General features: G+C 40.2%; 9 protein-coding genes, 1 long non-coding RNA gene, 4 other non-coding genes and 1 pseudogene across 35 annotated transcripts; 5 read left to right on the top strand and 10 right to left on the bottom strand.

Moving 5' to 3' along the window:
- The first annotated feature begins 5,744 nt into the window (after positions 1-5,744).
- On the top strand, positions 5,745-63,125 carry RNF141 (ring finger protein 141). Of its 2 annotated transcripts, XM_073808609.1 has the most exons (7): positions 5,787-5,884; positions 11,790-11,933; positions 23,758-23,951; positions 26,867-26,975; positions 40,984-41,165; positions 46,059-46,166; positions 51,086-63,125. In XM_073808609.1, exons 3-7 carry the CDS (start codon positions 23,809-23,811, stop codon positions 51,234-51,236), a joined length of 693 nt encoding a protein of 230 aa, XP_073664710.1. In that variant the 5' UTR covers positions 5,787-5,884; positions 11,790-11,933; positions 23,758-23,808; the 3' UTR covers positions 51,237-63,125. The 2 variants fall into 2 exon arrangements, with proteins under 2 accessions (XP_019803911.1, XP_073664710.1); XM_019948352.3 differs by lacking the exon at positions 11,790-11,933 and having other exon boundaries at positions 5,745-5,884.
- Positions 35,531-35,637, bottom strand: LOC117313474 (U6 spliceosomal RNA). Its single transcript, XR_004527980.1, has one exon. It is a non-coding gene; the product is annotated as a U6 spliceosomal RNA (small nuclear RNA).
- Positions 61,919-103,422, bottom strand: AMPD3 (adenosine monophosphate deaminase 3). 7 transcript variants are annotated; one of them, XM_033862529.2, is made up of 16 exons: positions 97,492-97,779; positions 96,555-96,766; positions 93,953-94,178; positions 87,922-88,126; positions 84,509-84,671; positions 81,866-82,085; positions 79,891-80,020; positions 75,564-75,758; positions 73,403-73,534; positions 72,704-72,867; positions 71,861-71,987; positions 69,027-69,190; positions 67,872-67,992; positions 66,561-66,734; positions 64,849-64,959; positions 61,919-63,787 (listed from the first exon to the last, which is right to left on the bottom strand). In XM_033862529.2, exons 2-16 carry the CDS (start codon positions 96,577-96,579, stop codon positions 63,611-63,613), a joined length of 2,334 nt encoding a protein of 777 aa, XP_033718420.1. In that variant the 5' UTR covers positions 96,580-96,766; positions 97,492-97,779; the 3' UTR covers positions 61,919-63,610. The 7 variants fall into 7 exon arrangements, with proteins under 7 accessions (XP_033718420.1, XP_033718422.1, XP_033718423.1 ...); XM_033862531.2 differs by lacking the exons at positions 96,555-96,766; positions 97,492-97,779 and adding an exon at positions 103,284-103,422; XM_033862532.2 differs by lacking the exons at positions 96,555-96,766; positions 97,492-97,779 and adding an exon at positions 102,731-102,752.
- A 43,094-nt stretch (positions 103,423-146,516) lies between these two features.
- LOC117313432 (small nucleolar RNA SNORA57) lies at positions 146,517-146,651 on the top strand. Its single transcript, XR_004527941.1, has one exon. It is a non-coding gene; the product is annotated as a small nucleolar RNA SNORA57 (small nucleolar RNA).
- Positions 146,652-177,261: 30,610 nt separating this feature from the next.
- TRNAE-UUC (transfer RNA glutamic acid (anticodon UUC)) lies at positions 177,262-177,333 on the top strand. Its single transcript has one exon. It is a non-coding gene; the product is annotated as a tRNA-Glu (tRNA).
- A 45,072-nt stretch (positions 177,334-222,405) lies between these two features.
- Positions 222,406-224,776, bottom strand: ADM (adrenomedullin). 2 transcript variants are annotated; one of them, XM_033862527.2, is made up of 4 exons: positions 224,557-224,776; positions 224,002-224,120; positions 223,700-223,849; positions 222,406-223,490 (listed from the first exon to the last, which is right to left on the bottom strand). In XM_033862527.2, exons 2-4 carry the CDS (start codon positions 224,097-224,099, stop codon positions 223,175-223,177), a joined length of 564 nt encoding a protein of 187 aa, XP_033718418.1. In that variant the 5' UTR covers positions 224,100-224,120; positions 224,557-224,776; the 3' UTR covers positions 222,406-223,174. The 2 variants fall into 2 exon arrangements, with proteins under 2 accessions (XP_033718418.1, XP_004320994.1); XM_004320946.4 differs by having other exon boundaries at positions 222,406-223,493; positions 224,557-224,730.
- A 9,231-nt stretch (positions 224,777-234,007) lies between these two features.
- SBF2 (SET binding factor 2) lies at positions 234,008-699,916 on the top strand. Of its 8 annotated transcripts, XM_033862523.2 has the most exons (41): positions 234,024-234,216; positions 319,618-319,703; positions 446,340-446,477; positions 465,020-465,142; positions 466,450-466,560; positions 468,263-468,368; positions 489,375-489,507; positions 490,768-490,876; positions 501,778-501,891; positions 504,965-505,042; positions 506,169-506,282; positions 506,812-506,940; positions 510,016-510,114; positions 520,445-520,649; positions 526,125-526,234; positions 527,605-527,754; positions 579,880-579,948; positions 628,159-628,329; positions 630,715-630,977; positions 632,610-632,782; positions 633,621-633,694; positions 635,153-635,348; positions 638,441-638,568; positions 639,958-640,133; positions 642,576-642,721; positions 644,714-644,912; positions 649,893-650,089; positions 652,183-652,323; positions 653,214-653,309; positions 660,590-660,774; positions 665,363-665,539; positions 667,986-668,087; positions 668,811-668,996; positions 687,046-687,172; positions 689,308-689,435; positions 690,598-690,831; positions 691,914-692,018; positions 693,423-693,616; positions 694,315-694,402; positions 697,012-697,143; positions 698,160-699,916. In XM_033862523.2, the coding sequence occupies exons 1-41, from the start codon at positions 234,162-234,164 to the stop codon at positions 698,256-698,258; spliced, it is 5,646 nt and encodes a 1,881-aa protein (XP_033718414.1). In that variant the 5' UTR covers positions 234,024-234,161; the 3' UTR covers positions 698,259-699,916. The 8 variants fall into 8 exon arrangements, with proteins under 8 accessions (XP_019803708.2, XP_073664706.1, XP_033718416.1 ...); XM_073808603.1 differs by lacking the exon at positions 446,340-446,477 and having other exon boundaries at positions 234,009-234,216; XM_019948148.3 differs by lacking the exon at positions 501,778-501,891 and having other exon boundaries at positions 234,009-234,216.
- On the bottom strand, positions 430,533-433,832 carry LOC141279362 (uncharacterized). The gene is made up of 2 exons (XM_073808606.1): positions 430,831-433,832; positions 430,533-430,767 (listed from the first exon to the last, which is right to left on the bottom strand). Exon 1 carries the CDS (start codon positions 433,349-433,351, stop codon positions 431,573-431,575), a length of 1,779 nt encoding a protein of 592 aa, XP_073664707.1. The 5' UTR covers positions 433,352-433,832; the 3' UTR covers positions 430,533-430,767; positions 430,831-431,572.
- LOC117313272 (solute carrier family 35 member E1 pseudogene) lies at positions 499,908-501,642 on the bottom strand (annotated as a pseudogene).
- An 11,194-nt stretch (positions 699,917-711,110) lies between the features above and the next one.
- LOC117313424 (uncharacterized) lies at positions 711,111-718,408 on the top strand. Its single transcript, XR_004527920.2, has 3 exons — positions 711,111-711,810; positions 713,958-714,362; positions 714,747-718,408. It is a non-coding gene; the product is annotated as an uncharacterized lncRNA (long non-coding RNA).
- A 7,783-nt stretch (positions 718,409-726,191) lies between these two features.
- SWAP70 (switching B cell complex subunit SWAP70) lies at positions 726,192-805,311 on the bottom strand. Its single transcript, XM_019948258.2, has 12 exons — positions 805,124-805,311; positions 780,188-780,328; positions 763,593-763,766; positions 746,457-746,684; positions 744,010-744,156; positions 742,773-742,881; positions 740,876-741,057; positions 736,005-736,112; positions 734,253-734,419; positions 728,807-729,005; positions 727,758-727,854; positions 726,192-727,400 (listed from the first exon to the last, which is right to left on the bottom strand). The coding sequence occupies exons 1-12, from the start codon at positions 805,220-805,222 to the stop codon at positions 727,294-727,296; spliced, it is 1,758 nt and encodes a 585-aa protein (XP_019803817.1). The 5' UTR covers positions 805,223-805,311; the 3' UTR covers positions 726,192-727,293.
- Positions 805,312-869,293: 63,982 nt separating this feature from the next.
- WEE1 (WEE1 G2 checkpoint kinase) lies at positions 869,294-883,805 on the bottom strand. Of its 2 annotated transcripts, none has more exons than XM_019948462.3 (11): positions 882,962-883,805; positions 881,292-881,497; positions 880,769-880,832; positions 880,246-880,418; positions 879,643-879,764; positions 876,061-876,207; positions 873,101-873,196; positions 872,921-873,006; positions 871,616-871,786; positions 871,378-871,523; positions 869,294-870,616 (listed from the first exon to the last, which is right to left on the bottom strand). In XM_019948462.3, exons 1-11 carry the CDS (start codon positions 883,535-883,537, stop codon positions 870,463-870,465), a joined length of 1,941 nt encoding a protein of 646 aa, XP_019804021.1. In that variant the 5' UTR covers positions 883,538-883,805; the 3' UTR covers positions 869,294-870,462. The 2 variants fall into 2 exon arrangements, with proteins under 2 accessions (XP_019804021.1, XP_019804022.1); XM_019948463.3 differs by lacking the exon at positions 882,962-883,805 and adding an exon at positions 882,301-882,864.
- Positions 883,806-895,896: 12,091 nt separating this feature from the next.
- On the bottom strand, positions 895,897-950,679 carry ZNF143 (zinc finger protein 143). Of its 5 annotated transcripts, none has more exons than XM_033862518.2 (16): positions 950,595-950,679; positions 934,942-935,060; positions 934,523-934,615; positions 933,593-933,676; positions 932,977-933,060; positions 931,111-931,307; positions 930,197-930,271; positions 924,855-924,974; positions 923,223-923,298; positions 921,520-921,645; positions 919,917-920,096; positions 913,177-913,404; positions 910,520-910,668; positions 907,961-908,122; positions 897,736-897,882; positions 895,897-896,889 (listed from the first exon to the last, which is right to left on the bottom strand). In XM_033862518.2, the coding sequence occupies exons 2-16, from the start codon at positions 935,051-935,053 to the stop codon at positions 896,806-896,808; spliced, it is 1,917 nt and encodes a 638-aa protein (XP_033718409.1). In that variant the 5' UTR covers positions 935,054-935,060; positions 950,595-950,679; the 3' UTR covers positions 895,897-896,805. The 5 variants fall into 5 exon arrangements, with proteins under 5 accessions (XP_033718409.1, XP_033718407.1, XP_033718408.1 ...); XM_033862516.2 differs by having other exon boundaries at positions 934,942-935,056; positions 950,595-950,678; XM_033862517.2 differs by having other exon boundaries at positions 932,977-933,057; positions 934,942-935,056; positions 950,595-950,678.
- A 7,052-nt stretch (positions 950,680-957,731) lies between these two features.
- Positions 957,732-1,005,477, bottom strand: IPO7 (importin 7). Of its 2 annotated transcripts, none has more exons than XM_019948319.2 (25): positions 1,005,262-1,005,477; positions 991,156-991,237; positions 988,003-988,156; positions 986,718-986,876; positions 983,121-983,277; positions 981,248-981,337; positions 978,954-979,048; positions 978,748-978,832; positions 976,797-976,931; positions 976,049-976,148; positions 975,212-975,288; positions 974,709-974,825; positions 971,914-972,003; positions 971,337-971,502; positions 970,983-971,143; positions 969,773-969,901; positions 967,912-967,978; positions 967,703-967,828; positions 967,178-967,275; positions 965,929-966,024; positions 965,016-965,236; positions 964,714-964,919; positions 963,310-963,516; positions 961,819-961,935; positions 957,732-958,039 (listed from the first exon to the last, which is right to left on the bottom strand). In XM_019948319.2, the coding sequence occupies exons 1-25, from the start codon at positions 1,005,343-1,005,345 to the stop codon at positions 957,996-957,998; spliced, it is 3,063 nt and encodes a 1,020-aa protein (XP_019803878.1). In that variant the 5' UTR covers positions 1,005,346-1,005,477; the 3' UTR covers positions 957,732-957,995. The 2 variants fall into 2 exon arrangements, with proteins under 2 accessions (XP_019803878.1, XP_019803877.1); XM_019948318.3 differs by lacking the exon at positions 957,732-958,039 and adding an exon at positions 959,644-960,771 and having other exon boundaries at positions 1,005,262-1,005,475.
- LOC117313434 (small nucleolar RNA SNORA23) lies at positions 971,587-971,770 on the bottom strand. The gene has a single exon (XR_004527943.1). It is a non-coding gene; the product is annotated as a small nucleolar RNA SNORA23 (small nucleolar RNA).
- Positions 1,005,478-1,055,013: the final 49,536 nt, after the last annotated feature.

Raw genomic sequence — 1,055,013 nt, 5'->3', positions numbered from 1 at the left:
CTGTCTCTCTGACAACAAGGACCCAAAAAAACCAAGGTGAAAAGCTTCCAGGATTGGAGCAAGTAATCTCTATGTTGTTCTTGAACTTTCTCCCTTCATTTCCCCCAGCCCCGTCTGTATGCATTGGATTGATCCTTCCTTGGACTATACGTGATAATGGTAAGGTTTGAGGCTCACATTTGCACAAGGAGAAACATGACTTCTTTCATCTGTAGTATTATTAGGCCCAGCTGGTTTAGGAAAAAACAGACTTCGAGAGGGAAGAGCTTAAAGGAACAGAGACGACTAATTGCTGGAAGTAAAACATTGTTGTGAAAGGATCTGACAGCTAGGGAAGAGAATGTTAACTTGTCTCTTAGCCAAAAAAGGTTGTCAGGGAAGTGGATTCCTCTGGTTTCAGTACGTTAGAAAGTGTTCAAAGAAAAAGCAGAAAATGGCAGAGGAGTTGTTGGCAGGAAAACGGGAATTCCTAGGGTCAAACTGAGATGGCTGAGGCAGAGAAGAAGCTCGCTTAAGGTGAGGGATGAGTTATGACAAAGGTAGGTGGGCCATGAAGAGTTGTGTTAAGATCAGTGATCACAGAACATCATGATGAAGGATTGTTGGGGAGGGTGCTCGGAGGTGGCTTGGATTGACCGGATAACGCTGGGGGTAGATAGTATACAGAGCTGACTCTCCCCAAGGTCCAGATAGATCTTTGGGGCAATGGGGTGGTAAATTCATCCATTTAAAACAGTTCCCAAACACTAAGGCCCATTTTGTTGACCAGCTCTGGCTTAATATTGAGTACCAACACCTTAATGGTGTAGACTTAAAAGATAATATTTTAAGTTGCTTGGTCTGGCAGCAAGATACAAGATAGACTGAATAAATATGTTTCAGGATAGGTTGATCAGCTAAGGTATACTAATCTATCTGTGGATGTGGATCTAACATGGAACGTAGACTGAGATGATAGGAATAAACAAGAATGGGTTAAAACCAATAGTAAAATACAGTAGCTTAAACAGGAGGTTCTGAAATCAGACAGTGGGTTTGAATCCCTGCTCTGCCATGTATGCACTATATGAACTTGGGCAAGTTATTTCACCTCTCTAGGACTCTTTTCTCTTCTGTAAAATTGAGATGATCTTAGTAGCTTTAAAATCTGTCTTTTAGGACCATTGTGAGGCTTACAGGAGATAATATATAGAGAACACTAAGAACTCAAAAAAAAAGGATTAAAAAAATGAGAAGAAATTTTAAAGAATGTACAGGATACCATGACAGAATGCTTTAGGAGACAGAAAAAAATCTCTTCATATGATTGAGCCTGGGAGACCAGAAGGAATATTGAGGCCACTTTGATATAGAAATTGTTGAGTTCAGGTGCCATTACTGTGGTATTCATTCCTATGGGAGATACCCTATGTAATTAGGGAAGTACAGGATTGGTACACCAATGAAAGTTAACAATTGGCAATGTTGACTTGAGAATCATCTGTATACAGGTGATAATTGAAGCTAGGAGGGCATGAGCTCTCCAAATGTTTAACACATAAAAGCAGAGGGCTGAGGCCAGAACTTGAGAAGCAGCAGCCTGAGAGGAGGGATAAATCAGATGTAAAAACCTCAAAGTGCAGCATCCTGGAAGATGATGCTTTCATCTCAACTGTAGGTGACTCGTTTCCTCCGTATTCTACACTGATCTAATTAAAAGCAGTAATTAGAGTGAAAGCAGTACATTGTGAGGGAAAAGCACTAGACTAGTGGCCAGAAAATCTGGATTCTAACCCAGCTTAGTTAACTTGCTCTGTAGTCCTTTTTTGAATCATTTCCCACCTTTGGATCTCAGTTTCCTCATCTATAAAAAAAAATTTTAGTCCAGATGATTTATTAGACAGTTCTTTTGACTTTATGATTTTATGAATTACATACAGGAAGTTAAAAATGTTTACAATCCATAGCCACTGAAAGCCTTCCTCATATATTCCCACAGTCCTGTCACAGATGTTTAGTGACCTTACAAAAAGCAGGAGACATTGGACATACTTTCCTAGAAAAGTATTTCAAAAGTCTCTCAAATTTTCCTGCTCTTCACTACAAGACTGTGTTTACTACAATTTTATTGAAGCCTCTGTGCTTTAACTGGAAAATACCTATATAAACTATGACAATCTGAATACACATTACAAATTGCAAGATTCATTATAAAAGGATCCTTCTTATAAAAGGATTACCCTAGAGGTTTCTTCTCCCATAACTCTTCTTTAAAGTTTTTCTTAAAATTATAGTTGGGGCTTCCCTGGTGGCGCTGGGTTGAGAGTCCGCCTGCCGATGCAGGGGACACGGGATCGTGCACTGGTCCAGGAAGATCCCACATGCCGCGGAGCGGCTAGGCCCATGAGCCATGGCCGCTGAGCGTGTGCGTCCAGAGCCTGTGCTCCGCAACGGGAGAGGCCACCACAGTGAGAGGCCCGCGTACCGCAAAAAAAAAAAAAAAAAAAAATTATAGTTGATTTACAAGGTTGTGTTAGTTTCAGGTGTACAGCATAGTGATTCAGTGATATATATATTCAGATTCTTTTCCACTATAGGTTATTACAAGATATTGAATACAGTTGGACCTTGTTGTTTATCTATTTTATATTTAGTAGTGTGTATCTGTTAATCCCAAACTCCTAATTTCTCCCTCCCCCCATAACTGTTAATATTTATGGTTTCCTACAAACATTTTTCCTACATTTTTTCTATATATGAAAAAAAATAAAGGCTTCCTTATCTTGCTACAAAACAACTTCATTAAGTCCTATTCCAGAGAGAATCCTAACCTTTTCTAGTATGGTTTTTAAGATAATCCTTATTACTGTCCTATTGTTTTACATTCTAGCTAATTCATTATGCTTGTGCAAAGTTAAGAAAAAACTGTAGTGATGAGAAAGAACTATCTAGAGATGTCAATAATAACACTAATTTAATACTAATTTTTAAATATTTCAGTCTTGTAGTCTTGCCTATAGTCTAATCCTCACTATACTCTCCATGAGGTATAGAGGAGTATTGGCCCTGTTTTACAAAAAAAAATTTTTTTTTGGGACTTCCCTGGTGGCGCAGTGGTTAAGAATCCACCTGTCAGTGCAGGGATGATCCCTGATCCGGGTTTGATCCCTGGTCTGGGAAGATCCCACATGCTGCAGAGCAACTAACCCCTTGTGCCCAACTACTGAGCCCATGCACCACAACTACTGAAGCCCGTGCGTCCTAGAGCCCATGTGCCTCCACTACTGAGCCCATGCACCACAACTACTGAAGCCCATGCACTCTAGGGTCCACGTGCCGCAACTACTGAGCCCATGTGCTGCAACTACTGAAGCCCATGCTCCTAGAGCCCGTGCTCCACAACAAGAAAAGCCACTGCAATGAGAAGCCTGTGCACCACAATGAAGCGTAGCCCCCACTTGCCGCAACTAGAGAAAGCGCACGCGCAGCAATGAAGACCCAACGCAGCCAAAAAGAAACAAAAAATTTTTTTAATAAAATTAAATTAAAAACCTTTTTTCTTTTCAGTTGCACCAGGTCTTAGTTGCAGCAGGCAGCCTCCTTAGTTGCGGCTCACAGGCTCCTTTGTTGTGGCTTGTGGGCTCCTTCGTTGTGGCACATGTGCTCCTTAGTTGAGGCTGATGGGCTCCTTAGTTGCAGCTTGGGGGCTACTTAGTTGTGGCATGAGTGTGGGATCTAGTTCCCTGACCAGGACATGAACCCGTGTCCCCTGCATCGGCAGGCGGACTCTCAACCACTGCGCCACCAGGGAAGCCCCTAAACTGATTTTTATATACTGACTTGGTATCCTTCAAAACTCACTTCTAGTTCTAGTAGATTTTTTTTTGTAGTATTCTAAAGTATTTTTGTCTGCAAATACAGTGTTCTTTCCAATGTAATGCCTTTTAAAAATTTTCTTTGTCTGGTTTTATCACACTGACTAGAACCTCCAACACTACATTTAACTGAAAGCAATTTTTTTCAGAGAAATAGTCCTGACTCCTGGCGCAGATTAGTTTCAACTATAGGACCTTTTTGAATTTAATTAGATTTTTAAAAATCATTATGTATGGTTCATCATTAGGCTGTTAGTTTTTACCACATTCAAATATTCATCAAATGTTCAAATGTTGAACAATTACTGCATGCCAGGCTTTGTGCTGGTTGTCAGGGAGACAATCCTCAGTACACTCTCCATAAGGTATATAAAAGGAGTATACATAACACAACACTGTAAATCAACTATACTTCAATAAAAAAAAATTTTAAAGGGATACACAGACACATGGATCTGGCCCTAATGAAGTCTCACCACCTCACTGAGGCAGTTTAGAACAAGAGTTAAAAAACACAGGCTCAGGGTTTCCCTGGTGGCACAGTGGTTAAGAATCCCCCTGCCAATTCAGTGGACACGGGTTTGAGCCCTGGTCTGGGAAGATCCCACATGACGCGCAGCAACTAAACCTGTGTGCCACAACTACTGAGCCTGCGCTCTAGAGCCCGCAAGCCACAACAAGAGAAACCACGGCAGTGAGAAGCCCACAGACCGCAACGAAGAGTAGCCCCCGCTGACTGCAAATAGAGAAAGCCCATGCGCAGCAACGAAGACCCAATGCAGCCAAAAATAAACAAATTTAAAATATGTATTTTTTAAAAAGCACAGGCTCAGGGTTCAGTCAGCTTGGGTTTGAATCTGCCTCTGCTCCTTACTGATTGGTTGACCTTGGAAAACTTTCTTAAGCTTGTTTCTTCAACTGTAAAATGAGAGTATTAATAATACCTTCCTCATAGGACTGCTGTGCGGATTAAATGAATTAATACCTTTAAAGTACTCAGAACAGGCCTTGGCACATAGTAAATTGTCAACAAGTATTATCTGTTATTAGAGGGCAAGATTAGTTCTTGCAAGGTAAATCTACAAGTGACTGGGGAAGGATGAGTGTGGCAACATGTACAAGCATAAGAAGTAGTTTAATTTAGCTGCTAAGCATAAAGGCAATAGTGAGAGGCATACCTGGGTCTAAACCCTTGCTCTGCTGTTTATTGGCTGTGCAACTTCAAGCGAACTATTTAAACAAGAGCAATGCCTATAAAGTGCCTAGTATAGTATTTGGCACACAACAGATGCTTAATATACAGCAATTATCCACTACGGACGTTCTGAAAAGCCATGATCTCGCCAACATGTGTTCCTAATAATAATAGTTGCCATTTACTAGGGCTTATCATTTTGGACTCTGTGCTGGTTACTTCCTATATATTCTCTTTTATGCTTCTTAATCTAGCTAGGTGAGCATAATGGGCCCCTTTCATGATAAAGAAACGTGATGCTCTTTGTGTAGCTATAACCAGTGGGAGGTTGGAGGCCTAATAAGTAGTGGCTTGGAATCCAACCCTTGACCAAACCGGGGCTCGCAGTGCCTTTGCCACCCGCCGGGCTCTCGCTCAGGAAATGGGGCCAGGAGAGCCAGCACCCGCCAGGCCGCACCCACTGAGGCCCCACGGAGCCTTAGCCTCGAGGAGCCTGCCAGGCGAGGCCTGTTCCGCCGCCCCTAGGGCACGGCCTCCTCCTAGGCCTCCGCCGCCACACTTCCCTATCGGGCGGCCTCCGGGTCCGGGACCTCGCAGGTCCTCAGGAGAAGCTGAGCTAGCTAGCGGAAGTTCTGGGGAAGAAGGTTGAGCACCGTTTCTAAGCAACGCGCTGGGGCGGGGGTGGTGGTGCACGCCTTGTACGTCACTGAGGTGCGACCGGGTAACGGCCGGAGCCGCCGCCGCCGCCGCCGCCGCCGCCGCCGCCGCCTGCGGGTCTGAGAGGCTAGCTGAGGGTTCGCCGCTGCTGCCGGAAGCGCGATGCCTTGAACCTGGGGTGAGCTCCGTAGCGCTGGTCTGTCGCCGCTTCCCCTGCGCTGCCCCACAGCCCTCGGACAGGGAGGAGAGACGCGGGCCAGGCCTCGACTGCCGCGCCGGGCTTCCGTGGGGAGACAAGCCCCGACCCGCCGCCGCCGTCTCTAGGCCTCGGCTTAGGGTGTGGAGCTGGCTTGGGAGGCCCTTCCGTGGTCGTACTGTCTCTAAGCCAGTGGTTTCCAGTGACAGAGCGTGGAAGTGGCTTGTTCCGTTTTGGGCGGGCGGGGGGAGTGGTTCAGGGGGATCAGGAGACAGCTTTTCCTCCTCGAGCGCGGATCCGCTTTTGAATGTTGCCGCCGGCGCAGTCAGTCGGCCAGCAGACGTAGCTGTTGGTTCCGAGTGCAGGTGCGCTTGAGGCGGGGTGGTGGCGGAAGGGTGGTGGGTGTGTTGAGTTAACGCGCGAGTGAGGCTAGAAACCTGTGCGCGCGCCCCACCCTGGACACCCCACTTAGAAACCCTTGCCTGGGTGATGGCTCAGAAATGGCCAAGTCCGTCTACTTAACCCGTCCTCCCGTTCTAAATTAGCTTAGGCAGCTCCCCTTGCCAAAGGCCTGGCCTTGTCGAACCAGCCACCGTGAGACCCGGCAGAGACCAGAAGTTTTCTGGCTACTAATTGTAGTATTCATTCTTGGAAAGGAAACTTTCTGTGTCGCTTTTGAAATGATTTCTTTGTTATTTTTATCGTGTTACAGAATGTGAGTTTACTATTATTGTTCAAATTTATCCCCAGCCCCTTGAAAATTGCAGTGTACGTCCGTGTTCTGACCCTGTCCTATTTCACCGTGCCAGGTGATGCAGTTCTCATCTCTGGCGTATTTCTAAAGCGGCCGTGACACTTCCTATGGCTTATAACTCTTAGATCTTATGCATGAAGTGATTCTTTTCCACCTCCCCCCCTCCCCGCGCGCCCATTCTTCCTGCTATAAAATGAGCTCCATCCGTTCTGAATTTCATCTGGCACATGAGGTGCCCCGGACCAACGATCCTAAATTAGTCGCCTCTATATTGGAAAGCCCTCTAAGAAGTGATGCTTTCTGAATTAAGAACTCAAAAATAGTATGAATATTTCTCCTTTCCTCTGATGCTGCCTGGCTGCAGTTTCTAAATATTTCCCTCCAGGATATGCTTGTGTGTTTCCAAAATGTGTTCTTTGTCATTTGATAGAAGTGAGTTTTATATTTGATGTGTGTTGTCTGATCCTTCTAAGTTCACATTTAAGCACTTGACACACTTCCTTTCCCTTTCTCTTCCCCAAAGGCAGAGAATGTCCAGAGAAAATGCTTACAAGTCTAGTTAGTGCATTTTCCACATATGAAATGTATTTAGTAAACACCCTGGTGATATCAGAAACCCATGTTTTCAGCCTCCAAGTACTATCCTTTTGTAGTTTTTCTTTGCATAAAATTTTTGTCTGATTAAGGTCTTTGACCCCAGAACAGACATTCTAGACTCTACAGTGGCTCTGACTAGTCTGATAGTTTCACTATGGTCTGTAATAACTGCTGTTACTTTCTTGTCTTGCAGGACAGCTGATAATCTGTTTACAGATCTAGAGTTTGAGTAAACAATGAGTAATAAAATAGGGACCTAGTTTTTAGTACTTAGTTTTTTTCACTGATGCTAAAACGGAGTTAATAGTGAAAATAGTTGATGATTATTTCAACTATAAATATCTCTTCTGTAATTAAAGAAGTTGATACTAGATTTCATGGAGGTCTCAGAGAGGTTTTCTAAATACTGCAGTATTTGTGAGCTAGTCATCTTGTACTTCCAGGCTTTTCATCTTTGCTTTAATCCTTTTATGAATGGATATGGTTTAAATTTTCATGAAAGTTTTTTTTTTCCAGTTACCCATGATGTGATTTTTATAGCTTTACAAAGAATATTTGAACTACAGCAATTCATTTTGTTAGAAAAAGCAGTGATCAAGTGTTATGTTACCACCCACTAGGGAATGTGGCATTTTTGGAATCCTTGATATTCTTATGAGTTTCAAAATAACAATTATTCTTTATTTAGAAAATCCTTCAAATGTTTTTTTGAAAGCACATTGTTATCCTGCTTGAAAGGACTAAATTATAGGGGCACAATAGCATGAGAGCTGCCAGTTCTTTGAGAAGTCTTGACCAGAGATTTATCTTTTGCTGAATTCTATGCCAGTGGTTGGCAAATTAAGTTCCTGTTCAATACTACTGTTTCATGATCTAGAGGGAAGTATTTTGCTTCTACCAAATAATGAAAGTTTCTCAATTTACATAAACATTAATGATACATTTTTACAATTTTATATTTTTTCTTCCATGTATTTTTTTTTTAACTTCAGCTTCTCTGCAACTAGTAGATGACTGAACAAGTTAACAAAACTGAAAAGAATACTAAGTTAATAATAAAAAACCAGAAACTGTCAGCAATATTTACTGTATCCATTCATAAACATTTATTGTGTGCTTATGTATATGCCAGAAGAGAGAACACAGCTACTACCCTCAAGAAGCTCATAGAGGGGGATGGTCAAGTGACCTAACTGATGATATGTGCTGTGATAGAAGAATGTGCCTAGTCACCAAAGAGGAACATTGAAAAACCTGTGGCGGGTGACGAGAGGGTGGCCTCAGCAGATTGTTTCATGAACATGCATGCACCCTTGATTGTGGTTTTATTTTTATGCCCATGATGGACGTTGACATTTATCATTTTATGGTATTCAAAATGAATTGTAAATCCTGGGCCCTCTCCACTGAACCAGGTTGAGAACCAATTTTCCTTTTTTTTTTCGCGGTATGTGGGCCTCTCACTGTTGGGGCCTCCCCCATTGCGGAGTACAGGCTCCGGACGTGCAGGGTAAGCGGCCATGGCTCACGAGCCCAGCCACTCCGCGGCATGTGGAATCTTCCCGGACCGGGGCACGAACCCATGTCCCCTGCATCGGCAGGCGGACTCCCAACCACTGCGCCACCAGGGAAGCCCGAGAACCAATTTTCCATGCCCTTTCAGTAGTCTCTAGATAGTGTTCCCTTTTAATCTGAGGAGTTAATAATCAGGTTTCCCAGATACCTGATACCAAGTGGAATTATAAGATAACAAGTTAATATGCTGCCTCAAATTATAAATTTTATTCAAAGTTAGGACACCAGTTCAAAACAATGCAGAAACAAAAGGGACCATTTTCTTTTTTGTGGGGGGGGAGGTACTGTTTATTGAGGTATAATTGATGTTCAATATTATATGTTTCAGGTGTACAACATAATGATTTATAATTTTTAAAGGTTGTACTCCATTTATAGTTATTATAAAATATTGGCTATATTCCCTTTGTTGTACAATATATCCTCATAGCTTACCTATTTTATACACAATAGTTTGTATATCTTAATCCCCTATCCCTATCTTGCCCCTCCCCTTTTCCCCCTCCCCACTGGTAACCACCAATTTGTTCTCTGTTATATCTGTGAGTCTATTTCTTTTTTGTTATATTCACTAGTTTATTTTTTTAGATTCCATGTATTAGTGATGCATATGGTGTTTGTTTTTCTCTGTCTGACTTACTTCATTACTTCAATTTCAGGTGTACAGCAAAGTGAATCAGTTATTCATATACATATATCCACTCTTTCTTAGATTCTTTTCCCATATAGGCCATTACACTGTACTGAGTATTGTTCCCTGTGCTATACAGTAGGCCAATATTAACTATTTTATATATAGTAGTGTGTATATGTCAATCCCAATCTCCCAATTTATCCCTCTCTCCCTTTCCCCCTTGGTAACCATAAGTTTGTTTCCTACATCTGTGACTCTATTTCTATTTTGTAAATAAGTTCATTTGTACCATTTTTTTAGATTTCACATATAAGTGATATCATATGATATTTGTTTTTCTCTGTCTGACTTAATTCAGTCAGTATGACAAAATCTACGTCCATCCATGTTGCAGCAAATGGCATTATATTTCGTCCTTTTTATGGCTGAGTAATATTCCATTGTATATATGTACCACATTTTCTTTATCCATTCATCCATTGATGGAGATTTAGGTTGCTTCCATGTCCTGGCTATTGTAAATAGCACTGCAATGGATATTGGGGTGCACGTATGTTTTCAAATTATGGTTTTCTCTGCATATATGCCCGGGAGTGGGATTGTTGGATCATATGGTAGGTCTATTTTCAGTTTTTTAAGGAACCTTTATTTTGTTCTCCATAGTGGCTGTACCAATTTACATTCCCACCAAGAGTGTAGGAGGGTTTCCTTTTCTCCACACCCTCTCCTGCATTTATTGTTTGTAGATTTTTTGATGATGGCCATTCTGACCGGTGTGAGGTGTAGGTTTGATTTGCATTTTTCTAATAATTAGTGATGTTGAGCATCTTTTCTTGTGTTTGTTTGGCCATCTGTATGTCTTCTTTGGAGAAATGTCTGTTTAGGTCTAAACATTTTTTTTTTTTTTTTTTGCGGTACGCGGGCCTCTCACTGTTGTGGCCTCTCCCGTTGCGGAGCACAGGCTCTGGACACGCAGGCTCAGCGGCCTAGCCGCTCCGCAGCATGTGGGATCTGGACACACAGGCTCATGGGCCTAGCCGCTCCGCAGCATGTGGGATCTTCCCGGATCAGGGCACGAACCCATGTCCCCTGCATCAGCAGGCAGACTCTCAACCACTGCGCCACCAGGGGAGCCCAAGTCTGCACATTTTTTGATTGGGTTGTTTGTTTTTTGAAATAGAGCTACATGAACTGTTTGTATATTTTGGAGATTAATCCCTTGTCAGTTGCTTCCTTTGCAAATATTTTCTCCATTCTGTGGGTTGTCTTTTCGCGTTTATGGTTTCCTTTGCTGTGCAAAACCTTTTAAGTTTAATTAGGTCCCGTTTGTTTATTTTTGTTTTTCTTTTCATTACTCTAGGAGGTGGATCAAAAAAGATCTTGCTGCGATTTACATCAAAGAATGTTTTGCCTATGTTTTCCTCTACGAGTTTTATAGTGTCTGGCCTTACATTTAGGTCTTTAATCCATTTTGAGTTTATTTTTGTGCATGGTGTTAGAGAATGTTCTAATTTCATTCTTTTACATGTAGCTGTCCAGTTTTCCCAGCACCATTTATTGAAGAGACTGTCTTTTCTCCATTGTATATTCTTGCCTCCTTGGTTGTACATTAATTGACCATAGGTGCATGGGTTTATCTCTGGGTTTTCTATCCTGTTCCATTGATCTATATTTCTGTTTTTGCACCAGTACCATACTGTGTTGATTACTGTAGCTTTGTAGTTTAGTCTGAAGTCAGGGAGCCTGATTCCTCCAACTCCGTTTTTCTTTCTCAGGATTGTTTTCACTATTCGGTTTCTTTGTGTTTCCATACAAATTAAAAAATTTTTTTGTTCTAGTTTTGTGAAAAATGCCATTGGTAATTTGATAGGAATTGCATTGACTCTATAGATTGCCTTTGGTAGTATAGTCATTTTGACAATATTGATTCTTCCAATCCAAGAACATGGTATATCTTTCCATCTGTGTCATCTTCGGTTCCTTTCATGAGCATCTTATAGTTTTCAGAGTACAGGTCTTTTGCCTCCTTAGGTAGGTTTATTCCTACGTATTTTATTCTTTTTGATGCAATGGTAAATGGAATTGTTCCCTTAGTTTCTCTTTCTGATCTTTTGTTGTTAGTGTATAGGAATGCAAGAGATTTCTGTGTATGAATTTTGTATCCTGAAACTTTACCAAATTCATTGATGAGCTCTAGTAGTTTTCTAGTAGCATCTGTAGGATTTTTCTATGTATAGTATCTTGTCATCTTCAAACAGTGTCAGTTTTACTTCTTTTCTAATTTGGATTCCTTTTATTTCTTTTTCTTCTCTGATTGCCATGGCTAGGACTTCCAAAACTACGTTGAATGAAAGTGGTGACAGTGGACATCCTTATCTTGTTCCTGATCTTAGAGGGAATGCTTTCAGCCTTTCACCATTGAGAAAGATGTTAGCTGTGGGTTTGTCATATATGGCCTTTATTATGTTGAGGTAAGTTCCCTCTATGCCCACTTGCTGGAGAGTTTTTATCATAAATGGGTGTTGAATTTTGTCAAAAGTTTTTTCTGCATCTATTGAGACAATCATATGGGTTTTATTCTTCAGTTTGTTAGTGTGGTGTATCACTGACTGATTTGTGGATATTGAAGAATCCTTGCATCCCTGGGATAAATCCCACTTGATAATGGTGTATTATCCTTTTAATGTATTGTATTCAAATTGCTAGTATTTTGTTGAGGATTTTTGTGTCTATGTTCATCAATGATATTGGCCTGTAATTTTCTTTTTTTTGTGGTATCTTTGTCTGATTTTGGTATCAGGATGATTGTGGCCTCATAGAATGAGCTTGGGAGTGTTCCTTCCTCTGCAATTTTTAGGAAGAGTTTCAGGAGGATAGGTGTTAACTCTTCTCTAAATGTTTAATAGAATTTGCCTGTGAAGCCAGCTGGTCCTGGACTTTTCTTTGTTGGAAGTTTTTAAATTACTGTTTCATTTTCAGTACTTGTGAGTGGTTTGTTCATATTTTCTGTTTCTTTCTGGTTCAGTCTTGGAAGGTTGTTTCTTTCTGGTTCAGTCTTGGAAGGTTGTATCTTTCTAAGAATTTGTCCATTTCTTCTAGGTTGTCCATTTTATTGGCATGTAGTTGTTTGTAATAGTCTCTTATGATCCTTTGTATTTCTGTGGTGTCAGTTGTAACTTCTATTTCATTTCTAGTTTTATTGTTTTGAACCCTCTCCCTTTTTTTCTTGATGAGCCTTGCTAAAGGATTATCAATTTTATTTATCCTTTCAAAGAACCAGCTTTTAGGCTCATTGATTTTTTTCTGTTTTCTTCATATATTTCATTTATTTCTGCTCTGATCTTTATGATTTCTTTCCTTCTACTAACTTCGGGTTTTGTTTGTTCTTCTTTCTCTGGTTGCTTTAAGTGTAAGGTTAGGTTGTTTATTTGAGATTTTTCTTGTTTTCTGAGGTAAGATTATATTCCTATAAACGTCCCGCTTAGAACTGCTTTTGCTCTGTCCCATAGGTTTTGGATCTTTGTCTTTTGTTGCAATTGTCTCTAGGTATTTTTTTGATTTCCTCTTCGATTTCTTCAGTGATCCATTGGTCGTTTAGGAACATATTGTTTACCCTCCACATATTTGTGTTTTTTTACAGTTTTTTTCCTGTAATTGACTTCTAGTCTCATAACGTGGTCAGAAAAGATGCTTGATATGATTTCAGTTTTCTTAAATTTGCTGAGGCTTGATGTGTGGCCCAAGAGGTGATCTATCCTGGAGAATGTTTCATGTGCACTTGAGAAGAAATTGTATTCTGCTGCTTTCGGATGGAAGTGTATATTTATATATATTTATGCTGCTTTTGGATGGAAATATATATTTATATATATTATATAAATATAAATTAAGTCCATCTGATCTAATGTGTCATTTAAGGCCTGTGTTTCCTTATTGATTTTCTGTCTGGATCACCTGTCCATTGATGAAAGTGGGTTGTTAAAGTCCCCCACTATTATTGTGTTACTGTCAGTTTCTCCTTTTATGGTTCTTAGCATTTGCCTTATATATTGAGGTGCTCCTATGTTGGGTGCATATATATTTACGATTGTTATATCTTCTTGGATTGATCCCTTGATCATTATGTAATGTCCTTCTTTGTCTCTTGTAACAGTCTTTATTTTAAAGTCTATTTTGTCTGATATGTGTATTGCTACTCCAGCTTTCCTTTGATTTCCATTTGCATAGGATACCTTTTTCCAGTTCCCTCACTTTCAGTCTGTATGCGTCCCTAGATCTGAAATGGGTCTCTTATAGACAGCATACATACAGGTCTTGTTTTAGTATCCATGCAGCCAGTCTATGTCTTTTGGTTGGTGTATTTAATCCATTTACATTTAGGGTAATTATTGATATGTATGTTCTTAATGCCATTTTGTTAATTGTTTTGGATTTGTTTTTGTAGGTCTTTTTTCTTCATTCTCTTTTGTTCTCTTGTCTTGTGATTTGGTAACTAACTTTAGTGTTGTGTCTGGATAGCTTTCTCTTTTTTGTGTATGTATCTACTGTAGATTATTGGTTTGCAGTTCCCGTGAGGTTTTGATATAGCAGTCTATATATATATATGATTGTTTAAGTTTCTGGTCTCTTAATTTCTAATGCATTTCCAATATCCTGCATTTATACTCTCCTCTTCTCACAGTTGCTGGCTTTGATATCATATTTGTGTGTGGATGATTTCCTACCTTTACTTTATATTTGCCTTTACCAGTGAGCTTTCCCATTTGTAACTTTCTTGTTTCTAGTTGTGGCCTTTTCTTTTCGGCCTAGAGAAGCTCCTTTAGGATTGTTGTAAAGCTGGTTTGGTGGTGCTGAATTCGCTTAGGTTTTGCTTCTCTGTAAAGCTTTTGATTTCTCCATCAAATCTGAATGAAGCGCTTGCTGGGTAGACTATTCTTGGTTGTAGGTTTTTCCTTTTCATCATTTTAAATATATCATGCCACTCCCTTCTGGTCTGCAGAGTTTCTGCTGAAAAATCAGCTGATAACCTTATGGGGATTCCCTTGTATGTTATTTGTTGCTTTTCCCTTGTTGCTTTTAATATTTCTTCTTTGTCTTTAATTTTGTCAGTTTGATTAATATATGTCTTGGTGTGTTCCTCCTTGGGTTTATCTTATATGGGACTTTCTGCACTTCCTGGACTTGAGTGAGTGTTTTCCTTCTCATTTTAGGGAAGTTTCTGGCTATAATCTCTTCAAATATTTTCTCAGGCTCTTTCTGTCTCTCTTCTCCTTCTGGGACCCCTATAATGCGAATGTTGGTGCGTTTAATGTTGTCCCAGAGGTCTCTGAGACTGTCCTCATTTCTTTTCATTGTTTTTTCTTTATTCTGTTCTGCAGCAGTGATTTCCACGACAGTGTTCCAGCTTACTTCTTTGTTCTTCTGCCTCATTTATTCTGCTGTTGATTCCTTCTAGTGTGTTTTTCATTTCAGTTATTGTATTGTTCATCTCTGTTTGTTTGTTCTTTAAATCTTCTAGCTCTTTGTTAAACATTTCTTGTATCTTCTCGATCAGTGCCTCCATTCTTTTTCTCAGATCTTGGATCATCTTTACTATCCTTACTCTAAATTATTTTTCAGGTAGATTGCCTATCTCCACTTCACTTAGTTATTCTTTTGGGTTTTCATCTTGTTCCTTTGTCTGGAGCATATTTCTCTGTCTTCTCATTTTGTGAAACTTTCTGTGTGGATGGACTCCTTTCCACAGGCTGCAGGATCATAGCTCCTCTTGCTTCTGGTGTCTGGCCCCTGGTGTGTGAGATTGGTCCTGAGACTTGTTCAGGCTTCCTGGTGGGAGGGACTGGTGCCTGCCCACTGGTGGGTGGAGCTGGGTCTTGTCCCTCTGGTGGGCAGGGCCATGTCAAGGGGTGTGTTTAGGGGTGGCTGTGACCTCAGTACAGCTTTAGGCAGCCTGTCTGCTGATGGGTGGGGCTGTGTTCCTGTCTTGCTGGTTGTTTAGCCTGAGGCGTTCAGCACTGGAGCCTGTAGGCTGTTGCGTAGGGCTAGGTCTTTGTGCCAAAATGGGGACCTCCAGGAGAGCTCACAATTATCAGTATTCCCTGGGGCTTCTGCCACCAGTGACCTTACCCCCACAGTGAGCCACAGACAACCCCTGCCTCCACAGGAGACCCTCCAAACCCACAGGTAGGTCTAGCCCAGGCTCCTATGAAGTCAATTCTTTGTGCTGGGTCCCAGTACACATGAAATCTTGTGTGCGCCCTCAAGAGTGGAGTCTCTGTTTCCCTCAGTCCTGTGGAGCTCCTGCACTAAAGGCCCACTGGCCTTCTAAGCCAAATGCTCTGGGGGCTCCAATTCCAGACCCCTCAGGCTGGGGAGCCTGACATGGGGCCCAGAACTCTCACTCCTCTGTAATACAATTATTTTCCAGTTTGTGGGTCACCCATCCGACCGGTATGGGATTTGATTATATTGCAGAAGTGCCCCTCGTACAATCTAGTTGTGGCTTTTCCTTGTCTTTGGATGTAAAATATCTTTTTTTGTAAGTTCCAGTCTTTTTTTCCATGGTTGTTCAGCAGTTAGTTGTGATTTGGGTGTTTTCATGTGAGGAGGTGAGCTCAAGTCCTTCTACTCTGCCATCTTGTTGGGAATCAAGAGGTTGCTTTTGGTTTGGATGCTTGCTGCCTCTTTCCTCAGTGTGTGTTAGCTGTAATTCCTTTGATATGAGGTGTGTAGGTGCAGCAGGCCATGCTCACACCTGATACAGCAGGGACAGCAATTGACTTTTCCTCCCGTGTATCCCAGTGGCAACTATAGCCCACACACTCCCTGTACAGCAGGGGCAGTGCTTGACACCTGCTCGCTGCCTGTGCACACTCCCCAGATGGTGGGGGCAGCTATTGCCGCCTGCTCACAGGTTTCCCAACAGTAGCGATGGCCCACGCTCCCCCGGGACAGTGGGGGCAACACTTGGCACCCATTCATGGATCTTGCAGCGCCGGCCCTCGCCCTCCCAGGACAGCAGGGACAGCAACTAGATCCTGCTCGCAGGTCTCTTAGTGGTGGCGGCTACCTGTGCCCACTTCTGGAGCCCATCATGACAGTGGCGGTGGCCTGTGCCTGTCTCTGGAGCCCACAGTGGCAGTGGAAGCTCACACCTGCCCCCAGAGCTTGTGTAGGTGGTGTCCTGTTGCCTGAGACCATGCCTGCAGGGAAGGAAGCTCCTATAGTGGTCCCACCCCTCTCCTTGCACACACCCCCAGGAGTGGCGCCTTGCCTCTCTGGTTGGCCCAGGCTTCTTCTGAACACACCCTCAATTGCCACACTCTAGCCTCTTCGGGCTGTGTCCACACAGCCAACCCTGGTCCTTTCCCTGGGTCTGACCTCCGAAACCTGAGCTTCAGCACCCAGCCTCCGCCCACACCGGTGGACAAGCGTCTCAGCCTGGGGAGTACCAGGCTGAGGTGACGGTACCAACGTCTGTTCAGGTCACTCTCCATTTTGCCTTCCACAATCCGGTTTCTGCACTCCACTCAAGGCTCCAAAGCTCCCTTTCCATCCAGGCTGATCTCCCCGCCAGTGAGGGGACTTCCCCGGGTGCGGGAACCTTACCTCCTTCACAGCTCCCTCCCTAGGGTGTAGGTCCCATCCCAATTCTTTTCTCTCTCTTTTCTTTTTCTTTTGTCCTTCCTGGTTACATGGAGGTTTTCTTGCCCTTTAGGAAGTCTGAGGTCTTCAGCCAGTGTTTGGTAGATGTTTTGTGCAAGTCGTTCCACTTGTAGATGTGTTTTCGACGTATTTGTAGGAAGAGGTGAACTCCATGTCTTACTCATCCGCCATCTTGATTCCTCTCCCTCATGTAGTTTTGATTTGCATTTCTCTAATAATTAGTGATGCTGAGCATTTTTTCATGTGCCTATTGGCCATTTGTATGTCTTCTTTGGAGAAGTGTCTATTTAGGTCTTCTGACCATTTTTTGATTGGGTTTTTTCAAATTATTATTATTGAGTTGTATGAGTTGTTTGTATATTTTGGAAATTAAGCCCTTGTCAGTTGCATCATTTGCAAATATTTTCTCCCAGTCCGTAGGTTGTCTTTTTGTTTTGTTTATGGTTTCCTTTGCCTTGCAAAAGCTTATAATTTTGATTAGGTCCCATTTGTTTATTTTTACTTTTATTTCTGTTGCCTTGGGAGACTGACCTAAGAAAACATTACTACAGTTTATGTCAGAATGTTTTGCCTATGGTCTCTTCTAGGAGTTTTATGGTGTCATGTCTTATATTTAGGTCTTTAAGCCATCTTGAGTTTATTTTTGTATATGATGTGAGGGAGTGTTCTAACTTCATTGATTTACATGTGGCTGTCCTGCTTTCCCACCACCACTTACTGAAGAGACTGTCTTTTCTCCGTTGTATGTTCTTGCCTCTTTTTTCAAAGTTTAATTTACTGTAGGTGTGTGAATTTATTTCTAGGCTCTCTATTCTGTTCCATTGATCCATATGTCTGTTTTTGTGCCAGTACCACACTGTTTAGATTACTGTAGGTTTGTAGTTTTGTCTGAGTCTGGGAGGGTTATGCCTCCATCTTTGTTCTTTCTCCTCAGAATTGCTTTGGCAATTCTGGGTCTTTTATGGCTCCATACAAATTTTAGGATTATTTGTTTTAGTTCTGTGAAAAATGTCATGGGTAATTTGATAGGGATTGCATTAAATCTGTAGATTGCTTTGGGTAGTATGGTCGTTTTAACAATATTAATTCTTCCAATCCAAGAGCATAGAATATTTTTACATTTCTTTGAATCAGTTTCCTTTATCAAAGCTTTATAGTTCTCAGCATATAAGTTTTTCACCTCCTTGGTTGGGTTTATTCCTAAGTATTTTTTCGGGGGGGAGGGGGTGCAATTTTAAGAGGGATTTGTTTTTTTACTTTCCCTTTCTGGTATTTCATTGTTAGTGTAAAGAAATGCAACAGATTTCTGTGTGTTAATCTTGTATCCTGATACCTTGCTGAATTTATTTACCAGTACTAGTAGTTTTTGTGTGGAGTGTTTAGGGTTTTCTATATATATTATCATGTCATCTGCATATAATTACAATTTTACCTCTTAAAAGGGTCCATTTTGTAACTCAATAAACAAACAACTAAATCTCTTTAATATCTGTTTGGTGAGCATATTGATTAAATTATCATTAATATTTTACATGAAATCTTAAGACCATATATTTCAAAAGTTTAATTTTTCTTTGTTAAGAATTGTAGGTATAATTTAAAGTTTTCAGTCTGGTTGATTAGAATATTTTATTGCATTTTTATTAAATCAGTACAGGAATGCTAGAGGGAATTTAAGTTTCACTTTGGGAGCAAAATATTAGGTTAGAGGTTGCCTTCTCCACTTCTCATTAAAGCAAAAATTTTCTCTAAAACACTAATTAGATGAACTTCTTATTTTTGCTTAAACACCTCCACCTTTCCAGTGAATGCAGGCTCACATGCTTTGCAAGACAGCCCTTAACCCTTCTGGATAATTATGGATGATAGGAAATTCTTATATTGACCTGAAATCAGCCTAATTTATACTGGCCATTCTGGTCTCTGTAATTATATAAAGTAAATATTACTTCCTCTTCCACATGAAAGCTCTTCAGGTGTTTGAACAAACCTATCACCATGCTCCATGTTGTTACTGAACTATGATTATCTAGAATAAATTGCTTTGTTTCCTCTTCTAGATCCATAACATCTTGCATGCTTTCCCAAATATATTCAAATGATTAGTGCCCTTTAAAAGTGTCACTGCTTAGAGCTGATTAGAGAACTCTGGTGTGTTGGAACCATTACAGAGCACAGTGGAACTAGGCTCTTGCTCTGGACATCTGCTTCTAGCAAGAGTTTAGGATTATTTTAGCATCTTTCTTATCGCTAGTTACTGTTTACTTATTTTGACTGGAACATTCAGACCTTTTATATTTTATTTGCTTTTAAACATAACTTACCTATGTGCTTTATGTGCCTTTCAAAACATATTCAGGATTTAACTTTTAGTCATATTTGACATAAAAATTTATTCTATTTCAGAAAATCAGTATCCATTTTCAGTCTTGATTCTGGTATTCTGTGGACATTATTCATTCATTCCAGTTTCAGTCATCCACAGATTGGGCAGGCATGCAGTCTTGTCTTTGTGTCATAAACAAAAATGGTAAACATCCCATCTCTTGGTGCCAATCTCCCTCTCCTTCTGCCTAGGCTTTAGTCACTCTGGCTTTTTTTTTTTTTTTAACCTCAAAGTCACCATACTCCTTCCTATTTAGGCGCTTTCTATAACCTCTGCCTGGAATGTCCTCCCCTTGCCATGCCTCTATCCCTCTCTTCTCTGGCTAACTCTGACCGATAGCAAATCAAATGTTTGCCCAAGGACTTCTTCCCTGTCACAAGACCAGGTCAAGTCCCCCTTTTATAGGCTTTCAGTACCCTATACTTGTTTGGCTTAGCACTTATTATTTTGAAATTATGTATTTATTGGTGTGATTGTTGTCTCTTCCCCACTGAATCAGATGCTCCATGGTGGCAAGAACCCTGTTTCTTACACTCACTGTTGTATCCCCAGAACACAGCACAGTGCAGGCATATGGTGCTTGTTGAATTTAATTTTTTAAAAGGCCATGTAACAGTGGCTCCCTAACACCAGTGTACAGCCTTTGGCTCCTGATGATTTTTTCACACATCTGGATTAGAACAAGAAAAATAAGGACCATAGTGTTACTGTATGTAGTATAAGTCGGTGTGAAATTACTGCCTTCTTGGGAAGGACTTTTATTCTAGTATTATATCCTTCTATTTCCTAGGTTATAAGTTATTCTTTAAATTTTTGTTAAGTTTTAGAGATTTTTTTCATTTATTTTTGGAAAGTATCCTTACTTAGAATAGAAATAAATGTGCAACATCATGGTGCTTTGAGACTTTATATTAGACTATGAAATCCAGAAATTACTAATGTTGAGTACTCTAGAGACCTCCTCTAAGCTAAAATCTTTGTTTCTCTTTGAATACGATTGCTATGAATCCATTTGGCTATATTTAAAGTATATAATTTTGCCTTCAGAGATGTTTTCTTAGTGGCCTGGATCTTCCTCAACAACTTCCTTTCATTTATCTCTGTAATACATATTTATCATTGCCAAGTAGGCTCAGATTCAAAACAGTAATTGTTGAGTTTTTCTCTTTAGAACAGTTGTACTTTTCCTATATTTAATGTGACTAAAAGAATAAACCTCAAATATAACACATTAAATTTGAATACAAAGCAAAATTTGCATATTTATGGTTACTGAGAACTCTTATTGTAAATGATTTTATATTTTAGAGTTATAACTTCTCATTTTTTTGATTAAATGATAAAGCAGGTTTCCTGACAAAATTTTTACTATAAATTGTTACTGTTTCACCTGCTTTATATGGTATGAGTGTTAATTCAGGTGAAGTAAAATGATAGTCTTTGACATGTAAATAAAATGGAATTTCTTATAGGAGGGGGGAGGATCAGATTCTTTTTAATTTTAATGCTTTTTTCTTTTTCTAACTTTATTTTTTTTTTAAAAGTCTAATATTAGCTTTGTGGCTTTATTAATTTAACCTCTCTGTGCTTGTTTCCTTAGCTATCTTGTTTCTTCATCTGTGAAATGGTTATCATGAGGATTTAAATGACTAAATTCATGAATATACATAAAGTACTTAGAAGATTGTGTTACACAGTAGAAGTGGTGAACGAATATTAGTTGATTTTACTATTATTAGTAGTGGTATTCGTATTGAATTGGGATTTCCTTATTCAGCTGTAGAATATATCAGGATACATAAATACTAAAAATTTATCTTATTTTCTATTTTAACCGTATCTCCGTGCTTAATATTTTGATAAATCATTATTTACCAAAGGAGAAAAAACTGTCTAGAATAAACACATCCAACTCTTCTCTAGCCACAATACATAGAATTATATCCTTCAAGACTTTAGAGTGATTATTAAATAAATGTTTTGTGATTAAATTTTAAGTCAATTCAGTAACTTATTGATCTACCTTGATAGTAGATTATTAAAGTAGTGATCCAGCCTTTTAACTAAAATATCACCTTCATATTTAGAAAACAAGTTATATAAATTCGAAATTAAAAATACCTAGAGGAGGGACTTCCCTGGTGGCACAGTGGTTAAGAATCCACCTGCCAGTGTGGGGGACATGGGTTCAAGCCCTCGCCCGGGAAGATCCCACATGCCCTGGAGCACCTAAGCCCGTGTGCCACAGCTCTTGAACCTGCGCTCTAGAGCTCATGAGCCACAACTACTGAGCTTGCGTGCCACGACTGCTGAAGCCTGCGTGCCTAGAACCCGTGCTCCACAACAAGAGAGGCCACCGCAATGAGAAACCCATGCACTGCAACGAAGAGTAGCCCCCACTTGCCGCAACTAGAGAAAGCCTGCATGCAGCAACAAAGACCCAATGCAGCCAAAAATAATTAATTAATTAAAAAATAAATACCGGGCTTCCCTGGTAGCACAGTGGTTGACAGTCCGCCTGCCGATGCAGGGGACACGGGTTCGTGCCCCGGTCCAGGAAGATCCCACATGCTGCGGAGCGGCTAGGCCCGTGAGCCATGGCCACTGAGCCTGCGCGTCCGGAAACTGTGCTCCGCGACGGGAGAGGCCACAACAGTGAGAGGCCCGCGTACCGCAAAATAAATAAATAAATACCTAGAGGAGTTAAAAAGCAAAAGCACTTATTTTTCTAAGCAGAAAATGTAACATAGTTGAATTAGCTAAAAAGTCTGTTTAATTTACATATATTTTACAATTAAAATTAAGTTGTACATTTATAAATAAAGTAATTCTACAATAAATTTTTTAGCTGATCTATTTATATCATGATTATACATCACAGTATATCATAGCGTTAAAGAATATAAGCACTAGAATCTAAAAAACATGAGTTCAAATTTCACTTCAACCATTTACCAACTGTTTGTTTTTCATATAAATTTATTATTTAGTTTTGGCTGTGTTGGGTCTTCATTGCTGTGCGTGGGCTTTCCTTCTAGTTGCGGCGAGCAGGGGCTACTCTTTGTTGCGGTGCACAGGCTTCTCATTGCGGTGGCTTCTCTTGTTGCGGAGCACGGGCTCTAGGTGCATGGACTTCAGTAGTTGTGGCACGCAGGTCTCAGTAGTTGTGGCTTGCCAGCTCTAGAGCACAGGCTCAGTAGTTGTGGCATACAGGCTTAGTTGCTCCGCGGCATGTGGGATCTTCCCAGACCAGGGCTTCCTGCATTGGCAAGCGGATTCTTAACCACTGCGCCACCAGGGAAGTGCTACCAACTGTTTAATGTTTTTTGGGGGGCTGCGTTCGGTCTTCGTTGCTGCGCGTGGGCTTTCTCTAGTTGTGGCGAGCAGAGGTTACTCTTCGTCGTGGTGCGCGGTCTTCTCATCGCAGTGGCTTCTCTTGTTGCACAGTACGGGCTCTAGGCATGCAGACTTCAGTAGTTGCAGTCCCCGGCCCCTAGAGTGCGCAAGTTTCAGTAGTTGCAGTGCATGGACTCAGTAGTTGTGGCATGCAGGCTCAGTAGTTGTGGCGTACAGGCTTAGTTGCTCCTTGGCATGTGGGATCTTCCTGGACCAGGGATCGAACCCGTGTCTCCTGCATTGGCAGGCGGATTCTTAACCACTGCACCACCAGGGAAGTCCCCAGCTGTTTAACTTTAGATAAGTCACTCAACTCTATTTCCTTATCTGTCAACTAGGAATATAATAATGCCTACCTCTTAGGGTTATTGTAAGAGATAAATGAGATAATATATGAAAGCCCTTAGTTTGGAGCCTGACATGGTAAGCAGTCAGGAAATGTTCTTAGGAAAATTATATGAGGTAAACAAACTTCCTATTAAATACAATCACTTAAATGCCTCTGTGTGTGTGTGTAATGGTTTTTAACTTGGCAAAATTATAGGAATTCACCCTCCCAATAAGATAAATGAATCCTGTATTCTCATTTACCTGTATGATCTTTAAAAAATAGAACTGTAAATCTTTACTTTAAAATATAGTTGTTTAAATAAATTCCACCTTAGACTCATGTAAGTCTGTTGAGATCTCACTTAAAAGTATTCCTGTTTTGCTTTACTTTCTTGAAGGGATGGGTATGTTGCCATTTTTATATTACATATTAAAAGTATATATTACATATATATATATACACACAATATATATACCATATATTACATATAAAAGTAACTTTTATGTATATTTGACAGAAACGATGTGAAGCAACACTCTTTTTGGATTTCATAAGACATCATTTCATCATGGGACAGCAAATTTCGGATCAGACGCAGCTGGTTCTTAACAAGTTACCAGAAAAAGTAGCAAAACATGTCACATTGGTTCGAGAAAGTGGCTCCTTAACTTATGAAGAATTTCTTGGAAGAGTAGCAGAACTTAATGATGTGTAAGACTTGCTCTTTTTCATTTTATTTTCTCCCCTTGACATATTGCCCCAGTGTTACGACTGTCTGAGAGATAACCACACGTATTGGTTGGTAAGAGAATGTTTTCAGCAGCAGTTAGCAAATATTTATTGAGTACTATAAGACTTTCTATGTAGCTATCTAAAAATATGTCATAGGACTAAAAGAACAGAAGGAACTTAAAGCTGAATTTTGACCACAGGTGTGTAAATTGACCCTTGTTTGAAAGCACTGAAGGAGGTGCATAACAGAAGAGAATATACCAGTTAGTCATCTAGAGAAAGGCACCTAGGATAGTCAAAGGGCACTTCAGGTTTCTGAATATCAACCAATTCATCTAGTTAATAAATAAATCTTCTGTGTTTGTTCATTGAACCATTATTTTGCCAGAGAAATATATATATATGGTAATAATTCATTTGTCATCACTGAAGAATAAGATATTTTATTTATAAATATTTTCTAATTAGCTATCATGTTTACATCTCTACTTAACTCTTGAATAGGTTTCTAAGATGGAGTATAAACTTCTCTGCCTCCTTAGCACATGCAATAGAACAGCCTTCTCTTTGTGAATTATTCTTTATTAAATCAATTTTTATACTGATCTGTATAGAAGCTATTAAAATATACTGAGCTCTGTCCCTGAATGACCCCAGATTGTTACACTTTTAAAATATTCCATTTTTGTTTGTGTGTTCTCCCTTAGTGACAGGAGAGCAGATGTCACTTCTTTCTATTAAGTCTTCCTCTAGCAGCACCCATATCCAACTCTCTTTGTATATGTATCTTCTGTCTCCCTGGGGGTATAGTTATAACTTATTGGCATTGCCTTTTAAATGAGATCTTAAAGGTTCTTTCTTCAGTCTATCCAACTTAGCTAACGTTCATTGAGCCCATAGTATGTGCAAGGCACTCTGCTGACAGTCTGACATTTTAACTGAGGCCTAAAGTGATTACCTAAGTATCGATGGCAGATCCAGCTTTCCCCAAGTCTGAAGATCTTTCCACTATCCCATGTTACCTCTCCTTAAACCCCAAAAAGGCCAAACAAAATCACCAAGCAGTTTGGAACCACTTAGTATATATAAATTTATATTATAGTCACTATTAATAGTTTAGGGTAAAATACATGAATGTACTCCTTAAGCTTTGCAATAACTGTATTGGATAAGAGACATATTATACTTGGCCATTTAGAACACATTAGATAAAGAGAAGGAAATGCAGTGTTTTTATGGACATGGCTGGAGTGTCCTGTTATTAGCCAGTCATGAAGAATAAAGCATTCTTAACTCTTAAAAGTTATCTTAGAAGATCATTTCTTTTAAGAACACTGGATTTCACTCATTAAAAACAGACAAACCAAAAAGAAGCCCTGTATGGATATATGGATGGATCCTGTGTAGATATATATATATATATAAATGCATAGAAAATGAACTGGAAAGATATACACAGCTCTCTGGGGAGGTGATGGAAAAGGGGAGCAGAGAAGGGAGATTTTACCTTTTACTGTGTATATTTGTGTATTGTCTGATCTTTTATAATAAAAATGTAGTCATGGTTTTTAAAACTCTAGCATTTTACTTTGTTCTTTTTTTTTTTTTAAAGATCATCCAAATGGTAGCATTTGAGGCATTACTTCTGAGACTGTATTCTTAAGGAATAAAATTCAATTGAGAATTTAATAGTATCATAAGAGTGGAATTTTTATGTATATTGTGTCAACTTTTTTGAAGAGTAATCAATGACATTTGCCATCCCTTTAGAGTCTTAGAACTTACATACAAAAAAACCTAGTCTCTTATATGAAATTTTGTTTTTTGGCCTAAAGATACTGGATAAAATGTGTCCTATGAAAACATCCTCAAGCTAAGCTTACTGTGTAATATAGAGGTGATGGTAAAAGAGTATCTCCCTTTTATTTATTAGCACAGAATGTTTCTGACTGGATTTGCTTCTTAAAACCAATTCCCCTGGGTCAGAGTTGGAATTTCACAAGTTCAGTGCTGTCTGAGAACTATAAAGTTAAACCTACGCAAAAGACGCATGGCTTGATAGCTAGAAAACAGAACTGGGAACTGGCAGTACTACTTTCACTGGCAGACTTTGTTACCTAGGGCTAGTTACTTAATTTTCAATGGCCTCAATTTATTTAGCTGTAAGTTTCTTAGTTCTGACTGTGATATCCCCACTGGTGCTCAGAGAGAAATGTGAGTAATGATAAAAGGGAGCTGCAATACTTATGTCTTTGAACTGATTTAAATTGGCATTGTTGCACGATATTGTTATCCTAAAAAGTGTTATATTTTTTATGTTAGTATCCTGTTGCTTTCTAAATCAGAATTACTCTGCTAGGGGAGGACAGTAAAGTTACATAAGCGTCTCAAAATCATTTGCTTCATCCAGTTTCAAATTATCTGTAAAAATTGTCTTCAAAGAGGTATATAAGTGTTGTTGCTTAAGGAAGGACTCAACCAAGATCAACATTTTTTCACACTTTATATACATCTGAGGCACTAGTCAAAATATGGATAAATGAAACCAGCTAAATTTTTTCTTTAAGTACCTGATTCCTTGCACATGTTTTTCCTAGCTGTCTTTGTTAGAAATTTAAAGACCATTGAGATATAGATATGAAAAAAATAGATTTATAAATATCATTCCACTATGCTTTCCACCTTGAAAATTAAATTGTATGTTTATAGTCAAAACATTCTCTATCCCTGTATTTTAAAAATCTAATTATTACAATCACCATTATTGTTATTTGTCTTTCTGTGTTTTCTTCACATTTCCTCCTCTGTCTTAAACTTTCTTGAATCTGGTTTCGTAGCTCCATTATTTTACGTGACTTTTCATAAAATTAACGAATGTGTTTACCTCTTTTCAGAACTGCTAAAGTGGCTTCTGGCCAGGAAAAACATCTTCTCTTTGAGGTACAACCTGGGTCTGATTCCTCTGCCTTTTGGAAAGTGGTTGTACGAGTAGTCTGTACCAAGGTGAGAGTGATAGATATTTCCAACTCTGAGCTTAAACTATTTTGGTGGTTAGAACCACATTTAATAGTATAATATAATACAGTGGAAATAAATGTTTATAATTTGGTTGTTATTAACATTTATTTGTAAAACCATATAAAACAGTTTTGATACTATTTTTGCCTTCCAGGTTAACTGTTTGAATTTCACTGGTTGTATAATTGCCATATAGCAGAGATTTATTTTTTAATTTAATTTATTTATTTTTGGCTGTGTTGGGTCTTCGTAGCTGCATGCAGGCTTTCTCTAGTTGCGGCAAGCAGGGGCCACTCTTTGTTGCAGTGCAAGGGCTTCTAACTGCGGTGGCCTCTCCTGCTGTGGAGCACCGGCTCTAGGCACTCGGGCTTCAGCAGTTGCAGCATGCGGGCTCAGTAGTTGTGGCATACAGGCTGAGTTGCTTCATGGCATGTGGGATCTTCCCAGACCAGGTATTGAACCTGTGTCCCCTGCATTGGCAGGCGGATTCTTAACCATTGCACCACCAGGGAAGCCCCAGAAGAGGTTTTTATAATCAAGGAAAGTGGTAGTAAACGTTCATCCTTATCTTGTACCTCTCTTTTTGGAATTTAACTGACTGTGGAATCCTAAAGTAACACCCTACTTAGCTCTAAGATGACTTCTTAAAAATTAAGTGTCTCTTAGTTCATCTTTAAATTTTAGATAATAGAGTATATCAACTGTGCTAAAAAATATGGCAGCTGTCATAGAGTATTAGGAAGCCTCATCCACTAATGGGTAGATTAGAATATGTGGTTCTTAACCTTTTTGAGGCCATAGAACTTTTGGTGAAATTAAAGGCATGAATTTTATTAAGCTTCCTCCTATCCCAACCCTTGCTCTAAAACACAATAAAATCATCCATATGCATATAAACAATAAGTTGTGCATTCATGAATGCCTTTATTTCAACTCCTGATCAATCCATGAAGAACTCCTGGGTAAGGAGATTTTTTTCTTTTGTATCATGGACACTGGATGTTACCCAAATAATATGTCACATTTCCCCAGTGGGTTGATTGCCACTACTATGCTATAAGTGGAGTAGGATTGATTGTGTTTAGTTGATCGAATTTGAAGGTCTAATTATTTAAGTAATAAAAGAACTTTAAAAAGGATTAGAGGAACAAAGACAGAGAGATCTTAATTCCAGACTTGGCTAAGTGCCTGAAGTTGAATGGCACCTGTTAAAGTTTACAGTTGATTTAGAGAAAATATATAGTATAGTTTAATACCACTCAGCTGTGTCTATCAACACTGAACATTTGCTTATTGATTTTTTTTAAGTCCAAATGTTAAAAAGCACTTAACAGCTGCCAGAGAACCATCATTCAAAAATTTTTTGCATTATTCATGACAGAGGTAGTTAATGTGATACAGTGTGGTGTGGGTAGCAGTGTAACTTTATAGAGTGTATAATATGTCACAAATCATAGTAACAGAATACACACTGAAATACAGCTTGATCCAAGATCACATTTTGTTATTTATACTTAGATTACTGGGCTCAAAAACTGTATACCAGGGCTTCCCTGGTGGCGCAGTGATTAAGAACCCCCTGCCAGTGCAGGGGACATGGGTTCGAGCCCTGGTCCAGAAAGATCCCACATGCCGCAGAGCAGCTAAGCCCGTGCACCACAACTACTGAGCCTGTGCTCTACAGCCCGTACACCACAACTACTGAAGCCCACACGCCTAGAGCCCGTGCTCCACAATAAGAGAAGCCACCACAAGGAGAAGCCCACGCACCACAACGAAGAGTAGCCCCTGCTCACTGCAACTAGAGAAGGCCCGCACGCAGCAACAAAGACCCAACACAGCCAAAAATAAAAAACAAATAAATAAATAAATTTATTTTTTTTAAAACTGTATACCAAACACATATTTTTCCATTTTCTGTTTGTTTTGGGGTTTATATTATATTTATATTACGTTCATAAGCGGTTTTTTACAGTGTTATAAATATGCATACTCCCAAAAGAACTTTTGAATTTGCAAAGGAATAAGGTAAAGAAGAAATGAAGAACTGTGCTTAAAACATGTAAAACCATTCAAATAGACTAAGTAAATCCCATACAGTACTCCCATCATCTTTGAGTTTACACTGCACATAATCTTTCAGGACTATTTGAAAGTCAACTTCAGAGGACACATGGGTGAATTTATAAGAACTCTAGTGACAAAGGTCATTTCTGAGAACTGTGCATTCTTTCTCCTTTTCTTGCTCTCTCTTCCACAGTAACCATCCAGCTGATCTTTTCAGTTTTATCTCTACTAGGTTTCACTTGAGTTTACTTGTAACACAAAGTTCACACTCTCAAGGAGACTGTAACTAATGCTCAGGCCCCTCTTTCTTCTCATCCAGATTACTTTAGATTCAGTGATTAATCTCCACGCCTTCAGACTCTTCTCCTAATTCTAATTTATTTATTTATTATTTTTTAATAGCTCTTTATTGGAGTATAATTGCTTCACAATATTGTTAGTTTCTGTTGCACAACAAAGCAAATCAGCCATATACATACACATGTCCCCATATCCCCTTCCTCTTGAGCCTCCCTCCCATCCTCCCTATCCCACCCCCATAGGTCATCACAAAGCATCGAGCCAATCTCCCTGTGCTATGCTGCTGCTTCCCACCGGCCAACTATTTTACATTCAGTAGTGTATATATGTTGATGCTACTCTCTCTTCACCCCAGCTTCACTCTCCCACCCCATTTCCTCAAGTCCATATTCTACTTCTTTATTCCTGCCCTGCAACTAGGTTCATCAGTACCTTTTTTGTTTTAGATTCCATATATATGCGTAGCATATGGTATTTGTTTTTCTCTTTCTGACTTATTTCATTCTGTATGACAGACTCTAGGTCCATCCACCTCACTACAAATAACTCAATTTCATTTCTTTTTATGGCTGAGTAATATTCCATTGTATATATGTGCCACATCTTCTTTATCCGTTCATCTATCAATGGACATTTAGGTTGATTCCATGTCCTAGCTATTGTAAATAGAGCTGCAGTGAACATTATGGTACATGTCTCTTTTTTTTTTTTTTTTTTGCGGTACGCGGGCCTCTCACTGTTGTGGCCTCTCCCGTTGCGGAGCACAGCCTCCGGACGTGCAGGCTCAGCGGCCATGGCTCACAGGCCCAGCCGCTCCACGGCATGTGGGATCTTCCCGGACCGGGGCACGAACCTGCGTCCCCTGCATCAGCAGGCAGACTATCAACCACTGCGCCACCAGGGACGCCCCATGTCTCTTTTTTTTTTTTTTTTTTTTTTTTTTTTGGTATGCGGGCCTCTCACTGTTGTGGCTTCTCCGGTTGCGGAGCACAGGCTCCGGACGCGCAGGCTCAGCGGCCATGGCTCACGGGCCCAGCTGCTCCGCGGCACGTGGGATCTTACTGGACCAGGGCACGAACCCGTGTACCCTGTATCGGCAGGCGGACTCTCAACCACTGTGCCACCAGGGAAGCCCCCGTGTCTCTTTTTGAATTATGGTTTTCTCAGGGTACATGCTCAGTAGTGGGATTGCTGGGTCACATGGTAGTTCTATTTTTAGCTTTTTAAGGAACCTCCATACTGTTTTCCATAGTGGTTGTATCAATTTACATTCCCACCAACAGTGCAGGAAGGTTCCCTTTTCATCACACCCTTTTCAGCATTTATTGTTTCTAGATTTTTTGATAATGGCCATTCTGACCCGTGAGGTGATACCTCATTGTAGTTTTGATTTGCATTTCTCTAGTAATTAGTGATGTTGAGCATCTTTTCATGTGCCTCTTGGCTATCTGTATGTCTGCCTTGGTGAAATGTCTCTTTAGGTCTTCTGCCCATTTTTTAACTGGATTGTTTGTTTTTTTGATATTGAGCTCCATGAGCTGTTTGTATATTTTGGAGATTAATCCTTTGTCTGTTGTTTCATTGGCAAATATTTTCTCCCATTCTGAGTGTTGTCTTTTTGTCTTGTTTATGGTTTCCTTTGCTGTGCAAAAGCTTTAAGGTTAATTAAGTCCCATTTGTTTATTTTTGTTTTTATTTCCATTACTCTAGGAGGTGGGTCAAAAAAGATCTTGCTGTGGCTTATGTCAAAGAGTGTTTTTCCTATGTTTTCCTCCAAGAGGTTTATAGTGTCTGATCTTACACTTAAGGCTTTAATCCATTTGGAGTTTATTTTTGTGTATGGTGTTAGGTAGTATTCTAATTTCATTCTTTTTTTTTTTTCTTCTGTACGTGGGCCTCTCACTGTTGTGGCCTCTCCTGCTGCGGAGCACAGGCTCCGGATGCACAAGCTCAGCGGCCATGGCTCACGGACCCAGCCGCTCCGCGGCATGTGGGATCTTCCCAGACCGGGGCACGAACCCGCGTCCCCTGCATCAGCAGGCAGACTATCAACCACTGCGCCACCAGGGAAGCCCTCTAATTTCATTCTTTTACATGTAGCTGTCCAGTTTTCCCAGCACCACTTATTGAAGAGGCTGTCTTTTCTCCACTGTATGTTCTTGCCTCCTTGTCGTAAATTAGGTGCCCATATGTGCATGGGTTTATCTCTGGGCATTCTATCTTGTACCATTGATCTATATTTCTGGTTTTGTGCCACTGCCATACTGTCTTGATTACTGTAGCTTTGTAGTATAGTTTGAAGTCTGGAAGCCTCATTCCTCCAACTCCGTTTTTCTTTCTCAAGATTGCTTTGGCTATTTGGGGTCTTTTGTGTTTCCATACGAATTGTAAAATTTTTTGTTCTAATTCTGTGAAGAATGCCATTGGTAGTTTGTTAGGGATTGCATTGAATCTGTAGATTGCTTTGGGTAGTATAGCCATTTTCACATTATTGATTCTTCCAATCCAAGAACATGGTGTATTCCTCCATCTGTTTATGTCATCTTTGATTTCTTTCATCAGTGTTTTATAGTTTTCTGAGTACAAGTCTTTCACCTCCTTAGGCAGCTTTATTCCTAGGTATTTTATTTTTGTTGCAGTGGTAAATGGGAGTGTTTCCTTAATTTCTCTTTCTGATTTTTCATTGTCGGTGTATAAGAATGCCAGAGATGTCTGTGCATTGATTTTGTATCCTGCAACCTTAGCAAATTCATTGATTAATTCTAGTAGTTTTCTGGTGGCATCTTTAGGATTTTCTATGTATAGTATCATGTCATCTGCAAACAGTGACAGTTTTACTTCTTCTTTTCCAATTTGTATTCCTTTTATTTCTTTTTCTTCTCTGACTGCTGTGGCTAGGACTTCCTAAACGATGTTGAATAGTAGCAGTGAGAATGGGCAACTTTGTCTTGTTCCTGATCTTAGAGGAAATGGTTTCATTTTTTCACTTTTGGGAGCGATGTTGGCTGTGGGTTTGTCATATATGGCCTTTATTATGTTGAGGTAAGTTCCTTCTATGCTCATTTTCTGGAGGGTTTTTATCATAAATGGGTGTTGAATTTTGTTGAAAGCTTTTCCTGCATCTATTGAGATTATCATATGGTTTTTATTACTTAATCTGTTAATGTGGTGTATTACATTGATTGATTTGCATATATTGAAGAATCCTTGCATCCCTGGGATAAATCCCACTTGATCTTGGTGTAGGATCCTTATAATGTGTTGTTGGATTCTGTTTGCTAGTATTTTGTTGAGGATTTTTGCATCTATGTTCATCAGTGATATTGGCCTGTAGTTTTTTTTGTGACATCTTTGTCTAGTTTTGGTATTAGGGTGATGGTGGCCTCATAGAATGAGTTTGGGAGTGTTCCTCCTTCTGCTATATTTTGGAAGAGTTTAAGAAGGATAGGTGTTAGCTCTTCTCTAAGTGTCTGATAGAATTCACCTGTGAATCCCTCTGGTCCTGGGCTTTTGTTTATTGGAAGATTTGTGTGTGTGTGTGTGGTACGCAGGCCTCTCACTGCTGTGGCCTCTCCCGTCGCGGAGCACAGGCTCTGGACGCGCAGGCTCAGCGGCCATGGCTCACAGGCCCAGCCAGTCCGCGGCATGTGGGATCTTCCTGGACCAGGGCACAAACCCGTGTCCCCTGCATCAGTAGGCAGACTCTCAACCACTGCGCCACCAGGGAAGCCCTATTGGAAGATTTTTAATCGCAGTTTCAATTTCAGTGCTTGTGATTGGTCTGTTTATATTTTCTATTTCTTCCTGCTTCAGTCTTGGAAAATTGTACCTTTCCAAGAATTTGTCCATTTCTTCATGGTTGTCCATTTTATTGGCACATAGTTGTTCGTAGTAGTCTCTTATAGTCCTTTGAATTTCTGCAGTGTCAGTTGTGATTTTTCCTTTTTCATTTCTAATTTTATTGATTTGCGTCCTCTCCCTTTTTTTCTTGATGAGTCTAACTAAGGGTTTATCAATTTTGTTTATCTTCTCAAAAAACCAGCTTTTAGTTTTATTGATCTTTGCTATTGTTTTCTTCATTTTTATTTCATTTATTTCTGCTCTGATATTTATGATTTCTTTCCTTCTACTGACTTTGGGTTTTCTTTGTTATTCTTTCTCTAGTTGTTTTAAGTGTAGGGTTAGATTGTTTATTTGAGATTTTTCTTGTTTCTTGAGGTGAGATTGAATTGCTATAAACTTAGCAATTTCTTAGAACTGCTTTTGCTGCATCCCATAGGTTTTGGGGTGTCGTGTTTTCATTGTCATTTGTTTCTATGTATTTTTTAAATTTCTTCTTGGATTTCTTCAGTGACCTCTTGGTTATTTAGTATCTCACTGTTTAGCCTCCATGTATTTGTGTTTCTTACAGTTTTTTTCCTGTAATTGATTTCCAACCTCATAGTGTTGTGGTCAGAAAAGATGCTTGATATGATTTCAGTTTTCTTAAATTTTCTGAGGCTTGATTTGTGGCCCAAAATGTGATCTGTCCTGGAGAATGTTCCATGTGCACTTGGGAAGAAAGTGTATTCTGCCACTTGCAGATGGAATGTCCTATAAATATCAATTAAATCTATCTGGTCTATTGTGTCATTTAAAGCTTGTGTTTCCTTATTTATTTTCTGTTTAGATGATCTGTCCATTGGTGTAAGTGGGGTGTTAAAGTCCCCTACTGTTATTGTGTTACTGTTGATTTCCCCTTTTATGGTTGTTTTAGCATTTGCCTTATGTATTGAGGTACTCCTGTGCTGGGTGCATAAATATTTATAATTGTTACATTTTTTTCTTGGATTGATCCCTTGATCATTATGTAGTGTCCTTATCTCTTGTAACAGTCTTTATTTTAAAGTCTATTTTATCTGATACGAGTATTGCTACTCCAGCTTTCTTTTGATTTCCATTTGTATGGAATATCTTTTTCCATCCCTTCACTTTCAGTCTGTATGTATCCCTAGGTCTGAAGTGGGTCTCTTGTAGACAGCATATATATGGGTCTTGTTTTTGTATCCATTCAGCCAGTCTGTGTCTTTTGATTGGGGCATTTAATCCATTTACATTAAAGGTTATCGACATGCATGTTCCTATTACCATTTTCTTAATTGTTTTGGGTTTGTTTTTGTGAGTCTTTTTCTTCTCTTGTGTTTCCTGCTTAGAGAAGTTTCTTTAGCATTTGTTGTAAAGGTGGTTTGGTGATGCTGAATTCTCTTTAGCTTTTGCTTGTCTGAAAAAGCTTTTGATTTCTCCATCTAATCTGAATCAGATCCTTCTGGGTAGAGTAATCTTAACTGTAGGTGTTTCTCTTTCATCACTTTAAGTATATCCTTCCACTCCTTTCTGGCCTGCAAAGTTTCTGCTGAAAAATCAGCTGATAACCTTATGGGGACTCCTTTGTATGTTATTTTTTGTTTTTCCCTCGCTGCTTTTAATATTTTTTCTTTGAATTTAATTTTTGTTAGTTTGATTAATATGTGTCTTGGTGTGTTTTTCCTAGGGTTTATCCTGTATGGGACTCTCTGTGCTTCCTGGACTTGGATGACTATTTCCTTTCCCATGTTAGGGAAGTTTTCAACCATAATCTCTTCAAATATTTTCTCAGACCCTTTCTTTTTCTCTTCTTCTTCTGGGACCCCTATACTTCGAATGTTGGTGCATTTAGTGTTGTCCCAGAGGTCTCTGAGATTGCCTTCAATTCTTTTCATTCTTTTTCCTTTATTCTGCTCCTTGGCAGTTACTTCCACCATTTTGTCTTCCAGCTTACTTATTCGTTCTTCTCCCTCAGTTATTCTGTTATTGATTCCTTCTAGTATTTTTCATTTCAGTTATTGTGTTGTTCATCTGTGTTTGTTTGTTCTTTAATTCTTCTAGATCTTTGTTAAACATTTCTTGTATTTTCTCAATCCGTGCCTCCATTCTATTTCCAAGATTCTGGATCATCTTTATTATCATTACTGTGAATTCTTTTTCAGGTAAATTACCTATTTCCTGTTCATTTATTTGGTCTTGTAGCTTTTTTCCTTGCTCCTTCATCTGTGACATATTTTTTTTTAACATCTTTATTGGAGTGTCATTGCTTTACAATGGTGTGTTAGTTTCTGCTTTATAACAAAGTGAATCAGCTATACATATACATATGTAAAAATATGGAACGCTTTACGAATTTGCGTGTCATCCTTGTGCAGGGGCCATGCTAATGTTCTCTGTATCATTCCAATTTTAGTATATGTGCTGCCGAAACGAGCACTGTGACATGTTTTTTTGCCATCTCATTTTTTTTTTTTTTTAATGAGTGGGGTTGTATTCCTGTCTTACTGTTTGTTTGGCCTGAGTCTTCCAACACTGGGGTTTATAGGCTATTGGCTAGAGCTGGGTCTTGCTGCCGAGATGAGGAACTCCATGAGACCTCGCTCCGATGAATATTCCCTGGGGTCTGAGGTTCTCTGTTAGCCAGTGGTTCAGACTCGGAGTTCCCACCACAGGAGCTTCAGCCTGACCCCAGGCTCATGAACCAAGATCCTGCCAGCCACCTGGGGTGGCAAAATAAAAAAAGAACAATAACAAAGTAAAAAATAAAATTAGGAAACTAACAGATATGCTAGGAAGAATATAAAAATGAAAATATAGATGACTCAACAACCAGAAGGTACATCAGTACCACAATAGTAAAAAAGAGGAGGGAGGAAAAGAAAAAAAAAGGGTGGGGGGAGACCTTGGCTGTGGAGGGTGGGGCCTAAACATTGGTGAGGTTTGGGTGGTGGGCAGGGACAATGCTCAGGACCCACAGGGCTGGAAAAGGCCCTGTGGGCTGTGGGGGGGTGGAGCTTAGGCTCAAGGAACAGAAGGGGCCCAGGTGTGCCCCCCACCCCTGGTCTCAGAGGGCAGCAGACCTCACCTGGGAGCCCAGCAGGCTTCCTGGGCTCAAATGGGTGGGGCAAACGCCCTCTTCTCCTCTCCTCCGGTCTGGGAGGGCCCCTCCCACCTGCCTCTCCTGATCTCCTCTGGCCTCCCTCCTGTACCTCCAAGGACCCATGGGGCCTGGAGGGGATTTTGAGGGCAGGGGATCAGCCTGGGACCTCATCAGCCTCCCCGGGCCCAAATGGGCAGGGCAGTTGCCCCCCACTCCTTTCCCACTCTTCTCAGAGAGTCCCTCCCACCTGCCTCTCCTGATCTCCCTGGCCTCAGGGGCACCGATCCTGTCTGGCCTCCACTTGTCCTCCTGCCTCAGTCCCCCATACGTCCTACCAATTCACTTTGGGGTTCCTCACATCTCCTTGGGTGTCAGAGTCTCCCACCATTGGCTGGCAGTCGCCCTAGTTGTGGGGAGACGCTAACCCCACGTCTTCCTACACCGCCATCTTGACTCCACCTCAGTTCTAATTTATGATGCTGTGAGAATAACCTTTCTAAAGCACAGCTCTCATCAGATCACTTTTCTGTTTAAAATTCCTCAGCAGTTCTTCCATGGCTTCAAAATAGTCCCAACCCTTTGACCTGGCATTTGAGGCCCTCTACAATATGGCTCCAAGCTATCTTTTCTGTTTTACCACTATCCCCTTTTGCAGTCACCAGGCTTAACTAATTTAAGGCTGTATAGCTGTTACTTTCCTATCTCGATGCCTCTGCTCACTGAGTTCCCTCATCTAGAATGTCCATTCCTCTGTTGTTTAAATTGCCATCAGATACAAGTCACAAAAAAACCCTATTCCACCAGTTTAAACAAAAACAGTATTTATTTTCTCACTTATCAAGAAACCCTAATATAAAGTACCTCCTCGATTGGTTAATTCAAAGACCTAGCAGATCCCTCTTTCAAACTCATTGGGTCAATATTAACTCACATTCCCCTTCTTACACCTACACTGGCAGAGGGGATGTGATTACTGTGATTGATTTAGATGAGACTAACAAGGATTGACTCCTGAGTCATTTCAGGGAGTGGTAGTCACCAAAACAAAATTAGGGCACTACTGGCACAGTAAAAAGTGGGAATGGCATTTGGATAATCAGCCAGTAGTTTCTGCCACATCTTTTATTTCTGCATGTCTAAATTTGAGGTCTCCTTAAAGGTCCACCTCAAATACCATCTCATCCATAAAGTTAACCTAAAGAAATTCTTTTGGCTCTTCTAAACTCCAAAAGCACTTTATTTATACTTCATGATTAAATTTTACGTTATGACTAAAATTATTTGTTTAGGTTCTTAGTTTCCCTAGAAGATATTAAGCTCCTGAGAGCAGGAACTCTGTCTAGATTCATCCTTGTATCTCTTACAGCCTGTAATGCTTAGTACCTGGTAAGAACTCAATATATGTTGAGTGAACAAAAATCTGTTGAAGAAATATTCTCATTTTAAATGACTGGGATAGGTTGAAGCTTTCCTTGTGTATTGATATAGTATAGTACCTAAATTACATTCTCCATCTTTGTTTTATAAATTACTCAGCTCACATTGAAGGGCCCAGTAGAAATTGTAGAAAACTGTAGGAATATGAATGTAGCAGATTTCTGATCCCTTAGTTTTCTGTTGCTTTTCTTTGGCAAACACAGAATTAATGTTTGATTTTACTATTAGTCAAAAAAAATTTTTTTTGCCTCAGTATCTCTAACCATTATATCTTTATGGTGATTAAACATCATCCTTAAAATAAGATTCTAAGTTAGAAAAACAAAAGTATTAAAAACATAGGCAATCAGACCTTTCATTTGTATAATTTTTCTTGATTTTAGATCTAAAGAAATGTTTTATTTGCATTTCTTAGTTTCTTTTTGAAAGACTCTATGAGAAGTCAGTGTTAACATTAGAAAAAAAGAGTTAAAGTCCAGTATAAAAAGCTGATAGTAGGGCTTCCCTGGTGGCGTAGTGGTTGAGAGTCCGCCTGCCGATGCAGGGGACGCGGGTTCGTGCCCCCGTCCGGGAAGATCCCACATGCCGCGGAGTGGCTAGGCCCGTGAGCCATGGCCGCTGAGCCTGCGCGACCGGAGCCTGTGCTCCGCAACGGGAGAGGCCACAACAGTGAGAGTCCCGCGTACCGCAAAAAAAAAAAAAAAAAAAAAGCTGATAGTAGACTGAAATTTTATATTTCTTAATCTTAAGCAACTAAAAGCCAATTTACAGTAAGACCTTATCCTGAGTATCTGCTATCTGCTGTGGCGGTTATACTCAAACATTATAAAAAAATAATCTAAATAATGTTTAAATGGAATATTTTGTGGAAATAATATTAGAAAAATTAATGGGTTAAGTAAAATTATGGACTAAGGTGGCTGTTAAGAAGCTTCATGAATTATTTTATTTTCATCCATCTTTTTACTTAGACCAACACCTTGGAGTCATCCTTGACTTCTCTTTTTCTCTTAATACCCACCCCACAGTCAGTGTATGAGTGAATCCTGTCAGGTTTCTCTTCAAAATATATTCAGAATGTGACCAACTCTTACCATTGTCATTACTATCACCTTATTCCTAGCAACCATCATCTCTCACTGGGATTATTCCAATAGCCTTCTAACTCGTCTCCCTGCTTCTGCCCTTGTCCCCATTATGTCTAGTCTCAGCACAATAACCAGTCTGTTCCACTCATAATCTGAAATGAAATTAGATCTTATTACTCCTTGGCTCAAAACCCTCCAGTGACTTGCCATGCCCTTGGAGTAAAAACCAAAGTCATTACTATGAACAGCAAAGTTCTATACATTCTGTCCCCACCTCACTCCCTAACCCTATCTTCAACCACTCCTCTCTCTCTCATTCTGTTCCAGCCACGCTTGGCTCCTTGCCAGATTCACTTCTGCCTTTGCACTTGACTGTCATCCTGGAATGCTCTTTCCCCCAGATATCCATATGACTGATTCGTGCACCTCTTTAGTTCCTAAATGTCACCTACTCTGTGAGGCCTTCCCTGTAGCCTTTCAGCATTTTCTCTCCTCTGTTTAATATTCTCCATAGCACTTATTTCCATCTTATCTAATCTGTATTTTATTTGTCTGTCTCTCCTACCTATAGTGTAACCTCCATGAAGACAGGGATTTTTGTCTGGTTTTTACACACTATGTCACCAGTGCCTAGAGCAGTGCACATAGTACGTGTAACACCCACATAATGGGTACTTGATAAATATTATGTGAATTGTATGATTATAATAATAACAGTTTGTAGCGACTATAACAAAAAAGAAGACTCACGGATATAGAGAACAAACTAGTGGTTACCAGTGGCAGGGGTGGGTAGGTAGGGGCAATATAAAGGGAGGGGATTAAGAGGTACAAACTATGAGGTATAAAATAAGCTACAAGAATATATTGTACAACACAGGGAATATAGCTAATATAATAACTATAAATGGAGTATAACCTTTAAAATTGTGAATCACTATATTGTATACCTGTAATTTATATTGTACATCAACTATACTTCAATTTAAAAAATTGAAGTTTGATGAGCTTTGCTATTAAATACTAAGTTTATATGAATTATTCCCTAATTTCTGAACTGTGCAGTTCCAGAGGAAGACTGGCCCAGTTTCCTCAGCTCTGAAAGTCTTATTTTGTAAGCCTGTATAAATTCCTGTCACCTTTAATGCTATTTATTTGTTCTCTACCCCATGTATAGTCTTTTATTACAAAGAATCTTACATATTTGCATCTCTGTAGAGACCTTACCTTCCCCAAATTTAATGAATTTTCTGATTACTAGAGATGGTTCTACCATTTTCACAGTGGAATCTGATTCATACTTGATTCTGTTTTTTCTCTTACTGCCCTCTCAAGTAATAATTAATAAATGCTAGTTACAAATATTATTTTATTCAAAATATTGAAATGTTGCTATAATCATGTCTTTTTAATATAACCTAACTATTGTACTTCACTTCCTCATGTCTCCAGATTGTAAGTTTTGGTATATAATAGAACTTAAGATATTCAAGAAGGAAATCTGTTGTTTCAGTTATAGTAGAATGGCATGTGGTTGTTGGATTCAAATAAATCTTTAATTAAAAAATTCTATAGGGGCTTCCCTGGTGGTCCAGTGGGTAAGGCTCCGCACTCCCAATGCAGAGGGCCCGGGTTTGATCCCTGATCGGGGAACTAGATCCCACATGCATGCTGCAACTAAAGATCCCACATGCCACAACGAAGATCCTGTATACCGCAACTAAGACCCGGCACAGCCAAAATAAATGATAAATGAATAAATAAATAAATATTTTTAAAAACTGAACCTTAATTTAAAAAAAAAGAAATTCTTTAAATAAATTAAAATGAAAAGGATTGTCAATACTGATCTCTAAAATTAGTTTCTTAATTCTGGGAAAGTTGCCTGACCTCAACAACTAAACAGGATGATGGCTAATCAACCCTACAGGTTATTTTGAGTATCACATGATATAATATTGTATATTTTGAACCCCACAAATGTAGGGGACATGATATTATTCATTTGCTCAGACTCTTGCTCTCTTGTTAGGTAATTTGCAAACTTTGAAAACTTCTGTTTCCTAGGATGTTTGACTAAATATTTGTTCCCCTTTTTTGGGAAAAATCGATCAAAAAAATTATCAACTTTTTTTTTTCATTTTCTTTGTATTTTTAGATTAACAAAAGCAGTGGCATTGTGGAAGCATCACGGATCATGAATTTGTACCAGTTTATGCAGCTTTATAAAGACATCACAAGTCAAGCAGCAGGAGTATTGGCACAGAGCTCCACCTCTGAAGACCCTGATGAAAACTCATCATCTGTAACATCTTGTCAGGCTAGTCTTTGGATGGGAAGGTATACAGTTCATAAATACCATGTTTCTCTTATTTTCCAACATGCAAAGTACTGAAATCGCATTAATGTTTTTGCTGGTGTTCTCCATGACATCTTAAATCACATTACTTTTTGTCTTAGTTGATATTATATCCCAGATCTGCTTTTGGATTATTCTGTGTGTCAGGACATTGTTAGAGTGCCAAATAAAAGAAAAACTAAAGTGGCTCACACCAGGTAATGCTTCTGTCAATCTAGTTTCCATGAATCCACTCTTCGCTCTACCTGCTTGCATTTAATGACAAAGGATATAGTTAATACCCCTCTTATAATAGGCATTTAGGTTCTTAGACAATCAAAGCTCTTCAGGGAATTAGGTCCAAGAATCTGGCAAAACCATTCCAGTTTTTCTTAAAGATATCTGACTAATTGGAGCATTAACATTGTAAATACTGTCTCCAGGACTTGGCAGTCCATTCAGGAATTAACAAGTAGTTGGTACACATATTGCATGTACTGAGTTACCAGAAGGAAATGAAGTCAGACAGCATTTTCTGTGATGGTGCTTGTTTACTCAGGCCTACTATATTATTGTTCTATCTAAACTTTCTTTTCCTTCTCTGTAATGCTTTTGGCATGTGAAAACTCCCACCTGTTGCCACTTGACAACCATGACCATAATTTAACTTTATAAATGCCTCATTGGAAAAAGGCTTATGTGGGTCCAGACATGTTGACATCCTGTCTTATTGTCATACAGGGTAGACAGCACAAATCTGAATTGACAGTGTCTTTTAACTTGAAGTTAAGAATATGGTTAACAAGAACTTCTTTTTTATTGCTCCATTTACAGTTGCATTTTCCGATCCATTCTTAACCACCTGGTTTCCAAATACTATGTTGTAGTAAGATTGTATTTTAACTTATCATTTCCTGTTTATCTTTAATAGGATTGTTTGGTTTTCTACGTTTGGGCTGTACAAGTGTTGCTGATGAAATGCCAAATGAGTTTTAGAGTATTATACGCAGGATTTTGGCTTATCTTTCCTGTATTTTGTAAAGTTAATCTTTCAAAGACAGGCATCTGATTTCCTGCTTTTTGTCCTCTCCCTCTTCAGAATGGTGATTTTTTTTTTGAGTATTTTGAAAGTTGACAATAGTATTTATTAGTAAATAGTATTTACTAAGCTCGATGGTAGCAAATTAATTGAAAGTAATACTTTTTTCTTATTGCAGTCATTGTAATGAAGGAGGTAAGAGTGTTATTCCTTTTCATGTGCGCTTGAGACTGGGAAACTCAATGCCTGATTGGTAGGTTAGGGCTGCTTCTTGCCTTTGTATGATTTTTGGGTTTTTTTGTTACACCCTGATACACTTAGTTCATAGAAAAACAGACTTTTCAAGTTGAGAGGGATCTTAAGAGGTATTTATTTGGTTCAGCCTTACATCTGGTGCCTATTTCTATTAGTGGTTTATATTTATTAAGTACTTGTAGGGTATTAGGCATTGTGATGAGTGCTTTACACGTATAAACTCATTAAATCACAACAACCCCATAGGAATACAATTATTGGTTCATTACAGATGTAGAAACTGAGGTTTAGACAAATAAATGACACGGCTAGAAATTGGCCTAGCTGAGATTCACATTCTGGCCTGTCTGGCAATACAGCCATGCTCGCAACCTCTGCATTAGTACTCTCTGGTGCAGGAAGATCCTATATTAGAGTGCTTCTTAAACTATAATATTCACTGGTTTTGAGAAGGAGCTTGAGATTCTGTCAGGTTCCCAGGTGTTGTCACTACTGCTCATCCATGGATAGCACTTTGCATAGTGAGACTTAACCACATTTAGCCAAGTGGTAGTCCAGCTTGTACATGAACACCTGCAGCTGTAAGGGACTCACTGCCTCAGAAAGGCAAGCCTTTTGATTCACAAATAGCTTTAATCACTATGTAATTTTCCCTTTTGCTATTTTCCTCAGAGACAAAATCTGGCTCTCCTAAGGTGGCATAGCACAGATTCTAGAACCAAATTGCCTGTTTTCAAATCCTGGCTCTACTCCTTACTATGTCACTCTGGACAAGTTATTAAACTCTCTTTCCTCAGTTTCCTCATCTTTTAAAAGAGGATGACAATGATAAGATCTACTTCATAGGACTCTTGGGAGAGTTAAGTGAGTTAATATATGTAAAATGCTTAGGGGCTTCCCTGGTAGTGCAGTGGTTAAGAATCCACCTGCCAACTCAGGGGACATGGGTTGGAGCCCTGGTCTGGGAAGATCCCACATGCCACGGAGCAACTAAGCCCATGTGCCACAACTACTGAGCCTGCGCTCTAGAGCCCATGAGCCACAACTGAAGCCCGCACGCCTAGAGCCCGTGCTCCACAATAAGAGAAGCCACCGCAATGAGAAGCCCGCGCACCACAACTAAGAGTAGCCCCTGCTCGCCACAACTAGAGAAAGCCTGCGCACAGCGACAACGACCCAACGCAGCCAAAAATAAATAAATTAAATAAATAAAATGCTTGGAACAGTGCCTGGCCCATAAAAAAAAAAAAGTGTGTAAAAGTTAACTATCATTATTCTTAAATTATTACTGTATTCTACTTATTTCAGTGACACTGCCCTCTGGAAATCCACCAAACAAGTCTGTTCTCTCTTTCAGTCCTTCAAATACTTGAAAACAGAAATCAGATTCTCACTGAGCCTCTGTTCTCCAGGATAAGCCTCCCCAGTTCCTTCGGCCTTTGTTTGTATAGGTCTCTTCTATATCCCAGAGGCTTTCCTGGATAATCTTTTATTTGTCAATTTGTCTTTCAGGGTAGGGGGCAGAGGACTGAATTCTCCACTTTACAAGTGGTCTAATAAGGACAAACAGAGCAAGACTCTTCCTCCTTCCTTCTTCTGGTCACTGTATTGCTAGGAAGGTAGCAAGAAAAGTGAACATAGTACAGCTTCTACTGGCTGCTTCTGTGTCTCCTGTTCTTTCTTTCACCTCCAACCAGAATGCTGTTCTTTGTAACCCTCTACTCCTCAGTTTTAAACTCTAACTGTCAGGACTCTGTCACTGTTTATGGATTCAATTATATTCTCTGCTACTGACACCCAAGTTCATGTCCTTAGACATAAATTGTAAACTCCTCAAGAGCAGAGACCCTAGTTCTTCTGGGTCTGGCACAATACGTGGCACCTAAAAGGCATTTAAACATTTAAATGAATAGATATAGAAAAATTCAAATAACATTAGATCCACATCCATCTAGGGTTTCATTAAGTTTCCCCATTTCAATTCAGGGGCTGCCCTCTTTTATGCATTGCTAAAGCATAGCATTTAGTCTATTACCACATCCTGATGATTTGTCTTTTGTAATGCCACTTAGACCAGGCCCTAATTATCTCCCAGGTGAATTGCTGAAATAAGGATCTGATTGGTGTTCCTCCCTCTAGACTGTCCTCCATACTGCTCTCCCAATTAATCTCCTACAGCATTATTTCCAATGGGGGTTCACTTTCCCCTTGATTAAACTCTGTCAGAACAAGTTTAAACTTATTATTTTGACATACAAGGATCAGATTATCTCTGCTATACTTAAGCAATCTTTTCTCTTATTTTTCTCCCCGGAGCATGATGCTAGCCTCCTTGTTACACACATATACAGAGTTTTGGGGTTTTTTTTTCCTACCTCTGTAGCTTTGTTTATTCACATAGAACGTCCTCTGTCTGTCGAAATCCTATCATTTTTTTCTACCTCATCTTTCCGACAAGTTTGAAATATACTCATTTCTTCCTTCTTTACTTAGCACTTACTACATGTAATGCACATTTGACATTTGCTTATCTTCTATATACAAATTGACAGATTTTAAAGTACTATATAATGTCTTATATACAGTGGTATAAGCACAGCAGGGAATAAAAACATGTTAGAGATAGTTCCTACCCTCAAGAAGCTTATAGTCCAGTGGCTATACTTTGAAACATTTAATTTTTGTATAATTATAAAAGGTAGTACATGCTTGATGAAGTAAACCTAAAAATTACAGAATAGCACAAAGATTAAAAGCAAATTAAAATCACTTCAAGAAACATGTATTGAGAACCTAAGACAAACTCCTTGTATTCAAAGAGCTTACAGTGTATGGATAGACCAACCAATAAATAGCCAATTAAAATACAGTATTTAAGTCCTTTAACTGAGGAAAATGTTGGTTTTGAGAGCATAGAGAAGATGGTATCTTGAGCTGAGTAACTGAGGTTGGAGTTTACCAAACTCACAAGAGTATGCCAGGAAAGGAAAACACCACATACAAAGGTCCTTGGCCCATTCAGGGGCCTTCAGAATTGTGGCTGGAGTAGAAGGTTCAGTATCTCTTTTCTTCCCAAGATGAAAGAGCTCTTTGAGGACAAATAACTTTGCTTTCTAACTCTTTTTGTATTTCATATAGCAAGCACCTGATCCTTAAGACTAAGCTATTCTTTCACTTATATGCCCATTATCAGCAGTAGCATAACAAGACCCTGATGGCAGGATCCCTATTTTAGAAAGCTTTGTATCCTGCATGGTACATAAATCATATATTGGTTGAATTCATTTATAAAAATTCAATATGATTAAAATGGGCTAAGTTATTTTCCAGTTTTGGTCCATATTTTCCTTTTAACCATCTCAGGATTTATCTTTTATCCAGTCCTTCCTTTATGGAATTTGCCCCTCTAGTACTTCTTCCCTAATATATTAGCTGTCCCTAAAAGATAAGTTAATTTACTCTGATATTGCATGAGTCATATTGTGCTTTATGTTGGGGGCACATAGATGCTTGATAATGCTTTTTAAGGCAATGGAAACAAAGTTTACTGCACAGTGACAACAGAGAATATCATTGCTCCAGCTCAGTTTTCACATTGCAGGGTAAAGCAGCTGACTGACGAGGAGGAGTGCTGTATCTGTATGGATGGTCGAGCTGACCTCATCCTGCCTTGTGCTCACAGCTTTTGTCAGAAGTGCATTGACAAGTGGTAAGTAATCTGCTGCTTTCATGGGTTAGGCCAAGATCAAGAGGGAGAGTGTATATGAATAAACTTCAAAAAACGCAAAAATATTATAGTTAAGTATAAGAGATTTTGTTCTTTAGTACTTTGGATTTTATGACATGCCTCCTACTGGTTAAAATATTTTTATACCTAAAGTTTATAAAATGTGGGGATGTATCTTAGTTTTGACAATTTACTTTTGCTGTAAGGAGATTTGTGCCTGACTAGAGTCTAGAATCAAACATTCCGCCTTTTCTTCTATTTTCCTCCTCATTTCTACTTTTTTCCTCCATATATGATTAGAAAGAATAATATGAATCCTTGAATATTGAATATTGGACCTGGAGAGAACTTTAGAGAATAGCTAGTCAAGCTCATTATTTTACAAAATAAGAATCAAGTGTTCAGGAGAATTTATAATTGACATACAATATGTCAGTTATAACTACATATATTTAACGTACAATTTGATATATTTTGATATATATATATGCCCATAAAAATCATCATCACAATCTAGGTAATGAACAAATCTGTCACTCCCAAAAGTTACCTCATGCCCACTGTAAGGTCTCCTTCCCCCACCCCTTCTTTTAGTCCCCAGACAACCACTAATATGCTTTCAATCACTATAAAATAATTTGGATTTTCTATAATTTTTATAAATGGAATCATACAGTATGTACTCTTTTTTTGTCTGGCTTTTTTCATTCATTATAATTATTTCAAGATTTACTTATGTTGTAGTATGTATCAGTAGCTCCTTCCTTTTTATTACTGAGTAGTAGTCATTGTATGGATATACCACAGCTTATTTATTATCCATTCACCCATTGATGGACATCGGGTTGTTTTCAATTTTTGGCTATTACAAATAAAGCTGCCTTTATATATACTTTAAATGTACATTTGTGGACAACTGCTTTTATGGACATACATTTTGTTTTTTTCTTGGATAAATAACTAGAAGTGGAATGGCTAGATCATACGGTAGGTATATGTTTAACTTTGTAAGAAACTGCCCACTGTTTTCCAAAGTGGCTGTGACATTTTACACTCCTACCAGCAGTGTATGAGAGCTCCACTTGCCACACAACCTTGCCAGTACTTGGTATTTGTCAGTCCTTTTAATTGTAGCCATTCTAATAGATGTGTAGTGGTATCTCACTGTGGTTTTAATTTGCCTTTCCCTCCTGACTGATGATGCTGCGCATATTTTCTTATGCTAATTTTCCATCTGTATTTATTTCATCTTTGGTGAAGTATTCATTCAGATCTTTTGCCCATTTCTTTATTGGGTTGTTTTGTATTAAGTTTTGAGAGTTCTTTATGTATTATGGATACATGTCCTTTATCAGATATATGATTTGCAAATATTTTCTCCCACTCTGATTTATCTTTTCATTCTCTTAAGAATGTCTTTCAAAGAGTAGACGTTTTTAATTTTGATGAAGTCCAATTTCTCAGTTTGTGATTAATGGATAATGATTTTTTACTGTCATATCTAAGAAATCTTTGTGTAACCCAAGGTCACAAAGGTTTTCGTCCATTTTTTCTTCCAAAAGATTTATAGTTTTTAGGTTTTACATTTTGGTCTATGATCTATTTTGAGTTAATTTTTATATATGCTGTGACATGTGGATCAAAAAGTTTTTATTTTACGCTTACATGGCTTTCCAGTTGCTCCAGCACAATTTGTAGAAAAGACTATCTTTTCTTCACTAAATTGCCTCTTCACCTTTGTTAAAAATCAGTTGTTAAAGCACAGGTGAGTCTATTTCTGGACTCTATTCTGTTCCATTGACCTATTGTCTATTTCACACCAATACCACACTACATAGGTTAGTGTAGCTTTGTAAGTCTTAAAATCAGGGAGTGTTAATCCTCCAACTTTGTTCTTTTTCAAAGTTGTTTTGGCTTTTCTAGATCTTCTGCATTTCAGTGTGAACTGTATAATCAGCTTGTCAATTTCTACAAAAAAGCTATAAGAATTTTGATTGGGATTGCATTAAATAATTTTGAGAGTGTTAACTTCTTAACAATACTGAGTCTGCCAACGCACATCACAGTATATTTCTCGATTTATTTAGGTCTTCTTTAATTTCTGTCATCAATATTTGTAGTTTCCAGTGTTGCATATCCTTGACAGATTGATCCCTAAGTATTTTATAATTTTTATGCTACTTTAAATGGTATTTTTAAATTTCAGTTTCTGATTATTGTATTTCTATGTACTAGCAATAAACAGATTTTGTGTATCAATCTATCGTGCAACCTTACGGATTTATTTATTAGCTCTTATAGCTTTATTGTAGATTCCATAGGATTTTATCAAGTGTGTGAAAAACACTTTTGAAAGATATTTTTTCTGGATATAGAATTCTAGACTGATATTTTTTCTCTCAGTACTTTAATGATGTTGCTCCCCCCCCTTCTTGCTTACATCATTTCCTGTGAGAAATCTGCTCTCATCCTCATCATTTTTCCTCTGTAGGTAATGTGCCTTTTTTTCTCTGGCTGCTTTTAAGGTTTTTTCCCTTTATCACTGATTTTGAGCAATTTGATTGATGTGCGTTAGTTTTCTTCATGTTCCTTGCACTTAGGGTTCATTGAGCTCCTTGGATTTGTAGGTTTATAGTATCATCAGTTTTGGAAATTTTTCAGCCAGTATTTTCTCAAATATTTTTTTCTGTTTTCTTTTGTCCCCTCTCCTTCTGAGACTCCAGTTACTAATGTATTAGACCACTTTAGGTTGTCCCACAGTTCACTGATGCTATTTTCCTTTTTTTTTTTTTTTTTTTTTTTTTGCGGTACATGGGCCTCTCACTGCTGTGGCCTCTCCCGTTGCAGAGCACAGGCTCCGGACATGCAGGCCCAGCAGCCATGGCTCATGGGCGCAGCCGCTCCGCGGCATGTGGGATCCTCCCGGACCGGGGCACAAACCCGTGTCCCCTGCATCGGCAGGCGGACTCTCAACCGCTGCGCCACCAGGGAAGCCCTTTCCTTCTTTTTTGAGTCATTTTCTCTGTATTTCATTTTGGATATTGCTATATCTTTTCAAATTCACTAATCTTTTTTTCCTGCAATGTCTAACTTGCCATTAATCCCACCCAGTGTATTTTTTTCTTGAGATATCTTAGTTTTCATCCAGAAGTTTAAGTTTTTAATATCTTCCAATCTCTGCTTAATATGTTTGTCTTTCCTCTACTTTTTTAATATATGGAATATAATTATCATAACCTTTCATTTTCTTGCTGCTAATTCTAATATCTGTGTGAGTTCTGGATTACTTTTGATGGATTTTCCTCTTCATTTTGGGTTGTATTTTTATACTTCTTTGTATGACTGGTAGTTCTTAACTGGGTGCCAGACATTGTGATTTTTTTACCTTTTGGGGTACTGGATATTTTTGTATACGTATAAATATTCTTGAGCTTTGTTCTGGAATATAGTTACTTGGAAACAGTTTAATCCTTTTGAGTCTTGCTTTTATGGTTTGTTAGGCAGGACCAGAATGATGTTTAGTTTAGAAGCTAATTATGCCCCACTAATGAGACAAGACTTCAGAGTACTCTACCCAATGCTCCATAAATTATGAGGTTTTCCACGCTGGCTGGTGGGAACAGGCAATGTCCCAGGCCCTGTGTGAGCTTTGGTTACTGTTCCCTCAAATCCCTTTGGGTGATTCCACAGCCTCGAGTAGTTTCCTCACATGCACACACTGATTATTACTCTACTGAATATATCTACAGGGACCTTCAGTAGACTGTGGGATTCTCCCTTTGTGTAGCTTTCTCCTTTGCAGTACTCCACCCTATGAACTCTAGCTGCTTTGGCTTCCCGAGGTCCTCAGCTCTGACTTGTCAACTCAGGGAGTCTACCGGGCTCCATCTCAGTCTCCCCTGCTTGCTCTGTAGCCTGGAAACTCTCAAGGGCAGTAAGCTGGGCAATTATAGGGCTCACCTTCTTTTGCTTCCTATCTCTCCAGGGTTATAATCTTTTGTCATCTTATGCTTAGTGTTGAAAACCATTATTTCATGTATTTTGTCCAGTGTTTTAGTTGTTTCAAGTGGGAAGATAAATCTGTTCCCTACTGGCCAGAAACTGACTGTTTTAAAATTGTAACTTTGTGCACAGAAAAGCACACAATTATCTTGAAAAATATCTCTGAGGAACCAGAAATGAATCTGAATTATATATGCCAGCTCTACTTTCACATTGAGTTTTTGGAACAGATTTCTAAATTTTTGCACAGAAGCCAAGGAGCAATTGATATAATTTAATTACTTTGGTCTCAGACTTCACTGAGAGATGAAGAGAAAAATATTTTCCCTCTATGACATGTTTCTGGCTCAAATATGTTATTTTTGAAATTTCCAAAATAATGTTTGACAAGACAAAAAAATCCCTTTGGAAAACATAATCTGATTTAAGTGATTATATATAAGCTCTTTCCTCCCCCCAAAATTATTCTGCATGTAAAGTTCATTTATTATTTTAAACCTTGAATGCTTCCATTCCATTGTTTATAGCAGCAAAAGATAGGAGAAAACCTAAATGTCCTTCTATGGGAGATAAGTTAAATGAAGTATGGCCTATCCAAACAGTGTATGTTTATTTTGAATAGACAGCTCTAACAGGTGCTGATACTTGTAAAAAGAGCAGTGATGTATAGATACACACAAGCTTGGTCATGCCTGGTCTATCTCTAGAAGAATGTATAAGAAACTGGTAACAGTGGTTGCCTCTGGGGATAATAATTAAAGACTGGGATAGGAGGAAGAGATATATTTTTCACTATATACTTTTATGCTGTTTACTTTAAAAAAAATGTACTTGTATTGTTCCAAATCCATTTTTTAAACAGAAAAAGAAAACAAACTGTTATTTGACTTCTCTAATAGGAGTGATCGACACAGGAATTGCCCGATTTGCCGCCTACAGATGACTGGAGCAAATGAATCTTGGGTGGTGTCAGATGCACCCACTGAAGATGATATGGCTAACTATATTCTTAACATGGCTGATGAGGCAGGCCAGCCCCATAGGCCATGACCTTGGGGTGAAGTGTTCTGTTGCTAATGTGGGCTACAAACACTTTGGTCATGGCGGAAGAATGCAGGGATGTTGTAGGACAGACACAGAGAAGTCAATTTTCCCCACCCTCTTATTTTCACTATTCTGACAATTTGTCCATTTCCTTTGATAAACTTTCCATGTCTTCCATTTATGGTAAACTAAAACTTGCTACTGTTTTAGACCATATTTTCCTATTGTTTATCTGTTCTAATATATATTAGGACTAATAGCTCTTGACTCCTTTGCTGAGGTAACAGCAACATTTCCAGGGGCTTCTGAAATACTATTATTTTTCAGGGCAAGAGTATTCTGGAATCTATTTAGTTAGGTTTAAAATAAACCTTGAATGTTAAAAAGCTGTAGCCATCTGAGAGAAAATCTTAAATGACTGAAAATGTAGAATACATCAAAGTGCATGTTACTACTTAAATTAGTCTTACTGCTGGAATCTAAGGAGTATGTATGCCCCCTTGTGGTTAGCTATTGCTCCTTTTATAGTTTTTACTTGAAATAATCCGCAATTATTTCATAACTTTAAGTGTTTTGGAACTACATGCTTTTCACTTAAAAGTCTTCTCCCCCCTCCCCCATGCTGTATAATTTGGATTAGGACTATAAACTTGGGCAGGACTTTGCCTTGTAAATGGATTTCTGCTGGAGAATCTTCTTGGCTATTCTGGAAATGCTTTCCCACAGCTGGGAAACTGTTCTAAATAGCTTTTGATAATACGTATGTATCTTGCCGTTTCAGATGGAAATTTTTCTTCATCACAGACCCTAAATTTTATGTCCAAATTATGATAAATCATTCAATATTGGTTTATGGTGCTTTTATTTTCTTAATTTGAAGGCATCTTTCTGAGGTCCCAAAGTCTTCAAATTTCTTAGATTAAGAGAGAAGAAAATAGGGTGTAGCCTTTTAACCATACGTACATAAAACACCTCTGAAAGTTAGGAGATTAATTTGACTTACTGTTTCACTGCATTTTATTTGAAATACCCTGAAAGAGTATAGTTATGTTCAGTGGCATTTGAACCATTTTTTTAAAATTTTGCTTATAAAGTAAAATTTTTTATTTTATGCAAACACTAACATTTCAGCATATAATAAACTAGGGCCTGATGTCTTTAAAAAGTATTTTAACATTCCATGTAACTTTTCTGATTTATTATTGGTAAATTGCAAATGTTACTATTTTCCAGAGTACCAAAGTATACAATTTAAGTTGCTGCTTATTGACAGCAGAATTTTTGGATACTAGGGACTTTAATAGGCATGCAAATTAAGTAATTCATTTTTAGGAAAAATGTCTGACAAAAGGTAGCTTGATTTTACCCCAAAGATAGTGATAACTAATTGGTTGACATTCATGATGGGGGCAGCTCAGTACCAAATAGCTAAACACTTGCTATGGACGCTTATGCAAGTAGAGTACTGGGGGCTGTAGCATATCAACCTGGCAGTGTACTTGATGGCTGTGTGACCTAGAGAAAGCCCCTTCCTCTGGTTTGTAGGTTCTTACTTTAGAAACAGACTTTATCTGTGGTTTTCACACTTTATTTCAGCAATAGAACTTTTTTTTCAAGTAAAAATCTTACTCAGAACCCTTACACACACGTGCTGCACATGCATGAACACACACCCTACCCCACTAAATGTCATTTTATCATTATAAATTTCCTTATATAAACTTTATATACCATAATAACTAAATATTTATGAAGTCAACCAATGAAAACATGTATTAATGCACTGGTGATTACCAGTATATTGGAATCTGATGAGTAATACAGTTGTATGATGGGACTTGTTTTTAAAATTTTTTTTCAAACGAAAGAATTAAATAATTCAAGTCAAAATCCAGAACTCTGAATCTCCTCCATGGATTCTTAGTACTCCATGGAACCTATTTTGAAAACCTTGAGACAGAGAATCCTCTGAGGTGTTTTCCAGCTCTAAGATTTTAAATTGTCTTTATGGATTAGATTTTCTGAGTCTCATTCAGATTGCCCAATTTAAGAATGTTTCTGAAAATGAACAAAGTGGCTTTACTGATTTTTAGATCTTTCCAGGTATAGCCAATGATTTTATCCCCCAGAATCCTTCACCTTTCAAGGAATTATTTAACAGTGAGCCCAGTGACTTGATATTGCCCAAACCTTTTATTTATTTTCCAATATGAGCTCCAAGACACTAACTGATCTACTGTGAAATTAAACGTTTTTACTAGCCTTATCAAATAAAGGAGCACAGTTTTTTGCTCACTCCATTAAACTGGGTGATAATTCTTCAGATGTGAATGTTAGGTAGGTTCTACTGTAATAGCTAATCATAGAAGTTATAAATTTGTTTAATGGATGAAATGTATACTTTTTGTATTCTGTACAGCTTGTCTTTTTTAAATATGAAGTACTTAAACGCACTTACTATGATAGGAAATATGTGTGCCTTCTAGGATTTATGAAGTGGTTTCATGAACTCTTAAGAAATTTGTTTTATAAGTTATAAAGTTTCCCTATCTTAACCCAATAACAAAGGGTTTACTCATAATACTGTAGAACTTTAGTTTGAGAAAGTGGATTTGACTATGTACTGAATTTAGACGTTGAAAATAATAGTATCTGTTTTATTCTTAGGGCAAACTGACATATTGTGCAATAAATAATCTTTAGCAAGTAAATTTTAGCTAATTGAAGAGATTTTTTTTTCTTATCATGTAGTTTCACATTCTTATATACTGTGTTTATATTCCTTAGAGGACTATTTTGTATTGTGCTCTGGGGGATTGTAATGTTTTTGTGCTATGTTTTAAAACTCATTTCAAATTAGACTCAATTTCCTTATACCTAATATATGTATGGGTAATAAGGCTGCTTGAAAATATATTTTGGTTCAGTGATTTTTATCACTGGAAAGTTGGATTCATTAAAAGGTAGTCCAAAGAATTTGCACTTTTCACTGTTTTTTTCTTCATTAAGTAAGTCCAGCTTACTTTGTCTGTCTAGGAATAAGAAAACTACTTGGAGATTAGGGAAATCAGCTGTTCACCCACATTTAAAATGGGCAACACAATGACAATATAATATAAAGAGTTAGCAACAGACTTTCATTTGTTTTCATGGTCTTTTGTTACCCTACTGAATAGTAAAAATAATCGATAAAATACTTTATGGTGGTTTTGATGTTTACCTTATAAGATCATTTCTAAGATAAAAGAATGTAATTAGAGAAGCAGGCTAGAATCTTAGTGCTGAGAAGTGGAAAGCCATTTATAAGAAGGAGTAGCAGTTAATAATTAATGTATATTGTCATGGAGAAGTACACATTTTGGTATCAAAGACATAAACGTCCCCTCAGATATATTTTGATAATCTTGCAGCTGTTTATAGTCTTAATTCTTTGGCATCCTCTTTCTAATCACATATTCCTTTAGAGGTTGAAGGTATAAAAATTTTCAAGGAACTGTGTCTGATGAGTGTTCCTTTTATTGCAGTTATACTTTTTTTTGAGATTTTAATTCTTTTTAATTTTTTTATTGGAGCAAAATTGCTTTACAATGTTGTGTTAGTTTCTGCTCTACAGTGAAGTAAATCAGCAATATTTATACCAATATCCACTCCCTCTTGGACCTCCCTCCCCACCTTTGCCCTCCCCCCGCCCCCCCCCAATCTAGATCACAGAGCACCAAGCTGAGCTCCCTGTGCTATACAGCAGGTTCCCACTATCTATTTTACACACAGTAGTGTATTTATATCAAACCTAATCTCCCTATTCGTCCCACCCTCCCTGTCCCCCCCATGTCCACAAGTCTGTTCTCTATGTCTGTGTCTCTATTCCTATCCTACAAATAACTTCATCTGTACCATTTTTCTAGATTCCACATATATGCGTTAATATACGATATTTGTTTTTCTCTTTTTGGCTTACTTCACTCTGTATGATAGACTCTAGGTCCATCCACATCTCTACAAATGACCCACTTTCATTCCTTTTTATGACTAATATTCCATTGTATATACATACCACATCTTCTTTATCCATTCATCTATCGTTGGACATTTAGGTTGTTTCCGTGTCCTATTGTAAAGCGTGCTGCAATGAACATTGGGATACATGTGTCCTTTTGAATTATGGTTTTCTCAGGGTATATGCCCAGTAGTGGGATTGCTGGGTCATATGGTAGTTCTATTTGTAGTTTTTTAAGGAACCTCCATACTGTTCTCCATAGTGGCTGTATCAATTTACATTCCCACCAACAGTGCAAATGGGTTCGCTTTTCTCTACACCCTCTCCAGCATTTATTGTTTGTAGATTTTTTGACGATGGCCATTCTCACTGGTGCGAGGTGATACCTCATTGTAGTTTTGATTTGCATTTCTCCAATAATTAGTGATGTTGAGCAGCTTTTCATGTGCCTCTTGGCCATCTGTATGTCTTCTTTGGTAAAATTTAGGTCTTTTGCACATTTTTAAATTGGGTTGTTTTTTTGATATTGAGATCCATGAGCTGTTTGTATATTTTGGAGATTAATCCTTTGTCTGTTGCTTCATTGGCAAATATTTTCTCCCATTCTGAGTGTTGTCTTCTTGTCTTATTTATGGTTTCCTTCGCTGTGCAAAAGTTTTTAAGTTTCATTAGGACCCATTTGTTTATTTTTGTTTTTATTTTCATTACTCTAGGAGGTACGTCAAAAAAGATCTTGCTGTGGTTTATGTCAAAGAGTGATTTTCCTGTGTTTTCCTCTAAGAGTTTTATAGTGTCTGGTCTTACATTTAGGTCTTTAATCCATTTTGAGTTTATTTTTGGCTGTGGTGTTAGGGAATGTTCTAATTTCATTCTTTTACATGTAGCTGTCCAGTTTTCCCAGCACCACTTATTGAAGAGGCTGTCTTTTCTCCATTATATGTTCTTTCCTCCTTTGTCATAGATTAGGTGACCATATGTGCATGGGTTTGTCTCTGGGCTTTCTATCCTGTTCATTGATCTATATTTCTGTTTTTGTGCCAATACCATACTGTCTTCATTACTGTAGCTTTGTAGTATAGTCTGAAGTCGGGTACCTGATTCATCCAGCTCTGTTTTTCTTTTGGAAGAGTGCTTTGGCTATTCGGGGTCTTTTGTGTTTCCATACAAATTGTAAAATTTTTTGTTCTAATTCTGTGAAGAATGCCATTGGTAGTTTGATAGGAATTGCATCGAGTCTGTAGATTGCTTTGGTAGTATAGTCATTTTCACAATATTGATTCTTCCAATCCAAGAACATGGTATATTTCTCCATCTGTTTATGTCATCTTTGATTTCTTTCATCAGTGTTTTATAGTTTTCTGAGTACAAGTCTTTCACCTCCTTAGGCAGCTTTATTCCTAGGTATTTTATTCTTTTTGTTGCAGTGGTAAATGGGATTGTTTCCTTGATTTCTCTGATTTTTCGTTGTTACTGTATAGGAATGCCAGAGATTTCTGTGCATTAATTTTGTATCCTGCGACCTTACCAAATTCAGTGACTAGTTTAAGTAGTTTTCTGGTGGCATCTTTAGGATTTTCTATGTATAGTATCATGTCATCTGCAAACAGTGACAGTTTTACTTCTTTTCCAATTTGTATTTCTTTTCTTTTTTTTCTCTGATTGCTGTGGCTAGGACTTCCAAAATTATGTTGAGTAAGAGTGGCAGGAGTGGACATCCTTATTTCTGATCTTAGTGGAAATGCTTTCAGTTTTTCATCATTCAGTATGACGCTTGCTGTGGGTTTGTCATATATGGCCTTTATTATGTTGAGGTAGGTTCCCTCTATGCTCATTTTCTGGAGAGTTTTTATCATAAATGTGTGTGGAATTTTGTCAAAAGCTTTTTCTGCACCTATTGAGATGATCATATGGTTTTTATTACTTAATTTGTTAATGTGGTGTATCACATTGATTGATTTGTGTATATTGAAGAATCCTTGCATCCCTGGGATAAATCCCACTTGATCATGGTGTATGATCCTTTCAATGTGTTGTTGGATTCTGTTTGCTAGTATTTTGTTAAGGATTTTTGCATCTGTATTCATCAGTGATATTGGTCTGTAATTTTCTTTTTTTGTTGTATCTTTGTCTGGTTTTGGTATCAGGGTGATGGTGGCTTTGTAGAACAAATTTGGGAGTGTTCTTCCCTCTGCAATTTTTTGGAAGAGTTTGAGAAGGGTCAGTGTTAGCTCTTCTCTAAATGTTTGCTAGAATTCACCTGTGAAGCCATCTGATCCTAGACATTTTTTGGAAGATTTTTAATTACAGTTTCAATTTCATTGTGATAGGTCTGTTTATATTCTGTAATTCTTCCTGGTTCAGTCTTGGAAAATTGTACCTTTCCAAGAATTTGTCCATTTCTTTGAGGTTGTCCATTTTATTGGCACATAGTTGTTTGCAGTAGTCTCTTATAATCCTTTGTATTTCTGCAGTGTCAGTTGTGATTTCCCCTATTTCTGATTTTACTGATTTGCATCCTCTCTTTTTCTTGATGAGTCTGGCTAAAGGTTTATCCATTTTATCTTCTCAAAGAACCAACTTTTAGTTTTATTGGTCTTTGCTATTGTTTTATTTCTATTTCATTTATTTCTGCTCTGATCTTTATTATTTCTTTCCTTCTACTGACTTTGGGTTTTCTTTGTTCTTTCTCTAGTTGCTTTAGGTGTAAGGTTAGATTGTTTGAGATTTTTCTTGTCTCTTGAGGTGAGATTGAATTGCTATAAGCTTCCCTCTTAGAACTGCTTTTGCTGCATCCCATAATTTTTGGGTCATAGTGTTTTAATTATCATCTGTTTCTATGTATTTTTTAATTTCTTCTTTGATTTCTTCAGTGATCTCTTGGTTATTTAGTAGTGCACTGTTTAGCATCCATGTATTTGTGTTTTTTAGTTTTTTTCCTGTAATTGATTTCCAATCTCATCCCATTGTGGTCAGAAAAGATGCTGGATACGATTTCAATTTTCTTAAATTTTCCGAGGCTTGATTTGTGGCCCAAGGTGTGATCTGCCCTGGAGAATGTTCCATGTGCACTTGAGTAGAAAGTGTATTCTGCCACTTGCAGGTGGAATGTTCTATAAATATCAATTAAATCTGTCTGGTCTATTGTGTCATTTAAAGCTTGTGTTTCCTTATTTATTTTGTTTGGATGATCTGTCCATTGGTGTAAGTGGGGTGTTGAAAGTCCCCTACTGTTACTGTGTTACTGTCCGTTTCCCCTTTTATGGTTGTTTTAGCATTTGCCTTATGTATTGAGGTACTCCTCTGTTGGGTGCATATTTATAATTGTTATATTTTTTTCTTGGATTGATCCCTTGATCATTATGTAGTGTCCCTTATCTCTTGTAACAGTCTATTTTAAAGTCTATTTTATCTGATACGAGTATTGCTACTCCAGCTTTCTTTTGATTTCCATTTGCATGGAATATCTTTTTCCATCCCTTCACTTTCAGTCTGTATGTATCCCTAGGTCTGAAGTGGGTCTCTTGTAGACAGCATATATATGGGTCTTGTTTTTGTATCCATTCAGCCAGTCTGTGTCTTTTGATTGGGGCATTTAATCCATTTGCATTCAAGGTTATTATGAAGATGTATATTCCTATTACCATTTTAATTGTTTTGGGTTTGTTTTTGTGGGTCTTTTTCTTCTCTTGTGTTTCCCGCCAGGAGAAGTTCCTTTAGCATTTGTTGTAAAACTGGTTTGGTGGTGCTGAATTCTCTTAGGTTTTGCTTGTCTGAAAAAGCTTTTGATTTCTCCATCGAATCTGAATGAGATTCTTGCTGGGTAGATTAATCTTGGTTGTAGGTGTTTCTCTTTCATCACTTTAAGCATATCTTTCCACTCCTTTCTGGCCTGCAGTTTCTGCTGAAAAATCAGCTGATAACCTTATGGGGATTCCTTTGTATGTTATTTTTTGTTTTTCCCTTACTGCTCTTAATATTTTTTCATGAATTTTTGTTAGTTTGATTAATATGTGTCTTGGTCTGTTTTTCCTAGGGTTTATCCTGTATGGGACTCTCTGCACTTCCTGGACTTGGGTGACTATTTCCTTTCCCATGTTAGGGAAGTTTTCCACTATAATCTCTTCAAATATTTTCTCAGACCCTTTCTTTCTCTCTTCTTCTTCTGGGACCCCTATACTTCGAATGTTGGTGCATTTAGTGTTGTCCCAGAGGTCTCTGAGAGTGTCTTCTTTTCATTTTTTCTTTATTCTGCTCCTTGGCAGTTATTTCCACCATTCTGTCTTCCCACTCACTTATTCATTCTTCTCCCTCAGTTATTCTGTTATTGATTCCTTCTAGTCTATTTTTCATTTCAGTTATTGTGTTGTTCATCTCTGTTCGTTTGTTCTTTAGTTCTTCTAGATCTTTGTTAAACATTTCTTACATTTTCTTAATTCATGCCTCCATTCTGTTTCTGAGATTCTAGATCATCATCTTTACTATCATATCTCTGAATTTTTTTTCAGGTAGATTGCCTATTTCCTCTTAATTTATTTGCTCTTGTAGGTTTTTACCTTGCTCCTTCATCAGTAACATATTTTTTTGTCATCTCATTTTCTTTTTTTTTTGGATGGCTGGGATTGTGTTCCTGTTTTGCTGGTTGTTTCGCCTGAGGCTTCCAGCACTGGAGTTTGTAGGCTGTTGGGTAGAGCTGGGTCTTAGTGCCGAAATGAGGACCTCACTCTGATGAATATTCCCTGGGGTCTGGGAATATTCTCTGTCAGGCCAGTGGTTTGGACTCGGACCTCCCACCACAGGAGCTCTGACCCAGCCCCGGGCTCGTGAACCAAGATCCCACAAGCTGCATGGGGCAGCAAAAAAAGGAGAACAATAACGAAGTGTAAAAAATAAAATTAGATTAGAAAACTGACAGACATGTTAGAAAGAATAAAAAAATAAAAATATAGATGAAAACAACACCTGGATGGTAAAACAAAACCACAATAGTAAAAAAAAAAAAAAAAGGCTTGAAAAGGCCTTGGCTATGGGGGGCGGGGCTTAGGCAGCGGTGTTGTTTAGGTAGTAGGCAGGGCCTATGCTTAGGACCCACAGGGCAGGAAAAGGCCCTAGGGGTGGGGGAATGGAGGGGGGCTTAGGCTTAATGCAACAGGAGGGGCCCCAGCCCTGGAGGGCAGAGGAACAGGTCCAGGACCCGAGCAGGCTCACTGGGCCTGAGTGGGTGGGGGAAACACTAGGCACATCCCCCCAATCCTCTGATCCCACAGGGCCCCTCCCCATTGGACTCTCTTCTTCTACCTGCTCCTTCCCTCCTATGCCCTAGGACCCATGAGGCTGGAGGGGGCCTTGGAGAATGGAGGACCAGGCCCGGGAGCCCAGCAGGCTTCTCAGGCCCCAAGCGGGTGAGGGGGAAACACCTGCCACACCTCCCCTGATCCTCCCGTCCCAGAGGGCCCCTCCCATCCACCTCTCCTCATGTCCCCGCTTCCCTCCTATGCCCCAAGGACCCATGCAGCCCAGAGTGGGGTCTTGGAGGGCAAGGGACCTGGCCTGGGAGCCCAGCAGGCTTCCTGGGTCCCAATTGGTCAGGGGAGATGCTAGGCATGCTCCCCCTTGATCCTCCAAGCCCCAAGGGTCCCTCCAGGAGTGGAAACCCCTCCCCTCTCCCAACTACCCCTCAGGTGCATTGGTCCTGTCCAGCCTCCACTTCTCCCCCCTCACTGCCCCCTCATCCTACCCGGTCGCTCGGGGGTTCTTCCCGTCTCCTTAGGCATCGAGGTCCCCCACCAGTGTCCAGCAGGCACCCTAGTTGTGGGGAGACGTGAACTCTGCATCCTCCCGCGCCACCATCTTGACTCTGCCCCCTCTATACTTGTTCTTTATAACAGTCGTAGTTCAGGTAGAGAATACCTAGGTATATTACCAACATATCACCTTCAGTTGTATCTGCAAACCCAGAGAAAGGTTGTTTCACCAACACAGCACTCAAACAAGTAAAGAGAAAGCCATAGGGATGTGCTTTCAACTCAGCTTTATCCAAGGTAAGAGAAAGTAAAGGCCCAGGACAGGCCTTGGTAAATACCATCCCAGGAGCTTGATTGGTTTTTATGAGGCAAAGAACAATAATATTGATCATTTCAGCAATGCAGTTTGAAGTAACATATAATGTGAACTTGAGCCTTTTAGAGTAAGCAAGGGATAACATGCCTCAAAAACCATTCTTTTAGAAATGTGGGCTAGTATACAATTGGTTTTGAGTCCAGCTCTGATCACAAAAGAAAGTAGAGATCCACCCAAAAAGGCCAATTAGGTACAATGATGTAATAACAGTGCACAGTGCTATAGAAAAAGGTATCTGAAAAGCTTGCAGGACAGGTAAAATCCAACAGGTGTTGGCTGAACAGACTGAAGTTATATCCAAGGAAAAGGAAATGACCATGTGAGGCTTTGGTCATGAACTGTTACAGCAGAAGTTAGAGAAAAAAAAGCAAAGTTTTACCTTCTGGGTTTTGCTTTGTAAAGCTTACTTTGCAAGCTTCAGTTCAAAATTTCTGAGTTTTCCTAGTGAATGTCATCCATACCTGAACCTTAGTAAACAGATAAATTAGTAATTATTATTGATAGCTTTTCATGATGCCCATCTTTCTTAAAAACTTAAAGATATGCCTTAAATAGTTTAAAACTACTAGTTAGCCACAGTCCTAACAGACTTTAATAATAAAAACAAATACTTGATACAGATAAAATGACAATGAAAAACCGTACAATACTTGCTATGTTAGGGCAAAAGTATACAAATGGCTTTTCAAAAAATAGTGGATGCCTAACACAAATACTCGGTTTTCATTCAATTTCATGATTAGCTGTAAGATAGCACATGTCTGCCTAGTAAAAAGACTACATTTATTGTTTGTACTAAGTTGACCAGTAGAGGTGATAAGCATTATAAAGTAACAGGACAAAACAATCTAAAGTCAGGTAAGCATTTTCACAGGCAAAAATCGGGTTCTTCTAACTCTGTAATAATTCAGAAGGGCTTCCTGTAGTCTGCATTTGCCCACAGAGATAGACAGGAAGGTCCTTGAGCAGCTTGGTGAGTACCAGAAGCACACATCCTTAAAAAGTTGCTAAAAGAGGAAATTCATTCATTTATTTAATATACATATATTGAGCACCTACTATGTACCAGGCACTAGTAACACAGATGAAGAATACATTGGTAAAGCTTAAATTCAGACTAGTCTTTAAGAATGCTTTCTACCTAGCCCCAGGGACCACTTATATCTTCTGAAGAAGTCTGCATATTAGGTAAAGGTGAGATTTCACCTGGGGGGAGAATGCACCAGGTTACAGTGACAAAAAAAATCTACATTTGTGAGGTCTGATGGAATAGTGGGGAAAGGACTGGATTAGGATTAGGGAAACCTAGTTCTAGTCCTATTACTTATTAGAGCTGTGTGACCTTAAGCAAACTTTACTTCTGTGGCCCTAACTCTTCATAAGTAAAATGATAATTGGGCTACAATCATAGAATATTAAAGCCAAAAAGAACAGAGGTCATCTAGTCCTGTGCTTTTCAAAGTCCTTAGTTCAAATGTAAATACACAGAAGTCCCAATGTAAAACTGATGAAAGCAGAGTCACCTTGAAGAAGTAAAAGCAGCACCCCAGAACCTCATTCCCCCCTGCCCACCCCTGCCTTGAAGTGGTCCAGGAGGCGAACTCACAGACCACCACCTGAAAATCACTCATCTAGTACAAACTCTCACCTTTCAGATGAGGAAACCAAGACCCAAAATAGGAGTGATGGTTGTGATGTGAATATTTGGTTTCCTAAATAGAAAGGGAGGGAGGCTAAATAAAAGTTTTAAAAACTCATTAAAAAAAAAAAAAAGCAAAAAAGGAAGTTTTCTAATTCTCTCGAAGTAGCTCCTTTATGAAAGGGAGCTTTGAAACAGACTTTAAGGCAGCCAGCCCATCAGAGGCTGAAATGAACAAATACCAACTAGTCTGCAGGGCCTACAGAGAGGACTGTGGCAGAAAACCACACAGCCCTCATATATCAGTGGGCACTGGACCATGTAAGATCCTTGTCCCAACAATGCAAGCATTAGCACTTTCAAGAGAAACATCTGGAAAATTAGGAATGAATATAGACAAGTGTCTAGCTCCCAGATCCCCAAGGAGGATTCACCATCTATTACTCAAAAATATTAACAGAAGTGGGCATATTAGACCTTAAAGTGAACAGTGCAACCAAAAATCACTAGTTTGAAAGTTCTTCACAGGCATCCTCTCCGTGGAGGATAGTTTGGTATCTTGAACACTGTTAATCACAGCAGATTTGAAATTAAACCAGAAAGTTAAAATGCATGTCTAGTGCTCGACTACTTGGTCAGGGCTGTGATCTCTTCTGATTTCATGGCATCAGACAGGAAGCTGAGCTCATTGCATAAGGTCTCATATCGGAACGCCATCCGGATCTGAGCAACATTTGTCTTTCGAATATCATTTCCTTCAGGTCCCTCTTTATAATAATTTTGTCCCAGAAATTTTTGCTTTTCCTGTAGACCAAGAGAAATACAAATGAAACAATATACCTTAGAATCACTTTCTATATCCACGTGGCAGCTCTGACATTAACCACACCAAGTCAGGCTAGTCCTCCAAAGCAGGTCCTCCATCAAGACATCTTTCCCCACAGAGCTCTTACAAAATTCCTCCTGGCCTCCCTCTCCTCGAGCTTGTCACCCTGACAACCACATTCATTCCCGTCATTTCCAACTGTGCTTTCCTTGGTCAGAAAGGCAAAGAACTACAAGAGCTGCTGGCAATGAAGAAGGCAAGATGAAGGCGTGAAGACTCTAGCAAGGCTCTCCCGGGAGCTGACAAGAGCACAGGTGTGTCTGGGGACAGCCAGTCCAAGGAATCATGTCCCCACAAAATGAATCTTGAGCCTTAACTCTTGTCTACATCAGCATCCAACAAGAGCAAGATGCAGCCCTCTCCCTGTACCAGTGACACCACCCAGCGAAGGTACCCAGGGACCTAAGACACCATCTGGAGCAATGGTTCTCAACCCTGGCTCCATGTCAGAATCACCTAGGGAGCTACAAAAAATTTTTTTGTAATTACTGATGTCTGGGTCCCATCCCTAGAGTTTTCTATTCAATCTAGGTACTATTCATCTATTCAAGAAGTATTGAGTGCCCACTATGTGCCAGGGTCTATTCTAGGCCCCAGGGCTATAATGCTGAACTTACATTCTAGAAGGCAAGACAGAAAAACACATGACTACATATGGCAATGTCATATAGTAATAAATGTTATGATGGAGAATGAGGGCAAGTGTGTGGCTATTGTAGAGTGGGTAATCAGGGGAGGCCTCTCTGAGGAGGTGACATTTGAGCAGAGGTCTGAAAAAGGTGACAGAGCATCCATGAAAATTCAGGAGTCTCCACAGCGTTCTCCCCTAGAATATGAGTTTTCAGTGTGACAGAGACCCTGCTTGTTCTGTTCATCCCCAGTCCCAGGGCCAAGAAAGTGCCTGGCACACAGCAGGCATCCGATGTACACGTGTGTTGAAAGGACAGGAGGGATGGGGTGGTGCAATCACACGGCGTACCTGATGCGAGAGGCCGCTCTGCAGCACACTGTTCCTGGCGATCTCACACAGGTCACACGTGCTCAGCTTCCACACTTGAGCCGCAATTGCATATTCTTCCATAAGTGCTTCCTAGATTCCCCCAAAGTAAATGTGTTAGATGGGAGGCTATCCATTTCAACGCTTCACATATTTCCCAAGCTAGAAACATCAGACTGACATTGCAGATTTCATTTTTCTTTAAGGACTGGCACCTGAATAATAAAACAATATCCCCCCACCTTTAAATTACAAACTCCGGAGATCTTTGTGTGAAAGCTCAGGTTGCCAAAGCCAGATATATCAAAGAACACCTACAGATTTATCTGTTGACCAACACATGTTCCAAGCCCTGTGCCCATGACTGGGGATGCCAGCCTGCTCTCCTGTGCCTGTCTCCCTGTCGTGCACACTTTTAGTACCCATCCTATAGTCTTGCTTTGTATTTAACACATTTTCTTAGGATCATCCAAAATAAAAGTTAATCTGAGTAAAGAACAGAGGTGGAACATTAAATAGGAATGAGAAGCGATCAAGGATCATAGTGAGATAGTGTTAGCCCAGAAGCATTTGGGTTTGAGCTGTGCTTATACTTTGTCCTCTGGGATGTGAAACGTCTGACATTTATCACAAGCCCTTCCGTCACCTCTTTGCCACATCATTGCCTCTGTATTGTAGAGCAGTGGTTCTGAAAACATGGTCCCAGCATTCCTGAGGGTCCCCAAGGCCTCTGGAAGGTCCTCCCTTTTCCAACTATGGATTTTGTGAGGCAAGATTTTCTTCATACACCTTGATAAAAGTAATTTATCACAGCAGATTAACTGAAGAAGCAGAGATGAGAATCCAGCTGTCCTCTATCAAACTAGACATTAAAGAGATTTTCAAAACGCCATTCTTGCCATTCTCAGTATTTTGTTATTGTAGTTTGCAGAAATATGGTTATTCTCATAAAAATTGCTAAGTTTGTTAACATTTAATGATTTATTAGTGTTATTTTACATGAGTTAGTATTTTTCAATTTCACACAGTTAAGTATCACTAGATACAAGGCATGTCAACCACAGCTCTCTGAGGGCCTCAGTTCTTCATAATATAAAGGGGTCCTGAGACCAGAAGCTTGGAGCTTGGAGCCTGTCCTAGAAGACCCAGGCACCTCTATTTTTACTAATCCGTGGCTGGTCTTATCAGTACCACCCAAACGTGCTTGTACACTAAGTGATGCATGGCATCGCCTTTCCCTTCCTCTTCAGTTTCCCAGAGATCCACAGTGTGCTAGTAATAATAGTGGTAACAAAAATGGTAGCTAACATCTTTAATACATGCTGTACGCAGACACTACATTAGACACTGATTCATTATCTTAATGAATCCTTAGAATAAGGTAGAGGTGGACATAGGAACAATTTTATCCCTGTTTTACACATGAAGAAGGATAAAATACAGAGAGGTCAAGTAAGTAGCTCTACCAACATCACAGAGCTAGTGAATATCAAAGACGGAAAATGAAAGGCAAAGAAAAATCCTCAAAGATTCAAGAACCCCGAGGGCTCCTGGAAGGAGCACTTCGCTCACCAGAAAGTTACCTCTTGTCTTCAGTGGGCCACCAATGCCACCCCAAAGGCAGAGCTGAGCCATGTGCTCAGGTGCCAGCAGTGGGAGGCCCTACAGTCCTTATCTGCCCCTAAAGTCCTCACCTTCGTGTAGTGGAACTGCATGGGGTCATCGGTGGAGAGAGAAACATGCAGTCCCTTATGCAGGAATTCTCTCAGAGGGTTTTTGGAATATTCGAGGAACAGACTGTTGTTGCTAAGAGGAGACATGGCAATGGGGATCTGAGCAAGGTAGTAGAGATACTGCAACACCGGACTCTGCAAAAGAACCACCAAACTCAGGAAACAAGAGCCAGCGAGGGGAGGGAGGGATGGGAGAAGCATTCACCAGGGGAAACCAGGGGTCCGGGCAGTGTCTGCGGGAGCCCCCAGTCACCCCGAGCTCCACAACGCCAGGACCCCCAGGCCCACCCTCCGCATTTACCTCACTACTGCATCAGGGCCCATCCCTCCCTGGGACTGCTCTCCTGCCCACTAAGCGCTCCCTCTTGGCTCCAGACTGGAGGCACAGCTCAGGGCAGGAAGGGAAGGGCACCTACAAGGCCCCGGGCTGACCCCAACCTACGTCCTCAGCTGCCCTCCCCCAGGAGCTGACCCCAATAGGTCAGTCCTGGAGATGCCCACTTTTGTTGCTTTGCGCTCTGACCACAAACATTCAGGTTGAGACTGTAAACACTGCAGCTCCTCGGAGGTAGGAAGGGGCGGACCTGACCGGGCCAGAGTGGTTCTCTGATGTAGCAGCCACCCCACACAGAAATGTGAAACACGGTTCGACCTCCCCAGGACCAGGGAAGGAGAGGAGTTGGAACAAATATCCTTCCTATGGAAGTGAGTCAAAATACGGAGAAGACAATGCACAGAGTTCATGGTAGCATGATTTACACGAGCAAAAAGTTGGGTGGATTCTGTGCAACAGCTAGAGCCTGGCTGAATCAGGCACAGCCCAAGCAAGTGGCAGCCGTCCTTTCAGCAGCCTTTAGAATGAGCAGCGCAGAAAAACGCTTGTGACGATAAGGGATGAAGAAGGAACCAAAAATTTGTGTTCTTTATGATAATAAGCATATTAGAAATATGTTCTGGAAAAAGATGGGAATTGGAAATACTAAAAAGCTAATAATGCTGTTTCTATTAAAGTAATAGCAATAAGGACGTTTTTCCATTTCTCCATTTTTTTGAAAATCTAAATTGTGATGTATTTGGCTATGTTTTTTCATAATGAAATACGAAGCCAAGAGACTACAGACGGCACAGCCCAGAAAAAGGCCCGGCCTTCCTGCATCACTGGCCAGAGCCTCCCAGGGCGCAGGCAGGAGCCCAGGTGGTCCCACTCCTCCCCAGGGCAGCCCCGGGCGGGACTGTCACTGCAGGGCAGCCATCTGTCAGGGGCCCAGTTACCTTCTTGAGGAGCAGCCCATGGGAAATGTTGTCGGCAGTCAGGAAAGCAGATACCAAGTGAGTGATGGAGCCAGACTCCCCGCAGTGAGGCCGGAACAGGAACGTGCTCAGGCCCCGTTCCCTGCAGACGTGAGGCTTGTGGTGAGAAAGAACCCCTGGTCCACCTGCCCCGGGCCCCACAGGCCTGCACTGCTAGCTCAGGGCCCACTCCAGGGGAGACAGTCCCCCATGGCAGGGTCCGCACCGCTGAGGCAGGGCACCCTGGAAACCTCTCCCCAGGTGCTGAGGCCCAGGCCCAGAGCTCCTCAGAACCAAGAGACCTCATCTCTGGGAAGAGAGGGCCTAGTCCTCCATCCTCTCCTCCCCTTCCCCAGGGCCTGGTAGCCCAGATTCATAGACCTTCAGAGCAGGAAAGCCCACGAGAAACTGTGGAGTCCAGCCTCCTTGTTATAAAAAGGGGTAAACCCAGATGTCAGAAGCCACCGAGAGGGCAACAGCAGAGCTAGAACTAGAGCTCCTACCTCGGAGAGCTCAGCCCAGGGCTCCAACCCTAGCCGTCTCCTTTCAATCATGGTCCCCCTCAAAACTTCCACACCCACAAACTAGCGCTGGCTGAGGCTGAGCTCTGAGGCCCCGTGGCCCAGCAGGGGTGGGAGGATGCTAGACGTGTGGGGAGGGACTGGCTCAGCATCCTGCCTCGTGGGCCTCGCCTCCATGTGTGCGCTGTGGGGAGCCTGGGCGTGAGACCACTGGATGGAAGCTCCATGAGCACGTGGATGCAATGTTTTGTTCCCTATTATGTGTCCCGTGCCCAGGACCGTGCCTTAACATGGCAGGTGCTGTGATTCACTGAATGGATAGACGCACGTGTGAACACCACTGGCGTGGAGGTTAGTGAACGTGTATCAGCAGGTCCTGTGTCTCTATCATATCAGGGACAGACGTGCACACATGTAGGTGTTGGTGAGTGTGTGTATGGACGTGTGTCCAGGCATGGGGTCTGGCTGCCTTGTATGTGTGATCGTATCTGTGGCAGCAGGCACGCCTGCATGTGTGTGTAGCCCTATGGGTATGTGCCCTGTGGGTACGTGCCCTGTGGGGTGGGCCCAGGAGCATCCCCTGGTTTGAGGTGTGCACAGGGGCCAGCTCACCCACCTGCGGAGGTTGTTGAGCACCATGATGTTGGCATACATGTAGTACAGGTAGTAGCTGTAGGGCGGGTTCTGCTCGCTGGTCCAGACGTCCGGGCTGGGGCTCTTGTCTGAGAACATGTGATCGCTGTGCTTGGACTCATCATCCACGCTGTCAAACCCCGTCACCTGGGCAGGAGGAGGGGTCCTGGGTCAAGCCAGGGCAGACGAGCTGCCAAAGGCCTTGGCATATGTGCAGCTGAAGTGAGCCTGCTGAAGGCACTGGAGCCCAGGCCTCTCAGCTGTGAAACCTCAGCTGGGGGACCCCCTGGCCTGCCTGAGCCCCATTCTTTCCAGGGATAGTGAGTGGGCGCAGCGCCCCAGTCTGTCCCTCCGGGGCTTCCAGAGGTACCCGGGAAGTCAGTCTGGAGAGTGCCAAGCCCCTGTGTGGTGGCAACAGTGAAGGGGAGCTCAGGCCAGGTGAGCGGTGAGGCAGCTATACTCACCTCCCATCCTTAGGCTGTGCCAACAGCAGCGGTGACAACAGCTGTGAGGGGGAAGGGGACAGGCATTTCCCCTGCACCTACTGTATGTCAGGGCCTGCTTGAAGCACTCACCACACATCAGCTAACTTAATACTCAAGTGACCCTGTGAGGGAGGGCTTGGCTGACAGCAAAGCAGGGCCAGTTAAGGAGCTTTCCCACGTGAGACGACCAGCTCTGAGCCTAAACGGGCTCAGGGTCTGCACTGTTTGGGGCTGTAGGTGGAGGATGCCCTAGAGCGGCCATGATGTCCCAGGTGTGGCCAGCTGGGATGCCTCTCAAACAGGCCAACGTGTGTGCCATCCAAGAGGGCCCCTTGGCAGGCTGAGCCATGGCTCTTGGGGTCAGAGCAGCTCAGGAGATGCCCACCCTCCCCCTGCACTTACACCTCAGCTGGGGCCCACACTACACCTCCAGGGCCCCACCCGAGTCACAGGCTTCCCGTCACCTGCTCCCAGAGGTCAGGCCCTGATGAAGGATGTACCTGCAAGGACCCAGCTCTCAGCCAGCATGCAGAGCAGTTTTGCTCCTGTCCCTCAGCCACAGCTGTGCTTTGGGAAGGGGTCCCTGAAGGACCGGCTGAGTCTGCCTGTTCCGAAATGGCAGTAGGGGCCCAGAGGAGCAAGCGGCCACCAGGGGCTTGGCAGAATCTTCCCTGTCACAGTCATTATGTGTCAAAGGAAATGACAGGGTCCCACTGCAGCTCTCAGCACGGCCTGGACAGGTCTGGGTGCCAGGGCGGACCTCGAGTTCCGCTCTGCTCTGCGCTCACTAGCTCCATGCTGCACCTGAACTCTGGGGGCCCAGCATGGGGGCAGTGTCAGCCCCTCTCCTGGGCTCTGCTAATGCAGGGCCCCAAACTGGGCCTCCCATCGCCTCAAGCACAAAACATGTCCAAACCCCAACTCCTCCTCCCCAAGCCTGCTGTCCCCCCATAGTTGGCAGTGTCCTCTGAAAGGCACACCATCTGCTCCCCAACGAAGCCAGGCACCAGGAGGCCCCCCGTGACTCTTTCCCCTTGCTCACCTTCAGGGTGTGCCCAGGCCCCATCCATTCTCCACCCGTGCCCATGACCGCCCAGCGGCCCCGCCCACCGTCTGTATACGTCTCACTTTCCTTAATGTGGGGATGACAACACCTAGGCCAGGGACCTGGGTACGAATTCCACTTCTGCCCCTTTCTAGCTCTGTGATCTCTCAGTTTCCACTTCCTCATGTGTAAATCGGAGCTAGTAGCTTCACAGGACGGTCGTGAGGATTAAGTGAGATAATCCACAGTGTCTAACACACAGCAACACATAATCATGCTGCTTACTATTAACACCTACAAAATGATGTCAAGGGGGGCAACCGTGAGGCTGAAGCAAGATCACGTCATGGCGTGGATCACCAGAGCAGGGAGCGAATAATCAGTGTGAGCTGCGACTGCTGGTCCAAGGCCCCCGCACGTCTCCATTGCTGGAGCAGGCCCCTGACTCTCACCTTGCCCCCTTGCCCCCCACCTCCAGCTCCTTCTGTTCCAGGCCTTTCTTCACACAACAGCCTGCATGGTGTTTGTCTAAGACATAAATTCAGTGCCGTCCCTCAGCCCCTTCAAACTTTCCTGGCAACCCCCCAACTCCCCCAACTCCCACTACACACACACACACACTCACACACACACACTCACACACTCACACTCACTCAGTCACCCCTCCTTCCCCCACTCCCAGCCCTCTGGTATCTTCCCCACCTCCCTCACTGTCAGAAACCATCCCCATAAACTCTACCAGGCACTGAACTTGCTTCTCACCACCTGCAGCCAACTCTATTCTGGGCACCCAGGAGGCGGGACCAGCTCCTGTCCCCCTGATGCCCTTTCTGGTTAAGTCTCTCTTCCACGCTTCTCACACTCTCCCACAACTAACCAGATAAATATATTTTGTGGGGCTTGTGTGCTTAACCAAACAAGGTGGGAGGACCATTGGTTTCTAAGCAAAAGCAGGAGCCTGAAATGTCTGCATTTGTAACAACCTGAGGCTACAGCTGGGACAGAGGCCAGTCCTTCCAGCCCCACCTGGTCAGGAACTAACTCCTCAGTCTTTCTGCCTCACGGCTGCCTTCCCAGCACCCCACCCATGCCCGCAGGCCTGCCCCAGAGGAGCAGGCTCATTATTCTAGACATTCAGCTTCTTGGGCTGGCCACCTCATGCCTGGGGCACACCAGTGACAGGATCTTAGAAGGGAAGGCTGACCCTACCCACCACCCCCCCCCCCCCGGGGATTCCTCTCGTCCCTCCCTCACTGGGCACACTGCCTGGGCACCACCCACACTTACATATCTGAGGAAGAGGTGAAGCTCTCGGTGATCCTGAGGATTAATGGTGGCCTCAAAAAGGGGCAGGAAGATGTTCTCCAGCATCTTCCCAAAGCTTGGCAGCAGCTTCTTTGACCTAAATATGTCACTGGGGGAAAGCGGAGACTTGCTGATTAAGGTGGACCCAACAGCCCCCTTGGCCCATCAGAGACCAGCCTCCCCAGTCCCTTCCCTCAGGCAGCACAGATCCCCATTTAAACACCTAGGGTAGATTCAGAGGCAGGGCTCCAATACAGATCCTCCCCTCCTCGCCAAGTTCTGCAACACTAGGCATTGGTGGCACGCTCAACACCTACCCATACCCATCAGAGAGCTTTCTCCAGCTAGACGCCAATCTGGGAGTGGGGTGCCAGGATTCAGGCTGATCCAACTCTCTCCCCTCAGCTCAGTTCCCCTAAACCACGTGTCCCAGGCCCATCCAGGGGCCACATTGGCCAGACTGGAGAGGACAGTGGTGGTCTGAGTCATATCCAGGGAGAGGGCCAGCAGTGTAGGCCCCGCATCAGGTCATTCAGACCCTGGGCCTCACCCAAAAGGATAGCCCATCCTCAAACCACAGTGACAAGAAGATGGGCAGTAGTTCCCACCAGGCCTCTACACATGTATGTTCTTCAAAGAACAGAGTTGAAGTGTCACAAGGACGTCTTTGCCAACCACCCCGCCCTGTAGGAAAATCCCTGGGGCAGAGAGGCCTAGGCTGGCACTGGAACAGGCCCTGTCCCTCAGCAGCACAGACTCAGCAGCTCCTGTGGGACAGGCTGGTGACCCCAGAGGACACAGGTAGACAGCAGCTGCCTCACTTACTAGATCCGGGGCACCTGGATGATCCAGCGCATGTTGGGTGAGTAGACCTTGTGCTGGATGAACCAGCGGGCCAGGTTGGACCACTCCTCAGGACTGCAGCCGTAGATGGAGAGCCGTGGCTCTGAGTACTGGTACTTGCTCTCCTCCAGCTCCTGGGCCACCTCCTGGCACCAAGAAGAGCTCAGGTCAGCCCAGAGCACCCCAGCTGCTAGATCCTGCAGCTCCCTCAGCCACCTGCTCCTGGGCTCAGAAGGCCTGATCTACATCCCCTTGCTGCCCCGTCAGCACTAACTCCACCTTCCTAGGGAAGAAGGCCTTGGACCTGCACAGTCACACACATGACCAGGCCAGACAGCAGAAGCATCTCCAAATGGGGCTAACCTATACCCGGTGCAGGCTGCAAACACACAGAGCAGCAAGCCTGGATGCCGAGAGCTGGGCCAGCGGTGGACACCCTCCCCCCCCTCTTGCCTGCAGTCAGCACAGTCCACACACAGCACAGCCTGCGCACTCGGGAGTCAGCGGCCAGGGCCACAGCACTTGGCACCCAGGCACCTGCACCTCGCCTGAGCTGGATGGTGGATGGACGGGGATTCACGAAGGGGAAGAGGACAGGAGGCCCTGCGGGGGCCCCACCCCATGAACGCAGATGCTGTCAGGAATCCGAGGAGGGCTTGGAGAGGTCCAGGGCTCACCCACCTTGACCATCCGAGCAAAGTACTCTCCTCCCAGGTAGTTTTCAGTTTTCAAATACAGGTCTCGGAGCTCACTGGCCCCCACAGGGTTATATTTGGAGTTGAACTTGTCAAAGCGGTGGAACGTCTGCCGGCCCTGGGGAGAAGGGACACCAGCCAGATCACCATGCAGCCACCACACACATGACCCCTTCAGGCCTTTACAAGGTGGCCTCTGTGAGCCACACTGAAAGATACCTTCTGTGTCAGTTCTTGCATGAAAACCTGGGAAGTCCCAGGGCCAGGATCATGCATCCTCACTCAGCCAGCACTGGGGGCCTTTTGCGAGGCCCTCTGTAAAGGGGGATCGAGGGCCTCATGCCTCCAGGAGCAGGGCTGGCTGAGTAAGCCGGAAATACTGAACCATCAGTAATAATGTGTGTCCTATTACCGTTTAGACTTCATAAGGCACTTTTCTCCACGTTGCCTCATTCAGTGTCTGGTTTAAGATTTTTTTATTGTGGTGAAATGTACATAACACAAAATTTACCTTCTTAACCATTTTTAAGTACACAGTTCAGTGGCATAAAATACATCCACGTTGCCATGCAGCCGTCACCACCATCCATCCCCATAACTCCTTTCATGTTGCAAAACTGAAACTCTGTACCCACTAAACAATAGCTCCCCCAGCCCCTGGTAACCACCATTCTCCTTTCTGTCTCTATGAGTTTGCCTGTTCTAGAGGCCTCATACAAGTGGAATCATACAGTATTTGTCCTTTTGTGTCTGGCTTCTTTGACTTATCATAATGTTTTCAAGCTTCATCCATGGATGTAGCAGATATCAGTACTTTATTCCTTTTTAGGACTGAATAATATTCCAGTGTGTGTGTGTGCATTTTATTTATCCATTCATCTGTTGATGGACACTTGGTTTGCTTCCACTTTTTGGCCGCTGTGAATAATGCTGCTATAAGCATTAATGTGCAAGTAACAGTTTTAGTCCCTGCTTTCAATTCTTTTGGGTACATACCTAGGAGTGGAATGGCTAGAATGTATGGTAATTCTATATTTAACTTTCTGAGGAACTGCCATACTGTTTTCTATAGCAGCTGCAACATCAGTTAGTATTTTAATAACTTTGTAATGTCAATAAGGCACGTGGCAGTCACCATTTTATAAGCAAGGAAATAAAAGCTTAAATGAGTTGCTTAAGGGCATACAACTCCTAAGTGAAATTAGAACAGGGACCTCCCTGACCAAGTCACACACTCTTTTCCCCTGTCCCAGGGCTGCTCCCAGCCCTGTTACTTTCTGAGGACAAACTACCTCTCACAGTCCCCATGAAACAGGCTGGGACCTGGGACTCCTTGCTGCAGTGCTACAGTACTTGCACCTGGACAAACGTCTCCTCAAGCAGCAAAATGCAAAGAAACTATATGGGACTAAAAATAACATGCACAGTTGGGGCAAATTATGGACAAAAGATACAAAGAGGGCTTCCCTGGTGGCGCAGCGGTTGAGAGTCCACCTGCCGATGCATGGGACACGGGTTCGTGCCCCAGTCCGGGAAGATCCCACATGCCGCGGAGCGGCTGGGCCTGTGAGCCATGGCCGCTGAGCCTGCGCGTCCGGAGCTTGTGCTCCGCAACGGGAGAGGCCACAGCGGTGGGAGGCCCGCGTACCGCAAAAAAAAAAAAAAAAAGATACAAAGAGACCAAAAAACCCAACTGCCACTTCTGAAGAGCCTGGAGCAAAAACGGGGTGTTGGAAGCAAAAGCAGGGTACTGAGCATGCCCCCTGCACTCAACACCACCAGAGGGGTGGGCAAACCACCTAAGCCACCGCTCCCGCCCGACCCCGGGACACATCCCTACCCTTACCCCATATAAGGTACAAGCTCACTCCCCACTCAGGGAGCAAGCACGCAAGGGAACCTGTTTGTTCTCGCTCCCCCCTGCCGCAGCAGGATCCCCAATAAAGCCTTGCCTAAATTTCTTGTCTAGCCTCTAGTCAATTTCTATTGATCAGAAAGGCCAAGAACCCTGTTCCTTATCATCCACGGCTAGAAGAGAAAGAGATGCCTACGTGGCCAGCCTCTCTCCAAGCCCAATCCTGGCTCCTTTCCAGGGGGCTGAGTCCCCTGCCAGGACTGCACGAGGCCCTTTGGCCGAGCTCACTCACCGCATGGACATCCAGCGAGTCCACAGTGAGGTCGTACGGGTCCATGTGCAGGCTGTCGAACACCTGCCGCAGGGTGATCTTCCGGCCCCACTTCTCGGCAACTGTCCGGTCGGGCTCCGTCTGGTACGTATGCTTGATGAAGCGCAGCAGGTGCTTCTGGTTCATGCAGGCAGCTGCGTGGATGTGCGTGTCCACCTGCAACACAGTGGCCCCCAGCACGTGAGCTGGGCCACCTCCCGCCGGCAACAGGAGCCAGGACATCCAGGCTTCGGTGTGGAGCGCAGAGCCTCAGCACCTGCACTGACGCCAGATCCCCCGCCCCATTTCTCCTGTAGACTTTGGAACTGGTCTTCCTCCGTCTAGCCTTGCTGCCCAGTCCCCCTCCTTACAGCACCAAGAGATCTTTTTTAAATGTAGGTCAGATCCAGCCACTATCCCTGTTAACAAATCATCAGTGCCCCCAAGTGTTCAAGATAAAGCCCAAGCTCCTTAGCCTGAGATTCAAGGCTTACTTCAAGCCTTAAGTCTCACCTTGCCACTGCCCTGCTCTCTGCTCCAGCCAGGACACCCCCACTTACAGGTGCCCGAGGTGCCATGCTATTCACACCGCGTGTCCTCAGCCTGGCATGCCTTCCCTCCTCCCCACCGATCCATCCACCAAGAAATTTCCCACGACTTCCTCCACATGGCAGCCTGTCCTGATCCCGCAAGCACAGCGGATCATTTTTTCCCTTGCCCAACCTGGGACTCTAGCACAGACACTCCCGTCACTGTTTATGTCCTCCAATCTGATTTAATAATTTTCTGTCTACTTCATCACTAGACTGGGAGCTCAGTCCTCAAGGACAGGGACCATGTCTGATGCATCTAAGCCTCCAGCGCCTACCCCAGAGCCTGGTATGATGTTGAATCAATGGATGGATGAATGGACCAATGAACAGGTGTGCGAGGTTCCAATAGTTTCGATGATATCCACAACCTCCTAGAAACCTGAGGACCCACCTAATGCCCCACAAAATCCCACACTTGCCATTGACCTCTCTGGAGCCCTCAGAGCATTCCCCTCAGCCACTAGCCCTAAAGAAACGGAGGCCTGGCTAAGCTGAGAGATGGCCTGAAGTCACAGTGAACATCCTGACCCCCTTCCGTGAGCCCAAGGGGCCTGAGGGAGGTTCCCCCAGGAGGGTGGCAGCAGCCTCACTGACCAGGGTGCTGCCAGCTGCCAGCCCACACTCTGCAGTCCCTGCTGCAGCTGACTGGGCACGCTGCCAGGGCTGGGGTGAGGAGGCGGCTGACCTCAGGCCAAAGAATGCTGTTCACAGCTGGCCAGGCATCTCCAAGTCATGCCAAACCAGACATCTGATCCACTGAACCTCTGTGAGCTTTTTAATCAGCCAGCCCATATCACTGACCAACATCACTCACTCATCAGAGCCCTTCCTGCCCTTAATCCTGCCACTCCTACCAGAAAAACAGACCACTAGGCATCAGAGAAAGGAAGCACCAAAAGTTAAAACGTCACACAGCAGTACACAGGCTCAGGCACAACACGGATGGGCTGGGCTCATGTGGGACACACAAGCGGAGGTCAGCCGGAGTAATCTCATCTGGACACAGCTGGGCTCAACTACCTCAGCATGACTTAGCACATTCTGGGCTTTCTTGCTGTCCTCTAGCATAGCAATGACACACTGCAGGGGGTGCAGCCTGTCCTCATCCCCAGGAGTCACTAGAGGAGGGAGGAAAACAACTGGATAATCCAGGAAGCATCTGATCCAAACTTCAAACTTACCAAGGTGATTATTTTAGGAACAAGTAAAAGAGCCTGTCCTTGGAGGTCAGCATTTTCAACTCACCAGAAGACCCAAGAGCATTCCTTGCTTTCATCTAAGACCTGGGTCTAAACGAACAGTAGAGTTTCTAAGCAGGGCTGGCCAATACCCGGCCCCTAAGCCAACGCTGACTATTTCCACCCCTGTGGCAAACATCGGTGATCAATTACAGCACTCTTCACTAAGCTTCGGGAGTAGCCTCAGGTAGCCGCTCCCCGTTGGTCAAGTTTGGCACAGAAGACGAAACCTATCTGCTATCCCTGATATGACATTTAAACCGAAGTGGGTAAGGCCTAATCTTACCCAACTCCCAAGCAGCGAACACTCAGCCCCTCATTCTCAGCTCTGAGCAGAAAACAGTCATCTCAGTGACACAGTCCTGCTGGTTTGGCCTCACGGTGCCATAACCCATGACCTGATGTGACGTTGCAGGTAATTTCACAAGTACCGCCCACACTGACCCACAGCCAGGCACAGCTCCTGCCTCAGAGCAGGACCCTGGCCTGCCCCTGTGACACTGACAGCCACTTGGAAGTATGGAGGCCACCTCCCAGCCCGGCCTGAACTTCAGCAAGTCAGCTCTCCTCCCCTAGCACAGGCTTCCAGGGTAAGATGAAGCAGCCAGCACTCAGGAGGCAGGGAGGGGCGGGCACAGCCTGACCTGGACGTGCGTTTACGGATAGCTGTGGTGCCAGAGAACAGCCCACTGTGTCAGAGCACAGGGCTCAAGGCCACCTCTGTCCAGAGAGCACATGAGCCCCCAGACTGACAGGGAACGCGAGGATGGGCTCTGGTATGTAACCACAGCCCCTTCGCCCCCTGCCCCCTAGGACTCTCGCCCTCATGGTGGCCAGAGAGCGCAAACACCCACTGGGGCCCCGCCTTAGAAGCAGACAGTGTCGGAGCCAGTGCAGTCAGGCGCAGGCAGCAGGAAGCAGTCGGGCCCAGAGCGCGCACGTGGGCAGAGGGCAGGGCTGCGCAGGGCTGGGCAAGGAGTTTTCTTGGACACCCATCTGGGCGTTGTAGGGTTCCTTCGGGCAGGGCAGAGAGGAGCTGACCTAATGACTGAGGCACCCAGCTGTCTGAGCACCTGAGGATCACACAGAAGAAACAGATGGTGCTTGAAGGTGAATATGCCACGGAGGTGATGTCTAACACACATCCTTTCACCTCTGCCTGGAAATCCCCGAGACTCTTCCATGAGCCTCAGAGCCCAGGAGCAGAAGCCTAACTTGCACCCTGGGGGCTCTTGATCCCATCCAAGTGGGATGCAGCTTAGCAGAGGTGATCTCGGGGCCTCACTGGAGAAGGCCGTCCACGTAGTACTGCTGAGTGCTCCCAGGCAGGGGGTCAGGGAGGCCTGAGCTGGGCTCTCCAGAGGAGACACAACCTCCTCTGGCCTACCCTCCCTTGTCAAAGCTGACCCCAGGGAGAGGGTGGCACTGGGACAGAGGCCCCTGTGGCCATGACAACCCTGCTGTGACGCAGTTCAGATGTGGCCACCCCTCCTCCGGGCATAGCCTTACCCCACCCTTCTCCCGGAGCTTCTGTCCCAGAGCAGCGCCACACCCCCGCCCGCCTCCCTGCTGCCTCTGCCAAACCTGTGGGCCCTTGCGTGATCCAGAACCTCACCCACACCTGCAGGCTCACTCCCCACAGCCCGCCACGAGCCTCTGCCCCCACCCCCGAGCTCCAGCCACACTGCACCCCTTGCAGCTGTACCGGCACCCTCGCGCTCCCTCCTGTCTCAGGCCACTCTCCCCCTGCTGCTGCTTGTAGCCACAGCTCCCTCTACCTGCTGGGCCATCACTTCCACCCCCTGCCCTGCCCTCTGCCTGGCAAACTCCTACGCAAAGTCACCTCAGTCCTGGCCTCTCCCTGAAAGACACCCCGGTCACACACCTATCACACTAACAGTAACAGGCTGGGAGCTGCTTGTGGACAAGAAGTCCTCTCATTAGGCATCAAAGGCCCCACGCTTGGCACTGATCCCACACTCGCTGTATATTAGTCACACGGAATAAAATGGCAAAGCGGAAGTCCGTGATCATTTAACCTGCACGTCGGCCCCGACTGCGGCCCCTGCAGGCTCTCCACTCTAGGGGAAGGCCAGAGAGGGGGGCACATCGGATGCTATTCCTTAAATACGCCCCATGCAGAAGGAAGCAGGGCCACAAACTCCCAAGTCCAAAGAGGCCTTAATAGCTTTTCTCGATCCATGATAAATTTAATACGTTCTCTACTGTAAAAGTAGGCTGGTCTCCACTCTCATAACCACTTAATAGGCCATGCCCTATTTCTCAAGGAGGAGGGCACGTTCCAACAGATACACAACATGGACAAAGGTTTCCACCATGTCACACCAAGTACCACCTGAGGCGTGGCCTGCCGCACGGAAGGCAACTGGCCAGTCTTCCCTCTGTACATAGGAAGGCTACGCAGGGGGCCGAGCCCGGACGGGCTAGGGCACCGGCTCTGAACACCGGCTCACGCACCTTTCTCACGTTATAGAAGTCTCGGTGAGGGTTGCTCTTCAACTCTTTGAACTCGGCCATTTCATTTAGCATCTCGTGAAGGCTGAACTTGGATTCCAGAAAGTTCAGTCGCCGGTGACAATACGTTTTCCTGCAGATTGGGAAGGGGGAGAAACCACAGTTGAGAAGAAGGCACAGCAAGCTCTCTAGTCTGGAGACCTCCAGTGTCTGCGGCGACCGACCCCTGGGCGGAGGGTCAGGACGGAGCAGGGAGGGGTACGGAGGGGCCCGCTTTCTGCAGACCCAGCTGAAGTGTGGAACCACAGCCATGTGAGTCGATGGGGGCAGTAGAGAGCTGACTGCAACCTCACACGGGTTCCTTAACTTCTAGCCTTACAGGCTTAGGCAATTCATCCCAAGCTGCTGCCTCTCATGAACAGATATGGAGCCAGCAATGCCCAAGACTGAAACGAGGGTTAAACTGGCTTATGTGTGTGAAGGGCCCAACTCAGCAGAGTGGACACTCAAGGAAGATCTCCCTCCTTCAGCCCTTCCGTCTTTCCTTCCTCCCATCTATCCTCAGCCACCTTTCACTCCTTGAAAAGAGTGAAAAAGTGAAAAAGATTGATAATACAGTCAAACCTTAAGGCGTGACCTGCCCACCTTGGCAGCAGAGAACCACCCTGTGACCAAATGACATCCCCCAAGCCCTGAGACCTGAAGACTTCTCAACGCTGAGGCTTCAGGATGAGGGGAGGATGTTCTGCATCATGGGCCACTAGAAACGTAGGGGTTACCATCTCTGCAAGGACTGATGTCCCCACCGGCTGGCAAAGGCCACTGCAGGTGGGAGCACTCCCTATTCTCAGCCAACTGCCAGGTGCCTGTGCCCACAGCCACGCGGAACCTTCAATCACGAGCCAGGCCACCCTGCTTCCCTGTGGCCCCCAAACACACACTCTGGCGCCCCGTCTCTGAGACGTGCGTGAAGAGCAGCCGCCGGCCCCGCACCAGCACCATCAGCTGCATGAGCCCCAGAGCCAGGCACGGGACAGTCTGGGTCGGACGGGATTCCCAAGGCCGTATCACCCAGTCCCTTCCCCAGCGGGACTCACCCTGACGACAGCCACCGCTCACACACGTGGGGAGCAGTCCCATCCCCCAGGCTTGCCCTCAAAGCTCCTGCTCTTCCTGGCTGAGGCAAGCTCCCGGGAACTACCCTTTCCCCTCCCGGCTCTTACGTCTGCCCTCAGATCACCGAGGACCAAGACCCACTCTGTCCATCCCTTCGGGGCCCACCCTCCCACCTCAGACACGGCACCACCCCATTTCCAGCAAACCCCAAAAGGCAGGGCAAGAGATAAGTCCCTCAGCCGTGACCAGCTTCCTCCCCCTCCCCCGGACCCCCAGTGCTGGCTTGGTATTCACAGCACAGCCGCTGTCAGAGGGGCTCAGGGCCCGGGCGGGCTGAGCCTCCACTGCTGATTCGCTTAAGTGCTCACCAAGAAGCGAGGGCCCAGGAAGACAGCTCCCTGCCAGGTTAGCTCGAGCCAAGCCTACAGGCAACACGGGGGTCGTGGCTAAGTTCCCAGGCTCCCTGCACTCTCCCCTCCAGAAACACAGAAAAGCCAACAGAGGAAGCAACAGTCTTCATCACTCCCCCACCTGCAGTAATGCCCTAGGCTGGTAACTCTCTGCAAGGCTGCCGTCCTGCCTGGGGGGAGGAGTGACCGCCATTTTAAGGTGCACAGGTGGCCAGCGGCAAGCAGATGCCCCACACCTGCGCGTGCAGAAGGGACAGGTAGTAGCGACTTTAAGAATACGTCAGCCTGTGAAGGAAGATTGTGGCAGAAACCCACAAAGCACTGGGGAAAGGGGAAACCACTCTCTTTCTGGGGGTGGTTTAGCTGAGGAGAAGCCCACAGCAATAGGCCTCCCCCGGTCCCTTCCTACAGGATAGCACCCCTGCAAAGAGAGGCAGACTCGGGGGGCTTACGTGGGGCCATGGGTGATGAGAGCCAGGATGTGGCTCATGTCCACCGTGTAGGTCTCCAGGTCCGGGTAGGGCAGGCTGTGGGGCTCCTGGCATTCCAGCATCTTTGTGTTATCGTACACGTAGAGGATGCCCCCCTGCATGCGGACCAGGAAGCCCAGGTTTCGGGGAGCATCATCCAGGCAGTAAGGGTCTTCCTGGGGCAGTGGGGGAGGGTGGAAGTCTGCAAAACAGGATTGAGTGATGGCCAAGTGCCCTTCACCTCAGGAGCTCACAGGGGCTCAAAAGTCGCATTCCGGGCTTCCCTGGTGGTGCAGTGGTTGAGAGTCCGCCTGCCGATGCAGGGGACACGGGTTCGTGACCCGGTCCGGGAAGATCCCACATGCCGCGGAGCGGCTGGGCCCGTGAGCCATGGCCACTGAGCCTGTGCGTCCAGAGCCTGTGCTCCGCAGCGGGAGAGGCCACAACAGTGAGAGGCCCGCGTAACGCAAAAAAAAAAAAAAGTCACGTTCCCACCGAGGCCTGCCCTGCTTGTCTGATCTAAAACCTAACCACTCCCACTGCCCCCGACATCTCATATCCCCTTCCCTGCTTTATTTTGTCTCCTCAGCACTTGCCACTATGTAAAGTAATTTCTCTTCTTTATCTTGGGCAGTATATGTTCATTTTGTTCACTGCTGTGTCCCCATTCCCTAGCACGGGCCCTGGCACGCGGCTGGCCCTTCACTGCTTTAACTGAAACGAGCTTCAGCCTCCTGGGAACTTCAGGGACACGAGGCTTATGAAAAAGGGCAGCTGTGTCTTCCCCTAATAAGAGAACAGACAGAAGCTGGCACTGCCCGGTGGGAATAACCGTCCCTGCCCTTCCACATCTTCCTGAGCCCAGGGAGGCTAAGGGGCTAGAAGCCATCCCCTCCACAAATAAGCACAGAATAGGGAACGCGTCCCCCCCAGAGACAGAGCTGTCTGTCCCTACGGCTGCAGGCTGTTAGCCCACAGGAGCCAGAAAAGGCCTCTTGGCTATTTCCCAGCTACGACTTGGAGCAAACGACGTTACCTCCTGAACCTGTCTGCTCACCTGAGGATGACACCCTGCCTTAATGGGCTGTTGTGAGGGCTGCGCTAGCAGGTAGAGGAAAATGCTTTGTAAACAGTAATACATCGTAAGGCATTATTCTCATTGCTCTCATAGTGGGTTTTCCTGGCTCTCGATAAGCTCTGTTCTGGCCAAGGAACAGGTTATGCCGAGCGGCAGTAGAACTGGGGGCTTCAGCTCTGCACATCAGCCAACCCTGCACAGGGTCCAGCTGCCTGGCTGCCACCCCAGGCAGGAGGAAACCCTGGAATCTTCATCAATGGAAGGAATGAAGGCGGAGTAGCTGCCTGGGCAACCCCCATCAGTGCTTGGAACAGACTGCCCTAGAGCAGATGTGAGGCATCACAGGGGCGGGGAACTGATGCCCCCCACACACACTTCAGGCACGGCCACAGGCCAGCTCAGGAGTCCCTGATGTGTGCCAGTGCCTGTGAGACACACACAGTCCAAAGGCCTGGGGGGACCACTGCCTCCACGTCACCACACTCACACCCGGGCCCCCGGGGACTCTGTTCTGTATAAAGTACACCTTCAACAGTCAGTCCTGCCTGCCCTTGCCAGCACTGGAGCAGGTGGGATCAACTTCCCTCAGACAGACAGGGAAACGGGTTTGGGAGGGCTGAGACTTACCCAGGGCCCCAGGTAGTCACAGATGCCCAAAGTCGAGGTCTCAGAGCTTCAAGGAAAGCAAGAGACAGGAGACATCTTGGCACCAACTCCCCACCGAGGGGGCAGCCAGGGTCCTGGGTGCTGGCACAAGACCACCAGGCCCTCATCCGATCCCCCACCACCAACCTTCAAGATCAAGGTTTCCTGTTGTCTTCATTCATATTAGTTAACTTGCAGCCTCTACTGCTCCTGGGTCTTTCACAGGCCAAACAGACTCCACCAGAAACCATCCTGCCTTCTCTGATCCTTCCTTCCCCAAACTCCACAGCATCAACGTAACTCCTATTCACCAATCACTCCCCAGATGCCAGAACTGCACTAACCACTTCACGTGCGTTCTCTCGTTTCATCCTCACAACTGGCCCAAGAGATAGATATTATTAGTATTCCCATTTTACAGACTGAGAAACTGAGGTTTGGAGAAATACCTTCCTTGCCCAAGACAGTGGTGGAGCTTAGATCGGAATGCAGGTGTGTTGGATTCCAGAGCCAACTTCCCTGCCCTGGGAACACACCCTCTCTACTTACCCACACGCCACCCACCTCACCACCAATTTGGCATTTACTGTCTGATTGTGTTTAAATATCCAGCATGAGGCTGCCTGTCTCCCTGGAGGACCCCCAAGATCAGGGACTGTTTTCACCCCCTCCCCTGCCTTGTCTCTCTCAACTTGTACAGCTCAACCAAGGGCAAGGCACACAGTGCACGTGGAATCAATCCTTGGGGAAACCAGCAAAAAAAATCAGTGTAGGAGAAGCCAACACCAGGGCTCTGCCCTTAAAACACCATCTGGGGGAGATACACCCAACCAGTAAAACCTCCTGACCAACCCTCGGGCCATGCCCTGCTTGAAAGCCCACCTGCAGCCACAGCGCCGTACCTGGGAGGCCCTCTTCCAGAGGTGCAGCGTCTGCCCGCCAGTGACCCAGGTACTGGGCCGTGGTGCGTGGGAAGCGGTGGTAGGCGAGCCGGGCGTACTTCTCCCGGATCACCAGGGCCTTGGCCAGGCTCTTGGCGGCCTGTTCATAGTCCTCCACGGTGATCTGCAGAAAAGGGTTCACACAGCAGGCCTGAGACCACTGACCTAGCAAGACCTGCCGCAAGGTTAGCCCTTGACCAGCAGCAGGCAACTTGGGTTTGGGGAGCATTCCCACCACTGTGGGCCCAGTGGTTCCCTGTGCTTGAACGGTTTGTACAAATACCATGGTTAATGCCGGACACCCAAGTTCCTTCTGGGAGTCTGGACCCGAGGGATGTGCTCTGCAGATGTGTGGCCACAGCCCCAGTGAAAACCGTGGCTGCTGAGTCTCTAAGGAGCCTCCGTGGTAGATGACACTTCACACGTGCTGTCACAATTCAATGCTGAATGGATTAAGTGCGTTCTGGTGACTCCACTGGGTGGGGCTGCTGGGAAGCTTGCTGCTGGCCTCTTCCAGACTCTGCCCCATGTACCTCTTCCCTTTGCTGACTTTGCTCTGCAGTCTTTCCCTGTAATAAATCCTAGTCCTGAGTACAGCTCTGCGCTGAGTCCTAGGAGTCCTCCTGGCAAATCACTGAACCCAGCAGGGGTCTTGGGGGTCCCCTAACACAGGAGGAGATTTGGGGCTGTTGGAGAGAGTCAGGTACCCCAGCCTGCACACTGCAGGCCAGCCTCAGTGCGGCTGATTCAACCACAAGCCAGCTGCTGCTGCCCCCGGCCCAAGAAGAGGCACAGCCTGGACCGTATCCCCGATCAGGGTTAGCACCATCATTTTCAGTTGAGAAAATACATGGTTTCTTCGGAGGTAAAGATAAAAACTTCTGTGTGCTCAGTCTGCTGCTTTGCCAACCCCAGGCTTCTGATTCACCTGGTAATCACCCCCGTTCACCCCGTCAACAAGCACTTGTGTGTTATGGGACAGACCCTTTTCGTAGATTTCATTTTGGTCCTCACTGCAACCCATTTTACAACTGGGGAAACAGAGACCCAGAGAGGATAAGTCACAGGAAGTCACGAAGTCAAACTTCAGACCCTGATCTGACCGAGTCCCAAAGCCCAAGTATGCTCTGCTTTCCCAGAGCTGCCTCACGCTCAGAGATAAATAGATAAATTCCCACCTTCCAGAGGGCTCGTTAATCTTTGTCTCTTGGGAAGGACAGGTGTGGAAGAAATCTGAACGTGCTGGGGGAGACAGTCATTCATAAGAGAGGATATGAGATGCAGCAGAGGGAGGTACAAGAGGGAGCACAGAGCCGGAAGGCTGGGGCCTGGACCGTGACCCCTCTGCTTTAGTAAAAAAAAAAAATCATTTTTAGCTTTGAAATGTTGTAAACATACAGACAAGCACTGAAGATAATATGACAGACACCCATGTATCTACCTTCCAGAGCTAACAATTTTAATATTTTTTATTGTTGTTTCAGATGTCTTATATGTTTACATAAATAAATCATCTCAGATAACAGCTAAAACTCTGCCCTCCTCCACCCACTCCATCCTCAGAGGAAGGAAGTTGGTATACATCTTTCCCATGCACGTTTTTACACTTTTTTTTTTTTCCTTGCTTCTTGTTAAGGAAGGAGCTTCTCCTTTCCTGACTCCAGGTGTCCCCATGAGGGGGTGTTAATTCCATTTTACACTTTCTGATGGCTTAGGAGAGCAACAGGAATAGGTGAGCGGACAACACCATAGACACAAATATGTCCCTGCCAACAATAAAGCCAAATACTGTCTGCAGGACTGCGGGACTCAGCAGGGCAAGGGGCTCAGCCCGGCAAGGGGCTCAGCCCACGGCTGGAGGTATCAGAGACGTGCTCAGAGTCCCAGCAGACCAGCCAACCTGTAAGCACTGCAGGCCTCATGCCTGGCGGCTGACCCACTGGGGGCCAAGGCGACCTGCAAGGTCAGCCTGCCTCTCATAGACTGGTGGCTCTCTGGGGACCACTCACCAGTTCAGGGGCTCAATGCCCTACAATGTGCCAAGCAGGAGACTGACTGAAAGGAGCTAGTTAATGCACCAGGCCAACGTCCTCCCCCCCGTTCAGCTGGCTGTCAGCCCACCTCTAGTCTCCCCTTCCACTGTTCTGCCCACATGCCAGAGGCTGGGTGGACACCACGGACTCCTGGTCAGGATACTGTATCTCCAGGCAAGGCCTGTGTCGTTTCCAATCCAACCAAAATTCCCATGCACAGAAAGGAATTTAAATAAAGTATGGTTCATCCACACAGTGGAATACTATGCACTTGTAAAAAAGAAATAACAAGGAAGTTCTTGATGTATTGATATGGCATTATCTCCAAGATGCACTGTTACATGAAAAACCCAGGCTCAGTATAATGTATAGTAACCACCATTTGTGTAAAAATAAATAAATCAACTACCCGGGCACAGTAAACTGTAGGTACACAGGCCATCTATGTGAGAACACACCAGAAACCAAAACCAAGGATTGCCTCTGAGGAGGGGAATCGGGTGGCTAGAGGACTGATATAATTTTTGTACCTTTTAAATTTTAAGCCATGTGCAAGGATTTTCTATTGCTCAAAAAATAAATTTTTTTAAGCTAGAAGAAAACGTATAGAAGAGTAATAAGTCACTTTGCTTTCTCAGATACACTATATATTCTAAAACTACTGTTAAAAAAGAAGAGAGACAGAATAACAAGGCCAACTGAGGGTAGTAGGTTGAGGGCCAGGGAGATGGAACCAAACCTGGCACTAAGTGATACTTCTCTTCAAGAAACAAGCAATAAAAAGGCATCATCCAACCAGGTGAAAGGAGCACATTTGCAGTGACTGAGCTAACCGACTTGGTGCAAACCAAGCTTGTTTACTTTCTTGTCGAGACCTGCTCGTCCTGCCTGGCTGGTCTAGCCTGTATTTAAGGACATGAGTCCAAGCACAGAGGAGGAGCTGATTCAGCAATAACTGATTTCGCACAAACCAATCAACACCAGGACTTAATCCATTCAACATCTGGGAACACTAAAGAGCCCAAGCTGGAACCGTCCCCAATGGGCTACAGGGACAGAGGGCAGTGTTTCTGGGCCCACAGCACATATGGAACCTACGGGCCACACGGTGTACCAACCTGCAGCCCTAGGCCCTCCTCACAGGGAGAGCAGCGCCCTAGACACACACCCGCTACATCGCCTAGAAACCTCCTTCTCTCCAGGCTCCTGTGCCTCCTGCCTGCCACCTCCCAGACACCCACAGACCAGGCCAGGCTTCAGGGCTGGACGTGACCCCACGGGACCCCAGCTTTGGCACAAGGTATATACAACACTCACAGAGCCCCCGCAGAGACGCCTTACCCCAGCACAGTAGTCTCCGCTGATGGTGACCCGCTGGTACTCAGGCATGGCATAGGGCGCAGGTGCGGGCTGGGGAGGGGCTCCGGGGAGCACAGGAGCTGCTGCAGACACGGCTGGGCAGGCTGTCGGGGGGCCCTTCCAATCTTGCTGCGTCGGCATTTGCAGAGACAGGGACTGGGACCGAATCATCTTAAAACTTTTCTTTCTAAAAGTCGAGGACAAGGAAAAGTGAAAGAAAGCAGCGAACTGGGGCGAGTGATGAAGAGTCTCTGTTGTGGACATGGCAGGAGAATTTGGCTCTGATTAATCAGCGGTGCTGGTCCTACCGTGAAGAAGTTTCTAATCGTTCGTGGCGTCCTCTCACACTCGTCTCTCTGCATGCAATATCCCAGACACCCCTCCCTGCGGCCACTAAGAACTGCTGTGGCCTGCGCTTGCAGGGCGCGTGGAACATGCAAGTAGGCAAATGTCTCAGGAGACAGAGGGCAGACCACCCTGCAGGGGTCTAACACCAAGGGCAAGTGAGGTGAGCACGATGTCGAATCAACCACCATGCTGTCTTCAGATAAGCCAGACTCTGGGTCCCAGCATATGAACAGTCTCAATCACAGTGCACTTCACAAAGTTAATAGTTTGGGGCATTGGAGCCAGAAGAGATCATGACAGTCAAGCAGTCCCACCTCCTGTTTTCATAAAGGAAGAGTCAGGGGACCAGAGATGGGAAATGGCTTATACGAAGTCACGGCAAGGTGCAGCTAGCCCTTAGCTTCCCACCTCCCTGGTACCCTGTCACCCCAGCTGCTCCCTCCTCTAGCCTGGCACGTGCCCTCCTGGCCGCTGCTGGGGCAGGCACAGGTCTGTAGCTTTGTTATGGGAAAGGGACCAATCAGCATCAATTTCAGGTCTCTCTGGACCTGTCACCTTGGCACCAAAAGACGATTTCACAAACTCTTGGGGAAGTAAGAACAAGGTTGGTTTAAAACGCCACAAGCTCATGCTTATTTGCAATGCTGATTTGTGAACCCTCACCTTCCTCATTAACTAATCAGTAATGTTTCAAATGACACCACCCCAAGTCCTAGGATCTCCAGGCATAGAGTTAAGCAGCAGGGAGATGAGGCCATCAGCACTCCCCTCTCCCACGTCTCTCCCCAGCACTGCCACCCAGTGATGTCCAATGCCAGCAACCAGCTGACTACTTGCCCTCCTGTATCACAGGGCCCAGCAGCCTCCTGGGTACTATCCCAGCACAACCAGGGCCTACAGCCACCAGCGAAGGACTCAGTGACAACCGTGACCCACCAGAGCCCCTAGAACCCCTCCTTTTCTCCAGGCCCCCGCGACACCTACAGGGTGTAGAGAAATCAGCTGATCTCCAAACTGACCTTATGACTCACCCGGAGGCAGCTGTCTTCCTCCTGGCTCTTGGCCGGGTCTCTTCTCACAGACCCACGGCTGATTTTTCAGGAACCACCAGTCTTTCCCTGCCCTGTCTATACACCCACTGCTTGCCATGGCTCTCTGGTCCTTATCTGCCCACATGTGTTATCTCCTCTTTGGGGACAAGACTGTTTAGACCTGGAAAGTGGAGGCGGGCAGCCCTTTTTCAGAAGTCTGTCTTTGCCCTGACCCCAACCCTACCTAACAGATGCACTGAGTTGTTCAGGAAACCCAGGCTGGACTCCAGAAACCTCCAGCCTAGGCTTTCCCCAGCCCACCATCCATCCATCACACGGAGCTGAGTCAAGCATCCCATTCCAAGGAAGATACCAACTCATGTCTGTCAATCATTCCTCAGAGGCAGACTCACCTTGAGCAATGAGGCTCCCACTTTGACATCGTTTGGATGTTCGCACCTAGAGGAAGAGCCGTTACTTTGGGCTCCCTCTCCTGTTCTGACAGGGTCAGCCAGACCCTGGGAGACTCTGGCTTCTGTGTCACCCACACATCTGCCAGGTCACTGTTTTTATCCCTATGCCAACTATACCCCTGCAGGCCTCAGCCAATGCCGCCTGATGACCAGTCCTGCTAAGGAAAAGCAAGGTGACATCTAAGGTGAGAAACAGGTAAGAAAGTTTAAAAAAAAAAACAAAACCACAATCAGAAAGCTGTCTGAGCCAAAGCCCACCAGACTTGTGCAAGGAACGTCCATATTCCTCTGCCCCAGGGAGGAAGCCAGAACCCATCCATTACGGCTCCAACCTTGGTCTTCAGGTGAGCCCCAGACTGTCACACGTGAACATGGGCTGGGAGCTCGGACTCCACAGGGATAAGGGACAGGTTTAACAACAGATGGGGCAGCTCCTTAGGGCCCACACGCCATGGGCCAGGGCTTGGAACAACCAGAGCTAACCACTAAAGCTCGTCTCTAAGAAAACCGGAAAAGCTAAATGGAGCCCAAGGAGAGGGCCCACTTGCTGGCTCGCAGCTCTGTAGGTGAAACATCGGCGTGGGCTCGGCTGGGCTCTATGTCCGGGGTATTGAAAAGGCCAAACCCAGGCTGGCCACACTGGGCTCTTAGCTGGAGACCCTGGGAAAGAATCCACTTCCAAGCTCACGCAGGTGGTTGGCAGAATTCATCTCCATGTGGGCCTAGACTGAGGCCCAGGCTCCTCGCTGGCTATTGGGCAGGGGTCGCCCTCTGATTCTTGTATGTAGCGCCCTCCACCCTCAAAGCCCGGCACAGCGCCTGGCTCTGGCGGGAAGGCTCCACATGAGCATTTAGGCTCCAGAATGTCAGGGAGCAGCCAGAGACAAAGAGGAAGCTGCAGAGAGGTTCCTCCTCCGAACGATTCACATCTGAATATTTGCATAACGGTGCCTCTACTGAACAGCGAGGCTGAGAGATAAAGCTGGGGGTGCACAGCTCCAGAGGATGCTGGGACATCTGACAGGCAGTCTAGGGACCAAGCTGTCCTCTGGCAGAAAAGAAGCCAGTGGGCAGCAAGGAGCTACGGTCCAGCTTTTCCCTCTATTTCATTCAGAAGCTGGCAATTATACCCTGGGGAGCAGCCCCCAGTGTCATTCCAGTGTCTTCTCGTGGAAGCAAGGACCCCAGCCCTGACTGGAGATGGGACAGCCTCGTGGTTAAAGTGTGGGGTCCTACCTTCGAAAGACGTGGATTTGAGCCTCTGCCCTGTCACTTACTGGCAATGTGTCCTAATCAGCAAAATCGAGATAAGAATATCCACTTGATAAGCTTCATGTGGGGCTTAAAGAATGAAAGTAAACTGCACAGGGCAGCACTTAGCCCACAGGAAGCAGTAGCTGCTGTTGCTGCCCATCTCTGCCGCAGGAAGCTGGACAAATAGTTAACATCTCCGTGGGGCTTCCTGTGATCCAGGCACTGCCCTAAGCCTTTTGCGTATGTTAATTCCCTCATTCCTCACAACACCCCAAGAAAGTAGCTCTTTACCGTATCTACTTTACAGATGATGAAAAACTGGGGCACAGAAAGGTTTCCTAATGGGCCCAAGGTCACAGAGCGTACCAGGGAGTGGTAGAACACAGTGGCCCAGAGAGCCGTGGCCACCCCGAGGTAGCATCTGTGGCGGCAGTGGAGAAACAGGATGTCTTTCTTCTGCCACACGTCATCCACTGCTCACCAACACAGGTCGAGTCCTGGGCTAGATCCTGGGGATCCGGTGGGAGCCAGATAAAGTCCTCAAGGGGCTTCCAGTCAAAAGGGGCAGACAGGGCTTCCCTGGTGGCGCAGTGGTTGAGAGTCCGCCTACCGATGCAGGGGACACGGGTGCGTGCCCCGGTCCGGGAAGATCCCACATGCCACGGAGCGGCTGGGCCCGGGAGCCACGGCCGCTGAGCCTGCACGTCCGGAGCCTGTGCTCCGCAACGAGAGAGGCCACAACAGTGAGAGGCCCGCGTACCACAAAAAAAAAAAAAAAAGGGGGGGGGGCAGACAGATGCAAACCAAGACCATCACAACCTAACAAGTAGGGAAGGAGCAAAATTTCTGGAGATGGGCTTGCAGGGGAATTTCTGGAAACCACGGAGCATCGTTTAGACTTAGAGTAAGAAGGCTTCTATTTTGCCATTAGCCTGGGCATCGATAAGAAGAGAAGACTCTCTTTTGTAGACGTCAGGCCCAGTGTCGCTCTGTAATGGAAACTGGCCTCAGAAACCTATTTCTAGTAATATGAAATGCCAGGACTCCTTCTCATTATTAAGGGTCCAGAATGCTCAATTCTTAAGACACAGAACGCCGGCAGACCATTCAGTTCATGAAGTTAGCCCTCTGTTCAGTCAGTGTAGTGTGGACCAGGGTCTCCCCCATCAGCCTCTTCTTTACCCTCCAGGGATGACCTGTCCCCACCTCACTCAGCCCAAGGCTGGCACTCAGAGCTGGCCAATGGCACCAACGACCCCTTCACTTCACAGTCCCTCAGAGGAAAGAAAACACTTATTTTTTGGATGATGAACCTCTGTTCTTGCCTTCATACAAGTACTTGACATTTTACTACTTTCCAAAACAAGTTAAGGAAATACTGAAATTCTGTCCTACCAAGAAAGGAAAGGACTTGCCTTTTAAAATAAGGCGGTACCTTAGGAAGGACCTGATGATGGACTAGGTTGCAGAGAAAGCCCAAGTTCTACAACGTTAGCTGTTGGGGTCTGCAGTACGCCAGCCAGCCAGGCACCCAGCTACGGCCCTGCCAGACACGTTCTCAAAGCTTTATATTCTTGAATTCTGCTCTCCCAGGTGAGATAAGCTAAAAGGGTGAGGGCTTCCCAATGCACTTGGACAAAGATCCAAACTATTGGGTTGGATAAAAAGTTTATTTGGGTTTTTCCGTAACATCTCACAGACAAACCTGAACAAACTTTTTAGCCAGCCCGATACTTACCAGGGAGCACAGACCAATCTGATCTGGGCCCTGCCTACCGCTCCAGCCGGAGGTCATGGCTCTACCCCCTTAACCACACCTCTGCCCAACATGGGCCTCCTTAAAGATCCCTGAGGGCCTCTGTCCTGGCTGCTCCACCTATAAGACTCTCACCCAGCTCTACCCAGAGCTAGCTCCTTATGCCCTTGCATCAGCTACAACGTCACCTCCTAGGAAAGACCTTCCCTCAGAACCCAGTCTGAAAAAGGACTCTCCCTCTCCATGCGTCAGCTGGCTGCTGGCTAGGTTTGGCCAGTGGCAACCGGTGGGGAAAACTGGAACATGCCAGAAGGATTAAAGCCAGGTATCCCTGCCTCCATCTCTGCCTTGGGAGGCATCTCTGCAGCTGCTGCCTCTCCCCCTAGGCTACATTTTCCACTGACAAGGCCACCACAGTTCCAACTTCTCTACCCCAGGCTCCAGCAACACCACCTCTCTCCACTGTCTCTCTGCCTGGGGTAGTGGCTGCTTCCTACTGTGTCTAATCTCCGGGCTGCCTCTCTCCCCACTGCTTGCCTCCTCGGTTCTCTACCCCCTGTAACCAATTCCCCGCATGAAAATCCTATTTCCATTACTCAAGTAGTTTCTGCTTTTCTGGTTAGACCCTGACTAACACAGCACTTATCATAACTTGTCATTTTTCAATTGAGTGGTCCAGTCACTTAATTACTGTCTAGGCTGACTGTAAGCTCTACAGAGCAGGGACTATACCTATCTTGTTCACTAATGCATCCCCAGTGCCCAGCACAGCACCTGGCAAACAGTGAGCTGAGTTAATTAACAGTGCAAAGTACATATACATTGTTAATTAGCAATGAAAAGAAGTAGAACATGTTTCCCAAGAAATCCTCGAGTTTTCAGAAAGAAAATGGAAATGTCATTTGGAAACGGGTGTACTTGTGCACATGATTTGTTATTAAAACATCAGGAGAGAAAGTGGTTTTTGATCTTTTCAACCAAACAAAGGCACCAAGACACACTTCAGTGAATAAGCGGTGAGTTCAGTAGTCTTGGTTAAGAAATAAACTCAGTTCCCAGGACAGCCGAGTTCACACAAAGCGTCTCATCCAGGACACACGCCCACAGCCCGCCTGGGTCTGAACAGCCCCACCCAAGTCAGGGGGACAAACCTTTTCGCAGTCTCCACAGACTTCTGCTCCGCCAGTTCCTTCTGCAGCTCCCTCTCCTTGGCCTCCTTCTGCCCGATGGGGCAGTCCTCGGGGACGGTGAAGAGGGACAGGACATCTTTGCTGTCCTCTTCTCGGAGCACTTTAGCGAACACCTTCTCGGCCAGGAGCCGGACTTGCTCGTCCACCTCGGAGATGTTCAGCTTGGGGAACTGGCGCGGCATCTCGACTGGCAGAAAAAGAACCAGCGTGAGCCTATAAGAATTACTGGACCACCTGAGTCACTGGTGAGTGGCAGGAGAAGACACTGAAAAAAGGGCCAGGTGCCCTGGTGCTTGTGGTCAGCTGTCTACTTAGGAACTCCCCAGACCAAACCCTGCAGGCCAATTTTTAAAACTAGCTCCATAAGTGACTGGATGTGAAGGGCGTAGGTCCAGTTACATCTCACGAGAACGCAAATGTTCAGAAGTGAAAGAATGAACTGTCCAACCAAGTCTACTTCTGTCGTCCTGAACCCAGGGAATCCTTAGCGCGTGGGCGGCCCCGTCCTTCCCGCCTTGGTTTCCATGACAGAGCAGGAAGAGGAGAGTTCAGAAGCCCCTTCCTGCAGGCTATGAGGAGGCCGTGCCACGTACTACAACGTCCAGACTTGCTTCCCACTGCACATAGGGGAAGACCAAAGACCTAAGGGGTTAATGATTAGCATAAGGTCCCAGGAGATCCACAGCTACACTCCTCACCACATAAAATGAGGCCTTTTGCTGAAATGAAATCATAATTCCACCATCTCCCAAACCCTCTGGAACTTCTAACAAGACAGCAAATAAAATAAAGGTTTGGGGACAGGGAGACTCTTTACCTCTCACAACCCCACTGAAAACTCACTTCCTCAAAGAAGCTTGCCCTTATCCTCCTCTGCACACTGGGCTCCTGTCAGTAGCTGGTCTAAATCGCCTGGTTGGCTCCTTTCTTTACTGTCTTTCTGCCTGTCTTTCAACACTTACATAGCCCATAGTAAGTACACTCTGCGAAGCCCTGTACATTCACGAGCTCAGTTTATTCCCATTTTACAGATGAGAGAAGGAAGGCACAGAGAGCTAACTTGCCCAGGGTCACACCTCTGATAAGTGGGCAGAGACCTGAGCTGTTCTCAGTCTCTGGCTCGCCTGTCCCTTTCCTCGCTAAGCCTCTGCTGAGGGATTTGAATGCGGGCACCTGGCTCCTGCATCTGTCCTCTAAACCACTACGCTGTGCTGCTTCTCTCTGTCTATTTGGGGGTCAGGACAAGTGTCCACACTGTCCCTCACACTTATGGAACAGACCAATACGGCCTCCTCTCCACAAGCCACCTTCACCAGGAGCGGCTCTGCAAGAGGCGTTTCCTGTCCATCCAGTTTCTTTAAGGAGGGTTTTGAAGAGAGACGTGGCTTTGTCAGCCCGACAGAGGAGGACGAAGGTGAGACAGGGCCCAGTTGCTGCCTGGCAGGGAGAGGAAGCAATTACAAGGGAGGAGGGACTCACTGAACAACCCTGGGGCAGTCATTCTCTCGCCTCACAGTGTTCTCACCTGTGAGATAAGGGGATTAGACTAAGTGATCTCCAAGGCCCTCAGTTCTAGGTACCAGGGAGGTTTCTGGTGCCTGGGGAGCCTTGCTGCTCTGGTCTTCTCTGCGGTACATGGGTCTAATTCATGACACAGACAGGAGTGAAGCAAGCAGGCTGGTAACGGACAGGCACAGTACCCCTGTGGGCCCCTAGACTGTAAAACCAATTTCCTCCTTCCCCCCCACCCGGCCCCCAGGGCCAGGCCTTTCCTGGGCCTCCTTCACCCTCAGGGGCTTGAGTGGGAGGGAGCTGGGAGGTGAGAGGCAGCCCAGCACGCAACTGCTGGTCCGTGGCAGCAGAGACCAGGACTGCAAAGGCCTATCCTGCAGAGATGAACAGCTGACTGTGGAGATTTCCACATCCTGATAGCAGAGAGAAGGGGAAGCTGGAAACTATCAGAGCAGAGGCCAGAGAAGGTGACAGAAGAAAGAAATGGAGAGAAAGACAAACAGCTAAGACCCGGGAGGAGCTGTTAGGGGAGAGCAAAGCTGGGCCCCCAGCCCTCAACTCTAAGGCCCCGGGCAAGTGCAGCATTCCAAAACCTCACATCGCATCTCAGAAGCAGACCTCCAAAGGGCCCCAGGCAAGAGGCAGCAAATGCCATAAACCATTCAAGCATCTGACAGAGTAAACCCACTTCTAGAAATTGCTTCTAAGAAAAGAATCTGAAGGAAGGAAAAAGCACAAACATGTTTACCTTCACTCTTTATATAAATAGCTTTAAAATGTCCAAATGAGAGCATACTCGCTTGAAAAAAAAACATTAAGCAACCAAAATTATAACTATGAGGACAGTGCAATCACATAAAAAATACCTTGTGAGGACTTCCCTGGTGGCGCAGTGCTTAAGAATCCACCAATCTCAACAAACAGGAACGTTTTCATAGCACCATGACCCCTCCAGAAAGGGAGCACAGTGCCTCTTAAATCCCCTCCTTATACAAATGATGCTGTTTCTTGCTCTTGCCAGACTCCCACAGTTAGAACCCATGACACAGACCTGAGCCTGGCACTGGAGTCTCCATGGCCGATTCTGAGGATGCCACCCAGGTGACGCACTTGGGCCAAGGGCTGCGTGCTGCCGGGGAGGCTGAGCTGAGTCCGTGTAAGTGCAGCTAGCTCGCTTCTGTCTGCTGCTGGGGTGGGAGGTCTCTGCTTTGCATATCGGTGAGCACCCCTCAGTAAGAGCAGGAAAAGTCTGGGCTGGAAATTCTTCCGTGAATATGAAATGGAAGCGGAAAATTTCCAAGAGTCCTACGGGGCCCAGGTAATGCTAGTTATCATGGCTGCTGTGTCCGGAATGCAGCGTCCTGGCCCGGTTCACAGCCCTCTTCAGAGCAGGAAACTAAAGCAACTGCTGTCCAATGCAATAGTGCATTCAGCCTTCCTGACAAACCGCAGACGATAAGCCACAGCCTCCCTCTAACGTCCAGACCCCTCCTGAAAGCCGCGCACTAACCGCGATACCATCACCCCCGTGCTGCTTCCGTTTTGAACCCCGCCTCGGGCTTGGCCTGGGACCCGGTTCATCTTACCAAGGGAAGTCGTCTATACACACAGAGCCTGCCCTGGTCTCCTCAGAGGGCCCCCCAAACAGTCCTGAGGGCACCCCAGGGCTGGCGGGGGGAGCTCCGGGCCAGTTGCTAATATGAGCCTCTCCCCACCCCCTCTAAAAGAGGGAAGGGCCAGGAACTGGAAAGGACAGAGACTCAGGGGGAGGGGACATCTCAGCGCAGGAGCAGGCAAGGATGAAAAGACGGGCATGCCCTGTCTCATTCCTTCCTTTCTTCCCTGAAAAGAGCTGCACATCACAGGTGACAGGGCAGCCTGACCAGCTCTGCCGGAGCGCACGTGCCTGCCCACCCCTCCACACCCAGGGAAGAGGCGCCTCCCGCCTGACCCACCCAAGCCCACCTGCCCCAGCCTCCCCTTCTTACTGCCGCTCCCGGCTCCCATGTGGGCCTCCAGCTCGGAGGAGCCTCCTGAGCGCCGGCTGGACGCGGCCACCCAGCCACCACAGCTGCCGCTCTCCCTGCCTCAAGGGACCCGCAGAGCAGTCAGGGTGGATCACAGCAGCATCACAGGTCGCAAAGCTCCACTCTTCAACCGTCGTTTAGGAGAAGGATGGTCCTCTGTGGGGAAGCTCACAACAGACACACAGCTTCCCCGTGACTCAGACCAACAGCGTGGGTCTGGGAAATAACCATGAGCAAAAGGGCTATTTCTGTGGTGCTGTCGAAATCCTGGGGAGAAGCGCCCAGAAAGGATGGGGCCAGTTGTTTACCGGGAGGCTGGCTCCAGCCCTGACCTGGGCCTGAGTCACCTCCTCACGTCCAATCATGAGGTTGTGCCTTCCTGAGCCCACATAATAACTCCTGTGCGTACAGAGCAGGATTACAGGGTTGACACACGATCCTCAGGCCGCTGCCGGGCTTTAGCTACCAAGAGATTATGAACCCCCCGTCCTCACAGCTGTTTCATAAACAGTGCAACCAGCAGGCTACAAGCAACCTAGAGGGAGGGTAATGTGTATTCATTAAATAATTAAATGACCTTAAAACGGAAAAAAAAAAAAAAAAAAGAAATCCGAGCCCTTAGTACTATCCTGCCAGAGGGAGGAGAGGCAAACGATTCCTTCTGCTAGTGTGTTTGGGGGGCGAGGTTGGGGGCGGGTAGGACGGGGCTGCCATGGGAGCATCCTAGCCCATGCATCTGAGAACCGACTTAGACCCAGCACATCCAAGGAATCTTATTCTGCACCTTTAACCAGACCGTGGATACCCTTGGTCTAAACAAGCATTTTCCAAAGTGTAGTGTGTACAACATAAAAATGTCAGAAGGCTGAGACAGGACTGCATACCACAGTCTTTATGGGGATTCACACGCAATTCCTACTAGTAGGTCCTAAACATCTGAGAAGTCCTCCAGTCAAGAAAGCTGCTTAACTTTCTTTAACCCAACACACTTATTTGACCCTCCCACCACTGCCACCATAGGGAAAAACACCCATTAATATCCTGGGCATAGGCTTTGGAAAATGCCTTCCACTTTGAGCCTTCATTTTCCAACCTAGAGAAAGCTGCCTCCCTGGGCCCCAGTGACCAGTGTGAGATCTACTCCATCATGTCCATCATGTCCAGTGGGCAGCAGACCCACTAAGATGACACAGGTTGGGACAATGGCCAAGGGCCCCGCTGTAGGGATACAAGACCCTCCAGAGCAGTTTAGGAGGAAACTGTGGCTCTGTTTTGGGAGGGCAACCTTTGCTCAGGACCTAACAATTCCACCTTGAGCCTAACCTGTCTCTGCTCCCCGTGGCCCAGAAGTCCCCCTGGATGGAGGAACACTGGTCCCAACGCAAAGCCTTTTCCCTTTTGAAGGAACGTTAAGACAATCTATGATACTACTGAATGGAAGAAAATATTGCTAATGATATAACCGATAAGGGGCTAATATCCAAAATATCAATATAAACAGCTTATAAACTCAACATCAAAAACACAAACCACCTGATTAAAAAACGGCCAGAAGACCTGAATAGACATTTTTACAAAGAGGACATACAGATGGCCAACAGGCACATGAAAAGGTGCTCAGTATCATTAATCAGAGAAATGCAAATTAAAATCACAATGAGAGGGCTTCCCTGGTGGCGCAGTTGTTGAGAGTCAGCCTGACGATGCAGGGGACACGGGTTCGTGCCCCGGTCCAGGAAGATCCCACATGCCGTGGAGCCGCTGGGCCCGTAAGCCATGGCTGCTGAGCCTGCACGTCCAGAGCCTGTGCTCCGCAACGGGAGAGGCCACAACAGTGAGAGGCCCGCGTACCGCCAAAAAAAAAAAAAAAAAAAACAGGACTTCCCTGGTGGCACCGTGGTTAAGAATCCGCTTGCCCATGCAGGGGACACGGGTTCGAGCCCTGGTCCGGGAAGATCCCACATGCTGCGGAGCAACTAAGCCCGTGTGCCATAACTACTGAGCCTGCACTCTAGAGTCCACGAGCCACAACTACTGAAGCCCGCGCGCCTAGAGCCCATGCTCCGCAACCAGCGAAGCCACCGCAATGAGAAGCCCGCGCACTGCAAGTAAGACCCAAGACAGCCAAAAATAAAATATAAAAAAATTAAAAACAAACAAACAAAAAAAATCACAATGAGATATCACCTCACACCTGTCAGAACAGCTGTCATCAAAAAGACCACCACAAATAATAAATGCTGGCGAGGATGTGGAGAAAAGGGAACCCTCGTACACTGTTGGTGGGAATGTAAATTTGTGCAGCCACTGTGGAAAACGGTATGGCGGTTTCTCATAAAGCTAAACACAGAACTACCATATGACCCAGCAATTCCACTCCTGGGTACGTATCTGAAAAAATGAAAACACTAATTTGAAAAGATACATGCACCCCAACGTTCACAGCAGCATTATTTACAATTGCCAAGATATGGAAGCAACCCAAGTGTCCATCAACAGATGAATGGATAGAGAAGATGTGGCACATATATACAATGGAATACTACTCAGCCATAAGAAAAAATGAAATTTTGCCATTTGCAACAACATGGATGGACTTGGAGGGTATTATGCTAAGTGAAATAAGTCAGAAAAAGACAAATACTGTATATTATTTATATGTGGAATCTAAAAAATACGAATGAATATAACAAAAAGGAAACAGACTCACAGATATATAGGACAAACTAGTGGATACCAGTAGGGAGAGGGAAGTGGGAGGGGCAAGATAGGGGTAGGGGATTTAGAGGTACAAACTATTATGTATAAAATAAATAAGCTACAAGGACATATGGTACAACACAGGGAATACAGCCAATAACTTATAATAACTATAAATGGAGTATAACCTTTAAAAATTATGAATCACTATATTGCATACCTGTAACATATAATATTATACATCAACTATATCTCAATTTTTTTAAATAGACTTAAAAAAAAAAAGACAATCTATGATAACCAGACCCAGGCCTGCACCTCCCTCCCAGGAGACCAGACTGCATTCACTTTTTTTTTTCATTGCCATGAGATAAAGACCTACAATATTTATTAGGTTCAAGAACATAAAGTTATTGTGCCAAATCAGACTGCATTCACTGTTATCACTTAAGTGTCCCTTACAAAACCCCAACAAACAGGAAAGGCTGGAATCAAATTATGACTCATCCAAAAAGATACGACTCTCCCCTCCCCAAAAGGATGCTGTGGGGTTGCCTATAGGGGCCCATCTTCCTTCTCATTTCTGAGGTGTGCATGACTCAGAGAGGCGTTGGGCAAAGGGGCTTTGCCCACTATATATCACCTCCATGACAGACCTCGCCCACCTCATTCACTATTGTATCCCCATGCCTGGAATATAGCAGGTATCAAGAAATACTTGTTGAATGAATGAACGCATAACGTAATGAATGAGTCAATGAGCTAAGTGGTGCATCTATCTATGCCAGTGTCAAGAGTCAGCTCGGTGTGTGGTTAAGAATATGGATTCAAGCCAGACTACCCAGGTTGGACTCCTGTCCCACCACTAAGTTGCATGACCTTGGGCAGGTTATTAATTTCTCTGGCTCAGTTGTATTCCCTCTAAAATGGGGATAATAACAGTGCCAACCTCATAGGTTGCCATGACAATTAAATTAGTTAGCATGTGTGAAGTGCATAGAATAGTACCTGGCACAGAATATGTGCTTTATAAATGTTATCTCGACTCATTATCATCCTGATACCAGGTACGAGAAAGTCCAGCTGGGAAAATGAACATGACCTTTCATGTAGACACCGAATCCTTTCACTCAACATTATTTACTGAACACTATTATGTGACAAGTACTCTCTCAACCCCTATTTGGGTGCAAGGAGAAGGCAACCATGTTCAAATGTGAAACCCTATCAGGAAAAAGAGCCTTCTCCTCTATGAGTGATACTTCTTGCTGACTTTGCATGGCCAGCACCCCAGCCTTGAGCCCATCCTCTTGGGCCCTAGCCGCTCCTAGATCAGAGCCCAAAGCCATGACCTCCTGTCCTAGATATGCAGCAGCACACAGAAGAAATAAAGGATTAATATTTGGGGGGAAGAACCAGGGAGGCCAATGAGTAGCTTTCGGGGAGAGAAGATCTTCTCCCTGCTTAACCCTAAGGCTACATTTTATCTGCCCATGATATTTTCAAAACCAGGGATTGATTTCAAAGCCATTTGAAGAGTGATTCACCTAGTATGAGGACAAGGAAAACAGGCCTCATCTCTCCAAGAGCTTCCTGACCTTGCTGAGAGCCTTATTGAGGCTCTCCAAAGAGCCGAGGTTGGGCTGAGGGTGGGGCTCAGAGGTCCCAGAGTCTCCCAGCAAACCACTCACGTAAGTCTCATGATTCTTAGTGCAGCCCCGAACCGGCATCTTCAGAGTAAGCCGGTCCCTCAGAGCTGCCACCAGAGTTGCAGCCAGGTCAGGCTAACTACTCCAAACCTGCTAACACTCCAGAAGGTGAGTGCCGACAGGGGCTCTGTCTGCCTGGCCCTACGGCTTGACTACCACTCAACACTGATGCTTCACAGCCAGGGGAGGAATTTCTCCCATGAGGGTTCCAGCTGCAGCCAACTCCCCCCTAAAGATGGCCAAATGTTGGTCACCACATCCAGGGGGATAGCCAACAAGGGCTCGGGACCATGCTGAAATTCCTCCTAGTGCTTCCTGCTGTCTTCACTCAGCTCCTTTGCTAATTTGTCATGACCAAGCTTCCAGCCACATACAAGGACCCAACAGTTAGTGTAAGTGACACTCTAGTTAGCAAGTGTCTCCTACTCCAGGGCCTCTCAAAACTCACCCCAGAGGCCTCTGCCAGCCAAGGCAAGCAGTTCCACTGGCAAAGCAGCTACCAGGAAGTTCAAGGGCACAAAGCAGACTGCCAGATGCAGTACACCTACCTCCCTTGCCAGGAACGAGCCAAAGAGGTAAGGATGAAGGCCTCCAGTGACCCCATCACTCTGCCATCCTGCCCATCCCCCTGCCTCCAGGTGGAAATCCTCAGCCCTCGGTATCTGGCCAGTCCTCAAGCACTAGAAAGTGGTCCGGGCTCTTAAGTGGCGGCAAGTCCCGGGTCCCATGATTTCTCTAAACCTTTCGAATCCAATGTCGGTCGCCAGGGAGCTGAGGTATGGTGGGCTCACCTGAGGCCTCTGGAGCCCAGGCCACCGCAGGAACTGGGACAGGAGCACAGTCCAGGGCCCAGGCAGCGGATGAGCCCGGGATCGGAGCCGCCGCCTTAGCGGGCAGGGAAGCCCAGGGCCAAGATTCCGACCCGGGGGCGCTCCGACCCCCACTGTGGGCCGCCGGGGGCCGCGAGCCGTGGGTTCAAGGTCAGTAGCGCAGCGTCGCGCGCACTCACGGGCTTCAGGGGACAGGGTCATGCAGTGGGCCGAAGGGGGCGGCTCGCAGTCTGGAGAGCAGGTGGCGGCGCGGGTCAGGGCGAACAGCGAGCACCGCAGAAGGGCTGCCCCGCCCTGCCGCCGACCCGCGGAGCCCGGGCCGGGCCTCGCCCCACGGCGGGCGCTGGGCGGGAGCCGGCGGTGCGCCCCGCGGCAGGGACAGGGGCCGGCGGTCCCGGGGCGCGGTGCTGCGCCGCGCCAGCCCGGAGCTCCCGGGCCGCCGGGCGGGAGGAAAAGGGCCGCTTCCGCAGGGGAGAACCCCGGGGGTCTCGCGCCGCCCCAGCCGGTGACCTACCTGGGCGCGGAGCAGAGGAGAGGCGAGGAGCCAGCGGCAGAGGGGCGCGGGCCGAGCCGCCGCCGCGGAGGTCTGCCCTGTCCGCCGCCCGCCCACCCGGCCGGGCCGCTGCTACCTGAAGCGCAGGGCCGCGCGGCCAACAGGAAAGGAAACTTGAGAGAGCCCGGGGCGCGGCGGCCTCCGCCCTGTCCCTCGGCCGGAAAAGCGCCCGCCGCAGCCGGGGGTCAGGTCCAGCCCGGCTCGCCTCCGCGGTCACCCCCGGGCCCCAAAGCGTTCCTCACGATGTTCGGATCTTCCCAGACCTCCTCCCCTGCCGGGACTTGTCCCAAGGAGAGATTCTGGGGTCAGCGCCCCCAAACAGGTGACTTACTCCCTGGAGCTGAACTGACACACTCTCTCCTCCAACCCTGTGCTCTGGCTTACACACCCGCCCCTCTAAGTCCGGATTGACCTCTAGTTGCCAAAGCCAGTGGGTGCTTTATAGCCTCCCCTAGTCGCTTCTCCCCAGCCTTTGAACCTGCTGAGCACACCTTCCCTCCTGCAACCCCCTTGGAGTACAGTTTCCGGAGTCGGCACCTGCAACCACCACCCCTCTCTCTCTCCAGATTTTCTACACACCTTAATGACTGCAGCTTCTCAGCCTCCAGGGCCTGGCTTTTCATTGTGGTGGTGTTCTCTGGGGTTCCACTGCTCGGCTGCCTGCCCCTTCTGGGGATCTCACCCACTCCCATGTTAAAACCTCCTGCCTGCTAATGACTCTGGAACCTCCCCTCCAGCCCAGAATGGTCCAGAGCTGCAGATGGCATATCCAACCAACTGGACACATCTCCACTAGAGGTTCCTAGACCGGAGGAAACGTGTCCAAACTCAAACTCCTAATTTCCTTCCAGGAACGTGCCAGAACCCACTCCTGTTCCTGTGTTTCTGTAACCCAGCAGGACCCTATAAGGCCTTCTAGGGACAGACTCCTCCCACCCTCCCTGTCCTCCACCTGCCTCTTGTTTGTAGAAAAACTTTAGCATCCTAGGCCTTTCCTGAGTTCCACATTTAATCAGAGAAGTGAGAAAATGCAGAAGCAAAGGAAAACAGTCAAGTAAGACAAAAATAATAATAGTTTAGCTATAAAACAAAGTCAAGGACCTTTAGTTCCTCTTCGAGGGCTACAGATAATATTCTGAGCCATATGCTTGAGCTGTTTTGCAGAGACTGAAACCTCCACCAGGTGGAAGGCATTAACTGCATGCTGATCAACAAGCACATAGACCCCAGACAATTAGAACCAGAAGGTTGATGATGTTGACTCCCAATTATCTCACCACCCATCAGAAGAATGTCCAGGATCTGATCACCCACCCTGTTGCCCTCTCCCTGTCTTTAAAAACCCTTCCCTGAAATCCATCGAGGAGTCTTTTGAGCTTTACCCGCCAGTACTCCTTGCTTGGCCTTGCAACAAATGCTGCACTTTCCTTCACCACAACCCAGTGTCAGTAGTTTGTCAAGTGGACCCAAATTTCATTAGATAACATTTCCAGCCTTCTGGGTGACAGCACCACCACCCACTCCCCCAAGCCACTCTTGAGAGCGATCCTCGACTCCTTCTCCCTTTCATATCTCACACCGGTTAGTCACCAAGGGGGAAGCGAAACTATTCATTAGTGTCCTGATGGTGCTAACTGCTTTCACATTGTCACATTTGTGCACCAAGTTTTATTCCTTCTATGTCCTAGCCTGATATTTACAATTTATTTGTAAGCTATATGCACATGTAACTATATAAATACATTATGTATTACAAGGCATGCTAAAAGTCATTACAGGATTGGGTAAAGATGAAACAATAATCTTAAATTATTTCAATTTTAATGAATGGTACATTATACCCTTTTCCCTTCACTTTAAAGTTATTAGCAAAAATCTGTTTGAGAGCAACATGATTAAAAATGATTTCAATCAATCTTAGTTTAATATTTTATGAGACTAGAAAGTATGCTTTTAAGTTCAGTTAATGTCAATACTTAGTCCTAATGGCTGTTAATTGCAAAACAAAGCCAAAAACCTCACAAAGATAAATACACCCAAATAAAAAAGTTCTGGGTCTTCCCTGGCGGCCCAGTGGTGAAGACTTCGCCTTCCAATGCAGGGGGGGGGGGGGGGGGGGTGTGGGTTCCATCCCAGGTGTGGGAGCTAAGATCCCACATGCCTTCAGGCCAAAAAACCAAAACATAAAACAGAAGCAATATTGTAACAAATTCAATAAAGACTTCAAAAATGATCCACATCAAAAAAAAAAAAAAGTTCTTTCACTACACTTATTAAATCACAATTCTCACTGCTTAAATCCCATCTACCAATTTTGCAAATGTGAAATTCCCCCAGGAAACTCTTCTTTGTCCATGAAGCCCACACTCCCAATGATGTTTTTGTTATCAAGCAAAGGTTCACTGCCTGATGTGCATAGGAGCCAATAACATGGCACTGGTTTTGAGGGAGAAGAAGCTTTATTGCGAGGTTGACCAGCAAGGAGACAGGAGGCAAAGTTCTCAAATCTGTCTCCTTGATCCAGGGTTGGGGTGAAATTTAAGAGGTTAGGGGAACTTCAAACTTGGAAGCTGACTGGCTAGTCTTGAATCAGAACATATAAACTACTCGTGCTACTGGAAGATGTTCCTTATTGAAGGACTCCCTTTGCTTTGTTAAGAGTTCCAGTGGCAACCTTTTGATTCTTTGAGTGCTGTAGGCTGAAGATTCTCAGTTGGGGGTCATCCTGAAGAGATGGCTTCCCATCTTGCACTGCTGTTTCTGTAAAATAACTCAAGGTTTGATTAATCAACCTATTTAGGGAGGCAAAACCAGTTTAAGCTGGGGCTGTTTCAACAACCTATTTAAGGAGGCAAAACCAGTTTAAGCTGCTCAGTGTTTTATGAGCTGTTTCATTTTCATCAGTTGTTCCTGCAGATATTTTTAACAATGGGATTTTTTTAAACTCCAGAAACTCTTTATTTGAAAGAATGTAATATAGGTTTAAAAAGTATATTTCTTAATTTTGAAGACAGTGGCTATGACAGTCTATATAGTTGAAACTGACACACTTCATTTTGGCATTAAAATCACATGATAATGGAAACAGTTACAGCATCAATTTTCAAAGTGCTTTCCCCATAACATGATTATTTTAAAGCACAGTTACATTCATTGCTAAAATATCACCTATACCTGAAGGGATACCTTGTGTGACTCACATGGAGTCCCTCCCTGCCCAGCCCCAGTTTTGTATTCCAGTCTGGGCAGCCACTGCATTGATATTTACTCTTACACATAAAAACCACAGCATGTTATACTAGATATATCATTCACATTATAAACACATCTTTTCTTTAGTAGATCACAAGAAGTATTTCTTTATGAATGCCATCACTGAAAAGACTTAAAGTAAAACATATTAGCAACTGGCATCCAACCATAATCCAACTTCCACAACACATAATATGTTCTAAACCATTTTTCCAAATCTTCGACGACGTTTTCTGTGTGTCTTTCAACAGAATGCATTTTTACGTGTTGCCATCTTCTCTCTGTACCACTTCAGTCACTTTAATCATGGCAAATAGAACAGTGGGTTTTTTCCAATATACTGACTGACATTTTGCCTTTTACTATTAAATAAAAGAGATTTTACTCAAAAGAGATTTCTAAACATGTTTATTACATTTAATAATAGTTCACAAAAATACACGACTAAGTATCGCATGACGTGGAAAAAAATCATCGAGATTTGTCTTCATGCTCTGGGTGTATAGAATGTACATATCTCGCTGATCATGATGGCATATTTATGTAATTATTAGCTAATACCTCAAAGTGCAGTATCCCCCTAGGCTGGTTGTTAACTATAGCGATGTAAATCCGTATTTTGAGAGGTCTTTTTTTATACATTTGAACTTTTTTCTGATAGACTTCCGTATCAGAGATATCATCATAATGGATCTCATATGAATAGCAGGAAATTGTTAGCTCTACCATTTTTCTGAGTTTGCTTTTGCTTGTGCTATCCATATTACAGCGTCCCTTCCAAGACCCCTGCAGATACTAAAATCCATGGATACTCAAGTCCCTTATATAAAATGGCATAGTATTTGCATATAACCTACGTACATCCTCCCGTATACCTTAGATCATCTCTAGATTACTTATAACACCTAATACAATATATAAATAAATACTATGTAAATAGTTGCCAGGCACACTGCAAATTCAAGTTCTGCTTTTTGGAATGTTCTGGAATTTAAAAATATATATATTTTCCATCCTCAGTTGGTTGAATGTGCAGATGCAGAACCCATGGATACAGAGGGCCAACTGGATTTTCAATCTATGGATTTCTTTGCAGGAATCGTTTCAAGCTACTTGTCCCTTTTGTGAGAATTAGTTAAATGCTAGTTAGATGATATAATCTATCTACCACCTGGGCTACAAGTAATTCGTAATACCTTGCGATCCACTTGAAAGTAACTGGAACAGTGAGGGTGCCACTGTCACCCCTCCCCTATGTAGTAGAATTCCCTCTTCCCTGAGGACACTTCTTCTATGACACATGACATGGACACCTGACAAAAATGTCGAGTAAGGGTGACTTAATCCATACAGTAAATATTGCTAAATTTATTTTTACACTAAAACATAAATACAAAAAACATACCTCATTTTATTGTGCTTCGCTTTATTGCACTTAGCAAATATTGTGTTTTTGACAAGTTGAAGGTTTGCGGCAACCTTGCATCGAGCAAGTCGGTGAGAACACCAACTAGTAGCAACCAACACAACCGTCCCCCGCCCCACCTCCATCCCCCAGCAGCACCATCAGTCTCTTCTCCATTCTTCTGCCACCAGGGGCAGACATCCTGAGTCCTTTCTCCTCCTCTCCTCCAATCTGCCCTTCCCTCCAATCATTCAGACCTGAACGCTTTGGAGAGCACTGGGCCCCGAGCTGTGGGTTACCTCCAAGGGTGCTCTGACACTGGCAGATGGGGATTATCTGAGCATTTTTGGAAGCCCAGGGGTCTGCGCTTCATCCCCCCAACCCCTACTAACACCGTCCTCTGGATAGTTGTTCCACAATGCACACACGCACATCCAAGATGGGCATGGCAGCCTCCAAATAACCAATTCATCTGTCTCCTTTTACTGTCTCCTGAACTACAGAAGCAAAAAATCTCACCCAGGAGACGATAAGAAGGGGGTTCTGCTTCTGAGAGTGCTTTAGCAGAGTCTCAGCAAATACATTCAATTTTCAAACCAAAGTGCCCCCGGGCCTTCTACTAATTGAGTGAACTGAAATCATAGCATATGGTCTGGAAACGGGGCAGAAATAGGTCCATCAGGAGTATGTAGTGGCTGGAAAATGAGTGCTCCGGGCATGGAAGGGCATTGTGGCCCCCACTGGTGCTGTAGCATACAGCCTTCGCCCCACCTGCCTCCCCACTCCAGCTGGAGGTTCAATTCCACCACCCCCCCAGGAATTCTTTTTTTTTTTTTGGCACAATGCACGCCGGATGTCAGTTCCCTGACCAGAGATTGAACCGGGGCCGTGGCAGTGAAAGCCTGGAATCCTAACCATTAGGCCACCAGGGAACTCCCTCCTCCCCTACAGTTTTGAACTCCTGTGTGGTCAATCATCCCTAAGCAAGCTGGAGTCTGACAGCATGTCCCCTTACAGTTAACAGCTGGTTCCTTCTTTCTGAAATGGGTTTCTAGAAAGGAGAGAGACAAACCCGAGCACCTTGAGAGTTAGCGTGAGTGTGAGCTCGCCCCTAGACCCAGAGCACGTGCACTCAGGATTGGAAATGGAGCTGTTGTGACAGGAAGTGGGGAGATGTCTTGTCCTCATGCTCGGGCCCGGAGTGGGGCTAGTGTGGAGTCTTGGGGTGCCCGGAGATCTTGGGCTTAGAGTCCCCCAGTCACTCCTCTCTGGACTGGAGTGAAGAGGGTCAGTGAGTGGGGATTTGAGGCTTGGGGCCCACAGCACATGACCACAGAACACCCTCTCAGTAGGCAGGGGGCTGTTCCCCAGGACACACCTGTCTGCTTGTGGGCACACGGTCTCTGTATTTAAATTGAAGTCTGGGAATTAGCAACCCCCTTCCCCACCTAAGAATGGCCTGTTGTCTCTGCCTTCCCTTCAGGACTCTGCACAAGATAATGCTTGGCTGTAGCTCCAGCTCCACCCCCAGCTCATTCCCAGAACTTGAATTTGTGTGGTTTTCATATTCTCTGAACTCTACCATCAGCCTAATCGTTATACCATCTGGTGAGACTCTGTGGTGGGACTCCTATAGATGGGAATCACAGCCTCAAACAACTTGCACGTTTAACTCATTGTCTGAACACCCCAAATCACCTGCCCCAAACTCCCTTCATCTCTCGCTCTATACTTTGAAATTCAGGTGTCAATTTCTAGCATGAATATAGCCCTCCAGAATTACTTGGGAAGGGGGAGAAGGAGGTGGGTAGAGTACAGCCTCACATGAGGCAGTGACCTCTGTCTCCTGGGGATGCAGTCTTCCCCCATTGCCACCTACACACACACACACACACACACACACACACACAGGCACACACACATTCCCCTTAGGCCATACTCATTCCTAAGATCCCTCCTGGCTGCAGACACTGTCTGCTTCCCAGTTGAGTGTCAGACTCCAGAAGGCTGACCACCATCAGTGTGACAGTACCATCAACACCCAATCCATCCTCAGCTCTGTGGATTCTACCAGGGACATCTGGAGGAATGGGAGCAGCTTAAATTGTATCCAAGAGAAGCACAGGCATTTTTCCAGTTCCTGAATTTCTATTATTTAAGAATGAGCCTAACTATGATCTCACTGAGAATAATGACACCTCTGGGTGAGGGAGGAGGACTCTGCATAAGATTTTGATTTGGGAAATCAAAACTCAGAAAATTGTGATGATTGCACAACATTGTGAATGTAATTGATGCCACTGAATTGTACACGTAGAATTGTTCATGTTACAATAGCAAATGTTATGTTCTATATGTTTTACTACAATAAAACATTGTTAAAAGAACCAAAAATAATGAATTTTTAAAAAAACTGTTATTTCACAACTCCACTGTTTCTTTGCACCATTAACTGTGAAAAGACCCAGGGCAAATGGCTCTTTATCGACTATCCGACTATCCCCAAACCTTCAGGCAAAGTGGTTTCAGAGGTGCCCTGAAGGAAGAGTTATGTTCCATGCTGGAAAGACCCAGGAAAGAAAGGAGAGTGGCTGTCAGAGGAGAGGGGATCTGCACATAACAAGGAATGAGAACCCAAAGGTCACTATGCAGCAGAAGCTCCACCCAGAAACCCTCAGAAATCTTGGAGAGAACACTGGACGAACCCCAAACAGTTCAGGGTGGGCAAAAGTCCCTATGGCTCATGACTTGTCTAAAGGGTGAGTCTCTGAGAAAGAGAAACAAAGCAGTTGGAAGTCCCTGATAGCTATCACCTGTCAAATGTTCCCAAAAGGTAAGCCCCAGTCCTTGACCCATCTGCATAGTTCCTGTCTACAGTCACATTCTAGACAATCCCCACTTGAGCCGGATCAATTTCCAGTGACATATGGCAAAGTTCAGATCCTTTCTAAATAAACATTGCAAAAGCTTGTGGTTTATCAATAATTGAGTATTCTCAAATGTATTATTTGGAATTAGATTCAGCTGAGGATAATAGCGACCTAAAATAACAATGAGATAAATAAGAGAAATATTTTTTTCTCTTTCTTCCTGTAAATAGTCCAGAGTTGGGAATTATGGGCACTTCACAAATCCTCTGACTCTTTCCAGCCACCACTCTACCTGCCCTCAAGTGTGGTCTCATCCTTGTGGGAATTAGCAGTCCCCCTTCCTTTGCTAAGAAAAGCCTACAGATAGATCTTCAGCCATTACTTCCATGTTTCATGAAGCAAGAGGGAGGAAGGACCATATAGTGGTTCTATTTTTCATCTTTTGAGGAACCTCCATACTATTCTTACAGCAAATGCGCCATTTTGCATTACCACCAACAGTGTATACAAGGGTTCTAATTTCTCCACATCCTTACAACACCCATTGTCTTCTGTTTTCTTGATAATAGCTATCCTAACAGGTAGGAAGTACTATCTCATTGTGGTTTTTATTTGCATTTCCCTGATGGTTAATGATGTTGAGCATATTTTCATTTACCTGTTGGCCATCTGTCTGTCTTCTTCAAGGAAATGTTGATTCAAGTGTTTGGCCCATTTTTAAATTGGGTTATTAATTTTTTTGCTATTGAGTTGTATTACCATATGATCCAGCAACCCCACTTCTGCATAGTTATCCAAAAGAATTGAAATCAGGATCTCAAAGAGATATTAGCATTCCACATTCACTGCAGCACTATTCACAACAGCCAAGATGAAAATGCAACCTAAATGTCCATTGATGGATGAATGGACAAAGAGAATGTGGTATGTCCATACAATAAAGAATATTCAGCCTTAAGAAAGAAAGAAATCCTGCAATATGTGACAACATGGATGAATCTTAGGACATGATGCTAAGTGAAATATGCCAATCACTGAAAGACAATTACTGCATTGATTCCACTTATATGATTCTTTTCCATTATAGATCATTACAAGATATTGAATATAGTGCCCTGTGCTATACAGTAGGTCCCAAATGTCTTTTAATGAAGCCACCATATCATATTTCCACTTATCTTGCATTGGCCACACTGAGCAGTTCTGTAACATCCAAATATAACTCCCACAGATTTTGTGATTAACTTGATTACATCAGGCCTAAAATCTCACATCAGAGAAAGCAGGGAAAAATACAACACTATGCAGTTTAGATATCCTTGCCACCTTAGAACTTCTCCAAGTTGGTGTCAGTGCACCATGATATTTGCATAATCATAGCAACCACTCCGAGACCCAAGGATCTAAGTTAAGGATAAACGTTTTGGCAATTTCAGGGAAATCAAAGGAGTTGTCTTTCATGCTGTGAGGGCAGGACTCTATCTGACTGAAGGATTCTATCTGACTACCCTTCCACATGAAGTCCTAACGTCAGCAGTTACCATGCTGGTATATGGCGTTACATGCTCCCACCCTGCTAGTGTGGTGTCAGAAAAAGGTCTTTTCACGGAGCAATGCAGGGAATATAGGCCCAAGGTTAGCAGAACTATACACTGTGGTTCACCTGCTCTTTTTTTTTTTTAACATCTTTATTGGAGTATAATTTCTTTACAATGGTGTGTTAGTTTCTGCTGTATAACAAAGTGAATCAGCTATACATATACATATATCCCCATGTCTCCTCCCTCTTGCGTCTGCCTCCCACCCTCCCTATCCCACTCCTCTAGGTGGTCACAAAACACCGAGCTGATCTCCCTGTGCTATGCAGCTGCTTCCCACTAGCTATCTGTTTTACATTTGGTAGTATATATATGTCAATGCTACTCTCTCACTTCGTCCCAGCTTACCCCTCCCCCTCCCCATGTCCTCAAGTCCATTCTCTACGTCTGCGTCTTTATTGGTTCACCTGCTCTTACTTGGGAAGCCAGTCTTGACATGCTCTAAAAGTCCTTTGGGCAGTCATCCATGAAATATCTACTGAGTATCTAGCAGGTGTCAGGCTCTAGGTCCTAGAGCAACAATGGTCAGCAGAACACTTCTTGCCTTCATGGAGGTTACAGCTATTTAGCAAGACAGGACATTAATCAAATGACCGCCTGAACACATAACTTCAACAGTGATAGTGCTGGAAAGAAAAGTACAAGAGCTGTAACAGAGCATAACAAGAAAAACTGACCTCCTTCCAGGTTCCACACCTTGGAAACAGCATGTGCAAAGGCCCTGGGAGAATTTAGGGGAATAAATACCTGAGTCATTTTCCCACATTTTATTTCTGTCACATATTCATGATTGGAAAGTCTGTAAAGATTACACAATAAAAGCTCCATTTCCAACGTGTATAAATCTCTTATTTTACTAAAGGAAATATCACATGGTCTGGGTAAATAAAACCAGATTTAGTGCTCCAGGGTGGTGATGTTTTCAAATTAACTTTTCCAAATTCTGTCACTTTTCCAGCATTTATTAAGTTTATAATAAACCTGTTTTTAAATTCCTCATGCCCACCCTCCCCAACCCTTCATGTTTTCTGGATGTTTCCAGTTCTGTCTCTCTCAAACATTCCTTCCATGTGAGTATATCCTGGAAGTCAGTGGGGAAGAATGTCCTCCCATACTGTTTTGTGAGCATCTTTGTTCCTTCTGCCAAAGCTGTAGAGGGGCCCGACCCTGTGCCGGGACTCCAGGGCCAGGTCCCACCCCTCCCACCCTACTCCTGCTTCAGTGGGCTCTAGCTTTAATCACTCATTCCCCCCTCCAGGGTCTAGACTGCTGCTCAGCCCTTCTCCAGAGAGCAAGTGGAATAAGATCTGGGTGATATTAATGGTCCTGCTTCCTAATACCACCACCCCACCCACTGCTTCAAATCAGATCTGTCTGATCTCTACCCATCCCGATGAGTTAGGCATAAATGCATTGCCAAATTCCATTCCTACCAGGGATCTCTGGAGTATGTCAATGAAGTTACACTCTCTGTCCTTATCTTTTGTCCTTTCCCCTCCTGCAGGCATCTACTATTTAAAGCCCTGTCCCCAGACTCCATCTCCAGAGCTGGTCCAGAGGGCCTCCCCAGAGCCATCAACAGAATGGCTTCTATATCAGTAGGGTCCCAGAAGCAAACAGATGCTACCTTCATATTAGGATAATTGATTTAATAGATAATTTAATAGAGGGACTATTTACAAAGATGTGGCAAGGGTGTAGGGAACCATGAGGATTTGTATGATACTCAAGGGCTGGTAGCATCAGGGTGTCACCCTCCCTGGGCCTGAAGAGGGAAGGCGAAAGAGCATCTGCACTGATTCCATGGCAGGCTTCCAATAAAGCCAGATTCCCGGTGTTCTTACTTGTCTCATATTACCTGGCCCTTTGGTCCTGGTAGGCCTTTTTCCTCGCAGCTCTAGCCTACATCTTCAGACCCCTCCCTAAGCCCCATGCAGAGGTTACTCTTCAGTATAGGGTTTTCCTGTCTCTAACCTGGCCCACAGGCCTCCCTATGAACCCAGTGGCTGCAGGCACCTGGCTGAGTCCACCTGTCCCTGTAGCTTCTCTCTCTTCCTCAGTTGAGGATCTGAGAACAGTGCTAAGAGTCACCACATTAGCCCTCTGACCTCTGGCCTCTATGTTAGTTGGTGACTGGTACCCAATCAGGCTGAACGTTGAAGTCATGGCCAATTTTTGTGGCAGCCTGTTGTGGTGGTCTTGCAACCCTCCTTTTCCAGACCAACATAGTTCTGTCCACTCATGGCTCAGGCAGCTGTATCCAATCCGTTTCCAGGATTATCTACCATGAGAAGGAAGGATCCCTCCCACCATCCCCTCCCTGTCCTCCATGGGTCACTATTACAGAGAACACAAAGCAAGGTGGCCCAAAACTCCCACAGAAATCAGTGAAGCAGCCCTGTTTTTATTCACTTTCCATTATAGCCCCTCCCTCTGAGGATGGTCAGGGCAACACGAGCAATGTGCACAGGCTTGACCCTCTCCCAACAGGTTCCTAGATCCTTCTGAGAGCAGACTGCTGCCTCACCCCCTCCCCACAACTGCTCCAGACACACAGATGCATCTAACCTGGCAGTCCTCATTCCCAGCACACCAGGCTGTCCCACCAGGGCCATGGCTCGGTTACAGTTTGATGAGGGATAGCTCTGTCCAAGCAGTCACTCACAGACTTTCCGAATATTTTTCTTTCTGTTCAACTGTCAGAAGCTGAAGTCATGCAGCCCACTGTGTAAAATGCTCTCTGTCCAGTGGATGGGATTTCAGGGGGACAAGTTAACTTCAGTTAATTTGTCCTTCTTTACACCCTGGGATTGATCATTGTGTTTTTAAATAGGAAAAAAATGCAAATGTAAAAAGATGCTTACCAAAATCATATAGTAATGTAGTAAATGCTTATGATAGAACACTAAGTTATAAAAGTGCAACGCAAAGCATGATTTCAACTATGTGAAAAATAAAAGAAGTGAAATAAAATAAATAAAAACCCAAGCATAGAAAAAAAAAAGTGGCAGGAAATTTTTTTTAAATACAACTCTAGGTTCTGGGAAAAAACCTCTTAGCTTGGAAGGCCCACCCTGATTCTCCAACAGGCTGCCCACAGCCCCATTTCTGCCCCAGACCTCTGGGTGTGCTTTGGTCAGTAGAGAAGACACCATGACTAGGAATTTGATTTTATCCTAGGTAAGGAAAAGCTATATGTAAAAACTGGAGAGTTTTGAGGTGCCTTAGAATAGGAAGGATGGGAAGAGAAGAGAATACGAACTGTGAGGGAAAAGCTTAAATAGAGAAGAGAACTCAAAAACCTGGCAGGGCCAAACCAAAAAGAGAAATAAAGACAAATTTCATGTGCGATGAAGAGGAAGGCATATTCAATGTAAAGTTGTTTCCTATTGTGTGCTGTGCTGTAATACCCCTCCATTACCCCCACATATTCAGTAAAAACCTCTTATAACAACAATCTCATAATATTGATATTTGAGTAAATAAAGGAGAAGAGGTCTTCTGCAATGTGGACCAATACAGGAGCTGATGTAAGACAGGCCCTCTTATATTAGCCACGATAAGTTAGGTTATGGCAACCTATTCAAAACAAACAAACAAAACTCAGTAGTTCAACACATTAAAGTTATGTTTCTTGCTCATATCACAAGCCAACGCAGGTCAGGCAGCTGTCCCGCATGGCTTCCCTCCAAACAGTGACTCAGAAATTCACACAGTTTCCATCCTGCACTTTCACCATCTAAGAGTCTTTCACGACTTGATCAGTGGGAGAAGGGAGGTAGTGTGGTCAATAACACTACTGAAGCTGTAGCTAGAAGAAACCTATACCATTAAATGTATATATTAAGGAACTTCCCTGGTGGTGCAGTGGTTAAGAATCCGCCTGCCAATGCAGGGGACACAGGTTCGAGCCCTCATCTGGGAATATCCCACATGCCGCAGAGCAACTAGGCCCATGTGCCACAACTACTGAGCCTGTGCTCTAGAGCCCGCAAGCCACAACTACTGAGCCCGTGTGCCACAACTACTGAAGCCTGCGTGCCACAGCTACTGAAGGCTGTGCACCTAGAGCCTGTGCTCCACAACAAAAGAAGCCACCGCAATGAGAAGCCCACGAACTGCAACAAAGAGTAGCCCCCGCTCGCCGCAACTAGAGAAAGCCCATGCACAGCAACGAAGACCTCACACAGCCAAAAATAAATATAATTAATTAATTTTTTTAAATGTATATATTAAAACATAAGAAAAGTTGAACACCAGTGATCTAAGTGTCCAAATCAAAAACTTTTAGAAAAAACCCAGCAAATTAAACACCCCTCCAACAAATAGAAGGGAAAAATAAAGATAGAGCAAAAATCAATGAAATAGAGAAAAAGACATGCAATAGAGAAAATCAGCAGTCAAAAGTGTATTCTTTGAATAGACTAATACAATTAATAAATGCCTGGCAAGGCAGATCTAGAGAGAAAAAAAAAATGAGAGAGAGAATACAAATACCAAAATCAGGTATAAAAAATGGGATATCACTACAGAATTTACATACATTTAAGGACAATGAGAGGCTATTATAAGCAACTTGATGCCAATAAATTGGCGTTCTATATGTGCATATTTATGCCAATAAATTGGAAATTTTAGGTGAAATATTCAAGTTTGTTAAAATATAATTTACTGGGCTTCCCTGGTGGTGCAGTGGTTAAGAATCCGCCTGCCAATGCAGGGGACACGAGTTCAAGCCCTGGTCCGGGAAGATCCCACATGCCACGGAGCAGCTAACTCCATGCTCCACAACTACTGAGCCTGCGTGCGCTCTAGAGCCCACGAGCTACCACTACTGAAGCCTGCGTGCCTAGAGCCCGTGCTTTGCAACAAGAGAAGCCACCGCAGTGAGAAGTCCGTGCACCACAACAAAGAGTAGCCCCCGCTCACTGCAACTAGAGAAAGCCCGTGTGCAGCAACGAAGACCCAACGCAGCCAAAAATAAATAAATAAAATAAATAACTTTATTAAAAAAAAAATACAATTTACCAAAACTGCCACAAGAAGAAATAGAAAATGCCAATAGTCTTATAGCTATCAAAGAAATTGAATCTGGCATTAAAACTCTTCCACAAAGAAAACTGCAAGCCCAAATGGAGTCACAAAAATTTAAGGTATAAATAATACTGATCTAAACAGATGCATCAGAGAATAGAAGAGGAGAAACATTCAAACTCATTTGGTAAGTCTTGCAAAACCTTGATACCTTGATATCAGAGATACTTTACAAGAAAGAAAAATTACTGCCCAACATTGTAGGCTGAAAAATGTAGAGGAGCACATGGCAAGCCTCTGTGGTAAACAAATAACAGTCTCCACCACAGTGTCCTCTTCTGGTCATTAAATATCCCTTTGTTCCCTTCTTCCTACAAATAGAACACCTTCTACTGCTCTTCATGGAAAACAATCCAAAATCCAATCTGTCATTGCGTTTCTCAGTCCTCTCTGTCAGGAACAAATGTGACTTCTTTTAGACTGTGAACTAAAAGGGCAAGTTGTCTGTCTCATACCCATGCCAACATACAAATGTGCAGTGATGGAACAGGAAGAGGATAACTTCACTTAACACTCCCATTCGGAAAGGGGAAGACTGAGAGACCCACAGGGGTCACTGTTCCACAGCTACACTGGTATGACACTGCTGAATACATGGGTATTGCAATGCTGAAGTACCAACGGGCAGACGTTAGAACGGCTGCCTAGCCAGGGGTAGGAATTCAGCCCTTCACTGTTCTTTGTGATCCTAGGCACCACCATCTGAGAGGCTTCCTCTTGGACCCTTACTCTCTTTGGCCACATCTAAAGAGGGCACTGGAGAGAATGTTTTCTTAGGGGCTGTGCAACTTCCTGCACAGTTTTAAGGCTTAACTAAAGGACTCAAACTTTTTACACAGGCTTGTGGTTTCTTTAACAATACAGTTTCCTCAAAAATAACTTTCTAACCTATTTGCATCCAGACCATTCCATGTGCCAATACTCACACTCAGTGTTCCTTTTCTAAGATACAGTTTTCAAGTTTGCTTTATTCTTTTGCCTTCTTGCCCCCGCATACTCTCTTTCAATGTGAGAGTGATTTCGTTGAAGCTAGCAGGAACAAAGGAACACACCTTTTTTTCTTTCTTTTTGCAGTACGCGGGCCTCTCACTGTTGTGACCTCTCCCATTGCGAAGCACAGGCTCCGGACGCGCAGGCTCAGCGGCCATGGCTCACGGGCCCAGCCGCTCCGCGGCAAGTGGGATCTTCCCAGACCGGGGCACGAACCCGTGTCCCCTGCCTCGGCAGGCGGATTCTCAACCACTGCTCCACCAGGGAAGCCCGGAACACACCTTTAATCAGGTATTTTCCATGATTCACTTTAACCAGCTGAGATATTTCCTTGGGCCTTTGCCACGCAAAGCCTTTTAAATTCCCATCTCTTTCTATCTGGGAACTAGAAGCAGTCAGCTTTTCTAACTCTGCAGGCCTCAACATTCTGGACTTTGTCGATTCCATTTAATTTAATTGGCAAAACAGCCAATCCTATGCTTTTTTATTTTAAGTTGAGATATAATTGCGACCATAATACTCACCCTTTTAAGATGTACAATCCAGTGTTTTTTGCTATACTCACAAAGCTGTGCAACCATTCCCACTGTCTAATTTCAGAATATTTTCATCACCCAAAAAGAAACCTTGTAACCATTAGCAGTCACTCCCCATTTCCCATTCCCTCTATCCCCTAGATTCATCTGTTTTCTGACTCTATAGATCTGCTTATTCTAGGTATTTCAGATAAATGGAATATGTGGTCTTTTGTGTCTGGTTTCTTTCACTTAGCATAATGTTTTCAAGGTTCATCCACACTGTAATATGAATCAGTACTTCATTTCTTTTTATGGCGGAATAATATTCCATTGTGTAGATACACTATACAGTAAGTCCCCTACACATGAACCTTCACGTTGCAAACTTTCAAAGATGTGAACACGCATCTGGTTCCAGCAAGGAACTAGAACCTGTGCCATCACCGTCAGGCATGAGTGAAACTGCAGCTTGCCCTCCATCTCCTATTGCTGACGATCCTTCAGCTCTACCATCTCCCTCCTCCAGTCAGTAACTCTTCTTGCCTGTTCACTCGATGTGCCCCTGTATGCCAGCTGTTGTACTGTACTACTGTACTTTTCAAGGTACTGTACTGTAAGATTAAAAATGTTTTCTTTATTTTTTGTGTTTGTTTGTTTTTTATGTATTATTTGTGTGAAAAGTATTATAAAACTATTACATTATAGTACTATATAGTTGATTGTGTTAGTTGGGTACTTAGGCTAACTTTGTTGGACTTACAAACAACTTGGACTTACGAATGTGCTCTCAGAATGGAACTTGTTCGTACGTAGGGGACTTACTGTATTTTGTTTATTCATCTGTTTATGAACATGTGGACTGTTTCTACTTTGGAGCTATTATGAATAACGCTGCCAAGAACACTTGTGTACAAGTATTTGCGTGGGTGTATGTTTTCATTTCTCTCGGATAGATATCTAGGGGTGGAATTTGTGGGTCATATAAGAACTCTACGTTCAACATTTTGAGGAACTGTCAAACTCTTTTCCAGAAAGGCCATCCCATATGACGTTCTCACCAGCAACGTATGAGGGTTTCAATTTCTCCATATTCTCACCATCACTTGTCAGTGTCTCTATTTGACTATAGCCAGCTTAGTGGGTGGGCAGTTGTATCTCATAGTTTACTTTGCATTTCCCTAATGACTAATGATGTTGAACATCTTTTCATGTGTTTATTGGCCGTTTGTATATCTTATGTGGAGAAATGTCGATCAGATTCTTTGCCCAGTTTTTTCTTTCTTTCTTTTTTTTTTTTTGGCTATGCGGTACGGCATGTGAGATCTTAGTTCCCCAACCAGGGATCGAACCCTTGCCCCTGCAGTGGAAGCGCAGAGTCTTAACCACTGGACCACCAGGGAAGTCCCCATTTTTTTCATTTTCATTCATCTCAGAGTATTTTCTAATTTCCCTTGGGATTTCTTCTTTGATCCATTGATTATTCAGAAGAAATATGTTTAATTTCAACATGTTTGTGAATTTCCTTCTGTTATGGCTTTCAAATGTCGTTCTGCTGTGGTTGGGGAACATACATTATTACAAACTTTTAAAATTTATTGAGATTTGTTTTATGGCTTGACATATGGTCCATCCTAGAGAATGTTCCATGTGTACTTGAGAAGAATGTATATTCTGCTGTTGTTGAGTGCAGAGTTCTATTTCTCTGTTAGGTCTAGTCTGTTTATATTGTTGTTCAAGTCTCTACTTCCTTGTTGATTATCTGTCTATCCTTTATTATCTGTCTGTTCTATCCATTATTGAAAGTAAGGTACTGAAGTCTCCAACTATTATTGTAAAACTCTATTTCTCTCTTCAATTCTCATTTTTCACTTCATGTATTTTGGGGCTCTTTTGTAAGATGCAGAGATTTATCATTTTATAACTGCTTGCTGGATTGATTCTTTTATAACAATAAAAGAATTAAAATGTTCTTCTTTGTTTCTAGTAACAATTTTTGTCTTAAAGAGTACTTTGATAATAATATAGCCATTCCAGCTTTCTTTTGGTTACTATTTGCATGGTATATCTTTTTCCATCCTTTTACTTTCAATCTATTTCTGTCTTTGAATCTAACGTGTCTCTTGTAGACAGCATATAGTTGAGTCATGGATGTTTGTTAGTTTGTCTGTTTGTTTGATTTTTATTCATTCTGCCAGTCTCTGGCCAATTCTATTCTGAGCTCATCTTTTTTCTTGTAATACCTTGACAACTGCAGCCAACAGTAGTCAACACACATTACTAATGTTCTGTTTTTCAATCTCTTCTCCTAGAAATGTCATATAAATAAACATGGATTCTGCCTCCCAAGTTAGATCGAATTTTTTTTTTAAGATTTCCTTCAATTTTTTTTATTTATTTATTTTAATTTTTGGCCACACCCCACGGCACGTGGGATCTTAGCTCCTTGACCAGGGATTGAAGCTGCACCTCCCTCATTGGAAGGCAGAGTCTTAACCACTGGACCGTCGGGGAAATCCCTAGACCAATTATTGATGTTTCAGCATTAAAGCAGTGAGAGGGACTTCCCTGGTTGTCCAGTGGCTAAGACTCCGCGCTCCCAATGCAGGGGGCCAGGATTCGATCCCTAGTCAGGGAACTAGATCCCACATGCCGCACCTAAGAGTTCACATGCCGCAACTAAAGATCCCATATGCTGCAACCAAAAAAAAGATCCCACATGCCACAACTAAAGATCTCACATGCTGCAACAAAGGTCCTGCATGTGGCAACAAAGATCCCACCTGCCACAACTAAGACCTGGTGCAGCCAGAAGGATAGATAGATAGCTAGATAGATAGATAGACAGATATTAAAAATAAATAAATAAAGCAGTGAGATATTTCCAGTCTCCAACATTAGTTTTCCGCTCAGCATACCACCAGACCATTAAGCTGTTAGAGCAGTGCCCTACTTAGAGGTACCAGTATCTCTACGAGTAAGAAATTTATATTAGAGTACAATAAGCTATACTGTGGTAATAAAGAAACCCCAAACTCTAAGCGGTCTAACCCAACAAAGGTTTATTTCTCACTTATGTCACTATCCAATGCAGGTCAGGCAACTGTTCTGCGTTGCCCTCTCCACGCAGTAACAAGTTCCTTACAAATTGCAATTTAGTCATCTCAGAGTTCTTAACTTCTAGAACCATAGACAGGAAAGAGAGAGTGGCTGATAGTGCAGGGGGGTTATTGCCAGGCTTAAAATGGTATATATCACTCCTGCCTACATCTAATGGGCCAGACTTAGTCACATGTCTCTAACACAGCTGCAACAGAGATGGAAACTTTACATGAATACATTGATATTTGGTGATCACTAACAGTTTGCACCATACTCCTATTCCCTATATATATTAAAGTTTCACCTCTGAAGTGGAGGAAGATGGTTAAAGTTCACTCTTTTATGCATACAGGGCATCCAGAACAGGAGTCATCATGGCTTAAGTGCTGTGGGCTCTGGAGCCAGGCTGTCTGGCTTCAAATCTTGGATCCACTACTTAATAATAATTCTATCGCTTTACAGCTCCATACTTCACCCCTATAAATTTCAGTTCCTCATCTTAAAGTGGGGATTAAATAGTACCTAGCTAGCTCCTAGGCTTATTGTCAATATGAAATGAGACAGTTCATGTAAAAACAGCATAGTACCTAGCACACAGCAAGTATATCGTAGATGTTACCTATTATTAAATAGGTTAAAGAGCTATAAAATAATGGGAAAGGAAACCATACAGTGAATATTATTGCCATTAATGACATTTTCCTCTGCATGCCTGATTAGAAATGTGTTTGTCTGGGGAGCTCCAAGCAGTGGCAGGAAAGTGTAAGGCCAGACAGACAAGGTGCTAATGGGACTATTTATGTGAGAGGAATGGACATCTGATAATGGTATTAGCTCTCACAGGTACATGGTCCAAGCCTGAGAATGATCCCCTGAGTACTTAGAGAGGAGAGACTTAATTGGAGTGCAATTTAAATTTTGATCACACTCCTACCCACAGGAGAGCGGAGCTGCCTGCGTGGTGTCAAGAGGCTTGGACTCTACTTTGACTGCCTCCGATATTCCAAAGCATACAGCCCTGCAAAGCCCAGGAGGACGGGCTTTCCTGCTTGAAGGAAACCGGCAAGTGTACGTCTATCAGCACCACTGAGGGGGCGAGGGGGCTGGACTATGAGCTCTTGTTGCTGCTGCAGCTAAGAGGTGATGTTGCAAGGGGACCAGAGAGATAAAGTCCTCACCTGAGTTGTGCGTGGCGTGTCCAGTGTTTGAATCCAGAGTCTTCATCTGAGAGCACAGTGGTCAAAAGCACAGGTTCTGGAGTCAGACTGACTGAGTTCAAACCCTAACTCTGACCCTGAATTAACTGTGTGAATCTAAACCTGTCACTAACTCCTCCAAACCTGAGAGTCTTCATCCATGAACTGAAATTTATATTACTGTGTTGACTGTCTTCTATTTGCCCCTCCATATCCACTCTCCACTCTTCTCTACACAGAAGAGTAGAGGAGTCTGGGGAGGCTGGACTATAAGAACCGTATCAAGGGGGAATTCCCTGCTGGGGCAGTGGTTAAGAATCCGTCTGCCAGTGCAGGGGACACGGGTTCAAGCCCTGGTCCGGGAAGATCCTACATGCCGCAGAGCGACTAAGCCCGTGCGCCCCAACTACTGAGCCCATGAGCCACAACTACTGAAGACCGTACACCTAGAGCCCGTGCTCCACAACAAGAGAAGCCACTGCAATGAGAAGCCTGTGCACTGCATTGAAGAGTAGCCCCCACTCGCTGCAACTAGAGAAAGCCCACATGCAACAACGAAGACCGAACGCAGCCAAAAATAAATAAAATTTTAAAAAAGAACTTTATCGAGGGACTCCTTTGCTCTCTGGCTCTGGTTGTGTCCAAGAAATGGGCAGGTGGGAGGAGAGTGAAATCTTAATATTTATTTCCCTAGATCCCACACTGCTGGGTTGCTGAGAGTTGGTTGTGACCGTCTCCCCAAAACCACAGCTAATTTTCAGGCAGCCTTCTCCCTATAGCTTTCTCCACAGGTTTCAAAACCACTACTTCCTCCTTCCTCTTCAGGCCTAGCACGGAACAGCTCCCCACTGCCACGAGCCCCCGGATACTCTAACATACCTTGCCGCTTTCCCTAAACTCTTCCCTCCTAATCCCCTTATTAATGCACTTCAATGACCCACTTTTGAGTGCCAGGACCTTGACTGATACAACTATTTGCTTGCAGTAGATGCCCTTTTGGTGGCTGACTGGTTCACAGTGATTCCCTTTCTCTGAGAACAGCCCTGATACAAAGGCAAGGGACCCCAGTGGCCATGCCTGTAATGCAAGTCCCTTCAACCTGATTGGCCCAAGGATAGATACCTGACCCAATCAGATTCTCCTTCAAAGGAATGTGGTATTTGGAACAAAGAGATAGCAGGGGCTAGGAGCCAATAGGACTGCCCAGATTTATCCCCCAAACCCACATTCTAAAGAGCCTACAAAAGTAGGCAAGCGTGGGTTTCTACCCTTCCTAATTTTGATTGTTCAGCTCTGCTTCCTATCCCATGAGATACCCTACTATCCTTTCAGTACATTTCTTCTTTACTTAGCTAGCCAGAGTTGGTTTCTGCTACTTACAGTTTAGAGAACCTCAGTAAACACGGCATCTCATTGGAATTTTATGAGATAATATATGTAGGGTATTTAGCACAGTGCTTGTGTATGGTAAGCTCTCAATAATTTGTAGCATTTATTATCTACAAAAGTGGAGCTAATAAGAGAATGAGTAAACAAGCCCCAAACTAGGAGAAAATATTTGGAAAAGATACATCTGATAAAGGACTGTCATCCAAACTACACAAAGAACTCTTAAAACTCAACAATAAGAAAATGAACCAATTAAAAAATGAGCAAAAGACCCTAACCGACACCTCACCAAAGAAGATATACAGATGGCAAATAAGCATAGGAAAAGATGTTCAACATCATATGTCATTAGGGAAATACAAGTTAAAACGACAATGAGATACCACTACATGCCTATTAGAATGGCCAAAATTCAGAATACTGACAACACTAAATGCTGATGAGGTTGTGGAGCAAAAGGAACTCTAATTCACTGCTGATGAGAATGCAAAGTAGTATAGCCACTTTGGAAGACAGTTTGCAAATTCCTACAAAATTAAACACACTCTTACCACACAACCCAACAATTGTGCTCCTTGGTATTTTCCCACATGATCTGAAAACATGTCCACACAGAAACCTGCGTACAAATGTTTATAGCAGCTTTATTCATAAATGCCAAAACTTGGAAGCAACCAAGATGTCCTTCAGTAGCCTACTGGACAAATATACTGTGGTACATCTAGGCAATAGAATATTATTCAGCTCTAAAAAGAAATGAGCTTTCAAGCCATAGAAAGAATGGAAGAAATTAAGGCACAAGGACCCTGGGTGATTATGATGTGTCAGTGTAGTTTCGGCAAAAGAAAACAGAAAGAGGTATGGACATGAGACAATATATGTGACTATACTAAGGTACTCCTTTGACCATATGTCACTGAACAAATGTGAGGACTATTAATTACCAAAAGGGTGCTCTCAGGGGGGTAATGTAAATGTGTACCCCATGCATGTGGTCATGAAATGGTTAGACACCAAAACCCCAGTGGCTGCAGATGGAAGATGCTTAATGGTAGGAGACCAGAGGGTGGGAATCAATGACTGGGCAGTAAGGAGCCTTTGGCAGTCAGCATCCACCCTTATCAACAGCCCGTGCTGGTGGCCTGGCCCAGTGTGAGGCACAGAAGGAAGCTGACAGAGACGCTAAGATGCATCTAGATCCTGCTCTTCAACTGGGTGAGGCTGGCAGAAGCTCCCTGGAGGGATCTGAACCAGGGAACTTCGGAAGCAAGGCTGGAAAGAGAGCTTTTAGCCACGTGGCAATAACAGAGCAGAACCAGCAGCATGGACCAATTGTCAGATAGAAAAGGTAAAGTGAGGCCAAAGATGAAAAATGCCAGATTGAGAACAGGAGGGATCAGGAGCAAGCCAGAACACAGTGTGCGGGGCTGTCAGGGAAGGTTCAGATCCAAAGTTGTTAACCAGAGGGCATTAGGGGCCTGCTTTTTTTTTTTTTCAATTGCGGTATAGTTGATACACAACATTTTATAAGTTTCAGGTATACAACATAGTGATTCACAATTTTTAAAGGTTATATTCCATTTACAGTTATTATAAAATATTGGCTATATTCCCTGTGGTGTACAGTATATCCTTGTAGCTTATTTATTCTGTACACAGTAGTTTGTACCTCTTAATCCTCTACCCCTATCCTGCTCCTCCCCCTTCTCTCTCCCCACTGGTAATCACTAGTTTGTCTTTTATACCTATGAGTCTTTTTTTTGTTCTATTCACTGGTTTGTTTTCTTTTTTAGATTCCACATATAAGTGATATCATACTGTATTTGTCTTCCTCTGTCTGACTTATTTCACTAAGCATAATACCCTCCAAGTCTATCCATGTTGTTGCAAGTGGCAAAATTTCATTCTTTGTTATGATTGAGTAATATTCCATTGTATATATACACCATATCTTCTTTATCCATTCATCTGTTGATGGGCACTTAGGTTGCTTCCATATCTTGGCTGCTGTAAATAATGCTGTTATGAACAATGGGGTGCCTATATCTTTTTGAATTAGTGTTTTCACTTTTTTTTTTTTTTGGATAAATATAGGAGACTGGTTTGTTTTGTTTTGTTTTGTTTTGCAGTACGCGGGCCTCTCACTGTTGTGGCCTCTCCCATTGCGGAGCACAGGCTCCAGACGCGCAGGCTCAGTGACCATGGCTCACGGGCCCAGCCGCTCCACGGCATGTGGGATCTTCCCGGACTGGGGCATGAACCCGTGTCCCCTGCATCAGCAGGCGGACTCTCAACCACTGTGCCACCAGGGAAGCCCTAGGAGACTGTTTTCATGTCATGTTGACTCCGTGGCCCAAAGGCTGTCACTGGAATCTTGAGAAGTCCATGCAGAGCCAGACACACTGGATGAAATTATACCTCCTCAAAAGCATAGTCACTGAAGACTTGCTTCTTTACTGCGAACTTTGAGCAACTGCTGGTGGAAAGGCTGGGAATTTTCCACTCTTGACACTAAATCCCAGTTTCAGAAAGTAAATCATTTCAGGGTAGATAAAGCGGTATGCAGACAGCTTGAGACAAAAATGAGGATTGAGAACTAAAACCAGGGGCTTCCCTGGTGGCGCAGTGGTTAAGAACCTGCCTGCCAATGCAGGGGACATGGGTCCGGGAAGATCCCACATGCCGCAGAGCAACTAAGCCGATGCACCACAACTACTGAGCCTGCGCTCTAGAGTCCACAAGCCACAACTACTGAGCCCCCATGCTACAACTACTGAAGCCCACACACCTAGAGCCCGTGCTGTACAACAAGAGAAGCCGCTGCAATGAGGAGGCTGCGCACTGCAATGAAGAGTAGCCCCCGCTCGCCGCAACTAGAGAAAGCCCGCACACAGCAACAAAGACTCAAGGTAACCAAAAATAAATAATTAACTAATTAAAAAATAAAAAAGGAACTAAAACCAGGGTAAGACAACAGAAGGAGAGGATGTTAACAGAATCAGGACAGGGATGATTCCTCAGCCACAGCTGGCTGTTGTTGTCATAGTCCCCTAGTGAAGAGGAATTAGCATCAATAACTGAAGAACCCTTCATCTTCTGTGTGATTTCCTGTGTATATCCATTTGCTTCAGTCCACTTCCATAGTTCTCGTCCCCCAGTGTCAGCTCAGTCCTTCTAGACTAACCTTTGTGTTGTCATTGTCTTTCTAGGGTTCCAAGGAAAGCCATTTACTGGCTTTGGTGATAAGACACCTGCTGTTATAGAAAGACACCTTGGCTTGGTGGCTTCCAACAGGCAGTCACTTCATAGATCCTGGTGCCCAGATCGGGCAGACCCGGTAACAGCTCTCCCTGCCTCCCCAACCCACATCCTTAGAAACTCATAGAACAAGCCAGAAGGTAAGAGAATAAGGCCTGAACAGGCCTCATCACAATGTGGGTGTGCCACTTATTACACAAGCCCCTGAGTTAATTAAGAAGCAAGATCTGGACTAAGAACTGGGCCAGACATAAAGAGGCCCAAGAAACAGGTACACAGATCACTGAGACATGACCAAGGAACTTGCCAGCAGCTGTGCTTCTAAGACAATAAGAATGTGTTGCTGGGAGATGCCCAGTCTTGCAAGTTGACTGAGCATCCTTCTTCCCTGAATCACTGATGGGAGTGCGGTCACGGCCCCAGGACTGCAGGCAAGGCGGGAGGGGTGAGAGAGCTCTGCAAGGCCCCCTTTGGGCAGCTGCTGCTCCCCAGCTCACCTTAGGGTAGAGCCTTCCCTGGGCTATGAGCATCAGAAGAGGGGGCAGAGTTTCCAAAACTTGGTCCACCGCTTCCCTAGTTTTGTAAAAATTCTGCCGGAGCGCTGTGACCACCCTAGAGCCTCAAGTCACTCACGGAGGAAATGTGCTCAGGCGCCTGGCTTCCCACTTTGCCTTCTTCAAAAGGTGAACATTTTCTCTCTCCCTCTTTTTTTTATAAATATATTTGTAGCTATTTTTATGTTTGTTTTTTTCCCCAAATCAAAACCTTTAATAACCACACAACAACACAAAGGAAAGGAAACTGCTACATTGTCATTTCCCAAACTACAGCCCAAACTCCCAGGGAGAATCTGTGTCGCCACATCTTCTCTGAGCTGCAGACCACAGATTCCGGTTTTAACGTAGAGGCAAAATGAGCTTCCTTGAACCATTCCCTTTAAAAAGAGCCACGAAGGAACATCCTGTGTGTCACTCCTGGACTTTCCTACACAAAGGAGAGCAGGGAACTGGTTCCAGGTACAAACAACACACCACGCCACCCTTCGGATAGTCTCAGGACCATCCCAGACGTTCCACGGCCCACACTTGATGGAGCTGACTGACCACGTGGAAAACTACCCACAAAAAGCTGTGAGAGAAAGTTGCATGGAAAGTTACAGAATGTCACAAGGGAAAACTGCGCTGCTTGGGGCGGAGGAACAGAGCAAAACCTTTGCAGAGCTGTGCCACTGAGCCAGCCTCCCACCCCCAATCTTCTTGTCCTCCCCTTTACCCTTCAATTCTGCTTGCTGACTCTTTATAAAGGGCCAGATTTCATGTAATACCCTAGCCTAGAGTGAGGAAAGGAAGCAAAAGTTCAAAAGACAAATTTGGAGGTGACTGCGCTGCCTACATCCCCTTCTCCGGGATCTGTCCCTGTTCCTATTCCCTTTAACTTAACTGGTCATTCATTCATTTAATGCACAGATATTTATCCAGCACCTCCTGTATTTCAAGCACTGTGTAAGTGGAGACACACACACACAAAAAATGAACAAGACAGACAAGGACCCTTCCTTAGGGAGCTAATTTTTTAGTGGGAGAGTTAAATTATTTGCAAATAAACAAACAAAGAAGGTAAGTTTGGATAATGATACTTGTCATGAATTTTTTATTTTATTTTATTTTTTAATAAATTTATTGGGCTTCCCTGGTGGCGCAGTGGTTAAGAGTCCGCCTGCAGATGCAGGGGACACGGGTTTGTGCCCCGGTCCGGGAAGATCCCACATGCTGCGGAGCGGCTAGGCCCATGAGCCATGGCCGCTGAGCCTGCGCGTCCGGAGCCTGTGCTCCGCAACAGGAGCGGCCACAACAGTGAGAGGCCCACGTACCGCAACAAAAAAAAAAGAAAAAAAAATTATTTATTTTTGGCTGCGTTGGGTCTTTGTTGCGGCTCGCGGGCTTTCTCTAATTGTGGCAAGCAGGTGCTACTCTTCATTGCGGTGCTCGGGCTTCTCATTGCGGTGGCTTCTCTTGTTGTGGAGCATGGAGTCTAGGCGTGCAGGCTTCAGTAGTTGTGGCTCATGGGCTCTAGAGCGCAAGCTCAACAGTTGTGGCACTCAGGCTTAGATGCTCTGTGGCATGTGGGATCTTCCTGGACCAGGGATTGAACCTGTGATCCCTGCATTGGCAGGCGGATTCTTAACCACTGCGCCACCAGGGAAGTCCTACCATGAATTTTTTAAAACGCAAACAAAACAAAGTGATGTTCTAGAGAGTCATTTGGGAGAAAGGTTGCCTATTCTAGATAAAATAGACTAGGAAAACCTATCTGAAGAGGTAAGTATGAGCTTTCACATGAAAGAGAAGGAGCTGTGGCTGCAATGAACATTCTAGACAAAAGGAAGAGCGAGTATAAAGGTCCTGGGGCAGAAATGAGAGAGCAACAGAAAGGCCAGTGTGGCTGAAGCCTGTAAAACAAGGGAGGGTGGTAGAAGGAGTTTGTAGAAGAGCAGAGGCCATGGTAAAAAGCTTGGGTTTTATTTTAAAGGGAATAGGAAATCACTGGAGAATCTTAAGAGAGTGGCATAACCTGACAGACATTTTTTAGTACAAACTCTCTTCCATATTTTATTTGCTAATGGACAGCTGATTTCTAAATTAAGAACATGTTTACAAGACAGGTGGGGAAGTTATTCATCCCAATCCATTAGCAAGTCTTGTTTTGACTGAATTTTTAAATAACTTCTGATAATTAGTGCATCTTGGCTCTTAGATTTCAAATGAGATGAAAGAATCTGTTTTCTTTTTCATTTAGAATTATTGTATATTTAGCCCAATCCAAAGAGTTTCTCCCAATGAAACAAATGGTTTGAATAATTCCTTAATTCTCACAAGGAAAACACATGCTGTCCATACACTCCCATCACCAAATTTTAAATGATCAAAGTGTAGAACTCTATTTGTGATTAGGTCAGGAGTTAGTAAACTTTTTCTGTAAAGATCCAGATAGTAAATATTTGGGGTTTTGAGGCCATAAGGGCTCTATCACAGCCTCTCAACTCTGTCCTTGTAGTGCAAAAGCAGCCGTAGACAATACGTAAGTGACTGCCTATAGCTGTGCTCCAATACAACTTTATTTATAAACACTAAAATTTGAATTTCATATAACTTTCATGTGACATGAAATATTATTCTTTTGATTTTTTTGCAAGATGTTAGCACCATTCTTGGCTTAGGGCTCATATAAAAACAGGTAGCAAAAAAAAAAAAAAAAAAAAAACAGGTAGCAGGCAAGATTTAGACAGCAGGCTGTCATTTCCTGACTCCTGCTTTAGGTGAATTGGGGCCTAATAGATATTTTTAATGGAATCATTTTGGCTGCAGTGTGGAAGGTGGCTCATGGGACATGGGGAGCAATGGTGGAAGCAGGGAAATCAATCAGGGGGTAATTGGCATAGTCCAAGCAAGACATGATGGCGGCCTTGACGGGGTAGTTGCAGTGGAGCTGGAAAGAAGTGGACATAATAGTACATTGTGGAGGCACTGACAGGGCTTGCTGATGTAGTAAATGGGAGCAGAGAAGGAGAGGACAGAATGAAGCATGATCTTGTGTTTTGGTCTTGAACAACTGGATATGTGGGCATGTGATTTACTTAGATGGAGAACACCAGGAAGGAACAGGTTCAAGCGAAAATCAAGAGTTCTAGTTTGAGATGCTTGTTAGGTATCCAAATAGAGATGTCCAGTAAGCTGGAGTTCAGGGGGTATCGGGGCTGGAGATGGATATGTGGGGGTCACTGGCTTTTAGGAGGTATTTAAAGACCCAGGACTAGATCAGATCTACTGGGGAAAGTGTATAGGCAGAAAAGAGAAGAGGGCCAAGGAAAGAGTCCATGGGGATTCTCAGAAGAGGAAGAATTAGCAAAAGAGAGTGAAGGTAGCCAGTGGATGAAACAGACAAATCAGAAGAATGGGTCATCTTGAAGGTCAAAAGAAGCCAGTTGTTCACGAAGAAGGGAGGGGTCAAGTATGTGGAATGCTGCTGAGAGACAGTATTGCGAGCTCAGTGAAGTGACCTTTAGACTTGGCAACATGAAAATAATGTGTGTCCTTGACAAGAAGAGTTTCAAAGGACTGATGGAGACGTAAGAATGTCTTGAATGGTGACTGGGACTTCCACTTAAGCATAGGGGGGTTTAAACACATGTGTATCTCCATTCCCTCCTGACACCCACTAAAGTAAAAGTGATGACATGAAAAAGAATGAGTCCACAAGAGCAAAGAAATTGGCATGACGGTGACAGAGGACAACAGAAGTTAATAAACCCTTAGAAGAGGCAAGAGGCTGGATAATGTCAACTAAGCAAAGCAGAGAAAGCTGAAACCAAAGTGCCTGCAAAGGGGGAGGTGGGGATGCCCACAGAAGCAAGCTGTTTCCATTCAGTGAACCCCAGCAAGGCTCATGAATTGGAGCCAAGGTGAGAAATGGGGCTGAAAACAGGAGGATAGAGAGAAAGTCTTTACAAGGAAGAGTTGGCTCTCCCAGAGTCCTTCCCTAATCCTGCCCTGCCAGGAAACTATCGTGCTGGGAAATAAATGGTTTAGTCTCTGCAGAAACTCAAGGATAAGAGATCCCTGGCCCAGGGAAGGTAAAGGTGAGGCGCTGGAGTAAAAGCAGGAAAGTTGAATAAAGTTTACATACTGATTGGCGAGGCTCCTATCACCCTCCCTAGCTCAGCAGCCAGCCAAGCTTATAGCTCTCTCTGTAGCAGACAGAGAAGCTGTGGGCAACACCCTTCCTGGGCTGGCAGCCAGGTTGGCTGTGTGCAAGCAGAGGAAGCCAGTCAAGATGAGAGGAGAGAGAAAGCTGCGAAGATGGAAGATGCTGCTGCCCCGGGAAGTGGGGGCAGCTTTGGGTGCCAGGCTCAGGCAATTCTTCCTCCCCGAGGCTACGAGATTGCCCAGTGTATCCTCATACATGCACCCTTACGAGGACAGCTTGAGTGGCTCTGACCTTGACCTTGTAGCCTGATGATCCCCAACAAAAGCAGGAGGCATCCTGTAGAAGGCTGATTTTCCAGACCCTGTCCAAGCCCCATTTGCAGCCTTCCTTGGTCACTGCTATGCAGGAGGTGCCAACTGAGCTGCAAGCTGGCCCTCCCTCAGGGGCTCTAGAATGGCCAGGAGGAGCCCAGCTGCAGGTCTGGAGGGTCTGGGAAGGCAAGCATTGTCCCGCTGCGTAGAAGGCCAGCTTGTTAGTATCTTGTGTAGCCACCGCATTTTACAGATAAGGAAGGCCAAGCACAGGGAAGATGAGCAACTTGCCTAAAGTCACAGAACTTATTTACTGAAAGAACTGCTCAAGGATAAAATTCAGTCTCTTGACTTTCAGTCCCTGACCCTTCCACTGCCCTACCTTCCCTCCAACATGCTCAGAGTCTACTTTAACAGGTGGGATTTAGTTATTTCTATGGCACGACTGAAAACAAAATACTAAAACGTGGCACTTTGGATTCGCTTTTGGGTGGCAGACAACATGCTAAATGTGGAGTCCAGCCACGTGCATTCCAGTCACACACCCACCTCCCATTCTGCGGTATCACTTAGGTGAGTAACTAACTGACCCACCTCTCTGGACGTAGTTTTGGCATTTGTAAAAGGTGGAGAGAGGGACAATACTCAGAGCAGAGGAAAGAATGCAAATCCCAAGGGTCTGGGAGGAGAGCCTGAATTGCTTCTGAAACTCAAGGTTTCTGTCAGGGCTCCCCATTCTCTTAAACATTTATGCGAAGTTTGCATTCTATTCCTATATGTATATTTGTTTTAATAAACATAGGTGGGAGTGGTATTGCCCACAGATAATTTACATCAAATTGATGCTCCAGGAAGATGGTCCATATTTATCCTAACTTGGCACAGCGTTGCATATCCCGATTTGAGACGTCCAGGGCAAGAACTCTGAAGTATTTTCAGCTACTAACATTCTTTAAAACTTCTCAAGCTTCAATAAGTCCAGTCTCCATTCTGCCAACATGGGAGCCAACATCCCTAAATCATCCATTCCTGGAAGAAAAATCAAGTCTTGATGCTATTAAGCTCCTCCAACACCTGAATGGGGACCAAGTTTCCCAGGGGATATCCTGGTGAATACACTGGAAGCCATGAGACCGGAGCAGACTCGGGTGTTAAGTGGAAGCTGGAAAGAATGAAATATTGCCATTTGCAACATGGATGGACCTAGAGATTATCATGCTAAGTGAAGTAAGTCAGACAGAGAAAGACAAATACCATGTGATATCACTTCTATGTAGAATCTAAAAAAATGATACAAATGAACCTATTCACAAGACAGAGACAGACTCACAAACATAAAGAGAAAACTTACAGTTACCAAAGGGGAGAGGGGATGGGGAGGGATAAATCAGGAGCCTGGGATTTAACATATACACACTACTATATGTAAAATAGATAATAAACAAGGACCTACTGTACAGCACAGGGCACTCCATTCAATATTCTGTAATAACTTATGTGGGAAAAGAATCTGAAGAAGAATGGATATATGTATCTGTATAACTGAATCCCTTTGCTGTACACCTGAAACTAACAGAAGATTATAAATCAAGCATACTCCATATAAAATAAAAATTAATATAAATTTCATTTTTATATTAATTAAATAAATTATTTATCTAATAATAATTTAAAAAACAATAGATTGTGGGTATCTGGTGGGTCCACACCCACCAGACACCCACAATCTAACCCGGTGGCGGCCACTACCACGGCTGTCACACCCAGGGGCCTTGTTTTGAGCCTCAGTCTCATACTCCAAGGCTTTCTCTAGGGGCTGCAGTTGGGGCTGAGGGGAGGTAGAGGAAGGGGTGGGGGGACTGCAGAGCCCCCCCTAGACTGGAAGAATAGAATGCACACCCAGGGCTGGCAGCCAGCAGTCTCCTTCCTGGAAGCTTTAGTGGAGGCCAACAGTATTTAACTCTTTCAGACCCCACTCCAGGGCTGACCATACCCCTCATGGTGGACCCCTTAGGAGTTCCTAAAAGAACATCCTGGATTCCCCTCCCAAGCACTGTGGCAAAGCGTCCTGACTGCCTGAAGGGAAGGACGAGAGCTCTCTCTCACAGCCACTCCTTTGCAAATGCTGTTGAAAATGACCATCCTCCCACCTCCCCACCCACTTCTGCAAAAGTGCCATTTGCTCCCGGAAGGCGTCCCCACGAGCCCCACCTCCGGGCAGAGTTGGACGCTGCCTCCTGAGCCCCACCTCGTCGTTCTGTGCAGTTCCTTATTAAAACGTACATTACCTGACACGTCCATCCCCCTCCACGCTCTAGGCTGTGAGCTTCCTGTCAGTGTCTATGCAGAGCCTGATGCTAGAAGCTCTCCTTTTATTGTCCTTTGTGAAGGAAAGAACAAACACGTTAAAGATGAAAGCAGCAGCCGCAGCTCAGGCCAGCGCCACAGAGGGCCAAGCTGCGTGGTTCCACCCACCAATTTTCCAAAGCCTCCCAGGTGCCTCCACTCGATCCACAAAATACCGGGCCTCAGAGAAATCCCCTTCCTGCCGCCCAAAATTGCCCTTTCCCACAGCAGTTCTCCCCTAGAGCCCTCAGCAAAGGCAACCTGAGAGTTGAGACTCCCTCTCAACAGACCACAGCAGAGATAAGAACCTGGGTCCCCAGCTTCCATAATTAGATCCTGGGGATGCTGACGGAGCTCTTAAACCCCTGCCTGCGAGGCCTGATTCTCCCTGGGAGAGGCAACCAGCTTCTCTCTCCAGCAGGGCAGGGCCCCAGCAGGAAAAGCAGGACCAAGTGTGGGGCACAGATCTCACTCCCCCGATCTCTGCTTCCTCTCTCTCTGCCCCCACCCCATGGCAATGCTCCTGCCAAAGTCCCTTTCTGTAGTCTTGACCTTGTCCCGTCTGCATCCCTCCCTGCCCTGTGGTGTTACAGGGCTCCCTCCTAGGTCCCCAACCCTCCTCGCCCCTGGATGCCCAGTTAGTCGACACAGGAGAATGTTCTCGAGTAAGTGATGCACAGGCATCCTCCGTGACTGAGGTCCCTTGAGGACAGGCAGCAGGGGCTGGCTCAAGCTCCCAGGTTCCAGCCAGACTGGATAGGTCCCGCTAGCGGACTGCCAATTCAATTCCAGCCAACAAGTATTACCAAGGCCCACTCTGGGCCTGGCCCTGTTTTAGGTCCTGGAAGGACACACACAGCCCAGACCAGCCCCTGAGGGGAGGCAGGCCTGAGAACCCACAATTATAATCTATTAACTATACAGAGAAGATAATTAGTGACGCAAAGGACAGAGGGAGGGCGGGAAGAAGAGGTCAGGGCGGGAAGAAGAGGTCAGGGCGGCCAGCCCACCGATGGCCACACCGTCCTGGGAGCAGGACTCTGTAGGCTGACTTCCAACGGAGGAGCAAGTGAAGGGAGCCAGGGATGCTATCCAGCTTCACTATTCCTGAGCCAAACTGCCATTTTCTCTCACATAATTCACAAACAGTGGGCGCAGGAGACCCCCCCAAGGGACAGGGTGGGGGAGGGACAAGAGCTATGCCGCAGCACCGCCCTGGGGCACCAACTCCTGATGTCAGGAAAGGCCCGAGAACAAAACCCAAACGACCGTGCAAGTGACAAGGAGGAGGAAAAGGGAATAAGGAAAGAAAGGATCCAGGGGCGCAGAATGAGAGTAAGACGTGGGGCCCAGGAAGGAGGAGGCAGGAAGCAAAGCGGAGCTGGCTGAGGACGCCTGAGAATGCAAGCGGAGCTAAAGGCATGCAGGTGTTAAGTATCACGCATGCCCAGAAACAGGCCCTAACCTGGCCCTTCCCACAGGGACGCTGCTTACCTGGCCTGCCTACTCTAGGTGCGAGGGGCAGTGACTGCAGTGGACTCTTGGTCCAGTGTCGAATTAGTTCCCTATAATGGTACCTGAAGGGGCCCCCGCCCTGGACTTTATTCAGGGAGTAGCCCCACACACACCTTGGTATAGACCTCAAAACACAGAATTTGGTTCCTCATAACCTTTGGTTCCTAACACATTTCTATGTCAATTTATGGCCCTCTTTTATTTTAATTTGTCATGCCAGATGATTTCTGAAAACTTATTTGAAAGTCCAAATCAAATGACTGAAAGTCAAATAATAACATTTGTGTATTATCGTTGGGAAAAGTTCTTCAGGGGCTGAGAGAGAACTTCTGGTTTAGGTGCAAAACAAACAGGAGCTGAGAGAACATCCCAGGAAAGCTAAAGGTCATGGCCTCTTTAACTATGTTGAAAGCCAGAAATCCAAAAGCCATCCCTTTCCAGAAGCCCTGCACCCTCAGGATCCCCATACGAAACACACCTCTCCAGACCAGCAATTGGCAAGCTGTGCCCAGCCAGCCAATTCCAGCCCACCATCTGTTTTGTAAGGCCTGTAAGCTAAGAATGTTTTCTCCATTTTTAAATGGCTGGAAAAACTCAAAAGAAGAATTACATTTTGTGACACATAAAAATTACATGAATTCAAATTTCAGCGTCCATAAATAAAGTTGTATTGGAACACGACCACAGTCATTCACTTTCATGTTGTCCATGGCTGCTTTCAAACGACAGGGCAGAGTTTAGTGGTTGCAACAGAGATGGGACAACCCAAAAGCCTAAAACACGTGTCTAGCCCTTTACAGAAAAGTGTGCCGACACCCGCTCTAGACCAAAGTCCAGAAAGGGGATTTAAGACCCAAGTGTCTGACTGCTCTCTTGTCTCTCCTCCCTCCCCTTCTCATTCTTCTTCTTCTTCTTCCTGGGGCCAAGAAGTGGGCGTTGGTTTATTTCCTTTACACAGATCTTCCCCATTTCTGACTCCAGCCTCAGGAGTAAGCCTTAGGGACTGGCATAGGCACCCTCCCAAGGCCAAAGCTTTCTAGTAGGCGTGCCTCCAGTGGGCCACAGGTGTGCAGCAACGTGGTGTGATGTCCGCAGCCCCGGCGTGCTCGGGGACCTGGAGCACGTGGGCTGGTCACTCCTGGGGAGAGCCTGGCCTACAGCTCCTTGGAGGGCCGCCCCCTTCAAGCAAGCCCCCTTAGGCACAAGGACACTGATCTTCCCCCAGCCAGAGAACAGGGCCTCCACCCCCTGCACACGTCCCCCAGCCACCAGCTGCAGAGTGTGCCACTGCCTGCTGTGCACCACGAGGAGTGTGTCCCACGTGCCCAGGGACCACAGAGTGCCCACCAAGGGGGCAGGGGCGGAGGAGGGAGCTCCTGGCGGGCCCAGCATCAGATGGCAGCCCTGAATCTCTCTCTTCATGCATATGTACAGAAGCCATATAATTTATTGTCCAAACTGGTACACGTTCTTTTTTAAAATCCACTTAATAAGTATCATTTATATGCAGTAAAAGGCACCTATTTTTATTATACAGTACTATGAGTTTTGACAGATGTATAAGTAGGTGATCTACCAGGGTGACCACTGCCACAACTTAGATAGAAAACCTTGCCTACATTTCCTACCTAGCCCTTTGCAGTCATCTCCCACGTCACCCCCAGTGCTGCCCCAGACAACTATTCATCTGCTTTCCATCACTACAAATTTGTTGTGCCTGTTCTAGAATTTCAAATAAATGAAATCAATCATACAACATGCACTTTTCTGTGTCTGGCTTCTTTCACTCAGGTTAATGTTTCTGAGATTTGTCCATGTTATATGTATCAGCACCAAACTGATGCAGTTTTGTTTTTTGGTTTCGGTTTTTTTTGAGTGAAAGGAGGTGCTATGAATAGTCATGTCAGGTCAGAAGACATAAATCAGAACCCTTCAGGACTAATCAGGACAATGGTTACTCTATGTATATGGGCTGCTTCTTATCTTTTGCAGCAGCTGAACTTTTTTTAGTTACATCCGGGCTGGCTGCAAGGTGACATCTCTAAAAATGCATGTGTATTCCGCTAATTAATGCTTCAGCATTATTTCAGTACACTCAAATCCAAGAGATTTGATGGATGTTAAATCCAATGCCTTATTACAAGAAATTTCAACACTGCATTAGTCAACGGAAGGTGAGAAAAAGCTTAAAGTCTTTAAATGTAATTTCAACTTCTATAAATTTTTTAGTGGCTATAAAGTTGTTTTTAATGTTTTATCACCAGATTGTACACATGAATTTTCTTGTCAATGATGATTATCAAGAATTTAAAGAAATAATTAAAAATCTTGATCAGAAGTTTCATGTTTCCATTTCAGTTTAAAATTAGTTATAAAAAGAGATGTTAGTGGAAGCCAGCTCATGTTTAACCGTAAAATATTTGAAATAATTTTATTTAGAATTTTATACAAATTCAGTATTACTATTTTCCTTTACTTTGTATCTTACTATAATTTCAAAACATGAAAAAAATGATATGCATTAGTGGGATTTTCCCACTAAGCCCAAATATGTGTCCCCAAGTCCCCTTCAGTTTACCCCAGTGCGTCATACACATCCTCATTTTCTATATGAATGGGAAAGCTTTAGGCAGCTCAGCCCCCGTCTATGGGAGAAGTGGTGGCCCTGGCTGGAAGCCTGCTCTCTCACTGAAGTCTCTCCTGCCCTCTAGTGATAATCTTTGTAACTGGGTCTCCGCAGGAAAACAATAATGTAAGGGGTAATTAAACATATCAGTTTTACATGTGGAAAAAAATCACACGCATTATGCCTGCTTTGGGTCCTGGCAGGTGCAAGAAGCCTTCACGGGCATCCCCCCTGTTGCTCCATGGGGCCTGGAGAGGCCCAGGCTGTAGCTCCTATTCTGTGATTCCACCATCCCTCTCCACCCTCATCTTCTCCGCTACTACAGATGGGCAAAATCTCCACCATCTCCAGCCAGAAGACCACCTTTGCCATCACCTAGAACCACCAACCACTGAACTCCTTCCCCACCCCCACCAGATGCAAGGACCACGGGAGGGGAGAGGGGAGATGGAAGCACCCACCCTGTTCAACAGGCAAGCTCCAGGCCCCAGGTATCCAGGGAATTTGGGGTCCCCTTGGCACTTTGTGGGAAATGAGACCAACTCTGCCATACACATTTCCTGTACCTCCACCCCAAGGTAGAGACCCAGGCTTTCATCCCCTAGCAGCAGCAGGTAGCAAGTGGCCACCAAAAGGGAACACAAATCCCCCCAGCTGATAGATGAAGTACCAGTTTCAAGGTATCAACGTGTAGTTACACAATTGAAAGTTATATGAAAATTGGAACATATAAAAGTGAGGCTCATTTATGCAGGCAGCAAAAAAAATTGTTGAAGACAACATAGTTCTCCTCTGAATGGGAACTATAGACTATTTACTCTTGAGGTAGCTTAAATTTTGCTGAGTGTAAATGCAGAAAACTGAAAATTTTACATAGTCTGTTCTAGTATTCAGTTCTAGCCCATCTTCATGTGCACCTGCTACATTTGGAGACCTCTGCAGTCCAGAGGCCCTGGCTCCCTGTCTATGTCCCACTTTTCCAGGTCAAGACCCAGAAATCCATTTGGGGAGGAGCTGTCAGAAGATTAAGTCATAATGAAGGAGTGACAACTCCATGACTGCTGTGATGAAGGACATCAGAGGAACACAGAATTTCTCTCCCAGCCTGTGCTTCTAAGTGGGACCTTCAGAAGCACACAACCCCTCCCCAGGTGTGCCTGCCAGGAGATTAAGTCCCAGACTTTGTGTCTGATTAATCCCTTTTCCCTGGGACTATGTGAGCAGACTTACCTTGGGCTGTAGACAGTAGCCAGACAGTAATACAAGTGGCACAAGGCAGGTGCAATGGTGTCCAGGTGGACAGGCTCTGGGCCTGCCTCACTTGGACCTATAAAACAGCTCTCCCGAGGCCCCGAGGCTGCCGGTCTCTGGATCCGTGGGGCCTCACCTGACCCTGCACAAGTCAGCAGTCGTTAGCTGATGAGCGCCACTGAGTCACTGTGGGACTGAGTTCTAATGATCTCTTGAAGAATCATCCCCCATCACTTTGGTCTTTATAAAGATGAATTTTATCATGGGCTCTATATTGGGTAGGACTTTTTTGGTTGCAAGTGATTAAAACACACATACATACGCACACAGATCTATTTAGTTCAAGCAAAAAAAGGGCCCATGAAACTAAAAAGCCCCAGGGGTGGGCAGCTGTAGGCAAAGCATCGTAAGGGGCTCAAATGATGGCATCTGAGCTCTGCCTCTGCTCTGCTCCTCCTTGTTGCCTTCAATTTCAGATTTCACAGCTAAGGGAAAATGACTCCCAGCAACTTCAAGCCTTCATCTTCCCAGATGCAAGTCCAATGGGAACAGATCAAGTCTCTTCCCCAAAGCTCTTGTTCGTCACAGAGTTTACTCTGATAGATGTCTCTTGAGCGACATGCCATAACCTGAACTAAGCACTGCAGTCAAGTGAACGGAACAGGACACACACCCAACTTGTCCAGGCTGTCTCTCCCCTAAAGTCTGGCCACCAAGGCAGCAGCAAACTCAAGTCCCCAGTCCTGAGTCAAGTCAACCTGCCCATGACCACTTCCTGGTCTCTCCTGGTTTCGGCTCCTACAGAACTCCTTCTCCTCCCACCTTTCCTTTTCTTCCCTGGGCTGTCCATGCAGAGACCTACCCCACTGAGCCTCTCCAGGTCAGCTGGTTCTCATTATAACCTGCTTCTCTGTGCCCCTCCCCACCCCCAAGGTTAGACCTGAATTCAGGGACTGAGAGACCGTCCCCAAACCCTCAGGTCTTTTAGCACCAGGCAGCCAGAATTCCCAAGAAATGCTAGGAAAGACAGAGCTTCTCTGTACTCAGGTGCCCTGAGTGTGCCCCTGGCCCGGGAGACCAGCTGTGGCTCCAGGTGTGGTGTGTGAAGGACTGGGCAGTCAGGGCAGACTAGAGCAGTTCAGGAAGCAAAAGCTCTCGTCCAGCTCCCTCCTAGATGGCTCAGACGGTGAGGGGCCTTAAACGCCATCCCAAGGGGCTGAGACTTTAGCCAACAGTGCCAGGAGACAGCGAGTAGTCAAAAGGCTTATTGGATGGATGGATGAACAAACAAGTAACCTGAGCCCGGAGAAGAAAAGTGACTTACATTACACAGCAAACAAGTAGGTGCAGGGAGACAAGACTCCAGGCCTTTCTGTGCCATCCTGGGGCCTGGGCTGCCTCCACCCCAGCAGGGTGCTTTGGGGATCCCCAAAGATCATCAGCCATGGTTTCACTCCTCAGGTGCTCTAGACCTGGGCTCCTGAGCTCTGAGCAAAAGCGGGACCCTGGGGATTACAAACTTGGACACAGTCAGAGACAACCAGCAACTGGGAAATTTCAGGAAGGCTCAAGCTGGCGCCCAGGGTTGAGGCTGGGGAATTAGAGAGAGACTGAGTTCTCTGAGAGCGTGGTAGAGGAGGGGCAGAGGGAAGCAGCCCAAACTCAGCCACACTTTGCTCTGGCTGAGGCCAGCCAGACTCTGAGGACAACCCATGCCTGACAGAGCCCAGAGCTCACCATTCTTTATGAGGGTAAAAATCCCCGAGGAAGCTGTTGGGGGGAGATGGGCGGGAGGAGGTGTCACCTCTGGCCTTCAGAAGCCTTGGCATTGCTGAGCCTGACATTTTGCCCTGGGGAACAGAGCTCCTCTAAGGCTGTCATTAACAGAGGGCAGGGGCTGGGATTAAGGGTGGAGGGGCAGAGGCCTCTGGTCCCTGGTTTAGGCAAACCTGAAACTAATCTAGGGCAGGATTAGTCAAGACTTCAGAGGTAAATAAAGGTCCGGAACTTCCATGCTATCTGGCTCACCACTGTATCCCCAGTCCCTGGAACAGCCTGACAAATAATAGGTGCTCAATAAATACCTGTTGGGCTTCCCTGGTGGCGCAGTGGTTGAGAGTCCGCCTGCGGATGCAGGGGACACGGGTTTGTGCCCCGGTCCAGGAAGATCCCACATGCCGCGGAGCGGCTAGGCCCGTGAGCCATGGCCGCTGAGCCTGCGCGTCCGGAGCCTGTGCTCCGCAGGGGGAGAGGTCACAGCAGTGAGAGGCCCGCGTACCAAAAAATAAAAATAAATAAATAAATAAATACCTGTTGACTAAACAAAGGACTCTTGAGAAGGGTCAGGGGAGCAACTTTTCATTCCTTTTTGCTGCCCGCAATCCCCTCTCTACTGCACCGGCACCACGTAATAAAAAGCCCAGGCAGGAGTCAGGCCAACAGTGTTTACAGTAGTTGGTGGAGAACTTACTGTCCTCAGAGCAGCAGGCCACCCCAAGGAGAACTTTTCACCCTTAGCTCTGTCAAACATGTTTGATGGATGCAAAAGTTATTAGGCTGTAAATCGGGAAATATAAGTCTTAGGGACAGCCAGCCTCTAACAGTGACAGATGTGAAAGCGCTTTGAGAACACTTTCACATTTTATGGTCTTATACTATCCCCATTTTATAGCTATGAAAACTAAGATTGTAGGCAGCACTAGATTACACAGCCGGGGAGTGGCAGCGCAAGCCCCCCGCGTAAGCACCCCGTCTGCGATACTGCTCCAAACCCAGTCTGAAATCACCTGGGGGTGGAGGCTGGGAGGCGACGGTATACGCGCCCGGGCGACAGGCCTGGCGGCGCCCCCTGCCGTCCGTCGCTGGGGCTGCCGCTTCTCTGCGTGGCGCTGCCCTCCCTCGGCCACCTGGACGAGCCTTGGGCCCCGTGGCAGGCAGGTGTGAGCTTGAACGCGCTGGGGTGCTGGGGGCTGGAGGCTGCTCGGACCTTGTACGTTTGACCCTACTCTCCGGTCTGGATCGTTCTATCACTTTTCCCCAGAACAGAATATGGAAGAGCCGGGGTTAGGAAGGAGGAAAGAAAGAAGAGGGAATATGTATAAAATAGATAAGCAACAAGGATAGATTGTACAGCACAGGAATTATAGCCATTATCTTGTAATAACTTTAAACGGAGTATTATCTGTAAAAATACTGAATCACTACGCTGTACACCTGAAACGAATACAATATTGTAAAGCAACTATACTTCAAGTTTAAAAAGGAAGGAAGAAAAAAAAGAAAGGAAGGAAGGAAGGAAAGGAGGGAGGGAGGGAGAGAGGGAAGGAGGGAGGGAAGAAGGAAAGCAAAGGGTGAAGGAGAGGAGACATCCAGCCTCCCACCACGGCCCCTCCGCTTACTCTCACTTGGGGTCCTGGGCATAAACCGATAGTCAGGAGAGCCCCATTTCAGGACATAGTTATTTGAACAACCCCAGAGGGCTGTGACCAGCTGTGCCAGGCTCAGGGGCTCCACAAATGAGCAAGACTTAAGCCTGTCCCCTCAAGAAGTCACAGCCCCATGTTGGGGGATGTGGAGAATGGGAGGAGGAGATGGATAGGGTCACCTTCAATCCAGCCTGAAAAGTGCTGTGAGGAAGCAAGTCCAGGCGCTGGAAGTGCTGAGAAGGAGATGACTGTCTCCACCTGAGCGGTCAGGGAAAGAGGAGAGCCTGGGGCTGCCACTGCAAGGATACATCAGGGGCAGGGCTGTTCCAGACCAGGGACGAGCATCTACAAGGACCTGAAGACGTGGTCACCATGAGGAACCCCTGCCGCTTCCTCTGGCTGTGGACTCCCCGTTGGAGAGAGCAGCCTCCAGTCCAACCTCATATCTCCCTGTTTCTGCCCAGCCTGCCCTGGAGCTCCCAGATAACCTCCAGGCTCTGGACCTCTCCCAGGTCCCCCAGTGCACGTCAGCCAGCACCCTCTGGCTCTCTTGACTCCTGGTCCCCTGTTCCCTGATCCCCACACCCTTTGCCAACGAGGGCTGCAGGAGGCTTACTTACGGGGGAAGTTTGACCCCACTGTGAGTCACACTCTCCATCTACCAGGGAGCCTTCCTGTAGCTCTTCATTCAGCCCAGGAGTCTCCCCACTTCTCTGGCCAACAGGCTGCCCTTATCTTCTCCCTTCAAACCCTGCAAACTTCCTTTGCCAACCTCAGCATTTTCAGGATAGCCTCTGCATCTACTCTACTGAGGCAGGGGTCTTCAGCTGACACTCCTTCAATTTCTCTTTCTTCAAATCTATACCTCTCTCATCTCCCATTCTTTCCTCTTAACTGACTCCCCCTTTCCAGTCTTACCCATCTCCTGTCTGTGCTCCAAACAGCTTTCTGATACCTCTCGATATATAGATGATAGATAGATAGATAAATAGATAGATAGATAGATAGATAGATGATAGATAGATAAATAATATATAAACTTATGTGTGTGTGTGTGTCCTGTTGGTTCTGTTTCTCTGGAGAACCGTGACTAATACATCCCTTCCCTCCACTTCATCCACAGAGAGGGACATAGCCCAGGCTTCCTTCCGTGGAAATCCAAATAAGTGTGACATCATCATGAAAGTCCCAGGAGTGCTTTGGCCCTCTTCTCAGGCCTCAGGGGCCCAGCTCGAGCATCACCCTGCTGGCCTGTCCTGCAAATCTTTCCAGGAATAGCCTGGCTCTCGGCCCAACACTGAGGAGGTCTCTTGCACTGATGAGACAAGATTACTAGAAAATGGATTTAATTTGAAGAAAATGTTGATAACTGTGACAAACATTCACTGTGCAGATTACATGTCAATGCTAGCGAGTCACCCAAACCTCTACTTCCATCAGATTTAGTCATTCATTCACTCACCCAACAAATATTTATTGAATTCCTACATGTGCCAGATGCTGTCTTAGGCTTTGAGAATGCAGTAGTGAATAGTTACATTCATGCAGGGAAAGACAGACAAGAAACAAACAGAAAGATATGTAATATGTTACAGGATGATAAAGAGCTATGAAGAGAAATTAAGCATGGTAAGGGATGGAGAGGTGACTGAGGGAGGTGTCTGATTTAGGGAGGATGCCTGGAGAAAGCTTTTCTGTTAAGGTAGCATTTGAACAGCAGCCTGAATGAGGGAGTGAGCCACACAGGTCTCAGAAAAGCTTTCCAAGCTGAGGGAACAGCAAATGCAAAGACCCTGAGGCGTAACGTGCCGGCATCGTCAAGGAACAGCAAGGAGGCCAGTGTGGCTGGAATAGAGTGAACAGGGAGAACGTAGTAGGAGAAGCAGTGGGAGACCAAGTCACGAAGGGTCTTAGGTTAGTGATAAGAACTTTGGATTTTACTCTGAGAAAGATGAGAAGCCATTGGAGTGTTTGTCCAGGGTTGTTGTGCTAACTCCATAAAACTCATAAGGAGTGGAGAAAAAAGAAAGGGGGAGGCATCCAGAGCTCCTGTGTCCGCCACTCCTGGGCCACTAGGCGCCCCGAGAGACCTCTGTGACTGCATTTTCAACAGCCATTGCCTTGGCTCCCTACATTGTCTCATCCCCAGAGGGGGACAGCTTTTAACCTTAGGGAGAAGCACCTGGGGATGGGAGAGGGTAGTGAGGAAGAAGGACCGCCAGGGCCACATGTTGACTACCATCTCTCCTTGTTGATGCTTGTGCTTTCCACATTGCTTCCATTAATCTCTCTTCTTTATAATCCTGACAACTGTCCTGTCAACAGGCCACCTTAAAAGTGGTCTTACCCTCCTTTTCTTGGCGGGGATCGGGCGTGCGGTCCCGGTCCGCGTAATGTACGGAGGTAGAGGGAAAGGGCTCCAGCCCCCTTGGCGTCATGTCTTCGGTACCAGCAGGTTCTATCCTCAAGCGCCGGGACACAGGGGGAAAAAAAAAAAAGAAAGAAAGAAAGAAAGAAAAAGAAAAAAATGGAAAAAGAAAAATGTGGTCTTGTAGCAAATGTGCCCATGGAGACAGCTGCCCCTCTTCTCTTGGCCCACCAGAAGTTCATCTGCACCCTGTGCCTTCTCCTTGATTACTGAGGATTGCAACCTTGGAGCTTGGAGAGGTACCTTCTTGGGTCAAGGTGCACAGAAGCTTCTCTGCTCTTTCCTCACTTTCTGTTCCCACCATCAACATTCTACAGCTATGGTCAACCGCGTCAAGCCCTACACACCACTTCATTCCATTGTGAGGTAGAGCTGGGAAATAAAGATGTAAGAAAGGAGACCAGGGTGGGGGGGAAGTGGGGAGAAATAAATCAAAGAAATGAGGAGCAGAAGCAGGCATTTCATCCCTGGAGAAGTAGCTCAGGAAGCTCTGCATATGGGAACAGGGGCAGGACTCTGCTTCCCCAATTGTGTCCTATAAAGTCAAGAATGATAGCAGCAGGAACCTCCACTGGAGGGTCCCTGGGGTCAAGTCACAGTGTTCTATCCCAGAGAGCTCAGCCATGGGAGAGAATGGAGCCCTAGGCAGGAAAATTCCTCCTGGTGGGAGAAGCACACTGTGTTCTCCCGCTCCAGAGAAATAACATTTCTCCTCCTTGTCCAATTCTTCCCTTCCTGCCTTGGTTGTCAGACACATCTGAGTGCCCCCCCTCTGCCCTCCCTCCATATCACGTGAAGCTAGGTATGGTTTCTTAGGAGTGGAGAGTTGCAATGACTCAGCCTGGCCACCTGCATCCATTTTCCAGCTCTTTGGCCTCTGGCGCATCCTTGGGGACGGCCTCCACATCACAGAGCAAGATATGCCATCTCTGCCTTTGCTGAATCCATATCCAAGAGGATTTTTCCACGATTTGTCACTTTCTGAGAGGGCTTACATAAAAAGTGTTTCCAGGGCAAAGCAAAAAAATAATCAATGGAACTTAGAGCAATCCTAGGAAAGGCTTGTCCAGTGGAGAAGAGAAAGTTCCCTGCCCCAACTGAATCACTACTCCTGCACGGTCCTGATCCTGCAGGAACCCAAGAGCCCTCGCTCCTATGAGAAGGGCATCCTGGGACCCACACTCCAACCTCTTTCCTCAAGGCAGCATGGAAGTCCTTAGCTCTCGTGCAAAGCTGCCAGGGAAGCAGATAGAAAGTCTCCTCCTGTCTCATTATTCTCCAAGTGCTGATAGCGCTGATTAAACTGACTTCAGCCCAACCTCTTCTCCGAGCTCCAGCCTCATTTCTCCAACTGCCTACTTGACCCACTTGGATGTCTAATAGACATGCCCAAGTCTGGATTTCCTCCTTCAAACTCCAAAACTTCTCTGCTTGCAGTCTCCATCTCTCTGTTAATGGCACTGCTAGTCACACAGTTTCTCAAGCCAGAAACATGGAAGTCATACATGGAGTCTTCCTTGCCTACCACATCTGATCTTCCTGTTCTATATGCAAAATGCGTCTCCAGTGTCATGACATCAGATCTCTCAGCTGAAAGACTGCAATAGTTCTTACCTGGTCTCCCCGCTTCCACGGGGCCCTCTCCAATCTACTGTCCCCATAGCAGCTAGAGTCATCTTTCAAAAATATAAATCAGATCACATCAGCCCTTATCTAAGCCGTTTCCCTTTCTAACTTTTTTACCATGACCAAAAAGCCGTGCATTAATATGTCTCCCGCCTACCTCCCTAGTCTCATTTCATGCCACGTTCTCATTTGCAGTACTTCAGCCGTGCTGCTTTCCATTCCTGGAACACATTTTCTTTCCCATCTCAGGGCCTTAGCATATCTTATTTCCTGCTGCCTGCGCATTTTTGTCCCTCCACCCTATCCTTCAGATCTCAGCTTAAATGTCACTTCCTCGGAAAGCCTACTCCCAACATCCTTTCTAAAGAGGTCTCCCCTCTAATTCCTTGCTGTTCTCTTTTGCTGTCCCATTTATTTCCTATATAACACTTAGCCAGCTAGCGTTAATTATTGTTTACGTGTTTATCATCCATCTCCCCTGCTTTTTTCTGTCATCCCCACAAGAATGAGGCCAGGCCCAGAGGTGGACACATCAGTGACTCCTGCTAAGTGGTGCTGAGGGGACAGAGGCAGGGCACAAGGGTCCCTGAGGGAAGAAACCATGTCTGACTTGTTTATCACGGTGTTCTCATTGCACAGCACAGAAACTGGCAGAAGCATTAACTGAGTGACTGGACGGATGAGTGGGTGGGTGGGTAGGTGGATGAGGGAATTTCAGCCTTGGGCAAAATCTATAGGAACCATGTCCAAGGAAGAGGAAATGATTAGACAGAACGGACCCTGCATCTGCAGGAACCTTACAGACCCAAGTTCAGGGATGTAAACAATGTCATTTCGGTAGCTGGATTGAGAAAGGGACTGTGACAGGTCAGCCTAGAGTGTACTCAGGTGAAACCTGCCTGCATCATGGGAGGGAGAATTAAAGTCAAAAGAACGAAGAATAGAGTCTGCTTTTCTCCTTCTTCACCTTTGACAGAGCTGTTTAGATTCCGGTTAATCCTGTGGGTTGATGATTGTCCTGACCTAGGATGATCCGTAATATTCTGGGACATATTTACATGATAGACTTGACTCTAAAATGTCAGCATCCCTCACTGGTACACTAGGAGATCAGCTCCCTGGGGAAAGGGCTGCTGCACACTGACCCCCAGCAACCCTCACAACCAACAGAAGAGAAACCGAAGGAAAGGAGAGAAGACTCCAATAGAGGGTCTAGTGGGAAGCACAGCCCACGCTAAGCGTTACTAGAATGGGCACACAGAGGAACATGCAGGGCCAAGGAGAGGAGCAAGAGAAGATGGAGAGGGCTCCCTCATTAACCCCGAGCCATGGGTCCCAGCCCAGCTAAAAACGGCATTTCTGATTGGCATCAGTATTTAAGACAGCCAGTACAATAGGCAGAGATGACAGAGATGAGAGGCAAAGTAGACTCAAATGAAGCTAGATCATGGTGCCCAGGGTTTCCTGCATCAGTGGCTGGAGAAATGGACAGCAGTTCAAGGGTTGTAAGTGGATGTGGGGCCCCAGGCAGTCTGGGTTCAGGGAAGTATTACCAAGTGAACTAGGAAGAAGGGACCAAGGTAGGAGCCCAGTCTATGGATATCCCAACACAGCAAAGCAGGAAGAGCCCAACCAGAGGCCCAGCCTGGTGCTCCCCATGCTAGGCGTACCAGTAGGAAGATGATTCCAAGTCCCCTGGAATGGACTGAGGCTGCCATCAGGATTGCCTCAAGCCCTGGCCCGAGCTCAGCCTTGGAAGCGGCCACATCAATGATTGCCGTCATGAGGTGCTGGAGGGACAGAAGCCGGAGCAGCAAGGTGTACGCAACACTGACAGCATCCCAGAAAACATCAGCGTCACTTCTCACACCAAGATGGTGGAATGAAAGAAAAATGTCATTGTCAGGTGCTTTGGTTGACCAGGAGATACCCAATTTCCTTCCCCTGCGGGGTCCTTCAGGAGCTAGCTGTCTAGCCTGGTTTGGGGACTCTCCTCTCTAGCCTCAAGGAAAGGTCTCTCCACCAAAGGCCTTTTTTTTTTTTTCGCGGTACGCGGGTCTCTCACTGTTGTGGCCTCTCCCGTTGCAGAGCACAGGCTCCGGACACTCAGGCTCAGCGGCCATGGCTCACCGGCCCAGCTGCTCAGCGGCATGTGGGATCTTCCCAGACCGGGGCACAAACCCGTGTCCCCTGCATCGGCAGGCGGACTCTCAACCACTGCGCCACCAGTGAAGCCCCTCACCAAAGGCCATTTTATGGCTCGCTAGTTTGAGCCAGGACTCAGGAGAAAGAGGCACCTCCTCCCTGCCCTGCCCTGGCCTTCCCTTCATTCTGTCTTAAGAAGTAGCCTCCAGGTAAAGTAGACAAGAATAAGGGGCCATCCTTCCCCCAGGAGCCTCACAGCTCTGTGAGAGATCATCCTATCCGGGACCTATGACACACACCTTCTGGTAGCTTCCCCAAGGGTTGCAACTAGCCACACCACTGGTGTTTGGCTCCCAGCTCACTCCAAGGTCTGCCAACAAAATTCTCTCTAATCAACACTGCTCATTCTGGAGCTGCTCCCACGGGGAAACAGCATGGGCAGAGTCTATTTCACAATCATTGGCTTCGCATCAGGACCAAAGGAACAGGGTGTAGTGGAAAGAGCACTGGGTTGGGAGTTAGGAGTCTGGATTTAGCCCTGCTTCCGACACTCACAGGCGAGCCTCCCTGTCCTGTCTCACTCACAATGGTACAGTGGGTGGAGGAGAAGCTGTCTGTGATGTGCATCTTACTGTAAGCACTTTTCGTAAGAAGAGGCCCAAGCCAGGGTCGGCTCCCCTTCCCCCAATTTACACAGGTGACCCTGATCCCTGGCCATAGATGATTTTATCAAGAGTGAGCCTGTCCCCTACCAGGCCCAGTGAACACCTTTTCTCAAGGAATCTGGAATTGGGGAAGCAAGAGAGAGAAAAGGAGGCTCATGTGAACTCAGGAGCAGTGGGAAATCGTGTTTTCTCGCCATGCAGTCTGGAGAGCAGAGATATCCAACCTGCAGTGAGACCGGAAAATGAGAAAGATATGCAGGAACTGGCAGCCATGAGGGCAAGGAGAGCTGTGTGCACTTTTAGCTCTGGGTTTCAGGGCTCCCTGAAGCCCAGATGTATCTTTTTTTTTTTTTTAAGGTGGCCTTTAAAAATGGGTCCTGGGACTTCCCTGGCGGTCCAGTGGTTAAGACTCCACACTTCCACTGCAGGAGGCGAGGGTTCAATCCCTTGTCGGGGAACTAAGATCCCGCATGCTGCATGGCACGGCCAAAAAAATTAAATAAATAAAAATTAATTAATTAATTTTTTTAAAACCACTAAAAAAAAAAAAAAAATGTCCCTCCCAGATCCCAAGTTTCCAGACAGCTTCTGAGTGGTGAGTGCTGACAGGGGCTGTCATGGGTCCCGCTCATCACTGCCCTCCGGGAGGCCAGGGCAGGCGCTGGTTCACATTTGCATTTCACCCCCGCCCTGTGCTTTGGCCGCAGAAGATGCTCCATCAATTTTTGTCAGGTTAAGACAGATGGAATCCAAAGACATCCATTCCTCTGTGAGGGATGCTCCCTGGAGCCAGGCTGGCAGCTGTCCCTTCCTGTGCAAGGTTGTCTTTGGTGCCAGCCTCACGGCCAGTCCCATGGAATCCATGACCTGCCCGAGCCCTTCCGGCCCTGCAGCCCATGACCCTGTGTGAGCCCAGGACTCACCCCCAGTGCAGCTAGCCCACAGCTTCCCAGGTTTTATTTTCATCAACCCAACTGGAAAATTGGACTGCGTTCAGGATTGTGCTGAAAACCAGATGCTGGAGCTGGGCTCCGGTTTCCTAGATAAACACACTGGAATAATATGCATCTACCCATGAAATGCTCTCTGTGGCGGCACGTGGCAGCTCTCCAGAAGAAAGAAAAACAGTGTCAAAGCTCCATTTGAGGCTTCTCACTCCCCCTTCCTGGCCAGAGGCTGGTGAAAATAGCCAAGTTTTTTGTTGGCCCCATTGCCGGCCAGCTCCCTCTCTGCTGGCTCTCCTCACCCTCTCCCCATCTCTGGCCGGGAACATATCAGCTTCTAAAAAGAATGTCAAGCCTTCCCCAATTCCCCTGTCTGGATGAAGGCCCTTCTTCTGAGCTCCCAATGCACTCTGTGGACCCCCATCCTCCAGCAATGAGAGAGTCCTGTGATTGTGTGGCTCATCTGATTCCTCCAGAACCACTCAGAAGCTCCTTGACATGAGGGAGGGAGCCTTGTTCTCTCTGGCCCAGGGTTGGTGAAGATAGTTGTTAATGTTGCTGAATGAATGAATCAGAAGAAGTCACACCAGCCACGCGTGAAGGAGGCTTGGGTTCCGGAATGCTCTTGAGGTCTGCTTTTCTCTGCGTGAGTGTTTTCACTCATCCAGTGCTCACTGAGCTTTCACTTTGCAGCAGACCCCATGCTTGGTGTGGGCGTAGCAGGGATGATAGCAAATCCCTGCCCTCAAAGAGTCCACCATCTGCTAGAGGAGATGGACCCAAGGGATGTGGTAGCTGCATGAGGTTTTCTTTCCCCCTCGTCAACTTCTTTCCTACAGATAACCCTGCCTCCTCCTTTGGGGAAGGCTTGTCTCTAGATAGTCACAGTAGAGTGGTAGAAACTCTGTCAGCACAAAAAACCCAGGCTACAGGAGGCAATCAATATTAGAAAGAGGATGACTTATTTTATGGATGTTTCTCTCTGCTGATTTTTAAAGACATTAAGACCTGAAGACTTCAGGATATAATGCCACAGCTCTGGAATGGAGTTAGGACCCTGGGGGAGGCCAAGGAGTAGAGAAATGAAACAGGATCATAGGGAGGTGAAGAGAACAAAGGGAACACTCCCATTTGCCCATCTAAGGCTACTTCTGTAAGGACCGATGAATGATTTGATGAGACAATTAAATCTTTTGCTGAATCTCCTGGACTCTACAGGTGTACATGAACCCCTGAGAGTAAGAGGTACTTCTGGCGGTAGACTGTACCCACTCTACACTCCACCTGGGTGTTACAAGAATAGTCCAAGAGTTACAGAGATACTTCAATTCTGGCATAACTGGGAACGAACAAAGGCCTGTATGTAGGAGCAAAAAGAAGGGGGGCAGCTTTTTAGGGGAGTCATGCCCTCATTCAGGAATATGTATGGTCTGACATTTGGGTTCAAGTCCTACCGTTGTCCTCCTTGTCCCCTCTGGACCTTGGCCCCTCTGGACCTCAACTGCTCAGGTGAGCGGTAAACATCCTATCACACTGTGCACTGGGGAGCAATGTGTGAGAATGAGCACATGGTTTTGCAGGATTGCCAGGGGAAGCACAGTTACAAGCCCAGCTGTTGTTGTTGTCAGGGACATTTCCTTTTGACCCACGCACGTAACTGCAGTTCTGCTCCAGTCCACACGGTGTTTCTGTGTTCTGAGGACAGTCAGATCCCAAAGTGGCATTCAACCACTGCCCCCTGTCCTGGCCCTTGGCCCCTGTCATTAGCCAGGAAAGAGGTCAGATCTTCTTCCAGGAGAGTAGGGAGAGCAGAGCAGATTTCTCAGTAACCTCACCATTTGATATAAAAGCAAGTAAATAGCAAAAAAGACTTGATATAGACAATAAAATGTAATCACATAAATGCAAATTAGGTAATTCCCTTTTTTATGTGGAAAGGGAATTAAGTGTTTAAATTAAGAAGACTGGGACTTCCCTGGTGATCCAGTGGGTAAGACTCCGTGCTCCCAATGCAGGTGGCCAGGGGAACTAGATCCCATGTGCATGTCACAACTAAGAAGCCCGGGTGCCGCAACTAAAGATCCCACATGTTGCAATGGGGATCCTGTGTGCCGCAACTAAGACTCAGTGAAGCCAAAATAAATAAATATGTATATAATATATATTTTTTAAAAACGGTGTAAAAGGCAAAGGGAAATTCTCCTTTGCCTAAATAAATAAATAACACTGAAATCAGCACAATTATGGTGGCAGCTGTAAAGACCACTTTTATTTATAAATGACAATGACACCGTTTTTAGTGTACTTCAGACTTCTGTGTGACTGCTTTTCTAGGAACTACAGCATTTGCTTTTGTTCTAAATAAATGACAGCTTCTATAGTAGGACTCAGTTGAGAGCCAGGAGGCACTGAGACTCCCAGAATCTGGGAAATGGGTGTCCTGTTCTGATAGAGGGAAACAGAGGTACACAAGAGAACCACTAAGCCACTTCCATTTCAGCATCTTCCAATGGCCTGTGTATATCCTTTATCCAATTTTCTAATAGCACTTTTTTCTTTTATACAGGCTTATGTTTGCTATATATATTTTATGAATCTCAACATTTTGTTATATACTGATATATACTGCAAATTCTCCCCCAACTCTACCATTTTTTTTTTTTACTACCTTCTTGATCCATGTGTTCATGAGTTCACTGTTTGGACCTGTTGACTTTTCTCAAGGAGAGAAACTGTGAGACAAACCCAGAGACGAAAACTCAAAGAGGGAAAACTCAAAAGGGAAGAATTAGAGACTGAGAAAGGGAGAGCAGAGGCTCAGAAAGGTGGCCAGGGGCTGAGAAGAGGAGAGTCAGAGAAAGATAAGAACTAGAGAGTGGGGGACAGAGCTCCAGAGTTTCCTTTGTGTTTGTAATCTGTTTATGGTGTCTTAGCTTGCACAAAAGTTTTCAATATTATGTAGTCAAATTTGCCAGCCTCTTCCAGGTTCTAAATTTTTGTCTTACTTAGAATGGTCTTCCCCACCCCAAGATTTAAAAAATACTCCCATATATTTTGTTCTAAAATGTTTTAATTTTTGTTCTTTAGTATTACTTCCACAACTGAATTTTATTTCTGTATATGTGTGGGATAGGGATCTAACTTAATTCTTTTCTAAATGGATATCTAATAACACCACCTATTATATAATTGACCCTATTCCCCTCCCTTTATCCTCTTATCTGAAATATTCATCATATGCTAAACTCACACATATAGATGACTCTGTTTCTGGACTCTCTATTCTGTTCCATTGAATTACTTGTCTATTCCTATGCCAAAACCACAATGTTTTAATCATTGTAGCTTTATAGTATATTTTGATATTTGATAGGGCATATTCTTCGCCATTGTTCTTTTTCAAAATGTTCTTGGCTAGGCTTGTGTCTTTTCTCTTCCAGGTGAACGCAAGAGTCTGTGGTCAAATTTCATAAAAAGTTAAGAACACATCAAATACTCTGTTTCTTTTTTTTTTTTTTTTTCAAATACTCTGTTTCTAAATGTTCCTCCTTTTCCAGTTACTAATGTGTTTTTCCTCCACCCATCCCCACCTCCTGGAAGCAGTACACATGGTCATCAGCAAGACACTCCCCAAATTCTAAGAATTAAACTATTAAAATCTTCACATTCTCAATAAAATTAGAAACATGTAAAAAGCTATAATCATAGACTATTCCTGGGATCAGGAGTAGAAAGAGCAGAATCTAATTAAGTAGGTTTAACAAATTATTTTTTAAATAAAAAGAAGGAATCATCATAAAGGGTATTGGTCAGTGATACAAGTACAGTAAAAAAAAAAAATATGAGCATAAATGGAAACAGAAAGAGTACCCAATTTATGACTCGCTACAATACAGGGATGGAGAGGGTGTAGCATGTGCTACCTGTGCTCCACTTCTAACCCATTAACACCATCCATTTTGGTGCCCATCAAACCATCTTCTAACTGCCTCACCTGTGTCCTTTGACCTGAGGACTTTCTCTGGCCACCAGGCTGGAAAATAAGTGACATATCCATACACACAGTACGCTGGATATGTCAGCCAGTTAACTACTTAACTCCACTCTGTGGTCAGAAACATCACTCAACCAATGACTTATGATAGTTGATGGATAAAGAACCTGCATCTCTTGCCCCTGGGGTGGGTTAACAATGAGATGCACATTGTACACTGCTTCTCAGAGTCCCCAGTAAGATTAAGTTCCAGTTGCCCACCATGGTAACTTGTTTGATCACATGCTTGTACTGGCTTCCTTCCCTTCCCCATTTCATTTCCCCACTCTGCTACCACTGATTCTGGGACCACCTCCCAAATAAACTACTTGCACTCAAATCCTTGTTTCAGGGTTTGCTTTAAGAGGGACCCAAACAGAGAGGGTCAGCTTCTGAACCCAAGATTTTAACCTATCCAGCTTCAGTGGCAGTTTTCCCCCCATCCTAGACATGAGGGGAATGACTGGTCAGAACCTCTTGCCATGAAAACTCGCCATCATAAAACTATCTCCCCTTATTCTGAGTCCCAACTCACCAAGCAACCTTCTGATTATGATCTGGCTTCCAGATGGTTTTTCTATAGAAAAAGAAGGGATACTGACTGAAAGCAGCAAATGCCAGGCCCCCAAAGAGCTTTATTTTCTCATTGCCAATGAACACCTGGAAAGTAGGTGAAACTTACTTTCACCTACAGTGAAACCCTGTTCTGAGTGAGATGGACCACCCTCAGTATTGACAAAATTGCATTTCCAAGACTGCCAGGCTGAAAACCAGACTCGGGGCCAAGGTGACTTCCCCAAGTAAAGGCTGTTTTATGAAGAGCCTAATGGAAGCCAATCAGCCTCTCCTGCCAGTACCTGACCTGCCCATACACATTTTTACAGGCTTTAGTGGCAATGTTCCACGCCTATTGAGTGAAGCAATAGATGGAATCACATTTTTTCAAAGCTTTCTGTTCACTCCTGGCAGGAAAATCTCTGTACACCCTCAAGTATTTTAGTTTCCAGGGTGTTCACAGCTCCAGGACATCCATTTCCAGTTAGACTTCTCTCTTCTACCTGAGTCATTCTAGACTGCTGGTTATGGGCATGATAATCATAATTCTGAATGTTCTGGAACATCCCAGATTTCAAATATTCTGAACATTAGCTTTAAAACATTAGCATATCCTTGAAATGATAAGATTTCAGTGTCCAACTAACCTCTCCCATATTGCATTAGCACTGGGAAGTAGCCCAAAACAATTTTTGTAAGATGATGTATCCTTGATGTTGATTTCGATCTGAAAATCCTGTTATAGAAGATTCCTGAGCTATTACACACACGCAAATCCCTGAGCTGTTTCTAACTCAATCAGTCAGGCTCTTATAATTAGCCAAAGTAATACTTTATTCAGACTAATTTCATATTCCTTTTTATATATTGTTTTGTGTATCCTAAAGAATAAAACCTCTTGAATCGAATCTCCCTTACAACAAAGTGAATATCTTAAGAAAGAAAGAAGAAATAACAAGAGAAAGACAAGCCATCATTCACAGAACACCAGTGGCCCCGTGGCCCCGTTGAGATGGGGAGATCTGGTGGTTGCTGTGGAGCTGTCCACCAGGCAGGTGCTGACAAGAGTTGAACAGGGGCTGCCCTCCTCAAGAGTTGTGAAAGAGCCCCATCCTCACCCCAGCCATCACCCCACCCCCAAAGATATGTGAAAAACTATTAGAATGTAGGGAAACAGGCCATGTGCCCTGATTGGGGTAGAGAAGACAATAATTGGTTTGCAGAGTCTTCTGAATCTTCTCCACTCAACTCCAGACATAATATCTGTCCAGGATTCCTTTTCCCTGATTGTAAACATTCAGTGCAGTGGCTGCTGTAGATGCCTCCAGGGGGTCTTGTAGTCCCTACGTTGCTAATTCTGGCAAATTTAATAGGAAAATGGGACTACCTGCTGGAGACAGAGAGGTTGTGGCCCCAATCCCTATCTCACACCCTGACATTACCCTTCCTTCTCCAACTTCCAAATCAAGAATGAGGGCCTGAGGCCCTACCACCTCTCCTTATTTAATAGGGCTTGGAGAAAAATATTGCCTGCCTTTGAAGTGGTGCGTTGGATGTGTGCGACAGGCTGGCTGGCACTGAACAAGTCACTCTTCCCCTCTAGGCTTGGTCTCATCATATGTAAAATGGGGAAATGTCAGCGACTCAAAACTCTTTTCTTGTCTCCCTGTCCTTGGCCATGTTCCCTCAGTTACATGCCTCCCTGGCAGGCTATTCACAGCCTTTTTGCAAAAAGTTTCTGCAACTCAAGTTCTCCATCACTGAAGACTCCTGACATGAGCTCTGGGAGCAGGGGCCTAGTATAGGACCACCATGGGTATCAGATGAGCATGAAAGACTTGGTTCTGGAGTATATGGGGTGGGGGAGGGTGGTAAGGGCAAGGAAACCCCAAATGTTAGGGAACTCCAGAAGCTTGTCTCCTCTTCTTTAAGATAATCCTTCATTTTTAAAACAATGATACATTTAAGGGACTTCCCTGGTGGCACAGTGGTTAAGACTCTGTGCTCCCAATGCCAGGGGCCTGGGTTTGATCCCTGGTCAGGCAACTAGATCCCACAAGCATGCCGCAACTAAGAAGCCCACATGCTGCAACTAAGAGTTCGCATTCCACAACTAAGGAGCCCGCTTGGCACAACTAAGGAGCCAGCAAGCTGCAACTAAGGAGGCTGTGAGCTGCAACTAAGGAGGCTCTGAGCTGCAACTAAGATCCAGAGCAACCAAATAAATAAATACTTTTTTTAATGATACATTTTTTAAAATTTTATTATTGAATTATAGTTGATTTACAATGTTTCAGATGTACAGCAAAGCAAAGTGATTCATTTTATATATATATAATATATACTACATATGTATTACATATTCTTTTTCAGATTCTTTTCCATCATAGGTTATTATAAGATATTGAATATAGTCACCTGTGCAATACAGTAGGTCCTTTTTGGTTATCTATTTTATATATAGTAATATGTATCTGTTAATCCCAAATTCCGAATTTATCCCTCTTCCCCTTTCTTTTTGGTAACCATAAGTTTGTGTTCTTTTTTTTTTAATTTTAATTTTATTGGAGTATAGTCAATTTACAATGTTGTGTTAGTTTCAGGTGTACAGCAAAGTGATTCAGTTATACATATACATATATTCATTCTTTTTTAGATTATTTTCTCATATAGGTTATCCCAGAATATTAAGTAGAGTTCCATGTGCTATACAGTAGGTCCTTGTTGGTTATCTATCTTATATATCCCATAAGTTTGTTTTCTATGTCTGCGAGTCTATTTCTGTTTGGTAAATAAGTTCATTTGTATCATTTTTTTAGATTTCACATATAAGTGATATCACATGATATTTGTCTTTCTCTGTCTGACTTACTTCACTTAGTATGATAATTTCTAGGACCATTCATGTTGCTTCACTTAGTATGATAATCTCTAGGTCCATCCATGCTGGTGCAAATGGCAGATACATATTTATTATAACAAATTCAAATAATAGTGAAAAGCACAAAGAAGTTATTCAAAAATCTTCAAAATCCCTTCACCTCAAAATAATCAAAATAATCATAGCTAACATAAGTAAACATGATTGCAGATATTTCTTTCTATAGATGTACAGAGAGAAGGATAGATAGGCAGGTAACTAAGAAGGGAGAGTGGTTGGATGGATGGGTGGATGGATGGATGAATATTAATGAAATAGTCAGTTAAGGGAATCACCCTTCACATACTCTTTAGTAAAAGGTATAAAATGCTGAAGTAAAGCTAATGGAATTACCTACCTTCATTTATTCTCCACAGGAGATATTTCTCAAAGATACCTCTAAGGTTAAGAAAACACATTATGAAAAAAATTAAGAGACTTGAATCGCTATGCGTTTTTTTTTTAAACAAGCTTCAATTTTAAACAGTATCAATGGATTGGCTGCTATCAAAGGTAAGGAAATTAACACGCTTTTGTTTCATCTCATTTCCACACCCCCCACTTCCCGAATATTATGAGCAATACTGTTTTCTTTTTCTATTTTTGTCTCTTAATATGAGTCATTGTCAGTGCATATGATCAGGATTAAATGGTGCATGTAATAGAGAAATGTGATGACATGGATTTCTATTACAGACAACAAAAAATAACCAAAAAAGAGAAAAATTAATTTTTTATTTGCCTACGTCAGTGCAATAATAATTTCAACTATTGATGTGAACCACTGACCTTGTGTGTGCCTAATAACTATGTATCACAAGAGTAATTATATATGATTGTCTTCAGATGCCAGATTTTTAAAATAGTAATAAAATTAAATGAGTGGTCAAACTGGATTACCTCTAAGCCTTTTGCAGCGCTATGACTTTGCCCGGAGGGATCTTCATCTGAGTTCAGAAGAGACTTGCCCTGTCTCAGAGCAGAGCCAGACTTGAGAATAATAACAATCTCTAACATTACTCAGCACTTACTGACTGCCAAGCACAGGGTTATGAACTTCACATAGATTGGCTCATTTAATCTCCCAACATTCCAATGAGGGTCATGCTATATTCTTAATTTTAAAAGTGAGGGAACTGAGGCAGAGTGGTTAAGTAATGCTCAAGATCCCACAACTAGTAAGTAGGTAACCCTAGATTCAAATGCTCTTCAGGGTAAATAGCAGAGCTGGAATATGAAAACTCCCCCAATCTCAGTAACTCACTAGCTGTGTGGCCTTGGGCTAATCACTCATCCTCTCTGGGCTATAGTGTCTCCTATAAACTAGGGACTAATAAGGACTTCCCTGCCTGTCACCCAGGGCTTCACTGGGGATCAAATGAGCAGTGCCTGGAAAACAGCTTCCTAAAGCAGCATTACCACCTTCCTCCCTGCCAGAACTCAGCGTGGCACGCAGCCGGCGGCCTTGGTCAGGACTCAGGCAGGAATCAGCCTCTGCTGATGAGAAAAACATTACCCCGAGGCCACAAAAACAAAATAGTCCTCCTGCCAGAAGACAGTTACATGGGGTAGGCAAGGAGTTCCGATGGCCGTGAACACTTTACAAAGTTCATGTTCAGGGTGAATTCCAGCAGGACACTATTTGTACGTTGGGTTCATTGTCAAACTACTATTTGACAGGAGAAGGCATTGCATGGAAAGAATGTCAAGAGGGCTCCTGGCTATTGTCTCCACTCCCTTAGGCCAGATCTTTTTCCTCGGGTCCTGAGCATTCATCCTGCCCTGGAGCAGACACGCTTGTCCTGGCCCAGCCATCAACCTGCCTCTCCAGATGTGATGCCTAAAAGGTGAGGGCCAGAGGGAGGTCATTTCAAAACCTCAGTCCTCATGAAGAAAGAGGCCACCAGGCTGGCCTTCTGAGCCACAGAGGCCCCGGGAGGCAGGAGAGCTGACCTCTGGCCCTGACTCAAAACCATGACCTTGAGCAAGCCCCTTGTCCCCTCAGGAGTTTTGTTTTTCTATCCATAATACAAGGACGCACTCCCAGGGCCCTTCTAACTCTGCATTCTCATGCTGGTTATTCTGGGGAGAGGTGCAGCATGGATATGACTGGCTGTGATTTATCCGGGAGATTTCCAGACAAAGGAATTAAGCAAGAATCTGGAGACCAAAAAAACACTCAAGTTTTGCATCCTTAATCTAAAACTAGTTTTATCCCTGAAACATACTATTTGTTGTAGCCAATTTGCATTACTGTACACAAAACTTTTAGCATCTATCTTTCAGACTGGAAAGACCCACATGATATAAGTAAGCTCTATCCTGAGTTTTCAGAATGATAAAGCACAATTAATCATATTAAGAAGATACATTTGATAAGCAAGAATCTGGAGACCACAGACTACGATAAACTGCAGTTTAAGAACTCTGGCTGACACTGTAAAGTCATAAAGCCACAGCAGTTGGTCTATAGGGCAGAGGAGAAGACAGTACTGCTGAGGAGCATCTGGGGACAAGGGTCTTTAACAAATGGTCACTGGTACCCTGGATTATATATTATATGCAACGCACAAGGAGAGAGGGAGGGAAAGAGAAGCTACAGAAGCTTCCAACAGGAATGAGACATAAGCCCTCATAGGGCTTATAATGAAGGTAAGAGACAGCTGTGGACTGAGCCAGGAGAGGAATGAGGGGGTGTGGAGCCCCTCTTAGATCCTGTGCTAGGTGTGGCATCATCAAAGGTAACGGTCCTCCCTGGTGGTGGGGTGGGAAAGCTGGCTAGGCAGAGGGTTACTCTTAAATACCATCCCAGAGCCTTGGAAAAAAATATAGCGCTCAAAGGGCCTGGGAAGCAGGTGACACTTCAGTTTCACACCTCTCAGCCAGGCCTCGTATCTCTAAAGGACTTCTGCTTCTCAGTGTGCAAAACTCAGGAGCCACAGCTCCTTTCCCAACTGCCCACCCCCAGCACCCGGGGCCTCATACCTTTCAGAAGAAGCCAAGATTCCCAAACCCGTTTCCAGATCCGTCACTTACCTCATCAGCCACAGGGCTTCTCTCTGAGAGCCGGGGCAGGATCCCACCTCCCAAGGAGCCTGCAGGAGCAGAAGAGAGTCTGGATTCTCTCACCAGTTCATCAGGAGCACAGGCTGTTTCTGCCTTGCTGGCTTTCCGTGCTCTGCTGCAGGTCAGGTCTAACATGTAGCCCAGACAGACAGAAACAGGAGCTGCTCATCTGGAGCTCAGCCCTGGAACGATGGCTACAATGCTGCGGGACCACCTGTGCAGGCCTGCCTCCTGCACAAACCTGAAAGACCTCTGTGACCCAGGACTTTGTAAAGGTGGCAAAAGGATCATTTGAAAGACCCAAACCCATCCTATGTGATCAAACATATATTGCTGTTTACTAATTTTATATATATATATATATACACACACACACACACACACATATATATAAAACATAACTTGCATTACATAATGTAATATATATTACATTATTATACAATAACAATTGCAATTATATAATAGTTATATAAAATTACATTATATATAATAATATATATACAGTGTGTGTATATATATATACACACAGTGACTGTGACTAAGTGTGACTACAGTGTCATGGCCACAGTGGGGGCCTAGGATGAACTGACAAACCCTCCTCTCCAGTCCTGGCTCCAGGTAGAGTTTCTGTGATGGTCTGATTTCATCCTCCCTGCCATGACCCGACCATGTCTCACCTGCTCACTCACTTCCTCAACTTGTCAGTTCATATCCCACACAGACCCACATGAAACCTCATTAGAACGGTCATTTTTAAAAATATTTATTTGGCTGCTCCAGGTCTTAGTTGCAGCATGTGGGATCTTTAGTTGTGGCATGCGAACTCTTAGCTGCGGCATGCCTATGGGATCTAGTTCCCTGACCAGGGATCGAACCCAGCCCCCGCGGCATTGGGAGCATGGAATCTTAACCATTGGACCACCAGGGAAGTCCCTAGAACAGTCATTTCCTTCTATCAGATCCCATTTACTAATTGATGATAATTCCCCAAATCTCCTTTTTTAATTTTAATTTTTTTATGTTTTATTAATTGATTGAGTAAAAGAAACCATATCCTTATGACTCCAAAACCCAAGCCTCTTCCCCTTCACCATGTTGTGAAATATGATTCCTGTAGATGGCTTAAAAAGACGCAGAGGATATATACCATTTAGGATAGATTTCCCTCTCAAAATGTAAGCATTAAAAAGACACTCTTCTTGGATATACAGAGTGGACGACAGTTATTTAGCAAATCCTCTTGTGCAGATGTGCCCTCGCTGGTGCAGGTACATGGGGCTGTGTGTTGGGCTTAGAAGAGGCTGTGGGCACTGAAGATGTAAAGACTCAGCTCATGGACCCCACCTTGCCCCTGAGCCCTGGAGGCACTCAGCCATCCTTTCCCCAACAATGGAAACACCCCTGCCCCACTCTACACAGTCCCTGGGTCCCTGGAGACTCTGGAGGGTTGAACGGTGGAGAGGAGCATCTGTTTCTTTACAGACAGAGGTGTCCAGGAGGGCAGGGTTACCTAGGCCCGCAGGGAGCTGCGGAGGAAGGGAGAATCACAGACTTTGAGGACTGATCCCCAGATCCCAGTGTTGCTGGTAGGGTAACCTGTCTCCAAAGATGGCCTCATTCATTCCTTCCTTCCCTCTTGGACGTGGATGCTGGCCACCACAACAGGGGGTGGGGGAATCTGATTTCCCTCTCCTTAATCTTAGCTGGCCTTAGTGACTTTCCTGACCAAGACAATGCAGTGTGAGTGACATTCTGAGATTAGCTTGTAAAAAGCCTGCAGCTTCCACCTGGGACTTTTGGAATGCTTGCTCTGGAGGAAGCCTGCCATCATGCACGAGCCCTCCATATTATGAGAAGGGAATGAACATTTAAGGAACCTACTGCGTACTGGGTCAGAGCATGGAGTGAACAAGAGGGACAAGGAGCCCTGTTCACATGTTTCTAAGTTGTAACCCCCTGGAGAACAAGCATGACTGTAGCATAAGAGCTCGGTCTTATTTTTGTCTTGTATTGTCCTCCAGTGACTAGACTAAACCCAGTAGACCCCAAATGTTCAAATCTATATTTTTAATTGTGGTAAAAAACACATAACAAAAAATGTACTGTCTTAAAGCAGAAACTAACACACCATTGTAAAGCAATTATACTCCAATAAAGATGTTTTAAAAAAAAGTACTGTCTTAACCATTTTCTCAGCATATAGTTCAGCAACGTGCAGCACATTCGCAATGTTGTTCCCATCTCTCCTTTCACAATTGCCTAAAATTCAGTCTTAAAGTGACAGAGTCCTCATTTGCTGTGACTAGATTGTTCCAGGGATTTGACTCCTATTTGCTCCTGCACAGATCTTCACCTCAAATGCCCTCTGCCAATTGCCATTACGAGTTATCTGCACATTTTGTTGACTTGGTGGATAAAAGCACGTCAGTTCTCTGCAGCCAAGAGCCTTAGTCGGGCTGTGGCATGGTCTCTCTTCCAGGGGACCTGGTCTCACAAAGGAGCCAGATCTACATGTGCTTAGAACACAACCTGAGCTGGGTCCTCCACGTCAGATGCGGGACCAGAGGACTGTGCCTTTAAAAGTGGAAGGTGCCTGCCCGTGTGGCCCCTGCTTTGACTTTTGGAGGAAGCAAGTTATGCAATGTCAATTTCTTCATCTGTAAAATGGGAATAATATCCACGTTATAGATTATTTCAAAGCTTGAAAAATATGATGATGTACATGAACTATTTTACTTTGAAGTCAGACATAGCAAGTGCTTAATAAGTGGAAGAACAGTATTTGTTGTTGTTATTATTATTATTGGACCCCAAATTTTCCCAAGCCCTGCAAGGCTATAAGCACAAGTGAAGATGCTTTAACAGTAATAGGTCCAATTTCACCAGCTTATTGCTCCCCATCAGCAACCTAGTTCCTCACTCCTATGGAAGGTGTCACCCATCTCTGGGGTATCCAGTACTCTACAGGGTTCTACGGGTGTGCTGGAATCTTTGCAGGGTCACACTAGCTCTCTCTCTGTGTGTCACACTCAGCAAAGTTGTCCTAAAGTAATGTGGGTGGTGCACCAATGTTTTACATTCTTTGTAAAATGGGTTCAGTGTTTATCACAAGACAGGCTTGAGTGAGTCTCTTGGGACTAAGTCAAGCGATATTTCTAAGGGATAAGACACCAAGCTGTGTTCACATTTCCTGCCCCCTCCTCCCCTGCACTGAGTGCTGTCCAAAGAGGTCCCTCAGCAATGACGTGTAAATCCGTCCCAGAGCAAGGAACATGGCCTAAGCTAAGCTGAGATCTATCATCTTTATTGTACTCAGCTTTGACATCCCCAAAACAATCTCCCCAGTACCTGCCCTGTATTAGTTATTTATTGCTGCATAATGAGTTATTCCAAATTTAGTAGCTTAAGACAACAAACATGTATTATGGAGTCAGGAATTCAGGAGCGGCTTAGCAAGGTGGTTCTAGCAAAGAGTGTCTTGTGAGTTTGCAGTCAAGGTATCAGCCAGGGCTACAGTCACCTGAGACTTGATTGGAGCATCCACTTTCAAGCTCACTCACAGGGCTACTGGAGGCTTTAGTTCCTTGTCACAGGTCTCTCCATAGCATCTCATGACCGGGCTTCACCCAGACTGAATCATCAAGAGAGAGAGTGACCAAGACATAAACTGCAATCTTTTATAACCTAATCTGAGAAGTGACATACCACTACTTCTGCCATATTCTGTTGACGTCACAGACCTACACTGGTACCAGGTGAGAGAGAACTATACAAGGTGTGATACCAGGAGGTAAGGATCATGAGGGCCATCTTGGAAGCTACCACGCACCCTCTGCCCTCTCCCACTCCAGCCTCTGCAATTTTGCCTGAGGAGTGCCCACCTTTTTCATGGTCCAAGAGGGGACTTTGGGGGCCCCGAGGATGGAGCTAAGCAATGACAAGGTAACACTGAGACCCAAGGATATGTGTGCAAAGGACAAGAACTAGGAAAAGAAAGAGCAGGACCGAGAAGGACAAAAGTAAATCAGAGAGAGCAGAGTCTTGGGGGGAAAAAAAACAGGTCTTCCAATACTGTGAGAGAGTAGAACTTGGGAATATGCAGGGGACCCGGATCCTCCATGAAGCAGAAATAAGTGATTCATAATAACACAGGTTTATTTCCCTCTTATGCTACCTGTCCATGGCTGGGGGCTCTGCTCTACATCTCCTCCTTGGGAACCCAGGCTGAGAGATCAGCCATCATCTTGAACATTGCCCAAACCGTTGACAGAGAGAGAGCTCCAGAGGGTCTGGTATTGGCAACGAGATGCTCTGGACTAGAAGTGATGCACACCCCTTCCATTCCCAACCCATTGGCTTCAAGTGGTCACTTTGGCTCCAGCCACAAGGGTGCCAGGAAGTACAATCTTATCATGTGCCTGGAAGAGAGGAGAACTGGAGATATTTAGAAAACAGCACTAATATTCCTTAAAATCTAAGAGAGGACCAAACTTTTCAGCAAAATGCAAGGAAGAGGTTGGGGCTGGATCCTGGGGCCTAAGCTGGAGTATAGCAAAATGAGGCTTTTCCATGACTGTGCTCTAAAAAGCTCTCCATCACCCTGGGTCCAGTTTATCCTTTGCTGCCTCACGCAGCCGTTCAAAGGAGCAAACATCTCTCAAGTCCTCTGTGTCAGGCCTAGGTCATTCTCTGACCCTCCCCTTGACTGTACACCTCCTCGCCCAACCGTTTGATTCAGGGGGAGGATGCCTAGACACCAGGTCACGCACACCCCCAATTTCATACCCCAAAGCATGGCCAGACTGTTGAAATCCCTGGGGATAGCCGCCAACCCACTTCCCAGAGATGAATATACCTCTGCCCCTAGCCTGACCTCCTGCCCATGGTTCTTGGTAGACAGATACAGGCCAAGCGCCCATCAGACCCGAGAGGTCCCTGGAGAAGTAAGGTCCTTGCCTGCTGAGGCCCCAGTTCTCTCCCTTTTGACTAGTTCAACTACTGGGAATGTCAAGTTCTCACCCACACTAGCCAACCCAGCCCACCTAACCTAGGCAAAGGTCCCATCTCCCCAGCAGGCCTTTCACAAAGAGACCTGGAGGTGGATGGGCACAACACATGGTAACACTCTGGCTTCTCTCCACACTACCTCCTTGCAGGTTTGTTGACATTCTCTCCTTCAAGAACAGCCTATGTTAGAGCTGACTTAGTTATTGTCAAGGTCTAAGTACTCCATTCACTCACTCACAGATTAGGAAATATTCGTGGTTCATCAGTAGGACTAATGCTACCTGACTCCAACCTCTTACCACCCACCCCTAAGCATCCCTAACAAACATACATCACAGTGAAATCAGTGTGTTTCCCATGCACCTCTAGCTTCCCCTTCCACCAGATTGCCTCCCAGCCCTCTCCGTGGAGAAATTCTGGAGCCAACGGTGCCCTTAAAGCCTGAGGCATTCAGAGATCAACTCTCCAGGAGGGGCATATCCATGGAAATTCAGGACATTTGTCACATGAACTTTGACATTAAATTTCACTCTTAGGGGCCAATCTCATCGCCTGGTTCTTTATTGAAAACAGTTACAGTGGTAACACTCCAGGGGGAGGCAGACAGCCTCTGAATGGGGCAGCCAGGAACTCCTCATGGATCAGGTGGTATTTAACTTGGGCCTTGACAATTGGGAAGTTTCTCAGCAAATGATGATGAGATGGGACGAGGTCAGTTTAAGGCAACAGCATGAACAAAAGCAAGGAGGTGAAAATTTGGCTGTTAATGAGTATGTACAATGGGGCAGTGGAGATAAGGCTGGAAAGACAGATTGAACACTGGTTGTAGAGAGCCTTGAAATGTCAGCTAAGGAGTTACCTTGATTTCACAGGAGAAATAATAATCAGAGTAGTGAAGAACTTAACTAACATCTATAGAATGTATACGAGGTCAGGCATTGGGCCAAATAACTTTATATGCATTATTATCTCACAACAACCTAACAAGTTGTTATTTTCCTATTTTAAAGATGAGGAATGTTGTCACAGAGAGGTTAAGTTATTGGTCCACGATATGTAAGTGACACTCCCAGGGTTCAAACCCAAATCTGCCTGACTCTTCACCACTAGGTGAGATTAAATAGAGAGCAACAACATACTTAACAGAAGTGCCTCCCATGGCCTTGGCCTTAAATGGCCTCAGGGGAGATTGGCAAGGAAAGCGTCAGCCTGAGCCAGATGGTTCACGGAATAGCTCAGGCCTCACCATCTGGTGTCATTCACAGCTGACAGCTGAACAGAAAGCCTGAACAGACAAGTTGTCTCAGGTGGCAGGAAAGGACGCGAAAGCAGCATAGGGGGCGGAGGGTGTAGAGGTGTAAGTCATAGATACCTCTTGGGCCCCAGATGTCTCTGGGGACACCAGTTCATGTTGGACAAAGGTCCAGATGAAATGTGACCCTTCTGCACTCTGGGACTCCCAGAGTTGCCCTGCCAAACCACAGCAGGCCTTCTCAGAGGTGTCCTTTGTCAGAAATGTGATTCATGTTTCCCCTGTGAGGGCAGAGTCCACGTTCTGGATCTATTCTGGCACTGTCTTTCTTCAGAGACAGCCTGTTCTGTTCACTGCAGCATCCACTTCTAACCAGTTGCTCTGGAGAACTTCCTGGGGCTTCAAGACACCCACGAACACTGAACCTGTGGAAGTAAGCCCTGTTCTCAATGCCTCTGGCTACAGGAAACCATAAGGACACATATGGTGGCCAGAAGGCAGGTGAGGGCAGCAGAGAGCTGGAAACAGAAGCCCCGGAGAGAGCTAGTGACTGCAGCTGGGGGTGCTCCTGGAGGAAGTGGGAGGGGCACACCGAGAACCTCCAACTGCCAAGGAAGTCCCCTCCCCTGGGTTCACCCAGAGGCCAGCTCAAGTTGGAGCATAGATGCTAGGGGAGTGCACTGGGAAGTACGACCTAAGGAGAAGCAGAGAGATGCCAGAGACAATCGCACCGAGAGTCCAGAAGAGGGCGGGGAACATGCTGGAGGTCACCAGGGGTCCTGGAAAAGCTCTGAGCATGGGCCAGCCTTGTTCTCCCAAAGCCAGGAGAGCAGAGAGGCATAAAAGCAAAGAAAAGCTGCCCAGTTCATTTTATGAGGTCATCATAACCCTGACAACAAAACCTGTCAAGAACAGTATAAACACAAGAAGAAACAACAGACAGTCTCACTTTCGAATATGGACAGAAAATTTTTGAGAAAAACTTTAACGAATTGGATCAAAGCACATTAAAACAAAGATCCGTGATACTCAAGCAGGGTTTATTCTAGCGATGTAAGGATGGTTTGACATCAGGAAATGTATTTAAATTATACAGTTCATCAATAAGAAGAATAAATCACCCAAATCTAGATTCTGAAAATCATTTGTTAAAATTCCACATCCATTTCTGTTGGTTCTTTTTTTCTTTTTTAACAGTTAAAATTTTAGGAAGAGTAAGATTATCTCTTTTTTTATTTATTTATTTTTTTCTTTCTTGACTGTGCCAAGAGGCACGTGGGATCTGGTTCCCCAACCAGGGATGGAACCCGCGCCCCTGCATTGGGAGCACGGAGTCTTAGCCACCGCACCGCCACAGACGTCCCCTGATAATCTCTTACCATAATGAAGACCAGCAATATCTTACTTAAAATTGAAATACTATAGACTATTCCATTAAAATCAGTAACCAGAAAAGGATGTTCAGTCTCACCATTATTCTTTAGTATTGTTCTAGAAGTTAAGGTCAATGAAATAAAGGAAAACATAAAAGAGGAACAAGGGGTGCTAAGACAAAATTATCATTATTTATCAAATCTATACCTTAGTTATCAATGCTATATGTTAAAATTCCCAGATAATGTCCAGAAAAAAAATAGTAGTCAAGAAGAGTGATTTAAAAATCACTCAGAATAAAAGAAAAGTGTGTCATTCACAGCTGACAGCTGAACAGAAAGCCTGAACAGACAAGTTGTCTCAGGTGGCAGGAAAGGACGCGAAAGCAGCATAGGGGGCGGAGGGTGTAGAGGTGTAAGTCATAGATACCTCTTGGGCCCCAGATGTCTCTGGGGACACCAGTTCAATGGGCAATGTAAGTTTTCTTAACCCCCTAGAATGATAGCTATCAAAAAATTTGAAAACATGTCATTGGGCTTCCCTGGTGGCTCAGTGGTTGAGAATCCACCTGCCAATGCAGGGGACACGGGTTCGAGCCCTGGTCTGGGAAGATCCCACATGCTGCAGAGCAACTAAGCCCGTGCGCCACAACTACTGAGCCTGGGATCTAGAGCCCATGAGCCACAACTGCTGCAGCCCGCATGCCTAGAGCCCGTGCTCCTCAACGAGAGAGGCCACCACAGTGAGAGGCCCGCTCACCGCAATGAAGAGTAGGCCCTGCTCACCGCAGCTGGAGAGAGCCCATGCACAGCAGCGAAGACCCAACACGGCCAAAAAGAAAGAAAGAAAGAAAGAGAGAGAGAGAGAGAGAGAGAGAGAAAGAAAAAGAAAGAAAGAAAGAAAGAAAGAAAGAAAGAAAGAAAGAAAGAAAGAAAGAAAGAAAGAAAGAAAGAAAGAAAGAAAAAGAAAGAAAGAAAGAAAGAAAATATGTCTGATAAGGGTGTGAGTAAACAGACACTCTCATACATTGCTGATGGTACTGTATCTTGGTACAGCCTCTATGGAGAGCAATTTGTCAATAGTTAAAAATTATAAATGTACATGCCTTTTAATCCAAAAATTACTCTTCTAGGAATTTATCCTATGGGTATCCTTGTATATATGTACAATGTTATTCTTTTTTATTTGTTGTTATTATACGAAAATGGAAACAAATATGTATCAATGCTCAATAAACAATTATAGTGTCCATTCAATGGCATACTGTGCAGCTTAAAAAAGAACAAAGAAGCTTTTAATATATTGAAATGGAATGAACTCTGAGATAAAATGTTAAGTGAAAAAGCAAAGTACATAAGGCTGTGCTAGTTTGCTATCATTCGTACATGTATTTTTTAAATAGGAAAAATTATACTTACATATTTACTAGTTTATGCATAAAACATGGATGCATATAAAAATATGTGTAAATACACAAGAAACTAGTAACATCTGTTGCATCTGTATACCCTTTGCTATGATTCGATTTTTAAGCCAAGTAAATATATTACTTGTAATAAATACATTTAATTTTAGAAGAGCTGGGGAAAATGTTTATAAGAAGGGTATTGGAAATTCTTTGTTTTGTCAGATATGAAATATATTTTTAAACTACTCTTATTTTAAACATCACAAAACTATAAAACTGACAAGACTACTGACAAACATATAAATTAGTAACTTAAGCTATGATAAAGAAACATTGGAAATTAATAAGGAAATGCCAAATTATTCAAAAAATGGCATTGGAAAAAATAACTCTTTGGCAAAAAAAAAAAATCATATTCTCACCTGACACGAAGTAAATTCCAGATTGTTTAAAATTTTAAATGTGCAGAATAAAACTATATAGAAACTAGGTTGAAATATTTGAGTAGTTAACTGATCTCCAGATATTGATGGATTTTCAGTTTCAAACGTTAAGTCAACCCCTCATTCCTGGGATAAGCCCCACTAGGTCATGATCTATTATCTTTTTCATATACAGTTGGTTTCAATTTGCTGGAATATTAAGAACTTTTTAATCTGTTCAGAAGCGATATTGATCTTCAGTTTTCTTGTAGTATCTTTGTCTGGTTCTGGTATCGGGATAGTGCCAACGTCCTAAAATGAGTCAGCTAGTGCTCCTCTTCTCATTTTTAAAAGAGTTTCATAGAATTAGCATCATTTCATTCTAAATTTATGGTAGAATTTACTCATTAAGCATAAAGCTGTTCGTAATATTTTCTTACTGGTTTTTAATACCTACATGATCTATAATGATGTCTCCTCTTTCATTTCTGTTGCTGACAATTTGTATCTCAGTCTGGTTAGAGGTTTATCAATTTTACTGATCTTTTCAAAGAACAAGCTTTCAGTTTGATTGACTTTCTTTTACTTTTCTGTGTTCTATTTCATTGGGTTCCACTCAGTGATTTCCTTTCATCTACTTATTTTGTGTTCAATTTGCTCTTTTTCTGCTTTCTTTTAAGGTGAAACCTTAGACCATTGATTTTCAGACCTTTCGACTTTTCTAATAACATTTTTTTCTAATAACATTTAAAGCTAAAATTTCTCTGAAAACACTGCTTTAGCTACCTACCACCAATTTTGATTTGTTGTGTTTTTATTATCATTCAGTTCAAAATAGCTTATAATTTCCCTTCTTTGACATGAGGGTTATTTAGAAGAGTATCATTTAATTTCCAAATATTTGTGAATCTTCCAGTTATCTTTTTGTTATTGATTTCTAAGTTAATTCTTTCTTAGTCAGAGAATGTACTCTATGTGATTTTAATTCTTTTAAATTTATTGAGACATTTTATGACCCATTAAGTATTTGTTCCACCTTTGTGAATGTTCCACATGCACTTGAAAGAAATGTGTGTTCTGTTGTTCTTGGGCATTAAATGTTCTGTAAATGTCAATTAGGTCAAGTTGGTAGATGGTGCTCAAGCCTTTATTGGTACTGATTATCTGTGTTCTACCAATTACTGAGAATGAATGGAATGTTGATGTCTCCATCTATAATTGTGGATTTGTCCATTTCTCTGTTCACTTTTGTCTTTTTTTTCCCCCATATATTTTGAAGCTCCAATTGAGTGTATTCACATTTAGAATTATGCCTTCTTGATGAATTGACCCTTTTATCATTAGGAAATGTCTCACATTATCCTTGGTAATATTTCTTGTCCTGAAGTCTACTGTTTTATATTAACATAGCCTCTCCGGTGTTCTTACAAGTGTTTACAAGGTATATCTTTTTCTATCCTTTTAATTTTAACCCATCCGTGGCTTTATATTTAAGGTGAGTTTCTGTAGACAGCACAAAGTTGAGTCTCTGTTTTTAACTGGAGTGTCTGGAACATTTGTGCTTAATGTAATTATCTGTACGGTTGGATTTAAATGTATCATCTTATTTGTTTTCTACTTATCCCATTTGTTTTTTGTTATTTCTTTTTTTTTTTTTTTTCCTTTTACTGACTTCTTTTGGATTACTTTTTGATTGCTTTTTCAGTATGCCATTTTATCTCTACTTATTTGTAGTCTTTGGCTACACTTATTTAGAAGTACTTTCTTTTTGCCTCTTGTTTTGTTTTTAGTGATTGCTTCACATTTTATATACACATATTTATCCTATCACAGTCTACCTTCAAATAATATGCCACTTTATGTATAACATAGATCTTATAACAATACGCTTCTATTTCCCCTCCCATCCCTTGTGCTATTGTGGTCATACATTCTACTTCTACCTATGTTACAAGCATTATGAAACATTGTTATTATTTTTAAACTGTGAATTATCTTGTAATAAAATTTTTAAATGAGAGGAAATTCTTTTGTAAATACTCACATGTTTACCATTTCTTCCACTCTGCTTTCATTCATGTAGCTCCAAGTTTCCACATGGTGTCATATTTCTTTAGCCTTAAGAACTTCCTTTAACATTTTTGCAGTACAGGTGATAGTCACAGATTCTCTCAGCTTTTATTTATATGAAAAAGTATTTCTTTTATCTTCATTTTTAACGAATATTCTTCCTGAATAGAGAATTCTAGGTTGACAGAGTTTTCTTTTAGTACTTTAAAGATGTTGTTAGAAACAATGGCTTGTTTTTGTAATCATTCTTGTCTTTGTTCCCCCGTATGTAACGTATCTCTGAGTGTCTCTGGCTGAGTTTAAGTTTTGGAGGGTTTTTTGTTTTGTTTAGTTTTGTTTTGCTTGTCATTAGCTTTCAGCAATTTGATTATGTTATGCTTTGGTGTGGTTGGCTTTTTATTTTTCCTGCCTGGGATTTGTTGTACCTCTTGGGTCTGTGGATTTATAGTTTTTATTAAATATGAAAACTTTTTCTGCCATTATTTCTTTGCCCCACTCCACCTCAAATTTAGGACTCCAATTATAATGCACATATTATACCACCAGTTATTGTTCCATAGGTTATAGAGCCTCTGATCATCTTTTTACGCCTTTTCCCCCTCTCCTCTGTATTACAGTTTGGATAGTTTCTATTGCTTCTTCTAATTGAGTCTTCATTTCTAAAATGATTTTGTCTGTTATTTCTAATTCTATTCATTCTAATTCAATGCCCAAACACATTGTGGTTGCTGGTGCTTGTATTTTGTTACCTAGTTTTGTTACAAATGTTGACCCTAGGTCTTAAATTTTTTAACTAGTTGCTCTGTCTGTTTTATATGTGGTGATTCAAGAAGATTCAAAATCTATACTATCCTGCTCCTTCCATCTTCTCACAGTTCAAATATGTATCATTTTTTAAATCAGAGCAAGGGTGGGGAACATTAGATATTCTGAAGTACATTTTACATTCCTTTTGTAATTTAACCATGGCAATAGAAACTTAGAATAAATTGGGTGAGACAAGGAAGAACACCCAACACATTTGCACTGATAATGTATGTAGCATTTTGCATACTCCTTTTTTATGAAATAATTTAGTATGTGCTTTTCATGTTTGGTACATAATCTTCATAGTGATCTTTTTAATGCCTTCAGAATATTCCACTGAGTAGAGGTACCAAAATTAACTCAGCCTGGCCCTTATCATTGGACACATGGGCTGTTCCCATTTTTCTGCTGCCTCACATGATGTTATCATAAATACATTTGTGCACTTAGCTTTTTTGTTTTTGTTGAATTATTTCCTATGATAGAATCCCAAGAGTGGGATTACTGGGTCAAGGGTAGGAACATCTCCCTGACTCTGGCAATCTATAATTTGAAAATATGTTTTGAGAATTATTTTTCTCATTATAGGGGAAAGGTTAAGACTCAGTTGTTGATGGTAAGGATCACATAAAGGAAATAGGACAATTTTCCAGGATCACTGCTATTCTATCCTTTCTCCCAGCTGTCAGTCTTTCCTGTTTATTTTATTCAACTTTCATTTTTCATTGATTTAACCAACATTTATAGAGGGCTTACTATGTGTCAGACACTGTTGTCTCTCACCCACGCTAGAGTGAACTCACAAGTATGTGTGGCGCTCTGCTCAATGACTGGAAGAAAGGGGCCCAATCCAGGTATGCCCTGGTCTATACTCTCTACAGCGATGAAGGCTACTGTGGCTCATCCTCAGCTGACCTGTCCTGAATGTCTGAGATTGCTCAAGAAACCCTAGAATCTTTTGCTTAGAGAGCTCTGGTACCAACAATCCATCCTCCCCCATAGGCAGGTTTAGCCCCATTCTAGAGTAGCTTTGAGAAAAGGTTGGACCCAAGCAATTGTAATTGCATTAGCTGATATAGTTGCTGATATAAAATAATCTTGTTATTTTATCCCCCAAAAGCTTGTAAGCTAGGACTAACCCCCAAGGTCTCCTAGTCACAACCTGACAGCTCTACTGATTCAGTTCATACCCCTGACTTTCAGCCTCAGTTTCCCTGTCTTTCCATTGCCCCCTGAAAACTGAATTTTGCCCTGAACTCAAGTTTCCATGGCGTGGGTTCTGGTTGTTCTTCTGAGTCTCTATCTACCCTGGCCAGGTTTCCCTCATAGAGGGGCTGGACCCTACTCCACAACTCCCAGACACTGGTTGAGTTTGTGTTCAATGGCCTGAGTATTGAAAACCAAGATTCTGCATGTATCTCTACTTTACACTCCATGGCTGCCCCCAAACGCTTGATGGAGCCCTGCAGTCACAAGCCCTGACCCACATCTAGCCTGACTCCACCACACCTCTGTAGTCCCCGCCAGGACCAGTGGACTCCCAGGACCCATCCCATCTAGTCCCTGTGCTGAGGAGCCTATATAACTCATGTCCAACCCTGTTGAGTTAATAATCATCTTCCCATCCACGATGTTTTACAAGAGAGGAACCCAAGGGCCAGAGAGGGAAAGTGACTTTGCAAAAGTCAATAGAAATTTTGTATCAGATCTAGGCCCAGAGCCCAAGGTTCCTCACTCCTAAGAGGAAACGAGTAAATGGAAGACCAGAGAAGAAATTTAGGAATAGATTACACAGCAAAAGTCTAATTACAAGTCCTGAGGGCCTCAGGATGGGGAAAGAGAGGCAGCAAAATAGGGGTGTGAAGTCAGGAAAGTAGCTAAATTGACTTTATGTGCAGCCCTAGACCATCAGATCGGATCTAGTTAAATACCTCTTGCATCTCCAGAATGTCCCAGGGATCTGAAGCAGGGTTGGGCCTATAAGTGCAGGTCAGGGGCTCACATACATAGGCCAAGGAAAAAGCAAGGGTAGAAAACTGAGGAAGGACATAGGGGCCAGGAACCAGACAGGGCCTGACACATATAGATGTTCAGGTAGTCCCTCACATCAGCTGGGACCTCCTTGCATCATGAAGATTAGGCAACCTTTGCTCAAAATACACACCACCAGGGTCTTTGGAAGTCGAAAGCTTTCTCTAGGATTTCTGTAAATGCTCAGGACACATAGATTCTCATGTCCTGCTTCCTCAGGGTAATGTTCTTTGAGTACAGTCTTTGTTTAGCACCATATCAATCTAGACACAAAATTTAGCCCTTTCATGGAAAAAAATTCATATGTACCATACATAAGATTAATATTTGTTTGGGAATTCCCTGGTGGTCCAGTGGTTAGGACTCGGCGCTTTCACTGCCGTGGCCCAGGTTCAATCCCTGGCTGGGGAAGTAAGATCCTGCAAGCCATGTGGCGCGGCCAAAAAATTAATATTTGCTTCAAATGTTGAGGGGGAGTCACAGGGAGGGAGTCTCATCACTCACTGTACAACAGACCGCCTAGGAATCCTCATTGCACATTCCTGCTGTCCTCAGGCCCTGCAGCCACCCCCTGATGATGGTTTTCTCTATTAGCCCCAATACCACAGCTTCCCACACTGCACCCACCCTCACATACTCCTCTGGTTTCTCTGTCTTCCTTCTCCCTTCTCTGTCCTCTGCTCTTTCCTCTTCCTGCCATCTCTCCAAAGTCAGAAACAAATTCCCTTCCCTGTCTCACCCAGAGAGGCTGGCGTAGGAGGTCAGTTGGGGCATATTCTTGCACACCCACTGCTTCTTCACCAAATTCTTTTCTCAAAGTTACTTCCCTCCCATAGAGGAATTCAAGTGCCAGATGTTAACGTAATTCAAATTTTTTCCACCTCAATATACATGTGTAAACAAGAAGTATGTAGAACTATTCTGATGCATAGTTCATGCCTGACAAGCGCTATGATTGTCCTGTTCAAAATGGACTGATAAGAAAGTTTAGAACATCCTGTCTGATTCAGGAGTGTGCCCGTGGCCGTGAAAGCTCAGCTGAATCCCAGAACTGAGCCTGGGAAAATTGGATTTGTCTTGTGCCCCTTGTGAAGACAGTTTACAAACCGCTGATACAGGAAAGACACCAAGAGTAGGGTGCTACTTTTTTAAAATGAGCCAAAAAGTAAGTAGTGCCTATGACACTTTCATAGAATCGTTCAAGGTTTTTCAATCCTGCATGGACTCTTAGAATATTCTCAGGTTGCAAACTTTGGGTTGAAATGTGATATCAATCTAGTTCCAAAAAAATGTGCAACAGTATCTCATATGATCAAACCAGGTGACCAGGTAAGCAATAAAGCTTCAAGATATGTGGTTTGTTCTACCTAGTGGTGTAAAACAACAACCAATTTATTATTCTCAAGGATTATATGGGTCAAGAATTCAGAAAGGGCATAGCAAGGACAGTTTGTATTTGTTCCACAATGTCTGGAACCTCAGCTGGGAAGTCTGAAAGGCTGGAAGGTTACTCAATGACTAGGTATTAGAATTATCTGAAGGCTCTTTCACTCATGTCTGTAACACTGGAACATCTACATGTGACCTCTCCATCTGGGATTCCTCATAGCATGGTGGTTAGGTTTTATGGTAAGAGGTCCTAAGGTGACCCCCAATGATCCCTACCTCCTGGTATTCACAACTTTGTGTAATCTCATCCCCTTGAGTAACTTCCTTCTAGCCAACAGAATATGGTACATTGATGGAACATTCCATCCGTGATTAAGTTACAGAAGATTGAGAATCAGATTCTCTCTCTCTTGCTCGCTTTGATGAAGAAAGCTGCCATGTTGAAGAGGCCCACATGGCAAGGAATTAAGGGTTATCCTGGCCAACAGCCAGTGAGGAATCACAGACTTCAATCCGATAATCCTCAAAGAACTGAATCCTGCCAACAACCATATAAATGACCTTGGAAGTGGATCCTTCCTCGTTTTCACCTTCAGATGAGACCCCAGCCCTGGTTGAAACCTTGACTGTAGCCTTGGGAGAGATCCTGCAGCAGAGGAGCAAGCCAAGCTGTGGTCAAATTCCTTACTCAGAGAAACAGAGATAATAAATGTGTGTTGTTTTAAACTGCTAAGTTTGGGGGTGATTTTTTACACAGCAACAGGTATCTAATATAGGTTCCAGGACTGAGCATCCCACAAGGACCAGCCAGAAATTGTATCACTTTTTATGACCTGGGCTCAGTCACATAACATTACTTCCCCACAAAGTCACAAGCCTGTCCAGATTCAAGAAGATGGAACATAGATCCCGTCTCTCAAAAGGAGGAATGTCAAAGTATCATCATGGGAACAGCATGGGGGAGGAGACATGGTATTGTGGCCATCTCTGGAGAACACAGCCTGCCTGCCACATGACTCTTTGGCCTTGTCCCATAGCAGGGCTTGAAGTGCTCATGTGTAAATTTTAAGAAAGATTTATTTTTTTGGTGCTATCTTGAAATGGAGGTTTTGTTTGTGCTCCTCCTGAAATATCTCCTCTGCTTTTAAGAAATGCCTAAACAATATCTCAGCATGTCACAAGATGAATGGGAATTGGCCCTCCTGCAACCAGAGAGACCTCAGAAACATAATTTCCAAGAATGTGACCAAATATCTGAAGTACAAGCTTCTCTCCCCTTAAGAATGACTCCTAATGAATTACAACATTGCCCTGGCTACATGTTCTGAAACATTCCAGCATTGCCCCATACTCCATGCCAGCGGAACAGAATCAGGACAGTGAAGGAGGAGAATGCAGTGGGGAGAACCAATGGACACTCAAGCCAGGCTGACTCCACGGGTGCTTCCACACCCCACAGACTCAAAGAACTGCTGAGCAAGAAGGCATCTTAGAAGTCGATCAGCTCAACTTACGCTAGTAATGATAGTAGCGCAGTTAATAAAACCTTACTGTAACAGCAAGTCCTTTACCACAGGATGACGTAGATTTTAGTATCCTGATGTAACTCAGACATGTCAAATTTTCAGTTTGTAAATTCCTGCCTCTGCTTAATGCCCCAGGCACTGTAGCTTAAGCCCCATCCCACTTGTCTTCAAGAAATCCAAGCTTTTACCAAGTTCCCCTGGGAATGCCTATGTGGCTCACCCATTTCTCCTGTACTTTCCACCTCTCCCATACTTTGCCTAGCCCCACATGGAGGATCCTGGGTCTGAACATCTGCCTCCCTCAAGATACAACTTTCCTAAGCCCAGTCACTGCTCTGCCCCAGCATAAGCTATACAGACCCTTCCCCTATTTTCTCATTGTGATAACACAGACTTAGAAGAGAATTACAACAGAGAGAAACTTAAAACCCAATATTTTTGCTCCAATTTCCCAGGCTCCACACTGGACTTCTATACCCTACTGCCCTACTGCTGCCATGGGGCAAGGGCCAGCCTGCTTCCCACAACGTGATACTCTTCATTCCCCAACTCCTTACAATCCAGATAAAAGATGTGGTTATTTCCCCACACTCCAATCCAAGGCCCATCCCCTTTGTCTTTATTTCGTGCTTTAGGATTGACCTTATTCCAGGAGGCCAGAGAATTGAAATGTCCGTTTCAGGGAAAACTCCAACTTCTAAATGATGTTAGAAAAAGCATTCTGACCATAGAATACCATGTATATGACACTACAGGCTAGACAATCTTGAGCCCCATAACACCCAGTTAAGTTTTTTTTCACATTCTCTCCTCTGACAAGAGTTTATGACCAGGGTGATACAGCCTTCCAGACATCCTCAATGTCTGAGCAACTGAGTTTCTACTATTTACTAGTTGAAAATGGCTCATCCATTTTCTAAAAGCAATAATAAACAGGCAGATGGCAGTCTAAATAGATACTGAGGAAATAAACACTGCTCCAAAAGAAACCCTTTGGAGAGATTAACTCTGTCTAATACAATGAAAATGTTTGACACAATTTTACTAACCATTTTAGGTTATTGGAGCCACAGAATATCAGACCCTCCCCATTCCAGCGTAAGATCTTTGCTCTACATTTGCTTGGCCCATAGGATGCACTTCCTAGACTTTTCCTTTTTAGGAGACAAAACTGCTTGTGAATTTTAAATCACAGTTCTTTTTCAATCTCAACTTATAGGGGCAGGACAGGTATAAAGATGCAGACATAGAGAATGGATTTGAGGACACGGGGAGGGGGAAGGGTAAGCTGGGACAAAGTGAGAGAGTGGCATGGACTTATATACACTACCAAATATAAAATAGATCGCTAGTGGGAAGCAGCCGTATAGCACAGGGAGATCAGCTCTGTGCTTTGTGACCACCTAGAAGGGAGCGATAGGGAGGGTGGGAGGGAGACACAAGAGGGAGGAGATATGAGGATATATGTATATGTATGGCTAATTCACTTTGTTATAAAGCAGAAACTAACACACCATTGTAAAGCAATTATACGTCAATAAAGATGTTAAAAAAAAACAAAAATCCAAAAATCTTTGGGTCCAATCTCAGTGAATTTCACCTTGTTGCACCAACTTTATGGATGGAGGAAACTGAGGTTTCGTGAAATCCAATAACTTGCCTGAATGACACCATTAGAAAGTGGGAGAGCTGAAATTTAGAACATTAACAGCCCTAGGTGCACTGGGACTTGCCACTATACCAGGCCACACTTGGTCTGAAAGGAAATGGTACGTATCACAAAAACATGCTGTGTGAAGACCAGCCAAGCATGCAACAAATGGGTCCCATTCGGCTTGGGATTACGGGCAGAACAAACAATAGAGCAGGTTTCAAAACGAACTTCCGTTTCCAGGATGAGAAGGAAACAGAGGGACATGAGCTCTTAGGAGACACCTGCAGAGAGCAGGGACTCAAGCCAGAGAAAGGGCGTAAAGAGCCTGAAAACAAGAAGCTGAAAAGAGGACGCTACATTCATTCTTCCATCCCACGGATTTTCACCAAATGAGTCCTTTGTGCCTGGTTTTGTGCTAAGCCACAGGCACATAACAATGAACAAGTCAGAGTTCCTGCCCTCCTACACAGTCTGGTAGAAGGGGCAAACAAGTAAATACAGAACCTGCATCCCGCTGATTCAAATGAAAGGGACATCCTGATTAAAATATCTATGACAACTCTGAGACTATTTGTGCCCAAGGACAGCAGGAGCCTGAATGGGTTGTCATTTCCTTTGTCTACCAACTCCGTTGTACCTGGAGTAGAATCCCTGGGGCCAGCTCTGGCTGGGCACCCAACGGGATCCCTCTAGACCTCTGGGCGGCTCAGCCTCCTTGCAAGCGTTTTACCCTGGAAAGGTCTGGACTTTGAGGTACAATGCGTGACTATGACCACTGTCAACAGGCAATGACACAAAGCAACCGTCATTTTTGGCAACAGCCAGTTGAGCAAAGGCTTAATTCAAAAGCCTCTTATAGTTTTTGTGAAAACAAATTACATCACTTGCTTACCCAGGAGTCTCCCAACCAGGCTAAAGAGTGTTTTCTTTTGGGAGTGGGCATGCGGGAACTCTGCATAGAGTGAAGTGGCACAAAAGTCTCCATATCTCAGAGGTTTGTCATGCTCTCAAGCAGAGCCCTTGGAAAACCCGCTTGGCAGGGAGGCAGACATTCTGAGAAGTCTCTGCATGCCAAGCCCTGTGCTGTGTTCAGGGAGATGCAGGAGGTCAGCTGAGGTCAATAGGGAAATAGACTTTTACTGAGAGACTTCCATGTGCCAGCTGCAGGGCCAGAATATTCAAGTACCTTATCTCATTCAATCATAACACGTGTGTGCTCAGCTCCAAACATCACCCTGGACCCACCTCAAGGCCAATACTTAACAAATCCACCTCTAAAGTAGTGGTTAGTGATACAGTGTTCACCACAGATTCCATGGGGACAGAGCCAGAACATTTACATTGCAGACCACTAGTAAATCTTAATACAACACCTGCATTTGTCTTCTCCCTCCTCTCCTCCCCAGTCTCTGTAATTTTCCTGTAACAGGATTCTTCCTCTCTCCCTCTGTCTCTCTCCTTATATACACAGCTTCTTAAAAGTCCCCTCCATCTCTCTCCCTGTGACTTGCCTAACCCCATACACAGAAGCCTAATAGTTAGCCAAAAAGCAAGAATATCATATTCCTCAAGCAGGACCCTTGTGAGTTTCACTTTGTCTCATTCATTCACTTAACAAATAGTTATCAAGTGCCCAGCACTGTTTTGGGTCCAGGGGATTAGCAGTGAACATGATAGACAAAAATATCTGCCCTCATATAGTTTCCATAATCTTATAGCAACACATTTTTATCTATAAGAAAACTGAGGTTCGTGGTCAGTTGATCCCACAGAGTCAGACACCTGGAGCCCAGGGACAAAATCCAGCCCAGAAAAAGTAGCTCTCAGGACCTATGCAGGTTCTCAGGTGCCCAGCTAGCACCGTGGGGTTTGTGGTGAGACTGGGTGCCTAGAGCCTGGAGAACTAGGTATGGGTGTCATGTTACAAGAACAGCACTTGGAAACAAGTAAGTCTGGGTTCAAGTTCCAGCTCAACTACCTACTTGGACTAGTTACTTAATCCTCTTTAAGTCTCCTTATTCCCATCTGTAAAATGGGGATACAAATTAAACTTACCTTATAGACTGTGATACACACACACACACACACACACACACACACACACACACACACGGTATCTAGCACATAGTAAGCTCTATAAATATTTGTTATTGTTTATTTATTTATTCACTTACTTTCGTTATTATTATTAGGGGGGACAATGGACTACATCGTAGTAGACCCTCACAACTTGTCAACCCAGCATCCTTCTTTTTCTTCTGGGAACAGACTTTCTCATAATCACCTCCCCACATGTTCCTAACCTTCTGACCAACCAACTCTCCCCCTGAGGTTTTCATGGAAGCCATCATGTTAGTACAATATGACCCCTCCCTCAGACATTGAACAAAGCCGGACTAATCAGAATTCTTCCCCAGGAAGTTTGCAACCGGGACAGGAAAGAGGTATCAGTCTCCCTCCAGGGAGACTATTGCTATTGCTCTTAGCAGCCATGTTTTCAGCCACATGGACTGAAGAGCAGTAAGGACCAGTCTGCAATAAGAACATGGAATGAAACTTATGTGCAGAGAGAAGCAGAAATGAGATATGGGGAGCTGTTCCAGCATTTGAGAGCCTGGTTCCACTTTTTTCTTGAGGACCAACTGAGATCTTGTCTTTGAGTTCCAGGAGACAATTTTCTAAGTAAATTCCTTGTTTTTCTCAAGCTGCTTGGATGTGGGATTCTATTCTTTGCCATTAATAAGAACCCTAATTAAATACAGGTCTAATCCAGCAGACTTGGCCTTGATAATGGGTAACACAAGCCTCTTAAAGTCTTCTCTCTAGGAAAATCCAATTTCCCCTTAATAGTCAGGTCAAATATCCCCAGCCAGTTTAGTAACCCCCTTCTTTTCCTGTTGTTTCATTGGCATGAGGAGCTTGAAGTGGCCAGGTGGTAGTCTTCACTTCCAGTTTAATGGTACCATTGAGGTGTTCCCTGAAGGAAACATTCCTCCCTTGGGAGATAAGACTTCTAGACCAGCAGAGCCTAAAATGATAAAAATAGAAAGCAAAAATTTCACTAGTGGACCTCTAAATATGATAGTAAGAGGAACCTCTCCCACTTCCACAGCTTGATTCCTGGACCCATAAAAACTGGCTACAGGAGAAATAGCAACATAAGTTGGTCACTAATTTAGAGTATATATACATCCTGGAGGATATTGCCCCGGCTCTGCAAGATGTTTCCACCCAGCTGGCACTGTAATTAAGCCTTCAGAAGAACATACCACCACTTTATCAGGGCAGCTCCTTCAAGGTGATGGACAACGTTGCAAGACCAGTGAATTCCATGAATGTGAGCCCATTGCCACACATCATTTGCAGTGAGTTCCCTGGTCAGAAGCAATGCTTTGTGAAATACCATGTGAATAACACAATCTATAAATCCCTGGATAGTGGTTTTGGTAGAAACACTGTGAATAGGGAAGGCAAATCTGTAGCCAGGGTAAGTGTCTGTTTCACTGAGAGCAAAGTTCGGTCCCTTCCATGATGGAAGTGATATTTTGTAATCAAACTTCTACCACATGTGACTGGTGCTCCCAGGGAATGGTGCCATAATGAATGCTCAGTGTTGGTCTCTGCTATTAGCAGGTTGAACGTTCGCCAGTGATGATTGGAAATCCACGTTGCTCAGTCCATGAATAACCTCCATGGACCACTTTGTTTGGTTTCCACTGGACTAAGACAGGAGTGGCTGAGGAAAGAAGCTAACAGATGTCCACAGGCATGTTATCTCATCCACCTGCTTATTAAGATCCTCTTCTGATGAGGTTTCTGTTTGGTAAGCATTCACATGGGACAGAATATCTTAGCACTATGTTCATATTCAGAGAGTTCTAGCCACAGACCTCTTTCTCAGACCTTGTCATCAATTCTCCAATCACGATCCTTCTAAGTTTTGACCATCTAAGCAAACCATTAGCCCCAGAGTCAATATAAATCCATACTTTTGCCCACTGGGAGAATTTTCCTTCACTCCTACCTTTGGAAGCCATCCATCATGGCAGGCCTACAGTGTGGCAACCATCCACTTTTGGATAGCACCAGCATATTGTACAGACCCATCTTTAAACCAGGCTTGGAATTTTTCCTTGTCAGCCAACTTGTCATAGGAAACTCCCCAAGAAGCCACAGATTCGGGTTGAGAGGGAAAAGGCAATGTGATAAGAACACGGGCCATAGGCATCTGTGTCATTTTCTTACACAACTTATTTGTGCCTTCAGAACTTGCTTGAGCCTGATCTCATACATACCATTTCCATTTAATGATGGAATGCTGCTGTGAATGCCCAATTTTATGGCCTGGAGGGTCAGACAACATTCAGTTCATGATGGGCAACTTAGGTTGCATGGTAACTTGACTCGTGGTCAAGCATTCAGTCTCTACCAAGGCCCACTTACAACCTAGAAACTGTTTCTCCAGAGAATAGCTGTCTTCAGAAAATGGTAAGCTTGCTCCAGAATCTTAATAGTCTGGGCTATGATTCACCCACAGGAGACGCTAAAGTGTCCCTACCTGCCACAGGCACTTCAAGCACAACTGGATGCTGTGTTATACAGCCCAGGTGGTAGAGTGGTTTGCATGGCAGTCTAGATCTGAGGCAGAGTCTTCTCTTGTTTGGGGTCCCACTCCAAATTGGCAGCTTTTTGAGTTTTTCAGTAAATTAGTGAGAGTTGCATGTCCAAATGAGTTACATGTTGCCTCCAAAACCTAAAGAGACCCTAGAGGTATTGTACCTCTTTCTAAGTGGTGGAAGGGACCAGATACAGCAACTTTTTCTTTGCTTTGGTAAAGATAACTCACTGTGCTCCAGATCGCTGGACCTCTAGAAATTTTACCAAGATGGCAAGCCCCTGGATTTTTGTGGTGTTTATTCCCCATCCTGTGGTTGAATCTGTGTTTCCAGTGTATCTAGAGTAGTTCCTACTTCCTGCTTACCAGGAAGCAGGATAAAATCAGCATGATGTCATCCATCTGATGAACTGGGATGATTCAGAATGGAAAGGCAATCAAAATTTTGGAACAAAATTATGACATAGGGCTGGAGAGTTGATACATCCCTGAAGTAGGATAGTGAAGGGATATTGTTGGTCCTGCCAACTAAAGGCAAACTGCTTCTGATGGGCTTTCTTAACAAGTATAAAGAAAAAAACATTCAGATGAACAGCTGCATACCAAGTGTGTTAAATTTTTCCAGCAATGAAACTACATCTGTAACAAACACCTGATTAGATTTACAATAATTCACTGTCATTCTTCAAGATGCATCTGTCATGAAGTTGGTATTGTTATACACATTTACAGATGAAAAGATAAAACCACAAAGATGTTCAGACTCTATTAAGGTGAAGAGCCTAGATTTGAACGCAGCATCTATTCGGCTTTGTCATTATCCTATCACAGTCTTTATACCATGATTGCTCCCATTTGGGGCATGCAATCACCTTTGATCTAAGTCCTGTAAAGACCTACCAAACCCTGTAGAGACTATGAGAGAATTAGTTATCAGAAAAGAAATGCTGTTCCCAGAAGACTTAGAGGAAGTGCCTGATAGAGGTACTGATTACACAGTAGTTATTGATTACACAGACCTTGTCTTTATCAAGGTTTATCTGTGTCTCTCTGTAGTAGATGTTATAGATAAGTAAACAGATAATTACAGTGCAGTGTGGTTAAGTGCGATGATAAGAACAAGTTCTGTAGAACAAGTAGGAGGTGCCCTTGTGGAGTGTGGGAGTCAAGAGACGTTTTCTGAGAGGACACGATACTTGAACTGAGACGGATCAGGAGTTAGGCAGAAAAAGTGAGGCAGGGCAAAGGCTGGGACAAGGAGAAGAAACTAGTAGACGGGGCAGCAAATGCCAAGGCCCTGAGATGACAGCGAACACAATGGACTCATTCAGTAAGTCTGGACCTTAGAACGTAAAGGAGGGAAGGACAAGCAATGAGGCTGGGGGAATTCCCTGGCAGTCCAGTGGTTAGGACTTTGCGCTTTCACTGCTGAGGGGGAAGGCTCAATTCCGGGTTGGGGAACTAAGATCCAGGGGTGGCCAAAAAAAAAGACAGACGAGGCTGGAAGGCCAAGCACTGGCCAGATCATGACAGAACTTATAAGCTTTGTTAAAGAGCTTATATTTTATCCTGAGGATGATAGGGAGTCATTGAAGAGTTTTAAGCAGAGAGATAGCATGACAGTTTTACATTTTAGAGGTATTATTAAAGCTACAGAGTGAAGACAGGGGAATGGGAAGCTACTGCAGTAGTTGACAGAGAAGACAATGGCCTAAACTAGGAGGCAGCAAGGAGGATGGAGAGAAGTGGGTTGACTAGAGACACAGTTGATAGACTGTTTGACGGATGTGAAAGAGAGGAGCTGGGGATTACATTCAGCAATTAGGAGGGTTTGTGAGAATTATGGTGCCATTCTCTGCAATAGGGAATACAGTTTAGGGATAAAATGTTATGGAACATCCAAGTGGTAATGTCTGAAAGGCCATAGGAGTCTGGAGCATATGTAAAACAAATTTAGACTGAGCCTCAAATATGGGAGCCATTCAGCATATGGTGATAACTAGAGCTCAGGAAGAATGTGTAGAGTGAGACCATAAGAGGAAAATGAAATATTAATGGTGAAATCCCAACGGGAAATTCAGTAGAAATTGTTGGGAGGAGGAATCCATGCCAACTGAAGGTCTGGGGAAAAAATTCCACAGAAAGGGAATTCACTTTAGAGCATAGGTATTCAGGATTAAGTGTTCAAAGTATCACAGCTAACCATAATAGTTAATATTTATTGGACATTTACTATGTACTAGGCATATTTCTAATTGTTTTACATTTATTATCTCCTTTAATCCTCACAATAATATCACTATTTTATAGATGAGAAAACTGAGGCATAGAGATTTAGTAATATGCCCCAAGGCACATAAGATATTATTGACATATAACATTATATTTATTTCAGGTGTACAACATAATGATATGATATTTGTATATATTGTGAAATGATCTCCTCAATAAGTCTAGTTAACATGCATCACCATACATAGTTACAAAAAATTTTTTTCTTGTGATCAGAATTTTTAAGATCTACTCTCTTGGCAACTTTCAAATATACTATACAGTATTATTAACCATAGTCATCACGCTGTACATTACATCTCCATGACATTTATTTTATAGCCGGAAGTTTGTACTTTTTAACCCCCTTCACCCACTTCGCCCATTTCGCTCACACCAACCTTGCCTCTGGCAACCACTAATCTGTCCTCTGTACTCATGAGGGTGTGGGTTTTTTTGGATGCCTTGTATAAATAAAAGCATACGTGGTATTTGTTTTTCTCTGACTTATTTCACTAAGCATAATGCCTTCAAAGTCCATCCATGTTGTCACAAATGGCAAGATTTCATTCTTTCTTATTGGCAAATAATATTCCATTGTACATATATCCTACATCTTCTTTATCCACTCATCCATCCAAAGGGCTGTTTTCATTCCTTTGGATAAGTACCCAGAAGTGGAACTCATATGATATTCTATTTTTAATTGGTTCCACAGAGGCTGCACCAATTTACATTCCCACCAACAATGCACAAGGGTTCCCTTTTCTCCACATTCTCACTGAAACTTGTTGTTTCTAGTCTGCAGAGTTGGCATTTGAACCCATGCTTTCTCATTCTAGAACTTGTAATGCAATGCCTCCTCCCGTGAGAAACAAATTACTGTTTATTTTACAAGTCACGTTGTAAAGTCTCAACATTTAATACTCTGTGGCACAGGAGTCCTCACTCTGAAGCTAGGTCTTTTCAACAGAGGAATACTTTTATATACATTTTTTAGATATGCTATCAACTGTAGCAGGACTGCCGAAAATGTTATCGTGTGGCAATTTCAACCTCTCCTTGTTCTCAAAGCGATTTGCACCTTAAAAACATAAACCAAAAAAGATGATGGTTCTTCAAAAGACATGACCCTCGCAACTGAAACTTGAGGCAAGAACTCAGAGGGCTTTAGTACACAAAACATAAGGATTGCCTTACATTGATGCCCAGCGACATCATTGTCAACATTTTCTGTCTCATAGTTAAATGATTAATCATGGTCAAAAAGTTGTATGCAATTTTTAAACACCTGAAGTAGAAGATTAGACTGTATCAGTGAAATATGTTTTTCTAGAAGGGAGAAGTAGTTTGGATGCTAAAATATTGACATTCCGCAGATGTTCTAATGGTTTATGTAGAAAGGAAGTTAATTGACATTAGTACTGTCCTGATCTTTCCAGGCTCTCTGGCAATGTCACTTCTCAGGCCCCACTTGAACAGCCTCTAGAGGATTTTTATAATAAAAAACGAATATACATTGGTACATGCAGACAGGAAATTTGGGCCCCTTGCTGTTGTGGCCTGTTGCGGAGCACAGGCTCCAGACGCGCAGGCTCAGCGGCCATGGCTCACGGGCCCAGCCGCTCCACGGCATGCGGGATCTTCCCGGACCGGGGCATGAACCCGTGTCCCCTGCATCAGCAGGCAGACTCTCAACCACTGTGCCACCAGGGAAGCCCCAGACAGGAAATTTTGAAAGTGGCACAGCACCATGAGGATTGTGTTTGCCCTAGAGACAGCAGTAGCAATGGAGCTGATTGGAGATGGGGGAATTTATATGCTTCTATTATTTAAATATAGTTTTGACACGTGTATTGTAACAATAGCATCCACCTGTGAATAACAACAACAAAACAAAAACAAAAAAACAGTGGCTTAAAAAAACACTGGTTCTGGGCTTCCCTGGCGGCGCAGTGGTTGAGAGTCCGCCTGCCGATGCAGGGGACGCGGGTTCGTGCCCCGGTCCGGGAAGATCCCACATGCCGCGGAGCGGCTAGGTCCGTGAGCCATGGCCACTCAGCCTGCGCGTCCGGAGCCTGTGCTCTGCAACAGGAGAGGCCACAACAGTGAGAGGCCCGCGTACCGCAAAAAAAAAACAAAAAACACTGGTTCTCAAACTTGGCTGCACATTGGAATCCCCTGGGGAATTTTAAATATTACAGAATCTCAGGTCCCATCACCAGAAATTCCCATCCAACTGGTGGTATAAAGGGTCATGTAAACATTGGGTGAGTTAAGCCTCCACAGGTGATTCTAATGGGCAGCTAAGTTTGAGAGTCAGTTTACTGGTGTAAAGAAGTAAAGGATTTTTTTTCACATAACACAAAATCCAGAAGTGGGTGGACCAGAACCAGCCCAGTTGCTAAAGGATGTCATGATGAAATCAGGCTTCACCGTTCTCAGCTTACACTTCTCATTCTCTTCGTAACAAAAGGGCTGCTGTCTCCAGGCATTGTATCTAAGCTCCAGGCTAGAAGTCAGAAGGGCAAAAATCTTCTCCTCACGTATCTTTGCCTTTCTATTCAGAAATGGAACCCCACTGCAAGGACTTCTGGGAACTCCTCATGAACCCAGACTGTATTTCATGGCCACCTCCAGTTTTAATGAGATCTTGGAATTTATGTATTTTGCTTTCCAGCCTCTACAGTAAAGGAAAGGAGAAAGTGGTTTCAATGGTTATTAAGTGAACCAATCTACAGCATCTGCAAAGTATGGCTGTATCACTTTTGTAATTTTTATAAAATGTAAATATAGTAGTACAAAGACAGTAAGTATAATGGCATAATGACATACCTGGGAGCACTTTCATCATAACCTGACCTGTCCACCACTCTATTTTCCACTTATATAACTGTCTAAACCCCAAACCTCTCTACTACTTTTTCTGAGGCTATATTAATAAGTTAATATAGCAGCCTTTTCAAGTCCCAAAGTCTCATTCCGGTAGAAAAGAAGCAGTCATTAGCCTAAGCCCGGTGAGTGGAATGACCACAAAATCCTCCCCAAAGTCCTGGCCTCCTTTTGCTTGATAGTCTCCAAAATAAATTTCATTTCTCTACTGACCTGAAGTTCACATTAAACTCTTTGCTGCCAAGGGTTTGAATTACTGCAGATATGTCCCTTGGGTTTATCCCAGTTGAATTAATAACCAGCGTCCCCACCATAATCTCTTGTTTGGCAGTTGCTCTTATTCCACACAACCTCCCTCCTGAACTCAAGACTCATGATGTCCAACGCCTGCTGGACAAGAACATCTTAATGGCCCACAAGCAAATCAAACTTGGTATATCATCGTGATCTCATGATGTCCCCCCAGCCCAAGCTCCTGCATTCCCCTTCTCAGTGAATGGGCAAGTCCAGTGATCAAGTCGTTCAGACTACAAAGTCTCAGAACTGTGCCCAAATCCTCTTTTCTTTATTTCGTACATCCAATCAGTTAAATCCTTTCAGTTGTACCACATATATGCTCTCTGACCTGTCCCTTCTCCTCTAATTCAGGCCCAATTCCTCTTCTACCTGGATTATATAGCAAAAATCACTCAAATGTCCTGAGGGTAGCAAACCTTGCACCTTCAAGAAATGGAAACAAAAGCCAGTGGGGTTGAAGCATTAAGAGCAAAGAGGAGAGTGTCAGGAGATGAGGTCAGCAAGGCAGGCTGGGTCCAGATCCCAAAGGGCTGTGTAAGTCATATTAAAGAGTGTGATTTTTTTTCTTCCAGTTTTTTTGAGATATAATTGACATACAGCATTGTATAAGTTTTAGGGTGCACAGCATAAAGATTTGAAGTGCATACACCATGAAGTGATTACCACAACAAGTTCAGTAAACATCTATCATTTCATATGAAAAGAAAAGAAAAAGAAAAAATATTTTTCCCTTGGGGTGAGAACTTTTAGGATTTACTCTCTTAACAACTTTCAGATGTAACATACAGCTGTGTTAATCATATTTATCATGTTGTACAATACATCCTTAGTATTTATTTATCTTATAACTGGAGGTTTGTAACTTTTGACCACCTTCATCTAATTCCCCCTCCGCCATCCCCGCACCTCTGGTAACCATGAATCTGATCTCTTTTTCTACGAGTTTTGTCTGTTTGTTTTTGAAGTATAATTGACCTATAACACTATGTTAGTTACTGGTGCATGACATAGTGACTCCATATTTCTGTACATTACAAACTGTTCACCGTGATAAGTCTAGTTACCGTCTGTCACCATATGAAGATATCGTATTATTACTGACTATATTCCCCACACTGCACATTTTATCCCCATGACTCATTTATTTTATAACTGAAAGTTTGTACCTCTTAATTTCCCCATCTATTTCTTTCCTTCCTCCACTCCTCTCCCATCTGGCAACCACCTGTTTGTTCTCTGAATCTATGACTCTGCTTCTGTTTTGTTATGTTTGTTCATTTGTTTTGTTTTTCAGATTCCACATATAATTGAAATCATACAGTGTTTGTCTTTCTCTAGATTTTTTAATTCAATAATTGTGATGGTATATTACTCAGCCATAAAAAAGAATGAAATAATGCCATTTGTAGCAACATGGATGGACCTAGAGAATATCATACTAAGTGAAGTAAGTCAGACAAAGACAAATATCATATGATATCACTTATATGTGTAATCTTTAAAAAATGTTACAAATGAACTCGTTTACAGAACAGAAATAGACTCACAGACATTGAAAACAAACTTACGGTTACCTAAGGGGAAAGTCGGGGGGAGGATAAATTAGGAGTTTGAGACTAACAGATACATACTACTATATATAAAATAAGCAACAAGGACCTACTGTATAGCATAGGGAACTATATTCAATATCTTATAGTAACCTATAATGGAAAAGAATCTGTAAAAGAATACATAACTGAATCACTTTGCTGTACACCTGAAAATAACACAACACTGTAAATCAACTATACATTAATTTAAAAAATTAAAATTGAAATAATAATAATTGTGATGGTAAGCCATTGCAAGGCTTGCCAATGGAGTGGTGCCAATTTAATATACTCCATCTAACTCACCCTTCGCACTGGTCCCAAATCACTCTTGTAAAACATAGGTCAAATTATACTGAAAAATACATAGTACCCAGAATTCCAGTGTAATCATGAGAAAAACAACAGCCAGATTCCAATTGAAAAGCATCCTATAATATTCCTGACCAATACTCCTCAAATTGTCAAGGTTACTGAGAAGAAGAAAGTCTGAGAAACTGTCACAGACAAGAGGAGCCTAAGGAAGCATGACAATTAAATGTAATGTGGTGTTCTGGATGGGATCCTGGAACAGAAAAAAAGGACATTAAGTAAAAAGTAAGGAAACCTGAATAAACTATGAACTTTAGTTAATAATAATGTCAATATAAGATTCGTCAATTGTAACAAATGCCACTATGATATTATAAGATGTTAGTAATAGAAGAAACTGTGGGGCTATGTGGGAACTCTCTGTACTATCTGCTCTGTTTTTCTGCACATCTGAAATGTTCTAAAAATTAGTGTGTCTATTTAAAAGGAAAAAATCCTCTACAGTAATTGCCTAGTTCCTTAAGGACAAAGGCTAAGCTTGGAAGCACAACATGTACTTAGGGCATTTTCCCAAGCTATTTTTTTGTACTCCCTGCACCCCCAAATTATACCACAGCCACACTGAGCATTGAACTTTTCCTCGGACATTCCAGGCCCTTTGGTGCCTCTAAGGCTTTGCACATGCTGTTCCCTCTCCCTGGAATGCATACTCTGCCCTCCTCAGCTTAGCTAATTCTACACTGATTCAACTCAAATGCTTCCCTCAACTCTCCCAATTCACTTCTCCTGTGACATTCCATAGCTCTTGAAACACTCACACATTTTCTGCCCCAGCAAACTCTAGAAGAGCAAGCTGCCCAGATCAACTACCTCTCCTTCACTCCCAAGGTCTGAGCAGCTCACCTAACCATCTCTATCTTTTGCATTTTCCAAGGCAAAAGTCCAACAAAAGTCCAGTAGGAACGCTCCCATGACCAAATTTCAGGGGATCCACATCAAACTCCCAAAATGGTCCTAATGAATACCTTCTTACTCACCTGAAGTGATAGGAGAAGTGCTCAGCCCTATTGCTTAGGATAGGCGGAGATAAAACTGCACAACTTTTCCTAAGAAATCCTCTTTGAAAGTCCTCTCTTTTCCATGCTTTTTCTATCTTTGAGGTAAGTGAGCAGTTTAATTAATTCTGTTATCAGTTTCAGGGATCTATTGGGTTGGCCAAAAAGTTCATTCGGGTTTTTCCGTAAGATGGCATGGAAAAGCCCGAACAAACTTTTTGACCAACCCTATACTTCAAATGTCTTGGCACTTGCTTTGCTCTGCTGTTTAGCATATGGCGCTGGATATGTCTACAAGCTTCAGCATCCCTTCCCATACCCTTCTTCGTGCCTTCCTGTGCTACAGAGGCTGGAAAGTTAAAAACTACAGCTCCCTTGCAGCCAGGTTACTAAATGCAGTTAAGAAGCCTCAAGTGAGCCTGTCCATAGAGTAGCTCTTAACATTGGTGCTTGCTTCCCAGTTTCAGGGATAAAAGAGAGAGAGCTCAGAGGAAGAGAACAGAAACAAAGGGAAAGAGAAAGGGTTGGAACACAAGAGAGAATGTCACAGGGAAGTAATGGTCTTTTGTATTTAAAACTGAGGTGAACAGCAATGTCCTGCTGTATAGCACAGGGACCTATATTCAGTACCCTGTAATAAACCATGATGGAAAGGAATATGAAAAAGAATATACATATATATATACATATATAACTGAATCACTTTGCTGTACAGCAGAAATTGACACAACATTGTAAATCAACTATACTTTAATAAACAAATTTTTTAAAATAAAATAAACATAAATAAAACTGAGAAGTGACATCCCATTTTACTTTGGTTGTAATCTGTTGGTCAGAAGCCAGTTACTAACCATTTAGTAATTACGATAGGACGTGTGGAGCAACAGTGGGGATCACTGGGAGTCACTGTGGAATGAATATGGTGATATATTCACTGAAAGTCAATCAGGCCAAGAAACTAAGGTAAGACATAGAATTAACGGAATTATTGAGATTAAAGATTACCCCGTGCTCACTGGATGTCATAATCAGGGACTCATCAGGCTGAACATAAATCTACATTAAAGATGAATAAAAATGTTCAAGGGCAGGCTTCCCTGGTGGCACAGTGGTTGAGAGTCCACCTGCCGATGCAGGGGACACGGGTTCGTGCCCCGGTCCGGGAATATCCCACATGCCGCGGAGCGGCTGGGCCCGTGAGCCATGGCCGCTGAGCCTGCGCATCCGGAGCCTGTGCTCCGCAACGGAAGCAGCAGTGAGAGGCCCGCGTACCGCAAAAAACAACAACAACAACAAAAATGTTCAAGGGCAACAATAAAATATGTTAATATAGATGGAACAGTACCTGCCTCAGTATTTACATAAAAGGTAATATTGCATGCCATTTATACGTGTAAAACAATTTCACTCAAATAATTCATATTGGAGCTATACCTCTTTGGGTTTTGTGTTTTTTATATATAATTCTGTTTTTCATTTCTAATATCCTACTGGTCTTTTTTTTTTTTTTTTTTTGGCTGTGTTGGGTCTTCGTTGCTGCACGCAGGCTTTCTCTAGTTGTGGCGAGCAGGGGCTACTCTTTGTTGCGGTACACGGGCTTCTCATTGCGGTGGCTTCTCTTGTTGTGGAGCACAAGCTCTAGGCGTGCGGGCCTCAGTGGTTGTGGCTTGCAGGCTCTAGAACGCAGGCTCAGTAGTTGTGGCGTACGGGCTTAGTTGCTGCACGGCATGTGGGATCTTCCCGGACCAGGGTTCGAACCCGTGTCCCCTGCCTTGGTAGGTGGGTTCTTAACCACCGTGCCACCAGGGAGGCCCGCAGCAGTACATTCTTGAACACATTAGTTCTGGTGGCAGCCCCAACCCCAGCTACTCCAGCTCTTCCAGTGATTTTGAAATCTGTATTAAATCCTTCTGTGCTTAAAATATCTAGAGTAGTTTCTAAATCAGTATTAGTCTGCTTGGGCAGCCATAACAAAATACCACAGACTGGGTGGATAAAACAACAGAAATTTGTTTTCTCACAGTTCTGGAGGCTAGAAGTCCAAGATCAAAGTGTCGGCAGGGCTGATTTTCCTGCGGCCTCTCCCCTTGGCTTACATAAGGCTGCTCTCTTGCTGTCTCTTCACATCGTTACCACTCTGTGCATACACGCCTCTGATGTCTCTCTGTGTATCCTAATCTCCTCTTCTTATTAGGACACCAGTTAGATTTGATTGGGGCCCATCCTAATGAGCTCATTATTTAATTCAATTATCTCTTTAAAGTCCTTCTCTCCAAATACAATCACACCCTGAGGTACTGGAGTTTAGAGCTTCAGTTATGAATTTTAGGGGGACACAATTCAGTCTATAACAATATCCTTCCCGAAAGCTGACTGATACATATATCTTGATGTGTCTGTCCATACTTCCAATTTAACATCCTTTAACAAATGAATGGATAAGTGAATGAATGAGTGAATGAACATGGCAGAGCTTCACAGCAAAAGCCCATTCTCTAATCACTACCTTCTCCTCATAAAGTTGCTGAGTTTCCCTTCCAACCTCCTCCCTCTGCCTCTTCTTTATCCTGCAGTTCTTATGGTGGCAAAAGAGACCAACCAGTGGTATATTAGTCACCTATTGCTGCTTAACGACATTACCACAAATTCAACTGCTTACTATGACACATTTATTATCTCATAGTTTCTATGGTTCAAGAGTCCAGCCATTACTTAACTGAACCCTCTGCTTAGGGTTTCAGAAGGCTGCCATCAGGTATCAGCCAGGGCTATGCTCTCTTCTAAGGCCAGCCTAGAGAAAAGTCTGCTCCAAGCTCACTCAGAACTCAAGTGGCAGAATTCAGTTCCTTGTGGGTGTAGCATTCAGAGCTTCATTTTCATGGTGACTGTCAGCCAGTGGCCACCCTCAGCTCTTAGAGTCTGCTCACAGGTTCTTGGCACTTGGGGTTCCCCCATGGCTATTTGCTTCCGCAAAGCTAAAAGAGCCATTCAGCAAAATGGCACTAAGATTATATATGGAACCAAATCAATAATCATGCACATTCCATCACCTTTAATGTACTCTATTGGTTAGAAGGAAGTCACAGGCCACATCTGCACTCAAGAAGAGGGGAATAGGGACTTCCCTGGTGGCGCAGTGGTTAAGAATCCGCCTGCCAATGCAGGGGACACAGGTTCGAGCCCTGGTCCGGGAAGATCCCACATGCCGCAGAGCAACTAAGCCCATGAGCCACAACTACTGAGCCCGCGTGCCACAACTACTGAAGCCGGCGCGCCTGGAGCCTGTGCTCCGCAACAAGAGAAGCCACACGATGAGAAGCCTGCACACCGCAACAAAGAGTAGCCCCCACTCGCGCAAATAGAGAAAGCCAAAGACCCAACGCAGCCAAACATAAATTAAAAAATAAAATAAATTTAAAAAAAAAAAGAAGAGGGGAATATACAAAGGTATGAATGCCAGAGTTGAAGTTCAGGGAGGTCACCTTGAGAGTCTACTTACCACAACCGGCTTCTGCTTTCCTGGCTTCTTCCTCTTCCTCTCTCTGCTGTAGTCTCTGTGATCAGGACCCTGTGTCGATCTGATAACCAACAGATAGAGGGGAGCGGCATGGGACCCTCACCTCGATCAAGTACCTCTTTTCGCACAGCTGCCTGTGCAGGAGCTGTCTGAAGGCAGAGAGCCCATCAGCTTTAGCTGTCCTAAGAACAGCAGAAAAACTCAAGCTGAGCGTGTGGCACACTCCTCTGCAGCCCTTAACACATGGGCCCTTGTTCCATCATTATGTGCTTGTTTTATGACCCCTATCAGATTCCAAGCATCTGACCAACCAAGACCTTGCCCATTTTTTTCTTTTTAGTTCCTTGTCATTCTGAGCCAAGATCTGGCATATGGTAGATGCTGAATATACTTTAGGAAGAATTAATTAACTCCATAGTTTAAAGGCAAATGATTGTGATGTCAGAACCTGAAGCATTTAAACAGACAATCTAAACACTTCGAAAAGAATGAGATGCATACAAACGAGTTCTCCTCAGTAACAGAAAAGTAGCTAGAATAGATTAAATGAAAAATGATGTTTTCGTGATTATGTTTTTTAAAAGTAAAAAATTATAATAACGGATATGTATAATGATAATAAATGGCACAATGGTTATAGTCAGTCATAGTCTACATTTTATTTTTCTGTGATGTGTGACACTTACATTTTGATTTCAAACAATGAAAAGGCATGTAAAGAGCACTAGGAAACTAAGTATCTCATCAATTAATCATGCCTCATTTCCTTTTTATTTTGTTTTTAAATATGTGGTTATTAAGCAGATGATTCAGGGAATCCAATTTAATTCAGCAAACATTTATGAGACCCTACCACGTGCAAGATATTGAGTAAGTGCCAGACTTCTAGGGGTCAAAATGCCAGAGACAATGTAACTTGATTTCAGTGAAGCCTCAGACAAAACATCTCACGATTCACTGATAGATAAGGTTGGGAAGGTGAGTGGTATAAAAGTATTGTGACATGGTTTTGCAGCTGACTAAATAGCCATATCCACAGAGGACTGATAAATAACTGGTGTCCCAGGGAGATCAGCTTGGTGCTTTGTGACCGCCTGGAGGGGTAGGATAGGGAGGGTGGGAGGGAGGGAGACGCAAGCAGGAAGAGATATGGGAACATATGTATATATATAACTGATTCATTTTGTTGTGAAGCTGAAACTAACATACCATTGTAAAGCAATTATACTCCAATAAAGATGTTAAAATGAAAAATAAATAAATAAAAAATAAAAACAGCACTAAAAAAATAAATTAAATAAAATAAATAACTGGTGTCCATCAGCAGGAAGTTTTCCATCAGAGTCATCCTTCTTTTACCCTGCCTTAGTCAGCATTTGTATATATGAATTGAATGAAGAAGATAAGCACAAAGTTTAGAGTCATAGCTAAGAGATGAAAGAAACAAGATGTACAATAATCTGCACAGCACGAAATTCAGCAAGGATCATTATTCCGCTGTGTATTTTGTTTAAAAAAAAAAAAGTGACCGTACAAATTCATGGGGATTCCTGGCTTGGCAGCAGTTCATGTAAAAAGCAACTGGGTTTTTTTATTGACCACAGCTTCATTATGAGGCATTAATGGAATGTGGCTGATAAAAACAAAGGCGAGGGCAATTCTTGACCACAGTCATAAATCTCATGTCCAGATAAGAGGCTGGCAGGTCAGTCCTGTTCTAGTCGGATCTCGTAGGAGTTCTATTTTCACTTCTAGGCATCCATTCCGCTGTTGGAACATGGCACCCTTAACCCATTTTTATGAAGAAATGTTTTCTTACACTCCTTCTCCATCCTGTGTTCTAGCATATTCCAAAAGCAGTGTGCTAAATTGGGACAAACGAGCTCTATCTTCGTATGCGGCAAGATTGCAAAGCAGTGATGTCACGTGAACAAGGTCCCTTACAGAGCTTTCAGTCCTGCCAGCTTTGTGTCAACTTATTCTTTTATTGCAGTCTCCTCTCACTAGGGACGGAGGCCTAAATCTAGGGGTGATGAAATGACCAGAAATCTGACTTACAGCCCTCCTACCACAGTCACAACACAACCCTTTGTCCGTGAACCAGGCTGTCTTGCCCACATCCTTATCTTTCGTGCCAGGACTCCAAGACACCAGCCTTGCCAACCTCCTATAGGAGTCTAAATCCACCTTTTAGTCTGCAAACTGAGATCCCTGCTACACTTAAATAAGTCACTAGAGTGAGATAAGAGAAGTTCTCCTGTCCCCCTCCAGTAAAGACGTCCCCTCCCTCATCAGGAATTCCTCCCAACTCTGAGGTTCTCTTATTCCTCAGGCCTGGTGAGAACTGAGAGTAAGGAAAAGTGTAAGGAAGTGAGGAGGGAAATGAGGAAAGAGAGAAGGGAAGAGATTAACCCTGATCCCAAAGATAGGTCCTTTTGTTATTTCTCTAGCAAATCATGGTTCTCTCCTTTCTTCCCTCTTTTTCCCCCAACCCTCTTCAACACATATACCTGCCCAGGGTCTAGGGGAACCCCAGGCTTATAAAGCCCACTCCCTCCAAAGAGGTTGATCCTAAAACTAGAACCAGTCCAGCAAGGCCACCTCCCAGCCCAGGCAAGATGCCCAAACCTCTAAACAGGCTAAGGTCTAGTTGGGATCTGCTGAGTCACACCCTCTTCTTCCCTAGCCCCAACAAAGACTTGAGAAATGGTGGTCTGTCCCACTAATACCCTTGGTCTGGAAGGGTGGAAGTCATTTTTATAAGTTAGGCTCTGTGATAAATACTGTGAATGCATTATCCCATTTAATACCCATGATAAATCCTGTGCTGTGATGTATCAGTTAAAGATGTCTTGCATTACAAGAACAGAAAGCTCAACTCAAAATGGCACAAAGTAAAGAGGAGTATTGGTTCACACAGTTGAAACAACAGAAATAGAACAGGCTTCAGGATGGGTCGATTTAGGAGTCCAGAAACTTCATCAAGGTGTCCTGTGCTTTCCATCTCTCCACTCTGCCACGCACAGTGAGAGCTACCAACTAGAGCTGACCCCTGTTGCAGTCTCAGAGTGGGACCACACATAACCCCCATCCTTATCTAGCAGGAGAGAGGGAACATTTTTTTTTTCTGGGAGTAACCAGTAAACTTCAGCAAGCTCATTGGCCTGAATGAGGCCAGCACTGGGTCTATAATAATGACCTGGAAATGGAATTGCACTAGGCTGAGGCTTCGAGAGCAGAGGGGTCTGCTCCTGGGGAGAGATGTGAATATCCTAACAAAAGTCATGGTAGTTGCCAAGAGAAGGAGAACAGATGTCTGGGAGGCAACCCCATGGCTCTCTTAGGAATACATTACTGCAATTTTGCTGATGAGAAACTGTAGCTCAGAGAGGGTATGCAACTTGTGTAAGTGGAGAAGGCAGGATTCTCACCCAGGCTGTCTGGACCAACACCAGGATACCTTGAGAACCAAATTAAGAAAAGCCAGAATAAGGGCTTCCCTGGTGGCACAGTGGTTAAGAATCCACCTGCCAATGCAGGGGACACGGGTTCCAGCCGCGGTCCGGGAAGATCCCACATGCCACAGAGCCACTAATCCCGTGCGCCACAACTACTGAGCCCACACGCCTAGAGCCCATTCACCGCAACAAGAGAAGCCACCGCAGTGAGAAGCCCGTGCACCGCAATGAAGAGTAGCCCCCGCTTACCGCAACTGGAGAAAGCCTGCGCAGGGCAACAAAGACCCAACTCAGACAAAAATAAAGACAAAAAGCCAGAATAGTCATGTCTTCACCCTCAGCCTGAAGTGTGTGGGTGGGAAAGGGCAGCTGGGGGTTCATGAAGCTGGGAAAATCTCAGCCACCGTCTTGACACCTGGGAACCACTGAGTCAACCCACCCCCCAAATCTGAGGCAGTTTGGAATCCCTCATGAGCTGATACCATACCTAGCCCAGCAAATGTCTGTAAACTAAAGCGAAGAGACCACAGATCTATTACCCGCGAAGGTGAGTTCTAGAGCACTGCTTCCCAAGTCTGATCTGAGTGAAATCCAGGCTGTGGGCTAGCCTGCAAACCTAGCCACAATGTATAACATTGTTCCTCCTGGGGGATGTCTTCCGAGTTCCAAAGGACAGATTTGCAAATAGACTTCTGGAGCACAGCCCCATCCACTGCTGGGAATTGCCTTTCTTTGACTTGTTTATTCAGGAGAGCTGTTCTGGACTTTCACCCAGCAGCTGCCTGGCAGGAGGTGACCTGGCTTTGGCCAGCAGAGGGTGGGGACCACAGGATGGTAAAGCTGCTAGCTACTGCTCAGTGCTAGCTAGGCACCAAGCTATCCCATAGGAAGGGAGAAGGGCAGAACCTTCAGAGGCCAGAGTACAGCTGGTTTCTGACAAAGGACTTCACTTAAGGAGTACGAGTCTCCAGTCCCACACCACTTCCATTTGGAAAGGGAGAGACAATGCCTCATGCGCTCACGTGGCCCAAAAAGTTTTTGCAATGTTTGAGTGTCAGTGAGTGTAAATGTTCCTTTAAGCAGCTGCTGTTTCTCCTCCCAGTTGAGGTCTCTCACGAGGCAGCATCAGGTTTGAGCATCACAGCCTGCCACAGCCATACTGGCCTTGAAGATTTCTGTGGTCTATTTTGAGCGATTTTACTGTTCATGGTCCTGGCAAATTATCCACTTTCTGACAATATTTAGAGTCTGATGTAAGTGCAAACTAGATAATGACCTTTAAAGTCGTGGCATGATGTTCTGTTTAAAGCCTTAATTTCTTCCTCAGGTCATCTGCAAGTTCCTCTGACCCCTTTGCATGGCCCCTTGGAGACTTCCCTAAGTTTCTGTCCACTTGCTGGGGCAGGGCTGGTGTATGATAGGCAGAATTTTCACGTGTCTTAGGCCGTGAGGAGCTTCTGAGCCTGCAGAGACCATTCCTTACGTTTTGACGCTGTTACAGCCTGTTCTGAGATGCATAACACTGACCAACTCATCCGAGGCATGTCTGTCTCTCTGGACATTTTAGGATGTTCCCCAAAACACATGTGAGAGCATGTCACCAGCTCCCCCCAGTGAGTCGTTACTAGGACTTGGCTAATATTTCAAGCTTGACATGGCTAAAACAATACCATATCTGCAGCTTAACTTTAGGTGACTCATCAGAAGAGCTATTTTAAACAGAATTTGTAGCAACTAAGATTACATTTGTTCTAGGAAAAACAGACTGAAGGGACAAAAGGCTAATGCTAATGCAATATTTTGAAATGCTCTTTTTAAGCTCATAGGAGCCCTGCTGTATTTTCTTGACAGCATCTTAGTTACCAGGCACAACAGGAGGGGCAAGAACCAGTAACTAAAACACTCAAACTACCGTGTCCTGGCACCATCCGGCGGGAGTGTGTGTTTATCAGAGGACAGGTTTGCAGAAATAGTGATCTTGTTCATCTAGTCACTGGGGAGCCTCATATGTACCCTTGCAAAATAACATTTGCCGGGATAGCCTTATGATGGGCAGAGTTTAGCAGTCACCTGCTTACCTTATGGTCATCTTTTATTCACTTGGCAATCTCTACACTCTCTTCCCCACCCCAGAGTGCAGAACCAGATTGAGGACTCCGGCTCTGACATTTGGGCCAAGACAAGGTTTCTACAGGGAGCAAGGGATCAACAGATGCATGGGACGGTGGGGTCCCATGCTACTCAAATCAAACATGCAGGGAAACACCAGCCTCATTGTTTTCTTCAGAAGTTGCTTCCCTTCCCGAAAATTAAAAATTCAGGGCGGGCTTCCCTGGTGGCGCAGTGGTTGAGAGTCCGCCTGCCGATGCAGGGGACATGGGTTCGTGCACCGGTCCGGGAAGATCCCACATGCCGTGGAGCGGCTGGGCCCGTGAGCCATGGCCGCTGAGCCTGCGCATCCGGAGCCTGTGCTCCGCAACGGGAGAGGCCACAGCAGGGAGAGGCCCGCGTACCGCAAAAAAAAAAAAAATCCAGAACCTTCAAAGCCTGAGGCTGTCAAGATAAATACAGTGTACTACTCTATGATCTCACTCATATGTGGACACTTAAAAAAAATTGAACTCATAGAGCAAATGTATGGATACCAAGGTGGGGAAGGGTGGGTGGGATGAATTGAGAGATTGGGATTGACATATACACACTACTATGTATAACATAGAACCTACTGTATAGCACGGGGAACTCTACTCAATGCTCTCTGGTGACCTAAATGGGAAGGAAATCCAAAAAAGAGGGGATATATGTATACATATAGCTGCTTCACTTTGCTGTACAGCAGAAACTAATAACACAACATTGTAAAGCAACTATACTCCAATAAAAATTAATTTTAAAAAAATTGAACTCATAGAAACAGAATGTAGAGTGGTGGTGGCCAGGGACTAGGAGGAAGGGAAAATAGTAGATGTTGGCCAAACGGTACAAACCCTCACTTATAAGATGAATAAGTTCTGGGGACTTAATGCGCAGCATGATGACTACAGAAAACAATACTGTATTATATACTACTGAGAGGTTAGATCTTAAGCATTCTCACCGCACACACACACACAGGTATGCACACACACACACACACACACACAGAGTAACTATGTGAGGTGATGGATGTGTTCATTAACTTAATTGTGGTGATCATTTCACAATGTATACATATATCAAATCATCACAGTGAACACTCTAAATATATACAATTTTATTTGTCAATTATACCTCAGTAAAGCTGCGGGGAGAAAGAAAAAGAAAACCTAAATAATAGAGAATCTCCAGGAGGGGAGAACCTCCAATGGGAATCTCCACGACCCAATCCAGTCCACCTGAGTTTTCCTTCTCGCTTAGTGTCTCCCACTTTTACCTCCCATTGCGATCATCACATTAGCCCCCTCAGAGAGATGCTGATACTTCTTTAGTAGGATACAAACCCCTTCCCTGAACTCTTCTTTACATAGCTGAGACAGGCTGGAACTTTTCCAAAGCCTTTACAAAATTCTGAGAAAGAACGAGGATATAAACAAGAAAATACATGAAGCATAAGCACAGCCAGGCTTGCACAAGACATTAACAATGGTAATGTTTAGGGAATGAGACATGCAAGGAGGAATTTTATACGTTATACTCTTCTTGTTTGATTTTTTCCAAGAATTATATTTGATTTATAAGTAGTACACATACATACAGTATTAGTTGTGTTTTTTGTTTGTTTTTGTAAAGTTTTTTTACTGAGGTGTAGTTGATGTACAATATAAGTTTCAGGTGTACAATATAGTGATTCATGATTTTTAAAGGTTATACTCTATTTATAGCTATTATAATATATTCACTGTGTTACCTGTGCTGTACAATATGTCCTTATAGCTTATTTATCTTATACATAGTCATTTGTACCTCCTAATCCCCTACCATAGCATTCTAGACCCTATGATTCACTCTACCCACAAACTTTACCCCTTATTAAGTCTGAGACTCTTCCTTCTGTTCCTTTCTACTCCCAACCCTCTCTAACAGATCTCACAGACCTACTGGGGAAACAATGGGTGATGAGTCTGATCATTCCACAAACGTGTCACTACATGCCAACTATCGTGCCGCACACTAAATAATGGGCCATGGCTCACCTTCAAAGCTTATCAGTACAACTCAGATGCCTTTTCTCTTTGACCGGAGAAAGATCAAGTGTCATTTCCTTAAAACTTCATTCCTGCCCATCTATGAAGTCCCAGATCTTACTTTTTTTTTTTTTTTTTTTGCAGTACGCGGGCCTCTCACTGTTGTGGCCTCTCCCTTTGCGGATCACAGGCTCTGGACGCGCAGGCCCAGCGGCCATGGCTCACAGGCCCAGCCACTCCGCGGCATGTGGGATCTTCCCGGACCAGGGCACGAACCCGTGTCCCCTGCATCGGCAGGCAGACTCTCAACCACTGCGCCACCAGGGAAGCCCCCAGATCTTACATTTTTTAAAAAAGAGGAAGGATAGGCACTTAGAATTATATGAAAGCATACTTAATAGATTCATTAATTTCTGCCAACAAAAGGATCTTGGTTGAAAGAATTCTCAAAAGACAATGGAAAGGAACTCATTTACATATAAATGGATCTTCCGGGAGACTGCAAAGAAAAAAATCCCACTTTCTGATTTGGAGCAACAAAAAGCTACTAATATAGTCAAGACTAAGAGGTCCTGTCCTCTGGGTGCCTCCAGTAAGGTGACTAAGGGCCCTTATTAGGCCCATCTAAACTTGTAACTACTAACTCTTCCCCTGCTCTTTACCTATGCTTCGAGGAAATACCATTTCTCTCCTCCGTCTCATCATCTAACCTGGGCTCAAGAATTCTCACCTGGGAGTGATTCACATTGGGTTAACCTTCATTTTCCTGGGGACCCCTCTTCCTTAATCTGCCTCAGTTTCCTCAAGGATGACAAAGATAAAACATTTGGAGACATCACAAATGAACCTCATCCCAAGGTTTAAAGCCTCCTCTGCTGAGAAGAACACTTCAGAAAGGCACATCTGAGGAACAGTATCCACTGACACACCCAGGGGAGAACAGTCTGTGCCTGGGGAATTTGCCTTCAGTTATGGCTTTCATGACATCATTGGCCCATGATGAAAGGACATCCAAACCTAAACCCCATTGGCCATACCGCTGCGTGGACTTCCTTGGAAGCTTGCCAGGGGTCAGGGAGTCTGCCCTTCCCTTCTGCGCCCTAGCAAGTTTGTACCAAGGGGTGGGACAGACAGGACTTAATGGCCTGAAAGAAGGAAGCCACCCGTTTGGCCCAGCGATCCGTCCTAGGAAATGACAGGCCAGCTGGTACCCAACTCTACAAACATGTATTCTGAAATCCCCCAAATTCTTCAAGGCACTTTGCTAAAATAAATCAACACATAACCATTCTAGAATCATTTCAAGAATTTATTAGGAAGAAAACAGCAGGTGGCAGCAAAGTTTTACATTTTTTTACCCTTTGGGTGAGAATGAAAACAAAGCATCATGGAATTATCTCCTCATCTCTGAGTCAGCCAGCTGGCTCTGAAACTGGCACACTGCCATCTTGTAATGTGGAGAATATAGAGTCTTCTTGAGTGCGCTCTGTGCATTGTGACAAGAGAACCCAAAAAGATGTCACCCCAAACCAGAGACCTGCCTGGTTCTTTGCAAGCCAGGCAGGAAAGTGACCAGCACAGAATGGCCGGATCACAGAGCAAGAGGCTGTGGCTGTGAGTCTCGTGTTCTCTTGCTCAATGTCAAGGAGTTGCTCATTCACAATGGGAAGGCCGTCATAGAAACCCGAGTATGATTAAGTGGAAGTATGCCTAAAAATTGTGTGTACACTGCATAGCATTTTCACCATCTATTATGATGTAACCCACAAGGTGAAATGTGTGGAGAGAGAAAGATAGGGGAGACAAGGGGGATTTTAAAATCTGGTCTCTGGTGCAAGTAGAGATTTAGAGACCTCTGAAGGCTACATCACCACCCCACGGCTGCTGAAGCTCTGGGCTCAGGAGCAGGCAATGCCAAGATCACTGTCTGCTTTGGTCTCAAATGTCTTCCTTGCCTTAGTATTGTGCTTGGCTCCCAACTTCAAGTTGTGGCTGGAAAGTTTCCATTGCCCCAGCACAGCACTGGAGTTTGGAACCCAAGTTTTGGCTGAATTGTTTTGCAGAAAAATCCAGTTTTGCCTTTATGAATTGACTGGCCAGTTTATTTCATCCCAAAATGGTACATCAGAACTCTCTCAGACCCAGTTTAGATTGAGCTGCTTAATTTCCATCCAGGAGGAAATTCTCTTCCTGTTTAAAGTAGGGATGGAGAGAGGGGATGGGGCTGGAGGATTTTGCATAGTTGTTGTTTTTAAAGATACAGAACTTGTTATGAAAAAAAAAAGGACAAAATTGAAGACCCTGTTTTCAACATCCTAAGCAGATTTTATAAACAGATGTATTTGTGGGTTTTCTTTTGGGAAGTGGAATTGACAGAAAAGTGAGGAACTTTGGTCTTTTGTAAATTATATAACTATATCTGCGGCATTAGCAGCTTCTGGTGATCAAAGAGAACATTCCTGAAAGGTGCAGTGAAGGTAGGAGAAATCCATTTATTTACATAACATGAGGTTTCAGTCCCAAACACACAATATTTTTCTTTCCTGCAGAAAATGTGATCTTGTTCTGAGGGCTTAAGGACAAACTTCACAGCTCTCTGCACAGAAAGGGTACTTCAAAATTATCTACTAAAGAAAACATTTTATGATTCCTTTGAATGTAATAAACAATATCTTTTGAGGCAACTTGCAGTGAATGTTCCAAAATTTATATCAGCATTTAATTCCCTCTCTGTATGTTCTACACTCCCCAAATATGATGTTAAATCATTTAACACGGAGAATTGACAGCACCAGGAAAATATTTGGATAACTGTCTGGAGTTGCCATTATTGGCTTTAATTATGACCTACTGGCTCTTGGGTCCTGAAGCAGCCAGAAAATGAGATTTGTGTGCCAAAATATTCATTAGAATTCCCTTCTCAGTCATTGTTCAGAAAGAAAAAGTTTCCTTCTGGCTCCCATCTTCAGTGCTTTTAAGTGGAATCATTAAGATGCCAGATTTTTTAAAGGATCAGTCAGAAAACAAGATTATGAGCATACCTTGTATTTTGCATTTTAAAAAAATCTTGAAAAGGTCAAATGTCCCTTTGCTCTTTTTCTGTTACCTTGAAGAATTATTTTGCAGCCATGAAGTTAACAGGTACTCTCCCCCCAGGCCTCCTCCCCCTGCTTTCTTGAAAAAACATCATCCTATAAGCTTTGGAACTGGAAGTACTAGTGAAGCACAGCTTGAGCCTCCAGAGGAACTAGTCAGAAAAGATGATCTAATTTTTTTCTGCTCTTCAGTGTTCATTTCTCCCTGAATATAAGATCTTAGAATGTTGGAGCTAGAGGGGAGGAATCAGAGATCATTGAGTCCATCTCCCAGTTATTAAGATGACTAATCTAAGGTGACATGGTACACCTACTGTTTCAGCTCTGGGTTCTGGCATGGGGAAAGAGCAGGTGCTTTTTTTTTTTTTTTTTTAAATCAGGGCATCCTTAGTTGTTACTATTAAAAAGAGTTGCCATTTAATGAGCATTTACAACACTGCCAGGCAGCGGCTGATGCTTTCATATACGTTGCATCATTAATCCTCACAACAAGCCTGTAAGGTAAATATTATTATCCCCATCTTATAGCTAATGAAACTGAGAATCAGGTTAAGGGAATTGCCCACAATTACAGGGCTAGAAGAAGGAAGAATCCATGGGCAAAGTCAAGACTGCCTGACTTCAAAGCCTGTGTCCTCTACTCTTCCCCCATGCTGCCTGCCAAATGAAACAAGGCCAGAGTGCAAATCAAGTTGGGAGATCTTGGGCTCACACCACTTTAATTTTTCAAATAATGGGTGAGGAAAGAGTCCTCCACAGTGATAAAGTAGAGAAGGATGCCTGTGTCAAGCAGTCCCCGGTTACCAGAATTTGCGAAGAGATCAACAGGGACCGTATAGATGAAACTATTTCCCATTATCTACTCGTCGTGTTTAACAAGGCAGTTTACTCTGAAAGCTTTTGAAAGACTTCCCAGCTTTTCATAAAAGTTGGCTGATTCGATGTTGACAATTTGTCTTTCATTTAATAGAAAATTGGTGAGGGAAATTTGGGAGGGATGCTTATTTTGGGAAAAAATAATTTGGATTTTTTTTTTTTAATGCTCAGGGTCAAGAAGGGCTAGGAGAGCAGATGTGGTATAAATTAGGGAAGTTCAGCTGATGGTTGTCCACAGTGGCACAGATGATGGAGTTACTGCCTGGAAATGCTTGCATTTTCCATTGAAACATAGTTTGGGAAAGAAACTTTGACGTTTTAGAAAAACTAATAAAGTTAAGATAGAATTGGAATGTTACATGTTAAAAACCATGAGATGGAGACATTCAGGGGAAACATCCAAGTTTGTTAACTGAGATGCCAGTAAAACCTCTTTGTAAACTGAAACTTTACTGTCTCCCAAAGAGAAAAACCATATACCTGGATAAGTTATAAATAACCTGCCTGGTCCTTGCTCCTTCTCTCTGAAGAGGAGGTAACTCAAACCCCGCTGTAGGTAGGTAGGTAGGTAGGTAGGTATGTGCCTGGTCAGGGAGATTTAAGGAGCATCACTTCCATGTTGGGTTATTTCAGTGTCAAATCACCTGATCCACTGCTACCCTGCTAATCCAAGCCAACATCACCTCTCATCCAGACCAGTGCAGTCACTGTGTATCCAGTGCCTGGGACAGGGACCAGCACAGAGTTAGGAGCTTAATAAAATATTGTTGATTGATTGAATGAATGAGTTCCTGCTTGCCCTGAATTAGTGTCCCAGTCCTGGTTCCCTGACCCTTGATGTGTGCCTGGTACTGAGATCCAGCCATGATACCCTACCTCTAGGATTACATCCCTGCCCTGTTCTCTCCAGTCCCTTTGACAGCAGTGTGTTAGTTTACTCAGGCTGCCATAACGAAATGCCATATATTGAGTGGCTTAAACAACAGAATTTTTTTCTACAGTTCTGGAAGCTAGAAGTCCAAGATCAAAGTGCCACAGGTTTGGTTTCTTCTGAGGCCTTTCTCTTGCCTTGGAGATGGCCACTTTCTCTTTCTGTCCCCACACGGTCATCCCTCAGTCCCCGTGTTATCTCTGTCCTAATCTCCTCTTCTTATGAGGACACAAGTCAGATTGGATTAGAATCCACACATAAGACCTCAGTTTACCTTAATAAGTCCTCTTTAAAGGACTTATCTCCAAACACAGCCACATTCTGAGGTTCTGAGGGTTAGGACATCAACTATGAATTTGGGGAGGAGAGACACTATGCAGCCTATAACAAGCTGTCACAAGCAGAGTCCTCTCTCCGCCTCCTACAGCTGGACTTCCCTGGGGCCTGCCTGTAGTTTGCTCCTAGGATGCCCATTGCTGTGCTCTCTGACTTTTTTTTTTTTAATTTATTATTTTTTTGGCTGCATTTGGTCTTAGTTGTGGCATGTGGGCTCTCTAGTTGTGGCATGTGGGCTCAGTAGTTGTGGCACGGGCTTAGTTGTCTCACAGCATGTGGGATCTTAGTTCCCCAACTAGGGGTCCAACCTGCGTCCCCTGCATTGGAAGGCAGATTTGTTACCACTGGACCACCAGGGAAATCTCCTCTCTGCCATTCTTGATGCCCTGGTGCTTCCTGCTGTTCCTCTTTGCTGCCAACGCCTTACAGCACAACCACCTGTTGTCTGTTACGGCACCCTGGGCTGGCCTTCCTCCCATCACCTGCTGCTGGTCTTCTCTCCAAATGCTTGCCCCTCCTGGCTGCAATTAACCCTTCTATTTCTGGCTGTGTTAATGGGTACAACCCTAAATCTAAAACTACTGTTAGAGGGGTGGGATAGGGAGGGTGGGAGGGAGACACAAGAGGGAGAGGATATGGGGATATATGTATACGTATAGCTGATTCACTTTGTTATACAGCAGAAACTAGCACCATTGTAAAGTAATTATACTCCAATAAGGATGTTAATTAATAAATAAATAAAAGTACTGTTAAAAAAACAAAATTCAACTGAGTAAATTTGAAGAACTAATTGGTTCTATTCATCGATTCACAAATGGGGCAGCATCCCACCTAGCAACTAGAAGGGTGCTCCCAGGGGTTGCATAAAATGGAAGGTTTCTATAGGAAGAAGAATAGGGTGAGGGAACTATTAGCAAAAGAAAAGAAAGGATTACTTTTAGGCCAGGACATCTTTTGGGGTCGGGGGAGGGAATGGCAAGGGTTTTATCACACACATCCCCTCTGGGGGATGGAGAGGGCCTAGTGACAGATTACCTCATAGGTGCTGACCCAAAAATTCCAGCCTGGTTGATTAAGATTACATTTCTGGGGAAGGTCGAAACTGCAATTAGGTCAGGTAATAAGTCTAGGTTTGCTATCATGGGCTTTAGCACAGGTGAGGCCATTTGGGGCCTGTAGCTTTTTCTCTAGCACTACATACAAACATAAACTAACTCTTGGTCTCAGTCTGTTATGATCACTGGGGTGCATTTTTGAAATAGCTGAAGAGTGATAACGTCTGGGCTGAACAAAGTTAAGTGGCCTCACAAAGATAAAATTTTACTCACAAACACACAATGACATTATGGCCCACCCACAAGAGAATCTAGTTCAATTGGTTTGGGATGTGGTCCGGTGTCAGTACTTTTTTAAAAGCTCCCCCGCGTGGTTTTAACAGACGGAAAAGGTTAAGGAGGACTGCTCTAACTAGCAGAACAAACTCATCAAATTGAGACCAAAAACTAGCTAGAACACAAGAGTACAACTAGGCTGGGAAATCCTGACCCATTTGTGACTTGTGGATGTCCTGCAGGGTCCAGTCCCGCGCAAATACAGAGGTGGGTGGCCCTCCCTCCAGCTCACCATTCTTTTGGTGTAAAGTGCCCTGCCCTTTGATCTAAGAAGTTGGAGGTGGCTTAGTAGTGTCCTCTGCCACTCGGAGCAATCTGGATGGGGCTCAAAAATTACTCTGGACACAGACAAGTGTCACTTCTGCTTGGCCCTCTGGCTGTTGGTGATGAAAGACCCTTGGCAGTGGTGAGAAGAACAGCTAACATGGCCCTTTGACTCAGCAACGGTGGGACTCACTCAAGTGGCAGATGGGCTCCAGGCATGGATCAGCCTCCAAAGGCTTCCTGAGGCTAATCTGCAGTCTCTCCATGATGCTGTCCTCCTCTTGGTGGGACTCTTCCCCCAGCCCTCCCTCCAACCTCCTAAGTCCTTGCTTTCCCCCAGCCCAGAGAATGCTGGGGTGAAGGGGCTTAGTCAGGTTCTCCCTCTAGACTCTTTCCAATATGTTTAGGGCAAAGTCACTCCCTCATGCTTCCAGGCCTTCCCTTTTGATTCTCAAGGGCCTTTTCTTCTCTCTGCAAAACCTGGCACTCTGCAAATAAAAGGCTTTGGCTTTCAAAACTATTGTCTTTGACGTGGGCTTCAAGAGGCTGTTTTAAAAGTCAGAAAACTGAACATTGACTGCCTTATTCTGACTCTTTCTTTCTCTTCACATTCCGGTTTTACCAATCCTAATTCTCCTTGAGCAATGCCTCTGATTTACTAGGGGAAAGGTCAAGTGGAAAAAGTGTAGCAAAGAAAAGCACAAAGATTGACCTTTCAAGATACTCTCTCTGTGTAAGAAATACTGTGACATTGGTCACTCCAGTCCCCCACCCTGACCCCACCCTGACAAGTTAGCAGGTCAGGATGTTCTGGCTGAGTCTACACAGGGAGAGTGAAGTGGAGAATCAAGATTTATCTTGATGATAAAAGTTCTAAGTGACAATTATTAAAACCTTTTCTTCAACAAGTCAATGGCATGAAAATAAAAGGGGGGGCGGATTGCTCTAAATTAAAAGAAAACTTAGATATACAACAATCTTGTTTGGAGTCTGTTTTGAACTAACCACTGTTGAAAGACATTTCCAAGACAATAAGGCAAATTTGATTATGGACTGGGTATGAGAGGATACCACAAAATTATTGTTAACGTTAAGTGTAACAATAGCATTTGGTTATGTAAGAAAACATTCTTTTTTCATTCCTTTTTTCTTAACAGATGCATACTGAATTGTGTGAGTGAAATGATATGATGTCTGGGGAAAAGAGAAGAGAAAAAGGAAGGAAGGAAGGAAGGAGGAAGGAAGGGAGGGAGGGGCGGAGGGAAGGAGGGAGAGGAATAAAGGGCAGGGAAAACCAAACACTCTGGAAAGAAACAAAGCAAACAGAAAAGAAAAAGGGATAGATGAATTAAGTGTGAGAAAATCTTGATAATTGTTGATTTTAACAATAGGTATATGGGAGTTCATTATGTTATTATCTCTAATTTTTGTGTAAATTTGAAAAGTTTTATATTAATTTGTAGAATTGTTAACCTGGTACAGGAAAAGACAGACTGAGAATGGAAGAGAATAAAAGGGCCAGAAACAAATTCAAATATTTAGTGTTTAAGATTTATTGCGGAGGGGAGGGATAAACTGGGAGATTGGAATTGACATATACACACTACTATATATAAAATAGATAACTAATAAGAAACTACTGTACAGCACAGGGAACTCTACTCAATACTCTGTAATGAACTCTATGGGAATAGAATCTAAAAAAGAGTGGATATATGTATATGTATAATTGATTCACTTTTCTGTACAGCAGAAACTAACACAACATTTAAATCCGCTATACTCCAATAAAAATTAATTTAAAAAATAAAAAAATTAAAGAAATTTTAAAAAAGATTTATTGTATTACTGATTTGCAGGCAGATGAATTCTTTTTTTTTTTCCTAAAGTTTTTATTGTTGTTGTTTTGTTTTGTTTATTTGGCTGTACCAGGTGGTCTTAGTTGCAACACACGGGATCTTAAGTTGTGGCATGCAGGATCTAGTTCCCTGACCAGGGATGGAACCCGGGTCCCCTGTATTGGGAGCACGGAGTCTTAACCACTGGACCACCAGGGAATGAATTCTTTCTTCAAATAAACTCTGACATGGGACCTCAACATATAAAACAAAAAAGAGTAGAACTGCTCCACTTGAGGCTAGAGAGTCTACTTTTGCTTCCTCCTTGTCTCCCCAGGAATATGCAGAAGTAACTCAGGGAAATCCTGTGGCTCTATAGGACACAGTTTGAAAACCTCTGTAGTATATGATGAAGGAAACCTCCCAAGTACTGCAGAAAATGTGTGTTACTTAGTATATGTGTTAGACAACTGCTAACTATTTGGGAGAAAAAAATAAAGTTAAATCTCTACTTCACATCATATACCAAAATAAATTCCAGTTGCATTAAAATGTTTAAAGTACAAAATGAAATCAGAAGAGTAATAGAAAAATTGATGAATATTCTAAAATATTAAGACAGAGAAGGACTTCCTAAGCAAGCCAATAAAGCCAGAAAAATTAGTATCTTTGATTATATAAATATCTAAAGTTTTATAGGGCAAAAAATAAATCACACTTCACAAAAATGAAAAAAAGGAATGTGTGTATGTGACAAAACTTTAATATTCTTAATCATTAAGTAGAATTTCAAATCAATAAAAAAAAGACAAACACTCCAATAGAATAAAAGGATCAACAACAATAAAACAATATATATGAGGACATATAAATTATCGTAAAGATATGAGAAATATTTCATCTACTATTGATCAAAGAAATATTGTAAGTTGAAGTAATAATGAGAATAGTTGATACTGACTCCTATTTCTGGTGGTAATGGCAGACTAGATAAGCTGAAAATTCAGCTACTATAAAATATCTAGAATGCTAAGCAAAGCATACTTAACATCCTTTAAATGGATAACTGAACCCCCATGAAAATACAGAAAATCCACAGGAGACCAAACCAAAGTAACTAAAAACCAGAATGGAGAGCTTTAACTGAAAAGTAGTTGCCTGGACTTTAGGGAGGGCTTTCCTCTCCCTGGTAATAAAGAGACTTGCTTAGGGACAGAAGAAAAGGAATTGAGACACTCAGGTAAATCCAGGATCCTCCAAAGGCTACACCCCACTTCTCTAGCACAAATGCACACGTGCATGGTTTAGAAACACTGAATCAAGAAATTAGTATTAAAAATGGTCCCAGGTTGGTAATAACTCTGGGGCAATAAGAAAAAGCAAACACAAACCTCTCTGGAGCAATTCACCTCAACCCAGAATCACCATAGATTAAGCTTTAATAAGATGAGCTCAGAACCCAAAATTACAGAAATAGGAGGAAACAAATCATGATGACTAAGTCAGCTGATAAAGATTATAGAGTTATTAGAATGAAACTATAAACTAAATATGTTTAGAATTATTAATATATAAAATGAAGTCTAGAAACATGGGAAAAGAACAAAACTTTCTAATAAGAAATATCATTTAAAAAAAAAAGAAATATAATTTTTACCTATCAGATGACACAGTATTAAAAAAGAAGTATAATGCTCAGTGTTTCTAAGAATATAGGAAATTGACATTTATAGACTGTTAGTAGAAGTAAAAACAGATCATTCCAGAGGTCAATTTGGCAATATGTATCAAATATTTAACAAAAAACTACATACTTATTGGCTCAATAAATTTACTTGTTTTTTTTAATTGAAATATAGTTGACTTACAATACTATATTAGCTTCAGGTGTACAAAGAGTGATTTTTATAGATCATGCATCATGCAAAGTTATCACGATATTATTGACTATATTCCCTGTGTTGTGCATTATATCTCTGTGATTTATTTTATAACTGGTAGTTTGTACCTCTTAATCCCCTTCACCTATTTTACCCATCTCCCCATCTCCCTCCCCTCTGGCAACCACTAGTTTGTTCTCTGTATCTGTCTGTTTTGGTTTTGTTATATTTATTTGTTTATTTTGTTTTTTAGATTCTACCTGTAAGTAAAAACATACAGTATTTGTCCTTCTCTGTCTGATTTATTTTACTTAGCATAATACCCTCTAGGTCCATCCATGTTGTTGCAAAAGGCAAGATTTCGTTCTTATTTATGGCTGAATAATATTCCACTGTATATATATTCCATTGTTTATACAATGGAATATTGTGGTGGGGTATATATATATATATAAAATCTTACATCTTCCTTACCCATTCAACTGTATGGATACTTAGATTTCTTCCATAGCTTGGCTATTGTAAATAATGCTGCAATGAACATAGGGGTGCATATGTCTTTCCAAATTAGTGCTTTTGTTTTCTTCAAATAAATACCCAGGAGTGGAATTGTTGAATTGTCTGGTAGCTCCATTTTAATGTTTTTGAGGAACCTCCATACTGTTTTCCACAGTGGCTGTACCAATTTACATTCCCACCAACAGTGAAAAGGATTCCCTTTTCTCTACATCCTCTCCAACACTTATTTCTTGTCTTTTTGATGATAGCCATTCTGACCTATGTGAGGTGATATCTCATTGTGGTTTTGATTTTCATTTCCCTGATGATGAGTGCTGTTGGGTATCTTTTCAATGCGCTTAGTGGCCATCTTTGGAAATGATATCTTCTTTGGAAAAATACCTGTTCAGGTCCTCTGCTATTTTTTTAATTAGACTGTTTTTTTGATATTGAGTTGTATGAGTTCTTCATATATTTTGGATATTAACCCTTTATCAGATGTATAATTTGCAAATATCTTCTCCCACTCAGTAGGCTGCCTTTTTGTTATGTTGATAGTTTCCTTTGCTGTCCAAAAGCTTTTTAGTTTGATGTGGTCCCATTTGTTTATTTTTGCTTTTGCTGCCCTTGCCTGAGGAGACAGATCCAAAAAAAATTTTGCTAAGATCAACATCAAAGAACACCCTGCCTATGTTTTCTTCTAGAAGTTTTATGGTTTCAGAGCTTACATGTAAGTCTTTAATACATTTTGAGTTTATTTTTGCATGTGGAGTGAGAAAATGGTCTCAGTAATTTTACTTCTAAGAATTTATCTTTAAAACAATTCATAAAATTACCCTAAGATGAATACACAAGGATGTTTATTCAGGAAGTTTTCATGGCAAAAATGCAGGGGGTGGGGAGAAGTTTAATGTCCAATAACAGAGGAATGGTTAAACAAATTAGGATAATTTCATATGATGAAATATCATGCAGGTAATAAAAATGATATTGTACAGATTTATTTACTGACATGGAAAGATGCCACGAATATACTGATGAGTAAAAAAAAAAAAAAAAAAAAAAAAATCAGATTGCAGACCAACCTGATCCCACTTTTTAAAATTTGTGTGGCCCATTAGGGAAAGTCCAAATGACCAGTAAATAAATAAAATTCAGTAGTAATCAGTAATGGAAGTTAAAACAATAGTGCCATATTAGTTTATACCCTTTAGGATGGCAAACATGAATCCATACAGGGGTCGGCAAGGACACAGGGAGGTGGGGAACTCTCACGCACTGCTGGTGGGAATACACACTGGTACAGGCATTCTGGAGACTAATCTCACAGAACTTAGCATTGTCCGTAGAAGCTTTTGGATGCCATTTCTGGATATATAACCTCAAGAAATTCTCATTCAGATCCACAAGAGAACATGAAACAGGATGTTCATCTATACATTATTCGTGGCAAACAGGTGCTGGAGGCAAACCAAGAGTCCCTCATTAAGAGACAAGAGAAGTTAAATGTGGTAGATGCGTTATTACGCCATAATGTGCAGCTATGAGAAGAAACAATCTACTTGGATAATTATTTTTTTAAGTGTTTAGTGAGAAAAGTAGGAAATTTTTTAACACAATATATTTGTATGTTAAAAACACATAGTCACAAAACAACAAAACAGATTTTACAGGATTATATACATATAATAAGTACAGATATCAAACAGGTTAAAGACACTTCCTATGGAGGAGATGGGAAGGGGAATGGGAATTAAAGGAGAAAAAATAAAGTAATTAAAACAAGAGAGAAGGCTTGCACAGACCAATAATAACAACTTAAACTGAGAAGTATGCTTCATTCAGCTCTCTGCAGTTGAGTTCAATTTTTTAAAGTGCGTATGTATAATATGTAAAAATGTCTAAAAAGGTAAACTCAAAAATAATGGTAGTTATCTCTCTGGGAGTGGTATAAAAGGAAAATCTTTTCTTTTTTTCTACACTGGATAAATATTGTATAATAAGTAAAATGCATTTCTTAAGTCTCAAAAACTCATCTTAACACTCAGAACTACCTTCCTGCTTTTGGATAAAGTACAATAACCTACTAAATTCAGCTGCCTGTGTGGTCACAGTCATTTTATTATTTTACCAGAATTCAAAATAACTCTGGAACAAGACCAGTGGGACCACCAGATAGCTATCTAGCCTCACCCTTCTTCCCATGCCAATGAAGACCAAGCCTCCAATCCGGCTTTGGCAGAAACCTCTGTGGAACCCAGGATAACAAGGCCCTCGGCGTCCCCACTGGGGAAAGGAGGGGCAGCGCTCATAACTCTGTCAGCTCACTCAGCCTCTGAAAAGACGGCTTGGACAGCAGTTGCCAAAGACAAAGGTTCCACCTAAGGGTGGAAACTCTATTTGCAGCTTTGTAGACACAGGTGTCCTTCCAGGCGACTCAAGACCTGCAGTGTGGGACTGGGTTTGGCCAGGAATAGCTCAGAAGGCCTTCCTCTCAGAAGCCAGCTTTTGAGGCCTTCAGGTATATGTTCTAACTGTATTTGGCAACAAAAACCAAAGAGGTCAGCGGCTTAGCTCAGGGCGAAAAAACGACTATTTCTGATTATAATCCCCACTTCAAACCAGGTCAAAGAATTAAAAAACTCACTTCATTTATTTATTTTGCACTCACTAAGCATACTGCTGAAGCAGTTCTGGTTTCCAGTCCTACCAGTCTCATGTAAATCCTTCAGAACCACAGGTGTAAATCACCTACCCAAGCCATCCTCATAGTAGAGGACATCTGGGGACATCTGGCTTGAGAACCCAAATGTTAAAATTATTCCACCTTACTCTCTGTGTCTTCATAGCATCAAAATAGCCTGTGGCACTTGAGTGCAAATCCAGACTCCAGGCCTGATTACTCACTGTGTGACCTTGGCTAAGTTACTTTATGTCTCTGAGGTTCAATTTCTTTATCCACAGACAGAACAGAGATAATAACACCTACTCCACAAGGCTGCTGTAAGAATTAAATGAGCTAAGGTATATAAAGTGGCTAGGAGAATGTCTAATACAAAGAAGGTGCTAAGAAAAAGAAGCCGTTTCCATTCCTCGCCATCACTCCCTTCCACCCTTAGCTGTTCAGCTAAGGTGTGGGCATTTCAAGAAATTGCTTGGTACATTGTGTTTGATTACAAATGGATGGTACCATTCCCACAGCCAGCAACAGTAGCTAAAGATAAAAGCTGCGACTACTCCTCAGCCGTCGACAGGTCGGATCAGCCACAAATGACTCACCACTGTTGATAAATGATGTGTTCTTGGCATCAAGAGACCTTATCCTGACAGGCTTTGACACCTTATGAAAAAGAAACCAGAAGGAAGGTTGAATGGCTCACAGAGAAGGTCCTCAGGGTTTGATGGTGACCTTCAGTCAATTCTGAACTTGTACCAGACTGGTGTTAGGAGGGTCTCCTGTGTCTTCAGACATGTCTCCAAATCACAGATTTTTTAGTTGGGAAGGACTCCAGCTGAGCAGCTGCCTCTTCATCTCAGAGCTGAACCATCTCCTTCACTTGCCTTAGATTCCCTGAAGGGAGTCATAAGACTCCCTGGGCAGAAGGCAAATGCCTGTTCCCTGCTCGGAATAGCCCTAAGCTAGTGCCCAACCTGCCTTTGGCAGCTTTGTCTGCTGGTTGAAACTCTGCCAGGGTGAGGTTTGGCTGAAGGGCTCTGTGGCTATTGGACAAACCTTGGCTCAAGGAAAAGGGTGAGTATTTAATCCCAAGCCACTGTCTGCAAGGATGAAGTGTTTGCAGCTCTCCGGTTTTTGTAGCCCCTTCAGACCACCCAGAACCACTCACGGGCATGGGAATTCCCAAACTTGATTTTTTAGTCACTCTTTCATTCTTACATCCCCTGTACCTTGTGCAGTGCCTGTGGCACAGAGCTCCCGATAAGTGAATATTTACTAGAAGGACCTTAAGAAAAGCACGGTCTTTTGCTACTTTTGTAACCCCTTGAATTCTGATGAACCTCACTAAATTGTTAAGATCAACTAGGACAATGAACTGTATAAAGATTGACACTGTCAATAGCCAGGTGCTCAAAACTGAGGCCTCAGATGGTCTTAAGGAAATTCCATGTACTAGGATCTACTTTCTTTGAAACTGAAACTGCTTCAGGAGCAGGTTGTCTCTGGACTCCAGACCTATGACCCCTTTCAGTGTCATGGAGGCTTTTTCTGGAAGGAACTATTCTAGGCCCTCAGAAGGGACCTTGTGGAATGCAATTGATCCAAAAGTCCCAGGAGAAGGCAGGCTGCCCTGGAAACATTTCCATTATTCAAACTCACCCTCAGATTTTCTTCACCAAGAAGGTTTCTAAGATCACCTAGAAGCACCAACATTTCAGTCATGCTTTGAAGTGTAAAGGCCAGGGAGTCTTTCTGGAAAGGACAAGCAGTAGAACTCCATCCTGGGTCTTCAGGATATTGGTTGAGACAAATAGGGTAGAGACATCAATAGCAGGGTGCCTTCCCTTATCTTCTTCTTCTGTCCTAACTGTTTCCACGTCCCCTGCCCTTCTAGTCACTCACTGGGGCTTAGTGTCTGGCTTCTATCACCAGAACTGGGGGTCAACGGTCTAAGATGATAAGGTACAAATTTAAGCAAAGGGGAGGAAGGAAGAAAGAAGGGAGAGAAAGGAAGGCTGGAGAGAAGTGGAGAAAAAAATGAAAACGTCTTGGGAAGGAGGAAGGAAGAGGAGAGCGGCAAGGGGAGGCGGAACAATGAAGGTCTCAGGCCGTCGCAGGCGCACGGTTCCGGCGGCACGTCCGTCCAGCCCGCCTCCCGTCAGCAGCTGCACGCTGCGCCCCGTGTGGGCGCTGAGTCACGGTCCCAGAACAGGGAGCCGCCGTGCAGGTCTAGGGGGGGCCGGCCCTGGTTGGCATCTGCAAACTGTTTTTTTCTTTCCTCTTTCATTAAGGCTGTGTGCTGACTCCCACGTAGGAGGACTTATTAAACCGCACGTACTGCCTGAAGGCTCTCTGGCGCGTCGGAGGCGGCCGGCTGGGGGCGCCGCAGTATCGCTTATGAGCCAGCACACTCGCTGGGGCACTGGGCCGGGAGAGGACTGGGGTCACTGGCCCGGCTGCGGATTTCCCGGAGGAGCTCGCACTTTTTGCTGGAGTCGCTTCTAACTTTAGCCCCGCTGCAGTAGGGGGACACTCCTCAGCTGGAAGACCTCGGAGACCACCCCAACTCTCCGAGGTGCGCTTATTGCGCACGGTTCCGTGAGCAACTCCATAAAATCTGGGACTCTGTTGCGTAATCGGGAGAGTCCAGGCTCGCCTCCCCACTAAGGGTTCACCCTACCCCAACCGGCCCGGCCGCCACACGAGGCTGTGACCTGGAGCATCTCCTCGAAGCCCGGACCCGCACGCGAGACACGCTCTCCGCACGTCCCACCAGAGAGCGTTACTCCGACAGCTCAGCCAGCGCGGAGAGCAGCCAGCACGCGCCAGCGCAGCCGTCCTACCTTCCCACGCCAGGCGGCTGGACCCCAAGGCTCCTGGACCCCAGGGCTCCCGAGCGGACCAAGACTGGGGACACCCTCCCTCCCAAGACTCGTGACCCGAGAATGAATCAGCATTGAGACAGTTTATTGGTTTGCTACTTCGCATATCACCCATTTTATGTAAATAGATTATACAGACATGGTGTTTTCTTCTTCCACAAGAGGCAACCAGTCTCTCTTTCACGCATACACGCTCACATTCCACGCAGCACACAACGTTACACCTCTCTGAGACATTCACGTATTAAAATAGAGGGGAGGGGAACAATATAATTGCTTTAAAATGCCCTTAATACAATATATAACGTACAAAAATATCTCTATATTTGAAGTTACAAAAAAAATCTTGACACAACAAACTTAAATATTGATAATTACCTCTGTATATACAACACACATTGCACTTTTCCTCTCTAGGTTTTGGAAAGTTCAAGTAATAGTGAGGCTTGCGCCCCGATGGGGTGACACCCCGTCAGAAATCAGTTTGTGGGCGGGCACGGCAGTGGCTCAGACCCTTGCCCCTGGGGGTCTCAGCATTTATTTCGCAGTTTCTCCTCTCCATGAGCCTGGCAGAGGACACTCCTTTGGATTCCTCTGCACCCCCCTCCCCACCCGGGGCACCCGGGCCGAATTAGGGTGAAGAGAACACTGCCTCCGAGGTGGACGGGGTCCTGCAAAGCCAGGGCTCGCCGCCGGACGGTACCTCCCGGACTCTCGGTCTCTCAGGGCTGTCTCAGCCCGGGTCCCATAGGCTGAGAGGCTCGGCTAGGGGAAGTCCTCCGTCCCGGGAGGCGCCGGCGGGATGCATGTGCGACTGTTCGCTGCTGCCACAGGCGCCTAAATCCTAAGGAGGGTGGCGAACACTTGATGAGCCCGGGAGGCCGGGGCCCCGCGCGCCTGTGGCTCCTGGGAAGACAGAGTCCGTCCCAGGCCGGCCTCGGGGAGGGAGCGTCGGCGCCGGCGGCCGTAGCCCTGGGGGCTGATCTTGCTCCTGGGGGCGACGCCGTCCTTGTCCTTGTCCGTGAACTGGTAGATCTGGTGCGCCAGTTTCTGCACCGTGCACGTCCCGAAGCGACAGCCAAAGCTCCGCAGGCTCTGGAAGTTGTTCATACTCTGGCGGTAGCGCTTGACTCGGATGCGGGCGGCGTCCGGACTGCTGGAGAAGGGAAGGAAGGCCACATGAGACCCCCATCAAGCAGGTCTTTGGCCCCAGCCAGCGGGAACGGAGCCATTCTAAGACCAGAGGGAGCTGCTAACTGCTACCTCCATCTGAACTGCCATACAGCCCCGATGATCCCCCGGGCCAGGGCAACGGAGGAGAGCTCCCCTTGCCCACCCCGCGACGGCGCCCCGCATAGTTACCTTGCCTGGGGGCTGCGAGAGGCGCCCTTCACATCCTGCGGCCGAACGAGAGTCTGGGCAGGCCCTGCCTTCACATCGGCGAGCCCGGTGGGGTAGCTGCTGGACTCGCGAAGTTCTCTTTTTCCACGACTTAGAGCCCACTTATTCCATCTAAACAACACAAATAGACTCGATTCGCAATCGTCCAGGCGAGGTCTTGGCCCATCCCTGCTCCTGTTCACTTCTAACCCCTCGGGGACCAATGGTTAGTTTCCCTTGTCTTGCAGGTACCAGAACTGGGGCAGGCGCTGCCTGCGACTCACTTCTTTCGGAACTCTGCCGCCACGTCGAGCCGTGCGGTGTCCGCGCCTAGGAAGGCGAGCGAGCCCAGATACATGAGGGCGACGGGAACCAGCTTCATCCCAGCGTCGATGCGTAGACCCTGGGGAAGGAGAAAGAGGAGCCGAGCGTGAGCGCCCGGGTCTGCCCCACCGCCGGGCGGGGCACGGAGGCGGGCGGGGGGCCCCGGAGTGGGCAAGCTCAACCCGCGCTCTGCCGGACTCAGACGCTTATCTCCCCGGGGCGCAGAGAGGCGCCAGCGGCATTTGCACCCGCCAGGGGGGTGACAGGCCCCGCAGGGGAGGCCACTGACCCGCGCCAGGCTCCCAGAGGTTCCCCGCTCAATTTCTCGGATTGGCTGACGGAGCAGAGGGGACTGGGTCTCTGGAGTTCCAGCTGTGTCCACGAGCTGGGCCCGGGATGTGGGACGCACCCGGCAGAGGACCCTCCAAAGTGGATTGTACCCCTCACCCAGCGCTCCTAGTCTCCGGCCTGGGCAAGCCTCCCCACCTTTAACCCGCCCGGCCCGCGGTGCTTACCTGCTTGAGGGGGTGATCTGCCGAGATCTTTGGAGGATTAAGTCTGAGACGTCGCTCTGGCAGTGGCAAAACCCAGACGTCCAAGCTGCGGTGAGAAACCAGAGATGGCAAGGTTCGACCCGTTCCGCCTAATGTCACCAAGAAACCACTGAGTGGCCGGCTCTCGTTCCTCCGCTTTATAAGAGCGCAGGGGGCGGGGCGTAGGCTGCCCTGGCGCCCTCCCTTTCCTCCCTTGGGCGCGCGCTCTGCAATCGGGAGCGCGCATTGCTTGCCTGCGGGTGTGGGGTTTGGAGGTGATGTGGGGGGTCCCTCATGCCTAGAGGGCTCAGAGATGAGCTCCAGGAGATTGGTGCAGGAACTGCCTCAGCCCTGACTCACTGGGCACAGAGTTCAGACCTTCAGCCCGGACGAAGCAGAGCCGGTACAACCTCTTGGGGGTCCTTACCTAGGACTTATGCAGCCCAGAGTGTAACGTCTTCTGGCACACAACTGCGAGAGCCAGCGCGGGGTATCACGCGGATGACCCGAACTCCAGACCTCTGGAGCTGTGGCCTCGAGTGGACCGCGCCCCGTGCCGGCTCGGCGCCTGACCTGGCCGCGACCCCAGACTTCAGCGGAGCCTCAGGGGCAGAGCACAGAGCACAGCTGAGAGGAGGGGGGCTAGCCGAGACTCCGGGGTTCTGAGGATGGGCTAGTAAGATTTCGCAATAGGGGCAAGGCTCGGAAAGGCTGATGTGAGAATTGGGATTTAGAAGGGGGGACTTACCTGAAGTTTCAGAATTTGCATGCCTATTTGGAAATAAAGGAATAACCAAAATTAGGACGAAGAATACAGTTTCATTTTTTTTCCCCTTTTAATCCAAGTATGCCTTATAAGGTTACAACCTGAGAGTTTGCCTGGCTGCCCTCGGAGCCTTCATTCACCCCTGGTAAACGTGAGGATACTGCCAGGGAAGCACACTAATGCTTCACTTATGTTAATCCCTTTACAAAGCATGGCCACATTCTGATCTCCTTTGATCTTCACACCTACCCTTGAGTTAGACAAGGAAGGTAACATCAGCTTTCTACCTGGTGAAATGAGAAAACTAAAGTTCAGAGGGGTAAGCATTTGCCCAAAGTCACACCAAAGGTGGTAAACAGTAGTGTCCCAGCTCGGCCCCGCAAGCATGCACGGCCGACTGGACTGGGGTGCCGCGTGGATTTTTCTAGGCTAGTACCATCATCTTGTCAAGGGAGAGAGGAGAGTCCTAGCCCCCGCCCAAGGATTTATGCCTTTTCATGATGAATCACCCCCAAGCACGTTTGTCACCGTTTATGCTCTTCCATCACTGCTTCTTGACTTCACTTTCTTACTTAACTTCGGGAGGCCAAACTAGGGAGGGAACTTAGCCCCGCGGGGCTCCCTACTTCTTGCAGGAGGGCCTCTGGTATCCTATCACCCACTTCCCTGGATGCAGGTCCTGAAGCCGAGGGCCTAGACTGAGAGGCGGAGGGCGCGCGGGACCACTGGAACTCTGTGGTGCAGCTTCTCCTCTCACCCTACGGCAATTCTCTTTGTGAACCTGGGCAAGTTACACACCCCACCCTCTGGTTTCCCCATTTAAAACTTGCTCCCAGCGGATCTCTAAGCTTCCTACCTGCTCTGCCACACTGGTTCTGAGACCCAGTGCACAGGACCTTGCCTGCCCTGGGCCGCGCACTGCTGGCTCAGCCGCCTTTTCACTCCCAGGACTGACCGGTGGACATTGCACCTGGGAAGGAATGGCCGCGCCGAAGTTATTTATTCTGAGGACTCTTCTCCGAGGGAGTCACCTGAGCGGACCCGAGTTCCAGCTGAGGGTGGGGGACAGATTCCTGGCTCGGGCTCGGGGTTGGGCTGGGAACGCCGAGGGTCGGAGGAGTGCAGCGCAGCGCACTGGCTGGGTTCGGGCCGCCTGTCTGGCTTCAGGGCAGTTGCCGCAGTAGACCGGATCTGGCGGCTAGTCTGCCCGCACCGCAGACAGCAGGTATTACTGAGTGCCTGCTCTGTTTCCAGGAGCCTCCCCAGCCTAACTATTCTGTTTTGCTCGCTCGTCTCCCATTTCTCAATGCTTCCTTTCAGTTCGTCCCCTACGAGTCACGCTCTTCGCAGCGACCCTGTCCAGGACCGGCTGTCTGTCAGTCTTGTCTGAGGATGCGACCTACTCGTCGCCAGCTTCCAGCTGGGTCCGCGCCAAGACAGGTTTTTACTTTCATTTCCCCGGCTTGCGCCTCTGGCTGCCGGGGAGGTCAAGGACAGCTGGGCGCCGGCCCACAGCCAGGGAAGGTCCCGTGGTCTGGACTCGTTCCTTCCAGTTCCCACCAGCCCTGGGGGGTTTGGTCTGCAGAGGACTCTTCAGCTGTACCTCGTGGCCTCCCGGCTGTGGCCTTTAGGAGAGCCCTGGTTCCAGGAGAAAGGGAGGGTGGAGGGGATGGGGGAAGGGACCGGGGACGGAGCTCTTGGTGCAGACTTCGCTTTGAGCTGCTGGAGGCTTCAAAAAGCAAACCCAAGCCAGAAGTGGAGACTCCGCCGGGCTCCAGTGCCTACGCCAGCAGCATAGCGGCAGTGCCGGGGATTCCCACCTGAGAGCCTTGGCACAATGATATCAGCCCAGGTGTGCCTTATAGCTCTGGCACGTAGAGGTCTGACGTTTGAAAACTCCGTCAATTCTTTAAGCCCTGTGTTGGCAGCTCAGGGTTTTGCTAGAGCACCCGTATCTTCGAAAGCGTGTGTGTGTGTGTGTGTGTGTGTGTGTGTGTGTGTGTGTGTGTGTGTGTGTTTGCTTGGGTCGGCGACAAGGGCCGGAAGGTTCCCCAAAGTGTCATGGAGTATAAGTCGAAAAAAAGATATAAAGTTTTCCAAATGTTGGCATCTATTTTTTTCCCTTGGAACCTGAGGTTCGTTTACTTTAACAAAGGGGGAAAAATCATTAGAATGCATTCACGGTTAAACGTCGGACATAGAAGGAAACAACTTAAGGACGTCTGCTTCTGGCGATTTGTAAACGTGGAGTTTCATCCATTCAAGTTGCAGCGATTGTAGATTCACACAGAGTACAAGGAAGGAAGGAAGGAAGTGAAGGAAGAAACATCTTTAAAATCTCACTGGCAAGACAAGTGAAAGAAGCAGAAGAAAAGAAATTTTGGTTAATGAAGATCCACTTCTTTTGTGCCCAAGAATTTTCAAAAAATAACCCCCCAAAGCACTGTAATAATTGTGCGAATTCTGACATCATATATACAGACATACAAATATGCTGAAGCCTTGTTGTATAATGGTGTCTCAACTTCTTCACATTCCAACTGAATTATTTTTAGGCCCTAAATCCAAGCCTTATTCTTAGTAATGTAAGGAGTTTTAAAAAATTTTTGGTGGTGGTTTCTCAGTTAACACTGTGGACACAATCCCTAAAGCCAGTGTGACCACACTCAGGTCATGAAGAAAAGAAATGAGAAACAATAAATAATATTAAAAAGAATAACTAAACTTGAATAGCTAAGTGCATTGCATAATTATCTCTGATGCCTCTTTTTTCAAACAGGAAATTTTACAATGCATTTATTGTTCATATAGTTCAAAATGCCTCGGCTAAGCTGAGGGCTTGTTTACCAAGTCCATTTGAAAACAAGTTTCAAGAAGCATCCGGGAGTCATAACACCAAGTGGTTTAGAGAAAGGAGCCAATCAGCTACTCAGATTTAGTCACAGGAAAAAGTAAAGCAGGATACAAAGCTCAGGGCACTTTTTTTTTTTTTTTGAATCCCTGACTTCTCTAAACTAATAAGATATAGATCCTTTCCAGAGAAATGCACATGTACATAAACCAATTTAAGTATAAAATAAGCATACGATTTCAGGAGATTGACCAAGTAAAGAATGCTGGCACAGAGTAAAAAGCACTGTTTCTATAGCATTAATTTCTGTCTTGGAGTGGTAGAGGCAGGGAGGGCAGTTAACCTCTCTCTTTCTAGGGCATAGAATTTTCCAGAGCATCAGCACAAAGAAAAGTCAAGCTTTTGCTGCCTCATTTCTGTGCTCTTGCACAAAACATATGGACAGAAATAATCAGTCCTTGAATGTGATAAAGAAGACAAACCTCCCTGAAGCTTAGGGAATATAAGTTGCTATAGGACAGATGAAAGAGAACACAGAGAAGATGGTTAACATATAGAAGCTTCTTATACTAACAGCTATAACAGAATGAGGTGAAATGACTTAAAGAGAAATTTACTACTGATGGCACAATGAATGGCATTAATAAATGGAGTATAAAAGAGATGATTTGGGGCTTCCCTGGTGGCGCAGTGGTTGAGTCTGCCTGCGGATGCGGGGGACACGGGTTCATGCCCCGGGCCGGGAGGATCCCACATGCCGCGGAGCGTGTGGGCCCGTGAGCCATGGCCGCTGAGCCTGCGCGTCCAGAGCCTGTGCTCCGCAACAGGAGAGGCCGCAACAGTGAGAGGCCCACGTACGGGGTGGGGGGGGGGGGAAGAGATGATTCGATCATTTAGAGTTATCCCTAGCCAATGAGAATGGTGTTAACGAAAGCAACCATCATGCTACCTGCCTCCAGGTGGGGATACTGTATTATCAGATTAGAACTGTAGGAATGAGGCAATTCTAATGTATGGGCCTACATGAGTTGAATGTTCATTCATTCCTTCAACAAACATTTACCAAGTATGTATTATATGCCTAACTCTGTGTTAAATGCTGGGCATACAATAATCAACAACGTAAGCATCATTCTTGCCCTCAATGAGCTTACAGCATGGTAGGGTAGCCAAATATAAACAAATCCTCATAGGAATAAATACATGATTACAAACTGTGGTAAGTGTTCTGAAGGAAAAGCAAGATTAGGGGGACCTAATGTTCCAAATATAAGGAAGAGCATAGACAAATGCTTAGAGATGAGAAAGAGCTTGGAACACTAGGGAAGAAAAAAGAAGGCCAGTGTGATTGAAATGTATTGAGTGAGGGAGAAGAGAAGCATGAAATGAGATTAAGGAGGTCATCAAGGTTAGAGTAAATAGGACCCTTTGAGATATGATGAAGATTTTGCACTTTATTCATAGCAATTTGGGAAGCTTGACAGGTTTGAAGACTGGAGAGACATGATCTGATACACATTTATTTAAAAGATCATTGTGGCCATTGAATGTGATGACTGGATTAGGGAGGAGCAAGAAGGGGAGCAGTGAAGTGGTGGTGCCCTGGAGCAGCGGTCCCCAACCCCCGGGCCATGGATCAGTACCTGTCCGTGGCCTGTTAGGAACCCGGCCACACAGCAGGAGGTGAGCAGCATGCAAGCGACAGAACCTTCATCTGTATTTACAGCCACTCCCCATCTCTTGCTTTATTGCCTGAGCTCCACCTCCTGTCAGCATTATCTTGAGTTGTATAATTATTTCATTATATATTACAGCATAATAATAATACTAGAAATAAAGTGCACAATAAATATAATGCGCTTGACTCATCCCAAAACCATCCCCCCACCCTCGTCCATGGAAAAATTCTCTTCCACAAAGCCGGTCCCTGGTGCCAAAAGGGTTGGGGACCACTGCCCTGGAGAGATTGGAGAGGGCCTAGTCCCACCATAATCTCAATTAATCCACCACACACACACACACACACACACACACACACACACACACACTCCACTCTAAACTTCACCAACAGAGCTGGCTTCATGGACGTGCACCCTGTTCGGTCACACAGGACCCCACACTTTGTTTAATGCTCTGCTTGTTGCTGTTTTGAAATTCTTAATAATTTTTGAACAGAGAGGACCCTTTATTTTCATTTTGCTTTGGCCTCTGCACATAACATAGCCAGTCCCACTCACCAGATAGACATGCAATCTAAGTAAAAACAGTCTGCAACCTCTCACAGCACCTATCTATACTGCTAGTGTCAGGGATAGTTTACGTGAGTGTCAGGATTCAATTATTCATATAATCACACATGTGAAAGCATCTGTAGGACAATTTCTATTAGCCATCTCTGAAGCCTCCTTCCCGCACCCCAAACAGACACCCAAGGTAGAAACAGTATGTTTCCTATACAGATTTACTTTGAAGACAGGGTTCATAATCCACTTACTGTCCTGAAATTTTACCTACAGGGAAAGTCTGGGATCACCATTGAAGCAGGGAAACCAGTTAGGAAGCTCTTGCAATAGTCAAGGTGGAAGGTGATAGTGGCTCAGACTAGTGAGGTGGCAGTGAGGGGGGGAGAGAAGCTTACATATTTGGGAAGTAGGATCAATAGAACTGAGTGAGGAATGTGGGGCTGAGAGAGAGGCAGGTGTCAAGGGTAGCAATCATTCAGTTTCTTACTTGGGCAACCGAGTGGATGGAGATGTGGCAATGGATAAGGGAATTTTCTACCACAGCTGCTTAGTCTCCTTTGTTACTTGTTGGTAGAGATTGTTTGAAGAGGCCCCAGCCCTGCCTGCAGATGTTTGGTCAAGTCGAACTCTCATATTGCCTCTTTGAACTGTAGTGGCTAACCACAGGAAGCACTTGAAATGACTGTACAGATCAACCACTTACTCCACGACAGCCAAATGTAGGAGCAGCAGGTTGATAATTCTTGCTGACTAGTAATCAGCTCCTTTTTGACGTCTAAAGCACAAAGGAAAGGCATCTGCTATGTACACACCATCATTGTGTTGCATAGTCTTCCTCCCTCCCTGCCACCCTTCAGTAAAACCAATCTGAGTTTGCTTTACCCCTCACTCTTTGGTGAGAGGTGATGGTGGTTATCTCAGGGGATGGTCTGGCCTTCAGCCAACCTCAGTAATCAGGCTGCCTTGTCAGGGCTTATCAGTTTCAGCTGACTGGCAGCTGTTGGCTGAGAAGCAAAGCACAGTTCCAGTGTATGCTAAATATGTTCACATGTGTATTCAAATACATGATGCCTTTATATACATATACCTGGGGTATGTCAAAATCCCTATGCTACAAAACACCCATTTGCAAATGGTCTGGCAGCCTACCTATGACCTAACAGGTGAAACATGTCTAAATGCAAACAGCACTTGATTCGAGGCTTGAAAACAGCTAATCTTTGATTTAAAAAAAAAAAATTAAACCAACACTTGTGAATGAAATAAAAGCACATTTTAAAAGTAAAATGTGACATCCTACGTCATGTCATGTATAAAACTCAACTCAAAATGGGTCAATGGCCTAAAACAAGAGTAAACTATGAAACTCTTAGAGGAAAACATGATGCTGAGAAGTGATCTTGGATTTGGCAATGGATTGCAATGGAAGCCAGGCAATATGACACCAAAGCACAGGAAACAAAAGAAAAAAATAGATAAATTTGACTTCATATGGTATAATACATACAATGGAATATTATTCAGCAATGAAAAAGAATGAAGTACTGATACATGCTACAACATGGATGAACCTCGAAAACATTATACTAAATGAAAGAACCCAGACACAAAAGGTCACATATTGTATGATTGTATTTATATCAAATATCCATACTAGGTAAATCCATAGAGACAGAAAGCAAATTTGTAGTTGTCAGAGGCTGGGGGAGGGGAAAATGGGAGTGACTGCTTTACGGGTGTGGGCTTTTCTTTTGGGTGATGAAAATATTTCGGAACAAGATAGACGGGGTAGTTGCACAACATTGTGAATGTACTAAATACCACTGAATTGTACACTTTAAAATGGTTCATTTTATGATGTGTACATTTCACCTTAAAAAAAGTGAAATGGGGAAGGAACATGATAGCTGCCTTAAAAATCAGAAAGGCTATCATACAAAGATAGATTTTATTTTTTCTGGGTATTTCCATGGAGCAAAACTGGGGGAAGTTACAGAAAAACTCTAACATAACAAGGAAGAACTTTCTAACAATAGGGTTGTTAAACAGTGGAATGGGCTAGTTCCCAAGGAAGTTAAATTAGGCTTTTACTAAAAGTGATCAAGTTGGATGATGAGCTTTCAGGGAATTTATAGAGAGGATTCTTACTTGAGGTGTGACTGAAGCATTTTAGGTTTAATTGTTTTCAAGATCAATCTGTTATCTTCCCTCCACCTCTGCAACTAGGCTGATTCAGTTTGACCATGTGCAATTTGCAAATGAACTCCTTGAGTTACAGTATTCCTTCCTGGCAGTTTCAGTTCTAGAGCAGCCCAACCCTCCCAATCTCTGGGTGAAAAAAGCACCACACAGAAAGAGGAAATGATCAATGAGAGTAAACTTCCAGTAGCTGAGACACCAAATCTCTGAACTCACAGTTCAGAGTTCGAGCAGCTTCCTGCTGGTAGTTGGGGGAAATTGTATGCATTCACTCATTAAACATACTCGTTAAGCACTTAAGACACTTTGCTAAGAGCTCTTATATGTAAATGAAGGGTTAAATCATCAATTGATAATGAGTAGTGACAAGCAACCAGGAAGATAATCATATTTGCAAATCATGGAGATTCCCACAACTTCAGTCTACCACTTGTAATATATCCTGCTACTAAAACTTCAGGAGATGCTAACAGAGGACAAAGCAAGCTCATCTGGATGGATGCCTCACTTGCCAAATTCGGAACGATCAATAAGAGCTGCAGTAAAAGGAAAGCGATCTAGATAATTCCTAGATTGGATGATGAAATCCACTAATTCATTTTAATTGCATTGTTTGAACAGGGAACTTGGAAGTTCCCGCTCCTGCTGCAAGAGCCCTGGGACCGCTGCAAGGGGCGAAACCCTAGGCGAGAAGGGCTCCCTTGGGAGAGACAAGCCTCCTCCCTCGGATTCTGTTGTTCCGGGCAGTTCAGGAGGATCCCGGGGATGCCGCGTTCTTCGGAGGAATCCAGCCTCCCCAGGCGCTCCGGGGGAAGCCCAGGCCAACCGCCCCCAGCCCACCCAGCACTAAAGCACGAGGCGCCTCTGAGGATTGAGCAAAACCCTCTTCCTCCTCCGCCTACTCGGTGGCATGTTCCTAAAATTCCCATCTGCACAACATAAACAGGAAACGTGCAGCAAAAGCCCTGGCGGTGCAAATTCCATGCTTCCAGTCGAGGGCGGGAGAATCTCGTCTTGGGAGGGGGAGGGGGAGGGGAAGCAGCAAACTTTCCAGGGGACCCCTCAGCCATCCCTGTCTCTTCTTCCCAGACCCAGAAAGAAAGAGTGGAGAAAGCGGAAGGAAAGACACCCTGCTTTAGGAAAAATAGGGGAGTGGGAGGTGGGCCGCGGAGGAGCAGCCAGGCCTCAAAGTGAACCACCCCAAGCAGCTGCGGTGGCGGCGTGTGGTGGCAATACGCCCGGCAGCCCACTCCCCAAACCAGCTGTCCTAGCGGCGCCAAGAGGGTGGGGGTGGGCTCTCCGCCGGGGGGTCAGGTCAACCAGCCAGCGCGGGTGGGGGCGGGGGAGGAGCGGACGCTAAGCGCGGCGCAGGCGCAGAGCGCTCCTCGGTTGTCAAACATGGCTGAAGTGCCGCCGCTGCCGCTACTGCTGCTGCAGGGAAAATGCTGAGCCCTCCCGGAGCGGGTGGGCGGCGGCGGCGAAGGCGGCAACGGGCACCTGCTTCCCCGGCGCGGCGGCGGCGGCGGCCATGGCCCGGCTGGCCGACTACTTCATCGTAGTAGGCTACGACCACGAGAAGCCAGGTAAGGGTGTGGGACGGGCGCCGCCCCCGGGCCTCCCCGCCCCCGCCCCCCGGCTGCCGTCCAGTGGGCTCCTCGGGGCCGGGCGTCGCGGCCTGGAGGCGGGGAGGGCCGGGCTGGGCCCCGGCTGAGCGGCGCTCGGCGTCCGGCCTTCTTGGCCCCGCTGAGCCTCGCGGTGGGCGTGAGGGACCGGCACGAGGGGAGGGGGAGGAGGAGATCGCGTCCTCCGGGCCCGGGGCGGCCCAGCTGGGGCGAGTCTGGGTGCCGCGACCCTCGCTCTGGAGGGGGCTGGGTACCAGGGGCAGCGCCCCGGTGCCGGCGGGATTGGGCCAGGACCGCAGGGCTGGTAGGGCGGGAGCCAACTGTGCTAAGTTCCTCGGGGATAAACTTCTGCCCAGCATCCTGAGTGAGTAGCGAGTGACGCAGGGGGCTGTCCTCTCCGAAAGGAAGTGCTGAGAGTCCTGTGCTCCCTCACCCCTGAGCTGGTGGGGGCCTGTCTGGTCACCGCGCCAGTGGACGCGTGGTACCGGGGAAGGGGAAAGGATCCTTAAACTTCTAAACATTTCTAGGAAATGCTCCTCGTTCTTTCAGAACAAATGTGACGGTTATTTCAGAATGAGTCTGAACACTATTTTTTTTGTTGTTAACATCTTTATTGGAGTATAATTGCTTTACAGTGTTGTGATAGTTTCTGCTGTACAACAGAGTGAATCAGCTATACGTATACATATATCCCCATATCCCCTCCCTCTTGAGCCTCCCTCCCACCCTCCCTATCCCACCCCTCTAGGTGGTCACAAAGCCCCGAGCTGATCTCCCTGTGCTACGCAGCAGCTTCCAACTAGCTATAGCTGTTTTACATTTGGTAGTGTATGTTTGTTAATGCTACTCTCTCACTTCGTCCCAACTCCGCCCCCCTCCAAGTCGTGAACACTGTCTTTTTAGGTAAGGACCGTTAGCAGACCTCTGAAGGTGATCTTGTTTCACTTTAATGTGTGTTTTAATTCTTTTCATTTGTCACAAAATTTTCCTCATAAGGAACAATCTGGCAAATGCATTGCATTTTAATTTAATTGAGGGATTTCCACAACTGAAGAGAATTCAGGGTTTATGCCCGTTTATTTTTGTATTTGTATTCTTTTGTATTACTGTATAGCTACACATAATGTAATAACTTGAGCTGGGGAAGCACATCTATTTCAGGGTAATTCTGGTCGCACATTTGCAAGGAATTTTCGATCTCAGCTAGACAGTCCCTTCATTTTTCAGAGGAGATGCTGAGATTGTGTTTTGCTGATGGTTACAGCCATTTGTAGCATCAGAATACCATTGTTCTACCCACTATTGGTCTACTGCCCCTTTCACTATTCCTCTCCTGATAAGTTCCTTTAGCGGGGACCTTTTATATTCTTTAGTCCTTCATCACTCTTGACCTGACTGAGGTTAACAAAAGAAGGGCTTGGGCTATATTTAAAGTATTTTCTGGCTCCAAAATTTTATTTGTTATTTCCTAGTAATTTTGCATAATCTGTCTCTTTCTTATTACCAAGATTAACAATATGGAGAATCACAGTTTGTTTTTAACATTATTTCATTTTTAGCGACATTGGGGTTTTTCCCCCCTCACCTTTTAAAAAAATTTGAAACAATCACAAACTTGCAGAAAACTTGGAAGTATGGTACAAAGAACTCTTTACTCCCTGAACCATTTGAGAGGAAGCTGCTGACCTGATGTCCTCCCTTATCACCCCAGAATGCTTTAGTGTGTATTTTCTACAAACAAGGTTATTTCCCTACATAATCACAGTATAATCATCAAAATCAGGAAATTAACACTGGCATAGTACTCCATCTAGTTCTCACGTTTTGTTGATTATGCCATTAATCTCTTTACTGGCAAAAGGATCCGGTTCAGAATTATGTATTGCATTTATTTGTCACAGGCCCATCTCATCAGAGGTGAGGCAAGCTCTTGGATGGCTTTTGAGCTCAGCTGAGGAATCTTACTGATACTCAGGTGTTTGCTGCTTGCGTACTTATTCTCGATGGCGATGAATTTCGTTTTCATTTACTTTCAATACATTTTTGGCCATGTGCTGCATGACTTCTTCAATCTGAAACAATTCCTTCATCTTTTGATTTTCATAACCTTGACCCTAATGAAGATTATAGGGTCGTTATTTTGTAGAATACCTCTCATTTGGGATTATCTGTTCTCTTATGATTAGATACATACAGGTTATGTATTTGGGCAGGAATATCACAGAAGTGGTGCTCATTGCATCCTATCTGGTGTACAATTTCAGTTTGTCCTATTATTGGTGATTTTCACTTTGATTCCTTGATTACTTTGATTATAAGCAATGTCTGCTAGGGTTCTTCACTCTAAAGTTAATATTTAATAGTTAATTAATAAATGGTTTTTGTGAGGACTTCTTTGGAACTATGTGTCTTGTTCCTCATCAGACTTGTATTCCTTTATGCATTTATATCTATGGATACATGGTTTTCTGTTTTTTTGCTGAGTAATATTGTTACTGTTTATTTAGTTGTTCAAATTATTCCTCTTTTGGCCAACGAGAGCCCATTCAAGCTGGCTTCCGTGTCTTTATGACGTGTCCCCACCATTCTTTGAGTATGTCTTTACTTTTTGGTATAAGAAGATGTTCTGGGCTTATCTTGTACTGTCCCTCCTTTAGTCCTGGAATCAGCCATTTCTCTGGGGAGACCTGGATCCTTTTAATGGAGAATGGTATTTAGAAGCTAAGATCTCAGTGCTGTGTGTTTATTGCTGTTGTATTGTTACTGCTCTCAGGCTTTCTTAATGGACCGAGCCGGGGAATATATGTATGTGTACACACACACATATTTATGTCTATGTTTATTTGTTTATCCATATATATTGAAAACCGTGAGTTCCCACCAGTACCACTGATTTCACTTCAACACTCCAGGGTCCAGTCTAGTTTTTTCCTTTTTTATATTTGTAATATTCTTATCTGACAGTGAGAAATCTGGCTTCCGTTATCCTTAATATATTTACTTCTTTGTTCAGTCTCCCTGTATTTAACCAATCTTTCATCTTTGCTACCACCCTCTCCTCTCCTGGATGCCTTCCTCTCTCTGCTGGGCTCAGATTCTTCATTCTTTCTCTCCCAGCCCCCTGTCCCTGTCAGGACCTAACAGCCCATACCAGGATGCCCCAATACAGGGACACCCTTTTCAACCTGCCCTGGCTTCGGCTCCCCATGTCAGCTTCCCCACTGTTTGTGGATATACTTCTCACTCCCCTTAGGTTCTGCTTCCATGTGGAGCACGACGTCGTCCTCATTCCGTGCTCACCCAGTGCCCCATGCCAGGTTGCCCCTCTGCTTTGACAGCCTCCTTGCAGTGCTTGGACTCTGACTAAACTCATTTGGCCGTTCCTCCCCACATAGAGTACCTCCTTGGTTCACTTGGGCTCTGACAACCCTCACCCCACCCCAGGGCTATAATGACCACTCTCTATCCCACAGTAGGGAAAGGGAAGATTATTTTTTTAAGTACCATAATCCAGAAGCTTTTATAAATTGTAGAATCTTGATAGTGAGATTTATTCTTTCTTTTTTTAACTTGGGATAATTTTTCTTTCTTTTTTTTTTTACATCTTTATTGGAGTATAATTGCTTTACAATGGTGTGTTAGTTTCTGCTTTATAACAAAGTGAATCAGTTATACATATGTTCCCATATCTCTTCCCTCTTGTGTCTCCCTTCCTCCCTCCCACCCTCCCTAGGATAATTTTTCTTTAGTCATGTTTGTTGAAGTATAATTTACATGCAATAAAATTCACCTTTTTAACTAAACAGTTCAATGAGTTTTGACGGATGTACACATAAGTGTAGCCACTACCGCAATCAAGATATAGATAGAGAACACTTCTCTCCTAAAAGCTCTTCTGTGCCCCTTTGCAGTCAATTCCCTCCCTAGCCTCTGGCAATCGCTGATCTATTTTCTGTCCTTGCGTTTTTGTCTTTTCTAGAATGTCTTCTAAATGGAATTGTATAGTTTTTTATGTCTGGCTTTTTTCACTTAGAAAAATATGTTTGAGACTTATCCATCTTGTATGTATTGTCAGTTCCTTTTTATTGCTGAATATAATACAATTTGTTTATCCGTTCACCAGTTGGTGGACTTTTGAGTTTCTGGTTTTGGGCTATTATGAACAAAGTTATTCTAAACATTTGCAGACAGATCTTTGGCTGTTCATATGGTTTCATTTCTCTTGGGTAGATACTTAGGAGAAGAATTGCTGGGTCATATGATCAGTGTCTGTTTAACTTTATGTGAAACCACCAAACTGTGTTCCAAACTGGCCATGCCATTTTGCATACTTACCAGCAATGTAAGAGAGTTCCAGTTAGTCTTTTAAATTTTATTTATATTATTAAAAAAAATTTAACCATTCTAGTGGACATGTAGTGGTATCTTATTGTGGTTTCAATTTGAATTTTCCTGGTGGCTAATGATGTTGAGCACCTTCTCATGTGCCTATTGCATTGGAATATTTTTGTAAAGAGGCTGAGCAAATTTTTACCCTTTTTTATTGGATTGTTGTTTGGCTTCTTTTTAAAATTTATATATAGTTGATTTACAATGTGTTAGTTTCTGCTATACAGCAAAGTGATTCAGTTACACATATATACTTTTTTTTTTTTTTTTTTTTTTGTGTACGCGGGCCTCTCACTGTTGTGGCCTCTCCCGGTGCGGAGCACAGGCTCTGGACGCGCAGGCTCAGCCGCTCCGCGGCTTGTGGGATCTTCCCGGACCGGGGCACGAACCTGTGTCCCCTGCATCAGCAGGTGGACTCTCAACCACTGTGCCACCAGGGAAGCCCTATACTTTCTTTTTTTATATTCTTTTTCATTATGGTTTATCTCCCTGTGCTATACAGTAGGACCTTGTTGTTTATCCATTCTATATGTAATAGTTTGCATTTGTTGGCTTCTTATTATTGAATTTTTAAGTTCTAGATACAAGTTTTTTTTTTTAACATCTTTATTGGGGTATAATTGCTTTACAATGGTGTGTTAGTTTCTGCTTTATAACAAAGTGAATCAGTTATACATATACATATGTTCCCATATCTCTTCCCTCTTGCGTCTCCCTCCCTCCCACCCTCCCTATCCCACCCCTCTAGGTGGTCACAAAGCACCGAGCTGATCTCCCTGTGCTATGCGGCTGCTTCCCACTAGCTATCTATCTTACGTTTGGTAGTGTATGTATGTCTATGCCACTCTCTCGCTTTGTCACAGCTTACCCTTCCCCCTCCCCATATCCTCAAGTCCATTCTCTAGTAGGTCTGTGTCTTTATTCCTCTCTTACCCCTTGAGATACAAGTCTTTATCAGGTGTTTTGCAAATACTTTCTTCCAATCTGTGGCTTCCCCTTTCATTTTCTTAACAATAGCTTTTGAAAAGTAGGCGTTTTAATTTGAATCACTTTTTAGGCATTAGAATAGTTTTGTGTATCTTGAGTTGTATCCTTTGAATAGTCCTTTTTATGTAAAGCTCTCTGTAAAAATTTACTGGGAGAGGGCTTCCCTGGTGGCGCAGTTGTTAAGAGTCCGCCTGCCAGTGCAGGGGACACAGGTTCGAGCCCTGGTCTGGGAATATCCCACATGCCGCAGAGCAACTAAGCCCACGCGCCAAAACTACTGAGCTTGTGCTCTAGAGCCCGTGAGCCACGACTACGGAAGTCTGCGCGCCTAGAGCCCATGCTCTGCAGCAAGAGAAGCCACCACAATGAGAAGCCCGTGCACTGCAACAAAGAGTAGCCCTTGCTCGCCGCAGCTAGAGGAAGCCTGGGCGCAGCAATGAAGACCCCATACAGCCAAAAATAAATATATAAATAAATTTAAAAAAAAACTTTAATTAAAAAAAAAACTTACTGGGAGAAAATCCACCAAATCTATGTACTTGTTTGAATTGTAAGTAAAGGATAAACCTAATTGAGTCTGCAAACCTTTTTTATAAAGCTTTCTTCAGGAGTTAGTATGATTTTGTTACCTACATCTCTCTAAAAGCTAATCATACTATGATAATATGATACTGAAATGTTCTGTGTTTAATTCCAGAATGTTCCTGGAATTATTTGTTCAACATACTAAGCTATTTTTGTTCCTAAAGTATCTTTTCAATTAATAATACATTTTAGTTGATTTTTTTCATATTTCTATTTTAAAGTTGAGTTGAAAGAAAAAAACCTTGTCTTTTGAAAAATTACTTTTACAAACTGGAAAAAATAGTTAATACATGCTATTTGAATTATATGCAAAGAAGAGTGCTTGACACATAGTAGATGTTTAATAAAGATGTATTGAATGAATACCCAGTTGCTGCACATATGGAAAATACAAAAAACTATAAGGAAGGTGAGGGATGGGTGTAGTTATGAAAGGGTAACAGGAGGGATTTTGTGGTAGTAGAACTGTTTTGTATCTTGACTGGGTGATGGATACATAAGCCTACATATGAACTGCATAGAACTAAATACACACAAACACAAATGAGTACACAAATGAGTAAAACTGGGGGAATCTGAACAAGAAAGTACATTGTATTAATGTCAATATCCTAGTGTTGATATTGTTCTATAATTTTGTAACATGTTATCATTGAGGGAAACTGGGTACAGAGAAATGGGATTTCTGTATTCTTTCTTTCTGTAAATAATTAATTAATTAATTTTATTTTTGGCTGCGGGTCTTCGTTGCTGCATGCGGACTTTCCCTAGTTGTGGCAAGCAGGGGCTCCTCTTCATTGTGGCGTGCGGGCTTCTCATTGTGGTGGCTTCTCTTGTTGCGGAGCACCGGCTCTAGGCGTGCGGGCTTCTGTAGTTGTGGCTCGCAGGCTCTAGAGTGCAGGCTCAGTAGTTGTGGCACACGGGCTTAGTTGCTCCGTGGCATGTGGGATCGTCTCGGACCAGGGCTTGAACCTGTGTCCCCTGCATTGGCAGGCGGGTTCTTAACCACTGCGCCACCAGGGAAGCCCTGTATTATTTCTTATAGTTGTCTTAAAATAAAAGTTTAATTTAAAAAAAGCTATAAGGAAGATAAAAAGACACCCAGAGTAGCCTTTTTTTCCCCTTAACATCGATGACATAGGAAAAGGTTATTCTATTAAATTCCAGAAAAACATAATCTTCAGTGGCAAAATTATTACATCTTGTGGGTATATTAATAATGGGTATTATAATGGGTATAATAATGACTTCATTTACTTTATTATTGGATATTTAACTTGTTTCCAATTTTGTGCTCTTCTGAATACTACAGTAAGTCCCCTGCATATGAACGAATTCTGTTCTGAGAGCACGTTCATAAGTCCAATTTGTTTGTAAGTCAAACAAAGTTAGCCTAGGTACCCAACTAACACAATTGGCTATATAATACTGTACTGTAATAGGTTTATAATACTTTTCACACAAATAATACATAAAAAACAAACACAAAAAATAAAACTTTTTTTTTTTTTTTGCGGTACGCAGGCCTCTCACTGTTGTGGCCTCTCCCATTGCAGAGCACAGGCTACAGACGCGCAGGCTCAGCGGCCATGGCTCATGGGCCCAGCCGCTCCGCGGCACGTGGGATCTTCCCGGGCCGGGGCACGAACCCGTGTCCCCTGCATCGGCAGGTGGACTCTCAACCACTGTGCCACCAGGGAAGCCCATAAAACATTTTTAATCTTACAGTACAGTACCTTGAAAAGTACAGTAGTACAGTACAACAGCTGGCATACAGGGGCTGGCATCGAGTGAACAGGCAAGAGGAGTTACTGACTGGAGGAGGGAGAGGAGGTGGGAGATGGTAGAGCTGAAGGATCGTCAGCTATAGGAGATGGAGGGCAAGCTGCAGTTTCACTCACGCCTGACGTTGATGGCACAGGTTCTGGTTCCTTGCTGGATTCAATTCTATCTACCCTCTTGAAAAAATGATCCAGTGATGTCTGGGTAGTAGCTCTTTTTTTCTCATCATAGATGACACGGCAGCACTGGATTACATTCTGAACAACTGCTGCAACCTTCATGTTCCGTTTTACGTTTGGATCCTGTGCCTCAAAAACTAACAGTGCCTCCTCAAATAAAGAAAATCTCCTTGCCATTTCCTGTGTTTGTGAATCTCTTCAGTTCTTCACCTACTTCCTCTTTCCCTTGTCGCTCCACTGTCTCAATTATTTTCACTTTTGTTTCCATCGTTACTGCTTGGCATTTCTTAGCAGTACCAGTTACATCACCGCTGCTTTTACCCTTTCTTCCGGACATCCTGGGCTTGAAATAAAGATACTGTACTACTGTATTCTATACAGTACTGTATAGTAAAGTACACAAACGCACAACCACTCGTAGAAGATGCACGCGCTTGACAATGTACACCAGACGCGTGAACTAACTTGCCTGATTGGACATGCGAACGCCTGTTCGTATCTTTGAAAGTTTGCAACTTGAAGGTTCGTATGTAGGGGACTTACTGTACTGTCATGCTGAGGAGAACATAGCTTGAAAATCACTGATTTTTATGACAGTCTGATTTTGATAATTTGAAATTAAGAGTTTATTTTCCTGACTTTGCATATGTACTGTGGCACAATAATTAGCAAATTTCATTTGTTTCTAGTAGGTGAAGTTACTTAGCCAACAGTCTTTATTTTTCTTATAGTTTTTACTTTCTCGTACTTTGAGATTTGTGCAAGAAAAATTGTTAATGACCACATGGGTTAATTCCCTTATATGCCTTTACTTTTTTCTTTTTCTTTTTCTTTTCTTTTGCTGTCCGTTAATACACTTAGAATTTAATCCATTTATTTAGATGGTATTTAACCTGGAATGAAGTATTATAATCATTTGAGGTTCTTGCATTCTTTCATATCAACCTGCTTAAGTATATTAGAGAAAGCATTTGAAATATTTTATTTAAGCAGTATAAGTGAGATAAGGTAAAAGGTAAATTTATGCATAATACCTGAGGTGTCATAGTCTGAGACATTTAAAAAATTGATAATTGTTTATTATTGAACCATTGTAATTCATAGCCTGGATCCCCTCCCTTCCTCCATTCTGTATTGAAGTAGTTGGGATTTCTTGGTTGCTGTTTGTTGCCAGTTGTCAAGAACCGTTTGGGATTCATTGATTTGACAAGTATTTATTGCTTTCCAGGCATTGTGCTAATTGCTGGAACAAAAATAAATGAGTAAGGAGTAAGATTCTATCCCTAACTTAGTCATTAATGGAGACAGTCTTGAAATAAATAGTGATAAATGAAGAAGATGTGTCCACTTTACTGAGGGAGAGAGAAGGCTTCTTATGAAAGGTGATGTTTAAACCACGGTATGCAGGATGAATATGCATTTGCCAGGTAGAAAAAAAGGGTAGAGGAGGCTATAGGCAGAGAGAAAAACATGTAAATGTGTGAAATGGATTGTTCCAGGAATGGAGAGAAGTATAGTGTAAATGGGAATTGAGGTAAGCTTTGGTGCTGGAGTAGGTTGGGGTCAGATTGTGAAAAGCTTTGTGTACTAGGCTATGGAATTTATAGCTTTCACTCTGTAGACCATGGAGTCTGTTGAAAAGTGGGGATTCTTGAAAATCAAGGAACATCTTAGAAATGTGACTCAAATAGCAATGGACTGGAGGGAGAAAGAACAGTGTGAAAAAACTCAGGAGCTTTTACAGTGGGAATAGAAAGGAACGTATGGATTCTAGAGAAATTTTAAAGCTCATATTAGCAAAATTTAGTAGTGAGTGGATGTGAAGGGTAAAGGAGAAAGAGTAGTTGAGGGTAACAGTTTCTAGCTTGGGTAAGTGAGTGGGTGATGATGCTGTGAATGCAAATGGAGAATTTAGGGGAAGAAATGAATTTGGATGAGGGAAAGTAATGCTGAGGTTAGTTTTGATATGTTGAATTAAATGTGCCTGCCTATAACCAAGGTAGAGATGTCATTTAAGTGTTCAGCTGTATGGCTCAGGAGGTTAGGAGAGAAGTGAAGATTAGAGATATAGTTTGGCAATTACCAGTAGCCAGCTGATTGTCAGAAATAAAGAAAAAAATGAGATTGTTTAGGGAATGTGTATAGAGTGAAAAGAGGAGTGGCCTAAGAATTGAACCCAGGGAAAATTCGGTATTTAAGAGGTAGATAGAGAAGTAGCAGCCAGGAAACTGGATGGGAGTGGTTAGAGGTATTGCAAGAGAACCAAGATAGAGTGGTATCATGGAAATGCTGAGTGTGGAGAATTTTGAGGATGAGGAAATGATGAATAAATGTGAAATACTCTGAAGATGTCATGTATAATGAGGACTAAAAATAATATCTTTGTCTGGGCTGCTGTAACAAATTATCATAGACTAAGGGGCTTAAACAACAAAAATTTATTTCTTACAGTTCTGGAGGCTGGGAAATCCAAGATCAAGGCACAGGCAGGTTCGGATTCAGGGTCTCGTGAGAGCTCGCTTCCTGGCTCATAGATGGCCGTATCCTCACTTGGTAGAAGAGGCAAGGAAGCTCTCTGGGATCTCTTTGATAAGGGCACTAATCCCATTAATGAGAACTCTGTCCTCATGACTTAGTCACCTCCAAATACCATCACTTTGGTCCCATCTCCAAATGCTATCATATTGGGGATTAGGTTTCAACATATGTATTTTGTAGGGGGGGGGAACACAGACATTCTATATCTATGACCGATAGACTCACAGACTTGATAATTAGGATGGTGACTTTAGAACATTACAGTTGTAGGGGCCAAAGCCAGTTTGATAAACGCACATCCCAAGTCATATGCTATATAAACCTTATATAGTCCAATTTATTCCATTTCTTTTTATAAGTTCACTATGACCTGCAACCCATGGCTTGTGGAAAGAGTCAGAGGTGACTTCAAAATTCCAACCTTGAAGGTCTGGGATACTTGTGAATCCATGACTTAAATAAGAAGATTGAAAATGTTTTTCTTTTAAAATTACTTATTTGTCTTTGTTGGCTTGGAAGATAATGGGTTTTACTTTATAGTTATCCAAATGAAGCCTTCAGAAGATGGACAGGCAGGGGCTGAACACAAAGACTTGAGAGTCATTAGTGTAGATAGAGCTGTGACACTGTGTGAGTGCCCTCAGAAAGTCGGTGTAGAGACAGAAGTATAGAGGACCAAGGACTGATCTTTGGGGAATGCTCTTCCTAAGAGGATGGAAAGTAAAAGGAAGCATAGAAGAAAGAGAGAGTTTGAGAGAGACATTTAATTTTCCCCAATAGTTCTTCTTCTTCTTCTTCTTGATGTTGATAGAACCCCTGATTTTTTGGCTAGTCTTGTAGCCATACAGGAGAGATTGTTTTCAAGTTACTAATGGATAGAGACATGTGCATAAGTTCTGGCCAGTTGGATGTAAGTGGAAACGATGCATGCAGTATTCCAAAAAGTATTCTTAAAGGATGAGGGTACGTTTTTCTAGCTTTTTTCTTTCCTGAGACTGGCATCCTGATATAAAGACTGGGGAGCTCTAGCAACCATCTTGGACCATGTAGGTAAGGACCCACATCTTAGGGATGTCAGAGCAAAAAGCTGGAAAGAACCTGGGTCCCTAATGACTTATAGTGGAATTGTCATAGCTGCCTCTGGATTTTTTTTTTTTTTTTTTACATGCAAGACTATAACCTTGTATATTTAAACCACTATAAATTAGAGTTTTCTGTTGCATATAGCTAATCTTAATCTAGGCACAGAGGTGGAGGAGATCGGTATCCAGAGTCAAAGAAAGTGAGGGAATGTTTCTCAGCATCAGGGGTGGCAGATAGAGGTCAGTGAGATGTGAAATTAGTGAAGATCCTTGTGTTTCATAAAATTTTAAGAGTTGAAAGTTAACTGTACAGATCATATGATTCAACCCAATTTATGGATGAGGAACCAATGTGCCCATGCCCCCTCACCCCTTCCCTGCATGTTTTTTTTTTTTTTCTTTTTTTTTGCCGTACCGGGCCTCTCACTGTTGTGGCCTCTCCCATTGCGGAGCACAGGCTCTGGACGTGCAGGCTCAGCGGCCATGGCTCACAGGCCCAGCCGTTCCGCGGCATGTGGGATCTTCCCGGACTGGGGCACAAACCCGTGTCCCCAGCATCGGCAGGCGGACTCTCAACCACTGCCCCACCAGGGAAGCCCTGTTTTTATTTTTTTTTAATTATTTATTTACTTATTTATTGGCTGTGTTGGGTCTTCATTGCTGCGTATGGGCTTTCTGTAATTGTGGAGAGTGGCGGCTACTCTTTGTTGCGGTGCGTGGGCTTCTCAGGGCGCAGGCTCGGTAGTTGTGGCACACGGGCTTAGTTGCTCTGCGGCATGTGGGATCTTCCTGGACCAGGGATCAAATCCATGTCCCCTGCATTGGCAGGCAGATTCTTAACCACTGCGCCACCAGGGAAGTCCCTCAAAATAACTTTTTGAGCAGCAATTTTATTTCCCAGTTGTAGGTTAATTTATATATTGTAGGTTGTGCCCAATATGATGATAATCTTCATTAAAAACTATTATAACAGTGAAGCCATTGACTAAATCATTGTATTGTTAGACTAGTATTCCTTTTTTAAAAAAAATCAATTTATTTATTTATTTATTTATGGCTGCCTTGGGTCTTCATTGCTGCCCGTGGGCTTTCTCTAGTTTGGTGAGCAGGGGCTACTCTTCTTTGCGGTGCGCGGGCTTCTCATTGCAGTGGTTTCTCTTGTTGCGGAGCACAGGCTCTAAGCGCCTGGGCTTCAGTAGTTGTGGCCCGTGGGCTCAGTAGTTGTGGCTCGTGGGCTCTGGAGCGCAGGCTCAGTAGTTGTGGCACACAGGCTTAATTGCTCTGTGGCATGTGGGATCTCCCTGGACCAGGGCTCGAACCCGTGTCCCCTGCATTGGCAGGCGGATTCTTAACCACTGTGCCACCAGGGAAGTCCTCCCACTAGTATTTCTTAATTTTTTAAAAAAATTTATTTTTATTTATTTATTTTTGGCTGCGTTGGGTCTTTTTTGCTGCGTGCGGGCTTCCTCTAGTTGTGGCGATCAGGGTCTACTCTTTGTTGAGGTGTGCGTGCTTCTCATTGCGGTGGCTTCTCTTGTGGAGCATGGGCTCTAGGTGCGCGGGCTTCAGTAGTTGTGGCTCGCGGGCTCAGAGGCAGGCTCAGTAGTTGTTGTGCATGGGCTTAGATACTCCGTGGCATGTGTGATTTTCCCGGACCAGGGCTCGAACCCGTGTCCCCTGCATTGGCAGGCAGATTCTTAACTGTGCCACCAGGGAAGTCCCATTCCACTAGTATTCTTAATTTTAAAGATTTGCTATTGTCAAAGCTGAGATCATTAAATATCAAAAGATTTAATGTCCTGTTTTTAATTATTGCTGACTTTGAGTAATGATTTGGGTTATGCAGTTGTTTATAAAGTAAATGCTATTCATTTAACATTCTCATTTCTGTAAGCTACATTGAAGGAAAATATAACTTTATAATTTCATAATTATTTTACTTTCCCTTATACATATCAATGTCTTCATTGTAGAATTTTTCAGAAAAAATTTTTTAGTTATATCTGTAAGTTTTCCATTGTTTACTGAACAAAATGAATGAAAAATATTTTGCCTGTGGAAATATTTCATAAATTCCTGCTTAAATGTAAATGGTTTTCAAACAGGCTAGATTTTTAAAACCGTATGTACAGTTCTACAGATACTGATTTTTCTGGAGTATAGAACAAAAAGATTAAGAAAGGAAAAAAGCTTGTGTTTTAAGAGAGCATTAACACTATTATAGGGAAGTACCAGAGAAATAGTCCTCATTCTCTAAAATGTCTTAACGACAGTACGATTTATTGTGTAATAGCTACAGGTTAGTGCTCCAAAACCGTGTTAGTTTCCTAGGGCTGCCATAACAAATTATCACAAGCTTGGTGTCTTAAAAAAACAGACATCTATTCTCTCACAGTTCTGGAGGCTAGAAGTCTGAAATCTAGGTGCTGGAAGGGCAGTGTCCCATGAAGACTAGAGAAGAATTCTTCCTTGCTTCTTCCAGCTTCTGGTGGTCCTAGGCTTGCTTTATTTGTGGCAGCATAACTCTGATCTCTGCCTCATCTTCACATGGCCTTCTTTCCTGTGTCTCTGTGTCCAAATATCCTTTCTCTTATAAAGACACTAGTCGTTGGATTTAGGGCCCACCTTAAATCCAGGATGATTTCATCTCGAGATCCTTAACTAATTAATACTGCAAAGACCCTATATCCAAATAAAGTCACATTCTGGGGTTCTGGTGGATATGAATTTTGTGGGATACTATTCAGCCAACTACAAACACAGTGGTTCATGCAAGTTTTGTAATGGTAGGTGTTCATAAATATTAGGAAATTTATCTGGACAGAATGCTAAATCTAAGGCAATTTTTGGAAAATAATTTTGTGATAGAGTATACATTCAAAGGCCAAATGTATTTTAAGAAAATCATTCCCACAACATTACAAGTTAAAACATTTTAATGACCGAGGGCTTATGATGACCAACATCCAGCTGGGTGCCTGGGACCTTCTGAATGTATGGCAGGGGCAGGGGAAGAGAGGTTTGATGCATCTGGGACCTGAACTACATTTGTGGTCTCCTTGGCAACATGCTCTATCTAATGGAATTAAACAGAAATACTTGAGTCTCCCACTTGATAAAAAACAAACAAACAAAAAACAAAAAACAGCATTTGCTCTAAATACTTGGGTGAATAACATGCTACAAAAAATTCAGAATTTCTTGGAATATATATTATATACATATTTATATAGCTTTGCACATAGCTTTTAGAATGGTTTAGATTTATATATGTTCTTTGTTCTAACTTTTACTAGCGCCATCTGTTCTCTCCGTATTATTATGTTAGTAAAGTCTACAGCTAACTTTCTTTGGCTCTGTCACATAGCTTAAATTTATTTCTTTAGGCATTTGCTTCACATGCAGAGACTTATCTTCATTTTATCCGTTTAAAAAAATTAGAGTGTTTCCACATACATTATCTCAATAACTCTTCTTGGTAACACAGTGAGTTACCCTGTGGAGTCCATCAAAGTTAAATAATTAGCCCACTTTCACACAGATCATAAATGGAATTAAATAGGATTAAATGGGATTTGAACTTGATTTTCTGACTTTACATCAATTTTTTTTTAAAATAAAGAGTCTAAATCAAAACTTTTATTTATAAATGCATTGTAGGGACTGGGGGTGAAGAAGAGTGAGGGAAAGGAATAGGGAAGGGATTTTTAGGTGAGGGGACAGTAGTACAAAGGCACTGAAGTGATAAACCATGAATAGGTCTTTGATTTGGCTGAAATATGGGGACCAGAAGAGGAGAACTGATAAGTAATAGTATCAGAACTTGAGAAGGAGTGCTGATAGGTAATAAATGAAGATTATATTAGAGTAGCTAAGACAGTTTTTTTTTCCCCCCAGCTATTTTTGAGGCTTGTCACTGCATTGTTTTCTTGTCCTTCTGCACTTAATCTCTGGAGTTGAAATTCTTGATGTTTTGGAAAACAAAATTTAAAAACCTGTTGCACAAGAAGGTTTAAAAATGTTTCCATAGAACTTTGGCAGTCAGGAAGATAAACTTGCTTTTGAAAATATTTTTCTGTTGCAAAGTGTGGTTGCTATTTTTTGGTATAACAGGTAAGCCTGGACTCCTAATTGTGATGAGAAACATTTTCCCCTTAACTTATCAGCAGTGTCCTTCGTGGAAAGTTAAGTGTTAAACTATGCAAAGTGATCACTGTAAAAGATCATTAGCTATAATCTCAGAAAAAAATTGCTTCTTTTCAAGCTTCTTAAATTTAATGCTTTATTTGATTATAACTATGACCAAAAGTTGAAGAGGATTTTCAAGTTTTGAAAGCTAAACATGTTGTAATCTATAGTATTATGAATACCACATAAGTTCAGAGACAACAGTGAAATATCATATTGTTTTACATGCTCTTCTAAGAAGAAGAGTGTGTGCTTGTTGTAAGAAGACACTTAGTGGACCTTCACAGGTACATATAAGTAAAAATAGAGCCTACAGAATTTTATTTTATGTTAAAATATTATTTTGGAATAGTGAATTGTTAAAGTGTTATACGTTCCCCAAGAAGCAATTTTTGTTTTACTCCTTCTAGCATATTGATGTTTTGTTTTGTTTAAGATTCTTTTGCAGCCTTGGAACTGAGGAGGATTGGGAGACCTGTTTTTTTATGAAAGACTGTTCAGCCATAGAATAAAAGTTAAGGAAAAGTCACATAAGTGAAAGTAATTTTGGTCTGTAAGGTGTATATTTGGACTTAGAAATTAAGAGCATGAAATTAAAACAATGTTTAAAACATCCCACAAATAACTTAAAATATTTTAGTTTTACATCGCCTAAGTAGGATATCACAGAGAGATGGGTGTCATACCTACCAAGTTGTCCCAGAGAATTAGGTTCCTGAGGAGTAAAATATTTTTTTCTGGTCTTGGAATCAGGGTTATGACACTAAATTCTTTTAAAGCAGTGTTGTGCTTTCACAACTATAAGCACAAATGGGGTAACACAATTGCTTGCTTTTATAGGAAGCAGGTTAATTGCCTTTGATTTCAGACTGGTGGTTTGGTTTCCTTTCTCTACAGTCTGTGCACCCTGTTTTACTCACATCTTGACTTTACCTACTTGTTAGACCTACTTTCTGACCTTCTGATCTTTTCTGCTTGGCTCTTGAATTACTCTTCTGTCCAGGTGATTGGAAACTCTGCTCATCTATTTTTCTACCCAGTTTTGACTCATACTGTCATGGTTTGGTGCATCAGTATATCCTGCTTTGACCTGTCTATTGCTAATCTGTTTTATATTTTACTTATTGTAGTAACCTACTTGTTACAAATATTTCAAATAGTACAGAAAGTTGCTGACTCTTGACCATAGTACCTATCTCTTCAGACCTTGTCGCAGTTAATTTGGCAGCTAATTTGGTTCTGTGTACTTATACAGAAACTTTCTAGTTCTCTTAATAAAGTGAAAACTCCGGTCTTCCAAGGTTGGCAGTGGAAGGAGAGCCATCACATGGGAAGAGTTGGTTTGACCTCAGAGCCCCAATAGAGCCCCAGTTCTTCCGTGTCTCAAGTGTTCTCATGGAACACCACTATTTTCTTCACATTCTGCCTCAAATGACTCCCTCTCCACCCAGTCATTTCCCCTTTGTTTGCTAAGACACAGCTTAAACAAGGCTGGATTGTTGAAAAAAGAGTTTTCTAAAGGCTAAAAACAAAACAAAAGGGTAACAAAGCCAGAGAGTAACTTTTAAGTCAGTTATCTGGTTTGCGAAGTGTAGTTTACTCCTTTTCCATCTGTGGTCTCCTAAAGGGAAAACAGTCCTGCCTACTTTCTGGCCTCCTTTCATGTGATGGAGGTCATCTTTCCTATTAACATGTCTCCTTAAGTCTAGGCCCTAGGTGGGGGCCAAGCAGACAGTCCATTCCTGCCAGGTTTATATAGGGTCCACTTTCCTTGTTCTAGTTTTCTATCCCAAGGATCTGTCTCAGGACTGGGATTCAGGAGATATTCCATTCCTTACCCATTGGCCTATAGCACCAACTGGTCTGCTGTATTAGAATTCAGTGCAAGAAAAGGAGATATACAGAAACAGAAGTGTGGGAATAGGGCATCTTTGTGTTTGTACCTGTTTTCCGTCCATGGTCCCAGCATTGAAAAAACTTTGATGTTACCTAGAAATATGGTCATAACATTCATGATTCAAATCAAAGCACAGCTAAACAAGCATCATATTTTCTGTTACTTTTAAAAGAAAAATAAGTTTTGTAGAACTATGTAGAACTATGTGTTCATATTTATTTTTAATTGATGATTTGTAATCTTTCCTGTTTGATTTTAATCTGAACAAATAATGATACCATTTTTATTACTCAGTAAGCATGAATGTTAGTTGAAGCAGTTTTTAAAAGACAATACCTTAAGTCCAAAAACATCTAGATTCTGGACTGATTTAACTTGTACAGTTAATTTAATGATTTCTGAAAGCTGTCCCTATTGTTTTCTTTTTCTTCTCTAGTATAATGGAACTGTTTTCTTCTACTAATGATTAAACAGAATAATTAGTTACCAAAGCATCTAATTAAGAAAAACCAAACAAAACAGTATAACTCATCTTTTCTTCTATGTATGTATTACATAGAGACTTACAAGGGATTGTTTATTTTTAATGGATAATTTAAAAGAAATAGTATGGTGAAATCACCATGTTTGCCAAGAGTTATTTGTACTTGTGGGTCATGAGGTTTGAAGCTATTGAAGAAATTGTTGAAAGACTTAAGGAAATAATGTGAGTAGCTGATAATTGGCAAATAGATAAGCCTCAGCTATAGTGAGGCTTGCCATTCTCCTAAGGAATCAAGATTGTTCTTGACTTTGCAGTTGCTAGGTCTTTATTGTTATCTGTCTTTGTCTTTTCAATTATAGCCATCCTAGTGGGTGTGAAGTGGTATATTGCTGATATTTTAATTTAAGATATATTTCCAGAGATTTTTGTGTGCATCCATAGGCATCTGGATCTATCATTAGTTTTATTTTAATTCTTATAAAACAAGTTCATAACATCTGTTCATTTATGCAGTATGTGTTTTTAAAATTTAACTGTATATTAGTGGCAGCTTTCCATATTCTAAAATATATGTGTGTGTGTATATATAAATATATAGTAGCGTTAATTTTTATTAGCTAAAGTGTTTTATCATTTTAACATATAATTTAATGTACATGTAATTATAAATGTGATGAATTCGTCTAGCTGAATCTTTGCATTCATCTTTAATTTATTGTGATAAGTAGTTAAAGAGAGAGGCAGTAAAGTTAAGTAGTTAAAAGCATGGGATGGGGGCTTCCCTGGTGGCGCAGTGGTTGAGAGTCCGCCTGCCGATGCAGGAGACACGGGTTCGTGCCCCGGTCTGGGAAGATCCCACATGCCACGGAGCGGCTGGGCCCGTGAGCCATGGCCGCTGAGCCTGCGCGTCCGGAGCCTGTGCTCCGCAACGGGAGAGGCCACAACAGTGAGAGGCCCGCGTAATGCAAAAAAAAAAAAAAAAAAAGCATGGGATGGAGTCAGATGATCTGGGTTTGATTCCTGGTTTTGCCTCTTACAAGTTCTGACTTTAGACAAATTATTTAATTTTTCTGTGTCTGAGTTTCTGTATCTATAAATTGGGATGATAATAAATAGTAGTATCTACCTCACAGAGTTGTTTTGAAGATTACATGAGTTTATTCTTGTCATTTATTTATGTTTGGTACAGAATAATTGTATAAATTTTAATTCCTTGAAGTGCAATTGCTGGTCAAAGGATATGTACATTTATATGGACATATGTTAATTTTCTGCCTAGCATACCTTCCTTTGGGAATCATGTTATATTCCCTGTGGTTCCAGGGAAAGTGTCCTTGTTACTCCCACCCTGTACCTTAAGCTGGGCCATTAAGAGTCATTCATGGGTCTTTTCTTTTGGAAGGAAAAGAAAAATCTCTTTTTTTCTACTGGGATGACTAAGGTAGGATAATGTAACTAAGTTGGGGCTGTCAATGTATGTTTTCTCTACAGTGTATAGAGAGTATGTCTGAATATTGAAGAGAGGCAAAGATAGCCAAAAACTGAGGAGACAAAACTTTGGCAACATCATTTAAACTTCTGGTTCCAGCCATTCCTGAAAGCCAAAAGAACATTTTTAAAAGTAGTTTTGAGATATATTGCTCAATTGTCTTCCAGAAAGATTACATCAGTTTATACTCCCATTTCCTTCGGGGGAATTTTTTTTTTTAATTAATTAATTTATTTGTTACTGGCTTGTGGGATCTTAATTCCCCTGACCAGGGATTGAACCTGGGCCCTCAGCAGTGAAAGTGCGGAGTCCTAACCACTGGACTGCCAGAGAATTCCCTTCCTTCAGGGGAATTTTAGTTAGAAAAAAATAATTCACTCAACAAAAGTTATTGCTTAAGCAGCAACAGAGGAAACTGCATAGTTTCATGAAGGCGAGAATGCTAAGGGACAGGATCAGGGAGATCACACCTTACACCTAATTCAAATTCTGTCTCTGAAACATTACAAAGTATTACTTGTCTTTGGCCTTTATTATAACCTAAAAATATTTAAAACCAGGAATCTGAGTTTTTGAGATTCCAAGTTCTTCTCTTTTGTATTTGCCTGATTTATTCAGACTGAAAGAGTTCCTTGAGGGCTTGGTGCAAATAAATCCCAGTATTCTATGAGTAGAAAAGTCTTTGAAACTGGAAAAAAGTCTTTTCAGCAGACATACTTTTATTATTTTAGTAGACTACTTTATCTAATGGGAGCTGAACACTTATTTACTATTTATTTATCGGGTGGACAGATTTGTAGGGTTTTCTTTTTCAGTGATTTCCCTAATAGATTGAGTTAGGAGAAAGAATTTGTATCTTCCTTGGAAAGGCCCATTTCCACGGATGAGACCATTCTGTAGATGACTTCTTTTCCCTTGAGTGGTTGTAGCTCTTTGTGTGTACTTTATTAATTTAAAAGATCAATTAGTGCCATGATTTGAAGAAAAGTTAACTTGTTCGGAAATTTGACATCTCAAGTAATTTTTTTCCATCAAGCAAATATTCAATTGTTATAGTTTATTTAAATATAAGATTTGAAAACTTGAAATTGAAGATTCTTATTTAAAGAAAATAACTAGTTTTGGGACAAGTTTTTAAGTAAAAAAAAAAAAAATCTGTTTACAGTTAATGACATCTGCTTGTAGGTAAAAATATGTCTTTTGTTTTTCCAGCTTAATCTGAGTCTAGTTACATTTAGAGAGAGACATCAAGTGTCAGAACAAACTTTCAGTGGAAAGTAGTAGTTGGGACTGGAGTGAATTTTACAAATGCTTTATATAATTATCCCACATGGTTGTATGGAATTTGAAAAGAATGTTACTTGTTTTTCTTTTTAGACAGATATTTTACCAAATAATTTTAGCCTGAGTAAACCAAAATCCCCACAGGATTAGATTAATAAAACTCATTTTTTGGTTTTTCTGTAAGGAGGAAAGAAATGGGAGGGGACAACAATAAAGATTCATTTGGGATAGTAAATAACTGAAGGTTTTTGAAATTACAAGTTAGAGCATTTAGGGAAAAGATGGACTTGACTCTTCTCTTTAAAAGAAAAGTTAGTAGCCTTTTTATAAGTGGAGTACCAAGTGGCTTCCTTTTAGCCATTCAGCCAAGTGTCTGTTGAGTGATTGGAGAGCAGGTGAGGGATGTTGGCTTTGTTCTCAAGGAATTTATTTAATTTGCTAGGCTTGATCAATCTCATTAGCAGAGAAATGGAAAATTCTTCTTTTAAAAGGCTGACATCTACACCAGTATGGAATGTAATGACCAGGTAGTTTTGGACAGGTATATGGCATCAAGAAGATACTAGTAGGGGTTTGTAGGTATGCACTAGAAGGTGGAACTGCTTACAGGGAAGAAAAAAAAAAAATCCACCTAGATGTCTCATAGGAACTGGAAATTCAACATGTTCAAGTAAACATGTTCCTCTTCCAGACCTTTTCCTCTTGGTCATTTGCCCAAGTCAGAAACTTGTCACACTTTTCCCTTTCTTCCTCACTTTCACTTCACAGTGTTTTATTTTTCTTCTTAAATTTTTCTCACATTTCTCATTTTTTTGGTCTGTTCCCACAGTTAATGCCATCGTTCAGACCCTCCTTTCAGTTAAATTCTTCTCCAGCTAGTTCCATATTGCTACTAGAGTAATTTTTTTCAAAAAAATGTTTATGTCACTCTGTGTTTAACCTTTCAGTAGTTTGCCAGTGGCTTCAAATTTATACCCAGGATGCCTCAAGGTATCTAAGCAGTGGCAGTGGCAGAGGAAATCTGCATTACCTGTACAATGCAGTCACGGTGTCTTACATGACAGGGATGTTTCTTCTCTACCATGGTGAGTGGCATTTCCTAGTCGTTTACAGCCTCAGTGCTCTGTCGTTGGCTGAAAGGTCTCTGATTGTCCAAATAGTGTCCTTTCCTGCTCTGTACCTTTGCAGTGAGGCTCTGCATGAGACAGTATAACTCATTGGTTGGTCACAATTGAGCATAAATTTCATTCATTCATTCATTTGCACCGGGTCTTAGTTTTGGCATGCGGGATCTTCGTTGCGGGAGGCTTGGTCTTTTTTTAGTTGCAGCATGTGAGATCTTTAGTTATGGCATGTGAACTCTTAGTTGTGGCATGTGGGATCTAGTTCCCTGACCAGGGATCGAACCTGGGCCCCCTACACTGGGAGCATGGAGTCTTAGCCCCTGGACCACCAGGGAAGTCCTGAACAGAAATTTTTGGGTCAGACAACCTGAGTTTGAATTTCTGCTTAATCATCTACTGGAGTGTGACTGGACAAATCATGCAACTTACCACTGAGCTCAGTTTATCCTCTGTAAACTTGGGTTAATAGTAATAGTAGTACCTGATTCATAAGATTGTTAGGATTAAATGAGCCTATAAGGAGGATCTTCTGCCTAGAAGAAACAGCATTCAAAAATGGCACCTAGGGCTTCCCTGGTGGCGCAGTGGTTGAGTCCGCCTGCCGATGCAGGGGACACGGGTTCGTGCCCCGGTCTGGGAGGATCCCACATGCCGCAGAGTGGCCGCTGAGCCTGCGCGTCTGGAGCCTGTGCTCCGCAAAGGGAGAAGCCACAACAGTGAGAGGCCCGCGTACCGCAAAAAAAAAAAAAAAAGGCACCTATTATTTTTACATGTATGTATATATGTTCTTAATACACATATATAACATTTAGGCATGTATCACAAAATTTCAGTGGGGTATGTTATTTTTATTGAGTTCCCTGAATGTTTTCATATTAATTAGAAGGAGATACAGAAATTTTAACATATTTTAAAAAGAGATACCTTGTGTTGATTATTTTGCTGATTTCTATACTTGACTGTGAACTCTTTTAAGACAGGGACTATATCCTGTTCATTTTTAAAAAATTGAAGTATAGTTGATTTACAGTAATTGTGTTAGTTTCACGTATACAGCAAAGTGATTGTTTTATATATATATATATATATATATATATATATATATATATACTTTTTTCAGATTATTTTCCACTGTAGGTTTTGTTCCCTGTGTTATATAGTAAATCCTTATTCCTTATCTATTTTGTGTATAGTAGTGTGTATCTGCTAATCCCGTACTCCTAATTTATCCCTCCCCCTCCCTTCCCTTTTGGCAACTATAAGTTTGTTTTCTATGTCTTTGGGTTTGTTTCTGTTTTGTATATAGATTCATTCGTATTATTTTTAGGATTCCACATATAAGGGGTATCATATAATATTTGTCTTTTCTGTCTGACTTACTTCACTTAGTACGATATTCTCTAGGTCCATCCGTGTTGATGCAAATGGCAATATTTCATACTTTTTAAAAATGGCTGAGTAATATTCCATTGTGTGTGTGTATATATATGTGTGTGTGGTGTGTGTGTGTGTATATAAATATACATATATGTATATATATACACCACATATTTTTAAAATAAATTTATTTATTTTACATTCATAGTTTGTTCGAGAAGTTCCTGCATTTCTCCTGATAATATTAGTTAACATTTCTGCAGTTTGAATCAATCATAGTTATCATTAATGTTTTAAGAGTACAGTAATCATTCTCTTGGTTATTCATACATGGCAGTGAGGGCAACACCTCTAAACAGAAAGTAAATTGTAGTTTCTTCCAGAGTTATAACAATTGAGATGAATTTAGAAAAACTTGTTTGAGTATTTGCTATATCTGATACTTGCAGCTTCATGTTTTTTCTTTTGGGGACAAAAATGTGGAATTATTAAAATTACTATAAAATATGTGTAATGTATATGCTTATTTCCTTTTGCTCATACCTAAATGTTGATTTCTTATGCTGATACATCTTAAAAAGAGGATAACAGAAGATTCTTAAATGTTTTATTATTGTCCTTTAACAGGTATAGAGAAAAGGTATTTGTAAAGTGACAGGAAATTTAAGATCCTAAATGTAAATACTATGTATAATTTTTGAAACATGAAAGTAGCAAAACTTCTTTAAGATTAATTAAATGTTGTATTGAACAATGGGAAAATGTTGAACAATTTTAAAGAATGGCATCACTTTTTATGTAAATGTTTTTTCATCTTATGTGATCATAGAATTATAGACTCCATATAACTGCCTGAGGATACCTTTATCTTCAAATAAAGATGCTCAAATCTGGTGCCATAGCTCTTCACAGAGTATTTTCAGAAAGCACCAACCAGTTCTTGAATTCAGTAGGTGTAGTATATTTCATTAATAGCCAAGGACTCAAAAAAAAAATCATGGGCACTTGGTTAAAAGTTTAATGGTTTTTGGGTTTTTTTTGCTGTATGCGGGCCTCTCACTGTTGTGGCCTCTCCCGTTGCGGAGCACAGGCTCCGGACGCGCAGGCTCAGCAGCCATGGCTCACGGGCCCAGCCGCTCCGCGGCATGTGGGATATTCCCAGACTGGGGCATGAACCCGTGTCCCCTGCATCGGCAGGAGGACTCTCAACCACTGCGCCACCAGGGAAGCCCTAATGGTTTTTATTTTAGTTTTCAGACGCATGTATGTGTGTTGTATATGCATATATGTGTATATATTGATATTTAAGTTGACTGATAGGTTTAGCTGTCTTTTGGAAGTTATGGCTCATTAAAGAATTTATACTTACAAAGAAAGAGTAGTCAACAGATCACGACAGTCTTTCTTATTCCCACTCTCAAGAAGCAGCCCCCAAGAGGCTTACACTCTATTTTATAAATATAAGACAGTATGTGAAAAGATAACTAACATAAAATTGCCAAATGAGTGCTCTTGGCAGTAAAACTAGTGGTCAGAGGCTGAGGGTGATAGAAAAGGGCTCATAAATAATTGATTTTGAGTTGAATCTTGAGGGATTGGGCAAGTTTTTTTTCCTCACTACATTTGTATGAAAAATTTCAGGGAATTCCCTGGCACTGCAGTGGTTAGGACTCCACACTTTCACTGCTGGGGCCCGGGTTCGATCCCTGGTCGGGAGGACTAAGATTCCCTCAAGCTGTGTGGCCTGACCAAAAAAATAAATAAATAAAAAATCAAAGTTGAAAGAAATTTGTAGTGACCACCATAGCCTACTACTTACACTGTACAGTTAACACTTTACTATATCTATTTAAAAAAATAAATTTATTTTATTTTTGGCTGCGTTGGGTCTTTCTTACTGCGTGTAGGCTTTCTCTAGTTGGCGTCAAGTGGGGGCTACTTTTTGTTGTGGTGCACGGCCTTCTCATTGCAGTGGCTTCTCTTGTTGCGGAGCACGGGCTCTAGGCTCGCGGGCTTCAGTAGTTGTGGCTCGCGGGCTCTAGAGCGCAGGCTCTGTAATTGTGGCACATGGGCTTAGTTGCTCCGCGGCACGTGGGATCTTCCTGGTCCAGGGCTCGAACCCGTGTTTCCTGTATTGGCAGGCAGATTCTTAACCACTGTGCCACCAGGGAAGTCCTTACTATATCTATTTTATCACATATTAATTCATCTGTTCATTTCTCTATCATCCATCTTTCCATCTTTTTTGGGGATACATTTCAAAGTAAATTATTAATATCAGTGTACTCCCTCCTAACTAGTTTGGCTATCATGAACTAGAATGCAATATTTTTTGGACCTTTTTTCTTTTGATGTAAGATTTACATATAATGAGATAAATCTTAAGTTTACATTCTTGGAAATTTTACACATCTGTATAAACCAACCCCCGTCAAAATGTAGTATAGCACCATTACCCCAAAATATTCCCTTATGCCTCTTCCCAGTTCTTGTCCCCACCTTCCCAGAGGTAATCACTGTCACCGTTCTGATATTTTTTCACTTTAGATTAATTTTCCCCATTTTAGAACTTCCTGTAAATGGGGTTATACAGCATGCTCTCCTTTATATAAGGCGTCTTTTACTCAGCATAATGTTTTTGACCCATATTATGTCTATCAGAAGTTTATTCCTTTTTTTTTTTTTTGCTGAATAATATTCTGTTGTGTGAATATAAAACAGTCTATCCATTCTATTGATGGATACCTGGACTGTTTCCAGTTTTTGGCTATAATGGATAAAACTTCTGTGACTATTCCTTTGAGTGTTTTTGTGAAAATATTTTCCGTTTCTCTTGAGTAAATACTTAGCAGTTGAATTTCTGGGTCAGAGGTGGGTGTATGCTTAATTTTATAAGAAACTGCAACATTTTTTCCCAAAGTGGTTGTACCGTTTTGCATCCCTACCAACAGTGCCTGAGTGTTGCGGGTATTCCACAGTCTCATCAATATTTGGCGCTGCCGGTCTTGTAAATATTTGGCCATTCTGGTGTGTGCGTAGTAATATCTCATTGTGGTTTTAATTTCTCGATTTCTCCGATGATTAATATTGTTGATCATTTTTTTCTTATGCTGATTGATGAAGTGTCTGTTCAAATCATTTGCCCATGTCAGAGTTGGGTTGTTTTTCATTTTATTATTGAGTTGTTATTTTATATGTAGTAGTGCTCAAATATGAGCTCAAGTTGTGCCTTTAGTGAACACAGATTCAATTACTTGTGAAAGATAGTTAATCTTATTGAAGTAAAAATAATACAGACTTTTATTTTTATCAACACGTTGTGGGTGGTGGGGGCAGGTTAATAAAAAAAGTGGGCTTTTAAAATTTTGATATACTTTCTCAAGTTATTCTAACTAATTTCTTTGCTGTCAAACGGGGGAACTCTAACTGAATAGAGGAGGGTGATACAGATAAATAATTATTAAAATAACTATGAATTATTCCTAGGAAGTAAATAACTGTTTCAATGTACAAAGTGAATCTAGTATGATCTAGGCATTAATAGAGTTAAAAATACAGTTAGTAAATGGTAATGAGATCACTTGTCTTTGGATTTGAAATTGTTTGTTATTAAAATACCTCAATAGAAACTACTATGTATTTGTTTCCTTTGTATTTCTTGTTATTATAGTAGGTTTGTATATTGATACCAAATATAATAATCTTAGAATAAGAGAAATAACTTATTATTTTATAGAAATTTATTTTGTTGTCCTTTAAAAGTTGTTATGTTTTGGAATCATTTAAAATGTTGATGCTTTAGATAAGGTGTATCTGGCATTGATGTAACATTTTTACCCCATTGTGGAAAAAAAAATCATTTCATTAAGATAAAAAATATTTTCAGAGTATTTGATATTATTATTTCTGCAAAATGTACAAAGGGGTGAAAGATTCCCTAGAGTTAAGACATTGTGGTTAGTGTAGTAGTAAATTAAAAAAAAAAATTACCAGATTTTTTACATCCAGAATAAGATTTTCTTCCTCTCTTAGTTATGGTCTAAGGACAAGATTTTTATATTGAGTGAGAGAAAAATGGGACGTTTTTCTTCCAGGTAGCCATATACCCAGCTAAAAACCAAAGGTTCCATTACTGAGTAAGAGAGAAAAACAGATACTGGGGGAAAACTAGCAGCCAGGTTGACTCTAAGCCTAGGGAAGTACTGATTGAAAAACAAATCTACCTGTTTTGTCAAGTTCTTTAGAGGAAATGGTTATAAATATTTGAAATATAAATAAAGGATAAAAAACCAGAAACACATGGTAGCAAAAGTAGATAAGTTAATGTCACATCTGTGACGATATATTATCCCCCAGACATTCCTTTTTCATAAACAAAAGAGTGGAGAAATGCTGAAAACTGTTAGACTTTCCTAGTTAAGCTGCATCAATATTTTAATGTTTACTTAGTTTGACCACATTACTTCCTCTCATCTTTCAGATTTATTGCCATCTCTAACCGTTCCTAAATGCTCTGTGAACAATGACCAATTTAGAGCTAAAAGTCTCTTTTCTGGGCCCAAAAACCCCTGCTCGACTAATTCAAATTATAGAAAGAAAACTCTGGCCACAAAATTAAGAGAATTATCTAAGATCATACAAAGCTAGTGGACGGCAGAGCCATAAACCCAGGTCTCTTCACCCCAATACCGAGGCAACTATGTCAAAAAAAAGAAAGAAGCACAACTGCTGTGACAGTCTCTGATCAGTAATGGCACAAAGTCCCAGTTCCTCCCACCCAGCTAGTCAGTTGGTCTCACTGACACCAACTAAGTGAATTATTATGCTTTACTTAAAGGATGTGGGCGGTAGTATTAAGCAAGATGGACTCTTTCTGATTGTCAGAACTATATGCAGATTCAATTAAATTACTTCATATCGAGAGTTTAGTGTAAGAGTAGTGTGGAAGGACAAGGACAGTCTCCACAATCAGGCCTCAGTGAGAACTGGAACACTAGTCAGAATAAAATAAAATTGGTATCCCAACAGGAACTCTGACTGATCATTGTCATCATTCAGTTTCCTGATTCTGCCTCCACTGTATCTGTAGATATGTTTTACTCTTCACCATGATTGCTCTCTCTACCAAATGGTTTCTACTGTCCTGCAGCTTCTGCTTACTGCCTTCTTTGCTGTCTCATATTCAGATTCCCTAAGGAAGAGGATCAGACTGAGTTAGTTCATCATTTTGTAAGACAGAACTACTGGACAGTTCTCAGGTCATGCTAATTTATAAGCCAGAACTCGTGATAGAAAGCATAACAAGTGATGCAAGCCCTTAGAGCTGCTTTTTCCAGAAATGAGCTGTGGTTGTTGCTAACACTCAGAGCATTATGTTCGTTTATATACATTTGGTTTAAAAATCAAAACATCATTAGGTGAATTCATCCTAAAAGTCTGGCCCGCCCTCTCCAGAGCATAGTCTCTCACCATATTGTCACCCCCTACACACATACTCCTACATAGCAGATCTCGAACAATAACCTCACCTCACACCACACCCCCATAAATTTTACTCCTTGGTATAGAAAATTTAATAGCCTCTCTCCTATTGATATCGTTTCTGTGAATTGAGATTCTCCTTTGAACCCATATTTATTCCATATTTACCCTAAAATGAAGTCTGACACATGAATTATGCTAGATAAAACTATTCAGATATAAGATAACTTCCTATTATAGAAGAATGATTGCCCTAACTGGTGCACCCAAACATTTTCTAGTAGAAACACAGGTAATTTTACAGATCACCATTTATTAAGTATTTACCATGTTAGGCACTGGGCTAAGTACCTGATGGGATGTATCACAGATTAGCAAACTGAGGCCCAGAAAGGTTAAATTCTTATCCAAAATCACACCTAGTATATTGCAGAGCTAAAATTCAAATCCTATCTCTGTAACGTCAAAGCCTGTATTTTTTTTTTTTTTTTGGCGGTACGCGGGCCTCTCACTGTTGTGGCCTCTCCCGTTGCGGAGCACAGGCTCCGGACGCGCAGGCTCAGCGGCCATGGCTCACGGGCCCAGCCGCTCCGTGGTATGTGGGATCTTCCCGGCCCGGGGCACGAACCCGTGTCCCCTGCATCGTCAGGCGGACTCTCAACCACTGCGCCACCAGGGAAGCCCAAAAGCCTGTATTTTTAACAATCATACCCTACTGTCAATGACTGCTCAGTAGAATTACCAATAGTATTTTATTTATTTTATTTTATTTTTTGGAGGAAGGTTTATTTATTTATTTACTTACTTATTTTCATGCATTTTAAAGAATCTTTGTTTTGGACTTACAGTGACCCTGAACTTTATATAATTATGGAATCCCTCTCATCGTTTAGGAAGATCACATCACTGCATGGGCGATATCTCTATAAAACTGGTATTCAATAACACATGTTGACGATTATAACAAAGGTTAAGAAATATAGTGTGTGTATATAGGTATATATGTTTGCATTTATACAGATACATGTACATATACACATACACTCTTACACATATGCACATACACTCTTATTATACATATACATACATATATATAAATATTTCATAGACGATGCAGAGAACATTTGCTCTTATGAACAGCTTTATTGCTTAATTGGTAATTAGGTCCTGCTTGCTTGTCTGCGGCATTAACATAAATTGATAGAGAACCTCACCAGATGCATTCAATTTTAAAAGTTTTAAAGCAAGGTATCATGTTTACTACTTGGTTGCATTTTGAAAATATAATAGAATTACCGATAGTATTTTATAACACTAATCCTACCCCCCGAAAAAAAGAAAACCCCTACCGTACTCTAATGGAATGCTCCTTCCCCCTGTACTGCTCAGTAAGATAGCTATTACACAAACTAAGTGTGTGACAAACTCTGTGACAAGCTAAGTGTGGGAAATGTTATATTAAAGAGCTTGTCAAAGTTCCATATTGCAAGGATTCTCAGTTTTTTTCTTTTTTCCCCCCCTCTCTTTTTTTTCTTTGAGAATTTTTAAATATACCATTCCACACTGTGAATCTCCAGAAACTAAATACGTTTGGCAGTTTCCTATACATATTTAGTCAGAGTTACCACTCTTCACAGGCCATTGACTAAAACTTCTGTGAAAGGCACCTTAGAAAAATATTTATCTAGTAAAAGTTTCACATGACCATCTTTTTCTTCGATAGTTTCACCTAAACTAGGTCAGTTAGTTGTCAATAAATCTTATGATACCCTCTGACCCATATCCCACTTCTAGGTGAAATGTCATGGCCATGTTTAGGGCCAGTGGCCATGTTTTGGATCATGTAACTTTACCTCTCTTCAGAAATGACAGGATAGGAACTCAAACCCATCCACTTATATGGTCTGCCTCAGAAAGGTGAGATGGGCCCATACGATTTAGCTCCCAAAACGGGAAACAAACAATAAAGCAGAGGGGCTGGAAGAGCCACACAGCAGCAGTAGGACAGCTAGTGAAAATCACAAAGGTATAGGAAACTACTAGGGAGCAAAGGAACTGGGCAACAGAAAAAAAAAAGGGAGAGTAGTTACATAACAGAGAAGTTATGTAGAGATAAGCAAAATCCAGGCTGTGTGCCCACATTTTGGGGCTTGGTCTGGCTCCTGTGAACAAAGCCCTTGGATTTCTACGAGATCTTTGTTGAACCCTTATACTAACCTCCCTTTTGGTTGAACTTGCTTGAGTAGCTCTCTTTTCCTGCAACCAATCTCACTTATATTCAAATGAGGAAAGTTTGATAATTTTCACTGAAATGAGGCAGGACAACTCAGGTGTTAAAAAAGAGTGTAGATTGTAGAGTTGAGATTGAATGCTTGAGATTGAATCCCAGGTCCTGTACTGTAAGATGCAAAACTTTGGACAAGTTACCTAAAGCCTCCATTTCCTACCTGTAAAATGGAAATGATGAGAGTATCTCTATCAGACTGTAAGGATTAAATGAGATGTTTATAAAGTGCTTTGTATATATGGAAAACACTGAATAAATGTTAACTATTATTATTACTTTGCATGTACTTCTTTTCTCTGACTCAACATAAAAATCTTGTTCTTAGACCATAACTAAGAAGAAAAAAAAATCTTATTTGAGGATGTAAAAATCTGGTAAATATTGTTTTGGTTTTTTTTTTCAGTTTACTAGTACACTAACTACAGTGTCTTAACTCTAGGGAATTGCTCATCCTTCGTACATTTTGCAGAATTAATAACATAAAATACTCTGAAAATATCTTTGATCTTAATGAAATGATTTTTTCCACAACAGGGTAAAAATGTTAATTAATTAATAATTTTTATTGTAGCTAGTTGTGGTGATATGATTAAATACTAAACAGTAAATCACATTCAACTTCTGGGAGGTGTTTTTAAGAGAAAGGAACACAACCTTCATTATTACTTTTCTTTCCTGCTGATTAGAAGGTAGGTTATGGTTGGAACTTGAGCAGCCATCTTGGACAGGAACTAAAAGCTATATATTGAAGATTGTAGAATGAAAAGATAATTATGGCTCTTCCATACCAATCTTGGATTATTTCATTTGTGTGAAATAGAAATTTCCTGTTTTGTTTAAGCTACTCTTGCTTAAGGTTTCCATTCACTTGCAGCCCAACCTAACCCTAACTGATATACCTCCATGTCTCTAAATAAATCTTATATTACTGTTTTTGATTAAAAATATTAGACTGTATTTCTTGACTTCCTATCATGAAAATGGGGATTGACTTTCACCTAACTGATTTCACTTGCCTGCACAGACACACTTCCCACTCAACCTGGCATCTTCCCAAATGTTACATTGTAGTTTTGGCTAAGTCAGTGTTCAATGCTTTCATTTTGACTATGTAAATGAACTTAATAATTATCTCTTTTGTTGTTTGTTTACTTAGTTTTTGTTGCTTATTCTTAGTTCAAATGCAGCTAATTCTGCCAGTTATTTAAGTCTCTCCATCAGCTTTATCTTCTTGAAGAACTCTCTCCTTGGGCCTACTGAGGTGCTTTATGTATTAGTTCTATATGATGCACCAGTGATATCCGGGAATTTTTCTTCCCCATCATTCTGAAGATTCCCTTTTTTTCCTCTTCCTTGTGTTGGATCTCTTTATTCCCAAACCTCACCTCTTCTTTCTTGTTTTTTCTCTTAATTTTGTTGGAGCGTACCTTTCAGTGGCATCTTGAGAAAGAGTAAAAAGGAAGTAACATTCCTGGGGCCTTGCATGTCTGCAATGTTTATATTCTTGATTGATAATTTGAATTGGCTAGAAATCATTTCCCCTCAGAAATTTGAAGTTATTGATCCATTGTCTTTTCAATTTCAAGATTGCTGAGAATCCAGAGCTACTCTGATTCCTAATCCTTTATGTGGTGCTCAGTTTCCCCTCCCTCAAAGCTTTTGGGATTTTTCATTTATTTCTGATCTTTGAAATTTCATGTCTTGAAGTGGCTCTCTTTTGTATTCCTTATTATAGCTATTCAATAGCCTCTTCCAAACAGGTAACTTAGGGACTTAACATCCTTCCATTCTCCACTGTCTGTGTTCTTTCTCTCTGGAACTCCTGTTTTCACCTCTTTGGGCTTTAAAAAATTATGTCTTTTTTCTTCCACCTGTTTTTTTATTTCTACTGTCATTAAAAATATTTCTGCAGCTCTTTTTGTCTCTGAATATTCCTTTTCATAATGTTTTCTTGTTTTTTATGGATATGATAGCTTTTCCTGTGTCTCTAAAGATATTACTGATTTTAAAAACGTTTCTAAGTCCAAAAAGACTTTAAAAAGTCTTTTTCTTCTCGATTTTTTCCCCCACTGTTTGTTTTGGTTTTGATCTTCCATGTTAGAGGCTTTCCTTAGCTTCCTCATGATCTTGTGCCTCATGATCTTGTTTTGGACTACGGCCTTCACTATTGCACGATCTTGCTTTAATTGGGTTTGATAACCTCCCGGTCTTTTGGGTTTGTCACATTTCCCAGAGAAGGATCTTCCCATCTTCTGCCTGGGGGGTATAGGTTTGGTTGCCAGAATTTTAGGAGCCAGGAAGGAGAAGATTGTTGGGGGTTGCAACACTCACTATGTAAACTTTTAAACCATTTCTTCTCTTTTCAGTTTGAAATCCTTACTCTCAATTGCTAAATAGTCCCACAGCCGAGTTACCCGCTCTTTTATTTTTTCCTGATGTTAAGCCTCCACTCTTCAGCTAGGATGGAGCAAGGACAGTCACCTAGGTGTACAGAGAAGGGACGGTATCCGGGGATCTAACTGCTTCTTACCTAGGCTTTCGTACAGTTCGCACCCACCCTTCACTTCTAGAATTGTCTGGTAATGCCAGTTTTGCTTGGTATTGCCAGAGCTGTTGAGCACCCTGAAGTCTGAATTGGGTAGCTTCTTGTCATTTTCCCCATGGTTTAGGATTTAGTGTTCTGAGGGCGAGCTAATTCAGCTAAATTTATCCAGTTGCTTTTCAACTTCTAGACTTGTGTTTTATCCTCTCCTGTTTTTTCCTTTCTCTCTGTGGTTGCGTTGCTAATTATTGTATCTTTGGTAGCACCTCTCCTTTATTTTAAAACTTTGAAACAGAAAAAAAAATCGACTTCAAGTATAGTAATTTTATTTGCTATGGACTGTAATACCCAATCAAGTTTCTTCAAAATAATTTTAAAATTTCAGAATTCCCTGGATGTTAATTTATATAGAATAAAATGCACAGAACATAAGTGTACAATTTAAGTTTTAACAGACAGATACACCCTTGTAATGTAAATCCCAATCAAGACCTTGATGCTTAATTTGGACAGGCTTCTAGCATGGTTATTTCAATGTTCGTAATTCTAGGATCAAGCTAGGATTTAATGAAGCATTAATGAACTGCTGTTCTATTTCATGTGGGACCCTTACGTGTTTTTGAGATATCAACTCATGTAAAAAAAAAAGACTTTACAATTATATCTCAATAAAACTGGAAGAAAAAACCAACAACAACAACAAAAGACTTTAATTTTTAGAGCAGTTTTAGGTTTATGGCAAATTGAGGGGAAAGTACAGAGTTGCCATATACCCTCTACCCCAGTGTGTACAACCTTCCCCACTATCATCATCCTGCACCAGAGTGGGACATCTGTTACAGTTGATGAACCTACACTGACACATTATCATCACCCTAAATCTATAGTTTACATTAGGGTTCGCTCTTGGTGTTGTACATTCTGTGGGTTTTGACATTATGTCATTATAGCATCATACAGAATAGTTTCACTGCCCTGAAAATCCTTTATGTTCCACCTATTCATCCCTCCCTCTCTCCTGAACTCTTGGCAACCACTAATCTTTTTACTGTCTCCATAGTTTTGCCTTTTCCAGAATGTCATATAGTTGAAATCATACCATATGTATCCTTTTCAGATTGGTGTCTTTCACTTAGTAATATGCACATAAGGTACCTCCATGTCTCTTCCTGGCTTGATAGCTCATACTGTTTTAGCGCTGAATATTATTTGTCTGGATGTGCCACAGTTTATTAATCCCTTCACTTACTGAAGGACATACTGGTTGCTTCCGAGTTTTAGCAATTATGAATAAAGCTACTCCAAACATCCATGTGCAGGTTTTGGTGTGGACATGTTTTCAGCTTCTTTCGATAAATACCATGGAGCACAATTGCTGGATTGTATGGTAACAGTATGTTTAGTTTTGTAAGAAACTGCCACACTGTCTTCCAAAGAGGCTGTACCATTTTTCATTCTTACCAGAAATGAATGAGATTTCCTGTTGTTACACATTCTTTTTTTTTTCACATCTTTATTGGAGTGTAATTGCTTTATAATGTTGTGTTAGTTTCTGCTGTACAACAAAGTGAATCAGCTATATGTATACATATATCCCCCATCCCCTCCCTATCCCACCCCTCTAGGTGGACACAAAGCGTTGAGCTGACCTCCCTGTGCTATGCAGCTGCTTTCTACTAACTATCTGTTGTACATTTGGTAGTGTATATATGTCAGTGTTACTCTCTCACTTCATCCCAGCTTACCTTCCCCCCCCCACCCCCCCTGTCCCATGTCTTCAAGTCCATTCTCTACATCCCTTTCTTTATTTCTGTCCTGCCCCTAGGTTCATCAGAACAGTTTTTTTTTTTTTTAGATTCCATATATATGTGTTAGCATACGGTATTTGTTTTTCTCTTTCTGACTTACTTCACTTTGTTTGACAGACTCTAGGTCCATCCACCTCACTACAAATAACTCAATTTCGTTTCTTTTTATGGTTGAGTAATATTCCATTGTATATATATATGCCACATCTTCTTTATCCATGTTCCACATTCTTAAGAGCATTTAATGTTGTCAGTGTTTTGGATTTTGGCCATTCTAATAGGTGTGTGATGGTATCTTATTATTTTAATTTACAATTCCTGAGTGAAATATGGTATTGAATGTCTTTTCATATGCTTATATGCTTCCTCTGTATGTGTTCTTTGGAAAGGTGTCTGTTTAGATCTTTTACCCATTTATTTTTTAATTTTTAAAAATTTTTATTTTTTTAATTTATTTTATTTTTGGCTGCGTTGGGTCTTTGTTGCTGTGTGCGGGCTTTCTCTAGTTGTGGCGAGCAGGGGCTGCTCTTTGTTGCGTGCAGTGCATGGGCTTCTCATAGCAGTGGCTTCTCTTGTTATGGAGCACAGGCTCTAGGTGCACGGGCTTCGGTAGTTGTGGCACATGGTCTCGGTAGTTGTGGCTCGTAGGCTCTAGAGCGCAGGCTCAGTAGTTGTGGTGCACAGGCTTAATTGCTCTGCGGCATGTGGAATCTTCCCGGACCAGGGCTCGAACCGTGACCCCTGCATTGGCAGACGGATTCTTAACCACTGCGCCACTGGGGAAGTCCCAAGATCTTTCACCCACTTTTAACTTATTGGATTGTTCATTTTCTTACTGTTGATTTTTAAGAGATTTAAAAAATATTTTGGATAACAGCCCTTTATCAGATACACTGTTTGCAAATATTTATTTACTTATTTTATTGAAGTATGTAGTTGATTTATGTTGTGTTAATTTCTGCTGTACAGCAAAGTGATTCAGTTATACATATATATACATTATTTTAAAATATTTTTTTCCATTATGGTTTATCATAGGATATTGAATACAGTTCCCTGTGCTGTACAGTAGGACCTTGTTGTTTATCCATTCTATATATAATAGCTTACATCTGCTAACCCCAGCCTCCCACTCCATCCCTCCTCCAACTCCCTCCCCCTTGGCAACCACGAGCCTGTTTTCTATGCCCCTGGGTCTGTTTCTGTTTCATAGATAGGTTCATTTGTGTCATGTTTTAGATTCTACGTTTAACTGATATCATGTATTTGTCTTTCTCTTTCTGACTTACTTCACTTAGTATGATAATCTCTAGTTGCATCCATGTTTCTGCAAATGGCATTATTTTGTTCTTTTTTATGACTGAGTAGGTATTCCATTGTATATATGTACCACATCTTCTTTATCCATTCATTTGTTGATGAACGTTTCGGTTGCTTCCATGTCTTGGCTATTGTGAATAGTGCTGCTGTGAATATAGGGGCACATGTACCTTTTTGAATTATAGTTTTGTCTGGATATATGCCCAGGAGTGGGATTGCTGGATCATATGGTAATTCTATTTTTAGTTTTCTGAGGAACCTCCATACTGGTTTCCATAGTGGCTGTACCAATTTACATTCCAACCAACAGTGTAGGAGGGTTCCCTTTTCTCACACCCTCTCCAGGATTTGTTGTCTGTAGACTTTTTAATGATGGCCATTCTGACTGGTGTGAGGTGGTACCTCATTGTAGTTTTGATTTGCATTTCTCTAATGATTAGCAATGTTGGGCATCCTTTTATGTGCCTATTGGCCATCTGTATGTCTTCTTTGGAGAAATGTCTATTTAGGTCTCCTTTGCAAATATTTTTTCCCAGTCTGTGGCTTGTCTTCTCATTCCCTTGAATCAACTCACTTTTTAAAAGGGAAACCTGAAAAAGATTGAAGCTTAACAAAAGTTCTGATGTTCGAGGATGGTTTATAATTTTATGATTTGAGGTAGGTCTTTAGATAAAAAACGTTACAAGCACCACTTACATGTTCAGAGCCACTTAAGATTTTTACTAATTTTGAGAAATACATATCAATTACATTAACCTGTGTGTTATTTAAAAAAGAAAAACACTTTAGTTACCCTCCATCGTCCACTTAATAAAATTCCTCCATCATCTTGCTTCAGCCCCTTTTTCCAGTTTTTATTTCTTGTTTTCCTTTATACATACATAATGCACCAGCCAAACTGAACCACTCTGTATTCCCCACAGACCTCAGAGTCAGGGCCTGTGTCCTTCTCTTCTCTATTCAAAATTTTCTATCCTTTATTTATTTAGTTTGGCTGTGCTGCGCAGCTTGCGGGATCTTAGTCCCCTGACTCATGGATTGAACCCATACCCTCAGCAGTGAAAAGTGTAGAGTCCTAACCAGTGGATTGCCAGGGAATTCCCAAAATTCTCTATCCTTTAATTCCAGTACCACCTTTTCCATAATGCCTTAGGGAAGACTATGAATCTAACCTAAGAATATAATAGAAAAATTTGAAAACTTACTATGTAAAGATGTTTATTGCAGCATTGTTTATAGTAGCTAAATACTGGAGCCAGTAATCTTCAGCAGCAATGGAATGATTATAATTAAAAATGTTTTTGGAGCATATAGAAACATGGAAAGATGCTTATGGTATAGTTGGGAAAAAAGTAAAAATATAAAATCGTATATGCAAAATAATTACAGCTCTGAAACACACCCAAATGAAGAGAGTTGAAAGGGGGAAGTACATCGAAATAAGTTGTGTTAGAGTGGCCGAATTGTGTTTTTTCCCCTCTTCATTTTATAAATTTTATGTAATATAAGTAAAATTAAATAATTATAAGTTGCTGTGGTAAATATTTGTGCATTTTAGTTTACCGTTTAAAGGATTGATCGAAGTGGTGTTAGGAAAACCCCAAAATGAAGCACATAAAGTGTTGAATATTGGGTAACTGCATTGAAAGGGTTTGTAATGTTTTACAGTTACCTATAAAAGAGTTATGTACTTTCAGTCACAAGGAGAGCTGAGAGGCATCTGAATTTGATGTTTGGATAGTGTGGAGTTGGTGAAATTTTAATTTTCTAGTGTCTGGCTCTTTGAAGAAGATAAGACATTCTAAAAAAATCATGAGGTATTGCCTGTGAGAACAGAAGGTAAAATAAGATGGGAGTACTGATGAATGCAGTTACTGAAAGGACGTAAAGAAGGGCAAGGACAGCCATATAAACAAAGATGAATATAAATGAGAGGCACTAGACTATAAAAATAGTGTGGAGAAGGCCAAAGTTTGTAATGAAGCTTGTGACAAATGCTTAAGTCCATAAAAAGCTTTTACAATTGTTTTAGGAGCAGTATCAACAAAGAAAGAAAGAATAGTCCTGGTGTTTGGTACTGAGGTGTTATATTAATAGATTGTCAGAGAAAGCAGAGTGTTTCTATTCCCATTTGGCTTTGCTCTCCTCTTTCAAGATGAATCGTCTTTAGATTGAGGAGGATAAAAAGGCTGTTGTTCTTTTATAATTAATTTTCAAATATATCTGTTATGTAAGATTTCCATGTTTGTTGTAGATAAATTTAAAAAACAGACCAATATGGGGAGAAAAACGCCACCGATATTTATGTCACTCAGATATAACTCTTGCTGATATTTTGTTGTGCACCCTCCCAGAATTATTTTCTGCATAATGTATATATGCAATATATTTTTATAAAAAGAGATAAAGCTATTATTCAGTAGTTTCTTCTTTTTCTCAGAACTTAGTTTTCCCAGAAGTACGCTCTGAAGTTTTCCACGTCAGTACATGTAGACTGCACCATCTTTTAAAATACTTTTAATGAAATTACAGCATGCATAAACAAATTACACAAGCTACACAGCTCAGTAAATACTCCCCCAAATGAGCACACCCATGTAACCACCACTCAGTTCAAGAAACAGACCATTATCAGTACCCCAGAAGCCCTCATTATGCTCCATTCCAATCAATAACCCTTCCTCCTCTCTAAAGATACACTTGTGATTTATAATTCCATAGATTACTCTTGCTTGTGTTTGAACTTCCTATGAATGGAGGAATATAGTAAGTAATATAGTAAGTAAGTATAGTAAGTCTTTCTTCTTTTCACTCAGCATTGTGTTTTGAGATGCATTCATGTTATGTATATTGTGCTCTGTTTTCGTTATTGTGTAGTATTCCATTTTATGAACAAACTGTAATGCATTTATCCATTCTTCTGTTGGTAGGCTTTGAGTTGTTTGTAGTTTATTTTGTTTACTGCTGTATGTACATAGTGCCTAGTTTTGTGCTTGGTACATAGGAGACGTTCAGTGTTTGTTGAATTTAAGAATGAAATGTCTCAGTTTTCTTGACAGTTACTATTGAATTTTCTCTGAATTATCAAAGACTAATAATATAAATAGACACTTTTATCCTCTTCCTGCTAGTGTAAGGACTTTAAAACACTTTAACTTCATTTATTTCTACTGACTTGTGTGCTGCTGTTGTAGTTTAATTCTATTTAAAATTTAAACGCTATAGGAAATTGTAGCTATTGTTTAAACAGTCATTCATTTAAGTTTACCCACATATTTAATCTGTTACTTTCTTTCCCCTTCCTGGTTCTTTAAGGCTTCTATCTGGCAAAATATTTCTTCTGCCTTAAGCACACTTTATTTATAATAGCCCCAAACTGGAAACAATGTAAATGTCCATTAATAGATTAATGTATAAGTAAATTGAGATATATTTATACAGTTGAATACTGCTTAGCAATAAAAAGGAACAAAATATTGATATACAGAACCATATGAATGAGTCTCAAAATAATTATGCTGAGTTTTCTGTGTGTAATTCTGAGAATTCTCTGTTTTTGTTTGAAAATGTGTTTATTTCACATTCATACTTGAAAGAAGTTTTTGCAGGGAATAGAATTCTAAGTTGGCAGTTGTTATCATTCAGTTTGAGGATGTGTTTCTGTTGTGTTCTGGCTCCTATTGTTTCTATTGAAGTTAGCCTAAAGTCTAATTTTTCTTTCCTGTTTTTTTTAAAAATAAATTTATTTATTTTATTTAACTTTGTCTGCGTTGCGTCTTCGTTGCTGTGAGTGGGCTTTTTCTAGTTGCGGCGAGCGGGGGCTGCTCTTCATTGCGGTGCGGTGGCTTCTCTTGTTGCGGAGCATGGGCTCTAGGCTCGTGGGCTTCAGTAGTTGTGGCACGTGGGCTTTGTAGTCGTGGCTCGTGGGCTCTAGAGCGCAGGCTCAGTAGTTGTGGTGCATGGGAGTAGCTGCTTCACGACATGTGGGATCTTCCTGGACCAGGGCTCAAACCCGTGTCCCCTGCATTGGCAGGTGGATTCTTAACCACTGCGCCACTTGGGAAGCCCTAATTTTTCTTTCCTTGAAGATAATCTGATTTCCACCCTTTGGCTGCTTTACGCATTTTTCCCCCTTTTTGAACTCAGAATGATTTTCTTTGTAGTTATTTGCTTGAGTTTCATAGGGCTTATTCAGTCTCTATCATGATGTTTTAAAATCAGTTTTCAAAAATTTTAAGCCATTTTCACTTTGAGTGCTCTTGTGTCCCATTTTCTTTCTCCTTTTGGAATTCCAAATACATGTATGTTTACTTTCCCACTGTATCCCCTCTGTCTTTTGCTCCCCAACTTTTGTTTTTGATATATTCCATCCTTTTGTCTCTTTGTGTTCTGCATGTTTTCTTCTGACCTACATTCTGAACTGCTGTTAATCCCACCCATTGAAATCTTAATTTTGGTTAATCGTGTGCTTCAATTTTAGATTACTTACTTTGTTCGTTTGTAAAAAAAAAAAAAAAAAAAGTTCTTTGAAGATTTATTACTCTTATTTCTTTGAACATATTAAGCATGTATTTTTAGGTTTATTGAGATATAATTAATGTAAAATAAACTGTGCATATTTAAAATGTACAGTGTTATGAGTTTTGATATGTTTATACTGGTGAAACCATCACCATGATCAACATAATGAACATATCCATTACTCTCCAAAATTTCTTTATGTGCCTTTGTAATCCTTGATTCCTACTCCTTTCTCCCTTATTACTTCCCATCCCTAAGTAACCACTGATCTGCCTTCTGGCACTGTAGATTACTTGTATATTTGGAAATTTATATAAATGCACAACATGTACTTTTTGTGGGGGCTTCTTTCACTCAGCATGATTATCTTGATATTCATCCACGTGGTTGTGTGGATCAAATAGTTTCTTTTTATTGCTCAGTAATATTCCATTGTATCGCTATTTGACAAATTGGCAAAATTGAGATTTGTTGATTCATTCATCCATCGAAAGACATTTAGGTTGTTTTCAGTTTTCGGCTATTACAAATAAAGCTGCTAGGAACATTCTTATAGAAGTTTATGCATGGACATGGCTTGGGTATTTTCCAGTCTGTTTCTAATAATGCTATTTTCTGGATTCCTGTGGGAGCTTTATTGTTGCTTTAAAAAAAAGCACTTTCCTTTTATGCCTAGTCATATTTGATTGAGTGTTGGATATTAGAAATAGAAAAGTTACAGAAGTAACTGAAGGTTTAGGATGAAGATTTATGTTTGCTTCTGGCAGGTGGCTAGGGGCACTAGTGATTCTGTATCACCTTAATCCAGTTTTAAGTACTGAGAAGATTTGAGGTGGGACTGTAATCCCAAGGATAGTAAGTTTATTTTAGGCTTCCTAGGGAGTAGCCTTTCAGTGTTTGGACTCCAAATATTACAGGGTTTTAACTATACTTCTTTTCTTGGTGGACTCTGGACTCCAGTATTTTTTCTCTATCCCTACCTACCTGTCAAAAGCTCTGCTTATCTTCTAAATCTTCAGCTGGATTTGCAGAATTGTGCTAGGGGAAAAGTGGCCCAAAATGCTGATCTTACCTCTAGGTTTTCTTCTTCTCCTTCTGGATCTGTGTCCTGTAATTTTTTTTTTTTCTGTCTTGCTTACTCTAATGTCTGTGATCAGATGATTTTAACATTTTTCAGCTTTTCTAATTGTTTGCATTGGGAACGTTGGTCTAAATTACAGACTACACATTACTAGAAGGGAAGGTCACTGTTTAAATGGAACCTTTTTTTCAAATATTCATTAGTTATTTTATTTTTTTATTTTAATTTTTTTTTAACATCTTTACTGGAGTATAATTGCTCTACAATGGTGTGTTAGTTTTTGCTGTATAACAAAGTGAGTCGGCTATACGTATACATATATCCCCATATCCCCTCCCTCTTGCGTCTCCCTCCCACCCTCCCTATCCCACCCCTCTAGGTGGACACAAAGCCCCGAGCTGATCTCCCTGTACTATGTGGCTGCTTCCCGCTAGCTATTTTACATTTGGTAGTGTATATATGTCCATGCCACTCTCTCACTTCATGCCAGCGTACCCTTTTCCCTCCCCATGTCCTCAAGTCCATTCTATACGTCTGCATCTTTATTCTTGTCCTGCCCCTAGGTTCTTCAGAACCATTTTTTTTTCTTTTTTAGATTCCATACATATGTGTTAGCATACAGTATTTGTTTTTCTCTTTCTGACTGACTTCACTCTGTAGGACAGACTGTAGGTCCATCCATCTCACTACAAATAACTCAATTTCATTTCTTTCTGTGGCTGAGTAATATTCCATTGTATATATGTGCCACATCTTCTTTATCCATTCATCTGTTGATGGACACTTAGGTTGCTTCCGTGTTCTGACTATGGTAAATAGAGCTTCAGTGAACATTGTGGTACATGACTCTTTTTGAATTATGGTTTTCTCAGGGTATATGCCCAGTAGTGGGATTGCTGGGTTGTGTGGTAGTTCTATTTTTAGTTTTTTAAGGAACCTCCATACTGTTCTCCACAGTGGCTGTATGAATTTTACATTCCCACCAACACTGCGAGAGGGTTCCCTTCTCTCCACACCCTCTCCAGCATTTATTGTTTGTAGATTTTTTGATGGTAGCCATTCTGACTGGTGTGAGGTGATACCTCATTGTAGTTTTGATTTGTATTTCTCTAATGATTAGTGATGTTGAGCATTCTTTCATGTGTTTGTTGACAATCTGTATGTCTTCTTTGGAGAAATGTCTATTTAGGTCTTCCGTTCATTTTTGGATTGGGTTGTTTGTTTTTCTGATATTGAGCTGCATGAGCTGCTTGTAAATTTTGGAGATTAATCCTTTGTCAGTTGCTTCGTTTGAAAATATTTTCTCCCATTCTTAGGGCTGTCTTTTCGTCTTGTTTATGGTTTCCTTTGCTGTGCAAAAGCTTTGAAGTTTCATTAGGTCCCATTTGTTTATTTTTGTTTTTATTTCCATTTCTCTAGGAGGTGTGTCAAAAAGGATCTTGCTGTGATTTATGTCATAGAGTGTTCTGCCTATGTTTTCCTCTTAAGAGTTTTATAGTGTCTGGCCTTACATTTAGGTCTTTAATCCATCTTGAGTTTATTTTTGTGTATGGTATTAGAGAGTGTTCTAATTTCATTCTTTTACATGTAGCTGTCCAGTTTTCCCAGCACCACTTACTGAAGAGTCTGTCTTTTCTCCATTGTATATTCTTGCCTCCTTTATCAAAAATAAGGTGACCATATGTGCGTGGGTTTACCTCTGGGCTTTCTGTCCTGTTCCATTGATCTATATTTCTGTTTTGGTGCCTGTACCATACTGTCTTGATTACTGTAGCTTTGTAGTATAGTCTGAAGTCAGGGAGTCTGATTCCTCCAGCTCCGTTTTTCTTTCTCAAGATTGCTTTGGCTATTTGGGGTCTTTTGTGTTTCCATACAAATTGTGAAATTTTTTGTTCTAGTTCTGTGAAAAATGCCATTGGTAGTTTGATAGGGATTGCATTGAATCTGTAGATTGCTTTGGGTAGTATAGACCTTTTCACAATGTTGATTCTTCCAATCAAAGAACATGGCATATCTCTCCATCTGTTTATATCATCTTTAATTTCTTTCATCAGCGTCTTATAGTTTTCTGCATACAGTTCTTTTGTCTCCTTAGGGAGGTTTATTCCTAGGTATTTTATTCTTTTTTGTTGCAGTGGTAAATGGGAGTGTTTCCTTAATTTCTCTTCCAGATTTTTCATCATTAATGTATGGGAATGCAAGAGATTTCTGTGCATTAATTTTGTATCCTGCTACTTTACCAAATTCATTGATTAGTCCTAGTAGTTTTCTGGTAGCATCTTTAGGATTCTCCATGTATAGTATCATGTCATCTGCAAACAGTGACAGTTTTTTCTTCTTTTCTGATTTGGATTCCTTTTATTTCTTTTTCTTCTCTGATTGCTGTGGCTAAAACTTCCAAAACTATGTTGAATAATCGTAGTGAGAGTGATCAGCTCGGTGCTTTGTCTTGTTCCTGATCTTAGTGGAAATACTTTCATTTTTTCACCATTGAGAACAATGTTGGCTGTGGATTTGTCCTATATGGCTTTTATTATGTTGAGGTAAGTTCCCTTTGTGCCTACTTTCTGGAGAATTTTTTGTCACAAATGGGTGTTGAATTTTGTTAGAAGCTTTTTCTGCATCTATTGAGATGATTATATGGTTTTCATCCTTCAGTTTGTTAATATGATTTATCACATTGATTGATTTGCGTATATTGAAGAATCCTTGCATGCCTGGAATAAACCCCACTTGATCATGGTGTATGATCCTTTTAATGTGCGGTTGGATTCTGTTTGCTACTATTTTGTTGAGGATTTTTGCATCTATGTTCATCAGTGATATTGGCCTGTAGTTTTCTTTTTTTTGTGACATCTTTGTCTGGTTTTGATGTCAGGGTAATGGTGGCCTTTCTCAGTTGGCTTTTAAAAAATGTTCCTTGTTCACATGGCTGAGACTTTTTCAAAGTTGGATCATGGTGAGTCTTTCCTGGCCCTATCCTGCTTCCTTTAATCTTTCACAGGCATTGTTCTCCAGTACATCTCTTGCACTCCTGTCTCCATCTCAGCATCTTCCAAAGGACCCAACAGATACAGTTATTTAATACTGATATAACATTATTATTCATCAAACATCTAAATATAAAAGTATAATATTAGCACCTTAAAACAAACATTTATTTCTTTAATTTATATATCCCTTTGGATTCTTCTACAGGTAATTATAGGGTGAGATTTAGAAAATATTACTCTACAACATTATGAAAACAAGTGACACCCTTTACTGGTTAAAGGGTTTATTTTTTGTATCAAAATAATGAATGAATCTTCAGGGAGAAAAAATATTGTTATAAAATATTAAAAACAAATATACTGAAGACTTTAATCATTTTATTTGGGATGTTAGTTGTTTTTACCCCTGCAGATGTTTTACTCTGACACCAAGGATGTGTTTTTTCTGAGCCCATTTCTAAGCTAGTGTCCTAGCTTGATTAATTTTTGGCACAGCAGTTAACTCTATACAAAGTCTGAGCCAGCTCAGTGGGGAGCTCTAGAGCAAAGATTGCTTTTTAGAAGAGTCCCGTGTTAGGTAGTAATGGCCACGTCCTAGTATCCCAACCATGCACAGTCATTGGTTGGGGTATTTCTGTGAAGATTGTGGTTTTGGCTAGAAAGCTGTTGCAGAGCCTGAAGGCTCTAATAGCTATTTACCTTCCCTACAGGTGTATTTTATCTTCTTTCTTGAAAGGAGATCTGAGCAGCTCATCTCCTTGGCTGCCATACTAATCATTGTTTTTTTCTTTTAAAAGAGAATCATCATAGGTTGTTCAAAATAATACAGAATTTTTCGGGTAAAATTTTTTTTTTTTGGTTAGGGAAAAATTTGTTTTTCCTTAGCCTCTTAACACCAAGGGGCTAAGGAAAAATAAATGGATACTTTTTAGTTTAGAAACTCTTAAAAATTCGTGGTACAGATAAGATTATAAGTTAGGGATTACTCAGAATAAGAGCATCTGAACAGTGGTCCGGCAGTAGAAAGATTTTTTTTTAGGGGGAGGTTTGGCTACATAGTTCTTCTTATGCTTTAAGATAAGGACAAAATAATTCTTCCTGTACAGTTGTAATGAAGATTAGGACATAAAGCTTATCACATATGTGAAAGAAGTCTTCTCAAAATATGATAAAAATGGAGAGAATTGATAGAAGGGACATGGTAACTACTTTAAAAGGTAAGATTAAAGAGCTCAATTTGTAAATCAGCATGAGACTTTGGAAGAGAAGACATGGTAAACAGAAAATATCTACAAAATAGAAATAGAGTTACAGATGTAGAAAACAAACTTATGGTGACCGGGGAGTAAGGGGGGAGGGATAAATTGGGAGATAGGGATTGACATATACATCCTACTATATATAAAATAGATAACTGGGGCTTCCCTGGTGGCGCAGTGGTTGGGAGTCTGCCTGCTGATGCAGGGGACGCGGGTTCGTGCCCCTGTCTGGGAAGATCCCACGTGCTGTGGAGTGGCTAGGCCCGTGAGCCATGGCCACTGAGCCTGCGCGTCCGGAGCCTGTGCTCCGCGACAGGAGAGGCCACAGCAGTGAGATGCCCGCATACCAAAAAAAAAAAAAAAGATAACTAATAAGGACCTACTGTATAGCACAAGGAATTCTACTCAATAGTCTGTAATGGCCTATAATGGGAAAAGAGTGTAAAAAAGAGTGGAGGGCTTCCCTGGTGGCGCAGTGGTTGAGAATCCGCCTGCCAATGCAGGGGACACAGGTTTGAGCCCTGGTCTGGGAAGATCCCACATGCTGCAGAGCATCTAAGCCCATGCGCCACAACTACTGAGCCTGCGCTCTAGAGCCTGCGAGCCACAACTACTGAGCCCGTGTGCCACAACTACTGAAGCCCACGCACCTAGAGCCGTGCTCTGCAATAAGAGAAGCCACTGCAATGAGAAGCCTACGCACTGCAACGAAGAGTAACCCCTGCTCACCGCAACTAGAGAAAGCCCGCACAGCAACAAAGACCCAATGAAGCCAAAAATAAATAAATAAATAAATTTATAAAAAATAAATAAATAAAAAAGAGTGTATATATGTATATGTATAACTGATTCACTTTGCTGTACACCTGAAACTAACACAACATTGTAAATCAACTATACTCCAATAAAAATAAAAATAAAAAAGTTATAGTGTATGGCCAGTTAGCTCCTTTGATAGCAAATACTGGTTTAGGTTTGACATATGCAATTAAATAAATGTGATACTTTACACTAATATAATGAAAGATAGAAGTGATTTGATCATCTCAGTAGATACAGGAAAAGCATTTGACAACATATAACATCCTTTCATAATATATACCCTAAACAGATTGGATGTAGACGGGACATACCTCAACATAATAAAGACCATTTTTGACAAATCCACAGCTAACATTGTACTCAACAGGGAAAACTGAAAGTGTTTCTTAAAAAATAAAAAACAAACAAAAAATCGGGACTTCCCTGGTGGTCCAGTGGCTAGGACTCCATGCTCCCAATGCAGGGGGCCCGGATTTGATCCCTGGTCAGGGAACTGGATCCCACATGCCACAACCAAGAGTTTGCATGCCACAACTGAAGATCCCTCATGGCTCAATGAAGATCCTGCACGTGGCAATGAAGATCCCACATGCCGTGAATAAGACCCAGTGCAGGCAAACAAACAAACAAATAAATCTGTGTTTTGGACATCTATGATAATAAATAAAGATATATGCTATTCTTAATAGCTGTATACTCTGTCTTTTCAGAAAATGAATTGTGCCTACTATGACTGGACCCTGACTGATACGTGAATATACTATAATTTAAACAATTTACCAGTACCAAATAACCAAATGATATGTAGGTCATTTAAATTTAAATTCAATATTACCTGACAGTGTTGCAGCCTACGGCCTTACACATGTCTCCTGACTGCTTATTTCTGTTGTATAAAGTTTTAGAAATGAAAATCCTTGTTTCAAAAGCATGCACATTTTAAAAACTTCTGAAACATATTACCAATTGACCTGTATAAATTTTGCCAATTTACACTTTTGGTAACAAGGTATATGAATGATTTTTTTCCCCTTTAAATCCCTTCATCAGCTCAGGGTATTGTCAGTTTAACTTTTGCCAATCTGATAAATAATGAATGGTATCACATTTTAATTTACTACAGATGCTGCAAATGTCTGAGTCTAGAATGATGAAATGTTCCTGGGAAGTAGTAAGAATAGCTTCCCTTGGGATAGTTATAAATTAACTGCACAGATTATTTTAAGAACTTCTGTGGTAGGGTGAATTAAAGATGGCTTTTAATAGAATTAAAGAAATAAAAGCAAAAAACCAGATTTCGCTTTTTTTAAAAAAAATGATGTAGTCAGTCATTGTCATCTGGTTCTCCTGTGGAGATAATAAAGGAAATATATACACAACAATTATTAGGAAATAGATTTCTATTTATAATAGCACAAGTACAACCTCTATGACTTCTCTTTAGGGACAGAGAATACTTCTTGTCTAGGGTTTAGATGTTTACTATTTTCTTAAGAACATTCTTATACTACTTAGACAACTGCTTTCCTGATAAGCAATTGGGTTTTCAAAATGCTGCATCTGCTTAAAAGGTCTTTTTCATTTTTCTGGCGTAATTTAATAGTCCACTTACGTTTTTTCTTTATAAAAGAAGAAATGTTTTTACCTTTGTTAATTTAAATTGTTAAATATTATCAGTTATATTCTCACATTGGTGGTTTTTTAAAAAAAATAAATTTATTTATCTATTTATTTTTGGCTGTGTTGTGTCTTCGTTGCTGCATGCGGCCTTTCTCTAGTTGCAGCGAGTGGGGGCTACTCTTCGTTGCAGTGCGTGGGCTTCTCATTGCTGTGGCTTCTCTTGTTGTAGAGTACAGGCTCTGGGCACATGGGCTTCAGTAGTTGTGGCACGTGGGCTCAGTAGTTGTGGCTTGCGGGCTCTAGAGTGCAGGCTCAGTAGATGTGGCGCACAGGCTTAGTTGCTCCGCGGCATGTGGGATCTTCCCTGACCAGGGATCAAACCTGTGTTACCTGCATTGGCAGACAGAGTCTTAACCACTGCGCCACCAGGGAAGTCCACACATTGGTGTATTTTAAAGATATGCTCCTGATGTGGATTAGACTGGAATATTGCCAGTGATTTTATATATATATGTATATATATAAAGTATTTTTCATCCTGATTTGAGTAACACAGATTCTCAGGGACAGTAAAGGAAATATTTTATATTCTCTTTATTTTTAATAAAAATTTTGCATGAGGGCTTCCCTGGTGGTGCAGTGGTTAAGAATCCATCTGCCAATGCAGGGGACACAGGTTCGAGCCCTGGTCTGGGAAGATCCCACATGCTGCGGAGCAGCTAAGCCTGTGTGCCACAACTACTGAGCCTGCACTCTAGAGCCTGCGAGACACAACTACTGAGCCCGTGTGCCACAACTACTGAAGCCCGTGCACCTAGAGCCCGTACTCCGCAACAAGAGAAGCCACCGCAATGAGAAGCCCAGGTTCCGCAAGGAAGAGTAGCCCCCGCTCGCTGCAACTAGAGAAAGCCTGCATGCAGCAATGAAGACCCAATGCAGCCAAAAATAAGTAAATAAATAAACAAACAATAAATAAATAAATTAAGTTTAAAAATTTTGCATGAACATTTATTTGTCAAGTCAGTCTCCTCATGTTTCCCTATCTCAATATGGTAAACTAAGATGTCAAGTAAACTATTTGAAATGAAGCAATAATGAGATGTGTGAATACTTGAGCCTGTTTTTGGCTTTCAGTTAATTAAAAAAAAATTATTAAGCATCCTCAGTATTCCTGTTGTATTAGCTATCAGGTGTCCTGGCAAACCATGCAGATGTGGTCCCTGTTTTCATGGAACTGTAGTCCTGTATAGGGGTCTCAGACAGTAAAAAGCAATGTAAAGGAAAGCAAAACAAAACAAAGACACCATAATTCTGATTTGTGACAGATGTTATGAGGGGAAAAAAATAGTGCAGCGTTAGAGAATAATGTGGAGACATGTTTTTGACAAGGTGCTCAGGATAAGCACTTTGAAGAGGTGACGTAGAAACTTAACGTGTAAAGGATCAGAAGGAGTTAGCCATTTAAATAGCTGAGTATCTTAGTTCAGGCTGCTATAACAAAGCACCATAGACTGGTTGGCGTATAAACAACAGAAATTTATTTCTCAGTTCTGCAGGCAGGAAGTCCAAAATCAGGATGCCAGCATTGTTGGGTTCTGGTGTGATGGCCTTCTTCTAGGTTGCAGACTACCATCTTCTCTTTGTACCCTCATATGGTAGAAAGAGGGTGAGAGAGCTTTCTGGGGTCATCTTTATAAGAACATAAATCTACTCTGCCCTCATGACCAAATTTTCTCCCAAGGGTCCTCATTCCTAATGCTATCGCATTGAGGACTAGGATTTCAATGTATGAATTTTAGTGGGGGGGTACTCAATTATTCAGTCCATTGCACTAGGGGGTAGACAGGGTAGGGGGAGTAAGCCAGTTTGAGGGAACAGTCTGGTACAAAGAACTTTATAAAAGAACTTGATGTGTTCAAGGAATTGAGAGGAGGGCCTCTATCACTGAAATATAATGGGTGAAGTTGAGACTAGAATGGGATGAATGAAGCTGTAGAAATAGGGGCTATATCACACAGATCTTGGAAGCTTAGTAAGGAGTTTAGGTTTTTATTCTAAATGCAGTGGGGCATCAGTGGAGGAGAGTGACATGATCCATGATTTGTGGCTGTTGTGAGAATAATAGAAGGGCAAGAGGGAAAATAGTAATCCATGTAAGGAATGATGATGGCATGAGTAGAGGCAATAAAGATTGAGAGAAGTGGATGGATTCAAGATATATTTAGGAGGTAGAAATGACAGGATATATTGAGGAGTTGAATGTGGGACAGGGAGGAAACAACTGATGTCCCATGTTTCTAGCTTGTTAGATTTTATAGTCAGTGAGTTAATAAAAATATTCAACAGTGTATGCCTACTGTATTACTTTTTATTTACATTCCTAGTTTCATAAAATGGATAAAACTTTCAAATATACAGTTTGGGAGAGGTGTCTTAGTCCGTTTGGGATGCTTTAACGAAAATACTGTAGACTGGGGTGGTTATAAACAACAGTAATTTATTTCTCATAGTTCTGGAGGCTGGGAAGTCCAAGATCAGGGTGCTGGCAGATTGTCTGGTGAGGGCCTGCTTCCTGGTTCATAGACAGCCATCTTCCTGCATGGCAGAAGGGGCAAGGGAGCTCTCTGGGGTCTCTTTTATAATGGCACTAATCCTATTCATAAGGCCTCCACTGCCATGACCTAATCACCTCTCAAAGGCTCACCTCCTAATACCACCATATTGGGGGTTAGGATTTCAACGTGTGAATTTTGGGGGACACAAGCATTCAGTCTAAAGCAGGAGGTAAAGAGACTTCATGGGAATTCCCTGGTGGTGCAGTGTTTAGGATTCAGCGCTTTCACTGCTGTGGCCGGGGTTCAGTCACTGGTCGGGGGAACTAAAATCCTACAAGCTGTGTGGTGCGGCGAAAAAAAAAAAAAAGAGACTTCATAACTGGCATATAGAGGACTACTGATAAAACATCCCTGAAAATATAGCATAAATTAATAATAAAAATTATTTATAAACAAGGTTAATGAAATGTTTATTGCCTAAAGGACATTGTTTATCCTAGGTACGTGTTAAGTATTTGTTGAATTAACGAATGCATTTCAAGACATTTCTAGTGCCCTTCATACTTTGTGAAGATCTGAGTTTCCATCTAGTATCATTTTCCTTCAGCCTAAAGAAATTCTTCTAGCATTTTGTGTGCCAGTCTGCTGGCCCTGAGACTTTCTTTCTTTTTTCCCCTAAATCTTTTTTTCTCTCTATTCTTCAAATTCCGTAATTTTATTGGTCTATTTTCAAGTGCACTGAGTTTTTTCTCTGTCATTTTCATTTTGCTGTTAAGTTCGTCCAGTGAGTTTTTCGGTGTAGGATATCTGTTGGTTATTTTTTAATTTTCTTTTGGCCTGTTAAGCTTTCTTTTCATTTGTTATGATAGAATTTTCTCTGCATCATTGAGCATAGTTGTAATACTTGTTTGAAAATCTTGTCTACTAATTCTAACATCTGAGCAATCTTTTAGTCTCAGTTGTTTATCTTTTCTCTTGAAAATGGGTCACCTTTTCCTGATTGTGTTGTCTGTGAAGGAAGTTTGGATTGTATCCTGGACATTGTACACATGAAGTTGTAGAGACTCTTGAATTCTGTTATATTCCTTTAAACACTGTTGATGCTTTTGTTTAGTAGGCAGTTAACATGATTGGACTCAAACTCTAAGCTATCTCTTGGATGGTAGTGTTAATTCAGTTCTTTTATCCTTAGCTGGGCTTCCTATGGTTTACTCCTTGCAAATGTGGTTCAGAGGTCAGCTAGAAACTTGGATAGAGTTTGTACCTAGATTTTGTATCTCTCCCTTTTTGGCTCTCTTCATTCTGAGATTCCTCTTACTTTTCAGCATCCATGGTGTCCCTGAACTCTGTCTTCTGGTTCTTCAAGATAGGAAGGTTGTGAGGTTTATATTGGAGTTTTAGGAACCCCTGTGGTACTGACTGGACTTGCCATAGGAAAAAAAAGTGAGAAATTCACCTGTACTGCTCTATTCCAAGTATTGACTCCCCTCTAATTTAATATGCCTTCTTTTGGTTACTCTTCAGTGCCTTTAGGTAGTTATTTTTGTATTTTGTTCACGAATTACAGTTGTTATCTGATTTGGTAGGCACTTAACTCAGTGATACCAGAAGCAGAATTCTCCCTTGTTCCTTTTTGTGTGGGGAAATTCCTTTTATGATTATATTCCCTATTATAGATACCAGCTTTTAGAAATATCACGTTTAATTAGTTAAGAGATTGTTATTTTGAATATTGTCTTGTAAATTGCCTGACTCAAAGAGAGAAGTCACCGTTCCTGATCTTGAGACAACATTCTAGTGGTAAAGAGAAAATAGTAATATAAGTGAAAGGAGACATGATAGGATAAACAGAGGGATAGACAGAATACTATGAAGAGCACAGAGAAAGGGGACCTTAACCTGGTCTGGTAGGGAAGAGAGGAGATGCAAAAAGACTTTCTGGAGCATGTGATTTCTGTGTTGTATCTATGAGAAATAAGGGTATGCCGGCTGAAGAAGAGAATAAGGGGCTTCTAAGGAAGAAGAGAGAAGCACATAAATAAATACGTGGGGGCCTAAGAATGGATGACCCTTTAGAAGAATTGCAAGTAGTTTTGGTGTGGCCAGAGTTATGAGGTGTATATGGGGATGTGTGAAAATATGAGGCCAGAGAGATTGGGCTAGAGCCAGGTCATTAAGGGCCTTGAATGTCATGCCAAGGACTTTGGACTTTATACATAGTGGGAAGACATTGATATTTTAAATGTGGGTGTGACATAATCAAGTTTGCATGCTAGGGGCTTCCCTGGTGGCGCAGTGGTTATGAATCCGCCTGCCAGTGCAGGGGACACGGGTTCGACCCCTGGCCCAGGAAGATCCCACGTGCCGCGGAGCAACTAAGCCCGTGTGCCACAACTACTGAGCCCGCGCGCCCAGAGCCCAGGCTCCCCAACAAGAGAAGCCACTGCAGTGAGAAGTCCGCACACTGCAACGCAGAGTACCCCCACTCGCTGTAACTAGAGAAAGCCCACACGCAGCAGCGAAGACCCAATGCAGCCAAAAATAAAAACAAACAAATTAATTAAAAAAAAAAGTGTGCATGCTAGAATGATTGTTTTGTATCAGTGTACAGAATGAGGAGAAAAGGGAGAGAAGGATACCAATTAAGGCAAGAAATTTTGAAGGCCTAAGGGAGTGGTGGTAGAGAGGAGGGAATTAAAATGAGAATTTAGGGGGCTTCCCTGGTGGCGCAGTGGTTGAGAGTCCGCCTGCCGATGCAGGGGACGCGGGTTCGTGCCCTGGTCCGGGAGGATCCCGCATGCCGTGGAGCAGCTGGGCCCGTGAGCCATGGCCGCTGATTGGAAGTTATTCTTCCTCTCAGAGGTTGTTATAAAATAGAGCAACATCTCTCTAGGGCTCAGAGATTTTTTTTGCTCATAAATATTATGTGGAAGCAATGGCACAATTTGGCCTCTGGTAGAGGCATCGCGGTCTCTGACTTGTAGCAGTGAGTGTTTTGTGATTTCATAGCGATGATATTTGTGGAGTAATTGAAAAAACTATTCAAAGTTGTCAGTGGTCATTTTGTTTTTTATTTCCTTGAGTATGTAATCACAGATTTTACTACTTATTTTTTCCCATATTGTATGTATTAGTAAATGTTTTATTTTTAGTTGGTTGTTTTTGTTTTGTTTTTCAAACAAAACAGTTAAACTGAAGAATATAAAGTAAAAAGTCTCCCTTACTTCATCCACCCTCATTCCTGCTTCCTTTGAAGTAATACTTCTTTTCAGTTTGTTTTTGTTTTGTTGGTGGACACATAGAGGAATGAATATGTTGAACAACTTTATACAGCATCTGTTGATTCTCAAATATGAAAGATGTGGGATTTAATAAACCTAATAACTAACTTATCCTTCTACCTCCTCATATTTGTTATGTTAATATTGTTAGTCTAGAGGGTACTTTATTACTTTAAATACTATGAGTAAACACGTTTCTTGAATTATCAAATGTATAATGTCTGCTGATTACTTCCTATGAAAGGAAACTAATATGCTTTCTATGTGTCTTTAGTTCCTGTATTTTTTTTTAAATTAATCAATTTATTTTTGGCTGCGTTGGGTCTCCATTGCTGCGTGTGGGCTTCCTCTAGTTGCGGCGAGCGGGGGCTACTCTCCGCTGCGGTGCGCGGGCTTCTCTTTGCTGTGGCTTTTCTTGTTGCGGAGCATAGGCTCTAGGTGCGTGGGCTTCAGTAATTGTAGCGCATGGGCTTAGTTGCTCTGTGGCATGTGGGATCTTCCCAGACTAGGGCTCGAACCTGTGTCCCCTGCATCGGCAGGCGGATTCATAACCACTGTGCCACCAGGGAAGTCCCAATTCCTGTATTGTTTGTTGTGACTTTTTAGAATACTCATTTAGATATTAATTTATTTACAAGTTTAAATATTTGCTTTTTCCTAAGATGAATTGTCTCTTATCTCTTAGCTTTCTGCTTTTTAATCCTTTTATGTGTTATTATTCTGAGTTAATTATTCTTCCACATTTCTTTTTCTTTTTTGACTGGAATTTACACTTAATTAATTATTTATTTTTTATTGAAGTATAGTTGCATTACATCTTCCACATTTCTTAAGTTGTTTAACTCTATTTGGACACTATATGATAAGGATTAGAGTAATGTATAATAGGACGATTACTCAGTTCCATTAGAGGAATTAGGCGAGCAGGATGGGAGAATCATGCTTATGGCCTTCAAACAGCTAAAAAGCTGTCATGTTAAAGAAGGAATAGATATACTCTGAATCTGGTGACATCAGGTGGTGAGAATACTTGGAGAAGATTTTGACTCAGTGTAAAAAGAACAATGTTTTAAGATAGTTTAGACATTTCCAATAGGGTGATATAATCTCTCAGCCCTCATTTATTTATTTTATTTAAAATGTTTTATTATTTTTTAATAACCACTTTCTATTGAATATAATTTGCAGTCTTGTGTTAGTGGCAGGTGTACAGCAAAGTGATTTAGTTATACATATATCTATCCTTTTTCAGATTCTTTTCCATTATAGGTTATTACAAGACATTGAATATAGTTCCCTGTGCTATATAGTAGGTCCTTGCTGTTTATCTGTTTTATACATAGTAGTGTGTATATGTTAATCCCAGACTCCTAATTTATCCCATCTGCTGCCCCCCACTATAAGCATATTATAACCATAAGTTTGTTTTCTATGTCTGTGAGTCTGTTATTTATCAGCACCCTTTTAGCATCATTCTTTTCCTTTCCTAGTTAGAATTCCATAGCTATTCACTTCAACGTTTTTCTAAAAACATTTATTTATTTATTTAGGTTGTGCTGGGTCTTAGTTGCGGCAGGTGGGCTCCTTAGTTGCGGCAGGTTGGCTCCTTAGTTGTGGCTCGGTGGCTCTTTGGTTGAGGCATGTGGGCTCTTTAGTTGTGGCAGGCAGACTGCTTAGTTGCGGCTCACCGGCTCCTTAGATGTAGCACATGGGCTCCTTAGTTGCGGCATCCGAACTCTTAGTTGTGGCATGCATGTGGGATCTAGTTCTCTGACCAGGATTGAACCCGGGCCCCCTGCATCGGGAGTGCAGAGTCTTAACCACTGCACCACCAGGGAAGTCCCATATTCACTTCAACTTTAGTCTAACTTGCCCTCAGCTTTCCTGTTCTCCTGATTGTCTCAATATAACATTGAATGAGCCTCACAATTCATTTTTTTCTCTTATGTTTTAGAACTGCTAAGTCCTGTTGGAGATCACATAACCATTTGACTCCCCCTGCCCCCACCTAAATATTTAGAATGAGATATTGTGGAAGTGCAGAAAAGGAACACTTAGTCTTGGGACACAAGGCGCCAGGAAATATTTCTAAAAGGAAATGACACTTGAACTTAATCCTGTAAAATGTGTAAGAGTTAACTTGGTGATGGGAGAAAAGGAGAGTTTCTGGCAGAAGGGACAGTATATTCAAAGGCAGATCAATGAGTTTGAATGGATCCGACTTGTTTGGGCTGCTTTATGAATAGGCTGTTGAAACTAGAGCCTCCATAAGGTTATGGATGAGAGTTAGGTAAGGCTCAGATTGTTAGGAATTTGACCATTATCCTGAATGTGGTGGTAAGTCAGTTAATTGGAGTGACACAATGTACAAAACGCTGGCAGCATTGAAGAAAATGGTTTGGAGTAAGCAACAGTGAACTCAGGGAGAACAGTTAGGAAGCTATTGCAGTAGTCCATGCAAGAAATGATGAGGGGGGACTTCCCTGGTGGCGCAGTGGTTGGGAGTCTGCCTGCCAATGCAGGGGACATGGGTTCGAGCCCTGGTCTGGGAAGATCCCACATGCCGCGGAGCAACTAAGCCCGTGAGCCACAACTACTGAGCTTGGGCGTCTGGAGCCTGTGCTCCGCAACAGGAGAGGCCGCGACAGTGAGAGGCCCACGCACCGCGATGAAGAGTGGCCCCCGCTCGCTGCAACTGGAGAAAGCCTTCTCACAGAAACGAAGACCCAACACAGCCAAAAATAAATAAATAAATTAATTAAAATAAAAAAAAAAAAGAAATGATGAGGACCTAAAACAAAACCATTGTAGTGGATGTGGGAGAATGTTGCAGTTCAAAATTGTAAGAGGTATATGCTTGTTACTGATACAGGGGATTGTTCCTATAAGATGTCATTTACCTTAGTCTGGAATCTAGTTTTCAGTAATGCAGGCTCAGGAAACTGCATTATTGATAGGTTAAAATTCAATATGCCTCTTGGAGAATACCACTTTTAAAAATGACAGTGTAGAAATGTAAGTTTCAGAATGAGAGTACTTAATAGTCTTCCTGACCAGTACATTCTCTCCCTATAGGCTACTTCGTTTCTGGACATGATTTAGGTTCCACCCTTCATATACACTTTGATTTGGAACTGAATCAGGTGGAGATAGAGGTGGGGGGTGGGCTTGAATTTTGCTGGCATAAATTGTGAGGGAGATAGACTTGTTCTGAGTTAGCAGTTTGTGGGGGTGGTTTCCTAATTTAGTGGGTGTCTTTCTATTTCTGCAGCTTCTGCAGCAGCTTCCTTGTTTGCCAGCTTCCTGTACTGATGGTGACAGCTTTCCTGATTGTGGCTGAGGCAGAATGTTATATGGGTTAGGAGTTTCTGGAATCTCAGTTACTCTAGAGTCTGTCTCTCCATTTTTCTAGTGATTTTGTGAACATCTGATTCTTTTTTTATGAATTTTAGAATTTTATTTTTTACACAGTAGGTTCTTATTAGTTATCCATTTTATACACATCAGTGTATACATGTCAATCCCAATCTCCCAGTTCATCACACACACACACCCCCCAACCGCCACTTTCCCCCCTTGGTGTCCATATGTTTGTTCACTACATCTGTGTCTCAATTTCTGCCCTGCAAACTGGTTCATCTGTACCATTTTTCTAGGTTCCACATATATGCGTTAATATACAATATTCGTTTTTCTCTTTCTGACTTACTTCATTCTGTATGACAGTCTCTAGATCCATCCATGTCTCTACAACTGACAATTTCGTTCCTTTTTATGGCTGAGTAATATTCTATTGTATATATGTACTACATCTTCTTTATCCATTTGTCTGAACCAAAATTGGGTCAAAGTCTAATCCAGTAAGTTGTTGAAATACATGTAGGTTGAATCTACAGCTTAATCAGATCTCTTAGCTGTAAGCTGGGGCATTGATTGGGAAAGAATGAGATTCCAAGAATTGGAATGTGTTTGGATGACTCCAGATAATCTTTTTTTTTTAATTTGCTTTTTATTTTATTTATTTATTCTTTTGGCTGCACTGTGCAGCTTGCGAGATCTTAGTTCCCCGACCGGAGATCGAACCTGTGCCCTCGGCAATGAAAGTGTGGAATCCTAACCACTGGACTGTCAGGGAACTCACCAGATATTCTGAATCTATGATTTTTACTGAACCTCCCTTGCCTGTCTTTCTTTGACTGGTGAGAGTGGTCCTGCCTTGCTTAAAGTTGCTATCATGACCTCACCTTGTAGAGTCATGGCTGTACTCAATCCCATCCCTACCTCTAGACCTATATAGCTAGAGTCAGATCCTAGCAAGTCCAAAGGGCCAATTTCGAAATCAAAGACAAGTTTTATGCATCAAAAAATTGTAAGAATTTTACTAATTTATATTAGCAAAAATCTAGGAAATAGATACGAGATTGGCTTTTGAGGCTGCTAGATAAGGAAAGAAGGGATCCAGTTTTAGTTTGGGATGAATTTGTTAATGTAGGTTCACCCGCAAGAGATTTCAGATTTGGTGATTGCTCAAGCAGCAAGAACTGGTTCTAATTGTCTGCTTGTTTTGTTGACTGAAACTTCAATTCAGTAGTGACCTACATTGAACAAAGTTAAGATGCCAGAGTGGAGAAGTTAGGAATGTTAGGGAGGTGAATTTATTATGTTCAGCTGGCTTTCTTACTCACTAATTATGTCCTCCCAAGATGGATGTTCTCTACCAGCTTTAAGAAAATACAGTGGTGAGGGGAATGCTGGCGTCCTTAAAAAGTGCTGTAGTGGCAGTCATTTCTTTTCTTGGTATGAGTGTGAGAGATGCTGCTATAAAATGGGCCCCTTTAAGTGAGTGGGATCCTGGAACGGCAGAGACAAGTAAGTTAACCGTCAGAGGCAAGGTGGACAGTGGTTATCATAGCGGATTGACACGGAGGCGCAGCTCACTAAGGTCTTACTTGATCTGGATGCCTGAACTAAAGCAAACAAACAAGCCAAACGAAACACCTTAGGTCTGATAAACATAGGATTGATTTTAGGTCAGCATACTGGAATCACCTAATCCCCATACCTTTATCACTTCACATATCTAGATATGTGGATAAAGAGGAGGCAAGGTACTTTCCTTTGAGGCAGTTAATTTTTTTCACAGCCTTCCCTAAAGAAAGGGACCTTTGGCCATATACAAGTGTGACTGTGCATCAGGGAAGGGAAAATACTCAACCTTTCAGGGATTACTGGAACCTGAGCTAATGCTAATTCCTAGTGACTCAGGATGCCACTGTGTCCCACCAGGCAGAATGAGAGCTTGTGGAAATCAGGTGTGAAATGGAGCTTTGGCTTGAAACTATTTCACAGTGCTGCTGGTGGGTCTGTGAATTCATCCTGTGGTTATATCTAGTTTCTTAGTGCATATTTGGAATAAATGTTTGACAGCTGGAAGAATTCCCAAATTGGCTTCCATATCCATGGATTAAGAATCATTATGGCAGGAAGAGCCAGGTGTAGCCCCCTGGAGCTCTCTCTTTCTACCAAGATAATAAACCAAAAGCAGTCTCACATCCAGAATTACAGAGATTAATGCTGCATTAAAGAATTGAAAGGTTTGGGGGTGGAAAGCTTCAGGCTGCATTGAACTCTCTTGTCTGTGGAAGATAGATCTTTGGAGAATGATGATGTATTACCATAACCTTCATCCACAGCTCTAGTTCTACCTGGTTCTATCTGGTGTTCCACATGTGGTCTCTTCACTAGAAATAGACCCTGGCACCCGGTGATTAACTACTGATCTATCAAATGCCTTACCAAAAAAAAAAGGAGGGGGGGGCCTTCCCTGGTGGTCTAGTGGTAAAGAATCCGCCTTCCAGTGCAGGGAACGTGGGTCCCTGGTTAGTAGGGAACTAAGATCCCACATGCCACAGGGTAACTAAGTCCACATGCTGCAACTACTGAACCTGCATACCACAACTAGAGAGAAGCCCGTGCACCGCAATGAAAAGACTCCGTGTGCCGTAACTACTGAGCTCGTGCATCTCAACTAGAGAGCCTGCATGCCGCAAACTAAAGAGCCCACGCACTCTGGAACCTGCGCGTCACAACTGCAAAGCCCACGCGCTCTGGAGCCTGCGTGCCACAACTAGAGAGAGAAAACCTGCACGCCACAACTAAAGAGAAGGCCGTATGCCGCAAGCAAGAGCCCACGCGCCGCAATGAAAGAGCCCGCGTGCCTCAACAAAGATCCTGTGTGCCTCAACTAAGACCCGACACAGCCAAAAAAAGAGCAAAGTATATATAGCCACACACACACACATATGCAAAGATCATCAGAAATGACCAGCAGTATAATACCACCATATTGTCACCGTATTACCTCCATGATTAGGTTAGTTTTTTAGCTCTGTGCTATCATTTAGTCTATGGGGATTTTGTTCATCTCACTATCTCAGAGTGTATCTCACTGGTCCCCTACAATGATGACATAATGCTCAATGACAGGACTTTGGGTTAGAGAACTAGCAAGCACTCTAGAGCCTTTGTAAAGACTCAGCAGTAGTACACAAAGCCCATAAAAATTTTAAGCATCTGACACCTTAGTGAAGTTTCTCACGTGGCAGTGTTTAGGGATATGTTGAGATGTCCCTTCTAAAGTAGAAGATAAGCTACTGCATCTTATATCCCCTGCTACCAGTGAAACTGAAGAAGCTGGATCCCCGAGACCATAGATATGTCTTTAGTCTTGGGCTCCCACTTCCAGACTTCCTTTATATGAAATGAAACAAACTTCTCCCTTGTTTAAGCTGCTAATATTTTAGGTTTTTGTCATATGCTGCTGAACCTACTTCTAATGGAGGCACTGAATACCCAGATGGGTAAGGTGCCCCTCTCTGAGACAGGGAATGGAGGAGAAGATACAGGTTTTGTAGAAACGATGGAAAAATCCCATTTTGGTCATGTTTAATTTACTGCGTCTGTGGAAATGCTCAGTAAGGGTTGTAGATGGCATTGGGAGATTGAGAAAGATTCTGTTTTATCTGGTAGAAAAAGGCAATTTTTTTTTTTTTTTTTGCGGTACGCGGGCCTCTCACTGTTGTGGCCTCTCCCGTTGCGGAACAACAGGCTCCAGACGCGCAGGCTCAGCGGCCATGGCTCACGGGCCCAGCCGCTCAGCGGCATGTGGTTATCTTCCCGGACCGGGGCACGAACCTGTGTCCCCTGCATCGGCTGGCGGATTCTCAACCACTGCGCCACCAGGGAAGCCCGCAATGTTTGTTTGTTTGTTTGTTTTTTTAATAAATTTAGTTATTTTTGGCTGTGTTGGGTCTTCGTTTCTGTGCGAGGGCTTTCTCTAGTTGCGGCGAGCGGGGCCACTCTTCATCGCGGTGAGCGGGCCTCTCACTGTCGTGGCCTTCTCCTGTTGCAGAGCACAGGCTCCAGTCGCGCAGGCTCAGTAGCTGTGGCGCACGGGCTTAGTTGCTCCGCGTCATGTGGGATCTTCCCAGACCAGGGCTCGAACCCGTGTCCCCTGCATTGGCAGGCAGATTCTCAACCACTGCGCCACCAGGGAAGCCCCAATGTTTGTTTTTAAGAGAATGAAACCTCAGGGAAAACAACCAGCCTTATAACTTGTTCACTTCTTTTTGTAGGACAGGAAGTTTGATTTTTGAGAAGAATTGAGCAGAAAACGTAAGGCTTGCTGGTATCTGTGCGGGTAGTTCTGCTCAAAGGTGAACTTTGAGTTGGAGATAGGGAGTTAGAGATGTGAAAGAAAGAGATGGGGAGAACACTGTCTGTAGGTAGGGGACATGTTTAAACTGAATTTGGGAAGAAGAAATTTAGCATCTGTATTCCTTTAAAGACGTGATTGATTTGCAAGGCACAGGTTGCTAGAGATTCTTTCAAACTCAGAGATTTCCTGCCTTCTCCTTTATTGAGTTAGAGTTAGGGAATCCATTGATAGGAACATGTTGAATGAGTTTTAATGAGAAATTTAGGTGTATCACGCCTGATTGCATTGTGTAACAAACAGGAATCTCTTGTTTAAGGAAGATGAACGTGATGACCTTTGCTGTTGTTGTCAATAACTTTTCTCCTTAGTTTAAAAATGTTCTATTTTAAAATTCTTATGCTAAAACTAAGTACCTGTCACATAATAATCTTATCTTCAGTTGGAGGGAAACTTAAACAACATAGTGAAAGTGATACTGCAAGTCATAGTAGAGAAGAATTGTATTTTAAATGTGTAATTTTTTTATTCTAAAAAAATCAAGGTATTATGCATACAACCAACATATTGGTGTTTTTAAACTGTTTATAAGAAAGTTGTCTGAAATTTTTATGTGGGATTACTTTTTCTGCTGTATTATCAACAGGGGCTAAATATTCTGTGGTGTCACGGTAATACATTTCTATAATACTTTGAAAGGCATAGATACACTGTTATATTAGAAATTCCAGAAAACCCCAGCTGTTTCTTTTTCTCTTCCTCACTTCTCCTTTCCTTCCATCTGTGTTCTTTCTGTCCTACTGTATCAATCCCTCTTTTTTTGGTAAGGTTGCTGATTTCTCAGTATTACACAATAAGCATGTTTTTGTGATATTCAGTTTGGTTTAAGATAACTTTAACCAGTCTAGAAAGAGATCTGTTGTTCTACATCATACAAAATAACAGTGTTTATGCAGTAGCCTGGAGTTCTTTGTCAGCAGATGAGTTATTGAGGCATAGTTTAAATTCATATAGTTTAAATGAGTGTAGTTTTTCCTAGCAAGGTAATCTGTCTGGAGATTTTTATCTACTCTTTAGGTTGGCAACCATAGTTTTGTTCCCTCTAGTGGTAGATGTATGTATTTCACATTTTCTGGTGTCTATCATGCATAGAATTTTAGAGCCAAAAGGGACCTAAGATCACTTTATAGGTGAGAGACTGAGATTCAGAGAAGTTAGAGGATTTGCTTAAGAGATAGAGCTAAGACAAGCCTGGGATCTCCTGATTACCAATGTAGTGTTCTTTTTTAAAACAGGACTCAATGGTGTATATGTATATATCTGTGAGGACTGTCCTAGATTAGTTAGAAGATACTTACTGTGGGAAGGTATTTATATTTTGAGTTATTTCTGTTTATTCATAATTACTGTTGATGTCTTTAGTGTAGTGGTCTTTTGAGAAATAGACCCTTGGAAGAGTGACCAACATAGAAAGGGAAATGAAAATCATATTTACCTTTTAGAAGACACAGTAGTTGTCTTTAAGTAGTTGAAGGACTACTTGTTGGAGAAGGGTGAGCTTATTTTTAGCTTGTTACATTGAGTGTAGCGAATATTAATTATTGAATCTCTGGGCTTTCCCTGGGATGGTCTAGTTTCTTTCAGTAGAATAGGAAGAATAGGAGAGAGTCAGGGCCCTAGAATTGGACTTATCTACAAGATCATACCCAGATTAAGTTCTGTGTTGAAAGAAGAGTTAATTCCAGCAATTACTACCTACCTGCCCTGCTACAGTACAGCAACTAAAGGTTGCAAGTCAGGCAAGCAGTAAAATTCAAGGTTAGAGAAGTTTTAAGTGATCCAAATGTTGTTGGACTGAGGATAGAGAATGGAGAATATTGCCCTGGAAGGAGGTTTAGAGCCAGTTGACATCAAGACACCAGCCATTGGTTGAGAAGCATATTGAGTACTGGATTTAGGATGACTTGGATTCACATTTGTGGGCTGCCGCTTATTTATACAATGTGACTTTGGGAACATTAGCTGGTATGTAAATTTATTTCTTTATGTGTAAAATGGAGATTAATATTTTTATTTCATAGCTTGTTAAGATTAACTCATGTATAGTAACTGCAGAATAAATGTTGTTTGGATCTGATCTGAAGGTGTCTGACCTGAACAAAAACAAAACCCCAGTCCTAGGGAGACTTGGATTCTGAACAAATATTTCAACATATGGAAGAACTTTCTAATAATTTGGGAAGTAGTAATTTCATTTTTACTTAGAGGTGTTAAGGCAGAGGCTAAACAACTGTTTGGGGATATTGTAGAAGGTATTTAAACTTTGAATTGAATTGTTATACTTTTTGTTTAATTATCAGATATGATTTATGAAACTCATGAAGAGAATGATAGTTTATCGTATGTACTCATAGTTTTGCTCTGTCCATTGTTCTTCTTTCCTGATGCTCCAGTATTGCTTCCTTTATCATTTCTTTTGTTTGAACAATTTCCTTTAGCTGATCTTTAAGGATAGGTCTTTTAGTGGCAGTTTCTTAGTTTTTCTTCATCTGGATTTCCCCTTCATTCCTGAAGGATATTTTGTTGGAAATAGAATTCATAGTTGATAGTTCTTTCTCTCAGCACTTAATAAATGTTGTGCCACTTCCTTTTGACCTCCATGGGTTCTGATGCGAAGTTTGCTGTCATTTGAATAGGTGTTATCCTGTAGGCAACATATTGTTTCTCTCTTGCTTCTTTCAATATATTTTTTTTAAGTTTTCAGAAGTTTAATTATTATTGTGTCTTGGTGTAGATTTCTTTGAATTTATCCCATTTGAGGTTCCCTCAGCTTCTTGAATTTTTCTACTTTGCCAAATTTGGGAATCTTTCAGTCATTATTATCTCTGAATACTCTTTCAGTTACACTTCCTCTTCTCCTTCTAGTACTCCAGTGGTATGAATGTTAGATACTTTGTTATGGTCCCATGTATCCTCAGGGCCCTGTTCTTTATATTTTATTTCCTCACATTGTTCATAATTGGGTAAATTCTATTGATCTGTCTCAAAGTTCACTAATTCTGTCCTATGCTGTCTCTATTCTAACATTGAATCCTTCTACTGATATTTTTATTTTGGTTATTTTATTTTTTAGTTTTATAATTTTCATTCATTTTATAACTTCTGTTTCTTTGCTGATATTTCCTATTTTTTCCTTTGTTTCAAGGGAGTTTGGGATCAATTATTGATGAATTTTTATGACAGCTGCTTTAAAATCCTTGTCATATGTTCCAACAACTGATTCATGTCTCTTTTGGCATCAGTTGATTTTTCAGGTTTGCTTTTCCTGGTTCCTGGTACAATGGATGTTTTACAGATTGCATCCTGGGTATTTTGGCTGCTGAGTTAGGTATTCTGTTTAGATTTAGCACATGGACCATTGTCTAATTTTGTAAGCTGTTGTTCCAGTGGCAGTCTAGTTTTTAGTTCTTAGCAATGTTATTTTGGTCTTCTTGGTTTATCTGGTTCTCCCACTGGTCCAGGCTAGTGCTGTCTGAAGTGGCAGAAGAATATGTTCCCCAGGCTGGGCTGTCTGATGTCTCTTGGTGGGGGAGGGGAATCTCAGACCCACAGGGCCTAAAATGTTGAGTTGACATTTTTTTCCTTTAAGTATTTTAAAGATGTGACTCCATTGTCTTTTAACTTGCATTGTTTATAATGGGAAGTCTGCTGTCATTTTTACCTTTGTTGCTCTTCATAACATGTCTCTTTTTTTCTGGTTGTTTTTAAGATTTTCTTTTCATATCATTTAAAATTAATTTGACTATTATGTGCCTTGGTATAGTTTTCCCCAATTTTTTTTTTTTTGTGTGTGTGTTTGTGGTTTGTTGAGCTTCTTGATCATTGGGTTTATAATTTCTGTCAAATTTGGAAAAATAAAATTTCATCAGATTTGGCCATTATTACTTCAGATATATTTTGGTCTCCCTCCCCCTTCCCTGACTCCTGTTACATGCATATTAGGCCAATAGAAGCTGTTTCACAGCTCACTGATGCTCTGTTTAATTTTTGCAGTCTGTTTGTCTTTCTCTTTCATGGTGGAGACTTTATATCACTATAACTTCAAGCTCATTGATCTTTTTTTTCTGTAGTGTCTAATTCATTAATTCTATCCAGTGTATTTTTCATGTCTGTACCTGAAAATATGCAACAAAGTTATAATAACTTTGAATGTCCTTATCTGCTAATTTCATCACCTTTGTCATTTTGAGTCTGTTTCAGTTGACTGATTTTTCTACTCCTATGGCTCATACTTTTCTGCTGCTTTTCATGCCTGGTGGTTTTTGACTTAGATGTTAGACATTGTGCTTTACTCTGTTGAGTGCTGGATATTTTTATGTTTCTATAACTGTTCTTGAACTTTGTTCTGGGGTGTAATTAAATCACTTGAAAATAGCTTGATCTATTTGAGGCTTGTTATTCAGTTTTGTTAGGTGGACCCTCAGCAGCATTTAGTCTAGGGCTGATTTTTCCACACTACTACTCTTCTGAATTCTCTACTTGAAGCCCTGGGAATTATGGCAGCGTTTTTCTTTGTTGGTTGGTTGGTTTGTTTTCCCGCTGTTGGTTATTGGGAACACAAGCTATTCCTGGCCTTATGTGAGCTCTGAGACTCATTCTCTCTGTTCCTTTCATGTGGTTTATTCCCTGGCCTCAGGTGATTTTTCTCATGTTCAAGTAATGAGTACTCAGCTGAAGACTCAGGCAGATCCTCTGCAGATCTCTGGACTTCTCTTTTCCTGTGAATCTCTCTTCTCTTTGGTATTCTGCCTTGTGAACTCTAACCTCTTTGGCTTTCCTGGACTCTCAACTCTATTGCTTCAACTCAGGGAAGCTGCTAGACTTCACTTGGATTCCCCTTTCCTGTCCTGCAGTCTGGAAACTCTCACCAGGGAGTAAGCTGGGGCAATTGTAGGACTCATTTGTTTATTTTCTCTCTGAGTTTACTGTCATCTACTGCCTGATGTCAGTGTCTGAAAGCCATTGTATTTTTTTTCTGCTTTTTTAGTTGTTGCAGGTTAGAGGATAAATTCAGTCCTTGTTGCTTTCATCTTGGGAGAGGTGGCAGTCCCTAAAGTAATGATTTTGGAATTATTTTATTCTGTAGCCAGTGGGAGAATCATTTAATGATTTTAAGCAAGGGAGTTAGTGTGATGAACTGTGACTTTGCAGAGCTTATTTCCATACTGCCAGAAGCTTGATGTTGGAGTGAAGAGGAGCAGGAAGATGATGAGGCTCTAGCCATCATTTAGGTGAAAGGTGATGAGAATTTGAACTGTTGGAGTGACTGTGAATGACGCTACATCCTGGGCACATTTGGTAGATATTTGGAGCTATAGACTTGAAAAGGCTTTCTCTTTTAAAATATTGATACACAACTGTATAGTTTTTACAGCATTTCAGACTGTGAACAGCTTTACATGCATTGCTGTGAAAGAAGGCATTTTTATTCAGTAAGAAGATGCAATCTGAAGAACTTTATCAAAACGCTAAATCACATATTTAGTTTTAATTTCAATTTGTACTCTTTTCTCTTTTCCTAAATCCTGACCTTTAATGTTTCAATCACTGGATTTATAAATTATTGATAAACTGTGAGTTTAATAGAAGCTAAGGTTATATAGCTATTGTTGGCTTATTATTATTATTATTTTTTTTGCGGCACGCGGGCCTCTCACTGTTGTGGCCTCTCCCGCCGCTCCGCGGCATGTGGGATCTTCCCGGACCGGGGCACAAACCCGTGTCCCCTGCATCGGCAGGCGGACTCTCAACCACTGCACCACCAGGGAATCCCCTTGGCTTATTATTTTTAATGGTATACCTTGTTCTCTATGTATTCTGTTCAATTTTGAAATGCATTCTTTTTCACTTCTGTGAAAGCCCATGGGCTTTTGCTAAATTTAACTCTGAAAAAAAATAGTTTGTGTGTTCTAAATAAGCCTTTTGAATAATAGGAGATTATACTGGAAATTCGGAAAATCATATTGCATTCCTACCTAAATTTTTGAATAACCACAAAAAGGCTTGTTTCAGTTGAAAAAAACAGACTTCTTTGATTAAATACTAAATGGATCAAATATGAAAGCCTTTTGTGGAATGATTTCCTGCATGCTTTCTTTTCAGTGAATGAACAGTTTTTATTTTCCTTATCCTTTGAAAGTCGGTCTTTACTGGCACAATTAGATCTTGTTTTGGTGAACTTTGATCTTCTGATTATTTTGGCATTATAGCATAAGTCTTCTGATGAATAAGCAAACATTTAAAAAAATTATCATTTGCTAAAAAGCAGATTTTGTAAATCAAGGATCAGGAGCTTGGGACCTGCAAGACCCTCATCTTAATTTTACCTGTGAACAAGTAAATTAAGTTTCTGCTGATCAACTTTTACCCTGTTAAGATGTATAGATCAGTTATATATTCCTGAAAGGTCAGAAGTTCTGATTTTCTAGCATTGTGTTTTTGCTTCACTCGTTTCCCCTTGAGGGTGATTTTCTCAATGAAGAAGAGAAGAACAGGTGCTAGGCAGAGTGCTGAAGTTGCAGATTGTTTGGGGGATAGAATGGGATAGAAGGACTGGTGCCAATGTCCATAATGTGTGTATAGCATGTTTTGACCAAGACTTTTTCCCTGTGGAAATTTTAACTCCAGTTGGGAAAATAAAAAATTTTAATCAGACTTATGCTGATATTGATGAAGTGTTTTTGGAAAATATTTTCTGGGGGAACTCCTTGAGCGATTTTTTAGTATAACACAATCAAATAATTTCCATTTTTGTTTTTATTTTACTGAAATAGTTTTTAAGATTTTGTCAACACCTATTGAACTGTTAAAATGGTCACATTCTATGAAATGTATGCCCTTACTTTAAAAAATTGAGTAATATAAATACAGTGAGTAACAGACATAGGATCTAAAACATGCCTGTGCTAGGCTAACTAAAGAAATTTAATAGGTACAACTTGAGTCTGCAACAGTGTTTGTACAGGTACAGGATAGCATCAACGTTTAAAAAAAGGTTTACATGTTTCATTCAAAAGTCTTGTGGTAACCAAAAGACCTAATATAATTAACACTTTAAGCTTCATTGTTAGTAGCACAGTTATTTAGAACAACAGTTCTCTATACTGCATCACTTACATCAACTCAGTAATCTCAAGTACTGTGTTCAGCTCTGAGTGCTACTCAGGCAAACTGGCACACGCTTATTTTGTTATAATCGTGGTCATCATTATCGTCATCATCATCAACACTTATATAGCGTTTACCATGCGCCAAGTATTTGTTGAAACACCTTACATGTATATTAACTCATATTTTTCCTGATAAGAGCTCTTAAGAGGTAGCCCTCTTTTATGTATGGGGAAAACAATGAAGCACAAAGAGATAATGCAATTTTCGCAGAGTCAGGTAGCAAGTAAATGGCAGAACTGGATTAGAATGCAGGTAATCTAGACCCGCACTCCATATTCCTAACCGTGTTAAAAAAAAAAAATCACATTAGGATCTGTGGGACAAACTGAAACTATTTAAGCTGAAAAAGTAAAGATCAGGGAGAGGAGGAGGCAGGGGATAAGATTTTTGTTAGTTATATTCAAATATTTGAAGGACTACAATGTAAAAATGGGACTAAATTTATCCTATATAGTCCCAGGAAGGAGCACCGTGACCAGCAAGTAGATATTATAACAAAATAGATTTTTTTTTTTTAGTTTTTCTTTCATGTCAACAAAATCAGATCTCTACTAATGTAATGAAATATTGTTACCAAATATTTTAGTTTTCTAGGGCTGATGTGACCAAGTACTGCAATTTGGGTAGCTTGAAGCAACAGAAATTTATTCTCTCACAGTTCTAGAGATTAGAAGACCAAAATCGGGGTGTCGGCAAGGTTGGTTCTTTCTGGAGGGTGCTGAGGGAGAGTCTGGTCCATGCCTGTCTTCTAGCTTTTGGTGGTTGCTGGCAGTCCAAGACATTCTTTGACTTGCAGCTCTAACATTCCAGTTTCTGCTTTTGTCTTCTCATGGCATTTTTCCTGTGTATCTGTCTGTATCTCTGTTTTCTCTTCTTCCCGGGCACTGGCCATTGGCTTAGGGCCTACCCTAATCCAGTATGACCTCATTTTAACTAATTAAGACCATATTCTAAATAAGACCATATTTCCAAATAAAGTTTTATTTTGAGGTTCCAAGTAGGCATGAATCTTTGGGGTACATTATTCAACCTAGTACACCTTATAACTAAAATACATTTTAGTTATACACCTCATAACTAAATACATCTCCTATCTTCTGGGGCTTAGAAAGAGTTTAAAATTATTCAAATTCATTTAAAGATACCTGTTTTTAAAAATTAAAAACCAAAATGTATGTATAGAGAGAGCCAGAGAAGAAATAGTTATTCTCATTAAATTTTTTTTAATCTGTGAATTTAGTTTTATTTTTGATTCCATATACAAGATATTCTCCTTAAATTTTAACACAGTTGTCTTCTCAGTTTGTATTCACATATTACATTTAGTACTTAAAAAAATAATTTGATAGATTGATGATAATACTGCACATCATAGTTAAAGTTTCCTGTATCAGGTTCTCAGAAAGATCTTCTATGATAATCATCCAGAGATAGAATAGGCTCCCTTGGGATATTGCACATTTCTATCACAATATCTTCCAGACAGACTAGAGGAACATGTTCAAATATAGAGAAAACTATTACAGGAGGAAAATATACATTACAGATGAATTATGCTAGGACTCTTTCATTCTTCCATAGATTACAATAGATTCCATTCTGACTACAGGCAAAATTTAAAGAAGATGTATTCCTTCCTGATTGTCTTAACTCTGTGGTAGCAGAAGTATTTACTCACGTAAACACCACGGCATTAAGAATAAAGAAAATTTCCATCACTCTAAAAAATTCCCTCATACCTCTTTTATTCAAGTTGATCCCTAATATGCATCCCTAGGCAACCACTGATTTGCTTTCTATCACTATAGAGTAGATTTATCTTTTCTGCAGTTTCATGTGAATGAAATCCTGTAGCAGGTACTCGTTTGTGTTTTGCTTCTTTTGATCTGCGTAATTATTTTAAGATTTATTCGTGTCATTACATATATCAGCAGTTTTATTTTTTAGTGCTGAATTATGTTCCAGTGTATGAATATACCACAATTTTTTTAATCCATTTACCTATTAATGGCCCTAAGTATTTCATGATTTTTGATGTATGGCATATGTTTTTTAAATTTTAATTTTTATTGCTAGTATATAGAAATCTACTAGTATATAGAAATACAATGAATATTTTATATTGATCCTTAGAAGTCTTGCTAAACTCATTTATTAGTTCTAGTAGCTTTTTAAGATTTCTTAGGATTTTCTATAGGTTGTCTTCAAATAAAGACAATATTACTTATACTTTTCCCATTTGTATACCTTTTGTATCTTTTTCTTATTGTATTGCACTGGTTAGCACTTCCAGTACAATGTTGAATAGAAGTCATGGTAGTGGACATCCTTTTTCTGTATCTTAGTGGAAAAGCATTTAAATCTATATCCATTAAGTATGATGTTAGCCATAGGCTTTTTATAAATGCTTTTTAATGTATTGAGGATGTTTTATTTATTATTTGCTGAGTGTTTTTTTAAATCATGAATGGATATTGAATTTTGTCAAATGCTTTTTTCTGCATCTGTTGAGACAGTCATATGGGTTTTCTTTTATTGTCCAATTTATTGATTGATTCTAATAACAGTACCACATTGTCTTTTTAAATTTTATTTATTTATGGCTGCATTGGGTCTTTGTTGCTGCATGCAGGCTTTCTCTAGTTGCATCAAGAGAGGCTACTCTTTGTTGCGGTGTGTGGGATTCTTAGGGCTCTAGGCACGCGGGATTCAGTAGTTGTGGCACACAGGCTTCAGTAGTTGTGGCTTGCAGGCTCTAGAGCACAGGCTCAGTAACTGTGGCGCATGGGCTTAGTTGCTCCACGACGTGGGCTCTTCCCGGATCAGGGCTCGAACCCATGTCCCCTCCATTGGGAAGCGGATTCTTAACCACTGCGCCACCAGGGAAGTCCCTACCACATTGTCTTGATTCCTCTAGCTTTAATTGTAAGTCTTTAAGTCAGGTAGTATAAGTCCTTTTCTGCTCAATTTTGATTCTACTCCCTGCAGTTTCCCCAGTGTGGGGGCTTAAACTGCTCCAGCAATTTTAGTCCTTGCTGCAGAAATGTTGTCCTTGCCCTTCCATTTTGAGCTGCTGCTCTCATCTTGGCCATTCTGCTTTCTAGTGAATACTTGTTGGCTATTTTGGGGTCCTCCTATTCTCAAACCATTACTGTTGTTTCTTTCTTAATCCTGCACAGATGCAGATACTTTCCAGATTTGGTGGATGTTTATGATTTTTCTCCCATTGGAGTATTTTGGAGATACCTTTTCACCTAGTTTTCTTATGCATGTTGTCCATGAGTATTTGGTTGTGCTACTTTAAAAAAAATTGTTGTAAAAAATGCATAATATAAATATACAGTGCATCAGTGTTTACTACGTGTGTGTGTGTGTGTGTGTGTATGTTGGTTTGTAACAGATCCCTAGAACTTTTTCAAATTGCAAAACTGAAACTCTATACCCAGTGAACAAAACTTCCCTTTCCTTTCTTCCTGAGCCCCTGTCAACCACCATTCTACTTTATATTTCTAGGAGTTTGGCTACTTTACATTTGTCATATAAGAGGATGCAGTATTTGGCTTATTTCACTTAGCATAATGTCTTCAAAGTTTATTCACATTGTAGCATATGACAGGATTGCCTTCTGTTTTAAGGCTAAATAATATTCCATGTATGTATGTACCACATTTTCTTTATCCATTCATCTGTTAATAGATGTTTTGGTTGCTTCTACCTGTTGGCTATTGTGAATAATGTTACAGTGGACATGGATGTGCAAATGTCTCTTTGAGATTCTATTTTCAATTCTTTTGAATATATACCCAGAATTGGGATTGTTGGATTATATGGTAATTCTATTTTTAATTTTTTGAGGAACCTCCATACTGTTTTCTACAGGGGCTGTACCATTTTATATCCTAGGCAACAATCCACAAGCGTTCCAGTTACTCTGCACCCTCAATAACACTTGTTATTTTCTGGAATTTTGATAGTGGCCGTCCTAACCTGTGTGGTTTTGATTTGCATTCCCTAATGGTTAGTGATGTTGAGCATCTTATTATATGCTTGTTGGCCATTTGTAGGTCTTCTTTGCAGAAATGTCCATGTAAGTTCTTTGCCTAGTTTTAAATTGGATTTTTATTGTTGTTGTTGAGTTGTTGGAGCTCTTAATATATTGTAGATATTAACTCCTTATCAGATATATGGCTTGCAAATACTGTCTCCTGTTCTGCAGGTTGCATTTTACTGTGTTGATTGTTTCCTTTGCTGTGCAGAAGTTTGTAGGTTTGATGTAGTCCCATTTGTCTATTTTTACTTTTGTTGCCTGTGTTTTTGATGTCGTATCTGAGAAATCATTGCTAAATCCAATGTCATGAAGCTTTTCCCTTTTATTTTCTTCTAGGAATTTTGTAGTTCAGGTCTTAGGTTTAGGTCTTTAATCCATTTTGAGTTAATTTTTCTATGTGGTGTAGGGTAAGGGTCCAACTTTATTCTTTTGCATGCGGATATCCAGTTTTCCCAGCACCGTTTGTTGAAGAAACTATTCTTTCCCAATTGTGTAGCCTTGACACTTTTCTTAAAGATAATTTGACCATATACATGAGGGCTTATTTCTGGGCTCTCTATTCTGTTACATTGGTCTTTATGCCAGTTCACTGTGATATTTTGATGCTATTTTTTATATGGGAATTCAGACAGATTGATGAGCTACATTTCTGCTACCTCCATCTCCATCTTCTCTTAGATTTTTGCTTTTTATAGATTTGAAGAGGATGTCTTCTGTTTTCCACCATGTAATTAATAAAAGTGTTGATTGGGACAGGGTAAAACAGATATCAACTAAAGGCTGTCCTTTAGGTTGCCACTGGTTTCTTAATAGGCTTTGGATACCTCACTTTCGTTAAGGAGATAATATTAACAATGGGAGCTCCTTTAAATTATATTCTTCAAGTAAAGGAGTAAGTCTTAAATTGACCTACTTTTTCTTGTCCCAAGCCTGTCTTTTGTGGCAGATTCTGTGCTGCTAGGTATGTAATCTCATTGTTAATAGCAACCTTGTGTGATGGGCATTATATTAACTGTATTTTGAGGTTGAGAAAACAGATTTCGAGAGATTAAGTGTATTTTTCAAGGTCACAAGACTATGAAATAGCAGAGCCTGAATTTGAACCTAAGTCTGACTAACGTCCAAGCCTGGGTTCTTTCCAATATACTAATCAGAGGACAGATATACTATGTCTGCCATGTTTCTTTATCAGAATTCTTCTACTTCCTCTCTAAGGACAAATCTATGTCGATTCTGTTCTTGTCCTCCTTGGGAGAGATGAGGGTCAGTTAGGAACCAAGGGATGGGCAATCTTTGATGAAAATAAGAGGACATTTTAGATGATGTATTGTTCTACATTATCTGTTCATTTACTTGTAAAATTATTTCAAAGGTCAGTCATAAAGGTTACTGTTTCATTTGTGTAATATTCCTATTTAAAAGTTTCTGTTAGTACCCTTAATTAAAAAAATTTTTTTTGGCTTTTCACTATTTTTTCCCAACTGTTTATTGAGGTAAAATTGACAAATAGAATTTAAGATATTTAAAGAATACATCATGGTCATTTGGTATAGCTATGCATTGTGAAAGGATTCCCCCATCTAGTTAATTAACTCATCACTTCACATATTTATCTTTTTTTTTTTGAAAACAAGTTCTACTCTGTTAGCAAATTCCAGTTTTACAATACAGTGTTATCAACTGTAGTCACCATGTTTTACCTTAGATCCTCAGACTTATTCATCTTATGGTTGAAAGTTTTTACTCTTTTACCAGTCTCTCCCTGTTTTCCGCCAGCATTACTCTAAGTGAAATACACCAGACAAAGACAAATACCCTCTTCATTAATAAAGCTAGAGACTTCTGCTTTTGCATGTAGATATTAATAAATTTACTCTGTTATTTGGTTTATATATTTGAAATGTGTTAGCCAGTCAGAAAGTCCATACTTTAATTTCCATAATTATTCATGAATAGTTTTGCAGTATTACATGTGGACTGAGTGTAAAGTTTGCTGAGTGTATAAATCATCTGAAAAAGAGTCACTGTGTAAAGAAGTCACCATGTATATGCATCATGCACTTTTAGACAACTTGAATTGCTTTTTAAAAATTGAACTATAGTTGATTTATAACATCATATTAGTTTCGGGTGTACAACACAGTGACTCAGCATTTTTATAGGTTATACTCCATTTAAAGTCACTACAAAACAATGACTGTATTTCCCTATTCTGTGTAGTACATCCTGTAGCCTTTCCATTTTATACATAGTAGTTTGTACCTCTCAGTTCCCTACCCCATCCCGCCTCATAGCAAAAATAGAGACAGACTCACAGGTATAGAGAACAGACTTAATGAATTGCTTTTTAAAGCATGAAAGAATGTCTGCTTTTAAGATTTTTCTTTTGGATATACCATTACTTATTATTTTATTTGGATTCTCAAGAATTACATTTCTCATCATTGAACTTAAGTGATGCTGCTATTATGTCAAAATAGGAATAAGAGGGCTTCCCTGGTGGCGCAGTGGTTGAGAGTCCGCCTGCCGATGCAGGGGACACGGGTTCGTGCCCCGGTCCGGGAAGATCCCACATGCCGCGGAGCCTGCGCGTCCGGAGCCTGTGCTCCGCAACGGGAGAGGCCACAACAGTGAGAGGCCCGCGTACCGCAAAAAAAAAAAAAAAAAATAAGAATAAGAAATATCTCTGTTCCAAAATTTGGAACTTTTTAGTTTTTCTAGCCCTTATTTCCTTAGACTCATGACCTGATTTCTAAACAGTATTATTTTCTTCCCTAATCTTTACCCATTGTTATACTGTGCCTACATCTGTCCTTTTATTGACAAAACTTAATCATTTAAGTGCTGTTTAAAACCCCAGTTCAAGTTTTAAATGTCCTCACAGCAGGTTTTATCCTTAGCACCTAACACAAGGCCTGGCATTGTTATTGTTGAATAAACGAATTGCTGTAGTAGTCTGCTTTCCATATTTTTTTGGATTTGTCCTCTTACAGTTCTGCCCAGTTTTCCAGACCACAAAAACTAGTAGCTTGTACTAAAACTCGTTCTAACCATTGCTTTCTGTGGCAGTTCATTCTGTTTTTTTCTTTTTTTTTTTTTGTGGTACGCGGGCCTCTCACTGTTGCGGCCTCTCCCGTTGCGGAGCACAGGCTCCAGACGCGCAGGCTCAGCGGCCGTGGCTCACGGGCCCAGCCGCTCCGCAGCATGTGGGATCTTCCTGGACCGGGGCACGAACCCGTGTCCCCTTTATCGGCAGGCGGACTCTCAACCACTGCGCCACCAGGGAAGCCCCATTCTGTTTTTGATAGTTCTCATTCTCACAAGGTTCTTCCTTTATATTGACTCAAAAATATCTCCTCTGAATTATAGTTTTTGGCTCTAGTTTGCTCCACTTTATCTTCTTCCACATAATAGCTCCTTACATATTTGGAGAAAGTTCTCATATATGCTTCTTAACTTTTTAAAAAAAGTTTTCTGACTAAATCTTTTTATGTAAAATTTTCCAAACCCTTTACCAGTTTGAAAGGGCTTGATTTATCAGAGTGCCTCTTACAGTGTATTATACTTTGGATTCTTTACTGACAAGGAATCATAGGTCCATTCTAGCTTAAGAAGGAGGAATATCATTACAATACTTCAAAAGTTTGATGACAGATGCAACAGTGCTGCCAGAGTTTACTGGAGGTAGACCTGTTCTACTGGCAAGTCTCTGCCGGGGTTTCTCCTGTTCTGTAACTGGCTTGACGCCCTGTGGTTGCCTGAGCTCGCAAGTCTTGATACATCTTTTTAGCTCCTTTAGTCTCTCATTTCTTCTATTCAAAATTTCCTAGCAGAGAAATCAGATTTGTCTAGGATACCTTTTACAGCCAGGTCACTTTGGTCATAAGTTGCTTTCCGGTTTATAAATGCCCTTGCCCACCTAATAGTCCCATTCATTGACTCAACAAGTATTTTATTAAGTATCTAATATATACTAGTAGTTGTTCCAAATGCCTGGGATACATCAGTAAACAAAGCAGGCCAAAATCACTGTTTTCACTCTAGTGAGGTGAGACAGACAAGTAGCAGTAAATGTGATAACCAAAATAATGATTTCATAATTTCTCTTTGGCTGGTGAGAGGAGAGACAGGATTGTGTGCTTCTGAGCATGACTGCTGCCCTTCATTGAGCTGTGGGTGGTGCCATTTTCGATAGAAGGTGATATGGGCAGCTGGACTTCATGAAACAAGTCTAGTGTAGATAACCACTGATTGTTGTTTAGATAAATGATCTAGTTGTTTAGATAAATATACAGAAGATTTAGCGAATTATGCATTAGAGTAATTCTCAAAGTTCAGAGTCTGTGTTAAACAAATTAGTATATATTTTGTACGTTTACACTTTAAGCATACACAAGCCACTTAAACGATTAATTTTTGTCAATTGGTACAGTCAACAAATATCAAGCATCCTGTTTTGTATAGAGCAGAGTATTACATTTCTTCACTTAATTAACCCCTACTAATTCTTCAGTTCTTCTGCAGATGAACTTCTTCCTTATACAACTCCGCACCTATAGCATACTACTTAGTAACCCCCGAGAATACTATTTGACTTTCCTGGGGTCATCTGGTAAGGCTAAAACAGTCATTTTGACTGAGTGGTTGGATCATCCTAGGTCACTTGCTAATCCTTGTGGCTGGGTTGGGTAGTCTGGCAGCCCTACTAGGACCCAAGGGAAAGTGGCTTACCACACGTAAAGGAGGGAAAAGTGTGCCTGATCACGCCAGTATTTCCTCACCCTTCCTAAATTTGTTTGGGGCAGTTTGTATAGCATTTGCACTTTTTTTCAAAGAAGGCTATTTCCAAATGTGCTGGTATCCTGCCAAGAGTCCCCCTTTTTATGTATGAACTCCATTTGGTCATCATATTTCTTATTTTTATGATAGTAGAAGAGTAGAAGAGTAGGGGCTGGAAAGAAAAACATGAAGGCCTTGACTAATAACCGTCCCCTCTTTTTTTTCAATTTAGCTGCATGCAATGCAGTGAACAACCACAATTTTGTCTGCTTAGCACCTCTCCTTTCTAAGAAGTGGTCCCGTTTCTTTTGAGGAATTTCTCTCTCTCCCTACCCAGTCACCCAGCCCCATTTAATACATAGAGCAGATAGGAGCTGCTTCCACAGCCACTCACTCTGACTTACATGACCTATTTCATCTCTGGACATAATTATCAGTCCACTGGTGGACATTTGACTCTAGAACAGTCTTCCTTCAATGTGGCTTGCTCCTCAATGTAAAAGGTCATCTTGTCAGCATTCTTAAATACAACCAGTACTTCCTATAAGAATGGTTTTATATAAATTATATAAACTTGGGAAATAAGTTTAAACATTCAGACTAAATTCTTAAAATCCAAGAAACAAGGATCAGACAATGTTTGTTTACTTCTGTAAGGTATTTTCCTAAGTTCCTCAAAAGTTGTTAGCTGTATCAGTTTACATATTTGATATTCAAAACCAAGTTATTGTAGCTCTTTCCACATTTTACTTGTGAAATATCATTTTAGCATATTTATTTTCGCCTTTTTATAACCTAATTTCCATTTACAAATAACATCATATGAAATCTATCACTCATGAATCGTATTTCTATGTGCACTTATAAATGTTACATCAGCATTTCAAACTAAGCTTTCATATTATTGAAAGACTGCATATCACTATGAAATCAATAAATAATATGCTGCTCCTGGAGAACTTTTGAAAGTTATGCTCCTGCTTACGAGGAACTTTTTTACTTCTCAAATTGGCACTAACTAAAACATTTTAAAATAACAGTTGTTGGTGAGGATGTAGTGAAAATGCCAGTCTCATTCTTATACACAGAATGTAAAAAAATTATTAATATCTTTCTGGTGAGCCCTTTGGCTTTGTGTGAGTCTTTAAACTTTTCATACTCTTTGATCCATTAGTTGTATATCTAAGAATTTTTCGGGCAAAAGTGAAATGAGGATAAAGATTTATATAGAAAGATGTTTTTTGTAGCATTATTTATAATAGAGAAAATAGAAAATGCATATTATGATCAAGGGCCCATTATAAAATATTAATAGTAAAGCATTATATAAATCTAGGTTTAGTATTATCTCAATTCTGATGAAAAAATACATGTATGAAAAAAGCCTAGGATAAAACGTTAACAGTAATTGTCTTCAGGTTTGGGATTATGGGTGATTTCTTCTTTATATTTTTATATATTCAAAAAATTTCCTGCAGTTAACATTTGTTAATTTTATAATTATTGAAAATTAACGTGTTAAAATATTTTCTGAGCCTGCAATGCATGAAGTATGACTTTCAGAACTGAATAAACAATATAGGAACACCTGGTTAAATATGATGAGATAAATAACATGCATTTCTCTCTTTTTTAAAAGAGAGGAGGGCTTCCCTGGTGGCGCAGTGGTTGAGAGTCCGCCTGCTGATGCAGGGGACACTGGTTCGTGCCCCTGCGCGTCCGGAGCCTGTGCTCCGCAACGGGAGAGGCCGCGACAGTGAGAGGCCCGCGTACCGCAAAAAAAAAAAAAAAAAAAAAAAGATGTAAGCTTAAAACAATTTCTGTCAATATTAACGAATCTATTAAAATAAACATTTAGCTCCATGTGAGCTAAGTGCGAGGCATTCAGTATGCCAAGTACTTGGGCATATAAAGATGGTACTAAAAGAACAAGAAGCTTTCTGTCATTTCTTCTGTAAAGTTTTCCATGGTTTCTCTGCTACGTTAGGTTAGGTTCTCTTCTATCATTGTACTTACCATGATATACTGAAATTATCAGTTCATTTTTCTGTTTCTCCTAATAGCTTATCAGTTCCTTGAGAATAGGGGCCATATCTTTTTCATTGTGTATCCCAGTATCTAGTAATTTGTTGAATTAGCCTTGATGTGAATGTAAGAAGTGGTGATGCTTGAGGTGGATTTTGAAAACTGAATGCCTATGATAAATCACTTTTAGTTTACTTTACTCTTTTTTTTTTTTTTTTTTTTTGCGGTACGCGGGCCTCTCACTGTTGTGGCCTCTCCCGTTGCGGAGCACAGGCTCCAGACGCGCAGGCTCAGCGGCCATGGCTCACGGGCCCAGCCCCTCCGAGTCATGTGGGATCTTCCCGGACCGGGGCATGAACCTGTGTCCCCTGCATTGGCAGGCGGACTCTCAACCACTGCGCCACCAGGGAAGCCCTACTTTACTCTTAATGAAATCCTTTATTCTCCTATAATACGGGTATATGAAGAGTTACTATACTGCAGCAGTTGTTAATTTTAGTATATGTGCTGCCGAAGTGAACACAGTTGTTAATTTTAATTGAGAATGTTTTCATTTTGCCTTTGTCAAACGTGACCTCGGTTTTAGCAGATAGTTCAGAGTTGGTCAGTAAAATGAACTTAACTTTCTGTTTATCTTTTAAAGGTAAGATTTGGTCATAAAGTGATTTTAAAGTCTAGGTGAGGGCCGGGGGAAGTTCAGTTCACAGGGATGAGGATGAGAGATGATAGTGAATTTTTTTTTTTTAAATTGAATCAGATGTTCACCCTGACACTAAAAACCAGAAAAAAATATCACAAAAAAGAAAACTATAGACCAGTATCACTGATGAACATAGGTGTAAAAATCCTGAACAAAACAGTAGCAAACAGAATCCAACAGCACATTAAAAGGATCATACACCATGATCAAGTGGGATTTATCTCAGGGATGCAAGGATTCTTCAATATATTCAAATCAATCAGTGTGATACACCACATTAACAAATTGAAGAATAAAAACAATATGATCATCTCAATAGATGCAGAAAAAACTTTTGACAGAATTCAACATCCATTTATGATAAAAACACTCCAGAAAATGGGCACAGAGGGTACCATATATGACAAACCCACAGCAAGCATCATACTTAATGGTGAAAAACTGAAAGCATTTCCACTAAGATCAGGAACAAGACAAGGATGTCCACTCTTGCCACTCTTATTCAACATAGTTTTGGAAGCCCTAGCCACAGCAGTCAGAGAAGAAAAAGAAATAAAAGGAATACAAATTGGAAAAGAAGTAAAACTGTCACTGTTTGCTGATGACATGATACTATACATAGAAAATCCTAAAGATGCCACCAGAAAACTACTAGAACTAATCAATGAATCTGGTAAGGTTGCAGGATACAAAATTAATACACAGGAATCTCTGGTATTCCTATACACCAACAAAAATCAGAAAGAGAAATTAAGGAAACACTCCCATTTACCACTGCAACCAAAAGAATAAGATACCTAGGAATAAACCTGCCTAAGGAGGCAAAAGACTTGTACTCAGAAAACTGTAGAACACTGATGAAAGAAATCAAAGATGACATAAACAGATGGAGAAATATACCATGTTCTTGGATTGGAAGAATAAATATTGTGAAAATGACTATACGACCCAAAGCAATCTACAGATTTAGTGCAATCCCTATCAAACTACCAATGGCATTCTTCACAGAATTAGAACAAAAAATTTTACAATTCATATGGAAACACAAAAGACCCCGAATAGCCAAAGCAATCTTGAGAAAGAAAAATGGACTTGGAGGAATCAGCCTCCCCGACTTCAAACTATACCACAAAGCTACAGTAATCAGGACAGTATGGCAGTGGCCCAAAACCAGAAATATAGATCAGTGGTACAAGATAGAATGCCCAGAGATAAACCCACTCACATGTGGGCACCTAATTTACTACAAAGGAGGCCAGAACATACAATGGAGAAAAGGCAGCCTCTTCAATAAGTGGTGCTGGGAAACTGGACAGCTACATGTGAAATAAGGAAATTAGAACACTCCCTAACACCATACACAAAAATAAACTCCAAATGGATTAAAGGCTTAAATGTAAGGCCAGACACTATAAAACTCTTAGAGGAAAGCATAGGAAAAACACGCTTTGACATAAATCAGAGCCAAGATCTTTTCTGACCCACCTCCTAGAGTAATGGGAATAAAAACAAAAATAAACGGATGAGACTTAATTAAACTTTAAAGCTTTTGCACAGCAAAGGAAATCATAAACAAGACAAAAAGACAACCCTCAGAATGGGAGAAAATATTTGTAAATGAAACAACAGACAAAGGATTACTCTCCAAAATGTACAAACAGCTCATGGAGCTCAATATCAAAAAAACAAACAATCCAGTTAGAAAATGGGCAGAAGACCTAAAGAGACATTTCACCAAGGCAGACATACAGATGGCCAAGAGGCATATGAAAAGATGCTCAACATCACTAATTACTAGAGAAATGCAAATCAAAACTTCAGTGAGGTATCACCTCACACCGGTCAGAATGGCCATCATCAAAAAATCTAGAAACAATAAATGCTGGAAAGGGTGTGGTGAAAAGGGAACTCTCTTGCACTGTTGTGGGAATGTAAATTGATATAGCCACTATGGAGGACAGTATGGAGGTTCCTTAAAAAACTAAAAATAGAACTACCATATGACCCAGCAATCCCACTACTGGGCATATACCCTGAGAAAACCATAATTCAAAAAGAGACATGTGCTACAATGTTCGTTGCAGCACTATTTACAATAACCAGGACATGGAAGCAACCTAAATGTCCATCGACAGATAAATGGATAAAGAAGATGTGGCAATATATACAATGGAATATTACTCAGCCATAGAAAGAAAGAAAATTGAGTTATTTTTAGTGAGGTGGATGTACCTAGTGTCTGTCCTACAGAGTGAAGAAAGTCAGAAAGAGAAAAAACAAATATCATATGCTAACACATATATATGGAATCTAAAAAAAAAAATGGTACTAATGAACCTAGTTGCAGGGCAGGAATAAAGAGGTAGACATAGAAAATGGACTTGAGAACACGGGGTGGGAGGGCAAGCTGAGGCAAAGTGAGAGTAGCGTCGACATATATACACTACCGATATAAAATAGTTGGCTGGTGGGAAGCAGCAGCATAGCACAGGGAGATCGGCTCGGTGCTTTGCGATGACCTACAGGGGTGGGATAGGGAGGATGGGAGGGAGGCTCAAGAGGGAGGGGATGTGGGGACACGTGTGTGCATATGGCTGATTCGCTTTGTTGTGCAACACAAACTAACACAGTATTGTGAAGCAATTATATTCCAATAAAGATCTATTAAAAAATAAAAAAAAGTAATGAAGCTATCAGTGAAGAAAAACAAAATTTGAATCAGGTGTTAAGGTTTCCTTTACTTAGATGTCCAAATAATCAGAATGTTGTTGTTTTTACTTCAGAGTGAGTTGGAACAACATGTAGAATATGCAAACACATGAAGCCCTTAAAAAGGATTGAACAGGGACTTCCCTGGTGGTCCAGTGGTTAAGACTCTGCGCCCCCAATGCAGGGGGCCCGGGTTTGATCTCTGTTCAAGGAACTAGATTCCACATGCTGCAACTGAGAGCCCACGTGCTGCAACTAAAAGATCGCGCACACGGCAATGACTGTCCTGCTTGGGGCAACTAAGACCTGGTGCAGCCAAATAAATAAATAAATAAATATATTTTAAAGTATGGCAGAAAGCAATTAGGCCTAACATGTAGTCTCTAGCCCCAGATTACTCACAGATTATATCCCCAAAGTTCAATTTTAAGTTGATCTGGTTTTTAGTGTCACAGGGTAATTTTATAACAATAATGCTATATATAGTCCAATGGTCTTCAACCAGAGGCATTTTTGCCCCCCCAGAGCACATTTGGCAGTGACCTGGAGACATTTTTGGTTGTAACAACTTGGTGATTGTAGGTGGGGTGCTATTAACTTCTAGTGGGTTGAAGCTAAGGATGTTGCTAAACATCCTATAATGCACGGGATAGCTCCCAGCCCCCTGCCTCCAACCCAACAAGGAATTATCTGGCCCAAAATGTCAGTAGTGCTGATGTTGAAAAACCCTGTCTAGACAATGGTCAAGTTCCCAGGCCACTCTAAAAATCTTTATTTAACCCAAAACAGTGCTTATAACCCATAACTGAAGCTTAGTGCTAATGGTACCATTTCATTTGTCACTTAAAATTACTTTGTCTCCATAGAAAAGTTCTTCTTAAATATCAACCTGAGATACTGAGAAGACGGCTTTCCTTACTGGGAACAAAGTGCAGTTGCTCCCATGGTGTGGAGACTCCAATTTTAATGCCTCTGTCTGTTGTTCCTAGCTTTTCATACGTGTTACTCTTTTGAGAGTCTATAGGATAGGGATTGCCTATCATTTCAGTGTTATGTTTAGAAGGTAGTTTTAGACCCTTTAAAACTTGAAAATGTTTAATCAGTATATTCAACAAATATTCATTTAGAAATAAGTATTAATATAATGAGTATTCAGATTTTTAAGTACCCTATAACCAAATTCACTTTGATTTTATTAATAGGGTCAGGAGCAGGTCTGGGGAAAATAATCCAGAGGTTTCCACAGAAGGACTGGGATGATACACCTTTTCCACAGGGAGTTGAACTGGTAAGTTGGTATTGTTTTATTGTACTTTTATAATGATATTTTTCTTTTCATGTTTCATTTATGGTTATATTTATGTTGCAGTTACTTTTAAATAATTTGGTGATTTAACTGTAACACATTATTAGAAATAATCGCCCTAATACAGTAAACTTTGAATATACTGATTCTAGAATGTCTGTTTTGCTGTTCTTTTTCCTGTTTAATCTTCTCTTTAATATTAAAGATGAAATAGATGATTTTTATATACCTGGAAGCTGAAAAATTCCTCTGATTCTTTTAGTCACAATCTTAGCTTAGTAGCTTCAGTGATAGTGTGTCACTAATCAAATATTTATTATATTTTTTTCTGAAAATTTCTAGGTCGTTGTTTTAGTGACAACTAAACAAAAACACAGACAAACAAAACCAAAGGTTGGTTTAATAGTGACCAGTCATGGTTTGAGTTTGGCCTTGAAATCAGAATCTGAATTCTTTCTTTCCAGTTACAGAATCTGTATGTTGCTTTATAATAGTGCAGTTCAACTGCTTTATTTTTGTCAGCCGTTTTAAAGGAATTTAATGGTGGAGCATAATTTGTGATGACCAGGACATTCTGTCTGGTGGTGGATCTATGGTGGTAAAATGAGACTGAGAAGATGATCACTAAAGTATTTTTCAATATGACTATAAAGTTTAGAGAATGCATATATGTGTGTGTGTATGTATGTTTGTGTATTCACTTATATTGTGTGTATGTTTACATACACACACATATACATGAGCAGTGTTCATCAAAGCAGTTCTTGTTGAGCGATCATTTGGTATAATATGACAATGAAGAGGAGACTGCCTGGGTTGAAATCCCACCTGTACGGTATGACTTCTAACAAGTTACTTAACTTCTTGAACAGCCGTCTTCATCTATAAAATGAGGATAATGATAATAGTAATCTCATAGGGTTACTGCAAAGGTAAAATGGGAAAAATATAAATAAAATGCTTAAAACGGTGTCTTCCATAAAGTAAGTGCTCAATAAATGAGGTAGCTTGTTAATGTTATTATTGTTACTGTCATTGTTGCTGTTTGTTTGACATATTGCAGCACCTCCCCCCGAGGAAGAATTGTTCATTCTCTTGTTAGCCTGGATCAGAAATATTTATTAGGAATAAAACTGATGTTGAAAATTACGAATTTTCTTGTCCTAGCAAATGAGTGTCCATTTCTGCCTCGCTGAGGATAAAAGGTACATTTCTAAATGCTTAATTTTGATTGTTAAACCCAGTTTTGTAAAGAAGGCTGTGGATTCTGTAGACACACAGAGAGGGTAAATCTTGAGTTTAGGCATTAAAAATGGGGAAAGAACGTGAGGATCTTTGAGATAATAGAAAATACATAGTGGTCTCTGCCCCCAGTTCCTGGCACAGAGCTTCTGAAGTCCGTCTAATTTCTTAAGTGTTATGAGTGTCTTTGATCCCGGTTCCTGACACAGGGTTCCTGAAACCTTTGTAAGTTCCTGGGTGATATGAATGTCTTTTGTTCTAATGAGGCGACTCTGGGTGGGCTCCTGGATGGCTCCTGGATGGGGGCTGGTCACTGGAAAGACCAAGCCATGATTAGAAGCTTGGAATTTTCAGCCCCATCTGCTATTCTCTTGAAAAGGGAGAAGGGCTGAAAATGGAATTAATGATTGATCATGCCTACGTGACGATGTCACCATAAAAATCCCCAAAGTTGGGATTTGGAGAGCTTCCAGGTTGGTGAAACGTGCACCTACTGGGAGGGTGATGCACCCCAACTGTACAGAGAGAGAAATTCATATGCTTGGGACCCTCCCAGACCTCACTCTGTGTATCTCTTCATCTGGCTGTTCATCTGTATTCCTTATCATATTCTTTAATAAACTGGATAATGTAAGTAAAATGTTTTCCCGAGCTCTCTGAGCCACTTGAGTAAATTAATTGAATCCAAAGGGCTGGAGGTCACGGGAACCTCCGATTTATAGCCAAGTCGTACAGAAGTTGTACTACTGTACAACCTACTTGCAATTGATATCTGAAGTGGGGGTCAGTCTTGTGGGACTGAGCCCTTAACCTTAATCAGTGAGTTAAATTGTAAAATTGTAGGACACCCAGCAGGTGTCGTGGATAATTGCTTGTTTGGGGGGAAAAAACCCCACACTGGGTGACTAGAAGTGTCAGAAGTCAAGTGTTTTGGGTAAGGTAAAAGTTACCACACAGATGGAGGAGAAAAGTAGGTTTTTAAGAGAGCCCTTGTATTCCTTTCTCTTCTCTTCCACATGCCTGCAAATAGTAATAATTGGTCTTATGGTGTGGATAACTGGTGTTTGTACTATTAAAGCTTTTAAACTCTGCTTCACTGTCCTTTTTAGTAATGATTGAAAGGGGAAAATTTTGGTACTGGAGACCTTTTAGAACTTTTTGTGAGTTCCTACCTCCCCTCACATCAATGTGTGGATGGATATAAACTACATCAGTTTGAAAATATGAACAGTGAACCACCTTCATAAATTTCAAGAACAGCAGACATTATTGGGTCAGAGAGAGATCATGATTTGACTCTAGCTATTTAGCTATGACTGAGAAGGAATAATTTTTGTGTTTTGAAAGCTAAGGCATAGATACTGTGATGCCTCTGATATTTCTCCAGTAGTGGTGGAGAGACACATGTTGATTTTAATAGTTAGTAAATGGATATTTTTTCTTTGTGTGACAGACATTCCCATGTTCAAGTGCTGTCAGTGCCTCTCCAATAACAAGTAGAGCCGTGTGCTGCTGGATTGGTGAAACCGAGGTGTTAAGAGGTAGCATAACTTTTCCTCACCTAAGATCTTCCTAGATGACATCTTGGCTGATTCTTCATGAAGCATTTCAAGATTTTGGGAGCCAGATTAATATTTAAAGAATATTTGAAGTTCTGGATTACATTGGGAATTTTTTCTTTTAATTTTTTCGTAACTGATAGCAATTCTCATCATCTAATGTCTATTGTGCTTTGTCAGGTACAGAATAAATTTGTTTATCTAACAAAGCCCATTTTTAATTTTTATTTAAAAATTTTTTAAATTTTATTTTATTTTTTTATCTTTTGGCTGCACTGTGTGACACGTGGGATCTTAGCTCCCCGACCAGGGATGGAACCCGTGCCCCAGCAGTGGAAGCACAGAGTCTTATCCACTGGACCACCAGGGAGGTCCCCAAAGCCCATTTTTAAAACATAGTAGAACATTAACTGTTAAATTTTTGTTGTCTTATTATTTATGGCTTTGTGCTTTCCTTTATATGTTAGGGAGGTGCAACTATTCTGCATGTTAACAGCAATAATTGAGTAACTGTGATATACTGTGTAATCTAGAGCAACTCCTGCAACTTCAAGACCAGAGATAGGCCTAATAAAATTTTAGTCTAATTGAAGGTGATTTGGCTCAGAGCCTAGGTGGTTTTTTGATTCCAGGGTGGTAGTGACCCTTTTGTGATGATTTACATGGAAAAAAATCTTACCCTACCAAGGTGGTAGTAGTGGAACAAGTTTTTAGCATGTAACATTAATGTTAATATCTAACAGTTACATACAATTCACAGACTGTGATGAACTCACACATTAGATGATTAGAGGTAGTATATCTAATTTAAAGGTAGGTAAAATGAGGATTAGGAAGTTTTAAATGGTTTCACTAAGGTCTAGCAGCTCAATGGCAGCAGAGCTAGCATTCAAACCCAGGTTTTTTGACTCTTAGTCTCAGCCAAGATCTGAGAGTATTCTGAGAGTATTCTCAGAGTGACACTTTAAGCTATGGTTAGCATTTGGACTTTAATGTAAATGCAAGATCTGAAAACAGGATTCTATAATTTGGAAGAACTGAGGTTCAGAAATGTTTAAAAGCATGCTGTGTTAAAAGAATGCTGTGTTGCCTCTTCAATAAGTGCTGCTGGGAAAACCGGACAGCTACATGGAAAAAATGAAGTAAGAACACTCCCTAACACCATACACAAAAATAAACTCAAAATGGATCAAAGACCTAAATGTAAGACCAGACACTATAAAACTCTTAGAGGAAAACATAGGCAGAACACTCTATGACATAAATCACAGCAAGATCCTTTTTGACCCACCTCCTAGAGAAATGGAAATAAAAACATAAATAAACAAATGGGACCTAATGAAACTTAAAAGCTTTTGCACAGCAAAGGAAACCATAAACAAGACCAAAAGACATCCTCAGAATGGGAGAAAATATTTGCAAATGAAGCAAATGACAAAGGATTAATCTCCAAAATTTACAAGCAGCTCATGCAGCTCAATATCAAAAAACAAACAACCCAGTCCAAAAATGAGCAGCACACCTAAATAGACATTTCTCCAAAGAAGATATACAGATTGCCAACAAACACATGAAAGCATGCTCAACATCACTAATCATGAGAGAAATGCAAATCAAAACTACAATGAGGTATCACCTCATACCAGTCAGAATGGCCATCATCAAAAAAGCTACAAACAATAGATGCTGGAGAGGGTGTGGAGAAAAGGGAACCCTCTCGCACTGTTGGTGGGAATGTAAATTGATATAGCCATTATGGAGAACAGTATGGAGGTTCCTTAAAAAACTACAAATAGAACTACCATTCAACCCAGCAATCCCACTACTGGGCATATACCCTGAGAAAACCATAATTCAAAAGAGTCTTGTATCACAATGTTCACTGCAGCTCTATTTACAATAGCCAGGACATGGAAGCAACCTAAGTGTCCATCGACAGATGAATGGATAAAGAAGATGTGGCACATATATACAATGGAATATTATTCAGCCATAAAAAGAAATGAAATTGGATTATTTGTAGTGAGGTGGATGGACCTAGAGTCTGTCCTACAGAGTGAAGTAAGTCAGAAAGAGAAAAGCAAATACTGTATGCTAACACATGTATGGAATCTAAAAAAAAAAAGTTGGTTCTGAAGAACTTAGGGGCAGGACAGGATTCAAGACGCAGACGTAGAGAATGGACTTGAGGACACAGGGAGGAGGAAGGGTAAGCTGGGACAAAGTGAGAGTGTGGCATGGACATATCATACACTACCAAATGTAAAATAGCTAGTGGGAAGCAGCCACACAGCACAGGGAGATGAGCTCGGTGCTTTGTGACCACCTAGAGGGGTGGGATAGGGAGGGTGGGAGGGAGATGCAAGAGGCACTGGATTTGGGGATATATGTATATGTATAGCTGATTCACTTTGTTATAAAGCAGAAACTAACACACCATTGTAAAGCAATTATACTCCAATAAAGATGTTAAAAAAAAAAAAGAATGCTGTGTTATTAGAAACCAACTTCACTTATTTTTTTCGGAGGATAAACCTGGGTTCAGAGCATAGTATTAGACTTGAAATTATTTTCTGTTGCCATCTTTCCTGCCCACACAACAAATATTTCATGTATTTAAATTCTAAATGAAAGGTATTGTAAACAGTGCTGCAATGAACATTGGGGTGCACGTATCCTTTCGAACCATGTTTTTCTCTGGATATATGCCCAAAAGCCAAGACATAGAAGCAACAGATGAATGGATAAAGAGAATGTGTACATATATACCATGGAATATTACTCAGCCTTTAAAAAGAATGAAATCATGCCATTTGCAGCAACATGGATGGACCTGGAGATTATCATACTAAGTGAAGTATTGGTAAGTCAGACAAAGACAAATATCATATGATATCACTTATATGGGGAACCTAAAAAAAAATTTTAAAAAATGATACAAATGAACTTATATTAACAAAACAGAAACAGACTGACAGATTTAGAGAATGCACTTATGGTTACCTGAGGGGAGGGATAGATAGGGAGTTTGGGATTGAGATGTACACGCTGCTATATTTAAAGTAAAATTCCTTTCCATGAAAAAAAAATAAATGAAAGGTAATTCTGTTCAGAATGAAGACTAAACTTTATGACTTGTGGGAAAGGATTTAAGGCATTCATTCGCTAATAAGTCAAATCCCAAATTTAATTTAGAGGATGCTGAATTTAGTCTTGCTGCTTTTGTGTAAAGAAATCGCCTTCTCTTTCTTTTCTTCTATTGAGAAATGCTGAACTTTAATTTGGATGGTTTTTAAAAATAAAAATATGAAAATAAGCTAAACCAAACATAATGACTGCTTTTCCAATTCTGGGATATTTTTATCTTTTTCTTGTGCCTTTTAGGCATACATGGAAACCACAGACAGTCATATAAATAAAGTTTCAGTTAATTTTAGAGACAATATTTCAAAGAAAATGTAAGAATTGTTTTGCAGAGGCATTCTATGGCTAACAATCTATTTCTGATTATGGGAAGAAATATTTTTATTGGCTTGGTTTTGGGCATCAACAAAATAGTATTGTTTAGGCACTAGCTCTTTTTAAAGATGCCCTGTCTCAGAAGTGAATTTTTTTATATCATAATTCAGAAAACATGCCACCATCTTCACTAGGGAATGCCTGCACTGACGCATTTGTAAATCTTTCTGATTTTTTTAGAAGTCTAAAGTACTGTGATAAAAAATGTTGTGGCTTGAGTAAAAGAGGATTAACCGTGTCATTAGAATTTATAAATTTGAGGTTCTTAAGATATTAGCTCATTTATTTAAGTTATAGACTAATGATTTGACTACCTTCAGTATGAATCCAGTTTTCTGTAATTATAAGTATAGATTGGGGAGAAGAGGTAAAAAAATCTTGTATTCAGCATTCTGCAGTTGTAACATAGGAGAAGTAGCCTTAGTATGGGATGCTATTTGAGGGCAGAGAAGTAAGTATAAGTATCATGTAATATTTTAATTCTTTTAGTTGTTTAGAATGCATTGAATACCGCAGATGGGCTAGCAGTGGTCCATCTGACCTAGATATAAATACTGTTTGGTCAGGAAACCGAGTGTAGAAAGGACGGAAGAGAATTTTCTCCTCTCTTTGTAGAGGAATATGCGTGAAAGGAGATTGAGAAAGGTAGTGAACATACTGGATGACAGAATCAGGGTTCACAAAGATTTTAAAAGGCTGGAGTTACGGGCCCTTTATATAAGAGGATTAAATATAATAGGTGAAAATGTAGGTCCTGCATGTGAGTATAAAAAACTAGCTGTATAAGTAATATTTAAAATAAAGATAGGCTGGATACTTTCCCAGCCAGAGAGATTTGAGATAAGAAGACAGCTAAAAATAAAAAATATATAATTATAAACGAGACCTATGAAAGATACTGTAGGTAGCATCTAAAGCCTCTGTGCTGAGGTAGGGTGCTTGGTGATGAATTTAGTTTTAAAGCTGGTGTAAAGGATGTGTGGAAGAACTCTTGATTTTGCATAGAGTTGAGGCTGAAAACAAGAACATTGCTATGAAGTATGAAGACATGGCTTTTTTTAATTTATTTTTTTATTGAAGTATAGTTGATGTACAGTGTTGTGTTAATTTCTGCTATACAGCAAAGTGACTCAGTATTCTATGAGTAGTCTATGAGAATACTCAATGTATTCTATTCCATTACGGTTTATCCCAGGATATTGAATATAGTTCCCTGTGCTATACAGTAGGACCTTGTTGTTTATCCATTCTATATGTAATAGTTTGCATCTACTAACTCCATACTCCCAGTCCGTCACTCCCATACCACCCCCCACATGGCAACCACAGTCTGTTCTCTGTGTCTGTTTCTGTTTCATAGGTTCATTTGTGCCATATTTTAGATTACACATGTAAGTGATATCATATGGTATTTCTCTTTCTCTTTTTGACTTCACTTAGTATGACAATCTCCAGTTGCATCCATGTTGCTGCAAATCGTATTATTTTGTTCTTTTTTATGACTGAGTAGTATTCCATTGTATATATGTACCACATCTTCTTTATCTGTTCCTCTGTCAATGGATATTTAGATTGTTTCATGAAGACATGGCTTTTGAAACATACTAAGGACTACAAAAAGGACGTTTAAAGTTATGTTCACAACAAAGCAAGTGGATACAAATGGGGTTTAAGCTGGAAAGTGGTGGTTTGAGCTCACATTTTTGTTTCCTACTCCCAAAGACACAGTTGTCTCTTTGAAGTAATAAAACTGCATAGCAGGTAGGAACTCCGTCCTGTAGATGGAGTCTAGAGGATGCATCTGAGATAGTGGATTCTCTCAACATCTCTGAGGTAGAAGCTAGTCAGTCTTGGTGTTACTCTTCTCACATTCCTTGATGCTTACTAAGGTGGTTTGTTATACTGTACTAGACTTTCAGTAGCTTACAATTCTGCTTATTTTACTAATGTATTGATAGCTTCAGTTATGCTAGAGAATCACCTACCCAGTCTCCATGGTCTGCTCTCAGAACCACCTCAGGAGAGGTTTTCTTGCCATGTTGGGGTCCTGCTATCCCTAATGCTTTGACGCCATAGTGAACTTCCTGAAGAAGACGTAGAACTACAGTACACAAGCCTGACCTACTACAAATTCATGTTGTTTGCAAACAGCCTGGCCCCGTTACCACACAGAATACTGCTACTGATCTCTCATGTAATTGTCTGTCATATCACCACTATGGTTGTTCTATACTTTTTAATGTCCAGTTCCTTGTTCTATTCTTCATTTTCCATTGATCCCAAGTATTAACTTTAAAAAGTCTTTTCTTGAGTTTATTTCTTAGCTATTATCCTATTTCTTCTTCTTTATAAAATGTTTCAAATGATTATTCTTCATTTGCTGTCTCTATTTCTATAAGAGACTGGTGTGGTACTCTGGAAGCAATATGGGATCTGAAACTTTAAAATCTTAAGCAAAGTTAATTTATCTTTCTGATAATACTGCTTTTCCTACAGGACTGTTATCAGGTGATTGTCTATTAATATTTTAATAAACTATAATGTTATGATTTCTTGCTGTCCACTCGCATCTCTTACATCCATCTCACCCACATTTCAGAGGTTTATTCTGAAGTACACTTTATGTCCTCTCCATTCTGAAATCACAAAGTTGAAGTTTAGTAATATTTTCTGAATTCATTAAGTTAATAAATACTAGATGTTATAATAGGTGAACCTTGAAGCCTTAGTGGCTAGAATGAAACAAGCTTTTTTCTTCTTACTTGCATAATCACTTACTTGATTAGTGACAGTGGTGTAGACAGGAGTGTGGTTTGCTGTCTTCAAAGTGTGGTTCTCAGGGTCATCTTGGGCATCAGCATTCAGTTGGCAGAGTAGTAAAAGAAAGCATGGAGGTGGGTTTTATGGGGTAGGCCTGGGAGGCTGTATACATCACTTCTATCCTGTTCCATTCATCAGAAATCAGTCATTTAACCACAGTTAACTGTAATGGGAGTTTGGCAAATAAAGCCTAGATGGGTGCCTAGGAGAAAAGTGAAACAGATTTAGTGAACAACTACCTTTCTTCTGCCACAGTGTTCTTGCTGAAATTCAGAGGCCTTTTCCCTTATCTTAATTCTCCTTGACCACTTTATTTTTTGACATCATTAATTCAGTCTTTGTGGTAAAATAAAAAATGAACACTGTATTTAGTTTTTGTCTCAGTTCCTGGCACAAAGTTCCTGAAATCTTTGGAGTTTACTGTCTTTTGTATGCTAATGAGATGGCTTATGAATTTAGGGAACGCTAGGTAGCTTCAGGAAGGGGGCTGATGTGCCACAGGAACCAACCATGCGGTTAGAGGTTTGGAAATTTCAGCCCTACTTGGGAGGGGAGAGGGGCTGGAGATTGAGTTCAATCACCAATGGCCAACGAGCTAATCAATCATGCTTACCTAATGAAGCTTCCATAAAAACCCCTAGATGAAGGGATATAGAGATCTTCCAAGTTGGTGAACACATCTATGTGCTGGGAAGGTAGTGTGATTGGAGAAGGTGTGGAGGCTCTGTGTCACCCCCTCCCTCCATACCTTGACTTATCTATCTCTTCTGTTTGGCTCTTTTTGAGTTATATACTTTACAGTAAACTGGTAAGTGTAGGTAAAGTGTTTTCCTGAGTTCAGTGAGCTGTCCTAGTGAATTATTGAACCTGAGGGGGACAGTCATGTGAGCCCCTGAATTTGTAGTCTGCAGGCAGAAGTGTGGATAACTTGGTCATCCCTTTTGCAGCTGGCATCTGGAGTGAGGGCAGTCTTGTGGGGCAGAGCCCTGACCCCTTGATTGTGGGGTCTGCACTGACTCTGGGAAGTTAGTGTCATAAATGAATTTAATTGTTGGACACCCAGTTGGTATTGGGAAAAAACACATACTTGGTGTCAGAGAAAATACAACAGTCTTCATCATGCTAATTTTCTCTTAATGTCAGTTAATTCTCTTCCATTTTTCCCTGTTTTTGTTTTATTTTGTTTTTGTGGCCCCCTTACTACAGACTTTCTGTAAGATTCAGTTTTCATTTTTTGGGTATTTTGTTTTCTCTGGGAAGTGATGGTATCACTATTCTGTCAGTCTTTTGTACTTGAATCCTAGTCATGCCTGTGTGTTTTCTGCAATTCCTGTAATCTAAGTGTATAGCCTACATGTCTCAGACAGAGCTAAGCCATATTTTGGTATCTCTTTCTAATACCGGACTTCTAATATGGGGTGAGCTCTGGTAACAAATAGCCTTGGAAGGTTAATCAAAGTTAGTTCTTGCCTAATTTCACTTGTAGCAATTTGTCCTATAGCAGAACTGACACTTGGATAAATAATATATATTATTCAAACCAGAATGCTTTTGAGAGTGAAAGGTAGTGAATCGGAAAACATGCGTCCTGAACAAATTGATTTTTATGGTTACTTATACATATGCATGTGTAAAGTTATTCAAGGCAAAAAATTGGAAACTACCTAAATGTCTATCAGTAGGTGACTGATTGAATTAGTAGTGCCACAGTCATTCATCAGAATATAATGCAACTGTTAAAAAGTATGAGATAGAAGATGGCCAACAAGCAGATGAAAAGATGCTAATGTCACTAACCATTAGGGAAACGCAAATCAAAACAGCAGTGAGATACCACTTCACACCTATTACGATGACTAATATAAAAAAACACAAAGTGCTGGCAAAGATGTGGAGAAATTACAGTCCTTGTGTACTGTTGGTGGGAATGTAAAATGGTACAGCTACCGTGGAAAATGATAGGGCGGTTCCTCAAAAAATTGAGAATGGAATTACTGTATGGTCCAGCAATTTCACTTCTGGGTATATACCCCAAAGAACTGAAAGCAGGGACTCAAATAGATTTTTTTGTTCACACGTTCATAGTGGCATTATTCACCACAGCCAAAAGCAATCCAGGTATCCACTGACAGATAAATGGATAAACAAAATGTGGTATATACATACAATGAAATATTATTCAGCCTTGAAAATGAAGGAGATTCTGACATGTGCTACAACATGGATGAACCTTGAGGACATTATGCTAAGTCTATGGGTATAGATTTTCAGTTTTGCAAGATGAAAAGTGTTCTGGAGAGTGATTGCAGGACAATATGAATGTACTTGACACTACTGAACTGCACATTTAAAAATGGTTAAGATGATAAATTTTATGTTATGTATATTTTACTACTATTAAAAACTTTTTAGAAAAATATGACCTAGAGCTTTGTTCAGTGACGTGAATCAGTCTCTAAGACACATTGTATAGCAAGTAGCCAAAGAATTTGGAGAAGAACAAAGTTGGAGGACTTGTACTACCTGGTTTCAAGGCATACTGTAGAGCTCAGTATTCAAATGTGGTATTGGCTTAAGGATTGTCTTTTGTAGATCCTTGCTACAGTCTAGAAGCAAACACACACATTATGGTAAATATATATTCAATAAAGTTGCCAAGGTAATTCAGTTGTGAAAAAGATAGGGTTTTCAACAAATGGTGCTGAAACAACTGAATGTCCATTTGGGAAAAAAAAAAGCCTTGACCCTGCCTCACAACCTACAGAAAAATTAATTTGAAGTAGATCATAGACTAAATGTAAAAGCTAAAAGTATAAAGGTTTTTAAAGGAAAACTTAGGAGAACATCTTTGCAACCTTTAGTTAAGCAGAGACTTTAAATAGAACACCAAAAGCATGAACGAATAAAGTTTACCTGGAATGCTTGAAAACTCTTGAAAAATAGTGTATCATCATGCAGAAAAGGTGGACAGTCGGATAATAAGAAGTCCCATTTTGTTTCATAGATTTCACTTGGATCTACAGAATCTCTGAATCCTACTTGGACCTTCTGTTTCTTGCTATTTACCTTTAGTGAGGAGGAGGAGACTGGAAGAAATGAGGGGACATAGGGTATTCTAGCAGCAATTCACCTAGGGTGTCAGAGCAAAGTTTTCTCAGGTGTTATCTATTCTGCCGAGCCAGATTTTCTTTGTCAAGCCAGAAATTTGGATATATTCAAATTTGTGGGGCGACTTTTATAAATAGAACTTCTTTATCAAAATTTTAATTGCTATAGATGGTAGCCAACTTTAGATGTAAAAACATTACTATATGTGAAAGACTTTGTGATATGGAGGAAAGAATATTGAACTCTGGGATTTTATTTATCTGTCTGTATCAGTATATATACCTATATATAGATATATAATTTGATTAAGAAAGGCAACAGCTATTTAGAGAACATCAACTCTCTAGGTCATATAATCTATTTTCAATGGTATATAAGGAATGATATTTTGATACTATCCATCCCCCCACACCCCAGTTCTTGTTCTAATCAAGTTCTTTGGTGATCCAGACATACTATTTACTGCATGAAATATGTTCAGATCTTTTTTCTTGAGTTTGTATTGTGCTTTGAGTATTCATGTGGAACTTTCCCTGCTATGGATATGGTCATTTTTCTTATAACTTAACAAATGTGTCAGTTTTAAAAAATGAAGTATTTGGTGGCCTCTAGTGGTACTTATGTGTCTATAAAAAGTCACTAATATCACCAATGTACAAAATTTTAGGTGGAGAGTTACTAAGTTGACAAAACTTACTGAAGAAAAGTTTTTTAATCTTTGAGAACTAAAAGTTTATTAATCAGTTATAAATCTATCAGTGATGTGGCTGTATCTGTTATAGTAAATTTTATCTTTCCTTACTTTGAAGACATGCCTTGAAATTTTATATATATATATATATATATGTGTGTGTGTTTGTATATATGTGTGTGTGTGTAATATATATGTCGTTTTTTAAAATAAATTTATTTATATATTTTTTATTTTTGGCTGCCTTGGGTCTTCGTTGCTGTGCACGAGCTTTCTCTAGTTGCGGTGAGCAGGGACTCCTCTTCATTGCGGTATGTGGGCTTCTCATTGCAGTGGCTTCTCTTGTTGCGGAGCATGAGCTCTAGGCACGCGGGCTTCAGTAGTTGTGGCATGTGGGCTCAGTATTTGTGGCTTGCAGGTTCTAGAGCACAGGCTCAGTAGTTGTGGCGCACAGGCTTAGTTGCTCTGCGGCATGTGGGATCTTCCCGGACCAGGGCTGGAACCCATGTCCCCTGCATTGGCAGGCGGATTCGTTTTGTACTTATGTCAGCAGTAGTTTACTATTGCATTTTACTGAAATGTGTCTATAAAGGGGATGGTAGAATGATTTCTGACATCTCCTTAAATATAATAAAAGCTAAAAATAGGGCCAGTATTTCATAAGTTAATCATAAAGATAATCAATCCTTAGTAAAGTTTATTTCTTTCTTTTTTTTTTCTTTGTGGTACGCGGGCCTCTCACTGCTGTGGCCTCTCCCGTTGCAGAGCACAGGCTCTGGACGCGCAGGCTCAGCGGCCATGGCTCACGGGTCCAGCCGCTCCGCGGCATGTGGGATTTTCCCGGACCGGGGCACGAACCCGTGTTCCCTGCATCGGCAGGCGGACTCTCAACCACTGCGCCACCAGGGAAGCCCTAAAGTTTATTCCTTTAAACAGCTAATTCTAGCTAGCTTAAAGATACTTTAAGTTAGGCTAAGAATTATCCAGAATCTGAAATATATGTGGAAATTTAGATCATTTCTTAAGTTGGGAAAATTTGTATAAATTCAAGCTTTGGAAAGCTAAAGAGAAAAGTGACAATTTTAGGTAAGTTGAATTTACTTTAAGTGCTAAAATTCATCTCCATTTGTGTTAAAAATTAGATATTGAAATCCAGGTCATATAGCTACTTACTATTGGCTGAGATGATAACAAAAACTCCTGGTCTTTTGACTCTCTGCTAAAGCTTTTCTAAAACTAAACTAAAATACTCTATTCTTGTGTTAGATGAGGTAAGCTGATTTTTTTAAAGTTTTTTTCTTTTTCTGTTTCTTTTAAAAAAAAATTAACAAGATAAGTCTTATTCTAATTAGGAAGGTTTAACTGGCATTGGAAAGACATGAATAGAAAAGTGTTAACTTTAAAAAAATAAAATCAAAAGGGTCTAATGATACAAATCTTTGGTAATTAAGGAGCTAGCAGCTTTTATTTCTTCCAAAGATGGACTGTATTTACAAGAAACACACCATAGTATGAGTGAACTCAGAATAGCTTTGATTACGACAGCCTTAGTGTTCTAATGAAATAGATTCTACTGTTGGGTTCATAACTGACTGGAAGATCTCGTTAAGCCTAGTAAGATCTTCAGTATATTTCTCCAATTCAGTACTATGTACTTATTTTGGAAATAGGAATAAACTGCTATAAAACTTAAATGAGAAGTGCTGTCAATTTATGAATTAATTGTGATTTCCATTGTTTGTGGCTTCCATTGTTTGAGGTTTACTGGTCTCTTTCCCCAGGCAGTGACTGCTTTTCCTGAGACTTCTGAGCACTGATAAACAAGATGAGGTAGAATCTTGGATTCTGGTTAAATGTTTTTCTTTCTGGCAGGTCAGAGAGGTGGAAGGAGAGACATTTTCTGAGTTGAAAAGAGCCACAGGAAGGCTCCCTGCTCATAAGTAATATCGATATTTTCTATTTATTCCATCAGCTAGAAATTCTTTTAAACTGAATGTGCCTTCTTTAAAATTTCTGGAATATGCATTTCAATTTCACATGAATATTTACTTATATTAATATTGTTCTATCTAGGTAATGCCTGTAATCTTATTTCACAGAACAGCCTGTTGTTGCCTCTTGGTGATGGTGACAACTTTAAGTAGTAGAATGATGTGATGCTGCTGTTACTAAAAGTGAAGAATTGTTTCCTAAACATGAAAAAGGGGTAGGGGTGGAGTCCAGAAACTAATAACTTAGATATAGATCTCTAGTGATTTTTATTTTTATTTTATTAAATTAAAAAAATTTTTAAAATTGAGGTATAGTTGACTTACAATATTATGTAAGTTTCAGGTATACAGCATAGTGATTCACAATTTTTAAAGGTTTTACTTCATTTATAGTTATTATAAAATATTTGCCCTATTCCCTGTGCTGAACAATATATATTTGTAGCTTATTTATTTTATACACTGTAGTTTGTACCTCTTAATCCCTTACCCTTATCTTGCCCCTCTTTCTCTCCCCACTGGTAACCGCTGGTTTGTTCTTTTTTTGTGAGTTTGTTTCTTTTTTGTTATATTCACTGGTTTGTCTTATTTTTTAGATTCCACATATAAGTGATAACTTATAGTATTTGTCTTTCTCTGTCTGATGTATTTCACTTAAGCGTAATACCTCCAAGTCCATCCATGTTGTTGCAAATGGTAAAATTTCATTCTTTTCAATGGCTAAGTTGTATTCCACACCACATCTTCTTTATCCATTCATCTGTTGATGGACAGTTTGGTTGCTTCTGTATCTTAGCAGTTGTAAATAGTGCTGCTATGGACATTGGGTGCAATCTTTTTGAATTAGTGTTTTTGTTTTCTTTGGATATATACCCAGGAGTGGAATTGCTGGATCATATCTGGTGATTTTTAAAATAAAGATTATTAAAGTGCTAGCTTGTGAGTACTTACGAAAAACTTTTTTTTTGTAGTTTGCTCATCTGTCCAGAATTTTGCTTTAAAATTTATAGCCATTTTGAAAATTTGGCTATGATTTAATGCCAGTTCATTCATTTAACAGATATTTATTGAACACTTACTATGTGTCAGTCACTGAGATGGGTGTTGATGATATGGCAGTGAAGCAGATAAAATCCCTGTCTTCTTAGAACTTAAATTTATAGTAGAGAATGGACTGACACTAACTATAATGAATAAGTAAATTATATGGTACTTGAGAAGTGATAAGTACTATTAAAAAATAAGAAAGTATTGGCAGGAATAGTGTAGCCCATTAGTTTGTAAGTAATCAAGGCAGCCAGTTACCTGTTGCTGCTTGCCAGATAGCCTAAGGAAAGCAAATGAGCTAGGTTAACTAGCTTTTAGAGTTCTGCATAGTTTTGATTTTACAAAGCAAATTGTAACATACTTTAATCTCACCAAATTATTATAGAAAATATCTTTAATATGAAGTAGTGATGGATGTTAGTTTCTTGGATTAAAGTAGCCAAAAATTATTCAGACAGGTGAGTTGTACACAACCGTGATTATAACTTCCTGTAATCAGATAGGTTACACATTTAGTGTGCAATCTATTTGTATATGATACACTATTTTTTAAAATATTTGTATTCCATTCAAGACAAAGAAAAGAGTAGAGAGATTTATCACACATTTGCAGTTTATCATTAAAGCAAGTTAGGCACAAGTAAAAAAAAATCTTACGTATTTCTAAATTCTGTAACTGAGCAGTTGCTTAACTGTTACAGGACTTTCCAATTTGAGGCTTCTAAGGAAAAAATTATTCTATGTACTTTTTAAAAAATATATTTGTTTTTAAAATATATATGTTTTTAAGTAATATATTTACATTTGTTTTTTTGGTTTTTTTTTTTTTTTTTTGGCTGCGTTGTGTCTTCGTTGCTGCGCGTGCGCTTTTCCCTCTAGTTGTGGCGAGCGGGGACTACTCTTCATTGTGGCGTGGGCTTCTCATTGTGGTGGCTTCTCTTGTTGCGGAGCACAGGCTCTAGGGCGAGTGGGCTTCAGCAGTTGCAGTGCACACGCTCAGCAGTTGTGACGCAGGGGCTCTAAAGCGCAGGCTCAGTAGTTGTGGTGCACGGGTTCAGTTGCTCCGCGGCATGTGGGATCTTCCCAGACCAGGGCTCGAACCCGTGTCGCCTGCCTTGGCAGGAGGATTCTTAACCACTGCACCACCAGGGAAGTCCCTCTATGTACTTTTGATACTAGGGGATTTTCCCCCTTAGTTATTTGTTAGTGTACATAACACAGCATTTAAAGATTTATTCTTTTAATACAATCCATGGACTTGATAATTTTTTTAGATTAATCTAATTGTCTAGTTTCAAAATATAGAAATATATAAATAAGGTTAATTTGTCCTTTAGGATCTGTAATGTTTAGTGATTCTCTTTTACTCATTTTTCTTTCTTTTTTCCTGCTTGACAAAGATTTGTATAGAATGACTGATGGGTTATCATGCAGCCTCTAGTAACTGGTAGACATCTCTCTAAAGGTTCTTCCTATAATGAAGTGTGACCCTCATTTAAAATCTTCACTGGGGTAATGATAAAAATGTCATGTGATCTTAGGGTTTGGAAAGGACCTTAAAGGTTTCCTGGTCAAATTCCAACCTCCTTTTTGATGGTTAAATTAGTTTGTATACAATAGTCTTTTCCAAATGGTCATGTAGCTTCCAGTGAGTCATCCTTAAGTATGTTCTTAGTGCCTGTTAGGTGCTGGACAATGTGTTGGGTGCTGGGGATACAACAGTAAATAAGACAGATGTGGCCCATGCCCTCAGATTCAGTCTAATAGCATTTTTTTAGTGACGATAAACTTGTTCTTGTATATATATTCACCTTCATAGTTTTATACACATCATCTTCAAGGGTCTTGTTCTGCTTCACAAATTTATAAGAACATTAGCCTGACCTATTCAGGTTAATATTCCAGTTGTTGTTCCTGTACTTGGAAATACTATGTTCTTCTCCTTCGAAATCCTGTTTCTAAATTTGTATTAAAATATATACATACTCATGTTCTTTTTTTCAAAAGTTGGTGGTTCTAAAATGTTTAGATGTGTTGGTAAATTACAAATATAAGACTCTTAACCTAATAAATTGGACTTTCTAGACCATATGCAGGGCAGAATGTTAAATCTTACCTATCCTATTTAATTATTTTATACTAAGTGAGATTTCAGACACTTACATGATCTAGTTGAAAGTGATTAAATGGGTAGCTGGTCCATGTAATGCTGGATGTTACACTATGTACATGTACATTTAGGATCTTAATTCAGTTGCCTTCTGCTTTTCAAAAAGAAATTTCAATTAGGACAAATCTTTGGACATTATTTTTGGCTAGCTTTGTAACAGATCATATTAGAGACCGGAGACTAGTGCCAGCTATTGCTAGTAGAGTCATGAGCTCTTGCTACTGCTCTGGCAGTCATTTTTAGAGGTGTTAGTTGCAGTGCTGCAAGGGTATGAAAACATTACAAGAACATCGTATAATGAGAAGTTAATATACTCCATATCACACCATATTAATATCTGTGGCAAGTTTCAAATACCAATATTGGTGTATTTTATAATCTCAAATCACCTTAGCCCTCTGGTTCAGGTAGCTACTCCTATATGTGGAGGTAAGAGCTCACTAATTGAATAAAGTCACTCAGTGGTCAGTTACCAAGCAGCTAGATGAGGCTTTTCTTCCAGATTTAAAACAGGAATAAAATAGGAGGGTCCAAGGTGTAGGTCAGAATTAGCTACTATTTCTTTCTGTCTCTCAAGAGAAAGAGCAGAAGATAGCACTCCCCACCTCCTAGCACAAAGGTAGCTGGGAAGTGAGGAACCCATATGAAGGACCTTCAAAGGTGTTCTCGGGCTTTGGATGGCTCTCTGGCTTGGAATAGATTAGAATTTATGAAGGCTGAGAGCAAATAAGCTGCGGTAGGTTAGTGTGGAACTTGCCAAGCGATGCTCTGTGCCACTTGGCTGGGCCATCAGTGTGTTGAGGTATTGAGACCACTGATGTGAGCAGTCTTGATTTACCATGTGTGCTGTGTAAATAACATCTGTGTTGCAGGAAGTGAAAAAGTTTGGAGAGCACTGTGATTTATCCTATGCTGTGGACTGCTTTTAAGCTTGTTGACCTCTATTTTTATTTGTTTCTCTCTGTTTGGTAAAGTCCTTTTTAAAGTCTCCAAACTGTCTCGTTGATGCTCATTGGAACCAAAATGGATTAAAAGAAGCACTATGCTCCCTTGAGGGTCATAATTTATGATTATGGTAATTGAAGTGAGAGCACCCTACCCCCAAGTGTAAAGTTTAAAAGATCACTTGATCCAGCTACCTTTCTCTCCTATAGATTTTATTTCTAGTGCTAAAACCTTAAAGTCTCTGTGTTTCATTTGAATAGGGAGTATATTAGTACATTTTTAAAGTTTTGCTTACCCAGTGTTTTGGTATATATCTGGAAGGGAATATTAATATATAGGCTAAAGAGATGGGCTGAAATTAATAAGGAGAACTTTTATGGGGAAACGTAAAATATTTTACTATAATTATGCCTCATAAAACTAATATAAGAGGCCTGCAGTTCGGTTGGCATGAGCTATTGGCTTCTTAAAAAGCTGATGCAGTTCTTGGCTGCAGAATCGCCAGGATAATAATAGGAGTGGAAATGGAGTATGTATTTAATTGACAGGGTTTGGTTGGATGACTAATTGAATATGAGTGCACCAAAGGGCCAAAAGTTGTCTCATGGATTCGGATTTGGGTGACTAGGGGAGTAGCAGTAGCTTGACAAGATAGGGAGAAAGTAGAAATAATTTTAGCTCTGTCCAGTTTTACTCTGCAAATGAATTTAAGTTGTAATACCTAAAAAGACAATTTGGTAAAGTGATTAAGAGAATGGACTCTAGAATCTGACTCTTTGAGTTTTAATTCTAGCTTCTCCACTTAGTAATTTGGTGATCTTAAGTCTTACTTAAAGACTCTGCCTCTTTTCATCAGTCTAATAAGAATAAAAATAGTATTGTGACTTACAGGATCATTAGAAAGATCAAATGAATTAATACACATAAAAGTGCTCAGAATAGTGCTTGTGCATAGTAATCATTATGTGTTAGCTGTTGTTACTATTGTTATCTTTTATTAGGGTATGTTTTCCAAAATAATTCTGTGATTTTGGTATAAAACTTAATGATATAAAAAGGATTTCTTTCATTTGGAGCAGTCCCAGGAGACTTCATTCTCTTTCCTTTTCTGCTCTCAATACCCTCTCAAATTTGTAGAACCAAGGTGTGGATTGATTAGTTACGCAGTTTTAATTATTAAATCGTGTTAATCTTACTGCGTATTTTAGGGAAGTGGGAGAAGGAAAAGGTCTTCGAAAGTGTTTTATTACTATAATTACAGTTCTTTTTGATTATTTTAAAAAGCCATATTGAAAGTGTTTATTTCCTACTTTTATCATCCTCATCTGGACACTGTGTCTTAGCTCAATTAAAGTCAAAGCTCTGGTGTCAGATTTCATTTTTTTACTCCACCTCACTCCATGACATTAGCTTTGTTCTCCCACGGATTTATCTGATCCTTTGGACTGTCCTATACAGGTAAGGTTTTGCTCACCTCGACTCTCATACACTATGGAGTGTTCTCAAGGAACCTATAGGAAGCAATTTGCTTTCTCAGAAAAACTAAAACTAGCCTAAAGACTCACCTAGGAAAGCTGTATATCAGAAATTACAGATGAAAGGGGCAGTCTGAAGAAAGCTATCAGACTGAAGTAAGCCCCACACATAAAGGGAACTGTTAATCTTGGTTAGTTAATCTTGGATCTGTGGAAATCATGTAGTCTTGGATTTCCTTCTCTCTTATTTCCCTCTACCCATCAATATTTAAATAAGCTATACATACCCATTTCTGTCCAGTCCTTGTAAATATTTAATGAGCCTGTCGATTTAACTGCATGCCAGATAGAATTTCGAGGGGGCCTAGCAATTTGGTACCCATAACTACCAAAAATTGTGGCTATTTTATTTATTAAAATTTTTTTTTAAAAAAAGTATATTTAAGCCTGTATCTAAAATAATATTGTTCTCAGCTGAATTCTAATATCCTTTCATGAGAAAAGAATGCTATGCATTTCAGTTAATGTTCTGTCTAGTTGCAAGGAAGAGATAGCTTTAAACCCTGAGTTCTTATTTCAAACAGCTCTGCTTTGGGTGTTCAACATTAAGGTGTGTCTTGTTTCACTCTTGGCTATGCCTGCCATTATGAATTATATTCTTCCATTGCCCCAAAGGGCAGAAGTTTCATTTAGTTCCATTAGTTGTCAGTAGCATTCGTTAGGCTTAAAGAAATCACATCTTTTTTTTAAAAATTTTTATTTATTTATTTTTGTCTGCCTTGGGTCTTTGTTGCTGCATGTGGGCTTTCTCTAGGAGCAGCAAGCGGGGGCTACTCTTCATTGTGGTACGTGGGCTTCTCATTGCGGTGGCTTCTCTTGTTGTGGAGCACGGGCTCTAGGCATGCAGGCTCAGTAGATGTGGCTCGCGGGCTCTAGAGCTCAGGCTCAGTAGTTGTGGTGCATGGACTCCGTTGCTCCGCAGCATTCAATTGCATTCAACAGAAAACGCGAACAATAATGGCTTAAATGAGGTGGGGGATGTATTTTTCTTTCCTGTAACATAAAAAAGTCTGGAGTTAGGTGATTTGATGTTTTGAGCTCGGTGTGTTGCCATCCCCAGTAAAATCTCCTAGTGGGAGAAAAGGGGGAAAAATAGATATTGGGTGGGCAGCTAACAGTCTCTGCACATCTTTCAATATAGAGAGTTCTTATAGGGCAGCCCTCAGTAAATCATCCCTGGACTAATCATTTGTGGCCAGGAAATTAAGGTTGGTTCATCTTCTAGTTCTTGGCTTTGCAAGTCATAAAGAACAGCTTTGGCTTGGTTTTTGAAGAAGGCATAGGGTAGTGTAATTGGTGAGGCTTTATGGTCTGTTCATTAAGAGTAAAGTTATTTAGCTTGTTGTGGAAAGAATGCATAACTGGATATGTATGTATGTGGCAGCCAGAAAAAAGGATTGACAATTGCTTTCTTTAAGTAACCCAATCTCATTCCTAATTCACAATCTTTGATCTTTCCAAACATGGTGATGTCTTTCATTATATATTCTATTAGAATAGTATTTTTTTTAACTTCAAGGCCAGTTCACTAGTGCTTACTTAGTAGCTTTGAGTATTTAGCCAGTATTTACCCTCTCCTCTTCCCACCTCAAGTATCATGAGAAAAGAAACCCTTTGTTTTTGCTCATCTTTGTATCCCTAATGCTAGGCATATATGAGGTACTAAATAAATATTTGGTGAACAAACGATTGACTGAAGAAACAAGAATGGTAGCATTCTGTTTTACCTTGAGTACTCCAAGATTGAGAATCTGCTATTTTAGGAATTCACCTTTTCAACTTTTATATAGCTCTAGAGAAACAACATAATAGAATAGAAACAATATGACTTTGGAGTCTTTTGTACAACAAACTGTTTTTGATCCCTTACTGCGTGTGAGATACTGCTGGAGTTTCCTTATTTCAAGGACAGAGAGAGACAAATTTATAAACACTTTAATTATTGAACTTACTATGGTAAATGCTATTTGTGTGCACTAGGTTCTAAAGGTGCATGCAGAAGGAGTAGTTAGCCTACATTGGAACAGTGGGTTTGAAGTGAGCAGGGTTGCGGTCCAAGAAGGCTTTCCAGAGGAGAGGCTACCCATGTGGTAAGAATTAGCCAGGTAAAGGTGAATGGGGATTGTGTTCAGCTTGTGCAGAGGTACAGATATGAGGATGCAAGGGATATGGGGGGTGGCAAAAGGCATAGGAACCAACTATGAAGGTCCTACTGAAGGACTTAGACTTTATCTGGAATATCATTAAAGACATTTTCGAAACAATTTATTTTTCTCTCTACTGAAAGGGGTAGCACGTTTTATCTTTTAGAAGATCTCAGAAATACAGAAAGGTATATAAAGAAGAATGTGATTACTTGTAATCTCTTCAACCAGAGACAACCACTGTTAACATTTTTGTGGACATACTGCCATAATTCCTTAGTTTCTCATCCTTCTCTCTTTCTTCCCTCATTTTCCCCTTTTCTTCTCTCTTTCCTCCTTCTCTCTTTCCTCATTTTCTGGCCAGATTTTGTTGGCCCTTATGGCAAGACTTGAAGGACTCACTGAAGAAAGAGGTTAAGGCATGGAAAGGGGTAGAGTTTTTGTCTTGTAGACATCTTCTGAAATAAATATTATAGAAAGAGGCATAGTTTTGGGGATGGAGAGTTTGAATTTGGTTAACAGGTATGCATTTTTTTCCACAAACACTTTGAGCACTGAGTATGTGTCCATTTCTATTTTAAGAACTTTCAAAAATTACATATTTTAATCTCATGACAAACTTACAAGATAAATATTACTGTTTCCATTTTATAGCTGAGGAAGTTGAGGAACAAAGAGGTCAAGTAATTTGTTTGTTCAAGGTTCACATAGCTGTAGAGCATGGAATCCAGACTCTGGATTTGTATCATGGCATTCTGGCTCCACCATTCATGCTCTTTACACTATACTATCTCTTAGGTTGAGGCCAAAATGTATGTGAAACAGTCAAATAAATATATCTAGCAGGCGTGTAGTTATGCATTTGAAGCCCAGGGGACAGGTCAGTCTTGGGGATATAGATTTGGAAGTCATCATATAGAAGGATACTAAAGTCATGAGAGTTAGTGTTTCTAGTATTATCAGTCATGTTCTGTGACGGTACTGAGTGTGCCTTGTTTCCTGGTTACTTTTCTCTGGGAATCTCGCTTTGGCAATATTCCTTTTTAAACTGTGCCTTATAACTAGGTGTAGAGTTGTACTGCAGAATAAATGACTGTATTTTCCCACTTTGAGATAGATATTACTTCTATTAATGCGACCAAAGCTGATTATTGCTACTTTTTTTTGTTTCCTTAAAGTAAGTATACTGTATTGCCTCAATACATGTATTGACTTTGTTTGTGGTCACCTTCCCACACCTGCTCTTCTTTGGGTTTTGTTTACATAAAAGTGTGCCAAGATATATCTGCCCCATAAGGTACTTAATGATTTTTTAAGGGCCAAAATGAGAACTTTATATGATATCTGTAATTTATTTGAAGTTTGTAATTGTATTCTACCTAGCCATTTTACTTTTCTTTGTCTTTAGGGAAGGAGTCAAAGAGCAAAGGAAATTTCCAGAAAGAGCTCAAAATATGCAGAAACTTTCCCCAATATTCCTGCTTTTGAATGCTCTTAGACATCAGATGTGTGTCACAGAATTGACTTATACCCCTTTAAGAGGGCCTTGTGTGAAAAAGGGGAAATCAGAACAGGGGATGTGAGGAGGTCATTTAAATCAATTTTGCTTATGTGTAGCACCTTATCAGATCAGGTAGAAGAATTTTTTTGCTTTTTTAAAAAAATTACTGTTCTTTATCCTTAGGAGTATGGGAGTATGGCTGTGGGTGGTTGGTGGTTAGCAATTACACCACATGAACCTGCATTTGTATGTGGTAAAATTTAGACATGTTATATCTAAAAATATTTAGGTGAATATGAGAAAATATTGGTTTTTGTGAGAAGAAATTTTTAACATTAGAAAAACCTACTTTCCAATCATTTTAGTTTATCATTATTATTATTTTTGCTTTGTTGATTGGAAGGGTAAATTCTATATAGAAATCGGTTTTATTTAGCTAACTGAGATATTTACTTATTTGCAGTAAAGCAAATGATCTGAAAGCTTCACAAGTTAGATCTTTTTATAAATTTATTTATTTATTTATTTATGGCTGTGTTGGGTCTTCGTTGCTGCTCGTGGGCTTTCTCTAGTTGCAGAGAGCGGGGACTATTCGTTGCAGTGCATGGGCTTCGCATTGTGGTGGCTTCTCTTATTGTGGAGCATGGGCTCGAGTCGCGTGGGCTTCAATAGATGCAGCACATGAGCTCAGTGTTTGTAGCTCGTGGGCTCTGGAGCTCAGGTTCATTAGTTGTGGCGCACGGGCTTAGTTGCTCCGCAGCATGTGGGATCTTCCCGGACCAGGGCTCGAACCTGTGTCCCCTGCATTAGCAGATCTTTTTAACGATATAAACAATTTAAAGTGCTTGGCAGGGATTTCCCTGGTGGCGCAGTGGTTGGGAGTCTGCCTGCCAGTGCAGAGGACACGGGTTCAAGCCCTGGTCTGGGAAGATCCCACATGCGGAGCAGCTGGGCCGTGTGCCACAATTGCAGAGGCTGCATGCCACAACTACTGAAGCCTGCACACCTAGAGCCCGTGTTCCGCAACAAAGACAAGCCACCGCAGTGAGAAGCCTGCGTGCCATGACGAAGAGTGGCTTCTGCTCACTGCAACTAGAGAAGGCCTGCGAGCAGCGATGAAAACCCAACGCAGCCAATAAATAAATAAATTTTTTCACATCTTTATTGGAGTATAATTGCTTTACAATGGTGTGTTAGTTTCTGCTTTATAACAAAGTGAATCAGTTATACATATACATATGTTCCCATATCTCTTCCCTCTTGCGTCTACCTCCCTCCCACCCTCCCTATACCACCCCTCTAGGTGGTCACAGAGCACTGAGCTGATCTCCCTGTGCTATGCGGCTGCTTCCCACTAGCTATCTGTTTTACATTTGGTCGTGTATATATGTCCGTGCCACTCTCTCACTTTGTCACAGCTTACCCTTCCCCCTCCCCATATCCTCAAGTCCATTCTGTAGTAGGCCTGTGTCTTTATTCCTGTCTTACCCCTAGGTTCTTCATGACTTTTTTTTCCCTCAAATTCCATATATATGTGTTAGCATACGGTATTTGTCTTTCTCTTTCTGACTTACTTCACTCTGTATGACAGACTCTAGGTTCATCCACCTCATTAAAAATAGCTCAATTTCGTTTCTTTTTATGGCTGAGTAATATTCCATTGTACATATGTGCCACATCTTCTTTATCCATTCATCTGATGATGGACACTTAGGTTGTTTCCATCTCCTGGCTATTGTAAATAGAGCTGCAATGAACATTTTGGTACGTGACTCTTTTTGAATTATGGTTTTCTCAGGGTATATGCCCAGTAGTGGGATTGCTGGGTCATATGGTAGTTCTATTTGTAGTTTTTTAAGGAACCTCCATACTGTTCTCCATAGTGGCTGTACCAATTCACATTCCCACCAGCAGTGCAAGAGGGTTCCCTTTTCTCCACACCCTCTCCAGCATTTATTGTTTCTAGATTTTTTGATGATGGCCATTCTGACTGGTGTGAGATGATATCTCATTGTAGTTTTGGTTTGCATTTCTCTAATGATTAATGATGTTGAGCATTCTTTCATGTGTTTGTTGGCAGTCTGTGTATCTTCTTTGGAGAAATGTCTATTTAGGTCTTCTGCCCATTTTTGGATGGGTTGTTTGTTTTTTTGTTATTAAGCTGCATGAGCTGCTTGTAAATTTTGGAAATTAATCCTTTGTCAGTTGCTTCATTTGCAAATATTTTCTCCCGTTCTGAGGGTTGTCTTTTGGTCTTGTTTATGGTTTCCTTTGCTGTGCAAAAGCTGTGAAGTTTCATTAGGTCCCATTTGTTTATTTTTGTTTTTATTTCCATTTCTCTAGGAGGCGGGTCAAAAAGGATCTTGCTGTGATTTATGTCATAGAGTGTTCTGCCTATGTTTTCCTCTAAGAGTTTAATAGTTTCTGGCCTTACATTTAGGTCTTTAATCCATTTTGAGCTTATTTTTGCGTATGGTGTTAGGGAGTGATCTAATCTCATACTTTTACATGTACCTGTCCAGTTTTCCCAGCATCACTTATTGAAGAGGCTGTCCTTTCTCCACTGTACATTCCTACCTCCTTTATCAACGATAAGGTGACCATATGTGTGTGGGTTTATCTCTGGGCTTTCTATCTTGTTCCATTGATCTATATTTCTGTTTCTGTGCCAGTACCATACTGTCCTGATTACTGTAGTTTTGTAGCGTAGTCTGAAGTCAGGGAGCCTGATTCCTCCAGCTCCGTTTTTCGTTCTCAAGATTGCTTTGGCTATTCGAGGTCTTCTGTGTTTCCATACAAATTGTGAAGCTTTTTGTTCTAGTTCTGTGAAAAATGCCATTGGTAGTTTGATAGGGATTGCATTGAATCTGTAGATTGCTTTGGGTAGTAGAGTCATTTTTACAATGTTGATTCTTCCAACCCAAGAACATGGTCTATCTCTCCATCTATTTGTAACGTCTTTAATTTCTTTCATCAGTGTCTTATAATTTTCTGCATAGAGGTCTTTTGTCTCCTTAGGTAGGTTTATTCCTAGATGTTTTATTCTTTTTGTTGCAATGGTAAATGGAAGTGTTTTCTTGATTTCAGTTTCAGATTTTTCATCATTAGTGTATAGGAATGCGAGAGATTTCTGTGCATTAATTTTGTATCCTGCTACTGTACCAAATTCATTGATTAGCTCTAGTAGTTTTCTGGTAGGATCTTTAGGATTCTCTATGTATAGTATCATGTCATCTGCAAACAGTGACAGCTTTACTTCTTCTTTTCTGATTTGGATTCCTTTTATTTCCTTTTCTTCTCTGATTGCTGTGGCTAAAACTTCCAAAACTATGTTGAATAGTAGTGGTGAGAGTGGACAACCTTGTCTTGTTCCTGATCTTAGTGGAAGTGCTTTCAGTTTTTCACCATTGAGGACGATGTTGGCTGTGGGTTTGTCATTATATGGCCTTTATTATGTTGAGGAAAGTTCCCTCTATGCCTACTCTCTGGAGGGTTTTTATCAAAATGGGTGTTGAATTTTGTCGAAAGCTTTCTCTGCATCTATTGAGATGACCGTATGGTTTTTCTCCTTCAATTTGTTAATATGGTGTATCACATTGATTGATTTGCATATATTGAAGAATCCTTGCATTCCTGGAATAAACCCCACTTGATCACGGTGTATGATCCTCTTAATGTGCTGTTGGATTCTGTTTGCTAGTATTTTGTTGAGGATTTTTGCATCTATGTTCATCAGTGATATTGGCCTGTAGTTTTCTTTCTTTGTGACATCCTTGTCTGGTTTTGGTATCAGGGTGATGGTGGCCTCGTAGAATGAGTTTGGGAGTTTTCCTCCCTCTGCTATATTGTGGAAGAGTTTGAGAAGGATAGGTGTTAGCTCTTCTCTAAATGTTTGATAGAATTCGCCTGTGAAGCCATCTGATCCTGGGCTTTTGCTTATTGGAAGATTTTTAATCACAGTTTCAATTTCAATGCTTGTGATTGGTCTGTTCATATTTTCTGTTTCTTCCTGATTCAGTCTTGGCAGGTTGTGCATTTCTAAGAATTTGTCCATTTCTTCCAGGTTGTCCATTTTATTGGCATAGAGTTGCTTGTAGTAATCTCTCATGATCCTTTGTATTTCTGCAGTGTCAGTTGTTACTTCTCCTTTTTCATTTCTAGTTCTGTTGATTTGAGTGTTCTCCCTTTTTTTCTTGATGAGTCTGGCTAGTGGTTTATCAATTTTGTTTATCTTCTCAAAAACCAGCTTTTAGTTTTGTTGATCTTTGCTGTCGTTTCCTTCATTTCGTTTTCATTTATTTCTGATCTGATCTGTATGATTTCTTTCCTTCTGCTAACTTTGGGGTTTTTTTGTTCATCTTTCTCTAATTGCTTTAGGTGCAAAGTTAGGTTGTTTATTCGAGATGTTTCCTGTTCCTTAAGGTGGAATTGTATTGCTATAAACTTCCCTCTTAGAACTGCTTTTGCTGCATCCCATAGGTTTTGGGTCGTCGTGTCTCCATTGTCATTTGTTTCTAGGTATTTTTTGATTTCCTCTTTGATTTCTTCAGTGATCACTTCGTTATTAAGTAGTGTATTGTTTAGCCTCCATGGGTTTGTATTTTTTTCATATCTTTCCTGTGATTGATATCTAGTCTCATAGTGTTGTGGTCGGAAAAGATACTTGATACAATTTCAATTTTCTTAAATTTACCAAGGCTTGATTTGTGACCCAAGATATGATCTATCCTGGAGAATATTCCATGAGCACTTGAGAAGAATGTGTATTCTGTTGTTTTTGGATGGAATGTCCTATAAGTATCAATTAAGTCCATATTGTTTAATGTATCATTTAAAGCTTGTGTTTCCTTATTTATTTTCACTTTGGATGATCTGCCCATTGGTGAAAGTGGGGTGTTAAAGTCCCCTACTATGCATGTGTTACTGTCGATTTCCCGTTTTATGGCTGTTAGTATTTGCCTTATGTATTGAGGTGCTCCTATTTTGGGTGCATAAATATTTACAATTGTTATATCTTCTTCTTGGATCGATCCCTTGATCATTATGTAGTGTCCTTCTTTGTCTCTTCTAATAGTCTTTATTTTAAAGTCTACTTTGTCTGATATGAGAATTGCTACTCCAGCTTTCTTTTGATTTCCATTTGCATGGAATATCTTTTTCCATCCCCTCACTTTCAATCTGTATGTGTCTCTAGGTCTGAAGTGAGTCTCTTGTAGACAGCATATATATGGGTCTTGTTTTTGTATCCATTCAGCCAGTCTGTGTCTTTTGGTGGGAGCCTTTAATCCATTTACATTTAAGGTAATTATTGATATGTATGTTCCTATTCCCATTTTCTTAATTGTTTTGGGTTTGTTATTGTAGGTCTTTTCCTTCTCTTGTGTCTCTTGCCTAGAGAAGATCCTTTAGCATTTGTTGTAAAGCTGGTTTGGTGGTGCTGAACTCTCTCAGCTTTTGCTTGTCTGTAAAGGTTTTAATTTCTCCATCAAATCTGAATGAGATCCTTGCTGGGTAGAGTAATCTTGGTTGTAGGTTTTTCTCCTTCATCACTTTAAATATGTCCTGCCAGTCCCTTCTGGCTTGCAGAGTTTCTGCTGAAAGATCGGTTGTTAACCTTATGGGGATTCCCTTGTGTGTTTGTTGTTTTTCCCTTGCTGCTTTTAATATGTTTTCTTTGTATTTAATTTTTGACAGTTTGATTAATATGTGTCTTGGCGTGTTTCTCCTTGGATTTATCCTGTATGCGATTCTCTGTGCTTCCTGGACTTGATTAACTATTTCCTTTCCCATATTAGGGAAGTTTTCAACTATAATCTCTTCAAATATTTTCTCAGTCCCTTTCTTTTTCTCTTCTTCTTCTGGAACCCCTGTAATTTGAATGTTGGTGTGTTTAATGTTGTCCCAGAGGTCTCTGAGACTGTCCTCAGTTCTTTTCATTCTTCTTTCTTTATTCTGCTCTGCAGTAGTTATTTCCACTATTTTATCTTCCAGGTCACTTATCCGTTCTTCTGCCTCTGTTATTCTGCTATTCATCCCATCTAGAGTATTTTAATTTCATTTATTGTGTTGTTCATTGTTGCTTGTTTCATCTTTAGTTCTTTTGGGTCCTTGTTAAATGTTTCTTGCATTTTGTCTATTCTATTTCCAAGATTTTGGATATTCTTTAGTATCATTATTCTGAATTCTTTTTCAGGTAGACTGCCTATTTCCTTTTCATTTGTTAGGTCTCGTGGGTTTTTGTCTTGCTCCTTCATCTGCTGTGTGTTTTTCTGTCTTCTCATTTTGCTTATCTTACTGTGTTTGGGGTCTCCTTTTTGCAGGCTGCAGGTTCGTAGTTCCCATTGTTTTTGGTGTCTGTCCCCAGTGGCTAAAGTTGTTTCAGTTGTGTAGGCTTCCTGGTGGAGGGGACTAGTGCCTGTGTTCTGGTGGATGAGGCTGGATCTTGTCTTTCTGGTGGACAGGTCCACGTCTGGTGGTGTGTTTTGGGGTGTCTATGGACTTATTATGATTTTAGGCAGCCAATCTGCTAATGGGTGGGGTTGTGTTCCTGTCTTGCTAGTTGTTTGTCATAGGGTGTCCAGCCCTGTACCTTGCTGGTTGTTGAGTCAAGCTGGGTGTTGGTGTTGAGATTGAGATCTCTGGGAGATTTTTCCGTTTGATATTACGTGGAGCTGGGAGGTCTCTTGTGGACCAGTGTCCTGAAGTTGGCCCTCCCATCTCAGAGACACAGCACTGACTCCTGGCTGCAGCACCAAGAGCCTTTCATCCACACGGCTCATTGCCAGGAATCTGAGGTTCAGATGTCATCTGTTAGAGACGAGCCTCCTCCATCTGGAATTTCTGCTAGTGTTGGAGGGTCTCCTGCAGAGGCGGGGGGTGGCTCTGTTTCACCATGGGGACAAGGACACTCTAAAATTTTAAAAATTAAAAGAAATAAGTGCTTGGGAACTTTCCTCACTTGTAACTGTTCCTGTAATGTGAGAATACCCATAGGTGTGGAAAACTAAAACATGAAGACATTAGAAAAGTTATTCTGTTTTAGGAGAAGTTGAAAATTGTCAGAAATAGAAAGTTATTTAGTTATTTAATCCTGTATATATATGACCTTTAAAATATATATGACCATCCCCTCTGAAGTAGAAATAAAATGAAATTTTAATAAAAAGAACATAAAGAGTTTCTAGACTATAAAGATATATATAAATTGGGGGGGGGGCATTGCCCCAAAGTTTCATTTTATATCTCTCTTTAAAAAATTCAAATATATGGCGACAGTATATCTTTTAGTATGCTGTCTCAGCCTTTCTTGAATGGAGAATTTTAAACCCTTTCAAATTCTCTTAAGTTTATTTATTTCACCTTTTTTTAATATGTATATCAGCAGAATATAGCAGTGGTGTTACAAAATTTAATGTCTCTCGCCATGACTTTTGCATTTTCAACATTTTAATATTCTGTTGTGAGGGAGAATAACTTGTGGATAAGTGTGACCAGTGTATAAAATTGTTCTCTTCTTAGTGATAGTGAAACAATTACTGAATTGTAACTATTAGCAAAAATATAGATGCATAGCACTTGTTTTCTGCATGACTCACGTTGTAGCTCACTGAAATGACTTATCTGTCCATTACAATAAAAAGTAAATCTGGACATTTAGAGTTTAACACCAAAGCTGACTGTATGGAGAAAGAGTATTTGGTTCTCAGGAAAGCTTTCAATAATAAAATAGGTAGTCAGAATTTTGTAATTTTGATCGAGTCAGAAGCTGGGAAACAAGTTCCCTTCTTTTAAATTAAATCTGTTTCTGGATTTATTTCTAAGTGTTATAATAGGCTACATTGTAGATATATGGGTGAATTAGAAATAGAGCAGCACTCACAGGGACTGAAACCAACTCTTAAATTATTTTAACTCCTGATTGGATTAAGGTTATCTGCTATTTATGATGTCTTTAGGCTAGCTACCTGCTAAAGGAAAACATAAATTCACTTTGGAGGAAGATATCATCCAGAGTTTCAAATTATCTCCACCTTAAAAAACAACAACAGTGTTCAGCATACAGTTGAAAGTAATCAATTCGAGGAGATAAGACAATGTGACAGAAAACTAAGATAAATAATAGTAGAAACAGACTCACAAAGGATTCTGATAATGGCACTAACAGACAAGACTGTGCTTTAATATGTCTAGGGAAAATAAAAGATTTAGTATTTTGGCAGAGTATTGCAAACTAATAAAAGAACCAAATGAAATTCAAGAACTGACAAAATACAGTAACTGAAATAAGTAACTCAGAGATTAACTTCACAGCATATTAGGCATTCCTGAAGAGAGAATTAGTAAACTGGAAGATAGATGAGAAGAAAATATTCCACCTATTTCATGGTGAGGGTTAAAAGGGTAAAAAATATAGAAATGAGTAAATTAAAAAGAATCAGTGTGTAAAATATCCTAAGAAATCTCCAAATACTACTAGAACTAATAAATGAGTTCAGGGAAGTTGGAGGATATAAGGTCAATATACAAAAACTAATTGTTTTTGAATATACTAGCAATGAACTAGTGAAATTCAAATTCAGATGGAAATACAAAAGACCTAGAATAGGAAAACGAATTTGATAAATATGAACAAAGTTGGAGGACTTACACTAATTGACTTGAAGGCATATTGTTAAGCTACAGTGTTCAGAGCAGTTTAACACTGGAGTCAGGATAGATAATGGAACAATACTAATTCTATCAATAGACAGAAGAGATAATCCAAACATAGACCCCCCACACACACAGTCACACACAGAAGAGATAATCCAAACATAGACCCCCCACACACACAGTCACACAGACACACACATGCACACACACACACTGATTTTTTGGCAGAGGTACAAAGGTAATTCTGGAGAAGGGATAGCCTTTTCAACAAATGGTGAGAACATTTGATAGCCATATTAACAGGTGAACTTCCATTCATATCTCAAGAACTCCAAATAGATCATAGATGTAAATTTAAAGCAATAGAACCTCTTTTTTTTCCTGATCAGTCTATCAATTTTATTAGTTTTATTCATCCTTTCAGGAAACTAGCTTTTGGTTTCATCGATTTTTCTCTATTGCTTTTCTGTTATCAATTTCATTGATTTCCATCCTCTTATTATTTTCCTTCTTCTGCTTACTTTGGGTTTAATCTGCTCTTCTTTTTTGATTTCTTGTGGTGGAAGCTGAAGTCATTGATTTGAGACCTTTATTCTTTTCTAATAAAAGGTGTTTAGTGCTATAAATTAATCCCCAAGTATTGCGTTAATGCATTTCAAAAACTTTAATAAATTGTGCTTTCACTTTAATTCAGGGAAAGTTTTTACTTTCCCTTTTAAATTATTCTTTGACCCACGGGTAATTTAGAATTGTGTTTCTTAATATTTTGGGATTTTTGTGGGTAATTGTTCTTTTATTTAAAGGTTTTAAATTTAATTCCATTGTAGTCAGAGAATACAGTTTTGTGTGATTCAAATCATTTTCAATTTATTGAATGCCTTTTATTTTTATTTATTTTCTAAAAATTTATATTTATTTATTTATTGCTGTGCTGGGTCGTCATCCCTGTGTGCAGGCTTTCTCTAATTGCAGTGAGCACGGGCTACTCTTCCTTGCGGTGCGTGGGCTTCTCATTGCGGTGGCTTCTCTTGTTGCGGAGCGTGGGCTCTAGGCACGCAGGCTCCAGTAGTTGTGGCACGCAGGCTAAGTAATTGTGGCTCACAGGCTCTAGAGCGCAGGCTCAGTAGTTGTGACGCATGGGCTTAGTTACTCCGTGGCATGTGGGATCTTCCCGGACCAGGGCTCAAACCTGTGTCCCCTGCATTGGCAGGCGGATTCTTAACCACTGCACCACCAAGGAAGTCCCTTGAATGCCTTTTACGTGGCCCAAAATATGTTCTGTCTTGGCCTCTACAACTTACGTATGATGCTGTTATAATTTTTCTTCTTGGTAATTATAACAGTTTCCCATCCAGTCTTTGTTACGTTATCACTGCCTACATTTCACTATTGCGTGAGTTATTATTCCTGAATACCAATCTGATTTGGTCACTGTTGACCTTCTCCAAAAGTCGGCATTATCCCACTACCTATCTGCAGAATGAAATTCATTCTCTTTATCATGGGAAACAAGGTTAATTATCTGGCTACTAGTTATCTTTCTAAGAAAGCCTCATCTAGGACTTTTATCCTTTCTGCCTCTTTCCACACATTTTGTATACCAACCATGTTAAGCTGGTTTTCTTTTCCAGAAATACATTATAGCATTCATTTCCTATATAATTTTGATCAAGCTATTCCTTTCTCCTGGAATTTCCTTTCTCTTCCCTTCTTGCTTTTCATCTAACACTCATGCCAATTCTGCTGCACCTGTGGAACTTTCTTTGCTTTCCTCTGCTGGTGTCTACTGTATGCTTGGTTCATTCTTAATATGTCTTATGGTATGCTTTGATTTTGGGAGCATATTTAAGTAGGCATTCAGTGTTCCTTCAGATCTCAATAGTGAGGAAATTAAGACAATATTAAGAGGTTCTTAAAAATTATATATTTAGTATCCTTAATTCAGCACATGGATCAAGGGGTTCAGGAATGGCGAAAAATTTAAAGCTACCTTTTGGAGTAAGTTGAACACTGGATTCTAGGTTTTCTGCACCTTTTATAAGTCATCAACATTAAAGACAGAGTTTACAAATGGAACAAAATTCCCAGCTCAGTTTTCAGTGAATCTTAGATAAAACCGAGCAGTTTGACAATGCTACAGAAAACAATGAACTACAAAAAGAAACTGAAAATAGTTTATCAACTGATGTCTATAAAATTATATGTTCCTGTAGTTTAGTGAAGGTATTAATATTGATGATTAGTTGGAAAATGAAATTATGGGTGATGTAGATATGTTACACGTAGTGACAGAAATAGATGGATCTGAATATGAAGAAGAGGAGAAATTGAAATTACCTCCAAAGCTAGAAATTACTTCTGTGATAGCCAGAGCTGCCCAAGCCTTATTTTATATTATATTCAAAATTTAGTGTAAGTTATGATAAAACAATAGAGAATATCTTGAAATAATATTTCTTCTAAACAACGTAAAGATTTCTCATTATAATAAAATGATGTATATATATGTTTTAAGTTAAAAATGTCAGAGGTGTTTATCATTTTTTATGATTCTCAGCTTTAACTAACTTGTTTGATCAACCAACTAATTACCTGTTATACACTTTGTGATCTATAAAGACTTGTTTGAATAGGAATTGTTCTTATAGCTAGGAAAATAAGCTGTGTGCAGTAGTAATGTTTGGATAGCACTGTACTGTTTTCATAGCCCTTTTAGGCGTGCTGTTTCTTGGGAGGAAAGGAATACTAGTGAAAGTTGTCAATAGATATATGGAATCTCATGGTCCTTCTAACCTAATCGGTGGAAGAAGGTTGCAGAGGAGAGGCTAGGTGAGCAAAGAAATACTAACGGATTTTCTGACTAGCATTACAGAAGCTCTTTAGAACTTGAACTATACTATGGACATTTTTAGAGGTGTTAAGTAAGTATGGTATGTGTAGGCATAGCTGAATATACATGTTTTCAGATATCATTGAATCCTTGAAGGTTAGAGATCATGTATATCAGAATATTAGATTTGATGATGACACATAAATCTGTCCTAAGAGACATGCATTCTAACCTTTAGCACAGAAAGTTGGGAGGAACCCTTTAGTTGTCAGGAGTCTTATGAGAAGTGCTGACTAGTGTTTCTCTAATGATTTCACCCCAATTCCAGAAGGTTTTAGTCATGCGTGACTATGAATTTAATACATTAGGTAATTGCTCCAGTTCTGTCATTATCCTTATTTGGTTTTTTATCTTCCCATTTCATGCCTGTTCTTGTTCTTATTTAGCAATTGACCTTTTTATATGGATTTGGGGGGGAAAAAACCCACCACGCCACACCAGCAACGAAATGCCTCCATCTCAGACCTGCCATATTTATAAATGTTTTTCTTTGAAGTGTTTGTTAAGTCTGAGCTGTTTTATCCAGTTGCAAACTGTGGGATATTTGTTTTAAAGTAGAATTATAACATGATCATTTGTTTTCAAGGTGAAACATTTCCAGCTGAACTGCTTAAAAAATAACTTTTGTAGTCTAGATAGTTTTAGTCAATAAAATATATTAAAGACAACAGATCAATGCAGTTAAAACAAACTTTTTTTAAAAACCAATTTTAAACCATGTCAGTCAACTTAAATTTAAATGTTAAATTACTAAATTTCCATTTAAATATCCCGTCTTCCATCAGTAATGCTATTCTCCAGAAATAGCTAATCTTAATCTGTTGATCTTAATCTTCTCTGTTGGTATTTGTTCAGTGAATGAGAACAGTGTCCTGCCCCTGCACTGTCAATTCCTAATCTACAGATTCCAAGAGCATAATAAAATGGTGCTTAATTTAAGCTATTACATTTTCAGATGGCTTATTATGTAGCAAGAGTAATTGGAAAATAAGTGGAATTTAAACATGCTAAAGAGAAAAGGCATTTGTACTGCTTTAGCAAAAGTCCTGAGATAGGATATTAAGTTGTCTGAAGCTTAGTATTTATTTTGGATTTGGAGGGATGTTAGGTCATAACAGAGAAGAGAAGGCTGCAGAGGTGGTAGGGGCCAGTTGTTTATGGCTCTACATAATTCGTTAATAGGTTTAAATTTTTTTCTGTGTGCGATGAGACCATAAAGATTTTTTAAGTATAAAAGATTATATAGAAAATGACTGTGGAATTTATTGTCTTTCTCTTACATCATCCCAACTTCCTGGAATGTGTCTTCAAGTTCATTTATTCTTATATGTGTTTACTCAGCAAGCATTTGTCATATATATTCTTTCTGACAGGAGCATAATTCTGGTAAAGTATGAAGGCTTATGTCTTTGTTTTGTTCTGTTTTTGTTTTCATGAAACTGTATACAGTCAAAACAAGGGTCTAATACGAAGGCTAGCTATAGTGTTATTTATATCTCTCAGTAGATAAAAAATTACCATGGCTTTGTGCATACATTAAGTAGTCATATTGAACATTCAGAGCATGAATATGGTAGAAAAGACTTGAAGGTTAAATCAAGATCAGAAAATATTATTTGGTGGGGATACACATTTCTGTGGATTTGTGAAAACTCATTTATTGATATCTATGAAAAAGCCTTGTGGGAATTTGATGGAGATTACATTGAATCTGTAGATCAATTTAAGGAGAATTGACATCTTAACAATATTGATCTACCAAACTATGAACCCAGATTTCTTTGCGTTTATTTAGGTCTTCTGTAATTTCTTTCATCAGTGATTTGTAGTTATCCTGCAACCTTACTAAAATCACTTATTAGTTCCGTGAGTTTATGTTCATTTTCTTTCACTGCTTTTACTTTTGATTATTCCTATTTAAAAAATATTCTTGACTTTCACATCATGATAGCACACTTGTGATTCTGCTGTCTTAGTCAGTATGACCTTTTAAAAAACATTTTCATCAAAATGTTGTCTTGTACAGAAACTAAGAAAATGTTTTGCTTCTAAGTCTTTGTTTTACTTCACCTTATATTTATTACTTACCATTTTCTACCAGAATTAGGTTCTGAAAGGCTTTGTCAGTCTTCCTTTAAAAAGCAGTGCTATTTTAATATCTAGAATATTTGCCATCTGAAAACATATTTTCAGGGAACCATAAAGCTAGATATCAATACAGAAAAAATTTTGTAATTTGAAAAATAACATGCTTGCTGTATCATTTTACAAATCTGACTTTGTTAATTGCTTTGGTGCTTTTATAGATTACTTCAGAATAGGGGTAATAACTAGTGTTACTTTCTTTCGTTGCATATTGTTTCACGTGGGATTCTCTCAAGGCGGGGGTGGGAGTGGGTGGCTAGCAGATATCTTCCTGCCATGCCTTTCTTTGATCTCTCTTTACAGGCAGAAATTCATGTAATTGACTAAAGGCTCCATGCCTAATTAATGGAAGAGGTAAGAACGGGGGCCCAGATACATCAATATTTTATACAGTAACCAAGGATTGAGTGGAATTAATAAAAATTTAAGAAGGGGAATACTCTCATGAGACTATTGGTTTTGTAGCAGACAAAATCTTTCACGTCTGGATACATATTTGATGTCTACTTATAGTACCCACCTTTATGAGTTCAACCTGAGTTTTGCAGAATGATTCCCTCCAAGTGTTTGTGTCAGTTACATATCCTTTCAATGCGTTGCCAAGTGGTACCTTTCTTTAGACTGTTATTCTCTTTGGAGATATCTCATCTTGTAAATAGTCTTAAAATAGTCAATATAAATTCTGATTACAGATACCTCCTCAAACTTCTGGCTAGTGGAAATAGTTGTATTGGTTGCTTAAAATCAGTCTGCAAGTTTAATGTGGTTGGTAATGGAAGCGCTAAGAAGTCGATGGCTTTATGGCATTATAGTTTGTCATTTTTGACATTCACATATAGAAGTCATTTTTGCAGTGAATGGTGACTTCACACCAGAAACTTTTTTTTTTTGAGAGAGAGCATAAAATGACCTCTGGAATTTAGGTAGGTAGAAGGAAAAAATGTTTTGATCCAGCATAAACTAGTCTTGAAAAGTAAGGTTGTTATTCTTAGAAATTGTGGCTTTGTTTGATATAGAAGCTTTCTACAATAATCCTAATTTTCTAAATAGGTGTGAGTCACACCTTGTACTACTTTGACATTACAGGAAGACCTGATAACATAGTCCCCTTAGATATTGAAAAATATAAAGCCAAACTACATTCCCAGGTCTGTAGCGGATGAGGAAATTAATTTACATTTACATCTAAAAGGCGGATACATGAAAAGAAATTAGAAGGCTTTGTGCAATATTTCAGTTCATAGACTATCCTTATCCAAGCTTGTTACTAAGAGAAACATTTAAAATGTTCAGAAATGGTGCAGTTCATGCCTGTGATACAGGTTACTTACCTGCTAATGATGATGACTTCAGTATGTGCTTCTTTCTCAGAATTTCAGAATTAGCAATGAGGGAAATCTAGGCTGAAATCTTGGAGGAATGATGTTTCTTAAGGAAAGGTGCAAAGTTAGAAGGCTTAAGAGCTTAAAGAGGATGGATTACTTTTACTTCTGTTCTTATTAACCTGAAGGTTACATCAAATGCTGAAAGAAGTCAGATTTGAGCACCTGTAGGCTTAGGTACTTTATGGCATTTAAATGTTCCATGAGATTATATATCTGGGCAACAAATTTCCTCAGCATTCTGTCATTTTTATCCCTCCTTTCTCTCCCCTTCCCTGTTCTCCCAGCCTTACCTCAGAATTTATTGAACAGTTGATTGTCACAGAGATGAATATTAATACCTTTATTTAAATTAAAAAATAAATTCACATCTTTTCTCGTAGAAGTTAAATCCAGCTTAACTGATTTGACAAGTATTGTTGTTGTCAAATGAATTATATGGCACCCACTTTCTGTAAATTGAACTAAATTTGTAGCTTGAAGATTTTGATTAAAATATATTCAGAGGCTGAGAGAATTTTTAAAATTTAATTTAAAAATATCATTTTCACCTATGCATCCAGAAAAGTAGAATAGATATACTTTTCCTTATTCTCCCCACCAACTACAGCTAAAGTCCCTGGACATTCTATATTCTTTTTCTTTTTTAAATAAGAAGATTCTTAGGGTAAAGGCAGACTGATAACGGAACTCTTAAAGGTAAAGGGACTTGAGTAACATGGTAGTGAGATCTTGGGTTTTTTGTTGATTTATATATCCCAGACTGGGTGTTGTAGAAGTCAGCAACCCAGCAGTGCCAGTTGGCACAAATGGGGGGGAAAAAAAGGGCAAGAAAAGCATGCTCTGTCTGGTAAAGGGAAAGGGGAGCCTACCAAGACAAGAACTTTTAGGTAATACCCATTCTATCCAAACACCACAGAAGAAAGACTGCAGCTGCACCTCTGCCCCAACTGCAGTGGTGTCAGAGAAGGCTGAGTGGAAATTCAATATTTTCATTTAAGTCAGGACTTTCATCCATGAGTGGTGAAGAGTCAGTCCCCTTCCGCCTCCTGTTGTCACAGAAGCCACATGGAGAGGCTTATCTTCTACCCTTACGTGGCAGTAAGGAGGCACCTTTCTTCTACACAGTAGTGATACCAGAGGAGGCCTATTGGAGAGTCAGGCCTTTTACCACCACCTACCACTAATGAGGCCACCACTCATGGTGTCAGTGAAGGCAACATAGATAGCAGCAATGAGGAAGCCCTGCCCTTTCCAATCAGAGTAGTGTCAGTGTAGGCCTAGTGGAAAACCTGAACTTCTGCCTCTGCTCAGCAGTAACAAGGATCCCCTTCCCTGATGGCATCCACAGAGACTGAGTAGGGAAACTGGACTTCCACCCCCATCAGGCGATAATTTGGCAGTACCCTTCTTCCCCTGCCAGAGCACTATCAGAGGAGGCATGCTAAAATAGAAGATTTGACTAAGATCTGGAATTTTATACATAATATTTTAAATTACTAGGCTTCAAGTGAAAATTAATCATAATACTAAGAACCAGGAAAATCTTAACTTGAATGAGAAAAGACAGTTAACAGATACCAATACCAAAATGACACAGATGTTAAAATTATCTGACAATGATTTTTAAAGCAGCCATCATACAAATGCCTTTACAAATGTAAAACAATTACAAACACACTTGAAACAAATGAAAAAATAGATTTTCTCAGTAAAGAAATAAAAGATACAAAGAAAAACTAAATGGAAATTTTAGAACCAAAAAATACAATAACTGAAAATTTTAAAAAAGGGAGAAAACTCCTCAGTAGATGGACTCAACAGCAGCGTAGAAAGGACAGAGAAAAGAATCCATGAACATGATGATAGAGCAATAGAAATTTCCTAGTCTCAACAAATGAGAGAGAATAGAACAAAACAAACAAACAAATGAATAGAGCTTCAGGTACCTGTGGGAGTATATAAAAGATCTGGCATTTATATCATCAGAGTGCTGGAAGAAGAGGAGGGTGGGACTATAAAACTATTCGAAGAAATAATAGCAGGAAAAAATCCCATTTGGCAAAAGTTTATACACACTTTTCAAGTTGCTTAGATTCTATAATTATTTCAAAATAAAGAGTTAAAGTATTGTTTTACCAGAGGTATATTTAATAAAAATTTTAAAATTTCCCATCCCTTTATAGTATATTTGATTAAAGAAGTTGTCTCTAGGTGAAAGAGTAACACATATAATTAATATTCATAAGATTACTTTTTGGAAAGCCATTTTGTATACTTCTCAGAAAATGAGAAACTAAATCATCCTCATGTCTGGCTACAAATATTTTTGCAAGTTGGATGATTTCCAATTAATTGCTTTCAATTAAAGTAAAGGAGGACCTGATCATTTCACAATATATACAAATATCGAATCACTACGTTGTACAACTGAAACTAATGTAATGTCATGTGTCAATTATATCTCAATTAAAAAAAGCAATTGTGACAAAATCTTAATAATTTTTAAGCCTAGGTGAAGGGAGTATACATGTTCATCAGATTCTTGTTTTTGATATTTGAAAATTTTCATAATACAGTTTTTAAGCTTAATGAAAAAAATATTGAAATGCCGGTGTAGGGTTTAGAAATCTCACATACTAGCCTATAACTAAACAAGAGTGAAAGCAAGAGATCAGTTAGTTTGTTAGCTAGTTAGTTGTTTAGTTATTACAACAGCTGTATTAAAAAGAGTATAGTGGTTTGAACCAAGCAATGGAAATGGATGTGGAGAGAAGTGGTTGGATGTGCAATATATTTTACAGATCAGACTCATGATTGTTGAAGGTTTTTAGGTGAGTGAAGGTAAAGTGAGCATCAAGGAAAATAAAAATAGACTACATTTTAAAAAAAATTACAGAGGATCATAATTTATTAGTTTCCTCAGTGCTTAAGCACAGTGCATGGCTATATGTTTAATAAATAGCTATTGATTGCTTTGGGGAGAGGAGAGAAATTGTATACAAGTACCAACAAAACCATTTTTCTCGAAGCTTCTTAGAACCAAGGAAATAATAGCAAAGCAGCAAGAAATAGTATTCTGTGGCAGACATGACTCTTTGAGCCTGGGGTCATTGTTTGGATATTATCTGCGTTGGTCCAGGTGGAGAGAAATTCCTGTTTTGAGAGCTGAATTACACTAGATAAGAAAACAAGTAGAAAAATAAACATTTATTCATATAAGAATGATTAGAAAATACAGTTCAAAAGAAAACACAGCTATTTCCCCTACCTGTTTTAAAGTGATGAAAAGTTCACAACTCTGTAAATTCACTACCTTTTATTTTGTTGAGCATTTTTCCCCAGAAATTGAGTTTATAAATTAATAAAACTGACAAAATGTATTATTTCTCACTTGCAGCCCAAACAATAGGTTTTTTATTTTTTTAATATGTTTTTAGGACTTTGAAGTTCAGTACTGTCATTTCATCTAATTCCACAGTCATCAAAGTCTTTAACTAGTGTGTGATGTCCCACTACAGATTCTTTAACTGGCATGTATTCTTGGTATTAGAACATGTCGTAAGATAGGTGAGGACTAAGATAGATTGATGTTCTCTGGTGATCCTTGCAAAAAGATAACCTTTGCTTTTAGTTTTCAGGAAGACAGAATCAATATTTTTGAAGGGAAGAGTGTTTATTGTAAATGATGTAATAAGTATCATATAAACTCTTTGGACTTTGTAAAATATTAGTTATTTCATTAATTCAGCAGTTATTTGAATGCCAAATTTGTGCAAAGGTACAAGAAGGTAAAGAAGGAACCATGATGAAATGGGTAGGAGGGGCAGAGACACAATATAGTCAAGACCCACACTCCCAAGTAGGCGACCTACAAACGGGAGGATAATCAAAATCGCAAAGGTTCTCCCCAAGGAGCGAAGGGTCCAAGCCCCACATTGGGCTCCTCAACCCAGGGGTCCTGTACTGGGAAGATGAGCCCCCAGCACTTTGGACTTTGAAGGCCAGTGGGGCTTGTACTGGGAAAACCTGGCGGGCTGTAGGAAATGGACTTCAACTGAAGGACAGGTACAAAATCTCACATGTTTCAAGACCCAGCACAGAGGCTATAATTTGAAATGAACCTGGGTCAGACCTACTTTCTGATCTTAGAGAGCCTTCCAGAGAGGCAGGAGGCAACTGGGGCTCTCCCTGGGGACATAGACACTGGTGGCAGTCATTTTTGGGAACTCAGTCTACCACAAGGACACTGGTGCTAACAGCACCATTTTGGAATCTTCCCTCTAGCCTGTTAGTGCCAGGGGCTTAGCTGCCCACCAGCCAGTCTGCGCCAGTTCTGGGACCCCTCCAGGCCAAGCAGCCAGCCATATGGGGACCCAGGCATGCCCACCAGATAGCCCAGGACCTGGCCCTGCCCACCAGTGGGCTGACATCAGCCCCAGGATACCCCAGGCACTAGCCCCAATCAACCACAGGTCAGCACTGTCCTCGAGACCACCGCCACCTGCAGCCAGCTGCCTTGGGATCTGGCCCTCCCCACCAGCAGTTTGGCACCAGCCCCAGGCCCTGCAGCCAGCCATGCCAGGACCCAGCCCCACCCACCAGCAGCTGGCAGCCTCCACATGAGGCAGGGTCTGCAGCCAACTGCCCAGGAGCCAGCCCCACCCACCAGCACACCCACAGTAGTTGGCCCCACCACAACAGAAGGGCCCACTCAGCGTACATATGGGGCACCCCTAGGTCACATACCTTTGTTGACCAGAGGGGAGTGTGTTGCTGAGTCCCATAGAATGTTTCCTGCATAAGACCACTTCTTGAAGATCAGGAAATATAACCAACCTACTTAATATGTGCAAATAAGCACAGAGAATTAGGCAAAATGAGGTGACAGAGGATTATGTGACAAATGAAGGAACTAGATAAAACCCCAGAAGTAAAACTAAACAAAGTGGGGATAGGCAATCTACTTGATAAAGAGTTCTAGATAATGATCATAAAGATGCTCAACAAACTGGGGAGAATGGATGAACACAGTGAGAGTTTTAACAAAAAGTTAAAAAATATAAAGATAAATCTGAGCTGAAGAATACAGTAACTGAAATTAAAAATACACTAGAAGGAATCAACAGTAGATTAGATTAGATCAAAAATAAAGATCAGCAGAAATAAATGAAATAGAGACTAAAAGACAATAGAAATGAGAAGTGAAACGAAGAGCTGGTTCTTTGAAAAGGTACACAAAATTGGTAAACTTTTAGCCAGACTTATCTGGAAAAAGATAGAGAGGGCCCAAATAAATAAAATCAGTAATGAAAACGAAGTTACAACCAGCACCACAGAAATACAAAGGATCATTAGAGATTACTACAGACAATTATATGCCAATAAAATGGACAACCTAGAAGAAACGGATAAATTCCTAGACACACAATCTCCCAAGATTGAATCAGGAAGAACTATGAAATATGAATAGACTGATTACTAGTAATGAAATTGAATCAGTAATCAATAACTGCCAACAGGCAAAAGTCCAGGACCAGATAGCTTCACAGGTGAATTCTACCGAACATTTAAAGAGTTAACACTTACTATTCTCAAACTGTTCCACAAAAATTGAAGAGGAAGGAATGCTTTCGAACTTATTCTGTGAGACCAGCATCACCCTGATACCAAAACTAAAAAAAGACACCACAAAAAAGAAAATTACGGGCCAATGTCCCTGATGAACAGAGATGCAAAAATCCTCAACAGAATATTAGCAAACTGAGTTCTTCAATACCTTAAAAGGATCATATACCATGATCAATTAGGATCTATCCCAGAGATGCGAGAAGGGTTCCACATCTGCATATTTTGATACACCACATTAACATATCACAGAATAAAAATCATAGATCATCTCAGTTGATACAGAAAAGGCTTTTGACAAAATTCAACATAAATTTATGGTAAAAACTCTCAACAAAGTGGGTATGGAGGGAATGTATCTCAACATAATAAAGGCCATGTCTGAGAAGCCTATAGGCAGCATCATACTCAACAGTGAAAAGCTGAAAGCATTTCCTTTAAAATCAAGAAGACAAGGATGTCCACTCTTGCCACTTTTATGCAATATAATATTGGAAGTCCTAATTATAGCATTCAGACAAGAAAAAGAAATAAAAGGCATCCAAATTGGAAAGGAAGGAGTAAAACTGTCACTGTTTGCAGATGACATGATACTATATATAGAAAATCCTAAAGATGCCACCAAAATCTATTAGAACTAATAAATGAATTCAGTAAAGTTGCAGGATACAAAATTAGTATAAGGAAATCTGTTGTGTTTGTATACACTAACTGAATTATCAGAAAGAGAAATTAAGAAAACAATGCCATTTATACTCACATCAAAAATAATAAAATAACTAGGTATAAATCTAAGGAGGTAAAAGACCTGTACTTGGAAAACTGTAAGACATTGATGAAAGAAATTGAAGATGAGACAAAGAAATGAAAAGATATATTGTGCTTGTGGATTGGAAGAATTAACATTGTTATGATGACCATACTGCCAAAGGCAGTCTACAGATTTAATGCAGTCTCTATCAGAATACCAATGGGATTTTCACAGAACTAGAACAAATAATTCTAAAATTTGTTTGGAAATACAAAGACCCTGAATAGCCAAAGCAATCTTGAGAGAGAAGAACAGAGCTGGAGGTATCATGCTCCATGATTTCAAGCTATACTACAAAGCTACAGTAACCAAAACAGTATAATACTGGCACAAAAACAGACACATAGATCAATGGAACAGAGTAGAGAACCCAGAAGTGAACCCACACTTATATGGTCAATTAATCTATGACAGAGGAGTCAGGAATATACAATGAGGAAAATACAGCCTCTTTAATAAATGGTGCTGGTATAACTGGACAACTACATGCAAAAGAATCAAACTAGAGTACTTTCCCACACCATATACAAAAATAAACTCAAAATGGATTAAAGACTTGTATGTAAGACCTGTAAGACAATAAAATTTCTAGAAGAAATTTTACGTAGCATACTATGTAGTACGCTCTATGTAGTATGCTCTTTGACTTTGGTCTTAGTAGTATGTTTTAGATCTGTCTCCTCAGGCAAGGGAAACAAAAGCAAAAATAAACAAATGGAACTATATGAAGCTAAAAAGCTTTTGCACAGCAACGGAAGCTGTCAACAAAGTGAAAAGGCTGCCTACTGAGTGGGAGAAGATCTTTGCAAATGATATATCTGAAAAGGGGTTAACATCCAAAATATACAAAGAACTCATACAGCTCAACATCAAAAAAAAAATCTTATTTTAAAAAGGGCAGAAGGTCTGAATAAACATTTTCCGAAAATTCAGATGGCAGACATATGAAAGGATGCTGAACGTTAGTAATGATCAGGGTAATGTAAATCAAAACCACAATGAGCCATCACCTCACACCTGTCAAGATGGCTCTTGTCAAAAAGACAATAAATAACAAATGTTGGTGAGGATGTGGAGAAAAGGGAACTCTTTGTGCACTGTGGAAAACAGTATGAAGGTTCCTCAAAAAATAAAAAATAGGACTACTGTTTGATCTAGCAATCCCACTTCTGGGTATTTTTCCAAAGAAAACAGAAATGCTAATCCAAAATGATATATGCACCCCTGTGTTCATTGCAGCATTACAATAGTCAAGATATGGAAGCAACCTAAGCATTCGTCGATAGATGAATGGGTAAAGAAGATGTGATTAATATATATTACTCAACCATAAGAAAAATGAAATCTTGCCACTCATTACAACATGAATGGACCTAGAGGGTATTATGCTAAGTGAAATAAATCAGATAAAGACAAATACTGTATGATTTCACTTATATGTGGAATCTAAAAAACAAAACAAATGAGCAAACATAAAACATAAATAGTGTCGTAGATACAGAGAACAAACAGGTGGTTGATAGCAGGGAGGGTGGTAAAGGGATGAGTAAAAATAGGTGAGGGAGATTAAGAGGTACATACTTCCAGTTACAGAATAAATTAGTCATATGAATGAAATGGACAACATGGAGATTATAGTAAGTAATTATCTAATATCTTTGTATGGTGGCAGATGGTAAGTGACTGTGGTGATCATTTTGTAATATATAAGAATATTGAATCACTATGTTGCGCACCAGAAAATAACATAATGTTGTAGGTCATTTATACTTCAAAAAACAAACAAAGAACAAGAAAGAGATCAGATTTGTAGTTACCACAGGTGGGGTCTAGGGGTGGGGAAGGGGGAATTGGACGAAAGTGGTCAAAAGGTACAGACTTCTAGTTATGAGATAAATAAGTACTAGGGATATAATGTACAACATGAATAATAAACACTGCTGTATGTTATGTATGTATGTTGTAGCGAAAGTCACCACTATCCATTTCCAAAACTTTTTTATTCATCCCATACTGAAACTCTGTACTCATTAATAACAACTCTCTGTTCCCCTTTCCCTTCAGTCTCTGGTAACCTCTGTTCTCCTTTCTGTCTCTGTGAATTTGCCTATATTAGGCATCTCATATCTGGGGAATCATATAATATTTGTTGTTTTATGTTTTGCTTATTTTACTTAGCATAATCACTTCAAGATTTATCCACAATATAGCAAGTATCAGAGTTTAGTTCCTTTCTAAGGATAAATAATACCCCCATTTTATGTATATACTACATTTTGTTTAGCCATTCATCCATCGGTGGACACTTGGATTGTTTTCACTTTTTGGCTATAGTGAATAATGCTGCAATGAGCATGTGTGTGCAAATACCTCTAAGTTCTTGCTTTTCAATTCTATGGAAGTATATCCAGAGATGGGATTTCTGGATCATATGGAAATTTTATGTTTAAGTTTTTGAGGCGATCTATTTATTGAATATAATATTTTATTTGAACCTGTTTAATATTGCTTACATCTATTCTTACTTTCTCATCCTGCATGTTTTATGTATTATAGCTAGGTCAGATTACATGCTCCATTTTTTTTCCAATCCTCTGTTTCTTTGGTTGTCTGCTTTGTTCAATTTGCCTTCCAATCACTTTTCTTTTTTTTTTTTTGCGGTATGCGGGTCTCTCACTGTTGTGGCCTCTCCCGTTGAGGAGCACAGGCTCCGGACACGCAGGCTCCAGCGGCCATGGCTCACGGGCCCAGCCGCTCCGTGGCATGTGGGGTCTTCCCGGACCGGGGCACGAACCCGTGTCCCCTGCATCGGCAGGCGGACTCTCAACCACTGCGCCACCAGGGAAGCCCCACTTTTTAAAAAAATTTATTTTTTATTGAAGTATAGTTGATTTACAATGTTGTGTTAGTTTATGGTGTACAGCAAAGTGATTCAGTTATTCATATTCTTTCGCATTATGTTTTATTACAGGATATTGAATATAGTTCCCTGTGCTATACAGTAGTACCTTGTTGTTTATCCATTCTCTATATAATAGTTTGCATCTGCTAACCCCAAACTCCCAATCCATCCCTCCTCCACTCCTTCTCCCCCTTTGCAACCACAAGTCTGTACTCTATGTTTGTGTGTTTCTGTTTCATAAATAAGTTCATTTATGTTATATTTTAGATTCCACATATAAGTCCCATCACTTTTTAATCTGTCAATGCCCTGGCCATCTGTCAAGATCTAAATACTGCTTCTTTGATAAATAATGGAGTTAAAAGGTGATAGTAAATTAGAAAACCAAAAATATAATTGATAATAAAACTCAAAACAGAAGGTGTGCAAAATAGTCCAATCTAAAAAAAAAATCTAAGAAAAGAAGAAAGAAAACAGTAATATACTGCCTCAGGATTGAGATAGGCAATATATCTGCAGATTTAGAGGATATTAATAATAAAGAATAAAATATTTTGTGCAGTTTAAACATATACAGTTTTTAAAATCTCAATGAGGCAGATTATTTTTTTAAACAAAATGTAAATTATCAGAATGAAACTCAAGAGGTAGTAGAAAACCTGAACAGATTGATAACAATGGATGAATAGAAAAAAACTGGTACTATCCAGGTCATCAGTGTTGACATCAGCAGTCATAAGTCATGTTGATAGAGTGTACCACTTGATAGTAATGCAATGAGAAAGGCCTTTACTTCTGTGACATTCTTCCTCAAACCCATAACAGCAGTATGGACATGAGAACACATCAGACAATCCCAAGTTGCAGGACATTCTACCATATTTCCAACCAGCACTTTTAAAAACTGTCAAGTTATATGAAGAAAAAGAAGAAAGGAAGAAAAGCAAAGTTTAACTGTCATGGATCATAGGAGACTAAGGACTCATGACACTAAAGGCATTTTGGTATCCTGAAATAGAAAAAGGACATTGGTGGACAAGTAAGAATCTGGATAGAGTCTGTAGCTTAGTTAATAGTATTTTACTGATGATAATTTCTTAATTTGGACAAATGTACCATGGCTGTATAAGATGTTTAGAGGAAAGTGATAAAGAGTATACAGGACTTCTATTATATTTATAGCTTTTTTGTAAGTCTAAAATTATTCTAAGGTAAAAAACTTATTTAAATAGTTAAAAAAGAGTTGTTAAAAATTTGTCATAAGAAAGGGAGCATGCCCATATGGTTTTATTGGCCTACTGCCCTTTCAAGTGTAGCTCATTAACAAGCAACTGATAATTCTTAAATTGTTAGAACAATTCTAGAATGTTGAAAATAAAGAAAGCATCGCAGTGAATTATATGAAAGCAGCATCAGTTTGAGCAGTAGTACAGAAAACCTAATGAAGACAGGAAAAAAGAACAAATAATAGGTGCAAAAAGCCTAAGCAAAGTATTGGATCATTGTAGTGTTTTACAAAACTACCCAGATAATAGAGATAAATCTTCAGTTTTTTCTACTGATATTAAAGAGGAAGAAAGTAGAACTAATATTAATAGTATGTTATCCCCAAAGTATCTGTCATAAATAAACTATTAAGAGGAAGAATGAATATTTTTACTCAGTAAATTGTGTTTGTGAGGTAGGCCTCATGTCTCATTTCTTACTCCCATTTCTTTTCCTCAGTAATCTTCCTTTCTGCCTTTCTCTTTCAAAGCTGAACATTCTTAGATTCAGTTTTGTAGTATCTTGTGATACTCTAATCCTGAAGCATCCTTTGCTTCAGTAGGGACAATGGAGGGAGGGTTTCCTTCAGTTGAGTCAGGTGGTTGGAATGGTGAAACTAGGCAGGGAGAGGTAAAGCCAAAGTAATGAGCTACTTAAGTGGTGATTCATGAAAGAGGCAAAATTGGGTAGCTGCTGGAAGAAAGCAGGAGAAAGGTGTAGATAAGGTGCGTGTATGTGTGTGCTGCAGCTGCACAGGTATGTGCCTTGTAAGCTATGCACTTTTCTAAGTTCTCATACTAATGTAACTTAATCTTTGCTTGATGAGTAAAGCTACTCAATAAGAGTATCAGTTCTCATAATATACTGTAATAAGCGATATTTCAAGTAATATGCAGGGTGTAGGTAGAAGGGCCAACCTAGACGATTGTGCTGTTCATACTTCCATGTCTTCATCTTCAACCCTAGAATATTTACATTTGTTATATATTAGAAAATCATTTCATTAAATTTGCTAAAATTGTGTGTAAACTGATGGTTTCTGATAACTCAAGTGAGAGCCAAAGGATTCTCCTATGAGGAAATCAAAGACCTTTGTTTTAAAATTGTTTTTAGGTTTTTTTTTTTTTAATGTGGACCATTTTTTTTTTAAAGTCTTTCATTGAAATTGTTACACTAGTGCTCCTGTTTTATGTTTTGGGTTTTTGACCGCGAGGCATGTGTGATCTTAGCTCCCTGACTAGGGATCGAACCCGCACCCCCTGCATTGGAAGGCGAAGTCTTACCCACTGGACCACCAGGGAAGTCCCTCAAATGCCTTTTAACAAAGAATTTTTTGATATCTAACTTTTACTCCCTGTTTGCTTATTTGGCCTGTTTTTAGGGTCTTGGTTGTATTCTGCATAATTGAGGGTAATGAACAAGTGATGATGTTGGAAATTTCTCATGATTCAAGTAAGAAGCAGATTTTGAGGACCTGCTTTGACTTCTAGCTCGAAACTCTAAAATATATAAGAGATATACAGTTTATTCTACAGGTCTCCAAGTAAATGCTTGGTGGGTACCAAAGAATATTCTTATATCAATGTTAGTTGTTTTGTTTCTAAAATAGTCAGCCTTAGGTGAAATAAGTGGCCAACTATGAGCCAGTCATCTTGAAAATTGTCTGTGACGGTACCAGCTCTTGAGTACCTTTGCCTTGTAGTTGCTTAAAGTTTCTCCTTACCAAGTGAAAAAAAATTGTTTCTTATCTAAAGGATGTTAAGGCTTTATCTGTAAATGTCCTGGGGAGAAATCATAAACATTCCTAAATTCATATTAAATCCTTTCTGAAGAACAGAATTGAATTGAAAGAGAATACTGTATAGAAAATGGAAAAGGGCTTCCCTGGTGGTCCAGTGGTTAAGAGTCTGTCTGCCAATGCAGGGGACACAGGTTCAAGCCCTGGTCCGGGAAGATCCCACATGCCATGGAGCAGCTGAGCCCGTGCGCCACAACTACTGAGCCTGCGCTCTAGAGCCTGCAAGCCTCAACTACTGAGCCCACGAGCCACAACTGCTGAAGCCCGTGTGCCTAGAGCCCGCGCTTCATAGCAAGAGAAGCCGTCGCAATGAGAAGCCTGCGCACCACAACGAAGAGTAGCCCCCGCTCACAATTGGAGAAAGCCCGCACGCAGCAACAAAGACCCAACGCAGCCATAAATGAATAAATAAGTGAATGAATGAATGAATAAATGAATGAATGAAAATGGAGAGACTGGGGATGTTCAAGGAAGGAAGAAGGCTGAGCAGGATGGAAGAAGCAAACCAGTTTTGCCTGAAGGTTTTGACTATTTTTTAAGTGTATTTCAACCATTACCTCTCTGTGCTTGATTATTTTCTCTTCTGAATGTCAATTCCATGTTCAACAGCAGCATTAGTCACAATATCTAAAATGTGTAAGCTACCCAAGTGTCCACTGACTGATGAATAAAGAAAACGTGGTATATACATACAGTGGAATATTGGCCTTAATAAAAGGAAGTTCTGTCACATGGTAAAACATGAATGAACCTTGAGGTTCATTGTATGCTTGTACTTATATGAGGTCTCCAAAGTAGTCAAAACTCTTAGAAACAGAAAGGAAAATGGTGTTTGCCAGGACACCATTGGGGGTTCTACGGGGGGAAGGGAAATAGTGAGATGTTCAGTAGAGTTTCAGTCATGGATAAAGTTCTAGAGATCTGTTGCGTAACAATGTGAATATAGTTAACACTATTGAATTGTACTCTTAAAAATAGCTAAGATGGCAAATTGTATGTTATGTGTTTTTACCACGATTAAAAAATTTTAAAAATAATTTATACTGAGGCCTGCGTGCCAAGATAATTCTGATTTATATGATTTTGGTTGGGGTCCTGGCATTGAAAAATTTTAAAAGCCTCCCAGGTGATTCCACAGCATAGTCAGGTTTGGAAACCATTGAAACAAACAAAAAAACATGTTTAAAAAAAGGAATTGTAGGATAAACTGCAAAGTAGATGATATCAGGAGATCTTGTAAATAATTTCTTTCTTGGAAATTAAATATTCTTTGGTTTACCTACTGTTAAATTCTAACTTACTAAACAATCATTTATTAATTCAGCCATAAGGAGTTGAAATCAGAGAACCCTTTGAATAGTAAATTGCAGAAATTTGTAAAAACAAAAGTATCAAGTTCTCCTATGAATGATTTTTGCCAATGCCTTCATGCTAAGAATTTTTAAAAAATATATTTATTTATTTATTTGGCTGTGCCAGGTCTTAGTTGCGGCATGTGGGACCTTCGTTGTCGCATGCGGGATCTTTAGCTGCGGCATGCGAACTCTTGCGGCATGTGGGATCTCATTCCCAGACCAGGGATCAAACCCAGGCCCCCTGCATTGGGAGTGTGGAGTCTTAGCCACTGGACCACCAGGGAAGTCCCAGAATTTTTAAATCTACTTTTAATTTTGTAGTGGTATACATATAGTTAAATAACATTTATTTAACCTAAACTTTCCCTTATTTGAAAGATTAAATGCTGTTCAACTAGAATTATGCTTGCTATTGTTTTATACTTCTAACATTTTTATCTGTACATATTTCCATATTGTCACTTTCTGGATTTTTCAAAATAAAATTTGTTTCTAGTTTGTTATTGATACTAGTATTTACCCATGAGAATCATAAATGGTGAATATATTTGATGCAAAGGCAAGGGGTAAGGGAGTACTGAGACAATTTTCATCATTATAGGGTTTTAGAAAGTATGGTGCAAATCAGTCTCAGTTGAAGGTGGCAGACTTCTTCACTGAAATATATTAATAATACAAATATCATTTTAATTTTCTGAGTCTGGGATTTCTGTCTTAAATAAATGCTAATATAAAACTGTTTATTTGAAAACAGTTTTCGTCCTGAGCGTTGCAGAATATCTACTGGCAGGATATAAACTTGAAATAGCAGACTGTTCTTTTTTTAGTAGCCTTTTTCCTGTAGATGTGATTTTAACAGAGGAAGGTGTGTTTTTTTTTGTTGTTGTTGTTGTTGTTTTTCTTTTGTGCTCCCAGCAGGTAATCAGCAGTAGAAGTAAAGACAACTGTCATTTGTTAAATGAACTCTGTTCAGTTTAGATATAGAATGTGTACAGCTGTTTAAATGTGATTTCTAGTGTTCTTAATAAGTTGTTTGTTTTTTGAAACTCATCTAGGTAAATTTTAGAGATAAATTTTGAGTACCTCAATCATATCACCTCTGATTTTTGGTAGGGGGGAGAGAGCAAATATATTTAGTTTCTGTTCTAAAATGGGAAATGAAAATTTGATGGTAACATTTCCTATATCCAATTATCACATGACATTAGAAAAACAGGATGTATGCTACAATCAAATATTATTTATTACAGAATCTTAAAAATGCTTTGTAAATACTTTCCCCTTACGTTATAGTGTACACTTTCTGATCACATTTTGAATTTGATACTAAGGCAGTATTAAGTTGCTTTATGCTAAATTAAGTATTCAAAAGTTTATTTAAATTTTTTATTAAAGATTAATATCTCATTGAATAGGAATTTGACCCAGGCTTACTTACATATGTGTGTATGCTTCTAACTCTTATCCTGACACTTGACTTTTTGCATTTTTCCTTTGTTGTACTACAGTCCCTGTCGTAATCTGGAATGCAAAAAGAACTTCCGGGAAGGACATAGTAGTACTTTAAAAATGTGCAAATAGGAATAGAGTCATCAGTCAGTGACTAAGGATAGCTGAATTCAATTTTGCTGATGTTTAAATTGTCTAATGTCCTGTCTTTCAGTGAGACCGACATTTGGCATTCAATATCTGGGATTGTGGGTGAGGTGAAAGGAAAGCTGAATTCTAATAATGAATCAGGGCAGGAACTGAAGGAGGCTTTGTTTGTTTCTTTAACTTGTTTTATAATAAGATCAGTTGTTTCAGTGAATAACCAGGTTGTAGTGACATGAGGAATTGCACGTTGCTTGTGGGATGCAGAACGACATAGGAACGGCCAAAATTCTTTTCATTTATCATGAATTCCAGAAAGAGAACTTTTGACCAGAAGTATCACATTCCTTTTTTTTTTTTTAACTAAACACTGTTCGTTCCTTAGGGAATACAGCATTCCAACTTTACTCGAAATCCCAAATGGAATCATATTGCATGATTGTAATCAAAAAAAAAAAAGTGTAAATAGCACCCAAGAGAGACTCTTAAGACTGCTTTACCAAGGTTAAATACAACTTTGTGACTCTAAGCAAGTCCATAACTAATTCTCTGTCTCCTCCCCTCCCAGTAACCGCATCTAATTTGTATTGGAACTTTAATTCAAAATTCATAAACTTTCAGTCTAATTGGGAAAGACGAATATCAGTGGGTTAACACGCAAGGAACAGAAGTATATAATGGCCCTGTTTGTGATTTTATTTTTTATATTAAGCTAAAAAGCAAAATAGGACCAGGGTTTGAAACATACCTTCTGTTTTGCTCCATACCTCATGTGCCAATACTATGTTGAAGGTAAAGATCACTAAAATGGGCTTTCGTCTAGGTTGAACTGTTTATATTTAGCTCTTTGATCTGGGCATTTCATTTAATTTCTCTGAGATTTAGTTTTCTATCTTTTAAGTCGTCCTTTTTTTTCTAATAGAATTTTTCTCATCTAGTGTATAAGAGAAAGGCCTGATGATAGTTTTCATATTTCCAAGGCTTCTTAAGATCTAAGTTAGGACAAAGCAATAGTTAAGAAACAAATAGGTAAGTATTATTGATAATTTATATAATAGTGTCTCTAGCTACAGCAGGAACTGAAAATTAAGTAGGTTAAGACTTTAATTGCTTTGGAGGGTAGGGTAGGATTTTATTCGTTAGGAAGAAGGTGATGGGAGGAAGTGAACAGATAAAGGTAGGATTGTAGGAAAGATGGGGACTTCCTTTAACAGAATGACCTGACTGAAGCAGAGACACAAGGAGGTAGAAGTGGGGAAAAATGGAAATTAAAATTGCATAAATTTATGAAGCCAGATAATGGATGGCCTTGAAAGTGGTGTAAAGTGTGTATTTGAATTAGGTGGTAATAAGAAGCTATTACAGATTCTTGAACAGGAGAATAACGTGACAAAAGAAGTGTTTTAGAAAATTAATCTATCAGTGCTTCATTGGAATGTTTGGAAGAGAACATCTGAGTTTTCCCTGATGTATAAATTCTGTCCTGGCATTGGAAATCAGCAATTCTTAAAGAGTTCACATTTTTCCACTGTATTTAATTATCTTACCTGGTATGTGACAGTCAACTTTATTTATGTATTCTTACTTTCTGTTTCAGAGCAGCACCACGGTATAACCTTTTTAAAAAAATTTAGCAGACACTTAGGGATTCAATTTGAATTAAAATTCAATCACATTTGGTGCTACAAATGCAGATACTTCAACCAAGGTAAAAGTCAGATGAACAGATATTTTATGAGCACAGCTGTGTTTGTAGTGGTTTCATAACTTACTTCTCTGTATAATCACCAGCAGGTTTCTTTTGATGTTAGTTGGGAGATCCATCCTGATTGTAGACACATTGAAGTGTGAAAGGTATGTCTTAGAACGGAGATAACATGATGTTTTTATAATGCTTATAGCAATATTATGTGTCTGGTAGATTTGGAGTCTCAATATTTTATACTAATAATTGAAGTAATAAAATAGGTGGGGAGTGTTGTAGGATTTGATATCCGGAATTAACAGGAAAGAAAAAGAATACTTACCAGAAACAGAAAATCAGATATGTATACTACTAATGAATAGTGAGACTGTAGTGTATTTCTGTGTGTGCACACGAGCCAACAGCTTTGGACCTCAGATCTTTATGTCTAAAATGAGGGTAGTATTTCTGGCCCTGTCATCTTCCCAGGGTGGTTGTGAGGAACAAAGGAAAGATGCTGTATTTTAAATTTACTTAAGGGATTATATAAACTCTTAACATATTACCCAAATGTATTTATTATCATTATTATTACAATTACTTCTGAAAATATACAGCAATATATTGTAGTTCTTTATTAAAAAGATGATTTATAGAATAGATTAGAATTGCCAGTACTTGGGATAGGAGTATACATTTCTGGGATTAATTAAATGTATTATTATTTAAGAGAAAACATCTGAAAGAGTGTCACATTTATTTGCTCACTGCAGCCAGGAATTCCAGTAACAATGGTGAAGTAATCCATATCATAATTAAAATAATAATATAAAATAAACAAAAAGGTTCATACGAACTCTGTACAGACGAACTTATTTCCTTGGTCAGGGACCAGTGAAATTCCTTGGCGCCTGGCAAAAGCAAATGAACATGTATGTCCTTTAGGGCATACATAGATCCCATAGTGTAAAGCATCCTCTGCTGAAGGTTGTACACATTGTAAATCATAGGAGGAAACTACCATGTGGAGAATGAGTAGACACAATAGGCAAGTGAATAAATACAACAAGAGCTGGAGATAATAGAAAAACCTTAAAGAGACTGTAAAACAAGTTTGAGACTCACAGATATAGAAACCAAGCTAGTAGTTACCAAAGGTGAGAGGAAAAGGGGGAGGGGCAAATTGGGAGTATGGGATTAAGAGATACAAACTACTATGTATAAAATAGATAAGCAACAAGGATATATTGTATAGCACAGGGAATTATAGCCATTATTTTGTAATAACTTTTAATGGAGCATAATCTGTAAAAATACTGAATCATTATGCTGTACACCTGAAACCAATATAATATTGTAAGTCAACTATACTTCAGTCTAAAAACTTTTTTAAAACCAAGTTTGTTTAAAATGATTAGAAATTAAAAGAAGGAATAGGAGCCATACTGGAAAACTTGTGTAATATGAAGAACAGGGAGATTTGAAAGAGACCAAACAATGCTTAGAAATGCAAAAATACAGTAATTGAAATTAAAATGTCAGTGATTTTCATTCACCAAATTTTTGCATTCTTTCTATGTGCCACAATATTTCTTACTATAGTATTGTATAATCATTTGAAGAGAGAATTAGTTAATTTGAAGAGGGATTTTGAGGATACAACCCAAAAAACAGCACAGATAAAGAGAAAAAATATATATATAAAATTTTAAGAACATGGAAGGCAGAATTACAGGGTCCAACTTATGTCTAATAGAAGTTTCAGAACCAGAAAATAGAATGAATAAGAGACAATATCTGAAAGGAGGATAAAGGCTGTAAGTTTTCAAAGATTAAGGAAAATCATGAGATTTTAGATTGAAGAAACATACTGTGTTCCAAACAAGATGCATAAAAATAAATCCACACTTAATAATAATATGTACTATTTATTGAGCACTTATTATTTGCCAAGCATGTTCTAAGTGCTTTACATGTATTATTTAATTGCTTCAATAATCTTTGGGAAAAGTACTATTCTTACTCCTATTTAAAAACTGAGGAAAGCCCAGAGAAGTTAAAAGCTCACTCAAGTCCACACAACTTATAAATGATGGAGCCAGTATTTTAACTTGGGCAAATTCCCCTGATAACATTGGTCAAGAAATGGTAGAAGTAGTACACACAAGCAGTATTAGAAATATAAAGGGCTCCTGTTGAGATTTTTAAAAAATTATAATAGCAACTTTGAAGAGGCTTATTGTAAAAATGAAAATTTTGAATAAGATTTAGAATTTCTAGTTTTCTAGAAAAAAATATACATTACCAAAGTTGACTAAAGGAAGTAGAAAATCTAAGAGAACTCTAACCATTAAAGAAATGGATTCAGTTTTTAAAAACTGTATGTAAGGGCTTCCCTGGTGGCACAGTGGTTGAGAATCTGCCTGCTAATGCAGGGGAAAGGGGTTCGAGTTCTGGTCTGGGAGGATCCCACATGCTGCGGAGCAACTAGGCCCGTGAGCCACAACTACTGAGCCTGCGTGTCTGGAGCCTGTGCTCCGCAACAAGAGAGGCCGCGATAGTCAGAGGGCCGCGCACCGCGATGAAGAGTGGCCCCCGCTTGCCACAACTAGAGAAAGCCCTCGCACAGAAATGAAGACCCAACACAGCAAAAATAAATAAACAAATTACTAAACTCCTACCCCCAACATCTTCTTTTAAAAAAAAAAAAAAAAACTGTATGTAAGAAGCATTATTCTCAGTTATTTTACTTGTGAATTTTACCAAAATTTCTATTAGTAAGTTACCTCTGTCTTATATGAAATGTTCCAGAAAGTGAAAAATTGAGTGATTTTCCCTTTTAGCACTTATCTCTAACTTATGTTTTGCTGCCCTACTGGAAAATAATCCTTATGAGGGCAAGGGTCATGCCTTACTTATTTGCCAACTGCATCTTTAGCATTTAGTGGAATACTTGTCATATGGTAGGCTCTCAGTAAATATTAATATTTGACTGAAAAATATAGCAATATTTTAATTAATGTTTTAAACATAGTTAGAAATATTTAATAGTCATATTCTTTTTCCTCATTTGACTTACCATAATTCTCATAGAGAAATATTAGATGAAACAAGTTTGTGTATATTTTGATATTTTATGTTTTATTGTGTGCAAATATTTATTTTTTGAGGCTTTGATAAAATACATAAGATTTTAAAAGTATACCATTTTATTTTTAATTTTTTTATTTTTAAATTTTTTTATTTTTGGCTGTGTTGGGTCTTCGTTGCTGTGCGTGGGCTTTCTCTAGTTGCGGCGAGCGGGGGCTACTCTTCGTTGCAGTGTGCAGACTTCTCACTGCAATGGCTTCTCTTGTTGCAGAGCACGGGCTCTAGGTGTGCGGGCTTCAGTAGTTATGGCACGCAGGCTCAGTAGTTGTGGCGCACAGGCTTAGTTGCTCCATGGCATGTGGGATCTTCTTGGACCAGGGCTCGAACCCATGTCCCCTGCATTGGCAGGCAGATTCTTAACCACTGCTACACCAGGGAAGCCCAAAGTATGCCATTTTAGATGTGTTAATTAACTCAATGCGTGGGGGAATCCTTTCATGATACATACGTGTATCAAATCATCAGGTTGTACACTTCAAGTATCTTATAATTCCGTGTGTTAATTATACCTCAGTAAAGCTGAGGGGGGGGGGGGAAATGCCACCCAAAAAAGCGTATTATTTTAAGCATGTATATTATTATTAGAGAATGATCTCTCTCAGATACGACAGTTCTTTGATGCTTTAAAAAGATAAAGAAAACTTTTCTTTTCTCCATCATAAATACACAGTTTTAATGCATTTTTTCCTATTTATACTTCATCCTGTTTTCAGTATACTAAGTTTTTGTCTTAATAGGAACATTCTCTCATATTCTTTTTCTTTTATGTACTTTATTGTTTAAAGACCTATGTCAGATTTAAATGATTTTGCTTTCCCTCATCTTACCTTTTCTGTTTCTTCTTTTTGCCTGTGTGTTCTGTTTCTTGCATCCTACAAATTTTACTTTCTCTGAAAATGTGTTTGCTAATCAACTCATCAAGATAGCAGTTATCCTTATCTGATTATAAGTGTCAGATTTATTATCAGGTTTTTTGTTTTCCTTTCATGAGTTTAAATAAAGGAAAAGTCAGCTATATTTTAGAAACCAAGCGTTCAATCTTATCATGTATGGAATGTGACATTTTAGCTCATGGCTAGTGTCATTCATATTTTATTCCTTGAAATCAGAGATTTTTCATCTTTCTGCAATTCATGGGAACTTTTATGTTCAAATTCAAGTATGAAGTTTAAGTAAAACATAATAGGTTTCTTCTTAAATGAAGAGGAGTTTTTGTGCTTGATAGGTTTTTTTTTTAATAATGAAAACATCTGTTTTCTTAAGAGCACTTAAGTTAAATTTTTGTTCTTAATTTATTTGTATTTAAAATCCAACCACAATTACTTACTTCCAGAGAGGAATTGTTAGTGAAACTAAGAGTTATTGGCACAACATCAAAATTGTACATTAAATAAATACGTGTGGGTGTAAAATGATGTTTCTGGTGCTTTAGAGAATTAGAAAAGAAACATTGGTCCTCTGATTTGAGTTATTGCGCAATTTTACTGAAGCTCATAAAATGTGTTCTTGTCTACTACTTCACACTTATTTCTGATACATGTAGGAAATCAACCCCATCCCTCAGGTAAAAAAGAAATTATTTATATAGTATTTCCTACCTGGAAAAGTTTCTTCTTTTAGTTTAGAATTTAAATTCTTGGAATATTCATAAAGTGTTTCTATGAACACATCTAAAATTATATTATTATTAAAATGGGTTGCTAAATATAAAATATTCATTTTATGTAGGATATCATAATTTTAACATTTTATTAAATCACTGAAAACATAAGGACAAAAATTTTCAGTTTAATGTGCTTGTGTGTATGTTTAGATTTTTGTGATGTGCACTGATGCTTGATCAGCTGTTATTTCTTAGTGCATTAGGCAGTTTTCATATAAAATATTTATTTAAGTCACACCCACTTACAACTGTCATAACTAATTAGCATGTGTGTACATCCTTTTTCCTGGGTAAAATTAAACATTTCAGCAAGATCACCCATTTTCCTGATTAAACTTTGTCTTCTTTTTTAAATTTACATAGGAACTGTTAAGTATTTAGAGGATCTGTGGTGGAGGGCAAAGGAAATGTATGTGCCAGAGGAACCATTTTTGTTTGTTTCTAGTTGGTTGAGATCTTAATATGATGGTGGTTGGTTTTTGTGATATTATATTTCTTGATTTTTGAACTTGTGTCATTGGTATTATAAAATGACTTAAAACTTTGAGGCCATGCAATTAGATTCAGGTGTATGACTAATTTTATTAAGTCTTGCTGTGATTCATTTATTTCTGTGTAGAATTTTTTCTCAGTTGTTGAAGTCATGACATTTTAATAAAATTGTAGGTGTATTTTTCTCTTTATTTTCCAATAATATCTAATATTTAATAATATCAAAAGAAAGTTGTTTAAAACAATTTATGTTATAATTAGTATGGCTACTGAACACTGAGAAAAATAGTGGATTATAAATGTTAAATTGATTCTCAGTTACCATTTACTTTAATGTTCATTGATAATGTAGCAACTGTATATATAGTTTGGTTAATTTAGTAATAATTCAATAAATGACTGCTTTAGAGTAGAAGACTCAAAAAAGATTTGTAGGATTTCCCTTTTGCTGCCTCTGATTTTAGTGTAATTTTAAGTGGCCTCAAATAAAGGCAGTGAAGAAATGTTTTATTTTTCAAACATATAAAATACATCTGGAAGAATAAATTCACATCTGGTTCATGGATTTCCTCCATGGAGATGATCCAAATTCAGTGTCAAGATTAGAGTTTGTACTCATGGGTTTGCAGAATCTTGTACGGAATTTGAAATATTTTGTTTGGAAGTAGTTGGGGAAACAATTGATTCAGATGTTTGTGTTAAGTTCTAATTTTAGATCTATTTCTCCCTCATTAAAAATAAAAATGTTTTGTGCTTCATAATATAATCAAGGTACTTGTAAACACTTTATATTTAAGATATTTTGTGTCACCATTCTCAAGCATTATTTTATGAAAGAACAATTAAAATTTTAAACTTATCAGGTCGTGATCATTGGTGACCCTTACCATTAGCGGAAATGTACTTCTTGTACATAATGTTGTATAGTCTCAACTATACTGTCACGCTTCATTGACTCCATTTAGAAGCAACAACAGTTATTATTTTTAAAAATTGTTGTATTCTAAATTCTGCCTAAATGGGCTGTATATGTTTAGAATATAATGGTATATGTACTCAGTTCCTCCCTCAGCCTCACAATGGCTAAAAAAATGTATTTGTGTCTGAATGGAGTCCCTAGAGTAGCATAAAGTAGAAGCATTTATGGGCTCAATCCAAGAAGCATGTGAACTAAAAATAATATTGTCAAACTTTTATGAATTATTTGGCTTATGCAGTGAGATTGCCAAACCAAGCTGCTAGTCATGTGAATTAAGCATGATATACTAGAACAAATGGGTGTTGCTCATTAAAGAGGATGTTTGTTATTTTTCAAGGATTACTTTTTCATCCTTTAACATATGATATATTTTTCACATAGTAACATAGTGAAGTTTATTTGTAGATAAATCTATGGCTATTTGTTTTTCTATATATTTTTTTAACTTTGAATTTTCTGTGGAATAGAAAAATGCGTTTTGCATATGTATCTAATTTAGTGGTTTCTGAACAATATGGCAAGAATTTTTGTGTTTCAGCAGATTTTCCAGTGCATCACCAAACTGTAGGTATTATAACAGTCTAGGAAGGGGCCAGTCATTGAGAATTCCTTCTTTACTCCTTTACTCCCTATTTTAACCCTTCCTCCCACTTTAGTCATTGGCATATAAAGTTTTGTTCTTGGCAAATGAGAATGAAGATGGAAACATTAATTTTTTTTTGGTCATATTTATACTTAGTGTTACTGTTAGAAACTCTGGTTTCCTGTACTGGTGCAAACAGCCACCTTAAAAAGTTATCTATTCTCATTTGCTTTTGCAACCTTCTTTGAAGTTTTGTGCTCCCCACTTTTTGTTCCATGGTTACCACAGGGAACTCTGAATGAACACTTCATTGATACATTGATTCTTTTCATGTATTACTAATTCACTGTTACCTTGACTCTTTTTCTATATATATGTATATATTTAGCCTTTAAAAGTGTTTCTTGAGGGTCTACATAGCAGGCAATGTTCAGAGTACTGATTTTAAGCTGCCTGATTTACCTTTCTTCCCTTTCGGGTAGTGGAACTCCTTTAGCCTCTGTCATTCATAATTTACAGCTCAGTTTGTTCTGCTATTCTTTTTGAATTCCATATCCTTTCCTAACCCTTTTCCCTTTATCTTACTTCAAATTTGTGATTGTTTACTTTGTTCAGTACCATATGATGGTTGTATTTTGAGATTCAGATGTCAGTAATGAAGGTGTTCTTATTGCAGAAGGTACACTTTAATAGCTTTTAACATATGCATATATCCATGAAGCCACTACCACAAGCAAGATAATGGACATATCCATTACCTCAGAAGTTTTTTTCATGCCTCTTTGTAATCCTTTTTTCTCATTGCTCCCCATCCCCAGACAGCCACTGATTTGCTTTCTGTCGCTGTACATAAGTGGGTTGAATGGTGGGCTCCCAAAAGATATGTCCACATGGAACCTGTGAATGTGACCTTATTTGGAAAATGTAATTAGGTTAAGGATCTGGAAATGAGCTCATCCTAGCTTAGGTTGGGCCCTAAATCCAATGACAAGTGTCCTTATAAGAAAAAGAGAGGACATAGAAAGGAGAAGGTGATGTAATGGAGTTAGAAATTGGAGTGATTCATCTACAATGTGCCAGGGACTGTCGAGTACTGCTGGCAGCCACCAGAAGCTAGGCAAGAGGAACAGAACAGTTGCTTCCTCGGAGCTTATAGAAGGAACCAACCCTACCAACACCTTGATTTTGGATTTCTGGCCTTCAGAACTGTTACAGAATAAAATTTGTTGTTTTCAGCTACCAAGTTTGTGGTAATTTGTCACAGCAGCCCAATGAAGTAGATACAAGATTAGTTTTCATTTTCTAGAATTTTATGTAAATGGAGTCATACAGAATGTACTCTTTTTTATCTAGATTCTTTCACTCAGCGTACTTATACTTATTTTGAGATTCACCTTTGTTACATATATTAATAATTCACTTTTTATTGCTGAATAGTCATATATATGTATATACACCACATATATATGTATATAGATACATATATATGTATCTATCAACCATGATTTTTTGATCCATTCACTTTTTGATGAACATTTGGTTATTTCCAAATTTTTGCTATTATAAATAAAGTTGCTGTGAACATTTGTGTCATCTGTGTGTGGACATATGATTTTATTTCTCTTGGATAAATTTCTAGAAGTTGAATGGCTGGGTATATTTGACTATGTATATGTACATATTTAGCTTTTTTTTTTTTTTTTTGTGGTATGCGGGCCTCTCACTGTTGTGGCCTCTCCCGTTGCGGAGCACAGGCTCCGGACGTGCAAGGCTCAGCGGCCATGGCTCACGGGCCTAGCCGCTCCGTGGCATGTGGGATCTTCCCGGACCGGGGCATGAACCTGTGTCCCCTGCATCGGCAGGTGGATGCTCAACCACTGCGCCACCAGGGAAGCCCACATATTTAGCTTTTTAAAGAAACTGCCAAAGTGTTTTTTGAAAACATTGTGCCATTTTACATTCCCTCAAGTAGTATATGAGAATTCCAGTGTTGCCACATCTTGGCTAGTTCTTGGCAGGGTCAATCTTTTTATCTGTAGCCATTGTACTGTGTGTAGTTGACATCTTATTATGGTTTTAATTTTCATTTCCCTAATGACTCATACTATTGAGCAATTTTTCATGTGCTCATTTTCCATCTGTATATCTTATTTGGTGAAATATGTGTTCAAATCTTTGGCTCATTTTTTTTAAAAAAATTTATTTATTTATTTATTTTTGGCTGTGTTGGGTCTTCAGTTCTGTGCGTGGGCTTTCTCTAGTTGCGGCAAGGGGGCCCACTCTTCATCGTGGTGCGTGGGCCTCTCACTGTCGCGGCCTCACTTATTGCGGAGCACAAGCTCCAGACGCGCAGGCTCAGTAGTTGTGGCTCATGGGCCTAGTTGCTCCACGGCATGTGGTATCTTCCCAGACCAGGTCTCGAACCCGTGTCCCCTGCATTGGCAGGGAGATTCTCAACCACTGTGCCACCAGGGAAGCCCCTGGCTCATTTTTAAATTTGGGTTTTTGTTTTCTTATTATTGAGCTTAGAGATTTATTTGTTTTAAAAATTCTATCTGGATACAAGTCCTTCACCAGGTATAAGATTTGTAAATATTTTTCTCTCAATCTGTATAATGTCTTTTCATTCCTTTATAAGTACCTTTCAAAGAACAGAAATCTTTAATTTTAATGAAGTCTAATTTTATCAATATTTTAATTAGCTCTGTGTGTGTGTGTGTGTTGTACCTCAGAGATGGTTGTCTTTCTGTGTTTTCCTTAATTTTTTATTTCAATGGGTTTATTAAGGTATAATTCACATATAATAAACTACACATATTAAAAACTACACATATTTGAAAAGTTTTGACATATACCCGTGAAACCACCACAGTGAAGATAATGAACGTATTCATCACCCACAATAATTTCCTATTGCCCCTTTATAATCCCTCCCTCCCACTCTTCGTCCACCTCCTTCTCCAGACATTCATTTATCTGCTTTCTGTCACTATGGATTAAATTGCAGTTCCTAGAGTTTTATATAAATTGGAATCGTATACTATGTTCTTTCTTTTGAGAGGACAGCATAAATACATTTCAGTCAGCATAAATATTTTTAGATTCATCTATGTTTTATCATTTATCAGTAGTCCATTCCTATTTTTTTTTCTTTTGAGTCATATTACATTGTGCAGATATACTACAATTTATCCATTTACCTGTTGGTGGATCTTTGGGTTGTTTCCAGTTTTTGGCTGTTATAAATAAGCTGCTGTGAACATTTATGTATATTTTGGACATATGTGTTCTTTTCCCTTGGATAAAAATCCAGTAGTGGAATGGCTGGATCAAAAGAAATGTGTAAACCTTTTTTCCAAAGTGGATATACCATTTTACATTTTTACTATCAGTGTATGTGAACTCTTATCACATCCTCATCAGCAGTTAGTATGGTCGGTCTTTTACTTTTAGCCATCCTAATAGATATGTCACAGTATCTCATGATTCGAATATGAACTTCCTTAATGGCTAATGATGTTGAACATATTTTCATGTTGTTATTTGCCACCTGGGTATTTTCTTTGGTGAAGTATCTATTGAAATCTTTGGCAACTTTTGAATTGGGTTGTTTTCCTCTTTCAGAGTTTTGAGTTGTCTTTTATATTATGGATACAAGTTATTTATCAGATATATGTTTTGTAAATTTTTTCTCAAAGCTGTGACTTGATCTTTATTTTTATAACACTAGGTGTTTTTTTTTTTGAAGAGTAGAAGCTTTAAATTTTTTAAATTAATTTTTTTATTGGAGTAGTTGCCTTACAATGTTGTGTTAGTTTCTACTGTACAGCAAAGTGAGCTTTAAATTTTTTATTTTTATTTTTTGACTGCGTTGTGTCTTTGTTGCTGTACACGGGCTTTCTCTAGTTGCAGCGAGTGGGGGCTACTCTATGTTGCGGCGCGCAGGCTTCTCATTGCGGTGGCTTCTCTTGTTACGGAGCACCGGCTCTAGACGCGAGGGCTTCAGTAGCTGTGTCTCTTGGGCTCTAGAGCACAGGCTCAGTAGTTGTGGCACATGGGCTTAGTTGCTCCCTGGCATGTGGGATCTTCCCGGACCAGGGCTCGAACCTGTGTGCCCTGCACTGGCAGGCGGATTCTTAACCACTGTGCCACCAGGGAAGTCCTGAAAAGGATTATATATTTAAATGTTAGAGCTAAAGATATAAAACTTCTAGAGGAAAGCTTAGGATAAATTCTTTCAGACCTTGGTTTGGGCAAAGGTGTCTTAGTGTACCAAAAGCAGAAACTGTAAAAGTTGATAAATTATACTTCATTACAATTAAATACTTCTGTTCTTCAAAAGACTATAAATAATATGAAACCATAAGGTACAATTTATCAGAAAGTATTTTCGAAATACCTACGTGATAAAGAACTTTTATCCAGAATATAAAGAATTCTTACAACTCAGAAATGTCAACCAGACTAGAAAATGGGCAAATGATTTGTACCAACACTTTAGGAAATAAGGTATACAAATGGCCAGTGTTCAATGTCCTTTGGTCATTAGGGATTACATATTAAAATCTATTTACCCAATAAAATGTCTAAAATGGAAAATACTCATAATGTCAAATGTTACTGAGGATGTGGAGTAACTGGAACTCTCATACATTCCTGTTGGTAGAGTGAAATGGTATAACCATTTTGGATAACAGTTAGTTTCTTAAACGTGTACTTTTATCAACAGGTTAATGGATAAAAAAATACGGGGCATTTATATAACAGAGTTCTACTCAGCAATAACATGAAATATTGATACATGTTGGAATAATGATGAATCTTGAAAACCTTACGCTATGTGAAAGAAGTCAGACAAATGCCAAAGACTATATGATTCTGTCTACGTGGAGGTCTTTAAAAGGCAAAATCATAGGGACAGAAATCTTATCAGTGGTTACTTAGAGCTAGGGACAAGAGAGCTGGTCGACTGCAAAGGGGTAAAAGGAAACCTTTTAGAGTAATGGTTACATGACTCCTCAGTTACCAACATTCATCTAACTATATGCCTGAAATGAGTGTGCATTATATATATGTAAATTACACCTAAATAAAGCTATTTTTATTTATTTTCATTTTTATTTTATTTTTTGGGTGGAGTGTAATATCTCTTTAATATCTTAATTTTAGTTCTTTTGTTAAATAGCCAAATGTGAGATTGCTGGGTCATATGGTATTTCTATTTTTACTTTTTTGGTCAACCTCTCTTCTATTTTCCATAGAAGCTACACCATTTTGTATTCACGCCAACAGTATGAATACAAGGGTTTCAATTTCTTTGTATCCTTGCCAACACTTGTTTTCTTTCTTTCTTATGATATCCAGCCTAACGGGTGTGAGGAGCTATTTCATTGTGGTTTTGATTCATATTGCTCTGATGATTAGTGATGCTGAGCACCTTTTCATATACTTGTTAGCCATTATTATGTTTTTCTTCAGAGATATGGCTCTCTCCTTTACCCATTTTTAAATGTGGTTAATAGTTTTTTTAATATATATATTGAGTTGTAAGAGTTCCTATATATTTTGGAGATTAACCCCTTAACAAAGCATTTTTAAAAGGGACATATAACTGTTACCCACAACAACATGAATGAATCTCAAGGTCATTATTCAGAGCGATGGTAATAATACATAAAGGACTACAGTCTATACGATTCCATTTATATAAAATTCTTGATTAAACAAAAACTGTAGTGACACTAAGCAGATCAGTGCTTGTCAGGGATCTGGGATGCGTAGAAGGAATGAACTTCATCAAGGCAGCAGGGAGTTTTTTGAAGTGATGGAAATGTCCCATGTTTTAATTGTCATAATGTCATGGGTCTATATAGTTTTCAAAATGCATCATGTATACTTCAAAGGGGTATATTTTATTTATGGAAATTACATCTCATTAAAACTGATATTTAAAAAAATTTGGGATGCAGCGAAAGCAGTGCTTAGAGGAAATTTTTTTTGTACCTTTAAAAGATTATATACTAAGATGAAAAATTTAAAATTAATGATTTGTGTTTCCACCTTAAGATATAAAATGATCACATTAAGTCCAAGGTATACAGAAGGAAGTAAAAGATAACGATAAAAGTAGAAATCAATAAAATAGAAAACCAACAAAGAGAGAAATAGCCATCCAAATTGAAGTCGTTGTCAAGTCTAATAAAACACACACTTGCATACACAAAAATTATTGATATTAGCAATGAAAGAGCTTATATTACCATATATTCTACTGATATTCAGAAGAAGAAAAAGGATTGTTATGAACAACTTTATGCCCATAAATTTGACGAGTTAGATGTAATAGACAAATTTCTTGAAAATATAACTTACTGAAACATAAATTGAAAGAGAAATCTGATTAGCCCAGTAGCTAGTATAGAAATTGAATTCATTGTCAGAACCTTTTCTACAGGGAAATCTTCAGTGATGAATTCTTTCATACATATAGGAAGAAAGAATACTGATTTTATACAAACTCAGATAATAGGGGAGACAGAGGAGGGAAGAATTCCAAACTTATTCTTTTGAGGTCAGCGTAAGGCCTCACACCTAAACTCAATAAGGATGTTAAAAGAAAATTGTGGACAGCTATCCCTCGTGAAAGCAGATGTGCAAATCCTTACCTAAATATTTGCACATCAAATCTCTAGCAATATTTAAAAAGCATAACATATCATGATTCATCATAATCAAGTGGAGATTTACCCATGAATGCAAGGCTCATTTAATATTTCAAAACCAATCTGTGTAATTCATCATATAAACAATAAAAGACAAAGCGACCATATATATGGTTGTTTCAATAGAAGCAGGAAAAACGTTAAAAATGGAATATCCATTCATAACGAAACAGTTTTCCCCTTATATAAGGACTGTAAGTAAACTTCCCTAATCTGATAAAGGTCATCTTCAAAAAACTTAGAGCTAACATCCTACTTAATGGAATAATATTGAAACAAGTTCCCCCTAAGATTGGGAACTTAACAAAGATGTTCTCTCACCATTTATATTCAACATTGCTCTGTTGTTCAATAAGGTGAAATAAAGGAAAGGCATAACTATTCGAAAGGGAAAAGTAAAACCATCTTTATTTGCAAATGATGTGTGTGTTTGGAAAATTGTACTCTACAAAACAATTACTAGAACTAACTAAATGAATTTAGCAAGGTCTCAGGATACAAAGCCAGTATGATAAATGTGAATTTTCTTTCTGTAGTCTAGTGGCCTTAAGTGGAAAAGGCACTAAGTAAATTCTAATTTTAACAGTTTCTAAACACATGAAATACTTTGGAAAACACACAAGACCTCTAACTGAAAACTCTGAAACATTGTTGAGATAAATTTAAGAAGATAAAGCAATAGATTGGATTAGATTTCATAGAATTGTCAACATTCTTCTTGTTTTAATATATTGTTTTAGTATAGCCCCAAACATAGCAATCCCCATGGAAGTTTTTGGTAAAAGTTAACAAGATGATTCTAAAATTTATATAGAAATTCCAAGGACCTAGAACAGCCAAAAAGTTTTGAAGGACAAAAAAGTTGAAAGATTATATTCTGTAATTTCAAGATTTACTATAAAGTTGTAGAACTCAAGTCAACATTGTATTAGAATAAAATATACAAATACTGTGGGTCCGTGGAACAGAATAGAGAATCCAGAAAAAGACCCACACTTGAAAAATCAGTTGATTTTGCCCAAAGTGACAAAGCAGTTCAGATAGCGAAAGGAATACTTCTCAACTAGTGAGGCTAGAATGACAGAAACAACAATCAGTTCTAGATAGACTATAGATCTGAATTAAAGTTAGAATTATAAAGCTTTAAATGAGATGCTTAGGAGAGTATCTTTGCTACTTTGGGGTAGACAGATACTCCATACGGGGCAAACAATAATCATAAAAGAGCAGACTGATAAGTTAGACTTCTTCAAAGTTAAAGGATTTTCCTCATCAGCCACTGTTAAGAAAATGAAAAGACAAGTGACAGATTAGGCCAGAATACTTAAAAAACATATATCTGACAAAGGATGTGTATATAAAATGTCTAAACAGTAGTCTACAACTCTGTTATAGAAAGAATGTTACTTGTGAGATTAGGTTTGGAAAGGACTACAGCTTCCGTCTTGGGTGTGCTCTCTCACCTTATCTGTCTCTTGAATAACTGCCTTTGGGGAAGCCATCTGCTGTATCTTGAGGACCCTCAGCCAGCCTATGGAGAAGCCCATGTAGGGAGGAACTGAGGCCTGCGTACAGCCATGGGAGTGACCCTGGAAGATCTGCAACCCAGGCATGACAGACTGACTGCAGTCTCGGAAGATACCGTGAGCCAGAGCCACCCAGCAACTAAACTCCTAGGGTCTGACCCAAAGAAACTGAGAAAATAAATGTTTGTTGTTTTAAGCTGCAATTTTGGGGTAAAAAGTCTCCTTAACATGTATATGCCTAAAGACAGAGTGGCAAAATATGAGGAAAAAACTAATTAGAACTACAAAGAGAAATACATGAACCTACTGTTAATAGTTGCAGACTTCAGCACCCTCTGTATCAGAAATGTTCAGATCCAATAAGCAGAAAAGTAGTAAAGACATAATTGAACTCAACATCATCAATCGACTGGATTATAATGGACATCTATAGAATACTTCATCCAGCAACTGCAGAATACACATTCTTCTCAAGCTCACCAATTGGAACATTCACCAAGATAGACCACATTTGGAGCCATAAAACACACCTTAACAAATTTAAAAGACTGGAAATCATACAGTGTCTGTTCTCAGACCACAGTGGAATTAAACTAGAAATCAGTAATAGAAAGATAGTTGGAAAATCCCAATATACTTGGGAATGAAAAATGCATTTCTAAATAACACATGGGTCAAAGAAGAAATCTCAAGAGAAATTTTTAAATATTTTGAACCATTTCAAGTGGATTAAGAGATGGTAGATTGAAATAAGGTTTACATTTATTTGTTCAGATATGTGCTTCTCATTCTAGCAGGTACTTTTTTTTCTTCTCTCAGACTCCATATAGCTCCATTATAAAATATTACAAGTTAGCATTTATTAGTGCTCACAAGTATTTGGGATAATTTTTTCTGTTTAGAAAAACAAATTGCTTAAAAATAATTATTTTTCAAACAGTAAATAATTACAATTTTTTGTAAAAAAATAAGCATGGCCTTATTTATTTATTTATTTATCTATTTTGGCTGCACTAGGCCTTCATTGCGGCACGCGGGATCTTTTATTTGTGGCATGCGGGATCTTTAGTTGCAGCGTGTGGGATCTAGTTTCCTGACTAGGGATCGAACCTGGCCCCCTGCATTGGGGCACAGAGTCTTAACCACTGGACCACCAGGGAAGTCCCTAAACAATTATAATTTAATATCAGAATAGAAATTACATGTTCATTATTTATTGGCTTTAAAAATAACAATAGAAGAGTATTTAGCTTATGTTTATTATATGTAGTAGTATGTGATAATCAGTTTCTAAAGTTACACATAAAGCAAAATTCTTGTATTGCCAAGGTAATCTTATGCAATTTGATAAATCTGTATGGTACAGAGATAATATAAAATTAAGTTCCTTGAACATCAGTCTTAGCAATGATTTTTTTTTGAAACTGACACTAAAAGCAAAAACAAATACAAACAAGTGGGACTACATCAAACTAAAAAGCTTCTGCATCACAAAGGAAACCATCAACAAAATGAAAAGGCAGCCTACAGAATGGGAGAAAGTATTTATAAATCATATATCTGATAAAGGGTTAATATCCAAAATACATAACAGCAAACTTGAAGTTTTGGGTTGATGCTCTTTTTTATGTTGGGAAGTTTCCTTCTATTCCTAGTTTGCTGAGAGTTTTAAATCATAAGTGGATGTCATATTTTTGTCAAGTATGTTTTCTCTATCTATTGAGCTGATTGTATGGTATTTTTCTTCAGTCTCTCTCTGTCTCTCTTTTGACTTGACAACAGTGTATTTATTTATGTATTATTTATTTATAATTTTTAAATTGAAATATAGTTGATGTACAGTGTTGTGTTAGTTTCCGTTGTACAGCAAAGTGATTCAGTTATATACATATATATATTCTTGTTTATTTTCTTTTCCATTATGGTTTATTACAGGATATTGAATATATTTCCCTGTGCTATACAGTAGAACCTTGTTGTTTATCTATTTTATATGTAGTAGTTTGTATCTGCTAATCCCAAACTCCTAATTTATTCCTTCCCCACTCCCTTTTCCCTTTGGTAACCATAAATTTGTTTTCTATGTCTGTGAGTCTGTTTCTGTTTTGTAAATAAGTTCATTTGTATCATATTTTAGATTCCACATGTAAGTGATATCATATGGTATTTGTCTTTCTTTCTCTGACTTACTTGACTTAGTATGATAATCTCTAGGTCCATCCATGTTGCTACAAATGGCATTATTTCATTCTTTTCTTTTGGCTGAATAGTATTCCCTTGTGTATATATACCACATCTTCCTTATCCATTCATTTATTGATGGACATTTAGGTTGCTTCCATGTCTTGGCTATTGTAAATAATGCTGCTATGAACATTGGGGTGCTGTATCTTTTTGAATTTGAGTTTTCTCTGGATATATGCCCAGGAGTGGATTCAGTCTCTTGATTTGAGGAATTACACTGATCAATTTTCAATTATTGAATTAGCCTTTAATTCCAAGGATAAACTCTACTTAGTAGGATGTATTATTCTTTTTACATATTACTGGGAATAGTTTGCTAATACTTTGTTGGGAATTTTTCATCAGTATTCACGAGAGATATTGGTCTGTAGTTTTCTCATTACGTCTTTGTCTGGTTTTGGTCTCAAGGTTATACTCAACTCAAAAAATAGGTTTGGAAATATTACTTTTCTATTTTTAAGAAGTTTTTATGTAGAATTAATTATTACACCCTCATGAATTGATTAATTGAATTTGCTTATGAAGCTGTAAGGCCTAAGATTTTTTTTTGTGGTAAGGTTTTAAACTAGAAACTTAAGAGATACAGGACTATTCAGACAGAATATCTGTTTCTTCTTGAGTGTCTTTCAAATTTTGTGTTAAAAAATTTGTCCATTTCATCTGAGTTGTTGAGTTATGGGTATGAAGTTATTATAAATACTCCCTTATTATAGTGTTAATGTTCTTTTGATCTGTGGTACTTTAAAGAAATTCCTGATACAGATAATTTGTGTCTTCTTTTTCTTTGTCCACCTGGCTAGAGGTTTATAAATTTTACTGAACTTTTCAGAGAACTAGCTTTGGTTTCATTGTTTGTTTTTTTTTCTAATCGTTTTTCTGTTTTCTATCTGATCTTTTCTATTACTATTTTTTTTTTGCTTCTGTTCCATACACTGTTGGATACTTGAAGGGAACCCTCTGCAAATCTCTGGAGTTTTCTCTCAAGCATTTTTGTCTTCTGTGGTACCATGCTTTGCAAATTCTAGCTCCCTTGGTCTTTCTGGATATCTGTTCTGTCTTCTCAACTCAGAGAGTCTGTTGGACTTTATCCCTCTCTGTTCTGCAACTTGGAAACTCAATGTGGGAAGCTGAGGAAATCCTAAGGGTCACCTCATTTTTCATGGATCATTGCCCTTTATTACCTGATGCCCAGTGTCTTGAAAACTGTTACTTTATACATTTTGTCCAGTTTTTGGTTTTTAAAAAATTTTTTTTTGGCAGGAGATTAAATTTAGTTCCTCATTACTCCATCTTGGCCCATCATTTACTTTTCAACTGTTTTCTTATCTAAATGGTCTTGAAGGGAAGATAGCTTTTGTACCCCTTATAATATGTAGTACAGGGCCTTGTACTCAGTCATTGCTTATTGTGAATTTTTCTTATTTCTGGAGTTTACTTGAACTGAATGGAAGAGGAAAATAAAACAGAAGAGTAAAGCCATCATCTGACTGCATTTCCCCTGCTTGTCAAATGAATGCTCTCTGAAGCCTGGTAAAAGAATTTCTATATTCCCTCCCATCTGACAGCTCTAGCCCTTACAGCTGGATTACTGGAACTACCTCCTTAACCCCAGCCAGATATTATGTGACCCAACTGGTCCATTTAGCTTTAGTTTTTATAAGAATGTGTAATTTGTCAGCTTTGTAGGATGTTGTGAGGGGCAGAAATATATGGGAAAATCACAGATTAAGAAACAATCTCAAAAGAATTTCTCTTGATGATGACTCCAAATTGTCCAGTTTCATTATTAATCTGAAGATTTAGTTTTCTTTTCTTAAAAATTTTCAGCAGTTGTTGTTTCTTCACCATTTATTTTAGTACTTTTTTCTTAAACTCCCATTACATGAATATTGGAGCCTGTCAATATATGCCTTATATGTCTTTTAGCTGTGGTTTCAATTAAAATTTTTTTCTGATTCTCTGTGCTGAGTTCTTGGTCAATGTATCAGGACTTTTTTCTAATTCAAGAATTCTGTCTTCATTTTATCTGGAGAAGAGTTCATTTCATCTATTTTTTTTTTAATTTCAATGACTGTTTTTCATTTTCAGATTTTCTAATTGGGTTCTCTTCATACCTAGATTTCTTCTCCTGCTTTTGTTTTCATTATTTCTTGTTCATTTTCAGTTGAAATTTTGCTTTCATTTATCTCCTTGAACATTCTATATGAACTTAGTTTTAAAGATTTTTTTATTTCTACAAAATTATTTTCATATTGAGTAAATTCATGTTTGATTATTGATTTTTCTGGCTGTAATTTTTAGCAGTAGATTTCTCTGTATGATTTTGAGTATTGGTTTGCTGCTCATTTTTCTGCCATTGTCCTTCCTCCCTCTCTGTTCATACCTGTCTGTCTCTAGGTATTCAGTTAATTTTCACTTTAACTCTCCTTGTCCCCAATCTAGAACCAAGTCTTGTTCCAGAATTTCAGTGATTCTATCACCAGTTATGGTGGAGATATGACAGAAACATTCAGTACTTTGATTCCATTTCTGGTACTAGGTTAATAGGTTATGTCAGCCCACCTCCCCCCACCCCTGCCCCAAGGCAGGAATTTTTCTAAAAGCCCTAGGTGAAGGTTGACTGCTGTGTGTGTGTGTGTGTGTGTGTGTGTGTGTGTGTGTGTGTGTGTGTGTGTGTGTGTGTGTGTGTGTGTGTGTGTAAGGGCTGGTGTGGTGCTGATCTCTGTCACTCCTGTTTAAGTAATCTGTAACCAGGAGACCTGAGCTTTTAACCAAATTTACTTTTTTTTTTTAACCATTTCTGTTTCATTACTGTCCATTGGAGTTGTTTATCTTGTTTTGGAACTTGGCTATGTCTTTTTTGTTATCTTTTCATATATTGTATATGTCCTGACCATGTTTTTGGTGCACAATTAGTGATTGAAGGTTCACTATTACACCATCCTGATTTTAAGTCACATTCCTAGGTGAGTAGCTTTCAGAATAAATATACAGGATTTAACTTCTCTTGATTGGATAAGGAAAGGCAAAGAAAGCTCAGGATTACAAATCAAATGTTATTCTTTTACTGGGGCTCTGCAATAGATAATATATAAATGGTTTCTTTATACAGTAATGCTAACTTGTGATTGCTTAGTTTCATTCTAAATTCTGTGAGTTATTTCTCCATGAATTTCTGCTACCTAAGTCTTCTAAACTGTCGTACAAAGGGACACTGTTATCCTAGAAGTCAGAGTTCCTTGAGCCTACCTGGGTGAATCTGGGCACATTATTTAACCTTTCTGTATTTCATTTTCCTCCTTTATAAAACAGGTGTATCTGCTTTCACTATCTCATGGGATAGTTATGAGCACTGTGGAAGATAATAGAGTCAAATTCAACAGAGTTTTACTTAGCACCTATTTGGAGAGAGACGTAGTGCTAATATTATGTTCTAGGGAAATAATTGAATAAAAACACAGCCCTATGGTTATTAATAATATAGTGAGACATACAGCCTGTTTTATAATCAGTTGTAATACAGGGTAGTCTGGATAAATGTTCAAATACAGATATTAAACAAAGAATTAAGAGGACCCCAATAAAGGAACAATTTAGACTTGAGGAAATGAGCGAACACTTCACTGAGGCACTGATTCTTTGATCTCAAGCCCTAGTGCTTTGAAAAATGCAAGGTGCTATGTAAACATAAGATGTGCTATTATTTTTTATTTAAAAAAAAAATTTTTTTTGTGGTGTGTGGGCCTCTCACTGTTGTGGCCTCTCCCGTTGCTGAGCGCAGGCTCAGTGGCCATGGCTCACGGGCCCAGCCGCTCCACGGCATGTGGGATCTTCCCGGACCGGGGCACGAACCCGTGTCCCCCGCATTGGCAGGCGGACTCTCAACCACTGCGCCACCAACGAAGCCCTATTATTTTATTTTATGTTTCAAACAATTTTCCATGAGCTAATCTGATTGGAGACCACTTAGCCATTTCTTCTTTACCTTTTTGTTTGCTGTGTAGGTCTGACCTTTCTATTAAATCTTCATTCTTTTTGGTTCTGATGCTTGGGTCTAGGCACACTCTGGTGGTGTGACACTCAGTCTTTCTCTCTTCTGTGAATGACTGATTTAGTTGTTGCTTTTTCAAGGGAAAAGTTTTCTCTGTATATTTTATTGTTTGATAATTTATAATTGAAAGGAAGATATTCCCCTCCAGGCTGCTTTTCAGAGATTGTTACCTCTGAAGTTCCAAGGAGACACTCATTTTGCTATTATCCAGATACGTTTAGACTGAGCCTTTGCAGTAGAACATTTTGTTCTATTTGCTGTAATTTTTTTTCAAGGGACAAAGATAAACAGCTTAAACAGATAACCATCTCTGGTTGCTGTTTCTAACAATAATATTTAGCAGCCAGTGAATATTCTGCAAGTGCCTTTCTCAGAAAGGCTGCATTAAGTAAACAAGTAGTAAATATTCTGGGAGACTGATAGATGATAGAATTTAAAGCCAGCCAGCTGCCCATATCAGGCTAACACGTTGTTTTTCTGTTTTGGTAAATATTAATACTCATCTTGTTTAGACAGTTCTTATCAAAAACAGTGTTAGCATTTCATACCAAACATATTTTTATAAAGCTCGTGAGAGCTAAAACTAACAAATTTTGAACTGCTTGAAACATTAGTTTCCTTAGATGTATATTTTGACTTATTTCCAAATCACAAATTCTACTGTATTCTGTGTTTTGGAAACTGATAGCTTTTGTGCAGTGTTCTAGTCAGTTACCATTTACAGTAAAACTTGGGTTGTTTTTGCCATTGAAATCTTAGCCATGGATTGAATTGATACTTGGAATTGATACTGTCATTTGATCTTTGGCTGACAAAGGGTTTTATTACAGGTGTTTTGTGAGGTTTATGTACTTAATATTTGGTGGTATCTATACCAGGTATCATTGAGATTTGAAGTATCATTCTTTTGCAGACTTATAATACCAGTCTAAGAGATGTAGCCATTTCTAGTACCCTTGCCTGGGTCCACAAAAAAGACAGCTACTGTATATATATTTCAGGTTCAGATGTTTTCCTGAATTATATTATATTCAAGTAACAACTATGTGTCATTGGAATCACCAGAAACACTAGAACATAAACTGCCACAGGGCAGGGACTTTATTTTTCTTATTCTGTTTTAGTGCTTGGCACAGGGTAGTTGTTCAATAAGCTAATTGAATTAATTACCATCAGTCTCAGGGTCACCATCACTGCTCCCATTGCTTATAGAAATACTGACACATGGATCCTGTCTTTCAGTAATGCCATCTTTCTGGTCCCTCTGTTGTCCCACCTTTTATGTCTCAGGTGAGATGTTTCCTCTGTTCCATTCATCAGTTACTTACTAGAACCCTTATGTATAATAGCAGTAGCAATAGTAATGAAGGTGATATTGATTGCTAGTATATCTGAGTACCAGCTGTGTGACAGGCCAAAGGTTCTATAATAGTGTTTATTAATCATCTACTATGTCCCAGGTACTGTGCTAAACAACTTACATGCATTATATCATTTAATCTTATACACAAAATATGAGGTATTTTATGTTCAAGGGAAACTGAGGTTCAGAGAAATTAGGAAACTTCACCAAAATCATAACCTCAGTTAAGACCAGAATCAGGACTCAGTTCTTTCTGTCTGGTGCCAAAGACCATGAAATTATCAAGTTCAGCCTTCTTTATGAACCTGTTTTTCAGTATATCTGATAAATCTAGCTTCTGGTTTAATATGTCAGTAAGGGGTTCTAATTCTCTAGGAGATAGTTAATTCTCTTTGACAGCTGTAATTATTAAAAGGTTTTTCATAATATTAAGGAAGTATTGATATATTTTTCTGTAACTTTTAAACTGTATGTCTTAATATAAAGTGTCCCAGGGATAGCCAAGATAGAATGAATCCATCCTTACTAACATTGACTATACTTAGCAAGTTGAATTTAATATAAATATATTATATGTCTAAACAACATTTGCCTGGCTATAAGCAAGATATTTCTTTTAGATGGATTTAAAATTGTGTGTGTGTGATGTTAAAAAAAAGAAAAAGACTCTAGAGAGCTTAATGGATATATTTTAAAATTTCTATATCCTTTATCTATTCTATACCTGTATCCATATCTAGTAAACAGAGATAGGTAATGGAATTCAGAGCAAATGTTTTTTAATCAGCCTAAATGAAATCACATACAATACTGATTAAAAGTAAGTGAAAGGGATTGTGGTGTGAGGAATATATAGCTATTATAAACTTTAAGAGGTAGTAAAATCCACACAATTAAATCACATGTGAAAATTTTATAAAATTTTAAAAAACATTTTGTTTCTAATTTTTGTTTTTCTATTTCATCTTCTTTTGCTAGTCTAACTAGTTTGTTTTGGTTTTACTACCCTTCTCGGTTGTTGATGACATGGTTAGCTGTGTTTTTGTTAGCCCACCATTTCCTATAGATAATCCTTTCTAAGAAGAATATTGGTTTAGATATCATTTCAACATTTGTGTTTTTGTTATTTACTGTGTGTCATATGGAGTGCTAATACGCATTGGGCAAGGCATAGTTACAGGTGGGGTTCTCGCCTCAGTTTTCTATTCATTAAATACATAGAAAAATGAAAACATCAAAATAGAGAGAAATGAACTCCCATGTACTCATCATCCAGCTACAACTGTCATTAACTTTGGGTCATTCTTTTTTTCATCTGTAAGCCCTATCCACTCACCAGCCTCACACCCACCCCGTTGGATTATTTTGAAACAGACCATAGATATTAATTGGACCATATGAAATTGTCTATATCCATCCTTTTTCTATCTACAAAATGATAATTCCATATGGTTCAACTTAATATCATTTCATTCATAAATATTTCAGTATGTATGTCTAAAAGATGAAACCTTTTGGTTTGTTAGCACAACCACAATGTCATTGTCATATCTAAAACTTACCAATAATTTCTTAATATCACCAATATCCAGCAGTCTTCATGTTTCCTCATTTGTGTATTTATCCTTCACTATTTTAGATGCTTGAATCAACATATAAACAAGGCCCACATATTGCTTTTAGTTGATAGGTTTCGTAAATCTTTCTTAATTGATAGTTTTCTTCTTTCCTTGATTTTCCTTGCAAGTCATTTGTTAAAGAAATTGCTCTCTCAATTTCAGTTTAATAAGGAATTTAATGATTTTAATAATTAAATCAAAATAACAATTTTAGTAATTTTATTTCAATTTCAGGAAGAGTATAGGAAACATATAAGTGTAACTCAGTATATGTAAAAGCCTACTTTATTTTTTTTGAGAAGTAGTTGGTTTACAATATTATATTAGTTTCAGGTATACAACATAGTGATTCGATATTTTTACAGATTATACTCCGTTTAAAGTTATCACAAAATATTGGCTATATTCCCTGTACTGTGCTACATATCTTTAGAGCTTATTTCTTATTTATTTGATAGATAGCTCTATCTCTTAATCCCATACCTCTATTTAGCCCCTCTCCCTTCCCTTGGCCCACTGGTAACCACTAGTTCTCTATATCTGTCTGTTTCTGTTTTGTTATATTCATTCTTTTTATTTAGATTCCACATGTAAGTGATAACATTTGTCTTTCTCTGTCTGACATGTTTCATTAAGCATAAAACTGTTGGTGTAAATGTAAATTGTTGTAGCCACCATGGAGAACAGTATGGAAGTTACTCAAGAAAAAACTAAAAATAGAACTGTTATATGATCCAGAAATACCACTCATGGATATATATCCAAAGGAAACAAAAACATTAATTCGGAAAGATACTTGCACCCCAATGTTCATAGCAGCATTATTTACAATAGGCAAGATATGGAAGCAACCTGAGTGTCCATCAGCAGCTGAATGGATAAAGATGTGGTGTGTGTGTATGTCCATCTTTCCTCAGTGCCCTGCCTATAAGCAGCACCTTCCATTTCTGTGCATGTTGTCCTGATGTCTGACTGCCAGTACATATGATTTTTAGCTTGGGGGCTTTCTTTGTCCCCTGGAGCCTGCTCTGCCCCTGCACATTGGCAGGCCAGAACTTCTAGGGAATTCATGCCCCATAGGAGCAGCCAACTGATGACTGACAGAAATTGAGGGGAAAACCTCTAGCTCCCTTGCCCCTTGAGTGGGATAACTGTAATGTAAGCCCTACACTGACTCTCAGTGAGACAACTGAACTCCAATTGCCCACAGATGTAGCCTGCTCATTAATGTACACAGTGGCTGCCTTCTCTTTCCTACTTCCCTACTACAGTTTCCTGGGATTTTTTTCTCAAACAAACTACTTGCACTAAAATCCTTACTTCAGGGTTTGCTTCTAGGGAAACCATAACATAAGTTGTGGCACACTTAAACCTGCCTTTGTCCCCCCCGCTAAGTAATCAGAGACATCTGGGAAAAAATTCCGTATATTTGGCCTTAAACATTCAAGTTGGCCATGTTTATTTTTCTAATTCTCATAGGCAGCTGCTGGGAATAATAGAATTTTGTCTATCATTCTTAAAACTTTTTTATTGTTTAAATTATTATGCAATAAAATTAACCTTTTTATTTGTTTGGGATACAGATATATGTATTTTAAGACATGTATAACCACCACTACCATCGGGATACAAGACGGTTGCATCATTCCAGCAAACTCCCTCATGCTATCCCTTTATTGTCACACCTCCCACCACTTGTAATCCCTGACAACCACCGATATGTTCTCTGTTACTGTAGTTTTATATTTTCGACAGTGCCGTATAAATGGAATCATACAGTGTGTAACCTTTAGGTTCTGGTTCCTTTCAATTAGCATCATGTATTTGAGATTCATCTAAGTTGTTGCATGTATCAGTAGCTTGTTCCCTTTTATTACTCAGTTTTCCATTATGTGGGTGTACCATATATTTGTTATCCGTTCACCTATTGAAAGACATTTAAGTTGCTTCCAGTTTTTGGCTGTAACGAATAACGTACTGTGAACACTCATGCACAAGTTTTTGTGTAGACCCATTAGTTTCCATTTCTCTTGGGTATATACCTAGGAGTAGAACTACTGATTCATGTGGTAGCTGTACATTTGACCTTTTGCTGAACTGCCAGATTGTTTTTCAAAAGAGGCTGCACTGTTTGACACTTCCACCAGCAGTTTCTCTACATTCTTGCCAATACTTTCATCAGCCTTTTTGATTATACCCATCCTAATGGGAGTGAAGTACTATCTCATTGTGTATTTTATTTGCACTCCCCTAATGACTAATGTTGTTGAGCATCTTTTCGTGTGTTTTTGGCTGTTTGCATATATCTTCTTTGGATAAATACCTATTCAAATATTTGCCTATTTTCTGATGGGATTGTTTGCTTTTTTTACTGTTGAGTTTTGAGAGTTCTTTATATATTCTGGAGACTTGGCTTTTAATTTTCTTAACAGTGTCTTTCTTACACACAAAAAAATTTTTTTAGTGAGTGCTCTTTTTTAAAAATTTTATATATTTATTATTATTATTTTTTGGCTGCATTGGGTCTTCACTGCTGCATGTGGGCTTTCTCTAGTTGCAGCGAGTGGGGGCTACTCTTCATTGCAGTACGTGGGCTTCTCATTGCGGTTCCTTCTCTTGATGCAGAGCATGAGCTCCAGGCACGTGGGCTTCAGTAGTTGTGGCACGTGGGCTCAGTAGTTGTGGCTCGTGGGCTCTAGAGCACAGGCTCAGTAGTTGTGGCGCACTGGCTTAGTTGCCCCGCGGCATGTGGGATCTTGCCGGACCAGGTATCGAACCCGTGTCCCCTGCATTGGCAGGCAGATTCTTAACCACTGTGCCACCAGGGAAGTCCCCAGGCAAAAATTTTAAGTTTGGTGAAGTTTGAGTTAATTTTTTTTTAATGGATCCTGTTGTTGGTGTTATTTCTAAGAAATTTTCACTTAAACCCCAGGTCGTGAAGATGTTCTCTTGTGTTTTCTTCTAAAAGTTTTATGGTTCTGTGTTTTATATTTAGATCTGTGGTCCGTTTGGAGTTAATCTTTGTATAAGATATGAGGTTTAGATTGAGATTAATATTTCTTTTTGTATGCATATAAATGATCTGTTGTCCCAGCACCATTTGTTGAAAAAAGACTATTCTTTCTCAGCTGAACTACTTGTGCTCTTTTGTCAAAGATCAGATGGCCATACTTATATGGGTCTATTTCTGGACTTCTATCCCATTGACTTACGTATGTCTTCACCAATACCACACTCTCTCTTTTTTTTTTTCTTTTAACATCTTTATTGGAGTATAATTGCTTTACAGTGGTGTGTTAGTTTCTGCTTTATAACAAAGTGAATCAGTTATACATATACATATGTTCCCATATCTCTTCCCTCTTGCGTCTCACTCCCTCCCACCCTCCCTTTCCCACCCCTCTAGGTGGTCACAGACCACATAGCTGATCTCCCTGTGCTATGCGGCTACTTCCCACTAGCTATCTGTTTTACGTTTGGTAGTGTATGTATGTCCATGCCACTCTCTCACTTTGTCACAGCTTACCCTTCCCCCTCCCCATATCCTCAAGTCCATGCTCTAGTAGGTCTGTATCTTTATTCTCGTCTTACCCCTAGGTTCTTCATGACTTTTTTTTCCCCTTAGATTCCATATATATGTGTTAGCATACAGTATTTGTTTTTCTCTTTCTGACTTACTTCACTCTGGATGACAACTCTAGGTCCATCCACCTCACTACAAATAACTCAATTTTGTTTCTTTTTATGGCTGAGTAATATTCCATTGTATATATGTGCCACATCTTCTTTATCCATTCATCTGTTGATGGACACTTAGGTTGCTTCCATGTCCTGGCTATTGTAAATAGAGCTGCAGTGAACATTGTGGTACATGACTCTTTCTGAATTATGGTTTTCTCAGGGTATATACCCAGTAGTGGGATTGCTGGGTCATATGGTAGTTCTATTTGTAGTTTTTTAAGGAACCTGCATACTGTTCTCCATAGTGGCTGTATCAATTTACATTCCCACCAACAGTGCAAGAGGGTTCCCTTTTCTCCACACCCTCTCCAGCATTTACTGTTTCTAGATTTTTTGATGATGGCCATTCTGACCAGTGTGAGATGATATCTCATTGTAGTTTTGATTTGCATTTCTCTAATGATTAATGACGTTGAGCTTTCTTTCATGTGTTTCTTGGCAATCTGTATATCTTCTTTGGAGAAATGTCTGTTTAGGTCTTCTGCCCATTTTTGGATTGGGTTGTTTGTTTTTTTGTTATTAAGCTGCATGAGCTGCTTGTAAGTTTTGGAGATTAATCCTTTGTCAGTTGCTTCATTTACAAATATTTTCTCCCATTCTGAAGGTGTCTTTTCGTCTTGTTTATGGTTTCCCTTGCTGTGCAAAAGCTTTTAAGTTTCATTAGGTCCCATTTGTTCATTTTTGTTTTTATTTGCATTTCTCTAGGAGGTGGGTCAAAAAGGATCTTGCTGTGATTTATGTCATGGAGTGTTCTGCCTATGTTTTCCTCTAAGAGTTTGATAGTTTCTGGCCTTACATTTAGGTCTTTAATCCATTTTGAGTTTATTTTTGTGTATGGTGTTAGAGAGTGTTCTAATTTCATACTTTTACATGTACCTGTCCAGTTTTCCCAGCACCACTTATTGAAGAGGCTGTCTTTTTTCCACTGTATATTCTTGCCTCCTTTATCAAAGATAAGGTGACCATATGTGCGTGGGTTTACCTCTGGGCTTTCTATCCAGTTTTGGCCATGCTGTGCGGCTTGTGGGATCTTAGTTCCCCTACCAGGGATTGAACCCAGGCCTCCCGGCAGTGGAATCATGGAGTCCTAACCACTGGACCGCCAGAGAATTCCCCACACTCTCTTGATTACTGTTGCTTTATAATAAGTCATAAAATTTAATAGTGTGATTCCTTCAACTTAATTTTCTTTTGCAACATTCTTTTAGCTATTGTAGTACTTTTGTCCTACCATATAATGTTTAAGAATGAGCTATCTATAACTACAAAAAAAGCCCTTCTTGGATTTTGATTTTGATATAGATCATTTTGGTGAAAATTGATATCTTTCATATGGTGAGTCTTCTTTTTTTTTGGCTGTGTCAGGTCTAGTTGCGGCGTGCGGGGTCTTTGTTGAGGTGTGTGAGATCTTTCATTGCGGCATGTGCTCTTTGTTGTGGCGCACGGGCTTCTCTGTATTTGTGGTGCGCAGGGTCCAGGGTGTGTGAGCTCTGTAGTTTGCGACACATGGGCTCGCTCATTGAGGCATGTGAGCCCAGTAGTTGTGGCGTGCGGGCTTAGTTGCCCCGCGGCATGTGGGATCTTTGTTCCCTGACCAGGGATCGAACCCGCATCCTCTGCATTGGAAGGTGGATTCTTTACCAGTGGACAACCAGGGAAGTCCCTATGTTGAGTCTTCTGATATTGTACGTCTCCCTGTTTTTTAGGTCTTCTTTGATTTCTTTCATAAGTGCCATGATTTATTAGATTTATACCTAAGTATTTCCAATAGTAGTGTGTCTGTGCATCTGTATGTATGTGGTAGAGGGACTGTGATAGATGTGAGACTTCTCCCTGTTGTCATACAGTATTCCCTTGAAGCTGTCAGGGGATTCCCAGCCCAAGGAATATCCCTATGTCAATCTTGTCATTCATGTTTGACAGCAGGAGTGGTGGGATGGATAGGAAGAGAGTAAGGCTTGGGTGGGTATGGATTCTGAAAAGGGGTTCCAGGTAGTCCTCAACTCTCGTCCCAGGAGTTTTGAAAGAAGTAGGAGAGCAAACATGGGTCTCCAGCACTGGCTTCTTAGGGAATATGGCCCAGCTGGGCCTACCCTTTCAAGTGCAGCAAGAACCAACAGGATCTTATTATTCCATTCTGAATAAAGCTCCATGAGCTGGGTTAGCAGGTGGGGAAGCTTTTATAAATGTTACTGGTTTTTTGTTGTTGTTGTTGTTTTTTAATTTTGGTTTCATGTTGTTTATTGCTAGGGTATAGAAATTTAAGTGATTTTTGTGTTTTGACTTTGTATCCTGTAGTTTTGTTCGTAATAGTTCTAGGACTGTTTTTAAAGAATCCCTGGGGTTTTCTACATAGACATTCTTGTCATCTTGCAAATTGGGATAGTTTTATTCCTTCCTTTCTGTTCTATATGTGTTTTATTGCCAGAATGGTGAATGTAGATATCCTTGCATTTTTCCTCTTCATAAGTGGAAAGTATTTCATCTTTTACCATTTACTTTGATGTTCACTGTAGGTCTATTGCACATGTCCTTTATTTGGTTGAAAAGTTCCCCTTTGTTCTTAGCTTGATGAAAATTTTTATCCTGATGGCTGTTGAAGTTTTGTTAAATGATATTATGATGTGATTTTTCTTTTTTAGATTAATATGATGGGTTATATTGATTTGTTTTTGAACATTGAGCTAACCTTAAGTTGCTCAAATAAACCCCATTTGTTTGTGTTTATTATTATTTTTTTGTTGTTGAATTTTTGAATTTTATTTTTTTATACAGGAGGTTCTTATTAGTCATCAGTTTTATACACATCATTGTATACATGTCAATCCCAATCGCTCAGTTCATCACACCCCACCCCCACTCCCCCACCGCTTTCCCGCCTTGGTGTCCATACGTTTGTTCTCTACATCTGTGTCTCAATTTCTGCTCTGAAAACCGGTTCATCTGTACCATTTTTCTAGGTTCCACATATATGTGTTAATATACGATATTTGTTTTTCGCTTTCTGACTTACTTCACTCTGTATGACAATCTCTGGATACATCCACGTCTCAATAAATAACCCAATTTCATTCCTTTTTATGGCTGAGTAATATTCCATTGTATATATGTGCCATATCTTTTTTTACATTCGTCTGTCGATGGGCATTTAGATTGCTTCCATGTCCTGGCTATTGTAAGTAGTGCTGCAGTGAACATTGGGGTGCATGTATCTTTTTGAATTATGGTTTTCTCTGGGTATATGCCCAGTAGTGGGATTGCTGGGTCATATGGTAGTTCTATTTTTAGTTTTTTAAGGAACCTGCATACTGTTCTCCATAGTGGCTGTATCAATTTACATTCCCACCAACAGTGCAAGAGCGTTCCCTTTTCTCTACACCCTCTCCAGCATTTGTTGTTTGTAGATTTTCTGATGATGCCCATTCTAACTGGTGTGAGGTGATACCTCATTGTAGTTTTGATTTGCATTTCTCTAATAATTAGTGATGTTGAGCAGCTTTTCATGTGCTTCTTGGCCATCTGTATGTCTTCTTTGGAGAAATGTCTATTTAGATCTTCTGCCCATTTTTGGATTGGGTTGTTTGTTTTTTTAAATATTGAGCTGCATGAGCTGTTTATATATTTTGGAGATTAATCCTTTGTCTGTTGATTCGTTTACAAATATTTTCTCCCATTCTGAGGGTTGTCCTTTCGTCTTGTTTATGGTTTCCTTTGCTGAACAAAAGCTTTTAAGTTTCATTAGGTCCCATTTGTTTATTCTTGTTTTTATTTCCATTACTCTAGGAAGTGGATCAAGAAAGATCTTGCTGTGACTTATGTCAAAGAGTGTTCTTCCTTTGTTTTCCTCTAAGAGTTTTATAGTGTCCAGTCTTACATTGAGGTCTCTAATCCATTTTGAGTTTATTTTTGTGTATGGTGTTAGGGAGTGTTCTGATTTCATTCTTTTACATGTAGCTGTCCAGTTTTCCCAACACCACTTATTGAAGGGACTGTCTTTTCTCCATGGTATATCCTTGCCTCCTTTGTCATAGATTAGTTGACCATAGGTGTGTGGGTTTATCTCTGGGCTTTCTATCTTGTTCCACTGATCTGTATTTTTGGTTTTGTGCCAGTACCATATTGTCTTGATTACTGTAGCTTTGTAGTATAGTCTGAAGTCAGGGAGTCTGATTCCTCCAGCTCCGTTTTTTTCCCTCAAGACTGCTTTGGCTATTCGGGGTCTTTTGTGTCTCCATACAAATTTTAAGGTTTTTTTGTTCTAGTTCTGTAAAAATGCCATTGGTAATTTGATAGGGATTGCATTGGATCTGTAGATTGCTTTGGGTACTATAGTTATTTTCACAATGTTGATTCTTCCAATCCAGGAACATGGTATATTTCTGCATTTGTTGGTATCATCTTTAATTTTTCATCACTGTTTTATAGTTTTCTGCATACAGGTCTTTTGTCTCCCTAGGTAGGTTTATTCCTAGGTATTTTATTCTTTTTGTTGCAGTGGTAGAGGGACTGTTTCCTTAATTTCTGTTACAGATTTTTCATCATTAGTGTATAGGAATGCAAGAGATTTCTGTGCATTAATTTTGTATCCTGCAACTTTACCAAATTCACTGATTAGCTCTAGTTGTTTTCTGGTGGAATTTTTAGGATTCTCTTCGTATAGTATCATGTCATCTGCAAACAGTGACAGTTTTACTTCTTCTTTTCCAATTTGTATTCCTTTTATTTCTTTTTCTTCTCTGACTGCTGTGGCTAGGACTTCCAAAACTATGTTGAATAATAGTGGTGAGAGTGGACATCCTTATCTTGTTCCTGATCTTAGAGGAAATGGTTTCAGTTTTCATCATTGAGAATGATGTTTGCTGTGGGTTTGTCATATATGGCTGTTATTATGTTGAGGTAGGTTCCCTCTATGCCCACTTTCTATAGAGTTTTTATCATAAATGGGTGTTGAATTTTGTCACAAGCTTTTTCTGCATCTATTGAGACGATCATATGGTTTTTATTCTTCAATTTGTTAATATGGTGTATCACATTGATTGATTTGCGTATATTGAAGAATCCTTGCATCCCTGGGATAAATCCTCCCTGATCATGGTGTATGATCCTTTTAATGTGTTTTTGGATTCTGTTTGCTAGTATTTTGTTGAGGAATTTTGCATCTATGTTCATCAGTGACAGTGGTCTGTAATTTTCTTTTGTTGTAGTATCTCTGTCTGGCTTTGGTATCAGGGTGATGGTGGTCCTGTAGAATGAGTTTGGGAGTGTTCCTTCCTCTGCAGTTTTTTGGAAGAGTTTGAGAAGGATGGGTGTTAGCTCTACTCTCAATGTTTGATAGAATTCACCTGTGAAGCGCTCTGGTCCTGGACTTTTGTTTGTTGGAAGATTTTTAATCACAGTTTCAATTTCATTACTTGTGATTGGTCTGTTCATATTTTCCATTTCTTCCTGGTTCAGTCTTGGAAGGTCATACCTTTCTAAAAGTTTGTCCATTTCTTCCAGGTTGTCCACTTTATTGGCATAGAGTTGCTTGTAGTAGTCTCTTAGGATGCTTTGTATATCTGCGGTGTCTGTTGTAACTTCTCCTTTTTCATTTCTAATTTTATTGATTTGAGTCCTCTCCCTCTTTTTCTTGATGTCAGGCTAATGGTTTATCAATTTTGTTTATCTTGTCAAAGAACCAGCTTTTAGTTTATTGATCTTTGCTATTGTTTTCTTTGTTTCTATTTCATTTATTTCTGCTCTGATCTTTATGATTTCTTTCCTTCTGCTAACTTTGGGTTTTGTTTTTTCTTCTTTCTCTAGTTCCTTTAGGTGTAAGCTTAGATTGTTTACTTGAGATTTTTCTTGTTTCTTGAGGTAAGCTTGTATAGCTATAAACTTCCCTCTTAGAACTGCTTTTGCTGCATCTCATAGGTTTTGGGTCGTCGTGTTTTCATTGTCATTTGTTTCTAGGTATTTTTTCATTTCCTCTTTGATTTCTTTAGTGATCTCTTGGTTATTTAGTAATGTATTTTTAGCCTCCATGTGTTTGTATTTTTTACGTTTTTCTCCCTGTAAGTCATTTCTAGTCTCATAGTGTTGTGGTCAGAAGAGATGCTTGATATGATTTCAATTTTCATAAATTTACTGAAGCTTTATTTGTGACCCAAGATGTGATCTCTCCTGGAGAATGTTCCGTGCACACTTGAGAAGAAGGTGTAATCTGTTTTTGGATGGAATGTAGTATAAATATCAATTAAATCTATCTGGTCCATTGTGTTTTTTAACGCTTGTGTTTCCTTATTTATTTTCACTTTGGATCATCTGTCCATTGGTGTAAGTGAGGTGTTAAAGTCCCCCACTAATATTGTGTTACTGTCGATTTCCTCTTTTATAGCTGTTAGCAGTTGCCTTGTGTATTGAAGTGCTCCTGTGTTGGGTGCATATATATTTATAATTGTTATGTCTTCTTCTTGGATTGATCCCTGGATCATTATGTAATGTCCTTCCTTGTCTCTTGTAGCGTTCTTTATTTTAAAGTCTATTTATCTGATATGAGTATTGCTACTCCAGCTTTCTTTTGATTTCCATTTGCATGGAATATCTTTTTCCATCCCCTCACTTTCAGTCTGTATGTGTCCCTAGGTCTGAAGTGGGTCTCTTGTAGACAGCATACATATGGGCCTTGTTTTTGTATCCATTCAACAAGCCTGTGTCTTTTGGTTGGAGCATTTAATCCATTCACATTTAAGGTAATTATCGACCTGTATGTTCCTATGACCATTTTTTTAATTGTTTTGGGTTTGTTTCTGTAGGTACTTTTCTTCTCTTGTTTCTCACTTAGAGAAGTTCCTTTAGCATTTGTTGTAGAGCTGGTTTGGTGGTGCTCAATTCTCTTAGCTTTTGCTTGTCTGTAAAGCTTTTGATTTCTCCATCAAATGTGAATGAGATCCTTGCCAGGTAGAGTAATCTTGGTTGTAGGTTCTTCCCTTTCATCACTTTAATATATCATGCCACTCCCTTCTGGCTTGTAGAGTTTCTGCTGAGAAATCAGCTGTTAACCTTATGGGAGTTCCCTTGTATGTTATTTGTCATTTATCCCTTGCTTCTTTTAATAATTTTTCTTTGTGTTTAATTTTTGCCAATTTGATTACTGTGTGTCTCAGCGTGTTTCTCCTGGGTTTATCCTGTATGGGACTCTCTGTTCTTCCTGGACTTGGGTGGCTATTTCCTTTCCCATGTTAGGGAAGTTTTCGACTATAATCTCTTCAAATATTTTCTCGGGTCCTTTCTCTCTCTCTCCTCCTTCTGGAACCCCTATAATGCGAATGTTGTTTCGTTTAATGTTGTCCCATAGGTCTCCTAAGGCTGTCTTCATGTATTTTCATTCTTTTTCCTTTATTCTATTCCACAGCAGTGAATTCCACCATTCTGTCTTCCAGGTCACTTATCCGTTCTTCTGCCTCAGGTATTCTGCTGTTGATTGCTTCTAGTGTAGTTTTCATTTCAGTTATTGTATTGTTCATCTCTGTTTGTTCTTTAATTCTTCTAGCTCTTTGTTAAACATTTCCTGCATCTTCTCGATCTTTGCCTCCATTCTTTTTCCGAGGTCCTAGATCATCTTTGCTATCATTATTCTGAATTCTCTTTCTGGAATGTTGCCTATCTCCACTTCATTTAGTTGTTTTTCTGGGGTTGTATCTTGTTCCTTCATCTGGTACATATCCCTCTGCCTTTTCATCTTGTCTGTCTTTCTGTGATAATGGTTTTTGTTCCACAGGCTGTGGGGTATCTTGTTTGGTGAGTTCCAGTGTCTTCCTGTCAATGACTGTTCAGCAGTTAGTTGTGATTCTGGTGTTCTCGCAATAGGGAGTGAGAGCACGTCCTTCTACTCCACCATCTTGGTTCAGGTCCTCTATTAATGTTTTTGTATACTACAAGATTTGATTGGCCAATGTAGTTCTTCTTGCTTCTGCTGTCTGCCCTCTGGTGGATGAGTCTATCCAAAGGCTTGTGCAAGTTTCCTGATGGGAGGGACTGGTGGTGGGTAGAGCTGGGTGTTGCTCTGGTGGGCAGAGTTTTGTAAAACTTTAATCCGCTTGACTGCTTATGGGTGGGGCTGGGTTCCCTCCCTGTTGGTTGTTTGACCTGAGGCAACCCAGCACTGGAGCCTACTGGGGTTTTTGGTGGGGCTAATGGCTGACTCTGGGAGGGCTCACACCAAGGAGTACTTCCCAGAACTTCTGCTGCCAGTGTCCTTGTCCTCACGGTGAGCCACAGCCACCCCCCCACCTCTGGAGGAGACCCTCCAACACTAGCAGGTAGGTCTGGTGCAGTCTCTCTTGGGTCTTTCCGTTGGATCCCGATGCACACATTACTTTGTGTGTGCCCTACAAGAGTGGAGTCTCTGTTTCCTCCAGTCCTGTCGAAGTTCTGCAGTCAAATCCCACTAGCCTTCAAAGTCTGATTCTCTGGGAATGCCTCCTCCTGTTGCCAGACCTTCAGGTTGGGAAGCCTGATGTGGGCTTCAGAACCTTCCCTCCAGTGGGTGGACTTCTGTGGTATAAGTGTTCTCCAGTCTGTGAGTCACCCACCCAGCAGTTATGGGATTTGATTTTACTGTGATTGCACCCCTCCTACCGTCTCATTGTGGCTTCTCCTTTGTGTTTGGATGGGGGGTATCTTTTTTGGTGAGTTCCAGTGTCTTCCTGTCAATGACTGTTCAGCAGTTAGTTGTGATTCTGGTGTTCTCGCAAGAGGGAGTGAGAGCACGTCCTTCTACTCAGCCATCTTGGTTCAGGGCCTCTATTATTGTTTTTATATACTGCAAGATTTGATTGGCCAATATTTTGTTGAGCCTTTTTTGCATGTACCTTATTCTGAAGCCAGTTTTTTAAGTAAGTATACTGAGCTTAGTGTACAGTATGTAATTTTAGTTTATAAAAGGTTTCACCTTGGGCAGCTTTTCCCTCTTCAGATCTGCTGATGAGTCATTTTTTCCCTGCATAGGTTGTATCTGTTTTTTCCTTTGGTTGTGTAAATGTTTCCCTTAAAAATAATACCTCTAGTATATTAGATTCATTTTTTGCTTTTTAGATGAGGTTGTGTTAGTGGGATCCTCGACTTTTATTTTCTTTAAGTAGAAGACCTAAGACCTAATCTTTTTTTAAGATTAATTCTCAAGTTTACCTTCTTCCTTGCTATTATGAAGCACTTTAAAGGACAAGAATGCAGGACTTCCCAGGTGGCGCAGTGGTTGAGAGTCCGCCTGCCGATGCAGGGGACACGGGTTTGTGCCCCGGTCCGGGAGGATCTTGCATGCCGCGGAGCGGCTGGGCCCGTGGGCCATGGCCGCTGAGCCTGCGCGTCCGGAGCCTGTGCTCCGCAATGGGAGAGGCCGCAACAGTGGGGGGCCCGCGTACCGAAAAAAAAAAAAAAAAGGACAAGAATGCAAATGAATGTTTCATTCATGACGTAATTTCTCAAGTTTAATTTTCATGTAATATGAGCCTATTGTATAGGCTTCTTGAAGGAGTTGTTTGAAATCAAGATTTCACTGGGTTGTTTGTTTTTAGATATCATGGTCATGGAACTATAAGTGGAAAAGCCCCAAATGATAGCATTCCTTCCATTTGTCATCCAGGAAATTAGTAAAATTCCAGTGTTTATAAACTGGAAAGTGGAATTGTAATGGAACTCACCTTATTTCCTCTATTTAAGCACTAAATTTTGAATTCATTCTAAAACACCCCCAAGGAATTCTTATGACTATTTGTTAATTTCCATTTTTCAATTAAAAATATATCTATAACTGTCCCTGAAATATGTATTTCTGACTCTTACAGGGCAGTGAGCTTCAGGAAGTGAGTAGATATGTTGGACCTGAAAGATTTTGAAATGTCACCTCTCTGTACTAACTAGAATCTTAATTTTCCCATAAAATTACAAAGTCTTTATGATAAAATTAATCTTTTCTTAGAGCTGTTGACAAAATTTCAACTTCAGTAACTATAATCTTTTTAATTAAATTAATTTATTTTTGGCCGCGTTGGGTCTTCGTTGCTGCACGTGGGCTTTCTCTAGTTGCGGCGAGCGGAGGCTATTCTTCAACGCAGTGCATGGGCTTCTCATTGCGGGGGCTTCTCTTTGTTGCAGAGCACAGGCTGTAGGCGCGCGGGCTTCAATAGTTGTGGCTTGCAGGCTCTAGAGCACAGGCTCAGTAGTTGTGTTGCACGGGCTTAGTTGCTCCATGTCATGTAGGATCTTCCCGGACCAGGGCTCGAACCTGTGTCCCCTGCATTGGCAGGCGGATTCTTAACTACATAGCCACCAGGGAAGTCCCAGTAACTATAATCTTAATAAATTCTATCTTAGAGGCTAAACAAAATACATGAAATGCCTATATTAAAAAAGCAAAACTAAATATTTTTAAGTGGTGAAATGGTTACAGTGAATCTAGATAAGGAAAGATGGGTTTCATTGCACTGTTTGAATTAAACCTTAATACTTATATGCACACATACATGTGTATATAGAAGGTGCAAAAATATTTGGAAGGAAACACGTAAAACTATTAATAATAACTTATATGGCTGGAGGTGAAGGGTAGAGTGTCCATGTCACTGGGTTGGGCAGCATAATATGAACGTTTTCTTTACAAACATTGATATTTCTTGGATTTTAAACAACAAAAGCAAATTCATTAAGTATTTGTTTTAAAATTTTTAAATAATATGAATAGTTGTCCATTGGCCCCTTGAAGGCAACAACACTGAATTGCTTAGAGCTTAAAGGTAGAGAAGAATTTGAAATTAATTTTTTGAAATTAATTTGTAGGAAGTAACTGGGTGTAGGTAGGTAATAATAATAGTGATAAAGATAATAGCAATAGCTACCATTTATTGAATCTTTACTGTTGGCTGGGTACAGGTTTTAACCTTTTAGGTGCATAGTTGTAAAAAAGACCACAGAAGAGTTGAATACAGTTCTGTTTTATTCAAGAATCCTGTCTTAACCACAGTTATGGAGCCTTAGTAATAAAAATGGAGAAGAAATAGGAAAACAGTATTATAAAGACATAGCCCTGGAACTGCATGAAATTTTCAGTTCAGTGGTGTATAGGACCACAGGACAGAGGGCTTGACCTTGGATTCAAACAGAAAAGGACAGTCTTCTTCTGAGACCAAAATGAGGCTTTAGGAAATAGCATTGAATGGAAGAGTTTAAATAAGATGAGCTACCTGAAAGTTCTGTAACTCCAGTAGTTCGTTCCCTAAGACAGGTGTCCAAGGATTAGAAAGGGTGGATTATAAGCAGATAACTCAGCTGCGTATGATTTATCCTTTAAGTCACTTAAGGAAGCACTTAATCTTATATGTATAAATATATGCAAAGTAAAATTTACCTGTGTGGGTATTGTGCTGAGGTGACAACTGGAGGTGACTTGCAAGCAGCAATAGATCAGGGAACCCTATGTGCAGGGAGAATTTTTTCTGCCTAGGGACCTTCTCCATTAACATGGTGCTTCATTTCATTATCCTTTACTTTTAGAACACATAACAGTTAATCTTTCCTCGAGCAAGTGTAGGAGGAGATCAGTTCTCCTTGTACGTGTGGGTTTATTTCTGGACTGTCTGTTTTTGTTCCATTGATCTATTTGCCTATGTTTACTGTAATACCACACTGCTTTTTATTACTCTGGCTTTATCACAATTCTTGAAATCAGGTAGTGTTAGTTCTCCGATTTTGTCTTTTTCAAAGTTTGAGCTATTCTACATCCTTTACATTTCAATTGGAATTTTAAATTCAGTTTTATAATTTCTACCAAAAACAAAAACAAAACCCTGCTGGCATTGGGATTGGAATTGCATTGAATCTATAGATTTATTCAACTATGTGTTAATTTGGAAGGTTGACAGCTTAATAATATTGAGTTGGCCAACCCTTGACCAAAGTATATCTCCCTATTTATTTAGGTCTTTAGATTTTCAAAAGTATTTTGTGGTTCAATATATAGGTCTTTCATATTTTTGGACATATTATCCCTATTTCGTATTCTTGATGCTATTGTAAATAATATTTTCTGATTGTTCACTCCTAGTATGTAGAATACAATTGATTTTTGTGTATTGATCCTACAGCCTTTCTAAGCATCACATATAACTTCTAGACACCTTTTGTAGATTTTCTACATTGACAGTTATATTGTCTGTGAATAAGGAGTTTTATTTCTTCTTTTCCAAAGTTTATACCTTCCATTCCTTCCTCCCTCCCTCCCTTCTCCTAATTGCTCTAGCTGGAACCTGTAGCCCAAAATAGAGTAGATGTAGTAATAGTGGGCACGCCTATCTTGTTCCTGATCTTAGCAGGAAGCATTCAGTTTTTAAATATTCAGTATGATGTTAGCTGTAGGTTTTCCATAGATGTCTTTTATCAGGTTAAGGAAATTCACTTTTACTTCTAATGTGTTCAGAGTTTTTAACAGAAATGATGCTGAATTTTTTCAACTGTTTTTTCTGCTTCTGTCAAAATGATCATATTGCTTTTTTTCTTTAGTTTGTTATATTTTCTTATGTAAACATGTTAAAATGATGAATTACATTGTTTTTCAAATGTAAACCAACCCTTTATTCTTGGGACAAATCCTACTTGATCATGATATATTAGCCTTTTGCTATATTCTTAGATTCCGTTTGTTAAAAAGTATTTTTGAAAGAATTTCTGTGACTGTGTTCATGAGAGCTGTTGGTAGTTTTCTTATAATGTTTTTTGTCAGGTTTTGGTATCAGGGTAATACTGGTCTCATAGAATGAATTGGGGATTATCCTATCCTTTTCAGATGTTTAGAAGAGTTTGTGTAGAATTGCTATTATTATTGATTCCTTAAATGTTTGGTAGAATTCACCAGTAAAACCATCTGTGACTGTAGTTTTCATTGTGGGAAGATTTTTAACTACAATTTCAATTTCTTTGATAAATACAATTATTTAGGTTATCCATTTCTTCATGAGAGAGCTTGGTAGTTTGTGTTTTTTAGTGAATTTGTTTATTTTTTCTAATTGTCAACTTTATTTGCAAAAAGTTATCCATAATGTTCCCTTATGATCCTTTTAATATCTGTAGACTCTAGTGATATCATCTCTCTCACTTCTGATACTGGCAATTTGTATCTTCTCTTTTTTTGTTGTCAGTCTGGCTAGAAGTTTATCAAGTTTTTTGATCTTCTCAAAGAACCAACTGTTACTTTCATTACTTTTTTTTCTATTGTGTCTGTTCTGTTTCATTTATTTCTGTTTTGATCCCTATTATTTTCTTTTTTCTGTTTACTTTGAATTTAATTTTCTTTATCTAGTTCTTAAGATAGAACTGAGTTCATTGACTAAGACCTTTCTTCTTTTCTATTTTAGTTGCTTTAACTTTCCCCTTAAGTACTGCTTTAGTAGCATCTCACAAATTCCACTTAAGTCCTACTTTAGTAGCATTTCACAAATTCTGATAGGTCATCTTTTCATTTTCATTTAGTTCAAAATACTTTGTAATTTCCCTTTTGATTTCTTCTTTGACCCATGAGTTATTTAGAAATGTATTATTTAGTTTCCAGTATTGTGGATTTTCCAGAATTTTGATTTCTAATTTAATTCCCTTGTGGTATGAAAACATACTTTTTATGATTCGAGTCATTTTAAATTTACTGCAATATATATATATACACACATATATATATATATATATGTATATATATATATATTTTTTTTTTTTTGCAGTACGCGGGCCTCTCACTGTTGTGCCCTCTCCCGTTGTGGAGCGCAGGCTCCGGACACGCAGGCTTAGCAGCCATGGCTCACGGGCATAGCCGCTCCGCGGCACGTGGGATCTTCCCAGACCGGGGCACAAACCCGTGTCCCCTGCATTGGCAGGCGGTCTCTCAACCACTGCACCACCAGGGAAGCCCATACTGCAATATATTTTATGGCCCAGAATATACTCTGTCTTGGTAAATGTCTGAAGTATGCTAGGAAAGAATGTGTATTCTGCTGCTGTTTGAGTGGAGTGTTTTATAAACATCAATTAGGTCAAGTCTGCTTGATAGTATTTTTCAAATCTTCTACATTCTTAGTATTCTTTTTTTGTCTACTTGTTTTATCAGTTATTAAGAGAGAGATTTTGAAGTCTTTGACTAAAATAGAGGAAATTTGTGTCTTTTTACTCACAATTCCATCTGATTTATTTCATGTATTTTGACGCTCTTTATTAGGGGCATAAATATTTAGAAATTTATGTCCCCTTGATGAATTGGCCCATATATCATTATAAAATGCCTTTTTAGTTCCTGTTAACATTCTTTGCTCTGAAATCTGTATTAATATTAGCCAGCTTTCTTTTGGTTAATGTCAGCATATGATATCTGTTTCCCATCCTTTTCCTTTTAACTTCTTTGCATCTTTGTATTTAAAGTTTCTTGTAGGAAGCATATAGTTGGGTCTTGCTTTTTATCCAAAGTCATCATCTCAGCCATTTAATGTGATTATTAATAGAGTTAGGCTGGAATCTTATTTTACTGTTTCTTATTCATCTCATTGGCCTTTTCTTCCCCTTTATTTTCTGCTTTGTTTTAGATTGAGTATTTTTCTTGATTATTCCATTTTACTTCTTTTGTTGTCTTATTAGTTTTAACTCTTTGTTTTGTCACTTTTCAGGCTTATACATCTTTAACTTATGGTGTATTTAACTTAACATTCTACATTTAAGTGATACTATACAACCTTTCCTATAGTATATGAACCATACAGTACTACTGTACTCTGCCATTTTCCTCTCCTGACTTTTGTACAATTGTTGACATACATTTTACATTTATATATACTATAAACCTCATGCCACAATGTTATTTTTGTTTATATAGTCAATCATCTTTAAAAGAGACTTAAATAATAAGAAAAAGTCTTATTTATTTACCCATGTAGTTACACTTCTGGTGCTCTTCATTGTTTTGTATGGATCCATTTTTCATCTGCTGTTATATTTGGCCATTATTAATTCAAATGTTTTTTTCTGTTCCTCTTCCTCCTCACTTCCTTGTTCTTATTACTCGTGTGTTAGGCTGACTGAAGTCCTAGAGCTCACTGATGCTCATTTCGTTTTGGAGGGTTCTTTTTTCTCTCTGTATTTTATTTTAGATAATTTTTATTGGTGTGAATTCAAATTTACTAATCTTTTCTTCTGCAATATTTAATATGCTATGTATCCCATCCATTTTTTAAATCTCATACATTGTAGTTTTCCTCTTTAGAAGTTGATTTGAGTCTTTTATATTTTCCACGTCTCTGTTTAAATTTTCAACATATGGGAATCAGTAATAGTAACTCTTTGTGTCTTCTTTTTGCTCATTCTGATATCTCTGTCAGTTCTAGGTCAGTTTTGATTGATTATTCTCCTCATCATGGGTTCCATTTCCCTATCTCTTTGCATGCCTGTTAATCTTTAATAGGATGCCTGGTATCCTGAATTTTATTTTGTTGGGTGATGGACATTTCGTATTCCTGTAAATCTTCTTGAGCTTCTGAGATTCAGTTAAAGTTATTTTAAACAGTTTGATCTTTTTGGGTCTTGCTTTTATGATTTGTTATGTACCAGCAATAGAGCAGATCCAATCTAGGGCTAATTATTCCCACTACTGAGACAAGACGTTTCTGTGTACTCTGTCCAGTGTCCCATGAATTATGAATTTTTACATTCTGGATGGTGGGAATAGGCACTCTGCCCAGCCATGCTTAAACGATGGGCGCTATTTTCTCTAATCTTTTCAGATGGCTCTTTTACCAGCCTGGGTGTTTTCCTCATATATCAATACATGTACTGATCAGTACCCTACTGAATTCTCAGAGGAACCCTCTGCAGATATCCCATGTTCCTTCTCTGTGCAGCTCCCTCCTCTCTGGGTTCTGTCCTAAGAACTCTAGCTGCCCTGCTCTCCAGAAGTCTCTCCTCTATTTCCTTGTCTAGGGAGTCCTCTAAGCTCCACCTCTGTTCCCCCTCCCTGCACCATGGCCTATAAACTCAAGGCACAAAGTGGCGCCAGTAGTAGAGCTCACATTGCTTGTTTCCTGCCTTTCAGGGATCTTTGTCCTTAAGTTGCCGGACACCTTAGTGTCTTGCAAGCCATTTTTTCATATATTTTGTCCAGCTTTTTAAGGTGTTTCAGTTTGCAGGGTAAATCTTGGCCCCAAATAAGAGTCTTCTGTATTTATTAATTTTAAATTTTATTACCTTATTGTATTCTCTTATTCATAATAGTTCTTTTAGTTGATCCACTTTAGTTTTCCATGTTATACAGTTATATAATTGGGAAACAATAATAATTTTATCTTCCAGTTTTTGTATCTGTAGTTTCTTTCTTCTGTGTAATTGATTCTGCTAATATATCCAATAAACAATATCAGTAATAATGGAACTCATTTTTAATTTAAGAATGGGTGTTATATTGAGTTATGTCCTATTTTAAAAATTATAGAGTTGATTTTATTACTCTTATGATTATATTTATTAATGTAATTATGTTAATAGATTTCTGTTCCTATTTTGATTTTTGATCTATTGTAAAATATCTAGTTTTTCTTTTTCTTTAATTTTTTTCTCCTTAGGACCTTTTTTTTTTTTTTCATTTCTTTGAACTTTCATGATGATGTGCTAAAACTAATGGGTTTTTAAAAACATTAATTAAAAACATAAATTCAGTATGCTAGACATATGAAATTTAATCCTGTCCTAAGGTTCTGGGCTTTGTGAGGGGTGGGAGGGCTGTGTCGTTACTTCTTTCATAAATTTTTCCTTTTTGTTCACTGTTTCTGAATTTCCTGTTACCTCAGAGTTAGAACTCCCACAGTTATCTAATTTCCTTACTTGTATCTCTCCCATTTTCCATTTGTCCCTTTTGGGAGCCTAATGAGACAGTGTTCCAGTTTCTTCAGTTTTAATTTTCATTATCTCTCTTGTTCTGTAAATGTTCTCTGATATACAGACTCTTCTTCGTGATTTTGATCACTTCATTCTCGTGTGTTTGAAATTTTCTGCTTCTCCTTGTATTGTCTTATGGTCACTGATTCCTTCTTCTTTGTTTGTCTTGGTCTTCCCTTCATATTCGTGATATTCATATATACCTAGTGCCACCCATTCATTACATTTTCCAGGAATTTGTAAGGTAAACCAGTTTTCTGGCTTCCAATATCTTTTTGTTTTAAATTTTTTTACATCTTTATTGGAGTATAATTGTTTTACAGTGGTGTGTCAGTTTTCCTTTATAACAAACTGAATCAGCTATACATACACATATATCCCCATATCTCCTCCCTCTTGTGTCTCCCTCCCACCCCCCCCATCCCACCCCTCTAGGTGGTCACAAAGCACTGAGCTGATCTCCCTGTGCTATGTGGTTGCTTCCCACTAGCTATCTATTTTACATTTGGTAGTATATATAACTCCATGCCACTCTCTCACTTCGTCCCAGCTTACCCTTCCCCCTCCCCGTGTCCTCAAATCCATTCTCTACATCTGCGTCTTTATTCCTGTCCTGCCCCTAAGTTCTTCATAATCTTTTATTAAAATTTAGATATCATATGTACATGTTAGCATACGGTATTTGTTTTTCTCTTTCTGACTTAATTCACTCTGTATGACAGACTCTAGGTCCATCCACCTCACTACAAATAACTCAATTTCATTTCTTTTTATGGCTGAGTAATATTCCATTGTATATATGTGCCACATCGTCTTTATCCATTCATCTGACGATGCACATTTAGGTTGCTTCCATGTCCTGGCTATGGTAAATAGAGCTGCAGTGAACATTGTGGTACATGACTCTTTTTGAATTATGGTTTTCTCAGGGTATATACCCAGTAGTGGAATTGTTAGGTCGTATGGTAGTTCTATTTTTAGTTTTTTAAGGGACCTCCATACTGTTCTCCATAGTGGCTGTATCAATTTACATTCCCACCAACAGTGCAAGAGGGGTTCCTTTTATCCACACCCTCTCCAGCATTTATTGTTTGTAGATCTTTTTGATGATGGCCATTCTGACCGGTGTGAGGTGATACCTCACTGTAGTTTTGATTTGCATTTCTCTAAAGATCAGTGATGTTGAGCATCCTTTTATGTATTTGTTGGCCATCTGTATGTCTTTTTTGGAGAAATGTCTATTTAGGTCTTCTGCCCATTTTTGGATTGGGTTGTTTGTTTTTTTGATATGGAGCTGCATGAACTGCTTGTATATTTTAGAGATTAATCCTTTGTCAGTTGCTTCATTTGCAAATATTTTCTCCCATTCTGAGGGTTGTCTTTTCGTCTTGTTTATGGTTTCCTTTGCTGGACAAAAGCTTTTAAATTTCATTAGGTCCTATTTGTTTATTTTTGGTTTCATTTCCATTTCTCTAGGATGTGGGTCAAAAAGGATCTTGCTGTGATTTATGTCATAGAGTGTTCTGCCTATGTTTTCACTAAAAGTTTTATAGTATCTGGCCTTTATTTAGGTCTTTGATCCATTTTGAGTTTATTTTTGCATATGGTGGTAGGAAGTGTTCTGATTTCTTTCTTTTACATGTAGTTGTCCAGTTTCCCCAGTACCACTTACTGAAGAGGATGTCTTTTCTCCATTTTATATTCTTGCCTCCTTTATCAAAGATAAGGTGACCATATGTGCGTGGGTTTATCTCTGGACTTTCTGTCCTGTTCCATTGATTTATACTTCTGTTTTATGCCAGTACCATACTATCTTGATTACTGTAGCTTCATAGTATAGTCTGAAGTCAGCGAGCCTGATTCCTCCAGTTCCGTTTTTCTTTCTCAAGATTGCTTGGCTATTCGGGGTCTTTTGTGTTTACATACAAATTATGGAATTTTTTGTTCTAGTTCTGTGGAAAATGCCATTGGTAGTTTGATAGGGATTGCACTGAATCTATAGATTGCTTTGGGTAGTATAGTCATTTTCACAATGTCGATTCTTCCAATCCAAGAACATGGTATATCTCTCCATCTGTTTCTATCATCTTTAATTTCTTTCATCAGTGTCTTATAGTTTTCTGCATACAGGTCTTTTGTCTCCCTAGGTAGGTTATTCCTAGGTATTTTATTCTTTTTGTTGCAGTGGTAAATGGGAGTGTTTCCTTAATTTCTCTTTCAGATTTTTCATCATTAGTGTATAGGAATGCAAGAGATTTCTGTACATTAATTTTGTATCCTGCTACTCTACCAGATTCAATGATTAGCTCTAGTAGTTTTCTGGTAGCATCTTTGGGATTCTCTATGTATAGTATCATGTCATCTGCAAACAGTGACAGTTTTACTTCTTCTTTTCTGATTTGGATTTCTTTTATTTCTTTTTCTTCTCTGATTGCTGTGGCTAAAACTTCCAAAACTATGTTGACTAATAGTGGTGAGAGTGGGCATCCTTGTCTTGTTCCTGATCTTAGAGGAAATGGTTTCAGTTTTTCACCATTGAGACCGATGTTGAGTGTGGGTTTGTCATATATGGCCTTTATTATGTTGAGGTATGTTCCCTCTTTGCCTACTTTCTAGAGAGTTTTTATCATAAATGAGTGTTGAATTTTGTCAAAAGCTTTTTCTGCATCTGTTGAGATGATCGTATGATCATATGGTTTTTATCCTTCAATTCATTAATATGGTGTATTACATTGATTTACTTGCATATATTGAAGAATCCTTGCATTCCTGGGATAAACCCCACTTCATCATGGTGTATGATCCTTTTAATGTGTTGTTGGATTCTGTTTGCTAGTGTTTTGTTGAGGAGTTTGGATCTGTGTTCATCACAGATACTGGCTGTAGTTTTCTTTTTTTGTGACATCTTTGTGTGGTTTTCGTATCAGGGTGATAGTGGCCTCGTAGAATTAGTTTGGGAGTGTTCTTCCCTCTGCTATATTTTGGAAGAGTTTGAGGAGGATAGGTGTTAGCTTTTCTCTAAATGTTTGATAGAATTCACCTGTGAAGCCATCTGGTCCTGGGCTTTTGTTTGGTGGAAGATTTTTTGTTTGTTTGTTTGTTTTTGCGGTACACTGGCCTCTCACCACTGCGGCCCCTGCCGCTGCAGAGCACAGGCTCCGGACACGCAAGCCCAGCGGCCATGGCTCACAGGCCTAGCCGCTCTGCGGCACGTGGGACCCTCCTGGACCGGGGCATGAAACCATGTCCCCTGCATCGGCAGGCGGACTCCCAACCACTGCGCCACCAGGGAAACCCCGATGGAAGATTTTTAATCACAGTTTCAATTTCAGTGCTTGTGATTGGTCTGTTTATATTTTCTGTTTCTTCCTGGTTCAGTCTCAGAAGGTTGTGCTTTTCTAAGAATTTGTCCATTTCTTCCAGATTGTCCATTTTATTGGCATGTAGTTGCTTGTAGTAATCTCTCATGATCCTTTGTATTTCTGCAGTGTCAGTTGTGACGTTTCCTTTTTCATTTCTAATTCTGTTGATTTGAGTCTTCTGCCTTTTTTTCTTGGTGAGTCTGGCTAATGGTTCATCAATTTTGTTTATCTTCTCAAAGAACCAGCTTTTAGTTTTATTGATCTTTGCTATTGTTTACTTTATTTGTTTTTCATTTATTTCTGGTCTGATCTTTATGATTTTTTTCCCTTCTGCTAACCTTGGGGGTTTTTGGTTCTTCTTTCTCTAATTGCTTTAGTTGTAAGGTTAGGTTGTTTATTTGAGATTTTTGTTTCATTAGGTAGGATTGTATTGCTATAAACTTCCCTTGTAGAACTTCTTTTGCTGCATCCCATAGGTTTTGAATCATCATGTTTTCATTGTCATTTGTTTCTAGATATTTTTTGATTTCCTCTTTGATTTCTTCAGTGATCACTTGGTTATTTAATAGCATATTGTGTAGCCTCCATGTGTTTGTATTCTTTAGAGTTTTTTTCCTCTGATTGATATCTACTCTCATAGCGTTGTGGTCGGAAAAGATACTTGATACGATTTCAATTTTCTTAAATTTACCAAGGCTTGATTTGTGACCCAAGATATGATCTATCCTACAGAATGTTCCGTGAGCACGTGAGAAGAAAGTGTATTCTGTTGTTTTTGGATGGAATGTCCTATAAATATCATTTAAGTCCATTTTGTTTAATGTGTGATTTAAAGCTTGTGTTTCCTTATTTATTTTCATTTTGGATGATCTGTCCTTTGGTGAAAGTGGGATGTTAAAGTCCCCTACTATGATCGTGTTACTGTCAATTTCCCATTTTATGGCTGTTAGCATTTGTCTTATGTATTGAGGTGCTCCTATTTTGGGTGCATAAATATTTACAATTGTTACATCTTCTTCTTGGATTGATCCCTTGATCATTATGTAGTGTCCGTCCTTGTCTCTTGTAATAGTCTTTATTTAAAATTCTACTTTGTCTGATATGAGAATTGCCATTCCAGCTTTCTTTTGATTTCCATTTGCATGGAATATCTTTTTCCATCCTCTCACTTTCAGTCTGTATGTGTCCCTAGGTCTGAAGTGTGTCTCTTGTAGACAGCATATGTACAGGTCTTGTTTTTGTATCCATTCAGCCAGTCTGTGTCTTTTGGTTGTAGCGTTTAATCCATTTACATGTAAGGTAATTATTGATATGTATGTTCCTACTACCATTTTCTTAATTGTTTTGGGTTTATTTTTGTAGGTCTTTCCCTTCTGTTGTGTTTCCTGCCTAGAGAGTTCCTTTAGCATTTGTTGTAAAGCAGGTTTGGTGGTGCTGAATTCTCTTAGCTTTTGCTTGTCTGTGAAGGGTTTTTTTTTTTAATATATGTATTTATTTATTTATTTATTTATTTTTGGCTGCATTGGGTCTTCATTGCTGCACACGGGCTTTCTGTAGTTGGGGTGAACAGGGGCTACTCTTCATTGCGGTGCGAGGGCTTCTCATTGCGGTGGCTTCTCTTGCTGCGGAGCATGGGCTCTAGGTGTGTGGGCTTCGGTACTTGTGGCACACAGGCTCAGTAGTTGTGGCACATGGGCTTAGTTGCCCCGTGGCATGTGGGATCTTCCTGGACCAGGGCTTGAACCCTTGTCCCCTGGATTGGCAGGTGGATTCTTAACCACTGCGCCACCAGGGAAGTCCCTCTGTGAAGGTTTTAATTTCTCCATCGAATCTGAATGTGATCCTTGCTGGGTAGAATAATCCTTGTTGTAGGTTTTTCCCTTTCATCACTTTTAATATGTCCTGCCACTCCCTTCTGGCTTGCTAAGTTTCTGCTGAAAAATCAGTTGTTAACCTTATGGGGATTCCCTTGTGTGTTATTTGTTGCTTCTAATAATTTTTTCTTTGTATTTAATTTTTGGTAGTTTGATTAATATGTGCTTCATTGTGTTTCTCTGGATTTATCCTCTACGGTACTCTCTGTGCTTCCTGGACTTGATTTACTATTTCCTTTCCCATGTTAGGGAAGTTTTCGACTATAATCTCTTCAAATATTTTCTGAGACCCTTTCTTTTTCTCTTCTTCTTCTGGGACCCCTATAATTTGAATGTTGGTGTGTTTAATGTTGTCCACAGGTCTCTGAGACTGTCCTCAATTCTTTTCAGTCTTTTTTCTTCATTCTGCTCCTTGGCAGTTATTTCCACCATTTTATATTCCAGTTCACTTATCCATTCTTCTGCCTCAGTTATTCTTTTATTGATTCCTCCTAGAGTATTTTTTAATTTCAGTAATTGTGTTGTTCATCACTGTTTGTTTGCTCTTTAGTTTTTCTAGATCCTTGTTAAATGTTTCTTGTATTTTCTCCATTCTGTTTCCAAGATTTTGGATCATCTTTGCTATCATTACTCTGAATTCTTTTTCAGGTAGGTTGCCTATTTTGTCTTCATTTATTTGGTTTTGTAGGTTTTTACCTTGCTCCTTCATCTGTAACATTTTTTTGTCTTTTCTTTTTTTTTTTTTTTTTTAATTGGATGGGTGGTGCTGTAATCTTGTCTTAGTGGTTGTTTGGCCTGAGACATCCAGCACTGAAGTTTGCAAGCAGTTAGATAGAGCTGGGTCTTGGTGCTGAGATGAGGACCTCCGGGAGATCTCAGTCCAGTTGATATTCCCTGGGGTCTGAGGTTCTCTGTTAGTCCAGCAGTTTGGACTTGTAGCTCCCACCATAGGAGCTCGTGCCCGACCTCTGTCCTGGGAACCAAGATCCCGCAAGCTTGTGGTGCTGTAAGAGAAAAAAAAGGAAGAAAGAAAGAAGAAAGGAACAGTACAATATCAAAGAATAAAAACAAAATAAAATTAGAAAGATAAAAAATATATTAGGAAAAATAAAACTATAATTGAAACAACTACAGCAAGGTAAAATTAAACCACATCAGAAAAAAGAATAAAAAAGGCGGGTGGAGCAACAAGCCAAAAGGAGAGATCACTAACAAATTGTAAAGAATAAAATAAAATTAGAAAAATAAAAGATTTATTAGGAAATATAAAAGCATCAATAGCAATGAATCAACAAGGTAAAACAGAACCCCAATCTAAAAGCGGAAAAAGGAAAAGGAAAAAAAAAAAAAGCCTTGGCTGTGGGGGTGTACTTTAGGCGGGGGTGGAACTTAGGCAGGGGTGGGGTTTAGGGTGGGGCAGGACCTAGGCAGGGGGCGTGTGGGGGTGGGGTGGTGTTTGAGCATGGGGCGGGGCTTAGGCGAGGCGACTTTCAAGTATGGGGCGGGGTCTCTGCTTAATACCTGTGCAGAAGGGGAGAGGCAGCACGTGGAAAGGAGGGCCTCTGGTGTGTGGAGTTCCAGAGTTTGAAGGTGGGGCCCTGAGTGAGGGTGTGTGGGTGGGATTTAGGCCCAGCGCATTGGAAGGCGTCTCCAAATGTAGAGGTAGGGCCCTGGATCGGGGTGTAGGGGCAGGGCTTTGGCTCTGTGTGGCAGGAGGGAGGCTCCGAGGGCAGAGGATTAGACCTGGAGCTCAACCGGCTCCCTGGTGCCTAAGTGGACAGGGAAAGCATTGGCCCCGTTCCCTTCCATTCCTCTGCCCCCCTCCCCCTGGGTCTACCCCGTCACCGCTGGACCCCTAACCATGGGTGGGTCCTGCTGGGTGTAGGAACTCCTCCCCTCTCCCAGCCACCCCTCAGGGGTGTGGATCCCAGAGGTCCGGCATTTACTTTTGCCCCCCTCATCCCTCCCTCCCACTCCCTCAGGACCTGAGTGGCTGGAGATGGCCTAGGTGGGCAGAGGATCTGGCCCGGGATCTCAGCAGGTTCCTGGGGGTCCAAGTGGGCAGGGGAAGGCTGGCCACACTCCCTTTGGATCCTCTGCTGTCCCAGTGGTTCCCCAATTTACCCGTTCGGGTGTGGGAGCCCTTCCCCTCCCCCAGCCGCCCCTCAGGGGCGCCAGTCCCTTCCTGCCTCCACTTCTCCCCCCACTTCACACCCCCCATGCCCCACATCCTACCCAGTTTCTGGGGGTTCCTCCCATCCCCTTAGGTGTCTGTGGTCCCCCACCGGTGCTTGGTAGGTGCCCTAGTTGTGAGAAGACTTGAATTCCGCATGTCCTGGCAGTACACCATCTTGACTCCCCCCCACCCCACCCCCAGCAGGCGGATTCTTAACCACTTCACCACCAGGGAAGTCCCTCTTATTGTCATTTTAAACCTGTTATCTTCTTTCATTTTACTTTGCTGTTTGTATTCTTTTTAATTGCAATTTTAGAGGGATTTCAGGAGCTCTCGGAGGTAAACTCATTGTTTCATCTGCCATGCTTAACTAGAAGTCATTAATAACTTTTCTTTTGCTCTTGGAATTGTTTTAAATTTGTAAATCATGTACAGTTGTATTTTTTCAAAACTTGGATGTTAGAAGCTATTCTAAACGTTCGTTTTTCTCTTTGGAGTTTGCTTCTTGAAATTTTTATATTTAGAGGCTTATGTGTAGGGCTCTTCATGAGACTGATATGCCAAAGTGTTCAAAACTTGAGAGATTAGGTTAGCTCATCCTGTAGCTTTGAGGACATATTAAAGTTACGAATAAGATCTTTTTAGAAATTACTTGTTGCTGATCTCAAGGAGAGCTGTTGATTTTTATATGTTCTTATATCTGGCTACATGACTAAACTCCTGTTTACTCAAACAATATTTAGTCAGTTTGCTTGGATTCTCTAGGCAGACAAATCATATTATCTTATACATAAAGTTTTATTATACTGATGAGGACAGTGTAATGTTGTGTAGTAGTAATAAAATATCTGAATAAAATATCTACTGAAAGCATTAGGTGACCCATTTAAATTGTTTCATTTAAAGCAGATTGTTTTGGATAGTCCTTTAAAATTATACTTCATCAAAAGCTGTCCACTAAAATTAGGCACATGTGTGTGATACCCATTATTCTGTGGATAACAAAATATTTGAAAGTTTCCCAACTCTTAGATTGGCTTCTCTTCCAAAGTCTTACAACCACTGTGTTTTCTCTGAACTTTTGAAAAATATCTGTCTAAAGTAAAGAGCACACACCTGACATTGCCATGGCCTGGCTTGACAATGGAGTTCAGTTTCTTCAGGCTTCTCTTAAACGTTATTTCACATGTCAGTTCTTTGGTCAGAATATAGTTCATAATAACAGTTCTTTGTTATCACTTCTTTTTTGTCCTTTTTAGAATTCTATCAGCAAAACAAAATAATTTTGGGGTTGCCTAACCTTTAAAAAGGAATTCAAGGGCAATTAAACATTTTTTGTGCTCATTTTGGTTGTGCTCTACAAAACCAGTTCTTCCCACAAAACATAATGAGACATGCCTGGGAAGATTTATTTAATACCATGCTTGTCCCAGAATTATTAAGAAAAAAAACTGTGAACAACATAAACAACCCACAGTAGGGAATTAGTTATGTTGTGGTGCTTACCTGTATGCTGGTGTAATATTCAGTCATTAAAAATAATTTTCTTAAAAATATGTAGGTACATGGGAAAACGCACATGTTACAGAAGGTGGAGAAAAGCAGGACTTATAACTATATGTATAATATATCCCATTTTATATAAAAAGTACATCCAGAGATAAATGGTTGCAAGGGAAGGTTGTATGTTAAAGAACTTAGTTCATTTTCATTTTTTCTTTTCTGATTTTTCTACAATAAATTCATATTAATATAAAATAATATCCACAAGGTGATATACAAAGATAATTCAGCAGTGAGAAGACACAGTTTGTAGAGATACAGAGGCTTGAATTCTAGTCCTGCTTTTATCACACACTAGCTGTATCACCTTAACGTCTCATAGCCTTGGTAATGTTAGACCTGCGCGGTCTCCTAGGAGTTTCGACTCGCCCAGGAAACAACAAGAATCGGAAGTCGATGCAAAACGCAAGAGGTTTATTGAAGGCCGGTGCACCGGGGTTCCTTGGTCCTCACGCAGGAGGTCGAAGAAGGAACCCTTTTGGGTGCGAATATGTCAGTTTTATAGGTTCCCACTTCCCCGTATGTAAATTATAGATTTGGTTGTGTTCTCCTGCTGATTGGTCCCGGCTTAGGCTCGGACCAGAGAGGGAACTTGTCCCCAGCTGCCTGATTGGTCTTTGACAGACACCTTTTTTACATTTTGTTATCTCCCTCCTTCTCCCCAGCTGCCTGATTGGTCTTTGACAGACACCTTTTTTACATTTTGTTATCTCCCTCCTTCTCGGAAGGGGGCCGGACATCCTGGAAATTCACCCATTGTCTAAGAAGCCCCTATTGTCTGGAGAGTTCTTAATCATTAGCTGGAACAATGTCCCTCGAGTCCCACATTCCCCCCTTTTTCTTGTGACTATTGATTCCAATCATGGAATCTCAACCTTCTGTTCGTAAACTTTGGTACTGTTGTCTTAACATTAGAACTTGTACAGTACTGATACGTTCTCTAATAAATGCTATCAAGCGATTTAGAACACATGGTTCAAAAGTTAAAATCAACAATAAAACAATAAGAGGTCCCAACAGAGTAGAGATTAAGGTGGTAAACCAGGGGGACTTATCAAACCATGATTGAAACCATCCTTTTTCGTTCTCTCTCTCCCTTTGCCTTTTATCTAAGCGTTCCCTTAGTTTATCCATGGTTTTGGTAATGGTTCCTGAATGATCAATATAAAAGCAACATTCTTCTTTTAGAGCGGCGCATAATCCCCCTTCCTTAAGAAACAGCAAATCTAGGCTGCAACACCATTTCTGAAAGTGAGGTGAGTGATTCCTTTAGTTGAGTTATGGAACTTTCTAATGCTCGAAGGTCGATGTCTACAGCCTGTCTTAAACTTGCATAATACTGGGGTTGTTGTATGAGGGCTGTGGTTCCTGTTCCTATCCCGGCAGATATTCCTAGTCAGTCAGTAAAGGCAGTAAAACCAAAATTATAAGTCTTAGGTTCGTAGAAGCTTGAGTTTGAGCGGGTTGTCGGTTCTTTGGGCCTGCCATCCTGATGATGCCGTCACTGGTGCAGCCTTCACATGTGAAGCATGGATCCAGGCAGCGATGCCGTCCACTTTTATGGCCGTTGGGGTGGTGAGGAGGACGGTGTATGGTCCTTTCCATCGAGGTTCCAACATCTGGGATCGATGCCGACGGACGTATACGGAGTCTCCGACTTGGAAAGGATGAGTTTCTCCTGGTGTTCCCGGTTGGTAGGCCTTGGCGAGTTGGGACCATATTTCTTTCTGGACCAATTGGAGTCCCAGTAGCCTAGCATATAAGTCAGTGTTATTTTGACAATCAGGTTTTATTTCTTTTCCTAAAGTGAGGAGGGGAGGCGGGGCACCATATAATATTTCAAAAGGAGTAAGATGGTATCGGGAAGGTGTATTTCTAACCCGGAATAGGGCCAAAGGAAGGAGCACCGTCCAATCGGTACCGCCAGTCTCCAAGGACAATTTAGTTAGGGTCTCTTTTAGAGTCCTATTCATTCTTTCTACCTGACCTAAACTTTGGGGTCTATAGGCACAATGTAATTTCCAATCAGTCCCCAAATATCTGGCCACATCCTGACTTACCTGGGCGACGAAGGCTGGACCATTATCAGACCCTATTACCTTTGATGCTCCAAATCGAGGAAAAATTTCTTCTAAAATCTTCTTGGCTACTACAGCAGCTGTTTCTTTCTTTGTTGGGAAAGCCTCTATCCATCCTGAAAAAGTGTCTACAAAAACTAAAAGGTATTTATTACCGTACCTTCCAGGACGCACTTCGGTAAAGTCCACTTCCCAGTAAGTTCCTGGGCGGTCCCCCCTGAGTCTCTTTCCAGTTTCAAGTTTCCCTTTGTGAGCATTTACCTGTTGACATGGGACGCATTCCTGCACAATTTGTTCAGCTAATTTTGTCATTCCAGGGGTTTCGTACCCGGCTTTTTGTAACAAGGCTACCATCTTTTTAGTCCCCAAATGTGTCCATCTGTGCATCTGTTGTAACATGGATTCTGCTTGCTGAGGGGACAAAGTTCCTTTTGTTGTGGCCGGGATGATTTCTTCATCGCGGCCTGGTTTTTCAGGAACTTTATCTGACAGTCCTAAAATGACTTCTCCCGATGCTATTTCTCGGGCCACTTGGTCAGCCATATTATTTCCCCTAATTATTGGGGTATTTCCTTTTTGATGTCCAGGGCAGTGGATGATACTGACTTTAGTAGGAAGCATGAGTGCAGTCAACAAAGCCACGATTTCGTCTTTGTTTTTAATTTCTTTGCCACCTGAAGTTAGTAGCCCTCTCTGTTGGTAAATGGCACCGTGGATATGAGCGGTAGCAAACGCATATCTACTGTCTGTGTAGATGTTTACTTTTTTATTCTCTGCCATCTCTAATGCCCTCATCAGGGCAATTAATTCAGCTCGTTGGGCTGAGGTCCCTTGTGGTAGCGCCGCTGCCCATATGACTTGATTTCCGTCTACCACGGCTGCCCCAGTTCGACGCTTACCTTCCTCCAGGAAACTGCTCCCATCCGTGAACCAGGTGAAATCAGCATCAGGGAGGGGCAGGTCCATCAGATCTGGCCTACTGCCGTGTGCTGCGGCTAGTACTTCCTGACAATCATGTATGATGGTGGAGCCTTCCAAGTCAGGATCAGGTAGCAAGGTGGCTGGATTGAGTCCTGTGGCTGGAGCAAACTTGATGCGATCTGAGTTTAGCAACAGGGTTTGGTAATGGGTCATCCTGGCATTAGTTAGCCACCTATCCGGTGGTTGACGGACTACATTTTCCAGGGCATGAGGAGCTGTTATCGTTAGATTTTGTCCTAAAGTTAGTTTGTCAGCATCTTTGACTAGAACGGCCACTGCAGTGATTATCTTTAAACAGGTGGGCCATCCTGATGCCACAGGGTCCAATTTTTTTGACAAATAAGCAACTGGGCGATTCCAGGGACCCAATTTCTGAGTCAATACTCCTTTTGCAATGCCCTTATTTTCGGCCACATATAAATGAAAAGGTTTGGTTACATCTGGCAGTCCTAGGGCTGGAGCTGAAAGTAAAGCTCGTTTGATTTGGTCAAAAGCCCGTTGTTCCTTATCGCCCCAAACGAAAGGAGTGCTGTTTTTGGTTAGGGGGTACAATGGGGCTGCCAGCTCAGCAAACCCTGGAATCCATAGTCTACAGAATCCGGCCGTCCCCAAAAATTCTCTAACCTGCCTGGTGTTTTTGGGAGCCGGAATTTGGGTCACCGTATCCTTTCTGCTCTCCGTGAGCCATCTTTGCCCCCCTTTTAATAGATACCCCAGGTAACTGACCTGTCGTTGGCATATTTGTGCTTTCTTGGCTGAGGCTCTATATCCCAGGGTTCCAAGTTCCGTTAACAGTTTTTCAGTACCCTTGATACAATCTTCTTGGGTCTCAGCAGCTAATAAAATATCATCAACGTATTGGAGTAATGTTACCTGGGGATTTGATTCTCTATATAATGCCAAATCCTGATGGAGGGCTTCATCAAAGATGGTCGGGGAGTTCTTAAATCCCTGAGGTAGCCGTGTCCATGTCAGCTGACCAGACATTCCCGATGTTGGATCTTTCCATTCGAAGGCAAAGTAGGGTTGGCTCAGGGGAGAGAGTCTTAAACAGAAAAAAGCATCTTTAAGGTCCAAAACAGTATACCACATATGTTGAGGTGGAAGAGTGCTCAGGAGGTTGTAAGGGTTTGGAACTGTGGGGTGGAGGTCTGCCACCCGTTTGTTTACCTCTCGTAGATCCTGCACCGGCCGATAATCATTTGTTCCTGGTTTCTTTACCGGCAGGAGAGGGGTGTTCCATGCTGATTGACATCTTATTAATATGCCCAAGTCTAGTAGCCTCTGTATATGGGGACAGGATACCGTCTTTGGCTTCTCTACTCATGGGGTATTGACGGACTGTTATTGGGGTGGCAGTTGCCTTGAGTTCCACTAGCACCGGGGGCCGATTTTTGGCCATCCCCATTCCGGCAGTTTCTGCCCAGGCTTGAGGGAACCGAGTTACCCAATTAGTAACATTAACTCGTGAGGATGAAGGCTGCTCGTATAATTTATATTCATCTTCTAATTTCATAGTCAATATTTGAAGTAACCTTCCCTTATTATCAGTTATGGTGGGACCTTCTGGCTGAAAGTGGATTTGAGCCCCTACTTTGGAGAGTAAATCTCTTCCCAGCAAAGGATAGGGGCATACCGGAATAATCAAAAATGAATGGGTTACTCGTCCAATCCCAAGATCTACTGTCCTTCGTGTGGTCCATGAATATTGTTTATTCCCAGTGGCTCCTTGTACCCATGACCTTTTAGCTGAGATAGGACCTTTTGAGTGGAGAAGGACGGAGTGCTGGGCTCCGGTATCTACCAAAAATTGAACAGGTTCCCCCTCCACTTTAAGAGTTACCCGGGGCTCGGGGAGAGGGTTCGAGCCCTGACTTTCCTAGTCTTCTTCTTTCAATGTTAAGATTTTGTTTTTGGTTGGCCTTCCTCCATTCTTTTTCTTAGGGCATTCTCTCGCCCAATGTCCTTTTTCTTTACAGTAGGCACATTGGTCCTTGTCTAATGGCTGCCTTCTGTCTGCCGTTTGCCCTTCCTGCCTATTTCTATCCCCTATATTTCTTCCTCCAACCACAGTGGCCAGTATCTTACTTAAATTCCTCTCCTGTCTCTTATCCCGTCTTATTTCACGGGCTTCCTGCTCTTTCTGCTTTCCTTCTTCCTTCTCTTCCTCTGTTTCTCTTTTGTTACATACTTTATCTGCCTCTTTTACTAACTCCTGAAGCGAAAATCCCTGCAAGCCATCTAGCCTCTGTAATTTCTTCGTTAATATCAGGGGCCGCTTGATCTATGAAAGCCATTGCTATAGTAGCCCTATGTCCCTCCGAAGTTGGATCATAAGGGGTAAAGCGTCTAAAGGCTTCCATTAAACGTTCCAGGAACACAGTTGGCGATTCCTGGGGCCCCTGAGTTACTTCCCTTACCTTAGCCAAATTAGTGGGCCGTCTGGCCGCTCCATGGAGACCCGCCACCAGAGCCTGGCGATACATTTTCAGGCGCTCCCTACCTTCCGGGGCATTGAAATCCCAGTTTGGCCTGACGAGTGGGAAACCAGCATCAATCTCGTTAGGCAGCTGGGTAGGTTGCCAATGGGCAACCTACTACATTTTTTTCTGGCTTCCTAAAAGAACCCGTTGCCTCTCCTCAGTCGTTAGGAGAGTCTGGAGCAGCTGCTTGACAATCATCCCATGTGGGCTGGTGGGAGAAAACAAGAGATTCTATTAAAGCGGTAAGGGCCTGTGGATTTTCGGGAAAAGTTGGGTTATGCATTTTCAATTATAAAGATCTGCAGAGGAAAAGGGCCAATATTGGAGAGGTCTATTCCCTTGGCCATCGGGGGGGCCATATTCTCTAAGAGGTAGGGCAGTGGAGTCCGGGGAGATAGCCCTCCGGCTCCTAGTGCCCACTGAGGGACCCCTTTCTTCTTCCATCATGGATGGTTCCCTTGGTGCCGAGGGCAGTGGAGCTGGGGGTCCTCTAGGTGGTAGGGGATTCGGGGCCGGAGGATAAGGGGGTGGGGAATCCAAAAGAAGCAAATCGGACTGCGGGTCAGGATAAATCGCCTTCGGTAGATCCGCGGCGTCGGGTAGCTTCTCCGTGTTGGGGTTTTTCTTTAAGGCTAATATCTCCGACGCTGCTGATGTATGCGCGGACGTACCTGTTGAGGAAACAAAGGGCCGGACCCACGGAGGTGGGGAGAGAATTAAATCTTCCCAGACCAAGACATATGGTACTTGGTCTGGATGTCCGTGGGCATCTATATTAAATATCTTAGACTTCAGCAGCTTAATCTTGTCTAATAAAAAGGATCCTTCGGGGGGCCATCCTATCTGAAATGTTGGCCATTCAGAGGCACACAAAGTCTGCCACTTTCCTTTCTTTACCTCTAACGAAAAATTATGGGCTCTGGCCCGAACTTCGGTCCAATAGCTTAGGGTAAGGGAAAGAGGAGTCGTCATAGTTTGTCCCATTGTCGTCCATCAGAGAAGAAGAATAGACCACAATACAGAAACAGTTAAAACTCCACGAAACACATATACGTATGGGCCACCGCGAGCTCGCTTCAAAACCGAAACTTCTTCAGATGGCAGTTACCACCAAGGGAACTGCCGAAACCGAGTGAAGGGGAGACAGAGTTTGCCTCTCCTTCCAGATGAGCCACCAGGGCGTCCCCTAGGGCTCATGGACGCCGGCTATTAGCACGTCTGCCTAGCCAGAGGTCCGATACAGATTCCATAATAAGCCGATTCTTACGGCTTTCCTCCGATAATGGCCCACAAAGAACAAGGGACAAACAGACAATCAAGCTCGAGCTTACCTGGTACCTCCAACTCCCGATGTTCTTGTGGTCCGGGGCGAGTGGAATCCCGGACGAGCCCCCAAATGTTAGACCTGCGCGGTCTCCTAGGAGTTTCGACTCGCCCAGGAAACAACAAGAGTCGGAAGTCGATGCAAAACGCAAGAGGTTTATTGAAGGCCGGTGCACCGGGGTTCCTTGGTCCTCACGCAGGAGGTCGAAGAAGGAACCCTTTTGGGCGCGAATATGTCAGTTTTATAGGTTCCCACTTCCCCGTATGTAAATTATAGATTTGGTTGTGTTCTCCTGCTGATTGGTCCCGGCTTAGGCTCGGACCAGAGAGGGAACTTGTCCCCAGCTGCCTGATTGGTCTTTGACAGACACCTTTTTTACATTTTGTTATCTCCCTCCTTCTCCCCAGCTGCCTGATTGGTCTTTGACAGACACCTTTTTTACATTTTGTATCTCCCTCCTTCTCGGAAGGGGGCCGGACATCCTGGAAATTCACCCATTGTCTAAGAAGCCCCTATTGTCTGGAGAGTTCTTAATCATTAGCTGGAACAATGTCCCTCGAGTCCCACAGTTTAATCATTTGTAAAATAAACCTTGTGGGATACAATTATATATAAAGTGTTTCACAAATATGAGGGATTATTGGCACTTATCTTTTATTTGCAGATGGGTGGCCTGTTTGCACATGATCTACTTCATACATTTGGGCAATTAAAGAAACAAGTAAACAAAGTTGGTATTTGTAATGCATTAAATGTGGAGCCTAAAAATGTCTGTCAGTTCTAACCTTGCACCCTTGAGGTATCATTTGTTTCCAGGTTATGCCAAGGTCTTGAAGAAAACTGGAACTGAATAAAGACAGATAACATCCTGAAAAGGAATCCCCATATTGGCTGTTCCCAGATATGTTGTAAAATTTTTATGAGCATGATTTGTGGGAAATGATGAGAGTCAAGTGGAAGGGAATAGTCAAAAACATACATTGTTGCATATTTATGAAACAGACACATATATATGGTATGTCCATTGATAGTATCACTCCAAGTAGATGTGTTTCCTCAGTGACTTGGAAAAGGAGGGCAAAATGTAGGCCAGTCAGTTATGATAGTCAATTCTAAACAGTTTAGGTTTTGCACCTGTGATAGCATTTTTTTCCCCTGTTTGCCAGTAAAGACACTAGGGAGAGCAAAATCCTGATTTTTATCCTGTTTGTTTAATGCTTATCATTCTGCTTACTATCTTTTAGTGACTACTCTGTTTCCAGCTGTCTAAACATTCTCTCACATTCCTGTCAGAAATGTGACTCGAGCTCAGGTTCAAGAAATGCAGTGTCCACTCCCTCATTGTTTTTTGGGTTTTTTTTTTTTTTTTTTTTTTTGGCCACACTGTGAGGGGAATCTTAGTTCCCTGACTAGGGATCTAACCCAGGCCCTCAGCAGTGAGAGCACGTAGTTCTAACCACTGGATCGCCATGGAATTCCCCTCTCATTGTTTATTACTTTCTCAGCACGCTTTTAGTTAAGGTTTGAAATGATTAAACCAGTTAGCATTATTATATTTCAAATCCACATCCTATGAGGAGTACTTCTCATTAATAGTGGGATCATCTCCTGATACACCAAATTCGATTATTACTTAATCTTATGATACAATGAATTTGAAAAGTAGACATTTAACTGGAGGTTAAGGCCTTTCTTTTCATCCATTGAAAAAACATTTCTGTAAACTCAGTTATGTGAGCTATTGTTTATTTATTGTGTATTAATATATTTCATTTAAGAATGCAACATCAAAATTTCTTATGAAGTATGATTCTAATAATATTACTGCATAGTATAAAATAATTACGTAGCTGTATTCTTATGTATGAAATAAAGGGTCTTATGTGTAACCAGTGTAACCAGCTATCTTGGCAGCTTCTTTGTGAAAAATTTAAGTAAAAAATATCTGACCAGGCCTAGCATGAATTACCATTACTATCTTAGTTGTGGTCACATTAAGCTTAGTTTTGAAGAAGTACTTATTGAATACAAAAAGAGGATCCTTGGAATTTCCCAGAAGTTTTACTGTTAATACTTTTAAAATCAGAATTCCTGTTATAATGTTAAGTTGGGGAAATGAGGCCATTTAAATAACTAAGGAGGTCTTCCTACCTAAACTCTCATATTCTCCTTCTGGATGTTATGTGTTTATTTTTTTCTATGAGAAGGAATTTTCTTACAGGCTTCTTTTTTTTTAAAGGGACACCTTTAATTTTTTTAATTAGAGGTTGAACAGTAAAATGTAGTTTAGTGAGCTGTAAATTTATAGATGCGTATATGAAGGTCTTGGAAAATATTGAGTGACTGTTATCCCAAGAACCTTCTACAACATTTCACCTTTGAGAGATCATTAAAATTAGTCACAGTAATGCTATGGACATCTTTTATTATTCTGTAATATTTTTATTATATTCACTGTATGTGTAAAGCGTTTGAGAAAAGTAAGCATGAGTTGATTTTTCTAGTTTTAGCAGCAAAATATCTGATGGCTTATTTAAGTAATATATCTATTCGCTTACAAAAGTTAATTTGTTATTTGTGAACACTTCTCTGTGATGGGTACCTTTGATTTGAGAAATCAGTAAAGTTGGTTGAGTTGGAACTAACATAAAGAGATTTAGTTTAATCCTTACTGAAAGCCTATAGTTTCATTTAAATTATGTGAAAATATATAGTTGTTATTCTATGGTGTATAGCTTTTAGTACCGTTTGCCAAGCCTGATGAGCAGCTGTGATAATGAATGACAGACCTCTAAGAGAATGCGATTATTTGCTATTAATTCACAGAACTGATTCACTTTATATCAGAAGACTTGTTTGTTGAATGAGTAGACCTGATGACACAGGCCCTGTATCATTATATTATTTCATACCCAAGCTCAGACACGAGTATTTTGAAAGACACTTCTGGGTTTTGTTAAACCCAGAAGTTTAACCTGTTAAAACTCCCTGGTTCTGCCAAAGATTATACCTTTCTGCTACCTAAGTAGCTTAAGCCAAGGCTAGTTACACATTAACACTCATTCTTACTAGAATAGCAAGTCTCATACTTTGGGGGTCTCACACTTTATACTCTCACAGATGACTGAGAATCTGCAAAGAGTTTTGTTTATGTAGTTTTATCAATTTTAGTGTTAGAACTGACAACTAGAAAAATTTAAGCTATTTATTTATTTTAAAAAGGACAGGAAACCATTGCATATTAAATAGCATATTTTTTGAAAAAAAACTGTACTTTCCATAACAAAAAAGATAGGGAAAAGAATGATATTGTTTTATATTTTTGTAAATATCATTGATATTGGCTTAATAAAAGACAGCTGGATTCTCATACCTGCTTCTACATTCATGCTTTTACAGTACATTGTTTTGGTTGAAGTATATGAAGAAAATCAGGTCTCACGAATATGTAGTTGGAAAGAGGAGTATTTTTATAGCCTTTTCAGATACTTATGGAAACTCTTGTTTGAATACTACACCAACACTCAACAAATAATAATATCTTAAAGGCTAGTTGCAATGTGAGATATATAAATGCATCAATGAACTTTTTTTTACTCTGCTACAATAAAATATATTGGTTGGCTTTGCACTTTGAAAGATCTTTTATCCATGCATGATTTTATAACATCATGCATTAGTCACTTGGTAAATAGGGATCAATGAGTTATGCTGATATTCCAAATGTTGACACATATAGTATTTAAAATATTACATTAGTTAATAATACTGTCATATTAATCAGGAATGCAAAGCTGTCAGGCTCATGATGGTGCTTGAAAGTTCATTTTATCATTGGTAACAAACAGTCTCAGATCTGTATCTTGAAGTGACAGGCCCATTTCATTCATTTGAGACAATGTCTACCAAATACATAAGACTATATAAACATGTTTGTCAGTTATTCTTTCAAGTAAAAAATGGTGTTCTTGGGGGGAAAAAAGGAACAGTTCAGCTCACAACTTAAACATCTACACAAGTAGTTTTTCGCTAAACAACTATAATACTTCTGTATGCAGCAAAAGTGCTTTATGTGTATTTACTCTTTGAAACAATACTGTATACTCAAGGGTCAAGTTACAATGAAATTAAAATGTTTATTGCTTCATCAAGGAAATTATTAACAGGAACTTTTTTTTTTTAAACTGCAAACGTGCGTGTAGCTTTGAAGAATACAGTGACTACAAGTATAGTTTGGTGCTGCTGCATTGATTACTGTTAAGTTACCAGCAACTTTACCCACCATTACTTTTCCACCATTAATGTAAATGTCGACAAAGTGAAAGAAACAACCAGTTCTTAGTACTAATATGATAATAGTTTTGACCACCGGGACTCCTGTGATTCTGTGTACCACACTTTGAGGGCTACTTTTCTAGAATGAAAAAGGCTTATGGTGGCCACAGGAAAGCCAAAGATGTAAAGTCATGGAACTTAGATAAATGAATTGTTGAGGGTGAAATATACATGTAAACAAATTGACAAGTCAACTTTTCTGTACCATGTTAGTAAAATATATGTTTAGTGCTATATATAGGAAGAAAAGGTTATTATAATTATTTATTATAATAAGAATGTATAAAATCGTTTGGAACACATGAGTGGAACTGCTTGATTCTTTGGTTTGGAGGGGGCTAGAGAAACTGGGGAGCTTCAGAGAAGACGTCACAGAATAAGTGAAACTGAAGTGCTCAATAAATATTTGTTCAATGAATTACTATTTCAAAACACAAATGTAGTAGAGAAAAATAGTTTCACTTAACTAATTAATGTGTCCTTAAGGTTTTCATGCTATTTCTTTATGTATTCCTTATGATGTCTGCTCAAGGAAATGAGTCTGGTAGAATTTTTCATTTGGTAGAGAAGCTATGAACTTGATTAATGTGTCTCTCTAAATGTAGGAAGTCATCCAAATATTACTTTTTTGATGTCTCTTTAGACTGAGTCAAGGAGTCAATGAGGCAATGAAAGGAGAGGCAGGAAAAAACTAGTAAAGAAGGGGAAAGAAAGTGTTATAGCTGTGATGATAGAAACTAAGCTTAGGTCAAAGGGGGTAATAATCATAATAACTAACACTTACCATGGAATTATATGGCAAAGGCTATTCTGAGTACTTTTCATGTGTTACCTTGTATGAGCGTCCCAAGAATACTAGTAGATAGGTTCTAATATTCTGCCTTTTACAGATGAGGAAACTAAGGCACTGAGAGGTTAAATAAAGTGCTCCAAATTACACAGTTATTAAGCAGGGTAACAGAAGGCAATCTGGCACAGAGAGCTGCTGTATTGATGAGCTCCTTTCTATTTCTATTCCATCTCTTCAACAATATTGTTATCCAGATATTTTTTCTTCATGTTTTTAGAGATAGACTTTACTTTTTAGAATACTTTTAGATTCACAGCAAAATTGAGCAGGAAGTACGAAGAATTCACATATATTCTCTGTTCCCCAAACGCACAACTTTCCACAATATCAGTATGCCCCACCACAGTGGTACATTTGTTACAGTCAATGAATGAACTTACATTGGTCACATGACTATCAACCAAAGTCTGTAATTCACCTTAGGTTTCACTCTTAGTGTACATTCTAAAGGTTTTGAAAAATGCATGATAAAATGTATCCACAGTTACGGTATTATACAGAATAGTTTCACTGCTCTAAAAAGCCTCTAAGTTCTGCCTATTTATGTCTCCCCAACCCCAGGCAACTACTAATCTTTTTGCTCTCCATAGCTGTGCATTTTCCAGAATGTTAAGTAGTTGGAATTATACCACGTGTAGCCATTTCGGACTGGTGTGTTTCACTTAGTAATGTGCATTTACGTTTCCTCCATGTTTTTTCATGGCTTGATAGCTCATTTCTTTTTAGCACAATAAAGTATTCTGTCACCTGGATGTGCCTTCACCTACTGAAGGACATCTTGGTTACTTCCAAGTTTTGGCAATTATGAATAAAGCTGCTATAAACATCCATGTGCAGGTTTTTGTGTGAACATATGTTTTCAACTCCTTCGGGTAAATAGCTGAATTGTATGGTAAGAGTATGTTTACTTTTGTAAGAAACTGGTGCACTGTGTTCCAAAGTGGCTGTACCATTTTGCATTCCTACCAGCGATAAATAAGAATTCCTGTTGCTCTACATTCTTGCCAGCATTTGGCATTGTCATTGTTTTGTATTTTGGCCATTCTAATAGATATGTAATGGTATCTTGTTGTTTTAATTTGCTTCCTTTATGAAATATGATATTGAACATCTTTTCATTTGCTTATTTGCCACCTTTATATCTTTTTTGGAGAGGTATCTATTCAGATCTTTTGCCCCCTTTTTAATTGGGTTGTTCACTTTCTTATTGTTGAGTTTTAAAAACTCTTTGTATGTTTTAGATGACAGTACATTATCAGATATGTGTTTTGCAAATATTTTCTCCCAGTCCTTAGCTTGTCTTCTCATTTTCTTGACAGTGTCTTTCACAGAGCAGAAGTTTTAAATTTTAATGAAGTCTAGCTTATCAATTATTCCTTTCCTGGTTCATGATTTTGGTGTTGTATCGAAAAAGTCATTGCCAGAACAAAGATCACCTAGGTTTTCTCCTTGTCATCTTCTAGAAGTTTTATAGTTTTGTGTTTTACATTTAGGTGTATGGTCCACTTTGAGTTAATGTTTGTGAAGAGTGTAAGGTCTGTGTCTAGATTCATTTTCTTGTATATGAATATCTAGTTGGTCTAGTACCATTTGTTGAAAAGACTATTTTTTCTCCATTGTATTGCTTTTGCTCTGTTGTCAAAGTTCAGTTGATTATATTTGTGTGGTCTGTTTCTGGGCTCACCATTCTGCTTAATTGATCTATTTGTCTTTTCGTTGACTGGTACCACACTGTCTTGATTACTGTAGCTTTATAATAAGTCTTGAAGTCAGATAGTGTCACTCTTACAACTTTGTTTTCCTTCAATATTGAGTTGGCTGTTCAGGGTCTTTTGCCTCTCCATATAAACTTTAACATTAGTTTATCAACATCCATAAAATAACTTGCTGGAATTTTGTTTGGGATTGCATTGAATCTGTAGATCACACTGGGAAGAATTGAAACTTGACAATATTGAGTCTTCCTATTGATGAACATTGGAATTGCTCTCTCTTTCTCTCTACTTAGTTCTTTGATTTCTCATCAGAGTTTTGTGATTTTTCTTATATAGATCTTATACATAATTTATTAGGTTTATACCTAAGTATTTCATTTTTGGGGGTGCTAATGTATGAAGATGGTATTGTGTTTTTAATTTCAAGTAACAGTTGATTGTTGGTGTATATAGGAAAGCAGTTGGCTTTTGTATATTAACCTTGTATCCTGGAAACTTGCTGGAATTGCTTATTACTTTCAGGTTTTCTACATAGACAGTCATGTCATTTGGGAACAAAGACAGTTACACATCTTCCTTCCTAATCTGTAAACCTTTTATTTCCTTGTTTTGGCTAATTGAATTAACTAGGACTTTCAGTGCAATTTAGAAAAGGTGTGGTAATAGGTGACATCCTTGCCTTGTTCCTAATCTTAGCTAGAAAGCTTCTAGTTTCTTATGATTAAGTATGATGTTATCTGTAGGTTTTTGGTGAATGTTCTCTGTCATGTCAAGGAACTTCCCCTCTATGCTTAGTTTGCTGAGAGTTTTTATCATGAATGGGTGTTAGATTTTCTCAAATGCCTTTTCTGTATCTATTGATATGATCATGTACTTTTTCTTGTTTAGCTTCTTGATGTGATTAATTGACTTTCAATGTTGAACCAGCCCTGCATACCCAAAATGAATCTTATTTGGTCATGGTTTGTAATTCTTTTCATACATAGCTACATTCAATTTGCAAATATTTTGTTGAGGATTTTTGCATCTGCATTCATGAGAGATATTGATGTATAGTTTTATTGTAATTTCTTTTTCTGGTTTTGGCATTGGGGTAATGCTGGCTTTATGGAATAAGTCAGGAAGTATTTCTTTGGCTGCAGTCTTCTGGAAGAGATTGTAGAGAATGTTTTAGTTTCATCCTTCAGTGTTTGGTAGAATTCACCATGAACCCATTGTGGCATGATACTTTCTATTTTGGAAGATTATTAATTATTGATTCATTTTCTTTAATAGATATAGGCCTATTCAGATTGTCTACTTCTTGTGTGTCTTATCAGATTATATCTTTCAAGAAATTGGTTCATTTCATCTAGATTATCAAATTTGTGGGCACAGAGTTATGCATAGTATTCCTTTATTATCTTTTTAATGTCCACAGGATCTATAGTGATGTCCTGTCTTTCATTTCTGATATTAGTAATTTGTATCTTCTTTTTTATTTTTATTTTGTCTGGCTAGAGACTTGTTGATTTTAATGTTTTTTTCAGAACTAGCTTTAGGTTTTGTTGCTTTTCTCTATTGATTTCCTGTAATAGATTTCACTGATTTCTGCTCTAACTTTATTATTTCTTTCCTTCTGTTTACTTTGGATTTAATTTGCGCTTCTTTTTCTAGTTTCCTAAGATAGAACTTAGATGACTGATTTTAGATTTTTCTTCTTCTCTATGAATTCAGCGCTGTAAAATTCCCTCTAAGCACTGCTTTTGCTGAATCCCACAAATGTTAAGCTGTATTTTCATTTTCATTTAATTAAAAATATTTGAAAATTTCTTTTGAGATTTTTGTCTTTGATCCATGTATTACTTAGAAGTGTGTTGTTTAATCTGTGAGTATTTGGGGATTTTCCAGCTATCTTTCTGTAATTGATTTTTAGTTTAATTTTATTGTGGTCTGGGACATGCATTATATGATTTCTGTTCTTTTAAATACATTAAAGTGTATTTTATAGCCCAGAATGTGGTCTGTCTTGATGAACAAGATGTCTTTTTCATTGTACTGAATTGAAGAGTCTTAGATTAATGACGATATTTTAAAATAATTCTGTTTTCTGTCCATGGTAGGTACTGAGCACTTTATCTTCAACTTATTTCATGATTTGTTCTAATGGTGAAAAGTTTTCATCTTAGTGCTCTGTTCCTACATGTGCCAACCCTGGTCTCAGAATGAGTGGCGTCTGTGGAAAATCTAGGCTGTCTTCATAAAATGCATATGCATATTAGTGAAAGTATTCTACATCATGAATCTGCAAGTGATTTTTGAAAAATATTGGCTGAAGTAACATATCACATCTGGAATTTTTTTAAATGGGGAGACATTTCTCAGGGATTTATAACTAATAAATTTACCTTATACTTTTAAGATGTGACAATTTTTTTTTTTCTATCTCCTTTAGTTTTGTCAGCCTGGAGGGTGGCAGCTGTCCAGAGAGAGGAAGCAGCCAACGTTTTTTGTGGTGGTCCTGACAGATATTGACTCAGATCGACATTACTGCTCATGCCTAACCTTTTATGAGGCAGAGATCAATCTTCAGGTACAGCAACTTTTCTAGCCAAATTATAGCCAAAGAGACACCATTTAGGAATCTTTTTATTATGCCATATTTGTTTTTGTTAGAATAGCAAGTTTGAGTTCTATGAGCTACTTTAAAATGACTGAGGTACTATATTGTTGAAGAAGAGAGCAAGAAGGTAAAGTTATTGTCCAGGTTTAATTGTTCTTCTTTAAAATATTGTTCATAATCTGCATACTTCTAAGAATAGCATCTCTGCAAATTGGTTTATTAAGAAGATTTGTGTCCTCTCATGATGAACCTGTGGTTTTTCCCTTTCAGTCTTTCTCCTGAGGTGTCTTTCACAGAATATAGAGCATTTAATCAGAATGTTTATAAATCACTTATCACAATGCTTGATATTATTTTTTAAGTGCTGAAGTAACTGTTAACTCATTATTATTAGTGGTGGTAGTATCAAAATGATGGGACTGACATTAATAGGCTAGAACTATAGAAATTAAAAATACTGGGTCTTTCAGAGAATTAGCTGGGGTTCTCTCAGTTTCAAACAACTGGATCTACTGTCTCTAATTTATTCAGAAAAGGATTTATGAGAAAGTATTGGGTAGTTTATGTAATTTCATGGGTAAGGGGTGAGCAGGGAACCAGTTCTGTTTACTAGGAACTGCCTAGCTTGGGGCTGTTCATGCTTTTTCAACCTTTTATTACTATGATGTTGGGTACCAGACAATACAGCCTTCACAATAATCACACTAAAAAAATCCGTTCTCCCATGTGTAGCCACTGTCACACATTGGTGACTTCTGCTTTAAGTGTCATATGGGTTGTTTCCTTGTGTCAGATTGCATGCAGATCCCCCCCCAAAGGAATCAGAAAAACTTTGTTGTTGTTGTTATTTGTTTGTTTGTTTTGCTTTCAAGGCCCTATAGTATGAGAAGGAAACTATAAAACAGTTTGCAGGATGTTGAGTGAGCCAATTGCATTATCATCTGCTATGCTTTCTGCTACATACAGATGAATGAGTATCACCACCAGGGAAAAGGATTGGCTTGCTTTCTGAAATGACCTCACAAAGGAGCATTTGTTATTTTTGTTATTTTAATTAAATGCCAAGATCTGAATTTTCTGGATGCAGAAATTTCATTTTTCAGTACAAGAGGAGACAAACCACCTCTCATGGTACAGACTCACATTATCCAAGTTCATTAGACTGATGTATTAAAACCAGCATGCTAGCTTTTTAATTTACAGTGGTAAGTTAAAAGGTTATATAGAACAAAATATACATTATCTATATTATCAGCACATTTTCTCCTTGTTGTCAGATCTTTGTGGGAAGCCGTATCAAAATCAGAAGCATTTTGATTGTGGAATCAAACTAAGGAATATTTGATGTCAAATATTTAACACCTGCCAGATTAACACAGCCCGTTGTTTATACAGTTGACCCTTGAACAACATGGGCTTGAACTGCACGGGTCCACTTATACACAGATCTTTTTCAGTAACTATATACTACAGTACTGCATGATCCATAGTTGGTTGAATACGTGGATGCAGAGGGCCAACCGTAAAGTTAATATGTGGATTTTCGACTGCACAGTGGGGTCAGCACCCCTAAACCCTGCATTGTTCGGGGCCAACTGTTTTTGAAATTAGGGCTTATGTTGTCAGTTCAGACAGAGAACTTAGATGTCTATGATTCTAGTCATTTCTGTCCTGATTAGTGTTCGGGTGGATGTTGCCAACAAATAGCCAATCGAATTCCCATTTTGGTCAATTCAGTCTAAATAAGAATGTTCTCTTGTTGAGAGCCTTGCTATCTTTTTCAGGTGACCTTTCATTTCTCTGTTGATCTTTTGAACATAAGTCAGTGCTGAGAAGGCAGTATTTTCTTTTATTTCCATATTCTTGAGGGTACCTCTTTACAACTCCCTAGAATTATCTAATGAAACTGTGATTATTTGGGTTCTTTTTCTTCTCTCCATCATTACCAACCCCTTACCCCCTAAATAAACTCACAGAAAAGTAATACATTAAGACAATGTAGGGGGTTCCAGTCCAAGATGGTGACATAGGAAGCTTCTGAACTCACTCCTATGGACACACTGAATCCACAGCTACACATGGAGAAATTTCTCCTGAAAGAAATCCAGAAACTAGCTGAGCAATTCCTATACAGCAGGCAAACGAGAACATACCCACACTGAAGTGAGTAGAAAAGGCTGAGATGCAGTCTCACCATAAATGTCCCCTGGCAGAGAGACGTGCAATTGAGAAGCAACTTACAACTTCCAGGTCCTCCCCTGAGGTGCGAAGGGTTTGGACCCTGCATCTAGCCCCCATCTTTTTAGACTTCCACTTGAGGTAAGGACCCAAAAACACCTAGCTCTGAAAAACAATGGGGCTTTTATTCATGAGACCCACCGGACTATAACAAGCAAAGAGTTCTTAATGGGTTTTCAAGGATTTGCTGTGGCTCAGCACGGAGGAAGCAGGGAGAAACACCCATCTCTCAGTCTGCCTGAAAAAATCCTGTTTGCCTACTTTTTTTTTTTTTTTTTTACGGTACGCGGGCCTCTCACTGTTGTGGCCTCTCCCGTTGTGGAGCACAGGCTCCGGACGCGCAGGCTCAGCAGCCATGGCTCACAGGGCCAGCCGCTCCGCGGCATGTGGGATCTTCCCGGATCGGGGCACGAACCCGTGTCCCCTGCATCGGCAGGCGGACTCTCAACCACTGCGCCACCAGGGAAGCCACGTGTTTGCATACTTTAAAAGCTACTGCCTGAGGATCAGGTTTCTAACTTAGCACACATCTAGGAGCTAATTTTGATTCTCTTTGGAGACCAGGGATCTGGCAGGTGCCATCTCTGTTCCCTCTCTAGCCTGCTCCCGCTCACTGGTTTCTTCTTGGAAAGAGCTTGTGCACATGTCTGGCGCCCCAGATTTTGCAGCTGCTTCCCAAGGGACACACCCTTTTAAACCTTTGACTCTGTGGCCAACAGGACTTGAGCTCCCAGGTCCCACAGGATTGTAGCAAACGAAGTTCTTAACTGGCTATCCCCCAAGGCTCAGCACAGAGGGAGCAGACAGTAACACCCATCTCCCAGTCTCCACTGAAAGATACATATTTGCATACATTAAAAGCTGCTACCTGAAGGTCTGGCTTCCAATCCACCTGAATCTAGGTGCTGACTATGATCCTTCCCTTTGGAACACTATCAGGTATTGGTATACCCTCAACTATGGTGAGCACTAAGAATAAAGTAGGCTGCTTGGACCATCATAAAGATTTGAGAGACAACCAAGAGCTAGGGCAGGTTTGAATAATAAGGTTCATCTCCTACAAGAGGCCACTCCTTCAGGACTAGGAGAGGTAGATGTTTTAAATAATGCATAGAAACCAACACAGAGAGTCAAGGAAAATGAAGAAATAGGAATATGTTCTAAATGAAAGAACAAGGTAAAACCTCAGAGAAAGACCTTAATGAAGTGGAGATAAGTGATTTACCTGATAAAGAGTTTAAAATAATGGTCATAAAGATGCTGAGCTCAGGAGAAGAATGGATGAGCAAAGTAAGAATTTCAACAAAGAAATAGAAAGTGTAAGAAAGTACCAAATAGAAGTCACAGAGCTGAAGAGTATAATAAGTGAACTGAAGAATACAATAGAGGGGTTCAATAGCGCGCTACATGACACAGGAGAGAGGATCAGTTTACATGAGGACAGGACAGTGGAAATCATCTAATTAAAACAGAAAAATGAAAAAAATGGAAAAGAATAAAGATAGCTTAAGGGACTTATGAGATAACATCAAGCAAACCAGCATTCGCATGGTAGGGGTCCCAGGAGGAGAAGAGAAAGAGAAAGGGGCAGAAAACTTACAAGAAGAAATAATGGCTGAAAACTTTCCTAACCTGGGGAAAGAAACAGATATTCAGATCCAGGAAGCCCAGAGAGTTCCAAATAAGATGATCCCAAAGAGACCAACACCAAGACACATTATAATTAAAGTGTCAAAAGTTAAAGACAAAGAGAGAATCTTAAAACAGCAAGAGAAAAATAACTGGTTCATAAAAGGGAACCCTGATAAGACGATGATCAGAATTTTCAGCAGAAGCTTTGCAGGCCAGAGAAGAGTGGCAAGATTTATTCAGAGTGCTGAGAGAAAAAAAAGTGTCCATTAAGAATATTCCACCTGGGGCTTCCCTGGTGGCGCAGTGGTTGAGAGTCCGCCTGCCGATGCAGGGGACACGGGTTCGTACCCTGGTCTGGGAAGATCCCACATGGTGCGGAGCAGCTGGGCCCGTGAGCCATGGCCACTGAGCCTGTGCATCCGGAGCCTGTGCTCCGCAACGGGAGAGGCCACAACAGTGAGAGGCCCGCGTACCATAAAAAAAAAGAATATTCCACCTGGCAAGTTGTCCTTCAGAGTCGAAGAAGAGAAGAAAGAGTTTTGCAGACAAGCAAAAGCTAAAGAAGCTAATCACCACTAGACTGGCTTTACAGGAAATGTTAAAGGGACTTCTTTAAGCTGAAATGAAAAGGTGCTAATTAGTAACAGGAAAACATATGAAAGTATAAATCTCACTTGTAATGGTAAATATATACTAAAATAAAGATAAAGAATTTGAAACAGCAAGGAAACAACAAATTGACAGTAGTAAATACATAATTAATTTAAATGTAAAATGACTAAATTTTCCAATCCAAAGATGTAGAGTGTCTGAATAGATTAAAAAAAACAAAAAGACCTAGAACAAAACTCACTTCAGCTTTAAGGACACACATTGACTGAAAATGAAGGGTAGAAAAAGATACTTCACGCAAATGGAAATCAAAAGAAAGCTAGGGTAGCTATACTTAATATAAGACAAAATGACTTTAAACTAAAAACTGTAATAAGAGACAAGGATAGTCATTGTATAATGATAAAGTAGTCAACTCATCAAGAGAGTATAACACTTGTAAATATTTATGCATCTATTATCCGAGCACCTAAACATATAAAGCAAATCTGAAGGTAAAAATTGATAGCAATACAATAATAGTAGAAGACTTAAGGACCCCACATTTAACAATGGATAGATCATCCGGACAGAAAATCAATACAGAAAACTGGATTTAAACAGTATGTGAGACCAGGTGGACCTAACAGACGTATATAGAATCTTCCATGCAACAGCAGCTGAATAAACATACTTCTCAAGCACATGTGGGACATTCTTCAGGATAGGTAATGTGTTAGGCCACAAAACAAGTCAATAAATTTAAGAAGATTGAAATCATATCAAGCTTCTTTTCCAGCCACAAAAGTATAGTACTAGAAATCAATTACAAGAAGAGAACTGGAAAATTTACAAATATGTGGAGGTTAAACAACATTCTATTGAATGGGTCAAAGAATAAACTAAAAGGAATAAAAAAAATACCTTAAGACAAATGAAAATGCAAATACAGCATACCAGAATTTATTGGCTAAAGCAAAAGCAGATATAAGGGGGAAATTTATAGCAGTTAACACCTACATTAAGAAAAGAGTAAAATCTCAAATAAGCAACTTAAGTTTATACCTGAAGGAGCTAGAAGAAGAACAAACTAAGCCCAAAATTAATAGAATGAAGGAAATAACAAATATCAGAGTGGAAATAAATGAAACAGAGTAAAAAGACAATAGAAAAAAAAACCAGTGAAACAAAGAGTTGTTTTTTTTTTTGGAAAGGTAAATCGACAAACCCTTAGCTATACTCAGCAGGATAAAAAGGGAAAGGACTCAAATAAAATTAGAAATGAAAGAGGAAATGTTAGATTTGATACCACAAAAATACAAAGACTCATAAGACTACTGTGAAAAAACACACACCAACAAATTGGACAACCTAGAAGAAATGAATAAATTCCTACTAACATACAACCTACCAAGTCTGAATTATGAAGAAATATAAAATATGAACAGAACAATAGTAGTAAAGATATTAAATTGGTAATCAAAAACATCCTACCAAGGAAAAATCGAGGACCAGATGGCTTTACTTGTCAATTCTGCTACACATTTAAAGAAGAATTAATAACAATCTTTCTCAAATTCTTCCCCCACCAAAAAAAGAGAAGAGGAGGAAACACCTTCAAACTCATTTTACAAGGCCAGCATTACACTGATACCAAAGACAGACATGGGCACTACAAGAAAAGGAAACTACAGGCCCTGATGAACATAGATGCAAAAATTCTCAACAAAATAAAGGCAAACCAAATTCAGCAATACATTAAGAGGATCATACACCATGATCAAGTGGGATTTATTCCTGGATGCAGGGTTCAACATATGCAGATCAATGAATGTGATCCACCACATTAACAAAATAAAAGGATGAAATTCATATGATCTTCTTAATTGATGCAAAGAAATCTGTCAAAATTCAACATCCATTCATGATAAAACTCTCAACAAACTGCGTATAGAGTGAACATACTTAAGCATCATAAAAGCCCTTTATGACAAGTCCACAGCTAACATCATACTCAGTGGTGAAAAGCTGAAAGTTTTTCCTCTAAGATCCAGTACTAGTCAAGAATGCCCACTCTTGCTACTGTTATTCAACATAGTATTGGATGTCCTGGCTAAAAGAATTTGTCAAGAAAAAGAAGTATAAGCCATTCAAATCAGAAAGGAAGAAATAAAACTGTCTCTATTTGTTGATGACATGATATTACATATAAAAAATCCTAAAGACTACAAAAAAACTGTTAGCACTAACAAAGGAATTCTGTAAAGTCGCAGGACACAAAATTGATAAACAAAAATCAATTGAGTTCCTATACACTAACAACAAATCATCAGGAAGAGAAATTAAGAATATAGTCCTATTTATAATTGCATGAAAAAGAATAAATACCTGGGTATAACTTTACCAAGGAGGTAAAAGATCTGTATCCTGAAAACTGTAAGACATTAATGAAATAAATTGAAGAAGACACATATAAATGGAAAGATACCCCATGCTAATGGATTGGAAGACATAATAATGTTGAAATGTCCATACAGCTCTAAGAAATTTACAGATATGGTGCAGTCCCTATCGAAAGTTCAGTGGCATATTTCACAGAAATAAAGAATCCTAAAATTCATATGGAACCACAAAATACTCTGAATAGCCAAAGTATTCTTGAGAAAGGAGGTTAAAGGTGGAGTCACACTTCCTAATATCAAAGTGTATTACAAAATTTTATTAATCAAACCGTATGGTATTGGCATAACAACAGACATGTAGATCAATAAAACAGAATACAGAGCCCAGAAATAAACCCATGTGTATATAGTCAATTAATTTGCAACAAAGGAGCCAAGGATATACAGTGGCAAAAAGATAGTCAATTTGATAAATGGTGTTTGGAAAATTGGACAGCTATATGCAAAAACAAACAAACAAAAAACCAGGATCCCTATCTTATGCCATACACAACAATAAATTCAAAATGGATTAAAGATTTGAATGTAAGGCCTGAAACTGAGTAAGTTCTAAAAGAAAACTTAAGGGGTGAGCTCCTTAACAAAGGTCTTGCCAATGACTTTCGGCAAAAATAAGCGGGACTGCATGAAACTAAAAGCCTTCTGCACAGCAAAGGAAACTATCAACAAAATCAAAAAGCAACCTGCTGAATGGGAGAAAATATTTGCGAACCACATATCTGTTAAGAGGTTAATATCCAAAATATATAAAGAACTCATGCAACTCAATAGCAAAAAACCAAACCATCCAATTTTTAAATGGGAAAGGACTTGAATAGACATTTTCCCGAAGAAGTCATACAACAGGTACATAAAAAGATGCTCAACATCACTAATCATCAGGGAAATGGAAATCAGCATCGTAATGAGATATCACCTCATACCTGTTAGAATGGCAGTTTTCAAAAAGATAAGAGGTAACAAGTGTAGTCAAGGCTGTAGGTAGAAGGGGGGAACCCTTGTGAACTGTTGGTGGAAATGTGAATTGGTGCAACCACTATGGAAAATGGTATGGAGGTTCTTAAAAAAATTAAAAATAGAACTGCCTTATCCAGTAATCCCACTTCTGGGTATGTATCCAAAGGAAATGAAAACAGGGTATCGAAGAGTTATTTGCACTCCCATGTTCATTGCAGCATTATTCACAATAGCCAAGATATGGCAACAAGTTAAGTGTCCATCAATAGTTGAATGGATAAGGATGTTTTATATACATGCATAATACATATGCACAACAGATATATATTTCATACACACAATGGAACATTCAGTCATAAGAAAGAAGGAAATCCTACTGTTTATAACAACATGGATGGTTATGCTAAGTGAAATAAGTCAGAGGGTGACAAATACTGTATGGTATCATTTATATGTAGAATCTTAACAACAAAAAAGGTTAAACTCAAGAGAAATAGAGAGTGGAATGGTGGTCACCAGGGGCTGAAGCTTTCAAGAAATAGGGAGAGGTTGGTAAAAGAATACAGAGTTTCAGCCATAAGATTAGTAAGGTCTGAGGATCTCTAGTAAAACATGATGACTACAGTTGATAGCACTGTATTGTATGATTGAAATTTACTAAGAGTGTAGATCTTAAATGTTTTCATCTCCCCCCCACACACAAAAAAAGTATCTAAGGTGATGGATGTATTAAATAACTGGATGGAGGATACCTTTAACAGTGTATCCATATGTCATATCACCACTCTAAATATCTTAAAATGTTGTCAATTATACCTCTATAAACCTGATTAAAAAAAGACAGTTTAGCAGGTGTAAAGAGATTCTAGGAAGCCCAATTAAACTTAACAGAAATCAATACAGGATGACATTATAGCAGGCATTTTTGGAGCGGTTCTAGGAATTCTTGGATATTTTTCAAACTTTTCATTTGGAAATAATTTCAAACTTACAGAAAAGTTACAAGAATATTGCAAACATCTATATACCCTTTACCTATGTTTGCCCATTTAAAATATTTTGTCCCATTTCTTTATTATCATAGATATTAATTCTCTTTAATAGACCCCTCTCCTTCCCTTACTCCCTCTTTCTCCTTACACACACACACACACACACACACACACACAGAAAGTTTTTTCAGAACAATTTGAGACAAATTTGTGTGCATCATTTCCCTTTGCCCTAAAGTCTTCAGTGTATGTTTCATAGGAATAAGTATTTTCTTATGTAAACATAGTATGGTTATCAATATCAGAAAATCAATATCAATATTATACCTTTATCTCATCTACCATCCATTCAATTTTGTCATTTGACCTAATGCTCTTTATGCTCCGCCCCCCCTTTTGGTCTTCCAGTACAGGATGTAATTTAAAATTCTGTATTGCATTTAATTATCTTTTGTCTGTCTTCATCTGGAATAGTTGCTCAGCCTTTGACATTTTCAAATAATGCAGGTCCCAATGCCCCTTTTAAATAGAATGCTTAATAGTTTTTGTTTTTCTGATGTCTCTCACTTTAGATTCAGGTTATACATCAGTAATTGGATTACTACCAACATTTGGAATACTAAGTGTATGTCCTACTAAGGGCACACATCTGGAAGTACACAATGTCTGTCTGCTACCCACCTGCCTTACTGATGCTGTTCTTTTTGAGTACCTAGTCTGGTGATTGTCACATTACCTCCATTGTATAGTTGCTATTTTTTTTTCTTTGCTTGCAACTAATAAGCCATGACTGATAAGATACTTTAAGACTATGCAAATACTCTACTACTCATTAATTATCCCCCCTGCCAGATTCAGCATTTAGTGATGATTCTTGCCTGTGCCAATTTTTATTATGATGGTTGCAAAATGATTATTTTCCAACTATGCACACTCTCTACCTGTACCTTTACCAGTCAGCAGTTGACATTTTACGTTTTCTGTCTTGTCTATCTATGTGAGTTATAGATTCATGTATTCCAGTTTCTTTTTCTTCAGTAGTATATAATTAATGGTTTTTACTGTTTTAATGCACAGATTGTCCAAGATTTGACCAGTGGGCAACCCTTCAGAGTGGTTCCTGTGTTCTCTTGACAAGCCCCATCAGGGTTTTTTTTTTTTAGCATTTTTAAACTTTCTTGCATAACAAGCTGATCCAGGATCATCTTTTTCCTTCCTTTCCTCAGCCTTGAAATCAGCCAATTCTCCAAGGAGCCCTGGCTCATTTGAGTATGGAATAATATTAAAAACCAAGATTAGGGGCTTCCCTGGTGGTGCAGTGGTTGAGAGTCCGCCTGCCAATGCAGGGGACACGGGTTTGTGCCCCGGTCCGGAAGATCCCACATGCCACGGAGCGGCTAGGCCCGTGAGCCATGGCCGCTGAGCCTGCGCGTCTGGAGCCTGTGCTCCACAACGGGAGAGGCCACAACAGTGAGAGGCCCGCGTACCGCAAAAAAACAAAACAAAACAAAACAAAAACAAAAAACAAGATTAGGGTTCTTGTATATTTGGAATCAATGTTTCAAAATTATTTTTCTTTTTAGCTCAGATATTTTCCTATTTGCCATTTTAACTGGACCAAAACATTGTAATTTATTTAGTATTTACAGTCACCTTACAGAAAGTTAGTGTCTGCTTCATATGAGTTTTTTAAGATTCTGAAAATGTAAATAAGTTATAAGAGTTCTGGCTCCTATATAAGTTCGCTTAGGTAGTAGATGCTAGCCAGAATTATGTAACAGCTTTTCTGTATGAAGAACAGAGAGATAATATCTTCTGGAATTGGTCCAAAAATTGGTAAAAATAATGAGGTAATATTTGAAAAAGATAATATTAAAGCCCAGATGGTGTTCCTTTCTAGGTCATCATTAATGTTGTTCCCATTTTCGATGTGAACAGTTAATTATGTACTTTAAAAAAAATGTGTTTTTCCATGCCGCGGAGCAACTGGGCCCGTGAGCCACAGCTACTGAGCCTGCGCGTCTGGAGCCTGTGCTCCGCAACAAGAGAGGCCGCGATAGTGAGAGGCCCGCGCGCCACAATGAAGAGTGGCCCCCGCTCGCCACAACTAGAGAAAGCCCTCGCACAGAAACGAAGACCCAACACAGACATAAATTAATTAATTTTTTTTTTTTTTTTTTTTTTTTTTTTGCGGTACGCGGGCCTCTCACTGTTGTGGCCTCTCCCGTTGTGGAGCACAGGCTCCAGACGCGCAGGCTCAGCGGCCATGGCTCACGGGCCCAGCCGCTCCGCGGCATGTGGGATCCTCCCAGACCGGGGCACGAACCCGTGTCCCCTGCATCGGCAGGCGGACTCTCAACCACTGCGCCACCAGGGAAGCCCTAAAAATATTTTTTAAAAATGTGTTTTTCTTTTATTTTTGGATCATATCATCAATTGAAAAATAGATCTTTTAATTCTCATTTTGTGTGAATTACTTCATACCAAATATACTATGGCACATTATTTGGAAGCCTAAAGAAGAGGAACTTAGGGATACAAACTATCCAAAGTATAATTGTGCAACTTTAAAAATGTTGGCTCTTATCTCTCTAAGATACAGTAACACTGTCAAAAATCACAAGCATTAAACTTTTGATAACATATTCCCGGAATTATCCAACTAGGCAATGTGATTATAAAATTTTTTAAGTAATCAGTAAAATATGATAGATGTGACGTTGCTTTATATGACTTACCTTAAAAAATGATAGACCTGTCTAAATTTTTTATTTAGTTGTATCACTTTGGAGTCTTTTAATGTGTTTGTAAACGTGTTTATGAACCAATAATGATGCAGTTCAGACTAAAGACATTTTGGTATGTTAGCAAACGAAATGTGATCAAAGAAAAGGGGTGAAATGAATGAATGTACTTCGGAATAACATTGACATATAGTAGGTGCACAATGAAGGTTTTATTTTCATTTTTTTATTATGGATATTCTGAAACAAATAGAAAATTTAAGTGAGTAGTATAATAAATCCCATTACACTTGACCCAGCTTTAAAAATTATCAGCATTTTGTCAATCTTTTAAAATCTAAATCCTTGATTTTTTTTTTTTTTTTTTTTTTTTAGGGAGAGACATTTAAAAGCAAACCCCAGATACCATATTTCACCTGCAAATATTTTAGTATGTATCTCTAACTGGTAAAATCTTCTTTAGATTACCAATCTGCCATTATAATTTTTAACAAAATTAATTACAATTTTGAATAACCCCTTAATATTATCTAATATCCAACTTACATATTTTTAAATTAAAAAAATTGTCTCAAAAATGTCTTGGTTTATTCAAACAAGTTCCACACATTGTATTTGGTTGATATTTCTTAACTTCTTTCTGTAACAGTCCCTCTTCTGGGGGTGGTAGAAGAACTGGGTCATTTGTCCTATGGAATGCTCTATATTCTGGATTTGGCTGATTAATTCTCCATGTTATTTTTTAACTTGTACCTCTACTCTCTATAGTTTCCATAAAGTAATATTTAGATCTAGAGGCTTAATTGGATTCACGTTCAATTTTTAAAGCAAAAATTGCACTGTACTTCCTATTGTGTTACATCAAGATGAACTTATTTTCTGGTTGTTCTACTTTTAGTAATTTATGATTGATTTGTGGGTTTGGGGTAGTGCCAGCCTTTGACTTAATCGTTTGGGATCTATTGATGATCATTGCCTAAATACATTATTTCAGTAGGAATTGCAAAAGATAATTTCCTCATACTATTATTCCTGCTGCATTTATTGACTGAAATTCAACTATTAAAAAGAACTTTCATTGACCACAGTTTGATAGAGAAGACAGTTGTTTCCCCTTATTTTTAAAAATTTTCAAAATAGTAGATTGGTACCCTAGCAATCTTCAGTAGTGACCAATTAAAAAATTATCATATGAACTCATGGATTTTTGTGTATTTGTTGAGTTTCATTCAGCTGCGATTTTTATTTATTTTGATTCTGTTAGTCTTTGACAGATTCTTTACTTTTTGACTAAGATGAATAGTCTTATTTTGTACATTTTTCTGGCCCAAATATAGAATGTCATTTCTCCAGGGAGTCCTGGTTTCCTTTACTAGAAAATAGTATTTAGTAAGTTCTTGATTGTATAAATGAATTATGAACACTGGTATGATGCTTAGTACAGTGTCTGGCATGTAGAATATATGTTACAGTTATTGTTTTCTTTTATATTCTCATATTAATTAGCCTAGAACTGTGGTTCTTAAAGTGCGGTCCCTGGATCAGCAGTATCAGTATCACTGGGGAATTTCTTAGAAATGTAAATTCTCAGACCTGAATCAGAAATTTTACGGGTGAGACCCAAAAATCTATTTTAGCAAGCCCTCAGTGATTTTGTTACACACTGAAGTGTGAGAACCACTGGTCCAAAGTAGAAGTTCCTAACTCATCTGGTGCAAATGGGCCACAGGCATGCTGAATATTTTCTTAGGGCAGCTGTAAAGCACCCTAGCTCCCAGCAGTCTTGTCCATTTTCTAATCTTTTCAAATCTTATTTTACTTTATGAAATGTGAGAATTAATGAAACAGATGTTAAGTATAATAATATATTTATGAAATAAACATTGTATTAACCTAGCCTCCTAAGGATATAGAACACAGGAATATATACATATTTCAGTTTTGTACATTTTCTGTCCCAAAATAGCTTGTGACAGCCTTTCTCAGCATGTGTTCTATAGGGCACTAGGTCCTCTTGATGCTCTGTAATAAAGAGGGTTTCAGTGGTCCAGTAAGTTGGAGAAATAATTTATATTATATCTCCTTTGCTTGGCATTGTAGAAATAATATTTGCATATCAAAGTCTGAAAAATCCTGCAGTAAAGAAACCTTTTTAACTTGGCTTTAACTTACTGTTTCCAAAATGTTTTGATTAGATCTTTTTGGCTAAGCAGTATCTGTTAGCTTCCAGCAGAAAACACTTTGGAAAATGCTGCCTTATGAGTATATATTTTTTTTAAAATTACGGACTATGCACCACTTAAAATTACGGAGCTTTCTGGGTGAATGTATAGTAACCCTACAAATGAATTTGTCCTACCTTTGGAATACTGTAGCACACAGGAGCTGCTGAAGGGGGAAATATCAGGATATTCTCTTTGCTAGAGGTAAACTGGATTCTGAGCTGAAGACTAGTGGCCTGATTTGTCTGAAGCCTTGTTATCCTAAAATTTGTATGTTTCATGTAGTCATTATTTTCCAGACCAATGCAAGGATAAACTAGGTTTTGTCATATAGACGTGTCAACATGATTAAGGGATTATTTGGCAAGAAATGAAGAAGTTTGCTGGGGGAACTGTAGACCTTACAGAATTTTGCAACTACTTAAAACTTATTTCCAATTTTGGAAAATCTTAAAGTCCTTAAATTGCTTAACTGAGGCAACTCTATATAATGGTACACTGTAATAAATTACTTACTTTTCAAAAAGGAAATGCAGAACTGGAAGTTTTTTACTTGCATAATTCCTTTCATCCTCCTTTTAAAATGAGTGTTTGACAAAATTTTGTAGGGAGAGTTAGTATGAAACAGTGTTGTTGAAAATGAACTTAGCACAGATGATATTGGGTGCAACTAGTCTTTTCAAGATAGAATAGACAGGAATCAAGCATCAGGAGTACAACAGGGATGAGACTGAAGTATTTGACCTGAGTGATAGGATAAGCTTCTTAAAGATTGTGCCTATCTGCTATATGGAGTCATTCCATAAAGTCAGTATTCTAATAATTTTTAGCATTTTGATCTTAGGATATATTTAAAAGGCAATAGTACTTTAAGGAAAGATTGCTATGGTGGGTACTAATATATCCCATATTATTGAAGCATGAAGACTATGAGAGCTACATCGAATGTAAACTACATAGAAGCTGGGAATCCCACTAGCAGATGTGGTCCGTAGTAACAATAGGTAGAAAAAATATCAATAAATGGGCAAGTTGTGGCATGTGCTTATGATACGTATAAGAGATAAGGTCACATTACAAGTCAGTGTGAGGCAGTTCAGTAAACAGTATTTAAGGTAAATTTGTATCTTTAATGGGACCTACTAAAACCAAGGAATAATCTTAGCTTAGAAGAAGGCTTGTAAATACTGTTCAATGAGATAAAATACGTGAAAATGTTTTATACTATAAAATGTTAAATTTCCAATCATTATTACAATATCTATTACATTTGTGTCCTGTGTTTTTGATTTCCTGCTTATTGTTAAGTTTCTCACATCTTTTCGACATGTGAAAATCTGTCATTGTAAAATGCAAAACAAAGTTAGTATCACTACATAGTTATTACACAAAAGGTATTCTAGCAGCTATAAAGAAGAGGCCCTATTCCCTTACATGATATATTACTTATAGAAAAATTTAACCAAAACCACGTCATTACTATCTCCTGGAATAAGCCTTATTATAAACAAGAATTTTTTTTTTTAATCACAGCAGTACATTTTGGTTTGAAAAAAGGAATATGAACTTTCTCTAAACTTGGGACATTGTATTCTTACAGGAGAACTATTGGAATTAAGAATAACAGCATCTTATGATTTATAGCACATTTACAAAGTAAAGGTCAAAATCTATAATAAAAAGTGATGTAAAGACTATGGCTGAGTCCCTTTGCTGTGCACCTGAAACTATCACACCATTGTTAATTAGCTATACTCCAATATAAAATAAAAAGTTAAAAAGAGATGTAAAGAAAAATGGAATTGGGCTTCCCTGGTGGTGCAATAAGAATCTGCCTGCCAGTGCAGGGGACACAGGTTGAAGCCCTGGTCTGGGAAGATCCCACATGCCACGGAGCAACTAAGCCCGTGCGCCGCAACTACTGATCCTGCACTCTAGAGCCTGCAAGCCACTACTGAGCCTGCCTGCCACAACTACTGAGCCTGCGCACCTAGACCCCGTGCTCTGCAACAAGGGAAGCCACCTCAATGAGAAGCCTGCACACTGCAATGAAGAGTAGCCCCTGCTCGCGGCAACTAGAGAAAGCCCTCACTCAACAATGAAGACCCGAAGCAGCCAAAAATAAAGAAAAAAAGAAAAAAAAATTTTTTTAATTAAAAAAAAAAAGAAAAATGGAATTGTTTTTATTTAATATTGATTAACATTATATCGGACCTTTTTTCTTTCTTGTTAATAATTATTCCAGTTAGTGAATGTTTAATAAAAGGATAGCTTTAAGAAATGACCAAGGCATTCTATTTTATGTTTAGGTTAATGCAGGTTAATGGTCATTTATATGAAATGGTTATGCACTTACTCAAGCTGACTTCTCACGGTACTCTAGGGCATGTATCACAATCTCATAAAATTGTGGATAGCTTTATCTCTTTCAGGAATTTCAGTCATTCTTTTGTCCTGAAAGGACAAAATTTGTTAGTAATCCGTAAAGAATATGATTCATTAAGTGTGGAAATCTTTGGTAAATTCATATTCATCACATTTTTATTATTTCTAAGAATTCCAGGAACCACCCAACCTAATTTTAGCTTTTGCTTTGTAACAAATGAAAATCTTTCAAGAGCATATGGATCTTATCACACATAATAAAAAGTAAACAGATATTTCCCTTTGGATATGTGCATTCCATAGACATCTAATACTTGGTTATATTTCACTGTATAGAAACTATACGGGCTCCAAAGGAGACAGAAATACAGTTCTTGGCCTGAACAAGTAGGGGGAAAAAGCTTCCCTTGGTAAAATACCCAGAAAACTATTCTAAGAAAATTCATTCCTGCATGAATGCAGTGAACAAATATTAAGTAAGTATCAACTATGTGGCCAGCTCTTGGTTTAGTAACCGGGAAATTACCAGTGAACAAAACAGAAATCCTGGTCTTTGTGGAGCACATTCTAGTGGAGGAGATAAACAAACCAGAAAACAAAGATAAGTGAAATAGATAATATGTTGTCATGCCGTGGAGAAAAATAAAATATATTTTATTTTTATTAAGGAAGGGGATATAGGGAGTGTTAGGGCATTGCAGTTTCAAGTAGGGTGCCAACAAAGGCTTAACAGAGCAGAAGTTTACTTGAATGAAGACCCAAGGGAGATGAGGGAATTATTTATTGTATCTGTTCCAGGCAAAGGAATAACAAAGTTCTTGAGACCCTTATGTGGGAGCATGCCCAGCATGTTTGAGGAGCAGCAAGGAAGCGAAGTGGGGCTAAAGAGGAACAGAGAGACTAAAGGAAGCTGTTAAAATAACCCAGACAAGTGATGATAGTGACTCACAGTACTGTGGTAGCAGTGGAGGTGGTAAGAAATCAGGACTGCTGACAGTTTGGATACGGGTTATGAAAGAGAGGGGAATCAGGATTTTTGATTTGCTAAATGGGAGGATAGAATTTCCATTAACTGAGATAGGGAATACTGCAGGAAGAGTAGAGTTTGGGAAGAAAGATTGGAGCTGTATTTTGGACATGTTTGAGATACCTATTAGTCATCTAAGTGGAGAGGTCAAGCAGGCAGTTGGATATGGCATTTTGTGGCATTTGGGAGAGAGGTTTGGCAGGAGAGATAAGTATGAGCAAATGTGTGATATGTTGATGAACTGTGCTAAGAATTAATAGTAGGAGAAAAATCAGTAAAGGAAAGGCTTCAGGAAGGAAGATAATTCCTAAGCTGGACCTTTGATTAATGGAAAAGAAAGAGAAGAGGATTCTAGTTAGGGAAGATGTCCTAGCATCTTAGAATATTATATAGAAATAAGTCTGAATACTACCTTGTTTTTTTTTTCTTTTCACTTGGAACTTTTATAGTGCGTCATGTAGTATTATGGAACAATAGGTGCACAGGAAATATTTGTTGACTAATGAGAATAATATCTTTCAAAGTTTATTTAATTAACTAGTATTTAATCACTGAACATTTAGGGTTTTAAAACAATTCTAGATATTTTTATTGTGCTAAAATATGCATAACGTAAGCTTTACCATTTCAACCATTTTTAAGTGTACAGTTCAGTGGCACTAGGTACATTCTGAAACTCAGTTTTGTGTATAAAAATATCCTCTGTTTTCAAAAAATCAACATTGTTGCTTCTGAGCAAAAAGAATTTAGAGCTGATTGGGCTTTACTTTTAAGAGCAATGAGTATTCTGCAACATAATCCTAAATGATTATCGCTTTTGTTTGAAAGATTGGGAGAAGTCCAAAAAGCAAAAATGAAAAGTAGTGCCTTACTTCTAAAACAGATTTTTTCTTTCCTTGAAAACTGAATTTCCATTAAGTGAGTGTCATTTGTATTTGTATGGGTCACTAATGAATGTGTCTTACTTACCTTTGATTACTGGTACCTCACACAGAAACCAAATGCTCAAATAAAATTGTGGTATATATCTGGAGCTTAAGGAATTTTCAAAAATGAAATAAGTATGCCCTGTTTCATAATTTCTTTGCCTACTTGCTTCTCAGATTCCTCTCAAAGTATGTTTATTTTTAGTTTTGTAAATTGTATTTTGTAATTAATTTTGGATTTTGTAAAGTACATGAAAGTGTGTGGTATGTCTATATTTTGTGAGTTATAAACCTAGGAAATTGTTCGTCTGTTGATTACAGTGTCTCTTTCTTTAGGGAACAAAGAAAGATGAGATTGAAGGTGAAGTGGAAGTGCCTGGTTTAATTCAGCCTGCAGAAGTGTTTGCTCCCAAAAGCCTGGTGTTGGTATCCAGATTAGATTATCCAGAAATTTTTAGGGTAAAGAACTCATAGTTGTCATTATTGATTTGTATTATTGTATAAATCTATTTTGAGTGAACCACGGTAACACATTCTTTGTATCTAAAATATCATTAAATTGATTAGGAATTCATCAATAAAATTACTGTGAACAGAAGAAATGTATTTCATGTTGGTTACAATAAGTACCTGAGTAAGTTAATATGACTATTTAAACTTCTAAGGATGTAGTGTTTGTTTTAAAATAGGTCCCATCTTTACTGACTCCAAAATTTATGAATCCTAAAGAAATCATTTGATTACCTGTATCAAATTTAAAATGCATTAGTAATATAACAACTTAGTGTATTTTTGTTGATCTTCTTTTTAGGAGTCCAGGTTCAAGGAAATAGGATAAGTATTTGTGATTTCAAATAGTTGTGATCATACTGCTATCCATATAGCTTTAAAATATTGTTTACTTCCAGATATTTTATTTTTTTAGATAGTTAGAATTTGCAAATGTGGAAAAAATTTACTTTAGTTATAAATACATTTAAGCTTTGCAAGAAGAGGGCTTATTTTTCTTATTTCAGTTGCAGTCTTTAATAATAGTAATGTTGACCATTGTCCAGAGTCACAGATCTTCTTTGGAAGGTATAAACTATACCTTAAAATTTCTCAAGGATTTGGGAAATTGATACATAATTTCTGGAAAACTTTTTCATATTGTTGAGATTATATATATTCTTAGTGTCAAGATTTCAATGACAGTGGCTAACTCCTAACAGATGCTAATTTTTTAGTTATAAGTTTTAATAAACTGAGAGATTCATATGATTCCATTTTATCTTCCATTTTACCACCTACCTTCTTCTGAGCTTAAAGTGTTAATCATATCTTGTCTCTATTTTGCTATTCTTTGTAATAATTCACATAAGTTAAGTTTTTCTGTAGAATAAATGTTCTGAATTTATAAGAATCACAAAACAAGATAAAGTTTCTAAGTTTTTATCTTGAAATTTGGAGTTCTGCAAAATAAGTTGAGACAGAAACAGTTTTAAGCCCCACAAATTTGCTAGAGTGATTATCTAAGCACAAACACCTGTTTTACGAATTACGGATTTCTGCTTTTTATAAACTCATCTCAAAAGCTCATTTAGAGCTTCTGGTTCTAGAGGAAAATTTAATAAACTTAATAACATTTGCTGCTTAAAGTTTATTCCATGGTCACTGTAGAATCTACTAGGTTCAAAGAGAAATTTTCCTGGAAGCAGATGTCACAACAATTTATTTTTAGTGCTTGCTTTTTCCATGAAATAACTACATGCATCTTTTCTTTTCAGGCTTGCCTGGGTTTGATCTATACTGTATATGTGGACACTCTGAATGTCTCCTTGGAAAGTCTCATTGCAAACCTGTGTGCGTGTCTTGTCCCAGCGGCTGGAGGGTCTCAGGTAAATAGAATAAAAAGGGAGATGAAGAGGGCCTGCTTCTCTTCTCCTCTCCTCCAGTAAATTTAATTTATGAAGAAAAGGAAAGAAAGAATTCTTTAAATATTTTCATTTTAAAAAGGATCTTAGTTTAATTAAGCATTGTCCCTATGGTCTGCCTTCTAGAGACTCAAGATTCCATTCTTAGGTCATAGGGTTAATTTTAACACAGGGTTCACCTTTCACATAGCATAGTTAGAAGTCATATTCTGTGTAACTTGAACTCTACCTTACGCTTTCTTGGAAATACACTTTTTTAAGTTGAACTTCAGATGTGTTCTTTGTACCTTTCTTATTATTCCTCTCTGTGATTACGCCTCATTTTATTAACTTAAAAATTTTTTCAGGGATAAAAATTAGGAGGTAACATTAAGAAAACTTTTAATATAATTCTTTGTAACATTATAACTACTTCTGGATAGATTAATTCATTTCTTCATTTCCCTGGTTAAAAGCAATTATATGTGGTCCTAAAACCATTTTGTATGTTGTGTGTAATCTTTAATAGAATAGCTTGCATTTAAGCTTCAAAAGAGGAGGGCTTATTTTTCTCATTTCAGTTTGCTACCTTTAGTAATGATAATGTTAACCATTGTCCAAAATCACAGATCTTCTTTGGAAAATATAATCTATACCTTAAAATTTCCCAAGGATTTTGTCATAGATTGAGCCCATGAGGACATTAAACTCTTCTACTGAAATAAAACTTTCTCAAAGTGGCATGTTTTTCATCTTCTGTATGTCCTGAAATTTTTATATTCGTCTCTGAAGTAGAAAAATGAGAACTTCAGTTGCTATGACTTAATATTTCTAGAGAACTTTTTTTTTTAAAGGCTCCTTTCCTTAAGTCCTAAAATTGATTAGCTGATCACTTATTTTACTTATTCTTATGTAATATTGAGGAAAAGGACAGCCCTCTAAAAATTACAGTTTTTTATCCTCAGTCTGATAGAGATGTTACTCATAGTAAAAATGGCATCTTTTTCCCGTGCCCTTTGCCTTTTTAGCTGTCTCCTGTCTTTCCTAGCGCCTTTTGGTTACTCTTAAGGTTTTTTTCCTCCTGCACTCTCCTCCCTCATTCTCTTATTTCTGCTACAAGGGCACACTATGAAATGTGAGTTTGGTCATGATTGGACCTAAACTTTAAAGCAGCCGAGTTGTTTTATGAGCCTTTATTATGATGGGAATTTTGTTGACATGATTTTATTTTATTTATTTTTTAATTTTAAAAACGTTTTTATTGTAGCTGCTAGAGATTTTTAAATTACATGCATGGTTCATATTACTGTATTTCTTTTGTTTTTCCACTTTTATTGACATATAACTGTCATATAAATGTTAGCTTTAACATTTTACTATTTTTTAGTTAAGTATTATTATCAATGATTTGTGTATCTCATGAAGTAGTATTATCAGTGATTTGTGTATCTCATGATTACTACATTTTCACCTTTCAACTACTGAATTTTCTTGTACCGTATTCATTTGGACACAAAGTACCTTGAATGTTTTGGGCTGCATTATTGCCCTTCACATCTGTTAATTGGATCTTACATGGTCATCATCTGCTTTAAATTTGAACTTCAAAGGGATTTTTTTATCTTAAGAAAATATCTGAAAAGAAATCATTTGTGGTGTGTGTGTGTGTTTTCCGCCCATTCTGCAGAAGCTGTTTTCCTTGGGTGCAGGAGATAGACAGCTGATCCAGACTCCCTTGCATGATAGTCTTCCTGTCACAGGCACTAGTGCGGCTCTCCTGTTCCAGCAATTGGGTATGTCTCCTTCTCCCATTTTCAGTGTTCTTATAAAAGCCTATGAAAAAAAGATTTATTTTAAGCCTACATCACCTGACATAAATCAGGAAAATAAAAAGCAAACCATTAGATAACTGATATGTAAACTATATAATTATATGGGTTCTAATCTTAACTAGTATTCATTCTTTTTTTAAATTAACCCAGGCCCCTTTTGCTCTTAAGTCAATTAAGCTTTTAGAAAGTAAACATATTTTCTGTGCTTTAAAAGACGAATAGATAGTATATTTTGTTTTTCCTTAGATGAATTGCTTTTATAGAAACCTTGTCAGATAAAACTAAAAGTCCCATCCTTTTCATCCCACCACCTGTATCAGACTTCAGTTTTCTAGCAATGGCTAGGATGACGTATTAGGGGGAGGACACTAGAAAGTGCCCTCTGTACATTGGACAGCTCATACTTCATTAAAGGAGTACTATAACTTAAAAATGAGTATGTTTTAGACCAATGCTGCCAGAGATTCCCACTTACTTTACCTTGTACTTATCCTTTATATGTACCTGTGTAAGAGTGTTCCACTCTCTTTGATTCAGTCTTTCTCATTGTTCTCCATCTGTGTTTGTCTTTTTCTAGTTGAATTGAAACCTTCCCTTTCCTGGGGCTCAGTCTAGTAGTTCTCCATGGAATTCTTAATTCCTTGCACAAAAATTCTACCTTCTTATTTCCCTCCTATCTCATGTTGAATTTTACTCCCTGCTTAACTCTGAAATTTATCTCTCCTTTTTCTTTACTGGCCCCATCCTAATTCTTCTGCTGTGACTTCAGTCAGTGAAATTTAGAAAGCCTTAGAAGAGATTAATGTAAGTACAAGTAGAGTTTCTAGTATCCTAATAAAGATGAAAGGTTACATCAACCCCAAAGTAGTAGTTCTCTATTACATCTGCCCCCACCTTAGGGGTTTAAACTCTCAAAAATTACATATTCCTTCTCTTCCTCCCTGAAAGTTTCTGCTCATTGAGTCATCTCAACCAAATTCTAACTTAATTAAAGCTATTTTCCTTAACGTGTGAAATAGGTACTGTCTCCCTGGTGGTACTTTTCTAAAGAATATCTTGTTGACTAAAACCTCCCTCCACGAACTTTTAGATATAATCTTAGGGGTTCATGGACTACCTACAGCATGTCCATGGTCCCTCCTAATCACTGACTTAATTGACTTTATCTAACCACTATTCACCTGACCTTTTTCAGTTAAGAGGGCCTGTATACCTCTAAAGGGTCAATCAAAGCAAAGGTCTACCATGAAGAGGAATAGAAGGATATGACACAAAATTTCACATTCCCAAATGCTACCATTGATCTTATACTTAATGAGTGCCTTATAAACCTCTCATGCTTTTGCATTTTTACAATGATTTGAAGGGGAGGGGAGGGATTGTTACTGGCATTCATGCCTAGGACCCAGGGATATTAAACATTCTTCATGCATAATATATGTGCACGAGAAGATTTTTTTACCTCAAATACTAGTAGCACTCCTGATGAGAAAAACTGCTATAGATAAAGTATAAATTTATAAAACCTGGGCCTCTCTTCCAGTAATGATGGCCTTTGTAATTCAGACTAACCCTCTTAACAATGAATACTAGGAAAGCTATACAAGTATAAACAACTTCTACTTGAAAGCGTCAGAAGCAGTAAATAATGACCAAACTATGGTCCAAGAGAAGAAAAAAACCTAGAGAAGTGAACCAGATATTTGGGACCACTTTTTCTCAAGCATCTCTTGATTTTGAAAGAAGTTACTGAAAAACTGATCTCTGTACTGTTGATATCCAACGGCGAAGGGGAGAATCGGAGTTCACATTTTACCAAGGGAAATTCCTTTACAAAGCTCTCTTGCTTTGAGTTGGGACCATAAAGGACCATATCCTGGGAGAGGGTAAATCACAAGTAGACAGTCCCCCTGAGGGCCTGAAGTACAGCTTGAAATCATTTCAGTTCCTAGAAACAGATTAAAATGATCCTTAATGCTACTATCTTTAGCCTTATAGTAGGAGTAAAAGTAAATCCTTTCTGGAGCAAGATAACTGCATTCTAGGCCTCCAGTATATCTACAGATTTTTACATGTATGCCCAGTACTCTCCAAAGAAGACATACAGATGGCCAAGAGCACATGACAAGATGTTCGACATCACTAGTTATTAGAGAAATACAAATCAAAACTACAATGAAGTATTACCTCGCACCTGTTAGAGTGGCAATCATCAAAAAATCTGTAAACAGTAAATGCTGGAGAGGGTGTGGAGTAAAGGGAATCCTCCTACACTCTTGGTGGGAATGTAAATTGGTTACAGCCACTATTGGAGAACAGTATGGAGATTCCTTAAAAAACTAAAAGTAGAGCTACTATATGATCCAGCAATCCCACTCCAGGGCATATATCCAGAGAAAACCATAATTTGAAAGGATACAGACACCCCAACGTTCATTGAAGCACTGTTTACAATAGCCAGGACATGGAAGCAACCTAAATGTCCATCGACGGTGGAATGGATAAAGCAGATGTGGTACATATATACCATATATATACCATATATACCAATATACATATATACCATATATACCAATATACATATACCAATATTACTCAGCCATGAAAAAGAACGAAATAATGCCATCTGCAGCAACATGGATAGACCTAGAGATTGTCATACTGAGTGAAATAAGTCAGACAGAAAAAGACAAATATATGATAACACATGTGGAATCTAAAAAATGGTACAAATGAACCTATTTACAAAACAGAAATAGGTCACAGATGTAGAAAACAAACTTATGGCTACTAAGGGGGAAAGGGGGAGAGATAAATTGGGAGATTGGGATTAACATATACACACTACTGTATAGAAAAGATAATAAGAACCTACTGTATAGCACAGGGAACTCTATTCAGTGCTCTGTAACAACCTATATGGGAATGGAGTCTAGAAGAGAGTGGATATATGTATATGTATGGCTGATTCACCTTACTGTACAGCAGAAACTAACACAACATTGTAAATCAACTATACTCCAATGAAAAAATTAATTAAAAAAAAATAAAGCAGACCATCAAGTTAAAAAAAATAACCAGAAACATGAGGACTAAAGCTATCTGAAAGAAATATAAAAGAAACCATAGACAATATAAAAGGCCCCCAGGGGCACCAGAAGGTAGTTATCAGATATTAAAATAACTATGCTTAAATAGTGAAGGAGATGGACAGTCAAGAGTGAGAATTTAGGGAGTGACATCAGCAAGATGGCACAATAGGAGGTCCCAGTCCTCGTTCTCCCACAGAAACATCAATTTAACAATTATATACAGACCAAAAATCCTTTGTGAGAATTCCAGAAGCTACTTAACAAAGTGTGGTACCCCAGTTGATCACAGAGCTGAGAACAGCTACATTGAAACAGGTAAGAAGAGCAAGTTCACTTTACCTGGTCAGCCTCACCCCCAAGCCAGCACAGCCAGCACTGGAAGAGAACGCCCAGCTTGCAGCTTCTCCTTGGGGGAAAGGGAAGGAGAAAAGTGCAGTGTCCGTCCAATGTTCCAGATTTACAAAGTGCTGGGCCAAGGAAATGGTTTCTGTCTTGCCATATTCGGAGCACTGACAAAATTAGCATATTTGGGATGCCTGAGGGCCACTGGGAACAAAGAAGAATGAGGTGTGGCTTGCTGTGTTGGGAGAAGGTGCACAATCCCTTGAGAAGGAGGGAGAGGAACATTAGCATTCCAGCTTTTCAGAGGGCTGCGTGAAGTGGAGGAATGGGAACTTCAGTTTACTGCTAATGGGAGTGTGAATGGGGCAGCTACCTTGGAATGCAGTTTGACTTTTTTAAAAAGTTAAATAAACCAAATAATCCAGCCATTTCACTCCTAGGCGTTTACTTAAGTAAAATGATAGCATTGTCCATAAAAAATATTTGTAAATGAATGGTCATATCCATATTTTTATAATAGTGAAAATCTGGAAACAAGCTTAGTGTCCATAAATGTAATGAATAATGGTTATGGTAATGGATAAATAATCTGTGGCATATCCATACAATGGAATACTACTGGGCAATATAAAGAAATGAATTGTTGATACATATTACTGTAAGGAACGGCACCAATAACGGAGGAGAGCTTAAACATGCTTTATTTGGGAACGCTCCCGGGCGAGGTTCACTGGTCCGAGAGAAAGGGGCCAGAGAAGTCGCGCCCAGGTGCGGGCGCGAACAAAATTTATAGGGGTGGACGCAGGGGAGGTGCTTGCTGTGTGAAGCAGCCCTTTTTTGGTAATCTCTCAGGCGTTGTGGCAATGTCAGGTGTCGGTTGCATCAGCCTCAGAGCGGTTGGTTCCGCCCCTCGGGGAGCCGGAAGACCGGGGCCGAGTAGTGTGGCAATGTCAGGTGTCGGTTGCATCAGCCACTTTGGCGGGGGTTCCGTCTGGCTCCCTGGGCCCTTCCTCGGACCTGCTGGCCTTACAATTACCATATGGATTAATTTGAAAATAATTATATTCAAAGAAAAAAAACAGGGCTTCCCTGGTGGCGCAGTGGTTGAGAGTCCCCCTGCCGATGCAGGGGACACGGGTTCGTGCCCTTGTTCGGGAGGATCCCACATGCCGCGGAGCGGCTGGGCCCGTGAGCCATGGCCGCTGAGCCTGCGTGTCCGGAGCCTGTGCTCCGCAGCAGGAGAGGCCACAGCAGTGAGAGGCCCGCGTACCGCAAAAAAAAAAAAAAAAAAAACAGACAAGAAAGAATGCATCCTGTATAATTCAGTTTCTCTAAAGTTCTAGAAAAGCTTCAAAATTAAAGGAAAAAGAAATTATCGAAATAGAACATCATTTTACAACCCTCGCAGAAGAAAAACAGGCAGATATTATGTTCCTAACCTTGCCAAACACTACCTGTGTTTTGCCAGAGAACTTAAATCTGATTCTGATCATAGGAAATACAGAAGATGGGGAACACGTTGGCCCAAGAGACTACAGTTGTCAAAATCCAGGCTGTAGGAAACTGTTGGTCAAATGTCCCAGGTTCTTTTTTTTTTTTCTTCAAGGGAGAGTATGGAAGTTCTACTCTGTGCTTTTTCCTTATTTATTAATAGGGAGTTTTCCCTGACTTGACTGGGAGCTTCAAGAACTGCCTTGTCTTATTATTCTTTGCATTCTGTGTATCTGCATAGTGCCTTGGGCACAGAAGGCATCGGTTTTTCTTGAATAAATTAATACACTAGCCATGAAGAAAATGGCAGTCATATCTCCTAGGAGAGTTCTGTGTATGGATGAAGTGCACCATAACACAGTGATTAGCTATTTGAATATCAGATGTCATTATTTTACTCCCTAGTATTTTGAGCTTAGTTATCTTTTGCTTACATATTCAAAATTTACTTTTCCAGGGAAAGAATAAGGAAAAGATAAGAAAGGAAAGGAGAAAGAAAGATGCTTCTAAAACAGCACTGTATGCAGAGTTGTAGTTCTCAGAGCATGTGGTACTGATAATTCTGCTAAAGGCATGCTCTTATCACCAGTCATTTTGGTTGGACTGTTGTTGAAGGTCAGTATTAGACCATTATCAGAGTTCACTACCTGGGTTGGGGGTGGGGTAGTGGTGGTAGATTTTACAAAGCACAGACAGGAAGCAGATAAGACTCTAAGATTCTTTTGTAGCCTTGACTAGTTTTCCTGTAAAAAAGTCTAAATGTAATGATAGCATTTCCTTGGTTCTTCTCTCCAAGGATTGTTATGATAATGAATTTGTTTTTCACAGTTTCAGAGGTCTCTGTGTTTGCCTGAAGTAATTATGTGGACTGCTGCCATTACCCGCCTCATTCCTTAAAATTTTCTGTTAACCATCTTCATCTCCAACTTAACACCTATTTTATTTATTTGTTTGTATCTTTTTGTAGTCTATGTGAATTGTTTTTGTTTACCTGAAGACTTGTGTTTTGTGTGGAAAATTGTAATTTTTTTACGTTAATAAGATTATATTCACAAGAACTGGTTGCTGTAGCCCCTCTGATTTTTTAATCTAATCCATAGCTCAGGTATCCTTCCTTGACCCAAATAATTTTGTGAAATTCTCATGACATCTTTTGTCATATATATTAACCTATAATTTGGTTTTTAACTACAAATACATTAGTTTTAGAATACTTATTTCCTAATTTTTATAGTATCCTACTTATTAGACATTTTTAAAGTCACAGACTAAAATGATCTTGGGCCTTTAGCTATTGTCACTTTGTTTCCATAGTAAAACAACATTAGGCATGTAACATCTGTGTTTATTGGTATTTTATTGACATATATAAGTTTAAGGTTTACAATGTGGTGATTTGATGCTTGTATATACTGAAAAATAATTACCACAATAAGATTAGTTAATGCCTCCATCCCCTCACATAACTATCATTTGTGTGTGTGCTGTTAACATTTAGCATCTACTTTTTTCACTGTTTTCAAGGATGTAATACAGTATTGTTAATTATAGTCACCATGCTGTACATTAGATTCTCAGAATTTATTCATCTTATACCTGGAATTTTTACGCTTTGACCAGTATCTTCCCACTTGCCCCACCCCTTAGCCCCTGGCAACCACCATTCTACTCTTTATTTCTATGAGTTCAGTTTTTTTTTAGATTCCATATATAAATGAGAATATATAGAGTATTTTTCTTTCTCTATCTGACATTTCACTTAGCATAGTGCCTTCAGGGTCTATAGTGCCTTCAGGGTCTATCCATGTTGTCATGAAAGACAGGGTTTCCTTCCTTTTTATGGTTGAATAATATTCCAGTGTAGTATATATATTTTTTCTTTTTCCATTCATCCGTTGATGGACACTTAGGTTGTTTCCATGTCCTGGCTATTGTGAATAATGCTACAATGAACACATGAGTGTAGATACCTCTTTGAGATAGTGATTTCATTTCCTTTGGATATATACCCAGAAGTGGAATAGCTAGATCATATGGTAGTTCTATTTTTGATTTCTTGAGGAAGCTTCATACTGTTTAACATAGTAGCTGGACCAATTTACATTCCCACCAACAGTGTAGAAGAATTCCCTCTTCTCTTTTGATAATAATCATTCTAGGGGCTTCCCTGGTGGCGCAGTGGTTGGGAGTCTGTCTGCTAATGCGGGGGACACGGTTCGAGCCCTGGTCTGGGAGGATCCCATATGCCGTGGAGCGACTGGGCCCATGAGCCACGGCTGCTGAGCCTGCGCCTCTGGAGCCTGTGCTCCGCGACGGGAGAGGCCACGATAGTCAGAGGCCCGCACACCACGATGAAGAGTGGTCCCCACTTGCCACAACTAGAGAAAGCCCTCACACAGAAACGAAGACCCAACACAGCAAAAATAAATAAATAAATTACTAAACTCCAACATCTTACAAATTACTAAATTACTAAACTCCCAACATCTTACAAAAAAAAAAAATCATTCTAACTGTTGTAAGATGGTATCTCATTGTGGTTTTGATTTACATTTCCTTGATGATTAGTGAAGTTGAGCATCTTTTCATGTGCCTGTTGGCATTTGTATATCTTCTTTGGAAAAACATCTATTCAAGTCCTTTGCCCATTTTTTAATCTTTTTTTTTTTCTTTTTGGTATTGAGTTGTATGAGTTCCTGATATATTTTAGATATTAATATCTTATCAAATAGATGGTTTGCATGTAATTTCTCCTATTCTGTAGACTGCCTTTTCGTTTTGCTGATAGTTTCTTTTGCTGTTCAGAAACTTTTTAGTTGGTGTAGTCCCACTTGTTTATTTTTGCTTTTGCTGCTTGAGCTTTGGGTGTCACATCCAAAAAATCATTGCCAAGACCAATATCAAGAAGATTTTTCCCTGTTTCCTTTAGTAGTTTTATAGTTTTGGTTCTTTTATTATTTAATACACTTCATGTTATTTTTTGTGAATGGTGTGAGTTAGGGGTCCAATTTCATTCTTTTGTGCACGAATATCCAATTTTTCCAGCATCACTTGTTGAAGAGATTGTCCTTTCCTCATTGAATATTTTTGGCTTCTTTGTCGAATATTAGTTGACTGCATAAGTGTGAGCTTCTTCTACACTTTCAATTCTATTCCATTGATCTATGTGTCTGTTTTTATGCCAATACTATACTTTTTGATTATTGTAGCCTTGTAATATAGTTTAAAATCAAGAATTGTGAAACCTCTAGCTCTGTTCTTCTTTCTCAGGATCCCTTTGGCTATCTAGGGACTTATATGAATTTTAGGACTGATTTTTTTTCTATGTCTATGAAAAATATAATTATTTTGATTGCCTTGAATCCATAGGTGGTTTGAGGTAGTATGGATATTTCAACAATGTTAATTCTTCTGATTTATGAATATGGGATATATTTCAATTTATTTGTGTCTTCTTCAGTTTCTTTCATCAAAGTGTCATAGTTTTCAATGTACAGATCTTTTACCTCCTTGGTTAAATTTATTCCTAAGTATTTTATTCATTTTTATGCTACTGTAAATGGGATTATTGTAGTTCTTTTTCAGATAGTTCATTGTTAGTATATAGAAATGCAACTGGTTTTTGTATGTTGATTTTATATCCTGTAACTTTACTGAATTTGTTTATTAGTTCTAACAACTCTTTGGTGGAGTCTTTAGGATTTTCTATATATAAGATCATATCATCTGCAAATGGAGACAGTTTTACTTCTTCTGTTCGGATTTGGATGCTTTCTATTTCGTTTTCTTCCCTAATTGCTCTGGCTAGGACTTCCGGTACTGTGTTGAAGAGGAGTGGGCAGCTTGTCCTGTTCCTGATCTTAGCAGGAAAACTTTCATGCTTTCACTGTTAAATATTCAATAAGATGTTAGCTGTGGGCTTGTCATATGTGGCATTTATTATGTTGGGGTATGTTTTTTCCATACCCAATTTGTTGAGAGTTTTTATCATGAAAGAATGTTCAATCAGATGTTTTTTCTGCGTCTGTTGAGATAATCATAGGATTTTTTTAATCTTTAATTTCATTAGTGTGGTATATCACGTTGATGGATTTGTATATGTTGAACTCTCCTTACATTCTGGGAGTAAATTCCACTTGACCATTGTATATGATCCTTTTAATGTGCTGAATTTATTTTGCTGGTGTTTTATTGAGAATTTTCGTGTCTATGTTAATCAGTAATATTGGCCTGCAGTTTTCTTTTCTTACAGAGTCCTTACATGGCTTTATTATTAGGGTAATTCTGGCCTTAGGGAGTGTTCCTTCCTCTTCAGTTTTTTGGAAGAGTTTGAGAAGAATTGGTATTAATTCTTCTCTAAGTGTTTGGTAGAATTCACCAGTGAAACCATCTGGTCCAGAACTTTTCATTGTTGGGAGGTTTTGATTACCGTTTCAATCTCCTTATTCATTATTGCTCTGATCAAGATTTTTATTTCCTCATGATTCCATCTTGGTATAAACTTTTTTATATGCATACTTTCTTTTTGCTCACCCATATTTAGTCAGTTTTTCATTAGCAATTATTGAGTCAATATTTCTGTGTATTATATCTAATACTAAATATAGATTTTTAAAAATTATTAAAATAGCTAGAGTTTTTCTTCAGTTTATCTTATAAACATAATTTTTCCTTTTTACATAAATATCCTTAAAATGTTGATTGTAACCATAACTTGCTATTTAGAAAGTTATTTCTGCTTTTAAATATTTTAATGGAAAACTTCTGGCATTCTCTCTTTTGTCTTCCTCTGGAAAAGCTTCTGTTTGTAATGCTATATAATTATTCTTAAAGTGACATTAACTTTTATAAGAGTATCAAAAATAATTTATGTTCCTGAAATAGAAGAAAGATGTCAGAGGAAAGAATGAAGGCTTAGGTTGTGGAAAATGGTTCTCTTTAAAGGTAACACCTTTAAGAAGAATATGTTGATTGGTAAATTTATGAACCACATGATGAGTGCATCAGTTGTAGAATGATTTTTGTTCTTTTTCCTTAAATGATCAAAATCTAGTGTCTTGGATCATATTACTATTTTCATTAGTTTTCCTAGATTATTCATATAGCATTATTAGTTGTTTTAGTCTTATTCTCAGTTATAATGGAAAAAACTGAAGTAGCCGTTTTCTTTCTCAATACATGTAGTTTAAAAGGTAGTTGGAGGGACTTCCCTGATGGCGCAGTGGTTAAGAATCCACCTGCCAATGCAGGGGACACGGGTTCGAGCCCTGGTCTGGGAAGATCACACATGCTGCGCAGCAACTAAGCCTGTGCGTCACAACTACTGAGCCTGCACTCTGGAACCCGTGAGCCACAGCTACTGAAGCCTGCGCACCTAGAGCCCATGCTCTGCAACAAGAGAAGCCACCGCAATGAGAAGCCTGTGCACCACAATGAAGGGTAGCCCCCGCTCGCACACAGCAATGAAGAGAGAGAAAGCCCGCACGCAGCAACGAAGACCCAATGTGACCGAAAATTAATTTATTTTTAAAATTAAAAAAAAGAAAAAATGGTAGTTGGAGAATTTGCAGGCACAAGAGTTTAGGCCGTTACTATAAATGGCATATTGTGCTCTAGGTGGGAAAGAAGGAAATAGGAAATGTAGTGTTTTACTGTAACTATATTTATGATTAATCACTTTTTGACCGTTTATAAATTTATTTATTTATTTAGGGCTGTGCTGGGTCTTTGTTGCTGCGCGCGGGCTTTCTCTAGTTGCGGCGAGTGGGCCTACTCTTCGTTATGGTGCACGGGCTTCTTATTGCGGCGCGCGGGCTCAGTAATTGTGGCATCTGTGCTCAGTAGTTGTCGCTCGCGGGCTCCAGAGCGCAGGCTCAGCAGTTGTGGTACACTGGCTTAGTTGCTCCGCGGCATGTGGGATCTTGCTGGACCAGGGATCAAACCTACGTCCCCTGCGTTGGCAAGCGGATTCTTAACCATTGCACCACCAGGGAAATCTATCATTTTTTGGCAGTTGAGATGTCAACTGTTTGTCTTGGGGATTTGAAACAAATCTTCTCACTAGTCTGTTCTGGAGCACTTTTCTGAAGAAACTTCTTACCATGTCTGCTTTATTACAGAGTCCTAAAATTTCTAGAGAAGACTGATCAATTTACGTTTTGGTAATAAATAGCACAAAGAATAAACTTTCTATAATGCCTATCTGCAGGAGTATATTTTTCTCATCGGATGTTTACAAAACCATTGCCATGTGCCAGGTCCTGTGCTAGTCACTAAGGATATAAAGATGAAACAACGTCAGCCCTTATCCCAGATAATACTTTTAGCCTAGTGGAGAAACAGATACATTTTAAAAATTACAGTACAGTATAATTAGTGCAGTAATAGAGATACTAAGAGCTAACTCTTACTAGCTAGAAAAGTGGAAGAAGGACGTTCTAGGCAGAAAGAAGAACGTAAGCAACGGTATAGAGCCATGACAGGCCTTCATGAAATGGTAAGATGTTTGATGAAGCTTGAGCATTCAGAAGTAGTCAGAATGTTATCAGGAAATCGATTGTTTTCTTTTCAAAATTAAACATTAAATATTTATGCTAGTTTTATAAAGGAAACCATTTTAAAAATACCAAAGACTGACAGTCATTGACCAATGGAGTGCTTGTTGACTAATGTACTACGCTTGCTAGAATTACACATAAAGTATGTGCTTGCTACATGATATCATTTGAGGACAGTTCATAAGAATCCTGATTCAAAACGATCTTCTCCATTTTCCTTTTATGGCGTTTAAATGCTACCACTAAATAGTTACCTCTGTCTTTGAATTGAGTTATCCTTTAATGAACGCAGATGTCTGAGGCAAGATAACTATTAACTGTTATCCACCATTGTCACAAAGTTCTCTTGTGTAAAATATCATTTTGCTGTTTTTGGCCCCGCGCTGCACAACATGTGGGATCTTAGTTCCCCAACCAGGGATCAAATGTGTGGGCCCACTGCAGTGGAAGCACTGAGTCTTCAGTGGACTACCATGGACTACCAGGGAAGTTCCTCTTTGAGCACTTTAGAGATTAATATTCTTATAAAATATGGTTATTCCAACAATTAAGTATGCAACTTACAAATGGTGGCAGGATAAATTATCCTCTTTTCTGTGCTCTGTGGCATTTTTTACAGGTCTCTATTCTGTTGTGTGTTAACTGTTTTTTTACCAACCTGCCATCTTCACTGAGCTGTGAGCTCCTACAAACCTGCCTCAATTTTTTTTATATCTATCCCTAGAGTTTAGCATATCTCAGCAGCTAGGTAAAGGTTTAACAGTAGAGGCAGGGAAGAAAGTGGAGAAGAAAGTTTTAATTAAAAGAGTTCGTTCTGCCAAGGCACTTGCTTCCTGTTTGTTCCTTGCTTTAATTCTCCAGTTATTCACTCTATATTATCCTTTCCCTTTGTTTGCTATTCCACTCCTAAAGCCTCTTTCGTTTCCTGCTTCTTAAATTTAAACATTAAAGTAGATTTAAAAACCTGGTCATTCAGAACAGGCACAGACTAGGAATCTGGACCATTTGGGGTTGATGTGATTACCCTTGACCCAGAGAACCAATTGTGTTGTTCAACAGGAAGGAAATGTGCTATACCTTTTTACAAAGTTTTGCTTGAGTTGGTCTTCTGTGGATTGTTACTTGGGCTATAGATATACAGTTTTAGATTTGAATTCTTTGTGGTCATAAGTATTTGTTAAATGACTTCTTGTATTTAAAGATTACCAGATTGCTAAACTCTACTTATAAGTATGTAAAGTGTATTTAATTCATGTCACGTTCAAGGGAATAAGCCCATGTTCATAACCACTAAAATATACCCATGCATACTTGCCCAGTTCAGTTACATTTCTTAGTTATTTTTTACTTAGAAGATTTCCATTTATAATATATTTGGAAATAATATACCGAATTTGTAACAAATATTAAACATTGCTTCTCAATGGTAGTTACAAAACTAAACTATATAAAGCTTTAGGTAATCTGGGAGGGTAAGGATTTTGTTTTTCTTCATTATTGTATTCCTGGTACCTTGTGCATAGTAGCTACTCAACAAATAACAACCGAATGAATGAGAAATCTCCTTTTTCATGACTTGTATTAAGCCATAACCATTGTTAAGTTTTCTCCATTGTGGATTGACAGAATTATAGTAAATTGTTTAAGGCTTTTGGAGATATAGGCTGTCTTGAAAATCATGGCCTTCAGTTCCTCAATTTGCCCATTTGAAAGCTGAGACGTAGTGTTCTATTTGTGTAACATACCGTTATTATTCAGAGAAGGGGAGGATTCTGGAGAAAAGTTTTGGGTGTTGTTTTTTCAAAACGGGAAACAAATACGTTCATTAATGTTTGATGCTATGAATTTTAGAACTTTAACCCCTAAAGAAAAGTTAAGATCAGGAAGTAATTTTTCAGAATGTTTTACTATTTAAATAATCAACAGGATGTGTATGTACCATTATAGTGAAATCAGCAGTAATTATCACTGGAATGTTTGTTTTTCATATTGTTTTCTCCACTGTTATTGTGTAGCTTTGGATGGACGTTGGCTACCAAAGACTAGGAAACAATTCAAGGTTATTTAGAAAGCTGATTATGACTAGTAGTTCAAAGAAAATGAATTTCTAAGTAACTCTGTGAACACAGCAACAAGTGTTGCTAGTTAGGAATAAAAACATTGATGTAATTTCTTAAAATATTTGAGATTGTTAATTATCTAAAGCTGAAGAAAGCATGTTATATTTAAAAATACAAAGTTTAAGCAATCCTTCAGTTAGTCACAGGTAAATTTTATTCTATATTACATTAAATAATTTTCTGGATAATGAGAAACTTACCCTTTAAGCACTAGAATATTATCCCAACTCATTTCTAATACATGAGACATAAATCCTCTATTAGTAAATATAGTCCAATATTTCACCCCTTGATATCACAAATTGATTGTTTTTACTGATATAAGTAGGTTAGAGTCCCTTAAAAGTGCATGCCTTCCTTCTTCACAGTTTATCTACTACTACATGATGCCAGCTATGACTTTTATTTTCTGATGGATTATCTTTTGTGTGAGGGATTACAGAGGGTTCACATGGGAGTGGAAAGGGAAAAGTTCTTCCCTAGAGTCTTCAGGAAAAAAGCTTGGACTCCTTACTATGGTATACAAATTCTTCATGAACCTACCCTTGGCAAAACTACTTGTAGGTCTCTCTGAGTGCCTTTTCCTTCCTCAGTCCTCTGTTTCTTTGCATATGGTCTTCTGTCAACTTTGAAAGCCTTGATGCTCTTGTCTCCCTAACTCTAACTTCCGCTTATCCTTCAAAATACAACTCGAGTGTCAGCTCCTTTAGGTGGGCCCAGTGTGATCATAAAGGTCCTTAAAAGATGGAAGAGGGAAGCAAAAGAGTCAGTGTCAGAGTGGTGTACTCTGACATCACACAAGGGACAAAGACTCAACCGGCCTTACCAGCTTTGACGATAGAAGGGAGCCATGAGCTCAGGAATGTGGGCAGGTGCTGGAAGCTGGAAAAGCCAAGAGTAGGGCTTCTGACCTCCTGAACTTTAAGATAATATATTCATGTTGTTTTAAGCCATTAAGTTTGTGGTAATTTATTATAATAGCCATTGGAAATTAATACAACTGCAGACTTTTTTAATATAAATTTTTATTTTTAAAGGCTTTGACTCACGAGAAGTTGCTAAAATGGTACAGAGAATTCTCAAGAATACATCACCTACCTTCCCCCAACAATAATGTCTTATGTAATCATAGTACATTATAACAACCAGGGAATTGATATTGGCACAATACTATTAATTCAGGGAAGGAGTGACACTTCTCTGAGTAGACCTTCTTATGTAGTTTTGACTTCTCAAAACTTATTTAGGTCTCACGTCTTCAGAAAATAATATTAGATCAATCATGATGGGAAGAAATAAAAAAAAATTAAAACTGAAAACATACAGAAACAAACTCCACTCTCTTTCAAATGAATAACATAACCATACTGAAGAGGAAAAACTAATCAAAGTAACTTATAAACACAGTATTTGACTATATAACCTCAGTTTTGGAGAGAATTGCAAATAAATTATTAACTCCTTTTTAGTTGGTGTAATTTTTTTGAGTTAGAATGGCTGAAAAAATCATGCAGTTTATATATAAGATTTAGCAAATGAATAAATGTGTTTATGTTATTAGAATCCAGGGTTCTCAGTGGAAGAAGGGACATGCAAATATGTATTGGAGTCAGTGGGGAGACCCTATGAGAATAGATTGGAATTGAAAGTAATGATATGGACTCAGGATTTCTCAAATATATGTATATGTGTGTGTGTCTGTTTGTCTTTATGCATGTATATGCGTTCATGTATCTGCTGTATCTGCAGAAGTAGCCCAGAAACAAAGACACCCTAGAAGAAATGATCTAACATTTACCCTAAACCCCAGTATCCTTGATCTTTAATGCCATTCCTCACAAAAAGGAACCAGCCTCCTTGGAGAAGTGGCTGACTTCAGAGCAGGGACAGAGTAGGTAAAATATGAGCCTGGATTATTTTGTCAAGACAGAAAGTAAGAAGAAAAAAAATTGAGTTCATGTCACAGGGACACAGGAACTAGGTTTAAAGGGGTGCCCACTGTCTAAATCTAGGACTTAATTGGCACAAAAATAATTAAGGGCAATAATGACTTATAGAATGTTGGAATAAAAGAATAGAAATCCAAAGAAAAAAAAAGAAATCCATGAGTCCATACTGATAATGGATATATAAATAAGCAGGTTAGTGGGGGAATAAATGAGGGTTTTGCTTATTGCAGAATGTTGAGTGCTGACTGGTGAATGTGGAGGAAGTGCTGGATTTGGAAAAGCATTTTATGATCATCATAGTAAAGACTGAGTCAGATAGTAATTATCAATAGATGCTAAATCTAGGCAGAAATTTTGGTGAGGAACAAGATATTTGCATGGTCTAAAGTGTCTGAACACAGATTGCTTATTAGTTACATGGAAAAATACGAAGTATACATTAGAGAAGTTAGATAGCAATAAACAAAAGTTTAGGTGAACAAAATTGACGTCACCAAGGATAATGATTCTGGTTATGGCAGTATGAAGAGTTAATCCTCTCCCTAAAGAATCAGTGTGAAACTAGACAGAAATTGTTGTGCAGTTATTGTACAACTATTTCAGTGCTCTGGAAATTGATCAAAAGCAAACAACAAACTCAGAAGCATTTATTCATGCTAGACCTTTGGATAAGAATAGTAGGAACCTGCAGCATTCTTACCTGGGGTGGCTCCCATCTTTCCCACATGTCAGTACTATCAGTGAAAATGATAGTTTTGCCAGGGCAGGGCTGGTCATAAAACCAGCAACTTTGCTGCCAAAAGCGGGGAAAGCTTAAGCCCACAACATCATTGTCAGGAAAAATAATATTGAATCCAGAAGGAAATGAAAGGGAAAAAACTCTAACTCTGCTTGTCTAAGTTATAATCCTATTTGGGGCTAGTGGCAGACCTGCTAGAAATTTAACAGGAAAATCCTGGTAATGAGAGAGTCATAGGAGGGCTAGATGAGACTCAGGACCAAGATGGCAACATAGGAGGCTCCTGAATTTCACTCTTTCACAGAGAGCTACACATGGAGCAATTCCCTGTGAGAGAAATCCAGAAACTAGTTAAGTTACTCCTGTACCTTGGGCTCCTAAGAAAATACCCACATTGAAATGGGTAGGAATGATGGAGATACACTCCTGCCATAAACCCCACTCCTTGCACAGCACCAAATAATGGAGAGGGAACCCCCAATGCCCAGCTTCTCCCTGAAGAGCAAAGGGTTGGGGCCACACATCTTGAACATCAACTTTTAAGGCTCCCACCTGAGGAATGGTTCCCTCAAACTCCTAGCTCTGAAAGCCAACAGAGTTTGTGTTCACAAGTCCCATAAGACTATAGAACACAAAGAAGCAGTTCTTAATGGGTGTGTGAGCACTTACTGTGGTTATCCCTCCAGGCTCAGTGCGGAGGGAGCAGGCAAAAATACCCTTCTCCCAGTGTTTCCCTAAAAGGTGTTTGACTGCATACTTTACAGGGTACAGCTTCTAATTAACACAGAGCTAGGTGCTGACTGCTGTCCTCACCAGAGCCTAAAAGAAAAAAGACTCACTTCAGCTTTCATGATATATATATACTGAAGGTGAAGCTATATAAAAATATATCTCATGCAAATAAAAGCCAAAGAAAAGCACAGGTAGCTACATTGATATCAGACAGAATAGACTTTAAGCCAAAAACTGTAATAAGAGACAAAGTCATTATATAATGATAAAATAGTCAGTTCATCAAGAGGTTATAACAACTGTAAATATTTATGCACCCAACATCAGAGTGCTTAAATATATAAAGCAAATATTAACAGATCTGAAGGGAAAAGTTGACAGCAATACAATAATAGTAGAAGACTTCAGTACCCCACATTCAACAATGGATAAATCATCCAAACAGAAAATCAATAAGGCAAATAGTAAGGACTTAAACAACATGTTATAGCAGATGGACCTAACAGACATATGCAAAACCTTCCATCCAACAGCAACAAAATATACATACACATTCTTCTCAAGCACACATTGAACATTCTCCAGGATGAATTATATATTAGGCTACAAAACAAGTCTTAATAAATTTATGAAGATTAAAATCATATCAAGTGTGTTTTTCAACCAGGATGGTGTGAAACTAGAAATCAGTGTCAAGAAGAAAACTTGTAAATTCACAAATGTATAGAGATGAAACAACATGCTCCTGAACAACCAGTGGGTCAATGAAAACATCAAAAATATCATGAGACAAACGAAAATGGAAAAGCAAACACCAAAACTTACGGGATGCAGCAAACACAGATCTAAGAGGGAAGTTTACGGTGATAAATATCTACATTAAGAAAAAAGAAAGATCTCAAATATCCTAACTTTACATTCCAGGGAATTAGAAAAAGAACAAATGAAGCCTGACGTTAGTAGAAGGAAGGAAATAACAAAGATCAGAGCAAAAAATAAATGAAATAGAGAATAAAAAGACAGTAGAGGGCTTCCCTGGTGGCGCAGTGGTTGAGGGTCCGCCTGCCAATGCAGGAGACACGGGTTCGTGCCCCGGTCCGGGAAGATCCCACATGCCGCAGAGCGGCTGGGCCCGTGAGCCATGGCCACTGAGCCTGCGCATCCGGAGCCTGTGCTCCGCAACGGGAGAGGCCACAGCAGTGAGAGGCCCGCGTAGCGCAAAAAAAAAAAAAAAAAAAGACAGTAGAAAAGATCAATGAAGCTAACAGCTGTTTCTTAAAAAAGATAAGTAGAATTGACAAACCTTTAGCTAGACTTAGAAAAGAAAGAGAAAATACTCAAATAAGTAAAATCAGGTATGAAAGAGGGGACATGACAACTGGTACCACAGAAACACTAGGGATCATAAGTGAGTACTGTGAAAATACCAACAGTTAGGTAAACTAGAAGAATGAATAAATTCCTAGAAACATACAACCTACCAAAACGAAATAATAAATAGAAAATCTGAACAGAACAATTACTAAGGAGATTGAATCAGTAAACAAAAACATTCCCAAAAGAAAAAGTCCAGGACCACATGGCTTCACTGGTGAATCCAACCAAAAATTTAAAGAAGAATTAATACCTGTCCATTAAAAACTCTTCCAAAAAATGGAAGTGGGAACACTTCCAAACTCATTTTAAAAGGCCAGCATTACTACCCTGATACCAAAGCCAGACTTGGACACTACAAGAAAAGGAAACTAGAAGCCAACATCCCTGATGAACTTAGATGAAAAAATCCTCAACAAAATATTGGCAAACCAAATTCAACAACATGTTAAAGGATCATAGACCATGATTGAGTAGGATTTACTCCTAGGATGCAAGATAGTTTAGTGAGCAAATGAATAAATCGTTCTCTTTGAAATGGTTAATTTTATGTTATGTGAATTTTATCTCAGTAAAAGAAAAATTTAAGGTTGTGGAAATGCTACATATTGAATGAGAATAAAGAAACATGACAGCTAAATGGAATATTGAGCTTAGAATGAATCCTGATGGTAGGGGAAAAGCTCCAAAGAATAACATTGAGTCAGTGGACAAAATTGGAATACAAATGTAAGATTAGACTTCAAGTATTGCAACATGTTTAATTTACTGAGGATAACCATACTGTGGTTAGGAAGACATTATCTTTATTCTTACAAAAAACACACTGAAGTATCTAGGGGTAAATGTCGTGATGTGTACATTCACATGGCTCAGAAAAATATGTGTGTGTTTGTAGAAAAGAGTCAGGGCATGCTAGTACATAAGTACAAATGTTAAAGCAAATGGAGCAAAATTTTAACATTAGGTGAATCATTGTGAAGGGTAGATGGGTGCCCTGTGCACTATTCTTACAACTTTTCTGTAAGCCTTAAATTATTCCCCCCCCGCAAAAAAAATGTTTAACGTATCTATGATCCAGTTTAACAACTGTAGCATCATAGATATAGTTGAAACTTCCTGCGTATGCCTTCTCATCCCAGAGTTATATACTATCCCAAATTTGGTATTTTTTAGTCCCAGATATATCTTTATATTTTGACTGTATGTTTGTATATACCAGAACAATATATAGTAGCATTTTGTATGGTTTTAAACAATATATAAATGCTGTCATTCTATAGCATCACTTTATACCTTACTTTCCTCACTCGATATTATATTTGGGAGAGTTATTCATGTTGATATATGTAGCACTAGCTCTCTTATTTTCACTGCTGTAAAGGTATCCCAAAAGTCTTAGTGATGTTTTAATCTATCTTAAATTCACAAGTATAAATGTTACAGACCTACCCCCAAAAGCCGTATCACTTGAAAATTGTATTTAAATTTCTTTAATAATTATTTCATTTTATAAATTTGGTGGTTTTTTAAAAAAATCTTTATTGGAGTATAATTGCTTTTCATTTTATAAATTTTGAATAATAAAACTTTAGTTTTTTGTTTCAGTCAACATTTACCATCTTCAATCAGAGGAAGTTTAATTTATAGTATGATTTTACTATAATTTATTCTTCATTCTTACATTTAGGATGTGCCCACTTTTTTCATTGTTTAAATACTTCTACAACGTACCTTTTTGTACCTTATCTTCTTGGGTACATGTGAGAGAGTTTCTGTGATAAATAACTAATAATGGAATTACTAAAATTACTGTAATAACTAGATGGTAGGGTATATGCATCTTAAGTTTCTTTATATTCCTCACAGCAGTATGTATGATAGTTCCTTTCCCTGCCATCCTCATAAAAACTTAGAATTGTCAGGCTTTGATTTTGGATATTGTAGTAGGTTTAATATCATACCTCATGAATTTATTAGGTTGAATTTTTCTGATTATTAGAAGTTTTGGAGCTTCTTTTCATGTTTATCATTTTGATTTCCTCTTTTGTAAATTGTAAATTCATATTATTCTCTTACGTTGCTTTTTTCTTGTTGATTTTAGTGGGGATTTTTAAAGTTGTCAGCAATGTGCTATTTCCAAGAGTAGAGAAAGGTTGATGTAAAAAGGTGGAAAAAAGATATACCAGGAAAATTTCAATAACAAAACTGGTATGGTTATGTTAACATCAGACAAATGGACTTTAAAAGGGAAAAATGTTATTAGAACAATGCCAAGGATCTAAAACAGAAATTTAAGTACAGACCTTGGAGATTAAGTTGAAAAGAAGGTAATGGTGTATTTCCAAACAACTAATATATTCAATGAGTGTTACACTGATTAGACAAACAAAACTGAAAGTTTGGGAAAGAAATACCCTTAGGCTCTATGGAATTTATAGTTTAACCAAATATTTTTCTTCAGAGATTTTTAAAATATTGGCTTTTTCATTCCATGTCATTCTAAGTCTTCGTTGGCAGCACATGTAAAATTAAATGCATTTGGTAATCATTTGCTCTTTGTGTTTTCAGGAATTCAGAATGTCCTCAGCCTCTTCTGTGCAGTCCTCACAGAAAATAAGGTTCTCTTCCATTCTGCAAGTTTCCAGAGACTTAGTGATGCTTGTAGAGCCCTGGAATCATTAATGTTTCCTCTTAAATATAGGTGAGAGTTTTTATTTGGTATCTTTATTTATTCCCAAATCATGCATTACTTATCGATGATCAGTCAAAACATCATAGCACGACAGTTTTGAATGACAAGGGCATATGTTACAAAGTTACATTGTTGTAGGAGTCATGATTCTGATAGGAATTAGCCTGGAATTTGGAACTTTTCCAAGTTGTCTATTATTGAGTGGTGATTTATTTCATGAAAAAATAATTAATTTGAATAGTATTGTCAGCAACATTTAATTCCCTTTGAATATAGTAGGAGATAAAAATCTTAAGATAGTACTGTCTGACTATTTACTGTTAAGGAATTATTATTAATTTGATGGGTTATAGTGTATTATGGTTTTATTTTTTAAAGAGCCCTTATCTTTTTCAGATATATACTAAAGTATGTATAAATGATATGTCTGGGATTTGCTCCAAACAATATGGTAGGGAAGAGAACAAAAATGGGTAGAAATATGTATGTGGCCATGCATTGGTGATTGTCAAAACTGAATTAGATACATGGGGCTTTATTTTCCTTTTTTCTCTATTTTCCGGGGGGAGAGGGAAGTTAATTTTTCATAATAAAAAGTAAAAAATAAAACAACCTAAACAAGTGATGACTTACAGTGCTGTAAGTAGAATATTTTATTTTGATACTCTTTTTTATCAATTTGATAATCACAATATCTAGGAAACTTAAGTTTATACAAACTAGAAAAAATTTAGACAGTCTACAGATTTTATTAAAAAATTTTTTTAACCTATGAGCTTTTCTTAACTCCTGGATAATAGAGCATTCTAAACCTTTGTTTTTGTACCTTGCCATTCTTATTAAATACAAAAATCAAGTATAGAAAATGGAATTTGAATGATTGTTTTATATAGACCAATAAACCATCACCAATATTGAGGGAGCGGACCGATCAGGGAGTCAGTATTACCACCTGATGTCAGATTGCTGTGTACGGAAAAATTATTTCAAGCAAGTTTGAACAACCTAAAGAGACTGCTTGCCTAGGGGTAAGGGATAAGGAAGCGGCCCTTGTTTACTTTATATCTTGTTATATTGGATCATATCTTTCACATGAAGATTTTTAAAAAAACTTTTTTCCCCAAGAATTTAATATTAACAACCCGGCGAATATTATTGATAATTTCTAAACATAGGTAATCTAAAATTCACACAGCATAAAAATGAAAGAAAGGTATGTTATATTACCGAAGAACAAATATATCTCATGTATGTTTTTATTATTTCCAGTTATCCTTATATTCCTATTCTCCCGGCTCAGCTACTGGAAGTTCTGAGTTCCCCAACGCCTTTCATTATTGGAGTACATTCTGTCTTTAAAACTGATGTTCATGAGCTTGTAAGTATTCATCTTTATTTTTATTTTATTTTATTTTTTAACATCTTTATTGGAGTATAATTGCATTACAGTGGTGTGTTAGTTTCTGCTTTATAGCAAAGTGAATCAGCTATACATATACATATATCCCCATGTCTCCTCCCTCTTGCGTCTCCCTCCCACCCTCCCTATCCCACCCCTCTAGGTTGTCAAAAAGCACCGAGGTGATCTCCCTGTGCTATGCAGCTGCTTCCAACTAGCTGTCTATTTTACGTTTGGTAGTATATATATGCCCATGCCATTCTCTCACTTTGTCCCAGCTTACCCTTCCGCCTCCCCACGTCCTCACATCCATTCTCTACATCTGCATCTTTATTTCTGTCCTGGCCCTAGGTTCTTCAGAACCATTATTTATTTATTTATTTATTTATATTCCATATATATGTGTTAGCATACGGCATTTGTTTTCCTCTTTCTGACTTACTTCACTCTGTGTGACAAACTCTAGATCCATTCACCTCACTACCAATAACTCAATTTTGTTTCTTTTTATGGCTGAGTAGTATTCCATTGTATATATGTGCCACATCTGCTTTATCCATTCATCTATCATTGGACACTTAGGTTGCTTCCATGTCCTGGCTATTTTAAATAGAGCTGCAATGAACACTGTGGTACATGACTTTTTTTGAATTATGGTTTTCTCAGAGTATATGCCCAGGAGTGGGATTGCTGGGTCATATGGTAGTTCTGATTTTAGTTTTATAAGGAACCTCCATACTGTTCTCCATAGTGGCTGTATCAATTTACATTCCCACCAGCAGTGCAAGAGGGTTCCCTTTTCTTCACACCCTCTCCACAATATACTGTTTGTAGATTTTTTGATGATGGCCATTCTGACTGGTGTGAGGTCATACCTCATTGTAGTTTTGATTTGCATTTCTCTAATGATTAGTGATGTTGAGCATTCTTTCATGTGTTTGTTGGCAATCTGTATATTTTCTTTGGGGAAATGTCTGTTTACGTCTTCTGCCCAGTTTCGGATTGGGTTGCTTGTTTTTTTGATATTGAGCTGCTTGTAAATTTTGGAGATTAATCCTTTGTCAGTTGCTTCATTTGCAAATATTTTCTCCCATTCTGAGGGTTGTCTTTTCGTCTTGTTTATGGTTTCCTTTGCTGTGCAAAAGCTTTTAAGTTTCATTAGGTCCCATTTGTTTATTTTGTTTTTATTTCCATTTCTCTAGGCGGTGGGTCAAAAAGGACCTTGCTGTGATTTATGTCAGAGTATTCTCCTTATAGTTTTCTCTAAGAGTTTGATAGTGTCTGGCCTTACATTTAGGTCTTTAATCCACTTTGAGTTTATTTTTGTGTATGGTATTAGGGAGTGTTCTTATCTCATACTTTTACATGTACCTGTCCAGTTTTCCCAGCACCACTTATTGAAGAGGCTGTCTTTTCTGCATTGTATATCTTGCCTCCTTTATCAAAGATAAGGTGACCATATGTGCCTGGGTTTATCTCTGGGCTTTCTATCCTGTTCCATTGATCTATATTTCTGGTTTTGTGCCAGCACCATACTATCTTGATTACTGTAGCTTTGTAGTGTAGTCTGAAGTCAGGGAGTCTGATTCCTCCAGCTCTGTTTTTCTTCCTCAAGATTGCTTTGGGTATTTGGGGTCTTTTGTGTTTGTACACAAATTGTGAAATTTTTTATTCTAGCTCTGTGAAAAATGCCATTGGTTGTTAGACAGGGATTGCATTGAATCTGTAGATTGCTTTGAGTAGTATAGTCATTTTCACAATGTTGATGCTTCCAACCCAAGAACATGGTATATCTCTCCATCTGTGGGTATCATCTTAATTTCTTTCATCAGTGTCTTATAGTTTTCTGCATACAGGTCTTTTGTCTCCTTAGGTAGGTTTATTCCTAGGTATTTTATTCTTTTTGTTGCAATGCTAAATGGGAGTGTTTCCTTAATTTCTCTTTCAGATTTTTCATCATTAGTGTATAGGAATGCAAGAGATTTCTGTGCATTAATTTTGTATCCTGCTACTTTACCAAATTCATTGATTAGCTCTAGTAGTTTTCTGGTGGCTTCTTTAGGATCCTCTATGTATAGTATCATGTCATCAGCAAACAGTGAAAGCTTTACTTTTTCTTTTCCAATTTGGATTCCTTTTATTTCTTTTACTTCTCTGATTGCTGTGGCTAAAACTTCCAAAACTACGTTGAATAGTAGTGGTGAGAGTGGACAACCTTGTTTTGTTCCTGATCTTAGAGGAAGTGGTTTCAGTTTTTCACCATTGAGAATGATGTTGGCTGTGGATTTGTCATATATGGCCTTTATTATGTTGAGGTCAGTTCCCTCTGTGCCTACTTTCTGGTGGGATTTTATCATAAATGAGTGTTGAATTTTGTCAGAAGCTTTTCCTGCATCTATTGAGATGATCATATGGTTTTTCTCCTTCAATTTGTTAATTTGGTTTATCACATTGATCGATTTGCATATATTGAAGAATCCTTGCATTCCTGGGATAAACCCCACTTGATGATGGTGTATGATCCTTTTAACGTGCTGTTGGATTCTGTTTGCTACTATTTTGTTGAGGATTTTTTCCATCTATGTTCATCAGTGATATTGGCCTGTAGTTTTCTTTCTTTGTGACATCTTTGTCTGGTTGTGGTATCAGGGTGACGGTGGCCCTGTAGAATGAGTTTGGGAGTGTTCCTGCCTCTGCTATATTTTGGAAGAGTTTGAGAAGGATAGGTGTTAACTCTTCTCTAAATGTTTGATAGAATTCGCCTGTGAAGCCATCTGGTCCTGGGCTTCTGTTTGTTGGAAAATTTTTAATCACAGTCTCAATTTCAGTGCTTGTGATTGGTCTGTTTATGTTTTCTATTTCTTCCTAGTTGAGCTTCAAAAGATTGTGCATTTCTAAGAATTTGTCCATTTCTTCCAGCTTGTCCATTTTATTGGCATATAATTGCTTATAGTAATCTCTCATGATCCTCTGTATTTCTGCAGTGTCAGTTGTTACTTCTCCTTTTTCATTTCTAGTTCTGTTGATTTGAGTCTTCCTTTTTTCTTGATGAGTCTGGCTAGTGGTTTATCAATTTTGTTTATCTTCTCAAAGAAACAGCTTTTAGTTATATTGATCTTTGCGCTTTTTTTCTTCGTTTCTTTTTCATTTATTTCTAATCTGATCTGTATGATTTCTTTCCTTCTGCTAACTTCGGGTTTTGTTTGTTCTTCTTTCTTTAGGTGTAAGGTTTAGGTGCTTTAGGTGTAAGGTTAGGTTGTTTATTTGAAATTTTTCTTGTTTCTTGAGGTAGGATTGTATTGCTATAAACTCCCCTCTTAGATCTGCTTTTGCTTCATCACATAGGTTTTCGGTCATCGTGTTTTCATTGTCATTTGTTTCTAGATATTTTTTGATTTCCTCTTTGATTTCTTCAGTGATCTCTTGGTTATTTAGTAGTGTATTGTTTAGCCTCCATGTGTATGGTTTTTTTACAGTTTTTTTCCTGTAATTGATATCTCGTCTCATAGCGTTGTTGTCAGAAATGATATTCGATACGATTTCAGTTTTCTTAAATTTACCAAGGTTTGATTTGTGACCCAATATATGATCTATCCTGGAGAATGTTCCTTGAGCACTTGAGAAGAAAGTGTATTCTGTTGTTTCTGGATGGAATGTCCTATAAATATCAATTAAGTCCATCTTGTTTAATGTATCATTTAAAGCTTGTGTTTTCTTACTTATTTTCATTTTGGATAATCTGTCCTTTGGTGAAAGTGGGGTGTTAAAGTCCCTTACTATGATTGTGTTACTGTCAATTTCCCCTTTTATGGCTGTTAACATTTGCCTTATGTATTGAGGTGCTCCTGTGTTGGGTGCATAATATTTACAATTGTAGTATCTTCTTCTTGGTTTGATCCCTTGATCATTATGTAGTGTCCTTCTCTGCCTCTTGTAATAGTCTTTATTTTAAAGTTTATTTTGTCTGATATGAGAATTGCTATTCCAGCTTTCTTCTGATTTCCATTTGCATGGAATATCTCTTTCCATCCCCTCACTTTCAGTCTGTCTGTGTCCCTAGGTCTGAAGTGGGTCTCTTGTAGACAGCATATATATGGGTCTTGTTTTTGTATCCATTCAGCCAATCTGTGTCTCTTGGTTGGAGCATTTAATCCATTCACATTTAAGGTAATTATCGATATGTATGTTCCTATTACCATTTTCTTAATTGTCTTGGGTTTGTTATTGTAGGTCTTTTCCTTCTCTTGTGTTCCCTGCCTAGAGAAGTTCCTTTAGCATTTGGTGTAAAGCTGGTTTGGTGGTGCTGAATTCTCTTAGCTTTTGTTTGTCTGTAAAGGTTTGAATTTCTCCGTCAAATCTGAATGAGATCCTTGCTGGGTAGAGTAATCTTGGTTGTAGGTTTTTCCCTTTCATCACTTTAAATATGTCCTGCCACTCCCTCTGGCTTGCAGAGTTTCTCCTGAAAGATCAGCTGTTAAACCTTATGGGGATTCCCTTGTATGTTATTTGTTGTTTTTCCATTGCTGCTTTTAATATTTTTTCTTTACATTTAACTTTTGATAGTTTGATTAATATGTGCCTTGGCGTGTTTCTCCTTGGATTTATCCTGTATAGCATTCTCTATGCTTCCTGGACTTGATTCTTCTGGCACCCCTGTAATTCGAACGTTGGTGCATTTAATGTTGTCCCAGAGGTCTCTGAGGCTGTCCTCAATTCTTTTCGTTCTTTTTTCTTTATTCTGCTCTGTGGTAGTCATTTCCACTGTTTTTATCTTCCAGGTCACTTATCCATTCTTCTGCCTCAGTTATTCTGTTATTGATTCCTTCTAGAGAATTTTTGATTTCATTTATTGTGTTGTTCATCATTTTTGCTCTTTAGTTCCTTGTTAAACGCTTCTTGTATTTTCTCCATTCTATTTCCAAGATTTTGGATTATCTTTACTATCATTACTCTGAATTCTTTTTCAGGTAGACTGCCTATTTCCTCTTCATTTGTTTGGTCTGGTGGGTTTTTACCTTGCTCCTTCATCTGCTGTGTGTTTTTCTGTCTTCTCATTTTGCTTATCTTACTGTGTTTGGGGTCTCCTTTTTGCAGGCTGCAGGTTTGTAGTTCCCGTTGTTTTTGGTGTCTGCCGCCAGTGGCTAAGGTTCTTTCAGTGGGTGTGTAGGCTTCATGATGGAGGGGACTGGTGCCTGTGTTCTGGTGGATGAGGCCAGATCTTGTCTTTCTGGTGGGCAGGACCACATCCGCTGGTGTGTTTTGGGGTGTTTGTGACCTTATTATGATTTTAGGCAGCCTCTCTGCTAATGGGTGGGGTTGTGTTCCTGTCTTGCTACTTGCTTGGCATAGTGGGTCCAGCACTGTAGCTTACTGGTTATTGAGTGGAGTTGGGTCTTAGCATTGAGATGGAGATCTCTGGGAGAGCTTTCACCATTTATATTACGTGGAGCCGGGAGGTCTCTGGTGGACCAATGTCCTGAATTCGGCTCTCCCTCATCAGAGTCAGCGGCCTGACACCCAGCTGGAGCACCAAGACCCCGTCAGCCACGTGGCTCAGAAGGAAAGGGAGAAAAAAAGAAAGAAAGAAAAATAACAATAAAATGAAATAAAATAAAGGTTATTAAAATAAAAAATTATTTAAAAACATTAATAAGTAATAAAAAGAAGAAAAAAAAAGAATGGAAGAAAGAAGAGAACAACCAAACCAAAAAACAAATCCACCAATGATAGCAAGTGCTAAAAACTATGCAAAAAGAAAGAAAATACGGAGAGACAGAACCATAGGCCAAATGGTAAAAGCAAAGCTCTACAGACAAAATCTCACAAAGACTCATACTCATACACACTCACAAAAAGAGAAAAAGGAAAAAAATATATATGTCTTTTGAGAAGTCTGAGGTCTTCTGCCAGCATTTAGCAGTTGTTCTGTAGGAGCTGTTCCACATGTATTTCTGATGTATTTGTGGGGAGGAACATGATCTCCACATCTTTCTCCTCCACCATCTTGAGGGTCTCCAGTATTCATCTTTAAATTGCCGGTTATTGTGGTCAGAGGTTTATCATATTTTTTTGAGTCCTGTAACATTTCAACTAATTACTATTTTCGGATCTGTTGCATTACTAGTAGAAAAGATTGGCTGGAAGAAAAGCATCATTCAAAAATCTAAATACATTAATTTTTCCTTATAGCAAGTACAGGAGACTTATAAAATGAATTCATTAATGTTTTAAAATTCCCCTCTTTTGGCATGTTAAGTTTTATCTTTCTGTAATCTTCATCCTATATATGAGAAAGGAAGATAAAATTATCCATTAATTTATACTTTTGTTATGAGTGCTTTAATTTATTCGTATTTCAAAATGAGGCCTGTGTTAATGCTGATTGGCTGATAACTAAAATACAAAAAGCATTTGCAAAAGAGTGAAGGGTTTTAGTGGAATACAAGTTCAGTATGAGCTCCACCATATTATTCTGTTCTCAGTGCCATATGAATAAAATACCAGAGAGAGAAAGTAATGCTCTGTATTCAGCCAGTTCTGAAATAACAGATTTATTTCTCTGTACTGCACTTTAAGAGGGACTGTAACAAAATAATGGGCTTCAGAGAAGGACCTCTAGGATGTCAAGAGTTTGGAAACTATTTTGTGAGGCCCTAAGGAAATTTTCTCAGGTAATAACCTAATGTTATTTGATAGCTAAAGATAAATATTTAAGTAGCTGTCATAGAAAAAAGGGTTAGAGACTGAAATAGAATCAGTGGGTATAGTGGATATGGAAACAACTTTCTCCTCAGTATAAGAGTTTTCAGCTAAATAGAGCTGCCCAATGATGAGACTGGGTTTCCTTATGTGAAGAGTGTACTCTCAGGTAGTGTAAGTAGAGTGCAAGGAACAGGTTGCGTGACACTTTTCAGGGGGTTTAAGAAAAATGCTTCACTGAAAGGTTGGGCTATATGACATCCGTGATTCACAAATCCTGAAAAGTTGTAATTCTAATTTTGTTTTAGTTTTAAATGCCAGCAAAGAGGTAAGCTCTGTAGGTAGTTTTACATAATTACAATTGTAATTAAGTCATAGGTGTTATGTAAACTGACAAAACACCATTCTACATTGCAGTTATAAACAGGACCCTTATTCATATATCAATCATTCTTTCTAACCTTATATATTGATATCTAGTTCCTATTTAACTTTGATATCACCATATAAAAAATCTGTGTAAATCAGTAATCATTAAGTAAAACCTTATTAGTACTAATTAGAAACACACTCATCTGGTTTGTAGGTAATTTTTTCCTACTGAATATAAACTGTCTCTGGAAGTTAGACAAACCAAGTGCTGACAAAAGTAAATTTCTTAATTTTTTATTTAATAAATTAGAATTAATTTTAATCCTATTATCAACATAATAACTTCAACAATTTTGGCTAGTTTCTCTATTACATTTTTACATGTTATTTTATTTTATTTATTTTTTTGCTGTGCAAAATTATCCCCATTTATTGTGGTTCAACTGCAGACTCTACTGCCTCTGGTGAAGGCACACAGCACGTTCTTTTCATAAATAACACCCTTCAGGACGGCCCCTTCCTGTTTTACACAGAATTGTCTTAGAACTTGGGGCCAAAGTAATTAAAAAGCAAGCCAGTGAAAAACAGGGACTCCTGAGGCCAGTGGTACTAAACTCACAGGCCAGAAGGGGGGACGCTGTGACCTCTCCAGGAGCTGTCCATTCATAAGCTGACAAGATGTAACCTCTAAATACAAAATTCCATTTATCAAAAACAAATAGTAGTCAAGCTTTAGCTACAGTAGGTACTTCCTCTTGGAACAGAGAACTGTCTTACATACCAGAAGGTAAAGGGCGACCCAAAATCCCATCTGCTGGTCAAGCCAAGTGCCTGTTCAAGAGGCTGGGGACAGGGCTGAAGTAAGAAGGCAGCCATCAGCGAAGACCCCACCAGCCAAGCAAGTGGTCCCCTCCGAGGGCACAGTCTCTTGTGATGCCAGGTGTCCCAACCTGGACCTCAGCACATGGGTTACCCACTGGGGTCACATAATCTTCCTAATGATGTGATTCTACCAAAACCCACGTATTTTTCTTGACCAGACTCTGATTTGGCAAACTAAGTCCTAGCTTGGTGCTTGCCCCTTCACAGGGACATGATTCAGATCCTCATGTAAACACCACAAGAACAGCTAATGGAATCAGAGTGCTGAGCTCTCATTTATGACACAAACTATTGAGATGACATTCTTGATTCATGTCACTTTCAGAGATTGTGGTCACTAAAAGAGCGCTTCAAAACACTTCATTCCATCCTACTAAATGCAGAAATGTGCTGAGATAGGCATCACCAGCAACTTTTCTTGTTTTTAAATGCTTAAAAACAAAAGGGTTTTCCAACCATAAGCCAGTCCTCATGCATCCTGCATCCCCTAAGGGGGACTGAGGCATAACACAGACAACTACAAAATATGCCCTAGAAAAATGCAAGATCCTCATAAAACCAACATCTCCCCACCAAACATCCCACTAAGTCAGCACAGAAGCGGTGAAGGCTCATCAGAAAACACAAAATGAGTATTAGAGAAATAGAGCTTGAAACACTGAACATGATTTCCCCATGATCCTTCTCGTAGCCCTGCGTCCTCTCCTCCTTGCTGCTCCAAAAGGAGGGATGCCCTACTCCGGCAAGGGAAGAAGGAGCCCAGGAGACAGCGGCCATCCTTCCCTCTGGATCCGGGCACATGCCAAGTCTGACTTATGGGTCAGAGAATTAGGTTCTAAGAATTCAATGCTAATTGCAGTAATTTTGCACTGGGGAACGTTTACCAGAATTGCACACAGCCATGGGGCTGACCAGAAAGCTGAGTCCATCTTTGTGGCTGGAGATGTTTTCAATAACCCTCGCACTCCTCTGCTCCACTCCTGCACCAGTCCTGTGCCTACCTGAGCAGTGGAATTAAAGCAGTGGAACCAATCCCCCCCTCAGCTGGGTTATACTTTCACTGGTTGTCAGAAGTTTCTGGTACTTCTGGGGGGTGGAGAGGAGGACTGGCAGAACACCCTGCCCTGCTTGCTAGACTCTGCATGTCATAATGGTACAACATGTATGAGTTTGGGTAGCTCTGCCGGCTGTACTAGAAGTGATCTGTCAAGATGTTGTTGTGGCCGTACTGATAGTCCCCGTGCTGGGGGAAGAGGATGCTGTTGTGGGGCTTCTCTAGGGGGCTCCGATGATGCTCCTTACTGCTCAGGTCCCCCATCGTGACAGGGAGGGCTTCCGGGCTTGCTGATTCGTATCTTACTTGGTCTTATTGCACAGAAAGACCCCCAGGATGGCCGTCATCATGCCCAGGACGTTGGTGCTGGTGACCGGGTTTCGCAGCATGATCAGGGGCACCGTGATGACCATGATTCTCTTGGTGGCATTGGCAACCGAGTAGCTCAGAGGGCTGATGGAGTTGAGGATGCTGAAGGCAATGACGTTCTGGGCAAAGTTACAGAAGCTGCTGACAGCCAGGAGCAGAAGCATCCAAGGCCACTGGGACACATAGGTCAGGTCGCTGCTGACCAGGAAAGCTCAGAGGTCCACCAAGGACCCACGTGGGGATCATGTAAAAGACAACATGGCAGCCCAAGCTGCTCAGCAGCTGGAGATGGTGGATCCTTGACTCTCGTAATACCTTTTTGGAGAAAATATTCTGAAGTGAGAAGCACAGTGTGGCAGCAAGGGCGCTGACAAGCCCCCACATGTCGAAGGACAGCTTGGTGACTGTGGCCAGCAGGACGCCACTGATGATGGGGATGAGTGACAGGTACACCTTGGTGCTGTTTCTCCATGATGATCCAGGACAGGAGGACCACCGAGATGGGCATGGTGGCCTTGACAGTGTACGCGTAGAACATGGGCACCTTCCAGGTGCTGACGTGCGCGGACACAGACACGAAGTACTTGCCGAAGGCAAGCGGCAGCATGTAACGCCGTTAGAAACGCGGCGGCCACAGGCAGCTGGGCTGCTGATGCGGTTGGGGCCCAGGGCACAAGAAAAGTGGCGCCAGGGGCACACGCCAGGCATGGAGCAGAGGCTGGAGACCCGTGCACAGCGCCAGGATGTGGCACAGCGACAGGGTTACGGGGAATGGGAAGGCGCTCTGGGTCACCTTGTTGACCACGCTGTCGCCCGCACTCAGCGCTTAACGCAGCAGGCCGAGCGCCGCCACCGGCGCCCTCGCGCACCCCGCCACCCCGACCCCGCGGCTCCCAGGCCCCCTGCGCCCCCTACCTGTTATTTTAAAACAGACTTTGTAAAATGCTAAAAATCAGCTTCTTTCTTAACTACCTAAACAGTACCATTTTGATGTATACTAATTGCTTTGCTTGTTAACTCTTATAATGATTACTGTGTTATTTAGGATATGGCTTAACTCCTGTAATAAAGCATGCAAAATACAATGGCTAAAACAAAATGGAATTTTATTTAGCGCTTATGCAGCAGTTTGTAGATAGAAGTGTTCCATTATGTCAGACCAGTTTGCTCCATGAATGCATTCAAGGTCCAAACTTCTTTGCTTCTTGTTCCTCCACTAGAATCCACTCAGGCATTGTCATCCTCTGAATGTTCAGGGTTGGGTTGCTGCCAGTTCATAGTTTCAGCTATGGGAAGGGGAAAGAGACCATAGGAAGGCCTTACATCCCCTCTGTTTTGAGTACCTGGGAGTGTGCACATCACTTTTCATGTTCCATTGGCAGAAACTTAGTCACACACCATACCTAATTTCAGAGGAAGCTGGGAGATATATCTATAGCTGGGAAGCCAATCTAGACATACATTTTATTAATTACAGATTAATTTTTTTTTTTGTCTTCTTCAGTTAGATGTAATCATAGCTGATTTGGATGGAGGCACTATTAAAATTCCTGAATGTATTCACCTCTCTTCCCTTCCGGAACCACTTCTACATCAGACTCAAGCAGCTCTTTCTTTGGTATGATATATTTTTTATAGTAATTTTCTCTTGATTTAAATCTAAACTAAGATAATTGGATATCATTTATTGACAGTGTAATTACTTAAAAAAGATATCTTCTTAAAACATGAATATATTCTCATATAGTAGTTAGAATAAGATTATTTATTAGATATTATCTAAAGAATATACTTTGAATCCTAACTGAATATTTGTTCTACATTCAGTTTTTCACTCAGCATACTTATTTAGTAGTTACTATATACTGAATACTGTGCTAGGTATTGGAAACACACTTGTGAAAACAAGACCAGACTATGCCTTGAAATCCCTGAATCTCCTAACATTCCTCATTAGAAGCTAGCACCTGTTCCTTTTCCTTCGCCTTCTTTATTGACATCTCATTTCTCTTTGGTAGGTGTGCTTCTTGCAAAACAATGTGATAGCAACCGGTCAGTGTTTCCAAGTTACTACAAAAAAGATGTAACCTAGTGATAGATTAAATGTCCAGCATTCTATGCAGTGAAGTTTTAAGAAATATTGTGACTTGGGTGTTTCTCATTGAAACAAATTTAATTCTTTTGTCAACCTTTGTTTATTTTTAAAAGTACAGTATTTTATTTTACTGACAACATTTTAGGTGCCCATTTATCCATCATCAGAAATTTGAAACTTAGAAATTTTGCATTCCCTTTCAAGTCATTACTAGAACTAAGACCTTCATATTCTTCTTGAATAGTATTCCAGTCTGAACTGTTTAAAATCTTTTTTTTTTTTTCCCCTTAAACAGGAACTTAGGAACTCAGAAGTCTAGGATTACCAGGAGGGATTTATTCTCAGAATTGTTAGTCCTTATGTTGTTATAGTGGATTCTGTGGAATGGGAACATTTAGAGAAGACTGACTTTTCCTAATATAATTTGTAATCTGGAATACAAGGTGTGATAGAGTAAAAAGCAACTAGTTTAGGACTTAGGAGAACTAAATTCCAGTCTACATCCTGCCACTTGATATTTTGAGCAAATCACATTACATCTCTAGGCCTCTGTTTCCTAGTCTTTATCAATAGGATGAATATTTTATACAAAGGATGACAAATGACTGTTTCCCAGAGTGAAGTATCGAGATGATTTGGGGTGGTATGTGGCAACTTTTTTTATTTTAATAATTATGTATTATAATGTTTATTAAAAATAGCATACAAAACCTGTGACTTCACAGATGGTATCATCTAAGAAAATACTAGATTTAAAGAGATAAGATAATTTAAAGACATTTTAAAGAAAAATCTTAGGTAAATAATTGCATCAGTCGTATATGGATATAGCAAAAGCTGAGAAGGTAGTATTTGAGTGATTGAAAAAAGTTTTATGTTTCTAGAAAATTAAATAAGTTTTAAAATCTTATGTATGATTACTTAATGATATTTTTAATTATGCAGGAATTAGGTACCAAAATTAACAAAGATTAAGATTTTAGTTCTTAAATCAGTGGCTCTTGGTAGAGGTTCTGCTGCACACTGGTAAACCTTAACCTACAACACCTGTGCCACCAAGTTTAATCAATGAGTAAAATTCATTTCTGATAAAACTGAGTATGCCTACTTATGTAGTTTTCAAGCACTGTGGTGGATTATGTACGACAGTGTACATGAGAGCATAGTATACTGGCAAAACAGGACCAAAAAGAAATCACATTTGATGGACTGTGTGGGAGATTTGACACACAAGTATATGAGCTTCATTTGGTCAGTAAATAATTGTAATCAAATGGTTACACAGTACTCCAACTGTATAATAATCACGGATAATTTTATAGACATGAAGATGTTATTATACTGTAGTAATGATTTGGTGATTGGATTGTAAATATTATCGATATTTTGGTGCCGTGTATAAGTGTTGTTTTGAGCCTTTTGGTCTATTGTAAGTATGTTACGAAACGCTGAGTATTTGAAAATGATTCTGCAAAGACAAAAATTTGCTACATAATGATACAAAGTTATTTTTTTCTTTTAAGTCCTGCATGGACCTTTCTTTCCCACCTGCTCCCCAACCTGCTTTCCTTCAAAGCCTAACACAAATGTTAGTTACCTTCTTTTTTAACTTTCCCTAGGTTGAATTAATTATACTTTATATTCATATATTACTATTTTATATATTTGTAATACTTGTCACATTGTGTTATACTGTTACCCCTCTGGACTTTGAGGTTCATAAATTTATTTCCTTTCTCCTCAGTATTTTAATTAATTAACTAATTTTTAACTACACTAAGAAACATAAAAACAAATGCTTAAGATTTTCAAGTGTATAGACAAATAACTCTGCCCTAGACCATTCTGTTTCCAGAAGTGACTACTGTTTTACAGTTTAGTGTGTATTTCAGAACTTCACATTTTCATTTTTTTATATATATATATATATATATATATATATATATATATATATCAGTGCACGTACATATATAGATTTAGGATTTATTTTGTTTTATATTCAAATAAATGAAATCACACTATGTGTGTTTTTCTAGAACGTGGGTTTTTTAAAATTGTTTATTTATTTTTGGCTGCATTGGGTCTTCGTTGCTGCCTGCTGGCTTTCTCTAGTTGCAGCAAGCCGGGGCTACTATTTGTTGTGGTGCGCGGGCTTCTCATTGCAGTGGCTTCTCTTGTTGCGGAGCGCAGGCTCTAGGCGCGCAACCTTCAGTAGTTGTGGCGCGCAGGCTCAGTAGTTGTGGCTCACAGGCTCTAGAGTGCAGGCTCAGTAGTTGTGGCACATGGGCTTAGTTGCTCCGCAGCATGTGGGATCTTCCCGGACCAGGGCTCAAACCTGTGTCCCCTGCATTTACATGCGGATTCTTAACCACTGGACCACCAGGGAAGTCCCTAGAACATGTTTTTTAATTAAATATTTTTTCTTGCTTTTCACATAGTACATACAGAGCTGCCTCAGCTAACTCATTGTGTTTCATGGAGGGAATATATTGTAATTCATGTACTGACACTTTTTCATCTTAATGCCCCAGGTAGATCAAATAATAGATTTTATTGATATTACAATCTTTTATGTAACAAAGCTTCTTTGCTTTAGATTCTACACCCAGATTTGGAAGTAGCAGATCATGCTTTCCCCCCTCCACGAACAGCTTTATCTCACTCAAAAATGCTGGTAAGAAGTTTAATATTTAAATTTGATGTTTTTCAAAAGAGTTGCTTTTCTTTGTATGTTTTTCAGAGAAGCTGAGTATAGTGAGAGTTAGATGGACAGCCTAGTAAAGGTGTGCCAAATTAGAAATTAGGAGAATTGTCACTGACTGACCTTGTGACCTGCTCAAGGAGAAGCCTCAGGCAGTACACTGACTGGGAGGGGGAGTAAGCTAAGACTGTTGCTCTGAGGAGGCATGAGTAAGTATGGGACAAAAAATCAGAACATAGATTAGAGCCTGAAAAACTGTGTCAAGCATCAAATCAAAAGGCTCAGGCAAGGATAAAAAAGGGAAGCTTACAAAAAATGGAAACAGATTGTTGGTTACAGGAGAGAATTAAGTTTAAGGAGTGAGTGGATGAATGTAGCTCCAAATGGAAGCCATAAAAGAGTGAATATATAACAGAGACTCTTTTTTAATTTTGATTATTGCATTTCTTAGAGATGAGCTTTGTGGTCAGTAAGGAACATTATAGAGCTGCACACCTTTGACAAATTATGAAGCATTTTTAACTGTTTCTTCGTCAATTAAATAAGAGGTTGACTAAATAAATCTGTAAGTTTCCTTAGAGTTCTAAAACTATGATTTTTTAAAAATCTGAATTATCAAAACAGATTTTTGTCATACCTTATTAATATAAGAATAGATTTTTATAAATTGGATAAACTTTGGAACAGTTTCATAAGCCTTTAAGATACAGTCTTGAGTGTTTTCTTTTGTATTTGTGACTGTAATTCATTTGATGGATATAAAAATCAAATGACTTGGGAAATATGCCCTTCTCTAACATGGTGAAAGGGGAGACCCTGTGATTTATGGTTTTTTCTGAGAGGAAAATTGGATGTACTAGAAGCAAGTTTTGTTTGGTTCAGCTTTTAAAAGAACTATTTAATGGCCTCTACTCTCCAACAGTGGGACAGACTAGATGTCCATCACTTAATGCTGCCACAAATGAGTCTTCTGTGTAGGAAACACAGACAGATTTATTAAATAATCTCTCAGGTTCTTTCCAACTTTTCGACTTTGTGATTTTTCGTTTGTTTTTTTAAGCAATTTAATTATCTAACATGTTTCTTCTTATATTTTCAGGATAAAGAAGTGCGTGCAGTTTTTCTTAGATTATTTGCACAGCTTTTCCAAGGATATAGATCATGCTTACAACTCATAAGAATTCATGCAGAACCAGTAATACATTTTCACAAGGTAAGATATAATACCATATTGTATGTATCCAAAATGTAGACTCTAATTTACTAAAACAGCTTGGTTGTCTTTTTCTAGCCATGTATTTTGACCTTAATTTATCAAATGTGATTATTTAAAATCTCTGCTTTTTGTGGTTAGGTGATAATATTTTTCTTCTTTTCTATATTTTTATTGGAACGTAGTTGATTTACAGTGTTGTGTTAGTGTCAGGTGTACGATAATCTTTAATAGTACTGTGGAGCTGACATATTTTCCTTTATAGTATGGTAACTTTAAGTTGATTTTTCTTTTAAAATTGAGGTTATTTCTGATTTCCCCTCATGCTTTACAGACAGATTCATTTTTATTCTTTTCAATACATGTAGTATTTCAGGTGTCAAAACCCTTTTAGGAATGTATTTTTTAACAACACATTTATGCATGAAGACATTTATTCAGGCTTTGATCTTTCTATTATATTTATGTTTTGATCATTCATCCATTACTAAGTGATAACTTATTCATTTCACATTTTCTTTCTTTACAGACAGCTTTCTTGGGACAGCGTGGTTTGATTGAGAATGATTTCCTCACAAAAGTTCTCAATGGAATGGCATTTGCAGGTTTTGTTTCAGAAAGAGGTCCTCCCTATAGATCCTGTGATCTTTTTGATGAGGTATAGTTCTTATCAAATGAATGCATTATTTACACACAAAATTAGACTAGTAGATAAAAGTAGAGAAGTAGTGTTTTAAACAGTTAATCAAAATCAAAAATATTTATTATTATGCATATCAGATCTTGATGTTTATAATGTGGATTAGAAAAATTAGAAAAAAATATAATTATTGGATGTCTCAGAAATACATAAAAATCTTGAACAACTGAGTTTTTTTTTTTTTTTTTTGGCCCCGCTGTGCAGCTTGCGGGATCTTAGTTCTCTGACCAGGGATGGAACCTGTATCCCCGGCAGTGGAAGCGTGGAGTCCTAACCACTGGACTACCAGGGAATTCCCTTGAACAACTGAATTTTAAATATTTGATTAAAATCTTTTTGAAAAATTGACAGTGATTGTATAGATAGAACTTATCAGTTTTATAGAGAGAAAGATCTAAGTTCAATGTATAAATAGTTTATTTCAGACTGCAGTTACATTTAATCTATCAGTGTCTTAGAGCCATAGTTTAGCTAAGCCACTCTTTTTTTTTTTTAACTGTTATCTTTATTTTAATCAAAGCTTGGAAAATAAAGTAGGGAAGATACAATTTCAGTTCCTCGGTAAAAGATAGAACCACAAATAAGGGTATTTTCTTAAGTACTAATCCTTGGAAAATATAGCAGATTTCAAGTAAGAATTAGCACCTTCTTTGCGTTTAGCTAAGCCATTCTTACTAATCAATAATCAGCATTTGTCTAGCTCCCTTAGGAGATACTAAGTATATTTAAGACAGATTTAGTCTCTATCTTCAAGGAATTGGCCATATAAAGGAAAAGTTAGGGCAGATGCAACTCACAATAAGGATCCTATTTTTTGCTAGTTGTGAATTTTCTTATTGTAATGCATCTTTCCATTTATCATTTAACTATGTTCATAGCAGCCCATTCTGGTGGATAGAACAATGACTCTTACTCCCATTTCAGTTTCTGGAAGAACATTATATTGGAACCAATAAATGTAAAAGTTAAATGTAAAAGTTCTTAGAAGTCTATAAAAGAAAAACACTCCTGGCACCCAAGGTAGTGAAGAATAGTAATAGTGATCATATTATGCTTCTGGTGGTCTTATTTTATATAGAGAAGTTAGGAATCAAGGTTTTAAAGATGCTTGGTTCAGAGAAGGGTCTTTTATTCTCTGTAAAGATAGTTAAGTAAGGTAAGAATGAAAGAAAAGGCATATGTTTTAGTTCTGAGTATGGAGATCTGCACCAAATGCTTTACTTAATAATAACACAAAGCATGTGAAGATCTAGGAGAGATTGCCCTGAGGTGGACAATTTTTTCTGATCACTGTTGATCTCTGATTCTCTAATATGATTGATCATTGATTATCTAATACTAACATATACCAGCCTTTAGATCTTGAACTAAGTAATTGATACATAATGTTTTATGTGGATGAATTAGGTGCTCCCCAGGGTCCTTTCTAGCGCCTATGCTTTATTAGTCTCTGAAGCATTCTAAATAGTAACATTGGTTTATGTACCCTTTGCTTTCTATCCAAATTCCTTTAGTAGCTCTCTCTAGCATCTTCATCACAACTAATAACCCAGATTGATTACTTCCAGAAAACTTGCTTGCCAGCTTGCCACAGCCTCTGACTGTATTTGTAACTGCTTCCCTTGTCTGAAGTGCTCTCTTTCTCCTTTTCAGTCCATTTTCGATACTCTTCTCATATCTCACCACCTCCTCCAGACTTACCCAGAGTAGAGGACTCTGAGAGCCACTAGTCTGCATTAGCCTTTATTTTATGTCTCTAACTTTATATGGCAACTTGTCTTTTATTATGTTCATTTATATACTTAAGGGATAGATAGATAGATAGATAGATAGATAGATGGATGGATGGATAGATTGATTCTTCAGTTTGGAAACAATGATAAGGCAAGGACTCTGTGTGAGATTCCTATTGGGTCTCCCCTTAGTGTTCATCCAGTTCTGTGTTCTGTCTACAGTGATGATTTTTGATGTCTTATTGATGATGTTACTTGAAAACCAGTTATTTGTATGTTTACTTCAGTCAAGGGCTTAAAAAAAATGGGACACCAGACCTAAGTAATTTCTTCTTCTACCCTCTTTGGCCATTTAACTGGTTTGCAGGGGAATGTGCTTTTAGGAAAATTACACTTGCTCCTGGGAAAGGGATCCTTGTTTTCATTTAGCCAAGGGCAGCCTACCACACACAAGGCTTATGGAGCTTGGAGTGACAGCTTGCACTGTGTGTTGTCTTGTCCCCACACTCCCATCAAATAGACCTGCTAGAAGGAAAGAAACGTTTGACTTTCTTTGGCAATCCTTCTGAATCCTGGCCTAGAAGAGGTGGAGTCATAGTTTTATATGTCTCCTCCAGTGAATCTATTAGTTCCTTGCATGAGAATTCCTACATTATACCCTTAAAAAAAAATCCATCTGTTTACCTCCTCCCTATACCTCATTTTTTCCTGTCAGTACTCTTTGCTCTACTTCAAGTGTACACACTAGCACAGTTCTCCCAGTAAGTTAGTTGGTTAGGAAATGGATCAGAGTTTATAAAATTTGAGAACTAGAAGGAACCTAAAGATCATCTTGTTCTTCCGTCTTATTTTAGAGATGAAGAAACTGAAGCTCAGGAGTTTTAGTGACTTGTTTCAAATCATGCTGTTAGCATGCTAGGACTAGAGTGACCCAACTTGAACATTTGGTTCATATTTTGTGAGTTAGGGAAATGTTTGAAGACTTTCTGACCATCTGAAATTCTCTGAGAGAATTCTCTGAGTGAGGCCTGGAGAATGAGAGAAGAATCTGAGTTCCAGAAATGACTTTTTCCAAGACCCTAAATCAGCAGAGAGAGACCACCAGAACATGCAAGGGCTTGACTGACTCTGTAACTGTAAAATAGAGGCAAAACACAGTAAAAATCTAAAACAATTTGTTTTAATAATAGTATACATTTTGGATGCTTTCTGGTTTGCAAATTGTGTGAAATTTTCACACAGTTTTCTATATTCAGCATATTTGGGAGTTGATGTTTTACCATTTGATTCTTTTTCCAAGTTGGTAGCTTTTGAAGTAGAGCGAATTAAAGTTGAAGAAAATAACCCAGTGAAGATGATAAAGCATGTCAGAGAACTTGCTGAGCAACTATTCAAAAATGTAAGTAAGTGTATTTATTTAGACAGCCATTAATTTTAAAAGTATTAATAAAGTATTTTGTTTGAAAAATTAAAAAGCTTTGTATTCCTAGTGATTATCTCTCTTGTTCTGATTTAAAACCTTTGGGACTATGAGTTACAAGATATTACAGTTGGTACTGGGCATCAAAATAGACCTCACTTTTCAAAGTGATTTTCCTGTCAATTGCTCTATTACAAAAACATATTAGTCACAATTTTCCAGTTTGTCATTTGCCTTCATTGTGATTTTCATTTAGGTCTCTGTCTTCTTAAGAGTGTATTGAACATTTTTGAGATGTAAAGATTAGACTCATTGGAAACCAGAACTGCGTCAGACAGAATTGACCAATTTACTCTGCTCTAGCTTTGTACAGTGATTGTCCACTGTATCAGGAAAAACTTTGAGTTGTATTGTTTTGAACATATAGGGAGTGAAAAGCGAAAGAAAGAAAGAAAGAAAACTGTCAGGTGACTACAGAAACTCAAGGGTGAAAATATTCCCTGAGAGAAGAAATACAGTAAGTTAAAAAGACTGGAATGTGGTAAAATATGCATTTGGATACCAGGAAAGAAGAAAACCTAAGATGCACACAGAAAAGTGGATTGTGGCTAATGATATCTCCTGCGTGTGAAGCTTTTCAGAGTTGAATCTTTTTACTAAGTAAAGGGAAGTAAGTGGGAAGTATGGTTTTCCAGGGGAAAGTTGAGGGAAGATGCATTTTAAAGGAAATACAGTTAAGAAAGATTTTGGGTCAGTATACTGGTATTGTATAACTTCATTATTTGAATAGGTGGACCTTTTTGGATGTTGGATCATTAGTCAGTGCTTTGTCACATCCATTCGAAATCTGAGAACCAATTGGATAAAAACATGAATACTAAACTGTGTTTCTTTGTTTCATATTATTCAGTTATTTATGAATTTTATTCCTGAAGTTATTTTAAAATTTATCCCTTGGACTGATATCCTAAATTCCACATTTATAACTGTGTCCAATATAATAAATCTGTTTCTTGATTAGTATGCTGAAACTTAAAAAAGAATTCTGTCAGAAGGAAAACTTGTGTTCTGTGCTGGTCTTTGCCATTTATTGTCAATATGATGGCTGTATATAACGAACGTGTAGCGTGATCACATGAGACAATTCTGTGGACGTATTGTAATAATAATAAATATTGAGTGTTTAGCACAACGTGCCAGGCATGGAATTAAGCACTTTACATACATCATCTCTAATCCTTATAACGATGTAAAATAGGTGTCATTATCCCCATTTTACTGGGAATAATTGGCTCAGGATCATATGGTTATTAAGTGATTGAATCCAGATTTTAAATTCAGGAATTTTCCTCTATCCAGTTCCTAAGACTATCTTCTTTCACTCCATTAGGCTGGCTCATCTCCAATTGGAAAAATAGTGGTACTTCCAAAGGCTGACTTTATACTTTTTTCTTTATAAAGCTCTTTAATGTATTTTCTCATTTGACTTGAAAATGGCCCTGTGAGGTAGATAGGGCAGGTGTTGATATGTGAGGAAATTGAAGATTAGAAAGGTTTTTTCCTGGCCTACTAGGAGTGATTTATTCATGGATTTCAAAGAATAGCAAAACATCAAATGGGAATCAGTGTTTGAGACTCTGGGACTGATCCCTTTAATAACTGAATATCTATTTCTTGCATTTTTACAAGACTGTTCCAGAACTGCAAAATTGTATAGCCAGTAAGTGACCAGAGCTGGGGTTGTGACCCAGGTTTGTCTCTGTCACAGGACAGAATATGCAGTGTATGTAAGGGAGTGTGCCAAGCCATTGTGATGCAAAAACAAAGTAACTGAAGTATAATGATAGCTTAAATGTAATCTGTAACTTAAATTTAATGATACGTAGCTTACACTAAGCCAAAACAAAACTGAAAACTGCAATAAAATAAATATCTAGTAATTATATGTTCTTAAGGGTGATTGTAAAACACAAACAGCCCCCATCCTATAGAATAGCACTTTTAAAGTGATCATCGTGAGGGATGTATTACTAGGTAAGATATGGAAATCGCCCTTCAAATGTACTCTGCATTTCTTGAGCCCTTGCTGGGCTTTTTCCCTTCCACAGTCTAATTCTGTTCCATTTAAGTTAATCAAATTTGTTCATTCAGTATGTATATTAGGTACCTACTAGTTCCAGGCATTTTCTAGGTACATGATTCCACTAATATCCTTGAGAAGGGGATACACATACATGATGAATGAGTAATGAGTATTTGAGAATATTCCAGTGGATTATCATCAGACTTTATGAGATTCCTTCCAGTTCTGTGATTCTAAATCCATGATGGTCCTAAAGTAAATACAAAGTTTTTTCTGAAGTAAATACAAAGTTTTATCTGAAGTAGATACAAAGTTAAAAACAGACATGATGGTAAAGTTACTTTCTTGGGTTGTACAGGAAGTTGAGGGGAGGGAGGAAGGATGGTCTCAATGCAAGGAAAATAATCCAGATGGTTCTATTTTTAACTAGTCTTTTTTTTTTTTATCACATTTCTAAAATTCCCTTTTGGTAAGCAAAAACCAACCATATAATTTGACTGTTTCCTTATTATTGGGTTAGAATTGAGACCTGGTGATTCCATTCAGATGTTTGTAAATATTTTATTGCACTGAAGTCTGGTATGTGTATCTAGCCTCTCTCTTTCACTTCCCTTTGAAGTACCTCAAAAACAAACGTTAACTGTCCAGTTTCTTATCATCATTCCCTTATAGTGCTTTTCAGTGAGTAGGGATGAATTGTAGGAATGTGAGTAGACCTGAGTAGGATGAATTGCAACGGGGTTTAGCTGCTCTTTTAACTTTCTGAAGCTTCCTAAATAATTAAGAAAAGGGTTTGGTGAGTTTGGTGGAGAAGGGAAAGGGAAGGTGGAATGAAGACGAAGGAAAGGAATAAATCCATTAGAGACAAATGTGTATGTGTTGGCAAAGTTATACCATGAAGATTTTTATTGGCCATACATTGGTACAGCTTTTCTTTCCATGCCGGGTTGATAATACTGTGTCTGCCTACTTTGGCTATCAGAATTCTTGATGTCTACATGACAGCACATGTAGCTACTCACCTGCTCTTTCTCTGTGATTCTTGGTATACACTTATAAAAGACAACTAGCTGAATGCAAAATGAGAATATTAGGATAGGTCAGATCAAGAGCTTTATAAACATCTGTTCCAAGGCAGCAAGAAATCAATTGGACATGTGTTTTACTGTTTTACGTAGTGCAGTTTTTCTAATTTGTTTTTCATCTGCGGTAGTACATAAACATTTGCTAGACTGTGTAATTTGTTTTCTTAAAAATTAAAGGAAAAATGAGAGGACTTGGACTTTCTTATAAAATAATATGAGATTTCTGTTTGTGCCTAATAAGTATTTCATTGCCCAATGTTGAAACAAATAAGTCTGAAAACTAATGAGAGAACAAAGCCCAAATTCAGGAGTAGCCATTCTAAATCACATAAGATCTGTTCCCTTTACATTTCTGCAGAAAGTTAATTTCACTCCCAGGCCCATTCAGTCTACACTGATGATATTTGTACTCTTTGCCAACTGTGAATAAAGGGGTTTGTTTTTGTTGTTATAGGAAGGAAGTAAAATATTACAGTCATCTTTCATCTTAAAAAGTCAAAACATAAACAACTTACTTAGATTGTTAGGATGAAATGAGGCCCCCACCCCAAAGCGTAAAAATCAGATTCCTTCCTCCACCCTGTCTGGTTTGCTTGTCTATTTTCAGTCGGGTTTACCATGGTGTAATCTACAGGTAGTAAGATTTACCCTTCTTAACGTGCGGTTTGATGGGTTTTGGTAAACGAATGAGTTTTGCGGCCACCGCCACCACACTGAGGGCGTAGAGCATTTCTGTCGCCCCAAGTTTCTTCTTAATGCTCCCTTAGAGTCACATCGCTCTGCCACTTCAGACTCTTGGCACCTGATCTGTTTTCTGTCTCTGTAGTTTTTGCTTTTTCCATAATGTCATGACATAGTTTTTCGAGTCTGGTTTCTTTCTCTTAGAATAATGCATTTCAGACTCATCCATGCCACTGCATGTATGTCATTCCTGTTTATTGTTGAGCAGTACTCCATTGTATGGTTATACCAGAGTTTTATTTATCTGTTGAGCAAATGAAGGACAGTATTGGCAATTATGAGTAAAACCACCCTAAACATTTGCACAGGTTTTTGTGTGAACTTGAATATTTTTTGCTCCTGAGTTAATATTTAGGAGTAGGATGCTGGAAAAATGGTAGCAAAATGTTATCTCTGTAAGAAACTGCCAGACTGTTTCCTTAAGTCTATACCATTTTTGCATTCCCGCCAGCAATATTTGAGTGTTCTGTTTGCTTTGTGTCTTCACCAACAGTTGGTATCCTCAGTTGTTTTTTTGTTTTGCTTTGTTTTTAGCCATTTTAATAGGTGTGTGGTTTTATCCTTTTATGGCTTTAATTTGCATGCCAGCGGGTGAGTGAGAGTATTAGGTCTCCTAGCTAGTCACTTTGTGCTTTCTTGGTACTTGTAAAAAGACTTGTCTTAGACCATGAAGCCTCCGTCTAGAGTCATGAATTAGAGCAGTTGTTCTAACAGGGGCAAACTCTGTACCCCCAGAAATTTGTCAGCGTCTGGAGACATTTTTTGGCTGTCCCAACTAGAAAGGGTATACTAGTAGCATCTAGTAAGTAGAGGCCAGGGATGCTTCTAAACATCTTACAGTATACAAGACACCCACTTTTCCCTGCCCCCCACCACCAAACAAAGAATTATCTAGCCCAAAATGTCATTAGTGTCAAGGTTAAGAAACCCTGAATTAGGGCAACCAGCACATTACATATTGAAGTCATATACCAAATTTCTTTGTATTAAGGATGAGACATTAATTCTATTAGGTGATCATTGAAAGACCTGTGAGGATGGAAAATTGAGAGTGTTTCTTTCCATCAAACATGTTCACAGCCAGGCAACTCTAAAAAGTCCAGTTACATTTTTTCAGTGTTTAACGATTTAGTCCAATTGATAGTATTGGTTTCGGCTGTATTTAAAAGGATTTTTAAGAATTTGTGTAACACAGGTCTAGGTATGATTGGTGCACATTAAATAATTATTAAATACCTAAATTAATATGGGAAACTTGGTAAACCCTGACAAGGTCACATTGATTTGTCATTCATTGCTGAGACCAATGTGTTGGAAGAAATTTTTTTTCCCAGTGTGCCTACTTTGAATTTCCAGTAGGGTTTGGGGCTTTTTGTTTTGTCTTGCTTTGCTTTGCTTTTATTTGAAGTGCTTTCTCAGCCTTGTTTTTTGTAAGCCCTAAGCATATTCTCATTTAGCTTGCCAAAAAAAAAGAGAGAGAGAAAAGAAAAATCCATGTTTCCAGACCAGATGGTGTGTGTGTCATTTTTTCAAGTCTGAGAAAATCATTATACTTCCCATTGCTATAGTATACTCTAAAAGCAGGATTACAGAACCCACTTCTTGAAAATCATTATCCAACTTTAAAATTCCCTCTAAATGATAGTGCATTTTGCCAGCTTTCTTGTTGCTTTGGACAGAATTATGTTCACCATAAGTATGTAGTTGTCTAAGTCCTTGGTTATTACTTTATATTTGCACTTCTCTAAAATCAAAGATGAATATTTGGCTGCTTTTTTGTTCTGTTGGAAAATAATGCATTTCCTTATTTCAACACGGAGATTCAACAATGAAATTGGGCTGCGGTTTTTAATGAGCTCAGTAATCTTCAAGGGATTGATCTAAACGCATTTGGAGTTACAAGTTATAGCATGTTTCCAAGAACATGCAGAGTTCAACGAGCCTTAAAATGTCTCATTTCTGCTATCTTCTCAGAAGTCATTATGTGACTAAGGTGGGTGTGAGGTGGTGAGTGTGGTCCTTTATATTTACCATACTGCCCGCTAGAGGGCAGCAGCGTACAAATACGGCCGCCAGAAAACCAAATAGTACTAGATCTTGGAGCATGAGCCTTTTTTGAATTTTCTAAACACAGCTGAATATATTATCATTTAGTAACTTTAGCCCATAATCTGAATTTTTATGAAGACTATCTGTACAGCTAAAGGATATCCTCAGCTTTGAACTTTGTTTTAAAATCATTTTTTAGAATGCTTATTATTCTGAATTGTATATGGATTTGGTTTACAATATTTCAAATTGCTTATGAGAAAAAAAATACTATTAGTGACAAATAGCTATATCTTTTCTTTAATAAGTGATTTTTATTTAAACCCTCATTGAGTACTATTATTGTTGTCATTGTTGTTAAAATATAAGTAGCTGGTGATATGATGGGAACCCTGGGAGAAAGAGGTGGTTTTAGTTTCAGAGGCATGGTGTCATGCCATAGAATATGCAGTGACTAAACATTTTTCAAATGAATATACTCTAAACTTTCAGAAAAGAGCTTTCAGATTTATTCTGGGGAAGTGTGTGTGTGTGTGTGTGTGTGTGTGTGTGTGTGTGTTGTAAAGCTTTCCTATAACAACTTGTTCCACCCTCACAAGAACCTTGTGAAGTAGGTATTATATTATTATCTTCCTTACAGATGAGGAAACTAAAACCCAAGTGGTAAGAGAATTGATACTGCACCGGGTCACGCTACTAGTGAGTGGCTAAGCTAGGATTTGACCCAGGCTGTCTGATATCAGAGACCATGAGCTAAAATTACTTTGTTGTATTACCTTCTCTCATTGAATTGTCTAACTTTTCCTTCTGAATTATAGTGTTTTCTGTCTCTATCACATTTTCACATATAGTCCTGCTTCTGGGCTTCTCTATTCCATTAGCCCTTTAACCCTTCAGTGATGCCAGTTACTATACTGTATTAATTATTAAAGGTTTGCATAAATTTTGATATCTGGAAAGTTTGACTTCTCTATTTACTCTTCTTCAGAATTGCCTTGACTGTTTTTGGATCTTTGATCTTCCTTACAAAGTTTAGGATGAATCCATAACATTACAGAATTTTGATTAGAAGCAATCAATATGTGTATCTTTATTTTTCTAAACCACCTTAAGTCATTTTTGGAGCAAGAGAGAAGAATACATAGTAAGAGAGAGAGAAAATATACTAGAAAAGATACTGGCACCACTAAGAAGATTTCTACTTTTATTTTTCCATTTTTTCAAATTTGTTTTAATGAATATTATTTATATCATAGGAAGTATATTTAAAGTTTTTATTTTATTATAAAGAAAATAAGTATAGATAGAAATGGAAGTAGTGAAGAATGTACTTTAAATGATTCAAACTCAAAATCCACATGAATTACCTCCCCCTCCTGAAAGAAATATCTGCCCAATGGGTATTAGAAAGTTGATATTTATAACTTTTGAGAAGACGAGGTATCTTAGATATTGTGCCTAAAGAACAGAGAAAAAACATGCTGCTTTTGGAAAAGGGCAGTTTCAGAAATTCTGGGCTAGTGATATTGGTGTTAATCCAGGTGTAATTTTGGAACAGTTTTTTCAACATATAGTTTAGAAAGTGGTGATTGTGAAGACTTGGCATAGGAATTTACTTATTTTTTCCTGTCTTTGCTGACAATATAAGGGGAAAATACAAAGTGTGTATGAGGGCTACTTTGGCAAGAACAAGTTTTCAATCTGATTTCACCTTCTCAGGAACCTTTTAAGAAAAGCGTAAGTACAGGCATACCTCAGAGACATTGTGGGTTCAGTTCCAGACCACTGCAGTAAAGCGAATATCACAATAAAGTGAGTCACACGCATTTTTTGGTTTCTCAGTGCATATAAAAGTTGTGTTTACACTGTACTGTAGTCTGTTAACTGTGCAATAATAGTATTTGTGTCTAAATAAACAATGTACATGCCTTAATTTAAAAATACTTTTTTGCTAAAAAATGTTAACCATCATCTGAGCCTTCAGCAAATCATAATCTTTTTGTAATAATAACATCAAAGATCCCTGACCACATATCACCATAACAAATATAATAATGATGAAAAAGTTTGAAATATTGTTAGAATTACCAAAACATGACATAGAGACACAAAGTTAGCAAATACTGTTGGAAAAAATGGTGCCAGTACTCTTGTTCGACACAGGATTGCCACAGACCTTCAATTTGTAAAAAACCTAGCATCTACGAAGCACAATAAAGTGAAGTGCAATAAAACAAGGTATGCCTGTATATACTTAGGCAAAGTTATTTATCCAGCATCACATAATGAGCAGAGCAAAAACTAGAACCCAGGCTTTTGACACTTAAAGGAGTATTATTTCCATTGTATTGCTGAGATATGCTCCCTATATCATCTGCTGTGGTCTGGGTCTGGGTCAAATAACCAAAGAGAATTGTGGGGAGCAGCTCTGGTAGATGATGAGAGTTGGCCATTTTAACTGTCCAGAGAATGTATAGGGCAGTATTGAGCCTAATGTACAACGTGAATAACACAGGTTCAGGAGGAAAAAGAAATTTTCTGGTTGCAAAGAATAATAAATGCAAGAATTGGTCTAAGAATGATTGTATAGCAGCCTTCTTTTGTGTGTGTGTGTGTGGTATGCGGGCTTCTCACTGTTGTGGCCTCTCCCGTTACGGAGCACAGGCTCCGGACGCACAGGCTCAGCGGCTCCACGGCATGTGGGATCCTCCCGGACCGGGGCACGAACCCGTGTCCCCTGCATCAGCAGGCGGACCCTCAACCACTGCACCACCGGGGAAGCCCCTATAGCAGCATTCTTTAGAGAACTTTGTAAAAAGGATGGATTCCACTCTGCCCGTAGTATTTGAAATATAATTCTACTTAAGTGGTAGCTGGATAAAAGTCCATGCCAGCCCTAAGGGTCTATGAAAATATTAACTGACACAATTAATTTAATTACTGCAATTCTAATATGTGTTCAACATTGTGTCCCACTCATTAGCATACAGTAGGAAGTAGTTTAGGGTGCCTGCTATGTGCCAGGCAGTTTCTAGATGCAATATGTATACAGCAGAGGATAAAAAAATAGTTTATAATTGATCAAAATGTCTGTCCTCTTGAGTTTCATTTTAATGAGAAAAGGACAGACAATAAACAAGTTAAATAGAATTTGTAGTATGTGAGAAGGTGACAAGGAAAATATAGTAAGGGGGATAGGGACTGTGTTGGGGGGTGTCATTTTAGATAGGGTGGGCACGAAAGGTGGCATTTGAGCAAAGACATGCAGGAAAAGAGAGAGGGTGCTGTACAAACTGGTGGGAGACAGGCATTCCAGGCAGAGGGAACAGTTAAGTGTGAAGACTTTGAGGCGGGAATTAGAAGGCCTGTGTAGCAGGAGCAGAATGAATGAAGGAAACAGTAGTAGGGCACAGTCATATAGAGAAGCCATATCTTGTAAATTATTGTAAGAACTTTTGGTTTTACTCTGAATGAGATGAAGAGCTATTTGAATGAACAGAGTAGTTAGGTGATGATTTGACATTTTAACTAGATCACTCTGTCTGCGGTGTTAAAAATAGAGTGAGGGTAGGAGCAAAGGGTGGAGCAGGGAGACTGGTTAAGAGAATGTTCTGTAGCAACATGAGAGATATTGGCTTGAACCAAGATGTATTGAAAAGTGGTCAGGTTATAAACGTATTTTAAAGGCAAAGTGTAAAAGGTTTGCAGAGGAATGGATAATTCGGTATTAGAGAAAGGCATTAATGATTAAGCTTTTCACCGGAGTGATTGGAAAAAATAAATATGCCATTTACTGAAGTGGGGAAGACTGTAGAAAGCAGATTTGGAGGAGGTGAATATTAAGTGCTCCATTTTGGACATATATTTACAATGTTATTTTAAATCCAGATGGAAACACTATGTGCAGGTGGTTGAATATACAGGTATGGAGTTCAGGAGGAAGCTCATTTGGAGATAAAAATTTGTGAATCATTGGTGATTTATGGTTTAAAGATAAAAGACTGGAAGTTATCACCAAGAAAGTAAGTGTAATTAGAAAAGTGGCCCATGATCTGAGCCCTGGGGTATTCACATAGTTAAGAGATTAGGGAGATGAAAAATAAACAAAGATGTAACAAGACGACCTAGAAACCAAGTGAAGAAAGTGTTCCTTGAAGAGGAAAAAGAGTGATCAGCTGTATCAGATGCTGCTGGTAAATCATGTAAGAAGTAAGATTCCAATACTCTGTATTTTATGGCATATATTTGAATGTATGTACAGTGTCTCATCTCTCTGATTTCAGTTTCTGGCTGACAATCTGCCATTGTTCTTTTAACTTTGGAATCATTTTACGTATGTTTCATATCGCAGGAAAATCCAAACCCTCATATGGCGTTTCAGAAAGTTCCACGTCCAACAGAAGGATCCCACTTGCGAGTTCATATTCTTCCTTTCCCAAAGATTAATGAAACTCGGGTACAGGAATTAATACAGGAAAATCTTGCCAAGAACCAGAATGCACCTCCTGCTTCAAGAGTGGAAAAGAAATGTGTTGTGCCCGCAGGTCCACCTGTTGGTATGTATTTGTCCATTTATTTGTTTTAAAACTAAACCTTTTGAGGACTTCCCTGGTGGTCCAGTGGTAAAGAATCCACCTTCCAATGCAGAGGACGTGGGTTCGATCCCTGGTCGCAGAACTGGGATCCCACGTGTCACGGGGCAGCTAAGCCCGCGTGCCACAACTACTGAGCTCACGTGCCTCAATGAGAGAGCCCAAGTGCTGCAAACTACAGAGCCCACGCGCTCTGGAACCCCTGTGCCACAACTACAGAGCCCACGCACCCTGGAGCCTGTGTGCCACAACTAGGGAGAGAAAACCTGAATGCCACAACTAGAGAGAAGCCCGTGCACTGCAACGAAGAGCCTGCGCGCTGCATTGAAAGATCCCGCATGCCTCAACGAAGATCCCATGTGCTGCCACTAAGACCCGACGCAACCAAAAATAAATAATAAATAAATCTTAAAAGGAAAAAAGTAAACCTTTTATTAAGATATAAGACACAAAAACAGAAGTGCACAGCTTGATGAGTTTTCACAAAGTGAACAAATTCGTGCAACCAGAATCAGCACTATCAATACCTAGAAACACTTTTCCATTCAGTACCCCTCACAGGGTAACGATTAGCCTAACGGCTCCCACTGTGGAATCTTCTCTTTTTTAAAAATAGCTATATTGAGATGTAATTCACATACCATAAAATTCACCCATTTAAAGTGTGCCATTCAGGATTTCCTTGGTGGCGCAGTGGTTAAGAATCCGCCTGCCAATGCAGGGGACACGGGTTTGAGCCCTGGTCCGGGAAGATCCCACATGCCGTGGAGCAGCTAAGCTTGTGCGCCACAACTACTGAGCCTGCGCTCTAGAGCCCGTGAACCACAACTACTGAAGCCCACGTGCCTAGAGCCTGTGCTCAGCAACAAGAGAAGCCACCGCAATGAGAAGCCTGCACACCACAACTAGAGAAAGCCCGTGTGCAGCAGCAAAGACCCAACGCAGCCAAGAAAAAAAAAAGTGTGCAATTCAGTGGTTTTTAGTATCTTCACAGAGTGCATTTTCACTGTCTAATTTCAAACATTTTCATTCCCCCAAATAGAAACACCCATACCCATTAGCAGTTACTCCCCACCCCACCCCCAAAACCACTCCTTCCCCAGCTTTAGGCGGTAATCTACTTCCTGTCTTTATAGATTTGCCTATTTTGGACATTTTATATAAATGGAATTGTACAATATGTGATCTTTTGTGATTGGCTTCTTTCATGTAGCATGATATTTTCAAGGTTCATCCATGTAGCATGTGTAGTACTTCATTGCTTTTTGTGGCTGAATAATATTCCATTGTATGGGTATGTATCACATTTTGTTATCCATATATCAGTTGATGGACATTTGGGTTGTTTCTACTTTTTGGCTACTAATAATAGTGCTGCTGTGAGCGTTCATGTGTAAGTTTTTGTGTGGACATATGTTTTCAGTTCTGTCAGGTAAATATCTAGGAGTGGAATTGTCAGGTTATACGATAAGCCTGTGTTTAATGTTTTGAGGAGCTGCCAGGCTATTTTCCAAAACAACCACACTATTTTACATTCCTACCAGCAATGTATGGCATTCTGGTTTCTCCACATCTACTAATGTAGAGTATCTTCTCATGTGCTTATTGGCCATTTTTATATCTTTTCTGGAAAAGAAGTGTCTCTGTTCAGATCCTTTGCCCATTTTTTTTTTTTTTTTTTTGTGGTACGCGGGCCTCTCACTGTTGTGGCCTCTCCCGTTGTGGAGCACAGGCTCCGGACGCGCAGGCTCAGCGGCCATGGCTCACGGGCCCAGACACTCTGCGGCATGTGGGATCTTCCCGGACCGGGGCACAAACCCGTGTCCCCTGCATCGGCAGGCGGACTCTCAACCACTGCGCCACCAGGGAAGCCCCCCTTTGCCCATTTTTAAATTGAGCTATTTGTCTTTTTGTTTAAGAAGTCTCTGTATGTTCTGTATACAAGTCCCTTATGAAACATGTTAATTTGCAAATATTTTTTCCCATTCTGTGCATTGTCTTTTTTTTTTTTTTTTTTTTTTTTTTTTTACTGATTTTTATCTCTTCTTTTTCTTCAGCTATTGCGGGAGATGTGTTAAAGTCTCCCATGATAAGTAATAGAATTGCCTAGTTCTCATTTTAGTTCTCTCCATTTTTTCTTTATGTATTTTGAAATTGATTTGTTATATGCAAATATATTTACAAATATTATAGCATCCTGGTGATTGACCCCTTAATCATTATGGAATGTCCTGCTTTGTCTCTAGTAACACTTCTTGGCATAAAGTGTACTTTGAGTTTTATACGGCTAGACCAGCCTTCCTTTGGTTAGTGTTTGTATGGTTTATCATTTTTTATTTTTTTATTTTCAAATTCTGGGTCCTTATAATTAAGGTATGCCTCTTGTAAGCAGCATGTGAGGGTTTTTTTCCTCCAGTTTGACTATTGTAGTATATTACTTGTATTTAGCTCATTTATATAAATATAATTACTCATACAGTAATGGCTTTAATATAATTTACTGGGTTTTTTCTATTTGATCCTCTTGTTTTACATTTTCCCCTGCTTTCTTTCATTCTTTTCGATTAATAAATTATTTTCTATTCCATAATTTATATCTGTTAACTTGTTATTTATATACGTTTACTGTTCTTTTAGAGGTTTACTTCAGGACTATAGCATACATCCACTTTTGTCTGTTCAGCTCTCAACAGAAACTTTGCTGGTCAACCTGGCCATCTGCCAGAATCAAGCCCAGATTCTCAGCTTCCTGTCTGTACTCAATATTGGCAAATCTCTTAGGGAAAAAGTGGATGTACTTGTTAACTTACCTCTTTGGTCTTTTCCTTTCTCTGGAATTTTAGGTCCTCTAATCCATGTGTTTCTGTAGCACTCTGATATATTTAAATAGATGGCTTTTGCATTTTATCTTACTTTTATATCATTGTTCCTGGTGGGAGTTTTAGTTTGTTACAAACTGTTCCATCATACTTGGAAGTGAGTGAAATTTTATTATTAAAATTCCGGGATAATAATATATTAATTATTTATGTTGTTTAATTATTTATTAATTATTTATGTTGTTTATGTTGTAATGTTAATAATTTATGTATCTTAACATTTATGTTATATAGTAATGTTAATATTACTTATTATTTACTTAATAATGTTAATTTGTTATTATTTCCCTAAGTAGTAACAGCTTTTACTTAAGTGTTGATTGTACTTTCACATAGAGAAGAGAATGGAGGAGAAGTAGACATGTTAGGGTAGTTATTTTTTGAAGGGTTTGGTCATTTAACTTTAATATCCATGAGCTAGTTGAATGCTTTCTTTAAATACCCACATGAACAGATTAGAAGTTGGTTTAAATTTTAATTTGCTTGAATTGTAGCCTTGTCTCAATATTGTTTTTGTATAATCTCTTTACTTTCATTTTCAATCAGCATCAAATTCTTTTTTTGGATGCATATGGAATGTCTCAGTGTAGTCAGTGAAAGAGTTACACATGACTCAGTATTTGTCCCTGCATGCACTTCCTGTAAAACTAGAATGAATGAATGAATGAACAAACGAACAAATGATGAATGAATGAGTGAAAGACGAATACAGGGACCTCTGTCCCAGTTTCTGGTTCATTTGAGTTGATCAGAATTAGGATTTCCCTTGTATTAAAATTAAAAGGTATGAATGTTTCATTTTACATGATACCCATTTAATCTGAATGTAGAATTGCTCTGTCACTTTAAGAGCCATTCACATTTTGAGAGGTTAATTAGTTTCCAGCTCTTCCTCAGAGGGACCAGAGTGTTGAAGAATACTATTCAAATGCTATTTCAAATGCTAGAAATAGCATTTGAAAGCCAAAGCCTTGGGAAGGAAGCCCTGGGGAGGTCAAATACCCACAAACCAGAGTTGTTATCAAATGTTAGAAAGCTAGTATTAGAATGCCACAACTGGGGATTTGGCCAATGCCTGATACATCAGTAACTCTAAGTGAAGAACTTTCTTCTGGGAATGAACTAAGTCATAGTCTCCAAAGGAAAATAATAATTCCCAGATGGTAAACAGATTCATTATAAGAAAATGTGGGGTTTTTAATGGTTCATCCTAAAGAAAATTTAAAATGCTGCTAAAAAGATTTTAGAATTAAAATTTTATAAACATAGGTTAAAGATGTTACTCTCTCAATAAAGCATGTGGTCTTATTTGGAGACTAAGAAGTTTTCTACTCTAAATATAGATCAATTTCAATTTCAGTCTATGCCACTGACCTACACATGTGGGAAGCACCAGAGTGCAAAATTAAGAATGCATGTTTCAGACAGAAAAGTCATATGAAATGATCTATTTTACAGTCATGGTCATTAATGTTAATCTTACATGATTTTAAGTGATTTCAAGAAAACTACAGTAAAAACCAAGTAAGATTGATTTCCTGATTCTGATAAAGCAGTATAGTTATGTAAGATATCACCATGGGGGAAGGTGATTAAGTGCATGGATCTTCTCTGTAATAATTTGCAACTTTTTGTAAGCTTATAATTATTTCAAGATTTTTAAAAGTTTAAAAAATTATTTGAAGGATATAAAATTTCGTATTGATGAAATGAAAGGAATGCTAAGAGTAAGATATGGTGGTCTTTCTTGTTAGGTAAGAGCAGCCATAAAGTATAAGGCTTAAGAATTATTGATACTGCCTCATTTGTACAAATTATATAGTGTAGTTCTTTGTGAAATTATACTTTTTATTTGACAAATACTGCTTCAATTTATATCTTTCTAATATTCTTTTAATAAGTTAAATTTATTTTAAGTAATGTAAGCCTATGTAGTACACTAGAATTATCCAACCTTGTAAAGTTGACAGGTACTAAGTTCACAGAACTGAGAAGTGACTCTCCCAAATTTTTATAGTGATTCTTTGGCCATGATCATTTCTCTTTGTGTGCAGTGCTTCTTCAGGTCACCTGTACTCAGATTTGTAGAACCTAATTTTTTGTGGTATGTGGTTTTTCTTTGGTAATATGTTAGAAGTATCAACTTCTTTGTCTGTTAGTAGTCAGTCCTCTTACATATGAGTGTTTGCTATTTTTGTCATGATCTTGTACCCAAAATATTTTTTATCTGTTTGTTTGTTTACAATTAAAGGAAAAATTATTACCTTAAAAAAATTTACTGAGCAATGTAAATATGAATTAATTTGCCTAAGAGTTAAGTACAGTGTTAGAATCTATCCTGTGAAATTATCCTAAATAACCCATTGACTAGACTGCCACTTCACAACCTAAAAATGTAATCAAAGTGAGGAAATGAAATACTTTCAGTGTCATGTAACAAGGGAAAAAAACGCTTAAGTGTTGGTCACGTAAACAGAGTCATAAACTGTAAACAGTAATATTCCCCTTTTGTAATTGCTGAAGGAGTTTAATTTGTGTTTTCCTTATACTCCTTTACTAGTTTCAATAATGGATAAGGTGACAACAGTTTTCAACAGTGCACAGAGACTGGAAGTTGTTAGAAACTGCATCTCATTCATATTTGAAAATAAAACATTGGAGACTGAAAAGGTAATAAAATGCCATCTTTCCCAAGTAAGCATTCATCACATCCCTTTCAGATTTCTATGTTTAGTTTGCCTACTGACCGCTTCTCTGATTCAATCCCTTTTCCTTATAAAGTATCCTTTCATTGTTTTGATCATTTTAAATGAACAGTGTCTAAGATTTAAAATCTTACCCAAGCCTAATTATATGGCAACCAGAGAAGTATTGATAGTCATTTCCCCCCCCTGGAACTTTTAAACATTGTTCATTAATTCTATTTTGGCATATTACTTAGAAACTTAACATCTAAAATATAATTTTATTTATTACAAAGAATCTAGTTAGAACAAGTAATGAATTATAAAAATTGTGGTATTCATTTAAATATGCCTTGTTAAAGCACATTTTCTTGCCTTCTTTAATAAAACATACTAAACATATGTAACCTTTCCTTAGTGACTCGTCATAATTCTGAACATTTATTACAAGGGGCTAGTAAAACATGTAAAATGAAGTTTTTACCCTTGCACTAAATGACCTCAAGCCTCTTTATGTTTTGAGTTTTTCTGGTATCCATTTTTTTCTTATGGTTGAAGTGTTACAGACTTTCTTTTGCTTCTCTTGCTTTCAGCTTTCACAGCCTGTTTCCTGTACCCGTGGTAACAATATTAGGTCCCCCTACTCTCAGTCTTCTTCCCTTCCTTCTTCTTTGCCCCTTTGTTCTCATTTTAGGTTTTCAAAGTTAAATTATTACTTTATGTAAAGTAAATTAATTCAGCTCTAAAGGTGAAACGGAAGAGGCGTTCTTGTGGGTGATGAAGTGAAAGAATTTTAGTACATACACCTAGAGATTTCTGTTTGTTGCTCTGAGTTTTTTTCCTTCTTAATTATGCTTTTGGAATAAGAAGAGATTGCAGAATTTTCCAGTCATAAATTAAAACCGAGTAGTGATTAAGTTGCTAATCACTTGAAAAGTATAAAATCACCCATGATTCTTGTCATTTTAATTTTTCCTTCTATTCTTGCCATGGAGATGTGACCAGTTGTTGCAAGAACGTGTCTAAGTGTCTGTGGTTTTGACTCATAATCTGAAGCAACAGTTATTTTGGTGACCACAATTTTGATGAGTTTTTTTTAATGAAGTTTATTGTTTTTTAAATGTATCACATAAACTAGTCCTACTTATTTTCATGCTGCCTTACAAATTAAAAAATCACTATAAATCCATCTGTTTACTGTTGTCCTTAACAGTACATCAACTCTTTTCTAGCAGTTTAATTCTACTAATAACTCTGTTAAATGGTTTATAGGATACACGTGAGTTTTCAGTATGATTGAAAGTTACTTTTTTTCCAGTGGTACCTTTTGTTCATGTCTTCCTCTCTTGTCCTCAGACCCTTCCTGCTGCACTGAGAGCCCTTAAAGGAAAGGCAGCAAGACAGTGTCTCACTGATGAGCTGGGTTTACATGTTCAGCAAAACCGGGCAATATTAGACCATCAACAGTTCGACTACATAATAAGGATGATGAACTGTACTCTACAGGTAACTTTTAGTTCTTTCAGGTTATCCTTCTTATTTGAGAATACTTTTTATTTTTCCAGGTGATTCAATAATTACCAATATATCAGGTTCTTGAGCCTTCTGCACCTAATAGGATGAAGAGCCAATATCCATACCATTTCTGTCAGAAACACTTATGTATTACTTGGCATAAATATTAAGAGTTTTTTATTCTTTCTTTGTTTTTTCTTGAAAAATATTAGGTTATTTTACTAGTTCTATAAGCAAGCTTTCTGAAAATGAAAAGTCATCTTTAAAACATTCAGTAGTATATTACTTAATGTCTGTATTCATGTCAGCCCTTTTCAGTCAGTCTTCAGTTGTACTATTAAAGCAGAGGGCAATGAATGGTGGGTAATCCAAATGATAAATGAATTACTCAGTTAAGCATTTACTAAGTACTTTGTGTGGGTAAAGCACACAAAAAAAATATTTCCAGTTGGCTTCAACGTACATGTATTATCTTACAGAGGTAAACTTCCCACACAATAATGAGGACACAGTTTAGGAGAAGCAAATAATCTGATTTCCCTATCCTGTCCCTTGACATTGGCATCGTATTCTTTGTAGGTGATGCAAAAATTCTTTCTTAAACTTTTTGTACAAAGAGAAAAATGTGATTAAATATTAAGATTTCAAAGACTATCTGTGGAACTCCAGAGAGATTGAGTAACATGCATGTTAAATTCTGGTAGATTGGAAAGTGAGAATTACAGGATATAATTAATAGTAACATTTGTGGATGAAAGAAGGCCTAAAGACATGGAAAGATATACCATGTTCATGGATTGGAAGACTCAGTATTATAAAGATATCAGTTCTCCCCAAAATAATCTATAGAGTTACTGCAATTCCCATCAGAATCCCAACAGAAAGAGCAAAAGTCTGAGAATTATCAACATGCTCCTAAAACAAACGGCAAAGCCTGGGAATTGGCCTTGTCACATATCAAAAATTAGTTTAAAAGAAGACACACAAATGGCCAAAAGGTAAGTGAAAATGTGCTCCGTATCACTAATCATCGGGAAAATGCAAATCAAAATCACAACGAGATACCACCTCACATCTGTTAGAAAGGCTATTATCAAAGACACAGGGGATAATAAGTATTGGCAAGGATATGGAGAAAAAGGAACCCTTGTGCACTGTCAGTAGGACTGTAAATTGGTGTAACCACTATAAAAAATAGTATGGAGATTCCTCAAAAAATTAAAAATAGAACCATACCATATGATCCAGCAGTTCCACTCTGGGTATATCCAAAGGAAATGAAAACAGGCTATTGAAGAAGTATCTGCACTCCCATGTTCACTGCAGCATTAGTCACAATAGCCAAGATGTGGAAATAACCTAAATGTCCATCAGTGGATACATGGATACATGGATAAAGAAGATGTGGTATATATACACAATACAGTGGAATATTATTCAGCCATGAGAAAGAAGGAAATTCTACCACTTGCAATAACGTGGATGAACCCTGAAGGCATTCTGCCAAGTGAAATAAGCCAGACAGAGAAAGACAAATGCTGCATGGTATTATATGTGGAACCTTAAAAAACAAAAAAGGTCAGACTCTTAGAAACAGAGTAGAAAATGGTTGCCAGGGGCTGAGAGGTGGAAGAAATAGAAAGAGGTCGATAAGTGGTACAAACTTTTAGCTATAAGATGAATAAGGCCTGAGGATCCAAGGTACAACATGGGGACTACAATTGGTAACACTTTATTATATAACTGAAATTGCTAAAAGAGTTGAACTTAAATGTTTTCACCAAAAAAAAAAAAAAAAGACAGATAAATGTGTAAGGAGAGGTGTTATTTAACGGAGTTGTGGGAATCCTTTCACGATGTATACATATATCAAATCACCTCAGTGTACACTTTAAATATCTTACCATTTTATTTGTCAGTTATACCTCAATAACACTTAAGAAATTTTTTAATTAGTTTAAGATTGTAGTAATTAAGACAGTGTGTGGCACAATCATAAACAAATTGGCCAGTGGAGCAGAATTTAGAGTTTATAAACAGATGTACACATGTTTGGAAATGTGATTTATGACGGAGTTGGTGTTTCAGATTAGTGACAAAGAGGTAAAAAATTCAATAACTAGTACTGGGACAGTTGGGTGACCATGTACACATAATGAACCATGTACAGGAAAAATGTACCGATACCTCACACTATACACTAAAATCAGTTTTATGTGGATTAAATATTAATACTTAAATATGAAAAGCCAACCTATATAGTCTTTCAAAGAGAATAAATGGCATAGCCTTATGACTTTGGGGGAGGGGAAGATTTGTTAAACATGGTAAAAATAGTGCCAATCTTAAAAGAAAATATTGTTATATACCACTTTTACCTCAGTTAGAAAGAAAAGATTGGTAAATTTGACTACATTAAATTGACTACATTAAAATTCATCAAAAAATACCATAAAGAGAATGAAAATGTAAACTTCAGAGTGAGAGATGTTTGCAGAGCATATGACTACCAACTGATTAGTACTCAGATTATAAAAGCTCCTACAAATCAATAAGAAAAAGACAACCCAAATTTTAAATGGGCAAGAGACTTAAAGTATCCCAGAGGAAAGGAAATCCAGTTGGATAATTAGTGTATAAATAAAATGACATTTTTTAAAAAGACGATCTGTGTCAATAACTGGAAAAATATAAATTAAAACCACAATGAGATAGCATTTTACATTCACTGTTTTGCAATAATTGTATAATTGTATAATATTAAGTATTGGTGAAGTTATCGAACAAATGGAGCATGTAAACTCTGCTTGTTAGAGTGTAAAATGGTACAAAGATTTTCTTGTAAAGCTGAATATGAACATATTCTATGACCCAGTGATTCCACTCTTAGAGGAGATCTTACCCACATACACCAAGAGATATGCGCAAAAATGTTCATAGGAACATTGTTTGAAATAGCAGGAAACTGGAAACAACTCATATGCCAACCAGCAGTAGAATGTATAGATAAATTGTGCTATTTTCTTATGTTAGAACATTATTTGCAGAGATAATGAATGAATTGCAGCTATAAGGAATAATGTGGATGAATCTTAAAGAAGATAATTTTGTGCAAAAATAAAAAGGCAATTCAATTACAATATGCTTTCATTCATATAAAATTCAAAGCATGTAATATATTATTTAGAGATATTTAAGTTAGGGATAGAATATATGTGTTAAAACTAAAAAGAAAAGCAATGTGTACATATATTAAATCATCACATTGTATACTACAATTTTATCTGTCAAATGTACCTCAATAAAACTGGGAAAAAAGAAAATCAAGGGATAATAAGCAAAATATTGAAGAAAATTACCTCCAGGAGACAGAGAGGAAGGACATGAACATAGAGATCTTCAAAGGTAATGGTAATACTCTATTTCTTAAACTGTGTATATGGGTGTTAATTGTATCATTATTATTTATAATCTTATAACTTATACACATTAATGTCTTAGGGTACTACTGTTACATTTTTTTGCAGGGCATATTTATCTTTTTTTTTTTTCCGGTACGCAGGCCGCTCACTGTTGAGGCCTCTCCTGTTGCGGAGCACAGTCTCCGGACGCTCAGGCTCAGCGGCCACGGCTCACGGGCCCAGCCGCTCTGCGGCACGTGGGATCTTCCCGGACCGGGGCACGAACCCATGTCCCCTGCATCGGCAGGCGGACTCTCAACCACTGCGCCGCCAGGGAAGCCCGGGTATATTTATCTTTTAAAACCCATTTCAAGTGATACCTTTCTCAGAAATTCTAACTTAAAATCTAGCATCAAAAAGGTAATCTTGGGGCTTCCCTGGCGGCGCATTGGTTGAGAGTCCGCCTGCCGATGCAGGGGACATGGGTTCGTGCCCCGGTCCGGGAAGATCCCACGTGCCGCAGAGCGGCTGGGCCCGTGAGCCGTGGCCGCTGAGCCTGAGCGTCCGGAGACTGTGCTCCGCAACAGGAGAGGCCTCAACAGTGAGCGGCCTGCGTACCGGAAAAAAAAAAAAAAAAAAAGTAATCTTGTTTAAGCAAATTGGCACGATAGGAGATGATTCACCTTTACTAGAAATACATTCTTACTTTAGAGCATAAGAGACGAGCTGTAATAGTTTATAATAGCAAAAATTGAAAGCATCCTAAATGTTTACCATTTGGATTTTGATTAATCTAATTATGGTAGAACTCTTCTTCGGAATACTGTTCAATTACTAAATAGAAAGAGGTAGCTCTATAATATGTACAGCTGTAATATGTAGCTCTATAATATGTACCCATATGAAAAAGCTTCTGTTATGTATTGCCAGGTGGGCAAAAGGAAGTTACATAAAGTAGATATAATTCTATTTTTGATATAAAATTACATATATGTATGTATGTATATCATGGTAAAAATCTGGAAGGATATTTACACTAAATCCTTAATAATGGTTATCTCTGGCATAGATAGAGGAGTTTTGACTTCCATTTAAACTTTTCTCTGCTTGAAACACACACATACACACAAGCATAATTAAGTTATATAAAACATATAACAAGCATATTTTATAACTTAAAAAATGATTCTCATTTTTATAGGAAGGAAATTATCAAACATTTATGAGAAGAATAAGACGTAATAAATTTACCCTAAAAAAACTCATGTCTTTTGCTACTTTTGTTACTTTCTTACAGTTACTTTGGTACTGTCATTATAGAGAACAAAGGAATTTGATTAATAGATCAAGGTCACCAGAAGCTATAAAGTTAGGTAATTTCCTGATTCCCTATAACTGGTGATAAAACTATAAAAACTGTTTTAGGGAGCTTTTTTCCGTTTGTACTTTATGTGCTGTAATTAACTGAAGAACTAATTTATAAGGTTTTCTCTAAACTTAATTTTAGCATATACTAATTAGTAATTACTTATAGAATAGCCAGGTACCCTTGGGTTACAAAAATACTCCTTTTCATTTGAATAATCATATTCTAGGGGTAAAAAGCTTGCATTTTTTTGTTGGTGTTGTTTCCAGATACACCTGTACTGATGAACACTTAATATTTTTGAATTCACTATTTCATAAATACATTAAAATATATCCTGTCTTTCTTCCAGCATATGCTGTTGTTTAACATTATAGAGAGGCTCTTTTCAGTTATAAATGGGTTCACATGTGATACTCTTATTTTAATGGGTTATTTATTACCAACTTGGGATTTATTAATATTTATATTCTTGTTGCAACAATGTTACTTGCGGGGATTTAACATGACATTCTGAACATTCTTTACAAAAGCATAGAATTTCAAGGCAGAGAGGCCAAACATCTGTGTTGGTGTTTTAAGATAGAAACATTAAATGAACCAATTTTTAGGTAGTGATTCAGAAATTTTAGTAATTTTTGCTCTTCATGATCTTGAAGTTATTCTGTCTTTTCTGTCCTCAAGGGAAAATTAAATGGAACATGAGTACTGCCAAGGGGTTATTTTGTTTATCAGGTTCTTTCACTGCCAAGATAATTTTTTAAAGGACTGGTTTATAGAGATTATAGATTATTCCTATGTATCTTCTCATCTCAAATAACTGATCGTATTTTAGTTGTTTTTTGTAACTGAGATTACTAGAAATCTCTTCAAAAATATCATGGCCTTAACTCTTTTCATTTTAGCAGATCTATGATTTTTGTGTCAGGATCTTAGCTAAGATCTTTTCACAGTAAATTATAATTTAAAAACCCAGTAAAGTCCTCTATTTCCAGCATTATGATAAACTGCATGTTATGAGGGACCCTCTCACTAATGTAGAAATAGATCTTAGAAAATTGAAACAACAACAAAAATACCCCATGATTTTGATATATAGTTTTTCCCAAGGAGAAAAGGAAATCTATAATAGGCCCCTCCTCTACTCTCAAGAAAAGGACAAATAGGAAAAACCAAATTCTGAGCTATTAGCAGGTAGGGAAACCAGATTTGTGAGCACAATTAAGTCGACTTCTGTAAAGAGAGCTGGTTGAACCTGAGAGCTTTATTTACATCAGGTTAGGACACCGGAAGAGGAATAAAATAATCCCTCTTCAGCGGCATGCCCCTCACCCTTGCCTCCAGAAGAAGCAATTATAAATCCTTTCTAGAATAATGCAGCCACAATTTAGGCAGTCAGGATTCCCACAGATAAAATTCAGTAAGATATGAACTCACAATTTTTAAATGACCAAATACCAAAGAAATGAGCCAATATGAAATAGTGTCAACAGAAACAACCAACAGCAGATTGAGACTCCCAAAGGCTTTATATATTGGAATTATTCAGTATGAACATATAATAATTAAAATACTTAAAGAAGTAAAGGATCGAATACAAAATAAGCAAATAACAAGAAACTAACAAAAATGGCCAGGTTAAAAAAAAAAAAAAAGGCCAGGTAAGTTTAGATTATATAATCAGTAAAGTAAAAACTCAAAGGATAGGGAAAACCCAATATTGTTAAGATGTCAGTTCTCCACAAATCAATCTGTAGCCTGAATGAAATCCCAATAAAAACTGCAGCAGAATTTTTTCTAGAAATTGACAGGATAATTGTAAAATGTATGTGGAAATGCAGAGGACTTAGAATGGCCAAAGCAATCTCGAAAAAGACCAAATTTGGAGGACTTAACACTACCAGATTTCAAGATTTACTGTTAACCCACAGTAATCAAGACAGTGTGATACTGACATATCAAATAGATCAGTGGAAAAGAGCACTCAGAAACAGACCCGCGTTTATGGCATTTTTGACAAAGGCACCAAAGCAATCCAATAGGGAGAAGAAAGTTTTTTCCACAAATAGTGCTGAAATAACTGAATATATCCATATGGAAAAAAAGTGAACCAATATCTCTACCTCACATCAAACACAAGGATTAACTTGAAGTAGAGCACAGACATAAACATACAATATAAAACAATAAAGCTTTTAGGGGAAAGCATGGAATAGAGTCGTGACTTGGGAATGAGCAACAGTTTCTCTTTTTTTTAATAATTAATTGAATCTTTATTGCCACTTATATTCTTTATAACTGGCAACAGTTTCTCGGGTCACAAAAAGTGATAACCAAAAAAGAAAAAAAGGTCACTGTACTTTATCAAAATTAAAACTTACGCTTTTCAGAAGACAGCATTAAGAAAATGAATAGTTAAGACTAGGAAAAAATATTCCCAAAATGTAAACGTGACAAAGAACTGATGTCATGTTTATATAAAGAACTCCTACAACTTAATAAGGTGAAGCCAAACCAGTTTTTGAAAATGGACAGTTTGAACAGACATTTCACAAAATAAGATATGTGAATGGTCAGTAAAAACATGAAGAACTGCTCTGTATCAGTCATCCAGGAAATGCAAATTAAAACCATTATGAGATACTACTATATAACCACCAGTATGGCTAAAATTGGAAAGACTGACAATACCAAATGTTGACAGAGTTGTAAAGTACTTGGAATTCTCAGCTTTTATTGTTGAGAATGTAAACTGTTACAATCACTTTAGAAAAAAGACTGGGAGATTCTTATAAAGCTAAGCATATACCTAGCCTATGATCCAGTAATTTCACTCCTGGGTCTTACCTTAAAAAAATTAAAACATATGACCATAAAAAGACTTATACAAAAGTATTCGTAGGAACTTTATTCATAATAGCCTAAAACTAGAATCAGCCCAGGTGTCCATCAATCAGAGAATGCTTTTTTCTTTAACTGCCATATATCCATACAATGTAATACTAATCGGCGATAAAAAAAAACAGGCTGGGGCTTCCCTGGTGGCGCAGTGGTTGACAGTCTGCCTGCCAATGCAGGGGACACGGGTTCGTGCCCTGGTCTGGGAAGATCCCACATGCCGCGGAGCGGCTAGGCCCATGAGCCATGGCCGCTGAGCCTGCGTGTCCGGAGCCTGTGCTCCGCAACGGGAGAGGCCACAACAGTGAGAGGCCCGTGTACCACACACACACACACACACACAAAAAACAGGCTAATGATACGTGCAACCACATAGATATATCTCAAAAACATTATGGCATATTTGTCAAAACCCCGTGAACACTAAAAGTTTGTGCATTTTATTGTATGTAAATTATACGGCAAAAGAAGAACCTATAAACAAATATTGACCTCTAATGATATGCATGCTAAAGTACTTGGGGGAAGTATAACTGATGTCTGCGATTTACTTTGAAATGCACTAAAAATAAGATGGGTTAAAGGATAGGTAGATGAATAGCTAAATGATAAAGCAAGCGTAGTAAAATGTTAATGACAGTCTAGGTGGTTAGTATACAGGTGTTCACTGTAAAATTCTTTCAATTTTGATATATATTTGAAATTATTTGGGTAAAATAAGTAAACAAAGAAATAAGTACATAATTACAAAAAGCTCATTGGATGGGTTAAACATCACACTAAATGCAGTGAGAGACTTGTAGTGAACTGGAATACAGATCTGAAGCAATTACACATAGTGGAGCAGAGAGAACAAGAAGATGGAGAATATGGAAGAGAAGTTAAGATACATGGAGGATATAATGAGATGGTCTAACACAGTGCTATTCAAAGTAGTAGTCTGTGACAAGGTAAGGAACTTGTGCCAGAATGTGAATCAGTGGCTTTCTCTTCATTGAGAAAGTCTTGCTTAAATAAATAAATACATACATACATAAATAAGCAAGCAAGCTACTCAACAGTGGGCTTACTATGACTTCAACTGGCAGTGGTCAGTATCTCAAAAGTAACTAAGGGTCCTGCCTTATTAAAGAGGATGGGCTTCACAGTCAAGCCTCAGATTTTGTCAAGGCTGAAAATTCTAGTTACCAACAAAATTGTTTTATAAAATTCCATTGGTTACTGGATAAATTCTTATATTGGGCATCTTAGGCTAAGGGCTCTGAATAATATAGGAAACCACCTAGAGGTTTAAAAGTATGAGAAAAATGGCTTATCTTCTGGAACCCCAAACTTTCCACAATCTACAAGTTTTTAAGGACACTCAAGCACTGCTGATGACCAGTCCTATGTAAGAGGTAGCAAATTTGAGAATTTTGTTAAGTGCTGTGTTCTGAATGTGTCCTCCCAGATTCATATGTTGGAAACCTAGTGCCCAAGGTGATGGTATTAGGGATTAGGTCATGAAGATAAAGACATCACAAACTAGATTAATGCCCTTTCAAAAGAAAACCAGCAGAGCTCCCCAGCCCCTTCCACTGTGTAAAGATATAACAAGAAGTCTGCAACCCTGAAGAGGGCCCTCACTCAACTATGCTGGCACTCTGACCTTGAATATACACACCACATCTTTATCCATTCATCTGTTAATGGACATTTAGGTTGCTTCCATGTTTTGGCTACTGTAAATAGTGCTGCTATGAACATTGGGGTGCGCGTATCTTTTCAAATTAGAGTTTTCATCTCTTCCGGATATATGCCCAGGAGTGGGATGGCCGGATCATTTGGTAGTTGTATTTTAGTTTTTTAAGGAACCTCCCTACTGTTTTCTGTAGTGGCTGCACCAATTTACATTCCCACCAGTAGTGTAGGAGGGTTCCCTTTTCTCCACACCCTTTGTAGACTTTTTGATGATGACCATTCTGATCGGTGTGAGGTGGTACCTCATTGTAGTTTTGATTTGCATTTCTCTAATAATTAGTGATGTTGAGCATCTTTTCATGTGCCTGTTGGCCATCTGTCTGACTTCTTTGGAGACGTCTATTTAGTTCTTCTGCACATTTTTTGATTGGGTTGTTTCTTTGATATTGAATTGTATGAAATCTTTGTGGGGTTTTTTTTGCGGTACACGGGCCTCTCACTGCTGTGGCCTCTCCCGTTGCGGAGCACAGGCTCCGGACGCGCAGGCTCAGCAGCCATGACTCACGGGCCCAGCTGCTCCGTGGCATGTGGGATCTTCCCGGACCAGGGCACAAACCCGTGTCCCCTGCATCGGCAGGCGGACTCTCAACCACTGTGCCACCAGGGAAGCCCTCTTTGTATATTTTGGCAATTAAGAGTGAAATATTGCCATTTGCAGTAACATGTGGACCTAGAGATTATCATACTAAGTGAAATAAGTCAGAGAAAGACAAATACTATATGATACCACTTATATGTGGAATCTAAAAAATAATACAAATAAACTTACTTACAAAACAGAAACAGACTCACAGACATAGAAAACAAACTTAGGGTTACCAAAGGGGAAGGAGGGAGGGATAAATGAGGAGTATGAGATAGCAGATATACAATACTATATAGAAAATAGATAAACGACAAGGATTTACTGTACAGCACAGGGAACTATATTCGATATCTTATAATAACATATAATGGAAAAGAATCTGAGAAAGAAAAAAAAATATATATATATTAAACTATCACTTTGCTGTGTTCGTGAAACTAACATAATATTGTAAGTCAACTGTACTTCAGTTTTTTAAAAAAGAGTATATTAATCAGTAGAATACATCTTTTGCTTGAGCAGGGTATGTATTTTACTCCTCTCCTCCTTTCTCCTCCTCCAGACATTTACTGATTTCTATCATGTACTAGTCTCCGTAATAGGTACTAGACATACTGAGATGATTAAGATATCATTTTGATTCTTAAGGAGTTCACAGTCTAGAAGGAAAAACTCACAGGTAAACCAGTATTTATAACATAGTGGAATATGCACTGATAGAGGTGTATGAAAAAGTGCTACGAATGCTGTTACGGGTTACTGGGTTTAGAGTGGGAAGGAGGTGGTCACAGAGGGCACTTGTCAGACAAGGATTGGGAGGGAGAGTGTTCCAAACAGACGAAGTTGCTAGTAGAAAAAAGTATGGAAAGCACCTGTGTTTTTGAAAATTAAAAAATATTTCCATGTTGCCAGGTGTAATATAGAAAGGTGGTGGGAGATGAGATAAGTAGATAGAGTAACTTCTGGTTAAAGTGAACATTGAATACATACATTTAACCTCAGCTACTACCCCAAAACCCTAAAACAAAAGTAAAGAGTTTTTTTAATGTGTAAACCCACAGGCAAAACAGGATAGGAGACAACAGCAACAACATTTTAGAAACTAGAAAGCTGATGGATGATTGCCTTTACTTAGCAGCCCAAAGAAAGACTTCTCCTAACTAACATTTGTACAAGCCTTAAAGCACCCCAGTTTGTGGAACTGCACAGGGCTCAGGAATTAGAGATATCAAGTTATTGCTGAAAGCAGGAGGTTAAGATGGAGTTAAAACATTAAAAAGAGGATTAGTTGAAAGTCTCCTTAAGATGCAGTTAGAGTCCCGTCTCAGATCTTTTCCAGTTCTGTGTTAACAGCCAGCTGCCTCTCCTTTACCCTGGCAGAGTATTAGAGGTTGGTTGGTTGGTTTGTGTATTTTTGAGAGAGAGAGACAGAGCGTGAACAGGCCAGGGAAACACTATGTCTGGCTGAGGGAAATACTGTTTTGCTGCAAACATGGGAGTAAAGTGAGTGTCAGATATTAAGAATACCAGTCGACAACTTTCCCCCTTCAGCTCCTAGAACTTTGGCAACCTTCCCTCAAGCAGGACATTGGAAGACAGTTCTCTGAGAAATGTGACCAGCCAAAGAGGAAAAGATTTTACTAAAAATACTGAGATAAGAGTTTCTTAACGGAACAGCTCAACCAGGTCATGCTATAATGAAGCTCTCAGTCAACAAGCTTCACCATGGACACGTTCTTTTTCTTTTGTCATTCTTTGGTTTACCTCTTGCGAAGGATGACCTAAGCAGAAGGGGTCAGTTAAACAAAGTCCGTTCCTACTCGCCACCATTGTTCCTCAACTCTGCTTTCATTCTCCACGCCCCTTGTAAGAGAACCATCTAGTCAGCATCCATAATTATTCTGTCCTTTTCCTTCTTGGGTACCTCTATTCCTCCTACTGCCTCAAACAACCTCAGCTTTCTTTTGGCTTTGAAACAGGGTCATCCACAATCACTACTACCCTCTGGAAATAGGCTCAAAGAAATTAAGTGATTTTCTCAAATCACACAGCTTGTAATTTGAAAGGTGAGTCCTAAATCTAATTTTTTTTTTTTATTCTTGCCTTTAAGTCACTGATATACTGTGTTCTTCAAAAACTGTGGCAGGGCTTCCCTGGTGGCGCAGTGGTTGAGAGTCCGCCTGCCGATGCAGGGGACGTGGGTTTGTGCCCCTGTCCGGAAGGATCCCGCGTGCCACGGAGCGGCTGGGCCCATGAGCCTTGGCCACTGGGCCTGCGCTTCCGGAGCCTGTGCTCCGCAACGGGAGAGGCCACAACAGTGAGAGGCCCATGTACCAAAAAAAACAAAAAACAAAACAAAACAAAACAAAAAACTGTGGCAATAGGTACTATATAGCTAAATTTAAGTTTAGATCAGGAACTTAAATTCTGGAAACTTGTGGATCTTTATTTTTATTTTTCCTAAATAGCAATTGCTATTGAAAAACCCCAACCTTAACTGAGTGAAAACAGACCTTGTTTTTATTGTTCATCATTGTATACCCAACATCCAGCACAGTACCTGGCACATAGAAAGTATTCAGATATTATTTGAATACATGAATGATTACATAATTTCATGGAAGTGGTAATTATTGAAATAAGAGTCTACTTTTCTAAGTTACTTAATAAGGAACTAACTTGGTTGTCAACACTTTGAATTTCAGATATAGGAGAAAATTCATTAAGAAGTTAGCTGTTCTAACATCTGTAAGGTTTAGGCCAAATCTTTGGCTATCACCAACTCAACCAATGAGAACTCATTGATAAATCTAGTGGAAACTCTTCAGTTCTTATTTATTTGTTTGTTTGTTTGTTTATTGACACATGGTAGATTTGATGATGACCACTGGCCACTTCTGTGCAAAACGCTCTTCCCTTATCTTTTTTTTTTGCGTTATGCGGGCCTCTCACTGTTGTGGCCTCTCCCGTTGCGGACGCGCAGGCTCAGCGGCCATGGCTCACGGGCACAGCCGCTCTGCGGGATGTGGGATCTTCCCGGACCAGGGCACAAACCCGTGTCCCCTGCATCGGCAGGCGGACTCTCAACCACTGTGCCACCAGGGAAGCCCCCCTCTTCCCTTATCTTTGATGATACCATTTCTCCTGACTTTCTACTTCTTTTGAATCTCTTTTTCAGTCTTTTTGGTAAACCTTCTTATCCCCATCCTGCAAGTCGTGATGTTTATTTTAAAATCTTAAATGTTTATCTTAAATCTTAAACCTTCTCCCAGTCTAAGATTCTACCTAGGCAATCTTATTCATCCCCATTACTGTCTTCTACGTAATCCTTCCAAATCTTCTTCCAGAATTGAATATCTTGCTGGTTGCTCTCCATCTTTACTTGAATGTCCCAAAGCTATTTAGATGTTATGTTCCAAACTGAAATAATCACCTTTTATCCCCATTTTCAGCCACCATCCACAACCTCTTCCTCCTGAGTTTCCTGGTTTAACAAATGGCACCAAATAAGCAAAAAACATGAAATTAGTCTCTTAGCCTTATCCTCACGTCTGATCAGCCACTGAGTCCTATAGAGTCTGCGTTCCTATGTCTCTTTCCTGATGTCTCTCAACTCCCATCCACTTTTCTCTGTCCTTAAATTCCAATATCCTGATTTAAGTCACCAACGTTTCTTACCTCTTTTACTGCAGCAACTTCTTAACTGGTCTCCCCACCTCTCTCCTGACCCATCCCCTTACTTTATCTGTTTCCTTGCTTTACAAAAGTGATATTTCTACAATTCAGGTTGGATCTCATCACTTCCCAACTTAAAATCCTTTCCCCGTGCCCTCAAAGTAAATTCTGATCATATCTTTGCTCCTTCCTACCGCTACAGCCTCATTTTTCACTGCTGTCAATCCTCTGGCCTTTGCACATCTTACTGCCTTAGTTTGGAACACTATTCTTTTCTACTCCCTACTCCCTCAATTGTCCCTTTCACCTAGTTAACTCCTAGTCATCCTTTACTCTTAGTTTAGATGTCACTTCCTCCTGGAAGCCTTCTTTGGCCCATCAGTTTTAGGTTGGTAGCCATTTCTGTGTGCTTCTACTGTATTTTGTACTGCGTCCATTCTATCCACCATGATCCTACAATAACGCTTACCACATATAATGAAATTACCTGTTGGTGTACCTATATTCTCCATTATGTCTGGCATGAAATAGTGTCTCAGTACAACTTGGATGAATGAGTAAATGAATAAGTGAATGTAATATAAGTAGCTGCTTACCTTATCTGGTTAGAGTTTCAGTTCTCCACAGCTTCCATCCTTAAACAGGTTGCCAGAGCTAGCCTCTGCTCACTTTTGTATCTCTGTGCACAGGAATATCTAGGGAAGAAAACCTAGATCGATGGTTTGATAATTCACAACCTCTGCTTGAAAGCAAAATTTAAAGTTCACATATAGCTGGCAAATACTGTCCCAGTCGACAGTACTGTCAATGATATATTGAGTGGGCCAAAAAGTGCCTTCAGTTTTTTAAGTAAAGATAAAAGACACATTTTTCATTTTCACCAAGAACTTTATTGTACAACATATTCACCCTTTTGTTCCACTACCTTCTGCCGTTTTTCAGGCAACTTCATAATTCCATCTTCCCAAAACTTTTTATCTTTTTGAGCAAAGAACTCTTCCACGTGCCTTTTACAGTCTTCCAGGGAATTGAAATTTTTTCCATTAAGAGAGTTTTGTAAAGACCGAAATAAATAGTCATCCGAAGGTGCAATGTCTGGTGAATACAGCTGATGAATTAGAACTTCCCAGCCAAGCTGTAACAGGTTTGCCTGGTCATCAAAGAAATATGCGGTCGTGTGTTATCCTGATGGAAGATTATGCTTTTTCTGTTGACTAATTTTGGATGCTTTTCGTCTAGTGCTGCTTTCAGTTGGTCTAATTGGGACCAACTTGTTGGAACTAATCCTTTGGTTTTCCAGAAGGAGTTCATAATAGAGGACTCCCTTCCAGTCCCACCGTATACATAACATCACCTTCTTTGGATGAAGACCGGCCTTTGGTGTGGTTGGTGGTGGTTTATTTCACTTGCCCCACAATCTCTTCCGTTCCACATTATTGTACAATATCCACTTTTCATCACCTGTCACAATTTCTTTAAAAAACGGAACGTTTTCATTACATTTAAATAGAGAATAGCATGCAGAAATATGGTCCAGAAGGTTTTTTTTGCTTAACTTACTTGGAACCCAGACATCAAAGCGATGAACATAACCAAGCTGGTGCAAATGATTTTCAATGCTTGATTTGGTTATTTTGAGTATGTCAGCTATCTCCCACGTGGTATAATGTTGATTGTTCTCAATTAATGTCTCGATATGATCTCTATCAACTTCAACTGGTCTACCTGACCATGGAGCATCGTCCAGTGAGAAATCTCCAGCACGAAACTTTGCAAAGCACTTTTGACACGTTCAGTCAGTCGCAGCACCTTCTCCATACCTGCACAAATCTTTTTTTTGCATTTCAGTTGTGTTTTTACCTTTCTTGAAATAATAAAGCATAATATGCTGAAAATGCGCTTTTTTTCCATCTTCAATTTTGAAATGGCTACACAGAAATTCACTAATTTTGAAAAGTCTTTTTTTAAATGTACGCTGATATGACAGCTGTCACATACAGTCTAACAAAATTGTTTCAAATGAAGTTAAAGACAACTAAGTGCTACTAGAGCCATCTTACAGAAAAAACCAAGCGAACCTTTTGTCCCACCCAATATATAAAGCATGAGTGTTCGTATCTACTGTGTTAGAATCCCAGGGATGAAGCATCTTGTATTTTTTTTAAAGTTCCACAGGTAAATTTGACATGTAACTAGAGTTGAAAAATCAGTGTCCTGTTATCTGGTGTAGTCATTTATTAAGCTTTCCTTAAAATTTTTAAATGTGCATTTCTGGGCCCCATCATCAGAGATTCTGATTTGGTAAGTCTGTAAGGGGTAGATTAGAGCCAACATTTAAAACTTTTCAACAGCGAAAAGGACAGCTTTATAGATATGCAATCCATCAAATACTCTTCAGTCATTTTCAGGAAAGCTGAAAAAGGATTTCTGCATTGTCAAAGAGGTTGGACTAGATGTCCCCCGGATTCCTCTTATAAATTCTATCATCTCAGGACCCTTTTTTTCATCCTTGCTTAGTAGGAGCAATCGTGGTCCTCTCTAGTTCATAACACCATATCATCTTTGGTCCATGCAAGGTCCCATTCTTGTTTTATTCATTTATTTTTAAAGTTCTTCTTTCTTTTTTAATAGTTATTTATTTGGCTGCACTGGGTCTTAGTTGCAGCACGCAGGTCTTTAGTTGCGGCACGTGGGATCTTTTAGTTGCGGCATGTGGGATCTAGTTCCCTGACCAGAGATCAAACCTGGGCCCCCTGCATTGGCAGTGTGGATTCTTAACCACTGGACCACCAAGGAAGTCCCTATTCATTTATTTTTATTACCATTATGCTCCCAATCTCCCTCAATTATTTTAGTGTGTTTAATATATTATTTTCAATGTAGATGTTGTTTAAAATTGCATATTATTTAGTGCACATGTATTTTTAATTTATGTAAATGGTGTAGTACATATTCTGTTTCTTTTTCAATCAGCATTATATTTTTAATATCATCTTAGGAGGCTAGTGTAAATATGATTCCAAAACCAAATAAATACAGTAGAAGGAAAGGAAAATTAGTCCCACTTTTCCTATCAAGGTAAGTGCAGAACTCTTAAATAAAATATTGGCTAATTGATTATATTAGTGCATTAAAAAAAACCAAACCATCATGATATAGTAGAATTGGTCCCTGGATCCTTTCAGTATAATTCACCACATTAATAGATTAAAGGAGAAAGATTATGATTATCTTAATCAGTACAGAGAAGGCATTTAATAAAATTCTATGTGTATTTGTGTAAAAGTTCTTAGCAAACTGTTATTAGAGAAAAGCTTCCATACTTGGTAAAACCTACATACCAAAGACCTATAGCAAGCCTTATAGTTATTGAAGAAATGTTATGTGTTCACTTTAAGACTGTAATAAGATAAAGATGCTTACTTTTATCACTACTGTTAACAATGTGTCAAATCATTATGTTGTATACCTAAAACTAATACAATGTTACATGTGAATTCTTTCTCAAAAAATGTTACAAGGGGAAAATGAGATCCAAGGATTAGAAGAGAAAGAAAAAACTGTCATTATTTTCAGATGGTATGATCCTCTGCCTGGAAAAAGTGCCACATTGACAAATTAACTACTCAGACGATTCATTTAGGTTACTGAATGTAAGACCAATCTACAAAACTCAATAGTATTTCTTTTTACCAGCAAAAACCAACTAACAAGTAAAAAAAATTTTTAATTCCCCCTTTCTCTCCCCTTCCTTCTTTCCTTCCTTCCTCCCGTATCCAAGCACCATTGGGCAGGCTCAGGCAGGGTAATGGTAGCCAGACAGAGGCTGAATCCCATACTTACAAACACACAGAGAGTAGATGAATTGGTATCGGTGGCCCAGTGGAATAAGAGTACTATTTATAGTCAGAAGACTGACCAAATTAAGTAAAGGTATTGAGGATAATTGTAGCCAGGTTTTTCACTGATAAAAGAAGAAAGTATAAGTATGGAAAAAGAGACGCTAGCATGAATCTTATGGTTTTGAATAAATTAGGGCTAATAATGCCAACTCATGGTTTTCAACATATATACATTGAAAAAATATGTGGAAATGTGTGTGTATGTCTGTGAATATGTGGGGGGAGGGTGCATATATATATTTCCTAGCTGTATTTATTGAGAGGGCCAGGCAGCAGAGACACCCCCGTATAACAATGAACACACCTAGTATCCACATCTTGGTTTCTAAATACCAGTCTCCATTAGAAGGAAGAAATAACTCCTTGAAGAAATTACTAGGGCCAGGACTAGAGCAAATAAAACATGAGAAAGGCTTTATATTTCAGGAAGTACGGAAGTGCTCAAAGAATGAATGAGCTCTAGTTGGACTTTTTTTATTGTGGTAAAATATACACATCATTAAATTTAACATTTTAACCCTTTTCAAGTGTACAGGTCAGTGGCACTAAGTACATTCACACTGTTATGCAAAAACATCACCACCATCCATCTCCAGAACTTCTTCCATCTTCCCAAACTGAAATTCTGTACCAGTTAAGCAGTAACTCCCAATTTCTGCCTACGTCCCACCCCAGCCCCTGGCAACTATCATTTTACTTTCTATCTGTATTAATTCGACTACTCTAAGTACTTCATATAAGTGAAGTCATACAATATATGTCTTTCCATGACTGGGTTATTTCACTTAGCATATCCTTAAGGTCATTCATGTTGTAGCATGTGTCAGAATTGCCTTCCTTTTTAAGGCCAAATAATATTATACTGTATGAGTATAACACATTTTGCTTATCCATTCTTCTGTTGATGAGCATTTTAGGTTGCTTCTACCTTGGCTATTGCAAATAATGCTGTGGTGAGCATGGGTATACAAATATCTCATCACGTCCCTACTTTTTCTGCAAGCAAACTGCCTTTAAGCCTTCAAGTTTGCTTGCAGAAAAAGTTAATTCTCTTCATCACAGAGCTGCATATACATTAGCTCAGAAATTCGAAGATCCTGAAAGAGGAAATCCAGCTGAAGGAGCTGCAGGCCTGACTGACAAGGTAGCCAGCAGATCAGTAACAGTATGTGCATGCAGCGCCTAACCCTACACTTACTTCTGAACATAAGCATGTGTACTGCGTCACTTGCACCTTCCACATCTCTGGCAACTCTAACTCAGAACTGTACAGTGAAGGGAATTCTGGGGACTGTAGTTCCAGCTTAGCTAAATTGACATACTGCAAAGTCACTCCACTCTTCTTCCCCATCAATACCCTCATTTAACATGAGACCCTGTAAGGCTGTGACCTCAGTTTGTACTGTAATTCAGTCACCTAAAGGTTAAACTTTGTTATGATAGTTACACATCTGAACCCTGCAGCTACAGGATCTTATTTCATTTATCTTTTAGAGTAGTCATAGAAACTTTCTGGCCTCTTAGCTGAACCTTGTGATAGAAATTTAGCATCTTGAGCTTCTTATGATCTTCCTTCAAATTCTCTAGTGAACTTTGATACAGTGGGCGAGGCTTATTGTTCCTCTTATTTGAATTAAAATATGTATGGCAACACTGACTTGGTTACATAGGCGCCTGATTACGGTTGTTTATAGGTGTTAATTTAGGTAACTGTTTTGCTTTTGAGTGCCATGGACTACCAGTTTCTCATTAACCACTGGCAAAAGATTTATTAATGCTTTTTGGTTTTAATAATTATTTTTATCAAAACTTTATTTTTTCTTTAAGACTTTATTTTTTTTAACATCTTTATTGGAGTATAACTGCTTTACAGTGTTGTGTTAGTTTCTGCTGTATAACAAAGTGAATCAGCTATATGTATACATATATCCCTGTGTCCTCTCCCTCTTGCGCCTGCCACCCACTCTCCCTATCCCACCCCTCTAGGTGGTCACAAAGCACCGAGCTGATCTCCCTGTGCCATGCAATTGCTTCCCACTAGCTATCTATTTTACGTTTGGTAGTGTGTATGTGTCAGTGTTATTCTCTCACTTCGTCCCAGCTTACCCATCCCCCCTCCCCGTGTCCTCAAGCCCATTCTCTACGTCTGCGTCTTTATTCCTGCCCTGCCCCTAGGTTCGTCAAAACCACTTTTTTTTTTTTTTAGATTCCATATATGTGTGTTAGCATACAGTATTTCTTTTTCTCTTTCTGACTTACTTCCCTCTGGATGACAGATTCTAGGCCCATCCACCTCACTGCAAATAACTCAATTTCGTTTCTCTTTATGGCTGAGTAATATTCCATTGTATATATGTGCCACATCTTTATCCATTCATCTGTCGACGGACACTTAGGTTGCTTCCATGTCCTGGCTACTGTAAATAGAGCTGCAGTGAACATTGTGGTACATGACTCTTTTTGAATTATGGTTTTCTCAGGGTATATGCCCAGTAGTGGGATTGCTGGGTCATATGGTAGTTCTATTTTTAGTTTTTTAAGGAACCTCCACACTGATCTCCATAGTGGCTGTATCAATTTACATTCCCACCAACAGTGCAGGCGGCTTCCCTTTTCTCCACACCCTCTCCAGCATTTATTGTTTTGTAGATTTTTTGATGATGGCCATTCTGACCAGTGTGAGGTGATAACCTCACTGTAGTTTTGATTTGCATTTCTCTAATGATTAGTGATGTTGAGCACCCTTTCGAGTGTTTGTTGGCAATCTGTATATCTTCTTTGGAGAAATGTCCATTTAGGTCTTCCATCCATTTTTGGAGTGGGTGGTTTGTTTTTTTTGAAATTGAGCTGCATGAACTGCTTGTATATTTTGGAGATTAATCCTTTGTCAGTTGCTTCATTTGCAAATATTTTCTCCCATTCCTAGGGTTGTCTTTTCGTCTTGTTTATGGTTTCCTTTGCTCTGCAAAAGCTTTTAAGTTTCATTAGGTCCATTTGTTTTTTGTTGTTGTTTTTCTTTCCATTTCTCTAGGAGGTGGATCAAAAAGGATCTTGCTGTGATTTACATCACAGAGTGTTCTGCGTATATTTTCACTAAGAGTTTTGTAGTCTCTGGCCTTACATTTAGGTCTTTAATCCATTTTGAGTTTATTTGTGTATACCGTGTTAGGGAGTGTTCTAATTTCATTCTGTTACATGTAGCTGTCCAGTTTTCCCAGCACCACTTATTGAAGAGGCTGTCTTTTCTCCATTGCATATTCTTGCCTCCTTTATCAAAGATAAGGTGACCATAGGTGCGTGGGTTTATCTCTGGGCTTTCTATCCTATTCCATTGATCTATATTTCTGTTTTTGTGCCAGTACCATACTGTCTTGATTACTGTAGCTTTGTAGTGTAGTCTGAAGTCACAGAGCCTGATTCCTCCAGCTCCATTTTTCTTTCTCAAAATTGCTTTGGCTATTCGGGGTCTTTTGTGTTTCCATACAGATTGTGAAAATTTTTGTTCTAGTTATGTGAAAAATGCCATTGGGAGTTTGGTAGGGATTGCATTGAATCTGTAGATTGGGTAGTATAGTCATTTCACAACGTTGATTTTTCCAATCCAAAACATGGTATATCTCTCCGTCTGTTTGTATTGCCTTTAATTTCTTTCATCAGTGTCTTATAGTTTTCTGCATACAGGTCTTTTGTCTCTTTAGGTAGGTTTATTCCTAGGTATTTTATTCTTTTTGTTGCGGTGGTAAATGGGGGTGTTTCCTTAATTTCTCTTTCAGATTTTTCATCATTAGTGTATAGGAATGCAAGAGATTTCTGTGCATTAATTTTGCATCCTGCTACTTTACCAAATTCATTGATTAGCTCTAGTACTTTTCTGGTAGCATCTTTACGATTCTCTATGTATAGTATCATGTCGTCTGGAAACAGTGAGTGTTTTACTTATTCTTTTCCAGTTTGGATTCCTTTTATTTCTTTTTCTTCTCTGATTGCTGTGGGTAAAACTTCCAAAACTACGTTGAATAGTAGTGGTGAGAGTGGGCAACCTTGTCTTGTTTCTCATCTTAGAGGAAGTGGTTTCAGTTTTTCACCATTGAGAATGATGTTGACTGTGGGTTTGTCATATATGGCCTTTATTATGTTGAGGTAAGTTCCCTCTATGCCTACTTTCTGGAGAGTTTTTATCATAAATGGGTGTTGAATTTTGACAAAAGCTTTTTCTGCATCTGTTGAGATGATCATATGGTTTTCATCCTTCAGTTTGTTAATATGTTGTATCATATTGATTGATTTGCGTATATTGAAAAATTCTTGCATTCCTGAGATAAACCCCACTTGATCATGGTGTATGATCCTTTTAATGTGTTGTTGGTTTCTGTTTGCTAGTATTTTTTTTTTTTTTTTTTTTTTTTTTTTTTTTTTTGCGGTACACGGGCCTCTCACTGTTGTGGCCTCTCCCGTTGCGGAGCACAGGCTCCGGACGCGCAGGCTCAGCGGCCATGGCTAATGGGCCCAGCCGCTCTGCAGCATGTGGGATCTTCCCGGACCGGGGCACGAACCCACGTCCCCTGCATCGGCAGGCGGACTCTAAACCACTGCGCCACCAGGGAAGCCCTGTTTGCTAGTATTTTGTTGAGGATTTTTGCATGTATATTCATCAGTGATATTGGTCTGTAATTTTCTTTTTTTGTAGTATCTCTGTCTGGTTTTGGTATCAGGGTGATGGTGGCCTCGTAGAATGAGTTTGGGAATGTTCCTCCCCCTGCTATATTTTGGAAGAGTTTGAGAAGGATAGGTGTTAGCTCTTCTCTAAATGTTTGATAGAATTTACCTGTGAATCCATCTGGACCTGGGCTTTTGTTTGTTGGAAGATTTTTAATCTCAATTTCAGTGCTTGTGATTGGTCTGTTTATATTTTCTATTACTTCCTGGTTCAGTCTCAGAAGGTTGTGCTTTTCTAAAAATTTGTCCATTTCTTCCAGGTTGTCCATTTTATTGGCATATAGTTGCTTGTAGTAATCTCTCATGACCCTTTGTATTTCTGCAGTGTCAGTTGTTACTTCTCCTTTTTCATTTCTAATTCTGTTGATTTGAGTCTTCTCCTTTTTTTCTTGATGAGTCTGGCTAGTGGTTTATCAGTTTTGTTTATCTTCTCAAAGAACCAGCTTTTAGTTATATTGATCTTTGCTCTTGTTTTCTTCACTTCTTTTTCATTTATTTCTGATCTGATCTGTATGATTTCTTTCCTTCTGCTAACTTTGGGTTTTGTTTGTTCTTCTTTCTCTAATTGCTTTAGGTGTAAGGTTAGGTTGTTTTTTGAGATTTTTCTTGTTTCCTGAGGTAGGATTGTATTGCTATAAACTCCCCTCTTAGAACTGCTTTTGCTTCATTGCATAGGTTTTGGGTCGTCGTGTTTTAATTGTCATTTGTTTCTAGATATTTTTTGATTTCCTCTTTGATTTCTTCAGTGATCTCTTGGTTATTTAGTAGTGTATTGTTTAGCCTCCATGTGTGTGTTTTTTTTTACAGTTTTTTTCCTGTAATTGATATATAGTTTCATAGCGTTGTGGTCAGAAATTATACTTGAAATGATTTCAGTTTTCTTAAGTTTACCAAGGCTTGATTTGTGACCCAGTATATGATCTATCCTGGAGAATGTTCTGTGAGCACTTGAGAAGAAAGTGTATTCTGTTGTTTTTGGATGGAATGTCCTATAAATATCAGTTAAGTCCATCTTGTTTAATGTATCATTTAAAGCTTGTGTTTCCTTATTTATTTTCATTTTGGATAATCTGTCCATTGGTGAAAGTGGGGTGTTAAAGTCCCCTACTATGATTGTGTTACTGTCAATTTCCCCTTTTATGGCTGTTAACATTTGCCTTATGTATTGAGGTGCTCCTATGTTGAGTGCATAAATGTTTACAATTGTAATATCTTCTTCTTGGATTGATCCCTTGATCATTATGTAGTGTCCTTCTCTGCCTCTTGTAATAGTCTTTATTTTAAAGTCTATTTTGTCTGATATGAGAATTGCTATTCCAGCTTTCTTTTGATTTCCATTTGCATGGAATATCTTTTTCCATCCCCTCACTGTCAGTCTGTATGTGTCCCTAGGTCTGAAATGGGTCTCTTGTAGACAGCATATATATGGGTCTTGTTTTTGTATCCAGCCAGTCTATGTCTTTTGGTTGGAGCGTTTAATCCATTTACATTTAAGGTGATTATTGATATGTATGTTCCTATTACCATTTTCTTAATTGTTTTGGGTTTGTTATTGTAGGTCTTTTCCTTCTCTTGTGTTCCCTGCCTAGAGAAGTTCCTTTAGCATTTGCTGTAAAGCTAGTTTGGTGATGCTGAATTCTCTTAGCTTTTTCTTGTCTGTAAAGGTTTGAATTTCTCTGTCAAATCTGAATGAGATCCTTGCTGGGTAGAGTAATCTTGGTTGTAGGTTTTTCCCTTTCATCACTTTAAATATATCCTGCCACTCTCTTCTGGCTTGCAGAGTTTCTGCTGAAAGATCAGCTGTTACTAACCTTATGGGGTTTCCCTTGTATGTTATTTGTTGCTTTTCCCTTGCTGATTTTAATATTTTTTCTTTGTATTTAATTTTTGATAGTTTGATTAATATGTTTTTTGGTGTGTTTCTCCTTGGATTTATCCTGTATGGGACTGTCTGTGCTTCCTGGACTTCATTGACTATTTCCTTTCCCATGTTAGGGAAGTTTTCAACTATAATCTCTTCAAATATCTTCTCAGATGCTTTCTTTTTCTCTTCTTCTTCTTGGACCCCTATAATTTGAATGTAGGTGCATTTAATGTTGTCCCAGTGGTCTCTGATACTGGTCTCAATTCTTTTCATTCTTTTTTCTTTGTTCTGCTTTGTGGTAGTTATTTCCACTATTTTATCTTCCAGGTCGCTTATCCGTTCTGCCTCATTTATTCTGCTATTGATTCCTTCTAGAGAATTTTTAATTTCATTTATTGTGTTGTTCATCATTGTTCTTTTTGCTCTTTAGTTCTTCTAGGTCCTTTTTAAACGTTTCTTATATTTTCTCCATTCTATTTCCAAGATTTTGGATCATCTTTACTATCATTACTCTGAATTGTTTTTCAGGTAGACTGCCTATTTCCTCTTCATTTGTTTGTTCTGGTGGGTTTTACCTTGCTACTTCATCTGCTGCATATTCCTCTGTCTTCTCATTTTGTTAACTTACTGTGTTTGGGGTCTCCTTTTCACAGGTTGCAGGTTTGTAATTCCCGTTGTTTTTGGTGTCTGCCCCGAGTGGGTGAGGTTGGTTCAGTGGGCTGTGTAGGCTTCCTGGTGGAGGGGACTGGTGCCTGTGTTCTGGTGGGTGGAGCTGGATCTTGTCTTTCTGTTGGGCCGGGCTGTGTCCAGTGGTGTGTTTTGGGGTGTCTGTGAACTTAGTATGATTTTAGGCAGCCTCTCTGCTAATGGGTGAGGTTGTGTTCCTGTCTTGCTAATTTTGGGCATGGGGCATCCAGCACTGGTGTTTGCTGGCCATTGGGTGGAGCTGGGTGTTAGCATTGAGACAGAGATCTCTGGGAGAGCTCTCGCCAATTGATATTATGTGGGGCAGGGAGGTCTCTGGTGGTCCAGTGTCCTGAACTCGGCTCTCCCACCTCAGGGGCTCAGGCCTGACACCAGACTGGAGCCCCAAGACCCTGTCAGCCGCACGGTTTCTCGTTTTGTAGGTAAAGTCTCTAAGCCAGCTTGTAGGGTTTGCCATCTCTCTGTCAGCAGGAGGGACTTCTTTTTCAGATATGTGCTGCTCCTGGTGCGCGGTGGCTGCTCCTGGGTCGCCAGGCTCCTGAGTGTCCTCGGCGTGGCAGGGGTGCCGTGGGTGACCTGCCTGCTTTCCTCCACCAAGAACCTGCCCCTGAGTGGCTGCGTGTTCTTCCCCGAAGCCCACACAGCCCACCCAGGTGGGCCACACCTGACTCGCAAGACTTTATTTTTTAAGAACAGTTTTAGGTTCACAGCAAAATTAAGAGAAAGGTATAGAGATTTCCCATATATCCCTTGCCCCCACACATGCATAGCCTCCCTCATTATCAGCATTTCCCACAAAAGTGGTACATTGTTACAATTAATGAACCTACATTGACACATCATAATCACCTTAAGTCCACAGTTTGCATCATTCTTGGTGCTGTGCATTCATTGGGTTTGGACAAATGTTTAATGAGGTATATCCATCATAATGATATTATACAGAGTATTTTCACTACCCTAAAACTCCTCTGCCTTTTCATACCCCCCCCACCACCACCAATTTTTAATGCTTTTGAATCTAATCAGATCAACGAACCAAGTCCAGATTTCCATCCTTAGATTGCTTTTTTCCTGTAATAAGTTCTGATACAGGTCAGGAAAATCCTTAAGTAGCAATCTTCATTTTCTGCAAGTTTGTTTTATTTTACTTATCTCAGTTACATCTGTCTAAATGTGTAGAAACACCAACAATAATTTCTGAAGATTCTGGACAATAAAATGATTTTGAAAATGGAATTTAAAATTCTTACCTAGTTATATCAGATCTCATTGAGTGTTTACTATACATTTCTAAGGGACACTTGATGGAAATTTAATGGACTGCTGATAATCGTAGGGTTGACATTCTATATACTGATTATTTGAGAACAATCCATGATAAATAGTAATTTGTATTTTTGCTGAGGCAGAAATATGAACTGTACATGTAATGCTAGTGTTTACTAGTGGAACACTTAGCTAGTGTGTAAACCTTGAGAATCATTACCCATCATGCATCTCAACTTGACCTTGTTTTCAAGTAGTCATTGTGTGATTCATGAAATTCTATTTGTGATATGGTAATTGTGACATATGTATTGTTTAAAGAGTAGTAATAAAGCACACATGTACCCAACATCTAGTTTAAGAGATAGAACATTCATATTAAAGTTCTTGGGAGTTCCACTCAACTGTTCTCTGACTCTTCCTCTCCCTTAGAGCTACTCTCCTGAATTTGATGTTATTCATTCCTTTGCTTTTCTTCGTGGTTTACCCCATATGTGTACTCTTAAACTATAATTCAGTTTAGTTTTGACTGCTTTGACCTTCATGTAAGTGGAATCATCCTGTTTTTTCATTGATACAGTAAGTATTTTTTGAGTAACTGCTCATAATGATCACCTGTGTTGATACATGTAGTTATGGTTTATTTATTCACTGCTGTGTGAGTCCATTCTGCTGTTGAAGGATATTTGGACTGTTTCATTGCCCCAGCAATGAAAGCAGTGTTGTAACTCAAGCAATGTTGTATGAACATTCTTATACACTGATGCACTTGTGTAAGAATTTCTCCTGAATAAACACATAGGAATGGAATTGCTGAGTCAAGAGTATGTGCAACTTCAACTTTCCTAGATTATGACAAATTATTTTCTAAAATATCTTTATAAATTTACATTATTGCAGCAGTGTATGAGAGTTTCTTTTACTTCACATCTTTGCCAACTTTTGGTATTAAAAAATTCTTAATTTTTAAATTCTGCCAGTCTGGTTATTATATAAGGGTATATCATTGTAGTTATAATTTGCATTTCCCTGATAACTAATAAAGTGGAATAATTTTTCATGTTTATTGGCTTTGCATGTTTTCTATGTAAGGAAATTCTTATTTGCTTCTTCAGCCCTTTTTTCTTCTGAATTGTTTATCTTTTTCTCTTTGATTTGGAGGAGTTCTTAATATGTTCTGAACACCAATCCTTTCATGTTGCAGGTATCTCTTCCTAGATTGTGGTTGTCTTTTCCTTGTCTTTCTAGCACATTTTGATGACTATAAGTTTGTAAGCATTTCCTTTATGATTTGTACTCTTCTTATGTCTTGTGCAAGAAATACTTCCCTTCAGTGAGGTCATAAAGATATGTTCATATCCACTTAAAAAGTTTAATAATTTTGCCTTTCATATTTAAGTCCTTTAATCTATCTGAAATTGATTTCTTGTGGATTGTATGAGGTAGAGCCAGTTTATTTTTTTCCAAATGTATAACCGGTTGCCCACAGAATGATTTATTTCTATAAATATCTTTTCTCCAGTGATTTGCTGTGGCCCCCTCTTCACACACCACATTTCTATAAGTATATGAGTCTATTCAGGATTTCTGTTCCATTAATCTGTTAGCCTGTTTTCACAAAAGCATCTCATAGTCTTAACTAAAGTTTATATTAAATTTTAATACCCACGAGTCAAGTCCCCATGCTATGTCTTCTTAAGAAATATCTTGCCTCTTCTTTGCCCTTTGTTTTTCTATATAATTTTAGAATCACTTTGTTGGATTCCATAAAAAAATCTATGGGCACTTTGATTAAAATTACATTGAATCCATAGACTAATTTAAGGAAGAACTGACATTTTTGCAAGTCTTCCTATCCATAAACATGGTATATTTCTTAATGTATATAGGCGTTTAATGTCTTTTAATAACATTTTATGATTTTCTCTGTGAAGATTTTATACATCTTTTTTTAGATCTATTTCTGGTTGCCCTATTTTTTTTTGTCTTTACTGTTGTTTATATTACAAATGGTGTCTTTTTAAAATTACATACTCTAATTGCTTTTTTCTGATATATAGAAATATAAATGTATTCATTAATATTGCAAACTTCCTTAATTCTTATAATTTGTCTACATATTCCTTTTAGTACTTCGTGTTGGCAAGCATATAATCCAGTAATAGTAATGCTTTTTGCCTTATTTTAAAAATTTTATACACTTTATTTCTTTTTCTTATTGTCTGGCAAGAATTTATAGTATAACATTAAATAAAAGTGATAGGACTTTTAAAGTTTCATTATTGAGCTTTGTATTTGCTAAAAGGTTTTTGATAAGTGTCCTATATCAGGTTAAAAAGTACTCTTCTATTCCTAGTTTAAGAGTTTTTATCATTAATAAGTATTGAATTTTATGAAATGCTTTTTCTGCAGCTATCAATTGTTTTTATGCATTGTTGGCCTTTATGTGTTAGGGTTTTTTTCCCATGATTGTTTTCATGATTGAAATTAGCCTATACCTTTTTATATTGTCCTTGACTGGTATTAGAACAAGGTCACATTTAGTTTCAGAAAATGAAGTAGGGAGTGTTCCTCTGTATCTCTCTCTGATATAGTGCATATTAGATTGAAATTGCATGTTCCTTGAAAGTTCGTTAGAGCTCATTAGTAAAGCCATCTGAACTTAGTATTTTCTTTGTAGGAATATCTTAAATTTCTAATTATAGACTTGAAATTTTTCATTTTTCTTTGGTATTTTTTTCCTAGGAATTTGTGTATTATTGACTTCTCTCTTCTTTTTTAAGAAGAAATACCCTTTGCCTTCGTAATTTTTCCTCTATTTGTATTATTCCTTTTTGTCAACTTTTTCATTTTATTCTATTATTTTTGACTTCTTGAACTACAGGTTTAAGAGGTTCCCAAACCTCCTGAGTTCAGAGTCCTTAGTATCTCAGCAATGTTTTCTTGGTGCCCCCTGGGCCAAAAAGAAATACCTAACAGCTTCACTTCTTAAGTAATTAGAGCCAGCTTAATATGTATTGATGTCCTTGAAAGTGAATAACCATTTGAAAAAAATACACATAAATTGAAAAAATTAATACTGTTATTTCATTTTTAAATAACTACAATTGTTTACTAATGGAATGTGTGCTCCTGTTAAGTACTTCATAGCTGTTCAAACCATGATTTGCACTACCTATATATCCCGTTCCATCTTGCTTTAATTATAGTACTTGCTTTTAAATCACAACAACTACTGAATACCCCAGCTTCACAAAGATACGTTGTTGATAGTAATGTAGCACAATCTAATGTTGAAAATGTGCATTACCTCCAGCTAGTTGTTCATGCAAGGTCAAGAGATGTTGAAAGATGCTGTATTTCCCCTGAACATTAGAATTATATACCATGTCACTTCTGTGATTTTGATGTAGCACTACAGAATGACTCATCTCACAGTTTGGGAACCAGGGTTCTAAACATTCTTTTTAATTACTGTATAATATTTCATGGTGTGGCTGCAACCCAGTTTTTTTCAAGCATTTCCCTATTGATGGGAATTTACTCTCTGTACAGTTTTTTTCCAACACAAAGCTTCAGTAAACAACATATGTCTTTGTTTACTGTGTTAGTTTTGTACTTCTGTAAGTTAGATGCCTAGGAATGGAATTGCTTGCTCAAAGAGTGTGTGTGTGTGTGTGTGTGTGTGTGTGTGTGTGTGTGTGTGTGTGTGTGTATGTGTGTGTGGTATATGTAAGGCTATATATTTGTATATATATGTGTGTGTGTATTTTTAATAGGTATTGCCAGATTGCTTTTCAGAAAGGCTGTTATGTTTCATGTTTCTGCCAATTTATTGAGGGTATCTCCTTCCCCACATCTTTGCCAGTGATAGGTTCAGTTGCTCTTTTCAATGTTTGCTCTTTGACAGATGGGCAAAAATGATATGGCAAAAATTACACATAACGGATTTTGTTTAGTTAACTTCTGATCCCCAGCACCTTAAACAGTATTTGACCCATGAAAATTTTCAGTAAATATTTGTTGAATGTGTGAATCAGGAATAAATGAATCAACCAGCCAGCCAGTCAGTCAGCTAATCTCATTGTTCATTCAATTTGCAATTCTTTGACTGTTACTGAATTTTAGCATCAATTTAGATGTTTGTTTGACCTTTCTGGAGTTGTTCTTCTGTGACTTGCTTATGCATACCTCTTGCCCACTTTTCTTTTGGGTTATTTGACCTTTTCTAGCCATTTTGTATGAACACTTTGTTTAATGTACATATTGCCCTTTCAGTTTTTTTCCCAAATACATTTATTCATCTGTTGGCTTTGTATTTTATCTTTTGCCATAGAAAAACTTAATTTTTTGTTCAGATTTTGGCTGTTCTTTTTTTTTTAATAGCCTCTGTATTTTCATTCTAATTAAGACCCTTTTTTTCATTCCTAAGATATACATCTTGTCTAAATGTTCTTGCAAGATTCTTATTCCATCTGGAATTTATTTTTATAATTACGTAGTATATCATAAGTGTCCAATTTTATTTTCTTCCAAAAGGATAGCCAGTTGATATCAGCACAAATTACTAAATAATTCGTTGCTTTACTGTTGAATTGAATTACCACGTTTGTCATGTATTGAATTCTCATATATACTGTAACTTATTTCTGGATTTGTTATTCTAATCCATGGATATTTATATATATCTTAACCAATACCATATTGATTTAAGGGGCTTTATTATGTTCTGGTAAAACAAATTATCCTACAGTGATATTCTTTTCTGTATTTTTTTAGCCATTCCTGGCTATTGATTCTTTCATATAAACATTAAGATAATAATATTCAATTCCCCAAAATATTCCATTAGAACTGAGAATGAAAACCCAATTGAAATTGCATTTAATTTTTATGTCAATTTGGGGAAAGTTAATATTTTATTATGTTAAGTCTTCCCAACCAATAACTGGTTTGTTTTATGCCATTTAATTAGCTTCTAAAGTTTACTTCTCGTAAGTTTTTTGCTTTTTTAAATGTATTATTCCCTAGTATTTGATAGTTCATATTGCTGTTGTGACTGGAGTGCTTTTCCCATTTCCATTCTAGTTACTTTTTCCAAAAATAAATTAAAGCTATTGATTTTGTATATTTTATATCAATCCATTTTACTAAATTCTCTTATTAATTTCTGTTTGCTATTATAGTGCTTGGGTTTTCTAGGCGTATAATAGTACAAGTCCCCAAAAATGATAGTTTTATTTCTTCTTTGCCAGTGTTTACACCATTTATTTGTTTCACTTTGATGTCTTATTCTATTTGCCAGAACCTCCAAGACAGTGTTAAATAAAAATTTCATGGAAGTCATCCATGTCTCATTCCCGATCGAAATGGTTAGTGTTTTGTCACTTAGGGTAATATTTATTATTTGGTTTTAGTGGATGTTTCTTATTATATCTTACTAGCTTTCTTGTATCACTGTTTTACTTGGTTATTATATGTATTGGCTGATAAATATTTTTATGGATTTTCAGCACCTATTATAATAATATGGTTTTCTCTCCCTTATTGTGTTGATAAAATGGATTAAATGGATAAATATCCCGAATTGAACCATGCTTGCGTTCCTTTACCCTTCTCATGAAACTTGTGTTTTTTCTTTTTGGAAGCTTGTAAGATCTTCTCTTTGACCCCAGTCTTCTAAAATTTCACAATGATGTCCCCTGATGTCATTGGGCTATTTGCATGTGTTGTGCTGGATACTTGATAGGCCTTTTTAATCTGGAAGTTCCTGTCCTTAAATTCCGGGGAATTTTCTTCAGTTATTTTCTTTGATATCCTTTCCTTCATTTCCTCAGTTTGTTCTTCTGGGATTTATACTCTTCAGATGTTGGCCTTCTTGGACCAGTACTCTAATTTTATTTTCTATTTTCTCTCTGTGCCTTTTTGACTTACCCTCCGGGAGATTACCTCAACATTATCTTCCAAACCTTCTATTAAATTTTACATTTCAGCTATCATATGTTTTCATACCCAAAGACACTTTTATTCTATGAATATTCTCGTTTTTGGTATTCTAGTTTTATTTCATGAATGTAATAGCTTCACATATCTGTCTGAGGATATTGACAAAGAGCGTGTGTGTGTGTGTGTGTGTGTGTGTGTGTGTGTGTGAGAGAGAGGGGGGTGGGGGAGGGGGAGAGGTGCTTGGTTTCTGTCTCTCCATAGTTTTCTCAGTCAATTTTTTTTTTGGTCTTTGTCTTTTATATTAGAAGCTTTGCTCAGATGTATGGTAATATTTGGTTGTCTGTTTATAGGATAACCCTCAGTATCAATAGCTTTAATTTTCTTTTTTTTCCTTTTTTTTTTGTGGGAGCATGGAGCTGGTCATATTTCCCAGAAAATTATCTGGTCTCCTCCCTGGAATGTAGAAACCTGGCTGCCAGAGTTCTAGGAGCCCAATAGAGTAAGAGGTTTAGGTGTCCTAACATTTGGTATGTAATATTTTACTTAATTTCGCTCATTTTCAGTATGGTACACCTACCTTCAGCTGGGTCTGGTGTTCTCCAGCTTTGTTCTTCCTTCTCAAGATTACTTTGGCTATTCAGGGTCTTTTGTGGTTCCATAGAAATTTTAGGATTTTTTTGTTTTATTTCTGTGAAAAGTGCCATTGGAATTTTGCTAGGGATTGCATTGAGAAAATAATATCTTTACTGTAATTTAAGTGGGGTTTTACAAGGAAGCAAATTCAGATGTGTATAAAATTTTCAACTTCAGTCACCTACAAAGTAAAGTCAAGTTATCTTAGAATGGCATCAAAGCTATGCCTTTCTTTCTAGCCTTGTATTTATCACCACATGTCATCTTACTAGTTTAAATTCCACTCAGCCACATTCTTTACAGTACAATGACAAAACTATGTTTTGCCTTTGTACCTTTGTTCAGTTTTTTTGTCCTGTAATGCCCACTATCCTTCAATTTCCCCCATAACTGGTGAACATATCATTCAAGCCTCAGCTCAACTTTTATCTTTCCTGTATTCTCAGGTCAGAATGGCCCCTATACTCATCTCTTATATACTCTTACCATAGCACTGATAGTAGTTTTTTGTAACATTTTAAACTGAACTTTTAACATATAATAAACTGGACATATTTCAAGTGTACAACTTGATAACTTTTTTAACATGTGTATACACCTATGAAACCATCACCACAGTCAGGATAATGAACTCTGTGTCTGCCTCATACTTCACACTTCAGTGAAATTCACTTAACTTGGATCTCACGGCAGAAATTGGCTGAACTTTAAGCAGGTGTTTAGGGCCAGGAATTAGAGATGCACTTTTAAAAGGGTGAGGAAAATCAATTAGGTACAGACACTTGGCCAGTAACATGGTTCATTCCAAAAGGTCACTACTAAATCCCCCCCTCCTGCAGTTCAGAACATGACCGCCATGCACCAGGAGGAGCCAGGCTAGAAAATGGTCTACAACCTACTTTAGAGTCAAGAAGACATGTTCCTTTTTATATAACTTTTCATTCTTTAAGGTTACTCAACTTTTTGAAAGGTTCAAAATTTCACAACCATAGTAAACAGTTGTCATTATTTTTCTGTGCACTAAGAATTATATTTGGACTGAAATATTCTAACCATGTTTTCGTAGAGTCTCACTGTAGCAAAAAATCTTCCACTTGATTTAAATCTCTTATGCTCTCCGTTATGAAATTCAATTCTGGCCTTATCTGTGTTATTGTTGTTGTTTAATTAGGGTATGTTTCAGAGCAGGTTTTACAGTTTGAGGAATGACTTTTCTGTCAATTATACAACAGAAAGTCATTCAGCCAAGGTTTTGACCACTGCCATGGCCTCTTGAGACACTTCTTGTTAGAGATGAAGTAACGTAATTTTAAGGACACTCTTTCCTAATGTGGTCTGTGATGAACACGTTTTGAGCCTAACATTGTGTTCTGTAAACTTCATGCGACTAGCTTCTGGAATCTACTTTTGTAGCCAAAGTATTTGTAGAGTATATTTGCCTAGATAGCCAGAAAAAGAGGCATTCCCCTCTTGATGAATATTTTAATAATTGAACCAATTGAAATTATAAATGGAATTCAAAAGGGTTTTGACAAAGAAGAAATAAAAATAAAGGTCCTCAGAGATCACTGAGTCCAAACTTTTCTAGATGAAGAAACTAAGGTCCAGAGAGGTGAAGTAATTTCCTCAAGACCACAGCACCATATAGTGACACACTGTGAATAAGAATGTGGTCTTGTTGTTCTGTCCTGTGCTTTTTCCAATATACTACACATAGTCTTTAAACAATAAAATAGGTTTTGGTCTATAACCATAAAAACATTTCTTCAGATTTATTTAAAGGAAAGTTTAAATAAACATAAACTAGCTCAATATTGGAAACTTGTCTTGAGGCAAATAATAATGCTTTTCTTAAAACCGAAATCACTGGGCCTCATTTCCCATACAGAATATATATATATCGTCATGTTTAACCTTTATATATTTTTTAAACACTGCATCTAAAACCATATGCAAAATAGCCATTAACTGGCATATAAGAGGAAAAAATTAGAGATGTAAGGAAGAGAAATTAATCCAAAGAGCCTATTCATCTTCCAGTTCAGCTCAGATACCCCTCATTCATAAAGCCTTTTCTGATTGCTCTGGTGGAATCACTCCCTCGTCTATGCTCCCATAACAACTTTTTCTACTTCACTTTCTCCTGTGGCATGTTGAACACATTGATTTTCATTACATCTTGTTAGGCCTCTCTGCTGGTTCCACTACCTTGTAAGCCCTGTCATGTAGGGACCGTATGCAAGTTTTCACTTTGTAGGCCCATATTTATTGGTTGAAAAAATGAAAACATGTAAGTATAAACTAAATAACATAAACTTATTTCTTCTAAGCACTTAGATTTTAGTCTAAAGTATTTGGTGCCGGTTACTTTAAGCAAACGTAGAGTAATTTGAATAACACAAAATCGTTCACACATTCACCTAAATCTAAAATCAAGTCAAATATAGCCCTATTTTTCTAGAATGGTTCACGGTTGTATCAGAAAGGATAGTTGTACACTGTAGCCCAGTGATTCTCAAAGTTTAGCATGTATTGGGATGACCGGAGAGCTTGTTAACACACAGATTGCTGATCCCCACACCTAGATTTCTAATTCAGTGGGTCTGGAGTGGAGCCTGTGAATTTGCATATTTAACAGGTTCTCAGGTCACACTACTACTGCTGGTCCAGGGACCTCAATTTTCTGAAATGGCATCATAGGCAAATAGACTAAGAAGAGAGGAGAGGCAAGCTGAAGAAGAGAAAGAAGGAAGTGTGGCAGTGTACACAATGAGTGGGAGGATTAAGGGAAGGAGCAGTTGTGGAGCCCTGACAGAACACCAAAACATTAGAAAGACGTGGCCTTTCTCCACTTCATACCTCCCTGACTGGGGTGCCACTCACCTGACACTTACCATTCTGAAATAAAGGCACTGAGTACCACAACCAAACTCACTCTCTACTAGCCAGTCAATTTTGTTTCAGAAAATAGGCCTTCTTCTGCAGCTAGTCTTTTCAAACCAGTGCTTTGAAGGACAACTTTTCTATACAGCACTAAAATCTCAGGGATAAAAAGGTAAAATGGTAAGGAACTCTTAGATGATGTCTTTTTTCGCATATAAAGGAATAAAAACCTTATCTAGTGGAGGAGAGTCTAATCATCTGTAGCCTGATCACAAAATTCCTTTATGTGTATGCTCTGAAAGACAGACTAGGTATCTACTAAGGCATATGTGTGCTTATACTAGTGCCCAGAGTGTCCATGTTGGGTCTTAATAAACTACACTCAAAACTGATAACTCCTCTCTGTGTAAGGAGCTTGGCCTGCTTTTGCCTTTCCCTCCTGTACCTTCCTCCCCTACTCCTGTACAAAGCTTAGTTGCCCAACTTAGAATATATTCTTTCTCCATCCCAATCCTGCCTGTCTTTTCATTAAAAAAAAAAAAAAAAATTATTCCTGATGTGTCTTCTCCGACAAGGATTCCTCTCTTTTTTCCAGTAACCTTGCCACTTCTCTCCTCATGTCCAGCACCTCTTCAGTTTCTACAGCCCTTACTGCCTTTTCTCAGCTAGCTGAATTCTATTTTGTATGTTTGTGTGTTATTTAGGAAAACTACACCTAGAAAGAAAAGGTCTGATTTTTTTTTCCCAGAGAATTCCGGCCAGTGGTGTGATTTGTTTTCCCCTAAGGAATAGGAATTAAGTAAATATCTGGTTGATTGTTCAGTTTCAAGGTTAACTCTCGTATCCTTTCAAAAATACCATGGCTCTGTGTGTGTATGTGTGTTTGTGTGTGTTCATTCCAAAAGTTTTGTAGAAGAAACATGCATAGTTCTCTAAAATATTTAATTAAGATCAGAAAGAATTTTCTGATAGGCTGTCACGCCAATCATTTGGCAGGTAGGCTTTGTGTTCCAAAATAAAAAATTAGACCTAATTTCCACCTGAGATTTAAGGCCCAAGGTATGTCACTAATATTTGCACGTTGTTGCCTAATGAGTTGTACATGGTTGCTATACAGTCCTAATACATCTACCTACTTACTGAATTTTATTTACTATTTCCTCGGTGACTAGATGACTATATAAGTACTAATAATTTTTTTTAAGGAATGAACTAGAGGCTATTTCGAATTTTCTTGCTGGAAAATCACATAGCTAGGAAATGTGAAGGAAGAGATATTAAAGTATTCTAAAAATGGTGGCATAGAGAAACTTCTAGAAATTATAAACTCTAGAATGACTTGATTTGGGGCGCCTGGTCACTTATCTCCACACATTTATTTCCATTTCCCTTCTGAAACTCAACTAAAAGGGATAGTAGAGGGATTTTTAAAAGATAAACATAATTCTACAAGGACAAAGAAAACAGGTAAAGGAATGTTAGCACAAAATTTTAAAAGACAGCACATGAACAAGTGTTAACTGATTTTTCAGACATGAGAAAGCTGAAATTAGGAAGATGGGGGAAAACAGAGAAGCATTCTGAGCTCTGATACAGAACTCCCCAAAGGCTCAGAAATTGGTTGGAGTAAAGAAGTTATACCTGTGGTGAAAGCCCAAACAAAGGTAGTAAATATGAAGAAGAGGGAAGAGATGACAAATGTGATAAAGACAGAATTAACAGTATTTGATTCAGCTTCAAGAGGGCAATGATGGGCTTCCCTGGTGGCGCAGTGGTTGGGAGTCCGCCTGCTGATGCAGGGGACACGGGTTCGTGCCCCGGTCCGGGAGGGTCCCACATGCCGCGGAGTGGCTGGGCCCATGAGTCATGGCCGCTGAGCCTGCGCGTCCGGAGCCTGTGCTCCGCAACGGGAGAGGCCACAACAGTGAGAGGCCCGCGTACCACAAAAAAAAAAAAAAAAAAAAAAAAAAAGAGGGCAATGATTATATAACTGTTTAATTCAGAGCCCCCAGTGCAATGTACCTAGTTCAACTAAAGATATTTGTTGGATGGATAAATGGAAGCAGGATAACACTGGAAGCATCAACTTGATATCTGACTGAATGTGAGAGTATGATGCGATAGAAAAGGTTTCTGGCTAGTCGACTGAATAGATGCTTTACCAAGATAGTATGGAAGAGTGTCAGGCTTGAAGGTATATGTGAGGGGTGGAGATAATTCAGTTTAAGATATATTGAGTTTGAGGTCTCTACAACAAATTGGAAGAGCCCAGTCGGCTGGAGCTGAGGAGAGTTGTCTAGGCTGGAAATACAGTGGCACTGTATCTCATAGAAATGGTTGAGCCAGCCTAAGGAAAGTAGGTACTATAAGAGAGGAGATCTAAGGATGGGGAAAAAAACCTGAGAAATACTGACATTTAAGGGGTGAGCAGAATAATAAAACCTATAAACATTGAGATGAAAGGGTCATAGATGTAAGAGGAGAAAAGGTGTAAGGAGAAAATGGGGTCATAGAAGCCAAGGTAGGAAATTAATTTAAGAACGAAGTGACTAGGAAGAATGCAGGCCAAGGTGGTAGAGTAGGGAGACTGTGAGTTCACCTCCTCCCACAGGCACACCAAAATAATAGCTATTTACAGAACAACTATTGATGAGAAAGATCAGAAGACTAGCAGAAAAGATTTTCTGCAGCTAAAGATATAAAGAAGGAACCACAACAAGTAAAGTAATAGGGACTGGAGACTCAGTGTAGTCAAGACCCATATTGCCAGGTGGGCAACCCACAAATGGGAGGATAATTACAATTACCAAGGTTCTTCCCAAGGAGTGAGTGGTCCAAGTACCGCATTGAGCTAACCATCCCGGGAGTCCTACACTGGAAAGATGAGCCCCCAGAATGTTTGCTTTTAAGGTCAGAAGGGCTTACTTTCAGGAGAGTGAGAAGGCTCTGGGAAATAGAGACTCTTCAGGGGCGCACATGAAATCTCACATGCTCCAGTACCCAAGGCTGAAGCAGCAATTTGAAAGGAGCCTGGGTGAGACCCACCTGCTGATCTTGGAGAGCCTCCCAGAGAGGCAGAAGGCAACTGGAGCTCACCTTGGGGACATAGACACTGGCGGCAGCCATTCTGAGTTTGTTCTGCCACCTGGACACTGGTGCTGGTAAGCGCCATTTTGGAATCTCTAAATTATTAGCACTAGGACCCAGCCCCACCATCAGCAGGCTGGCTGCCTTAAGAGCCTCTGAGCCTACAGCCATCCTGGAATGTAGCCCAGTCTACCCGGGGGCCCAGGTCCTGGCCCCACATACCAGTGTGCCAGCACTAGCCCTGGGGCCCCCAGGGCCCTGCAGTCACAGACCCTGGGACCCAGCTCCACCCACCAGCGGGCCAGCACTAGTTCTGAGACACCTTGGACCCCTCAGGCAGCTGCCCCAGGATCTAGCCTCTGAGACCAAAAGGGAGTGGCATGATATACTTAAAGTGATGAAAGGGAAAAACCTACAACCAAGAATATTCTACCCAGCAAGGCTTTCATTCAGGTTTGATGGAGAGATCAAAAGTTTTACAAACAAAAGCTAAAAGAGTTTGACACTACCAAACTAGCTTTACAAGAAATATTAAAGGGACTTCTAATTGAAAAAGAGGAGGCCACAATGAGTAACATGAAAATTACAAAAGGAAAAATCTAATTAGTAAAGGCAAATATACAGTAAAGGTAGTAAATCACCCACGTGTAAAGCTAGTAGGAAGGTTAAAAGGCAGAAGTAGTAAAAATCATCTATCCATGATAAGTAGTTAAGGGATACACAAAACAAAAAAAAAATGTAAAATATGTTGTCAAAAACAGTAAATGCAGGGGGAGGTGAGTAAAAATCCAGGGTTGTAACAGTGTGTCTATGGGGGTGGGGGGTGGGGAAGAAGTAGGTGACGGAGATTAAGAGGTACAAACTTCCAGGTGCAAAATAAATGGCATAGTTTGAAATGTATACTGCGGGGAATATAGTCAGTAACTGTGTAACAATATATTTGGTGACATAGCGTAACTAGACTTATAGTTATCATGGTGATCAGTTTGAAATGTATAGAAATATCAAATCACTATGTTGTATAACAGGAACTAACAGTATTGTAGGCCAATTATACTTCAAAATCAAACAAACTCAGAGAAAAACAGATCAGATTTGTGGTTACGAGAGGTGGAGGGTCAGAGGCGGGGGAATTGGATGAAGGCAGTCAAAAGGTATGAAATTCTAGTTATAAGTACTAGGAATGTAATGTATAATATGATAAATATAATTGACACTGCTGTATGTTATATTTGAAAGTTGTTAAGAAAGTAAATCCTGAATTCTTGTCACAAGAAAGAACTTTTTTTCTATTCCTTTATTTTAATATCTGTATGAGATGATGGATGTTCACTAAACTTATTGTTATAATCATTTCATGATGTATGTAAGTCAAATCATTATACTCTATACCTTAAACTTACACAGTGCTGTACATCAATTGTATCTCAATAAAACTGGAAGAAAAATTAATTTTTTTTTAAAGATGAAATGACTATATAAAAGTAAAGTTAAATTATATGAATAGGGCTTCCCTGGTGGTGCAGTGGTTGGGAGTCCGCCTGCCGATGCAGGGGACGCGGGTTCATGCCCCAGTCCGGGAGGATCCCACGTGCCACGGAGCGGCTGGGCCCGTGAGCCATGGCCGCTGAGCCTGCGCGTCCGGAGCCTGTGCTCCGCAGCAGGAGAGGCCACAGCAATGAGAGGCCCGTGTACCGCAAAAAAAAAAAAAAAAAAAAAATTATATGAATAAATATACAATTTGTGACTTGGAAAAATAGGAAGCATAGACTCCAAAGTGTTACATTGGTTGTTTAAAGGTTGTGGGATTTATGACAAGATATTTTTCTTTTTTTTTTTTTCACTTACCTGCCTTTCCTAGATCTTTTATAAAGAAATGAAAGTTTGTGAGTTTTTTTAAAGGAAAGTAGTTTTTAAAAATGAGAAAATATGTGTTTAATCTTAACAAATGGTATAGAAGTTAAATTAAATGTCTAAACATAATCCATTTGGTTTGCAAGTAAGAGGTCACAGGTGGTGACCTTTGCCAGTGAAAGTGAGGGCGCAGGGTTGAGAAGGCCAAAGCCAATCCAGAGGGGCTTGATTTTCTGACCAGTGTCTAGTTTTATGTTGTCTTTAAGAAGTAAGTTCAGAATTCGCAAACATTGTTTTCTTAGGATTCCCAGAAATGCTTTCATGTTACTATACTGACCTCAGGTAACACTTTACATTTTACTAAGTGTCTTTCTTATCAGTGCACCAGAAAAAAATGTATTTAACCATAGGATTGATAATTCCTTGCCTATTTATATTTAAGGATGGTGAGATGTGGTTAATTGCGTCTCACTTTTCACATATTTCATTCATTGTGTGGAAACTGATTTTGACTTTCAAAAAGATTTTCATAAATAATGCTGCCAATGAGTCTTACAATTTAAAATTTTTCTGCCGATGTCCATTTTTAACTCTTCACAATGGCATTCCAGAATATTATTGAAAATAAGAGCGAGTTAAGTTTTTTTTCTGATCTTATGTTATCATTGCTTTTACAACATAAATCATGAAGAAAATTGTCTCTAGTTATTTGCAGTAGTTGGTTATATAAGTATTTGATTATTTTATCTTTTGCTTATATTATAAAAGCAGCATAATGATAACCTATGGATTTTTTTTTTCATTTATTTTTTTGGCTGCGTTGGGTCTTAGTTGTGGCACGCAGGGTCTTCGCTGAGGCATGCAGGATCTTTTGTTGCAGCATGGGCTTCTCTTTAGTTGTGGCGCGTGGGCTCCAGAGTGCACGGGCTCTGTAGTTTGCGGCACATGGGCTCTCTCATTGAGGCACGCGAGCTTAATTGCCCTGAGGTATGTGGGATCCCAGTTCTGAGACCAAGGATCGAACCCGCGTTCCCTGCATTGGAAGGCGGATTCTTTACCACTGGACCACCAGGGAAGTCCCTAACCTATGGATTTAAAACGCTAAAAAGAGGTGTTTGTTTTTGTTCATAACCTCACTTATATACATGAAGGCTTTTCTAATGTAGAAGGCTTTTCTGTAGGTTTTATTTATTAGTCCTTCTAAATGTGACAGATTAGCCATTCTAAATGTGGCAGATTTATAATTCACTTTCTTTTTTTTCCACAGGAATTTAAATTACGGTCTTTTTGAGGGGAAGGGGAATATAGGAAAGCAAACAAAAAATATGTTATAGTAGCTACCTTGAAACTATGTAAAGTATATAAATTATTCATGTTATCTCTTCGTGGTTAAGTCCACTGGCTTTTCCATGCTTTGAAGATAGAGGAAGCAGTTTATCAATTAGAATTTCTTTTTGAAGCACTCTCTTTCCTTAGCTTCCATGATGCAGCATTTTCTACATATCCTCGTACCTTTCTGGCCATTCCTTCTCCATCTTTGAAAGCTCATCCTTCTCCACTTGGCCTTTAATTTTTAAAGCCTTATATTATTTATTAATTTTTGTCTCATTCTATACTCACTTCAGGGATGGTCTCTTTCACACCCACAACTTAAACTACCACCTACATGTTGATGACTCGTAAGTTTATTTTTCTGCCCCAGACCTTTTCTCTGAGCTACACCTTTATATCCAGCTGGATACCTGGTATCTCGTTTTCATGTGTCAAAGACGCTCAGCTTTAATGGTTACAAACTGAAGTCATGATCATGCATTTCCTTTACCCCTCAACCCTCAAACCTGATTCCCTTCCATTGTCCCTAATCTTGGCAAATGGCACAACCATTGATCCAGTTGCGCGAACTAAAACCTGAGTAATCCTTGACACCTTCTTCTCCTTCATCTCTAACACCAAGTTATACTGATTTTTACCCCATAAAAACCTTTTAACTCGATCCACTTGTCTCCTACCTCCACCTGTAATACCCCAATCAAAACTACCATCATCCCACTTAGATTGTTATAATACCCATCTAAGCATTCTTCCCACATCCACTTTTGTTCCTGCCCAAATGCATTCATTGTCCCATAGCCAATAGTGAGCTTTTCAAACTACAGATCTCTCTTAGCCTGGGTTCCCCAGAAAACAGTGTGTGCTACTACTTTATTAGGAAGTTGTTTCAGGTTGGAAACAGATTCTGAGGCAGAGTTTAGTGCAAAGGATGTTTGTTAGGGAGTGGTCTTTGGATCAACACCTGTGGGAGGGAGGGAAAATAAATAGAATTGGGCAAAAGGGGAAGTCAGGCAATATTGTGAGCTCAAGGATAGCCTCAGCCTAACCCACACAAAGTTCTGGAGCTGAAGTTGTCCCACGTTAAGTCAGAATGGCTGCGTATGGACCCACACCTTAATCAGTCATTGAATATTTGCTGCTTCGGGAAGGGCTGTTGACAGCACTGCCAGTCATGGAGGCAACAAGTCCTCCCTTGAAGGGGTGTTTGGATAAGGCATTCTCATGTTCATCCCTTGTGGTGCTCGCCTCCACTTCTTCATAGGTATTCAGGAGCAGTTCCTCCAGAATTGTAGTGTGCCTTTCTTGCTGAGGGAAACTTAGAAGAGGGTAAGTGGGAAAAACGTTTGCCCCTGCAGATGTAGCTGATTGTAGGATTGCAAATGATGCTAACTTCCCTTCTTATGACCCAGACCCTCATCCTGGAGGGGTCTTAGTCTCTGGTCACTTTGTGTTTCTCATCCTAGGGTTGCTGCACTTGTTCATTTTCCATCAGAATTTGGCAAGGAAGTACCAAGAGGTACCCAAGGACTTAACTGGGTGCCAAACATATTCCTCCTTGTTCCCATTATGTGACATTAGCCCTGCCTCCCTGGCATTCAGGTTCAGTTATTTCTGCCAAAATGATGGCTCCTCCAAATGTAAAATCGATAGCTAGTGGCAAGCAGCCACACAGCACAGGGAGATCAGCTCCGTGCTTTGTGACCACTTGGAGGGGTGGGATAGGGAGGGTGGGAGGGAGACACAAGAGGGAGGGCATATGGGGATATATGTATACATATAGCTGATTTACTTTGTTATAAAGCAGAAACTTACACACCATTGTAAAGCAACTATACTCCAATAAAGATGTTAAAAAAAAATTATGGTTCCTCTTGTCTGCCAATTTCTGGGCATTAGGAGTATAATGTGCCTTGGTGACAGCTGTAATTTATAGATTAATGAGATTCTTGTTTTGTCCCCTGGTAGAAATGTTTCTCCTTTGGGGACTGGAATCTATAACCTTGCACAACTCAGAGTTACAGCAATGGAAAGTGCAAACTCTCTAAGTGGGTCACTGACTGTGATGGTAAGCAGGGCTTTTTAATTCCTGGATCTGCTACAGAGCCCTTTCTTCTTCTGGGCCCCACTCAGAGCTGGTAGCTTTTTGTGTCACCTGGTATGAGCCTGTACAGTAATCCCAGATGTGGAATATGCTTCCTTCATAGCCCGAAGAGGCCTACCAGAATTTTTGCTTCCTTCCTCATGATGGGAGATACAAGATACAACAAATTGTCCTTTACTTTGAATGAGATGTCCCAGCAGGCCAGAACCTTTATAAGGTTTATCTCCCATGTTCTGGAGTGCATGTCTCACCAAGGTTTCCAACATGGTAGCCACTTCTTGCTCATCCAGCCTGATTAGCATGATGTCATCAATGTAGTAAATCAGCATAATATTCTATATGATGTTCAAATGGTCCAAATTCAGATCCTCCTCTCTGATAGAGATAGAAAAGAACTTATTCACCACATCAGTGATTGCATGCAACATACCCACGACCATGATAATCTGCTGTAGCAAAGACAAAACATCTTTATTATAAAACTGCCATTGGAGCTACCGCGTGATTGAATTTGCTGTAGTCTGCTTTTATCCTCCAGATCTGTCTGGTTTCTACAGACACAAGACTGGAGAATTAAATAGAGATATGACAGAGACCATCACTCCTGCATCCTTTAGATCATTCAGAGTAGAACTAATCTTCACTATCACCACCAGTAAATCCATATAAAATAGGAACTAAAATTTCATACCAAATAGTGGGGGAATGGTTTGTTTGATACATTATATTTCAAAGAAGAAATATAAAATTTTAACAGATATTTAGGTTATAATTTTTACCATATGCTGATATTTTTAGAACCAAAGTATGAATCTCACTTTTGTCTGGGGAAGGGAAAGGTATTTAAAATAATTCTCTTAACGAAATAGCATTATGACTTACTTTATGTTTGGCTTTTACAGCACTGTCTCAAAGATGATCATTTTGCAAAAATATTTAAAGCCTTCATTATTTTTCTTAAGGGACTCCCTTTAATCCTCTGACATCAAATCATTTTCTTTTAAAACACTTAGCATAAAATCATCCGAACTGGTGATCTTTTTTTCACTTGACCTGATTTTGTTAGATTTTCCTTTGTCAGTATGATTTGATAAAAGTAATTCTTTGACATTGCTATAGTAGACTTTATGAAATCCTACGTGTTTACAATGGTGTGTTTGATGTGGTAAATAGAGATAGAGGCCAATGTTAATTAAGAATGTGTGTTTCAGCAGTGACTGATGATGATGATGATGATGATGATGATATGGTGGTGATGTGTTCTTTTTGCCTTGATTCTCTGGATCAAAATTTTGTTTGGGAGATTCATCCATGATTTTGGATATAATTATAATTCATTTATTTTCACTTTCATGTAGTATTGTTTTGTATGAGTATACCACATTTTATTCATTGTACCAAATATCTTTTTTCATTTGTCCTATTTGACACTCGCTGGACTCTTTGCATATGAAGACAAAATTCTTTTTATTGTTTCTTTTGCTTTCTTCTACCTACTTTGTTCTCTCTTTCCAGCACTCCTATTAGGCGTATTTTAGAAGCTTTGACATGATCCTTTGTATTTCTTAATTTTTTAAGAAATTATGAAGATAGAGATGAAATAAAAGGATACCATGAGGGAAAAAAAATTAACTTCCAGCCCTTCCTTTGCATTTTAATTTTAGCAGCCACATTTTAAGTTTTCAATTGCTTTTTCACAGATGTAGTATAGTTTCAGCCTCTTTTGAGGAAATTATTTATAATTAGTGGAAAATTTCTTCTTTTGCCTGAATTATATGTTTCCACAGATGCCATCTTTAGATTCAATTGCATTTGAGAGGCAACGGGGCATAGAGCTTTAAAGCACAAACATTGGAGTGAGACTACCTGGGTTTGAGCTCTGGCTCTGTCATTTGTGCCCATGTAATCTCAGGCAATTATTTAACCTCTGAGAAACTCAGTTCCTTCATCAACAAAATGGATATAATTATAGTATCTACCTCCTAGAGGTGCTGTAAAAATTAAATGAAATAATTTCTGTAAATTCATACTGAAAATATGTTTGATACTTAGTAAGCACTCAATAAATGTTAACTATTATTACTATATGCCAGGTGCAGTGTCCTAGTTTCCAGACATAAAATTGAAGCAGACTTGCGCCATTCACTCAAAAACTTAAAGCAAAGCTTGATAATATTTGTCAAGTCTAGCATTCATCTTCTATCTCAATGGGAGTAATGGTACATATTAAATAACCATAGTGTTCAAACTTGTGATACATCCTCAATGGTTATATTCGTAGATTTAGCATTAAAATGTAACCTGAGGCCGAAACAACAATGAGTCCTACTGCTTATTTTGTACTTAGCACCGTACTTAGAAAGGGTGGGAAAACACGAGGGCATGCATATGGAGGTGCCAAGGAAGAAGAGTGTAAATGATAAAGCAAGGCATGGGTGCTATTCTAGGGGTATTAGATGTGGTAGGAGGTAATTATGATATAGAATAGAAGATGATAAATAAAGCAGACTGACTAGACCTGCGGCTTATAGCAGGAGGGCCATATGGTTGGGTAAGTGTGGAGATGGGTCCACACCACGGAGGGTTTACAAGTTTGGCAGAAGAGTTTGGTCATTATCCTGTAATGGTCAGAACATAGCTGACATTTTTGAGCAGAAGACTAACATGATATACAGAGGTATTTGGGGCTTTGGTAGTTTTAATTTTTGTCCCTACGTAGAAGATACAAATGTTCTCAGTGTTTTGGACAATTCAAAAAAAATTTTTTCTGAACTATATCAAGTCTAAACTCAAGAAAAGTCAGTTTTGCAAGACATTCTGCCTTTCAGTCTTATTTTTTTCTTTAATGTTTACCTATATCGTTTTTGAGAGGTTCCAAAGTTTTACAAAAATGGGAATGCTGGTTGTGACCGTCCAAAGGTATGCAAATCAAAATATGAAGTAATTGAGGGTAATGAGAAATTAAGATTGCAGGGCTCACTCTTCAGTTGTAGGAGGAAAATTAAAGGTAAGCTGCATAGCAAAGTTCAGAATAAAACATGTATAGTCATTCAAGTCCTTGCAGTCTTATAAATTGTCTGGTATGTCTGTAACTACTTTGCTATTACGTGGCCAAAACACAGGGGATTTCAGGATGTGTATTTATGGACTGATTCCCCAACAGATAACTGCACTATTCCGGAATGCTATTGCTATGTCAATAGTTGTACTTATTGTTTCAAAATTTTTTCCATTTTTCAATCTAATTAACTTAGAATATCTCTAACGTGATTTGCAAAGAATTTTATATTTATATTTTGCAATCAGCATTTGACTGGCGCTCAGGTTTGAGACATGCACTACAATGTGTAAACATTTTATAAGATAATAAATAGCCCCTAAATGTTTTATGATTGCCTGTTCCCTGCTAATTGGTCATGGATTGAAATTCCCCATTGTTTAATTTTTTTTTAATTTGTGGGAAATTTTTATAAATGAGTGTGTGGGACTTCATATCACAGCTGTTGTCATTTAAAGTTTGGACAGCATCATTACAAATGAAGCCCTGCTGTGAAATCAAAGTCAAAAGGCATCTTGGCATCCCAGCCATTTCCTTAGGAGAAGATTACAGCTCAAGTCTGTTGAACTTTATTGCCTTGGGCCTCATGACAGTCTTCAGAAACATGCAAGGCATTTCTGTTAAAGAAACTCAGATGTGCTAGGACACAGGGGATGACATTCTTGTGCATAGCAGTGTCCTAAGCAAGAGGGTGAGGAATAAGTCAGGAAGAAAAAGATGATTCACCCTTTTTGCCGTATTCTGGGATTATTTTATAAAATCCATGGAGATGACAGAGAATAGGAAAAAGGTGTGGTGTTTTCCTACATGGCCTATATACTTTTTCCAGTTTTAGTGAGGTATAATTGGCAAATAAAGCTATAACATATTTAAAGTGTACAGCATGATGACTTAATATACCATACATTGTGAAAGGATTCCCACAATCGAATTAATTAACACATCCATCACCTCACAGATTTCCTTTTTGGGGGAGGGGTGAGAATACTTAAGTTCCACTTTCTTAGCAAATTTTAATTATATGATACAGTATTATCAACTATAGTCACTATGTTATATATTAGATTCTCAGACCTTATTCATCTTATATGTACTCTTTTACCAACATCTTCCCATTTCTTCTTACAATAGTTGTCTTTTAACCAGAGTATTTGGTCTATTTCTGCTATTATATTTTTATTTATTCCTACTATCTTATTTTGTTCTTTTTTGATTGTTTCCTTTTTCTGAGTTTCTTTTCCTCCTTCTTGCTTTCCTTTGGGTTATTTTTCTTTCAGTCCACTTTTTCCCCCACTAGTTTAGAAGTTGTAACCCATTCTGTTCCTTTGGCAATAACACAGAGAAATTTAAATGTTTACTTAATTTATCAAAATCCAGCTCCAGTCCACCACCTTACAATGTCTGTGCTACCGTGGTTGTATATTTTGGTTGTATCTTATTTTTCTTTAATACTGAAAGACATTATTTTTGTGTTTTATATAGTCAGTGTATGCTTAATTTACTCACATATTCATTACTTCCCTTGCTGAATTATCATTTTATATCTCAGACTTTCCATCTGGTGTTTCAGGTGGCCCTAGGGGGTCCCTACCATAAGGTAGTTCTCCTAATGGACTTCCTACCTTTAGCGAGTGCTGGGTTTTGTCTCCTATCTTTTGAGTCCTTTGAGTTGTTCAAAACTAATACTCAAATTTACTTTGCTCACCAACTGTTCTTGAGGTAAAATTGCACTTTAGTGCTGTATCTCTCCAGGTTCCCACTTAACTTATATTTTGGCCTGAGTGTTCCTTACTTTCTTGCCAGTTCATTGCCTTGCATTAAAGATTTTTAAATATATTATCTAGCATTTTTAGTTCTTTACAGTAAAAATGCCTGTCAGTATATGACCATAAGTCAAGAAATAAAAGCTCATAACTAAGTTTTTAAATGATCTTTTGGTTGGAGTGCTCTCAGAAGATATTTTATGATATTAAATCATTTTTTCAAAATATATTTTTCTGGACTTCCCTGGTGGCGCAGTAGTTAAGAATCCGTCTGCCAATGAAGGGATCACGGGTTCGATCCCTGGTCCGGGAAGATCCCACATGCTGCAGAGCAACTAAGCCCATGCCCCACAACTACTGAGCCCGTGTGCCACAGCTACTGAAGCCCGCACACCTAGAGACTGTGTTCCGCAACAAGAGAAGCCACTGCAGTGAGAAGCCCGCGCACCACAACGAAGAGTAGCCCCCGCTCGCCTCAACTAGAGAAAGCCCGCACACAGCAACGAAGACCCAACACAGCCATAAATAAATAAATAATTTTAAAAAATAATAATAATAGCAATTGCCCTCAATTTAAATATATATATATTTTTCAATTGCTTTCTAAAAGAAATGTTCTTAGTCAAATTAGGTTGGAAATGCTGCCACCAAATTCCCTTCATCCAGTCACAGTATAAAGCCCTGAGAAGTCCTACAGTTTTTTAAAACAAAAATATCGCACTTAATTTTGTTTACCCAGCATTTCCCCAATTTCCCCCCAAGTAACAGCTGTCAGTACTCCATAAAACTAGTGTTTGCACAACAGTCTGAGGACACTCTCCCCACTTTTCCCATGGAAGCCTCTTAGGTAGGCCTGAGTCTCCGTTGTAGAAACAAGCTTCTCTCTCCTAATAAGTTATATTTGCTGAAATATTCAGAGATCCTGCTGGTTAATATAAATTCTGTTTATTTGCTTTTTATGGAAATGAGATGTTTCCCCCTTAGAAATGGGGACCATATTGATTAGCAGCCATATCACAGAGACCTTGTTCTATCAGTGACCTTTCTTTTTCAACTCTCTCTCCCTCGGATTTTCCTCCTTGGTGTACTTAGGTCCCTTCTAATTCGTATAGAATCAAAGGATTACATAGAATCTTAGTATTCATCTGGTTCAGCCCTACCAAGATTCATTCAGCTACCCATTTGGATGTCATAACTCCTCAAACAGCTTCCTTCCCTTTACAACTATGAGCATTTACACTCAGGACCTTTTTTACTCTACTCACTTATACCCTCATCATGTCACCAGTGACCTCTTTGATTCACAAGTTTCTTGGCTTTTTCTCAATCTTCATTTTACTGAATTTCTCTGGAGACTTCAACACTATTGGTCGTTTCTTCTTCTCGTGACAACTATAGTACTGCTTTCTCCTACTTCTCTTTCCCATCTTGATTTTCCTTTATTCCTTCTCTATAAATATATCTTTCCCAGGTTTCTGTCCTTAGCTTCTTCTCCTCATTTCTCTCTCTTCTTGAATTTATTCCTTTTTTCATTCACTTATTCATTTATCCAATAAATGTTTACTCTGTGTGGTGAATTAATTAGAACTATTATTTTTAGGACAGTATAGGAAGTTTGAGCCTACCTTTTAGTTTTTTTTTTAAATTGGGTCAAAGAATGTCACGTCTATGAGAATGATTCTTTATTACAGAGATTTGTCTTGTAACCCAGTATTGTTTCAGTGTTTTCTGGAGTTGGACATTTAGTGTATTCTATAGCTGTGTTTTTCGTAGTTAAAAATGCATGAAATTCTATTAAGAACTCTTTTAGCAGATCATAATACCAAATGTACTCATGCTAAGCAAGACTAGCATTAGAAGAGATGCCCGCCTTTGGGCCATGACTTCTGAAAGAAAGTTTCCTCCTTTTTTTCCTCAGGGCAGAACTACACCCTCAGCCCTGCCAAGCCATAGTAGTATTTTGAAATAGACCAAGGTTGTCTATGGTGTATTTTCTCTTTGCTTCTGACTCTTTCTCCTTTTTCTAGGGGCCCTGTCCCTGGCACCATTGCCCTTTTGCAGCTTTAAGCCTCCAACTGCTCTGCTGTTGAGGCCTGTACTCCCTCCCTCACATTCCAAAATCAGTGCTGGCAGCTCAGAAAACTCATATCCGCCTCCTCAAGAATATGAGGAAAGTAATCAAGTACAAAAGGCGGTGTTTAGAGGAAAAAGCACCAGGCTGATAGGTAGATAAATCTAAATTCCAGTACTGGCTGACATCTAGGCCTCTTTTTCTCATCTGAAAAGTAGAGGAATTGCATTGGAATAATTGATATTAAGGTCTCAGCTCTGTGAGTTTAAAATCAATTCATACAAACCTATGAATAGCTGATGAATTTGCATTTTGATGGCGATAGTTATATTGTCTAAGGTTGGGGCTGAAATTACTATACCTGACCTCTCTAAGGGTATTACCCTTGAACATTGTTCCAGGCATGGCCCCCCATGTCTGTTCAAGTCACTGTTGTTTTAGGTATATATCCAGAAGTAGAATTTCTGGATTATAGGATAATTCTACTTTTCAGTTTTTGAGGAATTGCCATACTGTTTTCCTAGCAGCTGCACCATTTTACATTCCCACTGAGATTTTCTGACCATCCCGTTCCCCAACAACATTTCACCCAAGGGGTTTTGGCATCAGTGGTATTTCTTGCCTGATCAATAACAGAATTTTATAAACCCTTCATGTGTAAGACTAAGAAAAAATATATTATTTCAATTATACATCCCAGTCTCAGAGAAGTTAAAATGTGGGGAGAAAATGTGTATCTCAGATTCAATGAAATATAGTCGTTAAATGTACTAAAACCTCCTCCAGAAATTTTTGGACAAATATGCACAGCTGTAAACACAACTTTTGTAAAACAGGAAAGTAAAAGTAGCTACTCACCAATAGTGTATGAAAACATCTTTCTCAAATGTATTTTTATATCATTTCTAAAAGAATGGACTTTCCCTGGTGGTCCAGTGGTTAAGGCTCCATGCTTCCACTGCGGGGCCATGGGTTCCATCTCTGGCCGGGGAATTAAGATCCCACATGCCACGTGGCACGAGCAAAAAACAGAATTTTTTTTTTAATTAAAAAAAATAAAATATATTTTTTTAAAAAAACAATGTGCTTCAGGACAGTATTTTTTCATACTTTTTTTTCACACTTACCTACGTAAGCCTTAATGACAATTTGAAATAAAAGTAAAAACCCCTTAGGACAGTAAATCATGTATCATAGATTTTTGTTTCCACATATTTGTGATTTCTGGTAAATGTCCTAATCTCATTTCTCTTTGTTTTGTTTAAGGATTGTTCAAGTTTAGAAGAATATAACATTGCTGCAGCATTACTCCCTTTGACCAGTGCTTTCTATAGGGTAAGTCTCATTGGTCTATATATAAGTCATTATGATTTATATAGATGTATTCAGTTTGATTTATCATGGAACTACATCAATCGCGTCCCCTTAGTGTATCTAAGACATATCTGTGGTTATATTTGTTACAATGTTTATTGCATGCTATATGTAAAAAATATAATATATAATGTTAAATCATCTCCTAAGATATAACCCCACCATTCCATCCCTACTTTATTGTTCTTTAGAGCACTTAATAACACCTGAAATTGTGTTGTGTGTTGGTTAGTTTACATTTGACTGTTTTCCCCAACCAAAGAAAATAAATTTCATGAGGCTGGGATATTGTCTGTCTTATTCATTGCTGTATCCCAGTGTCAATCAACAAATGTTTGTTGAATGAATGAATGAACAAATTAACAAGCTAGATAAATAAATGGAGGCAGAAATTAGAATTTAACTTCACCGGCAATTTCTATGAACCTTCTGAAAATTTTCCAGAGTGTTCAGTGCTTTTCTTAATTCTGTCATTTATTGTAGTTGTCCTATCCATGCCTTTTCATAGAGAGATTAAGTCTTAGGGCAAATAAATCCAGCAAACTCTTATTCCCTCTTTTCCTATGAAGGACTTGTAAGGAGTTAAATAGCCACACTCTGAACAGCACATTGAATACGTCCTTCTGAAATGTACAGTAGGAAGCAATAAACCTGTGATAGCCAGGCTGACTCACTGTGCAGCTGTGTGCAGGTAGATTCAGGAAGCCCAGGACTTATGGAAGGACTTCTGGCTAAAGCTACTCCATGTTTCATGGGCGCTAAGTCAGGAGAGATTATCAAATATTCCTAGATCTGTTTTAGTAGAGAACTAGGCACCAGATAAAGTGCCTTAGCTGAGTGATGAAATGATCCATGCCCTTAGATGCTGGCAGTATTCTCTTACTCTTTTTGTTCTGCCCATCCTTTTTGTTTCATCCACCATTTCTAACTGATAAGGTCTAGCCCCCCTCCTGCACTTAGTAGGTACCCAATAAATACTTCTTGATAAACTCAGTTTTTTAAAAACTTTACTTCAAATGATTTGTTAGGTTAAAGGTCTTAACCCTAAGGTTCTCCATAATCAGGAACTCTTTGCTGCTAACTCACTTGCATTCCTCTTTCTTCCTCCTTACCCTCCCATCCTCTTCTAAAACAGAAAATGGAATTTGTGAGACTCATACTTCTGAGACCTGGCAGGTCATACTGAGCATGCTCAGGAAACAAGGACAAATCTCAAAAATGTTAAACAAATGAATTTGGGTTTAGAAACTAATGACAACCATCTGGAGCTTAGGCATCATCTTTTGGTTTTCCCTCATCAGCTTAAACTTATCTCCAGGCCCACTCTAGTTTTTCTTAAATGCATACATACTCGTCTTCTCAGAACTCTCCCTAGTAGTTCTTCATCTTATTCCCCTCCTGGCATGGAGAATAATGTTACAAAAATAGGCCAGGCTCTCCTGTATCTTAGGCCACCAAGGAAATTTGTCTCCATATCTATCTCAGAGGAACCAAAAACCTTGGTTCTAACTAGCCTTCATATGGGCCCTCACATGGGCATTTGTTAAAGAAAATGGCGTTTAAATATTTTCCCACTTTAACATCTATTTTTTAAACTTAGATATTATGTAGAAATAAATAAGAAACATAGGGGAAATAAGAATTGACAGTAGAAACTCAGTTGCTCAGGAAATCCAAATTACTTAAGATTTTTTTTTAAGCTGGATCATTTATCTCTTTTATAGTGTATATTAGTGAGGGTTTGATCATCATAGCAGAAGCACCATGAGTGGTAGGAAGTAAGGAATCTATTATAGGGACCAGCTTTTATTCTGTTGTAGAAGCTGGGGAAGAAGTTTATGGAAAGCTTTGAATTAGGGTCTGCCTGTGGCCCTGAAGTCACTATAGATCATCAGGGCAGCAGTCAGGAAGAAAAGCTGGGCATGATACAGGGAAGAACAAGGACAAACTAGAATCTACGTATGTCTTTTAAAGTCCTCCAACCTCAAGAAAGCAGGTGACCTGGAAAAGAAGCAGCATTACTGGCCATGGAGCTACACATGTGCCTGGCCCTGACTAGGAGCAGCTAAAGGAAGAGATCCAGAAGGAACTGCAGGAAATGTGAGCACAGTTCTTTCCACACATCAAGATGGTCCAGCAGATCTGCAACAAAGTGTATGAGATACAGCAGTACCTGGCATCCTATACTGACCTTCAGAGTATAATGGCTGCTGCTTCATTTTTGCCTTCCAAATTTTAGACAAATTTCTCTGTAGTCAACCCTAACCTAGAATCATGGAGGAAAGAGAATTCTGGGAAATACAGTTCTAGCTTAGTTTAGTTTACACAGTACAAAACCATCACATCGTGTTTTTTTGTTTTGTGGAAGTTTTTAATGCAATTAGTTAACAAGCTGGGCTACATGCCATGCTCTTCTCTGTGTTATTAAACTTAATAATACAAACTTATGTTTTATGATGGGTTTATAGATTTAATTTTTTTGTTGTTGACTTGGCTTGATTTTACTTGGTTTCTTTTGGTTTAATTTGATTTGGGCATGAAAGGTCCAATTAGGCACCAGAAACCATACCAGTAATATGAACAGGAAAATTTTAATATAAGGAGTTATTAAGTAGTAATAGGGGATCAACTACTAAGAAATAAAGAGAATTTTCAACTTGGAGTGTGCCACTTCCCAACAAGACCGAGATTCAGACCTTGTTGGAGAGGTGTTTCTGTGGCCACTGGATGGCACTGAGGTGAACTTCACTGAAGGGCCACAGACTAAGACTGGCAAGCAGGAAACTGCCTACTGGAGTTCTGGCAAGACTTGCTAGGAACCCACTCACTAGGGTGAGTGGTGAGCACAACTGGCTGTCCCACACACGGCTAGCAGGTACATGTCACAGGAACAAGAAGAAAAAAGCACACCAGAACCAGGAAAAGAAACCACTTCATATTGCTCTGTCCCTACTGACAAAGCTTAATATTGTGCCAACTGGCAAAGGAGAAATTTTAACAGGTCCAGCTCCAGTACCACAAAGCAAGGCAAAGAAAGATAGATTTGGAGGAAAGAGGTACTGCATTGATAACCAACAGAGAGGGTTAGGGAGTGGATCATATTGATTCTTATATACTTTCTGAACTTCTATCTTATGGAAATATAAAAGGTTACTATGCCAGGCAGCATCTTGGGCAGCAAGATGAACAAAACATTGATGTGGCCACTAGGAACTTACATTAGTCTTTATAATACAATAAATAATAAATAAATAACCAAACTGGTCTACAGTTTCATCAGTCAGATGGACATTTTCTTAAAGTAGTACATATGCATGGTTAGAAAATTCAGATAGTACAGAAAGATACAAAATGCAACATAAACGCTCCCTTTCCCACCTCTACTCCATTTCTTCTGACAGTTGATTTCTTCCTGGGAAAAAAAGTTGTGTATTATTGCTAGGATATGCAGATAAAATTATCTTTTTTTAAACTAAAATGATCAAACCATTCACACTTTTCTCACCTTGCTTTTTTCACTTTTTTCACACACACACACACGCACACACACACATGTATTTTTTTTAATAGTGGAAGTCAAAGCCTGCTCTGGGTAAGGACGTAGGCGAGATGATGGATCAGGTGCCTCTTTCTTTCCTTTCCTTTCCTTTTTCCGTTCCTCTTTCCTTTCTTCTTTCCTTCTTTCCTTCCTTCCTCCCTCCCTCCCCCCCCTTCCTTCTTTCTTTCTTTCTAAGTAAACCAGCTATTTTTTTAATTGAAGTATAGTTGGTTCACAATATTCTGTTAGTTTCAGGTGTACAACAAGGTGACACACTTATGTTCTTCAGATCGTACTCCGTTATAGGTTATTACAAGATATTGAATATAATTCCCTGTGCTATACAGTAAATCTTTGTTGCTTATCTATTTTATATATAGTAATTTGTATCTGTTAATCTGTACTCCTAATTTGTCCCTTTCTCCTTCCCCTTTGGTAACCATAAGTTTGTCTTCTATGTCTATGTCTATGAGTCTGTTTCTGTTTTGTATATAGATTCATTTGTATTATTTTTAGATTCCACATATATGTGATATCATATAGTCAGAGAGGGTCTTTGTCTGACTTACTTCACTAAGTATAATATTCTCTAGGTCCATCCATGTTGCTGCAAATGGTAATATTTCATTCTTTTTTATGGCTGAGTAATATTCCACAGTGTGTGTGTGTGTGTGTGTGTGTGCTCACGTGCGTGTGTGTATATATATATGTATATGTGTGTATATATATATATATATATATATATATATATATACACCACATCTTCTTAAGCCAGTCATCTGTTGATGGATACTTGGGTTGTTTTCATGTCTTGGCTCTTGTAAATAGTGCTGCTGTGAACATTGGGGTGCATGTATCTTTTTGAAGTATAGTTCTCATTTTTTCTGGATATGTACCCAGGAGTGGGATTACTGGATCATATGGTAGCTCTAGTTTTAGTTTTTTAAGGAGCCTCCATACTGTTTTCCATAGTGGCTGCACCAATTTACATTGCTACCAACAGAGTAGGAGGGTTCCTTTTTCTCCACACCCTTTCCAGCGTTTATTATTTGTAGACTTTTGATGATAGTTATTCCAACCGGTGTGAGGTGATACCTCACTGTAGTTTTTATTTGTGCTTCTCTAGTAATTAGCAATGAGCATCTTTTGAGCGTGTTCATTCAGCATCTTTTCATGTGCCTCTTAGCCATCTGTATGTCTTCTTTGGGAAAATGTCTAGGGCTTCTGCCCATTTTTTGATTGGGTTTGTTTTTTCAATATTGAGTTTTATTAGCTGTTTGTATATTTTGGCTTATTAGCCCCTTGTTGGTCGCATCATTTGCAAATATTTTCTCCCATTCCATAGGTTGTCTTTTCATTTTATTGATGGTTTCCTTTGCTGTGCAAAAGCTTTTAAGTTTGATTAGGTTCCATTTGCTTATTTTTGCTTTTATTTCTTTTGCCTTGTATATTTTGAGACTGATCTAATAATATACTGCTACGATTTATGTCAGAGAATGTTTTGCCTACGTTCTCTTCTAGGAGTTTTAGGGTGTCATGTCTTAAATTTAAGTCTTTAATCCATTTTGAGTTTATTTTTCTATATGGTGTGAGGGAGTGTTCTAATTTCATTGATTTACATGTAGCTGTCCAGCTTTCCGAACACCATTTATTGAAGAGACTGTCTTTTATCCGTTGTATATTCTTGAGTCTTTTATCATAGATTAATTGACTGTAGGTGTGCAGGTTTATTTCTGGGCTCTCTATACTGTTCCATTGATCTATATGTCTGTTTTTGTGCCAGTATAATGCTGTTTTGATTATTGTAGCTTTGTAGTATAGCCTGAAGTCTGGAAGGGTTATTCCTCCAGCTTTGTTCTTTTTCCTCAGGATTTCCTTGGTAATTCTGGGCCTTTTCTGATTCCATATAAATTTTAGAATTCTTTGTTCTACTTCTGTGAAAAATGTCATAGGCATTTTGATGGGGATTGCGTTAAATCTGTAGATTGCTTTGGGTAGTATGGCTATTTTAACAATATTAATTTTTCCAAACTAAGAAGATTGGATATCTTTCCATTTCTTTGAATCATCTTCAGTTTCCTTTATCAATGGTTTATAGTTTTCAGCATGTATTTTCTTTTTAATAAAAAGATAATTATGTATATACTTACCATTCTCATAAAAGCGAAGTACTTTATTGGCCTAAATGAAACAAATGTTTATCCTTTTTTTTAATTATTATTATTATTTTTTTTTGCGGTACGCGGGCCTCTCACTATTGTGGCCTCTCCCGTTGCGGAGCACAGGCTCCAGACGCGCAGGCTCAGTGGCCATGGCTCACGGGCCCAGCCGCTCCGCAGCATGTGGGATCTTCCCAGACCAGGGCACGAACCCGCGTCCCCTGCATCGGCAGGCGGACTCTCAACCACTGCGCCACCAGGGAAGCCCACAAATGTTTATCTTTTAGAGCTTTACTTAGAGTGAAAGATGTTCCACTTGCAACATTATCTATATTAGATCTTAGGGAATTTGTTACACCACAGCCACCATAAGTTTAGGGTTTTTTTTTTTCTCTACAGTTCCTTCACACGTTTTTCTACTTCTACGAACTTGTATGTATTTCATGTGTCTTTAACTTATGAAGCCTTTCTTTTCTTTTTTTTTATTTTTTATATATTTTTTAGAGATCAATTTAATACCGATAAATTGTCTACAAAGGTGGGCAGATCATAGTAAGAAGTCAAAACATTTTAAGAAATTTTTCACCTTCTGCTTTTCTTTCTTTTCTTTTTCTTATTAGTCATGCATTTTATACACATCAGTGTATACATGTCAATCCCAATCTCTCAATTCATCACACCACCACCCGAACCCCTGCCTCTTTCCCCTCCTTGGTGTCCATACGTTTTCTTCTCTACTTCTGTGTCTCAATTTCTGCTCTACAAACCAGTTCATCTGTACCATTTTCAAGGTTCCACATATATATGTTAATATACGATATTTGTTTTTCCCTTTCTGACTTACTTCACTCTGTATGACAGTCTCTAGATGCATCCTCATCTCTACAAATGACCCAATTTCGTTCCTTTTTATGGCTGAGTAGTATTCCATTGTATATATGTACCACATCTTCTTTATCCACTCGTCTGTCGATGGGCATTTAGGTTGCTTCCATGACCTGGCTATTGTAAATAGTGTGGCAATGAACATTGGGGTGCATGTGTCTTTTTGAATTATGGCCTTCTCTGGGTATATGCCCAGTAGTGGGATTGCTGGGTCATATGGTAATTCTATTTTTAGTTTTTTAAGGAACCTCCATACTGTTCTCCATGGCTGTATCAATTTACATTCCCACCAACAGTGCAACAAGGTTCCCTTTTCTCCACACCCTTTCCAGCATTTCTTGTTTGTAGATTTTCTGATGATACCCATTCTAACCGGTGTGAGGTGATACCTCATTGTAGTTTTGATTTGCATTTCTCTAACAATTAGTGATGTTGAGCACCTTATCATGTGCCTCTTGGCCATCTGTATGTCTTCTTTGGAGAAATGTCTATTTAAGTCTTCTGCCCATTTTTGGATTAGGTTGTTTGTTTCTTTAATATTGAGCTGCATGAGCTGTTTATTTATTTTGGAGATTATTCCTTTGTCTGTTGATTCGTTTGCAAATATTTTCTCCCATTCTGAGGGTTGTCTTTTCGTCTTCTTTATGGTTTCCTTTGCTGTGCAAAAGCTTTTAAGTTTCATTAGGTCCCATTTGTTTATTTTTGGTTTCATTTCCATTACTCTAGGAGATGGATCAAAAAATATCTTGCTGTGATTTATGTCAAAGAGTGTTCTTCCTATGTTTTCCTCTAAGAGTTTTATAGTGCTCGGTCTTACATTTAGGTCTTTAATCCATTTTGAGTTTATTTTTGTATATTGTGTTAGGGAGTGTTCTAATTTCATTCTTTTACATGTAGCTGTCCAGTTTTCCCAGCACCACTTATTGAAGAGACTGTCTTTTCTCCATTGTGTACCCTTGCCTCCTTTGTCATGGATTAGTTGACCATAGGTGTGTGGGTTTATCTCTGGGCTTTCTATCCTGTTCCATTGATTTCTGTTTCTGTTTTTGTGCCAGTACCATATTGTCTTGATTGCTGTAGCTTTGTAATATAGTCTGAAGCCAGGGAGTCTGATTCTTTCAGCTCCATTTTTCTCCCTCAAGACTGCTTTGGCTATTCGGGGTCTTTTGTGTCTCCATACAAATTTTAAGATTTTCTGTTCCAGTTCTGTAAAAAATGCCATTGGTAATTTGATAGGGATTCAGTTGAATCTGTAGATTGCTTTGGGTAGTATAGTCATTTTCACAATATTGATTCTTCCAATCCAAGAACATGGTATATCTCTCCATCTGTGGGTATCATCTTTAATTTCTTTCATCAGTGTCTTATAGTTTCCTGCATACAGGTCTTTTGTCTCCCTAGGTAGGTTTATTCCTAGGTATTTTATTCTTTTTGTTGCAATGGTAAATGGGAGTGTTTCCTTAATTTCTCTTTTAGATTTTTCATCATTAGTGTATAGGAATGCAAGAGATTTCTGTGCATTAATTTGGCGTCCTGCTACTTTACCAAATTCATTGATTAGCTCTAGTAGTTTTCTGGTAGCATCTTTAGGATTCCCTATGTGTAGTATCATGTCATCTGCAAACAGTGACAGTTTTACTTCTTGTTTTCCAATTTGTATTCCTTTTATTTCTTTTTCTTCTCTGACTGCTGTGGCTAGGACTTCCAAAACTATGTTGAATAATAGTGGTGAGAGTGGACATCCTTGTCTTGTTCCTGATTTCAGAGGAAATGCTTTCAGTTTTTCACCATTGAGTATGATGTTTGCTGTGGGTTTGTCATATATGGCCTTTATTATGTTGAGGTAGGTTCCCTCTATGCCCACTTTCTGCAGAGTTTTTATCATAAATGGGTGTTGAATTTTGTCAAAAGTTTTTTCTGCATCTATTGAGATGATCATATGGTTTTTATTCTTCAGTTTGTTAATATGGTGTATCACATTGATTGATTTGCATGTATTGCAGAATGCTTGCATCCCTGGGATAAATCCCACTTGATCATGGTGTATGATCCTTTTAATGTGTGTTTGGATCCTGTTTGCTGATATTTTGTTGAGGATTTTTGCATGTATATTCATCAGTGATATTGGTCTGTAATTTTCTTTTTTTGTAGTATTTTGGTCTCGTTTTGGTATCAGGGTGATGGTAGCCTCATAGAATGAGTTTGGGAGTTTTCCTTCCTCTGCAATTTTTTGGAAGAGTTTGAGAAGGATGGGTGTTAGCTCTTCTCTAAATGTTTGGTAGAATTCACCTATGAAGCCATCTGGTCCTGGACTTCTGTTTGTTGGAAGATTTTTAATCACAGTTTCAATTTCATTACTTGTTATTGGTCTGTTCATATTTTCTATTTCTTCCTGGTTCAGTCTCAGAAGGTTGTGCTTTCCTAAGAATTTGTCCGTTTCTCCCAGGTTGTCCATTTTATTGGCATAGATTTGCTTGTAGTAGTCTCTTAGGATGCTTTGTATTTCTGCGGTGTCTGTTGTAACTTCTCGTTTTTCATTTCTAATTTTATTGATTTGTGTCCTCTCCCTCTTTTTCTTGATGAGTCTGGCTAAAGCTTTATCAATTTTGTTTATCTTCTCAAAGAAGCAGCTTTTAGTTTTATTGATCTTTGCTATTGTTTTCTTTGTTTCTATTTCATTTATTTCTGCTCAGAACTTGATGATTTCTTTCCTTCTGCTAACTTTGGGTTTTGTTTGTTCTTCTTTCTCTAGTTCCTTTTGGTGTAACGTTAGGTTGTTTATTTGAGATGTTTCTTGTTGCTTGAGGTAGGCTTGTATAGCTATAAACTTCCTCTCTTAGAACTGCTTTTGCTGCATCCCATAGGTTTTGGATCGTCGTGTTTTCATTGTCATTTGTCTCTAGGTATTTTTTGATTTCTTCAGTGATCTCTTGGTTATTTAGTAACGTATTGTTTAGCCTCCCTGTGTTTGTGTTTTTTACATTTTTTTCCCTGTAATTGATATCTAATCTCATAGTGTTGTGGTCAGAAAAGATGCTTGATATGGTTTCAATTTTCTTAAGTTTACTGAAGCTTGATTTGTGACCCAAGATATGATCTATCCCAGAGAATGTTCCGTGTGCACTGAGAAGAAAGTGTAAACTGCTGTTTTTGGATGGAATGTCCTATAAATATCAATTAAATCTGTCTGATCTGTTGTGTCATGTAAAGCTTGTTTCCTTATTAATTTTCTGCTTGGATGATCTTTCCATTGGTGTAAGTGAGGTGTTAAAGTCCCCCATTATTATTGTGTTACTGTTGATTTCCTCTTTTAGAGCTGTTGGCAGTTTCCTCATGTATTGAGGTGCTCCTATATTGGGTGCATAACTATTTACCGTTGTTATATCTTTTTCTTGGATTGATCCCTTGATCAATATGTAGTGTCCTTCCTTGTCTCTTGTAACATTCTTTATTTTAAAGTCTATTTTATTTGATATGAGTATTGCTACTACAGCTTTCTTTTGATTTCCATTTGCATGGAGTATCTTTTTCCATCCCCTCACTTTCAGTCTGTATGTGTCCCTAGGTCTGAAGTGGGTCTCTTGTAGACAGCATATATATGGGTCTTGTTTTTGTATCCATTCAGCAAGCCTCTGTCTTTTGGTTGGAGCATTTAATCCATTCACCTTTAAGGTAATTATTGACATGTATGTTCCTGTGACCATTTTCTTAATTGTTTTGGGTTTGTTTTTGTAGGTCCTTTTCTTCTCTTGTGTTTCCTACTTAGAGAAGTTCCTTTAGCATTTGTTGTAGAGCTGGTTTGGTGGTGCTCAATTCTCTTAGCTTTTGCTTGTCTGTAAAGCTTTTGATTTCTCCATCGGATCTGAATGAGATCCTTGCCGGGTAGAGTAATCTTAGCTGTAGGTTCTTCCCTTTCATCACTTTAAATATATCATGCCACTCCCTTCTGGCTTGTAGAGTTTTTGCTGAGAAATCAGCTGTTAACCTTATGGGAGTTCCCTTGTATGTTATTTGTCGTTTTTCCCTTCCTGCTTTCCATAATTTTTCTTTGTGTTTAATTTTTGCCAATTTGATTACTGTGTGTCCGGCGTGTTTCTCCTTGGGTTTTTCCTGTATGGGACTCTCTGCGCTTCCTGGACTTGGGTGGCTATTTCCTTTACCATGTTAGGGAAGTTTTCGACTATAATCTCTTCAGATATTTTCTCGGGTCCTTTCTCTCTCTATTCTCTTTCTGGGACCCCTATAACGCGAATGCTGTTGCATTTAATGTTATCCCAGAGGTCTCTTAGGCTCTCTTCATTTCTTTTCATTCTTTTTTCTTTATTCTGTTCCCCAACAGTGAATTCCACCATTCTGTTTTCCAGGTCACTTATCTGTTCTTCTGCCTCAGTTATTCTGCTATTGATTCCTTCTAGTGTAGTTTTCATTTCAGTTATTGTACTGTTCATCTGTGTTTGTTTGTTCTTTAATTCTTCTAGATCTTTGTTAAACATTTCTTGCATCTTCTCGATCTTTGCCTCCATTCTTTTTCCGAGGTCTTGGATCATCTTCACTATCATTATTCTGAATTCTCTTTCTGGAAGATTGCCTATCTCCGTTTCATTTACTTGTTTTTCTGGGCTTTTATGTTTTTCCTTCTTCTGGTACATAGCCCTCTGCCTTTTTATCTTGTCTGTCTTTCTGTGAATGTGGTTTTTTCAAAGCCTTTCTTGAAGGTAGTGCCTTAACAGCTAGGTTTAAATTATTAGGATTAGTTTTATGGTGAAAAATAATATAATCTTTTGCATTCATGTTATGTTTATTATTTATATGGTGCTTTCATTCTCAGTTCAGCAAACATTTATTAGGTGTGCCAAGCCCTGTGCTTATGTTTGTTGCAGAGTTACAGATGAATAACATGGTCCTTACCCTCAAGAAGCATACGGTCTAGTGTTGTATCCATTAATTAACTACTGACAGAGGAACCATTTCACAGTTAATGAATAACATTGGTCTACTCTTTGTTTACTTAGGTCCTTTTTATTCAAAGATCATGTTTGTTAAAATAAGAACCAGAATATATATGCAGAGTTTAAAGCAGGGGTTCTTGTCTAAATGTTACTTTTTTGGGAAGAAAATTAATTAAAGCATAAGATAAAACCAATACTCAGTGCAGAAGTGGAACCAAAATCGGATACCCCTGCGTTGCTCTTTCCTAGCAATAGCACTGAGCAACAATGAAGGCCATGGACCCCTCTACTATGAACCACCATTTAGTACCTTCTCCTAGTGACCTGTGTAACTTAGGGTCACCCTGTTGCAATTCTTAATAACCCAAGTAATCTGGAGAGTGTCCAGAGTCTATCAAAGTATGCCAAATCCCTCCCATTATGTCTTTGATGCACATCTGTTGGTTACCGATGCTCAAAATGACTCCCAGGAGAGATGACACTTTCTCCTTTGGTACGCACTGTGGTTTATGTTTACCTGGGGAGGAAAAAGCAACACCCTATTTACCTCAATTCAAGCACCCTGATGTGTTGCCTTCCCAAATTCCAAAGATCTCCATATGCAGATGGCACTTTGAGAATGTTTATTGATTTACTGTTTGAGCTATGTCTTATTTCACCATAAGAGCATTATTCAGGCTCTCGTTCGCAGTAGAAATAGATTTCTTCTTCAAAATCCTCGTTTCATTTAGCATGTAAAAATATGTTTTCTAAAATCCAGCTACATGGAAGATTTATTTTTATTAACAGGTTTATTGAGGTATAAGTTAAATACCATAAAATCCACTCATTTTAAGTTTCATTTCAGCGACTTTTAGTATATTTATAGCATTGTACAAGTATCACCACCATCCTATTTTAGAACAATTCTGTCGCCCCAGAAAGAAATCTCATGCCCATTTACAGTCACTCTCCACTCTCTGGCAACCACTAATATACTTTCTGTCTCTATAAATTTGCCTTTTCTGGATATTTTATATACATTGCATCATACAATATATGTTCTTTTATGTCTGGCTTCTTTCACTGAGCGTAATATACTTGAAGTTCACCTATTTTTTTAGAAGATTTCTTTAGGGCTGTTAATTATTAATGAAAATTTTTTCACACCCTGAGTGCTTAAGTCACCTTCTGAATTGTTTCAATTTATACCTAATTCAAATGTAATATATAATTAAACTATTATCTTTTAATAAATATATTAGAAAAAATATGAGATGTAAAGCCTGATTTCTCAGTTTGAAGAAATGAATTTTACATTTCTCTCTACATGAGTTTATAGTCCTTAATTTTTCCATTGCTAAATTTTAACTTTTGCTTATACATTCTAAATGAATATCCACTAGCTTATCTGACTAAATAAAACTTGAGACCTAGGTATCATTTCCATTTCAAAATATAAAAGCCCAAAGTAAGTATATTCAGCATAGTATGTTAAGAAAATCTGTTGAAAATCTGAAAAAAGTCATTTGTGTAAACCTGGCCTACCTAATCATCAGAAAGTGAACATTAAAGCATGGAGAATCACAGAATTTGCTAGTAGATTTCCTGAACGATGACCTTCCTGCCACCAGACTCTAGCAGTAATTCTGCACCCAACACCTGCCCCCGCAAAATAAACTAAAATCTATTATCTGTGTCTTTCATGTCAAAGCTGTATATCTCTTATGTAAGAGATAGTCCAGAGTCTATCAAAGTATGCCAAATCCCTCCCATTATGTCTTTCATGTCTGTGTCTTTCATGTGAAAGCTGTATATCTCTTACGTAAGCCTGTGCACCTAATAGAACATAGTAAAGAACAGAAATCCAGAGGAAGGTGATAGGAATAATAATATTTATTGACTTTTTACTGTGTACAAGATGCTACATTTGGTTTACTGTACCTAATCCAACTCAGAGAGTATTATTCCCATTTTAAGACAAAGGAACTATGGCTTAGAGAGAACCTGTACCACTGAGCAAGTAAGTGGCAGAGCCAGGACTCAAACTCAGTTGTACTTGACTCCAAAGCTCGTATTCTTTAACTATAATACAATTCCCCATGTGAGTCCCAATTATGCAGCATACTTCTCGGAGTTTTGGGTTTTTTTGTCTCTTTGCTTAGAGGTATTGAACTGGCATCACTCCTACCTCCTCATTCCTCCAATTATTTCATCCATTTATCCAGCAAGGATGTTTCATTAAGCTTTGGCTTGGAGGAGGCAAAGTTAGGAGATGCTGATTAACTGTATATTATGGTTAATTTAATAAATAATTATCACACATCATTATTTATAAATCTCTAATTTCCACATATTTCTAATATAAAACCTACTAAGTACTCAGAGTCACACCACATGCAGTTTTGCATTTCTTTGATGACTTAGAAGTTTCTTGAATAACTAACTGGCTTTGCCTCTTAGTCATTAGCATGGACCCTACTTATCCTACTATAGATATGATCCTACTATAGATTCTAACTGATGGAAGATTGCTGCTAGAAGAAAAATCTTATAGTAATAAAAACTAGATATTTCATCAGTCTTCATTTTTCCCCCATTGGTAAATGACGAGAGAGATTCTTAAAAATCTACAAAATAGGAAAAGAATTTTGTTTTTCTTAGACTTCATGATCTGGATACATTGCATTTCCTATAACAGGTCTCAAAGAATTACATTTTTGGCCAAAAAAAGAGGGGGGGGTGATGAAGGGTCTTTTTTCATCTTTTTTGTGCTGTAAAATCAAATACTAATCTTAAAAATGACAGCAGGACAACGTTTCAAAGTGAAGACAGGCATCAACACTGGGCTCAATCCAAATTTGGCCTGGAAAAGATATGTGAATGAATGTGTTCGTTATAGCAGATGCCTCCAGCGCAGCAGAATTTTAGAATGGCCAGAAAAACAGTATCTTACTTTTACTTCCTCCTTTTATTTTCTTCTTTTCTTTAGGACAGCTTAGCATTCCTCCTCCTCCCTCTCAGCACAACCTCTTCTTGCTTCTCTCACTCTTTCTTTCCAGTTTTACATGGCTGCTCCTTTCTCCTGGTCCTCCTGGAAAACCTCTATAATTATATAATTAGTTTGGAATTACTGTTCTTTATTAATATTAGTTTAATATTCATAGTTTAAACTAGTGATACAAGGCAATTATAGAATAATTTACTCTAACACTCAAGAACAGATATTAATTATTATTGTGTATTCCAGTGAAGAATTAACAAGTATTTATGGAGCATTTTTCTGGACTTTTCAACTTTTTCATATTATATTCTCAGAGGTCGGAGGCCCTTTTATTCATTCTTGGGGAAATAAGACAGCCTACCAGTACAATTCAGTTTAATAGACATTGAACTACAACCACCATGTCCCAAGTGTTAGTAATACAAAGTAAACAGTCAAGGTCTCTGCCCTTAAGGAGCACACATGCTTACAGAAAAGATAGATTAGTAAAATAAATCACAACGTAAGTGTTCTAAAACAGGTATAATGTAAGTACTATACATACATTAATTCCTGGTGCAGCAAGGAACACTACAAAAAAATTAGGACATTTGTGCCTTGAAAGATAAATAGGCATTTGTCTTACAGGTGGGGATGAGGTGAGAAGTGGGTGGGCAGGGAAGACATAAATACTACAGGCAGAGAAAACACCATGAACCACTTAGTGGGAATTGTGACTAGAGGTGGAGGCAGAAAGACAAGGTAGTCTGTGGCTAGTGTATACAGGGCTTTGTGTGCCATGTTAAGGAATTTGAATAATGTATAAATAACGAGGATTTTTTACTTCTACCCTCATAATTTTTTTTTAAGGTTTAAACAAACTAATAGCAAGAACAAGATTTGAAGGAACATGGTTACTTGTAAATGTAAAGTTACTTTAACCACTTTGGTAGAAAATTTTATTTCAACAAAGTCTCTGTCTACTTTGTGTAAAACTCTGTACTACGAATTGTGTGAGTTGCAATGATGCATAAGACATGATTTCTGCTCTCCATTGATTATGCAGTAGGATAGATAGGCATGAAAATCACTAGTACTAAGTAGAAAAGGTACAGACAAAGTGAACTATTAAACTAGTAGGAGAGTGTCAAGGATTAAGGAGACTAATCTATTCTTTACTTTTTTTAATCCTCCATAGTCTCCCTTACGTAATGACACCATGATTTGTGGGAATTCTGTTTTCTCTTCCTACCATTTCCTGTGGGTTCAGGCTATGCTGTGAGTTTTGTCCCCTCCCTCACATGGGGGCATTCTCCATCAGGCTTTCTAATCAACTTTCCATGCTTTCCTGGGCTTATTTGTCATTCTCTACTCGTTTCCCTCTTTTCAGAACCCTCTTTCTGTTATTTCTTCTGCTTCAGCCAGTCTTAGAGCATCCTTCAACATTAATATACATGAAAGCTATACAAATCAAGACACTTTTATTAATGTTCTAGAGAAAGTTGTTATTCACAAAGGATAATTAGTTACCAATAATTAACCTTCAACCTCAGGATTTATTATCAATATTCAGTCAAAACTGTTAACCCCAGTCATTCTCTGAGAAATAACCACCTTGGAGGAGAGACCTTTTCTTCCATTATTATCATGTAGCAGAGTCGAGTTTGAAGTACAAACTACCATTCAACGTGGTGGTCAAACCAGGTGCTTGGGAACAGAAGGATGGTCCGACTTTACTCTCTTCTTAGTTTTTAATATTTATATTTTTTTGTTCTGGAATTTGGTGCCTTAAGTGAGAATAGTGTCTACTGTAGTAAGAGATTCAGAGAATATAGTGTAAGTACAGTTATTGTAAAGGGTGTTTAATATACTAAGAAAAGATCAGAATCTTGGTTACATAGAATCCTCAGCTAAATTCCAGAAATTTTTCATAAGTGATTTGGGCAACAGCCTAACCTTAAAAGGAGAGTTATAAATGCAGATTTAAAATATTTATGTGGAATGGATTAGACACCATTTAATTAAATATTCTTGAAAAGATTCTATATAGCGGTGGTGTGTGTGATTACTTACTTTTACCTAACTTAGTTTCCTTACTAATACTGGTTGATTTATTTGTTTAATTTGGTTCACACCAAACTGAACATTGCGTGTAACCTTCTCGTGTGTGTGTTCTCTGGATCTAACTACAGAAGCAATTGTCTGTGTATTTTCCCAACGTCACTAGGGCCCAATTAAACTGAATGACAGATTAGGAATAATGACATCAGTAAGACCCCATGCATAAATTGTCTTGTGGCTATGACAGGCATTAATGTTAATTTTAGCATAACTATTATAGCTGTTGGCTATTGAAAGAAAATAAATAAAAGAATAATAAAAATCATAACTACTTTTATTGAGTACTTCTGACATACCAGGAACTAATAAGCTAAATGCTTTATATGCATGGGATAATAATAACTATTATTATTCCCATTTTTAAAATATAATCAATCATGCTATTTTTAAAAATTCTTACCATATGGTCTGACTTCTTGTCATCTGTTGGTAAAATTTGGGCTTGTCTGAAACGCACATATCTAGATTTTAGAAAACAGGGTGAAAGCTCATGAAATAATTTTTTTTCATGGATTTTCTAATACTTGATAGTTTGTATTTATATACAGAATTCACTATGAAATTTTAAAAATTTACCCACAAAGATATTTTCAGAGTCAAAAAAAAGTAAGCCATATTTGAAGCCATTTAACTTGTTAAACCTCAGAGAAGATTTTTATTATTCAATAATACATTAATATATTTTTATTGAAGTATAGTTGATTTAAAATATTGTGTTTCAGGTGTACAGCAAAGTGATTTGGTTTTTATACATATATAATATATATATTCTTTTTTCAGATTCTTTTCCATTATAGGTTATTATAAGAAATTGAATACAGTAAATCCTTGTTGTTTATTTATTTATTTTTTTTTTTGCGGTACGCGGGCCTCTCACCGCTGCAGCCTCTCCCGCTGCAGAGCACAGGCTCCGGACGCGCAGGCCCAGCGGCCATGGCTCACGGGCCCAGCCGCTCCGCGGCATGCGGGATCTTCCCAGACCCGGGCACAAACCCGTGTCCCCTGCATCGGCAGGCGGACTCTCAACCACCGCGCCACCAGGGAAGCCCTTGTTGTTTATTTTATATATAGCAATGTGTATCTGTTAATCCCATACTCGTAATTTATCCCTCCCTCCACCGTCCCCTTTGGTAAACCATAAACTTGTTTTCTATGTCGGTGGTTCTGTTTATGTTTTCTAAATAAGTTCATTTGTATTCTTTCTAAAATTTCACATAGAAGTGATATATAATATTTGTCTTTCTCTGACTTATTTCACTTAGTATGATAATCTGTAGGTCCATCCATGTTGATGCAAATGGCAATATTTCATTCTTTTTTATAACTGAGTAATATTCCATTTGTATATATGTACCACATCTTCTTTATCCACTCATCTTTGATGGACACTTAGGTTGCTTCCATGTCTTGGCTATTGTAAATAGTGCTGCTATGAACATTAGAGCATGTGTATCTTTTTTTTCTATAAGTTTATTTACTTATTTATTTATTTTTGGCTGCATTGGGACTTTGTTGCTGCGCACAATGCTTTCTCTAGTTGTGGCGAGCGGGGGCTACTCTTCCTTGCGGTGTGCAAGCTTCTCATTGTGGTGGCTTCTCTTGTTGTAGAGCATGGGCTGTAGACACGCAGGCTTCAGTATTTGTGGCACGTGGACTCAGTAGTTGTGGCTCACAGGCTCTAGAGCACAGGCTCGGTAGTTGTGGCACACGGGCTTACTTGCTCCACGGCACGTGGGATCTTCCTGGGCCAGGGCTCGAACCCGTGTCCCCTGCACTGGCAGGCAGATTCTTAACCACTGTGCCACCAGGGAAGTCCCCACATGTATCTTTTTGAATTAGAGTTTTCATCTTTTCCAGATATATGCCCAGGAGTGGGGTTGCTGGATCATATGGTAATATGTTATATTATTAACATGTGCTGGGCTGTCCTTTGTAGGGAATGATGAGATGATGGATGATGTCCAGCCACCACAAACATCACAAAGACTGTAGAACTGATTTCAGGAGAGGAATTGAGTTCTCTCTTAGCCATCCATTGTTATATGCCAGATTCCCTTCATGATTAGTTCAGGTTATAAAATAAAATTTTCCTTGTGGAAAGCTAAACATTCTTAGTGAGATCAAATATTAACCTACTTTTCTAGAACTACTTGCATTGACCAGCCCAGACTGTGATTTATAATTCAAATAACATCGATTTACACTTGATACATTTTATGAGAAATTTTAAATTATACTCACTTTAAAATAGAGATCAGTTAAACTTTTATCTGATAGTATCTTGTTTAAATAGCTAATGAGTGTAATAGTCTCATGAAAAGAGGAAACCCTGTGCCTCCTCCAAGGAACCTGATGAGCATCTTACCCATTGCCACCATGTCAATTGAGAGAAAGCACTGCCTGGAAGAAAGAAGAGCTAGCATCTTGGTGGGACCCACAAGTTACAGAGAAGAAATCCTACTTTATTTCCCTCTGTTTGCATCCCCTGACTGTTCTTGAAGGCATGAGATTGTAGAGTCTGACATTTGGCTAGTTACTTCCCCCTTCACTTCTGCTCCTGGGGTAGTGGAAGGTGGCCATAAAGACAGCATGGGTGTTTAACTGAAGACATTTAATGAATTACAGTTAGTTGAGTGCAGCCCGTATTCACTTTTTTAAAGGGAGTGAGTGGGTGGCAAGAGTTCTCCTAACATTTTTATGCATTTGGCTCTGGTTGTGATGTATACTTAGAGACAACCCAGCTGCATGTCTTTTCCACTGAGCACACTGCTATTTGTAATTTATTTTCAATAGATCACTTTAGCAACCGTTTATTGAATACCTACTATGTATAAAATGCTGCAGGCATGTTGATGATGATGATGATGATAGTGATAAAGTATATTAAGCATTTCCTATGTGCCAAGCATTGTGGCTAAGCACTTTATGTGCATTAGAAGATCATAATCTTTATAACCACCCCATGATCTAGATATTATATTCTCCATTTTACATTTGAGGAAACTGAGTCTAGATAAATAACTTGCCAAGGTCATACAACTATTAAATGGGAAAAGGTGGAATTCAAACCCAGGGACTTCCACTCTGACAGTGTAGCATACTAGATGTTCTGAAACATCCCTGGCCAGCACTCCCACCACCAGCAATAAAACACTGAACATGTAGTGTAAAATAAAATATCTTAGTAAATGCATAACTAAGCACAAGAACGTCAGGGAAATCTTCGTGGGTGAAAAATGAAAAGGAAGCAGGAATCAAGGTGGAATGCTGCTGCTGGCTAAAGCTGCAGCTAACCTGAAAGCATCCAGCTGTACCCTGAACCTAGAGCCTTTGGCACTGGGTGGGGAGACTGAAATCTATAGACAAACTTATAAATTAAAAAACATTTCCTAAGCCCATGGCAGTCTCTTGCCTGGATTATTACCCTCTTACTGGTTTCCCTGCTTCCACCTTTGCCCCTTACATTCTATTGTCAACACGGCTGCCAAAGTTACCCTTTTAAAACATACATCAAATCATGTCATTCCTCGGCTAAAACCCCGCAGTTGCTTCTCATCATACTCAGAGGCACTTTCTTAAATTAACTCCATGATTTTGTCCCTCAGTTCCCTATCTGTGCTTAAATGTCACCTTCTCAGTGAGGCCTATCCTGATAACCCTGTTTAAAATTTTACCCATCCCTCTCCACGCTTAGTCCCCCTTCTCTGCTTTTTTGTGGGTATGTGCACATCACATATATTTATTACATTTATTTTCTGGGTCTTGCCACTAGAATGTAGGCTCCAGGAAAGCAGAAAATTTCATTTGTTCACTGATCTATCCCCATCTCCTAGATTGTGTCTGTTACACAATCAGTCCTTAATGAAGGAAATTAATGAAAAGGGAAAACAAAAATACAGTACAAAGGATCAACAAAACCCAAAGTTGTTTTCTGAAAAGACTTTATATTCCAGTTTTGTTGAACTCCAGAATCCATCCTTTTAACCATTACACAGTATACAGTTTCCAAAATACAACTTCCTTCCACCTTCACAAAGCTTACCATCTAGTGAGTGGGCACTGCAATCAGATTGACTGGGACTTAATAGCTCTGTGAGCTTAGGCATGTTAGTTTACTTCTCTTTGCCAGTGTCATTAGCCATAAATAAGGATGATAATAGTATCTACCTTATAGGGTTATTATGAGCATTAAATGCTGTAGCACATGTAAAGTGCTTTACTGACCAGCACATGATAAGCCTTCAATAAATGTTAATGACTACTGATGATATTTTTGTTATTACACTTTCTCCTCCTCCTTTTCCTTGTGTCAAGTTCAGCTGAGTTCTCCCAGGAAGTGTTATAAATGTGGTGAAAGCCAATCAGAAGTCCTATAGGTGGACACATCAGTTGTCTAACACAAGAATCAACACCCAAACCAACTGTCCAGTTAATTCTTATTGGCTCTGTGCTGAGTTTTTTTGTTTGTTTTGTTTTCAGAAGCACCAAAGATGTATTTATTGCATTTTCTTAGCATAAATAGCACTGTGCAAAAGTTGTGCTGAGTTTTGATGGCAATAACAGACCAGTGATGTGAGGAAGGAGGGGAGTTGTAGACAAATGGAAGACATGGTCTATGTATTGCTCTTGGATCAAGAGAACTTTGTGATAACCCTCCAGGGGCTCCATAAGAACAGCCCTCCCACCAATTCACACATACAGATCTGCACACCACTCTACTTATCAGGCTATACACTCCCTACTGAAAGGTCATGTGCTGATTACTTAAACTGAAAACAAACAGTATATGACTAACTCCCCAGTGATATCATGGCAAATATATGGATTTAAAGGTAGACTGTCACTAAACATTGACACTTTGGGGTGGAAGGAATCTAAAAGTCAGGCCTGCTATCTATTCTTCCTATCCTCTTTGATGAGATTGCAAACTCAAATGCTTAAAGACACCAAACTGGTAATGTAAATGATTGAAGTGGAAGTATATAGAACTGCAGAATGCTTGTTCCATGTTAAGAGAACATCTTCTATTTAGTTCCATTCTTTTGTTGTTAGGCAGAAATGTGGGCAAGTGTTGCTGGGTCTTGCACTTTTCAAAATAAGACAGAGATCTGGGGGGGGGGGGTTGTTTTGTTGTCGGGTGGCGGGGGGGTTGGTTGGTTTGTTTTTAATTTTATTGAAGTATAGTTGATATACAGTGTTGTGTTAATCCTGCTGTATAGCAGAGTGACTCCGTTTTATATATACATTATGTATTCTTTTTCATATTCTTTTCTGCTATAGTTTATTACAGGATATTGATTATAGTTCCCTGTGTGGTACAGTAGGACCTTATTGTTTATCCATCCTATATATACTAGTTTGCATCTGCTAACCCCACACTCCCACTCTATCCCTCCCTCAACACGCCCCCCCACCAGCAACCACAAGTCTGCTCTCTGTGTCTGAGTCTTTCTGTAGATATGTTCATTTGTGTCGTATTTTAGATTCCACATATAAGTGATATCATTTGGTATTTGTCTTTCTGACTTACTTCACTTAGTATGATAATCTCTAGGTCCATCCAAATCAAATTTTTCCTAATTATTAATAATAAAATTCAAAGTAAAACAAAAGAACTGCAGGATGCCAGTTTGATGCCTTTGCTATAGAACTTCTGTGTGGATCTGTGAAGAAAACAATGAGAGGCTTAAATTTGAGAGGCTTCTAAAGAGAGATGATTACCAAACCCTATTGGGAGGAGAGAGAAGAGAAAAAAATCTGTGGAATGAGGAAAGGAAGAAAGGCCAAAGGGTGAAACAGCACAAGAGAATCACATGTAGGAGATCAAGAGAAGTTGCAAAATTCCTGCTTTCAAATAGAAGTTAAAGAAAGTTGCTAATTTAAGCAGTCTTTCTGTAGGTTATTTAGTGCCATTAAAAATCAACTAATTTATTTTACAAGAAAACAATGAGAATGGAAATATAATTATGAGCTGAAGCTAGGCTCCAACTTACTCTACAGTTGCATGGAATTTGATGTATTCTCTTGGCGCCTCCAAGTACATTTGAAGGGAGGAAGCATTCCATCTGCTGAAAAGTCATACTGGAAGATGAGGGCAGGGCTGCAGAGTTTCTGTAAGTCTGATTCTGCCTGAGCCTTAGTATACCTGGTGTGCTAGATCCCGTTGCAGGATTCCAGGGCAGTCAAATAATTCCTGACATACAGATTTAAAGGTAAAAGTTTTACAACAGAATAACTTAATCAAAACATAAAAATTTGTTTAAAAGTTTTCATCTTCTAGAGAAAATAGACTTCTCCCAAAAGTATATCTCTCTTACCTTGCTATCACCATGTATAGAATATAGTATAAAATGTTTATATCCCCCCAAATTGAGAAGGGATCTATCCAGGCTTAATGAACTTGGTGGGGTGGGGGTGGGGGGGAGTGCAGGGACATGACTGTGAATTATACAGCTTTGGACTAGACAGGGTATTCATGGGCAACATGAGGATTGGAAGAAAACATTAGACTATAGATTTTAAATTATTTAAAGAATATTCCACATTTTTAAATAATGCAATTAAAAGTACATGAACTACTTTGGAGTGTTGACATCATGTATAGTAACAGGAAGTAATTACACTATTTCAATATCTAGGTCTCAAAAGCTTTGGTTTATATATTGACTACCTTAGGGTGTTTCCATGAAACGTTTGGAATGTGTTTACATGATTGAATACATAACTTATTTTGTTAGGCTTTCTTTTAGTATTACCAAGAATAATTAGAGAACAGTGGTTAATTCTTGATTTACCTCAGAGGACACATGGGAGAGCCTAAGTGGGAAGTCAGAAACCAGACACAGGCTGCAGGGCTTGAGCAGATAGAGATCCTCCAGGGGCAGGGTTCTTATGAGCACGTGTATTTTGCCCACCCACAGCTCTACGACAAACGCGTGTCCTCATTTCAGTTATACTCCAGGAAAAGTGAAATATGCAACCTTGGGATAAGGAACAAGTGTGCCATCAAAGCTATAGGATGAAAATGCTATAGGATTGGAGAGATAGCTTCTTACTTAGAAGAGCAGTGGGAAGGCTAATGCAATAGAGGAGAAATTCCTAACCCCAACCCACTTCCCTTTTGTTTCTTTCGCATACATTGAATTACAAATAAGATTTCATTTGAAGAAAAGCCAAAATTGCATTTTAAAAAAAAGGTTTGAAACCCACCCCCATCTTTAAATGGTACAGAGCATTTCACCAAAAAGTTTGTTGAATTGATTATTCAGCATTCAGTACAATAGCCCAAGTCCCCTGATTCCCAATCATTTATTTCTCTAAATGAGCTCTAATCCTTTTACCTGGATCCACTCAACCCTGCTCACATTAGAATCACCTGGAGTGCTTTTAAAGACAACAGATATAAAACTCCTATCAAAGGCCAGGTGAAACCAAAATCTCGGGCTGAAGACTGGATATCAGTGTCTTAAAAGTTCCACAGTTGGACTGAGAGGTATTTAAGGATCCCAAAACCCTGAGAATCTGTCATTAACTTTTGTGAAAATACTAATGGTGTCTAATATAATTTATAACATACTTTACAAGTAGACAGTGGGTCACTCTTTGCAGATGACATGATACTATACATAGAGAATCCTAAAGATGCTACCAGAAAACTACTAGAGCTAATCAATGAATTTGGTAAAGTAGCAGGATACAAAATTAATGCACAGAAATCTCTTGCATTCCTATACATTAATGATGAAAAATCTGAAAGTGAAATTAAGGAAACACTCCCATTTACCATTGCAATAAAAAGAATAAAATACCTAGGGATAAACCTACCTAAGGAGACAAAAAACCTGTATGCAGAAAACTATAAGACACTGATGAAAGAAATTAAAGACAATGCAAACAGATGGAGAGATATGCCATGTTCTTGGATTGGAAGAATCAACATTGTGAAAATGACTATACTACCCAAAGCAAACTACAGATTCAATGCAATCCCTATCAAACTACCACTGGCATTTATCACAGAACTAGAAGCAGAAATTTCACAATTTGTATGGGAACACAAAAGACCCCGAATAGCCAGGCAATCTTGAGAAAGCAAACCGGAACTGGAGGAATCAGGCTCCCTGATGTCAGACTATACTACAAAGCTACAGTAATCAAGGCAGTATAGTACTGGCACAGAAATATAGATCAGTGGAACAGGATAGAAAGCCCAGAGATAAACCCAGGCACCTATGGTCACCTTATCTTTGACAAAGGAGGCAAGAATATACAATGAAGAAAAGACAGCCTCTTCATTAAATGGTGCTGGGAAAACTGGACAGCTACATGTAAAAGAATGAAATTAGAACACTCCCTAACACAATACACAAAAATAAACTCAAAATGGATTAAAGACCTAAATGTAAAGCCAGACACTATCAAACTCTTAGAGGAAAACATAGGCAGAACACTCTATGACATAAATCACAGCAAGATCCTTTTTGACCCACCTCCTAGAGAAATGGAAATAAAAACAAAAATAAGCAAATGGGACCTAATGAAACTTCAAAGCTTTTGCACAGGAAAGAAAAGCATAAACAAGACCAAAAGACAACCCTCAGAATGGGAGAAAATATTTGCAAATGAAGCAACTGACAAAGGATTAATCTCCCAAATATATAAGCAGCTCATGCAGCTCAATATCAAAAAAACAAACAACCCACTCCAAAAATGGGTGGAAGACCTAAATAGACATTTCTAAAGAAGATATACAGATTGCCAACAAACACATGAAAGGATACTCAACATCACCAATCATTAGAGAAATGCAAATCAAAACTACAATGAGGTATCACCTCACACCAGTCAGAATGGCCATCATCAAAAAAGTCTACAAACAATAAATGCTGGAGAGAGTGTGGAGAAAAGGGAACCCTCTTGCACTGTTGGTGGGAATGTAAATTGATGCAGCCACTGTGGAGAATAGTATGGAGGTTCCTTAAAAAAAAACAAAAATAGAACTACCATGTGACCCAGCAATCCCACTCCTGGGCATATACCCTGAGAAAACTATAATTCAAAAAGAGTCATGTACCACAGTGTTCTTTGCAGCTCTGTTTACAATAGCCAGGACATGGAAACAACCTAAGTGTACATTGACAGATGAATGGATAAAGAAGATGTGGCACGTGTATACAATGGAATATTACTCAACCATAAAAAGAAACGAAATTGAGTTATTTATAGTGAGGCGGATGGACCTAGAGTCTGTCATACAGAGTGAAGCAAGTCAAAAAGAGAAAAACAAATACCGTATGCTAACACATATATATGGAATCTTAAAAAAAATGGTTCTGATGAACCTAGGGGCAGGACAGGAATAAAGGTACAGACTTAGAGAATGGACTTGAGGACATGGGGTGGGGGAAGGGTAAGCTGGGAGGAAGTGAGAGAGTAGCATTGACATATATACACTACCAAATGTAAAATAGCTAGCTAGTAGGAAGCAGCTGCATAGCACAGGGAGATCAGCTTGGTGCTTTGTGACCGTCTATAGGGGTGGGATAGGGAGGGTGGGAGGGAGGCACAAGAGGGAGGGGACACAGGGATATATGTATACATATAGCTAATTCACTTCGTTATGCAGCAGAAACTAACACAACATTGTAAAGCAATTATACTCCAAAGAAGATGTAAAAACTAAAAGAGAGAGACCTGTGGTTTACAAGAAAAGCCTGTGGAAAAACAACACGTTTTGCTTTATTGTTTTTCTTACAAAACAAATTCATTTGTTTAATTGGGGGTCGGGGGTTGGAGTTGCAGAGACTATACTTGGCCAAAACTGAAATCTGTGATCTTTTCCATTCAAGAAAGTTAACTGAAGCTGACATGACTTCTGGGAAGTGCATTGCAGCTAACATCTGGGCATGCCCCATGCCAAAGTGTTATCATGAGAAACTGGTCCACCAGGAATGGAATTTGAATCCAAAAGATTGAGTAAAAAAAAAAGAAAAAAGTTATCTGGACTGTATCACCTTTTCTGGAATGAACAAACTTAAAATTTTTATAGCATAACTCTTTCTCTAGTGGGATGCTGTGTCACAATTGGCAGTTACTTGTTCTTCCTAACACAACTCTATTCTATTTCACAGGGCTTCATCCCAGTGTTTTAAAACCTTATAAGTGACAGTACATTTTAGAACTACCATCCCAGACCCCTGCAGAGTGCTAAACACACCTCTGGTACTCTGAAAAATGTTCGTGGTTATAGTATAATATATCCTTAGGTACCAGTGCGGTGCAGAAAGCCTTCTGTCCAAATGCAAATCTTATTTTATGTAACCATTGCTTCAATTTATTTATGTCTTTTATCTGTCATCTTGCTTTTCTTCTTGGTCTTGAAAAATTAAGATTCTATATCCAGAAATGCTTTAGGAATGCTTACTATGCTGTAAAAGGCAAAGGAGCTATGTATCTTTATGATTGACATTTGTGTAATCTTAAAACACCATTGACCCCAGATCTTTTTGTTTTCCATGGGTGAGCACTTGTCAAAGGCAGTAAAAAGATTAAGGTACACATCTCACAGGATGAACGTAAATAAATTATAAATATTTCCTATTCCCTCTCCTCCTGAAATCTGAAAATCATACTTCTTGTTATTTAAGTCATTGATTAAAATGGTGAAAAGAGCAGAACTTCATAGCAGACCACTTGACACTTCCTTTTCGGATAGTGTCAATCTACTTAGCAAATGTGATGGGAAAGGTAATTTGGAATCTAATCACAGAATGCCTAGAATGTCATGTTATGAGTTTAGATTAATGTTATTCTCTAGTCACTAAGAAGCATGCAATAGCATTCTCTAGAACAGGGCAGTGACCTGCTTGTGTTTCAGAAACTTAACAGCAGTGTAGAAGATGTTCAGGAGGTTTGAGAGGTTAGAGGAACAGAAGACGCTTAATAGGCTAGTGTAGCAGGTGAGTGTTGATGAGAGTACTTAAGGAGAGATCCACAAAGTTATCTATAGCATGGTTTGCTTTTAGCAAGGGAGACAAACCAAATGCCTATGGAGGCCAAACAAATAAGGCAAATGAATTAATAAAGCAGGCCAAAGGAAGAGACTGTCTAATGAGGGCAGCCCGTCAGCCTCAGCAGTTGTCACCATGCAGGAATGCAGGAATATTTTTACCACGTCTTTCAGTTTTTCAAAAGAAGTTAGAAATTTAGCTTTTATGTAGAATCTTTTCATTTTTAAATGTTGGCTTAATTTTTTTAAAAGGCTTTTGACAGCCAAAAAAGAAACACATCTGCAGCCAGATGTAGCTAATAGGAGGCTGACTTTACAACCTATAGCTTTTAGCTTCTTCTGGTTGTGAATTCTTGAGTGTAGTAGGGAAAGGGCTAAGGATAGGAATTTAAAAACTTTTGATGAGATATAGCCTGATAACATAATTGAGAAAAGAATGTAAAATGCAAAACTTATGACTTTCTTTGTGGATAATGGAAGCAAAGATTTTATTAAAACTTGTCCCTAAAAAGCACTTTATACATAGATTATTCTTCTAGTTTAATTTTGCTTAGGTAGCACTGTTTCCTTCTTATTAGTCAGCATTGTTAGCATTTTTGAGTAATCATAGATTTGATGGAGACTTGTGGAGGAGTTGCTGAATTACGGAAGAAGTTATTACAGCAGAAAATAAATTATGTGGTGCTATAAATACTTAACTCAGTGACTCAGCAAATTCCCTTTATGTCCAAAGGGAAACGTTTTGTACCTAACTCATGAAGTCTGTTTTTAATTTCTGCAGCCTTGCAGTTGTCCCCGTTTGTCACTGATAGATTTTTCTGTGGTGAGAGAGGCATAAAGATAAAGAGAGACCACTTTCAGAGGGAGATTAAGTACTGGGGAAATGAAAGCAGGGAGAACGCTCCGTCATAGGACTGCTTCAGTACTGACGGCAGGGGATTACCAGGAAGAAGTCAGAGAACCAGCTGGAATGACCGTGAGAAATTAAATAGTTTTATTATACTCTTGGGTGACATTTCTAGCTAATAAAATTAGAATGAATATTGTAATGTTAGAAGCAAACCACTGGAAAACATGTAATTAACTTTTTAAAAATTCAACAAGCATTCTGTATATCCCCAATACTCATATTTAAGATACTTTAACCAGACATTTGAGTTGATTCCAAGATGTGCCAGAGATGGCTTTAAGAGAGAGATGATATGTACACAAAAGTTTTTAATTATTTGTGTTTAATTAATAGTTTAATGCTTAGTTTTTAAAACCTAATAAATTTTGGCCTATTAATAAATATTTATTATCATTTCTTAATGACCATGTGAAGATAGGAACAATATAGGAATTGATTTCACATAATACATTTTCTTATAAAACAGTAGGGTATTACTTCTTAAAAAAAAAAAAAACCCTCTGTACCTTGATCATTTTTGTTGTAATACAAATACTAATACTCTTTATTGCTATTACATTGTACTACATTGGCAGCTAAAATCTGTCAGTAGTTGTTCTATCTTATATAATTCTGAGAGAGGTTTTAAGATGGCATTTTAGCACATTCTTGAGCAAAAATAGTCCTAGATGTAAATAGAATGAAATAATTGTTAGAGAAGTATAAACAAAGTTCTATATAAGATAATGTCTTAGTCTGCTCAGATTGCCACAATAAAATACCATAGACTGGGTGGTTTAAACAACAGGATTTTATTTTCTCACAGTTCTGGAGGCTGGAAATCCAAGGTCAAGGTTCCAGCCAATTTGATTTCTGGTTAAGGACTCTGTGGCTTGAATCCACCTCTTGCTCTGTCCTCATAGGGCCTTACCTCATGCATGTGTGGGGAGTAGAGAGGGAGGGGGAGAGAGATAGAGAGCTCTCTGGTATCTCTTCTTATAAGGGCACTAATCCTATCAGATTAGGGCCCCATCCTTATGACCTCATTTAACCTTAGTTCCTTCAAATACAACCACACTGGGGAGTTAGGTCTTCAACATATGAAGTTTAGGGAGGCACGAACAGTCCTAACAGATAGGAAATAGAGAAGGAGTAACCAGGAAAAGCATTTTGAAAGAGACCTTTGAATAGGCCTTTGGAGAATGAATAGGATTTTAACCATTAGAGATTGGAAGGAGAGATTCCAAGTGGCAGAAATAGTTTAACCAATGTCATGGCAATGGGAAAGCAAAGAATATGTTCAGCACATAGAGCATTCAGCTCCTTCACCTGCAGGATGACATCTACATAAGTGAATAGTACTCAGGAAGTCCAGAAAGAGAGGATGTGGCCAAATTATTTAGTATCTTATAAAACATCATTTCCTGGTTTCAATACTGCTCTAAGTAGCTGTGTGACCTTGATTATGTCACTTTACTTCTGTGTGTCTTAACATCCCCATGTGTCAATGAAAAAATTCAACTATCTCTGAGGTTTCTTTTAACTTAGGGAGTCTATACTTCAAAAAAAAAATAAGTGATTTAAGTTTAACACATGTTATGTGTTTGTGTGTGCCTGTATACTTTCACATTTGTGCTCTCACACCAGCAGATATGCATACTTCTGCAAGTGTTTGATGATAGGCATAAAAACCTACTGTCACTTAGGTATGTTGAACTTGAACTCCTCCCACCTCTCCATGAATTAGGAACGTTTCTCTGCATATTCCAAGGACCCAAACTGGACCTCCCAGGGAGAACTGACCAGGCAAACTGGGGAGATAGATGATTTCCCCAGCCTTGTTCCATGCCCTTTTCCAACTTCACTGGCCCTCTTATTTTCTCCTGCATCAGGCTTCCAGTTTCCTAATGACTGCTTTTTCTACCCTGCTAAGGAAACTTAATCTCAAAGCCTTTTTCGTATTCATTGGTAGGCAACTGGCTAAAGGTATCCCCAAACCTTCAGGGATATTTGCCTTTTAGTAGGAACTAGACCTTAAACTATAAGAAAGAAACATGAACAGTAAAATTTTAGACATTAATAAATGGACATAAAAGCTGGGAATTGGGGTGCATAGGTGGATTTTTCTGGTGTTCCTAAAATCCTTAGAAGTGGGAAATGATCCCTTGGAGCTTAAAAACCATCCCCTAGAAGAGTTTAGTATAGCTTTACAGCTATTTTATTCTTAGCCTGGACCTGTCTTAGTTATTTTTAGCCAGATAATACTGTTATTTACTTATTTTTTAGAATTCTGGGTATAGTTGTGGACTTACCATGCAAACACTTAGGTAACTTTGACCTGATCTTTATGATTCAGTGGATAATTCTTCTTGGGAAACAGTACTAGATCAACAGCTTGTTCATCATTCTAGAGGCTCAGTTTTAATGAATCTTTCCAAAATAAATAAGGAACAGTAGAACTGAAATTGAAGAAGAGCTGTTTTCCTCAAAAACAAGGGCGTATTTCTTTTCAAGAAATAACCTTTTCCCCCACTATATATAGTCAACTCATAATACTGAGTTTTTCTTCTCAAAAATAGGTTGGTCTGCCTCTATCAGATACACATCCAAGTCAAAAAGGTGTTGTCTTTATAATGAACTTAGGTGACTCATCTGAGAATATTCTATCGGTCAGAAGCACTTCAATGTCCAGCCCTAGTACTCACTGCTCTGTGGCCTCCACTTTGCGTGGGCACCAGCTTCATGACTCATACCGGCTGTCCATCACTTGTTCTCTGAAGACCACAGTTTCAAAATATAACCCTTAGAAAACAGTTGCCGTTACTTCACCTGCAATTGAGTGTATTATGGATGCAGCCTACAATTTGAGTCTTTATTTGGTCATTGACAAGAGTCTTAAGTTTTTGAGTCAAAATTTCAATAAAATACATAAATTTAGGACCCAAGATGTTGATTTTGTTGTTTGTAAGGATGCTTTCAGGACTTACTTTGCTCTTTATAATTCTAACAAAATAATTTAACGGTGTGTGTGTCTTTGTGTGTCTAGAAAAGTTGAGTAGATGGAAACTAAGGAAGGAGAAGATGTACCTCAAAATTGTAATCTAACAGTACTGTGATTTCTGCTTTCATCTAGTAAGAAGTAGAAAATAGTGTAAGGAAGAAGTTCATTTTTCTTAAGATTATTTACTTGGTAATAAAACTCAAGTTAAAAATCACTTGAAATCAAAGCTTTCTGATTGTGTTTTCTCTCTAGATTCTTTGTTATCAGAACAGTCTCTAAGACAGTGATAACATTATCCAAATTTAATCAGAGGATTTAAATTCTAAAGTTTAATCACATAAGAAAATAAATGTGCTTTTCCATGGGATACATCTTTGTCTTTTTTATCCTAATATAGTAGTGAACTGTTAACATGCAGGACATCTAGAGCTGGATGACTGTTGCCAGGTTTCTAGGTGTCTGGACTGCCCAGCTGCCTCTGTATATCCCTAAAACTGCTTACTGTTCCTCTACCCAGGCAGGCGCTTATATTTTCCGGAGATAACCATGACTTCCCACATGGGCTTTCGGCTGTTGCACATGACCTAGTACAACTATGCCTAATGCAACTATGTTGCACATGACCTAGTACAACCTTGGCATAGTTGTACTATTTACTAAATACATATTAACTGCCAGGTACTATGCTAAGTGTTTTCCGTATCGAATCTTCCCACCTCCCTGGGGCAGAGCTAAGCTGACATGAAATTAGCACGGACGGTACACCATAATTTTCTTAGTTTTGCTTTCATAATATACCTTCTGAATTACCAAGGCTGTGGTGAATGACTACTACCATTCATGATTGTGAGCTCATTTTTTTCTTTTTTTATTGTGGTAGAACACACATAACATAAAATATACCATCTTCACTGCTTTTAAGTGTAGAGTTCAGTGACATAAAATACATTCACATTGCTGTGCAGCTATCACCACCATCCATCCCCATAATTCTTTTCATCTTGTAAAACTGAAACTCCGTACCTATTAAACAATATCATTCCCCATTCACTTCTCCCCCTATCCCCTGGTAACCACCATTTCATTTTCAGTCTTTATGACTTTGACTACTCTAAGTGCATCACATACGTGGGATCACACAGTATTTGTCTCTCTGTGACTGGCTTACTTCACTTAGCATGATGTCCTCAGGGTTCATCCATGTTATAGCATATTACAGAATTTCCCTTTTAAGACTGAATAATTGTATGTATATACCATGTTTTGCTTATCTATTCATCAGTCGAAGGACACTTGGGTTGCTTTGACATTTTAACTATTGTGAATAATAGTAATGCTGCTATGAACATACCTGCACAGATATCTTTTTAAGGCTCTGCTTTCAATTCCTTTGAAGTAGAACTGCTGGATCATATGGTAATTCTACTTTTAATTTTTTAAGGAATTAATCATACTGTTTCCCACAGCAGCTATACCATTTTACATTCCCACCAACAGTGTACAAGGGTTCCCCTTTCTCCACATCCTCACCAACACGTGTTATTTTCTGATTTTTTTTTGAGTAGCCATCCTAGTGGGTGTAAGGTGGTATCTCATTGTAGTTTTGACTTGCATTTCCCTAATAATTAGTGATGTTAAGCATCTTTTCATGTGCATATTGGCTATTTGTATATCTTCTTTGGAGAAATGTCTATTTCAATCCTTTACCCATTTTTAATCAAGTTGTTCTGTTGTTGTTGTTGAGTTTTAGAAGTTCTATATATATTTTGGATATTAATCCCTTATCAGATATATGATTTGCAAATATTTTCTCCCATTGTGTGGGTTGCCTTCTTGCTCTGTGGATTGTGTCTTGATGCACAAAATTTTTAATTTCATGAAGTCCAACTTGTCTTTTTTCTTTTGATACCTGCGCCTTTAATGTCATGTCTAAGAAATCATTGCCAAATCCAATGTCATCATATTTATATACGACACTAATCCAAATCTCTTTAGACCTGTGTAGCACACTGTAAAAATTGCTTTTTAGTGATTACTTCAGGTCACTGAAAAGACTCTCCAAGCCCTAGAAAGGTGGTTTTCCTTTCATCTCTGATAAAGTGAAATCCAAGAATCATTAGTATCACCAAAGCTATTTTTAGACTAGCTAATCTATAATTTTTATCTAGGAACAATATTCAGTTCCATCAGCGGAGGAATGAGTTACTTTAGAACATGTGCTATTTTGGGTAAATGTATAGCATCTTTGCCTTTGTCACTCCATCTCTGCAATCTGCCAAGACAGTAGGGCTTGGGCATTGGAACCAATGGTTGTCAGTGCCTCTTCCACCCTCACTTGTTAAACTGTTGCATTGTTCCAAATGTCAGTTCTCTCACTCTGGATCTATTTGCTTAGATCAAATTCCTCTGTGCTCCAGGAGGAATTTTGTACATACTAATGAACAAAGAGAAAGAAACAGTATAGATCATCTACTCTGAGCAGTATAAGTCAAGGGAATGGCCTCTTGTAAATTAGATTTCAGTTAATGGGTATCTTTATAGAAGTGTATCCTCGGGCTTCCCTGGTGGTACAATGGTTAAGAATCCGCCTGCCAGTGCAGGGGACACAGGTTCGAGCCCTGGTCTGGGAAGATCCCACATGCCGTGGAGCAACTAAGCCTGTGCGCCACAACTACTGAGCCTGCGCTCTAGAGCCTGCGAGCCACAACTGCTGAAGCCCACGTGCCTAGAGCCCATGCTCTGCAACAAGAGAAGCCACTGCAATGAGAAACCCACGCACCGCAACAAAGAGTAGCCCTCGCTCACCACAACCAGAGAAAGCCCGCACGTAGCAACAAAGACCCAATGCAGCCAAAATTAAATGAATGAATGAATGAATTTTTAATAAAAAGAAATGTATCCTTAAGACAGAGATTGCATAATAGATTGAGGCCAAATCACAAAATTTTAATATCCAGCAAAACTTTACAATATCCTGATTAATTTTTTTCTAATTAACCTAGGATTAAAACTGTAAACATTTTGGGGAATTCCCTGGAGGTCCAGTGGTTAGGACTCCATGCTTTCACTGCCAAGGGCCCGTGTTCAATCCCTGGTTGGGGAACTAAGATCCGACAAGCCATGTAGCATGGCCAAAAAAAAAAACCTTAAACATTTCATTTCAAACCACATAGTTGAAAATCTTATTTTGGACTACTTTCCTGCCTTGATAATATAGTAAAATAAGCACAATTGGCCAAACTTTTTATTTCAGCGTTTTTTAGAACTTTGGGTTTATCATTTGAAATACAATTCTTACCTAGGAACAGAGATTTTGTAGGCAAAATTTCAATAACCTGCTGAATCTTAGCTGAGCCTAAAACATGCCCTGCAAGGTTTGGAGTTTGAATTTGTCATTTTTCTGAAATCTCTCAAGTACTAGGGATAAATACTATACCTGTGGTTGCTAGAGAGTAAAAACTCTACATGACATAATAGAGATTTATTTCCAGACCACTCAAGGGCCCACATATTTTGTAAGAACAAAATTCTGAGATAATGGAAGACCTTTAACACTTGCTTCTAGGTCATTATAATAGAAGTTGACCCATCCACTAACTTAGTCTAAACATATTTCTTTTCCGTGTCTCAATTTACATATTTGTAAAAACAGGTTTCAAAAGAATATTCTCTGAGAAGTAACTAATAAAAATTATTTTCTATTGGGGCTTCCCTGGTGGCGCAGTGGTTAAGAATCCGCCTGCCAATGCAGGGGACACGGGTTCGAGCCCTGGTCCGGGAAGATCCCACATGCCGCGGAGCAACTAAGCCCGTGCACCACAACTACTGAGCCTGCAATCTAGAGCCCGTGAGCCACAACTACTGAGCCCTCACACCACAACTATTGAAGCCCACGCGCCTAGAGCTTGTGCTCCGCAACAAGAGAAGCCACCGCAATGAGAAGCCCGCGTACCGCAACGAAGAGTAGCCCCCGCTCGCCCTAACTAGAGAAAGCCCGCATGCAGCAATGAAGACCCAATGCAGCCAAAAATAAAAATTAAAAAAAAAAAAACAAAATAAAATAAAAAAATTATTTTCTATTTAACTTTATTCCACATATGATAATTGCATTTTAAAGTGTTTTCTAATTTAAGACCTTTCAAAGTAATATATGTATATAAGTCAGAAATATAAAGATTACATGGTTTATAACAAAAAACAAAGGTCCCTGCCTTACTTCCAAGATCTGCTTTCCAGAGACAATCATGTTCAATTGTTCAGATGTTTCTTTTGGTATTTGGCTTAGTGTTTCTAACATGCTTTTACTGCTTTTTCTTAATTTTACAATGTTAGATGTTATCAGTTTACTTGGAATATGAAAATTTAGATCTCCTACTTTCACCACCATACCACCTCTACATATTCTTACTTATAAATTCCCTCCCTCCTTCCATTCCACATAAATACCACCCTACCTGGCAAAAAGTCTGATGCCGTAGTGATTTCTAATCCTTTGTGTCACCCATTTTTTTCCTTGTGCTTCTTTATAGGATTCTCCTTTAAGGATTAAGTGTCCCTAATGATATACTTTAATGTGGTTCTTTTTTCATTCAGTTTGCCAGACATGAGATGGCTCTTTCAATTTGAAAATCCATGCCCTTCGATTTATTTATTTATTCATTTATTTAATCATCTGTTTTTCCTATTTTTCTTTCTCGAACTCCTACTAGTTAGATACTAATGCCTAGACTAATACTCTATTTTTTTTCAATATTTTATTATGAAATTTTTCAAACAGAGAGAAAATTTTTTTAATTTACAGTAGACATCCATAAACCTACCATCTAGAGTTTAGTATTAACATTTTTTCTATCCTTTCTTTGTATATATCTATCCATCCATCAATCCATCTTATTTTTGATGTATTCTAAAGCAAATTATAGTCAACATATAATTCCAGTACTTCAACACGCATGTCGTTTTGTAGCGAGAATTGTAATTAGAGTTTGCATTTTCTTCTTTTGAGGTAAAATTTACATACAAACTTATGTGTACATTTGCTAAGTGTTTTTAGTAATTTTTTTTAAAAATAAATTTATTTTATTTATTTATTTATTTTTGGCTGTGTTGGGTCTTCGTTGCTGCACGTGGGCTTTCTCTAGTTGTGGTGAGCGGGGGCTACTCTTGGTTGCGGTGCGTGGGCTTCTCATTGCGGTGGCTTCTCTTGTTGCGGAGCACAGTCTCTAGGCACGTGGGCTTCAGTAGTTGTGGCACGCAGGCTCTAGAGCACAGGCTCACTAGTTGTGGCGCACGGGCTTAGTTGCTCCGCGTCATGTGGGATCTTCCCGGACCAGGGCTCAAACCCGTGTCCCCTGCAGTGGCAGGCAGATTCTTAAGCACTGCACCACCAGGGAAGCCCTTAGTAGCTTTATTAAGGTATAACTAACACATAAACTTACATAGTTTAACTGTACAATTTGATTTGATAAGTTTTGACATATATATATGTCCCCCATGGAACCATCACCACACTCAATATAGTGAACATACTCATTACCCCCAAAAGTTTCCTCATGTTTCATTGTAATCTCTTCATCTCATCTAACCTTCACCCCCATCCCCAGGAAACTACTGATCTAATTTCTGTCAGTACAGAATTTGCATGTAGTTAGCATATTCTGTGGTTATATATAAATGTAGTTATACAGTATATGATCTTTTTTGTCTGATTTCTTCAGCATAATTATTTTGAGATTCATCTATGTTGTTGCAGTTTATTCCTTTTTATTGCTGAGTAGTATTCCATTGTAAAAAAAAAAAAATCCCGCAGTTAACCTTTTGGTGAACATTTGTTGTTTCCAGATTTTATCCATTACAAATAAAGCTACTGTGAATAGTTGTATACAGATCTTTGTATGGACATACATTTCATTTTTTTCTTGGGTAAATACCTAAGAACGGAGTGGCTGGATCATATGGTAGGTGTATGTTTAACTTTTTAAGAAATGGCCCAAGTTTTTTTCCAAAGTGCTACCATTTTATATTCCTTTCAGTAGTGAATGAGAGTTCCAGTTCCTCACACACTAATGTCATTGCTTTTAATTATAGCCATTCTATAGATATGTAGTGATATTTCATTGTGATTTTTATTCTCATTTCCCTAATGACTGATAATGTTGAGAGTCTTTTCATGTGCTAATTTGCTTTCTGTGTATCATATTTGGTAAAGTGTCTATTCAGGTATTTTGCCCATCTTTTAAAACTGAATTGTTTGTTTTCTTACTGTTGAGTTTTGAGAATTCTTTACATATTCTGGATATAACTCCTTAGCAAATTTATGATTTGCAAATATCCCTAGAAGCCTTAGAGTATTAGGTTTTACATTTAAGTCTATGATTCCTTTTGAGTTAATATTTCTATATGGTACTAGATATGATCAAAGATTCAATTGCTCTGACACCATGTATTGCAAAGATTATCCTTTCTCTACTTAATTGCCTTACACCTTGGTCAAACATGTGGGAAGATCTACATTTTTGACAAACTTTGGAAGAATTTGTGTTGAAGGGGTATTAGTTCTTTCTCAAAAGTTTGGTAGAATTCCTAGTGGAACCATGTGTTGAGAGTTTTCTTTGTGGGAAGATTTTTTACTAAAATTTCTATTTCTGTAATAGATATGGGCCTATTCAGGTTATCTGTTTTCTTTTGTTTGAGGTTTGGTAGTTTGTATAAATATCTTTCAAAGAATTTGTCCATTTCATCTAATTTGTCAATATTGTCAATAACAAAGTTATTCATAGTATTTATGATCCTTTTAATATCTGTAGAATTTCTAATAATGTTACTTCTCATTCTTGATAGCAGTAATTTTATCTTTTTTCTTTTTCTAAGCAGTCTGACTAATTGACTACTTATCAATCTTATTAATCTTCCCAAAGAACCAGCTTTTGGTTTCATTGGTTTTCTTTATTGGTTTTCTGTTTTCCGTTTCATTGATTACTGCTTTAATCTTTATTAATTGCCTTCTTCTGCGGGTTTTGACTTTAATTTGCTTTTCTTTTTCTAATCTCTCTAAGTATAAGCTAAGGTCATTGATTTGAGACCATTCTTTTCCAATACAGGCATTTATTGCTGTAAATCTCCCCCAAAGTATTGCTTTAGTGGCATCTCACAAATTCTGATATGTTGTGTTTTCATTTTCATTTAGTACAAAGTATTTTCTAATTTCCTTTTTTATTTCCCCTTTGATCCATGAGTTGTTTAGTTTCCAAATATTTGAAGATTTTTCTAGATACCTTTCTGCTATTGATTTCTAATTTAATTCCATTTTGGTCAGAGAATATACTTTGTATTATTTGAATCCCTTTAAATGTATTAAGACTTACTGCCCAGAGAGCAGGTTTTCTTGATAAATGTTTTTTATGCACTTGAAAAGGGTGGGTTTTTTGCTGTTGTGCTATCAATGTCTATCAGGTTAAGTTAGTTGATAGTGTTATTCAAGTCTATTATATCCTTGCTGATTTTCTGATTACATTTCCATTAATTACTTAGAGATATTGAAATCTCCAAATATAATTGTGTATTTTTCCTTGCATTTCTATGAGATTTCATTCATGTATTTTGAAGCTCTCTTGTTTGTACATAAACACTCTGGGGTTTTATGTCTTCTTGATTAATTGACCCTTTACCATTATGAAATGACCTTCTTTATCTGTGGTAATATTCTTTGCTTTGAAATCATCTTCTATTAACATAGCCACGCCAGCTTCCTTTTGACTAGTGTCAGTATACTATATATTCTTCCATCTTTTTTTTAAAGTAAACTTTCAGAGCATTTTGACATTTACCAGAAGTTGCTAAGACAGATAGTTTCCATGTGTACTTGCCCAGTTTCTCCTGTCAGCAACCTTTTTTTTTTTTAAGTGATAAAATAAAGTATACATAGCAACCTTTTTTAAAAGTTTTATTGAGATATAATTCACATGCCATAATAATGCACCCATTCAGAGTATACATTTCAGTGGTTTTTAGTGTATTCCCTTTCACCATAAGCAATTTTCAAACATTTTTATTACTACAAAAAGAAACACCGTACCCATTAGCTGTCACTACCTATTTCTCCTCATCCCCCGAGCCCTAGGCCACAACAAGTCTACTTCCTATCTCTATGTATTTGCCTGTTCTGGACGTTTCACATGAATGAAGCCATGCAATATGTAATCTTTCATAACTGGCTTCTTTTGCTTAGCATAATGTTTTCAAGGTTCATCCATGGTATAGCGTGTATCAGTACCTCACATTTTTTTACTGGCACGTATTACATTGTACATATATACTACATTTTATTCATCAGTTGATACACATTTGGGTTGTTTCCATCTTTTAAATTGAGATATAATTCATATACCCTAAAATTTACTCTTTTAAAGTGTGAAAAGGGCTTTCCTTCTCTGTGTAGTAGGGGTTTCAGCTTTATCTGATCTTCAACATTTGTTACTGCTTATAAATCCATTTTATGACATCTAAAATTTTATTAACATCATTTATCTGGTGTCTGTTTTCTCATTCTCTTTGTTCTTGTATGTTTAAAAAATGTTTTTCTTTTGCTGTCATTTCAGTGGAGTTCAGGGAGCAAAAGAATATTCAGTCTGCCACATTTAATTTAAAAATCTCTTAAAATTATTTTTGAAGAAGGAAAATAAATTGTTCAGAATTCTATTACCTTTAATTCATTTTCATTTTGTCTTTTTCCTCCCAGTCTTTGTGTACTTACAGACATAATCATAGCATAATTGACTTGTTTTTCTGAAATATAGCATAAGCACTTCATTCATAAGCACAGTATCATATTAACCACTTTAATGGTAGCATAATATTCTTTTGTGTTAATAATGTACCATCATTTGTCTAACCTTTCATCTCTATAGTTAGACATTAAAATTGCTAACTTTGGAGAGGGTATAGCTATTAAAGATAATGCTATAATAAACATTTTTGTTGAGCTTTTGGGCCATTTGCAAGTACACCTAGTAAGAACTATGACTCACCAAATTCCTCCATTTCCTGTGCCAGGACTCACTGATGCCTTTATTCTATTGCTCCTTTTGCAATTACACCTCAGAGAAAATACCTTGTTATGTATCTACTAGTCTTTTTGCTGATTATATTCTCCCAATCAGGTACTTTATCCTCCCGGTTTACAGTGCTGTTATAAACAACATCATTAGGTTCATCAGTCCACAGCTTCCAATAAACACTTATGGATAGATTTTTTTTGGCTTGTTTCTAAACAGGTTTAAGAATAGTTAAATAAAATATGTTTTAAAATCTGTGAGTTTGTAAAAATATGAATTTAAAAAAAGAAAAAGTAATTGTTCATCTGTAATAGATGCTGGAAAAACAAGTCATTTTTTAAATTTTTGGTGTTTTTTTTTTAATTTTTTAAATTTATTTTTGGCTGCATTGGGTCTTTGTTGCTGTGCATGGGCTTTCTCTAGTTGTGGCGAGCGGGGGCTACTCTTTATTGCGGTGCATGGGCTTCTCATTGTGGTGGCTTCTCTTGTTGCAGAGCACGGGCTCTAGGTGCACAGGCTTCAGTAGTTGCAGCACGTGGGCTCACTAGTTGTGGCATGCGGGCCCTAGAGTGCACGGGCTTCAGTAGTTGCAGCATGTGGGCTCAGTAGTTGTGACTCACGGGCTCTAGAACACAGGCTCAGGAGTTGTGGCACACGGGCTTAGTTGTTCTGTGGCAGGTGAGATCTTCCCAGACCAGGGCTCGAACCCGTGTCCCCTGCATTGGCAGGTATTCTTAACCACTGCACCACCAGGGAAGTCCCCAAGTCATTGTTTTTAAAACTGATAAATGAAGGGATAAAATCATGTTTTTAACCTGCTTTCTAATTTACACTATATGTTTGGGTCTCCAAACAGTTGATGAGGGGAACTTTTTCTTTATAGAAACATTCTAGCTAATAAGTGAGGAGGTAATGGTAGAATGAAAATATCAGTATTTTATTGCTCTTAATGATTAATGAATCTAGGCATTGACCATCAATGGCCTTTAATATTACAGAAAGAGGGGCTTCCCTGGTGGCGCAGTGGTTGAGAGTCCGCCTGCCGATGCAGGGGACACGGGTTCATGCCCCGGTCCGGGAAGATCCCACATGCCGCAGAGCGGCTGGGCCCGTGAGCCATGGCCGCTGAGCCTGCGCGTCCGGAACCTGTGCTCTGCAATGGGAGAAGCCACAACAGTGAGAGGCCCATGTACCGCAAAAAAAAAAAAAAAAATTACAGAAAGACAACCAGATTTGCCTCTTACAATAGTATCTCCATGAAATATTCTTGCCAGACAATCAAGCCTGAATCTGATCACGCTTCTAGATCCAACTACCAATTTGCAGGAAATGCAGAGGACAAAAGAATAGGTCACGTGAGACCATTGGGACGCAGTCAGCAGCCACTAGACGGATGGAAGTTCTGTTGGACAAATAATCCAGTTTCTTCAAAAAACAGATTGCAAGTGGTGGGAAAAAAAGAGAGGCAGACAGACAGGTGGTAAAGAAATCTGTAGATTAAAACCAACCTCAGAGATATATAAACTAATGTAATATATGGACCTTATTTGGGTCCTTCCTGAGTCAAACAAACTGTAAAAAAAAAAATAAAAATAAAAAACAAGGAAAAAGACAAACTTTTTAACATTTATAAGATAAATTAAAAATTTAAACACTGACTAGATATTTTATATTAAAGAATTATTGTTAATTTTTTCAAATAGTAGATCTGTAAAAAGTCTATGTGAAATAATTTCTCATTAGAAAAATAACCAATGTACAATAACCCAAAAATGTTTATTGGTACAGATAACAATGGGAATATTTCTTAGGCTCCTCTCAAGTAGTTCCAGGAACTATATTAAATAGTACTGAAGCTAATAATCGAAGTTGACAGTTGACATGAACCATTGTTTATAATAGCTAAAAGGTAGAAACAATACAAATATCCATTAACAGGAACAAGGAAATGCTATATATTCATACAGTGGAATTTCACACAATAGTTAAATTGTGATTAAGAAATTAAATTCTTAGCTAAACTACCTAGGTTTGAATCCCAGCTCTGCTCCACCATTTCCTGGCAATATTCTCTTGGACAAATTACTTAACTTCTCTGTGCCTCAGTTTCTTCCCCTTTAAAACAAGGGTAATAATAGTACTTACCTCAGTGGATCATAAGATTGCTATAAATACTAAGTAAGTTGACAAATGTATATAGTGAGAGATCAGTACAAGTTAGTTATAATAGCAATAATTATTATTACCTTAATAAGTCTAGCAACATAATACGTGAAAAGCCAAGTGGCAGAATAAAACACAATATGGTACCATTTATATAAAGTTTAAAAACCTACCAAAAAGAGGCAGGGATTTAGATCCAGTTTTGTGTTTTTAGGAATACGCGACCCAGGCAAAGGACTTGACAACAAGCTAGTATTAGATTTCTACTAAATTCTGGACCACAAAGGAAAGAAATTGATTCATCCTCTCTTCTCTCAATATTTACTAAGCAGCTTCATACAGAGAATCATTAGAAGGATACATAGTTTAAGGACTTCAACCCTGTCATTCCAGCTACTGACACTGGCACATCAAATGAATACTGGGCAATGCTTGTGAATGAATATACTTCTTGTGTAGAAATTTTGTGCCTGGATCTTCTAAGCAGCCCAGGAGAGGTTTAGACCATTACGCATTTGAGGTTACTTGCACTCTTCAGTATCAGGTAGTAGAACAGGAAAAACTATGGTAGATTCTCACATTACCTCCGTTTAACTAATTTGATTACTCACCTTTCTGTAAACCCCACTGACTAATGAACACAGTATTCGTTGTTGTAGGCCACTGTCTTTCTGTCCCTTCTGAGTTGTTTGTTTACAAAGAGCTAGGTGTTTTGTCCCAATTAATTATATAGTTTAATTAAATATTACATAAATCAATGAAATATAAGATGTATACTTTGAAAAGCATTAATAAGGAATAAAATGCAATATAATCCTATATATTCTTTATGGATATAAACAGGTATAAAAACATAAATAGGAATGAAAAATACCTAATTCAGGATCATTGTTGCCTCTAGGATAGGAGAGAAATGGGATCAACAGAGGTACACAGTAGGCTTCAACCAGATCCATAATGTTGTATGTCCTTTGTTTTAAAAAAATGCACAAAGCAAATATGTTTAAGATGTGGTTAAGAGTTGATAAATATAGGTTTTGAATACACATTTTCCCCATTCCTGTCTCCCTTTTGTTTGTCTCTCAAGACTAAGCATTTCACCAAAGTTCATCAGAAAATACTCAGAAGTTAATTCTTTTTTTGTTTTTTTCAACATCTTTATTGGAGTATAATTGCTTTACAATTGTGTGTTAGTTTCTGCTTTATAACAAAGTGAATCAGTTATACATATGTTCCCATATCTCTTCCCTCTTGCGTCTCCCTCCCTCTCACCCTCCCTTTCCCACCCCTCTAGGTGGTCACAAAGCACCGAGTGATCTCCCTGTGCTATGCGGCTGCTTCCCACTAGCTATCTATTTTACATTTGGTAGTGTATATATATGTCCATGTTAATTCTTCAAGTGACTTAATATGTGGACTTCACAGGCCAGTGTAGAATCATAAAAGGGCTGGCTGGCACCATCCCTGAACTGTGCCGTAGGGTACACTTGTATTCCAGTGTCCAGAACTGGATAGGAAATACCCAGCAATTTAAACAGTGAATCTTTGTATTCTAATTATTCTTTTTAAGAACACTACATATTTATGGAATCACTCCTCCCAGGAGCTTTTTCTCCTGAAATCTGGCTTCCCTCTGAACTCCCTAACTGAAGCCTTGGGGCTGGAGAGCAAACGTATCTAGCCAGACAGTCCTTAGATAGGCCTCTCATACTGATATCTTAACCTTCCCTTGACCAACTCGTCTCTGAGATGACTTGTATCCATTTACTTGGATTTGAATCTGGCCTGCTGGTTAATGAGCCCCGTGAAGTTTATTCTCCATATCTTGTCCCATGCTGGGTTTCCTTTGAATGCTTTGTGGAAAATGAATGGTATTCTTAATCTAGTACCTTCAGAGCTATTTTTTCTAGATAAGGAAGGAAGTCAACACATTCTTAAACATCTCATAAAATTGCATGGCAAAATATCACTTGTTTATTTAGGATAAAATCATAAGAATTATTATGAAATGTAAATAAATATTATTGCCAAAATTGAAGAGGAAAAAAAGATGCCATTTGACAACAGTATTACCACCACCCTCAAACCTTCATTGTGGATTAAGTCTCATCTGTGTACAAAATAAAAGGTCATAACGCTGGCATATGGGCCAATTCGAGAAACCATCTTGGGAAAGTCTTTTTTTTCAAACCAAAAAAGTGATCAGAATCATGAGATAGTTTTATCTACAGGTGCTTATTTTCTTTGTTTACTAAAACTACTATTAACACTATCATAGAACATAATGAATCTGAACCCCTAAGCAGTATCATTGCCTCTTTCTCTAGATAATTATAGTTTTGTTTTGTGAAATATCTTAGTTTTTGTATCTTACAGAAATGACATAGAATAATGGAAAACCTTATCTCTGTTCCCTTTTCTTCTACCCACCTTGCTGTGTGACCTTGGGCAAATCCATTTGCTTTATGGGGTCTCTCAAATGTACAGTGAGGGCATGCAGTATTCACCTTCCACCCAACTTTCTAGCCCAGTCAGAATGCATGGCTCCATTTTTGCAATTCTTATTTAAAAAGCCTTATATGGATGGAATCTAGGCAGAATAAGGTGCTACTGCCCTCTGCTGGCCCTAAGAACACACCTACCCACCAGTGCAGTGGATCTGCCCATCTGAACAGCAAGGAACTCAGTGCCCCTTGCTTGCACTTGAGAAGACATAGCAGGAAACCACAAAGAAAGGAAGCACATTTCATATTTGGAAAAATAATAATATTTAAAGTATTGGGGAATTAATGATTTCTTATGCATGTATCAGATGCCATCACCATTTGTGACTGACTTGCCACCAAAAAGTGCTTATCCTATAATCTCTTCACCTTGCTGTCGTTCTCACCTAGTAAACAAGCTGTGGGTTCTGACCCTTTGGGCCACTGTCACTGTTACACCATTTTTCTGCCTTGGAACACATTCAGTCCACTTTTGTTCAAAAGATTTAGGGAAGTTTTTACATATTCACTTGTAGTTTGTGAATAAACAGGTAGATAATAACTGGTATGTGCCAAGGAAAGTGAATATGCAGCATCAGTGAGAAAACTGCTGAAAGAGAGAGGCAGGGCTTCATTAGACTCTCAGATTCCTACAGTGCTCTGTCAAGTTGTAATAAGAGATTTATAATTAATTATAACTTTCTGTTTTGTTGATGATCCTAAAAGGACCACATGTGAGAAACTGATAAGGATTTGTTAAGAGCTCAGTTTTTCTGAGCTCATCTATATTAATACAATTTCAGAACTCCAAAATTTTAGAATCTGTTGTTACATTGTGTTTGTAAGAAATGGTGCTGCCTCTGGCTATACTCAAGGGAAAGGCAGTTGAGAATTATGCTTTTACCTTGTTTAAATTTTATGCCTTTAAAATCTCTTTCACAATAGGCCTATGCACTGCCACTGAGGTCATTGTTATTTCTTAGAGTGGTTGGGGCAAAAATAAACCCAGTTCAACCCACATCTCAGGTGTCCTCAAGTAGAGTATAGAAGGAGTATGTGACTCACAGTATCTGTGGCTCACAGAACCACACACATTTTGTCCTTGATTCCCATAGGTGGAGAGTAGCTGTGTCTTAAATGAGCAGTCTTTGCACAGCTTCCCCTTGGGGATCTCCTGATAGGTGCTTCATGGTCAGTTCCAGCTTATAGCCCTTAAAAGAGTTATGGACGATCATCCCAACAGCAGTGCATAGGCCTATCTTGAAAGGGACTTACATATGGGATGCAGAAGTACACAGACTCTACTAGGCAAAATCACAGCCACCCCACTTCCAACTATATAAGTACTACATTTCATGGTATACATGGTGCCTATTCCAGCTGTAGGTTTAGTCTGTTCTTAATCAAGAAGGAAATTAATTAGCATGTACTGAGCATATGATTTTTACCAGGAATCTTATACATTTGTTATGCATCCCTAAGAAATGAACCAACTTTTTGCTACATAACCGCTATGTATATAACCTTAATAGTGATCTTCAGTGTCCAACATTTTAGAAGAGAATTCGCTTATTGAATTACTTCAAAATAAAACTTACATTATCAAAAACTTTACTGATAGAAAACAAATTAACTCAATTCTAAAGAATAAAATGGAACAAAAATTATCTGTCTATTGAAAGTATTATCAGGTATTTGCTGAGAAATAATGGATTTAAAATTTTTTGAAACATCTTTAACTTTTAGAGGTGAAAGAAACAGCTATGGAAAGGTGACTCAAATCATTTACTGAAGTTTGGCAACTAAGTTTCTGTAAAATTTAAAACGCAGCATTAATTAAAATCATATCAGAGGTTTCAAGGCAGAATACTACTTTGGGAAACAAAATCCTAAAGTGAAGGAAAAAAAAACAGATAGTTGTGCTAAACAGTATTTAATTTATTTATGATTTGCTTTCAGTTTCTTTGCAAGATAATTTGCTATAGCAAAAAGAGCAGGGACTTTGGAAACAAACAAACTTTGGGCTTGAAACCTAGTTCCACCACTTATGTAATTGCTATATGGCCTTGGGCAATCACTTAAACCTTGAATTTCTGTTTTCTCTTCTTTAAATTGGCAATAATAATGTGCATCTTAAGGAGATTTTTAGTATAAATGAGATGCATAAAGATTTATGAAGAGCCTCAAGTGACTGCAGAGTTAGTTTTCTTTCCCTCTGTTGTTAATCACAGAGTAGGGTTTACTCTTACTTAGAAGCCCAGCAGGAAGTTCTGGAAAGGAAGGTTTGGTTTGAGATTACCTTCTCACATCCAGACCTCGTTACCAGAAAATGCCCCAGAAGCCTGGGACAGTCATCTATGGATTTTGTGAGCCAGACAGCAGCCTTGGTAGGGAGGTAAATGGCTGGAGTGAGCAGGAGGGAGGGTGCAATTCCTCTTGAGTCCCAGATTCATAATATGCCCTCATTCTGTGTGCAAGGCGAAGCTGTAGGCTCACTCGCATTTCAATTAGTGTCCCCCTAACCCCACCAAAATGTACTCTATTACCAAGTAGAAGAAATTTTGAATTATCTGGAGTTTTATATTTAGGTTGTCATGAATTTTATTATATGTCCTAATTGTAATAAGAGCTACCAACTCTACAGTGCTTGCTGTGTGCACAGTACAGTGTTTAGGTACTTTTCATATATTCTCTAATTCATATAATTCCTTTGATTTTTAGCTGTTGCTAAAATGTCCATTTTAATAGATAAAGTGACAGAGACCCTGAAGGATTTGATAGCAAGCCCAAAGTTGCCAGTTAAAAATATGTAAGTTGATGATTGCTAAGCTTGCACTGCCATAAGATATTGTTTAGATAAATCCTTTTATCACATTCATGATTATCTGCGGCCCCTGTAACCTTCTGAACTGTCATGACTCTGTCAGCCCCATGGTGATGTATATTGTGTGTTCTCACAGAAACTGGCCCCTGGAGTCAGCCAGTTTGCTTACACCTGTGTACAGGACCACCCCATTTGGACGAATCAGCAATTTTGGGAGACAACCTTTTACAATGCGGTGCAGGAACAGGTTCGATCCCTGTATCTCTCAGCCAAGGAAGACAATCATGCCCCACATCTGAAGCAAAAGGTAAGATAAAGAAAGGTATTTGTGTGGGGCTGTGGTCCTGGCTTCAAGGAAAGCTTACTCAGGTGTTCCCAGGGCCAAAGGAAATCTAGCCACTTCCTACCAGTGTATTTGGGGTTTACTTTAGGAAGCCCTCTGGTGAGCATCTTTCTCCTGTTGATTTCTGACATTTTTTTTCCATAATAACTTCTTACTACAGTTCTGTAGCACTAGAATTGTTTTATTGTATTTTAATAAATAAGAATTCGCTGGAAACAACTATAGGAAGTTGAACAGAAAGAATAACCCTAAAATACCTAGGCAGATGTCTTTATGCAATTAACTTCTTGAAGAAATGTCAAATAAAAGTCAGTTGACTCCTAAATAAATGCTCAAAAGTATGCCAGCAATAAATCTAGGTCTTCTTTTAGGAGTATTCTATATGTTTCCATATATTTTTATCACCATAAAATAAATTTAAGGAAACTATCAAGAAAATAGTTTAAAATAAAGAATATTGGTTTTAATTTGAAAGAGCAGTTTAAATTTTTCTGAAATTTTGAAATGTCATACACTAGCTGTCTGGTCTTAGGCAATTCACTTTACCTTTCTGTGCCTTATTTCTACATTGGTAAAATCAATAGATTAGATTATTGTAAGACTTTAATGTCTAATACAAGTAAAGGACATTGAAGAGTTCCTGGCACATACTAAATAATAACTGTTAGAAATTACTGTCCTCATTAATTGAACTTAAAGCAGCACTAAGGGCTGATTATCAGTGTTGGTTCACTTTAAGAGTAATTTTTTTTAAAGTTTTTTTTAATTGATTTTTTTATTGAAATATAATTGAAGAGTAATTTTTAATCCTACATGCTGGGCTAATACATTGCTGCTGATCCTTTCCTCCATTTTAAATTTGCCTTATATTACATGAGATAAATGAACCTCTATAGCTAACTGAAACTACCTAGTAGTCCCATATTTCTATGACCTCAAGTAATTTTAAACATATTATTGATCTATTATTGAGTATGATAAGAACAGAAACTTAAATAACAAATAGCACTATATGACATCAATCTGGTATTGCAAATTATTGTTGTACAATTAGCTTTAATTGTTTTTTCTTAATTTAAAACTCTCAAAACACCAGATGCACTTGGAAAAGGGGTAACTTGTAGAAGATCCAAAAAGTATTAGCTCGAAGTCATATTCTAGAAATAATTGGCCTGGTGGGGTGCTTTTGATAATTTTTAAAGAAGATGTGGTGCTAACATTGGTATATCTCAAAAACGTTCATAGAGCAAATACATGTCACTGCTTCTGTGTCCTTTATTCTATAAAAGTCTGTCTCTGATCCCCAGTTTAGGTATGGTGAGACTATAGATATACCAGCTCTTCATAAGCTGTAAAGTGCTGTGCAGATGTGGGTTACTGCTGTTGTTTAACTCTTCAGCCTATAGGAAACCCCTCTTTAAAATCCCATGGACACCTATATACCCATGTGGTGATAATGTTTGATTCCCATATTTACAAAGAAACCTAACTGATTTTTTGTGACTTTGGTCATTCTATCTTCTTCTCCAAAGAGCAGAAGAAAAGAAACAGCAGAGTACTAGAAAATGCTACTGGCACATTTGACCTGAGCGTTAATAGGTACTTCAGGTCAACGATTTGTTATAACTGGCAACTTGAAGGGGATAGAGCCATAGAGATAGATAAATGCAGTGAAATGTTAGCAATGAGAAGTGTGTACATCTTTGTTTTGCTGCTGCTTCCTTGTGTTTGTCATGTGGTTCCATTCAAGGCCTGTTGGAGCTCAGAAAAAAAGACTACGTTTCATGTTGTTATATTTTGTTTATATATTTTCATTTTTACTGACATAGGTATTTGATAGATGAATTATTAAAACATCTTCCATGTTTTTTGAAGCTCATGTCAAGTGATAGATTTGGATTTTTTTTAATTTTTACTATATTTTTAAAATTTTGGCTACGTTGGGTCTTCATTGCTGCAGACGGGCTTTCTCTAGTTGCGGCGAGCGGGGGCCACTCTCCGTTGCAGCGCACAGGCTTCTCATTTGCAGTGGCTTCTTTTGTGCGAGGGGTGCGAAGCTCTAGGTGCGAGGGCTTCAGTAATTGCAGCACGTGGGCTCAGTAGTTGTGGAACACAGGCTCTAGGGAGCACGGGCTTCAGTAGTTGCAGCATGCGGGCTCAGTAGCTGTGGCGCACGGGCTCCAGAGCGCAGGCTCAGTAGTTGTGGCGCACGGGCTCAGTTGCTCTGCAACATGTGGGATCCTCCCAGACCAGGGATCGAACCCGTGTCCCCTGCATTGGCAGGCGGACTCTCAACCAGTGCACCACCAGGGAAGTCCCAGATTTGGATATTTTTGCTTTGGTTTTTAGGGTAAACTGCCTGATGACCAATATCAGGAGAAGACAGCAATGGACCTGGCAGCCGAGCAGCTACGCCTTTGGCCTACTCTGAGCAAATCAGCTCAGCAGGAGCTGGTGCAACGTGAGGAAAGCACTGTCTTCAGTCAGGCCATTCACTTTGCAAACCTCATGGTCAATCTGCTAGTTCCACTAGATACAAGTAAAAACAAGCTCCTAAGAACATCAGCACCAGGAGACTGGGAAAGTGGGAGCAACAGCATTGTCACAAACAGGTACCAAATGTGGACACACAGAGACCCTCCTATTCTTCTTGGCTTAGCACAGAATATAAAGTATTTCGGGCAAATATTGCTATACATATTTCAAAAAGCAACCATTTTCCTCATCTTCAGACTTGCTCAGCTTTTCTCTATTAAAAGACTTTCACTACATCCAACTATTGTTAATCACCTCCCATACTCTCTTCTCTTTCATGACCTCTGATTTTTCAAATGTCTCAACCACTACTGATCCAGCCCTTCAGTCACTTTCCACCACAGCAATTTACAGAAAGCACTCTGGAAAATTACTAATGAACTCCTTCTTGTCAAAGTGATTATTTGTTTCTTGGCCCTCCTTTTCCTCAGTTTATCCATTGCATTTGCCTGTAATCCTGTCCTCAACCATTCCTTGCTCTTAACCCTACTACTTCCCATACCACTGAGAATAAAACCATAAGGCCTAACAGGATCTGGCCCCTGGCTATTGCTCAGACCTTATTTCCTATCACTCTTCCGTCAATGAAACTGGTATCCCTGTTCAACATTCGAGGCATGATACTGCCTCAGGGCCTTTGTACTTCTTGTTCCTGCAATCTGGAATACTCTTCCTGAAATAGTCATAAGAATCACTCCCTCACTTCATTTAGTTCTCTGCTCTAATGTCACCCACCCAGAGAGGCCTTCCTGACTTCCTTGTCTTAAGTAACACATCCATCACTTGCTCATACCTTTTTTTTCTTTCATGACATTTTCTACAATCTGATTTACATAGTGAGTGGCTAAGACACCTAAGTTTGTTAATGCTTTGGGATGGTGTGATGGCCAAATTCATTGCTTTGCTTTACTTCTAACACTGATTCAGCTAATGTGGTTGGATTTGGAAGAAAGAGAAGTGAGTAGTTTAGAATTGGCAGTGAGTCTTTTCCATGACTAGCAGTCTAAAAGAAGTCATAGGAGGCAGGAGTATTTATTGAATTAAAAAAAAAAAAAAAAAGCAACACGGGCAGGTATTACACTTTCACATCTGCTCCATTTCAAATTTATTCCCTTCTTTTGCATGATTTGTATCACCTACAGACAAATGATGGTTTCAAAGTGACCAAAATGGTTGTGATTCACTGACAGAAAGAAGAATATTGGCAAGAGAAGGGTTCATAGGACAATTTTGTTCTTCCATTTGGAAAAATATGCTACTTGCTGAAAAAAGTTCTTTTACTTTGCCTACCAGGGACATGTCCCCCGGTTGCCAAAGGCCAAAGATAGCCATATTACTTTGTCTGGCTCCATGTGGCAATTAATTTGGAAGGACAAGTTTTTTTAGAAGGTCCAAGTATCAGATAAAATTTAAAGTCTCTTTTTGTTTTATTTTCTGTGGTTCGTGAGTTCCTCTTAGAAAAATGACAGAAGGTATTCCTTACAAAAACAAATCTGGATCCAAAGAACAATGCCTGACAATAGCTTCCAAATGTCGGCAAACAGAACATCGTGTTTCACCACTATCACTTATAGAGAAGCCATGGAGTTAAGTGAGGTTTCTACTTGAGTATACATCCCTTTGAGCAAGTTTAAATTGCTGTGGAAGATCACTGTGATATAGTAGTCATTTGTTTTACTGACCATGATTTCTTTCCTTGACTTTCTTAGTATTGCAGGAAGTGTAGCTGAGAGCTATGATACAGAAAGTGGGTTTGAAGATTCAGAGAATAATGACATTGCCAATTCTGTTGTGCGTTTCATTACCCGATTTATTGACAAAGTTTGTACAGAGAGTGGAGTTACTCAGGATCACATCAAGAGCCTGCATTGCATGATACCAGGTAATCACTTTGCAGATATCAGAGAACCAGAATATTAGAGATAACTGAATAAGAATTATTCTTATGGGTCTGTTTTCTCCAGCATAATACTTGGCTTCCATGTAGTTTAGCCTGCTATTTATTTTTTGTTTCAATTGGTTTCTTTCAATAGTTTTAAATTATAGTAAAATATATCATAAAATTTGCCATTTTAAACTTTTTTAAGTGTAAAATTTAGTGGCATTAATTATATTCACAATGTTGTACAACTGTCACCAACTGTCTATTACCAAAACTTTTTCATCACCCCAAACAGACACTCTGTACCCATTAAGCAACAGCTCCCCATTCTCCACCCTCTAGCCCCTGGTTACCTCTAATCTACTTTCTATCTCTATGAATTTGCCTATTCTAGATACTGCATATAAGTGAAATCATATAACACTTGTCCTTTTGTGTCTGGTTTATTTCATTGAGCATAATGTTTTCAAGGTTTATCCAGTTGTAGCAGGTATTGTAACTTCATTTCCTTTTATGACTGAATAATACTGTAATTGTATGGATATACCACATTTTATTTATCCATTCATCTGTTGATGGACACTTGGATTGTTTTGACCTTCTGGCTGTTGTGAACAGTGCTACTATGAATATTCATGTACAAGTATCTGAGTCTTATTTTCGGTTCTTTTGGGTATATACCTCGGAGTGGAATTACTGAGTCATATGGTAATTCTGTGTTTAACTTTTTGAGGAACCACCAAACTATGATTAGTTTTTAATTCTAAAATATCCAGAATTTGTTTTTAATTCTGCTTGTTTGGTACTCTTTCATTTTGAATACTCTGATTCATCCCAGGAATTGTAGCTATGCACGTTGAAACCCTAGAAGCAGTGCATCGAGAGAGTAGAAGACTTCCACCTATACAGAAGGTAATTATTCCAGACTACATGCTTTCAGAGTATAAAATCTCTTAAAAATAGCAACAGTAGACAGTTGTGCCCCAGAAAGTACCTTCTAACCTTCTACAGAGACCAGCTCTAGTTTTAATGATGCATTAAACTTTGAGAGGAGTTTACATGTAGATCCTCATAAAAAAGTATAGTGAAACAGAATAGTGGATCAACAAAGGAGCAATCATAACCTCTTGTTGAGTCTACTTTTATAGGCGAGGCATAAATTATGAACGTTCTAACTTCCAAGCCCAAGCCACGATTTTATGCCCTGCCTCTTTCCCCCCAAAAATGACTTAAGGCAATTACCATAAAATCACCAGGTTCCTGAATCTGTATGCATTACAAGCATACATCGCAAACATCTGGGAAGTCTATTAAAAATTGAGAGGCCTGAATCCCAGCCCAGCCTCCTGAATAGGAGTACCCTGGGACTTGGCCTGGGAATCTGTACTTTAACAAGCCTCCCAGATGATTATTTTGCAGTTAGTCTGGCACCACTCTGTGGGACCAGGGTTCAAGACCCTCTTACCTGTATAAGAGAACTACTAAAAATAAATTCAAAGGAGAAATCAGAAGCCAGATGGAAAGGAGAGATAATTCTATCAGAAATCTGACACACAGTGATCATTATACTTTGGCTTTACATTTAGCTCTGAGGTTCCTAGAGCCAACAAAAAGAATAGTGCTGATTTATATAGTTTTTATTGCTCAGTAAAAAAAAAATAATAAGCGTATTATATCTTCAGGAGAGATGGATTGTTTTGAACCCTTCAGGGAAGTGTATCATGTGGTTCCTTACTTCCCAAGATGTATAAATGGTCATAGCTTGGCCATTTTTTGTGTTAATCTTTATAAAAGGCTAAGAAAGGCTCTTCAAAGATGCATCCATTTTTAAAAAATATTTGTTTTTTCAATTTTCAAAGTAACAATGCTTTTGTATAAATTGAAACATTAAAGAAGCACACATTGTACAAAATGAAAGTGCCCCATGGTCCTCCTCACCCCGACCTCTACTCTTAACCATGATAGCACCACCTTTAACAGTTTGGTTCATATTCTAAAAGAGGATCATAATATACACACTGGTTGGTAGCTCTTTTTTTACTTAGCCATGTATTCTGGCATCTTTCTATGTTCACATATATAGATCCATGTCATTCTTTTTAATGGTTGCAAAATGTTCCATTGAATAGGTATCTCAAAATGTTTAGTAATTTCCAGTGATTTTACTGTGAATAAGCAATGCTGAGAAGAATCTTTTTGCATTTGGATATAGAAACATCATTTCTGCCTCTTCCCAAATCTGTTTACTCATTTTGACTACTTGGGAAGTCTGGCTCAAATTTTTTAGCTCTGTAACTGCAAAGATAACCTTGGTCTAAGGGTTGGAAATCCCACTAGAGTTGTGTTTAAATTAACTTTCTCTGTTGCTAGCCCAAGATTCTTAGACCTGCTCTACTGCCTGGAGAAGAAATTGTTTGTGAAGGTCTTCGAGTCCTGCTGGATCCTGATGGAAGAGAAGAAGCCACTGGAGGTCTTCTTGGAGGCCCTCAGCTCCTGCCAGCAGAAGGAGCCTTGTTCCTCACCACATACAGAATTCTGTTCAGAGGGACTCCCCATGATCAGCTAGGTATGGCTCATATAATGCCATCAGAACAGGGTTATCTGTGTGCTGCATGAGGCTTCGATTCCATCTGTGTGCAGTGATTTGCGAGTCAGTTCAGATTCAAAGTAAGCCTTTTTACTACACAGATTTTTTTTAGAACTTTTGTCTGTCAAAGCTAATAATAATTTGGATCATAGATTCTTACTTGAAGAACCAAAGGTATCTTCTAGAGAGCAAACCACGGTTCATCCACTGAAACTATAATAATTTCATGAGGCAGCATTTTGTGACTTAGGGATATTCATAGTATCTAGCTACTAACATCCTCTGCTGATTTGCCCCACCTTCTGAGTCCTGCAGTAAACTGTAAGGCTGAGGTTTTCCAGACTCATGATCCCTTTTGTGGAAGGGTGTGCTAAGCATTGCAGGGCTGTACAGCACTAACTAACTAACCCCACTTCTCTCATTCCATTTCAACTAACCCCATTCCTCTCTTAGCAGACCTCTCTTCTATTCAGCAGACCTCTCTTCTAAGAAGATACCTCTCTTCTATTCACTAAACTCCCTCAACTTCTACTTACTACTACGCTCTACAATCTTCTGTATTAGCAAGGAATAGCATACCTTATCAAGTCTGAATTATCTTTTTTAAATCTCTATATAAACTATTCTGGTTGATAGGAAAAGCATATAAGGTTTTAGGTAAAATTATTGGACTCCAAATCAAGAAGCTCAGGTTTAGATCACTGTTGACCAATCTTGATATCTTAAGTGAGTCCCCTAACCTCTCTGAGTTTCAATTTCCCCTTTGATAAAATTAGGGAATTGGGCTTGCTTGGTGATAATGCAGTCGCTCTCAGCCTTGCCTGCGTACATGAATTATCTGGGAAGCTTTAGAAAAAAAGGTTTTTTTCTGGGCCTAACTCTCGAACAATTGAATTAGAATCTGTAATAGGATTCTAGGAGGGGGAACCCCCCCCAGGCATCTGTGTATTTTTGTTACATACTGAGGATTGAGAAACATTGGGATAAATGGTCACTAGAATTCTTTCCTCATCTGAAATTATTTATTCAATAGCATTTGATGAGTGTGTACTATGTGTTATGCACTTTGTTAGACAGTGGAATTCAGATTTATAAACTGTATTATCTTCAACATCTCACAGTTGTATAATCCCTTGCTTAGATAGAATCAAGATGGTTTATTGGTCATAAAGATTGCTTACCACATGAAAAGCAAAAAGCTTGTAAAATTCAATAAAGAAAATGAATCAGCAGGAATAGTTGTGCTCTTTTGAAAAAGAGTGAAAAGGAGAGCAAAATTTCTCAATCCTCTCCTGTCATGTTACTGTAAATAAATTACATTTGTATTTGTAAGCAAGTGTATTTTTAAAACTAAATATCTAGTACTTAAAGCATTTTTTTACTAAAACCTTTGTGAGCTCAGTGGCCATAAACATATATTTTGGGCATATAAATATATGAGATACTTGGTCATTTAAATTGCTCTAATTTATGTCTTTTAAAGAAATCAAAGCCATATTTAGTGTGAAAGCTTGTATTGGTCTCTTGTTTTTTCCTGACAATTTTTGGGTTAATTTCACATTTTAGGAAAATTATTTTCATCAGAGAAAAGTTTTGTATTTGCCTCTTTTATTTCTCTTTTTAAGTTAATTTAAATTTTAAAATTTCTCCTTTAATGCCACATAGAAATCTGATCATTTGACATGTGTTATATAAGTCATTTAATACATCTTAGAACTTAAATCCTGTGTATGTCTTGATTTTGTTTAGGCTCTAGGTACGAGTCTAATATAAGAGAATTTTCCAGGTTAGGAATTCAAAAGTTCAGGGACTGAGGAATTCTGATAATAATAAGTAGATTACTTAATATATGGGCTCTTAAGTCAGATAAACCTAGTTTAAATCTCACCCCCTTTGGCTTACTAGCTGAGGGGCCTTGCCCATTGCTCCTCCTTTCTGTTACTTGTACCACTGCCTGAAATGCCCACCCTTTCCCCCTCTGCAGATCCAAACCTACATTCTCTTCAACGCTCACCTTCTCTCTCACTTCTTCCAGGAATCAGTCTCTAGCCATCTAGCGTGCAGAAGTCTTCTCCCCTTCTGAAATATTTAAAGCCGTGTTCCCTCAAACCTAGGAGCTAATTGCATGTTGTTGTATTCTGTATTCTGCATGTGACTTTCCTCCCCCATGGGGAACTGTGAGCTCTCCAAGGGAAGCTTCATGTGTGCTGCTTCTTTTCTAGATGCTCATCTTCATACCCTCAGGTAGTTGATAAATAATTATTTGTATTTTCCCTTTCTTGCTTTAATATTTAAACTCCTGAAAATCTTGGGCCTAAGCCCAATCATATATCTTCTGAAGGCACATATACATAGTATAGCACCTTTATACAGAAACAAACTTTAACAATCTTTTCTGTTTTGCTTTATTATTACATTAAATGTGATAAGTGTCTTTTCAATATTTGAAGATACTTCTTTTCTTCTGTATAAAACCTACCCTTCCTATAAGATACCTTAAACCAGATGATCTTGTGTGGCACATAATAGGCTGGGGAACTAGAATGAAGCCTGGCAGGCTGGGACAGTTCCTTCATTCTGGGAAAGGATTCTTTCTCAGGAATGAATTGCCATGCAACAAAACTAATGAATGCGATTCTAGAGTCGTGGCACTTTCTCTCACTGCATTCCTGGATATTGTCCTCTCCAGACACATTTCTCCGGCAGAGGCTGGTGAAATGAGCGCAGAGACTCTAAAAAAGAGCTCTAGAAAAGGGCTTCCCTGGTGGCGCAGTGGTTAAGAATCCGCCTGCCAATGCAGGGGACACGGGTTCGAGCCCTGGTCCGGGAAGATCCCACATGCCACGGGGCAGCTAAGCCCGTGAGCCACAACTACTGAGCCCACACACCACAACTACTGAAGCCCGCGTGCCTAGAGCCTGTGCTCCGCAACAAGAGAAGCCACCACAATGAGAAGCCCGCATGCAGCAACAAAGACCCAATGCAGCCAAAAATAAATAAATAAATTTATTTTTAAAAAATAAATGAGCTGTAAAGTGCTGTTGCTTAGTCTGTACCCTGTCTTCCTATAGTTGGTGAGCAGACAGTTGTGCGAAGTTTTCCCATTGCCTCCATCACCAAGGAGAAGAAGATCGCAATGCAGAACCAGCTACAACAGAACATGCAAGAAGGACTGCAGATCACATCAGCATCTTTTCAGGTATTAAGAAAGGGAGCCATTTGTCTGCTGTTTAAAAGTTTTCTACAAATGATGTCATGACCACTTTCTTTTGATCATATGGTCAGGAGTTAGAGGATGAGGAGAATTAGAGGGTCTGAGAGGGTAATCTTTGATTGAGTCAACTCTTGAATGGTATTGGATTTAATCCTCCATTTCCTGAGCCCTGCAGTCAACTCAGAGTAATAACAGATTATCTGTTGATATTCAGTGATCTTAGAAATTCAGACACACACAGTTGACTCTTATTCTGTGCCAAGTCATACCTTAGTTTGGGTTTGATAAAGTCTTTAGACAGAAAGCATCTCTTGGGATCTATTTCAGAAGGAAATGCCCTGTGGCTCTTCTGTGGAAAAGGTAGAGCTCTGAGAATTATAGCTAGGTCTAAGGTTCTAAGTAACCCCTGATGAAGCAAAGGTTTTTTCAGGGAGCTCTGAACGTATCAGAACTTGTGAAATTATTGATGCAAACCAGACACTTGGAAGAGTGATCTTTTCTTAGTTTTCCTTTTTTTATAATTCTCGGTCTGCGACATTGTGCTCTTCTCACTCTTCCTGCCTTGTCTCTGACTTCTCAGATTTGCAGGGGTTCCAGTTCTTGCCTCGTTCCTTCCAGGCAAGAAGCCCTCCCTAGTACCTCCATATGCTAATTGTGTGAAATGTAAGTCTGCTGATCTCTAGGCCCAGACCTTCTCTGGTCACCTGAGAGTACTGACCTCCTAGAGATTTCTTCACTATTCCAACTGCCAAAGGACTCTAAACTAGAATGCTGCATGGGTCTACTGGGTAGGATTCTAGTCAAACTGAATTTTTTCTTCCCAGGTTTATAGTATCTCTGGGTAGGAAGAGACCTTCTTAGGCCAAATTCCCTATCTAGAACCAACAGTTAATAAATGAGAAGGACATGTTTCCTACTCCAGCCACTATAAGTTAATTTCCCTATCCCATCATAGAAAAGATAGTCTTGAATTCCCTGGCTGTCCAGTGGTTAGGACTCTGTGCTTTCACTGCCGAGGGCCTTGGGTTCATTCCCTGATCAGGAAACTAAGATCCCACAAGTTGTGTGGCTCAACCAAAAAAAAAAAAAAAAAAAGAAAAGAAATGAAAAGAAATTGAGAAAAGATAGTCTTAAAGAAACTCAACTTCAAGATACACGATTTTCCTTGCCAACTAACCATCTATAACAAGTAAACCTTTCTGAGCCTTTTTTATTTTTGAAATTTTTAAATTTTATTGCATGATATCCAAGGTCCCTTCAACTTCGAAACTCTTGCCATTTAGTATTATTATTTTTTTGTTATTTCAGTAATTTGGGGGAAGCTATCTGGAAATCCTTAATGTTTCTGATATGTTTAATTTCTTTTGTCCCTAGTTGATTAAAGTAGCATTTGATGAAGAAGTGAGTCCAGAAGTAGTAGAGATCTTTAAGAAACAGCTGATGAAGTTTCGTTATCCTCAGTCCATTTTTACCACCTTTGCTTTTGCTGCTGGACAAACTACCCCACAAATAATTTTACCCAAGCAGAAGGAAAAGAACACTTCCTTTCGGTAAGAAGACAGGTTTCTTCATTTCAGCCCTCCCATAGTTGACTGTCAGGCGAAGTGACCTATCTTTTGGGTCAATATGTGACTGTTCTTTTTGTTTGCTGTTTTGTCACACCCATTGAACCAAGCTCAGGAGTTACGGAACAGCAGCATCAATATATGTAACAATCATGTCCATTGCTCATGATGCATTTTTAGAATGTGAAATTCTGTTTTCCCTTTTTCCTGTACTGATCGCTTTCTAACTTCAGTTTTCATTAATATCCAGGCCTAGTAGACAGTTTTGCTCTGGTCTAGAGATGAGAATGTTTATTTTTTCTTTTTTGTAACTTTTTATTTAGATATAATTTCAAATTTATAGAAAAGTTACAACATAGTACAAAGGATTCCTGTATACCCTTTACCCAGATTCACCAGTTGTTTGTTTTATTCCATTTTCTTTATCATTTTCTCTCTCATATATATATTTTTTCTAAACCATTTGCGTTACATATATAATGCCCCTTTATCCTTAAATACATCAGTATACATTTCCTAAGAACAAAGACATTATCTTATATAACCACAGTACAGTAATCACAACCAGGAAATTTAATTGTCATAAAACTTTTACCTAACCCAGATTCCATATTCAAATTTTGCTTATGAGCCTTTACAGCTACTTTTTTTTTCTGTCTGGTACAGGATCCAATCCAGGATCAGGCATTGCATTTACTTGTCATATTTCTTTAGTAGGAATACTTATTTTCTGATGAAAATGTTGAGGAATTCATGTTGAAACTTTTAAATTTCAGTTATTACAAAATAACAATTGCTTTAAAATTCTCTTCAGTTAGTGATAAAATATAAGGCTTAACATTTCAGTCCATTCATCATCAAACACCTGGAATTTGGACATCTGCTAGTACAAATTACATATTAGGGACTACTCTGCAGATTTTGGAGAAAAGGCCTTCTTTTTGCCTGAAAGTGGGATAGGTTGGGGATTATAGGTGATTTGAGTCATTTCTAAACTGCATAGCTAGCCACTTGTACCGTTGTTACCTGGTGAGCAAAAGAGACCACGCATAGCCAGATATGAGATGCTGAAGAAGTATGAGCAGCTTTCTAGGCAATTACAATGGTGAGCTAAGCATCTTATCTTAGCACTGTGGGGTCACAGGGGAGCCTGTGATATTCATTATCTCAGCCCTCTATGGAAGAAACAAAGTTTTGTATGGTGTTTTATGTTTAGAAACTGTCGGGGGGGGTTGGTTATATATATCTATAAAATCAAGCTGATTCTGTCAAGCTACAACAGAGATATAGCAATTTTAAATTCTTAAATATCTTAGAATTGTCTTGCATATATAAAACAAAAGATATAGCTCTAGCTGGAAAAAATTCAAAAATCCCATTAAGTTTAAGTTACACCTGAAGTGATTCACAATAGGCTTAATTTAGGAAGTACCAGTATTCTGTGATTTCTAACAACTATGTAAAACATGCTCATAACCCTCAGATTTACACTTCAGATCACTAAAGACAAGGACTGGCAAAACTATTTGACAACAAAAGAATCCTTACCACCTTTCATCGAATGACAAGAAAACACAAAAAGAGTTCTGTTCTTTGCAATAAAGAAGAACATAATCAAAAACAATCTTACTTGAAACCTTCATCTCAATATGATTATTCAGGAAATAGGTTCTTTGTTTAATTCTTTGAATTGTAGATATCTATACCCAGAATTTCTATCAGCAAGAAAAAGTAAACCATTTAAATAAAGTACTTTTAGGTCCAAATGACCTAAATCCTAGTTTCTCTTTAATTAAAGCTGACTCTCAAAAGGATACTCAAATTTCTGGTTTCTTATTTTTTCTCCTCTCAAAGAGGGGAATGATTTTACTCTTTTCTGTATCTCAGAAGGCTTCTAGTGTCAGAAGGCAGGACACCACACATACACATTTAAAACACTTAAGAAATAAGTAAAGGTGTTGCCAGTTATAATTGTCAAGATCTTAAAGAAAAACTTATGAGTTAGTAGAGAGTTTGAATCAGCAGAGAAGGAGGCAGGCTGGCTTTCCATGGAGGAGGACTTCCGCAAGCATAGTCTATGGGAACTGGTGGGGGGAGTGGCATGGATAACCAGAGTAGGTTAAGGACATGCTTGACCAAAAAGCCAAACTGAGGAGTTTAGATGGGGAATGATAAGTAGTTTGTGTCCCACTCTAGGTTCTTGCACTTTTTGCCTAAAACAGTGTCCTGATGACAGCAGTGTTTTATGGGAAATTAGTCTGCTGACATATAAAAAGTGATCTAAAGAAAGAGAGGCTTAATGAAGGTCTGGACAATGCTAGTGGCTGTGGGAATAGAGAAGAAACAAGTTGAGCAACATAGGTATCAAAAAATATAAGTGGCATCTTCATATGAAATTGACATTCTCTTTGGTTTTGTGACTTGTAGCACCTTCTCAAAAACAATTGTGAAAGGTGCCAAAAGGGCAGGGAAAATGACGATTGGGCGGCAGTATTTATTGAAGAGGAGGACAGGGACAATTGTGGAAGAGAGAGTGAACCGTCCTGGATGGAATGAAGAGGATGACATATCTGGTATGTGAGAACTTGTTTTTCCTTCATGAATGAACTTTGTATCTTTCTTCTTATATGAGTAAGAACAAGAGACTAAGATATAGTTGCACTTAAACCTGACTCTCAAAAACCTAGATCTATCTAATAAGATGAGAGGCACTTACCAGCTTCTCAGAACTGGAAAAAAAAAATTTTTATTTTCCCAATATTCCATTGTTCAGATAAGATTTTGTTAAGTTATATTCCTCCTCTACCAAATCCATAGAGCTGATTGGCCACTGTTATGTGGGTCTCATTAAAGGGAAAAAGAAAGAAACCCCGCTACATAGAAAATTTAGGTATAAAGTAGTCCCCCATACGTTATTGTTATGGAATAAGAATAAGGAAATAAGGGCATTAAATATTCAAAGTTGAAGATTTGAGGTTTTGGTAAGAACATTGTGGGTACTCTTAATCAAAATGGGGGCCTAAGATGAAGGCACTCTTAGATGATAAGAAAAAAGTGCCTGCTAAATATTTAAAAGAGCAGAATCTGGGAAGTGGAGATAACTCTCCGTCAGGAAAATAAAGGCAGAAAACTAGCAGCAAAAGGTTATTCCTTAACCTAGTGTCAAGTATGCTTATGGAATTAACACTAGAGAGAATCTGGTCTAATAGAGAGGATGCCATTGTACCCTTTTCTTTCTCAGGCTCTTAGACTCAATCAGTGATTATACAACTGCTACTTTTACTCCTACAAATAACAACAAGAACATTTTAAAGATAGAAACCTCACCTTTAGAGAGCTCACTAGCTAAAGGTCTCCATTTCAGTATGTGTATCTACGGGCTTGCCTCTGGGGGCAGTGAAAAGACCATTTATTGGAACCCTGGCTTCTCACAGTCACATGGAAAGCCATACAAAAACTACTGCTACCCATCACTATTGACTTCTAATTCAAAGATTTTATGACTTCACAGAACAAAAACTTATTCTATGATAGTTATTCCACCAAAAGACCAAATTATATAATGCTCTTTGCTCCTCTGAAGAGGCCAACACAAATAAAACTGATACCTAATGATATATTTGCATTGTGAAGTTCACAAACTAAAGCACAAAGTCTTATAGAGATAAGCTGGGGTTTTTTTTTTCCTTTTAATGGAAGAGAGCCATATCATTCCCTTTGACTTTAGAACTTTGAGTACATTTCCAAAAACTTTGAAAGCTTAATTTGACTTCTCTCACTTTAAAAATAAACAGGGAAGTAAGTAAAGATAGTCTTTAACATGGAAATTTTTTTTTTTTTTAGTTAGAACATGCAGTACCAATTAGGAATGTTGTTTTTTTTAAAATCCTCCCTAAAATACTTCATTATTGGGAATTCTTCCAACATCTAAAATCTTAAAGGATTCTGTAACCTGCGATTGCAAAATTGTGAGGGAGTTTCCCATATATACCACATCCTCTGACAAAATATAACTTCTACGAAATACAACTCCTTCATACCTAAGAAAGGTCATTTCCCACTAGTGAACTTCTACTTAATATAAAAATTTCTAATAAAAATTTATGCTGTTTGAAGTTAACTGAAACCTGGAATGATGAGTTTGTGTAGTGATCATGTTAGAGATCAGTTTTACTGACAGGTTAGTCTCTCACAAAGTATGAATGTTTATTCTATAGAGTCCTAAACAGAAATCACTACAGGTGGACATTAATAAGCAAGCCTGACTGAAACAGAAAAATATGGGTAATGAATTCAAAATTAGATTGTTTTTAGAAATTTTGAGTTAATTTCCCTGACACTTTGAGTTAGTTGAGCTCCTGATGTTTTATTTCCTGACTATTACAGTTTTAATTTATGTTTAAGCATAATGATTCCTCAGAGAAGTTACATGATTTAATTTTGGTATACATAGCACCTCTAGCCCTAATATAAACCTCTCTTGGTTAAGTATCCTCTTCAGAAGGAAGTTTTTAATCCTCTACTTTGAGCTATCATTTCTTCAAAACCTGTTTCTGCCATCACAGTTTCAGATGATAGTGAACTCCCCACAAGTACCACCCTGAAGGCTTCGGAGAAATCTACAATGGAACAGTTAGTGGAAAAAGCTTGTTTCAGAGACTATCAGCGTTTAGGTTTGGGAACCATAAGTAGCAGCTCTTCTCGCTCAAAACCAGAGTACTTTCGAATCACTGCCTCCAACAGGATGTACTCACTCTGCCGGAGGTAAGTCTGTTGGTGGTGTCCAAAAAGAGACCTTTCCTTCCTTCCATTTGCATCTTGAATGGGCTATTTGCATCCATAGCAAAGAGAGAAAGAGAGATGCTAGAAAACAGGAGCAAGGTGTCCAGGGGTATGTGTGTTTAAGGGACACTTTTTATGCAGCATGTGCAAGCATCTCACTGACATTCTCAGAAGTAGTTATATCACTGAACAGTGCCTATATTAGATCAGAAAGTGAATGGTAAAAGTTTTTGTCCGCTTTATGAATTTCCCATATTTGTCTTTCTCGTCCCATTTGCCTCTCTTCTAACATGTCTGAGATAACTTGAGTAAGGATAGAATTTGCCCAGGCAGAGAGGAGAGATGAAAATCTGCTATAGGTCAGGGGTCTGCAAACTTTTTCTTTAAAGGGCCAAATAGTACATACATATTTTCAGTTTTGCAGGGTATATGTTCTCTCATTGCAACTACTCAACTCTGCCACTGAAGCAGCCATAGACGGCACATAAATAAATGGGCAAGGCCAGTTTTGGCCCACAGGCTGTAATTTGCTAACCCAAGTGTAGGTAGGGTTTCCTTATGCTGTCTAATTAGAATTTTTTCAGGAGATATTACTTAAAGAATGTAAATGAACACATGTTCTTTTTTCTGTTCTTTTGTCTATTGCTGTTTTGTATATCTGTTAAGCCCTATTCCATGCTTTATATCTTTTAAAACTACATTTCTACCATCCACAAGTTTAATCATTTTCATTTCCAGGTAAATTCTATTCTTTGCATTTATAAATTACTGGTTTGATTAAATACAATAATGCTGTGAAAGTACTTTGTAAGTTGTAAGCCTTGTACATGTCTTAGAAAGTTGTCTTAATGTTACTATTAGTTTCAATCCTACTGTTCTCAAAGATAGAGATCTCATTTTAAATGACAATTTAAATGTACAAATACCAATGTGAAACTTGAGAAACAGATTGGGAGTATAGTGTGAGATTTGGGACAGATAAAATTTTTGCATTAAGTACTGAAAGGCTGTGATTTTGTTGAGTATGCAGTAATTTTCCTGATACTCTATCGTTCTAACTATATTCTGTTTGTATATAAGTGTAAGCGAAGGTGTAAGGCGTGATGTCCTACTATTTGAGAAGCTTGCTATCAAAATCATACCTGACAGTGAGAAAACAGACATTATTTATCATTTCAATCTGTCAGAAACAAAATAAAATCTTAACAGACCACTTATTAGAACACTTATTATAAAGAACTTATGGTGATATTAAATAACATAAATCCCTCAAGTTATTAGAAGGAAGGAAATGGAATAATAAAAAATAATCCAAAAGAAGGCAAGAAAGGAGAGAAAAGGAAGTATGGAACAGATGGGACAAATAGAAAGCAAAGAGTAAGATGGTAAATTTAAATTCAAATATATCAGTAATTATGTTACTTATAAATTGATAAATGCTCCAATTAAAAGAAAAAGATAATCAGAATTTTTTTAAGCTTTATGCTGCTTTTAAGGGCTTTATCTAATGTACAAGATTACAAAAAGGTTGAAAGTGAACAGAAAGAATACACCATGCAAAACTACCTTTAAAAAAACCTATTGTCACTATATAAATATTAAAGTAGATTTTTAAAGTAAAATTTTACTAGCAATAAAAAAGGATGGTTCATAATGACAAAAGTTTCATTTCATGCAGAATTTATTATAAACAAGTATAGTTTATTACAAAAATACAGAACTGGCTTGACAATTGAAAATTAATCGGCATAGTTCACCACATTAAAATAATTACGAAGTGTTTTAAGTTCATTGTATACAGAAAAGCATTTTATAAAGTGTAATATATATTTATGATTTTTTACAGAAGAACCCTAAGCAAATTGGAAATACAGGGGAAGCTCCTTAATCTCCTAAGTGTCTAAAAAAATCCTATAGCAAAAATTACTTAATGGTAAACTATTGAAAACTTGTACTCTGAGATCAGGAAAAGAATGCCCACTATCACCACTTCCAGTCAGTGTTGTACTAGAGGTCTTAGGAAGTACAAAAAGACTAGAAAAATAGATAATAGAAGTCAGAAAGATTGAAAAGAAAAGAAAAGATATGCTGGATATCCATACAAGAAAAAAATTAATTTTGACCTCTACCTTACACTGCATAGACAAAAATCAATTCCCATTGATCTGTAGATCTACCCGTAAAAGGTTAAAATAATTAAAAGCTTCCAGAAGACAGGAGAATATCTTCATGACCTTGAAGTAGGGAAAGATTTAAGACAGGAAAAACACTATCCAGAAAGTAAAAAATTGATAAATTAAGAAGTCTTATATATCAGAAGACATCATTAAGAGAGTAAAAAGGCAATAACTAATGGCAGAGGATATCCTCTTTTGTGAGGATATCCTGGTGGGCAATAAATATCTGAAAAGATGCTTGTATGGCTGTTAGCATAACTGATGCCATCTTGGGCCCTTACGGTTTCTCCTGTCTTTCGCTGACCCTACCAAGCACTGTACTATGCAGTGAATCACTTCTCTGTCATCAAGAGCTTTGTAGTTAATAGATATTGTTTAATTATCATTAGGACCAGGTAGCCTCTATGCTCTGTTAGTCCCCAAACAATGATGAAAACCTTCCCATAAGTATTCCCAGTACCCATGAGACTAGTTACCTATTCATATCTCTTGAGAATGCACATCCTGTTTCAAGCACCTACCCCCATACCCTAGGTTAACTATAAAATTGTCCCAGTGGCCCCTCAGTGGCTTGGAATGCAGTTGAGAATGTTTCCTCATCATTATTCATCCGATCTAGATCCCACCCTATGAGTTAGTTACCCTGTAATAAACTGATCCATTAATTATATGGAGCTGCCTGTCTGATTTTTTAGTCTCAAGATGCCTTCTCAGTTTGATGGGTACTTTTGGTTCCCTCCATCCTCCAACAATGCTCAACCTATTAGTCTTCAGATAAATACAAATTAAAGTCCCAGTGAGACTGCTTTATACCTGCAAAAATGGCTAAAAGTTAAAAGACCAGCAATACAAACTGCTAGTAAAAATGTTGAGCAAGTAGAACTCTTTATTGCTGGTGTGACTGTAAATTGGTTAAACAGCTTTAGAAAGCTGTCTGGCAGCATCTACTAAACTTCTAGACATGTATTGAACAGTGCACAATCTGTCATGTATCTGTTGGAAATTCTACTCCATCTAGGAATGCATATGTTCTCCCAAAAGACAACTGCAAGAATGTTCATGGCAACGTGTTTCTTACATAGTCAAAAACTAGAAACTACTCAAAATCAACAATAGAAGAATAGATAAATAGTATAGTCACATAGTGGGCTACTATATAGCAATGAAAATGAACAGACTACAGTTATATGCAAAGGCTTGGATGGGTCTCATAAACATACTGTTGATCAAAAGAAGCCAGACACAAAAAAATAAATTCTATTCGTTCCTTTTTTATTCAAAAAAACAGGCAAAACTCATCCATGTTGTTAGCAGTCAAGGATAGTGATAATCTTTGAGGAGGAAGAGGGAGAAATAGTGATTGGGAGGTGACACAGGGGATGCTGGTTATGGTCCATTTCTTGACCTAGGTGCTAGTGATATGGATTTCTAAAAAGAAATAGAGGGCCCTAAATAATGGAACTGCTTTTCAAGTCTTCTTGAATGATTATGTCTGTAGCTAGGTCTCTTTATCAGTTTGTGGTATTAGAAGAATACAGCCTGTAACTTCCTGAAGCATGGAAGTACTAAGTTTTCAGAATACTTCCAAGGTATCTCTGGTTAAGTATTAATGTCACTGATTTGTGCACAGAAAACAGCTAACATGTTAAATTTCATGTTAGGTATATTTTACCATAATAAAAAAAGTCACAAAAAAAGACATGGATTAGAGGTTAGGAGGTTATTAATATGAAATCTCTTTGGTCTAATATTTCTAAATAAACTAAAGGAAAGAAATGCTCTGAAAGCTGCCTGTCTTCTAGTACTTAGTAATCTTTAAAAACAAGGTCTCTTGCCTGTTTTTCATTTTCCCAGCATCATATCCTGTAACTTTACGAGCTAATCTTTTTTTTTAATTATCAACATGTAGTGTTAATAAAATATTTAAACGTACTTGACATTTGAACGAATTGTTTTCATACCAAAGATCATTTGGTTTTGATTTTTAATCCTTTCACCATCTCTGGCAGTCTAAATATTAGTGTACTCTATTCTCTGTTGTCATTTCAGCAATCCAATGAGTTGACAGTTTGATTTGTCATTCTCATAAAGTTGACACTAATACATTAATCTTGGGACTTCCCTGGTGGCGCAGTGGTTAAGAATCCGCCTGCCAGTGCAGGAGACACGGGTTCGATCCCTGGTCCGGGAAGATCCCACATGCCGCAGATCATCTAAGCCCATGAGCCACCACTACTGAAGCCTGTGCATCTAGAGTCCATGCTCTGCAACAAGAGAAGCCACTGCAATGAGAAGCCCGCACACAGCAACGAAGACCCAACATAGCCATAAATAAATTAATTAATTTTTAAAAATACATTAATCTTGCAATCTTTATTTCAAGTCATGTATAAGGCAAGGGAAATCATGTTTAACAGAAGCCTTTTTAATAATTCTTTGTAACGTTTTCATTTTCTAAGCTTGTTCCTTAGCAAAAGGCTGCAGTATCACTGAAGTAGGCTTATTAAAAATAATAATAATAATACAGATTAGTGGATGAGTTAGCTGTCTTCACCATCTAGGCCTTTTCTTCTCAAACCCTAAAGAACTGAGTTAAAACTTAGTTTCATGTTTGAAATATGTGTCTTACCACTCCACCAATATGTTTGAGTCTTAGAAAATTACTATGATATTATGATATTCATGTTCTTATATTCTCTTTCTCTCCATTTCTTTTTTCTTCTCGTCTCCCCACCCCTCCTCGCCCATCCAAATTATTCTCTTTCTCCCTTCCATGTCCCTAAAGCTATCCTGGCCTTTTAGTTGTACCTCAAGCTGTACAGGACAGTAGTTTACCAAGAGTAGCCCGCTGCTATCGACACAATCGCCTGCCTGTTGTATGTTGGAAGAACTCAAGAAGCAGTACCCTTCTTCTGCGATCTGGAGGATTCCATGGGAAGGGAGTAGTTGGCCTTTTTAAATCTCAGAACTCCCCTCAGGCAGGTAAGCAGCTCTCTTACAGCAGTATTCTGATCCTTCCACTTCAGAGTATTCCAAAAAATGAAGGAAGTAAAATCTGGGAATGCCAGTTGTACCCTTTCATCGAGCCTCTCACACATAGCCTTTTCCACGGTGCTATATACATGTACAGCTTAAGAACTAGACTTGACAATGTGGGGCTCCACCTTGAATTTGCCATCTTGCTTAATATGTCTGTTTATATTTGGATTTTAATAGAAATTAACATAATGAAGTCTTTGGTTCTAGGCTGTTTTCACTTCACAAACCAGAGTATCCACAGATGGAAACAGATTACATATACTAATCATTTTCTTTTCTTTTGGGAAGCATTAAATATATTTAACCGCTTCAGAAGCAAATAGGGATTCTGTCCCATGTGGTATAAGATATCCTATCTCATTCCTACAAGACACACACACACACACACACACACACACACACACGGGCCAACTTAAAAAAGATACACTAAGTGATATTTTTGAGCACGATGTCTGAGGTCTGAGGTCAGTCGGGAGCTATATTTTGCTAAGCTTTCTCATAACTTCTAGCTTAAAGTAGATGCTCAATAAAATTAAACAAGGACTGCTAAGATATCAGATCCAGTTTAGGGATGGCTGCTGCATTCTTTCCTCTTTGGAAATGAACTCACTCAAGTTCAGTGGTTCAGTAGGTAGAACCATGTGCTTTTTGATATCTCTTCTTTATTCTCATCTGTTCCTTCCTGAAAGTTAAAAGTTGGCCAGTACATCTTTGATCATTCAGTTGACTGAGGGCATGACACACACCACGCTATATTATTATTGTTGTTGTTGTTATTTTTATTATTTCACCTGGCATTTTTGTGTAATTGAAGGCAGTTGGCTTTTAACTTTTTCTGCCCAGAGGAATCCTCCCAAGCCACATAATGGGTATAATAGAACACAGCATATGTAGGTTATATAAAGTGAGAGAATCATTTCAGCATTAATGCATTAATGAGCATATCACTAAGCATTAATGCACATATCACTGAACTTTTAGTTAGAAAAATTGAAATTGTTTTATTCCACTGGTTTCTTATTTTTCAATATAAATTTACTATATTTCACATTTTTGAGCTCACACATTTGCTCACATTTTAATATCTCTGAAATTGGAATGCAACTTACAATTCATGTGACAGAAATAATTGTGTCATGGTTTAAATGGCAGAGTTTTTTAGTCTTAGTACATAAAATTGTGGTGCATCTTATAATTGATGACATTTTAGAGTTTATAAAATATGATGGCACCTTAAAGTTGATAAAATACAAAAATATAGTAATGCTAATTATTTATTTCCTATTCACCTTGTAAGAAAATTTGTTAATATCTATTGTCCTTCCAGTGAATCTCTCCCGATGCCACTTTAAAGTGCCTGGGCCAATTTCAGTGATTCTGTTTTACTCCACACAAGCCAGGCTCAGACTCCCTCCAACCCAGACTTGCTCTGACAGTTGTTTCCATCTGTGCATACTTTTTGATCCTCTTTCAAAAGGACCAGGGAATTGAGCAGCAGCTGCTCTTGTCTTCTCATCTTCCTCCTCTCTTCCCACAACAACCCTCTACAAGTTCATATCCCCTAGGCCTATGTGACAGAATTGGAATAAAATTACTGGTACTGGGATATTCTCACCTCTGCCCATTCTGGGATGCTGAGGGAAACTGCTCCATCCTCTGCTCCCAAACAGTGGCATGGACAGAGTGGTTGGGGGAGATCATCAAGGACATGTTGTCTTTTATGAATCTTTATTTTGAGTTGATTGGTTGATGAGAAACTGCACCTATGCTTGGAAGGACCGGCTGTATGTTGGTTTTCCAGACCTGGGCTCTTTCTGGGAGGATGATGAGGCAATCAAGAAGTAGGTGTGGTGAAACCAATATCATAGGAGGGTTAGCCATTTAATAGTTTGGAGCTTTAAGTGGGGCTGGTTTCTATATTTGGGTATGGTAACTTGAAGACCATATATAGAAAGAATAAGCGTATGTATATAGAGAGAGCCTGTTTTATTAACATAGATACAGTTTGTTTTATGTAATATCTTTTCCTTTTATAGCTCCTACCTCCTCTTTAGAATCTTCCAGTAGCATAGAACAAGAAAAGTACTTGCAAGCCTTACTGAGTGCAGTTTCTGTCCATCAGAAACTCAGTGGCAATAACACCCTTACTGTCAGGCCAGCACTTGCTCTGTCTCCAGGTAAGATTTAATAATATTTTTCTTCTTGACAACTGTGAAAGGTCATATTCATTCCTAGGGTTAGTCTCTTTAGTTATTTGCATTGTTCCTTCAACATGACCCCTTAATGTTTTACCTTGTGGGGCTATAACTTTATTTTATTTAGACATCAGGGTACCACTATTAACTTCTAGTAAATAGTAACCAAATTTAGAGATTTAATTATTTCCTTTTTAAAAGAGTAATAGGAGAGGTGGTGGAAAACATAAAGTCATGTGGGATTTTTTTTTTTCCTGGAATCTGTTTTACATAGACTTTAAAATATTACAGAGTTGAATGTGTAAGTTGAACATCTGTTTATTAAATGTATATTTATTAAAATCATCATGTATAACTTTGAAATTCCTGAAATTTCTGCAGCCTTTTATGATTTGCAGTACAGTTTGTTTTCACTAGATTTGGATGAAGCCATTAAGACTTGTACTAATATTCTGTTTCAGTTATCATGTGATGGAACCCCAAAGGGTTCATGTAGAGGTAACCCTAATGTGTTAGACACAGGAGCATGTGACTTGAGAAGTTGGTCTCCTTGGCTTAATCAGCTATTTGAATAGCTCAACATAAGCAGAAAGTGGCTTTTCTTGTAAAGTAACACCATGCATGCCTTGTTTCATTTATCATTAAATTCTCTGATTGCACTTGCCAAACCTAACTCTCTATAATCTTGCAGATGTGTGTATCTCTGAGGAAATAGTAACAGTGCCTTGTTATCTCTATTAAAGCTTTGGGTACTTAAAAAGTACAATGTTTGGCAGCAATTAGACATGCTACACATGAAGATAACTTTTTGTCATTTGAGTAATGTTAACCCGAACGACATGGTTTTTGTTCTTCTTTTTGGCTGACTTTAGGGACTGAAAGGAGGACTTCAAGAATGTCCACTGTGCTTAAGCAGGTAGTGCCAGGACATTTGGATGTAAACCCATCCAATAGCTTTGCTCGAGGAGGTTAGTAAGATTGATTTTATAACTGAGCACTGATACAACCTTAAAAGCAGAAAACTTTTTTCTAGATAGTGATACTTCAAATCAACTAATTATGGTTAAATTTGTTTTTAATTACCCTTTTCTAAACGAATGATCAAATTTATTACTAGCATGGTGACAGATGAGTTTAGCCTCGTGGGACAAGAGGTATAATAATTGCTGAAATCTTAACATACTGATGAGTTTGGAAGCACTGGGAGAGGAGGGGAACATATCTAAATGGTGACTCAGCTCTGGCAGCATTCCATGATGCTCCAAGTTTGCAGTGTAGAAAGGCTGAGCACAGAAGCATAGACAGTTAGGGAGACATGATTCCAGACTCGAAGGCTGTGCCTCCAGTGCCTGTTATCTTTACTCCTGTTCTCTGAAGTGCTAGTTTGAGGAGTAAGAGACAGTGGTTCAGAATCAACGTAAAGACTCTATTTTACAAAATTCACTTTTTTTCCTTTTGAAAACCAAGATTACTATGCACATCTCCTGGCAGCCATATTGATTCTTTAGATGCTTTTTTCCCTACCTCATCAGAACTTTCTATGATGGCAGAATTTCCTAAGAGCTTTCACCCTTCTTCAAGTATCTTCCTAATCAGGCCTTAAGGTCATTGTATTAGTTTGCTAGGGCTACTGTAACAAAGTGCCACAAACTGTGTGGCTTAAGCAACCATTTGTCTCACAGTTCCGGAGGCTAGAAGTCCAAAACGAAGGTGTTGTCAGGGTTGGCTCCCTCGGGGGGCCATGAGGAATAATCTGTTTCACGCCTTTCCCCTAGCTTCTGGTGGTTTGCTGGCAATTTTTGGCATTCCTTAGCTTGTGGAAGCATCAGCCATATCGCTGCCTTCATCTTTACATGACATTTTCCCTGTGCATCTGTCTCCACATTTCCCCTTTCATAAGGACACCAATCATGCTGAATTACGGGTCCACCCCACTCCAGTGTGACCTCATCTAATTACATCTGCAATGACCCTATCTCCAAATAAGGTCACATTTTCTGAGGTACTGGGGGTTAGGACTACATCATAAGAAATTTGACAGGGGGTAGGGACACAGTTAAACCCATAACAGTCATATGTAACTTTTTCCGGAACTTTTAAAATACTATTGTTTTAAAGTTGAAGACACAAACTTCATTCTTTTCATCATTTCTTTCTTGGTGAATCTGAACTAAAAGATAGTACAGTGACTTTCTCCTAAGGTTTCTGGTATTTTTGTTGCCAAGAACTGTCAGAATTTGGTTCGACGTTGCAGTTCTTATTGCTTTATTTGCCATCTGAAAGCTTATATTAGCAGGCACGTCAGAAACTTTTCCCTTTAACTTTTAGTAGGGTGCAACTTCTGGCATATGTCTGGTTAGCTGAAGTCTTCCCATCCCCACCCTGCTCTTGAGTTTTGCCTTTGTAAACTTCATCAACAACATGTTATCTCTTCCTCCATTGGGCCAGGTGACCCATAATATAAATTTTAGGTACAAAACTGTCTCTCCTTCTGTGTTGGTACCTAAGGCACAAGGATATTCACCAATCTGTTTCAACTACATTATCTTTGCTTTTTTTATATTGGCCTCAGACTCATGGCTTTTTTATACAAGGGAATCCCCACTAGTGGTTACATTCTAGTCATGAGTCCATTCTTTGCTATTCTCAAAGGTACCTGGAAGGCTGTATTTACATTTTAGGATTAAAATCTCCTATTTAATCTGTTTATGACCCTTTCTATGCATAATGAGGCCATAATTATTATTTCTGACCCCCTTCCCAAATATTTTCTTCTGAAAATTCCTGTAAACTTAGTGTGTTTCCTTATGACAATTTTTTGCTCCTAACCAGGTCCCTTCATTCTGGTATCTTAAGCTAGGATCCAGAAACGCAAATCTTATTATTTTACTCCATCTCTTAATTCTTCATTCCCAAAGCCTCCAAATCTCCCAAGGTCCCAGTGATTAACTGGAAGATGAGATACGGCTGTTTCCTGGCACCTTCAACTTCTTCTGTGATCCCTGGCGCTGCTTTCCTTTGTCTCCTCTGATAGCATCATCCCTCTCACATAGAGAAGCAGGAATGGACTGGGGCAAGCAAGTTTGGGAATTCTCAGAAGATTCCCTATTAACATGAACATGGCAGGTAGACGCACACTCAGATTGGCCAGGGCAAGACTATATGTAGACACCTGCATGCCCTGACATTAGTTCATTTCCTTGTTCCCACCCTCGAGTACAGAGTCTCTTCATTCTTCCAGAGAGCTGGGTACCACTTCTCCAGCAGTTCCTCATTTACCCTGTGTGGGAAGAGCCTCCTGTCTCGAAATCTCCCTCCTAACCTTCTCCTTTTTCCTCGTCTGTATTTTCACTGTTTTTCCATTCCTTTCATTGTCATAGAATCTTAATTACAGGTTTCCTTCTTATGTTATTTACACTGTGTGCCTTTCCCACTCTGATGAGCCAGGGTTTAGACTGACCTTCACCTTCTCCTTCACCCTTTTTCAGTGAGGGTGGTCACTTAGCGTTCAGCATGCACGTTGAAGAGTTCCTAAGCCAGGGGAAGCAACCTTTTTGACGCAAAAACCAGTTAAGAAAAAATGAAGATGTGAATTGCTTTTCATTTAAAATTACAATAGCTTTTATGCCCCATGGGGAAAATGCAAGTATTTGCAACTTGGATAAATTATCTTGTTGTATAGAAAAATGCCATGAGAAAATCTGCCTCTTAAATATAAAAATGAAATACCTGGGTATATTTGAGAAGTAGCCACATGGAGGCAGCTTTTAAATTTTTCATCCTTTACATTTTCATAGCCCTTTAAGTTCCTCTACAGTGTTATTTTATCCTTGAAATAACCTCCAGGACAGGTACTTTAGGAGGCTTTGAGAGATGATGTAACTTAGCCAAGATCACTTAGCAGCCAAGAGCATAATTGGGACTAGGATTAGGTCAGTCCATTTCAGTGCAGCCTTCACTGAATACAGCTTATACCTCATGCACTGTGCTAGGCATAAGGTCACATCCATAAATTCAATATACCCTGTCGTCACGTCCAACCCAAGCATCTCTTTTCCTTCTCTCCTTTGTTCTGAACAGAGTAGAGAGAACAATACCATTGCTTAGGAAATGCTCATGCTCTGAACAACACTGCACTCCCATGGGTGGGATGAACTGTATCACTTCTTCCCTGAAACAGTCCCCTTAGCCAGACCCTGCTGGACAGATCCAGGGTCACATGATTGCTTAGGTGACAAGACATAAAGAGTTTGGTTCAGTTACATTCAGATTCAAGCTGCAGTCCTACCACTTAGTGTATGATATTGAGCAATTCAGGAAACTTCGTAATTTTCAGTGTCCTCATCTGTAAAATGGAGATAATAAAAAGTATTCTAGCTTTAGAATAGTTATGGGGAATGAATGAAATAATATATGTAAAGCACTTAACTTAGTAAGTGGCTCGTTATTAATAGGAGCTCAATAAATGTTAGTTCCATTATTATTGTTGAGGTTGTTGTCATTATTGTTGCATAATACTCCACTGAAATGGGAGGAAAGTCTACATTTGTATGTAAATTACCTTAAGCCAGGTTGCTTCTCACTGGCCAAAGGCAAGCAGATAAAGGAGAATGTGTCTTAGGCCTAGACCAGTAACTTTCAAACTCTTTTGATCATGGCTCACAGTAAGAAATACATTTTATATCTATATGTATACATATACATTTTATATCACAAAGGTAGTACTAAGTCACAATGCAAAATGTATATAGACTATAGTGAAAGTTTCATGAAACAATATTCATCTATACCACATGCAGTGCTCATAGTATTTTCCACTCTAATCTGTTTCACTTCCTTAAAAATACTGGTTTGACCTTCTAAAATGATTTCACAAACCACTAAGGAGGACCCTGCAGTCTGGAAAAACACCGCTCCAGGCCGGTGTTACATGCTCAGGACAAGTATTTGACACCTAGGAATCACTCAGGAAGCTAAGCAGACCTCGCCACCAATGCAGTAGTGTAATGCCTTTGGTTAACGTGATTGCCAGATGGACGTACAGTTCTCCAAGCCCTGCTGGCCCCATATCAGTACAGCCCGTTTTCTCATTGCTGATTTTCTGCTAGGTGATAAACACTTGGCAGTTTTTCATTAATGAGGCTCTGTTTGAGAAAGTGCTTAATTTTTTTTAAATTAATACCCTTTTCATTCTTTCAGGGCAAATAATTGAGTTGAAGGTATAGTAGAGAACTACAACAGCTCATATGTATCAATTTTCAAAAAGAAAATAATCAACAAATGTTTGCAGTACCTAGATATCAGGCTCTCAGCATGGATATAAGAGTAAATGTGATTAGGTCCCTGCCCTTTGGAGTACACAATCAAGTAGAATAAAATGTGCAAGTAATCACAGTGCAATGGGATCAGAGTTCAGATAGAGCTGTCTGCAACTCTAGGAGGACAGTCAAGAATGCTTTTCAGAGGAGTTTACATTGTTCCTGGATCTTAAGGAATAAGAAGTTTGTCAGGTAAAGAAATGGGAGAAGTCATTCTAGGCCAAGGGACTAGCATAAGAAAATGATATATTTAGGGAACAGTATCTCAGAATCAGGAACCAACCACTCAGGCTTCACTGTAAGCGTTTAATGATCCATATTCCAATAGGAAAGCTTAAAACCTTGGCAGAAAGGAGAGTAGCTGGCTCGCACACAGGAGTCCCTGTGCCTTTTTCATGCTGTTCCAGGTCTTTGTTCTGTCTTGCAGTAGCATTCTCTGTGTATAATCAGCCAGTGCCTCTGGAACCCTTAGCTTTCTGACTTCCTTTGGCCACTAAAGCCATCAAGGCCCTTCATTTCCTACTTCCAAAGGAGTGAGGCAGAAATGAAAAATCACTTATGATGATTTTTCTTTTATCAAATTATGTCATATTTTATGCAGTTTTGAAATGGATAGCTTAATAATCCTGCCATTAATGTTTTCAATCCTCAATAAGTACAGAATCATTTTCCTTAAGTGATTTGAGCAGTTCCTTTACTCAGCAAAGAATATAACTGTAACTTACCGCTCACCATTATTGTTATTACCAGGTAAAGTTTGCGATAAGTCACGAAGCACTTTCTTTCTGTTGGAAAAAAACAATATTACTCAAATTACAAAAGTATTATCTTTGATACTGCCTATCATTTTGGTGCAAATAGGGATTTTAGGAGAAGTCATTACGTCAACCATCACAAGCTGTATTTTTAGTGGCATTGGGTATTGTCACAGGGTCATAAATTTTTGCTGCTTGTAACTATCTATCTGCTTATGGAAAATAAATGGAATTTCCAAATGAAAAGAGGAAAAAAAGAAGATAGTGTGGCAATGCTTAATGCTCTACTGCAAAAACATGCCCTTTGTTATTCCAAATGGTTGTTAGAGGTTCATTCCTGATATGATGGCCTTGCTCAAAGAACAAACATGTTGTACAACACATCGTATTTGCCAATCAGTCAGCCTCCTTAAATACTAGGGCCAGTGTATTCACCCCTCCCCAAATTCCTTAATTTTATTATAAAAATTTGTTTCTCACCAAATGACAACCTCCAAAAGCTTATTCCATTTGGTATAATTTTTTAGTGGCACTCTTTGCTGCGCTGTCCATTTCATTGTGCTTATTTATAATATTTATAAACAAGTGCTGAAATTTCATTTAACAGGCACTCAATTCATCTTTTTGTGTGACCGTGCAGCTTTTTATTTGTTAATCAAATCTTCTGCTTTTAATATATTTACATTTTTCCCCTATCATTAACTTAATGTTTAAAATTAACCTGTTCTTTTCTTACTCCATTTGCTCTGATGTTTGCTGCTATATACATTTCATTCCTTCTTCCTTCTTTAATCTTGCCTACCAGTGCATGGGTACAGAGATAAATGTTTTACTCAGTCAAATCCCAAATCTTCAGCTAAGGGAAGAGTCCATTATCAAGGTACTGTATTATCTGTCCTGATGTGTCACTCTTTTTAACCATCTTCATATGAAAGCATATGTGTTACAAGTGACTTTTTTCACATTTGTTTGTCAAATTATCTTTATTCTCATCCACATTCTGAATTTCCTCTGTGATGCCATTTACCGAAAAATTAACACTTGCTGTAACATCTAAGAAAACTCATAGGTTGTAATAGAAAGTTTCATCCATGTTAAGCAGAAATTTACAATACCTTTTCTTGAGAACTGGTCTCCTGACCCTATAGATGCTTATAAAGAGAAGCAGATGTGACATTATCATGATGACTTGTAGTCACCTAGAAACATGGCTTGATTTAACATTTGGCAAAGATTAAAGCTTCTCAAAGAGCCTTTCCAAATCTAGAGAATGCACTTTAGGGAAGCAGTGGCAGTGTTATGCACCACTGTGACTCCGTCACCAGCCTGAACGCTACAGTCTGTGGGCATTTGTAAGGAGCTCTGTCAAATTTGGGACTTATTATATGCCTTTGTGTTTAGATATTTGATAGTCTCACTTGCATATTAGAAATCCTTGATTTTTCTAATTAATATAATTAAGGTCAACTTATGAGATCCTTCCAGTAGCTTAGCTTGACCTTTCCCTTAGAAGACATCTGCTTCTGACTATACCTTTTAAATAAAGCTTCCTAAGATTCAGTGAAATGCACATTACTAAATTTATAACTTCTCACTGTTTTTCCTGGATACTGGGGGAAAAAAGACTAAAATATAACTTATACTGACTTAAAATTACATTATTTTGGCATGATACACAAATATTAATTCTCAGATGTTAGTGGGTTTAGTAAAGTTCTAATTTATTTCTTAATGTGGTTTTATGGTTAAATTGACTGACTAAAGCAGAATAATATTCCTTCTTTTTTGAAGCCCTGAGAAATTTACTCCACGTTCTCCTTCCTAGGCTTCATTATTGCATCCTGCCCACATTTTTTCTTTCCTAGAGCCAGTGCACTCTATTTATGATACCAGTATTTACTTATAATTACTGAATTTATATCAGTATACAAAAATAGAATTGACTTGGGTGACTTATTAGGTTCCTCTGAGCCAAATGATTTTTGAAATACTATATTAATAATGCTTATATGATGCAAAAGTAAATGACAAATGACCAATATGATACATGATTACTTAGATGAATTAATTTGCTGTTACCTCTAAAACTGTACCCACAGAGCATGCATCTTTTCCCCTATTCAGTGTCATTCTCACATCAGATTATCTCACTCAATTGTTTTGACTTTTGTGAAGGTGTTTGGGCAAGTCTTCGCTCTAGCGCTCGCCTGATCAGCTCTCCAACATCCTTCGTTGATGTTGGCGCCCGGCTGGCAGGCAAGGATCACTCGACGTCCTTCAGTAACAGCACTTACCTGCAAAACCAGCTCTTGAAACGCCAAGCAGCCCTTTATATATTTGGTGAGAAGTCGCAGCTAAGGGTAAGATTTCTTTTTCTCACTTAGAAACTTCATGGATACGTGAAGGCAGTGTATAAAACTTATTTCATAAACCAGCTTTCCTAGAAATTTTTTTTTTCTTTTTTGCTGCATGGAGTCTTAACCTGGAGTTAATAATCTTTAAAAAAATTAGCTCATGTATATGTATACATGTATGTCTACCTGTACTTATATAGATAGAGATACACATGCATACACACAATGCATATTTATTAGGCATGAAAACAAGTGCTTATTCATAATCATTTTTAAAATCAGCATAAATATCATGAATATTAGGGAGTGTACATTAAAAAAATAAGGCTTATCCAGGCTGTGTTTTTCCACTGTCTTAGTTCAGCTTCCATAGGAATCTGTGCCCATGGCAAAACAGATGTTTTTGTTCTTGTAAACCTATTGATAAAGCTGCAGGAAGGAAGAGTGGAAAGAAGAGCATGGCACTGCATATGGAGGCAAGGGAAGGCCAAGGCTACACTTCTTAAGTTACATTCTTTAAGGGTTCTCAAGACTATATAGAGTGACACGTCCTAAGACATGTCAGAAAATGTAAGATATTAGCTGGTAATCAACTTTATTCTTACTTTTTTTTTTTTTTTTTTTTTTGGGCTGCATTGGGTCATCGTTGCTGCACGGGCTTTTTCTAGTTGAGACGAGTGGGGGCTACTCTTTATTGCGGTGCACAGGCTTCTCAATGCGGTGGCTTCCCTTGTTGCGGAGCACAGGCTTTAGGCGCACAGGCTTCAGTAGTTGTGGCTCACAGGCTCTAGAGCACAGGCTCAGTAGTTGTGGTGCACGGGCTTAGTTGCTCTGCGGCATGTGGGATCTTCCCGGACCAGGGCTCAAACCAGTGTCTGCTGCATTGACAGGCGGATTCTTAATCACTGCGCCACTAGGGAAGCCCCTTTATTCTTACTTTTAAATTATTATGTTACAGAGCTTCACTATGCTCAAGTCCCATAAATTGTAAAGATAGTCTCTATCTCCAAAAGCAACAATAATTCCTTGGGGTTTAATGTTTTTGCAGTTCACACATTACAGAATAAATTTAATTACTACTGACAGGTGTGTGGGAAATAAAAGTATTTGGGGTTTTTGGGGGGGGGGTTTGTTTTTGTTTTTTATTTTGACTGTGCTGGGTCTTCATTGCGGTACGCGGGCTTTTCGTTGTGGCGCACGGGCTTCTCTAGTTGTGGCGTGCGGGCTCAGTAGTAGCAGTGCGCAGACTTAGTTGCCCTGCAGCATGTGAGCTCTTAGTTCTGTGATCAGGGATCGAACCCGCGTCCCCTGTATTGGAAGACGGATTCTTAGGCACTGGACCACCAGGGAAGTCCCTAAAAGTATTTGTTAATTCAGAAATCCCCTCAAAGTTTAGTCCAGTGCCCCAGTGAGCACTGGACAATCTAGACAGATGTTCAGCTGAACTGTAAAATGGAGGCTGTGAGCAGGATCCCACATGCTTGGTCCTCAGGATGCCAGTGACTGAGTCAGCTCTTCAGTGGCAGTCTGGCTTTGCTAGCTCTTCTCCCACTGCCTGGACTACTGCAGTCACTTAGTCACCAAGCTTTAGGGTAGAGGGAATGAAACTGCTGGGTAACGCTCAATTTTTAAATATGCACACGTGTCTTCTGATACAGCAGATAATTTTATATCCAGAAAATAGTTGGGACATTTTTCAACAGTAGTCCAGGGATGCCTGCACAGCCTCCTTGGCACCAGTGTCTTTCCCAGAGCACAGACTTTGCCCACTTCAGCACACCTCTTATTTATGATCTGAGTCACTCCCCAAGGTTTGTCTCCTGAATGCTCACCTCTACTATTCCCTTTGCACATCAGTCCTCAGATAAGCTGTGTGATCATGCATATATGAGTAAGAAAGACTGACCAATTGGGACCCTTCCTCCTTTCCTCCCTCTCTCCCTCCCTCCTTTCTCTTTCTTTCTTTCATCAATAAAATACTGTATTTTAAAAACATAATTCCATAATTCCAAACATAATTTCTGGCACAATAGTTATTAGGATTTTTGTATATTCCTTCACATTTTGCTTTTTATTAATTCAACTGTGTCTGTAGGGTATGGGTGCATATCTGTCTGACGTGTGCCACAGTCTAGCCAGCACAGCGCTGCCTAGTTGCAGCTCCACACCTTTTTATCCCAACAAAGGAAACATAGGAAAGCAAATAAGTGAGAGTGACTCATTCTAAACAATCTGGAATTGCCCTTATTTACCTTTTTTAATTCACATACTTTAATATCTTATACTTAGTAACAAATTCTTCATAATCTTAACAGTGTGTCGAACACGATGGTTGATAACTCCTGCTTTATAAGGTAGGTATACCTAGCTCAAGTATGGTTGGGAAATGGAAAGGAATCTAGTTTTTCTGAAAAGTAAACTATTTTTTATATGTTTTAAAAAAAACCAATATGACACGACACTGTAAGTCAATTTTCCAATGAAAATTTTAAAAAATAAAGTAGATAACCAACAAGGGCCTACTGTATAGCACAGTGAACTATACTCAGGAATATAAATGTCTAAATGTCTTGGTAAATATATCTGGATTGTAATAATATGTTTTGAATTGCATAGAACGTTTAAAGCAAAAAAGGATTAAAAAAAAACTAACAGAAAAGAACTCATGTTCTCATAGTGCTAAGTTCTTTATCTCAAGCCATCTTTCCATGTTGTGTAATACATTTCATATTTATTTTAATCACTGCATAACTTTTTTTTTAAACATTCAGTCCGTTTTTTAATATTTATTTTCTTTTTATTTATTTTTATTTTTCGGCTGTGTCTGGTCTTCATCATGGCATGTGGGATCTCCATTGCAGCATGAGGGATCTTTTTGGCGTGGCACGCGGGCTTCTCTCTAGTTGTGACGTGTGGGTTTTCTCTCTCTAGTTGTGGCGCGTGGGCTCCAGAGCGCATGGGCTCTGTAGTTGTGGCACGCGGGCTCCAGAGCACATAGGTTCTGTAGTTTGTGGCACGCAGCCTCTCTAGTTGAGGTGCACAGGCTCAATAGTTGTGGCGCGCGGGCTTAGTTGCCCCGCAGGATGTGGGATCTTAGTTCCCCTACCAGGGATCATCCCGCGTCCCCTGCATTAGAAGGTGGATTCTTTACCACTGGACCACCAGGGAAGTCCCATAACTTTCTGTTTTGTTGGATGTTTCGGTTTCTTTCTTTATCATCTATATGTAAAATTGCAGTCACATTTTCAAGCATATAGCTTTTTATTTTTATTTTTTATTGGAGATACAATCCACTAGAGGATTTTTTCCTACATTTTAGATTATTTCTTTAGGCTAGCTTCCTAAAAGTGGAATTACTAAGACAAAGAAACTTTTTTTTTTCCTTAATATACATTGGTAATGCTGTTTAAGAAAAACAACTTGGGGGTTTTTACTTTTTATTTTAAAATTTTAATAGGCCTTTAAAAAATAAAGTAACCAATATAAAACATGAAACAGACCCAATATGTAAGTCTTTGGCAGCAATTTTTTTTAATTGTGGTAAAATACAAATAACATAAAATTTACCATCTTAACATGTACAGTTCAGCAGTGCTAACTAAGTACATTCATATTATTGTACAGCCAGTCTCCAAAAAGCAGTTTACTCTTAGAAAAGCAGATGATCCAGTAGAGTAATTTGGGCAGAATGTGAAGAAAGTGAAAAGAACATGAGAAAATTAATTCATTCTTTGGCGTAAGAAGTTAGAGAACTTTTAAATCGTCTTCAGAAGTAGGCAACTAGATTATCAAAATAAACTATTTCAATGGGCCACCAATTTAGCATTCTTTAGTTAAAATTGCGAACTCACATAGAAAAAATTCCATATGGATTAAAAATATAAATGATAAAAATACTGAAACAAAGATTGATATATGTGTCATACTGAGTGAAAAATAGTCCAAAAGTTAGAAATCAACAAAGCCTTTCATGTTTTACTGTATATGTATTTTTTTATTATTGGCTTTAAAAGAATACAATATTAGTAGTCGTAGGGCAGTGAGATAGTGATTTTTATATTCTTCTCAGTGTTTATCTCTGCTTTTTTTTTTTTCATTTTCACAATGACTATGTTTTACTTGCATAATAAGAAACAAATGTGTATGTCTATAAACTTTAATTTGTAGAGCTCTGGAACCTCAACAGCATATTACCTTTTAATTATAATTCACATCTTGGGGAGACTTAGTTTACAGTTTTAGATTAATCATGCTGTCAGGCGTCATTGGTTCCTCCTTAGACCTCCAGGTTCATGGCCTTGTAAGTAGCTTATATTTGGTCCTATAAGCTCCATCAGGTTCCAGTCTACTAGTAGCCTCTTCAAGTTCTCAGAATGACAGCAAGCTAAGTCAAACCACTAGACTTTACTGAATGGCTCTTTCCAGCAATACTGACACATTAGCGAAAAATGATTGACTTTCTTGATCCACTGCAGCCCCTGCAGCTCTTTGGCCTCAACTAACTGTATATCACTAAGCATTACCCTGTTGAAAACATTGTTTTTTTACCTATAACACGTCGTCTGCCTAATTCTCTCTGCATCTTCATCCACAGAACTTCAAGTTAGAATTTGCTTTAAATTGTGAGTTTGTTCCTGTTGAATTTCATGACATCCGACAAGTGAAAGCCAGTTTTAAAAAACTGATGAGAGCTTGTGTCCCAAGCACCATCCCTACTGACTCAGAAGTGACCTTCCTGAGAGCCCTGGGAGACTCTGAGTGGTTCCCACAGGTAATGTCTGGAGCAGCTTATCTTATAACTCAAGAAAAGAGAGGCCCAAGGGTATACAGAATTGATATTTGAGGAAAACAATATTATGTTCCCCACTACCTGACATTCTCCCTTGATTGTGTGCCCTCTGTAAAGGGCTTTCAGTTCCAGGGAACCATGTGATACAGGAAATGAAGGGGTAGAATTCTCCATGCCTGGGTTTTTCTCTCTGTTGTTGAAACTTGCTTGGTCTCCATAGGATGCTAAGAAGGAGATTATTATTTTTAGATGGAAACTTTTTGATATACAACAAATTTAAACAACATGTATGTATAGGGCTCCTGCTCTGTTACTAACAGAGTGAGGATCCAGGACAGGATGTGATTGCTAGGTGACTCCAAGGGGCTTTTCCTCTTACTTTCTCACTTTCTATTTGTCTCTGCCTGTTCTGTGTCTCTGGACTGTGGCTTCACTCCCAAGCCAGCCCAACAAAGGCACATTGGTTGCCCTGAAGCCTACCTAAGGTTTAGGAAAAACCACATATCCTTCTTTCAGCTAAGTCAAGCTTGGGATGTTTTTAATTGAACGCTTATTGAGAAATTAAGGAGAAATAGTTATGCCAGCACACCTAACCCACATTTCTTCCAAACCACAGAAAGAAAGGTGTTTATGACATGCATGTTTTAGACACTGATGCAGATATTTGGCCAAGAGCCTCTCTGCAATACAGCCTTCAGCCTTGTCTTTAGGCCCCTGGTGCTATGTCCATTATTCCTTCCCCCCCTGTAGGAGCACACAGCCCCTCTATCCCCTGTCCACATTGACCTCCAAGCCTCCCGCCTTTTTTTTTTCCTCCTGCTTCTCTTGAGGAGGAAAAAGGGTTGTTTCCCACAGTACATTGGACTAAAAAGAAAAAAAAAGCCAGGAAATGATGTAAGTACCCAGGGCAGTGACTATTCTCAAGGGTACTTAAACTCTAGGAAAACAGCCACATATACAATTAGCTATTATATGAGGCTGTGTTAATTACTGTTAAGGCAATTCAGGATACTTTGAGTACCCATGGAAGGAGCTGATCAATACTCCCTGCTGTCCCTAAGTTATAAGCCCCAGCCCCAAAGTGTTCCTACCACTCAACCTGTCCATCTATGTTTCTCCTATTCTGTGTTCTACTCCTTACTTCAAAGTGGATTCATATCAGAAGTTAGTGACTAAAAACAATGGAAAACGTTGCCCCACTTGGGATATTGGCAGTTTAAAAGTTAACTCAGAGCACATGCTAAGCCCAAGAGAATTCAGGCCTGGTAATAGTTGTGTTATAGGAACAGTGAATGAGGACCTTCCCATTCTTGAAGAGGACATGTGCCTTGTTCCTGTGTTTAAAATAGCCTAGCTCTGGGATGAACTGAGAGAGTGACTTGGACTTATATACACTACCAAATGTAAAACAGATAGCTAGTAGGAAGCAGCTGCATAGCACAGGGAGATCAGCTCGGTGCTCTGTGACCACCTAGAGGGGTGGGATAGGGAGGGTGGGAGGGAGACGCAAGAGGGAAGAGATATGGGGATGTATGTATATGTATAGCTGATTCACTTCGTTATAAAGCAGAAACTAACACACCATTGTAAAGCAATCATACTCCAGTAAAGACGTTAAAAAAATAATTTAAAAAAATAGCCTACCTCTGTTTAAAATATGGGGGTGGGAGTGTTTTGTTTTAGTTCACAGTTGGATTCATTCTACAAGTTATGTCAAGTAATGTTTAAAATTTTTTTAAACCAGAATGTTACACATTTAGTTTTGAAATCTATGTGCTTTGCTCACACCCTAATTGTTCATTAGGGACTTGGAGTCAGTTGTCTTGGCTTAAAAAGCTGAGCACAAATAAAAGTTTTCTTCCCATTTAATACACAGTACAAATACTTTAGTATAGAATTCACATTTGATAGAAGCAATATCTTTTGTAATTTCTCTGGGGAGATGCATTATATATATTTTGTAATATTTTTCTTTCTCCTGAGATTTTTTTGTAGGTATATTTTCTCTAATATTAGAGGTTTTTTAAATGAAAAAAAGTATACAATTCAGTACTTTTTAGTATATTTACAAAGTTGTGTAGCCGTCGGAAATAGAACTCACTATATCACATAAGAACAAATTTTAAATCTAATAACTATGTTGCGAGGGCCACATAGAGCCTCACTCTTTTCCACTGGAAAGAATTATAGCTCTTCTGATTTGAGGGGAATCTTGTACGGTCAGTTTATTTCATTAAGTATCACTTGAACACATTGTTTTAAAATGTGTCATTGTTTAATCTTGATTTTGACAAAGAACTTTAAGTATTTAAAATTCATATGATTCTTTTGTCCAAATATTTTAATCCCTAACTTGTTTGATTATCTAAGGTTGATAGCAAGTCTGTCTGTTCTTGGTCTAATTGTGGCCTCCTTTCTTAACTCTTAGCTTCACAGGATATTGCAGCTTGCTGTGGTTGTATCAGAAGTACTTGAGAATGGTTCCTCAGTTTTGGTGTGTTTGGAAGAAGGCTGGGACATCACTGCACAAGTAAATTATTAAAACATATTTTCAGATATTTAATTTTATATTTATTTGTATTTTAATTCAGTTATTTTAAAATTCTGCAGATGAATCTTTTGTATAATGACTAATGTGTTTATGGACAGAGAAAGTCCTCTGTTAAACACCACCTGGTATCCATCAAAAAGCTCTGTGCCGTGAGTTTCCAGGCCCTACAGAGCCTGGAGCTCTGGCTCAGGGCATCAGGCTCCCACACCACAGAAGCATCATGCAAGCATGACCAGCGGTGTAGGACATGGACCATCCTTCCCATGTTTTGTCAGTCCTTTCTCTGGTTCTCTGTAAGCCCCTTCTTTACTCACTCCAGAGTGAAAAGGAAAAGTACGAGTATAATCTACAGTAAAACATTAATCTACATCTGCCAAAAAGTAGATGTAGGTTTGAACTGATCCTCTGACCTTATTAATTAACCTAGGAGAAGGCCACAGTCAGCAAACTGGCCAGGCAAGGATTAAATTCTTAATTCTCCTCTGAAGGAAAATGTAGCCAAAATGAATTTGAGTCTCAGTTTTTAATGGAAAGTTTGTAGAATTAATTCACTTAGCTGTCCTGGAGCAGTTAGTGAACAAATTTGCCATCCAGGTAACTTTGCTTGTTAATTAGCTGTCATCAAAAGGAAGTGCTTTGTCTTAGAAGCAGGAATTTTTCAGGACTGAAAGTAATGAAGTATCCAACCTGCTTGTACCCTAGGTGACCTCCCTGGTTCAGTTACTCAGTGACCCCTTTTATAGGACACTTGAAGGCTTCCGGATGCTGGTCGAAAAAGAGTGGCTCTCTTTTGGTCATAAATTCAGTCAGCGGAGCAGCTTGACCCTCAGCTGTCAGGGCAGTGGTTTCACTCCAGTCTTCCTACAGTTCTTAGATTGTGTACACCAGGTAAGTAGAGCAAGCTTAAATCGACTTGATACGAGAGAAAGAAAAGACCTAGCATTTACTGAGCATTGCATTGCTGTGCCAGGTACCTTTATGTCACAGCTCTGATGGACTCAGCCGTAAGACTTGCGAAAATCTCAGCAGTAGCTTCCTGGAAATGGAAAAGAAAAAACTAGTTGGTTTCTGAAACTAGGCTAGCTGAGCTGGCTATCGAGCTGGCTCCCAAGTGAAGTGGGCAGCACTCTAAATTACCATCTAATATAACGGAGCAAACTTGGCTTGTTCTCGAAGAAGGTTTGATCTAGTGTAGAACAGTAAAACTCTCTAGGTGTTGGCCAAGCCTGAAATCCAGCACGTGGTCTTCCCATTTGGGGAGGACCCTACTGTATGCCTGAAAATATAGGAGGTAGAGCTAAACCCCTAGAGAAAGAATCAGGGCCCGACCAGGCAAGCCGCTGAGGTTGAGAACAATGGCTCAGTTCTACTGGGTGGCATAATTAGGGCTAATCAAGAGACCAGACAGAGGGCTTCCCTGGTGGCGCAGTGGTTAAGAATCTGCCTGCCAAGGCAGGGGACACGGGTTCCATCCCTGGTCCGGGAAGATTCCACATGCCGCGGAGCAACTAAGCCCGTGCGCCACAACTACTGAAGCCCGTGCACCTAGAGCCCGTGCTCCGCAACAAGAGAAGCCACCGCAATGAGAAGCCTGCACACCGCAATGAAGAGTAGCCCCCGCTCACCGCAACTAGAGAAAGCCCACATGCAGCAACGAAGACCCAACGCAGCCAAAAATAAATAAATAAAATAAATTTATTTTTTAAAAAAGAGACCAGACAGAAACCCAGGTATATAATCCAGTCAAACCCAGTAGGAGCTGGGAGTGGGGGAGATGTGAATGCTCTGGGCTCCCTCTTACCTTCATCTCAGGCCTTGGTCAGTATTGGGCTTGAGAATTGGATGGCACTGGGTTTAAAAGTTGAAGGCATTGGCACCAGTGGCTAAAATGGCCTAGAAAAAGTAAGGTTGACACTTATAGCCTGTTTCGTCTGCACCACAACAGTGAATGGGTTCTGGCATGTCAAACATATTTGTCAGAACAGTGATCCTCTTTGAAATTGAAATACATTGGCCTCAAGTGTCTGTTGGAAAGAAAAGTAAAAATGTTTTTAGGAACCAGTATTGGAACTAGATCATCTTATGTATGGTTATGTTTTGTTTTTTATTCCATTAATCACTTGATCAGCTTTATCAATTCACTTCATAATTTTTTAAAAAATGTATTTAAAGTGTATAATTCAGTAGTTTTTAGTATATTCAGAGTTGTGCAATTACCACAAGCAATTTCTGATTATTTTATCACCCCAAAACAAACTCCATACCCATTAGCAGTGACTTTTCCATCGACCCCATCCCCTACATACACAAACACTGGAGGTTATGTTTTTGATTGCTCCCATCAGCTTCTTAAAGAAAAGACCTATTGAATAATTTTAGTTGATTTGAGTAGTATCTGGAGAAGCTGGTCACAAGGTTGAGCTTATACTTTTAAACTCTTTGCAGCAAATTATATATTTGCTTCCTGTTTGAGTATTAGCTTTTTTATTCAGACATCTTTCGACAAGTACATGAGGGAGAAGTTTGAAGCCCATTGTCTCTGAAACAGAAAGCTTAACTGAGACTAAAGGGGAGGAGCAAGCATTTTTTCTCACTTCTGGATAGCTGAACGCCTACAAGTTCTTCATGAAAGCACTTCTTATCCTGCACATTGTCTTATTATGCTATGCACAGGCTATTTCCTGCCTTCATGCCTATATCCCACTACCATCTGCAGTCATCATTACTGATATTTCTTGACCGCTTACTATGCACCAGGCATTGTTCTCAGCACTATATTTTATTCCATGATTCTAAGTAATCTTTGAACCTTTTCCTGGCCCCTTCATTTGTATTCTTATGAACCGTGTACAGACTTCTTCAGTAGCATCTGTACACTAGCATCTATCTATTTGTACGTGTCTGTTGCCTTCTACTTAGACTGAGAATTCTTGGGAGAAGGGTCTATGTTATATTAACCTTCATATCCCTAATATCTAATGCAATTATAATTTTAGTCTCTGGAATGTAGTAGACCCTCAATAAATATGTATAAATGAAAATTTGAATGACCACCTGGTTCAGCCTTGTTGAGGCTCTCACCACCCTTCATCAAGACCATCTAGGGTGTCCTGAGTTGCTAATAACATCTTCTGAATGCTCAGATATGAAGCTGTTACTCTCTTTTACAAAAAACCTTTAAAGCAGACAAACAAAAACTTTCAGTGGCTCTACATTTCTTAAAGAATTACTCTTCCTCATGTCCAATTTGAATATAATAATGTCAAAATTTCACTTGAAAGGTTCTTAAGGCTCCTCACTGGATGCCTCTGTTGTCTTAATAAGTACACTCAACCAATTTTACCCCTGCATTGAAATAATATCACTCTTGGGCTTCCCTGGTGGCACAGTGGTGGAGAATCCGCCTGCCAGTGCAGGGGACATGGGTTCGATCCCTGGAAGAAGTAGTAGTCCGGGAAGATCCCACATGCCGCAGAGCAACTAAGCCCGTGCGCCACAACTACTGAGCCTGTGCTCTAGAGCCCGTGAGCCACAACTACTGAGCCCATGTGCCATAACTACTGAAGCCCTCACGCCTAGAGCCCATGCTCCACAACGAGAGAAGCCACTGCAATGAGAAGCCCAAGCACCATACCAAAGAGTAGCCCCCCACTCGCTGCAACTAGAGAAAGCCCGTGCACAGCAATGAAGACCCAACACAGCCAAAAATGAATAAATTTATAAAAAGAAAAAAAAATCACTCTTTATGCAGTTGAATACCAGATGAAGCAGTTGACTTGCTTTTAATGTCTTTGGCGTATAAAAGTGGATATCTTTAAAAATTAAAATCACAATCTTCATAATGTGGTGTTCACACTTAAAGAACATATAGGGATTAAAAAAAAACACACAGAAAAAATCAGACCAAGAGCTGGTTCTTTTAAAGGGTAAATAAAATTGACAAACCTGGCCAGGCTCACCAAGAAGAAGAGACAGAGAACCCAAAGAGAAAAAAGAAATAAAAAAGGAGAAATCTCAACTGATATCACAGAAATACAAAAAAACATAAGAGAATTCTATGAACAATTATATGCCAACAAATTTGACAACCTAGAAGAAATGGCCAACTTTATAGAAACATACAGCCCACCTAAATTGAATCAAGAAGAAATAGATAATTTGAACAGACTGATCACTAGAAGTGAAACAGAATCTGTAATTTAAAAAATCTCCCTGCAAACAAAAGGCCAGGACCAGATAGCTTCACAGGCAAATTCTACCAAACATACAAAGGAGAACTCATACGGATTCTTCTCAAACTCTTCCAAAAGACTGAAGAGAAGGGAACACTCCCAAAGACATTCTGTGATGCCACCATCACCCTGATACCAAAACCAAAGATCCCACCAAAAAAGAAAATTACAGGCCAATATCTTTGATGAATATAGATGCAAAAATTCTCAACAAAATATTAGGAAACCAAATCCAACAACACATAAAAAAGATCATACACCACAACCAAGTGAGGTTCATCACACATTCACAAGGATGGTTCAACATATGCAAATCAATCAGTGTAATACACCACATTAAGAAAAGTCAAAAACCACATGATCATCTCAATGGATGCAGAAAAGGCATTTGACAAAATTCAACATCCATTCATGATAAAAACTCTTACCAAAGTGGGTACACAGGGAACATATCTCAACATAATGAAAGGTATTTATGACAAACCCACAGCCAATGTAATACTCAATGGTGAAAAGCTGAAAGCCTTCCTACTAAAATCTGGAACAAGGATGCCCACTCTCACCCCTTCTATTCAACATAGTATTGGAAGTCCTAGCCACAGCAATCAGACAAGAAAAAGAAATAAAACATATTCAAATTAGATGGGAAGAGGTAAAATTGTCACCATATGTGGATGACATGATACTATATATAGAAAACCCTAAGGATTCCACACAAAAACTACTAGATCTAATAAATGAATTCAGTAAAGTAGTAGGATACAAGATTAACATTCAGAAATCAGTTGTATTTCTTTACACTAACTATGAAATAGAAAGGGAATGTAAAAAAAAAAAAAGTACCTTTTAAAATTGCACCATTTAAAATTGCACCAAAAAAAAAAAAAAAAAAACCTAGGAATAAACTTGACCAAGGAGGTGAAAGACTTTTACACTGAGAACTATAAAACATTAATAAAGGAAATTAAGGAGGGCTCAAAGAAATGGAAAGATATCCCATGCTCTTGGGTTGGAAGAATTAATATTGTTAAAATGGCAATACTACCCAAAGCAACCTACAGATTTATGCAATCCCTATCAAATTACCCATGACATTTTTCACACAACTAGAATGATCCAAAAATTTATATGGAACCATAAAAGACCCAGAATTGCCAAAGCAATTCTGAGGAAAAAAAAACAAAGCAGGAGGCATAATTGTCCCAGACTTCAGACAATACTACAAAGCTGCAGTAATCAAAACAGTGGGGAATGAGAGGACTGGCAGGTAAAGTCACCCATGTAGACTTTTTTTAATAAGAATTAAACTGAATCCATGTCAACTTTTTTTTTTTTTTTTTTTTTTTTTTTTGCCACACTGCTTTGTTTGCAGGTTCTTAGTTTCCTGACCAGGGATTGAACCCAGGCCCTTGGTAGTGAAGGCACGGATGGAGTCCTAACCACTGGACTGCCAGGGAATTCCCATGTCAACTTTTTTAAAAGAATTAAACTGAGAATAGGACACTTGTTTACAAACTTCTTTACTGATTATTTTAAGATATCATCCATAGGCATTTGAAAATATCCATATTTTTGGTTTCACATATTTTTATCCTAAAATTAACTTAAACCTTTTTTATGGCTGAAATAAAAGTTTGTAACTGTCCCTTTTTCATATAATATTTTTCATATAACATCCTCAGATTTCAAAGGGTGAAATAAAGTTTAAAGGAAGTAAGTTTAACTGCTGTTTCCACAAATGAGGGATTAAAACTCTAATGACAACTTCCCCCACAGAAAACAATTATAAAATGAGACATGGGGAAAGGAAACTTTTCAACAAATGGTATTGGAATAACTGTATATCTATATAAAAAAGTATGAACCCTGACCCTTACATCATTCACAGAAATTTACCTGAAATGGATCATAGATGTAAATGGCTAAAGGAAATTATTCAAGCAGAAAATAAATGATAAAAGAAGGAATCTTGGGATATCAGGAAGGAAAAAAGAACAACAGAAAGTAAAATATGGATAAATACAATAGACTTTTCTCCTCCTCTTCAGTTTTCTAAATTGATGGTTGAAGCAAAAATTGTAACAGTTTTTGATGTTCTCAATATATGTAGAGGAAATAGTTAAGACAATTATAAGTGGGGGAGCACAAAGGGATGTAAAGGGAAGTAAGGTTTCTACACTTCACTAAAATGTCAACACCAGTCGACAGTAACAAGATATGTAATGTAATACCCAGAACGACCACTAAAAAAGCTACATAAAGACATACACTCAAAAACACTATAGATAAATCAAAATAAAATTCTAAAAAATGTTCAGGTAATCCACAGAAGGCAGGGAAAAGAAAACAGAAAGAAATAGAACAAACTGAAGACAAAAAGTAAAATGACAGACTTCAGCCCTAACATACCAATAATTGCATTAAAAATGGAAATGGTCTAAATAAAACATGACGTAACAGTATGCTTTTTATAAGAAACTTGGTTCAAATATGAAAGTATTGTCATAGAAGTTGTATTTATAATAGCCAGAAATTGCAGGAGGGAGGGGACAAAATGTCCTGAAACAGGTAAATGGCTAAACAAACTGGTGCATCCATACCATGGAACACTACTCAGCAATGAAAAGGGGTGAGCTGCTGATACAAGCGACACTTTGAATGGATCTCAAGAGCATGATGTTGAGTGAAGAAAACGCAATCTCCAGTGGTCCCATACTGTATGATTCCATTTATATAACATTCTCAAAATGACAAGATTATAGAGATAGAGAATAAATTATTGGTTGTGAGGGTTTGGAGATAGTGGGGGAGGGGAACGGGTGCGACTATAAAGGAGTAGCATGAAAAACAAACCAATTGTCCATCAGCTGGTGAACAGATGAACAAATTCTGGTACATGCATGCAATGGAATACTACTCAGCAAGCAAAAGGAATGAAATGTTAATATACACAACAATATGGATGAGTCTTAAAATCATGATCAATGAAAAAAGTCAGATAAATCTCATCATAAGGGACTTCCCTGGTGGCACAGTGGTTAAGAATCTGCCTGCCAATGCAGGGGACACAGGTTCAAGCCCTGGTCCAGGAAGATCCCACATGCCATGGAGCAGCTAAGCCCATGTGCCACAACTACTGAGCCTGTGCTCTAGAGCCCGCGAGCCACAATTACTAAGCCTGAGTGCCACACCTACTGAAGCCTGTGCGCCTAGAGCCTGTGCTCCACAACAAGAGAAGCCACGGCAATGAGAAGCCCGCTCACCGCAACTAGAGAAAGCCTGCACGTAGCAACGAAGACACAATGCAGCCAAAAATAAATAAATAAATTTATAAAATAAAAGAAAAAATCTCATCACAAGGAGAAAATTTTTTTTCTTTTTATTTATATGAGATGGTGGATGTTAACTAAACCTATTGTGGTCATCATTTCACAGTATATGTAATTCAAACGATCATGCTGTAGCGTTAAACCTATACAGTGATGTATGCCTATTATTTCTCAATAAAAATGGGGAAAATGGGTAAAAAAGACTACAGACTACACAATATATGATTTCATTTATAGGAAACCCTACAAAAGGCAAAATGGTAGTGGTAGAAAAACAGATCAGTGGTTGCCTGGTACCAGTGGTCAGGGGAGGGGGTCGACTTCGAAAGGACATGAGCAAACTTTATGGGATGAGGGAACTGTTCTGTATCCTCACTGTGGTGGTGGTTATACAAATGTATAACCAAATGAACAGTGACCAAAACTAATCAACCTGTAGGCTTAAAATAGGGAAATTTTAGTATATTTAAATTATACTTCACTGAATATGAAAAAAAATTTTTAATTAGTAAGTCCAACTTCTTAGTAACCTGGAGTTCTAAAAAAAAAAAAAAAACCCAGCAGCTCTCTAGTTTCTCTAGAGAAAAATTTGCCATTGTGATACCCAGGAAAGTACTTATAACCCTGGCTGCCTGGTCCAGGGAAATCCCAGTTAAGTGTGCAGAGTTTTACTTTTTCTGTACTGTTTTCAGTCTCATCATTAACCCAGTTGTGCAGGGTGTTCCCAAGTCCAGAACTTATCAAGTTTGGTTTTTCCAGAGAACACACCTCTAATCTCTTGCTTGCAAGAAGGTAGTCATGAGGCAGGAAAGACTACATGAGATAGGAAAGGACCCTGGAGGTCTCACCACTGCCTCTCTAGACTTAAAACTAGTTCTCATTTTTAGCCCCCCTTTTCCTCCTATATAGGACTTGGGCCTCTGAGTCCTGAGCCTTTCTGGGTTTACAGGGCAAACTGTTACCTTTTCAAATCATTTTCATCCCAGTGTAGCTTCTCATCTCCTGTCATTTTCTGCTATTCTTCCTTCTGTTTTCCATCTTTCTGAATTTTCTTGGCCTGCTACTGTCTCCCCTCCCTTTCTCCCCACCTCGTTTTCAACTTTTACCTTTTAAAAATTCCTTTCCTCTAATTGAGGGAGAGTTGCTGGGGACTGAGTTTGTATGGCTGAATTTGGCTTAAGTTAAATACAGTATTAAATGTGTTAAATACCCATATTCAACTTGCAGAATTCTGCATACCTAAATATTAGAGTCAGCAAAAGAATCTACTCACAATCAGTAAGAAATTTCAGTTCTGAAACTGAAAACAAAAGTTGACTTTTAATGAAAACTCAATTATTTGTAAGTGAATGCTTCACAAACTGTAGAAAATAATATTGTTCCGGGTCTGAAGACCCCTTTAGTATGATTTCAAATCTGGTCATACTACATTAAAAAAAAATTAAAATATAAATTTTTAAAACTTTGTCTGAACCCTTCAACTTAATACTCTCACACATAATAACCTAAGTTCAGGCAAGTCATGGCAAAGTGAGTGTATGACATTAATTGCAGTATTTAAAGAATGCTTGGCTATGATAGGTGTCAGTTTTGGTGAAGTAGATTATTTTGTGCTGAAAAGGGACAATTTATTCATTCAAAAACAGAAGACTGTAGTTAACAAATAGAGCTTTTGATTCTTGCTGACTTAATTATAAGGTAGCGTTTCATCATCTCCTACATAGTGGTTTTAGGCATTAGAAAATGCCTTCTTCGAATACCTTTCAAGTGAACAGTAATGCTCTACATGACTCTGGCTTTTGCCAGACAGTTCGAATTAGTGCTATCCTCAGTCTCTCAGGAGCACAAAACAGAGCCAAGCCTCAACAACATTTTTAAAAATAAGTGCAAAATTATGCAGCAGCTAGCAAAACTTCCCCAGGTGGAATGTGTTCCCTGCTTATTAACCTTTTCTAACATGCCGAATGCCAAAAGGCAGTCCATGGACGTATGCCTAGACTTGCCCATTAGTACTAATAGAGTTACAAAGAAAACAGATGAAGCGCTGATCTCAAATTAGAACTGCCTCATCATATAAAAAGCCATTGTTTGTGCCAGTGTATCCAGGTGTCAGATGAATTATAAATGCTAGATCACAGTTTCATAATAGCAACATCTGGCAGATTTTTTGTTGCTTCTAAAAGAAATTGGCTTAGCTCAAATGATATCATTACAGGATGCTTCCTTTTCTTAAAATAGTTGAACCAAATTCAGAAGGAAAATACATCCAAATACAAAACAAAAATTTTTTTTACCTAAAATTTCTTTTTAAAATATAATACTAAGGGAAAAGATATGTATAATATGAATGAAAGCATGACGTATATGAAAAGCATCTCCTTTATTCCAGCATTAGAGTAAATCTTTGAGTGCGTCTTAGAACTTTCTCATTATTTGCTACTTTGAGAAAAGCAAGTAACCGTTATAACTTTGCCTTTGAGGTTTATTCAAATTGTAAATTGACTCACTCTGGTCTGGCTTTGTGGTATGATTCTCCCTACAGTTACCATATGCCAGCACTATGCTAGGTCCTATAGAGAAAACCTATTTGCCTTTTAAAGATATGAGCTTTCCCTGTGAGTGCATGTGTGAGGAGCTAAGTCGCCCTCACATAGGTCTATTACTCTAAAATTTATCCATGCATATTGGCAAAATAACTGCAGTTAATTGATTCATGGTGTATTCAAGAGTTTCTGGTGTTTGCCTGCTTCCCAGTCAACTGAAAATTGGCAAAAGTTGACACACTCCAAGCTGATTTATAACAAAGCAACTTCACATTAAAGCTTTTAATATTTGAGCCCATAAAGTAAGTCTGAGTTTGCCTATCAGTCTCATTTACTAATTTTTGATCTTTAACAAATTATTCAGCCTCTCTGTGCTTCAATTTCTTTATATATGTATATATAGCAGAAGGATTAAAAATCTTATGTGAAGTGATTGGCACAGTACAGAAGGTATACAATTAATGTTTATTAAATCTTAATCTGTGAAATAACAAAAACTAGTGTTAGCTACCTATTTTTCTAGGGTGTGTCTAACATACCCATAATTTTTAAAATGTTGATACCATTAAATATAGGGTCTCTTGTAGCTTAATATTTCTAATTCCTGAAAGCAAAATCCAGTTTTAACTTATTATATTTTATTCCCAAAATGTTGATCTCTCCTGGGATTTGAGTCATAGCTTACTTTTATGGGCCTTTAAATTTTACAAAGTACTTAATGGCATATGGGCAAAAAATAAGACCCTATAAATTCATATTTCTCCAAATTCCATTTCAGATTCTCTTCCTATAAATAAGTGAAATTGGCAGATTTTACTCCATAATGGAAAACAAAACCAAAATGCCTCAAACAGCTTAGTCTTAGTATTTTAAATCTGTATATTTTTTCTCTTCATCAAGATAAATGCAAAATTATTTTGAACAACAGAATCCAGATGATGACTGAAAGAGGCCTAAAACTCTGTTCATCAGCATATCTGGGGAAATGCTCACATAGAATTAATTTATAGGCTGAGATGCCTGTCATTCCCAATTCTACATAATACAATAAGGCTAAATTTATTTGAAACAGACTTGCCTTTAGGCCCCCCAGATCTTGTGGCCAAGAAGAAAACTAATGAAACCAAAAGCTTTTGTTTGAAAAGATCAATAAAATTAATAAACCTCTAGCCAGACTGATCAAAGAAAAGACACAAATTACCAATGTTAGAAATGAGAACGATAACATCCCTACAGATTCTACAGATATTAAAAGGACCATAAGGGAATATTGTGAACAATTTTGCATCAATAAAATTAAAAATTTAGTTGAAATGGACAAATGCCTTGAAAGACACAAACTACCCCAGTCACTCAAGAAGAAATACGTAACTTGAATATGCTTATGTCTATTAAGGAAATTGAAATTGTAGTTAAAATCTTTCCACACTGAAAACTTCAGGCCTAGGTGGCTTCACTGGTAAATTCTACCAAGTATTTAAGGAAGAAATAATAGCAGTTCTACAAAAACTCTTAACAGAAAATTTAAGCAAAGGGAGTACTTCCCAACTCAGTCTATGAGGCCAGCATTACCCAAGTCTGACAAAGACAGGGAAAGAAAACTATAGATCAGTATCCCTGATGATCATAGATTCAAATTTTCTAAACAAAATTTCAGCAAATCAAATTCAACAATATACTTAAAAGGTAATATACCATGGTCAAATGGGGTTTATTCCAGGAATGCACAGTCAGTTTCACATTTGAAATCAATCAGTGTAACTCACCATATTAAGGAACTTTAAAAAAACCATACATCATCTCAATAGATGCAGAAAAAGCATTTGACAAAATACAATATCCATTCCTTGTGAAAATTCTCAGGAATCTTCTCAAACTAAAAATAGTATCTATTAAAAAAAAAGTACAGCTAACATCATACTTAATAGTGAAAGACTGAACACTTTCCTCCTAAGATCAGGAACAAGATGTGAATGCCTGCTTCACCACCTCTATTCAACATTGTACTAAAGGTCATAGCCATGCAATAAGGCAAGAAAATGGTAATAATAAAGACATTCATGGGACTTCCCTGGTGGTCCAGTGGGTAAGACTCCATGATCGCAATGCAGGGGGCGCAGGTTTCATTCCTGGTCAGGGAACTAGATCTCACATGCCGCAGCTAAGAGTCTGCGTGCCACAACTAAGAAGTCCGCATGCCACAACTAAGAGTCCACATGCCACAATGAAGATCCCTCATGCCACGACTAAGACCTGGCACAGCCAAAATAAATTTTTTTTAAATTAAATTGAACATTTGGGGAAAAAAATTAAATGATTTTAAAAAGACATCCACGCTAGAAAGGGAAAAGTAAAACTATCTTTATTCACAAATAACATGATGGTCCATGGAATCTATCCCCGCCCCCCCCCCCATAAAAGAAAAAAAGCTACTAGAATAAATGAGTTTAGCAAGGCTGCAGAATACATGCTCAGTATACAAAAATCAATACTGGCAATAAACCATTGGAAAACTGAAACTTAAAAATCATTACCATTTACAGCAGTATCAAAAAACATGAAAGAAATCTAGCAAAATACATTAAAGACCTGGACACTGAAACTATAAAACATTACTAAGAGAAATTAAAGACCTAAATAAATCAAGAAATACCTGTTGTTCATGGATCAGAAAACTCAATGTCGTTAAGATGTCAGTCTCCCCAAATTAATCTAAAGATTCAGTGTAATCACAATAAAACTCCTAGGAGGCTATTTTGTAGAAATTGGCAAACTTATTCTAAAATCCATATGGAAATGCAAAGGATCTAGAATAGCCAAAACAACTTTGAAAAAGAACAAAAGTGGAGGACTAGCACTATCTGATATTATTATAAAAGTATAATAATCAAGACAGTGTGGTAATTGGTACAAAGATAGACAAACAGATCAATGGAATACTGTCCAGAAATAGTTCCATACATATATATGGACAACGGGTTTTTGACAAAGATGCAAAAGTAATAGGTAGAAATACGATGTTACTTATTTGTGGAATCTAAAATATGATACAAATAACATTTACAAAGCAAAAACGGACCTAGAAAACAAATTTATGGTTACCAAAGGGTAAACGGGGTGGGGAGGGATAAATTAAGAGTTTGGGATTAGCAGGTACAAACTACTACATTTAAAATAGATAAAAAGCAAGGTCCTACTATATATATAGCACAGGGAACTGTATTCAATGTCCTGTAATAAACCATTATATATATATATATATATATATATATATATATATATATATAACTGAACCACTTTGCCATACACCAGAAACTAATACAACATTGAAAATCAGCTATATTTCAATTAAAAATTTTTAATGAAAAAAATTTAAAGCAATAGGTAGAGAAAGACTAGTCTTTTCAACAAATGGTACCAGACAATTGGATTTCCAGATGCGAAAAAAAAATTAACTTTGACCCATACCTTGCATCAATATAAAAATTAATTCAAAAGGGATCATAGATCTTAAATGTAAGATCTACTATAAAACTTCTAGAAGAAAACATAGGAAGAAATCCTTGTGATCTTGGGTTATTAGGCAAGGATATCTTAGATTCAACACCAAAAGCATCATCCATAAAAGAAAAAATTGATAAATTAGACTTTGTCAAAATTAAAACCTTTTGTTCTTCAAAAATCACTGTTACAAAAATGAAAAGACAAATCACAGAGTGGGAGAAAACATTTGCAAATCATGTCTGCTGGAGGACTCGTATCAAGAATATATAAAGAATTCGCAAAACAATATATAAGAAACAACCAACCTATTTTTTTTAATGGCAAAACATTTATACTGACCATCAAAGATATATAGGTGAAAAATTAGCACATGAAGATACTTGATATCATTTATCATTAGGAAATGCAACTTAAAATCAAAATAAGATATTACTAAATACCTATTTTCATGACTAAAATTTTAAAACTGACCACCCCAAGTGTTAGCAAGGATGTGGAAGAACTGGAACTTTCTAACACTGCTGGTGGGAATATAAAATTATACCATTGTTTGAGAAAACAGTTCTTAAAAATTTAAACATACCTACCTACCAGGTGATTCAGCATTCCATTCCTAGGCAGTTACACAAGAGAAATGAAGTCCTTATGCCCATAAAAGGACTCATACATAACTGTTCACAACAACATTATATGTAATAACCAAAAATCTAGAAGCAACCCAATGTCCATCCACAGGTGAATGAATAAACAAATTGTGGTATATCCATGCAGTAGAATACTATTTAGCTGTAGGAAGGAATTTAGTACTGCTAACCCAACAACATGGATGCATCTCAAATAATTATGCTTAGTGAAAGAAGGCATACAAAAAAAGAGTACAGGGCTTCCCTGGTGGCGCAGTCATTGAGCGTCCGCCTGCCGATGCAGGGGACACAGGTTCATGCCCCAGTCTGGGAAGATCCCACATGCGGCGGAGCGGCTAGGCCCGTGAGCCATGGCCACTGAGCCTGCGCGTCCGGAGCTTGTGCTCCGCAACGGGAGAGACCACAACAGTGAGAGGCCCGCGTACCGAAAAAAAAAAAAAAAAAGAGTACATACTTATGATTCCATTTATATAAAGTTCTAGTAAATGCAAATTAATCTGTAATGACAAAAAGCAAATCAGTCATTGCTTGCAGAGGAGGGTGCAGGAAGATGCAAAAGGAGCACAAGGAAACTTTTGGGAGTTATGGATGATATGTTCACTATGTCGATTGTGGTGATGATTTCACAGATGTGTGGAGACGTCAGAAGGTATCAAATTGTACACTTTAAATATATGCAGCTTATTGTATGTCAGTTATACCTCATTAAAGTTGTTTAAAAAAAAATCCTGCGGCTAACAAACCTCTAAACTCTCATGCATTCCCTGTAATAAGTTCTTAGAGGCAGTCTCTTTGGCCTGATCCCATTTCATCTATTAAAACAATACTTAACAGAAGGAGAAGGAAGCACGTGGATTGTGCCTTGTGGAGACCACTGTGGGGGGATACAGCAGAAGAGGCCAGGTGTCCCATTGACGAGGAAAAAAAGCCAATTAACTGGAAAAATTGAGTCCCTGGGATGTAGGACTAAATGGTGGAGAAAGCACCAGATTTTGTCTTGTGAATACAATCAGGTCTTTGTTTCTCATTATGGTAAAAAGACATTTCAGAAAATCCCTTGTATTTCTTAATGGCGGATTCCAAATGTGGTTATCTAGGCATTAATCAACCCAGCATTTGACTCAGGTCAATTTGATTTTTTTTTTCATTGAAGAAATTTTCATGCTTGTTGCTTAAACTGTTGCTACACAGTAAAAAAAAAAAAAAAAAAAAAAAAAAAAAAAAAATTTTTAAGCATCTTCTCTTCCACTTCCAACAGACCTGATAACTGACTCCAGTATGAGGACAGACTGTTTTTTTTTCCCCAAGCAGTTAGCGACTGCAGGTGCCATTGTGGCACACAGATGCAGACACTGCTGCCCCCAAGCTCTCACACCTTAATGTTTTCTAAGCACCAATTCCAATTCAAGCAAGGCTGGTGCCAGCGGCCTTGGAGAAGGGTTAGCTTTTCTAACGTAATTGTGGAGTGCAGGGTTTGTGGTGAGCCCAGTCACTCAGTACAGTGGGCTATGAAAGCATTTTTCCACTTGTAGAGGAGTGCTTCTAGTCCTAGCATCTGATCTCCCTGAAATGCCTGTAAGTTCAACTTAAGGTCGTATTCGTCATCATTTCCATTCTACTTTACCTCAGAAGTGGGTCATGAAAATTATATTCCTAAGCGCATTAAATATCAGAATAATCAAGGAAAGATACAGTTATGTGTGAGGCAAGTGGTTTTTATGGAGAACAGTCATTGAGAGAAATGTTTTGTTATTCTGGAGCTTTGTTTAATAAGTTTTTAAAAGAGTTTTTTGAACTGTCATGGACTGGGTCAGTGGAAATAGCCCTGAACTCTTCTTCCCCTGGACACAGTGAGCCAAGGGTCTGGCCTGTGATTACCAAGGTTTATTCCAGGGGCTGTTGGGGCAAAGTTGTTCTTGGAGCTCACCCTGCCCAAGCACATTGCAGATTCTCCTCCCTGAGATTCTCAGATTGGTAGAGAACCAAGTTCTATCCTCTTGGACCTGTCTCCTTCTCCTGTCACACCACCCACAATCCAGGTCACCCCCCTCCATCATGTGTGCACCAGCCCCTTGAGGTGGTGCTACTGATTCTGAACCAGGAACCCAGGCTAAAGAGTTTAAGTTCTAAAACGTAGCATATGGCGCACAACCTCGCTATTCAGAGCCACATCCCAGTTGTCTCAGGGAAAGTGTTCCTGTCCTGGGGAGACCAGAACCAACTGGAAGGGCAGTGGCTTAGGTCAAGAAAGCAGGTCCACAGTACACAAGCCCATTGCTTAAGAGTCAAACTCTGTTTTAATACATCTTCTTAACATCCATTTTATGTTGTATTACTTATAATCTAAAATTTTAGTTCAATGTAAAAGCCAGAAAAAATGTTATAGAAAAAAAACCTTTAATCATCACAGAAAACTAGGTTTCTAATCAAATGATAAACATTGATAAAATCACTGATATCCAGATCATGACTTTAAATTCCCACTGATCTGTTGGGTAATCAACATATTGCGCACATGTCTGCTCTGTTTGGCTGACCAAGTGTTGGTCTACATTGCCAAATTAAAACATGGAGAGGAAAGCTGGCTTTTAGACAGCCTGCCTCCAGTATTCATTTGAAACAGCTTTTAAGTAAATACAATTATGATTGGAACTTATCTCAACCAAGCAAAATTCTCTAACTGGTCATGAGAGAGTGAGCAATCCAAAGGTGAGATTGCTGGGTGGACTGGAGAGCATCACAAGGTCATCAGCCTATCTTCTGCCACATGAGATGGCTCCATGGAGTCTGCGTACAGGTTGCCTAGAGCACGCTATAGCTCAGTGACCGTTCCGGACTCTGCCTTCCTCCCACCCTCCCATGTCATTCCCTCATCCTTATTCCTCTCCCAGTGACCTCACTAAGTTACTGATGGAAAATTAATGTTAAAAGGCATAAGCTCCTCCCCCTTCCCTTGGCACTTGAACATACCTTTCTTTTTATCTACTCTTCTGTCCCTCCTCATTTTTAAGGCTGTTCCCTGTTTCTGGACCCTTAGCCTCATTCATTCTTGCTTTCCCAGGGCCTTACTCTCTTAGTTATCAGCTCTTTCTCCACAGTTTATTCTCTCTCTGTTGGCTCCTTCTACATTGCCCTACATTTCCCGACATTTCTTTTGTCGGGAAAACGTCTCTTGCTGTCGCCCCAAACCACCACCTTCTCTTCTCATTCCTGTCACTGCCAAACTTCTGTAAGCATAATTTTTCTTACTGTATTACACACTATTACACCACAAATGCCTAGAAAGCAAGAACCACAACTTATGATAATTTGCATATCAAGTATCTAGCACAGTATAAAGTAGTGAAGGAGGCACAGCCCGAGGAGCCTAGCAAGCCAGGGTTCAAATCTGGGCTCACTAGTTGCTGTGAATGACCTTGGGTAAATTATTTAATCTTGCTCATCTTCAGCTTCCTCATTTGTAAAGTGGGGGAGGGGAGGGTAATAATTCTCATCTTCACAGGATCTGAATAGACATTTTTCCAAAGACATACAAACGGCCAAAGGTACATGAAAAAGTGTTCATCACTCACTAATCATCAGGAAAGTACAAATCGAAACCACAATGAGACATCACCTCACACCTGTTAGAATAGCTGTTATCAAAAGGACAAGAGGTGACAAATGTTGGTGAGGATGTGGAGAAAAGGGAACCCTTGTTGGGAATGTAAATTGGTGCAGCCACTATGGAAAACAATATGGAGGTCCCTCAGAAAGTTCAAAATAGAGCTACCGTATGACCCAGCAGTCCCACTTCCGGATATATTAGAGGGAATGAAGTCATTATTTCAAAGAGATATCTGTACTTCCACATTCATTGCAGCATTATTCACGATAGCCAAGAAGTGGAAATAATGTAAGTATCCATCTATAGATGCATGGATAAAGAAAATGTTATATATATAAACATGAGAAATTCATTCAGTCATGAGAAAAAAGGAAATCCTGCCACTTGCAGCAATGTGGATGGAATCTGAGGGCATTATGCTAAGTGAAATAAGTCAGAGAAAGATAAATACTGTATGATCTCACTTATAGGTAGAATCTAAAAAAGCCTTACTCATAGGAACAGAGTAGAACGGTGGTTACCAGGGGCTGGGGGCGGGGGGATGGAGAGATGTTTGTCTTCCAGGTATAAGAGGAGTAAGTTCTGGAGATCCAGTGTACACCATGGCGACTATAGTTAACAAATACTGTATTCTATACTTGAAAGTTGCTAAGAGAATAGATCTTAAATGTTCTCACCATCACCAAAAAAAAAGGTAATTGTATGAGGTTATGGAGGTGTTAACTAACCCTCTTGTGATAATCATTTCACAATAGATACGTGTATTAAATCATCACATTGTACACCTTAAACTTACACAATGTTATATGTCAGTTATATCTCAATAAAGCCGGAAAAAAAGAATGCCTATCTTGCAGTGTTGTTATGGAGATTATATGAGATTACGTTTATAAAAAAAAACCCCTAGCATGGTGTCTGTCAAAAGGCTGGTTCCTTTCCGACTTCCACTCATGGTAGGGATTCAGTTGACTGAGTGACCAAATGGTCTCCTGCATATTTCAGGTCAGCACTCAGTGGCATGGCATCCACTTTTTGTTCCATTTGATTCTTATTCTTTTCTTTGCCTTGTGTGTTTCAGGTTCACAACCAGTATCCAACTGAGTTTGAATTCAATCCCTATTACTTAAAGTTCTTGGCTTTCCACTATGTGTCTAATCGCTTTAAAACATTTCTCCTGGATTCAGACTATGAAAGATTAGAGCACGGTATGTGTTTGCATGCCCTTATTCCATCTTTCTTGTTAGTTTTATGTGTTTTTAATTAAAGACACTAATAAAATAACCACCCCCGAGTGTGGCAAGGCCACTTTAAGGTTTTACTCTACAAACTACGGAAGTAGAATGGACATGAGTGAGTGAGATTATGTGCTGTGTTAGCTCTTAGGGGCTCCAAGTGGTCATCATGTAGCACCTTTGAAAAGTTAAATCTGCTTATTACTATTTTATTATCTCCAAGCAGTATCACTGTTAGTGGAGAAACACTTGATTCATAGTTTTTCCATCCCTGGTACACTCTGGTAGGTAAGCTGCCTGCCCCTGGAAGCAGTCTGTATAGCAGTTACAGCCATGGGCTCTGGAGCAAACAGAACAGTTAAATTTCAACACTGCCAGTTACCAGCCAAGTACTTTGGACAGGTTAGGTACCTCTCTGAGTTTCCTCATCTTTAAAATGAGGATAATAATATCACCCACCCCTTTGGGCCAGGATGATCCCATTAGGAAATATTTGTAAATTTCTTAGCACAGTTGCTAGCACAAAGAACTCAACAAATTTTAGACATCACCATTGTTATTATAATTTTTAATAGCAGTAATAGTTGTAAAGAGTAGATTCTCAAAAGCCAGTCAGCCCCTGTGAAAACGTTTCCCCAAGGGGACTTCTACATTCTTACTTTTGCTGTTTTTATAGTTGGGGGGAAAGGGGGATACACATGAGTATTTTTGTTAAGAAGACAAGTAAATAAAGAAAATCAGTATATTATATTGACTATTTTCAGTATATTATATATACCTGAATATTCATAAAGAAGACTCTCTTAATGGCTGAAAATATTTACTAATGTTCTCAGTTTAAAATATGAAAGCAAAGAAATACTGCTTTTCAGTGCATGCTATTAAAATTATCTAGCATGATATTTCATACATTTGGTAAAGGAGACAGCACTGATGAGACCATTTCCTTTCCTGTTTGTACTTCCAGACCTCTGTTGACTCATAAAACTGTCATTCCACACATCATAATCAGAAACCTTAATTTTTTAAGCACCCGTGTGTTGGGAAGACATTAAGTAGAGCTGGTTACAGTGGACATTAGAGTCACTTGGAGAACTTTTTTAAATGACTGATGTCTGGGGCCCATCCTCAGAGATTCTGATTTAATGGGTCTGAGGTGAGACCTAGGCACTGGGATTTTTTTAAGCCCTTTTTTTTTAAATGAGTGGCCAGGGTTGAGAACTACTCTTCTGCACTCTACAGTTGAAAGGTAGAGAAGAAACATTAATTAGTCTTGGGGGCCCCTCATATTATAGGATTTTGTGCAGCCTTGGGTATGAGACCCTCTTTTATGATAAATAAAATGCTTGTTGACTTTTGCCTGAATCTTTTCATTCAAAGCAAGACAGCACTGCTACGAGAGGCACCCTTCCTGGCCTTTTAAAGAAATACCTCCTGCCTCACCCTAACACATCTTCCTCTCTATTAAAAATAAAGTGGGCTCATGTGAGTAACAGATTGACTGTTTGAAAGGTACAAATATAGTACCTGAAGTGCCCCCCCCCCAACAAATTCAGCTTTTGTGTTTAAGTCATCCAAGGATACGGACCGCATCCTTCTGACATCCAAAGTCTCCATGACCATGATTTGTGGTATATATAAACTACCAAAGAAAACACTTTAAATAGCTTCATAATAAACAGCCAACAACTTTAAAAAGAAACATAAAATTATGTTTTTAACTGAGTTTCATCAAATCATTTTCCTTCCATTTTCTCTTGAAAAATGTGTAGAATGTCTCCTGGCATGGACCTCTATGAATCTAGATATAGACGCGGGATGTCGATTGGAAGGGAGTCATGCTGTCCTGCTAAATGCTTGGGAAAACTTTATCCCAGGTTTTTCTTCCATTTGGATTTGTTTCCATATAGCTATGAAGTCCATTCCTATCTTTAGCTTTGCAGTCATTTTCTAAGGCTTCTGCACGTGCGCTGCTGTTTCTAGAGCCGTGTGAAATATTCCATTTTTCATCTGCTACATGCGTCATATTTTTAGGCAAACTGTTGATTTATCTGACTTCTGTTTTGCTGATTTTTTTTTTTTTTTTTTTTTGGCGGGGGGATCTACAGGAACTTTATTTGATGATAAAGGAGACAAGCGTGCCAAAAGAGGAATTTGTATTTGGGAGTGTATCGATAGAATGCACAAGAGGAGTCCCATTTTCTTTAATTATTTATATTCACCAGTGGAAACAGAGGTACAGAAAGAAAGCATTTATGTTTCATTTTTGGAATATTTTGTGTTAAAGTTTTCCTTACTTTTTGAGCATATATAAGCTGTTTAAGCGTTTTATAAACATTCGACTAGGTTTCATACCAGAAGCTATTTAAAAGTTGATACACTATGGGTTTAGGTTATGATGGAAAGGAGACGGATACCAAATTCTTGACCACAAAAATTAGGAGCTGGCCCCCCAACCATAGAAAGGATAACTTCAAGAAAGTCAGAGCAAGTCAACTTTCCCTGGGAAGAAAGAACAAACAAAACTTGAAACCTTAGCAGGCCGTGTAAGCAGAAAAGATTTCCCTAAGTCCATTTGTACCAAAGCCATGGAAGAACCCCTGTGAGAAGCAGGGATGTTTGGAGCCCAGCCCAAGAAGGATGACCTCTCAGGGACAGCCATCCTCTGCCATGCATGTCTGCATGAAATAGGCTCTGCAGTGGAGTAGACCACCTTACTCAGGAGCAAGGAAGGCCTGGCCCTGGGCCCCATGCAGTAGGACCTCACCCTGGCCTTTCTCCAGATGCACCCTTCTCATGAGGTGAGGTGTATGAGAAACCAAGGGTACATGCTTGGATGCCTCTCCTTCATCTAGACCATGCTGTGGCACTTCAAGATTCCTTGCCCAAATTCAAGTTAGTCACCAGACCACTTCCCCAAGCCAGTGAATGTATCCCTAAGCTAAAAGGGCAGCTAAGGAGTAGCTGTTTGGACAGGGAGTAGACAAGAGTTTAGCTGCATGGGCTGGGGTATATACACATGTTCATAAGAGACCCTCAGAATATAGGACAGAGCTGGGTCAAGAGGAGCAGGGCTTTAGGCCAAGAACTGGGAGCTGGGACCAGCTTTCCCAGTGCCACCACTTCCTGGTGTAGAATTCCCAGAAGTCCAAGAATTCTCAATTGGAGCCTGGCCTTCTAGGTCATTAGGAAGTTATATTTGTCAAGGTAGGAGCATAGAACATATTTTATCTAATAGTTATGTTGATGTATAATGTTTAAATATATAGATATATGGTATTTGAACCTCTATTCATACTTTTTCCCTGGACCCTGCAATGTTAGGGGCTGGCCTGCCAGTAAGCTTGGGGCACTTTGGGGTCAAGATGAAACTATATTTCAGAATTTTCTTTATACAGGCCCTGAAGCCCAATGTAAATGTTTCCAGCCTCAAGAAGTGGGATTACTATGTAGAGGAGACCCTTTCCACAGGGCCTTCATATGACTGGACAATGCTGACCCCTAAGCAGTTCCCCTCCGAAGACTCTGAACTGACCAGAGGAGCTGGGCCCCAGAGCCAGAGGAGAACAGTGTGGCCATGCTACGATGATGTCAGCTGTGCTCAGCCCGACGCTCTCACCAGCCTTGTCAGTGTAAGTCAGCCGTGTGTAGACACACTCTTGGGGCACCAGGGGACCTGGAGGCACATGAGGCCTCAGGAACTGAGCTTAGTTAAGACTGGTTCACCAGCTCCTGGACATAGCTCTCCTTACTTTGGGTTAGCACTATAGCTAGCACTACAGGAGCATAAGGACACCAGATTTGCTCCCATGGATCAGTGGGGAACCAGGCTCAGGTACTGGCAAAGAGTCTCAGTAAAAATGAGCTTTTCAGCGTTAGAAGGAAGCATTCGAGCAAATGGAGCCGTTTGCAGCTTCGCAGCTGTTTCAGCTGGCCAAGCAGCCTGAGTCAGGCCTGGGCTATGGCTTTTGTGGGTGCCTTACTTCCTCTGGTCAGAAGTGTGGGTAGCTGATGGCCTGATGGGAGCACTGCCAACCATCTTCTACAAGGAATATTCTGGAGTGAAGCCACCCTGGCAGTAGCTACCCTGATGAGAACAGCAGCCCTGAGGAAAGGGTTTGAGCCCAGATACGGGCCAAACAGTTCCTGAAGAGTCTTCTCCGTCCAGTTTCCTGACCAGGACGAGCGTGCTTCAGTGAAAACACGGTCACAGAGCCTGCCGCTCTGCTCTCCAGCTTCCCTGTCTGAAGGAAACTCCATTCCTTGGGCATTTCTTGGTTCATTTTTTCTACATCTGGTTTGAATCATCAGAGTTGAGGGGTTCCTCTGTCAAGGACAGACTTCTCATATACCTCAGCTATTACAGTTTGGACACCGGCCCAGTGCTTGACCTTTTGCTGTGGCCATCAGATGTCCTATGGGCTGGCCAAGGGTGAAGGTGTTGGGGATATTTATTTCATCTATTTAAGCCATCTGTACGAAAAGGCCCGGTTACAGGTCCTAATAAATCACCTTTGCCACAATGCATCACACCAGCTAGAGCTCCCACCTCTGTTCCTGGCTTGGGAGGCTTCTGAGGCCCCATGCTTACCATGGTTTTTCACTGCCCTCTGGCCACGCTGTTCATCTAGTACAGAGGGGGTGTGGCTCTGGGAACATCCTGATTTCTATGAAATACTTATCTGTCAGAAAACTCCTTTTAATTACTTTGCAGGAAATTGAAAGACTGGAGCATAAATTGAACCAAACAGCTGAGAAGTGGCAGCAGCTATGGGAACGGGTAACTGTGGACCTTAAAGAAGAGCCCAGAGCAGACCGTGTGAGTTGGCAAAACCCTTTGAAGTGCTACTTCTGAGCTTCTGGAGGGCGCTAGGTCAGGTGGGGCCTCTGCCGCAGGTAATTCAGGAGGTTTATGGCCAAAGGGAGGGTCATGCCCTGAGGGTCCAGGGCAGAAAGCTCCAGGTGACTGGGTACTTCCTGAGTGCCTCACTTTACCACAGTGACATAACACTTATGTTCCAGGGCCCTGTATCCAGGGGAAATTACTCCTGGTGTAGCGCCTCTGTGGTTTCAGCTGATCTTCTACCACATGAGGGAGGAGGGGAATGCCAAGACCTTATCCGCGCCAGAGAAAGAATCAGAGAAAATGAAATGTTTCAAATGAGCAAAATATGCTGCTTTCCGTTGTTCACACCCCCTTTTTGTTTCTGAATTAAGAAACATTTATTGTAAAAATATTTTTAAACCAAATACTCCTGTTTTCTGCTTCTCACAGCCCCTTCACCTGTAGTATGTGGAAGGGCTGTGCTGAGCACCACCCACACTTTGCATTCTGTTAACCCAGGGAGGGAGTGGCGTCTCAGCTCAGGCACGCTGGGACAGGCTCAGATCACACAGCTGATATGTGGGGCGGCCACCAGTCAAACCCACATCAGATTGACTCCAAGGGCAACAGAAGGGAAGTTAGGACAGATGAGTGTTCTGAAGAGCAGTTCAGGAAAGGAGAGGTCGGCAGGGTCAGATGTCACAGAGGAGTCAAGGAGAAGGGAGTGTAGAAGGAAGCCTCCAATGTGGTAGGAAGGGGTCCTTGGGGTGCCTTCTCCTGCCTTCAGATGGCAACTCAGGAGCTGTTATCAGACAGGCCACAGGTAGGTGGTGTCTTACTGCTTTTTTTCTCAGAAGAATAAAATAGTTTCTTAATTTTTTTTCTGATTATGAAAGTGAGATATGTGTATTCCTTTAAATAAGACAATATACAGAAAGTTATGAAATAGACAGAAATCACCCAAAATTTATAACCTAGAAATAAACCATTATGCCATCAAACTTGTTTTATAATTCTAAACACACATATAAAAGGGATTTACTATACATGCAGTTTTAAAAACCTGCATTTTTTTTTTACTTAATATGTGGCGTACATGGCCTTCAGTTTGTCCCTGTTATGTAAATCAGCATCATTTTTAATGGCTGTCTAGAAGTCCATTGTATGGAAATACCTTTTTTTTTTAAGCAGTCGCATAATGATAGACATTTAGGTGGTTTCTAGTTTTCTGCTAGTTTCCTAAAAAACTCCAGGATAAACATCTTTTTATATATATTTTACATATACATATATATGGTCCAGTTTTTTCCTTGAGGTAAATTTTTAGAAGTGAAATTATCGGATCAGTTGCTTAAAGTCTTTGGAAAGCTTTCCTAGCTCCTGTTCTGTCTTTTTCAGCCCCAGAGACACCCTTTGGGCTCCCCAGGAATTGTGTCTACCAACCTCCCTTCCTATCAGAAGAGGTCTCTGCTGCATCTCCCAGACAGCAGCATGGGGGAGGAACAGAACGCCAGCATCTCCCCATCCAACGGAGTGGACCGGAGAGCAGCCACGCTGTACAGCCAGTACACGTCCAAGAATGATGAAAACAGGTTGACGTTGCTAAGCCCTCCCGGGTGTACTGAAAAAGCTCTCCCCACCCTGCCCTCGGCCACACCGCAGGCCCTTAATAAGCTAGGCCTGTGCCGTGCCGCCTTCTGTAAACTTAAAATGGATCCGCTTTAATCCTTTGTCTCTGTTTTAAATGCGTTAGATGGTTCTTGGAAGAGGAAAAGTCAAAATTACAACTAAAATAATGCCAAGAGGTTGTAGTTATTTGTGGCGGGTCCTGATTGCTATTGTCTCATGTCTGCCAGATCTCTTGAGGGAATATGTGTTAGTGAGCACGTTTTCAGGGGCAGACTTCAGCAATCCAGCGCACGCTAGCTCAAGCAGAGAGGAATTTACTCACATAAATTGGGAAGGCCAAGGATGTGCCAGTTTCTTACACAGCATCTTCAGGCTTCTGTTGTTTGCCAGCTCTGCTTTCTCCCATGGGCTGCATCTACCCCAACATGGTATAAAAAATGGCTACTGAGAGCTCCAAACCTCACACGTTTGGTAATTCCAGCAGAAAGAGGCAGCCTTTCCCCAAAGGTCTAATAGAAAAATTCTAGGGGGAGCTCTGATGGATCTTTTTTGGATCATCTGGGGGAAATAGAGGCTTGACCAACAAAAACAACAGATATCCCCTTTACAGCACTTTTTAAATGAAAAATCAAATTAACTGCTATGTCATCATTATTTCTAGGTCCTTTGAGGGAACGCTCTACAAAAGAGGGGCTTTGCTGAAAGGTTGGAAGCCCCGCTGGTTCGTTTTGGATGTAACAAAACATCAGGTAATAAATACCATCACAGCCTATAGAAATCACTTCTCCCTAGGCTAGGCTCAGTCCCCGGCTGTTGTGTGACTCTCAGCAGAAAGGCACAGCCTTCATGTACAGAATGCTTTCCTAAGGCCTCTCATATGCTGCCTGAGGCTCCTCCATGGACCCAGTGAGGAGCAGTAGTCCTGAGACTGAGTGCAGCAGCCTTCTGAGAGAGTGCAGGTGTGTGCAGGCAGAGGCAGTGACTGCTGAGCCCAGAGCATTAAGAGCAATAGAACTCTGCTTTTTAATGCTCATGTTATCTCCTGCTACCTGCTCTTAAAACCCAGGCCACGAGAGGACCTGAGGTTTTCAGCTTGTTGCATACCACATGCACATACAGAACCCATGCCTATGAATACTCCCCAGAAGACAGATGACCTTCATCTTTGCAGCATAACACATCCATTCAAAATCGAGGGTGTTCATGTATTCAACAAACATTTATTGAACACTTTATCTGTGCCCATCACTGTACCTGGTACTAAAGAAGGCATCATTATCCCTCAGAGATGACAGCAACAGAGGATGGAGGGAGCCCTGAAATAGGCAGAAGGGGATGTGCCCACCCAAGCCTGAAATCCACAGTGGGCAAGTACTAGACTGGCCCTCCCAGACCACGCTGGGAAGCCTTTTCCCCACTGCTAGGTCCTTTGCTGTGGCTGTAGCACCCCGCACAATCCTGAGTGTCAGAATCTTTGCTCCAGTGATCTTGGTTGGGGTGGAACCCAGCCCTTCCGCACCCTTCACTAGTGAGAGTCGCATGGCCTCCTACGTTCTGACCACAGACCTCACTGTACCTTGGACCTGACCAGTCAGCCTTGAGCAGCTTCTCAATGCATTTATGTCCAACATGGAGTCTGTTCAGAAAGATACAGACTGTTAGGCCAGTACAGTGCTCTTGTTGGACCTGCACCTAGATGACTCCTGACAGATGAATACTTTGCATGGGGACCCCCTTTCCCTCTGCTCAAGGAGTTTCATAAAGGTTACACAGAATCTTTGTGGAAGAATATAGAGAAGTTTTTACAGATATGCAATGGAAGCCCTTTTTAGGGGGCTGGACTTTAAACAACATTGTCTCTGAAACCATAGAGCCTACACTGTGTAGAAAAGTTTCATTAAATCACTAAATATAACAGGAGAATGTCATAATTTTTCTATAATTTACAATTACATCAAATTATATTTGCATTCTTGCCAGTCTTTTAGATTGCTTTAACACGAAAGGTATATGGTTTTTCTGTTTAGTCCTACTCACACTATGCCTGAATGGAGAGGCAGAGAAAAGTCTGAGGCCAGAACCACAGAGACGGAGGCGCCACACACATTCCTGCCGTATAGATTATAGAGAGTGAAGTCCAGACTAATTTAGTTAGAGTGATGTCCAGTCCTTACACACAGTAACCACTCATTCAAATGTTGAGCTATTTATTGTTTTTCAAAAGTCACTTTATATCTACATGCTATTTGGAAACTTGCTTTTTAAATATAAGATAGCTTGGGGCTTCCCTGGTAGCGCAGTGGTTGGGAGTCTGCCTACTGATGCAGGGGACGTGGGTTCGTGCCCCGGTTCGGGAGGATCCCGCATGCCGCGGAGCGGCTGGGCCCGTGGGCCATGGCCACTGGGCCTGCGCGTCCAGAGCCTGCGCTCTGCGACGGGAGAGGCCACGGCAGTGAGAGGCCCGCATACCGCATAAATAAATAAATAAAGATAGCTTGGACATATTTTCCTACCAGTTCATAATAGATCTTAACATTTTTGAAATGTTGTATAGAATTCCATATTATTGATGTACCATCATTTAATTAACCAACACCATATTGACAGATATCTTTTCAGTTGTTAGCTAATAAAGGCAGTGCTGAAGGAAACCTCTTTATAGGTGTGTCTTTGCATGCTTGTGGGAGTGTTTCTGTAGGATAAATTTCTAGAGGTGGGAAAGGTGTATCAATAGGTATAAACATTTTAAATTTTAGTTCACATTGCCAAATTGTGCTCTAAAAGGCTTCTAATTATATCCCCACTAACAGTGTTTGAGAATACCTAGTGCCTTCCATTCAACCTGAATATTGTCAGCCATTTTAATATTTCTTAATCTAAGTGAAAAGTGAAATCTCATTGATTTCATTTACTTTTCTTTGATCAGTTAGGTTGTTCATCTTCTCAGATGTTTATAGGTCACTCACATTTCTTCTGTGACTTGCCTGTTGAAATCCTTTGACCATTTTTCTATTAGGTTGTTTATCTTTTTCTTCTCAATTCTAGGAATTCGGTATATATTCTAAACATTAACCCTTTTTTATATGTTACATATATATATATTTTTTTTACAGTTGTTAGTTGACTTTTTCTATGTGTAATACACTTATTTGTTCAAATTTCAAAAAATATGTCTTTTTCCGCCTTTCTCCCAGCTGTCTAATTCCTCTTCCTAGAAGCAACCAGCGTTTTTAACTTCTTGTCTATTCTTCCAGGCATAGTTTAGCAAGATGTGGGAAAGTATTCAAATACATTTTGAAAAGCCATGCTGTTTTCCCTTTCTGTGTCTCTTATATCCCATGTATCTTTTTGGTTCCAGCTGCGATACTATGACTCGGGTGAGGACACAAGCTGTAAAGGCCACATTGATCTGGCTGAGGTAGAAATGGTCATCCCTGCTGGCCCCAGCATGGGAGCCCCAAAGCACACGAGTGACAAGGCTTTCTTTGATGTAAGTCGATCTTGCCTTTTCCTGGCTCTATTTGCACATGATCCCTTACAATCCATCCACCTCCAAGAATCATGGGGCCTCACAGCAATTGGTGGTAACTGCACATGGGTCACAGACCCACCCCGGCTGTGGGAATTGCTACAGAGCTTGAACCCAGCACTCTTCATCCCCAAACCTGACCTCTCCCTGCTGTCCACATGTCTCAGAAAGGCTGCACATCTCTTTGCACAAAAGACTGCTTTAAAAGGGATCCAGCTACACGTGGAAGCAGATGAACGCCTTGTTAAATATTGTTAGTTATTCACTCACCACCTACTGTCAAGAACAGATATTACTTCCCTTTGTATCCATTGATCTTCATGCTTGATCATCCACAAAAAAACATCCTTAGTCACACATGATGACTGTCTGCCCTAACATCTTCAGCAGTCCTTAGGTGGGCCTTGGGGCATTTTATGGGCCACATGATAGGGGACTTATCTAATCCCCAGAGCCAAGCAGAACTTCATATGGAACACAGGTCATACTCTATGGCCCTGCTCAGGCTATGAAGCCATTTCCCTGACTCTGGGCTGCCAGTGTGGCCCCAACTGAAGACTTAGAGAAGGGGATGGAAAGGGGACATGAAAGCCAACCCCATAGTGGTGTGGATGAAGCTCGGCCTTCCTGGCGCCTGTGCTGCACTGGTGCAGTGCGTGGGCGGGGCCAGAGACTCCAGCCATTCCCGACCCTCTTCCTCAGTCAAGGAAGGCCCCGGGAAGATGCAAAGTCAGGCTTTCCTAGTGTGTCTCTCTTCTCTGCCAGGCCCTTCTGTTGACATCCCCCTTGACTTTGGGGGCCAGGAAAGTATAATGACTCTAAAGGCAATGACAGTATGGTAGTGGGAGACAGAGAAAATAACAGAGGTTCTGGGGCAGAACGGAAAGGGGAGGCCACAGGGATTTATTTGCACACTTGCCCAAAGCCATAGACTAGCCCTGCCCTTCATCTCTGGTTCTCTTCATTTGATCTTACAGCTCAAGACCAGCAAACGTGTGTATAACTTCTGTGCCCAGGATGGACAGAGTGCCCAGCAGTGGATGGACAGGATCCAGAGCTGTATATCTGACGCCTGATGCCCATGGTCAACCCAAACAGAAGAGGGAGGAGGGGCTTGTGCTGCCAGATAGGAAAAAAGTGTGTGAGTCCTTGAGGAGCTGACAGCTTCCTGCTGGTTCTGATGAGTCATCCTAGGGCCTAAGGTTCTCCTACCCAGACTTAACCCATTCCCCTCTTTTAGCAGTTGCTAAACCTGCTTAGCCTGAGTGGGTGTGTTACACAGGTCTGGTCAAGAGCCCTAGGCCCTCCCTGTATCTTGCACTAGGTTGTTCTAACAGGGTCTTCATGGTTAGGGATCAGAAGAATGCTTCCTGAGCCGACCGTCATCCATCCCCTAGGCAAAGTGGCTACCACCCACCTGGGTCCTTCTTCATGAAAGATACATAGATCCTTTTTGTTCTCCAAGGTCCTAATATCCTTGGAGAGCTTTCTGACAAGCAAAAATCAAAATCCTCCAAGACTATCTTCCATTCTGCATAGACTAGGTTTCCCATCAAAGGCTCCTATTCTTACCACCTGACCTTAGAGATGCTCAGTTCTCTGGTGCTGTCAAAGGTGCTTCCGTGATACCTGCTCGACCATTGGGGTTCACAGCAAGACCATCAGTGCTCAGTGGCAGGCAAAGGGGGGCACACAAGATTATCCTGATGGAAAAAGATTGTCCAGAGAATGATGCAGTAATCACCAGGCCAATGCAGGAAAATACTGCTTCCAAAACACTGAATTTTCTAGGCCAAAGGTGCCCTGAGGATGCAGGACTTTGTGTTCCCATGTATTCTTCTGCTCCCTGACGGCTTCTTACACAAAATAACATGCAAAAAGCTGAATGCACTAACTCACAAAACAGACACTTGCACTGAACTAATAAAGTGGAGATGTTTGAGAGACAGAAGCCAGCTGTTTATGACCACACGACCCCTATGACAAGGGCTGTGTAAACCGAGGTCGCACTGTGGCGTGACTGGATACCCAAACGGCACCTCTGCACATGAACAGTAGGGACTTGTTTGGTCTTTAGGTTTTCTTTACTTCTGATAGCCTGTGTTTGTTCAGCTTAAGACACCAGGAATACTGTTTCTCATGGCACACAGAAACAGCTTTTCTGCAACGGCCGCTGCGGTTGGCTGGAGTCGTAGGTAGCTAGATCATTACATTTGTTTTGAAATGTTAATATGTTAAATACCAAACTAATATTTCAAAAATATGTATATATGAGTTCTTATATCCTTGTTTTTCAGATAGTCTGCTTATAATTTAATATAAAATTAACTGATTCATTCATAAAATTTCAGTAGTGAAATGGTTCCCTTTTTAAAAAGCCGCTTTGTAGATTAAAAATAAATCAGATTTTCAAATTTAAAATTATCTACACACTAGAAAATAGAATTGTGTTAATATATAAGAAATTGGGGGATGATAAGAATGAAGGATTTTTCTATCATTTTCAGTTTATAAATTGCCACCTGTGAAAATGGTTTTTGCACATTATTTGTATTTTTCTTTGTATATGAAATAATTTTTTGTACTCTGTAAAATATGGAGCCCGTTGTACCCGCAGCTATTTGAGACTTTACACAGTGCTGCTTTTGTAACTGGATTCTTGTAACTTTCATGAAGGCGCTACATGCCTTGCATTCACTAACCACCTTGAATTAAATTTATTTCTTAAGAAGAACCATCCCTCATTTACTGAAATAAAGTTCACTGTGCATTGCTTAGCACTCAGAAGGCAACATTTATGATTCATACGTGGGGCTAAAAGTTCAAGGGTAAAATGCAGCATAACCCATTTCTTGCCTTGGTTCTCTTAATGTCATCACTGCCCTTTGCTCAGGAAGTAACCAGAGACACTGGACAGGCTGGCCTGAGCTTCTGGGTTCTGGACGCACTGCTGCGGAGTTTAGGTGAGAGACGTGAGGCCGCCACTCCCACCCTGAGCCCCCGGTGAGCTGTGTGAAGTTGGTTAAGTGCTTCACCTCTTCCCGGTCGCAGTCCCACCACCTGTGGCACATGGCAATTTGTGAGAACTTTAGGCAGGAGAAATTTAACTCTAGTTTGGAAGGAGGTTTTTCTGCTTCAGGAAATAGTTAAACAGCACAGATGAAGGATCAGTGCTTTCAGTTCTGGACAACAGTTCCTCTAGATAAGCCCTTGGAGTTTACCTTGGGGACTCTAACTACATCTCGAATGGAGCCATCAGAATGCAGGTTCTCCTCAGGGCTGAACCTCTAAGTCTTGACATCCAGGAGCCCTCCCTGAAGGGGACCCCCAGGGTGAGGCAGTGGCATCCCCCTCTTAAGCCTTCAGATTTCCTCAGTCTAGAGGGCTCATGCGACCCAGGCCAGGGCCCTCAGGCCTTCATTAGCCCCAGGCCTCTCTTCTGAATGGCTGGTCCTGGGACCTGCCATTCTCTCCTACTGTGTCCCTGACATTCAGTAAGGAGGGAAGCAACGGGGACTGGGAGTTGAGCACAAGTGTCAGGACGCCCTTCATTCCGCCCGTCTTAGCTGTGACGGGGAGAAGGGCACTAGGTTCCAAGGAAGAAGGACTGGGGCCTGGTGCCCCTGCCCCCGCGGCTCCTGTGACAAAGCCTTTCTCCTCCGGGCTCTTGAAAGATGCAGACCCGAGGGAGCACATGAGCGCAAGCCCCACTCCCCAACACCTTCAGCCCAGGTTCTTTATTCTTACCTCCCAAACCCTCCGCCCAGTGGCCTCACTCCAGAGCCAGAGCGTTAACTGTTAATGGTACGGCTGGTTTGCTTCTCAGTGAAAATTGACATTTATAGATATTTCACTACGAGTTCTTTTAAGAGTTGTTAAGTAACCCCATTATCTCATAAAGAACTTCTGAATAATCTCAAGATTTTAGGCTGATAACCAGGAAATGCCCTCAGCTACGGCAACCAGCAACCAGAGCTATGAAATAAGCCAAAAATAAAGCAGTGCTGATGAAGAGATAGGGCTTGGAGCAGCACTGCCAAATAGACACATAATGCAAGCCACTTGTGTATCTTTTTTAAAAAGTAAAAGGAAATAGAGGGACTTCCCTGGTGGCGCAGTGAATAAGACTCCGTGCTCCCAATGAAGGGGGCCCGGGTTCCATTCCTGGTCAGGGAACTAAATCCCACATTCCACGACTAAGAGTTCCCATGCCACAACTGAGTTCCCATGCCACAACTAAGGAGCCTGCCTGCCGCAACTAAGGAGCCTGCCTGCCACAACTAAGACCCAGTGCAACCAAATAAATAAGTAAAACTGTTTAAAAAAAAAGAAATAGATGAAGTTAATTTTATAACATTTTATCTTATTTTCAGTAATATATTTACGATAATCTATCAAAAACACTTTTTCAATATGTAATCAGTATAAAAAATTATTAATGAAATATTTTATAGTCTTCGTTCGTACTGAGTCCTCAAAATCCAGTGTGTATTTTGCACTTACAGCACATCTCAGTTTGGACCACTGTGTTATCTTTTTTCCGACACCACTTATGAAATGCGTGTCATTTTCCCACTCCATTCTCCAGTTCTCCCACACCAGCTGGGTGTCCAGCAGCGCACCCAGTTCTGATACATCCTCCCCAGAGTCAGCACAGACCCCACAGTTAAAGGCTCGGTCCCATAAGACTGCCCCCCTTCAGAGGCCAGTTGCAAGTCCCAGGGGCCATGAAGAACGCACAGAACTCAGGAAAATACTTTGCTTATGTTTACTGGTTTGGCGTAAAGGAAACAACAGCAGCCGCGTGGAAGAGACGTGTGGGGCCAGGCTCGGGAGCAGTGAGTGGCGTGCCGCCCTCCCCACACTTCCGTGTGGTCACCAACTGGGAAGCTCTCTGGATCTTGTTCAGGATGTTTCCATAACCCACTCTCCAGCCCCCCTAGAGGCTGTAGCTTCCCACTCTATTCACACGTTTCTCCTTCTGGTAACCAGTCCTCATCCTAAAGCTATCTAGGGGCGCCAGCCTGAGTCACTGCATTCACATAAACACACGTGTGGTCAAAGGGACTCATTATGAATAACAAAGGCATTCCTTTCACTCAGGAAATTCTAAATGTTTTAGCAACTCTGTACCGCAAACCCAGGACAAAGACCCCCCCCCAAAAAACTTTGTTTTTTATTATACCACAACTAGCCACATTCCAGTGCTACCATGCTAGGCAATGCAGATTTAGAGCAAGTGGCCTGCTCACAGCAGAGCCAAAGTGGAAAGAGCTGGGAGGCGAGAGACCCGGGTGCTGGCTCTGTTTTAATTCACTATATGACGCTGAACCTTCGCCTTAGCTCTGCAGGCTTTGACCTATAAAATGAAGGACCCAGATCTGCGATTTTGTGATTCCAACGGTTCACCTTTGCAATGACTGAGATTCCAAACTGAGATTTAAAGGATTTGCTGAACAAGACCAAATCATCTATAAATCAATGCTTCTTAAATTATAGTGCGTGTATGAATCACCTTGTTAAAATAAAGATTCTGATTCAGTAGGTTTGAGAAGGGGCTTGACATTCCGTATGTCTAATAAGCTCCCAGGTGACGCTGAGGCTGCTGGTCCAGAACCCTGCTTGGGGAGGCAGGTGTGTTAGCCCCAGTCCTCTGAGAAGCAGGCCCGGAATGGAAAGGAAAGCGGGGGAGGCTGGGAGGGCCAGGAGACCTGGGTGCAGGTGTGACCTTGTGAAAGATGAAGGGAGGGAGAAGGAAAAGTTGGGTGGGAGACTTAGACTGTGGAGCAGTTCCAAGGAAGCCTGGCGAGACAGGTGAGAAGTCCTCAGGAATCGTCAGAGGAACCCCACACCTCCCAAGGGCGGGCCTGCCTGGGAGCCCTACCCCGCTTAGTCATCAGCAGGCAGCAGCCAGGGAAGCAAACACAGTAGTAGATTCCAGAAAGCACAGCTGGGGCAGACAGTCACGCACAGTCCCTGCAGTCAGAGACCCGGGGGAAGTCTTCTCACGGCGGTTGCAGTCCACCCCTTGTGGCCAGGTTCAGAGAGCAGTTCCTCCCTGTTTCCCTTGGGCCTCTCTTCCTAAGGGAGACTCAGCAGAGAAAGAGGAGAGTCGGAGGGCTAACTACCCTGTCATGGAGTTCATCTCACGCTCTCCCTCCCCCACTCTCCAATTTGAATTCCCCTCACTCTCAACAACCTCAGCTTGCCTGGTGATGTGACCAAAACCTTTGATGGGGGAGGAGGGACCTGAAGACTTGGTAATTAGACCTGTCTCAGGTCAGGGCTGCTGCACGGGTCCTTTCTCAGTTACAGTGGGGCTTACTTGGAGGCAGCTAGAAGATCACCAGCACACACCTTCCTTCCTGCCCACATGGTGTAGAAGCAGCCCTGCCTTCTGCTGATCAGGGTCAAGGATCCCTGCTGGTTCCTGGACATAGGAGTTCTAAGCGCCCTGGTGGCAGCCATGAACTATAGTGCAAGAGGACCTTTGCTGTGTCCCTGGCCAAATGCTAAGCTGAGTGGAATTCCACACCTTTGGATCCGGCCTTCTGTAAGTCCCTGGGCAGTGGTGCTAACTGAGGCTCTGTGGTCAGGAAAGGGAAACCCAGGAGAGTTCTCTATTCCTGTGAAGATGAACCATTGGCCCTTCCAGGATGGAAAGGGCCTGATGTAGCGGACTTGCCCCAGGCGGGAATGGTGCCACGTGAGGGCTCAGCATAGGTCTCTGCTGCTGGCGGGCTGGACACTGAGGGGCGGCAGTGCCTAGAATGGCCTTGGTATGTGGGAGTCTGTGCTTTGGGGCCCACGTTAGCCTTTGCATGGCTTCTGCCTCTGCCATTGTGGCCACTCCACTTATGCTCATCGTGCTGGTTCTATGTAGCCAATGATAAGGACCAGCTAGCATCAACCGTCCAGGTCATTTTGTTTACTTGCTTAAATTCACTGCCTTAATGTGTTGGGTGCTTTCTAATGGGCATTAACACGTGGCCCTAAAATCTTCATGTTTTCTGCCGTATGTCCATCCGCTTGTCTCTACCCCACATCTCCTTGTCCCCAGTCTTCCCATCCTTTTCCTTCCAGGCCCCTGACCAAACAGGCCATTTGGCCATTGCCCAAGAGCATGTGTGTCTTCTCACTACCTTGGGCCACTTTTTGTACACGAAGTACATGACCAAGTCCTCTGCTCACAGCCCTACCCAGTGGGAATATTTTCCATTTCCCTTTACACCCTGTCAGGCAGCCACTGTCCATCTTCAGTTTGCACCCATGTACCACATCAACCCATCCATAAACCAGGCTCAGGCTTTTTCCTCCTCTTTCAGCTGGTTGTACAGGACCCTCCATGTGGCCATAGGTACCAGCCAGGGGACAGGCACTGGCTATGTCCTCATGCGGTTTACTGGTGCCCTCTGGCCCCGCTCAGGCTCAACCCCAGAGGGAGCAATTCCATCTTATGAATATTCTACTGCCAGGCCCATCTGACTCTGAATTGATGCGTCCAACAGACCCCAACTCAGAATGGGCAGTTTCAGATGCCCCATATGGTGTGCCCTGGTCAAATGTTCCAGAGCTTAGGAACCAGAGCCTAGTAACGTGCCAGGAACTGTTTCTCAACAGGTGTGTGATCCTCTGTTGCCGATCGCGTAGCCTTGCTGTAGAATCCCAGGGGCCTGCCCTGTGACTCTCCCACTGGGGCTTCCCACAAGCTTCATACTACATCTTTTCCCTTTCCCCCAGCTGACACTTCCAACACCAGAGACTCTGCCAAATGATATGACCCAAGTGGCAGGACTGCTTGCACTGCAGCCTGGACCTTCTGCAGTGCCTGTTCCTTTTATGGGATCCACCTACAGCCAGCAGCCTTCCATGTCACCAATATGCTGTCTCAAACCCCAAACAGGGGTACCAGGCACCGTGCTGTCTTCACCATTGTGAGAGACAAGATGTAGCAATTTCTTTTACTTGGGAGGGGATATCCTGGCATACCCCTGGCCACTGAACCCCTTACAAACTTCACGAAGTGAAGTGGCAGGTCCTTGAGTCTTCATAGGTTTATATGCCACACTCTGAACTGCATGTGGTCTCGCCAGGCCTCCAGCACAGAGGCACCTCTTACTCATCCTGTCTCATCACCATGGTGTCATTGATGTAGTGGATCACCGTGGTACTCACGTGGCCCTGATCTCTGGGGATTATATTATGACAAAGGGCATATTACCACAAAGGGATTATACTATGACAAGCGTAGCCTTGAGGCAAAACTGTAAATGAATATTGTTGTTCAGCCCATGTGAGTGTGAGCTGTTTCTGATCCTCTTTTCAAACTGGAGTGGAAAAAGAACACATTTGCCAAATGACCGCAAACCACATACCTAAGCCCTTATTAATCTGCTCTAGCAATGATTCCACATCGGACACAGCAGCTGCAAACAGGGCTATCACTTGGTTAAGCCTGAGACAGTCTGCAGTCTTCCTCCTGGATCTGTCGATTTCTGCAAAGGTCGGACTGGTGAATTAAATGAGAAATGGTAGGACCACCACCCATTCGTCCTTTAAGTGGTTAATGGTGGCATTCGTTTCTGCCATAACCCCTAGGATGAGATGTTATTTTTTATTTACTACCTTGAGCAGGGTGAGGGAGTGAGAAGGCAGTTTCAGAAGTTTCCACTTGGCCTTCTCTACTATGAGAGCTCCTACCCACTGGGCCAGGCACCCAATGTGGGGTTACCCCTACTATCAGAGCACCTGAATTCTAGTTAAACACTGGAGTACAAGGGACTGCCGGGTGGGTTGTGGACCCAGTGAGCCCACTGCAAGCTGAACTGTAGCCAGGATTCCACTTGCTACCTGACCTCCACAGGTCCCGCTCTGAAAAAGGGCCTGTGATGATGCTTCGAGTCTCCAGGTGTTAATGTCAACTCAAACTCTGTCGACTGCTCCCCTTTCTCTAGTGAACAGTCACCCAAACAAATGGCCATAGACCTCTGGGGAAAAACTGAAGGCACCCCCATGATACATACTGGTTGCAGTTTTGCAGGGTCCTTCCTCCTAGAGGCTCGGCCACCTCTTCAGTCGACGGGTTCCGTGTCTGAAAACTGGCTCAGGTCTGGGAACTCAGCAAGGGACCGTGACTTGCTATTGCCCTGCCTCCTGCTCCTCCGCTCCCGTCTGCTTTCCTGGCCGGTGATGTGAAGCAGAGCCTACTGGCTGCCTGTCCGTCTTGCCCCTAGGAGCACCATGCTCTGTTCACCATCTCTACAGCTTGCCGTAGGGCAAGCCCCCTTGTCTGCCCTCTGCCTTGCCCGTCACTACTGGCCTTACATAATACATCATTCTAGGTGCCCGTTTTCCTCAGCTGTCGTAAATTTCTTCTCTACCATCTGCCAGGGGAACTTGGGTATTTCCGTTTCGTTGAGTGCCGGCCTCTGCTTTTTCCAGACCTCTCAAAGAGTCTGCTGCATCCCCTGGCATCCTAGCTAGGGTATTAAATCTTGTGTCTCAACAAAGTGTCCTCACGTCAATGGAATCTTGCTTATCCGGTCTTATGCTCCAGCTCCCTTCATCAAGCACTCTCAAAATCCAATCCCAGGAGCGTCCCCCTCCTCCTGCCAGTATCCACAATAGTTCCTATTCTTTCACAAGATAGTCTCTTTCCCCTTATCAGGTCCAGCAGGTCCCCAGCCAGATTATTCTGGAATTCAACCCTAATCATTGTCCTTGGCAGACAGGAGAGGAAGCAGGGGCAACTCCTGGGAGGGCACTGTTGCGGGGGCGAGGCCTCTGTGGCATCTTTCAGTGCAGCAGAGATGGCAGTTCTCATGGGTGGGTCACCCCTGCCAGCCCAGAGGGTCAGGGAAGATGCAGCACCCGTGACCTCAGGGGTGCTATGCAGATGCCTTCAGCTCAGGTCTCAGGGTTCCAGATCTCCCCAGCTGGGCCCGGTCCTCACACAACTACCCTGACTGAGGGCTCGGACTCACCTGGAGCTCTGCAACTCTATTTGTCTTCACCTGCCACTCAGCTGTACCTGCCCCCCACTCCAGGGGTGAGGGCCCCTATTCAGGCACACACACACCCGGGCTCCCTGCTGTCACACTCACCCACTGGCTGCTTGTTAGAGGCTCGCTGTCCTTCTCCCTCCCTCTGTGGGGCGTCAGGACAAGCAAGCAGTAACCAGCCGACCTTTAGAAGGCACTGTTCCCCCCTTATTTTTCAAATGCCTGAATTATCACCCCTGCCACAGAATTCTTCCCCTCTAGGAAATTTTCCCAAGTCCTCACCAGTGAAATATTTAGCATTTGAGCTACTACCTGCTCTAGGGACCACCTGGGGCACCCACCAGCCAGGATGGCATCCTCCTCCCCTCCCCTCAGAGTGAGACAGCCTCAGGTCCTCTTCTTACACTGTTTCCTCAGACCATTTATGTCAGTTCTGGTACTTAAAGGAGTAGACAGGAAGACGGGATTCTATGTGCAAGAGATTTCTAGGGGTAACACCTGTGAGGGAAGGTGGGCAGAGAGTGGGGGGCAGCTGGGAGGGACATCAGACTCATGTAGGTTTGACCCCTATGGAGGAGAGAAGGGAGGACAGAAGGTGGAGCAGAAGAGTCTTAGGCTGCGGTTCAGATCTAAGAAAGCAACAAGGCCAGTGGGGGAGACCTCGTGCCAAGACTGCCTGTCAGAGCAGTCCGGGGACCTGAGAGCAAATGGTGACGGGTGTCAGAACACTGCAGCGGGGGCCAGTCTGAAACCTGAGAGGTGCATTTTCATGGCCACCACCAAAGGTCTAGGGGCTTGTCTCTCTTGGAGCTCCAGACTCAAAGGAACAAAGGTGTCAGCCTTGTCTACCTGAGGTCAACGTCCACTGAGCTTCTGCTCTGTCACTTACTCTTTGGCCTTGGGTGGTTCCTAACTTCTCTGAGCCTCAATTTCCTCACCTATAAAATGGGAACAAAAGCTGTGATGATATATGTAAAATTACCCAACACAAAATGGATTCCCCACAAATTGTTGGCTGAATCAGATTTATCCAACAAACATATAATAAACACCTAGTGCGGGCTGGGCACTGTTCTGCTCCTGAGGCATCTGCAGATGTGTAAGACACAGCACAGGCCCAAAGAGCTCACAAGTGAAAGAAGGGACAGATCATCTCTGATGTGCAGAATAATGTCGTCCCTGCACCGCCCCCAAAGATGTCTGTGTCCGCATCCCCAGAGCTTGTGAAGATGCTACCTGATGTGGCAAAGAAGAATTAAGGTTGCAGACGGAATTAAGGCTATTAATCAGCTGACCTCGAGAGACTACCCCGGATGGGCCCAATGTCATCACAAGGGTCCTTATAAGCAGAAGAGGGAGGCAGAAGCGAGCGTCAGAGTGATGTGATAAGAGAGAGACTCAGTCAGCCATCGCTGACTTTGAAGACAGAAGGGGCCATGAGCGAAGGAATGTGGGCAGCCTCTGGAAGCTGGGAGAAACTCCACGAAGGAATACGGCCCTGCTGACACCTTCATTTTAGCCCAGTGAGACCCATCTTGGGCTTCTGACCTCCAGAACTGTAACGTAATAAATCTGCCGTTTTAAGCCACTAAGTCTGTAGTAATTTGTTACAGCAGCAACAGAAAACTAATACAGCATCATACAGATGAACTGCCGTGATACACGAAATTACAGAGGTGTGTGTAGGGCACCGGGGCCCTGGGCAGGGATGCTGCATGGGGGATGGCCCAGGGAGAGGCAGGAGGGAGGCAGAGGGTGGAGGTGTTACGGAGGGTATGGGCTCGAGGGTCTGGGCTGGGTTGGGAAGGAGCTGCTGCAAGGCCCTGAGGGGGACACTCACACACACGCAAACAGAGTCCTGACACACAGGCAACAGACAAGCGCTACGTGTTCACACACGTACACTTGCACGTGTACACACCCCAGTGACGTAGGCACTTATACATGCAGACGCTGTCGGACACGGGCCCACCCATTGCCTCTGTCAACATCCAAATTTCCTGGGGGCAGCTGAGTTTAGCAGGTGGGGCTGGGGGTCCCTGCCATGACCCCATCACTTGAGCCTCACCAAAGGGAGGTGACCAGAAGTTATGTCTCTGCCCAGGGCCTTGGTATGGGAGGTGCCATGGTCAGCCCTAATAAGGGGCACACGTTCCCCCAAACCTCTGACTGTAGGAGGGAACCTACTACGAATGGGCCCATCACCCCAAACTATGGCGTGTCCATCTTTTCAGGCATTTGTCCATCATTCTTGCTTGCTGTGTGCTGATGCCTGTTCTGGCTATGCTGGACCCCAAGTGAAATAAGCCATTATCCAGACACGCAAGGTTTGGTATCTAGTGTAATCAAAGCTGTGACGGGGCCTGTGGAAAGATGGGAGGAGATCCTAGTCCAGTTCTGAGGATCACAGAAGACTTCCCTGAGTGACTGACATTTATGCTGAATTCACGGATGCAAAGGTGCACGGAGGAGGGCAGGGAAGGCAGTTAAACCAGGTTGTGATGCGGTTTAAAAAGATCTCCCTAGTGAAGAACACACGGGGGAGAGTGAGAAGGGAGGGCAGCTCGCGGCCGCCGTGCTTGTTCAAATTTGAGAAGGCAGCGCGGCTGGATAGATGTGGAAGCCTCGGAGACAGGCCTGAGCTGGCATCTGTAGGACCTGGGGCCTGACTGGTGGGTGGATGCCTGGGACACCTGAAAATGTCCCCAGCCTCAGAGGCAACTGCCGGGAGACAGGGAAGGATGGCCAGGTGGAGCGCGGAGCCCTGGCCCCGCCTCCCCAGGAGGCCACTTGCTGCTTGGGGGGAGCAGGGGGCACCCGTGGAGTGAGGGCACGGGCAGCCCTTCTGGGCTCTGGGAGGGGTTCTGTCCCACAGTGTCAGGCAGGAGACCTGCCCAAGTCACAGAGCCACCGTACCACTTGATGGACAGAGAGAAATGGAGTAGCCCCTCCCTGCTTTGCAGCTGAGGGGCCAGTAGTTTAGAAAGGTTAACTGACTGGCCCAAGGTCCCACGGTAGCATCTGACAGAGCCAGGTCTGCACCCAGGCTTGTGTGACTGCATCCCCGGCTCGTCCTCCCCGGCATCGTACTTCAACCGGGCCAGGGACCCATGACCTCTGCCTCCCCCTGGGCCTGGCCAGGCCACTTAGAGGCCACTCAAGGCCAGGACTCCACAGCCTCAGCCTCCAAGGGCTGGACCAGGACGAGAGTTCCATCTGTGCGTGGAATGAGCTGCGGTCCTCCACTGGGAGGACACACGGGCCCTCAGCTGACTCACAGCTCACACGCACGCCCTCCCCACATGGGCTGCCCACCCCACAGCTAGACCACTTGGGAAGCACGCATCCCGGGCTGGAAGTGAGGGTTCCTGCCTCCCTCCAAGAGGGGCACAGACCTAGCCCGCTTGTCCCCCACTGTCACACAGCTCAGCAAAGCTGGGCCTTCCAGGAAATGCAGCCCTGGCCAGAAGAAACAGAGTTTGGGGCTTAGAACCAGGATGCTTGTGTGATCCTGTGAGACCTGGTCCTGTCTGAGCCTCTGTTTCCTCATCTGAAATGTAAGGTTGGGCTCCTTTGTCCTAAAGCTCCAGCAGCTGTGATGGATTTTTGCTCTGCTCTGCAGCCCCTGGCCCCCCTCCAGCCAAAGGGTTGGACGGCAGAGGCCTGGTCCCTGCAGAGGGCCCCCAACTCCGGCCTCAGCACGTCCACCTCCTCACTCCCCACAGGTCCCCTGAGGTCCGGCGTGGCCCCAGCCAGAGGAATGTGAGCCATTCCCGGCATCTCCTCCCCTGTGGCCAGCCGGAGAGGGGCTGGGGCCTCTGGGCCACTCTGACAGGAAATTAGCTGGGCCTGGCCTTCCCCACTACCAGCTGCTCCGCTGACCCTGACCCTGTGTTTTCCGAAACCTGATACTGCAAATTTCACAGCCTTTTCTAGGTTCCTGAGGAGGCCTGGCTGAGCTCCGTGTCTAACGGGCCTCCAGCCTACACGCAGCCTGCCCTCCTGCCCTGGAGACTCCAGCTCCTGCTGTGACCCTAAGCCGGCCCTACCCTCTCCAGGCGAGTCGTCTCCCATCTGTGTGTGTGAGAGCTTCTCTGACTGTCCTGAGTAACAGGCCCTCTGCCCCCGTGAACCACAGCAGTGACACAGGTGGGGAACGTGGGGAGGGGGAGGGCTCTCTGGAAAGAGGAATGGTCCTCAGCCTCTTGCCAGGGACTTGCTTTTTAACTTTGCTCTTTTGTAGAAGGATTCTGAAAGAAAATCAATAAAATGCACCTAAGCCATCAAAAAAAAAAAAAAAAACAAGAGCAGAATCCGTGCGCAAAGCAGCTGCAACATGGAAAAAGGGCCAGAGGCACGTAAGAGAGGATGTGGGAAGACCACTTAGGAGGCCGTTGTGGTCCAGGGAAGAAGGACAGTGGTTTGGATTCAGATGGGGCAGTGACGATGCAAAGTGCTGCACACAGTCCAAAGCGACTGAGGCAATAAGATGGGGCGAGATGTGCTCATCTGGCCACAGAGGCCCGGGGGAGAGGTGTGTCAAAGGCCTCCAAGTTTCTGAGGGGCACGGCTGGCTGGTGCCTCTCACTGGGCGCTGGCCAGGGCTGCCGCCAGACGGGACAGGACGGTAAGTTTGGCCCCGGGCCCGTGGAGGCTGCCGTGCCTCTGGGATGGCCTCGTAGCCAGGAAGGGGCTGGAGGCGCACATCTGGGGGACAGAAAAGTAGGGACGGTCATCCAAGCCGAGGGCTAGAGCTCAGAGGAAGAGGGAAGAGAGGCAGCCTGTGGCTGCAGGGCACTGGGCGGAGGGCGGACCTGGCAGGAGGGGTGCCAGGGGTGCGGAGAGAAGCAGGGGAAGGCGGTGCCACACACGGAACGGAGAAGAGCGGTGGGAGAAGCCAGGAGTGCTCGGAGGGCTGGAGGGCTGGGGCGCTGCGGAGCCGGGGAGGGGCTGAGCGCTTGGCGTCCTGGAAGAAGCCAGCGACTTGACAGGGGCGTCTGAGTGGAGGGCGGAGGGCAGAAGCCAGACTCTGGTGGGCGGGCAGGTACATGAGAGGGGAGAAACGGAGACAGGCGAACGAGCAGCTCTCTGGAGGGCGTTTACCGGGAATGGGAGGCAGCAGCTGGAGGGGGCACGGGGTCAAAGGGGCTGCCTGTTCGCTTTTTAAGGCAAGGGAGACCTGAGCATGTTTCTACGTTGCTCAGGAGGATCCCGCTGAGACGCGAGGTTAGCAAACCTGAGAAAGCAGGGGTGACAAACAGAAGGATGGTTTGGGCCAGCAGGGGGCTCGCCTGGGCCGCTCTGCTTGTCTGCAGCTGGGCTGTGGGGGGCACGACCCACAGCCTCCAGCCCGGGGCGTCCTCACTGCCCGCCCAGCCGCACCGCGCCCCAGGGCCGCCGGGAGCAGCCCCAAGAGCCATCCTGGCCGGTTCTGGCCTGACAAGAACAACTTCTCTGGGATGCTGAGGTTAAGGAACACTGGAGTGGCTTCCAGCACTTCTGAGGGCAGTTCCCGAGGTACAGGGGGCATGCAGGGGTTCAGGGAAGGGAGGTCTCTGCCCCGTGCACTGGGCTGGCCGGGGCACTGCCCCTGATTGCTCCATGTGTCCGCCCCCAGCCTTCGCTGGCCAAAGGCACGCACCTTATGGACTCCATTTAACCCCAGCTGTGGAAGGCAGGGATTGGAGGCAGCCAGCCAGACAGTGCTGGGCGGTGGCAAGGGTGCTACATCTCCAGGGGAAGAGCCATGGGCCCCCAGGCCTACCGTGGACAAAGGCCTGTTGCCAGTGACAGGATGCCTGGACACCTGCTGGATGCCATCCCTATCCCTCCACCTGGCCTGGCAATGCCACCTTGGCTGTTGTTTTGTAGGACAATCCCAGGCACCCCAGAGGGCAGTGGTTCTCAGAGCATGGTCCCTGGCTCCTGATCCAGGAGTTTCCAGCATCCCCTGCAAACTGGTTAGAAATGCAAACTCTCAGGCCCTACCACGGATCTACTGAATCCAAACCTCTGGGGGCTGGATCCAGCAGCCTGTGTTTCATAAGCCGGCCAGATGATTCTGAAGCACCACCGCCACAAGGGATCAAGCCATCTCTCTCTCCAGCCACTGTCCATCCACATACCCATCAATCTGGAGTCATCCTCTACCTGTCATTTTCTATCCAATTTACTCATCCGGCCAGCTACCTATCATCCCTTTTAACATTCTGTCCAGCCGCCTCTGCCCATCTGTCTGGTCCAGTCTGACCTGCTGGCTCACTGGCCTAAATAAAGATTCCTTTATTCATGACATACGCACCCAGTTATCAAGTCACTATTCTCACAGCCCATTTATACTAGAAAAGAGCATTTGCAGCCTAGTACCTCCCCTTGCTGAGGAAAATGGACACAAACATTTCTTTCTGCATAAATCCTGAGGGTTATATCATATGTATTAAGTGAAATCAGTTCTACTTCCTTAACCCTGATTAGACCACAGCCTGGTTCTTGGGATTCCTCAACTAAGGCAACTGTGTTTCTATGTGCACTATATATACACGTATATTCATGTTTGTGGGATATATGGGTGTGTGTATACACACACAAATACACAACTTGAGTAGCTTGGCAAAAGTCTCTGCCCAAAGAGTTTGTCTGTGTTCGAGGTGACAGACTTAGCCAATCACATGGTGCCTTCCCCGGAGAGGGCGAATGTTAGGTATTACTGAAAAGTCAGGTCCCTTCATGCTGCAGACTCCATCCTGAGCGACAATAACCTTTTGTTCCATTAAGTTTCCTGTTAACTGAAGTTTTCCATCAAGCCTGCTGCTCGCCTCTGCTTTGGAAGAGTGGGACCCAGAGCAACGGTACAGCTCAGGAGCTGCGGGGACCTCGGGCACCCGCCACGTCCCCGTGTCATTACCCGAGACAAGGGTGGCGGGGGCCACACTGCAGTTCCTCCTCGTCCAGGCTGATCTGCACGACCACCTCCCCGGAAGCAGAGCCTGCAAACACCAGGCAGGACTGAGAACCAGGAACTGCTGTGTCCACCAAACCTTCACTCCAGCCTCGTCCTTCCTGAGCCATCAGCAGCTCTAGGTGACGTTCACTCCCTCCAGCTTCAGACATTTTCTTCGCCCCCTCGTCTGCTGCTCTCCCTCCGGCCCCACTGGACGCTCCATCCAGGTCTCTGTGGAGGTTGGTCTTCCCCTAAACCTCAAACACTGGCGTGGCCAAGAGGTCATGCCTCAAACCCTTTGCCTGTCTGCACTCTCCTTAGATGAGCTCATCGTCCCCTGGCTTTAAATGCCATCTACATGGCACAAGCCCCTCATCGGGACCCCAATTTAGAGCTCCTTCCTGAACCCCAGACTCTTAGATCCAACTGCATCTTAATATCCCCCCTTGAGCATCACTCTGCAATGCAATCTGAACTGTGATGTAACGCCTCTCCCTGCACCGCCTCCTGCCAAAAAGACAACTTACTTCTTCAGAAACGGGAGCTCCATCTTCGTAGTCGCCCTGGCCAAACCTTTTAGGGTCATCCTTGACGGAATTTTCCTCTCTCTCTCACACCCACAGCCCATCCATCAGCAAATCCTGGTAACTGTGCCTTCAAAGCACATCCTGAACTGGACCACCTGTCAGCGCCTTTGCCACTGCCGCCCCGGTCCACCTCCTGGATTTCTGCAGGAGCCTCCTAACTGCCTCCGTGCCTCCACCTCTAGCCCCTTCAGTCTGTTCTCAACACAGCAGCCAGACGGCCCTTTGAAAATATAAGAGCCTGTCGCTTCCGTGTTGAACATCCTCCAATGCCTTCCCCTCTTTCTTGGGGTAAAAGTTTAAGTCGTAACGATGGCTTGTAAAACCCTTGGTGATCAGTCCCTCTGCTAATCTGACCTCACCTCCTACCTCTGTTCCCCTTGTTGACTCTGCATCAGCCACATGGGCCTCACTGATGCTCCTCAAACATGCAGAGGGGTCCCGCCTCCGGGCCACCGCACTTGCCATTCCTTTTTCCTAGAACACTCTTCTCCCAGATATCGTCAGGGCTCACCCCTCGCTTTGTTCAGATCTCCGCTCAAATACTCCCTGGTCAGAGACAGGGAGCCCACCTCCTCGCCCTGCGCTGCTGGCTCCACAGCATGTAGCCACCTCGCATGTAACTGCTTAGCGTCTGTCTCTCCCTTTAGAAAGCACACTCAGCAAGGGCAGTAGCTTATTGTTCACAGTCTATTTTTCGGCACATAGAAGCAAGGCTGAGGTGCAAACAGGCACATAACCAGTCACTTGATAAAAACCTGTGGAAGGAAGGAGCAAAGAGTAGCTGAGAGGACGACTGCTGGGCCATGAGGAGGAAAACCAAGCCAGCTGGGAGAGGAGTGAGTGAGGGCACCAAAGAGCAGAAGCGACCAGACCGAGAGCTGCTCAAGACACGAGAAGCCACGGTCCCAACCTTCGTGAGGCCCGGGCGCCAGTGAGGTTTGCAAGGCACCCAGGTCACAATCATCCCCTGCCCCTTTCCTGATGACATGTGGCGGGGGGCGGGTTGTTCCTTGCGACCGAAACAGCCTTGACTTCCAACCAGCCACCCAGCCACCCATCCACCCCCACTACTAGCCTCCCAATCATCCAGACATCTCATAATTCGTCTACAAATCAAACAGTCCATGGGCCCCTCCATCCCTACAAGCATCCGTCAGCCTAACGTCCACGAATCCACCCATCAGTACATAACCAACGATCCCTTCATACATCAGCCTTTCAAAACACACATGGTAGAGCAGGGCCAGGTTATGAAAGGGACTTGGGCGCCAGGCTGAGGCAATCCAACTTTACTGCTAAATAGGGGGGAGCTATGGAAGCAGAAAGCTATGGAGATTTTGAGCGGAAAAGTTATATAATCAGGTCTGTATTTTAGAAAAATAACGCTGGCAGCAGTGAACAAGATGGACCAGAGGGGGTAGTCTTAAGGCAGGAAGATCAGCTGGGGTAATGCTGCAATATTCTGGATGATGAAATAGGGCAGAGGCATAGCCGCTAGAGAAAGGAAGAGTCAAGCTGCAGATGGGGAACGGCCCTGCAAGCAGGCCTGCCCAGATGGGGGACCATCTAAGAGGCCTTGGTTGGGCACCCACCAGAGGGACCCAGGCACCGTGCTTGCCCCCGCCCTCAAGTGGGGCTGTGCCTCCCGCACATTTGGCCCAAGACATCCAGGAGAGGTAGTTCCCAGGATCCCAACCCAGAAGTGGTCCTTTCTGGGCCCATCTGCAGAACCCTCTGCCCTACAGCTCAAGCCGCTGACATTTGAGTACACAGTCACCCACCAGCTCTAGTCTCACACTTCAGCCCTGGTTGTGGAAAGCTGGGGCCTCTTCTCTGTTAATTTTCTCCAACTCCTCCGAGGCTGGGCCTCAGGCCCAGTGAAGTCACGGTCTGGGAGGCAGCCCTGGCTCCCTGCCGGCCCACGGAGGCTATATTTGGAGCAAGACAACTCCCTGCAGACACAGACTCGGGACCCACCCTGCAGCACTGCCCCAACCGATTTTACCGAGTTTACAGGAGTTTCCAAGCAGCGTGGGTGTCACTCACATCTTCACGTGTTTGTTCATTTACTCATTTGTTCACTCATTTATCCATTCCACAAATATTTATTGATCCCCTGGCACGATGCGGCAGGATGCATGGCGGCACGTACACGCACACATATTGGGTACCTGCGTCTAAATAGGGAAGGCAGAACATAGTCTCGGTGCCCTCCCTCAGGGTTCAACAGCTCTGGTGACTCAGAATCAGGTGCATGCGCGTCATTCACCTGTGCGCATGTGCGCAGGCACGTGCTCTCTGCTCTCGGAGAGGCGGCTATTACTCAGCCGCATGGCGTCTGCGCATACCTGTGTGGATGTGTCTGTGTGTGCGGGCGGAGCCGAGGCTCCTGCCCCCAGGGGGTGAGGGAAGTAGTGGTAACTGACTCAGCTGCATACGTTGACTGAGCGCCCGCAGGCCAGCTACGACTTTGTGGCCTTGCTCACTTGCCAAGCCAAACAGCCAGTGCTGGGTGCAAATATTCTATACAGAGGAGGAGAAGGTCCTGAGCAGGAGAGACTGAGCAGCCTGGACGCAACCCCATTTGCCCCAGGGTGCCCCACCTGCCCCTCCACCGCAGGTACAGGGCCCCCCATCTGGAGGCTCGGAGGCCATGCCCCCCACTGACTCTCCAGCACCCTCACCCACCAGTCCCAGGTTGGCGCGCATCGCGTACCAGTGGCCCAGAGGGGCGGGGCTGCCAGCCCAATCCACTTTCCCACCACACAAAAACCCTTCTGTTTCCACCACGATTGCATCTTTCTCCAACACCAGAGCCCAGTCGTGGCTTAGCAAGCGCGATCGGGAAGCTTTTCTGACCTCTGGGGCTCCAGACCCACTGCATGGGCTGCTGCCCTGCACCCCCATCTCCTCATCTGTGTCCCTCGCCCTATCTGTGCCCGCTGTCTCTCCTTATCTGTCCCAGGGTCTATCTTTGTCTCTTCTCCAGGCAGACTGTCTGCAGCGGAGGCTTCACAAAAGCAGAGGTGCTGACAGGGAGGGGGTGTGGGGAGGACACTCCGTGTCCTTTCTTGAGCCTTATTGGGAAAAGCGAAGTTGCTGCTCAGGGCGCAGGCTGGAATTTCGCCCTGGATGACCTTGCTCAGTTTGCTGGGGCCTCCCCGGGGACTGCCGGGGTCAGGCCAGGCAGGAAACAGGCCCCTGCCTGTTGGCTGCTCCGCCTCCCTCCTCACCCACTCTCACCCCTAACGGCAGCCTCCAGCCAAGCGCCCCGCACAGGGCCGAGGGCTGCCCCCTTTCCGAGGCGCCTTCAGTAACAGGGCCCCGGGCTGTGTGCCTCGGGGGTCGGGGGAGGGGCGAGGCATGATCAACATGCCTCCGGGCGCCAGCAGGGCCCTCCTTAGGCCCCCAAGAGGAAATCCCCAGGGGCTGAGCGGGAACGGGGGGCTCCCACCCTCGCCCCATGTGGCCCCCTGGCCGGCCTGAACCTGCCCACACACGCACGTGCTGGGAATGGCTGGGAGCGGCCCTGGAGTCCGGACACCTGGGTTTTGCCCCAGATCCCTCGTGACCTGTGTCCCCTTGGACAACTGCCTAACTCTCAGAACCTCACCTTCCTCATCGGTAAAATAGGAAAGCAGCGTCAAGTTTCCGGGTTGTTGAGGATAAAATGAGCTGACGGCAGCGCTCGCTCCCGGTGGGGCCCGCGCGGGGCTTCCTCCACCCTGGGCGCCCCCACCCCCCCGCCCCCGCCAGACGCCTGGCCCGAGCCCGCGGGAGCCGCGGAGCAGAGCGCCTGGTCCAGGCGGGACCCGGGTCCGCGGCACACGCCTGACCCCTGGCGGCCCCGCGGGTCCCCGCGCCCCGCACGAGGGCTTTTCCCCACAAAGCGGGGACCTTTCCCTGCCTCCGGGCCGGGGCCGCTCGAGAACCTGGGCTGCTCGAGGACCTGGTCCGGTGGCTCTGGGTGTGGGATTGTCTTTGCGGGACGGGTTAGAGCGCAGGATCCTGTTCTCTTTGCATCCCTGTCCATTTTCCACACTGTGTGGGTGTTACCTTGTGATAAGAAAAAATCTTACAAACATTACTGCTTTTTTAAAATCACATGGAGCCTGTCCAGCCAAGGGAATTCTGGGTTTTCTAGCGTCTCCATTGGCATGAAGTCTCCCAGGGTTGGCTGGAAGAAAGGAAACTAGGACTTGCGTCATTGGAGTTGATGGTCCACCCTCCGAGTATGCTGGGATTAACTTTCTTTAAGAAGAAAGGGAAACGTGTCCCCAACCTCAGGATAGGGTGGGGTAAAAGCCACCGATGAGAGGAGAGTTGTAGGGTGGGTCAATCAAGCGCTGATGGTGCCCAGGGGGACTGTATTGGGGACATATTTGAGACCAGGGATTCATTTCAGAAAGGGGCTATTAACAAGCCAACATTTACGAGGAGGCTGCCTGCCTTTCCCAAGCACTGGGCTTGCCTTTGGGAGAATTCATCAGAGCTGAAGCACCGGTGGGAGCCGTACCCCACTGGTGCTGAGGGAGAATCAGCAAGAACGCTGGGTGAGGCCCCAGAAGGTACTGTGGAGAACAGCTCTGGCCACCACAGAGAAAAGCTGAAGTGGCCACAAGGAAGACACAAGATCTCTGAGGGGAAAGCAGAGCCTGGGGTCCTTGGGGGTCTCCTGGGAGGCGGCCATCCCAGACCCTTGAGATCCACTTTGCAGCCTGCTGGGGCCCTCCAAGCAGCTGGTGTGACTGGGCAAGTGGGAGCCTGGCTGGGAGGAGCCTTCACTCTAGGCCCTAGCTTATTCACTCACAAGTGACACCTGCCTGTGGAAGTGTAGCCCCCATGACTGACCTACCTAAGTCACCTGTGGGATTTCCTCAGAGCTTACCAGCCTGCTGGCAAAATCCCCATTAGGGGACCTGCCCCAGCCAAGATGGAAACCCCTCACCACAAGACTCTAAGGAAATGCACTGAGACAACACATCAGCAGGGAGTATGTCTCTGCGAAGTGGAGAAACCTGAGCCGGTTATGTATTCCCTCACCGATGAGGGACAGATATGCCTCCACGTGTGACACCCTTAGAAGGACACATTCCCTCTGAGAACGCAGACTCTGAACCCAGCTCACCCAAGGTAACTCCGCAAGGTAGAACCATGAGTAGGACCCAGGTCTGCGTCACTCTGGAATCCAGGTTCTTTCCAACTCAGTACTTTTGAAAGCCAAGCACTGACCAGTTAGAATCTCAGGCTGTGAGGGCAGCCACTGTAGAAAGAAGCCATTCACACTGTCCCTTTATCTTACAGCTAATTGTGCTGTGAGGAGAACAGGGCCTTGGGACTTGGGGATGAAATCTACGTTTTTTGGATTCCCTGCATGTCCCTTGTGAACAAATATTTCAGGAGTGAATGGCCTCCACATGGGAACAGAGAGCCCCGTCGGCGGCGTGGGGCAGTGCATGGGGGGATGGGGCCTGGGCTCCGGAGGGGCTGCGGGACAGGTGAGCATGGAGGTGACCGCAGTCTCAGCACCCCTGAAACCAGCCTGTGGGCTTACAGTGCATCTTCCCGGGGGAACCAACCCAGGATGGTCCTGGTTGACCCATAGGAGGGGTAGAGACTTTGAGAGCAGAGGAGAGAAGACATGGAAGATAGGACCCCAGGGAGGCTGCTCTCAGAGACCCACCATGTGAGAGAGCGGCCAAGACGTTGCAGGAGAAAAACCCAGAGCTCACCTCCTCTCACAAGCGCACCAAAATTACAACTATCTGCAGGATAACCATCGGTGAAAAAGACCGGAACCTACCAGAAAAGATCTTCTACAACTAAAAACATAAAAAAATGTTGCCAGAGCTGCTCCAAGTCTTTGCTCAAAACCCATCAACACCCACCTTTAGCAGGAGTGTCCCTGCTCACAGCCTACCAACGCCCCCCATACCCTTTAGCAGGAGTGAACATAAATCTTTAAAGGGTCCAGAGATGAGAAATGAAACTACTCACACAAAAAAGAAAAACCAGCAAAAGTGGATATTTAAGTTTATAATCTAAAAGCTCTCCTTATTTAATCCTACTTTTCCAGAATCTGGTTAAAAAAAAAACAAACCACGGTGTTAACTTATACCATACGTTCAATTTGCTCTATCTTCTGGGCTTCAACAAAGAAACACTGATGGCAAATTTACAATGTGACTAGCTCCTAATTTACCGCTTCTGTAGAGCTTCTATGTTTTCAACCAATGTTCCGATTCTAGGCTTTTATCCTGTTAAGAATATATTTTAATGATATACTTAGTTGTGTTGTATCTGTCGAGGATTTTATTTTGGTGACATTTCAAAAGATTAGTTTTTAATCAGCCTTCTGGTAAAATCTACATTACTGAATAAGAAAAGCAGATTTTTAATGGCTTAAAAAAGAAGAAAAAAGAAAAACCCAGATAGAACCAGCCGGGGCCAAGATGGCGATGAATCTGACCTCCAACAGACCTCAAGTCTCATTATACATTGATTTTACTACATTAGCATATTAAATAACACACCTACCAGCAGCCAAGACCAGATATTAAGGACCAGAAAAGGATAAAAGGGGGATGGGACCCACTCCCTCAGAAAAAGCCCTACCCCTTCCCCCGCAGACTACTGCATATGCCTCCGCATCGTAAGCCTTGCTTCTCCTCCCTTTGTCTTTTTAAAATTAAGTCCTTCCCGCCAGGTGGGAGAAGTTGATCTTAGTTCCGGCTTCTCCGTTCTCTGGCCGCCGGGTAGGCCTATGCTATGTCAATTTCAGCTCTGGTTTTATTATCGGCTGCTTGAACCCAAAACGAAAAAGAACTCTACCCCACCAAGGCAGAGAGCGTCAATTGGGCTAAAGGGCCCAAGTAGGGTCCATAGGACTTAAATCGGTAACAGAAGGAACCAAAACGAGACAGGTTGGAGAGACAGACTCGCGATATAATCAAACCCTATTACCCCCGGGGTGGGCTACCCTCAGACTGGAGAATAATTATAGTGCAGAGGTCCTCCCACAGGAGCGAGAGTTCTGAGCCCCACGTCAGGCCCCCAGCCCAGGCGGGGGTTCAGCACCATGAAGACGACCCCCAGAGCATTTGGCATGGAAGGCCAGTGGGGCTTAACTGCAGGAGCCCCTCAGGACCGGGGAAAATAGACACTCCACTCTTAGAGGGCGCACACGAAGTCCAACGCACACCTGGGCAAAAGCAATAATTTGATAGGCGCCTGGGCCAGACCTACCTGCCGGTCTTGGAGAGTCTCCCGGAGAGGCAGGGGGCACGGCTGCGGCTCGCCCTGGGGACAAAGTCACTGGCAGCAGCTCTTCTCAGGAGCTACTTCTGCTGCGTGGACGCCGCTGCTGGCGGGCGCCATTTTTAAAGTCTTCCTCCAGCTCATTAGCCCAACAGCCTGCAGGTGCCGGCGCTGGGACGCCTGAGGCCAAGCAGCTAACTGGGCGAGGACACAGCCCCAGCCTTCTGCAGACAGGCTGCCTAAAGACTAAAGAGCCCACAGCTGCCTTTAGACGCAGCCCTAGACAACGCCCTGCCCACCAGAGGGCCAAACCCCAGCTCTACCCACCAGGGGGAAGAAAACTACAATTCCCCAACGGGGGCCTGGCTGGCCCTGTCCACTTGTCCACTCGTCTGTTCGTCCCGTTGCAGACGAACGCAACCTTCGGGACACCCTGAACCTCATACCCAGGTGTGTCAGGAACCACCCTCTGCCCAGCAACTGATCTAAAGCAAACTCCAGGATCCCTGGGCCCTGCAGCTAGACTCCAGGAACCAGCTCTGCCTGCCAGTAGTCCGGCACTAACCCCAGGCCCTGGCTTCACCTGCCAGTGGGTGGGCAGCAGACGCAGAGTCTTCGGGACCCTGACTCTGCCCACCAGTGAGCCAGCCCTAGCCCCGGGGCCCCCTAGGGATGAAGGAACAAGACAAAACCCCAGAAGAACTAAGTGGGGGTAGGCAATTTACCCGAAACAAAGAGTTCAGAGTAATGATCGTAAAGATGATCAAAGAACTCGGTGGAGAATGGATGCACAGAGCGGGAAATTAGAAGCTTTTAATAAAGCGTTAGAAAATATAAAGAACCACCAGAAATGAAGAATACAATAACTGAAATGAAAAATACACTAGAAGGAATCAATAGTAGACTCAATGATACAGAGGAACAGATCAGTGAGCTGGAAGACAAGAGTAGTGGAAATCACTGCTACAGAACCAAAGAAGAATGAAAAGAAATGAGGACAGTGTAGGAGATCTCTAGGAAAACATCAAATGCATTAATATTCACATGATAGCGGTCCAAGAAGGAGAAGAGGAGAGAAAGGGCCTGAGAAAATATTTGAAGAGATAATAGCTGAAAACTTCCCTAACCTGGGAAAGGAAACAATCACCCAAGTCCAGGAGGCGCAGAGAATCCCATACAGGATGAACCCAAAGAGGAACACACCAAGACACATTGTAATTTAGAGACCCATTGTGGGCTGCTGGTCAAAGCAGAGAGTGCTGGTTAAGGGGAAGAGGCTGGGTGATACGGGACAGGAAATGAGAGATCCAGATGGGGAAGAAGGGCAGGCTGCGGGGCTCAGGGCTGAACAGAATGGGGGTTGCTAGACAAAGCTTCCCTCTCCCACTCATCACGTCCCGCTGGCCCTCAGCCGGGCCCTGAGGACTGCTGTTGAGGAGGTGGACGTAAACAGTGAGGAAGGCCTTCATTCCTGTGGGTGCACAGCCCTGAGAGTCAGTGTGCTGCATCTACGTGGTAGAGGTGGAAAAGGAATCTCAGGCTAACCCTGGATGGAATTTAGTGTCCACCACAGATTCACCCACTACCCAAGGCCAAAGACTCAGCAACCTCAGAAAGGTCAATGGAAGCTGAGCACACGACTAGGAGGGGTCAGGGCCACTCCTGAGTGGTGAAGCAGGGACACGCAACCAGCTGCGTGATGGGAGATAGAAAAAACTGAGATTAAAAACGTGTGACATCAACTGTATTTAAAGGACCCAGCAGGGGGCAGGTGCTGTCATGAACCACATCCTGGAAGAGGGGCAGCTGTTCCTGGGTAGATTTGGCCCATCCCCTTCCAGGTCCTTCTGTGCAAAGTTGAGGGCTTTGGACCAGCTGACCCCTAGGGACTAGCCAGTCCAGCATTCTAGAGGCACTAGTTACAAAGAGCAAACTACAAATCTTGAGTGTAAAGCTGATATATTTTACTTAGGTAACCGCTGCCCATTTCCAGCGTCCCAGAAGGTTCACTTGTTTCCAGTCAATAACCACCCTTCCCACCCCCAGCTAACCACAATTCTGACTTCGAAATCCACAGATTAGCTCTGCCGGTTCTGGAAATTAATATAAATGGAATCAAACAGTATTTTCTCTGTGTTTGGCTTCTTTGCTCAACATAATGTCTGTGAGATTCATCCATGTTGCTGCATCTCTCAGTGACACTCTTTTTAAATACAGTATGGTCTCCTTGGTCTGAATATACCATATTCATTGATCTGTTCTCTGCTGATGAGCACTTTGGTTGTTGCTGGTTTGGGTCATCCTGAATGAAGCTGCTGTGAACCTCCTTGCAGGGCCTTCCTGTGGACACCTGCCTCATTTCCCTTGGGGGAGCCGCTGGCCCATAGGGTAGGTGTTGTCTTTAGCTTGAGTAGATATCACCATACGGCTTCCTAAAGTTGAGGGGTGACTTTTACAGGTCTCAAAATGAATATCAAAATAAGGCAGGACGTAGAGGGAGAGCAAGAGGAAAGAAACAGATAGACCTTAAAGTATTCCCAAGACTGATTCTTTCAGTAAATGTTGAGCCCCTACTAGGAACTGGTAACAGCTGGGCCGCGCCTCTTCCCCACTTCCCGTGGCCTGGCGTCACCTGATCCCTGCTCCACTAGGGCAGCGATGCCTTGCTGGCACGACCCTGAAGGCACGACGGAGGCTCTGCCAAGTGTAACAGGCACCAGTGCTCCGTGAGGTACATCACCAGCCAGGCCGTAAATCTGAACACTCATCCCCCACCAGCTGCCGAATGGTTCCGACAGCCCCTCCCCGTGCTCAGCCACTCACATGAAGAGATCAAGGTCACGGCAGCTTTACATTTCACGCCCCAGCAACCTGCATCCCAGGGAGACTTTAAAGCATATCCAAAGCAATTCCCTTTGCACCTATGCTGAAAAGGCATTTACAACGTTCCTGAAGCACGACGCCCCGCACGGGGTGAGCCAAGGCTCCCGCCCTCTGCTCTCTGCCTGCTCACAGAGCACGCGGCCACTCTCCCCCCACATGCGCCCCAGTTACACCAAAGAGGTCACTCCTGCTGCTCCTCCTGGGGAAACCCTGACTCTAAGAGACTGTTGTGCTCCGAACCTCGATCTTGCCTTTCTGCAGAGAAGGTTTTCTCCACCTCAGCACTAGTCACATGTTAGGCCATGTTAAGTCTTTGTTACAGGGACCGTCCCGTGAATCGTAGGACGTTTAGTAGCATCTCTGGCCTCTACCCTGTAGATGCCAGTAACAAACCCAGGAGTGACAATTAAAATGTCTCCAGACACTGCCCCTCCAGATTTCTGCTTGGGGGGTTCAGGGAGTATCATCCCTGGTTGAGAACCACTGCAGGAGAGAAAGAAGTTAGGGACTTCCCTGGTGGTCCAGTGGTAAAGAATCTGCCTTCCAATGCAGGGGACACGGGTTTGACCCCTGGTCAGGGAACTGTGATCCCACATACTGCAGGGCAACTAAGCCCGCGTGCCACAACTACTGAGCTCGTGCGCCTCAACTAGAGAGCCTGTGTGCTGCAAACTACAGGGCCCACGCACCCTGGAGCCTGCGCACCACAACTAGAGAAGAGAAAAAACCCGCACGCTACAGCTAGAGAGAAGCCCGTGAGCCGCATCTAGCAAGGAGCCCGAGCATCACAACGAAGGTCCCGCGTGCTGCAACTAAGACCCGACGCAGAAAAAAAAAAAAGTTAAAAAAACACCAGCCAGTGTGTTCTCTCCTCTAGAAGGAAATGATCAGTTTTCCAAGACAATCACGCTGGACTGAGTGGGCCTGCTTAATCCACAAGAGGCGTTTTAATCTTGGCAACTGTGTAAAACCAAAACAAAAAAACCCACACTGTTTACTCTGGTAAAACTGAAAGAAAAACTAAGAGGCATAAAAAGAAAATTCGGGAAAGCAGAGGTAAGAGGATTTGGAGGGCACAGCAACAATGAGGGAGAAATCATCTTTGTAAATTCCCGTTTGTGAGCTGACACATCCACCACGGTTTCCCACATGAGTGACTCAAATGCCAAATTGGAGGCCATAGCTAACTTCATGATAGCACTGGTTTGGGGGCTCCAAACTGCAAACCCAGTGTTTTCAGGAAGTGTCCCTAAATCCAAGTTCATCTCATTATATGAAAACATGCACACATACACACAACCTTACTCTCCTGTCCTGTCAAATCAGACAGTTGAAAATGTATGCTCTTCTGGTATTTTTTTATTTTCTTACTGATTCCATTTTACTAAAACAAACAAAAACCATACAAAACACTTTTAATATACCTTAGAAAATTAGCAAAAAAATTAAGTTCAGCATATTACATTGTACAACATTTAGGTAAGAATGTTTGAAAATTATAAATATTTTGTTCCTTCTCAACATAGCACGTCACAAAAATACATTTTAAAACTTTTTTCATGAATGATTCCTAGAAATGATCATATCCCTATTTATCAAGGAAAAGGTCTGATTAGGACAAGCATTCACGGACACCTGAAATGTTCTGTACAGTAACTACAAAAGTAAAACCAAGGGGTCTGCCGGCACTTGGACAGTTGAAACCATTTTAAATATTAGGAGGAATTCAGTTAGTATCAAGACATCATTCCAAATGGGATTTACTTAGTTCATCTCTGTGCTGTCCTTGACTCGTAAGTATCTATCTCAGCCAAAGCACTGTTTGAAAGACTTCTGCCTCCTTGAGATAGCGCCGCTGGGGCCAGGATGCCAACCGGTCACACTGCATGAACCTGCACAACCAGAGACACAGACGGCAACCGCTTAGTCAGAACGAGGGCCACGTGTGAGAGAAACGCCTTCTCCAGTAGAGCATCCGTGGTCACAGGCAGTCCACGTCAACTGCGGGCCACGGCGAGCAGGCTGGCCCATCTAGTTTAGGAACAAGCACTCGGAGGAGGAAGAACAACGGCCCGGCCCGCAGAGGTTCTGGTAGCCGGTGAGCTGAGCGCCGCTCGCTGCCAGCCACACGCCGCGGGTCGATGAGGACGCCACTGCGCTGTCCGAGCGCTGGCCCCACCGGCAATCTGAGGGAGCTAACGGGAACTTTCAGAAGCTGAAGTTTTCAGAGAAAGGGTAAATAAAGAGCTTGACGATGCTGACGTTTTTTTTCTTTTCAGGTAAGCCCTTCTTTACAGGCAGATAAGTAAGAAGGCTTCCTTAGTATACTGACCAGGAGGCACTGAAAGAAGAAGAGTTAGAAGCAGCAAAGCCAGGTCCTTTTGTCTTTAGCATAAAGCTTTCCAGTTATACTCAGAACCTACATAACTGACATGACTTCTGCTCACTCCGTGGCCTTCTTTCCTTTCCAGCTCTTCTCTCTCTCTTCAAGTTCTGCCTGGGTGAAAGCTGCAGGGCCCCAGTTAGTGATCAGGTGAGGGTTTTTTGAACCTAAGAGACAAACATGCATTAAACATAGGAAGTCTTATATTCTTCAATTAACATTATCATTTTTCCACAGACAAAGGAGTAACTTTTCTACGTTATTTCTTCTCTGAGGAACATCCATAAAGGTTATACCAGCCAAAACAACTAGAAGATGTATGCAAAGGGGATTAACCAGGCCTTCTTATCTATCAGAGGGCAAGTGATTATTCAAGAGAAATTTACTGTTAACAGCTGGGTTTCTGTATATTTGGGCTGAGGAAGTTTGTTTTTTGGGGTTTTATTTTTAGCACAATTCAAGTACACAAATAACACAGAAAAATAAATTGACTAAATATCTGATTACTTCAAAGAATGTGTTACCTGGTTCTATCAATCGAATTAACCCTTCATGCTGGGCCACTCTGTCCTTCCAGCTCTTGGTCTTGTTAGTTGCCATCTCCAGCTTCTTTTTAACTCCCTAGAACAAAAGCAGATTTTAGACTATGCAAACACACAGGTAGTTTAAGAGTCAAATAACAATGATTAGGCACTTACTATACACTAGTGGATTATCTCATTAAATCATCACAGCCATAAGAAGCACGAAATATTATTATCCCGTTTTACAGATGTGGAAACTAGGATTCAGAGCAGTTAAGTAACCTGCCTGAGGTCACACAGAGGACGTAATTCGCACTAATTACAGATGAATATATAAGACCCTTGTGTGCCAGTTCCGGCTTACTGCCGCCCGGCTCCAAACCCACCCTTCGCTGTCTTGCCTGTGCCGTTAGGCTAACGTTCCCTCGACAGCTGGCACCACTTAAGCTTCGTTAGTGGAAGGGCTGGCGGGACACTGCAGGAGGCTCCACTGTGCTCTGCGCAGCAGCTCCTGCGGCTAGTGGGACACCCATGGTGCTCACACCAGTGGGTTTTAGCGGCACCTCCGCTGTGGGCAGCTTCCACCAGTGCCCCAGAGGGTGGCTTCCCAGTCTCAGCACCTCACTGAGCTTTTCTGCCACCCAGTGGGCGAAGGCCATGCCCTCTCCAAGAAGGACTGGCTCACAGCACTGGGCTAAGGGAGCAAAGTGGATGTGTTCCTCCCCTGGGCGCTCTGCCTCAGCCCTAGAGGCAGTGGCTGCTTCCTGTGTCTGCCCTTCCTGCAGCTCAGAGTTTTCTTTGCTGCTCAGGAGGTAATCCCCTGTTAGAGTTAATAGTCGTTTATATTAAACCTTCCCTGTTCATATTGCCGGCGTAGTTTCAGTCTCTTGATTGGACTCCAACTGTTACGCCCCATCGCCTGTAAAAAAATTCCTACCTACAGCTAAACACAATTCTTACACCACCTCTTACAGTAAAGCAAATATCCTGTTGCTTTAAATGTTTAAGAATATTTAAATGCACGTGTTTGCAGGGCTGGGTTTAATGACCTCGTACTGCTCAAGTGCTTGCTTCCGCTCAAGCTCCAGCTGTTGCAGCTGCTCCACGGCTTCCTGCAGGGCCTGTTCTTTGACGGCGCGCTGGTTCTCCAGCTCCTGCTTCTCCGCCTCCGTGGTGCGAATGGCCTGCTGCTGCTCCAAGTGCCACTTCTCCAGCTCGGCCCTCTTGGACGACTCTTCCTCCAGCAACCTGCGATGCGAGCTCGGCGTCAGACCCGCCCGGTCACCGCCCCTGACCCAGCAGATGTCGGAGCACGCCAGAGCCGCAGAGAAGCCTGGGGGTCATCTAACCCACCGCTCATTTCACAAGAGGGACACTAGATTCACAAAGTGTCTAAGGTGACTCATGAGTCCTGCTCCAAGCTCTGTTTCACCCTTTTATGAAAAAAAAATGACAGTAAAAATAACATGCGTTGAAGGCTTAACGGGCCAAGAAGGAAGTGTGTTTTCTCAATTAATCCTCACAATAAACTTAAGTACTATTATTATTCCGTTCAGAGATGAAAAAAGTGAGGCACAAAGGCTAAGTGACCTGCAGGGCCGTGTTTTGAAATTTGCCGGGTTGCTACAACATTAAAACATTTTTTATCTAGTGAAGACCTATCACCAAGGAAAAAGCTGACTAATGAAAGCAAGAGAAGAAGGAGCTGACAAAAGGTAGAGTGAGCAGACACCATTTCCTAACGAAGCGCTGCCTGTCAGGCTCTTCACCTTCCTTGCTGCTAACCCTCCACAATTCTGCAAGGTGTTATTATCCCTGCAGATGAAGTCAAAGGGTTTAAAAGTATGACGCACAGGTAAGTAATGGATTTCAACCCAGGCCTGTGTGACTTCAAAATGTTATCTTTTAATAACAGGCTACCTATCTGAGAATATCCAGCTATGCCAGTATTTAATAAATAAATTAACGTGCAGCCCCACCTGTACCCAAAGTGTAGACAATGTGGTTAGATGCCAGCCCAGGACGGGACGCATCTCTACCGGCTTGACCATCAGAATTATGGTAACAAGCCACACGGCAGGCCAGTAACTACTACCCAAGAGCGTTTGCGCTTCTAAAACCGACAACAGCAGAAGTAACGTAACAGACTCCACAGCCCCTATCTGACTACTCCAATCCCCATCCCCAGTCCCACACCGTTGTAAGAATTCCCTCTACAACATCCTACAGGGTTGTTCTCCAGTTCTGTGTGATGGGCCATGCTTCACAAACCGGGTCAGTTTATTTCTGGCAGCCTTGATTCTTAGAAAGTTCTTCCTCAAGTAAGATGAGCTCTCCCATCCCCTACCCCGGGTTCCACCAAGGGCCAATCTGCACCCTCTGAGACGTCCCTCGGAGTGTGACATCCACAGTGAACACATCACTGCCAACGTGGGCTGACCAGTGCAGAGTGCACTCACTTACTCAGTGTGTATATATTCCACGCTGTCCATGTGCTTTTCTAGGCACAGGGGATACAACAGTGAATGAGACCGGAAGGATTCTTCATCCTAGTGGTGAAAGTCTGGAGGGGAAGGGACATTTGCAGGAGGTTAGGCTGCCCAGCCTGAATCCCATTCACGTGTCTAGGGATGTATTGATGGAAGCCACTGACACAAAGGAGCAGAGACAGTGAAGAATTTATCTTTTGGTGGCAGCAACATCTAGTGTCAAGTGATGGCAGGAGCAATGGGGACAACTGACTGACCGACCCATGGTGCCAATGTCGACATCAGCGGCACCCTCGCTGGGCTCTTGCCGTGGCCTGGTCAGGGCTGCTCAGCCTCCCTTGGTTCCTGCCTGTGTTCAAGGCCTGGCCACCTGCCTTTCTGTGGAATTGGTGAGTTTCTCAAGAACCTTCCAACAAATGCTTTTATTGCTTTAGCTAACCCAAGTTGGTTTCTGTGGTTTACAAACAAGACTCCTGACTAAAGACTTGAACCTCTCTGTGCCTCAGTTTCTTCATTTATAAAAAAGGAATAGGAACTATACCTACCACCAAAGGTTTGCTGATCCATTAAACGTGATAATGCAAGTAAGGTACTTAGAGCAGTGCCTACCATGTCGTAAGTGCTGAATAAATATCAGTTCATATTATTATGGTGGGACTATTACCTCACTTGCTCCAAACACTTCATGAAGGCTGCCTGAGAGTATATGAGGTTCTTGGCAATCAATCATATCAGGGAAGTAAAACCCTGAATCTTTTCAAATGAGCTGCTATTAAGCCAAGTACCCTGGATCCTGTACTTGTTCTGCTGATATTTTAAATAATCTTCTTGCTCTAAAACCACCATTCCAGCCTGTCAGCACCTTTTCTGAATGCTTATTTGACATTCTATACGTTGCATATCTTCCCCCTCTGCAGATGAGCTAAAGGAACAGAAACCAACATACTCCGAGTGACCACCAAATCCAGACGTTACACGAAACTCTTTGCAAGCATCCCCTCCCTTACCCTTCACAACAACCCTACGAGCTTATCGTATAGATAAGGAAATGAAGGCTGCAAAAAATGAACTAACTTTTCTAAAATTACACAGCTAGGAAGTACCAGGGCTGGGAATCAAACCCAGACCTCACGCCAGGGCTCAGCGCCAACCTGCCTTCAAATACATGAAGAGTATTATCGCATGGAAGAGACTGTTGTTCCACATGGCCCCATGCGTAGAACCTGGCTCCATTCGTTCAAAAAAGACTCCTTGGGCACTTACTGTGTGCCATGCACTGTACTAGTTGCTGGGAATACAGACCTAAGGTACGCTCCTAGGCCTCACAGACACAAAAATTTAGTGGGTGGAAGTTATAACCGGACAGACTATGGCTCCGTCTCAAGAACTTTCCAATGATTGAGTTGTCCAAATGTTAAATGAACAGTTTCCTTCTGAGTTCCCATTCAGGAGAGGATAGATAACCTTCAGGATTACACATTTTTTAAAAAAAACTTCAATTTTAGTGGGGAAAAAAAACCCCAGCAAGATCCAGATGGCTCAAGTCAAAGTTCTTGTATTTAAACAATTTACTATAAAAAATATCTCTGGGAAAATTTAAGACAATGACAGAGAAGGCACCATCCATTGGAAGAACAATGAGATGCCAAACGTTCGAAGAATGACTTGCTATTGCTTAAAGAAAGGACAGAGGCTAACTAAAAAGCCCTCTAGGGCTTCCCTGGTGGCGCAGTGGTTGAGAATCTGCCTGCCAATGCAGGGACACGGGTTCCAGCCCTGGTCCAGAAGATCCCACATGCCGCGGAGCAACTAAGTCCATGCTCCACAACTACTGAGCCTGCGCTCTAGAGTTCACGAGCCACAACTACTGAGCCCACGTGCCACAACTACTGAAGCCCACGCGCCTAGAGCCCGTGCTCCGCAACAAGAGAAGCCACCGCAATGAGAAGCCCACATACCGCAACAAAGAGTAGCCCCCGCTCACCGCAACTAGAGAAAGCCCGCACACAGCCAAAAATAAAAATAAATTAAAAAAATAATAAAAGCCCTGTATATACACCCTCAGCCTAAGATTATATTACAGTTCATTAGTACCAGACTTAAATGTTTCTATCTCAACTCCACGATGACTTCCCTTGATTTCCTACCCAGAAAGTCCTACCCTGAGTGGGAGCAAGGAGAAAGCCCCCGTTGCCGATCTGACAAAATGTCCCTCTGGGGCTTCCCTGGTGGCGCAGTGGTTGAGAGTCTGCTTGCCGATGCAGGGCACACGGGTTCGTGCCCGGGTCCGGGAAGATCCCACATGCCACGGAGCGGCTGGGCCCGTGAGCCATGGCTGCTGAGCCTGCGCGTCCGGAGCCTGTGCTCCGCAACGGGAGAGGCCACAACAGTGAGAGGCCCGCGTACCGCAAAAAAAAAAAAAAAAAAAAGTCCCTCTGAATCAGGCCCAGCCTCCTGTGACTTCGGGAAAGAGATGGACTCGCCTCACTTAAAAATGACCACTAGAGGGCGCGAACCTGTCCACTTCAAGTTCCAAAAACTAAAGTCAAGTTCCAAAAACTAAGGTAAAAGAACAATTTAGAGTAGTAAAATTCATAAAATGGCCTTATATACCCCAAGAAGAACTAGTTAGTTTTTGTGCAGTAATATCAGCTTATTGGAGCAGAGCTGTATGTAGTAGTTATATTTGCATTTAAAAGGTTGGAACCATTTACTTAAATCAGAGTGTACAAAATAATTAGCCAGAGCATTTTTTTTTTTTTTTTTTTTGGCCGCATTGCACAGCATGCAGAGATCTTAGTTCACCGACCAGGGATAGAACCCGTGTCCCCTGCACTGGAAGCACAGAGTCCTAACCACTAGATCGCCAGGGAATTCCCTAGCGAGAGCTTTTTAAATAACAATATTCATGCCTGGGCTCCTATCCACAGATATTTTGATTTACTAAATTTGTGACAGGTCCTACATGAGTATTTTTTAAAAGGTTTATAGGGGATGATGATATTTACCACTGGTTAAAAACTACTGGCATCAATTATCCAAAACTGTCTTATTCAAAACATCACTCATTCTATAAACATGAAATAACTAATACTTTAATAAATTTCTGGAGTTATCTGGTTTCCTTTATGATCTAATCTCTGCCGTGTCATAATTAACCTCCCTCACAGCTTCAGAGAAGTAAATATATATAACATATCTCACCTGTGAATTCTCTGCACAAGGTGATCTATAAACTCTTGACACATCACAAATGATAAGGAGGTTCAAAAACGTCTAATGTCCCTTAGAATGTCTCTCTTTGCAAGTCACATGGGACCAAACCTTCCCATGCAGTGGATGGTGTGCTAACATCACTGCCCAATAACAACAGGGTGGTGGTTCCCATCCTCTGGTTAACACCATGGTGAACACACACTTGTGGGACCCATAAATGCCAGGCAATGTGCTAGGCATTTAATTTTCTATTTAGAAGATAATTTTTTCCTTAATAGAATCAACCTTTTCAAAACCTAATTCATTTATTTTTAAGTCACTTTTGGCAACATACATAACAAAGAAACCTCCTTCTTTCTTTCCTCCTGAAGATTAAAAGAACATCTGTTGCTGCTCCACGTGTGGCATGGCAGCTATGGAAAATGTACCCCAGCTCATCCCACAAGTGCTCCTAAAACAGGGGGCATAGTTTAAAGCACAAGATATGCCTGCACTGACCAGCTGGGGAAACAGTTTTTAGCGCTGCATCCCCTGACATGACATCTTAAAGAAAGCAAATGCGGAAGCAAGTTAGAAACTGGGAGAGGGTAGCTGAGCCCTGTCCTTAGCCCTATAAGCAAGGGTCTCCCAGCGGCCCAGACTGGGAATAAATAGCCCAGCCAGCCAAGCCCCCAGGGTCTCTCCAATCTGTCAGAGACCCCTCCCTCTCCAGCAGAGTTAGTCATTCCTAGAAAGTGTATGAGGAGTCCAGGCAAAGCACATAAAGCACAGAGGATGAGGCGATCGGCACCTGGCCTGAAGCTTCCGCACAGTCTCTTCATCTTGCCGGGCCTGCCTCTCATCCTCGAGAGCCTCCTGCAGCTTTAGGTACATGTCTTCCAGCTCCCGGACCCGCTGCAAATACTGTTCCAGTTCAGAGGATTTCTGGGCAACCTGTTCTTCCATCTGCTGCCTGATCTGACGGTATAAAAGAGTCATGTTTAAACTCAGGTTGACTTCGCCCTCAGGGAGAGCCTCCCGCTCCACCACCACCCTGAGTGAAGCCGCAGCACAGCCCACAGCCGCAGCCCATCAGGGTGGACAGGGCCCGTCCTTCACTCCCCGAAGACCGAGGAAGCAAGAGCACCAAACCCAATGCCAAGACCCAAGACCACAACCAAAGAGTCTGGGTCCACAAACTACACCCGAAACGCTGTTCTCCTGCCCTGGTATATTTCTCATCCCTTTCACTCCACATTTCAGACTCAAGAAAAAAATATTTCCCTGTATAATTTCTCTTTAAACTCCTTTCTGTCTTAAAATCACCACCTTTCTACCAAGAGTCTCCTCTAAAGAGAATGAACCTTTTCCCAGTCAGAACAGCCGAAGGGTTAAAATAAGGGGGAAAGGAAAGACTGGCCTGCAGTGAGCCCTTCTGCACTTACCTGGCTGCCCAGCACCCCGTCCTTTCTCCCTCTCTAGGGCACCTCTGGCCCCAGGGGGACCTCAAGCACTTAATTAGTGTTCTAACACATTTATGGTTTCTCCATTCTAGCTAAAAGAGCTTTGAATCTCTGCCTTATAAGTTAAAAGACAAGGACATCCTAAATGCAATAACATACACATTAGCATACGTCTCTGCAGTTTATAAGACACTTTTACTTGCATTAGCTTAGTTCACCCTCATAAGGGTCATGAAGGATCATACGACTATCCCCCTAATTTGAAGAAGAGAAGCAAGTTATTCATCAGCAGGAGCAGAGGACACAAACCCAGATCTTCTGGCCACGAGGGCAGCACCCCCCATGTCATACATGCCTTCTTCTCGCGACACAAACACGTCCACTTCAAGTCTGAGCAACAAAAAGGTGCTAAAGGGAACGTCACAGCACCTATTTAATAGGCCCTGGGCCCAGCCCTCTCCCACACACTGCAACTCATGTGAGGAGACCTGTGTTCCAACTAACCAGCTCGCTGTCTGAAGCAACCTGGACCTTGGGTCTCTTGGGGATGAGAACCTCTAATCAGATGATGAGTCAGAGCTGCCAAGAGCGGCAGGCCAGCGTCCACGTGTTCTCCTGACTTCAGAACCCTCACTCTGCTCATGACAGAGGTGCAACGTCATGGAACTTATGCTTACTTTTTCCGTAGCTATTTATTTTCCAAGGCAAGACTCTGAAGGCTGAAAGGGATGCTATTAATAATTGTACCAGGATGGCAGGGACTGTCCCAAGCAAACCAGGAACTTTAGTCCTCCTACCCACAGTACTTACCATCCCATTCCATAAATTTCTACTTGGGGGTCTTGAATGCAAGGTTTACCTTTATATCCTTGGCATGGTACCTGGCATATAGAAGGTGCTCAATAAACTGATAATGAATGAATAACTTCCCCAGGAGCCCACTGCAAGTCAGCAACAGAGCCAAGCTGGCAAGATGATCTCACTCTAGCCTCCCAGCTCTTCACGCTCCACCAACCCAGGCAGGCTTTTGCCCCTCTGCCGACCGGGGCTGGCTCTGTGAGTTAAGGCCGCAGCAGCACCTCTGGGCATGCGATACTCACAAGCTTCTCCCGCTCCAGCTCCGTGCTGAACCTGGCCTGTAGTTCCACTTGAGTCTGAAGGCGCTTCTTTTCTTCTTCTGCTGCCCGAGATGCTGCTTCTTCTAGTTTCTACCCAAAAACCCATCCACAGAAAAGCAGGGAATATTACAATGGAAGTGCATTTGGAGAGAAATGGTCACACTTAAACATTATGGAGGAAGTCAAACATTCTCAGTGTTCAATAAAGACCGAATAAAACTTGTAGATCCACTGGAATTCCATTCCAACAATTTTCCCAGTCAACATACAAAACAAATTAGGTAAATGAATGATTCCTCATAACTCTGAACAACATTTTGCCAAGAAAATTTTAGTACAGTCATTAAGTTAAATTCACTTGCAAATGCATTCATGAGGTAGGAATCTATTTCTTGAGCTTGTCCTATACAGTTTTGTCATCTTAACATTATTCCTTAAAACTTTATCAGAGCTCAACTTCCCAAAGGGTGCATGAGGAACTCCACAGACCCTTTCCCTGGCAAAACAACATTTAGAAGAAAAGCAAAAACAACCATTTAAAGTCTCTGGGAATTATCCTAAAAGCATACAGCAAACGGAGAACACTTAGCAAGAAAATCAACTGAATCTCAGCAAGAATAGTGAAAGCCTATGGCATGTGAGCCACGGTGCAGCCCCCTCTCTGCCTACTGCTCCCCCGACATGGCAGTGGAAGGAGGCTCTACCCCATGGCCGTGGAACCAAGAACATAAGCCTCCCTCTCTCCTCAGTTTCCAATCTAGGGCTAAGGTATCTCACAGGAGGGTGCAGACAAAAAAATGTTGCTTGCCGTTCCAATAAACAAAGAACATTGCCCACCATCAAGCCATCAGCCACTGCAGCTGTCCCAACAGTGCACCCTGGGAGGAATTCAGGATGGAGGAAAACAGGATCCTGGCCCTAGATAGTTAAGATGCATATCTAAGAAATAATTTTAATGAGCTCAGATTTGCATCTTCCCATACATTGAAAAGCACTAAAATCATTAACTTGAAATATCTGTTTTTTGTGATTAGCAGTAACTACATGTTTTGTTTTGTTTTGCTTTTTTCAACAAAAACTCCTTTGTATCCTGGCTCCCCGCTTACCTCTTTGGAACAGTTCCTCAGAGCTGAGAAGCTTTCTCCCAGGCTGGCTAGAGTCCTCAGTAAAGTCCCCGAATAAAACATAACTCTCAGATTTTAGCTGTGCTTTTTTTCAGTCGACAAGACCAACAAACTAAACCACAGGCCAGCTAGAAGTCTGACAGGCGAGGCCAGCAAAGAGCCCCCGTGTAGTAGGAACAAGTCTCAAAGACAGGCCTCAAAAACTACATGTGGGCCAGAATTTAAATATCAGACTGTGGGGCCAGGTAGGTTCCAGGGCATTGTTGAAAACAACAGAGCCACTGTGAGATGAACAACTGGAGGTGATACCAACAGAGGCATCCGGCTTAACAGAGAGCTGAGAGACTGACAGAGATCAGAAATGGAGACAAAGAGCTCTGCTGCCACATACAAAAATAAGCTCAAAATAGATTAAAGACCTAAATGTAAGACCAGATACTATAAAACTCCTAGAGGAAAACACAGGCAGAATACTCTTTGACATAAATCAGAGCAATTTTTTTTAATGTATCTCCTAAAGTAAAAGAAATAAAAGCAAAAATAAACAAATGGGACCTAATTAAACTTTAAAGCTTTTGCACAACAAAGGAAGCCATTGACAAAGCGAAAAGCCAACTTACCAAATGGGAGAAAATATTTGCAAATGATATGACCAATAAGGGATTAATATCTAACATATATAAACAGCTCGTACAACTCAACATCAAAAAAACAAACAACCCAAAACCTTGTACACTGTTGGTGGGAATGTAAACTGGTACAGCCACTGTGGAAAATTGTACGGAGGTTCCTCAAAAAACTAAAAAGCAGAATTACCATATGACCCAGCAATTCTACTCCTGGGTTTTTTGGGTTTGAATATTTATTTATTTATTTATTTATTTATTTATTTATTTATTTATTTATTTGGCTGTGTCAGGTCTTAGTTGCGGCACACAAGATCCTTGTTGCGGCATGCAGGGTCTTTTCGTTGTGGCACGCGAGCTTCTCTCTAGTTGTGGTATGTGGGCTGCAGAGCGCGCAAGCTCAGTAGCTGCAGTGCACGGGCTCTCTAGTTGTGGCGCATGGGCTTAGTTGCCCTGCAGCATGTGGGAGCTTAGTTCCCTGACCAAGGATCAAACCCGTGCATTGGAAGGTGGATTCTTAACCACTGGACCATCAGGGAAGTTCCCACTCCTGGGTTTATATCCAAGAAAAACAAAAGCACTGATCTGAAAAGATACAGGCATCCCAATGTTCACAGCAGCATTATTTACAATTGTCAAGATATGTAAGCAATCTAAGTGTCTATCAACAGATGAATGAATAAAAAATAGATGTGGTGAATACATATCTACAATGGAATACTACTTAGCCATAAAAAATAATTAAATTCTGCCATTTGCAGCAACATGGATGGACTTGGAAGGCATTACACTAAGTGAAATAAGTCAGACAGAGAAAGACAAATACGGTATGATATCACTTATATGTGGAATCTAAAACATACAACAAACTAGTGAATATAACAAGAAAGAAGCAGGCTCACAGATATAGAGAATAAACTAGCGGTTACAGGGGGGAGGGCAAGATAGGGGTAGGGAAAGTGGGAGGTACAAACTGTTGGGTGTAAGATAGGCTTAAGGATGTATTCTACAACACGGGGAATATAGCCAATATTTTGTAGTAACTGTAAATGGAGTGTAAACTTTAAAAACTGTATAAAACAAAAGAATGCCAAAAAAGCCCTGCTGACACGTCGGTCACCCCAAGGCACTGTGTGCACGCCCAAGGTTCTGCTTGGGAGGAGGACAGTCAGAGGCTGCACACCATGAGGCAAACAGACTCCACTGAAATAATCCAGCCAAATCATGAAACAAATAAATGAGCAAACAACAATAACAAGCTTTTGGGGGAGGGGCGAAAGCCATATCTAGAGTTGCTACAACGTATTATCTAAAACATCCAGTTTTCAACAAAAAATTATGAGATGTGCAAAGAAAGAGAAAAGTGTGACTCATACGCAGGGAAAAAAGCAGGCAATAGAAACTGCCTTTGAAGGGGCCCAGACACCGGATTTAGCAAAGACTTCAAAGAAGTTATTATATGTTCAAAGAACTAAGGAAACCATGCTTAAGGAAGTCATAGATGATATGATGATATCCCATCAAACAGACAACATCAATAAAGAGACAGAAATTATAAAAAAAAACCAAATGGAAATTCTGGAGTTGAAAAGTACAATAACTGAAATGAAAAATTCACTAGAGGTTCTCATACATACATTTGGGCTGTAGGAAGAATCTATCAAAGATAGATTGATAGGGCTTCCCCGGTGGCGCAGTGGTTGAGAGTCCGCCTGCCGATGCAGGGGATACAAGTTCATGACTCAGTCCGGGAGGATCCCGCAAGCCGCGGAGCGGCTGGGCCCATGAGCCATGGCTGCTGGGCCTGCGTGTCCGGAGCCTGTGCTCCACAACGGGAGAGGCTGCAACAGTGAGAGGCCCGCGTACCGCAAAAAGCAAAGCAAAACAAAACAAAACAAAAAAAGATTCATAGAAATTATGCAATCTGAAGAACAGAGAAGAAAACAGCATCAGAGAAATGTGAGACACCCATTAAGTACACCAACATTCACATAACAGGAGTATCTGAAGGATAGGAAAGAGAGAAAGGAGAAGGAAAAATATTGGAAGAAATAGTGACTGAAAACTTTCCCAATCTGATGGAAAATACTAACCTACACATCCAATAAGTTCAATGAACTCTAAGATAATACAAAGAGTTTAACACATACTTCATATCATACAGACATACACATCATAGTAAAACGGTGGAAAACCAAAGACAAAAAGAAAATCTTGAAAGCAACAAGAGAAAAATGATTCATCACACACCAGGAAACACCAGTAAGACAAACAACCAACTTCAGAAACAGAGGAAGTCAGCACAGAGTGTGGCATTTCTAGGGGTTGCAAAGGGAGAACCCCACCAGGAATTTGGGGCCTTAAAGTATGCCACATCCCAGGGCACAGGTGCTGCATAGGAGGACACAAAAGGATGCTTGAGCTTGTGGTTAGCAGGTGCTCAGTGATTCAAGGCAGAAAGGATCAACCCAAAGGCGTCCCAAATAAAGACCATGACCACACACTGAGGACTCAGCACCACACCCAGAATTGTGATATACACAACTGAGGAAGAAAGTTTCCCAATGAATGTCAACTATCTCATACAGCCTGTGGTACTTGACCTCCTAGCCCTGAGATGGAAAGGGAAGCTGACCCAGACTGTATCTTTGGCTCCAAACAATAAGTAAAACCCCACAATTCTAACACTAAGGGTCTTCCAAGATCCTCATGAGTGAAGATGGGAGCTAAGGGGGAAAACCTAAAAAAGCAACAGATCCTGTCCAGTTCACCAAAAGTGACCTTGACATCCTTAGGGGAATACAATGTCTCATCTTTCTCTGACAAAATTCAACTGTGCTCATTGTTCTTATAAATGTTCTTTTCTGGTCAATGAAATGTCCCTGCTACCCTGAGACCCTCATAACTTTCAAGGGCTGGGTAAACCAGGGCGTCTCACTCAGTGGTCTAGATGTACTTCCTGCGAGCACAGTTCACAAAAAAAATCTCTCTACGGTTGCATTAACCTAGTCTTGGTAGAACCAAAGCTCTACCAAGTAAGTGAGGTCGCTGTGGCCTCTGCAGTGAAATGAGAGCCCGCCCCCAGCCCAGCGTCCACGCCCACCTTCCTCACGGTCTCCAGCTCCTGCTGCTTGTTTTCATTTGCCACCTGGAGCTCCTTCATCTGTCGCTCCAGCTCCTCCTGCTCAGCCAGCACCTTCTTCCGGAGTTCTTTCCGACGCTGGCGGGCTTCTTTGTGTGGTGGGGGGCTGCCCAGCTTCAGCAGATGGATGGTAGAATGGATGGCTGTGAAAGGCATGGGAGAAAAAACAGGGAATACCCTTTATTCTTTGTAAGCCTAACATGTAAATGGCATAGTGGGAATAAAACCAGAGACCCAGGATAATTCTGATCCTGCCACTGAGCAGTGGTGTGACCGTGAGCAAGTCACAGAACCTCTTACAGCACGGGTTTCTCATCTCTAACATGAGAGAGATGATCTCTGGAGTCCCTTCCAGCTCCAAAGTTCCGTAACTGCCTATCTGTGCTTAAACAGATCTTGATTTGGGAATATCACACACATTTGAGGAAATCCCAACACTTCCAACTCCCTTTCCTATACTTCCCAAAAGGCCAGGTAAGAACAAGACATAGCAAGGGCTGAGATATAAAGTTCCTGGTATCTGATTTGCTGCCTGCTGTATTTAGTCTGCCCCTCATCCATACCTTATGAAACCATCTCCCTCTATACTCCCTTCCCGAGGTGATAACAGCAGCTACCATTTTTTGAATATTTGCTATATATACACCCTTTACATGCATTATATAATTTCTACGTGAAATCTGATTTCTTTCCTGATTGTTTCAATTACTTAAAGAGCTAATACTTTCACATTGTTCAAACTCAAAAGCATGAAAGGACATAGATGAAGTCTCGCTCCTACTCCTATCCCCCAGTACTGAGTTCTCCACTCCACTAGCAACTAATGCTAACAGTTTCTGTGCATCTTTCCTGAGATACTTTAAGCATATAGAAATAAACATGTATATACGTTCTCCATCTTCTGTTGACACAAATGTTGGCATAACACACTCTTCAGAGCCTTGGAGAGCTTTCCATATCAGTACATACTGCACAGTACTGCACAATTCTCCACTGTGTAGCTGTACCATAATCTGTTCAACCACTCCCCAATTAATGGACGTTTAAGTTGTTTGCAATCTGTCACAAACATTTCTGCAATGATGTGTCATTTTTTAAATATGCAACTATATCTTCATTTTCTAATTATGAACCCTCACAACAACCTGAGAGGTCGATACTGTTATTTGCCCCATTCCACAGAAGAAGAAAGCTGCTAGAGAATTCCTAACTCAACCCCAGAAGCCCAGGAGAGAGGATTCAGACCCAGGTACACTTGCCTCAAACTCTTAAACTACATCAAAATGACCATAATTTTCAATAAAACAATTTTACCTATGTTCAAGAATATAACATTCAGAATCCTCTTTCATGATTAAAAATAAAATCTCATAAAGTGTTTCATTCTTTACTAATTTTGAAGTAATACTTTAGTTTGAAAGTTATTAAATCAGAAGTTTGCATTCTTGAGATAATTATTTGAAACTAGTGATTTCTTGTGAAAGTAACAGATCTTGAAAATTACTTGAAGTATTCAAAAGCTATTGCACAATTCCTCTTTTGTTTTACACGTTACGAAATACTCAAAATGGCTACTTTAAAATTCTTTATAGTCCTTAAAAGGGGAAATTCCATGTTCTTTAAATAGTAAGAGTAAAAAAACCTAAAATGTCCAGTTTATAATTTTCCCACACATTCATCAGGCAAATGAAATTGATGAAAATTTTGGGAACTCCTCTCACTTTGTTATTCTTCTAGCTACTGTTTCACATAGAAATAACTATAGACAATGAGGAAACAATGCCGAGTATCTTTAATGAGATCCAAAGCTGAAAGAGCTCTCAAGTCATATCATGACAAGTAATAAAAATTACCTTACCCTGAATCCACTCTTGTTTCTTCTTCTTATCTGAAGCACTGATTTCAAAGGTCTTATCAAAACATTTTATGAGAAAAAGGCATTTCTTTCCATCTTTGTCAGGCAAGGACTAAGACAGAAAGCAAAATTAGTCTTTAAAATTTTATTTTAAAGTATTTAGATTAAGTTCAATCTTAATTATTTATATAAGAAGTACCTATAAATGAATATTACTGATTTTCTAATGCTGCCCCCTAGGCAACAGTACTTATGGTAAAAATGACCCTGGATTAGTGTACTACACCTAGACTGGGAGAACCAACACCACCTTATGGGCCATGCTTTGGGCTTTCCTGAGCACAGCAACCCTTGTACCTTAGCACATCTCTTAAGGGAACCCTGGAAGATATACCCATGGACTGTTCCAATAGGTCTTGACTCCTATAGGATATGAGGCTTCTAACCCAGGGTGATTCCCACACCCTCCAGATGCGTCTCTCCCTTCCTTGCACCAGGGGTATTGTTGCTGGCAGGCTGTGGTTCTTGTCCTATATCCTTATAAGTAGACTGGTATGGCCTATGGTAATCTTGTGAGTCTCCATGTTTACTTGAATCTAAGAAGACCCCTTACTGGGCACTGCACACCCTAAGACATTAATACATACCATTTCAACCATCAAAACACATTATCATTTATGAGTGAGATCTTAGGTATTTTAAATGTTCTTCAATAAATACAGATGTGGCAATAGTTCAGCTATAAATTAAAAACTCAAAACTTTATGTTCTTGAGGACTTCACTTCTTTAACCGAATTAGCAGCTGTGACTAAAGTATTCTGAAAGTCACCCTAAGTATTCCAAGGCAATGCTCACATCTTCTTTTGGTTTATCTATTACACTCAAAATGGCCCAGGTATTCTGATATATTCATGATTTCAAATACTTTCTTACTAAATTTTTTTTTTTGCTTTATTTTCTTATTTATGACTCCATTTTATTCAAGAAATGATCCCTTCAATGTACAAATGAGATTTAATCCCTATATTTTATTCTTGAGTATAAGAAAATTAACTCACATTAGAAAAAAATTTTGTCAGGTATCTAATTTTTTGGTTCAGAAACTATGGCTACTGTATGCCTGTATTATTTTGGAAATGTAAATTTTAAGATTATTTTTAAGGCTCTGGAGTCTAGAAGAAGATACACTACTTGAACAGCAGGGGGCAGCACTGGAAAGAGGTAACCGTTGACTCTTACCTCCACACAGCAGTTCTCATCCAAGAGAATGTCTCCTTTCTTATCTTTCAGATCCTCACTCACATAGTAAGAAATTATGTTGGGTTTTAGTACAAACCAGCGTTCAGTCCAGTTTTTCCGTCTATGGCCTTTTTTCATCATGTAACCCTATGAAAGATTAAATCTGATATAAACTCCTGTCCTTTTATTTATAAGAGCTGATACCTCTTCCTTGACATTCTTGCCTACTCCATTATCTGATGTGTGGCCTTGAATACATGAATATCAAAGGTTCTTGCCCTTTGTGGATCATGAACCCTTTGAAGAAGAGCTACAAAGGCAGGGCACTATACCCAGTCAAATTCATGCAAGCATGTGCAGATAAAAGTTTACATAGAATTTTAGACACTCAGAGACATCTCCTCCCCCCACCCAAACCCCCCAACCTCGCCAAAAGCTATATGCAGATAAGAGACTGCAAGACCCCCTGATGTTAACAGCATTGTGGGGTTTCTTTTTTTAATACCTTATCTTTTAGGGATGCCTACTGAAATATTTATAGATAAAATGAAATGTCTGGATTTGTGTCAAGATAAGACAGGAGAGCTCAAAGTAGGCGGGGAGGATTAACCAGGTATCAGTGGTTCCTGGGGCTGGGTGATGGGTATACGAGAGTTCATTATACTATTCTATCTGTTCCCTTTAAAATAGAAAACAAACACATGCACACACACAGTGATCTGAGATTCTCAGTAAATCTAGACCTAGACCTCACAGTGATTCTCAGTAAATCTAGACCTCCATCAATGAAAATGCTAAAACTTATCAGTCAACTTGGCCAAGCATATCTTCTCAGCCAGTCCCCCTCTGGCACCAAAGTACCTCTCTGCCTGACCTCACAATTCTGGAGGATGACTCTGCTCCAAAGGAGCAGAAAAAGAACTGGACCAGTAGTTAGGCTACTGGCTTCTAAGTATAGCTTCTATGCTCACACTTACTAGCCCTGTGCTTCCTTCCCATACATCAGCATCAAAGGTGTATGATTAAAAATTTTACTTCAGCAAAAGTACACATTTATTATAGGCCAAAACCCTTCAGTACTATTCAAGAATAACTCACTTTTTTTTTTTTTTTTTTTTGTGGTACGCGGGCTTCTCACTGTTGTGGCCTCTCCCGTTGTGGAGCACAGGCTCCGGACGCGCAGGCTCAGCGGCCATGGCTCACGGGCCCAGCCGCTCCGCGGCATGTGGGATCCTCCCGGACTGGGGCACGAACCCGTGTCCCCTGCATCGGCAGGCGGACTCTCAACCACTGCGCCACCAGGGAAGCCCTAACTCACATTTTAAATAGTAAATCTATAGGTGCTGATAGCTTATGGTAGACTATACACATTGTTAAATATATGATAATATCTTGGCTGTATCATTCGATTATTACACTAAGTTCTAATCATATTACTTGTTCAGTTTGCTAATCCTTGAACATTTAAGCCAAAGCTATCTCATACTGCAATTCATCTGTAGTTCTATATTCTGCCATCCTAATCTGTCTGGAAATCCTCTTCAGACAGAGACCATGTCTCATAACTCTTTGCAGCACCAAAAACTTACACAAATTAAGCCTCAATTAATTTTTTTGATGGGCTCCATTTGGAGAAAAGAGCAAAAGCAGTATCACCTAACAGAGCAAAGAAAGGACCAAAGTAAGGAAATCCCAAATCAGAGCTATTATTCAATGTAATAAGGTAGGAAATCTAATCTAATCCACTAAAAATATATAAATTCTACTTAATAAGCATTAAGCCTCCATACGTATATCAGATGCTATGCAGGTGCTGAGAAAACAAACTTTATCATCTAATATGATAAACACAACTTTACTATATAAAGGTATTTTTTCCCAAAAGAAAGAATATTTTTATGATTTTATAAAAATAATATATATCATATATATAAAGAGAGATCAACATGTGTAAACATATATAATAGTAAGTCCAATAATAAGAAAAGAACAAAGAATAAAATAAAATTCACAGAAATCCCACAATCCAGCGGCAATCAACATCTTGGCACTCATCCTTCCAGACAGCTCTACAAACACAAATCACATTGCATGAAAGGGATGACAAGACACCTACTGTTCAACAAACTTTTTTTCACTGAACAATATGCCATGGGATCTTTCAGATGAATAAGTATGGATGTACACGTGACATAAAAGTACTTTAAAAATGTTTAGAAATGTGATCATTTAAACAGTTATTTCAAAATAGTAATTTCCCAATGCTTAACTATAATTCTTTACAATGAAAGCCTAACACAAGACTGGGAAAATAAGAAACTTTATTCCTGTTCTCAATCAGTGTAAAAGTATAAGTGACTTAGACTCATCTTTGTAATGCAAATTTGTTTTATTTCAAACATGTCAAATTCTAAAGGTAAGGAGAAACAGTGTTATAGGACTCTTACCTGTTTCAGCACATCTAATATAAGCTCATTAAAGACCTCGTTAATTGCCATGGACACTGTCTGCCGATCCATGCCTTTGCTAAACTGTCCATTTCCAATAAGCTCAATCAGTTCCCACACGGAAAGGCCATCTTTACTGTCATCAAAGTTGATTTTATAATTTTCAAATTGTTCTTGTTGCCAACCTCCTCCCATAGCTTCTGTAAGTTTCTTAAGCAGGTATTCAATCTATATAAAGAATTTTTAAAACATTATTTCATAGCAAAAAAATAACTTTTAAACTTAGGTATGTACCTGTGTTACTTACACTGAAAGGTCAATTTCGGAAATATTCTTTTATAGTGCCAAAAGTGTATCTTTCAAGAATCATGATACTACCAGGGAGAAGGGTATGGATAAAATGCCATTTATTCTATATGAAACTAGAATAAGTAATCAAAAACTGGAATCTTTAAGAGTATAGTATATTTGCATACAGAACTAAAGCAAACTGCACACATACTATCATACACAAACTAATTGACGTGATCTGATTACTCTTGGATTTCAATATATCAGAATATTAATTTTACTGAACAATAAGCATCTCAAAGTACGTACAACTTAGTCACCAATTTATTAATTTTCCACATAAGCCAATTATTTGAAATTAATGCTGCTGCTTCTCATTAGAATGCTGACAATGTTGTAAACAACGGTGAATTCCTAGCCTGGGCCAGAAAAGTCTATTAAATCCCGAAACACATAGCTTTGTATAGAAAAACAGTAGAAAATACTGCACGCATCCTTCCAGACAGCTCTACACACACACACATCACATTGCATGAAAGGGATTACAAGACACCTGCTGTTCAACAACCTGTTTTTTTCAGATGAATGAGTATGGAGGTACACGTTACATGAAAGTACTTTAAAAGTGTAAATGAAATAGTAACAGTTAAACAAAACAGTGATGCAGTAATACTGAATGAGAATTGATCTCTCTTATCTTCTGGAAAGCCTGGGTATCCTACAGTGCTCTCTCAAACTCAACATGTGCAAAAATGAATGAACCATCTCTACCTTTCAAATGGCTTCTCCTCCAATTATGGATTTCAGTTGGGAACAACACCATTCACCCATGTCAGGACCCTTTTCCCCACTCCCTTACATCAAATCAGTGACAAAATCCTACTGTTTTCTCCTCCCTTCTTTAAACTCTGCCTAGCTCCCTATCACCTCAAAGATAAAGGCCAAGCTCCTCTGTGTCCCCTGTGATCACCCCTGCCTACTGTCTCTAACATATTTCCTGCCATGCCCTACTGCAGATTTTACACTCCACCAATAACCACCATCAACACAGATCGCAAGCATGTTCTGTAAAGGGCTAGCTTGTAAACATTTAAGACTTTCTACATCTCTGGTATATGGTCTTCTTTGTTCGGGTTTTTTTTTTGTTTTTTTGGTATTTTTTAACAACCCTTTAAAAACGTGAAAATTATCTTAGCACATGGGCTATATAAAAACAGGCTATGTGGGCTGAATTCACCCAGCAAGCTGTAGTTTGCCAACACCTGCTATAGATTATAAGTAGTCTACCCATTTAACACATTTTTTTATGCTTCTATGCCTTGCCCCATGCTGTCCTATCTAGATTACCTTTCCCCATTTCTCTACCCAGCTAACTGGTATCTGTTCAAATCCTACATTGTCTATAATATTCCCACTCAGAATAGTCCAAAATGTGGACCAGCAGCATCAGCATCACCTGGAAGCCTGTTGGAAATGAAGAATCTCATACCGCACCGAAGACCCCAAAATCAGAATCTGCATTTTAACAAGAACCCCCAGTACTTCCATATGCACATTAAAGTTTGAGAAGCACTGCTCTGGTAAAACTGCTCTGACCTAGGTCAGGTGTTCCTCTTCTGTGTCACCGCACTCAGCATACTGTATTGAAACTATCTCTATACTCATACGCTGCCCCCTGTAGATTTTCTGAAATCCTTACAGGAGGGACAATGTCCCACTCATCTTTGAATCTCCAGAACTCAGAATCATACATAGAATGTAGTAGAGGTCAATTAATGAAATGGAAGTAAACTAAGCTAGGTCTCAATTTTTCTCATCTATGAAATGGGTATAATAACACCCATCATACAGAACTACTATGGGGATAAAATGGGACAAAAATAGAACACTGTGCACAATGTCTGGCACAGTATGTACTCCATCAATGTTTCTTCCTTCTGCACTGAGTGGAATATTATTCAACCATTTAACATTACATTTAAGGCAGACTGGTTCAAGATGGCAGAATAAAAGGATGTGCACTCACTCCTTGTTGCGAGCACACTGGAATCACAACTAACTGCTGAACAATCATTGACAGGAAGACACCGGAACTCACCAACAAAGATAACCCACAACCAAAGACAAAGGAGAAGCTGCAATGAGATGGTAGGAGGGACAATCACAGTAAAATCAAACCCCATAACAGCTGGGTGGGTGACTCACAAACCGGAGAACAATTACACCACAGAAGTCCACACACTGGATTGAAGGTCCTGAGCCCCATGTCAGGCTTCCCAACCTGGGGGTTTGGCAACAGGAGGAGGAATTCGCAGATAATCAGACTTTGAAGGCTAGTGGGATTTGACTGAAGGACTTTGACAGGACTGGGGGAAACAGAGACTCCACTCTTGGAGGGCACACACAAAGTAGTGTGCACATCAGGACCCAGGGGAAGGAGCAGTGACCGCACAGGAGATGGAGCCAGACCTACCTGCTAGTGTTGGAGGGTCTCCTGCAGAGGCAGGAGGTTGCTGTGTCTCACTGTGAGGACAAGGACACTGGCAGCAGAAATTCTGGGAAGTACTCCTTGGCGTGAGCCCTCCCAGAGTCTGCCATTAGCCCCACCAAAGAGCCTGTAACCTCCAGTGCTGGGTCACCTCAGACCAAACAACCAACAGGGAGGGAACCCAGCCCTACCCATCAGCAGACAAGCACATTAAAGTTTTACAGAGCTCTGCCCACCAGAGCAACTCCCAGCTCTACCCACCACCAGTCCCTCCCATCAGGAAGCTTGCACAAGCCTCTTAGATAGCCTCATCCACCAGGGGGCAGACAGCAGAAGCAAGAAGAACTACAGTCCTGCAGCCCGTGCAGTGAAAACCACATTCACAGAAAGACAAAATGAAAAGGCAGAGGACTATGCACCAGATGAAGGAACAAGACAAAATCCCAGAAAAACAACTAAACGAAGTGGAGATAGGCAACCTTCCAGAAAAAGAATTTAGAATAATGATAGTGTAGATGATCCAGGACATCGGAAAAAGAATGGAGGCAAAGACCGAGAAGGTGCAAGAAATGTTTAACGAAGACCTAGAAGAATTAAAGAACAAACACACAGAGATGAACAATACAAGAACTGAAAAGAAAAATACACTAGAAGGAATCAATAGCAGAATAACTAAGGCAGAAGAACGGATAAGTGACTTGGAAGACAGAATGGTGGAATTCACTGCCGTGAAACAGAAAAAAATAAATGAAGACAATCTAAGAGACCTCCGGGACAACATTAAATGCACAAACATTCGCGTTATAGGGGCCCCAGAAGGAGAAAAAAGAGAGAAAGGACCCGAGAAAATATCTGAAGAGATTATAGTCGAAAATTTCCCTAACATGGGACAGGAAATAGCCACCCAAGTCCAGGAAGCACAGAGAGTCCCAGGCAGGATAAACCCAAGGAGAAAGATGCCAAGACACATAGTAATCAAACTGAGAAAAATTAAAAGACACAGAAAAATTATTAAAAGCAACAAGGGAAAAACAATAAATAAAATACAAGGGAACTCCCATAAGGGTAACAGCTGATTTCCCGCAGAAACTCTACAGGCCAGAAGTGGGGGGGGCACAATATATTTAAAGTGATGAAAAGGAAGATGCTACAACCAAGATTACTCTACCTAGCAAGGATCTCATTCAGATTTGATGGAGAAATCAAAAGCTTTACAGACAAGAAAAAGCTAAGAGAATTCGGCACCACCAAACCAGCTCTACAGCGAATGCTAAAGGAACTTCTCTAAGTGAGAAACACAAGAGAAGAAAAGTACCTACAAAGAAACACCCCAAAACAATTAAGAAAGGTAACAGAAACATACATATCAATAATTACCTTAAATGTGAATGGATTAAATGCTCCACCCAAAAGACACAGGCTCACTGAATGGATACAAAAAGAAGACCCATATATATGCTGTCTACAAGAGACCCACTTCAGACCTAGGGACACATACAGACTGAGAGTGAGGTGATGGAAAAAGATATTCCATGCAAATGGAAATCAAAAGAAAACTGGAGTAGCAATACTCACATCAGATAAAATAGACTTTAAAGTAAAGAATGGACAAGAGACAAGGAAGGACACACATAATGATCAAGGGATCAATCCAAGAAGAAAATATAACAACTATAAATATAAATGCACCCAAGATAGGAGGACCTCAATACATAAGGCAAATGCTAACAGCTATAAAAGAGGAAATCGACAGTAACACAATAATACTAGGGGACTTTAACACCACACTTACACTAATGGGCAGATCATCCAGACAGAAAATTAACAAGGAAACACAAGCTTTAAATGACACAAGAGACCAGATAGATTTCATTGATATTTATAGGACATTCCATCCAAAAACAGCATATTACACTTTCTTCTCAACTGCACACGGAACATTCTCCAGGATAGATCACATCTTGGGTCACAAATCAAGCCTCGGTAAATTTAAGAAAACTGAAATCATATCAAGCATCTTCTCTGACAACAATGAGAAATCAATTACAGGGGAAAAAAACGTAAAAAATACAAACACATGGAGGCTAAACAATAAGTTACTAAATAACCAAGAGATCACTGAAGAAATCAAAGAGGAAATCAAAAAATACCTAGAGACAAATGACAACAAAAACACGATGATCCAAAACCTATGGGATGCAGCAAAAGCAGTTCAAAGAGGGTAGTTTACAGCAATACAATTCTACCGCAAGAAACAAGAAAAATCTCAAATAAACAACCTAACCTTACACCTAAAGGAACTAGAGAAAGAAGAACAAACAAAACCCGAAGTTAGTAGAAGGAAAGAAACCATAAAGAACAGAGCAGAAATAAATGAAATAGAAACAAAGAAACAATAGCAAAGATCAATAAAACTAAAAGCTGAAAAAAAAAAAAACCAAAAGTTGGTTCTTTGAGAAGATAAACAAAATTGATAAACCATTAGACTCATCAAGAAAAAGAGGGAGAAGACACAAATCAATAAAATTAGAAATGAAAAAAGAGAAGTTACAACAGACACCGCAGAAATACAAAGCATCCTAAGAGACTACTACAAGCAACTCTATGCCAATAAAATGGACAACCTGGAAGAAATGGACAAATTCTTAGAAAGGTATAACCTTCCAAGACTGAACCAGGAAAAAACAGAATATATGAACAGACCAATCACAAGTAATGAAATCGAAACTGTGATTAAAAATCTTCCAACAAACAAAAATCCAGGACCAGATGGCTTCACAGGTGAATTCTATCAGACATTTAGAGAAGAGCTAACACCCATCCTTCTCAAACTCTTCCAAAAAATTGCAGAGGAAGGAATACTCCCAAACTCATTCTATGAGGCGACCATCACCCTGATACCAAAACCAGACAGAGATACTACCAAAAAAGAAAATTACAGACCAATATCACTGATGAATATCGATGCAAAAATCCTCAACAAAATACTAGCAAACAGAATCCAACAGCACATTAAAAGGATAATACACCACGATCAAGTGGGATTTACCTCAGGGATGCAAGGATTCTTCAATATACGCAAGTCAATCAATGTGATACACCATATTAACAAATTGCAGAATAAAAACCATATGATCATCTCAATAGATGCAGAAAAACCTTTTGACAAAATTCAACACCCATTTATGATAAAAACTCTGCAGAAAGTGGGCATAGAGAGAACCTACCTCAACATAATAAAGGCCATATATGACAAACCCACAGCAAACATCATTCTCAATGGTGAAAAACTGAAAGCATTTCCTCTAAGATCAGGAACAAGACAAGGATGTCCACTCCCACCACTATTATTCAACATAGTGTTGGAAGTCCTAGCCACAGCAATCAGAGAAGAAAAAGAAATAAAGGAATACAAACTGGAAAAGAAGAAGTACAACTGTCACTGTGTGCAGATGACATGATACTATACATAGAGAATCCTAAAAATGCCACCAAAAAACTTCTAGAGCTAATCAATGAATTTGGTAAAGTTGCAGGATACAAAATTAATGCACAGATATCTCTTGCATTCCTATACACTTACAAGGAAAGATCAGAAATAGAAATTAAGAAAACAATCCCATTCACCATTGCAACAAAAAGAATAAAATACCTAGGAATAAACCTACCTAAGGAGGTAAAAGACCTGTACTCAGAACTATAAGACATTGATGAAAGAAATCAAAGATAACACAAACAGATGGAGAGATATACCATGTTCTTGGACTGGAAGAATCAATATTGTGAAAATGACTATACTACCCAAAGCAATCTACAGATTCAATGCAATCCCTATCAAATTACCAATGGCATTTTTTACAGAACTAGAACAAAAAAAATCTTAAAATTTTTATGGAGACACAAAAGACCCCGAATACCCAAAGCAATCTTGAGGGAAAAAAAAGGAGCTGGAAGAATCAGACTCCCTGACTTCAGACTATACTACAAACCTACAGTAATTGAGACAATATGGTACTGGCACAAAAACAAAAATATAGATCAATGGAACAGGATAGAAAGCCCAGAGATAAACCCATGCACCTATGGTCAACTAATCTATGACAAAGGAGACAAGGATATACAATGGAGAAAAGACAGTCTCTTCAATAAGTGGTGCTGGGAAAACTGTACAGCTATATGTAAAAGAATGAAATTAGAACATTCCCTAACACCATACACAAAAATAAACTCAAAATGGATTAAAGACCTAAATGTAAGACTGGACACTATAAAACTCTTAGAGGATAACACAGGAAGAACACTCTTTGACATAAATCACAGCAAGATCTTTTTTGATCCACCTCCTAGAGTAATGGAAATAAAAACAAAATTAAACAAATGGGACCTAATGAAACTTAAAAGCTTTTGCACAGCAAAGGAAACCATGAACAAGATGAAAAGACAACCCTCAGAATGGGAGAAAATATTTGCAAACAAATCAACAGACAAAGGATTAATCTCCAAAATATATAAACAGCTCATGCAGCTCAATATTAAAGAAACAAACAACCCAACACAAAAATTGGCAGAAAAGCTGCTCAACATCACTAATTATTAGAGAAATGCAAATCAAAACTACAATGAGGTATCACCTCACACCACTTAGAATAGGCATCATCAGAAAATCTACAAACAACAAATGCTGGAGAGGGTGCGGAGAAAAGGGAACCCTCTTGAACTGTTTTTGGGAATGTAAAATGATACAGCCACTATGGAGAACAGTATGGAGGTTCCTTAACAAACTAAAAATAGAATTACCATATGATCCAGCAATCCCACTACTGGGTATATACCCAGAGAAAACCAAAATTTAAAAAGACACATGCACCCCAATGTTCACTGCAGCACTATTTACAATAGCCAGGTCATGGAAGCAACCTAAATGCCTATCAACAGACAAATGGATAAAGAAGATGTGGCACATATATACAATGGAATATTACTCAGCCATAAAAAGGAACGAAATTGAGTCATTTGTTGATACGTGGACGATCTAGAGACTGTCATACAGAGTGAAGTAAGTCAGAAAGAGAAAAACAAATATCGTATATTAACGCATGTATGTGAAACCTAGAAAAATGGTACAGATGAGCCAGTTTGCAGGGCAGAAGTTGAGACACAGATGTAAAGAACGGACGTATGGACACCAAGGGGGGAAAACCGCGGTGGGGTGGGAATGGTGGTGTGCTGAATTGGGCGATTGGGATTGACATGTATACACAAATGTGTATAAAGTTGATGACTAATAAGAACCTGCAGTATAAAAAAACAAACAAACAAAACAACTAATACTAAACTTCCTTTGGGTTATTTGTATGGAAATATGTTAATATAAATGTTTCAGACATTACATGAAATTTCTAAAAATCTTATATGTTCTGGTATAATGTTATAAGTCATAATTCTAGTTATTACTTTAAAATGTATATCTCAGAAATAACTAAATTTCCTTGTCAATTGCATCATTATGAACTTTCATCAAATCTTTAACCGTGGTCATTTTTAAATCTTTTGTCATTTACAGACAGTTCTGGGTGTACTCTGATGCTTTTGCAAATATGTTCCTACAAAAGGGTTTCATCTTCAAGGAATTCACTGAAAAGACTCCAAGAAGTACAGGTTTCTGGTAACTGACTATACTGCTGAACTGAATGAATAAGCATTTTCAGAACTCTAATGGAAAACTGATGAATTCATAAAAGTGCTAACAAAAGATCAAGATGAAAAAGAAATTAATTACATGGGGCTGAGTGAACTGATGAGGATGATTATAATTTTTGTGACTTTCTGTTTCAATAAACAAACAAAAAAGACACATGCACCCCAATGTTCATTGCAGCACTATTTACAATAGCCAGGTCATGGAAGCATCCTAAATGCCCACTGACAGACAAATGGGTAAAGAAGATGTGGTACATATATACAATGGAATATTACTTAGCCATAAAAAGGAATGAAATTGGGTCATTTGTAGAGACATGGATGGACCTAGAGACTGTCCTACAGAGAGAAATAAGTCAGAAAGAGAAAAACAAATATCGTATATTAACGCATATATGTGGAATCTAGAAAAATGGTACAGATGAACCAGTTTGCAAGGCAGAAGCAGAAACACAGATGTAGAGAACAAACGTATGGACACCAAGGGGGGAAAGTGCGGGGGGTGGGGGTGGGGGATCAACTGGGAGATTGGGATTGACATGTATACACTAATATGTATAAAATAGATAACGAATAAGAACCTGTTGTATAAAAAATCAATTAATTAAATTAAATTTTTAAAAAACAGAAAAAATAAAATTACATTTAAGAAAGCATTTATGAAATAATATTAAGTGAGGAAGAATGCAAAATTAAATTTACCCATGATCTCCACTGCACAAAGTTTATATAAATATTTTGAAAAATACTAGAGCAAAATATTAGAGCCTAATTTGTTACAGATAGGATTGTGAATTAATTTTTTCTTTCTCTTCTTTGCACTTCCAACAATTTGATTATAATGTCGTTTGTGAAATAACATACTTTAACAGAAAAAGAATGCCAACAATAGGAAAAACATGTTTGCAAAGAAATATACATTTGCAAAATATCACAAGGTCAAAAAATACCAAGAGTTCTATTGTAATTTGATGAGATATTATAAGCTCCTCTTGTATGCAGATTATCTAATACCCTAAATCTAGCATACAGTAGGTATTCAACAAATGTTTACTTGCTGGAGAAAAACACACTTAGGTCTTTCCTTTCTCTTGCTGAAGATGTAACATCTGCTCTTTAGCTTATCAGATATTATTTTCTTGGCTTTTAAACAGAAGTAATAGGGACAGGCAGTGGAAAAGAGAAAAAGAAAATTATTAAGAAGAAAAGAAAGGGAAAAGGGAAGGAGAGAACAGGACAGAAAAGAGTAGAAGGAAAAAAGCTTAAAGGCAATAAGACACAAGAGAGAAAAAGTCAATTATATAAATAATTGACCAAAGTAAAATAACTTAGAGGTGTTATCATGCACAGAAATTCAATCTCCCTAAGGCAGCAAAAAGAGGGCCCATGCTGCCTGATCACAACTTGGGATAAAGGTTGTACAGGCACTGCTAGAAGTTTTAGTAGTGAGGCCATGGGTGTGGCCACATGCATGGACAGGATAACAAAAAGTGGGCATGACAAGTCAAGAAACAGCCTTAGCTTTTCCTCACCTACCACTGTGAATGAACTGGTGCCCCTCACACTCTGAGCTTCAATTCCTCATGTATATTGGAATGTCTTTAACATTGTTTCCTGTTAGCAGCAAACTCAGCTCTAGAAACAGCTTCCCAGATTCATCCTGAACCTTTCTGAAGTTGCCCTCCCCCAACCCTCCAGAGTTTGTCATCAGCACTCAGCATCTGCTCTGCATTCCCAGTGACTGTTCCAGGCAACTAATCTAGATTCATTTCCTGTTGGCTTTCAACACAGTCATATACTTATAACCAAATAACTTAAGGACCTCTTAGTTCATTATATTGGGCCAAGGAGAGACAAACATTCCCATTCTCAGTAACTATTTGATGATACTAAGTAATAAATCATGTGCTGCTGTGTTAGTCTGAGTGGACTGCACCAATTCTAAGAGCTCATTCAGTTTCAGGAAGCAGCTTACTTCCTCCTCCCAAGGCAAGTTGCACCAAAAATAACAAAGAATAAACTTTCAAGCTGCATGTGATTTTTGAGGCCTCTGGCTCCAAAGTTTATTTGTTAGAAGTTGTTTCACTGTAATCATTGAAGTGGGTCTTTATTAACTTAATAACAATTCAGATTTTATTTCTTAATAAAGGATCTCTTAAAACTATTTCAGGTTTAATATTTAATTGCAAGAAGGCAATTCTTCCAAATAAGCAACAGACAAACATCCTGTTTTGTTCTTGGCTCTGTGGGAAATGAATACTAATGTAAAAACTATACTTTACAGACACATATTTCCAGGAATATCATTTGACAAAAATTATAGAACCATCTCAAATGGGGACATGCAATTTCTTGACTTTTGGTACTAAGTCACTTTCACTTAATTTATTCAATATTCTTGATATTGATTGATATTCTGGGTGATGGGAAACTGAGTCAAAAGCAAACTTACCCCACTTATGTTATTCATGTCACTACCACTGTTACTTATATCTCATATAGCATTAATCGAAGCTGGAGAATTAAATCTTAACTTAAAAATATTTTGGACTTAAAATGCAAACCATCATTATGGTAAATGACTTATTGGAAACATAAAAATTACTTTAAATTTATAAAGCCTAAAAACTGTTTGTAATAATACAAATCAAACTCATTCATGACAAATTAAGACATTATACTTCAAAATTTATTCTTAAATGTACATTTTCATACTTAATTTTATTAAAATCTGTAAGTCTAAAACTCATTCAAAATATAGTTTTTTTAACACTATTAAAGTACTTAGGAAGAAAACAAAATCTAACAGAGAGTGGGCACCTTAAGAAATGACTCTACTGTTTCTCATAAACTGTGCAACCTTGAATTTGCAGTGCTTGGCAAAGGCCAGGAGATGTGCTAGGAGCTCAGTAAATACAAGGCCATATTTTAAACCTTAGGAGGCCGGTTCAGCAGCCAGACAAAGCAGTTCCACGTAAATCTGTTTTAATGATCCCTTCTTTCCCCCAACAAGTACTCCTGGCCACAGAGGAATAATCTGTAAAACTAACTCTATTTCTACTTCTAATCAGAAGAATGCTGAGGGAGCTAAGGACATCAAAACAACAGAGTTAAGTCCAAACAATGACATGACAAGGTATGCCACTTGACTATCCTGACAAGTCAAAAAGAGGCCATTCCCTTCTCGAATAAGATTAACTTGTTTAGGAGAGGACGAAGACATTCCTGTCAGCCTGCAAAGAGGAAGGCAAGCAAGCAGTGAAGTCTTGGCTGGGCTCTGGGTGCATAAAAATAAAGTCATGGCCCACATCAAGTCTTACGTAGGTCCCAGTTTTTCGGGCCACCTAGGGCAGAAATCTTTTTTTTTTTTAAATAAATTTATTTATTTTTGGCTGCGTTGGGTTTTCGTTGCTGTGTGCAGGCTTTCTTTAGTTGCGGCAAGCGGGGGCTACTCTTCGTTGCGGTGCACGGACTTCTCATTGCGGTGGCTTCTCTTATTGTGGCGCACGGGCTCTAGGTGCGCGGGCTTCAGTAGTTGTGGCATGTGGGCTCTAGAGCGCAGGCTCAGTAGTCGTGGCGCATGGGCTTGGTTGCTCCGCGGCATGTGGGATCTTCCCACACCAGGGCTCGAACCCGTGCCCCCTGCCTTGGTAGGCGGATTCTTAACCACTGAGCCACCAGGGAAGTCCCGAGCATAAATCTTTTTTTTTTTTTTTCCGGTACGCAGGCCTCTCACTGTTGTGGCCTCTCCCGCTGCGGAGCACAGGCTCCGGATGCGCAGGCTCAGCGGCCATGGCTCACGGGCCCATCCTCCTGGACCGGGGCACGAACCCGTGTCCCCTGCATCATCAGGCGGACTCTCAACCACTGTGCCACCAGGGAAGCCCCCGAGCATAAATCTTTTGAGTGTCATAGGCAGAGTAGTCAGGAAGCTGATGCTGACTGGCTCCCTCCACAGCCTGTGACTCAGTGATAATCTACTAATGACAAGTCCTCCACATCAAGTAAGAGCTGCTTTGAGGAATATGGTTAAGTCTCCTTACAAACTAATTTCTAATTCTGAAATCAGGACAAAGCCACTTTCAAGTCCACTGTGGATATTTTAGAGATCAAAAGATCACGGGTAAGAGACCCACCCCATCTCCAGTTCTAAAGAAAACGCAAATAAATTTACAACACTAAGTATAACTACAAAATGTCTTAAAAGACAATACTGGAGATTTATTAGCACAATTCTTCCAAGCAGCAGCTAGGTTTTTTTTGAAAGATTTCCTTATAGTCACTGTTGTAATATAGTTTTTTTTAACATCTTTATTGGAATATAATTGCTTTACAATGTTGTGCTAGTTTCTGCTGTATAACAAAGGGAATCAGCTATATGTATACATATAATCCCATATTCCCTCCCTCTTGCGTCTCCCTCCCACTCTCCCTAAGCAGCAGCTAGGTTTTAAAAATACCATTAGCATATCTTTTTCTACTTCTATCAACATTCTATTCCCTTCTATATGTTTCTGTATTAAAAGAATTTTTGTGGACAAAAATTCCATAGCATGTTTTATTTTTTTATTTTTATTTTTATTTTTTTTGGCGGTACGTGGGCCTCTCACTGTTGTGGCCTCTCCCGTCGCAGAGCACAGGCTCCGGACACGCAGGCTCAGCAGCCATGGCTCACGGGCCTAGCCGCTCCGCGGCATGTGGGATCTTCCCGGACCGGGGCACGAACCCGTGTCCCCTGCATCAGCAGGCGGTCTCTCAACCACTGCGCCACCAGGGAAGCTCAGCATGTTTTATTTTTTACTTCCCCTTTCACATACGTGCACAATTACATTATTATTATTATTAAGCACTAAGAAACTGTCCCCACCGCTACAGTGAAACTGCCTTCTCCTTGCTTACCAATGACCACCTAATTGTTAAATCCAAGGGCAACTTCTCACTCATTACCCTCTAATTTTTCTATAGAATCTAATGCTAGGAACTACTTTTCTGCTTCTTAGAACTTCTTCTTTCTTTGGCACCCATGACTCAACACTCTTCCAGTTCTCCACCAACCTCACAGACTATCCAATTCTGCTTCCTTTACCAAATCTACTTCCTCCCCCTGCTACAGAAATGGGCTCAAAATTTTGTCTTCAGCCCTCGCTTCTCCCACTATTGTCTCTTCCTCCCTGATCTAACCTACTCCCATGGCTTCCCTGTCTCTGTCTCCAGCCCTGACCTCTCACAGCTCTAAATGTACTCTTTCAGTTCAAACAGGACAGCTCCACAAGGATGATCCACTCAAAATGCCAAATGTACCAAGCCCATCATCATACATCATATCCCCAATTTGTTCATCACCCTGTCATTCATTCATACACACACACACACACACACACACACACAAAATTTAGTGAGCGTTTATCATGGAGCCAGACATTAAGTTAAATGCTTCACATACATCAACTATCAGTCCTCACAAGAGTCCAGTGAAGGAAGTAGTGATCCCCATTTTCCAGATGGGGAAACCCAAACAGGGAGATTAAGTAATCTGTTCACAGTCACAGAGCTAAAAAGTGGTCAAGTAGGGATTTAAACCAGGCAGTCTGATTTGAAAGACCATGCTTTAAACAACTATACAATATTACCTCCCAGTCGCCCAGACCTGAAACTTGTCTCTATCTCTGTACAGCCATCACATTCTAGTTAGAAAGGGCATGTGTCATTCTTTTTGACTGCCCAGCACCTAACCCGCTTCTTATGTCTGGGGAATTCCCAATATGGAAGTTAAAAACACAATTGGACACTTTCCAGGCCTCCTTTGCAGCTAGCTCATGGCATGTGACCTAGGTTATAACAATTAGATGCATCACGCCCTGACTGTGATTGAGAAATAGGCACAGAAAACTCTCCATGGTAGCAAGAACAGTTACTTGCAGGAAGATTTGAGTTCCTGGACAGCACCCAGTGTGCAGGGCCAGAGGTGTTCCGTGGTACAAGTACAACACACATTTTCCCTGTGGTTCCTCACTGCACAGCCTCCACACCTGGTTTTTCAGCCATCATAGCCATTCTGTCAGCTACCCAACATCCTTTTTAAAATTCCCTTTTTGGCTGAAATCAGTCAATCCAGCTGTTTCAAAGACTGGCAATCCAGTCAAGCTGGATACCTCACTCATCTCCGACATGCCCTGCCTTTCCTTTCCTGCCTCATATAACCTTGCCCACTGTTCCCTCCAACCGGAAGTCTTCTCCTCTGCCTTCTCCATTAGTCAAAATTCTTCCGTCTTTTAAGGCCCAGCATAAATGCTACCTTCCCACTAAATATAATAGGTAACACAATGAGCACTTTCTAAGGGCCAGGCAGTCTTCTCATCTGATATTCACAAGAGCAGTTAGGAGGCAGATACTAGCATTAGCCTTATTTTACAGTTGAGGAAACTGCAGCAAAAACTAATGAAGTAAATTTCCCAAGGTCACACAGCTAGTGAGCAGTGTGGAAGCCAGAATTCAAATCCAAGAAATCTGACTCCAGACTCCTGCTCTTAACCAAGGAACACCAAATTACAGCCCATGAGTCAAATCTACCCCAGCTGCCAAATCTGGCTCTCAGCCTGTTTTTATACACACTTGCTCCAAGAACGGTTTTTACATTTTTCAGCGGTTAGAAGGGGTAAAATCAAAAGAGTAATAATATTTCATGGTCCATTAAAATTATATGAAACTCAAATTTCAACATCCATAAGTAAAAGTTTTATTAAAGCACAGGAACGTATTGTCTTGTGGCTGCTTTCACGCTATTAACAGCAGAGTTGAGTAGCTATAACAGAGACAATATGGCCCAGGAAGCCCACAAAACCTCAAATATTTTCTGTCTGGCCCTTTACTGAAAAAGTTTAAGACCCTGCTTTTAACCACTACATTATACTGCCTCTCTTAAAAAGCCTTCCCTGATCCCTGACCTCCCTCAAACTGGAATAAATCTTTCCCTTCTCTGTATTTGCATGGCATTTGCACCTCTCTTATAACAGGTAGTTTATTTTGCTTTGAATTACACTTGATTTTTTTCTTTTCCTTGAGCAGACTGCATATTCCTTGAAGGCAGGAAGTCATCTTTTTCACTTTGTATTCCTCTTATTGCCTCATTTACTGTTGCCAGTCGATAAATCCTTGCTGACTTGAAATAAAATATTGCAGTGTGAACTTTTAAACAGATTTTCCTAACATAAACATGAATCATACAAATAAATCACAGACTAGACTCATGCTGGCAGGATGGGTAATAATGGGCACCCTCAATCACTACTGGTAGGTATATAAATGGTACAGCCTTTCTGAAGGGCAATTCTGCTTCTTTCATCTCATACCCTGAAAGTGTGCATTTCTTAGGACTTAGCATTCCACTGCTGGAAATTTATCCTACAGAAATAAGCAGACTAGTGTGCAAAAATGTATGCAATAATATTAGTCATAGGAGCTAACATTTACTGAGTACATATCACGTGCCAGGCACTGAGCCAAGTCATTTATTTTTTCCCCCTAGTCGCGATTTAATTATTTTTTTTAATTTTAGATTTTTTATTGAGGTAACATTGGTTCATAACATTATATAAGTTTCATGTATACAACACTGTATTTCTAATTCTACATGCACTATAGTGTGCTCACCACTGAAAACTTAGTTTCCAAAAAGTTGACCCTCTTTATCCCTTTCACCCTTCCCACCCCTACTTCCCCTCTGGTAGCCACTGTTCTGTTCCCTGTATCTATATGTTTTTGTTTGGTTTGGTTTGTTCGATTATTTTGTTTGTTTGTTCATATTCCATATATGCATAAAATCATACAGTATTCCTCTTTCTCTGACTTATTTCACTTACTGAACTAAGTCCTTTAAATACAGAGCCTCACAACCCTTAGAATAAACATTTTTATGAGCCCCATTTTATAGATGAGGAAATTAAAACTCAAGAGGTTACATCATTTGTCCAAGGTTAGGGGATTACAAAATGACTTTTTTTAAGCGGAGGACTACAGTTGATTAATCTGCATATTATTAGTCTTTTCTAAATTTACTACTGTAATAAGCATGTATTACATGGATCATTTTTTAGGGCAGTAAGAGAGCACAGAATCCTTACTCCTGTATTCCCCCCATCCCCCGCCGTCCCCCCGCCCCTTGGAAGCTCAGGGAAAATAACCCAGAACAAAACAAGCAAATGTCCTTTTTCATTTACTTTAGAAAGTATGGTCTTAAAAAAGTCTCCATCCTTGGCTTTGAAACAAGAATAGTTATTTCCTCACATAAATCAGCCTTGGGAACAACATTCTGGATCCTATGTGTTTCCCTAGCATCACTCAGCCATTTCTTACGGTTTTGCCAATATGTAAGTAGACAGAAAATTATGTTGTGCCTTGTACTGAATAAAGACTCTTTGAACATGAGGATGGATTTGTCTATAATTATAGCAGTTTAGAGAGGAAGAGTCCCACCCTGCGTGCAAATCTCCATGGTTACTGCATAACCCTAAATCACTAACTTTTGGACTTTTTTGGATCTAAGCTTTTTTGCCTCTGATCCAAAACCACTAGTACAGGATCTCCTTCCATATCTACTTCCAAGTTAGATCTATTAAATGCTAAGATGGCCCTGTAAAACTTCCCAGAGCCACACTTACCTCTTCTGGTACAATAATTAGTGGGTACTTGTCCTCAGATAAAAAGTTGAAAATAACCCATACTTTAAATGCATCGTCTTCTGTAATGAGCAGGAGACTCTTTGCGAGGTTTTTTTTGACACAGAGGGTCCAACACATCCTATTGAATTCAATCTTGTCAAAGTTGTCTTGGACCTAAAAAGGAACGAGGAAAAATTCCAATGAACCAGTCCAAAATAAGCAGCATGTAAACCAAATAAAACAGAAAGACAAAGCCTACTACAGGCTTCTATTTTAATCAATCCAATTAACCAATAACCATTTCCTAAGTAGTTGCTTAGGTACCACACTTTCAAAGACTCGATTAAGAATGTTATATTGAGGGCTTCCCTAGTGGCGCAGTGGTTGAGAGGCCGCCTGCCGATGCAGGGGACGCGGGTTCGTGCCCCGGTCCAGGAAGATCCCACATGCCGCGGAGCGCCTAGGCCCGTGAGCCATGGCCGCTGAGCCTGCGCGTCCGGAGCCTGTGCTCCGCAACGGGAGAGGCCACAACAGTGAGAGGCCTGTGTACCGCAAAAAAAAAAAAAAAAAAAAAAAAGAATGTTATATTGAGGGACTTCCCTCGTGGTCCAGTGGGTAGCACTCCGTGCTCCCAATGCAGGGGGCCCGGGTTCGATCCCTGGTCAGGGAACTAGATCCCACACGCAGGTCGCAACTAAACATGCCACAACGAAGATCCCACGAGCCACAACTAAGACCCGGCACAGCCAAAATAAATAAATATTAAGAAAAAAAAAAGAATGTTATATTGAGCCTGACACCGAAGCAACACCTGCCCGTATCACTCAGTCGGCACATAAAATACTGGCTTGTCAAGTAGTTTTTTTTTTCATGTATAAACATTATCTTCTAAACAGATTACCAATCCTGATACAGAGAAGTTGAGAATGTCAATTACTCAATACGAGCTACATGCAGATATCTCATCTTTACCTATATGGTCAAAGAAGATACTTTCTCTTGGGAAAAACTGTTGAACTGAAATTCTAAAAAGACAGCTCTGCCACTCAGTCATTCAGTTATGCATTCAACATTCTCTCAGTGTCTACTATGAGCCAAATACTATGCTACAAATTAAGGATATAAAGGTGAAGAAGAACTTGGCCACTGCTCTTAGAATAGTCACAGTTTATTAGGAAAAACAGACATGCAAATAGACAAATTTTAACATAACACACAGTATAATTCAATAGTTTTTCACTCATTCAACAGATAAAATTTAGATAGTAATTATTATCTGCCGGGGACAATGCAAAGATACTGAATATACTACTAGCCCATGTCTCCAAGGGATGTCAAGGCAATTACAATATAGTGTGATAAGTATTATATAGAGGTAAGCAGAGGATTCTGTGGGAACACTGAGGAGCTAACCCAATCTTAAGAATTGGGGGAAGATTTGCAGAAAAAGTGACATAACAGAGCTGAGTCCTAAAGGACCGCCAAGAGTCAAAACAATTGAGAATGAGGTAAAGAGTGTTCCAGGTAGAACAGAATGTGAGAAAGCCCAGAGGCAGAAACAACCATGGTTAGTTTGGAAGAACTGCAGGAAGGTTAATGTGAATGGGGCACTTGGTACTAGAGGGAGGTATGAGTCAAGGCTCTTTATAAATGCAAATAAGAGAAATGATCTTGAGTTCCTTTAAACAGATAAGGAATTTATTGGAAAAGCAATGGGTAACCTCAAAGATCCAACACAAGGGCTGAAAAACCTAGACTCTGAAACTAAGCCGTTACTAATCTAGGCTAGGCAGTCATAACTGCAATTGAAACTACTCATGGTACCAGCGGGTGGAGACACGACTGCCAATATAACATGAGGCCATCACTGTTGCCACTGACCCAGTCCTTGATCCTCCGTGTCCCTCAATGCAGATTCAAAGTCCCCACCTCAATGCAGATTCAAAGTCCCACCAGGTCACATTCCTAAGCCCTAGCTGCCAGGGAGCTGGGAAAATGAGGATCCAAACTTTTCAATATCTGAGATGTGAGATAGGTCCTGTCCTCCACCAAGACACTGTGGAATTTCCCAGACATAAGAAAAGAGTTGATACTGGTCAGATGAAAAAATGACAAATGTCCACTGCATGGGGCACAGTGAAAGACTAGGCTAGAGAGGTAGGTGAAGACCAGATCATGAAGAGCCTTATAATTCACAGTAAGGAGTTAGGATTTACCTGTACTGAAAGAGAGGGAGGGGGCAGCATATACAACCTGCATTTTAAAAGCCATATTGGGGACAATATGGAAAATGTACGGGAGGAGGCAGAGCGGGTGACAGGACAACATGAGCAAAGCATTTCTTTCTAGAGAAAGGTGAATGAAGTGCTGTGTGTAATGTAAGGAAGAAGTCACTAGTTGGCTGCAGGAGGAAGTTTCTCTCATTCTCTGGCTAGAATTTGTCATTAGTAAACCAGTTCCCCACAAGTAAGAAGATATATCCTTTGTGCTCTGCCTTGAGCACCCTGTCTCAGTCTGACACCATTTCCCATGCCCCCATGGTACACAAATGACCCCATGAAGGGAATAATAACTGCTGCTTCTCTTTTTCTTCTCTTCTCTTTTCATTTCTTTTTTTTTCTTTAACACCATTTATTGAGGATTTAGCATATGCTTGGCATTTTATATGCAGTTTCTTATTTAAACTTTGTATTGGCCCCATAAGGTTAAACACTCTCCCAATTTTACAGATCAGGAAATAGAGGTTCAGAAAAGTTGAGTACCAAGTTTACATGGCTAGTAAATATCAAAACCAGGGTTTAAAATCAAAGCTCAAATTCTGTCTCTTCTCTATGCCAAACTGCTTGTAGAATTCAGTAGATGGAGGACATCTATCTATGTGATGGAAGACATCTCTACAGGACTAGTTTGAAAGACCACTACTATCAACTCTATCCACCCACACCCCCAAAAAGCACTAAGTGGAAGATATGCCACCAGGGAAAATGACATGTGCATGAAAGCATACAGTGTTGCCCTGAGGAACAAGAAGTGATTCTATGTGTATCATGAGGTGAATTATTGAGTTCCTGAGAGGGAGTGGCTAGATTTATGGCTAGAAAAGCAAACACAGACAAAAATCACAAAGAGCTTTATAGTTTTAAGAGATAGCCTGTAGGAAACTCCCAAGTTTAGAGCAAAGAACGAGCAGGTCATCTGCAGCCCACATTAGTACTTTGCAGAAAAGACGGTATTTGAGGCAGACCTTGAAGTATATTGAAGAGTACAAGGAAAAGTACTCCAAAGGACAGGAAAGGAAGTGCCATGAGCAAAGGCATGGCAGGAGCAGCACACCAACCATGTTTGGGGATGGCCACAGCATGAAGAGGACACAAGGGAGAAAGAAAGACAGGTGTTCAATTATGTGAATCTTCAACCTGCAGTTCTGGGAAGACATTTAGATGGAGGTGTCCAAAGACAATCGAGGAAGGAACTGTAACCTAACAGAAGAGGCAGATTTGTGAATCAACTGCATGTCGACAATGACTGAAGCCACAATGGTCAGTGAGATCACTGAGAGAAAACATAAAGTGAGAAAATAGATGGAATCAAAAACAGAACCTCAAGAGACTCGCACATTTACAAGCGGGAGGAGGAAGAGGAATTATGATGACTAGAAGAACAGTCAAAGTGGTAGGAGAACCACAAAGACATGAAAACTGAGTGAGGAAAGAGTAAGAGGAAGGTTTGATCAACCCAGGAGTCTCCCCTTATCCACAAGGGATAAATTCCAGGACCCCAGTAGATGCCTGAAACCACAGGTAGTACTGAACCCTATATACACGTGTTTTTTCCTATACATATAAATCTATGATAAAGTTTAATTTATAAATTAGGTACAATAAGAGATTGACAACAATAATTAATAATAAAATAGAACAATTACAAACAATATATTGTAATAAAAGTTATGTGAATGTGGTCTCTCTCCCTCTCAAAATATCTTACTGTAAAAAAAATTTTTTTTAATAAATTTATTTATTTTTGGCTGTGTTGGTTCTTCATTGCTGCACGCAGGCTTTCTCTAGTTGCAGCAAGCGGGGGCTACTCTTCATTGTGGTGCTCGGGCTTCTCATTGTGGTGGCTTCTCTTGTTGTGGAGCATGGACTCTAGGCGCGTGGGCTTCAGTAGTTGTGGCACGTGGGCTCAGTAGTTGTGGCACAAGGGCTTAGTTGCTCCACAGCACGTGGGAGCTTCCCGGACCAGGGATCGAACCCATGTCCCCTGCACTGGCAGGCGGATTCTTAACCACTGTACCAACAGGGAAGTCTCTTACTGTACAAATTTAATGCCTTTTCCATCTTTCAGCACTTATCATGTACTTGGCCATAACTTTTGCAGTTTGAGGTGCAATAAGAAAACTAGCAGAATTTCTTTTTCCTTCCTCACAATTTCACGGATAGAAGATTCGGTCTTACCCAGATATTAGCCAACTCAGCATACAGTTTTTTTTTTTTTCTTATTAAGTACAGAAGTTTCACCTTTTCACTTAAAGGAAGCACTTTAAAGCTTCTCTTTGGCTATCTGAATTGCCAGCATCACCACTCTTGTGCTTTGGGGCCATTTTTAAGTAAAATAAGAGTTACTTGGGAATTCCCTGGCAGTCCAGTGGTTAGGACTTGGCGCTTTCACTGCTGTGGCCCCGATTCAATCCCTGGTTGGGGAACTAAAATCCTGCAAGGCTCGCAGCGCAACCAAAAAAAAAAAGAGTTACTTGAACACAAGGACTGCAATACCCCAACAGTTGATCTTATAACTCAGATAGCTATTAAGTGACTAATGGGTGGGATACACTGGACAAAGGGACAATTCATGTCCTGGTGTCCTAGGCAGGACAGGGCAGAAAGGCACAAAGTTTCATCACGATACTCAGGACAGCGTACAATTTAAAATGTATGAATTCTTTATTTCTGGAATTTTCTATTTAATATTATCAGACCACACTTGACAGGTAACTGAAACCATGGAAAGAGAAACTAAGGATAAGACGGGGCTACTGCAGTGCCAAATGCTACAGAGAAATTAAGGAGGAGTCGTTTAAGAAAAGACTACTGGTTTTGCAATTCAGTGGTCACTAGTTAGTTACCTTCAAGATAGCCGAGAAGTCTGGGTATAAGTCAGACTGCAGTGGGATCAGAAACCAAGCAGATTCTCCATAAATTAGTTTTCCCAGGAAATAAATAGTGGCTTTTCGGTGCAAGTTCTCTGTGTCTTATTTAATTTTAATAAATTGTCTGTTTGGCTTATTACTTCTCTATATTCTAATCTACTATTCTTTAGTTTAATCATGATCAAAGGTAGAAGTATATCAAACGATGGCATTTACACCTTTAAGAAAAGAAAACATCAGATCATATATGAAAAGTGCACAACCAACATCAAACTCAAAGATGAAAAACTGAAAGCTTTTCTCTTCTCTTAGAGAAGAGATGAGGAACAAGACAAGGATGCCCACTCTGACCACTTCTATTCAACACAGTTCAGAAAGACTCAGCCAGAGAGATTAGGCAAGAAAAAGAAATAAAAGGCATCCAAATTGGAAAGAAAAAAGCAAAATTATCTCTGTTTGCAGATAAAATGCTTTTTCTTTTTTTTTTTTTTTTTTTTTCGGTACGCGGGCCTCTCACTGTTGTGGCCTCTCCCATTGCGGAGCACAGGCTCCGGACGCGCAGGCTCAGCGGCCATGGCTCACAGGCCCAGTCGTTCCGCGGCATGTGGGATCTTCCCAGACCAGGGCACGAACCCGCGTCCCCTGCATCAGCAGGCGGACCCTCAACCACTGCACCACCAGGGAAGTCCCAAATGCTTTTTCTTATGTAGAAAACTCTCGAGATTCCACCTAACAACTGGTTTATTAAAACTAATACACCAATTCAGCAAACTTCCAGGATACAAAATCAACCCTCAAAAATCAGTTGTGTTTCTATACACTAACAATGACAATCAGAAAAGAAAATTAAGAAAACAATCCCATTTGCAATAGCATCAAAATGAATAAAATACTCAGGAATAAACTTAACCAAGGAGGCAAAAGACTTGTACATTGAAAACTACAAAACATTACTCAAAGAAATTAAAGACGACACAAATAAATAGAAAAACACTCTATGCTCATGGACTGGAAGACTTAAATTATTAAAATGTCTATACTATCCAAGGCAATTTACAGATTCAACACAATCCCTGTCAAAATCTCAAAGGCATTTTTTTTTTTTTGCAGAAACAAAAAACATCATCCTAAAATTCATATGGAATCTCAAAGGTCCATGATAGTCAAAACAATCTTGAGATGGGACTTCCCTGGCAGTCCAGCAGTTAAGACTCCGTGCTTCCAATGCAGGGGGTGTGGGATCGATCCCTGGTTGGGGAACTATGATTCCATATGCCCTGTGGCACAGCCAAAAAATTTGAAAAACAAAAATCATGGGCTTCCCTGGTGGCGCAGTGGTTGAGAGTCCGCCTGCCGATGCAGGGGACACGGGTTCGTGCCCCGGTCCGGGAAGATCCCACATGCCACGGAGCGGCTAGGCCTGTGAGCCATGGCCGCTGAGCCTGTGCGTCCGGAGCCTGTGCTTCGCAACGGGAGAGGCCACGACAGTAAGAGGCCCGCGTACCGCAAAAAAAAAAAAGAAAAAAAAAAATCTTGAGAAGAACAAAGCTGGAGGCCTTACACTTCTTGATTTCAAAACCTATTACAAAGCTAATAGGTAATCAAAACAGTATGGTACTGGGGAATTCCCTGGTAGTCCAGTGGTTAGGACTCCACGCTTCCACTGCAGGAGGCATGGGTTTGATCCCTGGTCGGGGAACTAAGATCCCACAAGCCATGCGGCACAGCCAAAAAAACAAAACAAAAACAGTATGGTACTGGCATAAAAACAGACATATAGACCAATAGAACAGAATAGAGAGCCCAGAAATAAACCCTAATGTATACTGTCAAGTGAGCTTTAAGAAGGGTGCCAAGACCACACAATGAGGAAAGGACCATCTCTTTTACAAGTGGTATTGGTAAAACTGAATATCCACATGCAATAGAAGGAAGATGGGCCCTTATCTTACACCACGTTCAGAAATTAAGTCCAAAACAGAGTAAAGATCTAAATGTAAGACCTAAAAGGATAAAACTCCAAGAAGAAAATATAGGGGAAAAGCTTCATGACATTGGAATGGGCAATGATTACTTGCGTATGATTCTAAAAGCACAGGCAACAAAAGCAAAACAGACAAAACTACATCAAACTTAAAAGCTCCTGCACACAAAGGAAACAATCAACAGTGTGGGACATGGGTGAACCAGTCCTTGCCATCCCAGAACTTACACTCCAGGGGGGTAATAAGATATCAAACTATACAGCAATAACACAACCACTTATGTGGTGAAAACTGTGGCAAAAAGGAAAAGGCACAAAACGTTGCAAGCATACATTACAGGAAAGCTGGTTAGGTCTAGAATGGGTGGGGTGCTACCTGGAGAAACCTCCCTGAGGAAGTGACAATCAAGACAAGACCTCCACATTACGGGTGGAGGAAACTTTACAGCAGAGGAAGCAGCATGTCTGAAGACTCTGTGGCAGGAAGGGTCTTAGTAATCTGAGGAAGGTCAAGGTGGCTGGACTGAAGTGAACAAGAAGGGAGGAGAGAGGAAGAAGAGGAGGCTAGAGAGGTTGCAGAGGCCAAATTGAATGTGGCCCTGTGTGCCATGATAAAGATGCTTAAAACAACAGCAAGGCATTGAAAGGTATGGATTCAATATTCAATATTACCTCAATGAAAATAAATCCATAAATTGAAATGGTCTCTAGGTCTGTTCTAACTACAAAAGGTCTAGAAATCTATGATTCCATACTCCATTTCATCTACAATTACAAACTGTGCTCCAAAATTCCAGTTTGTATCACACATATTAAATCAATAGTCTCACATTTAATAATAATGGCTGCTAGTGGTTTCAAGGTGTCCAAATGGAGGATAATTTCCCAGAAAGAAAGTGTAGAGTCCTTCTTATTTTTAACATATAATTACTTTACACCAAAATTCATACATATGAAGAATAAGGTATGACCTCAATTCTGACTCAAAGCACTAAAAGTATTTACAAAACTAAACTCACATGTTCTCTAAACTAGAAATTTCATACAAACCAGCTCAAGACTAAAGTGGCTGTGGAACAGAGACAGTTCTCAGAAGACAGGGAAACTGGCCAATTTGACACTTTAGAAATTGATTGTAGAAATGTTTTTTCTCAGAAAGCATTCATACTCTTTGATCAGTGATTCTACTTCAAATAATCTATTCTAACAAGTGAATCCGAGTCAGATAAAGATTTATCTAGGATAGTCACTATTATTTATAAGAGTGGGAAAAAAAAAGTCCACCAAAAAGGGAATGGGTGTAAAGTCACAGTACAAAACTATTATACAGTCACTGAATACCACTTAGTACCTGGGTGACCTTGGGCAAGCAATTTAACCCACGGTCCGTCTCATCTTTAAAATGGTGGTAATGATGGTACTTAACCTACAGAGTTGACATAAAGACTTAATTAGAAACCTGTTTAAAACATTTAGTACCTGATACACAATAGACTCTAAATAAATGTTAGCATATGTATACTCAACGTCTTTTTAAAAAAATTTAATGATATGGGACAATATTAATGTTAAGTGTTCAATATGATCCCAACTTGAAAAATAATATATAAAAACATATTTTAAAAAACAAAAACTTGGGAATTCCCTGGCAGTCCAGTGGTTAAGACTCTGTGCTCTCACTGCCAAGGGCCTGGGTTCGATCCCTGGTTGGGGAACCAAGATCCCACAAGCCGTACAGCACAGCCAAAAGAATAAATAAAATAAAAACTCAAAGCACACATATAAAATGTTAACAGTAACTGCCTATATATGTTAAACTTATGGGTGATACATATTTTCTTAACAAGTTCCTTTTTTTTTTCTTAATTTCAACAATATCCTGTTATTGCCTTTACAATTAAAAAAACTTTAAAAACAGTATTTTACATTAATTATCATGGAGATGCAAATCAAAATACAGTAAGATTCATACCCACTGGAATGCCTATAATAAAAAAAAAATGTTGGGCTTTCCTGCTGGCACAGTGGTTGAGAGTCCACCTGCTGATGCAGGGGACACGCACGGGTTCGTGCCCCGGTCCGGGAGGATCCCACATGCCACAGAGTGGCTGGGCCCGTGAGCCATGGCCGCTGAGCCTGCGCATCCGGAGCCTGTGCTCCGCAACAGGAGAGGCCGCAGCAGTGAGAGGCCCACGTACAGCAAAAAAAAAAAAAAAAAAAAAAAAAAAAAATGTTGGTGAGGATATGAAGAAATTGGACCCCTCAGCCATTGCTGGTAGAAAAGTAAAATGCCCAGCTGCTTTGGAAAACAGCTTGGCAATTTCTCAAAAGGTTAAACACAGAGTTGCCACATGACCCAGCGATTCCATTCCTAGGTATATACCAGAAAACTGAAAATATACATCCCCACAAAAACTTGAACATGCATGCTAACAGCAGTAAATTCATAATAACCAAAAAGCGGGAAAAACTCAAATGTCCATCACCCAATGTGCAAACAAAATATGGTATATCCGTAATGAAATATTATTCAGCCATAAAAAGAAATGAAGTACTGTTATGTACTACAACATGGATGAATTTTGAAAACATGATGCTAAGTGAAAGAAGACATACACAAAAGGCCACATATTATGATTCCAGTCATATTGTACGAGTTCAGAATAGGTAAATCCATAGAGGTAGAAAGTAGATTAGTGGTTGCCTAGGGCTATGAGAGGAGAGTAAGGGTTAATGGGTACAGTTTTTTTGAGGGAGGGTAATGAAATCTTCTAAAACTGATTTTAGTGATGGTTGCACAAAAATGTGACTATACTAAAAACCACCAAATTGCACCCTTTAAATAGTTAAACTGTATGGTACATGAATTACATCTCAGTAAAGCTGCTATTTTTGAAAACAATATTTCTTTAACCTACACCACTCTTATATTTATATTGCTGGCCAAAGTATTCAATGACATAAAGTCATCCATATTCTCAGCAGGGAACCTCTTTAATCACTCCGAAGTTTTTAGTCCTGTGTAACTTTACAAATCTGATCAAAATGTAGAGTCCAACTTGACCACTGTACCAAGTTAATACTATAAAACTTTCAAGCAACAATGAAAGAAAAAAATAACATAGGCTATAGGACAATAAGAAAGAACTGTACAAAAGCATGGTTTGGGAAACTTAAGAGCAGTACCCCTTCCTATTAAATGATACTTGTTAGGCATACATTTGACAACATTTTGAATGCGAAGACATATTCATTCCACTAAAAGAAATTTGAAAACTCATTTTATAGAACTATAACTAACACAGGAAGAGCAAGCATCCTGTAAGAAAGTAAAAATGTCCAGCCTAGGAAAACAGAAAGCAGAGACTGCTAGACTCTAGAAAAGGGACATTATATTGAACAAAAATTTTTCTCTTTGTGTGTTTTTCTTGTGTGTGTGTGTGTGTGTGTGTGTGTATGTTTCCCAAAAAAAACAAACAAAAAAAAGGATTATGTTAGAAAGCAGCAAATTCCCCAATTAGGACTTGGCTTATTGCCAATGGATTACTGGTTTTTAATCATCAAATAGCCCAGACCAACCTTTAATGTGTAGAATCAGGGAAAATAACTGACCATGATTTGGACCAAAAAGCCCATTAGGCTATTAAATCTCATGAAAGGCTTAGTTTGCCTCCTAAACATGCTGAGGCAGAACTAGTTTTTTATGTAGTCTACTAGGGCTCAATAGTAAAAAGTTAACAATATAACACTTTCTTCAATTACTCACTATCAGATAAGCCAGGCGCAGTGGTTTTTTTGCCCAAAAAAAAGAGGGGTGGGGGGAAGCTCACAAAAAATTCTTCCTAGATGTTCACAGAATCCTATTCTTTTATTTATTTATGTATGTTAGTATGGCTGCGTCAGGTCTTATTGCTCTGCGCAGGCTTTCTCTAGTTGTGGCGAGCGGGGGCTACTCTTTGTTGTGGTGTGCGGGCTTCTCATTGTGGTGGCTTCTCTTGCTGTGGAGCATGGGTTCTAAGCGCGCAGGCTCAGTAGTTGTGGCTCGCGGGCTCTAGAGTACAGGCTCAGTAGCTGTGGCACACAGGCTTAGCTGCTCCGTGGCATGTGGGATCTTCCCGGACCAGGGCTCAAACCCGTGTCCCCTCCATCGGCAGGTGGATTCTTAACCACTGCGCCACCCAGGAAGTCCCCAGAATTCTATTCTTCTAATCCTATTTCTTCTAAGGAAGAAATTTAACAAATAAGCAAAGAGAAAGTTAACAATCAGCGGAGGCAAAATATTTGCTACAAGAACACACATGTTAATCATCTGAAGCCTCAGGAAAGCTGAAAATAAATTCTATCAATGTGAAGAACAACCGGAATTATTCTCTCTGAAGAAGCAAATGTAGAAACCAAATAGAAAAATTACTTTTTGCAAAGCAAGTTTCATTATAATTTATCTCTTGGTCTCAACCCCTTCTGAGTAATTCTCTTAGGCAAAGGCAGAAAACCTCTCAAATAACCTGGGGGGAAAATGACCAAAATGAACACTGAGGAACACCAGATACTAATTAAGAAGAAAAAATCACCTTAAAACACTTGAGAAAGAACCTAAGAGAACTAGAAGGAGGCTGAGATAGTCTGAGATGATCAGAATGGCTTTTAAACCATTCTACCCGCCCTTACATATCCAGTAACTGGAAAACATTAATTCTGGAAGGGAGTAATTAATCCCTCAATAGTACATATAGTTAAAAGGACACTGGTCTAGAAGTGAAATGGCTTAGGTTCAAAATCTATCTACCCCTTTTTAGCTAGGCAACCTTATGCACTCTATTTCCTCCCGAGTTAAATGGGGATAAGAATTCCAGTTGTGCATCATCACAGGATTACCATGAGGATCAAATGAGACTTTACACACACACACACACACACACACACACACATATAGGAAAGCACATCTTGCAAATGTTTAATCATTTCATATTTTATTGCATAACTGATGACGATCTCTAAGTTTTTATGTTAACATTCTTCAGTCACTATTGGCATTTTTTTCAACCAAGTTTCAAAACAAGGCACTAATCTTTGCTCAATTTAAACCCACACCACAAAAACCTTGCCTGCTTTATTTGGATTGAAGGCCAGGCAAAATTCCACTCCAGGTGGCTAAGCAATAATAAACAAGGGCTCACTGTTTCATCACATCCTCACTTGCTCTGTGAATAAAGTTTTTCTCCAAATTTTGTGGCTAATTTTGGACTTTTTAAATACTGCTGTATTTTCTCCCCCAGTTACAAAACTTTTAAGTACCTAAATACTAAAACAAAGAACATTTTAAAACTTTAAAATTCAAGATGTTTAAAGAGAGTTACATCAAGGAGAACAAAATGTATCAGGGTACAGCACTTCAAGATATTCAACCATGTTTCTCTATCTACTAGTCCAGCCCACACAAATTCTAGCACTGAAAAACAAAGCAATTTCCAGATTTCTGAGAATCCCCCGGTATGTTTCATTTATATATATGTGTATATATATATATATATTTTTTTAATATATATAAATTTATTTATTTTGTTTTATTTATTTTTGGCTGCGTTGGGTCTTCGTTGCTGCGCGCAGGCTTTCTCTAGCTGTGGTGAGCGGGGGCCACTCTTCATTGTGGTGCGCAGGCTTCTCATTGTGGTGGCTTCTCTTGCTGTGGAGCACGGGATCTAGGTGCGCGGCCTTCAGTAGTCGTGGCTCCTGGGCTCTAGAGCGCAGGCTCAGTAGTTGTGGTGCACGGGCTTAGCTGATCCATGGCATGTGGGATCTTCCCGGACCAGGGCTCAAACCCGTGTCCCCTGCATTGGCAGGCAGATTCTTAACCACTGTGCCAGCAGGGAAGTCCCTGTTCTATATATTTTAATAACAAACATAATTCTGCTTATTGTCTTTAGTTTTTAAGATTAAACACATGCACACAGCAGGTCATCAAACATTTGCTGAACATAAGACATATTTACTATGTGAACTTGGTTTGATTTTGTTTAAATAAATTGAAATTTTTGAAAAGTAAAACTATGATGAGGTTATAGTATCTGTTTAAAACACATTTTTGTATTTTAAAAGTAGGGAAGACAATAAGTCTTTATTTTTTATTTATTTAAAGTCCATGATGCCAGAGTGCTAACACATACTTTAGGGGAAAAAATTAGGGGACTAGCCGTTGTTTGTCCTAGACGCACAGAGAAAGGGAGTCCTTTGGGTTTGATGGTCCACTGCAGATTGACTGTCTTGTTTCTAGTTCATAGGGCCTAAACTTGATTAAAACAGATATTGGGAGAATAAAAGAGGGATATACCTAATTTTAACCCCTTCTGTGGGATCTGGACATGTACCATATCCTAACCACTTGTCTTAGGGGTTGTTAATGGAGTGTAAATGTTCTCACCACTATGGTTGTATTCAAAACCTCTTGCCTTTTATATAAATTAGTGCAGAAATATCAAACGGTAAACTCAAGGATTCTGAAGCTGTTGTAACTAATCATGGTTAAGAGAATTTCTTTAAGATACAGAAAAACAAATACTATGTGTTCTCAGTTATAATGCAGACTATTTAAAACAATGAACTCAAAGAAATAAGAGAGTAGAATGGTGGCTGTCAGGAGCTGGGGGGTAGGGGAAATGGCGAGATGCTGGTCAAAGGGTACAAACTTTCAGCTTTAAGATGAATAAGATCTGGGATCTAGTGCACAGCACTGTGACAATAATTAACAATACAGGACTATACACTTGAATGTTGTTAAGAAAGTAGATCTTAAAAGCTATAACCACAGGGAAAAAAAAAGGTAACTATGGGAGGCAATGATAACACAACTAACCTTACCGTGGTAATCATTTCGCAATATATATATGTATCAAATCATCACGTTGGGGGACTTCCCTAGTGGTGCAGTGGTTAAGACTCCGCCTGCCAATGCAGGGGACACGGGTTCGAGCCCTGGTCCAGGAAGATCCCACATGCCACGGAGCAACTAAGTCCATGCACCAAAACTACCGAGCCTGCGCTCTAGAGCCCGAGAGCCACAACTACTGAAGCCTGCACACTTAGAACCCATGCTCCGCAACAAGAGAAGCCACCGCCAAGAGAAGCCCATGCACCACAACAAAGACCCAACACAGACAAAAATAAATAAAATTTTTTTAAAAGTTAGATTAAAAAAAATCATCACGTTGTGCACCTTCAATTTACATATATTAGGTATCAATAATATCTCAATAAAGCTGGGGGAATTTTTTCTAAATAAAAAGAATTTCTTCACCAAAAAAGACATATTTACTTATAATACAACTATAAACACAAATGAGCTACCTGATTAATAAACAGAAAGACAGCCCAAAAAAGCTTTAGAAAATAGTACAGCATCATACTGTGAAGTTTTGAAACTTCACACATCAGTTTCTGTATAATTTGTTTGAATCTTTTTTATCATGATATAATTCACATTCCATAAAATTCACCCTTAAAGTGTGCATTTTAGTAGTTCTTAGTATATTCACAAGGTTTTGCAACCATCATCACTATGTAACTCTAGAACATTCTCATCACCCCAAAAAGAAATCCCAAACCCATCAGTAGTCACTCACCATTCCCACTTCCCCTCAGCCTCTGGCAACCACTAATCTATTCTATATCTCTGTGTGTTTGCCTACTTTGGACATTTCACATAAATTGGATCACACAATATGTGGCTTTTGTGAGTCTGATCGTCTTTCATTTCATTATGGTGTGGTTTCTCCCTCTGCAGTTGTTTCTAATTAAAGCATGACCAAGTATATGTATAAAACATACACACACAAATAAAGAGCAAAAAATTGTATTATGAGGCTGATATGGAATAATAGATATAGGTACAAAGAATACTACCTAGATGAATACACTGTAATTTGGACAATCTTTGCTGCAAAATTTCTAAAACATGTAATGTGATTTTTAAAAAGAATGCTGACCAACATTTTGGCATTCTCCATACCAGTAACTTAAATTATTATTATAAATTTTAATTACTGTACTTTGCTTTTATAAAAAAGACACTTAACTATAAAAAGAATTTATACATATAAGTAGCTATAAAAATCCCAAAAAAGTCAACAGAAAAATATATGTCAATAGCTATGGTACTTAGGTGATTGGAAAACAGGCTTTTTAATGTGTTTTATTTTTAATTTAAAAGTATTATCACTGTCACTTTTTGAAAGACATTTTTGACATATATCCAAAAATTTCAAGCTTGGTGTTATAAATAAGCAAAAGCAGTAATTCCCAACCCTTCATGTGCATATATGATTACTTTCATACCTAAACTAAATGTACATGATATGGAAAGATGACACTAATATATTGTTCAGTTAAAAAACTAAGTTGGACTATATGTAGCATAATCCTATTGGTATAGAAACAAAACACTATGTATTGCATAAGTGTGTATTTGCATGTCTATAAAAAGGTCAGCAAAGATATTCATCAAACAGTTAAAAGTGGTTACTCCCATAGAGTCAGACTAAAAAGGGTAAAGAGGTTTTACTTTTTATTTCATATATTTGTATTAATTGACTATTTAATAACAAAGCTACTTTTTGTAATTTTTTAATCACCAATGTTTTTAATTAAATGTGCCATCAATTTAGATTATTTTCCTTAAAAAAAATAAAAGAACATTAAAGTCAAAACTTTAATGTGTCAATTTTTAATTATCCAAACCAAGGGAGAAACCAAACCCAGCAGAAAATACCAATATGGCTTCCAAACACATAATTTTTTTTTTTTTTTTTGCAGTATGCGGGCCTCTCACTGTTGTGGCCTCTCCCCTTGCAGAGCACAGGCTCTGGACGCGCAGGCTCAGCGGCCATGGCTCACGGGCCCAGCCGCTCCGCGGCATGTGGGATCTTCCCGAACCGGGGCACGAACCTGTGTCCCCTGCACCGGCAGGCGGACTCTCAACCACTGCGCCACCAGGGGAGCCCGCATAATCATTTTTTACAGCATCTTTACTCATAACATATCCCAGAGGAAACATCCAAGTGGTACCCGAAAAAGTCTAGGATGAAAGTTTTGCTGTATGATATCTATAAAGATAATTGACATCACATTTTACCCCATCATATCCATGCTTTAACAATCATTGCCAGTACATGTGGAACCAGAATTTAAAAGAAAAAAAGTTCCCTAAGAGAAGACAGGTACAGATTAATACAGAATACTTAATTTCCAAAAAGAGCCAAGTCATAAAAATATCGAACAAAGTTTTAGAAGACACTGGAGAAGAGAGAGAAATAGGAACACTGTCAGTCTCATTCTTTCTTTCCTTTCTGATTTATCTCGTGATGCTTCACACCGAAACTCCTTAGTGAACTCACCAACAAGGGGCTATAGGGCCCACTTGAAATGTGCAATCTGAACAATGCTGTAAGAAGGAAGAGATTAGAGCCGTACCTTTTCCAAAATGAACTTGTTTAAATACGGCATGTAGCCCTGATTGGAGACAGGCCCCTCATCATCATCCCGGAAGTGCTCTTCAAGGGCAACAGGGTCATGTGGAACCTTCAGCACTGTGCACAGGTTATGGGAAAGGACCTAAGGGAGAAAAAGGGTAGTTTAGAGGCATCCACTAACCCGCACACGGCACCTTCACTGTCCGAACACAACTGGCTGCTCCCTGTCCTGGGGAGAGAAAGATGAAGAATAAATTGCCGGCTGCCAGCTCCCCACCTGTTACCCATAGTGTCTCATGGCCTCCCCAGTTCTGGTCCACTTCAAACAAGTCTCTCTTACATGCCCTACAATGAGCCAGGCTCCACGCAAGATCTGTGACTACCAGACTCCTTGTAGTCTTTTATTAATTGGCCCATATTAGAAAGAAAAAGGGGGGAAAGAGCAAGAGAATGTGTTTAAAATTAAACTTCTCCTAAGTAGAGCAGTCCGTCAAGTAGAGCTGTAAGAGAAAGAACCTGGCTCTGAACAGCTGCAGCTGGGGGTTCTGGACAAGGTGGCTGACCTGGGCCCAGCCACAACCTCTCTGGGCTTCAGTTCTCTCCTTTGTTCAATATAAAGGGCCAAGTTAATATACAAATATACCAGATATTAATTAGTAATCTCTAAGCATCCAAACATCTCTAAAATTCTGTGATGCTAGGCTAAGTTTTCAGGATGAGTATAAAAGAGTATAAATATAAAAAGAGAAAGAAATCAAGGGCCCGATTTAGAAATACATGAAAAATCAATAGCAAAAAAATCTCAGGAGTCACCAAAATGGTTGAAAATATTCTGTCAAAAATCTGCATCCTGGGGCTTCCCTGGTGGCGCAGTGGTTGAGAGTCCGCCCGCCGATGCAGGGGACACGGGTTCATGACCCAGTCCGGGCGGATACCACATGCCGCGGAGCGGCTAGGCCCGTGAGCCATGGCCGCTGAGCCTGCGCATCCGGAGCCTGTGCTCCACAACGGGAGAGGCCACAACAGTGAGAGGCCCGCGTACCACAAAAAAAAAAAAAAAAAAAAATCTGCATCCTGGTCTTGCAATAATCGAAGTGCACACTTTAACATTCAGGTAGCTGAGTTAGCAGTCTGGGCTCTTTCAGTACTACTCTTTTTTCTTATTAAATGAAAATCTAAATATAAAACTTAAATCCCTTCCATTCCATTTGTGCATTCTAAACAGGTCAAATTACAGAGCTAAGGCCATGCTGCCTCTAACACAGAATCTTATTAGATGTTAAATCCCAGGTTAAAATCTTCCCTATTTGTCTCAGCCCTACCCATTTAATCGCTTAAGGAGCCAAATTCATCTCAATGAATACTTTCAATTCCATAAAGCAAGTTACTTTTTTCTGCACACACATATTTCGTTAGAATTTTTTAAGATTAAAAAAATTAACCTATAAAAAAACATTTGCATATCTTCTTTCTACATTTGTTTTGTTTCTCAAAGCTTCATTTATGTGGAGATCCTTTTCTACATGCTCTACTGGTTTTAAGGAAGTAAGTAAAGTAAAGGAAGTAAACTCACAAATGGTTATAAATGAAGTAATGAAGACTTCTATCAGCCCCTACAAAGCAGGCTGTTTTTCTCAAGTAAAACTTCTATTTGCCAGTAGTAGAGCACATGAAAAGGGCACGGTGGAGCTTCTACTGAATCTTGCACCACAGTCAGCAAAATCCTAAATAGACATTTCCTTTCTCTATTTACCTAGTAAAACCTACAGAGTAATTATCTACCTCCAAAAAGGTGTTGTGAGGATCAACTTCAGGAATGTAAGGAGCTTAAAAACTGCAACATACCACGGAAATATAGAGAAATAAAGAGCATACTCCTCATATAAGGCTCAACGGTCATTCAAATTTTTAAATTATTTGGGACTTCACTCAAGTTAAAATTCCCAACCACAGGTTAACCTATGGTACGTTCATAGAAGGTTAAGAACAGTGAGGAACTCACTGAGTAGTGATACGTAAAGATCTACAAGATAACTTAAGTGAAAAAAGCAATGTACCTAAGACTACATATAGTGTGTTATCTTTTGTGGAAAAGGAAAAGGAAGAAAAAATAAGATACTCTAGAAGGATATATAAGAAACGAGTAACCATGGGGAGAAAACTAGTATGACTGCAGACCAGGAGCAAAAGACGATTTCTTACTGTATCTCCCTTTTCATTAAGTTTAGGAAAAAATTTTCCCTATTCAAAAAACATAAAAACTATTTTAAAAATTAAACACACACACACACACACACGTATATATACACACATACACGTACACACACACAATACACATACACACACAGACATATATACACACACATATATACACACACACGCACATACACACACACACACGCGCACGCGCACACTTTTCTTAACGGCCAGCTTAAGCCCATACAGCTAAATCTACTTATCTTTGAACTCTACACTTTTTCTTCTACATTAACTTACTCCCTAGAGATTAGGTATAAAAGGAAGACATATTCCACAGCAATGTACCATGACTAATGGATGAATAAGATGTAAGGGCAATAAATGAGCTCAGAAAGAATAGTGTGTGCTACAAACACTTCACAGACTAAGTGAAATGTAACCTAGGCCTTAAAATAAAAAGAGCTTTTGGATAGGAAAAGGGCAATTGGAAAGCTTTCCAATAGAGAAATAACATGAGAAAAGTAACTGATTAATGCAAAATCCTCAGGGTACAAAAAGCAGACACCAATCTCTCTCACACCCATCCCTTTCTTTGCCTTTGGGTTTCACAGATCCTCCAACTAAAGCCCTGGCAGGGGCCTTAGATACCATATTGTCATCCTTCTCATCTTATAGATGGTGAGTACTGGCTCAAAGAGATTAAATTTGTTTTTCTTGACTAGGTTACTTAGGAGAACTGAGACTAGAAGTCAGGTTTTGTAATTGCTGGTCCAACACTCTCCAGGAACAAGGAACATTATGTTTCCAGTTTTCTAAAGTCAACAACATCTTTGCAGAGCTGCTTTAGTTCAACCAGTGATCCCATTGAAGATTTAGATTTAAACTCTAGACTTCAGCCTTGGACAATTAAATACAGGGATAACTAAATCCAGTGATAACTTTCTCAACCACCTTCATTTAGTTAAGCAAACTGTGAGGGAGGCAGATTATATTAAAGCACCCTGGAGGAGGAGACCTGAGTACCAGCCCTATTCATGTGGTCTGTTCCTGTACAGTGGTTTGCCATTTACCCTTTTTAAATATTAGAATATTTTGCTACTTACTCGCTTAGTCTCAGTATCCTCACTGCAAAAGGAAGAGTTAGTGACTTGTCTCTAAAAATAATGTTTTTAAAAGCTCAATCCTTAACTATCAACCCAAACTCATTTCATGAACTCAACAGAAAGAACTATAATTTAGATCAGAAATTCGGCTTTTTTCATTGTTAGTAAGGCCTAGAACTGGGAAGTCTTCTTCAAACAAAATAACAAACTGAATAATAGATAACTGGAAAAGTTTCGTAACTAAAAGAAAAAAAAATGTGCCATCTTTTAAACTTTAAAAAAATTTTATCAGTAATTTTTTTAAAGCCTAGACAGTATCTCAAGTTTTTTTTTAAGTAAAAAGTAAAATGTATTTAAAAAAAAAAATTCTTGAAGGCCAGAATATAAACTAATAATAAGAAGTAAAATCTCCAGAAGCTTAAACAGCAGTTTATGCTTTTTAGAGTAGACTCACATCATCCATTAGTTGGTTTTAGTCTCACCCCTGGAAAGTAGATGGTATTGCTACTTTACAGATGGATGAAGAGGCTGAGTGAGAGATAAGGAGATGTCCCCCAGATGACAGAGTTTTATGTGCCGTGAAACTAGGTCTAGAACCCAAACCTTATACTTTGGTGCCCTTTCCCTGCCCGGCCACATTCCCTCTCCTCCTGGAAAAAAAGAGAGCCCTGCCTATACAAAAGTGACATGAATGCTGTGGCCATGCATGCATGTTATTGCTAAGGTGCAGTGATGGACTGGTGCCCACCCGGTCAGTTCTCCAGCACCCAGCAACATGGCTGGAGCTATTCAGTGGAGCCAACTTAAATCCAGTGGTGAAGAACACATCCGTCTAGAAATCTGGGACCACTCTCTCTCTGGAAGCCCTCATCTCTCAGCACCCGCCTTTGGGGGAAACTGTTCCAAGAGGTACTAGCCTCCTCTCCCCATGCAGAAGCTGGAAAACAGATGAGGACAAAAGCAATCAAGAGGAAATAGCACTACAAGTTCTTGATTTGTAAAAGCACTGCCCCTCAATCACTCTAATCAGTGTTTGCAAGTTTCTTGAGAAAGTTGAATTTATCCTGCTTCAAATGCCTGCTCCTCCAAAGGCCATTCTTTCAACGCCCACATAATTGCTAAGCAACTTTGCTCTCAGGCCCCGATTTGAAGAATAAACTATTGTTACTACAATAAAAGATCCACATCCATGCCAGACCCTCATCTCTCCAGTTCCTTCCTAGCTGTCTGCTAATGCCTCTGCAAGGCCTCCGCTGACGAGAGATGACTAATTAACTGCTCGTGTGGTCTGTTCCTTTGCAGCGGTTTGCCATTTACCCTTTTTAAGCATTTTGCTCCAACTATCCTGAAAAGACATCAGGGATGATGAATGACTAAACAGTATTTTAACACATGAGTGCCTAATGCTTACCCTCCTCCCTCCCAAAGATGGAGAGATTACAAAGGTTCTCTGAAATGAGCCCCCTAGTCACAGACTGTTTCCCTTTACAGGATGTGCGTAATGGGCAAAATTCAACACGGAAAAAAAGGGGGGTAGGGATCTCTATTCCGACAAGCTTATCTTAACCGACACAATTACAGAACTATAATTCATAATGGGCAAGCTTTTTTTTTAAATGTGAAAATTCCTGTCTGATTTATAAAATTTCAAGCTCAGGGCGAATTACCAGAAAACTCTTCCTAACAGAATGACCAACTTCCTACCAGAGCTATGCCCTGCCTTAAGAGCATTGTCTTAATAGAAGTCCCGCCCCTTACCACAAGGACTCATTTTCCCTTTCCCGACAATATCTTTTCATCCTGCTTGTCACTGCTTAAGGCCTGCTTGCTTTCTCTTAAATTATCTTTATCACACTCAGCCTCAGAAATCTCAGTCATCTCTGACTCAGTCCCTGAATGCCATCAATCACCATCCTAGACACTTTTACCAAATTAATCTTCAAGGGCTGCTGACCTCACATTATCACCTTGTCTGAAAGTCATCAAAAGCCTACAGAAGTAAAAACCAAAGAGGTATCTGAGCTCCGTATTTAAGTCACTTGGCAAGCCAGCCCCTCTTTACATTTGTAGCCTTATTTTTTCCCACCCCTCTGCACCAACTGTACAAATCTAGTCAAACAAGCTTACTCACAGCATCCCAAACAAACCCTGTATCACTCCCCTGCCCCATCCAGGCCTCTGCTCTAATCACCCCTACACCTCCATTTCTACCTAACATAACTGCCATCCCTTTCTGAAGCCTCCACCTCCCAAAATCAAGATGGCCTTCCTCACTCTGCATTTCCCAAGCACTCTGTATTTCTTATCTTACACTACCACACATGATTTTCTCTCTCCCATAAGACTAAATTTCTGAAAGGCCCATGTCTTACCTCCCCTTGCATCCCCACAGCACTTAACGTGCTACTCAGAATGAAGAAGGCTTTCAATAAATGCTGAACAAATTCATTCTAAAAATTCTCTTTTCACAGTAAAACCATAATACTTTAACAATGAAAATGCTCTTAGGAAATAGCCTACTGCTATCTCCTTATTTCATTGATAAAAAGACTGAGGCCTGGGCTCCCTGGTGGCGCAGTGGTTGAGAGTGCACCTGCCGATGCAGGGGACACGGGTTCGTGCCCCGGTTAGGGAAGATCCCACGTGCCGCGGAGAGGCTGGGCCCGTGAGCCATAGCCATTGAGCCTGCGCGTCCGGAGCCTGTGCTCCGCAACGGGAGAGGCCACAACAGTGAGAGGCCCACATACCTCAAAAAAAAAAAAAAAGACTGAGGCCTGAGACTTGCCTAAGTCACAAACTGATTAGAAACAAATCAGAAACAAGAACTCAGGTCTCCTAACTGCCTGTCCCACAATCATGCCCTGTACTGGAAACATTCTCTTTTGCCTAGTCACATCCTTCAAGACTGGGTTATTCTTCATAAACTCTAGGAAACCTTCACCGCCCCCTCTGTCCACTGAACTCCTATTCAGCACTTAATGTGAATTCTGTTTCACATACCAGTAATATCTCAAATACCTAACTGCAGCTCAGTAAGGGAGGAAACCCTGCCTAATGTTGTTCTTCCATATCCTTTACGGTGACTAGCAGAGGGTTAAGGGAGGACTCAGTGGCAGCATAACACTTATGGACACACATTAAGGAAGGATATCTAACTCAAAACCGTCTGTTGTGATGTGTCCACAGAACGTATACCATTGAACTACAGTATATGCCACTGGATTACATTCTACATAGACTACCTTTAATAAGTTATTTTGGATAATTCACTAACTTAGCCCTCTTCAGAAATCAGAAAGAAAATATTGGTAAATTTGACCACATAAAAATTCTTAAATTTCCCTTTAAAAAGAGACACCATAAACAAACAAAAAAGGCTAATAGCTCCAATATTCAAATTACTCCTAGAAATTATTAAGTAAAAGGTGAACACCTAATTTCAAAAATGGACCACAGACATGAATAGAAAATTCACCAAAGAAGCTAATGACTAATAAGTATAGGAAAAGATGCTTAACTTCGCTAGTGATCAACATAATGCAAACTAAAAGAGCTACTACTTTTTGCCTGAAAAACAACACCTGGTGTTTGAGCAGACACAGGGGAGTAAAAATTGCCAACACCCAACACTGGAGAAGGTATAGAGCAGGTTTTCTCTGTCACTGCTGACATTTTAGGCCAGATAATTCTTTGCTGGGGAGCAGGGGGAGGTGTCCTATGCATTGTAGGAAGTTTAGCAGCATCCCTGGCTGAAAACATCAAAACACCTCAAATATCTCTGAATAGTAAAGTAGTTAAACAAAGCATAACTCATCAACACAATGAAATAGCTCATAGTCATAAAGGATGATGGTGTCTGTATCTATGTGCACTGACATGGAAACATGACCCTAACACACTGTTTAAGAAAATAGGCTACAAAAGCATATGAAATAGGATCCTATTTATATAAAAGGATATATATGTATGAGTATATGCACACATGTGCATGCATGTGTATACATGTAGGAAGCAAGGGAGATAGAGGGAGAGAGAGGGAGGAAGGATGGTGAGCGAAAGATGTTAGAAAATCATTGCAAAGTTAACTGCATCTGCCTTTGGTGGTAGAATTTCGGGTGCTTTTACCTTTGTCTCTATACTTTATTTTTTTTTAAAGATTTGTTTAATATTTATTTATTTTATTTATTTTTGGCTTCATCGGGTCTTAGCTGTGGCACATGGGATCTTCATTGAGGCATGCGGGATCTTTTGTTGTGGTGCCCAGGCTTCTCTCTAGCTGTGGCGGTGGGTTTTCTCTTCTCTAGTTGTGGCGCGCAGGCTCCAAGGCACCTGGGCTCTGTAGTTTGCGGCAAGCAGGTTCTCTAGTTGAGGCACATGAGCTCAGCAGTTGTAGCACACAGGCTTAGTTGCCCCGTGGCATGTGGGATCATAGTTCCCTGACCAGGGATCAAACCCACGTCCCCTGCATTGTAAGGCAGATTCTTTACCACTGGACCACCAGGGAAGTTCCTGTCTCTATACTTTAAAGCAGGGGTCCCTAACCCCCAGGCCATGGACCAGTACCAGTCCGCAGCCTGTTAGAAACCAGGCTGCACAGCAGGAGGTAAGCAGCAGGGGAGCTAGCAAAGCTTCATCTGTTGCTCCCCATAGCTTCCCATCGCTCACATTACTGCCTGAACCATACCCCCTCAACGCCCCCATTCCGTGGAAAAATTGTCTTCCATGAAACCGGTCCCTGGTGTCAAAAAGGTTGGGGACCTCTGCCTTAAAGTATTGTTTGAATATACTATGTTCTACCTTTATAATCAGAAAAAGTGAAGCTTTTATATTTATGTAAAATTTTTAAATTAATTTTTAAAATTAATTTTATTAGTGCTCTCTATCTGGGGTTTCAGCTAGAGAGTACCAATAAAATTAAAAAATGTGAAGAGATCATCGTAGGACTATAAAGTTGATGAAATTAACTCACTTGAGTCATTCACAAAGAACTATGCTTTGCCATGCCTCTGGAAGAAGCCACACTATGGACAACAAAGTCTCCTGATCTGGGCAGCCTCCTTAGATTCCAGCCTCCCACTGGATCACAGCATAAACATATGTCTTTAAGAAGATAAGTCAGGGACTTCCTGGTGGTCCAGTGGGTAAGACCCCACACTCCCAATGCAGGGGACCCGGGTTCGATCCCTGGCCAGGGAACTAGATCCCACATGCATGCCACAACTAAGGAGCCTGCCTGCTTCAACTAAGACCCAGAGCAACCAAATAAATAAATAAATATTAAAAAGAAAAAGGATCCTGCATTCTACAACAAAGACCTAGAACAGCCTAAATAAATAAACATTTTTTTAAAAGGAAGATAAATCATGAGTAAGAAGATTTAACTCCAATAAGCTTCTGTTTCTATTTCTCCCACTACTCTGTAAGCTCCTTAAAGAGAAGATCTTTATTGTATCTATCCTGCAATATCAAAACCTAATAAAGGGCTTCCCTGGTGGCGCAGTGGTTGAGAGTCCGCCTGCTAATGCAGGGGACACGGGTTCGTGCCCTGGTCCGGGAGGATCCCACATGCCGCGGAGCGGCTGGTCCCATGAGCCATGGCCGCTGAGCCTGCGCGTCCGGAGCCTGTGCTCCGCAACGGGAGAGGCCACAGCAGTGAGAGGGCCGCATACCGGAAAAAAAAAAAAAAAAAAAACCTAATAAAGTGCCGAGGGGAGAGTGCCTGATGTCAACAAATGTTTACTAAATGAGTCCCATTTAAGAATTTTCTTTTTTTGGTTTTTTTGTTGTTTAGTTTCATTTAGTTTGCTTCTCTATCACCTTTATTTAGATGTGGGTCTTTTTTTTTTTTTTTTTTTTTGCGGTACGCGGGCCTCTCACTGTTGTGGCCTCTCCCATTGCGGAGCACAGGCTCCGGACGCGCAGGCTCAGCGGCCATGGCTCACGGGCCCAGCCACTCTGCGGCATGTGGGATCTTCCCAGACCGGGGCACGAACCCGCGTCCCCTGCATCGGCAGGCGGACTCTCAACCACTGCGCTACCAGGGAAGCCCTAGATGTGGGTCTTTTAATGTATTTCACTATACTACCAGTATATTCTTTCCAGGAAGAATTTTTGTTTAATTGGAATCTCTAATTCAGGTCATTTTTGAAGTAAAAAAACCTCCATTAGTTATTAGCACTACCAGAACTAGAAGGCATTACTCATCTGACCTGAGATCTAGTAAAGCAGTCCAGTTTCTAAAAATTCCACTAAAGATTTTTGAGGAAAGGACTCAAGAGGAATTAACAGTGTATGAGAGAGAAGTCTATAGCAGAAGACAGAGAAATTAGGTAGTTCAATTTAGTACACTCTTCTCCACTGAAGCCACAGTGTACACCCAAGGTGATGATAAAGATCACAAATCTGAGGCTTACCTCTCTGCTGCCCCATCCTCTGACCACTCTGTCCCCTTCTAGTCACTATAATATGGCTTCTTTCTATCCCTATCAATGTCATGAAATTGCTTTTTCAAAAAGATTCTGTGGTAGACACAGAGCTGCACCACTCAAAAAAGGAACTGCTGCCCTGCTACAAGGACTGTGGTTAGCTGAGAGCCTCTAGTTATTAGTACTTTCAGGGTCCACCTCAGCCAATGACTGAGCAAGCTGGTGACACCATTTCTCCCCAGGGTGGACATCCTCTAACAGGCCATCTTTGCTCCAGAGCTCCTGGTTTTGTTAAGTCTGTATCATGATTTGACAGCTCCTTTTCCCAATCCTGTTTCCTCTCTTTTTTCCCATAAGCGTTTCTTCCCAATAACCCTTTTGCACTCCCAACTCTGTCTCAGCATCTGTTTCCTGAAGAACCCAACCTGGGATAGATACCTTCTAAACAATTCACTCTCCCAAGTCTCTGGCACTGAGCAGTCTGGATCATCCTCTCAAGACTTTTTTTGGTCCCATGATATACTATTTTCTAAATTTCTCAAAGAACTTATTCTACCTTGGTCTACCTTTATGGGGTCACCTCCCTTACCCTTCATTCTCCCAATCTGGACATTTCCCAAAGCCCAATTTTGAGCCCCAAGTTCTTAAAAAAGTGCTTTAATTCTGAAAACATTAAGTCACCTGAATGACTCTCAGATCCCTTTCTGGTCTTGACCTATCAACTGAGCTCTGGTTTATATTACTAACATGAAAGATTTCTATGCTAAATTTGCCTCACATCCAAAAAATCCAAAGGAGAGTTCATTACCTTTCTCCCCAAAACAGGTTTCCCACCCCGATTCTAACTTTGGTACCACCATTCCCTTAACAACAAAACTATGGACTCGCCTACTCTTGTACTTTTTTAATTTATAGTTTGTCCTATTTCTGGATCCAATTCAGATGCCATTCCTCTCTCCACTGAGTGAGCTTCCCTGTTGGCTAACCAGAGAATGTGGGGCTGGGGAAACAAGGGCTCCCTGCCCCCAGCAGCAGCTCCCATTCTCCCTTCTGAGGCCCTAACAAAGACCACTCACCAGGATAAGACCGTGGTAAACATATCGAGCTGACAAAGTTCAATTAGAAGGCTAAGCCTTGAAGATCTTGTCTGCTATCCCACATTTCGCAAATGAGGAAAATGAAGCCCAGCAAGGAGAAGAAACCTTCCAGGGTCACACAAATAACAGAGCAGAGACAAGTCTCCTGACTCCCTAACCAGTGTTCTCTCTCCTGACACTTTTTGCTGTGCCTCCAAGGGATTTACTTTCCAAATCTTTCATCACAGTTGTTCTTATAGAGGAGCTTCACACATTTCTTAAGGTCAGTGACAACTGTTCCTCTAGAAGCATTCTCTGACCTAACTCCTCCAATTCTCACCACAGGTTAGGTAGGTTCCCTTCCTCTGTGTTTCCCAGCGCTGTGTACTTTATATCATATTTGAATTGTCGGTTTGCTGATCTATATCACTCACAAGACTTCAAGCTCCATGAGGGTAGGGAGCATATCGGTTTTGATTCCCACTGCCACCATCCCAGTCTAGCACGCGTCAACTTTCACAGAAGTCCACCACTTGGTCTCCCCATCTCCAGCCCCTCCCCTCATGTCAACACACCCACATTGTTAGAATAATCTCAAAACTCTACCTTTGTCATATATCTACCCAAAAAGTATTAATAACTTCCTCTCTTTACAGGATCAGTTCTAAACTACTCATTCTAACATAGTCCACAAATACATATTAATCATGTATTCTGTACAAGAACGAAACCATCTAAAATGTAACCCCATCTCCCTTTAAATCCTAATTTTCCACGATGCCTCAAATCAAACACTACTCCACCCAGAGTATTTCCTTACTGCTCACAAATACTCCAAGTTTTAGCTCCTGCTCTTATCCACAGTGCCACCATCATACCTGTCATCTTTCTGTGACTATACTGGACAAGATTTGCCCCATTCCCTCCAGAAGCAGCTGACATTCCATCGCCTCCATGAAACGTTTCTCGTCTACAACTGTCTGCATCTTTTTTTTTTTACAGATTTATTTTATTTATTTATTTTTTGGCTGAGTTGCGTCTTCGTTGCTGTGCATGGGCTTTCTCTAGGTGCTCAAGTGGGGGCTACTCTTCATTGTGGTGTGCGGGCTTCTCATTGTGGTGGCTTCTCTTGTTGCGGAGCACAGGCTCTAGGCGCGCGGGCTTCAGTAGTTGTGGCACGTGGGCTCAGTAGTTGTGGCACACGGGCTTAGTTGCTCCATGGGGGATCTTCCCGGACCAGGGCTCGAACCCATGTCCCTTGCGTTGGCAGGCAGATTCTTAACCACTGTGCCACCAGGGAAGCCCCTAAAACTGTCTGCATCTTTTTCTCTATTTCCTTTAAACTTCTACAGCAGCTCCATCTGACAGAAATACGCAAACTACATATGGAATTAAAAATTTTTAATAGCCACATTTTTAAAACATAAAAAGAAACAGGGAGGGCTTCCCTGGTGGCGCAGTGTTTGAGAGTCCGCCTGCCGATGCAGGGGACACAGGTTCGTGCCCTGGTCCGGGAAGATCCCACATGCCGTGGAGCGGCTGGGCCCGTAAACCATGGCCGCTGAGTCTGCGCGTCCAGAGCCTGTGCTCCGCAACGGGAGAGGCCACAACAGTGAGAGGCCTGCATACAGAAAAAAAAAAAAAAAAAATGAAACAGGTAAAATTAATTTTACTAATGTATCCAAAATATGATAACTACAACATGTAATCAATATTTTTAAAAGAGATATCTTGTTATTTTCTTGTACTAAGTCTCTGAAATCCTGTGTATATTTTATATTTACAGCACATCTCAATTCAGACTACCTACTTTTTCATTTTTTTTTTTTTAAATATTTATTTATTTGGTTGCTCCAGGTCTTAGTTGCAGCAGGCGGGCGTTGCGGCATGCGAACTCTTAGTTGCAGCATGCATGTGGGATCTAGTTTCCTGACCAGGGATGGAACCCAAGCCCCCTGCATTGGGAGCACAAAGTCTTATCCACTGCGCCACCAGGGAAGTCCCATGGACTAGCTACTTTTCAATGCTCAATAGCCAGATGTGGTTAATGGCTAATGTACTGGACAGCATGGCCTACAGCCCTCATTTTCCACACTTTCTAGAACTTGCTTATACTTTATCTTGTTGTAGTCATTTCATGTATTATCTTCTTTACTAAACTGCACACTCCTCAAGGTAAGGGACAATGCTGTATATTTTTCACTTCCCCAGAGTCCCTAGCAAAAGGTATAGATTAAAACCTTCAAATTTGTATACTGTTTTGTAGATCAATTTTCTTCAACATCAGTGTTTGGTAAGAAACAGTTGGCTGGTAAATGTTCTGTTGTAACACATAGAGGTTGTGAGCTCCATCTATTCAAGCAAGTATATTGTTAAAATGTCTTATAATTCCCATTTAACAGAGAGTACTAAATACAACAAGCAAAGCAAATTCCCCAAAGTCACCCCGGTGAAGAACTTCAGAATTCCAACCTAGTTCGATCTAACAGCCTGGTGTCCCATTATCTAACAGCATTTTCTCAAATCGTCACTGAGAGTTAAGTCAGCTGCCTACCAGCTCCTGCTCTCAACTCCAAGGTAACAGCATCTGCCTGAGACATACAACACCCTATGAACAAAAAGCACTGATGAGGGATGGACTGGGAGCTTGTGGTTGGTAGATGCAAACTATTACATTTAGAATGAATAAACAAGGTCCTAATGTATACCACATGTATAGCAATATCCTGTGATAAACCATAATGGAAAAGAATATAAAAAAAGAATATATGTATGTGTATAACTGAGTCACTTTGCTGTAGAGCAGAGATTGGCAAAACACTGTAAATCAACTATACTTCAATTAAAAAAAGAACTGATGGAGATGTGCTGCCTGGTAATGCAGGTGCTCCATCCTCCCAGAGGTGCCTACCCAGTGAAATATAATACCTTCGACATTGTCCATCTGACAGAACAACTTTTATCCTAACTGCTGTCACTTCTGGTTGGTAAGCCATTGTGGCTGTAAAGCTAAATATTCCTAAGGAAGCGAAGGGTAAAGAAGGCATAGAAGAACCTTGAGATGAAAAAAACTAATTTTTCTGACATTGTAGAAATCTCTTCCTAACTGTAAGATCTCCTTATATGAAATTTGACTATATGCAGATTTACTCCCAAATACCTTTCTACAATTAAAAATTAATTTCTGAAAACTGCAGTTTCAAGTAGACACAGATTTTGGGTTAAAAAAAAAAGGAATCTGAAGGTAGAATGAGAAGAAGGAAATAAAGCAGAAGAGGAGAAAAATAGATTTATGAAATGAAGCCTTGGGAAACACAAAGGAAGCTGAGGCAAAGACTAACTTAGACTTATGTTGCAGGATTCGGATTCCAATGTGTTAATAATCATTGAGGGGATTACAATAACCCTCCTGGGGGGTGGGGCGGTGGGGGGGTCGGGGAATGAGAGGGCAAACTGAATAAGTGAGAAAAGGTTATTCAAAGCCTCTTCCGTCTCTAGCTTCCAGTTACTATGTACCTCTGGGACTGCAGTAAGACCCCAAAGGAAATACAAAATGGGGACCAGGAAGGTTAAGAGCCTCTGAGTCATAAGATTAGAAATGCACTGGCTATTAAGATGGAAGGCCACACACACAAAAGTGCCTCGTGGATTGCGTATTATCCTCAATAAAGCAAAAGTTTACATATGTTTCAAAAAAACAAAAACTTCCAGTCTATCTTACTGAAAAGTTTCTAGCAAGTAAGAAACGGAAAAAGGAAATAATCCAGAATCCATTATTACCATTTTAAGATGTTTGAATGTCTCTTACATGCTCTTTATTTGGAGAGCTGTCTTTACTGTTTCATTTTGGTGAGATGCAAAAAATATTTACAAAGACTTTCACAGGCTCGCTCCTAAGTCATGCTCTGGTTCTCTAAATGGGTTTTTTTTTTTAAATTAGATTTTTAGAACAGAAACAACTTTAACCACAGGGGTTAACAGAAACATAACACTAAAGATTAGGGAAGGAATACTATACATGCCAAATTCACAAGAATTAACCAAATCTTTTACATTGTGTTTCACACAATAAAAGCCCTTTACTGTAACTTGCTTCCTTTATATTTTCAACAGACCACTGGCCTGGCTCAATTACTTTTGTAACTAGCAAGATTAAAAATTTTTGAAGCTAAATGCCTACATGGGAACAGAACACATGACATTATTCACAAGATACGAAAATCAACCGCAGGGCAAAAATTAAAGAACATTTAGTTGAAAATCTATCATTGAGAAATGAATAAAGATTCAAACTACTCATGTTGTTCCTCAATTTTTTTTCATTTACATCCTCACTAGTTGTGAGCTCTTTTACTTCAAAAGGGCACAATTTAAAACAAAACAAAACCCTGCGTTTCTAAAAACAACAGGATAAGAGGGCAGAGCCAATAATCTTATTCAAGACATTTCCAGCACTGACATGTAATTCACACTGCAACCATAATTGTAAAGTAAAATTATAACAGACGTTGGAAAACTATCACTAGATTTTGCTATATTTAAGAAGACAACACTAACTATAACAGTACTAATTTTAAGGTACTTTTTTATTGAAGTATAGTTGATTTACAATGATCTGTTAGTTTCAGGTGTACAACAAAGTAATTCAGTTATATATATACAGATATATATTCTTTTTCAGGTTCTTTTCCCTTATAAGTTATTACAAAATATTGAATATACTATACATATTATGTATAGTAGTGTGCATATGTTAATCCCAACCTCCTAATTTATCCTTCCCTCCTCCTTTCCCTTTCGGTAGCCACAAGTTTGTTTTCTATGTCTGTGGGTCTGTTTCTGTTTTGTAAATAAGTTCATTTGTTTTTTTTTTAAGATTCCACATATAAGTGATATACGATATTTGTCTTTCTCTGTCTGGCTTACTTCATTTAGTATGATAATCTCTAGGTCCATCCATGTTGATGCAAATGGCACTATTTCATTCTTTTTTATGGCTGAGTAATATTCCATTGTGTGTGTGTGTGTGTGTGTGTGTGTGTGTGTGTGTGTGTGTGTATACTACATCTTCTTTATTCATTCATCAATCAATAGGCATTGTAAACAGTGCTGCAACGAACACTGGGATGCATGTACCTCTTTGAATTACAGTTTTCTCCAGATATGTGCCCAGGAGTGAGATTGCTGGATCATATGGCAATTTTATTTTAAGGAACCTCCATACTGTTCTCCAAGTGGCTGCACCAACTTACATTCCCATCAACAGTGTAGGAGAGTTCAATTTTAAGGTACATTTTGATTTCTGGAAGGAATACAAAAAAAACTAGTAACAATGGTTACCTCGGGGGCAGGTAACTAGTGTGGGCCAGGGGTTGGAGGAAACTTACTTTTCACTTTTGTAAATGCCCTTTAGTACATTATGAATTTTATACCATATGTATATATGAACTATTCAAAAAGTTTCTTTTTGATGTACACTTGTTTAAATGATAGGCTTCATCTCTTCAACTTCTTGGAATTGCATGTATTTCTAAGTAACACTGGAGATTTAGTATCTTTCTGCAAGACCATCAGAATTCTAAATAATCTGAAGATAATTTATAAACACCAATGGAGAAGAAGATAATTGTTGCTTCTCCTTCAAACAATATGTCCAATACCTATTTCCCTTATGACTTTTGTAAACTTACATACCTAAAAGTAACAATGTCTGTTTCAGATGGCATATTAATAAAGTTTACTAAAATATGGAATCCACACACAAATGTCCCTCATTAAAAAAAAAAAAAGACAAAAGAAGGGCACAAACATCAAAACCAAGGGAAAAATAGGTGAAAAAAAGTTCAATAATGTTTACTCAGCCACCTACATGTATGTAGCACCTTCCTACAGATATAAAGAAAAGCTTCCATCAAAATCTCTCCCAGTAGTTTTTAACTGAATTCAAGATGAACATAGACTTAAACTACAGTTTTTTCTAAGGAAGGGCTATTAATGAATACAAGTATAAAAGCAAGTAAAGAATGTGTTTCTGAAGATTTCTCTCCCACCATAAGCCTATTGCTATCTACTTCAGCAGCTGAAAAGTAGATCTCCACACAATTAGAACAAGCTTAACTTAAAACAATAACTTAGGGCTTCCCTGGTGACGCAGTGGTTGAGAGTCCGCCTGCCGATGCAGGGGACACGGGTTCGTGCCCCGGTCCGGGAAGATCCCACATGCTGCAGAGCGGCTGGGCCCATGAGCCACGGCCGCTGAGACTGCACGTCCGGAGCCTGTACTCTGCAACGGGAGAGTGAGAGGCCCGCGTACCGCAAAAAAAAAAAAAAAACAAGAAGAAACAATAACTTAGTTTAGTATCCCTCTGTGTTCCAGCCTGAAAAATAGTGACAGCAAATCAATGACAGTTAAAAAAATGAGTTGCGGGCTTCCCTGGTGGCACAGTGGTTAAGAATCCTCCTGCCAATTCAGGGGACACGGGTTCGAGCCCTGGCCCGGGAAGATCCCACATGCCACGGAGCAACTAAGCCCGTGTGCCACAACTACTGAGCCTGTGCTCTAGAACCCACATGCCACAACTACTGAAGCCCACATGCCTAGAGCCCGTGCTCCACAATAATAGAGGCCGCCACAATGAGAAGCCCACGCACCTCAACAAAGAGTAACCCCAGCTCGCCGCAACCAGAGAAAAGCCCACGTGCAGCAATGAAGACCCAACACAGCCAAAAATAAAAATAAATAAATTCATTTAAAAAAAAATGAGTTGCCTTCTAAAAATCCAATTACAGATTAAGCTAATATAGCTGATGACTGCTATGGGGGTGCACAGGCTGACTGTGCGGATGGAGACCTATACAGCTACAACTCAGGTAGGGAGCCAGAAATGCCACAACTGGAGCCAAAGAGACAGAGGTCCCCTGGAGAGGGTGCACAAATTGCCAGGAGGAAGCTCAAGGAAATCACAGGGAACGTGGAAGAAAGAATCAAGATAAGGAAAGTGAGGCAGAGTTGGTTCCCTATTTGTTGGAGGGCATGGAGGTGATAAGGGGTGTTCTTTAATGAAGATCAAGATATTGACCTGCAATGACCTCATGCCCAGCTGTTTTAACTAGAAACGCCACTGTGGCTAGAGCAGGGGTCCCCAACCCCCAGGCCGCAGACCAGTACCGGTCCGCAGCCTGTTAGGAACTGGCCGCACAGCAGGAAGTGAGTGGCACGCAAGCAAAGCTTCATCTGCCATTCCCATCGCTCCCCACTGTTCACATTACCACCTGAACCATCCCCCGCCGCCGCCCTGTGGAAATACTGTCTTCCACAAAACCAGTCCCTACTGCCAAAAAGGTTGAGGACTGCTGGACTAGAGGACAGCCCAACATCTGCTTCTATAGTAGCTTATGTAAGTCACAAGTAGTTTTTAAATTCTGTGTTCTGTATTTTTATCTTATTGCTAAGTTTAATGAAAATCTATGTTGGCCTCAACAAATATCTTTTATTTTTAATAAATTTTTTTGTCTGCGTTGGGTCTTCATTGCTGCACACGGGCTTTCTCTAGTTGCGGCAAGCGGGGGCTACTCTTTGTTGCAGTGTGCAGGCTTCTCACTGCAGTGACTTCTCTTGTTGCAGAGCATGGGCTCTAGGTGTACGGGCTTCAGTATTTGTGGCACGCGGGCTCAGTAGTTGTGGCTCACGGGCTCTAGAGCGCAGGCTCAGAAGTTGTGGCTCTCGGGCTTAGTTGCTCCGTGGCATGCGGGATCTTCCCAGGGATCGAATCCGTGTCCCCTGCATTGGCAGGCGGATTCTTAACCGCTACGCCACCAGGGAAGTCCCAACAAATATCTTTCTTATGTTAATTTTTTCTTTGTATTTTAAGTTTCAAAAATTATACAGATGGTAATTTTTGTTTTACTCAAAAATATGCTATTACTCTTCAATAAGTGGTCCTGGGAAAACTGGACAGCTACATGTAAAAGAATGAAATTAGAACACTCCCTAACACCATACACAAAAATAAACTCAAAATGATTAAAGACCTAAATGTAAGGCCAGATACTATAAAACTCTCAGAGGAAAACATAGGCAGAACACTCTATGACATAAATCACAGCAAGATCCTTTTTGACCCACCTCCTAGAGAAATGGAAATAAAAACAAAAATAAACAAATGGGACCTAATGAAACTTAAAAGCTTTTGCAAAGTAAAGGAAACCATAAACAAGACGAAAAGACAACCCTCAGAATGGGAGAAAATATTTGTAAATGAAGCAACTGATGAAGGCTTAATCTCCTTTAATATGAGCTGCTCAATATCAAAAAAACAAACAACCCAATCCAAAAATGGGTGGAAGACCTAAACAGACATTTCTCCAAAGAAGAATACAGATTGCCAACAAAAACATGAAAGGATGCTCAACATCGCTAATCACTAGAGAAATGCAAATCAAAACTACAATGAGGGGCTTCCCTGGTGGCGCAGTGGTTGAGAGTCCGCCTGCCGATGCAGGGGACATGGGTTCGTGCCCCGGTCCGGGAAAATCCCACATGCCGCGGAGCGGCTGGGCCCGTGAGCCATGGCCGCTGAGCCTGTGCTCCGCAATGGGAGAGGCCACAACAGTGAGAGGCCCGTGTACAGAAAAAAAAAAAAAAAAAAAAACTGCAATGAGGTATCACCTCATACCAGTCAGAATGGCCATCATCAAAAAATCTACAAACAATAAATGGTGGAGAGGGTGTGGAGAAAAGGAAATCCTCTTGCACTGTTGGTGGGAATGTAAATTGATACAGCCACTATGGAGAACAGTATGGAGGTTCCTTAAACTAAAAATAGAACTACCATATGACCCAGCAATCCCACTACTGGGGATATACCCTGAGAAAACCATAATTCAAAAAGAGTCATGTACCACAGTGTTCACTGCAGCTCTATTTACAATAGCCAGGTCATGGAAGCAACCTAAGTGTCCATTGACAGATGAATGGATAAAGAAGATGTGGCGCATATATACAATGGAATATTACTCAGCCATAAAAAGGAACGATATTGAGTTATTTGTAGTGAGGTGGATGGACCTAGAGACTGTCATACAGAGTGAAGTAAGTCAGAAAGAGAAAAACAAATACCTTAGGCTAACACATATATATGGAATCTAAAAAAAAAAAATGGTTCTGAAGAACCTAGGGGCAGGACAGGAATAAAGACGCAGACGTAGAGAATGGACTTGAGGACACGGGGAGGGGGAAGGGTAAGCTGGGACGAAGTGAGAGAGCGGCATAGACATATATACACTACCAAATGTAAAACAGATAGCTAGTAGGAAGCAGCCGCATAGCACAGAGAGATCAGCTTGGTGCTTTGTGACCACCTAGAGGGGTGGGATAGGGAGGGTGGGAGGGAGATGCAAGAGGGAGGAGATATGGGGATATATGTATATGTATAGCTGATTCACTTTGTTATACAGCAGAAACTAACACACCATTGTAAAGCAATTATACTCCAATAAAGATGTTTAAAAAATGCTATTAGTTAATAATAAAATTTAGGTATAAAAAATAAGCTTTTTGACTTGTGGTTGCCAAGCGGAAGGCGAGGTGAGAGAGGGATGGATTGGGAGTTTGGGATTGGCAGATGCAAACTATTATATATAGAATGGATAAACAACGAGGTCCTACTGTACAGCACAGGGAACTATATTTAATATCCTGTGATAAACCATAATAGAAAATATGAAAAAGAATGTATATATGTATAACAATCACTTTGCTATACAGCAGAAATTAACACAACACTCTAAATCAACTATACTTCAATAAAGTAAATTTTTAAAATTAAAAAAAAATTTTTTTAAATAAGCTTTGTGGGGACTTCCCTGGTGGCACAATGGTTAAGAATCCGCCTGCCAATGCAGGAGACACGGGTTCGAGCCCTGGTCCGGGAAGATCCTACATGCCCTGGAACAACTAAGCCCAGGCGCCAAAACTACTGAGCCTGCGCTCTAGAGCCCGCAAACCACAACTGCTGAAGCCCGTGCACCTAGAGCCCGTGCTCCGCAACGAGAGAAGCCACTGCAATGAGAAGCCCTCGCACTGCAAGGAAAACCCAACACAGCCAAAAGAAAAACAGTAAGATTTTTGTACTAAACTGGGGGACCTCAAGGAAAATATTTACTAATTATAGCAGTGACCCAAACACATTTATCTAAATGAGTACTGTACTGCAAAGAAATCTCCTTAAAAGTCAAAAATAAATTTATTCCCAAGATGATGCCAATACTCCAAACTTTTCACAACTTCTCTTCACAAAAGAAGAAATAATGTAGTTTATGAGCTACGGCAGGGAAGAATCAATATCATTACTTTACAATCTCCAAAATATATGTACATAATAATAATAAATTAACTCTCAAAGATAACAGACAATGTTTTCCTTGAAAATCTCTTCTTCCTCAGCACCAGTGTTGCCCCAAAGTGGTTCTTATATCCCATTTCTGGTCCCCCGGCTTCCATTCTTCCTCTCACCACCTACTGTAGCCATTCCCCAAGGCCACTGTTGAACCTCTTCTCTCCTTTTTCCAAGCTTCAACTACCAAGATCCTGTACCAACAGCCCCACACTTACCCAAGGACATCATCTCCAGGTAAATATCCATCCATCAAAAACTCTTTCTTGGGCTTCCCTGGTGGCACAGTGGTTGAGGGTCTGCCTGCTGATGCAGGGGACGCGGGTTCGTACCCTGGTCCGGGAAGATTCCACATGCCGCAGAGCGGCTGGGCCCGTGACCCATGGCCGCTGAGCCTGCGCGTCCAGAGCCTGTGCTCCGCAACGGGAGAGGCCACAACAGTGAGAGGCCCGCATACCGCAAAAAAGAAAAAAAAAAAAAAACTCTTTCTTATACATACACACAAACACACTCATATCCTACACTCCAATCAAAATCAGTTACACAGAAGTCCCTATAAATGCCTGATTAATTCCTGTGGCCTGCAGTAGTTCACAGGGATCCCTTAGCGCTAAACGCAGTCAATAAATACCCATTGAAAGAAAGAATGAATGAATGAATGAATGAATAGGATGGGCTTAATCCTCCTCCCATTTCCACATAATCACATTCTAGCTTTCTTCAGAGGCAATTTCAAAGCTTTTTCATGAAGTAATTCCACCAGTAAAAAGTACTGGTCTTGGGCTTCCCTGGTGGCGCAGTGGTTGAGAGTCCGCCTGCTGACGCAGGGGACACGGGTTCCTGCCCCGGTCCGGGAAGATCCCACATGCCGCGGAGCGGCTGGGCCCGCGAGCCATGGCCGCTGAGCCTGTGCGTCGGAGCCTGTGCTCCACGACGGGAGAGGCCACAACAGTGAGAGGCCCGCGTACCGCAAAAAAAAAAAAAAAAAAAAAAAAAAGTACTGGTCTCTTCCTCTAAAACCTCATGGGCTCTTATCTTCTATCACATTCATCATGGGCTCTTATCTTCTATCACATTCAACATCTTCCTCTCCATAGTATTCCTGTAGTTCTTATCTCTACCACCAGATCTTACATTTTTTTAAGGATAGGGTAATTGTCTAAGTAATATAATCTATATATATACACAGAAAGGCAGAGAGAGACTTCTCTAACGGTTGCCTATTCTTTTAGTTTGCCTACCAACATTTAAACTCTTTGAACGCAAAAATTCATATGTTTCTTTTTCCCCCACCTTCACTATCATATCACCCTTAGAATTAGGCACAGTATCTAACACATGAAGTGTCACCACTCACATCAAAAACTGTGAAGGTAATTCCAAAAGACAAGTGTCCAAAGTATTTTAAAATGCCCATACAGTTTTCCAAAGCAATAAATTTTAACCTCATTTTGGGTATGTAATTTTTAGTCTGCTATTTAATAAATCAATTGTATGATATTTTCTCCAAGGAGATATTAACTCTTAAGAGCCTAAAAATACTGATCTTTTTATAAAATTAGCATGGTAATTTACACAAAGTATATGCAAAAGGTTATTTATGAACAAATGAATGAATGAGCAAATTAAGGCAAAAACTCTATTCCTAGCCAATGGATCAATGAACGTCGAACTTCAGAGTCAAAACTCCAAAAAGGAGAGAACTAAACAGAAACTTTTTAATATTTCCAATTCCAGAAACACTGGCAAGATGAACAGAACTGAATCAATCCCGAAATCTCTCAGTTAAGCAGACAAAGAGACAAAATACAACGACACATTTGCATTATCAACATCCTGTGGGTCAAAGCTATGCACTAGGATTTAATACTTCCTGCCAAGCCCACAGTCAAGAATCCTCTGGACACTTTTTCCATAAGTAGTCACAAAGACAATTTTGAATGGTGTACAACAAAAGTAATAGAAAATATTTCGTTAATGCCATCAATTGGAAGAGAAAAAAATGAAAAAATAGTGAAAACAAACAGAAACCAAATAGTCAAATGGTAACCCTAAATCGAACATCATAATTAAATGTAATTGGTCTAAACACACCAATTAAAAGATTGTTGGAATGGATTAAAAAAAAAAAACAAGACCCAACTACACGCCATCTACAAGAAACTCACTTTAAACATAGTGGTATAGGTAAATTAAAAGTAAAAACAGTGAAGAGTAAAATGCAACTCTATTCATAATCACCAAAAAATGGAAATAACACAAATGTTCTTCAAAGGTGAATGGATTAACTATGGTACAACCATACAATGGAATATTGCTTAGCAATAAAACGAATTATTGATACACAACAACATAGGTGAATCTCTAAGGCATTATGCTGAGCAAAAGAAGTCACTGTCAAAAGGTTACATACTGTATGACTCCATTTTTATGACACTGTAGAAGAGACAAAACTATAGCAATTAAGAACAGATCATTGATTGCCAGCAGTTGAGGAAGAGGGGGGCAGCATGAGGGAACTTTTGGGGATGATGGAACCCTGATTTTGGTAGTCGTTATACAAATCTATATATGTTAAAACTCAGAACCATCCACCAAAATAGTCAATTTTACTCTATGTAAATTTTAAAAATAAAGTCAAATAAAGATTAAATGGATGATCTCTATGAAACCTTCCAGACTATGTTTTTATGAATGAGAAAAAAAAGAGAAGGGTAAAAGGAAAACAGGCAGAATGCTAAGTCCTACTGGCATAAAAGCCACTAGTCATGAGAACCTCCTGATTACTGCACAAAATATACAAAGCAAACTCAATCTTCAGAAATTCACTCCCAGAAGAGGCTAAGAAAACCAGACATTCAGATCCAAAATGTGTATATTTTTAAATGTCTATGAATGGCTCTTCTTGTCTGTTTCCATATTTTACACTTTCAAGAAGCTGCCAATTTCTCCTGGCTAAATGCCACTTACCCTGCTTGGGGTTACTCAATTTACAAGCGTTCCTTTATTTATACCTTATACGCTCATTTAATGATGGGGTCTTTGGCAGTCACAATAAAGACTCTGCAAAAGCACTTGCTTTTGCAAAGTGCCAGATCAGAGCTTTTCACCCGGAAACTAAGGTCCCTGCGGCACACGGCACACCCTCGATTCGTTCCAGACCTGAGGACGCTAGGTCTTCCTCCCTAGTCGGAAAGCGCCCCAAAATTGGAGGTCGCTGCGGGCCAGGCTCTGGGGCACTTCTCTCTTCTCGGAACTGCCTGGTAGCCTGGAGGGCATTTGGCCGTTTTGAGAACTGCCCCGGTGCGGAGCGTGCCCCTTAGAGGGCTCTGACCAGTCACCTTGGGCAAGTCCCTTCCTCTCCCAGAGCAGGGAGGAAACTCTGGATAGGTTTCCTAAGGGAGCTTCCCACCGCCCTCTCCGAGTCAAACTTTCTGGGCCTCCCGCGCCAACAGGAAGACCGGCTCGCCCCTCAGAGCCCCCCACCCGCGCCGTCCCTTGCTCACCAGGAGCCCTGAGGGAACTAACGCACCGGTCCGAGCGCGAGGCCCGAAAGCAAGAGGGAGGCGAAAAATGCCAAATCCCGGTCTCGGCTCCCTCCACCCCGAGCAGGCCGCTCGGCCGCATTCCGGTCCGCCATCCCCTCTGGTCACCGCCCGCCTGCCCGCTTCCACCCGGTGGTAGTAGATCACGCGCCGGGTAGGGGCGAGTGCGGGCCCGCGGTAGGCGGGTGCGCCCACCTTGAGCTGGGACTTCGAGACCTTGCCGCTGTGGTCCAGGTCGAGCGCGGTGAAAGCATGCCAGATGGCCTTGAGCAGCTCGTCCTTCAAGCCCCCCATGGCCGCGGCCCTGCTACCCCGGCTGCCGCGACTGTCCCGCCAGCCACTCGACGCGTCTGACGCCCCTTGGCCTCTGCCGCCACCGCCCGCCGCGCTGTCACCTGACAGCGGCAGACCCCGCCCCCGCCAGGCCCCGCCCACTCGGCGCCCGCGGGGAACCGCGCTGTGCAGCTGGAGCTCTGGGTCCGGTGGTCTGCCTCTCCCTGCCGGTAGGAACGCCCGGCCTTCTTTCCCGGCTAGAACGGCAAGCGCCACCACGCATCCCCCTAGTGCTCCCAAGACCAGCTCGGGCCATTTTCGATGCTCGCATGCCCCCCAAACAAGAGCCCCTATCCCGAGAAAAAATATGAGAGTCCAGCGTCCCACAGTGAAAAATGGAGCCCTGCTCCTGACCCGGGGACGGGGTCACTGTCTGAGGAGGCCAGACAAGATCCCCAAAAGTCCCCGGTCAGGGGCTCAAATGCTGGCACAGTACCTAGTGGGAGAGGAGGGGAAGGGGAAGCAGGGAAGGGCCTTGAGGGAAGTTGGTTCATGCATTTCGCAAACGACTCTTGATGCCTACTGTGTAGTGGTCTCCAGGGGCAAAGAGTTGAGGTTTAAGGTGGGTTTAGAAATCAGAGGGTCAGACAACCTTTTCTAACTCTCAGCTGTTGAGGGACAGTTCACAATTTAGGAAGGGTTTGATGTGGGTAATGCTGCTGTTTCCTGATGTTTCTGTGCTTGCATAATAGGAGATCTGGAAGGACCCCAGCAAATCACTCCACCCATCTTACTAATCAGAATGGTTGGACCATTCAAAAGAACCTATCTGTGCCCGGAAGAGCGTCCTCCTCATTGCAGATGTTCATTTGATATCTGTTAACAATGATCACTTGACCTCTTTGGGCTTCAAATGTTCCACGTATGAAATGAGCGTGGTTGCTCCAGATGTTCTGGAAGGGTTCTCCTAGTGCTCACATCCTAAGATAATAAATATTGCTGGCTGACTCCAGTCTGATTAAGTCACCAGGCACAGTGCCTTGCATCTCCAATCCAAGACCAAATCTGGACAAAATGGATAGAAAAACAAATACCAAGAGTTTTCAAAGGGAAACAGTTCTCAGATGAAGTTTGGTTTTGTTTTCCTCTTTTATGTTCCTGAATGCACATATATGAACTTTATTAAAAGGAAAAGGGCATCATTAAAAGGAAGGGGGATTTGGAAAAGAGCAGAAAAGGGAGGAGCAGCTTCAGTGAGCTTCAGGCCAAAGGGAACTTGGTGGGGCAGAGGAAAGGATGGCCCAGTTGAAGGGAAGGGGCAAAGCAGAGGGACTGTCAGTCTCTCACTGTGAGGGCCCTAGAGACCCCACTTCTCCATTTGTCAGGACTTTTCTTGCTCTGCCAGAATCCAGTCTCTATCAATGATCTTCCCCAACTCCAGCTCAAGTCTGCCAGTCAACAACAACACATGATTTAACCTCTAATTTCTTCATGCCAACTCAGCTTTCCCTAGGTAGTGACAAAAAAGAAACCCTCCTAATTCTTCAAGGTTCAGATTAACCACTACATGACACTCCTTCTCTCTCTGTATCTGGAAGCACCAAAAAGATATTTCAAAGCTTTGGGGTGGGGGGTGGGGGGTCACATGACCAGTACATTCTGAACTTTCAAATTCCTACTTCTTGTACTTCCCTGGTGGAGCAGTGGTTAAGAATCTGCCTGCCAATGCAGGGGACAAGGGTTCGAGCCCTGGTCCCGGAAGATTCCACATGCCATAGAGCAACTAAGCCCGTGTGCCACAACTACAGAGCCTGCACTCTAGAGCCTGCAAGCCACAGCTACTGAGCCCACGTGCCACAACTACTGAAGCCCGCGTGCCTAGAGCCTGTGCTCTGCAACAAGAGAAGCCACCACAATGAGAAACCTGCGCACCGCATTGAAGAGTAGCCCTTGCTCGCCTCAACTAGAGAAAAGCCCGCGCACAGCAACAAAGACCCAACGCAGCCATAAATAAATAAATGTATATTTTAAAAAAAAATTCCTACTTCTTCCACAATCCCCACTCTCATAATCTGAACAAATTTTAAAGCAAAATGATGTCATGGAAGGAGCTGTGCTTTGGAACCTAACACATTATATTAATTATCTACTGCTGTGTAACCAACTAACCCAAAATTTAGCAGCTTAAAATAATAATAAACATTATCTCATATTTTCTGTGGGTCCAGAATTTAAAGGCCATATAGTTCTGGCTTGAGGTCTCCTGAGAGGTTTCAGTCAGGATATGGGACTGTAGTCATCTGAAGGGGAGGCTGTTGCTGTAGAAATTACTTGTACCATGGCTCACCCACATGGACTTGTTCACAAAAGGCCTCAGTTCCTCCCTGTATGGGTCCACCTACAGGCTACTTGAGTGTCCTTACAACATGTCAGCTGGTTTTTCCCAGAGCAGGTGGTCTAAGAAAGAGAAAGGTGGAAGCTGCAATGTCTTTTATGATCCTGCCTCAAAAGTCACTTATCATCATTTCTGCAATATTCTACTGATTACTCAGGTCAGACCTATTTAAGGTGGGAGGGGAAATACAAAAGAGTGTGAGTATCAGAAGGCAAGAACCACTGGGACCCATCTTGGAAGCTGGCTACCACACGGATGTAGGGCAGAATCCAGACTCCACCATTTGCTTACCTATGAGCAAATATGAGGCTTCATTTCTTCATATGTAAAGTGGAAATGCTAATATTTATCTTGCAAAACTGTGATGAGGCTTAAATGAGACACTAGTACACATATGAGACACAGCATCCTGGTACCAGGCAACTGTTGATATTTGGCTCATGTGGTAGTTCTGTGCGGTGTCAATTTAACTAAACTGAAATTCAGTTCCCCAAATTTCCCTTCCCAGTCTGGTTCCAAGATAGGATTGGTCACAAGAGAAATTTGTGTAAGATTTGAAAGGAGCAAGTGAAGCAGCAGCCCTTGTGCTCTGAAGATGCCAGGTACCAGCTGCGGATTGTAAACTTGTTACTGACCTGCTGGCACACTGTTGGTGCAGAGCAGCAACTGGTCCCCAGCTCCTCCAGCTCCCACCACATCTCCTATTTCAGCTTCTCCAAGCCCCTGGGGCAAGGCACACATGTAGTTCTATGGTAAATGCATCAACTTCTCCTACAGACCACCTGCATCAGCAGCATGAGAGATAGCTATGGGTTCCGTTTTGTCCTCATAGCTTCCAGTTTGTCCTTGTGGATTCTAGTTTGCCCTCACTCTCCCCCAGTTCAATCCAAGCTGTCTTCCTGACTGCTAGCCCTGATGACCTATCAGTTTCAGGCCATTTCTGGATGCAGAGGCTACAGCCTTCCACAGAATTCTTCAGCAGCTTTCCTTTGTGATCCCTGGTTAGTTTCCTTTGATCCTCCAGCCATCTCCTTCCAGACTTTTTCTCCCCCAGCTTTTCCTACAATTGTGCTGTATTTAATCCCTGTGATGAATCCTGTATCCTTAGTGGTGCTGCTTCCCTGACCAGCCCCTAACTGATACTGAAATTTGTGAAGTTTGATACTGTTAACAAAAAGCATGTGTTACTGGCTTTGGGCAGGGGGGTGGCAGAAGCTAAAAGGATCTCAAGGGAAGGTTTGAAAGACATTGAGGGAATTGTTGAAAGTTGCTGCTTTGAGTTGAACTGTCTCTCCCCAAAATTCACATGTTTAAGTCTTAATCTCCAGTGTCTCAGATGAAGTTTTACAGAGGTAATCTAGTTAAAATGAGGTCATTAGGGTGGGCCCTAATCCAATATGACTGGTATCCTTATAAAAAGAGGAAATTTGGACACAAACACACAGGAAGAATGACATGTGAACATGAAGACAGAAATCAGGGTGATGGGTCTACAAGCCAAGGAACACCAGAGATAGCCAGCAAATCACCAGAAGCTAGGAGACAGGCATGGAAAAGATTCTTCCTCATAGCTTTTTGAAGGGACAAACCCTGCTGGTAGCTTGATCTTGTATTTCTAGCTTCCAGAACTGTGAGACAATAAATTTCTGTTGTTTAAGCCACCAGTTTGTGGCATGTTATCATGGCACCCCTAGCAAACTAATAGAGTTATAGCTGGTAAAAAGTTTGGCAACACTGTTGCCTGAGATAATGTAAAAACTAGGAAGAGTATCTAATAAAAACTAGTAAAGATACTTAATGATCTTGTGGATCTGGCTAAGGAGATTTCCAATCATAACATTGAAATTGCCAACTGGCTTCTACTATTTCTCTAAGACACAATACAAAAAGGGAGTTGAACTAAGTTTGAATTGTTCAATTTTCAAGTAGAATCTAGAGGGACTGTAAAGGAGCCAAGATATGCTGGTTTCAAAAATAAAATTCTTCCTAATCCCCAGTCTCTCCTGGTAACCAACAAGGAGCACTAGGCCTGCCAGTGAGCTCTATCGAGCTCTCATCTTATCTTGGCCAAAGGTCTGTGTCGAAGAAAAAAATCAACTGGTAGTCAATCTAAGAAAGAAATGGAAGATTTTATTCAAGCCAACCTGAGGATTATAATGCAGGAAGCAGTCTCGCAGAAAGCTCTGAGGACTGTTCTGCCTGTTACAGGTCAAAGCACAGGTATATAAGTTTTTGAGACAAAGGGTTCTACACCAAAAGACATACTGACAGTGGACACAATCAGATCTGCACATACGAAGAGGGTCATCATGACCCCTTATAAGATTAAGAAGGAAAACATTCTCCTAGGGCTTCCCTGGTGGTGCAGTGGTTAAGAATCCGCCTGCCTATGCAGGGGACATGGGTTCCACCTCTGGTCTGAGAAGATCTCACGTGCCGCGGAGCAACTAAGCCCGTGCGCCACAACTACTGAGCCTGCACTCTAGAGCCCGCGAACCACAACTGCTGAGCCCATGTGCCACAACTACTGAAGCCCGCGCACCTAGAGCCCGTACTCCACAATGAGAAGCCACCGCAATGAGAAGCCTGCACACCACAACGAAGAGTAGTCCCCGCTCACCACAACTAGAGAAAGCCTGTGCACAGCAACGAAGACCCAACGCAGCCAAAAATAAATAAATAAAATAAATTAAAAAAAAAAATTCTCCTAAGGAGGTCTGGGTAATGCAGATGCACAACACACACTAAAGCGGAAGGAAGAGGCCCAAACAGGCGGAGAAAATTTTTAAATAAAATATGAATTTTATCCCATCACTGAAATGCCCTGTAATCAGTGGGCACAATCTGGCAACAAGAAGCAGAAATGCTGAGCAACTGTGCCTGAAGCCGGCAGTTGTGGGAGTGGTGTCCGGCCCCTGGCCACTCAGGGGCTGATAGCATCTTTGTGACTGCCATTACCCCAAAGCTTTCCTGAGAGGAAGCTTCTGGTTCCATGGGAAGTTTCATAAACCGATGCCAGGATTCAAGTTCTCAGAACCAGGACAAATTGCAGTCTCCTCAACTGGTGAAAACAGCTCTCTCCGCCTCATGGGGTTATTGTGAGGATCAAATAAAATAACAGCTGTGAAAGCGTGGCATAGTCACTAAAGCCCATCCAAATGGGAGGGGCAGTCGTGAAAAACAGGAAGGAGGAGAATAATGGAATTCTGATGCCAACAAGGACAAAACCCTCTGAGGCCTTAGGGTTGGGTGGTTTGCTCAAGGTGCAAAAGCAGCAAAATCTGATCTTGTAACTGTAAGAATTGTGTGACAGGGTTAACTCTGAAAGCCTCCTCCAACATCACTAGCTGGAGTTTAGGCTGAACCTCATGTTCCAATGAAAATCCTGATTTAATCATCTGTCACTGAGACCAAGGCCATATCTACTGCCCCATGGAATGCATGAAAACTCCATGTCAGCCTGACCCACTGAGGATAGGGATGAGGGTAGAGTTAGGAGAAGCTTCTCAGATGTGGAGATTGAGTCTTTTTTTTCATTTTATTGAAGTATAGTTGATTTACAATGCTGTACCAATCTCTGCTGTACAGCAAAGTGACTCAGTTATACACATATATACATTCATTTTTATATTGTTTTCCATTATGGTCTATTACAGGATATTGAATATAGTTCCCTGTGCTATGTGATAGGACCTTGTTTATCCATTCTAAATGTAATAGTTTGCATCTACCAGCCCCAAACTCCCAGTCCATCCCTCTCCCTCCCCCCTACTTCCTCCCCCTTGGCAACCACAAGTCTGTTCTCCATGTCTGTGAGTCTATTTCTGTTTTGTAGATAGGTTCATTTGTGCCATATTTTAGATTCCACATATAAGTGATATCATATGGTATTTGTCTTTCTCTTTCTGACTTACTTCACTTAGTATGATAATCTCTAGTTGTATCCATGTTGTTGCAAATGGCGTTATTTCGTTCTTTTTTATGGCTGAGTAATATTCCATTGTATATATGTACCACATCTTCTTTATCCATTCATCTGTTGATGGACATTTAGCTTGTTTCCTTGTTTTGGCTATTGTGAATAGTCCTGCTGTGAACATAGGGGTGTATGTATCTTTTGAATTACAGTTTTGTCTGGGTATATTCCCAGGAGTGGGATTGCTGGATCATATGGTAATTTTATTTTTAGTTTTCTGAGGAACCTCCATAGTGTTTTCCATAGTGGCTGTACCAACTTACATTCCCACCAACAGTGTAGGAGGATCCCCTTTTCTCCACACCCTCTCCAGCATTTGTTATTTGTAGACTTTTTAATGATGGCCATTCTGACTGGTGTGAGGTGATACCTCATTGTAGTTTTGATTTTCATTTCTCTGATAATTAATGATGTTGAGCATCTTTTCATGTGCCTACTGGCTGTCTGTATGTCTCCTTTGGAGAAATGTCTATTAAGGTCTTCTGCCCATTTTTCCGTTGGGTTGTTTGTTTTTTGTTGTTGAGTTGTATGAGCTGTTTGTATATTTCAGAGATTAAGCCCTTGTTAGACATGGAGATTGAGTCTTGAGAATTAGTGAAAGGTCACAGATAGCTGTAGAAGAGAAGGAAGGACATTCCAGAAAGAAAGAGGTAGCTAGCTGCATGCACAGAAGTATGAAGGCAAAAAAAAAAAAAAAAAAGAATGGTGCTTTGGCTATGTGATATCGTGATTTATAATAAATATACATTTGGGGCTTCCCTGGTGGCGCAGTGGTTGAGAGTCCGCCTGCCGATGCAGGGGACACGGGTTCGTGCCCCGGTCGGGGAAGATCCCACATGCCGCGGAGCGGCTGGGCCCGTGAGCCATGGCCGCTGAGCCTGCGCGTCCCGGAGCCTGTGCTCCGCAGCGGGAGAGGCCGCAATGGTGAGAGGCCCACCTACTGCAAAAAAAAGAAAAAAAGAAAAAAAAAGAATAGAATGATAGTTGCCAGGGGCTGGCGGGAGGGAGAAGTAGGGAAATGTTGATCAAGGGCACAAAGTTTCAGTTTTACAAGATGAATAAGTTCTGGAGATCTGATGTACAGCAATGTGAATATAGTTAACAATACTGTAGTGTATACTTGAAATTTGCTAAGAGGGTAGATCTTAAGTGTTCTTACCACCAAAAAAAAAATGGTAACTGGTAACTATGTGAGGTGATGGCTATGTTAATTAGCTTGACTGGAGGAATTATTTCACAATGTATACATATATCAAAACATCAAGTCATGGCTTCCCTGGTGGTGCAGTGGTTAAGAATCCGCCTGCCAATGCAGGAGACACGGTTTCAAGCCCTGGTCCGGGAAGATCCCACATGCCGCGAAGCAACTAAGCCCGTGCGCCACAACTACTGAGCCTGCGCTCTAGAACGCGTGAGCCACAACTACTGAAACCTCTGCACCTACAGCCCGTGCTCCGCAACAAGAGAAGCCACCACAATGAGAATCCCGTGCACCGCAACAAAGAGTAGCCCCCGCTCACCGCAACTAGAAAAAGCCCACACGCAGCAACAAAGACCCAACGCAGCCAAAAATAAAATAAAATAAATTTATAAAAAAAAATTCAAGTCATATACCTTAAACATATACTATTTTTCTTTGTCAATTATACCTCAATAAAAATGGAGGGAAAATCAGCAATGTCAAAAAGAAAAAAAAAATCTTCCATTCTTCACTCTCTTCCTTTCTTCCTCAGTGCCTTCCTTCCTTTTCTTCTTTCTTTCTTCCTTCCACAAATTAGTGTTGAGCATCTTCTCTGTATCAGGTATTGTGCCAGGCACTGGGAGTCCAACAATGAACATGCAGGTTGGCCCTTCCCCTCATGGACTTAGAGTTGGGTGGAGGTCCCATCCTTTCTGCTGATGACTTGAGGAGGCCATGCCATGTGGGTGCCGCTGAGTTTACCACTCCTGGACTGTTCAGGGTCCTCAGAATAGCTTCCTGCTCCTTCTCATATTTCCAATCTTTCCCCATCTCTCCCATCATCTAACCTTTGATACATTAGTAGAATCATCGGCAGATTTTACTTCCCAGGAAACAAAGGATGGAAACTTTCGAGTCAGCTTTCTTTCCTTATGGTATTTGATGGATGCCCCATCTTGTAACACATTATCAGACCCCCTGTTTACCTGGTTATTATGTGACCATCAGGTTAATCCTATTTTCCTGTTCTTAGTACAATTTCTGCTTTTTACATAATTCTTTGGCTTACTTTTGTTCCCTGTATACATTCGTCCCTCATTACACTGAGGGAAATATATACTTATACTTTATACTGTTGGGGAAGTGGAAATTTCCCCTTTACCCCTCTTGAGTTCCTGTGGGACTAATAATAAAACTGACACAAAACAGATTAACAGGACAAAAAGAAACAAATTTTAATTCATGCACTTGGAGATGCCATAGAAATGAGACTTAGGTAGTGGTCAAAGCAGGCAACTTTTATACTTTTTAGACAAAAAACCAAAACAAAACAATAAGTTTGTGAAGAAGTGACAGGACAAAGAAACTTATGTGTTGGCTGCTCAGTTAGTGAAGAATCTAAACAGAGTTGGGCTTGAGGGAGTACATTAAAGAAGTAACGTGGTTGAGAGTCCGCCTACGGATGCAGGGGACGCGGGTTCGTGCCCTGGTCTGGGAAGATCCCACATGCCGCGGAGCGGCTGGGCCCGTGAGCCATGCGCCTCCGGAGCCTGTGCTCCGGAACAGGAGAGGCCACAACAGTGAGAGGCCCGTGTACCACAAAAAAAAAAAAAAAAAAAAAAAAAAAAAAATTAGGGTCTTCCCTGGTGGCGCAGTGGTTGAGAGTCCGCCTGCCGATGCAGGGGACACGGGTTCGTGCCCCGGTCTGGGAAGATCCCACATGCTGCGGAGCGGCTGGGCCCGTGAGCCATGGCCACTGAGCCTGCGCGTCCGGAGCCTGCGCTCCGCAACGGGAGAGGCCACGACAGTCAGAGGCCCGCATACCGCAAAAAAAAAAAAAAAAAAAAAAAAAGAATTAACAGGTTTGTCTATACAGGCTTCGTGGCCTGACTTCCTTACCTCTAGTAATAAGGGTCCTTTCTACCTCCAGATGCAGGGAGGGCACCTTTCACGTGAGAGACTGACTTCCTGCTTTCAGGGAGACCGAGGGGAGGGTCAGAGTGTCCCTCTTATGTTGGCCGTTTCTTAAGTAACTTTAATTCAAAATAATCTATATGCCATTGAGGCACATTTTGAGGTGGTCTGCCCTGAGCCCCAGAAATACACAAAATGTATTTACCAGAAGAAACAAAGAGGTCAAAAATAGTAACACCTACTTTGGAAATTAATAAGAATATTTAAATATATTTTATTACATTTAGCCTCATTTGGTGTTTTTTCTTTGTTTGTTTGTTTTTGTTTTTTGGCTGTGTTGGGTCTTTGTTGCTGAGCACAGGCTTTCTCTAGTTGCGGCGAGCAGGGCCTACTCGTCATTGCGGTGTGCAGGCTTCTCATTGTGGTGGCTTCTCTTGTTGCAGAGTACGGGTTCTATGTGCGAGGGCTTCAGTAGTTGTGGCATGCGGGTTCAGTAGTTGCAGCACGCAGGCTCTAGGTCGTGCAGGCTTCAGTAGTTGGGGTTCGCAGGCTCTAGGGCGCAGGCTCAGTAGTTGTGGTGCACGGGCTTAGTTGCTCCGCGGTAGGTGGGATCTTCCCAGACCAGGGATTGAACCTGGGTCCCCTGCATTGGCAGGCGGATTCTTAACCACTGCGCCACCAGGGAAGTCCCGTTTGGTGTTATAATTACCTTTTTATATGCCTCTTTAAAACTTTTCACTTTGAACCATGGACTTTAGAAATGTTATAATTAACTGTAATTATTATTCTTTTTTGATGCTCAAAAGAATCACAACACGACCGCTGAGAGCCCTGTTATATTGGCTTCAATGTCCAATCAGCACTATTTTAAATATTTTTGGAAGCATCCTTTTCTCAGATGTTACAGGCTCCTCCTTGTCTTTCCCTGTTCCAAGACATGGAATTGGCTATGCTTTTAAAGGTCTTGGCTTTTTTTAAGGAGCATAGTAGAATCCAAAATCTGGATGTTGGGTGTGCCAATCAGTTTGGTAGTGAGTCAAGTTGTTTCCAGGTGACAAACCTGACGAATATCTTTCTTTCTAAGTCCACATCAGCTTGCATTAAATCTTTCCACTTTTATCCAACTCTTATTTATTCTAATGTAAAAATATAGTTATTTAATATACCTTCTGCTTCCTTAATTTTGAACCCCACACCAAACCTACGATTATAGTCTCTTCTCTTTTATAATCTTTATTTTAATCATCTATCACCATTCAGAAGTCTCTCCATTGATGCAAATTTGTTTGCATTCTTTTTCTGGTCCAAGATAAATCTAGTGCTCAGCTATAAGAAAGATTTTCTTAGCTGTTAACATCTATACCTTGGCTATTTATAAATGACCTGTGTTCTGTTTCAATTTTAATCCTTTTGGGGGAAGGATCTAGATATAAATATGAAACAAATGAACAGCTTAGTGTTGTCATCAAATAAAACTTCGTAGCAAAGCAAATCTGATTTTCATGAGTTGCTATTGTGAAAATAAGATAATGAAGCATGTATGGAAAAGTTTGCATAAATGGTGGTAAGTATACACCTGAAGATAGTATGTCAAAGGTTAGATGGTAGGAGAGGTAGGGGAAGACTGGAAATATGAAAAGGAGCAGGAAGCTATTCTGAGGACGCTGACCAGTTCTGGAACAGTGCTCAGCAGCACCCACATGGCATGGCCTCCTCGTCATCAGCAGAAAGGACAGGACCTCCACCCAATTCTAAGTCATGAAGGGATGGGCCTACCCGCATGTTCATTGTTGGACTCCCAGTGCCTGGCACAATACCTGATACAGAGAAGATGCTCAACACTTATTTTCGGAAGGAAGAAAGAAAGGAAGGAAGGCATGGAGGAAGAAAAGAAGGGAGTGAATGCTTAATATATAAGGCATGTTTATATTTGCAATCATTCCAAACAACTGTGTAAATACATAACAAAGGCAGTACAACCAATTATATAATACAAGCATACTTCAGAGATACTGCGGGTTCAGTTCCAGCCACAATGAAGCATATACTGCAATACAGCGAGTCACATGAATTTTCTGGCTTCCCAGTGCATAGAAAAGTTATGTTCACACTATATTGTAGTCTATTAAGCGTGCAATAATAGCATTGTCTATAAAACCAATGTACCTACCTTCATTACAAAATATTTTATTGCTAAAAAATGCTAACCATCACCTGAACCTTCAGTGAGTCATAATTTTTATGCAATAGTAATATCAAAGATCACTGTCCACAGCTTACCATAAAAAATATAATAAGAATGAAAAAGTTTTGAAATATTGGGAGAATTATTGAAATGTGACACAGAGATGTCAAGTGAGCAAATGCTGTGGGGAAAATGGTGCCGATAGACTTGTTCAACATAAGGTCGCCACAAACCTTCAATTTATAAAAAGCACAGCATCTGTGAAGTGCAATAAGCAAAGCACAATAAAATGAGGTATGCCTGTACTAACTAAGCAAAACTATAAAATACATAATTTCAGGAAATCCCCCATGAAAGGTATAGGCATGACAAATGTCACTGATGGAGCAAGTAAAGTGTAATGATTAAAAGGGACCCAGCCTCCACAGGGTGTATGATTCCGTTTGTAGGAAATGTCCAGGATAGGCAAATCCATAGAGACAGAAAATAGACTGATGGTTGCCTGGGGCTTAGAGGAGCGGGGAAACGGGGAGTGACTCCTAATGGGTTTCCCATTGGAATGATGGAAATGCTCTAAAATTGATTGGGTGATGGTGGCATAACTCTGTGAGTATACTAAAAGCTATTGAACTGTATACTTTAAATGATGAACGGTATGGTATGTAAATTTTATGACAATAAAGCTGTTATAAAAGGGGGGAGGGCAGCCGGATGCATGCCAGCTCAAGTTTAGAAGGTGCCACAAAATCCCCTGCTCCAGCCAAGAATCAATTATAAATAACCCCAACCTACGTAAATAACCTACAACCGTGGCCAGTATAAAATGGTATTATTTTAACTTGGGGTCTAGTAAAATCACTGTAACATAGAAAAGTATCAAAATAAATATTACGTCTACAAATAAGTATAGAAGTAATGAAAAAGAAATTAAATCCACGATTTTAATATTTTGAAGTTAGACTTAAATGTGGTTATAGCCTTTGTGATTATTTTATTTTCGTGATTCTGTCTGCTGTTTGGTGTGTTGGGATGTTTCAGTGTTTGAGAAATCAGTCTTATTGGATTTGTGATTATAACTTGGATTGTTTAAGGGAATTTGAGCAAGTGATGAGGTGATCATTATCATGGACTTCTCAGCGCTCATTCCACTCTGAGATAATTAATAAAAGCCAACGGGCAGTCCCATTCTCCTTGCCAGTGATTGGTTTAGGAACAGGCATGTGATACAACTCTGGCCAATGAGATGGGAATTAAAGTCCATGTGAGGCTTCTGAGAGAGGTTTCCACAGTCCCAAAAAAGGGAAATAAAAGTTCCACTTTCTCTGAATTGTTGTGTCTGGATATGATAATGTCATTGCTGCAGCCACACTGCTACAAGCCTGAGGCTTCTACCAGGACACAGAGAAGGGCAGAACCAAGAGCATCATAATAGAGTGGAGCTGCAGCCTGGGCACACCATGCCCACAGCCTGTCCCACCTCAGAGCTTCATGTCATGTGAGATAATACAATTCCTTATCGTTTAAGCCATTTTGAGTCAGGGCTTTCTTTTATTTTCACCCAAAAGAAACATTTTATAATGGGATTTAAATGTAAAACTGTAGTTTAAGAAACTTTTAAAAATGTATTAGTTTTAAAAATAAACAAATGGGACCTAATGAAACTTAAAAGCTTTTGTACAGCAAAGGAGACCATAAACAAGACGAAAAGACAACACTCAGAATAGGAGAAAATATTTGCAAATGAAGCAACTGACAAAGGATTAATCTCCAAAATTTACAAGCAACTCATGCAGCTCAATATCAAAAAAACAAACAACCCAATCCAAAAATGGACGGAAGACCTAAATAGACACTTCTCCAAAGAAGATATACAGATTGCCAACAAACACATGAAAGGATGCTCAACATCACTAATCATTAGAGAAATGCAAATCAAAACTACAATGAGGTATCACCTCACACCAGTCAGAATGGCCATCATCAAAAAATCTACAAACAATAAATTCTGGAGAGGGTGTGGAGAAAAAGGAACCCTCTTGCACTGTTGGTGGGAATGTAAATTGATACCGCCACTATGGAGAACAGGATGGAGGTTCCTTAAGAAAACTAAAAATAGAACTACCATATGACCCAGCAATCCCACTACTGGGGATATACCCTGAGAAAACCATAATTCAAAAAGAGTCATGTACCACAATGTTCACTGAAGCTCTATTTACAGTAGCCAGGACATGGAAGCAACCTAAGTGTCCATCGACAGATGAATGGGTAAAGAAGATGTGGCACATATATACAATGGAATATTACTCAGCCATAAAAAGAAACAAAATTGAGTTTTTTGTAGTGAGGTGGATGGACCTAGAGTCTGTCATACAGAGTGAAGTAAGTCAGAAAGAGAAAAACAAATACCTTAGGCTAACACATGTATATGGAATCTAAAAAAAAAAAAAAAAACAGTTCTGAAGAACCTAGGGGCAGGACAGGAATAAAGATGCAGACGTAGAGAATGGACTTGAGGACACGGGGAGGGGGAAGGGCAAGCTGGGACAAAGTGAGAGCGTGGCATGGACATATATGCACTACCAAATGTAAAATAGACAGCTAGTGGGAAGCAGCTGCATAGCACAGGGAGATCAGCTCGATGCTTTTTGACCACCTAGAGGGGTGGGATAGGGAGGGTGGGAGGGAGATGCAAGAGGGAGGAGACATGGGGATATATGTATATGTATAGCTGATTCACTTTGTTATACAGCAGAAACTAACACACCATTGTAAAGCAATTATACTCCAATAAAGATGTTAAAGAAAAAATAAAGTAAAATGAAACCCTCCCCCCCAAATTTATTAGTTTTGTTTGTTTATTAGGCATATAAATTGGATAAATTGAGCATCAGTTATACCGGAAGTTGTAGAGAATGTTCCTCTGCCCAGACAGAAGCCCCCTGGACTTTGAACAACCTAGAAACAGTGTGGTGAGGCAAATTTCAAACAGGGGTTCCTGCCATTGATCCTCACATGAGAACCTACTGGTAACATGACACGTGTCTTCAACTGTGGCATTTATTATAAACTCAGGGAAGACATAGCTGCAAGAATTACAAACACTGACTTATGCTGGGATCACAACTGATTTCTGCTGATATCTGTAGAAATTACAAACACTGGTTTCTGGTGTAGGAAGAGAGGTTAGAGTGTCCAAAGGAACAGATCACTAGCAGCTGTGCTATCAGTGACCAAAGGGGACTTCACAGGCCAGGAGCCCCCAGTTTAAATGCCTTCAAGGCCCAGGCAGGATCTATACATGAAGGAAGATGAGTGGGAATGAAGCAGTAGGAAACGGTGATCCCGTCTACAGGGAGCATCTCTGCTCAGGCCCAGGTGATGCTACTGTGAGGAAATGCAGCTTCAGTGTTGCCAGATCTTCCCTTTTTCAAGAGAAGCCAAAAAACTGGATCACGTGAATCTTGTGGAGTTTTAGATTAGGGCAACCAATTCAACTAAAAGAACAAAAACAAAACACTGCGGGGCCAAACAGCACACATCTACGGGCTGTCTGTGGTCCACAGGCGGCCAGTTTGCAGCTCAGCCCACAGCTTTAGGGTACATCCATAGGGTAGACACATGTGAAAGTCTGCAAACATTTTCTTCCCACAGGAGCTTCTCAGACACTGAGATCTGGGGCTACATAGCTGAAAAGACGCGATTCATAGTAACAGCTCAGTAAGAAGGATTAGCTGCAAAATGCACATGCATAGTTAAACAAAATAATCTGCTGCATGGGGCTGGTTGGTATCTTCTGCTTAAATCTCAAAGACAAAGACAATTTTTATTTCAGTCCTTGTCAGAGCCAAGTTGCTATTTGTGATTACCTACCAGCATGATCAGTCCTACTAAATTGCTTTGCTGTCTTCCCAGGCTTTCTAAATTAGGATTAGTCATTCATCTGTAACCCAAAAATTAAAAGAGAGGGAGAGAGACTGAGACCACTGGTCCAAACGAGACATGAGTCCCAAGAGAGTCTCGTCACACCTCTCCGGAGCTTCCCAGCAAAGCCCAGCACAAGTTTCTGGTCCGCAGGGGTCACACAACAAATATTCCCTGGTTTCTCGAAGATAAGAGTAAACCCCAAGGCCTGTGAGTGCCTCTGACTCACAGAAAAATCTGCTCATTTTCATGGGTCTGTTTGTGTGTCATTTTTTAAAAATTGTGATGTGACACATGGTAGCAGGAGGAACTTAGGCTAGATATTAAGAACAATTTCCTGACTAACCGACTGTGAAATATTACAGCACATTACAAATGAGGAAGTGGAGGCTCCCATCTATGCAGGAGTTTTCCGCCAGGGTAAACGCCTGATTCTGTTGGTCAGATGCTATCACTGGTGAGGTGGGAAGGGGGCATTTGTACAATGTGTCCTCGCCAGCCCTCTCTTCACTCTTAACAAGAGCTGCCATTTACAAAGGGTCAACCTGCTCACTGTCCTAGGTCCTTTATCTTATCACATCCTCATAGAAACCCAGTAAGAAAGATTATCCCCATTTTATAGATGAGGACACTGAAACCTCAGAGAAATGAAATAACTTGCTCAAGTTCATCCTGTTAATAAATGGCAGAACTAGGATTAGAACTCACCTCTGTGTAGCTTCCAAGTCCAGGCCCTTTCTCTAAGGCTGTGCTGCTGCAGGTGCCTGGGCAGAACACCTGTGGCTACCTGTGGGGAAGAGAGACCAAACAGCAGGTTCAGGCAAGGAGAGTGTTACGCAAAAAAGTTGTGAGAACACTGCTGAGGCCCGAAGAGGAAGCCAGTGTCAGGAAGAGAGATAAAATGCCAACTGGGGAAGTGACAGAGACACGAGGGGAGGTAAGGTCAAGGGATATCCTTCCAGAAATGAATCTGCACTGACTTGGACAGTCCAGGAAATGAAGATAGAGAATAGGGAGTTCCTTTTAAGCAACACCCAGCCTGTGTTCTCAAGCCCACCAAGCAGCAGGCTGGGTGCTGCTGACCCGCCCAGATCGGATTTTCCTTTGGCGACTCCTGACCTGCTAACAGTGCCCTTGGACAATTCTCATTCCCACTCCCCCGCCCATCAGCAATTTTCTTTGACATACAGGAGCTAAAACAGTTTCCAACAATGACTCTGCAACTTAGTCAAGTGCTTATGTCCACGTTCACAATACCTATAATCATGTAATTTTCCTTCTCTAAAAAACTGTCCCGGGCTTCCCTGGTGGCGCAGTGGTTGAGAGTCCGCCTGCCGATGCAGGGGACACGGGTTCGTGTCCCGGACTGGGAGGATCCCACATGCCGCAGAGTGTCTGGGCCCGTGAGCCATGGCCGCTGAGCCTGCGCGTCCGGACCCTGTGCTCGGCAACGGGAGAGGCCACAACAGTGAGAGGTCCGCGTACCGCGCAAAAAAAAAAGACTGTCCCCGTTGTTTCTGCCCTGTTAGGGCCCAGGTTTCTGGATTAGGATTATTGCTACCACAAAAGAGAGGGCAGGTTGAAAATTAGTGGGTCCCTACAGCCTCCATATATTTATATGTTAAACCATATCGCCTTTCCTACTTAACACTTGTGGCTGAAGAGTTAGTGTTTTTATTGCAAAATCAGCCAAAAAAGCAGGTCCAGGCCAACTTTGGAGCAGCAGTCAGCTGTAGACTATTTCAAGAGGTGATTTGGGTCCTTCATCCTCTCTCTTAACAGTTCATTTCCTAAACTCCAGTATGGCCCCAGTAGCTCCAGTCTCTGTGTTCAGACAGAAAATCTAAGGAAATGAATACAACTGCAGAGACACAGAACAGATTCACTGGGCTGGTCTTCCAACTGCTCAACTAGATCTGATATCCAGTTCCCTTAATTAAACTCAAAACTTCCTGGACGCTCAGGCCTCAAGAAGCAGGAGGGAACCCCAAACCTGTCCTGCTGGTCTGTGCCTTTGGGAAATTCTTTCATTCAGTCTGTACTTTCCTGAAGCTCACCCTGCTAACAGTGAGGGCAGGAAGAGAAAAATAAAACCAGAAATCAAATAAGTCAACAATTAAACCAGAAGGACTTTTCTTTTCTCTGAATAGCCTTTGGTTGGCCATGTCAACAAATCAATGCAAGGACACACCTTCCTGAAATTATTTCTCACCCTAACCCCAACCCACTATGAAAAAAGCTAGAGCTGACTTACCTATGACTGCAATGAAAGTGTAAACTTCTCCCAGGCCTTCAAGAGTTTGGCCTAGGGATTAGCACCATTCTGGGGAACGCTTTGGATTTTAGGCTCTTTCAGTTACTCCGTAATCAATTTTTGAGTACTTCCTATTTTCTGGGTGCTGAGTTAGAAGTGGTGAAATGACCCAGAGATGACTAGGACACAAATCCTGCTCCCTAACTGCTCAGGGTGCAGTAGGGGAGATGCAGCATGAACTTGATGCTTCCTTGATGCTGTAATCAAAGGAAGAGAGTGCTTCATGCCACAAGAGAGAGAACCAAAGAATAATCATCATTTATATTTGAATGGGACTTTCTGAGGACAGTTTCCTTATATTATCTCATTTGATCCTCGACATACTTGTGATGGACATCTGCCGTTATTCTCATTCAGCATCCTTTCCCCCTCTGGTAAGTGTACCCTAACTTCTCAGTGAAGAATCTCCACCCAACCACTCTGATCCTGTGTGCTGCTGCCAGGGCTGCACCCAGGGTCTGAGGCAGAACACGTCTCCTGGGCCACAGCCAACCCAAGCGTCAAGTTCTCCTGGCCATAGTGACCACCTCAGGGATGGAAACGTGACCCACCGAGAGCAATGAAAATACAGTTGGTACTTCTTTTTTTTTTTTTTTTGGCCACACTGCACAGATTGCAGGATCTTAATTCCCTCGACCAGGGATCCAACTCGGGCCCTCGGCAGTGAAAGTGAAAGCGCGGAGTCCTAACCACTGGGCCTGCCAGGGAATTCCCTAGTTGGGACTTCTGAGAAAGAGATTCTCAAGTTTGTCTGCTGGACTTGAAGCATGAAGACTGTGGGTTCTGGAAATGCTTGCCACTCTTTGAACCTGAGCCTGAAGGTGACAGAGTGAAAGGCAGAACTGAAAGAAGGAAAGATACAGAGGCTTGATTATATCATTTGAAATTTGACTTCACCCATGCCTGAAGCCATCTCTGCCCCTAGACTTTTCACCTATATAAATCAATAAATGCTGTTTCATCGGAAGCCAGTTTGGGTTGGGTTTTGTTGTCACTCAAAATCAAAAGAGCCAAAAGAAATTTTAACTCCATGTGGTAGATATTTGTATCTCTATTTTATATAAGGAAAATTGAGGCTCAGAGAGGTAATAAGAGATAGCTAAGGAGTAGCAGAACAAGGTCCTGATATCAATTCACAGATTCAGTCATTTATACCATAGCTGCCTCCCTCAGTGACAGAAATCCAGAGGAAACGCAAATAAGATTAGCCAGTCTTTGCAGGAGCACCAGTTGAACTGGACTTTGAAAGACAGGTTGGATTTGGCCTGAAGTGATGGCAAAAGTATTCTGGGTAAAGGGTAATATGCAAGGTCATGGATGTGAGAAATCTCAGGGGCATATGGAGAATAACAGGTACTTGGGTGTGTCAAAAGCATTGGGTGTGGGCTTCCCTGGTGTCGCAGTGGTTAAGAATCCGCCTGCCAATGCAGGGGACGCAGGTTCAAGCCCTGGTCCAGGAAGATCCCACATGGCACGGAGCAACTAAGCCCGTGCGCCACAGCTACAGAGCCTGCACTCTAGAGCCCGCGAGCCACAACTACTGAAGCTCACGTGCCTAAAACCCATGCTCCACAACAAGAGAAGCCACTGTAATGAGAAGCCCGCACACCGCAAGGAAGAGTAGCCCCCGCTCGCCGCAACTAGAGAAAGCCTGCACGCAGCAACGAACACCCAACGTAGCCAAAAATAATAAATAAAGGAAATAAATAAACTTATATTAAAAAAAGCGTTGGGTGTATAAGAGAGCATAACAGGAAATAGAGTTAGGAACATATATAGGATCAGAATGTTTGGGGAACTTGAACTTTACGCTGAAGGTCAGAAATTCCCAAACCCCACTGTATTAAACACTGGTTTCAATTGACCAAAACTCAATTTTCGCCAGCTTAGTTGTACTAGATCTTGTAGATGAGGTTTACTGACACAGGAAAGAAGACTCAAAAGAACCCAGTGAGGAGAAAGAGTCAAATTTTTGGCTCCGAGTTCCAAAACGGTGTCTTGAAACCAAGACAAGCTGACGGAACTGAAGCAGGACTCACTGCTCACACAAAGAAAATGCTGGATAATTTTTTCTTAAGATGTATCTGAGACTGAAAACCACAAAGGGAAATTTCCAGGTGCCAGAAATCAAAAGGGAACCCAAAGCTAGCATGGTAAGCAGGATGCGAAGCTGAGACGGGATAGGTCTTAGGCATTAGGGATGGGATTTTAATGTTGCTGTGGCAGCAGAAGACGAGGCCTTGAGTCCTGGCAAGGCCTGGAATTAGAATAAAAGTCCTATCTACTCCCCACAGGAGGATAGAAAAACTCTGCTTACCAGCCTGGGGAAGGAGCAATAAAGTCTGCCATTGGCCTGGGCGACAGGCGGAGAAGGAATCATCGATGATAAATTAGAACCCCAAGCCTGTTCTGCACCAATGTGGGACCGGAATTCACATTATCCATCAGGTGCAGGTCACAAAATATTGAGCAAAATACAAATAAATGCCTACCTAGACATCATGGTAAAACTGGAGACCATCAAATATAAGAAACGAAAATGTTAAAAGCAACCTATGGAAAAAGACAGACTACCTACAAAAGATGAACAGGCTTTAGCAGACCATCGTGAGCAAAAATAAATGGCAGAAGACAAAGGAATATCTTAAAATAGCTGATCTACTGAGCTGCAAAGGACAAAGAGAATGAGAATCATGAGACTGTTGGGTAGCCAGACAGAGAGTGATTTTTTTTTTTTTTTTGGGGGGGCGGTACGCGGGCCTCTCACTGTTGTGGCCTCTCCCGTTGCGGAGCACAGGCTCCAGACGCGCAGGCTCAGCGGCCATGGCTCACGGGCCCAGCCGCCCCGCGGCATGTGGGATCTTCCCGGACCGGGGCACGAACCCACGTCCCCTGCATCGGCAGGCGGACTCTCAACCACTGCGCCACCAGGGAAGCCCGAGAGTGATGTTTTAAGAACGAAGTTATGACAAAAGCTGCCAAATAGTCAAGTACGATAAGGATAGAGAAACATGCATTGGATTTGGCAACTTGAACAGCATCAGTGGCTTTGACTTAGTGGTTTCAGTAGAGGGGTGGGGGACAGAAAGCAGGTGTGAGGAGATTGAAGTCAACACAAGGAAGTGAGTTTTTATCTCCCAAAACCCCTTTACTTCAAACACATAGCAAGCCATGACATTTAAAATTATAAAAATGATTTTAGAAAAAGATATAGCTGGGACTTCCCTGGTGGCACAGTGGTTACGAATCCACCTGCCAGTGCAGGGGACAAGGGTTCGAGCCCTGGTCTGGGAAGATCCCACATGCTGCAGAACAACTAAGCCCAGGAGCCACAACTACTGAGCCTGCGCTCTAGAGCCCGTGAGCCACAACTACTGAGCCCGTATGCCACAACTGAAGCCCGCGCGCCTAGAGCCCGTGCTCTGCAACAAGAGAAGCCACCAAATGGGAAGCCCGCGCACCGCAACAAAGAGTAGTCCCCGCTTGACGTAACTAGAAGACCCAACACAGCCAAAAATAAATAAATAAATAAAAAGATATAGCTGGACCCTCACATATCTCCATGAGCCAGAAATGAAATAGAAACACAGTAAGATCAGTGGGGCCCATGTCTCAGGCTCGTGGGCTAAGTCTGGAAGCTGGACTTTGGCAGCTGCGTGGGCGTTCAGCTCCTGTGGGGGTAAAGTGCTCCACTCAATGTGAAGGACTGAAACTCACGGCTTGACAGCAGAGGCTGATGTGGGTTCCACTGCTTGGGAAAAGAAGTTGAAGAAAACAGCTGTCAGTCTAGGAACTCTGGCTTTATTAGAGCCTGGGGAGGTGAGGACACCTTGCTACCAGGGATTGTCAAGTTGTCTACTGGACTTGACTAGATATGCCATTTCCCTAATATCTGGGGCTGACGGATCATAATCCAAAGCCCTGGCTCTAGGTTGAGCTCCAGAGGGCCAGATGGTGGCATCCTGAGAAGGGATGAGAGGAAAGTCAGAAAGAGAGAGAAATCAAACAAAAACAAATCTTTTCTCACTCGAACCATAATTCCAAAACATATGAAAGAAGCTACTTGGTGAGAAAGATGGCCTTTGAAATTAACCATCAGATCAGAAATTTTCTCAAATTTCCACTGGAAATTTGTAAAAGAGTATAGAAAGACTTTAAAATAGGATGTTGAAAATGTTCAGAGATGAATGCACACCTTCCATTTCAAAAGGAAATTATGAAGCAAAAATAGACTGAAATGAAACAATATGAACAATAACCAATTAGAAATCCTTGAAATGAAAAATACCCTAATTGAAATCTAAAAGGCCGTAACAGGGGAATTCCCTGGAGGTCCAGTGGTTAGGACTCCACGCTTTCACTGCGGAGGGCCGGGTTCAATGCCTGGTCAAGGAACTAAGATCCTGCAAGCCACACAGGGTAGCCAAAAATAAAAAATAAAAAAAGGCCATAACGGGAGAAATTGTAGATTGAACACACTCGGAGAGTGAATTAGAGAATTGGAAGAGAGAACTCAGGAACTCACTCACAATATAACATGAGCTAAACAGAAAGAAACAGTAGTTAAAATATGGAGAACAGATTAAAAGGTTTAAATATTTATACAATAGGAGTTCCAGAGAATTGAAAGAAATGGCAGAGAAAGAAATATTTGAAAAGTACTGAGAATGTTTTTTTCCAGAATTGAAGGAAAAGCCTTAGGAATGAAAGAAATTTATACTCTGCCAAATTATTATTCAAGAGTATTAGAGGAGGTGAATCTCAGCATATAAAAATTAAGAAATTCTTACCACTCACAGGCCCTTCCTAACGAACAACTGAGTTTTGATTCTAACATGTACATTTGTTCACATCTTAACATCTCTGAAATCATGACGCATATTACAATCAATTGGCAACTTTTAGTTTTAGTTTTGTTTCCCCTTTTTAAAAATAAGTCTAGGGCTTCCCTGGTGGCGCAGTGGTTAAGAATCCACCTACCAATGCAGGGGACATGGGTTCGAGCCCAGGCCCGGGAAGATCCTACATGTCGTGGAGCAACTAAGCCCGTGCACCACAACTACTGAGCCTGCGCTCTAGATCCCGCGAGCCACAACTACTAAGCCCACGTGCTGCAACTACTGAAGCCCGCGCGCCTAGAGCCCGTGCTCTGCAACAAAGAGAAGCCATCGCAATGAGAAGCCAGCGCACCACAATGAAGAGTATCCCCCGCTCACCACAACTAGAGAAAGCCTGCGTGCAGCAACGAAGACCCAGCGCAGCCAAAAATAAATTAATTTAACTAATTAAAAAAATTTTTTTTAAGTCTAGATTTTTGTTTGCTTAGTTTTCTATGTCCTTATCCTAATGTATCTTCAAATGTTCCATCAGCTGTGTATATCTCTTCTCAAGTATACTTCTTCCCTTTAGGCACGCTATCTATCCCATCTCCTTGAAATCTCCTCTGGAGCCTTCTGACTTGTTCCAGTGGAAGCTGGTTGTCCTCTAAGCTAGCAGCATCATCGTCATCTTGGATTCTCCATTCACCATCATTTTGGGGATTTCCTTCACCTCTCTCTCATGATGAAGACCTGGTCCTCTAGTTCCCATTCTTTCTCCCTTTTGGTTTAACCCCTTGCTTTACTGGAGCAAATTCTCCTGTTGTGTCCCAAAAAATGCATAGGAAGTAACATTTTTTGAGATTTTGCATGTCTGAAAATACTTGATAGTTTGGTAGGGTTTGAATTCTAAGCTGAAAATTATTTTTTATCAGTATTTTGAAGGCATTTTTCCATTGCCTCCTAGCTTTCCATAAGAAAGGTGAGAATTCAGATGCCTTCTGATCTTTGAGGCTTTGTAGAAAACAGTTCTTTCTCTCTGAAAGGTTTTAGGAACACCTCCTGTCCACACTGTTCTGAAATTTTTCCATGGAGTACGGATTTTTAATCACCCTGCTAGACTTTTAATGGACCCTTTCATACTTTATGATGGGACCTTCATTCCAGCTCCAAGTCTTACCAAGTCCAAAGCCTCATCTCCTGTTGCTGTAACAACATTAAATCCCATCCTTAGTGACTGAGACCTACCTTGTCCCAGCTTCTAATTCTGCTCATCATACTAGCTTTGGGCTCCTTTTTGGTTTCTGCCCCCCAGAAATTTCCCTTTCTTGCTTTTAATCTGCCTTGGTGATATCATCCTGTCTCATGGTCTTAAAATACCATCTATACACTGACAACTTGAAAATTATATATCTACAACAGACCTCTCCAAACCTGCATATTCAACTGTTCCTTCATATCTCACTTGAGTATCCACAATAGAAATCTCAAACTTAAAATTACAAGCTGGAACTCCTGACAGCCCCCTAACCCTGCCCCTCCCCCAGTCTTTTGCTTCTCAGTAAATGGCATTCTTCCAGGTGCTCAACCTGAAAACCTCAGAGTTACCCTGGACTCTCTGTCTCACACCTGCATACAATGCCATCAGCAAATCCTCTCAACTCTACCTTCAAAACATATCCAGAAACCAGTGAATTCTTACCATCTCCATTGCTAACGCCTTGGTCCAAACCACCATCACATCTTGCCTCAATTATTAAAATAGCTTTCAGTGGTGCTGGACTATCACTTTGGTGCCCCCAGTGAACTACAGCTCCTGTATTCATGTCCTTGAATGGTTCCTCCCCTCAAAACCAAGGTGGCCCTGTACCCGCTTTAAATAAGAGAATGTGGGGCTTCCCTGGTGGCGCAGTGGTTGAGAGTCCGCCTGCCGATGCAGGGGACACAGGCTCATGCCACGGTCCGGGAAGATCCCACATACTGCGGAGCGGCTAGGCCCGTGAGCCATGGCCGCTGAGCCTGCGCGTCCGGAGCCTGTGCTCCGCAACAGGAGAGGCCACAACGGTGAGAGGCCCGCGTACCGCAAAAAAAAAAAAAAAAAAAAGAGAATGTGGCAGAACTGATGCTTGCCAGTGCTGAGCCTAAGTCTTTAGAAGGCGTGCCAGCTTTTAATTTTACACTCTGGAAGCCCTGCACTGTCATGTAAGAAGTCTGGCTATAGGACTTCCCTGGCGGTCCAGTGGTTAAGACTCCACGCTTCCACTGCAGGGGACGCGGGTTCGATCCCTGGTCGGGGAACTAAGATCCCGCAAGCCACACGGCATGGCCAAGGGGGGAAAAAACAAAGTCTGGCTACCCTGTTAGAGAGGTCACTTGAAGAGGGAGAAGCTATAAGACCATCTGGAGGTGAACCAAGGAATCCAGCCAACAGCAAGAACTAAACTGTCAGAACTGTGACCCCGGTGTTGCTGCTGCAGCCAGACCCCGACTGTGTGTGAACACATGTGAGCAAAGGAGCCATATGGGACATTCCAGGCCCCCTGAAATCGCTAGCCCTGCTGTGCTTTGTCCGAATTCCTGACCCACAGCACCATGAGTAACAATAAAAGTTTGTTGTTTCAGCCTCTAAGTTATGGGGTGGTTTATTTTGCCCCACATATAACATAAACTCTAGTGTCCCTGCTTCCTCCTTCACACAACTCCCCTCCCCGCCCCTTCAGTCTGTTCTCCACACAACGGTGGGAGAGATCCTTTCAAATCTAAACGAGGTCCTGTCACTCCTCTGCTCAGAATCCTCCAGTGCCTCTCATCTCACTCAGGGTAAAAGCAAAATCTTTACAACGGCCTACAGGGTCTCAGAGGGTGGCAAGCTAGGGCCAGAGGGCCAGACCCTTGTACTGCCCAGGAAAGAAGACTATTACACTTTTTTAAAGTTGTTTAAAAATTTTAAAGGAAGAATATGTGACAGACCATGTGTGGCCTGCAAACCTTAAAACATTTACTATCTGGCGCTTTACAGAGAAGTTTACCAAACTCTGCCCTTCTCGGTCTGGCTCCTCTATGACTCTTGGTCATTCCCTTTGCTCCCCTAGCTCCAGGCCAACTCCTCCTGTCATTCCTTGCAGTTTCTTGCAGTTACACTAACCAGCCAGGCATGCTCATGCCCTGAGGCCTTTGCTCTTGCACTTTCTTCCCCCGGGTATTTGCCCAGCTAACTCCTCTAGCTTCCTCAGGTCTTTACTCAAGTCACCTTCTCAGTGAGGCCTTAGCTGACCACGTTATTTAAAATTACAGTCCCCCTGCATACACTCCCTAACTCTCTCTGCTTTATTTTTCCTTATACCACATAACACGAACATGTACTTTTAAGTTTTTGTTATCATTGTTTATTTTGTATATTCTCCAATACAATGTAAACTCCATATGGACAGAAACCTTTGCTTTTTCACTGATGCATTCTCAGGGCCTAAAACTATTCCTGGTGTATTGTAGGTGCTCAGTATATATTTCTTGAAAACCACCACTTTCTTCTGTTTTCTGCGTAGCACTTGTCACTCGCTCTAAATACCATATTTTGGGGTTTGTCCACCAACTCATGATAGTGGGGACCACAGAACAATGCTCAACAGATACAGAATATTCAATGTAATATTTAGTCAATAAACAAACACACCTCCCATGCATCTTTTAAAAGAGGGAATGGGAAGTGAGGAGGTAGAAACACAGTAAGTCGACAACCTTCTCAAGAATTTTTGCTGTGAATGGGAGTGGAGAGATGGGATGGTGGCCGGGAGAGTAAATAGAATCAAGGGAGGGTTAAAAATGGGGATACAAGGCCTAACCAGATTGACACAATCAGTAGCATAGGAGAAAGGAGGGGATTAAAGAAGCAGAGTTCTTGGAGAGGTGAGAGCAGTGGGATGCAGAGCGTAGAAGCAGAGGTTGGCTGGTGATGGGAGGGAAGAAGGAGCAGCCTCCAGCCGAGTTAGAGCCTCGTACGTAGGTGGGAAGATGAGGGAGTTCCCATCTCCTGGCTTCGACTTCCTGAATGAAGCGTGGGAGGTGAGGTTATCTGCTGAAACTAAGGGTGAGCAGGATATTGGAGGTTTGAGAAGAGAGAAAAGTTAGAAACCTTACTAGGGAAATGTGAGAGGACAGCTAGGCAGTTGTTGAGGGCCCATTTGGAGTCTGTAATCACAAATTTAAACAAAAGCAGTCAGCCCAGTTGGTGATTTCTCTTGGGCAACATCCAGCTACTTGGTTGCACGTGCAGAAAAGACGGAGTTGAGTTGAATCAGGGTGATTGTAGCAAAGCAGTGGTTCTCACTGTGTGGTCTCCAGACCAGCAGCATCAGAATCACTGAAAACTGGTAAGAAATGTAAAGTCTCAGGCCTCATTCCATATGTCCTGAATCAGAAACTCAGCAGGTAGGGCCCAGCAATCTGTGTTTTAACAAGCCCTTCAGGCGAGGCTTATGCTACGCCCAGTCAAGTTTGAGCAGCACTGCAATAAAGGGAAAGAACAAGAGACCTGAGGGTGCTTATAAGGAAATAATTATAATGACAGACTAGAGAGTCTAAAGGAAATAAAGGCCTGAGGGACTGACCAATAGTGATAAAGTGGTGGGGATCAATGGCTTAGAATATAATGTGAATTGGGACTTCCCTGGTGGCGCAGTGGTTAAAAATCCGCCTACCAATGCAGGGGACACGGGTGTGATCCCTGGTCTAGGAAAATCCCACATGCTGCGGAGCAACTAAGCCCACGCACCACAACTACTGAGCCTGCGTTCTAGAGCCCGCGAGCCACAACTACTGAGCCCACGAGCCACAACTACTGAAGCCCGCACACCTAGAGCCTATGCTCCACAACAAGAGAAGCCACCGCAACGAGAAGCCCACGCACCACACTGGAGAGTAGCCCCCACTCACTGCAACTAGAGAAAGCCCGCGTGGCAACGAAGACCCAACACAGCCAAAAATAAATAAATGAAATAAATTTTTAAAAAGATTATAATGTAAATAATTGTAGTACAGCATATTCACTTTCTATTAATATTACTGCCAAATTACTACAAACTAAGTTGATTGAAACAATACTCACTGATTATCTCATAGTTCTGTAGGTCAGAAGTACAGGTACAACATGGCTCAACTGGGTTCTCTGCTCAGAGTCTCATAAAAGCTAAAATCAAAGTGTTGGTTGGACTGTATTCCTCTCAGGAGATTCTAAGGAGAAATCTCCTGAGATAATATAGGTTGCTAACTAACTTTATTTCCTTGAGGTAGGAGGTGTGGATGGCGAACTCGGAAAACCTTAAACTCACCTCCTCCCACAAGCACACGACCATTTACTGAGCAACTATCTATGAGAACGATCTGAAGATCAGCAGAAAAGATTTTCCACCACTAAAGATATAAAGAAGGAACTACAATGAGATGGGTAGGAGAAATGGAGACACGGTATAGTCAAGACCCACACCCTCAGGGAGGTGACCTACAAACGGGAGGATCATCACAATTGCAGAGGTTCTCCCTAAGGAGTGAAAGGTCCGAGCCACACATCAGGCTCCCAGCTCAGGGGTCCTGCACCAGGAAGATGAGCCCCCAGAACATCTGGCCTTGAAGGCCAGCAGGGCTTGTGTGCAGAGAGCCAGAGGACTGTAGGACTCTGCTCTCAAAAGGCACATGCAAAATGTCATATGCTTCAAGTCCCAGAGCAGAGGCAGTAATTTTAAAGGATCTTGGGTCAGATCCACTTGCTGACCTTGGAGAGCCTCCTGGAGAGGCAGGAGGCAACTGGGACTCCCTGGGGCACAGATGCTGGCCACAACCAATTTTGGGAGCTTTTTCTACCATGAGGACACTGGTTCTGGCAAGTGACTTTTTGGAGTACTGCCTCTAGCTTATTAGCCTGTGAACTTACCCACTCACCAGCACCAGTCCTGGGACCCCCGGGCCACACAGCCTGCCCCACCAGGTCCTGGCTCCCCAATCAGCAGGCCGGCACCAGCCGCACAGGTGGATTCTTAACCACTGCACCACAAGGGAAGTCCCAAAAAAAGAATTTTTAAAGATGAGGATAGGGCTTCCCTGGTGGCGCAGTGGTTAAGAATCTGCCTGCCAATGCAGGGGACACGGGTTCGAGCCCTGGTCTGGAAAGATCCCACATGCCGCAGAGCAACTGGGACTGCGTGCCACAACTACTGAGCATGCATGCCACAACTACTGAAGCTCGCATGCCTAGAGCCCATGCTCCTCAACAAGAGAAGCCACTGCAATGAGGAGCCTGTGCTCCTCAACAAGAGAAGCCACTGCAATGAGAAGCCCATGCACCACAACGAAGAGTAGCCCCCACTCGCCACAACTACAGAAAGGCCGCACGCAGCAAAGAGGACCCAACGCAGCCAAAAATAAATAAATAAATAATTTTTTTAAAAATGAGGATAGGTTAAGAGACCTCTGAGGGGACTTCCCTGGTGGTCCAGTAGTTAAGACTTTGCCTTCCAATGCAGCAGGTGCAGGTTCGATCCCTGGTCAGGGAGCTAAGATCCCACATGACTTGGGGCCAAAAAACCAAAACATAAAACAGAAGCAATATTGTAACCAATTAAATAAAGACTTTAAAAAATGGTCCACATCAAAAAATCTTTAAAAAAATAAAAAAAGACCTCTGAGACAACATCAAGTGTACCAACATTTGCATTTAGGGGTCCCAAAAGGAGAAGAAAGAGAGACAGAGGGCAGAGAACTTATTTGAAGAAATAATAGTTGAAATTTTTCCTAACCTAGGGAAGAAAACAGGTCCAGGAAGCGCAGAGAGTCCCAAACAAGATGAACCCAAACAGGTTCACACCAAGACACATTATAATTAAAATGGCAAAAATTAAAGATGAAGAAAGAATCTTAAAAGCAGCAAGAGAAAAGCAACTAGTTAAATACAGAGGAACTCCCATAAAGCTATCAGCTGACTTTTTAGTAGAAACTTTGTAGGTCTGAAGGGAGCTACCTGACTTATTCAAAGTGATGAAGGATAAAAACTACAGCGAAGAATACACTACCTGGCAAGGCCATCATTCAGATTTTCATGAGAGATAAAGAATTTTACAGAAAAGCAAAAGCTAAAAGAGTTAAACAGCACTAAACTGGCTTTACAAGAAATATAAAAGGGACTTCTCTAAGCAGAAAAGAATAGATCACAACAAGAATTATGAAAATTACAAAAGGAAAAATCTCATTGGTAATGGTAATGATACAGTAAAGGTAGCAGATCAACCATTTACAAGGCTAGTAGGAAGGTTAAAAGACAAAAGTAGGGGCTTCCCTGGTGGCACAGTGGTTGAGAGTCTGCCTGCCGATGCAGGGGACACAGGTTCGTGCCCCGGTCCAGGAAGATCCCACATGCCGCGGAGTGGCTGGGCCCGTGAGCCATGGCCGCTGAGCCTGCACGTCCGGAGCCTGTGCTCCACAATGGGAGAGGCCACAACAGTGAGAGGCCCGTGTACCGCAAAAAAAAAAAAAAAAAAAAAACAAAAGTAGTAAAATCACCTATATCTACAATAAGTAATTAAAGGATACAAAAAACAAAATGATGTAAAATATGATGTCAAAAACATTAAACATGGGGGGGGTGTAAAAATGTAGAGTTGTTAGAATGTGTTCAAACTTAGATTAACAACTTAAAATAATCACCTATATTTATAGGTTGTTATATATGAACCTCATGGTAACCACAAACCAAAAACCTATAATAGATACACACACAAAAAGGAGACCGGAATCCAAACATAACACTAAAGATAGTCATCAAATCAGAAGGGAAGAAAGCAAAGCAAGAAGAAAGGAAAAAAAAAAAAAAAAGAACTACAAAAACAATCAGAAAACAATTAACAAAATGTCAATAAGTATATACCTATCAATAATTACTTTAAATGTAAATAGACTATATGCTCCAATCAAAAGATATAGAGTGGCTAATTGGATAAAAACACAAGACCCATAAACATACTGCCTACAAGAAACTCACTTTGGATCTAAAGACACAGACAGGGCTTCCCTGGTGGCGCAGTGGTTGAGAGTCCGCCTGCCGATGCAGGGGACATGGGTTCGTGCCCCAGACCGGGAAGATCCCACATGCCGTGGAGCAGCTGGGCCCGTGAGCCATGGTCGCTGAGCCTGTGCGTCCGGAGCCTGTGCTCTGCAACGGGAGAGGCCACAACAGTGAGAGGCCCGCGTACCGCAAAAAAAAAAAGACACAGACAGAAAGTGAGATGATTGCTTAAAGGTATTCCATGAAAATGCAAACAAAAAAACAAACAAAAGCTAGGGTTGGGGCTTCCCTGGTGGTGCAGTGGTTGACAATCTGCCTGCCAATGCAGGGGACACGGGTTCGAGCCCTGGTCTGGGAAGATCCCACATGCCACAGAGCAACTAAGCCCGCGCGCCACAACTACTGAGCCTGCACTCTAGAGCCCATGAGCCACAACTACTAAGCCTGCATGCCACAACTACTGAAGCCCACATGCCTAGAGCCCATGTTCCGCAACAAGAGAAGCCACTACAATGAGAAGCCCATGCACTGCAACGAAGAGTAGCCCCCATTCACTGCAACTAGAGAAACCCCGCATGCAGCAACACAGACCCAACACAGCCAAAAATATATAAATAAAATAAATAAATTCATTTTAAAAAAAGCTAGGGTAGCAATACTTCTATCAGACAAAATAGACTTTAAAACAAAGACTGGTGCCACAACTAAGGAGCTGGTGAGCCGCAACTAAGCAGCTCTCAAGTCGCAACTAAGGAGCCTGCCTGCTGCATCTGTAGGAGCCCACGTGCCACAGCTAAGACCCGGCGCAACCAAATAAATAAATAAATATTGGAAAAAAAAACAAAGACTGTAACAAGAGACAAAGAAGGACATTACATTATGATAAAGGGATAGATCCAGGAAGAAGACATAACCATTGTAAATATGTATGTGCCCAACATAGGAGCCACATATACATAGAGCAAATATCAACAAGAATAAAGGGAAATTTTGACACTAACACAATAATAGTAGGAGACAAACACACCACTTACATCAATGGACAGATTATCTAGACAGAAAATCAATAAGGAAACTGTCACCATTTGCAGATGACATAATACTATATATAGAAAATGCTAGACACCACCAAAAAACTATTAGAACTAATAAGTGAATTCAGTAAAATAGCAGGATACAAAATTAATATACAGAAATCTGTTACATTTCTTTACACTAACAACAAAATACAAGAAAGAGAAATTAATAAAATAATCCCATTTACAATTGCATCAAAAAGAATAAAATACCTAGAAATAAATCTAACCATGGAGGTGAAAGATCTATACTTGGAAAACTATAAGACATTGATGAAAGAAATCAAAGATGACACAAACAAATAGAAAGATATACCATGCTCATGGATTGGAAGAATATTATTAAAATGACCATACTCCCTAAGGCAATCTACAGATTTAATGCAATCCCAATCAAAATACCAATGGCATTTTTCACAGAACTAGAACAAATAATTCCAAAATTTGCATGGAAACACAAAAGACTCCAAAGAGCCAAAACAATCTTGAGAAAGAAGAACAAAGCTGGAGGTATCACTCTCCCTGGTTTCAAGCTATACTGCAAAGCTACAGTCATCAAAGCAGTATGGTACTGGCACAAAAACAGACACATAGATCAATGGAACAGAATAGACAGCCCAGAGATAAACCCACACTTATATGGGCAATTAATCTACAACAAAGGAGGCAAGAATATACAATGGGGGAAAGACAGTCTCTTCAATAAGTGGTGCTGGGAAAACTGGACAGCTACATGCAAAAGTATCAAACTAGGGACTTCCCTGGTGGTCCAGTGGGTAAGACTCAGCACTCCCAATGCAGGGGCCCCAGGTTTGATCCCTGGTTGGGGAACTATATCCCACATGCATGCTGCAACTAATACCCAGCACAGCCAAAAGTAAATAAATAAATGTTAAAAAAGAAAAGAATAGTTTCAAACTGGACTATTCTCTCACACAATGCACAAATATAAATTCAAAATGAACTAAAGACTTAAATGTAAGAACTGAAACTTTTATAAAACTCTGAGAAGAAAACATAGCCAATACATTGTTTGATATAAACCATAGCAATATTTTTTTGGATATATCTCCTCTGGCAAGGGAAACAAGAGCAAAAATACACAAATGAGACTACATCAAACTAAAAAGCTTGTGCACAGTGACGGAAACTACCAACAAAATGAAAAGACAGAGAGAATTCCCTGGCAGTCCAGTGGTTAGGACTCCGTGCTTTCACAGCTGTGGGCCTGGGTTCAATCCCTGGTCAGAGAACTAATATCCCAAAAACCACGTGGCACAGCCAAAAAATAAATAAATTTTAAAAATAAAAAGACAGACTCTTCAATGGGAAAAGATACTTGCAAATGATATATCCTATAAGGGGTTAATATCCAAAATATACAAAGAACTCCTGCAGCTCAATATATTAAAAAAAAATTTTTTTAATGGGCAGAGGGACTTCCCTGGTGGTGCAGTGGTTAACAATATGCCTGCCAATGCAGGGGACACGGGTTTAAGCCCTGGTCCGAGAAGATCCCACATGCCGTGGAGCAACTATGACCGTGAGCCACAACTACTGAGACTGTGCTCTAGAGCCCATGAGCCACAACTACTGAGCCCATGTGCCACAATTACTGAAGCCCACATGCCTAGAGCCCGTGCTCTGCAACAAGAGAAGCCACTGCAATGAGAAGCCTGTGCACCGCAACAAAGAGTAGCCCCCGCTCGCCGCAACTAGAGAAAGCCCGCGCACAGCGACGAAGACCCAACGCAGAAAATAATTAATTAATTAATTAATTTAATTTAATTTTTAAAAAAATAGGCAGAGGGCCTGAACATTTCCCCAGAGAAGACATACAGATGGGTAACAGACACATGTAAAGATGCTAAATATCTCTAATCATCAGGGAAACCAAAACCAAAACCATGAGATATCACTTCACACCTGTCAGAATGGCTATTGTCAAAAAGACAACAAATAGGGCTTCCCTGGTGGCGCAGTGGTTGAGAGTCCGCCTGCCGATGCAGGGCACATGGGTTCGTGCCCCGGTCCGGGAGGATTCCACATGCCGCGGAGCGGCTGCGCCCGTGAGCCATGGCCGCTGAGGCTGCGCGTCCGGAGCCTGTTGCTCCGCGACAGGAGAGACCACAACAGTGAGAGGCCCGCGTATAGCAAAAAAAAAAAAAAAAAAAAAAAGACAACAAATAATAAGTGCTGTTGAGGATATTGAGGAAAGGGAACACTTGTACACTGTTGGTAGGAATATAAATTGGTGCAGCCCTATGAAAAACAGTATGACATTACCTCAAAAAATTAAAAATGGAACTACCATACAATACAGCAATTCCATTTCTGGGTATTTTTTCAAAGAAACCAAAAACACTAATTTGAAAAGACATATGCACCCCTATGTTCACTGCAGCATTATTTGCAATAGCCAACATAATGGAAGCAACTTAAGTGCCAATTGATAGATAAATGGATAGACAAGATGTAAAAAATATATATATATATACACCCAACCATAAAAAAGAATGAGGGACTTCCCTGGTGGCGCAGTGGTTAAGAATCCACCTGCCAATGCAGGGGACACGGGTTCAATCCCTGGTCCGCAAAGATCCCACATGCCGTGGAGCAACTAAGCCCATGCGCCACAACTACTGAGCCCGCATACCACAACTACTGAAGCCCGCGTGCCTAGAACTTGTGCTCCACAACAAGAGAAGCCCGCGCACCGCAACGAAGAGTAGCCCCCGCTAAATGCAACTAGAGAAAGCCCATGGGCAGCGACGAAGACCCAACGCAGACAAAAATAAATAATTAATTAATTAGTTTTTTAAATAAAACATAAAAAAGAATTAAACCTTCCCATTTGGGACGTAGAGGGTATTGTGCTAAGTGAAATCTCAGATAGAGAAAGACAAATACCATATGATTTCAGTTATATGTGGAATCCAAACAATGAAACAAAGGAATAAACATGAATCAGACTCATAGATACAAGAGAAGAAATTGGTGGTTGCCAGTGGTGGGGTGGGGGAGGGGTAGATGTGTGAAATAGGTGAGGAAGATTAAGAGGCACAGATTTCCAGTTATAAGATAAATAAGTCATTGGGATGTAATGCTCAGCATGAATATAGTCAATAATATTTTAATAACTTTGTATACTGCCAGATGGTAACTAGACTTATCTTGGTGATCATTTTGTAATGTATAAAAATATCGAATCACTATGTTGTACACCTGAAGCTGATATAGTATTGTAAGTCAATTATATTGTAAGTCAATTATACTTCACTTTAAAAAAAAAGAACTCAGTTCCTTGTGGTTGTAGGGCTCAGGTCCCCATTTCCTTTCTGGCTGTCAACCAGGAGTCTCTATAACTTCTTTTTTTCTTTTTAATTTCTAGCATCAGCTCTTTATTTTTTAAAAATATTTATTTATTTGGCTGCACCAGGTCTTAGTTACAGCACGCAGGATCGTTGTTGCAGCATGCAGGATCTTTGTTTTTTTAGTTGCAGCATGAGGGATCTTTTTTTTTTAGTTGTGGCATGTGGGACCTTTATTTGTGGCATGCGAACTCTTAGTTGCAGCATGAGGGATCTAGTTCCCTGACCAGGGATCAAACCTGAGCCCCCTGCATTGGGAGCACAGAGTCTTAGCCACTGGACCACCAGGGAAGTCCTCCATAACTTCTTGAAGCTCCTGCATTCCTTGTTATGTTGTCTCTTCTATCCTCCAACCAGCAACAGCACATGGAGTCCTCCTCACACTTCAGATATCTCTGACTCTGCCCCTTTTGCCACATCTCTTCTGCTTTACGTCTTTGTTGCATTTCTCTGATTCCAGCCAGAGAAAGTTCTCTGCTTGTAAGGCTTCATGTGATTAGGCTGGGCCCACCTAGACAATCCAGGATAACCTAGCTATCTTAAACTTTGTAGCTTTTTTACATCTGCAAAGTCCATTTTGCCATGTAAGGTAGTATATTCACAGGTTCCTGGGTTTAGAATGTGGACATCTTTGGGGGACCTCTGTTCTGCCCACCACAGCATCAAGTGACTAGAACAAGTGAGCTGGAGAACTGGAAGGTAGAGATTTCACAAGTGGTGAAGATTCTGGTGGTAAGATCTCAGGTGAATCCGTAAGAGTAGGGAGGAGTAGAGGGAAGCACGCTCAGGACAAGGATCTCCGCCTTATCTAGCCGTTCGTTTGGAGCTAGAATTCAGATGAGATATGTGTGTCATAGGGAAACACATGTTTATTGAAATTGAGAAATGAAGACTAATGGGATGATTAATTTGATAATATCTGGGGTTGCCAATATTTTTATATGACAGACATTTCCCTTAAATTGAATGCACCAAATCTGCAGCTCCAAGCTTTTAACAAATTATAGGTAAAGCCCATAATAAGAAAAAATAACACATTTTATTTTTAAAAAATTATATAGTTGACCCTATATACACATATTATTTTTAAAAACTATATAGTTGAACAGTGTGAGGGTTGGGTGTGCCAGCACCCGCCCCAGCCGCAGAGTCAAAAATCACATTATATACTTGTGACTCCCCCAAAACTTAACTACTCATAGCCTACTGTTGGCCGGAAGCCTTACCTATAATATAAATGGTCGATTAACACATATTCTATATGTTATATGTATTATATACTGTATTCTTACAATAAAGTAAGCTAGAGAAAAGAAAATGTTATTTAAGAAACCACAAGGGACGTCCCTGGTGGTCCAGTGGTTAAGAATCCACCTTCCAATGCAGGGGACGCAGGTTCAATCCCTGGTCGGGGAACTAAGATCCCACATGCCACGGGGCAACTAAACCTGTGCACTGCAACCACTGAGCCCGCACGCTCTAGAGCCCGCACGCCACAACTAGAGAACCAGTACACCGCAACTACTGAGCCCACGCAGTCTGGAGCCTGAGTGCCACAACTAGAGAGAAGCCCACACACTGCAACGAAGAGGCTGCATGCCGCAATAAAAGATCCCGCATGCCTCAATGAAGATCCTGTGTGCAGCAACTAAGACCCAATGCAACCAAATTAATTAATTAATTTTTAAAAAAGATATCATAAGGAAGAGAAAATACAATTACAGTATTTTACTTTATTTATCAATACCATGAACTTACATCCTCTGTTTACAGGATGAATCATCTGTCAGCACCTTCATGAGTATTGTCTTATATGATACAAACCACTGTAGGTGTTATAAGTATCACTAATAACAGACATGAAAAATGAAAAGATAATGTAAAAAAGAAATTTTTATTTACAGGTATTCATGCATTGATAATGAAGAAGCAGCAATATGATTGCTTTACGGTAGCCTAGTATAATTGATACAACTGCTTCACGGTAGCCTAGCCCATACACTAATGAATCGTTATAAAATTTTTATAGCATATAGTATTGTAGTCATATTCATAATATAGTATTGGAAACACTGTTACATTTTTTTAAAAACAACTTACCTGTGATGATAGGCTGATACCTGGTTTCTCCAATTATCAGAGAGGCATACTGTAGAGTAAAGTAAGTCTTTGAAAGCAAAATTATAAAACAGTAAGAAAACTAACACATTATTAATTTTATATTAAGTATCACTCACCTTATGCCTACGTAAGGATAGGGTATCCTCTTCAATACCAGTCTTGCACACGATGTTCTACAAGACGAATACTTAGGAGATGCCGATGCTGACACAAAAATATCTCATACGGGTCTTGCTGTGCAGGTATTAGACTTTCATACAAAGACACAAACATGTACAACAGATAAGTTTATTAACTGTACCACATGATGATTATTTACTGTACATTAGGTGGAAGTGGATCATCATAAAGGTCTTCATCCTTGTCATCTTCGCATTGAGCAGGCTGAGTGGAGGAGAAAGAAGAGGGGTTGGTCTTGCTGTCTCAGGGGTGGCAGAGGCAGGAGAGGCAGGCACACTCGGTGTAACTTTATGGAAACACAACATAATTTGTCTGACGTATTTGCTTTTTCGTTTCTCTAAAAATGTGTGGTACCAATCCTTCTTCCACCATTTGCTTTAGCTTCAGTGCCCGTATCACAGAAGGGTCTATGTTGTAAAAGAAGTCAAAAGCAGTCTTAATTAATCAGAACGCTTCTGCCAGATTGTCTAACGTCAGGTTGTTTCCTGGCACTGCTTCTTCTGTGTCTTCTTCCTCCTCGTATGACACTGGTTCAGAAGCACTCACCTCCATCAAGTCATCTTCTGTGAACGCCTCCGGTGTGGTGTCTATTAGTCCACCTTTTTTTGCCACATCCACAATGTCCTTCATGATTTCCTTGACAGGCTCTGTAGTAAATCCCATGAAGTCAAGCACAACATCTGGACACAGTTTTCTCCAGCAGGAATTTATTGTTTGGGGACTGACGGCTTTCCCAGCTTTTTCTATAACAATAATGGCATCTTCAATGGTGTAACATTTCCAGACTGTCATGATGTTTTCTCTAGCAGGGTCCTCTTCCATAGAGTTGACAATCCTTTCCATACAGTACCATGTGTAATGAGCCTTAAAGGTCCTTATGACCCCTTGATCCAGAGGCTGAATTAGAGACGCTGTGTTTGGGAGTGAGTAGACCACACTGACGCCTTCAGTGTTGAACTCATAGGGTTCTGGGTGGCCAGGGGCATTGTCCCATATCGAAAGAATATAAAAGGCAGTCTCTTACTGGCAAGGTATTTCCTGACTTCAGGGACAGAGTACCCATGGAACCAATCCAGAAAAAGGGTTCTCATCCAGACTTTCTTGTTGTACAAACAAAAGACTGGCAGCTGGTGTTTATCTTTTCTCTTCAAGACTCAGGGTTTAGCAGCTCTGTAGGTAAGGGCAGTCCTGGTCACAAGCCCCACTGCATTTGTGCAAAACAGTAGAGTTAACCTACCCCTGCCTGCCTTAAATTCTGCTGCTCACTTCTGTTCCTTACTAATAAATGTCCTTTATGGCTTTTTTTTTTTTCCAGAATAGGGCACTTTCAGCTGCATTAAAAATTTGTTCACATGGATATCCTTTCTCTTCAATGATTTTCTTAATGGCTTCTGGAAACCTGTCTGCTGCCTCTGGTCAGCAGAAGCTGTTTCTCCTGTTGTCTTGACATTTTTTAAGTAAAACCTCTTTCTAAAATGATCAAACAATCCTTTGCTGGCATTACATTCTCCAGCCTTGGATCCTTCATCTTCCTTTTGCTTTAAGTTGTCATGTAATGACCACTTTTTCTTGAATCACATTTGAGTTTACAGGTATGCCTTTCTTATAGCAATCCTGCCCCCACATAAAAGCTGCATTTTCAATACGAGATAAAAAGGCATTTCGCAAAAAGTGCAAGGTTTTCACTCCTGCTAGAGTAGCTGCAGCGATGGGCTTCAAGAATTCCTTTTTCTTTTTTTGCAATGGTCCGTACGCTGGATTCATTTGTCTTGAAATGGTGGACAACCACAGCTGCAGACCTCAATTTACGGTAAGTATCAAGCAATTCAACTTTTTCTTGTAATGTCATGACTTTTCTCTGCTTCTTGGGAGTACTTCCGGCATCACTGATAGAACTTCGTATGGGTCCTAGGATGTTACTCAAGGTGTATATTGCCTTAAACACAATGGAAAATACGTGAGAACCATGAGAGATCACATTTTACTGTGATATGTTTCTTACTGGAGAGAGCAGTTAGTAGCTGCTCATGTGGAGATGATTAGCCTCACAAAGCCTTTTAAGCAGATACTCACAACACTTGACCTTACTGCAATAGCAACAGGATGTGGCTACAAAATTATTAGAGTAGTACAGTTAGTACTACAGTCAATTTTATGCAACTATGATTTAATACTGCATCTTTATGTTTGTTTACACTTCTCTGGCCTGCGAATGGCACCATGTATGATCTGTAAGTGTTTGTGTACCTAAGTTTTGATCAATTTTAATTTTTTATAATAGATCTGTATAAATTTTATGGTAGTAAATGGTAAAATAGACTAGTACGTACATATATTTTATGCATTCATGACATACCTAACTTTTAAAAAAATGTTTCAATATTTCTAGGCCATGTGGTTTGTCTGAGAATTTTTTCAAATTTCACAGATCTCAAAAAATTTTTCCAATATATTTATTGAAAAAACCTGCCTATAAGTGGACCCACACAAAGTCATGTTGTTTAAGGGTGAGCTGAATGGGCAAGGCATATTAAAATTCATTTTTTATGTTCCCAGTTCTTTCTGAGTGTATTGGGTTAAATAAGAATTCTTTCCATCTGAAAGAATAAAATATATACGTAATATTAATTTGTTAAGTCTTGGTAAAGCCTTTCTGGTATGCGTCCCAGAAATTGAAAAGTGAGTGATTCTAACCGGGTAACAGTCCTTTTGAAAGTTAGGTAGTTTCCAACTCTTTTGCTTTCAACAAAACTGAAAATTGAGGTGTCAACCGATAGATTATTAAAAATAATTTTTGTTAAAAGATTGCTATGTGATTTTTGGCATTTAATTCAGAAGGGGCTCAAATAATTGAGAAAGTCTACAATATCAAAACTCCTTACCCCACACACCTATGGTCAATTAGTCTTCAACAAAGGAGGCAAGGATATACAATAGAGAAAAGACAGTCTCTTCAGCAAGTGGTGTTGGGAAAGTTGGACAGTCACATCAATGAAATTATAACACACCCTCACACCATACACAAAAATAAGCTCAAAATGGCTTAAAGACTTAAATATAAGACATGACACCATAAAACTCTCAGAACATAGGCAAAACTTTCTCTGACATAAATCGGACCAATGTTTTCTTAGGTCAGTCCCCCAAGGCAATAGGAATAAAAACAAAAATAAACAAATGGGACCTAAGCAAACTTACAAGCTTTTGCACAGCAAAGTTAACCATAAACAAAATGAAAGCCTATGGAATAGGAGAATATATTTGCAAATGATGCGACAAACAAGGGCTTAATCTCCAAAATATACAAACAGCTCATACAACTCAATAACAAAAAAATAACCCAATCAAAAAATGGGCAGAAGTCCTAAATAGACATTTTCCAAAAAAGACATACAGATGGCCAACAGGCACATGAAAAGATATTCAACATCGCTAATTATTAGAGAAATGCAAATCAAAACCACAATCAGGGCTTCCCTGGTGGCGCAGTGGTTGAGAGTCTGCCTGCCGATGCAGGGGACACAGGTTCGTGCCCCGGTCCAGGAGGATCCCACATGCTGCGGAGCAGCTGGGCCCATGAGCCATGGCCGCTGAGCCTGCGCGTCCGGAGTCTGTGCTCCACGACGGGAGAGGCCACAGCAGTGAGAGGCCCGCTGCTCACACAATGATATACCACCTTCACCAGTCAGAATGGCCACCATCATTAAAACGTCTCCAAATAACAAATGCCGGAGAGGGTGTAGAGAAAAGGGAACTCTCCTACACTGCTGGTGGGGATGTAAATTGGTACAGCCACTATGGAAAACAGTATGGAGACTCCTCAAAAAACTAGAGATAGAGTTGCCATATAATCCAGCAATCCTAGTCCTGGGCATTTATCTGGAGAAAACTATAATTCGAAAAGATACACACACCCCTATGTTCATAGCAGCACTATTTACAATAGCTAAGACATGGAAACAACCTAAATGTCCATCGAAAAATGAATGGATAAAGATGTGGTACATGTATACAATGGAATACTACTCAGCCATAAAAAAGAATGAAACAATGTCATTTGCAGCAACATGGATGGACCTAGATATTATCATACTAAGTGAAGTAAGTCAGAAAGAGAAAGACAAATACCATATGATATCACTTATACATGGAATCTAAAATATGACACGAATGAACTTATCTACGAAACAGAAACAGACTCACAGACATAGAGAACAGACTTGTGGTTGCCAAGGAGGGAGGGGAGGGGAGGGATGGTTTGGGAGTTGGGGATTAGTAGATGCAAACTATTACATTTAGAATGGATAAACAACAAGGTCCTACTGTATAGCACAGGGAACTATATTCAATATCCTGTGATAAACCATAATGGAAAAGAATATGAAAACGGATATATATATATAATAACTGAATCACTTTGCTGTACAGTAGAAATTAACACAACTTTTTAAATCAATGATGCTTCAATAAAATAAAAGAAAAAGAAAACTTCCATTCTCATTTACTTATTTTTGTGAACAATGTAATATTTAACCACCAAATAAAACACAGGCCAAATAAAAACGTAGGCCTATCATCTCATTGAGCAAAACATTTTTACTGAAATTTTTTCATGTTTAATAATTATTTATCATAATTTATAACATCTATATTGTTCTGACCAATTATGTACTAATAATAATTATGATGCTAATTGAGTCCAGAAGAAATTTAACATCCATAATCTGATAATCATAGGAAATATATATATATATATATATATATATATATATATATATAGCGTGTGTGTGTGTGTGTGTATGTGTGTGTGTGTGTGTGGTACGCGGGCCTCTCACTGCTGTGGCCTCTCCCTTTGCGGAGCACAGGTTCCGGACGCGCAGGCTCACTGGCCATGGCTCACGGGCCCATCCACTCCGCGGCACGTGGGATCCTCCTGGACCAGGACACGCATCGGCAGGCGGACTCTCAACCACTGCGCCACCAGGGAAGCCCAGGAAATATTTTTTTTTTAATTTCAATTCATATGGTTTTTTGTTGCAGAAAAGAATAATAAAGTAATCAATAAAAAACTTCTAAGGATAAAAATATGTTATATCAGGATAAAATTCCATGGGAGAAGTGCAATGGATTTTGCACTTTCAATGGAAATGTCTAAGGAGAAGATGCAAAATACAATTCCAACTTTAAAGAAGACCTTGTTTTCTTTTTTTTAATGAATAATGGTGGGCATCAAACTGCCATGGTATTTAGATCCTATTGATACACTTTTTAAGGTGTCAATATATGCAGGAATTCCCTGGTGGTCCAGTGGTTAGGACTCCATACTCTCACTGCTGAGGGCCGGGTTCAACCCCTGGCCGGGGAACTAAAATCCCACAAGCCGTGTGGCGCTACCAAAAAAAAAAAATTCAGTACGTGCAACCAGAAATTACATCCTTTGAAATTATTTAAACTTCTAATACAAATTCTAAAAATGATTGTGGGGAATACAGCAGCTGAAAAGTTTGAGGACTGCTGGCTAAAGACAACAGCAGGAAATATGTACCCATAGTAGGTGTATCAATGAATCTTTGTTGAATTTAATTAGCAGCAAGAGGCAGGGAGACTAAGACTAGAGGCAGGGAGACCAAGAGGAGATTGTTACCATAGTCCATTCACTTTTAATTTTATTAATGGACTGGCCTCTCTGTATTGGGAACTGTTCTATGATCTGCAGATCAAATACTAACCACGGCCCTGCCCTTGTCGAGTTGACAGGCCTGGAGAAAGGCAATAAGGCCTAAACCAAGGCAGTAGCGTCGAGGGTAGAGGTGAGGGGATAGATGTCAGTAATACTGACACTTGCTGGCTTATCTACATGTCTTGTCTGTATTCCATGTCTTCCTTTTTTAAAAGTAAGACTGGGACTTCCCTGGTGGCACAATGGTTAAGAATCCGCCTGCCAATGCAGGGGCCACGGGTTCAATCCCTGGTCCAGGAAGATCCCACATGACGCAGAGCAACTAAGCCCGTGCGCCACAACTACTGAGCCTGAGCTCTAGAGCCCGCGAGCCACAACTATTCAGCCCGCGTGCCACAACTACTGAAGCCCATGCGCCTAGAGCCCATGCTCCACAACAAGAGAAGCCACTGCAATGAGAAGCCTGTGCACTGCAATAAGGAGTAGCGCCCCTCGCCGCAACTAGAGAAGAGTCCACGCTCAGCAACAAAGACTCAAGGCAGCCCAAAATAAATAAAGTACATGAATATATAAATGAAGTACATGAATATATATAAAATAAAATAAAATAAAAAATAAGACTAACTTGCTGAAAGTCTAAGTCCAAATACTGAGGACGCAAATGCAGGACCTTCTTGAAACTGAGTGATTTTATGACTCAGGCTCCACCCACCACCAATTTTTTAAATAACAAAAATAACTCCTGCTCATTTTAAGAATTCAAGTAACACCGAAGTGTAAAAGTGAAAAGTTAGCCTCTTTGTCCCATCCAATCTCATTTCCGTAAAGCAACTGCAGTTACAAACTGCAATGATTTTTATGATGCCAGACCCAAGTGGGAGAGGATGTGGACAGGAGTCAAAGGTGAGGGGGCCAGACTCCCGTGTCATGCTGCCCTGGATCCAGATCTCTGCTTGCCTTGAAGGTCTAAAGCAACGTGGCAAGTTATGCACACACGGATATACTCAGGATTGGAAAAGATGAAACTGTGGCACCCTTTGTGTTTCCAGCTGCCTCTGGACTCCAGGGCCCAGTGTATTTATTTGTGCATAGCCCCTGCAAGCCAATTCCCCCTCCCAGAGTTCTGCTCACCCTAATCCCCATCCGTATCAGTCCTTTCAGGGACTTGTATATTTGAAAACCCTGCTGGTTAACCCAGATGAATCTCAAAATTGGTCTAATTGGTAGGTCTTCCCAGAACCCTCTCCACTGGCCAACACACCCTGCCCCAGGAGTTGACCCACCTTAGTACACAGAGGGCAGGAGTGGGGGGCAGTAAGCAGGGTCTCAGCCTACACGGCTGTTTGGGAAGCTTTAGAGCTCTGGCCCCATATTTGTGCCTCCTTGACCCAAGGCAGGCCCAGAGGTCCTGGGCAGCAAAGAGCAAGTGGATTTGCCACAGGAGCACCAGCCAATTCAGTTCACTCTGCTTTCACTTCTCCCACCTTGGCAGCTCATATAAGTGTTGGTAACCCTATGAAACTGAGACAAATGCCCTACTCAGGGAATACACTAGCTCTTTCATTCACTTGGACACTTCACCTTTTAACTCAGGAAAGCTCTGACTGGATACAGCATTGACTTTCGCCATATTTTCCGTATTGTAGGAGCAGAGAACGCATTTGATGAATGAATGACTGAGTGAATGAATAAATGAACAAATAACTACATGGTCTCTGTAAGTTCCAGTTTTTTAAGATTGTCACTTTTTTTTTTTTGGCCACACTAGGCAGGCTTAGTTCCCCAACCAAGGATCAAACCTGTCCCCCCTGCACTGGAAGGCGAACTCTTAACCACTGGACCGCTGGGGAAGTCCCAAGACTGTCACTTTTAAAATATCCTTCCATACCCTCTCTTGGTTCAAGTCCTCATAATCTTTTACCTGTACCCTTCACCCAGCCCAGGAGTCTCAGCATTATACTTATACTCGCTCTTGGCAGCTTCCATCACTCCCACATTTCAGCTTCAGCATCACAATCTGCCTTGGAGACCCTCAGACTCATCTCATTATGTTCTACATTCAACCATTCATTCATTCAACAAACATGTATTGAGCATCCACCATGTTTCAGGCACTGCTCTGGGTACTTGGGACACATGGGTAATTTAAAAAGACAAAACAGGGGCTTCCCTGGTGGTCCAGTGGTAAAGAACCCTCCTTCCAATGCAGGGGACCTGGGTTCCATCCCTGGTCAGGGAATTAAGATCCCACACGCCGCGGGGCAACTAAGCCCACACACCACAACTACTGAGCCTGCGCACCTCAACTAGAGAGCCTGCGTGCACCACAACCACAGAGCCCACATGCCCTGGAGCCTACGCGTCACAGCTAGAGAAGAGAAAACCCACACACTACAACTAGAGAGAAGCCCGCACACCGCAGTGAAGAGCCCGCGCGCCTCAATGAAGATCCCGCATGCCGCAACTAACACCCAACACAGCCAAAAATAAATAAATAAAATAAATAAATAAATAATAAATCTTTTTTTAAAGACAAAAAGATTCCTGCTCTGCAAAAGCTTATATTCAAATATTTATGTATTTGAATACATAGGTTATGTGGTTAAAAAGTTAGATAAAGGGCTTCCCTGGTGGCGCAGTGGTTGAGAGTCCGCCTGCCGATGCAGGGGACACGGGTTTGTGCCCCGGTCCGGGAAGATCCCACATGCCGCGGAGCGGCTGGGCCCGTGAGCCATGGCCGCTGAGCCTGCGCGTCTGGAGCCTGTGCTCCGCAATGGGAGAGGCCACAACAGTGAGAGGCCCGCGTACCTCAAAAAAAAAAAAAAAGTTAGATAAAAAAGAAAAAGGTAGAGCAGGGAAAGCAGGTTCAGAGTGCAGGCAGAAAGATGCTGCCAGGGACAGTCCCACTGAGAAAGTGAGCCAAGAAAAATCTTAAGAAGGTGAGGGAATGGGATAGGAGGGTAGCTGAGAGAAGAATGTTCTAAGTGGAGAGAACTGAGGTGGGAGTGTGTCTGGAATGTCTGAGAAACAACAAGGGGACGGGTGTCACTGGAGCAAAGTGAATGAAGAGAACAACAGGAGACAGAGGTGCACTCCTCTGCGTCAGACCGCACAGAGCCTCGTGGGTTCTTATGAGGACTTTGTTGGAGGGTTCTGAGCAGAGGAGGGACCTGCTCTTACATGTTTTGAAAGAATCCCTCTGGCTCCTTTGTTAAGAATAGACTGCGGAGGGTGGAGGGGTGTGTAGAAACAGAGGAAATTGTAGGAGGCTACTACGGCAGTAAGTACCCAGGCAACAAATAACTAAGAGAAGGTCTGACCAGGATGGAGGCAGTGCAGGTGGTGAGAAGTGTTTGGATTCAATTCTGGATATAGTTTGAAGGCAGAGCCAACAGGATTTCCTGACAGATTGGATGTGGGAGGTGAGAGAAAAAGTAAAGTATGACTCTCAAGTTTTAGTCTGAGCAATGGAAGAATGGCAACCTCATCAACTGAGGCAGGGGAGGCTGTGGGTAGAGCAGTTTAGGGGGTAAGATCAGATTTTGGGTGTGGACACGTTGACCTTGGGCTGTCATTTAGGCTTTTAAGTGGAGATGTCAAGTAGATGTCAACTGGATAAATGGGGAGAGAGGTCTGAACTAGAGCTCATGCCTTCTCATGCTTTAATATCATGAGTTCACTGACATCTCCAAAATCTGCTCTGACTTCTCCCCTAAGCTGCAGGCTCCTATATTCCACCACCTACTTGACTTACTCGTTTAGCTTTCTAAGAGACATCTCAAATTTAACATGTCCAAAACTACGTTCCTAATTCCCTGTCTCCCTCTAACAAAACACAAACACATGAACAAACAGCAAAACTCAAAAAAAAAAAAAAAAAGGCAATTCCATTCTTCCTAAAACTTTAACTCATCACTGACGGTTCCTTTCAAATTTCACATTCCTACATCACATTCCTTTCACAACAAATCCTACTGGATCCACGCCCAGGCTAACTGCACTACCTTTACCAATGCACCCTAGTCCAAAGCACTGTATCATCTCTTGCCTACATTATTAGCAACCTCTGAACTCTGACAGTCTGTTCTGCACAACAACAAAATTGATTCTTTTAAGAGGTAAATCAGAGCATCTCATTCCTCTGCTCAAAACTGTCTAATGGCTCCACTATCATAGGGTGTGGTACAATCCACTTTTCTGCTCACATCCACTTTCATCTTTCCCACTCACTCCACTTCTATCACACGGGCCTCCTCCAACATGCCAAGCACACTCCTCTGCCTCAGGGCCTTTGCACTTGTGTTTCTTCTGCCTAGAAAACCCTTTCCCCAGATTTGCAAAAGGACTGCTCTTTCACCTCCTTCATATCTCTGCTCAAATGTTACCTTATCAAAAAAAATCTGCCCTGACTACTCTCTAAAAACAGAGTACACCTGATCTCCCTCACCTGGCTTCATTTCTCTCTGTTGCACTTACGATTATCTGACAATATAATATATAATACTTAATATTTTATATATATGTTTATTGTATGTCTCCCTTAACTAGAATTTGAGCTCCATAGTAGCACAGACTTTATTTTGTTCACTTCTCTATCCTCAGTGCTTGGACCAGTGCCTGGTATGTAGTAGACATTCATTAAATATTTGCTGGATGAAGGAAGGAAGGAAGGAAGGCCGGCTTCTTTGGAGCTTAAGCGTTCATCATGACACCAGAAATTGGCTGGAGAAAAAAGACCTCAGCATGAACTCTCTGAACACAAGTTCATAGCATAACAACACACACACACACACACACACACACACACACACCCTCAATAACCTGAAACCCATGAAAGTGTACAACAAAGGGAGATGATGAAATATGCCTGTGGGGTGGAAAAGTATATAGCCATTAAAAACACTGATTATGAAGATAGTAAAATGTTTATGGTATGTTAAGGAAAAGTAGTAGATTGTGAAATAGAACAGCTCTCAATATACAATTATTGTGCTACTATAATCACAGCAATGCAAAATGCGTGCACACAGGAGAGCTGATGTTTAAAACAAATTATTGCGTTAGGCCTATTAATGAGATTGTGGTGGTTTTGTAATCTTTTTTTTCCTTCACAATTAAAAAAAAAAATTCTTGTATTCTTTTTCCCTTAAAAGGAACACGTTTTAACTCCCTGGGCACACTGGCTGAGGAAAATCCCAGCCCAGTGAAGTCAGCACCCAAGTTCCCCCAGAGACTCCAGCGAGGGGAAGAGGGGTCCTGGGCCACGCCTGCGCCGAGGGCTGCCCCAGAGGCTGAAACCCAGTGGTAAGTGAGGCATAGAGCATTTGCATGACTAACCCGGGGAAAAAAGCCACCAGAGAGTTATTTCTATTTAAGCGCAGAGAAATGCAGAAGTAAATCTACTTGAACCCAAGTTGGCTTTAAAACGAAACCAACAGTGCCCCTGGAGGGTTTTTTTGGGGGTGCGGTGGAGGTGGGGAGGAGCTTCTGTAAGGAGAAAAAGTCAAGTCCAAGCTCTAATGACCCTCACTGGAGAACCAAACTCTTCCACTGGGGTCCAGATTCATGGGCCTCAGGCCCTCAGGAAGACCTCTGTGTTAGTGGCAAGGGTTCTGAATCTAGAAACCCACTGAATGTCAACTTCAGACAAGCTTTTTTTTAACCAAACTAAGGTTATGAACATTGGTCATCATAAAAGATACAAAATTTCTTACTAGAAAAAGGCACATCACCCGCCAAATTGGAAACAATTTCAGGGTTGTCATGGACTCCCTAAATCCTAGACAATCTTACTTGGCCCTGTACCCCCAGATTAAGAACTGCTGCTGGGTCTCAGTAAATACGTTTTACATACAATGGGTACAACGTGAGCGCTGTTTTTCGTCTCTTGATAGGTTTGTGATGAATAAATACCAACTAACTTAAAAGAAATACTGAATTCACAGACTTTGTTGTTGTTGATGTTATGTATGTTCTCCAGGCAGACAGTAAACTCCCCTGAAGGTCCAGGAGCATGTTAAAAGGGGTCTTCTATCCCAGGGGTCCCCTATCCCTGCAGCAAGGCTGTCGTCCAAGTGTCCTTTCCAAGAGAGTGGGGCCTGCCGCCTCTCCCCGGTCCCAGGGCCCAGGCATTGGAGGGCACCTCTGCTTTCCGGGGTTTTTTCACGGAAATGCTGCAGCCGTTGGTTGGCTCACCTGTATTTAAGTTTTACTCTCCAATCATCAGCGGGTTTTCCGGACGTAGATTGTCTGCACGTGTCTAAAAGAGTCAGCAGCGCGGGCCTGAGCGCCTGGCGCAGCCCTCGAGGTTGCTCCGGGTGAGCTCCCCTCGTTAGAGACCCGCGGGGCCCGGGCGTAGGCGGCCGTCACTGCTGCGGCGAGCGGCGGAATGTCCTGCCCGCGAGCTCCCCCTCCTGGGCGCGCCTGCAGGCCTGGCCCGACCCGGGAGTGCGCCGCCTTCCGGCCCGAGGGGAGCACCGGGCGCTGCTGCGTGGAGGCAGCTGTCGGGCTCCGGCTCCCGACAGGCCTCGGCCTCGGGCGGAGTGGAGCCAGGCCCGAGACTGTGCGGTTCCTGGACACCCTTCCCCCTGGCCCGGCGGCTCGCGGATTGAAGGGGAGACTAGGAGGAGAGGGGCGCGTGGCCCAGCGCATTCCCCATCACTGACGACTCCAGGACGATCCCCCTCCCGGCTCTCTACTCATTCCCTGAGATGCTCCAAGACCTGATTTCGACTTTGGCAACCAAACTTGGTTGGTTCTAGAAGCCCCGGGTTGGCTCAGTCTGGGACTCATCTGACAATAGTATCTGGCGCACAGTAGGTATGTGTGCATCTGCTGAATAAATAAATATTTTATTTTTCATGCGTGAACTGTGTCTGCTTCAACAACACTTCAACAGTGAGCTCCTTGTGAGGAGTAGGTACAGTCAGTGATGTGCCGAGAAGGATCGGGGCGGCCGGGGAAGTGAGGGGAAATACGCGGGCCCAGCGAGCAGCTTCTGAGTGAGCTGGAAAGTCAGCGCCCAGAAGCTATCCGGGCGCAGCGCCTGGGTGCCGCGGAATTCCGCGCAGACGGCCAGAGCCACGGGCCATGGGCCCTGGGGTCACGGAATTGGAAAAAAAGACGCTAAAGGGAGAGCCCGAAGGGGACAGTCCCCACCCGACAGCTGGATACAGGCCCAGCTCTAAGGGATGCTAGAGACCCCAAGAGACCTGAACAGAAGGAAGCCGGTCAAAAGGGCCCCAAATCTCCCTGCAGAGACAGAGCGACACATCCCCCCGGCCTGCGGGCTCGGAGGGCAGATACCAGTGGGCGAGCGTCCCTGCCGCCCTGACCCAGGCTGCTCAGGTCCTGCGCGGTAATGTCAGCCTGCAGGGGGCGAAACGTTCCTTTCTCCTGCTGGGCTGCGGCTGAAACCAGAGCCAAAAATAGAAGCTGAGATCAACCGAAAGGAATGAGACTGAACAAACATATGCGTGTGTCTAAAATCCTGATGGGACACACAATAAAGTAATACTCCCAAACACGGGTGTAAGGCGGGATTACTTAGTAAGGAATGCTCGGATAAATGAATGAAAACTTGGAGAAAAAAATGTAAGTTCCACAATATACCTCAAAATAAACTCCATGTGGATTAAAATTCTAAATATTTTAAAGAACAGTCATAGAAACACTATATCAAATAGGATAAAACCGATTTATGGCTAAATGTCAGCATTCTCAAAGCTGTAAAGCAATAGAAGAAGGCAAACGAAAACTAACTTTCGAAAATACAAGAATTGAACAGGATTTTTAAAATAAAAATATTGACAACAAGCAGAAAACCCCTCAAACGTATAAAAGCTTGTTTAAATATATAAAAACAACCAAGATATCAATAACTAAATACACAAAGAAGTTAAGTATGTAATTCATGAGGAGAAATAAAATTACTATACAAGTGCATGGGGAAACGTTCATTGTCCTTGAAAAATCAAACATTTTAAACTTAAAACAACCTTGAAAAATATTGAATCATTATGTTTTACACCTAGAACTAATATAATATTATAAATCAATTATACTTTAATTTTAACAAAAACCTTGACATAGCACTTAACATCTACTAAAGTTGCAAAAGTGTTTTAAAATTATAACACATGTTAGCAAAGTAGAAAAATAATGGAGTCACAATAATACTTTGAATATTTTAAAAATTGATTTATATACATATTAAGACAATGATAAGTTCATTAAGCTGAAGTGATATAGTTAAATATGTGTCATTTTATCTTCACTAAATTAACAAAACCTTAACCTCAATGGAAGGTGACATTGCAAAAACATTGCTTCACCCCATCCTCCTCCAGACATAAAATGCCACTTCTTCATTTTCAGTACACTCAGTCCATTTCAAAATAAAGTATCTAAAGATATGAATTAAATAAAGTACTGCCACAGTTTAGGGAAAGGGTTTTCAAAGTAAAAGCAAAAAAAGTCTTGAGTGAGTTTATCCACTTTCGTGGTTTTCAATACCATCACTATGTTAATGATTCTCAAAACAGATTCCTAACCCGAACCTCTGCCCTGAACTTCAGACTCAAACATCTGTCTGGCCATCTGACCTCTCCAAATGGATGTCAAATGTAAATGTCCAAAACTGACCACCTGTTCTCCCTTCCTCCTCCCCCAAACACACACACACACACACACACACACACACACACACACACACACACACACACACACACACCATGGACAAAGTAGTTTCTCTAACAGTCTTCACCTGTTAATAGCAAGTCAATTCTTTCAATTGCTCAGGCTCCAAACTTGGAGTCATCCTTGAGTCCTCTCTTTCCTTTCAAAGCTGAATCAGGTCATCAGTTCTCTACTTAAAACCTACCATGTCTCTCCATCTATCATATCTGTAAAAGCTGAACTGCTCACTGTTCCCTAAAGGCCCCACCACCTCTCTGACCTTTTCTCCTACGCCTCTCCCCTCCCATCACTCCTCTTGGTCAGACTGGCCTCCTTGCTGTTCCTCAAATACACCAGGCACATGCCCACCTGAAGGACCTGTTTCCTCAGCCAGGAATGTTTTCCCCTCCATACTCAAATGTGGTACATGCCTCACTGCCTGCAGATCTTTACTCAAAAGCCAAAACAACTTTCTCAGTGAAACAAACACACGAAAAACTCCCTGCTTTGGATTTTCTACTTTATCACTATCTAAAAGTATATATATATATATATATATATATATATATATATATATATATAAAATCTTTCACTTGTGTATTTTGTTTATTATCTATATTTCCTTAGAAGGTAAGCCTCTGAGGGCAGAGATGGTTTTCTGTTTTGTTCACTGACGTATCCACAGTGCCCAGAACAGTGTCTGCCACCACATGGTGAGCAATGGATAAATGTTCACTGCATAAATTACAGGGGAAAGGAAAGCAGGTAATACAATGTGGTAAAGATCAGAGACAGGAGGAAACATTCTCATTAACAGAAAACCAAAACAAACAAATAAACAAAAACCCAGAAAACTAGCTTAGGGAGATTATTAAGAATACAGGTGTGGGAATTCCCTGGTGGTCCAGTGGTTAGTACTCTGAGCTTTCACTGCCGAGGACGCAGGTTCAATCCCTGGTCGGGGAACTAAGATCCCAAGCCGAAAGCCACAGCCAAAAAAAGAATACAGGTGTGGTAGTGCAAAAGGTTCTACAAAGTATAAATAGGTGTCTGGGTCACCAAGATAGAGGCTGGAGGCCAAATATTCTCTGACAAAGAAGACTGGCCCCCTCCCTAGTTCGTAGTTTACATCAGGCTCCATCTTCAGAATCAGTCCCCTGAAGGGTAAGAATGCCAGAATCTGCACCATGCCCTGCCCTAAAGACATACCCTGGCCCTGGAAGGTGGCATGGAGGGGCTGATGGGACAAGGAGATGCCTAAGATAATGTTTGTCTCATTTAGGATACTCTCAAGTAAGGTAAGGTAACAGAAATCTCAACCTCTCACGGCCTCTTTTGGACCATCACTCTGCTTTGAGTCTCCCTTCATTGGCACTGCTATCTTCCCACCTCCCAACATTCACTGGGGAATATTGCCATCAGTCTGGATAACTTAGTGTCTCTGTGGGTAATACCTTCTACATCTTAAAGTCTCTGACTCCTGTGTCCCCAATGAACTTTGCCCTTCTTGCCACTTAGGCCACTCATCCTTTGGCCACACTCTGAGCCTTGTCATCACCTTGAAGGGCTCCATTGTCTGACAAAACCCCCATTCTCCAAACATGACCATACTTGTAGCTCTCCTTCCCTTACCTCACGACCTCCTTTGTCTCCTTATCCTTCCATCTTCTTGTCAACACATACTTTTTAGCAGTGGTGGGGGAAATTCCTTTCCCCTTTGGACTGGGACCAGGGTGTCCATTTCCAGCCCCCTGACATCTGGATTCTCTACCACACTTCCAGAGCTGCTCCCTCTGATGTCATGAGACTTCTATGTTGCTAAACTAGAGGGACACTTCAGTCCTTATCTGATTAGTCCCCTTCTCTACGTTGACCACTTCCTCATTCTTGAAATTCTCTTCTCCTGGGGCTACCAAGACACCAGTAAGTCCTCATTTTCTTCTGTCTCCTTGGATGCTCTTTTTCCATCTTTGTCACTAGTTCCCTTTTTCCTCCATCAACCCCATAAATATTGTTGTTCTTTGGGTTTACTTCTCCTCTCATTTTACAAATCCTTCTCAGATTCTCTCTCTCAGGCCCAGGTCTCAATGATCACTCAAACGCCAATGATGCCCAAATCTAAAACTTGGGCATGGATATATAGCTGATCACCCATTGGATATTGCCACCAGTGTGCCCCTCAGGGACCTTAACCTTAATATGTCCAAAATTGAACTTTCTATTCTGTAACTTGAACTCCCCTTTCTCTTCACTAAGGCATCATACTCTGTGTGAAATGCCAGAATCTAAGTTAAGACCAGCAGATGCTGCCTCTCCCCTGGATAGAAAGGGAAACTTGAATAGTATTCATTATTACCAATTTCAGATGCATTAAAATGTCCCAAACCTACCTTTGATTCAGCACGTTGGTGAATATAAAATCACTTACAATCTTATTTTCCTCTTAAAGTCCTGAGTTGCTCAACTGTAAATTCTTTTCCCACCGATGATTTCAGGGGGAAATACGGTGCCTTGGCCAGCTGCTCCTCTTGGGTTGGCAGTTGACATGAGTCATGCAATACAGAGCAGGGTCTAGGTGAGCAGATACAGTGCATTTGTCTGCATGGTTAAAAATGAGTTTTGCTTTACTGCAGATATTCAGCTTTCTATGAGAAGAGGATGGGTCACATGTAAAGCTAAAAACAGATGTCCTATGAGAACCCTCCAGGAAAGTGCCTAGGTTTCTGGGTCTTGTATTCTCTTGTGGGCTCTCAGAGGCAGGTCCCAGGACTTTCTAGGACTGAGAGTTTCCTAGAAAGGCAGATGCAAGATCTGGTAATGGAGCTTTCAAAACTGGCTGGGAGCAAAACAGTCCCTACTGACACAGCTCCCCTTGGGTATCACTGTGATCAAGGGATGCAGAGTAATCGGATGTCTGAGAAAGAAGAAAGCTTGGATAGGATTAATTTAACCTACTCAGTCCGTCATCTGTGTAAGAGAAACCTCTTGGGGGCTTCCCTGGTGGCGCAGTGGTTGAGAGTCCGCCTGCCGATGCAGGGGACACGGGCTCGTGTCCCGGTCCGGGAAGATCCCACATGCCGCGGAGCGGCTGGGCCCGTGAGCCATGGCCGCTGAGACTGCACGTCCGGAGCCTGTGCTCCGCAACGGGGAGAGGCCACATCAGTGAGAGGACCGCGTACCGCAAAAAAAAAAAGAGAGAGACCTCTTGGTGCGTGATGCAAGAAACCGAAAACTAACTAACTACTTTGAGAAAGAAAAACAGGGGCATGGGGCTTATTGGAAGGATAAATGATTGTTTCAATAGCAACCAAACTAGAGGAATGGGAGGGAAACCCTGAGTTTGGGCCTCGGTCAGATATAACTGGAACCAAGGATTCAATATCTAGTGTTCTCTCTGCATGCTGGCTTCAACTTTTCCCACTACAGACCGGGCTCCTCAGTGAGGCTGAGTGCCAATAGCTCCCTGGCCTCTCACATCCCACCTGCCCCTGCAGAGAGGAACTGGCTTAGTCTCTCTCTGCTCTGAGAAGGGACTCTGGCCTGGCTCAGGGTGGGGACTGACCCCCATACTGAAACCATGCAGGCCCATGTAGGGGCCTTCCCAGTGACAGGCCCCTCTGTGTCCCCGCTGATTTTTGATCGGGAAAAGAGGCTACGGAAGTACACTGTGACCTCCTAAGCCCTCCTTGTGGAACAAAGAACAGGTCCCAGCAGTTAATGTTTGGGGAAGTAAAGAATGCAGAAACAAAGATAAGGCAGTCAAGAAGGAGAGTAGGCATAACTTAAACAATAAATCAGTCACAAGGACCCCCAGTTCTGTTTCAGAGGTAAAGATAGGTCTGACGCACATTCTTAAGTTGTTCTGCAGATACTAAAAACCCCACCAGGTGGAGGAAGTTGACTGCCTGCTGACCACCAGCACGTTGCCCCCAGACCGGTTGGACCCAGAAAGTTGATGATGTTGACTCCTGAAGTACCACCCTGTTACCTTGCTACCAACCAATCCGAAGGATGTACACAAGCTGATCACACACCCCGAAACCCCCTCCCGCACTCTGACTTTGAAAACCCTTCCCCAAAAGCCATCCAGGAGTTTAGGACGTTTGATCATGAGCGGCCCCTTTCTCCTTGCTTAGCACCTGCAATAAACGCCATACTTTCCTTCACCACGACTCGGTGTCAGTAGATCGGCTTTGCTGCACAGAGGGCAAGCAGACCCAAGTCTGGTCTTGTAAAAATACCACCGATGGCTGGGCTGTGAGGAGATCTGAGAGCCCTCTTGAGTCAGGTGATCACGGGATCAATCAGCTATGCCAAGGAGACAGAGTCCCAAAGCACGGACCCACTCACTGGGCACCCACCCCATGTTAATAAAAACACTTCTCAGGGCAGAAGGAAGTATTAGAACATTACAATTACAATACTATAATTAGAATACAGGCATTCACCCCTAGCAAGGATTGCTACATCACTGCTAAGTAAGTGTTTTTCAATCTTTATCCAAAACACAGTCAAATAGCCTTAATACATTGCCCATGCTAAGTTCAAGGGTTAAAGCACATGGGAACATGGCTGAGCCCTCTCTCCTTGCTCTGTCAGCTGCTCTCCCTCTGCTGTACTTCTAAGGCATCAACCCCTCTCATCTGTCCCAAGCTGCCCGAAAGTGTCTTCACAAGCTGCCCTCTGTATTTCCCTCCCTCACACCATCTTATCTCTGAGTTGCTCTCTCTTTTTATTATGCCCAAAGGGAGAGCCTTGAAGTCGCCTCCCTGCCAAGGGAAAATGCAAACAGATGTAAATCTGCATGTGCTCCAGTTTCACAGAAGGAGCCTGGTGGTTGAGGAAGAATTTCCTTCCCAGACGGAGTGCGGAGGAAAGGGAGAAGGGGAGGAGCGCTCATGTCGCAGACTCCCCAGGTGGGTCTGGTTCTCTCCCTGGGTGAAGCCAGGGATTCCCTGTGCGAGAGCCTCCAGATGTGCGAGCCAGTGTGGGTGAGCTCGTGGAGCCAGTGTGACACACGAATGACAACCAGTGAAGCAGTAGATGGGGGTTGTGCCAGCCTGATCCAAGCCAGGATCCAAGCCTTCTGCCTCTGGCCTGCAGTTGAATTTGGTTTTCTACACAGATCCTTGTAGTTCTCTAAGATTTAGCTCTTATTCACCTTCTAGCTACATTGGTTAAGATCCTCCCCCTTTAATTTCAGCCTTTACATAGAACCTTCTGCCCCAGCCTTGTTGGCAAGCACTCCAGCCAAGATCATAACAGCAACACCCCGGGGGCTCAACAGCAGCGGCCAAGGAATAAGAAAGGAAGAGAAGCCGCGGCCCGTGCCAAGGGCGAAGGGATGCTTAGCTCCAAAGCACAGCCCTGACCTCCACCTGCCCGAACTCCTGTCTCTGCTGGGGCTGCTCAGCGTTCAGGGACCAGGGGCTAGGAAGGGGCATGGGGGTGGCTATGCCCAAGGCTCAGGCACAGGGGCCCGGGCACAGGGGAGGCAGTACCGGGAACACTGGAGGCAGTAGGATGGTACAGGCGACAGGAGGAATAGTGCCTGCAGCTGGCCTGCTAACGGAGCAGACGGCAGGACCAGTGTTGCAGTAGGAGCGGACTCTGGGCTCTTGCCAGAAGAGGGGGCTTGGAAGAGGCCAAAGTTGCAATGGTGATCGAAGCTCTTCCCTCCTTTTCCTCCCAGAGTCATTTTCCTTGACTGACAAGGCCTAGGACCTATTATATATTTTTCTTTCATTTGTTCATTCATCATTATTTTCAACTCTTCTCTGAACAAGAATAAACAGAAATCCGTATTTCTCAGCAGTTTATCACAGAATTGAAACCCAGAAATGGAAAACATGAACCTCACAAAGTGAATCTGGGTTCCCAGTACAATTGGGCAACACTAGCTCACTTCCTCTCCTCTGACGCACAGTACATCCTCCCCATCCCAATACCCCGCACAGCTCCATTCCTCTGCGCCCTGTTTATGCTAATCCCTCTACCTAAGAAACCCTTCTATTGATACTTTATCCACTTGGCACACTCGTACTCATCTTTGCAGACCTAGATGAAGTGTCACCTCTCCTGGGAGCAGCAACATTCACCCCTCTCTCCACTGGATTAATTGCTTATCATTTTGTCCCCACAGTGGCCTATGCATGTCCTAAAAAAGCACTTATTGGGCTTCCCTGGTGGTGCAGCGGTTAAGAATCCGCCTGCCAATGCAGGGGACACAGGTTTGAGCCCTGGTCCGGGAAGATCCCACATGCCGTAGAGCAACTAAGCCCGTGCGCCACAACTACTGAGCCTGCGCTTTAGAGCCCGCAAGCCATAACTACTGAGCCCATGTGCCACAACTACTGAAGCCGGTGAGCCTAGAGCACGTGCTCTGCAACAAGAGAAGACACCACAATGAGAAGCCCGCGCACCGCAACGAAGAGGAGCCCCCGCTCGCCACAACTAGAGAAAGCCCACACGCGGCAATGAAGACCCAATGCAGCCAAAAATAAATAAATAAATAAAATAATTTTTTTTAAAGTTAAAACAAATGCACTTATTTTACTGTATATATAGTTAGATGTTTCTAATACCTCCATGTAACTGAGTGCAATGGAGAGGGTGGGGGATTACCTTGTTTGTATTTGTAGCTCAGTGCCTAGCACTAGTTAGTAATCCCCAGCACAGTGCAGGTCCTCAAAATACATGTTGATTGAAAAACTGAACCAAAGAATGTAATCGACAAAGTAAAACTGGGTGCAATTCTACTCTGTACTTCAGTCCATTCAATGTTGGAGCCAGGAGGGAATTTCCTGGCAGTCCAGGGGTTAGGACTCGGCATTTTTACCGCCATGGCCCGGGTTCAGTCCCTGGTGGGGGAACTAAGATCCCGCAAGCTTCGCTGTGTGGCCAAAAAAAAAAAAAAAAAAAAAGCTGGAGCCAGCAATCTGTTTGGGAACTAGGTCCTCTGCCTTCTCCAACTTCAATACTCCCTCCACCTCTCTGAATGAAGAGGCGTAAATACCATCCTTTCCCAAATTTATATGTCAAATACAAATTTAAGACTCCTCGCTGGTTTTTATCTCCAGGTTCTTCATTCAAAAACAGCATCTTTGTTGGGCTTCCCTGGTGGCACAGTGTTTGAGAGTCCGCCTGCCGATGCAGGGGACACGGGTTCGTGCCCCGGTACGGGAGGATCCCTCATGCCGCAGAGCGGCTGGGCCTGTGAGCCATGGCCGCTGGGTCTGCGCGTCCGGAGCCCGTGCTCCGCAGCGGGAGGGGCCACAGCAATGAGGGGCCCGCATACCGCAAAAAAAAAAAAAACAACAACAACAACATCTTTGGGACTTCCCTGGCGGTCCAGTGGTTAAGGCTCTGTGCTCCCAATGAAGGGGGCACGGGTTCAATACCTGGTCAGGTAACTAAGATCCCGCATGACGCACAGCACAACCAAAAAAAAAAAAAAAAAAAGCATCTTTGACCTCATAGCAATAGTGTATACAGACAGGAAAACAGACTGCACAGTCTAATTATTGTCTAAATCACCAGGCTGGGTAAGTCTCTTTAGCTGTTAATAAAACTGTGTGTTTTCTAATCCTGTTCAGGAGAGGTCAAGTCTATCAGCAGAATTCTTTCTGGAACTGCTGTGCATGGTGCTTCACACAAAAGAACCACTAGAAAATTGATGCTCTAACCACATGTAACGAGAAAAAATGAGGCAGGCCAGGGTGGGATACTGAGGAGTCTGCTGCCATCACACACGAGTCTTGACACAGCAGGAGCCTTAACAAAGGGATTTATCAGGAACCCTAGAATCTTTGGCATACACTTCTCAGTCATACAATGCCTAGAATATTTAATTCATGGCTGTCAGTTTAGAGAAATATGTTGCACCACTCAAGCTCTTTTAATTACAAGCAACAGAGACTCACCTCAGTATAGCTTAGGACAAAAAGGGGAATAAATACAGTAATGGAACCAAACTAAGATTGGCTTCAGGGACTGATAACACTGTCAGATCTTGCTCTCCTCATTTCTCAGTTCTGGTTCTGTGCTGGTTCATTCTCTCCTCCTGCAATAGGCTTTTTCCAAGCAGTGGAAAGTCTGGCTTTCCCATCTTTGCCAACATATTAATAGCAAATGGAGATACTTCAGGGTTCCAGGAGAAACTCCATTTGACCCAGCCCAGGTCACATAGGTGCCCCTGGATTCAAGGGAATAGTCTCATTACCAGAAATTTTAGGGCCTGCAGGTGTGATCACTGGACAAGTCTCTGCAAGCTGGCTGACTTGCCCAATTTGTACTGACTGCACATGCTAATAACTTCAAACATTTTTAAAGTGTATTTTTTCTGATTACAAAATAAAGGCTCATTGTTTAAAATATAGAAGGTTCATAAAGGAGAAAAGAGTGGGAAATACCCCACAATCTCACCGCTCAAATGACAGTCATTGTTAGGCCTCCATTCTTTTAATGCTTTAAAAAAAAAAATCCCTTATACAATTTTGCTTCCTGATTTTTTTTTCACTTTAACATTATAACTCAAACATTTCCCTAAGTCATAAAAATTCCTTGAAACTTTGCTTTAAATGGTTATATAGTATATACTCTATGTATTTCTCTCATTTAGAAGGAAAGAATGCAGTGGGGTAGGGCAGCATTCCTCGCACGTGTGTGCATCTGTGCACAGGCACTTTCAGTTCACGGGACTCGATAAGAGGCCTCAGACTGGATTCCCCTCCCCCACTTCCTGCATTCCCCCAAACACTTCCAAACTTGTCTCATCCACACTCATTCTTCCTCTGCTCCAGGCTCAAAGGACTTGCTATGAATTGGGCTAGTAGTACAGCCAAACACTTTGGTTTGAAAACTGAATCTTTGTACCTATATCATCTGGGAAATTTGTTTTACCACTCTAAATATCATGTGTATAATGGGGATTTTTGTGTAGAATTCTTATAAGGATTAATGACATTATGTATGGAAAACATTTAGCACATAATAGGTGATCAATAAATGATAGCACAAGACCCAAAGATTCCTCTCCAGCTGTATGGCCTTCTCCTCTCTTGCCCTGCTTTTTCAGCCATTTTTCTTAAAAATAATTTATACTTGCTGTCTCAACTTGCCCATCTCCCATTTACACCCAACTCACTGTAACCTGTCTTTTGTTCCCCCTCCATTGACACTGCTTGCCGAAGATCTAGTGAACTTCAGATGGATTCATGGAGCTTTGAGTCATTTCTTAATCTTTTCTGCATACAGTCACAGTTAACCAGTTTCTCCTTCAAACTTCTCTCTTGGTCTCGCCGATACCAGAGTCTTCCCAGTTTTCCTAATTTTCACACCGTTCCTTCCTGTTCTCCTTTGCTGACTCACTCTGCCCTTTAATTAGTGTTGCCCTCAACTTTCACGTGTCTGGAAAAAGCATGATTCTTTGCTATGAGATCTGAGTTGAAATTCCGGTTCTCCTACTTACCAAATTGAGTTCCTAAGTTACTGAACTCACCTGAGCCTCCCTATGCTAATCTGTGGAAAGGTAACTCCTCTCCTAGATAATCAACCTAAATGGAATCATTGTACACTGAACCTGCATTTCCCATTGGTGTAATGGATTGGTAGCCATAAACTGGAATTCCAGGCCTAGAAACTCATTTCATACCTCAAGAATGTCAAAACTCAAAACAAAGAATATGCTCTTCAAAATATTTATTAACCATATAAAACTAAACAATATGAATTATAATATAAATGTTTCTTTGAGGCATTTTTCTTCATGGGCTGGACTGGCTGAGGTTTCTTAGGCTCTTAGTTTAACGAAGTTTGGACAGAACATGTCATCTTTTCCTGGTAACTCTTCCTAGAGCATACACAGATATTTTTCCTTACTCCAGAGACCTTTGAACTGCATTGAAAATTAGGGTCATCTGCCACAAAGAAAAAAAAAGTTCAATGACGTTCAGATGAAAGCCTCTCAAAGTTTTTGAAAGTTAAATGTTGGGAGAGGGACAGTTTCAATGATGTCTTACTCTCGCATTTATATAAAAATCTACTTTGCTGAGCTTGAGAAATGTCTAACAGTACAACCAGGTTTTCAGGAGAAATGTCTAGATCCACTCACTCTGCAATGTCAATCAGTTTCAGTGATGCTTTTTACAGTTAAACCAATGCCTTCAAAATACTGAGGCAGTTTCCTCCAAATTCCTAGTTCCAAGCTTCAATTATGATTTTCACAGCATCCAAAACACTTCCAAAATTTCTTTTGATCCATCCTGTTTGTTGATTGCTTTAACTGGCCTTAAATAATTTCACAAATAAAAATACCAGAAGGACGCAACAACTTTGATCTGCTGGCTAAAGTCAGTGAGATGCTTTGTGGATATGAACTGGGGAGGAAGAAAAACTAATGTCAGGATGCTGCTGCTTAAGAATTAGGAGACAGCCTAAAGCATTACCCAAACCCAGCTGTTACCAATTTTTAAAATACCATTTCTTGCCCTCTGGAACAGAGTAAAAAAATCAAAGCTTAAGAATCGGCTCTTCAAAAGACATTAGTTCATTAATTAAAGGGGATTGCCTTGGATTCTTGGCAAGATAAAGGTAAGGCAACAGTTTCAATTTGTAGTCAACTGCAGTATGGGATTCCTCCTACTCAACTGCATAATCAATATTTTAAAATTTTCTTCCTCACTTAAGTTAGCTTTCCAAAAAAGTAATTTTATCAGTGTTAAATATCTGTCTCAAACAATAACAGGCCTCTGCATTTTAATTTTTCTGGGAAATTCTTCAATGCTTCCATATTAGCACTTGCAGCTGATTCTCCCAATTCTGACCTTATGCTAACAAGTTCTTATTCCATTATAAAAACAAACAAAACCTGTTCAATGTGCAGTGTGCCCATCTAATGAAATCCTATCACCTTGTTTCCATGCATAGACCTCCTAGTTCAGGCCCTCCTTACTTTTACACTGATTTAGTACAATGGCCTTGAAGCCAATCTAAGCCTAATTCCCACGATCCATTCTCTAACCTGCCACCAGCTTCCTCCCAAGGTGTAGGTACATAAATTGTCCTTTGAGCCATCCCTCCAACATAGCACTTACCACATTTTATTGTCGTTTTGTGTTTACATGAATCTCCTCTATTTTATCCCAGGTCCCTAGTGGACAAACACTATTTCTTGGTCTACCAGTTAGTACATAAAAGGCACTTAACCTAAGTACACTGTATTGAATATGAGCCCAATTCTCATGATCAGTTTTCAGAGAGCCTCAGAATTCCCTCTTTGAAAATCAGATTTTTTTCCCTACTCAATCTACTACTCTTAAACAATGTGAAAAACTTACTGCAAATCTTGATGAAAAACACCTAATTTTTTTCTTTGAAGCTAGTGCACTAGAAAAATGCACATTAACGACTTAGTGATGCTCACAAACACCAATTATTATATTTCTTATAGCTTTGTCCTCAGTGGCTGAAATGTATTACCTGCTCCAGCCTATGAAGCTTTTTCTGTCTTCCATACCTGTCAGCTTTTATATCTAATTTATCTGCACCAACTCCTCTAGTGCCTCTAAATTGTACTTTTTAACATGCCGTGGGCTTAAAAGCTAAAATAATCAAGCTTGTTAGAAATGTTTATAGCAGAAAGAAATAGACCCTAATCAAAAGAAATGATGTACCCATGATCAAAAAGCCCAAGGATCTTGCAATGTTCATTTTTACCTGCTAAAAGGCCTTCACTGCTTACTCTCTGGTTCTAATCTATGTCAGAAAAAGATGTCACATAGAATTAGCACTGTTAATCACTTAAACTTGCATTCTCAATTCTAAAATCCAGGCCAGTTTAGTGAGTTAAAACCCTCTCCACTTCAAAACTCTTCTGTGACTCAGTTCAAATTAAAAAGTTGAGTCCTATCCATTATATTCACTTAATAATCTAAAGCTATCTTAAACCACATTATATATTTCTAGCAGATCAAATGCATAATATGCAATGTGATGTAAAGATATTATTTATGACAAAAAACATTGAGGGTTAATGGGTAAATTTTTGTTAAATCTCAAAATGTAACTAATGTAGACTAAAGCTCATCATTAAATAATCAGTGTTTCATATTCTGTCAAAAATGTGCCCTCTGCTTTTAGTATTTCATATACATTACACTCTACATTTTAAAATGTAGTGATAATGGAGATAAACTAGTAGAAAACAGGCATCACAAAGATTTAGACAATTAAAGTAAGCTCAGAGTGACTTTTAATATGCCAATCAATGTTAATAAAACACAAGTCAAACAGACTAGTGCAAACATGTTTTAAACCAAAATAGAAAAACAAACAATAGACAGATTCTATTTTTTTGCAACATCTGTTAGCCAGTATTATTAGTCAAATGGCTAATCACACATAAAACATATTTTGTGATAAGCTTGGGTCAGAAGTCATTCTGGCATTTCAAATAGCTATGTACAGTATCACCAAGATTAGTTTATATACACAAATATTGAAGAGAAACCAGGCAGAACATTTAAAAAACAGACTAACAATATAATCAAGTACAAAACTTGGGTGAAGGGAGGAAACATTTTTTAAAAAGAGTCAGGGAAGGGCATTATCAGGGAAAAGTACAAAACCAGTAATATTATACTACATTAATACAGCATTCCAAAGGGGGGGGAGGTGCATTTCTCCAATGCACTAGCTTCAAAGTTCAAAGAAAAAAAAAAGGCAAATAGCTGCTTTTCATCAAGAGCAGCTATATATTTCACATAATTGTTTTAAAAAGAAAGCCTATTAACAACGATGATTGTTTAATGCTACAATTTTACAGCAAAGACACAACTAAAATAGCAGCAAATTCACAAGGCAGTACTTCCACAGAATCATCATTCCATGGTGCATGCAATGCCTACAAAGTGCTCCCAGTGGGATATACAAGTATAATTCACAATTTAAAAAAAAGAAATATAAGATTGACACACAGGTACATTGAAGGCTGAGGAGTACTGAGTCTCTTAGCATTTCCCTTTTCAAAGGGAGAATAGGTATGTAATAAAGCCCTTGAGTCCTTTTTTACAAGTCACTACAGAGACAGATACCTTTTATTACAATGCAACAGCTAACTATAAGCAGCACACCACCACAGTGGTTAACCCTGGAAAGGCTGGTGTAACATCCAACAGTGACTGACATCCTACAGAAGACAGACTGGTAAAACTAGACAAAAGCCTGATATAGCACTGGTCAAAATACAGCTTTCAACTGTAATTCACAAATAAAAGTCCTAAAACATATTTCAGTAAAACTACTGACACCGATTGAGAAAGTAATTGCAAACTGGATTCTAGCAGTGATTTCAACCTAGCTTCCTCTTGTCACAGTTTTTTTTGGGGGGTGGGAAATGAGTAGTTCAGTATATGGTAAGGCTGACAGAGCGGTTCATTTTCTTTCCAATAAGTCGAGATGTTCTATTACTCTGGGTGGTGGACCTTGTGGCCATCCGGTCAGTGAAGAGTGCTCTTTCCTCAGCCGCAGCTTTTGCCATCTGGGCTTTCTTGAGTTCTCTAAGAACGTAAAAATAGGAAACAAGACTTTTCACCTACTGTATTAATCCTAGGAAGGGAACCTAAGAGGCCAAATACAAACTACATTATCAGTTGGGAGATCTTTGCATGTTATCATTACTCATGCAACTGAGGAAAGAAAAAATACAGTATTGTGAAGATCTCTTTACATAATACAGACAAAAGGAAAATTCTACTTCCTCTTTATATGAACTATGATGGCTATCAAACTAATGGCAAAGGAACCTTTAAATATTTCAAGTCAGTTTTATTAGGTTAGAATCAAAACGGCAGCAATAAAGCAAATGAATTAGAATGATCATTCCAACCAGTTTTCAAAAATGTCAAAGGTCATTCAGAGCAAATATGAGAATCATCTACTAACCTAATCGACATTTATTTCATCCCTTCATATAAATAAGTAGAATAGAACGTTTCAAGGAAAATGTTAGTTTATGTTGAGAGTGTGGAGGGAAAAAACTGATACCTGCTCATTTTAGTTTTTGTGACAATTTGGGGCTTATCACCACTGCAAATATATGCAAGTTTAAAAAATTTTTAAGTCCATAATTTCAAACTTTAGAAACAACACAATTTATAGGTCAAATACCAATGTAAAGCAGAAATCCCCAATCTTTAACCGTATAACATGCCAAGCCACTATATTCCTCACTGATGGAAAGCCTAAATCATCTCTCATTAAAATTTGAGAATAAAAATGAGAAAGTAAAAACAAAACAAATAAAAACCCCATCACTTACTTCTGCAAAAGTGAATTTTTGAACTTTTCAGCATTCAGTTCTATTCGTAATTGTTCTGCACTCTTCCTAGAAGCAGACAGCAATACTGAATGCTTTACCAATGCCATTGCTGAAGGTCTTCTCTCTGGATCTGGATGAATCATAACCTTAAAAAGAGAAGTAAAATTAATGTAAAGGCATGCAATTAAATAAAATATTGAATCATGTCAATAAAGTGCCTCATATATAAAATGCTCACTTTTAGCAACTCTGTAAATTCTTGGGAAAGCACTTGTGGAATCCGAGGTAATCTACCCTGTCTGATTTCATGCCATTGGTCTCCATTTCTGGGAAGAGGCTCAGCACCAGCAGCACATACCACTGTGAGGGCAAGGGCAAAGATATCCGCCTTTGGTAGATGAGTATAGTTCTGTAAAATTAAAAAAAAAAAAAAAAAAGAAACTTAAGGGAATATAAAAATGGCCAAAATAAAGTAAGATTACACCTCAATGATGATTTGGGTGAGAAATAAAACGAAATTAAAATGTCCAATGCCACATTTAAGTTTAGGACCTATTCAGAGAACAAGCTAAATTTGGGGAGATTATTATTTTTTTAATGATAAAATAATATACACTCTGGGGTGGGAAAGTAAATACATTTCTAAAAGTATTTAGGCATTTCTAAAAGGCCTCTTCTTTATCACTAGCCCAGCTCAACTCTCAGAAGAAACTCCTATCCCCCTGGGGGCATTCATATGAAAATACAAAACATACATATATCAACAAGTCAGAAATACGCATATACGTATAAAACACAAATATACATATAAAAAGAACAATGTAATCATACACTTCTACTTGTTCTATTTTCATTCAAAACTCTTATCAAGAAATATTTTGCAACACTCTTTTTGAAATAGCAGTATTAACTATGTGCCATAATTTACTTAATCATTCCCTTACTGCTAAACACATATTTACATCATTCTCAATTTACTTGTATATGACTATCTCTGAATGAGAGACTCCTAGAAATGGAAATTTTGGGTCAAAGCGTACATGATTTTAAAATGTTGAAAGATACTAACATTTTTTTTTTTAAGATTTTTTTGATGTGGACAATTTTTAAAGTCTTTACTGAATTTGTTACAATATTGCTGCTGTTTTACGTTTTGCCACGAGGCATGTGGGATCTTAGCTCCTTGACAATGGATCGAACACACACCCCCTGCATTGGAAGGCGAAGTCTTAACCACTGGACTGCCAGGGAAGTCCCAATACTAACACTTTGATCCCCAAAAAGGCAATGCCATTTTAAAGTTCCACCAGTAGTGTATGGAAATTTCTCTTTTACTGCAACTCCACCACTGCTGAATATGATAAATCTTTGCCTTTACTGACTTTCGCTAGATTAAATACGTCCACAGTTAACAGTTTACACTTTCTATTTTGTATTACCTTTCTACAAGTTATTAGCATAAAATTTCAGTACATCTGCATTTATAGTTTTCTAGCAACTGGTTAAGTATTACAAAGCAAATGGCTTAAAGGAGAAAAACTACCTCCTGCAAAACTTCATTTGCAAGAAAACGGCTATCACCCTCTTCAACTTGTGGACTAGAGATTCTTGTTACATGCCCAAGGTCACCTAGAAGTATTGAAAAAATACAGTCAAGAATTAAAACAAACCAGCCTCTCCCTCTTTATTTTGAGGAAATAATCTGGTTATTTTTCTTTCTTACCTATTTTAAACATAACTTTGTTGGATACCCAGTCATCTTCATCTCCTTCTTCAGAGGCAGCATTTGGGATTGAAGTTCGAGATATGAAAATATTACCTGTCAAACAGTTATTTAGGTTAGCCATACTAACAGTTAACAGTTAAACCAAAGTTCACAAACAAGTCATATAACAGAATCAACCAGAAAGCTTTTAAATATATAGATTCTTATGTGTTCTACCCCAAACTCAGTGAGAATGAAAATCTCAGGGGACAAGAACTGGGACTATATTTTCTAGGAATATATTTTCTGGCCTAGCACTGGTCCTTGAACACTTGGAAACCATTGCATTAGACCCTTGTCACCTACACACTGATCTTCAGCAGTTTTAATTACTTAGAAATAATACAAAAGGCAATTAACATACTAATTTGTGATGCTGCCAAAGAACAAATTTTAATCTAATGCTACAAGGCTGGTGTGAAAAGAATAAGTCATGTAGCTATTGAGTTTGGCTGACCATACAGCATCTACATCCCAATGAGGTTCTGTGGTTCATTATTTCTGCTGTACACATTTTTTTTTTTTCTAATTCAGGTAAGCTCATGATTAACGTAAGTTTTAGTGGCAGATTTTATTTTAGTAGTTTTATCAATATAGTATATAAGTTATAAATGTTACATTCACTAGAGTCATCTTTCCAATTTTGCTTTATTTACAGGACAACTTATTTTATGGTGATATTTGTAAATTTAAAACTTCACAAACCCTAATATTTTCAACTTTTGTACTTGTAATATAAGAATCCACTATGTTTGTCTGACATTTAATACAAGCTATGAGTGAGTATGGGCAAACCTTACTGATCCACGTTAACTGCCATCAGTTCAAATATAGTTTTTCCTTTTGGAAAATAAACATTTTAGCAAGTTAATGTAAAAAAATTCTTCACATAATTCATATAACTAAGTTGTGCAAAATGATTTAAATTCCCGTGAATCACACATATTTCCATAGATTAAAAAAGAAAAAAAACACCACCTCATTAAATTCAACTTAAAAACACCTAGCCTACAATGTTTAACTTAAATACATCAACCTTTTAGTTATAACTTCTAATTTATAGGATAGAGAAAGGAATAAGCTAGGAAGCAACCAGTCAAACCCAGAAGAAAGGATATCTTGCAAGACAAGGTCTGTATTATTTTTATTATTTAAGTTGGGGAAGGGTAAAACCTAAAAAAGAAAAATGGATTTAACCTGGTGTAATGCATGGTCCTAAAATGGAAATGAGTTTGGACGAATCAACTGTTAAGGACTTTGGTCAACTAGGAAAAATTTTAATATGATCTGGCTACTAGATGAGATAAAAATTTACTGAAATGGAAAGGTAGAGACAGTTGTCTTAAAAAAAAAAGTTATGGGGCTTCCCTGTTGGCGCAGTGGTTGAGAGTCCGCCTGCCGATGCAGGGGACACGGATTCGTGCCCCGGTCCGGGAGGATCCCACACGCCGCGGAGCGGCTGGGCCCGTGAGCCATGGCCGCTGAGCCTGCGCGTCCGGAGCCTGTGCTCCGCAACGGGAGAGGCCACAACAGTGAGAGGCCCGCGTACCGCCAAGAAAAAAAAAAAGTTATAAAACAGTATGTACATTATGATGTTATTTTTGATTAAATGAGAGGAATTTGCACTAAAATGTTAGTGTAGGATTCACCTGCATACTTTTTTTTTTTTTTTTTTTTTTGCAGTACGCGGGCCTCTCTCTGTTGTGGCCTCTCCCGTTGCGGAGCACAGGCTCCGGACGCGCAGGCTCAGCGGCCATGGCTCACGGGCCCAGCCGCTCCGTGGCGTGTGGGATCCTCCCGGACCGGGGCACGAATCCGTGTCCCCTGCATCGGCAGGCGGACTCTCAACCACTGCGCCACCAGGAAAGCCCTGCATACTTTTTTTAATGCAAGACAATCTAAACGCATGTACCATTTTGTTTTCTGAATAAAACAGTAACATTTTGATGGCATTTTACAGGCTAGAAATACCACCATGTTTGTACAGCACATAAGTTTTCAAAGCATCTTCACAGCTCAGTTTATTCTAATAACCCTGTTAGTAGCACTGACATTATAACTGTAGTTCCAAAGGTTAATAGAAGAATGGGGATTTAATTTTTCTTTTTGTCCAGCTTGTCTATATTTTAAAATATTCTACAATGTACTAATTACTACTTCTGTAATACAATTTTGTTTCAGTTTAACATAAAATTATGTAGGCCTACACCTTGATTCGTACCACTGCATCTTCAGTTTGAAACCTCATAAGCCTTTGAAAGAATACTATGAGGTTGTTCTGAGCCATAGTATGGTCGATCTACTAGAGCCATTTATATATAAAAATCAATTTTTAGCTGAAAATGATCTAATGGTAAAGAGAAAAAAAATAAAACCACTATGTTCCTAAACTCTCCAGTGCTTATTTATCTGCAACATTTTAAATACATTTATAATCACAATAGATCTATCATTTTGTTTTCTGGGTCATACAGTGACAATTTTATTATTTCTTTTACAGACTAGAAATACCTCCAGGTTTGTAGCACCTATGTTTTCAAATTTATCATTTTATTCTAATAACCATGTTAGTGGCACCAGCATTAATTTAAAATTATGGGTCTATAGCCTAGTACAAGAGACGGGCTTTAAACACAGGTTCTTTTAGTCTCCCCAAAGTCCCACTCCGAGACTACATGGTTCCCATAAGATGCAGCACATTTTTAACTTTTAGTAAAAGTGAGTTTGTTATTTCAAATTTGGGATAACAAGGGAAGAGGTGATGGGAAATAAAACAATACTAATAAGTGGGTCAAAAATCTTTTAAAACTAACAATGAAAAAACAAAGTAAGATGTTTATGTTCCCATATTATTTTAATGAAGTCATTTATTCTCTATAACCCTAAAGAACACAGGTCAGAGGATCTATAATACTTACTAGGTTTTATATCCATGTGAACCAAAGACATTGAATGAATATACCTCAAGCCCCGGCCAACTTGCAAAAGGAGATCCTTCAACTCTGCTTCTGCAAAGTAACTCATGCTTCTGTAGTTTTCACTTATGGCATCAGCTAAACTTCCACCTAACAAACACAAGAAAAATTAGAATCTTCTTCTTCCTGAAATATTATTTTTCTTCCATCTTTACTGTATGATCACACACAACCAAGAAAGTGACATTTTATATAGGACCTATTCTCTTTAACCTGTTTGTGAAATCCAAATTTTATTTATTCTTTCAGTAGGTAATACACTCACATGGGTACAAAGTACAATGTAAAGTCTCTGTCTTATGAATACACACTTCAGCAATGCACCTGGTTCTCTTTCCCAGAGTAAATCAATGTTATCAGTTTCTTACGTATTCTTTTCAACTCCTTTTTACACAAGCGAAAACATATTTTCATTATCTTGAAGATCATTCTCTACCAATATACAAAACTACCCCTTTCTTTCTTGTGTCTACAGAGTTCCACTGTATAATTGAATGGTAATACACTAACCAATCCCCTAATTGATGGACATTTAGAAATAATTTCCAAGCCTTTAATACTACATACTGTGGTCGCGGGAATAACTTCGTACATTGGTCATTTCACACATATTTAGTATATCTCCTACAAACAAACTGCTGGGTCAAAGGGTATGTACAATGTAATATACACATGCACAGTGTGTGTGGGAAACAGTGTTTTATTACATATAGAATAAATTTCTGTAGCTGAGAGGGCCATTTCTGTTTATCTGGCAAAAGAGCTTAGAGTTAGTATTCACACCATCAGTGCCAAGATCTGATTACCTCTGAAAGCTCACATAAAATAACAGTACACTCAGTTTCTGATTTCAAAATGGCTAATACTTAAATTCTGCTAGCATAAGCTTATGTAAATCTGGGGATTTGGAAGATAAATCTGGGGCAATAACACACACACATAGAGTGCCCCTTAGAGAAGGCTGTACCAATTCATACTCCCATGTTTAATGTGTGAGAATACCTGTTTTCCCACACACTTAACAACAGAGTCTAAAAATTTTGTAAGTAAAAAACAGTATCTTAGTATCGTTTTAATTTATACTACCCTTACTATGAATAAGAACATAACCTACTTTTATAGAATCAGTCAAACCAATTAGCTAATTTGTTTATACTTTAAAAAACTTTAAGTTTATACTTAAAACCTTTGTTTATATTCTGTCTCAGAGGAAACAAGGAGTTATTGTAATAAATAAATAAATAAATAAACCACTTCCATTTAAAGCTTAGTTGGGAATAATAAAATCAGAATCAAGGTAATAAAATCCAGGTCAATGATATACTACTCAGAAAAGGAGGTCCTATAATTTGAACAAGACCGAATAACAAAACGTCAAATGTGTTTAAAATAAATAAATAAATCACACACCTGGAGAGCTTAGGATTAAGTATGTTTTCTGAACTTAACTTGAACAAATCTTGAACTGCAGGAAGAAGAGGGGTCTAGGAGGGAGCAGGTCAAGAAGCCTGTCAGACAGGTGAGCTTGGAGTCCTAGATCAAGTTTACCAAGAAATAACATGGCTGCTTTTTAGTGGGTCTAGCAACTACAGCTAGGCCAGTTCTTCTATCTTGTTGATGAAAGGGCAAGAGGTGAGAAAAGCAAACCATTGATCTGATATTTCAGGTTCTCCTCCCCTATCTATCAACATTTTTCTACACCTGTTTATCAAGAGTAGAAATTCAGTCTATCACCAAACCAAGAAAAAAGGCTCAAAATGCAAACGATGTTTGAGACAATAAGGAAATTCAGTTAAGATAAAGGATATCAGTTAATCAACACAACAAATGAATGATAACAGAATCCTTCCCTGTGAAACTGTAGAAAAGGATCTAAAGACCAGGCCTATTAGGACATTCAAGGGTTTATGTGGAGAGAATGGTGGAAAAGGGAAACAAAAGAAGAGCTCACAAATGTATCTAGATAGCCTCACTGTCTTTCATCTAAGCAAAATAAACAACCATACAAAGAGGCAGTCTTATTTTACAGAGGTCTATTTGTTTTCTAAAGATCCATATTCCTTAAGTGTTTTACAATGCTCCAAAATAATAAACTATTTCAAAAGATTATTTTATAATCTAACTTTATTACAGGACAAGGTCTCTGTAATCTGAGAGGGTTAGCAAGATGGCTCATTCCCTCCCAACTCCCAGGCCCAAGAGTTTTCTCAAAATCATCTGAATGACACAACCATGTATCTGGACTGTGGCTGAAATACTTAAGAGAGCCAGGCACATCCAACAAGGTGAGAGGCAGATAGAAACTAAAAGGAGACGGCATCTAGCAAATATGGAGGGGAGAAGGTATTATGGTAAAGTTGTACTATTATTAAATGCAGTTACTAAAAAATGGAGGTTAAGAAACACAAGGCCATGGGCGATAGCTTCAAAAATGTTTTGATGGTATGAAGAGAAACATTTCAACAGATGTGTGAAACAAAATAGCAGCAATGCTGTACACTGAGCACTTATTCTTTCAAGGGTGGAGATTAAAATGACAACTCAATGAGAAGTCAGGTAAGACAAATGAGTCTTTTACTGCTGTTTTGTTTTCAAATACAGAAACCCTGAATCTACTACCTATAACACTTATTTATTCACAAGCTATGAAATGGCTGGTCTTAAGAAAAAATGAGAATCAACAAAAATAATCTTTGCTACTCGACTGTTCATTAAATTCTAAATTCTCTAATATTCACTGAAGATATACAGAAATAAAAATCCATCATATATAAAGATTTAAGTATTTAATAACAGCTGTCTGTAAGAATCAGAAGTGAGGCCGGGACTCTGGTAAAGCTTTAATAAAAAAGGAAGGACACACGTTGATTGCTGAAGGACCTGATGAAATTCAAAGCTATACAAAGGTCCAAAGTTAAACCTCTATAAATGCTTGTTTTAGTGGGGGAAGGAGGGAGGGAGGCACAACTAGGGAACTAAAAGAGCATAACTCTTACTTTACAGAAACATCTCAGTGGATTCTAGTGGTAAACTAGGTTGGATAGATGGAAGGGGGAGCAAGATTCAACAAATGGCTAAATTTGTATCAATGGAGAGTCACTGTCATTTTATGAGTAACCAATATCAGTTTTAGCAGCACATAAAATGAAATGGAAAGGGAAGGCTAGATGCAGGGAGCCTGGATTATTAACTACTATATCCCCCCCACACACTATGTTAAGTGCTAGGGATACCAAAATATATATGGCAAGGCTGCTGTCCTCTCAAGAAAATCAGTTTAATTTGAGTAACAGGCATACATATAATATGCACGCAAGAACAAGGTTTTCAATACTAACTTCTACGTAAGAATTACTTGCACTTGAAATTCATGTTGAAATTCAAAGATCAGGCTTCTGATCTTTGAATTTACAAGAGATAAAAGATATATAGAATTAGAGCAAGACTTTAGATAAAAAGAAGTATCTCCTTGGTGTTCATTTTCTTGAGCTTATGAGTTTACAAGGGAACCATTATATTACTCACCGTTACAATATTCATTCTGTATAAGCATATGGTCATCTTCTGCCCATGCAGAGAAATATCGAACTACATGAGAATGTTGTCCAAGCACTGCATGAGCATATACTTCTCTCAAAGCGTTCTGCCTAGAAGTTTGAGATTAAGAGAATGGTAAATCATTTTTATTCAAGCCTGAACTGAGTTAATTTATCTGAAAGTTCATAAAAGAATCTTGACTTCTGGATCTATCATTATGCTGAAGGACAACTTGCTTGAAAGAGAGGGAGTTAAAACTCTGTACCAGATTTTTCCATAGACTTCCATTAAAGAATGTTAGAAAGAAGGAAGCTTGCTGGCCCTAGAATTCAGAAAAGATGAAACTCCACTTCACTATGAATTCATGGATGCCACTAGAAATAAGAAATTTAAGTTAGGCTCCAAGATCAGACCCCTTATATTATTCTTCCAAGTCCAGTAAGAACTAATGGCACAAAATGGAATGGATCTGATTAAATCATTACAACTTCTCAAACGTTAGAGAATTAAATTCAATGATTGACCACCTAAAACCTTAACATTTGTAACATCATACTGAACAAAAGAGAAGACAAAATCTTTAATACATACTCATCAACAGAGCCAGCCAATGGCTTTTTTGATCGCTTTATGGCATAAATGCATCCATCCAGCCTCTTCACACATTTAAACACAGAACCAAATTCTCCAGAGCCAATCTTCTCTAGCTCATGAAATTCTGTTGTATACCGTGACTTCATGTTGCTTTCAGTAATTGTAATTCTCTGTAATAAAAAGTGTATCCATATATATATATATATATAAAATACAAAGGTATGAAAATGACTTTTTCACTATGGTGATAGCACTATGTGTGAAATTTTTAAATTATATCTTATGTTTTGCAGGTGCTCTGTGGGAATTGTTCCATTTGTAGACGCATTTTTGATGAACTTGTGAGGAGTGACAAATTCCGCATCCTCCTATTCCACCATCTTGACTCCTCCCTAAAAATTATGTTTTAACATGCATATATGGTAGCTTGCATATGTGGCTTATTTAACATGTATATGTGGTAGCTTGTTAAGACGTAGAAAATCAAATTTCAAAAACAATAAAATCAAAATCTATTTACTTTAGCAGGTCTTGTTTCATCGTCAAACTCATAATCACTGGCTTCCATGTCTTCACCACAGGAACTGAAAAATATTATTTTTTCCATCAACATATCTGACAGATACATCAACTAGAGATCCAAAACTTTGTCTGACAGGTATATAACAAAATGAAAATTTAATGAATGAAAACAGAAAAGAAAGCATTTAATTTTGTAATGACAAGATACAGCTCAACTGATGGAAATGTTCTTGCTTAGATACACCAACACCACCACACATATAAAAATTAAAGCCTTTGGAAATCAACCTTCTCTGCCTGTCTCATTTTGACACCAGCAGATTTCCTACTATCTAGGCTCTTTATTCCTTCCTTTCCCATACCACTCTTTTCCACAGGTGATTACTGAGAACTGCTAATAATGGAGAAAATTCTCAGTGCATAAACTTCCATGTCATTCAGTTGAAACGAAACTTTAATAAGTATACCAACCCAGTCTTGGGTGGTTGGGGAACCACACTGTTGAATAATAAATAACTTACTCATTCCAGTATGTTCTCTTTCTTCTACGACACTGTCCTGAGGAATGAAGTAACACAGAATCTGGAGTAAAAGGATTAATATTCACTTGAGGAGTCTGTCGTATGTCAAATTCCCTTTTTCCTGACTTTTCTGTATCCATGAATAGAGAACCACCTCGGAGTTTAACAGAACTGGAATCGATTCCTCGAGCTTTGGAGAGCAAACTCTAGGAGGGGGAAAAAAATGTTTAGGATCCAAGTGCTATAGCTGGCCTTCTCAACCGAACTTTCAACAAGGCTCTCACGAGGCTGAATGTGTAGGTCAAAGCAACACACAAGCCTTTGTTATCTTTCAAGCAAAATAAACAGTGGTTAACTTAGGAGCCTGAAGCTGGATACTAACCACCTTTTCTGAAAAGGCCAAGTAAAATAAGGTCTCTAACCCTAAAAAGAATATAAATGCAGACTAAAATTAAGTTCATTCTAGAGGATAAAAGTTAACAAAACCTTTCAATCCATCTAAAAGTGGAAAGCAGTCAGGGAGCCCCATAAAAGCTCCCCTCCCCCATCCAAGTAGGGCTTTGAAAGCCTCCTCCGTAGGACTCCTCCCCTCACTTCCAGAGGGATCTTGCCCTGGGCAAGTCGGCTAGCAAACAGTAGAGCACAAAAGCACACATCTTCCTGAGGTTTATGACTAGTAACGGTACTGAAACTGACTCACTTAAAAAGGTGCATTTCCTGCACTAATCTTATAAATGCGGCACCTGTCTTAATTTCGGGAAGTGTCCGTTTTAAAATCTTGTGTTACTTCTAAAGTTCTAGAAGTGGTCATCTGCTTACTCACTAGCCATTCAGCAAACAGGTGCTGAACAGCTACTTCTTTAAGATACCTTATTAACGGTATATGAAAGCCTGAGGATCCAGGCAACAACACCAATGCTGGTTTTTAACAGTTGGACGTTCCTAATCCTGACACTTAGGCTGACCAAACTTGGGAACTGCAAACCCAAGGGTGTAAACAAACGCTTACCCAATAAATATTCTGTCCGGAAAGAGGCTTAAACGCTACCCCTTAGTTATTTACGAATCTTTTTAAGACTGTAAATGCTTGAAGGCCAGCCTTTTCTCCCAAGTCGAAGCGCAGTCTCCCTCCGTACCTCAAACTTTCCCCCATAAGGCCACCTGATACGAAACGATAAGCGCATGAATTTTTTTTTTTAACCGAACTCCTGCGTGCGCCGCCCAAATTACAGGACAGAACACTGCGTTTAAAAGCCACCTGATGGCTGCGGCGCTCGGGAGTGTCAGGTGGTCGGGCCAGGACCACTCGAGCATCATTCCAAACCACGTTATCGGTGCCACACTCCCCGCTGCCACGCTCGGGGAGGCCCCGACTCGGCGGGCGTTAAATCGTCAGCCACCTGGACTGCGCCGATCAGCCCCCTTGAAAGATGAAGTTCCAGACGAGGCCCATTGTTCAGTTACATAATCTTAACGGACAACTTCTGGGCAGGGCCCAAAAGAGGGACTGCCAACTTTTTTGTTGCGGCGCAGAAGAGCGAGCGCGGGTGCGGCCCGGCGGTTATGTAACCGAACCCGGGCAGCGCCGCGCTCGGCTCCCGGCGCCACTGCCTTTTTAAAAGGCTAGGCCGGCGCGGGCTCGGGGCGCCCCAGCAGCTGCGTCCTCTCACCTTGGGGGTGTGCGGCGTGTCGAAGAGCCGCAGCTTGCGGAAGGTCTTGTGGGGCGGGGTGCCCGGGTGGTCGGGCAGCGGCGAGCAGGGGCCCTCGCCAGCCCCGCGCGCTCCGCAGCCCCGCGGGGACGCATCCCCCGGGCCGCCGCAGCGCACAGGCGAGAACGAGCTGCCCAGAAAGTAAGCGGCTGCAGGCGACTTGACCGGCGACGAGGAGCCGAAGCCCTCTTCCTCCCACGAGTCGCCCTCGGCCCCGCCGCCCGCCGCGTCCGCGCCTGGGCAGGCGCCCCGCAGCAGCATGTCCTCCTCCAGCTCTCCGGGGCTGCCGGGGGCCGGGCCGGGTGAGCGGCGGCGCTCGGGCCCGGGCTCTGTGGGGCTCCGCGCGGGCGGTAGCGGCGAGTCAGGCTCCTGAAAGGCCGAGTCCTCCCCGGTGCTGTGGCCACTGCCTTCCTCCTCCTCTTCCTCCTCCTCCTCCTCACAGTCGCTGCTGGGCGAGAAGATCAGCTTCTGGCGCAAGGTGCACGAGGCCCCGGCGCGGAGGGGCGGCGGCGGCTGCTGCCGGCTCAGGAAGCTCATCGCGCCCACGGGGCCGGGGCGGAGGACCGGAGAACCTGGGCCCGCGGAGTCCAGGGCACGGCCGGCCCAGGGGGCGGGTCCGCCACGTGCGACTGGGCGCGCCTGGTGGCCGCGGCGGCGGGCCTGCGCGGCGGCTCCGGGACTCTCGGGGCGGCGGCCGGCGGGGGCGGCAGCGGCGGCGGCGGCGCGGACTCTTCTGCAGAGGCGGGGGGGCCCGGGCGCCGAGGCTGGGGTCTCCGCAGGTCCAGCAGCAAGTTCGGGCTCCGCGGCTTCCCGCGACCGTTAACCACGTGAGTGCCCAGTCCACCAATCCCCGCCCAGCCCGGGGTTTGAAAAAAAAGGAGGGCGCGACTCAGCCCGCGGGGGAGGGATCAACTACGCGATTTTGGCGCGAACCTGCTGGCTCCGCCCCCCACGCCCCCGCCCCGCCCCCCCGCTCCGCGCGGATCCAGACCTGGGCGGGCGCAGTGCTCCGATCCTATGAGCGAGCTGGATGGCTGGGAGCTGGGTCCGCCGCCGCCCGGACGGGGCCGGGCCGGGGAACAGAGGCAGCCCTCTGGGAGGAGCGAAGGGTGCGGACTGGACTAGGCCGAGCCGAGCGCCGGCCTGGACACGACTTCCTCGCCGCCCCTCCGGCTCCCCGGAGTCAGGAGCGGGACTTGCGACGGCGTAGCCCTCGGGATCCCTGCGGGTCGCGGGGAGAGGGGGACCGCCGTGGCCCTTGGGCGCTGCCCAGGGAGACCGACATCCTGTCCCGCATCCCTTTGGTGCCGGGCCCTGGGGCTCAGTGGGCGTGGCTGTGGGGAGTCTGGTTGCAGGGTCGAGGTCTGAATCGGGAATGGTGCCTCCGGCCTCTGGACCCTTGCGACCGTGTGCAAATGGGTTAGGCCGATACCGAAGTCAGCCGGAAGACGGACGCTCGAGTTCTCGAGGCGAGGTCACTGGATGCGGGGCGACCTCTGAGCCTCAGTTTTCCCCCAGAGAGTCTGTTAGGGGCCGGTGTGTCCGCCGCGAGGGGAGCGCTCGCAGGCCATAGTCCCCTCTGCCGTCCCCGCTCTCCACCGCCCGCCCCCACTTGCCCACAGTAAATAAAGCAGCACCACACTGGGCCCTAAGCACAAAACGAAGTGCCCACCACGCGGCCACGGTGTTTATATTTGTTTGCCAGCACGTGGGCAAGTGTTGGCAAAACAGATTGGCTCAGCTCGCTGCAAGTTTCAAAGCAACTTAAGAAAAAATTTCTCTAGTACTACGTCAAATTGTGATTTAATCCGTCTCTTACTGTCGCACATAGAAGCTTCTGACAATTTTTCAGTTGTGAGTAACCCCGTAATGAATATTGTTCCTTCTCGTGTTGTTTTTCCTCTGTGTTTTGTTTTTTATTCTTTAGGATACATTCACAGAAGTGAGAATTACTGACTCAAAGTATATATAAACTGTCAAACTGCCTTCCAGAAAAAAAAATTTACGTTCTCACAAGCGGTGGATTAGAGTACACCGTTGGTGAATTCTGGACATCAGTGGGTACTTAATGTTTGTAGATGTAGTTTTGTTTTGATTCATATCACTGGACAGTCTTCATGGGCTTAATGGCCATTTGCATTTATCTCTCTTGTCTGTTTTTCTTATTGTGGCACTTTATGGATATTAACACCCGACCATATATGTTGTTCTAACACTTTTCAAAGGTTAAACTCAAGGTGGTTTTTAACAATGGAAACACATGGGAAATTCCCTGAGATCACATAACTGAAGAAGCAGTGAAGGGTAAACAGTCGTCTTCTCCAAATATTTGCTAACTGATGTATAAATGTGTCTTTTTTGTGTGTTAGTCCAAACTTAATTTTAAGCTCTCAGAAGACTGGAACTTAACCCTTTTGTATATATCAGAGAGAGGTGTTCTCTGATAATCCGTGGCCAAAGCCAAGGAGTGGTTTTTAGCACCTTCCCTCCAACACTTCTCTCCTAGTGAGAAATATAAATTCTTTGATACGGATAGTTAACATTTTCTCAATTTCATGTGAAGTGTAAATAAAAATAACTTTAGAAAACTTCTACTCTTTATTGATCTGTAACATGAGTTGTATGTAAAAATAGTGTGCTTCCTAGGTAAACAGAAACTTTAAAGCTGAGTAAACACCTCTCCAGAGCGAGGTTTTTGCCCCTAAGCCTCTCCCATATAGGAATCCTATATCCTCTATCGTTTCGCACGCAAGCTCACGCCGCCCCCCCCCCCGACTCTTTCACAACACGCTGCTTTATTTCCTTTACAGGCTTATATCTATTTCAAAGTGTGTTGATTGTTTATTCCTATTCCCTTCTAGAAAATGAGGTCCTTGAGTATAGGGACATTTTCCATTTGTTTATTGCAGTATTCTGATGTGAGTTAGGTGCTCAATATCTTCTGAGTGAATAATAGAGCCCTTACTTAAATATTTGTTGATTGGTTTATTTTTCTCTCTATGTTATTAATTCAAATGGTATAGAAGTGTCCGACTTACCCCTGCAACCCCCAGCCCAAGTCCCCTTCCTGGAGGTAAACAATCTTCTAACATTTTTTGGGTTTTGTCACCTCTTAACTTTTCCACCTCTCTGCTTCCCTGAACTAGGAGGTTCTTGAAATTGGCTGGGGCAAAGGGGCCTGGTTCCGGATGGGAAGGGAAGAGTTCTTGGTTCACACCCAGGTCCTCACACACAATAGGAAAGGTAAATTCCCAACAAATGTATAAAATTACTGGGGGAAAGAAGGAATTTTTTTTTAAGTATTGTTAAAAGCAGTAATCAGAGCAAGAACCATTTGACTTTCACCACTTCCATGTAAAATAGATATTCCCGGCTCCAGACTTTCCACTGCACCCGGCATGGACTATGTAACACTCTTTGTTTACATGTCTGGCTTCTCTCCCACCCAGCGCTGAGATCGAGTTTTATTAGTCTTTAGAGCTCCAGCAACAAGCAATGTGCCTTGGCCCCAAAGAAGGTTCTTAATAAATGTTTCTGAAATAATTAAAATGTAGTGTTCTTTAAAACAAAAGTGCCAAAATGAGTAAGAAACCCAGGCCCTGCCTCCTCCAGCTGAGAACAGGCACAGTGTTATGGTTTAACTGCAGCAATGTCCTAACTGAAATTCTAAATGATTCTTCCGATTTTTAAAATTTCATGCTCCTCAGAGTACAGCACTCACTGTACGGGTCACGCCTACCTGCCCCAGGGCATATCTAATTCAAATTTCCTGTTCTTTCCCTACCCTGTGTTGTTTCTAACTGTAATGTTGCTAGGCAACTTTTGCAGAATCCACAGGCTTGTGGTAATGTTGTAATAACTGAGTGAAAATTTTGCCTCTGGGTATTGGGAGAACAAACTTAACCTGTTTATCTCCTTTAGACTGATGATTTAACGAGTAAAAGGCTTTTTCATGCCACTGTTGTCAGCCTATTCACCTTCCTTAGCAGCAAAATAAGCAAGATTCCTGCCCTGAAAATTTATAATTGAGAGTCCTAAATCACCTTCTCAAATACTTGTTTTTAAATAAATTTATTTATTTTATTTATTTTTGGCTGCGTTGGGTATTTGTTGCTGCATGTGGGCTTTCTCTAGTTGTAGGGAACGGGGGCTACTCTTCATTGCGGTGGGTGTGCTTCTCATTGCGGTGGCTTCTCTTGTTGCGGAGCACAGGCTCTAGGTGCGCAGGCTTTCAGTAGCTGTGGCACGAGGGCTCAGTAGTTGTGGCACATGGGGTTAGTTGCTCCACGGCATGTGGGATCTTCCCAGACCAGGGATCAAACCCGTGTCCCCCGGCAGGCAATTCTTAACCACTGTGCCACCAGGGAAGTCCTCAAATACTTATAATATATGCAGCACATAAATATATGTGCATATTCTCATTAACATAAGCCATGAACTTTTGAATGAAAAGTCCTTCAGAACTAGGACCTAATTTTTAACAGTGATGTAAAGTCTCTAGGAACGTTTGTTAAGACTAGCCAGATTTTACCCAAAGCTGAATCATTTCCAGATTATGTTTTTGATTCTGGAGAAATAATAACTTTTTCTAAAGAAGAGCCTACTCTGATAGATATCTAATTTTTTTAAAAAGCCATGTTGGTCAAATCTGTTTTTCACTTAAAAACCAAATAATATACTAAAAAAGTTAGACTGTCTTTCTTCATCTTGCTTAATATCTTTACCTATCTCCTTCTGCTGGTTCTCTCAGCAAACCTCATCTCACTTCAACCCAGCTCTGTTACGAACTGCTGGTTGGCCCCAGGAATCCAGTTCTCAGGCTAGAATGTGGTAACTCCTACCACTGCTCCTGTTTGACTTCTCACGTATAGATTAGATTTCTCTCCTTTGTCACTTGCCTTAATACCCTCTGATGGATGACACTGTTTGACCATTTCACCACATGTTCATCAGCTTACTCTGATACAGAATAATCAAATCCAGTTCCTCCTTAGTTGTTCAATGGATTAAATGTGAGACTAGCATTGTCCCTTACGAATAGTGTTCAATAAATGTTATGTGTGCTTTTACTTATAACAGTGTTATTCGAGAATATTCATACTTGTTAATGGCTTTATACTCAGTAAATGCAACATGTGATTCCTGGTGTCACCAAAATAAGTTTGCTTAACGTGGATCAACAGTTAAAGGCTGTGTACAACCAGCAAGGATAATCAAATCAGAACAGAGATAGTATTGATAAGAACTTGAGAAGTATAGCTAGAGAAGAGTGACCAGTTGAAAGCTTGTATTTTAATGAAATGAGCATAATTTATTTTCATGCCTAATGACTCTTTAAGGATTACTAACATACTATTTTCATTTATCCTTCTGACATTTATATAAGATCAAGGGAAGATTCCATTACATGCAATTATATAGATTATGTATAAAAACTTTGAGGATCTAAGATTCTCATTCAGTTTTGTTTTGTTTTTTTTTTTTTTTTTTGCTGTACGCGGGCTTCTCACTGTTGTTGCCTCTCCCGTTACAGAGCACAGGCTCCGGACGCGCAGGCTCAGCCGCTCCGCGGCATGTGGGATCTTCCCGGACCAGGGCACGAACCAGCGTCCCCTGCATCGGCAGGCAGACTCTCAACCACTGTGCCACCGGGGAAGCCCTCTCATTCAGTTTTTTCTTGAGGGCTTCAACGCTGAGAGACCGTGCCGGGGTGCTTGACAGTTGCGTCTGTACATACACAAAACCTTGGCTATAACCAGTTTTGTTAGTGAAAGAAGCCTTCAGGCCTGCCCCCAGTTATCTCAGCCTTTACACAGGCCCCCCTAATCTTCAACGACTTGATAGTCCACTGCAATCAGTAAGGCCTGTGGCAAGAATACTACTTTAAGACTTTTCCCAAGAGAAAATACTGACCACTGGCCATATTATTTCTAGATAAGAGAGGAGTTCTCAACCCACATTTAAAATTACAGCTCTGTGAGGCAGTTAGCCAAAACATCATGCTTCCTATTTGCTATTTTAGAACTTCTTTTTACTGGAATGGAACGAAGTAGCCCCATTTTCTCCAATATTTCTTGCAAAGGGCTGCTTTTCTCTCTATTCTTCATGAGTTTCAATAACTGAAAAGGTCACTTCACAGAAGTGTTATAAACAGGAGGAATCAGTAAGTGAGTGCCCAACAGAATGCCGGTGCTAAATACACAATCGGGTAATTGATTAATTGCCTCTCCTCCTGGGTTAGTGACATACACAGGAAATGACCCGGATGACCACGAGTTGTCTGCTGGCCACACTGTGATTATCTAAACCAGCTTTGTTCAGATTACTGCCGCACAAAAGATGTGATGACTCCTCTCCAGTGAGACAAGGGGCCCAGTCTCAGTAGGAGAGGGAAAGGAGATAAGGCAGACATCCCATGCTGGTCTTTTGTGAAGCAACAGGAGTGTGTTTGGGTATTGCTATGTTTTGATGACTCAGTGGTGAGTCAGTTTTAAAGTTCGGTAAAAGGCCTTGTTCAGCTCAGACAGGATTGAGAGATGAGCTCATCCAGTAGCTAGTTGGGTAGAGAGTACGCAGCAGTGTGGGATACGATCAGCTGATTGGTGGTATAAATATGTACGTGGAAAAAAACATAACAGTGAGGATGGACTAGTTCCTGAATGCAAAAATCAACTCTACCTGGCATCTTCTATTGAGTGCGTGCCATGTTCAAGCACCATCCATATCCTACCCACTGCCCCTACTTTTTATACAGGTCAGCATATGGGAAATGTCCTAAGTGCCACAAAAAGCTGGAGTGCTTTAAAGGGAGCTGGGAAGGCTATAGTGCCAGCTGTATGGTAGGCACCGAGCCAGATGCTTTACATATTTATCTTACTTAGTCTTTATAGGAACCCTCCAAGAGGTATTTTTATTCACATTTTACGGATGAAGAAAAGGAAACCCAGATACGTTAAATGCCTGTATCACACAGTCATAGAGCCAGCATTACTGAGACTGTATTACTACTGACTTAAAGAATAGCTCTTTCTACCCTGTCAGGAATGGGGTAAGGTGAGGGTGAGAACTCACTGGGAGACTTGATGAAGACAGTGTCACAGGAACCAGCCATGGGCCAGGCTAGTTGTGCAGTGTGCTGCTAGAGTCTGGACTGCAGGGCACACTTCCTGTACGGCGTGATTGAGGGGAGTGGGAATCAGAGACAGTCAGACTTGGCACCTCTACCTTTTTGTTATACCATAAAATCCACATGTATTTTAAATTCTAAAATCAAGAGGAAAGATTATAGGGGCTTCCCTGGTGGCGCAGTGGTTGAGAGTCCGCCTGCCGATGCAGGGGACGCGGGTTCGTGCCCCGGTCCGGGAGGATCCCACATGCCGCGGAGCGGCTGGGCCCGTGAGCCATGGCCGCTGAGCCTGCGCGTCCGGAGCCTGTGCTGCGCGACGGGAGAGGCCACAACAGTGAGAGGCCCGCGTACCGCAAAAAAAAAAAAAAAAAAAAAAAAGAGGAAAGATTATAAAGACTGATACTATGCTGTGTTGCAGAGGGTTTGGAGAAATGCATTCTTGTCTGCTATGGGGGTGGGTGTAAATTGGTACCACTTTTAAGAGATTGTTTTGTTATTATTTTTTAAAAATTAATTATTTTTGGCTGGGTTGGGTCTTCGTTGCTGTGCGCGGGCTTTCTCTAGTTGTGGCAAGGGGGGGCTACTCTTGGTTGCGTTGTGTGGGCTTCTCATTGCGGTGGCTTCTCTTGTTGTGGAGCACAGGCTCTAGGCACGCGGGCTTCAGTAGTTGTGGCACACGGGCTCAGCAGTTGTGGCTCGCGGGCTCTAGAGCGCAGGCTCAGTAGTTGTGGCACACAGGTTTAGTCCCTCCGTGGCATGTGGGATCTTCCTGGACTAGGGCTCGAACCCGTGTCCCCTGCATTGCTAGGTGGATTTTTAACCACTGCACCACCAGGGAAGTCCCTAAAAGATTGTTTTGAATATTTCTGTTACAATTTAAATATTTATAATCTTTGACTCAGCAATGCTAGTAAACATTTCTACAGGTTTGCAAACATATATAAAAGAATGTTTATCGTTGTATTAATTCATTCAGTAAATACTTAATGAGATTCCCCTGTGGGCTTGGCACCCTTCTGGGCACTAGGAACACAGCAGTGAAACAAACCAAAGTCCTTACTTTCATAAAACTTTGAGGCCTCTGGTGGAGACAGACAATATATAATTAAACAAAGGTACAAAAAATATCAAGTAGTGATAAGTGCTATAAAAGAAAAAGGGAGGTGTCAGGGATTAAGAAGTGGTAGAGGGTTGGAGGGAGGTGCTATTTTAAATAGGATGATCTAGGAAGGCCTTTCTGAGGAGGTGGCATTTGAGCAGGAATCTGAATGAAGTGAGGGAATCAGCCAAATGGAGATTTGGAGGAATTGTGTTGTAGGCATTGTTTAAAATACCAAAAATTGGAAGCCACCCGAATGTCCATTAAATATGAGATAGAGCTATATGTACAAAATGAAAAGATATCTAAGATACGAAAAAAAGGTTGCAAAACTGTATAATGATTCAATTTTTTAAAATTAACCTAGAGTAAATATATTTACCACAGGGAAGACATTTAGAGAAATATACAAAATTATCAAAAAATCTCACTTCCAAAATGCCTAGGTACCAACTAAAGAGAGAGCCAAGAGAAAGGCCAAATCATTGCTCTAAAACAGGATGGGGAAGGTGGAATATGGCACAAGTCCTAGAGACCCATACCCTGCCTTTTCTGACACACTAGAGCTCTCCTCTCTTTCTGGTCACTGCTGCCCTATCCCTCCTTCCCTTTCCTTGCTTCCCCACCTCCCTATCTCCCTCCCCTGGCTTTGCTCTTGGGAAAGGAGCCTGTGCTTCTGTTTTCTTAGCCTGGTTACTTCATCTGGACTGGTCTTCCTGCAGGTCTGTTCTCTGGCTGCAGTCTGTGGTGAGGTGCTGATAAGGAAGGGGCTTCCAGGAGCCCTCTGATTTATTACAGTCTCACTTTTAAACACAGAATAAGAGGCTTTGTCCCTGGTTACCAACTTCAGAATCTTAACTGAGCCAGGAGCTCAGTTTGGGACGTAGGATTGCTCACACACGCTCCTGACAATTCTGACTGGATCACCTGCCTTGCCTTCAAGGCTCTTGAAGCAGCCCAGCCTCCTGTTTGATGCCTACCCCAACTCCCACCCACCACTACCAAGCTCTGCTGATTTCCAGGGCCGTGTGTGTCTGTGTGCTTGTAAACCAGTGGTTAGAAACAACAAGAGCACAGAAAAATGGCGAGGATGAAATAAAGACACAAAACATGTTCTGCGCTCCTGGATTACTTCTAACAATTTTTCAGTTGATTATTTTGGATTTCTACGTAGGCAATCATATAATTGATAATTCTGTCCTTCTTCCTGGTATTTATGACTCTTACTTTGTTCTGTTGTCTAATTGCATTAGCTAGCACTTCCAGAACAACATTAAATAAGAGGAGAGGTGTTCAATGGCTGGTTAGCTCAGTTGGTTAGAACATGGTGCTAATTATAGGAGAGGTAGAGAGCATTCCTGTCTTGCTCCTGACTTCAATGGGGATATTAAGAATAATATTGCAGGGCTTCCCTGGTGGCGCAGTGGTTGAGAATCTGCCTGCCAGTGCAGCAGACACGGGTTCGAGCCCTGATCTGGGAAGATCCCACATGCCGCGGAGCAACTGGGCCCGTGAGCCACAACTACTGAGCCTGCGCATCTGGAGCCTGTGCTCCGCAGCAGGAGAGGCCGCGACAGTGAGAGGCCCGCGCACCGCGATGAAGAGTGGCTCCCGCTCGCCGCAACTAGAGAAAGCCCTCGCACAGAAACGAAGACCCAACGCAGCCAAATAAATAAATAAATGAAATTTATTAAAAAAACATAATAATAATATTGGAAAAAATAATATTGGTTAATAAGATGCGATTATGTGTATGTGTGCATGTGGACATGATTTATATCTGTTATATTAGGGAAGTATTTTTTTCCTTTTGTCAGAATATTTATGAGGAATGAATATTCAATTCTATCACATTTTAGCATTTCTCTTCATTATTCTGCTTTTTCCTCTTTTTAATTATTTATGTGGTGAATTAGATGATAGATTTTCCTTCTATTATGCCACTCTATTCTTCCTGAAATAAACTGTAGTCGTTTTCAGAACATACTGCAAAATTATGTTTGTGTATTTCATTTAGTCATTTTGCATCTATATTTATAAATGGAACTGGTCCATAGTTTTTCTGTTGTACAATCTTTATAGGACTTTGGTTTCATGAAACACTGGAATGTTTGCTTCTTTCTCTGTGCTTTAGAGCAGCTTTAATAGTATGAGAATGATTGATTATGTGAAAGTCTGAAAGATGTTGCTCTTAATGTGTCTAGGTTCAGATTTTTTTTTTTGAGGTATTGCTTTTGATAGCTTTTGTCCATGGTTATTTATCTGTTTAGATTTTCTACTGTCTTTGAGTCCCTGTTGGTAATTTATATTTCCTTGAGTATTACCCATTTCATTCAGATTTTAAATTGTAATAGCATAGGACTGAGCAAAGTTTTCACTTGTATTTCTCATCATTTCCTCTGTACCCATGGTTATAAGCCCTTTCTCATTGTGTATTTGTTTTGTCTTTTTTTTTTATCATGTTAGCTAGTGGTTTATCAGTTTTACTGTTTGCTTTCCTCCCACCCCAAAGAACTAGATCTTAGATTTATTAATCAGTTGTTTTTCCGATATTGAAATAATTCATTTTGCTTTTATCTCTATTAATTCCTTCCTTTTGCTTTCTTTAAATTTTGCTTTGCTGTGACTTTTTTTTCCGCTTCTAATTTCCTGCATTGTCTGCTTTGTTAATGAACTTTTATTTTTTCTTATTCAGCAGTAAAAGTGTTTAAGGTCATGAATTTTCTTGTGAATACAACTTTGGCTGCATTCCATAAGTAATGTTTCATTGACTTTTTTTTTTTTTGCGTTACGCGGGCCTCTCACTGTTGTGGCCTCTCCCGCTGCGGAGCACAGGCTCCGGACGCTCAGGCTCAGAGGCCATGGCTCATGGGCCCAGCCGCTCCGTGGCACGTGGGATCCTCCCGGACTGGGGCACGAACCTGTGTCCCCTGCATTGGCAGGCGGACTCCCAACCACTGCGCCACCAGGGAAGCCCAATTGACTTATTTTTAAAATAATCTATAATTCAACTTTTTTAAACTTCATGTTGAGGTATATACATACAGAAGAGCAAACATATCAAAATATGTACACTTTGGTGAATATTCACAAATTCAACACTCAGACTAAGATATAGAACATTACAGCTACATAGTTTACAGGGTCCAATGAGAAATGAAAATGCAATGTTCCAGTTTTATTAAGAACTTTAAGATGGTGACAGCAAAGCATTAAACCACCAGTGGGGCCTTTCTAAGTGCAGGGCCCTATGGACATGCCCATGATGCTAGTGCTTCAACTTCCCTCTGGGCTTTCTTCTCACCCCCAGCTCCCCTCCCTACCAATAGTATCCACTGTCCTGACTTCAGATAATGAGAGTAGTTTGGCCCGCACTCTTAGGTCCAGCTTCCTTTGCTGAACATTATATTTATGAGGATCATTCATACTTTTACATGCAGTTGAAGATCATACATTCTCATTGCTGTGTACTTAAAACTAGTCTATAATTTAGTTTTGGTCTGTCACCGGTTGAAGAGTTGTTTAGGAAAACTTCAAATTTTTCCTAGTGATTGAGTGCATTAGACTAAGTTCTAACTTCCTAGTCTCAGAGGTGGAGCTAGAAACGGGCTCTTCTTCCTCCGAATGAGCAAGTCCTTAGTCAGAAAACATATAGTATGAATAAGGAACAGTCAGCTTCGGAATAAAAAGCTCCTCCTCGGGCTTCCCTGGTGGTGCAGTGGTTGAGAGTCCGCCTGCCCATGCAGGGGACACGGGTTCGTGCCCTGGTCTGGGAGGATCCCACATGCTGCGGAGCGGCTGGGCCCGTGAGCCATGGCCGCTGAGCCTGCGAGGCCACAACAGTGAGAGGCCCGCGTACCGCAAAAAAAAAAAAAAAAAAAATGGAGACTGAGACGGTGGGTGACTGAGACCTTGTCTAATGTTATCTATCTATGAAGAGCTTTGAAGGGAAAGCAGCCAATCCCCCCACCCAACCCTGAAGGGTTTCCCATTTCAAATGACTAAATCATGACCCTTTTTAGCAAGACTTCAAAGAACCTGATCAAAGATAACATTTATATTAAATAAAACGGCACATTTTTTCCTTTTTACTGTAAGGCTTGAAATGAAAAACAGCCACGTTTCAGCTCCCTGGCAAACAAAGCATGGTGAACAACAGCAAAGAAGTGATTGTTGCAGGACAACCCTCACACACCCTCCCCCCCCTTTTTTTGGACCTTGGTAGACCCCACACTGATTTTCCAACATTAGAGATGGTTTTTCAGGTGCTCAGGTCATTGGGCAATCGAGATCACCAAAGCTCATCTTGAAAATCTCTGCCACAGGTTATCATCTGAGAAGGCAGTTGTGGTGTGGTGAAAAAACACCCTGGACTTGGGAGTCAGAAAGTCTGGATTCTTAAGTCTTTGCCCTGCCTCACCACAGCTGTAAGGCCTGGGTAGACACTTAACCTCTTTGGACCTTCAGCTTCCTTATGTACAAACAGGAGTAGTAAATCCCACATATCTCACAAAATTGTTATGAGTAGATAAAAATGTATGGAAAAGTACTTATTTTGTGCTTGATACACAATATACTCTCAATATATGTGTTGTATTTTATTATGTTCGTGGTATTTTCTACAACACTTCCCCCCACCTCCATACCAATTTAATGAAACAAATATAAAGGTAACATTTAAAAAATTGCTGTATTCAAAATTAATAATAAACTTTAGGGTAAATAAGCTTTAAAACAAAAGTACATAAGCAAAAATAAATAATTTACACCAACCCACTAACCTAATTTTCAGAGTAAAGCCATTTCCAATTACAGCACTATTATCCCGGGCTCCAGCCTGTGGTCAAACTTTGATAGTTTATTATTTTTAAAAAACAGTAACAAGAAACTGAACGCTAAGGAAAATCTTTAACAAAACCAAAGTACTGGATTTAACTTTTTAATTTTAAATAACCAAACTTTGTAATTTTATATATAATCCAATGTAATGCTAATACAATTAGCACTTCAGCTTGAAGAGCTGTTAGTTAACAGGGATGGAAAACTATAATGAATAGTCTTCAAACCGTAAGATACAAATAAAAATGGACAAGTATACAGTAGAACAAAAACTGCAGACACTCTACTAGCTGAGGGAAATATGTGAAGGCTTTACATCCTTTATTATCCATGATGGCTTTTGGAATTATGATTGTTTGATGTATAGAACCTTTGACATTTTAGATACAGCCTTTAATTTTTCACAGTAAGTTAAAAATCCATCATAAGTCTCCGTAAGACTTCACTGGTCTTGCATGTAGACTCTAGGATTTTGCAATCTGATAAAAGAGTAACATAAAAATTTACTGTATTACCCTAACTTCATACTTCCTTGTACACAATGAATCAGTTTGGGAAATCTTTTCCAAGGGTTATATACACAAAAGTGTCAAGAATAAATTGTTCTCCACTCTTGCATAAAAATGTGTACAGTGTTTCAGGAATGAAAAATTTCTAATTTTCCTGGGCCCGGGCTTCATGGATCTCTGCTGCCTGAAGATGAAAGGCTCCTCTTCCTTTATTGCTCCATTGTTCTGAGGATTAATCATCCAACCCTGGCGTTTCTCCTTGTTGGATCCTGGACGCTATTCTGATGGCTTCTTCCAGAGATGGCTGTTCTCCAAGCTGAAACAGGAACATACACAAAACCACAGTCAAGATGCCGAAGAAATATAACATACCAGAAGTAAAATTTCTCTCTGTAACTCTGACACCTGGGCTTGTTAAGGTACTACTGCTGATCCACAAAACATAAAAACAAATTCCTGCTGGGGATGCAGTTTCTTTATTTAGGATTTTGATAAACCTTCACGCATGCAAGGAACAAAAGATGCTCATCTTTTCCAGTGGAGATAGAGAGCTTCCTGAGTCTTTAGCTTTTATGCCCATAAACTAAATTAAAACCAATAGCTGACATTTTCCTGAGTATGTTCTAACCCTTTTCCAAGTAAATACATTTAAAAAAAAATCTTCCCAAGGAAAGGTAATCTACACCTCGCATTCCAGATTCTCTGCCTGAATGCAGTGACTTCCCAGAGAATGTGTTCTTCACAGTCTTCTGACATTTCCCACCATAAAATACAGCTGTGCAGTGATTCTCAGAGGACTAACTTGGGGTCTATGTTTACAGGAGGTTCATTTCCAAGGAATAACTCTTAAGTGCTTTATAGAATCCTGCCTAATTAGACTTTTATTCTGAGAGTAAAGATAGCCGGCCAGGTACACACAGGTATATATATATACCAGGAGCTTTATTTTTCTTGTTATAAATTCCCCTAGAATATACAAGGATGGTAGAAAACAAAGTTTTAGTCTGAGTCTACTTCAAACGCAGCAATTTCCTTAATGTGGCTAAGTAATACAGATGATTCTGTGCCCTGCCTCTGTGAAGGTTACGCATAAAGCAGAGAGTACAAGGCTGAGAGCTGAGCAGCACTGCTGTCAATGGAGGACAGTTGCCATTGTACCCACCTGAACTGCAATCTGGGTGCCGTTGGATGTTGCCACTAAGGTCAAAGGTCTGGTTTCTGTGGTTACTAAGTGATGGCTATGCTGTTGGTGCCCCATTTCTGATGATGCAGTATGGAATGCTGCCAAGTCCTGAGCCACAATTGCAACCTTAAAAAATACACAGAAAAATTAAAACTATGATTTAAATAGGTTAAAATCCATTTAACACAAGGGACTGTCTTCAAATTCAAAAGGAAAACCTCCCTTCTGACGATACACTTGTAGAAGCCTAAAGCTGGAAAAGACCTTACATATTGTCTATTCTGGACTCTTTTTTTTTTTTGGCTGTGCCATGCAGCTTGTGGGATTTTAGTTCCCTGACCGGGGATTGAACTCGGGCCCTTGGCAGTGAGAAGCAGCAGTCCTAACCACTGGACCACAAGGGAATTCCCATGGACTCCTCTTTTTTATTTGAACAAGTTGAGGCTCAGATAGACGGGACGTATCTAAGGTTATAAAGTGAGCCAATGGCAAAACAGGGTAGAGGACACTGAAAAAGTGGATTCGCTATGTCAGGCTCCATTAATCAGGAGAGACATGACTGTGCATAGATTCTATTATCCCTAAGAGGCTGCCTGGGAAGTTACACACGTGGACTAATTCACACCTCATATGTCTATTTATTCCCGAGTTTGGATCATTGATAGATATACTATTTTCTCCTGTTTATCTGTTGCATTTAAAATTAGATTTCCATAAAAAAATTAAAAATTAAAAAAATAAAAAGCAATTAAAAACTTTTAAAATAAAAAATAAGACAAAAGAATTAAAAATAAAGTTAGATTTCCATTGGGAATTCCCTGGCAGTCCAGTGGTTAGGACTCGGTGCTTTCACTGCCAAGGGCCCAGTTTCGATCCCTGTTCAGGGAACTAAGATCCCGGCAAGCTGCATGGTGCTGCCAAAAAAAACAACAAAAAAAAAGATTTCCATTAACTAGGAAAACAAAGTACCAGTACCATTACTGACAAAATAGCAACTATCTTTTTTTTGGGGGGGGGGCTCACCATGGCCTGAGGGATCTTAGTTCTGACCAGGGATCGAACCCATGACCCCTGCAGTGGAAGCACAGAGTCCTAACCACTGGACCGCCAGGGAATTTGAAGCAACACATCTTGTTATACTCACTTCCTCTTTTAGATTCCATGGAATCTTTCCATCTTGTTCCTGAAGCATCTAGTCAAAGTGGTTAAAAGTGCTTTTGTGGCTCTTAAACCACAAATATAGCTTTTGCTATGTGGATAACAAAGAAAATGGCATCAATTACTTCTGTTATATATTTAAGAATTTTGTCCAGCCAAACTCAGAGAAAGAATAAGTTAAAAACTGAAACTACTATTTTACTTGGCCATTAATCCATTAAAAATGCTAGATTTTAGAGCTAATAGATATTCAGCTTGGATCAATTCCAGTAATGTTCCATAGTCCAGCAACAGATTTCAGTATGGCAGTGGGGGAATAGCTTATATTGGACTAACCCTTCCTGCAGATAACAATCATAAAGTGTGGAAAAAAATATAAAAAAGCAACCATTTGAAGGCAGTGGTGAATGATGAAAAGCAGGCAGGAAACGGAGGGGATTCTTAAAAGAAGAGAACCACACTAGGTCACATCTATGTTTAAATAGCTTTTCCACTGAGGGCACTCACCAGTCTGAGCAACACAGGGCAATTTAAGCTATCAGAGATAATGGAGTCTATGGCTGCCAGAATGGCTATGTATTGAGAGGGATATCCTAGAAAGGAGAAAACCAGAGGGAGAGGGGCTCCCAAACCTGTGTATAAACTCCCCTCAATTCTTTAAGACCTCAGAACTGCAAACATGTTGGGGGGGTTCCAATAAATCTGGTAGAAAGCAGCAGCTAGAAGGCTGAAAAGCTGAGAAGAGATTTCAGCGATACCACGGGACAGACAGGATTTAGAACTTCAATCCCACCAAGTTAGAAGGGTTTGGAAAATACCTCAGGCTTTCCATTGAAACCCTAAGAGCCACACTTTAGGAGTAAAGATTGTATCCCAGGACTGAAGATTCACCCTGAGACTAAATGGCAAAACTAAAACAGAACTACTTTAATAAAGTATAAAACCCAGCCTCTACAAGTAACTTAACTACCTGACAAAGCAAAATGAACATTCTTCAGAGAAAGATAACAAAATTAAGAATCTCTATAATGTATCATCCATAATGTCCAGAATACAATAAAAAAATTACAACACATAAGAAGAGGAAAATGTAACCCAGAGTCAAGAGAAAATGAAGTCAGTAGAAACAGACCACGAGATGACCAAAACGTTAGAATTAGTAAACAGGGACTTTAACACAGTTATTATAAATATGTTAAAAGGCTTATGGAATGCATACAAGAGGAAATCTCAGTAAATAAATGAAAACTATAAAAAAAAGTAAATTCTACAATCAAAAATGAGAATATCTAAAATTATCTGAATGGGCCTAATAGAAGATGATGATGTCAAAAGAAAAGGTCAGTGAACTCTAAGATCAATAGGAATTATCCATCTGAAGAACCAAGAAAAAAAGATTAAAAAAAAAAAAGAATGGCTCCCCAGCAACTTGTGGGACAATACCAAGTTAATATACATATAATTAGAGACCGAGAAGGAAAAGAGAAACAGAATGAGGCAGAATAAAAACTTTTGATGAAATTATGGCCAGACTTTTCCTAAATCTGGTAAAAAACAAAAACTCTACAAAATATTATATAATGTTTTATAATATTATATATATTGTCTTATAATTATATAAAAGAAACCTAGCAGATAAATACAAAGAAAATCACACCATAATCCCATTGCTAAAAAAATCTAGAAAATAGCCAGAGAAAAACTGATATATTATATTCAGGGGAACAATGATATGAAGATGGCAGATTTCTCATCAGAAACAATGAAGGACAGAGACAATTTAAAGTGCTGAAAGAAAAAAATTAACTGCCAACCAAAAATTCCATATCTAGCAAAAATATCCTTCAAAACAAAAATGTTTCAAAAAGAAGGGCGAAATAATATATTTTCAAATAAACAAAAACAGAATTTGTCACTGTAGATCTGCACTACAAATAATGCTGAAGCATATCCTTCAGGCCAAAGGGATGATTCCATATGGAAACTCAAATCTACAGAAAGGAATAAAAGGCACTGGAAATGATAAATTAGTGGGTAAGTATAAAATATTATGTTTCCTGTTGTCCTATAACTTACTTAAAAGATTAACTGTTTAATGCTAAAATATAATGTTGCATTGCCGGGGTTATAACATGTAAATGTAAAATATATTACAGCAGCACAAAGAGTAGGGGCATGAATGAAAATATACTGTTGCAAGGTTCTTAGATTTTATGTAAAGTAGTACAATGTTAAGTCTAAGTAGACTTCAATACCTTAAGGATGCACATTTTAATCCCTGGAGCAACCACAAAAAAGTAACACAGAAGGGTATAATTAGGAAGTTATTTGAGGAATTAAAATGAAATATGTATGCACCTAATAACAGAGATTTAAAATACTGGAAGTAAAAAAACCCCTAACAACTAAAAGGGAAATACAAATCCACAATCATAGTTGGAGGTATTAATTCCTTTTTCTTAGTAACTAGAACAAATACAGAAATGATTAATAAGGTTATAGAATATTTGAACAACACTATCAACCACCTTAACCTAATGTGTAGTACGCTACACCCAACAAGTGCAGAACACACATTCTTTTCAAATACGTATGGAATATAATGGGAAATCAATGAAAGACACAGGGAAAACAAGTCTCAAATTTCAAAATAATGAAATCTTACAGAATATGTTCTCTGACCGTAACAGATTTAAATTAAAAATCAAGAACAACAGGTATCTTGGACTTCTCTGGTGGCACAGTGGTTAGGAATCCACCTGCCAAAGCAAGGGACATGGGTTTGAGCCCTGATCTGGGAAGATCCCACGTGCCGCAGTGCAACTAAGCCCGCTAGCCACAATTACTAAGCCTGCGTGCCACAACTACTGAAGCCTGCGTGCCTAGAGCCTGTGCTCCGCAACAAGAAAAGCCACCACAATGAGAAGCCTGCGCTCTCCACAACTAAAGAGCCCGTGTACAGCAATGAAGACCCAATGCAGCCAAAAATAAAATAAATTTATTTAAAAAAAAAAAAACACATTTCCTTATTTAAAAAAAAAAAGAACAGGTATCTAGAGAAGTACCAGATATTAAGAAATTAAGCAACCTACATGCAAATTAAGACCACAATGATATATCATTTCACATCCACTAGAATGGCTAAAATTTTTTAAAGTAACAACACAAAATGTTGATGCTGTGAAACAAACAGAAGTCTTATACATTGCTAGTGGGAGTGTATGATGGTCAAACCACTTTGGAGGACTGTTTGGCACTTTCACGTAAAGTTAAATATACCTCTACCCCATGGCCCAGCAATTCCACTAACAGGTATTTAGCTAAGAGAATGAGACCATATGTGTACAAATATACTTGTACTAGAATTTTCACCGCCACCTTATTCACAATAATCAAAGATTGGAAGCATCCCAAATGTTCATCAAGGGGAGAATCTATCAACAAATTGTGATATTCCTACCACAGAATACTGCTCAGCAATAAAAAACAATGAACTGATGTTATAAACAAGAACATGGATAAATCTCCAAAATATTATGTTAAAAGAAAAAACCCCAAAACAGAAGAGTTCATACTCTGGCTCCACTATGCAAAGTTTAAGAACAAACAAAATAATACAATCAGAATAACTAGGTGGAGACTGACTGGAAGGGGTCTCAAGAGAACTTTCTGGGGTGATAGAAATGTTCTACATCCTGTTTGGGATGGGATGGGTGTGTATGTTTAATAACTCACTGAACTGTAAATTTAAGATCTGTGCGGGGAATTCCCTGGCAGTCCAGTGGTTAGGACTCTGTGCTTCCACTGTCAGGCGCCCGGATTTAATCCTTGGTTGGGGAACTAAGATCGCACAAACAGCATGCTGTGGCCAAAAAAACCCAACAAACAAACAAACAAACAAAAAACCTGTGCATTTCACTGTATGTAAATTTTACCTCAATGAAGAAAAAACAGATTTCAGGCTAATATGAAAAACATGTTCAACCTCACCAAACAAATGAAAGTAAAAATATAATTTATCCTTGGCTTGTGAATTATGCAAATATATAAAAAAAATCCTAATGCTAGTGAGAATACAGTGAATACAAGAACACTTTTAGATCCATGGCATGATTGCTAAAACTTTCCAGAAAATAATTTGGCAATATGTAGCAAGAAGCTTAAAATAGTTCATACCATTAATCTAATAATTCCATGTCTAGAATTTGTTTCCTATGAAAATAATCAAGGGGCTTGCAGAACAATTTATCAATGTGGAATGAGTTAATGTTATGTATATCCATTTTATGGATTATTTTGTAAATATTAAAAATCCTTTTAAAAGAATGTTTAGGGACTTCCCTGATGTCACAGTGGTTAAGACTCCAAGCTCCCAATGCAGGGGGCTCAGTAGTTGTGGCATACGGGCTCAGTAGTTGCGGCTCGTGGGCTCTAGAGCACAGGCTCAGTAGTTGTGGTGCATGGGCTTAGTTGCTCCGCGGCATGTGGGATCTTCCTGGCCCAGGGCTCGAACCTGTGTTCCCTGCATTGGCAGGCGGATTCTTAACCACTGTGCCACCAGGTAAGTCCCCTTCACTCATTTTTAAATTCGTTTGCTTGCTTTTTTCTTGTTGAGTTACAGAAATTCTTTATATAGTCTAGATATTTTCCCCCTCATAATATTATTATTTTATTTTATTATTTTAAAATATATTCTAGGGACTTCCATGGCAGTCCAGTGGTTAAGACTTCGCCTTCCAATGCAGAGGGTGAGGGTTCGATCCCTGGTCGGGGAGCTAAGAGCCCACAGTCCTCTCAGCCAAAAAACCAAAACAGAAAACAGAAGCAATATTGTAACAAGTTCAATAAAGACTTTAAAAATGGTCTACATCAAAAAAAAAAAAAAATGGTCTACATCAAAAAAATCCTAAAAAAAAAAAAAATATATATATATATATATATATATATACTCTAGATATTAATCCCTTATTAGATGTATGATTTGCAAATATTTTCCCTCATTCTGTAGATTGTCTTTTCACTTTCTTGGTAGTGGCTTTTGATGCACAAGTGTTTTTAATTTTTTTTTTTTAGCCGTTCCCCGTGGCTTGTGGGATTTCAGTTCCCCGACCATGGATTGAACCAGGGCAACGGCAGTGAAAGCCTGGAATCCTAACCACTAGGCCACCAGGGAACTTCCAAGTGTTTTTAATTTTGAAGAAGTTCAATTAATTTTTTTCTTTCATCACTTATCATTTTGGTGTCATATGTAAGAAATAATCTCCTAATCCAATTTATCTATTTTTTCTTTCATTGCCTGTGCATTTGGTATCATACATAAGAAATAAGATCATGAAGATTTTCACCTATGTTTTATTCTAAGAGTTTCATAGTTTTAGCTCTTAAGTTTAGGTCTTTAATCCATCTTGAGCTAATTTTTATATATGGTATAAGATAAGGGTCCAACTTTATTTTTTCTCATGTGGATATACAGGTTTCCCAGCACCATTTGTTGAAAAGACAAATGAAAAGCCCTTTCCCACTGAAAGATCAAATTCTGACTGTCAAAATTTAGTTGACTATATATGTGAGGGTTTATTTCCAGATTCTCTATTTTATTCCATTGGGAATATGTATTACTTTTGTAATCTGAAATTAACTAACTAAAATAGATGGAAAGCACTGACTCTTTAGTCTATACCTGCTAACTAGGCTTCCAAAGGCACCTGGAAAAATGAGTCTCAGAAATGCAATTACCTTAACGACCAAAAAAAAAAAAAGACTTAGGGAAGGACTGACTACTTTCTTCCCATGCATGTAAAGAAATGGTTATAACCAATTTAAGTGTTACAGATAATTCATAGGTGGGGTCCAAACACCCCAGTGGATAGCCAACTTTTGCCTGATGGCCTACATGTAGTTAACAGCAGAAGGAACAGTAGCAGCAGCAGGTCCTCAAGTGAAACCCCATCCCTGTTGTGATATCCCTAGTTGCTGGAAGCTGCCTGGCTTCATTCTAGCCCTCAAAGCCTTCTCTCTTGAGAACTTTTCTAGCTCACAGGCTACAGATAAGCTACATAAGAATGTGTGCTTTAGGGTCACTATCTTTCCAGACCTGCAACTGTACAAGGTGTATTTACCCAAGCTGGGCTATAAACCCATCCAGGAATCCCAGAGCCACGGAAATGACTGCAAACTGGTTAGGTGGGACCATTCCATAAGACAGCCTGAAAGCTAGTGGCTGCGTTTTTTGTTTGTTTTGGCATAAGGTAAAATTAGAAACAATAAAAATGCATGGATCTTAGGTGTTCTGTTGAGTTCTGACAGTTAGATACAACTGTGAAACCACCACTTAAAACAAGATGTAGAATAGTTCCTTCATATTTCATTCCATCAATTTCGTCCCCAGCCAAGCAGCACTTTCTGATTTCTGTCACCATGGATCGTCTAGTCTGTTCTTGGATTTCGTGTAAGTGGAATCATATGGTATATATTCTAGAAGGAATTGCTGAGTCATAGGGTAGAGGTATGTTCGACTTCATAAGAAACTGCCAAACAGTTCTTCAAAATGGTTGTAACATTCTATACTCTCACTAGTGTGTTGAATGTCCTAGTTGCTTCATTTCTTTGCCAACATTTGGTTTTGTTTGTCTTTTTTATTTTAGCCATTTCCCTGTGTCTGAAATGGTGTCTCTTTGTGATTTTAACTTGCATTTCTTTGATGATTAAAGATGTTGAGCACTTTTTCGTGTTATTGCCTTTCATGTACCTTTTTTTGTGAGGGGTCTGGTCAAATAAGCAATCAGATGATTTGATCTTTTTTTTTTTTTTTTTTTTCTGCGGTGTGCGGGCCTCTCACTGTTGTGGCCTCTCCTGTTGCGGAGCACAGGCTCCGGACGCGCAGGCTCAGCGGCCATGGCTCACGGGCCCAGCCGCTCCGCAGCATGTGGGATCTTCCCAGACTGGGGCACGAACCCATGTCCCCTGCATTGGCAGGTGGACTCTCAACCACTGCGCCACCAGGGAAGCCCCTGATCTGCTCATTTTTAACGGGTTGTTCACCTTTTTATTATTGATTTATAGAAGTTTGTCATATATTTTCAATACAAGTCCACTGTCAGATATAGTGTGAATATTTTTTTCCCAGTTTGGGGCTTATCTAATCTTTTACTACACATTGTCTTTGGTGAGCAGAACTAATTTTGAAGAAGTCCAATTTATCAGAAAAGAAAAAAATTTATTATTAGTGCATTTTGTATCCTAAGAAATTTTTACCTTAAGGTTGCAAAAACATTCACTTTTCTTCTAGAAGCTTTATGATTCTGAGTTTTCTATTTCAAGGTGTAGAAAACCTTCAATTTTGTTCCTTTTTTCAGGACTGTTTTGGCTATTTTAGGTCCTTTGTATTTTCATGTAAATTTTAGAATCGGATTATCTGTATCTTCAAAAATTCCTGCTGGAATTTTTATTGTGATGGTATTGAATCTATAACCGAATTTAGGAAGAATGACAGCTACTAACTGACAGACTTTTTCACTGAACAGGGTAAGGCAGCTGCAGTGAAACCCCGCACTGCCTTCAGCATAGCACAAGAAGGGTTTTTAAATGTTATTAACCAATATCATTTATTTTAAAAGAAATGAAAAATTAAACTACAAAGAGATACATTAGATTGGCAAAAATCCAAAGGTTTTACCACTATATTGACTGTCAGAAGGGGAGGAGGCACTCTCAAAGGCTGCAGCTAGGAATGTAGATGGGTATAACCCTAGAAAGGAAGTCTGGGAATATCTATCACAATTACCAATGCATATGTTTTGTCACCCAGCAATTCCACTCTAGGGATTTATCTAGTAGCAGATGTACTCACACACATGCAAAATCACATGTGCACAAGGTTATGTGTTGTTTGAAACAGCAAAAGACTTTAAATATATTATGGCATGTCCAATACAGTGGAATATGATATAGCTTAAAAAAAGAATGAGGAGGGAATTCCCTGGTAGTCCAGTGGTTAGGACTCAGTGCTTTCTCTGCCGGGGCCCGGGTTCAATCCCTGGTTGGAGAACTACGATAACTAAGATCCCTCAAGCCATGCTGCATGGCAGGAAAAAAAAAAAAAGAGGAAACTCTCTATAAAATGAAATAGAAAGATTTCCTAGATGTATTATTAAGGTTAAAAAAAAAAAAAAAGGTGAAGACGAGTATAGAATTTACTATCATAAAAAGGGGGGCTTCCCTGGTGGCGCAGTGGTTGAGAGTCCGCCTGCCGATGCGGGGGACACGGGTTCGTGCCCCGGTCTGGGAAGATCCCACATGCCGCGGAGCAGCTGGGCCCGTGAGCCATGGCCGCTGAGCCTGCGCGTCCGGAGCCTGTGCTCCGCAACGGGAGAGGCCACAACAGTGAGAGGCCTGTGTACCGCAAAAAAAAAAAAAAAAAAAAAAAAAAAAAAAAGAGCAACTGCTTTAAAAAAAAATAAATAAATAAAAAATAAATAAAAAAATAAAAAAAATAAAAAGAAATTTGAAAAAAAAGGGAAGGAGGGGAAGATGACTTTATTTGTATTTGTTTGTATATGATTAATGAGTTGTTGGGAAAATTACACAAGAAACTGATAAAAGTGGATTATCTCTATGGGGGCAGGGGTGGAAAGAAGACTTTTCACTGCCTATCTGTATATACTTTTTGACTTTTGAATTATGTGAATATATTACATATTCAAAAAATTAAATTTTGCAAATGAATTTTTTTTCTAAGTATCTGATGATGATAATGATGATAGGAAGAGCAACCATTAATGAACACTTAATATATACTTGGGCTGACTACTTTATATGCATTATCTTGCTTAATCCTTCTATTAACCTCATGGGGTAGATGCAATAATCACTCCTATTTTACAGATGAGGAAAAACTGAGACTCAGAGGGTTATGTAGCTAAGAAGTTGTAAAACTGGGATTCAATCTGAGGTTTGTGTGCTTAACCACTATATCACACTGTACATCTATGTAACGGTTTTGATATTGACATATGTATTGACTGATATAAAAGAAAAAAGTAATTACCTGCTGCCCTTCTGTACCCTCAGCGGTAACCATAGCAACAGAGTGTGTTCCTGCTGAGGAGATGACTGCATCATGAGCAGGTACTGTGATGGGCGTTCCGTCCTGTGTTACCATTGTGATGGTATTGCCAATGGCCTGCATGTCAGCTTGAGATATGTTCACCTGCAATACAATGCATTTTACAATCAGGCAATGTTTCTTGTTTTATCTGGCAGTCTTTATTAAGGGCTAGGCCTAATCCTTGTATAAGTCTACTCTGGGAGCAGATAAGCATTTTACAATGGAAAGAGGTCATCAGAAAAACTGCATATTGCTTTTTTTTTTTAATATCTTTATTGGAAAAACTGAATATTCCTTAAATGCATTTACTCCTCTCCATCTCTACTGCCAATTTAGACCCCTATTTTTCTCCCATCTAATTTTCTACAATACAATGTCTTTCCAAATATCTAGTCTAACCCGTCCCTAATCATCCTCTACCTTGTCACCTTTCTAAAAAACAAACAAATTTCATTATGCTCCCTGCTCAAATCCCCAGTGACTCCCCATCACTACAGTTCAGACTTCTTACATGGCACTCATGACCTTTCATCATCTGGCCTTAAACAGCTTCTCCAGACTCATCTTTCACTACTTCCAAACCAGCACACAAATCTGGCACTCCAGCCACAACAGATCATTTGCATCCCCGGGACTGTCATATTCTGTTATATTTTTGTGACTTTGCCCTTTCCTTCACTCTCTGCCTGGCTAACTCATAAAAATTCTTCAAGATCTAGCTGAATGGCCATTCTCTACAAGGGCCTCCAAGATTCCTTCAGGAAGCATCATTTACCCCTTCCTCCAGGTTGCCACAACACTTTACATACCTGTCAATTATATACCCATCATTATGAGAAATTATTTTTCATTTTAGGAACGTCCCTCTCCTACTAGACTACGATACCCCCCCCTTCCAGTACCCCCCACACTAACTTTACCAAAATATCTGTCATTGGGTTCAATAAATGTTTGTTTTTTAATTGACCGAAGGAATGGAATAGAAATCCCTAAAGGAAATGGGAAGGTTATATCTAGAGAAAATACAACATTGGGATGGGGAAAATAGCTGCTTTAAAACATATGAAGAGGGATTAGACACATTCTATATGGTCAGAGAAAAGCCATGAGTGGATGACACAGTGGTAAGTTTCAGTCTGATAAACCCTCAAATTATCCAGCAATGGAACAGACCGTCTCTTCAGAGAGAAACTGCCTCATCTATATGGGGGCTGCTGTAGAGGGAATTTCTCCAGTATAGGAAGGGAAGGAAGTTAGATCAAATGACCTCCACAGAGCCTATCTGTGATGACCTAATTTTTAAAAAAGGCTTAGGGTTGATGCTGAATTAAAATTGTGTTAGTAAATATGTTAAATCTTATATGCCAATCAGTGGACAAAGAGTGTTGTGTAGAATTAGTGATGTCAAAAGTAAGGGGAAGGGCTTCCCTGGTGGCGCAGTGGTTGAGAGTCCGCCTGCCGATGCAGGGGACACGGGCTCGTGACCCGGTCCGGGAAGATCCCACATGCCGTGGAGTGGCTAGGCCTGTGAGCCATGGCCGCTGAGCCTGCGCGTCTGGAGCCTGTGCTCCACAACGGGAGAGGCCACAACAGTGAGAGGCCCGCGTACCGCCAGAAAAAAAAAAAAAAAAAAAAGTAAGGGGAAGAGGAATGAATGGGATGGTACAAGTGCTTTTTATTTTCCTATCCTGAATACGTTCTGCCTTCTAGCTAACATCAGCACATTAACAGTTATCAACACAGAGGGCAAATTAATCATGGGAGGTAAAGGTCCGAGAGAGACAGGTAAGAAGAGAGTTCTCCATGGAAGAGGTAGATATAGAAGGATAAAGAACCCCATATGTCTATTTCCACCAGTTATTAAGACAACCTTAGCTAGAGCTTAAAAATGAAATCAAGTCTGAATTATTTTAGGCTAGTGGCATCTAGAAAACAATGAAAAGTTTGACTATTGAACAACAGCCATTATACTGCTTTTCCTGGGGAAATCAAGATACCTCTTCTATAAATTCTGTGAAGCTAGTTAAGTGAACTCCCATGATTCCAGGTAGGGAGAGAGTCACACGCTGGAAATTTTACAGATGTGCCCATCACTGACTTGCCAGGATCTTTTAATGATGTCCTCGTCACCTCAGCCAAACCTCTGCTGACTTCTCAATCCTATCCCTTCTCTGAATTGGGTTTCATATGGATCTATTACTTTTCAAGCCCTCAATTTCACTGTGGTTCTGACCTTCACCACCTCACATTTGAACAATACCCATAACACCATTTGAATTCTACAGAGTCACAAACCTTCTCTCTTTACTAATCTCCCTGCAGGTAGTCGCTTTCAACAGGCTACTAGAAAGCCTCCAGGAGATCCAGCACTGCCTACAAGCTAAACTCCAAACTCTGTGCCCCAATTCAAGGCTTTCCTCAATTGGGACCCAACCTGCCTTTCAAGCCCAGGCTCAGAGAAATATTATTTAACTTGTTTGACTTTTGGTGGGTACTTACATGCTGAGTCCCGTCCTGGGATATGAGTGTAACCTGTTGACTCAACCCAGACTGGGTTACTGTGGCTACTTGTGTAGACACAACATCGTCCCCTTCTACACCTGTAACATACGTGATCTGGGACCCTTTAAGAACATCTTCACTTTGACCTGTTTAAAACAAATGAATTATTCATTTGATCAAACAACCAAGCTGTTTAGAAAACAGAGGAGATTTTAAATATTACAGAGAAAACTGTCAAAAGTTAAATGGCATGTGTATTAAATTCTAAATCATGTTTTTTTTTCTTTGGCCATGTGGCATGTGGGATCTTAGTTCCCTGACTAGGGATTGAACCCAAGGCCCTTGCATTGGAAGTGCAGTCTAAACCATTGGACCACCAGGGAAGTCCCTAAATTCTAAACCATGAAAATGGCTTCCAGCACCTCCTGCCAATCTCTCCACCTCCTCTTTTGCAAAGCCAAACCAAATCAAAGCAGACCAAACCAAACTTTTCCACATAAAGTGTAACTGTTCTAATTTTGAGAGACCTTGCTTATTCTCTTATTTGGAGTAATTATGTGATACCATGCATGTGTGCTGGGGCAGGGAGTGGGGGAACTGTACAGGGAGACTAACTGGCAAATAACCCTTCCAACATGGCAAGTATGCACTAAGTCCTTGCAGTCACTTAAGAAGCTGCTAAAAATGATAAGACAACCTTCATAAACATTAACCACAAAACCAGAATGGTATGTAAACACAACGTACTAACACTAAGTTACTTACTCTTTTAACACAAGTGACAGATTATAAGTCATGAGTACACAGTGACATCATTGTGTAAAGACAACGTAATGGCATATTATCTGGGTTAAGGTTAACCATTTAGTAAGTAACAGAACAGGAGCCCCCCTCCACTTCTTTATTTCACAAAGAACCAGCAAGTAAACAGCAATTTCAATAGTCAATTATTGCCATACTTGGCAACCAGGAAGATTATTGATCCCTCTCTTCTATTGCTTTCCACCTCTCATGATGCCAGAAAAAGGGTAAATATTTTTTTTTCCTTCAAAGAAGGACTTTATATGCTAATTTATGAGTACTTCTCAAAGTTATGGTTGATGCCTACACTCATACAGCTATAGTCATCATGGTGTAATCTCTATGACACTCATTACTTCATTTCTTTTTGTTCTGTTCCATGGCTATTTATTATATTTATTATTATACCATTATTCCAATGGGTTCAAAACCTAGGGGACCATATGGGAGAAAAGGAACATAAACCCATCCTTATTCTTGGAAAAACAATCGTACTTTAATTTTTTTAACAAAATGTATATTATTATAGATTATCTTCTAGAACACAAGAAATTTTGACAATCTGAAATATCAACATTTAAGGAAGAGATTGAGGAAGCTTAAAAGAGGAACAGTCTTAAACCTAAGTTTGACATCATGAAAGTCTGCTTTCTAATTGTAACGATTTAGCAGCTGTTGTGATATCTAACAATGCACACTTACACTGCTTTGGCTAGAAAACAGCATAGCATTCAAGAGTGAAGGAATTTGGGGGAATTCCCTGGTGGTCCAGTGGTTAGGCACTTTTACTACCAGGGACCTGGGTTCAATCCCTGGTCAGGAAACTAAGATCCCACAAGCCATGTGGCGTGGCCAAAAATAAAAAAACTAAAAAATAGAAGAGTGAAGGAATTGTTATTTTCTTACTATCACATGACTGATATCTGAAAAGACAAATTAGAACTCCAGGGAATTATCTGAGTAGACAGTGAATGATCTGTTCTTTTCCTTATTCTCCAACCATTTTTTTCCTACCTAAATGTTTTTCAACACTTCAATACTAGTTGTTAAGAATGGGTAAAGATGTTTTAATTTTCAAATTTACTCCATTTAGAAGGTACTCAATGAAATAGGACAACATATGTTTCTTTTTGTTTGTTTGTTTTAGAAAAACCTACTTCATTTTACCTGTTTAACTATGCTGATTTATTTAACTGAAATCATAGAATCTAATTCTCTAAAATATTTTTTCCAAGAGTTTATCCTTATTGAAATGAATGTTTTTGTCTCCAACAACACTACTGAATAGCACATGAATCAACTAAGAGTTATCTGGGAGTGCTTCACCGCTCTTATGATTAAGACCAACATCTTAATACACCCAAATAGTCTAGGCTGCCCCTGACTTGCTGTGCAGTCTCATTTCATACCACCTTCCCAAGCAGAAGTGCCATGCTGGCCAGGCTTCTTTCAGTCTCTCCGATTTACTGTGCTCTCTCCCACCTCAGGGCTTTTCGCTTGTGCCAATCCCTCTATTTGGATGTTCTCTTGCCTTTGCTCCCTGTTTACCACCCCCCCAACCCCCCACATCCCTGACTCTACACCAAGTTAACCCTTATTCACCCTGTAGATCTCTCCAAAAACCACTTCCTCAGGGGAGCCTTCTCTGACCTACGAGACTAGACTAACTTCCCCTCTTATATCCCAGAGCATTAAGCGCCTTTCTTTGATAGCAATTATCACAGCTGTAAATGATATGTTTGTGTGACTATTTGAAAAACTTTATGATTTGAGAAAATGCTTTAAGTCATAAATTACGTTCATAACTGTTGATTTTCAAACACAGACATAGACATACTGGAAAAAACCCTTACCTGGGGGAGGCTCAAAGAAGGCTTCCTGCTCCTCCTCGATGGGCTCAGTGTCATTGTGAGCTGTCCGTTTGTGCATGGCCAGCGTGGAGATCTGCTTGTATGTCTTCCCACAGTGGTTACAGTTGTACGGTTTGGAGTGAGTGTGAACAACATGATGTTTGTACAAACTGGAATATTCTGTGAACCTTTTGTCACACCCAGGGACTGTACAAACATATGGCTTTTCCCCTAAGAACAGCACACACATACAAAAAAATCAACTTTTACCTATGAAGGCATAATCATTCCATACCTTCTGGTGGGGGGAGGGGGAGGGGGTGGGGGAGGAGGCAGAGAGAGGGAACCTCTAGTGGCAAAAATAAATAGCTGTCAAATCCCTTTCTATCCTGCTAGGAGGCAGTGAACAAGAAAAGACTCCTTAACTATGGTTTCAACTTGGATCAAAAGGTGGTCTGCACCCTGAGTCTCATCCCATGCCTGAATACTACTTTCCCCTTAATTACAAGGGATGTGAAAAATAAGGATGGAGATGTTTATTGCCCAGTGAACTCTAAGATTTGGTGAAACTGTTATTGTTACCTGTAACTAGATAATCTAGATATCATTAGTGATACTTTACTAATAATGGCAATAATAAATGCAATTATTAGTATAACTAATGTAGCTTACCCTAAGGGTTTTAAAAAATATATTTATTTATTTATTTTCTAAAAATTTTTATTTATTTATTTGGTTGCGCCAAGTCTTAGTTGTGGAAGGCGGGTTCCTTAGTTGGGGCTCCAAGGCTCCTTAGTTGCAGCAGGTGGGCTCCTTAGTTGTGTGGCATGAGAACTTTTAGCTGCAGCATGCATGTGGGACCTAGTTCCCTGACCAGGGATTGAACCCAGGCCCCCTGCATTGGGAGCGCAGTCTTATCCACTGCACTGCCAGGGAAGTCCCCAAATATATATATATTTATTTATTTACACTGGGTCTTAGTTGTGGCACATGGGCTCCTTAGTTGCGGCAGAAGGGCTCCTTAGTTGCGGCAGAAGGGCTCCTTAGCTGTGGCATGTGAACTCTTAGTTGTGGCATGCATGTGGGATCTAGTTCCCTGACCAGGGATTGAAACCAGGCCCCCTGCACTGGGAGCGCAGGGTCTTAACCACTGTGCCACCAGGGAAATCCCACCCTAAGGGTTTTATAAGGATAATAAACAAAGATTTTCTAAAAAGTCTATGAGACATAGTTTGGACACTTCAGTAAATCTAAAAGGACACACATTTTATATTAACTTCAGTTGACTTCTTGCATCCAATCAAAAGCTATTAAATATTCACTAAAAACAACTCAATACAAAGTAATTCTTTTTCCATGAAACAGTCTGAGAACAATGTAGGCAGTACATATATTTTTAGAACTTTTCATTATAGAAAATTTCAAACATACACAAAAGTATAGAGAAACAGTGCAATAAACCCCCATGTACCAATCATCTAGCTTCAACTATCAATTTATGGCCAATATAGTTTCATTTATTCACCACACATTTCTGCCCCCTCTTCCCACCCTGGATTATTCTGAAACAGCTCCAGATAGCATTCTATCTCATCTATAAATTTCAGATTGTATAAAAGATGGATGTTTTTAAATAACAAAATTAACAATAATTATTTAATATCATAAAATATCTAGACACTGTTAATATGTAGCGGGGGGAATCTAACACTGAGAGCAAACTGGAACAAATTAACCTAACTGTAGTTTTTTTTCTTTTATAAATTTATTTATTTTTGGCTGCACTGGGTCTTCATTGCGTGCTTGGGCTTTCTCTAGCTGCAGTGAGTGGGGGCTACTCTTCGTTGTGGTGTGTGGGCTTCTCATTGCGGTGGCTTCTCTTGCTGCGCAGCACGGGCTCTAGATCCCAGGCTCAGTAGTTGTGGCGCACGGGGTTAGTTGCTCCGTGGCATGTGGCATCTTCCAGGACCAGGGTTCAAACCTGTGTCCCCTGCATTGGCAGGCAGATTCTTAACCACTGCGCCACCAGCGAAGTCCCCCCAACCTTAGTTTAAATGAATACTTGTAACCACTTAGAAGGGGTATGGGAGCCAGGGCCAGGGTGGGGGGTAGCAGGGGGAGAATAAACTAATTAAAGTAATTCATACACACAGTATTTGACTAATGCTCTCAGTCTTGGACCGGGCTGGAGTGGGGAAAACTGCAAACAAATCTTCAGCTCTTCTTGGTAGGCTTGTTTATTGTAGTGCTATGGGCAAAACAACTCTGAAACTATTTTAGGTGTAATAAAGGATTAAGCAATGAATAAATGTGTCAATGTTGTTGGAAGCTAGAGCACTTACTATGGAAGAAGGGACATACAAATACGGAATGAGGGAAGAAAAGAGCTCTGTAAGATGAGCTGGAATTGGATGTACTAGTATGAACTCATATACTCTCTAAAATGTGTTTATGTGTGTATACATATGCATATCCCAGTTTGTTCTCATTTTACACCTTTCTTGGGTTAACTCCATCTTTTTCCATGGTTCTGAACCAGTAAAACCAACCACAAATATAAAATCACTAATGTAATCTGTAATATACGTCTTAGACATTAGTAATTGAAATTGCTTCTGTCCTTTGCCCAGCCTGCATTCTCAAAGCAGGGCAGGTTAAAGTTCTTATCTTGGGGAATGGTTGTGGGGGAGATATGACAAGGGCAAGGCCAGGCAGGGAAATGTCAGGCAATTCCAACTCAGAGAACCAGCCCTATTCATATTTAGGCTGGAGCAGAAACTGCCACTAGGTGGCACCAAACCACAGTCAAGATGGAAATGAATTTGTATTTTTGGTGGGAGGGGGGTTGTTTTGTGATTTTGTCTTGAAATTATACTTTTTTAAATTGAAGTATAATTGACTTACAATATTAGTTTCAGGTGTATAGAATACTGATTCAATATTTTTATACATTACAAAATGATCACCACAATAAGTCTAATTACCATTTATCAACGTACCAAGTTATTACAATATTATTGATTATATTCCCTATGCTGTATATCCCATGACTCATTTATTTTATACCTGGAAGCTTGTACCTCTTAATCTCCCACGCCTATTTCACTCATCCCCCAACCCCCTCCCCTCTGGCAACTACCAGGTTTGTTTTCTCTATCCATGTGTCTGTTTTTGTTTTACGTTTGTCTGTTTTATTTTTAAGCTCCACATAAGTGAAATTATATGGTATTTGTCTTTCTCTGTCTGACTTATTTCACTTAGCTTAATACCCTCTAGGTATCCATGTTGTCACAAATTGCAAGATTTCATTCTTTTTTATGGCTAATATTCCATTGTATGTGTATCACATCTTTTTTTTTTAATATTTATTTATTTGGCTGCACTGGGTCTTAGTTGTGGCATGCGGGATCTTTTAGTTGCAGCATGTGGGATCTTTAGTTGCAGCATGCACGATCTTTTAGTTGTGGCATGCAGGATCTTTAATTGCGGCATGCAAACTCTTAGTTGAGGCATGTGGGATCTAGTTCCCTGACCAGGGATTGAACCCGGGCCCCCTGCATTGGGAACATGGAGTCTTAGCCACTGGACCACCAGGGAACTCCCTATGTGTATCACATCTTTATCCATTCATCTATCAATGGATACTTAGGTTGCTTCCATATCTTGGCTACTGTAAATAATGCTGCAATGAACACAGGGGTGTATATATCTTTTTGAATTAGTGTTTTTGTTTTCTTCATTAAAATACCCAGAAGTGTAATTGCTGGATTGTATGGTAGTTCTATTTTTAATTTTTTGAGGAACCTCCATACTGTTTTCCATAGTGGCTGTACCAATTTACATTCCCACCAACAGTGCAATAGGATTTTCTCTTCTCCACATCCTTCCTCATGACTAACTTGGTCACCAGGTCCTTTGCTGTTACCTCTTCAATGTCTTTCATTTTTATCCTTCTCCATCTCACTCACTTCAAATATTCGAACGGCCCTTAATCAGTCTCCTTGCTTATGGTCTCATCTCCCTTTAACTTCTTTCTATGGTATTGACAGAGTGATTTTTTTCCTAAAAAAACAAATTTTCTTTAAATCCTCTTAAGGCTTCCCCTCTGTCCATAGCAGTATTCAAAACTTGTGAATGTACCAGTTTCAAAGGAAAGGGATTGTTGTAAATGCCTGAAAACATTTCCAGAGATATCCAGGGGTCTGCAGAATGCAGACTAACTTACGCAACCAAAGTTCCATTCTTCAAAAATGTCTTTTCATTTTGAATTATCACAAGTTTACTCTTAATATCAGTAATAAAAACAATACATTAAAAATCTCGCTCTCATTCACCTTTCCACTCACATCAAAAATACAACCATCTGGGCTTCCCTGGTGGTGCAGTGGTTGACAGTCCGCCTGCCGATGCAGGGGACACGGGTTCGTGCCCTGGTCTGGGAAGATCCCACATGCTGCGTAGCGGCTAGGCCCGTGAGCCATGGCCACTGAGCCTGCGTGTCCGGAGCCTGTGCTCCGCAACGGGAGAGGCCACAAGAGTGAGAGGCCCGCATACCGCAAAAAAAAAAAACAAAAAAAACAAAAAAAAAACAACCATCTGAAACTAACACAATATTATAAATCAACCATACTTCAAATAAAAAAAAATACAACCACAAAGTGGAGAATCAAAATTAAAACGTTTTAAGAGGAGGGTGGGACAAACTGGGAGAATAGGATTGATATATATACACTACCATGCGTAAAACAGATAGCTAGCAGGAACATGCTATAAAGGACAGGAAGCTCAGCTCGGTGCTCTGTGGCGACCTAGATGGGTGGGATGGGGGAGGGTGGGAGGGAGGTCCAAGAGGGAGGGGATATAGGTATACATATAGCTGATTCACTTCATTGTACAGCAGAAACTAACACAACATTGTAAAACAATTATACTCCAATTAAAAAAAAAATTTTTAAGTTTTGGGTAATTCCCCAGCAGTCCAGTGGTTAGGACTCAGTGCTTTCACTGCAGGGGGCCGGGTATGATCCCTGGTTGGGGAACTAGGAATCCTGCAAACCATGAAGCGTGGCCAAAAAAAAAAAAACTAAAAACTTTTGAGCTGCAAATGACACCATCAAGAAATTGAAAAAAAAACGAAAACAAAAAACCCACAATAACAGGAAAAAATGTCTGTAAATCACATACCTAACAAGGGACTTGTATGCAGAATATAATAAAGAATTCTTATAACCCAACCAAAAAAAAGGCAACCCAATTTAAAAAATGGGCTAAGAATCTGAACAGACATTTCCCCCCAAAACACATACAAATGGCCAATAAGCACATAAAAAGATGCTCAACGTCATTAGCAAACTAGGAAAATACAAATCAAAAGCACAATGAGGTAGATACCACTTCACACACACTATGATGGCTAAAATCAAAAAGAGAGATAACAACAACTGTTTGCTAGGATGTGGAGAAATTGGAACCCTCATACATTGCTGGTGAGAACGTAAAATGTTGCAGCCACTTTGGAAAACAATTTGGCAGTTCCTCAAAATGTTAAACAAAGTTATCATAAGATCCAACAATTCCACTTCTAGGTGTATACCCAAGAGGAATAAAAACATATATCCAAAAAAAAGAAAAAAATGGAATTCCCTGGTGGTCCAGTGGTTAGGACTCTGCATTCTCACTGCCAAGGGCCTAGGTTCAATCCCTGGCAAGGGAACTAAGATCCCAAGAACTGTGTGGTACAGCCAAAATAAAAACACCACACATCCAGACAAAAAATTGTACATGAATACTCCAGCAGCATTATTCATAATAGCCAAAAAGTGAAAATAACTGGTAAATTGATAAATAAAATTTGATGCATTCATATAAAGGAATACTAGTCAGTAATTAAAAAGGAAAGAACTATTGATATGACATGGCTGAACCTCAGTACTATTATGCTAAGGGAAAGAAACCAGACAATAAACACCATATACTGTACATCTATATGAAATATTCAGAATGGGAAAATCCATAATTGCTTATGGCTGGGGGGTAGGGTGGGAGAAGACTGCTAACAAGTATGGAGTTTCTTTCAGGTGAGATGAAAATGTTCTAAAATTGGATTTTGGTGATGGTTGTACAACCCTGTGAATATAATAAAAAACAATGAATCATATACTTTAAATGGATGAATTGTACAGTTCGTGAATTATATCTCAATAAAGCTGTTAAAAATATATATCCATAGACACTCTGCAATAATCATGTCTACTATGCCTCCCTAAATCAACTGTCCTGGAAAATATCTTGTCTGTCTCTGTATTTCTGGTGCCTGGCAGGGGAACAAAGAGCAGATGGTCAATAACTGTTGAATAAATAAATGTAAAAATGCTAAGGTGGGGCTTCCCTGGTGGCGCAGTGGTTGAGAGTCCGCCTGCCGATGCAGGGGACACGGGTTCGTGCCCCGGTCCGGGAAGATCCCACATGCCGCGGAGCGGCTGGGCCCGTGAGGCATGGCCGCTGAGCCTGCGTGTCCGGAGCCTGTGCTCCGCAACAGGAGAGGCCACAACAGTGAGAGGCCCGCATACCGCAAAAAAAAAAAAAAAAAATGCTAAGGTGAAGTTTTTTCAAGTTGCATAATCCATTTCTACCATGCCAAGTGGCAGGAAGGAGGGAAGAGATTACTTGTAAATGGTTTATAGGAGAGGCAGGAATTCAATTGAGCCTTGAAAGACAGAAGACCAAGAACTAGAGACCGTTACCTGTGTGTATCCTCACATGGTTTTTATAATTGGTTGCACTGGCAAATGCCCTCCCACATCCTGGTTCTGTGCAGTAATAAGGTCTTTCTCCTGTGTGTGTCCTAATATGCACTTTTCTGATATTCGATGTTGTGAAAGACCGACCACAGCCTTCAAAGTGACATTTAAAGGGCCTTTCTCCTGAAAACACGAAGGGAAATACATTAAATGGTGCAAAAATACACAGAAAATTGAAATGTCTTATCCTTCAATTCTGCTTAGGATCATTCATGCTCAGACTCTAGCCTTTTTGTATTGAACTTCCCTTTGAGTTTTTTTCTCTTTTTTTCTGTCAACAGCATCATCTACTCCAAACTTAAATTTACATAGGAAAATCTGAATAGTATTCAAAACTCATCACTGATTACATGACTTTCCAAAATGGAATTACCCAGAAAGGCATATTAAAAAATGAGCTGAGAAAAGAAGACAAAGAAATACATATCATAAAGAAATACAAAAGAAAAATAGAATTTGGAATAAGGATTAAGTTAGAACAACCCTAGAATCCCCTAAAAGCTTACCTCCTACTTTATTCTATAATACTTGAAGAAAAAGAATTTTTGGTCCTTTTAAAATCTAGTGTCTAACGCATAATATGAATCAAAAATCCTTGCTGAATATATTACTATTCTCAGGAGCTTGGAGACGCTTGCCTCTGATATAACAGATAAAACTAAGAGCACGAATGAAATAGAAGCAGGGACCTACAGCTTTGTTCCTGAACACTGTAAAGTAAAGCCGATTTGGGATCATATTTGAACTAAAAGTTAAACTTTAATGACTGGAAGAATCCTCCATGAAAATCTGCTAAACTATCTCAGAATACTTAGAAGTATTTGGGGACAAAGCGATAACACTATGTTTAAAACATCTGCAGTAAAATCTCAAACTAAAGGACCTTATGCTATACTACTTAGTCAACAGCTTATAATAGCATCTCTTATCAACAGTTTCTGAAACTCTTCCAGCTCTGATCCAAAGCAAATAATTACCTTTATATTACCAATCTGCAAATAATCAAGTACAAGGAGGGGAGGGGAGGGGAGGGAAGATAAGAACAAAGTACCCTTTAGGAAAAGCAGAGAAGGAATTTAAGGACAGGGGAGATGATCACAAGGAAGTAACAAGCCTTTCTTTCTGTGGGGCTGTGAGGGGTTCAGACACTTTTTTTAGAAGCAGCTTAATGCAGAAGAAGCAGTACTAAACTGAGAAGGAATTGGGTGCCTTAGGTTCTGGTCTCTGTTGCGCTACTAAGTAGATGTATAATCCTAGGTAAATAAGACTGTTGCTCAGATAATTCCTGAAAACTGAGAGGGTTGGTGGTCTAGGGCCATCGTTAATCTCTTGGAACATGAACCCCTTTGAGAATCTAACAGCGTTACAGGCCCTCCTCCTGGAAAGAAGCATACATGCACGAATGGCAAATTGCATGGAGTTTTGGGAGTTTAAGAGAAGCCCTTGACGTTGACTCCCTGAAACGCTTCCAGAAACTACTTCCCCAAGTTCCTTCCTGCAGATTAAGAACTCCTTGCCTAGATATGACATTTCTTCACACCAGTACCTGTATGAGTTCTGATATGTTTTTGTAGATCTCCTGAAGTTTTGAAAGATTTAGTACAATTATCTTCTGAACACCGATATGGCTTTTCTCCTGTATGAGTTCTGACATGACTTTTTAATCCATAACCTTTAAGAAAAATTTAAAAGAAATGTAATTACACAAGACCCCTCTAAGCATGCCCACTGAGATTAAGTTATTGAAAAATATAGTAAACACCAAGGATATAATACTAGGCAAACACAACAGAATAACTATTAAAAAGGTACAAGAGTATGACAACTCAGGACTGTCCTGCTGAAAATTCAATAGTTTCATCTCTGTCTAGAAGAGATTGTGTGCTTCTTTTTTAAAGTGCCCCAATCTTATTAGATGTTTACAACTCATACCCCAAAATCTTGAAGTAGAATCAAGACATGATACCCGGAGAAAACCATAATTCAAAAAGATACATGCACTGCAATGTTCACTGCAGCACTATTTACAATAGCCAGGATATGGAAGCAACCTAAACGTCCATCAACAGAGGAATGGATAAAGAAGATATGTACATATATACAATGGAATATTACTCAGCCATAAAAAAGAACAAAATCATGCCATCTGCAGGAACATGGATGGACCTAGAGATTGCCATACTGAGTGAAGTAAGTCAGACACAGAAACACAAATATCATATGATATTGCTTATATGTGGAATCTAAAAAAAAGGGTACAAATGAACTTATTTACAAAACAGAAGTAGAGTCACGATGTAGAAAACAAACTTACAGTTACCAGGGGATAAGTGGGGGGTGGGAGGGATAAATTGGGAGACTCAGAATGACATATACACACTACTATATATAAAATAACTAATAAGAACCTGTTGCATAGCATAGGGAACTCTACTCAATACTCTGTAATGGCCTATATGGGAAAAGAATCCAAAAAAAAAAAAAGGGGAGAGTGGATATATGAATATGTATAACTGATTCATTTGCTGTACACCTGAAACTATCACAACACTGTAAATCAACTATACTCCAATAAAATTTTTTTTAAATAAATAAATGAATAAATGGATGAATACAGGAAAAAAACTTACAGAATGTTACAATTAATATTTGTACAGTAAACTGTATGTAAATTTTACCTCAAAAAAGAAATGTAAACAAATATTGATATGCATGCTGAACTGTTTATGGTGGTATACTCTAACATTTTTCATTTATATAAATGTTTGTAAATTTTCATAATAAAAAAGAAAAAATCCTGAGAAACAAAACCAAAAAGAATTGTGACACGGAAAGAGGAATAGGGTGAAGTCAGGAGGCCTGGCAACAGTTCTGGCCCTCTTGGATGTGTACCTGGGAGGGACCCGTCCCACTGCTAAGCCCCTGTTTCCCATGGTTCCCCCTAAGGTCTGTCCTAATGTTAAACTCTGTGTCAGCTTTAATGCTCGACTTTTGTTTTTCCTGCTAAAAGAAAGCAGAGTGTGGAGTGAAATAACAAACACAGTAGGCAGAAACAGGTCTGAGGAGCAAAATGAGAACACAGAGAGAGAACAGAGCAAGCAGGACAAAACGCAGTAAGGGAGAGATTGGAAAACTAGTCACTGTGTGCCCACTAATTCAGACCAAGGCAAGGGGTCAGTTCCTGCCTCTGACCCGTCTCTGCTTGACCCCCAAGTGGAACCAAGAAACAAAGAAAATTCATGTTTTTACCTGTTGCAAATGCTTTCCCACAGCCTGCATGCTCACACTGATAAGGCCGGTCTCCTGTGTGTGATCGCTCATGCACCTGTTATTAAAACACGGGCATGAGTTTATTTCCTTGAGGCACTCCACAGGTGGATGGTCTCCACAGAGACATTTTTATTTCCCCACTGCTGAATTATGTTGTTGCTTGTATGTTATTTTTGAAAAACAAAAGATAACTTCTTTTCTCAAAAACTACAGGTCAATAATTCTCAATATAGACCAAATGTTGTACATTAAGAAGTACTCATTTTAAATAAGGAACAGGGGACTTCCCTGGTGGCACAGTGGTTAAGAATCCGCCTGCCAATGCAGGGGACACGGCTTCCATCTCTGGTCCGGGAAGATCCCACACGACACAAAGCAACTAAGCCCGTGCGCCACAACTACTGAGCCTGCACTCTAGAGCCCGTGAGCCACAACTACTGAAGCCTGCGTGCCACAACTGCTGAGCCCGCGTGCTGCAACTACCGAAGCCCACGTGCCTAGAGCCCATGCTCCATAACAAGAGAAGCCACCACAATGAGAAGCCACTCGCCGCAACTAGAGAAAGCCCGTGTGCAGCAACGGAGACCCAACGCAGCCAAAAATAAAAAAATATATATATATATATAAATTAAAAAATAAGAGGTTCAAGTTTTTCTAGAGTGGTCAAAGGTGTTTGAATGGAACATGTACCTGGTGAGACGCAGGAGTACAAGGAGACGCTACACAACATAAGGCTAAGAGTGTGGAGGCTGCTGGCAGAGGGGCCTCAATCTGAGGCAAGGCTTCACTGCTGACTAGTGGTGTGGCCATGGCACTTGCCTTCTCTCAGCCTCAAAGTCCTCTCTGTAAAGTGGGGACATAATAGTACCTACGATAGAGGGCTGCTGTGACAAATGAATACTCATGACAATGGCCAACATTTACTGAACCTTTAACCACATGCCAGGCCATTCTCTTCAGTACTTTACATGTACAGAATTAACTAACTTAATTCTCACAACCACTCATTGAGGGAGGTACTTTTATCATCCAATATTATAGATAAGGAAAATGAGGTACTTAAGAGGTCAAGTAACATGTAAACACTGATAAGTAGTGGAGATGGGCTCTAGGGATGTTATTCCAAATATGCTAAATGCACACTTCCTGACACATTGTGAGTTATTCAATAAATGTTAGCTATTATTTTTATGGGTCATGGTATGTTGTGTTTAGCTGCAATCAAAATACTTGGCCTATGTATTTGACAGACAGGACAAATTAACACCAACTTTCACTATATTTCAGCAAATCACTGTTAACGGAATGATTACACATATATCTCCCATGTAATTACATAGATTTCACATTTGAGAAAACTGTATTCAAATATGTAGAGTACCCCTATCATGTGTCACATAGTATGCTGGACCTGAGGGAGCCAGAGATGAAAAAAGCATAGTCCAAGCCCTCAAAGAGTTCAGTTTCTAAAATCTGCATAGGCTTTTGTGTTAGTGTATTTGTATCTTGATAGGTGGGGGAGAACAATGGTGTTTGAATACTGCAAACACATTATATTGGCATTTAATGCCCTATTCTCATAACTAGACACAGCCTTTCCTTCATATATACCTTAAGATGATGAGCTGTTGTATATAATTTTCCACATCCGTCATAGCCACATCGAAAGGCCTTCTCTCCACTCTGTTGAGACTTAGCAGTTACTCTCGTTGCATGTCCTTGTAAGACAATCTAGATGAAACAAAAAGTATGATTTAAATTATTTATACAGAAATAAAGTAGATGAAATTACAATTTTCAGGATAAAAAAGATAAAACTGTAATGTGGTTTTCCAGACTCAGGTCATCATTTTATGAAGATTCTATCATGCTGAGCCAGTTAGGTTAATTCTGTTCCATGGCTGAAGTCAGCAGCTCTGGAAGAAGTCAAAAGGAGATCCACAAGGGGGCATAGTCAGCGCTCACAGGTCGATTCCCACTCTAGAAAAGTCAAGCCAGGGAGCATCCATCAATGCATTATATGCAGGTGTTCCTTGACATACTCCAGGGAATTAAGAGAGAGAGAGAGAGAGAGAGAGAGAGAGAGAGAGAGAGAGAGAGAGAGAGTGTGTGTGTGTGTGTGTGTGTGTGTGTGTGTATATGTATATATATTTATAATGTATATATGTATTTTAGGACATATGTTCTAAACAATGTAAAAATCATTTTCAATTTCAAAAGCAAAGGAAAAGAGGGGGTTAGGTCATTTGAGTCGCCTGTGGGAGGCATTACAATCCATATGATCCTAGTCTATACTTACATAGTGTTAAGTAGAAGATCACTTCCCTGGAACTCAACACAAGACTTTAAACAACTGCACTGATGTTAGAGGTTTTTTTAAAGATTATGACCTATTTTAGAAATTGAGGTACCATGAAAATTGAAGAATAACTTTCTACTCTGTGGGAATGTGGTGATGGTGCTGCCACATCCTATCTGTGCAGATTGCCATACTTGGCTCAAAAATGACTCTGGGACTTCCCTGGTGGCGCAGTGGTTAAAAACCCGCCTGCCAATGCAGGGGACACAGGTTCGAGCCCTGGTCCAGGAAGATCCCACATGCCGTGGAGCAACTAAGCCTGTGCACCACAACTACTGAGCCTGAGCTCTAGAGCCGTGAGCCACAACTACTGAGCCCATGCACCCACAGCCCATGCTCCGCAATAAGAGAAGCCACCACAACGAGAAGCACGTGCACTGCGACCAAGGGTAGCACCCGCTCACCACAAGTAGAGAAAGCCTGCGCAGCAACGAAGACCCAATGCAGCCAAAAATAAATAAATAAAAATAAATTGTTTTTAAAAACTGCCAAGCCAAAGGACTTTGATCTCCAATGTAAATAAAATTAGTTTTTAATGAAGTCAAAACTAATGGAAACCATGAAAAAGGACCTTGGATTCTAACAGAACATGTAAAGCATCAACAATGCTGCATGATGCTAACACATTTACAAATTACATTCTCATGTGTTACCTAAAATATTAATCAAATGAAACTCTCATTTGGTTTTCATAACCCCACGAGATGGGTAAGGCAAAGATTATTGTTCTCATTTAGCTAATAAGTCTCAGATCCAGAGAAATTAAGTAATTTGCCCACAGTCACACAGATACTACATAGCAGAATGGAAGCTCGACTGAGATGTTTTTATTACAAATTACATGTTACTTTAATAGCACGCTGTTCTGCTTAACTAAGGGTGGTGTAGCTGAAGGGCAATGACAACAGTCATAGCCTCCCTGAAACACACATATCCCATCATCCTTATGGTTCTTACAACTGAACACATGGGCAACCTTAAACAGAGTACTTCAGATGAGTGTTTTCAAATTCGGTACAGCTGGGGCTTCCCTGGTGGCGCAGTGGTTGAGAGTCCACCTGCCGATGCAGGCGACACAGGTTTGTGCCCTGGTCCGGGAAGATCCCACATGCCGCGGAGCAGCTGGGCCCATGAGCCATGGCCGCTGAGCCTGCGTGTCCGGAGCCTGTGCTCCGCAACGGGAGAGGCCACAACAGTGAGAGGCCCGCGTACCACCAAAACAACAAAACAAAACAAAACAAATTCGGTACTGCTGACATTTTGAACAGAATAATCCTTTGTTGTAGTGGGGCTGTTCTATGCCTTGCAGGACATCTACCCAGAATACGTCCCCAATTGTGACAACCAAACTTGTCTTCAGACACTGCCAAATGTCCCCCAGGGGGCAAAACTGCCTTCCCACAAGCGCATTAAGTTTTAGATACTCTAGGTCTTTCTTGTTCTATGAAATCTGGTTTCAAGTAAGAGATCAGCTCAGCAGCACAACTAGTATGCTTATGTTATAGATGAAAGAAAAAGCTCTAAACTGTAAGCATCACAATGAAAAAAAATCTAAAGCTTTGAAACAAGACTGTAAAAAAAAATCTATCACATTAGGTATAGACCTCTTTACTTTAAAGTTCAGCCAGACACAGAGTTACAACTTCTTAAGCAACTCTGGCAGAAGTAGGATGAGTACTAAGAGACAAACCAAGATGTTACAGGTCCTGCTTATTTGCAGCGGTTCTTCTGGGATATTTTGACCTTTTAATACCACGTATTGGGTCCTCAACCTCAACTATGGTACTCAATTGTTTTGGAGGATAGAAGATTTAGAAACTTCTGGTCTAGCACTTAATGAAGAGAAATATGAGTCACAAATACAAGCCACATATATAATTTTTTTTTTGGCCGTGGTGGGTCTTCGTTGCTGCGCACGGGCTTTCTCTAGCTGTGGCGAGCAGCGGCTACTCTTCGTTGCAGTGCGCAGCCTTCTCATTGAGGTGGTTTCTCTTGTTGTGGCTCGCGAGCTCTAGGCACGCAGGCTTTAGTAGTTGTGGTGCACGGGCTTAGCTGCTCCGCGGCATGTGGGATCTTCCCAGGGATGGAACCTGTGTCCCCTGCACCGGCAGGCAGATTGTTAACCACTGCACCACCAGGGAAGTCCCCACATATATAATTTAAAATGTTCTAGTAACTACATTTTAAAAGGAAAAAGAAACAGGTGAAATTAATTTTAGTAATTATTTTATTTTACCTAGTATGTCCAAAATATTATCATTTAAACATGTAATCAACAGGAGACATTATTAATGAGATATTTTACATTCTTTTTTTTTTTTTTTTTTTTTTTTTTTTTTTTTTTTTTGCTGTATGCGGGCCTCTCACTGTTGTGGCCTCTCCGTTGCGGAGCATAGGCTCCGGACGCGCAGGCTCAGCGGCCATGCCTCACGGGCGCAGCCGCTCCACGGCATGTGGGATCTTCCCGTACCAGGGCACGAACCCGTGTCCCCTGCATTGGCAGGTGGACTCTCAACCACTGCGCCACCAGAGAAGCCCTACATTCTTATTTTCATTGTAAGTCTTTTAACTCTGGTATGTATTTTACACTCATGGCACATGCCAATTCTGACTAGTCACATTTCAAGTGCTCAGTAGCGACAACATTTTGGACAGCATAGATCTAGTCTGTAAGGAGAGGTACAAAGGGAAAAGGAGAAAAAGCTACAGTCAGAACAAAAATCCTATTCAACTTTCTTCATTTTCTTTGTCTATTGGCACAAACACCAAATGGTTATATATCTGCAGATAAAGAGTAAGCGTGCTTTTTACAACATTCTGTTTCAGCAGTTCTGAATTCCTAGTATGTTTCTGGGTTCAGAAATTAATTATTGATCGTAACAGAATTTTATGCTAATAGTATAATGTTATACGGACCAATGGTAAATTCACTCATTTTTTGTAAGACCTATTCTAGTTTATTACAAGTGTAGTTACAACTGTCTTTCTTTAAAAATATTCTATTATTTAAAAACTTAATTGTTAGTCACTAATAAGAGACAGAACCCTATTGGGCCACTCCAAGGCATTGACCTACATCTCTTGTATATATTTACACTGTGTTTGCATTTTAGTAGAGTTTGACTTTGATAGATTTGACATACTGCAGTATAAAAAATATTAAAGTCTCATTTTATGAATTCAAAGACTTGAAAATTTTGCCAAGAATCATGTAGTTTCAAAGCTGGTGGGCTTAATGATTTACAAACTGTGTTTATATTACTGCTACTTCATGGCATCACTTCAGTGATAAATAGAAATACTGGCTATCCAGTAATGTTTAAAAGCATCAAATTTTTACCAGTGATTTCTTTTATTATTATTTTATTTATTTATTTATTTATCTTTTGCAGTACACGGGCCTCTCACTGTTGTGGCCTCTCCCGTTGTGGAGCACAGGCTACGGACACGCAGGCTCAGTGGCCATGGCTTATGGGCCTAGCCGCTCCACGGCATGTGGGATCTTCCCGGACCGGGGCACGAACCCGCCTCCCCTGCATCAGCAGGAGGACTCTCAACCACTGTGCCACCAGGGAAGCCCTCTTTTATTATTTATTATTATTATAAATATAAAATCTTCTTGATAACCCCCAACAGTACTACTCAATGGCATTAAGTAGTGATGCTAATGCTCAAGTTAAAAAGTGTTGCCTGAAGCAATAACTTTAGGAGTTAAATATGATAAAACACTAGGAAGAGTGCAAAAAACTATGAGGGAGCAGTCAGCCAAATACTAGAGATAATTGCTGAGAAAAAAAGGAGCAGCATTAAAGCAGTAATATACTACAGTGATTATATAAGCTCCAAGAACATCCACCCACGCAAACACCAACCCCTCAAACAAACACAAAAACACATAATTCATAACAGAGTCTTGAAATTTGACTTGTAGATCTCCCAGAATGCATCTGTGACTACTCTGTACTTAACTACAAACCTTGGCGAGGCTCTGCAGCTCTAGGCTGTTATTTGGGTAAGGGATAGACAAGGACTGGACCCAAGGTGAGCATCTGAATCAAGGGCAGCCAACCAGTGGCCATCTGCAGCCCAGGAAGGAGTCTGGAAGAAGCAGTAAAAACAGCTTTGCCCAGAAGGAACAATGACAATTAGCTAGACTGGACCTTCTCTCCAGGAGTTGAAAAGGAAAGTATGGAGGGAATCAGTTGTAAACAGAAGAAACAAAAACATATAAAAAACAAAGTAGCAAGGGTTAGTCAGTCACAGTAAGGGTGAAGGCCCAGAAAAAGGATCCACAAGCTGCCGAGGGTGGGGCAGACAGAAGACCGCCTGGTCTCCAAAACTGTTTTGGACTCCAGAACACAAGCTTCATCTGGATTTCTGTGATATTTCTATTTCTTTAGTGCCACTTTTATCCATATAATGAATTCTGAGACCTGAGGAGGTAATCTGAGAAAGCTGCTGCCTAATGCATACACTGTTTTTCTGAATTGGTAAGATATTCCTAGGGAGGTAGTGAGTTCTTGCTTTCATCCCTAGAAGGGCTCAGAAATGCTAAGAGAAAGAGATTCTAATATAAAAAAGTAGCCTTACATACCTGCATTTTTTTCTCTTGCTCATTTTCTCCAATCATTCCTGAACCTGTTACGCTTTCACTTCCATCAATGGACACCTACAGGAATAAAATAAAGCTTAAAAAAATTTTCACATATTGATAACTGTTTAGGCTGGGAGATAAGTACATGGGTACATTATCATTTATTTCTGTGTGTGTTTGAAAATTTCCATTATAAAAAATGGGGGAAAAACCTTTTAAATTATATAAATGATATAATTTCAATGCAGGGAAAAAAACACAGCCCTTTTGATGTAAAACTTAATTGAGGGGCTTCTCCGGTGGCGCAGTGGTTGAGAGTCCACCTGCCAATTTGAGGGGCTTCTCCGGTGGCGCAGTGGTTGAGAGTCTGCCTGCCGATGCAGGGGACACGGGTTCATGCCCCGGTCCGGGAAGATCCCACATTCCGCGGAGCGGCTGGGCCCGTGAGCCATGGCCGCTGAGCCTACGCATCCGGAGCCCGTGCTCCGCAGCAGGAGAGGCCACAACAGTGAGAGGCCCGAGTACCGCAAAAAAAAAAAAAAAAAAAAAAAAAAAACCTTAATTGAGATTTTCCTTCACCTTTCCAAACTCTAGTTTCTACTTTATAATTCATAAGCAGTTCCATCTATACCTCATTGCTTCTTTTATGGCACTCATACTTGAGTATATCTTTGTGTGAATTACCTGCCACCCATTTCTCTTCTATAAGCTTTTACTCCATTCCTTTTTTTGTCTTCAAATGTTTCTTTCTACCCTTCACTTCTTTTAAGATAAATGCTGATCTTCTCCTTGATGCTGTCTGATTTTGACTCTGAATTCCTAGTTTCTTATTTTTTTTTTTTTGCTTTCTTTTCTTTTAGTGAAAGATAAAGAAGCTGTATCTGGGATGTTCTTCACATTGTAAAATGCTGTACCTTTGCTGCATACTGTTCCAAAGCACTGATGGTGTCGGGATCGATTGTGGCATCCCCAGTGTGTAGACCTGCCACTGTCCCATCAGCCTGAATTGCCAAGATGGTGTCAGACTGTGGGACTTGCACTGCATGGTGGATGTAAGCTGTGGTGCCGTCTTCCAGCTGAACTGCCTGTAATGCACTCTGGTCATAACTATCTGAGGGAGTAGAAGAGAACGGCATTAAATTAAAGGTAGTCTGATAAACAGTTACGTATTTAAAGGAAGAAGGGAATGAACTTTTATCGAATATTTACTATGAGCAGGGCCCATGTGCTTTACGTATGTTATTTCATTCAATCCTCACAATGATTCTGTGAGGCAGGTATATTTACACCTTATTGTATGAATGGGAAACTGAGGCTTGAGGAAGTAAAGTCACTTTCCTTAGGACCCAGGAAATAAAAAAAACTAACAATTAACAGTCAAAAATCAGTATGCAGGGCTTCCCTGGTGGCGCAGTGGTTAAGAATCCGCCTGCAAATGCAGGGGACATGGGTTTGAGCCCTGGTCCGAGAAGATCCTACATGCCACAGAGCAACTAAGCCTGTGCGCCACAACTACTAAGCCTGCGCTGTAGAGCCCGTGAGCCACAACTACTGAGGCCCGTGTGCCACAACTACTGAAGCCTGCGCGCCTAGAGCCCGTGCTCCGCAACAAGAGAAGACACCGCAATGAGAAGCCCGTGCACTGCAATGAAGAGTACTCCCGCTCTCCAAAACTAGAGAAAGCCCACATGCAGCAACGAAGACCCAATGCAGCAATCAATCAATCAATAAATTTATTTAAATAAAAAAGGAGTACTAAAAAAAAAAGAAATCAGTATGCAGAGAAACCAGGATCTGAACTCATGTCAGTATGACTCCATGGTTTTTTCCCCCTTCTAAATAACCATACTAAGAAACATACAGCATTGTGAAATAATAAATCTAGCCAATTACAGTGAACCTGTGATCAACTCCCACTGCTAAGGAAAAAAAATTTTCAGAGTTTACTTTTCTCAACTTTAAATAAATTTATTTACAAATTCAAATATTCTATATTTTAAAAAATTTCTTCCTTTGGTTTCACAACTAAATATAGTCTTTTAAAACATTTACAGTCATTCTATAATAAAGTATTTTATAAAGTAATAACAATAGCTAATATTTATTGAGCATTTACTATGTGACAAATATTGTTCCAAGTGCTCTACATGTTTGTACATTTTGTCTTCACAACTACCCTATGATGTGGATACTTATCATAATCCTCATTTCAGGTGATGAAATTGAAGCACAAAAAGGTTAAATAATTTGCTCGGGGGCACACAGCTAAAAGACAGCAGACCCAGATTTGAACCCAGATAGTCTGGCTACAGAGCTGTGCTCATTGCTCCTATGCATTCCACCTCAAACCCCTGGTCCTCCCTACACAAAGGTAATAAACATGAACATTTTGCCATATTTGCTTCAGATAGTTTTAAAATTTTTATTTAGTTTTAAAGACCAACACAAGGGGCAAAGGACCTTGCTAAAGACATTATATTTAAAAGGAAGAAAAAAATCAACAATTTAACTTTCAAGTGTTTAATTTCATATTTTAAAGGCAGCCTCTAGTTGAAGTCTTTCAGAGACCAGGGATTTGCTATTTCAACCTGTTACTGGACAACTCAAATTATTAGAAAGTTTCCCCTTAGACTGTGCCAAAATCTACCATCTTATATTTGAGAGAACAAGCATAATCCTTCTTTTACATGACAACAGCATTTCTGCAACTAAAGGCAGGTCTTATTTTTCCCACACCCTACCTCCCCCTTATTTTATTCAAATGTTCAAAGCTAATTTACCTTTGGAGGTATGGTGAATAAATGCTGTAGTTCCATCTTCTAACTGCACTGCTTGCCCATCCTCTAAACGCAAACTGTCCCCTGCTCAAGAACAATGTTTACATTTAGATCCCATATCTTCCAAGCATATTCTGATAACTCAACAACAACAGAGTCAATAAACCATTAAACACATCATACAAACCTACACTTCCTTTATGGATCCTTCAACATTTAAATAATTTCAGTAAAGCTGCTCTGAATAAGTGTTTAAAGGTAAAAAGATATTTGAATACCTGTTTTAGGAATATTTACCAGGGGATAGGAGAATTGAAAGAAGGAAAAAAAAGAAAATGAGAAGGCGTGTAGGATTTATCTCAAATAATAGAAATATTCACTTAGAACTGTTGCCCATTTATCTCCAGAGTAAAGTCTAGTAATTTCTTTTCCATTAACTTCGAGAGAAAATCTCAATTAAGTTAAAATGGTCTTTAGATCCTCTCTTTGACATCTACCTATCTCCCCTTTCAGAAGGAGACCTAGAGATCAGGACTAAGTTTAAGTAGTAAGAGGCAGTTGGAGGCAGCAAATACTGAAGTATGAGAATCAGAAGGGTAAGTAAATATCAAATACTTACTACTTTTAGGTATGGGTACATGTTGAACATAGGCAGCAGAACCATCCTCCAACTGAATGACCTGACCATCTATGAGTTTCCCATCTAGAACAAACAATTTAAGCCAATAAATTAGCACAAGCAAAAATTTTAAACTTTATACAATTTCAAAATGATATCAACTATAAAAACATACACTACTTAAGATCATGTTCATCTTGATTCTTCCCTCAATGTTCTGAGGCAATTCAATAACACATCCAGTGATCCTACAGAAAGCAGAAAATCCTCCCTCAGCCATCCTTTCTCCCCTCCGATTTTCAATTAGACAAGTTCAAGAGGAAGAGTGGCTCATCTGAGCAAGCTACATGAGTCAAACCTCTATATACCTTTCAGAGCCACTTAGGAATCGTGACCCTGACCCCAGCGAAGCTGAAACTGGGAAGATAGAAAGATGTATCAGTACACATGAGGCCAGCTGTCATTCTCATCCCTGGGGGCTACAAGTCCCTTGACTATGTATACATATGCTCAGTAGCTTTCCAAAAAAACAAGGAATTTGAGAACTAGGCTATTTCTTGGAGCAAAGTAAACACTGATTTAGAAACAATGTTATAAAAGCAAAACCAAATGTCTACTTTTACGCATATTTTGTAAAAACATTAAATAATAATTTAAAGGGAAAAAGTGAGAAAAGTCTTACTAAAAATAGGTCAGGGACACTACCCCCTCCCCTCTTCCTCACTAATTCTGATACCCCAGAGTATCTTCCAAATATCTCAAAACGTGTCCTCAAATTATCAAAACAAAATTTAAGTTAAACTGAAATTACTACCATATGTAGTACAGTGTCTGTAGGAGGGATTGGAAAGTGGTATAACTGCTAGGTGTTCCAACTCTGAGGTTATGAATTGCTGGTAATAACCAATGGGCTGTATATGAGGCACATACCTTTAGAATTGTGTTGTATATAAGCAGTAGAACCATCTGCAAGTGTTACTGCTTGCAGGCTTACACCTTCCATATTTTCTAAATTGTCACCATCTATTATAAAAAAAAAAAGTTATTTTCTTTAGGTAACTATCATATGTGTGTGCTGTTTAATTTTTTAAAAAATAAAAATTAGTCAAAAGGCAGATTGCTTAACTTAGACTCAAATGGGATTTCTTATAGCATTTACAAAAAATATTTCTACATTTTTCTACTATACCAGCATCCATATCAGGGTAAAAATGCTCATAAAAAGGCTTAGCTTTGTGTTGCCTTTAGCTAAAGGAGGAGGAACAAAGTAAACAGTATTGTAAGTTTTCATTTTCCCTTAAGATAAATATTTCCAAACCCACATGATCCCTTCAAATAAGATTGCTCACCTGCCACAGTTACTGCCTCTGTCAGGCACAAGGTAACATGCTGAGCCTCCATTCCTCCTCCAGGAAACTCTGTCATTCCCTGAGAATCTCGATTTATCTGGGCTAACAACATTTTCTACCTTGAAAAAAACGTAGGCATTGAGAACAAAGAACGATGTATATGAAATAAAATCTACAAACAATATTTATGAACCATAAAAAATTGCTACGGAAGTGAACAGTGTTTGAAATAAGCTGAAATTTCACTTAATATGCAGGGTAAAAGTATTTGCCCAAAGTCCAGAGCATGCTTTTAATAATTCATCAGTAAACTATTGAGCACACCCAAGTCTTGCCCATCAGTTCTGTACCATGTCTAAAATTCCCATAATTAGTGTTCTTTGGGTTTAACATGGTTGAAGATTCCCACTTAGAATCCATGAATGGATTGAGTTAATCCTGTTGACTCAATCTTCAGAAATCTATGCTGAACCTGGCCACTTCTCACAAGCTTCGCCATTACCTCCCTGATCCAAGCCACTACCATCTCTCACCCTGAGATGTTACTGCAATAGCATCCTAACTGGTCTCCTTGCTTCTACTGTGACTTCCCTCATCTCCTCTCAACACAACAGTCAGATTGTCCTTTTGAATGAAAAAGTTAGATCACATCTCTCTTCTGCTCAAAACCCTTTGATGATTTCTCATCAGAGTAAAGCCAAAAGTCCTTACACTAGCCTATGAGGCCAATGATCTTGTCCCCATTTCTACTACTCTCCGTCTCATTCGTTCCATTTCAGCCACACTGGTGCCCTTGCTTTCCCTCAAACATACTGGATGTTCTGCTGCCTCAGGACCTTTACATTTGATGTTCCTTCTGCTTAAAACATTCTTCCTGGTATCTTCATTATTACTCCCTCATCTTCTTCCAGTCTTTGTTCAATGGCACCTCAACGAGAGCTTCCTTATTCACCTCATTGCAAACTGTACCTCCAACCCCACAATGATGATATACTCCAGCCCTCTTCCCTCCTTTATATTTCGGCATAGTACTAATAAATTGACATATTACATGTATTTACTTATTTGGTTTTTTTCTTATCTATTTCTCCCTCAAATAGAATGGACAGGTGTTTTTATGTTTGCTCATTGCTGACTAAAGTGCCTAAAAAGTACTTGGCACACAACAGACACACAATTGGTGCAGAATAAATGGATGAATGGCTCTTTTACCAATCATCACCACAACCCCCTTCCTCCCTTTTCCTATCTCCGGGTCCCATTACCTCTGTAGGCCTTGAGTTGTCTCAAACATGAGTTGGGATAATTTAGCTGCCTTGAGCCAGGGAACTGGATACCAGAGCATCTCTTGAGGACCTTTCCAGGTCTAAAGATCTGATTTCAGTGTCAATATTTAAAAGAGCAATATGCAGATAGTAGTAATAATTTGCAATTATATTTATGTTAGGACTACTTGAAGATTTTTGTTTTATAAACACTATAAACTACACCCTCTTTGGATTAAAGCCAGGGACTATGGTTTAGACTCTGAAAGGTATCAGTGCTGTGATAAAAGTCAATCACGGGCTGACTTTTCAGGGATTCCTGAAATATTTCTAATCTATAACTGTTCATAAAGCAGACTGAAACTTCAATACTTCCTTGCTACATCTAAGGGCTAACAGAGAAACCTCAAAGTAAAACTGGTACTCTGCTGTTAAGCCCCCTGATGAGTACAGGATTGGGACAGGCTAATTTTCAGAACAAGTACTGCCACTATATAACAGAAATAAGACAAGGAAATGGAAGGGAAAACACCTATAAAAATGTAGAAAGCACTCTATAATTTTTACAGCATTCGTCTAGAAGACGAATTTTGAAAAAGGCAGATTACAAGTTAATTTGGGTCATGATGTTAAGAAATGCCTATGGTTTGACCATAATTCAAGCATTTGTCCTTTTCATTGAATTACCTATAAATCTCCAAATAACTACATCAACAGGTAACTGATATATCTGCAATAAATAAAAGTTATTTCTTGTCTGAAAGCTGGTCAAGTGTTAACTTTCTTTAGGAAGGCTTCAGGACCTATAGTATCTACCCTAAGGGAAAAAAATCTACACTAACTGAAACATCTTGAAGAGACAGCTGATTCCTGGACACAAACTGCTGTCAAATACATGGGGTGGTGAAGGAATCAGAAGAGATCATATGGGCACTACAATTACCAGAGATAATAAGTGATGGCAGGTACACAGCCCATCTTATTCTCAAAAAGGCTCTGTGATACAATTAATGCCCTTTGTTAGAAAATGATCAACTAGGGAAAATATGATAATGAATAGATAATAAATAAGCTAGAGATCAAACACTCTATAGTTGCTCATACCATATCCACCATCATGTCTTGATTATTTCTGGCACCAACATTTTCAGGTTGTGTGAAAATAAGTATGTAAGATACACATGACACCTTTAGAAAGGGCCACCTTGCAAAAGGTAGTCAGCTTCCTGTGCTTTAATAATGAATCATGGGCCAAAATCAGACACAGAGGAGGCTGTCATGGGGGCACAACAGGAATCTCAAATGAAGACATCTGTGTAATAAATAAAGTTCCTGCCTTTCTGGAAGATGATGATGGATATTAGCATAAGAGAAAAAAACACACTTACGAAATTTAGCAAATGTTATATCCAGAATATATAAAGAAATTCTACAACACAACATCAAAAAACTAATAACCCAATTAAAAATTGGACAAAGGACTTGAATAGAAATTTCTCCAAGGAAGATAAACAAATGCCAAACAAACATATGAAAATATGCTCAATATAACTAACCGTCAAGGAAATGCAAATCAAAACCATAATGAGATATCACCTCACACCTGTTAGAATGCCCACTATTGGGACTTCCCTGGCTAAGTGGTTAAGACTCTGCACTTCTACTGCAGGGGGCCCAGGTTTGATCCCTGGTTCGGGAACTAAGATCCTGCAAGCTGCGTGGCACGGCCAAATAAATAAATAAAAATAAAACAAAAACAGTATGGAGATTCCTCAAAAAATTACAAATAGAATTACCATATGATCTAGCAATTCCACTTCTGGGTACATATCCAAAAGGATTAAAAACAGAATCTCAAAGAGAGATTTGCACACTTCTTCACTGCAGCATTATTCACAATAGCCAAGAGGTGGAAGCAACCTAAATGTCCATCAACGGATGAATGGATAAAGAAAATGAAATTTATATATACACAATGGAATATTAGTCTTAAAAAAGAAGGAAATACTGTCATATGTTACAACATGGATGAACTCTGAGGACATTATTCTAAGTGAAATAAGCCAGTCAAAAAAAGACAAATACTGCATGATTCCACTTATATGAGCTATCTAAAGTAGTCAAACTCTTAGAATTAGAAAGTAGAATGGTAGTTACAAGTACTAGGGGAGTTGTTTGATGAGTATAGTTTCAGTTTTGCAAAATGAAAAAGTTCTAGAGATCTATCACACAACAATGTCCATATAGTTAACACTACTGTACCCTACACTTAAAAATGGTTACGACTGTAAATTTTATGTTGTGGGTTTTTTTGTTTGTTTGTTTGTTTTGTTTTGTTTTTTGTGGTACGCGGGCCTCTCACTGTTGTGGCCTCAGCAGCCATGGCTCACGGGCCCAGCCGCTCCGCGGCATGTGGGATCTTCCTGGACCAGGGCGCAAACCCGTGTCCCCTGCATCGGCAGGCAGACTCTCAACCACTGCGCCACCAGGGAAGCCCCTATGTTGTGGGTTTTTAACCATAATTCTTAGAAAAAGGTCTGAACACATATGGAAAAATGTTAGGATCTGTTAAAAACCAAGTGGATACATAAGCTTTTATTCAATTACTTATACAGGTACTCCTCCTTATATTTGATAGATTTCATAATTTTAAAAGTGAAAAATATCCAAAATTATTGGCAGGAAGAAAAAAATGTCTGAAAATTGATGGTTAAAATTAGTAACTAAATACTAGCTGACTTCATCCCTTAAAAAAAAGAATCAGTGTTTCCTCAGTGGTATGAATCTACATCAGACGAATATTTTAAAATGTGAAGCCCTTAGATATTTCAAGTTTGGTCTAATTTGTTAGATACAATTATTACCACAAATTATTATGAAAATATAAATCTAATGGTCCAGGTATAAAGAACTCTAACTACAAGTAACCTTTATTGTGGTAAGAAATGATACAAAAAGAAATCTAGATTAACAAATCTTAGAGGTCTTTTTGCATGAAGCCACAGAAGCCAGGCCTTCAGAAATTGTCAAGCTCAGATCCTAACCTCAGGCTGGTTTCACCTCAACACTTAACAGAGAAGCTATGCCATTCTATTACCTGGTCTCAATTCCAAATTTTCCTCATAAATTTACTACTATACAAAGTGCTTCTCCATTTAAGCATGGTCATTTGTGCTGCATTTTATGACATCTCCTAACCTGGAATGAGGAAGTTCCTTAGTACAGCAACATAAAAATAGCAGGCTAGGGGCTTCCCTGGTGGCGCAGTGGTTGAGAGTCCGCCTGCCGATGCAGGGGACGTGGATTCGTGCCCAGGTCCGGGAAGATCCGTGAGCCATGGCCGCTGAGACTGCACGTCCGGAGCCTGTGCTCCGCAACGGGGAGAGGCCACATCAGTGAGAGGCTCGCGTACCGCAAAAAAAAAAAAAAAAAAAATAGCAGGCTATCCTGTACCTTTGCAGTATGCTGATCCAGTAACACTGCTTTGATTAACATTTGTGGAAAACTATCTTTAAATCCCTTCAATTTTATTTAAATACACCCAGGGAATAAGCATGTTCCACTGATGAAATGTAATTCAGTTAAGTACAGAGTTAGTTAGAATGTGCTGGTGAATGATGTAGAGTTTTCATAGGCTCTACAGAATGCTAAAGGGTAAAACTGAGGGATAGAGTTTATACTACCTATTTTAAAGAAGTAGAATATTCTATCAGATGGGTGAAATGTTGGAAATTGAAGGCTTTCAAACTTTTTGCCAAGTTCCAGGACCATTCAGAAATAGAATATTTGAAACTGACTGGCAGGTACTTGAGATGAGGCCTAGGAGACCTGAAACTAAAATACCTGTGAGAAAAAGAGGTGAGAAGAGACAAGAATTGAGAAATGGACACCTAGGTCTAGTCATCAGGAATGTCAATTTTGGTGATGGTTTGTTCTTAACTGAACCACTGATGTGAAAAAGTACCAAAACAAATCTCTCTCAAACCTCAACAGTGTAGCATTAAAAACAGAGCTTGAGGGCTTCCCTGGTGGCGCGGCGGTTGAGAGTCCGCCTGCCGATGCAGGGGACACGGGTTCATGCCCCAGTCCGGGAAGATCCCACATGCCGCGGAGCGGCTGGGCCCGTGAGCCACGCTGAGCCTGCACATCCGCAGCCTGTGCTCCACGCAGGAGAGGCCACAACAGTGAGAGGCTCACATACCGTAAAAAAAAAAAAAAAAAAAAAAAACAGGGCTTGATAAGGGCACACCTGCATAGCTCAGTTTGCTAAGCATGCCCTGGCTTGCTTTCACTGAGACTAGGGAGTCTGAGGAAGCATCAGGAGAAAGAGAAAGGTTCTGATATATTCAAACTCAACTTCTGACATTGTTCTGTTAAAAAAAGCATAAAGTCGTTTCAAAACTATGATGCCACAAAAAAAAAAAAAACTATGATGCTAGATTGTACTTTATTTCCCTCAAGATAAACACTGTGTATGTTAATATTTTATTACCCAAATTGCTCATCTTGTCATAGGTAAGGGAAGCAAAGCATTGTGAGACAATTATGAAAATGAGAGAGGGCACTCCTGAAACACAACACTATAACAAAATAGATCCTTTGTCCAAAAAAGTATATTGAATAGGACACTAAACATGGATAGTTAAAACATATACCTCTAGTCAGAAAAAACTGTTTGTACAGGTCTTATTTACGAAGCATTTTTCAGATCTAATAACTTATTTGATGGAATAGTCCTGAAGGGCCATAAAAGTTCTTGGGCTCTTCCAACCTCTTCTGAACCCCCAAAGCAGTCCAGCAAACTTACATGTCTTTATTTCTTCATGATGACTATTTAAAATATTTTCCATTTACCTCAAACCTTCTACCCCCACTCCCTCTCCTGCTATCCTCCCACCCTGTCTCCTTCACCACTTCATTTTCAGCAAATTAATCAGCTCCCAACTTCACGGAAAATATAGAAGACAGCAGAGGAATTCTCTGCCAACAAACCTCACTTCACTGCATTTCCACAAATTTCTTCCTTCTCTCCTACAATATTACCTTCCTACAAGGTAAGACTAATCCTTCCAACCTGTACTCTGCATTTCATCTGTCTTTCCTCCTTAGGGATCTCAGGGATCTCTCCTGTAAAAAATTTCCCTCTCTCTGCCAGTTCCTTCCCATCAATAACTTAAAAAAACACAAAAACAGGGACTTCCCTGGTGGTCCAGTGGTTAAGACTCCATGCTCCCGATGCAAGGGGTCAGGGAACTAGATCCCTCATGTTGCAACTAAGAGCCCGCGTGCTGCAACTAAAAGATCCTGCATGCCGCAATGAAGATCCCTCACATGGCAACTAAGACCCGGTGCAGCCAAATAAAAATAATAAATATTTTAAAAAACAAAAACAAAATCGATAAAACAAAATCTTGCCTCTGACTCAGCTACTAGTCTCTCTTTCCTCCTTATCACAGCTAGATTTCTCTAACAGTTGTTACTAAGACTATTTCCTGATTTCCCACTGCTATCCATCTGGTTTCTGTCCCTAAGTATTGAAACTGCTTTGGCTGGTCACTAATCTCCACTTTAACATGAAGTTCGATGGCCATTCCTATGAATGAGAGATGAAAATATTCATCCACAAAAAGACTTACACAAGAATGGCCATAGCAACTTTATCCATAATAGTTCCAAATTGGAATGAACTCAAATGTCCATCATAAAACAGATTAAAAAGCTGTGATGGGGCTTCCCTGGTGGTGCAGTGGTTGAGAATCCGCCTGCCAATGCAGGGGACATGGGATCGAGCCCTGGTCTGGGAAGATCCCACATGCCGCAGAGCGCCACAACTACTGAAACCTGTTCATCCTAGAGCCTTCGCACTACAAATATTGAAGCACACACACTCTAGGGCCCGCGTGCTGCAACTACTGAGCCCACCTGTTGCAACTAGTGAAGCCCGCGCACCAAGAGCCGGTGCTCCGCAACAAGAGAAGCCACTGCAATGAGAAGCCCGCTCACCGCAATGAAGAGTAGCCCCCGCTCGCCACAACTACAGAAAGACCTCGCACAGCAACGAAGACCCAACGCAGCTAAAGAAAAAAAAAAATGTGATGGATACTTTTCTGTCTTATATTGGGTTTGATATCATTGACCTTTATCTCCTTCTTAGAACATTCTCTTACCTTGGCTTCTGTGACTTCCACACGCTCCTGGTTTTTTCCAACTTCCTAGCTAATCCTTTTCCGTTTCTCCTATGGGTTCCTAAATACTGAGAACCCACAAGTTTCCATCCTAGTTTGTTTTTTCATTTTATGCACTTTTCCTCTTGGAATATCATATCCATTCCATTGGCTTCAAAGATCTCTGGAATTTATAAGCTCTTTAAAATCTCTCTAGTCCTTTCTCTTAAGGGCTCCTGATCTATATATCTAGCTGCTTACTGGCCTTGGTGACCTTCATGGTCCACAGTCACCTCCATCTCAAAACAATTTGCCACGAAATTCTACTTTAGTATTTTCTCCCTCCGTGATAAACGCAGTCACCTACCCAGTAGTCAAATCCCCCTTATTCTCCAACCGATCACTAAGAACTATCACTCTAGCTCCTAAATATCTGTCAAATTCATTTGCTTCTCTTATTAGGTTGTCTTAATTCAGGGTACCATCACCGCTTGGGTTACTACATCGGCCTCCTAAAATCCACTCCTACCCTCCTCCAATCTAATCAGTCCAAGTGCTTTCAAATCCAATCAGAGCATTTCTCTGTCTCAAAACCTTCAAAACTTTCCCATTTCCCCATATAGTCCAAATATCATGATCTGGATTCTACTAACTTCTCCAATAAGACGAACAATCATCTTGCGTTGCCCAAGACTGAGAAGCTTCCTGGCTCATGGGACTCTCAGTTCTTTTTTTTTTTTTTTTTTTGGTGGTGGGGGACACTTTCTTTTAAAACTGGGATAGTCTTGGGCAAATCAAGACAAGTTGGTCACTCTATCTTCCAGTCTTGTTCTAGCACAACCTCACATTCTACACTCCAGCAATACTGTTTAAAATTCTAGTAGTTAATGATACTGGTATCATTTAATAATAATATTAATTAAAATGTTAATAATACTAATAAATAAAAATGACTATAATGATAACTAACTCTTCCAAAATACTATATGCCAGGCATTACTACTAATTCATTTAATCCTTCTAGCAATCCTACGAATTAAGTACCATTTTATCACAATTTTGCAGACCAAGAAAGTGAAGCCCACAAAGGTTAAATGATGTCCTTAACTTCACAACATAAGTGGCAAAGTCAACCTTCTAATCATCTGGCTCAACAACTTATACATGAGCTGCTGGATTATTTGCCACTCCCAGAACAGCCCAAGGTGTCTCCTGCATCTCGGCTCTGAACACTGCTATTCATACCCTCTAGAATACTCTTCCTCCTCTCTTTACTTGGCTAAATTCTTCAGATTCCACCAGAAAGTTTTATCTGAACTCCCCAAATTGGGTCAGAATGCTTTAGATGTATTTCCCAAGATACTCTGTCCATACTCTTATAATAACACTTAGCACAGTATACTTTAATTACCTGTTTTTCTCCAGACTGGAAGCAGTATATTTACAGTAACCAGCTACTAAAACATATCTAAGGAGGATTTCCCTATAGATAGATTGGAAAGTATGGGTTATACTTAGGAAGGAATGTTTATGAGCGGTAGTATAACACTATACTTAAGAATAAGGACTCTGGAGCAAAACAGCCTGCTTCAAAATCTCATTTTACCACATATTATCTATGTGACCTTGGGCAAGTTACTTAACCATGCTGTGCCACAGTTTCCCTATCTGTAAAAGGAGGGTACTTCACAGAGGGTATTGTGAGGTATCTGTGTTAAATACAAAGCACTTGTAACAGCACATGGTATTATATATATGTTTGCTATTAATGCTTATCAGTAGTTTAAAGCTAAATGAGAAGAGACTGTACAGCTCTATCTCTTGTCTTATTCACTATTTTCTCCTACTACTGTAAAAGGGTATTGCCAGAGGAGAAAGAAGACAAAAAAGAAAGTTTCAGAGATGTGTTATTCAAGAGGAACTTTCCTCTTGTTCATGCTTTTCCTTTTTGAAAATACCTTTACTGAGATGTAATTCACATATCATAAAATGTACCCATTTAAGGTGTACAATTCAATGACTTTAGTATATTCAGAGTTGTGCAAACATCACCACAACCTGAATTCACAATATTTTTTATCACCCTTCAAAAGAAAACCCTACCTTCCCCTTTCCAAAGCCCTAGGCAACCACTAATCTACTTTCTATTTCTATAGATTTGCTTATTCTGGACACTTCATGTAAATGGAATCATAGTATGTGGTCTTTTGTGACTGCCTTCTTTCACTTATACATAATGTTTTCAAGGTTTCTCCATAAAAGAATAAAAACTAAAAAAAAAATTTCAATCCATAAAAATAATGAATCACTATGTTGTACACCTTAAAAGAATAATAATGTAAATCAACTATACTTCAATTTGAAAAAGGTAAAAAAAAAAAAATCTCCTTTTCCTTCTGAAAGTCTTTTTCCCCTAAAAAGGAAGACAAAAAATAATTTCTAAAGGTGATTTTAGGGACTTCCCTGGTGGCACAGTGGTTAAGAATCTGCCTGCCAATGCAGGGGACACGGGTTCGAGCTCTGGTCCGGGAAGATCCCACATGCCGCGGAGCAACTAAGCCCACATGCCACAACTAAGCCCACGTGTCACAACTACTGAGCCCTCATGCCACAACTACTGAAGGGTGCATGCCTAGAGCCCATGCTCTGAAACAAGAGAAGCTACCACAATGAGAAACCCACGTACTACAACGAAGAGTAGCCCCGGCTGACCACAACTAGAGAAAGCCGGCACGCAACAACAAAGACCCAACACAGCCAAAAATAAACAAATAAATTTATGTTTAAAATAAGATAAAATAAAGGTGATTTTAAGTAATTGACTTTTTAAAAAAATTTTATTTATTTATTTTTGGCCATGCTGCCACATGTGGGATCTTAGCTCCCTGACCAGGGATCGAACCTGTGCCCCCTACAGTAGAAGCTCAGAGTCCTAGCCACTTCACCACCAGGGAATTCCCTGAATAACTGACTTTTAATAACAGACATTTATCTCCTAGTATATTTTCCTTAAATATTATCTTCTCAACAATAAGCATGTCCACTTACAAAAAGCTCCCCAGTTGAATCTAACATGCACTCCTCATTTAAAAACACAGATCTATAATCCATCAACTAAAAACATTTACATACATTCCTAGGTCTCAAATCAAACTGCCCCATCCAAAAGTCTGCCAGTGATTCTTTTTCCTCTCAGCACTTCTGTTTGAAAGGACAAATGCCAGAGGAAAGGGAAGACACTAACCAATAGGTAGGTGGGGAGGTCTCCTAGGAATGTACCACGTTGTCATTCTTTTTTTTTTTTTAATTTTTATTTATTTATTTATTTTTAGCTTTGTTGGGTCTTCTTTGCTGCACGCAGGCTTTCTCTAGTTGGGGCGAGCGGGGGCTACTCTTCACCGCAGTGCGCGTACTTCTCATTGCGGTGGCTTCTCTTGTTGCGGAGCATGGGCTCTAGGTGTGCAAGCCTCAGTAGTTGTGACACATGGGCTCAGCAGTTGTGGCTCACAGGCTCTAGAGCATAAGCTCAGCAGTTTTGGCACATGGGCCTAGTTGCTCCGCGGCATGTGGGATTTTCCCAGACCAGGGCTCGAACCCATGTCCCCTGCATTGGCAGGCGGATTCCTAACCACTGTGCCACCAGGGAAGTCCCTGTCATTCATTTTATATCAAAATACATCTTGTTTTCTGTCTGAATTAAACACAACACATTCCATATACACCATTAAGGTTTGCCAATTCATCTTTCCACTCTAATCAATTTGCCATATGGACTTGGCTATTTCCACCATACCCAGACAACAGATTAAAATGATCAAAAGTCATCCTTGACTAAACCCTCATTCTTTTTTTTGCAGTACGCGGGCCTCTCACTATTGTGGCCTCTCCCGTTGCGGAGCACAGGCTCCAGACACGCAGGCCTGCGGCCATTGCTCACAGGCCTACCCTCTCCGTGGCATGTAGGATCTTCCCGGACCAGGGCACGAACCCGTGTCCCCTGCATCAGCAGGCGGACGCTCAACCACTGCGCCACCAGAGAAGCCCACCCTCATTCTTAAATTCACAACAGGGCAATTGTCAACTCCATGATTTTTTTTTTAAATGGAACCATATATATGGGAACTTGGTATGACAGAGAGCATTTCATCTTTTTAATTTTTTTTGGCCACACTGCCCAGCTTGTGGGATCTTAGTTCCCGGACCAGGGACTGAACCCAGACCCTCAGCAATGAGAGTGTGGAGTCTTACCCACTGGACCACCAGGGCATTCCCTTCAACTCCATGATTTTTATCCTTCAAAATCTTTCTTTTCCAACTCCTCACATATTAATAACTACTGCAATAACTTCTTTACTGCTTTCTTTACTCCAGTCTCTCATCCTTCCATTCCAATAACACTGCCAACTATCTTATTTTGTCTTGTACAACAGTAGAATTTTCATTGCATACAATATTGTAAGAAAAATTTGTTAATAAGATTAATTCCCACTAGCTTAATAAATCAAATCTTTTCGTTTCCTGGTTTTCTTCTTTAACTCTTGCTATCCACACACATAATTTTTTACAGCATTACCTCCCAGAAATGGGACTAGGAGATGAGGGTGGACTGGGGACGGGCCTTTTAATTTCTACCGTATACATTCCATAAGTTAAAAAGAAATTTACCATGTATTATTTTCATGGTTTTAAAACTAGTTACTTAAAAAAAAAGTTACTATAAACAGAAGCATTAATAAAGTAAGGAGCACCTAACTCTGCCTCAGGTATGCAAAGATGATTACATGTGAATATGGGCATAAGAAAGATAAGTAAACATTTCCTAGGGGTAGGAAGAGTAGAGAAGGCAGTCCAGACACAGGGAACAGCCTTTGTCACTGTCCAGTCTAAATCCATCTTTGAAACAAAATCACTTTGATTTTGACAGTACGGTAAAGTTTAAAACACTGTCTCAGGGACTTCCCTGGTGGCGCAGGGTTGGGAGTCCGCCTGCCAATGCAGGGGACACGGGTTCAAGCCCTGGTCTGGGAAGATCCCACATGCTGCGGAGCAACTAAGGCCGTGTGCTGCAACTACTGAGCCTTCACTCTAGAGCCCAAGAACCACAACTACTGAAGCCCACGCGCCTAGAGCCTATGCTCTGCAACAAGAGAAGCCACCAAACTGAGAAGCCTACGCACCACAATGAAGAGTAGCCCCCACTTGCTGCAACTAGAGAAAGCCCGCGCGAAGCAACAAAGACCCAGTGCAGCCAAAAATAAATAAATTAAAAACCAAAAAACACTGTCTCACAAAAGCCATCCCTTAAAATGCAAATTAAGCAAAGAGCAACGACTCAAGCAACCCAACTCTTTAAAAAATCACTACGTCCTGGGCTTCCCTGGTGGCGCAGTGGTTGAGAGTCCGCCTGCCAGTGCAAGGGACACGGGTTCGTGCCCCGGTCCGGTCCGGGAAGATACCACATGCCGCAGAGCGGCTAGGCCCGTGAGCCATGGCCGCTGAGCCTGCGCGTCTGGAGCCTGTGCTCCGCAACGGGAGAGGCCACAACAGTGAGAGGCCCGCATACCGCAAAAAAAAAAAAAAAAAAAAAAATCACTATGTCCTGAAATAAAGCCAGGAGCAAAAAGACTCAGAACTGGGTAAAACCTCAGATTAAAAACCAAAAACAAAAACTAGATAAAAACTTCAAAATTAAGTAATGATGAGAACATCAGGACTCAGAAAGTTCTCCTCCCATGATCATAAACTGTACCTACATTATAAATATTTAATAACAGCTAAAGTAATAGTAGAGGCACAATTCCCCAAAACAGCTAGGTCATCTTTCCATGAAGAATATGATGAATCCTTACTTCACAGCAATATCTCAACCTGCAGCAAAGGGCAATGGACATTTTGCAAATCATATATCTGATAAAGGACCTTTATATACGAAACTCTTAGAACTCAATAACAGATAAACAATCCAATTTTAAAATGGGGGAAAGACCCAAATAGACATTTCCAAAAAGAAAATATACAAATGGCCAATAAGCACATGAAAAAATGCTCAGCACAATTAGCCATTGGAAAATGCAAATCAAAATCACAAGAGAGGGCTTCCCTGGTGGTGCAGTGGTTAAGAGTCCGCCTGCTGATGCACGGGACGCAGGTTCGTGCCCCGGTCTGGGAGGATCCCACATGCCGCGGAGCGGCTAGGCCTGTGAGCCATGGCCACTGAGCCTGCGCGTCCGGAGCCTGTGCTCAGCAGCAATGGGAGAGGCCACAGCAGTGAGAGGCCCGCGTACCGCAAAAAAAAAAAAAAAAAAAAATCACAAGAGATACCACTTCACACCCACTAGGATGGCTACCATCAAAAAGACTGATAACAACAAGTGCTGGCAAGGATATGGAGAATGGGAGCTCTCATACACTGCTGGTAGGAATGTAAAATGGTACACCCACTTTGGAAAAGTTTTCCAGTTCCTCAAAAGATTGAACACAGAGTTACCGTATGACCAAATGACCAAGAAATTCTACTCCTAGGTATATATATACACACAAGAGAAATAAAAACAAATGTCCACATAAAAACTTGTTCCGTAACTGTTCATGGCAGCATTATGCATCATAGACAAAAAAGTGGAAGCAACCTAAATGTCCATCAACAGATGAATGGATAAATAAAAGGTGTTACGTCCATACAGCGAAATATTTGGCAATAAAAAGAAATGAACTACTCATATATGCTATAACATGCATGAACCTTGCAAATATCATGCTAAATGAAAGAAGCCAGCCACAGAAGTCCACATACTGTGTGATTCCATTTTTATGAAATGTTGGTAATAGACAAATCTGTAGATTAGTGGTTGGGGAAGAAAGAGTGTTATGGGGAAATGGGGAGTAACTTAAGTGGGTACAGAGTTTCTTGGGGGGTGATGAACATGTTTTAAAATTTTGGTGATGGTGGCACAACTCTGTGAATACATTAAACCTACCTAATTATTATAATACTTTAAATGGGTGAATTGTAAAGGTATATAAATTATATCAATAAAGCCATTATTTTTAAAAAATAAAAGACAGCTATGGAAAAAATAGGCACTCAAGTATTTGTACACTAAATAATTTCCAAAGTAATCAAAATACACCTGGATAAATTAGTTACCTGTCTTACCTGAGCTTTTGTATGATCTCACTACCTATTCTCTTACTAAACACTTAACAATGAACTGAAACTAAGCACTTAGCAAGAGAATATATTAAATACTGCACAGATTTTTGTCAACTACAGCAAAACACAAGTATCTTCTAGTAAGGTTCGCGACAAAGCCGACCACAACTTCGAACCTACAATTTTTCACATCCCCACTAGGTTATACCAGCTGATTAGACACTTCCAAAGGCTTAAACTGATCTTAAACAAATAATCAGTTTAGCAATTGTATTCTTATCTACTCTTTACTTAACTTCCTTAATGCGTAAACTTAAATGTTAAAAAAAGCAAAAGGGGAGAGAAGAAAAATTGATTTACGTTCCACAATAAAATGTTACAAAGCAACCAAAGCATTCGTATACTCTTTGGCCAAAACCGAGAAAAAAGGAGAATGATAAAAATGACAATTTCTAATATTCGCTGTTAGGCCTCAATGACCATAAAAATTTTTTTTTTTTTTTTTTTTTTAGTGAGGGAAACAAGAAATCTGTGCACGATCAGAGTGGGAGGAAATTCTGGGTGCGATCTACAGGCGGGATGCCGACCGGGCCCTCAGCCAGTTCTGCCGCCGGCGCCCCAGCTAGGGCCTGGTGCCGACCGGGATCCAGCGTCTCAGCCGGAGGAGCTTCGCCTCGGCGGCGCCAGGGGACTCGCTCCGCGCGGAGGTCAAGCCGAGAAGCGCCGCCGGGCTCCCAAGGGCTCCACCCTCCCCTCCTTCACTCCCTCCCCTCGGCAGTCCCCTGAGGGGAACAGGCGGGGCGCAGTGCGCAGAGACAAGGGCGGGGGGGGGGGGGTGCGTCCTCAGTGAGAAAAGCTCCGCCGCCCGAGTGGCGGCCGCGGGTTATTAATAAACTCCGCTTCTGCCCAGGCGTCTCTACCGCGGCCGGCCGTAGGATCTGCAAGGCCTGCGGCGGAGGCTGAGGAGCCAGAGTCCGAGCCCGGGCCCTACCGGGCCCGCGCCGCCACGCTGAGGGCGGCGGCCGGGCGGAGAATAATGCACACTGGGTAAAAACACATTTATATACGAACCTCCGAGAAAATTTTCCAACAATTCCTTCGTCCGACCACCATGCACCAGGACAGGAAACAGCCGCCCGGCCCCTCAGCCCCGCAACCAGCATAGTGGGTCTGAAGCCCGCCCCCAGCCTCCATTGGGCTTTCATTACGTCACTCACTGGACGCTTCCTGCTTGCCATTGGCTCAAATTTAGGCGACGCGAAAGGAGACCGCCTTATCCACGCCCCTTTTCCTGACGTCAGCCTCGCCTGGCCTTACAGCCAGCGCCTGAGTGGCTTACCCAAAGTGCGGAACAAAGTTTTCTGCTTCTGACTGGTTGGCAGAACCGCTCGTCCCAGCGCGACACCGCCTCGCTGACAAGTGAATTATGCAGAGTCTGTGGCCCCAGCAGGAGGCGCCATTTTGTAGCGAGGGAGGGAGGCTGGTCCTTGTGACTAGCCGGGAGGGAGAAGGGTTCACAGGCGCCATTTTCCCCACAGGGGCTAGGAGGTGGCCTTGGCGCTCCCGGTGGGCTTGCTGGAGCGCGTTCTGGAGACCGGGTGGGCTTTGCCTAACAATTGCCGAGTGTCGTCCCGTTGGGAGGGAAGTGGTAGGGTGGGGTAGGACAGGATGGGACGCCTCACCGCTCCCTGGGGGCTCTCGGTGCCAGCTGAGGCCTTTGGTCTTGGGCGGAGGCTCTGCTTTTCCGAGAGCTGCTGTATGCCTGTCACTGGCTGCCAAGTCTCCCTTTGCTTTTCCAGTCGCTGGGGCATCATCATTGGTAGGAGGATGAGCCTCCTGCCTCAGCTGAAGCTCCGGCGTAGCTCGACAGCGGGGTGGTGGTCTTGGACTCTGCTGGGAGACACTGCGGTTGCTTTTGCGCTTTCATGTTCCTTAGGTTCAAATTTTGAAGTCGTCTGTAATGGTGTTGCTAACTTTTTTACTTTCCCTTTTGTGTGTGTCGCAAATTAAAGGAAAGTCAAAAGGCTGAGGAAATCATTGACTCGGTCTCCCCAGTATTAAGAATGGATACAAATTAGTTGTGAAGTTTAGGTAGTGTTTCTTGTAGCTCTCAACCCAGAATTTTTCTTGAGCCATTGGAAATACTAGTCATTTCAGGAGTATTCAGTATGTATTCATATGCTTTGGCAACCAGGCTGAATAAAGATGAGGTAAAGTGTGTAGACTCAAGATTTGTTAAATCTGGTGTTCCAAATGTAGATTTGAGTTACTAAGAGATTGAGAAGGATGGTCCCGTTGTAACTGGAGATTTGTGTCCTGCTTACAAAAGCTGGACAGAGCTGGATGATGTTTGATCTAGTGTCTTTGCATTTCAGGTGATTATGGAATGGCCTAAGTGAGGATAATTAAAGTGTTTTGATTTACATTCGAGTCCAGTTTGAGATTTTTAACGAGACCTTCTTTTAGGTAGGGAGTGAGGGGCAGGCTGCAGACCCTAACCAAGGTATAGCTGCGTAATTGGTGCCCAAATGCCATTGGAAGGAAAATAGGACGTTGAGTGTCGTTTGAATACATAGTCTTTAGAAGTTTAAAGTAGTTTTTATATTTTATGCCCTTATAAGAATAAAAGATGTGGCACATAAAATTGGATTAGGTTGCTTGAAACTGGAGGAATTGGCTCATTCAAGTCTTGTACCCAATCGATAGATTTCCCTTTTTCACAGAGAGTTCAGATGACAAACGAGGTGTTTTAATTTATACTTTCTGTACCTTCTAGATGTTATATCTGTATTTTATAGTCAGAAATATTATTAAAAGAATCAAAATACTTTTATGCAATATAGTCATTTATTACTAAGTCCTGAATCTCTAGTCTGTTAAAACACGGTAATACAGAATCTCAAAAGGAAGTTAAAAATCACCCTGTAATCGTAGTTTGCAGTTACAGGACATCTTTTTATCCCCAGGACCTACTGAGTGGTTGTAAACATTGAATGGTGGTGGTGGATAGGATACTATAATTCTAATCTGATTCAGGGAGAAACCTTAATAATGATTTTGTCATAGGTAGTGGAACTTTGTGTTACAGTATTTACCACTGACTATATATAGAACAGAGTTCAAATGTACATACTATTCAGGGCCATCCAGAATCTTCACATTTTCCCTAAATCACTTCCTATCCCTCATATCTTATTACATGTTAACAAATTAATGGCATGAAAACATTTTACTGCCAATCAGTACTAGTCCATGCTCTTACACAAAGCTGGACCTTTTCCCCAGTTTTCTAAATAGGCTAACTTATTTCTAGACCCCTTCAAAAACTGTTGCCATCAAGGTTTTAAAAACATTTCTTTCAGTAACTAAAAACTTCCTGGAGAATTGGTTGATTTTGGTATATTTGTACAATGATATAACCATTAAAGTATTATATGTATAGGGCTTCCCTGGTGGCGCAGTGGTTGGGAGTCCGCCTGCCGGCGCAGGGGACACAGGTTCGTGCCCCGGTCCGGGAGGATCCCACGTGCTGTGGAGCGGCTGGGCCCGTGAGCCATGGCCGCTGAGCCTGCGCGTCCGGAGCCTGTGCTCCGCAACGGGAGAGGCCGCAACAGTGAGAGGCCCGCGTACCGCAAAAAAACAAAAACAAACAACAAAAAAGTATTATATGTATAGAAAAAAGATACGAAGAGAATTTCCTGGCAGTCCAGTGGTTAGGACTCCGTGCTTTCGTTGCCAAGGGCTCGGGTTCAATCACTGGTTGGGGAACTAACATCCCACAAGCCGCACGATGCGCCCGAGAAAAAAAAAAACAAAAAAACGTAGAAATAATGCATTCAACTCTTAAAAGTAATTATGTCTAGGAGAAGGTGATTTTGAGTTATCAAATTATTTTCATATAGGTTTATAATAAATTTTTATTATGAATTTGTAGCTTTTGTTTAAACACTGAAGAATTTTTTTTTTTTTTAAAACTTCTTATTTCTCTTCTGTTTTTTCTTTTCTGAAAACACTAAAGAATTTAAAACCAACTCTCTCCATTGGAAGTTGTGGCTGTTAGATGTGTCACTTGTCTTACAAACTGTAGCGCCATTTGTAAAGTAGAAACACTTATTTCACAGTGTGACTGGGAGGATATGTGAGAATGTAGATAAATGTAGCACAGTGCTTATCAGAGATACTTTTCAAGTGCTTAATAAATGTTAGCCCATCTCTCTCCAGTCCTCACTTTAATGGTCAACAGCAGTGATTCTTAAGCACTTTGACAACTCCTTTGAGATTCAGATGAAAGCTATGAAAAATATACTAAAGACTGCAGTTTCATAGGACTCCTGGACCCAGAATTAAGAGTCCTTGGTCTGTAGAATAAACTCATTCAGTTAATCAGCTTCCACACCGAAAGCATTAATCAGAGCTTAATTAGAACATACTTTTGGAAGTGTATGAGGAAGTTACTTAAAATGTTCCTTTCCAATCTCAGATATATAGTTCTCAGTATATATGCTGACATAGACATAGGTATAATACAACTGGTAATGTTTTGTTAGTGGCTAATTGCATGATTCTCCTCATTTCAAGCTATCTAGTGACTCCAGTGTGTGCAATTTTTCATTTTACCAACTCTACCCCTGGACCACGTGTTAACCCCATTCATTCATTACATCTTTGAAAATATCACCCAGTAAGTGAGCTCCAAGGTTACTAGTTGTGGTTAATGTGTGTTAGGTTTATTTTAGTGGGAAACTAAGAGGAGAGTAAACTCAATTTACAAAATGTTATCAATCTAAAGCTCCTGAAGATTCCTCCTGCTACCCACCCAAACTCGCACCAGCTAGGGCTATTTGATAGGGTGATGGGATTTAAAAAACAAATGAGCAGCTGGTAGCAAAACAAAGTATTGGGGGGAAGAATACTTTCCCTATAATAAGGGGATAGCTAGATCTTAATTTGTATTTAATAAATAAACATTTTATGTTACTTTTTAGAGAACTTTAAACAAATTTGAGGCTTAAGAAAACTGAAAATTGAGATAGTCATATATCATAAAATTCGGGCTTCCCTGGTGGTGCAGTGGTTGAGAGTCCGCCTGCCGATGCAGGGGACACGGGTTCGTGCACCGATCCGGGAGGATCCCACATGCCGCGGAGCGGCTGGGCCCGTGAGCCATGGCCGCTGAGCCTGCGCGTCCGGAGCCTGTGCTCCGCAACGGGAGAGGCCACAACAGTGAGAGGCCGGCGTACAGCAAAAAAAAAAGTTTGTAATCTCATGTATCATAAAATTCATCATTTTAAAGTGTACATACACTTAAGTAGTTTTTAGTATATTCACAAAGCTGTTCAACCATCACCATTATCTAATGGAAAACACTTTCATCATGCCCAACAGAAACCCTATGCCCAATAGCACTCACTCTCCATTCCCTCCTCCCTCCCCACCCCTGCCCAGTGTTCCCTAACCTATTGATTTGCTAATTATAGATCTTTCATGTAAATGAAATCCTGTGACTGACTTCTTTCACTTTGTTTTCAAGGCTTATCCACATGTAGCATGTAATTGTACTTCATTCCTTATTGCCAAATATCTGATTATTTGGATATACCACATTTTGTTTATCCATTCATCAGCTGATGGCTGTTTGGGTCGTTTCCTCCTTTTGGCTATAGTAATGCTAGTATGAACAACTGTGTACTAGTTCTTGTGTGGACATATGTTTGATTTCTCTCAGATATATGCATCATCTGGGAGTGGAATTGCTAGGTGACACTATTTTCTACCTTTTGAGGAACTGCCAAACTTTTACACAACAGATAAGCATTTTACATCGTATCAACACTATGAGGGTTTCAATTTCTCTTCTTCCTCACCAATACTTGTAATTGTGCACCTTCTTGATTATAGACATGTTAGTATGTATGAAATATCGCATCATGAATTCTGATTTGCATTTTCCTAATGACTAGTGATGTTAAGCATTTTTTCCTATGATACTGGCCATTTATTTCTTTGGAGAAACGTCTACTTGGGTTCTTTACTGTTTTTAAATGGGGTTTTTGTGTTGTTGAGTTCTAAGACTTCTGTATATACTCAAGATTAACAGATATTTTCTTCCATTCTCTGGGGTCTTTTCACTTTCTGGAAAAGTGTCCTTTAAAGCACAAAGTTGTAAGTTTTGATGAAGTCCAAGTCATCTGTTTTTTATTTTTTTATTTTTTTGCGGTACGCGGGCCTGTCCTGTGGTGCTTGTTGCTTGTCCTGTGGTGTTATATCCAAAAACTATTACCTAATTCAGTCACGATTTACACCTGTATTTTTTCTAAGACTTTGAGATCTTATATTTAAATCTTGAAACCACTTTGAATTATTTTGTATATAGTGTTAAGGGTCCAACTTCATGTTCTTACATGTAGATACCCAACTGTCTCAGAGCCATTTTTAAAAAGATTCTTTCCTACATTGGTTTTGGGACCCTTGTTGAAAATCAATTGACCATAAATTTAAGGGTTTATTTCTGGACTCTATTTTATTCCTTTGGTCAGTATAAGGTATTTATCCTTGAGAATTCCCTGGTAGTCCAGTGGTTAGGACTCTGCACTTTCACTGCAGAGGGCACAGGTTCAGTCCCTGCTAAGGGAACTAAGATCCCACAAGCCGCGAAATGCAGCCAAAAAAGAAGAAAAAGAAGTATCCTTACTAGTACAATCATGTTTGCTTTAAAGATTGTTTTGACTATTCTGAGTCCCTTGTATTTCCATACAGATTTTAGAATGTTTGTCAATTCCAGCAAAAAAGGTAGCTTTTACAAGGATTACACTGAATCTGCAGATCAACTTGGGAAGTATTGCTATCTTCACAATAGTATGTCTTTCAATTCATGAACATGGGATGTCTCTATTTAGGTGTTTTGTAGTTTTCACAGTGTAAGTTTTTCACTTTTGTTTATTCCTAAGAATTTTGGGGATGCTATTGTAAATGGAATTTTCTTAATTTCACTTTCATTTCATTGCTGCTGTATAGAAATACAACTGATTTGGGTATATTGATATTATATCTTGCAACCTTGAAGAAGTCATTAGCTCTTTGTGTTTATGGATTCTTTAGGGTTTTCTGTGACATCATGTCATCTGTGAACAGTTTTACTTCCTCCTTTCCAATCTGGATGTCTAATTGCCCTGGCTAAATCCTCATGTACAATGCTAAAGAAGTGGCAACAGTGGGCATGCTTGCGTGGTTCTTGATCTTAGGGGGAAGTGTTTAATCTTTCATCATTAAGTCCATTAGCTTTAGGGTTTTGGTAGATGCCTTTATTCAGGTTGAGGAAATTCCTTTTTATTTCATTTTGAATTATTAAGAGGATGTTAAAAGAAACTTTTTAAAAAAACTCTGGTAGGAAGCATTTAAATATAGGAAATACCAAGTGTAATTGGCAAATTTCTATCTATACATGAAAGCAGAATCTATAAATACATAAAGGAATTATCACCTGTGCTTTTATTTATTATTTTATTATTATTATTTTTTTGCGGTACGTAGGCCTCTCACTGTTGTGGCCTCTCCCGTTGCGGAGCACAGGCTCCGGACATGCAGGCCCAGCGGCCATGGCCCACGCGCCCAGCCGCTCCGATGCATGTGGGATCCTCCCGGACCGGGGCACGAACCTGTGTCCCCTGCGTCGGCAGGCGGACTCTCAACCACTGCGCCACCAGGGAAGCCCTCATCTGTGCTTTTAAAAAACCTCGAAGGGGAATTACGTCTCAAAAAGTTACTTAAAATATATTCCTCTCGGGCTTTCCTGGTGGAGCAAGGGTTGAGAGTCCGCCTGCTGACGTAGGGGACACGGGTTCGTGCCCCGGTCCGGGAATATCCCACATGCCTCGGAGCGGCTGGGCCCGTGGGCCATGGCCGCTGGGCCTGCGCGTCCGGAGCCTGTGCTCCGCAACGGGAGAGGCCACAACAGTGAGAGGCCCGCGTGACCAAAGAAGAAAAAAAAAATAAAAATATATATATATATTCCTCTCATAGTAATAAAATTCTGGATTTCCAGCTGGATGTCTAGTTTCCCTTTGTAAAAACCACATGCACCAAAGTGTGAAGTGCTATTATTGCAAGGGTGGCCAACTTCATCAAGGGTAAAACCTAGAATTCAGGAGGGATACTGATAAATATTCACAGATAATCTTCACCAAGATTTAAAATTATATAGAACAGAACTGACATTTTTATAACCAATATGCTTTAATGTAATTTTAGGTCATTCATTTTACAAACACTTATGGAATGCCTACTATGCTTAAATCATTGTGCTAGATCTTCCCAAAGACACGGTTTATATTAATACAATTCCTAATGACTTTTTCTTCATGCTTGCTTCAGGGACTACATCTGGGACTGAATAGCAGCACATAGCCATAGGGCTGCGGTATGGCCACCCCTGCTCTACACTCTGGTCTCTTCTAGAGGTGAACACAGCAGCCACTATCTTGATAAGGTGTGTAGATTAGTAATCACCATTCTGTTACCTGCAGAGAAATAGATTAACATCCTTTATTTAATACTGATAAACGAATAGCTTTTATAAAAATGGATGGCTTAAGTTTACAAAAAAGTGAAGATTTTATGCTAATGTCAGCCATTAAAAAAGACAAAATACTGAAACCCAGACAAAATCAGAATTAACTTGTATAAATTAAAAAATAAGTTATAGGTTAGTGAAACTGTGGGAAAGGCTGTATGTTAAATAAATAAATAAAATCTACATGCAACTAATTACAAGTTTATAAATACTACTCTCGAAAAGTTATCTAAAAGTCCTATAACCTTATTTAAAAACACTGACACATATCAAGATCCATAATCTATAAGAAACTCTAATTTGATGTTATATTTAAGGAAATACTGAAAATAATCGAGGTATATATTTGATGTATTAGAAACTACCATCTGAACAATATTTAATATTAAATATAGTTTAATTTTAAGGTCTTTCATTTCAAAAATCCATAAACGTAGATTAGTTTGGACTGTATGACAGAGGAGACAATAAAACGTGTTCTCAAATACATGCCAATACATTTTCTTGAAACAAAACCTCAGCAAACGAGAATTTCCATACTGTGCATGGGAATAACTAAAACCTTTATTAGATATGGTTTCCAATAACAATGTGAAAATTGGAATTATCAATTCAAAGAGCAGTGAAGTTTGAAATTTAAAAAAGTAGACTAGATATTAGGTAGGGGATAAAAGGTAAAGGAAGACGAAAATGTTTAATACTATTCAGTATCTCCCCTCTGTACACAATGTTGCATATATACAACTACTCCACTTTAATTTTACTGATTTTATATAATAGTGAAATCTCCTGAAGCAACCTAGGGTTTACAGATGGTGTCCAACTTGGGGGGAAACAAATTAGGAACACACTTGATTAACAGTTTTCACCCACACATTTTAGACAGACATTTTTTTTTCTTTTTTTGCCAAGATTTTCATAGTAAATTCATAAATATAGGAAATACTTTCACTCCTTCAGTGTTAAAATAGAAAACCAAACAGTGCCAACAGTAGTGGCTTAATTACTGGCATACAAGAAAAACACACCACCAATGGGTTTTCTTCATTATGCATTTTAAATAATGTGTGCATGTTTCATTTTTACAGTTATAAATTTTCTGGTCTGTTTTGACAACAGCACTTAATAGTCCTGAATCCACTGAGATGTTGCTTTCAATTTGAAATATTGTGTGTATAATGTATATAAAAAATAAACCAATGTATGACTCTTCTGACAGATGTTTCATATCAATAAAAGCTTATTTTTGAACATGCAGTTAGAAGAGAGGGAAGCAAGCCAACCTCTCTACATTGTCTTGTTGCTGGCCTGTTTCTGCAGTGGTATCAATAGTGGTTTTTGGAGGGAACCCTGTGCCTTCAGCCTATCTAAGACCAGATACCACCATCAACAAGAGGGGGAGAGGAGATGGGAAAAGGGAGGTGGGCAGGTGTTAAATGTCAATTTTAAAAGTGTACATTTTGTGTTCTTTCTAGGTATAGCATAAAAACAGATCAATGAGGAAAAAATTTATAATTAGGAAAAAACTGCAATCAAATGAAGACATAAAAGCCGAATTAAGTTCTTTTAATAGACTGCATATATAGATGTTTAGCCATACTCTTTTATCAACTCTTTAAGAGTAGAACTTTATATCCAATTTACATGCTTCAAATATCATCTTTCCTATTTGTTACAGTAAGGTCTTGTATCCAAATATCCACTTGTACACTGAGAGCTTTAAGAAAAAACAGGACACAGAGGGAGTTGCCATTTTTAGCAGCAATGAAATATCACTAACCCCTTTTAACATACCGAATTCAAGTCACTATCAGAGGTGAGTGCACCACAAAGTCACCAGGTACAAAATTGCTAATTCATTTTTAAATTAATAACTTGAAATTACCCCTGCCCCCCACCCCATTACATCCCATCTTTTTATAAACAGCAAACATTTTGCTATTTTATACATAGGCTAGCAGGCTTGTTTCAATATGAAAGTGCTAATTCATTTACAGATTTTTTTTTAATCAGTTATGTAGTGCTACAATAAATGTCCAATAATCTACATAGGAACAATCTTTGATGATGAAAATGATGAAGATTGAATAAGGCTATCGATTACCTTATCTTATTTACATATAAAGAATAGATACCCAATGGTGAGGAAGAGACAGAAATCGGACAAATACTCATAGGTGTAAAAATTACATCTACCTCTGAGCTTATACTGTAAATGAGACATTTTAAATAGTCCTGTAGCCCATGCCTATTTTTTCCTCGGAAAAAGAAAAGCTGCCTTCATGACATCCCCTCTTGTTGCAGATTTCCACAGTGTCACTTGAACTTTCAGTCAGAATCTTACTTTCTTCAAAAAATAAAGAAAATACTCCCTGCCCCCCAGGTTACCTCCCTCCCCCGCCAAAATTCCTCTGGATTCATTTTCAGTGCCAAGTTGCATGATCAGGTCCCACCTCCTGGGTTTTTTTTTGTCCATCTATTCATCAATTAGTTTAGAGTGGATAACATGAACCAGTTCTGGAACCGCTACTAGGAGGAACACAAGCTCTTCACTACAATCACACTGCAGGAAAGTGGTAACTCAATTCATCCCTGGTGCCGGGCCTCCAAAATTGAAAGAACTTGGCACAACTGGAGCACTGAATTTGTATCCTCCATGCTTCTCAATCATTTTGGATTCTAGAAAAACAAATATGTGAATGTTTAATAGAGCATTCGATCACCTTACTGCTTTGGAGAAAAGAAGGAATTGACAGACATTAACAATAGCTTAACCACCAGTACTAGCCAGGAAGTTCCAAACTTTGGCCTCTGTTCTCCCTCCAAATGTATAGAAGAAAGAGTATATTATGTAGAGAAGACGAACTCTCTTGTATGCTACAGACTTCTTAGCCAACTTTCACTTTGCATTGTTTAAAAAGAAAAATCTTTACTCTATTTTGAGTCAAATACTAAATCAGAAGGATCCAATCTCCAAAGGTAATTACAGCTAATGAATCTAATGCAGGCAAATTCGAATTAAATACTTTAGAAAGCTGTGCCTTTTTTATAAGGAGGAACCTCTTTGAATATAAAACTAGTCTGACGCAGTATTAAGACCTCTAGAAAACTACTAGGCTGTGTATTACCTGAAACATCCTGTATTGAAAGGCATACTGAAATGTTTAACGATGAAAAGAAATGATATGTCTTTAATATAGTTTTTAAAAATTGCAGTTTTCAAAAAAAAATTGCAGTTTTCATAACTTTAAAATTCACAATTTTAATGGAATTTTCTACTATCAAACCAGCCCCATGAGATTTAGCGACCTTATCAAAGCTACTGCACACTGAAAGTAGTCTTCAACTATGCTTAAAATCAGTAAATTATGGCCAAAACCAAAATTCCTTTTTTCATTTCTACAGATTGGAATGAATTTCTTATCACCTCCAACAACTGTAGCTTTTATGTAATTTTAAATCACTTAATTTAAATTTTAAAGCTGTATCAAAGTCATTAATTGCATTAAAGAGGGGTTGAGGTTGGGACTTCCCTGGTGGTCCAGTGGCTAAGACTCTGTGCTCCCAATGCAGGGGGCTCAGGTTCGATCCCTGGTCAGGGAACTAGATCCCAAGAGTTTGCATGCTGCAACTAAAGATTCCGATGCCGCAACTAAGACCTGGTGCAGCCAAATTAAAAAATAAATATTAAAAAAAAAAAAGAGGGGTTGAGGTCAATTAACATACCATGGGCTGCTCTTCTTTGATCAGCTAGAGTTGCTATATCCTGTAACTGTTTTCTTTGTTCTTCATTAAGACCATGAGTCAGAGCCTGATACCACACGGGATTACGATTTTGTATAGCTATCAAAAAGAAAACAAGGGAAAAAAGGGCAATAAGAGAGTCCTGGTAGTTCTTTTCTGTTCTATTCCCTCTACTCCACCTCCAATACTGAAATTCTGATCTAGTTTATATTCTCCCAATAATAATCTAAGGTATTTTAAATTACTTGTGAAAAAAAGATACAGGGGGAAAAAAATTCTGGTTTAGCATTATGCCTCAAAAATCTAATCATAGTCATAATTCTTATCTCTAGTAAATAAGGATTTAGAGCCTAATCCAATTGTTATATAATAAGTAACAAACTAGGGAAACTAGAAATAAAGTTAACCCAAACCCCTTAAAAGATTAAGAGTTAAAGCAACTTATTTTTTTCTGCATTGCTTATTCTGCATTGCTTATTCAAAAAAACACTTTCTTAGATATATGTACTGTCTTTCCACAGAAAGGTGCTCTGCAGTATTTAGTTAAAAATGTTCTCTATAACATGATTTTCTACTTCTACTTTATTGCATTTACTGTGGATGAGCCTTCTATAATAAACCATCCTTTAGGGATTAACATGTGTTTAAGTATACAAAATACCAAGTCATGGACAAAAGCCAGTCAGTAAGTTCTTGGCACTTCAATCAATCCTTACAGCCTGCCATGTAGCTCAGAAACAATTCCTTGTGTTTCTGTAAGCTTGCATCACAATTGCTTTGTCATGGGCTTGGAAGATTAATGCTTTGGTTATCAGAGAATTTATTCTACATCAACGTTCATAATGCATAGGAATGATAAAATAGCACAGTAGTTAACTCTGGAGGGAAAGGATGTTCAAATATAGTGCCGATTCTAATTTCTTAAGTTGGGTTAAAGAACACAGATGTAAAAAACAAAAACTGGCACCTAGTATTCCGTAGCCACACACTGTGAAACAGGAGAAAAGAATAGAGATTCCAAGACCATAAATGTTATATAAATGGTCAAATTCTCAGACAGGTAAGCATGGGTTTAGCCAGGGGGAAAAAAAAGATACACAAATACATAAACATAAGAAACAGACATAACAGTAGATATTTCTGGGGAAAGCTGGGAGGTTAGAAATTAGAAGTAGGAAAAACAAACTTGTTGTGTAAACTTTTTGAACTATACAATTTTCCTATGACGTGCATATTTCAAAATGACAATCTAAATAAAAGCAAAATAATAGGATGAGGAAAATACACTGAATCTCTAAGGCAACAGTAGAAGTAACTTTGGTTACTCTGCCTAACAATCCTAAATCACATTTTAGTTTGGGTTTGATATACCCAAAACCCCTTCTTTAAGGGGCAGACGTAAATAAGAACAAATTGATTCAGGAAAATGGATCATACGGAGCTATCTGAATTACATATAACAAGTTAACTTACTTTGAAATATAGCTTTAAATATCTGATACTCATCAACAGGGTTATCTTCATCATCAATGATCGTGGAATAGCCTTCCAGGGCAGTTTCTTCAGCGTCATCTTCTTCCCAGTCTTCATCATCTCCATCTTCGCCTGCTTGCTTAGCCAGGATCTCCAAATATTCTTGTCCATCTTCATCAATATCATCTTCATCACTCCCCAGTTCCTCTGCCAAGTCATAAAAAGGTGCTCTTGTTAACACTGGAATATTCTGTTACTCACTGTAACTCAGTGACAGTGATCATTGTTGGTGAATTACAAATCACAACTGAATAAATTCAAGGAAGAGTTCCAGGAATTGGTGTTTAAATACATATTCAGCAATAAACAGAAAAAAAATTCTCATAGAAATCTAAGAAAACTAACCACAACTGTTAGTACTAGAAGTCTGAAAAAGGACTGCATAATATGAGAACCAGCACTTGGTGTGCTGAGACTTATGGTATATACCAAATCAAATACCAACAGTACAGTAGAATAGTTTATTATATCCACAGAATACCTTTTATGAGATTTTTTTTTTAAAGCCTCGCTGGCTAAGATAGTAAATGATAAAAGACAAAAATGGCAAGTGTTATATTTTGAAACCTTTACAATAATTTCTTTTAAACAACATCCTATCAGTTTATATTCTTGTAGTCTATACTGTCTTACAGGTGAAATGTATTAGCCAACATCTAATTAACTTAATTTTACAGTGTAGATATAGCTAGATTTTAGCACTAATAGACAGATGTTTACCAACACTAAAAACCTGCCAACAGGGCTTCCCTGGTGGTGCAGGGGTTGAGAATCCGCCTGCCAGTGCAGGGGATACGGGTTCGATCTCTGGTCCAGGAAGATCCCACATGTTGTGGAGCAACTAATCCCATGTGCCACAACTACTGAGCCTATGCGCTCTAGAGCCCGTGAGCCACAACTACTGAGCCCGCGCACCTAGAGCCCGTGCTCCGCAGCAAAAGAAGCCACTGCAATGAGAAGCCTGTGCACTGCAACAAAGAGTAGCCCCCACTCGTCGCAACTAGAGAAAGCCCACATGCAGCAACAAAGATGCAACACAGCCAAAAATAAATAAATTATATATATCTATATATCTATATATATACATATATATATATATAAAAGCACACACACAAAAAACCTGCCAACACTGGAACTATATACGCCTAGAACTGCTTTACATAATGGTGATACAGCTGAAAGTTCCTGCCTTCATGGACCTTACACTCTAGTTCTATGAATGAATGAACATGAAAGCATTTGGCTATGATCCCACATTTCTTTAGGAGAAGGGCTAAAAGAACAAGTCCAGTGATATTTCTAACTGGGTAATAAGACTGGCTTTCTCCATCGCAAATCCCTTACCTGTTTCATCATCATCTTCAGCTTCATCATCATCATCACTGTCATTCTCGTGTTCTGCATGGCAGGCATATGCTCTTTTTAATCCATTAAATAAAAGAATAAAAGCTGGCAAAATCTGTCCAGAAACCTGATTTAAAACTTGTGGTATTTGTTCCATATCAATAAGAGCACATAGGCCCAGAACACACATCTTTCTGTCGTGAAGCCTAAAAAATAAAATAAAATATTTCCTTATTTTCCTTTAAAAAAGATTTTGCAGAGTTCCTTACAAAGTAAATAAAGATCCAATATATGTCACTTACCCCAAGAAACAATCAACATCATTAAGCCACTGTGTAATAAAATGATTTGTAACTGGTTCAACATTATTAGGGAAGCGAAGATTTTCTAAGGTGTTGAGAAGTAGGTGTGGATTATAATACAAAGCTGCAATGGCAACTTGCAGGCACATTGTTCGAAGTTCACTTGTCTTCACCTCTCTTGTCAGTCTCTCTAAAGCTGCTTCCACAAATAAGGGAATACACTGTAGAGAAAGACAGCGAAACATTCCAAAACTGTAAGTAAAGCAGCCGTTAACTACCCACCCATATTAACTTTCTTGTTGCCTCAACTAACCCCCCTTCCATTAAATGATCCAATTTTTACTGTTGAGCCAATTCAGTGGGAAATACAATTTTAGAGAAAAATTGGTCCTCACTGAGCTATTAGAGCCCCACCACAATAGCAATATTGGATTCAAAATATCCCTACTGACTAACCTTATTGTGGTAATCATTTTGTAATATAAACATTTATCAACTCATCACACCATATACCTTAAACTTATACAACGTTATCTTTCAACTATGTCTCAATAAAGATGGATTTTCAAAGTCCCGTTGAAACTGACCATGGAAATTTAATGACTAAATCTATCTTATTGCAAAGTGATAGTGTAGCAAACAATACTCTCACAATATACTTAAAAAAAAATCTTGTCAAAACTTACCTTGCATAACAAGTAGCCATAAAACTTGCCAGTCATATTTCCATACATATTAAATATACAATCATTATTAAATTGGTTAAATTTTAAATGAACAATTTTAACATGTTATCTAGGTGTCATAATAAACAACATACAAAATATATAGAACAAATGCCCAAAATGAAAAAGTGAAGGGAAAGATTCCCTCTCTGAATCCTCCAACACGAATCATTAATAGCTTCACTGACCTGGTCAATGCCACGCCCTTTGCACTGCAGAATGATGACCTCTAACAATTTTGCTGCATGACATTCTGCATCTTCTCCTGCAACTCCTGTAAGAACCTGATCAATACAAAATATAAACTGCAAGGAGGCATCACAAAACCTTGAATCAGTCTATAGCTGCTGAAGTATTTAAGGTATTCTAATTAATATGAGTGACTGCAATAGTCATTGTACAGACTATAGTCTAAAGCACCCGTAGGATTTGGAGTTATTCGTCTGTAATACTGGTCTACATAATCAAAGCACATCCCATGTAGTGCCATTCTGGACCATAGCAAGTTGACAACCACTATGTCTAAAAACATACTGACAATGGAGAGTGAGATGAGCAGGAAGTAGAGGCAATCTGTTGATGGCAAAGGCTGTTTCCAGACAAGAAATAAAAGCATGGACTTGATGTGCTCATTAGCACTAGAGGAATGTAAGGGTTAAGGATAACGGTTTTGGAATAGGAAAGTAGATGGTATAGACATCTCTGTTTCCAGCGTATTAACATAAACAATATAATTTGGCAATAAATAATAACATAACTAGATGATTATTTTGTGACTAAGTGTTCAGAAAGGAATGACATCGATGAGGACAAACACATCTGAAAACTTCATAAAGCGAAATCATTTTTTAAATGCCTGGTGTTGGGACTTCCCTGGTGGCACAGTGGTTAAGAATCCACCTGCCAGTGCAGGGGACACGGGTTCGAGCCCTGGTCCAGGAAGATTCCACATGCCACGGAGCAACTGGCCCCAGGCGCCACAACTACTGAGCCTGCACTCTAGAGCCCGCGAGCCACAATTACTGAAGCCTGTGCGCCTAGAGCCTGTGCTCCACAACAAGAGAAGCCACCGCAATAAGAAGCCCGCGCACTGCAACAAAGAGTAGCCCCAGTTCGCCCCAACTAGAGAAAGCCCACACACAGCAAAGAAGACCCAATACAGCCATAAATAAATAAATATATTTATTTTAAAAACCCAAAACCCAAACATTTATAACTCCAATTAAATGTCAGAGGGCAGACATAAAACAAATACTTGTCAAAGCCATTACTGAGAGATCTAGAAATCAAAGCCATTTTCAGTTTATAACTCTTAAAGCTCTTATTCTGTCAGACCCGTATAATATGTTCACCATAATGTGGTACCACGTCTCTTCACAATTTTTTACTTTTTATAGCACCAGCCTCACATGCTTATATTAACTAAAAATGACCTACCTTTTTGCACATACTGTATATCATTTCAAGGTACTTGGTATCAGACAGAAGTGTGTCTGTATCAACTGTTACATAATTATGAAGCAGAGGCATCATATCTGTATTAATAAAAAAAGCATCAGTTAAGTATCTTTACTAACATATATGCTGTGTTTCTGAAAAAAATCTCAGAAAAAAAAAAGTCTGAATGTTCTGTCCCTAAAGTTCACTTTTAATTATTCACTTATAATTAAACATAAAAATGAGGCTATTATTAAAGTGCATTCCTTCATATTTAGCAGTTAAAAGATTATACAAAGAAGACTGACAGGGGGCAGAAGGTAAGAATCTGTGTTAAAGAAAAAAATCTCAAGTGATAACTAAATCAAAATGTATAATGGGTCATCTTTGAGCACTAATTGCTACTGATAACTTATCCAAACAACAAAACACTTAGAATATTCAAAAGTTTGTATTCAAGTGATACACTAAAATTGAATACAAATGGGGAGGAATCCTTAGTATTTCTATGATGACTTGACTTACCTGTAAAGTAATCAAAGCCATCTTGCTGAAAAACCTCAAATACCAGAGGTAGTAGCTGCCACATCTGTGGAGACACTTGTTGACATGTCAAACTATGTGCTAAAGAGAAGATCTCCTCGTAGAATTCTAAAAGAGAATACTGAGTCATTAGGACAATGCTTGCTCATATGAAATAGTAGTGTATTCTTAACACAATCAGAGATATATACCTAAGACATGCTGTTGTAAAACAGTTCCAATGACCTGTAAGCAGATTCCTTCAAGCTGCTGGGTTATCTAAAAGAGAAGAAAAAAATCATATGGAATTGTAGCACACTGAATGAATTATTAAATAATGTATAATAATTCAATGCATTTCAATGTAAAGTCAATATTGTGAACAAATTAATATTTTAAACCTGTTTCGAAATGACTCATATTATGAAATTATGAATCAATATAGGTATGAAATTTAATGAAACACCATTACAATGAGACGAAGAACATGCATAGTTTACCTATAAAGTAAAGGAAAAAAAAAATTTCCTGGAAAAATGCAGGTAAGTAAGAAAATAAAGGAGCCACATCATTCTGCAGAGACTAAAATTTTTTTGTGTGTAAACATAGATTAATTCAGGCCAGACATAATAGAGTGTAATTGAGATGTAAATCAGTAGCTTACTGAAAAATTATTTAAAATAAGGCATTATTCCTACCACTCCCAATAATTTTTAAGCCACCTCCATTTTATATAACAGTGAGCTAGGCCCCCAAGTCATACAAGATAGACAGAAAATACACACTCCCCTTTTGTCAGTATGGTCCTCAATTGGATCCCAAATCCCTGGAAGTCATCAGAATGTTTAAAAAGTGGGGGAGAGGAAATGAGATAAAATTTACTAATCAGGGGCTTCCCTGGTGGCGCAGTGGTTGAGAGTCCGCCTGCCGATGCGGGGACACGGGTTCGTGCCGTGGTCCGGGAAGATCCCACATGCCACAGAGCGGCTGGGCCTGTGAGCCATGGCCGCTGAGCCTGCGCGTCCAGAGCCTGTGCTCCACAACGGGAGAGGCCACAACAGTGAGAGGCCCGCGTACCACACACACACACACACACAAATTTACTAATCAGATATAGAAGCAGGATATCCATTTCGAATACATATACTCAATACATCTTCAACTCTTCAAATATAGTAAGCAATTGATTTGTTAACCGTAAGGATTAGGATTCCTCATGGCTTCTAGCTATCTCCAATTATAATCTACAAAAAAAATCTGAAAGTTTACTGAAACTCTCAGGTTGCAAAAGGCAGTTTGTAGATAATCTGAAAACATGATTTATGGATTTAAATATCTGCATTGTAATTATAAACACCAAATTTAGAACAATGCTTACTTCTAAGGGAAGGAAGTAGGGAAATGAGATTAAGAAGTGGTGCCCTAATGGTTTCAATTACATTATCTGAAAATTTTTCTTACTGGAAGTCTAAGGATATACCATGGAACGTTAAAAATCTAATAAATTTAGGTGGTGGGTAAGGGGTACTGGTTAGTTTTCTATGTTTTTTACTCTTTTCTGTATGTTTTAAATAATTCCACTTTTAATATTCATGATTACAATTCGCTTACCTTTCCAAAAGACAACAGTAAAAGAAGAAAACTAGGAAGATGATGGTAATGGTTGCACAACGTGAATGTACTTAATACCACTGAAATGTACACCTAAAAACGGTTAAGGTGGTATATGTTATATGTATTATACCCTAACTAAAAAAAATTTTATTAATAAGGAAAACCAGGAAGAATATGTTTTCCTAGGAATCACCATAATTTTGGATCTGAAAAGGTAACCCTAAGAGGGAGCCAAAACCCAGAGCCTTGAGGGTAAAGATACGGTGATACAAATACCTCCTTCCTATTCCTTCTAAAATATCTGTCAGGTACCTACACAAGGGTACTAGTTAATAGATAGCAAAATCAAGGTATGTGAGAAGATGACCAGAGAATAGGTAAGTCAGAGCCCTCCAAAAAGCATAGAACAGTTGGCTTGAAATTCCCTAAAACCTTTACAACACTGGATCGTTTTCTTACTTCTTTATGATCTTCAACTACACTAAGAAGTGTGTCGATGGTATTCAGGATTCCCATAGCAGTAACTGCTTTGTCATCACTTCCTTCTTCATCTGGCCCAGTCTGGATTACTTGATTAAATGTCATTGCCTACATTCAAGAGAATGTAATTAAGGTTTGCCATTAAAGCAGTATAAACACGTTTTTGTCTAAAACTTTTAATTTTTAAAATGTTCTCACTGGGACAGCACAACCGATCAGCATTTCCAAATCAACTAATATTACTTAAGAGCTTGGGCTCTATAATCAATGGTACTGCTCTGCCACTTACTAGGTCACCTTAAACAGATTACTTGACCTCTTTTTCCTGACATCTCCATAGATACTGTGGGCAAGGCATAGAAAGTGCTTAATATTATGAATAGTTTTATTTAAATTACTGGCTAACATTTGACAATGCCCAAATACTAGTCATCAAGGTTTTTGTTGCCATTGAATTCAATCATTTTGAAAAATACTGAGCAACTGAGCAAAGTCATTAGTTATGAGGAATCATAATAATCAGCTTTTTATAATGCAATATACTTTTAATGAACACTACTATATTTATCCAAATGTCTTTACCCACTTCAAAATCAGCTGTTAAAAATACACACAGCAAATACCAAGAGTTAGATTCTTCAAACCTCAGTATTTAGCAAGAATACAAACTGCACCAAGTAAACCATTGTATAGAGAATATGAATGGATAATTGTTGGGTACATGTCCATATTTTCTATTACCCTTAAATAATTTATGTTGTTAATTCTCAGAAGTTCAGGGCTATGTACAATAGACAAAGGTCAACTACGAAATAACTATTTACACAAATTTCACTTTAAAAATCTATTTATAACGATTATCTCTATCTTTCAGTTGGTCCAAAGCATTCCAGGAAACCACACAAACAAAGCAGTCATGATGCAATGAGTACAAGTAAACAGCTCTGCACTGTAGAGGCATACAGCTCAGGTGTGAATCCCAGACCCACCCCTCCTAATTTGAGCAAATTACTTAAACTTCTTATACCTCACATATTCTCTCAGTATAGGAATATTCCTCATAGGATTGTGTGAGAATTAAATGAGTTAAAATATATATCAAGGGCTTAGAATGGTGCCTGACATACAGAAGCTCTGTGAAAATACTGTAATCTAAGTAATGCATAAATGACTGGTTCAAATAACATACCAAATGTTGTGTCATTTCTACTGCAATAGGAGTAACTTCTTCACTATACTCGCAGATCATTTTCTGAATTACATTGGTAAGATCATCATTTTCTGTTTCTCTTATAATATGAAGAAGAGCCTGCATGACAGGTCTGATGAATGGTGTGATGTATTCTTTAGCTGTAGGAGACAGAGAAAAAAACTTTTGGCCAAAACAGCTAAAACGCCTTAAAACCTGACACAATATACACCAAAGAGTAAACAAGAAATCGTTTCAAATAAAAAGGAAGACAATGTATCACGTTTCTACGATTATGCCTTGTACAATTATGCGTAAGCACATTGCACTATTTTTGAGATATAAATCCTTTACCTTTCTCTTGATTGCTGATCAGCACTTGAAGTGCAATGGCAGCTTCCACTTTAACAGGCATTTCCCTATCATCAATCAGACATCTTCGTGTCAGCTCTAGGGCTGTTTGCAGGTTCTGGTCACTTTTGAACTTCACTTCACAAAAATAGTGAAGGACCCAGCAAGCCTTTTTTTAAAAAAAATGCAGTGAGTTACTATAGGTATCTTACATTAAATTCCACCATGTGACAATATCTCTAGTGTCAAAGTGCTATGTGTGGGAATTTGGAGGCTGGCCAGTGGTAGATATGTCCAAAGACACAACACTCGACCAGTACTATGATCCCAACTTACTCTTAGGCTACATGATGTTTGTGTGGATAGCAAGACCTGAATGCAAAACACAGACAGACACTGCTATCAGACACAGATGAAAACTATGCACACATTATGAGCAGCCATTTAAAGACTTATACGAAAGTCTAGAATAAAACATGGCTTTAAAGTGAACATTTAAAAGTTTCCATATAAAAGTCCACACAAGCAGTTATTCATTACAAGACATAAATGTATAAATCAATACAGCTTTAAAACATACCCTCGCTCTCATGTAGCCTAGTTCACTGCTGAAGAGAGGGAATACATGATTCTGCAACATATATTCCATCTGATCTTTGTAGATCTTTTTCTGTAAAAATAAAGTTCCAAATACAATCATCTCAAATGCCAAATAGATACACAAGTTTTAAAAATGACTACTGATGTCAAAACATACATTTATTCTGGAATTTTGAACCACAAGATCCACATCCATTTTCTTATTCTCGAACGTTACTATCAAAAATCACTGGGTACATTTTTTTAGTCCTTTTACATCATTTGTTTAGAAAGCAATTATGCCAAATCTTAACATCAATGGTGTTTAAGTAATGGGAAGAGTGGTTAATTTTATTCCTTAGCTTATTAAACGTTTTTTGTTACAAAACTATTTATATAAAGTTATATTAATATAACTATAAAACGTTAATATAAAACTATTATAGTGAAAGAACCTCTCTGGAAAGGTTCTAAATGAACAATACAACATAGATTGAGAAATAGCCTGCTCTCAGAGTAATAATCTGGATATCTAAAGATACTCCTGTAAATCTTAAAATAGGGTCTTTTCTAAATGGTAACAAGTTTTTAAGAAGAGTTCCTTGAATTGCATATTAGGATCAACATTAAAAATTGACAACACTTTAAAAAACGAAAGTGACTAACGAGACATGATAACTAAATGCAACGTGGGATTCTGGACTGGATCAGGGACCAAACAACAAAGGACATTAGTGGGAAATCTTATCATATGTGAAAGGGGTCTGTAGATTAGTTAATAGTATCATATCAATATTAATTTCCTGGTTTTGAGAATTGCGGCATGGCTATCTAATATGTTAACATTAGAAAAAGTTGGGTGAAGAGTAATGGGAACTATTTTTGCAAATTTTCTCTAAGTATAAAATTTAAAAATATAAAGTTAAAACAAAAACCTGAATGTGAGAACTCACTCAAGATTCCCAGACACAACAAATAACCACGTAATTTACCCTTTATAAACGAAGAGAAGAATGGGTGGACAGATATAGAAAAGCTGAAAGATACACAAAATATACCCACAAGTTAATGGTGATGAATTCAGTGGAGCATCATATGCAGCAAGGTTTCTGGGAGTAGGATGAACTGTTGTCTAAATATTTACTTACACTTTGAAATAGTTATTTATTAACTTTAAAGTGAAAACAAATTTCAGATCTTATGAAGTCAGACGAAATGTGTACAATTAAGGTGAGGTTTCTAAACATACATCTAATCCAGTCAGCCATTCTTTACCAGAAAATGTGTGCCACAAAAGCATGATGTTCCTAGGCTGTGAAGGGATATATTCAAGCTTACAAACTTCCTTAAAGATCAATTTTCTGAGAAGAAAAAAAGACTACTTTACAATTGTCTTGCAACATGAAAAGAAGATAACTCATATGCAAAAAGAATTACCTTCAGCTCAAGCAACAGCAAAAAAGTATAGAGGACATTATTTCAAAATCAAATTACATGTGTACTTCAAAGGACATCAGCAAGAAAGTAAAAAGATAATCCACAGAATGGCAGAAAATACTTGCAAACCACAAACAGTTGATCTTTGAATAACGAGGGGGTTGGGGTGCTGACACTCTGCGCAGTTGAAAATCTGCATTTAATTTGCAATTTGACCTGCATATCTGTGATTCCGCATCTGCAGATTCAATCAACTGCAGATCATGTAGTTCTGTAGTATTTATTGTTGGAAAAAAATCCACGTGTTAAGTGGACCCAAAAACAGTTCAAACCTGTGTTGTTGAAAGGTCAACTATATATGAAAAGTTTCTAGTATTTAGAATATATAAAGAACTCTAACAATTCAACAATAAAAAGACAAAAAACCCAATATAAAAATCGACAAAAAATTTGAATAGAAATTTCTCCAAAGAAGATATACAGTGGACAATAAGCATATAAAAAGATTCCCAACATCATTAGCTATTAGGGAAATGTAAACCACAATGAGAGTACCATTTGACACCAACTGGAATGGCTGTAATTTAAAAAGACAGATAATAAGAAGTGTTGATGAGGACATAGAAACTGGAACCCTCACACACTGCTAATGAATATATAAAATGGTACAGCCACTTTGGAAAACAGTCTAGCAGTTTCTCAAAATATGACCAGCAATTTGACTCCTAGGTATGTATTACCCAAGAGAAATGAAAATGTATGTCCACAAAAAAATGTGTACAGAAATGTTCATAGCTCCATTGTTAATAATAACCCAAAAGTAGAAACAAATGTCCACTTACTGATGAATGGATAAATAAAATGCAGCGTATCAATACAATGGAATATTATCTGGCAATAAAAAAAGAATGAAGACTGACACATGCTGTAACATGGATGAACTCAGAAAATATGATAAGTCAAAGAAGCCACTCAGAAAGGAACACATGTTTTATCATTCCATTTATATGAAATGCCCAGAATACACAAATCCACAGAGGAGACAAAAAGTAGATTAGGGCTAGGGCTGGGAGATTTGGGAGAAAATGGGGAGTGATTGATAAAAGGGTTTCTTTTGGGGATGATGAAAATGCTTTGGAATTAGAGTTGACGATTGCACAGCTCCTTGAATATACGAAAAACCACTGAACTGTACACTTTAAATGGGCAAACCATATGGTATGTGAATTGTACCTCAATTCTGTTTTATCTCAACTGCTGTCATTAAAACAAACTAACTGTGCTTGTGCACGCATGCATGCATGCACGCGCGCGCGCGCACACACACACACACACACACACACACACACACACAAGTACCTTCAGAAGTATTTCAGCTAAAGAGCCAATCATATGTAGGGCTCCATCTTTTTTTCGAGGATCAGCATTTGGTTCTGTAAGAATCTGGTAGCAAAATCCCATAGTCTTTTGTAGTACCTAGATTAAAAGAGAAAAGTATGCTTTACTGGATATCCAAACAACCCTTTTAAAACATTGACAACAAAATGACCTATATGGCTACCATTAAAAACTAAATGTTCGGGATTAGCAGATGCAAACTATTATATACAGAATGAATAAACAACAAGGTCCTACTGTATAGCACAGGGAAATCTATTCAATATCCTGTGATAAATTATAGTGGAAAAGAATATGAAAAAGAATGTATGTATATGTGTAACTGAATCACTATGCTGTACAGCAGAAATTACCACTGTAAACCAACTACACTCAATAAAATAAATTTAAAAAAAAAACCAAGTGTATATCTGAACATATTTTAAGTATTAAAGCAAAAGTTATCCACATATTAAATAACCTACCTCTTTCCTCTTACTACAAGCTGTAAACAAAAGTGTCTGGGCAGCAGTGGTAGGAGAGATGAAATCCTCAAACACATCTAGAGAATAAATTTAAAATTAATACAGAAAATAGTAATTTCAATTTTTTCAACAAACATTTTCACATAATTTACAAATGATGCTCTGTAACAACAAAAAAGGACCTTAAATTTTTGCTAAATCTTCACAGAAAACAAGCATGAAAACAAACCCAGATCCCCATATAACTTTGCAAAAGCCTAATTCCTTTTCTTTCCTGTACAAATTAAGTCTTAATCCATCAACTTCTCCCAATGATTATTTTCTTTCATACAAAACCCCACTACTGTGAGAATTTTCACAATGCGGTCACAACAGTACAAATGACTGAAAGTACATAAGATTTTGGTACAAAGAAGGACTAATACTCAACATCAGCCAAATTACAATTCTTTAGTCCCATGCAGAGACTCTAGCTTCCAGTATGCGTCGTCTCCATTTCCACACACGATGACTGACGTCGAATCCAAAAGTATAGTTTAGACACTTAGTGTTTAAGCTGTAACCTTGAATTTCTAACAGATCTGGCATGTGCCAGAAGCATATCCAATAATCATAACTACTAACACTACTGTATTTGTTTCTGCTAAAAATGAAGATTATCATTCTCAAATGCCAAAACTAATGAATAGCTTCCTGAAAGTCTAAACAATGAATAAATTGCATTAAAACAACAGAAGGCTTTTCAGTTCCTAAGGTGAGGCCTTAATATTCAAAGTTTACTATATACAAATTTAACTACCGACATACTTTGTTTCTAAAAAAGTGAAAATTCGTTACCAAACTTCATGCGTATATATTCATAGGGGTCTTCTTGCCAAAGTTCCTCATCAGCATCTGTATAGCACATCAATGGAAAAATAACATCTTGGATAATGCCCTGCAATTTAAAAGTTAAGATAAGTCGGTCTTCAAATTTAAACTTTCAAATTTCCGTTAAGTGCTAAAACAAAAGTAACTCTCCAGTTTGTGTTTTAAAGCTTAACATCAAACTTCAGTAAAGCATTTAATGCATTCTCAGATCGACTATCAACGTACATATTCTTACCCTCTGTGCAACGAGTCATTGTAAGACATGTGTACATAGGTAGCAATTAAGTATTCCGAGAAAATGCAATATGAAATTTTAGTCCATCAAACCCTACAGTTCTAAATAAAGCAAATAAATTACATTGGAAATAGTACATAAGCAAATTAGCCTCAAAAGTAATTTGGTGAAATAGTCCTTTGCCTATTCCAAATTACATGATGTTAGCTAATCATGTTAAACTATAATCATGATCCAACAGTAAGAACTTAAAAGCAAATTTTAAGATAACAGTTTCAGATTAAAAAATAATCTGAATATCCACAATATACCTTTTATAAAGTTTGTCAGGATGTTGCATCATTTTCCTAATGTACAATTACCAGAACTAGACTAAGTAACATAGGTCAACAAAAAAAAATGCACTTTTTCAACCTTTTGGTAATTAATGTTATTTCTATTACATTTTCTAGAAAAATAGTTCAGATAGAAAATTATTACTTGTATATGAGGCTTCAGATTCTTCCAGGTGAGAGCATGAGAAACTCCTTGATTAATATAATTTAATGTCTGTTGTAAAACTCGAGGAGCCATATATTGCTTCTCCTTGTACTGATACAACACTTTCAATAAAACCTTTGAAAAAAAAATTTTGATCAAAAAATAAAGTTTAAATAGAAAGTTTAACCACTTACAAGCTAGCAAAAACATCTGACACTTCTTACCCAGGTCATTATCATAAAATAACCACCATATTCTTTTTAAAAGAAAGTAATTTTTTAAATTATGTATTGGAGAACCATATTTATTCCCAAAGTATTTAAAATAAACAAACTGAAGTAACACTGTGTGTCAAAGGACTAGTTTCTGATTAAGTATAAAAAGAAGAGAAAACCATATGCTACTTGTGGAACATACCACAATATTCTGAGACAGCACTATATTGTTAAAATCAGCTTCTAGGCAAATCCTACCCAAACCATTCACCTACTTATTTAACGTCTGCCAAGAGTTCTAATTCAACTTGATACTTGAGAATAGCAGTTGTCAAAATATGGTCCACAGACCTCTCAGAAGGTCTGACAGGTCAAAACTATTTTCATAATAATGCTAAAACATTATGTGACCTTTTTACTGTGTTGACATTTGCATCGATGGTACAAAAGCAGTGATGGTAAAACTTCTGGTTCCTAACATGAATCAAAGGAGTGGCACTAAAGTGTACTAGCAGTCATCATATTCTTTACAGCCACATAATCGCAGAATAAACTTTCCTTAGGAATGTCCTTAGTGAACCAGAAATATAAATATTAATAAATGGGAAGTATACATATAGCACTTCTGCTACATACTAAAGTACGATGGTTGGAAGAAAAGCTGAAATAGTAGCTTTTCCCACCAAATATTATCATAAGCATGAAAGAAAAACTGATAGACAAATTATGATTATTTAGACTTTTGTGTGTGGCAGATTTTTTTCTCAAAAATGAACAAAATGAGCCTCTCCAAGGAAACTGACAATATGTTACTGGTGTTAAAATTTGAGCTTTCAAGCAAAACTAGAATTCTCAAAATCTTACATCCACTACTTAGATCCACCTGACAGCTTTCCAATATTTAAAGACAGTTATGAGATCAATGGTGATATTAATGACTGTAATTTTTTAAAACTACATAAGGAAATCTATAAACATTTAGAAAATCGGCATAGACTCAATAAGTCAATATTTTCCAATGACCAGGGCAGTATGTTATAAAATCATATATGGATAAAAGACCCATTCAAAGTGCAATGGATGTTAATATAACAGAAGATGAAATGTTTATTGTTACAGCTTCAAACTCTAAATTACAATTAACCTTTAAGAAAATACCATTGTCAAATGTTGGTGTGATATCAAAAATTTCCCCAATTATATGAAAAGTATATTAAAAGTCTTTCCTTTTCCAACTTCTTATCTTTGAGACCAAATTATCTTTATTTACTTCCATTAAAACAAATTGAAACAGAATGAATACAGAGGTAGACGGGCATACAGCTGCCTTTTATTAAGGCAGACATGAAAGTCGTAAAAATGTGTAACAATGCCATTTCCTCCTGCTAAAAATTTTTCATTTTGGAAAACAATTATTTTTAACAAAAACATGTATTCTGTTAATATGTAATAGGTTTGTTATTTTTTAATAACTTAATACCATTAAATTTAGTTTCAATTTTTAATACAGTACATATCACAAGGTATAACCCCCATAAATGGAAGCTTGTCGATGTTCTCAATAATTTAAGAGTGTAAGGAGGTCCTGAGACCATAACATTTGAGAACTACTACAGTGTTCAAAATGTTAAAGACTGCTACATGCAATCTTTGAATGCCAAAGAAACTAGAAATAAGCAAGACAAATTAACATAATAGTGTCATGTTTCTACTTGGAAAAATTATCTTAGACTTACCTGTTGGACACCAACAGCAAATGCCTTCAGAAATACTTCAGCAAATTCATTATACTCCTTGGAAACATTGCCAGGGCTTCCATATCTAAAAGAACATTCAAATGCCCATCATGTCTTCATAATGCTTTATATCAGCACTTATAAAAAAAAAAAACAAATTCTTGAAAAAAATAAACTCAAATTATCATATATTGAGAAATGTGTACCTTTCAAAAAGCCTTGCTAAGATATGTAAAGCCCACTTCTTACATTTCCACCATGGTAACTCAGGTCTATCATCTTCTTCAACTTGAAGTGTTTCCTTTAAAGAGACATTTATTTAATGATAGACAATACAATCTAAAAGGAATAGTGTGAGTTCAGAACAGACTCACAAAAACATGAATCCTCCTCCAATGATGGCCTTTCATAATAAAAGGCTAGAACAGGAAAAGTATTAACCCTTATTTAAATATAAGAGGCACTTCACTTCACTACTTAGTTACAAAGGACATGCTTTCTCAAAGTCTTATAAAAGTTTAAACTCAAACATTTTAGTCAAGATCCAAATAATATAAATCAAAGTCATGGCAAGTAGCTTAAACTAGTATAGTTCAAATCAAAAGGGCATGAAAAATTTCATTTTAGAAATCCAGTTTCAAAAATATTAGTATACATACATAAATATGTATGTATGAGAATGTTCATTTACAAAACCATTTGTAACAGAAAAAAACTGCCAAGAACTAAACATTCATTAACAAGGGGATGTTTAATTATGCAACATCCATTAAGAGAATGAATTGGTTCATTATATATTGACCTAAGACATCCATGACATATTTTTAAGTTAAGACAGAGAAATGAGACTGTGGAACAACCAAAACTCCCATACACTGCCAGTGAGAGCGGTGGTACAACCACTTTGGGAGTTATTTATAAAGTTAAACATATACATTCATAGCAGCCTTATTTGTAATCTTAAAATCTTAAAACCACCCAGATGTCCATCAACTTGTAAATAAATAAACTGTAGTACATTCATACAATGGGGTACTACTTGTCAATAAAAAAGAACAAACTACCATAGCACAACATGAATATATCATAATATTAAGCAAAAGAAGGTAGATACAAAAAATTACCTTTTTATTAGATTTTAGAATAGGTGAAGTTAATCTATGGTGCTAGAAATGAGAATGGTGATGGTAGGGATGACCAGACCCAGCCACCAGCAAACATTCTAGGTGATGGTTACTCTGGTGAATATGACTCTCATAACCCACTGAACTGTTTACTTATATGTGCATGTTTATGATTACAAATTATACCAAAAAAGGTGCAGAATGTAAGTATGAAAACTCTTAAAGCTGTATTTTATACCTATTAAATGTGTACAGAAAATAACACATCAAACTAGTTTCCCATGGAACGCAAGAAACGTCCTATTTATTTCTTCTGCATTTTTTTAAAATAAAAATTTGAACAATAAACTACAAAACAGGAGGCTGGTCTCACTTATTTCACTAATAAAATTATGTTGGATAAATTACATAACCCTTCCATGTCTCTGTTTAAAATAAATTCAGAAGGAATTATTTTGAGGGTTAAATAAGCAAAGTATATAAAAGTACTTAAAACACACTAGGGATTCAGGCATTGTAAATTTCCTACCTCTCTAGAAAACTAGATAATAAAGAAAAATTGTGGTTATTTTAAAAATCGTTATTATATGTAAAAAAATAACATAGTTGGACAACTCTGTATGTACTACTGGAAACCGCTGAATTGTACACTTTAAAATTGTAAATTTTACGGTATTTGAGTTATAGCTCTATGAAGTTGTTATTTAAAAAGCAAGTAATATAACTAACTACAAAGTTTGACCAACTTGTAAATCAAGTTCTACCCCTGTTCATGCATGTCTAACAAATTATTAGCCTAAAATCCAGCTATAGGCTCTTTGTTCCTTTTTGAGAAATAATTGATATTGTTATTAGTTTAATGTATAAACATAATGATTTGACATATGTATATACTGTGAAATGACTACCACAGTTAAGTTTTAGAAGATGGTGAAAAGGTACAAACTTCCCGTTGTAAGATAAGTAAGTCCTGGGGATGTAATGTAAACACGGTGTCTATAGTTAAAAATACTATATTGTTTATCTGAAGGTTGCTAAGAGAATAGATCTTAAAAGTTCTCACTACAAGAAAAAAAATTTCTAACTATGTCAGGTGACATATGTTATGAACTCAATTAAAAGCTGAAGAAACAGAATTAGGATGGAATAAACAAAGATATAATACAAGCACTTAATAATATACAAAATAACCCTTTACAATTTTTCACTTAATATATTCACATATGTAAACAAATGAAATGGTGTCTCTATCTAGAAAAATCTGCCTCACAAATAATATAAATTCACAAAGAATGTTTTAGGAAATATCAGTTAAAATTCTCAAAAGGTAACTAAATATTTAAGCTTAGTGATATAAGAAATACACAGAGACTTACATTAGGTACATCCCTGTTCACAACAGTCTTTAAAATTTCTATCCATTCTGTCAGGTTCTGTTGGTTTATCAGCTCCAGTGGTAGTGTATACTAAATTAAAATCAAGAATCAATATTTTAAAATCCTTACAAAAGAAAATCCAACTTCCTTTTACTCTTCACAAAACCTACAAAAAGTACTTCATTCAGTCCACATTTCCTCTTTCAGTACATAGGCAAATTTCTCATCTGGCTGATTTGGTTAGTTATGTACAATGGTGAACTGTGGCACTGATAGTGGGCATCCTTGTCTTATTCCCAAATTACTGGGAATGTATCTGATTTTCACCATGAGGTATATTTATTGTGATTTCTAGTGAACATTTTTTTTTTTTTTTTTGCGGTACGCGGGCCTCTCACTGTTGTGGCCTCTCCCGTTCCAGAGCACAGGCTCCGGACATGCAGGCTCAGTGGCCATGGCTCTCGGGCCTAGCCGCTCTGCAGCATGTGGGATCCTCCCGGACTGGGGCACAAACTCATGTCCCCTGCCATCGGCAGGCGGACTCTCAATCCCTACGCCACCAGGGAAGCCCTCTAGTGAACATTTTTTATCAAGGTAAGGAAATTTCTATTCCAGGATTCTTAAGTATTTTTGTTTTGTTTTGTTTTAAAGCAGAAATGGTTATTAAATTTTATCAAATACTTTATCTGGCATCCTTAAAGATTGTTTACAGGTCTCTCTTTTCGTGTAATATAAAAGTTAATCACAAAAACTGGTTTTTTACTCTTGATCCATTCCTGTGTTCCTGGGATAAATCACATCACTTAATAGGCTCACAACATCAATATCCTATTTAGGATTTTAGGACCTCTATTTTCACAAATGAGACAGTACTATATTTTGATTTCAAGGTATGCTAGTCTCAAAAAATTAGTTGGGTCCTATGCCCTAGAATAATTTATAAAAAGAACTTATTTTTATAATCTAGAAGTTATGATCCTACCAGTTAGAGGGAAAAACAATTAAAAAACAGTACATTGTCTATCCAAATCATTTTTTAAAAAATTATATAAGAAGCAGCCATTAAAAAGATATTAGATTATCTTTAAAGATCTAGCAAGGGCATGAAAAATCCAACCAAACAATGGAGTGAGTCAGTTATAATAATCTTAGTGGAAATAAAGTCACAGGTCTATTTAAAAGAGATTTAAAAAAAAATAAGTAATGGCATGAATTGAACCAAAGGTCCTGGTGGATGAGATGAATCTTTCTTTGGCTATGTGGCACAAAAAGAGCCAGAATTTTAATCCAAATCAAAAACTCTGTTTCTTAAGTAATTATAGTCCACTGAGACTATAGACACAACCATTTCTTTAGTGAGATCTTTTATCCCAGGAAGATTTAGAACAATATACAAAGATAATAAGGCCCATTACAGTGTGCCAGTCAAGCCCACAGTATTAGTATTTTTGTATCAAGCTTAGGAATAGGTTTTGTAATTACTGCGACAATCTATGCATATTTGGCATAACAGAGCATACGTTAGATGTAAACTCTAATCCAGTAAACTGATTTTCAGACTTGTGAATTCTTAAGGTGAAAGACATAAGAAAATTTTACTAATTTTGTAAATAGTATTAGATGGTTTAAGAGAACTTAAGATTGCCCACTTATAAATTAAGATTTATTAGAGCTATTTGTGTATTTGGCAAAGTATGCTTGGTTAGACTTTAATGTATTTGTAATTTTGGCAATTTATATTTGACTAGCAATTTATCCACTTAATGTAGATTTTCAAGTGAAATTATTATTCAGATGCTGAAATTCTTTATCATTGTTTAAGGTGGCAAATGATAGACTGACTTTACATATAAAAACTACTTTATAAAATTACCTGAACAAGAGCATAGAAGATCTTGAAAATCTGTTTCTGGATGAGGACAGATTGATCAGACTGATCAGAAAGAAGCTGGATAAAACGGTCCTTTAGAACTGGCAGGAAATGTTGCATTGCTGCTACCAATGGACTCCGTTCCTCTGGTTTCTTATACCTTTGGGTAGGAATACAAACTAATTCTGTGAGAATTTATTCACAATTATATATATACATATAGATAGATAGGTAGGTAGATAAATATATATATACACATATCTATTATATACATATTTATATCTTATATAATGAAATATAAATTTAAACTACTTGTCTGTTCATACAAATATAAGCAAATACTTTCTAAGCAATTTTATATTCCTAGAAAGAAGAAAAACCTACTATGGAATCAAACCACAGGCAAAAAGCAACTTGAAAAAAACCTCAAATAATAGTATCTAAAATTTACTGAGCATTTATTATGAGGTAAATAATCTTCAAGGCCCCATTAGTATTCTCACTTCTATAGTTGAGGAAACTGAGGGACAGAGAATTTAAGTATCTTTCCCAGTACAGACATCTAGGTATGAACCTCAGCAGATTCAGGATCTACCCTTTAACCACCTCACTATGCCATCTGTAACTGTGAATACTGATACAACTAAGGAGCTACAACAATTTGGCTTTTAAACATTAGCAGCTGATCAATATAAAATTGATTACATATAACCATCCTTAAGTAATTTACATACAAAGTGCATTAAGGCAGAAGTGGCATCTATAAAGCAGAAAATATTCTATTTCTAAAAGCACTATAAATCAGAAGTTCTTTGGTAACCTTTTGGCAACAAAACCTGACCTCAACAGGCTATTTATGATCTCTATTTATCCCATCTGGAGTGAATATTCACATATTTTATATCAGATATAATAATAATGTTTGATCCCTGGGTACTGGTACATAGGAGTGTATTATGTGAACCTTGTTACCTTCCTAAAATCTGAAAAATCCTAAATTCTGAATCACATTTTGCTCCAAGGATACGAGTGAAGAATAGCTAATTGAGACATTCCCCCATATAGATTCCTTAGCATTTTAACAGAATTGTTAAAAAGTCTGTTGGCTTTTTTTTTTTTTAATTTTTAAATAATTGATTTTCCCTACCAGACTCCAGTTTTATCTACCGGTAGCCTTTTTGAAGGGAGAAAATGTATCTACGAATGGAGTATCTTAGCACAGTTTTAAAAGGTAGACACTCTTAAAAGACTGGATTGTTTTTTCCTACTGGGAGAAATGAGAAGCAAAGTAAATTGCCGAGAATAAAAAACACCAAGAGAAATGGTCACGCTAATAATGACTGAGATTATTAAACAATTAACTGACAGACTTCTAAATATTATTTAATGTGCTGAGAAATTACACTTAGCATACATTTTAAAAGGTTACCTGTACATTTCTTTGAGTCAATAAAGCAATAACAATTTACAAAAGGAAGCCATTTGCACTCTCCAATCTGATTAGACAAACTCTATTAATTACTGACAGTATTATCTTTTAACAATAAAGGTGAGGACTATATTATATTATGCACCTCTCTCCATTATCCAACCCAGGTGATCACCCACATTAAGAGGGCTTGAATACCCATTCCATGTTAGATATTATTCTCTCCTACCTCCTTCTCTACACTGAGTAGTGGACTGGAAGTTGGGTGGTACCATATCCAAACTAATGGGTATGAAAGTAATTTACACAAGGAAACAAATATTATTTCATACGACCTGAAAGTTCCTGAAAGCGTGAAAATGTGACACTAATAAAAGCCTAGGGAGTGATCAAGATGGTGGAGGAGTAGGATGTGGAGCTCACCTCCTCCCACCAATAAAAGTCTACTACCACAAGGCTGCAGTGTGTCAAACTGGTGAACCATACTCACAGGAATCCTCAAATACTAGCCCATCACTGTTCTGTTAAAAAAAAGTCAACGGTTCATCATGTAAAAGATCACATACAAATCCCCCATCATGGCATTCAAAACCCTCTTTTAACACAGTCCCAATTTACCAATTCAAAATGATCCCCCTCTACCACCAAAAAAAAAAAAGAAGACAAAATGATCCCCGATTTCAACAGAAGTTATCCATACCGTTTAGTGGTCTCCTCACTACCCACTAAAGACAGTGTCACATTTCCACCTCTGTACCTTTCTTTCTTTGCTCATACTATTCCATGTGGTGTGAGATGCATTCCTCTTCAAATGTTCCTTCTATGCTCCTTCACCTGACAAGCATTTCCTGAGGATCTATGCTCCTGAAGGCCATCACAACTTCCAATTTCTCCATGAATTTTCTTAGAACTGCTTCAGTCCACACAGATCCCTTGTGAACACGCTGTGCTCCACAATCGAACACTAGCTGAAAATGAACTGTAATTCCAACACTGTAGCAGCCTATGTCTCCCATTTTAAAAATCCCTGTCATACTCTCTCCTGCTAAGATTAAGGACAGGAGAGACAAACCTCCTCCATGACAATGACAGCTTATTACTGTTATTCTCTCTCAGTTTAGTCACTCACTTACCAGAACTACAACTGGCACTCTGACAGAGGTTGGAGCAACAGCTGGAACATTCCTTAGCAGGAAGATGGGTAGCTGGTGGGAACACAAGAAAACACCAGTACCAATGCTGTAAATGGTTTATTTCTCTCCTGCTCAGAACAAAAGCAGCAGTTCATCAGCTACTTTGAGTTGGGACCCAAAAAGGGTATTGGAGGCTAACTACAAGTCCCAGAATTAGAGGGCTCACAATGGCATCTGTGTAGCTGTTAGGGCTGGAAATAAAGCCACCATCATGGTGTAAGTGTTCCTTCCTCATAATTTGCTAATATCAAAACTTTCAAGTGCCTACCAATTTCATTACTTTCACCACACACTTAAAAGAAAATCTCTGCAACATTGGCTTACTACTTTTAGTGCTATACCTCAACTTCCAAGGTTAGATTTTTTTCTGATCCTTAAGCCCAGGTCTAAAATGATCCCTAAATCTTTCTTACTGATACCAATTACTTACATGAACTATAATTTGCTCAAGTATGCCAACACTGAAGCAGATGACTATGAATCCCTCAAACACAATGATTAAAAATGATCATATGAAATTCCAACATATTCTTCTTAAAAAATTAGAGGTAGGTTCTTGAAACTTCACAAGAACCCAAATTAAGATAAAAATTCAAAGAAAGGCAGAATAAAGAGCTCTAATGATCAATGTACTTTGACCCCCTTCACATCTTAAAACCTTATCTTTAGGCCTTTTATCACCACAAATTGAGGAGACTATATTGAGAAGTTAGGGATAACTTGGGTTTTGAACAGGGAAACAGATCATGATTAAGAAAAAAGGGCACAAAGAGTTTCATAGTTGAATCAACAGAAGAGACTGCAGAATTAAAACAAGAATGCTATTTCAAAAGGAAGACACAATTAAAATCAACATGTAATTCACTAACTTTAGTATATATACCAAATGAAATTTCAAGATGTTCAAACCAATTAGCTTAAATTTCCCAAGCCTTTTCTACTTCTCAAAACTCTACAGGAATTGAGAGAGATACTTACTCATAATTTTTCACAAGCTGATAGAGGCAAAGAAGAATTCCTAGCCAACATGCACTGTTATCAGACTGAAGGTAAAAGCCAATTTTGTCCACAATGGCAGTCCAGCGACTCGGATAATCATGCTTAATGATATGATGAATGCATGTAGTAAGCTGTACCCTAAAAGTCAAAAATAAACAATAAGCAGGAAGAAATGCTACCTCAAGTTTTGTTAACTCATATAAAGAAAAAGGCTGTTTAGACAAAAATAAGTAAGTCACTAAGCAAAAACTGTTACTACTGACTCAAAAGAAACCCAACAATGTTACAAATGCAAGTGATTTTATTTTTATTTTTCATCCCCATCATCAGCTGACAGGTTTCATTTAGAACATCAACTATTCTCATTAAAAATTCTACAAAATCGGGCTTCCCTGGTGGCGCAGTGGTTGAGAGTCCGCCTGCTGATGCAGGGGACACGGGTTCGTGCCCCGGTCTGGGAAGATCCCACATGCCGCGGAGCGGCTGGGCCCGTGAGCCATGGCCGCTGAGCCTGTGCGTCCGGAGCCTGTGCTCCGCAATGGGAGAGGCCACACAGTGAGAGGCCCGCGTATCGCAAAAAAAAAAAAAAAAATCTACAAAATCAAGGGTCAGGACAGGAACAAAGACGCAGATATAGAGAATGGACTTGAGGACACAGGGAGAGGGAAGGGTAAGCTGGGACAAAGTGAGAGAGTGGCATGGACTTATATATACTACCAAATGTAAGCTAGTGGGAAGCAGCCGCATAGCACAGGGAGATCAGCTTGGTGCTTTCTGACCACCTAGAGGGGTGGGATAGGGAGGGTGGGAGGGAGACGCAAGAGGGAGGAGATATGGGGATATATGTATACATATAGTTGATTGACTTTGTCATAAAGCAGAAACTAACACACCACTGTAAAGCAATTATACTCCAATAAAGATGTTAAAAAAAAATTCTACAAAATCATACACAATGAGCTTTCAAATATCAAAAGACTATACAATATAAAGTATATGACAGTATTCTATAACTTTCCATACTCTCTTTCATCTGATCATAGTATGTTTCACAAGTTTTACATGAAGTTTTGGTTTTTAATAAATATAAACTGTAGCAAGAAAATAAAACAAAAAAGAATTCCCCTGTAACTGCATTTGTTAAGTTTTGTGCCACAAAAAATGACAGATTTTTATGTTCTGAAAAGATCCCCTCTTCTGCATCCCTCCAAAGCCCGCAAATTATATATCTGCAACAAAGGTTAAGTTTAAAACATATACATACCTGATGAGCTCAGGAGAGTGGATAATGGCTTCTACAATATTTTCTCGAATACAATGTCGATCTTCTTCTGGAATAGTATAAGGGGATATATCCCCTGGTGCCGTTTCCCGATCAGGCCAATACTGTGTTATCATATTTTTCAAATAGATAACACCTAAAATATAGATCAATTTGACAAAAGAAAGTGAAAGCACTGTAAATATCCCTGTGTCTACACCTCAATTTATTTCTGTCAGACCAAACATTGCTAGGAAAGCTAACCTTTTAAAATCAAAATACTATACTCTATAATTTTAAAAGTTGATAAAACACAAGTTTAATGCTCAGCTACAGTAATCACCCACAAAGTTATTATTAAACATACAGTCTAAGAGAACTCTGCAAACTACAAACAAAATTGTTTTTACAACACATTTATACACAACACTTTTCATCCCTGTTTTCTGTAGGAAAGCTGTTTTACCAAATCCGCTTTCTAAATGAAGCCTCTAAAAACAAAACCACACACATATACCAAGTTTCTATAATTAATAACTCTGTCATACAGACTGAATGTATAACCCTAACCCCCTAACCAGAAACCCTAACCCCCAATGTGATGAGGGGATGAGGGCTTTAATAGGGTGATCAGCTAATGAGGGCTCTGCCCTCACGAATGGGATTAATGCCCTTATAAGAGACCCTAGAGAGCTTCTTCCTCTTCTACCATGCGAGGGTCTATGAACCAGAAAGTAGGTCCTCGGAGACCAAATCTGCCAGTGCCTTAATTCTGGACTTCTCAGCCTCCAGAACTGTGATAAATAAATTTGTTGTTTATAAGCCATCCAGTCTATGGTATTCTGTTAGAGCAGCTCAAAGTGACTAACACACACACAGGTTGTTATTTTTAATCATAGAAAAATTACAGTATATAAAGATTCTCAGTCAATAAATTTAAGTATTTCAATCATACACCACAATCATACCAATTCAAATTCGTGTTATTTTATGGGAGAATTTGCTATGTTCAAAAATTACAGACTACTACCTTCTGTCAGTTATCATACTGCCGCCTTGCACATTGCTAGCTCCTTCTGTCAGTTATCATACTGCTAGCCTGCACATTGCTAGTTAACTCTAACTGAACTACTTGGTAATAATGCTTTTTATCCTGACCCCTCCACCCAAATGAGAGAGAAAGAGAATCCTCGAACACAAATGTACAGAATGTATAGGAAAGGGAAATTATTCAAAATTAATTTCTAAATTCTGCAAAACACTGATTCTTCTCTGATTAGTAATTAACACTTACCTGGAGTCTTGTACCTATTCAAACAAGGATAACTGATACAAATATGATTTTTATATTCTACTTTGGTTTATCTTGGAAATTAAAATAATACCCCATCTTACAGCATTTCAAAAAAGATTACAACTACATATTAAAATATCCTTCAACAAAAGCTTTAAGATAACCTACATCTACAGTCAAGAACACTGATTCAGCATGTGGGACTGACATATTTCAGATTAATACTATTTTATTCTTTAGTTCCAAAACAGAACTCAGATAAAAATTAAGACTTGATATAGCCCCTATGTCTTCCAGATATAGCCTCTGAGTACTTCTTTCCAACAAAATGCACAAAGGAAGTGAATATATATACTTATTTGTACACTTTTGATTCAGTATTTTTAAAAGTGTTTGCTTGAACAAAACACATAAACAGGTGAGAACTGCACTGAAAGAACCTCGTGATTCACAGTCTACTCCATCCAGAATGCTTGAGTTCTACTACAAAGACAGAATGAATGCATCTTTCAAAGTCTAGCAGATAAAACCATCATATACCATGTACTACAAAATATCATTCAATTATTACAAGGATGTAATAAATTTTAAAGTAATGATTATATTTTGAAAATTAGGACCAATTTCATAGTTTGGTTGCTTCTGGTTTTGTACATACTAATAAACAACTTTCTAGAATTTAATTTTGCTAATACACATAATCAAGTTTCTAATGTGTTAAGGTCCCTCCTAAATGCCAAATGCTTTCAACATCTTAGTAAAATTTTGAGATTTAAAGGCAAAGATTCTTATCTAAAAAAATAACTAAATGGGAAAATGTTAACTTCATTAGTAAAAAAGAACTGACAGTTAAAATAAACAAAGCGACCTTTTCCTATTTAACTAGAAAATTTTTTTAAAGATTTACTGCTGACCAGGGTTCAGCAAAATTACTGTATTTTATAGGCACAAAAAATGTCCCATTTTTGTGCTACTTATATACCAATTTAAAAAAATCATAAACAACTTACATTGATTCATTCATTTACTGAGTACCTGCACTGTGTCAGGCAATACCTTAGGCACTGGGAATACAATTGTTAATCAAACAGACCTGAGATTAAATTCCAACAACTGAGAAATGGTTCACTGCATATGGCACATTATTGTAAATTATTTAGCCATTAAAACATAACTTTTAAGATAAACACTATGTAGAGAAAAGGAATGTGCTTACTATACATTAAATATCGTAAGCAAAAAAAATTCTTTTAATAAAACTGGTGTAGGGAAAAAGAACAGCAAGAAATAACCCCAGAATATAACTGGTTTTTCTAGAATAGTAAGGTTATTGGCACTTTATATTTCCTATAAGAAATACATCTGCAAATAAATTAAACAACAAGCATTAAAGAGGTCAATTCCATTATTCTGCAGACTAACAGATGATATCAGGAGCAGTATGCCACATTTTCATAGACTCTGATACTGAGGGAATTACTCAATATTTTGTTGAAACTGGAACTAAGAAACAGTACCTTTTAAATGGTTAAAATAAAATAGTAAAAGCAAACAGCTGGAGGTTTGTATCTTAGAATCATCCATCATGGAAGAAAACAGGGAATATGGAGACTCTTTCAATAAACCCCATCAACTTCTCCTTCCAGCTTCTTTTTTAATTCAGTGAAATATCACATTCCTTTAAACTCTGTCACCAGATATCAAGGCACTTGTGGCAGTTTGTAGTAAACACAAGGGAGCAAACCAATTTTCAGTGAAGAAAATCACTGAAGGGCCTTCCCAGGATACTTCTGCTACTCAACTATGAACCTCTGAAATGATATTATTTACATATATCCAAGAAAATAATTCAGGAAACTTGCCTGCCTGTCTCACAGGTAAATCCAGTTGTTCCGACATAGTAATCTGAAGCAGTGTTGAAACAAAATTCAGAGACTTGTGTGCCTACAAATAAAAAAATACATTTTAAATTTCTGCAAATAAATATTCTCAGTACTCTATTTCACTGCTTGGCTGGCACAAAAGGCTCTCCTCCACAAGTTGATTCCAGCCTTATTTCCTATCACTCACATATAAGGAACTCAAAAAATTCAGTAACCTAACTCCTAAAACTTTTGTATGTTTGCATTTGCCTGTGTACCATTGCACTTCTGACCTACACTGGTGGCAGCAGCTCAAAAACAGTGTCTTTTGTGATACCTATTTCCTCAATTCAGTAATAATTTCTCCAGAGACATTCTATGAAGTGGCTAGACAAAAATTAAACAAGTAAAAATTAACAGCCTGAGGGGCGGTTTCCAAGGTGCTAATAACGTTTCTTTCTTTTTTTAAAAAAATCATTTATTTATTTAATTATTATTTTGAGGGGGGGGCTGCGTTGGGTCTTTGTTGCTGCGCGCGGGCTTTCTCTAGTTGTGGCAAGCAGGGGCTACTCTGCGTTGCGGTGCGTGGGCTTCTCATTGCAGTGGCTTCTCTTGTTGCGGAGCACGGGCTCTAGAGCATAGGCTCAGTAGATGTGGCGCACAGGCTTAGTTGCTCCGAGGCATGTGGGATCTTCCCAGACCAGGGCTTGAACTCACCATGTCCCCTGTGTTGGCAGGCAGATTCTTAACCACTGCGCCACCAGGGAAGCCCGACGTTTTATTTCTTAACACGTCTGTTTTATAAAAGTGTGTCCAGTTTGTGAAAACTAATCAACTGTATCCTCACGATCACTTTTCTATATGCATATTTCAATAGGAAATTTAAATGAAGAGCTTTGAACATACAATAAAAGTAGGATACAAACTATACGATAATTTAGCAAATATATTTACATGAATATACAATGCAACATACACAAAAAACAAGGAAATACACCAAAAATGCTAATAAGTTGTATCTGGGATGGTAAGATTATAGAGGAACTATTGTATATGTTATTTTCTATTATCCAAATTTTATGCTATGATCCTGGGTTACTTTCATTAACAGTATAAAAGTTATTTAATAATTCCTAAATTTGCCATATTTGATTTTGATTTATTAATAAAGAACTGAAATCTCTTCTCATATGTGCTCTCATTCCCTCTCCCCCAATATAACCATTTCCTATAATGTTATCTCCTCCTTCCAGCCCAAGTTTTAGTATTTTTCTGCATGTGTTCGCATGGACACTAGTGATTTTTATTTTAGTTTCTTCCTTACAGACTTTTTTTTTCATATCTTTATTGGAGTATAAATGCTTTACAATGTTGTATTAGTTTCTGTTGTACAACAAAGTGAATCAGCTATATGTATACATATATCCCCATATCCCCTCATCCCTCTTAAGCCTCCCTCCCACCCTCCCTATCCCATCCCTCTAGGTCATCACAAAGCATCGAGTTGATCTCCCTGTGCTACTCAGCAGCTTCCCACTAGCCATCCATTTTACATTTGGTAGTGTATATATGTCAATGCTACTCTCTCATGCATTCTACAAACACATTCTTAGAAACAGAAAAATTTCCCTTTGGATATAAAAAAATGTCTTTCACATTAGACCCAGAGTGATACTTTGCTCATTCAGTCACTCCAAAAATTATTTATTTAGGTGTTCTTGGTGCAAAACACTAGGAGCTGAAAATACAAGGTTGAACGAGACAATGAATGAGTCTCCATGACCTCATGGAAACTTAACAGTGAAGGAAAACAAGACAAACAGGTAACTGCCATAAAGTATAATGGAAGAAACAGAAAACACTATGGAAGAATCAAAAGTAGAACTTCCTAACCCAGAAGTAATGCTTAAATTTAAGACCTGGACAGGAGCAGTTAGATGAAAGGGAGGAATTTACCCTTTCCAGTACTCCAAATAGATCTGAACACAGTTAACCATTATCACTTTCATGAAACACCCTTCCACCTACATAGTTCATACACCACTCTTCCTGGTATCTTCTCAGGCTCCTTTGCTTGCTTCTCATTCTATGTACAAATGCTAGAACATGGTGCAAGAACTCAGTCACAGGCCATCTTTTCTGCTCCCTAGCTGATTTCATCCAACTCCTGTCTTTAAATACTATCTATAAATCAAATATGTCATTTCCAGTCCAGGACACTCTAACAGACCTATTTAACATCCCTACCTTCATTGTCTCATAGGATTCTCAGACTTACTATGTTCAAATCATTTTTTTCCCCTAAAAGCTGTGACTCTACTTCCTTGTACCACCTCTCCCAACCCTTGTCATCACCATCCTCACAGTTATTCATGTCTGAAAACTGAACGTCATCTTTAATACTTCCTTCTTTTTTACCCCAATACAATATATCAGGCCCTATCAATTCTACATACAAAATGCTTGTATAATTATTATATCCACTTTCTCCATTCCCATTATCACCAACATAGTCCAAGTGACTATCATCTCTCTTGATGTAGCCATCTGCCCATTCTCTATTTAGCAGCCAATAATCTTTAAAATTGTAAACTAATCCCCTTTAACCAAACCTTTTAACAATTTTCTACTCTATCTCCTAAAGCCTAAAAGGCCCTGTGTTATCTTGCTCCTGCCTGTATCTTCAGCCTCATTTAAAGAAACCTTCTCGGGGCTTCCCTGGTGGTGCAGTGGTTAAGAATCCACCTGCCAATGCAGGGGACACGGGTTCGAGCCCGGGTTCAGGAAGATCCCACATGCCATGGAGCAACTAAGCCCATGCACCACAACTACTGAGCCTGTGCTATAGAGCCCACGAGACACAACTACTGAAGCCCGCACGCCTAGAGCCTGTGCTCCACAACAAGAGAAGCCAATGCAATGAGAAGCCCTCGCACAACAAGGAAGACCCAAGGCAGCCATAAATAAATAAATAATAAAGAAACCTTTTCACCCCCCACTGCCCCACCTTAGCAGCCTTCTTTAGGTCCTTTCAACAATACACATTACCCCATTGCAGAGTCTTTGTACATGCTGTGACTTTCTACCTACAACACTTCTCTCCAGTGCTCCACCAGAGTTAACTGGTCCACAGCTTCACATTCTTTGGGTCTCAGTTTAAACATTTCCTTAGAGAAGCATTTCCTCACTGATCACACTAGGGCTAAGCAGGGCTCCCTATTACTCTCATAAGCTCCAAGGTATTTTTACTTCATAATACTTATTACATATTTGTAATTATTATATTTGTAGCTGGTTTTATGTCTGCCTCTCCTATTAGACTTTAAGCTCCACTGAGAATAAGGACTTTACTGTATACCCAGTTCCTCATATGTTTGACATTCAAAATACTCAACGAATTTATTGAAAGAATAACAATGAATCAACAAAAAAAGGGGCTTTGGAAGCAGTTCTGATCACCTAGGGGCTGTGCAGAGTGAAAAAGCGTATTTATATTTTTAGACCGATGAGCCCACAAAGACCACTACTATGTCACTTTTTAGGCCATTAATATTACAGTAGGGGGCTTCCCTGGTGGCGCAGCGGTTGAGAGTCCGCCTACTGATGCAGGGGACACAGCTTCGTGCCCTGGTCCAGGAAGATCCCACATGCCGCGGAGCAGCTGGGCCCGTGAGGCATGGCCGCTGAGCCTGTGCGTCCGGAGCACAGGCTCCGCAACGGGAGAGGCCACAACAGTGAGAGGCCCGCATACCGCAAAAAAAAAAAAAAAAAAAAAATTACAGTAGGTATCTTGTCTCCCACATCAAACTGTGAACTCCTGGAATGAACTGCTAGAATCAGACAGTTATAAACATAAGTGATGTCACTTCCTACATTTTTAACTCTTGAGCAAGTTTGATTCAGCAAATCTAATTCTTAATTACCAAGTCAGTATAACAAAATCTACTTCACAGGATAGCTCTAAGGAATAAACACGGAAAGTATTTTGGCAAATATCAAGACATAACAAATGGGGAGTTCGCTGGTGGCCTGGTGGTTAGGATTCCGAGCTTTCACTACCATGGCCCAAGTTCAATCCCTGGTCGGGGAATTGAGATCCCACAAGCTGCGCAGTGTGGAAACACACACACACACAAAGAATTAGTACAAGTGGACAAGACAATCCTACCACAAAACAATATATGCAATACACCAAAGCACTGGTCAAGATGGGGGAAAAAAATGGAACACAGTGCTGGTAGACGTATAAAACGGTACAACCATTTTGGAAAACTGGCAGTATCTGACATGCACCTATCTTACAACCTAGCAATTTCCCCCTTATATATCCAAGAGAAATAAGTGCTTATGTTCACAATAATACCTGTCCATTAACAAGTGAATGTATAAACAAACTGTGGTACAATTCATACAATGAAATACTATACAATAAATTAAAAAAATAAAACCAACCTACAGAATCAAGCAATAATACAGATCTCAAAAATATGTTGAGAAAGAAGCCAGACTATATCACATACTATGTGATTCTATTAATGTGAAGTTTAACGACAGGCAAATCCAAGTTATAGTTAACAGAAGTCAGAAAAATGATAACCTGAAGACAAGTCTGAAGAGAAAATTCTAGGCCAATGGAAATGTTTTATCTATCTTATCTATCTTCCTACCTACCTACCTATCTTAATCTAGATGGTGGTACCTAGGTAAAAGCTGACTGAGCTGTACATATTTTTGAGCTCTGTGTTATATGTAAATTAACCCTCAATTAAAAGAAAAAGCCAACAACACTACTTTTACTTGAACATTCACAGCATTATTCATAAAAAAGTAGAAACAACCCAGATGTCCATCAACTGATGAATGGATAAGCAAAATGTGGCATATCCATACATTCATGTAACGTTATTCAGTAATAAAAGGAATGAAGTACTGACACTTGGTACAACATGTGTCAACCTTAAAAACATTATGCTGTGTGAAAGAAGCCAGTCACAAAAGACTACAGATGGTATGATTTCATATATATCAAATGTCCAGAATAGGCAAATCTATGAGCAAAAAGTAGCCTAGAGGGCTTCCCTGGTAGCGCAGTGGTTGAGAGTCCACCTGCAGATGTGGGGACACGGGTTCGTGCCCCGGTCCGGGAACATCCCACATGCCGCGGAGCGGCTGGGCCCGTGAGCCACGGCAACGGGAGAGGCCCGCGTACCGCAAAAAAAAAAAATGTAGCCTAGGACTGGAGGTGTAGGGCGGAATTAGGAGTAACCGCTTAATGGTATGGGGTTTCCTTTAGGGGTGATAAAAATGTTCTAAAGTTTGTAGTGATGGATGCATAACTGTGAATACACTAAAAATCACTGAACTGGATACTAAAGTGGCTAAAATCAATAAATTTATTTTAAAAAATCAACAAAACTAAACACTGAAAACAAGCACTTAGTTTATTACCCTATTATTTTAGGTCACTTTGAATGCCTTCATAAACAAACCAGCATAAATCCAAAAAGTACAACTGACCAAAAAAAAAAAAAGTTACTTTCAGACAACAGAGCTAGACTAATGGTAATAAAGAAAGGATATTTCTGTCAGCAGGAATAGCACAAGCAATCTCAACCTGGGACATCTATCTACTGGCCTCATCCAGCTGAAATCCCTAGTGCAGGTAGCCTTGTATTCTCCCTAAGAAGGTAACAAATGGACTTAAATTAGTACTAAATATTAAAGATCAGGTTCTCAAGAAAATTGAGACAGGAAGTAGGTTCGTAATCACTTAAGACTGGGATGGGGATTAACTACAAACTGCAAAGAGGCATCTTACTGGAATAATGGAAATGTTCCAAAACTGGATTGTGGTAATAGTATTATCTACCAAAAATCACTGATTCCACTTAAAACAGGTAAAGTTTACGATATGTAAATTATACCCCAATAAAGTTTAAAAACGGGAAAAAACCCCCATGGATCTGTACAACTGTAAAACACAGGACAAATAAAGATATATACTAACTATACAAGTTAGGAAAAAACTCTTTCAAGCATTGGGTAATCTCTAACAACTTTCTGGCATTCTTGGATATAGCAAACTATCACATATTTAGAAGAATTCCTATCACATGTTAACTATTACTATATTTATTAACTATCATAAATTTAAAGGTCTTCATGTTTTACACTATAAAAAATAAATTTAAGTAAAAATATCACTAGCATCAATTTTTATCACAAAGTTTGGCAAACACTGATTAGGCTTGAGAAGATGCTACAATAAATCTTTTATTAGTCAAAGTATCTGGCTTCTAGCAGTCAGAGAACCAGGAGAAATTAAGCAACAAATGGGTCATTATATATCATTAAGTAGAGCTAGAACTGCTAATACTCAGGTTTAAAAGCTGCTCACCATAACACAAAACTACCTTTCCAGACAACTTCTTACCTTCTCATGATCTGTCATCATGCCAAATAATTCAACGTTCATCCTTAACCCACCTCATCAAAATTCTTCAATAGCCCCAACTCCATCTCCATCTCCTTTAACTCCACTCCACTTACTAGTACTTACAACATGCCAGATACGACAGAGATAAAAGATCACCACTCTAAAGTAGGTTGGGAAATTAATTCTAATTAGACTGACAGGTTAAGTATTTTAGTTAGACCCTAAAGGATTTAAACCCACAGAGATGGAGAGAAAAGATTTTTAAAAGGAAAAGAAGTATGGGTTATGTTAAAGAGATTACTAGAAAAATGAAAGATAACAGTGGAAGACAAAAATGAATAGGTAGAGACTTCCCTCGTGGCGCAGTGCTTAAGAATCCGCTTGCCAATGCAGGGGACACGGGTTCTAGCCCTGGTCTGGGAAGATCCACATGTCACGGAGAAACTAAGCCCATGCACCACAAATACTGAGCCTGTGCTCTAGAGCCCATGAGCCACAACTACTGAGCCTGTGAGCCTCAACTACTGAAGCCCGTGTGCCTAGAGCCCGTGCTCTGCAACAAGAGAAGCCACCGCAATGAAAAGCCCGCGCACCGCAACAAAGAGTAGCCCCTGCTCGCCACAACTAAAGAAAGCCTGCGAGCAGCAACAGAGACCCAATGCAGCAAAAAATAAAAATAAATAAATCTATAAAAAAAATTATTCTTTAAAAAATGAATAGGTATATTGTGACCACATCAAGATCCATTAAGTGTGCACTTTTTTTGCAAGTTTTTACATGATCAGATCTATGCTGCAGGAAGAATAAGGTCCTGAAGCAGTATGAAGAATATAATTCTAGGATAGATGACTATTAAAACATTACAAGGGCTTCACTGGTGGCGCAGTGGTTGAGAGGCCGCCTGTCGATGCAGGGGACGCGGGTTTGTGCCCCGGTCCGGGATGATCCCACATGCCGCGGAGCGGCTGGGCCCATGAGCCATGGCCACTGAGCCTGTGCGTCTGGAGCCTGTGCTCCGCAACGGGAGAGGCCACAACAGTGAGAGGCCCGCGTACCATAAAAGAAAAAAAAAAATTACAAGTAGAAAATTATTATTACAACAGGTAATAACAGGCCTGAAAAACTTCTACTCCACAAGTAGCTCCCCTTACTCCCCAAAATAAGTCAAACTACAAAAGAAAAAAAAAACGAAAGACATACATATCACATAAACAAATTTCCCCTGACCCTACTACCTTTTTAACCTACAAACTTATTCCTACCCCCTTACTAGCATTTCACTCACTAACTCTGTAATCAGAAATTTTCTCCAAGGTTGCCAATATTTTTAAAGCTCCCCTCCCCTGCCCCCACCAAACTCATTTTGCTTTAACTTCCCTCATTTAGAAATATCAACAACCCTTTCTTTTTCTAACAGCTTTTTTACTTATTACAAAAGGAATTCATGTTCACTGGTAGAAAATTTATGAAATTTATTTATGGAACAAGGAAACTAAACCTACAACCAATCTTCTTACTTGAAATTCCTTTTCTTGGCGCCCTTTGGCTTTTCTGTACAATTCTCCCATCTCCTTTTCCCTATGTTTCTCAATGTCCCCAAAATGGGCATGGCCCAAAGGGTATGCAGCCCTCTAGTCCACCCCACACCTCTGGATCACACTCCCTTCCTCTCAATTCACCTGCAGAAGAAAAATCACTTTTCCATTACTGCTTTCTCTCCTAAACTTCAGTTCCGCATTCCCAATTGCCTACTAGACATTTTCTCCTTGGTGTTTCCAGCTCCTCGAACCAGACAGACTGTAGTCATGCTTTCTCCAATATCAATTTCCCTTCTAGACCCACATTTTCCAATGTAATCACCTAATGTCAATATCTTTTAAAGCTTACTTTAAGATGTAACTTTTTATTAATTCTCACCATTTTGTAATGTAACCAAACAGACCTTCAATTAGTTACTGTACTTTACATCATTTATAAGGAAGAGAGGCGCTTAAGGGCACTATGACATCAGAGTTTACATAAAATGAATACAATCAGGTAATTTCAAGAGCCAAGGAATTTCTACCCTCTGCTTTACTAGAGAAGTTGACAAAGGCAATTACTGTATCTATTTTACCTACATGAAATATGAGGCATAGTGAGGTTAAGGCAGTGTAGTGGTAAAACCGGGACCAGGCTGAGGCTCTTCACTGTGTCCTCCTGCCTTTCATTAAATTGCGGTAATGCTTTCCAACTAAGGAGTTTTTAAAAAACTTAATTATAAATTACTTAGCAACCAAAAAAAAAAAAAAGCGCCCACTTTAAATCAAGCTCATCTTTAACATGCCACTGACAGAAACAGTAAGTAAAATAATGCATGCATCTATTTCTGAAAAAGAAAATTTTCTTACAAATATTAATATGGTGTTACCTTTCTTTCAGATCTTTAACATGCTCTGTCACTGAATAACTTCCTGTCTAACAATCCAAGAATCCAGGAACTTTCCCTCTCCAAAATTCACAACAGGATCTACTTCATGATATTCCTAATTAAAGAATGTTAACCTGCTCAGACTACAAACTATTCTATCTTCCAAAAACATACACAATAACCTCATAAATATTTGCTGAATTTCTAGACTTGCTAAATTGTCCTATACATGTGCCGTCATTTTGCACTTTTCCAGACCTAAGATTTTCACTGATTAAACATTTCATAAGCCTTTAATAAAATAAAATCAAATTAACCAATTATAAATAATCACTTTCGGTTGTAACAGTAACCATCTGTGAAGACAGCAGATGTGACTTAGGTAGTTCGTGAATTTTAAAGATAAACAAAATATCAAGAAACTTATCAAAGCTATGTCCTCTTACTTTTTTCACATAAAGCACGTGAAAAGCAGCACTTCTGCCTACATAAGCATTTTACAGCAATTAAGCTTAGGAACTGAGGGTTTAAAAGAGATTTAAATGAGATTTATGGTTAGGAAAAATTTCAGTTTAAGGAGGTAAGAGGTTAACAGGAGGGGTGAGCAGCATGAGTAAAGGTTTGCATATAGAAAGGCTTCCACTGAAGAACACTGGCAGCTAAAGCAGGAAGAGAGCAGCGATATTGTTCTCTGTTATAATAATCTGCCAAAACCCTCCAGACATTATTTTCTTTATCTTACAAATGAAAAAAACAAGTATTTCTGAGTGTGTGTGTGTGCGCGCGTACAGATAGGAAAAGACAGTCTTTGTATTCAAGAGCAAATAGTCTGGAATATAAGAAACAATGTTGAATGAATACCAAATGCACATATTTTAGATTAGCTAAACAAATTTTAAAAAATTGCACTTCTAGATATACTAGAATATATAGTATAGAATTTAAATGAGAAGTGACAGATGTCTGTAACACAAACCTACTTTAACAATTCAAAGATGAGTATTCTTAACATTCTTAACATTATTCAAGGGCTTCCCTGGTGGCGCAGTGGTTAAGAATCCGCCTGCCAATGCACGGGACACGGGTTCAAGCCCTGGTCCGGGAGGATACCACATGTCGCGGAGCAACTAAGCCCATGTGCCACAACTACTGAGCCTGTGCTCTAGAGCCCACGAGCCACAACTACTCAAGCCTGAGTGCCTAGAGTCTGTGCTCCGCAACAAGAGAAGCCACCGCAATGAGAAGCCTGCAGACCGCAACGAAAAGTAGCCCGTGCTCGCCGCAACTAGAGAAAGCCTGCATGCAGCAACAAAGACCCAACTCAGCCAAAAATAAATAAATAAATATATTTAAAAAGAAAAACAAAAAAAATTTCTATTATTCAAGTTATTTCTCTTTGCACTCAACAAACATTTACTATAGAGAACCTATAATGTGGCAGGCACTGTGTTTATAAGAGTGCCAATTTTCATGCTGCAATAATGCTATCTACTAGTGAGCTCACTGTCCAAATAATATGTACTTGTGTTCTTTCTCCATCAGTGCTGATCATCTGCCACTGAGATGAACAACTACAAAGTTAGCAGACTGAGGTAGGAAATGAAATGTATTGCATGTCGGATTGGTTAATCAATTGGCACTTAAACAGTAATTCAAATAATCTGGAGAGAACTTAGTAGTTGCCAAACACTTTCCTAAAATTTTTACATTCATCGTCTCACTCAACCCACACAACACAATGACATACCATACTAACATAAGGAAAATGATGGTTAGAGGTTAAGTAACTTTAACACCCCACAGCTAGTGCAGAAATCTTTAGTTTAAAAAAAAAAAAAAGAAAATGGTTTTCTTCAGTCTTTGAGGCAAAGCTTGTTATACAAACATATTTCAAATTGGGACATGAGAGAGAACAATGGGTTCCAAATTACAGCAGAGGTTCAAAAAAATCAAAATTCATAACACACTACAGAGTAAGTGGGGAATACTAAAACAGATTTATCTTGAAAATATCTGCCAAAAAGAGTGTCCTTACTGTGGTCTTTAACAGTCTTATGGAACTTTATCTATATGTAACATAAAAAACATATAAACAGGGACTTCCCTGGTGGTACAGTGATTAAGAATCCGCCTGCCAATGCATGGGACACGGGTTCCAGCCCTGGTCCGGGAAGATACCACATGCCGCGGACCAACTAAGCCTGTGCGCCACAACTACTGAGCCTGCACTCTAGAGCCTGCAAGCCACAACTACTGAAGGCCGTACGCCTAGAGCCCGTGCTCTGCAACAAGAGAAGCCACCGCAATGAGAAGACCGTGCACAGTGACGAAAAGCAGCTCCCGTTCTCCGCAACTAGAGAAAGCCCGAGCGCAGCAACGAAGACCCAACACAGCTAAAAATAAACAAAATAAATAAATAAAATTAAAAAAGAAAAAAAGCACCCTTAAAATCCTTGAAGTGGAGGTAGTATAAGACATCTAAAGCCTATACTGTTCTCTATTATAACAGGAAGTCAGTAAAGCCTACCATTAACAAAGAATTGCAGTAACAAAACACAGTAATTCCTGACCTCATGAAACTCAAAAATTATACTGGGGAAACAATAAGTAAAATACATATGATAAATAAGTGACACAGAGAAAAATAAACAAGTGAAGGGAGACAGGGAGCATGGTAGTCAGGCCACTCCTTAGGGATACGGAGACAGTTGAACAGTGATAGAAGTTTCTGGGAGACAACTGAGTAAAAGGGGTTCCAAGCAGATGGAACAGTTAAGTGCAATAGCTGAGACAAAGGCACTTTTCGTTTTGTTTTTAAACCATCTGCACTCTAATACTTGGATAACATTTACAATTTTTATAGAGTTAGTGATTACTTCACTTAGCTGAAGAGATCCATTCAAATGGCAATGATCTTTTTCTTTTAGCTAAATGAACCAAAATGTAGCTTCAGTTGAATAAGACATCATGGACTGATTGGTTCACCCTATTTTATCTAAAGCAAGAAGAGCCTGCCAAAAATAAAATGCAACTTCCTCCTTCTTACTACAGTAAAGCTTCTTCAAGACTTATCTGGGATCTATTTCCTAAATCAAGGTTCTGCCACAAGAAAGTCAAAGCAAAAAGTATTCAAATGGAAGCACTTCATTAAAATGGAATCAAGATTAGAAATGAGAATAAATATTCTAATTAATAGAAAAGTTGTCTTAGGAAAATTACTAAAAAATCTAGGTGTAATGACAAAGAAATTTGCAAAATGTAAACATTTAACCATCACAGAAATACAGGTCAGATATCAAATTTTTTGAAAGAAAAGATAAGCAGTGTTCACTACTCCAGAGTATTTTAAAACCCTAACAGCAGCTTATGGGTTAAGTAATAAATGCTTTGAATACTATTTTGATTTATCTTCTAAAAACTAGCTTGTGAAATACTTACCCCAGGTCTCTACCACAAGATGTTAGTACATACAACTGAACATTCAATAACCTGATTGAGGAATAAATGAATTTCTAATTTGCAGAAAGTATCACTTACCCAATTTTTCTACAAGGGAACCAATTCTTTCAAATAACAATTTTTAAAATTAATAATTACACACAAGTATTTTAGTCAAAATAATGTGCTTTTAGGGCAAAGTCATGGTAGAAATCACTATGACTAAACTTTTAGTGTGTCTAGGTTTACATATGCATTAGCACATCATCAACAAAATAATGTTCATCTTAACCTGTGTCTATCACAAAACAAATCAAAATAAAAAGCAATCCACAACTCCCTCTATGGTTTAGTAATGGTTCAAAGTGGGAATTTCTTTCAACTCACTATTTTATATCCAAAAGAAATCTATCCTCCTCCCAAGGTGTCTTCGAGCCTAAGAATTTCAGCATCATTTTTGGCAAGATCTAATGGTCTTATTTACATATAAAATAGATTTAACTTTTCATTTTTAAATAATTTTACACTTAATTTGTCTATACTCCGTGGGCGGTCTTAAAATTTAAGTTCCTTGAGGCCAGGAATCTCTAAAACAGCATTGTACACTGAAGATGTTCAATTATCAGTATTCCTGGAAGTCAATATAAATGTTTTTAAATAATTTACCCACCAGCTAAGAAGAGCATAAACTGAATTTCTATTTTAACGAGGGACTTCTCTTTATGTAAAAAAAAAAAGTACACTAAACGTCACTAAAGCTGGGCAAATTCATAGGAAGGCATAGGAAGTGACAGCGATCATTTAAAGAAGCCTTTAAAATACTCACTAAAATATAAGTTACAGAAATTTAGAAACAAAGAATGAAACTGAAAAAAGTACAATAAAATACCCACATAATAAGGCTCTTTTCCAAAGGGTGGTCTCCTCCAAAAATATGGGTAAAAAAGAAACCAACGCTCAGAGAGTTGACATGGAGCTTGGCACGTTTCAAGGCACTCTGTCTTACATCGTCTCCCTTGACTGTCACAGCAAACCCTGTGGCCTAATTTTATGAATGGGAAAACTAAGCGTCGAAAGGTTAAGAGACTTGCCCAAGGTCAGTCAAGAAATTAGTGGTACAGCTCTAACTAGAAGGGTGCACTTCACCTGACACCTTGCACTAAATCGCGCTGCCTCCCCGACCGAGGCGTTAACAGAGTAGAAGAGCAGTGAATCAGACTCCCATGGGTATCCCGCACTCCCCGCACCCTGCCTAAGAAGCGGGGGCTCGCCTCTGAAAGCTGTCCCTAGCAGCTCAGCCGGAGAGGAGAAAGTTGTGCAGGTCACCGATCAGCCCAGGGAAGTGACAAGCTGACAGGCACAGCCCCCAGTGGGACTAGCTCTGCATTCCCAGGAGCCCCTCAGAATCCGGCGCCAGCGGGACTGCTACCGGAAACGTCTGAAAAACCTCCCGGTGACTTTCGCCCCCTCCTGGGCGCGAGGAACGAGCTGGGAATGAGCCAGAGGGCGGCCGGCCACCCGAGCCAGCCATGTGTCCAGCCCGTCACGCCCGCCTCGCCCTAGCCGGCTCCTCATGCCTCGACCGCAGCCAGAGGCCCAGCTCAGGATCCAACGCAAAGGCTGCCTTGGCCGCCGCCGCCACCACCGCCGCAGCAGCCTGAGGGCCCCGGCGTGGCACTCGCCGTCAGGTCCCCGCCCCACGGCTCCAGTTGGGCCCCTCAGCGACGCCGTCCCCGCCTCTGGCCAGGCCCGGAGGGCTCGGCCTGCCACAGTCCGCCCGCCCGCCCGCCCGCCGTCGCCGCCGCCAGCCCAGCGTCCTTACTTCATTGAGCTGGCGCTCCGCGGCCTCACGCAAGGCTGGGTCCATGGTGCCCCGCAGGGCCTCGATAATGGTGTTGGGGTCCATCGCAGGGCGGACGCAGTCAAACCCGGAGCTCGGGTGCTACTGGGCCAGGAATAGCGCCCCTCACTGCGCACATGGACCCGCCGCGCTCCGCAGCGGCAACCGGCGCGAAAGGAAAGAGAAGCGCCAAGGCCCCGGATAGAACCTCTTCTCTTCGGCGTGGAGGCGGGAGATGCTCCGGCCACTTCCTGTCGGCGCTCCCGTGGAGCACTTTGGGAGATGTAGTCCACTTGGGCAGTCCGCAGCCCACGTGGCCCTGAGCTGTCGCTCCTACAGACAAGACCTGTTCTTCAGAAAGAGAAAAATGTTCAAACTTCACAGAAAGAAAATTAAAACAATCAGTTACACATAGATTCCACATAATAATATACCTTTGGTAACCATAAGGTAAGGCTGATGCAATGTGTGATGCTAGTAGCTGTGTAATTGAAGGAAGCCTTTTGAAAAGCAATTTGAGATGTGTTACTAAATGCCATAAAAATGTTTATAATCTATGACCCAACTAATCCCATTTATGACACTTTATCCTAAGGAAATAACATAAAGGGTTAAATGACCTTTATGTGTAAAAGGTGTTTATCACATTACATATTTATAATCAAATACTAAAATTATGGGGTTTTTGGTTTGTTTGGTTTTTTTGTTTGTTTTTTGAGTATCCAAATTTTGGCACAGATCACCTCTAAATGCAGAATAAAAGTATAATCCCTATTAAAATCCACCTTCTTTAAACAGGCAAACATTTTCAGAAAGGTTAAATTAACTCGCCCAAGGTCACTTAGTAAGAGGTTTGCCTAGGATTTCAAACTAAGGATGTTTCTGTTTTCAAAGTTTTCATTCTCTCCAATGAATCACTCTGCCTCTCGAAAGAAATGTGGAACCGTAGGGGAATGGTTAAGCAAATTACAGGAATCCAGTCAATTAAATTTTTCACAGTCACCAAAAATTACAAATGTAACAACACTAAAATATTTATATATAGATACAGCTTTGTTACATAGACAAAAACTGGGAAACAAGGCTGGCAAATGAAAGTAACTGATTTTCTAGCATGGTGAGATTTTCAGTAATTTCCTTTCATACCTGTTATTGTTGTAATACAGTTATGTAAATGTATTTACTTAAAATGAATTATAAGCCTTCAAATACAATTTGTTAAAAGATCACTTATTGTTTTTACTTTACCAAAAGGAAAAAGGGAGACACAAAAGGCTTTCCCTGGAATAGTGGGCTTTGCAATATTAATCTCTTATGTGCCAGCCACTGTGCCTGGAAGTGAGGTATAATTATTCCTGATTTACCAATGCAGACTCCAGGGCTTAGATTGTGAAAGGTCATAAGGTTTTCATAATATAACCTGTAAGCTCTATCATTGTATTGATACAATCTGTTTAAGAATTTCATCTCCCTATTCCATCCCTCAAATGAAAGGGCCTTGAAAATAAAGATTATGTTTTAATTCACTTTTGAATCTTCACCTCCTATCACAGAGCTTGAATATCTACTAGGAGTTCAATAAATATTTTAGTGAATAAATGAAGAAAGGAATGAGTGAACTAGTAATGACTTTTAGTTGTCAGTGGCTGAGCCAGAATTGAAACCTCAGTCTTCATGATTCCAAAGCCAGTCCTCTTTGCATTACTACATAGCTATTTTAGACTCCAGCATTGACTTGTACATAATGGAATTGTGAAAATTACAGCATAACACAATGTATGTAAAAGCACTTGACACAAAGAAGGTGCTCCAAAAATGTTAATTCCCTGTGCCTGAAACTGAAATGGTGAAGGAGTATTGGGGGAAATATGGTTTTTAAGCTATAGTGCTGGGAACTGGGAGCCGGCAAGGTTTGCAGGTCTATAGCTGGAGTGGGGGCCTGTGTCTCATGCTTCAAAGAGAGTATAGCTCATAGGGTACTAGAACCTGTCTAGGGAGCCAGAGTTCCTTTATCCATACAAGGAGCTTGGCTCCACGACCCTTCAGGAGTTTAGTTGGCAGAGTGATTAGCACACCCAAATAATTTGTAGGGTTTTTTTTATTTTTAGCTAGTAACACACAAAATGTGACTTATATGACTGGAAATTTAGATGTCAGCTCCTCCAGGGCAGGGACCATATCTATCTATCTCTTTGTGGCAGACAAAGAAATGAGTGTCTGTTTGGAACTCCCTGGTGGTGCAGTAGTTAGGGCTCCGTGCTTCCACTGCAGGGAGCCCAGGTTCAATCCCTGGTTAGGGAACTAAAATCCTGCATTCAGCATGGTGCGGCGCGGCCAAAAAAAAAAAAAGAAAAGAAATAAGTGTGTGCTCAATAAATAAGTGTGTGAAGATTAAAAGAAAAAGCACCATGTTAGGGCTTCCCTGGTGGCGCAGTGTTTGAGCGTCCGCCTGCCGATGCAGGGGACACGGGTTCGTGCCCCGGTCCGGGAGGATCCCACATTCCGCGGAGCGGCTGGTCCCGTGAGCCATGGCCGCTGAGCCTGCGCGTCCGGAGCCTGTGCTCCGCAACGGGAGAGGCCACAACGGTGAGAGGCCCGCGTACAGCAAAAAAAAAAAAAGAGGAAATAATTCCATACCAGGCTCCCAAAATTATTCTCAGAATCCAATGAGGTTGGAAAGTGCTTTGTAATTATAAAGCTCAGTACAAACATAAATTGTTACTGGTATTAAGGAAAGGGCCGAGGAGAAAGGAAGGTAAGAGGGCAAGGAAGGAAAGTTAAAGAAAGTGAAGAAATGGGGACTTTCTGCAGAGCATCTTTCCCAGCAGTAAGTGTGCACTTTCAACAGTTTGGTACACAGATGTCCTTATAAAGCTTAGTATATGCAAGGAAAGGTAAAACACAACCTTGTATTGATACTGTCACATGAAGACCATTTTATTGCATTTCTTTTAAGTACACTGACCTACACAAAATTGAAGTTTATGACCTAAACCATATAAAAATTTTTAAAGATCAACTTCATCAAGGTATAATTTACATAAAATTCAATGAGTTTTCACAAAGTTATACACCCATGTAACACCACCATAATCGACATATAGATTCTAGCCATTAGCCCTTCCCAGTCACCTCTTACGTGCTCAGCCCTATGACACATATGCTTTCTATTCCTGTCAGATTTGCCTTTCCTAGAGTTTCATATAAATGGAAGCATTCAGTAAGCACTTTTTATGTCTGGCTTTTTTTTTTTTCCACTCACTGTAGCACTTCTGAGATTATTTCTACGATGTTGAGTACATCAGGTCATCCTTGTTGCTAAATGGCAGTCCATTGACTGGACGTACAACAATTATCCATTCATCTGTGGCCCTTTGAGTCATTTCCAGTTTTTGCCTATTGTGAATAAAGCTGATATGTACATTTGTTTACAAATCTTTGTGTGGATATATGTTTTCATATCTCTGGTAAATAGCTAAGAATGGAAAGGCTGGTTTGCATTGTAAGTGTATATGTAACTTTATAAGATACTGCCGAACGATTTCTAAAATTGGTTGTACAATTTTACATTCCCACCAGCCATCATGGACATTTCATTGTTCCACATCTTCATCAACAGTTTGAATTCTCAGTCCTTTCAAGTGTGTCTAGGGACTTTCCTTTTGGTCCAGTGGGTAAGACTCCATGCTCCCAATGCAGGGGACCTGGGTTTGATCCAGGGAACTAGATCCCGCAGGCTGCAGCTAAGACCTGGCACAGCCAAATAAATAAAAACAATAATTTTAGTCTATCTAGTGCAGTGGATGTGTAATGGTATGTACAAGATGCATTTCTCTGATGAGTTAATAATGTTGAGCATCTTTTCATGTGCTACTATATCTATTTGTATCATCTTTTGAAAAGTAACAGTTTTGCCTGTCTTTTTTTTTTTTTTTGGTCATGCCACGTGGCTTTTGGGATCTTAGTTCCCCGACCAGGGATTGAACCACCAGGCCACAGCAGTGAAAGCGCCGAAAGCACCAGGGAATTCCCTGTTTTGCCTGGTTTTTTTGGTTTGTTTTGTTTTTAATATTTATTCAGTTATTTATTTGGCTGTGCCAGGTCTTAGCTGTGGCACTTGGGATCTTCGTTGCCACACGTGGGATCTTTAGTTGTGGCATGCAGGACCTAGTTCTCTGACCAGGGATCGAACCCGGTCCTCCTGCACTAGGAGCTCCGAATCTTAACCACTGGACCATCAGGGAAGTTCCTTGACTGTTTTTTTTTTTTTTTTTTTTTTGCAGTACGCGGGCCTCTCACTGTTGTGGCCTCTCCCGTTGCGGGGCACAGGCTCTGGACGCGCAGGCTCAGCGAGCATGGCTCACGGGCCCAGCTGCTCCGCGGCATGTGGGATCTTCCCGGACCGGGGCACGAACCCGTGTCCCCTGCATCGGCAGGCGGACTCTCAACCACTGCGCCACCAGGGAAGCCCTCCTTGACTGTTTTTAAAATTGGGTTGTTGCCTTACTGCTCTTGGGTTGTAAGATACTCTGGGTACAATTCTTTCTGTCAAATTTCTGTTTTGTGAATATTTTCTTTCGGTTTGTGTCTTAATTTTTTTAACTGATCTTTCAAAAAACGATTTTCTATTTTGATAAAGTCCAATTTATCAATTGTTTCTTTCGTAACTGTGCTTTTTGTGTGCTATGTAAGAAATCTTTCTCACCTTAAGATTGTAAAGATTTTCTCTTATGTTTTCTCCTAGAAATTTTACAGTTTTAGCGTTTATGTTTTGGTTTATGATTCAATGTGAATTAATTCTTTGTGTGTATGGTGTGAGGTAAGCACTGAAGTTAATTGTTTCTGCATATGGATATCCAGTTAGTACAGTGCAGTTGGTTAAAAAGCTTACCCTTTGACCATTGACTTACTTGGCATTTTGTTGAAAAATCAGTTGCCCAAATACATATGTGAAGATCTATGTTTAAATTATCTATTCTGTTCCATTGATCTATTTATCTGTCCCTATGCCAATATCACAATGTCTTGAGTCTTTTTTTTTTTGAGAAGAATTGTAAAGTCTTTTTTTTATTGTCTCTGCTGAGAGGCGTCTACCATCTGTTAATCTGAATATTTGTGCTTCCAATATTTTGCTTTTTTTTAAATTTAAATCACTTAATTACCAAAAAAAAATTATAGTCTATGTCTATGAACATTTCTAGACTGATAACTGGGAATTTTCAGTTGTGCTTGTAAGTTTCTTAAATAATGCCAACTGATATGACATCACTAACTTTGATGCCCTATTATTCTTATTTTCTGCTTTAAACAACTGTAACCATTACCTTTTAAATAACCTGAGTCAAGTAACTTAACTGCACCCGATTACAATTACACTCTCAAACTGGGCAAAAGTTTTGTTTAGCTGTTCATACCAACATTTCCTCTACCTTTCCCCTTCCCTACAACCCCTGTGTGAATTCTTTTTTTTTTGTGGAAGTGCAAAGTTCTGTTTACCTTGAGTCCCATCCCCAAAGGCCTGTCCTTCAGAGTCACAAAGACAGAGCCCTAGAACTGATATGTAAAACTGTAACTTATGTTATATGAATTCCATTGAAACAGACACACAAAACAGTCTACAGGGTGTCCATAAAGCTGGAAACATAGGTAAATATATATAATGCAATTGAAGATATTTTCAAAGTGTAAAATACACACACACACACACACACACACACACACACACACACACACACACACACACACAAAATGCTTCCAGACTTTATGTAGAATGGAAATCAAGTTCCGCATACCTGGAATCCTGTTAAGTGTCACCCAGAAATGTTCATCAGGAGAGTAGGGGTCCTTCGACCACCCAAGTAAATCAATGGCCCTCTGGTCCTGGAGAACAAAATTAGCAAATTCTCTTGTAAGGGCTACATAGGTGGAGCCAAAGTAAACGATGAGATTATGGAGAGGAGACATTTTTCTTATCCAAGTCCACAGCATGAAGGAAAACAATTGGTACTTCTGCTCCAAGTGCATAAATCTGGTTCTTCTGATAATATGAGGTGGAGGCAGCACCCCTGGGGTGACGTTTTTCCCTTTAAATCCTCTTATATACTGAATGATCTCCCTGTTGGTTTTCAGGGGGAAGTCTTTTTTTTTTTTTTTTAATATATAGGAGGTTCTTATTAGTCATCAGTTTTATCCACATCAGTGTATACATGTCAATACCAGTCGCCCAATTCATCCCACCCCCACCCCCACCCCCCCACGGCTTTCCACCCTTGGTGTCCATACGTTTGTTCGCTACATCTGTGTCTCAATTTCTGCCCTGCAAACCGGTTCATCTGTACCATTTTTCTAGGTTCCACATATATGCGTTAATAAACGATATTTGTTTTTCGCTTTCTGACTTACTTCACTCTGTATGACAGTCTCTACATCCATCCACGTCTCAACAAATGACCCAATTTCATTCCTTTTTATGGCTGAGTAATATTCCATTCTATATGTGTACCACATCTCCTTTATCCACTCATCTGTCGATGGGCATTTAGGTTGCTTCCATGTCCTGGCTATTGTAAATAGTGCTGCAATGAACATTGGGGTGCATGTGTCTTTTTGAATTGTGGTTTTCTCTGGGTATACGCCCAGTAGTGGGATTGCTGGATCATATGGTAATTCTATTTTTAGATTTTTAAGGAAGCTCCATACTGTTCTCCATAGTGGCTTTATCAGTTTACATTCCCACCAACAGTGAAAGAGGGTTCCCTTTGCTCCACACCCTCTCCAGCATTTACTGTTTGTAGATTTTCTGATGACGCCCATTCTAACTGGTGTGAGGTGGTACCTCATTGTAGTTTTGATTTGCATTTCTCTAATAATTACTGATGTTGAGCAGCTTTTCATGTGCTTCTTGGTCATCTGTATGTCTTCTTTGGAGAAATGTCTATTTAGGTCTTCTGCCCATTTTTGTATTGGGTTGTTTGTTTCTTTAATATTGAGCTACATGAGCTGTTTATATATTTTGGAGATTAATCCTTTGTCCGTTGATTCGTTTGCAAATATTTTCTCCCGTTCTGAGGGTTGTCTTTTCATCTTGTTTATGGTTTCCTTTGCTGTGCAAAAGCTTTGGAGTTTCATTAGGTCCCATTTGTTTATTTTTGTTTTTATTTCCATTACTCTAGGAGGTGGGTCAAAAAGGTCTTGCTGTGATTTATGTCAAAGAGTGTTCTTCCTGTGTTTTCCTCTAAGAGTTTTATAGTGTCCGGTCTTACATTTAGGTCTCTAATCCATTTTGAGTTTATTTTTGTGTATGGTGTTAGGGAGTGTTCTAATTTCATTCTTTTACATGTAGCTGTCCAGTTTTCCACCACCACTTATTGAAGAGACTGTCTTTTTCCATTGTATATCCTTGCCTCCTTTGTCATACATTAGTTGACTATAGGTGCGTGGGTTTACCTCTGGGCTTTCTGTCTTGTTCCATTGACCTATCTTTCTGTTGTTGTGCCATTACCATATTGTCTGGATTACTGTAGCTTTGTAGTATAGTCTGAAGTCAGGGAGTCTGATTCCTCCAGCTCTGTTTTTTCCCTCAAGACTGCTTTGGATATTCGGGGTCTTTTGTGTCTCCATACAAATTTTAAGATTTTTTTGTTCTAGCTCCGTAAAATATGCCATAGGTAATTTGATAGGGATTGCATTGGATCTGTAGATTGCTTTGGGTAGTATAGTTATTTTCACAATATTGATTCTTCCAATCCAAGAACATGGTGTATCTCTCCATCTGTTTGTATCATCTTTAATTTGTTTCATCAGTGTCTTATAGTTTTCTGCATACAGGTCTTTTGTTTCCCTAGGTAGGTTTATTCCTAGGTATTTTATTCTTTTTGTTGCAGTGGTAAATGGGAGTGTTTCCTTAATTTCTCTTTCAGATTTTTCATCACTAATGTATAGGAATTCAACAGATTTTTGTGCACTAATTTTGTATCCTGCAACCTTATCAAATTCATTGATTAGCTCTAGTAGTTTTCTGGTGGCACATTTAGGATTCTCTGTGTATAGTATCATGTCATTTGCACACAGTGACAGTTTTACTTCTTCTTTTCCAATTTGTATTCCTTTTATTTCTTTTTCTTCTCTGATTGCCAAGGCTAGGACTTCCAAAACTATGTTGAATAATAGTGGTGAGAGTGGACATCCTTGTCTTGTTCCTGATCTTAGAGGAAATGCTTTCAGTATTTCACCATTGAGAATGATGTTTGCTGTGGGTTTGTCATATATGGCCTTTATTATGTTGAGGTAGGTTCCCTCTATGCCCACTTTCTGCAGAGTTTTTTATCATAAATGGATGTTGAATTTTGTCAAAAGCTCTTTCTGCATTTATTGAGATGATCACATGGTTTTTATTCTACAATTTGTTAGTATGATGTATCACATTGATTGATTTGTGTATATTGAAGAATCCTTGCATCCCTGGGATAAATCCCACTTGATCATGGTGTATGATCCTTTTAATGTGTTGTTGGATTCTGTTTGCTAATATCTTGTTGAGGATTTTTGCATCGATATTCATCAGTGATATTGGTCTGTAATTTTCTTTTTTTGTAATATCTCTGTCTGGGTTTGGTATCAGGGTGATGGTGGCCTCGTAGAATGAGTTTGGGAGTGTTCCTTCCTCTGCAATTTTTTGGAAGAGTTTGAGAAGGATGGGTGTTAGCTCTTCTCTAAATGTTTGATAGAGTTCACCTGTGAAGCCATCTGGTCCTGGACTTTTGTTTTTTGGAAGATTTTTAATCACAGTTTCAATTTCATTACTTGTGATTTGTCTGTTCATATTTTGTATTTCTTCCTGGTTCAGCCTTGGAAGGTTATACATTTCCAAGAATTTGTCCATTTCTTCCAGGTTGTCCATTTTATTGGCATAGAGTTGCTTGTAGTAGTCTCTTAGGATGCTTTGTATTTCTGTGGTGTCTATTGTAACTTCTCCTTTTTCTTTTCTAATTTTATTGATTGGAGTCCTCTCCCTCTTTTGCTTCATGAGTCTGGCGAACAGTTTATCAATTTTGTTTATCTTCTGAAAGAACCAGCTTTTAGTTTTATTGATTTTGCTATTGTTTTCTTTGTTTCTATTTCAGTTATTTCTGCTCTGATCTTTATGGTTTCTTTCCTTCTGCTAACTTTGGGTTTTGTTTGTTGTTCTTTCTCTAGTTCCTTTAGGTGTAAGGTTAGTTTATTTATTTGAGATTTTCCTTGTTTCTTGAGGTAGGCTTGTATGCTATAAACTTCCCTCTTAGAACTGCTTTTGCTGCATCCCATAGGTTTTGGATCATCATGTTTTCATTGTCATTTGTCTCTAGGTATTTTTTGATTTCCTCTTTGATTTCTTCAGTGATCTCTTGATTATTTAGTAACGTAGTGTTTAGCCTCCATGTGTTTGTGTTTTTTACGTTTTTTCCCCTGTAATTCATTTCTAATCTCATAGCATTGTGGTCAGAAATGATGCTTCATATGATTTCAATTTTCTTAAATTTACTGAGGCTTAATTTGTGACCCAGGATGTGATCTATCCTGGAGAATGTTCTGTGTGCACCTGAGAAGAAAGTGTAATCTACTGTTTTTGGAATGTCCTATAAATATCAGTTAAATCTATCTGGTCTATTGTGTCATTTAAAGCTTCTGCTTTCTTATTTATTTTCATTTTGGATGATCTGTCCATTGGTGTAAGTGAGGTGTTAAAGCTCCCGACTATTATTGTGTTACTGTTGATTTCCTCTTTTAGAGCTGTTAGCAGTTGCCTTATGTATTGAGGTGCTCCTATGTTGGGTGCATATATATTTATAATTGTTATATCTTCTTGGATTGATCCCTTGATCATTATGTATTGTCCTTCCTTGTCTCTTGTAACGTTCTTTATTTTGAAATCTATTTTATCTGATATGAGAATTGCTACTCCAGCTTTCTTTTGATTTCCATTTGCATGGAATATCTTTTTCCATCCCCTCACTTGCAGTCTGTATGTGTCCCTAGGTCTGAAGTGGGTCTCCTGTAGACAGCATATATATGGGTCTTGTTTTTGTATCCATTCAGGAAACCTGTGTCTTTTGGTTGGAGCATTTAATCCATTCACGTTTAAGGTAATTATCAATATGTATGTTCCTATGACCATTTTCTTAATTGTTTTGGGTTTGTTTTTGTAGGTCCTTTTCTTCTCTTATGTTTCCCACTTAGAGAAATTCCTTTAGCATTTGTTGTAGAGCTGGTTTGGTGGTGCTGAATTCTCTTAGCTTTTGCTTGTCTGTAAAGCTTTTGATTTCTCCATCAAATCTGAATGAGATCCTTGCCAGGTAGAATAATCTTGGTTGTAGGTTCTTCCCTTTCATCACTTTAAGTGTATCATGTGACTCCCTTCTGGCTTGTAGAGTTTCTGCTGAGAAATCAGCTGTTAACCTTATGGGAGTTCCCTTGTATGTTATTCGTTGTTTTTCCCTTGCTGCTTTCCATAATTTTTCTTTGTTATTTGTTGTTTTTCCCTTGCTGCTTTCAATAATTTTTCTTTGTCTTTAATTTTTGCCAATTTGATTACTATGTGTCTTGGCATGTTTCTCCTTGGATTTATCCTGTATGGGACTCTCTGCACTTCCTGGACTTGGGTGGCTATTTCCTTTCCCATGTTAGGGAAGTTTTTGACTATAATCTCTTCAAATATTTTCTTGGGTCCTTTCTCTCTCTCTTTTCCTTCTGGGACCCCTATAATGTGAATGTCGTTGCGTTTAATGTTGTCCCAGAGGTCTCTTAGGCTGTCTTCATTTCTTTTCATTCTTTTTTCTTTATTCTGTTCTGCAGCAGTGAATTCCCCCATTCTGTCTTCCAGGTCACTTATCCGTTTTTCTGCCTCAGTTATTCTGCTATTGATTCCTTCTAGTGTATTTTTCATTTCAGGTATTGTATTGTTCATCTCTGTTTGTTTGTTCTTTAATTCTTCTAGGTCTTTGTTAAACATTTGCGTCTTCTTGATCTTTGCCTCCATTGTTTTTCCAAGGTCCTGGATCATACTCACTATCATTATTCTGAATTCTTTTTCTGGAAGGTTGCCTATCTCCACTTCATTTAGTTGTTTTTCTGGGGTTTTATCTTGTTCCTTCATCTGATACATAGCCCTCTGCCTTTTCATCTTGTCTGTCTTTCTGTGAATGTGGTTTTTGTTCCACAGGCTGCAGGATTGTAGTTCTTCTTGCTTCTGCTGTCTGCTCTCTGGTGGATGAGGCTATCTAAGAGGATTGTGCAGGTTTCCTGATGGGAGGGACTGGTGGTGGGTAGAGCTGGGTGTTGCTGTGGTGGGCAGAGCTCAGTAAATCTTTAATCCGCTTGACTGCTGATGGGTGGGGCTGGGTTCCCTCCCTGTTGGTTGTTTGGCCTGAGGCAACCCAACAATGGAGCCTACCTGGGCTCTTTGGTGGGGCTAATGGCAGACTCTGGGAGGGCTGACGCCAAGGAGCACTTCCCAGAACTTCCGCTGCCAGTGTTCTTGTCCCCACAGTGAGCCACAGCCACCCCCCGCCTCTGCAGGAAACCCTCGAAAACTAGCAGGTAGGTCTGGTTCAGTCTCCCCTGGGTTCACTGCTGCTTCCCCTGGGTCCCCATGTGCACACTACTTTGTGTGTGCCCTCCAAGAGTGGAGTCTCTGTTTCCCCCAGTCCTGTCGAAGTCCTGCATCAAATTCCACTAATCTTCAAAGTCTGATTCTCTAGGAATTCCTCCTCCCATTGCCAGACCCCCAGGTTGGGAAGCCTGACGTGGGGTTCAGAACCTTCACTCCAGTGGGTAGACTTCTGTCGTATAAGTGTTCTGCAGTCTGTGAGTCACACACCCAGCAGTTATGGGATTTGATTTTGCTGTGATTGCGCCCCTCCTACCGTCTCATTGTGGCTTCTCCTTTGTCTTTGGATGTGGGGTATATTTTTTGGTGAGTTCCAGTATCTTCCTGTCAAAGGTTGTGCAGCAGCTAGTTGTGATTCTGGTGTTCTCACAAGAGGGAGTGAGAGCTTGTCCTGCTACTCCACCATCTTGGCTCCCCTGTGTGAATTCTTGCTCTTATACATAAAGACACCAGAATTCCTATCCCCTGATCCTCTCTCCAGCCTGTTCTCTTGGTGTAGGTTTGGTTATCCCAAGAAAGGACCACTCTTGTAGCTTCAATCTCAGGGCACCAAATGCCACACGTCTTGAGTCTTAAAATCAGGTATCGTAAATCCTCCAACTTTGTTACTCCTTTTCAAAATTTTTAGACTATTCTAGGTTAATTGCATTTCCAAATACATTTGGAAAGTTCAGCTTGTTGATTTCTAATTTATAAAAAGTGTGTTGATTAGAAAAAAAAAAGTGTGTTGGGATTTTGATAGATACTACATTTAATCTATATATCAGTTTGGGTAAATTAACATCTTAACAATATTGAGTGTTCTAATCCATGAACACGGTATATCTCTCCATTTATTTACATATTTAAAATTTTTTTCTCAGTAATATTGTTAGTTTTCCAAGTACAGATCTTGTACATATTTTCTTAAATATATGCCTAAATATTTCATGTTATTGTTAATCATACTTTAAAATATCATTTTCCAACTGCTTGTTGCTTGTATCTAGAAATGCAATTTATTTTTGTATTTTGACTTTGCATCCTGCAATTCTGCTAAGCTAGTTTATTGATTTTACTAGTTTCTTTTCTATGTTCCTTAGAATTTTCTGTGTACATGATTAGGCCTTCTGCAAATAAAAACAGGTTTTTTTCCCCCCATTCTTTAACCACTGGTTGTTCACTGATTCTCTTTATCAGATTTTAAAAGTTCCCATTTGTTCCTAATTTTCTTAAAGTTTTTAATGTGAACATGGTGTTGAATTCTGTCAAATATTTTTCTAGAGCTATTAATATCATCATATGGATTTTCTTGTTTATTCTGTTAATGTGGTGAGTTATATTATTTGATTTTCACATGTTGCTTTCCTGGAATAAACCTCACTTGGTCATAATGTATTACCATTTTTATATATTGCTGTACTCAATTAGCTAAATTTTTTTGGAAGATACTTACATCTATCTTTGTGAGGCATATTGGTCACTAGTCTTCTTTTCCTAAATGGCTTTACCTGGTTTTAGTACTGTATGATGGTAACACTAGCCTCATAAAATGTCCTCCTTTCTCCTTTGTTTTCTGGAAGAATTTGTGCAGGACTTGTGTTATTTCTTCCTTAAATATTTTGTAGAATTCAACAGTGAATCCATCTGAGCCTTGGAGTTTTCTTTTTGGAAAGATTTTCAATTATGAATTTAAGTTTTAATAGATATAGGAATATTCAGATTTTCTACTTTTTCTTATGTCAGTTTTGGCAATTTATATCTATCAAGGAATTTGTCCCTCTCATCTAAGTTGTCTAATTTATTCAAATAAAGTGGTTCATAATATTCACATGTTACTCTTTTAATGTCTGCAGTATCTGTAGTGATATTCCTTCTTTCATTCCTGATATTAGGAATTTGTGTCACATTTTGCTACTTCTTGCCAGGTCTGGTCATTTCTTTATTGGATGCTAGATATGGTAAATTTTATGTTATTGACTGAGTGAGTTTTCTTGTCTTTCTTTAATGAATGTTGAGCTTTGTCCTGGTAGGCAGTAAGTTATTTGGGGTTCAGTGTGACACCTTCAAGCCTTGTTTATAAGGTTTCTAAGGGTAAGTCTAAGTTAGCATTTATTATAGGGCTATTTTACAGTAAAACTAAGGTGTGGCCTTTTGGGGTTCTATTGATGTCCCAAGTGATCAACAAGGTCTTTGCAGTCTGGCTGGTGGGAACTCTATGGTCCCGGCCCTGTGTGAACTGTAAGAACTATTCAGGTCACAGCTTCCTGGTTACTATTTGCCCAATCTTTGAAGTTTCACCCTATGTATAAACACCCTGGGACTTCCCTCGTTCTCCAGTGGGTAAGACTCCACGCTCCCAATGCAGGGGGCCCAGGTTCAATCCCTGGTCGGGGAACTAGATCCTGCATGCATGTCGCAACTAAGAGTCCGCATGCTGCAACTAAAACCCGTTGCAGCCAAAATTAATAAATTAGTCTTTAAAAAAAAAAAGATTACAATCCTGCTCCTTGTTTGAAGTCAGAAAACAGTTGTTTCATATATTTTGTCCAGTTTCTAGTTGTTTACAACAGGAAGTGTTCACTGTTACTCCAACAGAAGACTCTCTGTGCAATTTTTGGAAACAGAAGACTCTCTGTGCAATTTTTAGCTACTATGGACAGGTGAATACTCTCTTTATCACATAAAGTAGTCAGGATAACCATGAGGACCAAAAGAGATTATTATTTTAATTCACAGGGGAAATTTTCCTTTTACCTGCTCACTCATAATGTGGGGGAAATATGCTACTTACTTTGCACAGTCCTTTTATATGCAGATCAAGCCCAACAAGCAGATTGAAGGGTGGAAAATAGAATACATGTGAGTTAGCTTTGGCCCCAGTAACCAGAAAACTCTGACCTGAGGTCAGATTACCCCATTTGTTGGGAAAGAGGTCTGTGGTTTGTTATTTGGTAGACTTCATTTTCCAGGAAGGCAGTCTAATGGAGAGCTGACCCAGAAAGACCTAGCTCTTAGATGGCAAAAATTATTCCAGTTAGTCATAGAGCTTCAATACTATTATGGTTTAGTAGAAGGAGCATTAGTGTCAAAGACAAACAGACTTGGGTTGAATCTTGAATTTTGTTTTTTTTAATTTACTTATTTTAGTTATTTATTTTCAGCTTTGTTGGTTCTTCATTGCTATGCGCGGGCTTTCCCTAGTTGCAGCGAGCAGGGGCTACTCTTCGTTGAGGTGTGCAGGCTTCTCATTGCGGTGGCTTCTCTGTTGCAGAGCACAGGCTCTAGGCACGCGGGCTTCAGTAGTTGTGGCACGTGGGTTCAGTAGTTGTGGCGCATGGGCTTAGTTGCTCCGTGGCATGTGGGATCTTTTGGGACTAGGGCTCGAACCTGTGTCCCCTGCATTGGCAGGCGGATTTTTAACCACTGCACCACCAGGGAAGCCCCAGACTTGGGTTGAATTTTGACTCTACATCTTCCTAGTTTTGACATGACTGAGGACCTCAGTTTTTTTTTGTTTTTTTTGCTGTAAAATAGGAATTTTATCATTAGATTGTTGTAAGGTCATGTATATCAAGCAATTAGCACAAGCCCTGCACACAGGGTACACAGAGTACAAGTAACTCAGCTAATGGTAATTTGAATAGACACCTCACCAAAGAAGATGCACAGATGGCAGATAAGTATATGAAAAGATGCTCAATATCATATGTCATTAGGGAATTGCAAATTAAAACAACAACAAGGTGCCACTGTACAACTCTTGTTGTATATGGCTAAAATCCAAAACACTGACAACACCAAATGCTGACAAGAATGTGGAGCAACAGGAACTCACATTCACTGCATGGCAATGCAAAATAGTACTGCCACTTTGAAAGACAGTGTGGCAGTTTCTTACGAAACTAAACATATACTTACCATATGATCCAGCAATCACAATCTTTGGTATTTACCCAAAGGAATTGAAAACTTACGTACAAACAAAAATCTGTACATGAATGTTTATTGTAGTTTTATTCATAATTGCCAAAACTTGGAAGCAACCAAGATGTTTTTCAATAGGTGAATGGATAAACAAACCAACAGTAAATCCATGCTGTGGAATATTACTCAGCAATAAAAAGAAACAGGCTATCAAACCACAAAAAATATAGAGGAAGCTTAAGTGCCTATAGTTAAATGAACAAAGCAATATGAAAAGACAACATACTATTAATATATGATTCTAACCATATGACATTCTGGAAAAGGCAAAACTATGAAAAAAAGTGAAAAGGTTAGTGGTTGCCAGAGGCTCAGGGGAGGGAGAGAGGGATGAATAGGTAGAGCACAGGGGATTTTTAGGCAGTGAAACTATTCTATATGATACTGTAATAGTGGATATATGTCATTATACATTTGTCAAAATCCATAGAATGTACAACACAAAGAGTGAGCACTAATGTAAACTGTGGATGTCAGTTAATAATATGTCAATATCAGCTCATCAGTTATAACAAATGTACCACACTAATGCAAGATGTTGAGGACAGGGGAAACTGTGTGGGGAGAGGTGAAGGGATATATGGGAACTCTCCATACTTGCTGCTTACTTTTTCTATTATCCTAAAACTGCTCTAAAAACTAAAGTCAGTTTAAAAATCAATAGGGCAAAATGATAAAATTATATAAGTGGAGAACAAATTAGTGGTTATCAAGGGTTAGAGATGGTGGTGGACAAGGGGGAAAAGAAGTAATGTGACTATAAAGAGGATAACACAAGGGTGATGTGATTATGGAATAGCTCTGTATCTTGATTGCAGTGGTGGCTACATGAATCTACACATTGGATTATATGGCATAGAACTATACACACACACATTGTACCAATGTCAATTTCCTGGTTTTAATATTGTGCTAATGTGAGATGTAATGGGGAAACTGGGTGAAGAGTACACAGGACTTCTGAAGACTAACTTCGCAACTTCCTGGGAATTTACAATTGCATAATAATAAAAAGGTTTTTTAAGAATAAATATCATAACCAAGAGGAGTCTAAGTAAACATGAATGTTAAATGCCATGTAGCTGTACCACAATGTTCAATGCAGCACTATTTACAATAGCTAGGACGTGGAACCAACCTAAATGTCCATTGACAGATGAATGGATACAGAAGATGTGGCACATATATACAATGGAATATTACTCAGCCGTAAAAAGAAATGAAATTGAGTTATTTGTAGTGAGGTGGATGGACCTAGGGTGTGTCATACAGAGTAAAGTAAGTCAGAAAGAGAAAAACAAATACTGTATGCTAACACGTATATATGGAATCAAAAAAAAAATGGTACTGATGAACCTAGTTGCAGGGCAGTAATAAAGATGTAGACATAGAGAATGGACTTGAGGACACGGGGTGGGAGGGGGAAGCTGGGGCAAAGTGAGAGTAACATCGACATATATATACTACCGAATGTAAAACAGTTAGCTAGTGGGAAGCAGCAGCAAAGCACAGGAAGATCAGCTCGGTGCTTTGCGATGACCTAGAGGGGTGGGATAGGGAGGATGGGAGGGAGGCTCAAGAGGGAGAGGATATGGGGACATATGTATGCATATGGATGATTCACTTGGGTATACAACAGGAAGTAACACAGTATTGTGAAGCAATTATACTCCAATAAAGACCTATTAATAAAAAAGTGCCATGTAGCATCCTGGATGGGATCGTAGAAGAGAAAAAGGACATTAGGGAAAAACAGGACATCTGAATAAAGTATGGACTTTAGTTAATAATAATACATCCATAGGGCTTCCCTGGTGGCGCAGTGGTTGAGAGTCCGCCTGCTGATGCAAGGGACACGGGTTCGTGCCCCGGTCCGGGAAGATCCCACATGCCGCGGAACGGCTGGGCCCGTGAGCCATGGCCGCTGAGCCTGCGCATCCGGAGCCTGTGCTCCGCAACGGGAGAAGCCACAGCAGTGAGAGGCCCGCGTACCGCAAAAAAAAAATTAAAATTAAAATTAAAATAAATAAATAATACATCCATAGTGGTTTATTAGTTGTGACAAATGTACCATACTAATGTAAGGTGTTAATAATAGGGGATTAGATGTGGAGTGTAAGGGAAATCTCTGTTCTATCTTTGCAGTAATTCTGCAAATTAAAGTTATTCAAAAATAAAAAGTTTATTTAAAAATAATAAATAGGGCTTCCCTGGTGGCACAGTGGTTGAGAGTCTGCCTGCCGATGCAGGGGACGCAGGTTCGTGCCCCAGTCTGGGAAGATCCCACATGCCGCGGAGCGGCTGGGCCCGTGAGCCATGGCCACTGAGCCTGCGCGTCCAGAGCCTGTGCTCCGCAACGGGAGAGGCCACAACAGTGAGAGGCCCGTGTACCGCAAAAAATAATAATAATAAATAAATAAATAGTGGCAAGCTAATAAGAACATAAGTCCAAGTACATAATGACATATCCAGAATATATAAAGAATTCCTACAAATCAGGAGAAAAAAAAAAAAGGACAATTAAAAAATCTACAAAAGTCTGGTGGCTTCCCTGGTGGCACAGTGGTTGAGAGTCCGCCTGCCGATGCAGGGGACACGGGTTCGAGCCCCAGTCTGGGAAGATCCCACATGCCGCAGAGCGGCTAGGCCCATGAGCCATGGCTGCTGAGCCTGCGCGTCTGGAGCCTATGCACCGCAACGGGAGAGGCCACAACAGTGACAGGCCCGCGTACCACAAAAAAAAAAAAAAAAGAATCCACCTGCCAATGCAGGGGACAACAGGTTCGAGCCCTGGTCCGGGAAGATCCCACATGCCGCAGAGCAACTAAGCCCGTGCGCCACAACTACTGAGCCCGTGCTCCGCAACAAGAGAAGCCAGCGCAATGAGAAGCCCACTCGCCACAACTAGAGAAAGCCCACTCGCAGCAACAAAGACCCAACACAGTCAAAAATAAAATAAATAAATTTATCAAAAAAAAAAGTCTGGGAGTTCCCTGGTGGTCTAGTGGTTAAGATTCCGGGCTTTCACTGCTGTGGCCCTGGGTTCAATCCCTGGTTGTGGAACTGAGATCCCACAAAGCTGTGCAACGTGGCCAAAAAAAAAAAAAAAAAAAAAAAATTTTACAAAAAACTTAGACATCTCACTACAGAGAAAAAGAGTAAAACAAAATGAACAATAAACTTATGAAAAGGTGTACAACATCATTAAAGTCATCAAAGAAATACAAATTAAACAACCATAAGGTAGATTGACCCATGCAAAAAATGTCTAAAATTTAAGTGATTGACAATGCAGTGTTGGTGAAGATGTATAACGACTAGAACTCTTATGCATTGCAGGTGGAAGATAACTTGGTACAATCACTTTGAGTAAATGTTTGGCAGTGCCAACTAAAACTAAGCATTCATATGACATTGGATATATACTCTAAAGAAATTAGTGTTTATGTCTATCAAAAGACATGCACAAGAATGTTTGTGGCAGTGTTCTTTGTAATTTCTCAAAACTGGAAATGACCCAAATATCTATTAATAGAATGAATAAATAAATTCATACACTGGGATATTACACTGAAATGAAAAAGGACAAACTATTGATACACACAATATGGAAGAATCTCCCTGAGAATGTTGAATGAAAGAAGTCACACACAGATACAGTATGTATTGTATGACCCCACTTATATTAAATTCAAAAGTATAGGGACTTCCCTGGTGGTGCAGTGGTTAAGAATCTGCCTGCCAATGCAGGGAACATGGGTTCGAGCCCTGGTCCGGGAAGATCCCACATGTCGCAGAGCAACTAAGCCCATGCACCACAACTACTGAGCCTGTGCTCTAGAGCCCATGAGCCACAACTACTGAGCCCACATGCCACAACTACTGAAGCCTGCACACCTAGAGCCCATGCTCCGCAACAAGAGAAGCGACTGCAATGAGAAGCCTGCACACCGCAATGAAGAGTAGCCCCTGCTTGCCACAACTAGAGAAAGCCCACATGCAGCAGCAAAGACCCAATGCAGCCAAAAGTTAAATAAATAAATAAATAAAATTTGAAAATAAATAAATAAATTCGTGCGCTGGAATACTACACTGAAATGAAAAATAACAAACTATCGATATACACAATATGGAAGAATCTCCCTGACAGTGTTGAATGAAAGAAGTCACACACAGATACAGTATATATTGTATGACTCCATTTATATTTAAATTCAAAAGTATAGGGACTTCCCTGGTGGTTCAGTGGTTAACAATCTGCATTCCAATGCAGAGGACAGGGGTTGGATTCCTGGTCGGGGAACTAAGATCCCACATGCCGCAGGGCAACTAAGCCCAAGCACCACAACTAGAGAGCCCGTGAGCTGCAAAGAAGAGCCTGTGCGCTTCAGTGAAAGATCCTACATGCCACAACTAAGACCCAATGCCGCCAAATAAATAAATAAAATTTTTTAAAAATTCAGAAGTATACAAAACTAATCAATGGTTGTAGAAGTGAGAATAGTGGTTACCCCTGAGGATACTGACAGGGAGAGGGAAAAAGAAACCTTCTGGGATGATGGAAATATTCTATGTATTGGTTTGAATGGTGGTTACAACAGTTATATACACAAGCAAAACTTATCTAGCTCTTCACTTAAGATTTGTGCACTCTATTATATATGTTATGCCTCTATTAATCTTCCCTGGCAGTCCCCTGGTTAGGACTTGGTGCTTTCACTGCCAGGGCCCAGGTTCAATCCCTGGTGTGGGAACTAAGATCCTGCAAGCTGCGCAGCACAGCCAAAAAAAAAAAAAGAGAGAGAGAAATAATAACATTCACCTATGTCAACCACAGCCAAGTAGAGAAGATAATAGAAAATAACATACGACTCACAATAACACCATATTGCCTTACCATAAAAACCATAGCATTAAAAGCGTGTATGTATGTCACTGGCTCAGAAACAGACAAATAGAGAAATGGAACAGAACCAAAAGCTATAAACTGGACCCTCATATAAATGGGAATTTCATATACAACAAAGGGGACACCTTAAAGTAACTGGAAAAGTACAGGTGGTTTAGTGGGTAGTTTTGGAAAACCTGACTCTTTTTAAGGACAGAAATAAAACTGGATCCCTACCTCACACCATATACATAAGTGGATCCCAGATAGATTACATACTATTTTGAAAAGCACAACTGTAAGGCTAATAGAAAAAGTGTAAGAGAATTTTTTTTATTTTATTTAGATGAAGGGAAAGACTTTTAAAATCAAATCCAAAAATGTATCTACATGAAAATAAAGATTTCTATCCTATAAAAGATACAACAGACTAAGTTAATAGAGAGATAGCAGACCCTATAAAGATATTTACCACATCTGAAACCCACAGAGGGGAACTTCCCTGATGACACAGTGGTTAAGACTCCATGCTCCCAATGCAGGGAGCCTGGGTATGATCCCTGGTCAGAGAAATAGATCCCACATGCATGCCACAACTAAGAGTTCCCATGCCACAACTAAGGAGTCCACCTGCTGCAACTAAGACCCAGCACAACCAAATAAATAAATAAATAATTTTTAAAAAGAAGTGTCCAAAAGTATTTGATTGATTGAACCAAACGCAGTACTCAGTGACAGTAAGGCCAGTCTCCTGCGTGAGACACTAGATTGCCCTACTTGTAAAAAATAAAATAAAATGAAATAAAATAAAACCCACAGAGGGTTATTATCAAGTATATATGTAGAATTCCTTCAAATCAGTACAACTAAGACTCCAAAGAAAAATGGAAATATATTACTTAGAGGCAATTCATAGAAGGGGAAGCTTGAATTGCTAAATGGGATATAAAGAAATGCTCAAGGTCACAAGTAATTAGTGAAACATAAAACAATGAAATACCATTTTTATTCCACTGGAATGACTAAAAATAAAGTTTATAATACCAAGTATTTACAAGTATATGGGAATATTGGCACTCTTGTCCACTGCTTATGAAAATATAAACTGATTCAACTATTCTGGAAAATAATCTGTTAGTATTTACTTAGAAAAATCAAATAATGCTTACACACTATAAGGCAGTACTCCCAGTCCTAGGTCTACATTTCAGATCATATTCTTCATGGCTTTTTGTTTTAGGGGGAAGTAGGAGGGAACCCAGATATCTATCATTAGGGCAGTGGAAAAGACAAAAGTAGTAAATTCACACCTTGGAACACTATGCTGCAGTTAAAAGCAACAGTCTCAGTGCACCTATAGCAATATGAACAGATCTGAAAAACACAGTGTTGTGTGAAAAAGGAAGCAACTTTATGAGATTCATAGCATAATGACATTGATGTAAATTACAAACCTATACACATGCCACTTCTGACCATAATAAAGTAACTACAGGAATAGCCATCTCACTGTAAACAACTATAAAATTGGGAATTCCCTGGTGGTGCACTCTACGCTTCCACTGCAGGGGCAGAGTTTCAATCCCTGGTTGGGGAACTAAGATCCCCATAAGCCATGTGGTGGAGCCAAAAAAAAAAAAAAAAATTGGATAAAATATATGAAGCATCCATTTTGAGGTAAAGGAAAAGAAAAAAGTATAAGACTGTGATCCCCAAGAGAAAGGGAACTTACAAAGTGAGCCCCATGATTGTCCATCTATCTGTCTTTTTTAAAAAATTTATTTTATATTGAAGTATAATTGAATTACAATGTTGTGTTAATTACTGCTGTACAGCAAAATGACTCAGTTATACATATATAAATATTCTTTTTCATATTCTTTTCCACTTGGTTTATCATAGGATATTGAATATATTTCCCTGTGCTGTACAGTAGGACCTTGTCGTTTATCCATTCTATACATACAAGTTTGTATCTGCTAATCTCAAACTCCCAATCCAACCCTCTCCCACCCCTTGGCAACAATCAGTCTATTCTGTCTGAGGATAATTCCTAACTACAACTTAAGGAAGAGGGTTCTGGAAGAACACCAGATCTGAGGAGGCAGAGATCAGAGTTCAGGACAGGAGAAATTGCTGGAATCATTGGGGTGAGATTTCCTAGAGGAGGGAGCTGTGTAGAGGTGAGCTGTGGAAGTCTGGGTAGTGGTGGTCTCCCATGAGAACATGGCTGAGGGTTGTGCTGTACACTCACAGAGTGAGACCATACAAGGCTTGCTAGATAGAAGCTCCCAGGAGCTGGAGAATGGACCAGAGATACTAGAGATCAAGCAGTCTGGGAGTCACAGGAGTTCCAGCCCCGTCAGAGTGAAGAGATCCCATTAAACATCTCTGGACTTCAGATGAGACACTAGAAAATCTATGCCTTAGGAATAAGGACCATATCTTAAAGAAAAATCTATGCTAGATTCAACTTGATAAAATATAAAAGCAAATCCTCAAAGATGACCCAATATGTTTTTAGGAAATACACATAGAAGAATTTAGCATTAAAGGGGTATCATGTGAGCTGCTCTCACTTCTGAGAATGACTGCATTCTGCCTATAAAATGAGTATCTCTCTAATTAAACTCACTTTCAGGACTTTCCTGATGGTGCAGTGGTTGAGAATCTGCCCTGGTCCAGGAAGATACTACATGCTGCATAGCAACTGAGCCCATGCACCATGTGCCTGTGCTCTAGAGCCCGCGTGCCACAACCGCTGAAGCCCACAATCCTAGAACCCATGCTCCGCAACAAGAGAAGCCACCACAATGAGAAGCCTGCGCACCACAACGAAGAGTAGTCCCCACTTGCCGCAACTAGAGAAAGCCCGTGCGCAGCAACGAAGACCCAACGCGGCCAAAAATAAATAAATAAACTCACTTTCACTTTAAAAATAAATAAATAAATAAATAAAGGGGTATCATGTCTGCAACTTACTCTCAAAAAAGAAATATATGCAGAGAGAATAATAAAGCAAATGTGATAAAATGTTAACATTTGAGAAGTCAGGGTAAAGGGTATATGGGAATTTTTGTACTCTTTTTATAACGTCTGAAAATGAAAATTAAAAATAATAACAAATACAATTTAAAAATTAAATTAAAAGTTAAAAAATAATGAAATAATAACCCATGTTGTCACATTCCCCCACACACACCCGCCCCAAGCAACATAAATTTATTTTCTCATAGCTCTGGAGGCAAAAAGTCCAAGATCAAGGTGTCAGCAGGATTGGTTTCTTCTGAGGCTTCTCTCCTTGGCTTGGAGATGGCTGCCTTCTCACTGTGTCCTCACATAGTGTTTCCTCCATGGACATTGTGTCCCTGGTGTCTCTTTTTGTGTCCTAATCTCTCCTTATAAGGACACCAGTCAAGTTGGATTAGGCCTTGCCCTAATGGCTTCATTTTTTTTTTTTTTAGTTTATTTTTGGCTGCGTTGGGTCTTCGTTGTGGTGTGCAGGCTTCTCATTGCGGTGGCTTCTCTTGTTGCAGAGCACAGGCTCTAGCTGCGCGAGCTTCAGTAGTTGCAGCACACGGGCTCAGTAGTTGTGGCTCGCGGGCTCTAGAGCGCAGGCTCAGTAGTTATGGTGCACGGGCTTAGTTGCTCTGCAGCATGTGGGATCTTCCCGGACCAGGGCTCGAACCTGTGTCCCCTGCATTGGCAGGAAGATTCTTAAACACTGTGCCACCAGGGAAGTCCCCTAATGGCTTCACTTTAACTTCACCTCTTTTAAGGCCCTATTTCCAAATATAGTCACATTCTGGTAGTTAAAGCTTCACCATATGAATTTTGGTGAGGACACTATTCAGCCTGTAACATCCTCAGTCCCGCTTTTTCTTTCCTAATTCCTCTTTGTTTCTTCAAATATTTGAAAAAATTAAAATCACCTATGATTGTGGATTTCTAAATTTATTCTTATAATTCTATCAGTCGGTTTGCATTACATATTTGGGGCTATGCTATTTACGGAGGAACTGAAACTTCTATCATTATGAAATGATTCTCTAGCTCAGTAATTTTTTTCATTAAAGTATATATAAATTTTTTTTTTTAATTTTTTTTTTTTTTTTGCGGTACGCGGGCCTCTCACTGCTGTGGCCTCTCCCGTTGCGGAGCACAGGCTCCGGACTCGCAGGCTCAGCAGCCATGGCTCACGGGCCCAGCCGCTCCGCAGCATGTGGGATCTTCCTGGACCGGGGCACGAACCCGTATCCCCTGCATCGGCAGGCGGACCCCCAACCACTGCGCCATTCTATGTCCCCTGCCTGTGTGTCCCAAGCTTGTGCTCCGCAACGGGAGAGGCCACAGCAGTGAGAGGCCCGCGTACCGCAAAAAATAAATAAATAAATATCGGGGTATATCTTTGTGATGCCCAGTGCATAGGATATCATGCTGACCTAGATATCGAGTAAAAGCTGGATCTTGCATTCAGCAAACATATATTGAAATTCTACTACGTGCAAACCAGTTCTGGTTCAATGCCGTGTTCTTAAAGATAACTGACACCATGAATGAACTAAGACTGAGAAATGGGGAGAAGATAGGCAACGTATCAATAGGAGAAGTAAATAATTAAACACCTATTCTACGCATGGCTTTATGTTTAGCTCTGCTATGAAGGTAACAGAGATGAGACAGTCATTGTATTTACTTCAAGGTACTCATCTAATAGAGGTGATGTTTTTCTATAACAGAGTTGGGAGTGAGAAATATTCTTAAAAGAAGTAGAAATGGGAGCTCCAAGGACAGAGGAAGCCATTACTTGCAGCTAAGATAACAGGATGGAGGAGATGGTGTCCGAGCTGGACTCTGGGTACATAACACTGAGTCGTGCAATAACGAGACCGTGGGGCAGAACATTGTAAACAGAGGAAACGGCAGAGGCACAGAAATGGGAGAGCATGATTTGGAGAAGCTGGTAGTTGGGATCTTTGGTTGCAAAGATCATATTACCGGGCTTCCCTGGTGGCACAGTGGTTGAGAGTCCGCCTGCCGATATAGGGGACACGGGTTCGTGCCCCGGTCCTGGAAGATCCCACATGCCGTGGAGCGGCTGGGCCCGTGAGCCATGGCCGCTGAGCCTGAGCGTCCGGAGCCTGTGCTCTGCAATGGGAGAGGGCACAACAGTGAAAGGCCCACGTACCGCAAAAAAAAAAAGATCATATTACCTTAAGTGATAAAGATTTCCTCCAAGGCTATGTGGGAAAATAAAGAAGACAGGAATCTCAATCATGTAGGACTGAGGCCTTGTGGGGGATTAAATTCCATCTGGGAACGGGAAAGTTATACTAGATCCAAGGCAGCTCAAGGGAACAGGTATTTTGTGTGGACACCTCTCTAAGGCTGCGCCGCTGTGTAGGGACGCTCGTTCTGCATCCGTTGCTCCTGCTCCTACTACTTCTCATTTTGCTTCTGGGTACTCAAGACGTCTGTCTACTCCTGCATTATGCTGTGTCATAACTTCTGGTTACAGCCTTTTCTCTGTGTGTCTTTCATCTTCTGACCCTGCCATTAACTAATTGCCTGTCTGGGTCTCAAATTCAATCTTTGCAAGAGAAAATTTGATTGATCTGGTTAATTATTATCATTCCTATTGAACATCTCTCTTGGGCAGTTGGACAGACTATGAATAGACTGGTCAATTAGATGTGGCAAAGTTGACAGAGCCCAGTGGCATAGGACAAGGTGACCTCAGAGCATTGGGAATAGAAGGCACTGCTCCAAAACTGGGAATATCAAGTGAAGAAACTTGGCCTGATCCTAGGTATAGCAAAGAGAAATAAACCTGAGACAAGACAATGATGGCCATAAGTGCCAGGATGAGTCATTTAGATTTATTTGACTAGGCCAGTTGTTCTCAACCTTATCCGACCTCTTTTTGTAATGTCCTCTATGCTATTCTTAAATGAGGTCTATAGATACTATAGTCTAAATACACATATTTTTAAAGAATCAATATAGTGCTTTAACTATAATACAAGGAAGAAATAAAAGGAAAGTGAGGGGGCTTCCTTGGTGGTGCAGTGGTTGAGAATCCATCTGCCAATGCAGGGGACACGGGATCGAGCCCTCGTCTGGGAAGATCCCACATACCGCGGAGCAACTAAGCCTATGCACCACAACTACCGAGCCCGCGTGCCTGGAGCCCGTGCTCCGCAACAAGAGAAGCCACTGCAGTGAGAAGCCCGTGTACCACAAGGAAGAGTGGCCCCCGCTCGCCACAACTAGAGAAAGCCCACACGCAGCAATGGGGACACAATACAGCCATAAATAAAAATAAATAAATTTATTTTTAAAAAAGGAAAGTGATTTACAATAAAATAATCTGTATTTTAATATGCAGTTGTTCATGGACAGCTACACTAGAAGTCATAAAGCAGTAGTCAGATGCTTGCAACAATACAAAAGCACAAAATTATACAAGTACTGGCTACAATTCAGACCAATATAAGTGCGTTGTGTTGGTGACTCAGATGCCATCAACAATATTGGAACCAGTAACGGTAATTTTTTGAAATGATGTCGTCATACCCTAGCATAGTGTCCAGTATTCAGTTAGATTTAGAGTTTTTTGAGATAAATAAAAAACTTTTCAAAAACAAAAGAGATCCATTCAAGATTTTTAAAAGAGAAGTACCTGGATCAGAATAATCTTCAGGAAGATTTAAGACCCTAAAAGATAATAAGCTTCAAGGTCTGGGTTGTTTTTATATTTGGCTCATCTCCCACTCCTACCCCAGTGCTTATAAGCAGTGGGTACTCAATACATGATTTTGAATTGAATTGATTTGAATCAAAGAATTTCTCCAGCAAAGTGCCCACGGAGCCCTTTTGTATAACATTAGCTTTGGGCAGAGCTCCAGAAAAGCAGCATTGGCGGAAGAGATTCCCTTACCACAGGGCCCAAAGTTAGTCCTATCTCTATTTCATATGTGCAGGATTCTGGAGTCTGAAATAGAATGTTCTAGGTACAGCTCTATTGCAAAGAAAGCTACATTCTGTCAGATCATCTCAAGATTCACTAGCAACAAGCGCAAGGACCAACAATCACAGAAGTCTTTAACAAAAAATCCATTCTATGTAGCTGGCACACATGTGTTTCAAACTTTGGTTGCCTGTTTGAGGAATGTCTTCATTACCAAGTGTAGTGCCTGGCACATAATAACCACTTAACGAATATATGTTGAATGGATGAATGAATAGCAGCAGTTGAAAACAGTGCCTAAGATAGAAAAATGGAGAAGCAAAATTCTAGTGTATGTTACACCAGAACCACATCCGGGACTCCATTAGTTTTCAGTTTGAAGAATCATCTAACAGACTGACTCAAAAGCAAGCATTTAGGCTACACATCCAAAACAAAACAACAGTGAAAAAGTAAGTAATATATGTGCATGGTGACAAAGTAATGCAGAAGAGCCTAAGATGAAAAGTAGCAGCTGCTTCTTTTTTTAAAAAAATAAATTTATTTATTTATTTATTTAAAATTTATTTTTGGCTGTGTTGGGCCTTTGTTGCTGGGCGCAGGCTTTCTCTAGTTGCAGTGAGCAGGGGCTACTCTTCGTCGTGGTGTGCAGGCTTCTCATTGCGGTGGCTTCTCTTGTTGCGGAGCATGGGCTCTAGGTGTGCGGGCTTCAAGAGTTGTGGCATGTGGGCTCTGTAGTTATGGCTCACGGGCTCTAGAGTGCAGCCTCAGTAGTTGTGGCGCACAGGCTTAGTTGCTCCGCGGCAATCCCAGAGCAGGGCTCAAACCCGTGTCCCCTGCATTGGCAGGCAGATGCTTAACCACTGCGCCACCAGGGAAGTCCCAAGTAAGAGCTTCTTGATCTTCTCCCCACACCTTTCAGTCTCATTGCCCCAGATAGGTCCAAGTTTCTAAAAGTAAAACTTTGTTCAAAAGATCGTATGACATTATACACCTATTTTCAGCTTAAGCCATTTTCTCTAACTATGAAACTACTGATCTGATTAAGAAGACTTACACATGGAGTTGATTTTCAAATGGTGGGTAAAGTTTGCAAGGAAACACTTATACCATTTCAACTTTGGTAGCCATGGCAGATGCTGTCTGTCATTACTCAGTATAAAGCCATTGTTCTCTTTAATAGCAGAAAGACAATAATATTTATTTATAAGTAAACATTTGTTGAGCATTATGTGCGGGGATTCGAAGCACTCACTTTACAAATATGATCTCATTTAATTCTCACAATTTATGAAGTATGTACTATTATTATCCCAATTTTTCAGATGAGAAAACTGAGATTGAGGTTAAATAACATGTTCTGAGTCATACAGAAGACAGTAAACAGTGGCACTTGAACACAAACTGCTTGAAGAAAATCTGAAAATGTCTCACAACACAACTCTGAATCCCACTTCTGTCAGACTCCTGGAAAGTTCTGGTCTTTTAAAATGTATACCTTACAGCATTAAAGAAAGGCTGTGATTATCCAAGTGGGATAAAATATCAAGACTATTTGGGAAAATGATGCGAACTCTTAAAAAGAAAATAAGCTTTCCTGTACTGAAATGGTTGGCAGCCACTTTTCCTCATAAGGTTCCTCATTTTGCCCAGTGAGAACGTTTCCAATGGAGGACAAAGGCTGACAATCAGAAACAAGTAAAGAGCAATAAACAACCTACAGTCAATAAAACAACCTACAGGGACTTCCCTGGTGGCACAGTGGTTAAGAATCCACCTGCCAATGCAGGCGACATGGCTCTGACCCCTGGTTCGGGAAGATCCCACAAGCCACGGAGTAACTAAGCCCATGCACCACAACTACTGAGCCCGCAGTCCTCAACTACTGAAGCCCGAGAGCTCTAGCACCCACGCACCACAACTACTGAGCCCGTGAGTGGCAACTACTGAAGCCTGCGCGCTAGTGCCCGTGGGCTGCAACTACCAAGCCTGCGTGCTGCAACTACTGGAACCCGCAGGCCTAGAGCCCGTACTCCGCAACAAGAGAAGTTACCACAATGAGAAGCCCACGCACCGCAACGAAGAGTAGCCCCCGCTCGCTGCAACTAGAGAAAGCCCGCGCACAGCAACGAAGACACAACACGGCCAAAAAAATTAAAAAATAAAAATAAAACAACCTACAAGCACACCAACAGGAGGATAGCAGTTTATGTGGTGAGCATAATGCAGTTATTTAAAACAATGATCCTGAAGATCTGTGAGCCATGGACCAATGTTTACATAACATTACCTGAAAACAGTAAAATAGAAAGTGATAGCTCTATTGTAGCTATGTAAAAATCTCTTCTTTGTGAACATTAAGTAAAGAGAGAAGCAAAAGTAATTGTGGCTTCTGGGGCCACCCTGGTGGTGCAGTGGTTGAGAATCCACCTGCCAATGCAAGGGACACGGGTTCGAGCCCTGGTCCGTAAAGATCCCACATGCTGCGGAGCAACTAAGCCCGTGCACCACAACTACTGAGCCTGTGCTCTAGAGCCCGCGAGCCACAACTACTGAAGCCCACGCACCTAGAACCTGTGCTCCACAAGAGAAGTCACCAAAATGAGAAGCCCGTGCACCTCAGTGAAGAGTAGCCCCTGCTCACCACAACTAGAGAAGGCCCTCAGGCAGCAACGAACACCCAATGCAGCCATAAATAAATAAATAAATAAATAGTAATTATGCTTTCTGGTTGAGGGACTGTAATTAGGTGTAATTTCCAACCCCCCATCCCCCAGCAATTTCTATAGTATCATTTTTAACTAAAAAATAAATTTGAGCAAAAACGATAAAGCATTATTTTACTAAAATGGGTTCTGGCCTCACTATTGTAGAAGTGGGGAGAAACAGGAGAAAGACCTCGGGATCACGTTTATCAGGGATCTCTAGAAAGTTCCCTCTGCCACACTCCCATCTTGTTTAAACTGTCTCAGAAACTAAGGTTTATTTTCTCTTGGAATTCTAGAAGTTTTGCTCTTGCATTAAAAAAAAAAAGTGAGTGTTTTGTTTTCATTATTATTTACTAAATTTGGGAACTGGGTCAGGCAAACCAATTCTGTTCCTGGGCAAGTCCCTTTGATCTTCAAAATCCACTCAGTCTTTGAGACACACAGCCTGTCTCCTTTCACAGGTCAGGAGCTTCCACTGAAACCTGCACAGAGCATCTGTTGCTTGGGGCGACTTCAAGATGTCAAATTTCGGTCTCAGATTCCAGTCCCGGGGCGGGATATTCGAAAACTTGCGCCTAATCTCTTCTGGGCCGTGGTGCCGGGATGGCCTGGGATCCGCAGGCGCAGCCCTCGGCGCACGCTGCCCGGACGCGGCGCGCAGGAGCCGGAGGTGCGGGGGTCCTGCAGTCGCGCGTCCGCCCTCCACACGGGCCTCCGCGGGCGTGGCCTGCGCTGACTCGGCCTTTCCGGTCAGTGGTGGCTCCCCACTGCCCCGCACGTGCGGCCGCCGAGCGTCACAGCTCACTATGCAGAGCCGCGGGCGGCCGGCGCTCTCCGCGCTGACCGCGTTCCGGCCCCGCTGTGACCAAGCCGCTTCCGCCTCGGGGACCGTTCAGCTCCTGCAGCCACTGCCGCCGCCGCCACGCGCCTTCTTCCGCCCGCAGCCGCTGGGCTCTAAGGTCCCGACAGGGCTTGGCAGCTGGATAAAGCATCCCTGAACTCCAGTGCCCTCTGCAAGGCTCTTAGTGAAGAATTGAGGAGCTGAGGCCTCAGGTCGGGAAAACGGCCCTCACCGCGCAGTGCAGAGGGGGTGACTGGGGTTGAGGCAGCGGAGGCCTCGGCAGCCCCATGACCTGCGTTGGAAGCTCAGCATAGCTGCTTGCTTGCCGGGTGTGAGACCCCCTAGAGAGTCGCTCAATCTGACCAAATCTCATTTTAAACATGGGCGAGATGGGGATAAGACCATACCCACCTTGGTGGTGTTGGCCCAGCCTAGCAAATAGCGGGAACTCAGCAAATCTAACTTTTTGTATTATTTCTTTGGAATTTACCTTTTGGATGTAGTTCTCTCTCTCCACGCCACCGCAACCATCTTGCACTTCTTAACATCTCAGTGCAGGGTCACCGCGGGTGACTTCCTAACTGGTTTAGCCACATTCCCATCCGACTCTCACACAATGACCTGGCACATTTTTAAGGCACACTACATTTTTCAAACAGATTGCCCTGCTTCAAGAAAATGGCTCACCTCCCTGTTGTTTTTGGTTTGCGTAGAAAGTCCCTTTTCTGGTATTTAAGCACTAGAGTGTAGCCTGGCTCACCCAAACCCTCATCCCTCCTATAAATATTTATGCTTACTCTTCATCCTACATTGTGGCTCATAGATTCCAGCCCTCTCAGAGCTGGGGTGTGTGTGTGTGTATACTATGTAATAAATGCTCTCATCTAAGTGCAAACAAGAAAGGAAGCAACTGAGAGAATAGACGGGGATGAGAAAAGGTTTCACGGAGGAAGTAACATATAGGGGTGTGTGTGGTAAGGGCAGTGGCTCGGTGGAGTTTGCCAGCACTGTGATAGATAATATATATATCAGTGTCCTGGTTGGTGTAGAACCCGGACATCAAGTTGGGCTCTGCACTGTTGTGACAGGATGCTTGAAACACCTAGTCCCTTCCCTTGATTTTCTTGGGTCCAGAAGAAGTACGTAAAATTTGAGTTTTTAAAATTAACATCACCTGATGAAACACAGGCTGTGGAAAGTAATAATGGATTCCTTAAGGGAAAAATCCCCTACTGAAGAAGGAGTTCCCATAGAGGGTAGAATCAGCCACAGGGCCTGAATGTTAGAAAAGGGTGTTTATGAAGATTTTATAAAGCTGTATTTGAACCTGCTCCCTACTCAGTCCTAGGAAGGAGAAGGCTGTGTACTAAAACGGAAACAGCCGACTCACCAGGAGCCCAGGTACCCTTCTGGATGGCTTGCTGAAAGAACTGAATTGTTAGGAACTCAGCTGTGAGATCCCCCATGAAAAGAGCTTTGCATAAGAAAGGGACAGGCATTTGCCTACTGACCAGAGAGAGAAGGGCAGCACAGATCTGCAAGTTGGCAGAGACAGACTCGAGATGGCAGTAGCAGAGAGAGTGGATGCTCCAAGGGACCTCGGCGTTCTAGGACACCTCCGTGACACGTTGCAGGTAGCCCAGGTAGCATTGATTGGGTACTTGGAGAGAAGACAAGGAAGCAAAGTGGTGGCAAGAGGAGCAGTTTACACAGGGACTGCGATTACAGTCGATCTTAAGTTCTTTCTTTTGATGTTTCTGAATTAAAATCTCCATCATGAACATGTTTTAGTATCAGAAAAGGAAACAGGGGACTTCCCTGGTGGTCCAGGGGTAAAAAAATCTGCCTTCCAATGCAGGGGACGTGGGTTCGATCCCTGCTCGGGAAACTAAGATTCCCACATGCCACAGGGCAAATTAGCCCAGGTGCCACAACTACTGAGCCCGCCTGCCTCAAGTAGAGAGCCTGCGTGCCACAAACTACAGGGGCTGCAACTACTGAAGCCCGCGTGCCTAGAGCCCGTGCTCTGCAACAGGAGAAGCCACTGCAATGAGAAGCCCGCGTACTGCAACGAAGACTGGCCCCCACTTGCCGCAATTAGAGAAAACCCATGTGCAGCAACAAAGACTCAGCGCAAGCAAAAAAAAACAAAAACAAAAACCAAATACATCATGATGCCATTAATATAAATTTAAGAATACACACAATAGGGACTTCCCTGGTGGCGCAGTGGTTAAGAATCTGCCTGCCAAGGCAGGGGACACAGGTTCAAAGGGGACACAGCAACGAAGACCCAATGCCAACGCAGCCAAAAAATAATGTTTTTTAATAAAAAAAAAACCACACAACATCACAGTCCATTGGTGATGGATACATATGTGTTCGCAGATAAAATTACAGGAAATGGAATGGAAAGATGCACACCAAACTCATGGTGGCAGTTTCCACTGGACATTGAGAGCAGAAATGGGACTGAGTGGGAGAGTATGTGGTTAAAGAAGACAATAAAATTATCTATAATGTTTTCCTTCCTTTAAGAAGGTGAATGCAGGGACTTCCCTGGTAGTCCAGTGGTTAAGACCCCATGCTTCCATTTTGGAGGCCGTGGGTTCAATCCTTCATCAGGGAACTAAGATCCTGCATACTGCCCGGCGTGGCCAAAGGGAAAACAATATATATATGAATGCATATCCTGTAATAACCTATAACGGAAAAGAATCTGAAAAAGAATATGTATATATACAATATGTATATATACACAACTGAATCTCTTTGCTGTACACCTGAAACATTGTAAAGTGACTATACTTCAATTAAAAAAAAGAGAAAGGGACTTCCCTGGTGGTCCAGTGGTTAAGGCTCCGCACTTCCAATGCAAGGGGTGTAGGTTTGATCCCTGGTCAGGGAACTAAGATCCCACATGTTGTGCAGTAAGGCCAAATGAATAAATAAATAAAATAACAGATTTAAAAAAAAAAAAAGAAAAAACGAATGCAAATATGAAGCTTAAAAATTGGTGTTTCTGGGTGGTGGGAAAATGTGATTTTTATTTTATTTATTATATTGTTTTTAAATTTTTGATTTTTTAAAAATAAATAACTTGGGGCTTCCCTGGTGGCGCAGTGGTTGGGAGTCCGCCTGCCGATGCAGGGGACACGGGTTCGTGCCCCGAACCGGGAGGATCCCACATGCCGCGGAGCGGCTGGGCCCGTGAGCCATGGCCGCGGGGCCTGCGCGTCCGGAGCCTGTGCTCCGCAGCGGGAGAGGCCACAACAGTGAGAGGCCCGCGTACAGCAAAAAAAAAATAAAATAAAATAACTGTGGGGACTTCCCTGGTGGCACAGTGGTTAAGGCACAGTGGTTAAGTGGTTAAGACAATGCAGGGGACCTGGGTTCCATCCCTGGTCAGGGAACTAGACCCCACACGCATGCCACACCTAAGGAGCCCGCTGGCCGCAACTAAGACCCAGTGCAACCAAATAAATAAATAAATAAATAAATAAATAACTGTGGAGTCTTTTTTAAAAAAGCAAATTATGCATGACTAAAGAGAGATATAGGTAAAGTTCTATGGGAGTTCAGAATGCAGAGACATTATCAAAGGCAGGGTGGGAGAGAGAGGGGTTCAGAAAAGGCATCTGAACTATGCCTTCAAGGACGGAGAAGATGAAGATAGATGAGAAAGGAAATGTGGAATGGTACTCCAGGCAGAATGAGCAGCATGAAAGAGGCATGGAGACAGGAAAGCAAGGGACTCTTGAGTAGTTGCTTGGCTGGACTAGAAAATACCTGATGCCAAATAGCAGGAAGCAAGGTTTAAAAGATGGCTGCAGCCTCATTCAAAAGGAGCCTTCTATGGGAAATCAAAGAACTTCAGCCTGTTCTGTAGATAGTGGCTTGTCATAACGGGTTTTGGAGTTGGAATGAAAGCATCAGGACAGGAAGATTAATCGGGCCATGAAATATAAAATAGTTTGAAATGGAGCAGGACCAGAGGCAGAGAAAGCAGCTAGGAGGAAATGACTATAAGGAGTCTAAGTGAGGGATGAATTCAGGTCCTTCCCCATCACCTCCCCCCAACTCCTTTTTTAAAGCAGCTTTACTGATCCTGGTGCCCTTCTGACCACACACAATAGTCTCTGAAATAGTGTTTCTGCCTCTGGGATGATGTTTCCCAACCATTGTTCATGTTCCTGGCTGAGAGTTATAACACGCACTTCTCAGTTACAGTGGTTCACTGAAGCAGGGGTTCTAGGGACATCTGGTTGAAGTATGTAGTTTGAAAGAGGATCCAAGTGATTTCTGATCAATCATAACTTTCATCTTGTACAAACACTATCCTAAAGCATTCAAAGGTTCCCTTTGTCTCGTTCTATTCGAAGGTTCTATTCCCTGAGAATACAATAGAAGCTCCATGCCTCAGCACCCCACCCCCCACCCCAGGTCTGGTAGCAGCTAACTTCTGCACCTTCTCCTATATGGATACCAACTCTAGCCATGTTGATATGCTCTGTAATTCCATAGGCATAGCCATGCATTTTGTCATTCCCCCAACTCTTTTATTTTTCTGGGACGCTCTTCCTCCCAATCTCTGCTTATCAAAAATTCTCTTCACAGTCCAAATTCCACTTCTTCCACGAAGCCTTTTTTGTTCACCCCAGAGGAAATTATCTCCTTCCTCTCAGTTATCAAGGTTTCTACCAGTCACATGACAGCTTATTTTCTCTCTCTTTCTGTCTCTCTCTCTCTCTAACATTATCTCTTCCTCTAGTTAGATTTTGAATCTCTGGAAGTAGTGACCAAGTTTTTTCACTTTTCTTTTTGTTTTTTAAATCCCTCTAAAATACACTAGCCCAGACTTCCCTGGTGGCGCAGTGGTTAAGAATCCGATTGCCAGTGCAGCGGAAACAGGTTCGATCCCTGGTCCGGGAAGATCCCACATGCCACACAGCAGCTAAGCCTGTGTGCCACAACTACTGAGCCTGAACTTTAGAGCCTGCGAGCCACAACTACTGAGACCATGTGCCACAACTACTGAAGCCTGCACGCCTAGAGCCCATGCTCTGCAGCAAGAGGAGCCACTGCAATGAGAAGCATGCGCACCGCAACAACAAAGAGTAGTCCCCACTCGCCGCAACTAGAGAAACCTGCGCACAGCAAGGAAGACCCAACGCAGCCAAAAGTAAATAAATATAAAATAAAATGGAATGGTTGAATGAATGAAAGAATACATTTTTGAACACTTTTTCAACTGGCTTTTCTTTGGTGTATTTCCTTCCTGGAGGTTTACCCAGCTGGTAAAGCAAAAGGAAATACCAGTCAGTTTTTTTTGCCAGCTGTATTAGTTTCAAGTAATAGAAAACCAACTCATACTGACTTACACAATAAAAGTAAATCTCTTGATTTATAAACCAAGGAATCCATTGGTGGATTGCTGGCATTAGGATTGGATCAATGTTGTAACAATTTTTCCTTTCTCTTTCAGTTTTGTTTTCCTCTAAGTTGACTTAGTTACCAGGCAGTCTCTTCCTATGTGGTGTCCAAGATGGCACACAGTAGCTCCAGGTTACATTCTATCAATTTAGTAACACCAGCAGAAAGCACTTCTTTTCTGATAGGGCGCGTAACATTTCCAGGTAAGACTGTCATTGGCCCAGCTTAGGTCACATGCACATCACTGTAATCACTGAGTCCAAGGAGTGTCATGTTGCTCTGATTGGCCAGGGGGTAAAGCTGGGGTTTGGGTTAACCCTACCAGAATGCTGGATTGAGAATAGGAAAGGAAAAATTATGGTACCAGACCAGAAGGGATGCTGAGCAGGCAAAATAAATGTCCATTAAACACACATTCACTTAACTAGTACTCAGCAGTCTCTGATCCAGGTTGACTGTGCCTGAGTAGAGACTGCAGGTGACTCCATGATCTGTCCTCAAATGACTCACTACACAAGGCTGTTCTGATTTGGTCCCAAGGGTTGCACCGTTCTTCAGAGCAGTTATATAATAAAACATCCTACTCAGGGGAAATGGTTCATGCCTGGCTTGAGTCCTATGATGGCCTAGGGCCACTGAGAGGAAAAGACTGCGATCTGATACCACCAGGGGACACAGTGTCATCTGCAATAGTACTGGGCAGGCCAAATCTGCCATTGGGAGGGCACAGGAACAACCAACGAGCAGTAGCATGGGCAAGCAGTTCGTTCCTGGGGCCAAACGGGACCTGACAGGTCTTAATGGGAGAGAGAAAAATTCTGAGATAGGAGATACTCAGGCCTTCAGATGAACAGATAAGTCTGGTCAGCAGGTAGCAGGACTCCAGCCACTGGACTAAATTTCAGGGATAGTCCAGTCTCAAGGAATGAGGAATTGAAAGGGGCACGCGTGTGCCAGTTGCAGGGGGATCAGGACTCGGCAGAGTATAAGGATTGGATCTAAGGCACTAGGCTGAAATCCATGGACTAGGTCTGGAGTCCACAGCAGGGCTGAGTCTCAAGAATAAGACTGAAGGTCAGTTAACAGATAGGACCGGGACGTAAGTGCAGATCAGCAACAGCCTTGGTAAGAACCCGTAGAGTGAGGGATGGAAGTGCCATAAATTCCTCTTGCCTCTGCTGAGAATTCTGTCCAGTGACTAGATTAAATCTGGGCCTGCAGATGCCACTGAATAGTCTCTCAGCTGAGGGGAAGGAGGGAGACAGAAGTTGGCCCACAACAGGGTCTAACCAAGTAAAAAAAATTGAGACGTGTTCTCATTGGAATGCATAACCTAATAAAAAATCAAATTGAAAAACTTACAGCTGGAATGTATTAAGAAACAAAGCCACCTGGAAAGAAATAGATACAATTGTAACAAGATGTTAACTGAGATTTCCCTCTTTTCTTCTTTTCACAGCTTAGAATAATAGATGGCAAGTACCCTCATATTATAAGAAGACATGTCAGATGGTGTTTGCATGACTTGCTCAGGGGGTGGCCCCCAGATTGGTTCTGAGATCTGTAGCCTGCCACTCCCACTTTTGGTCTGAGAAAAGATGATCAAGAGGAGAGGTTTAACAATGAGGTATCACCTCACATCTGTCAGAATGGCCATCATCAAAAAATCTACAAACAATAAATGCTGGAGAGGGTGTGGAGAAAAGGGAACCCTCTTGCACTGTTGGTGGGAATGTAAATTGATACAGTCACTAAGGAGAACAGTATGGAGGTTCCTTAAAAAACTAAAAACAGAACTACCATATAACCCAGCAATCCCACTACTGGGCATATACCCTGAGAAAACCATAATTCAAAAAGAGTCATGTACCACAGTGTTCACTACAGCACTATTTACAATAGCCAGGACATGGAAGCGATCTAAGTGTCCGTCGACAGATGAATGGATAAAGAAGATGGGGCACATATATACAATGGCATATTACTCAGCCATAAAAAGAAACGAAACTGAGTTATTTGTAGTGAGGTGTATGGACCTAGAGTCTGTCATACAGAGTGAAGTAAGTCAGAAAGAGAAGAACAAAGACTGTATGCTAACACATACATATGGAATCTAAAAAAAAATGTTCTGATGAACCTAGGGGCAGGACAGGAATAAAGACGCAGATGTAGAGAATGGACTTGAGGACACAGTTGGGGGGCAAGGGTAAGCTGGGACGAAGTGAGAGCGTCGCATGGACTTATATATACTACCAAATGTAAAACAGATAGCTAGTGGGAAGCAACTGCATAGCACAGGGAGATCAGCTCGGTGCTTTGTGACCACCTAGAGGGGTGGGATAGGGAGGGTGGGAGGGAGACGCAAGAGGGAGGGGATATGGGGATACATGTATACATATAGCTGATTCACTTTGTTATACAGCAGAAACTAACACAACATTGTAAAGCAGTTATACTCCAATAAAGATGTTAAAAAAAAAAAAAGAGGAGACGTTTAAGAAGTGAGGATTGTTTTGAAGAGAACTAACAGAGCGCTGTGGTTTTCCTCTATCTTTGGTCAAGGGAAAGTAAAGAATAGGGACCTGCCAAGAAGGGAGACTGACATTGCAGGTGGGTGTGTGCTGAATGGAAGACATGCCCTGAGGTGGCTGGGACCTGGAGCAGAGTATGGTGAGAGAGTTCTTGGGACAATCTGACCTGAGTCCCCTGAGTTGTGGTGTAGAGAGACTGATACCTTTTCTCACCTGAGAGCTAGGTGAGAGGCTGGCTGGAGGACCAAAGATGGTAGGTTAAGGGGCTGGGAAGGGAGAGTTGACAGAATGAGTTTGAAAGGCAGTAATAAGAAAGAATAAAATTATTCCTTCCATTGGTTAAAAGGTAAGAAACCTGAGCTCTCCTTTCAGCTCTACCACAAATTAACTGTGCTACCCTAGAAAACCGCTTGATCTCTCTGGATCTCAGTTTTCTCTTCTATAAAAGGAAGAATCGCATTAAACTGTCTCTAAAGTACCCCGAAGGGACCTTCCATGATTTTCCACTTCTATGGGAGTATTAGGCTGAACTCCATGGTGACTTGTGGAGTGGGATGGGTTATGATGGTGCATATATATACATCCCATTACACTATGCCCTAGACATTCAGGTCTCAAAGGTGCAGCATTCTCTTTTTCCCCTGCCCCATCTTCTCTTAACAAGTACTTAAAAGATAAATTATTTTAAATTTTTTAAAAGAAAAAGTAACTCATAATACCACTAACCTGACACATTACTAATTATCTTTTGGCTAATTCTTTTCCAGATCTTGACCACCTATCTGCATATTTGCCCCAGTTGCAATCACTAGCACATACTTTTTGTGTTCTTACAGAGCCCCCGGTTCAATACACTATGCATGACCAAGAGGAGTAAAAGCTTGCGTGCTTCCAATTATTGCATAATAAGAGCAGGCAAGGAACAAGGTGGCCTTTGATAAGACAGTCTTTTGGGGCACAGAACTACTCTGGTGTGGCCTCTCTTCCTCCTTAAGTCTCCTTCCCCCCTCCCCACCCTCACTTCCTGATCCTTCAGCAACAACAGGAACTCAAGAGGTCCGGTAGAGCTAAGCTAACACAGCCTCTGATCTACATGACACTCACTTTGAGTTTACTTCTGGGCTAGAAATACCAGGTGATCCGTGTAGCAGATATCACAGCAGCCACCAGAGAGTTATGTCAAGCCCCTAAAATCACAGAGAAAACCAATATCAAGGGATATAGAGATGTGCTAGTGATTCTGCTGTTGTTAAGACAGGAGTGAGGGGACTTCCTTGGTGGCACAGTGGTTAAGAATCCACCTGTCAATGCAGGGGACATGGGTTCGAGCCCTGGTCTGGGAAGATCCCACATGTCTGAGCAACTAAGCCTGTGCACCACAACTACTAAGCCTGTGCTCTAGAAGCCACAAGCCACAACTACTGAAGCCCGCGTGCCACAACTACTGAAGCCTGCGAGCCTAGAGCCTGTGCTCCGCAACAAGAGAAGCCACCACAATGAGAAGCCTGCACACTGCAACGGAGAGTAGCCCCTGCTCACCACAACTAGAGAAAGCCCGCGCACAGCAACAAAGACCCAAAGCAGCTAAAAATAAATAAATAAACAGATAAAATTTTTAAAAAAAAAGACAGGAGTGAGGAGGTGGTCACAGAGGATCAGCAAGGTGATGGCAGTCCAGCCACCTTTTATTAAAATTGAAGTATAGTTGATTTACAATGTTTTATTATTTCAGGTGTACGGCATAGTGATTCCATATTTGGATAGAGTATATTCCATTTAAAATTATTATGAAATAGTGCCTACATTTCCCTGTGCTGTACAATATATCCTTGTAGCTTATCTATTTTATACATAGTAGTTTGTATCCCTTAATCCAATATCCCTATCTTGCCTCTCCCTCCTCTTTTCTCTCTCCCCCCTGGCAACCACTAGTTTATTCTCCATGTCTGTGAGTCTGTTTCGTTATATACATTCGTTTGTGTTATTTTTTTAGATTCCACAAATAAGTGATAACATAGAGTATTTGTCTTTCTCTGTCTGACTTACTTCACTAAGCATGATACCCTCTGTGTCTGTCCATGTTGTTGCAAGACACTCCACCCACCTTAGTGCCAACTCTTGTGTCTCAGTCTCTATGACCTCAGTCCTACTGACAGGAGCACCCCTGAGCCCAGCCCCAGCAAAGTCAAGCTTTTTGGAGAGGTCTTTGTGCATTCTGATCTAGGCAGAGATGGAGATGGTTCAGTCTGGGCCTTGAAATGCTGTTCCTAAAACTTAGTCTGGTATCGTAGAAGCTTTAAGAGCAAGGTGACTAGTAAAGGGCAATGGGCCTAGAGAAGCAGGTAGGTAGGGCTTGGTTCATGGAGTCCCTGGAGTCTGCAGGGGAGGAGGAGCCTCAGATAATTTGCAGCAGGGATGTGACTTGCTCAGATCTGTTTAAGAAAGATCCCTCTGGTAACAGTGTGGGGAATGATTTGAAAAGGACGACTGGAGCCAGAGACCTGAGCTTATTAAAATTTGGTTAAGACATTACAATTTTTAGAAAAACATAGGATTTAATCATTAGAAGATAAAAAGGACAAAATGCACTAGATGATAGAGAAATACTATACCCTTGAAGAGCTCCATAGGTAAAATATCTTTCTTTTTTGTTGGGTTGCATTTTTCTTTTTCTTTGGCATTGAACATTTTAAAGAAATATGTGTTTACATTTTTTTTCTGATTACAAAAGCAACCCATAATTACTGAAAAATTTCAAACATTTCAGAAATATTTAATTTAGGAAGTAAAACTTCTACACAATCCCATCCCCCAGAGGTAACAGCTGTTACTAGTAAAATACCTTTCTCACAGTTGGAAATCTTGCTCTTACCAAAGGACTTGACATGCCTCACAACCAGATCTCAAAAGGCAATGCAAAAAATAAAAAAAAAAGGCAACGCAATGCTTGAATTCCCTGAAGAATAAATGATGAAAGATTATTCAGAGCAGAAAAGGTATACAGAAATAAATGGGTGAAAAAGATTAAAAGCTAAAGGATCTAATTCCCAATCATATTTTCTGCTCAGGGGTTCATTTGCCTGAAGCTATCCAGGATGCTTGACTAAGGGGTGGCTAGAGTTTACTGCGGTGGAATAAATGAGCTCTAGAAGTTAACCTTCGTTCTTGGTTAAGTATTCATATGTTGCAGTTTTTTTTTCTTTTTAAAAAAATTTTATTAGAGTATAGTTGATTTACAATGTTGTGTTAGTTTCAGGTGTACAGTAAAGTGAATCAGTTATACATATATCCACTCTTTCTTAGATTCTTTTCCCATATGTTGCAGTTTTCTTTTTTTTTATTATTTAAAATATTTATTTATTTGGCTGCATTGGGTCTTAGTTGCAGCACGCGGGATGTTCATTGCAGTGTACAGGCTTCTCTAGGTGTGGCGCATGGGCTCTAGAGCACATGGGCTTAGTTGCCCCATGGCATGTGGGATCTTAGTTCCCAGGGACCGAACCTGTGTCCCCTGCATTGGAAGGCGGATTTTTAACCACTGGACCACTAGGGAAGTCCCTGCAGTTTTCTTTTTAAAAGGAAAAGTGCTGTCTTGAGGCTAAAAAGGGTTTCCCATTCCTAGCAGGCCTCTTGACATGGTGGATAGCAAAAGAAAATAATTCAGTATTTTTGTGCCCATTTGTACCTGTCAGAATGGGATAATAACATCTGTCTGCCTCCCCAGGGAGATGATGAGATGATTGATTTCTTCTTTGTTACTTGCTTTTGAAATCAGAGGGAAAAATCTAGACTTAAGGGCCCTTTAAAGGAAAGAACTGTCCTTTCTAGACAATTCTTGGAGAGTTTCTTTAGAAAGAGAGCCTTTCTTGGAATGCATTCTGGGGCTTAATAACTTTTACCGTCAAAAATTCTGAACTCTTCAAATGCATATGATAGAAACCCAATTCAAACAAGGTGAAAAAGATAAGGTTATTGTCTCATTCCTCTAAAGCCTGACAAAGGTGGAATTGGCTTCAGGGATACAAGTTCCATCAGGACCTATGATTGGATTTGAGAAATTCTATTTCAGTATCTGCATGTTGCTTGAGTGGAGAAGGTGCATTCTCAGAAGCTGTGGAATGGCCATGTTTAGCCATATGCATGTCAAAACACTGAAAGCTAGGCTTCAAAGACAGGGGATACCAAAACAGCTGTGCAGAGAGAAACAGAGATGAGAAATAGTGAGAGAACTAACAGGATCACAGTTCTTGATGGTTTTCCAGATTCTCTTTCCTTTGCCTTTTTATACTGGCTACCTTGGGGCTTTGCTAAAATGCCTTCTCCTTGCACTAGTTTAAAGTGAATTTCTCTTTCTTGCAACCCAAAGAATTATGACTATTATGATCTGAATGTTTATGTTCCCCCCAGCCCCTACTGTGACACTATTTGGAGGTGGGGCCTTTGAAAGGTGACTAGATTTAAATGAGGTGATGAGTGTGGGGCCTCCATGGTGGGATTAGTGCCCTTCTAAGAAAAGGAAGAAACACCAGAGCTCTCTTTCTCTGCCATGTGAGTAGTCAGCAAGAAAATAGCGATCTGCAAACCAGGAAGAGTCTTCACCAGGAGTTGAATCAGCAGACACCTTGGACTTCCCAGCCTTCAAAACTGTGAGAAATAAATGTCTGTTGCTTAAGCCACCTAGTCTATGGTATTTTGTTATAGCAACCTGAGCTGACTAGGACAATGACTGAGACAACTACTATGAAAATTAGTGATGGCTTTTGCTGTATACTTTCTGCAAGATGTAGAGAAGCATCTTTCTTATACTGAAACTTCCCTCTCAAAGGTCACCAATTTCTAAGTGCAAAACCCAATGACTTCTACTCACTTTTCATTCTTCTTTGCCATGTTGACTGTCTTTGCCTTCTGGAATCTCTCCTCTCTTGGCCTTTGTGATCCCCCCTCAATGGATTCTCCTTTTACTTCTCTGACAGTGCTTTTTCAGTATCCTTCACTGTTTTCTTTTTTCCACTTGCCCTATATAGGTGATCTCTAAGATTCTGTTCTTGGCTGCCTTCTCATCTTGCTCTGCCCTCATTGCTAAATACGTTTATCTACTCCAACGATTTTCTCTTGCACTCATAGGCTGATGACTTCTTCATTTATTATTCATAGCCTTAAAGTTTGCTGAGCTTTAGGTCCCAATTTTTACTCTCCTGGTGAATATCCCCACCTAGATAATGTGCAAACACTGCAAAAATGTCCCAAACTGAACTTCTCCTTTCCTTAACCTGGTCTCAAATTGCTTTTCTAGCCACGAGTCCCTTCCATACTGAACTTCTCTTGCAAGCCACACTGTCTTCTAGTCTCCAGCCCAGCTTTGTAGACTTCCTTTCCGGATACCTCTTCTCTTCTCCCCTAGGCTCCTTTTCGGTACTCCCTTCCTACCACAGTGTTGCTCCCATTCTCACTTTCTTGTCTAAATCTTGCCTTGTCCCGGAGCTGGTGGTGGGATGAATTGGGAGATCGGGATTGACATATATACACTAATATATATATAAAAAATAACTAAAAAAAAACAAACAAAGAATGACCAGAGAAGGCCAATAAAGTAGCCTTTAAAACTTGAAAAAAATAGGGCTTCCCTGGTGGCGCAATGGCTGAGAGTCCGCCTGCCGATGCAGGGGACGCGGGTTCGTGCCCCGGTCCGGGAGGATCCCGCATGCCGCGGAGCGGCTGGGCCCGTGGGCCATGGCCGCTGGGCCTGCGCGTCCGGAGCCTGTGCTCCGCGACGGGAGGGGCCACAGCGGTGAGAGGCCCGCGTACCGCAAAAAAAAAAAAAAAAAAAAAAAAAAAAAAAACGTAGAGTGAGAGATGGGGCAAAAGTTGATTAGGGCAGATGCCCTCTTAACTCCTCTTGGTAGGTGATTGAATTTGGCCTTTATCCTACAACCCAGGTGGGTCTTGCCTTTAAAAATGTCTGCTTGGGGAATTCCCTGGCTGTCCAGTGGTGAGGACTCAGCACTTTCACTGCTGTGGCCCGGGTTCAATCCTTGGTCGGGGAACTAAATCCTGCAAGCCGCGTGGAGTGGCCAAAACAGACAAATAAAACAACAACAAAGTCTGCTTGGAATAGTGAAGATTTCTTGAAATTTGTATCTTGAGAGGTTTTGTTCTTTAACTAAGCAAAAGAGAGAACTCTGCACTGACACATTATATGGTCTTGATATGTGATGGGGCCCACATATGTGAGTAACTGGTTTATGAAGAAATCTCAACCTATCACGGCATAAGAAGCAGTAAAGCATGTTGGTCAGGGGCTTGGCTCTGGAGTGGGACTGCTGGGGTCTGAATTAGGCAAATTAACTTCTCTGTGCTTCAGTTGCCTCTTGTGTCCAGTGGAGATTGTAATGGATCTACTTCACAAGCTTATTATGAGGATTAGACAAGATAATATATGTAAAATTCTTTTTTTTTTTTTTTTTTTTTCGGTATGCGGGCCTCTCACTGCTGTGGCCTCTCCCGCTGCGGAGCACAGGCTCCGGACGCGCAGGCCCAGCGGCCATGGCCCACAGACCCAGCCGTTCCGCGGCATGTGGGATATTCCCAGACCGGGGCACAAACCCGTGTCCCCTGCATCAGCAGGCGGACTCTCAACCACTGCGCCACCAGGGAAGCCCAATATATGTAAAGTTCTTGAACAGGCTAAGCACATAGTAAGCACTCGGTAATTGTGAGGTATTATTATTATTTTAAATAAACTTATTTATTTTTATTTGTTTATTTTTGGCTGCACTGGGTCTTCATTGCTGCGCGTGGGCCCTCTCCAGCTGCGGCGAGTGGGGGCCACTCTTCATCGCGGTGCGTGGGCCTCTCTCCGTGGTGTCCTATCCTGTTGCAGAGCACGGGCTCCAGGCACAAGGGCTTCAGTAGTTGTGGCACACGGGCTCAGTAGTTGTGGCTCACGGGCTCTAGAGCGCAGGCTCAGTAGTTGTGGCACACGGGCTTAGTTGCTCTGTGGCATGTGGGATCTTCCCGGATCAGGGCTCGAACCCATGTCCCCTACATTGGCAGGCAGATTCCCAACCATGGCGCCACCAGGGAAGCCCGGTATTATTATTTTTGATTACCACTTTCAAGTATGATGTGGCAAATCCCCCTCACCTGTATCTTAATGACATCCTGGGCAGATTCTATGACTTGACAACTAAAACTCAGTTCAGTCTGGTTTAAAATGTCAGTCTCGGGGGCTTCCCTGGTGGTGCAGTGGTTGAGAGTCCACCTGCCGATGCAGGGGACACGGGTTCGTGCCCCGGTCCGGGAAGATCCCACATGCCGCAGAGCGGCTGGGCCCGTGAGCCATGGCTGCTGAGCCTGCGAGTCTGGAGCCTGTGCTCCGCAACGGGAGAGGCCACAACAGTGAGAGGCCCGCGAACTGCAAAAAAAAAAAAGAAAAAAAAAAAAAGAAAGAAACAACAAAACCTAAACTGTCAATCTCATGATTGGTTCGAAGCTCTCCACCTGCCCCAGTATAAGCTAGACTTACGGCAGAGGAGATCAGTGGACTTTTTTAAATCCTCCTCCCACTCTAGTGCCCTAGATGGCAGGTGGAGGCTGAGTCATACCCTGGGACACCTTGTCCCCTTCCCTGTTCTCAGGAAGGGGTCAGAGAGAAGGATGAGGCACTCAGAGGTCTTCTCATGTAGCTAGTTGCCTCTTGTTGGAGAGGCATCCCTGAAATTACTGCTCTGGTTCAGTTTTGTCCTGCTACTGCTGTGGCCTCTGATGGAGTGGTAGTCTCGACCCAAATGGGTTCACAATCTCTTTATGCACATGTTCAGTTTTACCCCAGATACCTCTTTAGTGATAGATTACTGAAGCACAATTGGTGCTGGAGAGGAGACTGGAAATGATGTTTGATTTTGTTGTTGTTGTTATTGTTCTGACAAGCAGGGACAGTTCACAATCAGAACAAACTCTTATTTCCCACAGTGCCTGCTGAGTAACCTCCCAGGAAGGATGTGTTATAGAGCTAAGAGTGGCTGAAGCAGATCAGAGACCACAAGGCCAGATGCTGCCCAAAGGGCTTCTGGATTTCAAGTACTTTAAAAAGAGCAAGGGGCTTCTCTGGTGGCACAGTGGTTAACAATCTGCCTGCCAATGCAGGGGACACAGGTTCGATCCCTGGTCCGAGAAGATCCCACATGCCGCGGAGCAACTAAGCCCATGCGCCACAACTACTGAGCCTGCGCTCTAGAGCCCACGAACCACAACTACTGAAGCCCACTAGCCACAACTACTGAAGCCCGCGTGCCTAGAGCCCGTGCTCCACAACAAGAGAAGCCACCGCAATGAGAAGCCCGCGCACCGCAACGAAGAGTGGCCCCCGCTCGCCGCAGCTGGAGAGGGCCCGTGCGCAGCAACTAAGACCCAACGCAGCCAAAAATAATAAATAAATAACATAAATAAATTTATTTAAAAAAAAATAGCAACAACCCAAAATAATATTTATTGGATATCTACTAAAGCTAGGCACTTAGTATACATTATCCATTCTATGTGATAAGGATTATTAGCTCCATTTTACAGACGAGGATAGTGAAGGTAAGAGGAATTAAATCAATTGCCATTATTTTGAGGGCCCTGTTTCTTACTTAATTTCTATAGTCAAAAAAAAAATCTAGTTAAGATTTCAGAGAGGCAATATAAACAAAAGTCATATTTCGGACATTTAGGAGATAGCTCTGATTGCTAATGTTAATTTTTTTCTGATGCAAATATATGCCTTTACTTTGTGTCAATTCACAAGAGCCATAAAATGTCAATTAAAAAAAAATGTCCGTTTTTGCCATCCTTACAGTTTTTTTCACTACAGAGAACTAAACAAAAGAATGACCTTATTGTTGTTAAGTTCAACGGGGACTTTTTCTATCCTTTTAAAATGTGTCTTCTGTATTCATGTGTATCTCTTCACCTTAATTGAACGAACTTTTTCATTACTAATTTACATATTTCATTGAATAACAGCGTGTTTTAGGGTGACTCTTCCAAGAGCTATTGAGGAAAATATGTGTAATGGTTAATCTATGATTTGCTAATGACTTTTGATTTCCTTTGATCTCCGATCCAAGTGGTAAAATGCACTGTGTGTGATAGACTCACACCTGGTACAGAAACCAGTGCTAAGGGCATAATTAGAAGTTGACAATGGATGTGATAATCCCAATTCATTTTTCTTTTTGGCAAGACAGTAATTGGCTGGAAATTTAAAATTCTCTTTTTAAATCCTTAAACAAATCACTCCTCCGAAGTTTTACGCTTAACCACTACCATCTATCAGCCACCACCTATTCAATTATAAATATGTACAAAAAGCCTGTTGTATACCAGGAACTATTCAAGGTGCTGGAGTACTGTGGTAACCAAGGCAGACAAGGCATTTGCTTTCATGGTGCTTAGGTCTTATCTAGGGAGACAGACAATAATCCAGTAAGTAAAATTTCAGATGCTGTATTGTGAGGAAAATAAGACTAAATGTCATGAGACAGAGTCATGGGAGGAGGGCAATATTAAATAGGATAGTCAGGAAGGACTGACATTTGACTGAAACCTGAATGATGAGGAGGCAGCTGCTCAAAGATTTGGAAAAGAGCCTCTCAAACCAAGGAACCAGCCGGTGCAGAGGCCTGAGGAAATGTGTGGCAACTTTTAAAGTTTTGGGTACTGAGAATGCAGGCCCTCTCTACAATGAACTCCCCGCCCCTGCCCCAGCTCCCCACCACACACACACTGATAAGAACCCAGCAGTAAGTACAGTGAGAGATTGGAATATTTTACTTAACTTCTGGACGGTGAAAGATCTGGTAAGGAAATAAGCAGAAGTCAAGAAGAAAATGAAGATGAATTGGAACCTGAAAGGCCTACTAAGATTTTTCTATCATTAAGGTGGATTCTAGGAAATTTAGTTTTGTTGATTTAGTTTTGTTGATTCAATAAAGTTACTGACTAGCAAGGAATCCACCCTAAGTCACTCTTCTTCTATGCTTAGTGCATCACTCTATTTATAACTAAATGTTTCCTGAAGTAAAATAGAAAACAGCCACTTTGTTCCCTGTATTTATGCTTCTCAACAGAGATCCCATAGTAGATTTTCTTACATTTGTGGTAAACTATTTTTAACCATGCATCAAGGCAATATAAATAGTTTTCATGTGATTATGTCTTTGGAAGTCTGGCACAAAATGTGATTTCACTTAGAGAGTGTGGTGTGACAGCTGTAAATCGTCACATTCCAGCTTAATGCTTCAATATTGTATTTTCAGTGTGACTGAATGGCTGGCTTTTTCCGGCTTTGACTGCCTTTTCTATAGAGAAGCTGGCACTCAGACAAATCCCCTGAGACACCCTCACAAAGAGATGCTGACAGATGTCTGTCTCTCAGAGGTTCTAACTGGGCAACATTCCATGCAGACATGCTGGGCATGAGCGTGGGTGTCTGTGTCTGTTGGCCTATGGGACAGTCTTCTCATTCTGTCTTGCCAGCAGCCAAAAGGCATGGAGAGCCCTTTGGGATGGGAGTTCTGCCCTGGGGCCAGCATGCTCAGGTAGAATGGCACTGAGCCAGTTTAACAGGGCAAGGAGTCTTATTCAAGAAAGCCAGAAGTAGTGCAGCAGGCTGGAGAATCAAACCTTTCTCCTCATTATATGGTTGGGTCATAGATAAGTGCTTAATAAATAATTGGTTCCTGTTCAGGCACTCTCCTCGATACGTGTG

The sequence above is a fragment of the Tursiops truncatus genome, chromosome 8, assembly GCF_011762595.2.
Source record: "Tursiops truncatus isolate mTurTru1 chromosome 8, mTurTru1.mat.Y, whole genome shotgun sequence".
Classification (NCBI taxonomy): Eukaryota; Metazoa; Chordata; class Mammalia; order Artiodactyla; family Delphinidae; genus Tursiops; species Tursiops truncatus.
This window is presented reverse-complemented; position numbering and strand designations above follow the sequence as displayed.

Coding starts and splice junctions, on each gene's coding strand:
- RNF141 (XM_019948352.3), top strand. CDS start 23,809: ATGGGACAGCAAATTTCGGATCAGACGCAGCTGGTTCTTAACAAGTTA. Junction 23,952..26,866: donor GTAGCAGAACTTAATGATGT/GTAAGACTTGCT, acceptor ACCTCTTTTCAG/AACTGCTAAAGTGGCTTCTG. Junction 41,166..46,058: donor GCTAGTCTTTGGATGGGAAG/GTATACAGTTCA, acceptor TTCACATTGCAG/GGTAAAGCAGCTGACTGACG.
- AMPD3 (XM_033862528.2), bottom strand. CDS start 96,439: ATGAAAACGTTCCTGTTTGTTGAGATTGGTGGATTCTTAAGCACTGCG. Junction 72,868..73,402: donor ACTTTGCTCGGATGGTCAAG/GTGGGTGAGCCC, acceptor TCTTGGTGCCAG/GAGGTGGCCCAGGAGCTGGA. Junction 69,191..71,860: donor TTCACCTCTTCCTCAGATAT/GTAAGTGTGGGT, acceptor CCTCCTGCCCAG/GTGACGGGGTTTGACAGCGT.
- ADM (XM_004320946.4), bottom strand. CDS start 224,099: ATGAAGCTGGTTCCCGTCGCCCTCATGTATCTGGGCTCGCTCGCCTTC. Junction 223,850..224,001: donor GCGGCAGAGTTCCGAAAGAA/GTGAGTCGCAGG, acceptor TGTGTTGTTTAG/ATGGAATAAGTGGGCTCTAA. Junction 223,494..223,699: donor TCTCGCAGCCCCCAGGCAAG/GTAACTATGCGG, acceptor TCCCTTCTCCAG/CAGTCCGGACGCCGCCCGCA.
- SBF2 (XM_033862523.2), top strand. CDS start 234,162: ATGGCCCGGCTGGCCGACTACTTCATCGTAGTAGGCTACGACCACGAG. Junction 526,235..527,604: donor AAACATTGGAGACTGAAAAG/GTAATAAAATGC, acceptor TCTTGTCCTCAG/ACCCTTCCTGCTGCACTGAG. Junction 690,832..691,913: donor CTCTCACCAGCCTTGTCAGT/GTAAGTCAGCCG, acceptor ATTACTTTGCAG/GAAATTGAAAGACTGGAGCA.
- LOC141279362 (XM_073808606.1), bottom strand. CDS start 433,351: ATGACCCATTACCAAACCCTGTTGCTAAACTCAGATCGCATCAAGTTT.
- SWAP70 (XM_019948258.2), bottom strand. CDS start 805,222: ATGGGGGGCTTGAAGGACGAGCTGCTCAAGGCCATCTGGCATGCTTTC. Junction 780,329..805,123: donor TCTCGAAGTCCCAGCTCAAG/GTGGGCGCACCC, acceptor TTTCTCCCTTAG/GTCCTTTCCCATAACCTGTG. Junction 763,767..780,187: donor ACAAGTTCATTTTGGAAAAG/GTACGGCTCTAA, acceptor GTTCCTTTTTAG/GTCCAAGACAACTTTGACAA.
- WEE1 (XM_019948462.3), bottom strand. CDS start 883,537: ATGAGCTTCCTGAGCCGGCAGCAGCCGCCGCCGCCCCTCCGCGCCGGG. Junction 881,498..882,961: donor ACACGCCGCACACCCCCAAG/GTGAGAGGACGC, acceptor TCCCCCTCCTAG/AGTTTGCTCTCCAAAGCTCG. Junction 871,524..871,615: donor AATTTACAGAGTTGCTAAAA/GTGAGCATTTTA, acceptor TCTCTTTTTAAG/GTTATGATTCATCCAGATCC.
- ZNF143 (XM_033862516.2), bottom strand. CDS start 950,636: ATGGTGGTCGGACGAAGGAATTGTTGGAAAATTTTCTCGGAG. Junction 931,308..932,976: donor TATTCACCATACCTCCAAAG/GTAAATTAGCTT, acceptor CTACTCCCTCAG/ATAGTTATGACCAGAGTGCA. Junction 897,883..907,960: donor AGGGTACAGAAGGGCAGCAG/GTAATTACTTTT, acceptor GTATTTTTTAAG/GTTGCAATTGTGGCTCAGGA.
- IPO7 (XM_019948318.3), bottom strand. CDS start 1,005,345: ATGGACCCCAACACCATTATCGAGGCCCTGCGGGGCACCATGGACCCA. Junction 979,049..981,247: donor TGAACAGGGATGTACCTAAT/GTAAGTCTCTGT, acceptor GTCTCTTTAAAG/GAAACACTTCAAGTTGAAGA. Junction 966,025..967,177: donor TATACAGTATGTGCAAAAAG/GTAGGTCATTTT, acceptor TGTATTGATCAG/GTTCTTACAGGAGTTGCAGG.